This window comes from Perognathus longimembris, chromosome 3, assembly GCF_023159225.1.
Source record: "Perognathus longimembris pacificus isolate PPM17 chromosome 3, ASM2315922v1, whole genome shotgun sequence".
Classification (NCBI taxonomy): domain Eukaryota; kingdom Metazoa; phylum Chordata; class Mammalia; order Rodentia; family Heteromyidae; genus Perognathus; species Perognathus longimembris.
Window position 1 is genome coordinate 50,280,186 of NC_063163.1, and position 1,153,433 is coordinate 51,433,618.

General features: G+C 37.4%; 3 protein-coding genes, 1 long non-coding RNA gene and 2 pseudogenes across 16 annotated transcripts; 4 read left to right on the forward strand and 2 right to left on the reverse strand.

Moving 5' to 3' along the window:
* The first annotated feature begins 10,111 nt into the window (after positions 1-10,111).
* Dclk1 (doublecortin like kinase 1) lies at positions 10,112-337,842 on the forward strand. Of its 2 annotated transcripts, XM_048341504.1 has the most exons (18): positions 10,112-10,255; positions 15,012-15,406; positions 33,144-33,490; positions 159,869-159,968; positions 237,348-237,464; positions 249,932-250,026; positions 265,921-266,005; positions 268,521-268,629; positions 275,121-275,178; positions 275,607-275,726; positions 280,005-280,151; positions 295,491-295,624; positions 300,188-300,265; positions 300,649-300,745; positions 304,348-304,428; positions 319,616-319,729; positions 325,141-325,214; positions 337,682-337,842. In XM_048341504.1, exons 2-18 carry the CDS (start codon positions 15,031-15,033, stop codon positions 337,737-337,739), a joined length of 2,190 nt encoding a protein of 729 aa, XP_048197461.1. In that variant the 5' UTR covers positions 10,112-10,255; positions 15,012-15,030; the 3' UTR covers positions 337,740-337,842. The 2 variants fall into 2 exon arrangements, with proteins under 2 accessions (XP_048197461.1, XP_048197460.1); XM_048341503.1 differs by lacking the exons at positions 265,921-266,005; positions 268,521-268,629; positions 275,121-275,178; ... (7 more) ...; positions 325,141-325,214; positions 337,682-337,842 and adding an exon at positions 253,691-253,956.
* An 84,625-nt stretch (positions 337,843-422,467) lies between these two features.
* Nbea (neurobeachin) lies at positions 422,468-948,148 on the reverse strand. 12 transcript variants are annotated; one of them, XM_048341511.1, is made up of 59 exons: positions 947,590-947,756; positions 901,529-901,760; positions 897,794-897,894; positions 897,455-897,550; positions 893,288-893,409; positions 892,345-892,471; positions 887,081-887,200; positions 885,466-885,612; positions 872,040-872,237; positions 871,091-871,224; positions 846,465-846,573; positions 843,557-843,709; positions 839,382-839,550; positions 833,576-833,655; positions 832,884-832,946; positions 832,694-832,791; positions 831,271-831,363; positions 820,483-820,591; positions 813,105-813,186; positions 812,747-812,870; positions 811,734-811,926; positions 808,307-809,323; positions 806,322-806,539; positions 803,968-804,121; positions 798,546-798,554; positions 796,519-796,699; positions 793,385-793,515; positions 790,275-790,382; positions 788,345-788,513; positions 786,704-786,799; positions 772,673-773,111; positions 757,753-757,889; positions 755,402-755,528; positions 745,669-745,796; positions 720,493-720,554; positions 705,809-705,873; positions 689,754-689,862; positions 686,244-686,410; positions 643,572-643,696; positions 625,601-625,744; positions 622,880-622,912; positions 603,455-603,591; positions 536,407-536,524; positions 535,869-535,971; positions 528,599-528,714; positions 518,773-518,885; positions 500,397-500,537; positions 488,540-488,659; positions 476,913-477,065; positions 463,196-463,363; positions 447,667-447,756; positions 444,787-444,979; positions 442,731-442,802; positions 440,696-440,851; positions 439,948-440,118; positions 430,357-430,458; positions 428,558-428,754; positions 427,391-427,542; positions 422,468-424,292 (listed from the first exon to the last, which is right to left on the reverse strand). In XM_048341511.1, the coding sequence occupies exons 1-59, from the start codon at positions 947,704-947,706 to the stop codon at positions 424,202-424,204; spliced, it is 8,679 nt and encodes a 2,892-aa protein (XP_048197468.1). In that variant the 5' UTR covers positions 947,707-947,756; the 3' UTR covers positions 422,468-424,201. The 12 variants fall into 12 exon arrangements, with proteins under 12 accessions (XP_048197468.1, XP_048197466.1, XP_048197464.1 ...); XM_048341509.1 differs by having other exon boundaries at positions 757,735-757,889; XM_048341514.1 differs by lacking the exon at positions 622,880-622,912 and adding an exon at positions 448,081-448,143 and having other exon boundaries at positions 422,472-424,292; positions 757,735-757,889; positions 947,590-948,148.
* LOC125348352 lies at positions 480,077-480,903 on the forward strand (annotated as a pseudogene).
* On the forward strand, positions 599,946-601,662 carry Mab21l1 (mab-21 like 1). Its single transcript, XM_048341519.1, has one exon. It carries the CDS (start codon positions 599,956-599,958, stop codon positions 601,033-601,035), a length of 1,080 nt encoding a protein of 359 aa, XP_048197476.1. The 5' UTR covers positions 599,946-599,955; the 3' UTR covers positions 601,036-601,662.
* On the forward strand, positions 679,774-680,651 carry LOC125348353. The gene is made up of 3 exons (XR_007210351.1): positions 679,774-679,939; positions 680,362-680,364; positions 680,552-680,651. It is a non-coding gene; the product is annotated as an uncharacterized LOC125348353 (long non-coding RNA).
* LOC125349717 lies at positions 919,537-947,045 on the reverse strand (annotated as a pseudogene).
* Positions 948,149-1,153,433: the final 205,285 nt, after the last annotated feature.

Sequence of the window (1,153,433 nt, forward strand, 5' to 3'; positions counted from 1 at the left end):
ATGCTTTGTCTTGAGGTCTGTTCTATGTCAGTGTGAATCCCATGGTTGAGGTTGTCCATTTCAAATACAGTGTTACACTCTGTAAGTATTCCACAATTTCTTTTTTTTTCTTTTTTTTCTTTTTTTTTTTTGGCCAGGCCTTGAACTCAGGGCCTGAGCACTGTCCCTGGCTTCTTCCCGCTCAAGGCTAGCACTCTGCCACTTGAGCCACAGCGCCGCTTCTGGCCGTTTTCTGTATATGTGGTGCTGGGGAATCGAACCTAGGGCCTCGTGTATCCGAGGCAGGCACTCTTGCCACTAGGCCATATCCCCAGCCCCCCACAATTTCTTTATCTGTTCATTCACCACTTCTGTTGTCCATTTTGGTAATATTTAATGTGAGTAAAACTGCTAGGAAAATTTGAGTTCCAGACTTTGTGCACATTTCTTTTGTGTCTCTTGAGTTATATGTCCAGTAGTTAGATTGCTAGGTAACAGAAAGGGGATATGTTCAAGAACCTGGCAAGTTACTTTTTCCCTGTGGCGGTATCACTTTGAATTCCCACCAGTTAAAATGGTGAGTTCATACTCTCCTCATTTCTGTCTCCAGTCTTGTTGTGTGTCATCACTCTGTTAGGCTTTGTTTTGTATTCTTCTGGTGACCAATAATGCTGAACATTTTTGTCTCTTCTTTGGTGGTATATATATTCAGCTATTTCCTGTCTCTCTGTTTCTCTTTGTCTCTCTCAATCTATCTCTGTCACTGAGTTGTTTTCTTCATTCTGAAAACAAGATGTTTGTCAGATAAACATTTTGGAAATGTTTCATTTGCTCAGTGAAAAATAGATGTGTACAATTATTTTCTTTGAGTTTTGAAATGAAGTCTCACTGTGTGGCACAAAATGGCCTGGGACTTGTGATCCTTCTGCTCAGCCTCCTGATTGCATGTGCCACCATGTGCAACTTTCATTTTCACTTGCAAGAGCAAAAACTTTCAAATTTCAGGAAACCAACGATCTTATTCTTTGTTTTCATATCTTGTTTAACTAATTTTTATATAGCCAAAGATCAGATTTTTTTTGATAATGTGTTTGAGAACTAATAGAATTAGTCCTTACAGTTAGATTTGATACACTGAGATTATTGTTAAGAAAAAAGTTACTAAGTTAAAAAAAGAATGTGTGTGTATATTCTTAACTTTTTCATGTACATACATACACAATAAATTATAGTTTTAACTAGAAAGTGATGAAGCATATATTCCCTTCCTGTGGTTTTACCCCTACTATCATTGTACTTCATCTTAGTATCCTGGATACTGTATATATGTGTCTTAGAACTAGGGAAGGGAAAGGGAATACCAAAATCGAGAGACAAAGGATAAAAAGACAAATGATTCCAGAAGCAATTCTTACAAAACCATTTGGTGTAAACCAACTAATCAGCTCAAGGAGGGAGAGGGAAAGGGGGAGGGGAGGAATGGAGGAGGGATAAGGGAGGAAGTAACAAGTTGAACAAGAAACATACTGACTGCCTTACATATGAAACTGTAACCCCTTTGCAATAAAGGAAAAAAAATTTAAAAAATCTACTTCAAAAAAAAAAACAAACCCGGGCTGGGGATATGGCTTAGTGGCAAGAGTGCTCGCCTTGTATACATGAAGCCCTGGGTTCGATTCCCCAGCACCACATATACAGAAAATGGCCAGAAGTGGCGCTGTGGCTCAAGTGGCAGAGTGCTAGCCTTGAGCAAAAGGAAGCCAGGGACAGTGCTCAGGCCCTGAGTCCAAGCCCCAGGACTGGCCAAAAAAAAAAAAAAAAAAAAACCCTAAAGATTAGACAGAAATTTACTACTCTCTGAGCTTCAGGTTTTTTTTTGTTTTGTTTTTGTTTTTTGGCCAGTCCTGGGCCTTGGACTCAGGGCCTGAGCACTGTCCCTGGCTTCTTCCCGCTCAAGGCTAGCACTCTGCCACTTGAGCCACAGCGCCGCTTCTGGCCGTTTTCTGCATATGTGGTGCTGGGGAATCGAACCTAGGGCCTCGTGTATCCGAGGCAGGCACTCTTGCCACTAGGCTATATCCCCAGCCCTGAGCTTCAGGTTTTAAAAAAATCATAAATGTTTCTGGTGAATTCTGCATCCCTAGAAGACTAATAATACTTGGCCCATAGAAGCAGTGAGAGATCTCAGGAAACTGAAATTAACAAAACAGTTTATTTTCATGTGAATATGCCTTTATGAATAAATATTAATAAGTGAATTAGTCATCTTTTTAAGGAACTTCTGGAAGGAAAAGGAGACTAACTAAAATTCAATTCAAATGAAATTTACCAAAGCTGACTACAATTGAGGGTATCTTTAGAAGAGTTTTCATTATTTGTGGGGAGCACTTCATGCCTTGGTGCAGTGATAAGATGTACAAATTATTTTTCTGATATGATCGTATCAGGAGCAACCTATAATTCTACATAATAGAGTTTCCCACCTCAAATTACCATATTTAGTCCATGAGCCTAAAGACTCCATGGATTTGAATACATTAGTAAATTCAGATTTGCATTCCAAGATAAGGATGCAAACAACTTGAACTTTCCCTTCTGCTCCCCAGTATCCCCAGCCACTCTCTCCATGTAAGACATGAATACTAAAATCGTTCTTATTCCTCTGCCCTTCACCAACAGTCTCCAGTAACATCTAGAAAAGTAAAGCTAGAGGAGCTTGAAAGCTACAAATCTGTTTAAAATTCTTCAGGAATTTCTTTTCATTTTTGTTCCGGTACTGAGCCTTTACACTCTTACTTAGGTTTTTTGCTTAAGGCTGGCACTCTACCACTGAAGCCACAGACTTACTTCTGGCTTTCTGCTAGATAACTGGCGATAGGAATTCCTTGGGTTTTTCTTTCAGGCTAGCTTCAGATCTCAATCTTCAGAACTCAGCCACCTGGGATTGCAGGCCGGAGTCATCAACAGCTGGCAGATTTCTCTTGTTTCTTAGGCCAAAGCTTGCAGTTCTTAAGGTCCTGGAGCTCCAGCCTCTGCCCACCTTCACAGCTGTTTCTTTCCTCACAGCCCCACCCACTCTGTCCTACTTCTGCTCCTGAGTAAGCCACTTCCCACATAAAATCTTTACCCAGCGATTTCTCCCGCTTAGCATATTGCTCTGTCCCCTTTATTGCCTGGCTAACTTCAGGTCTCTGCTTACGTATTACTTCCTCAGAGAGTAGAAGCTCTCACTAAAGCCCTCTGTGGTCAGCTTCACAGTCTTAAGTAATTACTGGTGTAAAAATAGGTTTAATTTCGGACTTTCTGTAAACTGTCCATGCCTAGGCGTAGGACTCTTGCAACTCTATCATATGATTGTGTTAGTTCTGCCTAGCACAGTGCCTAGTGCATTGGAGACATTAAAAAATTATTTCCTGGATAAGTTATTTCCTGTGTGACCTACAGATACTCACTTTGTCAACATGACATCCAAGTCTAGCATGTAGTTATCACTGGGATCTCGAGGTATTTATTCAGTGTAGAGACCATGTTAGCCTCTTTCATTACCCAAGTGCACTGGTAGACTCATTGGTTATATTGGGTCTTGAGTTGATAGAGCTGCCTGGACCATTTCTCTGTTGAAAGCTTTGATTAGTACCTGAGCTAAGGCTCCCTAGGATGATAGGAAGGTAAAGGAATCACTCGTGCCAGATGATATAATCAGTCATTGCCTGAAAGAATCTCACTCTCAACAAGTTAGAAAGGGGAAGAAGGGAGTCAAGCCTGGCACCAGTAGTGCATGCCTGTCATCCCAAAATGTGTGAGAGGCTGTGATTGGGTGGACCGGGGTGCCAGGCCAGCTCAAGCAGAAGAATCTACCAGAGGTCACCTCCAAAGATAAGTTGAGTATGACAGTGTGTGCCTGTGATCCTAACCACTAAAAAACAAAACAAAACAAACTTACAGTAGGTGGATGGTGACTCTGGCATGGGGCCCTTGTAGAAAATAAGACTTTACTCAAAAAAATCTAAAAGTCACTGAAAAATGGGGCCAAGGCACTGATTAGCGTAATTACTCTAGCCCGGCTAGCAGGAAGCCCTTAGTTCAACCTCTGCCTTCCCCCCTAAAAAAAGAAGAATCAAATAACAACATCTAACTTAGTAAAGGAAAATTCAGAGGACATACTGGACTCGTTTGCTCCAAATATAAGTGAGTAAATATTAAGTGAGAACCCAAGAGCAAAACTTGTGAAAAGTATAATGATTGTGATTGACTGGATGAGTCAACAACATGACAGCCTGTCAGATGCAGAGGTTTAACGTTGAGTTCTGTTACTAGAAGTAGTGTTATCAATACCGATTGAACTCCTAGACTGGCTGGGTAGACCATCCCTACTCTGCCTTGCCCAGTTCTGAGCAGGATAGGGGGTTACAGGGAGGGGGGGGGGGTCGCAGATATGCAGGAAATGCTGCCAGTTGCTTTGCAGTGGAGATTTCCAAACCATGCCATGTGAGAAGTAATTGCAAGGCTGGGGATTCCTACTTCATGAGGAATTGAATTTAGGACACTGTATGGTTCCATCAAAAAAAAGGCAGGAGGGCTGGGAATATGGTCTAGTGGCAAGAGTGCTTGCCTCCTACACATGAAGCTCTCGATTTGATTCCCCAGCACCACATATATGGAAAATGGTCAGAAGGGGCGCTGTGGCTCAGGTGGCAGAGTGCTAACCTTGAGCGGGAAGAAGCCAGGGACAGTGCTCAGGCCCTGAGTCCAAAGCCCAGGAATGGCCAAAAAAAAAAAAAAAAAAAAAAAAAAAAAGAAAAAGGCAAGAAGGCCATTAGACTTGTTGTTGTTGTTGTTGTTGTTGTTTTTTCTGTCTGGCCAAAATGGAAATCCTAGGACCAACAGGAAAATTTCCAGAGAGGTGAGCTCCTTTTTACTAAAGTTACACTTAGGTAGGAAAGGAACTGTGGGAAGCTGTCATTTTAATGAGGGTGAATTTCTCTTAATTATACAATGCTTTCTGTTTTTGGCTAGAAAGTTGGTGATAAGGGACCTTTCTAAGAGCTTGTCCAATTTTTGTCTAGTGTAGGAAGTGCCATGAATTGTCTCTCAGCTGCCATTCTGATGTTTCTAAAGTTGGTCAATATGGGTAGCGAATGTAGGGTAGAGTGGTAGAGGTCTCGATCCTTTGTGGAGATCCAAAACTTCATAGGTAGAACCTTAACATGTGCCATGGAACCTTGGGCATATCAAGCCAGAGGTCAATGACCTTTTAAAGGAGTTATTTTTAAAGATCTCATCTACCAGGTCTAGAACTTTTCCCTCTACTTTAACTGTCAGAGACATAATCTTATTTCTTTTCACATGTATCACCTTTAGAAACAACCAAGTAGGGGCTGGAAGATTACTTGTTGTGTAAGGAATTCTGAGTAAAATGTCTGCCACTAAGGAATGTCAGCACTGAGTTTCTGTGATGCCCATAGAAGATCAAGAGTGTTCCATTAAAAAACAAGGAGATTGGTAAACTACAAGTACTACAAAGAACCTCCTACATAAAGGAAGTTAGAATGATGATTATATTCTGCAAAGATGTTTTTCATAATTGTGGCAGCCATTAAAGAAGTACAGAATCCTAATCTAGAAGCCCTTATATGCTTTTGGTCATCACATAGACATTATGACTGGGCCAGGGGTAAAATCTGCTCCCCAGAGGAACAAATAAGAAGTATCTCTCTTCCAGCTCTTATTCCTCATTTTGGAGTTTTATTTGAAAGCATGTGAGGGAATATATTTTCTATGAAGAAATCAATAAAAGGTGACTGAAAAGAGATTCATGATCAATTAAAATTATCATTCCTTGGTTCTCTGTCTCTTCTTTTGCACCCAAAGATCCCTTTTAGGAAAATAAGCACATACACATATAGATGGGTTGTCCATCACTTTGTATCAAAGGTGAAAGTGCAAACAGTCTCAAGAGAAGTTTGGCTCAAAATACACATATTTGATGGTACCTAGCTCTAAAAGAAGCAGTGTTCAGGGGCTGGGAGTGTGGTGGTAGAGTGCTTGCCTAGCATTCATGAAGCCCTGGGTTTGATTCCTCAGCACCATATAAGCAGAAAAAGCCAGAAGTAGTGCTATGGCTCAAGTGGTAGAGTCTAGCTTTGAGAAAAAAGAAGCTGGGGACAGTGCTCAGGCCCTGAGTTCAAGATCCAGGACTGAAAAAAAAACCCAAAAAACAACAACCCCAAACCAGAAGCAGTGTTCGTACAGGAAAGAGCTGTTTACTCTGTTATGAAGTCTTTGATTGAAAGGACTGTATTTTCCAAAACAGATTAATCTTTGCACTTGAATCTGGTATTGCTTTTTAAAGCATATGGTCATGGAAAATGGCAAACTAACTTGAATTTTAAAACAAGGATTTTTAAAAGTTGGCAGCAGGCTTGACATTTATTAGCTACACAACAATGGAAAAATAATATAATCTATTTTATGTCCAAAGTTATAGCTTTAAGATGAGGACAGTAATACCTACTGTGAATGGTTCTCATAAGAACAAAATAAGAAAACACTTGAAAATCACCACAACAGCAAAAAAGCAAGCTCTTAGTTAATAGAAGCCACTGACCAATAGGGCTATTGCTAAATGTTTGTCATCTTGTAACATACAGAGCTTTGGCTGTTTCCAGCAGTAGTCAGGGTTCCAGCTGTTGTGAAGTAGGGTAAGATCTCCACTAACTCCCTATTTCTCCAGGAAAAGGATGGGTTAATTCTAGTCATTCTTTGACCAATGACTCTATATTTTACCAGAAATAACATAGTTGTTTTTGTTTATTTAACAGTACCAAGGTCTTAAACTCAGGGCTTTGTACTTTCTAGCTTGGTACTCTACTGTTGAGCTATGCCTCCAGCCTCTTTTTGTTCTTGCTTACTGCCAAGTGCATGCCTGGTGTATAATCTACCTATTTTAGGTTTCCGATCACTGCTGAGATGACAGGCATGGGCTACCACATCCAGCTTCTTCCACTGCGATAGAGTTTCATGGATTTGATTACCTGGGGTTGGCTTGAATCACAAACTTCCCAATCTCAGCCTCCAAAGATAGGATGACATCATCCAGCTACATAACACCAGTTTAAAACATTACTTAAGAGAAGGCTGGAAGGGGTGACATTGATCAAAATGCATGTACTTTTCTAAATATTCTGTTAAATTGAAACACTTTTGTACAATTACTTAAAGATAATTTCTTTAAAAAATTACTTGAATTTGTAATTTCAGTTAGAAATCATTGTTGAGTATGATTTGTATTTGCCAAAGCCTTAAGCTACCTTGGAGGTACCATGTTTGAAAATAGCATTTGTGTCTGTCAGGTTATTGGGTATCACTCCCTATCACCCTGCTGTCTTAGACTAAGTAATATACTTAATAGAGTGACTGAGGAATACTCTTTACTATCTCAATTTCCTGAGAGGTTTAATTATGCCCAACTATTTGGGAGCCTGTTGCTGCTAAAAGAATCCAAACCAAAGTTGTTTCTTTGAGCACATTATTTGCATTGTCCTAAGGGGAACATGTAGGAAAGAGAAAAAGATGTGATTGAATTACATAAAATGTTTAAGAATTGGTCCTGACTGAATACCATAGGGGCTAAGAGATAGAATTTCTTTCTTGCTTTAGTATTTTGGCAGAAATAATTTGGCATTTGTCACTGGCAAGATAAAAAGAAGCTCTGATTTCTGTTCTCAAGAGAGCCTACTTAGCTCCAGCCATTTTCTTAGACTACTCCTGGGCTTGTACTTTGTATCAGGTTTTGAGGAAACAGACGCAGTAATTTGCATTTAATTTAGTGAGTTCATTGTAATCTCATCCCTGGGCTATTAAATAGTTCAAAAATAAATATTGCATCACTTGTTGAATATGTAGCATGCATCACATTTGAGCTACATTTTATAACAAAGGTAATTATTGAGCCAGTACATAATAACATACTGAAAGTATTTCAGAATAGCTCTGATTAATAGTAAGTAGTAAATATATACAGCTGGACTCAACAGGCAAAAGAAAAGTAAAAACTTGGACTTTTCCATTGCAAAGTGTAGGCTTAGGGAGTTCCATTCTGATTTCCATAGTGTATGTGTTCATTTGTATTCCAACCAGCAATGCATACAGGTTTCTTCCTCCCCCTCCTCCATCCTTGCTAGCATTTGTTCTTGCTTGTATTCCTGATGTTTGCCATTTTGACTGAGGAATGAGGTGTAATCTCATGTACTTTTTGGCTTACAGTTCCTTCATGGTTAGAGATGTTAAAGATTTCTTCATGTTTTGATTGGTCATCTGTACTTCTTTTGAGACCTGTTCAATTAATTTGCCCACTCATTAATTATATTATTGTATGTTCTTCAAAAAAGTAAAAGTAGAACTATGTGATCTTTTTTTTAACCACTTCTCAACATTTGGCAGAAGGAATGTAAGTCAGCATGCAGTAGAAATGTCTACACACTTATGTTTATGTAGCACTAGTCACAAGATCTAATCAATACAATGTAGGAGCCTGTCAACCACTACATGGACAAAGGAAGTGTGGTACCTGTATACAATGCTTTAAAAAAGAATGAAATTATGTCATTTTCAGGGACATGGTGGAACTGGAGATCATCCGTTAAGATAAATAAGCCAGACTAGGAAAGAAAAATGTTTTCTTCCACATGAGAAGTCTAGACATTAAAAACAATAACATGAGTGAAAAGGACAGAGTGGTCATGCTGGTGATGACGGTGGGGAGCCAGCAACCAGTGGGAGGGGAAAAGCAGTGCATTATATGTGTATATGGAAATATCACAAGGAAACCCATTTGCACAACAAATGTACACTATTCTTTCCTAAAAGTGCAGCCTCAAGAAGAAAAACACACGTGTACGTGTATATGTTTGTGTATGTGAATGAACACATGTCCTAATGACTGCATTTAAAAAAAAATCCATTGACCAAAATTCAGCCTGAATACCCAGCCAGGCTAAGGTTTCACAGGAATCTGGGATAGGCTCCTGGCCCTTCTTTGAGCTTTGGTACAAAGGCTGAGTTAACTGGAGAGGCTTGGATTTCTAGAACATTCTTGCCCTGGGAAGAAAGGCTGTGTGAACTCATGGGACTTTCCATTCTGACCACCAGCCTTGGCAGCCATGAGGCATGCATTGGTGAGCAAAACCCGGGACTTATCAAGGGCTTATTGTGAAAGAAAGTGCTCCACAGTGATCACTGTTTCAAGGGTGACCTATGTCTTGGGGTCCACAGGAGGGATCAAAGTGTAGATAGGCCTCTTCCCCCAAAGCATCCTGCATCCTGTGTGGGATGTGATTGCCTTGTCTTCCATAACCCTGAGAGAAGTGTCCAACCTGGAGGTGTGGATGGGGAGAGGGAAGGAAGGAAAAGGAACTGGGGCTTGAACTTACAACTTACATACTCATACTTGGCTTTTTCTACCTCAGGCTCGTGCTGCATCATTTAAACCATAGCTCCACTTCTTATTTTTGCTGGCTAACTGGAGATAAGAATCCCATGGCTCTTCTCTTCCTATCTTAGCTGGCTTTGAACCTCGACAATCAACCACATCTCAGCCTCCCAAGCAGCTAGGATGACAGGCCTGAGTCACCTGGGGGCTCGGCTAGGAGCAAAACATGTTTCCTTGACTCCTTTAAGGAAAGAGACCCCATTTCTAGGGCCACCTCACCATTCGATTCCAAGCTGGTCCCCGTTATCCCCCAGGAAGCCATGGGCTCTGTCCCCATCTCCAGGCAACCAGTTCTGGGGATCCTCCATGGGGGTTTTGGTTAAGTGGATGCACTGAGGGAGCTGGGGCTCTGGGAGGGAGGCGGACCCGGGGCGCAGCGTGGTGGGTGCGCCCAGCCTGGAAGGGCGGGGGTGGGACGGGGCGCGCGCGGAGGCGGAGAAGGAAGAGAGGGGTGGGCGGGCGAGCGAGCGAGCGAGTGAGTGAGCGAGACACAGGGAAGGGAGCGCGCCCGCCGCCGCCCTCCTCGGGAGAGAGAGGTTGGAGCGAGGCCGTGCGGAGCGCCGCATTTCAATGAGGACCGGCCAAGGCTCAGCCCAGCCTTAGCGGACGCCGCCCTCCCGGACTCCCGCGATCGGGCCCCCACCCCACAGCTGCCGTCTCCCCGCCTGCGACCCCGCAGCACCCCAACCCCGGCCGCGCCCAACCCCGGGCGAGGACAGCTTCGGGAAGCGGCTCCGATCGTGGCCACAAAGACCCCCCAGCCCAGCGGCGATTCTCGGAGGACCGGTGCGTGGTTGGCCCTTCGCCGGGGGACCGGAACTGCGGGGAGGGCCACTCCGGGGGACAAGGGCGGACCCCTAGCCTGCCAGCCACCGTTCCTCGAAAGGCAGCTGCCCTGCCCTGGCCAGCCGGGTCCAGCCCCCCCGGGGGGGGGGGCTTGTGCACGGGCGGGCCCGGGGCGGCTGGCACCTGCCTCTTTTGTCTGATGACACCGGGCTTTTTCAATGGGGCAGGGGGTGTCGGGCGATCTATTCCCCCGCCCCACTTCCCAGGCTAATGGTTGTTGGTGGAGATGGAGGACCAAGGGCGAGGAGCTTGTCATTGTCACGCCTGGCTCTGGGAGAGGAACAAGTCCCCTGGGAAGGAGTGGCCGGCCTGGCTTCTTATTGTGTGTGATTCCCTGTGCGCCCCCCTGGGAGCGTGATGTGTGCTTGGTGGTGATGGTGTGTGCTTGGGGATGGGGGGGGGGGGGGTGGTTTCCATGCATGGTGGCGGCGGCTGCAGGGTGGGTGATGCAAGTACATTTGCAGGGTCTCAAGTTCCTCTGGGGACAGTGAGGCCGACTGTACCTGCAGTGCTAGAAGCACTGCATTTTCCTTCTAGGGGTAGAGCACGCACTGCTCTCCTCATCCCCCCTCCTTGCCTTTGCACACCCCCTCCTCCACAAAAGAGGCTGCTTTGGAAAAGCGGGTTCGCTGGGGGGAATCGCCCCTGGATTTGGCAAGGCAATGCATGCCCAAGAGAAAGCCATGAAAAGGTTTCATTCAAATCGGCTGCCTCTGCAGCACGTGTGTGTGTGTGTGTGTGTGTGTGTGTGTGTGTGTGTCCAGGGTCAGGTGCACACGCGCTTAGCTGCCACACTGCAGGGTGAATAAGGTGTCCCGAGGGTTCCTAAATATATCGCCTTTCAGTGGGAGAGGAAAGTAGGGCAGCATTTTTAAGTATGAGATGGCACATGGATGCTGGTCAGAAGGGATTGCAAGACTGGAAAATTGTAGCACAAACGCATATGTCTGCGATGGAGACGCCTGTGGTGGTATCCGCTGCTCTCAGAGGGATTTGTGTGCCCTTTATACCGTGCTTCCTCTCCCCAATACCGAAATCTGCCCGGGACTACCCAGTCCCACTCTTGTCTCAATTTGGTAACACTGATGCCAGATTTCTCTCTGTGTGAAACAAGAACCCACGGGCTCATGTGCAGAGAGCATGATGAACACAGTCTTCAAAATGGTGAGAAATCCCACAAAGAACAGTTGAGAATGTTGGTTTCCTGGCATGGCAGTAATTATCGGAAAATCTCTGATAAGAGCCAGTCCCTGCCTTCTTCCCCACTCAGTGTCTGTGGTTTCTGTGGCCAAAGTGCTGTGCCTACCCTCCCCCCCCCCAATGTGTCCCAAGCTTTGAGTTGCATATGGTCTGTGAATGTGGAGGCTGTGTTGTCCTCATGGGCTTCCCATGTAGGAAGTGGGGACCTATAGAAGCCTAGAGAACCTCCCATAGCTCTTGGTTCACTTGAACCAGTGGAGGTAAAAGCACCTGTTTTAATAATGACCAGGACACCAGGATGTGCAGGGTGGCTGGTGACATTCATTGAGTGGTGGCAGCAGCCTGTGCAATCATTTCGAGGAGTGTGGTTTTGCTTTGTCAGCAACATCATTATCTACTTCAGTGGAGGGAAGTAAAAAATGTGGTCCCTGCCCTGAGTGAACACATAATCGTTAGAAAAAAAATCAACAACAGTTGAATATAATTCAATAAACTCTTCCTTATTTGTGTGTGCGAGGGTGCAGGTCTTGGGGCTTGAACTCAGGACCTGGATACTATCCGTGAACTTTTGTCCTCAGGATGAGCTCTTCACCACTTTAGTGACTGTTCTACTTCCAGCTTTCTGGTGGTTAATTGGAGATAAGAGTCTCGTGGACTTTCTTGCCCAGATCAGCTTCAAATCACAATTCTTTGATCTCAGCCTCCTGAGTAGCTAGGATTACAGATATGAACAACCAGGACTCAGATGCTATTTTAAATTTTTTTCATTTCAGGTGCTATTTTCAATTTGTTTCATTTTGAGGTGGAATTCCTGCTTCTAAAAGTCTTTCCTTAATTCTAGAGAATTCAAATGCTTGACAAATTTTGGGCCTTTATTAATAATGAATGGCTACAGTCCCCTTAAACCTAGATTTTCACCCCCTCAGGTAACACAACTTCTCCATTCTTTGCTGGGTTGCTGAATGTTTCCTTCTAGTTGGTATTATTAGATCTGGAGGAAAGCCAAAGGTGTAGACCTGTCTTTTTTTTTTTTGCTCAAGGCCAGTGCTCTACCATATGAGCCACAGATCCACCACTGCCTTTTTGCTAGTTAATTGGAGATAAGAATTTTGTGGATTTTCCTGCCTGTGCTGGCTTTGACTAATGAGCAAAAGAAAGAAAAAGACAAAAGAAAATCAGCTGGGCACCAGTGGCTAGCTACTCAGGAGACAGATCTGAGAATCACAGAAGCTACCTTGAGCAGCAAAGTTTGTGAGACTCTTATCTCCAATTAAGGACCAGAAAAGCCAGAAGTGGAGCTGTGGTTTAAGTGGAGAATGCTAGCTTGAGTACAAAAGCTCAGGCTCTGAGTTCAATCCCCAGGACTAACATGAATGAATAAATGAATGAAAAGAAAACCAAACACTTCAAAAGCCAACTTGACCTTTATTGCTTACAAAGTTTGGAGGAGGTTAGTGAGTTGGCCTGAGCGCTTGAAAAACCTTCCACTTCGAGCTGAAGTCCCAGTACTGGCACAAAAAAGAAAGTGTAATGTGAACTGTGGAGATGCAGATTTTATTGATAAAAATAAAACACTTGCTGTACACTAGACACTATCCTAAATGTGCATTCATTTACTTTGTACTTAATGTTAAATATAAAATTTAAACATATAGCATATACTTAATATGTAAATACTAAATAGTTTCTCTTCATTTTTTTTTTTTGCCAGTCCTGGGCCTTGGACTTAGGGCCTGAGCACTGTCCCAGGCTTCTTTTTTGCTCAAGGCTAGCACTCTGCCACTTGAGCCACAGTGCTACTTCTGGCTTTTGCTATATATGTGGTGCTTGGGAATTGAACCCAGGGCTTCATGTATACGAGGTGAGCACTTTACCACTAGGCCATATCCCCAGCCCTCATTCCAATTTTCTGACTGAGGAAAATGAGGCTTAATGATGTCAGTCAAGTAGAGATTTCTCAAGGTTATACAGATAGTATGGTGTCAAGTTTTGGTCTGAATTTGAAGCCTTGAAACCCTTCACCACAGCAATAGAGACTACTAGAAAGAGCTTAGGCATTCGAAGAGAAAGTAATGCTGACAAAAGTAGTTCTTTCTTTTTGCCAGCATTGGGGAGGTTTGAACTCAGGGCCCTGTGCTTTGGGCGCTGACATTCTTCCACTTGACCCATAAGTTCCAGCTCCACTTTTGCTAAAGGTGGGGTCTTTTAGACTTTCTTGTCCAAGGTAGCAAGAACCTTGATCCTCTAGATCTCTGCTTCTTGAGTAGCTAGGGTTACAAGTGTAAGTCAGAGACACCTGGAGTAGAAGTTCTCTTTTTCCTGGCTGTTTTTTTTTTTTTTTTTTTTTTTTTTGCCAGTCCTGGGGCTTGAACTCAGGGTCTGAACACTGTCCATGGCTTCTTTTTTGCTCAAGGTTAGCACTCTACCATTTGAGCCACAGCGCCACCTCTGGCCTTTCTATTTATGTGGTGCTGAGGAATCGAATCCAGGACTTCATGCATACAAGGCAAGCACTTTACCACTAGGCCATATTCCCAGCCCTCCTTCTTTTTTTTGAAAGCAACGTATCTGAAGCATTCAATGTATACAGATGAGTTAAAGTGAATTCACTGAAAAAAATATTGAGCACATGCTTCTTTTAGCAAGTCCTCTTTAATTGGTAGAATCGATGACTTATTTAAATGGTTTTCCTTCTGACCAGGAGAAGGTAGTACACCTTGAAAACTCTTACAGTCCATCAAGTGCTGCCTGCTCTCATTTTAACCCTAGCTTTTCACCTGTATTCCTTTCTCCCCCCATTCTTTTTTTTGTGTGTGTCATTACTAGGGCCTGCGTGCTATCTCCTAGCTATTACTGCTCAAAACTGGCACTCTACTACTTGAGCTACAGCTCTGCTTCCTGCTTTTGCCAATTAATTGGAGATAAGAGTCTCAGACTTTCATACTCAGGCTGGTTGTGAACCATGATCCTCAGATCTCAGCCTCCTTCATGGTTAGGATGGCAGTCATGAGCCACTGGCATCTGGAGCCCTCCACTTTCCTCCGGTTGTAAAAATTATATGATAATTTTTTTCTACATTATACCAGGGCTGAGCTTTGGAGTCAAGCAAATCTCAGAGGGGCTCCCTGGTTCAATCATTTGTCCACTGTGATTCCTGGGGGCACCTAGAAAGGGGAATTTCTGTGCCTCCGTTTCTCCGGAAATAGCAACAGCAGTAGTTTGAAAGGTTGTGACTGTGCATAGGTGGCAGGCAGCAGTCAATACACAGGAGCTGTTTCTGATCAAACTGTGGTTAAATAATACTCTATTTCCCTTGGGATCAGCCTCTTCGCTGTCCTCCCCCTCTCTTTTTCTTCTCTTCTCCTACTCGACAACTCTTGTGGAGCCCTGAGAGCTGCGTCTCCTCACCCAGCAGTGCACACTGAACCTTTCCAACCAGGAAATCTGCCAGTAACCTGGAGCCGTGTGTCTGTCTGTGTCTTTCTGGGGCTTGCAGGTTCCACTCGCAGTCCATCATGTCCTTCGGCAGAGACATGGAGCTGGAGCACTTCGATGAGCGGGACAAGGCGCAGAGGTACAGCCGGGGGTCTCGGGTGAACGGTCTGCCCAGCCCCACGCACAGCGCCCATTGCAGCTTCTACCGCACCCGCACGCTGCAGACGCTCAGCTCCGAGAAGAAAGCCAAGAAGGTGCGCTTCTACCGGAATGGAGACCGTTACTTCAAAGGGATTGTGTACGCCATCTCCCCTGACCGCTTCCGATCCTTTGAGGCCCTGCTGGCTGATTTGACCCGAACTCTGTCGGATAACGTGAATCTGCCCCAGGGAGTGAGAACAATCTACACCATCGATGGGCTCAAGAAGATTTCCAGTCTGGACCAACTGGTAGAAGGTGAGTCTAGGAGATAGCTCCCAGAAGATCTGGTGGGATCCAGGTCCTATCCCCGCTGGGCTAGTCTTCTTAGAGGATCTTTTTATCTAGTGCTTACTGTTTGATAAGTTTGAGTATATTAAACTATAAGGGTAAAGAGAGAGAGAAGAGGATATAAATGGTAGTAAGTCAGAGAACCCATAATAATAGACTGAAGGCGTGAGTGTCCTAACCCCACAACATTATCTCTTTTCTTTTTTTACACTCATATCACATTAATTCCAAAGTTCATTTTTTACATCTTTGATTGTCATAGTTCATGGTCATTTTGAGATGCAAATTAAGCTTTTGCTATCATGATGTCCAAATGTACTTGAAATAAGAATGATTAATGGGTAATGAAATTTTAAGTTGATCCTTCGATAGTTGTCAAACCCATTAATTTTATCACTAGAGATTGAGGACCTGAAAATGCAAAGGACATGTGGATAGTTACACCGTGTGGTGAGTTAGTCAGGTTTCTTGACTATGCTTCTTCCGATTAATTAATTTTTGTGATCGTTAAATAGATGTTCAAAGGGGTTTCAGTTCAACATTTTGGTTTATGAGTACAATCACCACTTCCTCATCCTCATCCATTCTTCCTCTTTATTTTAAAGAGTTATTGTTTTCCTGTGGTATTTGCAGAGATGAAAGGGTTTATGGGCTCAGATTACTTTTATATCCAAATTATGGGACACTAATCTGTTTTAGACCACATGAAAATAGAATGTTTTGGATCCACAGGTGAACCATGGTATCTTGTGAAAATATAATATCTGGATTACACTTGCCTTGGGATCAACTCCATTATTGTTCCATGTTTTATTACTGTCTTTACATTGTTGTGTAATGGAGTTTTAATTGAATCTGTCTGTTTATGTGCACAGTGCTTCTCGTGTGTGTGTGTGTGTGTGTGTGTGTGTGTGTGTGTGCATGGTAGACAGACTTTTAATTTATTTAGTTTCAGAGCTAATTTTTAATTTTTCTGTTCTCACTTTTGGAATAACTTCTCTTTTGTAGCATCTGGCCCTATTATACTTTGATTCAGACTTTAGAATTTCTTTCTTTTAATTTTTAAATTATTCTTAAGTAGTTGTCTAAAGGGGTTTTAGTTCAACATGTCAGTTTTTTAGTATAATGCATCTTGATCAGTGTCACCTCTATCATCATTCCTACCCCCCTGACCTCATATCTATCTCATTCCCACCCATCTCATCAAGTTTCCTAGTTCCATTTATACACTTTGAGTATTATGATTATAATTACCCATCCTTCCTCTTTCTACTCATCTACCTCCCATTCTCTTAGCCCCTATGTTAGTCAGACATGTTTACCTTCCTTGTAATCATTTTGTTAACAGCTGTTAAATGTTGAAAGCTATTAATAACATGGAAACCCATTCATATGTGTGCTGTACTTTAGTCAGTTAGATCAACTCCATTTGAAGGAAGCATAAAGCCTCTCATTTACTTCTTAAAATCAACATCAAATTCCAATGATATATAAAGAAATAACTGTCATTAAGAGTAGATAAGATAGAATAGGACTTGGAGCTATTCTCTTTGCACAGCAGAGCTTTCTGAGTTGAAATCTCAAGGCTCTGATGAAGTAGACAGAACAAAGGGACACGGATAAATTAAGCCAGACTTTGTGTTGTAAGAGCTCACTATCACTCTGTGCTCTTTACCCCGGCAATATTTTCCCAGACTCAGTTGACTAACTAGGTCCTGGAGGGATGCCATCCAGTATCTAGGGAATATCTCTTTCAGCTTCTTTTGATCTAGGATGATCAACCCTGTACTGACAGAGTCCTCTTATCCTCCTCTGTAACCAGAAGTTTGCGTGTGATCAGGATTCTGTCTGTGATCTGAGGGATTCTTATTCTTTTCTTCCCTTCATCCTTTGGCAGGAATTATAGGCCCAGAATAGTTTGACCAGACTTGAGCAGGTGTGGAGGAGCCTGGGCTTGGTTTGTTTATTTTAGGAGAATTCATATCTCTCAGTCAACTGTCACCATGCCAAGATGCCCATAGACTTGGCTTTTTTCCCTTCTCTTCAGGGGTGAAAATTTCTAGTAAATTAAAGGGGAAGAGTGATTCTGAGATTTTTTTCTGAGTTTTCTTTGTTTCTTTTGTGCCCAACCCTTCGCATGACTTTAGGAAATACAAGGACAAATAAAACATTTGGTGGTATATTCCAGAGATCAGATGCCAAGTCAGGTGCATGACTAGTCAGCAAGCCACAAGTACTTTTTGGGCTGATGGAAATGTAAGGAAAAATATTCCAGGATCTCAAAGCACACCCTAAGACAGCTGGGAGACTGACTCCTCATTCTATTCTAGAATCACTTGTGCGGCATCTGTGAAGGCAGAGAGGTATTTCAGTTTCCTACCCAGAGCTGACCTTTACCGAGAGTAGCCAGAGAGATTCCACAATTCTCATCTAATAAAGAGGGATGATGGGAAGAGGACAAGGATTCATTCCCTTCACATTTAGGGACCAGCAAAATCATGGCAGTGTTTGCCACTATCTTTCCCTATTCTTAATATTTCTTCAGGTTTTTATTAGCATGTATGAATTATACAAAAGAGTTTCATTGTCATATTTTCAGGCATGCATGAATTTGGGTCAAATTTAACCTCTGTGTTACTCTATTTATCCTCTAATGCCTCTTAAAACAATTACTAATAGGTTTCACTGTAATATTTTCAATTTTGATTTATTCACCTCCCCCTTCACTCTTCCTTTTGGCCTTCCCCCTCTTACATATGCTCTCCCCAAATAGTCCCTGATTTACACTAGTGTCATTCATGTTTAAAAAAAAAAATCTCAATTCCTGATGGACATAGTAACTCATTCCTGTTATCCTACTCATGAGGCAGAGATCTGGGGATTGCAGTTTTAAGCCAGCTTGGGCAGGAATATCTGTGAGATTCTGATCTCCAACTAACCCTCAAAAAAGCCAGAAATAGAGCTGTGGCTCAAGTGGTAGAACCTTATCCTTGAACAAAAAAAGCTCAAGAACAGTGCCTAGGCCCCGAATTCAAGCCCAGGCACTGGTCCAAGGGAAAAAAATGTTTAGATTCCTCATATGAAAGAGACTACATGACACTGAGGTTTTTCAGTCTCCCTTATTTAGCTATGATGGTTTCTAGTTCTATCCATTCTCCTAAAAATGACATAAATTCATGAGTAATACATGAGTAATGAGTAATTCATGTGTGCGCATATATGTGCACATGCGCACTTGTATATTACATCCCACATTCTCGTCATCCATTCATCAGTTGATGGGTACTTCAGTTGATTCCATAGTTTGGCTACTGTAAATAGTGCTGTGATGAGCATGGGTGTGCTGACTTATATTTTTCTGGATATATGCCTAGGAATGACAGCAGGATCAAATGATAGTTTATATCTTTGATGCATTTCAAATTAATTTTGTACAAGGTGAGAGGTAGGGATCTAGCTTCAGTCTTTTACATGTGGTAGATACCCAGTTTTCACAATACCATTTGTTATAAAAGTTGTCTTTTCTTCAACATGTGTTTATGATGCTCTTGTTGACAATTAGATTAGCTGTAGCTGTTTGCACCTATTTCTGGATCTCCTGTTCTATTCTATTAGACTTTGTGTGCATCGCTGTCTTGTCTGAAGACAGTAAGGTTGGCTCAGAGTTACTGAGCATGTGTCAAGCCTTAGAGTACCTTAGTCAGAGGTGATTATGTGTAGATCTCACAGTGCTCCCAAGGGGCAGTTACTATTGTCATCCTGTGCTTAGAGCAAATGCAGTGTAGTCCAGGGATCTGTTGGATCACACAGCAGGAAAAGGTGGAAATAGGACTTTAACACTAGAAGATGTGTGTCAGATCTGATGCTCACAGCTGCCGCTCATCCCATGTGTTTTATTTAGTTCCTATAAAAGCTATGCCTGGGTTCATGTTAGTACAGTGAGTTATTTTTGATATAGTGGATTAGCAGATATTTTAGTGGAAAGTTAACTACAAATGAATGTTGTCTCCATTGCTATTAATGTATTCATTACTTTTGGAAAACAGTTTTTATCTTTGGCTTAATTCTGGGAATGAAAAGTGTTTCCAGAAACACCTTTATCTTTTCATGTGTCCTTCCAATTCTTTTTTTTTTTCCTATGTTCCATTTTAAAGAAAATGCAGGCTGAATTTTTTGATATTTTAAAACTACTTTCCTGGAAAAATACTTTCTTTTTCTAGTTTAGTGAATGATAACATTAAGATAGTGCATGAATTTACATATTGTGACTGTTTTTTTTATTTCCAATTTAAACATTTTTTTTTACTCTTAATTCATAACACAGACAATTACCACACAGCTGCACTGGGTATTTTAAATAGCTGGAAATTCATTTAGATTTTCTTCTTTGTCTAGTACATTTCTGCTTAGTCTGTTAAAACACAAACCACTGCTTCCTCTTCCTCATTAAGCTCCTAACTCTCACTTTACATACTAATTTTATGTAAACCTCAATGCCTGTTATTAGCTTTTCATTTTCCCTCCTGACACCCTGATGAGCTTTGATTTTAAATTAAATTCTTTTAGTGGCTACAGTGGCAAATATTTTAAGTTTGTTCTTTCTCACTTGGTCTCAGCCTGAAACTTCTGAGTTACAATGACATATGTGAGTTTATTTATAACCAATTTATGGTCACTGTGTTATTATTATCCACTGATTATTATACAGAAGAGTAGTTGATGGAGTTGGCTGTGAGCCCTAGTTATATAATGGTGGAATGCAAGTGTGTATGCCTATTTATGTGTGTGTATACATATGTACATATATATGTATGCATGGTATATGTCTCTATATAGGTCTATGCAAATATGCATGTATGTATGTATGTAGGTATGTATATACACATGCATAAATATACCTAAGTATATCAAAGATGGCCTTCTCAAGTGTTTATTTTGGGAGTGGCATTTTTGTTTTTGTTATTTTTCTTTTGTGCTGACACTGGGACCTTGAGCTCAAGACTTGGTCATGATCACTCAGCTTTTTTGTTCAAGAATGGTAATCTACCATAGCTCACTTACAGCTTTGTGGTGGTTAATTGAAGATAAAAATCTTACTGACTTTCCTGCCTTGGCTGGCTTTGAACCACAATCCTCAGATTTCACTCTCCTGAATAGCGAGGATTACAGGAATTAGCCCTGCATGAAGTGGATTTAATATGATTTTTTAAAATTCATACTTTTTAACAAGGAAAGTTGACATGCAGACCTATTTCTACAATGATTCACCTGGAGTATGAGACTAATTGCTCTTGATTTTGTACCATTTCTATTTCATGCTAGGCTTATATAGGTTGTGGAGGGAGTATACAACTGAACTCTTAGGAGAAAGATGGTATCTACATCCTGAACGTGGATTGAGTATTGGTTGGTTGATTGGGTGATTTTGTTTCTTCTTCTTCTAACTTTTTTTTGTGAAAGTAAGCGTGAGAGGGCTGCGCTTTCCTTATTAGAATCTAAACTACATAGATATACTACCTTCTGTATACAAATGAGGAGTTTGCTCAACAGATCTGCACTATCAGAGGCCATGAAATATTTCTTCCTCATTGTTTTTCTCTCATTCTTTGGTTCTCATTAGCCTCCTGTGGGCATCACATAACTCCAGAGCTGTGGGGTCAGGTCTCTGACCCAGTTCCTATCACAAGTCACCTCTCAAGAATAAACACATGCTTCACCCGACGAGGAAAGAATCTCTTTCCTACCATGGCTGTGGGTTACCAAACTCTCTAGATGATTGATGTTCCTCTTCTCCTGATGGGCCTCCCTCCGCTTTTGCCTTTTTTGTTTTTGTGTCAATAGTGGGTCTTGAATTCTTGGCCTCAAGCTTTTTCTTGGACTTTACTTGCTCTATGATTTGAACCACAACTCCATTTCCCAGCTTTTTACTGGCTAATTGGAGATAAAGAGGCTTGCAATCCTCAGATCTCAGATCTCAGGTTAGAGATATGAGCTACCCCCACCTTTCTTACTTTCTTTCTCTGATTGGCTTCCTTCTAGTCTCTCCTCAAAGTACTGATTGTGTGTATGCACGTGCATGCATGCATGTGTGCGCACGTGCACCAGTATTAGGGCTTGAACTTAGGGCCTGGGCACTATCTTTCAGCTTTTTTGTTCAAGGCTGGTGCCCTACCACTTGAGCTACAGCTTGCCTTCCAGTTGTTTGCTGGTTAATTGGAAATAAGAGTCTCCGTGACTTTCTGCCTTGGCTGGTTCTTTAGGTCTCAGTCTCTTGAGTAGCTCAGAGTAAAACATGAATCACCAGTGCCTGACTGTAATGAATTGCTAACAAATGGTTTTATATACCAATAAAGCATCTTATTCCCAAAATTCTCCAAAGGCAACCAGTTTACTGCATTTTAAAAAAAAGGTGTCCTCTCAGTGATATAGTGTGTGATAAACATATGTAGATAATATACTCAGAAGGTAATTTACTATACTTGCAGTTCTGCACCTTGCTTTGTGTATTTAGTTCTATATCATGGAGATTTCTTCCTGTCAACACATCAAGAACTGTGTCTACTGTGTCTTTTTAAACATTTTTATTGACATCTCATACTCCTTCATTCAATTGTACCATACTTTATTTAACCAGACTTCTATTGGCGGTTGACTTTTAGAATGTGTCTAATCCTTTATTATTACAAATAATTTTACAGTGACTATCCTTAGATACAAGGTTTCTGCTCATGTATGTGAATATTTTTAGGATAACTTATGAAAGTGATATAGTAAGCGAGGTACCTGTGTTTTAACTTTTTTAAGTATTAAATAATTGCTGTCTATAAAGTGTTTCAGTTTGCACTCTGATCACTCTCTGTATGAAACTGGCATTTTCTCAATAAGGTGATGTCTTAGCAGATTTGTTCCCATTCAAACTAAGAAAAGACAATCAGGGATCTTGTTATTGTTTTACCTTTCTTTATACTAAAGGGCATTTATGTATTTTTTTCTATATGTTCTTACCCCATACTTAAAAAAAATCACTTTCTACCATCCCTGCTTTTTGTGCTGGTTATTTATTTTTTTGTCAGTTGAGGGGCTTTAACTCAGGGCCTGGGTTCTGTCCCTGATCTCCTTTGCTCAAGGCTAGCACTCTACCACTTTGAGCCAGAGTAGAAATTCTGGTTTTTGAGTGGTTCTTTGGAGATAAGAATCTCATGGGGACTTTTCTGCCCAGACTGGCTCCAAACCATGATCCTTAGATTTCAACCTCCTGGGTGGTTAGAGTTATAGGCATGAGCCATTGGCGCTCAGCTTTTGCTGGTTATTTTGGAGAGAGAGTCTAGTATACTACTCTGCCTAGGCTAGCCTCTAATGTCTATCTCAGCCTCCTGAGTAGATAGGAGTACAAGCATGAGTCCTTGGTGTCCAGCTCCATTACATTTTTTCATAAAGTTATATTGGTATAATATGTGAAGTAGATATCCAGTTCAACTTTGGTTCTCCCCACGCTATTCGCTTCAGTTCTTTAATGTAATTTGAAATTAATTTGGATCTACAGAGTTGTCAGACAGGTATTCCTATATAATCTTCAGCAGTTTAATAATGAAGTTTCGTCTACAGCCATGATGCAATGCTGTCACATCCCTGCTGTCTCCTCTGAGCGGTGACAGTTCTGTCTTCTTGGTCTGAGGCGATGTCGACAGTTTTGAAGTATACTAGCTGATTACTTTGTGGAATGTCCCTGTAGTTGGGTTTGCCAGATGATTGGCTTGGTGGTGTGCATTTTTGGCTGGGTGTTGTGTTCTCTGTGGCGCATCCTGTCAGGGGTACCACATGCTTTATTACTGTCTACCCAGACAAGATGGTTAAGGTGTGCACCAGGATCTTCTTTCTAAAGCTACTCTTTTCTCCTTTGGAATTAGTTAACATTCTAGGGAAAAACTTTGAGTCTTTGTAAATATTTCATACCACCTTAAGCTTTTGCTTCTAGATTCTGGCATTTATTGGTGGATAGTGCTTAGAGTTATTATTGCTGTGGTGTGTTTTGTGATTTTTCTATTTCTTTCCCATATCACAATTTCACACAAGTGTCATGTATTTTCTGACTTTTGAGTTACTTTTTGTGATCTCAATGGCTCTCATTATTTGTATTTGAAGACCCATTATTCTCAAATTAGACCTGTCTTCTGCACTGTGGCCACCAGGATGTATTCAACTGGGAAAACCTTTGTCCTTTCAAACTCAACATGAAGAAAGTGAACTCATTCTTTGCCATTATTTAGATTTGTTCTTCCTTCCTTGTTCTAAACAGTATCATGTCTTGCTAGGATTCTAATGTCTGTGGTTGCCTTCTCCCCCAATTCCTGTGTTGGAACCTAACTATCAATAGGCTGAGGTTCAGAGAAGGGACACTGGATAATTAGGTCATGGTCTTGGAGTCATAAATATGATCGATTACTTTATCACGAAGACTTGGGAGAACTAATAACCCATTCCATCCTGAGGGGAAAGGTGCTATTTTGAAGGAAGTTGTCCTCATTAGATGATGCATCTCCCAGAACATTCATCTTCTACTTCTCAGACTCCAGAGCTGTAAGAAATAGATACATGGTGTTTATAAGCCACCCAGTGTATGGTATTCTCATATGGTTGCCTGAATATAACATCACTTTTAATTTCTCTTGTTGCCTTTTGTTTGTTTTGTATTACTGGGGACTAATTTCATGGCTTCATGCTTGCTAGACACACACTCTACCATCTGAGCCACACCTACAGTTCTTTTGCTTTCAGTTTACTTTTCCAGATAGGATCTTGGCCTTTTGCCTGGGTTGGCTATGGACCTTGATCCTCCTGTGTTTTGCTCCCTGAGTAGGTGATATGACAGGTATGAACTACATGAGTCTGGATTTAAAAAAATATATATATAAGGTTTTTGCTAACTTTTGTCTACTCTGGCTTCAAACTGGGTTCTTCCCATCTTCACTATCCAAATAGCTAAAATTATAGACATACACTACCATGCCTGGTGCTTCTCTCCTAAATCTTCCAAATTCAGGTTGTCACTAAATGCTGGGAATTCTGTTTCTTCATTTTGTTCTTTCTTCTCCATCAGCATTATAATAGTCTTCAAGCCATTACTACTTCTGAGCAAAAATATTACCCATTTTGGACTGAAAGAGCAATATCATTTCTACAGTACAAAAATGTGAACAATGCAGAAAATGTTAAAAATAGACTGTTTCATCTTTTTTTTTTGCTTCTTAACACTTGTCATCTATTTCTTGTAATGTTCTAGTAGAGTCTTAAACTAAGAATAGAATTAAGTTTTTCTTTACCTTATATTATCATTGTATTCATCCATGCTTTCTATTCCTTACAGAGCTCATGGGGTTTATAGCAGCTTCTTTAAAAAATGCCATATTCCATATAGTAGCCTTTACTCCAGACATCTTATTTATATAGTTCTGGCCATAGTCAGATCACTTTTGTTACTCTTTGGCTTAATAATAACTGTCCACTCTGCATGTAGAATGTAACCTATGATCTTTATGTGCCTCTCCCAACATCATATTCCTAGCCTCTCCTTCTGGCTGCCCGTGTCTCCTGTCCCCCATTGATGCACTCAGCCCTGCAACTCAGCTGCTGTCTTTCCTTTTCATTACTTTTCTTTCTCAGGCTTCCCTTCTCTCCCATATCAGTGTAAGGAGGATTCCCTCCTCAGAGTATGTGTAGCATCATGGTTAAGAGCACAGCTTTTGGAACCAAACCATCTGTGTTTAAGTCTTGCCTCCATATTTCCTAGTGCTAAGATGTAGAGCAGGTTATCTACCTCATTGTTCCTCAGTCAGCATGCTACATGACAAGATACATGCTGATACTTGGCTTGCAGAGTTGTGGTAAGGATTGCAGGTCAGATCACAGGGTTAGAACATGATCCATATACTACATGCCTGACATTGGACGGTCATTAATGATCCTTTCTGCCAATAGCTTTTATATGCTAAGACCTCTCAGACTGCATATACACAAGTGACCTACAGTCTAAACAATTTTTGCCTTGATCTTATTGACTTTTGAACCTGAAGCCCTTTCATGATTAGAAATGTCTACATTTGCTGCCACTATTTGCTGACCACTATGACTTTGTTAATTATATATTACACTCTTATCAGTTTGCCTATGGAGCCATTTTATGAAAACATTAACATCTTGCAGATGGTCAGCAATGCAAACTATTATGTTATTTTGTTTGAAATTCCTTCTCATTTTTTTTTTTTTTTTTGCCCAGGGAATTCTTACCCTCACTTCCAAGGCTATTGTGAATGACATTTCTTCTTCTTTAACAGCCCATAAGGAAGAAGGACTAATTTTTTTCCTTTTCAGATTAGGATTACTATAGCATTTATTTAGCAATTGACACTTGCTATCTTGTGGGATCTTGTCACATACACAGTTGGCTTTCTAAGCCTTTTGAAGACAGGCTCATGGCTTAGGTTTCTTTCACTGCATAGAGTGGCCAATAAAGGTCTTGAATCTATTGCCTATTATTTAGAACTTAGGAGATGTGTTGGTTATTTGGGTTTGTGTGTGTGTGTGTGTGTGTGTGTGTGTGTGTGTGTGTGTGTGTGCTGATCCTATGGTTTGAACTCAGGGGCTGGGTGTTGTCCCTGAGGATTTTTTGTTCAAGGCTAGTGCTCTATTACTTTAGCTACAGCTCCACTTCTGACTTTTTATTGGTTAAGTTATTTGATGTTCTTTCATTTCTTTAGGAGAAAAATTTTACTAGTAGGAGATTATGAGTTGGAAATATAAATATTTGCATGGTTCAAATACAGCTAGCCAAATTTTTTCAAAATGAATTCTTATCAATTCAGGGTCTCTCTTTTTGTATTCTATTTATTCTTTTTTAAAAATTGGATTATGCTAGTTATGGGGGGGATGATTTCAGTGGTACATCTCTACATAAAAAAATGTTTGTATCTTTAATTCCTGGGCTAGGGCTTCAACTCAGGGCCTGAGAACTCTCCTTTAGCCTTTTCTCTCTCAAGGCTAGTGCTCCACCACTTGAGCCACAGCTCAACTTCTGCCTTTTTGCTCAATAATTAGAGATAAGTTTCAGTGGATTTGCTGTCCAGACTGGCTTTGAAGTTGAGTAGCTAGCATGAAACATAGCTACCTGGCTCTATTTATTCTTTAGATTGCTTTTATCCTTTGTCTGAGATTTTAGGACTTCAAAATTTGCAAATTATGATCAGCTTTGTACATTATATCAACTAATCGTGTTAGTTGCTTTTCCCTATTTAATTTTAGATCATCTACTTTTCAAACATACCAGTTTTTAATTGCATCTCTCAATTGTTTCTTCTTCCTCCCTCCTTCCCTCCCTCCCTCCCTCCCTCCCTCCCTCCCTCCCTCCCTCCCTCCCTCCCTCCCTCCCTCCCTCCCTCCCTCCTTTCTTTCCTTCTTTTCTCGTTTTCTTTTTGCCAGTCCTGAGGCTTGCACTCAGGGCCTGTTCACTGTCCCTTGAGCCTCTTTGTGCTCAAGGCTAGCACTCTACCACCTAAGGCAGAAGGCCACTTATGTCTTTTTCTGAGTAATTTATTGGAGATAAGAGTCTCACAGACTTTCCTGCTGCAGCTGGTTTAGAACCACAATCCTCAGATCTCAGCCTCCTGAACAACCAGTGCCCAGCTTTCAGTTTTGTTCTTTATGTTGTTTTCTGTTCTGGAGTTGAGAAGTTGACATTTTCTCACAAGTCTGACAGAAACATTCAATTTATTTTCTGTAAGTTTATTTATCTTTACCATTATGTTATGGAAGATTTCCATGGAAGAACAGCCGAGGCCTGCCGTTGGGCATTCTTTTTTCTTCTCTTTAAAGGCACCATGAAAACCTTCTCCTTAAAACTGGTGCCTTCCAGGTAGATTATGAAATGTCACTGTGCAGATTTAAGTTGGTCATAAAGTGTAATGTCCAGAAGGTACTCTATGATATTCTATTTTATAAATAATCTTTCATGCAATTAAACTCACTCAGTTATGTTTAGAAGATTCAGTATACATACATTCAGAATGTTTAATAAATTTAGCATGGACTTACAGTAGTAAAGATTGTCAGGCTTTTCAATAAACAAGTTTATATTCTTTTGTTTATGCATTTTATTGTTATTGTAAAGGGTACAGAGGGATTCCAGTTATAAAAGTCAGGTACATTTCTTTTTGAACAATGTCACTCTTTCCCTTTTCCTCCCAGCCCCACCAACATAGTACCTAGCAACACTGCTGCATTAGTCCCACCATTTCTATGCCTTCCCTTCCCCTCCCAAAGACAGATAAATGAACAAACAAGATAAAAGGAAAATAAAACAAAAACAACAGAAAAAAACCCACCTCTTTTTTCCATTTCTGAGAGTTCATTTCGATAAATGTTATTTTATATGACCAGATGTCACTAGAGAACAAATATAATTTGGTGAAATAAACACTTGAAACACTTGCATATCTAAAGAGATTTAGAGAACACATAAAGCTGACAGATAATTAGACCCCAAAGTGACTTGAGATCCGTGGGATTTAGAAAGTATTCCCAGAAAAAAAAGAAAGTATTCCCAGAAAACATATTGTAAAAAAAAATATTATTAGTACCTTTTATATGGAAAACAATAGTTTTTTTTTCAAGTTTGAATATTTATAGGCAATAACTTCATTATAAAACCAACTTAAAATATTTCCCAATAAAGTATGATTTTATACAAATAAAAAATTATATTCTGTAAAAATGAAACACATTACAGATATCTTTCAGTTTTGAATGTGCCACATTTTTGCCTTTTATTTATTTATTTTTTCATTTTATAGTATGGGCAGTGTGAGCTTAGAGTATGGCACTCACTTGCCTTTCCTGCTCACAGCTGGTGCTCTCCTGCTTAAGCCATGCTTCCAAGTCAGCTATTTTGCTAGCTAATTGGAAATGGAGTCTCATAGACTTCTTTGCCTGGGCTGACTGTGAACCATGATTCTCTAGACTTCAGCTTCCTTAGTACCTAGTATTACAGTTATGAGGCAGCAATACCCAACTCACACTTTGGTGCTAAAGGGTTTTTAAAGGCAGATCTCACTAACATTAGTAATGGGAAGGATGGAGATTAGGTAATTTTCAGCCTGAAGTCAAGTAGTATAAGTAAATTCATGAGTGTTATGACTTAGTCAGTGGAACAATTCTATAGTAGGGACAATGGGAAAGCATCTAGAATCCCTCAGTGTGGAGTTTTGTGAAAGATAACTTCAGAGCTGATGACTCCCAGTCAACCAGTGGACTAGTACACGCCACTGGATACTTTAAAAGAGAAAATTTACTCTCACTCTTGAAGACTAATTGCAAATAGGATAATTTTAAAGTTCATGGGGGATTTTTTTTGTAAAGCAAGAGCATAGCTGATTGCTGTTGTTTCACAGGTGCAATCAAAACTACTTGGGAATTAAGAATATACTCTTCAGCATCTTAGAAGTAATCTGACATTTTTATGAATATAATGTCACCCTCAAACTTTTTGAAAATATTTAAATCTCTCAGGAAAGAAAGAATTATATTTTGACATCTTTAGGAGGTATCGATCAGATTCAAACAATTTTTATTCCATTTTTTTCTTTTTGTAAATATTGTGGTTTTTTTTATTGTAAAAGTGATGTACAGAGGCTTACAGTTACATAAGTCAGGTAATGAGTACATTTCTTTTCGAACAGTGTTACGTATTCCCTCTTCTTCTGTTTTCCCTCCTTCTCCATTCCCCTTCCCCTCAAGTTATAAAGTTCATTTCCACATAAATGTCTTTGAGTATCACTGTTGCATTGGGTTCCCCTTTTTCCTTTGGCTCATCATTTCTGTGATTCCCCAAATCAGATAAACTTATATATAACATAAAGAGTGTCAGAATAAAAAACAGTGACAACAGGGGGAAAAACCAAAGAGAGGGGAAAAGAAGAAAAAAGGAATAACCGCATGTGATACACTAAAAAACATCTGCATTTTTTTAAAAATTAAAGAAGAATTTTTTGGCCAGCCCTGGGGCTTGAACTCAGGACCTAGGCATTGTCACTGAGCTTCTTTTGCTCAAAGATAACACTCTACCACTTGAGCCGCAGTGCCACTTCCTGCCTTTTCTGTTTGTGTGATACTGAGGAATCAAACTTAGGGCTTCATGCATGCTATGCAAGCATTTCACTAAGCCACATTCCCAGCCCAATCTTTGTGTTTTTTAAATTACATTTTTACTACTTTAAGTAGTTTTACAAAGACATTACCATTCACCAAAGCAGTTTATAAAGACAATGCATCTTGATATTACTTCTTTCATCATTCTCCCCAATCTTACTCAACTCAAGCCCTCCCCTTGATTTTCCTAGTTTTATAGGATATGCATTGAATAATATGACTAAATTCTCTCCCCTCTTCCTCTCTTCATTCATGGATTTCTTTGCCGCTTTCTTTCCTTAAAAGCAAGTATTGGTTTTTGGCCTTTGTAAATACCAAAGCAAGTTTGGAAGGTTTGCACTTTTTGCCATAGAGAGTGCCTTAGATTCCTACAATATTAAATTCTGAGTGCAGGATTAGTTTTACCAGGGAATTTTTTGACTTGAACAAATTGAAACAAAACTGGTAATTTGGGCAGTTGTGGCACACATCTAGAGTTCCTGCTATTGGGGTGGGAAGGTAACTTGTGCCAACACATTCAAGGTCAGCCTGAGCAACATCAGAGGATCCTGTCTCAGGATAACAAAAGAAACAAGAACAAAACCTGGCAGTGACTTTCCAAACCAGCAAGTCATTATGTTCTGAAAATTCTGATACCATCTCAAATTAAAACTTTCTGTTATTTTCATTTTCTTTTAACCCATCTATGATCCTTGGAGTCTTGCCATCCTCATTTAAACTTGACCTATTCTAGTAATGAAGACCTTTTAAAGCAATTTTTGGGCTATTGGGGATAGCCCAGATTGCTTAGTTTTACTTCAGTGGTACAATAGAAGTTGCTCCAGAAGACTTCAGGAATTACATAGTTTGTGTAAGAGAAAGTATATTGCAGTAATTATGTCTTATGTGTCATTTTCAATGGCATATAATTTGTGTGAAGACATGAATGCAACCTGTAGATAATTCTCTGAACAAGACTACAGTGGATTTTTTAACTCTTTGTCTCACCAGAGATTAAACATAGAATATTCAGAGCTATTTGATTAAACCAAAAATATGCTATTTTTCCCATTCACAGCAATCATATTAGTTAATACAATTATTTCTGATATTAGCATATTATTTCTAGCCCTCCATATCCATGGATTTAACCAATAATGATTAAAAATAGTTTTTAACTGTGATTTAATGTGAAGATTTAATGTAAAGTGATTTGCATATTCACATGGAAATGTATAATCATAAACTAAATGATCTTGGTATTTTCTGAAGTCTTGACTTGTATCATAGACTAAGTGACTGTGGTGTGTGGCCCTGTTACCTTGAACACCTTCTCCTTTTCCCTTTCCTCTTAGTACATTATTCTTCATTGGCATATCATGGAACTTTTGATGAGGTAATCAAGACAAGGGAGCCTGATTAATTTTCCTTTCTTTTGACTGCTATTGCTTGAATGAAATGATGAATTACCTTCACCAAATGTCTCGGAGAACTTTTTTTATTTTTAATGGTTTTAGAACTTCCCAGTGTAGGTTACTTAAGATGTTAGCAACATGTTTCTTCCTTCCATCCAACAAATACATTCAACAAATACACTCAACATTGTTTTATTCTTAAGACTCCTTATTTTATTATTTTCTTCAGAAGTTAAAAAGGTTGTTGAAGTGTTAACAACTCTATATTTTATTTTGTTTTTGAATTACTACCTTAGTATATAAACTTATGGACTATGAGCTTTTGGGGACATTTCATTAAGATAGATCCAGTGTAATGGCTACTGGTATCTATGTTTAGAAACAATATCACATTATAAGGCCTGATCCTGATATCAGGTCATTTTGCTTTTAATTTCCCTTTCAGACTTAATGTAAAACAAGGGTTCTGTTTCTTCAGGCTATTTTTACTTGCATAGTAATTATGCATTTGAGAACACCTTGTTCTCTGCTGTTTAGTTGGGCGGGGGGGGGGGGGTGTCCTGGAGATCCGCTCCAAGGATTTGTATGTGCTGAGAGAGCACTCTTCCATTGTGTGATATCCATAACCCTTCTACTGTCTAATTTGACCCTCTTAAAACCTACTGAGATTTCATTTGACAGTTGATTAAACTACCCTTCAGGAAACCTAAAGGACTTGTCCAAGGCCACAATGCTTGGAGAGGCAGCCTTGAGACTGAATTTCTAATGAATTTGTTCCTAGTGACACATTCACAACATCCTTCTAGCCTTCAAAAGCATCACTGTTCTGTTACTATCTCCCTTTCCTTCTTCCACTCTTCTATGTCTTTCTGTTTCACTTCCCCCATATCTCCTGGGGAAAATATAGTTGGAACGAATTGTTATCTGCCAGGTAGAGAGAAAGGAGGCCAGTTAAATGTGTACTAGTATATAACTTCTAGGGCAATGTAATGTATAAGTATACATGTTAGAGTGAAATGCTTTCTTAATTTGCAAAAGAAATACTGGATAACATGCCTTACTATTGTTTTTATTTTTTTAAACTCAGGTTCAGTTATTTTTATGCTGGTACTTGATTCTGTGGCCTTGTTTGCTTGTATTGTTAATTTCAAACTGGGACAAGAGTTGTGTTGAGTTAGGCCTGGCTCACTTTGTCTGAAATTATAAAGACATTTTCAGAAGAGAAACAATATAAGACCTTCCATTTCAAGATGTTTCACCTTAACTTTATGAAATCTGTATTTAGAATTAGTAACTTTGCAACTTGTCATCTCTTGGTACACATGTTGCTTTCTTTCGTGAATAATCTGCATCTCACCATACTTAAGGCTATTTTCATGAAAAGATTTTCATTACAGCCATCATAAAATGATATTTATTTTAAAGCCACTTTATGTAGCTAAAGTTTGAATATTGAACATTCTCTAAATCTTTTACCTGTCAACAGTTGTGTGGCTCACTATGGGATGCTCTGTGTAGATGCTAGAGTAAGGAAGGGTGGTTATTTTGCTTGCTTTCAGAATTTTACTTGACCTTATAGAATTTGTAGTATTACACTCTCATCAAAATTATAAATTATATAGCTATTTTAAGAAACTGTGTTTGGATCCATTTTTAAATTTTAAATTATCTTACGTGGCAAAGGTAGTTTATCTCTAAGCCTCAAAGAATAGCTACCATTTTAAAATTTAACTTCATACCTTTTTGAGGCCAGTTCAGTCACACCAATATTTGTAGTCGCAACTTGAAAATGAATAAATGAAGATCTGTTTTCTTCCCAAGATGTCAGTCTGTGGCTCGGAGAACCACAGTAGAAGTCAGCTATTTTTATTTTTGTATTCATTATTCATCACACTTCTATTGTTTTTTAAATTACATTTTATTATCTTTCAGTAGTTGTACAAAGGGGTTACCATACACCAAATCAGTTTATATATACAATGCATATTCCATCATTAAAAAAAACACAGCTAGATCATACTCTGCAGGAAAAGAAAAGAAAAATAACTGCAAGTGAATGTAGAAAGAAAAAGAATTTGCATCGGTGGGAATTTAAAACATTCTCTCTTCTTCAGGAGAGAGCTATGTGTGCGGCTCCATTGAGCCCTTCAAGAAACTGGAGTATACCAAGAATGTGAACCCCAACTGGTCAGTGAATGTCAAGACCACCTCAGCCTCCAGGGCAGTGTCTTCACTGGCCACGGCCAAAGGGAGCCCATCAGAAGTGCGAGAGAATAAGGATTTCATTCGGCCCAAGCTGGTCACCATCATCCGAAGTGGGGTGAAGCCACGGAAAGCTGTAAGGATTCTGCTGAACAAGAAGACAGCTCATTCCTTCGAGCAGGTCCTCACTGATATAACTGATGCCATCAAGCTGGATTCGGGAGTGGTGAAACGCCTGTATACCTTGGATGGGAAACAGGTAAGGGTGATGTGTGGTAGGATGCCAATCAAACAGGGAGCTGGAGGTACAGGTGGCTGGTAGACATTTTCCTAATGTCTATGTCACAAGCCTGTACTTGTTAAACTCTTTTGTTAATTTTTTTTTTTTTTTTTTTTTTGGCCAGTCCTGGGCCTTGGACTCAGGGCCCGAGCACCGTCCCTGGCTTCTTCCCGCTCAAGGCTAGCACTCTGCCACTTGAGCCACAGCGCCGCTTCTGGCCGTTTTCTGTATATGTGGTACTGGGGAATCGAACCTAGGGCCTCGTGTATCCGAGGCAGGCACTCTTGCCACTAGGCTATATCCCCAGCCCCTCTTTTGTTAATTTTTAATTTTTTTTTTTTTGCCAGTCCTGGGCCTTGGACTCAGGGCCTGAGCACTGTCCCTGGCTTCTTCCCGCTCAAGGCTAGCACTCTGCCACTTGAGCCACAGCGCCACTTCTGGCCGTTTTCTGTATATGTGGTGCTGGGGAATCGAACCTAGGGCCTTGTGTATCCGAGGCAGGCACTCTTGCCACTAGGCTATATCCCCAGCCCTAATTTTTAATTTTGATTGTCAGTGTGAAGTACCAAGGGGTTACAGTTATATCCATTAGGTACTGAGTACATTTCTTTTCCAACTTGTTACCCCCTCCCTCATTTTTCTCCCACCTTCCCTCCTCCCCAATGCCCTCCACTTGTATAATTATTTTACAACATATTGTCTTGTAAGTATTGCTGTTGCATTGGTTTGCCTTTTACCCTTTGTCTCACTATTTTAATATTCCCCTTCCCTTTCCTAATTCAGACAGACATATATAAAATATCCAGGGTACCAGAATCTAATACAGTGACAACAGGGGCTAAGTCATAGGGAAGATGGACAGAAGAAAAATAATAATTTCACATAGTTCATTGGAAATAACAACGTACTTGTTAATCTTTTGATTGTCCATGGTCAGTGTGAAGGACTAATGATGGGAACATAGGAAGAAAAAAGGGCTATTTTTGAAGATGAGGCAATGACTTGGGATTTCTACTTTTCAGTTATTATTTGCTTAACATAATGGTGTTTTTCAATCCTCTGTCTTCAGTAGCCCTATATCTTATAGCCTTATGCATCACTGAGTTGCAGAGGTAACCTGTGAGAAAAGTCAAATCCATTTTTGATCTAAATTATATATATATATATATATGATTCTATGTCTCAGGAATATTAACTGGTGAGATTTATTTAAGTTTTATGGGTTTGAAAACATATGGCTAAGCAATGGCATATTTCTATTTGGCTGGGTTCAAGGGGCCTGGAACATTATTCATCTTGTATTTAAACATAATTTCAGAATTAAAATGAGAATGCACATCTGTTGATGTGGCTGAGTGGATAGTTTCATGTGAGCTGGGCCAAGGAATAGAAAGGAAGTCTTACCTGTCAGGGTCTCCTGTGGACTTTTGATGAAGTTTGACAGATCTTGATGTGAGAGAAATTAAAGATGACACAGACCACATTCCCAACATGATTTAAGTGCCATTATTTTTTCATTTAAGATGATCATATATAGCATTTAACACTTTTTATTGAAATAGAACTTTAAATATGGCTATTGAAATGTTTTTTGATTTTTTTTTTTTGCCAGTACTGAGGTTTGAACTCAGGGACTTGTGCTTGCTTGGCTTAGTTACTTATGACTAGTACTTTACCACTTGATCCATGCCTTTAGCTCTGCTTTCTTCCTGGGCTGGTCTTGAATCATGATCCTTTGGATCTCATCTTCCTGAGTCACTAGGATTACAGACATGAGCCATTGGTTGCCTCTTTTGTGGTGATTTTTTTAAGGGGCAATTTGGAAGATTCATATTAGAATTCATCCTAAAAATTAAAACCAGGCTTGCAAATGAAGAGATTGATCTCATTAAATAAAGATGACAGTTCTTGAAGTCTCAGACAAACTTTATGAAGTAGAATAGATGCCAATACCAGAAAGAATGTTAGTTATGAAAGAATCAGCTCCTCTCCACCCCCCCCAGGATCCATTTGAGTGTTCTAACTTTATAAAATTCATTAGGAAAGAAAGCATCCACACCAGTTGTTCATTTACATCGACCACACTTCTGCTTATCTCATAAAACTTGCATGTGGACAAGGAATCCTAGCAATGAGATTTTCAAAATAGTAGACCTAAGAGGCATGACTTGAATCTTACCAATATATTTGTGACCACAAAGACTCTGCTGGCTTGTGAATTACTGTAGCAATAAATGGCAAGCTTCATATTTATCTTTGAGTCATTTCCTGGTTCTTTTCCTAATGAGTTACCCAACTATCACGCAGTTTTGGATTTTCATGCACTGAGTTTTCTCATGAAGGGGATTTACCACTGGGATGTGGTTCAAGTGGCAGAGTACTTACCTAGATGAGAGTTTGCCTAGTTTTCATAAAAAGTAAAATTTAGGATGATGAATATGTGAGTTCTTCTCTTCTTCTCATTTAAAAAATTCTGAGTATTCCAAATAATTATATACTTTTTTTTTTTTTTTGCCAGTCCTGGGGCTTGGACTCAGGGCCTGAGCACTGTCCCTGGCTTCTTTTTGCTCAAGGCTAGTACTCTGCCACTTGAGCCACAGCTCCACTTCTGGCCATTTTTTGTATATGTGGTGCTGGGGAATTGAACCCAGGGCCTCATGTATACAGGGCAAGCACTCTTGCCACTAGGCCATATCCCCAGCCCCCCCCCCCAAATAATTATATACTAACTTTAAAACTAATCTTTCATTATTGTAATAACTTATCATAGACTCTTATGAATAGCATTTTGTAACAAAAAACAATGTTCTCTAGTTGTTTTCTTCCTTTCTGAATTCATCTAGTGTCAATATTTTATAATGGTTATTTTTTCTTTGTTTTACATGTAAATAATCCAAGATAATGGGAAAGAATCTCAGGTTTAATGTCAAAAGATTGGATTCAAATGTTGGATCATTTAGAGTATGATTCTTTTTATAGCACATAAAACTCATTAAACTCACCAGTAAACTATGCATAAGTGTAAGACTCCTATTTAATAAAGTACTTGTGGGATTGAGCATGATAGTACAGGGAAAGAATTTTGTACTGTAATAATGATAATGGTAGCATCTCTATCAGACATTATTCTAAGTGCTTTGCATCTATGAACGTGTTTAACCCTTATAATGGCTAGGTTATTATCCCCATTTCAAGAGGAAGATACCAGAAATGGTGGATCTGGATTTGGAACTGATATCACTTCAGAGCTTGGGCTGGTAGCACAGAAGACTAGTGAACATACAGAAATGCACTGTGGAAGAATTTCCAAGGGAGTTGTCATAGTCTGCTCTGTCAGTATCACATGGGATAATTAACTTATACACAGAAAGATGTTTATTTTGGTTCACAATTTTGGGGGTTCGTGATATCTTTGGGCTTGTGGTGAGGTAGCACATTGTGGCAGGAGCACTTGGCAAGTAAAATCATTTATCTCGTGGAAGGAAATGAAAGAAAATGAGGAAGGGGGTCAGGGTTCCACAGCCCCCTTTAAGACCTTTCATTAAGCCTCGCCTCTTCACCATCCAACCTCCTCCTGATAGCTCCACTCTAGGGATCAAACCTTTCAGAATGGGTTTTTGCTGGTACAATAGTTCAAATAGCAGAGCACCAGTCTAGTTCTGAGTTCTATTCCCAGGACCACCACAGAAACATGCTTTTGGGGATCTACAAGATTCAAATTATAGCACAAGTGATTTGTTCAAGGAGTATCAATTCTAAGTCTTCTAATATGTGTGTGTATGTGTGTGAATGTCTATACATATCAGAAAAAGCAAGTTTTATGAGACTAGCAGAAATATGTATATATGCATAGTGAAATGTATATATATGCACACACATACAAGTGTGTGTGTGTGTGTGTGTGTGTGTGTGTGTTCTGCAACCATTCTGCTGACTGTTGCACCTCACGGTTTCTGTCAAGCACACCATTTGCTGCTATGGCATCTCCTACTGTGGCATGCCTTCTTCATAGCAGGAATTGCCAAGTTGCAGAGGCATTAGATGACAAAGTGGAAAGAACATAAAAACTTTTTTGCCTGGGTTTCTAAACAAATGCTTCTTTGTGGACCCCAGGAGCCTTTGGAGTTATTCCAGTTCAAAAAAGAAATCTGCCCCATAAGCAGTTACTTCAAGTAGAATTTTTTTGACAGCCTGGCAAAGACTAAGATTGGTAATCCTCTGTGGACAAAGCCGTTTTCCTCTACCCTGTCCTGTAGAATGATGCTTAGCACAATGGGGTGACATCTTATTCTGCCTGTGGTGGCATTGGGATCTGTGTGATGCTAACAGGATACTACCCTTGACATTCCCTCTTCATTTATTTTATAGCTTAATTGAGCCACATATTTTATAGCTTCATTGAGCCATTTATAAATATATATAGCCATATGTATGTACATACAAATATACATTTATATATGTAAATATATATATATATAACATACACATATATTTGTAAGCTTAATTGAGCCTATACATCTAATCCCTAAGATTTATGGAGAACCTAATGTTCACATTTAAAGGGATTTTCTTGAATTAAAGAATTGGACCATTTGAACAGTGACTAACTTGAGTGCTTTGGGTAAGTGAGTAGTGAGAATGATTCAAGCTTTTCACATTTACCTCGGGCAGCCTGCAGATGGTCCCTGGTTGGAAACGGTCCATACTGGGGTTTTTAACTAGGAAATGGTGAAAGCTTGCACCTGCAGTTTAACTTGCTACACAGAGGAGGTGGCCACTGGAGGGCACAGACCACATGGTGTGTTCACTCATTCCTACTACCACATGGCGCCTTTGTTTGTTGCCTCTTGGGTCTGCATTAAGCCCCAACCCAGGAGTTCATCTCATGGCTCTTTGCTGATAATTCCAGCATGAGATAAAGAAGTACTGTACCACATAGGTAAAGATTTTGCAAAAGTTGCATTTGGCCAAGAGGCCTCTGGTGGCTCATGAGCAACCTGGTTGTGAGCAAGTCCTTTCTAATGACCGACAGTTCGTTCCTCATTCAGAAACACCAGAGAGTCCATATGAACTTTGCCATCATCTTTCCTCTTTCCTCCTTCACCATGGTATCAAGGAGCCTGGATCTTTTTGTTGTTGTTGGTCTTGGGGCTTGACTCTGGATCCCGGTACTGTTCCTGAGCATTTCAGCTCAAGGCTAGCTCTCTATGACTTGAGCCACAGTACCACTTCTGGTTTTCAGTTGGTAAATTGGAGATAAGAGTCTCATGGTCTTTCCTGCTTGGGCTGGCTTTGAACAGCGATCCTCCTGAGTAGCTAGGATTACAGGCCACTGGCACCTGGCTTGCTGGCTGCTCTTGTCCGACATAGCTGGGGAGTTCAAGGATGCATTTGCTATGCCCCCACTTTTACTGACTTGTTATTATTTATCTGGGTCTTGATTAAGACTCTTCCATAAGCAAAAGAGGGTATTTGTTAATGGTTGAAACTATGCCCCCTTTCTGCATAACTGAAAGGATGTGCAAGGTTGAGAATCTCTTCCTCTTGCCACAGTGCGGGTCTGGACAGCGCGGCTGTACTTATTCACTAAGCTGTCAAGTGGCTGTTCCTGGAGTCATTTGGGGTATGACTATTTTTAAATGATTAAAATAATCCCCAAAGGTACAAGATTTGCTATAGAGATACCCTTACATAGCTCTCAAAGCCTTTTATGGAAAAGTAAATCTGGCCTCCACAGTTACTAAGTCTGCTTATTGAATCCTTCCTTAGAAACACAAAGAGTAGCATGCCTAACAACAGCAAAGGCCTGGGCAGGTAATTTATCCTGTAAAAATTATTGATAAGACACTTGTCAATGATTCCCCTTCCCTCTGAAATATGATGACCTACTGGATTGTTCTTCAGGTAGAATATATAGGTATTGCCCCATTTTATCTACCCTTTGACATTAAGATGTAGACAACATTGCCGCATGCTTAAGAAGTAAAGGAAAAACTCGGGGATGTTATATCTTTATCTTAAAAGACATTTCACATAAGCCACCCACTTTCCAAAGTCTACCACTGGGAGCATGCTACTGTGCACAATTTGATTCCTGGAGTTTTCCATATTAGGGAAAGATCACTGGGTTGAGATGCCAAACTCCTCTCTCTATCTGTGATTTTGCTTTGGTTTCAGTGATCATTTGTGGTCTGAAAATATTCAATGGAAAATTCCATATTTTGCAAGAGAGAGAAAGAGAATGAGAGAGAAAGAGGGAGCAACATCACATACGTTTTATTAGAGGATATTGTTATAATTATTCTATCTTATCATTAGTTATTAATCCCTTACTGTGCCTAATTTCTCAATTAAACTTCATCTTAGGTACGTATGAAAAATTATATATGATATATATATATATATATGGATATCTGCCATACTGGGAATTTACTAGGCATTTTAGAGCCCATGCCCCACAGTTAAGTGGAACTACTGTACAGGAAAATTGATTTAGACACTAAAATGAGAACAGGTGTCATAGCTGCCATGTTGAGGAACTCAGTAACTGTCAATAAATTAGTTACATTTTTATAGTGTGTGTGTGTGTGTGTGTGTATTATTAGGGACTAAACTCAGGGATGGGCTTGCTAGGCAATGCTCTACCACTTAAGACATTCTCCTAGCTTTCTTCTATGTGTGTATTCACACACGACACACACACACACACACACACACACACACACACAGCACTGGTACTAAGCATGAACTCAGAGTCTTAGGGACTTTTCTGCCACCGCTTCCTTTTCCTTCCTTCCCTCCCTCCTACCCTCCTTCCCTCTTTCCCTCCCTTCCTCCCTTCCTCCTTTCCTTCCATATCTTGAAGTAGCTTTACAAAAGGAGTTGCCACTTAACAAAGCAGTTTATATATACAGTGTATCTTGATCGATGTCACCTCTTTCAACATTCTCATAGATCTCAGCTTCTTGGATTACATGTGTGAGCCACCAGCGTCCAGCTCTGTATCTTTGTATTGTTGAATTCCCACCACCAATTATAAACATAAAGATCCAAACATTTCTGCAAATGAATCATGTTATAGCCACTTCTTTTTGCAGATTAGTGTAGGAGTTTATTGAAATAAAGGAAGCTGTAATGGCAATATGAATTTATGAATCATATACTAAAATGGTCTTTAATTTTTTCCTTTTGATTTTTAATATTTTAATCTGAAGTAAACATAATGTGTACATGGGCATTTAACGATCTTAGAATTGTATCTTATTACTTGCTAAAAGATGTGGCAAACTTTATTTTTAACATCTGACCTTGGCTATGTACAACAGTTGTTTGAAACAGAACATATAAAAAGCAAATGATTCTAAATAAGAAGTAGGGATCTGAAGATATGATAGGAATTGATTGGACCCCAGAAGGAGATTTTCTGAAGCTGTAGATAACCATAGCATTTTTCCTTTTTTTATTTAAAAAAAAAGATTTTCTGGGACAGTGCTAACATTTTGGTGGACAAGTTTTGGTAGATAGCTCATTTTGGTAGACAAGTTTTCAGCATTATGTGATACATTATCTATGTTGTAAAAATGGATGAAAAAGTTTTCAGTTAAGATTAAAAAAAGCTGGTACTGATAATTTAGTTTTTGTCTTAAAATGTCAAATTTAAAATTTCTACAAGTACTCAGATCACCTGTTAAGCCATCCACATGATTTAATAGAGTTGGGAGCAGGTCTAAATATCTTAGCTGATTTCAAAGAAAAAGGAGCTTAAAATAATTACAAAGCATCACTTGGAGAATTCAAGTGTTTAGCGTTTATATCTTTGGTGGATAATCAGGATTTTGAGATATTAATTTCTGCAAATTCAGGAAGAGTTAAAATCCTGTTCCTGTAGTCTGAATTCCCCTGACAATGTAATCAGTTGTGATTGTCTGCAGTAATGTCTATTATAAACAGAGTTAGTTTTAGCAGAAGTCAGTTTTTCACAATATGAATTCTGAGTTCTCCAAGCGTTGCACTGCAGGATTGAAGACATATTTCCTGAAGCTGTCCGTCGAGTATGCTTAGGACACTTTGGATACTTGGAGAAGACTGTTTTGAAATCACCTCTTTGTGGTGACTTCTGCTGTTTTGGTGCTGGCTGGGAGCCTGAACTGGCCTTTGAGCCCTGGAGCATATTGTGATGGTGGCATAACTCCAGCTTTCATGACAGCTGGGTTCCAGGCTTACAGTTCAGTCTGAAAAAAATCTACTTGGAGGTTTCTCATTGGAGCTTAGAATATGAAGTTCATTTCCCCACTTGCTGTGGTTTAGATCTCTAATGTTCTTGAGAGGCCCATTTGTCAGAGTCCTACCTTGGCACTAGTGGGAGGTGGTGGTAGCTTTCTGAGGTAAGGCTTGTGAGAGATTTAAAGGGATTGTGAGAACTCAGCCCCTTCTTCTTTTCTTTATTTTTTCACTTTCTGGTTTGACCAGACCACATGCTTCCGGCTATGATGCACTGGCTCTCCTCTCCTGTTTCTTCCCTTCCTCCTCCAATTACCCTGAAAGCAATGGTACCAGACAAGACTCCCACACTGAGCCCAAACAACCCTCTTCTCATTATAAGTTGATTACCTCAGGTCTTTATCATGGAAAGCTGACCAATTTTCCAGCTTACTAATTAAGTTTAATGACCTTTTGTATTAGTGAAGGCTAACCATGCTCTGTATGCTGCAATGTAAACAGATATAATCAGGAACATGATGCAGAGGAACACTGGTTTTCTAGGTTAACAGACTTGAGTTCAATTCTCTCCTCTACACCCAGAGAGAACAGTTGCTTTTATGATATAGTTCCATCTCATGTATAATCAGAAAAGGACAGCAATGCTTGCTTTATCAATAATTATGTAAATTAAAATAAAAAATCCCTGTAATGAATTAAACATTGTCATTGGTTGCTAACTATTGTTCATTGTTACAACTGAAAAGCTGAGGGTTCAGTTGTATTTTAGGGTTTTTGAAAGAAGAGTATATTTTAAATGGGCCACGGGAACTCACTACTTAAAAGTACCCCTTAATAAGGACCAATCATTTTTTCCTTTGTGTAACTATCTTTTTCACATTGAGATGCATCATTGTGGAATGAAAAGAGCATGAAATTTGCAGTTGAGACATTTATAAAACTAAATACTGCCTTTAACATTCAACGATGTTGTGACCATTGGCAAGAGACATTAACTCTGAATCTGTTTCCCCTTCTTTAACAAAAAAATGATTATTCATACCTCATCATGTAGTTCATAAAGTACAAATTTATAGGCTCTGCTTAATACACAGCAGGTCCCCTGTATTTATTAGGCCTCCTCCTTTGGCCTTCATAGTTCAGACTTCCTTAAAAGTTTACTTGTGTGGCTAGCAGTCGTGGCTTATGCCTGTAATCCTAGCTACTCGTGAGGTTGAGATTTAAGGATTGCTATTTGAAACCAGCCTGGGCGAGAAAGTCTGTAGGATTCTTATCTCCATTTAACAAGCAAAAAGCCAGAAGTAGTGATGTGGCTCAAGTGATAGAGTGCCAGCCTTGATTGAAAAAAGCTAAGGGACAGTGACTAGGCACTGAATTCAAAATAAGTACACACACACACAGTATACTTTTAGTTGTATTATTGTCATGCATGTCAAACTAGCCATTTTTTATTGTTTCCATTGTAACTAAATCAATATTTCTATTGTACATGGTCATTATCGGTGCTCATCTAATGATCTTATTTATTGTGAGTAGGTTGTGAATGCAACCTAGATATCATTTACTTCATTAATTGCACAAGAAATTCCTTGAAGAATGTATTGAATATTTATTCCACCCATAAGGTGGAGTTAATATTATTATTACTATCATTTGTTGAATTCCTCCTCTGTTCCCAGCACTGTGCTAGTTACTAGAATACTGGAGTTCATTGCATTCATGATTCTGTACAATCATATTGAATTATCACCACAGCACTTCAAATCAAGACTCTGCTAAGATGACTTTGTTTATGAAATATCTTACTTGCCTATGTTGAATTGACAACTTTCTCTCTTGGGGTCCATTCACTGTCCATTGTGCATAGCTCCACAGTTCTTCCCAGTGATGGTCCTCTGCCATGCCTGTTTCTATTTGCAGGTGTTGCAGAATGAGCCTGGGGAATTGGCCTCTGAATAGGTAAAGACTTGCTCAATTAACAGTTGGATGATTAAGTGACTGGATAATTGACCAGTTTTCCATGGACTGTCCTCTTTGCATTAGCACATTAGTGCCTGAAAATTACATAGAGGCCATGGCCATGTAGGAAATGAGTTAGCCACCCAGTATAAATGTAAGCACAAAAGTGCTGTCGGCAGTGTTAATTACAGACTATATGGTGCTCATCATGGTGGTGTTCTCTAGCTTGAACTCCTGCTTCATAACAGATTCTAAACTAATTAAAAAGCAAAACCAACTCATCTGCCAATTTGGGAGCATTTTGGCTATTGAAAACTTTTTTTAACCTGTGGGAGAACAATAGGTATTCTGCTAGAAAAATCTTACCCTCTGAGTGAGATGAATTGCTCTGCACTTTCCTGACATGGCCTTAGCCATCCAGTGAATAAAGATTTATAGATTCTGTGGATTTAAAAATTGGTAAGGAGCCAATAAAGATATTCTCATGAAAAGCATCTGGCTCAAGTATTGCTGAGACACAAACATATAGGATTCAGGGGGCATTTGTGGTGGTCTAGTACAATATGCTACACCAGATTTTCCTGATTACTTCAAATATTTGAGACTAAATTAAATGAAAGATGGTTGTTTCAGAAATTAAATGAAAGATGATTGTTTTGGAAATTAAGTGGAACTTTAAAAACCCAATTTTAAAACTGAACTATGTTGTAAACAACATGCTGTAGAAATAAAAGGACAGATGGGAGATTTAATTTTTAATTAGCTTTTCTCACCCTGAAATTAATATGCAATCAATGTAAAGAATTTTTGAACAAATGAGAAAATATTAAGATAAATGAGAATTGCCCATAAATTAATTGATAAGTTAGATCTCATTCATGTTTTGGTCCATGTCTTTTACCATTTTCCCTTCATAACAACACTGTATGCAATTTGGTTTCTTGCTGGTAACTTGTACTAAGCAATCCTCTCTCTTATCTTTGTTATTACACAGTAATAACAGTCTTCTGAAGCCAGCTTCCCTGTGTACCTTTTGTCTCTGTAGAACTTCTGTCTGTGCTGACTTAAGGTAGATGCAATAGTGCTCCAGAGTCAGACTAGATGCAAACAGGATATTCTAGATGCAAAAAATTATTCTTGAGAAATTTTTTACTGGACACAATTACCAAGACTTCCCAGTGACAAAGAAATTTTACTTGCCATGGTATGTAAAAGATATGTATGCAATGGGAGCTTGCAGGCTCTGGTCCTGGAAGCTATATGGTCATGGGTTGAGAGAAGACATATGATCCTGAGATGACCCAATCTAGACTGTGCTATGGACTGGGTTGATAAATAGGTTAGGTGAATCCAATGCTTTTTCAACTGATTTTTTCAACTTAACAATAAGTTAAGGAACATCTGTGATTGGCGGTTGCATCTCAGAATTCATGTTCACTCTCTGGAATCCTCTTAGAAAAAAATTATTTTACAGTTTTCAAATCCTGTTTGATTTTAAAAGTCTAGTCTTATTCCATAAATGCCAGGTAGTTTAGGCTCTTAGGTCAGTTGTGGTACAGTCACCAAGCTCCTTTATGAGATTCTCCCTGAGGGAAGGAAGAAACACCAGGCCCCTTTCCAGTGCACAACTTTTATAATTATTTATGTACTTGCAGAACAAGCCCAAACTACTTGGAGAGAAAAGATATTACTTCATCAACTTTATTATTTTCAGCATCCCTCCTTTGCTGCTTAATGCTTTCTAAAGGACTTCTTTTGGTTTTAACTTGCGGCTCAGATTCTGGAAGGTAGAATTCGAAATTATAGGGCCAGGCACGTTACTATAGAGAACTTTCTACACTCCTTATTTATCTTCTCCATAGAGGGCTGTAGTCTAAACTGACACTAGGCCTCCAGAAAGATAAAAGTGGGATTTTATTTTATAGGAAATCTTCCAGGAAGAAAGTAACTTACCATAAGCATTAGTTTTAAAAAGTAGGAAAGGCATTCTACTTATTTTTTTATTTGTAGTTCTGGGTATCAAATCCAGGGCCTCGCAGATTGTAAGGAGTGCTGGATCACTAAGCTATACCCTAAGCCCTTAGGTATTTTATTTCTCAGGCTGCTTCTGAGTGGCAGGAAGGAAGCTGGTAACATGTTATACAACAGAAATAGATTATCAAGAATTCCACCATCAGCAGAAATGTGATTCTATGTTATTAAAAGCTGTGCTAAGAGAGTGTCAGGAGATGGTAGCCATGGTGCCACTAGTAGTAACATGTGGAAATGTAGACTGTTATGCTGCACTGCGACCCACTGGATCAGAATGGACATTTTTTCAGGAATCTCAAGTGATCCATATTCACACTGAAGTTAGAGAAGTACAGCCCAGATGCCTAAGTAGCCTGAATGGAACAACAAACTCTAAAGACCTCAAGTTGACTGTTACATGAGAGATTTTTGTTGTTGTTATTTTTGCAGTGCTGGAGATCAACCTCAGGTCTTTGTGTATCCTAAGCACTGTATTCCTGAACTATACTACCAACCATGCTGCATGGTAGATGGACTTAAACATTAATTGTGGCTGATTTAGCAATTTCATCATCATCCCCTCAATGCCAATATTAACATCAGGTGGCAAGATATGACTGCCAGCAGCAATGTTCTGGAAAGCAGCCAGTCCATTAGTAGGAAATGTGTTCTCACTGCATTCCAGCTTCCATGGAGGATGGATGACTTCCTGTATGGGAAATAAGTGGAGGTTAAGAGAGGCTGAAGAAGTGCTGATCTTGCAGAAAAGATTCGTGTATGTGGTTGCCACAAAGTCCATAGGCATGCTGTGAGATGTCTGTATTCTTCATTCCATACATCACACCAGGAGAATGTTTTCCTTATGCATCTTCTGGAAATCTTCCGTGAGGATGATTAGAAGTCACTAAAATTGTTCATGTAAGAACTGGTTTTAATTTTTCATCTGTTGTAAGGTACAGTCCCTCGGCATGAGATAATTCCCAATGATGAAGATGCCTAGAATGAACATAAGAACACTTGTAATGAGTGCAGGCTATGGATGGGCCAGCTTTGGCAGAAAATTCCCAGCCTGCATGCTTAGGGATGTAATAGACAGAGCATCACTAACTTGGCTATTGAGGACAACAGTGGATATAGTAAATTGGTATAAAGTAACTTCCTAGAAATCAGAATTAGAGTGGTTTTATTTTTTTAATCTTGTTTTTAGTTTTATTATCTTTAAATAGGTGTACAATGGGGATTTCAACTCAACATGTCAGTTTGTGAGTACAATGGATCTTCATTAATGTGTGAATGTTTTTCTCATATGTAGTACAGAAAGTAAAAGAGGAAAGACTGGGCATTAGTACTCATACCCGTAATTCCAGTTAGTCAGGAGGCTGAGACCTGAGGATCTTTATTTGAAACTATCCCAGCTAGAAAAGTCCTTTCAGTTTTTATTTCTGATTAACCAGCATTTAAATGGCAGAGAGACATTTAAATGGTAGAGAGACATCCTTGCAAAAAGAAATACTCTCGTGAAGCCCTGAGTTCAAACCACAGTGCTGAAACACACACAAAAGACAGAGAAGGGTTTCATCAACTTAATTGATTTGGGAGCTGGCAGTGATTGCACACCATTAGAGCAGACAGGACTTGCAAACAGCCATACAGTGACCCCTCTGACCCCATCAACAGGGACTTTTACAAACAGGAAGGTCAACTCTATCTCTGATGATATGGCTCCAACTTGGGAGAAAAAATAATAAGCCCTAGAAGGAAGTGGATTGATCAATGAAGACCTTGTTCATGGCTTCATTTCTATTCATGGATAGATGCTACTATGAAAAGTGAAATTGTCTCCGTATTTCTCAGGCCATTTCTGGAACTGGTGTTCTGAAGAAGGAATGGCATGGGAATGTTGGTCATTTTGTTCATGAAACATCACCATTCTTGTTTTAGCAAAAACCCTTCCTGGAAGTGGAGATGTGACTCAAGTAGTAGAGTGTCAGCCTTGAGTGAAAAGGCCTGGTGAGAGCTTGGGGCCCTGAGTTCATGTTCTAATACTGGCAAAAGAACAAACCCAAACAACAACAAAAAATGTTTCCTTTATTTCCATTTCCTGTAATGGATAGATTTAATCACTGTGTATTTAAAATATACTTCCATTTATCCAATTCTTGTTGCATTTGATGACAATTATTAGCTTTATAAAATCATATGGTATGATGAAAGGATCATATTACCATTCCTCTGAGATACTTCTGGTTGGAAGATATCAAACGTTTTGATAGAGTAGTCCCAAACATTATTTTTTTATACAAGTGTTCAATGGTGATAAAGAACATGGAAGCAAAGACCTAGTATTATGTATGTTAGGTAGATGGACCCTTTGTGGATTAGTCTTTGGTTTTGCCAAACTGGATCAAATTTCACACCCTTTCTATCTGGATTGCATGCGTTAGTGTTTTAACCTAAATTTAGATGAAAACTATCAATTATGTTCTTGCACTTTTTGTTAGATCCGTAAAAATCTATAAATAAAGATTAATGTAAATTCACTGGGTCAAAGGAAAAGAAAATAAGAAATTTTTCTTCATAATTCTTAGACATGATATCCTTTGAAAATAAAGCATTGAATGATTTGTGTTATCTGGTTCAACACATAGTCTCTTTTTAAAACATTAGTATAAATTAATCATATAAAGGAGTTTCAATGTGATACAAAAAAAAATAAGATTTCTGTACGAGGCTCTGCCCAGGCATTAAAAATCCTGGCTTCCTCTCAGTGGGTAGTGGTAAGATTGGGAAGGATTCTTTACAATCGAATCATTAGGTAGGAATTTTTCCCATGTCAAGATCCCTTTAAATAGGAGATGGTTTATAGATGATATCTTATTTGGAAAGGTTAGAACACTCCACTGGTCTGGAGTGAAACATTTTGAAGCAACATTACTTTTATCTTTTAAATAGCTGAATGGCATTTTTACAATTAGAGTTTAGTTACTAGTACGTCTAATGCAATCCTAATTTGAAGCAAATAAAAAGCTTACATTTGTACCAGCAGGCTAGTAAATGGCTTTCCATTAACATGAGTCCCTGTGTTCTCAGCTTGTGGTACATTTTAGATTTCAGCCTAAACGGGAAATGTACTAGCTTTTGGCCTCATCAGCTGAACTTTCCCTTGGAGGTGTATTGGCAATCAGCTCTGTGAAGTCACCATTCATTTGCTCTCAGCAGTCAAAGTGAAATGGAAGTTATTTTTTTAACACCTTATGAGATGATCCAAATGCATGAAAACTTGACCTTGGGGATGGAGGCTCACATTCACCTACATGTATGTCAGGGCACAAGAACAGCCTCTGGGGATGTGAATCCATTTTTAGATTCAGCAATATTATTAGCACCACTGTTTCCCAGACCTTAAGCTTACTTCTTTTAAAGGGGCGGGGGTGGGGGTGGGAAATGAAGTCTTCCATAAGTGTGCCAATTATTGAGTATCTCTTTCTCTAGGTGCAACTTTCACCTAGAAGGGCCTGTGTAAATGTCTCTCATATATATGCATTCTGTTCATATGTCTTTTTTGTTGTTGTTTGATTTGCCTAATAATTTGGATTGATATCAGCTGAGGAGAGGATTTAGCATATCTCTGTGCTGTTGTGTAATGAATGGAGAGTTGGAAGATGTTTCTGTTACAACAGCTGGAAACATTCTGTCCAGCTGGCATGAATACTGCTGAGGAATTAGCTTTCCAAGGAGGTAAAGGGCTGGTGTGTCCCTGGGGGTGAGGCTAGAAAAGGGAATAAAATCCTCTTATCAGCTGGAACCCTGTGGCAGACACCCGTAATCCTAGGTACTCAGGGGACTGAGGGCTGAGGATCACAGTTCAAAAGCCAACTCAGGCAGGAAAGTCCACGAAACTCTTATCTCCAATTAACCACCAAAAAGCTGAAAGAGGAGCTGTGGCTCAAATGGTAGAATACTAGCCTTGAGCACAAAAGCTCAAAGATAAAAAGCCCAGGCCCTGAGTTTAACCCCTAGGATGGGTGTGTGTGCGTGTTTGCCCACAGGTACATGCATGCATGCATGCAGCTCCTCCCCCCATCCTCCTACCAGTGGATCTTTGCATTTTGCTTTTTTCTTGTGCTGGTACTAGGCTTTGACCTCAAGGTCCTTGAGCTGTCATGGCTGTTATTCTGTCACTTTAGCCATACCTCCAGTTCCAAAAGCCTCCTGTCCCACCTAGGGATAGTAACTGACCAGAGTGGACTAGCACCTAGAATCTTTTGAATGCTCACTAAATTTCATTTGTTACTCCTTTGTCTTTTACCATAGTAGCAGCACAATGTGATAAATACTATTGTTATTTCTATTTTACAGATGCAAAAACGGGAGAAGGGGAACTGGCTTATGTCACTAGTAGTACTCAGTTGGGGCACATATGATATTTTTCATCTTTTATTGTTGCTTTGTTGGTTTGTCTTGGTTTTGTTTATGGTGGTACCAGGGTTTGGATTTGGAGCCTTGTACTTGCTAGGGAGATGCTCTAGTACTTAAGCCACAACCCAAGTCCTTTTCTGCTTTAGTTGCTTTCAAATCAAGCCTCAGACTTTTTAAAAAACCAAGCTGGTCTTAGATCATTGTCTTCCTAGCCATGCCTCTGTACACCTGAGATTATAGGTTTGAACCACCATGCCTGGCTATTTGTTGAGATGGTGTCTCTCCAGAATTTTTTGTGTGTGGGTAGGCTGACCTAGAACCCAAGTCTTCCAATTCCTCCTGAGGTGATTATATGTGCGATCCACTAGGCCCATCCCAGACTGATATTCTTCCCATGGTGCCATCCTTGACCTTTCATAGTGTTTTCAAAACATTTTAAATCACTAAAACTAATAAGTATATTTTTCATTTTCAAAGAATTAGACTCCACTGCTGAACCTATTGGGCTTTAAAAGTAATTTTTCTTTAAATTGACCAAATTCTGGTGATCTGTTAGTATTTAAGCAAATTAATGTAAATGTGCCACTGGCCAAAAGAGTAGGCCGTGTTGAGAGAGCTACTGAGACGACTTCTTTTGCTTTGGATTGTTAATGATGGTAAAATCAATCTATTCAGAGTAGTGTGGTGACATTAAGACATTTAAGATTGTAAACAAAATTTATATTTTCAACAATGGATAAAAGAATGTTCCTTTTTCAAAGAACATTTGTAAAGTCACTTGTCTCTTGTATGGAGGCAGACTATTGTGGAATTTTCAAACATAATGGCTTTGAAACTAAAAAAAAAATTGATTGCAGTTTTACTAAGGTATTATTTTCATGCCATAACATACAGTCTTGAGTGTGTGTGCGTGTGCCAGGCACCAGTCCTGGGACTTGACCTTGGGCCCGGGCACTGTCCTGGAGCTTTATTTTGCTCAAGGCTAGAACTTTCTTGCTTAAGCTATAGCACCACTTCTGGCCTGTTGTGGTTAGTTGTTGGTGAGAAGAGGTTTACAACCTTTCCTGGCTTTGAAGCTCAGTCCTCCTATCTCAGCCTCCTGAGTAGTCAGGATCACAGATGGGAACCACCAGTGCCAGGCTAACATGTAGTTTTTGTAAATCTATCAGTAAGTGATTTATAACGTCATGCAACCTCACCTCTGCACACTGGAGGAACACTTCCACGTAGGTTGTATCCTCCTCCCATTTGCCTTTCATCTCTGCTTCACCCCAGCCCATGAACTGCCAATCTGCTTTTTAAATGTAAGCCTCATTTTTCTATTCACAATGTTCTCTACCCAGAGTCATCTTTATAATCATAGATTCACCAAGTCAATCCCCCTTTTTTTGAAAGCTAATTGGATATAAGGGTCTCAGGGACTTTCTTGCCTGGGCTGGCTTCCAATAGTCATTCTTAGATCTCAGCCTCCTGAGTAGCTAGGATTACAGGCGTGAGCTATTGGTGCCAAGCTCAAGTCTGTCCTCTTTCCCCTGCACTGTGATCTCTTCCTCCATAGTTCATCTTGGGAGACAGTGGGTCACTTTATGTGATATGAGAGGGAAGATAATGCAGTACAGTACAGCTTCAGTACAGTGAACCACTTGTGACCTTCACACTCTGTACAACTATGGTGGTCAGTGCTTCTAAGTTAATTCCAGACTTGGGTATTTATAGAGAAGAACCCTTCATGTCCATAGTGAGAAAAAATAATGATTACTAGCCACTAGTGCCCCAGAAGTCTGCTCTTTATTTTTGGTCATTATGTCCTTTGTTATAGTCCCAAACACTATAGATAGGCCTAGTAAGTTTCAAATGCTATTATCATACTTAAAGCTGTCTTCTGCTTTTCTTTTAATCATTGAAATACGGTGCATATAAGCTTTGGCTATTTCTTGGATGAGATCCAATAGTTTTAGAATGTATTTTATAATCTCTCTACTTCTGTCTCTTAGAGTGCTTTTCCCATTTGGCCTCTCATAGCTTTGCTATTTGAGAGCTTTGAGGACAATTACCTCTTTCTTCCTTCTCAAGAAAGTGACTTGATTGTGAATTCCACTTTCCTGAGGTATAGTGTAGCTGCACCTGGGAGGTTCTGTTCATTCAGTCACCACTGAATGCCATTGCAAATCAATGATGGGAGGCTGCTGGCTTTTGGATTACAGACAAGTGTGTATATATTCCATGTATATTCACCTTTTCTTTCCGTGTCCAAGGACTTCTCTGAACCAAAAACAAGAATTGATCTCCCCTGGAAGGCTTCTCACCAGGAGGAAAGAGAAGCTGGCCTCTGGCTGAGAGTCAAAGACTCTGAGCTCATTTCTAGGCACAATTCTGAGGTTAGTGAAGTCCTGAGATTGCTTCCTGAGTCTTTTCCCCTTTTGTACTTCCTTCTTGGTGACATGCTCATCTGAAGTACTAAAGAGGTTTTATAAAACTGATGTTACACAGGTCAGGTAATGAATACATTTCTTTTTGGACAACATCACCCCTCCCTTGCTCTCTCCCAGTTTCTCCTTCCTATCCCCCACCCACAAGTTATCTAGTCAGTTCCATTGCTGCATTTGTTTATCCTTTGTCCCTCCATTTCTGTGGCGTTGTCCTTACCCTCCTAAAGAGAAATGAATGAACAAACAAGGCCAAAAGAAAAGAAAACCGAAACAGCAACAAAGAAGGAAAAGGAAAACCTCTTTTTTTCCATTTCTTGGAGTTCATCTCCATGTTATTTTGCATGGTCAGATGTACACAGGCATTGCACATTTGTGTTCCTCTCTTCATAGTATCCTCTTTTGGTCTCATTGTGTATGAATGACTGGAGTCCTGTATAATTTAGCATGTCCCAGTGTATTTTAGATCTAACTTATGCATATGAGAGAAAACATGCACCATTTATCTCTCTGAGCTTGGATTACCTTGGTTAACATGATTTATTCTAGCTCTATCCATTTCCCTGCAGATGACATAATATTATTCTTTCTAATGGATGGGTAAAATTCCATTGTGCATAGGTACCACATTGTTTGGATCCACTTATGGACTGTAGGGCATCAGGGTTGTTTCCACAACTTGGCTATTGTGAATAGTACAGTAAAGTACATGGATGTGCAGGGATCTTTACCATATCCTGGCTTGTGATGTTCTGGGTAGATATCCAGGAGTGATATTATAGGGAAAGGTTTATGTTTAGTTTTTTGAGGAACCTCCAGACTGTTGTCCAGAGTGGTTGTACTAGTTTACATTCCCACCAACATTGCAATAGGGTTCCTTTTCTCCCATATTTTTGACAACATTTGTTGTTGTTTGAATTCATGATTTTGGCCAATCTAATTGGAGTCAGATGGAATCTCAGAGTGGTTTTGATTTTCATTTCCTTTTTTTTTTTTTTTGTGCCAGTCCTGGCGCTTGGACTCAGAGCCTGAGCACTGTTCCTGGCTTCTTTTTGCTCAAGGCTAGCACTCTGCCACTTGAGCCACAGCACCTCTTCTGGCCTTTTCTATATGTGTGGTGCTGAGGAATCAAACCCAAGGCTTCATGTATACAAGGCAAATGCTCTTGCCATTAGGCCATATTCCTAGCCCCACTGATTTTCATTTCCTTTATGAACAGAAATGATGAGCATTTCCTCATAAATTTCATTGCCATTCTTACCAGTTCTTCTGAGAAGCCTCTACTTATCTCCCCTGCCCATTTAGTGGTTGGTTCATTAGCTTTAGGTGGGGTATATTTCCTGATCTCCTTGTACCAAAGAGTTTTTGATAATGGGTTGATATAAGGCAAGAGAATCAACAAAATGGTTAATTGGCTTTTAGTTATTAATTCTCTCTTTTTTTGGAGATTATATGGTTTTGATTTTATTTAGAAGATATAATTCCAGTAATCAATCAACACAAATCAATTAATTCTGTATAGCCAAGGTTGGCCTCGCCTCTAATTCTTAATCTTCCTTTATGTGCCTCCCAAATACTGACATTTCTGGTGTGGAAAAACTGTAGTTTTTGCTTTTTGTTTTTTGGGTTTTGAGGTTTTTTATTGTTGTTTTTTGCCTGGGGCTTGAACTCAGGTCCGGGAGGTGCCCCTGAGCCTCTCTGTGTTCAAGGCTAGCACTCTACCACTTGAGCCACAGTCAAGTTCCAGCTTTTTCTGAGTGATAAGACTCTCACAGACTTTCCTTCCCGAACTTGCTTCAAACTGTGATCCTCAGATCTCAGCCTTGTAAGTAGCTGGGATTACAGGCATGAACCACCAGTGTCCGGTTGAAGCTCTGTAGTTTTATTTATTTATTTGGCCAGTACTAAGGCTTGAACTCCAGGCTTGCTTGCTTACAACTAGTCCTCTAGCACTTGAGCCATTTAGTCAGCCTTGCTTTTGCTATTTAATTGGAATCTTATGGGCTTCTTTATCTGGGTTAGTTTTGCACCTGTGTCCTCTAGATCTTAGCCTTCTAAGTACCTAGAATTACAGGCTCAAACTACCAGTGCTCTGCTAAGAACTTTATATCTTTAAGTGTTTTTTTTCTTTATCTATAATAGTAGCTCCTAAAATAAGAGGATCACATTTCCCTTAGTATGACCATGTCTCTAGGAAAGTTAGCTTCCTCAAGACAGGTACATTTAATTTTTCTATTTTACTCTTATGAGTGTTTATCTCTGATTCTCTTATCCTTTGGGGAGAATTGATATGCCCTTGAGATTCACTCATCAAATGACATAAATCAAATCTTATTTTAGATAATCTTTCATTTCCTTGCATTCGGAAATTAAAGTAACCAAGAGAATGAACCTAGAAAGAGAGATGAGAGGATGCATTCTGCCACCTGTGTTTATTCATTACTTTGATTATCAAAAGAAAATTTGGCTTCCTGACAGAATGCTGCCTGTTCACAGAAATGATTCCATCCCACCAGGCATGGTTTTGCTGTCTTTCATTGGCTGAGATGTTTTTTTTTTTGTCAGACCAGAAGGTCTAATGATTCTTCATGAGCATGTGGTCCTTCTTCATGCCATGCCTCTTTCCTTTTTTGCTTTTAAATTTTTCTTCTTATTTGATCCTTTGATGTGTGCAATATTTCTTCTCATTTAATTTTGTTATTTATAGGAGTGGCTTTCCTGGCTTCAGATTGTTCTTCATTTTTATTTTTTGTTTTTAACAACAGATGCTCTCCAGGCCTCTTCGTCATCATGTTTTGGACAGTAGACTTTCAAGATGCTAAACTGCTTTCTAGCTGATGGTTCTGGACCCTAAGAGGTCTATGACTGTGTTTCAGTAATGGCATTGCCTATAATATCTCTTAAAATGGTGTAGATAGTTATTGGCTAAAAACTGTTTCCTTGAAATGTGTTGATTTTAGAGCCACAAGTGTCTGATGTAGTCATATGGACTATAATAAAGATCAAGTGAGAGTCCGCATTTCTCACTTTGCTTATCTATCACTCAGCAGAATTCCCAGAGAGGGTAGCTCCTTGTTTTGATAATTAGATGTTAAATTTATTGTTAAATTTATGGGTATCCATTGGTTGTATGTGAGGAGTTAATAAGGAAATGAATTCAAAGTGATGATAAGGCCACACCATAAAATACATCAATCAGGGTGTTTCTTGTACTTAAGAAAAAAAAAAATGTTGAAAAGCTGGGAATCGGTGGCTCAATGCCTGTAATCCTAGCTACTCAAAAGGCTGAGATCTGAGGATGGTGGTTTGAAGGAAGCCTTGACAGGAAAATCAATGAGACTCTAATCTCCCATTAACTACCAAAACCAGAAGCAAAGCTGTGCCTCAAGTGGTGGAGCACTAAGCATGAGACAAAAGAAAGTTCAAGGACAGTGAACAGGCCCCAAGTTTAAGCCCTAGGAGTGGCAATACAATAATAATAATAATGATTAATTTATCCAATATAATTTTATTTGTTAAGATTAAAGCCATTGGTTAAGAAGCAATATTTAAATCAAACAAGATTTTTCTCACATCAAAAACGGAGGCTTTTAAGTATTAAGTATATTATTACAGATTTCACTACAATACTGGTGTTTGAAATCAGAACGTTGTGCTTGTTAGCCACGTGCTCTACCACTTGAGCCATACCCTAGGTCTCAGATTTCAGTCTAATACCTAATAAGGTATAGTCATTTAATACTATTTTTAGTATTCAAATCACAAACTTAAAAAGAAAATAAGTTAAAGTCACTTGAAAGTATATAACTTACATTGATTGGGAAGAACAAATTTTATCTTGATACCACATAAACATCCAAGTTCTATTAGTGTGTTTCTAATTTAAAAGGTTTTATTCCAATAACTACAAAAATAAAGATTATTAAAAAATAACTCAGGGCATTGTAGAAATTAAATTGTTCTGTGAAAGAGATTCTTCAAAAGCAAATGCAGATTTGCCACCAAAGCATGTGGATGGCCTAATGCTCTGTTGAAGTTTGCGCATGAATACCATGGGCCTCCCTGTCTCTCCTATGGTACTGTGCTTTTACCAGGTGTTTGTTTGTTCACAAAGGAATTTGTGCATATGTGGTGCTTTAGTCATGTGGCAGTGTTCTCATGGAAGTCACACTCCAGTACATGAAAACTTAAGTAGATGACTTTCAGTCACCATGGGAGACCTCAGCAAGGAGATTCATTATAGCAACGTTCCTCACCCATTCCCCAAACGTTGCTGTGCTAAATGACATTGGTGTTACAGACACAGTGGGTTTGATTAGTCTAAATGAAAAAAAAACCTCTCTCCTTTATTCCTAGTAGATTTTTCTAAACTTCAAGTTAGCTACATGAACACCACTTCATCAACTGTGTTCAACAATAGCACCAACTACAGATTTAAAGTCTGACTTAAAAGTAAGATTTCCAGGGATATTTCCTGACCCACTCTGCCAATAGTTTGTTTTGGTTCCTTATTCAAGAAGGCTTAATTGCCACTGACAGAAGCAGTACCTTCATCCTTTCTGAAGCTATCTCTCTCTTCCGCTTTCCCCTTCTTTCTCTCTCTTCTATCTTTCTCTGTCCCTCCCTCCATTTTCTCTCTATCTTCCCTCCCTCTTCCACCCCCTTCCTCCTCTCTGTCTCACTCTCTTTCAATGTCTTGCTCTCAAAGTTGGATGGGGAGTGGGGGAGCAAGACCAATATCGTGGTGGTTGTTCCTCCATCCCTGCTGCTTCGCTGAGCATCTTGTCATCTCCCTAGAGCCTGAGCATCTTCCTGCTGCCCTCCTTTCCCACACTGGCTCCTGTATCCCTTGAACCAATCAGTGACTCACTCAGCCTGCCTCAGAAGTGTTTTGGGAACCAGCTTCTGTGTCTCTGTGCCTGTGTGCAGGGTCTCACTCTGAGGATCCCTTCTAGGAATTCTCCAGCTGATCTCTTTCCTCCCAGCTTTTCTCTGCTGTATCCCAAGGGCTCCTTCTAAGAAGACACCTAATGAAGCTATTGTTTCCATTTCATCTCCACATAGCACAACAAACTTTTCAAGATATGGGTCCCTTCTCCCTTTCCCACCTTGTTCCTTGAACACTCGAAGTCCCAGTTTCCCCAAGAGCTGGCTGGAGCTGACAGAAAGTGTCTTCAGAGGCCTGATAGTCCTCCACCTGATCTTCATGCTGTCTCCTCTCAGAAAACAGGCTCCTTTGGCATACTTAGACAACCTTTATATATAGAGAGAATGTGTATCCCCAACATCTGGTCTCTGCAGATTTTCAGCAAAAAGCCTCAAATGCCTAGACCTCTAACAGGATTATTTTTCTTTTGTCACTAGACCAAAAAGTTTAAACTACTTTCCTTTCTACACCGGCAAAACTGTTGTGGTGCGCGTGCGTGCGTGCGTGTGTGTGTGTGTGTGTGTGTGTGTGTGTGTGTGCGCGCGCTGGTATTGGGGCTTGAACTCAGGGCCTTGAGCTTTCACTTGGCTTTTTCTACTCAGAGCTGTTTCTCTTCCACTTGAGCCACATTCCCCACTCCTAGCTTTTTCTGTTTTTTTTTTTTTTTTTTTTTTTGTTTTTTTTTTGATCAGTCATGGGGCTTGAATTCTGGGCCTGGGCACTTTCCCTGAGCTCTTCAGCGCAAGGGTAGTGCTCTACCACTCTGAGCTACAGTACCACTTCTGCTTTTCTGGTGGTTAATTGGAGTTAAGAGTCTCATAGACCCTTGTTCAACCACTCTGGAAAGTGGTATTGAGGTTCCTCAGAAGGCTAAACAAAAGAGCTCCCCTACGACCAAGGAGCTCCACTTTTGGGCATCTACCCAAAAGGTTACAAGCAAGACCACATTAAAGCCACCGGCACAACTATGTTCATCGCAGCACAATTTGTCATTGCTAAAACATGGAACCAACCCGGATGCCCCTCAGTACCAACCCAGATGCCCCTCTTCCAATTGAGATGAGGCCTTAAAGGTTTTCTTTTTTCCCCCTGAGAGCTACAATCCTTTCTATCTCCTCCTCCTATGTAGCTTGGGATGACAGATACGCCCTACTGTGCCCAGATATTGGTTGAGGTGGACCTTTTTGAAATTTTCTTTCCCTGGATGCCTCAGTCTTAGCTTCCCAAATAACTGGGATTACAGGCAGGAACCACTTGTCCCTGAGTAATAAGTGAGGAATCAGTTTTTAAAGGTAGTCTTTCTAGTAGAGAGTTAGTGGAAGCATAAATAATGGGCAGAATGATTGTACCTTTCACAAGTGTAATTAACTTCTTGAAAAGTACAGTTCTTCAGGACAAATCTCAAAATAGAATAACTATTTTCAGATCTGGGCTTTTATCCCTTGCCTTTCTACTTCAGTTCTTTCTACTTCTGTGCTGTCAGCTTAGAAAGTCTTAAGTCCCCCAAACCTCAAGTTTGTGTCTTGTCTCTTCCTTTTAGCTATTTCTTTCTGGCAGATGCTATGTAAGCATTTGGAAAAGCAAGATTTAAAGTGTTCAGTGATATATAGTCAACATTTGAAAGCTCAAAGCACTCAATTGTTGTCCCTGAGGTCCAGTTTCCAAAAGCAGCATCATTAAAGTATCTAGGGATCAGAAAAATGCAAGAGAAATTTAGTTACTGTTTGCCTGGAGATTCTTGCATCAAATTTTTTCCTTCACTTCTCTTTCCATCAGAGTAGCAATTGTTCAAAAATCTCTGCTGACATTTTTTAATCTGGCTTTGAATGATTCAGAAATTATCTGGCTTTTCCCATGCCATAGTTCAATCCTAAGTGTCTAATTGCCTTAATCTGTTTTTTAAAAGCCACAAGACCAATACACTTAGTTTTCTTTTCTTAAAAAAATTTGTTTGAGGAAAGGAAGCCTTCATTTCACTCACTTTTATTATTTTCAGACACCTTCTCTTTGTTATAAAAAATAACAACAAAGAGAAATTCAAGAGGAGAGGAACTTGTTGCCTTGGTTCCTTTAATCTTATGCTTAACAGCAAGCCAGAGCATCTTAAAGAAACAAAGTCTGAGAAGTCAAAAGATTACAATAGATGGCACACAGTGGGTCCTCAGAAAATAATGGTTGCATTTTTTAAAGTCCCAAATGAGAAAATTGACAAAAAAGATTCTTTTTTTGTATTACTTTATTGTCAAAGTGAAGTACACAGGGGTTAGAGTTTCATATGTAAGGCAGTGAGTACATTTCTTGTTCAACTTGTTATCGCCTCCCTCATTTCCCCCCTTCCCCCTCCCCTCTCCCTCTCCCCCCTCCCTCATGAGTTGTTCAACACCAAATGGTTTTGTAAGTATTGCTTTTGGAATCATTTGTCTTTTTATCCTTTGTTTCTCGATTTTGATATTCCCTTTCCCATCCCTAGTTCTAATACACGTACATACAGTATCCAGGATACTCAGATGAGATTCATTTATAGTAGAGGTACAACCACGGGAATGGAATACGAGAGAAACAAAAAAACTACGGTTTCACATGGCATGTTGAAATTAATTACAACAATGATATATAGCACTTGTTTCCATAATGTGGAGTTCATTTCACTTAACATCATCTTATGTGTTTATAAGGGCACAGACATTGGGCTATTGTGATCTTCTGCTATGAGTAGCCTAAACATGTACTAATTATTCCTTATGAGGGAAACCATAGAGTCCATGTTTCTTTGGGTCTGGTTCACTTCACCTAGTATAACTTTTTCTAAAATATGGAACCAACCCAGATGCCCCTCAGTAGATGAGTGGATCAGGAATATGTTGTACATATACACAATGGAATTCTATGACTCTATCGAAAAGAATGATATTGCCCCATTCATAAGGAAATGGAAGGACTTGGAAAAGATTGTTTCTTGCAGGGCTCATAGATACTTCATTTGTTCTACAGGGATATTGCAGGCTGCCTGGAATGTGAACATAATTCAATTGTCTTTTTCTTTGAATCTATTTTTTGTTTGATCTCATTGAGTCATGTTTAATAAGGATTCCAGTCACATATTAGTCATCTTCCTGTTATTGTTATGAAAGTACTGAGGGTTTTATAAAGAGAAAGGGGTTATTATAGCTCCTAATTCTGTAGCTTGCAGTCCAGCATCAGGTGGGCCCATTGTTTGGGTCTCTGTCCAGGGTGGTTTTTAATGGAAGGAAGTATGGCAGAGGGAAACACATCCCTAGCCACGATGCAAAAGGGATTGGACAGATGGAGTCCCACAATCTCCACTTGAGGATACACCTGAATGAACCAACTTCTTCCCATGAGGTCTACCTCTAGAAACCCACCATCTCTCAAAAGTTCTGCACTGGACACTAAACCTCCTCCACCTGAACCTTTGACATGAGCATAGTAGACAGTATAGGCCAAAAAATACTTTTTAACAACCACATACAGTTTATTTTTTATTTTTTTCTTATTTATTGTCAAAGTGATGTACAGAGAGGTTACAGTTTCATACATTAGGCCTTGGGTACATTTCTTGTACTGTATGTTACTTCCTCCCTCATGCCCCCTTCCCCTCCCACTTTCCCTCTCACCCCCACCCCACCATGAGTTGTTCAGTTGGTTTACACTAAATGGTTTTGCAGGTATTGCTTTTGGAGTTGTTTGTCTTTTTAACCTTTGTCTCTCAATTTTGATACTCCCTTTTACTTCCCTAGTTCAAATACCAGTATATACAGTATCCAGGGTTCTCAGATGAGATACAGTGATAGTGTGGGTACAACCACAGGAAGGGAATACAAGAGGATCATCAACAATAGAAGCTACGGTTTCACATGGCATTTTGAAAGTAATTACAACAGTGATATAACAGTCCTTTCCATAACATGGAGTTCATTTCACTTAGCATCATCTTAGGCATTCATAAGAGCATAGCTATTAGGCTCTTGTGATCCTCTGCCGTGACTAGCCTAAACCTGTGCTAATCATTCCCTATGAGGGAGACTATAGAGTCCATGTTTCTTTGGGTCTGGCTCACTTCACTTAGTATAATTTTTTCCAAGTCCTTCCATTTCCTTATGAATGGGGCAATGTCGTTCTTTCTGATAGAGGCATAAAATTCCATTGTGTATATGTACCACATTTTCCTGATCCATTCTTCTACTGAGGGGCATCTGGGTTGGTTCCACATGCCCGGTCTTGTCTGATCTCCGAACCTAAGCAGGGTCGGGCCTGGCTAGTACTTGGATGGAAGACCATTTACAGTTTAATTGTCATCATTTGTGCTGCAAATTTATTCTATTTCTTCCATAGACACTTAGCTAATGAGAGTGGAGAACCCAGTGAATCTCTCCCTTTTAAATATTCTTCCCAGGGTTGATTTTTTTTTTCTTGGTAATTACTTGGTCTTTCAAATGGGAGAGTGGAGTTAAACTGAGGAGGGACTCAACAGACAACTTAATCATAGGACAAAAAGTTGTTGTAGAGACTTTATCACAGGGGACAGTTAAATTAGAAACTTTCAGTTAACTGAAAATGTGGAATACTTCCTAGCCTGTTTTTTTTTACATGTAAGACTTATAGGCACTTATATGAAGCGAAGGCCCAAAGTGGCTACATGCTACCATCTTGGTTCATTAACACAACCTACTACAGTTGTTTTCTTATATAGTCTTATGAACTGCACATATCTTTTCCCTAAGGACTTTTTAGATGCCTGTTTAGAAGAGACAACAATGAATAAGTGGTTAACAAATTCAACTGTGATTTCAGATTCTTATGCACAGAAGATATTTAAGGAAACTTTCGCAGTCAGATCCCGGGCCTTGTAACCACGAGTTTGACTCATCAGGAGCTGGGTTTCTGAGGCAACCGCTGCCTTTTTCTAGTGGTGGCCATCTGCTTCTCCTGATTCCCCTCAACCCTCAGAGGAGGGAACCGAGAGAAGGAGGAAGATAAGATGGTAGATTGGGAGCTGAGGCTCATCTGGCTCAAGTTCCTATCTAATCCATTACACTTAAGTGACAAATGATGTGTCCATTCAACTCTATGAGAGAAGCAGAGTTACAGATGAGATTACCTGGAGGAGCAGGCAGACCTCTACCCCTTTGGTAGTTAGTGCTCACCCCTTGCCCTGCCTGGCTTTGCAAGGTGTGGTCATTTTCGTGGAGTCATTGCAGACTTCTAGAATTGTGCCTCTCTCCATGGTCTCCAGCAAATAAAAGCTTAAAGGAAAATGCAACTTCCTTTCAAGAAGTCAGTTCCTTTATGTAATTTCTACAGTTATTCCATTTTAGGTTAAATGGTGGTGATTTTTTTTCCTGGAGGAGTGAGAATGTATACTGAAGGAATGAGTGTATACTCATGAAAGTATACTGAAGGAATGCCTGTTAGAAGTCTTGGGAAAGGATTAGGCCTTTCTGGGCCCATGTAGATTGGTGGATGCAGGAGGTAGAAGAGGCAGTTTCCAGTAGACACAGATTAAAAAGGCCAGAACAACAAAACTGTTCAAGGATTCTGTTCCTGTGAAGTGGGTACCAGTTTCTAAGGCCACCAGGGACATGGCTTTTAAACTACATATATTAAAAAATTACATCTCTTCTTTTGAACTGTTGGGGGTTATAGTCAGTAGATTTCAGGATAATTTTTAAAAAATAAGAATTAGATGATTTTAAGTATTTTTTTGCTGCTTCATTATCTTTTTTTATAATCTGGCCAAAAAGTTATTTAATTGTATAGTTGTAATGAGATTGTGTCTCTAGGACTTATTGTTTTTGTCAGACTTTGTGATATTTAATGAGGTGTTAAGAAAAGGAATAATCTAGGGAAAATTATAGTTGAGTCACAGTGAGCACCATTATGTTAATAATTATCTAAGTCTAAGTTACTCTGTTTTTCTCTTAAAAAGTGGCTTTCATTTTCACCATTTGGTACTTCAAATTTTTGTGTGTATTGATAAGCTTAATTTGAAATATGGATGAGGGGGCTGGGAATATGGCCTAGTGGTAGAGTGCCTCGAATACATGAAGCCCTGGGTTCGATTCCTCAGCACCACATATATAGAAAAGGCCAAAAGTGGTGCTGTGGCTCAAGTGGTCGAATGCTAGCCTTGAGCAAAAAAAAGCTAGGGACAGTGCTCAGGCCCTGAGTTCAAGGCCCAGGACTGGCAAAAAAAAAAAAAAAAAGAAATATGGATGAGGTACAATTTCTACCAAATGCGATACTTGGTAATTTGTAATTATCTAGGGCAGGCTGCCTTACTCTGTACAATTGACATCAAGGGTCAGATAAGACTATTGGAGGGGGCTGTTCTTGTGTTATAGGGTATTACAGCATTCATGACCTCCATCCACCAGATGGCTGTACAGTGTCCCACGTAACCCAACCTAAAAATTGTCAAATGTCTTTTGGGAGGCAAAGTTATGATTTAAAATCTATACCTTTTCCCTCAGTAACAAAAAGGAATCTTAAAAAAAAATATGTCCTTTTACTGTGCCTGTTTCCATTTCTTTTTTTTCTTCATGCATTTTATTGTTATTATAAAGGTGATATACAGAGGAGTTATAGTTATCTATGTACTTAAAAAAAGAGAGAGTTTCTTATCTTTGAAAAACAGGATGAAAATTGAGGCAATGTTATAATATCCTACGTTATGCAAAACTCAAACTCAAGGCAAATATTAAAATAATGCGTGGAGTTTTTTTGTTAGGCATCTTTAATATGATTATACCCATATTTCTTCTTTGTGTGTGCTTGTTGTTCCTGAGGCTTGAACTCAAAGCCTAGGTGCTGTCCTTGAGGTTTTTGCTCAAGGCTAGTGATCTACTATTTAAACCACAGATCCATCTCCAGTTTTTTGTGTGTGTAGTTAATTGGCAATAACAATCTCATGGACTTTTCTGTGTAGACTGGATTTAAACTGGGATCCTCAGATCTTAGCTTCCTGAGTAACTGGGATTATAAATATGAGCCACTGGGGCCTGTCTCATTCTCTTCATTTTTGAAAAAGGAAAATTATGCTGTGAATTTAACAAAAGTGTGACATAATTAAAGGGGGGGTTGGCTCTTGGTGTGGTTGGTAGTAGAATATTTTCTTAGCTTGTATGAGGGTCTTGGCTGGAAAGAGAAAAGGAGAGATAGAAAAGGAGAGAGGGAGAAAGAAAAGGAGAGGAGAAGAAAGTAACTGAGAGGAGAAAGTGAGAGGAGGGAGGGAGAGAGGAAGTGAGAGGAGAGAGGAAGAGAGAAAGGAGGGAGAGGGAGGAAGAGGAGAAATAGGAGTAGCAAGAGGAATAGAAGAGGCAAGGGAAGGGAAAGGAAGGGAAAGGTAGGAGAGGGAATGAGAGTAGAGGGGAAAGGAGGAGAGGGGAGAGAATAGGAGAGGATGAGTTTAGAGGGATGCAGTATGACAGTCAAGAAAATCCATTGTTTTTCCTTTAAAGTGTTTTAAAGAGAGGGGTAGGAGAAAGCACTAACATTTATTTAATAACCATACTGTGGTTAAGCTCTAATGACGCAATCTAAATTAATTCTTAAAAATGTCACTTACTTTCTACAAACAAGATTTAAGGCTCATAGGTTAAACAGCTTCCCAAAGGCTCTGTAATGAAGAATTAGTGACCTATCTTGAAGTAGACAAAAGACATTTTTCATAGAAATGGTTTACTCATTTGCCTTTCTAAAATTGCTTGGAAGTTCTACGTTGTAAGGCAGTTGGTGGCATATGACATACGCTTGATTTCCTGAAATGCTCAGATGTAGCTAACAAGTAATACCCATGCTTTGTTTGCTTCATTTCATTCACATGTCTCCTCTTCATACTTGCTCCCCTACAAGAGAAAAATGTGTTGCTCAGGAAAAGTGGATCAGAACCAATGCAAATGAGCTGGCGCATACATTTACTTGCTTTAAGTCAATAGAATTCTGCTTGTACTTTAAAGGAATTTATACCTTGAAGATAATTCTGAAAATACCCTTCACCTTTGGGCACCATCTGTGTTGTTTTAGCACACAGATTGTTGATGCTATCTCACATTTAAGTCCTAACAACATATCTGCCATTCTTCAGAGAGATAATGAGGTCAGGGGTAGGTCGTTGGTCTTCACTATTGTTTTTCCCCCCTCTTTATATATTTGCAAATAAAATTTTTGTATCATTTTATTGGCAGCCATTCAGCTTTAATGATAGAAAACAACAACAACAACAACAAAAAAACAAGTTACCTTCTGTGTCTAATGTTGCCTTTACAGTTGCTTTGTCTCATAGTTTTATACATCAGGCTTTCTGGTTTCCTTGGAAACCCATTTGTGGACATTGGTTGCTAAGGAACAGCCTTTGCTGCACAAAGCATAAGGAGTTACAAGTCTGCTGCCTGCCGAGTGACTTCATCCTTGGCAGTGACAGGCAGTGGGGAATCTCAGGATTTGTTCAAGTGAGACCTCCATCTTGATTTTTAGCCTGAAGGATTCCTATAAATTTTCCTGGACTTTTTTTGTTCTTTCTTCTGACAGCTATCGAAGCAATGGGTGCATGTGGGGATGGAAAATGGTGTCCCGTTTCATAGCATCTGAGTTTGCATCTCCATTTCCTCAGCCATTTGATGACAGTGATTTATTTGACAAAAGAAAATCCATTGTTGCAGTTAGAGGATTCCCAAATAAGTCAAACTGTCTTTTTCCCCTTATATTTATCAGAGGGAAGCTAACCGTTGTTCATCCTTGTTGATCAAGAGGGAGAGGTGATGCTGATATATGGACTTAGTCTGATTTCCCACCCTCCCTCTCTGTCTCTTCCTCCTTTATCCCTTCTCTTCTTCTTTCCCTCCCTCCTTCATCAGTACTGAGGTTTGAAGTTAGGGCCTTGTATTCACTGGGCAAGTATTCTACCAGTTGAGTCACACTTCAGCATTTTTTCTTTGGATTTATATTTCAGAGGGTATTGTGCTTTTCTCCCCTGGCTAGTCCAGACCTTGCTGGTCTATATTTTCAAATAGTCCAGTTTGAAGAAGTAGAAATTATTGTGCACATAATGGTGCCATAACCAAATGGTCACCAAACTGAAACATGTAATCAACATTTTCTATATTGTTGTTGTTTTCTTTAAACAGAAATACCTTTCTAACTTGGGCTTAGGCAGAATTTTTACAATGACTTTATAACCTATTTTAGGCAAAGGAATTTGGATAAAATCCAGTTACCTAGTCTACATACACCTCTGTTTCATGGGTGTGTATTGTACAAGGAAGTCAGGGGTGAATGAACCTTAAAGACGAGGTAGCAAGGTCCTTATTTTCAAAATTAGTTCGAAGGACAAATACATTCTTTGTTCCATAGTTTGGGAATAGGCTATATAGAGCCATGGTCATTGTGAAGATTGATTTGTATCACAACGGGTAGTGCTGGAATTAACCAGGATGGAGTGCCATTCTTCCACTTGGCTTGGTTTTCAATGGTAGCATTCCTTATATTCATCATATTGTACTAGATGTGTTCAAACACCACATTTTACATACAGACTGTTTTCATAAGCTCAAATAATTGAGGCTCTTGTTTCTCCCTGGGAAGGTTGGTTACCTTCTCTGACGTTATGTTCAATATCTGTAAGTAGTACCTCCTATGGTTGATGTAAGATTGAGATAACATACATGAAATGTTTAGTTAGCTATCTAGGCCACAGAAGGTCCTTAAATAGTGTTTGATTTGCAGAAAAGACAAATATATAGATTAGTGGCTGCCTGGGGCTGGCATTAAGAGAAGAAATTGACTGATGAAGTGGTCCAAAACTGAATTGTAGTGATGGTTTCTCATTGTCCATATTCACTAAAAATCATTGAATTATACTGTTAAAATGGGGCAGTTTTTATAGAAAGATCTACCTCAATGTAATTGTTCTTAAAGTAGTACCATACTAGTCAAGACGCATCCTACTCATAAATTGGCATGTTGATTTGAAATCCCTTTCTACAACTACTTCCTTAAAGATAATAAAAAATAAATAAGTAAATAGAAGAAAAATACACAGCAGGAAAAAAAGTAGTATCTCTAAGTAGTAGAAAGTGAAACCTTGCTCTCATAGACAATTTTTGATGGACTAATAATATTTTACAGGATTCATGTAAGCCCTAGTATCCCAGAAATCAATTAATAATAAGCATAATTTATGCAATATTATTGCATTATATATCCTATGATGTAAAATTATTTGTGTGATTGCCTTATACAAATTCCAGTTCTGTAGAAAGTTCTACTTTCATGGATGTGTGGACAGCTAAATGTTTTACTGAGTTTTTGCAAAATGGCAAAGATTAAACTAAAGCCAGGTCTACTAGTTGCAGTGTTTGTCACTGTGATTCTGCATTTAGATTCATATTCATCTGACTGTGGTGACTGTTCAAGGCAACAGATTTGTGTATTTATGGATTACCTATGAAGTGTTGGTGGTTTTTCTGGATATGGGGTTGCTCTGTGCAGAAGATAGGAGTTTAGTTTTAGGCATAATACAGTTGAGATCTCTGACATACAAGTGGAGTTGCTGAACCGGCAGTTGGATATAGTCTGGAATTTGAGATATCTGTTTTCAAGATAGAAATTAGGAAGCCATTGGCAAATGGAAGACATTGGAAGCTATAAACTAAGAAAATAAAAGCCATTGGAGAAGAGCTCTGAGGATCAACCTAGGTTGCTCCATTAATGATTTTGATGAAAAGAAAAGGCAACATCATAGAGAATAGAGAGGAGGGGCTGCCTGGACATGGAGAGAGCCAGTGGAATGGATTACCCTGGAAACCAAGAGAATCCAAGAGGACTGAGGGATAGTGGCAGATGTTGCTAATGGCTCAGATAAGATGATCCTGAGAACTAGCCACTGAGTTCGATAACCTAGAAGCAGTATTGAGCAGTTTTGGTAGAAAGATGAGGCCAGACACTTATACACAGAAACAATGAGAAAATATAAAAGCTAATTTATTCTGGTTTGATCATTACACAGGTATACATGAACTGAATTATCCTAATGTATTCTACAAATATGAATAATTACATACTGATTCAAAACAAAAGGATGGTGCCTGAGCTTGATATAGGTAAAGGGATGGAGTTTAGGAAAAGGGAGAGAAATTAGAGAAATCACAAATAGGTCTTTTGAGGAGAATGGAGAGGAAGCTTGTGGGTGAAGTAGAGCAATAAAGATTCATTTGCTTTGATGCTTAAGTCTATAAATATTCAGAATCTGGTCCAGATAGGCTAATTTAGATTTTTGGTTTTGCCATGTCTGTTTTGATTGACACATATTCACTAGTACTGTACAAGTTTTGATCTGTTTGTTGGTGCAGCAATGTTCAAGTTACATTGTATGTGGATTCATTAGTGTAAGAATTTCCCCACAAGCACAAAGCAGTACAGTGTAATGGTGAGGACTTGAATTGTGTCATTTCAGCTGGGATCTGAATCTCTTTTGTGCTACTTACTAGCTGTGTGAATATGAAAAGTTCTTTTTTCATATTCTTGCTTTCTTTACCCACAATATTTAGGTAGTAGCATTCTTACCTTGTAGAATTGTTCTGAGCCTTACTTGGAACAATGCAGCTAATGGATTGTACTTAGGCTAGCATATGCCACTCAGATAAACTCCCTAGTAAAAGAACACTGTTTTATAGCTAGTAATTTATATCACAACAGGAAATAACATAATGTAGTAAAAAAAACCAGTATGATATTTGGAGTTAGCCAAGCTTAGGTTTCTACCACCAGCTATTGGTATACCAATGTTCCTGAATTTGTTTTCCATCTATCTGAAATGGATATAATAGTATTAATAGATATGATAATAATAAAATGAGGGGATGAAGTGAGATGCCAAGACATAACATGAGTAAACACACTAACTTCATTTATTTAAAATAAGATTGCATTTTATACGTGACATCTTTTTCATTAGATTTATGTATCAAGAGGAAATCTTAATGTACTTTGCAATTTTAGATGTTTAATTTTATGGGGAATTTGAGTTCTGAATAGAAGGCAATCTAATGGCAATGTAAAGAGATGGTAACAAAAATGTTAGGAGCTATGTTTGGTGAAACTTTGGAAGTGTTAAAATGCTATAAGTAGAATGGAAATATGCACCCTAGTACACATAACTGAAGTTATATAAAAATATTTTTCCATACAAACTGCCTTATTTTGCTCCAAGTGAACTAGCTTCCTTCATGCCAAGGAAGTATCTTTGATTTTTTCTGTCAGAACGCAATGTCCCTTAGGTCTCTTTATAAAGATGAAGAAAAATGATACATGACAGCTAGTAAAACCCGAAGATGAAGGAGAATGAGGTCAGCCTATCGTCAATGAGATCTTTCAAGTATAAAGAACCACTCATTGAAAAACAAAAGCAATGAAGTTAGTGTAGTCTTGTTTGATAAAATCTAACCTGACCTCATACACATCCACTAGCCAAAAATTGAGGTGACTTGGATGGCTTGGATGAGCCCTCTCCTTCATCATTTAAACCTGTGGAATAGCAAACACTAATGTTCTCCCTGCTAGGTTGTGGAGTTCTGCAGTCTTTTCAAAATACTAGTGTAGCACTTTTTTGCATGTATGCTGGTTTTCAGGCTTGTTCTCAGGGCCTAAGACTGTCATTGTTTTGCTCAAGGCTGGTTCTCTACCACTTGAGTCATACCTCCTCTTCTGGCTTTTTTTCTGGTTAACTAGAGACAAGACCCACCCAGGCTGGCTTCCAATCTTGATCCTCACATCTTGAGAGGCTTGTTTCTGTGTTAGAAATGTCTCCAAATATTGGGGGTCACACAGGAATAGAACACCATCTTGAAAGAAACAGCAAGGGAAAGTTTGCTACCGCAGAAGAGTATGCTACTGATAAGAAGCCAAGTAAGCAAGCACACAGGGCAGGCACCCCACCCCACTTTTATCCCTATGACAGTCAGTACTGCCCCTTGTCCTAATTGGACAGTTCACAATCTTAACTCAATGGCTAGAGGAAGTTGCATATCAGTAACAGGATGTTAACTTATAACATGATTTCTTCATTAAAGTATAATTAATTGGGATCAAGTCATCTGGCTAAAACAGGAGCTAAGCTGGAGCCATTTGAGCCATGCCTCCAGTGCTTAGAAAAACAATTCTTATAATGGGATGTGGCTTTGTCTCCTTCTAACTAATACAGCATCTTGGACATTGGTGGCTACTCTTAAAATGGCAGTGCTTGTGTCAAGCAATCACATTGACTGAAAGGATTCTAACTGCTACATGGCGGCTCTGTGTAAAGGGTTTAGAATTGCTTTCCATGACCTCTTATTTATAACTTGACCCCAAGACAGTGTAGTCAGACAAAACCATGTAGAGTGTCAGAAGCATTTTAATTAGACACAGAGAAATTTATCTTGGTTGCTCTGCATGCAAGCAGCCAGGTCATTTTCTCCCGGAAGAGTAGGAACAGAATGCTTTTACAGGCTTAGCAAACTTGGCTCTGTCTTTTTGTAACCATAAGTTAAAAAAAAATCCCACAATATAATGCTGGACTTCAAAGATGGCAATGTGCATTTTCCCCCTATATTCTATGGTTATTTCCTTAGTTCTTATTTTTTTCTTTCTTACACTCCTTGTATGTATCTAAGTAGTTCTTTTTTTCCCTAACATCTATACTAGTTAACTTTTCCTTTCCATCTAGAGCAGATGTTTTTGACACACACACACCACACATGGAATAGGACAAACATACTTTTTTTTCTTTGGGAGATAGTGAAATCTTCTCATTGAGTGTAGTGATTTTGGAAAGAATAGCACAGAATTCTTAGGATTGTGTTCTTTCCTAGGACAGAAGGAATACCCTTAAATTAGCAGATTGGAAGCAAGATGAGAAGACAGAAGGCCTCATTGGCTAAATGCAGTGAATACTTCGAATTAAAGCTCATCATAAGAGCATACTATGAATAAGATTCATCACATACTGTGTGACTTTTCCGAGTACCCTCTTACTTTTATTGTGAGTTATTTATCATGTCTTTACCATTTGTTTATGTTATTTTATTATTGCAAGTGCACTTACCAGAGTACTCGAAACAGTCTTGCGGGTTTTGTTTTAAAAAAAAATAATAAAAATAAAATGAATAAATCCAGGTGCCAGTGACTCACACCTGTAATCCTAGCTACTCAGGAGGCTGGGATATGCAGATCATGGTTCAAAGCCAGCCCAGGCAGAAAATCCTGTGTGACACTTGTCTCCAATAAATGATTCAAAAAAGCCCGAGGGGGGGGTGTGTGAAGCAGTGGCTCAAGTGGTAGTGCTAGCTTGAAGCTCAAGGACAGCACCCAGGCCCTGAGTTCAAGGTCCTGGATGGGACAAAAAAAACCTAATAACCTTATCAATGGATTTTTAAAGCTTTCTGTGAGGATTTCTTATAACAACTTCAATTCACTTACTTATTCATATAATAAATATTTTTACCTACAGTTTATACCCAGTTGAGTGCTAGAAACAGTATGCATGCTCATGAAAATTAAAAAAGGTTGAATTCCTAACTAGATACTCTAAAATATATACTAGACATTATTATACTATATTTTCACTTTTCACTTTTTTTTCAAAATGGGATTCTAATGGTCTTTCCTCTTAAAAAGAAATGAATCCCCTGTTCTGACCCATCCTATATCATTTCTTGCAGAGAGATGAGGGCTCAGGTAAATACAAATGAAGTAGTGGGTACACCTGTACCCTTCCTAGGGTTCTTCCTTTTCCTTTTCCTAAGTGACTGATGCCAGGCTTTCTCCAAAAATAAGAGTCTCTCGGCCTTCATATTGCTACAAAGCCCAGAGTAATGATATGATTTTTTTTCTTTCATATATTTGGAAAATGATCAGATTATACTTGAAGCCATGATACAGTATCCTAAGTTTCTTGTGAGGCAGAGAAGTCATTTAGAGGGAAGAAGGTCACAAAGCCCCTGTGGTTCCTTTCTCTTCTAGCCTTTATAATGTCCCCATGACCTTCAATTGTAGTCAGCTATAACTCTCCAAGGTATCTAACAGTCAAATCCAAAAGTACTTGCCTGGTATCCTAGTGACCTTGGAGGAACTTCATGCTAAAGTTAATAATTGTTGTCATAGTTTAGATTATGAAAGTCTTGATCAATATCAAAAGCACTTCATTTTCACATGCCTGTGGTGCTGTATTGACTACAGGATAAATGAATCAAGTAGACACAAGTCCTGTTCTCATGAGGCTATTGGCACCCAGTGATAAGGAGGTGATCCAAGGATATCAGATGACAGAAATCAGCCAACAAGTGCACAGAGACCTGGCATTGTCTGTGGTCATCGGAGGAAATCTGCTCATTAGGTTTGCAGATAACAGTTGGGTCAGGGTTCTGCACCTTCAGACAATGGTGCCCATTACAGTGACTCGATCATATTTTCAAGGTGGAATATCAAATTTTGAAGGGTGGTTTACATTTTTAACTTTTAATGTAAGATAGATCAAGTGTAGACTAGACGAAGCTTATAGTGACTTCTCTTTGTAGTCACCTGTGTATTATTTTTTAGACCCCATCATCAGAGTTTACGCTTACTGGTGGTCACCATCGTATCACTCTTCTTTTTTTTTCTTTAATTTTTATTATCAAACTGATGTACAGAGAGGTTACAGTTTCATACGTTAGGCATTGAGGGGTATTTTTGTGTCTGACAGGCAATTTATGCAATTATCTGCTGCTGAAAAGTGCTCTTAGTCTCATATTAAGGATTAATGAAGGGGCTTCACCTCTTCCTCTTCCTCCTCCTCCTCCTCCTCCTCCTCCTCCTCCTCCTCCTCCTCCTCCTCCTCCTCCTCCTCCTCCTCCTCCTCCTCCTTCTCTTCCTCCTTCTCTTCCTCCTCCTCTTCCTTCTCCTCTTCCTCCTCCTCCTCCTCCTCTTCCTTCTCCTCTTCCTCCTCCTCCTCCTCTTCCTTCTTCATAGTATTTGGGTGTGGTAGTACTGGGCTTGAAATCATGGCAAGTCACTCTCTTAGCTTTTTCACTTAAGGCTAATGATCTAGCACTCCATCCACACCTATGCTTCTGGCTATTTGCTGATTAATTAATTGAAGTTAAGAATCTCATGGACTTTTCCGCTGAGCTGGCTTTGAATGAAGATCCTCAGATCTCAGCCTCCTCTATAGCTAGGATTATAGACGTGAGCCACTGGCGTCTGGAAAGGATGGCATTTTAAAATGACGAGAGGCTGGAAGCCACTGGCTTATGTCTGTAATCCTAGCTACTCAGGAGGCTAAGATCTGAGGATTGGAGTTCAAAGCCAGCTCAGGCAAGTCAATAAAACTCTTGCCTCCAATTAACCACCAGCAAACCAGAAATGGCGCTGTGGCTCAAAGTAGTTGAGTGCTAGTTTTGAGCTGAAAGAGCTCAGGGACAGTGCCCAGGCCCTGAGTTCAAGGCTTGCAACCAACAAAAAAAAAAAAAAAAAAGAAAGGAAAGAAAGAAAGAAAAAGAAAAGATAGGGAGTTCAACTGAAATGAGAATTACGAGGAGGATTAATCAGAATTATATCTAACTGAAGCATTTCCCACATTTAGACATGGTTCTGAGAGCTATATAATATATTAAAAATCTGAAACATGGGACTTTTGAGTTTCAAAGGGTTTGTGGTGACTTAAAGGGTATTTTATGAGAGATGACACATCGATGGTGGATATTGAAATTTACTATACTTGGATATAGTACCAGAAAAACTGCTGGCTGCCACTTAGTCCTGAATAGATATGAGGTAGCTATGAAATGTTTGGTTGATTTGGAATATTAGTGTGTTGGGCTCTCTGTCAAACACTAAATTGTGCCAAATTACATTCACACATTGTCACATCAGTCCTATCTGTTGCAGTCTGTAAGCTAGATATGATTCCTGCCAGGTTTTTTTTTCCCCAGCTATAATATGATTCTTATTAAGTGTTATGTGGGCTGCTCTACCCTGCCAGAATTATTTGTGAGTCACTCTTTGGGTGGAAAGAGAGACAGTAGCTAAAACAAAAGAATTCAAATGGAAATGTTGGAGAGTTGGGATGTTGAAAATGTCTTGCTTACATTTACAGTTCTAGTGTCCTCTCAGGTATCAGAAATTGAGCCATTTCTCTGGGATTAGTAAACGCACAGCCTCTCTGAATTCACCATCATGATTTTAGTTTTCAGCATTCTATCTAATATCACCTCATCGTCATCCCTTCTTCAATATCATGTCATCACCATTACTATTTACTTTTCCTTGCTTTACTGAAAGGTCTGAGAATGCCTTTCTTTAGCCATAATCAATAGCTTTAGGCTCAATCTCACATGCTTCCTCCCCTGTGTGTTATGTTCCATTTATAACAACATACTGCATTCGTCATCTTGCCTGTGGATCATTGCTCCCTATCCCAGCATGGAGGATATTGTTGAGCGCATAGAATAAGTGCTCTTGGGGTTTCTGATATACACTTTGATTGCCTAGGCAATGGCTACAGCTGCACATTCTTCAATTGGTATCATATCCTTACCATTTCCTTGAAATGTTTGGTGCCATCTAGTTTAGAACAAGATTCTTCCTGTTAAAATTAATTAATTAATTATCAAAGACATTTACAGAGGTATTACAGTTTCATATGTAAGGTGGTGAGTACATGTCTTATCCAACTTGTTACCTCCCCCCTCATTTTTCTCCCACCTTCCCCCTTTCTGAGTCCCCCCCCCCCACCAGTTGTACAGTTGGTTTACAGCATATTGTCTTGTAAGTATTGCTATTGCATTGGTTCACGTTTTACCCTTTGTCTCTCCAGTTTGATGTTCCCCTTCCCTTCCCTAGTTCCAATAAACATATATGCAATACCCAGGAAACCAAAATCAGTTACAGTGACATCAGTGGTAAAACATGGGGAAGAAAGACAAAAGAGAAAGGTATAATTTCACATGGTAGGTTGAAAATAACAACAGTAATGATAAACCCCTTATTTCCATAACTTGGAGTTCATTTCGCTAAGCATCATCTTATATGTTCATATGTACAAAGCTATTGAGCTATGTGATCTGATAGGACTATCCTAGACATATACTAATTATTAGCAATGAGGGAAACCATAGAGTTTGTATTTCTTTTTATCTAGCTCACTTCACTTAGTATGTTTTTTTCCCAAGTCTTTCCATTTCCTTACAAATGGGGCAATGTCTTCCTTTTTATCACCAGCTAGTGGTTATTCTAGGTGCTCCCTGTGCTTGCTGAGTACAAAGCCAAGTCTAATGTAGAAGAATTTTAAAACTTTGTGCACTTAACATAGATGCATAAACAAAAGTACATACCTTACAGAAGCATACAAATCCCAACTGATGATTGTGTTTTCAATCAGGCAAGGAGCATAAGTAACATGTGGAGTATCTTTGATAAACATCTGTAAGTCTAGGCCTCTTTGCAATCTCACAAAGGACTAAATGGTGTAACTTCCTGGTGGCTATGGCATGGAGCGTGGAGAGCTAGTATTTGAGCGTTAGACAGTAGGCTGTGTTGTAGTTAGTTGGTACAGAGTATATAACATATAGTTGAATGAACTGTTGATTAGAAAGCATTTTCTTACATGCACAAAATGGAGTGTAGAGCCTGTGGGTATGGCTCAAGTGGTAGAGTACCTACTTAGCAAGCAAGAGGCCCTAAGTTCAAACCCCAGGACTGCCAAAACAAAAGCAAAAGTGGGGAAAAACGGAATTTAGACTCAACTTCTACTTGTATATACATGGTTTATGTAAGTTGAATATTGCTATTCCAGCTATAGAGAGAACCTTTAAATTGTCATCCTTATCATCATGTGTGGATGTGGATAGTTTGTCAGGCTATTAGGTGTTCTGGAAATCAGAAGAATATACCTGGGCCAGAACTCTATCACAAGAGAGCTTTTTCTTTTATCCCACTTAGTTGGAGCCCATCTGTTTAACCTCTCTCTGTGGTTGGGAGCAAAGGATTACACTAAACCAGTCAGAATCCACTAGCTAGTCTTCTCCCATTTTCTCAGCTAAAGTGCTGTGTAGTCTGGTGTTAAGCCTTCCTGTAAAGGTAAGTGGTTTTCTTGTTCTTAGACTTTCCCCCTGTATCTGGCAGCTGGCCACAAGGGTCTTGCAGAGAAAACAGTTTCCTGGAGGGACAAAGACCTTGATTTTATTTCTGGGCCCACTGTGATGCCTTGACAGAATACTGGTTTATAAACTGCTTTTTGGCTTTTGGGGAGAAAGCTATTCTTTCAATGCCAAGTTTCTAACATGGAGCAGCAATAAAATATGTTTGTATTACTATGTAGGGCTAATGGAAGAGAAAGGGTACTATTGCTAGACACAGTGAAAAGAGGAAGTTTTTCACTCCATCTGACTTAAAAACTATGTCCACATACAAAGGTATCATCACTCTGGGATGCAGCATCTGATTTTATTTGTTTGTCATCAACCAATGAAACTGCATCTCCATAGCATCCAGATAGGTGGAGGTTAATGCTAGACTATGCATGATTTATCATGCATGGTATGGAGAAGTTATTCCAATAAATCAAAATCCATAGAGGTGTCTTCCTAGAGAGGTAGAATTTGTTTAGAAATTGTTTAGAAATGTGTTTAGGAATTGTCTGAAATCAATTTTATATCATCTTATCTACCTCACTCTGGTGGGCTACATAAAAATTTAGCAGATATTCTGATCATTAATAACATACTCAGAAAAAAATGAGACTGGACATCATTCTTGATTTATACAGGAGTTCCATCCCTATGTCTTTTATTGAACTAATTATGTTGGCTAGAGGTCAAATTCAACGTAAGAGAAATCAGATGGTCAGTCAAATTCTCTCCATGGCCTTCCTTAACAATGGGACCCTCGTTCTTCAAAGCATTAGTCATGCTGGCTGCAGAGTCTGGCTTCCATCATTTCCTAAATTCAATCTAACTCTGCCCTTATCTGAAATCTGCATGGGCTGAATGTGTGGATAATAATTTTCCATAGATGTCTCACATAAAGCAGGTCATAAGCAAAGATCAAGATACTTTTAAAGTGACATTGTATACAAGAAAATATTGGAACTAATTTATCCTTCTCTAAGACTTTATAGTGAAATTGTTTTGCCTTGCTTATCAACTTGATTGAATAATGGGTTCGTGTCTGCTTTAAATATTGCTCATATATACTCATTCCCAAGGTGGCATACATAAAAATGGCTAACAGTAGGTAAAAATGGCCAAGATTTTGAAGAACCATTGTTGTAGATGTTTTTAAACTTCATCTATACCTTCAGGTTTGAAAGGAGGAAGGGTAGGGATTGGAATGAAGCTACTGCTTACAGAGTAAGTCATTTTGAGATGGAAATGGAGGTTGTTGCTGTCCATGGTTCTGACTCGTGTTACTGCAATATTTCATTTGGACAACACACATTGATTGTGGTTTGTGGGGCCAAAATGATAACGGCAACAGCACAACAATAATAATGCTGTGAAACAACAACTTTGAAAATATACTAAAACTTTAAATATTGGTTTCTGATCCATCGTAGTGGATCTAAACTAGTATGTTTTAATCTTTAAGGTTTGTGCAATATACTATTTGTGTAAAATGGAGACTGTACATATATGCACACATATAGCACATGTATAGCATCTGATGTATGCAACATGTTTGTATATACTTTCATCATATGATTTTGATAACTTCAGTTTGTTGTTCAGCTGTTAGGTTTTTTTGTTTGTTGGTTTTATTTTATTTTTTGCCAGTCCTGGGGCTTGGACTCAGGGCCTGAGCACTGTCCCTGGCTTCTTTTTGCTCATGGCTAGCACTCTACCACTTGAGCCACAGCACCACTTCTGGCTTTTTCTGTTTATTTGGTGCAGAGGAATTGAACCCAGGGCTTCATGCATGCAAGGTGAGCACTCTACTGCTAAGCCACATTCCCAGCCCCAGGTTTAGGTCCCAGCTGTTAGGTTTTTAAAGTCCATTTTTCTTATATTTTTAATGCCTTGTATTTTTTAAAAATCTATAATAAACCAGAACTGTTTCAAAATTTAAAAACAACTATTAACCATCACCCATCAGAAAGAACGTTCTGGCAAGCTCTGGAGAAGCTAGAAGTAAGCTAGAAGTTGTTGCTACTTTTGTTCTTTATTTTCCTCTTTCTTGTTTTGTTGAAACAGGGTCTTGCTACACAGCCCAGTCTGGCCTCAAACTCACAAATGTCCTGCCTCAGACTTTTGAGTGCTAAGATTTACAGGCAGGAACCACCATTCCCAACATCGATAATTTTTGATTGTCAAAGCATTGACCAAAAACAAAAAAAAAACAAAAAAGAATTGAATGTGAAATGGATTTATGACAGTGTGATATCTGAATTTGTTATATTTAATGTAAATACGTAAGATAAATTGAATTCAAATATACTAGTGTCTTTTAGAAAGCCATGGAAATGAAGCTCTGGGAAAATACTGGGGCCTTTCCACTTATTCTAAAATCTCCAAGAAGAGAAAACAATATAGAGTTTACTAGAATAGAATGAAAACGAGGCTTACACCACAGCTTATGGAGAGAAAGGGAGTCAGCTGATCAGGACAACCAGCCTGGGACAGGTCATTGTAACCTGCTGGTTTTTGTAATAGGGTTTGGTGGCTAGAATATAACTAGAGCTTGAATACTGATAAAAGTAGCCATGGAGGTTAAAGGAGGAAATTCCCTGAAATCTCAAATCTGAGGCAAAATTGCAAAGCCTATTATTCTGTAAATGTATCAGGCTTGGTCTGTCCAAATTCAAAACCTCATTTCTCCACTTAACTCTCCCTCACTGCAGCCCTGGCTGACTCAAAAGCTCTGATTTCTCTCTAATCTTTCTCTTCACATTTCAAGGAATCCCCGTACCCAGCTTGATGAAATTCTCTCAGTCTTTCATTATCTTCTTCTCCCAGTTCCCTCTGCAATCCCATGGTTTTGGTCTTTATTACATCTTTTGCAGAGAAGAATTGAGAAGTACAGTATGTTGATGGAAATGCTGGTATGGCAGTCAGGTTTCTGGGAACATATTCTGAACTCACTATTGAGGGCTGTGGGCAGGATCTCAGTGAGATACAGTCTCTCTGAGCATATCTTCTCCCCCCACCTCTCTCTCTTTCTCTCTCTCTCTCTCTTGATCTTGGGTAATCCTAGGGTTTGAACTCAGGGCTTCCTACTTGCAAGGTGAATATACTACACTTCAGCTGTGCCTCCACTGACTATTCTTATGTTAAGTTTTTGCATTTTGCTGTCATCAAATCAAGCAAGGAAACATATGGAAAAGCTGATAGGAATTGAACCATGTAAGGTCATTACTGAGGTCAAGTCCAGTGATGGGATATAAGCAAGTAAGTAGGTATGTTTCTCAGGGAGAGAGAAAAAAAAGGTATGAATGTAGATGATATTTGTGAAATCAAGAAGCAGTTTATTTGTTATGTCTAATGTAATGGTTTTGAGAGACAGCATTGGATTCCAGATCAACTGAGAGGCTCTACATCCTATAGAATAAGAACCTTTATTTCATTTGGTTGATTTTGGGTCTTGAACTCAGGGCCTGCATGCTTTCTCTGAGCTTTAGTGCTCAAGGCTAGTGCTCTACTGTTTGAGCCACAGCTCCACTTCGGCTTTTTTTGTGATTAATTAAGAATCTCATGGAGTTTCTTGCTTGGGCTGGCTTTGAACAATGATCCTCATATCTCAGCTTCCCCTATAGTTAGGATTACAGGCATGAGCCACCAGCACCCAGAAGCAACCTTTAATTCTTTTTTTAAAAATTTTATTGTAAAGGTGATGTACAAGGAGTTACAATTGCATAAGTTGGATAATGGGAACATTTCTTTTTGAACAGTGTTATCCATGCCTTCGTTCTCTGTTTATCCCTTCCTGTCCTACTCCCCTGCCAAGTTATATAGTTTATTTCCAACATAGTGTCTAGTGAATATCACTGCTGAGTTGGTTCACCCTTTATCCCACCATTTCTTTGCTTTCCCTTCCCCTCCCCAAATCAAATAGACTTATATACAAGACAAAGGGTACAGAAATTAAATGCAGTGATAAAAGAGAATAAACCAAAGGAAATAAAGAAGGAAAGAGAACCACAAAGAGTACTATAAAAAAAATCCTCTTGTTTCCATTTCTTGGAGGTCATTTCAATAAGCATAATTTTATATGGTCATATGCACATAGTTATTGAGGCCTGGTGATTGGCTCCTAAGAATGTTCTCCCTTGGTCTCACTGTGTGAATGCTTAAAGTTCTGTTTAGTTAATCATGCACAAGAGTAATTATTTGTCTTTCACTATCCATTGGGTTTACTTGTAGATTATAGGCACATTCTAATTATTGCAACTGAGGGAAGCCATGCAGAGTATGTTTCTTAGGTTCTGGCTTACTTCATGTAGTATAATTTTTTCCAAATCTTTCCATTTCCCTATGAATGTGGAAATGTCATTCTTTCTGATGGAAGCACAGAATCCCATCATGTATATATACCACATTTTCTTGATACATTTCTCCACTGAGGGGCATCTGAGTTGATTCCATATCTTAGCTTTGGTAAACAAGGCTAAAATGAACATGATTCTGCCAGTAGCTTTAGTGCAGCCTTGTTTGTGGTTATTTGGGTAAATGCCCAGTAGTGGGTTTTTTGGGTCATAGAGAAGTTCTATGTTTAGTCTTTAGAGGAACCTCCATACTACTTTCCAGATTGGTTGAACAAGTTTACATTCCCACTAACAGTGTAGTAGTGTTCTCTTTGGCCACATCCCCACCAGTATCTGTCTTTTTTAGTTTTCTTGATAATGGTCATTCTAACTGGAGTGAGGTGGAATCTCAATGTTGTCTTGATTTGCATTTCTTATATAACCATAGATGTTGAACATTTTTCTCATTTGTCTATTGTCCATTTTTATTTCTTCTTGAGAAGTCTCTCGTTAAATCTTTATCCCATTTATTAATTGGGTTGTTGTTTCTTTGAGGATTTGTTTTTGCAGGTTTAACTTTTTGCACTCTGAGTATATTTTAGATTTGAGGCCATTGTCCAATGCATGGCTAGTAAAGATATCCCATTCTGTGGCCTTTCTTGCTAGCTATGTCCTTCACCATGCAGAAACTCTTCAGTTTGATGCAATCCCATTTATCTAGTCTTTCTTTGATTTATTGTGATTCAGGATCTTTACTTAAGAAGTTTTTATCTGTGCCAAGGATCCCTAATGTTTCCCCTATCTCTTTCTGTACTATTTTTAGGGTATCTGGTCTTAAATTCAGGTTTTTGATCCATTTGGAATTGATTTTGGTGCAGGGTGATATGTAAAGACCCAATCTCAGTTTCTGTACATTTATAGACAATTCTGCCATAATCATTTGTTGAAGAGGCTGTCTTTCTTCCACCCTGGGTTTTTGGCTCCCTTACCAAAGATTAGGTAGCTATACGTTGAAATTAAAGCAGATTTAAGGAAATGGAGAAACCTCCAATGGTCCTGGATTGGAAGAATTAACACTGAAAATGGCAATTCTGCCCAAAGCTATCTACAAATTCAATGCAATACCTATCAAAATCCCAACAGCATTTTTCAGTGACATGGAAGAAGCAATACAAAAATTCATATGGAATTCATATGGAATAATTCATATGGAATAATATGGAAGACCCTAGATAGCAAAAACAGTTCTTAGTGGGAAGAACAGTGCTGGAGGAATATCAATTCCAAGCTTCAAACTCTATTTCAAAGCCATAGTAATAAAAACAGCTTGGTACTGGCACAAGAACAAGCCTGAGAACAACCTTTCATTCTAATGAGGTAATTTGACTTTCATTAAAGGACTTTTCCCTTCTACATGTCTTCTGTATCTCTTTCTGGGCAGATTAATTCTCTTCTAGGGTTCTTTTATTATTGTCATTATTAATCAGTAAACAAAGATCACCAGATAGCTATCACTGTAATAAGGAAAGCATTGAAATGCAAGAAGTTGGTACAGGGAAAAAGAAGGGCATTGTTCTTTTTGTCCAAAGAAAGGTGAGGCTGAACAGTGCCCCTCAGTGTTTACTCTCAACCTGATTTTGATTTTTCCATTGTGGTAAAGCAGGCCACCATTCTTCTGCCAAAATCTAGGTAATTTCAGAGGAAATATCAGTGCCATGTGTCATCTGAGACTTAGAAAATGAATGAACATAATAAAAAGAAGATAAAATTTCCCACAATTGTTTGTGAACAAAGGAAAGTGTACAAGAAATTGGGATTTGAAGACTATATAGAGGTTTTGTTCAGAAAGCTCTGTGAAGGCATGAAAGAGCTGATTATTATGGGATGACTGGTGAGGTCTAGCAATTGAGAATTCACTAGTGTTAAACGTTGATATGTTGAAGCACTGAAGATTCACCCTGGAATCTTGATACCAAGATAATAAAAAGCTTGAAAGATTAGTAAGGACGGAATGGATCTGAATGGTTTGATTCTGAATGCTTTCATTTTCCTCAAATTTTGCATTACTCAAATGTTTACTGATTAATTTTGTAATGACTAACATGAAATGAAATGGGTTTTATGCCCCCTTTAGGTATTTTCCATCTTTGGGGTGGAGTAACATGGTTTGCCTCTAGCATCTTCTCTTTTGGACTAAGTTATTATAATGATGAATGACTAGGGGCAAGTCCTTGGGCTGGTAAAATAAGCTTAACTCTTCATGTGTTTCCATGACCTATTGACATTCCCTCTTGTCAGTAGGTTTGATCTGGTCTGCTATGCCACCAGAGAATTGGAATGGAAGGCCTGCCCTCAAGGCCCTGTAAATCCTCAGAGCTGGACACAGTTCCTGAAAGTTAGAAGACATTCAGTAAATAGAGAGATGAACTGAATTGGGGTAATCACAAGGGACACTGATAGAAGATCTTGTGCAGCAGTGAAAAATCCCATAATATGAAGGAAAACTGAACCTCATGCATAATGGAGGAAGGGATTAACTTAATCCTTGGCTATAAAAGGAAAGCATATTTTAAAAATGAATGAAATAATGGGGCCTAATCCTCCTATGTCAAGACTGCTGGGTTGGGTAGATGAGTAGATTTTATTACAGGATAAAGGATTGGCATTGGGATTCTTGAAAGTTGTCAAGCAAATTAGGATTTTATCATCTTCTGGTTTTGATTGGCATTCAATGAATTAGAAACAATATTAAAATTAAATTCTTCCTGACTCTCACTGTCATGTTTAATTTTTTCTTTATCATGATCAATATTCTGGTCCAATATGAAATGTATATCCATCATCAGTGAATATCAGATTAGGCTGCTGTGTGTGTAGAGATTTCTATTCAGTGATGTTTCTAGTTAAGTTTGCTTCCTTTAGGTAGTTTCTTAGGATAAGAAGATGGTTGAGATGACTAAGAAATTTATTTTCTCTGGCCCCTACAGCTAATTATTTTAGAAATATTATTAAAGACATGAATCTACTGATAAGGTACATTTTTATTTAATTATAAAAAACAAGATAATAGGCTGTACATATGGCCTAGTGGCAAGAGTGCTTGCCTCATATACATGAGGCCCTGGGTTCAATTCCCCGGCACCACATATACAGAAAACGACCAGAAGTGGCGCTGTGGCTCAAGTGGCAGAGTGTTAACCTTGAGCAAATTAAGCCAGAGACAGTGCTCAGGCCCTAAGTCCAAGCCCCAGGACTGGCCAAAAACAAACAAACAAACAAACAAAACCCCACAAACAACAACAACAAAAAAACCAAGATAATGCTCTAAACAGCATAGTAAGCAATTTTAAGTTAGTGAGTACCAACTTGATTGACCTGATTGCCAAAATTTCAAAGAATTTTCCCAGTAAAATTGTGGATTTGATGGAAAGTTATTTATGGAACTCAATGGTCTTTACAAACCAGGGCTTCTCCTCACAAAATAATCCATTCATCATTTATTTATCAGCACTTAGTAGCCAGCTATATTTTAGTAAATGATTTTTAATCATAATATATTAGAATTTTGATAATTTATTATCATAACACTGTTATTGCTACTTTGGCACCTTTTCTTAGCCAACTTCTTAAGTATATTTTTAAAAAAATACTTCTAAAAATCACAAATATGATTTCCAAGGAAATGAAATACATTATAAAGTGGAATAATCTAGTACTGTTTTGGTCACTTTTAACTGAAGATAAAAAATTTCAGGGATAAAGTCTGATATGCACATTAGATAAAACATAACAGATAATTAAGGTAGTAGATAGTTATGGTAGTAAAAGTTTTAAATTTTAGAATAGTGACTGGAAGAGTTATGCTAAGCTACATGGGAAACTTAGGAGCTGGTAAGATATTTGAAGCATTCAAAAGTAGAATGGACAAATAATTGAAAATTCATTTTGTATATTTACTTATTGTCACAGTGATGTACAGAGGGGGATACAGTTTCAGATGTAAGGCAATGAGTACATTTCTTATCAAACTTGTTACCTCCTTCCTCATTTTTCTCCCACCTTCTCCCCTCTCCAATCCCCTCCCCCCTGAGTTGTACAGTTGGTTTACAACATATTGTCTTCTAAGTATTTGCTGTCACATTGGTTTGCCTTTTACCCATTGTCTTTACATTTTCTTCTTCCCCTTCCCTTCTCTAGTTCAGATAAAAGTATATACAATATCCAGGGTACCAAAATCAGTTACAGTGACATCAGGGGTAAATCCATAGGGAACAACAACAAAAGTCAGAATTTCACATAATACATTGAACCTAACAGCAACAATGATAAACCACTTATTTCAATAACTTGAAGTTCATTTTGCTTAGCATCATCTTATGTGATCATATGTACCTAGCAACCATTTTGTATTTTTGTGTGTATGCTGGTACTTGGGCGTGAACTCAGGGCCTTGCATCTATCTCTTAGCTTTTTCTCAAAGCTGGTTCTCCACCCTGAGCCATACCTCCACTCCTGGTTTTTGGATGGTCAACTGGAGATAAGAATCTTCAGGGGCTGGGGATATGGCCTAGTGGCAAGAGTGCTTGCCTCGTATACATGAGGCCCTGGGTTCGATTCCCCAGCACCACATATACAGAAAATGGCCAGAAGTGGCGCTGTGGCTCAAGTGGCAGAGTGCTAGCCTTGAGCAAGAAGAAGCCAGGGACAGTGCTCAGGCCCTGAGACCAAGCCCCAGGACTGGCCAAAAAAAAAAAAAAAAAAAGAATCTTCAGGACTTTCCTGTTTGGGCCTGCTGTGAACCTAGATTCTCAGCTTGTAACCTCCTGAGTAGCTAGAGTTACAGGTGTTAGCCACCATTCACCTGGGCACTAGGAAGTAACATTTAAATGGAAGGTGTCTTTGCACACAAACAGATTTTCACAGTGTCTAAATAGCTCTTGAAAAGTTGTTCAGACATGCAACCACTCTTTCATGTCATTAGTTTGGGGATGGCTTGCCCAATTTTTAGAAAATAATCAGAATATGCCCATGTTTCTCAAGCCATAATACTTTCCTGATATGATGAAGTACAATACAAAACAATCTAAAATAATTCACAGGCTCTGCAACCCAACATTTTGCAATCTGAATAACAAAGGCTTTCTTTCTCTGCCAGCTTATTTCATTTTCTCAGGCCTGCTATTTTTTTTTTTTTCATTCTGGAAAGTAGTATGGAAGAGAAGATAGAAAATGCACAACAGTTTGTGAATTAGTGTTTAAAGGGATATGGAAGAGTCACAGGGGGGAAGTGAGGAGGAAGGGGAAATAACTATCATCCCGGCATTATATGTGAAGGGGGCACTATACGCCCCCTGCTTCTCTATTTCAAACCCAACCACCCTAGTGAGTAGATTTACAAAGGCAGAGCTGGTTTTCAGACTAGGAAACAGACTCTGAGTCAAGAGAATTTTGAAATGATTCCTCACAGGTTTTGACACTTGCACTTAAAGTGCTCAAGAGGAAGACAGTTGTAAACTTGAAGGTTGCAAAGGATCTTGACCATTTTTGACCAGAAAAGAGAGAGGCTGGGTTCTCAAGAGCATACTTCTCATTACTGGAAAATCCCTCATTCTCAGCTTAGTGCTATTCTTAAGGCCTTGTGCTTGGAGGTCATTGGATTGAACACAAATGCCCTAGAAATTATGATTGAGTTGAATGAGAGTCTGCTAAATGGCTTGTATGGGCTTAAAATTTTACCACTGGGTAGTAAATACAAGACGGAATATATACCATCTTATTAACAGTGGGATATTTTATGATCAAAAAGCTGAAATGTAATCTATATCCTATAAACAAAAGGAAATATAAACAGAATTGCTGTGTATAAAGTGATGCTATCTTCAAGTCCCTATTAAGATATGTTACTGAATCCCTAAGCAATTATAAAAAGAACAGTTTAGTAATGTTTATTTTTAGTTATTCCTTTCTGGGGCTAAATTTTAAACTATTTTCAAGAACTTTATCAGAAATATGGCATCCGTAGTTTCTTGTTTTAGCCATATTTGGGGCTGGGTATATCAACTGGCTCCAGCTTGGCTTCCATAACTATTTTATCTAATATTACAGAGTTCTTAATGTAAACGTACAAAGTTTGTGTAAATGTACACATTATATGACTTTTTGACGTGTGTGAAATACAGTGTTTGTGAGCCATATATGGAATAACTCAGTTAAGCTAAAAAAAAGGTTGTTTGTGTTATATAAAAAATATCTTAAATTGTAAGGTCACCTCCATTTTAAATTTGGGGCAAATAATATATGCATTATTAGATACTGAGTTCAGAAACATCTCGCCAGTAACACATATTTATGAGACAACGTATTTGTATCTCTCTATCACACTGTTAGGGTTGTTTTAGGTAAATTATATTTATATTGAATTGAGTTAAAGATTTTTATCTCTAAGATCAATCTTGGAAGATAGATAGAAGGGCTGTGTGTGTGTTCTGTTGTGTTGTGTGTACATGCAACATACTGACCCTGTCTGTACAACACTAGAAGCACAACATTTTACTGAGAAAATTGACAAGAACTAAATTGAAAAGGTTTTTTTAAGGCAGTATTTGCCTCCTTGGTTTTTAGCTTTAGAAGAAAGCAATGCAGTGGGAAAAAATTCACTGATGTTCCCACATTTTAAAGAGCGTGAATTTTATTTCTCAATTTGCTTTTTATACCAGGGGCCAGCTGCTGCCTTTGGAAGAAGGAAACATTTCAGCCAGAATTTTCTGCAGCTCAGTATAGCTTGAGTGGAGGAAGAACTCTTACCAGACTATGTCCTTTGATTTTCACAGATTTTGTTCCGAGGATCTGGCAATGGGTTGTGATTTCACACTTCAGAAATATGTGGTGGCCAAGAGTTATTTCTGGAGTGTTTTTTTTTTTTTTCTGAAGGTTTACCAGCTTTTTGCCGATTCCCTGTTTCTGAATTGATTTCCTAGTCATTCCTCACCTGATATGAGATATTTATATTGTTTATCACTAAGTCTCTTTCAAAGTCAAAGCTCCATTTTCAACAGGAAAGGGCAGAAAGAATGTTAGATGTGAATTCTGCACAGATTGCTTTCTCAAAAGAACGATTTAGATCATTGGCTTTACAATTCGGAAAAAAAAAATACATTCATTCAAATCTTGAGCCTCTCACTTAGCTCCAAGAAAGTGGCAAGTTCTTCCTTTTGTCCTATTCTTCAGTTTCCTCATCTGCAGTATGAAAAGGAAAAGTAGTGCTTAATGTGGAGACATGAATTGTTCCTGATATTGAAGATTGCAACTTTGTGCTGTGCGTGTAATAAAATGTGAAGAAATGCGAGAAGGTGTTATTATCATAGTTGCATTTGTGCAAACCCTGCCAGCACCTGTAGGAATAGAGAGCCACCAAATGTGCATAATTTGCTTAGCATGCATTCCAGAAGAGCCTCCGAAATTGTATTTCATTAAAATATAACAAGATATATGAACCAAGAAATGCCAAGTGCTTTTGTTGATCTTCTAAAAAAATTGTTTAGGGCTGAGAATGTGGCTTAGTGGTAGAGTACTTGCCTTGCATGCATGAAGCCCTGGGTTCAATTCCTCAGCACAACATAAACAGAAAAAGCTGGAAGTAGTGCTGTGGCTCAAGAGGTAGAGTGCTATCCTTGAGCAAAAAGAAGCCAGGCACAATGCTCAGACCCTGAGGCCAAGCCCCAGGGCTGGCAAAAAAAAAAAAAAAGTTTAAATTACATTTAAGTAGTTGTACAAATGGGTTTCAGTCCAACATATGACCATGATTACAATACATATCAAACAGTTTCCCCTTCCATCAATTTTTCCCATCTGTTCCCCCACCCTAACACCTCAACTTACCCAGTTCTACTTTCACATATATAAGTTGAATGCTATAACTGCATTGGCTCAGCTCTTCTCTATTCATTCATTGTCCTATCTCTCTTTAGTCTTTCCCCTTCCTAACAATACATGTTTTAGCTGCCTGGTATTTATTATGTAAAACTGTGTAAGTGAATACCATACTTTAGACAATATGTTTATACATAAATATATGTGTTCATAGATATTTATATGTATATACATACTCATGAATATAACCTTGTATATATTCTATGTGTTCTGTGATCTTGACTTAAAGTACTGTCTTTTAGCTCCTCTGCATCCCACTCCCCACTTCTCCTTGACCAGAGCTATGTTCACAGCTCCTGCGAGGGGATTTGGCTCTCTAGGACATTTTCCCCTATCCAGAGGAGGCTCTGTCCTGGCACTGAAGTAAGCCTCAGAGGCAGGGAAGGACTCAGAGGACACTATCCACCTGCTTGGGTCTTGCCTACACAAGGGCAGAGCCCTCTTCCATTTCCCATTGCATTCCTCATGGGAGGCATTACCGGTGTAGTAAGTACGGCAGCCTTGGAAAAGTCACTCAATCTTTCTGAAATCTACCAAAGATGATGCGGGTACTTTCTTCCTGTCCATCATTCTCTCAGATCCAGTAAATTACTAGACTTGAGTTAAAGCTGGCTTTCTGGGCTTGCTTGCTCAGCTGGCACTCTATCACTTAACCATGCAGCCATGTTGTTTATATTGGAGCTAGAGTCTCAGACTTTTCTACCTGAACTGGCTTCAAACTACAATCCTTCATTTCTCAGCCTATTTCATGTCTGCGCAGCTAGGCTAGTAGGCATGAGCCACTAGCAGTGGGGCTATGTCCTTTCTATTAGCAAGAATCTATGCATGCTGGAACTCACTGGGTTATGGTTAGGGCTCATGTTCAATATGCAGGTATTTTGTTGGTAGCTTGAGATCAGCCATAGTGTTGGGTTTCATACCTTGAAAGTTGTCAAATGAAGGCTTTTAATTTTTTCCCCTGAGAGTTGTCAGAGGAGATATGGTTGGATAAAATTTGTATGAAACTTTTATTGCTTTCCTGTTTACTCACACTTGTCATTGGTGTCATGACTTAAGCTCTTCAAAGTCTTAAAAATAAAGTTGATCACAGTGTTAATTTTATAATTTAAAACAATCAGAAAATTGAAGGACCAAGTACCTGCACTGAGAGCTGAGATTTTGTTCTTTTAAAGCAAAAAAATAAAAATAAAAGATATAGGGAAAGAATGTTATACAGACTTACTAGTAATTAAGCCAAACTCAAATGTTAATTTTAATAAGGAGTAACTCTAAAAGTGGTTTACTAATGGTTCTATTTCTGGTGAAGATGGCCATAAAGTTTCTATTATTCTTGCTTATGGTTTGGTTTTTCGTTTGTCTTTGTAGTAATGAGGTTTGAACTCTAGGTCTAGGACTTGCTAGACAAGTACTCTACCATTTGAGCCATGCCTCAACCCCTTTTGCTTTTATTTTTCAGGTAGGGTTTCATACTTTTGCCTAGGTTGGCTTGGATCTTTTTTTTTTTTTTCAAACTGATGTACAGAGAGGTTACAGTTTCATATGTTAGGCATTGGATACATTTCTTTTACTGTTTGTTACCTCCTCCCTCCTTTCCCCCAAGAGTTGTTCAGTTCATTTACACCAAACAGTTTTGCAAGTATTGCTTTTGTAGACGTTTGTCTTTTTTACCCTGTGTCTTTCGATTTTAGTATTCCCTTTCAGTTTCCTAGTTCTAATACCAGTATACACGGTTTCCAATGTACTCAGATAAGATACAGAGATAGTGCAAGCACAACCACAGGAAGGGAATACAAGACGATCATCAATAATAGAAGCTATGGTTACACATAGCACGTTGAAAGTACCTACACCAGTGATATAACAATCATTTCCATAACCTGGAGTTCATTTCACTTAGCATCATCTTATGTGTTCATAAAGGTATAGCTATTGGGCTCTTGTGATCCTCTGCTGTGACTAGCCTAAACCTGTGCTAATTATTCCCTATGAGGGAGACCATAGAGTCCATGTTTCTTTGGGTCTGGCTCACTTCACGTAGTATAATTTTTTCCAAGTCCTTCCATGTCCTTACAAATGGGGCAATGTCATTCTTTCTGATAGAGGCATAAAATTCCATTGTGTGTATGTACCACATTTTCCTGATGCATTCATCTACTGAGGGGCATCCTCCTTGGATCTTAATCCTCCTTCCATATACCTGGATGATGGGTGGCTACAACATGCTTGGCTTGATAAAAATTGAGGATAGCTTTGAAGTAGCTTGTTTTCTGGTATTGAGGCCAGGCCCTCGACTGTCACCTCCCAGCCTGCTGGTAGAACATCAGATGGACTTCCTCACATGTATTTGAAGTGGGGCCAGTTCCTTGTGTGTTTAGTTAGCTTTTATTATTCTCAGAAATGTGCAGGATACTTTATAATCTATAAAGCTTTAAAAATTGTTTTTAGAGTTTTGGTCTTGGACTTGAACTCAGGGCTTTGGTGTTGTCCCTGAGCTTTTTCAATTTAAGACTAGTGCTCTACCACTGAAGCTACCACTCAACTTCTGGCTTTTTGGTGGTTAATTGGAGATAAGAGTCCGGGATTTGGTGCTGTGACTCAACGTGATAGAGTGCTAGCCTTGAGCAAAAGAGCTCAGGGACAGCACACAGGCCCTGAAGTCAAGCCCCACAACTGACCCCCTGCCAAAAAACAAAAAAATCTCGTAGACTTTCCTGTGCAAGCTGGTTTTAAACATTAATTCTTAGATCTCAGCTCTCCTGAGTAGCTAGAATTACAGATGTGAGCCAAATGGTGCTAAGTGTTATGGAGTTCCAACTCCATAACAGACTGGCTGATCTTTCTACAATCTCACAAGGATCTTCTATGGTAGATGTTGCCTACCTAGTCAGAAGAGTTGCCCAGGGTCATGTCAATATTCAACAACAGTAAGTGGTTTCAATGGTTTCATATTGACACCCAGTCTAATCTGAGTTCTTTATAACACACTGGTACGTTATGGGATTTTCACTGTTCTATTGCCTTATGCAAATCCAGAGCAGGAATCATCACTGTCTTTTAGGTTAGAGATTTCATTTTTTGGTAAGGCCTAGAGGCCATAGTGACTTGTAATCACCTCATCAGATGGCTACATGGTTCTGTGGCTCTCCTGCAGTGTCCCCCAAATGGCCCCAGTGGTGAGACAAGAACAAAATTAACATGAATGCGGGACTTCAGGAGGACATTATATCATGGGATAAAAAGGTTTTCTAGATTGAAGTCAAACTGCTTATGAATGTCTTTAACCGGCTCTTACTTTAAAGGTGTGAGTGTTGGCCAAGAAAGAAGCCTTCCCTTGCTGCCTGCCTGCTTCAGTCATAATGCTTGGCATTCAGTGTTCTGTTGATCAATCCTGTGGTTTATGGGAAATAGCATTTCTCATTATCTCCCATTTGTTTCAATCTGTAGAGATATAGAACCTAGTTTTCACCCTTATGAGACTGAGTCCAGGCACAGTATTTCAAATCTGTAATGGAAGCTACTGGGGAGTTGGAGAATGGGAAGTTCAAGGTTTGAGGCCAGCCCAGGCATAATGTTAGCAAGATTGTCACCTCAACAAAATAAGTGGGTGTGGTAACACATGCCTGTGATCCCAGATGGGTGAGGGGCGTGGGCAGGAGAAGTGTGAGTTGAGAAATTGCAGAGGCAGAATGCAGGGGATGGGACAAGCTTCTATGGGGAAGGGCATCAGGTCAGGCTGTTCATGGCTGCTTCATTGGGGCTGAATTGGGGAGTCACCATACTACTTTCCTTTCCTGGGGTGTCTCACAGGACCATGGGGAAAACGAAGAGGCCAAATTGGTGTCCATTTGCTCATCTTCCTACACTGCTCTGCTGAAGAAAGGCTTATGTAAGGAAAACAATAATAGCTTCAAAAAGCCAAAACTGAGGGTCATAGTATGAATCATCAAATTTCTTCCATTTGGAATATGAGAGACTAAGATGCTTAGATTTAAAAGAAAACCTGAGCCATAGAAACAAGCCCCTAATTTCCAGTTGACAGCCCTCGGTGGGGGTTCTGAGCCATGAGCCAATGGGAGAACGCTTAATTAGTGCTTCCTAAAGGGGAAGAGGGGGCTGCCTACAGAGCTTCCCTTAGCAATTCCATCTCCACTATCTCCTCCAGTCCTCAGCTCAGAGCCCTCAGACAGGTGGGCCCAGCAGGGAGTGGGCTGGGTGGTTCTGTTGGGCAGAGAAGTTTATCACCCAGGACTTGACAGCTCCACAATTCAGCAACTGCAGCCAGACTATAGAGGGGACCAGATCACGTGGTGCAAGTTTATATCAACCAGTCTGCAGCAGCCCACCATTAAATCATCATTTATGCCACCGTAAGCATCTGAAAAGCTCAGCAAAGGTTACTCTTTAACTGTCAAGTAACAACAAAGAGATGCTTTGTACTTACGTTATTAAATGTATTACCAGAAAATAATGTCAGTATTACTGGCAATAAAATAATAAGAATGAGCATTTTAAAATGATTTCTTCCTTTCCTTTTCCCTTCTCCTTCCTTCCTTTCCCCCTTTTCTACTCTCCTCTTATTTCCCTTTCTCTTTCCCTTTCTCCTTTTTCCTTTCTCTTTTGTCCCTCCCTTCCCCTTCCTCCCCTCTCCTCTTTTTCCCCTTCTCCTCTTCTTTCTATTCTTTTCTTCCTTCATTTACTTTCAGTGCCAGGGCTCAAACCTGTGTCCTGCACTTGTTCAGGTAAGCATTCCACTACTCAGTTGCACCTCTCTCCTCTTAAAGCTTGAGCTAGGTACAGAGGCTCTAGTAATTCTAGTTACTCAGGAGGCCAAGATCAATCATTTTGGGGCCACCTGGGCAAAACAAAAAGTGAAACTTATATGTTAGGGCTGAAGATGCATTTCAAGGGGCAGAGCACCTGCCTAGCAAGTGTGAGGCCAAAGTCAACCCTCAATTCTGCCAAAACACACGTTATCACACAAACTCAAATTCTGTTTATCAAACCTATAAACTCATGTACATGTAATGAGATATACCACATGTATATGTGATGTGCATGTAATCTATGTGTCTCTATATGTGAGCTTGAATCCTTCAAGATCATCCCCTGGAGAACTCCAGCTTCTAGCAGCAGCCTTGTAGAAAAACAGCAGCCCTTTCTTTTCTGTAGTCAACACTGGAGTCAGTCCATCAGCCTCACAAGAAGTTCACGTTTTCATATTTCAGCTTGTGTGTGTCTCTGTGTGTGTGTTAAGTAATTCTAGAGATTGTTAAATGCACAGCTTCATTCAGTATTCAGAGGTTCTGAATGGGCAAAACCTCCTTCATATATTTTCTTTTTTCAAGTATGTATAACTCATTAATGAAAGATTTCCTGGCCTGAAACTATATATCTGGGTCAGGGCTTTTCTTCTGTTCTGTGATAGCTATGTTACTTTGGATGAATTACTTAACTTCTCTGAACTACATTTATAAATCTGGGTTAATCATTTTGTCTCCCAGGGTTATTGTGGGAATTACATAAAATTTAATGGCTGGTGTAAGTCTAAGACAATGCCTGCTTGGAGGAAGCATTCAGACTGTTTATCCAAGAAACAAAAATGGAATTAGGTGCCACTAAAGGCATGGATGATTTCAAAGGTGTGTGTGTGTGTGTGTGTGTGTGTGTGTGTGTGTGTGTGTGTGTGTGTGTGTATGTGCCCCCAATACTAGGGCTTAAACCAGGGCCTGTTCCTCCCCTGGCTTGCTTTACTTATGTAAACACTTGTGGTAGGTTTAATTCCTCACACCATATGTGGTTGTCGACTATATAAGCTTTGTCCTTGCTGCATTCTGGGCTGCAAGTTTTTTCAGACATGAATCCCCATTTGCAGTCACCGACATCTTAATAAAGACTCACAATTTGACCTCTTAAGGTATAGTTTCCCTGCATCGTGCTGCTTGAATTCCCATTTAGATGTCCAAGTTGTTAGTCTTCCACTTGAGCCACAGCTGTACTTCTAGCTTTTTTGGTGGTTAATAAAAAATAAGAGTCTCATGGATTTTCCTGCCCAGACTGACTTTGAACTGCAATCTTCAGATCTCAGCCTCCTGAGTGGCTAGGATAATAGATGTGCCCAATAGTTTGGAATTTTTACTTAGCTGCTCTTGCTTTCCCCAATCTTTACAGAAACACCATAACCTCCTAATATCTACCTCTCAACCTCTCTTAAGCCTCTTTCTTGTAGGATAGTGTCTCAAAATCAGGGTCTTTGGAAGCACTGAGATTCTGCTTATATCGCTAATAAAAGTAATATGTAGTGGCTTTGTATGGTAGAGTCTGGTGTTTTACATTGAAAATGAATTTAAATTACTTCAGCCAGTGCTAATAATGAGTCTCTTGAAATACATGGACCCATTACACAAATACTTTGCCTGAGTGCCCCAAGCCAAGCAGGAAATGAATGGAGAGAATCAGACAGCTGGTCCTTTTTTTTTTTTTTTAACACACAAGTAAACATGGCATTGTCACTGAGACTCATGTCAGGACAGAAACAGATAGTTCCATGAGAGTGTGCAATAAGGAATTGTGACATGGCCAATAAAGTTGGGAAATCCACTTCTGAGCTGAGGGCTAAAGGATGAGTCAATATTCCCAGGTGCAGAGTGGGTGGGTGTTTCCCAGCAGGGGTAGGGGACAGTGTACAAACTTGAAGGTGGCACAGCAAGACAGAGAAAGACCAGAGCTCAGAGTGGACAAAGCAGGGTGAAGAGGGGCCTCAAAACTGCAGAGATGAGGAAAGGCCAGACAGGAAGAGCCTCATGAATGAATAGTTGGGGGGAGGGGAGAAGGGGCGGAGGGGCATTCGGTTTTTAAGCCCACACCAGTCATGTGGTCAGAAAAGCATTTTAGTAGATAACCTGGAGTTGCCACCAGAGCTGTTTGAAGACTCACAATGGAATATTTTCATTTTTTATTGTAAAGGTTATGTACAAAAGGTAAGGTAATGAGTCAGTAAATGAGTACATTTCTTTTTGACATTTTATCCTAGTTTTTCCCTCCTGGCCTCCCCTCCTCCAAGTTGTTCAGTTCAGTTTAAACATAGTGTCTAGTGAGTATCACTGCTGCATTTGTTCACCCTTTGTCCCACTATTTCTGTGTTCCTCCTTTACCCTCCCCAACCAGAGGAAAGATATGGGGGAAAAACCAACAACAGTGACAAAGGAGAAAAAACACAAAAAGTAACCAAGAAAACCTGTTGTTTCCATTTCTTGGAGTTCATGTTGGTAAATACCATTTAGAATATCTGTTTTGAAGTTAACCAAAGATTAATTCAGAATTTCACCATGCAGTTGGAACATTGTGTTGTCTTTGTTAATTCGTGTGGTTGTCCATTATAGTAAGTACTTTATTCCTTCTTGTAGGTAGTATTCCAGTGAACAAACATATCACATTTTGTTTATTCTTTAGCCAGTGATGGATGTTTGGATTATTTCTGCCTAATTTCTATTATGTAACTATGACCATTCCTTCATACTACTTTTTTGTGATGACTTTCTACTGTCTGGAGAATATAGTTTTACTCTTTTGCATAGGAATGTCTACTTGTCCTAGAGTCATGTGTTTAATGGACTAGACTGTTCTTTCTCCATTCAATTTTCTTGGCACATTTTTTTTTTTGCCAGTCCTGGGCCTTGAACTCAGGGCCTGAGCACTGTCCCTGGCTTCTTTTTACTCAAGGCTAGCACTCTACCACTTGAGCCACAGTGCTACTTCTGGCCATTTTCTATAAATGTGGTCCCAGGGAATCGAACCCAGGGCTTCATTTATACAAGGCAAGCACTCTTGCCACTAGGCCATATTCCCAGCCCCGGCACCTTATTTTTTTTTTAATCTATTAATTTTGATAGCCAAATTCTTTCTTCATTCATTTGCTTTTTAAAAAATTATTTATTTATTTATTGTCAAATGTACAGAGGGGTTACAGTTTTATATGTAACTCTGTACATTGCTTTCTTCTTTAAAAATTATTTATTTATTGTCAAAGTGATGTACAGAAGGATTACGGTTTCATACATAAGGCAATGCTTACATTTCTTATCCAACTTGTTACCTCCTCCCTCATTTCCCCCCCACCTGTTCCCTCCCCACTTCCCTCCCCCCATGAGTTGTATAGTTGGTTTACAGCATATTGTTTTGTAAGTATTGCTGTTGCATTGGTTTGTCTTTTATCCTTTGCCTCTCCCTTTTGATATTCCCCGTCCCTCAGTTTATCACAATTGTTTTGGTTTGTTTCTGGACTGTCAATTCTATTGGATTCATTTTTTTTGTCTCTGCTTATGCAAATACCATACTATATTGATTCCTGTAACTTTGTAGTAAGTTTTGAAATTGGAAGGTATGGATCTTTACCATTTAATTAAGAATGTTTTGCTGTTCTGAATTTCCTATATATCAATGATAGCTTTAGGACTGGCTTATAAATTCTACAAAAGAAGGGTAAGCTGAAATTTTATATTTTTAATTTGCCTGAAACTTGCTCCACATGCTATGTGCTTGCTTGGCTGGTTCTCTATCATTTGAGCCATGCCACCAGTCTTTCATTTTACTGATTATTTGGAGATAAGAGTGTCTCACATTTGCCTTTCCATTCTGGAACCATGATCCTTGATTGTGCCTCTAGAGTAGCAAGGATTACAGGTATAAGCCACTGGTACCCAGTGGTGGCAATGATTTTTAATAGTAATAGCACTAAATTTGAAGAATTATTGCATTATAACAATATTAAGACCATAAACACAGGATGGCTTTCTATTTACTTACTTTTTTTCAGTTTCTTTTAATGTTGTGCTGTAGGGTTTTGTTTTTAATTTTGGCAGTATTAGGGTTTGAACTCAGGACTTTGTGCTTGATAGGCAGGCACTCTATCAAACGTTATGCCCATCTTATTCTGTATTTTTTGTTTTATAAGTTATTTTTGATATGTTTATAAGAAATTACTCCCTCAAAGTTAGCTTTGGGTTGCTCATTTCAACACAGTTGATATTTGTCTATTGATTTTTGAAAATGAACTCACTTATTTTATTTTACTTATTTATTTTGGAAGTAGTAGGGTTTGAGAAGGGTCTGCATAGATTGTGCCAAACAATATGCAAGAGAATGACCTTTAACTCTAAGAAGCAGGTCATTTGTCCTATTTAGTCCTCCAACTGATAAGGCCCATCCACTTTATAGAAGGCCATTTATTTACTCCATGTTTCCCATTTTAAATGTGAATCTCATTTAAACACCTTCCAAATGAATACATTAAAATGAACCATCCCAATAGCCAAGTATAGATCAATGCATTATCATAGAAATAGAAGAAAAGAGAAAACCCACCAGGTCATCTCAGTATATGGAAAAAATACCATCATTGACAAGATCCAACATCCTTTCATGATTAAACACATTAAGATACAATAGAAATAGAAGGAACTTCAGAAGTAGCACTATGGCTCAAGTAGTAGAGTACTAGTCTTAAGCACGGGGAGACTCAAGGACAGAGTTGAGGCCCTGAGTTCAAGCCCCAGGTCTGGAAAAAAAAAAAAAGAAAGAAAAAAAAAGAAAAGAAATAGAAGGAACTTTTCACAACCTGGTAAAGACCATCTGCACCATATGTGGTGGCTTGGAATCCTAGTCAGGAGGCTAAGATTATGATTCAGCAAAGTTCGTGAGAGTCTTTATCTCCAATTATCCAACAAAAAGCCGGAGGTAAATTGAGTGGTCGAGCACCAGCTTTGAGTGAAGAAGCTAAGGGGCAATGTCCAGGGCCTGAGTTAAAGCCCTACTACATACTTGCACGTGCGTGCATGCACATACACACACACACACACACACACATACACACAAACCCCCCACCCCTTGCACAAAATCTGCAAAATTCACATAGGAAAATTGATACTTAATCGTGAAAAACTGAATGCTTTCCTTCTCAAAGCAGAAACAGTGAAAATACCTGCTCCTACCAATTCTATTCTAACAAGGTAAATTAGCTAAGAAAATTCTATGAAGGTCATCTATACTGGACAGAAAGACATGTATTAGCCCAGTGTTTCCTCCACAAATAGGTCAATTATGTGATTGTGGTCCCATGCCACTTCATCACCTGGTGACAAATAGCACTTTAGCTTACATCTGTGTGCCCTAAGGTGCTCAAACAATGATGCAATCACTCAACAATGCCTCACTCTGAACTTGCCATGTTGTGAAGTGAGGTTTGACTACAAATCCCTGTTTTCAGATAAGATCATCTTACATACATAAAATCCTAAGGAATTCACAAAAAGTCCATTATAAAATAAAGCAATTCCTTGTACGGGGCTGGTGCCTCACACCTGTAATCCTAGGTACTCAGTAGGCTGAGATCTGGAGGATCATGGTTTGATAATTAGCCTAAGCAAAAAAAAGTCAGCAAGATCCCATCTCCAAAATAACCAGTAAAAACACAGGGCTGGAGGTGTGGTTCATGTGCTTGAGAACCAGCCTAGCAAATGCAATGACCATATTCTTAGCCCTCCTGGGTCTCTGGTCTGCTTGCCCTACACTGCAGATTTGGACTTAGGGGTTTCCATAATCACTGAGACCATTCCTTGTGATAAATCATTTTCTATGTGTACACATATACAACTTCTTGGTTCTCTTTCTTGAGCAAATCCTTATGAAATAGATGTTAAATCAACCTGTGATCCTGGGAATAATTGAAGTTGGCTGTGATATACAATCTTTTTCATGTGTTGGTGGATTTAATTTTCTATCATTTTCTTGAGTGTTTTGGTATCTATGTTCACAAGAGATATTAGCCTGTACTCTCCTGTTCTCTAATGCCTCTTTCTTTTCATTATTTTCTCAAGCTAACGATTGTAGTCATATTTATGACAGTTATTTAGGAACTGCTGATTAGGCAATAGGGTGAGCCATGGTTGAGTGTTGAAGATTACAATGAGCCTGCGACCAGTTTTTAAACCCAGGTATCAATTGTATTAATTCCTTATGTAGCTGCACTTTAGTTGCACTTTATATATTATTAAGAAAGAGTCGGGACGTTGAAAATAGTTACAACTGTGATATAACAATTGTTTGTAGCTTCTATTATTGATGATGTTCTTGTATCACCTTCCTGTGGTTGTACCTACACTATCGCTATAATCTTATCTGAGTATATTGGAAAGTGTTTATGGGTATTGGAAGTAGGAAATTCAAAGGGAATACCAAATTTGACAGACACAGGGTAAAAAAAGAGAAACAACTACAAAAGCAATACTTGCAAAACTGTTTGGTGTAAGTGAACTGAACACCTCGGGGGGGGGAAGGGAAAGGGGGGGCGGGAGGGGGGTATGAGGGACAAGGTAACAAACAGTACAAGAAATGTATCCAATGCCTAACGTATGAAACTGTAACCTCTATGTACATCAGTTTTATAATAAAAACTTAAAAAAAAAGAAAGGGGGGGGCATGAACAAGATACATATTAAGCAACTGATACAAAAAGAAATTTACTTGCTACGTGAAACCTCATTAATAGGAGTTGGGATTATGAATAGTACTGGTATGCATGAGTGTCAGAGATCTGATCTGTGTTTTTCTCTCTTTTTTTCTTTTGCTTCCTATTTTTTGGGCTGGGATTAGGTTTGAACTCAGAGCCTTTATGCTTACTTGTCAGGCACTCTACCATTTGAGCCACAGCTCCAGCCTAAGTATTAGCAATCAGAAGAAATGCATATGCAAAATAGTGGTGGTATTAGTATATAAGTGCAACTACAGAGATGTATAAATTAGATGCATATATAAATGTATATGGTATATACACTTTATATATGTAAATATATACATTTAGAACTGTGTATAAAAGGTGTAGTTATCAAGGAAATAGACTGGTTTCATTCTTTTGGCAAGATCTGGGATAAATGATAGCTCTTGATCTATCAGTTATTTTCAAGTTTGTCACTTGGGGCTATAAAGATCTCTAGTTCAGTAGGAAGGTTCACATCTTAAGATGACAATGGCTAAGCTATGTAACTTAGTTTTACCTAAAACTATGTTGTGTGAGCCCTAGAAGTACACAGCAGTTTGTTTTTCAACCACAGGAGTTACTTTGCCAGTTCCTATAATAACTTAACACATCTGAGACGTTTAAGGATTAGCTTAATTAAAATATTGGAGAAAATGACAGTAAGATATTAATGCAGAATGTCTTTGACATCCATCATGGAGGGGAAAAAGGCAACTCATTGTGGTGGAGTACTTGGAAAAAAGGAAAATGCGAATTAATTTGCATTCCAACTAACTACAAAGATACCACATACACTTCAAGAGAAATTTAGAATCCTGACATAAGCAATTGGTTCCATAATGTTGTATAACAAATCCATTTGATGTGTGCCATCTGCATTTGGAAGGAAATGCATTCCGTCAACAGCCATAAAGAAAGTGCCATCAGCAGCTTTCTAAGTTCTAAACTCAACTTAGAGAAAGAATACTTTTCCTACACTGTCACTTACAATGCACTTAATTGGTGTGAAAGATAATTATTTGAGAATGAGAACAAATTTACATGAGAAAGAAATAAAACTTGGGAATTTTTGCTCAAGATTTGTGGGGTTTGTATTATTTTATTTATGTTTAAAATATTTTTAAAAATATTTTCAGATTTGATAAAATATTAAAACTAAAGCTTACATTTTTCATATCGATATTCTGAAAGAGATACAAACTAGAAACAAAGTTATATAACATATGGGAGGAAAAACATTATGTAATTTATATAAAGGATCTATAGCATCAGATACTCTTTTTAAAAATTTTTTTATTGTCAAGGTGATATACAGAAGGGTTACAATTACATATGTAAAGTAGTGAGTACATTTCTTTTTTTTTTTTTTTTTTTTGGCCAGTCCTGGGCCTTGGACTCAGGGCCTGAGCACTGTCCTTGGCTTCTTTTTGCTCAAGGCTAGCACTCTGCCACTTGAGCCACAGCGCCGCTTCTGGCCGTTTTCTGCATATGTGGTGCTGGGGAATCGAACCTAGGGCCTCGTGTATCCGAGGCAGGCACTCTTGCCACTAGGCTATATCCCCAGCCCGTGAGTACATTTCTTGTCAAACTTGTTACCTCCTCCCTCATTTTTCTCCCACCTTTCCTCTTCCCCCACCAACCCTTGAGTTGTACAGTTGGTTTACAGCATGTTGTCCTGTAAGTGTTGCTGTTGCATTGGTTCCCCTTTTGCCCTCTGCCTAACCATTTCGATGTTCCCCTTCCCTTCCCTAATTCAGACAAATATATACAATACCCAGGGTACCAAAATCACAAACAGTGACAACAGGGGTAAAACCATAGGGGTGGGGGCAAAAGAAAAAGGCATAATTTCACATAGTACATTGAAAATAACAATAACACTGATAAACCAGCTATTTCAATAACTTGGAGATCATTTTGCTTAGCATCATCTTATGTGATCATATGTACATATGAGCTATTTTGATCATCTGTTAGGGCTATCCTAGGCATTTACTGATTTTTACCAATGAGAGAAACTATAGAGTCTATGTTTCTTTTGGTCTGGCTTACTTCACTAAGAATGATTTTTTTTTCTAAGTCTTTTGTGGAATTTTTGTAACTAGTTTTTTTTTCCTTTAAAATCCAGTCTCTAATAAATAATTTCACATGGGTAAGTATGAACATGTAGCCTTATGAAAACTGCTGTAGTAAATTAGCCCATTTGAGCCACAGTTGATTGAACCTGGTTGTGTATAGAAAGTGTTAATTTTGATTCATGAAATTTGTTCAACTGAATAAACATGTAAAAAGCTAGTATTACACAGATACTTGGCAGACTCAATCTGAGGATGACTGACAGTTGATGATTTAAACACACTCATAGAAAAAATACTTTAATTTCTTAGAAATACTTGAAATAATTACTAGTTAAAGCAGGAGGTCAAATGTAAGAAGCAAAACGCAGGGAGTGCAAAAGGCCAAGAGCAAGGGAAAAGTGCAATGCATGAAGTGCAAGGGGTTAAGTGCAGAGAGCCAATTGCATGGGGTCAATGCAGGGGGCCAAGTGCAAGGGATCAAATGCTTGGGTCAAGATCAAGGGGCCAAGTGCAGAGGGTCAAGTTCATGGGGTCAGGATTAAGGGGTCAAGTGCAGGAGGTCAATTGGAGAGGGACAAATGCCGAGGGTCAAGTGCAAGGACCTAAATGCAAGGGGCCAAGGGTTTCTTTTTTCTTTTTCCTTCCCTCCCTCCCTCCCTCCCTCCCTCCCTCCCTCCCTTCTTCCCTCCCTTCCTTCCTTCCTTATTTTTCAGTAGGGTCTATTCAGTATATGATCTATAGTGGAGATCAAATGACCATATAGAGTTAACAAAATTTACCAGACTGGAAAAAATGATAAAGTTGTAGACTCCACAAAAACAAAGGAACTCCCTTCAAAGAGTTTACATTTAGGGAAACTAGATACTAGTCAACAGGAAGTTTTTGTAGAAAATGTGGCTTTCCTCTTGGGAGACCCACAGTCCATAGGGCATAGCATACAATGGGTTGTGAATTTTAACAGTCTTAATTGTGTGGTAAGAGAAAACCATTGGCTTGGAAGAACCACTATAATACATTAATTACTTGTTCAAATATGCTATATTTTCCTGAGGAATAAAAGAATTTGAAAGCTTTGGAGTGACAGGAGACATTAAGTTTCCATGGCAATGACTGAAGTCATGGTCATTATCTGGAACTGAAAGGAGTGGGGGGGATGGCCTCTCCTAACTCCAGAGAGCTCCTATAGGTCAGAGGACACAAGCTGTGTGACAGTGTGCAAGGCCTTTCCTTATGACTCAGACTCATGTGTGTGTGTGTGTGTGTGTGTGTGTGTGTGTGTGTGTGTGTGTGTGTGTATAAGGGAAAGTTGAAGGTAGTGGAGTATAAGAAATAAAAAGGTAGCTACTCTTTGTATACAGGAAGTAAACCAGGTAGAATAAATGGTAGGCAAGGAGGGAGAATGTGAGATTGAGAATTTAATTAAATCCTTACTATCTGGCCACAGTGAACACCACTTAATTTTTCACATGATTCTGAGGATTGTGTAACACCCCAGAGTAAGCATGAGAGCATCAGCCATTGGGTCATGTATTTTTAATACATGTGTTGGCTAAAGGAGATTCTGATTTTGCAGAATGTTGGATAATATGTTCCAGTATGCTGGATTTTATTTAATTCTTAGTGGTGTAGGGCAGTGAGTACATTTCTTGTTACCTCCTCCCTCATTTTCCTCCCACCTTTCTCCATCCCCCTCTGCCCCGCCCCCCCGCCCCTAGTTGTACAGTTAGTTTACAGCATATTGTCTTGTAAGTGTTGCTGTTTCATTGGTTTGCTTTTACCCTCTGTCTCTCCATTTTGATGTTCCACTTCCCATCCCTAGGTCTGATAAACGTATATTCAATACCCAGGGCACCAAAATCAAATACAGTGACAACAGGGGTAAAACCATAGGGAAGAAAAACAAAAGAAAAAGGCATAATTTCACATAGTCCATTGAAAATGTCAACAGTGATAAACCACTTATTTCCATAACTTGGAGTTAATTTCACTTATCATTACCTTATGTGATCATATACACATAGCTATTGTGATCATCTGATAGGATTCTCCTGGACATATACTAATTATTACCAGTGAGGGAAACCATAGAGTCCATGTTTCTTTGGGTCTGGGTCACTTCACTTAGTATGATTTTTTCCAAGATTTCCCATTTCCTTATGAATTCCTTATGTCATTCTTTCTGACAGTATATCTTTATCAGAAAAATGATATTTTTCTCCATGACATTGTGTGGTGTCTTATCCTTGAGTTATTTTCTGGTTTCCTAAAGATATAATCACTTTTTTTGAAAGTTATGGAAATTCTACTCCCTGCAGTTTGCATATACTGGCAGGGTCTCTCTCTCTCTTTCTGTCTCTCTCTCTCTCTTTCTCTCTCTCTCTCTCTCTTTCACTCTTGCTCTCTCTCTCTCTCTCAATTTTTTATATATATTTTTGGTGTCTCTACTGGGCTTGACTTCAAAGCCTACAAACTGTCCCTTAGCTTTTTTTTGCTCAAGGCTAGTGCTTTGTCACTTGAGCCATAGCTCAATTTTCAGCTTTTATATTGTTTATTGGAGATGAGTCTCATGGACTTTCCTACATGGACTGGCTTTAAACTTCAATCATCAGGCTCAGACTACTTTTTTGTTTGTTTGTTTCCAATTATTTTACTTATTTTCTTAAAGTCTGATTTTTAAATAATATTTTTTTTCCTCCTTTATTGTGAAAGTGAAGTACAGAGGGGTTACAGTTTTATATGTAAAGCAAGTACATTTCATATCCAACTTGTTACCTCCTCCCTCATTTCCCTCATGTCCCCCCTCCTCAGTTCCTCCCCCCCCCCATGACTTGTACAGTTCGTTTATACCAATTGGTTTTGTAAGTATAGCTATTGCAATGTTTATCTTTTTATCCTTTGTCTCTCAATTTTGGTATTCCCTTTCCCTTCCCTAGTTCCAGTATATACTGTGCCCAGGGTATTAAGATCAGTTACAGTAATAGCAGGAATAAAACCTCAGAAAGGGAATATGAGAGGAAAAAAGGTCGAGTTTCACATTGCATGTTGAAATTAACTACAACAATGATATACCAGCTATTTCCATAACATGGAGTTCATTTCACTTAGCATTATCTTATATGTTCATGCGGGCATAGCTATTGAAGGTCAGACTCTTGACTAGCTAGGATTACAGGTGTGAGCCACCAGTGCCCAGCTTGATTTAAATATATATATAATATATTTATATATTTAATATATTTATAATACATGCACATATATTCTGTATTTTTTCTAGCTATCCAGCTTTAGAGAAAGGTTATGCCAGCCTCAGTGTTAGACTAGTTAACATCATAAAATTGTAGAGGCTCTGGATTGGAAGAATGCTTAAAGTTCATCTAGTTTGATAACTTAGAGTCATGTAGGTAGTTTAATGCAATAATTATTAAGTTCTTTCCATTTGCAAAGCTTTAAGCCATACACCGGAATTCACATTGGGGGAAAAATATCAAGAACTGGCTCATCTGTTAGCAAAATTTTGGTTTCCTGAATTTTACTGTCAAACAATTTTGGATCATCAGCACTGGGTCACCCTAGCTCAAAAGCTCTTTGCCTATAAGTTTACAATTCAATTTCTCTAACAATAAAGTTAAGTCATTTTCTCTTCCAAGTACTTTGTCCTTTCCTGTGCCTTGTTTGGAGAGTCTTAGCCTCTGGGGTGTCATTTTTTAACCTAGTGCTCTACAAAGCAGGTTTTACACTGCAGGCAAACCCTGGGTTGTTAGAGAGCCTCCAATTGTTAACCTATAAATGTAAATGCATTCAGTGGTCAGGGGCTCAAGCCTGTGATCCTAGCTAGGAGGCTGAGATCTGAAGCCAGTCCAGTTTGAAGATAGCCCAGCAGGAAAGTACCTGAGATTCTCATCTCCAATTTAAACACCCCGCCCCCGCCCCCCCGAAGCCAGAAGTGAAGCTCAGGGACAGCACCCAAGCTTTGAGTTCAAGACATCTCACCCCCCACCAAAAAAAGTAAATGCACATGGAGATTTTATAATGTGGCTATACTGCATATTGGGCTTTGTGCTTTATTTCAGAAAGTTATGGATGTACATGCAGCTCTTCTTTTGTACTTCCTTTATTTCATGTTTCACTTATAACTTGGGGTTCTCTTTGAATTATTTACCTACATTGAGTGTGTGTCCAGCCCCCTCCTTTCCAGTCTCGTGGTTACTTGATCTCTCAGCAACTGTGTATATCCCAACTTTCTTCTGGATTCTTCCAGCAAGTCTTCCCTTGGGGTTTCTGTGGTATCCCAAATTGTCCTTCTCTGGTGACCAGGGGCTGAGGTGTCATTGGGACAGTTTTGCTCTGTGCTATCTTGGCCTTCATCTTATGGCTGTTCCTCTTTTTTTTTAGACTTTTAACTCTCATTTTTGCTTTCACCTTACAAAGAAAAGAACATAGTAGTATTTTCAAATATGCCCTGTAGGAGGTAAGGCTATGTATTGAGTTTTCCACTAATGTAATTCTCACTCAGCATCTCCTGGCCTCCATAGCTGTAGGGCTGATACATGGTAATGATTTCTTTTATTTCTGCTTTTGTGTTTGCTATTCTTTGAATCCAGATCAGACATCCTTGCTTATAGTATCTGACTACTCTCGAATTTATGTATTTGTTTGTTTATTGTGCTGGTACTAGGGCCTGAACTCAGGCCCTTTAACTCTCATGTTTCTTTTTCCACTCAAGGCTGCTGCTCTACCACCTGAGCCACACTTCCACTTCTGGCTTTTTGCTAGTAAACTGGAGACAAGAATCTCACAGACTTTTCTGCTTTAGGTTGCCTTTAAACCATGATCCTCCTCTCTCAACTTCCCCCAAATAGCTAGGATTATAGACATGAACCTCTGGTGCCTGATTTGAAGATACTCTTTGCTTCAAGTTAGATGAAATGAAATTGAAATGGAAAACTTCTCAAAACTTTAAAGTTGCTGTCATGTTGAACTGAATATTTATATTGACATTTGAAATGATATTGGTTGCTTCCCTTGGGTAAAGAAATGAATAATGTTTAAAAAGACAAAGAAAGATTCCATTCTTACATATTTTAGGTTGTGCCCAATCTAAGCTTTTGTTTGGCCATTGTAAGGAGTAAAAGTTGGGTATTTCTCACCTATTTTGCATGGCCTTGCATGTATAGTTGTTATTCTCAGAGAGCATTCTTCCTTCAACTTCATCATACTTCTAGAAGGAGATAGGGTAGATAATCAAAGCTCAAACAGCTCTTTGTGCAACCACAGAAAGCTAAGAGTGTGTCCAAGTCTCATCTAGCTGATACCGAAAAGCAAGCAAGCGAGGCTTCCAATTAGCTTGCTCTGCACAATGAGCAGCTTTCATTCCCAGTTAATTGCGAGGGATTCAATCAGACCCAGACCTTTCATCTTCCAAGAAGAAAAGAATGTACCCACCAAGTCAAAACAAACCCAAAGGAAGCTCTGCATAGAGTTCATCCTGGGTGATTAGTCTTGCATTTTTAATTTTGTGTTCACAAAATGGCCCCCTTTTTGTGTCTGGGGACTGTGGCATTGGTAGGGTTTGTATCCCATCCCATCCCATACACTCTTTGCATTTATAACCCCAAACCAGCTAGATGTCATCCAGGTCATGAACATGTGGTCTGTGCTGCACACTGAAAGAGCTGTCCAGCTAGATAGTAGATGGGCAGGGAGGCAAAGGACTTGGAAGGTCACATGGCCCTGCCCCTCATTTACAGATGAGGCCACTGAGATCCATCAGCCAAGAGGAGTTCTAGAATCTGATCCTGTCTCACACATGGTTCTTTCCATAAACACTTGTGCTTTTTTTCTTCTTGTTGTAGTGTTCCTGGAGCTTGAACTTAAGGCCTCTCGCTCTCATTTCGCTTTTTCATTCAAGGCAGGTACACTACCACTTGAGGCATACCTCCACTTCTGCCTTCTTGGTGGTTAATTGGAGGTAAGAATATCATGGACTTTTCTGCCCAGACTGACTTCGAACCATGATTCTCCATCTCAGCCTCCTGAATAACTAGGGTTATAGATGTGAGCCACCAGCACCCAACTTACACTTTTGTGCTTTGGTGATGCTGAAAGAATTGTCTGGTCATAACACAGCACTCTTCTTTGCTAGGAGATGGTGTTTATTTATTTGTTTATTAGTGTTCTGTAGTGTTGCTGCTCTAAGGTATGGGCTTTGTACATCTTTACTTTTATAGCAATAAGCAAATTACTTTCTTTACTTTGTGAAAATAGAGCAATGTGGATCAAATTTATTTTCACTTTTCAACTAAATAACATGCATGGGTTGGCAATTCTCTGCTAAGTACAGCAGTACAAAATAAATAATCGATTGCCGTCAATGTGTAGGAAAAATATTCAGGGTTCTTGTTTTTCTATCTTCTTAAAAAAATACGTGATTGCCACAGCGTGGCTCCTCTAGATTGCTTTATTTTATTTATGATGTCTTAGTTCCTCAGTAATATATTTTAAACAACCTTTAAAAGATTCTGAAATTTGGTTAGTGCCAGTGATTTTTAGCAATGGTGTTTAGTGGTATGAAAAAGACATATAATGTTAATTAATATAATTAGGCATAAGAATGAGTTGTTTTTAGATACAAAATATGACATCTCACTCTTCAACTTCTATGTAAATGAGAATTGTTACAACTAAGAGCCTAGTGGGCTGTGGATCTTGTCACCTGCAACTGGGTAACTGCTGATAGGGCCAGGCCTCTCTTGAAGTCTGTGGGATTGAAGAGTAGCCTGGAGACTAAACTGAGGAACTGAGGGACTGGGAAGAATGTAGTAGAGGGCTTGTCAAGATTAAGAGGGCGGGCTGGGGATATGGCCTAGTGGCAAGAGTGCCTGCCTCATATATATGAGGCCCTGGGTTCGATTCCCCAGCACCACATATACAGAAAATGGCCAGAAGTGGCGCTGTGGCTCAAGTGGCAGAGTGCTAGCCTTGAGCAAAAAGAAGCCAGGGACAGTGCTCAGGCCCTGAGTCCAAGCCCCAGGACTGGCAAAAAAAAAAAAAAAAAAAAGATTAAGAGGGCAGTGGGGGAGGGGGCCTGGCTTGATCAAAGGCTATAGCTAGCAATTTCCCTTCATTTTTCAGCTACATGACATCATCTCTAGCTCCCCCCACCAAAAGCTTGGCTCCCCCAAACTAAGGACTCTTCAGGGTTGTGTTGGGAAATTTCAGCAACTTAAAAAAAAAAAGCCAGTAATTGCATAGAACAGCAGCTATGGATGAGCTCTGATAGGAGGAAGCCAAACCCACAAGCATCCTCTTTTCAGATTGTCCATCTCCCAGCAGCTATTCTTTTACCAATGTCCTTCCCAAAGACTTTGGTCCTGGGACATTGTGAGTCCTTAAGTGGTGGTAATGAAGAGAAAGAAATTTAATTGATTTGACTACTACTGTTTTACATTCCAGCCTGATAATGGCCCCCTGTTTAGGTCAAGAAAAACAAAGCCAAGAAGAATGATAGGGCCTAGGGAGGTAGAAAAGTGGAAGGTTTGGTGCTGGGCTTGACAGTATAAAGGCAGTGCCTTTCCTTTGATGGATGACCTTGAAGGGAGAGAGACAGAAGGACATATGGGAAAACATGGAGGTTGCCAGTGGCACCCATATTTTCACAAGATACATCGTGTTGAAAACTTGGAGATACTTAAAAGGTTCTGACCCAGCATAGCTCCCTTCTGATCAAATGTTGTAGCCACAAAGAAATCTGAATTGAGGAGCAGAGATTTCTTTGGGGAGATTTAAAATTGTACCTGGCAATCAAAATTCTTTACCACTAAAAGTTAGTGATTATCTTATTCCCATATATTTTTGTATCTACTACCTAGAAAGAAGTGAATGTTTAATACATTTTCATCATGGAATCTTTATGAATCTGCAGTTATTTTCTTGGCTTTAAATATAGATTTGTTTGTCTCTTATTATCTTTAAATGGTTGTACAAAGGAGATTCAGTTTAACATGTCAAATTATGATTATGAGTACAATACATCTTGATCAATATCACCCCTTCCATCATTCTCTCCTATCTACCCTAACTCCACCTATTCCCTCAATTTTTTTTATTCAACTACAACTCTTTTTGCATTGTCTATTCTCATATCATCTGGAAATATTGTAGGGATTTCTCTAAAACAAAAAGAAAGAAAATTAGCACAATCACAGTACTAAGCTCTAAGGTTCAATAGAAATTGGCTGAGAGTCTGTGAGGTGCTAGTTTCTATGAGAGAATTAGAGTAAAAGGAGATAGAAAGGGCTGGGAATATGGCTTAGTGGTAAAGTGCTCACCTTGCATGCATGAAGCCCTGGGTTCGATTCCTCAGCACCACATAAACAGAAAAGGCCGGAAGTGGCATTATGGCTCAAGTGGTAGAATGCTAGCCTTGAGCAAAAAGGAAGCAAGGGACCAGTGCTCAGACCCTGAGTCCAAGCCCTAGGACTGTCAAAAAAAAAGGAGATAGAAGCCTCTTGGTTACCAAGAAAGGATGAAACGAGGGAGGAAGTTTATCAGAGTTTGGCATATGAATGAGAATTGAGGGAAAGAAATATTGGCAAAGAATGAGCGCTCCTAATCTAAAAATAATCATCCTCCTCCTCTTCCTTCTCCTCCTCCTCCTCCTCCTATTTTTTTCTTATTTTTTTTCTTTTTGTGCTGGTCCTGGGTCTTGATCTCAGGGCCTGGGCACTATCCTTGAGATTTCCTTTTGCTCAGGGCTAGTGCTCCACCACTTGAGCCACAGCTCCACCCACTGCTTGCTCTTTTCTTTGGTAGTTTAGTGAAGGTAAGAGTCTCACAGACTTTTCTGCCCAGGCTGGCTTCAAACTATGATCTTCACATCTCAGCCTCCTGAGTAGCTAGGATTGCAGGCATGGACTACCATTGCCTGGATGTGACACCCTTCTTAAGAGCTAGATGTGGTGGGTTTTGCCTGCCATTTCAGCCAAATGGGAAGCTTGGGTCTGGAGGATCAGAGCTCCAGGCCAGCCAGTGCAGAAACTCAAGACCCTGTTTGAAAAAAACAAAAGAAAACACATGAGGAGAGCAAAAGGGCTCAGGGCATTTCTGGCTCAAGAGGTAGAGCATCTGCTTGGCAAGTGTAAAGCCTTTAGTTCAACCTCCAGTATGTACCACCACAAGAAAATATAAAAACAACAGATGCTGTAGAACTCACTGAGCAGAAGAGTAGCATGACTGTATTTGGAATTACTTTTTAGTAACAAGTCTTGAGGCAACAACAATGGTAAAATTCAACCACTACATAACTCAGAACATCTCAGATATGTGCATTCTGATTAAGTGAAGTATTTCTGTATAAACAAAATAAATCAATTTATAGTAACTAACCCAGGGGTAGCTTGTTTCATTTTTCCATTTATTTATTTAGCTTAACTTTTATTTGGAGTTTTTTTTATATTCAAAGACCACTTCATTGTAAGTCTTATGACTTACAACTTGATTTAGAACTTTCTGGATTAAAAAAGGGTTTTCATTAAACCTCAGACATTTTCAGTCTAGTCAGAGAATCTATTCCAGCTAACATCACCTCGTGATTACGATATGAAAAACTATTGACTGACACACACACACATGTGATTGGCTGCTTACCAGATTACCAGATTACTGTCCTCAGAATAGAAATCAGCCCTTGAAACTAGAGCTGTGTTTGTACTATGCACATGTTCTTGGTCCCCAAAGCAAGTTTGAAACTTTCTGCCTTTCCATGGCTTTTCTGTTAAGAGATAAGAAAGGAGATAGTGATAATTGTGTCAGTGTAGGTTTTGTTGAATTAGGGCCTATCTCCATCAATAATAAATCTCACATTTCTTCATCCTAGATACAAACAGTCTGGGCTCATATTTGGTGGCTAAGATCATAAGGTCATGGAAAATGGGCAAGCCTTGGCTTTGTATTTGTGTATGGATGAGTCTGATAGTGGGATTTATTTTCCATCACAGATGTACCCCAGGAGAGAGGCATCATTTTGGAAATGCATTGGCTTTTTCCATCCTACCTAACCCCAAAGCTTTTGTGAACTCCAATCTTAACTGGGAAATGACTCTTTTCTTCCCAGCCAAATGTGTGGAAGTGGTTAAGTGGATGTAAAGCGTTTAATTACATGCAGAACAAAATCAGAGTACTTAATAAAGAGAGAGAAGGAAAGCTCTAAGTAAAGAGCTGTCACTTTGTGGTCATCTGATCGAACACTGCTCACTCTCAGTATTGAAGTTACCATCTAGGAAATGGGTTCTTCTCTATTGATTTAAAAGAATTAAAAGGTAGGAAGAAAGGGTTGCACTTTAGCAAGGAGCAAGGGGGAAAGACTAAAGGCTTGGTGAGTGGCAGGTCAGTCTAAGCCCTGACTGGAGCTGCCGTGGGCTCTAGTGATGCAAGTGAGGGGTCCTAGTTTTCTGGACAGTATAGAAATAAATCCAAGCACAGCAGACAAACTGGAGCAAAAGAGAAGTTTATTTGAAGGTGAAAAAGCTGTGAAACAAAGTAGAAAGAATTTAGCAGAGGGCTGGGGATTTAGCTCAGTGGAAGAGCGCCTGCCTGGTGAGCACAAGGCCCTAGTCCTCAGCTCTGGAAAAAAAAAAAAGAAAGAAAAGAAACAACAACGAAAAGAAAAAAAAAAAAACAATAACAACAAGAGAATTCAGCAGATTCCCCAAGTGGGATGGGGAATCTCTTTGTCACCTCTTGAGGAAAAAGCTATGACTTGTCTGATATCACTAAATATTTGGTTCCTAGTCCCCTCCCTGTTGGAGGAGGGAACTTTGGTTTGATTTGGTAAGAAACACATGTGCCAGCCGGGCATTGGTGGCTCATGCCTGTCATCTTAGCTACTCAGAAGGCTAAGATCTGAGGCTCATGGTTCAAAGCCAGACCGAACAGGAATATCGAATATCTGTGAGACTCTTATCTCCAATTAATCACAGAAAAAGGCAGAAGTGGCTTTGTGGATGAAGTGGTAGAACACTACCCTTGAGCAAGAAAGTATATTAATATTACATACGATATACTATATGCATTATTCCTCTTCCTTATTCCTATCTTAAGCATAGTCTTGTTTCTCCTGGATTGGCAGTTGGAAGGCTTATGCATTTCTCTGAGCATCATCATTGGATCCCAGCTTCAGAGCACATATGCAGAACCATCAGAGCACAGACAGGCTGTCAGTCCTTGGGCCTCAGCCCGCTCCCCTCAGAAGACATCCCTGACCCTCTTATCTTTCCTTATGCTGCCTACACCATTTTGTAAATCTCCTCAATAAATGCGCGAAAATAAAGTTCTGCCATCTATTTCACAGAAAGCAAAATGCAGACAGGAGATGGTTATACCAGGAGGGGTATACCAGTTATGTACCCCAGAAAAACTGAGCCAGTTGGGGTGTATACAAAGAGATTTTTTTTTTAATTTCACCTCTGGGCTTTCACCAGTTTGGGTAAGGCTCATCTGCATTAGAGAGAGCAAACCACTTTCTCAAAGGCACTGATTTAAATGCCAATGTCCTTGAGAAATAACCTAGCAGAAACAGCTGGAAAGGCCTTTGACCACATCTGGGCACTGTGGCCCAGCCAGAATTAACCATGCTGAATGGGAATGGACAGCAATGCATGTGGTCACTGTTGGAGTAAATTATAGAGAGACCTGCACCTACTTGTCATATTCAACACAAGTTGATTTAAAATTAATTTGGAGTCAAAGCAATTGGGGCCATATGAAAAGTCTAACCAAAGATACTTTAGAAAGCATGATTTAATCTGATTGTTTATGTTTGACACATTTTCCTAGATTTGCATTTGTAATATCAGTGAGGAAATGGGTGTATGATTAAAATCAATCATTTCAGAAACATGGGCTGGTTAATTTTTTTTTTCAGATTGTCTATCACAGCCTGCCACTTAAAATAAGCAATCTTCTTCTGTGATTTGTCCACCTGTGTCTTAATCAGAAAAGCCAGTGTGTTTTGCTGAGTGATTTAGGAAGAAGAGAAAATTTCCTTTAGAATAATTTTCTGTTCATTGTTGACAAAACAGAAGAGCCTTCAGATTGTTTCTTAACATTGAATTTGTACCCCTGCCATAAAAATAAAGGAAGATAAAGAAACATTTATACGAAAGTTAAAATATTCTTTTTCCTTCTAGTTTTGCTAAGAAAGCTAAGAAAATTGGGCTTTCTTTTTGTTTCTTGTAATTGCTTAATTCCTTTAATTATGTTGGTATATCCCCTTAACATATTGTCCTATATTAACCAGCATTGTGAAAACATAGCATTAGATTTAATTTTTTTTTTTTTTGTCATAGGGATTAAACTCAGGGCCCGGACACTATCCCTGAGCTTCTTTTTGCTCAGAGCTAGTACTCTACCCCTTTGAGCCACAGTGCTAATTCTGGTATTTGGTTAGTTAATTAGAAATAAGAGTCTCAAGGACCTTCCTGCCCAGGCTGACTTTGAACCACCATCCTCAGACCTCAGCCTTCTGAGTAGCTAGGATCACAGATGTGAGCCACCAGTGCCCAGCTTAGTTTTAAATATTTTAAAGAACACTATTTCCTTCAATGAAGGTATATAGATACAGAACTTGGATTATACCTTTCCAATATGGTACTGGAAAAGTGAAGAACTACCACTAACTTGATCTTTTTTTTTTTAGGAGCACAGTATAATTGTGTCAGTACTAGGTCTTGAACTCAGCACCTCACACTCTCACTTGGCTTTTTCATTCAAGGCTGGCCCTCTACCACTTGAGCCATACCTGTACTTCTGGATTTTTGCTGGTTAATTGGAGATAAGAGCCACATAGCAGTTTCTGCCTCTATCCTCAAATTACAGCCTCCTGAGTAGCCAGGAATACACCTGTGAGCCACCAGTGCCTTATGTTTTGTCTGTTTTTAAAAAAGAAAAGCAGGAAACTTCACCACTATGCTGCCACCTTTGAGAACACACAGACTATAATCACTCAGAAAATATGTTAGTTGGTAAAAATTCACAAATCACTCTTCTGATTTTGTGGCCTGTTTTCAGATGAACTAATGCAATAAGGCTACAATCACTAGGCTCTTGAGTGCATCTTAATGCTGAACTGTTTCTTATTGCTATCCTCTGTGTCCTTCCTCATTGATTTATACCAGTTGGCCTTTAAATGCATTGTGGTCTTTGGGCAGTGGGTAAGATAGCAGTGCTATCTCATGCTGGTTGCTTAATGATGCAATGGCTTGAAAACTGAAAGCCCATAATAGTTTCTCATCAGGTTCAGAAGTTCATAGTCCATGCCAGACATTTGAAGACTGAATCAGAGCTGAGCTCTGCCAAAATCATGCCACATTTGTCAAGCCTCATCTTGGGCAAAAGCTGCTGGAAGTCTCCCATTGATCCAAGCCAGTCATTGAAAATGCAGCTGGAAGGAACATGAAATATCATTTCTAAAGGAACAGACAACTTTACTAGTTGGCTGCCTTTTATTTTCAGTATAATTCCCAGGGGGCAAACTGTCTTGCACAAAGTAAAAAAGATAAACAAAAGAAAGACAAAAGGAATAAGGAAGGAAGGAAGGAAGGAAGGAAGGAAGGAAGGAAGGAAGGAAGGAAGGAAGGAAGGAAGGAAGGAAGGAAGGAAGGAACGAAGGAAGGAAGAAGTAAGGAAAGAAAGATTGCATGGGTATCTGAGCCAGGCTCCAGTGCCTCACACCTGTAATCTGAGTTACTCAGGAGGCTGATATCTTAGGATCCAGATTCAATGTCCAAATGGAGCAGGAAAGTCCATGACAATCTTTTCTCTAATTAATTACCAAAAATCTGGAAGTGAAACTGTGGCTTAAGTGGTAGAATACCAGCCTTGAGCACAAAAGCTAAGGGATAGTGCCCAAACTCTGAGTTCAGGCCCCAGTACCAGCATACATATGTGTCCGGACCCCTTTCACCCTCGCGCATTTCCTCGCGTGTTTCTGCCCCATCCCGCCAGGCAGAAAGCTGGAGTGCGGCCCAATGTGCAAACCTTGGCAGTGCGTAGTCGCGAGATGCCCCTCCTCCCCTCGCACACTTAAAGAACGACATGGGAGTCACGCGGGTGTTTTGGGGTAAGCTTCTGGAACTTCCACCGGTTTTACTCAGGGGAGGGGTTTATATAACAGTAATGGCGGCAGGAAGGGGAGGGACTAACTGCATACTAGCGATAGGCTGATAAGCTGCCCATCACAGTAATGTCATAGAACTTTGACATAGGACCGCTCCTTGGACCTGGCCCGGCACCATTTTGACACACAATTGTGACCAAGGCAGAAGGCTGGGCTGGTTTGCTACCTCTTCCCGTTCTCGACCTGGAAGGGGGCAGGAGTGGCTAACAGCCAAGCAGCCCCAGGGCGGGAGGAGAGGCAGGCCTCTCGGGACTGCCCCTTAAAGGTATAGCCAGAGCCCAACACATATGCATGCATAATGCACGTATGCGCGGGCACGTACATGCACGCGCGTGCACACACGTCTTGTATTAGCTTTATGTCTGTATCTTTACAAGCTGATGCTAGGAAGTTTTATTAGTTAAGGATATGTGGTTTAAGGTTGGTTCAGCATATTTTTTGAGGATTTTTCTTGTGGGCTATAAGTCGAATGACTATTTTGTGGTCTGAGAAGCTTCTACTAAGAAAAGCAGCTCCAGAGAACTACTTCCTTGACTAATTCATTTTAAGTCCTACCACAAACATCAATCAATGCACCAATTTCTGTTCCACAGAAAGTTCTCTCAAGCCTGTTGCCAAATTTGTGGAGTGTAACACATTCAAAATGGGCCATCCCTCTACCCTACCCCCACTGAATGGCTTTGATTTTTTTTTCTTTGTGGAGGCTGCATACAATTTGCCTTCTTTCTTCTTTTCAAAAAAGCTCATAGTACTGGGCCCAGGTGCTCCAAATGATATTCTGAAGATGAGAGAGGAAGACTTGAAAGTCATCTGAAATGGCTGGAAGTACTAGAAACTGCCTTTCATATTCCACTTTTAGGTCTTAAAAGACTTGGACCTTGAAAGAGGAAAATGAAATATGGTAGCCTCAAGGTTGACAGGTTGCCAGCTCAAATTTTCCTTGATGATTTATTGAAAGCATTTGAATCTAAGTCCCAGGGTAACAAGTCCTATGATACCTGCTCAGGAAGCCATTCTTGCCAACAGAACCCTAATGATATATCTGTAATGTTCCATGATGTGTACTGCTGATTATGTTGTGGCTACATAGCATTCTTCAGGCCCTCATCAAAAAATGTTGATTAATCCCCCATGGACTGGAGGCTGTGACATTTATTACAGTCTCTCTTTACAGGGTTCTCTTACCCACCTGGTAATTAAGGCAGGGTAGATAGCACAATCGTCACCATCCCCCTCATAGAAATGAGAAATGAAAGGTGAGGGGTCAAGCCTTCTCAAGTTCTCGGCAAGTGGCAAATCTGTGGCAAAATGTGCAAGGCCCCATGACTTCCCTTTATTTCTTCTGTATGCCGTTTCTCTATTTCTTTTGTCCTTTGCCTGTTAGGGACAGACTTCAGCAACTGTTGGAAAGAGAGAGAACAACAGTTCTCCCTTAGAATGTATGGAGGATTGGTTCCAGCAACTTCTGTGGATAGCAAAATGTTCAGACACTCATCTCTTAGATAAAAAGGCTCAATGTTTACATAGACCTTACTATACACTCCCTCTCATATACTTTAGTCATCTGGAGACTACTTGTAATGTCAAAAGCAGTGTGATCTCTCTATACATGGTTATTATACAGTATTGTTTATAGAACAATGACAAGGAAAAAAATGTCTGTGTGGGCTCAGGACAGAAACAGTTTTTCCCTCCAAGTATTTCTGATCCATGGTTGATTGAATCCACAGATATCAAATGCATAGATTCAAAAGAGCTGATGGGCCCTGCTCTTGATGAAATTAAGGTCTACTTGGAGACTGAACAGAAACATGAGAAATACAAAAGAGCCAAAAGCTACAGCTGAGCACTGTCAGCTCGCCTGTAATCCTATGTACTCAGGAGGCTAAGATCTGAGGATTGTGATTCGAAGCCAGTATGAATAGGCAATTCAGCAAGACTCTTATGTCTAATTAACCACTGAAAAGCTGAAAATGAAGCTGTGGCTCAAGTGGTAGAGCATCAGCCTTGAGCAAAGGTCTAAGGGACAATGCCCATGCTCTGAGTTCAAGTCCTCATATTGGCACAAAATAAAACAACAAAATAGAAGTAGTCACTTAGTGGGCTTTGCTAAGTGCTGAGTGGTTCTGAGTAGGAGTGGTTCTGTAGGAGCATCCTGGAGAAGAGGAGACAGAAAATAGCAGTGGAAACCTGATGGAGAATATGAGACTTAGGACTAGTCTTGAACAGAGACCAAATCTTAGATAAACAAGAGCAGAGTGCTTTAAACAACTGCATTGTAGCAGCATGCAATAGTGGGTAGGAAGCGGACCCAGCAAGATTGCTGGACCCAGGTGTTGTGAAGGGAGTAACTGGAAACAAGGCCAGAGAAACAGCCTAAGGACCAGAATGTGAGGGATCTCCAATGCCCAAATGTGGATTTTATCCATCCAATAAGATGCAGAGGATATTAGAGCAATAGCTTCATGTGTTCAATTGATTCAAGATTGGGGATGACAAGCCAGGCGTGAGTGGTTCAGTTCAGTTCATAAAGATGGGAGAATTGAAAAGAAAGAATGAAAGACGAATTAACACAGAGGAAACAGCAACAGGGTTTTGAAGGGAAGAGGGAAGATAGAGTTATTATCAAATTTACCATCCAGCCACTCCCAGGAGGAAAGCTAACTTGCTGAGGACATTCCAAGCAAACTGGACATATGATTACACTTGCCAAGAATGAAGTGAAGACTTGGGGACTGGGACCAGTGTGGTGTCATTGAGAAGGAAAGCCAGCAAGGAAATTCAGTTTGTGGACAGATTGGCCTTGGGGTGTGTGTGTGTGTGTGTGTGTGTGTGTGTGTGTATTTGCCCACATGTTTATATAGGAGTCTGTTCTTTAGCCTTATCTGCTCAATTCCGGTGCTCTACCATTTGGGCCCTATCTGTCCTTACATCTTTTTGCTACTTAATTAAAAGTAAGAGTCTCCTGTATATTTCTGCCTGGGCTGGCTTCAAACCATAATCTGTAGGTCTCAGTCTTCTGAGTTGCTAGGATAATAGTTGTGAGTCACCAGCTCTTGGCCTGATTCCCAGTGGAAATTTAGAGATGTCCAAAATTGCCTGTAAATTCTTCTGATTTCATCTTTCACTCCTCTTTAAGCCCCTAGATTTGAAAGAGCACTTATTTTTAAGGAAAGACAGACAAGTTGATGATGACATCTATTTTCTGTATTGTCAACAAACCCAATTGCAATTTTTTATTTTGAGAAGTTGAGCTTGAATGTGCTGTTGAGAAGTCATGGGCTTTCTTGGGGTTTGGCCTGCCGAAGAAAGGCCTAGAAGGCTTTCTCACTTCAAAGAGGAGCATTTGGCTCCTGCCTATGCTCACTGATAGAACAGCAGATCTGAGTATGGACTGTCCAGCTGATAGCAGCTGGAATGTTTGCTTGAAGGAAACACCAATCATGAAAGTGTGCTTGTGGTCTTCAAGTTATCATCTATGATTCACCCACAGATCCAAAAGGATCTGGCAATTTATCATTGATCGCCTGGGAATTTCTCAGAGAGGCAATTAAATTAAACTAAAGTAGTCTCAGGCCATTGTAATCATCACACATAATTTTCATGATTAAAAATGTCCTTTAGAGTTTAATTTGACATCTTAAATCATGTATGCAGCAATTTTCAGAATTTGAAATTTCAGGCATTTGTCATCACAATGTTTAACATCTTGCAAGTAGATAAATTTCTTGTTACATTAGGATGGACAGCTTCAGGCTCATAGGAATGACCATAAGCCAGACCTGCATTTGCCAATTATAGGGGGAGTTCAACCATGAACTTTTCTTAAGTTCATGGTTGAAGCCTCTAAAACAAAAAGCAGGTTAACTGTGGAAGAACACACAGATATATTTACTATATATCCTCCTTTTACATGACACAGGAGCCTCCATAAGTAAATGATGTCATTATAACCATTCCCTATGGCTAAACTAGTGTATTTATATACAAGCTCCACTGAAGTGTAAGAAATATGGTTGGATGGAGGGAATGGTCCAATGATAATCATAGGGGGTGGGGTTTAGCAAGCCCTGTTTGTCCAGAGTCAACCAGATATCTCTCTGTGTGTCTTTGGCTCCTGCCCTTTGGATATAGGTTGGACACCTCTCCTAAGAAGGTGCTAATGAGCTGCTTCAGGGGAGGGTCAGAAAAACATTCTAGGTTTTATGACCTCTTAGTCATAAGGAAGAAGATGATCTTCCCCTCTCCGCTTTTTGTTGTTGTTGTTTTCTCAGGATAGCATCTCCTGAGCTTCATCATGAAGGAAAGGTAATGAACCTGGTGTCCACAATAATGCCTAAGGAAGCCACTGCTCATCAAATGAACTTAAACATGTCATTGCTTATAAAGTCTTGTCATCACCACACACATTGTTGTAGACAATATGCACACAAAAATCTAATTCACTAGATTCTAAATCATTTCCAGCCAATATTCTGAAATATCTTCATACAACAAGTTCCCAGCACTAGACTATCTGTTGAAAACCCAACAAAACACAGTAACGTAGGAAGGTCCTTGGAATTCAACCTGAATTTGGAAATCAACTGTCCTGGCTTAATCTAGAGTGTTCCCTGGGTGTAGACTGTTCTCTAGGCCCTGTGAGGAATCTAGAAATTGAAAAGTCTGGTTGAGTGATAAAGCATGGCGTTTCTGTAGCCCAAATACAGAAGAGTTTATTATTATTATTATTATTATTATTATTATTATTATTATTATTATTCTGAGAGCCATTGTCTCTGGGTATGAAAGAAGCTCAGAAAAGGTTTTTAAAAAAAACCATGTGGTTAGAATGGGCCAAGTTTTGATGGGGTGGAGCTGAAAGCTGAGGTCTGATGCAAAAGATGGATAGAGGGACCAAGAGCCCCAGAAAGAGGAACCCAAGGAACCCCAAAGGATTGATGTTGCTCTCGTAAAGAGCACCCCTTCTGTGAGAGGAGTTATATTTAAAAGTTCTAGGAAAGATGAAGAAAGGTTTTTCATAATGACAGCAAGTACCTCACCTTAGCCAGATGTAGAACATGCTTCCTCTCCCAATAAGGAAGATGTTCCAACTGGTGGCTAGTGGCTCACACCTGTAATCTAGGCTATGAGGAGGCTAAGATTTGAGAATCCCAGTTCAAAGGCAGCTTAGGAAGGCAAATCTGAGAGAATGTTATCTCCAATTAATTAGCAAAAATCAGGAGCTGTGGCTCAAGTAGTAGAGTGTCAGCCATGAGCAGAAAGAGCTAAGGGACAGTTTTCAGGCCCTGAGTTCAAACCCCAGTACTAGCACACATACACAACACACACACACACACACACACACACACACACACACACACACACACACACAATAGGGCTGGGAATATGGCTTACTGGTAGAGTGCTTGCCTAGCATGCATGAAGCCCTCAGAACCACATAAACAGAACAAGCTGGAAGTGGCACTGTGGCTCAAGAGGTAGAGTGAGAGTGAGAGTGCTAGCCTTGAGTAAAAAGAAGCCCAGGGACAGTGCTCAGGCCCTGAGTTCAAGCCCAAGCCTGGCCAAAAAAAATAGGTTATGAATACATGCTGTGAGACAGTAAAATATGATTTATTAAAATAACATACACATGTGAATATTAGATATTAGACATGCCTTTTCTTATTTGATGTTAGTAAATTTATGCTGCAATTTTTTTATACCCATGGATACAGTTAGCACATTATATAAAGGGAGACATTTTGAGAAGTGGGACCTATGCTTATTATAGACTCTTCACAAGCATCTGCCTTCAGATCTAATTTCCATATTTTATAGACATATAAAACAATGTCTTTAAAAATGGCTACCTTAGGGGTTGTGCTTTCTTTCAAAAAAGATGCATCAATTCTTAGTTTATCAGGAATCAGTTGTTTGTTCTTATTTGGGGAGGGGTACTAGTTTAGTTTTTAACCCAGGGTTTTAACTCTTCCAAGGCAAGGCCTTTGATCACTTGAGCCACACTTCCAACTCCTTTTCACATTGGTGGTTTTCCAGATAGGCTCTTGGTTTATGCCCAGGCCTATGTGGGCTACAGCCCACTTACTGGTCTTCCTCGTGTGGCTGGGATGAGAGGTGTGTACCATAGCACCCAGCCATTGTGCTCCCTTTGGGCAGTGCTTCCACTTCCCTCAGCCATTGAATCCAGGAGGGCATCCAACCTCCCAACTAGTCAGGATTGCAAGCTTGAACCTCCATACCCGGCTACATGTTAATTCATGCTTTTTAAATACTAATGATCATTTTCTTCAAAGGTGAAAAATACAAAAACTCTGCAAGAATTTTTTTGAAATTCTAAAGCATGTACATTTTCTACAAATGAAACATTTACAAGCTTTGGGGGCATACTTTGGTGGGACAGGTTTCAGAGGAGGAGTCAACTCAGAAAAAAACAGGGTGCGGTGGGCATTGGAGAGAATTTGGGATTATTTTCATGGCTACCCTTCTCCTTGTCTTCTAAGTCAGGGGGGTGTAAAGTTCCTCATTGTTCACTTGTTAATTTATATTTAGAAGGCAGAGTATGTGCGTGCAGGGGTGTGAGCACCCTTCATTTCCAATGGATGTTAGAATCCTGGAGTTGGCTCCCCAGGCGCACGTGTTGAAGATGCCCCAGGGAATGGCTCTGAGCAGGAACTCAGGACTGGTCTGAAGCTTCAGGTCTGAAATGCCCTGGGTGGCTGCCATTTCCTTACTGCGGATGCATAATGAATGAGCTGTGGGTGAAAGCTAATGGTTCAAGATAAAAATCAGAAGCTCTTTGCAACACCTGATCATTCCATGGTCGTCTCCATGGAAACCACTGTGTGTCGTGACCCGCTCATATTTCAGAAGAGGATGAGGAGTACCCAGTGTCTAAAACTCCAGGTCAGCTGTTGAAAAATAGATTTCAGAAACACAGATTGAGTCATCTGTGCACAGGGGCTGGGCGGGGGGGGGGGGGTGTGTGGAGAAAGAGGGGCAAGAGTTCTGCGTTGGCCACCTTTCAGGATTTTTAAACAGATCAGAAGCAGTGCGATCAACAGGACCCTGTGAGATTTGCATAGGAAATGGATTTTGTGTGATGGCACCCTCCAAATGCCAACTGGATGAGTCCCAGTATGAAGGGGTACTCAGCCGGTGTCCAGGCGGCTTCCCTGGGATGTGAGGGGGTGGGAAGGGGTGGAGGGAGGTTGGCACCGACTTGCAAGAAGCTGAGAACAGCTGGCAGCACAGCACTGGTACAAAATGGGCACCGCAGTCTCAAGCAGGCATCAGTGGCCCAGCATGGCCACCAGCCTGGGCATGGGGTCCCTGCTGGCGGAGATCATGTCAGTGTGCTGTTGCCACAGCAGGTCTGCTAGAGGCCTGGCTACGCCAGCCTTCAGGAATAAGTACTGCAGGTACTCGGAGATGGAGAGGAAAACTGGGAAGCTGGAGAAAGAGAAGGGAGAAGGGGCAGGGAACACCCCAAAGGGGGAGGGTAGAAGTAGGTCCAGCAGGTGGCCCTCAACCCCTGCATCCCCAGGATGGCACCTAGGAAGCTAGGTTGAGATTGGGAACTGCCAAGGATGGGGTGCTCCTTGCCCTCCTAGAGGAAATGTGGGAGACTATAAAGAGACCTCATGATCAGAGCTCTAGAAGCCAGGTGTTGGTGGCTCAGACCTATCATCCTAGCTACTCAGGAGACTGAGATAGGAAGATCATGGTTCAAAGCCAGCCTGGGAAGGAAAGTCCATGAAACTCTTATCTCCAATTAACCACCAAAAACCTGGAAGTGGAGCTGTGGCTCAAGTGGTAGAGAACTAGCCTTGAGCAAAAAAATAACCACAGGGACAGTGTGGGGGCCTTGAGTTCATGCACACACACACACACACACACACACACACACACACACACACACACACACAGAGGATTTGTCTTGGTTTTACCATTTATGGGATGGCCAGGTAGGTTGGGTGCCTTCTCAGCCTTGTCCATTTATTTCTTTCTTGAAAAGGCAGGGCAGGAGTGTCCATTAGGGTCATTTTAAATATAAAGTGAGGCAATCAATGCATGTGAGAGGATGGGCCTAGGGATCAGCACCCCACCACCAAGTGAAAAGAAGTACTTGTTTTTCCCCTTAGACTCGCTAGCTAAGTCCTCCTTTCTGAAAAGGGAAGCCAGGAGCTGAGCCATTAGTGTGCATTAGAAGCAGCTGAACCAAACTGATTCTTCAGGAATTTCCTGGGCAGTGGTGCTGGCACTTGGGTCCATGGCTTAGGAGTTAGCTGTCATTTCTCAACCTCACTTTGAGTCCTTCAGGGGGGTCCTGGCTTAGATGCTAGGAATACAGACACCAGAAGACCCACACCTGTGATGGTCATGTGACAGATTTTCTGTTGGCTATCTGCATGTATGTCACCACCTTTGTGAAATTGCCAACAATGTCTCATTCTGAATCACTCTCCAGTTTCTGTTCACCATGCCTCCCCATCCTGTCCTCCCTTTAGCTAAAGGGAGCCCAGCAATGAGAAAGTCATTCCTATATTTTTCTCTACAAAAATATGAATAGGAAGAAGGGACATTTGCAAGAATATGAAACCTTTCCAGAGCTAACAGAAATATGAGGAGACAGCGTGGACTTTCCTATCCTCCTTTTCCCCTTTGCTTTAAGGCCTGGTCTGCCCTCAGTGGCCTGTGGCTCTGCACACAGCACATGGCTATTAACCTCTTGGTTCCATTCAGATTGAAAGGCCCAGGTAGAGCTCTGTTTACAAGTGCAGCTGACACTTAGGGAAGGGCCTTGAGTCTGCTGTGCTCATCTTGAAGATCCCTTCCTTTACCCCCCACCCCAACCCCCATCAGCTCAAGAAACCATCTGTAAAATCCAGGGCCAGGTGTAATCCAAAAGCGGCAGTCAGTTCTCCACTCTTAAATGCATGCATCTGATTTCCTATACCGTGTGGCTGGCTGTTCAGACCTGATTAGAAGCGTATGTGCAAGCAGAGGGGCCGGCGTTGAATGTCAAACATTTACCATGGGGAAATGGAGTGGGAATGGCCTAAACTGGGTTGCACAGGGTCAATTTCAAGGCTTGTACTTGCTGCTGGGTGTAGGCCCGAGCCTCCATTTCCTGGCCCATCCCTGTTCCTCTGCAAAAGGGGTTTTAATAGTACTTCATCCATGACTTGACTCCAGCTCCATGATGATGGTCATTTTGTCTTTTTTTTTTTTGCTTGAACTCAGGGCCTAGGAGCTGTCCCTGAACTTTTTTTTGCTCTAGGTTAGCACTTTAGGACTGAGTCACAGCTGCACTTCAGGCTATTGTTTTTTGATGTTGTTGTTTTGTTTTTTGGTGGTTAATTTCCTGCTCAGGCTGGCTTCCAACCACAATCCTCAGATCTCAATCTCCTGAGTAGCTAGGACTACTATGTGAGCTTGTTATGACCATTTATATAATTTTATCTTCTCCTTGTATCTGAGGATAAACCTTCTAAGGAAAAGGGAATACTGCAATGACGTTGATGTGGATCATTTGCTGCTAAACTATCTGGCTCTTTGTTGTAATACATTTTTATTGAGGAGGGTGGGCCAAAGCATTCATGGTAGGATGGGCAGTTTAGTTCAGCTTAGTTGGCATTAACCCCATGGCCAGAGGGATGGAAGCTTCTGTAAAGAGAAGGAGAGACAGCCTAGAAGATACAACAGGGACCCAGACCTCTCCTTACAATGACACCAAAAAGGAGACTAAGCTAATTTCTTTGCTAATTGGAAAGTAAACCATCTATAGCCTTCCTTCATTCTTTGCCTCGTCTCCTTGTCCCCTATTTATGTCAGCATCGCTTGTCATTTTCTAACTACACCTCTTCCATTTTGTGTTTTCAGTGCTCCTTTGGACACAAGGAACAGGAATAGGTGTCAGACTTTTCTAAAGGGCCTTCCAGCACCACACCTGCTATTGTTGATCCTCTAAACCTGTGAATCCCCCAAGGATGGCTAATCCCCTTTGCAGGAGGCATGGTTTCCAGGGAGACCAGCATCTTGCCTTTCCACACCTCTTGGAAGAAGGAGGGTGATGGAGAGGGGACAGTGTGGGAGGGAAGTTGGCTGCAGCAGGCTCTGCATCCGCATTCAGAAAGATGTTCACATTTCCTTAATTGCTGTTTTTATTCACAGGGCTTCTATTTTAAGCGCATACACACTCACATATGGATTGACAAGCCCCACCAGCCACAGTAATGGTCGTGTCTGTCTGTAGTGCCTGTGAAAGCTGGTTTCCATGGTGACCAGAGGCACTGCAGAAGCACCATGATGGTGCTGCTGCTGGGATCAGGGTGCTGTTCCTCTGTGTGTGCATGTGTGTGTGTGCGCCAAAGTGGCACAGGGTGGCTGTCTCAGCTGTAAGAACCAGCGGAGAAGGGAACAGCTTTGGAAGGAGATGGGGGAGGGGCACTTGCTGGTGGAGAAGCTTGGGGGACTAGGAAGAGAGGTGATACCTGGAGCCGGTGGGGAGGGGGAGGGGGAGGGGGAATACAAGTTGGAGAAAGGGATGGGCAAATAAAAATGGAAGAATTCATTCTCTGTGCAGAATGCTTTGTCCCCTTCCTTTGAGAGCTGCATAATGGCAGTTAGTTCACATAAATAGGCAACAGAGCTGGGTGCTGGTGGCTCATGTCTGTAATCCTAGGTACTTAGGAAGCTGAGGTTTGAAGATGGTGGTTCAGAATCAGCCTAGACTGCAAAGTCCATGAGACTCTTATCGCCAATAAACTACTCAGAAAAAGCCAGAAGTGGTGCTGTGGCTCAAGTGGTAGTGTACTCACCTTGAGCACAGAGCAGTTCAGGGACAGAGCTCAGGCCCTGAGTTCAAGCCCCAGGCCTGGCAAAAAAAAAAAAAGATGGGCAATAAAACCAGGTGCAAGTGGCTCATGCTTATAATCCTAACTACTCAGTAATCTGAGATCTGAAGATCTTGGTTTGAAGCCAGCCTAGGCAGGAACATCTATGAGACCCTTACCTCCAATTAAGCACCAAAAAGCCAGGAATGGAGCTGTAACTCAAATGGCAGAGCACTACCTTTGAGCAAAAATGCTCAGGGGCAGCTTCTAGATCCTGAGTTCAAGCCCCAGGACCAGTACAAAAACAAGAAAGAAAGAAAGAAAGAAAGAAAGAAAGAAAGAAAGAAAGAAAGAAAGAAAGAAAGAAAGAAAGAAAGAAAGAAAGAAAGAGAGAGAGAGAGAGAGGAGGAAGGAAGGAAGGAAGGAAGGAAGGAAGGAAGGAAGGAAGGAAGGAAGGAAGGAAGGAAGGAAGGAAGGAAGGGAAGGGAGGGAGGGAGGAAGGAAGGAAGGGAAGGAAGGGAGGGAGGGAATTTAGCAGGCAGGGATGGCATGGTGTGGCATCCTTTCTCTGGAATTCTCTCATTGATCATCTGTTGCCTCCAGCCTGGCATTCTGGGAGAAGTGAAGAGATGAGCCTCTGGCTCACCTACTGTCGGAAGCCATTGCTAGTCCTCCCAGCTGGGCAATTGTCTCCACCCCAGAATTGCCTCCAGAGCCTCATTTGGTCTGGTGATTGAGGCGACAGGAGTGATGACTTAGTCTAGGGTGTGGCTCCTTTTCAAAGACTGGGAAAAGGTGCCCGCAGTAAATTCACACTGCTTGGATGCCTAGGCCACTTCTCAGCTAAAAGACAGGCCAACCAGCAGCTGCCTAAGAGTCAGCTAGCCTGTGGCTGTCAAGCGTCCGTGGTTTCCTGGTTCTAGCTGTGCCTTTACTGCCAACCTGCTGTGTGCCAGCAGTTTTCACCTAGGCGAGACTCCACAAAGGCATGTCACCATACTCTTGAGGAGCCCTGGGCCTGCAGGAAGCTTGTTAGGGAAAGCAGATGGAAAAGCTATTCTGTTTAATGAATGGACTTGGAAACCAAATGGCTATCATACCAAAGGCTCTCATGCAGCAGCCAGATTTTAGGTATTTGCAAAACCATATTCCCAAATCTCAAGGCTGACAGTCAAGCACTTGCTTGTATTGGTTGTAGTAGTGTTGTTAGGTTCTTGCAGTCTTCTCGCTGTGAGCCCATCCTGGCTTTAGCGATGCGTGGAATTTCTGAATTATGACTTCCCTGAGTTGGGATTCACTTACAACAGTGAAACTTTCTCTCACTCCAGTGGCCAGATACTTGGTTCCTTCTTTTCTTTTAGAAAACGTGCTGACCAGAGGGATCTGGTGGAGGCTCCCCCAGCCCTGCTCCATGCCGGCTTGGTGTGCAACCAGTGTAATACAACTTTACATGATAGAGATGCCTGTCCATCTGCATCTATAGTAGCATAGCTCATCATAGCCAAGAAGAATGGATGTCCCCCGGGCTGGGATACAAAGTAGTTAGTGGTGGAGTACTTGCCTAGTGCTTTGCCCAGCATGATGAAAACAAAACAAGAATAAACCAATGGAGGAATAGAATTCTGCTTTAAAAAGGCGTGAACACTGACGATTCAGAGGACAGTCATAGCTAGGAGCCACACACTCATCACTCACCATGGACAGTGCCAACAGTGAACCCTGGTGATCGGCCTTCAACCCTGGCATGGCAGCAAAGCTTTGTTTTGATGGGAGCACCTCTTTGGGGTGAAGTGTTGATGATGGGGAATCTGTGCATGGGGGGATGTCTGTACCTTCTCCTTGAATTTCATGTGAAGTTAAAAAAAAAGTCCACCTAGGAAAGAATCCAAAAGAAAGAAGCAAGAAAGGGGAAAAAGAGGGAGGAAAGGAAGGAAGGAGGGAAGGGAGGGAGGGAGGAAGAGAGGGAGGGAGGGAGGGAGGGAGGGAGAAAGGAAGAGAAAGGGGAAGGAATAAGAGAAAGGAGAAGGGAGAAAGTGAGGAAGGAAGGAAAAAAGGATAAAAAGAAGGGAGAGGGGGAGAAAAGGAAAGAGGGAAGCAAGGAAGGAAGAAAGAAGGGAGAAAGGAAGGGAAGGAGGGAAGGAGGGAGGGAAGAAGGAAGGAAGGAAGGAAGGAAGGAAATCTTGTCATATGTGTCCAAGTAGATGAGTCTAGAAAATGTTATGTTAAGTGTAATCAGCCAGCCAGTAAAAGACAAATTCTGTATGATTTTACACGTGTGAGGGAGCTAGGTACTAAAAAATCACAGAGACAGCAAGCAGCACGGAGCTTGCAGGAGCTGGGGCAGGAAAGAATGAGGACTTGGTGGCATGAGAAGATATAGCTGTGGAGGGGGTGCTGTTACTCAATGAAATTGTGTGCTCACAGCCACTAAACCTTACAAATTAAACAGTAGTTTGAGCTAGGTACTGGTAGCTCACACCTGTTTACCTAGCTATTCAGGAGGCTGAGATCTGAGTATCATGGTTCAAAGCCAACCCCAGGCAGGCAAGACCATAAGACTCTTCCTTCCAATTAACCACCCAAATGCTGAAAGTAGACGTGTAGGTCAAATGGTAGAGCACTACCTTGAGCAAAAAAATTTCAGGGACAGTGCCCAGGCTCTGAGTTCAAGCCTAGGTGTACACACACACACACACACACACACACACACACACACACACACCCTGTCGTTTGGCAAATCTTTATGTGATCACAGTATGAAAAAAAAGTGAAAGAATTCCTCCATCGGGCCCTCAACTATGAGATTCCTTGACATTTCCCATAGGCAGCTGGAGGCTGGGGTCTGCTTGTCCCGGATTTCAAAAGCCCCACTGTATCGGCACCCAGCTGGGTGAACGCCAGAGTCACTCAGAGAAGCCTGTGAGTCCCGCAGAAGAGGACCTGGCCGCTGGCATATGGCGGCCTCTGCCTAGACAAAGATCATGTTTGTTACCCTTACAGCAGGGTAACAAATGCGTTGTAAAAGCTAGCTGCTCTCCAGCTGTTAAGACTTGAATGAGGTAAATGACCATAATCGGCCTTCTGCCACCCGGATTTCTAGCCCATGAATCATCATCACCACTTGAGCAAGGAGCCAGCTCAGCATCTTTTGAAAAGAAAAAAGTCGTCCAGAAAAGAGTTGTCTCTTCTGGCTGAACACGTTGTGAGTCAGTATTTTGGCCCTAGAAGTGGAACGCAGTGAGGAAAGAGTGGGTATTTGGGGTCCAACAGGAAAGGACAGCGGTGGGGACAGTGGCACTCAGGGCTGTTGCTGAGCCATGGTGGTGGCGGTTGAGCAGCTTTCTGCCCCTGGGCCTGTCTCTGTCTTCTCTTCCTGGTTCTCTTAGTCACAAACCACATGCTGAGAGCAGCTGCCATGTCTCTGTGATGACCCTTGGTGAGGTCTCTTGGATTAGGACTGTGTTATTCTTCATTCAGTACTTCTCAGACAGCCACTTGGCACTGCATTTGCAGCTCTTGGATGGTCTTCTTTTCATGAGAACTGCTCCCAGCTGGCCAGTCATCCTCAGGTCCTGAGACCTGGCGCCTACCCCTTCTGTGGCCTCATTGCTTAGCAGAGAATTATGTGTGAGACTGGAGATGGCTCAGCAAGTGCTGAGCTTGGGCAGCCTCAGATTGCTCATCTTAAAAACCAACATACAAGCCAGGCCCTCGTCACTCATGCCTGTCATCCTAGCTACTCAGGAAGCTGAGATCTGAGGACCGTGGTTCAAAGCCAGCCTGGGCGGGAAAGTTTGTGAGGTTCTTATGTACAATTAACTACTTAAATTTTAGAAGTGCAGCTGTGGCTCAAGTGTTAGACTTTGAATTGAAAAAGCTAACTGGTAACAAGCAAGTCCTGAATTCAAGCTCCAGCAGCAGCACACACAGAAAAAGTCAAACCAAAGCAGCAAGCAGCAACAACAAAAACCCATACATACATGAGTTCCATGAGACAGGGTTTCGCTGTGTGTGAGGCAGGCCTCAAACTTTCTTCTGGCCTCAGCCTCCCTAGTTCTGTACCATCATACCTATGATACAGTGTTTTAAGGATTAGATAATGTATTATATATGTAGGGTTGAGCTCTGTTGCCAGAGATCAAACTATGGTGATTATAAATTATAGGAGTGTATAATAATAATGAATTAACCTCAGTTTACAACCTTCTATAGTACTGTTACATCTAGCTCTACGAGTTCACATATATGTGTGTATGTGTATATATGCATGTATGTATGTGTACACACACGTATGTATTTATACATATATGTATTATACGTAAATGATATATATGAAACATTTAAAAAGGTCCAGAAGTCTAACTAGAGCAGTGTGATGGACTTGACTTCATGGAGTTCTACTGCCACCATGTGGAAAAAATGTGATATTGCATGCTAGTTATTTTGCCACTTTAAAACTTCCATTTCATGATTAAAATGGCAGCTTATTTTGCTATGTATCCTTTTAAATTTTTTCTCCTTAAATGATAAACTCATTTAAAGAGTAAGAATGTCACCAATATTGTAGAAGTAGTCTATGTGGACTCCAATTTAAAAAAAAAAACAAATGGGGAGTTACCCAAAGGAAAACAGGATCAATTTTTAAGTAGGCAAGTGTTTTCCTCATGTAATATTAATATCATATCAATATGGCAATACCTGTCAACTTGACACCGATGTATAATGGATTGTGAGCAACAAGCCATTAAGATTCCCTTCAGAGACAAGACAATTCTGTTTCATATCATTCACACCATCTGTAAATGGGACCTGTATCTGATACTCACAGAATTCTTGGGTGAGTCTAGAAGGAACCTCCTTTTGAACTCTTTCTTTCCACTTTAACTGTCCTAAAGGGAAATATTTAACTGTTTCCCCCACGTTCATACTTCCAGGATGACATCTCCAAATGAGTTTGTCATTGAACATAGAACTATATTTCTAGGTTTATTATTATCATCCTAGCTACTAAAGAGTGAATTAGTATTGGTGACCTGGAACCTTCTAGAATATTCTAGACCAAATCATTTGTTCTCTTTAGCCTTGTTCTCCTTTTCTCTGCCAATACCTTTCTCTGATTTTTCTCTCTGTAGTTATTCAAGGTTTCCTGGGGAATAAAAGAGGTAGGGTCCAACACAGTTTGTAATTCTAGCTATGTAGGAGGATGAAATCTGAAGATCGTGGTTCTAAGCTAGCCACTCAAAAACTGGAAGTGACGCTGTGGCACAAAGTGGTAGGATAGCCTTGAGCAGAATAGCTCAGGGACAGTACACCAGACCTTGAGTTCAAGCCCCACAACTGACCAAAGGAAAGAAAAGAAATGTCTGTGGATCTTGCCCTCCTTCTTTCTGCTAGCCTGAGGTCTTCTGTTATGGCTGTGGAGGCCTACTAACATATGGGGCAGGATGCTAAGAAGTTCTCTGTCAGCAATCCCTCCTCACTGTGGGATGGCAGTGTAGAAAGTGAGTACCGTGTTTATATAGCATCTCGTGGTCACAGCCCCATCCATCTGAGTCTGAAGCTTGCAGTCCTCAAGCCAGTGTGACCAAAAGCTGTTCGGGTCTGACCTGTGTTGAGTTAGGCTTGAGGACCTACCTGCTCCCAGAGGCATCAGTCCCCAGCGCTGACCACTTCCCCGGCAGCACAGGACTACAGAGAGGCCAGGACTGAGAAGACCAGCCCGGGGGAGAGGATGTGAGGACTCCGAGTAACCACTGGATTCCAACGGGAAATGAATGTATGGGTGGAGCCGGAGAGCTAGAGGCCACTGCTGGTGGAGCCACTGAGACGAAGCAAGGACTCTGCCCCACGTGGGCCTGGAGACCCCTTGATGCTGAGCCATCTGGCCAGGCACTGTGTCAGCATGAACACCAGAGGCACGTGGACAGAGAGTTTCAGGGAGAAGACGCCGAGGGTGCTACCCACGCTGCCTGGACGCTTCATCTTTCCACACCATTGTTGAAGGATGCCAGCATGCCTTTCTCTTTAAACAAAGGAAAAACAAAACAAAATAAAACAAAACAGGGCTACCTCTGGAGCTAGAGGCTATCTTACCCCTGCTCCATTTCTACCAGAGTTCGAACACCGTGAGTCTGTACAAAGAGCTTCTGAGATGAGACGAAGGTGATGGAAAAGTCTGTTCCCTTGACAAGCAAGTGGACGTATTTGCTTTCAAACACCTTTAGCATCTTACATACTGGCTCACCTGTCTTGCCTTGGCTTCTTCTTGACATTGCCCTAACACACCTGAATCAATCACTTTCAGAATTTCCCACCAGTGTTCAGTGGACACTGAATGTCCAGCCCCATGGCGCCCAGCCTTCCTCGCGCCTGCTCGTGCCAGCTGACCAGGCTGGCCGCCGGGCCTGCTCTCCCAGCCAGTGGCATTTTACTTCATACCATTTGGAAACTAATGTAACGCCCTACCGGTTTCTAATCCACAGTGGGAGAGGCCACACCCCCAGCCTCCGCCCCCCGCCCCCCCCCCACTAGAGTGGATCCTCTGGCTTAATGCTGAATCACTGGCAATGACTCAGTGGGGGAGATGGGGCTCTAGGGAACCCCTCTTATATCTCAATGCATGAATTATTCAGCTCATGGAGCTGCATCTCAGAGATTTCAAGCTTGGTCCCAAAGGATAAGGTGTGAGTTCTTTGGCTGAGTATTCAGGGGTGGATTCAGACAGAAAAGAAGAGGGGGTCAATTCTGGCCATCCCTGGTGATTCTGAGGGTGACAGATGGGGGCACAGATACCTTTAAAACAGGAGATGAGGGGCTGGGGATATAGCCTAGTGGCAAGTGTGCCTGCCTCGGATACACGAGGCCCTAGGTTCGATTCCCCAGCCAGCACCACATATACAGAAAACGGCCAGAAGCGGCGCTGTGGCTCAAGTGGCGGAGTGCTAGCCTTGAGCAGGAAGAAGCCAGGGACAGTGCTCAGGCCCGGAGTCCAAGGCCCAGGACTGGCCAAAAGAAAAAAAAAAGAAAAAAAAAAAAACAGGAGATGATGGTGGTGATGGAACAACATGGTCTAAACCAAAGCCCTCAGAAGCCGGGTACTCACATATATTTCCTGGACACATCTGGCCCAGTGAGTAGACAGAAAGTCTGGGATTCCTCCCCAGAGGAGGCCTTAGAGCTGGTCCTGAGGGGCTAGTCTATGAGCATGTGGAGGAAGCCTTCTTGGCCAAGGGCAAGGGCAAGGGCAAGGGCAAAAGCCTGTAGACAAGAGTGTTTGACTCCTAGAATTAGCTAATGCTCTCTTTCTTCTCATTCGTGCTTCAAATGGCTTGTCTCCACTGGTCTCCATTCAGGGATTTCATCAGGGCTTCATTCTCTCCTCTCTGGAGCTTTGCACAGAGTAGGCTTTACCTTCTCTAAGCTGCCGTTCTTATCCTACAGCTGCTACCTTCCTTGGACCCACCATAGTCTGTTTTTCTGCCTCCCTTTCCATCTTCCTTATGCTGTCTTCTTCGTGGAAGTTCCCTGACTTGGCAAGCTGGTTATTCGTGAGATTGCCCAAAGCCAGAAGCCAGATAAGGCATGGGGAAGCAGGGACAATCACACATCTGTTCCACTTGTGAACTGGAGCTATTCACCACACAGGAGAGAAGAGGAAGATGAGGGTCATGGTAGAAGGATGGGGTTTGTCTGGCGTGAGCCATGATGGAGCCATGGAGACCCATGAGATTCACCGCCATTTTCCTCATTGCTTGGAGCAAAAGTGTCACCACGTTTCCTTGTTTCAGTGGTATCCTCCTTACCTGACTAAACGCCACATACTGCTTAACCATTTGTGTTTAGTGACCTACAGTGACTCTTCAGTTAGAGCTTATCAAGGCAGAATGCTTCTTACTGGGCCTTCAAGAACCTCTCATCCTGGCCCCCTTCTAATTATGCCCATGCCAATTCAGTAGCGAATCTCTGTTGAACACTGACTTATTTATCTGTTCTGGTCTCTTTCCCTACAGACATGGAACACATACAGAGACACATCACTCATGCACAAGCTAAACCCTGCATGGGTCATAGAGAAGCATGTCAAATGGTTGCTAGATTTGGATGACTAAGAATCTTCTGGATGGGGTGGTGGTGAAGGCAATGTCTATTGAGGGAGGTCTGAGCCTAGGCCCCTCATGGTGTGGTGTCTTCCTCTCTGGAACATTCTCCCTGCTTCTTTCCCTTACTTTATCATCAGACCAGCAGGGTACTTCCAAGATAGCCCTGGTTGGTGTTCATCCATTTTATTGCCTGATGGCTTAGAAGAAAGGGTGCTTTTGACTTTTAGACTGAAAGTATTTGATTGGAAAAAAACACTAAAACCTCAACAACTTTGTTTTATGGTTTTCTTATTAAGACTTATTGCTCAGCATTAACTGTAGCTCTGGCATTGCCTTTGAGATCATGGTTTTACTTACACTCAAGTTTATTTTTGCTTTAATCTTACAACCTATAATATTGTGTATGTTTGAAATGGTCTTATGTTTGTTCCAGTCACATCATCCAGAGCTCTTGAAATCATAAGGGTTTGTTTTCCTTCTTTTCCAGAGTTATCTTTAATGCGAATGCCATCAAGATGATCTGCACTAGGTTTTACCTTTTATGAGCCTCTCTGATGGCAAGACTAAAATATAGTCTAGCTTCAAATGAAATCAGGCCAGGTATTATACCGCCTGCCTGTAATCCCAGCTCACAGGAAACAGGCGGGTTGAGGCTAGCCTGCACTATATAGCAACACCCCTGTTTTACAAAAGAAAAAAAGGAAAGAAACAAAACAGAGTAATACAAAATATTATGAGAGAGACAGAGAAAGACATACACAAAGAGAGACAGATAGACACACATGAAAGAACAGTGAGTGGAGTGAAAATAAGGAGTTCTCCTGAAACAGGGGTGCAGAGCATGGTTTTTTGACTATGTTTTCTTGCTCACTAGTGAATTCGATCTTTCATGAGAGAGAATTTCAAGACTTCCCTGAACATGATTTTTTTTTCTTTCTCTGCTTTTTAGAGAAACTGGTAAACTGAGATCCCAAAGAAAGTCAGTATTTTAAAATATGGCAATGTTGCTCACAACCAAGTGAATAAAAGTTGGCTAAGAACAGGCCACCTGGCATCCGGTGGAATGAGGGCCATGTGCACACAGCACCAGGCCTTCAGCTCCTCATGGCTCATGGTAATTCCACTAAATGCGAGCCAGAGCATAGCAGATACTCGTGGCTCATGTTAGTTGCACTAAGCGGGAGTCAGAGGGTCCCCTTTCCACCGACTGGTCATGTGTGTGGACAGACCTGAGCTGGCCCGGCCTGGCTCATGGGTCAAAACAGAAGCAAGTTACAACTATAGACAGAGATATTTTCCTACTCCTTGCAAGTTAACTGTGGATACATACTTGTAAATTTTTTTTTAGCATCAGGAATGACACTTTTATAAAATATCTTCACTGTGTTTAGAAGACTTTTGTGTGGGGAAAAGACCCCAGAAAGATGATTCCAGAATAGCATCTTCTAGAGAGTCACAGACAGCAACTGACTGATTTCCTGTCAAAGCAACGTCAGTTGTGAATTATGTCAGGGGTTGGCAAATTTCCCCAAAAGGGTCAGATCAGAAATATTTTTGGCTTTTTGTGCAACTACAGTGGTCTCTCTGTCTCCATACTCATAGATTTCATTAACCTCAGATGGAAAATATTTAGGTAAAATATATTGCATCAGACTAGGTGCCAGTGGCTCACACCTGTAATCCCAGCTACTTAGGAGGTTCAAAGTTAGCCAGGGAAGAAAACTCTCTGAGACTCTTATCTCCAATCAAAAAAACAAAAACCAGTGGATCTGTGGGTCAAGTGGTAGAGCACCAGCCTTGAGTGATAAAATTAAGGGAGAGTGCCATGCCCTGTGTTCAACTCATATACCAGCATGAAAAAAAATCTTCCATCTTCAGTGAACATGCATAGATGATTTTCTCCTTCCAACATTCATCAATCAATACTGTCTAACAACTGTATATGTAGTAGTCTCCATCATGTTAGGTATTGTAAATAATCTAGATGATTTAGATAGGAAGATGTATGTGGGTTGCATGCAAATACTACACTTTGTTTTTTGGTGGTCTTGAGGTTTGAACTAAGAGTCTTATATTTGCTAGCCATCTTCTTATACTTTTTTGCTTTAATTATTATTATTTTTTTTTTTGGCCAGTCCTGGGCCTTGGACTCAGGGCCTGAGCACTGTCCCTGGCTTCTTCCCGCTCAAGGCTAGCACTCTGCCACTTGAGCCATAGCGCCGCTTCTGGCCGTTTTCTGTATATGTGGTGCTGGGGAATCAAACCTAGGGCCTCGTGTATCCGAGGCAGGCACTCTTGCCACTAGGCTATATCCCCAGCCCCTAATTATTTTTTAAAGGTCTTAGAATTTTACCCTGGTTGGCCTGGCTTGGCCTTTGGCCCCCTATCTAGCTGGATAAATAAGTGCCGCTACACATAGTTTTTTTTTTTAATTACACTTTTATTATTATTATTGTTTTTGCCAGTCCTGGGGCTTGAACTCAGGCCTGAGCACTATCCCTGACCTCTTTTTGCTCAAGGCTAGCACTCTACCATTTGAGCCACAGCACTCCTTCTGGATTTTTCTGTATATGTGATGCTGAAGAATCGAACCCAGGGCTTCATATGCATAAGGCAAGCACTCTACCACTAGGCCATCTTCCCAGCCCTTACACTTTTATTATTTTTGTGCATTTGTACAAAGGAATTACCAGTCAGCAAATCAGTTTGTTATTCTAACACATCCTGACAATCATTCTCTTCCATCCCTCCCAACCCAACCCCTTCCTTCAATTTTCTTCATTTCAAAGGATACACATTGAATATGATGACTGCATTTTTCCCTCCCTTCCTCTCTTCATTTGTACCTAGCTTTAAAATTTGCTAAGAATGACATCCCAAGAGCTTTTTTGTTCAGTCTTCCTTCCAACCATGCTTCTCTCAAACTCAGCCTCCTGAGTGGCTAATATTATAGCATAATCCTGGTTTACTAGTCTGATTAAACCATACCCAGTTCACTACATATATTTTCCCTAAGGGACCTGAGCATCCAGAGCCAATCCCCCAACGATCCTGAAGTAGAACACGTGATGCCACAGATAATTCTGAAAGCTCTCTGTAAGGTGTCGAGTAAGCCTGGCTGTGTGTCAATAAAATTTCTACCCATAGATGTTGAAATTTGAATTTCCTACCAGTTTTACTTAAGAAAGAAAGTAATATTGGTTCATTCATTCATTCATCTCTACATGGCTTCCTGACTATTGCTTGGCTTGTTCACAGCTAGCGTTTGAGCCCATGCTCTCAGTCCAGAATTTTTTGCTGATTAATTGGAGATAATAGATATTTGGAACTTGGAATTGATAATTGCAGATTTTTCTGGTTAACTGAAAAGTGTCAGAGGATTTTCTGTCTGGGGGTGATTTCAACCCCTAATCTTCCGATCTCGCCCTCCTGAGTAGCTAGAATTACAAGCAGAAATCACCAGAGGCTTCTTCTTTTCTTTTTAATTTTTAAAATGTAAAAAAATCCTTAGCTCTTAGCCCATACAAAAACAGGCAGCAGGGCCAGATTGAGCTCACGGGGGGCTCAGTTTACAAAGCTCTTGGAACCCATTGCTTCCAAGGTTTTCCTTTTTTATGCTTAAATTTTTTCATATGTAGGAAAACTTGGATTCAAATAGAATAAAAAGCATGTATTAACAAGTCATTTGCAAAGATTTGAATTTATGAGATGCAAATAAATATTTCCGGCCACATGCTGTGGTGTGATGTGGTTAGCTGATTGCAGACTTCATGGAGGCAGAGACTTGTGTGACAACTAAGGTGACTAAGCAGGAATCAAAGGAGATGGCACCACCTACAGTCCCACAGTCTTAACCCAGGCCCTTGTGCAATTTGCATGTTCATCTTCTCTTGCAAACTATTTGCCCTGGAATTCTTATGGTTTCCTTGTCAATGAAATGGTTTCTCCCCACCCCACAACCCTATACTATAAATTCATGAAATCTGGTACCTCACAAGAACCTTCAGTGTGAATGTCTTTTGTTCTGAAACTTTAACCACCCCCTATCTTCTCAATTTAATTCATTCCCAGAAGTTCTGCAGAGAAAAGGGAGTTATCATAATTCTTGAGCAGTCCTGAAGGTCTTATCATTTAATACCAAAGGATTTTATTGCATGTTCAAGTGTTTTCCATATAAAAAGGATGGTCTTCCCAAAGCTTAACTTTATAATGTGGTAATCACTATTTACAATTTCTTGGTTCTAGAAATCTTTTCCTATCTAAAAACATACTTTTCCCCAAATAGTTGTAATACTGAAATAATGGTTTAGCTATTTCATGTTTCTAGAAACACCTAGAACATTGAAGTTCTAAGTTATCTTTGACTATATCATACCAAAAATTTTATTAATGACCTTTAACCCTGCATCTAAATAAACAAACAAACAAAAACCAGTTCTTGACAATCCCAGTCTTCACATTCATCATGGTTAAGTAAAAGCCCTATGAGTTAACTATCCTACCAATACTTTCAACAAGAGCATTTGTTGAATGTGGTAGGAAAGTCTGTGAAACTCTTATCTCCAATTAATCACAGAAAATGCTGGAAGTGAATCTGTGGCTCAAGTAGTACAGTACTAGCCTTCAGCAAAAAATAAAAAAAAAATAAAATAAAAAAGCTCATGAACAGCACCCAGAACTAGAATTCAAGCCCTCTGGGGCCAGAAAAAATTATATGTGTGTGTGTGTGTGTGTGTGTATGCATATATACGCGTACATATATTACTATTATATATATATAATCTGTGGATTTCAACTTAATGATCTATTACATTTTGAACCTTCCTTCTTGTCCTTTTAGTCAAAGTGAGAGGAGTGTATTTTGTGGGGAATTTTTGTTTTCTCTATTTGTTGTGTACATACACTTACTAGTTTAGGATTGCTATGAGTATCAAGAACTGTGTGGCTTGAACTGAAATTTATTAGCTCACATTTCTGAAGGCCAGAGTTCTCTGATATCAAGGTGCCAACCTGTTTGTATTTACTAGTGGCCATACCTTGGATGAAAGGCCTACCCAACTCCACTTTATCTTCATGTTTTATTGTATCTGTAATGACTTTGATTCCATAGAAGGTCATGTTTTTAGTTATAGGGAATTGGGATGACTTTATCATAGGAATTTCAATATCCACAATTCCACCCATAGCAACACCTTGCACTGAGATCTTACAAACAATGAGCTATTTTCACTGTAAAAGTAGATACAATTACACTTACTGAGTTATAGAAATGTTGTTAGCTGGATGCTGATGGCCACACCTGCAATCCAAGCTACTCAGGAGGCTGAGATGTAAGGATCAAGGTTCAAAGTCAGCCTCAGCAAATAAAAATGTAAAGCTCTCACCACAAGCTAACCAGCAGAAAGCTAGAACTGGAGTTATGGTTCAAGTGGTAGAGCAAAAAAGCTAAGGGACAATACCCAAGCCCTAAGTTCAAGCCCCAGTACTTGTGTGCTCATGCACCACCCCCCACAAACATACACTTAGTGAAAAAGCTAAGGGATAGCACAAAGCCCTAAATTCAAGTGCTTCCCCAAAATAAAATTTGTTGATAGTTCATATATTTTTGCACTGAAGAGGGCAGTATAACACTACACTAAGAAGAAAAAGTTGATTCTCTCAATTATTATATGTATATATATTTTAGTGTGGATTGTTTTACATCTTTATTGCCACATCAATTACTGTAGAAATTAAATGATAATGATGTTGATTTTGTTTAAATACATTTACTACAATAGCTATCATGGATGGCGACTGCTTTAACTGTCTTCATATCTAATAAAACTTAATATTAGAGTCAGGCTTAAAACTTGGGAATGACTCATTAACGTTTGTCTCAGTGCTAAACAAGTTGAGAAGAGCAATGTGAGGATTTGTGTTGGATGGCTCCACCCTCTTCTCCCTTCTGTTGGAAGGCTTTCCATTTCTGTTTATGGTGGCAGTTCATGCTAGACCCATTTCCTTGGCCACCATGGAACTTATGATTGGCCTGGACAAATGTTTTCAGCTTAAAAACAATACTCCACTGTTGGCTTGTCAAGCACTTGTAAAGAATATGATTTTTCAGGGCATGGAAGTAGAGAGCTTATGTGAATTTATTGGGTTGTATTTTACATGCAGAAGGAAAATGGATGATGATGATGTAGGAGTCAAAAGGAATGCAGTTTTCATGCACTTTGGCTAATGTTGATTGCAAGCCCAATGCCCGACAACTCAGCTGTCAGAATAATTTTCACTGTAAACAAAATACAGACAGGATAAACTAGAAAGTGCTGATTGACTTTGTCTCCTTGTCAATGACTCTGCTGAGACTAAACACAGAACTTTAAACTTCTCCCACATGAACTTAAGAGCTATCTGCTATTATTTGCCACTTCCTGGTATCTGGCACATGCCTATGAATTATTCCACCAAATTCTTTCTGCTACTCTGAGAGTGAAATATGGAATTATTCTCCTGTTACCTGTGATGAAGTGGGGGTTTCCAAATGTTGAGGAGATGGCCCATATTACCCATTAATGGAATGGAATCGAGCCTGAGCTCATTCTCAATGACCTCATTTGTTGGGGTTACTATACCTAAGAGCCAGTCTCTTTTTAATTTTGAAAATAAAGAACACAGGACAATTAAGTAAATTAGTATAATCCAAGGTCAATGCTCAAAGCCTGTAGACTATGCTGCCCATGTTGGATATGTTGTTCAATGTGAATGAGAGCATATAAATATGTGAACATGAGTGTGCTCTCACCCAAGAATTTCTCCTAGCTATAAAAACATAACTATAACTAGCTATAATACCAGACTGGATGCTGAACTCCAGTGGCTTACACCCAGAATCCTAGCTACTTGGGAGGCTGAGATCTGAGGATTGAGGTTTGAGGCTGGACAGTTCATGAGTCTCTTATCTCCAATTAACCACCAAAAGGCCAGAAGTGGAGCGTGTGGTAGAGTGCCAACCTTTAGTAGAATAAAACCAAGATACTGAGTTCAAGCCCCAGTCCCAGCATAAAAGAATGAAAACAAACTAAAAGAACAGACTAAACGCTTTGTGAGATTCATTGTCAGATGATATTTTGAGAGAAGACATTTCCTGCCTTTGTGGAAGGAATGGAGAATCATGTTGAGTCAATCCTGATTGGTGAGGAACCCAAGAAATTAAAGCTAACCACTTGAAATGATTTGTGCAAAGCTTTGGTTGTTTTAATCTTCTCGCTTTCATGTCTTAGGCCAGAAGTCTACTTCCCCAAAGGACTGAACTTTAACATTCTGCTCTCTTTCATCTGGAGCTAAGATTTCTAGTAGTTGAACCTGGTAGGTTTTCCTACATTGAGGCAGAGAAGATGTGGCCAAAAGGAAACTGACTGCACATGGGTTTGTTTACTTTTTTATTTTTTCCAAATTTTTATTATCAAACTGATGTACAGAGAGGTTACAGTTTCATACGTTAAGCATTGGATACATTACTTGTACTGTTTGTTACCTCGTCCCTCATACCCCCCCTCCCTCATCCCCCTTTCCCTTTCCCCCCATGCAGTGTTCAGTTCACTTACACCAAACAGTTTTGCAAGTATTGCTTTTATAGTTGTTTTTCTTTTTTTACCCCGTGTCTCTCAATTTTGGTATTCCCTTTCAATTTCCTAATTGTAATACCAGTATACATGGTTTCCAATATACTCAGATAAGATTACAGAGATAGTGTAGGTACAACCACAGGAAGGTAATACAAGAACATCGTCAATAATAGAAGCTACAGATACACATGGGAAGTTGAAAGTAGTTACAACTGTGATATAACAATTGTTTCCATAACATAGAGTTCATTTCACTTAGCATCAGCTTATGTGATCATAAGGGTATAGCTATTGGGCTCTTGTGATCCTCTGCTGTGGCTTGCCTAAACTTGTACTAATTATTCCCAATAAGGGAGACCATAGAGTCCATGTTTCTTTGGGTCTGGCTCACTTCACTTAGTATAATTTTTTCAAGTCCTTCCATTTCCTTAAAAATGGGGCAATGTCGTTCTTTCTGATAGAGGCATAAAATTCCATTGTGTATATGTACCACATTTTCCTTATCCATTCGTCTACTGAGGGGCATCTGGGTTGGTTCCAGATTCTAACTATGACAAATTGCGCTGCGATGAACATTGTTGTGCTGGTGGCTTTACTGTGATTTTGTTTGTGGTCTTTTGGATAGATACCCAAAAGTGGGGCTGCTGTGTCATAGGGGAGTTCTATATTTAGCCTTCTGAGGAATCTCCATACTGCTTTCCAGAGTGGCTGAACCAGTTTACATTCCCACCAACAATGAAGTAGGGTTCCCTTTTGGCCACATCCCCTCCAACAATTGTTATTGTTAGTTTTCTTGATATATGACATTCTTACTGGGGTGAGATGGAATCTTACTGTTGTTTTGATTTTCATTTCTTTTATGGCCAGTGATGTCTTGGCCATTCTCATTTCCTCATCAGAGAAGTCTCTTTGTAAGTCTTTAGCCCACTTGATGAGGGGGCTATTGGTTCTTTGCGGTTTTGTTTTGGAAGAAGGTAATTTTTTTAGTTCTGCATATATTTTAGATATGAGGCCTTTGTCCATTGAATGGCCGGTAAAGATCTTCTCCCAGTTTGTGGGCTTTCTGTTTATCTTGCGAGCTATGTCCTTTGCCGTGCAGAAGCTCTGCAGTTTGATGCAGTCCCATTTGTCCAACCTTTCTTTGAATTGTAGCCTTTCTGGATCTTTGTTCAGGAAGTTCTGTCCTGTGCCAAGGAACCCAAGTGTTTCTCCTACTCCTTCCTTTAGTGTTTTCGGGGTGTCTGTTTTGATTTCGAGGTCTTTAATCCATTTGGAATTGATTTTGTTGCAGGGTGATATATAAGGATCTAGTTTTAGTTTGTTGCATGTGTTGAACCAGCTTTGCCAGCACCATTTGTTAAAGAGGCTTTCTTCCAAACTATTGTTTTAGCTCCTTTATCAAAGATTAAGTAGGCATAGTTCTGTGGGTTCATTTCTGGGCCTTCAATTCTGTTCCATTGGTCTTCAGGTCTGTTCCAGTGCCAATATCAAGCTGTTTTTATTACTATAGCTTTATAATACAGCTTGAAGTTGGGTATTGTAATTCCTCCAGCACTGTTCTTTCTGCTTAGGATTGTTTTTGCTATTCTAGGTCTTTTATTGTTCCATATGAATTTATGGATTGCTTCCTCTATTTCATTAAAAAATGGTGTTGGGATATTAATGGGTATTGCATTGAATTTGTAGATAGCCTTTGGCAATACTGCCATTTTGATTATATTAATCCTCCCAATCCAGGAGCATGGAGGTTTTTCCATTTCCTTAGTTCTGACTTAATTTCATTTTTCAAGGTTTTAAAGTTCTCCTCAAAGAGGTCTTTCACTTCTTTGGTTAATGTTATTCCTAGGTATTTTATGTTTTGGGCGGCTATTGCAAAAGGAGTTGCTTTCCTGATTTCCGCCTGGGTCTTCAGGTCGTTAGCATAGAGAAAGGCCGTAGATTTTTGAGGGTTTATATTATATCCTGCAACTTTGCCAACGTTTTGGATCAGCTCTAGTAGCTTGGGGGTAGAGTCTATGGGATTCTTTAGGTATAGGATCATGTCATCTGCGAAGAGAGAAAGTTTAACTTCATCTTTTCCTATTTGGATCCCCTTTATATTTTCTTTTTGCCTAATTGCTCTGGCTAGGAATTCTAGTACTCTGTTGAAGAGCAGGGGAGAGAGTGGACATCCCTGCCTTGTTCCTGATTTTAAAGGGAATGGCTTTAGTTTTTCACCATTTAGAGTTATACTTGCTGTTGTTTTGTCATCAACTGCCTTGGTTATATTCAGGAATGTTCCCTGGAATCCCAGTTTTTCCAGGGCTTTTAGCATAAATGTGTGCTGGATTTTGTTGAATGCTTTTTCCGCATCCAGAGATAAAAACCATGTGGTTCTTTACCTTGCTCTGGTTGATGTGGTGGATTACATTAATTGACTTGCGTATATTAAACCAACTTTGCATCCCTGGGATGAATCCAGTTTGATCGTGGTGTATGATTTTTTTGATGACCTGTTGAAGTTGATTGGCCAGAAATTTTTACTTTTAAAAGACTTACATGCTGAAGATAAAGTTGATTGCTGAAACTCAGATTCATTCTTGCAGCCCAAGGATGACTTTAGGTATGACAGAAAAAAGCAGATTGTGATTCTAGATCTTGTTGGAAAAGTCTCATGTTTGTCACTTCTGGGCTGGTTGCATTTGCTCTGAAATTCCTTACTATAGATTCTCTGCACTGCCTGTTTCTCTCAGAAGAGATGTGATGATGAGACATAAGGGAAGAGAGGAAGGAGACAGAAAACAATCTGGGTTGACAAATCCACCCTTTAGCCAGGACTCCAAATGTAAGCTTATGTGGCTACATTACATATATATACACACATAGGTACATAGATGGCCACGATGCTTGTTTCACATGCTTTGATTTCCAGAAGTGTGGTCTCTTGCCTTTATCTTTCCTTTGAAAATTACAGGAGTTGGGGTCTAGGAGTCTGTCTCTGTAAACCAACCTTGAGACTTAGGGCTCGGCTATTAGAACTGAGCTATTGAGACAGTCCCCCATGCCCTGAAACCCTAGCTAATGGCCACAGAGGGCAAGAATTCTCCCCCAGACATTGGAAAGTACCTAGCAAAGGGTTGTCTCTAAGACATAAATGTGTTTTGTTTTGTTTTGTTTTTGGATTATATGATCGTTTTTGTAAAAGGAAAATTTGTAATTCTTGCTTTCCCCTTGGAAATTAATCAATCTGGCCTACTTGGCTGCATGACAAGTGTTCGAATTGCTCCAGATAGATGGGGGGAAGGAGGAGGGTGCTCTAGTTTATTGCTGTCCCCATCAATCGCCTACTCTCTGCCTGTGTTAACAGTCATTGATTGACCTGCTGGGTGGATGTGTTTTATTAGGCCTGTCCCACTTCCCTATTTCTGTCACCTACGAGGCGTCTGTAGGCAGCATTAGAAGTCATGATGCTTTATGCTTGCAGCTTATGCCTTCTGGGGAAATGGCAACCAGCCCATATTATTCATATTATTCACTTGACTCATATATTTATATCGAAAAAAGCCAAGGGCTAGGCATGCATGGTAGCACATGCCCATAATCCCAGCCAGCCACGAAGAAGGTGGAGATTTACAGGATTTCAAGTTCCAGGCTAATCGCAGGAAAGATGTTAGCAAGACTATCTCAACCAACAGCTGAGTGTAGGGCTGTGCCTGCCTCCCGCTGGCTCTCCAGGAAGCATAAATTATAAGAGGATTGTGGTCTAGGCTGGTCGGCGCATAAGCACAAGACTAGAGACCTCAAAATATTTAAAGTAAAAAAGAGCTGGGCTGGGAATATGGTCTAGTGGCAAGAGTGCTTGCCTCCTACACATGAAGCTCTAGGTTTGATTCCCCAGCACCACATATATGGAAAACGGCCATAAGGGGCGCTGTGGCTCAGATGGCAGAGTGCTAGCCTTGAGCGGGAAGAAGCCAGGGACAGTGCTCAGGCCCTGAGTCCAAGGCCCAGGACTGGCCAAAAAAAAAAAAAAAAAAAAAAGTAAAAAAGAGCTAATCCAGTGACTCTGTGGCAGAACGCCTGCTTAGTGAGCATGAGGCCCCGAGTTCAAATCTCAGTATGGCAAAAAAAAAAAAAAATTAGAAAAGTTCTAATAGGATAAAGTATGGGATGAGAAAAGAATGCTGAATTTTAAAAGGCCATTGAATAAAGGCATCTCCAAGAATGTATTCCTAGTTCTGTATCCACATCAACAATTATAACAATAATGCTTTGAAGCCAAACCTTTATTTTGGACTACTTAATATGTTTTAAAATCTTACTGTTGTCATCTCTCACTCAGAACTTTTCATCAGCAGTCCTTAGATTGTAATCCAATGATGCAAAAATAGTATTGCTTTTCAAATAATCCCAGAGAGTATTCCTATTTGCATAAAAAAAAACTGGCCTTCAAATGTATTTTTGGAAGAATAAGTTTTTTTCCCCCAAAAACCTGCAGCCGTGTTTACCAGCTGCATTTGAGCTTAGGTGGAAAAATCATTTTATTTCTCAATAATTATATTTAAATTCATTTTATTTCTAAACTATATTTAGAATTTCTAGAAATTTCTAGAAATGTAATTTTTGGGAGATTACTACTGGAATGATTCTTGTCACTTAGATATAAGAAAGCACCCAGTGCACAAATCTTTGGCTGATATGCTGCACAAAACATTTCAGAAAGAAGACCATCCCCTGTTTATTAAAAACAGAAAAGCACTCCCAAGTTTGAGGAGGGCTTTTATCATTGCATAGTGGTAATTGTGGTGGTAGTGGTGGTAGTGGTGATGAGAGGTAGTGAGGATGGTGATGGTGGTGATTGGTAGAGTTGATGATCATGGAAATGGTGGTAGTGATGGTGGTTGTGGTGGTTATGGTGATTATGGTAATGATGGTGACAATGGTGATGGTGATGGTAGAGCTCATAATCCTTTTTCAAAGGTCAACTTTATAGAATTGTTGTTGTTTGAAAAACAAAACTTGCTTGCAAAAACTAATTTGAATTATATAAAAATATCCCTCTTCACGTGAAGCTATATATTCAGTCAAAGGGATTAGAAACAGACATCTTGAAAGCAACCATACTTTAATGTCAAGCAGCATTTATAAATATTCTTGGCAGAAGCACACTTTCATGGCTCAGAGAATATTATTTTATACAATCTCAAGCAACAAGCCTGTGTGTAAAGCACATACAAGGCAAAGTTTGTCTTTGTGTTTTTATCCTTCAAATAGATGCCAACACTTTACATTTCTTTCAACATGTGATTTTGACCAATAGATTCTTGGTGAAAAATCAAGGTAGCATTCTGTGTCATGTCTCTTCAGAATTTAGCAGGTTATATCCTGTGCACTGGCAATGACTCCTTGTGAAATAGCAGGAGGGAAACTTAGAGAGAAAAGGAGAGAGAAAGAGAGATAGAAAGGCAGATAGAGACAGACAGACAGACAGCTGCCACCGTGGCTCATGCCTATAATCCTAGCTATTCAGGAATCTAGATCACAGTATAGTGGTTTGAAGCCAGCTCAGGTAGAAAAATCCATAATAATCTATCTCTAGTTAACCAGCCAAATTGTAGACTGGAAGCATGGCTCAAGTGGTAAAGCATCATTTCTGAGCAAAGCAGCCAAAACCTTGAGCTCAGGCCCCAAAACTGGAGAGAGAAAGAGAGAGAGAGAGAGAGAGAGAGAGAGAGAGAGAGAGAGAGAGAGAGAGAGAGACAGAGACACAGAGACACACAGAGAGAGACAGAGAGACAGAGACAGAGAGAGAGACAGAAACAGAGAGACAGAGACAGAAAGACAGACTTCATATGCCATTTATAATGTCACTTACTGCATTTTAATAAACCCACCATAAGTGGAACATATTATAAGTCAACAATCCCTTTAATATACCTACCCTACAAAACACTAGCCTAGTCTAGCCTACCTTAAACAGTCATGAAACAGTTTAGTGTACATTTGGGCAAAACCACGAAATACAAAGCCTATTTTATAATGATGTTTTTGATATCTCATGTAATGTTTTGAGTACTGTGCTGGAAAAGGAACCCCGTGTGGTTATGTGGATTCCTACCCCGAGCCCAGGGATAATGAGCATCAGAGGATGGAGTCTGGGCAAGCACATGGCTTTCCCACCATTGTGAAGTCCAAACAGCTGTTAGTCAAACCATCATTCATTAAATCTGTGTTTTCAAAAAGGGTAATGTAAGGCCAGTGGTTAGGAATAGGGTGCAGTCCCTGTAGATGTGTGTGTGTGTCCACTAAAGACTCATGCGTGCTGGGGGTGTGCACACCAGACAGCATCAGGGTTCTAGCTCTGTCCACATAAACCAGAGCAGTGGAGGATGCATCCATAATTGTTTGTTCCCTGACTGGCCCAGAAAACGGCATATGAAAGGAGAGAGTTTTCAATTTCTATAAGGATCAGCCTGCCATTCTAGTATTATCACACAGCCTATTCTGAATTTCAACATAGATATCCTTTTGGTTTTTTTTAAATATGTGTACACACACATGAATCTTGTTAAACTTTCAAAAAGTAATTGAGAATCTTTATTTTTGTTTATTATTATTGTTATTAATAATTTCTCTTTTTATGGCTAATATTTCTTTGCTCCCCACAAAAAGAAGCACTAGAGTTTAAGGATTTTAAAATCAATTTCTAATTAGAGGAAGTTTTGTAAAATAAATGACCACTTACTACAAATAGAGAAATGGAGAAAATAAAAATGAAAAACAGTGATGGAGAATGTAGTGTGCATGTGTGTGTGTGAGTACGCATCAGTGCAGGGACTTGAGATCAGTGTCTTAAACTTTTTGCTCAAGGGTGGGACTCTGCCACTTGAGCCAAATGGCCACTTCTGTTTTTTTTTTCTTTTACTGTTAATTAAGGGAAGACTGTCACAGACTTTTCTGTGTGGGTTGCCTTCAAGACTTGATGCTCAGGTCTTATGCTTCTAGATAGCTAGAATTACAGGTGTGAGCCACTATTGCTAGCTCACTAACATAGTTTAATGAAAATAAACATATTTTCTAGTATTTCTAATATATGTATCTAACACTAACTGTGGGCATACTTTAGAACTAGAAACATGGAGCCACATGGATTACATGAACAGAAGAGTTCAGTGTTTGACCTACAATATCATGGACTACAAGAATGCTTAGTGGTAGGATAGAATAGAAGCTAAGTTTGGAATGAATTTGGAACTGAAACCTTTACATTTAGTTTTGGCAGGGAAAGGGACCAGTGTGTGCCAAGATTTAACGGAAATATAAATATAATAGTTACATTATAAGTTCTGAAGATTACAGAAGGTTATTAACTTGGTACCTTAGATACATGAGGTGACAAGATTTTTTAAAAAGAGGTTTAAACAGTCATTTTAGGTAAAGAACCCATTAAAATGTAAGCCAAACTCTGTGTGTGTGTGTGTGTGTGTGTGTGTGTGTGTGTGTGTGTGTGTATTGGGGCTTGAAATCAGGGACTAAACACTGTAGCTTAGATTCATTTGCTCAAGGCTGGAGCTCTACCACTTGAGCCATAGCTCCACTTTCAGCTTTTTGGTGAGTAATTGGAGCAAAGAGTCTCATGGACTTTCCTGTGCTGGACTGGCTTTGAACTGTGATCATAGGATCTCAGCCTCCTGAGTAGCTAGGATGACAGACATGAGCCACCTTAAAGTGTGAGCAGAACTTTAAAATCTACCATCTCTAAATAGTATCCAGAAGGATAAGAAGTTATACATAATTTAAAAAAGAAAATGAAAATACTCAATAATTTCATACTCAGTAATTTCAAAAATGTGTTTTTTAAAGCATGGTTTATAACTTAAGGTATATGAAATAGGTGAGTTTAAAATGCTTTGGAGTCCTTAAGGCAAGGAGAGACAATTGGGAAAGACATGGCTTCTGGGTTTCAGGTGCTGTCAGAGCGATTCCCTGTTTGGTTTGTAGAGGGCGCTCTTGTAAAGAAAATATCCTTGCAAAGACACTGGCCTGCAGTGAGCGTCACCATGGAGATCTCCTTCCAGTGAGGCAGAATGGATTCCACCGTCCTGCTTTGGAAATGTGTAAAAAGCAGATGCTTTTATTGCCTTTGTTTGAATGTCTGCCTTCCCAGAGCAACTCGAGCCGGAAGCTCAGAGAAGAGGAAGTCCATATTTGCCTATTTTGTTTCTTCTGAATGCAGCTTAACACCCCGGGAGAAATGTGCTGTGCATAATGGAAAAGATATAAATTCAGATATTTCACATAGTCAGAACAGGAAATGCATTCTTCTTGAGCCAATGATACAATGCCAACTTTCTTTTCTTCTGGTTAAAAGGTGTTTTTATCAGACACCTTCCAATTTAACACTGTTAATGTACTATGTATGTGGTAGCTATAATGACTTTTTAATCAACTGAAATGTCTAGTGCATAGATATAAGGTGTGTGCTTTTATGCATTTCCATAAACGTATTTTCTACTCCTTGGTAGTTAAGAACTGTATTTGAATTTTAACCAACCTAACTTCAAATTCTGTTTATGTAAGTCATTTTTATCTATAAAACAGGGATATTAATAGCATTGTGATAGTTTTCCATCATTATGACAAATATCTGGGATAATTAACATATAAAAGAGAAGGCCAAGCTCCTGTAATGCTAGCTATTCAGAAGGCTGAGATCCAAGGGATCAAGGTTAGAAACAGACTGGGGCAGAGAAGTCTGTGAGATTCTATCTTCAGTTAACCAACAAAAAAGCAGGACTGGAGATATAGCTCAAGTGGTAGAGCACCAGTCAGATTTTTTTTAAAGTCAAGTGACAGAACAAAGTTTGAGTCCTGGTACTGGCACACCAAAGTAAATAAATAAAATATGAGGGAAATTTTTTTTTGCCTCAGAATATTGGAGGTTTCAGTCTGTGATTGGTTAGTATCAGTGCTAGTGGCTGGGAGGCTCTAACTTACTGTGTGTGAGACAATGGATTTTATCCCAAGCACCACCAAAAGGAATAAACAAAAAGTAAATGTAGTTAGTTATCTATATAGAACTATTCTTGTTTTTATTTGTATAGCACATCAAAAAGAAAATAATTCATCTTTTCTTAATAGTTTCATCATCCAAATACTCACATATCAACCAAAGCCCGGGCACATTGGCTTATGCCTATCATCCCAGTACTTGAGAAGCTAAGACCAGGAGGATTGTGGTTTGAAGCCAGCCCAAGCAAAAGTTAGTGAGACCTCCCCTGGCCCTCCATTTCTACCAATAGCTGGATATGGTGGCACCATAAACCTATCATTCCAGCTTTTCTTTGTTTTGGGCTGGTCCTGGATTTTGAGCTCAGGCCCTGGGCACTATCCTTGAGCTTCCTTTGCTCAAAGTTAGCACTCTATCACTTGAGCTACAGCTCCAGTTTGGCATTTTTTTTTAGTAATTTATTGGTGATAAGAGTCTTACAGATTTTCCTGCCTGGGCTGGCTTTGAACTACAATCTTCAGATCTCAGCCTCCTGAGTATCTAGGATTACAGCTTGAGCCACTAGCACCTAGCTACATCCCAGTTTTTCAGGAAGCATAAAAAGGATTGAAGTTAAAGCCAGCCTGGAAATAAATGTGAGACTTTATCCCAAAAAGTAACTTTGCAAAAAAGGATGGAGACATGGCTTAAGTGGTGGGATACCCTGAGTTCAGTCCTCTAGTCCTACCAAGAAAAAGGAAGGAAGGAGGGAAGGAATAAAGGAAGGAGGGAGGGAGAGAGGCTAGGGAGGGAAGTGGGGGGAAGGAAGAAGGGAGGGGGGGAGGGAGGGAGGGTGAGAGGGAGGAAGGAAGGAAGGAAGGAAGGAAGGAAGGAAGGAAGGAAGGAAGGAAGGAAGGAAGGAAGGAAGGGAAGGAAGGAGCGAGCTTGATGTGGTGGCTCAAGTCTGTAATCCTAGCTACTTGGAAAGCAGTGTCATAGTTTGAGACCAGCCTGGACATAAAAGTTCACAAGACCCCATTTCAGCTAGTGATTGGGTGCAGTGATATGCAACTGTTATCTTCAGCGATTTAGGGAAGCACAAGTAGGAGGACCACATGCCAGGCATCAAGTGAAGCCCTCAAAAATAACCTTGAAATTAATCCACCCAAAAGGGGCTGGAGGTGTGGTTCTTCTGAGTTCAGTTCCCCTGCCCACCCCCTCCAAAGAAAGAATGAAAGAAAAAAGAGGAAAAGAAAAAAGAGGAGAGAACAGAGAGTGGGAGGGAGGAAGGGAGGGAGGGAGAGCTTTATCTATTTAATTAAGTCTCTCAGGTTCTTATTAGCAAGTAAGGCAGATCTGGGCTCAGAACGCAGGTATTCTGATCCTCATTCAAGAACTGTTGCTAGCCTGACTATATTTTTTTGAGATACTGTAGCTTTGGCATTGTCTTATGCACCATGAGACTAACATAATAATAGTATAACTATTATAACAGACTAACATCTAATAGTATAAATGGAATATTTTCCTTGGGGGTTGGAGAACTGCATAATAACCAAAGCATCAGGCAAGAACTGTGGACTTTAATTAGACAATTGAACATTGTGTGCCATAAACAGGCACTCTCCTTTATGAACTGCGTCTAATACACATATAATTTCTTTTCTAGTGTAGCATGTTTTGGTGTAGACTAAGTTCTCTCAAAGGAATACAAATCTCTGTTTTCCACAAATCTAAGAGTTGGTGACAGACTCCAAGAGACTAAGTTAAGACAGGGATTCGTGGACCTAGCGTAGTATCAATGAACATACTTGCAAATGGCTTTTTCCTGCATCAACTGGCAGAAAACCAATGAGAGTCAGAGACATGGACCATGCCTCACCCTTGTTTTTACCTGCTTAGCCTCCTTTCCCTGAAACTAACCCAAAACAGACTTTCCATCAACAACAATAATAATATCAGTGAAATCCTTATTCCCAAGGCAATCATATATTTTCCCTCTCTGTATTTTCTTCAAATTTACTTAGAAAAGAAGTCTGTCCGTGCTACATACTGCTTTTTTTTTTTCTATTCATCTATCTTAAGTACATATATTTGATTTGTACTCATTTTGGAGTCAAAATATATTTGAGGAATAAAAAAGGCTAAAACATTGAAAAACTTAAGTTTCTTCCTATTGTGATCATAACTCATCTAATCCTTAGAACAACTGATGCGATAATGTGAGGTCCAAAGAGATGAACATCTTACTGGCCCCGCTGGGTTAACTGAGAACCTGAGCTCTGTTGACAGTGCTGTGCTCTTAAGAAATTGTCTCAGAGGAGATGCCTCTGCAGGGTCAAAGAACGGCACTGAGTAGGAGACACTGGCTCTGTCCCTAGTGGACTTAGAAGCTTTAAAAACAGTGTATTTCGGGACTGGGGATATGGCCTAGTGGCAAGAGTGCCTGCCTCATATACATGAGGCCCTGGGTTCGATTCCCCAGCACCACATATACAGAAAATGGCCAGAAGTGGCGCTGTGGCTCAAGTGGCAGAGTGCTAGCCTTGAGCAAAAAGAAGCCAGGGACAGTGCTCAGGCCCAGAGTCCAAGCCCCAGGACTGGCCAAACAACAACAACAACAACAACAAAAACAGTGTATTTCATGATAGCTGCCTGATGGGAGAACAAGGGCTGGATTTCAGAATAGCACACTTCAAGCCCTTGACAAGACCTTTGAGAAGCAATACATCTTACTCTTCTGAGGTAATGATTCACAACAATGTGTTAGGAATTGCTGGGACGATACGCATATCCCACTGATCGATCTGCTTATCTATGTCTGCATTTAGATGTATCTATGAAAAGAAAATGGAACAGGTGAGGACAGTTGTGTTCTCAAGGCTCAGTATTGTGGCTGCAATAAACAGGTGCTCAATAAACATCTGTTAAATACTGAGTAGGGCTTCAGAAAAGGGATGAGATACGGAAAAGATAAAGTTCAAGTCCAGTGAGTCCTGGCCTATAGTAGGATGTAAATAGGCCAAGATTAGTTAGGAATAAATTGAAAACAGATATTTCATTAAATAAAACCCATAAAAGTAGGAAGGAGGAAGCAAAGAAGATATATAGGAGCATGGTTTACTTTAAAGCATAGTCTATCCAGTCAGTTACCTACCTGTCCATCTAGCCATCCACCACCCATCCATCCACCCACCCATCCATTCATCAAATGATGGACCAGTTACAACATCACAAATAATATAATAGGAAGCATGACAGGTAGATTGGAGCCAGTGTTTGAGGCATCTGGGATGCTTAGCTCAGAAAGGTGAATTTTAATTTGATAACTATAAATCATTGATGGTTTCTGAGCCATAGAGAGAGATTTGAAAGGTTTACTGAAAAAGAGTAGACTGACAGAATTAAACTAGATTTATTGGAGAGAAATGGGGTGAAAGAGTCCACCATAGGGGAATATCAAGGTCCTGTCAGAGGAGGACAAACTTTGGACCAATGTGATATTGGGTATGGAAGGATGAAGAGAAAAGCTGGGAAAAGGCTTGGACTTTGAATATGTTGCAGGGGCACAAACTGTGGTACCAGTTAAACAAGTGGGAAGAGTAGGTACTGGCAATATCAGCTTTTCTGGGAGGTAAGTGAAAGATGGCACAAGAGGAAGGCTTGGAAAGCTGTTCTGTGCTCATCTCATAAACAGTAATTCTACTTTAAGATCTGCCCATCCCTCATATTAATGAAATCTTCTAATATCTGATGCCGATTGCATAGAAATTTCAGGGCCTAAGAGGTTCATTATCACTGTCCTGTTGTAGCAAGAAGGGTGTTTCCATTTATAAATGGAACTTAAAGTTTCAAAGATGATAACCATCTTTTTAAATTTTTATTCATTTATTTTTTTTCTAGTCGTGGGTTTTGGACTCAGGGCCTGAGCACCGTCCCGAGCTTCTTTTTGCTGAAGGCTAGCACTCTACCTCTTGCTCCACAGCACCACTTCTGGCCTTTTCTGTTTATATGGTGCTGAGGAATCGAACCCATGCATACTAGGCAAGAACCCTGCTAACACTAATCCACAGTCCCAGCCCGCCACCCTTTTTAAATTTGAGTAAATCACATTTAAAAAATATACATATGGGCTGGGAATATGGCCTAGTGGCAAGAGTGTTTGCCTCATATACATGAAGACCAGGGTTCAATTCCCCAGCACCACATATAGAGAAAATGGACAGAAGTGGCACTGTGGCTCATGAGGCAAAGTACTAGCCTTGAGCAAAAAAAAGCCAGGGACAGTGCTCAGGCCCTGAGTTCAAGGCCCAGGACTGGCCAAAAAAAAAAAAAAAGAGGAAAAAAGGATACATACTTTAAAAATACATAAAATTGAGTTATGCAAAGCAAAAAAAAATCATGTATTTCTCTACTTTTTACCAGTCCTGATATTTGAATGGACAGTAATGTCTCAAGAAAGCATTTTGAGCCAGGCACCAGTGACTCAGGCCTGTAATTCTAGCTACTTAGGCTGAGATCTGAGGCTCACAGTTCAAATCCATCCTGGACAGAAAAGTTCGTGAGACTCTTATCTCTAATAAACCACTCAGAAAAATCCAGAAGGGGCGCTGTGGCTCAAGTGGTAGATGGCTAGCCTTGAGCACAAAGGTACTCAGGAACAGTGCCTAGGCCTTGAATTCAAGCCCCAGAACCGGCAAACAGAAAAAAAAAAAAAAAAAAAGAAAGAAAAAGAAAGCATTTTCAAAGTGTATTTGCCTAGAGAAAGAATTTATAAATCTTCCTCTGTTTTTCTCTTGTATATGCAGTGTATTACATTGATTATAGTGATTACTTTGATCTAGCTACCTCTAAATCAGCTGTAGAGCAGTACAGGCTGGATAATGGAAGCCCTCCAGTTATTTTCTCTCTATCTTTATTTTGAGCCTGTGTCTTAGCCTCTTTTGTCAAGGCATTTTCTCACCAGGAGCAATTTATATTTGAGTTCGCTCCACTGACCTGACTCACTTTGCTGATTAAGAAGTTGTGAGCAGGAGAAGGGCAAAATGATGGAGAGCAGTAAACATCAGACTGTCTAAGAGTTCAACCAATTCTTTGATTTCGTTCACTGATGCTTGGGAGGTAAGCGAGTTCAAGTTACTCCACACTGAAATGACTTTCTCCTGTCTTTTATTTTTGAGCTAGGTGATGACAGATACTTTTCCTTAGCAATCATTATGTTCCTTTCATATTCTCAGAATCTTAAGGTTGGAAAGAACATCAAACATTCTTCATGTTTCATTCCCCACTTGCCGACAGAAGTATGTCCACACTCTCTAAGATGGATTGTGGTCTGTTTTATTCTTCCGGTCTCAGGTTTGAAGAATGGTCATTGGACAAATGATGGGAGTGCATTTGTTGGCATTTGCTTATAACAGGTTGTAGTTCAGATAATAATTATTTGCCCATTGAGTAAAAGCATAAAAACAAGCACACATCATTTGATACTCTATTCGTGTGTGTGTGCGTGCGCTCATGTGTGTGTGTGTGTGTGTGTGCGTGCCTATGTATACACCAATCCCAGGACTTGAATTCAGGGCCTTGGTGCTGTCCCTGACCATCTGTGCTCAAGGATAGCACTCTACCCTTTGATCCACAGCTTAACTTACATCTTCTTCCTTTTTTTTTTTTTTTTTGGTGGTTAATTGGAGATAAGAGTCTCATGGACATTCCTACCTGGGCTGGCTTTGAGCCATAATTCTTAGATCTTAGCCTCCTGAGTAGTTAGGATTAGAGGAATGAGACACTAGCTCCCAGCTCAAGCTCTTTTTAAGCCAAATGGAAAGTCAGATCTAATTCCATACTTGTGCTGACACTCCATGGCCCATCTTCTTCTGTGATAACAACATACCTCTTAAATCACCTGTGTCTTCAAGCTTTCATGTACAGAATAAACACTGAGAAGCATGGATGGACCTTATTCTAGTTTAATGTTGACTATCATTTCTGTTTAAATTATGTTTCTGTGGTTCTTAAGTAGTTTTACAAAGGGGTTCCATTCATCATGCCAGTTTATGAGTACAATGCATCTTGTCACCCCTTCCATCATTCTCCTCCATCTCTCCCCACTCAACTCCTCTCTTCAGTTTTCCTAGTTTCACAGTGTATGCATGGAATATTACAACTTTGTTCTTCATCACCTTGATCTGTTAGAGAAATTTCCATTTAAATCTCAAGCCAAATGAGTGCCTGGGAATGAGAGATTATTTGGAAAGAAGATGCAGCTGACACTCTAAATGTGTTTGGGGACTCCCAAAATAGTGCACTCTTCCAACTCACTACTCCATGTCCTATAGGGCATGCAATGGGTCAGGGCAATGAGGCCAGGACTAACAGGGCAGGTGTACATTCCCAGAGTCTCCCACAGATGAGCTCCAGCCAATGTGAGAGAAGCTCATGGCAAATATACATTACAGAAGGGGTTCCCTCTGGCCATCGGACCAGCCAGGAGAAGATGCATTTTGAAGGTCTGTTTCATCGAGTTTTGCACATTAGGATCTATCCCTGTCAAAGGAATTTTAAACTAAGAATCCTACAGTGTTCCCAGTGTTGGAATTATATGTATTGTGGACAAAATACTACACCCTTCACATTTCCTTGCAAAGCAACCTACTCCTCCCTTGAAAGTTTATTGGAGAATAATTAGGAAAAAAAAAACATAACAAAAGTGCCAGGCACTGGTGGCTCAGGCCTGTAATCCTAGCTTCTCAGGAGGCTGAGATCTGGGGATTACAGTTTTGAAGCCAGATTGGACAGAAAAATTCATGAGATTCTTATCTCCAATTAGCCAGTGAAAGGCTTTGAGCAGAGCTATGTCTCAAGTAGTAGAGTGCTAGTGTAGAGCAAAAAAGCCAAGCAAGAATTTGAGGCTCCAAATTCAAATCGCACAAAAAAGGAAGGAAGGAAGGAAGGAAGGAAGGAAGGAAGGAAGGAAGGAAGGAAGGAAGGGAAGGAAAGAAGGAAAGAAAATAAAAAGATTGCATTAAAGCTTTCCCATGGCCTGATACGTTGGGGGGACGGGAGCAGGGATTTTAGTGTTTTTCATAGCTTAGGTGGTGCATACCCAATTACTTTATTTTTCTTATCTAAATCTCAGCCACATTTAATTTTAAATTCTTTCTTTTTTAAAAGGTTCCACATTTCTTTCAACTGGTGTTGCAATGGGTCTAAGGGAGATTATTATGTTTGTACCATGTTACAAATATTTTTCTTCAGTGATCAGCATGCATGTGCACACAATGGCATCAGTGACTGTTAAAACCATATGCTGACTTTTGTTGCTAGGGAGGAGGTGGCTTACCATTCAGAAGAGTTGGGGGGCTCCTTTTCCCCATCTTGCTCTATCCACTCTATTATGAAAACAAAGGGCTCTTACCTCATAGCCTATTGATATGTCAAGTAATAAATGTGACAGTTACCGGTTCTATTCTCCTGATCCTGTCTTCCTACAGAACTGAAATGTAACATGTTTCTTACTAGTAACAGATGCCTGAGCCCTTCCTTTGAAATTCCTCCCAAGAAGCTGCCCGTTGATTCCATTAGACGGGAAGCAGCTTTGCGCCGATGTCTACTGGGGGGTGGGTATTGTTATAATTGCTGTTCTGCCGACCCCTCACTGAGTACCATGCTTTTCTCTTGTAGGTGATGTGCCTTCAGGACTTTTTTGGTGATGATGACATTTTTATTGCATGTGGACCGGAGAAGTTCCGTTACCAAGATGATTTCTTGCTAGATGAAAGTGGTAAGTTAAAAAAAAAAAAAGTTCAAAACCAGGGAGAATTTGAGGCAGCTTTCCAAAATGAACTCCACCAGGCCAAGATTATGTCAGCTCCAAAGCCACCAAATCAGTTTCAGACTCTCCATCAGCATGTCTTTCCTATATCTTGAATTTCTTTGATTTCTTTTAAATATAGAAAACAGATGAAATGATCATTGGAAAAGTTAAGTCATGTGGAAGAATAAATTACTAATGGCTATCTTAGAACCATTTGATATCCAATGAGATGGTTTCTAGAAAACCATGGTGTTGATTTCTATATTTTAATTTCCTTATTTTTCTTCAATTTATAGTTGAGGGTTTAGGGATCATAGTATTTAGTGTGTTCCTAGGCTCTACTTTTATGTGGTATTCTTTCATTGCTGAGTAAGAAAGGAAGGTTTAATGTCCCTTTTCCCTTAAATCTGCTGGAATTTGCATGTCATTAGCATCTGGAAGTTATCAGGAAAGAGGAAGATAACTTTCTTTCATTAATAAAGGGAATCTGATTCTCCATAATTGATGAAGAAGGGATGGTTGACTTAAAAAGGGGGAAACAAGTGATGAACAAGAAGGTGAATGTGAAAGGTTGTGACTTTAAGAATGTTGTTTCCTTTTTTGGTCTTCTGAATCCTCTTAGAACCTTAACTGCACTGTAAGTAATAGTATTGAATTACAGAGTTTCTCTTTTGAGAGTATCACCTCTAATTTAATGAGAGAATTTTCACATAATTATTGATAATTCAGACTGTGTAGATAAAATGCATTTTCAGGTGATATGAATTTTGTTCTTAATCATTCAGTAAAAAAAAAAAAAGTGAACTTTTGACAAGGTAAATTGTAATGCTTGAACAGAAAAGATGGGACCCATAATGTGATTGAATGGTCTCATCTTAATGCTCAGTCAAGACACAGCTACTATATTCACATATACTCAATACAGTATATGTGATACTATATGTAGAAACTAGATACTAGATATAGATATATACTAGAAATAGACACTGTATTCACACAATATAGATAAATACTAGATATAGAAACTATATTCACATACACTTTTTTTTTTACAGAATATACAGCCATATGCTACATAACAATATTTCAGTCAGTGGCAGAACACATGTACCATGAGATCACATCACCTAATAACTCTAGCCATTCTAAGTCATGTAAGTCCATTCTTTTAAGTTTGTAGGACAAGTGAGTAAATTACCTAACGATGCATTTTTCAGCCCCAACATTAAATAGGCCATAGCTCTATGCATATTATTAGTTAGATGCATTTAAACAACTACAATTATTCTATATTTTTAAGTGATTTTGGGTGTGGAGGGAGAGATAAGATAATTGTCCCTTTATCATGGAAATTTCAAATCCTCAATGGAGCTATATATAGATGTCCTATATGAAGAGATTTATTTTTGGCTCAAAGATCCTATCTGGGAAAGTGGTTTAGCATCTATTTTCCTCTAACTTTTCTCTAAATACATTCCATCTTTATAACTGATAGGCATGCCCTTTAGGGCACATATTTTTGTAAATATATCACTCATAAAGTATCCTTAGGGAATGTCCCCCTCATCCCCACTGTTGTTTAAGGATAAGACAACTTTTCCATGGTGCAGAACAAGTGAAATGTTTTGAGTTAGGCAGCAGAGCTGACAGCACAGTTTTGAGAAAAATAAACTGCCTTGATTTTCAATTTAAAGCAAATAGCTATGTCTGATAGAATGACCTGAGAGACCAGCTGTGTTCTGAAATGAAAGTCCATTTGTTGCTTTGATATAGAAAATAGCCTGTCGGACTCCAAACTGGAATGGAGCTTAGTGTGAAATCAGCAGAGCAGGCCGTGGGTCTTCACACCCTCTGGTGTCCATCCAGGCCCCAAGGAGACCTGGGGTCTCTCATCCCAGCTGGTGTGGTTTGGGAAATCTATGCAGCTGGGTTTTCCCCTCCTAGCACTGTGCTTTTAACCCCAGGATCTGTGGCCTGCACTTCTTCATCTGCCACGACAGGCAGGTAGACTTTCTGAGAAGCAGAACAGAAAAGTGCCAGAAAATACCCTCCAAATTCTCTTTAGAATGCTTTCTTATTAGCAAAAGACACGTGGAGTGGGAGTATATAACTCAGTGGCAGAGCACGTGAGAAGGCCCTGCATGTGTGATCCACAGCACCACCAGAAAGAAAAGACACGTGCACCCAAGTGCACATGTGTACACACACACACACACACTCACACACACACAGAGAAGGACATCTTGCCTAGCTTGTGGCCTGGTCCTTTGAGAGACCACTTAATCCACTTAGGTGAAACCATCTGTTCCCCTGATGAATCCATCCTATTTGGGGAGGTGAAATGTATTTACTGAGTATCATGTCCTCCTGCATTCTGGAAGAAACACGTGGATATACGGGGGAGGGAGAGTCAAGCTTGGGGGTCGGGGTGGGGAGAATCTAAGCTGAGATTTTTTTACTTCCTTGGATGAACTTACCCTGGGACTAAATTCACACATTGACAACTGCAATTTTCCTGTTGCTTGTACAGCATGTTCTGGTGCTAATGTATTAAAATGTGAATCTTTTTATAAGTGCTCCGAGCGTGATTTAGCCCAGCTTATCTGTACTTGCTAAATGGTATTTGTGTATTGATGCTTCATTTGGTGGCTTCTATAGTAGCTTCCTTAAAGGCATGTCGGTGGGGGGTGCAGACATCTTTGGAATTAACAGTCTCACCCTGTGCAAGTCTGTGCTTGATTTAATGGTGCCCAGTAATGGCCTTTTTACCTCAAGGCAGCACTTTTATTTTATCTTTCAAAATTAACCCAGCTCCTAGTGTGTTTGGGATTAGCAGTAATACATTCCCCTAATTACTGGTAGGAGAGCTCCTGAGAATGTTGCTTAGGATCTTTCAAGTGAGGAATTTTGCCATTACTATGGTCACATGAGAGCCAGGTCAATATTGGAAACTGCGCTGGAGCCTCTCTTCTGGCTTGTTTTCACATGCAGAATGAAACACCTTCCTTGCCTAGTTCAGAATGGGATCATTTTAGCAACATCATCATCAATCAGTGGCATCTTGGAAATGGTGGAGAGACACGAGAGGGAGAGAGGGAGAGAAAGGGAGAAAGAGGAATAGAGGAAGAGAGAGGGAGAAAGAGAAACAGAGATGCACCAAAGCTGACAGCTCTTTGGCATGGTTGGCTTGCTGTCTGATTTTAGAATGAGTCAACCAAAATGCCAGGTTGGAGACAGGAAACTCAACATAGTGTTGCTTGGATGTTGATGACAAAGGGATGAATTTGTGATTTCGTTGCCATTTGGAAGTGACAGAGCTTTCCTGAGCAATGTGCACCTGGCCACAGGGAGAGGTAATTAACTCCTTGTTTATGAGTTCTGAGTTTGGATGTAACTTTGTGTCCACCTTCCATCCACAAAGCCAGTGTTTCCACACTTGCTTAATTTCTTCGTCTACTTAACCCATTGTCATGGGGAGCATACCCCTGCCAGATGTTACATGACCAGGAGCCTAGATATCTCTCATTTGCGTGTGTGTATGCGTACGCACGTGCACACATGTGCATGCCTATCCTGGGGTTTGAACTCGGGGCTTAGGAGCTGTCTCTGAGCTCTTTTGCTCAAGGCTAGCACTCTACCACTTGAGCCACAGCTCCATTTCTGGATTATTTGGTATTTAATTGAAGATATGTGTCTCATGGACCTTTCTATTTTTCTACACCAGCCGGCTTCATACCTCAATCCTCAGAGATCAGCCTCCTGAGTAGCTAGGAACCACTGACACCCAGCTGTTCTTTACTTTTTTTCAGATCTTGCTTGCTTTTGTTTAAGTATTTCCTAAGTGCTCTTGATTCCAAGTTCAACATTTTAAACTCATATATTTATACTTTCACATTTCATTAGTTTCTTAGGGTTGGAGTAAGAAAGGATTCCAAACTGAGTGGCTTGAAAAGAAAATATTGAATGTTCTCACCATAAAAAAAGAAATACTTGGCTGGGGGCTGGGAATATGGCCTAGTGGCAAGAGTGCTTGCCTCATATACATGAAGCCCTGGGTTCGATTCCCCAGCACCACATATATAGAAAATGGCCAGAAGTGGCGCTGTGGCTCAAGTGGCAGAATGCTAGCCTTGAGCAAAAAGGAAGCCAGGGACAGTGCTCAGGCCCTGAGACCAAGGCCCAGGACTGGACAAAAAAAAAAAGAAATACTTGGCTGGGAGCCCTGGATTTGATTCTTCAGTGCCACAAAAACAGAGAAAACTGGAAATGGCATTGTGGCTCAAGTGGCAGAGTGCTAGCCTTGAGCAAAAGAAGTTCAGGGACAGTACTCAGTCCCTGAGTTCAAGCATCAGGACTGGCAAAAAAAGAAAGAAAGAAAGAAAGAAATGTTTGAGGTGGTAGATATGCTACTTTGATTTGATCTTTACACCTTGTATATATGTATTGAAATATCACACTGCACATCAGAAATGTGTACTATTATTACATAAATTACAAAAGAAAAGTTAAAATACCAGGAAAAAATACATATTTATTTTCTTGCAGTTCTGCAAGCCCCAAAGCCAAAGTTAAGGCTTGAGTAGAGCTGTTTGCTTCCAAGTCTACAGGGCTGAATTCTTCTTACCTCTTAAGAGTTTCTCGTGGTTTCTGCAATCCTGCATTCATTCCTTGGCTTGTGGCAGCATTGTTCCCATCTCTTCTTTCTTGTGGATCAGTATTTGTGTCCACATTTTCCTCTTAGGAGGTCATCAACTGTTGGATTGTTTACCTTTGTCCATGGTGGTATCTTCTTGAGAATATCTTCCAAGACTCTTTTCTCAAGTTATTGCAAATTGACACATATTGAGGACTAGGATTTGGACTACCTTTACAGGGAACAAAGCTTATCGAACAATCAGTATTGTTGGCAACTGTGGAGATTTTAATTGATCTTGGATTACAAGTAAATAAAACTTTTATTTTTAATCTGTCTTGCGATTTGCACAGTAATAGCATTGTAGTTATAAGTAAAATACATAAACAACAGAACCGGTATGAGAATGCTCCCTGATCTAAACTTTCTTAGGATCCCTCAACCTGATTGGTTAGGCAAATTCTGCCCCCAGACAGTTTGAGAATTTCAGTAGCACATTTGACAGTGTCCTTCTTGAAATCTCTTTAAGGCAAAAAAAGTATATTTTGAATGGCATAGTGGGTTGTGTTTGTAATAGATGAGACTGCCCTGTCTAAAGATTTACCAAACAGATTAAAACCCAATGTAATGAAGGTAATCTATATTCAAACTGGCCATCGAAGTTCATGCAGGTAGAGACCGTGTTTGTTCACTGAGGGTCACAATATAGGGTTTTGTTTTGCATGCTGCATGGCTTACCACTGTTAGAAAGCTCATTTGACAATGCCAAAGGTATGTGGTTAGAATCCTCTGGAAAAAAAGCTAACATGGTTGACGACCATATAAGGATTCTAGTAGATTGGATCGTATTTAAGAAGATAAACTCAAATGGGTACAAACAGAAAATTGTGTTTTATCTAGGATTAAAGGAGAAAGGAAGCGGCCAAGCATGGTGACATATGCCTGTAATTCCAGCTACTTGGGGGGTGGAGGTAGGAGGATCTGGTCCATGCCAGTCTGGACAAAAGCCTAAGATTCTATCTGAGAAAGAAATTGAAAGCATAAAGATTGGAGGCAAGGCTCAAATGGTAGAGTGCTTACCTAAGCATTAAGCCCTGAGTTCGCTCTATAATCTCCCGAGAGGAAAAACAAATGGGATAAAGGAATACCACTGCCAGCCCTACAAGTGGATTGCCCTACATGGCTAGGAACAATGCAGATTCCACAGCAACACACATGAAAATTACTTCTAGCCTGGCTGTGTGTACTGTGGATTTATCACATACCAGTCTTTCCAGCTGAAGATAGTAAAATGGAGACTGAACCAAAAACTTACACACAAAAATATTATTTAATAGTCATGAAACTAAGCCTACAAATGTGTAAACTAGTTTTTAAATAATTTTTGGAGAATGTTTAGTGTTTAATCCTTCTGAAGTTATTAAAGCTCAAAACTTCACTAAGACCTTTGTAACCTTGAGTAAGAGAGCTCAGGGGTAGTGCCCAGGCCCTACAAGCTCCATGATAGGCAATCAATCAATGAAAATGAAAATAAAGGCACACACACAAAGAGACCAAAGAAAGTAATTTTAGGAGAGGAACACAAAGTGCAATATCTATGTACATCTAATTCATATAAAATAATATTTACTAAAATGAACTCCAAGAAATGGAAAAAAGAAGTGTTTTTCTTTGTTGCGGTTTTTTTTTTATTTTTGTCTTGTATGATTGGTTATTTGTCTTTGGGAGTATAAGGAGAGGCTCCAAAATGGAGGAACAACGGGTAACAAATACAGCAGTGGAACTTGACACCATGTTGAAAATGAACTATACAACCTGTAGGTAGAGATGGAGGGAAAATGTGGAAGAGAATGAGAGAAGGGATAACATTGTCTAAAAATAAATGTACTCATCACCTGACTTAGGAAATGGTAACCCATTTGTACACCATCTTTATAATGACAATTTAAAAGTGCATGTAAAAAGAAAAGACAAAAGCTGTTCCAGACACCATTCATACTGTCAATTGCTTACCCCCAATGACAAGAAAATAGTGCTAGAACCTAAAATAACAGAACGCATTAAGGTAGTAGCCTCAGAAGGCATAGGTCTTGTCTCAGCTATACATCCTCCTTTCTGTGTGGTCTCTCCATCTCCAAGTCTGCTTCCTATTTTGTAAAAACCCTTTTCTCCCCCTGGATTGTAATGGACTTCAAATGAGATAATAAATGTCAAAGCACGTCCAAAACTGTGTTCCTTATTACTTAGTGAATGACACCTCGGCTGAAATATACCTCCTTGTGGATTGCAGCTGGACTTGCCCCATAGATTCATTTACAGGACTTAATTGGAGGCAGATGTCACCCAGATTTGCTTTTAGTGTTCTTTAGATCCAGAAAGAGGTTTCTGACTGTTTTCTTCTCACTCGTAACTTTGATTCCTCTGTTGGAGGTAAGAGGGAATTGAGGGGCCTTTGAAGATACCCACTGTTCTCAGGAGAGAATCTCTGAGCCAGTAAACCAAAGCACATTGAGAAGAACCAGGCAGATTTTGAACACTAACAGCATTTAAGGAGGAGCCTCAGTCCTTGGGAAGACTGGTCTGTCTGTCTGTCTCTCTCTTCTCCATCCCACCATGTTGGCTTGGGTGAGAGAGTGTCTGATGGCACTGCTGTTCTGTCCAGCGGCTGGTGATACTGGAAACGACAAGGTCGCTGAGAACACTGGGACGTGCACAGTGTCTGAAGAAAGACCAGGCCTCTTCCTCACAAATAGGAGAAAATAATCTTGAATAAAAGGGCTGGTGACATCGTTCAAGTCCTAGAGCATGTCTGCAAGAATAAGAGCTCATGTTCATACTCTTTTTTTTTTTTTTCTAGTCCTGGATGCTATCCCTAACCTTCTTTTGCTCAAGACTATCACTATACTACCTGAGCCACAGCACCACTTAAGGATTTTTCTTTTTTTTGAGTAGCTTATTGGAGATAAGAGTTTCTTGGATTTTACTGTCCAGGTTGGCTTCAAATCTCAATCTTCAGTTCTCAGCCTCCTGAGTAGTTAGGATTACAGATATGAGCCACTGGTGCCTGGCTATATTCAGTATTCTTTTAAAAAGAGAAAAGAAAAGAAAAACAAGAAAGACCAGTCTTCCCCATGGTGGTTTTTGAGCTACTGCTCATAAAATTCATTTATTCTTTCACTTGTTCATTCATTTATTTAACAAAATAACTTCCTATGTGCAAGTAAGTATTCTAGGTATAAATAATGGTAGACAATAATACACCAAATATGGCTCTTTGGGTTGACTTTTTTATGCCTGTCCGGGATTAAACTCAGGGCCTGGGAGGTATCCTGAGCTTTTTTGCTACCACTTGATCTATGACTTCACTTCTGGCTTTTCGAGGCTTATGAGCCACCTGCACCCAGCTCATGTTGATTTTTAATATTGCTTATGTCTAAAGATGTCAAAGAACCCTAGGTATTGATTGCTAACCTTCAATATTAGATATTACTGCTTCTTCTCATGGATTTTATTTATTAGGAAAAATTATTATGGTAAAAATGTATGATGGGTCACTGCAGGCTTGACAATTCTTTATAGATTTAAGTTTAAGTGGGGTTGAGAGGCCAGTTTACAATAGTTTGGGTGCTAGGCTATTTTATTTCACTAGATGTTAGTTTTAAGAAAAAAACAGCTCTTATTTTCAGGAAGCATTATAGCTGTCTTGTTGAATAATTGCCAAGTGTCTGTGGTATTTCACTGTCTTATTAGAGAAGAGTGTAAATTCTAGTATGCTTGATCCTCACTGCATTGATTTACAGAATTCAGCCAGATATTTGAACTGAGATGGGAGCTTTGTTGGTTGTGAATAGGAAGCACTTTGGTAATGTGTTTTGCCCTCCCTCCCTTCCTCCCTTCATTTCTCCTTGTCTTTTCTTTCTTGCCTTTACTGCAACTTGAACTCAGTGTGTCTAGGTCTTTTTTGGCTTTTCCATTCAAGAAACTCTCCCACTTGAGTCATACATCCACTTCTGGATTTTTGCTGGTTAAGTAGAGATAAGAATCTCAGATTTGTCCATCTCGGCTGGCTTCAAATCATGATTCACAGAACTCAACCTCCTAAGTAGCTAGGATCATAGGTGTGAGCCCCTAGTGCCAGGTTGCTTGCCTATTTGTTTGGCAGGGGAATTCTGAAGACTTTCCTGACCATAGCTACCTTTTAGCTCCTACATAAATATAGGTTCCCAATTCTGTCCTTTATGTAATAACTGCCATTCTTAGTCCTCTTTCCTAGGAAAGGCCCCTCTGATCAAAGTCTTTTCCCTGTAAATAGTCTCATGTTCCCGTACCTTTCCCCTGAAATGTCTGTATCTTCACTCTTCTCCCCTGCTTCCTTTTTCTCCCAGAGAAAGACGTTTCTCCCCGTCTAAGCCTCATGTGTTCTTGTCCTCATCTCCCTAGCACCCTTCCCTGCTGTGCTTGGGATTTTCTATTTCACTCTGTCTCTACTGTCTTTTGCTCCTCTTGTCCACAGTTCAGCCCGTTTTCTTATGTCCTTCCAACCATCTCTATTATCTCACCAAATCTAATTGTATCTGTTTTTCTCTGCCAAAAAAAAAACAAAACCAAAAACCAATCAATAAATGACTGGGCTTGCATCCTTTGTCCTCTGCTTCCTTGTTCCTTTATTTCTTTTTCCTTTCTTTTGCCAGTTCCAAAGTTTGAACTCAGGGCCTCCCACCTGCTAGGCAAATGTTCTGTCACTTTAACCACAACTTTAGGCCTTTAGTTTACTTGGGGGTGGGAGAGGCCTCTAATTTTTGCCTGGGGCTTTTAATTTTTGCCTGGGGCCAACCTCACACATGATTCTTTTACCCCTGCCTCCCATAGCTGGCATTACACATGTGATCTATTATGTCAGGCCTATTTCTTTATTCTGATTCACTTTTTATAACTTTAGATTATTGCTACATTACACAGAAAAGCTCATGGTGTTCTATCAGCTTAGAAATTATTTCCCAGTATCCTTTTAGATTTATATTGTTCTTTTGCCATTGTAGTATACTCTGGCTATCTCAAGACTTTTCTGGTCCCTTGTAAGACAGTAAAAAGTTTTTCTTAGGGGCTGGGGATATAGCCTAGTGGCAAGAGTGCCTGCCTCGGATACATGAGGCCCTAGGTTCGATTCCCCAGCACCACATATACAGAAAACGGCCAGAAGCGGCGCTGTGGCTCAAGTGGCAGAGTGCTAGCCTTGAGCAGGAAGAAGCCAGGGACAGTGCTCATGCCCTGAGTCCAAGGCCCAGGACTGGCCAAAAAAAAAAAAAAAAGTTTTTCTTAGACACTTCTAGTTATTGATTACCATCTCAATTTACAAGTGAAACATTTAGTCTCATATAATAGGCATTGAAAATATAAGTTCTTTTCCCAAACTTATCAAGGGCCCATGTAGCCACTTTCTTTTCTTTGGGGCAGGGAAGGACTTATTTTCTCTCCTTTCAACTCTGATATGTCAGATCCTTCCAAGATTGCAATGAGATGAGGTGGAGGTGAGGAGTCGAGGTGGCAATGAGGAAAGGGAAGTGATGTCCCTACTTGTGACTCTTCTGCTAAAAGGTCTGCAGGCCACCAACATGGGATTTAAAGCTATCATCTCTCACAGGTGAACTTTCATCAGAAACATTCCACTCTTCTTCTTTGATGTAAGTGCTCAGTTTCTCCCTCAGTTTCTCCATCTTTGTATCTCCCTCAGTCCTTGTGTTCTAACACTTTCCCTGTTGGCCTTGGATGTTTCTCTTGGGAAAAATTTAAATCAGCTTCCATGCCAACTTTATCTCCATTTCCATTCAAGTATTCATAGATCCATTGTTCCCAACCAGCAGGACATCCAGCACAACCCAGCCTCCTTCACTCTGCTACCCCAGGCTCTCAGGCAAAAGGCAAACATATACACACTAGTCTGTTTCTATTACCTCCTTCTAGCCACAGGATATGAACCAGCACTTTCTGTCTCTCAGGGAAGCCCCTGTAAAGCCAAAGGAGCAACTCCTCTCTTTGGGAATGAAGAATTTCATGGCATATCTCTGTAAAAAAAAAAAAAAATCCTTCCCACAATCCCCCTTTCTCACCAAGAGCTTATGCCTTTTGTATTCTCCAAGTGAGTAATGAGACTAAGGTCAATGCCTGTTTATATCTGCTTTGAAATTTCTGGAAGGTGATCCATTTCACAATTTACTTTGGTATCTGATACACATTTCCTTAGAGTCTGGATGACATTTTGAGTCCTATCACATTTACAATTGGCTTCTATGCCTACCACATATATAATAGTTCCAAGTAAGCAAGAATAAGCTGCAAATCAGTGTACATAATAGTCTTCTTTCCGCATGTCTTTATCTTCCTTGTAGCATTTGACATTTTGATGATTCCATCCTTGAAATGCTGTCCCCTTGACATTCACAGGATTTGACTGTCTTGGTTCTGCCTATTTCTTTTGCTACTCTTGGGTGTATTTCAGCTTTTCTCTTCTGCCACACATCTCTAAATAACTCTTATCTGTGCTTCATTCTTCAACTATTTCTTTCTTACTTAATTACTCTGTTCCTAGCCAAGTTCATCTACTTTAATGGCTTTAGCAATGATGGTGATGGTAGACAATGATGGTGACAAATGGCAACCAGATGGTATGCAATAAGCAGAGCCTTTGAAGTATGTATTATTTCCCCAATTTTATAATTAAGGAAATTAAGCTTAGCAATGATAAATAATTTGTCCAAGGCCACACATCTAGTAATTGTTGAAGGGAGACTTCATACTCAGGTTTTGTCTGTATCTGACAACACATATCCACATGTTATAGTACCTGTATTGGGGCTTGAACTCAAGGCTTATTGGTGTCCCTTAGTGTTTTTCTTTTTTCCTCAAGGACAGCAGTTAGCACTTGAGCCACAGCTCTACTTGCACATTTTAATCTTTTTGTTGTTGTTGTTTTGTTTTGTTTTTTGCCAGTCTTGGGGCTTGAACTCAGGGTCTGAGCACTGTCCCTGGCTTCTTTTTGCTCAAGTTGAGCCACAGCGCCACTTCTGGCCTTTTCTATATATGTGGTGCTGAGGAATCGAACCTAGGGCTTCATGTATATGAGGCAAGTACTCTTGTCACTAGGCCATATTCCCAGCCTACTTGCTCATTTTAGGTGGTTAATTGGAGATAAGAATCTCACTTTCCTGCCTGAGTTGGCTTTGAATTGAGACCCTCAGACCTCAACCTCTTGTGTAGCTAGGATTACAGGTGTGAACCACCAGCACTTTGCAGACAGCATTTTCTTTTTCTTTTAAAAAAAATTATTATCAAACTGATGTACAGAGAGGTTACAGTTTCATACGTTAGGCATTGGATACATTTCTTGTACTGTTTGTTACCTCATCCCTCATTCCCCCCTCCCCCATAAATATACCTCCTCTCAAATTTACATCTGACTCTTCCTGTGAACCATATGATTCTTCTCCATACCCATAGTTCCAGCTTTCTACTATAAGCTTCCCTTTATTGTTCTACAGCCACCTGAAATTTAATACAAGTCACAGCTAAACTCATCACCTGCTTAGTGAAGTTTATCCCTCTTCTTGCTGTGTTATGTCATGTTCTCCTTAACACAGAGGTTGCACAACATGGAGTTATCACTCATTCTCATTATTCATACTCTTCCCTTGCTCTCTAATACTACGGTCATTCTCTTATTGCCTCTAGCTTCTGGCTTTGACTGTTCTAAAGATGTTCCTAGTTCCAGTCTTTAGTCATTCTACACCATGTCTGAACACAAATCGAGTTTACTGAGTTCACTTAAATAGCTGTGCGTGTTCCAAAGACTCCTTGGTGAAATTCAAGGACAGTCTAAAGCCATTGGTGCCACATATTCCCAGTTTTATTCCTGCTTAACACTCCAGCCTTGGGATTATTTGCTGGATTTTCCAAAGCCATTTGTTTTCAATATCACCATCTTTGCTGGTACTGTGCCATCAGCCTGGAATTTCTTCCTTCCTTTTCTCCTTTCCCACCCATTCAAATCCCTCTCATCTTTTGACCTCAAAAATTGCTTCTTTGTAAGTCTTTACCCTGTTTACTTGATTTCTAGCAATTTTTTTGCTATCATTCTTTATCCTGCTTTTTTCCCCTCTATTATAATGTTTTGATAATTCTGCCTTATATTCTGGGCCATTTTACAAAATGAACCTAGTTGAAAAATATTTATCAGATACGAATTTTAGGAAAACTATTAATGTTGTCTTACAAGACACGACAAATTAAGAGACATTAAATTGTTATTGAATGAGTTGGGATTATCCATCTAAGAGAGCAAACAGTGGCTATTTATTGAGATTATAAAGAATTGATTTTATAACAGGCTAAAAAGTCTCATGATCTTCTATCTGGAAGGTGGATACCCTGGAAGCTGAAAGTATAATGTAGTCCAGGTACAATGGCCTGAGAATCTCCCAATGATGTAAATCCAAGTCCAATGACAGGAAAGATAAGATGTCCAAACTCAAAAAATGAGGCAGAAAAAGGAGATAAAGGAGAGTGAATTATATCTTCCTCGGCTTTTTGTTCTATTTTGAGATGCCACAGAGAAAACAAGGAACTACGGAGTCCATTTATTCAAATGACAATATCATTTAGAAACACCTTAATAGACACACCTAGAAATAATGGTCAGTCAAGCTGACACATATAATTAATCATCATAGCCACATACAGTGGGTGGCAGAATGGTGAGGAAAGAAAGGGCCGGTTATATTTCATTGGACTTAAATGTAGGTGCCTTGATGTTGGTTATAGGTATCGTTATTTTCTATAGCTCATAACACCTGTAGGATAGCATGAATGTAGGAAGGGCCTAGGTAACATTAGCTGAATTAATGGTGGCAGAGGGAATCTCTTCAACCCTTCATTTACTTGAAAACAATGGCCCAGTACTTCCCCCATTGAGTTCTTAGATCCCATGGTCAGTAATAATCCTACCTGCAGTGACTTCTAAAACTGGACACAGTGTTCATTGAAATCTTCAAAGTACATTGAGACTCTAAACATATTTGATATGACTATCAAACTTGCTCAAATACAGCCAAACCAAATATAGATTCCTGGTTATCTTTTGACCAACTGAACTCTCTGGAGCTTTCTGATACGATGTCTAGCCAGATCCTACTTGTTTAAATTGCATATTTGAATCTCCAGCCAGTGCTTTAATTGTATTCATGCCAGATAGCATCTTATTAATTTTAGTCATTTGAGCGCCTTGGTCATCCAAATTCTGCCAAAGGATAAATAATGGCAGAGGAAAGAGTTGAAATAAGGTCTGATTTTCAGGCCTTCACGTCCCCCAAAGTCTAGTAGCATGGTTGTCAAAAAGCTCTCAGGCAAAGAGAAAAGGAAATAGAAAGTTACGATGTGTTCCTTTGCGGGCAGTAACTATAGGAAGAAATCACAGCAAATACCCATCTCTGATTGGGTCTATTTCTGCTAGAAGCTGGGTTCAAAAAAACCCCAACAACTGTTGAAAGGCAAACTTAGGCACATAAGTGTTTAAACATGTGTAGGGCTAGGCAGCAATTGAGGATCTGAGTAATTCTAAACCAAAAGTGGGGTAAGCTCCAACAAAGAGACATGGGGAGGAAGGCTCTTTGTAAGGAGACCGTGGAAGCCAAGCAAAGAAAATATTTGGTTAAAGAGGAATGGTAGCCTTATCTGGGTCATTCAAGCAGAAAGTCTCTAGCTAGAGATTAGTTGGCCATGTCTGATTGATTAAGCTTAAGTTTTATTTTACTATGAATTGGGTTTCTGATGTGCTTACATAGGAACCCAAGGCACTATCTCAGTCTGAGAGACAACTGTTTGTTTAATTTTTTTATAAGCCTGATAGATTCTTTTGTCCTTTGTTCTGACCCACCCAGGCCCTTGAATCCAGGAGGGTCCTTTAGGACTTTCCTTTCTACGTCTCTCCTAGGGCATATGCACTTGTGGTTTTGGTCTTTTTTTGAAATCTGCCAGTTAATTTCACCAGCCAAGGAGATGTTAAGAGCTTCCTATGTGTCAAACATTCTTGATATTTAGAAAAAAAAATAAGTGCTGGAAAGTTCAATATCTACTTACAGGAAAGGGCTGAAGTGAGGGGAAAAAAATCACTGTAGACAGTACTTAATGTGAGGGTGATTTTAAAATTCACTTCCCAAACTGGGTAATAATTTGGCATATGTGTGACTCCAGGCTGCCTTTACAGATTTTCATTACTGTAAATGTTCTGAGTAGCTAAAGTATAAAAAATGGTGCTGTTGTATGACTCTTCACTGCCTGAACCTGCATTTTCTTTCTCATCAGCTCTGGAAGGTAAACAAATGTATAACCTTTTAGTAAAGAAAATTGTATGGGTGCTATGTCATGTTTCAATAGGCGGAATAGAATCACTGTGAAAGCATGAGCCTCACTTTGCTTAAGGACCTAAACTAGGCATGAAGAAGAATTTTTCCAAATTCCCATGGATCCTAGTCAGCTAACCAGAAAGAAAGCCAAAGGAAAGCAGCCTCTCTGTCAAGAGAAGCCAGAAATTGAATTTTTTAAATCCACATGCTATCAGCCTAGGGGAGAAAGTAAACAATGGCCAACCATAGTCAGATGGTCAGGTGGAAAACCAGCATATCATTCAAGAACAAACCTATCTTGGCATTTAGCTTAGTCACTCATATGCACTGATAGGCCAACTGATTCAGTGACTGACTTTTGTTTCACTTGTGGAACCTCTCACTGGTATGAGCACTGAACTGCCCTAGTATTGAGAAATGAGTATTTGTTTCTGTTCTCTTCCTGTGACAAAATAGCTGAAATAAACAGCATAAAGGAAGGGAAGGTTGATTTCTGCTCATGATTTCAGAGCTGATTCCATTCATGATTAGCTGATTCCATTGATCTTGGGTCTGTGGCAAGCCAGGAAGTGTGAGGTGGTAGAGGCCTCTTCATCGCATGGCATTTGGGAAGCAAAGAGATAGAGAAAGAGCCAAGATCCCAGGATTCCCTTCAATGGTAACTCCCAGTGATGTCACTTCCTCCCACAAGGTCCACCTTCTCATGAATCTACCACCTCCCAAATATGCCAGGAATTGAAGACTAAGCCTTTAATATATGGAACGTTGAGGGACTTTTACTATCAATACAATAACGAGATTTTTCAGCTTTTGAGTTTATTATCTCTGGAGGAAACATAATTTCTTATTGCATAGGCTTTTGATTCAATATTATTGTCAACTTAACCAAACTTATTATTTTCGTTTGTTACACACGACCACTTTTCAACAAAATTATTCTTTTAAAAGAAAACTATGTGACAGTGAATACTGATAGTTTTTATCATGAGATACAAAATGCAGCCATATGTAATGAGGTTTCTGAATAGGAAAATGAGGATGGCTTAATTGGCTATGTATAGGGTTTAGAGGCAGTTAACATGAATTCAGTTTATTATATCACAGGACCTGCTTTTTTTTTTTTTTTTGGTGTCTTTTCTTTTTTGGTACTGGGGATCGAACCCAGGATGTTGCACTTGCTAGGCAAGTGCTTTGCCACTGAGCTACATCCCAGCCCATATCACAGGATCTTGGTCTTATAATATATGTGTCTACATGCATGTAGGTATTGATTATATCTCAATTCAATGAACATTGATTAGCTATCTATATATCAGGCATTGTTGTGGACATTAAGTATAGCACAGTGAAGTAAAGGAGGCTTATTTTTATTTATGTTTTTGTTCCAGTACAGGAACTTGAACTCAGGGTCTGAGTGTTGTCCCTTAACTTTCTCTCCTCAAGGCTGGTGATCTAACACTTGAACCACAGCACTACTTCTGTCTCTTTGCAGGTTAACTTCAGATAAGAGTCTTACAGACTTTCCTACGCAGGTTGGCTTTAAACCAGGATCCTCAAATCTCAGCCCCCAGAGTACCTAGAATTATAGGCATGAACCACTAGCATTTGTCTTAAAAGAAGAGTTTTGTCCATGTAGAACAAACATCTTATTGGAGATACTTTTGACACATTAAATGTGTCACAGATTTGACACAGCTCCTCAGAAGGTAAGTGCTAAGATAAGAGGAATGAAGTAGGGAAGGGAAGGATGCTAGTGAAAAGATTTCAGCTAGGAAGTGCAGAGATTTAAGAGAACACAACAACAACAACAAAAACCAGCCACAAAGTTCCCAAAGGAAGAACGCTGCAGAGGTTCCAGTTGGAACAATGATGGGAATACATGCCATGTCCCCAGGAAGATCCCCGTAGTAGCAGGCTGGCCTTGGTGCCACAGTGCCATTCTGTTGCTAAATGCCACAAGTGATCAGATCTCACACATTAAGGGTATGGCCATAGTCCCCCGGCTGTCCCCAGTGCTGTCCAACTGGCTAACATTCAACATTTTCCATGGCTCCCTCGGGTTCCAGCACTTGCTAGGACAACTCACAGAATTAAAGAAAACACTCTATGTATGATTATAATAGTTTAAAGAATACATATCAGGACCTGCCAAATGAAGAGACCTACAGGAAAGTGTCTGATGGTGTCTCACATACAGAGCTCCTGTGGGATCAGGACACCACTTCCAGCACACTGATGGGTTCTCCAGGCAGGAAGCCCACCATAGTTCAGTCGTCCAGCCGTGATGTACAGAGGGGTTCAAATTATGTACGTAAGGTAGTGAGTACATTTCTTGTCAAACTTGTTATCTCCTTCCTCATTTTTCTCCCACCTTCCCTCCTCCCTGACAGATGATCACCATAGCTCAATAGCTATGGACATATGATCACATAAGATGATACTAAATGAAATGAACTCCAAGTTATGGAAGCAAGTGGTTAATCATGGTTGTTGTTATTTTTAATGTGTTATGTGAAATTATTTCTTTATTCTTTTGTTTATCTTGCCTATGGTTTAGCTTCTGTTGTTACTGTATTTGATTTTTGGTACCCTGGGTATTATATATACACTTATCTGAGTTTTGTTTTTTTGTAAATGAGTTTTATTACATAGGCACAGTAGAGTAACAATGATGATAACACATTGGTCCACAATAGTGAATTCAGTTTCCAGCTCCTCTTCCTCCCTAGAGGAGGAAGGCTGGTACCATGTGACTCAAAGCTCCTGTGTTCTAACCACACAGCTGATCTGTGACCAGTCCTCATCTGGAATCATCAACTCAGATGTGATCCCAGGGCCTCACATTAAAACTACCACTTAACTATTAGGGCAGTTCCAAGGGCTTAGAAGCTCCGAAGAAGATCAGACACATTGTAAATTCATTTTTATACAATTTGGAACCTGTTAATATTCTGAGGAAAATGTGCATGTCAGTTCTATAGTGATAATCGTGGCAGCTACTTACAATAAGGAGAAATCCAGCAGAAAAACCAAAGCTATGAGCTCATCCTGAACTTTGGATCTGACCTCTCTTCTTTGACACACCTATCTCAAAAGTTTGATTTCTACACTAGGATTACGCAAATGTTTCACCAACCACATACACCCAAGGAAGATTCTATATATGTGCATTCAGCCAATAACATATGGAAAATATTAGTGGGGGAGGAACTGAATCTTTAAACTGGACACACTAGTAGCTCACACCTATAAGCCTAGCTACTCAGAAGGCTGAGATCTAAGGATTGCAGTCTGAAGCCAGCCTGGGCAGGAAAATGTGAAGTCTACCCCCAGGAGGACTCCATACAGATACCCCTGCCTGTTTAAGTCTCCTCCTAGTTATCTATGTAAGTCCATGAGACTCATCTTTAGCCAGCAAAAAAAAAAAAATCTAGAAGTGGAGCTGTGGCTCAAGTGGTAGAGCATAGAGCACTGGTTTAAGGATAATGTCCAGCTTATAAGTTCAAACTCCAATTGTCATTATTTTCTAAATGATACAAGATGTCAGCTATTAACATAACATACACATAGTATTGGATTTTATGTAAGTTATATAGAGATGATTTGAAGGATGTGTGTAGGCTAGTGCAAATACTGAACTTTTAAAATCCTTCTATTGTTATAGTAAAGGTGATGTACAAAGGGGTTACAGTTACATAAGTCAGATGAGTGTATTTCTTTTTGAACAGTGTCACCTCTACCCTCATTTTCTCCTAATTTTTCCCTCCTGAACCCCCTTGCCTACAAGTTGCAGAGTTCATTTCCAGCACAGTGTCTAGCAAGTATCATTGCTGCATTTGTTCACCCTTTGTCCCGCTATTTCTGTGCTCCCCCTTATCCTCCCCCAAACCATTAAACTTACATACAAAACAAAAGGTACAGAAATTTAAAAAAAAACGAAACAAAGAATAAAAAACAAAAATAAGAATCAAAATAACAACAAACTTCATTTCTATTTCTTGGATTTTATTTCAATAAACATCATTTTATGTGATTGTATGCACATAGCTATTAAGCCTTTGTGTGATCTTTCCTGAGAATATCCTCCTTTGATCTCATTGTGTACATGGTTTGTTGTTGTTGTTTTTTAATATTAGGAGCTTGAGGATGTGCAGATTTTGCTATCTGTAGAGATGCTGGAACCCATCCCCAGTAGATACTGGGAGGTAACTAGGTTCTTCCCCTCTAACCAAGAGACTGTATGACTCAGCAGCCCTAGCTGCTCTAGCTGCAGACACCTGGCTTCTTGAGCAAATTGCAAGGCTAGGAAAGCAGGGGGTCCTGAGGGTTTCCAGCGTGCAAGACACTGGGAGCCCTGTGCTGCATAGGCCGGGTTGCTTGTAGGACCATATTTGCCACAGTGTCTGCATAGTTTGTCCTCTGCCTAGTTGGTGAAGCGTATGCAACATATCATTCAAGCCTCTACTCATCAACTGAACTGGATTCATATTTACAATGATGAGAGTACCCAAAATAAAAATAGCGGGGCTGGGAATATGGCCTAGTGGTAGAGTGCTCACCTTGTATACATGAAGCCCTGGGTTCAATTCCTCAGCACCACATATATAGATAAAAGCCAGAAGTGGCGCTGTGGCTCAAGTGGTAGAGTGCTAGCCTTGAGCAAAAAGAAGCCAGGGACAATGCTCAGGCCCTGAGTCCGCGCCCCAGGACTGGCAACAAAAACAAAACAAATAAACCAAAATAAAAATAGCAACATGCCCCAAATGCCCTTGACCTAAAGGCCATAAAATTAACATACTATTTTTCAAAACATATGTTGAAAATGAAAACAAACAACTTTAACATTAAACTTGAGTAAGACCTTTAGCCTATTTTATAGCCCAAGAATAAAATATAACTTACCAAACTGATGGATAGTATTACTTGCAAACTACCCTTGGGATGGTTCTTGTTATTTGGACTGATCCTGTCGGCTAGGTAATCGATGGCATCATTCTCCACTTTGCCTTAATATGGTGAAATCATTAGCATATTTTATATAGTCTCTTAAATGTGCTGCTGCTAATTATATAATTTCTCATACTTGTTTTGTAGCCAGAAGCTACAAAGCTCATGTTTGAATTATTTAGGGAGATTATAATTCACTTACCTACATACCTCGACTCAAACAGTTTGTAAAGGAAGCTTGGCCAGGATGTTTGAGGTAGGTGGCCTTGGTGGAAGTTGAACTAGCCTTCTGCCTGGCCTCTCCTCAGTCCATGCAAGATTTCCAAAAAGGACAAGATGAGGCCCAGTCTATAGAAGCTTGATTAACCCATGAAGTTGCAAACTGATCAAGGAAACAGTGTCAGTTTTGAAATAATTTTTCTTTCTTTTGGATTTGGGTGGTGAGAGATTTGCCAGCAAGCAACTCCTCAAGTATAGTGGATGGCACCAACGGACATTATATGAAGTTGTGGGTAAAAAAACAAGATAATCAATGTTTTAGACTTTGGGGTCATGCCACCCTTGGCGAAACTACTCATCTCAATTGTTAGAGTATGAAAGCAGCCATAGACAAATGTAAATAAGGTTTTATTTACAAGAACAAGTGGTGGAATAGATTTGGCTTACAGGTCAGAATTGCTGAATGGTGGTTTGAACCACTGATTTTTAGTTTTTCCAAAGAATGGGTTTCTTCATGACAGATGTGAACTCTGTTCAGAAAAAGAAATAGATGCAGGTATAGTTGAACACACACACACACACACACACACTAGAACAAAACAGCCTGTAACTTCAGGAAGATATAGTCTCCAAACTCATCTGTGAATCCAAAGAACTCTTGATCTTGATGGTAGTTTTGTTTTGGGGGCTTCATTTAGACAGAGCTTTGATAATAGCCTGTTGACTGCTCTGGGACAGCTATTTTTTGCAAAGAAAGACAACAAAGAAAGGAGGGAGGGAGGGAAAGAGGTGAGGAAAGGGGGGGAAGAAAATAAGGAAGGAAGGATGCAAAGAAGGAAGAAAGGAAGGAAGCCAGGAAGGAAGAAAGGAAAGAAGCAAGGAAGAAAAGAAGGAGAAGGGAAGGGATTGGAAGGGACAGAATGGAATGGGGTAGAAAGAAGGAAGGAAGGAAGGAAAGAGAAGGAGAAAATGAAAGAAAGCTTTTGCTCTTACTTTCTTACATCAGAAAATCCAGACATCTTTAGATGGACAGAGGTCTTGAATCAGAGTGACTGAACACATCTTGTGCCTTTAATAACATTTTAGGAAGAGATGACTGATCAGGAAGCATGGGATACTTGATAGACAGGTTAAATTGAAAAGCCCTTGAATAGTGTTTTGATATTCAGAATAAATTAATAAATAAAATAAATGATGTTTGGAAAGATTGAAGAGAGGTGCAGTATGGGGAGAGGAGCGAGTTGAAGACAGTTCAGTTGTGCCACTTGAGCACACAGTGGGGGCTGAGTAAGTTTATGCACAGCAGCCGTACCCAACTCCTTATTACTCTCCTTTTTGGCTACAACAGTCTAGTCAGACATGGCTCTCTGCTCTGCATCTTATTTTTCTCTCATTTTCTCGTAGATGTTAGTGTGGTGATTCCCTGAACATTTAAAAGTAATCTTGAAGACAAGGGTTAGTAGACCCCTGTCCCCCACCCCAGGATTTCTTCTGTCCCTCAAGAGTACCTTTCTGGGGAAGGGATGAGGCTATATTTTTTGTCTGTTGGAGGACTTGAACTCAGGACCTGGGTGCTGCTGTCCTTGAGCTTTTTCACTCAAGGCTAGAGCTCTAGCACTTTGAGCCACAGTACCACTTTTGATTTTCTGGTGGTTAGTTTGAGATATGAGTCTCACTGAGTTTCCTACCCAGGAGGGGCTTGAACCATGATCCTCAGATCTCAGCCTCCTGAGTACCTACTAGGATTACAGGCATGAGCCACTGGTACCAGGCTGGGTATGAGGCTCATTTAGGTCTGATATCTTGTTGCCTCATAATCTAGCAATCACAGCAGATAGAAATTTACAGTGTGGAAGTACTGTTACTACCACTACCACTACTAATGGAGTCACTATTTTTCTTTTTTATGAGACATTGGTAATTGTGTATTTCATGCTAAATAGCATATAATCATTTATCTGTGGTAATTTCCAGTTTTCTCAAGATAGATGTGTGGGGAAAAAAGGAAGCCAAGATTCAAAGAGGCAGTGTGCCCTCCCCCAAATGGCATGGTCAGTTCATGTGGAACTTGGATAGGACCCCAATCAGCTAGTCAGGCTCCACACAGCCTTTGCCTTGAGGCTGTGTCCTATTGGGGCCAATGATAGATAGCTCTCCATGATTTAAAATTTGGCCAAGATATGTATTGTACTGATTTTAATTAATATTAAAGTCTGGCTTCTGTGTAATTGTTATTGTGGGTGATTGTTCTTTTTGTTTCTGATGATAGAAGAGGACGAGAAGACCTAATAGAAGTTTACCTCACTGCCCTTTTCCAAAATACAATTCCAGGCTATGCTTCCTGCTTGTAGACAATGACTCACTGGTGACTCAGGGGGCTGAACCAGCATGTGTCCTTTATGTTTAGTGCCACCGGTTTCATCATTTGTCTGTAGCCTTGCTACCCAACCCCCTGAGGCTTTCTCATAAGCCTCTCAACACCCACAGAATGGGTGGTCTCCTCCTTCACATTGTTTCTCAGGCCTGGGGCAGCCCACCCAACCCCAGCCCAGTTCCAGTGACTCAGATGCCCTTTGCACAGCTTTGCAAAAGTGATAAAATAGTGAATCTGGTGGTGTCAGGGGCTCTGTTTCCAAATGTGGTTTGGGAGTCTGAGTTCTCTTCTGAACTATGTAGAGTATGATCTTGAGCAGACCACTTTGCCCCTCTCCCAAGTCTTGAGCCCCTGAATCCTGAGTCTCTAGGGGATCTCATTAGGAGACTTGCCCAAGACCTTCCTTTTGCAGCTCCTTCTCACTTTTCCATTGCTTAGTTGAAATACTGCCTGGCAAGGATTTCTCTAAGTTCCTGACCCAGAGCAGTGACTACCATCCTTAAAGATCCCAGTGTAAAAATCCAAGGCATTTTTCAAAGACAAAGGAAAGGTAACCAGATTTCATTTCTAGAGTCATGGTTTTCAGGCCCTGTGGGTGCGCCATTCCTAAGAGACAGCTTCCTGGGACAGTGCTTTCTTAGATCTAAAGTGAATCACATGACAAGATGACCTGTGAGGCACCCTATGATGGAAATGGGCTTGAGGTCACATCTTAATGCCAGTTGGGCTCCTTGTAGCTATATAACAGTGGTGAAATGTCTCACAACTCAAAACCCACTTCTTAGGGCCTCTGTGAGAACTAACAAAAGAAAAATTAAGATATGCCAGGTGTTTGACATAGCCTCCGACCTGGACTGATGCACAGAAAATATCAGTGCCTCTCATCTCCTATAATTTATCCTATAAATTTATTTTTATTTTTCTTGTCAAATTTTTCATAATGATCTTAAGAAAAACATCTTGAAAGTGAGATCTGATTTGGCTCAAGTCATAATGCTAAGGGAAAAAAATAACATCCTAACTCTATTTTTCAAGATTGAGACAAGGTTTCTAGTCTTGATCATCTTCATCAGCAAGACCATAGGGAACATTCAGGGTGATGGATGCTGTATTTCTCCCTTAGATGCTGTATTCCTCCCTTCCTTTGTACCTCTAACATACTAAATTCTAAAACTCAGTTTTCATTTCAGAATTTTGGTTCCAGACTTTTGGTTCTGTCATTAACACCATTTCTTCCCAGCTCCTGGAGTGAAAGCTTTATTCTTATTTTGATATCTGGTCTATCTCTTCCAATAGCCTTCAGCCCCATCCATGTGGCTTCTAACATTTCTCTAGATCCTTCTTTCATTCTCTGCTTTACTTCAGGAGCCTATTAAGCATTCTTAATTCTTTGCCCTCATTCATTCCACAAATGTTTATTGAGCACCCCCACCCCCCATCCTGTGTGCTGTTACCATATTGTATAAGCCAGATATGCTCCTTGCCTCATGGATTTCAAGTTCTATTGTAAGATGCAGACATTAAGTGAACACATACAGTAATTATGTATGTTATGTAGAAAGGAAAAACCAGGTGTCATATGATTGTGCACTGAGATTATAAAGTGTGAGTTTAGGAAAGGCTTCCCATAGGAAGTTGATTTTTTTTTTAAGCTGGAACATTCAGGAATAGCAGTTGTTAACCAAAACACTGAGGTGAGAGAGAATGACTCAGTGGGTGTGGGAGAGTGGGTATGGTGAGATTTGGGGCAGGATGTGGATGAGTGGAAACTGGTTTTAGATAAAGGAACAAATGCTTGAATACTAGACAGCTAAGAAACTCAAAGAAATCCAGAATGGCTAAAACAGAAGGAGGAAGAGGAAAGGAAGGCAACAAGACCAGTATTTGGGCTAGGCTGTGATGAATTCTCAAAAACCTCAGTAAGGACTTAGGATATCCTGACCACAACTGGAAGCAGTGTATGACCTGGCCCAGTATCGATTTTCAGAACTCTTTGGAAGTAGAGTTCAGAATGAATTGGAGGGCAACCAAGAGTGAATAAGTGTGACCAGTTAGGATGCAGTTGAAATGGTCAATGGAGAGGTGCTGATAAGCTACTTTGGGTTGGTGACAGTGGGGACAAAGAGGGATGAACAAAATTAAAAAATTCTAGAATGAGAAATGAGAGGTCATGGTAACTCACCAATGTGGAGGTTAAAGGAAAGGAGTTGGGGAGGAGACTGGTAATCTCTTTGCTGGTGATCTTGGGTGTCATTGCTCCACTGTGACAGGCCTGTGGGAGAAGGAGATAGAAGGAGCAGATGGGAGGATAATGTCCTCAGCATTGTACATTTGGGAATGCTATGTAGCAACGTTCCTGAAGCAGGTGGCTCTCCTCCTGCCATACTCCAGTGCCTTCCATATACAGCCTGAGGATTAAAGTGCAGTTGAAGAAATGTTTAATGATCCAATGTGTGCCAAGGCATAAGTACACTACTCACCCTTCCTAGTCTTCACCCTGCCTCTCATGAGGTCCTTTGTAAAAGCCACTGGTTTCTTCCACAATCCTCATCCATCTCCTACAAGCTTTATTCATACTCCTTCAAATTCCTGCTCCATAATATATACTCTTTTCATACTTGGAACACCCCACCCATTTGTTTCTCCATTTAGATATTTGGTGTCTCGTATTGACTGGAAATTCAGGTCAGACGATGTCAGTTGTTTCCTTGTCTTACCCTTTCCCAATGCCCTGACAACCGTTATATTCTCTATGACTCCCAAGAGTGGCAGGTCTATAGAGTGGAGGATGAGGCTGGGGAGTTTGATGGTGGAAACATAGATGAAGATACACTGACAGATGCTGATACTCATCCATCCGTGCATGTACATGCACTCTAGAATAAGGGGTTAGCATTTATTTGTGCCTCGTAGCAGAGGGAAATTGGAACCAGGGAAATGAAATGTGAAGTGCAGTAGTTAAAACAAAGAACATACAACTCTGGCTGTGGCATGTGGGTGGGTGGATTTGAAGGGGAAAACAATTGCTATTGATTAATGAGTTTGTTTTATCTACCGTGCTGTGTACTAAGCACGTCTTTGGAGGGACGAATGCAATTCCTGCAGTGATCATATAGGGTAGTTCTGACCATATCTTCATTTCACAGGGGAACATGAGCTTTGGTGAAGGTAAACCTTTAATTGGTAGAACCAGGATGCAATTCTGGCCTGCTTAACACAAGGGCTTACTCTCTTAACTACTAAGATATAATGTTCTCTGCAAAAATAGGGGAAATAGAGGATTCCAGATATGGTCTGGGAATACAGGAATTGTCAAACTTATTTGGAGTTTCCTGTGGTTCCAAGAAGACCCTTAGAATCTACAGTCAGAAGACAAATCCCCTCCTGTCCCCTCTGCCATTGGTATCTGTCCATATATTTGTGTTCTGGGTAAGATTTGAACAAAGGAAAAAGTATAAATCACTGGATCTGGAGGCTTCAGTACTGTGGCTTGTGGGAGATCCTATAGAAGTAGTGTCAAGCACTACAGTGGCTGCTACAGTCTAGGAGTGTCTTCTTAGGGCAAAAGAAGGGATGGATTGTTACAAAGAAATAGATCTTCTAGTTCTTACTGATTAAAAGAGGTAGAAAGGTGCTGGTGGCACATGCTTGCAATCCTAGCTACTCAGAGGGCTGAGATCTGAGAGTTGCAGTTCAAAACCAGCCCAGGCAGGCCCATCTATGAGAGTCTCTACCACATTAAACACCAGAAAGGTCATAAAGGGTGCTATGGCTCATGTGGTAGTATGCTAGCCTTGAGCAAAGAAAGCTCAGGGACAGGCTGTATCCTGAGTTCAAGCCCTAGGACCAGAAAATAATAGTAATAATAACAACGCACTTTTTTTTCTTTCTTTTTTTTTTTTTTTTGCCAGTCCTGGGCCTTGGACTCAGGGCCTGAGCACTGTCCCTGGCTTCTTTATGCTTAAGGCTAGCACTCTGCCACTTGAGCCACAGCACCACTTCTGTCCATTTTCTATATATGTGGTGCTGGGAAATTGAACCCTGGGCTTCAAGTATACAAGGCAAGCACTCTTGCCACTAGGCCATATTCCCAGCCTGAATGCACTTTTTAAATATACCTATTTTTTTGTGTTGGCCCGGGGCTTGAACTAAGAGCTGGGGCACTACCCTTACCTGTTTTTTCTCAAGGCTGGTGCTCTACCATTTTGAACCACAGCTCCACTTCTGGTTTTGGGGTGGTTTAATTGGACGCTCTTACCAAGTCTGGCTTTGAACCATGATCCTCAGATCTCAGCCTCCTGAGTAGCTTGGGTTACAGGTATGAGTCACCATCACCAAGCTAAAATGTAGCTTTTTAAGCCATGTTTCAAAACTTGTTTTGAAACTTTTGAGAAGGAAGGTTTCTTTTCTGTCCTTTGGCAAATTACAAATTAACTAATTAAATAGACAAATGTGCAGTTATAGAGCATTATCTCTATTTTCAGAATGCTTCTGAACATTTGTTTATTGGAGCCTTATACTTCCCTGTGAGGAAAATAAGTTGGTATCTATTTTATTGTGCCAAGAGTAGACTCAGAAAAGCTGGCTGATTTGCTAGCATTTGGGTCATTGTCTATTTTGCTAACTACTCTGTCTCCAGGGTCTAGCACCTCCTAGTTGCTCAGCACATCAATGTTGAAGGCATTGAATGATTGTATGAAGACAGTGAGTGGTACCATTAGAATGTAAGTCCTGCATCATTGAGGCTGGTTTTATGATCCTACTCTTCTTTTAAATATGCAAAGCATCCAATCTATGGAAAGTAATTACTGTAAGCAGACATAAATAGGCCATTGGAAATCAATTAATGTGTTGTGTTTGGTCTCTCAAATAATGTTCGGATTGCTTTCTTCTGTTGCATAAGCCTGATGGAAAAAAACTCGCCCACACAAGTTCTCAGCCCTTTACATTTTGAATCTGCCTGGTATTAGCTATTGCGGCCCTCTATGACAACTGTAGGTTCTTTGTATTGCAACCCTTGATGCACTTTACATAACAAACTGTGTTTTGAATTTTAGAGAAGAGCACATCTATTCCAAACTCACTGCTTAATACATTTTAGAAAAAAATTAAAAATCTATAGAGGTTATGTGTAAGTTATACAAGGATACATGGAATGGACTGATTCTTTTTGCAGAGCACTTATGAACCTTTCCAAGTAGGCCTGTTTAAAGTAAGTAAGCAAATTTGGCACCGGTGGCTTATGTCTGTAATCCTATCTGCTCATGAGGCTGAAATCTGAGGATTGAAGTTCAAAGCCAGCCTGAGCAGGATAGTCTATGAGACTGTTATTTCCAGTTAGCCACCAAAAAGCCAGAAATGGAGCTGTGGCTCAAGCAGTAGAGCACAGTTCCAAACCTGCTTGGCAGAAAAGTCCATGAAATTCCATCTCAGTGGAAGACTTTGGGTATGGTAGCGCATACTTGTCATCCCAACTATGGTGACAATAGGTAGATTATGGTCCTGGCATGGGCCTGTGCATAAAAGCAAGATCCTACTTATAATTACCAGTGCAAGAAAGGCATGGCTCAGCAGCATAACACTTGTTCCTGCCAGCAAGCATGAGGTCTCAAGTTCAAACCTCAATACAGGAAAAAAAAAAAAAGAAATCAAAAGGGGTATGTGCTAAGTGTCATAGTGGGTTCATAGCAGAGGCTTCTGTAACAAAAGGCAGGCCAAAAACTGAGAAAAACGCCTATTTAGTTCATGTGAAAAGTCTACATAAAGAAATGCAAGTGCACCATGCTCTTTGATAGTGGCATCATTAGAGCATAGAATTTGGACCTCAGGGCTTGGGTGTGGTCTCTCATTGGTCTTTCCTCTGCCTGGCTTTTAAAGGGTATGAGCTGGAAGACTATTTGCTCTCATGATGACCACCTTCTCCTCTGAAAGTGTCTCTGAATTCCAAATTCTAAGATGAATGCCCTGTAGTCCCCAACCAGCTAGAAGGTGTTTTCCAAGGGCATGCTGATCTCTGTTTATTACACTTACTATATGAAAATATTGTAAATAGAAAATGTACACAGTGCACCTCACTTACCAAACATCATAGCCTAGTCATATCTCATGTAATTCATTGAGTACTGTACCAAAAGTCAGAAAAAGAATGATCAGAGTTGCATTGGTGAAAAGTCAAAAAATTCTATTTTGAACCTTACTAAATTGGGAGCTCTCTCTCTCTCTCTCTCTCTCTCTCTCTCTGCATTTTTTATTTTAAACTATTAAAGGATATCTAGTATACAGTCAAGGAGAGCAAGAAGAAAGACGAGAAGGGACAATAGATAACTGAAGAAGAGAAGATATAAAGGAAAGGATGAAGGGGAAGGGCAGGATTGGAAAATGGAAGTCAGAATGTATGGACCGTCTGTTGTCTGCTCTTACCATAAACAGGCTTGGGTAGCTTACCTACAGATAAAGAAATGAAGACACAAAGAAAGAATGGAGATTGCCTCTAGGGAAAGAGGGAGAACCTTCTAGAGGTTGAGGTACTGATGGAAGTTCTAAGTGAGGCGTTCCTTTCCTCTGATCTGTTGTATATCTGGGCTCTGAGTGGCACAGTTGCTTGATTTTACCAGAGCTTGGTATGGTAGTGGTGGTGGTGGTGGTGGTGGTGGTGGTGGTGTGTGTGTGTGTGTGTGTACGTGCACGCGTGCGTACCAGTCCTGGGACTTCAACTCAGGGCCTGGATGATGTCCTTGAGCTTTTTTGCTCAGGCTGGTACTCTACCACTTGATCCACAGCTCCACTTCTGGTTTTTCACAGACGTTCCTGTCCAGGCTGTCTTAGAACCTTGATCCTCAGATATCAGCCTCCTGAGTAGCTAGGTCTACAGCATGAGCCACTGGTGCCTGGCCAGAGCCTTTTCAAAAGTTTATTTATTCTTTCAATGTTGGGGAATGCTGATGCTGATCATTTTCTATCTTTAAAGGTAAAAGGTTATTTCTGGTTTATGTTTGTTATGGTTGTTGGTGTTTTTCTTTTGTTGGAGAGATTTCCTAGGGATTTTTCCCCTCTAGTATTTTGGAAATCTAGCCCAATAGGTATCAATTAACTTACAACTGGCACCTGGGGTCTTTCTTGACAGTTGATTGGCACCTTATTTCCCCAGAGTCTGGAGGTTAGGTTTGAACTAAGGACTGCACTGACCCACCGCCCCTATCCTGAAAATCAAGTTCTTTTAATTTACTTGCTTGTTTACCTTATAAAAACATATTTACTCTGATTCTTCTTTGCAAATGTAAATGTCAAGCTTGAAAGTTTGAATTAGCTTTGAATAAAAGCTGCCCTCACTGTTTATTTGGTTGTAGTCTAGACAGATTTATATAAATTAAAGGAAGTGAGATAGTAACTAAGCATTTCCATAAGTGGTTAGGAAACTTTCCTTTGAATAGGCTTTTAGGTTTTTTGTAAAAAGCCAGATCTTTAGAACATAGATGTGAAAAGATTAGCCCCAAAACTCAGAAATGAGGAATATAATTTTGCATGTTATCTTTGCAGCTGGTAAATTAAGATGGTGTGGTTTGGGAACCCCATCCAAGCTACAACATTTACTACACAAGTGATTTCCTTCATCGGGGCTCTTATTATTGACTATCTCTAACTTTGGTGGGGTCATTTTTCTGTTTTTTTAGTCTGCAAGATAGTGATTTGATGTAAAAATGAACAAATTAATTGCTTTAAATGATTAGTGATCTAAGGATTCACAAAACATTTCAAGTGCTCAGTATGATACCATTATACTTGTTTAACTTATCTTTATATTTCCTAACGCACTAAGTGGCACTTGACTTTCTCATGGGAAAACTTGGGCACCTTTATTAAAGATCTGAAAGCATAACTTAATAGTAATGCTTCTTTTCAGGATTTATTTGCTACTGGTTGTGTAAAAATTGTTTATGGAATTATTGGCTGACTTTTTTTTCTTCATCTTTCCAGTTCAACTAGTATACATAGGTTGAATATGCATAGGCTCAATCAGCTAGGGCTCAAGAATATTACTTATAATTGCATCTGTATCAAAGATACATACTTTTATAGATATTATTTTCCAAAAGGTGCAGTATAACAATTATTTACATAGTATTTCCATTACACCAGTTATTATAAGTCATCATAAAAGATAATTTAAAATATTGAGAGACTGCACCTTGCCTCCATGCGAATACCCTGCCATTTTATATAAAATTATCCACTGTAGTCCTGGAACTGCTTCTAGGCAGATACAGAAGGAAAATTGGAATCTCCTTTTTATTTGTATTTAACTGAATTGTGATATTTCAGTATTTGCCAGAGACTCAGTGTTATGGATCTAATGATGAATGAGCTATCAACTCTGCCTTCAAAACACTTCTGGATTTTTTTGAGATCCTCCTTACACCACAATTTGCTGGACCCAGAAGATATTAGATAAATACTTCATTTCTTTTCCATTGACAATAATTTTGTTAGTATTCCTTTGCCATCCCTGAAAACTCCCACCTCTTTCTTATATTAATATCACCAAATGAAAATAAAAACAACACAACATAGAATTTAAGAAAAAAAAATTCCTTCCTTTGGTTATTGCCATGGTCAGTTGGGTAGCCCCTAGCTATCTACCAATAGCAATGTGTCTTTAAAATATATACTATGCTATTTCTCTGTGACTTCTATTTTTCTTGAAGCATGAGTCTTAACACTTTTTTAAAACATTTCCAAATTTCTCACACCCCCTGCATCACAGCTTTTGTTAGGTAAAACTACTTAGCAATGATGTGTGTGACAAGAATTATATTTATTCTGCTTCTGATTAGCTTGTGAAGAGTCCGAACAGGGTTTCTTAAGGGGAAAAACGATTTGGTAGGAAAATCTAAACTATGATATAATCATTATAAATCATATTTGATGGTTCTCCAGTAGAAAAAAAACATTCTGTGAAAGATGCTTAGAAAGAAAGAAATGGGGAAAAAAATCTTAAAATCCTTTGCCAAATACAGGTATAATAGAAGTACCCAGTGATACTGTGTTAGAACATTCATTCATGATTGGTCATCCTTTCAGAAAACTATTCATTAAGATGTGAAGCCCAGAGGAAATAATTTAAGGTATGAAAATTGTATACTGGAGGGAAATGTATTTTCTATAGGTTTTCTTCTTTTTCTCTCTTTCCAACCATTTAGGCAATATGATGGGACCTTGCTCTAACAATGCTTTGGGGGGCTACTTGGGTTATTACTTTCACCCAAAACTGACTTCATAAAGCCATATGAGCAGTTATGGGTCAAAGCCACATGTATCTATCCAGCTGCTGGTGTTTCACACCTAAAATCCTAGCTACTCAGGAAGCTGAGATCTAAGGATCATGATTCAAAGCCAACCCAGGCAGAAAGTCTATGGACTTCTTATCCCTAATTAACCAGCAAAAAGCTAGAAGTAGAGCTATAGCTTCAGCAATAGCCAACCTTGAGCAAAAAACCCAAACTGGTGTACAAGGCTCTGAGTTCAAGTCCCAGTACCAGTAGGTATGCAGGCGTGTGCTTGTGCACGCACACGTACACACACACACACACACACGCTAAATAGTACATGTGGCTGAGGACAGCCTTGTCTCACATAGTGTGCTATGGCGTACTTCCCAGGGACAAGTGACTTATCTTTCAAGTTCTTAAAAGTTAGACAGACACCTCATGAGAGCCCCTGCCTTCCTAGGCCAATGCTGAGGATGATGAAGAGGATACAAAGAAAGCCAGGAAGGATTTCAGAAAGAAGGGCTGTGTTGAGCGAGCTTTACTGGGGGCTTGTACCCTTTGAACTGTGTGTAATCCTTTGATTCTCACAGCCACCCTGCAGGTATGAGCGAAACTCCTTGTTTGCTCACTTGCACAGTGCAGGTGGAGAGGTGAGGTGCTTTTCCATGGCTGGATGACAGGGCTGAGGGCCAGCCTGGCCGCAGGACTCCTGCTATGCTCCATTGAAGTAACGCAGCCACCTGCTTGCCAGCCACTGCTGGTGTAGACACTGTGCTAGCCAGTCAGTTCTCTGAATTCTCTTATAAGCCAGAGGGTGTATTAACTCTCTGAGACATGAACCTATAGCTCTCCTTTAGTTCCTATCTGGATAAACTCATTATAAGAAACTATTCATATCCTAGTAACAGCTCTACTTCAAAACTCACAGAGAGAAGCTTTAAACGGAGAAACTGTGACTTCAGAGATGCTCCTCGTGGGAATCGTGTGTACACAGTGCTTCCTACATAAATTCTCCAACCCCAGAACCATTGCAGGGTCTGCACGGGAGTGATGTGGTTTCCACACAGCATCTGCCATGGATGCCTCATGTGTCCTAGGATAGTGATGGAAAGCCCTGAAAAGTCGGAGCCTTTGTGTGGAACCCCTTCTCTTTGTCCTGTGTACAGTCTGTCTCAGAAAGGTGATTGTTGTTCATCATTTCTATAGACCTACTGTCTAACATTGGAAGCCACTGATCATTTTCCAAGAAGAATTGAAAATTTCCATCTATCTGCATACTCTTATTGGCCAATCAGCATCTTCTTTTGCTAATTTCTAAAAATGATGGATGGCACTGAGAACAGTGAAAGAATTTTTGTGTGAAGCACACGCCTTTTTGTTGTTGTTACTTCATTTTGTTTTTGGTCATCACTTTTAAAATTGCTTTCCCCATGTCAACAGTTTCTGTCCTTAGATGTTGGCACCTTGTCTTCACTGGGTCCGTTCTGTACCCAGGACATGCTGCTCCAGTGGCTTAAAAAATCACTAGTGTGGTAAGTTTTCTTATAACTGTATAAAAAGGGCCTGTGGTATTGGAGAAGGATATGGTCATTCAAGAAATAGTCTGGCTGGGAGCTGGTGGCTTGCACCTGTAATCCTAGCTTCTCAAGAGGCTGAGAAATGAGGATTGTGGTTTGAAGCGAGGGTAGGCAGGAAACTCCATGAGACTCTTACCTCCAATTAACCTCAAAACTCAGAAATGTATCTGTAGCTTGAGTGGTAAAGTGCCAGCCTTAAGTGGAAAAAAGTAAGGGAGAGTGCCCATATCCTGAGTTCAAGCCCCAGTCCACACACACACACACACACACACACACACACACACACACACACACACACACAGAGGCCTTCTCTTTTAAGAAATTTTATATGTCAAATAATAACTGTACATAAACTTCTCCTACTTCCTGCATGGACAGTTAGAAAGGAGAAAAATGAAGGAAATATTTAAATTGTCTTGTAGCTGCTCTTTAATCACTATTAGATACAAAATCAATAGTTCTCTTTCCAGTGGTTACTGACTTAACAAAAGGTTCTGTATACTCATTCTAAGTATTCTGTCTGTTTTTAATCAAATCTCTTTGTCTTTCATTGTCTCCTATAAAGAGAAAGCAGATTGCACATGGATTTTTAAGAGATGTGACAATGTCTCCAAAAAGTGACATCTTATTGTTGTGTTGACCATTAGTGCATTGTTGCTGGTTTCAACTTCACTGCAATTTTTATTTGAAAGTAAGTAACATCTAAGAGAGCATCAGGGGGACTGTCCAGTGTAGTCTCTGTGGCAAATTAGTCACTGTCAGAGGAACTAGAGAAAGTGTGGCTGAATTTGTAGCTCTACATTTCATTCTAGCCCAGCAAATTGCACCTGAAAGAGACAAAGAAGTGCATGTCAGCTGAGTGCCAGTGGCAAACACCTATAATCCTAGTTGTTAAGGAGGCTGAGATCAGAGGATCGAGGTTGAAAGCCAGCTTAGGCAGAAAAGTCCGTGAGACTCTCCGCTCAACTAGCAAAAAGCCATATGTGGACGTCACATGGTAGAATGCTAGCCTTGAGGCAAAAAAAGAAAAGGCATAAATAAGCTCTGAGTTCAAATCCTAGTACTGGCAGGCACATGCACACACACACACACACACACACACACACACACACGTGTAAGTCTTTGCCAAGGTTGAGGAAGGAAGCACAGTGGCAGTTGGGTTGGTGCAGTGGTGAGGGTCACGGTGCTGGTAGCTAGCAGCTTCTAACCAAGGAGCTGTAAAAGCAAGGAGTTTTGGGGGATGGGGGTTAAAGTGGGTTCAGGTGAGAATGGCAAATTTTCATGTCCGGGGATATACTGTTTAAAGAGTAATAAAGTGTCCTTTTGCCCTGCTCAGTAATTTAAACCACAAATTCTCATCTCAAATATTTCTTTGCACTCTGAGTCTTCTACAACTTCATCATTTTTAACCTAAAACCCTGCAGGCTACTTCCCTGAGAAGCATTGGTCATCTTCTGTCTGTGTGGGCAAAAAAGAATAGCCCACTAAAACTCAGAGTGCCCTGAGGGTTCCTAAGGTACCAGGAAATTTCTCATTACATATATTCTCAGAAATACTCCCCAGCCCCAAATGCTAATTACCCAACTTCATAAATGGGAGACCTGAGAGAGGACAGATGGACAAAAAGCAGGCCTGGAGAAGCTAGGATTCCCAGCCCAGGCTCCAGGCCTACACTTGAAAGATGAGTGTGCACATGCACACGGGGTCTTCAGTTGTGTTGCTTGTTCTTTAAGCAACACTGGAGTTTAATCTCAGAGTCTCATGCTTGCTAGGAAGAAACTCTACCACTTGAATCGTACCTCTAATCCTGTGGGTCTGTACTTATATGCTGCTATTCCTGTCTACCACCTACTTTAGAAAGATGCCAGGTTGAGAAGAGGAAGCTGTGGGTATTTAAATGGGAACACTGATAATCATCATCATCTCCTTATCCTTAATTTCACTTTCTGTGCATTCTGTGACTGACAGCCATGTTCAAAAGTATTAAATGGAAAACTTTCATACCCAAACAATATTTGATTTCTAAATTCTGTATTCATACCATCCTCTCTGCCAACTTATCCAAGACATGAGTCATCCCTTGGTCCAGTATATTCCGACCATACATGCTATCAATTAATCATTTAGAATAGCTATGCTAAGTTGTCATACTGTAGGAGTGTTGATGTGCTTTTGTTCAAATATTCCTTATTTTACTTAATAATGACCCTTAAAAACAAGGGCAGTTATAGGCTTTCTGGTGTTTATTTTGTTCAACTTTGACTTTGTCTTCCTAAGGAATTTCACTATTTCACTTCTCCCTGGATTTTAGCATGTTTCATTCTACCATATTTCACCGAATACATTTATATACATTTGCATAACACCAGGAAATGGGTACTTGAAAGGGGTGAGGTGGGGTCAAAGGGAAAATGGTAGACGAATAGAAAGGAGAAGAGGGGGAGAATGCAGTCCAGAATTCAATGGATAGCCTACAAAATGAAGAATAGTGAGGAAAGAGGTGGGTAAAGGAGGGATGAGGGTCAGAATGATGAAAGGTGTGACATTGATGCATTATATTCATAAAGTGCTTCAGTAAACTTTGTACAACAATTCAAAGACAAAAAGAAAAGAAAGATAACTCATTAAAGAATATAACAGGCCGGGCACCTGTGGCACATGCCTGTAATCCTAGCTACTCAGAAGGCTGAGATTTAAGGATCATGGTTTGAAACTAGCCCAGACAGAAAAGTACTTGAGACTCCTATCCTTAACAAACCACTCAGAAAAACCACAAGTGATGCTGTGGCTCAAGTGGTAGAGCACTAGCCTTGAGCACAAAGAGGCTCAGGGACAGTGCCCAGGTCCTGAGTTCAATACATATCAGTAATTTTGAAAATCAAGAAAAAATTAGCAATGATACTTGCAATTTTATGACACTTTATTTTTATATTGTTCTGTTTTATTATTAGTTATCTACTGTACCTAACTGATAAGTTGAACTTTAAAGTAGCATAGGAATAGATATCATATATGCAAGATGGTTTTAGTCATCCATTGTGGTTTTGCAACAGATAGCCTATGAAGGAGAGAGTACTACACACAAATCCTCTCAGTAAGGCCAGTCATGGCACAAGAACCATCTCTAGTCAAACCCAGAAGATGCAGGAAACCCTGTTGGCCAATCTTCACCCTAAATCACTTTTTCTGAAACATAAACTAGCTTCTATAATACCATACTAGAAATAGATGTTGTTAGGGATGACCCAACAAGGGCAAACTTAAGTCTTCATGACACCTTAGTAGCTCTAGTCTCTGCTTATTGAGATAAAGAAACTTCAGGGAATATGTTTTCTGTTTCTGGTTGCTTTGTAGAGACACATTTTTTAACTGCAAAAAGATTTATGGTTTCCAGTTCCAGACAATCTGTGCATCTGAATGCTATCTGTCACTACCAAGTTGTAAGAAAGGAAAAACACAATAGGAGTTGATTAACAAAATCACAACTTGACAAATGACAGCACTGTAAGAAAACACAAAGCACAGGATCTTCTATTGTTTAATCTAGTTTAGAACTACCATAATCTACCACCTTTTTCTTCTTTTTATCTCAAGGCTTTCTCCTACTTGAGGTCATTAGCTAAGTGACTGGCTTCTTAAGATGATAAAAAAAGTTTCATCTGTTGAGAAATGATAGGCTGCATTGGTTGTGATTTTTTTCCTACTTTCTGTGCCTTATTTAAAATGTCTTAGTTTTTTTTAAAAAAAACTAATAACTACAAGACTTTTCATTTTCTTCCATAATTGAATTGTTCTGTGTTATCCATATGCTGGCAATTCTAATCTAACCAGAAAAGCAAAAGTTATCCCACCTAGTCTACCTTCTAGTAGAATGTCAACACAATTCTATTTTAAGATCCCCAAACTGAAAACTCATTTTTGAGGGTGTGAATTTGTCTAGACCAAAAATCTCAAAGCAGTCCCAGAATATAGAAGGAAGAAAAAAAATAATGTTCTTAGAAATGTTATTTGTTGAAAGATAATTTGTAAAATAATTCCAATTAGGGCTGCGGATATGGCCTAGTGGCAAGAGTACTTGCCTCATATACATGAGGCCCTGGGTTCAATTCCCCAGCACCACATATACAGAAAATGGCCAGAAGTGGCGCTGTGGCTCAAAAGGCAGAGTGCTAGCCTTGTGCAAAAAGAAGCCAGGGACAGTGCTCAGGCCCTGAGTCCAAGCCCCAGGACTGGCCAAAAAAAAAATTAAATAAATAAATTAATAATAATAATGATTCCAATTACTTATTCTGATAGCCTCTATCTGTAAGCAGATATGTTCTACATTTCAGGCTATTATTTTAGGAAACAATTTTTTTCCCCATATCAATGACATCAAAGCTCCTAAAGAACTAATGCTCAGTGATCCTGAATCTGTGAGCCCCAAGGACTGGGGCCTGGTGGAGGCAGTCTGCTAGTGGTTTGGGCCATGGAGACAAGAATATTAATGATGGGAAATTGGGATGGCCTTAGGGGTTGGCTCATCCCTCATTTCATCAGGACTTTTGCTGTGCTGGTTTTTAGACCCTGGGACTTTCCCCTGTAACCATTTCAGCCATAAAATCAAACTGTTCTTTCTTATAATCCTGCTTTGGTTGTATCTTGTATGTCTTATATCTTTCCAAATTTCCCAGTGCCAGCTGAACAGACTTCAGAGTCCTCTACATCTTCTCTTAGCCACATGTCCATTCAACAACTTTTTTCACCTGTCATACACACCGTGAGTTAATATCCCAATGGGCACTCCCACCTTCCCCAGTATCATTCCTTCTCTCCTTTGTCTCTGCCCTTTTTTTTTTTTTTGCGATCTTTCAAAAATCTAACAAAAGTCAATTTCGGAGAAGATTTTCTAAATCAATTAGAAGCGATCATTCTCCTATCAGAAATCTCGTAGTGCTTTAAATATATTCCTTACTGGTTACTCTTATTCTACATTATATTTGCTTAACAAGCAGCAAAAGGCTTTGCTATAGTTCTGTTATTTGTGGCTTATGCCTGTAATCCTAACTACTCAGGAGGCTGAGATCTGAGGATCAAGGTTGGAAGCCAGACAGGACAGAAAAACCAAGACTCAGCTCCAATTAATCAGAAAAAAGCTGGAATTAGAAACTGTTAAATTGGTAGCCTGCCAGATATGAGTGATAAAGCTAAGTAAAGAGCATAAAGCCCCAAATTCAAGTGTTCTAAAAAATTCTGTAACTGGGAATGGGTTAAGTGAGTCCTAGAAGTGAGCATGGCTTAGGGAGAAAAATATGAGATTTATTACCCATTTCAGAATACTTCTAATAATGTAGCATATATTTGGATGTTTAGATTTTTAAGTAAAAATATTCTCTGGCAGAGTACAACATCTAGACAATGCATTATTCAGTTAATAAATGACACTGCTGGGATTCAATTAATAGATGGGCTTTTTGGCAAGATAGGTATTAAGAAATCTAATCACTGGCTTAAAAGAAAAAAAATAACATGACTCACTTATGAGAGATTCAGAGATGTTCCTTGAGATTCATTTGGCTCAAAAATGTTGAGGTCTTAGCAGTATAGCTTGAATCCACTGAAAATCCTTGGCTGTTAGCCTCCATATGTGACCTTTGACCTCATGTGTTTTGACCCTGACCTCATGATATTCGACTATAACCTTGTAAGTGGACTTTGACTCTGGAAATCTGAGAAGTCATGCATAAAATCCCAGAACTCTATAGGCTTCCTGGCTCCTGGGGTATTGGTGGGAACTTCTCTCGCCCCAACCACCGAACAAAAACCTGAGCTTCTCTGATTAGATTGCAAATTTCACATGGGTCCCCTATCCCTATGCTAGGAAAAAAACAACAATGTCAAAACAAAAATTTTAAAAACTCCAAGACACTCTGATTGGATAAAGCCTGTGAAACATACTCCAGAGCCAAGGGTAGTGTTGTTCCTACCTGAGTTACTGGGACATTGATGTAGTAAACCCAATGTTCATCCAGGCAGAGCCAACCGCAAGGTTTCTGTACCACACTGAGGGTAGAAGAGTCAGGGAAGTAGCAAGGGAGCCATTATTCTTTCAACAACCAGTTATTGAATACTGTGTGCCAGGCATTATTCGTCTCAGTGCCAGGGTAGAGAGATGAACAACATGGATCAAGTCCTTCCCCTCATAGAAATGACAATCTGTTCTGAAGAAAGAAAGTAAACAAACAATCTAACACACACATATACACACACACGCACTCACACACACACCAAAAAAAACTATGACAAGTGCTACACAGAAATAAGACAAGGACTTGGAAAAATGGGGAGAAGAGGACTTAAGTGATTTCAGAAAGAACAAGACAAAGGCCAACAAGGGCCAGGCATTTCCCCAATGCAGTTTAGGCTACAAGCCTTGATTAACCTGCTACCCACTGGAGAATGGCAGTGCCCAGTGTCAAGACTAATTAGGGGGAAAAAAATCACAAATTAGACTTTGTCTTCACAAGCCATTAACCATGAACAGCTTCTTTCCTGTTTCTCCTAGTGCATTCCCCCTGTCCTTCTTTCTGAGAGCACAAGGTAAAAACAAAACAAAACAAAACAAAAAACGGGGAAAAGCCTACAATTGGAAGCCCTCACCCACATGTCCTTCCGCCACTTGGCTCTTCTTCCCTCTTATCAGAGCTTCAAGGACAATCTTCAAAAGAATCTCCCTCTGAAAAGAGCCATTTGAAGATTTCCCTAACTAAAAATGCTACTTACTGATGTTTCTTTACTACTAGAAATGCCCTACAATATTTTGATTTGCTGGAAATACTGTTTCAATAATACATGGCTTGTAATTTCCATTGCTTTGGAATGGTATTTTCACCCTTCAGCAATGCACACACACACAGCTTTAAACTCTACAAAAACAACTGGGATTGGAAGCTTTTCTATGAACTCATTCCTACCCATAAATATATCAGGCCCTGTTTGATGTATGCTTCACTGGAAAGAAAATAACCCTATGAAGGATTTCTGAGATCAAAATATTCTTTCATGTACCTAGTTCATTAAAGTGCATGAAAACAGTGATATCACTGTTCCATTGATGAATTTCGAGAGGTCTTTTTGTTGCACGTTTTGGCAAATGAACCACTAGTGATTTTATTCTTTTGAATATAAATTATTTTGGTCTGTGGTTTTTCAGAGTTTGTTGTAAAATATATTTATTGGGTTTTTTTTTTGTATTTTCTTAGAGCATATGTCAAAAATTAGTTTTGGAGAGAGTAAAAGTTTTCATTCTAGAATGTGTGTGTGTGTGTGTGTGTGTGTGTACGTGTGTGTGTGTGTTTAAGCATTTTTCAGATTGAAACAAATTCTGAGAGTTTTTTTTTGTTTGTTTGTTTTGTTTTGTTTTGTTTTTGGCCAGTCCTGGGCCTTGGAATCAGGGCCTGAGCACCATCCCTGGCTTCTTCCCGCTCAAGGCCAGCACTCTGCCACCTGAGCCACAGCGCCCCTTCTGGCCATTTTTCCATATATGTGGTGCTGGGGAATTGAACCGAGAGCTTCATGTGTAGGAGGCAAGCACTCTTGCCACTAGGCCATATTCCCAGCCCCAAATTCTGAGAGTTTTAAATACAGTCTCCTGTTACTTAAAAAAAAACAGACACTGAAAATTGGCTGCCATGATGATTTGGCACCACAAAGGATCTTTTATGACTTCAGACATTCTTGAAGTGGACTATGAAATAGGAAGAAAGGAGGTAAAAGGCTAAAAAATAAGAGAACAAGATGAAACATATTAAATGCCAAATAATAGCAAGCACAATTGCTTTGAGGTTAAAAACATCACTGGGTAAGTTGTCTATCCAGAGTTCTGTAAGCAATGCCCTGCCTCCCAGGTACCAGCCGGTGTTCTGTATGCCTGACATAATGACATCTGAGGAACTCTTGGAAGTAGGTCATGCTGAAGGGTGGCTTGCTAATTTCCCTTTAAGTCAAAGTGCCTTGTTGTGATTAAGCATTTAAGGTTGACAGGTTGGAAAAATTTTATTAGAAATATTTAACCTGGGTACTGATGGCTCACACTTGTAATCTTAGCTGCTTGAGTGGTTGGGATCTGAGGATGAAGTCTCAAACCTAACCAGGGCAGGAAAGTCCATTAGACTCATAATTCCAATTAGCTATCAAGAAAGCTACACGTGGAGATGTGACTCAAGTTGCAGAGTGTCAGCCTTGAACAAAAAAGCTCAGGTATGGTACCCAGACTCTGAGTTGAAGCCCCAGAACTGACACCGTGTGTGTGTGTGTGTGTGTGTGTGTGTGTGTGTGTATTCTCTTTGAGGAATTACTAAAATGTCTTTTTCTCCTCCTCGATTTCCTATGTACTTAAATTGTAAACATGGCTATTTAAATATTTGTTGTTTGGTATTTATCTTAATTACAAGAGAATTTTGTTGTTTTGTAAAGTGGCTGATGTAGTAGCAGTGTCATTTAAGTCAGAATTTTAATGCCAACACCCCCCCCAAAAAAAAAAACTAACCTTGAAGAAAAGACAGCTTCTTCAACAAAGGTGTTGAGAAAATTGGGTATCCATGTGCAGAAAATTGAAACTAGATCCTTTTCTCTTATGCTGTATAAAACTCAATTGAAAACAGATCAAAGATCTTAATGTATGAATATGAGAGGAATACAGAGAGAAAACAATTGAGGATAGAGGCATAGGTAATGACTGTCTGAGCAGGACTCCAATTGCTCAGGAAATAAGAGTAAAAGTTGACAAATGGAGCTGCATCAAATTGACAAGCTTCTGCACAGCAAAGGAAATAATTACCAGAATCAAGAAAAAAAAAAATCTACAGAATAGAAGAAAACCTCTGCTAGCGATTTGTCAAATAAAAGATCACTATCTGCAATGCATAAAGAATTCCAAAAATTATACACCAAAAGAACAATCTAATTAATAAGCCAATGAATTAATAGCTCTCAAAAGAAGTACAAATGGCCCAGAAATACATGAAAAGATGTTCAACATCCTCAGCCATAAAAGAAATGCAAATTAGAACATGATTGAAATTCCATGGCTACTGTCAAGAATGAATGCTGATAAGGACATGTGTAGGGGGAAGGAACCTTCATACAGTGTTGGTAGAAATGTAAATTAGTGCAGCCACTATAGAAATCAGTATGGAGAATCTTTGAAAAATTAAAAAGCTAGAAACTACTATGTGCTCTATATACAATTCTACCTTTCCTGGTAATAGTTCCAAAAAAATGAAAGTCAGTGTACAGAAGAGATACCTACACACTCGTGTTTATAGCAGCACTTTTCATGACACTTCAACTATCGCATCAGCCAAAGATAGCCATCAATAAGTGAATAAAGAAAACATCACAGACACACACACACACACACACACACACACAACTCAGAGGTTCAGCCATAAAGAGGATGCATTTACAGAAAAATGGATAGAATTGGAGATTATCATATTAAGTGAAATAAACAAGATTAAGAAAGACAAATATTTATGTTTTCTCATATGTAGACTTTAGATCTTAAAAAAAAGAATAATATGAATATAAAACTGGGGCTTCCTGGGAGTACAAACTGGCAGCATAAGAGATGGAAAAAGGAAAGGATAAAGAGGAGGTAGATGTGATCAAAGTACTCTGTACTCATATCTGAAAATGAATAATGAGAGGCCAGGTATGGTAGCACAAAGTCATAATTCCAGGTATGCAGGAGGCAGAGATTGAAGAGTTATAGTTCATGACCAGCCTGGCAAAAAGCCAGTGAGACCTCCTTTCAAAGAATAAGTCTGGCAAGGTGATCCAAGTCTGTAGTCCTAGCTATGCTGGAGGCAAAGGTAGAAGATAAGTATCTGAGGCCATCACTAAGCAAAATATTCCTAGAGCAAAATGGGCTGGGGGTGTGGTTCAAGTGGTAGAGTGCCAGCCTAGCAAGCTAGCGGCACTGAGTTCAACCCTCCCCTCCCCAAATGAATTGAAATCTGCTAAAATTGTTCTAAGGGGTGGAGAAAGGGTAGTAGAGGAGGAAGTTCTGTTCAAAGTACATTACATGAATGTATGGAACTAACTCATTGTATCCCTTTGTACACCTGATATTCATTAATAATAATTAAATAAATCAGACCTTTGGTACCTCATATCTTTTCCTCTAAAAATGTTTGGCCAGGTCTTTTGGATTTATATATTGTTTCTACCCACAGAGGGCCTAAACTCACTAGGAGTGATAGGTGTTGGTGTCTCTGTCTTTTTTTTTTTTTTTTTTTTTCCAGTCCTAGGCCTTGGACTCAGGGCCTGAGCACTGTCCCTGACTTCTTATTGCTCAAGGCTAGCACTCTACCACTTGAGCCACAGTGCCACTTCTGGCCATTTTCTATATATGTGGTGCTGGGGAATCGAACCCAGGGCTTCATATATATGAGGCAAGCACTCTTGCCACTAGGCCATATTCCTAGCTCCTCTGTCTTCTTTTGAACAGTTTCCTTCAGCTGTGATTCCCTGAGCGCCAGTGCTCTTTTTTTTTTTCTTTTTTTTTTAGTGGTCAGTTGCAGGGCTTGAACTCAGGGTCTGAGCACTGTCCCTGAGCTTTATCCCTCAAGGCTAATGCTATACCTCTTTGAGTTACAGTGCCACTTTCAGTTTTCTGATGGTTGAATTTGGAGAATAGAGTCTCACAGACTTTCCTGAACAGGCTGGTTTTGAACCGTGATACTCAGATGGCAGCTTCTTGAGTAGCTAGGATGACAGGCATGAGCCACCAGCTCCTGGCCTTCCAGTGCTCACTTTTTACATTAAAAATTATGTCAATTTAATGTAATATTAGATTTTGTTTAGCTTTATTTAAATTTTATTTACGTACAGAGGTGTTCCAGTTACATTTGTAATATAGTGAATATATTTCTTGTCAAACTTGTTACCCCAGTGCTCTCCAGTCACCTAGGCTTAAGTCCTTTAGTTATACACAATGCAGGTCTTTGCTCAGTCTTATTCTATCCCTGTGGGTCATGATAATGGTTTTGCCAGCATCACGTCTCTACTGTTTTCTTCTTCATGCTGGAGAGGTCATGGTGCACTTTCAGGAAGCAAATGATGACTTGGGGTAGCTTCTGCAGCCTTGTGTTCAAGATTCTGAGACCAAGTCTTAGTAGCAAATTAACTCACAACATGGTCAGCTTTCTGTCCCTCTTATGAAGCTTGAAATAATCAACTTATAAAGAGGAAAAGTTCATTTGGGCCCACAGTTTAGGAGACATTGGTTTGCGATTGACTAATCTTATTGCTTTGAATCTGTGATTAGATATTAAGGCAAGAGAATATGGTAGAGAGAAACTTCTTTCCTTGTAGTTAGGAAGTGAAAGAGAGAAGAGTATCCAGGGGTCTCACAGTCCCCTTTGAGGGTACCCCCCCCAAAAAAAAAATAAAAGGACCTAGAGTTCTTGCTAGACTCACTTCCTAAAGATTCTACAGTCTCCCACTGAATAGGAACCAAACTTTCCATACATGATCTTCTGAAAAATATTCCAGATCCAAATCAGAGCAAATGGTGGCACAGAAAGAAAGAATATGCATATATGCCACACATTCATTGGAATTGGTGGTGTGAATGCATCCTTGGATTTGAGAATTAAGAAAAATTGTTTTCATTCTTGACTGAGATATGCCAATCATTTGGCTATGAGAAAGTCATTTAGTTGGATTTATTCTTCTTGTAAGTCAAATGGACTTCGTACTATATTCATTAGATAGTTCCTGTGTACAAAGCAGATCTAAATTTGTTGTTGCTGCCTTTTAAATGAAAAATAAATAATATACATTTCTCTTCAAAGTATTATACAAACCAAATAGCTCTATATATTTAATCTCTTCAGCCAACACCCTAATCTAGGCTGGTGATGTCTTGTCTGGAAGGGATAGCCTCCTTCCTATTTTCCTTTCAAATACTTTCTCAGAAAAAGAAATCATTCTGTATAATAAAACAAGTCATTCACCCTACCCTCCTTCCATCCCAAGTGCCATGAGTCAGTTTTCTCCAGCGGTGATCATCCTTTTGCCTCTTCTCAGTCTCTGAGACCAGCATTTCCTTTGGGGATGCAGTAAGTGGCAAATCCATGCTGACAAGGACACTGATGGTAACTGCATTCGAGATGGATCTATGGTCTTGAGGTGATGAGAGGAAACACTGGAGAGACAAGAGAAGCACCACTTCCATTCCCAATCTCCTCTGCTTCTTCCGGTGCTCCACACTTTTTCCTCCCCCACAGCCACCCCACCTCCGCCGTCTTTTCCTACTCATGTCTCTTCTATTTTATATCTCAGTTTTCATTACCCATTCAAATCTCAATACGGAACTGAAGTCAATTTTTATAATCTGCTCTGTTCACTACATTAATTTTATGCTCCATGTTCTTTGTGAGTGTGAGAGAACATTTCCTTGTTTTCTATTTTTCTTTTCTCACTCTCTCAACACCTACCATTGTAGTTGGGGAGAAAACAGTTGAGTTTTTCCTTTTGCTGAGTATTACTTTATGTATGGCTTAATAGTTCTCATTAAAGAAGTTTGCTATTCTTTGTTTAAAATAGTAACCTGGGCTAGTGCCTTTCAGTGATTATTACACTAATAAAACTTTTATTTCTAAATTTAATAAAGCAAAAATAATCACCAGGAGACAAATGTGCTCTCCAGGGAACATTTGGCAATGGTGAGGATATTTTTGTCAAAACTGTTAGCATATTACCATTGGCATCTAGTAGGAAGGGGCCAGGGACTGTATGTTATTTGTTCTTATAAGAGGCAGCAACAAAAACTTCTGATTTGTTTTGTGCACAGGAAATGTTTAATAAATAGAACACTAGTTTATTCTCCAATAACAGCCTTTCCCCTCTTCCCATGCCCACCAGCCCCAAATATCAACACTGTGAATGTTAAGAACCCTGCTGTAAAGTAGTACAAACTTGTACAGAAAAGTTGGTGAATACCTTGTATAGAATTGTTTATTTTGCTGGAATGAAAACCTTTTAAAATGGAAGGAATTATCCTTATTCCCCCTCCCCCACCCCCACCACAGCTTTGTGACTATTTTTCTAGCTATATGTTGTATTTACCAAATTATCTCTATGTATCCATTGTTTCTTAACTATATTGCTTAACTAACAGGTTTCTTAATTATATTGCTTTACTTCATTTCAGTTGTGACAAATCTTTCCAAAGTGCTGTGTGCTAATTAATAAAATAAACACTAAATGTATTGTAAGGGTATTATAGTATATGTAATAGAGTAGGCATGCTTTTAGAGAAAATTGAAGGTATTTTTATTTGTATTTAAAAAAGTACCTATTACAGGTTCTCTATAACTCAATTATTAAATGTGTTAGCTTAATTAATTTAGGAATTTGATTACAAAATTTGCAAGTGTTTCCATGTTTCCCCAAATAATCAATACATGGAAAATAAATTTAATTTAGAAAAAGTTTGTGATATAGTACAGCAACTATGTCTTTTCACCAATTACTTCCTTCTTCTTTATTATTCAGGCTATTTTTCAAAATTATTTTTTCTTTATTTATTTGCCTTACCTTGTCATTTCATATGAAATTTCAAGATGGTAAGTTTTGGGCCAATGATTGCAGCTGAAGGAAGTTAAGTTATGTAATGGACTACACATGAGCAGAGTCCAATATTGTGCTTAACATGTGCACAAGTGAATCAGACATGCACTTAATGATCCACATATTCATTTCTGTGTTGCTTATTAATTAGGCACATGGTCTGCAGTCCTGAGAAATTACTGTAATTATATTCTTTCTCTACAGCCAAACCACATTTTTGTAAGTTTTTTTTAAACAATCCCCTTGCATATTTACTTTTCCAGTGCTTTCAAATCAGTTACCAATTTCCTGTTTGATAGTAGTAGAGATACTATGTGAATTTTGTCTTCTCTCTCTCCCTCTCCCTCCTCCCACCCCCATACACACAGTTTCTCTCAACCACACATACCTAGACAAAAAGACTAATATACTACCTAAACTGTCTCCTCTCCTATAGTACCCTAGGCTTGGAGACATCTGGAAAAAAAGAAATTATTGGAATCAATTATACTAGTATCTCTCACTTTTATCATCATTTTGATGATACAGGATTGAAATCACCACTAATGTTTAGGAAAAGAACCCAAGAAGTCTACTCAATGTCAGTCATTGTATACATATGTGCCTCATAAACACACCATCATCTTCTCTTTATATTATAAGGAATTAAAACCTCATGTTCAAAAGCACAAGAACTTAATGCTATAGCCAGCCTGTGGCATACCAACATTCACACCAATCAAGTCCTGCCTTGTGTTTTCTACTCTTCATGAATTTTAGAATTATGTTTCACAGTTCCTTTTGAACCAGCTGGGTGGGATTAAAATATCCCCCTTGCTGTTGTTTGCAAATATGTACAAGAAGTCAGATCACAGCCATGTTTTGTTTATTATAAAATTTTAATTTTTAATTGATGCAAATAATTGTACCTAGTTATGGGAAACATTGTGATAAGTGTGTTCTGATCAAATCAAGGTAATTAGCAGTTCCTGCTCAGTATTTTTTTATGCTTGGGGTCTTCAAAATTCTCCCTTTTAATTTAATCCTCATTATTTATGGATAAAATCTTTGTAGTCAAGGAAAGTATTTACTGCTATTGATTCTTGTTCATTAGTATAAACAAGTTTGAGATACTTCTTTTTTAATACACATTCTCTTAAAGCATAATTAAATATCTTCCCAAAGACCTGAAGTAATAAGAAATATGTTTCAATCTTTCGTGAAACTTTTCCTGGGAGACTAGGCTGGGACCACTATTTAGCAAGTCCTTGAAGACAATTCTTACTGTGGGTTGAGTTTTTTTCTGGTATAAGACATTTATAAGCATTTTGTAGTTCCAGGAAATTATCTTATACCTGTAATTGGAATTTATTTAGGCTTTCATAGACATTAAATGTGAGTTCAAGTGGTCCTTTGGAGGCAGTAATGGAAGAGAATTAAATAAAACCAAAGCAAAAGGAAGGCATGAACCTAATCAATCACATATGCCCTTTGCTGTTACAGAATCTGTATTTTCGATTTAGGTATATAATATTTTCACTTATATTTGATGACCTTTTCTGTTGCCTTGTGTTTGGTCTCTATATTCTGAGTGAAAGTTAATGCTTATAAACACACAAAAAATCAGATAGGAATTGAAATGTTTAAGATATTATAAATCAACCCCTGCAGTACATCAACATCAAACAGTGCTATTGGTTGCATCTTCCTGTAGCTATTGTGTATGCTCCTATACCATTTCTTGAATGAAGTTTGTTGTTTTCAGTTGGTTTTAGTTTTTATAAGTGGATGATTTAGGAATTTTTATAGGGGAAATATGAACCACCTCTAATCATCCATCAGCACTAATAAAATTCTAATGACACTAATGACAATAGTTGGCTGATACATTTAAATAGTGGGTTTTTTTGCTGGTGCCAGTGGCTCGCACCTGTAATTTTAGCTACTCAGGAGGCTGAGATCTGAGGATCATGGTTTGAAGCCAACCCAGGCAGCAAAGTTCATGAGACTCATCTCCAATTAACAACCAAAAAATAAGAAGAAAAGAAGGCAAGGGAGAGGGGAAGTGGGAGGAAGGAAGGAAGGAAGAAAGGAAGGAAAAAGAAGAAAATGAAAGGAAAGAAAAGAAGTGAAGCTGTAAAAAGGAGGGAAAGAAAAGGTGGAAAGCTGTAGCTCAAGTAACTTTGAGCAAAAAAGCTAAGAGACAGCATCCAGACCCTGAGATCAAGTCTTAGAACCAGCACACACACAAGAAGTGCTTGTTCCTCACTTTCCTCTATAATATAATACTTTAAAAGCCTTTTTTTTTTTTTTTGCCAGTCCTGGGCCTTGGACTCAGGGCCTGAGAACTGTCCCCTGGCTTCTTTTTGCTCAAGGCTAGCACTCTGCCACTTGAGCTACAGCAACACTTCGGGCCATTTTCTATATATGTGGTGCTAGGGAATCGAACACAGGGCCTTGTGTATATGAAGCAAGTACTCTTGCCACTAGGCCATATTCCCAGCCCCTAATAGCCTTTGATAATCAAACATTTCTAGAATATGCCCTGCCATAAAGCCACAACAATATTGCCAGAGTAGCTTTTTTTGTATTGGAAAGTGCATCCTGAACCTTTAGTAGTCATTGAGCTTGTGAAAAGTCAACCTCACTTTCTCACACACCATTTGAGCAAGCCAGTTTTTCCTCCACTTCTCTGAATTTCTCAACATGTTGTAACAATCCCCTGCTTGTTTTCCTTGCCCCCTCAACCTCTCCTCTGCATTGTCTCCCACTATTCTTCTGAAACACAATTCTGACAAGGTCATTCTCATTCTTTAACATAGCATTCGAGATTGGGGATTTTTCTCATCTTTCTTTCTGAGTGAGTGAATGTGTGTGTATGTGTGCGCGCACGCGTGTGTACACATGAGAGAACTGGGATTTGAACTCGGGGCTTTCTGCTCTTGTTTGGCTTTGTCAGCTCCAGGCTGGTACTCTACCACCTGAGTCACACCTCCACTTCCTCCTTGTTCCCTCTAAATTGTCCCAAAGGCTTGGTATTTTCCTGTCCTTACTTGCTTCTTCAGACACCTCTTCTTTCCTTCTCCACTCAGTGTTGCCTTACCCCTCTCCTGACCTTGACCATGTAATTTCTAACCTAGTGTTCCTTTGTTTTGTTCACCTAGTTTATTGCTACACCCATGACTGTGATAAAATATGAGGGGGAGCAAAACAAACTTAAGGATGAAAAGTTTGTGTTAGTTCATGGTTTCGTATGTTTCCGTTCATGGTTATTTGGTAAACATCATGATGAAGAGCACAGAGATGGAGTAAAACTGGAGGCTGGAGGGCAGAGAGACAGAGAGAATGACAGATATACAGAGAGGAGAGCAAGCCAAGATAAAATATACCTTTCAAGGGCATTCCTCCATGACCTACTGCTTTCAATTAAGCCCTACCTCCTAAGGATTTTTTTTTTTTTACCATCTTTCAATAGCGCAATAAGCTATGAATCAATCCAACAGCTGGATACACCATTGATAAGGCTAGAGCTTTTATGATCCAGTCACCTTCTTTTTTAAAAAAATTTAAAAAACTTTTTTCTTTATTGTCAAAGTGTGGTACAGAGGGGTTACAGATTCATATGTAAGGCAGTGAGTACATTTCTTGTTCAACTTGTTACCTCCTCCCTCATTCCCCCCTCTTTCCCTCTCCCCCTAAGAGTTGTGCAATTGATTTACACCAAATGGCTTTGTAATTATTGCTTTTGGAATGGTTTGTCTTTTTGACCTTTGTCTCTCAATTTTGTTGAGACTCATCTCTGAGCACTGTTGCATGGGAGGAGGAAGCGAGTATTCAGCATTCAAGTTTTGTGGGGAATGTTTCAAATTTGAGCTCTAACACAATTTTTTTTATTGCAATTGTAAAGGTGATGTATAGAGGGGTAACAGTTACATAAGTCAGGTAATAAGTACATTTCCTTTTGAACAGTGTCACCTCTTCCCTCATTTTCTCCCAGTTTTTTTTCCCTCCTGACCCCTCCCCCACAAGTTGTATAATTTGTTTTCAACATAGTCTAGTGAGTACCACTGCTGCATTTGTTTAGCCTTTGTTACACCATTTCTGTGCTCTCCCTTGCCCACCCCAAAGCAGATAAACTTACATATAAGACAAAAGGTACAGAATTCAAAATCAATGATAAAAGAGGGGGGAAAAAAGCAAAATACCAAAAAAAAAAAAAAAAAACCAAAAAAACCCAAACCCTCAAAACCTCTTGTTTCCATTTCTTGGAATTCATTTAGATAAGCACTATTTTATATGATCATATGCACATAGCTATTGAGTCTTTGTGGTCCTCTCCTAAGAATATCATCCTTTGGTCTCACTCACAACACATTTTTAAAAAATGTGTGTGTGTGTGTGTGTGTGTGTATGTGAATCCTGGGGGCTTGCGTGTGTGTGTGTGTGTGGGGGGTGTGTGTGTGTGTGAATCCTGGGGGTTTGCTCTCAGGCCTAGGCACTGTCCTTGAACTTCTTTTGCTCAAGGCTAGTGCTGAGCCATAACAGCCCTTCCACCTTTTTCTGAGTAGTTTATTGGAGATAAGAGTCTCACAAAGATTTTTTTTAATTTAATTTTATTGTCAAGGTGATGTACAAGGTTACAGTTACATACATGAGTCCACTTCTTGTCAAACGTCTTACATCCTTCCTCATTTTTCACCCACCTTCCCTTCTCCCCAAACCTCCTCTCTAGTTGTACTGTTAATTTCCAACATATTGTCTTATAAGTATCGCTGTTGCATTGACTCGCCTTTTATCCCTGCCTGGGCTGGCTTTGAATTGTGATCCTCATATCTCAGCCTCCTGAGTAGCTAGGATTACAGGCACGAGTCACTAGCTCATAGCCATGAGCCAAAAGCTAGTGCCCAGCTCCATAACACAATTTTTAAGATTTACAGTACTTGACAGTTTCATGAATATTCCTTATCCACAATCAGCCTAAGTCTCTTGCATAAGCTTCTAGAATCCATTGTTCCCATGTCTGTCTTTCTCAAGTAGTGCATTAATGAGTTTATGTTGTGGTTAACTGACTATGGATTAACCTCTCCCTCCTGCATAAAGATTTGCATGAGGACTGTATCCTTTCCATCTCAGCATACTGAGTGCATAAGAGACATAAGTGAATGCTCTCAGTGAAATCTTGCTAGATTCTTCCATAAGAAGAACATTGAGGTTTTTTGTATACTTTAAAAAAAATAGACTATCTTCACTTTTTAATATTTTACTTAGTGAATTCTAACAGCATAAGATTTTTTCTTCATTGTTACTTTATACAATCTAGGCAAAATCATTCTGAGAACTTTTGTGTTCTAGAAATCAATTTTCCCAATTTTCTACACTTACAAAACAAAAACTTTAAATGTCCTTTTCTGTTTGGTGTCTTTGACACCTCACCCAAAGTTTTTTGCTGAAGGATAGCAAAGTAAAACATTCTTCTTGCATTCTTCTAAGAAAGTTTGCAAAAGAAAAAGAATAGTTTTTATTCAGGAAAGTTTTAAGTTTATGTGAACTAGAAAAAGAGACATTCCTGAGAAAATCAATGTGGTATATGCAGACCGTTTTAAAAGTTTGCATTGATATGGGAATGTTGTAGAGCTGACTCCATCTTGATTAGGGAAACATGGTAGGAAATGTTGGGGGCGGAATAGAGCTGACTCTGTCTTGATTATTAGATCAACCTGATCCCCAAATTCTGCTTCTGTCAAAGGCTTGCTTAAGTTGTTATTTGCTCTACTCCCTGCGTCAATCTGCTATATCTATGCCACGCTTACTTCACTTGTTGTTTGTTGTACCTCTTCGTCAAGCCCCTACATCTGTGCTATGCTTTTACCTTTATAAACCCCAATTTGAGGACTGCTCGGGGTCACGGTGTTAGCTCCAGAGTCTGCACTGTGTCCCTGGCTGGTCAGCTCACTTTTCACTGTCGCAGTTTCAGCTCCCGAGTCTGTGCTGCATCCCTGGCCGGTTAGTTTGCTTTTTGCTTCCCCAATAAATCCATCTTTTTGCTTGAGACTGTCTCTGAGTTGCGGAAATTTGGAGGGATGGGGAAATCCCCTTCCTCCAACCCCGTAACATTTCTTACCCAGTAACAGGAAGATATAATAACCTGTATATTTCCATTAGAATTGGTTCATTTTGCTTTCACTGATATATTGATAAATCTAAATTTGAATTTATCTTCAAGCTTAATCACTAGAGACAATCCCTGATTCTTTTGTTGTCCTATAATGCATACTAAGTTGAAAGATATTAATATCACTGGGAACTAGTTGCTTTTGCCTGTAATCCTATTTCCTTAGGAGGCTGAGATCTGAGAATCATGATTCAAAGGTAGCCAAGGAAGAGAAGTCCATGAGATTCTTATCTCCAGTTAATCACCCAAAAGCTGGTAGTGGAGTTGTAGCTCAAATAGTAGAATACCAGACATCAGTGAAGAAGCTGTGTGAGAAAATGAGACCCTGTGTTCAAGCCCTAGTACTAGCATGTGTGTGTGTGTACACACACACACACACACAAGATTATTATCAAGTGTTATCTTTTCTTACAAAATAAATGTTTTGCTTATATTGTTCTTCAAAATCTTGACATTAAACAATTTCTAGTGATAGCTACACACATGCCATTCATGCCAAGGACTGACTTACATCTCTGATATCATTTAAAGTAGAGAATTTACTTTAAAAAAGTAGAAATGAAGGTAGTATATAAAATGATTATGTAGCCAACCCACTATACATTAAAGTAGAAAAATATACCTGTGTGATAACTTAATGGGATTAATTAAAAACTATAATCTACCCTAAAGGGTCATGAAAACATCTGTCATAACCAGCTTTTCATTGATCATGTATATAAAAGTGCATTAAGGATAATTCTGAATGATCAAAAATGGGTTAAAAATCCATCCAAACAATTCTCATCTGAAGACTTCTGCTCCTCTTCTGTAACAAAAGCATCTACTTGAGGTTCTTTAAATATTATTAACTCTGTAATCATATTCCAACTCAGAATCTTACTTTCTACTAACCATCATTACATCCAAATACCTAAAAACAAAGGTGTCAGAATTTGAAGATGAAACACTGCTTAAATCTGAGTTGTTGCTCATCTTCTCTTCTACCTCTCCACTTCTTGTGCCTACACATCAGGAAGAAGAATCAAAAAAGAATCACCATGTTGAGCATGGTGGCCTAGGGCTTCTTTCTGAGCTCTGAGCCCTCTCTGCGTCCTTTCTAGTCTGGTCCTCTCTTATGTGCATTTGATGATTTGATGCCTCTGCACTTCTCCTCCTCCTCTTCCTCCTCTTTTTTCTCCTCCTCATCCTCCTCCTCTTCCTTCTCCTCCTCCTGCTGCTGCTATTGCTGCTTCTGCTACAGGTCCTGCTGTCAGTCCTGGGGCTTGAACTTTGGCACCATTCATGAGCTTTTTGTGCTCAAGACTAGTACCCTACCACTTGAACCAGAGCCCTACCTCCAGCTCTCCCCCCACCCACCCAGTAGTTAATTGAAGATAGGAGTCTCAAACTAGGACTACTGGCATGAGCCACCAACATCAGCATCTGCTCTTTCTTCTTGATCTTATGCCTATGTCTAGGCCCAGCTCAGAATGCAAACCAGAGCGCAAGGCATATTAGAACCATACCATCAGTCAGGACAAACTCCTTTCAATTGCTAGTGCCTTTCCCAGGGTAGATTACTAGTTCTACTCTGGGCTGGGGATCTGGCATTGGACTGTATGGAATTCAAGACTGGCTCAGATACTTTGCATATGTGTGACTCTGAGTCATGGTGAGTATTAAGCTTTTTTAAAAATGGGGTTGCATTTGTGCCTAGCTTATAGCATTAAGTGTAAAGGAATTAGTGTACACATACAGAATTGCTAAAAAAAAAATAGTAGTTGTTGATGAAGTCATTAGTACATCTGCCTTTCTAAGGATTGCCACAATCTTTGAAATACCTGAAGCATTTTAAGAAGAGAGAAGATTTACTTTGGCTCCCAGTTTCATAGATATTTAACCCATTGCCTCTATTGCCTTTGGGCCTGCGGAAGGACAGTGCCTCATAGTGGGAGTACATAGCAGGACATGGGGGCAGGAAGCAAAGAGTGTAAGAAGAAGGTACTGGGGTCCCAATATGTATTCAAAGACAAACCACCAATGGCTTGCTTCCTCCAACTAGGTCTCGTCTCCTGAAGTTTTCACCACCTCCCATTGTGTCAGCTTAGGGAGTAAATAAATCTTCAGGGCAAGACCCATGAGGTAACACTCAGGAGTGAAAATGTAACAGAGATAGGTACTTTTTAAAAACTCAGTTTTGTACATCTATAGTATCTAACATAGTTGATGCTCTAGAAATAGTCAGTGGCTGGAACAACTTTCGAGTGAAGATTGTAAGTCAATGACAGTTTAAATTTCTTGAAAAGCTGCTGGCTATCTTACTTCTTTTCCCTTTGCCTACTGGCATTACCATAATTCTATTAGTTTAAAACTCTGGAAGGAAACTACCAAGATACAGTAGATGCCTTTATTTTTGTCTCATTTTTTTATATGGCATTAGTTAAACAAATGCTACTAAGCTTCTCTGTCTATCTGAAAGACCAGTTTACTGAGATGGTGATGACAATAAATTGTACTGTGGCCTATGTTGTCATGTGAAAAGCTAAGTCCTACCCAACATATTCTCTCTCTAGCCAAGAAAAAAAAAATTCTTTGGCTCATCCTAGGCTATTTATCTTATGCTAAAATTGTAAAATAAGCAGGTAAAGACATTGGCGTTGTCTAGCTAGGAGAATCACCAGTTAATATTCTAGACATGGAACACTGCCATGATTGGGGTAAAAACTGGACATTGTTATAAAAAGTCTCCTGTCCACAAGCCATAGAGAGGTCACAGAAAGGTGGATGAAACCCCTATATGGACTGTGAATCATGTAAGGGTTCTGGATCCTGTTGGAATCTTCCAGAAATCTTGAGTACATTCACTTCATTATCTGATTACTGTCTATCAGATCCTAACTGATACCTTATCATACCCCTGAAAGTCTAAAACACAGTAGCACCTCACAATATGTGAGCAAATGGATAGAAAAAACTTGACAATGTTTTCCTATTAAGTATGTTAAAGATGATTTCACTAAATTAAATTAGTTTAAAGATTTTTGTTTCATCAGTGACTCATATCAGAGTTGTGGCAAAAAGAAAAGTAATTTACCTAGACTTTGACTCATACTCTGAAGGTTAGGAATTTAATGATTAAAGCTACCATCACCAAGCTGTTGAAAATAATGTAATAATGCCCATAACTGTATTCTTTGTTATGTTTTGATGAGAGATCTTAAAGAATAAAAATGTAGACAGCAAAAATGTCTGCCCAGTGAATAATCAGTGCAGGTATTTAAAAAGAGAGGAGATACATTTTCTAAGAAATAGTGATTATATAATATAGTGTGTAACAGTCTCTTCAGCAAGGTGAGCATGTTTCTGGAATCACTTATGTTAGAACTCACGATCTTGATAGCAAGATTAATTTCTTGAGTCCTTCAAAGTTATTTGCCTTGTGCCAGAATCCACATTGTTATATGTTATGTTATAGAATATCTACACCAAAGTAAAATTCTACAATGCCAGGAGTCCAAAGAATAACAAAAATGAAAGAGGAGACTGGAAATCTCCTCCTCGTCTGCCTTGAGCCACCTGAGTGAAAGAATTTGAACAGGGAAAGTGGTAGATGAGGATAAATAAGAGGGGAAGGGATTTCCAAAGATGGGTTCCTCAAAATCTTGTTTCCTAAAATGAATTATTACCTCCCTAGTACAGAAGATGCTATAAGCAAAATCATGACAAATCACAGAAGGTTATTTTGCACAGCTCTACCCCAAACACATCACATTTTATTTTTACAACAACTTTATTAAGATATGATTCACGTTCCACACATTTCACCCACTTAAAGTGTACAATTCAGCGGCTGTTGTCTATCTGTAGAACTGTACAACCGTCACCAAAATCAATTTTAGAATCAATTTTCCCTCACTCCTGAAATAAAGAACCATACCTATTAGCAATATCATAATTTATTTTTTAAACATAAAAAAGAAAATTCCTATATTTATAAACCTAGATTTCCAGTATAGTTATAAATGGAGATAAAACAACTTTGAGTTCCTATAGTTCTTAAAAGGAAAGAGTAACTTGAATGATTGAAAGCATTTTAGAAATCATAGGTAACCAAGTTCACCTCTCAATAAAAAGCTTTGTTTTTCTTACTCTTGGCAATACTAGGGTTTGAACTTAAGGCCTTGTGTTTGTTAGACAACTTCTTTGCCACTTGAGCCATGCTTCCAGCTATGTTATCATTAGTTTATTTTTCAGATATAGTCTCATTTTTTCTAAGGCCAGCCTCAGACTGCACTATTACTCCCTCTACCTCCTATACAGCTGAGATTACAGGTGTATGGACTTAGACTCTATGTTCAAACCACAGGACAGGTGAAAAAAATAAAGATGTTCCGAGGATAAAGCAAATAAGATCACTTATTTCTTAACAATCAAAGAATACTTTTAAAAATTGCTTAAATATATCTCTGCTAACAGTATTGGAAAGTGAAGTAATCATCTCCTTGTAAAATTGTCCTTGAACCATGGTCTGATACTTTATGTTTTAGAAATAAAGGGTCACACTTGCGATAAAAATACAAGCTTACACCCAGGCCTGGCGGCTCATGCCTATAATCCACGTACTCCGGAAGCTGATGTCTGAAGATCATGGTTTGAAACCAGCCGGAGCAGGAAAGTCTGTGTGACTTATCTCCAACAAACTACTCAGAAAAGCTGGAAGTGGAGTTGAGTTGTGGCTCAAGTGTTAGAGCACTAGCCTTGAGCAAAAGAAGCTTAAGAGCAGCACCCAGACCCTGAGGACAGGCAAAAACAGAAAACTAAAATAAAAACAAACAAACAATACCCCCCAGAAAAACCCTTAACTTGCAGTTTATATACAATCGTAATTTATGTGGAAAATATGTGAAGGTGATAAGTCTAACCACCAAGCGCAAGGTATCTACAGAATTCATTTTGTGAATTGTTTTGCCAGAGACAATTGCTTTGTGGACTACACTGATGAGTCCTTTGTTTGATGGATGATGGCCAAATGCAAGTTGGAGGTTTTCTTTTTTCCCCCATTTTTCCCCTTTATTATCAAAGTGAAGTACAGAGGGGTTACAGTTTCATATGTAAGACAGTGAGTACATTTCTTGTTCAACTTGTTCTGATTTGAGGCAGCCCGGTGGCCAGTCAACTCTAATGCCACCCTTGTAACTAAACTTTTCCTTGAAAGACCATGATCCTAAATACTGTCCTTTAGATGGCTGCCTTCATATGACTACAATATTTATTACTATTGAAATGCAAGAGCCCACGGACTTACATAAGTTCTGCTAAGGGATTTCATTTTAAGCCACATTTAACACCTACTCACCCCCTTTTGTAAAGGTAATCTTCAAGGAGATTTAAGAGAGATAAATCAAGTTTTCAACTCATACTCTACTTTCTCTTGATAAAATGGGAAAAAGAGGCTTTAGGTGGTTCTAACCTTTTTCTTCTTTTCTTCACTTCAGAACTAAAGATTAATTGCATGTACCCAGAGATATAATTTAATGTCTGTCATTTGGAATAGCAAGGGAAATGGATAAATGACTCATGAAGAGAATCCTTAAAATTAAACTGTACAACTAAGTTTTTTATTAGGGAATTGATGGTCGGGTACTTCTTGTTACAGGAAAGTCAAATAATAAGAGGAGAAATAGGACAGTAAATATTATGCTTTTGGACAAAAGTAACAAAGGGGAATGCTATATCTTCAGAGTAAGACACATAGAATTACCCACAAGGATTATTCTTTAGACATCTCTTAAGTTGGGAGAATGTAGAAAAACTTACAAAAAGAACATTGTTTACAAATTTATCACTTATATTCTGTGTATGTGTGGGTCTGTACTTTTTTCTAAAGACTTTTATTTTTATTGATATAACAACGCTGTCCTTGAAAAAAAAAATCCAAATCCTAGCAAATGAGAAGCTGAAGCAGGGTTGCCAGTTTGAGGCCAGCCTAGACTACACAGTGAGACCTTATCTCAGAATTATAAAAACAAAGCATCTGAGCCACATAACATAAATGAGTAAATGATGTCATCAGATCAAAGGCAATTGTTCTTTGACTTTTTACAGAATGAGGAATTGGGAATTTTGTTTTAAAAACAATACATTGCCCAGGCACCGGTGGCTTACTTGTAGCTTAATCATACCTAATCAAGAGGCCGAGATCTAAGAATCATAGTTCAAAGCTAGACTGAGCAGGAAAATCTAGTTATTTGGAGCCTCATGTCCAATTAACCAGCACAAAGTGGGAAATGGAGTTTAGCTCAAGTGGTAGAGAACCAACTTTGAACTGAAAAAGCTAAGGGACAGTGCCCATGCCCTGAGTTCAAAACTCAGTACCAACACCATCACCTCTCTCCTCTAATCAGAACTTCTAAAGTTTCTCTTTGTTTGTTGTTTCTCTTCCCCACATAACCTGGAAAGGGACTTAGACTTGAAGCAATGATAAATGTCATACAAGCTTTGTGAGCCACTGTATCTGGGAGCTGGATATCCAGTGAGCAGATCAACAACCAATCTCAAAGACAAAGCCAATACATCAGCTGGTTATGAAGTGGATTGGCCATTCTGCTCTACTCCCATCTGATCTGTTCAACAGGCAAATCTACCCTAATACTGAGTCATTCACCAGGAATGCATATTTCTACTTGGTTCAGGCTATTTTCAGAAATGTATCATTCCTTCACTTACCCATGTATTATTCCTCCACTTAATTCCCATTATCCAGGGCACTGGACCACCTGTAATTTCCCTGCACCATTAATATCACCTGGAACACCATTAATCAGTATGTCTACTTCCAAAGCTGCCAAGTGTGGCCAGCAGGATTTGTCTATAGATACTATCTTCTTGCTGAAAATAAAAGGAACTCGGGAATATTGTCTCTTCCCAACTGTACTGCAAGCAGACATTTAAGAGAATCTCCATCCAGGTGAAAACACAATCTCCCTTCCCAATGAGGTCCAAAGAAGGCCTGTTGGGAGAGAATCACTGAGAAGTTTAAAATCTACCAAACATGCTGAGAAGTGTTCTTCCTGGAAATGTATCTCTACTTAAACCTGTCAGACTTTGTGTCTTTCTGTTATTTTATCCTACTTAATCTTTACATGAAAGAATCTTAACTTGCTGCTTGCATTCCTCTGGAGCAGGGGAAGACTAAGGAAAACTACCCACAGACTCTACAAAAGCTGTCCTAAAATGTGGGTGTTGGATGCTTCCTGCACTGAGTTATGAAATAAAGGAAAAGATTCATTTTATCCTTGTTTCTTGAATTCACTCATGCTGCTTTCTTCAAAGAGTACCCTAGAAACCCAAAGGCATAAGTGATTCGCAGAAAACCAATTTACATGCAGCACTTCATTTAGTCTCTCCAAGTGTATGTCTCTGGTACTGTTCTCTGAATGCTTCTAGAAAAGAGACTTTGCTTCTGGTACCAGCATTTCTTTGAGGTATGTACTTCTGCAATATCCCAAGAGATCATTCATTTTACATCCTGACTACACTTAAAGTGATATGTAAACCTTTGCAGGAAAACCTGACTGGATGACATACTTTTCAGTATCCCTTTGGAAAGAAATGCAAGCTCTCTTAAGAATTTATTAAGGATTTTTTATTGGGGGGGTTAATTTTTTTAGCTCCATGTATATTTTTCATATAAGGCCCTTGTCCATTGTATAGCTAGTGAAGATCTTCTCCCAAACTGTGGACTTTCTATTTATCTTGCTAGCTATATACTTTGCATGCAGATAATGCAATCCCATTTATCCACCCCATTAATAAGTGAGCTAAAGAATTGAAAATAGATTTCTCTGGAGAGGAAATAAGAATAGCCCACCCCAGTTAGAATGGAAATTATCAAGAAAACAAATAATAGTAGGTGCTGGCAGGGATATGGCCCAAAGGGAATGCTATTACTCTTGGTGGGAATATAAGCTGGTTCAACCACCCTGGAAAGCAGTACAGAGGTTCCTCAAAAGACTAAACACAGAACTTGCCTATGATCCAGCAATCCTACTCCTGGGCATTTACCTACATGATCACAAACAAGGCCACACTAAAGCTACCAGCACAACTATGTTCGGTGCAGAATTATTTACCATAGTCAAGATATGGAACCAATCCAGATGCCCCTCAGTAGATGAATGGATAAAGAAAATGTGGCATATATATGCAATTCTATGCTTCCATGAGAAAGAATGACATTGTCCCATTCGTAAGGAAATGGAAAAACTTGGGGAAAAATCATATTAAGTGAAGTAAGCCAGATCCAAAGAAACATAGGCTCCGTGGTTGCCCTCATTTGTAACCATTAGCATATGTCTAGGATAGCCCTCACAGAGGATCACAATAGCTCAGTAGATGTGTTCATATTACCACATAAAATGATGCTAATCAAAATGAACTCCAAGATATAGAACAAGAGGCTTTTTTGTTGTTGTTTTTTTTAATGTACTCTATGCAATTCATTTTTTTTTTCTTTTTCCCTTTGGTTTATCTCCTGTAGTCCCTGTATTTGATTCCGGTACCCTGTGTCCTGTATATACATTTACCTGATTTGGGTAGGGGAAGGAGAATGACAAAATGGAGAAACAAAGGACAAAGCAGCATTACCCACAAGACACTAGGTTGGAAATGAACTTTCTAACTTGGGGGTGGGGTAGGAAAGTGGGAGAAAAATGAGGGCTGGGGTAACAATGTTGGAAAATAAATGTACTCATTCCTTACTTACATAACTATAACCCCTCTGTACATCACCTTTACAAGAAACAAAAATAATTTATAAGAACAAACACATTAAGCTTTTATTATCTAGCTCTTCCTGAAGCCTAAGGAAACTTCTGCTATAATTTTAATTCCTTCTTATTTTAGGTACAAAGCCCCCTATACTAGCTTCATACTAATAATTTGTTAGATAATCACAAAATACTTCTAATTTGTTACTTCTTCAAACCATACAATTATTACTTTATCACTGGTCTTACATTGTAAAGCTCTGATTATTTTAACCTGTAGATCATGGAATCACAAACCAGCAATCTGAATTATATACAGAAGGAAGATTGACTTACAGGTCACAGGTAGAGTAGGCTTAATTCAGTCCCTCATTTTTTTGCATTCTGCCAAGCACACCCATTTGTATTATCTGTCCCTGACAACAGTTGAGTTCATTGGCCTCTGTGATTGTCCTCATTCTTTGAAGTTACAAGCTCTTCATTAAATTCTGATCCAATGAAACTTTGCTTAGTATATCAACCCCTTGATAGCCATGCAACTTCAGCTTGTCATTTATCATGGTCTGATTACTTATTTCTGCACAAGAGTCTCAATGTTTATTCCTGTTCTTAGGGTTTTGTTCCTGGCTTCTCAATTGAATTTTGAATTTATGTTTCTCCTCCTTGAGATGATGGTGCAATCTCAAAGCAATAACCACTAAGTTCCTTGGACTCCATGGACTCAGGTTGAGAGGGTCTTCTCTTATAGTAAGGCCAGACTGACTTCTCTTCAAACATTGAACCCTTCCTAGTAGACAATCTCTGTTCTTTGTTCTCTCTCTCTCTCTCCCACCATCCTTCTCATCCTTCTATCTCTCTCTCTCTCTTTCCCTTTCCTGTATTAGCGAAAGTATTAGGGATTAAACTCTGGGCCCCTTGATGCTCATGGCTGGTGCTCTACTATTTGAACTGTGCCTCTTAGTGGAGCATTTTGTTGCTTAGTTGGAGATGGAATCTAGCATATTTTCTTCCCCAGGCTAGTGTCAAACTATGATCCTGCAAGTTTCAGTCTCGTTAGTAGAAAGGATTACAGATATGAGAAACCTTCATTTGTTTGTAATCTGTGTCCTTAATCAAGCTTAATGTCCACTTCCCAGAACATCTAGATGAGAAAAAGTGCCTTCATTCTGGAAACTCCTCCTCCCACCAAGAATCTAGTGCTTGTTGGGAAGGTGGGGTGCTGGGGCAGCTGGTGCCTGGGTCTTGAACCGAGGGCCTGGGTAATATTCCTGAGTTTGTTTTTCTCAAGGCTAATGTACTACCATTTGAGCTGCAGCTCTACTTTGGGCTTTTTTTTTAGTAGTTTGTTGGAGGTAAGAGTCTTGTGGACTTTCCTGCCCAGGCTGTGCTGTAGTCCATTTTTAATTGACATAATGATACCTCAACAAGACAGGCCTACCTCACACAGTGCCCTTCCCAAGTGTTCCATGGAATTTTCCTCAAGAATATGCCTGCCAGTAAGGTAGTTTTCCTAAAACTCTGTAATTATCAGATCCAGCGAGTGTATTATTAAAAACACAAGTTTCTAAACCCTCACCTTTATAGCGTCTCAATAAAATGCTTGCCACTTGAGCTCCATTCCCAGCCCTATGGTTTTATTTATTCATTTTTCATGAGATACGGTCTTGCTGCTACTTTTGCCAAGACTAGCCTTCTGTTTCTGACTCCTGATTAGCTGAGATCACAGGCATGAACACCTACAACTAGCTGGGCTATATGTTTTTATTTATTACCATCTGTGGCCCTGTTTCTCAAATTACTAATTGAGTACTAGGATCATAATCAGCTTGGTTAAGATCCAATGCCTGGCCTACTTGGATGACAATCTCTGATGACTGTTGTTTTGCTTTCACAGATCAATCTTATTCTCACTAATATTTAGTTACTACCAATTTAAAGGGTCCTTTCCTTACTACATTTCATTTCCAGATTAATATGGAGGTGAAACACCAAAATGTTGGTAAAAATGTATTTTCTTGTGTGTGCTGGTACTGGCGCTTGAACTCAAGGGCCTGGGTGCTTTCCCTGAGCTTTTTTGCTCAAGGCTAGTGCTGTACCTCTTGAACCTCACAGTTCTACTTCAGGATTTGGGGTGATTAATAGGAGGTCAGTCTCAAAGGACTTTGCCTTCCCAAGCTGGGTATAAACTGGGATATTCAGGTCTTATCCTCCTGTGTAGCATTACAGTAGGATTGCAGGTGTGAGTCATAGGCCTGGCTTAAAAATGCATAGTCTGATTCATTGGATTTGAGATGAAGCTAGAAATTATCTGAATCCACAGGTGATGCTGAGGGTGTTGGTTCATAGATCACACTGCACAGATTAGTCTATGTAAAAATGGAGGCAAAGACTTAAACGATGTGATAAGCAACTAAAGAATAGTGGGAGTCACCAAAAGCTAGAGAGCCTTTGAAGGAATTGTGGGTCTGTTCATACTATAATTGCAGGCTTTGGGCATTTAGAATTGTGAGCAAATAGATGTCAGTCATTTAAAGCAACCAAGTATATGATCATTTAAAGCAATCAAGTGTACGCTCATTATTATGGCAACCACAGGACATGAATACAGACACTTTGAAAAGAAAAAAGAGAGAAATTCAGATGGTCACCATGCAGGACTCTGTGTGATGGATGTAGGTCTGGAGGAAGTATGAGGCTTGTGGTGCTCAGCTGCTCTGTCCTAAGCCAGCCTCCTCTCCTCTTTGGACTGTTATCATAATTCAAGCAGATGAAAGTAAGTGCATTCATATGGCAAGTCCTTTACTCAAGCTAACTACTATGGTTTGCATCTGATGAAGAAATGATGCCTGTCCCACATCTTGAGGATCTGATCTCCTAGGCGATCATAAACAGGGCCACAGAAATCCAAGGTATGAATGAGAAAGTGAAATTTTCTGAGCCAGGGTGATTGCCATAGCCATCACCACTGCTAACTTCAGTACTCCAGCCACAGCTGTTGGGAGAGCCATGTGCATTGTGGAAATAAATGAAGAACAAGCAAGTGAGAAAAACGAAGGCTATTTATTCTGAGCTCAATATAGCAAAGACTTAGCCACTGCTGTCTGCATTCTGGCAGAGACTCAAAGACAGGCAGAGGACCAGGTAAGCTTCATAGTGGGAGAAAGGGAAGTCCAGGGGTGTCTGATGGAGGCCATCAGTGTAGGGAAGCTGGGGGCAGCTATCCAGCAGTGGGGCATTCCAAAGGATTGGGTAGGGATGCACTTGGCTTTTTCTGGTTGACATCAAGTTGGAGATGAGAACAGAAATTAGGGAAGCTGTCAGTTATTAATTAGTCTCTGTCCATCTGAGTTTGAATGCTATGGGAGGGAGGACTGCTGCTTGGCTTCCTGGAATGGTGCCAAGAGGACAGCATCCTTCCCTTCCTTTCTTCTTCCCCTTCCCTTCTCTTCCCTTTCTTTTTGTGCTAGTCCTGGGGCTTGAACTCAGGGACTAGGCACTGTCTTGGAGGTTTTCTGCTCAAGGCTAAGGCTCTACCACTTGAACCACAGCTCCACTTCTGGATTTTAGGGGCTCAATTGGAAATAAGAGTCCTACAAACTTTCCTGCCTAGGGCTATCTTTGTACCACAACCCTAGGATCCCAGCTTCCTGAGTAGCCAACAACACCTGGCAAAGGTACAGCATTCTGATTTCTATAATGGACTTCTAGTGTGCTATCTCCCTGGTCAGTTGCATGGATTAAGGAATGGTTTTCTGGGCCAGCTGCTGCAGGTTGTCAGCATTCACGTGTGTGTGTGTGTGTGTGTGTGTGTGTATACCTATACGTATATATGAATATATACATATAGTATATACACATACCTATGTATGAATATGTATATACATTATATATGTGTGCATAGATACATGTATGTATATTTAGTATATACATGCATGCATATTTAGTATACATTGATACGTGTGTATTTATATATGCATATGTACATACATGCACAGCATACATATATAAAAACCAAGTATTATCTGTCTGAATATTGAGTCTCTCAACATGGTTAGGTTTTCAGTGAACACAGGAACACATTGCACTTAAACTCAGTGATATGGAACTCCTGACACTGGAGTGAAGACCCACTCAGCACCCTGTTCATTCCAGCCTCTCATTGAAAATTGCATAATATTTTTTATGAGAAGAAATTAAAAATCATGCAGTTGGGACTTCTCAATTTTGGTGACTTCTGTGCGTTCAAAAAGATGGAAAAGACTCTTGGTGAAGCCTCATCCATTAATAAAGTGGTAGCAGACAATGAAAAAAATGAAGACGCCTTTCTGGGATGTATTTACTCTTGATAATGTTGGGCTCTTATGGGAAAACCAGTTTACTGGGTATACTTCAGATAGACAGGATACTGGTTTTAAATTAATTAGCTCATGAGCATATGGTGGCATTGATTCCAGAAATGCTGTCAGACTTAATGGCCCTGGTTACAACTCCCCATACCCCTATAGGTCAGAATAATAGTCTGCTACATGAGAACTCCAGAATCACCGTTTTGAGATAAATTTCAAAAAGATCATTGAATAAGTCAGGTGATATCACTCCCAAATTAGATTGTCATCAGGGGAGAACAAGAAAATAAATGAGGGAATTGTGATTGAAGTAGGCAGGAAAAGGTCTTGGCTTAGAATGCAGCTGATCACCGACTGTGCTCCGGAACCTTCTGTAATGCTGGGGTTTGCACACACACCTGGGGCTTGCACACACAATGTAGAAGTTATGTTTTTCCACTCAGTGCCCCCAAGGCCTCCTCCCCTTCCAAAGCATTTCAAGGTACCATGTTCTCAGAAATGAATTAGGCGTTGCATGTCTGTCCAGTTGTAACCAAATATCGCAAGACCTTCAATATTGCCAATTGCATCACCTACACAGCAGTGGATTCATCAAAGCTTCACAAAATATCAACTCATGGGGACTAAACTTCCGGAATGAATGTGCAAAATGCATTGTTTAGGGACCCACAGGAAGTTGGTAATGGCTTCATTAACACCACCAAGAACTTCTTTCAGGGTTTCATCAGGAAACAACCTTAAAAGAGTCATCCACCAGTGCTTTTCAGCTGTAGGCGATAGTTCTCCACCAGCAGATACTTGGCAATGTGGAGAGAAATGTTTGGCCATTATCACTAGGAAGTTCTTTGTGGTTTGTAGTGGTTAGAGGCCAAAATGGGCTCTACCATCCTTGGCCTTTACTGGAAATAGTAACTGGACCTAACCTGTATGTGTGTACAGTGAGCCTCAGTTTGGGGAGGAACATGCCTTTTCCTCTAACTCGGTCTGTTCCAGACCTTATTTATTTTTCATGAGCATGTGTCAGTCTTGATAGTTTTTATCTAGGATATGTTGTCAAGGGAGTTCAAGGGAGCAGCACTTGTTCCAAAGCTGACAAACAGTAGTGATGGGGGCTCCAGAGAGAGCAGAAGCATAGGCAGGCCTCAGTCCTTTCCTAGAGCTTCCAGGAAGCTTTCCTTCATGTGGAGCCTGTCCTTCCTCATGTTCTCCTCTCCTCTAGGGCTGAAACTCAAACATGGCCAATGAGGATCATGTAGGTAATAACATTTGGGGGTGAAAGAAATAAGAGAGGAAGAATCTGAGCTAGCAGACAATTTCCTAGAGCAAAACTGGCTTTCCTCCTCCTCAAGACCTCAACACAGCTCTGGACTATAGCATAGAAGAAATGACCTTTTCTCTCATTTGACTGGAAAGGGGGAAAAAAACAGTAGAAAGGAGAATCACTCATGCAATCATAACAGTAGGTCAGAGCAGTGACTCTTGAGATGTTAATACAGCAAATGCCAGCAGCATACAGCCTTCTGCAGATGTTATGTAATGTCTGAGATCTCAGTCAGGGCTTCAGGAGCCCTGCAGGGTAGGGAGCACGTGGGCACCAGCTGGAGTGCTTAGCTGGCGTTCTGAAAGCTGTGCTGGGCTAGTCCAGGTGCTGATGGAGGCACGCGTGCCTATATTTTTAGAAGGCACTCTAACATCTCAGTTTCTGGATCTTTAATCTCCTATTCAACCATTCCAACTGATGCCTTTGTCTTTAATTTAATCTTCCCCAAACCTTGTATTTCGCCCTTTTTCTTTTTTATTGTGTGACAGTACTGGGGCTTGAACTCAGGACCTGTGCACTGTCTCTGAACTATTTTTGCTTCAGGCTTATACTCTTATCACTTGAGTCATGGCTTTCTTCTGGTCCCTTGATGGAGAAAAGAATCTCATGGATTTCCCTGCCCAGGCTGGCATTGAACCATGATCCCAAGACCTCAGCCTCTTGAGTAGCTAAGATGACAGGTGTGAACCACAGATTTCCAGTTTAAACTTTATATTTCTTAATCTATACTTTTAACAGTGTCTCAGTCTTTATTGCTTTCATCCCGGACATGTTGAATAGAGAACCTGGGAAAGCAGCATTTGTTCCAAAGCTCTCAGATAGTAGCAATGGGGGCTCCAGTGGTAGCAGAAACACAGGACAGCGCTCAGTCCCACTAAGAGCATGTGGCTGAGAAGATGCACACTGGTTCTTCCTTTCAGGCGCCTGCATTTGTGGCAATACTTCTGTGAAAGCAAATTTCATTGTATTTCCATAGGAAGCAAGCATTAGTTCATCAATGACATCACAATAGATCTGCCCCACTCATCCACACAGAGCAGCTGGAGGCTAAATGAGATTGCCAAAAGCTCTAAGGCAGGAGATCAACAATCCTGCAGACACTAGAGGGGCTCAAGAAGAGATGGACAACTTTTCAGAGGCAAGGCAAGAAAACAAATTTGGAAGAGTTTTTATTTGGTAACCACTGATAATCCTGATGTTCTGGGAGGTTTCTTTCAACTCAGAGACTATGTAAGGCAACATTTGAGGAAGTTAGAGAACCAGAAATGCCATTTTTTTCTTTTCCTCACTGAACTTGTGCCATTTTTATCTGCTTTAGAACTGAATGTGCTTCCTGACTTCTTTGCATATAGCAGCAGAGAGGAATATTATTCTATTCAGAGGCTTTGTACTTTTGCCAAAAAAAAGGCGGCTTGTCTTTGTGGTTGAGAGAGGGCAGAAAGCACAAAGGATATATAGCTGATAATGAATTTTTCTAGAATGGGAAGACATGAGAACATTTTCCCAAAGGCCATTTTGATATTTTTAACATCATTCAAGGGTCATACAAACATCATTACAGGCAGCCAAAAAGAATATATGTCTTTCCCATGTACCAAATGATTTAATGGGCTTCATGTATCTATACAATATGAGGGCTGCATGTTCTCCACTCTAGTAAACACAGAGTAGGGGTAAGTTGAGGCCTCTAACCCAAGAATGCTTTTATTCTGGCCTTAATTTATTTTTGTGCTGGTACTGGGGTATGAACCCAGGGCCCCACACTCTTTCTCACCTTTACCTATTCAAGGCTGGTGCTCTGCCACTTGAGCCCCACCTCCATTCCAGCTATTTGCTGGTTAATTGGGTATAAGAGTCTCACAGACTTTCCTGCCCAGACTGGCTTTCAATTGGGATTTTCAGTTTTCAGACTCCTGCGCAGGTGTAAGCCACAGGCCTCCAGCCTTATTCTGGCTGATTTTAAAAAAGAAGTTACAACAATAAAAACATTCCTTACTTAAAGAATGTGCTCTAATCTGCATGCAACATACAACCAATTTTGTCTAGACACTTGGTAGCCCTCACTTTTGCCCTCAAGAGTCTCCAAAAGGTACAAGTGGCACCTTGAGAATCATGACCCTTCTATGCTCTGAGGCGAGCCGTGGGTGCCTGCAGTGCAGTTCTGTAATTATTTCTATTCCTCCAAATTTTCTATAGCACTTCAGCCCACATACCAACTGCTTCTGAGTGGAGGGAGGTTCTGCCTAAATGGAAGTTCTCATGCCACTGGGAGCCTGGCCAAAAAATATGTTCCATACCGCCCTGTATCTTACCATCTGGGTTGTCTCTCTGAAGCTATCCATTATAGAATGCCCATTTCTTGCCTGACTGGAGACAGGAGGCATTTTCACTTCTTCCTTCCCAAATCCTCAGGGTATCTGTGAAGCTAATGTCACTACAAACCATATGAAGGCTTACCTTGAACCATGAGGTATCTAGAAACTTGCCAGGGCAGAGATTTTATCAACCCTGCTTGCTTTCTTTACTTGTTACAGGAGGTTCAGTCACCAAGGAGCCAATTCATGGCTGGTCTGATTTCCCATAGGTATTAGTCAGGCATACATGAGACACAAAACTTATAAAGAGAAAAGGTTTACTTTGGCTCATAGTTACGGACTACTCAAGATTGGGCAGTGTTATTCATTGGTTTGAGCCTTTGATGAAGATGACACACAGTTGGAAGGGCATGTGGTATGTGGTGGAGCAAACTGCTTCTACCTCAAGCCAGGAAGCATCAGACAGACAGACACACAGAGAAGAGGGGGCTAAGGCAAAATATATCATTCAAAGGCATTCCCTTGGTGACCTACTTCTTCCAACCAGGCCTCAGCTCCTAATAGCCATTTGGTATGAACTCATTACTGGCTTAACCCACTGATGAAGTTGGTGCCCTCATCATTCAATCACCTCTCACTAATTCCACCAACGTCTATTTGCTTAGGCCTACTATATTAGGTATTGTAAGCAATCTAGAAATGATTTAAAGTACACAGGAAGTTGTATACATAGATGCTATGTAAATACTACTCCATTTCAGCCAAGCATAGTATTCACCATGCAAATGTACAGCTGTAATCCTAGCTACTTAGGAGGCTGGGAGTTGAAGTTCAAAGTCAGGCTAGGCAGAATTGTCTGTGAGACTCTTCTCTCCAATTAATCAGCAAAAAGCCAGAAATGGAAGTATGGCTCAAGTGGTAGCATGCCAGTCTTAAGCCAAAAAGCTAAGCAAGAGCACAAGGCTGAATTCAAGCTCCAGTAGCGGCATAAATAATAAATCAACTCTGTGATTTCATGTAAGAGGTTTGAGCAGTCACAGTTTTAGTACAAATGGGTGGCAGAAGGACTCTGGAACCAAAGTCCTGTGGATAGCAAAGGATAGCTGCACTTTTAGATTATGATCTTATCACGTCTGGCTACTTCTTCCACCCTTTCATCCGTCTCAGCATCGGCCTTCCTAAAATGGGGTTTCTGCCTTGCTTAGTATCTCTACAGACAAAGGAAAGGCATCCTCCCATTCCTTAGAAAATACAATGCTCAATACAATGTGTGTCCAATGGAATGAAGAAGTGAAGTGATTGCCCTCCCTCCAAAGTTAGTGAAATATAGCCTTTGTGGAAAGAAAAAAATAAGGCTTTTGTGTTTACTGGCCACTTAGGTTATACTGTCCCCAATGTTTCTAAATTGTGGTTTTAAGGTGAAAGCTTTTGGCATTGTTTTGAAAGTAGTTAAGTAGTTGTTTTTCATCATGCATTTTCATCATGCGTGCATTTTTCATCATGACAAAATAGAGTAACCATTTAAATTAATTAAAATACCTCAAATATCAACTTTAACTGAAAAGATAGGGGTGTGTGTGTCTGTGTGTGAAAGAGAGAGACAGAGACAGAGAGAGACAGTGAGAGAACTTGATTTGATTTATACCTTGATACCACAAAACTCTAACTGGGTCTATTTTGACCTTGGGAGGAGACAAGAAAGTAGTTACCATATTTTGTGTTGTTTCTGTTTGTGATTTTTAGCCCAAGCCTTCAGAATTATACTGATCCCCAATATGAATCACAGAGCCTCACTCTTCCCCTAAAAGAACGTGGTATACAATTTGTAATCTTTTATGTGTAATCATCTTTAAGACTCCATGTCTTAAACTGTCTAAGTTATGGCTTCATTATAGCTCCGCTTTTCAAAGAGAATTCATTATTTGTTTTTCAGACAGTTTGATAGAAAGTCAGCTTTAAGGTCATCTTGTAATTTATATAAGATTGACAGGTCATTGTTTGCTGTCCTTCCTAAGATCTACCATCACTCACTCACCTGCTCCTGGCCATGGATATCAATAGAAATTTCCTAGGCTGTGTTCACTAGGGAGCAGCATAATTAGGCCACACAATCAAATACTGGGGTGAGGAGGCATCTAGGAAGTATAGAGACTTAGGTTCTTAGCCTTTTCTGAGACTCAGTTTCCTTCTCTGTAAAGGGGGAGATTGGATCCGCTCAGAGAAAACTAAGTATTCACACAAATGCTAACAGAACCTATAGCAAACTAAGCCAATATTCACTGAGCAGCTATTACCTACTTTAAAATAACTCAACCACTAGCTAGTACCTAATGGAGTAAGGAGCAGGGAGGCAGAGTAATAAATGAATAAATTTGGTTGGTTAATAGCATAGCAAGAGATGAATTTAAAATAAGCAGTAGAAGCTATGGAAGCTCAAGCTATGACATGAGCCTTTTTCAATGCCTCAAAAATATCCAGTAATGACTACATTTTCTTTAAGAAGACTGTTGTTGACTGATATAACTAGCACCTTTCTGGTATTCGGTAACGTGTCAACTTAGTGTGGGGAGATTGGTTCTGTTATGCTAGTCTGGAGCCCTGGCTGGTCGTTAGAGTCCTAACTAGAAATTCTTGCACCCATGGCCAAGAGCATGAGACAAAGCCTAAACCTAACATCTTAATTGTTGTGGCTCCCCGAAGGCTGTGATGAACAATGTGTACCAGCTAGTAGCTTTCTGTTTTAACTGTTTATTCTGGTTAACTCAAGTCTGAGCTTTCAAAACTATGAGTTTTTAATTTATGTGGCCTATAAGTGTCTGTGACCTGAGACAAAAAGCCCAGGTCATCCTGCCCTTGTTGTAATCTTCATTTTGATTTAGGATGAGAAAAATGTATTGTTGTTGAAAAATAATTTGTTGAACTAGCCAACTTTGTTTTTCAAATATGAATCTTACAAAATAAAAATTAGCAAGGCCAAAAACAAAGGGTGTACATGCCAGGCTCCAAGTTCTGACTTTGTTCTACATACTACTGAAGTGCCAGACTTTGAAGTCAGGCCCCACTTTACCACGCGAACCCCACTTTACCACGTGAACCTGAGATAAGCAGGCCCTGTGAGCAAACCCAGGATAAGCTTATTAGGGCCCAGCCGGTCTAGAACTCTAACCACTGGGAATGCTTAACTCTAACTGCCCCTAGAATGCCTCGAGCCCTCAGCCAATCAGATTTGTACCCGTAATCTTGCTTGCTTAAACACCTGATTGCTGTAACTTTGTCTTTTGCCTTTATAAGCTCTGTATAATCGCAGCTCGAGGCTGCCTCCTAACCTCTGCTGTGTCGGTGGGTAGGACAAGGCCTGGGCCGCGGCCCCGCTTGAATACAGCCTTGCCTTGCTATTGCATTTCGGAATGTCTGAATCTCGGTGGTCTTCTTGGTGGTGGTCTTGCGACTTGGCACAACACTACCTGAAGCTCTGTGCCTGGCACACACAGTGGCTGCTTTATCAAAATGTGGTTGGTGAAAGCATTCTCATGATTACAATATGGCAATCCAGATGGGTGGTTAATAGCCTTCCAAAAGGCAAGACAAAAAAATCTAGGACAAAGTCCAGAATGTGCTGTTAGTTATGAGGATAAAGCCTTAAACTAATTTGAGATCCTCCACATTGTTGAGCGCTCTGCTTTGTACACAAAGAATTTCCATGAACACATCCTTATGCATTATTGTTCCATGTCATGTAAACAGTCCTGGTCTGGTGTTTCTGATCATATCTTCTCTGTTGTAAATGTTATATTCTGGGTTATTCCTGTCTTAATTTTTGTTGACATAACTAAATTAGTCCCTTCCCCACCCCCCTTTTCTTTTTTCTTCCTCTTCAAAATGAAATCAACTTCCTATACCCCCTGGTCAGGTCAGAAGAGCTAACAGTAGCCCAAGTTACTAGGAAAAACCGAGTAATCTCAGTTTATTAAATGCTTTTTTCATCATTGTGACAGAAAGCCTGACAAGCAATTTCAAAGGAAGAAAGGTTTTATTTTTTCTTTTCATTTTTTGTGCCAATTCTTGGGCTTGAATTCAAGGCCTGGGCTTTATCCTCAAGCATTTTTTTTTGCTCAAGGCTAGTGGTCTACCACTCGAGTTTTATCTACTTCTACCACTGGAGTTTTATCTCACAGACTCTCTTGCCCTGGATGCTTCCAAACTGCAGCCCTCAGATCTCAGCCTTCTGAGGAGCTAGGATTACAGGGTGAGCCAGAAGTGTTCGGATACAAGATTTTATTTGGACTCATGGTTTCTGAGATGACAATCCATCATGGCTGGGAGGGCGTGGTGGATAGGAAGAGGCCATGGTAAATCATAGCCCCAAGGCCCCACCTTCAGTGACCTACTTCCTTCAGCTAGGCCCATAGCTTACCTTTTACCATCTCCCATTAAAGTCATCATATTACAGTTCATCAAGGGCTTAATCTATTCATCAGGTCAAAGTGCTAATGATCTATTCATCTCTGGAAACACCATCATAGGTACCCTTCAAGATGGGTCTTACTAATCTCCTAGGTGTTTCTCAGTCCAGTCAATTTTTGATTCATTTCTCTCTGCTTTTAGCTATCAAAAAAAAAAAAAACAGAAGTAGAATTTAAAACACTCCTTTTCTTCCTCCTTCACTTCCTCCTCCTTTCTTCCTCCTCTTCTTCACTGTTTTTTTCCTCTTCTATGTTCTTCATGACATTTCCTCCTCTTTATTTGTTCTCAGTTCATATGAAACTCTTTTCTACGCAATATCTCCTATTTCTAGTCTGGTAACATTTATATTGCATATAGAATCCTCATCCCCCTTTTATCTAAACAATATCAACTACAGGAGATAAAGGAAAGAAATGTATTTTAAACTTCTAAATTGCATAAATAGAGAAGGTGTAAATATGATAATCACATTGGCATTAGATCTGAAATGGTGATTTCTTTGTAACTAAAGGATAACATGTTTAAAATACATAATGGAAAAGTTAACATATTAAACTTTGACCTAAACGACAATATTCAAAAATAATGCCACATGCAAAAGGTTAACCTGTTTCAGCCACTGCCTATAAAGATAAATATATATAACATGATAGACAAAAAGATACATTTTTGAACAAGGAATACATGCTTACAAACTACTAAGAAAAAGAACAACCTTAATTGCAAATAAGGAAAGATGTGAATTCATTTTTGCCAAAGATATTCGCAAAGAAATGGTTAATATGTATAAGGGGAAAACATAATAGTACAGACCATGAACCGATTTCATATTGCAACCAATTAAGTCTTAACACTTGATTAGAAATTTGAGGGGGAAAAACTTCTTAGAAAAACAATACTTTACTTCCACAGGGGACCAGGAAAATGAGCATTCCTGCTCTAGTAAAAGTCACATGGTTCAGACACTGGAGAGAAAATTGCCAACAGCCTTGAAAGCTCTCCTCCATCAGCCCACTAAAACAACTTCATTTTGCAAATATATTAAAGCACTTACGTACAGAAATTTCATTTTAACCAACAAAGACTAAATCTATCTGAAGGAGACAGATGCTTGAATTCTCATTTACAAGATATTATTGGACAATTACAATAGTGAAGTACTGAAAGCAAGTTAAATGTCCAATGGAAAGAATAATCTTGTTGGGGGGGGATGGAGTAGTATGATTTTTTTGTTTGTTTGTTTGCAAGTCCTGGGGCTTGAACTCAGGGCCTGAGCACTGTTCCTGGCTTCTTTTTGCTCAAGGCTAGCACTCTACCACTTGAGCGACAGGGACACTTCTGCCTTTTTCTATATAGGTGGTGCTGAGCAGTCGAACCCAGGGCTTCATGTATGCTAGGCAAGCACTCTATCACTAGGCCATATTCCCAGCTGTCACTTTGCTTTTTTGTTTAAAGCTTATGCTCTTCCACTTGAGCAATAGTGCCTTTCTTGGCTTTTAGTTAACCAGAAATAAGAGTCTCAAGGACTTTTCTGCCTGGGCTGACTTCGAACCATGACCCTCAAATATCAGCCTCCTAAGTAACTAGGATCACAAACATGAGCCATCAGCACCTAGCCAAAAAAATCAGACTAATTAAATTACAGTTCTTTCTGTGGTAAAAGGGAATAATGCTCCTAGATATTTTAGCATGAAAAGGACTGGTAGCAGACCAGTATGTTCAGTTTCTCCCAATGTTGTTTCAACATACAAGTAAGTAGAAAAATTCTTGAATTTGGTATACTACCCTCAAGGAAAAATAGCATTTGATTGTGAATTATTTGGAGTGTCCCTAATGTTCTCCTTAATGCTATTTTAGCTGCACTAAACATTGATTAACATTAAAAGCATATATTTTCTAACTATGAAATGTGGTTTCTTCGGAACAAGACATATGGATTCGCACATCATGACTGATTTGTGCAGCTCACTAAGAGTGAAACACATAGTTCTTTGCTATATGAGATTAAGCACTGAATTTAATGAATAGGAACATTGGAAAACCCAGCAAAAATGAAGTTATTCTCATCCTTATGTCAAGATGGTTTTATAGACACAATACAAGCACTCTAGCGATTTTGTGCAGTGACACCACATCCTTGTAGAAGGACAACAGCATCTTTTAACCACCATTATGTCTCCTCCTTCTCCTCCTCCTCTTCTTCTTCTTCTTTTGTGCCATCTCAGAGTCTGGGCATTGTCTATTTGCTTTTTCACTAAAGGCTGGTGCTCAGCCACTTGAGCCACATCTCCATTTCTAGTTTTTTGTTGTTGTTGTTGTTAATTGGGTATCAGAGTCTCATAGACTTTCCTGCTTGGGCTGACTTCAATCTGTGATCCCCTGATCTCAGGCTCTGGAGTAGCTAGGATTACAGGTATGAGCCACTGATACCTGGCCCAATATTATGAGCAAATGTATCATCACTTGCATCATAAAGTTCCATATCGTTCTATGCAGAGGTCCCAGGACAATACATTTTGACCTGTCCTGGAGTATGGAAATCTTCGGTTACATTACTTGGTTCAGGAAGTTGACCTTTCCTCTCCCATTTTTGAAAGAAAGAACAATGTATCCTTAAAATAATACACATACACGCATAACTTAAGAGGAAGGTAAAGAGAAGGACAATGAAAGCACCCTTTCACCAGCCTCTCATTCTAACTGATCCAGAGTAGTAATGTAAGGAAATTAAACAAGGTGGCTTAGCCTGTCATTGACTTTTGAATGTATAAGAAACCCATCCTGATCTCCATCTTTGTTTTTCTGTTTCCATGGTCACCAAAGAGCACTGGGCAGGCAGAAAGTAGGTGCAACCGAGGATGGTCTATGGAAATAGATATATTTCTATTCCTGGTGCATTGCGCTTTCATTGCAAGATGGTGCCTGTGCTGTCACTGGATCGTGATGTATGGTTGTTCTTGTTTCTGCAGAATGTCGTGTGGTGAAGTCCACTTCTTACACCAAAATAGCTTCATCATCCCGCCGGAGCACCACCAAGAGCCCAGGGCCTTCCCGGCGCAGCAAATCCCCGGCCTCTACCAGCTCAGGTAAATCAGCCAGAGATCCTGAAGAAATGCTTTTTTTTTCTTTCTTTAGATGCAGGCAGAACAGCGGGCGTGCAAAGCCGGAGCATGAGGTTTGCAAGCCGACTATGATTCCGGTTTATAATTTTAGAACATCTTGGAGTAGTTGAACAGATTTGCCAGAGTCTAGCATGTTGGCTGTAAGAAAGAAAGGATTAAAAAAAAAAAAAACTTAAAGCTTGGGAAAAAAAATGTACTTAGCAAAAGTCAGGAAACCCAGACCAGCCCACAAATGGAAGCCTTCCACCTATGGGTTTGGCATATATCATGAAAGTTAGTCTCCCAGAAAGCAAAAGCCAATGTTAAGGCATTCATTCTACCAAGATGTGGTCTGTGGAGGGTTTACAATTTGTTTTGGTTCAACTTGCACCTGACAGTTATAACCCTGGCCTCAGTTTCCTTTCCTGGCTTAGGAGTTAAAAGCATTGAGGCCTGGTGGAGTGGGAAAGGTCCATCCCTGCAGTGAACTCAGTGAGATGGTCTCTCAGTGGACAGGAGTTGGTGTTAGAGTGGGCTGCACACTCTCAGAATGAGATTCTCAGGCCTGGCTTTCCCTGTTTTGGTCTTAAAACTGACATGAGTCAGTTACCAAGGTGCCATTTTTCTAGCCTCAAGTGTGTGAAATCTGTTTGACTGTGGAAGGTGGTTATTTATTGAATGATACAACTGTTGAGTGGGAATTACCGAATGATACAAACTATAATCATCTCTTGATTTCATGAAGATAGAAGTACTCTGAAAATACAAAGATTTTTAGGGCCTACATAGAGTCCTTCTTTGACTCCATAATGTGATCTTATTGAAAAGTGTGTAAAAGAAAAAAAATACAGCTCTAAGTTGGGCTTGCCTATGAAATAACTTATAGCTGGGCACTGGTGGCTTGAATCACTGTGCCAGGCACATTTATGAGACTTTTGATCTCTAGGAAATAACTAGTCTAGTCCCTGGGTTAAGACTACAACTTACAACATTAGAATATATTAGCAGCATAGAGTAAATATTAGTCCTACTACACCAGCACAATTTGCCCAAACACCATGATGTGTGCCAGTGTGGAACAGAAGTTCTTCTTTGTAGGTCAGTGTTAGAACCAGAACAAAGAATCTCCAATAACTCTTCCCTCTATCCCTTACCCATTCCTGTTGTTAGGAACTGAGGAATTGAAAGTGGTTTATTAATATTCAGATGTATCTATGGTGGGCCTGCTAGTATCAAGCATTTGCTAGGCACTAATGATGCAGAGATGAAAGCAAAGAGCCCTTTTCAAAGAAGCAGATCATCAGCCAAGGCTCCCTAAATAACTTATAGGTAACATAATTCACATACCTGTGGAATTATTATTAGTATCTATTACAAAGAATGCCCACAAAGCTAGATGTAAAAGAAACCAGAAACCCAATAACACATAAAAAGAATATCAAGCCTCTAAATAATCACATGCTAGCACATTCGCTGAAGAACCACTATGAAATTAGAAAAATGGAGCCAGACACGGTGCCTCAAGCCTGTAATCCTAGCTACATGGGAGGTGATGATTGAGGTGAAGAAGGGGGGATCATGGTTTGAGGCCAACCTAGGCAAATCAAAGGCAAAGATAATTTGTGAGATTTTATCTCAACCCGTGTCTAGGTACAGTGGTACACACTTTCATCCCAACATAGGGAAGCATAAATAAGAGGATCCCAGTTCAGATTGGCCCTGGCATAGAGACAAACTAAACAATGCAAACTAAACAATGTAAAAAATATTGGTAGATGTGCCCAAGTGGTAGAAAGCCTATTCAGCAAGTATGAGGCCTGGAATTCAAACCCCAGTAGTGTCAAAAAAAAAAAAAGGAAGAAATTGGGAAAATTGTTTTTAGAATCTTCTTAAAATAACAAGAATATATAAGAGTGTTTAATATAGCTTGAATCATTATATAGATGTCTTTGGAACAGGCCTCTTACCAAATATATAATTTAAAATTGAAATTTCCTTAAGTAAATTTCTTTAGTGCCCAGAGAATTTATAACAAAACATCTCCAAAATGGAAAACACAATATGCACCAATTTGATGTCAATGAAGACTGATTAAAAAGTTTAGTTTGGCTTTGTATTTCATTTACGATGAGCACTATTAGGACACCATGTTTTCTGTCTTGAAGTTCCATTACTACTATTCTCCCAAAATGTAAAAATTTCACATTTTTGACCCTTTCTTGGAGTCCTTAGAACTTGGGCATATTTTTGTCCAGGCTTTTTATTCCCATGTAAATACAGACCCTATTTCTTCTCATAAGGAGACATTCTCTACTCAGAATCTCTTTCAAAGCCAAGACAAACATAAGTCCCACCCACCCACCCAAGGGTAATTTGTAATCCATCAGTTCAACCATGAGCTATGAAATTTCTTGGCTTTCAGAAGCTGATGGTCTGAGGTACAGTTGCCCCCTTTGTATTTGCAGTAAAGAAAAGCCACTGCCTTAGTCATGAACATCTACTATGACTGAAGCACTGCCCCATAAGCCTTGGGGATATAACTTATTTGCATGAGACCCTCAGAAACCTTAAAGTCTTTCAATTGTGCTACTTAATTTTTACTTTCTTTATAGTTACATAAAATATTTTATGTAACATATGCATTTAAGACAAGAATCAAAGCTGGAGAATTGAAGAGAATTTTAATCAGCTCACTAGACCAATTTGTCAAATGCTTTTGATTTCTCTCAAACACTTTCAAAGGCACATTGTTAGCTATTAATCTTTAGCTTTAATGTAGATTAGCTTTCTATCCTCAATGGAGGAACTTTTCTCTTTTGGATCCCCAAGAAACTTATTGAAAACAAAATACACCATGAAAATCAGGAGACTAGTCATTTATCCCTTGTGTTTTAGACTTTCTTGTTGCCTAAGAAGCCCAAACTTTCTTCAAGTCTCTCTCTTTCTTTCTTCTCTGTTTCTCTTTCCTATAGTCTTCCTCTGCCTCCTCTTCCTTTTCTCTCCTTCTTTACCTTTTCCCTTTCCTCCTCTTCCCTTCCCTTCACCTTCTTGGTTTGAACTCAGAGTTTTACACTTACAAGGCTACCCAGTACTATCTAAACCATACCATCAACCTTTTGTGCTTTAGATTGCCACTCAGATGGGGTCTCCTGTGTTGGCCCAGGTTGCTTTCAGACAAAAATCTGAGTAACTAGTTTGCCTCCTGAGTAACTGGGATTAAAGAAGTATACCACCACATTTGCTTGCACTTTGAGATAGTGTCTCACTGTCTTTTTGCAAAGCTGGTCTTAAACTGTGATCTTCATATGTCTACCTCCCTCGTAGCTGGGATTACAGGCATAAGCTGCCATTCTCTTTATTGTACACGTTCTTTTTTCTTTTACCTATTAACTCCCCTGAGTGCTCATCCCAAACAGGATTCCAAGATACTCTTTTGAACCATTCTTTTATCTTACTGTTTACTTGGAGACAGCATCCCACATCAACCACTTTTTAATCACAGCTTACTGTTAACCTTCTGAGTAAATTAAACATTTCCTGAGTATCTGCTGATTTCTAGACATGCATTAGTCTACAAAGGAGAAAAAGATAATAAAACCACCATCCTAGCCCATCCTAGCTTCAAGGTAGCCTAATTCTTACTGAGAAAGAGCATACACGCCATTTATTGTAACAGTGTAGGGGTCATGACCTTGAGGAGGAAGAGGTGAACCCTAATTAACAGGTGCAGAGGAAGTTTCCAATAGACAAGGACTTATATATGAGTACTTAATGTCACCTGGCATAGTGAGTGAGCCTTCCCACCTGTTGTGAATTGAGGCACAAAGCCCTTAGGATTATCAGTAGCTAAGCAGATCAGATAAAGCCAGAGAACAGTGAGAACCCTGATGGAGTTGGAGAGGCAGAGGCTGGAGATGCCAAGACAAGTAGCGTCTGAAAGGAAATCACTCTTGATACAGTGAGCACACCACTTGGAACCTGGACTGAGAAGGAACCACCTCAATGAGGCCTTGCTTGTGAATGGTGTTAATGGTCCAATTTGGGCTGCCCCAGCCCAGCTCCCAGGTTGGGCTTTAAGTGAGACAGTCCAAAGCAATTGGTGGTGTGAGAAGAGGGGCTCTGTCCTCAGCTCAGAATTCTCTTGCATACTGATTCCTGGTTTCACATTCTCCCCGATTTTCTTTCACAATGCCACCACACTCCTTTCCCATCTGGGTGGCCACCATACTGTCCTAAATAGCACCTGCTGTCTGGCCTGTCTGCCTCTGTGCCTTGCTTTGAACATCTTTCCCACAGGCCCATGTCCCATTTGCTACCATTATTTACCATCTGCCAACTAAAGTCTGAACTTGTTGATCTCCAGCAAAAGGCAATGGTCTTGTTTTCCAGCTGTGTCTCTCACTTCTCCACCTTAAAAGCTACTGTAAGTTTTCCCCGATCGTGATTTAGCTGTTCCAGAGCACACTTCTGTTTCTAATACTTACTTGGCCTAGGCTATCTTCCTCTGTCATAGCCAGTGTCAAAACACTGTACATCTACTCTTCCCAGTGGATCTTGGCAAAACATTCTTTGGTCCTATCACCCTGGAGGCTCCTGCTCAGCTCTGCCATGCCAGGGCAACCCGTGGGGCTCCATGGCCACAGGTGACACAAGGTACCACCCTATCAGGTGGTAAGCCAAAGTTCAAAACACATACAATGACACTTCAAGTTCATAGTAACTACTGGGTGAATGTTGAACACATGTATAAACTAAAGCATGCTAGGAGCTATGGAAATTGCCTAGACTTCTTGAGGATAAGGGCTTTTATTGTGTAAATATTCATTTAAAAAATGAATTCAAGGAGTCATGTCCCTGTCTTCCTTTCTTCTTTCCCTGTTCACCTCTCTTTCCCCTTCCTCTTAGTATGTGGGCACTTCAGAAAAAATATCAAAGCTCCACCTTAACTAGGTGGTTTCCTAGAATTAGAAAAAAAGCACTTCCCCAAACAAGTAGTCTCTTTTCTCTTCGTCTTGGGTGGCTCCATGTGCCATTTTCTTCTTTCCTTTGTTTTTGTCTCAATAAAGTGGACAGGAATGGACAAGGACTGGGAGAAGTGATTTCTGTCTCTTCTAGAAAGTGAGAGGCAATCTAAGGCAGAAAGCCAGGACCCTCAGCAGCATGCCTAAATTACTACCCTGTGAACCTATAAATGGGCATCCATGGAGCCATGTCTCCCCCACACCCCAGAGATAAATGAGCATCATTATATGCTAAAAGAAGATAGCATAACAGCAAGGTCAGTTTTATGTCCAAAGTTGTTTTTTTTTGTCCAGTCCTAGAGTTTAAACTCAGGGCCTGAGTACTGTCCCTGAACTTCTTTTGCTCAAGGCTAGTATTCTGCCACTTGATTCACAGTTTAACTTTTGGCTCTTTTGGTAATTTATTGGAGATAAGAGTCTTACATACTTCACTGCTCATGCTGGCTTTGAGCCATGATCCTCAGATCTCAATCTCCTGAGTAGCTAGGATTACAGGTGTGAGCCACTGGTGTATGGCATGTTAGAAAGGTTTTATGCTCTGTGTTACAATTCAAAGAAGAAGAGGAAAAGAAAGCTAGAATTTCTTGTTATAGCAGTATATTGCAGCTTATATATTTGGTCTTGGTCATTTAAAACCATTATCTAAACTGACAAAGGAAATAGAATAAAAATAGTCAGTGAAGAAAAATTCTGTGTGCTATAAGATATAATTTCTTAGTAAGAAATTAATTTTAGGTCAGGCACTGGTGGCACATGCCTGTAATCCTAGCTACATAGGAGGGTGAGATTTGGGGATAATGTTCCAAAGCCAGGCTGGGCAGGAAAGTCCATGAGACTCTTACCTATAAATAACCACCAAAAAACTGGAAGTGAGCTGTGGTACAAACGAAAGCACTTAGGCCCTGAGTTCAAGCCTCAGGACATATATATTTACATATATATGTATTTAGATACATATATGTATGTGTATAATTTTCATTATTAAGGGATAGATTCCTATGAAACGTTTTCTAATTTTTTGCTTTTTTTTGACTCTGGTAGAATGTTGCTAAGATCATTGAATTAGGTTTTGTTTCATCAGAGAACAAAATTATAAATATAAATATTGTGAAATCTTTATAAACAGTAGGAATGAGAATCAAGTGGAGATGTACATTATTTTTCATTACTCTAAACCTATTTAAATGTATACAAGGCTTTGTAGCAACTATTTTGGGTGTTTGATCCTTGAGCAGGTCAGGAGGAATATTCTAGTGAGTGGCCAAAGTGTATGTCAACTGGGTTTAAAGTCTGGAGCAGCTGTCAGCTGAGTTCATAGATCCTTCAGAGAAAGTCAATTGTGATTTTTATGGGTTTTTTATCTTCTCTCCATAACTTTGTTTGATATCAGCTTTTAGATCTGTGTGTCCAGAGAAAGAAAAGCCAGATCAAAAGTTCACCAATTCTCTGATGCTTGTGTAAAGAACTGAGTAGCACTGAGACAGAAATCATCACTAAGCTCTGATCTCCTCTTTCAAGAGACACTTGTATTTTCAAATAGTCACATGCCATGCCTATCTATTCACTTCTCCATACATGGCTTCTCCACAGAAATAACAAGCCATCCACCAGTACCTGTATCTTATAAGTCCTATTGTTTTTCTTACCTTAGGAGCATTCTATTTCAGTAGAAGTTTAATTTTTCCCTGGGAATTTTCACTTCAGTTTCTAGTTACATACATACTACAGTGTAGGAGTCTAGATTTTGGCAACTCTTACATGCATTTTGTTTTTTAATACATTGTGTTTAGCACCATGTCTTAGATATATCAGGAACACAATAAAATATTTATTGAATGAAAAACAGCAGTTGTTCATCTCTTAATTAGATAGTCTTGCTTCTAGGTTTCCAAAGTAGTTTGAGACACTTAAAGAAAATAAGTTTAGCTCTTACTTGGTGTCTGAGAGTTCTAGGATTACACAATCACAAAGAGAAGAAACCCTTTGAGTCCATAAAAAGGACTGTTCAATTAACATCCATATGAGTCTACAGCCATTTAAAATGAATTGCCAATTATTACAACTCACCCAAGAGTTGTCAATCTCCAGCATGCTTTAGGAGATTTCACATTATTTTCTAGGGACTAGTAAAAGTTTAGCATACAGTAAATGTATGCTATCTATCCTGATTGATTGATATTGAACCCCAGAATTGTGGGCTTTATTATTGTTATTATAAAAGAGTGGTATCTACAGTCTGAAATGATGGAGAAAAAAGGTGGGGCCAGACACTTCATAAGGAGGATTATTTAGTGTTCTGCTGTAACAACTGTAGAACAATTCCCCCTTATCCATGGGAACATTCCATGAGGGTCTCTGAAAGAGAGAACCAACCTTGGATGAGATAGCATTTTCCTACGGACCTTTGAAAAAGTTCAGTTTATAAATTATGCACAGTCAGAGATTAAGCACAACTAATAATGCAGTAGAACAGATGTAAAATATACTGCAATAATTTACTTAAACCTCACAATCTGTTTATGGAGTGTTCTGTGTGCAATATTTTCAAATAGCACCTGATGTCAAATAACTAAACTAAACAAAGGAAAACTATAGTAAAACACTGGTGGGCTCAAGTGAAGGCCAAGTGGCGAAAAAGCAATATGGACCCTATATTAAGATTCCATCCATAGCCCTTTGATAGCCAGATGTATAGTCAGATCACATCATGATATCTCTGAGTTATCAATTATGAAGTTTAACATTTTTCATTCAACACAGAACAAAGGAATCCTATGATTGAAGAAAAATGGGCACAGACAAGATCTCAACAAAGAAATCAGAACTGGATAGGAGGAAGTTCTTTATTAATCCAGAGTTGACTGGATTTAGGTTCAAATGATTAACTGATTGAATTTTTTGACTATGGAATGAGAATCTTATTTAAGTTGACTTTTTCCCATTCTTGATAAAGAATTGTTTAATAGGGGCCTCTGGAAAATAATACCATTTGTAAGTTGGATTTTAATAAACAGCAGTAAATAAGTAACAACACTTTTCTAACTTGCACCCAGGATTTCTGAGTTACACAATAAAAATTCAACAAAGTGACTTATGAAGGAAAATTATGTATCCCAACAACAATTCAACAATAAGATGTTCAGTGTTTTCTGGGTGTCAGGAACCATTTTTAGGCATTGCTAATACGTTCAGGGGTAGTCAACAGAATAAGGTTGAATAGATTGCCAACACTGCTAGGTTAATCTCAATCAGCAGGCAGATTGGGTCCACAAAGCTTTGATTTTAAATGAATTATTTGTCATGGAAGCTGCTTTATTCTAGGGAAATGCTAATGTAAATGGAAGTGTGTGTGTAAGGTATCTTTACACAGCAGAAGTGGGTCCAAAGGCACCAGTGGTAGAGAAAATCCAACTCTACAGATGGGATAGAAATTCCTAGGTGTCCTGAGGTGGTGGGGCACACAACTCTGCTGTGTGCTTCCTGAATACGTAAGACATAACTGCACCAGTTGTAGCCCTGACACCTTTCAGCTGTGTGTCTTTGAGTAAGCCCCTTCTCCAAATTTCACTCTTTTCTAAAACAAGAAGAGCTATAGCAGCCTGCAAGGCAGAACTGAAGTCACACAGGGTGCTTCCACTCAACATGTCCAAACTCTCTCTTGTCCTTCCTAACTTGCTCCCTTGAACCTTCCATCAAGTGCCACATCCTATAGTTCAATAGTTTTTAGCTCACCAATTTTTCTAGAACATTCCATCTTCCTCACTTCTATAGCCCTCTCCTGGGCTATGGCTCCCCTGCACAAGCCATCCTTCAATGTGTTACTCTGTCTATGACTTGGACATTTTTGTACGAGACAAGCCTGTGGTGCTGATATTGTCACCCTCTAATCCATCCTTGACAGGGCAAGAATACTTAAGAGCTTTGGAAATTGCAAATCTGATCCCATGGTGCCTACTTAAAACCCATAAGTTCTCCTTGCCCTCTGGATGAAAACAAAAACTCCTTGACCTGAATGTTAATATCCTGCACATTCTGCAACTCCTGCCTCTATTCCTTTATCCCCAATCATAATGCTCTCTCCCTTCCAACACCACATGTCTACTGTGCTATTAACTTTTGTAGTAGGTTCTCCTCTCCCATGCCCAGCCCAAAAATAGGGGCTTCCTTGAGCTTAGGACACATTTCCTCTCACGGGTCGTTTCAGAGCTTCCCTTTACAGGGTGACCTCATTTAGAGTTCCAGTGGCAACACCTAAAGTTTCCTCTCTCAAAATACTTTTTATTTTTGGTGCTGAGAGTGGGCTTGAACTTATGCCCTTACACTGTTGCTTAGCTTTCCCCTCAAGGCTGGCTTTCTACCACTTGAGACACACCTCTACTTCTGGCATTTTGCTAATTAATTGGAGACAAGAGAGTCTCTTATATTTCTCTACCCAGGCTGGCTTCAAACTCTAATCCTCAGATCTCAGCCACCTGAACACCTAGGATGACAGATACAAACTACCAGCACCCAACTGTCAAAATAGTTGATTGTAATGATTACTTTTCTAATTTACTTGTAGTCTAGAAACTTGGTACTACAAGGAAAAGTGGTAGCAAAAGAATAGTTTGTGGACTGACTGGGTTACATCCTGATTTCTGCTGGTGAAATTGCTCATCATGTTTATGATTCAATTTTCTCATCTGTAAAATGGGTGAAAATAATACTGCCTACCTCATAGAGCTATTATGAGACGTGGGTGAGATATACAAGATTTAACTGCTCACTGATACATAGGAAGGAAGTCTAAAATAGACTGAGATATTTATACATATATAATGGATACTAAGTACAAATTTCTGTTGGTTTGCCTTGCTTTTAAAAAAATTGTATTGTTATTATAAAGGTGATGTACAGAAGGATTACCATTTCATAAGTCAAGTAGTGAATGCATTTCTTTTTGGACAATGTCACCCTTTCCTTCACTCTCTTCCCACTTTCTCCCTCCTGTCCCCATCCACAAGTTATATAGTTCATTTGCAACATAGCACCTATTGAGTACCACTGCTACATTTGTCCACCCTCTGTCCTTCCATTTCTGTGTTCCCTTATGTCCCAAAAAAGACAGAAAAGAAAAAGAAAAAAAAGACATTTTTGGTTAGCGTGGGCCTGAGAAGTAGCTTAGTAGAATATCGTGGTGGCGGGGGCGGGGGGGGTATGTCTGTACTGGGGCTGGCACTTAAGGCCTTATACTCTTGCTGAGCTTTCCCCTCAAGGCTGACTCTGTACCACTTGAGCCAGACCTCTGCTTCTGGATTTTTTGCTAGTTAGATGGACATAAGAGAGTCTCTCAGATTTGCCTACCCAGGCTGGCTTCCAACTATTATCCTCAAATCTCAGCCTCTCATGTAGCTAGAACTATATGCATGAGCTAGCTGTATCTGGCTCTGAAAAGCTGTTGACTAGCATATATAAGGAGCTAGGTTCAATCCCCAGAACCCTGCGACCCTCTAAAAAGGTTAGAATCTCCCAAGTAAAACAAGTTAATAGTGAGTTTGCTTTCCTATGTGTTCACGTTTTCTGAGTCTATGAACAACATGGAGACATAAAATGTAATCAAAGTGGGAGAAGAAAATATTACATTCATCAAACAGGTTCTCTAGCCAACTGGGATAATCAGTATCTTTTTCCTTACCTGTTGTAGGTTCTGCCTCATCCAGTGCTGAATTCCTTCCCTATTTCTGAGCCCTTCTCTTAGAGCCTGGGAGGATTAGTACCCACCCAAAACCTGTTAGCATTGAAGTAAACTAAAACATGCTCAATTTCCCCCACGCACCCTGCAAAAATAAACTAACAAAACACAAAATACAAAACTCCAGAGTTTGTTTTATTTTTCTCCAGTCATCCAGTACATTTCAAAGACAAAACTACATATTAGCACAGCATGGGGTCTATGACAATTTCAAGATCTTTAGAGGAGCAGGCCAAACAGAACAAGGAGCCCCTCACTTCTGTAGGCCATTATGTTTTTATGAATACATGGCCATGGCGGGGGCAGGGGAGACACAAATCAATACCTGTTACACCTTACCACTGAGTGCTGTGGGATTGTCCAGATTGCCTGGTACTTGCCAGGCTTTAGAAGTTATTGTCATTTTGACTCTCAGATGAGTCACCACAGACTCTTGCTCCCAGTGCTACTTCATTATGATTCAGTGCAAAGGAGTGAGCAGGCTGGGACTTCCGGAGTGAATATGTGTCGGTGGGGGTTGCTGTGACTCCGGGTTGGCATGAGGTTTAATTGACACCTTTGATGTAGCCTAAGACAGAGCCCGCACCTCCCACTGCTGCTGCGAGGACGTCAGCTTTTACGCAGGAAAGGCATCTGCTGATGAATCCTGCATCTCATTCTGTGTGCTCAGGAGCAGCCTGAGCCATCCCTAACTAATAATCCAACGGCCTCCCATTGGTTTCCACGGGTGCTTGGCTTAGTGCTGAGAAGAGATTTTGCCTCTTGTTATTGTCAGGTCAAATACTGTGTCCATGTTAGAACTCATAGAAGGTAAGTGGCTTCACCGTCTCTCTCTCTCCACCCTCATGGCAAGTGTTCATTATGTGCCCTCCATCCTGAATGTGTGTGTCTCCTGTTTAATTCTACTTTACTCACTGTGGAACTGAAATATTGTCTTTAGGAAGCAAATAGAGACAGCCTTCCTATCTTTAGAAAATCATGTCTTAAGGTTTATTTTTTAAAATCTTTTTTTAAACATAAAAGTCATGTCTTGAATGGTGTTACTTAGAGAATCGGTACCTTGAATTCTGTGGCTTTATCTTGGCTTAGTGATAATGGTGTATAAAAGTTGAAAATCAGATAGAATTCTAGTCATTGGAACCTGTTAGACAGCTGATTTTATCTTCACTGGCAGCAAAGTCAAACTGTGAGTTTTTCCTTTCACTGCCTGTGGCCAATTACTTTTTGTCCTGTGCCTCACAATGAAGCTGGGGACGATGGGACACAAATAATGTACAAACTTCTAGAAAGGGTTTATCAATGCTAAAAGCACACTGATCTGTCTTATCAAGTCACTGAGAATGTCACTTGTGATCTGAGCTGATATGTTGTTTTACTGGGTTAAGACTTAGCAACTTGAAGCCTTAAGCTTCTTCTCACTCTAAGTGCTTCAAGACCTTAATCATATTCCTATTATCTATTGGCATAAACCCCCATGAATAAATCCAACAGGAAAGTTGTGAAAAAGTGCAGGTAAAAATATTATATAACCTGTATCAAACACATCTTTAGATGCTTACTACTTTTTTAAAGTTCTGCTTTGGGGGGAACATAATGAGAGGTCTAAATTTCAGCCAATGTTCCCTCTCGGTCTATTTCTCTGACAAGATGAATTGTCATTAAAATTCTGCCATCTTCTTTGTGGTTCTGTGTGTTTGCAGTTAATGGAACCCCTGGCAGTCAGCTTTCTACTCCCCGTTCAGGCAAGTCGCCAAGTCCATCACCCACCAGCCCGGGAAGCCTGCGGAAGCAGAGGGTAAGCAAGCAAGCAAGCTACCTGTTTATGGTCTATCTGAACTTTGACACAGATCCCTTGTCTCCAGGGAATAAGTCCAGCCAAGGAAGGTAGATGACTCAAAGTAAGTCAGTTTTTACTGCTTTGGTTTAACTCAGATAGAACTCAGAGCTTTCCATTCTTATCAACTTGTCCAAATCGTAACTCTGAGAAGCAGTATACATTGGCTGGTTCACTCATGAAAACACAAACAACTTCCTCTTTTGTTACTTTGAATGCACATAGTTTATTACCATTGGTTTGTAAGCTTCCTTCGTTGTAATGAGTTTTACTAGGTGACATTACTGATCACCAGACACTTAAGGAACAGGAAAAAAAGTGCTGTTAATTCAGTGGAAGGAACTTGTGGAGGGTTTGTTCTGTAGCATAGAATGGTGATGCTGAGAGCCCATGGAGAAGGGGATGGGGTGCATAGGACATATGGTTTTCTAAATGAAATTCACCTGGAGCACCCTCTCTTTAATCACTCCTATAATTGCAGAGAAATTGGCTGAGCTTGGAAACCAAAATGGGAAAGTTGCTGGAAACAGGGTTAGCTCTTCTATGCTGAGGACATGATGGGGTTGGGGGTGGGGGTGGTAGCTTTTTATTCAAGATGGAGGAAGTACTGTTCTTGTTGCTTTACAACCAGCACCGTTTGTCCTTCCACAAATACCAAGGGAAGAATAAAGGATTAAGAAGGAGAGCAGGGGATGGTACCTAGAAGAAATAGAAGGCAGATTATGGTCTGGATTTCAGAAGCGAGGTGGGAAGAATGTGTACCCTTAGGAGATGTTGTGATGGTATTCACTGAATATTTTAATAAGCAATATTTGAAGCCCTTGTGCTAAAATACTGGATTCTTCAACTGAGTTTCTTGTGTTATATGTTTTAAAATGCTACTTCAAAGTTTCATAAACTTAATCTTCATCCAAAATGGAAGTCCTTCCATTCAGTCTTCCTGCCTAGGCTGCCAGAACCATTAGCCATCTGAAGGTGGGGCACAAGGAAGACTCATTTAGCCCTCAGTCCCTTTGGAGTCTGTTGTACCAATTACCTCTCACCACTGATTCCCCTGGAATTAGGGTGAGATTGTTTGGGAAACCTGAAGTTTGGCATTAGCTTCTCCACTAAATGACTGGGTTATATCAGAGAACTTGATCATCCACTCTGGGTCCCACTTGGAAAAGAAACAAAATAACATAGAAACCCAGTGACTATATTCCAATTCCTTGTGAGTGCTTTTTACTGAGGATTTTTTCTTGGTCTCAAGGAACCATAATGATCCACTCAAAATAGAATTAGTCCATTTCATTTAATCTTTTAAGGGTCCATCAGGGAGATCCAGATCAGGGAGACCTGATTTTTTTTCTTGTCAATGTTACCCAGAACTTTTCTCTACACAAGTGTATACTTTGGATAGTACACCTAGCATAGGAATGTTTCTCTGTCTTTTGATCTGCTATGCTCTGGTTCAGGATTTATTGATATAGCTTAGGTCTAGGTATTGGGATTAAGAGTATAGTTGTTGACATTAAGGGTGTTTGAGACCCCCTGCTACAGATGTAAGCATCTCTCCCGTGGGTTGAAACACTTTCATCTGGGTATAAAGCTTTGCTCATATGCTCTTTGTTGGTCAAATGAGGGTAGAATTTGCATCTTTGCCCTCTGTATTCTCTGCTTCAGAAGAATCTTGTTCACCTGAGGCAGAACATCTCTACCCAGTTGTGTAGTCAATGATTTATATAATTAAGATGTTGAACAGTTGGTAAATATAATCATTTCCCAAGGTATAGTTATCTGAAAGATCCTTCATTTTGCCATTGAAATTACCATTACAATAACCATTTATGAGTAAGAACCTCATTTAAAAGGGACAAAGCATTTATCATCATACCTGAAGATATTTATTAAACACATGTTGTAAGCGAGATCCTAGATATGTTCAAAGATGGTTTAGTTTCCAAGATGTGGAATTTAGCTGCATATGTTCAAAAGGTTCTTCTGTTTTCAAGCATTCAAACCTATGAACATCCTCCATCTACATACCATGTCAGTGCATGGAGAAGTTCCTGGGTGCTCTAGTGAGAGAGGCTTTCATCTCAGCTCACAGATAACTGCAGCAAGTCATTCCTCCCAGTTAAAATGGGCCTAGAATAACCCTAAAAACTAATCTTGTTTCAAATTTGGTGAATATTCTTTTCAAATGGTTGGCTACATTCCTCTGCAGGAAATACTGAAATAAATGAAAGATGGCATGTGCTAAAAGAAGACACTTCAAAGAATAAATTACCTCTTTTTATTGCAAATTAGAAAACAGTAGCTACTTCTATTTTTTCCTTCTGGGTTGCTTAGCAACATAGCTGGAAAATGAGCTGACAACCCCATGCACACACATACGGTCACATGCGTACAGATACAGAGCCACATGCATACACACACACACGCACACACACACACGCACGCACACACACACATCTTAGCCTATTTTAAAATGAAGAAACAAACAGGTTTTTATTTTTATATAAAGATGATTGTTTATGGATATAGTGGATTTTATAATAAAAATATTGTTGAGATAAATTTGTTTCCTTCACAAATAAGAAAAGTTCTATTTTTATATCTATTAATTATGATATACAAAAATTTTTCTTCCCTTCAAATCATGTTTCTGTCAGTTCTTGTTGATCTTTCAAAATAGCCTCGTGTATTAAGAGCCTACATGTCAGATCTTTTGCTTTATAAACATATCCAGACCAATGTACCAAGTAACCTCCCTACTTTTCCATAGCATGGTTATTTAAATTGCTGTCTAAAGTGTCTGACTATCTCCCAAAGCAGCTCATGTAAGGCTCTTTTCCCATCCAAGAACTTTTTTTTGTCCCATTTCTTAAGACATCAGGAAGAAATGTGTTATGTTGTGTAGGTTGAATGAAGTTCCCAGTTATACTCCCACGGCACTGACTTTTGTAGATTATATGATCAGTCAGATGATGAGAGGAGTGGGTGGAACAAAATTGAAAAGAAGCCAAGTGTAGACACTGCAGATCTGAACTGGTTGCTTGGCTACCAACAGAGAGATCTAGTAGCAGAAAGAGACAGGAGGGAAAGTGATAGGCAAGGAGTTGGAGAAAAGGGAAGGAGACTTGGATGGGGAGTAATTATGCATTCTTCCAGTTGAACAGACATAAAATTTTGAAAGGGCAGTGTCTTTTGTTATGAAATCACACCCCTTGATTATACATGCCAGCTGGCACTCCTGATAAATTATTTTGTGAGGTTAAAGCACATTCCTTTTCCTCTGAGAATGGGAAGAAAATGTTCGTGGAAGAGTTGCATAGACACAGAATAGCAGAGTTGGCCTTGGCAGATGTCACAGGCCATGACTCACCTGGACACAAGCAAAGGCACAAAGCTTGTGATAGATCGGGCAGTATTTTTCTTGCCACAAAGGTAGAATCACCATCCATTTGTCGAAGTACATGGTTTCCCCCTTGTTACCTTTCCTCTTATCTGATGTTGGTGGCTTTAAAAGGTCTATTAATATTAAAAACCAAAGGATGCCCATTTGAAGTTGCTCCTAAAAGAGCGACAGGGCCCCCACAAAATCCAAGTAAACGAATCTGTCCTGCCCTTCATCTTACAGGACCTGTATCGCCCCCTCTCTTCGGATGATTTGGACTCAGTAGGAGACTCAGTGTAAAAGTCACAATGGAGCAATGTATATGGTTTGTGATTGGGTGAAGGTTTCATGTTTCCTAAACAAATGTCTAACAGCAAAATACACAAAGGAGTTTTGCATATCTTGAAATGGTCAAGACAAAAATCATACAAAAGTAAATGTGCAGGCATTTTATATTTCTGATATTCATCCTTGAGAGGATTTAAAAAATATATATCTATTTGATTGGATTGGGGAAAGTTTGAACACAGTATTGCTTAATTGTTGAGGTTTTTGTATAAGGTCTGTTTCTACATAATGTTCATATAAAGATCCAATATTATAAACAAGAAAAATCATAATTTCCATGGATGAGATTTTGTGTGTGCATGTGCTGGTCCTGGGGCGTGAACTCAGGGCCTGGGCACTGTCCCTGATCTTTTCTTCTCAGATATAATGCTCTGCCACTTAAGCTACAGGTATACTTCCAGATTTTTTGGTAGTTAATTTGGGATAAGAGTCTTACAGGCTTTCCTGGTCAAGCTGTCTTCAAACCCTCAGATCTCAGCCTCCTGAGTAGCTTGTAGTATAGGCATGAGCCACCAGCACCCAATGATTTTCTTTAAGTCATAACAGACATATAACTACAATTATTCTGCATTCAACAATAAAACAGATATAGGTGGCACTGGAACTCTTTTTTTCTTAAATTTACATTCTTTAAAAAATTTTAGACAGCTGTTCTTTTAGAGGTACTTTTATTATAACAATGAAAATAATAGAGTTTTCTCTTCCTAAATAGTAGGAAAATTCTTTATGATTTTATGAGTTAATATACATGAGGAGGAAAAATTTGTGTGAAGGACACATCTCTTGAAGACTAACATTAAACAGAAGAACTTCCTTGATTTTTTTTTTTTTTTTTTTTTTTTGGCCAGTCCTGGGCCTTGGACTCAGGGCCTGAGCACCGTCCCTGGCTTCTTCCCGCTCAAGGCTAGCACTCTGCCACTTGAGCCACAGCGCCGCTTCTGGCCGTTTTCTGTATATGTGGTGCTGGGGAATCGAACCTAGGGCCTCCTGTATCCGAGGCAGGCACTCTTGCCACTAGGCTATATCCCCAGCCCCCTTCCTTGATTTTTGTTGTCAGGCAAATTAACTTTTTCTGAGAATAGCATTTATAGCTTAAGCTATATATATGGAAACACAAGAAGCTTGTTTAGTTGTATTGTTGTAAATGGTATACAAATTATTATATAGTTCTTCCTTACAGCATACATGTAATTTTTCAAACATGTAAAAAATTTCTACAAAATTTGTGTCTGGGTTTCTTTTAAGAAAGATCAATTGAAGAAACAAACTTCTCTTAAATGGTGCTATTTAACACCTCTAAAATCTCCATTCTGAAAAACTCTGGTTATCTGGCAATTTCATATGCAAAACTCCTTTTGTGTTAAACCAAGTAAGTCTATGATTATAACCCATTGTGAAACATTAACCTACTAATTCTGCTCTTCTAGTCTTCTACATTAAAAAAATTATAGTCAGCTTTTCTTAAGCATAAATTAATCATTTTAGAATCTGAATGTAAGAATTAATTTAATGTGTATGGTGTATTGTATTTAAGCCATATCCATGAACATTTACTTTGACTAGCTCAAACACTAACAATTTAAGACTTATAAGGCATGGTTTTGATGTTCTCTAGGCTTGACATATCTCAGTGGGTGATAAATTAAAAATGTATGACACCATTTGGAAACTGTTACTTGAAATTTCTTTCAAATTTTACTTGAAAACAGTTTTAAAATGTTTGATTCAAGATGGATAGAAATTCAGTTGTCATACACTGTTTTAAATGTTACTGATTTGCCTCCTTGGTGACATTGTTCAACTGGCAAATTTTGCTATCTGCTTTATCACTATCTACATTACTCTCTCACTTTACAAGTGAATAAAATATTCTAACTAAAAGGCAGAAGACTAAAAATAAAATGTCCAAACAGAATTTGAAAATTTAACTGTACAATAATTAGTGCCTCACTATCCTGTGTGTTGGAAAGGAAGATACTTCTCTGGCAGATTATTCAAGAGTTACAGACTGAACCATTCCATCTTGAAAGAACAGTTCATAATGATACCTGCTCCAGACTTCAGGATTTTAAAACTGTTTCCAATAGAAATGAACACGACTCCTGCTGAGATCAAAAGGCTGCTTTGTCTTAACTGAAACAGTAAACATGTGTGAGGTTGCCTATGCTGTGTCCGTTTTAGTTATGTCTTTGTAAAATGCATTACTTAATACAGTTGAGTACATGAGAGACTAGTATATATTTGACAAAACTGTCAAAGAAATGCAAAGAAAGCAGTGGAACAGTTAACTTAAAATCTGGTGGGGTCATATGGTCCAGAACAAAAATAAATTCCAATAATTTTAACTTCCCCCCTGTCAGTCTTACAGACAACTACAGCTTAGAGAGGTCCAATAAATGCTATTTGTTCTGGATAAGTAACAGATATTGCCAATTGATAGCCTGTGGCTTTGCTTAGACACGGCAAAAAGAAAGTGGACTTGTGCTAATTGTCGATAGATATCATGGCCAATTTTCCATTCAAGCAGTTCCAAGGGAAATGCTATTCCACGGCATTTAATCTTTTGAACATATGACTTTTATTAAGGGACTGTTCAGGGCAATATATATCATTTACTGTTTGAAACTAAAGTCCCTCTGAGATTGAAACAACACACCATTTATAGGACTTTGAGATCTCTTTGTACGCAGGCCATAATTCTATTATACCTAAAACACAATTTAAAAAAAAATTCTTAGCAACAAACTCAAAGTTTTGAGTTCATTAGTGGAACAAAATTACTGGTGTACAAGAACTTAAGATTTACTTCCTCTTAGAACCCTTTTATATATAGTTAGACACTGAATTTTAAAATAGATCTGCAGAACAGGAAAGTACTCCATCCAGCAAAATCCAGGAGTTTTTGTCCTTATGGGAATCTTTAAATATGCTTTGAACACTGATCTGAAGTTAAAATTTGAGAGATTTTCATATGCGCTCACATTTCTGCTTAGACATAGGTATCATAGGAAAAGATACTAGGAATATTTCTCTGTTTTCAGAGTTTTAGATTGTCTAACCTTATAATGTAGAAAGTGTGGAGTTCACTGTGAACTCAAGACTATGGCTTTGAGAGGCATGTAAGATTATTATTCTTTCTCTTGTTTAATAAATGAAGCAGGGGCCAGGGTATCTAAAGTGTATCTACCAGAGGCTTTTAAGAAGGCTCAAGTCCAACCATTAGTACATATCCTTGAATATGAATATATATACATACATATATATTCACAAGCATTATTGTGTCCTATACAGTCCCTGTGTTACATAGCCTCCACTACTATTTACACATGTGATCTACAATTGAGTGAGCTTTTTCTTTTCCACATAATAATAATGTTGTCTAAAATGCATATCACTTCATAAAAATGAAAACATACAAGAATATTCCTAAAAAAATAAAACCATGGTATTTTAACTGTTGGATTACTAAATTGTGTACAGTGGCCATATATCTATACAGGTAGTATGGGTGTTTATGTGAACTTGCAGGGCTCAATGTATTTGTGGGTATGCCTATGTAAGTATCTTTGTATGTGTATAGTACATAAATAGTCAAGTATGATATTTATGGCACAGCCTTATATGTTACTGGCTTTTGTAGAATTCAGTGTAAACCCTTGTGTTATAAAGTGCTACACAGTGACATATTTGTTAAAGCAAAAAGTTTGCTAAACTAGTATGGCAAAAATGGCTCGACACATTCGTGTTCTGATTCAAACAAATTGAAGGATGGCTTGAAAAACTGAAATCCAGACGAATCCAATATTTAGTTAACTCATAAATAAGTACATACTGTCTTGCTGTTTGATCATTAAAATGATTGAATACAACTGACGTGTGTGCATTGACAGCTGTAACAATTTTCACTACAAAGTGAAACATTGAGATACAGAGTTGTGAATGGCTGAGTATAATATTGAAGCATAAACAGAAGAGAGTTAAAATTATATTTTGAAGTTTAATAACAAAGCCAGATAACATGTAAGGCAATTCTGTGTGTTCCTTTAAGACATTCTCAATATGATCATATATACTTCTTAACTGTTTTGAATATACTGCTACTTGTGTGCGTTTCTACATGAAGATATACATACCTGAAAGTACTATTTGCTTCAATTTTATATGTACCTTTGCTCATTTATGCACATTTTTGCATCTTGAATTGTGCATGTTAATAACCCACTGTATTTGATTGATATATCCCACAGAGGTACAGTGTGAAAAACAGAGATATATTAAATTGAATCTTCCAGTTGCCTGATACAGTCTGTTGTACTGTCACTTGAAAAATACTTGCGATTTTGTGCCTGTAATGCATGTGGACAACCTAGGAAATCAGAGGCCCTTGCTATAACTTTTAAGAGTGCATGATATATGATTCATTGTAGTACAGATGATAGATAAATTCCAAGATAGTACAAGTGATGCATGGAATATGTGGATATTTGTATTATATATGGCCACAGACTGTTTTTTGAAGCCAGGGTAGTATCTATTTGAATGTTTATAGACAAGGATTTAGAAAAGTTAATATTCTTGTGATGGGTTTTCTGAGGAGTGTATACTCATCAACAAGCAATGAATTGAGTTACTTATTTTACTTTGAAATATGCTATGATTGCAATAAAGTTGGATACAAATTTTAAGAGGGTACATACTTCTTGCTTACATTCTGGGTTGCTTGGATGTGTATTCTCCTCTTTCAAAAAGGTATTTGGTATGAAACTGCAATCTATTCCATTGATTGAGGTCATCAGCCAAATTTTGTAGATCTGAGAGTTAATGAAATGTGTGCTTGAACTACCCACTACCCATACTGGAAAGTTCCGTCTCTTTAATGCTGTGGTTGCCTTGTAAAATGTTGTACTTTGTATTTCACATTGGACCATGTTATTCCTCTGAAATTTAATTTTGTGACACCACCTTAGAATAACTATATAATAAACAGGAAAAACTGCCTATGTTGTACAGCGAGTTTCTTTCAGAAAGCTTGATGAATAGATGTCGGAATTGAAATGGCCGTGTGGGATACACGTTGTTTTCACAATCACATATGTTCGTGCTATTCTCGTGTTTTGATTAGCATTGTCAAATGATGCTTAAGATACTGTAGAGTCAAACAACATGACATCTAAATTATAAAATGCTGATGATAAAAATGAAGTAAGTAGATTATCTGATGAGGAATTCTATTTCTTTTACTTATGTTAGACTCAATAGTATTTACTCCCCTTAGGTCCAAGGGTGAGCGTGTTAGACACATTGCTAACTGGTTGAGAAAAAGAAATTAAAGTACATTTTACAAACATACTAGCTATCTTCTGGGCTTAAAAGTATGTTTCTCAAGAGCATGTGATTTTCTGTGGAAAAATGTGTGTAGGTATATATGTATGTGGTTGTGGGGGGTGCATGGTGCCAAGTTCTTTCTTAATGATGCACTGAATAAATATATTCCGTAAACAAATATATGTGACAATTAAGTACACCAATGCAATACAATACTTGATTCCTCTATTTTAGCTTAGAACAAAAATATATGTATCACCAATGGTATACTATTAAGGAGAATAAAAAATTCTGCTGATGAAGTTCAAAAGAAAATATTTTACAATTATACCAAAGTTCAGCATTCTGGTGTTAGACTTAGCAGTTGATTCGATTTTATATTAACCTTAAAGAGTAACGATTGGAAGAGTATTATGTTCCTAATAATACACAAAATGACCTCCCAGTCCTCTCCCAAATTACCATTTCAGAAAGAGCAGCTCATATATGAAGGTTGCTACCCAATGGCACAGTCCTATCAAAAAAAATTTGCTTAGACAAATTTATAGATCTTGGCCTTAGTGAAATGATTGAAAAATAGAAGCAAAGGCTCCCTGAAACCACAGACAACAGATGTGAACCCATGCTTTAAAAAACAAAATCTTAGCTATCTTTGCTTCACTAGTGCAGCCATGATGCCAATATTCCCATGTTGATTTTCTGCTTTTTTCAGTGTGCTGATTTCATGCGCAATAGTTCTCTAGCCTTTGAGATAGGTTAGCCAAATCTTACTGAATATTTTTTTTGTTCTTATTGTTGTTGATCGTGGGGCTTGAACTCAGGGCTTGGGAGCTGTCCCTGAGCTTTGTTGCTCATGGCTAGAGCTCTACCACTTTGAGCCGTAACTCCACTTCTAGTTTTGTGGTGATTAATTGAAGATTAGAATGTCATGGATCTTCCTGCCTGGGCTGGCTTTGAACCATGATCTTCAGATTCCAACCTCCTGAGTAGTTAACATTTTAGGCATGAGCCCAATTTGAAATTTTAAATCCTCATTTAAAATTTTAGTATTCATTCCTAGTTATTAACATCATTACTTATGGCATAAAGATTATGTAGACTGAACATACTATGAAGAATTCAGACAAAGGGCTGGAGATGTTGCTCAAGTGGTAGAGCACCTGCCTAGCCAGGGCAAGGCCCTGAGTTCAAATCCTAGTATCATCAAAAAATTAAAAATAAAAATAAATTTAGATGAAGGAATTTGGGGAAAGACATTCCCATTGTGCTTCTTTCAAATGGCAAGACCTTCAACTTACAGTCTTATAACCACCTGAGAAGTAAGTAAATTAATATGACTTTTCTATATTACATAGAAGATTAAGGTTCTCCTGTCCTCTATACTAATATTGTTTTTAATACTATTAAATTAGATTGTTATCAAAACTTATTTTTGTACCAATTCTGGGGCTTTCACTCAAAGCCTTATGCTCTCACTTGGCTTTTTCACTCAAGGCTGGCACTCTGCCACTTGAGCCACATCTCCATTTCCAGTTCTGTGCTGTTTAATTGGAGGAAAGTGTTTAAGGACTTTTCTACCCAGGCTGGCTTTAAACTGCAGTCCTCAGATCTCAGCCTCCTGACTAGCCAGGATTATAGACATGAGCCCCCAGCTTCACATTCAAAAATGTGAACTACCAAGACAACTCTTTAAAGTCTGTTACAAGATCTGTTGATTATGTTTTTTTATAATGTTGATCCAGAAATCATAAGACAGGGACCACTTGATTCTAAATTTTTTCAACCACTTTCACATCAACATCAATTCAATAAAGTAATAAGTAGATGCCAAGAGAAAATGTAAAGTGGAAATTGCACAATTATCAAGCCGGATCTAAAGTTATAAGACAAACTTTTTCTACCTTGACTATATCAGTTATATCAATTGGATACTTTCCAATTCTTGATGCAATGTGGACTCCAGATGAGTGACAACATTAATACGAGTGGCAGGGATAACTCATAACATTGAAAATGAACTGTTTCTTTTACTACATAGTTATCAAATACATCTTGGTAAAATGTGGTTAGAGCTGTTATGTCAGCTTTCTCACTTACTTCAAAAAGTGTGATATGTTCTCCATCTGTTATGTGATCTCAAGCTAAATAGCTACACTTAAGGATGTGTTCTGACTTAGTTCTCTTATGAAGGTGTGCCATAAAAGCATCCAGGTGTCAGCAACCTGCCCAAATGGTTCCCATTAAATCCGCTGGGAGGCGATGACATTTCAAATGTTACAACGCCTCTCAGAGCAGCTAATTGCATTAAATTCTAAAATAAACTCTAGGTTTTGTACTATAAGCCCAGATGCTTTGGAACTAGCAAACAGACTGAAGCAAACATAAAGTCTTTGTAACATATTCCTTCTAAAATGGTTTTAATCTGCTCAGAAAAGCTAAATAGTCAAGTTGATTTCATTTAAAAGTAATTAAAATTATAGGTGGAATTTTCAGGTTTTATTGGTCAGATATAAAAGCTAGTTAGAGTCATCAGGTCAATTCTAAGGAATAAGAACTTACCATTTTCTTTTTAATATTTTCAAACGTTTTCAGGCAGATGTGGAAGTGTTCTAGGAAGGTAGAAGTTATGTACATTGAGGTAGCTTAGTAATAATCATATTGAAAAAGCCATCTGATTACTAAAATGACTTTAACAGAGAAAAGGGGAGAGGAAGGAGGAAAGTGGAAGGGATGGGAGAGAAAAGAGAGAGAGAGGCAGGAAGACAGGAAGAAAGAAAGAAGGAAGGAAGGGAGGGAAAGGAAGGAAAGAGAAAGAAAGAAAGAAAGAAAGAAAGAAAGAAAGAAAGAAAGAAAGAAAGAAAGAAAGAAAGAAAAGAAAGAAAGAAAGGAAGGAAGGAAGAAAGAGAAAGGAAAGAAGGAAGGAAGGGAGGAGAGAAAGAAACATAAAAGTAAAGTGGTGGGTGACAAAATCAGAATCCAAAAAAGTAACAGAATGGAAGCATATTAATATATTAAAGGTGGCATTTCATATGAATAAATGTATGCCATATTGGGATTGGTTCAAAACACCAACCACTCAAATGTAGTCTGAGAAAATGAGACACACCTGTGAATTCAGCGAAGGTTAAAACACATGGTCCCATTGATAAGCCCATATGATCTTAAAGCAGACTAACGTTCTCCTCAAGAGAAAGCAAATGGCATTTTTTTCTTCCTCTGTGCTGGTCATAGCACACCTAGAAAACTGAATTCACTTTTGAATATCAGCCTTAAAGAGTGGCATTGACAGTTGGAATGTGTTCACCAGAGGGGAAAGGAGTCTTGGAACTCTGACACATGAAGAACAACTAAAGGAACTGGGAATATGCAAATTGAAAAGGAGTAGACACAAAAGCCCACTGGCTATTCTCCAAAACCTGAAGTGCTGTCATGTGGAAAATAGTTTAGATCTCTTCCAGGTGACTCTAGAGATGAGAAGTAAAAACAATAAATGAAAAATAGCAAAGGACATAATTTCAACATAACTTAAAGAAGTTCTTTTACTATGTATGCTTCGTAGTAACAGGAGAATACCTCAAGAACCATGTGACTGTACCAGTGGTGTTTCAGCAAAGGTCATCTGACCACCAAATGGTCATCTGTAAATGGAGAGTTTGGTTTCTTGATGGGAGTGGCGTAGAACAGATCATATTTAGGTTTCCTTTTAGTCTCTGAAGTTCTTTAACTTTGTGGATTGTTTGTCTTCAAAAAGTACACAGTATTCACCATCTTATTTCCTTAGCAAATTGAAGAGTTAACACTGTTAGAAATTAAATAGATTTATCTTACTGTTTTTGAGAATAATAAACAAAACTAGAACTTTGCATTTAGGGAGTACCCTACTTATAAGGGAATAGTTTTTTTTAAATTAAGAAATGATTGGGGTACATTTTTAAAAACATGAAGCTGGAGTTGAAAATAAGCTATTGTAAGCATAAGCAAACTTGTGTTAACCCTACTACACACACACACACACACACACACACACACACACACACACAGTGCCTGAAAATCTTCCAGGATTTTTTCTTTCCTGCATATGGCAACAAAAACACAGCTGGCCTTGTGGCAAGCATTCAGTGCAGCAGACATTTGGTGGCACTGTTGAAAATACAATTCATTAGCTGGTAAGTCAATTTAGTGGATAATACACAACAAGTTTTTGGAATGTAACAGTTTAAGAGATACGGTTTGGATCAGAATTCTGTGTGGAAAGTGGCTGGTGTCTTTGCTATATAAGCTTTCAGAACTGAGTATATAAACTCTGGCTATTTTTGCTAGGAAACACACTGAAGATCTATTAACTTTCATGTTTGATGAAAGAATGTGCCTTTGTAACCTAAAATATAAAACACTACATGCCACAGGAACACCTGCCTCCCCAAACCACAATGTATCCACATTACAATGGGACACGCTTTGTAATGCTACTGGAAGAAATTCAAAGACCAGAAATGCCAAAGAGAAATTCTAGACCTTAGACATTTACTTAGTGCTTTCCTAGTTAGAGCAGCATTATACCTAAAATGGCATAATAAAGGATCATACCGTTCCAGAAAATACACACCTTCAACTTACATGTGGTCCTGTTAATTTCTACTTTCTGCAATCATCAACCTAATAAATTTGCCTTGTCCCAGCCTCCTATTCCAATGTTATAAACACAAACAGACTTCCACAAAAGTCAGCAGAACATTGTTTAGGAACTTCATTGTCGGTAGTCCCTTTGGCACCACCAGGTATGCATCCATTGTGTCTTCAGACATACGGCAAAAGTGTGCCGCTGGTGACATAAAGAGGAGATGGGAGAAGATGGAAAAACAGCTTAAGCCCTAGTTTATTGCTAGAAGACTTTTGTGATATTGGGAACTAAAGGGCACACTGTATAAACTTCAAAGAATTCAGGGGTACAGAAGAGTGATCACAAAACTTTGAGAAGTCCTTGCACTGGAGCAAAAGTGTCATTTCCTGGTTTTCTTTTTGTGGCAGCCTTGGGTTTTGAACTCAGAGCCTTTTGTGCTTTGGGTTTCAAAGATAGTATTCTGCCACTTGATCCACAGCTCCATTTCCAGCTTTTTAGTAGTTAACTGGAGATAAAAGTCTTATAGACTTTTTCTACCTAGGCTGGCATTGAATCACAATCCTTAGATCTCAGCCTCCTGAGTAGCTAGGTTTACAGGTGTGAGCCACCAGCACCTGGCATTATGAACACATTTAAGTTAACTCCCACCTCAATTGTGTCAGCTGTCAGCATTCATGAACTCATCCTGTCTTCATCAATGGGGTACTCTGGTCTCCACACCACCCAAGAAAATTCTCCATGGCACTTGATTGAAATTGGCCTACAAGAGCTGTTCTACAACTACTAGAATTTTTTTTAATAATGCAAACTAAAATCTTTTTGTATGTGGAGGCTTTTGGGTATAACAAACCTATTTCCCTCTGTACTTTGTACATAAGGGTGGATGGAGTAGAGAGGAGGTTGAATGAAACAGGTAAGCAGAGGAAAAGTAGGTCAGGTTGGCTTCTCCTCGCCTCTTCATTATCAGCTCAACTACAGATGGTCTTTCCCTTCTCTCTGCTACACAGACAGCTAGCAGCATGAGCCAATGCCACCCCCTCACCACCTCCTGCTCTCAACAGGCCAGCCAAGTGGATAAACCCAGGGAAACAGAAGGAAGAGCCTTAGGACAAGCTGTGTTCACCATTTAGAAACACCATTGCAATGTGCACAACTTGTGTTCTTAAGAACTAGAGGGAAAAATGGAACTATGCATTGTTACAGTACTATCCCTAGCCAGCCATAATACCCAATATTGGTTGTTGTCTTGTCCTTTAAGTACTTTAATACAGTTGTTACCTTGTTTATGCTCCTAACTCTTTAGTCAAAAATCCACCAAAACTATAAGGGAAACCATCAGGCTTAGATATTTTTTTTCTTTTTAATTTGTACCAGTCCTGGGGCTAGAACTCAGGGCCTAGGCACTGTCTCTAATGTTTTGTTCTCAAGGATAGCACTGTACCACTTAAACTACAGCACCACTTACAGATTTTGGTGGTTAACTAGAGCTAAGAGTGTCAAGGACTTCCTGCCTGGGCTGCCTTCAAACCTGGATCCACAGATCTCAGCTTCCTGAGTAGCTAGGATTAGGCATGAGCCACTTGCTCCTGCCTGGCTCTTATTCTTGTTTCCGTCTCAGACTTCATAATATTTAGCATACTCATAACCTGTTTATTGCTACTATCTTTATTTAAAGCCTAATCTTTTACATTTTTCCTAAAGTTGAAGTAAGGCTGAATTTTTATTTTTTGTAATATTTTGTAAAAACAAAAACAAAGAAAACAACTGTATTACTTTTTTATAATTAAGTAAATACAGCAGATACAATCAGAATGTTGCATTAGTTGAAGCCCCATTTGACAATGGACTGAAGAGGGATGCCTAAAATTTGTCAACCCAAACTGTGAACTAAAGGATGCTTATTTTCGGAAAAAGGAATACAAAGTTATGGAAAATCTAGGTGTACATTGACTAGCCAGATCCAATCAACACAACCTGCTACTGGTGAATCGGATAGGAGGAAGTGGTAGTCATCACTGAATATGCTGAGGACCTTTTTGTTTTGTTTTGTTTTTTACAAGTATTAATACCAAGTTCTCCCTGGCAAAGCCACCTCCGGAGACTCCAGGCTGGACATAGCATATGAGGACATGGTCACTCTGACCTAGTTGTTTTATTCTCTGTTTCTGTGCCCTTACAGAGCTCTCAACATGGCGGCTCCTCTACTTCACTTGCATCCACCAAAGTCTGCAGTTCGATGGATGAGAATGATGGCCCTGGGGAAGGTGATGATCTTGGGATTTTCCCAGCTTGTGTAGGGAGCAGAGAATGGGTTGGCTGAATTTACTCTCCCAATAGCTCTTGAGAGCCAATCACTAGGGGATAGGAAGTAAATACGGTTCTCACCTGGGATTAGGATGTCTCCAGTAGAATGGGGGAAGAAGTTGGCCTGATGTGGAGATGTTTCAATTCCTATGAGAGTATGTTTCCTAGGAAAGCCAGCTATTATCTGCTTCAGAAATCACAGGAAGTGCCTTTCCACATGTTGAAGAGAATAAAAACTGTGGCACTGTGAAGGTGGCTCAGTGGCAATTGGGGGAAAAAAACATCTCTTAAGCTCACTCCTGTGATATTGTCAAATGGCTCAGATTCAAGAGCTCATTTCTTTTCACTAATTCATTGGATGGTTTTGAGCAGGCCTCTTCTGCCCTCCACATCTTAGTTCTGCTAAATAAAGACCATCAAACATAACTGTTTCCTTCCTAGGGGTCATTACCAATCTCAAATCAATTAGGGGAAAACTATTGGAAAAGGCTAAAATGTTGATGTTCAAGCCACTATTGAATTATCAAGGGCTAGAGTTGGAAATCAGTAGTAGAGGCTTTCTAGCAGGTGCAAGACCTTGGGTTCTATCCCCAGCTGGGGGTAGGAGACAAACATAGGTCCTTCTTGCTGTTTTAAGTGATATGATTGATATCCTCATCCCACTCAACCTCTCCCCTGCCAAAGAAAAACACCATGTGAAGGAAACATTTTTGTTACATCAAGTAAGACATAACATACAACATACATAAGAATCATTTCCTGACTACCACTTAGTATAGGACATTTGTAGTTGAAACATCTAGAAGTCCCTTGGTTCCAATGTGGTGTATTCTCCTAATGAATTGAAATGGTACTAAGTAAGCTTCTCTTTATCAATCACTGGGAAAAAAATAATCCCAAGAGCAGAGCTTTGGGTGATACCTCAGTGCAGGCTTCCCCTGGAAGGGGAAGTTAGACCAAGTCATTCCACTTCCCATTTTCTCCAAGAACCAAGGATGATTGCTTCTATTACCTCAGAACTAAAGAGCTTTAAATTAGTGTCTAGTAACCATTCATCTCCTTCCCATGGAGCAGATAACAATCCCCAGGCTGAGTCCTTTAAACAGGTAATATCCTACCTCTTTCCCAAGGAAGATAAGCAAGGAGAGATTGGCTTCAAGCCCTTACTTATTCTGGGCACCATCTAAATAGTTCTTAGTTGGGTGTCAGTAAAATGTTGCCACCAAAGGAAGTGAAGAGGCTACTCAAATACCCAGGGCAGGAAATGTAGACACTTCCCAGAAAGTCCATCCACTCTGCATCCAGAGTGAATTTATTATGAAGTCAGCATGAAGTTCTTAAGTGAATATCTGATGGTTGTAAGTCTCTTGCTGTCATTCCCCAACAACATAGACTAAATGTAGGTATGGAAAACACACTAGAAAGCCACCCCCTCCTCCACTTAAGGTTCTCATTTTATTTGGAGGCAAAAATATTCGGTCTCAGTTTCTGATGAAAGGTCAAAAGAGGAGCACATTTAGAAAACCCACTATGCTTCCATCACAGTTTGCATTCAGATTGCCTGAGGGAGAGAGTTAGGATTTATAACTTTAAAGCATGTAAATTTTAAAGCCTAGCTATAAAAGGCTTTTTACACCCCTAACATGTTAAAGGTTATCCAGCATATTTATGTGACCTAAGCATGGCTTATTTAGTTTTATGGCCTGGAATATTTAAAGCATTATTAGGCATTTGTAAAATATTTGAAAATGCATTTTCAGGGAGTAAAAAATGTGTTGTGTTAGTGGCACTAACATAATTGAAAGTACAAAACTGTTCTGTTCACAGACATAATAGATATTGCAATTTTAACTCAACATCTGCTCTGCAGGTTGGTGGTGAGAACATTTGTCTAAAATCTGCTCAGTCCGACTGGGGAGGGGGTGGTAATCAATGCTTAGTTCACAAAGAATTTTTTGGAGGTCTCCATTTCAGGATGTAGTAAAGTGTCCAAACAGCCAGCATTCTTCATGCTTGAACAAGGAGCCCAGAGTTCCATAAGAACTGTATTTTTCTCCTGCACCATGCATAGGAATGTCATTCCTCTGAACACAGTGGGTATTCAGTAAATGGGATTAATCAAATTAGCATGAAATAGGAGGGGAAAAATGAAGCTTCCTCCTTCACATCTCTATTGTAGGAGGAGAAAACCGTGTGTGTGTGTGTGTGTGTGTGTGTGTGTGTGTGTGTGTGTGTGTGTGTGTGTATAAAGGTATACCTCATATGCTTTCTTTTAGTTTATCATTTGTCTTAGTAAAAACTGCTGAGTATATACAACAAGGTCTTCGAGGGAGGGTATGCAATTGTGTCATATACAGAAAATGATCTATTGATTTTAAATCAGTTCCGGTTTATTAGAAGATACTTCTGAATGTCTCTGGTGCAGCATCTGTGTCTCCTTTTCTGCCAATAAAGACATATTCGTGATTCTTCCAGAAGTGTCCGAGGAAGGCTTCCAGATTCCAGCCACGATAACAGAACGATATAAAGTCGGGAGGACAATAGGAGACGGGAATTTTGCTGTTGTCAAGGAATGTGTAGAGAGGTGAGAAGGTTATAATTTGCATGGAACTTTAAAGGAAACATTTGGCATTATGTTATCCAAGATAGTGTCTCTACCTGCAATCTGTGGCACATATGGAATAAATTAATGTTTCAATCCCAGATGTAAAAAAAAGGTCTTTAAAGAAATACCATCTAACAACAGACTTGAAAAAATGTAGTGATTTCTTGGCAAGATCTATTAAAGAAAGGTTTCTCTTTGTCGTTTTATTTTGTTTTGTTTTTATCATGTTTGGTAAAACATTGCCAACCTTTTCAAGGAAGTTGTATCTTTAGTGGAAAAGTCTTACTGAGTACTTTTTCCTACACTTTTTTAGAGGAATACTTCATAGAGACCAGAACAATCTTGTGTAATATTTGATCTGTAAATACTACTCCAAAATCATACCTAACAATAACCTTGAAAGGCTTTAAAATGTATATGTACTACTGACCCAACAAAAGCAGAATTTGATCCATTAAAGTGAAATAACTTTATTAAAGGTTGAGATTAAAGGTAGTCTGTGAACCAGAGGGAAGGGTTGAGAGAGAATAGCTTACCCCTGCATTCTTGATAACTAACCATGGGCAGTAACTGGCGGCTTGTCGATTGAGATGTGGCGATAAAGTTACACCCTATATTAAGGTGACCTCAGGCCTTCAGCTCAGGGTCAAATTTAGAATTCTCTTCTGAGGCAGCTGACTGCTTTAAAGGACCAGGCCGGCTGCAGTTTCTTCACAGAGGTAGATGGGCAGGGTATTGAAATCAAGGGGCACTTCCCTGACTTACTAGAAGAGTATGTCCTCTGGCTTTGTGGGAGTGGGCCCAGCATATCCATGCTTCCCTATTGCCCTTCTCTGCTCCCAATGGAGCTGGACATACCACCAGTTCCTGAATATTCCTGAAGATATCTCAGATCAGAAGACAGACAAGGAAATGTTAGCCTAGAAAAGCCAGTCTTCCTTTTTCATTAGAAAGCAAAAATCCAAGCCAATATGGCTGAAGGTCTAGCAGATAGGGCAAGGGTTCTGTTTGACCACTATCCACGATGTTTTCCTGCCACCCCTTGCTACCCTTTTCCAACTGAGGGAGTAGAGCCCTTATTAAGCTATTTTCCTGCCAAACCCTGTGCTCCACTCCTCCCCAACAGTCTCAAAACCCCTCTCCGTGAGGACAGGGCACAAGTAACTAGGAAGAAGAGGCTGTCAGTCACCTGCCTCTTCTTTGCCACTCATTCATAGAGTGTACCTCCAAACTCCAAAATATGCCCCATTAATATCATGAGCCTCACACCTCCTCAGACAAGAGCATACACAAACTGGAGTTTACTTAGAATAAACCATTGACAAGGCTCTTAACTCATGATGTCTCATTTCCTTATCATCATAATCCTGTAATATCAGGGTTATCATCCCAGTATAGAAAGAAAGATGGGAGAAGTGAAATGCCCAAGATCACTCAGCTCACCCAAGCTTAGATCAGAGCTTTGCCCTCAAACTGACACTTCTAGCCTCTCAGCTCCACTGTTTCTAATAAGAATTTCTCCTGAAGGTTCTAATAAGAAATTTAGCTGAGCCAAAGCACATATAAAACATTTGACCTTAGAAAAAAACAACAGAAATGACCTGGGATGATAGATGGATAGATGGATATATACATATATATATATATATGTGTGTGTGTGTGTGTGTATGTATGTGTGTATGCACATATATACACACATATGTGTGTATATATACATAGATAGATATTTGTGTGGACACATTTATAGAATTTGTATTACATTGACATTTTTACTAATAGTAAATCTAGCCCTCTTTCACATATTGTCCATTGTAGGAGAGTATTCCATTTTTAGCAGATTGCGCAGCTTTTCTCTATAGGGTGTCTGGTCATTTACCAGGATTCATCATCTATTAGGTTGACACAGTGACCACGTGTCATTTCTTCTAGCTGGTCTGTGGGTTATAATGGTGTTTCAGTCCAATAATTCCAGTCTCCTACTAGAGATTTCTCATTTCTCCATCCAGACTTAGTTCATGTTTGTCCTTTTTCACTTGGATTGCGTTCGTTGTGCATGAGTACCCATCTTGGGTCTTCCTGTATAAAACTTCAGTCTAAACACCAGATTGCCTCCAAAGTGTTAGCATTCGGCTCTTGCTGAGCAAGGACATATGGCGTGTGCCCTCTCTCCCCGGAGGTATCATGAAACATTCTTTTAATATCTTCCAGAGGTCCAGGAGTATAAAAGCAAGCTAAGAATGTTGTGAATGGCACAGATTGCTCGGGGGTACATCTCACCATATTTTGAGGAATGAATATGTATTAGCAAGAGCAAGTATGTGTCCTCTTTGGTAATAATACACTGTTGTGGGCAAGGTTTTTCTACTACAGTGGATGCAAGAACAGAGTCACCAGCTCTGCCCTTCTGTGATATTGTGCCAGCATGTCCTTTTGTGAATGCACAGCTGGGTCCATGGAGATGCCTCCCTGTGCCCTAGGAGCAATTGTTCAAATGCTCCGAGGAGTGCATAAGACCTGTTAAGGGAAGGTAGTGACTTTAACTGGAAGAGACAAGTCCTATTGTGAATTGGTTTTGTTAGCATTTTGAGTCCACCAAAGCAAACTCACAGAGCTGGAAAACCCTCATGAGACAGTAGAGCCCCAGTAAAGAGCTTGCTAGAAGTGTCTTTCACCTCTAACTATATAAAAATCCTAAATTTTAGTGCTCCCCTCTCTCTCTATTCCAACTATAAGTTTGAGGAATGGCACAATAGAACTGTTGGCTCTAGCAATCTATAATCAGGCTATAGCCCATATAGAAAAGGTGTGGCTCACCAGGGACAGATACCTCCACAATCTTTAAGAATCCTCTCCCAAGTGTTTAGGGGAACTTCCTGTGGAATTGGGATGGAGCGATGAATCAGGTGATACCAGCTTTGGGAATGCTTGTGGGTACTCTTCATTCTTTCCTCCCTGAGGTCCCTGTAGGCCATGAAGGCTTTAGACAAATCTGAAAGAAAGTTGGACCTGGAGGTATTGGATGAGCGTCTCAGTTGGCTGCTGTGTTCCATGACAACAGGTGGACCTTGGTGATGGTTATTTGGTGAACAAAGATGGCTGTTGATGAGGCTCTGTTGGTTGACGGTTGGTCTTCTAGTCGACCTACTAAGTAACTGCCACCACCGAGTCAAGCAAGTGTGGAGTTCAGGAGCTCAGGCCATCCTGGGTATTTCCAGCATATTTTAAACCTTAGCTACAAAGGACTGCTGTGGAATAGAAATCAATGTTGAATAGGACACTTGGGCAGCTGGGATTCCCTTGCCACATAAGCTGTTCTCAACTTTCACAGTATAGCAAACAGGGGAAACTGCTAGCCAAGATAACCCCACTTTTATTTTTTTGTGTGTGTTGGCATTAGGGCTTAAATTTAGGGCCTCAAGCTTCTGCTTGTCTTTTTTTTTATGCCAGGCTTGCACTCTACCGTTTGAGCTACAACTTCTTCTGGCTTTCTGTTGGTTAATTTTTTGGTGATAAAAGTCTCACAGACTTTTCTGTCCAAGCTGGCTTTGAACTGTGATCCTCAGATCTCAACCTCATGTGTAGCTAGGCTATACAGGGGTGAGCCACTATTACCTGGCCAGAGTAGCCCAATTTTTATTAACCATTTCCTTTTTCATAATATTCTACTATTCAGGGTGAGAGGGGTGGCATTTAGAACTGGTCCAATTGAGAATGGGCATATTAAACAAGACCGTTTTCTCCAGTTTGAGCAAACACATACAAAGCTGGATTCAGTTTGGATTGAAATTTGGAAATTTCTCTCTTGATAATTCAGGCACAATTCTTAGGTCATACTTACTAGGAAGGCAACCATGCAAATTGATTTCCTTGAGTTAAGAAAGAAGATGACATTTCTGTCGCTACTGCTTTTGTTACAGCCTAGAGGGGTCTGTACAAGGCCAAGGGTATGATTTCAGGAACAAACAAGCAAATGCCCTGTATTATCAACAGCAAACCAGTTTTCCAGGGTGTTTTTCCATACACCGAACTCCTGAGAACAATGAGTCAATCTAGGTCAGGTGCCTGTGGCTCACGCCTGAAATTCCAGCTATTTAGGAGACTGAGATCTGAGGATTAGTTTGAAGCCAGCATGGACAAAAAAGTTTTTGAGATTCTTATTTCCAATTAACCTCTAAAAAGATGGAAAGGGAGCTGTGGCTCAAGTTGTAGAGCTCCAGCATGAATAAATAAGTGTTTAGGTTCTGATTTCAAGCCCAAGATACCGGTGCAAAACATCAACAAAAAGCAGGCAGTTCATTCATTTCTGCTCATCACACAAGTTGAATCATTTCACAGCCATAGGCGTCCTCAGAGTTCAGAGTAGGGAGGGAAGCAAAAACATTATTCAAAGTTGTATTTCTTGCTAAGTGTTTTCACCTAAAGTGAGCACTTATCTTTTTTTGGGAGGGCCAGTCCTGGGGCTTAGACTCAGGGCCTGAGCACAGTCCCTGGCTTCTTTTTGCTCAAGGCTAGCACTCTGCCACTTGAGCCACAGTGCCACTTCTGGCCATTTTCTATATATGTGGTGCTGGGAAACTGAACCCAGGGTTTCCTGTATACGAGGCACGCGCTCTTGCCACTAGGCCATATCCCCAGCCCACAGCCCATGCACTTATCTTTTTATTCTTATAGTTTACATTTAGTTCTAAGATATGTTTTTGTGTTCATTCTGCAAATCAACTACTTTCCTAAAAACATGTACTCCTAGTAATTAAAGATTTTATTATGATTTTTATAGACCTTCCCTCAAGCAGTCCAGAAGAAAAGTTGCAGTATGCATTTTAGTGGTCTTCTGTGGGGCTCCTTGTCCAATATGAAATATGAGTCATTGAAATGGAATGTTTGACTGTATTGTGGATGAGGAGGGAAGTCAGAAGGTTCTCTACCTAATAATTCCCTGTGCCACTCATCTCAGCATTGCTTTCAGCTTCCCTTCAGCTTTAGGCCCAACTCATAGCCTACTAGCTTGACATCCGGGACTCAAGCCAGCTATCCATTGATTGGGGATTCTGCTTCCTGACTTGGTTGTAGAGGTGGTTTGGCTTTCTGTGTCCTACAACAGCTCATGGACTACCCATTTTCTATATATGTGGTGCTGAGGAATCAAACCCAGGGCTTCATGTATATGAGGCAAGCACTCTTGCCACTAGGCCATATTCCCAGCCCCCACCCCCACCCCCCACCCCCCGGCCCCAGTTATCTTTTTGAGAGGGTGATGTGGGGAAAAGCCAGCTTTGAATTTGAGCCTTGCCAAGCATCATCCCCCTTCCTTGCTTCTGTCTGGGATGGATGGCAGGGGTCAAGGCAAGTGAAGGTAGAATCTACTCTGCCACCAAGTAAAACATTCTGAATGAGAGAAAATGGCTCATTGATTTGAATCTTGAACTTGCTTATTATAACATATCAGCGATTCTTTAAAAACAAACAAAAAACACCCTTCAATTTCTAGTTTTCCTCTTGGCTAATTATTTTCAACACTTCAATGTCTTCAGAAGCCTGTTATGAAGAAACTCCTGAAAACCACAGAGCTGTAGTCCTATACAGCCCAGGGCATTTCTGGGGTAAGGTAGTTCTACATGGGTGGATTAGCTTCACTTTTCTCATTTCTAATATAAACTATGTTGCATCACCTCTTACTGAAGTGCTTCCTTTTCCTCTCTACCTCCACTTCCTTGCTGATATCCTAGGGTTTGTGTGGGGATAGCCAGTGCCCACCCTTGCACCTAGATGTGGCCTAGCTCACTCCTCCCTCTGTCATAGCCATGCAGATTTTGTTGAAGAATCTGTAGACAGTGAAGGAGGGGGCATCCTTGAGTTTTTAAATCCATACCTTTGCAGAATTCATTAAGGCAGTATGGACTGCTTTCACACCCATAGGAGTGTGCCTTGGCAGAAGGATTTACCTCTCAAAATAGACTGACAGTGGGTATGATGGGGAACACCTGTAATGCCAGCACTCAAAAGGCATTCTGAGAGGATTCGGAGTTTGAGGTCAGCCTGGACTGCAGAGCAAGAACCTGGGTAGGGGGGGTAGGGGAGGAGAGCAGAAGAGGAGAACTGGACAAGAAGGAGATTGGAAACATGTACCTAATGTACAGTCCTGCTGTGTGTGTTACACTTCCAAGACAAGGGAGAAGCAACTTAGCAGAAGTTAAGGAAGGAAAACAGGAGCAATGGTAGTATATTTATTTAAAATTCATAACTTAAACAGCTCAAGATCCATCTACATTAGATGTCTACATTAGATCTTGAGTTTTGTCAATGTATGAAGTATGTATAAAGATTGATGCTTATAAATATTAACATGTTTCTTTAAAAAAAGGAATGGAGCATTACATGGTATCTATGAAGTAGGATAATAATGCCTAATGAAGTGATTCAACTGTTCTGAAGTTAAGGTTTTTTGTTGTTGTTCATCTTTCTTGTTGCAGGTCAACTGCTAGAGAGTATGCTCTGAAAATTATCAAGAAAAGTAAATGTCGAGGCAAAGTATGTATCAAGTTTATTCTTATGAACACAGCATTGTGAAGGTAGAAAGAAACAGATCAACTCCCAAAGAAACACAAGCTTAGAGTTGCATTTTTGTGGAGCAGAATGTTTTATACTTACTGGAATATAGCATTATAAATAATCGTAGAAAAATTGAATATGATTTGCATTCTTTATCTTTGTTTCCTTTCTAATCACCCCTTACTTTTGTGGTCTAAGTTTCATTTCACTCTTTTATAGGAACCTACAGTTGTTATAATAGTCCCTAAGTTTAATTATCTTCTGAAAAAAATCTAGGCTCTCCAAATATCGTTATACTCTGTCAAAATATATATATGCCTTGATCCTCAAACAATATAGTTGTAATGTCCAGTAAGGTACTTGTGTATTTTGTAAATATTGACTAAGACGATGGTTCCCTTGAACAGGAGCACATGATCCAGAATGAGGTGTCGATTTTAAGAAGAGTGAAGCATCCGAATATTGTGCTTCTGATCGAGGAGATGGATGTCCCGACTGAGCTCTATCTTGTCATGGAATTAGTAAAGGTATGTATTTGACAAATACAAGGAACTTCTGTCTAAGGCACTCTACCTTCCTGTATGATAGTGCTCTGTCCCCAACTTCCTCCCACCTTTACCTAGTCTCATTTCTGTGCTTTGGTACAGTGACCAAGAATACTAATGAAGAGAGATAGTGAGGTATGGGTCACTGATAGAGTCATTGCTTAAACCTGTGCAAGGCCTTGGGTTCCATCTCCAGGGAAAAGGAAAATAAAAGACTATTAATGATAGGATTATGCTGCCCAGGTCACTAGTCCCAGCCTTGGTCCAAATAGCACCTTAAGTGTGATTCCTTAGGCCTCAGTTTCCTCACTTATAAAGTGAGCATAGTAACAGTAGTTAATTCATAGTGCTATTAGGAGAAGGAAAAGGAATTCCTTTACCAGCTGGTGTGAGGCAGAAAGCATTAGATACAAATATGATCTTTGCCATTATTGGTGTGGGAGAATATTCACTTTTCTTTGAACTCCACCAAAAGGTATCAACAATTTTGCAAAAACAAACTTTGAGTTTTTAGTCACCAATCTAATCTGATAATAGCACAGTCCTAAAAAGTAATGTGAGCAGTCTTCTCCTTTCCAGTGAACATTGTAATGTCATCCTGTCCCTTGAAATTACATTTTTGTGCTTGGACAGCCTTAGATATATGGATAGTCAGGTGTTGACGATAGCTGAATGTGGATGGAAGATGGAACATATTCTTCTCATGTACATTGAAATTTCCAGAAATTAGAAGTTTTTAGAATTGTCGTGCTCCGTTGTGTGAGGTCATCTTTTTCTCGTAGGCTAATGCAATTGAAGGCTTGAATGGCTTTCTACAGTAGTCATAAATTACTTGCAGTAACTCCTGCATTAATTGTGCATTAGCAGCCAGAGTCCTAGGCTCCAAGAGTTGTGCTTGAATCCTATACCCAAGCTGGTGACTGGACTGTGATATTTCCTTTCTTTATCTTTTTCTTTCTTTTTTAAGGTTTAAGATAAGGAACACACTAAGTAAACCAATTTGTTACTATATAGGAAGATGTTCAACCTTTATTTCCTAAAGAAAGCCTTAAAGCTGTCATTATTCAGAGTTGCTTCACTTTAAATATGCTGCTTTTTGGTTTGAGTGGTACTGAGTGTTGAACTCAGTTTCTTGTATCTTGAACTTAGTAGACAGGAGTTCTATCATACCTCCAGCCCTTTGGTGCATTGGTTGTTTTTGTGGTTGGGCCTCACCTTATTCCTGGGCTAACCCAGGATATAATCTCCCTACTAAAGTGTTTTCTCATGTCCCTAAAGTGTTTCCTCAGCTCCCCTAGATAGCAGGTGTTCACTGCCATACCTAGCCATTGGTTGAGATGGAGTCTTTCAAATGTTTTTGCCTGGGCTGACCTCAAACTGTGAGCCCCTGATCTCTACCTTCCAAGTAGGGAGGATGACAGGTTTGAGCCATTTCACTGGCCTATTCCATTTTTTAAACCTAATTGTTATTTATGAGGTTTTTATTTCTTTTTTTCCTATTTCAAGTTACAACTTGCTTTTCTCACAAAGTCAAGATGACAGTCATGTTTGAGGCTGAGGATGACTTTTTTTGGAGGTATAAATATTAAACTGTTGTTCTAATGAACAAGGATTTTATTATTTAGATTTCCATATTGATACTTTTTTACCAAATTATTCCTCTAACCAACCTATCAAATTACACATCCTTTAGCATCAAAAATATTTTTACCATACGTTACTCTCTAAACCAAAAGTTTTGATCCATTCCTATTGCCCCTCTCTGTGATGCTGAAAATGGATTAAACCTTTGTATTTATTCATTGACTCCCATCTGTTGACTGATTATTTGTAAAGCTGCAATTTGTAGATAAGAAACAAAAAGAGACAAAAGCTCAAGTGCTGAGGACACACGTTGTGAGAGAGCCTCATCTCTGTGGCAATCATATTAGTAGAAGGACTGTAGTAGGGTCTTCATTATTCTTTTTTGTTCTTATTTATTGTCAAAGTGATATACAGATAGGTTACAGTTTCACACATTAGGCCTTGGGTACATTTCTTGTGCTGTTTGTTACCTCCTCCCCATGGTCTTTGTGAATTTTATCTGCACAACCAAGATACCATCCCAGGGCGAGAGGCTTTAGAATATACCACTAGAACTCCTGTGCTTGACCACTAGACCATACCTCTAAGTTTGATTTGACCCAGGGCTTTCTTGAGCTGAGCTTGGAAGTTCTCTGGGAGGGTCTGGCTTGTGAGTTCAACCCCACTGTGGACTTAAAAGGCCCCTATAAAGATATCCCTAAAAATTGTCCTTAGAGTCATTCTTCTCAAACTCAAAGGATCCAAGGAGTTGGCAAGGACTGCCTGAAGCTATGGGACAAATAAGGAGTGTATTCTGGGAATGAGTCAAGTGGCAGTTTCTAAGAGGGTATATCCTAATTGCTAAAACCAGATCATTTGGCTCCTTCCACTATGTATACAAATTGCTCCTGTGTTCAGAGAAGAGCTGGTGTGGTAGAGGAGGTGGCCCTTCCTGAAGCCTCAGAGAGCCCTAGGAGTTAGAACAAAAGAAGGGAGTGGAAGGGACATTCAAAGAAGGGGTATGGGGCTGAAGAGAACAAGCCTGGGGTTCATCCTTCCCGGAAGCTCCCCATCCAAGGAAGGAATTTCCTATGGGAAGAATAGAGAAGGGATATAAAAATTTGAGAGGACTGCTTGGGGGCAGAGCCCAGACCTCCTTTCTCTGAGGATAGGGGCAGGAGTGGTGAGATCCTGAAGGAAGAAAGCAGTGCCTCAGTGTGGTCAACGGGGCTGGGAATGCAGGATGCTTTGGAGAAGGAGCCTGGGGTGGGAGTAGTGCAGCTGTGAAACCACTGGGCTGCAAACCCAGACCACACAGCTAAGTCTTTCACTCGGTATAATTAGATGTGAGATGGTCCAGCAGGATGTGTATGAGAAATACTTCCTAAAAGAGTTGTTGCCTGCTTTGTTGGGGACTAAGAAGCAAAGAGTTGACGGGATGTCCAGAGCTCAATCATCTTGGAGTCTTTTGCAGGATCTCATGCCCAGCCATGCATGTCCTGCTGTGTACCCCCACAATGAGGTTCATAAAGTTCACAGTGAATATCCCATTTCCTCACCGAGTACAGAGATAAATTGCAATCCTGGGTGTTGTTCAAGAGAAGCAGGAGATTGAGAGAGGAATGTATTTATTTTTAAGGGGGAGGAAGTACTGTCTAGTTGGAATATTGTTTCTATTGACTGGTCAGTGAGAGAAGTTTCCAGAGTAAAGGTGGTACTGAGAGGCCAGAAAGGATGTTGAGATCTGAAATTGCCTATTTTGCTTTTTCTATTTTTAAAAGGAAAAGCAAGTCTCTTATCAAATTAAGTAACAGATTGGAAGCATTTGGGGTTCTGGGTCCTCTGGGGCATTGTATATAAAGTGATGCTGACATCTTTTGTAAGTCAGACTCAAATTCTCTGAAAGGGGTTCAAATAAATGGAACTTAAAATGGCCCCTAAAATTATACTGTTTCACCAAGAAGCAATAAATTAGCAACGAACAAGGGAAGCAAAAGTGCCAAGGAATAATAGTTCTAGAAAACTTTCTTTGAAATTTCTCCACCCTCGCCCCCTCCCTTTCTCTCTCTCTTCCTCATCTAGTCATTTCTGGTCCTTTTTTGCTGCGTTCCTTACAAAGAAGCACATTAAAAAGAAAGAGAAAGAAAAAAGGAAACACTACACCCACTCTCACAGAGCTAAATCTAGAGTCAAGGGGTGCATGAACACGTGTGTGTTCATAATTTCAGAAGAAGAGGAACATTGTGTTAAGGGCACAATTTACAGAATTACCTGTTTGTCCTTGGAGGAGGTTTAGGGCTATGGCTGTGCGATTAGGCTGGCAGTTGGTGTGAGGCTAGAAGCATGTGTCACCATGACACACACAGGTCACTAGGCCTCTGATCTGGGGACCCAGATCTACCTCCACTTCCCCTTACCTGGGAGCTATGCTGGTGGCCACTTGTCTGTCTTTGGAGAGTGCTTAGTCTGCTGCTTTTTCCCTCTAGCTCAAGCAGAGGGAAGACTGTCTTTTCTAATGAAGAGAGACATCTTCCTACAGTTTTGGGGTCTTTGAGAAGCAGAGGCAGGGAAAGCTCTCAGGAACCCAAAGATCCTGATCCTTTCTTCATTTCCTTCATGGTCTGTCAGTCCCCTCAGCCTGCGGCCCATCCACCCATCTGCTAACATGCTGCTCTTACACTGCTTTCCTCTTCTCAGGGAGGAGACCTTTTTGATGCTATTACTTCCACTAACAAATACACTGAGCGAGATGCCAGTGGGATGCTGTACAACCTGGCCAGCGCCATCAAATACCTGCACAGCCTGAATATCGTCCATCGGGACATCAAGCCAGAGAACCTGCTGGTAAGAAAAAGCCAACTTCCATCATTCTGAGTTCCACATCCTTGGGAACAAATACACGTTTTTCCCTTGTGCTTTGCAAACAGGCATGCTGGGGGTTTAACCCTGTAATCATAACTACTCAGGAGGCTGAGATCTAAGGATGGAGGCCTGCCATCCAGGGAAGACAAAACTAAGAGACTCTTGTCTTCATTGAACCAGACAAAAGATGGAAGTGGAGGTGTGGTTCAAGTGGTAGAGCGCTGGCCTTGAGCAAAAAGACAAATGAGAGTGCAAAGCTCTGATTTACTGAAGGATTGATTCCTATCTCATTCCCAAGGTCAAGCAAGACAACAAGCTTGACCATATGCCTGTCCAAGGCAGTTCCAATCCAGGCTGGGCCAAGGACCCCACCCTTGGTCCCCAAGGGACAATAGCCCCTCACCCCACAGTGGAGCATTCCACTGTGGGACTGGTCAAAGATATCACCCTGGGACCATAACCCCCTTTCTGTTTTCTATTTCCTTGTAAATTCCTATATAAGCACACCCCAAAACCCAGGAGAACTCAGGAGAACAACCTCCAAACCCACGCTGTTCCTCAATAAACAGTCTTCGCCTGTTGAGGATCGAGTCCAGCTTTTTCCTTTCTCCTCCGTTTTCCCAACAATCACAAGCCCCAATTCCTATTCCCCCAATTTCCCCTTTCCTAAGGCCTTAACAACTTATTTGCAGCTAGCCTGTATCTCGCAGAGGAAACTAGCCTTTCAGCTGATCTGTGAGAGCTAATGCGCTAATAGAAGTGTCTGACTTACTAGTAATTACCAGACATAATGGGCAGAGAGGTCACATGTCTAAGGCTGTAGTTAACATCTTAGCCTAGGACAAAACAGAGCAAATTTTTTATAATCCACATCTCTTTTTGTTAAGAATTTTTTCTTGGGAAAAGAAAAGAAGCCCTATCAGACATTGCTTTAGTCTGCTAGCTGATCACATCTTAGTGATATGCTTGAAAGCCTAAGAGAAATAATTCGTAATGGGTTTTAGTGGTACTCTGCAGGGAGGCAGATAAGCATGAAGACTGACTTAAAAAAATTAAAAACATCCTTTTCCACTTTACAAATATTTGGCTTGCTTTTGAATTTTCTGTCTCTAAGGAAGAATTTACCACATAGCAAAAGAGGGTCAGAACCCAGTTAATGAAGGGAGGGGGGGCGGAGGGGGGGCAGGGGGGGAAGGGCAGGAATATACTGGCTGGGTAGAGGAGGGGTCACTAGAAATTGTGTGAGGAGTATAAATGCTACTGTCTTTTTAGGTTGGAAATTAATTATATATGCAAATGTATGATTTTTAGCAGAATGCTGTTTTTCACTTCCATGATCCACCCTGAGCATCCTGTAATAACTTGAAACACCCTCTTTGCTGGTTTCTTCAGAAGCTTAGGAATTAAGGATTCTTGTTCTAAAGCAATGTTTCTCCAAGGGTGGTCCAAAGACACCCTAAATGACAATGACTTCCAGCTGCCCGTTAAAAATCACATTTCTGGGTCTCTGTGCTCTTGGACAATTCAGAAGTAGTGTCTGGTGACAAGGCTAAGAGACACAAGTTTCAGTCAGCTCCTCCAGGTGAGGGGGAAGGCAAAGGCTGAGAAGCCACTCAACTCCCACCACAGAGAGAAGCAAATGAAATCAGCTGCCATAAGAACCACCTCTGGGCTTAGCCTTGGGCCTAAGGGTCTCACAGCTATCATCATGTTTAATCCTCTCAACGATGGGGTAAATTCCTGTGTGTGTGTGTGTGTGTGTGTGTGTGTGTGTGTGTGTGTGTGCACGTGCCAGTACAAGGGCTTGAACTCAGGGCCTAGGGTCTGTCTCTTAGCATTTTTGCTCAAGACTAGTCCTATACCACTTGAGCCACAGCCTCTCTTCCAGCCTTTTGGTGGTTAATTGGAAAAAAGCCTTACAAACTTTCCTGCCTAGGCTGGCTTTGAGTCTTGACCCTCAAATTTCAGCCTTCTGAGAAGCTAGGATCACAGGCATGAGCCATCAGCCCTCTCCATGGTACATTCTTTTATTGCTCTATTTCACATATAAGGAAACTGGCTAGCTAGAAGTTAAATGGCCCATTCATAATTGTAATAGTGGATCAGTAGAAAAGTCAAGATCCCAACCTAATTCTTACTCCAAAGCCACTTAAGTTATGTTAAACGGAGGCTAACTCAGTACTGTTATGGCCATGAACTTGGCAACTAGATACACCACTTCAAGAAGAAAGATAGGCATTTAGCAATAAATATGTACATGATTTGTTGTAATTATGTTAGTAATCTTGAAACTATTGACTAATGAAGGCAGCTGAGGTCAAATGACAGAGGTCTGACTTAATTGCACTTCAAATTCCATGTCTCTGTAGTAGCCTAAACATTGTCTTCTACCTTCATAAACTGGGGCAATTTTCTCTCCTCTCCGCAGGCATTATTCCTGTATCCTGAATTATGTAGGACTGTCTTGTAGGAAAGGACTTACAAGGGGGCCTTTGTTAATAACTTCTCTAAGCAAAAAAACACCACTGACTGAAAATTTCTCCTCCTGTTTTTCCTTTGCAGTTCAGTTTTAGGCAGCCATTGTTTATTTGCTCCTTAATTATAGCATTATCTCTGTAAATGCCTGAAGTGCTTGCATGGCAGCCTTGTTTTGCTAAAATAATAATTTGTAGGATACTTTTTAAGGTCTGTACCTACCAGAACATATTTTGCTTTTAATTAACAAAAAAGAAAAAAAAAACCTCCTTTTTCTTACTGTTCTAATTTAAGAATCCAAACAATAGCAGAATCTGAACAGCTTCAGTAACAATTACAGTTACTCAAAATAGTGTTTTTTCTACATGAAAATCTAAGAGAATTGATTATAGTGGTTTCTTAGAGGGGGTAGGGTTGATGAATTTTGCATGGCTAAATCTATTACTGGATAAATAAAAGAACAGAATACATTGAAGGATGTTAGGATGACATTACTAATTACACACAAGGTCTCTGTTAATTTCAGAACTGCAGTGTTTTTTAATTTATTCTTTTACTTATTACTGGGTACTTGAACTCAGGCCATGGATGCTGTCTTTTAGCTTTTTCTATCAAGGCTGTTGCTCTACCACTTTAGCCACAACTCTACTTGTGGAAGCTTCTTCTTCTTCTTCTCCTTCTCCTCCTCTTTCTCCTGGTAGTTAATTGGAGAGAAGTGTCTCAGGGCACCTGGCACACATCTTGTACTTATAATTAGATGGAAGAAATTTTAAAAGCAAGTACTTCATTCTTCTATTGGCTAGTCTCATGATCTTGAACAAAGTATTTAAAATCTTCTAGCCTCCTTTAAGGATATTTCATGAAGACAAAGACACATAATTATTAGTAGTTCTCTTTCTTTTATTTCCCTTTTGCATGTAACAAAAGTTAAATAACTCCTAATAATGAAAGTACTTTATTATAATAATTTGTATAAGCCAGGCACCAGGGGCTCACTCCTGGAATCCTAGCTACTCAAGAAGCTGGGATCAGGGGCTGGGGATATAGCCTAGTGGCAAGAGTGCCTGCCTCGGATACACGAGGCCCTAGGTTCGATTCCCCAGCACCACATATACAGAAAAACGGCCAGAAGCGGCGCTGTGGCTCAAGTGGCAGAGTGCTAGCCTTGAGCGGGAAGAAGCCAGGGACAGTGCTCAGGCCCTGAGTCCAAGGCCCAGGACTGGCCAAAAAAAAAAAAAGAAAGAAAAAGAAGCTGGGATCAGACAGTCATGATGTAAAGACGACCAGGGCAGAAAATTCCCCAATTAACTAGCAAAAGTTTTATGCCAGCTATAAACAAACTGAGCAAAAGTACAAGGAAGTGTTTCTAAGCCCTTAAACCAGCAAAATGTTACAACAATATTGTTACATAGAGCGAAAAATAATTTTTCATTTTTTATTGACATGTTTTAAAACTTTTATTGTCTGTTTATGTATGGATTTGCCACATGATGAATGGAAAGCTATGAAAAAGTTCAATGCGGGGGCTGGGGATATGGCCTAGTGGCAAGAGTGCCTGCCTCGGATACACGAGGCCCTAGGTTCGATTCCCCAGCACCACATATACAGAAAACGGCCAGAAGCGGCACTGTGGCTCAAGTGGCAGAGTGCTAGCCTTGAGCGGGAAGAAGCCAGGGACAGTGCTCAGGCCCTGAGTCCAAGGCCCACGACTGGCAAAAAAAAAAAAAAAAAAAAAAAAAAAAAAAAAAAAAAGTTCAATGCCTAAGTAAATATAACAATTTTGAATTTATTTGCTTATTAGCAAAGGGAAAATTTACCAAATCAGTAAAAAGGCCACACAGTACAAGTCTTCATGAACTCCTTTAAACTGTATGATGATAACAAGACTTTTGCTAGTTAAATGTTTAATATTTATTATACCTAGCACAATGGTTTTTATAAATGTCTGACTCAGCTTTAGATTTCATTCTATCATGTACACAAAACTTTTAACCTGTTCCTCTTTAACCCTTTTAGCATAATATTGAAATGTATCTTAGCTTCAGAGTTTGATGCAAATCATATGAATGATTTACTTAACTGTAAGTGTTTTGTCAGGTCAAGGTTTTGTAATGAAAAACTATGAGATGACTTACAAGGACTTGGAACTAGTAAAATCACCTATTTATTACTGTACTATTGCTATTACTTTGCCTCTAAAGTGTTTTATGCAGTTTTTTTTTTTTTGGCTTGTTTGGTATCAAGTTCAGTGCATAGCAGTTCTATGACTGGGCATAAGTGAATGAGTAAGTGACACTTCTCATAGAATAGAGAACAGACCAGGTTAAAGGAGTCTAGGCTATTTCTCAACTCATTTATTATATAGAGGAGTCACACTGGCACCACAAAAACCTCACCTAGTGGAGACAGTGGATTGCCAGATGCACTTGTGAGACTGTGTGTGTGTGTGTGTGTTTGTTTGTGTATACCAAAACAACTAAAGGTACTTCTGCTCTTTTGCAATAAGTCACTTTTTTTTCAATGCAAGTTTATCATGATCCCAGAAAATGTTTTTACTTTATTTATTGTCGAAGTGGTGTACAAAGGGGTTACAGTCTCATAAGTCCAGAAAATTTATATGAATAGAATTATATGACATTGAATAGATTCTTGGTGAAATTCTTATGTATTGTAATGTTACATAGTGAGATGCAAGATTAAATATTTCTTCCCTTTATTTTCTGATTCAGCTGTATGAAGATGAGTCTATCAGGTATTTATGATAAATATGGATTTGAATTCTCCTGTTATATAAATAGATCATCTGAGGTCAGGTGGGAATTCTTTTTTTTTTTCAGATAATTGATGTGGATATTAACGCTAGCATCTTTTTCTCTCATTTTGTAGCATATATTTGTTGTTACAAAGGTGTTTCATTGTGATATTTCCACACATGCATACTGCTTTGCTAATATTTGTCCTTCTTTTATTCTTTCTTATCCTCTCTCTTTTTTGTGTGTGCTGTTCTTGAGCTTTTAACACAGGGCCTGAGCACTGTCCTTACACATTTTTGCTCAAGGCTAGTGATCTACCACTTGGGCCACAGCTCCACTTCCAGCTTTCTAGTAGTTAACTGGAAATAAGAGTTCCACAGACTTTCCTGTCAAGGCTGGCTTCAATCTTTACTCCTCACACCTCAGTCTTCTGAGAAGCTAGGATTGCATGTGTGTCCTAGCAGCACCAAGATTCCTCCTTCTTTTTTATTACAGTTTTTCATGGGCTTCTTAATTCTATTTTATTTTATACGCATGTCACATTCTTCTATGTTTTTAAAAGCACGATTCAACACTTGTAATTTTCAGTAGTTACCACTAGATGGCAAAAATCCCTTGGCAGCAACATCTGCAGCAGTTCCTTGTCCAGTGAACTAGACAAGGCTTTCCATCCTTTACATACAGGTATCACCTCCTTATAGGCAATAATAATTAATAATAGTAATATAAATCAATATTTTATTAGATTCAAGTGTTTATCTTCAAGTTCAGAAAGGTATATTTGAAACCTTTTACTTCCCAAACTCTTCCCCAATACTCTCCAGGAAAAAGCAGTTTCTTAGAGACTGTAGGGGTTAAAGGCTTAGCCCCGTTGTTAGAACTCTTGCCAATGAGAGAAAATGGCAGGTGTGAGTTCTAGTCCCACTCTCAAACCTAAAAAAAGATAGAAAGAAGAGATTTTGCTTGCTGTGGTTAGAAATTTTCCTTTAGAAACTCTCTATGAAGGATTTGTGTCTCCCACTATATGACATGTCTAACTCAAGTTCCTCACTGTGTTCATTGATCATTCTTCTATTTACTGCAAAGGGTGAATGTCACTGTCTGTGTCCTAACTCTTATTCATTTTAATTCACAATTCCTCTAAGCTCACAAGATAATGAACTTCCTGATGTTTAACATCTAAAACTCTTACTCTCAAAGTAAATGCATGAGTAGTGGGATCGTGCACATTGACAGACGAAGTGTCCATCTGAGAATGAGATCTGTCTATGAACAAAACCATACCTAGGTAGATTTGTATTCAGTCCTTTCCATAACAATTCCTCAGGATCCACAAAGGATTCATCCAGAATTTCCTGGCATTACGCAAGTCTGCACTGCTCTAGGCCCAAGTATAGAGTGGTGCAACATTTGCATATAACCTCTATTCTTCCTCATATATACATCATATACATATACATGTATATATCCATATATTTCTATATACATATACCATATATGCATATACATACACATGTACACACATGTGTACACACATGCATACTTGTATGCATACATATCACATCATCTCTAGATAACTTACAATACTTAGTAAAATATTAAGTTCTATGTAACTGGTGTTCAATGCATTGTTTGTAGCCTTGTGACAAGAAAAATGGTATGTACCTGTTTAGTGTAGAAACAGCATTTTTTCTAATCTTTTCTATTTGTGTGTCCAGAACCTCAAGATAATTCAGAAGAAAGTCAAACTATATTGTGAACATGATCCATCACAATGTGCTAATGAGTAGACTGGGGATGGCCCAAAGGAAAAGGGCTAGGGCTCTTCCTCAGCTCTAACATTAGTCTTAACCTACCTCAGCCTTATCTGAGACTTGGAGTTCCACCAGTGAGGATCAAAGAGATCTTTGGCTATATAAAGGTTCTAAAATTGGCCAGTTGAAATTTAATAAGTCATAAACATAAATGCCAACAAAATAAGTAGTTTGGACATAGTCATTTTATTGATGACTACAGAAGAGTAATGACAAGCCCTGGCCTGACTGCAGGAGAAATGAGTATGGGTTAACAGAAAGTCTCAACATGACGATGGGACTTGGTGTGAGTCCCAATGTAACAGGGTTAAATGTATTCACGTGAGCCAGGTTCCAGTGGCTCATGTCTGTAATCCTAGTTACTCAGAAAGCTGAGATCTGAAGATCACAGTTCAAAGCCACCCTGGGCAGGAAATTCCATGAGATTCTTATCTCCTACTAATCATTCCCAAACTGGAAGTAACTCAAAATGGGTAAAGCACTTTCTTTGAGCAAAAAATAATGAAGCACAGTGTCCAGGCCCCAAATTCACCCCAACAGCTGAAAAAAAGGTATTAATATGCCCTCAGCTTTCTTTCCTCTCTTCTTACTGCACATTGCCTATTATAGTGATAACCTGGGCTCAGTCAGGGGGTCTAATCAGATATCCTAAGGTAGAAAGGCTGTCAAGTAGAAGACAGACGGCTTTCCTGTGCTATATTTGATAGGACTAAACTCAGTCTAAAAATAAAATAAATTAATAGGTCAGAGATTTAAAGTTAATATAAGAAAAAAGTTTCTAATAAGTAAATGATCTTTAACCTAGATTAGTTATTATTAGACATGTCCAAGAAGAAACTGAATGATCCATTTCTGATGAATGAGTAAAAAATCTACTCTTTGAATTTGAATGAAAGTTGAAGTTTAAAAAAAGACAAATGACATTATCTTGACACATTATTTGGTGCAATAGTGTGCCAGTTTCATTTGTGTGTGTGTGTGTTTGTGTGTGTACAGGTGCTGTGGTTTGAACTCAAGGCCTTGTCCTCTCACTTGGCTTTTGCTCTCAAGCCTTATGCCCTACCATCTGAACCACACCTAGAGTACTCACTCTGTAGTTTTGTATCTGGTTAATTGAAAGATAGCTCAATTATAGACGGCCAAAGCCTTTTGAAGAAATGCAACTTAAGAGAAATATAAAGGAAATGTGTGTGCATTTGTGTGTGTGTGTGTGTGAGAGAGAGAGAGCGAGAGAGAGAGTGAGAGAGAGCGAGAGAACGTATGAGAGAGAGAGAGAGAGAGCGCTCATCTCAGTATTTTTGGTATGAAACAATCCCAGATCATATTGAAAGCTTAGCTCAGGGCATGAGACAGTTAAAAGGTAAAATCATGTGACAAGCAGCCATTCTGGGTAGTGTTATGGACTCCAACTGTGCTACTTATTAGCGATGTATCATTGGCAAGTTCCTTCCATTCTCTCTATATCAGTTTTCTCATCTGCAAAATGTCAGTAAGGGTAGTTAATGAGCAGGCCTCTGTAAGGGCCATGTAGGACAGTGTACATAGCATCCTCATCTCCCTTCCTGGTGCCTCCTGTGAGCTCAATAAATGACAGTGGCAGTCATTGTTGTGAGGATTATTATGGTATATATCAACAATGGAATGTCCAGCAGACACGTACAAAAATTACATGTGTTTATGCTCATTCACTTGGGAAAACATTTAGGACATAATATGCAATGGAGAAAGAAGAGCAGGAAAGAAAGAGAAAGTTCTAGAAATGCATAGCCTATCACGTGACAATGGTTATTTCTGGATATCAAGACTATGTGTTAGGGAGATCTTTTTGCTTTATAATGATCTGCCATTTTCAGTGTTTCCTGCAGTGACATACAAGACATTATTTGTGTGACAAATAATGTAACTTTTTTTTACATTGCAATGCTATTGAGTTCCCATAGTTTTGGCAAAGTCCTAGGATACAATTCCTCTTAGGATCCGGAATGTGTGTGCTTCAAGTATCAGCATGCAGCTGCATGAAACCCCTTTATAGATAGCTTCATGACTACTTTAAATCAAGGATGAGAATTGAATTTCTTGGAGTTTCCGTTCACTTCATCAGCTTTTCTTCAATTTCCAGTGGTTTTATTTTTCCTTTAATACAATAACTTCTTTTTGATTTATTCCTTTCTGACTTCCAAGGAACTTCTCTTGTCTTTATTATTATCTTTTTATTTCATAAGTGATGGACATCTGGGTATAAAATGTTTTCATTAGTTTTTTTTTCCAGGATGGCTAATTCCAAAGTTTGTGACCATAAAGTACCTTTTTACAAAATATCTCCCTGCTTAGAAAGCATCAAAGATACCATATATTATAGCTGGAGGAAATCAATGTCTTTTTAAACGGACCTCTTATATGCTAAAAGAGCAAATTGACCATTTTTCATGGCTTTGTCAATTTCATGGTTGTTTTGTTCAAGTCTATTTGGTGAAATCTTTTTAATACCTATTGAGCTGATCTGTGAAAGCTATTCATGGTTACTAATTCATTAGCCAGTGTTTCAACAGGGCTACACTTGAATTTTTAGCAACATTGAGAGTTATGTTTTTTCCCCAACACATCTGTTACATTAGTCAACTTTTAGTTCTCGATTATGGAAATCCTTGAAACCATTTGACTGGGCTCAGGTTATCTGTGGATTTTCATATTATTTTATGGCCACCGGCTGCATTTTATGACTATATATTAAATGTTTTATTCTTTCAAGTAACTTTTCCAAATGGTCTCAATTTCCCATCCAGGGGAAATCTGGCATATACACATAACCATTCATCAAGTTACAGTACCCACAAAACCCCAGATTAACACAAAAGATGCAAAAATAAAATAGTTTTTCTTTAAAGAAGGAAGGAAGGAGAGAGAGAGAGAGAAGAAAGAAGAGAGAGAGAGAAAGGATATGCCCCCAAATCTACATCCCTGACCTTTAGTTATATCTCTTCTTGGTAGGACATGCCTTCAGCTTTTAATTGGAATCTTTTTCATAATTGCTGTCATTTAACACATTTAGTCTGTCAAACCATGAGATGTCTTTATAACCATATAATGAACCCTAGAGAAAACTTCTCTGACTGTAGGCATCTGCAATGATCACAAGAGTAGCTTACAAAATATTGACAGTCTTTATGGTAACAGGATACACATGGCAACCCACAATTATGTGTGGCTGCATTCAATTAGTGTTGTACAATTACACAGTTTTATTGCTTAGTTGAAACAGTGAAGGCACTATATAGTGGGTAATTTGCACTAATCCTCATCTCTTTAATAGCCCCAAAGTGTTTAAAATGTGGGGGACCATCTATAGTATTTAAAGGTCCTAGGTTGAACATTAATTGGTGTCTCACATTGTGAACACTTCTTGACTGACAATTATCATACTCCCACTTTATGTGTGGGTCATGGTTTACAGAGGCTTTAAAATACAGCCCAAAGTTCCTTGTCCAAAAGAGCCCACTCAATGAACTAGGCTGTCCAAGTCTATAATGGCAACCTGCTAATGTCCTTTATGAAAATAGCCAGAATGAAGGGAGACACTTGAATTGATGCAAGGCAGAACTGATTCTGAGAGCTGTACCCATCAAAGACTCAGAATTTCGGAATGGGAACTTGTAAGAGGCCTTTCTGATTTTGAATCATAATTAAAAACTTGGTTCAAGGTGAATGGATAGCTAGCATTTAGGAAAACATGTAGCAGAGACGGTTTGGTGAGTGTGTGTATATGTGTGTGTGCGCACAGCATGAGGGTGTGTGCTTGAAACATGTATTGAACAAGCAGCTATGGTCTTTTTAAACCAAAGTTTTGGTTACATTCACAAATGGCTTTGCTTATAGCCCTCTTCAACTGGCTCTGTAAAAGAGAAGGAGAGTGTAGCTGGGGTTGTACCGGTGGTGAGTCCCAGAGGTGGGCAATGTCACTGTAGTCTGCAGGAAAGGGGAATTTCCTAATGGAGGAGAAGGAACCCTGAAATATATTGCTCCCCATCTGTCTCCCAAAGTGTTGACAGAGAAAACTCCAAAGTAGCCTTGTTTCCTTCCCTGCCTGACAAGAAGTGAAACAGATTTTTATACTAGAGGCTTGGCCATTCACTTATCTGCAAAATCCTTTGTTGAATCACTTCTCATGTACTTTTGCTGTGAAATGCTTTCAATTGCATAGAATGTGTGTGTGTGTGTGTGTGTGTGTGTGTGTTTAGTTTGTTTTTGTTTTCTTTTTGTCTGTCTTAAATGTCACTTGGGCCTCTTTATGTTCAAGAAAACCTTACTACCACAGGAGGAGGGGGCTATTTTGCAAATGATTAATGAGGTTAAAAAATTGAACATTAAAATTATAGATTCTAATGGTGGTTTATGCCTTTAATCCTACTACTCAGGAGACTGAGATCTGAAGGATTATGATTCAAGGTCAGCCCAGGCAAAAACATTCCATGAGATTCCATCTCCAAAATAATCAGCAAAAAACCTGGGTTGAAGGCATGGTGCAAATAATAGCGCACCAGCCAAGTAAGCAAGCCAAGCAAGCATGAGATCCAGTGTTCAAACTCAGACACTAGGAAAAAAAAAATGTAGATTCAACCGGGCACCTGAGGCCCATGTCTGTAATCTTAGCTACTTAGGAGGCAGAAAGTAAGAGGATTGCTCAGGCAAAACGTTGGTTCTCACTAACTTTTTGTTCTTGAGAACAACCAATAGCTGGGTACAGTGATACAGGCCTTTCACAGGAGGCTGAGATCAGAAGAGGTTGCAATTCCAGCCTGGAATGGCAGCCTGGTATGGCAGAAGGGTAAATGGAAGAATCACAGTCTAGGACAGCCTAAGCAAAAAGTGAGACTTATCTCAAAAATACCCAGAGCAAAAAGGGTTGAAGGAATGGCTCCAAGTTGTCAAGTATTTGCCTATCAAGTACAAATATATATACATATATACACACATATATATATACAAATATACGTATATATTCATTTATATGTATATTCAACATCTTTAAATTAATGTTTTGATCTTTTAAAAACTAGAACCATTTTGAGTTCATCTGATTTCTTTTTCATTTTAAGTAACATTTTAGTGAGTTTTTAGCTTTTATTTGTTTGGTGGTGCTGTGGATTGAATCCAGGACCTCATGTTTGTTCTTAATTATTGAAACTTTCAACTCTATTGCTCATTCATATTAAATGTGATTAGTACATGGCTATAGTTAGATGGATTCCTAGTAAAACCCAGATGCTCATAAACAAAACCCTTTCTACATGTAAGAGAATTACATGGTCATGTTCAGAACTGTAATGGGACTTAATGACTGGATCCTCCAACATCTGGTTTCGTCAAACTTCTGAATAAAGTTAGGTGATATAGGCATTATGGTTAGATAAAAAGCTACAGAATTCTTATATAAATGAGGTTGCATAGATTAAAATCTGGATAACCTCACAAAGCACACGTCGTGAATGTTTAGACTTAGAAGAACTTCAAAGCAAGAGGTTATTAGTAAGAAAATGAAATGAAGGAGATAAACAATTCTGCTCTATCTGGGAAATAAACTAGACAGACGATTTATTAGATGTTTCCAGCTCACATTTCTGTTCATGAAAAACATGTTTATTATTTAGATGACCAGAATAGCTGGCATAAGAGAACTTCCATTTTGTGATTGCTTTTGCTTGAGAACATGTAGACTGGGAATCATATTGTGTTTTGCAACTTTGAAGACCCAAAGCCCTGATTGAAAGCAGTTTGTCCTAGCCAGGGCTGCACAGCTGCTTCATTAAATAAAAAGGACAGTCTCCGCCCCAGACAATAACAGGACACATGGCTGACATTGCTCTAACAACCCAAGTGTCGGTAGTCACTCAGGTCTCTGGATGCTTGCTCTAGGACAGCCCAAATTTGACCATGATCCAGAACCCTGGGGAAGAAGACTCCAGGTTCTGAGTGCAGACAAGATGTAAAGCAATCATTTCCACCAGGAAAAGACACTGTCTCACTGCGGAGGAGAATTAGGCTGCTTTCCCTTGCCAAAACAGTTGGATTCAAATGGCCATTGCTGATAACTGCAGCTTAGCTGGCCAGACATCTGCACTTTGTGCTGCAGTGGAATGCAAAGTTAATGTACTTTTTCCAAAGGCAGAAGGACACGGCACATGGACCATAGCTGTGCCCCTGCTATGTGGAGATGTGTCTTGCTGTGCAAGAACAGATGATCATCGAATGATAATACAAGAACATGCCAGCCTTTGCTTGCTGGATGAATTATTTTTGATGTACTTAGAAAACGTCACCATTTCCTTGAGGCATCTCCTAAAGATTCCCTGGGCTGGAAATATTAGAATTATAAATGGTTGTGATTTGTTTTTCTTTATCTTATTCATTCTAGGAAAAAGGACTTGACAGGACACCAAATGCCCTTTGATCCTTAGAAATCAATGAAGTTGTTTGGGATACTTTTGGTTTAAGCATTTCCATTTGATTTGATCATAGGTTAGAATTAAGGGAATGTGGGCTGGGGATATGGCCTAGTGGCAAGAGTGCCTGCCTCGTATACATGAGGCCCTGGGTTCGATTCCCCAGCACCACATATACAGAAACTGGCCAGAAGTGGCGCTGTGGCTCAAGTGGCAGAGTGCTAGCCTTGAGTAAAAAGAAGCCAGGGACAATGCTCAGGCCATGAGTCCAAGCCCCAGGACTGGCCAAAAAAAAAAAAAAAGAATTAAGGGAATGTAAATACTTGCCTGAGTCCCAAGTGTTCTTGTTTTGATTTGTTGGGTGAGAGATTGGAAACTTTTACTACCTTAATAAGGAAACCTGGACTGCATGCTGACTCAGCACCTGATAAATCTTTCCAAATTGCCACAGGTGAAATGAAATGTTAATATCCCTTTCAATTATTAATAAAAAACTGTAAATAGATCTTGATGGAAACACACAGTCTAATGTGTGTGTAGGCATTTTTGTTCATTTTCTTTTTTATAACAATTACTTATTTATTGTCAAAGTGATGTACAGAGGGGTTACAGTTTCATATGTTAGGCCATGGGTACATTTTTTATTCTATTTGTTACCTCCTCCCTCATCCCCCCCTCCCTGCTCCCCCTTTTCCTTCTCCCCCCCCATGAGTTGTTCAGTTGGTTTACACCAAATGGTTTTGCAAGTATTGCTTTTGGAATTGTCTTTTTATCCTTTGTCTCTCGATTTTGATATTGCCTTTTACTTCCCTAGTTCTAATACCAGTATATACAGTATCCAGAGTACTCAGATGAGATACAGTGATAGAGCAAGTACAACCACAGGAAGGGGATACAAGAGGATCATCAAGAAGAAGCTACGGTTTCACATGGCTCAATCCTAATTCTCAACATTAATGGACTTCATTCTCCAATTATATTACTTTTTGTTCCTTTTCTAAAGTACTTCATGTTTAAAACTTCTTGATACTGAAATGAAGTAATTATTTTAATAAATTATATTTTATGACACTTCATATTTCTAAGTTCCATGTTATTGAGTACATCAGTTTTAATTGGAGGGATAAAATCAAATACAGACAAGGAAAAGGGAAATATTTATTCACAAGCCTACCACTCAGAGATAGATACATCAGTGGTGTATCATTTCAAATACTTGTTCTTGCACACACTTTTTTCCTTTTAATGGACAATTTCTACAAACCAATCTGACAAATGCTATCCTCACTTCCCAATTTTAATTCATTCCAGTCATACTCCTACATTGCCATTTTAATTATCCTGCACATCATATTATATGAAGGATGGTTCACTTAGCAAATTTTATTGATGTTTTTGTTTGCTTGCTTGCGTGTGTGTGTGTGTGTGTGTGTGTGTGTGTGTGTGTGTCTACAAGGGGCTTGAACTAAGGGCCTGAGCACTGTCTCCTTAGCTTTTTTGCTCAAAGCTGGCATTCTACCACTTGTCACAGCTTCACTCGGTGGGTAATTGGAGATAGGAATTGTGCAGATTTTCTTCCCCAGGCTAGCTTCTAACTTTGATCTCTAGATCTCAACCTCTTGAGTAGCTAGGATTATAGACATGAGCCACCAGTGCCTAGCTTTTTGCTGTGTTTTGAAGTAATGTAAAGGAAGATGTTCTTGTGCTTGTATACTTACATTTTTGCCTAATGCTTTTGACTCTGTGGATGTTAAATTGAAACCACAGTGTTCCCCATTTCTGCAGAGAAAAGTTCTGAAATATTGGTTTGATGGCAGTTGTGGTTTTTTGCTTTGATTTTAGGTTTATGAACACCAGGATGGAAGTAAATCACTGAAGCTGGGTGACTTTGGACTGGCCACCATTGTCGATGGCCCCCTGTACACCGTGTGCGGCACCCCAACATATGTGGCTCCAGAGATCATTGCTGAAACTGGGTAAATGCTCCACCTGTATTTCAAAAGAACCGTGCAGCTCCAAGAACAAAAAACATAGTACTGTGCTCTTGCGCCTACACAAAAATTCATTAGATTTAATGGGTTTCCTCCTTCTCTCTCTCACTCCCGCTCTTGCTCTTTCTCTCTCTCTTTCTTTCTTTCTCTTACATAGGGTCCATTTCCTCTGTTTTCTCCATCAAGTTACCAAATACTGCAATCCCCCTTAAGGTTTCTTTGGTCTTTTTTTTTTTTTTTTGCCAGTCCTGGGCCTTGAACTCAGGGCCTGAGCACTATCCCCTGGCTTCTTTTTGCTCAAGGCTAGCACTCTGCCACTTGAGCCACAGTGCCACTTCTGGCCATTTTCTATATATGTGGTGCTGGGGAGTCAAGCCAGCTATCCATTGATTGGGGATTCTGCTTCCTGACTTGGTTGTAGAGGTGGTTTGGCTTTCTGTGTCCTACAACAGCTCATGGACTACCCATTTTCTATATATGTGGTGCTGAGAAATCAAACCCAGGGCTTCATGTGTACGAGGCAAGCACTCTTGCCACTAGGCTATATTCCCAGCTCCCTATTTGGTTTGTTGTGAAAAGTAGAAGTTTAAAAAAAAGATATCAACTACAGAGTTAAATACATTGTGACTCACAGAGAAAACATACATCAATGGTAATTAACTTCCTTTTGGAGATAAGAGATGCAGATACTGCTGTATGCCGTGATCCTAGTCTCCTGTAGTAATTTCCTCCAGCCTCCCTTATCCTGCCTTGATCCCATTTTGATCCTCTTGGCGATCCATCAATTTTCTCTGAAGTACAAACACCCTTAGGCGTGAGAGGGCTCTTAGCTCTCTAATGGTTTCTGTGTACAGAATAAATTAAATGAAATTTTCTACCCTACAATGTGGGGAGCAATGTAGTGGGATAACCTGTTACTTACTAAGGAGTTACCATCTGCCAAGTCTTAAATTCATTCCCTTAAATCTTTCTTTTCCTGTAAATAATCTTATTTCCACTTTGCACCTAGATACAATGAGGCTCTCCAGGGGGTGAGCAAAGTCACCTATAAACTCATGACTTAATAGCTGAGTTAATATTTGCACTTAGGTTAGCCAAGACAGTCTTTGTCCACGAAGAGCTATTTCTTATTTAGAGCCATAGTCAACATTGTGAAATGCTATTCTTCAGTAGAAGAAATGGGAAGGAGAGAGAGTCCCACTGTCTTTTCATTAACAATTCCAACCTAGACCTAGGCCCATATGGCAGTCTCTATTATAACCAATTGGAGATAGGTTTTCTCCTTGAACCGTACACCCAAAGAGCAGAAAGATAGAAAGCATGAGAAGTGAACCCCAACTGGGAAATCTCTCGGGTAAAATAAGAGGTAATAGGGATTGTTTTTATTCTCAAGTTTGAGTGATTCCAAAGCCAACATAGTACCTTGCCTGACTTCACTTAAATGTCACAGCTCTGCATCTCTGTGATTGCTTCCAGGTCATGCCCTGGTGGTCTGCTGGGAAGAGTATGCTGGGGGAAGAAAGAGGATTTGGCTAGGCTCTTATTTTTTTAATTTTAGTATTGATGATGATGATGATAACGACGAAGACAATGATGATGATGGTCTTTAAGTTGTTGTACAAAGGGATTTCAGTTCATGTCAGTTCAGTTCCTGAATACAATCTATCTTGCTCATGGGCACTTGAAGAACTTGGATGGGGTCCAGCTCTGTCACTGACTCAATATGCAGACTTGAACCAAATTACTCACATCCTGGACATCAGTTTTCTCTTCTATAAAATCGATGATACTTGTCTTGCTCCAGACTAATATAATGCATGTTAATGCTTTATCAACTAGAAAATGATTTTGAAGTAATTGCTATTTCTAAAATGGAGACATTAGTCTCTAAGACTCATCATTAACTCACAGTTACTATGACCATAACACATCTTCTTTTTTTTTCTTGTTTTTGGTGCCAGTACCATGGCTTGAATTCAGGGAACCTAGAGTTTCACGCTGTTCCTCTGCTTGCTTGCTCATGGCTGGCGCTCTACCATTTGAGCCATGCCTCAAGTCTGACATTTTTGCTGATTAATTGGAGATGGAGTCTCTTGGACTTTTCTGCCTGGGCCAGCTTTGAACCACAATCCTCCATGGCTCAGTCTCCTGAGACCTTACTCAGTTTACAGGTGTGAGCCACCAGCACCCTAACAACAAGCCTTTTAAAATAAAACTCCTGTCTGACTGATATTTAGTTACAAGCCCATGCTTTCATTGTTTTGTTTTTCTTTTAACTTACCTGTATTGCTGCAGGCTTTGTTGTTGAGTGGCTTTAATGTCTTCACAACACAACACCTAGGGAAGTTTATTTTTATTTCTCTACATAGTACATTTTCCTTTGGAAAACAAGACCTGTGGAGAGTTCCTCCCATAAAGTTGGGTCAGCCTAACATACGTATTTCCAGAGAACTAGCACATGCAGCATTAACTATAAGGGATGGCAAATTTAAAAAACTGGACCCTCTCTTATGAAACTCAAGCCATTTCAAAATACTTTGGTTTCTATGTGGGTGCTTTAGATAGTCTTTTTTTTCCAGTTAATTTTTTATTATCAAACTGATGTACAGAGAGGTTACAGTTTCATACCTTAGGCATTGGATACATTTCTTATACTGTTTGTTACCTCCTCCCTCATTCGCCCTCCCCCCTCCCCCTTTCCCTTCTCCCCCCCATGAGTTGTACAGTTCATTTACACCAAACAGTTTTGCAAGTATTGCTTTTGTAGTTGTTTGTCTTTTTTTTTACCCTGTGTCTCTTTTTTTTTTTTTTTTTTTTTTGGCCAGTCCTGGGGCTTGGACTCAGGGCCTGAGCACTGTCCCTGGCTTCCTTTTTGCTCAAGGCCAGCACTCTGGCACTTGAGCCACAGCACCACTTCTGGCCATTTCCTGTATATGTGGTGCTGGGGAATCGAACCCAGGGCCTCATGTATATGAAGCAGGCACTCTTGCCACTAGGCCATATCCTCAGCCCCACCCTGTGTCTCTTGATTTTGCTATTCCCTTTCAATTTCCTAGTTCTAATACCAGTATACACAGTTTCCAATATACTCAGATAAGATATAGAGATAGTGTAGGTACAACCACAGGAAGGGGATACAAGAAGATCATCAATAATAGAAGCTACAGTTACACCTAGCACATTGAAAGTAGTTACAACAGTGATATAACAATCGTTTCCAATAAACAGAAAGCCCACAGATTGGGAGAAGATCTTTACTGGCCTTACAACAGACAAAGGCCTCATATCTAAAATATATGCAAAACTAAAAAGTTACATTCCATGGGCTGGGAATATGGCCTAATGGCAAGAGTGCTTGCCTCCTACATATGAAGCTCTCGTTCGATTCCCAGCACCACATATATGGAAAACGGCCAGAAGGGGCGCTGTGGCTCAGGTGGCAGAGTGCTAGCCTTGAGCGGAAAGAAGCCATGGAGGGTGCTCAGGCCCTGAGTCCAAGGCCCAGGACTGGCCACAAAAAAAAAAAAAAAAATTACATTCCTCCAAAACAAAACCGCAAAGAACCAATAGCCCCCTCATCAAGGGGGCTAAAGACTTAAAAAGAGACTTCTCTGATGAGGAAATTAGAATGGTCAAGAGACATATGAAAAAGTGCTCTACATCACTGGCCATAAAATAAATGCAAATTAAAACAACATTGAGATTCCATCTCACCCCAGTAAGAATGTCCTCTATCAAGAGAATTAACAATAACAAATGCTGGAGGGGATGTGGCCAAAAGGGAACCCTACTTCATTGTTGATGGGAATGTAAACTGGTTCAGCCACTCTGGCAAGTGATATGGAGATTCCTCAGAAGGCTAAACATAGAGCTCCCCTATGACCCAGCAGCCCCACTTTTGGCTATCTATCCAAAAGACCACAAACAAAATCACACTAAAGCCACCAGCACAACAATGTTCATCGCAGCACAATTTGTCATAGCTAGAATCTGGAACCAACCCAGATGCCCCTCAGTAGACAAATGGATCAGGAAAATGTGGTACATATACACAATGGAATTTTATGCTTCTATCAGAAAGAATGACATTGCCCCATTTGTAAGGAAATGGAAGGACTTGGAAAAAATTATACTAAGTGAAGTGAGCCAGACCCAAAGAAACATGGACTCTATGGTCTCCCTTATAGGGAATAATTAGCAGAGATTTAGGCAAATCATAGAAGAGGATCACAAGAGCCCAATAGCTATACCCTTATGAACACATAAGATGATGCTAAGTGAAATGAACTCCATGTTATAGATATTCTTTTAAACATTATTCTTACCTTTAACTCTATTTAGATGGTTTTGTGTTATTTACTAAGGGTTTTTTTTGTTGTTGTTGCTTGTGTGTTAGTCATTTAGGGTTTTTGTTTGTTTACTAAGTTGGTTTGTTGGTTGAATAGTTTTAATTTTTTTTTTTTTGCCATAGGGGAGTCTTCTCATTCAGCATGCCCTGCAATTAGCCCTCACTGTCTTTGCTAACTCTAATATCACTTGTTTTTCCAGATATGGGCTGAAGGTGGATATCTGGGCAGCTGGAGTCATCACTTACATCCTGCTCTGTGGTTTCCCTCCATTTCGTGGGTATGGACAGCAAGCTCTTATTCAGCATTTCTCTAGTCTCAGAATATCCAGTGGCCCTTCCTTCTCACACAAAAGAACTGGTGACAGAAAGAGAACATATTATCTTCTTTCTTTCCATGTTGTGTATGCTAATGTGTATGCCTTCCAAAGTTCTTCCTCTTTTCATTTAAAAATTCTTTCTTCAGAGGAAAAAAACAGTTGTACTTTTCAATAGCGTTTAAATAGTTGAAAAGTTAGCATTTTTCAATAGTTTAAAAAACTTTTAAAACACATTTTGCACACTTATAAGGAAAAAGAAAGGTTCCAGAGCTTTAAATGAGAAGAAATATCAGGCCCGATCTGAGATTTCAGTGCTGTTCTTTCCTTGCCATTCATCTACACAGAAGTGGCGATGACCAGGAGGTGCTGTTTGATCAGATCTTGATGGGGCAAGTGGACTTTCCTTCTCCATACTGGGACAATGTTTCTGATTCTGCAAAGGTAGGTTTCCAGCGCCTTCTTCCCTATAGCCTAGAATTGTTGATTCCCAGTAAATATGTGCAGAGAATAGTGATGTCATAAATAGAGATTTGGCTATACACTGTAGATGTTATGTCCAAGATTGGACAGACATTGAGCTATCACAACAAGTTACACCAATAGGTGATTGAGGGCTTGTACCTTCAAATGGCTTCATATGTGCTCCACCTTTGCAAGGCTTAAACCCATTCAGATTTCTTCATGACATAATACTGTGTCTCTTGCAGGCACATATTATATATATATATGTGTGTGTGTGTGTGTGTGTGTGTGTGATATATATACACATGTATATATGTATACATATGATATATATGATATATATCATATACATATAATAAATATACATATATATATTTCCTACCTCCCTCTCTGTATGTGTGTGTATGTAGTTGTAAGGTTTGAACTCAAGGTTTCCTCTTGCTCAGACAGGTGCTCTACCTTTGAACATGTCTCTAGTCCCATTTTGCACTTTTTTGTGTGTCAGTCCTGGGGCTTGAACTCAGGGTCTTGGTATTGTTTCTGAGCTTTTTTCCCCCCTCAAATCTAGCACTCTAAACCAGCTAGCACTTAAGCCAGCGCACTTTAGGTTGTTTTGTTTTGTTTTGGTGGTTGTTTATTGGAGAGAAGAGTGTCATGGACTTTCCCACCTGGGCTGGTTTCAAACCACTATCCTTTGGTGTCAGGCTCATGATTGTAGGTCTGAGCCCCCAGCGCCTGGCTCTGCACCAGTTTTTGCTGTGGGGGATACATCTTGATTCCTTCCAGGATGCACAACTGAACCACGATTCTACTATTTTAACTTCCTGCTACAGTTGGACAACAGGTGTCCACTACCATGCCCTGCTTCTTTTGTTGAATTTGAGTATCATCAGTCTCATGGACTTTTCCATTGGGGCTAGTCTAGGACCTCAATCCTCCCAATTTCAGTCTCCTGTACAGCCAGGATGACAGTCCCATGCCATCACATACCATGCCATTACATACCACTTCCTCACACTACTCGCATTACCCTGTTTCCAACTGCAGCTCATAAACCATGCCTAACTTGCTTCATTCTCCTTGTCTGCTTTGCTATGTCCAACTGAAATACTATATAACTACTTATTTGTATTTGCTTACCTATAGAGATAAATAGACACACATGACTAGTAGGTTAGGTAGTTTTCTTCCAAACTCTGTCCTCCATGATGTGAATTTTGTGAAAGGAAGGATGTTTATGTATTATGTTTGTTGCTATGGCATCAATGTCTACATCAAGACTGGCTCTTAACTAGTGACCAGTGTGCACCCAGTAAATGAGTAATATGTGAATAAGTCAAACATGCAAATAAGCAAAAGGAAGAAAGCTCAGCCCCAACATAGTTTGAGATGATCAAATTACAAAAGCTCTATGGGGAAGCCATAATTTATGTTTAACCTTGAAGACTAACTGGAGTTACAGTTAGGAGGGAATAGGAAAAATGAATTCCAGTGCCACTAAACTAAAAGATGAACTTCTGAGAGGGATTAATGGTAGTGTTGGTTGCACAAACAATGTGAACATACTGAGTATCACTAAATAGACACTTAAAAATTAGTAAAGTGGTGATTTTATGTTCATTTTAACATATTTTTAAAATAGTAGGTCAACGTCTAAACAAAACTATGAAATTTTTGCACTGAGATGGTTAACCTTGCAGAACAAAAGTAAAATCTTTTAATTAATTAAATTTATTCAGATTGAATATCCTTATTTTAAAAATCAAAAGTACTGTAAAATCAGAAACTTTCTGAGTGCCAACATGATGTCATAACTGGAAAATTCTACTACTGACTCTGTGATGCATCTTAGCCAAAACGTACTAGGCATGCTAAAATTTTGTGTGAAATTAGCTTTAGTCTATGTGTATAAAGGGTATGTGAAATGCAAAGTAACCTTGTGTTTAGATTTGGGTGCCATCCTCAAGGTATTTTATGATTGTAGAAATAAATAGTTCAATATCCAAAAAATAATCGGAATTACTTTTGCCTCTAAAGATTTTGAGTAAAGGACACTTGACTTGTATCATTTTTCCAAGTACTGACTTACATTTTTGGACAATTTGGTATCAAAGAATCATCTTTTGGTAATTCAATTTGTAGGGCTTTCATTGTCCTTAATATGAGCTTGTTGTCCTAATTATGTTATCCTAAATATGACCTGACGACTTTGCATACAGAAAATGATGCAAGTCTCTCATTTCCTCAACTTCCTACAGGTGCCAGGAAAATGTAGGGAAGTGACACATGTTTCATAGGAAAGGTCTAAGGTGAAAAGTGCTGAGATGATGTATGTTCAGGGCTGGGTGAAACATTCTCACCTTTCATTAGGCTCTTCAGTAATGTGTCCAGTGCTTAAGAACTCTATAACCTGAAATCTCAAAGTCATTGACATCGCTCAAATCCCCAAAGTACCTGGCAAAAAACACCACTCCTAGTCTGGAAAGTTTACTTCAACTTGTTTGGCTATGAAAGAGGTTTTGCATAGCCCAGTGATGTAGCTCTGTGGTAGAGTGAATGTGTTCAATCACCAGCATACCCCAGAAAGTTCTCCACTTTTACTGGATAGATAGTAACACTTGTGTCCTTTTTTACTCTCTTCTTTCAAAACTGAATATGTTGGCCAGATATTGGGAGAAAATAGATTCATTGTTCCTTTCATCTGCTAGGTGAAAATTTTAATTGAAGTATTTTTGCCATGCTACTTCCAATAAAATGAATTCAGGAATCAGGCTTTGAATTGCACCCTCTTTCTAGTCAAAAAAGAATAATGAATTTTTTAACATGTAGGACTTATTTCTTCTCTTTTATGTATTTTAATTAAACACATGAGTACTAATTTCATTTTATTTTTCTATCAACTACAAGCTATACATTTATAAATCCAATAGCTCAACTTTAAAAAAAATGGTTGTAAAGGTGAGGTACAGAGGGGCTACAGTTATATAAGTCAGGTATTGAGTACATTTCTTATTGAACAGTGTCACCCCCTTCCTCATTTTTCTCTCCGTTTTTTTCTCCCTTTCCTCTCCCGCAAAGTTGTATAATTCATTTCCAACATAGTATCCAATGAGTATCACTGCTGGATTAGTTCACCCTTTATCCTCCCATTTCTGTGCTTCACCTTCCCCTCTCCAAATCAGATAAACTTACATACAAGACAAAAAGTATAGAAATCAAAAACAGTGACAAAAGGGGAAAACAGAAAGAAAGAAAAAAGAATCTCCAAAAGTAAAATAAAAAACGTCTTGTTTCCATTTCTTAGAGTTCATTTCAGTAAGCATTCTTTACATGCTCATGGGCACATAGCTACTGAGCCCTTGTGATCCTCTCCTAAGAATATCCTCCTTTGATCTCACTATGTGAATGTTTAGAGTCCTGTTTAATTTTATAATGTCAAGTACTCACAGGTAGGTGGAATTGACAGTTAAGAGCAGATTTTCCAAGTGCTTTTCCAATGTAAAAGAGAAGGCCTGTATTTGTGAACAATCAGCTTTTCATCTTCAAAGTCAAATAAATGGAGTCTAATTTTCACTTTGCAGGAGCTTATCACCATGATGCTGTTGGTCAATGTGGATCAGCGATTTTCAGCTGTGCAGGTCCTTGAGCATCCCTGGGTTAATGTAAGTAGCTAAGTAACTTACTCCCTTTTCCTATACTGGCTCCTAACATTCCTTTCAAAACTTGTTTGCGGGCTGGGAATGTGGCCTAGTGGCAAGAGTGCTTGCCTCAAAACTTGTTTGCCAGTTACCTAATGATACCACCTCCTTTTTTGTGTGTATGTTTGCCCATACGAGGTCTTGAGCTAGGGCAGGGTATTGTACCTTTAGTAAGAGTCTCCAGGCTTGTTTGGAACCATGGTCCTCAGATCTCAACCTCCTGAGTAGCTAGGATTACAAATGTGAGCCACCAGTTTCAGGCCTAGTAGCTCCTTTATAAAGTGCTGTGCTTGACTGTGTACCATCTATTAGATGTGCTGAGTCAGTTATGAGATCCTATACTTGTTCAGTGAGGGCATCTGATTCCAGCGGACCTGCCTTCCAGCTGGGAGGCACCTGAGCTCCTTTTCCTCCCACCTTACAACCTGCTTTCCCCGGTTCTGATTAGAGCTGTATAATCATCAGTAAGGCAGAGCACATTGTCTGAGCCTGTCTTGCTTTTATGTCATTTCAGCCAGAAGTACAAGTAGCCCAAAGGTTTCTACATGGCCATTGGAGCACTCCAGTTCAGCATTTCTCATACTCCCCAAGCAACCAGAGATCTCCTTTAATGCAAATTCACATATGGGAGGCTTGAGGCTGAGCATTTCTAAGCTCCCAGGTGTAGCCTCCCTTCAAGGGTCTAATGATATTCCTTTAGCAATGAAAGAATTTTCTAGAACAGTAATTGTGGTTTATTTCTCTCTCTCTCTCTCTCTCTCTCTCTCTCTCTCTCTCTGTATGTGTGTGTGTGTGTGTGTGTGTGTGTGTGTGTGCACGCATGCTGATACTAGGGCTTGAACTAAGGGCTTGGGTGATATCTCTTAGCTTTTTCACTTACGGCTGGTGCTCTACCACTTGAGCCACATCTCCACTTCTGACTTTATGGTGGTTAACTGACAACAATGTCTCATGAACTTTCCTATCCAGGCTGGCTTTGAACACAAATCTTCATATCTCAGCCTCCTGAGTGGCTAGGATTACAGGTGTGAGCCATCAGTGTCCCTCCTGGGATTTTTGTTGTTGTTGCTGGTCACTGGGCTTCAACTCCATGCTCCTGAGGTCTTTCTTCTCAAGGCGAGTGCTCTATCATTTAGAGCCACAGATCTATTTCTGGTTTTCTTGTGGTTAATTGGAGATAATAGTCTCACAGAGTTTCCTGCCCAGGCTGGCTTTGAACTACAATCCTCAAATCTCAGCCTCCTGAGTAGCTAGGATTACAGACATGAGCCACCAACACCCAGCCTGAGTCATTATTTCCTATCTTTCTGCAACTGATTAATAAGATTTTTTTTTTTTTTGGCCAGTCCTGGGCCTTGGACTCAGGGCCTGAGCACTGTCCCTGGCTTCTCTTTGCTCAAGGCTAGCACTCTGCCACTTGAGCCACAGTGCCACTTCTGGCCATTTTCTGTATATGTGGTGCTGGGGAATCGAACCCAGGGCTTCATGTATACGAGGCAAGCACTCTTGTCACTAGGCCATATCCCCAGCCCATTTTATTGAGCCTTTAGAAAAGACCTTTGCTTTTTGGGTTTTTTTTTGTTTTTTTGCTTTTTTGTTTTTTGCCAGTCCTGGGCCTTGGACTCAGGGCCTGAGCATTGTCCCTGGCTTCTTTTTTTTTTTTTTTTTTTTTTTTTTGCTCAAGGCTAGCACTCTGCCACTTGAGCCACAGCACCACTTCTGGCCATTTTCTATATATGTGGTGCTGGGGAATTGAACCCAGGGCTTCATGTATATGAGGCAAGTGCTCTTGCCACTAGGCCATATTCCCAGCCCCTGATTAATAAGATTTTTGATGAATAATAACAGTTAATACTTGTAGAGTGCTTAAATTTGGGATTCTGTTACATTACTTTAATCACATCATAGGCATGGACTGATTGATTATATTCTACCAAATTTAAAACTTTCAAATCTAATTACTATCATAATCCCCACTGACAGATAAGGAAGAGCCATAGTTAGGTTAAAGGGTTTTTACAGAAAGCAGACACAGATTTGAATTTAGTAACAGACTTGGAGCCAGGGTCCTGGTGGCTACCACCTGTAATCCTAGCTACTCAGGAAGATGAGATCTGAGGATCCCAGTTTGGAGCCAGCTCAGGTAGGAGAGTCCAGGAGATTCTATCTCCAATGAATCCACAAAAAGCTGGCAGTGGAGCTGTGGCTCAAATAGTAGAGCACTAGCCTTGTGCCAAAAGCTGAGAACGGGAAGCCTGAGGTCAAGCTACAATCCTATCAGAGAAAAAAATTAAAGAAACATACACGGGCCTAAAAATGGACAGTTATAATGAAAGCATTAGTTTGTTGATACGTTTTACCAGACTCCTATTGCACTGGAAGATCTGAATAGCCCATCCAATGTTTTCTTCACTTTGGTGAGTAGTCAAGTGGTTTCTTTCCAAAATGATTAGAAGGATCAAAGATCGCTGAAAGCCCAGTCAACAGGTGAAGGAATTATATAGGAGGTAACAAGAGCTTGGGGTCATAGCCATGCCACTTGATGGCCATGAGTTTAGGTTCTAGTACTTTCCACATCAGAGAGTGCCTTCCTCGGCCACTACCAGGTGATATTTACCTGAGAGGAGACTGTAGGTGGCGATAGTTGTGTAGAAATGTACAGCTAAGGCTTGCATCTTTTCATATAAAGAGTGTCCTTCTCGGTGTACGGATGTGCAAAGATCCTTATAGACCTTGGGTTAAACGTGGGCTGGGCAATTCATGGCCAGGGTTTGTCACCTCAAGACTTAGCAACCTTTGCACTTACCTCAGGGTATTTGACCAAAGTTATCCTTCTCTCTAAAATGGCAACAATGAGGAAGCACCATAATTTGAGGTTAGCAACAAGCCCAGAGGATCGACAAGGCAGGTGTCATGGTTCCCATTGCAGAGACAAGGAAACTGAGACTGTGGAGAGTGATTTGCCCAAAGTAGCCACACTTGCAATTGAGCCAGAATTTGCAGCCATGTATTCTTACTCTAAGCTCAAAGGCTTTGGAGTCCTGTGCAGCAGAGTTTCTGTTTTTGTGTATTATAAAATACACAAACTGTTGAAAGGGGAACAATATTGAAATTTGACTCATTATAAAGATTGTAACAGAAAGCAACCTTGGCAAACCAACTGACTCAGGACATCAGGACATGATGCCTTTCCTTTAGATGTGCTGGAGGAAAGAGCCGCAATGCAGCTGCAGGCTCTCCTGATGGCAGCTGTTGATTCTAACTGGTCTACCATAGGCCAATGAAAGGCCAATGGCCGACAGCAATATCCAAACAAGATGATCTCAAGGAATACACAGGGACATTTGAATTTGAAATGTAGCCTTTAAAAGGCTTATCAGGAATCATAGAGGAAAGAGATTCATAGATGACAAATAGCCAGTTTCAATGCATAAATACACTTTATTTTCCTGCCAGACCCACCCTCTAGAAGCAATCAGGTGGTTGCAGATGTTGAGCTGGGCTAGCTCAATGAGACTTAGTGGGGTGGGTGCCATGGAAGGTTTCCTGGAGGAGAGACTAGGGCTCAGGAGTGTGGGAAGGTGATGTCCAGCAGGACTAGTGGCAGTGAGATGTATGTGGGTGTTTTCTGGAAGATAACTTTGTGAATGTGAGCAAATGCGTCTGTAGACATAAGTATCTACGAGGCTTTGGAGAAAACAAAAGCAAAAACAAAAACCATGATCCCTTAGTTTGGCTCCAAACAAAATAGTGCTTTATTGATCAAAATCCCCAACTCAGCTGGGAAAATTAAAATGAGGAGGCCTCTGGCTGTTACCTTCGAGAACCTAGCCTGCTTATTTTCCTAGGGCAGCATGATCCTGTTTCAGCAGTAACTCTCTTCCTCCTCAGCTCCATGCACCCCATTGTCGGGCAGGGTCCCACTTGCTGGAGATCAGGTCCCCTTGTTCTCTGCAACTTCCCACCCATCATCTCACTTTTCCCACATGGATTTTCTACATTTCCTAAGGGCAAGGAGGACATTTGAGGGATCCTCTGCAAAATACAAACATTTTTAAAGTTATCTTTTACAGGTTTCAAACAAACTATATTATGGTTGCTTTTTTTTTTTTGACGGAGGGAGGAGGGGACTGGGCTTACTAGACTGGTGTGACACTGCTCAATATTTGGGGGTTGGGGGCTAAAGTTGAAATTACTCATTTTCCTTCTTTAAAATTTTTATTACTGGGACTGGGACTATGGTTTAGTGGTAGAGTGCTTGCCTAGCATGCATGAAGCCCTAGGTTTGGTTCCTCAGTACCACATAAAGAGGGGGAAAAAAAGCCAGAAGTGGTGCTGTGGCTCAAGTGGTAGAGTACTAGCCTCGAGCACAAAGAGGCTCAGGGACAGCACCCAGGCCCTGAGTTCAAGCCCTGGGACAGGCCAAGACAAAAAAATTATTACTGTGTAGAAATTGTACAAAGTGAATGTTTTTTCATTGTTGTATATCTATTTAATTTAAATATATTTAATTTCATTTGGTCCTATTCACCCCCTTTCTTATTTTTTCCTTTCTTGTTTGTTTGTTTGTGCCAGTATTAGAGCTTGAATTCAAAGCCTCAAAATCTGGCATAGCTTTTTTGCTCAAAGCAAGTGCTATACCACTTGAGCCATACCTCTACTTTGGGCTTTTTGCTTGTTAATTAGAGATAAAAGTCTCACAAACTTTTCTGCTCCATCTGGATTCAATTCATTATCCTCAGATCTCAGCTCTTTGAATAGCTAGGATTATAGGTGTGGGCCAGATTTTCTTAACTTTCTTTTTATCTCTCTCCTGTACTCTTGTACATTGCTTTGTTTTTTACTTCCTTGCAAAGAATTTTTTTTTTTTTTTTTTTTTTTGGCCAGTCCTGGGGCTTGGACTCAGGGCCTGAGCACTGTCCCTGGCTTCTTCTTACTCAAGGCTAGCACTCTGCCATTTGAGCCACAGCGCCACTTCAGGCCATTTTCTGTATATGTGGTGCTGGGGAATCGAACCCAGGGCCTCATGTATACGAGGCAAGCACTCTTGCCACTAGGCCATATCCCCAGCCCGTTGCAAAGCATTTTAATGTATTTAATTATGAGCTTTTCATACACACACATATACATACATACATACATACATACTTCAGTCACCTTCCCCCTTCCCTTCTTTTGCCATCCCACCTTCCACTAACACTTCCTCTTCCTCGGAGCCTCCCCTTTAGTTCCAGTCATTGTCTTTAGAGCTAGATTCCACATATGGGAAAAACCATGTAGTATCTGTTTATCTAAGCTTTAACAAAATTTTCTTCTAATTTAGTGTAGGAAGTATTCATTTCAGCTTGAAATTATTTCTGTGATAGCGAGCTAATTTTCTTTGTCTCAAAATGATACATTTAAAATGGTGTGCTTTCACAACCAGCATTTAGTATTTGTTAAGCTCGCTGATTGCAACATACAAAAGAATTAGACATCAATGTAAATAAATTTCAGGATTTAAAAGGATATCCACTTTCTAAGACATTTTGCATTTGGGAATCAAATTACATCTGATCACCAGAAAAGGACATTCCCTGAGGGGAAGAAAAGTAATAATAATTATGTGAACCCTAAGGAAGTGGGTAGACATTGCTTCCTGTGTTCTCATTAGTGCTAATTTTCCTATTGCTTCTAAGATGACCTTTCCACCTGGCAGACTTGGAAGTGAAAAGGCAGCCTCTTATGAAACAGAAAACAGAGTAGAAGGGCAATAGAATCAAAAATTGGAGTCTGAAAAAGTCACTTGTTTTAACCTTGCTCTAGGAGCTTCCTGTGAACTCTCATTTATTTTTAAAACACTACAAATCTCACCCTGCTCTTCAGCATCCTTGGCCAGGAAGGATAAGCAATGGACAGCTCATTTGCTGGTGCCAATGAGGCAGATGAGCTACAGGCATCATTAATATGCAACCAAGTACATGGGACAGGAATAGAGAGATTCTAGCCCACCCTCATCCCCACTAACCCGAGCAAGTCATTTCACTCCCTAGAACCTTTCATGAAAAGGAAAAAATAAGATCAACTTCGGCGGTGATGATGAGGATAGAGAGGGGATCATATACCTAAATATGGCCTGAGGACAATCTTAAGCCCTAGCACCTCGTAAGTACTTAGTAAATATATGCTGGATTTGAGTCTGAGCAAGAAAATTACCCTATCATCTGTTGGTACTTATTCATGAAATGTAAATTATGAGTGGGATTGGTATATGGTACATGATTTAAGAGAAAACTCCTCACCCCCAAGAGACTATCTTAATGCCGCTATTATATGGAGGCAATGTGCATCATCAGCTGTTACTTCCCTCTGTTACTTTCTGTAATATAGCTGTATACTTATCCTAGACAAATTTCTTCACCTTATTATCCATCTAATAGAGAACCGTAGGACTTAGGCACAAATACTGTAAAACTAAAAGAAGCAATAATGTATCTTGATCTACCAGGATTTTGGGTGAAGGATGAATTACTTTCTGCTAAATTAAGCTTTAGTGATTAATAAATGTAGTTTGATGAAATGTTCACAAACAATAGACATTCTCAAATCAAAATTTCTTATTCAAGTCAAATTGCAATCACTATCATATTATTATCAGATATACTGCTTTACTTGCATTTTTTGTAATGGAAATATTGAACCACTTTAGTGCATGTGATCATGTTCATACATGTTATCAAACTATGTTTTATCTCAAGTAGATTTCCTGAATTTAGTGATGAGGAACATAGACAAGGAAGGAGTCACACATTAAGCTCAGTGGAGTTGTAAGGTAGGACTGGTGCTGGGATTTGCCCCCAGAATTTCTGATTTCATTGTTCAGTTCTGTTATGTTGTCATCAAGATGTTTTAAAGTCCTCAGGTGATTACAGTGTTTGTGTTACAAAGTTTGAGAAACTTTGTTGCTGTGGGCTGGTTTCAATGAGTCAAGTCTAGCAGAATGCTGGGGGTTCACATCTATAATCCTATCTACTCGAGAGGCTGAGATCTGAGGACTATAGTTCAAAGTTAGCCCAGGCAAACAAACCTGAAAGACTCCAGTTCACTAGCAAAAATCTGGTAGTGGAGGTATGGCTCAAGTGGTAGAGGCAGTCTTCAGGGAGAAAAAAAAAAAAAAAAAAAAGCTAAGCAAGAACATGAAGCCTGAGTTGAAGTCCCAATGCTAGTACTCAAAAAAAAAAAAAAAAAAGCAAGTCTAGTTACACAGCCAGTTCAGTACTTTGCTCCCTCCTGGCTTTGAACTTTTGTCTTGCCTTCTAGATCCTACCTCATTGTTCTTTTGAAAACATATTCTTAAGACAAGACATTCCAAAAGAAAATAGAACAAAAAAAGGAAAATGGGAATTTAAATAACCTCCCAGTATTCCATGCTGACTAATCAAAGTCAGCCCTGTGCCGGCACCAGCACGCACACATTCATCTCATTGTGTGGCAGACTTGGTTAGAAGTTACATGAACCCCAACCACACCATGATAGTATAGAAAAACCACTTACCTACATGCATAAATTACAAATGATGATGACATGAAATTCCACTTCTGTTTGGGGAATCTTGTCCATTCCTCCCTCCAAAATAATTTACTTCACATTCTGTCCTTAAGTGCAGTGTGAGTTACAGACATAAGAATGCAAAGGACTGACTGAGCTGGGGTGGGGTTGGGGGTCACAGTTCCTGGGGTACCATGCAGCTGGGGATGGTTATCCACAACCCAGGGCTGCACACTGTGACGTGAAACAGAACTGCCGTGGAAGTATACTCTAATGAACTTGGAATTGTTTCCAAGTATATCAGAGTATTCTGGTAGTAAACGAGTCAGGACTGCCTTGCTTCTCATAAATCTATAGCTATTTGTAATAATAGAATCTGGCAACGAGTAGACTGGAAACCAGACCCATGAGTCAAAAACCCAAAATCCATCATGGGAGAGGATTTTCCTGATGTATAACCCCTAAGACGGTCTCACAGAGGAGAGGGGGAAATTCACTGTACTGAGTGACCTCACATCCCAGCCCAGCCTCCATAGTCCTCCCCACAAGCTTTTCCCCAACAACCCCCAGAGAATGGAGGGAGACCAGGCTAGATCTCCTCTAGACAGCTGGGAGAATTCATTTACCATTTTGAAAACTAATTGTGTTCTTGTCAGTTGCAATACTCTTGCCACATGGTGGATGGGAATTTCTAAATCAAAAACCACGAACCTCAAACCACAACCAGCCCATGTCCAACTTCAGAAAAGACTCTCCCCCAAACCAGGATGCATGGTAATAACTATCACTATTTGTAAAACGCTGCCAAGTTTGTCACATTTAGAAAAATTCGTAGCACATTTTTGGCACATCATCTATTCTGAATAAATGGCTATAAAGTTGTATATATAAAAGAATGCCTGTTTTAATGGCCCCATTATAGTACATTGATGCAAGACAGACAGTAAGTTAACTAAATCTCTGCCATCAATCTGTATGGTTCAGGTACAGATTTGTTCTCTAAAAGCCTGCTATGACTTTTAATCCAATTATACTGAAAGCCTTCAAAATTTATCAAGAAACACTGCAGACTTTTGAGTTGCTATGGGGGGTATTTGTGTGTGTGTGTGTGAGAGAGAGAGAGAGAGACAGAGAGACAGAGAGAGAGAGAGAGGCAGGGGTGCTTCTTTAGCCTAGACACATTATTTCATTGCAGAAGGAAAGAAAAAAAAAGAGTACTGAAATATTTTAAGGCTTATAAACATTATAAAGAAAGCATCTCTGACAAGTCGTGAGAGTTGTTTTCTTACTTTTACTGCTTCAATGTGAACTAATAACCCCAGGGAGGCTCAAACCTTCACTAGAATTCAAAACTGGAAGACCGAAGCGCCAGGCCACAGCATCTAAAAGAGTTGCTAGGAGCCTTGACAGGAGATTAGGAGGAGGTCAGGGCTGGGGGATGATGAGGGAATCCATGGTGAGTGGGTAAGGGAGCCAACAATGCGCTCAAGATCTGGTGGGGGCAGGAGGACCTGGGAGAAGCTAAATGTCTGGCAAAGATGCCAATGTGAAGGAGTGAGAAGGAGGTGGGTTATTTGGCAGGAGACCAGTCTACCTCAGAGAGTCACATGGGTGCTGTTGCTTCTATAGACACCCAAGTATTTTCTCCTTATTTGCACTCAGGCTGTTCAACACAGGTAGTGCCAGTCACAGGCCCACACGACTGGCCAAGGGCAATTTCATTTCATCCATAGCCAGTCATACCTTTTCAAGCCCTGCTATTGCAAACAGGACCCCAGAGATCATGCCCTATTAGGTCAGATTGGCAATGCCCAGAGAAGTGGGTATCCAGCCATCCCTTGACATAGAACTTTCTAATTGCTCCCCATAGGAATGTTCCCTTAGTGAATGTTCAGTCTCTTGTCTCTCTCTGTCTCTGTCTCTCTGTCTTTCTGTGTCTGTCTGTCTGTCTGTCTGTCTGTCTGTCTGTCTCTCTCTCTCTCTCTCTCTCTCTCTCTCTCTCTCTCTCTCTCCCTCTCTCTCCACCAAATGATTCCCAGCCTCCATTATGCCCCATCCAAATACTGTCTGGTTTCTTCAACCCCCAATTCAAATCACATTCTCTCTCACAGTTAACGGCATCTTCATCATGGAGATTATTATTCATTGAGAATTTCAGTATTTTTTAATTACCATTCATGGAACTCTTGTAGCCAGACACCAAACTCATGAATGCCCTCCATGGGGCAACTTGGTGTGGTTTCAGACGCAACTGAGTCCTAACTGGACCACTTTGTAGCTATGATTCCAACAAACTGAGCCTCAGTTTCCTCATTTGCAAAATGGGCCTAATAATACACATGATAGGTACTAGTCAGGGGGTGACAAAGGTTATAGGTATACATGGTTAGCACACTTGGCTTATATCACCATCTCCCTGCCTTTCCTTTTCTATTATTTATTTTTTATTAAGAACTTGTACATAGGGGCTGGGAATATGGCCTAGTGGCAAGAGTGCTTGCCTCATATACATGAAGCCCTGGGTTCAATTCCCCAGCACCACATATACAGAAAACGTCCAGAAGTGGTGCTGTGGCTCAAGTGGCATAGTGCTAGCCTTGAGCAAAAAAAGAAGCCAGGGACAGTGCTCAGGCCCTGAATCCAAGCTCCAGGACTGGCAAAAACAAACAAACAAACAAATAAACAAACAAAAAACCCAGAAGTGGCAAAAACATAAAAATAAAATTTGAAAAATGATAATAAATATAAAAAAGAACTTGTACATAGGAGTTTCAGTTCCACACATCAATTCTGAATACAATATACCTTGATCAGTTGTGTATGTGTATGTGTAAGTGTGTGTGTGTGTGTGTGTGTGTGTGTATGTGTGCCTGTACTGGGGCCTAAACTCAGGGCCTTGGGTGCTGTCCCTTAGCTTTTTCACTCAAGGCTGGTGCTTTACCACTTGAGCGACACAGCTCCACTTCTGGCCTTTTGGTGGTTAGTGAAGGTATGAGTCTCATAGCCTTTCCTGCTCATGCTGGCTTGGAACTGCTCTCCTTGGATCTCAGCCTCTTAAGTAGATAGGACTACACGTGAGCCACCCTGACTACACTACGTGACTACACCCTGGTGCCTTCTCTTCCAACTAGATCCCCCTGTACCTCCAAAGGGTTTTTGCCCATTCTGCCCCTGTTTCACAACCTCAAGGAAAGAAATGAATTGCACCATCCCCAGGAAAGACTGCTTTACTTCCTTCCATTGTGCCCCTTCTTCTCGTTGCATGCCTGTCTTTTTCCACTAGCTTCTATTTTATAACAGAAAAGTCATATAAATTGGGGTCATTTTTAAGCAATGGTTAGATCATATAATGCTAAAGGAAAGGTATGACAGTACACCGCTGTGTGAGACCCCCTTTCATTCAGGCATATCCAAACTAGGCTTATGCCAAAGGCAGGATGCTAATATTTGTCAGAGTTTTAGCATCACTTCATGCATTGTTAAATGTTTAGATTCTCTTTCAAAAATTATTACTTAGATTCCCAAGGGTGGTCGTTTGATGTGAATGTGAGGGCCTGTTTTTCATCCATCACTTTTTTAAAGGCAGTTATATAGACCCAAATGACTTTTTCCAATACATTCTTTTACCCCAATGAAGCATAGCTCAGTCTACTAGCTGTTCTGTGGGCCCCTAATGCTTTTCTCTTTCCTTCTTTCAGTCCTTACTTCCTCCTTCTTCTCCTCCTTTATCTTATCTTTCCCTGCCCTTTTTAGTATTTTTTTTTTTTTGGCCAGTCCTGGGCCTTGGACTCAGGACCTAAGCACTGTCCCTGGCTTCTTCCCGCTCAAGGCTAGCACTCTGCCACTTGAGCCACAGCGCCGCTTCTGGCCGTTTTCTGTATATGTGGTGCTGGGGAATCGAACCTAGGGCCTCAGGTATCCGAGGCAGGCACTCTTGCCACTAGGCTATATCCCCAGCCCCCCTTTTTAGTATTTTTGAGACTGTATGTTATTAGGCAGCCCAGGCTGGGCTTGAACTTACAATCCTCCAGCTTCCACCTCCTCAGTCCTGGGATTACAGTTATGTACTACACTTCTTCCCCCAACACACACACACACACACACACACACACACACACACACACACACACACACACACAGAGGACCTCGGTATATATGAGCTCTAGAGTGCACAATCCTCATTCTTTTTTTTTTTTTCTTTTTTTGGCCAGTCCTGGGGCTTGAACTCAGGGCCTGGGCACTGTTCGTGGCTTATTTTTTGCTCAAGGCTAGCACTCTACCACTTGAGCCACAGCGCCACTTCTGGCCATTTTCTATATATGTGGTGCTGAGGAATCGATCCTAGGGCTTCATGTATACGAGGCAAGCACTCTTACCACTAGGCCATATTCCCAGCCCCCTAATCCTTTATGATTATCATCCAATTTCCCTTTCCAGGTATAGTCAGACTGGTGTGCATATTGGGAAAGTCACTGAGTAAAGATACAGTAGTCCTGACTTACCTTACACCAGCATCCTTCTTCTTAGAAAGTATTGCTTGGTTCCTAAGTGAGACTAACTTAATCCCCTGGACCTTTTTGGTACTCATTACAGGGACTCTTCCCCTGTTCTCATCCTGTACTTATCCCTATACAAATCAGTTCTTACCTGGAGATAAACCAGTGAGCTCATTTCTCGGCAGTCAGACTGTGTAGCTTCCCATTGGGACACACCACTCTCTCCCCATCATTAAGGACCAGGTTGAATCCCACATCACATACAAAGTCTGCTCTGACTGCTTACATGGGCAAATCTGTCCTCTCTGCTCTCTACTCTATGATTTCCAGCTGAGCCACAGGCTGAGCTGCCTTGTGACAATTTTTTCATTCACTTGACCAACCTCATTCTGTCACGTGGTTTGTGCGTACTTTCCTTCTCTGTCATAACCAGCAGGGTTCCAGTGGGCACACACTATTTCTTGCTTCCACACCTTGCAATGCCTAGCAGAGCCTGGACATGGTAGGCACTATATCTGTCCTTACCATCCCAACTTGAATGGGTCTTCCCCTCATTTCTGACTCTTTCCTTAACTGATAAGCTTTGAAAATGCACTGTGCATTATTGGAAAGCCCTCTTCTCTCTGGTTAGTGTTCAGATGTGTGTTAATGATTTCCTCTTCTACCCATTACTTTGTAACTCCAGTATCATAAATTGAATACCCTTTGGGTATGGATCACTGACTGTGTTAAAGATTACAAGCACTGGTGGCTCAGATCTATAATACTAGCTACTCAAGAGGCTGAGATTTGAGGATCCTGGTTTGAAACCAGTTCTGGTAGGAAGATCTGTCAGCCTCTAACCTCCACTAAACTACCAAAATATCCTGAAGTAGAGTTGTGGCTCAAGGAGTAGAGTGCTAGCCTTGGGCAGAAAAGAAGCTCAGGGACAGTGCCAAGGCCCTGAGTTGAGGCCCCAGGACTGGCACCAAGAAGGAAAAAACATGATTACAGAACACTTAGAAGCTACAGTTTAAAGGGTAAAGATAAATAGACAAATGGATGGAAAGATAGATTGATAGAGAGATCGTGACTATAATCACTTAGTCTGGAAAAACACTAGTAGTACAAATTGATACAATAAAAAATCGAGGTCAGTGTGGTAGTACGTGACTATATCCCAGGACTCAGGATGAGAAAGCAGAAGAATCATGATTTCAAAACCAGCCTGACCTACCCAGTAATATCCTGTCTGAAAAACAATAGAGAGCATGACACCCATGGCTCATGTCTACAATCCTAGCTACTCACGAGGCTGAGACCTGAGGATCATGGATCAAGCAAGAGGGAACATTTGTGAGACTCAGACTCTTATCTCCAATTAACCACCCAAAAACCTGGAAGTGGAGCTGTGGCTCCATGGTAGAATGCTAGTCTTGTGCAAAAATAGTTAAAGAACAGTAAGTACTCAGGCCCTGAGTTCAAGCCCCAGGAGAAACACACACACACACACACACACACACACACACACACACACACACACACGAGAGGCAAGGAAGAAAAGCATTATGGGTTTAGAGAAGATCCAGTGTTTAATTGTAGAAATGCATTGGAAGATGTCACTCTTTAAGACAAAGGAGGAGACATGAGTTTTCAAAGAACAAGTCCCATGCAGAACCATTTCCCCTGCCTCCTAGCAGTAGTGAGGGACTTCCATCTGGCCTGTAGGCCATATATAGCCCACAAATAATATTATAATATCCAAATGGTCGTAACAGAGAAAGGGCCCCACCCCTGTCACAGCCATGATGGGTCCCTTGTAGACATATGGTCAACACCCACTGAATACATGAATGACCAAATCCACAAGAAAGAGTAACTCCCCCTACCACCCCCACCCCCCACCAGACAGCTCTTGTGAAGAGAAGAAGTGCATCATGTTTGGGGAGCCACAGATTTATTTTCTTGGATGGAACTAAGAAATTATATGCAAAATGATGGAGAGGAAAACAAGGAATGACATTGGAAGCCTTGCCAGGATTTTAGTTTTAACAAACAAGAAACACTTTAATATTCTTTTATTCCTTTCTAGTTATTAATTAAGCATCTACCCTGTGGCATAGTGCCAACACCTAGGGAAGGCACTATGGATTCTGGGGGATTCAAGAGTGAACAAAAGCAATCTCTGCCCTCAAGCATCCTGGAGTCCTTTCATCATGTAGCATACAGACATATATTTAGGACCCTGGCCATTGTTGTTCCAACAGTGTTTAATATAGGTGAATAATTGGTCCAGCCTCAGGCATAAAGGGCTCCAGCAGCAAGCAGATACCTCCAGTAAAAGAAATTGTAACATGGAATATGTCACAATAACAGACAATCTGGATGCAGCAAGGAGGACTTAAAATTTAAGGAAGGGGTTGTCTGGGGTTTTCAAATGGCCAGTTGAGTTGCAATCCCAAGTTTATGTACAGCTAGGCATCACCAGGTCTGCCAGTTTCCTTGACTTCCACGTTAAATGATGAACTAGGGTAGTGTGAAAGATAGAGATGTATTTTGTTTTGATTGACCAGATTAAATTTTTCTTCTCTTTTTGAAGTATTTATTTAGTTCCAGTAGTGAGGCTTGAACTCTGAGCTTGGGTCATAGTTCCTTAGCTTTTTCACTCAGGCTGGTATTCTATCACTTGAGCCACAGCTCCATTTCCAGTTTTTGGGTGGATAACTGTAGTTTCAGACTTTTCTGCCCAGGCTAGTTTTGAACCTCGATCCTCAGATTTCAGACCCTTGAATAGCTAGGATTGCAGGCATGAGCCACTGGTGCCTAGTGACTTTTTAAAAATATATGTTCTTAGAGCCAAGGTTGAAAGTCAACTTCATTCAAAACCAAAGCCTGAATTGTTTTATGTAGAGACATGTTTCTGAGAGTCAGATGAAACAGAGCAAATTAATGGTGAAATGGATGAGGAAAGAAAGGAGACCTTGCCACCATACCTCCAACAACCATTGTGTAAGAAAATACCGTGGTGTCTTTCTGATATCTGATTTCTAAGATTATGGCCTAAGAGAAGATATTGCCTCATTTTTATGCATCTCATATATCTTTTTTCCCTTTCTCTTTTCTTTCTTTCTTTTTTTTCTATCTACAGGATGATGGCCTCCCTGAAAATGAACATCAGCTGTCAGTAGCTGGGAAGATAAAGAAGCATTTCAACACAGGCCCCAAGCCGAACAGCACAGCAGCTGGAGTTTCTGTCATAGCAGTAAGCATCTGAAATATCTACCTCTAACTTTCTAAAAGCAGCCTGCCTAAGGGACAGGCATTACTCAGGAGATTCCACTTAGAGACAGCGAAACAGGTCATTTCTTTAGACAGTTTCACCATTAATGCAGGAGAGGAAGTACGGGGCTTCTATGTATGTGAGAATGTGTTTGCAGACTATTTCCCTGGGTAGTGCATCATTATCCAACACCTCCAGGGGGTCTTGCAGTATATATTAATTTCATTATTTTTTAAAAAATAAAAACTTCCCCTACACTGGACGCTATACCAATGCAAACTTTTTGGCTTGTAGGAAAAGAATTCAGAATCTTTTTGTGGGGGAGGAGTGGGTAGGAACCTTATAAAGGATGCAAAGATCTTTATACTCGACTTAAATGGCAGAAAGATCTTTATACTCAGCCTAAACGAAAGCCAGAACCTAGGAAAAAGCTTCTGCCAGATGATTTTCAGTGGGACTGAATTGCTGTGAACACCCAGTGAAGTCACAATGTCTTGCTCCTTAGAAATTTCTGTTAAAGTTGAAAGTCTTTTCTTTAACATTTATCATTTTATTGATGATGCTGCACAAGGATTTTTGTTGTTGTTGTTGTTTCTGTTCTATACATATAGGCATCTACTACATGCAATTTGATAGCTGCTCTAGGCAAAGATTAAATTGGCCCAAGAAACAAAGAAAGCTCATACTTCTTTGGTGTCATATTCTAGAGTAAATATATTCAAGTCCCAGATTACTTGAGTTTTTAATCATTTCCTCTTTTTCTCCAGTATGTAAATGCAAATCACATATTCAATGTGAAAACCACTTGGGCTGTTTTTCCTTTCTGAACAAAGAGCTTGAAACACTCTGATGTTGAAAATGTAGAAATTATTTATGCTACTCAGCCATTCCTTCTGCTCATAAGCAGGACAGAATGTTTAACTCTTTTTCTGGGTATTTCTCTTTTCTTTCTTCTTTTTTTAAAAAACCAATTCTTTCTTGTTTGACTTTGCTAGAGCTACAAATGAAACTAAAGTGATCCATTTGGCATGGCCAGTCCCAGATCTCGGCTACTAAGTATTTGACAGGGGCTTACAGAAGTTGCAAATGGTACAGAAGTATGCAGATATGCTATCGTACTCTTTGCCTCATGTTTTCTTAATAGTGATGTTGCAGAAGTGTGAGTAACTGGCTCAGAAACTGACTAGCACATAAATACAATGCATACTCTTTCAGGTGTTCCTCAGTACTGCTGAGGTTTAAAATTTTTTAGTTGGTCTTGCCCTCTCTTTAATTATTTCTACACACACAAAAACAAAACAAAACAAAAAAACCCTAATCCATAGCTGGTCAGTTTTTGCCTATCCTCAGATATCCAATCACTTTTGCAAGTAACAATCTTATTGTGATGCTCAATGAAACCAACTCTTCTATGGCTTTTTTCCTCCCATTGTTCATTGAAGAGACAAGTCTTCACCAAAACATTCAGTCTCAGTGGTTCCTAATTTTCTTTTGGAATGGGTTGCCAGCACGCTTGTCTATGAAAAGAACTGCTTTTCTGCTCCCACTCAAGGCTTAGTGCTACTCCGCAAAGTGTCATTGTGTGTTTGCTTTTTTCTTTTGCTTTTTTTTCCTGGTCTTTTATTTTCATGAGTCTTTGCTTCCATTTGCCTTGGTTGCTTACTAATGGTTTGTTCACAGTATTCTGGGAGTTCTATAATGAGTAGGAACAGGAACTTCAGGGTGATTTTCCAACTGAGGGGCAGTACATATTAAGGGGGAAAATAATCTTAGTTTTATTAAACCTGTATAAATATTGAAACTTAACCTCGGAGTGTTTATTAAAACTTCGTCTAAGTGGATCTTAGAACACTCCACTTAATATTTGAAGATCAAAACTCTACTGACTTTGTTTTCCTCCTAAGTATCATGATTGAACCATTTGGAATGCAATTTCTAATGCAAATTTCTCAGTTTTCCACTATCATGTTTGGTATGGAAAGTTAACTATGTTAACTATGGATTGTGAGGTGGCCTGTGGAAAGCTGACTTTACACACTGATTGCACACTTATTTCATGTGCCTTATCCACTACAAACTTGTTTTTAAAAATGATTATCAACTCAGATTCAAATTAATTTTTGAGAAACAAATCTTTAAAAGTGCCTGGATAGCCCGGCAGTACAATTCACTATTCTGGTTAATACTTCAAGTATGAAAGAGAGTATCAAGATCAATTTCACAGGCTGTTTTAGGAGCAACTTCCCTACCCTGTTATATGCTGAGCATTTGTACACTTTCCTCCCACGTACTTTTCGCTCAGAAGCAGCCCTGCCTTCCACAAGAACCCCAGGGAGGCCACAGGTCTCTGAGTGGGGCGGGGAAGCAGAAATGAGTCTGCTTGGCTGCTTTATTACTTTCAGAATAGCATAAATCTTTATTCTGCTCTTAAACTGCAAACACTAGACACTAGGGGGCTCTATCAAAAGATGAAAGTGGTCCTGAAATTAAATAATATTCATTCCAAAATCAAATGTGACAGCCCAATAACAAGATTCTGTTGTGAGACAGCATATATAAGTGAGAGGTAGAAAAAATATATTCCATAAATGCTGTATTCTATAAAGGCCATTTGACAATTTCCTAATTCTATACACTTATTGACTCACTCACATCATTAGAATTTCTGTAATTAGCATAACACACAACTGTTTCTATTTAATAATATAGAAAATTTGATTTTGCTATCATTTACTTTCAGACATAATTTTTTTCATGCTCATGTATGCTCCTCCTGGACTCTATAGTATAATGAGTCGTATTTTAAACTCCCTCTACTAAAGGAGTGATTTTTTTAATGTACATATACTGTTGATAATCTATTTAAAATCTACTAAATTGCAAGCCAGGCCCCCAGTAGGTTACCCCTGTAATCCTAACTACTCAGGAGCCAGAGATATCAAGACTTTAGGTTTGAAGCCAGCCCAAGCAAGAAAGTTTGTGAGACTCTTACATCCAATTAGCCACAAACACACACACACACACACACACACACACACACACACACACACACACACACCCCAAAAAACCAGAAGTGGAGTTGAGGCTCAAGTGGGAGAGCACTAGCCGTGAGCACAAAAGTTTAGGGACAGCACCTAGGCCGTGAGCAACAGCACACACATACACAAACATACAATGCTTTTAGATTGTAATGTCAGGGTTTTTTTTTTCCTTCAGGAAATTAACGGTTAAATCATTATATTTTTACCTGGTCCTTCTCTAATCATTATTTTTTTACCTGGTCCTTCTCTCTTTAGTTACGTACCTAGTTGTCTGCTGCAGATCAGACAGGCTGAGAACAGAATTTATGACACTTTTTTTCCCTTAAAATGACAAAGGAAAAGAACCACTTTGATAACAAATGGACTCTATTTACAGGTGTAATTCAGGACATGAGCAGAGTTTCACATGTATGTATGGTTCTGAACCATAGTGAGTTTTGTTTTGTTCTCAATGTCATTTGTTTCTTTTCACTATGCTCACACCCTACATTAATAAAACCAAAGGAAGGACAAATGATAACTTCATACGAAGGCTGCACACAGTCTTTGAGTTGGCCAGGAGAGTAATTACCAGCTGGAGGTTGTGAGGGATCACAGGGAATTTCTGAAAGGAGGAAAGGTGTGCTGACCTTGGGTCAAGCAATGTGATTAAGTGAAAGCCCATTGCTGTCCATAGAACAGCAACATTCTGCCTCTTGGAAAGATCCCATTGTCCCTCTGCTAGCTTTCCCAGTAGTTAGGAGATGAAAGAAAAAAAAAAAGGAAAGAAAGCAGGGAGAAGGGTAAGGGAAACAAAAGGTTATTAAAATGCTATTTATAGACATAAAATGGAATTAGAGATGACATTTTAATGGTGGACTTTGTGAGAGCTGAGGGAGGAGAGGGAGGTCTTATTAGATTTGCTCAGCTTGATGAAGAACCGATGACTAAGATGTCAGTTCCAATTTATTTTTCCCCATTTAAGGCTGTTTATTATTTTAACCAATAATTTTCTTAATGCTTCAAAGTTCTTCTTTTGCATTTTGCTCATGCAAATAGAGCATTTCAGTCTAATTGAACAAATCCATACTAATCAGTGGGCATCTAATTGTGATACTGGCAATCAGTTCTGAAAATACTCTGTGCCCTGTTATATGTCCCATTGCCTGTAGATGGCTGTAGAGAACCAGTTACTATGTAGCCTTCTTTGTGGATTAAAATAGACATACACACCAGCTTGCTGAGAGCAAGCATGCTTCAATTTTTTTCTGTAAATAAAATAAAATATGTATATTTTTTCAAAAAGATAAAAATCTCACATTGCTTTCCACGAATACTGAGATAGCCTAGTTTCTAATCAGAACACCAAATCCTTCAAGCACTTTTTTTTTTTTTTTTAGTTTGAATACCTAGTGCCCAGGCATGTTTTTGAAATGCTTTTGTGAATTTAGAAGTAGAAACTGTCAAGAGCATCAAACCAATGCGACACTTGAAAGAGCTCATGAGCCTCTTTCTAAAGAAAGGTGTACAAGTTGCTTCTTATATGGGCAGAACAGGTAGAATGTGCAAACTATTCTCTAGGTTTAAGAATTGACTTTTTTTATTCCCAAGTAGCCAAAAGTTAACATCTTATTCAAAAATGAACAACTTTGAGAACTTACTCTGTTTTCTATTTACTTAACCTTTTGTGAAGTCAGGTTCTTAATTATCCATATGCATTTTTAATATACAATGAAAACCTCATTGTATTTTCCTTCATTGCACAGAGAAAATTAACTGATGGTTTTATATGATACTTCTGCAGTTCAGAAGTATAAACAGAAGTCATGTTTAAGAATAGCTCTGCTTTTAAAGATCAGCCCTTAAAGAAAGAAATCCAAATTGCTGTGATTTGTGGACATTTAAAACTTAAGTCTTTCTCTCTTGCATTGAATAGTGATGAAAACCTTGAATTTAAGCCTCATGGGGTATTATGGGAGGTGCGGGGGGATGGGCAGTCTGCTTTCTCTTAGGTGGCTAAAGCAGATTTCAGAACTTTATTTGATTGAAAGAATTTTCAATTCTCTAGCCTACGAAGAGGTACTTTTATCTTTTGAAATTGAGAGGGTCTTATTAAATGTGCATTCAAAAACTTATTTGACAAACTAGGGCTGTTCTAACAAATTGGCCTCCGAGATATTCATGAGGGAAGATTAGTGTCATTTCTCGCCTTTGTATTTTCAATGTGCAGATTTATGATACTAGCTAGTTGCCCTGCAGAACAGACATCGTCACTCTATATCTTATCTAGTTAATGAAGAACAACTTGGTCTGGACTCTTAATCCTGTAGCACAATGTTGATCCACTGAGTTGCCCCATTTCTCTCTGCTCAGCTGGACCACGGGTTTACCATCAAGAGATCAGGGTCTTTGGACTACTACCAACAACCAGGAATGTATTGGATAAGGTATGAGATGGTGCAGCTCAACAGTCAGTGTTTCCATGGCAACGTGCTGGCAGTCTCCATTAACCAGTTCCTTCAGTGGATAAACATGCTTTTGATTTGTTATCCAGTCCATATGCTGCTTTATCAGTTTCATTTTAATCTTGATTGAGATGCCACACCCCCTCATTCCTTTTTTTCACTCATTATTCACACTGACATTTGCCAGCTTTCTTTCCATTGCACATGCTCAGTTATCAATTTTCCTTATGGTTAAAAGGACAGTATATTTGGTGCTGATGCCAAAGCATTTGCCTGATGTTGCTAATTCAAATGATGATTTGCAGTGCTCTTCTGTCCTTGGAGAAATGGAAGAACAATAGCACCATAGTAAATGTTCTATAGAAGTATATACTGTCATTTTAAAGTCATCAACCCTGACCTCCTTAGATGGATGAAACAATGCATTTACACATTAGTGGTAGAAGCGCCTCCAAGTGCAGTGGGCTAATAGAATGCATTGTGTGTGTTGGTAAGCTTGTGTTTTCCAAGTATCCACCTTTTTGTTTTGTTTTTGTTTTCTTGTTACCTCCCCCACCCCATCCCCCAGAAATCCTTCTGTGTACCAGCTATTGCATGACTTGACTTTTCAATACTTTGTAAACTGTCAGATTATTTAGTTGGCTTCTGCTCAAGCAAAGGGGTCTATGGGAGATGATGATTTTTTTCTTTTAAAGTGGGTTATGAATTCTATCCCATCATTTTCTGTTCCACTCAATGGCCCTAGCATTTTATGCAAGGGGCATTATTCATGTCTCTTTAAAATTATCCACAAGCAGATTGGTTTTTGATAGTTTGAGAAATAAAGCCTTAGAAGTTCTAGGAGACCTCTCTTCTCCAACTTAATGTCTCTGAGTTGGTCTCCAGGTAAAGCTCTCTGTTTTAGTGTTTGCTAAAAAAAATTTCATCAATTTTGTCAATTTGTTTTTCGCAAATGATGGATTCTATCAGCAGTGATACACTACCAGGCATTGTCTCCTGGATTAGACTACCAAGTTTTAAGAAAAAATATATAGATATATGTGTGTATATTTACATACAGTGTATATAACTCTGAGAAATGTTCAAAATATACCACCATCAAGATCATTTCCAAATTTGCTTGAAGCAAGAAAATACCCAAGTCTCACTAAGGTATCTTGGGTCATTTTTCCAGGGAAGGTTATTTGTATTTTGAGGACTGATATGCCTATCAAAGTGCACATTCACCTTTTAATTTACCTAAGCAAATTAGTTTGATAGATGTAGGAAAAAAAAGCTTTGCTTTATTTTTTTATCCTTGCTTGCTGTGGGAGGGAGATGAGAGAAGAATTAATCCTGATTTGCCTTTGTGTAGACTCTGCCTTTTGCCTTAATGTGGAAGATGATACACCCATCCTTTACATTTTTACAGAAAGATAATACACAGGCAGACCAGTGCACATCTCATGAATGGATTTTGCACAGACTGAACACATTCCTCTTAGCAGTTTGTAGATGAGGCTCAAAACATTCTAAGCACCACAAAAAAACAAAACAAAACAAAACAAACAAACAAAAAAAAAAAACCTCCCAGGGCTTTTCTAGGACAGTCACTTCACTCCGGGGATAAACACTGACCCCAGAATCTATCCACATCAATTAGCTTGGCTGAGCTTTGTACATCATATAAATTGAATCACACCACGCTCCAGCCTTGTTTAATTGTATGTCTTCTAGCCTAAGGCATATTCACCAGACATATATGTGTAAAGTTGATCCACAATTAGAAATAGACATCACGTATGTCTAATTACAGTTGTGTGGATTTGTATAATAAAATATTACACACTGACATTCATCTAATAAAAAAGGATAAACCTCTAGAATTAAAAGACTAAATTGGTAAGATTAAGGGTAGGTACGAATTACCAAGTAAATCTGCTGATTGATACCTGTGGCCAAGTATAAAAAGGCCATTTAACTAAAATTCTAGTGATGGCCTCCATCAGCTGACAAAATGACACATCCCTGAATAATGGGCAAGAGCAGATGGGAGATAATCTCTTTTTTCTTCCACACATAAACTGCTCTGTTTTCCAGCTGGGGGCAGTAACAACAATGTTTATAGTTAATGCTGTACTAAACAGTGCACCCAGTATGTAAAGCTAAATGGGAGAAATGATGCTAAAATACTCATCGCCATCAATGCTTAATTAGGAAGTTTTATAATGCCATTTAGCCCCAGAACGAACACACTCCCCTCAGCAATTGCAAATGCTTGCCTTTTATCTCCACGAAGTGGGAGCATTTGTCTAACCACAGTGGCAGCCAACTTTCCAACATAAACAATCATTACAGACAAACATCCCCACTCCCCACTCCCAGTTGTGGTGTTTACAAGCGCTTGTGGCTGTTTTCACTACTCTGAGCAAAGCAAACTCCCATAAGGGCATAAGCTGGGAAACCCATCTCTTTGGGATACTCAGAATTATCGTGATCCTTCTAATTGAATTGTTGGTGACTCCATCTTAGAGAAATGGTAGTAGTCCAGTTACCTCTTTCTCCCCCTTCACAGAGAGCTGCTCCCAAAATGCAGCAGTGGGCCAAGGGGGTTGCAGGGAGGTTGTGGTACCATGTAGTTGGCCTACTTATCCAGGAAACTTTACCCTTGTCACCCAGAGTACAGAAATAGAAGCTCCCTGGGCCATTTCCTACTCCTGGAGCCCATGAAACCATTGCTTATCCCTGAAGAAAGTCACTAAATATGTTTACATCCTGTTACATGACTCCCACCTCCTGAAGATATGTAATTATCCAAAAGAGACACTGTCCTAGTTTAGTCTTCAGTGAGTCTGATCCCTGTGGCTTGTGGTATGGCTAAAGAATTCTGCATTTCCAGCGCACAGAACAGGGTAATGCAATTAAGCAAAGCCAGCATCAAAGTGAGACCTAAGCAAAAAAATGCTCCATAAGGTGAAATGGGAAAGTAAGCTAGGACAAAAGACTGGTTGGTTTCCCAGGCATGCCATGTCTAAATTGTGCATATTGGATTCAAGTACCATCCTGAAACAACGAGTAATGAAGCAGAGAGGTGACAGTCATGCACCATCTTCGCAGAGCTATTAAATGCTGTCATGGCCAGTTGTGAAAAGGAAGGGGGTTTGTTAAATGCATCTTGCTCTGTGTGAGTCTTGAAAGAATTGTTCCATGGAAGACAGGGCGGAATCGCAGCATGGTAGGAGAGGGCTCTGAGGTGGATCTTGGCCAGCAGCAGCCAAGTGCACACTGCATGTTGAAATGCACTGAGTTGCAGGTTGCTGGTGGCAAGTTGCCTTGGCCTGGATTTGCTGAGTGAGAACAGGCTCCCTGCTGAGTGGCTCACGAGGGGGGGCTGCCAGAAGGAAAGGCAGATGCCTCTGTTCCAGCCAGGAATGAACCACCCAGTCAGTCCCCCTTGTAAGGTTCCTTCTATAACAGAAAGACTTGGAGCTAGTGTTTTGGTTTTGTTTTTTGGTGGGTTGTTTTTTTTTTGGGGGGGCATAGATTTTATCTTTCAAAAACAGTCAAACTTCAACCACAGAGAAGTCTTTAGAAAGCACTGAGGAGTGATCTTGTAGTTGTACTTAGTACCCACAGTGAGTTATTAGTCCAAGAAGCTCAAATGTAGAGTGAACTCTATGCCTGTTGCAGTAACAAGAATGATTGAAAGAAATTGGGGGGTGGGGGGAATGAACTGTCTGGGTTGTGTTTTCCCAAGTCAAACAGGTGGCTTTGTGGTCTGAAGTTTTATTTTTGTTTTGTTTTTCAAGGATCCTACAACAACATATGTTGCAACAACATAGATGGGTGGGGTTTTTTTTTTTTTTTTGAGGCAATGTCTTGCTTTGCAGCCCAAATTGGTCTTAAACTTGTGATCCTCTACCTCCATCTCTTGAATTTTAGATGTAGAGAAATGTGCCATAACACCCAAACTTAGCATATATGTCTTTTTTTCTTTTTAATAAATTTAGTCTTCTTGTCACTACAAATAAGAGAATCCCAGGGCATTCTAAGCCTTATTCCATGGGTTAAATTGAAGTGATATTGTTTATGTTTTCCCAATATTCTTCATAAAACTTACTATTGAATGAATGTTACATGGTGGCATCATATTTATTTTGAGTTTATTTTCCTTGCATTGAAAAAGTAAATATTCACACTCCTTTCTATATATTCATTCCTGTCCCATTTAGGGACTGTTTATTAGTGGTATTCATGGTTATGTTTCAGACTTTCTTAAGTATACGTGTGCAGGAAAGAATACAAAGAACTTAAATCATAAATACTGGCACACATTAGTGTGAATATCTGTACATTAGACTTAGACAATTCTCAAATACATGTGAAACATAAGCCACTTTGAGAGTGACCTTGGGAAAGTCACATTCTTCCTCTGATTTTTTTACTTTCCCATATATATGTATATGTGTGTATACATATCTGTGCATATATATGAATAATAATAGTAACCTCTAAAATGGTGGAAAAAATTAAATGAGGCATGTGTACACAAGAGCCTTCACAGATGCCCCCTACTACCACTCAGAACAGACTTTCTGTTTTCTTCTCTTCCAAGAAAAAAAATTCACTTCTTGGAAAAGACAGATTCTCCTGAGAAAATTGATTTTTCTTAAGAGCAAAATCATTTGTTACGAAGGCAAAAACATGAACCTTCTTGATGATTTAATTAGGGAAACTAGTGACCAACTTCTAATATTTTTCTTAGATATTTACAACAGCAAATTTCACTCCAGGCAGCCAAAGTTTGAAGCACGAGTTTCAAATGCTGTCTCCTAGAACAGAATAAGCGAATGATGCTCAAGCAGACACATATATTCCAGTACCTGTTTTTGTAAATAAAGTTTTATTGAAACATAGCCACATAACTTCCATTTACAAGTTTTCTACGGCTGCTTCTGCCTTACAGTGGCATATTTGAAAAGTTGTGTCAGAGGTATATATGGCCTGAAAGCCTTAAAATATTACCTATCTGGACCTTTTCAGAAAATGTTTCCCAATCCTTAAAGGGAGAATGTTTGTAAATATCATGAGAATAGGGATATGACTTATTAAAACCTGTATCTCAGCTACCTAATAGAATTCTTGGCACACAGTAGGCCTTCAGCAAACATTTGTTAAGTCACTGAGTGAGTGCTTAAACACTGCAGAAAACCAAGGATGATTCTTCTCATGGTCTTCAAGATAGAGATGTTTTGAAGACTTTAGGATTCTTTAAAAGATTAGACGCTGAATGTACATGTACAATATTCTAGGATGATGTATCATCGTAGTAGTAAGCATTTCAGCAAAGCTGAGATTGTTTTGCAATAAAAGGAGTTACCCTTGATTCACCCGCTGGGTAAGTTCTAAATTTGCACTGATTTTCTGGGGGATGCCACTTGTCTGTGGCAATTCTTTAGCAACTTAGTGCGATAAAGACCAAATGAGATGTCAGGAAATGAGGAGCTGCAGAGCAGAGGAAAGCATGTGAATTTTGTTCTCTGAAAGGCTGAACTCAAACCCTTCTAATGGTCATAATAACCCTGTGAGGGGAAGCCATCAGAAACCCATGACAGACCTAAGCCAACTGGGATTTCCTTAAGAACCAGGTCAGCAGGAGAGGCTGATGTTTAAGATTGCTGATGCAGAAGTAGAAGATCAGGTCTCCCCGGAAAACAAGGAAAATATGAGAGAGTCATACCATGAAAGCAGCTTGGAAAGCTACTCAACTGTATCCCACATAGGCCTCCATTTCTCATTTCAATGATCATCTTTTCTCCAGGACAAATCTAGGCCATGTCTCCAGATTCTCTGTAGTTCCTGGTAAGGACGCCCAAAGGATGCAAAAGCAAAACAAAAGAGAACAAGAAGCAGGAGTGTAAGCCCAATAAAAATGTAGAGGGTGGGGTAGAGGCCTATCGATTTGTCAGTTTAATTTTACTAGCAAGCAAAACATTTCCAAACCATAACTTTGTCTCTCCAGAGAAAGGGAAAGGAAAGGAAAGGGTTCCTGAGATTAATGCCCCAGCAAAGACACCCCTGCTTCAGTCTCCTAGGTAGTATGAATAATGGATGGCCTAAAAGGCAAAATGCACAATAATGTTCTTTTATTAATGAAATGAAGTCTGTCTGTGATGGCTAGCAATAAATTAAGAAATGGGGAAAAAAGGGGGGGGGGATGGAGAAGCAGTCAGCATTTGCCTCTGAAAAATGCAGTTACTTAAATCCTATAATTACTGCCATGACAGAACACATTGCCTCACAACTAAAATGAGGTACATCCCTTGTGAATCCTGCCTGTATTTCTGCAGAGTGGAAATAATATTTTTGATCCATAGACTGTGAGGCCTATTGTTTGCAGAGGAAAAACATAACCCATTGTAGTAGATTGATGATGTATTAAGCATATTCATAGAATTTCATACGTGAAAGTTTCCCTAGGGAGCGTGCCTGGTTGCCCCTCCTCTCACCCTACTTCAGTCTATGAAGTTGGAAATTGAGACTCAATGTAGTTAGAAGACATATGCAAGGACACATAATAAGCTGAGTTAGGACCTCTAATTCTCTTGACTTCTACCTACTGCTGTTTTCATAGGGATTAAACTAAAGGTCTTAAGAATTACAGAGATGAAGGGTGATTCTAAGAAGCAAGAACAAAGCTAATACTGAAGCTCATGTTCTTGATTCATTCCTGACCTCTCTCCTCCATTGCTGTGCTTTGCCTTTCCAATTGCATAGGGTATCTCAGATGGGTAGTTCAGATATGTTTGTGCTGAGTTCCCAATTTAGTGTCAGCAAAAAAGGACTTGGAATATCTGAACAGAGTGTGGAAGACTGTTATTTCACAAGAGTCAAGTCAGTCCAAATTCATTAGATGTACCTCTTGTTGGAATAAATCTCCTGGTTAGGTAAATGCTGCCTTTTATTTACTTATGCCTGGTGTGAAGGCAGACCTAGAAACGTGATGGATTTTCATATATCCAGTATTTCCAGCTACGGTGTGTGCAGCCACCTGAATTGCTGGAGGTAACTGGCTTTATTTTTCCATTCCTCAATTTTCCCACTTGCTCTAGTAGCTGCCAGGTGCTCTGTGATAGTGAGAGTTCTGTAGTTTGAGTCAGGGATATACAGTGTTGCTTATGTGCCTGACAGGTTTATATTACTCTGTTTCTCTCTGCCATTTTATTTTATCAGCTCTCAGTGCTATTGACCACACTCCCGCAGGCCAGTTGATAGCTCTCAGCCAGTATTTACTGTGGAACTTGACATCATGCACATTTTTGAAGAAACTTGTTTGAAAATTTGTATCTGGTTACTACTGGTCACCAGCAGAATCTTAGGAAATTTCTTGCTCCCCTCTAGCCTGATAAAATTAGCACCCTAATGTGGTCATGCAACCTTTAGATCCTCTGAGGAGCTCTGAATGAAGTAGGTAGTGAGAAGGAGTCTGTGATTTCTACTGCATTCCCACAAGTGATGGCTCCAACTCAGCCATAAACCATAAGCAAAATAACTAATACAACAAGAAATGTGTTAAGTCTTAGATGCTAATGAAACATCAAGCCTGTACTTGAGGTGATCCTCACCTTGGAAAGACATGAAGTGAGGAGAAGATGCCCCTGTCCTTGACATGGATGGTTACTTGATGATTGATAAAGAGTGAAGCTGTCTCTCTGTGTATTCAGAAATAGCCGAGAATTTAAGTTGGCAAAGCACATTTCAGATATTTCAGATGCTTTGAGAAAGATTATCAGTTCCACTATCCATGTTCAATGACAAAATCTTTTAAAAAGTGTATAACAAGATGTAGTTATATTTTTCTTGCACAGCTCTTCAGTTCTAAGTAGTTGCTAATGCAATTGCAAAGGATAAACTGCACGCGTTTTAGAACAAGTTCATTTTAGAGTCATGAAGATCTACAGATATCATGTAGGACCATGCTTATTGTGATAAGAAATTGGACCATCATAAACGTTATAGAGTGGATAAATGCATACATAGAAGATAATTTAAATTTTATCTGGCATTAAGGATTTGATCAGTCAGGCACTGGCAGTTCGCACCGGTAATTCTAGCTATTCAAGAAGATGAAATCTGAGAATGGAGGTTTGAAGCCAGCCCAGGCAGAAAAGCCCATGAGACTCTTACCTTCAACTAACCAGCAAAAAGCTGGACATAGAGATGGCTCAAGTGGTAGAGTGCAAGCATTGAACAGAAGAGCCAAAAAAGAGAATAAGGCCCTAATTTCAAGCTCCAGTACTGGGGAAAATTAAAAAAAGAATTTGACCATATTTAAAACATACATTATATTCTTAAATATGTAAATATATGTGTATATATCCTTTACTATATTCTCAGAACTTTTAACTTCTTACTCTTCGGTGTTACCAAGTTGCTTTGGGTTCTATTCTTGTTGCTACTCAGTAAGTACATAATCCACCTCTAAAAACTCTTTATTAGTTAAGATGCATGTAATACATGCCTAATACCATACTCAGCTAAGTATCCTGAGAAATAAATGGAAGTTTCAAATTGTACCACAGAGGAATTTATACAGCACCTGAAAAGTAGGCACACAAATGATAAAAAAAGAGCTCAATATACAATTAAGTCCCCAAAATTCAGTCAACACATTCTTGCCTGAGGAGATTATGTATCTTTTTTTTAAAGTATGATGCAGTAAGTAAAATGTGATCAAGTCTTGGAGAATAAATAAATTTGACTGGGCAGAGGAGAAGAGAGGTCCTTTCAGGTTAGTGAATAGCTTGAGTCAAGATATAGAAGTAAGAATAACAAGTATATTCAGTGATCTATCAGGACTATTTTGACAGTAAGTGAAGAAACTCAATCCAAACTGGCATAAGCCCAATGGAAATTTATTAGGTTTCTTTATCAAAAAGGTCCATTGGCAAGATCTGGCTTCCTGATAGATGGAGTGAGTACTGAGTCAAAGCTTATTTTCCCTCTTTCCTTCCACTCTGCTACTCTTAGTCTTGACATCATTTGGTACCAGGTTGTAACAAGCAGCTCTAGGTCTATTGTCCTCTCAAAACTGGGATTCATTGTAAAGATGAAGTCACAGCAAACATTTCACTGCATTCCACCACAAACTGGGTTGTGCCCACCCTGAGCAAGTCATGGTTATGGAGAAAAGCAGTCAACTCAGGCTTGCTTCTCATCCTGGCCCTGCCCCAGAGATGAAAAGGTCACCTTTGCTGGAATCATTATGACAGTGGAGAGGTGTCCAAAGGGAAATTAAGATATAATTCATTTAAGTAACAGAGTAATGGGTCATCTCTCCAAGAAGACCCAATGTCTACAAAAGGAGACAATGAGCCTACTAATGTCACAGAATCCTTTTCAGTAACAAGAGGAACTAGACACTGGAAACTTTTAATGCAATCACAATGCCAGGGCTAGGACAAGAAATTGGATTTTATGAGAAATTGCAAATAAATTGGACCTTCTGGAAATTGACCTGTCAGATGTGTGCAGGATGTACTGAAGGTTGGATGCCCCCTGCAAAATATAAGTGATCTCTGCTGGACTTCCCCATATTTCAAAAGCCACCAAGTTCATAGAGTATTGGTTAGGTGCTATTAAGTATGGAGAATGAAGAGAGAACATCCAAGACTTGATCAAAGAGTCGACAAGATGGTGAGGAAAGCAGTTGATCATAGTGGAGGCAAGGCATATTTATAAGACTGCTTACAGGAACCAAGAAGGAAGAAGCTCCTAAAGTGACCTAAGGTGGGACAATAGCATAGCGAGTCTGGCTCAGGGAGAGGAGTCACCCTCTGACACATCTGTAAGAGCAAGTGAGTTGGAAGCATTGGCCATTCGCTCTAGCTTCTGAGACTATTTAGAACATCTACCTGAGTAGAAGACTGCATCCCTGTCAGGAGCCTTAGCTCTTCCTAGGAATTTACAGACCCTGTAATTCACAATAGGTTGGAGTCAGTGGATCCTGACTTTGTGTTCATGAGAACGTTTTGCTTCCTTTTTTTTTCTAATCAGTAATGTGGGAACATCCTTGTTTTCTACCTTTTGATTCTGTCTGGATCTGTTTCTCTCCCCAGACCACTTTGGATAGAAACAGGAGTGAACTCTAGGGTCCAGGGTCTCTATTTTATTCTATTTCAACAGATTTCAGAGTAAATGGGAAGACTTGGGCCTTGCATAGGAGTGAAGTCTGTTCCTAGTCAGCACAGTAACTCTGGGAAAGTCTTTCCACATGCCTGGGTCTCAGTTACCCACCTGTAGAGACACAGCATTGCACAAACATGCTTTATAACACCTCTTTCAACACTAAGAGTCTATCAATCCAATAGAAACAACCATGTTTGTGCCTGTAAGGGAGGAAGGGAAGGTGCTCAGAGCTAAGTTGTAACAAGGGCTTCATTTTGCATTGCTTTTCTATGGGCTGCAGTTACTTTGTAAATAAAACTATCAAAATATAAAGGAATAGCAGAAGACCTTCTATTTCTGGGAGTCTTGGCTGTTTAGAAAGCGTGTTCATGTCCATATTTACCTACAGCAACTCTGTAAGGTGAAGGAATGACTCGCGCTCCATATTTAACAGATGAGTGAATGGAATGAATAGTCCACACAGTGAACCACAGACAGAGCAGGCACAAAATTTCTGACCACAGCCCTGTGTGCTTTTGGTCCTCACCTTTGACTGTCTGTGTTCACTGCATAGAATTTAGTCCAACACCAATGAGTTTCTTTTCTTCCTCAAGAAGGTAGAAATAGACTTACTTTTTATGACCAGGAGAAGAGTTTATATTACCCTTGGATTAACTACAGAATGCTTTTTATGTAAGTCAGACTAAATAGACATCTGTTTTCTACAAACATTCAATTCCATACAAACAGAACATTTTCAGTTTACTTTGAAAGCAAAATACCATGTGTTGTAACTTTACAATGTTTTAAATAAGGTTAGGAATTTAGGTTTATGACACTGAAAATTTCATAAAATTGATGGCTATAAGACCAAGAATTATATACACTACACAAGGGTCCTTAAAAACTTGACAAGTGAAGAACCAAAGGTAGATATTTTAGTAAAGCAGTGATTGAATCATTGTATTTGCAGTCTAGCGGAGCTAGAAGTGAATTATTGAAGTTTATCATCTGGTTTGTAGCATTCTTGTTTAGTGTGTGGATGGTTTTTAAAGTAGAACAGCTCATCCTAATGAAGCCATTTACTGTGCTGGTTCTACACACTGTCTCTATTGCTCCCTTTATTACTTCATTTTGGAACTTTGATTGCTCTATTTGAGATCTAAGAGTGTTCTAATGCTATACTGCAATTGTATAAGGGGCTTAGTTTTTGCTTTGTTCTCAGAACCAGGCTAGCTATAAATTTATCTCAGTTCTTTGAAGAAGCCCACTGTAAATTTTCCAGAGGAAAAATGGCGGCAGAGATCCCAGTCGAGGAAAAGTAATCTCTTAAAAGCAGAATAGCCTTCAGGCTACGCCCTCTTAAAGAGGGACTTTCAAACAAGGACGCCTTCAACTTTTATATGTGTTCTATATTACTCTTCAGGCTTTGTACCTGTTCTTCTGCTGTCTGTGTAAGGTTTCGCTGTAATGACCCTATTCCTTCCCACACCCATTAAATCCATGATGAAGTCATGCTGTTCCCTATTCTGCTGTTGTAATAACTTCCAGAACTGTATTCAGATAGCACATCCTGGGGAATCATCTAAGGTTTCCTGGGGAACATGAGACATAGAGACTGGAAATTGCATTACCCACCCAAAGCAAATCTCAGTTTCATACATTGCCATGGACTATGATGAAAATGAATCCTGCAAAATGAAATGCATAGGACAGTCTCCATTTGGGTTCATTTCATTTGAAACCTGGGGTTCGATTTCAGGCACTGGTTTCATTAAAATTAAGCCTTCCCAGAAGTTCTGCCACCCTACCTTACCAATGGATAAGATCATTTAGAAGGAAGGGGTGCTAAAAGGACAGGGGGAGCTGGTGGCTCTGTTTCTGTCTCTCATAACATCACCCCCTTTCATCTCTATTACTAAGTGGGCTCCAAGACCAGTGTTGCTCCCCATGGCCAGTGGTGCTTTCCTACACATCCCTGCCAAAAGTCTGAAGCTCCCATGTATCAAGGGAGTGGCTTTGGGAAGGCTGGAAGCCAGCAAGGGTAGTCAATGTGGAGGTGGCAGAAATCTGGGTAGAGCCCCAAACTGTGACATCATCCATCTTGCCTGTGCCTTAAGAGCTTCCTTTGGGGGTGCAAAAACTTTCCAAGAGTGGCCGTGAACCAAAGTGATCCATAATGGGGCGGTTAACTTGGCCAAGCTTATTATCATTTTTCTTCTTCTCTCAGAAAGTACTAGAAAGAATCTCTTGCCATTTCCTTCGGCCTAATTGTCCTCTTTCTCATTTTATGCCCCTGCTAGACCACCGCTCTTGATAAGGAGAGGCAGGTTTTCCGACGAAGACGCAACCAGGATGTGAGAAACCGGTTCAAGGCCCAGCCAGCCCCTCCGGAACTCAACTCGGAATCCGAAGACTACTCCCCCAGCTCCTCCGAGACTGTTCGCTCCCCCAACTCTCCCTTTTAATGAGATCCTTTTACTCAAAGTCCTAACTTAACCCTTTGAGACTCTGAGATTTTTTTCCACCCCCCAAAAAAAGATTTTTCTGTAAAAACAGTTTCATCTGATCTATCTAGCACTCAATGCTTGAAGGGCAGAACAGGAAGTATGTTTTGGGGTACCATTGTAGCGAGTTCATACCGAAAGACATGGCATGTGGTGTTTTAGGAAGATGGTAATTTGCCGCTCATCTGGTCCTCAAAGAGTTAAGGCCAATTTGCATTAAAATAAACAACAACAACAACAACAACACACACAGAAGGAATAAGTGTTTTCATCAAACTAGGATCTGCAGTCTATAATATTGCACGTTAACCCTCTGAGTACATAGAATTTTATGGTTAAACTCTCCCTTGCTCAAACACACATTTCTAAATTTTACTGCAGACCAAGGGGTGTTATTAAGATACCCAAATGTCTAGATAAGAAGGGTATCTAGAATTTTCTCTTGCTTATCCTTTACTGTGAGATTAGAACGTGAGATAGGTTTATAACTTCAGCATATATTCAACCCTGTTTCCTAGAACACAGATCCCATAAAGAAAGGGAATTCTTTGCTTTAGAAGTATAAAGGTCTTCTGTATAATAGAGCCCTCCATCTGGAATGGAGGGCATTGTGTTTGTGGCAGCCTAACCCAAGAAATGGACAGTGCCCCCACCCCAGAATTGTCTCCAGGTCTCAAGATATATTGATAATGCCCCAGAAATGCTGCTTTTTACATCTGCTGCTGCTGCTGCTAGTGCTGGTGCAGACCCACAAGGAAATCATCCGTTTGTCTCCTACCTGGAGAGCAAGGGTCTGTCTGCTCCTTATCAGACAGACATCAACAGACAGACAAAATCAGTGGGAAAGAGCAATACATTACCAGGTGCTGTGGAGGGCTAGAATTTCCAACAAAAAGAGGGAACAAGCTTCTGTGCTTTTTTTTTTTTTTTTCTCTCTCATGGACCTTTTCATTCATGATACTGCAGTCATCAGTGTGAAACCCTTTTGGAGTATGAGATCCATTTGTTGGAGAGCTGGGCACAAGGGAGGCAAGAGGCAAGGGCTTTGCAATGTGGTTGAGGGGAAGGCACAATAGGACCACAATCTGGAATGTTCTAAAAAGGAGTTTAAAGAGATGAACCAATTCTGCCAGCACCCTTAGGTTACAGTCTTGTAGGAAGAGTAGAATAAAACACCTAGAAGACACCCCAGGAGATGAGAATATATATATAATGTCACTGTCTTTAGTATCATTAGCTGTTCAGGAGGACATACTGTTTTTCTATCTTAGGGACAAATTCTGTCCAAGGCCCATATTTTCATTCTGATTATCAGAAGCCTGTGTCTCCAGGCCTGAGTTTCTTGTAGAGTGTATCACATTTCAGATTGTGGGGCTGCTGCTTCCTGCTTATTATGGCAGTGCTCAAAAAGTATACAGGGGCTTTTTGGAACCAGAGAGTCTAGCTCAAATGGCCTCTTAAGGTTTCCTCAGCTTTGTGAACCAAGAGACAACAATGAGTGGTATCTCAGAATTTGTGCCTGGATAGTAAAACAATAACATATTCATGTATTTTAGTGTCCAAGAGTCTTGACTTTTTTTGAACAAGTCATATCTTTCTTTCCCAACTCACATTGATTTCCAACAACTGTTTTTTACTCCAAACCTTAGTTTATAAGGCCTATGCTCATCTAGACTTTTACACTCATAACCTGTCATTCATTACTTTTGCAACACAGACTCCCAGATTTTCTGCTCTTTCCTAAATAAAACAATTATTTAGGGACTTTTCCCCCATTAGGCATCCAGAAATGATCACACATAAAAATCACAAAGTATAGCTACTCAGGAGGCTGAGATCTGAGGATCACTGTTCAAAGCCAGCCCGGATAGAAAAGTCTGTGAGACTCTTATCTCCAATAAACTACTCAAAAAACAAAAACAAATCAACAAACAAACAAACAAAAACAGAAGTGGCACTGTGGCTCAAGTAGTAGAATGTTGGCCTTGAGCAAAAGAAGATTAGGGACAGCATCCAGGCCTACAGTTCAAGCCCCAGGTCTGGCAAAAAAAGAAAAAAAAAATCACAAAATAGCATAAATCAACAAATTAAACTGGATGTCTTTCTTTGGGGGAAGAGGGGAGATACAGAACTCCAAGAAGGGTGTTGGTATGTAGATGTTATGTGGTAGGGAAAGACACTGAGTTAACCAGAAATTACTATTTTCTCTGGAGCTCAAAAGCAAAGCACTACACTTAACGTTAAGGAGTAGCTATACAGTTTGGCTTCAACTCTATACAAATGTAACTATGAAGAACCTTCTGGGCAGAGACCTGCTTATAGTAGATTGACATTTTCCTTCCTTTCTCTAAATGACGACTTTGTCCTTAGGCATTATACATGTTGCTAGCATAAACAGTGTACAAGGCCTAAATTGCATAGCTCAGGCCCTTTTCCAGGAACACCTAAGGAAACTCTACAGTGTTTCTCAGCACACTGTACAGTGGCAGCTCAGAAGAATGCAGGACCCATTCAGCATGAGGCTCCCAGCACATAGCTGTAGAATTTAAGTGATTCATGATGAATCAACAGTGGAATGTGACCTGTCAAGTAGAAATATTGAGTAATCAGATGGAATGCAATGTTTTCCAGCATGAAGCTACCGAGATCTTGAATGTCAGAGATATACTCAGAGGGTTAACATACAAGCACAAGGCATGCTGATGACGTTGGTGTAGCCAGATTGCTTTGCTTTTAGTCAGTGCTTTCTAATTTTTTTTTCTTCTTCAACATTCTTGGGATAGTTCAAGTTTGAAATAACTGAGTGGTGGTGTTCTTTAAGGGATTTCTATAACCAAATTGATCTTATTTTTTATTTCATTTATCATAGAACAAATATGTTACCATGATGGCAGTGTATCTGTGTAATTATCAATTTAATCATTGCCACAAGTGTTTTCATATTTTTTTCAGGTATTTAAGATAGCTCTTATGGTGGTGGGCTGGTGATGGGATTGTCTTTCCTTTACTGACTTAGGACAAACCATATGGTATTTTCAAGGGAATTTAAAGATTCATCTTTTCAGTTTGATAGTAGACTAGTTAAGGAAGAAGCTTCATTACTTGCATCGTATAAATCATCTCTGTAGGTGAGAACTGTTCATATTAATGAACACATTTGTTTCTCAACATTGTAGCAAAAGTCATTTTATTCATCATAATCAATGGGTATGTAATTTGCTCCAAATCATTAGAAGGAAACGTAAGATTTCAGTCATTGAAAATGTTTTTAACCATAGCCCTCATCTAACTTACACGTGGTGCATATTAAAAAATAAGCAGAGAAAAAATGTGAATAAACTACTGAAAATACTTGGTGTTTTGTATTCAATGAGACCTTGCCATACACTGCTTAGCCACCCACATGGGAGGTGGTTAACGGGCCCATCAGATATTGTTGAAAGAAAGCAATATATCTATGAATGAAAGCTCAAATTGCAATCCTTTACCCTTTGAGGCATATTTCAGTTGGAATTTAAAGAAAAGCAAAGAAAAATTGACTTAGAGGGTCATAGAGCTACTATATGACTAGGGCTCAAGCACATTAAATCACGGTTGTTTGCTAGCCAAAGGCATCTGATAGAGAACTCTATCCCCTGTGTTAAGCAATTTTGCCAAGGGAGAGCTTTCTTAATATTATTGTGTTGCCCCTAGCCCTTCTCTAGGTAAGGCTCTGTCAGCATTTTCATGATAAACTCCTATTCTCAAAGGTTTTTAATTTGACCATGAAAAATGTGCCCCAGGCTGAAGTTTGCTATTTGGGGGCCTGAATCAAAGAATGAACTTTCATCCTCCACCTCTTACCAACTTCTTTCCAATTCTCCTGAGAAAAGAACAAACAACAACAACAACAACAACAAAGCTAGAATATGTCTTCGTGATTTCAGAATTTTGGAAAGCACCAAGATCCAAAAAGATCCAAAAATGTCAAGATAATGATTTCTTTCAATGTGCTTTTATTCTTAATGGGTCATACACATATATTACAGCTCACACATTTTCTTGTGTGTGTGTGTGTGTGTGTGTGTGTGTGTGTGTGTGTGTTATATTATGGTTTGAATTCAGGGCCTGGGTGCTAAGCTGTCCCTTAGTTTTTATCACTCAATATTGTCTATCACTTGGGTTATATCTCCACTCCAAAAATTTCGTAGTTAATTGAAGATTAAGAATACCATAGATTTTCTTCCCAGGCTGGCTTCAAACCATGATCTTCAGGTCTCAGCCTTCTGAGTACCTAGGATTATAGACATGAGCCACCAGTATCTGGCTTTCCTTATGCATTTTCTAAGTCATTTCTTTAAAAAAAAATTGCTATATGAATACACAGGTATCAGTGGCTCATCTCTGCAATCCTAGCCACTCAGGAGGCTAAGATTTGAGGATCACAGTTTAAAACCAGCCCAGGCAGGAAAGTCTGTGAGACTTTTATCTTTAATTAATGCCAAAAGGCTGGAAATGGAGCTGAGGTTCACATGGTAGACTACTAGCCTTAAGCCAAACAGCTCAGGGACAGCACTCAGGCCCTGAGTTTAAACCCTGGTACGGGCACACATGCAAATACATGTGCACATGTGCATGCACACACACACACACACACACACACACACACAAATGCCACATGATTTTTTTTTTAACTTGAAATTATTCAGTTCAAAGGACAACTTCTCCCAAGTGTTGTCTGCCTTTCCCATTAGGATTTATGGGGGAAATTCTCTAAAATAAACCTTTACTTTGCATGTAGTATTGAAAATCAGATCCATGCTTCTTCGTTAATAAGACTTCCTTATTAACATAATCATTAAATTTCATGATGCCATTCTAGTCTGCTGAGGAAAGCAACAGTCAAAAACTCATCCAAACTTAATACTTTTGTCAATTAAGATACAAGGAGGGCATAACATGACACTCCACAATTTTTTGTTTAGAGGTAAATGAAGTGATGAAACTTGAGGATACATGAAACATTTGATCACTGCAAAGGTGCTTTAAAATTTGGCTCAATGGTGCTTATCCATGAAACAGTTACATATGGAGTCCCCCGGACTGTCAGATGGAATCTTTAGTTTGTATGTAACTACATACTGAAGGAGGAGGTGCTTTTAAGCCTGTCTGTTATTTTTTAAATCATCTCAAACATGCAGCCACCCATCCAGTAACATTAAGGGTCATAAACTGGTAAAAATAGGAAACTCAGTATAGAGACTTAGACTGCCTCTGGTTAGAGTGGTTTTCTTTCTGTTGTTGGTGTCAACATAGGCTTCAGTGATAATTTTTTAATAAGTGGAGCATCTACCTGGCAGGTGTTTTGATGAGATTTGCAATATCTTGCCCATGGAGAAAAATGAGAAATTTAGGTCCATTCGTTTTCCCTAAAGAAAAAGCAGTCTCGAAAACTAAACTGTACCTGTAAATTTCCTCAGTATTTTAGGGGAGATGGGGGCCAATAAGACTGAGACCCTTAATGTTTCTCTAATGTAAAACTGTACATTTTTGTCTGTGACATACTTGATTAAATTAAGTAATAGTTTTAAAGCCTTCACTGTTGGTATTTTTTTAAAGTAGGATTCTAAGAGTGATGTTAAAGATTCTAATAATGTCAACTCATTCTAACCAAATCAAACATGGTAAGGAAAAGATCTTGAATTGTTCTCTAGGGACAATTTTTCACTTGTCATTGACATTAATCTTTAGTGTATTCTCTGAATACATAAGAAGAAATTGAAAATGGTCCAAGGTTAGAGTCATAGACTCAATAACTTTGAAAACATTATTAGGAAATTAATAATAGCTTTTTCCATTCTGACTGGGAGAAAATTATTAAAGGATTAGTTGAGTGTGAAATTAAATAGCATTATGCTCTTGCATTCTAAAAAGGTAGGCTGAGAACTTGATACATTTAAACAAGTTTCCAAAAGGTTTCAATTTGGTAGGAGAAATAAATAAATAAATGTTCCCTTTGAAAATATTGAATTTATCACTTGCTGCATGGATCAGATGGCATAGGTTAATGTTTGGTTTTCAGAACTCGAATGAAATAACTCTCAAACAATTTGTATCCAGGATTAAAGGTGGAATGAGGTCCAGTTTTGTTCCTGATCCTTCTATTTAACTAATAAATGTAGGTTACTGTGGAATGAAATCAGCTGTGATATAGTATGTTCATTTATCAACTGAGATTTTCTGATGTTGCCTGTTTTTATGTAAAACATGTCTTAAAGTTAATAAAAATAATAGCTCTGGGTGCATAAAGTACTACGTAATACCCCAAGCTGCTGTGTCCAGTCTTCAGTTCAAATTGCCAGAATGGATGAAATTTCATTTTAGTTCAGTTCATAATTGACACATTCAGTCCACGAAGGAATAGCCCAGCTGCGTTCTCGAGGGGAATTCTCTCTCTGTAAGGCTTTAAAAATTAGTCATGCGGTTAGAATGTAGCTTTCCCACATGTCCTCATCACACAGTGTGTATTTCATAAGCATAATTCAAAAACAACTATTCCAAAAATGTCCCTTTTTATATCTTACCTTCCTGCCCGGGCCAGTGACTTGAATAAACATAAAGAAATCAAACACCATCCAGCCCTATTTTATTTTTCAACCTATATGCATAAGTTCCCCCAGTGAAGTGTTGTTTTAGCCACTAACCTGTAATTAGCTGTCCTTTTTATTGCAAGTTCCCATTAGGCATTCCACAGAAATAGTGACCTCAGAGAAAATTGCAAAACTGTACTATGGTATAAAGTTGGGTTTTCTTTTTTCCTTTTTTATTGAGCTTTCTAATGTTAGAAGATTGAAGGTCAGCCAATGAGAGGGGATTGCAGGCCCCCCTGGAGTCTTATGAAGGTACCAGCATATCTCCAAGCACTTGTAAAATTAGCATTCATCTACCCTACCATCCCCAGGTGGCTGATATGCCTACTGTGAAATCACTAGGTCCTTTCTAGACTTTTTGAACAACTATTGCAAAAACAATAGCCAACATGGTTGCTTTCTAAGGACCGGTCCCTTGTTTGGTGAGGCTAGTGATCTCACCAAAAACCTGCCAGTGGGCTTTGACCGGGATAACTTCCATCAATACTCTGAGGTTGAAGATGGTCAAACTGGCACGTAGGGGAATTAGGAAGGAGCACCCTTTCACTAGTCCATGTGGACTTGGAGCTGGAATGGAGGTGCATGCTATGCACACAGAAGGCAGAGGTAAATACATATGTAATGAACAGGTATGCAAGCATCCTGGAAATTTTCTTACAATACCTTCTAAATAGAAGAAAGGGTTTGTCCTGTCTTAAAAGGTAGCTTGTTCCCACCACCCCCACCCCCCATCTCAAAGAGGGCGCTTGAAACAGAGACAAGAAGTCACACCCAGCCAGCTGGAACAGCCAAATCCATGCTGGCCATCAGCACTGCGACAGATGTCCCGGCCAGCTTGCCTGCACTTCCCAATCATTCATTCAAATGTTTCTTGAGTGAGTGCCAACACCATGCAAAGCATCCACTTCATTTGGGTTTAGAAAAGAAAAAAAAAAGGGAACTGAGTTTTCCACTTACATGTTGCCTAGGAGTCAAAAATTAGAAAGACTAGAAAAATATACCTTGAGCTAGAAGGTGTAGCATTTCTTGAAAATCTTAGTTCAAGGTTCACATAGCCAATATATCCACATCTAGCAAACCTGGTGGGCGTATTGAAACTCTGATTCTTAGACTTGAGGATGTATGTTTGCCATCTGCCTTTTCGATAGTACACACACCCCATGGTCGGCTTGGCTTGGCTCCTGGGCTCTAAGGTAGAAGGTCTCACAGAGGCCTCTTTGCCATCTGTAATTAACATGAGCCTTTAATCTCCCATCCGACATCAACAGCACACTGTTATCCTACACAACCTTAGTTAGGACCTATGATGAGTTTGGACCTACTATTGTCTACCTAGTGGAGGTAAAGAAAAATAAGACACCATTTTGCCCTTAGGATCTCATCCAAGTGAGAAATCTTCCTACCCTGAAGGTCCGTGGAGTGGAAAGCCTGATTTATCACTCACAGATGGCCAAATACCAGTTTGTCAGGGCACAGCAACCCTACCAGCCTGAGACTGGCCCTTTCCACATGTGGAGCCATGAGAGGCTGTCTGAAAACCAGTCATCAGTTACATGCAAGTACATTTATGGCCTGCTCTATTACATCCTTCAAAAACCCCTAGAAGGAGGGAAAAAAGGAAAGAAAGAAGACAGAAATAAAGGCTAACAAAACCAAAGTTGACACAGTCTTAAATCCTGGTATATCATTTGGAGAATTTAAAAGGAAAGGAAACATTATTCCTTAAAGGAAACATGTATTCCTTAAAAACAGTCCCTGGACTGGTATCTGTAGGAATACTACTGCATAGCTGGTAAGGATTTAAAAAAATTCTGAGTCTCTTCCACATTCTTCTTCCAGGAAAAAAAAATAAGTTCCTCCCAAGATAGGATGAATAAAGTACTACTAATGGATCCATCAGTGTATCTTTGTTAGAAGCCAGAAGTGGAGCATTTCCCAAGAAGCTTCAAATTCCCTGGACCTTCAAGATCCTCTCAATGGACTCATTTTTTTACCCTCATCCCAAGAGTCTGAACCTGCAACCTGCACTACTGAAAGGAATTTCAACTTGTGGGCAGGGCACATCCTTTGTACCACCTGGCATCTAGGGAAAGTCATTGATTCACACTTCTAGCAAGTTCCTATCATGTTCTAGTCCCTCTTCTGCACTCTGAGGACACACATGTCATCTCTAAGTACTACCTGTCTCGTGTCCACAGCCCCAGGGGTAAACTAATATAGAGCCTCAGGATCCAGCAGGATTGGGGTTGCGATATACAAGGCACTAGATGGGACAATTGGAGATGGCTTTGCCAATCCATCTACGATGGGATATTTGGAAGAACTTTCCTGGAAAAAGAACCTGTATTAGTCTGTTTTCAGTTGCTAATAACTCAAGACCTCTGGATAAGTTTACAGAGAAAGGAGAGGGCATTTCAGCTCATAGTTCTGAGGCTCAAGATCAAGAATCAAGGACCTCCATCTGGTGATGGCCTCATTAACAGTGCCTTGAAGTAGCTCAGGGCATTGCATTGCAAGACAGGGAGTGTGTGTGTGTGTGTGTGTGTGTGTGTGTGTGTGTGTGTGTGTGTGTGTGTGATTTGTGTCTGTGTCCGTGTGTGCACATGTGCATGTGTAGTATGAGTTGGTCTCTTTCCTTATTGAATCCTGGTGATTTTTTTTCACCAGGATTTAATCATGGGGGTCTCCCCTATTGACCTCATCTAATTCTAATCACCTCCAAGTCTCCACCTCTAAACACTACAGCTAGATTAAGTTTCCGCTCTCTTACTACCTCACAATGGGGATTAAATTTCAACCTCAGAAACCTTGGGGAATACACTTCCACCACAGCAGAGCCCTTGAGTGAGAGGCTAAAGGACAAGGAGGAATTAACCAAGAGAAATAGGAGGAAGGCATTCAAGGCCATGGGAATTGTCTGTGCAAACACTCAGAGAAGATGGAAGTCCTCAGCATCTGTGGGAGGGGGAGCCTAAGGTCAGCCCCAGGGGGGCCAGGGACCAGCCTAAGGAGCTGGGCCTCACAAATCCTCAGCTGATGTGCAAAACCAATAAGTGGGGACCAGCCCATCTCCTAGCTGTGTGAATGGGCTGGCTAAGCAGGGAAATGAAACAATCCTAGATGTCAGGTCCCAGCTGTGGTGAAGGAAGAAGTGGAGCAGGGTGGATGGCACTTGAGGGAATAATAGAGACCCCCATCCTTGGGCTAAAATATCTTAGATGGCAGTTGCTCCCACATAGCAATAGCAGACTGCAGTCTTCCCGTGCAAACAAAGGATCTGGCCATATGCTAATCCTTTCCTGTAACGGGGGAATCTGCAGTTCACAAAGCTTATCAGCTCTCTGCTCCCAGAGGGGGGAGGGGAATTTTGTTCTTCTGTATTGCTTCTCTTTGCTCTGTAAAAAGAAAAAAAAATGAAAAGAAATCCAGTGACCCTGAAAATAGCTCTCTCCTGCCTTCTTCCTGGACAAATCCACATTGTCACCTTTCTCTTACAGCAGGGTGATAATTAATGTTCCACCCAAGAGAGGTTTTGTTATTCCATCAGAATTACCTATTAATTTGCTGGATTCTTCTGATTAAGCAGTGAACTTGTCAGCGCAGGCTCATGGCTCAGAATGTGAAATATCCTTTCCTTTTCAACAGGTAAATCAAGGTCTTCCACCAACTCAGACACTTTCAATTTCCTCTCCTGACACAGTCCCCTCCATTCTCACGGCTGTGGATGTTCCATCTTCTAATAACATTTTCTAAGACGGCTGCTATCTCACCGAGCAAGCAATTTTTGCTTCATAGAAAGTGTCTATTGTTTCGACCTACTTTAGAGAGGAAGGTAACCGTTCTCACTGCTTTCTTACTTGGGAAAACCAAAAATTCCTGCTTGGGAGGGAACCCTTATCCTCTCACACTGGCTTTTGCTGAATTGTTCTGAGTGTGTCTTGTGCCCAGTGGTTTTGTGGGTTTTCCCCAAATGTTCATACCGTGGTGTGCTTCATCACACAAAGGTTGCCAATATGTTCACATGGCTTCATCCTGCTGTACTCTTGGGGCTTATTGATAACAGAGCCCTCCTTTCCCAATGTGTTTGTGCTCCCCCCCCCAAAGAATTGTGATTGAAATTCACCAATGGCAGTGACGACCTACATAGCCCAAGTTCCCAGAGTGCCCAAAGATGTGTTGTGATTAAAAAAAAAAAAGCCCAATGGACTTTGGGACTATGTTCGGTCAGTGACAGGCCTTGAGTACCTTCTATATCAGCTGTCTGGAGCTAGTGTGGCTCCTCCATGAGCCAGACTCCATCAGGCAATAGTACCTGTGGTCCTAAGCACTGACAGCCTTTAGTTATACTTGGAGGATATTCTGACCCTGTTCTGTCCCCATCAGGACTTGCTCTAACAGACAGGAACATTCCAGGTAAGAGCAAGGCCAGGATCTTATGGCAATCAAGTCAAACCTTCTACTTCTGGCCTGTGTCCCCTCCAATACGCAGTTCCATTCACTTTGCTTGGGCAAAAGCAGCCACATAACCCTGGTAAGACTCAGTGAAAAACGTTTTCATTCTGAATGAAACCCCTAGACTCATAGCTTCACTTCTCCATGTGGCCTTAAATCCAGACTGAGCTCGACCTGTGCTCTGACTTTAGCCTCTAACATGTCTGTTAAGGTCTGGGGATTTAGGAATCATCCCAAGAAGATTCTGCTTCACAAGAGGAGGCATGCATCCAATGAGAGCACCAGAACTCACTTCAACAAAATAAAGAGTGCACTTGGGTGGGGAAGGGGACTGTTTACTGTAAGGTCCGCCCTGGGAGGGCAGGGGCAGGGGTGTCTCTCTTTTGGCCATGCATCACCTTGGCCAAAGGCCAGCACTTCTGTAATAAACTTTCTCTCCTGCCTGAATACTGCCTGGTATTCTCCTTTGTCGGCTATCTATTTTAATAACTCTTACATTTATTATACACTGTGCTGCAGTGCCCAAATGCATTGATTAATCATGAACCCAAAGAGAAATGGAGCTTTTGCATTCTGAGTCTGACACATCCGTATTGAGTTTAGATCCAGCGTCACTAGTGTTACTCTTCTGTCTCTAGGAGTTTTCTATTGCACCACCTCAGGGTCACACAGAATACTGGCTACCTAGATGTCCTGAAAGAGGGTGTGTGTGTGTGTGTGTGTGTGTGTGTGTGTGTGTGTGTGTGTGTGTATGTGTGTGTGTGTAGCTGTGAGGCTGTTTGCTTGTTATGTGTATTGTGTGTGTATATAAGGATGTATGTGTACATAGGTGTGGGCATGCACATGAACATTAGGTCCGTGGTGATAGATGATGCAAGCCAGCATCCTACAACACCACCACCCTGCTGCTGTAGGCAGCTTCTCTATTTCTTAGTATTTTCCAGCCCCTCAGCCCTCATAAAGATTATCTTCCTCTCCCACAGTGTCAGTCTTAATAGTCTGCTGTAATTTGGGACCTGTTCCTGGCTGAGGGGGGCCTCCCAGAGCTCTATTTACACCCCCAGCCCGGCTCCTACTTCATCATTCACAGCAGCTCAGAGGCAGCTGCAGTAACTTTAGATTTGAGAAGTCAGCCTGGAAAGTTTTGCTGTAAATCAGGAAGGCAGTGTCTGGCACTCAGAAACCAAGAAGCTCCTTACATGCTCAGTGCGAGCTGTGGGATTTTCCTGGTGGGGGTGGGGGTGGGGACTACTTGTCTCCCAGCCTTCCCCAAATGCTGAATCTCTTCACAGATATCTGATGTGAAAGGCTGCCTGCTGGCTATTGGCATCTTAAAAATGTTTACGTGTGAAATCACCAGACCATTATCTTTCCTCCACATAAGGCCTAGCTTTAGCAATCAGCCAGTTGCCCTCTGATATTGACTTTCTTTCTTCCTGTTGGCTTGGCTGACAGAAGAGGGCCTGCTGGGAAGGCTTGTCAGTCTCCAGGGAGTAGGGGGTGGGGTGAGGGGTTGCTATGTTCCCTGTCTGGCAAGTACATCAATGGGAGCTCTGAAAGGAAAGGGACACTTGTGAAACCATAGGCAGGGACTCAAATTCTACAGCAGATGAAACCTTCTAAGGACAAGACTTGAAAATTCCCTCTTTTCCCGGGAAGACATATATTTTTCCATTTGGTTTCTTAGCTAAGGCTTCCAAGAGAAGAAATAATGAAATTCATAAATCATAATTAACTCACTCAGCCATGGTTCTTCAGCCATTCAGACACCTGAGCAGAAAACTCTAGGCATCAAATAGTTGGCTGTGAAAACTCTCCATGGACTCCAACCTAAGATCATAAGTCACCAACGAAGTGATGTGAGAGAAAGAAGATCACCAGAGCTTGAATGTGATCTAGGACAAACTCGTAGTTTCATAGTCTCAAGGGCCAAAATGGAGTTAGGTGTCTGCTTTAGAGTATCAAGTTCACTCTCACATGACAGGAAATATGGCTGGTGTGAGCATCATGGGGTCCTTGTAGGCCATATTAAATAATGAAGAAGCATTGACAGGTCTTTCATGTTCAGATTTATGTCTTGTAAGTGTTAGGTGCTCCAGTTCTCTGATGCTCCATCGGCCGCTTCTGCCCGGCAAGTGTTCATCCACTCACCAGGCGCCTCCCTCCCGTGCTTTTTGGGTTTTGCATCACAGTCACACCTGAGCCGGGACACTGCTAGCACGCCTCTTGACAGTGCAATGAGGCCTGCTCGAAATATTCAAACAGATACAGTTTTTGCCACTGCAATGGTAAATGGTTAGAAGTCACTTATATTCAGGCTCTCTCTCTCTTTTCCTCTCTTTCTCTTCCTTTTCTCCCTCTCTCTCTCATCTTCCTGCTTACTTGCTTACTTTTTAAATTCCCAAGTCCTACCATCATTGTGTGCCTTGCTCACAAAGCTGCCTCTTTTCACAGACCTCCGAAACTGAGGCTTGACCACCAATGTGCTTTGTCAGCAAAGATATCTAAAAGTTCTTTTCTCTAGCATTGACCACGTGGTGGATATTGGGTTTAACAGGCGTCAGCTCAGGCGCCATTATGCCATGCCACGTGTTCTCTATTAGTGTGTTTGTGTCCTCCTGCCACCCCCCTCAACATGGCATCCCACTAGAGTTTATCAAAATATGGTTTCTCCATTTTATAATCTGAAAATTGGTGTTTGCTAGCAAAATAGTTTTTCTAACCGACCACGTGGTTCTAAAATATTGGACAAAAAATGTCATTTACTATTGGAATTCCGAAAGAGTCTACTGCTGAAATTCATTTTACATGCTGTAAAAACTATGTGCACACTGTGTATGTGTGTTCCATGTGTGTATGTATGTGTAAATGTCATTTGTTAGTATGTCGATCTAGCTATATATCTGTGCTAAAAACACATCACATCTACTGAGTTTTGTCATTGCAGAATTCTGGCAAGTATTTGGTCAGTTCTTGACAAGGTACAGGTAAGCTCTAGTCCCCTTGGTCTCCTTGTTGTTTTAATTGGAAATCAAAAGGGCTTTTGTGGTAAAGACTCCTTGGATTGCAGTTCAAAGCCAGCCTGGGCTGAAAATCTCTCTCACACTCCATCTCCCAACTAACCAGCGAAGAGCCAGGCTGGAAGCATGGCTGAAGAGACTTATCTTTTACCAGCCAAATGCTGGAAGTGGAGCTCAAGTGGTAGAGTACTAGCCTCGAGCAGAAGTGCTCAGGGACAGTGCCCAGGCCCTGAGTTCAAACCCCGTGAATGCCAATGGGGGCAAACCATCCCAGCAACAAGCACTTAGACCCCTGGGACTCAGCCAGTTCCGGGAACAAGTATCATGGAGTGGCGTAAGAGGAAAATGATCGCATCCAAAATGGAGTCACTTTGTCTCACCCTTTCAAAATTAATCAGAGTCGGGGGATCAAGAGATAGTAGCTTGTCCATCTAATGTCCATGCCTGAGTATAAGAACTGTCCAAGTCATCCAATTTTTAATTTTGTGCCCTAAACCCTTCCTTTTGCCTTAATATTTTTTTTTGCCCAGCCCCTGCCTCATGAGACTTCTTCCAGGCTTCATTCAAGGACTGGCATCTACCACCAAGGGACCCTGCTGCTCGCCTTCTCCAGGAGGGGCCACATTTCTGCCTTTTACCCCTAATGCCAATGCCCCTTGCCAGCAGGAAGCAGCCAGAGAGAGTCTTCACCCTTTTTCATAACTATTAAAAGGCTGGAGTTAGGTCCTCTCTCTGAGGGCTCCATGTAGATGCCCCCACCTCATTAAGTCTCCACCCAGTTACCTGGGTAACCTGCAGACCTGGAGGCAGTTACCTCCCCTTTCCCTGAGGTCACATCCTAATCCACCTGGCCACACCCCTTGCCCCTGCCCTAGATATAAGGCAGGGCTGGGTGGGGGTCGCTGTCTCTCTCTCTCCCTTCTCTCCGGCCATGGATCATCTTGGCCACAGGCCAGCAGTTCGGTAATAAATGTTCTCTCCTGCCTGAAGACCGCATGGCATTCTCTTTTACCGGCTACCTACTTTAAAAACCTAACAATAAGGATGACTCTGTCAATAGAGTCAAGGGTTGTTAGAAAGGGAAGGAGAAAACCAGTTGGGTGATTCTTGTAATATTTTAGGAAGAGATAGTGGGGTCTTAAAGAGGTGGTGGGAATTTATGTGAAGGAAATACACTAGGGAAATATGTAGAGAAGAAATGAAGCTGTAGCATTTAATCATTCAAGTTGGGTGATTCGGTGAGGGTAGAATGACTGAGAAGAAAGGGAAAGGAGAGGCATGCATGTAGGTGTATGGGCAAGGAGTAACTTTTGAATGTGTTGATAGGCGATTGTGGATCACCTGGAAGGGGATAGTAAGAACCTATCTTTGATGGACATGGTAACTTGAGAACTGAACACCACAGTGGCCATGAAAACTTTTCAAGAGTAGATGTCATCACTCTATAATATGCATGATTGTGAGCAAAGGAGACAGTGAAGGAGGAACCTCCTCATCCATAGGCTCCTAACAGAAAAGACTCAGATGGAAGAAAAGATATCATGTACACAGAAAGACTGCCAATCAGAATTTGGAGAGTCGAGGGAGGCAGTTTTAGAGAACATGATCAATAGCATTAAAGGGATCCCTTAGGTAAAGAGTGAAAGGTTGTATAAATAAATGCCAACCACATGAGGGAATAAAAAGCTATATATTCTGAACTTGCTACAGCAGAGTTAACCATTGTCAGTACGTTTGGACAGAGGCTCCAGACAGGTAGAAGACTGGGAAAGTTTTGTGGTGGGTTTATTTTTTCCACTACTGAGCTGAGGTCTGCAAGGGGCTATGGCTAGGGTAAAGCTACAGGCAGGCTATCCAAAGCAAAGCATCACCTGAGATCGGCTAGGAGAATATTTGGCTTTTCTGTGGTGGGTCCCAAGTTGGAAGTAGGGGGAAAAAAGAGAAGCTGCCAATAATTACTTAAATTATTAATCGAGTCCTGAGGACCAGTTGACATAGAAGGGCCAGTTTCTATAGAAGCTATAGAAGCTCGTTGGATTGTCATTAGAAATAGTAACCTGGCTTTCAGTGTAGTGGCTGGATTACAGGACTGTTCATTGTAGATAGAAGTGGTTTCCTAGGCAGGAAACTGCCAGTGTACTTTTTACATATGGCCTGGCTTATTCTCCATTCCATCTCTCAGGGTGCCCAGGATTCCACCTCTGGGGTGTTCTTATTGAAAGTAGTTTCAGCCTCTGTAGGGTCAGAAAAGGGATGAGACTCCTATTACAAAAAAAAAAAACAAAAAAACAACTGGCTTACAGGAGAAAAGTCTTACTTTCATTTGATCATAGTTTTATGTGACACAGGAGCCTTCTGCCTGAAGACCCAAAGAGTCAGCGTGAACTATCCATTTTTATGCTTAACTTCAATGAACCATGACCACTGTATAGAATTTTGATTGGACAAAAAGGGTATCATGACAATTGAATCGTATTAGACAGAGTGCAAAGGATGCTGTTGTGAGATTCTTCTTGACCTCTGTATAGCATTCCTTTTAGGTATCCCATCCCTTTTCTAGAAAGGAAATGGGAAAGTATAACAACTTATGATCAAATAAGATAGAACAGAGAATTTCCTGTGCACATCATTTAGCTTATAGTTTCAGAGATTTGAGTTTATTGTGCTTGACTCTCTTGATTCTAGGCCTATACAGAGGAGGAACATAATGATGGCAGAGGCATATGGTAGAGGCTGCTGACAACATTGGGAACAGGAAACAGAGAGAGAGAGAGTGAGAAAGAGAGGGGGAGAGAAGTCAGGAGAGAGAATAGAGGGTGAGAGAAAGAAAGAGAAGAGGGAGAGGGAGAAGTACAACCTTCAATGGCATGCTCACAGTATTCTACTTCCTCCAGCTAATCTCCATCTCTCAAAATTTCCCCACCCAGTGAAGGAAGGGAAGTGTTGTGAAGGGTGGGTGAGAATGTTGAAAAGGTGATGTTGATCAAGATGCATTGTATTCATATACTGCTTTGTTAAATGGCAACTCCTGTATACAACTACTTAAAGATAATAAAAACATTGTTTAAAATTTCTACACCTCTCAAAATAGCACCATTCAATTAAGAATCAAGTGTTCCATACAAGTGCCTGTGAGGGATAATTCATACTTAAACTGTAAGAGGTATCATTTCCTGAGCATCCAATTATGCTAAGGGCAGGAAGTAGACTGCAGGAGAATGAGAGCTGAACATCCGCAGAAAAACCTCCTGTCTTCTGCCCTCTCAACACATTTGGTTGAGAATGGTAAACAAGACTAAGTTTCCCCAAAGTGCTTTAGCTTTTAAAAGAAGAAAGAACCTGGGCCTTGTTCACAAATAGAGAATACACCACTATGACCAGGGTTGAAAAATGTCTTCCCTTCTTTTGTAAAGCTCTAGTGGCCCAAATGAAGTTGGATCCTTGTGTGTGTCTACATTTCAATGCCATTTCCCCTGTTCTTAGGAAGATTGGGCCTTTCAGGCTTTCTAGAGAGCCAAGAGGGAGAAGCACAAGGCTCCCTCATACCTAGCCAGGAGGAAAAAGGCCTTGTCATTCTGAAAGAAGTTTGGCATAAAGTGGTCCACAATTTCAGGAAGAAATAGGGCACCTACAATTGTAGCAAGGGAAGGCTAATAGCACAACTTTCCATGAGGGAATTTGACCCAGGAAGGTGGCTCTCTAAAGCTAAAGCTGTAGACAAAGACCACCCAAGAAAGATCTTTGAACAGAAAGTTAAATGACACCAAGTAGGAAAGGAAAGGGGCAAGTATAAGGAAGAAACAATTGAGACAATGGGACTAAGAGAATCTTGTTTATAACTATTAAAATTTGCTTAAATAAATAAAATAGAGAAGACGTATTGAAAATATGAAGACTTCCTATTCGACTTCTAGAACCTGATGCTGTTCTCTCCTACTATAAATCTCCCTCAACTCCTATAGGCCTTGGATCAAATAGTGCATTACTGCCTCTCAATCAAGTTAGCAGCCATCCCACTGGGGCCTAACTGCCAGCCATCTTGCCTTCTCAGCATCACCATGGTTAGTGTCTGCTTTTCAGCCCCACTGGTGTGCCTTGGGTTGTGATCTCATCATTTCTCAGTTGCACTCTTGTAGCAAATTTTAAACTAGTCTGTTCAACCTCTGCCCATCTTGTCTCAATACTGCTAACTGGTTTCCTTTTTTAAAAATTCACATCATGCTATTTTTCCCTGCTTTCATTCTATCAACAGAGCTCATGTGACACATTGCAAACTTCTTAGTATGGCCTTTGTTCATTCATTTAACAAATAGTTGTTAAGTACCTACTCACCATGCACCAGGCATCCTGCTGGCTACTGGAATACACAATAGAGAATCAAATAGATCCTCCTCCCACCTGCAGTGTACAATCTAGAGGCATACAAATGTGAATGAAATAATTGCACAAATAAAAATGATGTATGATAAAGGGGAGAGAGAGGATAGTATGGGAAAACAGTTAAAAAGAGGTGAGACTTGAGCTGCCATTAGAAGGGTGAATAGGAGTTCAGTAATCAAAGGATTGTAAGGGCACCAATTTTGCAAAGCTTTGGGGTTGAGGGGAAATAGAGATAGTTCCTGGGGCAGAAATCTGTGAGGACAGGAACCCTATGTGGGTTTTAGGGGCTAATTATTATATTTTGAATGAAGGGAAATCACTAGTAGGTTTTAGTAGAGTGTGGGGATGAGGGTAAGATGAGACTCTTTCTTTTCGTAAGGATCATTCTGCCTGCAACTTATTTTCAGACATAAAGCAGACAGGGGTAGAAAGAAGTATACAGAAGCCAGGAGAGGAGCTAATCTCAACTAGTGGTAGTAGAAGAGGAAGAGCTAGATCTTAAAATGAAGGATTTGAACAAGAGTGGTTAGGGATGCTTTTAGGTGTTCTGCTCAAAAGTGGATAATGGTCTCTATTCCCCTAATAATGAGACCTCTGGAAGAAAATTAGTTGGAGGAATGTAGGTAGATGCTAAACTTAATATTAGAAATGCCATTTCAGGGTGACCTTGAAACAGCCAAGAGACCCCAAGCATACAGGACATGTTGATCTGGATCTCAAAAGAGATACAGATGTGGCAGTTGTCTACATATGAGAACTGAGAGATAAGAGTGCCTGAGATGAGTTCAGAATAAGAGTAATGTAGCTAGGGCTCCGCCTGGAAGGATTTCAGACGTTTGTGATTAGTGGAGAGAAAGGAAATGAGAAAAGCATCTAGAGAAGTAGGAAGGACCCAATGGAAAGCAGCTGTGAAAGCTCAACTAAAAAGTAGTTGGGAGAAAGTTTGAGCCAGGCAAGGCAGGGAAGTCATGTAATCCCAGCATTTTGGAAACTAAGACATGAGGATTAATGGAGAGATGAGTATAGTAGGCCTTGAACTCACAATCTTCCTTCCTGCCTCTTCACCTCCCAAGTGCTGATACTTGGATGTATTTTGACGAATGCACAACTCTAAACTTTAAAAAATGCTGATTTCTATGCATTTGGAAAATATAAATACCTTTGCTAATTGCTCTCACCTCTACCCCTAGAAAGTACATTGGATCATTTCTTCTTTGTGTATCTTGGTACTACTTCCAAAGCATTACCATTAAACTCCATTGTGTGTCTTTAACAGTTGAGCTTCTTCGTATTTCTCTCTATAGTACTCAGCACTGGGCCTACACAAAAATGGTGGTGCTTGAACAATGTGGGAGACAGAAGATGGAGAGATGGAAGAAAGATGCTGTGATGAGTGGTAGAATGGTCCACGAGGAAGAGAAAGGATTCACAAATGGCATAACATTCTGTAAGGGGAGGGATAATAATTTTCTCTCTATGCCTCGTAACTCTGAGCTGGGAGAGGATCCTATATCAAAAGACTGTTGAACAAGAGAATAACAAATTTAATGGGCTATGTAGCTCAGGTGCAAATAGGAGATAGCCAAGGAGAAGAAATTAAGACTCAGGATGGGTGTTGGTGCCTCACATCTTTAATCCATCAGGCTGATATCTAAGGATAATGGTTCATAGCCAGCCCTGGTAGTAAAGTCCATGACACTCTTAGTTCCAATTAATCACACACATAATTACACACACACACACACACACAAAACACACAATTCTGGGAATGGAGCTGGGCTCAAGGGGTAGAGCATTAACCTTGACCAAAAAAAAAAACAAAAAAACTTTAGGCACAGAATCCCTACAAGACCTTGAGTTCAAGCCCCAGGACAGGACGGAAGGAAGGAAGGAAGGAAGGAAGGAAGGAAGGAAGGAAGGAAGGAAGGAAGGAAGGAAGGGAGGGAGGGAGGGAGGGAGGAAGGAAGGAAGGAAGGAAGGAAGGAAGGAAGGAAGGAAGGAAGGAAGGAAGGAAGGAAGGAAGGAAGAGAAAGAGAAAAGAAAAAAAAGACTCAAAAAGTTGGCCTTGTGTTCTGGCTGATTACTGTTTTCACTGGAAAGCAAGAAAGAGAGAGAGAGAAGTGGAGAGGTGTACAAGTAAGATTTATTATGCATACAAATTTCCTGTCTTCTCCATTGGTCAGAGTCCCTAGTGGTTTAGTGGTTATTCCTGCTTCCCCTCCAGGGTTGGATGGGGAAAGAGACATCTTTGCAAATGGAGACTTCATATGTAAAAGGAAACCATGACCAAACAGTGCAAGTGCATGCATGCAAGCCTGTGGTAGGTAAGCAAGGGGGTGGAGAGACAGTGACCCCACCGTACTCTTCAAATCTAAAGCATTTGTATTTATTTAGCAAGTGGGAATACAAATCTGGCTTTGAATGGATATACAAAAAAAAGATATCTAATAAACAACCATTATATTTGTAATACAAAAAAGTAAACAGTTTCTTAATTTCTAACAGACACCATTTTAATGTGTTAATAGCTGCAAATAAGAACTGGACTGATCATATATCACTGCAGACAGGTGTTAACTACATCTTAGCTTATATGGAATTGAACTGGCAAATCAGGAAAACCTTTAGGGTAACAATAATTTTAAGAGACTCAAGCCTGGATATAGATGGTTGCTAAAAATTGTTTCTTTTCTCTCAGCAGTTTAAATGTTGGTCAGTTTAACCCCAGAAACCCAGTTGCCAGAAACGTGAATATAACTTTAGAGTACAGGCACAAGTAAGGGAATCTTGCTGAAGTTAGTAGTGAGTTTAATTATACTTTTGTTGTTATATGATTCAAATACATCAAATATTTTCTATTTCATTCATTGATTATTTATTTAGAAATTTTTTTGTTGGTTTGGTTTTATTCAGACAAGGTCTATGTTAATACCACCACCCCCCACATGGCTTCAAACACAATTGTCCTACCTCTGACTCCAGGAAAGTTTTGTTGTTGTTTGTTTTGCTTTCTTCTTAATGAGAAAAAAATATTTCCAAATGTTTATTGTACCAAATTGAGTATGATAAGTCGGGCATTGGCAGATCATACCTGTAGTGCTACGTGGGAGACTGAGGTTGAGAGGATCACAGTGCAAGCCCAGCCGGAATAGCTCACATGTGCCTGTTATCCTAGCTTCAATGGGAAGCCTAACACAGGTGCACCACCCCCTGACAGGAACTGAGATGCTGTCTGGAAAATAACCACCAAAAAACCAGGACTGGTGGTACAGCTCAGCAGGAAGAATGACTGTCCAGCAACTGAGGAAAGAGCCAGTGTGAGAGAAAAACATCCTAGATGCTCAAACGGAGGGTAAGGGGGTTGTAGAGGTGAGTCATTTGCAATTTAAGAAAATTCATTAAAAATGTTTTATTTAAGTGGCACTGAAGAGACAATGTAGCTATACTTGTTGCCTAGAGGTGTAGCTCAGTAGTAAAATACTCTTGGAAATCATAGAGACAGAGGAAGAGGAGGAGGAGCAGGAGGAGGAGAAGGTGGAGGGAACAATTCAAACACTCCTGATGAAACAAAGAGGCACAGGATTATGTTATTCAACCCCAGCTGAAAATCTACACACTAGGCAACAAAAAACATTTTGATATTTGAATGTGTCTGAGTATGGTGATGAATGTGCCATAAGTAATAATTGGATGATTATAAATATACTTAATGAGTAAGAACATTATAAAATAAAAAAGTCTCTGAATAATAAAGACTCACTATACTTTTAGTCTATCAAAAATAGAACTGTCCTTTGCTTGGGCACTCAAGATGAATAGTCAGCTAATATGCATATAGTATGGGAGATGCCTATGCCCATAAACCAGGGCAGAAATCCATATTCTATGTCAGCACTCAGAACATGACATTCCAAAAGGTAGCAGCTTAGCATATTGAATATTTTAAGCTAAAGAAAATTGAGAAACCCACACAGAAGCAAGAAGGCCACTCCCAGACATTTCTCCCCTACAGTGGATCATAGAAGAATTCTCTGACCTGCTTCCCTTGAAAATAGATTGCCAGGCGCTCCTTCTAGCAGGATCCTGCTCTGTGCCTGATGACCAGTAAGATGCTGAACAAGCAGGCCAAGTTCTCCCAGTTATTACCTACGTTTGCCTTCTAGCTGCACTCCAGTGCAGCTGTTTGTAAAAACTATGTGTGTGTGTGTGTGTATGTATGTATATATACATATAGTTTTCCCTGAGTCTTTGGGGTTTCACTTCTGAAGTCATCTATGTCACATAAAAGTTTTATTACATACGTATGAACCCTTTAATCTGTCTTTGGTTATAGTATCCTTCCATTATCCTTACAATGGATGAGGAGAGACATACTTTCTCCCCTACATCTGTTTAGAGGAAGATACACTATAGTCAGAATGTGGTAATTATTCATTATGTTTCATTGAATTCCAGGCATAAAGCATATCAAAATTAGAATAATTATTTAAATATCTATTCGATGGTTAGTCTTTTTTTCCCAGGGCTCAGCTTGGTGGCTCTCCTGTCTCCTCTGAATTTACTCCTATATCCACGATATCTACCTGCCAGTTAGGCAGTTTTCTAGCTGTCATTTGAAGCACTGGATGCATCAAGGCTATTTGTCTCTCACTGTCTAGCAAGCTGGCTTGGTGCTTCTCATATGGCAGAGGCTGAGTTCCAGGAAAACAGAAAGGAAGTGCACAAGGTCTCTTGAGGCCCAGGCTCAGAACTTGCCCTTCATTTCTGCCACAATCTATTGATCAAAGCAAGCTATATTACCAGGCAAGATTTAAGGGGTAAGGAAACAGAGGAGCTACACAATCACATTGAAAACAGATGTGGATACAAAGAAGGAAATAATTGCAATCATTTTCGAAAGCACGTCATCAGCTTGAAGATACACCATCATTGCATGATCAATGATTCTAAGATCACCACTATAAAAGAGCAAAAGGCTATATGTGAATTAGAAGGTATCTGTGATCATCAGCTGCATTTCAGAGATATGTATAGAAAAATATATATGATAAATCAATGAAGTATGCTAGTTGGAAAGTTGTAATTGCTATGGGAAGACCTATAGTGAGGCAAGACAATCAGTGCATGAAGATCAGGACTTATACTTTTTAACTGGGCACGTTTGATTTTGTCTATAAAATACCCGAGTGTGTCTTAACATTCTTTTCTCAGTGAAAATGTCATGAATATTGTATTGTGCTTGGTGGTAGGAGATCCAGAGGCAATATGAAGCACAATAGCCAGAAAAGGTGGCAATGAGGTTCTGTTCTTGTTATTCTTGTAATATAGGGATTGAATTCAGGGCTTGATTGAATGCTACCACTAAAGTCACTTTCCCATCCCTTTTATCTATGTTTCTTTCAGCCAAGGTCTCAGTAACTCTGCATGGGTTGTTACCAAACATGCAAGGGTCCTTCCTCTACCTCCCTGACAGCTGGGATTATAGGTCTGCACCGCCACACCTGGCTTATTGAGAAGGTTTGGGCAAGGATTGTGAGTAGTGGGCAGAGTTTTGCAACTATCTGGGAAGAGCCAGTGGATAAGTCTTGAAATAACAGATTTTTGCCTGTGTGTTCAAGAAATGATTAGTGTGGATATCACGGAAGGAGTAGAGGAGAGGGTAGTAAGAAATGCCATTTGTAAGGAAATGGAAGGACTTGGAAAAAGTTATACTAAGTGAAGTGAGTCAGACCCAAAGAAACATGGACTCTATGGCATCCCTTATTGGGAATAATTAGTACAGGTTTAGGAAAGCTATAGCAGAGCATCACAAGGCCCAATAGCTAAACCCTTAGGAACACATAAGATGATGCTAAGTGAAATGAACTCCATGTTATGGAAACAATTGATATATCACAGTTGTAACTACTTTCAACGTCCTATGTGTATGTGTAGTTTCTATTATTGATGATGTTCTTGTATCACCTTCCTATGGTTGTACCTACACTATCTCTGTAATCTTATCGGAGTATATTGGAAACTGTGTTTACTGGTATTGGAAGTAGGAAATTCAAAGGGAATACCAAATTTGAGAGACACAGGATAAAAAAAAGAGAAATAACTACAAAAGCAATACTTGCAAAACTGTTTGGTGTAAGTGAACTGAACACCTGGGGGGGGGAGGGAAAGGGGGGAGGGAGGGGGGCATGAGGGACAAGGCAACAAACAGTACAAGAAATGTATCCAATGCCCAACGTATGATACTGTAACCTCTCTGTACATCAGTTTGATAATAAAAATTTGAGAAAAAAAAAAAGAAATGCCATCAGAGAACTGTTGAGTAATTCAAACTCAGAACTAAGTGTAGAAGCATAAGGGACTTTATTTGGGGTCTTAGAATTTAAATTCAAGAGATACATGTTAAATACTGAATCAGTCTTTCAAAAAAAGGCAAAGAAGGTGAGATCTTAAAAGTGCAAGCCAGACAAAGCAATACAAGGTTCTTTGTAGAGCGTTTGTATTAAAATCAGAAAGCTATGGCAGGGATCCTGTGTCCGAAAGAAGACAAAAGACTGTCTATATTTAGTAAGCATGCCCATAAAACAAGAGTTCATTAACCTCTTTACATGCACATGGGCACAATGTAATTATGTGCTCCAGCTGCCTGTAGTCAGAAGGTAACTGAAATCTACATCCCTCATCCTTCTCTCTTATGGGTCTCCGGGCTGCATTTTGAAAGGCTGTTTCAATGTTATTTCCATCCTAATTTCACATTTTATTCTCACAGAGGTCATGGAAGAGGCACCTACAGGGATTTTGTAGGCCATTCTTATCTCTTTGACTTCAAGTGAGATGGGAAGCTCTTGAGCACTTAAGCTCCTTGAAGAGATTTCATGCCTTAACCGAGGCTACTCTGCTGCCTCATTAGGCATAACAGGAAGACCATCGCCATAATCCAGCTGACATATGTTGGTGGCTTGTCCCAAGGTAATGATGGGTCTGGCTAGTCTGTGTTTCTGGGTATGCTTTGAAGGCAAGGGGTTAAAGGATTTCCAGATTGGTTGGATCCTGGATGCCTCTCATATTTTATCCTGAGAAATTAGAAGGATGGAGTTGTCATTCACTGCTGGCAACAGTTAGAACATGTTTGATGAGTGCATGAAGATCAGGACTTATACTTTTTAACTGGGCACGTTTGATTTTTGTCTATAAAATACCCAAGTGTGTCTTAACATTCTTTTCTCAGTGAAAATGTCATGAATATTGTACTTGTCATCCAGAATTCCTCTATAAAACCATTTTGAATGACTGCACATTGTTTTTTTTTTATGCACACACCATGATCTTCTAAATTACCCTGTACCAATGGGCACTTAAGTTGTTTCCAATACTTTATGAATCTGAAAAAATACTCCAGTGAGCATCCCATATTATACTGTGACATAATAAATCATATTTTGGATTTCTGCTGTCTGTTCCCAATGCAGAACTCCTAAGTCCTTGAAATGCTTTAGGCATTATGAATCTCTTTTGCTCTATCAAGGCAAATCTTGGTGGGCTACTGAATAGGGGCTGATTACCAGAAAGACCATGCTGTGATTAGAACTTCAGCCCTGTACCTCGTGCTCCAGAAAGAGGCCAGGTTCATGAGATTGACTCTAGATAATCCATTTTGCCTTTGCTATGAATTTTCCACAAAAATCCCAGGACAGCAAGGTTCTGATAGTTTCCAGGTTGACAAACACATCCATCTGCCAGATAGATGGCATACTCCTAACTCCATGGGAACAGAAGATCGCACTAAGACCTTACCGTCTATATCTCCTTATCTACATCTTCATCTGTATCTTTGTAATATCCTTTGTACCAAATGGCCAAAGTGTTCCCTCAGTTATAGTGAGCCATCCTGGTGAATAGTAGAACCTGTAAAGGAGGTCATAGGAATTCAATTCAGGTTTATTTGCTCATAAGCACAGGTTATCAAATAAAGCCTGCAATGGACATGTGAAGTATAGGAGACAGTCTCATAGGACTGTACCTCAATACTGTGATTGCTGACATTATCCCTGTGTAGACATTGCCAGAATTCTTCCTTTGGAGTGATTTTACATAGTGTGTGGGAATATACATATTTTGGTCACTGGAATATTTTATGTTGAATGTGAAAGTAACAAATGCATTGTTGTTGTTGTTGTTTCCTGTCTCTTACATCATCACAACAAAAGCTTTGCTTTTGAACTATTGCTTTTGGACAGATGGATTACTACTCTATAAAAATTCCTGAGTTACAATTACTGGAGAATATATGTATTTTTAATACATTTGATAAATGTGGTAAAACTGATGTTCAATAAACTTGTTCCAATTCATGTCTCCACCACAAGGAATGTCTATGTTCTTACACCAGTGGTTAAGGCATTTTTAGGAAGAGATTCAGATTAGAGCAGATGTTTCATTAGATGAAAATAAATTCACTGTCAATGCAACACATGTTGACAGACACCTACTACCTCCCTGACGTTCTTCCTACTCCATGTCTTTCCAGGGGTGACCTTTTCAAATTCTCCTAACTATGTCAAAAAGGTATTCAGCCTCTTAACTATATCAAAGAGGTATTCAGTCTTTTGATTCGCTGAATCAAAACTTGATTCGTAACACTAAGAATCATGGATCCAGTGGTTTCTGTACTAACGAGCAGTCCAAGCCTAAATAGAGTTGAATTTGTGAAAGTCACAGAACAACCTTGGAAGACAGAAACTGGCAAGAAGAAATGATAAACACAAGCAAAAATCCAAAAATTGCCCCATTATTTCTAGAAAAAAGGAGAAAACAAACTCCATTAAACATAAGCACTTTACTAAAAGGTAGAGGAGTTAGTGCTCATGAAATGAGCCAAAGTGTTCTCTGAGTGATGCTGGCATGAACAAGCTTTGATGAATTAGCAAGTCAGAGAACTAAAGAGAAAACCTGAAAGATTGAACATCACCTGAAAGATTGAACATCGCCTTAAAGGAAAGAAACAAGAGCCTAAAGGCATGTTAGTTGCATTGTTTTCCACAATTGTACAGAAGTAAAGAAATAAAATAGTTGGCTAGAACTATATGGTTCTCTGTGGTGAAAGGAAATGATGAGGTAACCATAGGAAGTAGGCCAGTGAGGCTGGTGATTAAATTACCAGGACTTAACACTCTTGAAAGAAGCCAAGAGAAAGGGGGGGGGGGGGCGCAGCGGGAGTGCACTATTATGCTTATAAGTAAAGGCATTTCCCATAGTCTTTTAAAGGGCAATCAGTAAAAATAATGACAAGAATATTATTATAATTTGCTTTGCCAGGCATTTGAGGCCTAGAAAACTCTATGGACTAAACAAAAGTAGTGGTGAGGTTAGTGTAACACATGCTATTCTAATGGCAAATGTTAAATAATAGCTCCGTGCATTGTTCAGCTTTTTATTACTATAACAAAATGCCTAAGATAATCAACTTATAAAGAAGAAAGATGTATCTTAAGATGAATTTTTGGCTTACAGTTTGGGGAGTTGATTAATTAATTGGCCACATTGCTTTTGGGTCTAGGGCCAGACAGGACATCATGCTAGGAACATGTGGTGAAACAAAGCTACTTCATGGCCAGGTAGAAAAGAAGAGGAAGGAGCAGGGGCTCCAAGATCCTTCACAAGCACACTCCTCCAATAACCTAAAGACATCCCACTGAGTCCCACCTCCTAAAGGTTCCAACACACCCAATTCCCCTACAGACTAGGATGAGGCCTAGACTAGTAAGAGATACAAGATGAAGGGACAGCCTAAACTCCTCTGCCTGGCTGAATTGCCCACATTGCATTTGTCTGCTCAGGCTACATGACAAAATAGAGCAAACCAGGTAGACCAGCTGTCTTTAACAACAGGAATTTGTTTTCTTGCTGTGCTTGAGATTAGGAAGCCAAGGGGAAAAGCTGGGGTCTGGTGAGGGCATTCTCCTTGTACAACTAGTTGAAGATAACAAAGAAAAATTAATAACATAGAAAATAACCCAGGAAGCCAGGCCATGGTGTCTAACACCTATAATCCTTTGCAGAAAGCTGAGAGCCAACAAATACAGTTCAAAGCCAGCCCAGGCAGGAAAGTCTGTGAGACTATCTCCAGTTAAACAGCAAAAAAGCCACAAGTGGAACTGTGGCTCCAGTAGTACAGCACTATTCTTGAGTGAAAAAGCCCAGAGAGGTCCTGAATAAGAGCACAGGAAAAAAGAAAAGCGGAACTGTGCTTCAAATGTTAGAGAACCAGCCTTGAGCAAAAGGCCAAGTGAAGCCAGGTGCTGGTGGTTCACATCTGTAGTCCTAGCTATTCTAGAGGCTGAGATCTAAGGATTGTGATTCAAAGCCAGCCTGGCCAGAAAAGTCCCTGAAATTCTTACCTCCAACGAACTACTCAGAAAAAGCCAGAAGTGGCACTATGCTTCAAGTGGTAGAGCACTAGCCTTGAACACAAAGAGACTCCGGGACAACATCCAGGCCCTGAGTTCAAGCCCCAAGACTGACAACAAAAAAAGGCCATGTGAGAGAATAAGACCATCAGTACAAGCCCAATAACAACAAAGCAAATTGGAACTAAAGTTTCCACTGCAAAAATGACTAAAATGGCAGTTTACCCAGATAGGAGTGCAAGCCACTGAGCTTTGTTAGGATTTAGGTTTTCCTTTCATGATGTCGGTTCATTTGCTTTCCTAGTAACCCTTTAGCACACCTGTATTTGATGGTCCCATGACAAAGTTGCTGATGTGGTAGAGAAAGAGACTCCATATCTTCTCAAGGCCCATGGCACCAAATTTGAGTGTCCTTTAGACACTCTGCCAAGCCTGCAAATGTCATAGTGGAACATAGGTGTTGGTGCTAACAGGGCTGCAGATACCTTGAGCATCTGCATTCCTCCACATCAGTACCAGGAATCTGAGGCAGGCTCCCAGGCTTCCCAAAGATGAGCCTGATCGACCCGTCCTGTCCACTTCATCATTACCCGGGCGTGGCTCTGTTAAAACTTGTGTGTCTCTCTCCTTACAATTTTTCTTGGATGAGATTGAGAACTTGTCATTTTTCTCCAGTGACAGGCATATAGTCTGGATTTTGCTCCCAGCTCTGATGATAGTTTTTTAAAGAATGGATGCTACTATATTACTGTGCCTAGCCAATCCTTCTCCCATAATTTCCCTAGCTCTAAATGAAAAGAAACAAATCTCTTTCTTAACTTGCAGTAACACATGGCAAGAATGGTCCTAATACAGACAAATCATTCGCACTGAATATAGAATGCACTGTGATGTCATACCACTGAGATGACCACAAACCCTGAACAGGAAAAAGTTCCTCCCACAAAGGCCTTTCATGGGGATTAGTTGATAGGAACCCACAGACTGTGAAAACAGGACATGGGCTGCAGGCCAGTTTTGTAAATGTGGACTTGGGACCCACACAAAATTCGTTTTTTACAAGATTACAAAAAGATGGATAGATTACTAGAATAACAGATTTCCAATTCCCCATTAGTAAAAGTGAGATAAGAATCCCATTTTTCTAGCTGTTTGAGAATCTAGTAGGGCAATATTTTTAGCCCAAACCACACAGAATCAGCTGGGAGCTATTTACAATTTTAAGTACCTAGGTTCCTAGTGTGAATTGAATTCCCTCTCCAATACACACACACACACACACACACACACACACACACACACACACATTGATATCCACCTAGAAACTCAGAATGTGACCTTCCTTTATTTCAAGAAAGGTCTTTTGTAGATATGATTAAAGTAAGGATAGAGCCAGGTGCCAGCCACGGGGGAAGCTGAGATCTGAGGATTGTTGTTTGGGCAGGAAGTTCTGTAAGACTCTTAACCCCAGTTAACCACCAAAAGAGCCAGAAGTAGAGCTATGGCTCAAGTGGTAGAAAGGATGAGAGTATTCTTACAAGTGACAGAGAAGAGAAGAAAGGCATATCCAAAGGAAAGTCAGGTGAAAACAAGCAGAGATTGGCATGATGCTTCTCCAAACCAAAGAACACTAACAATTGCCTGCCTGCATGAGAAACTAAGGGAGCGGCATGGAAGTGATCATCAACCTGGCCCTCAGGAAGGAATCAACTCTGCTAGTGCCTTGATCTCAGACTTCCAGCCTCCAGAACATTAACATGGTAAGTTTCACTGTTTTAAGTCATTGTGCTTCTGGTAATTTGTTACAGCAGCTTCAAAATTTGAAGAAACAAGAACTTAACTGCATTGAAGTAAAGACACAGTGGGTATTGCCTTGTGCTAGCATTGCTCTGGGTATGTGAAAAGAATGTATTTGCCTATTGAGCACATGACATGGAGCTAGTCTGAAATGATGCCCTGAATTTCAAAGATCATATAAAAGAAAAAGTGTTTTATTAATCACAGGAATAATTCTACACTGATTACATATTAAAACTGTAATATTTTTGAGTATAGTAGGTTATGTGAAAATAATTTAGGTATATTTGTCTTTATATATTAATGTTTCCAGTTTTTTCATGATTTCTATTTAGCTTCTGAAAAATTTTAAACACATGTTGCTCAAACATTTTTTCTTTCTTGCCTTCCTGCCTACCTGCCTGCCTTTCCTCCTTCCTTTCCCTTCCCTTCTTCCCTCCATTCCTTCCTTCCTTCTCACAGAAGGAACCACCAGAAACATGGAATCATCAGTCTGCACATGCACATGCTAGACAAGTGCTCTATCACTGAGCCACCTGTATTTCTATTGGCCAGCACTGATCTAGGCACTGAGAACTCAGTCATGAATTTAAAACCACTGTGTTCAGAGGCATCACAGTTGAGCCCCTCTCCTAGGACAGGACAGGGGAGAGGAGCTTCCTAAACCTCAACCTCAGGAAGACCCTGCTATATCCTTTCCATTAGATCCTCATTGAGTTAAAAGGGCCCTTCCTCATCAAGAGTCCTGGGACCAATCCCAGCAGGAGTCAAAGCCTGGTCCAGACTTCTTTTTCTCTCCTGCTAGGAGCCAAGCAGACATTCCTAGTATCACTCCATAAATTCTTCCTTGTGCCCTCTTCCATTCCAACTGATACACATCAAGAACAAATGATTTGCCTACTTGAATTGCTTACATGAAAACGTTTTAAGAAGAAAAGAATAAAGGAAAAGTTTATGTGTAGGCATTGTTCTACTCCAGTGTTTATCTGAAAGAATTTCTGCTTGTAAGGTGAGGCTTGCCAGCAATAAATCCTAGCAATCTCCTAAGGTGATCATGTCACTAACAGATATTAATTGTGTTATGTCTCCATGTCCATTCCAGAAGCTTTTATTCCCTCTTTTTGGCTAGCTTTCCTGGCTAGAAGTTCTGGTATGTAATGAATGTGTGTGTGTTCTTTTCTTAGATCTTCCAAACAGCCCTGTGAAGTGAATAATACTATGGATCCCATTTTGTGGATCAGTTAATATTGGGAGCCTCACCTTGTTAAAGGGGCCCACCTCACTAGGAGCCCTACATGGATTCTCTGAATCACTGAGGGGAAAATAAAGGATGAGGCTTACATTATGTAGTTTGGAGCAATCATCTTCAGCTGGAGTACTGAGGATTAAACCCAGGGCCTTTACACATGCTAACCATGCACACACTCTACCAGAGTCCCTAAACCTATACATCTAAAATATACAAACATATACATATGTACTTATTAAGGAAATGTACAGTAGTGTGATCATAAAACATGCACAGAATATAATACATTAAGGTGGATATTAGGGGTGACACTGCTCAAGATGCATTGTATTCTTAAATTTGCATGTTGAATTGAAATCCCTTGGTACAGCTACTCAAAGATGTGTGTGTGTGTGTGTGTGTATGTGTACGTGTGTGTGAATGGAATGTGTCTATGAGTGGGAGATGAGCAAGGAGAGAGAGGACTAGAATGGAAATAAAATGCTACTTATTTATTGATTGATACTTGCTAAAAGAGCAAATAGAATGACAAAAAAAACTCTACAAATGAAGAGTTTGAAGCTAGGAATATAGCTCAAGAGCATGTAATATGAGCAAGGCTTTATGCTTCATACCCAGGACCAGAAAGAGAAGAGAAGAGAAGGAAAGGAGAGGAGAGAAGGGGAGAGGAGGGACTGAGAGAGGAGAACAGAGGAGGGGAGAAGAGAGAAAGGGAAAGGAGGGCAGGGGAGGGGAGAGAAGAGAAGAAAGGAGAGAGAGAATAGTTTGTACTTATATTCTAAAAACAGATGCTGATAAGTAATCTATTTGATTCATTTAAGAGAGTGAATAGTGGTCATAGAGACTTTACAACATGACAGAAGTTACAGCCTAAGCAATTGCATTAACTCACAGTGGCAAAGCTTAGATGCTGACTGAAAACTATAGGCATTCCTCCATTCAGTCACTAAGACAATAGTTTCATGGACTTTTCTACTTGGGCTGGCCTCCAACAATGATCCTCAGCCTTCAGTGTGGCTAAGATTACACTAACATTAGAGGTGTGAGCTACCAATGCCCATCTCTGATTGCTGAATTTATTTATTTATTGCTATTATTATTTTGCTGGTCCTGTGGCTTGAACTCTGGGCCTGGTCTCTGTCCCCAAACTTCTTTTGCTCACGGCTAGAGCTCTACCACTTGAACTACAGTGCCACTTCCAGCTTTTTCTGACTAGTTTATTGGAGATAACAATCTCACTGACTTTCCTGCTTGGGCTGGCTTTGAACTGTTATCCTCAGGTCTCAGCCTCCTGAGAAGCTAAGATTACAGGAGTGCACATTTTAATGTAGTAAACAGGCGGAAAATAAAAATAATTTAAATTAAAAAGTGATCATCAACTCCATTTACTACATCCACATAGGTGACTATTAGCTTTTGCCCTGTGATGCTTACCAGTCCTTGCAGAACATTAGCTATTCTGCAGGAAGCATGGTAAGAAAAGGAGATGAGGTTACAAGACATAACAGGACCACACGGCAAAGTCCCCGCCCACTGGCAAAAAGAGCACCCAGGCAGTGGGCCCCAGCCTCTATTGCGCTGTCCTCTTCCCAGGTGGCTTTGGATCCTAATCCCTTCAAGGATAAGAATGCAGTCATCATAATCATCATCGTGTTGGTCCTTTCTTACCATTGTTGGCATCCAGGTTCTCTCCGGAGAGCAGCCTGCAAATACTAATGCCCCACAGGTGTACAGTGATGGACTCCCATAGACTATTTACAGAGGTCTTTGAAGGACTCAATACCTATGAATGCAGAGTGTTCTCTTTATTATTCTCCTCCATTAGACATGTTTTTCTTTTGTTCTCTGCAAGCACAGAGCTTTAACTTCTGCAATATTGAATTTCATCACCTTCTCTTCTCCTTCCCCAGGCTACTGAAAAATGGATTGCTTTCCTAGACTGCTTACCCCTCCCCCTGTTCTTCTCCTGGTCATGGTGAATTTGGGTCTGCAAAGGCCTTGTATCAGCTTCAATTATTTTTTAATATAAGATAATATTGATCTTGGCACCCAGGCTTGTCAGAATCGCTCCCCTTCGCTCTCCCTGAATGAACTCCTTGCTCCTAATTACAGACCTCTCTTCCTAGGCTGCTTTCTCAGCTGAAGTTCAACGTGGTGTGAATATCTCTTCCTTGCCTTTTCTGGCTCACATATTGGGAATTCTTCAGAATGACCATATGATTTGGCATTTCTTCTCATCAAATTCACTTCTGTTCAATCTATTGAATTCTGTTCTTCATCCATTTATATTGTTGGTATATTCTTGGGACAGAGCTCTCAGGTGTTGTCTGGGAACTCCTTAGATTTCCAAGCTTTCCTCTGAGCTTGAGTTGCAGGTACTTGTTGGAAAAACCTTCTTTTCCTTCCCTCCTCCCCACCCCTATCTTATTGCAGAGGATGAGCTTTGAACTAAGAGAGTGTGACATCCTGGGCCATAGAACAGCTTATTAATAGGATCATAAGTCTGAGTTTGGATCCTGGCTAGTCCACCTACCAATTGGGTGGATTACCTCTTTGAACCTCAATTTCCCTATTCAAAAAAGAGGAATCATAATTCCTACACAGTCACAAAGACTAACCAGGAGAATACTAATAAAGCATTTAATGTAGTATCTCACCTAGTCAGTGCCAATCAATGAATAAGTAGCTATCATTCTAAGAGAGTGCATCCAATAGAAATGTCCAGCCCTGACAGGCACCAGTGGCTCACATCTGCAATCCCAGCTACTCAGGAGGCTGAGAATCATGGTCAAAGCCAGCCTAAACAGGAAAGTCCATGAGACTTTTATCCCTACTTAACCCTTGAAGTAGAGTTGTGGTTCAAATGGTAGAAGAAAAAGGATAAGGGACAATGCCCTGACTCTGAATTCAAGCTCCAGGACCCGCACAAAGAAAGGAAAAAGAAAAAGAAATGTCAAGTCCTAAAGGGGCTTGTGTTATGTTTAGTGAGAAATCCTCTACCTCTTGCCATAACCAGTTCCTTTTACTCATATCTCCTAAATACCTTTGTTATATTTTTAAAAATCTTGGCCGGAAGCCTCTGTCTTTTCTTTTTCTTGCATAAGGATTTTTTTTTTTTTTTTGCAAAACTCAAAAATTCAAGCAGTGTTTGCTCTCTTCGGACTATGCTAAAAACAAAATCATTTGTTGTGCTCCTGAAATTTGAGTCTCAGTTTCAAAGGCCAGGTTTTTGGCAACTCCCCTGGGATTTCTTTTCATCAGTGCATTCTCTGAGTCCCCAGACTTTAGCAATCACAGGCGGCGCTGGACATCCTGTGCATACTCAGTTTTCAAAAAGCATCTGAAAAAGCTCAGCTTTGAGATGGATGGTTCTCAGCTTTCAGTTTGGATTTCCCTCTGCCAGAGGACCACTTGGATCTAGGCCTAAGCACATAGTCACATGATGTCAGAATATTAGTATCATGAAGTAGGCCATACTTCTCTCTTCCTGTCTCTCAGCCTCATTTACCAAGACACAGGGAAATAAATCTAATCTCATGGTTCTCTTGCTCTGCTCCATGGCAAGAATATTAGATGCTTTCAAATTACTTATTAGATTCATTCCTATGGGTCTCATGTTGAGGATTACATTTCCAAAGTTATCATAGTGCCTGTCTCATTAGGAAAGTGAAGCGTAATTCTACCTCCCATCCATTCCAAAGGTGGCTTCTACCTTTGCATAAGGAGGAGGCCAGTTATCTTCTGTTTCATTCTCATTTTCCATCATGGTTTGGATGATAAACTGTGGATAGGGAAAAATCACTTCCTCAAACTCTTTGCTTTTAATAGTAAGAGTAGAGGTTTAGCTCAGCTCTAGGTGAGAGATATGACAACCACAGCGGGGCCAGCACTAAGAAAGGAACGAGAGGGCTAAAGATGTAGCTCAGTGGTAGAATGCATGTTCTGTGCCTTGGATCAAATGCTTAGTCCCTCAGCTCCCAAAAAAGAATTGTTAAGCTCTCACACTTCCACTTATGAGCAGGTGAAAAAAAAATTCCTCGTGAAAGTCATATGACATGCTATCAGTATGCTATCTATACTGGGAACCAGGGTCAGTGGTCACTAAGAACTTGGAGGACCCTAAGCAGTGACCTTGAGCAAGTCACTTGGCTTCTTCCTTGGTACCTATCTATATTTATCAGCTATGTGAGTACGTGTATCCATTGTCTGCATTTTAGTTTATCTGGGGCAAATCTTCCTAACTCATTTACAGCATTTACTATTTAATTATTTTCCTAGTTGACAGTTCTGCTCCCTCTTTTCAGCAAGAAGCACTAACTTGTGAAGTCCTAGCTTGATTGTCATGGAGAGCGCTTCAGGTTTGCACTTGCTTTCTCTCCAATGCTCATCATTGCTGGGGAGCCCCTTGGAACATTAATTACATCACCAGTGGTATCCTTCAAACAGTGACTTAGCAGTATGACTTTCCCTAGAACCTTTGATCTCATGAGGAAGTTGTCTTACCCCCAAGGGTTTTGTTGTTTCGTTTGTTTGGGGTTTTTTTGCTTTAGGGTTTTTGTTTTCTGGTATTTTGGTTTGGTTTGTCCCTTTGGTTTTGTTTTGGACAGTCCTAGAGCTTGAACTCAGGACTTTGAGCTTTCTAGACTTTAGTACCTTAGTAATGCCCTCAACCCTTTATTTATGGTTTCTGTTATTATTATTATTATTATTATTATTATTATTTGATAGGGTTTTGAGTTATTGTCCTCAGCCCAGTTTTGGATTGTGAACCTCTTGCCCACGCATCTTGTGCATCTGGGATTGCTGACCCTTGCCCCCAAGCCTTGCTTGTTTGTTGAGACAGGCAGGTTAGCCAATGTCTCACACACATTATTGTCTAGGCAGGCTTTGAACTGCAATCCTTCCAAACTCTATCTCCTCCAGAGTAGCTGGGATCTTATCAGTGTCAGACACCATACCTGCCTGTTCCATACCTGCTCAGGTTTTATTGAAGCCTGAACAAGAGTCAAATGGGAAGGGAATCTATTCCTTAGTCCTTGCACACAGTTTTTTAAGGCAACATTCCTTGCTTAGCTTAAAGTGCTTGTCTCCCAAATCTATACAGATTGCATTTGATTAAAAGCACAAATCCTTTTCCAACCCAAATATCACTGACATTTTAATAGCCTTCTCCTCCCAGTGCAGAAAACTGAAGGGGTGACTTCATTTGCATTCACACATTTTTGTCCTCTGAATCCAAAAGACATAATTGCTCTCTGGCGATGCAAACATGGCTGATTTTAACCTATCCAAAAATAATAAGTCAGTCTTCAGAAAGCTTTTGGAAAATTTGAAGGGATCAACAACATTCGTTTGATTCTCATGACTAAGTCTTCTTAGCTGAAACAAAGTGAGAACATTATGCAATTACTTAGAGGAAATTTGGGACCTCTGGGACAGGCAGTCATCTCATTCAGGCAAAAGTGGACTTGGGGGCCTGACATTTGCAGATAATTGTGCAACCCTCAGCTGTGCGAGCTGGTCCTGTGGGAGCTCCACCTTCCCTTCTACCCCCTCCCCATCCTGCTCTACTTTTTGCCTTTTGATTCATAATAAAATGAATAAATCAACCCAACTTAGGCCTGGCTTTGTGAGCTGTGCTAAGGGAAATTAATATGACCAGGAAAATAGCAAATTAAAGGTGTCTTCCCTAAGCCTTGCCCTTCAAATTAAAAAAAAAAAAGGCAAAACAAAGCTAGACTCATTCAGCAAAGACAAATGTTGAGACTAAAGCTCAGGCCCAGATGTTATTAATTATAAATATTTATAAGACCCATAAAGATCCTTGCAAGGCTCAATTTTTACTTAATGCAGCAAATGTTTCAAATTCAGATCTTCAACTGGTTGGCTCCATTGGAAGGCAGGATTCAGTAGGAGACACATTACTACTGGCAAGAGGAGGGGACTCCCCTTTTTATGTTTTATGAGCAGTTCTTCATTGAGGTATTGCTTTTCTCAGGAGTCATTTCTCAAAGCTTGTGTTTCCCAAGGAGCTAGGAGAAAGCATAGCTGCCAGAGGCATGGCTCCAAGGCCCCTAGAAAGAACGTGCATGGGCATGGAAGGCTGGAGAGAGGCCTGGTTTCCTCTGCTTTCCCGCCATCTCAGTTGTGAAAACGCACCCGCATCCTACCAGCCTCAATGTCAACCACTAAATGGGTGTGCAGTTGGTGTCATAAACCAAGTCCATTTAGCACACCTTCAGCTAAACCCTGATTACCTTTAACCCCTGTGTCTTAAGGAGCCACCTGGATGCTTTGCTCTCTAAACGATCCCTCTGTTAGGGTGTGGAGGTGCTCTACGCTTTTTTTTTTTTTTTTTTGCCAGTCCTGGGCCTTGGACTCAGGGCCTGAGCACTGTCCCTGGCTTCTTCCCGCTCAAGGCTAGCACTCTGCCACTTGAGCCACAGCACCGCTTCTGGCCGTTTTCTGTATATGTGGTGCTGGGGAATCGAACCCAGGGCCTCGTGTATCCGAGGCAGGCACTCTTGCCGCTAGGCTATATCCCCAGCCCCTGCTCTACGCTTTTGCTCAAGCACCAGCCTTGAGTCTAAAAGACAGACAAGAACATGAGGCCCTGAGTCCAAGTCCTAAGTACTGACACAGAAATAAAATAATCAGATAAATAAAATGAAAATCTCTTGGTTAAATATATCACATTAACCTAGAACTCTATGGTGCATGAATTTTTAAGAGATTTTCTGCTTTGTAAGTGAGAATGAAAGAACCCTAGGCTATTTTTCCCCCATAGGGTAAGTCCTATTCTGTGGAATAAGACTGTTCTTTGGGAGAGCCCTGGCGACTTTTCTGTGCCAACCAACCATGGCCCTGTCCATGGCTAGCTCTCTGCTGTAGCAGAAGGGGTGTTCCTGTTGCTGAGAGCTCAGGGATGGGGACCTTTGGCTTTGCTGTTTCCTCCACAAGTTCCCTACCCCACACCCATCCTCATACCCTTTGCCCTGCTGAACCTGACAAGTCACGTCAACCCTGGTGCCCTCCACACGGGCCTTCATCTGCTGGACTCATCTGGCAAGTGCTCTGAGGTGCTTACCTGTTTTCCCTGATTAATGTAGATGTAAAGATTTTATCAAGGTTCCTGGCGGCCTGACTTCAAGATGTAATCACAAAATCAATCCACATAGACTAACTGGGCATAGACTCACTAAGAAGACATCCCCCAGTGTCAGACACTTAATTAAAGCACTGTGGATCCTTTGCCCTTGATTGATTCTTTGCTTTGCCTTAACAGGTGATGCTGCTCCTCCGCGTGGACCAGGCACTTCCCACCACAGACTACTGTTTCAGAGCCCTGTCATTTCCAGGGCATGCCACCAGGGGGCAGACACGCATCATCCCACTCCCTTGGGAATGGACAGTCCAACCTTCTTTCCACCCCTACCCCCCAGCCACCTTGAAGAGGCAGCTAACTCAGCCCTAATCATCTGCTTGGCTGGGTTTTGTTTGCTGAACCCCAAGGTTCTTCTCTTAGCTCCAAGTATCCCTGGAGACCATCAGACTGCTCCCCTCCCTTCCTTCTTCTACTCTTTGCACCTAAAATGGTCTTACTTGCCACAGATATTTCTACTGAAAATTCAAAGACTTCACTACTAGAAGTTTGCAACCAAGAAGAACATTGTAAAAAGTAGCCCAGGACAGCAATTACCAACATACTGCCACTTAGGGATTTAGAGTGCAATTCTGCATGACCATTAGCTGGGAACTTGAGAAGACCAATTCATCTGGCCTGATTTAAGCAATTGCCATTTGTGTCATCCATTATCTGTATGGTGCTAGGGATTCACGTGGTATGAGAGGAAGAGTCAGGTAAACAGGTGATTGTAGAGCAGGGAGTTTGGACAAGAGCTTAGTGAAGGGGTTCACACACCTGGGAATATGCCAGAAAGACTTCCAAACACAGTCTTTGAAGATTAGTCATCTGGCCAGAAGCCTGTGGCATTTGGGTAGACCTGTGCCAGAACCTCGAACAGCAGCCTGCATGCCTGAAATGCTGGCTACCAAGGAGCAAGTCCATCCCCAAGAGCGGCCAGAGGCACTAGAGAAACTTGGTCCTCATTGGTTAGAGAAAGTCAGACTTTACTGGCTAGAGAAATTCAGACTTGATAGGATAAAGAAACTCAGTCTTCACAGGCACAAGCAACAGGGGAGGCTTCAGTCCTTCAGGCAACATTGATCAAGTATCTACCACAAGCCAGACAACAAAATGAAGTTAAAATAAGCTCAGGTCAAGCAGAGGCTCCTCACAGAGTGAGGCTGCTCAGCTGATAATATCCACGTTGGGCATCCGAGTATGAAGTCCAATAGGGGACTAGAATCTCCCCATGTCTGAGTAGTACAGACTGAGAATTCAGAGTGCTTGTTTAACTCAGGTCTTTCCTGAGCTGCCAAGGCATTTATTTGAAATAATCCACCCACCCTTCAGAATAAGAGTTCTGCGGACCTCATTTCCTGTAGAAACTCTGGTAAGTTCTTTTTTCTGCCTAAACAAGAAGCCTCAACCAGTGTGATCCATGACTCTTTTATTTCAGTGGAGACATTAGCCCCTCCCTCCCCAGGTCCCTGCCATTGCCATCCTGGGGTGTTGCCCCTGCTGCCAGATCTGGCATCTGACACGAGCCCTTGCCAGTGTAGTCAGAACAAGTCTCATCCACAAACTCAATGGTATAAGATGGAAACATTTTGCTCTCTTCCATCCATCCCACTGCGCCTCCACCTCTGCCCCAGTTCAATTTCTAAACTAAACTGCTCACTTGATTGTCAGAAACATACTTGGCTTGGCTGTCAGAAACATACTTTGCATTCCTGTGGGGTTTCACCTCTGTTTTTTGTTCCCCAAATATGGGGTTAGACTTGACTAGTGTTGATGCAGGGAAGCTAGAAGATTCCATCCTTGAGTCTCCTGTAGGTCTGTGTAGGTCAGAGACCCCCTCAGGTAATATGGGAATCTGCCCTGCACAGAAGCATAGAGTGAGTTCTTTCTCCCAGTGGCTCAGCCCCATCTTGGAGATACAGGGTTCCTCCCAGGAATCTTAGGACTCTGTCCAAGGAAACTATTAAGGCCTCTCCAAAAGCCACCCCAAGGACCTCCTCAGTCCCGCAGAGCATGTTCTGTACTTGTGTACCCCCCACTAGATTCCAGGAGGGGAAATCCTTCTAACTAGAAAGGTTCTTCCTAGAGAGGAAAGACCTCCTTCCCTTCAGGTTTTCATCAGAGGCAACTAACAATATCCTAAAAGGCCTCAGCTTTGGGACCGGAGGCAGGAAGTAATCATCCTTCTATCTTCTATATTTTTGTAACTAGAAGGTCCCAGAAAAGAGGGCAAGGAGGGGGGAGGAAATGGGAAGGTGGAAGATAACCAGAAGAGAGATTCTGAAAATCACTTGTTTCCATTAAAAATCTTATTCTCCCACATCAAGATGGTCTTAATTTTTAATCCCTAAAATATGACCACAGTTCCAAGTTCACTGTCAGAATAGACTTTTTATCTTCTGTGTTCCTCATAGGTTCTGGGTTGCGGCTCCCGTGGGGACTGCTTGAAGGTAGCCCCTGGGCTTACAACTGCTCACCCAGCCCGGAGTGGCAAAGGGCCAGACTTGAGCGAGCTTGATGGAGAAGAGTCCATGCATTATGGACTAACTGACTTTCTGAAGTCTTCCCTTCACGTTGTGGCCATGAAAATTTATCTTAGTGCTTCACTTTAATTAAAGGCACAAACTTTCACTGGGTTTCTAAACAAGGTATGGAAGAGAGGGTGAGGTTCAAACATAAATAAGCCATGGTCCCTAGCCTTGGGAAAATTCTAATGTGGCAAATGTATAGGAAAGAGGAACTAAGACCAGTTCAGTACTAGAACCTCTCTGACTGTTGGCCAAGCTGGGAAGATATCAAGATATGACCCTCTAGTTCCTCATCACAAGAATGTCTTGGTTTGGTTTAGGAGTTAGAAGTTATTACATCTGTCTGTCTATCTATCTATCTATCTATCTATCTATCTATCTATCTATCTATCCATCTATCTCTATCATCTATCTGTCTCTCTATCCTGCTGGGTCTGAACCCAGGGCCTTGAACTACATCTTAAGCTTCACCCCCTAGCCCATGTTTTTACTTTTCTGTTTCAATCAGAGAGAACCAGTGACTATTATTACAATCATGAACATGGCTTGGATTGTATCTTTTATATACAACATTCACAATAATTGTCTCAATAATAATCTTTTTTCTTTCTTTCTTTCTTTCTTTCTTTCTTTCTTTCTTTCTTTCTTTCTTTCTTTCTTTCTTCCTTTCTTCCTTTCTTCCTTGTGCCACTCCTAGGGTTTGAACTCCAGGCCTGGCACTGTTCCTGTGCTTCTTTTGCTCAAGGCTAGTACATTCTACCACTTGAGCCACAGCTCCACTTCTGGCTTTTTTTGGTGATTAATTTGAGACAAGAGTCTCACAGACTCTCCTGCTCAGCCTGTCTTTAAATTGTGGTCCTTAGGTCTCACCCCCTGACCATGAGCCACTGGTGCCTGGCTATTTATTTATTTTTATGTTTTATGGAAGAAGGAGCCTGTAAAGGCAGAAATGCCCATAAAAACCACATAGTTCTTTTTGTATTGGCCCATTTTTAGCCATTTGGTGCATAACAGTAATTATAAGGCATAGAAAATTTCCCTCAGCTCTTAAATGAATACATCGAAACTTAATACACAATTTGATCCATAATTATAGAAAGAAATTTAACATCTTGATGTCCAAACTTAAAAAGAAATTGATCCTAGGACCATAAAATGGTACCTTTAACAGACCAAGAAGAGAAGAAAGATCTTAATAGCAGCACTCTCTCATGGACAGCAAAGAGCATCCATTCAGGTTCAGGGCCCTAGAATTAGTACAAATCCCTTGCTGTGCAAGAAACTGCTCTCTCCCTGCACTGACTGTGATGGGGTTGAGAGGAAAATAACACCATGACTGAAGGGTCCCTATCTGGGGACACTGGGAAAGTCAACTCAGGGATTCTGGCTTAGTCTGAACTCCTAATCAGGGAGTGTCCAGAGACCACAGGCTGTTGGATGGGAAGCAGGTGGACATTGCCAGTCCAAGTCTCCCATCAGGAACCTAAGAAGGCTAGTAGCCTTAGGACAGGTACCTAAACCAGAGCTGTGGGCAACCTGGAAGAAGGGAATGGTGCTTCATGAAACACAAACCCCACTGGTACATGAGTGGGAGGCAGGGAAGAGCCCAGTCAAGGGAAGTAGGGATTCAGGGGCTAGACCTGGACAATACCTACTGCTCAAACCCTCAAGTAATATCCTTGGATGTTCAATTATTTTGAAACTACCACAAAGACTAGTCATAATCTGCCGAAGACAGTTTACCCAGCATATGTAAAGGCTAGGATTAGACAGCGACTCCAGCATACCAACACCAACTTACTCTGCCTGGTAACTGAAATGGAAAGTGACCTGTCTCACCATTTACCCACATGAATGTTCCCTGAGCAGCATTCTTTGAGGCCCCCAAGGCCTAGCAAGGACTTGGCCCCACTCACTGGAACCACATGAGATGGCCAAGCTGTGCAGATGTTCGCACTGACTACTTTCTATGTTGCAATATCCTAGAGCTCTCCCCATGTGACATTTGCCCATTGACCAAGTTAATGCTTCCAGAGAATGATCTCCAAAGGGTAACAGCTCCAAACGATGAGGGGAGGAAAACCCACCTCCAAGGCAACTGCATAAGTCAAACCAAACAACCAACCACTCAATCAAGATAGAGATATTCCCAATGCTCTGTAGGATGGAAAGGGAAATCAATTCTAAAGGAATTCTAAGGGGAAAAATGAGGACAATAATGTTTATTTATGGACATGACCATGTTTGTGTTTCTCAGGAGAGCTGTGAGACCTGATGGGGCTTAAGAACACTTGTACTGAACCCAAACTGGAATATCCCCCATTCCATAGGTATGAAGGACCATGGAATGTTCTCATAGTTTTCTTGTTCTTCTGGCAGGAAAAGTCACAGAAGAGGATGCACAATTACCCTAAATTTATAGGAATTGATTGTCAACTCTTAAATTCCAACATACTTCAAACTGTATTATCTCAGTTCATGCTTTCAAAAACCCCAAGGGCAACATTGTTGGTATTTCTACAGAAAGATAGAAATGGGAAAGATTTTCTTAAGGCCAATCAATGTAGTACAGATCTGGGATTCACAAACGGGGATAGATTCCTTTCCAAAAATCCTGTTATTCGTGTTCTGCCTGGCCTTAAGGCTATAGGGTATCAGCATGCTCAACACATAGTAGGTCTAATTCTCACCTGAATCCTGTGGGAGTGGTTTTTATTATCTTCATTGAAAGATGGAAAAACGAAGGCTCTGAGGGAAACTAAGCAACAGACAAGAGCCTTCAATCCATCCAGTACCAATATATTTAGGCCTCACCTTGTGCAAAGCCCTGGCCTTCTCAGATGCCAGTGAGAATGAGCATAATTTAAAGGAAGAAATTTCCAAAAGGTCTCAGCCAAACCAATTTGTATTTCAAAGGACAAAAAAAAACAACCCACTAAGGTAAACATCACAGCTCAATCAACTGTGATTGTGTGTGTGTTTGTGTGTGTGTGTGTGTGTGTGTGTGTGTGTACACCACACTTTACCGGGCTGAATTCGCATACAAAAGGAGGCAATGTAGTAATTGCTTGGAAAGGCTGCAGATGTATGTAACCTCATTTTAGTAATTAAACTGGCCTGGATGCTAATTCAATGGCTATGCAGAGTTTCCAGGAAATACATGCCAAGGCAGTGAGATAGATAAAAAAAAAAAAAAAAAAAAAAAAAACTTGTAAGGATATCTCCATGTATGCAGTTGAGACTTGTAGAAGACCAGAGGTGGACTGTGGTGGGAACGTGTGTTACACAGCATGGACTCTGGTCACTTACGCTGCCGTGTATGGCCTCTACTAGCCCCAGTCGTGCAGGGCAACTTGAGGAAAGGATAGGTAAAGTGATTGCAGTGTATGAAAATGACGTTTCTTGACTCTGGGCCTACTGCTTTGCAGGAATATCAGCCTTTCTCCATGTCCTCCAGTGACACTACCTAAGGGCAAGGATTGGGTTTCTTCACCCATTAAAAACTTCAAAGGCAAGACAGGCACTGGTGACTCATGCCTGTCATCCTAGCTACTCAGGAGGCTGAGATCTGAGGATTGCGGTTCAAAGCCAGCTGGTAGGAAAGCCCTTGTGGCTTTTATCTTCAATAGACTACACAGAAAAGGCTAGAAGTGGCATGGTAGCTGAAGTAGTAGAGTGTTAGCCTTGAGTACCAAGAGGTTCAGGGGCAGCGCCCAGGCCCCAAGTTCAAGCCTCAAGACTGGCAAAAATAAATAAATAAATAAAATAAAGAAGGGGAAAAAAAAAAGAATCAAAAGGCAACCAAGCCAGGTGCTGGTGGTTCAGTTCTGTAATCCTAACTATTCAGGAGGTTGAGAGCTGAGGATCATGGTTCAAAGCCAGTCTGAGCAGGAACGTCTTTGAAGCTCTTATATCCATTAACCAGCAAAAAGGCAGAAGTGGAGCTGTGGCTCAAGTGGTAGAGCACTAGCCTTGAGCATAAAATCTTAGGGACAGTACCTCAGGACTGGCACACACACACACACACACACACACACACACAGAATACACACACACATACACACACACAGGTAGTCAAGTAAACAGAGTAAATTTATTTGAAAGTGAAAGGAAGGAGGAGAAAGGAAAGTAGAGGCATTCTTTATTCAGAGAGGTACCCCGAAGAGGAAGGAGGCCAATGAAATCCTCTCAGAGGAAGGTTTATAGTGCATGGCTCCTTCCATGTCCCCATCCATGGGATTTATACTGACTAGATAAATGTCTTGTGCATGCACAACTCTCCCTCCCCTACTCACAACTCTTTTCATTGGTTAAGTAAACACCCAGAGCATTATGGGAAGAAGAAGCATTTGAGCAGAACCTCAAGGCACTGTGGGTATGAGAAACTCCATGATGGGCCACACGTCACCTACCACAGTTATGTTTCCTACTTTGTATTTTTATTTTCCAGTCCTGGGGCTTGAACTCAGGGCCTATGCACTGTCCGTGGCTTCTTTTTGCTCAAGGCTAGCACTCTACCACTTGAGCCACAGCGCCACTTCTGGCCGTTTTCTATATATCTGGTGCTGAGGAATCGAACCCAGGGCTTCATGTATAAGAGGCAAGCACGCTACCACTAGGCCATATTCTCAGCCCCTGTCTGCTACTTTTTAATCCCTATCTACTAGTTCCCTTTTCTTTCCCTCACCAGGGTCCAGGCAGGTTTACTGGCTCAGGTGCATACTAGGTCCCGGCCTGCACCAGCTGCTTCAGTCTCCTCTCCTTACCAAGCTGCTGACATGCTGAGACCTGTGGTCCCTCTCCAGCTGGAGGCTGCCCTGGCTGACCCTCAGCTGCCCTGTCTCTGTCCTGATCCAGAGACTAGCCTCAGGGGCCATTCTGCCTTTAACACATGGCCTCTTTCCTCCCAGGGGTCACAGGAGACTGAGCTCAGAGAGCAGTGTATTACAGAGATTTTAATGAAACAGCTCTTCTATTTATTTGTGTTGTTGTCTCCGTTGCCTGGGGCCATGGCACTGGTCCTTGAGTGAAGAGGCTGAGGTTTGGGGGGTGGGGGAGAAGGAGGAGGGCAGGACAGGGCAGAGACCATATAGTTTCTTCCCAATCACCTAGCCCAGCCACTCCTGCACCAATCCTGAATCATTTCCCATTCTACTCCCCCGCCCCCCCCAATTCATCTGAGTCCTGGGGTTCAAACTATTTCTTTTTTGATCCCTACAACCCACACCAAAAGTAAACAGGTTTTCCCAAATGCCAGCCATTCCAACAGAAGAAAAACCAAGGTTAGTCAGTCACTCAGGACTGAAGAACACAAAGCCCAGAACACACCCTGGATTAATCCCTTACAGACTAAAACCCTAGAATAAGGGCTACTTAGACCTATTGTGGGAAACCCAGTCTGCCACAGAGGGATGGGAGGTGCTTCCAAACCAGGTTTCCAGGAAGCTTTCCTATTGTTACAGCTGCATTATGTACTTGGCAAAAAAGGAAAATATATGCTATTGCTTGATGCTTAAATTTCAAAGAAAGAGAGTTGAGTGGAGAAAAATAGTTGTATTACCTCATTATTTCAGAATGAAACAGACAGAAAAATGTTATTTAAAATGTTTTGCAGGCCTGCTGCTGGTACAAGAAGAAAGGAGAAGGAAAAGGATGAGGAGGAAGCGGAGGAAGAAGAGGAGAGGAAAGCTAACAGCAACTTTTTGTGAGGACATGTTTTTATTTATTTGGGATAAATAATGTAAAATGAGATTGATGAGTCATCCATCAATTAGTAAAATGGTAAAAAAAAAAAATCAGAAGTAGGATTTCAAGTGAAAGAGAAGGCCGAGCTTGACTCTCCTTCCTAGAAAGCTGATACTGTGAGTTAAATATGCTTACCAGATGACAGAGAGAACATTTTCTCTCATTCATCACTTATTTATTGAGTGCCTGCTGTGTGCTACATAAGGAGGCTCCTGGACAGAAATGCAGTCTCATAGAAGAGTCTAGAACGAAAGGTCTTGTATGTAATTAAAAACTGACTAAACTCAACAAAACTAAAGGTCAGAGGGCTTGAAGAGTACCCAGCAGAGAGGGTCAGGCTTCCAGCTCTCTAACCCCTCTTGCATTGTTGGTACAACTTTTCATAATGTCTAAGTTAGCACAGTTATTGATTGTTTAGAAGGAAGTCTAGCATGGCTAGCTCCTCCCCACCTCCTTCCATGGTGGAAAACCATTCTGTCCCTCACTGACAATGCATCTGCAAACATTAAGCACTGGCCTCCTGCCCTTCTCATCTCACTGCTGTCCTAGGCACAGGAGATGCATACAAGCAGGAGTAGGGTATGGTTTTTCCTGCCAGGGAGTTTACAGCAGCCTAGGGGCCAGCTCAGGATAAATGGCCATCCATGGCTCCTTTTCCTTCTGGAACCATTCAGAGGAGTGTGACCCTGAAACTTGGATGCGTTTCTAGTTCAGCATCATTTCAACTGGCCTTGTTGAACCAACACGATGATGCCACTGGGACTGGTGCTTTGACTGAGTGCAGCCAACAGCTCTGGGGGTGGGATTGGGGGGCGGGGCTTCTCAGTGAGGACCACATGATAGGTTAAAGCCTCCAGAGAAGGGGCAGAAGACCTGTGATCAGTACCCCTCCTGAGGCCAGATGGCATTAGCCAGAGATTTTCCCTAGGAAACCGAGTGTGAACAAGCAGAGTACTGGCTGTGGAGATGTAATATGTCTTGGAAAATAACAAGTGTTTCTGAAAACTGGAAAAGCACTGACTGTTGAGGAGTCAGTCTTGATGTGCAGGAAGCAGGGCCCATGTGGAGACCACAGGGACCGACACGTTTGGCTTTCTCTTGAGTCTCAGCCCAGGCCAGCCAAAGGCAATGAGTGGAGGAAAAACAGAGCCAGTGCTCAGAGTGGAGCCACCTCACTTATGGCTGTGTGTGTGTGTGTGTGTGTGTGTGTGTGCATGCACATGCATGCAAACCATTCCTAGGACTTGAACTCAAGGCCTGGACATCAGAGATTGGATGCTGTCCCTGAGCTTATTTTGCTTAAGGGTGGTGCTCTACCACTGGAGCCACAGCTCTAGTTCCAGATTTTTTTGTGTGTGTGACTAATTAGAGATGAAAGTCTCATGGACTTTTCTGCCTGGGATGCCTTTGAACCATAATCCTCAGATTTCAGCCTCCTGAGTAGCTTCTTAGGCTTTTCTTCCCAGACTGGCTTTAAACTGTGTTCCTTATATTCTAGCCTCCTGAGTAGTGAAGATTACAGGAATGATCCAGTTGGAAATTAACCTTGTGCTTGCTAAATAGACACTCTACCACTGGAGCCATTTACCTGTGGCTCATTTTTGTTTTAGCTCTTTTTCAGGTGGGGTCTCTTATTTTGCTTGGGATCAGCCTAGACCATGACCCTCCTACCTATAGCCTCTCACATACCTGAGACCACAGACACACACCACCACACTGGGATTATTGATTGAGATAGGAGCTCAGTAATTCTTCTTCTTCTTCTTCTTCTTCTTCTTCTTCTTCTTCTTCTTCTTCTTCTTCTTCTTCTTCTTCTTCTTCTTCTTCTTCTTCTTCTTCTTCTTCTTTGCCCCTGATTGACTTTGAATCCTGATCCTCCCAATTGCACACTAGCTAGATTACCATCATGAACCATAGTGCCCAGCCCCAATTAAAGACTTTTACTATAGGTTTTTCTGTTAGAGGACTCAAGTATAATGGCTTTGTGGTGAAGTATTACACTGAATTATACATCTTAGAATTACTTCTCTAGTATGTTTTCAGATGAGGTGGGCCATGAGAAATGTTCTTTCCCTTCAGCCTTTGGCTTGGAGGACTGTAATTATTTATTTATATCAGACCTAGCATCATTTCAGGTATTCAACCAAACACAAATATAAGGGTTTGGCAGATGTTCTTGAAGTCCACAATCAGTTGACTTTGGGTGGTTATCATAACTGGATGGGATATAATAATTTGATCAGTGAGAAGGCCTTACAGGAGGGTGTCGGCCTCCCTTGGATAGTAGTCTCTCTGCCCGTCCATCCCAATTCTGATCATCTATCTTTGAAGGCTGGCCCAAACACTTTCTTTTATTATTGTTGTTGTTATTATCATTATTTAAAATCACTAAAAACAGTGGGGTTACAGGGAAAGTACATTTCATTTTGGAAAATTTCACCCCTTTCCTCATTCTCTCCAAGTTTTTCCCTCCCATCCCACCCAAAAGTAGTATAGTTCATTGTCAACATTGTATCCAGTAGTACCAATGATGCATTTGTTCACCCTTTGTCCCTCCATTTCTGTGTCTCCCCTCACACTTTCAAAGACTTTCTGACAAGCTCAGTCAGTTTCTCACAATAAATCCCTCCAGGTGCAGATGTCTTGCTTCCCTCGTTGAATTGTGACAGGAACCATAAGAGACAAGGTTTTTCTTTGGCGTTATCATGGCAGAGTCTAGTCCTCTCCATATTATTCCCTAAATAAGGATGCATTACTGAGTTAGGCTACAGCATCAGTGAACTTTGAAATATTATCTTAAGCAAAAGAAGTCAGAACAAAAAAGACCACATATTGTTGGATAAATTTATATAAAATAGTCAGACTAGGCAAATCCAAAGAGAAAGAAAAAAGATGAGTGGATGCCAGGATCCAAGGAGAAGGTAGAAAGAAAAGTGACTACTTATAGACAATAGTATTGTGGTTTGCATAGAAAAGGCCTGCAAAGCTATGAGCCAGACTTTCCTGAAACTGATTTTCTAAGGAAAATAAAAGTCTCAAGAAGCCATGAAATTCCTTTTGAGAACAATAAGAGTATTCTGAACCTACATAGTTGTAATGGTTGTGCTGTTAAACACCACTGAAATGAACATTTTAACTTAATGGATTTATTTAAAGTACTAACTATTCTCTGTGTGTGTAGATGTGTGGTGGTGCTATCTCATTACATTCCTAAGGCTGGCCCCAAACATACAATCCTTCAGCATCAGCCTCCCAAGTAACTGTAATGACAAGTGTATGCCACTGTATCCAGTGTGAAGTCATATTTAAATAAATCTGGTATCTAACTTTAAAGAAAAAAAGGGTCATAAAAGAGAAAAAAATTAAGGGAGACAGAATGGGATTCTGGGAAACCGGTACCTTCTCCAAGGAGGAAGGAAGAAGTGAGCTTCTTTATGTTCTTGTCACTTTTCCTGTTCCTTTTGCTGTTTAGAAGGGGGTTTCTCAAGAGAGAGAGAGAATGTGGTCACAGTGGAAGATCCTTTTTACTGCTGAGGAATAGACCTCCAGAAGTATGTACAGAACTGCTCTAGATGCTACATGGGAAGGAGAACCAAAATCCACACCTGAGATGGGACTAGGTATGCTTTTGTTCTAGGAAAATAGCTGCAACTATTTATATTAAGGGTGTAAGTATTTCACAAGATGGGCTGAGTGTATAGCTGAGTGGTAGAACAATTGCCTGGTATGCATTTTTAATACCCAGCCCTAAAAAGAAATCCAAAATATAAACCAAAACAAAAAACTACCACCAACAAAAAAATGTAGGTAAGTGCTTAGGTTCTATAGGAGTTGAAGAGCTGAGGTTAATGCTTTTTCACAATAATCCTGGGCTCTATATTTTACTATTAAAAGAAGTGCACACATGGAAGCCAGTCTCCATCCAATAATGGCCCGTGGGCAGATGGCTTCTCTCAGGAAGTGTATGTTGCCCCTCGCAGGCAGTACAGTTTGGGCCCCAAGCCTTGTGCTTTCACCTTGTCCCCAGTTGGCCCTCCAATTCTTTACAGAGTCCACCCATCCCTTGCTTTCCTGGCCAGATCCTGTCTTCCCACTCACCACTCCACCCACATCAGACATTACTGGACATTGCTCTGGCCAGCACTGGCTGAAGTCTCTGAGGTGGGACCTCCCGCTCTGATGTCCTGGAATGGCCAGTTTTACTTCCCACACCCCAGCTGGCTTGGCAACTTCAGCCATTCACTCCTACAACCACTCACAGAGCTTTATCATCACTGGGCTGTTCCTGAAGACCCCTCCCCATTCCATCTTCCCACCTGCTGGCTGCAAAGCCCAGTGTCTCCATCTACTGCCTCTGCCTTCTGGACTCCCCCTGCCCACCGCCCCCACCCCCCATCTATCTGTCCTGGGCCCCTCTCTAGAAGCCTGCCTGGCCACACTTGTACCTCCACTTCCTTCCGTATATAGCATTCCTCCATCCTTGACTACTTGGCACACTCAGCTCATCACATCAGTCATCTGGGGGCTTTTGAGGTTGAGGAGAAAAGTTCCATAAGCCAGAACATCAAGGAAGCCTTGCACAAAGCACTCATCCAAGTCCTTCCACTTGGAAAAAATTATACTAAGTGAAGTGAGCCAGACCCAAAGAAACATGGACTCTATGGTCTCCCTTATTGGGAATAATTAGTACAGGTTTAGGCAAGTCATAGCAGAGCATCACAAGGCCCAATAGCTATACCCTTATGAACACATAAGATGATGCTAAGTGAAATGAACGCCATGTTATGGAGACAATTGTTATATCACAGTTGTAACTACTTTCAAAGTCCCATGTGTATCTGTAGCTTCTTTTTTTTTTTTGGCCAGTCCTGGGCCTTGGACTCAGGGCCTGAGCACTGTCCCTGGCTTCTTCCCGCTCAAGGCTAGCACTCTGCCACTTGAGCCACAGCACCGCTTCTGGCCGTTTTCTGTATATGTGGTGCTGGGGAATCGAACCTAGGGCCTCGTGTATCCGAGGCAGGCACTCTTGCCACTAGGCTATATCCCCAGCCCTATCTGTAGCTTCTATTATTGATGATGTTCTTGTATCACCTTCCTGTGGTTGTAACTACACTATCTCTGTAATCTTATCTGAATATATTGGAAACCGTGTATTCTGGTATTGGAACTAGGAAATTGAAAGGCAATACCAAAATTAAGAGACACAGGGTAAAAAAAAGACAAACAACTACAAAAGCAATACTTGCAAAACTGTTTGGTGTAAGTGAACTGAACACCTCAGGGGGGAAAGGGTAAGGGAGGGGGGGAGGGGGGTATGAGGGACAAGATAACAAACAGTACAAGAAATGTATCCAATGCCTAACGTATGAAACTGTAACCTCTCTGTACATCAGTTTGATAATAAAAATTTGAAAAGAAAAAAAAAAAAAAGCACTCATCCATTGCTCCTGGGCAGGCTCCCCACCTCTCCTCTAGCAGGAACTTACCTCCTGACTCACAGAAAACATGCCCTCCCCAAGAACATCTCACCTTCTAGTGACCTAACAGCCCCCCTCCCCCAAGTTCACCTACAATCTGCCTTCTCCACCACTTCTCTCTGGTGTCATAGGAAGAAGCCCCTCTGCATCACAGATTTTCCCAAATCCTTTCCTAGGTATCATCACTACACCCAGGTGCTTCCTTCCCAAGGGTCATATCTTTTCTGACTCCATCTCACACCAGTGGAGGGCGCAGGAGAGCACAGTGGTCAGCCAGGAGATCCTGCACTTGGCTATGTCTCTTAAAGGGCCGAGGCACTATTATTGTGTGTGTATGTGCACGAGCTCCAGTACTGGGGTTTGAACTCAGTACCTGAGCCACAGCTCCTCTTCTGGCCTTTCGGTGGCTTATTGGCAATAAGAGTCTCATAGACTTTCCTGCCTAGGGTGGCTTGCAACTATGGTCCTCAGATCTCAATATCTTGAGTAGCCAGGATTACAGGTGTGAGCCATCAGCACCTAGGTATTATTACTAGGTATCTTATTACCCTCCAACATTATAAGAGTTTCTCAGCTGACTGTTTTGGAGGTATCCAGCAAAGCACTATCAGGAGATAGATTTTTCTTCCTTCTACTCATGAGATCTGGTCCATGAGCCTAGAGATTCCATTTTTCAGATAGAGGAAGGAGGATTCTCACAGTGCTCTCCAGGGGAGACTTAAGGAAATTTTTGTCTATGGAGAGTTGAAGGGAACTAAGCCTTGGCTGAGGTTGACTTTGAAGACAACACTTTTGATCAAGAAACCAAGAAGGTGGAAGGAAATGACAGGTTTGAGTGCCAGGGGTTCACACCTGTAATTCTAGCTACTATAGAGCTGAGATCTGAGGATTGTGGTTTGAAGCCAGCCTGGGCAGGAAAGTCCGCAGAACTCTTATCTCCAATAACCAGTAAAAATAAAACTGGAAGTGAAGCTGTGGTTCAAGTGGTAAAATTCTAGCCTTGAAAAGAATCTCAGGGACAGCACTTAGGCCAAGAGTTCAAACTCCAGGACTGGAAAAAAAAAAAAGTGAAATGAAAGTCTGTAATGAGAAAGGAAGGGAAGGAGCAAACTGATGTCTTCTTCTTGGACAGAGGTAGAGATATCCTTCTCTACCTACTTTAGTTGGTTCTCCTGGTATACTACCAAAAAGTATCAAAAAAATGAAACAACAAGACCTTACAATATTTAAAACATTTTAGATGGACATTGTGGCTCATGCCTATAATCCTAGCTATTCCAGAGGCAGAGATCAAGAGGCACTCAGTTTAAGGCCAGCCTAGGCAAAAAATTAGTGAGTCTTAATCTCAACAAATAAGCTAGGTGTTGTGGCACACATCTGTAATCCTATCCTTGATGGAGGCACAGTTAGGATCACTGTCTAAAATGAGTTTCGAGCAAAAATATGAGACCCTCTCTGAAAACAAAGAAAGGGCTAGGAGTGTAGCTCAAGTGGCAGAAAGAGCACTGCCTAGCAAGTGTGAAGCTCTGAGTTCAAAGCCCAGTACAGAAAAAAATGGTAATAATATGTAGGTGTAGAAGAGGAATGCTGATGAACAAATGCCTGCTATAGAATATGATCTATATGTACAGAGACAGAGTATTTGGGAGGAGCTTGTGTGAAATGGAAAAAGGAAGCAAAAACTAGTCTAGAGATAGGAAGGATCAGGCTTACGGTATTAGGAATAAAGAGTAAGTCAAGCCTGTGAGAAAGCACTTCAGTCTTAGTCTTCTGAGCCAATAAAGTCATTGATGGATGCATTATGCTCCTAAAATATTCATTTCTAGCTGACAAGGGGTTTCCACTAACTTACACGCTTAGATCCCTAAAACTATGCATCTGGAGCCCAAAGGGCCAAGACAACAGGTCTTTATGTAGTTCCGGCACATAGCACACAATGTTAAGACATGAGAAGCACTGGATATTCCAGAGCCCAAAGACAGGAGCAGATGACTCCACTTTCTCTGGACAAGGTAGCTTAAGGAGTCAGGGAAGAAATATTCCAATCTAATCTCCCAGACTTCCCTTACAAGAACAATCTCTCTCTGTCTCTGTCTCTCTGTCTCTCTGTCTCTGTCTCTCTCTCTCCCTCTGTCTCTCTCTCTCTCCTTTCTCTCACTTGTCAAGGGTATGATAAAGATAATAGGTTTTGTGATCTCTCTTGTTAATCAGACAAAAAAATCACAATAATTTGATCTTACCTTCCTGGGTTTCATTTTCTTTTTTACCTTTAAAAAAAAGAAATTGCTCTCTCGGTTGTTAGTTTACATCCCTGTCTCTCTCTTCCTTTCTGGATTTGTTTATCTCTTCTGGTCTTTAAGAGCCCTTTCCTGGCTTGGGTTGGTGTGGATCATTCTTTCCTGTTCTTCTGGGGCTTTGTGCTGCAAGGTTTTCATTGTTACCACCCCTCTCCCCTGCTGAACTGAACTGGAGCGTGGCTCATTATGATGGAGAAGAGCTAAGAGTATTCTCTGCTGGAGCCAAAACACTGGAAGGCCCTGAGCCACATCCCTAGCTCAGATTTGGCTGTACCCAAGACACTCAAGGCCCAATGAGCCCAGAGGCTGCAGGAGCCCCACAAACACATTTGGGGCCTGTCTTTATGAAAGAAAATGATACTCATGCAGGCAGGTGGTACTATTTTGGAGAACATTTTTATGTGCAATTTAGAGTGCACAGTCTACACAAAAGTCAGACAGAAATAATCAGTTTAATGTGTGTCTGCACCGTCATGTGGTCAAGCTTTAGGTGAGAGCAGATTTACACACCAAAATCAAAAGGAAATAGCAGGAGCCGTCTTCTGCTACATTCCATGACAATAAATGGCCACGTGATGGAGGGCTGCCAACCCCACCAACTGCTACCCCTGCCCCTTTTATTCTTTCTCAGAAAGAAAATTCATTTCCAGCATGCAGGAGTGCACCTATTAAGTATAAATTTTGATGAACAGAGGGCTTGTACAAACAAAGATCACAGACAACTTATCAGGCAGTTTTCCTTAAAATGAAGTATAAAGGAGTTTACAGGAAATCTTGAGAGGTGAATATGGATTCTCTGAGCATGGTCTACAGGAGATATTCAAATCACAATGCTTTACTTCTTTGTCATACATCATTTGCTGTTGTGGATTATTGTTCAAGGAAAAGGGGGCCATTTGCTTCCAGACTAGGATGGTGAAGTAACAATAGTTGGCTAATATTTTTTAAGGTCTACAAAAATTTTCAGCAAGTTCAAGTTGCAAATGGATTCTTTTCAAAAGCAAACTACCATCCAGGCACTGGTGGCACACACCTATAATCCTAGTTACACAGGAGGTTGATATCTCAGGATTGAAGTTCAAAGCCAGTTGGGACTAGAAAGCCCATGAGACTCTTATCTCCAATTAACCAGCAAAAAGCCAGACTTAGAGGTGTGACTTGAGTAGTAGAGTGCTAGTCTTGAAAAGTGAAAGGAACAACAACCAGGCCATGAGTTTAAGTCCCAGTACCAGCATACACACAAAAAACACTAGTGGAAGTGTCCAAGGTAAATGTATCAAGAGATGAAAGTGCTTAGGACATGCCTTGGGAGATCTACATACAGGATATGTGTCACCCTTTGGCTCCTAATGCCACTTAGTCAGTGGGGACTTAGCAAAAGCAAGGTTTATTCCATTGCCTCACTGAAAGCCGGAGAGAAGTATTCCCCCAAATGGAATAACTGTGATAGGGGAGATTTTTTGTTGCTTTGTTTGTTTTGAAGCAAAACAATATTGTTCTTGCTGTGATGAATTTGTACTTGAAGTTTGAAAGGAGGAGGAGGAGGAGGAGGAGGAGGAGGAGGAGGAGGAGGAGGAGGAGGAGGAGGAGGAGGAGGAGGAGGAGGAGGAGAGTCAGGCAGGCAAAGGCCACAATTTCAACACATGTGTTCTCATTTATCAAGGGGTGGTGCTCGGTGTGAAGGGGGGAAAATACCAGGGGTGAAAAGATTCAAGGAGATCAAATTATTTCTCCATTTGTCTCAAAAGGAAAAGGGAAAAAAAAGGAAATAAAGAGGGAAAGAAAATCATTTCCTGATGTTGCTGTCCCATGCAAGCCAGGGGTGAGGGGGAGTGGGAGAGGAGCGACTTTATTTTTCAGAGACCTGTGTCCTAGGGTGTCCTGAACCTCCCAGGGTGCAGGCTGTGGCTGTGGAATTTGAAAACAGCAGGGGCAGAACAGAAGTCACATGGGTGTCTGTACTTCTCATTTCTCACATGTCCTCCTCACCTCACCTGGGTGAATCTGCTCCAGGAAAAAGAAACTGATTCAACTCAGTGCATGTCAGGATATTTTACATGCACACCCCCCCCCACACACACAATGTCTGCAAAGTAGGTATGATTGTCCCAATTCTATATAGAAGCAAAAGGTACCCATTAAAACAAATATATATGCATACATATGTATATATATCCTTAAGTGGTTGTACAAAAGGGTGTCAGCTCAACCTGTCAGTTTGTGATGTAATCACCAATGCATTTTTTAACTAGATTTGTATCTTTAAGTCACTGTGTGGACAAATTGCCATTCAACGAAACAGTTTATGAATACAATGCATATTTTTTGTTGTTGTTGTTGTTGGTCGTGGGGCTTGAACTATGGGCTTGGGCATTGTCCCTGAGCTCTTCAGCTCTATCACTTTGAGCCACAGAGCCACTTCTGGTTATTTGGTGGTTAACTGGAGAGTCTCATGGACTTTCCTTTCCGGGGCTGGCTTTGAACTGTGATTCACAGATCTCACTGTCCTGAGTAGCTAGAATTACAGACATGAGCCACTGGCGCCTGGCATACAATGCATCTTGATCGGTGTTACCGCTTTTCATCATTCCTCCCATCTCTCCCAACTCCACCCATCCCGTCAGTTGATATAGTTTTGTTTTCATGTTTACATGGAATATCACAACTTCATTTGCCACTCTTCCTGTCTCCATTCATGTGTTCTCTCCTCTCTTGACCTCACCTACTCTCCCTGACAACACATACTTCAGCTTCCTGGTATACATTTTGTTAAACTGTAAGAGATTGTTCAAATGAATTACACCATTGCAATCCTCCCCTATATATACCATACTTCAGTTAACAAGTTCGTGTATAAATGGAAATGTCCCTGCATATAATATAATATATATACATATATACTCATAATTTAGACCTAACTTCCACATGTGAGAGAAAGCATGCATCCTTTGTCTTGCTGAGCCTGGTGTCACTTAACATAATTAAAATGTTTCATACCTCTTATGGGACTCATTCAAAGTGGCATAACCACTAGTAACTGGGCTGGGGTAGCAAGGGCCCAATTGCATGGGCACCAAATTCTTCTAGTTATTTCCCCTGCTTCTCTATGCCTGCCCCTGAAACAGAAGCTGGACATTGTAAAGTTTTTAGAGCATCCAAGGATAAAGGACACAATGATCTCCCCCCACTACTAAGATGCTGTTAAGTAAGAAAAACGAATGTGTTAGATGGATGCACTGAAGGAGAAAAAGTGAGAACAACACATGGAGACTTATTTGGGGAAGAGGCACTGTGCCTTCCCATGCTTGTGAGGTGAAGGGAAACAAGCCAGTGCTAGAGGCTTCCTAAGTCTGCTGCACCACTGCAGAGTAATCACTCACCACCCACTGGAGGCTAGGCCAGCAAGGCCCCTCCGGTCAACTTAGCTGTACTATGACCCTTGACACTTACTGATGAGCAGTTGATTGGCCAAGTTCACAGCACACTGGGGGAGAGGGAGTGAGGAAGCCCTGGGGCTGCTCAGCTCATGAATTAAAGTTTTCTCCCCCCCCCCCACCATCCCATACCTTCACCATGGGGACTATGCATTTATCCTAGGAACTTAACTCTACATCCCCCAATTGTTTTCTTTCAGACTGTTCCACAGAGTCAAGGACACTGGCAGAATTCAAGGGGTGGGTGATGGTCTACCTTTTCACAATTGTGGTATCACCATGACCTTGAGCACTGGCTGGGAGAAAGCTGGGCTCTGTCCCCAATTTTCCCACAACTGAAAAGAGAAGGCCATATGATTCTGAAGATGAGGCCTCTGCAATTTTGAAACAGGAATCCTTTGCTTCTCTTTGAAGTAAAATGTGACCGCATTGTTTTTCCTGACGATAATGAATGGAGTCAAGAGAGAGGAAGGCAGAGGGGAAAGAGCATGGAGAGCAGGCAGTAGTCACACCAAGTAAAATTATCCCAGTCCTGTCTCAGGGGATGGGGAGGTGGGGGGCGGTCATGGTGCTGCAATGGCCACATCATAGGTTTGGTATAAGGGGTGGTGAGGCACCACCAAGTCTCAGGAGGCCCGTTCACCTACCAGTCTCCTGCCACCTTTGTGAAGAGGCAGCTCTGGGGACCTGAAAAATGAATGGGAGGAGCATGAAAAGAAATCAATGCCTTCCTGTAATGTCACCAACAGAAAAAGGAAGCAAGGGGAACGCTGCAAGTTTGGGAGCTCCAGGCCTCCTTCCCCCTCTGAGGCAGTAGCACACGCATGCATCTCTGCACATCCCTCCTGTGCCTGCTCAATGACACTCTGTGTCCTCCACCTCAGTGAGTGATCCCAAGCCATAGGCTTCTTTGGCCCCCATCCTACCTAAGTAGCAGAAATAGAAACACCTGGAAAGCCAGCAGCCTGGCCCAGAGGCAGTTGCTGGAGAGCTTATGATTGTCCCACGATGGTCCCAGAGACCCTCGCATCTGGGCATTCACATCCTTCGTAACATACCCAAACTTTGACACATGCACAAATGTAATACATATAACGCACACAATTCATATAACAGTACATAACAACAAAAGTAACAGTGCTGAGAGGGCTAAGGCTAGATTATAAGAATCTATAGGTTGACACTAGCAGATCATGCCTGTAATCTTGTCAAGCTATTCAAAAGACAGAGATTGGGAGGACATAAATTCCAGGCTCACACAGACAAAAAGTTTGTGAGACCTTCATCTCAATAGGGAAAATTAGATGTGATAGTGTATGCCTGTGATTCCAGCTATGGCAGGAAATGTAAATAGGCACTGTTAATCGGGTCCAGGCTGACCTAACCAGAGGGGGATGGGGAGGAGAGAAGAGAGAGAGAGAGAGAGAGAGAGAGAGAGAGATTGAGGAGGCAGAGGAAAAGGGAAAGGAAGAGAGAGAAAGTTTATTTTAGAAATAACAAAAGCAAAATATCTAGGGCTGTGCCACAAGCAGTAGTATGCTTGCTTAGCAAACATGAAGCACTGAGATTAATTTCCAGTGTCAGACGAAGAAGAGGAATAAGAATAAGAAGAAGAAGAAGAAGAAGAAGAAGAAGAAGAAGAAGAAGAAGAAGAAGAAGAAGAAGAAGAAGAAGAAGAGAAAAGAAATAAAGGAGGCTTCTATCATAAGCTAAGCTCTTTCCTAGTCATTTACCCTGTGTGTGGAAAGCCAGCCATTATGTCCTGGAGACCTTTAGGGTGAGTTTCATATACAGTTATCAAATGGTCATGGTTTGAAGTGGGCAAGTGTTTATTATTAGGAAATTATGCTTGATCTCCCAGGGTGGGGCCAATATGTGAGTGTCCAAAGAGGAGAAAAGCTTGCCAGCAGCCATTGGAAGTAGACTTTTCATATTCAAACAGGCTCAGGCACCAGCTTGCCTGAAACCTAGGTGAGCTAGTCTCAATTCCTAGTTCATGGAAACTGTGAGAAACGGAATTCTGGAATAATTTGTTACAATTTGTTACAGCAATAGACTAATCCATTTGTCTTTATATTTTACCCTTTGCTGTAAGTTTTTATTATACATTGCTTCAGCAAATATCTAAAGTATACCTAATATACACTAGGTTTTGAGTTAGGGGCTTTCCAAAATGATAGAATCAGTGCAGAGTTTTTAAGTGTAGTCTAATCCAAGTGCTGTTGGCCTGTAATTCTAGCTACTTAGGAGGCTGAGATCTGAGGATTGTGGTTTGAAGCCAGCTCAGACAGAAAAGTCCCCACAAGACTCTTATCTCCAATTAACCCCTCAAAATAGGAAGTAGAGCTGTGGCTCAAAGTGGAAGAGCTCTAGCCTTGAGCAAAAGATCTCAATGACAGTGCCCAGATCCTGAGCTCAAGCCCCACAACCACCACCACCAACAAAAAAAGCCAAACAAACAAAGTAAAGCCTAGTAGACACAACTCAGGGAGGAAATGAAGCTTCCAATGAGTAGAGAAGAGCTGTGGAATCATGGGGCATTTTGGGGAGAAGAACCAGAATGGTGGGTAGAGGACAGTCAGCAATTCCCAGCCAGGAGGTATGTGGAAGGGACATGAGAATGGAGAGTTGGACTCATAGGCAAATTATCAAGCCCTAGATCTTCTGGAACCAAGGGTAATCACAAGAACTCAGGAGATTATTCCCATCATGATTCCTGGAGAGAAACCCTGAGAAGAAAGTCATTATTATGATTATGATTATGATTATTATTATTATTGAAAGCTTAGGTATCGGCCATCCCAGAGGACCACATGGAGATAAACACAGGCGGGAGAAGAAGGTTCATAAGGAGGTTTATTAGTGGGGTCATAGTTCCCACGGGAGAGGGAGCTAGATGGCACGTTATCCAGGTGGCATCTTCTCTCTCTGGGGGTAAAGGGGAAGTAGGTATTGAGTAGTAGTGGCTCATTAGGTATGGGTGGATCTGGGGGCTAGTGGGAGGAGCTGAGGACCTGAGGCTAGGGAATGCTAACATTCTCCCATTTGTTGTTTATTAATATCAGAGGAAGGGTACCAGGCTGGGAGTATGGATGGAGGTTGTTTCTTCTGGAGCTACTTCGTGCTGTAAAGGGGCGAAGTAGTCAGGGGTCCCTGATTCGCCATTTGGCCTGGTACCATCTAAGAAGTATTTGACAGTTTGGTTGGTAAAAGTCCTCATCATTTCCACAATATGGTTATCAGGGCTAATAGGTGTCTGGTGTCCTTTGGCTACCTCCTGCAGCTTGGGCACATCAAGGAGTCCCTGGGCCTGGGGTCCAGATCTGCACTGGGCAGAGCAGTGTAGTAAGAGGATGGCCTTGAACTGCAAGTTCCCAGGTGGCAACCTCGGTGAGGGATGTTATCTTGTTAAAAGAGACTTTTGAAAAGGTCAGGCAAAAGGCTGACAAGTTCACAGGACCAGTTAACATGAACAACATGGGAGAACACACCCTGGGCACAAACCAGAAAAGTTCCATTTGGAACGTAAACCCAATTGTGGCCCGTTACAAGGAAGGAGGAATTCAAGGAATTTTGCATGCCCATTACCTGGGGGATGGGTGGAACTCCACCTCCAAGAGTTTTTGGAACTTTGATGGAACCAAGATGGTGCTTGCTAAAATTAATTCTATTGTCCACGTGGTCAATGCTAAAGTAAACAGGATTTAGCCAACAACAACAGAACTTAACTGAATCTCCAAGCTTAACAACCATCAATCAAAGCAGATGTTAAACAAATATTGGTACCTGTGGAAGCTAGTACCAGCCCATCAAGGCAGACAGGCAGAGTTTAGAGAGAGGCAGAAAGAGAGAGAGAAAGAGAACTCCATCCGCCTGAGCGCTCATAGAAGTTATGTAAGTCCAAATTTGTAAGATTGTGAGCAGCTTTAGACTGTTCCCCACTTGATAAGTGACCAGTGGAGCTGAACTAGAGAAAATCCAAGCTCCCGGCTAACGGTCAGTCACCCTGGTTGGAGTTTGAAATCTGTTGTGGTGGATGATTGTGTCCCTCCCATGGTAAGTGATTAGTGGAGCTGAGGAGTTAAATACCAAGCGTCCTTGGTATTACTCTGGTCAGCTGAAATGTGAGAGACAATCAGTGATGGAATCGTCACCCCAATCACTGTGTCTTGGACTGAGCACGGAGTGTGGCCCTGTGGCTGCGGCCCTGTGGCCCTATGCTATGGTCATTGAGTGGGGCTCGGAACTTAGCGCCAAGATTTTTGGTGTGGCCCAGAAGCCACGGCCCTGTGGCCCTATGGTAAATCGGAAAATGGGATCCGAGCCCTCGTTTAGATGATCACTTACCCTGGGTGTGAGGGCAAATTTGTAGATTGTCGTGGTGGATGGGAGTAGAGCGCTTAGTCAGGAGAAGTTACCTCGGTGGTCATCTGGGTGGGCTTAGGACAGCAGAATAGGTCCCAGAGGCAGCTTGGACCCCCCAGAAATGGGGGAGCAAATCCACCGGGGAACCTATCTCGGGTTCGGCACCAATAAAAGCATAGGTATCGGCCATCCCAGAGGACCACACAGAGATAAGCACAGGCAGGAGAAGAAGGTTCATAAGGAGGTTTATTAGTGGGGCCATAGTTCCCACGGGAGAGAGAGCTACATGGCATCTGCAACTTATCCGAGTGGCATCTTCTCTCTCTGGGGATAAAGGGGAAGTAGGTAGTGAGTAGGAGTGGCTCATTAGGTATGGGTGGATCTGGGGGCTAGTGGGAGGAGCTGAGGACCTGAGGCTAGGGAAATGCTAACAATTATTATTATTATTTACAATTTTTAGTAGCATCAGTTAGTTATACAAGGAGGTTTAATTGTATGTCCATATATTCATACAAGGAACCTTGACTAGACTCACCTTCATCATTCTTCTTCCTCCTCCTCCTCCTCCCACCACCCAGATCAAATTAAATAAGCTTCATCATCTATTTTCACACATGAACATAAAGTGCCTTGGCCATTTTCACCTTCCCTCCTTCACTTTCTCTGCTTACCCTTCCCCTCTTATTATACTCTATACCAGACGGGTCCTGTTTTACATGCCTGGCCTTCATCCTCCCCTGTAATCCTTACCAGCATTTGTTACAGTTTGTCTTAATAATGGCCATTCGGACTGGTGAGATGGAATCTCAATGTCTTTGTGCCTATTTCCTTTATGGCCAGGAACAGTGAGCATTTCTTCTTTTTTTTTTTTTTTTTTTTGTCATTTTGCTTCGTTAGATTTTCTGTACATCAACATTAAACAGGCTGAGAAAGAAGGCAGGGGAACAATTCTACTCACAATGGACCAAAAAAGGGGGGGGGGGGATTATCTTAGCTATGGAAGTGAAAAATCTCTATAGTGAAAACTATAAAACATTGAAGAAGAAAATTTAAAAGATGCTTATGAATCAGCTGAATCTATTTCATAAAAATGTTTGTGCCATTATGTTCATCACAGCACAACTCATCATTGCTAAAACATGGAGCCAACTGAGATGCCCCTCAGCAGATGAGTGGATCAGGAACATGTGGTACATATACACAATGGAATTCTATGCCTCCATCGGAAGGAATGACACTGCCCATTTGTAAGGGAATGGAAGGACTTGGGAAAATATCATACTAAGTGAAGTGAGCCAGACCCAAAGAAACATAAACCCTACGGTGTCCCTCATGGGAAATAGCTAGTACATGAATAGGCTAGTCATGGTAGAAGATCAAAATACTCCAATAGCTACACCCATATGACCACAGAAGAAGATGCCAAGTGAAATGAATTCCACATTATGGAAACAAGAGTTATACCACGGTTGTAATTATTCTCAACATGCCATGTGAACTTGTACTACTTTTATCTCTCTTTTTCCTTGTCTATTTATTTGACTGATTGGTTTGTTTAGTTTTGTTTCTCTTGTACTCGCTTCCTGTTGCTGTACCCTTGCTACCACTGCATCACATCCGAGTACCCTGGATACTGTTTATACAGGTATTAGAACTGGGGAAGGGAGAGGGAATACCAAAATCAAGAGACAAAGAACAAAAAGACAAACCATTAAAAAAAACAACAACACTTACAAAAGCATTTGGAGTAAACCAACTGCACAACTCCTGGGGGGAGAGGGGAAGGGGGAAGGGGAGGGGGGAAATGAGGGAGGAGGTAACAAGTAGAACAAGAAATGTACTCACTGCCTTTCATATGAATCTGTAACACCTCTGTATAACACTTTGACAATAAAGAAAAAAATTAAAAAAAATTATTATAAGGGTAGTGTCAGAGGGGTTACCCTTATATAAGTAACTGTAAGATAATGAGTACCTTTCTTCTGAAACAGTTTTGCCCCCTCCCTTGTTTTCTCCCACTTTCCCTCCTCTCCAACATCACTTCTACCCAAGTTGTAAAGTTTATTTCCAACATAGTGTCTTGTAAGTATCACTGTTGCATTGGCTCACCCCTTGTCCTTTGTCTCTGCACTTGGTTATTCCCCTTCACTTCCCCAAATCAGATAAATGTATATACCAGATGCAGGGTACCAAAATGAAAAACAGTGACAACAGGGGATAAACCAAGGGGGGGCGGGCAAAAGAAAAAGAAATAACTTCATATAAAAATCTTCATAGAAAAAAATAACTTTTATAAAAAAAGTCTGTGGTACCTAAAGCAATCTACAGATATAATGCCATCCCTATCAGACTCCAATAGCATTCTTCTCAGAAATAGAAAAACCAATCCATAAATTCATAAGGAAGCACAAAAGGCCCTGAATAGCCAAAGCAATCTGGATAAAAAACAAAGCAATGTAGACCAATAGAGCTATAGTAACAAAAATAGCAAAGTGCCGCTCCCCCAAATAGAAAGACCAGTGGAACAGAGCAGAAACCCACCAGCTATGGTCTTCCTTCCTTCCTTCCTTCCTTCCTTCCTTCCTTCCTTCCTTCTTTCCTTCCTTCCTTCCTTCCTTTCTTTTTTTTTTTTTAACAAAGAAGCCCGAACTATATGTTTGGGAAGGACAGCCACTTCAACAAATATGGTGGCAAGAGAACTGGATATCCACATGCAGAAGACTGAAGCTGAATCTCCATCTCTTGCTCTAACAAATATCAATTCAGTGGATCAAGGATTGTGCCTGAACCCTTAAAATGACTACAGGAACAAGTAGAGAAAACAAGAGAGCATATTGGCATAGGCAATAACTTCCTGAGTAGAATTTCAGTCATGTTGTAAATGAGAGCAAGGACTGACCAATAGAGTTGCATGAAACTAAAAACCTTCATAACAAGGGAAATAGTAATTAAAGAGACTTACAGAATGTGGAAAAAAAATCTTTGTCAGTTGTATACCAGATATGGGATTTATAACAAGAATATACAGGGAACTTAAAAAGTAAACTCCCAAAGAATCAACAAGCCTATTAATAGGAGGGCAAATGGACAAAAGAGACAATTCTGGAAAGACTGGTTTTTGTTGCTATTTTTGTGTGCTTTTTTATTTTGCCACTGCTGGGACTTTAATGCAAAGCTTTGTGCTCTTGCTTAGCTGTTTTCACTCAAAGCTGGTATGCTACCATATGAATGATACTTCTATTGGTAGTATTTTGCTGGTTAATTGGAGATAAGAGACTCTCTGCTCTGAACCATCATCCTCAGATTTCATCCTCCAGAGAAGCTAGGATTACAGATGTGAGCCATCAGCACCAGGCTAAGGCTGATTAAGTTTTAAACAACAGAAATGATTATCTTACCATCTGTAAGGCCAGAAGTCTGACATCAAGATATCCCAGGGTTGTTGCTTGCTTCTGAGGCTGTTCATGAGGATGTGTTCCAGGCCCTTCTTTCCTCTGCTGTTTTTCTGATAGTCAATTCTGTGGCCTTCCTTTGCTTCTGAGTGACACTCCCTCTCTCCATGGGACTCAGCCTCCATCTTCACAGGATTTTCTCCCTATCTATGTACCATCTAAATTTCTCCTTTCCATAAGGACATTGGCCATATTAAATTAGGGCCAGCCCTCATGACTTCATCTTAAGTTCACAACATCTCCAAAGACCCTGTTTCCAAGATAAGATGGCCAGTTTTCAATACTGTGTAAGCTCCAAGGAGGCTTTCTGAAGGGCATAATTCAAGTGATAGGGGTAGCTTGAGGAAAGTCTTTTGAATCACCCAGAAGTCTCTGAAAATTTGCCTATTCTAGAGGATCATCACAATGTGCCCTGAGCTGTTAGTGTTGTGAAAGCACAGTCATTCTTTTAGTGTTAGTGGGAAAAGCTATGCTATCCATGTTCTGTTTTTCTGTTTTTGTTTTCTTTCAGTTGAGTATTGATTTGCTCCAGCTGCTATAACAAAGCACCATACACTAGATGACTTAAAAAGAACAGAAATACATTTTCTCATACTTCAGGAGGCTGTAAGTTGCACATCAATGAACATGCTAGACCTTTTCTCCCAAAGCCTCTCCTTATGGTGTGCCAATAACCATCTTCTTCCTTGTCTTCACCTGGTCTTTTCTGTTGTATTCCTGGGTGGTATCCTGTTAAGAGGATACCAATATTATTGGTTAGTGCCTTCACCTATGAAAGGAAATTGAGGGCTCTTTAAATATTAGGGAGAGAGAGTGAAGTCAATGGGGTGGAGCAGATGGAAGCAGAGTGAGAAGGAAGTGTGTGGGGGTGGGGGTGGTGAGCAACGTTATTTCGCCCGAAGAGTTTCAAGGTTTCATCAGGCTCTGTGTTTGTCAGGAGCATCAGCATCAGATGTGGCCTTGGTCCCAGGCTCTTTTCCAAGAGCACTGGTTTAATTTTTCAAGTGTAAAGGGAAGGGAGATGTTTCAGTGGTTCTGCAGAAAGAATGGTCCTAAGATATGGGTGCCACAGGGGAGGTGGGTGCTTTAGATTACGTTTTTTTCCATCACCCTAGGGACTCTCATTTTAGCTCAATTACTTTTTGAGGTAGTGGTAGAAATAGTGTTTGAACTCAAACCTTTGTGCTCTCTAAGCAGGTGCTCTATTACGGAGTCAACTTCTAGCCTTCGGTTGTTTTAGTTTTGGTTTTATTTTTGACATAAAATCCTGAATTTGGGCCTGGGCCCAGCTCTAGACCAGAATCCTTCTACTTATGCCTCCCTACAGGGTTATAGGCATGAGCCACTCTGCCCAACACAATGACTTCTTTAAGTTCTGATTTCTAAATACAGCTACATCCTGAAGTCCTGGGGGAATTAGCATCTAGATTTTAGGATAAGGACACAATGTTGAAAATAGTTAAGAGCTGCAGAGGAAAGCAGTTGTTATTTATTTAGGACCAACATGGCAATTTTAATTTGGTCATTAAGATTAGCTGACAAATGTCTTTCTTTGGAGGTACTTCTCTTATTACAAGGCCATCCAAGGCTATTCCTTGACTCTTTAAAGGCTCTGTGTCAGCACATAGACTCTTGGTGGGGGAACCCCCTTTCTTCTCACTTTCTCTGATCATCCCCTGGGTCACAGGCGCAAGCTCTGAGGAGTAGTTCTCTCTCCTGTCAGGGTAGAGTGGCTGTCAGACCCATAGGGCCCAGCAGAAAAAAAAGACTTCTGTTTGGAGTCTTCATTTTCTCATATTTTCTCTTCAAAACTAGCCTGTCTTATATCTTCCTTTCTTATTTTTGTTCCTAACCCCCTCTGTTGCTCTTCAATGTCGTTTTAAAGTGAAAACACATGGCTGCAAACCCTGATCCCTCCATTTACTCAGGTGCACCTACTTATTCAATTTAAACTGGAAGGCTAGTTTACAAACTTTCAAAAATACGTCCTGGGCCAATGAGGAGAACTGTGTAAACATAGGTCTAATTTCACTTCTACTTCTTTCATTTCCTTCTTTCTTTCTTGCAACTGGCCTTCCTAGAATAAAAAAAAAACAGCACCTCAGAGTTGGTGCATGCACACACACACACACACACACACACACTTTTTTCAGGAAGTTTCTTGATTTCTAATTCTGTGACATTATAAACAGACCTGAGCCAGAAACAGAATCTCAAAGAGATGGTTTCCAGAAAACTGTCAATGAACATTAGAGATGTCATTCAACACAAAAGACAGAGCACTGGATTGTTAGAGAAATGATTAAGTGAACTCTTCTTTCTTTTCTCTTCATGAATAAAACACTGACACTAGTTCCTCTGTTACTCTGAATTTCTTTTACATTAGGAAGAAAAAGGAAGACAGAATGAGAAAATAGAACTGAGGAAATAATTTTGGCAGTCCAGCTTTTCATATTTTTGTACTGAGGAATGAAAATGGGAGAGTGAATTAACCTTGAGAAATTGAGAATAAATTCAAGTTCCTTTATCCTATAATAACCAATCTTATTCTCTTTTAAATTCTTTGACCTTACCTAATCATACCATTTTAATTTCACACATCTGGAATATACAGAATCATAAAAAATGAGTGATATTGGACAGTAAGGTATATCAATTTGCCATTATGTGTAGGGCTCAGGAGCACATGTTACATGAAGTGTTTTACATAACCTGTTCACTATGGACTTGCCTATTATGATTTCAATATGAAGCATGGAATCAAAATGCTCCTGTATTGAATGCTTGGTCCTCAGCTTGATGATTGGATCCTGAGGGCTCTGACATAATCAGTGGACTAATCCATTCATGGATTCATTTCATGTCATTATTGGGAGGGCATGGGAACTAGAAGGAGAAACTAATTAGAGACAGTAGGTTATTGGGGGGCATTTCTTTGGAGATGATATCTTGTTCTGAGCCCCCTTCTGTCTTGTTCTCTATTTCCTGGCCGCCACGAGATGCCACACACACCCTTCTTGCAGTATATTCTGCCCTATCATGACCCAGGAATAACAGAGCCATTTGAGTTTGGATTGATTGACCCCCAAATTAAACTTGCCTCTTAAAGGTGAATTTTCTCCAGTATTTTATCACAGCACCCAAAAGTGAGTAACATATTGCCCAAGATAGCTTGAACAGGTACATGATTGATGATTCAACCCTTTGCCTGTGACAGGAAAGGTATTATGCATCCTCTCAGCCAAGAGGTATACTCGTGTGGGATTTTTCATCTTCTCACATAGCTCCTATGAACCACAGAGAAGCAACATCTTTGGCAGAGGCAGAATCATATCCTCCCCAAATTTATGTGTGGAAGCCTTAATTCCTTACTTCAGTTGTAGTGTAAAGAGGAGGCCTTAGGGAGATACTTAAGGTTAAATGGGGTCATATGGGTGGGGCTCTAATCAGTTAGGCCTGTGATCTTTTAGGAAGAAGAGAGTCAGAAATATTTTCCTTTCTATTAGAACACTGTCCCAAGTTGCTTCTCAAGCTGAGGAAAGAGACCTCGCTGAAAAACCTAATAGCAACTGTTTCCCTTATTGTATCTAGGGAGCCACACTTCTCTCCTTTAGTGGGTCATACATGTTGCTCTATGCAGAAGCTTCAGTGACAGACCTTGGAAATGTTCTTTTCTTTTTTTTCTTCTTCCTTTCTTCCTTTCTTTCTACCTTATATATGCAGTACTGAGGCTTGAACTCAAGGCTTCATGCTCTCCTTTAGCTTTTTCACTGAAGGCTAGTGCTCTACCATTTGAATCACATTCTACTTCCACCTTTTTGATGGTTAATTGGACATTCCAGTCTCATGGATTTGTCTACCCAGGATGGCTTTGAACTGTGATTTTTTTTAATATCTCAGCCTCCTGAGTAGCTAAGATTCCTTTCATGAGTCACCAGTACCTCTATTCCTTGTTCTTGTTATCCTCCTCCCCCCTCCGCCTTCCCCTCCTCCTCGTCCTCCTCCTCCTCTTCTTCCTCCTCTTCCTCCTTCATCTTCTCCTTCCTCTTCTCCTTTTTCTTCTTTTCCAGTGCTAAGTCTCTAATCCAGAACCTTGTATATGTTAGGCAGGTACCGTACCACTGAGCTACATCCCCAAGCCCTTGGACAAATTCTTGAATGTAGGACTTCAGGGGCAAAATGAAAGAATAGCTATCTAGCTTCATCCTCAGAAAGCAAAACAAATATTGACTGAATATGTCTAAAACTATCCATTTTTATTTTAAGATTTAACTTTTATTTCCTGCTTGAGTTAACCCTGGAGGAAAGCCATCCTGAGATGTGACTTGGGGTTTTACTCTCTCCTTCCTGTTGTTGTACATGAATTTTTGTGCAGAAGTGTTTGATCTGTGGATGTGTAATCATTGGGATTTGTTTTCAGAATGTGATCTTAAACACATAATTTCTAAAGAGACTTCCTCTTTTCTATGGTTTCTCATAAGCATTTGAAATTGTTTATTAATTATTTCCTTCCCAGGCCTCCTGGCAGGGTCTCATCATTCCTGAGGTTATTTTACTTTCCTTCTCAGCTCATCAGCATAAGGGGAATTGCTGGTTAGTTTCTACAGGAAATGATCCCTTGAATGAATCATTTCTTGCTCCGAGTGGCAAGTTATTTCTTTTGTAAAGGATGTTATTTCTTTTGTAAACTATCATGTGCCAGTTTTTATAAGACTGTCTAAGTCCAGAAAGAGAGCTGTTCATTACGATCCTGCTTGCTTTCCAAAGGACTATGGGGAATGTAAGCAGTTATGCTAATTCTTAGACCTTCAGGGACTTCCTGTGGGGCACATAGACTCTATCCTCTAGGTCTTGGTTTGGTGACCACAGACACAAAACCAAGTGTGAATAAGTCAGGCATGTCAGATACAATGCCTAAGAAACTTCTCAGGTTCTTTGTGGATGTGTTACCTTGAATAGTTTGTTGCCTAATATTTTGTTTGCCAAACTGATGTGCAATCAATAGCAAGCTAAAGGAAACCTATGCCTTGAGTTTTGCTTTGATCTATAACATGGTGAAATTTGAGTTCTGGGGGTTTTAAGGATATGAAATTTTACAAGTGGATTCCCCACTTACAATCCTGGAGCCCCCTTTATCCCAGAACAACTGTTACACCTAGAACCTGGTCACTTTAATTCCTCTGATATCTGATCAACAACCTTGCATTGGTTAAGGTCCCAGGAAAAGACATGCTCTCTTTGGACTGATAACAGTCATTTTGTTTCTAATGAGTAAGACCAAAATGGGCCATCATGTCATTCTTGTTATTCCTATGCAGTGGATTCTGAGAAGCAGGCTCTATAATACATGGGATGATAAAGACTTAGGTTTTCTTTTTCTTCTACTCAGGACATGGCTTCTTCCATCGGGCCAGAGAGGTAACCTGTTTGCCACCTGTGCTTCATCGAATCTCTGCTACCGTTTGGATCTGGAAGGAAAACAACTGTAATTACACTGGCCATGGTCCTATTGATTCTTGCTCATGGTGGCATGATTCTCTCTCTCTCTCTCTCTCTCTTTCCCTCTTTCCTTCATGCATTACTCCTTGCTCTCCTCATCATCCTTTCCTTCTCCTTCTCTTTGATACACATACTATATTTGAGAGCAAGACAGACAATGAGAGAGAGAGAGAGAGAGAGAAAGAGAGAGAGAGAGAGAGAGAGAGAGAGAGAGAGAAACAGACCAAGACAGCAGCCAGAGAGCACTCATAGTCTATTAAATAAGAATGTCCATTTCTCCAGGTACAAATTTGTATTTATTTTTCAGGTGCTCAGAAATTACCACAAGTAAAGCAATAGTGTCACTTTGTGTGCCTGTGTGCATATGTGTGTGTGTGCTTGTGTGTGTGTGCAGAAATGAGACAAATTAAAGCCTTGTGCTTGTGTACTTGTTTGGCTTTTCTTTTTCTTTCTTTCTTTCTTTTTTTTCAAGACAGGCACTCTACCACTTGAGCCACACTTCCATTTCCAGCTTTCTGCTGGCTAACTTGTGATAGAATGGGCTGGCTTTGAAATTCAGTCCTCTGATCTCAGCCTCTGTAACAGCCAAAATTACAGGCTTACGCCCTCAGGGCCCAGCTGGTTTTTGTTTTGAAAGAAGATTTTGCTGTACAGCCCAAGATGGCCTCAAGTTCGTAATCTAGTACCAATATACTTAATTATTTATTCATTCATTCATTCACTCATTTATTCAGCTAGTTCTGAGGCTTCATTTCAGGCTTTAGTATTCTTGATCAGCTTTTCCTGCTCTCAACTAGTGCTGTGAGTAATAGAATTACGTGAGCCATCCCTCCAGTGTGGCTTTGTGGCTGTCTCTGTGTGTGTGTGTGTGTGTGTGTGTGTGTGTGTGTGTGTGTGTGTGTGTGTATGTCCTGGGGCTTTACAGGGCCTTAATTGCTGTCTTTGAGCTTTAGTTTTGCTCAGGGATAGAGTTCTACACTTGAGCAACAGCTCTGCTCCACTTCCAGCTCTTTTGGTAGTTTATTAGAGAGGAGACTCTCATGAACTTTTGACTTTCCTGTCCCAGCTGCCTTTGAACTGCAATCCAGTCCTCAGATCTCAGCCTTCTGAGTAGCTTAGGATTACAGGTGTGAGTCACCAGTGCCCAGTTTAGGGTTGCTTTAAATTAAATCTTTGGCTTAGGGATCTCAACCTTATCCAAGCGGGCTGGGCTGTGATTCTAGTGGCAGTAGAGTTTTCACTTTCTCTGCACAAAGCCGAAGGCAGAGTGAAGCAGAAAAAGTTCTTTTGTATTTGTTTTCTTGGTTCACTCTTTTCTTTTGAGCCTAGCCTTTTAGAAGTTGTGCCTTTATTGGTGCAGTGGCTGTGTGCCATCCCCTCCCTCTGGTTTCTGCTTTGTCTTTTGTTTCCCTTAGGGGCTTTAGAAACTTGAATTGGCAAACAGTGTTGGTATAATTGCAGGTTTCCTAGAACTTGCTTCTCTGGGTTCATAATTCAGCTTTGTTTTTGGCCTCTGGTGACCTCCCTTATATTCCTGCCATCTACAATATTTTAAGGTGTTTTGTAGTGGGATTGCTTTGAAAATAGCTAAGTCTCCATATGACCAAAATAGAATCTAAATAGTCAGCTCTGATTCTTGCCATGTTTTTTAAAACTACTTACGCTTTCCTTGACAAACTTAAAAGGTAGTCTACCTAATTTTCTCAAAGGATTACCCTACATCCCTAGGTCAATATCCTACAGGCTTTCTCATTTACTTTAATATCTTTTCCTCTAAACTTGTGCCAAATTGCTGCTTGGAACTTCAGGTCTGGATTCCTCATTACAGTATTTTATAGGAAGAACACCTGGACTTCATTCCCAACACTGGTGACTTCCGTATTTCTCTTTGCTTTATATAAAAATCTGCCAGAGATAACAGAGATAATGCAACTGTGCTTTTCCCTAGTCTATCTAGGAGCCAACAATGAATAACTTAATCATGTGCTGGTGGCTCACACCTGTAATCCTACCTATTCAGGAGGCTAAGGTTTGAGGATTCCAGCTCAAAGGCAGCCTGGGGAAGAAAGTCCATGAGTCTTACTTCCAATTAGCCACCAAAAATCTGAAAGTGGTTGTGGGGCTCAAGTGGTACCAGCCTTGAGGATAAAAGTTAATGGGCAGCTGTGTGCTTATGACTCATGTTTGTAATTCTAGCTACCCATGAGGCTGAGGATTGTGGTTCAAAGCCAACCCGGGGAAGGAAGTCCATGAGACTCTTATTTCTAATTAACTACCAGAAAACTGGAAGTGCCACTTTAGCTCAAAGTGGCTAAAAACCACGTAGAACAAGTGATGAGGAAGAGGGAAATTAACTTGGGAGAAGATCCCCCTCTTGGGGTTTACCTGACCCTATCCCCCCTCAAGGCCTGTTTCTCCCCAGCCCCCCCCCCCCCAGAGGGAACGCCTGGGGACGGTAGGGGTTGCCGCTGGGGTGGGAATAGGTGTTGGAGGTCTTGGTACCTCGTCTCATGTTTATGATAAACTGTCTAAACAAATGATTAATGATATGCATTAAGTTGCTAGCACTATCCTAGATCTGCAATCTCAACTTGATTCCTTGGCTGCTGTGGTCCTCAAGAATCGCCGGAGCCTGGACCTGCTTACCGCAAAAGACGGGGGACTCTGCCTGTTTTTACAAGAGGAATGGTGCTTTTTATGCTAACCGCTCTGGAATTGGCCATGATAAAGAGGCTACAAGAGGATCTTGAGTGGCGGCAAAATGAGCTGAACTCTGGATTGGGCTAAATGGGTGGCTCCCTTCCCCCTTGTGGGCCCCTTGGTTAGTTCTTGTATTTACATTTGGCCCTTGTGTGGTTAAAAGGCTTCTTCAATTTCTTAATGAGCCACAGCTTCAGTTAATGGTGGTCTGACAATGATATGCTGCCTTACAAGAGGCTGATTGGGAACCCTATGAGGTTGGCCATGGCCCCTACCAGGATGTACAGGCATGAGGCGAAAATAACAGGGCTTCCTCTTCAGTGTCAATCTCTCCCCCCGAATTTCCCCCGAGAAGAACTGCAGCCAGAGACGGGTAAGAGGGGGTGCTGGTCTGACCAACCTAAGACAGGGCCTTCAGCTTAGCTCTGAAGAAGTTCCTGATGACGGGTAAGACAGACAAGGTGACCCACCTAACCTAAGACAGGCGGGTTCGCTTCTAAAACAAAAAAGGGGGAGATGTGGGACACACCTGGATCAGAAAAAGGAAGTCAACTAGCTGCCCCGCCTGTTTCTCAGTCCTGGGGCTATGTGTAGCTAATCTGGCCGCCTCTAGGATTGGTCCCCGACTCTTCCGCCCCTATGGACAGCTCATGCGTCCCCTTACAGTCCCTGGATAGGTGCACGTATACTCCTCCCCTTCCTGCCGTGATCTGATTGGCTCTTGTGCCTTATATTAGTTACATGTGTTCCCCTCAACAAACGAGATATTGTGCTGACTTGACTCTGGTGAGGGAGGGCTGGGTGTGGGCGGTCTGTCGACCCTTTCCTTTCTTGGCTTGTTTGGTCGGGGCGTGCCTTCCCCATCTCTCCCACAGGTCAGGGGAGCGTGTGGGGGGGCTAACAACCCCCCCCCCCATGCTAACCTTGAGTAAAAGAGCTCAGGGACCGAGCCCAGGCCACAAATTCAAACCCTATGACAGAAGGAGAAAGAAAGAAAGAAAGAAAGAAAGAAAGAAAGAAAGAAAGAAAGAAAGAAAGAAAGAAAGAAAGAAAGAAAGAAAGGGAGAGAAGGGAGGGAGAGAAGGAGGAAGGAAGAAAGGAAGGAAGGAAGAAAGAAGAAAGCTAATGGACATGGTCCTTTGTCTTTGTTATTCAGCATCTCCCAAAGGTCTTGCTACTTCTCCAAATCCAAAGCCTCAGTGAGAAAGCTTCAGCTGGTGAATGGGGCAGCCTCCCTGCCAGTAAGAACAGTGACTCATCTCCTTAGCCTGAGAGGTCATGGTCTCCATCTCTCATATTTACTGCATCCAATATGTCTCCATGCTGTCTCCAATATGGCAGCCAGGTCCCTTAATATACTGGTTGGGCTACATTGTCCACTCGCAAACAGGGCCACCTAGCTAGGTCGACTGTGCCACAACTGATCAAACATGGCTTCCAGGGGGCTGAAAACCTGGTTCCTTCTAATTCTTCACGTTCCAGATTAACTTCATTGAATGACTTTCAAATTATGTATCCTTGGATTTTACCAAGATGCTATTTCCAAAAAGCCACGTAAAAACTCCATTTGCATGTGCCGAATAAGCACTATTCATTTGAACTCTGTTTCCCATACATAATAGTTTTAAGAATTTAGCACAAAGAGATCTTTTGGGGTGTAGCCTTGGAGAAGATATTTTGACCCCTCTTTTGGGTTGCAGTTCTTCATGTGAATAATTGGGAATGATAATGTCAACCATATGTGGCTGTTGAGAAGACCAGATAATGTATTTAAGTCACAAAAATTGTCAGGCACCCAGTAGGACCTCAGTAATATTATTAATAATAATTCAATGTAGCTGTGACTATGTAGTTATGATTAAATTTTCTTAGCTTTTTTTTTCTGGCTCTGGCAGAAAACTCACAGATAATTGGGTATCAGTCATATAATTGCTTTTCTTTCTGCTTCCTCTTGCTTTCTTTTTGCAAATTCCTATCTTATGGAAATTTTTTTACAGTGCTGGCTGGAACTTGAACTCATAGCCTCCAGTCTGGTAGGCAGTTATTCCACCACTGAGCGACATGCCCAGTCCAGTAATTCTTTATTCTAAAAATTCTCAGATTTTCAGCTACTTCACCTCTATTAAAGGAGCCAGTAGTCTCTTATATTCTCACTCAAAATGAAGCCAAACAAAACAAAACCAAAAAAGTAATAACACATGTACATACTCTACCCCCCCACCCCACCCCCAACCTTCAGGCTCATGATGCAAGCTGACACTTGCTAAGGTCCTCCAGGCTTCTGGGCAGCAGGCCCAGCTATACTAACTCCTTCAGTCTCCAGAACAATCCAGTACAGGGACCAGGCCTCCCTTTCTCTCTGTGTGGCTTGCTTCTAGGGACTTCTTTTTGTGGTAACTCAGCAGTGCATTTGAACCATTGTTTTGTTTTCTATTCAACATTCTGGTGTTGTATTTGGGGAGGGCATTTGGGGTTTCTAGATCATCTTTACGGTCTAAGGTGGCGGAGGCTTTTCCAGACACTCCTTGGTTAAGTCAGTCCTCCATTTCATTTCACTAGAACTGACTTTCTTTGCTGCTGAGTAAGAGCAAAGGATGAGAACGTGCCTGGCCCCAGCCTGGAGAAGGCTCATGGAGCCTTCTCTCCCTACACACCACTGCCTTGGAGCCCTGGCCTCCAGCCATGATGCCCAACCAGCCTGCAGGGCTCAATCTCATCTGTGAGAGCAATGGGAGGTTGAGTTTACCAGAGAGAACCAGAATTTGGGGTGCTTGAAGCCTCTCCCCAGGTTCTACCAGCCCCTTCATTGTCTCCTAGGACTGGACAGGGGAAGCACAGTGTAGTTTCTCACAGAAAAATAATTGACATAATCTCCATTGTTTCAGTGATCCAAGATGGTGGCTTCTTACTTCCTGGAGTGGGCACACATCTGAATTTGACTCTGTCTGACCAGGGAGGAAGAATTTGTTAGTTTGGTTCAGTCAATCATAGCTACATTTCAGGCAGAAGCACTGTGCCCGACTTTCCAGCCACTACTCTTTAAGCCATCCTAGGTGGGTTTACTTTTGGCTATCTAAATTTGGGGACTTGAGACTCTACCTCTTCCAAGGCTTCGCCAATTGGCCCCTCTTCTCTTCTGATGGTGGACATCAGATGATTATTAGAGGCTGATTATGGAATTTCCAGAATGTATAACATTTTGAGCTGGCTCCAATGGCTCACAACTGCAAACCAAGTTACTAGGGAAGGAGAGGTAGGAAGATCACAGTCGAAGGCTAACATAGGCAAAAGCACAAGACCCTATCTTAAAGAAAAACTGAAAACTAAAGGACTGAAGGTTTGGAGACCTCCTGAGTTCAATCCCCAGTGCTGCTGCTGCTGCTATTGCTACTGTTGGTGCTGTTGCTGCTGCTACTACTACTACTACAAAGCAGCATTTACAAAAAATTTCAGGCACTGATCTTACTTGATCAAGAAAGGGTCATATAGCAATTGTCTACATGGTTCATAACTTCATTTGAAAGGTAATGGCTAGCCCATTTGAGCTTACTCTCTAGCTATTTGTTTTTGTATCTCGTTTCATTTTAGACTGAGGACCTGGGACTTCACATCAGGGCTGGAAACCTTTCGTCTAACGTTGTGAGAGATACCTGATGCCCATTCTCCAGCCCTGGCCCCCAGGAGTGAAGGGAGTGCTGCTGACTGGGACAGTGGTACCCAGCTTCATTCCTGTGCCATCTTGACCAGCCATGGGTATATAAATTAATCATGACTTTTGTGTGAGTCTGTAAGGGTGTTTTGAGGTGAGATTCCCATTCAGGAGGGCAGATGTCCTCCATGATAGTGGGGAAAGGCTACTCCGCCAAGGCCTGCAGAGAACTGAACGTATGTGCATGGGAGGGGAGAGCATTTTGTATGTGGGAGTCTTATGCAACTTGTCTTTAAAAAATAATTAATTGTACTCTGCTCATACTGATGCTTGAACTCAGGACCAGGAAACTGTCCCTTAGCTTTTGTTGCTCAAGGCTGGCATTCTACCATGTAAACCACAGCTTCTCTTCCTTTTTTTAAAAAGCTGGTTAACTGGAGATGAGAATTTCATGGAATTTCCTAACTGAGCTGACTTAGAACCATAGTCCTCAGCCTTCTAAATTGCTAGGATTACAGCTGTGTGCCTGGCTCATTATGCATCTTTTGTTTCCTGCCTGCTTGAGCCCAGACAGCTTATTTCACCTCCTGTTCTCTCTCCCCACCCTGGGGACTGGAGTTCCCGCTAGCTCCCTCAGTACTCAGTTGTTAGGACTGACTGAACCGTATCATGGACTACCAACTCTTCTGGGCCTCCAGTTTATAGACAGCAAAAGATGAGACATTTTAGCCTCCAAACTTATGTGAGCTAGTCCCTTACCGTAACCCCAGCAGTGGGTGTACATGTGTGAGTGTGTTTGTGTGTGGTACACCTGGGTGTCTGCTTGCTATGGGTCTCTTTCTTTGGAGAACCCTAATAGTTTTCCTCATCACAAACACTTCACTCCACCCAAGCTCCAATCAAAGGCCTTCCAATCTTGTCTCACCTGTGGTGTTCGTGTTGTCTCCTTGGTCCTGGACAGGCAGAACTTGGCTTCTCCATCTTATCTTCAGCCTTGGCAAGGGTCCTTCTTCCCAGGACTTCCCAGGCTGTGGCAAAACTCTTTAGTCTTTGACCCATTCCTGTGGGAATCTCTTGCCATGAGAAAGGAAGAAAGCAAGCAGGGATGTTGTGATGATTTGAAGGTTCAATGTCCCCCTTTTAAAAGATCACATGAATCTAGGGCCAGTGGCTCACACCTGTAATCCTAGCTACTCAGGAAGCTGAGATATGAGGATTGTAGTTTGAAGCCAGACTCTTATCTCCAATTAACCTCTCAAAAATCAGAAGTGAAGCTGTGGCTCAAGTCGCACAGCACTAGCCTTGAGCACAAAGAGGCCCAGGGATAGTGCACAGGCCCTGAGTTCAAGCCTTGAAGGCCTGGTTTTCATCTGATGATGCTGATGGAGGTGGGGAATCCTGTTGGAGGCGAGTCCTGATGGAATAGGGGATGTTTGGTCATTGTAGATGTATCTTTGGAGAAAATATTGGGATCTCAGCCCATTCTCTTGCTTCCTGCTTTGTGGCACACTGCTTTCCTATAACATGCGCTTCCACCATGATATTCTTCCTCACCACAGGCCCAAAGGGTTCTAGAAACAGCCATCTACGGACTGAAACCTCTAGAGCTTTCTCAGTCAAAATTTCCTTCCAAATTCTTTTTCTCAGGTATTTTATCACCATGATAGAAAGTTGACTAACTCGGGTGTCTAAGCTTATGATCAGAGATTTCCATACTAGGCTATTTTAGCCCTGAAAGCAAATAGGGAAAACATTTCATTGGTCCAAAACAAGAATAATCAATCAGGGAAGGGGCTTGCACTAAGATGGCTTTCTTATTTCCCTGAATGGCTTCTTATATTAACTAGTATGTTTAATTAAAAATACTAAATATAAAAGTAAACCAAACAACATCATTTTTATTTCCTAAATGCTAAACAGAGGTGAATTTCATGTCTACATGTGGGGGTGGCAGGCCGCTGGTACAGAATCTCCCAAGAAGAGCCATAGATTTCACTTAAAAAACAGCCCCCAACTTTCCTGTGAGATTTGGCCAGATCCTAAAAGCACCAGAACGAGTGCCTGAGGATTGGTTGTTTGGTAACCTTGCAGTTACAGGACCCTTGAGGTGATATGCAAATCATGTTACCTTCTCAAGATCTTCAGTTTACTGAATGGCTGAACAAGCCTGGGAAAGCTTCAATTATTTACCCAAGACCTCAATGCTGATCTGCGGAGAAACTGGGATACAAACCCAGGTCTCCAGGGCCCATGCTGATCTGTGCATATTCTTATTTGTTGGGGCTCACAAAATGATATTCCCAAGTATAGTGCTTCAATATGCTCAGTATTTTGACTAAAGCACTCTGCAAGGTCTCAGAAGCAGCCTCAGAACCAAGGTCTTTCTAATCTGACCTCCTCTCTCACCTTTCCTCTGCCACCCGCCCCCCCCCCCCCCCCAATGCAGTGAATCATAGAAACCAGAATTCCTCTGCTCCTTGGTGGGTCCTAGAAACTAGAACCCTTTTTAGCCAAAGCAAGCTATGAAGTCTAAAAATATGACTCTCATCTTCTCTGGGATTTCTGTGTAAGAGCTGCCTATAAAAGACATTCTCGGGTCTACTTGGTCTGATAGTACATCATAGGGCCCTCACATAAGAAGAGATTCTGCCTTGTACCTGAGAAGAAATGCAACAGCTGAAAAGTCAAGAAGAATCAGTTAATATCATTCTGATTTTCCTCTCAGTCTGTTACCTTGTCTCAGACACATTTTGTCCACTCACATTTGTACAGGGTTGTTGAGCCTTCATCAGAACTATGCATTAAAATGGACACTTTTTCCTGCATCTTGGAGTCTGAATTCTGGAGACTCCTGTAGCACATTAAAGTGTGTGTGTGTATGTGTGTGTGTGTGTGTGTGTGTGTGTGTGTGTGTGTGTGTGTACTGGGGCTTAAACTTAGGGCCTAGGTATTGTTCCTCAGCTTTTTCCCTCAAGACTTATTTTGCCACTTAAGTCACAAACTCCTAATTCTGGCCATTTTGCTAGTTAATGGGGGATAAGAGTCTCAAGAACTTTTCTTTCCAGGCTGACTTCAACCACAATCTTCATATCTGAGCCTCCTGAGTAGTTAGGATTACATGTGTGAGCCACTTGTGCCAGGTTTTACATTAACATTGTGATTAACAAAATTGTTATACCTTTCTATTTTTAGGTTATGAGTGTTTGTTATGACACTTATGAAGGGGGAAGACTAAGCATGTAGGTTTACAGTTTGAGGAGGAAGAAAGATGTGTAAATGACAGTGACAATGCACTCTGTGTCTAGGACATGAAAAAGAAGAAATTCCTTAAGTCACTGTCACACAGTAGAAGGGATACGACCAGTGAGAGCACAACATTTTCATCTTCTCTATATCATATATTCCATCCTAATATCTGATATGTTATTAGTAAGAGGTGGAGGTGGTATTGAGGGTCAGAGACCTCATAAATGAGGTTCGTGCCTTTATGCAGAAGACCAAGTAACTTCTCTCTTATCTGCCTCTTCCATTATGTGAAGACATAGAAGGTGCTATCTGTGAAGAATGGGCCCTCACTGGCTACAAAAATCCCCTGACACCTTGATATCAGACATCCCAGATTGTAGACTAATAGTACTGTGAGTAGTAAAGTTCTATTGTTCAAAAATTACCAAGTCTCAGGCAGGCATCAGTGTTTCACACCCGTAATCCTAGCCACTCAGGAGGCTGGTATCTGAGGATCAGGGTTTGAAGATAGCCTTGGCAGTAAAGTCTGTATGATTCTTACCTCCAATTAAGTACCAAAAAACCCCTCAGAAGTGGAGCTGTGGCTCAAGTAGTAGAACACTAGTACAGAAAAACAACAACATAAAAAGCTCAGGGGTACCTCTTAGACCCTAAGTTCAAGCCCCAGGCTGGCATATGTGTGCACACATGCACACACACACACCAAACACACACATTTCTTAGTCTCAAGAGGCTTAAGTAGGAGGATTGCAGTCTGAGTCCAGTCTTGTGCAAAAATGTGAGATTTTATCTGAAAAATAACCTGAGTTGTTTACTGGGAATTGCTATTATTGTTTTTCTGGGAAAAAAAGGCACCCTTGAGTAGTCACTGGGGCAGGAGGCTCTAGAGTAGGTGGGAGCAATGTGGGGCTGTGGTGTGCTGGGGCTTCGAGAAAGGAGATTGGGACAGGCCACAGACTAGCCTAGGTCATTCTGCTACTATATGCTGGGGGCTATGATATTCATGTGTTTTTCCATACCTTCAATGTACATCACATTTGTTGAGAACCTACTCTGAATCCAGCATCAGGTGACTTGATTAAAGAGTTCCATTATCCAAGAAGCTCATAGGTATGGTGTGGAGAGACAAATGTGATGACAACACACTAAATCAGTGCTGTCAGTGACACACCAGTGTGGAGAAGCTAGCCCAGTGGCCAGAGAAAACCTCACACAGCAGGAACCATTTCAGGAATGTCTGTAAAACTACAGAACAAGTCATGATGTTAGAATCATCGAATATAGACATATAATGTGCTGATTTATACTGAATTCTAGGGGCAGTTGAAAAGTACATTACTGGTCATCAAATCAGGAAGATCTCACCATCCCTTCAGTTCCAGATTCCTGATCCTAAGGGAAATAAGAATCTTATTAAGATAGTAAATGCTAAAGATGACTCCTCACTTGAGAAAATTATTGGCTTTTAAATTATGATAAATGATAGAAATAGCCTTTATTGATGAACCTAGAGGTACTTAATTTATATGAATTCAGTATAGACTGGCTAACATAATGAAGAGCCATCATTTCCTATCACTCCATAGTAAAATATAGTTTGCTATCTAAAAATGGTGCCTAAGTTGTCATTTCTCAACACATGGGTTAGGTTTCTGTCTACTAATTCTACCATAAGTCTCATGTCATCCAGTTCCTAGAGTGTTTCTGTGTTTGGACTATCTTTGCTATAGAATGGTTGTCATATTACCTAAAAAGGCAGAGCACTGGACTTCATCAATCTTGAAGAGTTGTATGAATGGTCTTGTGTTTATATGCTGAGATGTGTTTAGTTAATTAGTACTGTGGCACAAGGTGGCCCTCAACGTTTTCATGATACCACTATGCAGATGAGGAAGTCAGACTTGGGCACAACTTTACTTGACAAACATGACTGTACATGACAGTGTAAGTCAATTTGCAACATAGAGTTAAATAGGACCGTGTGGGCAGAGAGGCACTGAGTAGGAAGAACCCAGGGATCAGGGTGCAGGAGAGTTCTCAGAGACTTGAGGCAGATAAGCTGGCCTAGGGTGTGGCACCTGGTACAGAATTTGTTCCTCCTTGTTTCCCTGCTGTAAAGAGTTTCATATTTTATGCTTCAAATTCCTATATTGCCCAAGATACCACATCAGCTAATATGGGGGATGGAACTAGATTCTGCTTTTAAAAGCTCTCCAGGTGATTTTTTTGTTAACCCCTAGAATTTAAGAATACCATTCTTATGTTACTGGCTTGATTTTGCAAGGTGCCAAGCAAGGTATAGAATACACAGAAGTGGTTTAGAGATTAGAAATCAGCCTCTGGTCAGTAGGTTTGGGGGCAGTCCAGGTGACAGTGCTGGAAAGGAAAGAGCTGTATGAAGGCACCTGAGGAACCAGCCATCTGCTGAAGTCACTGACAGGCTGTGAGCAGGGCATCACTGAGGCAGCCTGCCGGCCTCGTATAACCAATATGTTCTGGGACAGGATGGAGAGCCAGAGGCCAGGCTTTCCCAGGGAACCTGGTGGTGTTGTCCTTTTGGTCCCCAGAATATAGATGAATACATTAATTTGCAGTTCTCTCATCGCCCAGGGTCTCCTGGATTGCAGAGGTACAGACGGCTACACCTGTCGATTTGCAATTTGTATAACCCAAGTCACACAGCAGTTTCTCCTGGCCCTCACCTTGAAGGCCAGCAGCATCTGGTCTTCCTCAGGCCTCTCGTTCCCTGACTATGACATGCTTGCTTGATGATGAGTGTGACTGCAAATGAAAACAGCATTTCTTGATACACTCATATATTTACATCTTTCATCATTTCATTTCTTTTAAATAAAATAAAAAATAACCCTCAAGGTGGATTATGCAGAATAAACAACCCAAACTATTTCCCTGTGGTCACTGTTGCCCCAAATCCCTGCCAGATGGCCCAGAAGAGCAGCTCATGTTTCAGCAAATTAGGGTCCTCATTAGGCCTGGATCTCATGTTTGTGCATGCTCGTCCCTTAGATGAGGCACTGCTGATTTCTGAAACTCACAAGACAGCTTAACGAATGCACATTAGTGAGGTGCCCAATGAAATGTGAAACAACCAGTGAATTCTTTGCATATTTTATTTTTCTTTTTTTGATTTCCAACTCACACACATCTGGCATATTTTACATCTTTGCAATAAAACATGGTTACAATAGCTTAAGGAATTTATATATCCAAAATATTTCACCATGATCTCAAGATGAAATGAACTTGTCTTCCAGATGTTCAGTATCCTCCCCATTCTAAGCTACAAACTCAAGATATTGCTTACAGCCTGGTGATGAATAACTTAATCATTACGCTGATTCCCCTTAATTTCAGAAGTTCATAAATACAAACGACAATGAAGAAGGAATAATTCAGTGCTAAAACTTACTAGTACAAGGTGAGTAACAAATAAGTAATCACATCAATAAATAATGATATGTTTCTGGTGCAAAGTGCCAATACAAAGAACCCATGATCTTGTTTTATTTTTTTAAATAAATGACTGCAAGTGAGTGTAAATTCTGAGAAAATTACATTCCTGTAACATGCCTCATAGCCCTACCGACACAATATGTACATCTATGACAATACAGTCACCAAATATACAAAGAAGAAACATGGATAAAGTGTATATACCCCTGGGTGTATAACTGGATCAGTACAAGGATGGAAAATCATCTGATAGCCATCATCTTATGTCATAAAAGATGAAGGGCCTTAGGTGAAGAATGTGGCTTTTGGTGAGAATTTCACAAGAACCTAAAAGCATAACTTCAGTTATTGTTGTAAAACAAGTCATTACTAAAGAAACTAAGCTATTCAATAACCAAAGAGGTAAAAAAGAAAAGTTAGCATCATTCTCCTCCCCTAATGTACACACACTTCACCCGTGGGATGACTCTGGAAGAGATGTCCAGGTGTGGGAAAGTCATTACTGTGAGATGAATAATCGCGACTCCTGTTCATCCAATAAAACCAGGATCTCATCCTTAAGCCCCGTCTTCGCTGTGTCTTGAAATTATAAAGGGCAGGGCTGAATTTTCTTTGTATAAGTTACCCAAAATGGCAAATAATGGCTTAGTATCCAAATGCTTTATGAGCAAATTTCACTTAGAAGAGATGAATTTTGATTAAAAAGTGCAAATTATGTTTGGGAAAAATGTTAAAAAAAAATGACTGATTGAGCCCAAATTCAACCCTTTCCTACAAGCTGTGTCCTTGGACAGATTTTTCTGTTTCTTAGTGTGAACGCACCTATTCCATCAAGACATCAGGAGTAAAGAACATGCAAGTTGTAACTCCACAATAAAATTAAGAAACAGTTTTGTTCTTTATACAAGGTTTTACTTTTATAAAAGTATCCCTTTAAATAAGATGCATCTGATGTACAAAGTATCAAACGTGGGTTTTTTTCTCAGCTTGAAAAGAGGCTGGAAATGGGATGCAGGTTAGGTTCAAAGCTTAAACTTTGTAACAACTGGGCACAAGGTTCCTCAGAATTGTCAAAAGTCTCTTGTGACACACCCTACAACCTTTTCTCAATAAACAATGATATATGAAATAATTACCCAAACATCTCCTAATTCATATAATTTACATGATAGAAGCTTGCTTGACAGCAGCTGGTGTTCAGTCCTGAAAAAGCACACAAAGTGAAATGGTTGCTGACTACAATGTACAGCTATTGCTGGGTGTGATGGAATGTACAAACAGAGGCCGATGCAGACGAGCGTTCCCACCAGAGATATTGCCTTGCCATGCAGCACTTGTGCTCTACTTGAACTTGGCTTCTGGTTCTTCATTGCTCTTCAGTATCTGTTCTGATGCTCATAATGCCACCGATTAAAATCTATATTAAAAGCTACGATGCTGCCCGAAGCCATGCCAGTAATCAGAGTCCTGGAAAAGCAGAAATAGTAGTTATGAGTGATAGAAACTCCTGATCTCCAACTTTCCTACCTCTTAGCTTTGAGTCCACTGAGACAGGAATAACATTTCTTCTTGGTTCTGCCATGAGATGCTAAGCAGCCCTGTACCAGCATGGCAGCTGAGGAGCTGCTTATTCCAGTCACCTCCTCTGCTGCCTCTCACAAACATGCTCATGCCATTGGCTTCTCTGAGAAGTCCTGGTCTTTCTCCAAATCTTTCTAACATATTTTTTAGTCTCCCCTAATTGCCTCACTCTTAAAATCCTCACTCTATATGCCCCCCAACCTTCTGCTGGGCCTGGGCAAATGTAATCACAATCTCTTCTCATGATACTTTCTCTGTGCCTACTGGATGTCTTTGCCTACTGATGACAACAGGCCATGTCACAGAAACCTCAGACTCAACACATCTACTCCGAGTCACTGTCCACCTGCTGACCTCATAGGTCATGTCACCTTGTCCTTTCTCCTTTATGCCTTCCAACCAATCAGCCAATTGTTCTGAGGTTCCTTTCTGTGAGATGAGGTCTCCCCAGGCTCACTGCCATTAAATTCATAGTTGAGGTTCTAGGATCTACCTAGATCAAGTATGCTTAACTCCTAACCTAGCTCTTCATTTGGTAAATACTTATGGGAGTATACATAACCAATGTGTGTTTACACAGCAGTTTATAATGTTTAATCACATACTACTGTTTCACTATCAGCAAAAACCAATCAATATTAAAAATGAAATGAAAATAGAAATAGAAACTTAATATCTTTCCTTATTCTAGTTAGGCACCCCTGACACTGAGACTTTAAATAATTGGGCTCAGTAATCTTGTTATGTACCCTCAGCATTTTGCATAATACTTCACCTACAATAGTAGATGCAAATGTTGGCATAATGATTACATGAATGAACATTAACTATTGTTCCCCAGTAGAGAACTCAAATTATTTCAAATACTTTAGAAATACCCATTTTTTGGCCTGTTATGCTGATTTTTTAAGCAATGATTTATGAGACTCATCAGCTTAATGTGAGAATGATGGATCTCAGAGACAAAATGAAATATCTTGATTAGTTAAAATTAAAAACCCAACACATTGCAAATGTGTTGTTTATAGCGAGTATTTCTGGATGGTTAAGATAATTTTTATGGCTCTTTTTGGAAAGGGCTAGAAGGAAGAGAAGAGAGGAGTGTAAGGAGACAAACATATCAAAATATACTGTATCTATGTATGAAAATGGCATCATGAATTCCACTAAAAACTGTAAAAAAAAATTCTGCAGGCAAGAGGAGTGGTGTTAAGGAAGAGTAAATACAGTGTCTAATTTGATCAAAGTACAATATACATGCATGGAAACAGCAAAATGCAACTCCTTTGTGCACTTAAAATAAACTAATAAAATTTTCAAGAGTTAAAAAAAGAAATACTCATACATAAACAAATAATTACAACAAGCCACTTCTAACTTATTACCACATATGGAATGTTTTGGAATACACCAATAATATAACCTTCATCTTTCTTTAAAAATTTTGGCTACAGACCAAATATCTGTTCATCAGACTAAATTACATTATTTTCCTTGATGACTTCAGTACCATTTTACTATGTTATTTTTCTGTATCTTAATATTTAAAATATTTTACAATAGTCTTGTATGAAATATTTCACATAATTGAAAGTTGATTGGTAGGCTTTTCTTATTTCTGTTCAATATATAACAAAACGATATAATACAGGACATCTGAAGATCATAGGCTTTTACTTCATGTTTTTTAACTGAGACACTTTAAATGTTATATTTCTCATACACTTTTTGCCTTGGTACAAACCAAAAGTCAATTTTAGGAAATATCAAAATCTCATAGCAAACAGACCACAGAAATTTGTATTAATTAAAGTTCATATAAAATATTTTAAGAGAATACATAAATTACAACAAAATGACATGAGAAATAAGCGAATAAAAAGCTCAAGGGGGAGGGATTGACTCAGATAATTAGTGAACAGTTTGTAGTTTTGAATTGGAGTCTATCTGTCATTTATATATGCTTGAGATTGGTTAGCTAGATGCAGGCTTCGCCCTTCTGAAACCTCTGCTAAAAAACAAACAAAATAATATGCTTCTTTCTCATCATCTCATTCAGGGAAACCTTGTGTAAGATGAGTTGAGGGACTGTGCAGAGAGATACTGATGAAAATAAGTTCTCTATCATAATGAGGAAGAGGTAAGCCTCCTTAATTAGGTAGATTAAGATTTTTTCAAAAATTGCACACATACATGTGGCGAATGACATGGGCATCTTTTACTGACTTGTCCTGGGTAACTGCTCTACCAATAAAATGATTTGGGGGTGGGGTGGGGAGTACATACATAGCCATCAGACAATCAGTGCAAAGCGGAAAGTGGAAGGAGACAGGGGCGGAACCCTGTACTGTAATAACCAGTCTACGAGAGGATTCCATTAGATTCTCAGGTTGTAGCCCCCATCCATGGAGAGTCTGTGCTCTATTTTCACTTTCAAATAAACTTGATCTGTCTGCTTTAAATATTTTCCTGTCTTCTAATCCTTTACGGAATAGAGAAAAAGAATCCCTATGCTTACATGGCATCCTTGGACCCTTAAAATGCATGTGGATGTACTCATTCAACAGATATACTTCTGAGATTTCTTAGTATTTGCTTCTCTGTTTCCCTGATTGGATCCTTCCTTAGGAAACTCATGTTTACCCTTATTCTAGTCCATATAATCTTTGCTAGAATGTTAAGTTTTTGTTGGTCATTTGTTTCTTTGTGCAGGTCCTAGGGCTTGAACTTGGGTGTTTGGTGCTGAGTTGGTGTCCCTAAGTTTTTGTGCTCAAAGCCAGTGCTCTACCATGTGACCCACAGATCCACTTCTGGCTTTTTTTGGTGGGGAGTAGCTACCTGGACTTTTCTGCAAGGGCTGACTTCTAACTGTAATCCCAGATCTACTGAGTAGCTGGGATTATAGGCATGAGTCACCTGCATCTGGGTTTGTAAAGAGCTTATGATGACTGTTCTGTGGCTATTTATTTCTTTGGGTAGCTCACCTCTGGTCATGGGATAAGTCCATCGCTCTAATACCAGCATCACATCCGGGGTAAATGTACAGCTGCTTGAAGTCACAGGCCTGCCAGACCTCCACCACACCATTGTCCCCTCCGGTCACCAGGTTCTGACCATCACTGCTCAGGAGAATGGCCTTCAGAGAAAGACAAAACCAACCATTTCCTTCAGTGTTTTTTTCCCCTCACAACAAATGGTCAGTACTGAAAATCAGTCTTTTAGTTTAGGAGGGCAGCTCAGGGGTAGAGCCCTAGCATGTGTGAAACTTGTTTTCATCCCCAGTAGGGGAAAAATGAACAAAAAATACCCAGCAATCTGAAGAGCACATGCCCATTCCCTAATAATAATTATCTCCTTACTCAGTCTCCTGTACAATTTATAGAGGTCAATTAATTCTATAAACTTCCAGTGTGGAATTCATCAAAGAAACAAAAGATCTTTTAAAACCAATTTAAGCAATGACATTTCTTTTTGTGCCTGTACTTGGATTTGAACTTATGGCTTGGTGTGGCTATCCTCTAGTCTTTTCACTCAAGGCTGGTGCTCTATCAAGTGAGCCACAGCCTGACTCCTGTCATTTTGCTGGTTAGTGGGAGATAAAAGTTTCCAACAGGTCTTTCCTGGGCAGGCTGGCATCACATTGGCCATCTTTACATCATATTGTAATAGGGTCCCACCTAAGGAATCCTGAGGCAATTAACTTCTAGACCACCTGTAGCATCCACCGATGAACAACAAAATACACTTGAGACTGAGTCTATACAATAACTATGAATACCTCTGCTATTTTCTTAATTCTTCTTCTAGTTAAACCTAAAAGCAAATGCATGTACGTGAAGACGCGTGTGACTTTTACCATTACGTGGTGTACTAGGGTGAATGGCTGGACTGATAAATGGAATTCAGAAGTTTAAACTTGGATTTAAAAACCTCTAATGAAACAATATGGCCTCTAAAGTCTAATTCACTGAGTCAATTTCTTCAGATTGAAGGAATTTTGGAGATATTCAAAGTATCTATCTTTGTGAATTTATGTACCTTCTAAATCAGCACACATTTATTTGACTACCACAGGCATGGTTATATCATTTAATGTAAATAATCTTTGGTCTTGGCTTCTATCCTGTTTAGCACCAGAATTGCAGACTTACCCGTGTTGAATCATTGATTTCCATTTGGGCCAAAAGTTTCCCATTAATGCTGAAGTTGCTGAATCGCCCTCGCTCGTAGTATATGATACAGTGTCCTTCACTGGACACGGAAATCAAACGTGGGAACAAGCAGTTTTCAGGTCCCTCCAGGGCTCGCAGCAGATCTCCAGTGATAGTGTGTACAAGGCAAGGGCCCTCTGTAGTGTGGGGACATGAGTGACAGATAAGTGAGTGACCATGAATGGCTCACCAGATCTCACCAGCCTAAAAATGTGCCTGGGTCAGCACTCAGATTTGTTGAAAGAAGACAGAAAAGGAAAGAGGTATGTTGGCCAGAGCTCAGCACAGAGCTTATATTTCAACAGAGAAAATATATAGTACATACTTCTAAAGTGCTCCAAACTTATCCAGGCAAACAACTGAGTTTTCCTACCTTGGATACTAGTACTCATGATAATAAAATGACATAATATGCAGACTAAGTGAGAATACAAGACTGAATGTCCCAGAAGGCTTTTTCCTAATGCTTTGGTACAGTTTTTTTTCTCTTGAAAGCTTAAGAGAATTATCAGAAAAGTTGCTAATTTTCTCTAGTAGCATCAAAATTTTCATGTTGTATTACATAAATACATGAGCAAGCAAGTTTTGCCTTCATCTACAATCAATACATAAAATACCAAAGGAAAATTAGGGAATTGATCATCAAGTAATTCAGACTATACATTAAAATACATTTTTGTCCTTTAAATACATTTGCAGTGAAGCAAGGGTATAAAAGCACTTGAGGAAGGACTTTAGTTTTGGAAGAATTTTACCCTTGTAGAAATCTTGTTAAGATAAAAAGCCCACTAACCAAGTTCATAAAAATAAGTGTCTGTATTATGTGTTTGGTATTACATGGCTGTCTCTCTCCCTCCCTCCCTCCCTCCCTCCCTCCCCCCCCCTTCCTCCCCCCGTCCCCCTTTTGCTGGTCCTGAGCCTTAAACTCAGGGCCTGGGTGCTGTCCCTAGGCTTTTATACTGAAAACTAGTGCTTTATCCCTTGAGCCACAGCTACACTTCCAGCTTTTTTTTTTTTTTGGCCAGTCCTGGGGCTTGGACTCAGGGCCTGAGCACTGTCCCTGGCTTCCTTTTGCTCAAGGCTAGCACTCTGTCACTTGAGCCACAGCGCCACTTCTGGACGTTTTCTGTATATGTGGTGCTGGGGAATTGAACCCAGGGCCTCATGTATAGGAGGTAAGCACTCTTGCCACTAGGCCATATCCCCAGCCCCTACTCTTCCAGCTTTTTGATGATTAACTGGAGATAAGAGTCTGGGAGACTTTCCTGCCCAGGCTGTCTTTGAACCACAATCCTGAGGTCTCAGCATCCAGACTGTCTAAGATTATGTGTGTGAGCCACAAATACCCTGTACCTTGCTCTCTCTTAAAAACAAACAAAAAGGGACTTTGTAGAGGAAGATAGATCTAAGGCAAATGTGATAAGTGACCTGACCCTCCAATCCCACTGCAGGGGGACATTTCCTTTCATGTTTTAAATACTCTCTTCAACAGCTGTATCTTGTGGATGCATAGTCATTGAATCTACCAATGTTATGGTTAGCATGCTGGTGACCATAAAATGCTGCATAAATTTTTATTCATATTTTATATTAGTACTAGTAAATATTAGTAACAAAAGGAAACACCTTCAAAGAGCCTAGAGATTTCATTTGTGTATAGACAGTCTTATAGAAGAAATAAATCAGAAAGTACAGATTGAGTAAACAGTACAATTAAAATGAAATAACTGACTTCTGACCTTTAGCACCACTGATAACGAGTCCAAGTTCTGCGCAGACAGAAACACAGACAACCTCATGGTCATGGCCTGTGAGGACCGCTCTGGGTGCAGGATAGTCACCTGCAAGAGAAGAGCAGATGTGAGTCTCTCCAGACCAGAGGCAGATAGAAGGAACAACACTACTAAAGTCCATGTTTTCTAAAGTCATCACCTGTGATTTATGAAGGGCATTTACTAGCTGTGTGACCATAACCAGTTGCATTTAAAACTTTTCCTGCTCTTCCCTCATCTGTGTAATGGGTATAACTGCTGTCTCTGAGACATAGACTATTTAGAGGACATGATACATTAACATGTAATGTCCTTTGACCACTATGACTGTCATAGTAGTGATGGTATTCTTTTCCTACTGATTATTGTTATAAAATAGGTGTAATGCTTACTAAAGCATTTTTATGTGTGTTCTCACATCTAATCATGGTAATATTCCTATGAAGGCAGGTACTATTACTGTAAAATCAAGATAGTACAAAGTGATTCAACTTCATAGAGCTAGCAAATGTTAGATTTGAATTTCAGCTTTTTAACGGTGAAAGCCATTCTCTTATGAGATTAAAAACATTCCCTAAATTCTCCAACAGAATAGGCAGAGATGACCTTTAGGGTGGGGGGAGGTAAGAGAATGGGTGTGGGGAGTCAGGAAGGAAAAAAAAAGGGAAAATGAATCTTAAATCTCCACCTTACTGTGCAAACCTAAGTCTGGTGGAATCATTTAGCACTCTCACTTGTAAGTGTTCTCACAGACTGCACCAATGCCTTCTAAAGACAGGCATTCTTCTGAGTGGGTGAGGTTTGAAGGCATAAGGTATAACCTGGAACTGTTGAAAAATAACACATCAAATACCTTTGGCTTTCGTGTGCTTTTACCACTTTGAGCTGCTCAAAAACACAACAAATGTGAGGAAGAAGGGATGTGTGCACAGGAGATCAGAAGTAATGAAAACTATCTTGACATGAATGAAGAGAAAACCAGAACACTTGGAACATATGAGAAAGACCAGCAAATTTAGGGAAGGACCACACTCAGCAGGGCCTTGACTGGGAACGCTGCTGGGTGAAGCCAGGTTGGGATGGAAATAAGGAGTGCCTATAGGCTTGAGGTCAGGGGAAAGGAAGTAAGAGAATGTCTGAATGGAATGTGGAAGGTAAATGGAACCATGTACCATGTTGGTAGATGGTGGGTTTGGGGTGATTTCTTTGGTAGATAGATATTATCAATGTTTAATGGGTAATTTACATTTGAAAAATCCTTTAATTGTCAAAGCAAAGGAAAATTAGGTAGTTGTGGGAACTGACAAGTTAATAAGAATTTGTGAACTTGAAGGAAAATATAGCCTATATAATTATGTTATTCAAATTATGTTATACACCCGAACTCTTTTAAAGAGAAGACAGTTGTTTTTTGCTGAATTGGTGCTTAGATTCTCACGTAGCAAGGTGCTCTTTTCTCCCCACTCTGGTCTATCAATCTCTCCCTCCTAACCACTCCCATATTCTATTTCTCACAGTTTTATGTGAGTCTTCTCACCTATCCACCTTGCTTCTGATTTTTTTTTTCTGTTTTTTTTTTTTTTTTTTTTTTTTTTGGCCAGTCCTGGGCCTTGGACTCAGGGCCTGAGCACTGTCCCTGGCTTCTTCCCGCTCAAGGCTAGCACTCCGCCACTTGAGCCACAGCGCCGCTTCTGGCCGTTTTCTGTATATGTGGTGCTGGGGAATCGAACCTAGGGCCTCGTGTATCCGAGGCAGGCACTCTTGCCACTAGGCTATATCCCCAGCCCCTTTGCTTCTGATTTTGAAGCATCTCTGAAACACAGTGTGGGAGAAGGGGACTGGTATCCCACTCATACCAGCCTTCCATTGGATTCAAATCTACACATATCAGTACAATACATTTTAAACTATATTTCCAGAAGTTCTGGATTTGTCTGAAATGTATTCACATAGTTTACAGACTTGTGTGTCCTAAATACCTTGAATTCTCTGGTTAAACAAGGATTAAGTCTTGATAAGATTTTAAGTGTAATATTTCTTTTTAATTTTTCTGAGTATTTCATCATGGATAGATAAGAATTGAAAAACCTTGAAACTATGTTTCATAAAATTTTTATAGAGTCCTTGAGACCTAACTCAAAATATTAAATAAAACCTAAAACACAATTTAATTCTATTTTATTGTAGGGAATTAGAAAAATGTACAAAAATATTCATTACATGTAATATACTTTCTATTAAGAAGTAAGGCCTTTAAGTGCTATAAGTAATTTACTGAATTTACAATGTTTTATCATTTCATTATAATTTCCCTAGATCTTTATTCAACTTTATTCAAAATAGTAAAATTTAAGGGGTATTGTTTAGGGGCCCTAGAAGCCTCTTTAAAAGGGCTTTAGTGTAAACTGGAGAAAGGCAAATACAATGTTATTCTAGGATTTCTGAAAGGAAATATACATCAAGGAGAAAATAGATTCCCTCTACATATTTCCAGGGACAGATGTTCACCAAACCAACTATCACTTGCAATCACTATCCTGATTACAACTGATGGATGTCACTCAGGGTTAAAGGGCCTACGATAGAGAGATTTGCAGGTGAGACCTCCCTCCCAGGACTAAAGACCTCTGGCCCTCATTCCTTCTCATTGCCTCAACAGAATAGCCCTCTGTGTGATGGAATTGCTATAAGAATAAAAACACAGGTCGAATTTTCAGTCTTCATAGGCAACATATGGAAAGTCCAGATATAAAATGCATAAAATGAACAGTTCATCTCATTTAAATCTAAAGTCATTTCCTAGATGAGAAAGAAATTACATATTAGATGCTTCTATTCATATAGAACTGATGAGGAGAGATTCTTTTTTTTTTTTTTTTGGCCAGTCCTGTGGCTTGGACTCAGGGTCTGAGCACTGTCCCTGGCTTCTTTTTGCTCAAGGCTAGCACTCTGCCGCTTGAGCCACAGCGCTACTTCTGGCCGTTTCTGTATATGTGGTGCTGGGGCCTCATGTATAGGAGGCAAGCACTCTTGCCACTAGGCCATATCCCCAGCCCGAGGAGAGATTCTTAACAGATAGTCTATGGAACTTAGGAAGATGGTCCAAGTAGAACTCACTCATGGTTCTTATTTAACCTTGTTTGTGCAGGGAAGCATTGGTCCTTCTGAACCAGCTGAATAGTAGAGTCTCTAAGAACTGAAGCACGGTGTACTAAGCACTAAGTACTGTGAAGCACAGTACTTTTGCTGTAGTCAGAAGATGAGCTTTTTGGTCATAAAGGACATTCAGACTTTGCTCTGACCTTGGCCAAGTCATTGCAGAAGTGTGGTAGAATCTGTGTTCATTACTGATTATACTTACATAAAATATGATGGGTTTTTAATAAGTTACAGGATAAGGGATTTAGTCAAAGGATATAGTTGTTTCATTGCAATTGTTACTGGAAGATTTCACAGTATTATGTACAGGTATGCTGGGACAGAGGGCAGTGTCAGAGAGGAGTCCCTTGTATCAAGACACTGAGTCCTCAGCCACAGGTGAAGCTGCCACAGAGTTCTGCATCAAGTCCCAAATATGGCCGGGTCCACATTTCCCAAGGCCTCAAGGGAGCACAGTACAAACAGTCCATGTGCTAGAAAAACATCAGTGATGCATGAAATGGTTTGCTTTGACTGAATATCATATAATATTCAATGATGAACAGAAGACATACCCTCAGAGAGTATTTAATGAAGTTTAGAAGATCTTCTATGGAGAATAGAAGACCCATTCTCTATGAAAGCCTAAATGGGTGACCCTACTTATTCATTTACTGTAAGATTTTTTTTCCTCTTCAGAGGTGAGATGACATTGATTACACTAGCTGGACAAGTTGCAAATTACAGGGCAAATCTCTTCCCCTGAAGTCCTGGATCCTGGATCTGGACATTGTATTGTACTGATCCTTCCCACACTGCCACCCAAACAACCACTAGAACAATGCACCTGTCCTTCCCAAGGAAGCTGGGATCCGTATGATGCCTTGACACCCCTGTGCTGTGATCTAAAGGTATCTGATCAAAGAAAAAATTAGCCAGTGATTTTTAAAATATTGCTTCCAGCTCAAGACCTTCAAGACTCTTCTTGAAGCTTTAGGCTTAAGTAAGGAAAAGGAAAGCAGAGATGAGGAGAAAGCATTCTGCTTCCTAGTCACAAACTCTAACAGTCCCCAGATGTGAGACTGGAGACTAGGTGCTGAGTAGGCTCCTATGTTCCCAGCCAGGGCTACAATGTTCCATTCCACATATGGCCACGTGATCCCCAGAAAGCCCTGTGAGGTAAGAATTCTTACACATCTAACGATGCTCCTGCTGATATCTATTTTTTAAAAGGTTTAATATTTACTAAATCCTTGCTCTGGGAAGTGGCACAAACTTAGTTAACAATAGATAATTTTTATCTACATCTATAGAAATATAAATGTACTTAAAGAGTGTCTGTGGGCTAGTTGCCCATGCTTTAGACTCATGTAGTAGCATGGCTTGTGGCTGGATACAAACAAAGAGAGGCTTGTGATTTGGCAGATGTTTCATGACAGGCTCTAATTGACAGGAGGGTCAGTGTCCAGGGCTGAGGCCTACACAATAAGAGCCCAGAGAAGGTATGTGTGCACAGCTGGACACCCCTTTTCAATTGGTTGATCCTTTCATCATCTGTGTAATACATGTACATGAGCTTAGAGACCTGTGCTTAAAATGTGGAGGAGAATAGCATACAATGATGTCTTATACACAAGGTTAAGTGAGTATTGTCAATTTGTTTTGAAGAGACAAAAGTAAATCACCTTTTAAAGTTTCACATTACTATTATTTTTATAGTTCCATATGTATGTACCATCATTTTTTATATAACACCTTATATCTACCATAAACCTTTAAATTGCATAGTTTCAAAGCAGATTGGCTTTTGAGCTGAGGTCCCAATGTATTTTCAGTGCCTATTGAAGACACAACAATGTTAACCTGCCCCTCTGGTGACTATCTTGTTGGAAGCTACAGCACATAATGAGAAATGTCAAGTCCCAAGATCAATGGAATTTTGGACTCTTGGGATTCAACAGGAATAGCATTGATCCTTTTAAAGAACACCAGTCAGAGATGGGTTGTAATATATTGCAGAGGGCTCTGGAGAATAAGCGGCCAAGTCCAAGATACCTACCTGACAAAAAATTCAATCAGCTTTTAGCACAAATTGCCTGCTCTGCTCTGCTTTCTTTCATGCAGGAGACTGCTTCCAATTAAAGTGCGCAAATTAATTTTTATCACTTCCAAATTAGTTTCAGAATTTGTGTAAGACTGTTTCAGATGAAAGCATCTGTCCCTCACATCTTTGCAATTCTGTTATCTAGTTAGAGACCTATTTAAAATCTCCAAGATAATTTCCTATGTTCAAAGTCACAAGTTGGAACGAATAACAATGAGTATTACTAGTATAAAATGCATTAATAAATCAACTATAATTCAACTCTAACATATGCTAGGTAGCCTTTGCTCATTTCTTTTATGGTCTGAAACTCGCTGTGTAATAATGTTTGCACATTTTCATTGTCTTTGTGACAAATCCATTAAAATGGGAAAACCTCTAATACTTCTGAGATGTTTAAATTAGTCACAACGATAAATTTCACTCAATAAATGCATAGATCCTTTCTATATCTACTTAAAATTACAATTATAATAACAATGTAAAAGATACAAATATATTAAAGCCACTTGAATTTACCTTGAGATTTCAGTGATGTGTGTATAACATTAGATGATAAATGCTACCATTTCATGATGTGATTAAAAAAAACACAACAGTATATTTGGCCTCTCTGCCATAAAAAGTGATTCAATGTCCACACTAAGACCAACCCCTGACTCACAACAGCTTCGGGGATATTATGTTTCATGCAAGGTATCTCCCTTCGAATCTAGGTTATTGCAAACAACCTCTAAAATCTAAGGGCTTTGGGTCACATGCTTTAATGCAAATTACATAACTAGCCTTTTGATTTTGAGCAACACTGGGTTTGAAAGAGAAAACAGATAGCCTGGTTCTTTGACCTGTGAATTGGTAGCTGGAGTAGATTAAACTGGAGTAGAAAAAGAACCTTTTCTTTCATATTGCCAGTTTACAGATGTCAGCATCTATGTCTATGGATGACCATGTCAACACCACAGTCAGATCACAGACATGACCATCAGTTCAGTGTGTTCTGTAACTACTTTTAAAATAAGTAAACTGACCAATGTACCACTGCTCTAGTCAGGCATGAATCTACTCCTAGGCTGGTTGCTTTAGACAACCGACACATAATCTGCTAGTCCAACCACATGCCTGACTTATTCATTTTACTATTGTGATTTTCATTATGGCAAAATGTTGAAACTGATTTTTTTATGCAATCACTAATCTATGCTCAAGATGTAATGTGAAGTACTATATGGACAAAAAAGAACTTAATATATAAGATATTATCTGGTACAGTAAATGATTCATGTAATTAATATACAGTATCCTCAGTACATTCAATAGAAAAAGCAGTTTTGTGATGAGCATAATATAGAAGGCCAAGGAATGTAAGTACCCAACACTTAGCTGCTAAGAGAGTATTAGACACACAGTAGACATTTAGTGCATATTTATTTAGTGCTTGATTCATCTTGTAGGTGCTTGTCGCATTTATCAAGAGGAGCATTTTTTTCTTATATGAAAATAATGGAAGCTGCTGTAATATATACCCACCTGAAATATCTAATAAAGTCTATACAGAGTACATTTTATGAAAGTTCATAATGATGACAAGAGGTACTTTACCCCCTAAAGTATAGACTGTGTGTGTGTGTGTGTGTGTGTGTGTGTGTGTGTGGGTGCGCGCGCGCGCGTGTGTGTATGCATGGAGGCTCTTCAAGCCTGAACTCAGGGTCTGAGAGTTGCCCCTGAGCTTTTTTGCTCAAGTCAAGCTCTCTACCACGTTAGCCATAGCATCACTTCTGGCTTTTGGGCAGTTTATTGGAGATAAGAATCTCATGGAATTTCTTGCCCTAGCTGGCTGGCTTCAAACCGCAATCTTCAAATCTTAGCCTAAGTAGCTAGGATCACATGTGTGAGCCACTGGTATCAAGCAAAAGATGTTTGACCAAAAAATAAATCTTTATAGATGGAGGCAATGCTGGAAATCACATATAGATAATCCAGATAATCTGCCATAGTAACTTCTTAAGGATAGCCTTGTACTTATTTAAGGTTTAAATAAAATACTGCTTTAACGAAATACAATGTTTGGCATTTTGTTCTTAAGGATTAGTATAACCATTTTGTATTATGTAGTTCCTGTTGTAAGAACTTCAGACATTTAAAATATTATCATATTTAACTTTTGGTGCTAGCTATAGACCAAAACAAAAATCAATAGTCAACTATTCTTTCTTTTAAAAAATCATTAGAAAATAAACTAGCCAATAACATAATTTAGTGTATTTACTATAATAATAAACATTTTCTTTAAAATTCTTTATCTCATAGTGACACATTTAATAAATGTCTTATCTTGCTTGATGTAGTGGCTCACACTTGTAATCCCAGTTACTTGGGAGGTAAGAGAATGGGAGGGCTAAGGTTTGAGGTTAGACCAGATCAAAAATATTCATGAATACCTAGGCATGATGCTATGTGCCTGGCATCCCAGTTATGTGGGAAACATAAATAGGAGTATCAGTATACAGGTTACCCTGGGCATAATAATGTTACCCTGTCTCCAAAATAATTAAAGGACAGGCGATGTGGTTCAAGTAGTATAGCTCTTGTTTATCAAATGTGAGGCTATGACTTCAATCCCCAGTATTGCCAAAAGAACACACACACACACACACACACACACACACACACACACAGTTAAAATAAAAGTTTTACTTTTGTGGCTACATGGCAGCTTTTAAAACATGAAGCCCCTGTCTGAGAGTAAAGTTCACATCTCTGCATTTCATTTGGAAGGTGTTAATTATATTTAAAGCTCTAGCTTGTCTCTTTTCAATTTTTTTCTAATAGTATTTAATCATGTCAATATATATGGTAAGATACTACAGATATGCTGTTTAAACATTTTAGAAATGCTGCATATGAAAACAAAATTTGGAACATGTAAAATGTATTAAAGTATTTATAGCTATATTATATTTAGTAGATAATATTTAGATACTATATATCACTTAACAGTATTTAATCTCACATGTCACTATTCTGGGACCTGGAGACTCTCCTGATCTCCTTCAGCATTTCCCTGGCTAACAGTACCTGAGCTCTTACAGGATTGCGATACCTACTCTAACAAGAGCAAAAAAGTTTCATAGAAAAAATAAGTTTCAGAAACTATGAATTCAACAAATACTAGCAGATTTATTTGTGTTGATCTTTGAGAGCAGAGGGGCAAGGAGCAGCTGGAGAAAGACAGAAAGAACGTGTAATTTCCCCCCAAATTATTTTTCTAGGGAGTCCTGTCTTTCCCCCTTCAAGACATCATAGGCAGCACTGATGAACAAAGAATACTTGAAGATTTCTTTTTTTTTTTTTTTTTTTTTTTTTTTTTGGCCAGTCCTGGGCCTTGGACTCAGGGCCTGAGCACTGTCCCTGGCTTCTTCTTGCTCAAGGATAGCACTCTGCCACTTGAGCCACAGCGCCACTTCTGGATATGTGGTGCTGGGGAATCGAACCCAGGACCTCATGTATACGAGGCGAGCACTCTTGCCACTAGGCCATATACCAAACTTGAGAGACATAGGATAAACAGACAAACCAATGCAACAGCAACACTTACAAAACTATATGGTATAAACCAACTGTACAACTCATGGGGGGAGAGGGAAATGGGGAGGGGGAAGTGGAGAAAAATGAGGGAGGATTTAACAAGTTGGATAAGAAATGTACTCACTGCCTTATGTATGAAACTGTAACCCCTCTGTACTTCACTTTAACAATAAAGAAAAAATGTTGTAGAAAAAAAAAGAATACTTGAAGAATCATTGCAGGTAAGGAAAGGAAAGTGTCATATTTAGTCTGCATTTTCGATGCTTAATCTGAAAGCGGAAGGAGGGAAGGCTCAATCATGTGAACAAATAATAAACGGAGACACTAACTGTACCACAGGCTAGCAAGTAATAAACACTCAAAGGAGGCCCGAGTGAAATTCAAAGAAGGAAGAGGTTGTATTTAGCTGAGAGAAAGCTTGAGGGTTAAGGGAGCAGGTGAAACTTCTGAAACTTCCACAGCCCATGTGGAAGTTAGGCGGCTGAACAGAAATTTATGGGGAAGGATATGAGAATAAGCCCTGGCCCACAATGATATAGCCAATGCCCACGTTTACATTCTGAACAAAATAAAACCTTAAATGGTACCTACATTCCAAGAAAGATTTCTGCCATTTAAGCCTTCATATTTTAAAATCTTTATAGGTTCAAGAAAAAAATTAGGAAAATTGGAGAGGTAAAATATATGTAAGTGAATTTGTAATGTGACAGAGCAATTCCAGAAGGACTCACTGCTATTGGGGTTGTCTCCTATGATGTGGTGTCGTCCACTCCAGTACCAGAGCAGCAAGGTGGCATCCCGGGATCCAGACACGATGTAGCAGTCCCCACCGATGTAGGACTCTGACCTGGCCAGGCACGTCACTACATCCCAGTGGCCAAATACAATCTGGGTCAGCTTTCCTGCAGGGGTGAAACAATGGATTCACTTACTCATTTTCTTTAGATGATAGTGAGCTTAGCTTTATTTTTACTAAATATGTGAAGAGTAAATACAGACAGCTTCAAATTTGTAAATTAAATTAAAACCTACCTACAGGTGCTTTCTTGACTCTGAAAATTGATGCAAAGATATTTAACAGAAGGTATGATAAAATAACAAAGCTATGTGAACTTTCTCTTTGGAGTTTGGAGGTGTTTTTTTTTTTAATTTTTGAAGTGTCATAAAGTAATGTAGCTATGATGTGTGTCTTTGCGGTTTGGACTAGACTGAAGGGAGGTTGAAGGTATTTTACTGGATGTAAATTAATTTTGGGAGGGGGACAACAGCCTCATCTGCCCTGATAACTCAGGGGTCATGAGAAATTTCAAAATGGCAGTACCATAGTTACTTAACTTACAACATGAATGTTTAACGTGAATCCTGACCATTGATTCACAGTAGGCAAAAGATGGAAACATCTACTGTATGATTTCATGTTGACCTCTAGTTTGAATACATTATTTTAAAGAGAATAATGTACTGCATAATTGGGATTACCTGTTTCTGTAGAATAAACTCTGAAGCTCTTATCCCAGAATCCACAGATAAGAATATAGCGATTGTCTGCTGTGACCACAAAGCAGTGGGCATTGATTTGTATACTCTGGTCCACAAGGTCTGTGATCTGTCGTTTGTTCACACCAGAGTTATTAGCTACAAAGAAATAGAAAGTATTTCAAGAAAGATTCTGAAAGAATTCCACTAAGCCTTCAGAGCAGGAACAGAAACAATACATTTGTGCTTCATCTAGTAATAGGTTTTTAAAGCTACACAATTATTAAGATTTTGACATTCTCCCCTTTGGGGATATAATTTTCTAAGTAGCAATGATTATTTATGAAATATTATATATTTAAAAAGCATGCCAGAATTTCATGTTCTTCCTCCACCAAAAAAATAAGAAGCATATGAGGAATTTAAGAGAATGCATTTAAAACACATTAACTAATATTCACTATGCACAAATGTCTAATAAGAACAAACAAAGGAGAACTATTACATAAAATATATAAGAAAAAAGAGATCTTATATTTTCCCCAATCTCTCATTTTCCAATGACATTTACAATCCATGTAAAAAAGAAGAGGGTAAAGATTTGAGCAAGGCATGTTGTTGTTTGGGAAGCCCCACAGGGAGCTTTAGGTCAGCAGCTCTAAAGACCTGAATTGTCAACAAACAGAAGGCCTTTCCAGAAAGGGCTGGCAGGGAGGAGAGGAATAAAAAAGATGGGAGAGTGACTGGGAGGAAAGAGACAGGCAGCGAATCAGCATATAGCACTGGGATTGAATCTGAATAAAGTCAGGAACTCAGAGACACATCTGATTTCCCCAGTGCCTGTCTGGATGCCAGCTTGTCCCGATGCTACGCCATCCTTTCAGGCAAAATCCCTGGACTGAATTCTTAAACAGGAAATGCAGATGTAGAAGGTGACCACCCCCAGTCTCCAAAACCAATTAAGTCTCAGTGTTACTATTTGTAGATATCTTCTAACACTATAAATATAGTTACTAGGGAAGGTAAGAAAGAAAAGAAAAGAAAGAAAGAGGGAGGAAAAGAAAAGACAGAAAGAGAGAGAGAAAAAGAAAGAGAAAGAGAAAGAAAAGAAAGAAGGAAGGAAGGAAGGAAAGAAAGGTAGGAAGGAAGGAAGGAAGAAAGGAAGGAAGGAAGGAAGGAAGGAAAGGAAAATAAACTGAAAGTCTAGGTCACTGGAAAGCTATGTAAGTGGGGTCTGATTAATTATAATAGAGAAACCCATTTTTCTATGGTTATATACTAGCTACATATTTCATTATTGGTGTCTACTGAAAAGAGGAATAGCTAGACTAGACTCTAAAAATAATTCTATTTCTAAAACTTATATTCTCTAAATGATGTGTAAAATGTTATTAGGGTATAAGTAACTGGTAGATACAGCTATACCTTATCCCTTGGTTCAACGATGAAAGATGTATTAATCTAAGAACAAAAACCCAGAGCTCATATCTAGTATAATAATTTTCATAGGACTGCTTTTTTCTAATTTAATTTTCTGAATAATCCCATAGGATACATAGAAGAGCATTATTATGAATGATCTCATAGGTGTGAAACTGAGAAATATAGAATGATTAGGGGCTTGCTCTGGATCCCAGGCCTAATATGTCCAATTATTTAAAAATATTTTAATACTCTCCATGAAGAATTATACATCATGTGTTTGAGATACACTTTTACTTTATAAATGTTTAGCCCTTCAGTAGTAGTTTCTCTTTGAATCCTTAAGTAATAAAAGGTTGTTTGAAATATTTTAGACTGAATTAAAGGATAGCTTTTAAATTATTTTCCTTGTTTATGTTCAACTAAATGACATCCAAAAATGCTACAAAGATTTGCTTGAATAGCAAAAAGTTCCTTCAAGTGGAAATTATGATTTACATGTATCTTTAATGATAATCTGATGATATTTGTACTTAAAAGTTTGTGGGAGAAAAAAATACTACATACAGGAATATGTTGATACTTTGTGTTCATGAAAATGAATTTTTTAACGTACCAATTAATGGATCCATTTCAATTGGAAGATGATGGGCTTGATCCAAGGAGTAACCTGGTGCACCCCTGAGGCCTAAAAATTTAAGAAGAGAGACAGAAAAGACTGCTATAAATTATTACAAAATAATTTCCTAACAAGGAGTTGTTTATGATGATTACAAAGAATGTTTATTGGCTTAAAAGTTTTGGTGAATTATTATTATTATTATTATTATTATTTATTTTGCCAGTCCTGGGCCTTGGACTCAGGGCCTGAGCACTGTCCCTGGCTTCTTTTTGCTCAAGGCTAGCACTCTGCCACTTGAGCCACAGTGCCCCATCTGGCCGTTTTCTGTATACGTGGTGCTGGGGAATCGAACCTAGGGCTTCATGTATGGGAGGTAAGCTCTCTTGCCACTGGGCCATATCCCCAGCCCCATTGGTGAATTATTTTAAGAATGATTCATTCATATTATGTAACTTTGTAAAAGTAGTCTTAAAAACATCTTCACAAAGCCACACGGTGGTAGCTCATGTCTGTAATCCTAGATAACTCAGGAGGCTGAGATACGAGGATCAAGGTTCAAAGCCAAGGGAGGCAAGAAAGGCTATGTGACTCTTATCTCCACTTAATTAGCAGGAAGCTGTAACTGGAGCTGTAGCTCAAGGCACAGAGTGCCAGCCTTGAGCAAAAATGCCCAGGTCTGAGTTCAAGCCCCAGTACTGACACAAAAAACAAGCAATCCAATGAAAAATAACCACCACCACATCAAGAATATGAGACTCCTACTTAAGGTGTAGAAAGCAGGAGTGATAAGGAAGATCTGGAGAAAACACAATCATGACATTTATTGAGCCTATTAAAACCAAACAACCAATAAGTCTAAATTTAAAAAATAAAAAATAAAAAGAAAGGCTGGGCTTCCATGCAGGTATGATAGGAGCAGAGGCTCCCCTGAGCTAGGACTGGGCAGAATCTAGGTTCCTGGCAACCGGACCCTCTATCCATACATGAGTAGCAAACTGAAGATAAAATTTTAGCCACATTTTAAATCTTCAATCTCACTAAAAGGTACTTTCCATGAATTAACATTTAGAGTTTGAGAGTTCATTAGTCATCACTTTTCCGCATGATTATATAATATATATTCATAATACTTTTGAACAATTTAAAAGAAATATTCATTCCTTTATAGTTTATACTCAATGTAAAACATTTATAAAGGATGAAGCTCCTGTGAATAATGAAGTCCTTAAGATGTGCTTTTCACGCTTCTGGTTGAATGAGAGTAGTGTGATCCTATGGTGATTCTGTCACTAGGAACATAAAATAGGTGCACATGGAAACACTTTGGGAGAAAACTATTGTATAAATCACTCTTTTTCAGGGCAAGGTAGAAGTGAGTACAATAGAAGGATTCAGGTTAATTCAGCATGGCTCATTTGTTCAGTCCTAGGGACAGTGGGAGTCCTAGGCTTCCAGGGAGAGCTTAAGAGGAAAAGTAGGACAACTAAATCATCTGGTCACATCTACTTCTGCCCTGGTTAAATAAGTATCAATATGTCTAAATTTTTACAATGGTATTATATCACTTCAAGATGTGTTGGCAGAAACAATCAGAAGTAAATTTGGAGACAGCATGTGTGAAATCACTGGGCAACTAGAGATGATGTTTGTCTTCCTCATTGCTTTATTCCAAATGCTTTGGGGTTTTGGACATGTGATGGATATTCAATCAAGTATCTGCTAAATATATTAATGACATTAAGAAAACAGGATTTGAGACTATTATCCAGAAAATCTAGATTCATTTAGACTTAATATAGGACAAAAATTAGGGATTTGGGTATGTGTGTGAAGATCTGATTTATTTGTATAACTGGTTAAATTGATCAAATATGCAGTGAGAGTTTAAGCACTCCATTGAGAGTGAGGCACTCCTGTGCAGCTGCAGTGAGACTGACCTGTGTTGTTTAGCTGGGCTTGACAACAATCTGTTGTTTTTGTGGATGACACTGCTACCCAACACCCTTTTCTCACCTTAACTCTTCAGCGAGTGCCTGGGTGGCCCACGTACCTACAGTGTTGTGCCATCTGTTCACTGCAAACAGTCGGCTGCAGGTCACTGTCACTACTGCAGGAATAGTCAGGTGGGGTAGGGTGTTGGCAGCCACGTGGGTCACTGGAGAATTTGATGGAAACTTCAGCACCATTATTACATCCTGCTGCATCTGATCTTTAAACATGAGTGGACTCTGTGGAAGGAAACACTGTTGAGTAGAAAGGGAAGAGAACAAAAGGAAAGAAAAGGGATAATGCAGTTAGTGGAAGGTTTGGGGAGAAGGAAGCTCAACATTAGACAGGCTGGCAGGGAGATGGAGCAAGCTGTACTGTACTGCAGTCTCTTGTCTTTCCAAAATACAGCACCTTCCACTGGAGGACTCCCCAAGTCCCTGACACAAGACATCAGATTGCTAGTAATCAGCTGTGATTTAGATATGGCTAGAGTGCTATGTGGAACATTGCTCTCAGACAGGGACACAAGATGTAACCTATCTGTTCAGTGCTATTAAAAAAAAGGAGTTTGGTGGAAAAAAATAGTCAATCAATGACTGATATAGTTCACTTGTAACACAAAGTGAATTCATGTGATGGATACTGTTGACATGAAATACAGAGTGAATTCGTTGCTACTTTCCTTCCTATCTGGTTGATCTGGGGTCACCGCTACAGTCTAAATAATGAAAATATAACAGCCGCCATAAAACAGTCCAAGCGTTCCCCTGTCAGTACTTCACACACATTTCTGCTCTGGTGCTGACTGAATTTATGGTTTATGCCTTCTACACTCAGAGTTTACTGACAGCCAGCACTTTTTCTTTTTAATCTTTTTTTCTTTCTCTCAAACATCTAGATAGGAAGCAAATACTGTAAGCATTACATATAAATACCATTGTGTTAAAAACAGAAAGTAAAGACATTGGGAACAATCTCTATTTAGCTTTTGTGCATGTGTTGGGATTGTTTCCTCTACACATGAATCTTTTGCTTAGAAACATGAACTAAGAGAGCTCAGATATTCTGTTTAAAACAATTCTATGCAAATCTAGTCTCACAAAAATTATCCCTAGGAAAGAAGTGAGTTCTGACTGGGCATTTCTCCAGGATACAAACTATTATTATTGTCCTTAAACAGAGGTAATTAAGACAGGCACACTCCTCTGCCAGACCATTTCATAAAATAGTGTTAGAGATTCTCTCTTGGACAGTGTATTGCAGCTGCCACTTTGGTGCTTAAACTCCAAGACCACATCTCTGCACTGTGGCAAAGGGTTTGTCTGGGAAGAGGCTGGCTCTGGGCAAGCCCTTGTGTTTTATCACAGCAGGACCACAGGGTGCATTAGTGAGTAGCCAAGGTGCTGATGGTAGAGAGGAAAAGAAATGTTGGATAACAAATAAATTAAGCTCTGTTTCCATAGGACTTGGGAGGAGGTTCCTCAAGGGTGAAGAAGATGTCTCTGCACCTTTATTATTTTGCAGACCAGGCTTCGAAATTTTTGGTTAAATAATTGGTAATTTGTTAAATAAGTAAAAGATATGAATGTTTTTAAGAAAAGCTTTAAATTTGTTTACACTTAATAGGCCACAATGAGCTCTTTACTCCATTGCAAGGGACTTGTTGCTTAGATATCAGTACAAAAATCGATAAGCTGGATTCATTTGGGAAATGTTTTTACCTTCAAATATTGTAACCAAAAAAGCTAGCCAAAAATTGCAGTTTACAAATATTTTTCTCAAAAATGTTTCCTTTTTATGTATTTTGAGGGGATAGGTAGGATTGAGATAAATGGGGCGTAAAGAGGACAGTATGGAAGGTATGACATTGATCAGATACATTGTACTCATAAATTGCCATGTCAAATTGAAACCCTCTTGTAGAACTATTTAAATATAATAAATATAAATTTCAAAATAAAAACAATAAGTGCTTATAGCAGATAGTAAATTTATCAGCTGATATGTTATAGAAATGGACTTTAACCTTTAGATAAAATTTAAAAATAACATGGTTTTTCCCTTGCATTTGGAAATAAAGGTTTAACATGAAAGGCTACTGATGAGGATGTCAGAAAATATTTATAGAGAATTTATAATCCAGTGGCTAATCTAAATGCTATGCAGGAATGACTCATTAGATTCTCAGTGATAGCTACTAGTTTTGTCCCTAAGTTACAGATGTTGGAATGTTGAGTATCTTGCAGGAGTCATTAACAACTCAGTAGCAGGGATGGTGTTCAGCCCAGCCCGTCTGGCTCTCAGAGCCTTTACTCTCTTACCTACTCTATCTTACAGACTCTGTCTCTGCAGGGGACATAAATACTGTTGTATTTTCCCACTCTTTTTAAAATGAATTACTTTCCTTACCCCATAATGCCCCCCAAATTAAATTTGGCAATATCATATTGTGTCTATATTTACACTGTAATTTAAAAATCTAATTTATGGGGGGAGAGGGGAAGGGGGAGGGGGGAGGGGGGAATGAGGGAGGAGGTAACAAACAGTACAAGAAATGTATCCAATGCCTAACATATGAAACTGTAACCTCTCTGTACATCAGTTTTGACAATTAAAAAAAGATGTAAATCTCAAAAAAAAAATCCCATTTAACTTTCATTAATGTGATCATGTGTATGTTTGCTTGTGTATGAATGAGTTTACACAGAGGCATACTCAGAGAAGATGGCTGTTTTTGTGAATCCAAGATTGGGGTAGTTTCGGAATTCAAAGTAAGAATTGTATTTTCCTATTTCTCCCTGAGGTATCCATACATTCTTTGGTCTGAAGAGTTAATGAATAAATTGAGATAACTTAAAAAACGCTGCTAAAATCACAATTTTATTTGCTCTATGCTCAGGTATGAAGGAAAAAAAAAACCCTCAACATGTTGATGTCTTACCAGGTGCATGGCAGAGCTCCGAGGCGGATGTGGCTCAATAAGCAACTGAGATGGCGTCTGTCCAAAGTTCTGTATCTGCGCTTCCATGGCCTGCAGGGAAGGAGGGCGACTGTCATAATCAATATGCATCAAAGAGAGAGGTCAACACACTCTTGACAATGCAAGTGGATCCCAAGTCAGCCATGAAAAAAAGTCCAGAACATTCACCGGGTGTTCTTTTCCCAGGGTGCAGAACCATTCAAGTGTTAGTATTTTGTAGACAAGGTTGGATTCTTCTTCCAAACATGCTTCAGTTAACCACATCACTGTTCTTATTACCAGAATCTGGGGTTAAATGTGGAAATGCTAAGTGTGATTTCATGCATGCAGCTAAACACCAAGGAACACTTTCAGCACTAAATACAGAATATATACCTTAATAAAATCCTTTGTGAGGAGGAATGTATGGGGATCTCTAATGAAATAAGTTTCTGGAATCTTAATGGGAAAATAAAATAAGACACAAAGTCTGCCATTGATAAAAAATAAAATTCAGAAAAATCAGACATTCCAATCAAATCAGAGGGCAATTAGTAGAGAGGACACTGAGACTTTTGTGTAATAGCTAAAGATAGCAACATTTCCACTACAAAAATACATTTTAGCTTGCTATGTTTTTTTTTTGCCGCCAGTCCTGGGGCTTGGACTCAGGGCCTGAGCACTGTCCCTGGCTTCTTTTTGCTCAAGGCTAGCACTCTGCCACTTGAGCCACAGTGCCACTTCTGGCCATTTTCTGTATATGTGGTGCTGGGGAATTGAACCCAAGGCCTCATTTATACGAGGCAAGCACTCTTGCCACTAGGCCATATCCCCAGCCCCTTGCTATGTTATTTTAAGGTGAAATTTAGAACACTGTTTATTAGGTCTGAATTAATTTTTCTCAAGTATTTTCCCTGGCATTTTAGAGAGAAATCATTCAAGAAGGAAAAACTTATTTTGCTACCTCAAGTTATATGCTAATTCATTAAAGCCTGTGCAGATGGAGCTATTAATGAGATTTTATGGCTTCCAAAAGAATCAAAGTAGTTAAGACCTCAAACTGTCTGGATTACACAATATATCTTTGTGTGTATGTGTGTGTGTGTGTGTGTGTGTGTATGTGTGTGTGAGAGAGAGAGAGAGAGAAAGAGAGAGAGATAGAGGCTTATGAAAAACTTAAGTATTTCTTCTGCACATAAATTCGATGTATAAAACATTTCAACATATTAAGTCAGACTAAGAATATTTTTTTCTGAAATGTTCTATGTATATAATTTAAGTCAACAAGGAGAAGCACGATATTTACTATGGTCATTACTCTGTTACCATGCTAATTTTCCTTTAAAATTGTGTGCAGTTTGGTTGCCCATAAAAGTGAAATACGAAACTCACTGCAGAGTGCTTGACGAAATGCAGGTAAGTTGGTAGATGGCTCCTCACCCAGCACAGACTCTAATCGAATCACTACCTACAATTCTCATTTATAAAGTACTTAAATTTAACAATCTGTCCTCCTAGACTGCATTTCAGAAAATGTTTATCAATAAAAATGTGAACTTTCAAATTTATTAGCAATATTACACATGAATGGATCATTATCCACCATATTTTAGCAACTACAAAGACGAGACTTCAGTTCGTTTATTTGCAGAGGCAATGGGATCAATGATTAAATCACTTTAAGTGCTGTCCAATTTAATGTATACATTTATATGCAGTGTCCACTCATATGCAAAATGTGACTAGCTAAATTATATTCACAAATGTATCATCATACTTTGCCTCTCTATTACAAGACTTATGATTATAAAAAGAGGCAGAAATCATTTCTATTTAAGTCCATATTATTAATGCTAAACTCTTGAGAATTATTGGGAGGAAAAAGCAGTAATTTTACTACTAGAGCCAACCTAGTTAGTGTCCAATATCAAGCACAATGTATCACCAACAGCATTCGACTCTAACAATACCTTTGTCTATATTTTTTAACTCCTTCAAGACAAACACCCATAGAGGTAGTAGCTGGGAGTAAAATTAAGCATATCTGATCTCTAGATTGGTGCCTTACAGTTACTTAGCATTTAGATGCTCACTGAAGAAATACATCACAACAACAAAAAAGGCTTCTAGCTTTCTTTTTTTTTTTTTTTTTGGTTTGGTAAGTTATGGGGCTTGAACTCAGGGCCTGGGTGCTATCCTTGAGCTATTTTGTTCGAGGCTAGTGCTTCATCATTTTGAACCATAACACCACTTCTAGTTTTGTAGGGGTTAATTATAGTTAAGAGTCTAATGGACTTTCCCTGCCCAGGCTGGCTTTGAACTGTGATCTTGTAATCTTAACCTCCTAAGTAGCTAGGATTACAGGTGTGAACCACTGACACCTAGCTCAAACATGCTATCTTAACATTAATTCTATTTCTGAAAGAGCAGTAGTAAAATTGTACTCGAAAATCTAGGAAACTGCCAGGTGCCTGTGGTTCATGCCTATAATCCTAGCTGCTCAGGAGGCTGAGATTGAAGGATCAAGGTTCAAAGCCAGCTGGAGCAGGAAAGGCCATGAGATCCTTACCTCTAACTAACCACCAGAAAACTGTAGGTGACACTGCAGCTCAAAGTGGTAGAGCTAGAGCACTAGCCTTGAGCTGAAGAGATCAGTGAGAGTACCCAGGCCCAGAGTTCAAGCCCCATAATTGACAAATAAACAAACAAAACCTAGGAAACTGACATCATTTGCAGATCTTTTGTAGACATCTCTTCCATGGCTCCCATCAGGAACATCAGGAATTGGGATGAATCTCCCTCTTTCATGAATACACTCTAGTCCCTATTTGAATTTATTCTTGTATGACTAAACTGATCCTTTCTATTCTGCATATGATATCTTTATAACCCCAAGGATCTTATTCCAATATTTATCTTTAAAGGTCTTGTACTTCTGCCTTCTAGTAATTTCTTGCTCTGTGAAAACTACAAACCTTTCTGATGTTAGAAACGCATGCTATATCCTTTAAGCTCTATTTTTTGGTCACCACCAGAGATTTAAAAGTAAGAGAGCACCTGCTGTCATTCTTCACCTGCTCCAGGCCTCCCATTTCTATCCTTACTTTTAATGTCTGTCTTGTCCAGGAGATAAGTACTGGGTTTGGGAGATGAGCCTACTGAAACACAGGACCTCTTCTGCACTCCGAGAAAGTTCCAGAATCCTGTGCTGATTACAGAAGTGATTAAGATACAAATGTCTGTTGAAAGTTTAGACAAGGCCAAGGGACACAAAGTCAGAAACCAGACTGACTTCAAGAAGCCTGCCGACTTGGAAGGAGAGATGTGAACATTCATGCCCATGACAGGTAGGACTGTGGTGGAGGTAAGGCCAGACTGTCCTGAAAGTCCAGAGGCAGGACAGGGGAAGAGAGAGTAGTGCTCTTACAAAGGGACTAACATAAAGGAAACATACAGAATTGTTCTCAAAGGAGGGAGGAGGGAACAAGCATGACAAGAAATGTCACTACTTCATGTATATAACTGTAACCCCTCTGTACATCACCTTGACAATAAAATTAAATTAAAAAAAAAGAATTGTTCTCTTAATTCCCAACTACATCAAGTTTAAAAAATTACTTACAGCTAGTTATAAGATAGATTATTTCCATATTAACAGAAATGGCATAGTAAAGATTACATAAATTTGTATTTCTCTATAAGGTATGCTTCATGGGTCAGAGAGAATGTCAGCTGTATCTATTCATAGAACATGTATTTACTGAGCATCTACTATATACGGGGTACCATTCTGGATACTTGCAGCAGTCATCAGACAGATTTCTGTCTGTACAGAGCTTACATTCAGCTAACATTGAGGAATTTTATTTAGTTTACAGATATGATTTCTAGTTGAGTCAAAATTTATATTCAGAAAGTTACATACAGGAAATTGGAGTTTGGAAGAAGAAGGAAGAGGAGGAGGAGGAAGGAGGGAAGGAAAGTGGTGGGATGAAGGAGGAGAGAAGAGGGAGGAAAAGTGAAGGGGGAGGAGGAGGAGAAGAAGAAAAAGAAGAAGGAGGAGGAGGAGGAAGAAGAGCGAGGAGGGGGAGGAGGGGAAGGATGAAGGAGGAGAGAAGAGGGAGGAAAGATGAAGGAGGAGGAGGGGGGTGAGTGCAAAAGATCTGGCAATACCTCAGCAGCATTCATTTCATGCACAGCATCACTCCCTGGAAATGAGGTCGCTACTCACGTAGCCTAGGCTGCACTGTGCTCTGCTCTGCTTCACGTGTTTAATCCTTGTGTGGTTCTTAGAGACTTTAGAATCTGAATTTTTTCAAAGCCTAACAAGTATACTCAGGAGCATACATACAAGTGTGTGATAAAATGCTAAAGCTTTGGAAATGTGTATCCATCTAACTTGCTTCATGGAATCTAAGATGTTATCTAAACATTAGAAAGATCATTATGGCACATGCTATCCAGAGGTAAGAATGGCTCCAATCTAGCTAGGATCACTGACTGTCAAACACATGGTACTTAAGCACTAGATTTTTACAACTTGTTATCTTTAAGTAATTATACAAAGGAATTGCCACTTAACAAAGCAGTTTCTGAATATAAATGGGACAAATGATGAGTAGATGCACCTCAATTCCCAGAGGAAGGAGAACTTTCAATTCATTATCTAAGGAGAGTGTCTTTGCACATGTGCACAACAGGGGCCAGGTGTGCTCACTACGGTGTGACATGTGACATATGCTTTATTTCTTTTAGATCTCTTGCTTTTTTCCTTTCCTTCTTTCCCTGACTTCCAAGGTAATTCTGCCTCCACTATGAGCTTTGTACTTCCTCTGTCGTTGACCTGAGACCACACTTTAGAAGAGAACAGAAAGAGGTTATAGGTATGTGGTGTGGCAACAGGTAAGCCAAAATATAGTAGGTATACCTTCTCCAGTGTGCAGTACATAAGAACGTCAGTTCATTTATCTGGGCATGGTGGCTCATACCTTTAATTTCAGCTACTGAGGAGGCAGAGCAAAGGAGAATGACAGTTTGAGGCCAGCCCGGGCAAAAAGCTTATGAGACTCCATTTCAAACAATAAATAGCTGGCCCTTGATCATGTATGCATGTCATGACAGCTAGGAGAGAAGTGAAAACAAGAGATATATCTGAAATGAACAGAAGCCTCTATTTGAGAAATAACTAAAGCAAAAGAGTTGAAGGTGTGGCTTAAGTGGTATAGTGCCTGCCTAGCATGCACAAGGCTCTATGTTCAAACCTAGTACTAGGGTAAAACAAAAGAAACTGGCTAACTTTTTAAAAGCACAACGCAGGTTAGTTTACCTGCGTACATTTTTTTCTCCTCACAGATTCTTTAAAGATAGTAAATATTTTTGTTTTGTTTTGCTTTGTTTGCCAATCCTGGGGTTTGATCTCAGGGCCTGAGCACTGTCCCTGGCTTCTTTTTGCTCAAGGCTGGCACTCTACCACTTGAGAACTTCCAGCTTTTTCTATATTTGTGGTGCTGAGGAATCGAACCCAGGGCTTCATGTATATGAGGCAAGTACTTTACCATAGGCCATATTCCCAGCCCTAGATATATTTTTTAAAAAAACATAATTCAGTATCTTTCAGACAAATCACCTACAGAACAGGAAGAAATAGAGGAGAAAGTTAATAATTCATGGTTCTCAAATGACCTGTCATGCTTCCTCTGTCTTAGCTTTTAAATCTACTTCCAGAAATATCAGCCTTTAAAGCAGTGGTTATGCCACCTACAATTCCAATACACTAAACTATGTTCCAGTAATCAGATTATTTTATTGACAATTTTCAGAAAGTTCAAGGAAATGGTAAAGGTGGTTGTTTGGGAACACAGAAAAACTTTTTAAGTAATTTTCCTTAGTATTCCTACTTACAATGCTTTTAAAATTAAAATGTATCTATTCTTTAAAAAAACAGAAAATATAAATTTGACACAAGCAAAAGTAATATATATGATTTAGATTATTCTTTTCTTCAGCATTATTAATATCACCTGAAAAATACAAGCAAAAAAAAACCCAGTAGATCTCTGAGATGTCTGAAATGATAAAAGGAAAGGTTACTTACTGGCTCAGTATATTATAACTGATAAGCTTTTGCTTCTGGTTTATTATTATAATAAAACATGATCACAGAAAGCATTACTTTTTAATGCTGGAAAACCAGGACCAAAGTAAATCAGGAAAATAATATATGCACTTTATTATTTCTTGCCTTATTAACATTAAACTATATAAAAAATTAAAATGCTGTTTTATATTCAACTGCTTCTAGTTTTTCATAGGAACCAAAAACAGAAGCACAAATTATTTCTCCTTTTGTCTTAAGGTTCAATAGTACTAAATCTAAAGTCTTTTCTAGAAAATTTATTAAATATTTAAGCAAATATTGGATAACTCAAGTACAAAAGGACCATCTTTGCTTTAGTTAGCAAGACACTGTGTTAGAACATGTGTGAGAAGCATATTCTAATTCACTCGCTGCTTTCCTTCTTGCTTTCACTCTTTTATTGTAAAACCCTCTCTCTATAACTCATTTCTTCCTTGGAATGATAATTCATAATGATAACTTTATATAACTGACTCAGCAAATGAATCTGAAAAATAATTACCATTTTCCTCTGGATACAAATATTCCACCCAGAATATATTATATTCTTCTTAAATCAGTTGTTGGTGAGAAAAACAATCATTTGTTTTAAGTGTAAGTTTATTCACATTGGGATCTATGGATTTTTTTTTTTTTACTGGAGTACTAGGATTGAACTCAGGCCTGAAGCACAGCCCCTATCTCTCCTTTTTTTAATTTTTATTTTATTGTCAAATTGATGTACAGAGAGGTTACAGTTTCATACATTAGGCCTTGGTTACATTTCTTGTACTGTTTGTTACCTCCTCCCTCGTTTCCCCCTTCTCCCTCCCCCTTTCCCTCTCCCGCTATAAGTTGTTCAGTTGATTTACACCAAATGGTTTTGCAAGTATTGCTTTTGGAGTCATTTGTCTTTTTATCCTTTGTCTCTCCATTTTGATATTCCCTTTCACTTTCCTAGTTCTAATACCAGAATATATAGTATCCAGTGTATTCAGATGAGATACAGTGATAGCACGAGTACAAACACAGGAAGGGATACAAGAGGATCACCAACAAAAGAAGCTATGGTTTCACAGGGTGTGTTGAAAGTAATTACAACCGTGATATAACACTCGTTTCCATAACATGGAGTTCATTTCACTTAGCATCATCTTATGCGTTCATAGGGGCATAGCTATTAGGCTCTTGTGATCCTCTGCTGTGACTAGCCTAAACCTGTGCTAATTATTCCCTATCTCTCTTATTTGTATTTTGTTTTGAAGATGTGGTCTTGCTAAACTTTTCTCAGCTAACCTTGAATTTAAGCCATCCTTCCTCTCTCTCCATAGTAGCTGGGATTATAGGCATGTAGCAGGTTAGTAAATGGATTTCATTGTAGTTGGTACTGGGTGGCCTATCCTGGATATATCAAATAAGTTTGCATAATATAATATCTAGTCATCCAAAAGATAACAGAAATAATTTTCTGGATGATACAGAGACTTTATTACTCAGAAGCAAATGTTTTTGTAGACAACCTCTTAATGATTCTTCTAAGATTTGGGGTTGTTTGCTCACTTTTGTGTGGATCATTGCGTAGTACATAAAGAAAGGACTCAACCCAGCCTGCATAATCATATGTGAGAAGAATCAGGACAGCATCCCTAATTCTCCTGGTGGAATAGTTTTTCTAAGTATGTGATGTTCTGGCTGATGAAGGTGGTAGGGGAGGAAGTAGGGAAGCTAAGGGAGATTGTGGTGGTGGATGAGAAATGGGAGAGGAATAGTTGTACAGGTGGTGGCAGTTCACTTGGAGTGTCTAATTATGGGAAGACAATAACAATGAAAATGGCAATAAAAATGAAAATGATATGCAGAATGATTTCTAGACAGGTTCACCAGGTAGTAACAGAAATATTCTAAAATAAAAGCCAGTCTTGGGGCTTGGATTCAGGGCCTCGGTGCTGTCCTGAGATCTTTGCTCAAGACTAGAGGTCTACTATTAGAGACACAGACCCCCATTTGGCTTTTTCTTGGTTAATTGGAGATAAACAGTTTCACACACTTTCCTGACTGGCCTTGCTTCAAACCACAATCCTTAGATCTCAGCCTCCTGAGTAGTAGGATTACAGATGTGAATCACTGGTACCTGGAAATATGCTTTTATTTTTAAAAAATCAGATTAAAATATTACATCTGCAGCTAAATAAAATGATTGTATTAAATTTTAGCATAAATTGGAAGCAATAATTTAGAAAGAATATATTGAGACATCAAGTGGGGACATTAACAAAATGTTTAAAGCCTTAAAAAAGGAGTCATAACTAACTGAAATATTTAGGCAATTAGATTGAGTGATATCTACTTTAACACATTGAAGCATGCCACATATTTGGGAAAATTGTTAATTTATACTGAGGATAACAAATATGTGATATAACTAAAATTTGTATTACTAGAAGATAAGAAACCCTACAGGTATTTCTCCTATAAAGAGCAAGTTGCAATTTGCACCCTTCATCTTTTGAATAAAATATGACCAAGTGTTTACTGTTAACTTCTGAAAATCAATAATTAGGATTGCTCAACTGCACACAATGAAAATAACACAAAGTAGAAAAAAAAGGATATCTGTATTAGCTATTGGCTGCTCATTTGGTCCAACCATTTTTATGAATACCTGCCCAGGAAGGGAACTCTGTCCATGAAGACAATTAGGCCACCAGGCCTCTCCTACTTGTAAATGAGCAGCAACTCACTAAGGCAGGTCCAGAGAGTAGTGATGAGGTACCTTGTTATACCAAAGAAGTCAGAAGTTGGGAAAGGAATATAAATAAAAAATGTACACAGGAACAAGCCATGGGGGTAGAGGCTATCAGTGCTGTCACTACCGATACTTTTCTTTTACATCATCAGACTGAAAAGTGTGTTAATATTTTTCATTATAAAATTTATGAGTTCATCTTCAGGGAAAACCAGCTTTGCAGCTGTTTTGGTTAAAGACCCATCTATCTTACTGGTTCATGACAGCCTATCATGTCAGGTCTCTACAGTTGCAAAAACTATTTCAGTAAGAAAATCAAGTGAAACCTGAAGTCACCCATTGTACTTTCTGCGGGGCAGGGTATTTTCAACATAGCAGATGTGTATCTGGATGTATAAGGATGCTTTGTAAACCCTGCCAAATTGGAGAAAAAAAGAAGAAAATACCTAGGAAGTACAAGAAATATTAGTAACAGAAGCCAGGCTCTAATAGCTGATGCCTATAATCTTGGTTACTCAGGACATTGAGATCTTACGTTCAAAGTTCAATACTAGCCGGGGAAGAAATGTCTGTTGAGACTTTACCTCCAATTAAGCAGCAAAAAGTGGAGGTATGGCTCAAGTTAGTGGAGCTACCAATCTGGAGTAAAAGAACAAGTGAGAGAGTAGGGTCTTGAATTCAAGCTCCAAGACCAACACCAAAAGAAAAAAAGGAAATGACTGCTGATAATAACAATATATATATAATATTTTGAGATGCAAAACCAACAATTGTAATGAGTGAATATTGCATGGCCCATATGCTCTAGTAGCTTCTATCAAATACTACTTTATAATAGGCTTATGTGCATACCTCTCACTGTCAAAGAGAAATCATCTAAGCCATTCAGTCTGGCGATGTCAACAGTAAGTATGACAAGTTCTATGACGAGCTCAGAACTTAGTGTCTTGTTAATAATTTGTCTGATGTGAGCTTACAGCTTCTGTTGGAATGCAGTCTCCTTTTTTTTTTTCTCTCTTGCTGAACAGGTACAACTTAAATGCTAATACCGTCCTTGTTCTAATTCACTTCACACTACGAAATGAAAAGCTAATCATACAGAAAAAATAGTAAACTATAAATAATAATATAGGATATAAATGGTAATGAACCTACATCAAGACAAAAAAAGAGTGTTACAGGAAAAACATGGGTTAAAATTACAGAATCTTTATAGAATTTTGGATATTTTGTTGAAAAGACGCATCAAAAAACTAGATCACTTAGCTACAACAAAAAACAAATTAATTGATTTCTCTACTGTTGTCATAGACCTTTTCATTATTGATAACTTTGGTTACATTTACTTTATTACATAAAGACAGATAATCATGAAATCAGACTTCTAAGATTCTTCACTTTGGGGCAGTAATCTGTATCGGCAGTGTGCAGTGTTTCTAATACATTCTTGCCTATCTTTTCTGCCATGAGTTAGGTTTCATTTCTGCCATCATTTTTTTAGGGTTAGTGAGTGGCTTAATGTCACTCAATTATTGAAGATGGGGCTATGAATCTGATTCTTCTGCCTGGGCATACCTGAGGCAGACAGGCTTTATTAATGCTATCTATCATCCTAAATGTAATCATTTCTTAAAACAGTTGAAGAAGAAAATATAATTTCATTATAAAAGAATGTTGATGTTTGCAGCATTCATTTAATTTGTAGTGTCTATTAACTATGAATGATGGCACATGGCACACAGTTCCTTTGAAACCCTCAAAAGATGATAAAATGACATTTTTTTCCTGAGGAGTAATAGGAATAATGGTTAATAAAACATCTGATTAAGTTTTAGTCAAAATCATCTGATTTTTCCTTGAAATAATCTAAATTTTCTTCCTATCATTACTGAAAATTTTACTAATTGGAAAGTTTTAGCTAATTCAGAAGTATGACTAGAAAGAAAAACATTACAGTCTGGATTGGTGAAATGGACATACACATTTAAACATCCCCTCCCTTTTTTTTTTTTGCCAGTGCAGGGTTCAAACTCAGGGCCTTGGGCTTTCTCAGCTTGTTTGGCTTGCCTTCTACCACTTGCTCCACAAATCTAGTTTGGCTTTTTGCTGGTTATTTTTGGAGATGACTTCTTGGGGATTTCTTCTCAGGTTGGCTTTGAACCTAGATCCTGTAGATCTCAGCTTCCTGAGTAGCTAGGATCACAGGCACAAGGCACGGGTTTCTGAAGGCCCTTAAAATTTTAAGAATCATTTTTCGAGACATGGAGATGGTTTTATTATACACTTGTTATTTTTAATTTCCTAAACAATAATGGTACTAAAGAAAATCGGACTCAAAAATGGGGTGGCTTCATTCAAGTTCTGCTGCTGTTTTGATGGGTGATTTTATAAAATTATTTAGTAAGAATGTTAGGCTGGATTAGTGATTTTTCTTTTTTTCTTTTTTCTTTTTTTTTTTTTTTTGCCAGTCCTGTGGCTTGGACTCATGGCCTGAGCACCGTCCCTGGCTTCCTTTTTGCTCAAAGCTAGCACTCTACTACTTGAGCCACAGTGCCACTTCCAGCTTTTTCTATATATGTGGTGCTGAGGAATTGAACTCAGGGCTTCATGTATATGAGGCGAGCACTTTACCAGTAGGCCATATTCCCAGCCCCTTGGATTAGTGATTTTTAACTGTGAATGTATATAAAATTTTTGGAGGGATTTTCCCGTCCCCCAAAAACCTGTTTGAAGTCTCTCTACAGATATTTTAAAAGGCCTGAGGGATCAGCAGGGTAAGGCAGATGGACAGTTAGCTGAGATGGACAGACAGGTTTAGAGGATGATGATGTAATGAGCTGAAATACGGTGATAGGTACATGCGGTTTGTTATATTATTCTCTCTACTTTTATAGGGAAAAAATGATTCTAGCAGAACTGTCCTCGAACACTGTGCTTAAACTTAAATGTCTCAAACAAGTCACTTACATGTTCCATTGAATACTTATTCTGAGTTAGCAGTTCAGGGAATTAGGAGCTTCAAACCAGACATTCTAAGTGGTGATGATTCCACTGGGTTTGGGGCCACATTTGACAAGCAAGGAGTTAGAAAAATGAGAAACAAAGCTGGAGTTGTGGCTCAGGTAGGGATTCAGTACAAGCACAGTGCTTTAAGTTCAAGCCCTGGCACTACAAAGTAAAAGAAAACAAAACAACCCAATGGGACTTGATAGTTGCTAGCCAAAATATTTTATTTCCTAAGCAGGTCCTAGGACTGAATTTATACAGCTATACAGCAAATCATATTATTACTGTTAATATGTAAAAAGAGCAAGAAAGACTGTCTGTTACCATGCTTGAAAAACATTGCCCTAATAGACAGTTGAGCCATCTGTGAAAAGAGTGCCTAGATTATGATGTAAAGCAAGACTTGAGACAATTTAAATAACATCTACTATCCAACAGATCAAGTGTTTACATATTAAGAAGAGCTTTGTACCAGAACTGTACTGTCATGTTTCTGCCTAGAGGCTGTCAAGATAAAGTTTATGATCAATTACTGCTTTACAAGTATAGAATAAGTTAAGCTGTCATAATTTTCTAAGCTAGAGATCCTAAACTGTCAAAGAATGTCAATTTTTAATATGACATAGAGAAGAAAATTATCTGTTATTCTGACCCCTAATTTCTTGACATTTTAATGCTATAATTGCTGCGGTTAGTGCTGCTCTGTGATTTCACCTGTCAAGGAAGAATGAATCAATAACCTTAAGCCATTTCTCAAATTTTAGCACTAACTTCAAAGCTGAAAGTTAAAGGCAGATTGAAGAAATTTTTAAACAAGGGTACATATGTAGATGCTTAAATATTTCTTTCCTAAGCCTGCATTTAAACACTAAAAGAAATCTTCATCGGCTAGTTGGCATTTAGCATTAGACAATTATAATCTTCCTTTGTTTTTACCCATGTGATCTTTGTACTTTAAAAATACTCAGATGACCATTATAAATAACAGGATGTAGGAAGCTAAACAAAAAGGTTAACATTTTGAACTATGGTCTATGTAGGAGCCTGTATTCAATGATCCAGATGGAGCTTAGCTCTCTCAAGTCAGAGTACAATACAGCAGATCTCTAGGAAATCTAACATGGATATTTGGAAGACAGGCATTGTGCCTCCTGGAGGGTCTACTCACAGGAGCAATGAATTAGTAGGGGGACCATGCTACTTCATCCCACTCATCTGCAGATTTCTTTCTTGTGATAGTAGATGCCAAGTGCTCTTATGTTAAGCAACATATGTGCTGCCCTTTGTAGGCAGAGCAATTGAGGCAGAGTGAGATTCAATAACTTGGTCATCTTCAGTGAGTTCAAAGGATCCAGATGTGTTCTAATCCATTGGGGAGGGTATTGTTTCTCAAGCTCTTAAATGTTAGTGCAGAAAATATGTTAGGTTCTAATTGTTTAATTGACAGTAGCATTAGTGGGAATGCAATGGTGTGAGTAATGATGGAGAATGGGGGAGAAGGAATTAGCTCTCCTTAAAAACACTAAATGTGTTGTCTATGCCATATAAAATGATCTTCTACCTGATAGCAAGGACACGCAGTATGGTCTGAAGCCTTCTTGACTTGACACAAGTTCTCAGAGTCAGGGCAACCATCTTTGCTGGCATGTGCTAGGGCTAATGCTAGCTGAGAGATGGGAGGTACAGTATTCCAGTTACGTGTTCCCTCACATCTAATATTCTTGTGCTGAGAAGATAATGTATATAGGCAGTAATCACACACACACACACACACACACACACACACATGCACACACGAGCAAACACGTTATCTTGGAATCTAGTCAACCTTAGTATCTGGTAATTATGTATTCAGAGAGAGAATGCTAGAAGGAGACTCCTAAGCTAAACATCCTAACTAGCTAACATTAGACAGTGTATCACTCTGACATAATAATAGCCTATGGTATAACATATTGTCCAGAGCATCTATATAATACGCAAACATAAAACTAGAGCCATCCCCAAAAACAAAAACAAAAAGATACATATTTTACACAAAGTTTCATTAGGCAGTCTTACAGTTTGATGATTAAAGGCAATGAATACTTGGCTTTCCCACTGTTTAAAGCAGTGGTCCCTATTTTATAGAAGCAGATATTTTAATAAGGTTCATATATGTATATATATATATATGTATGTAAAGAAGGTCTCAATTCTAACTCTCATTTCATTCTATTCTTTCATTTATCACTTAATCTTTACTTAAATTTGAGAATCTGCTATTTTTGTCAATTTTAATGTCTTATATATTTATCATCCATAAGGCTCAATGAGCTTTAAAAGTAAAAGAAACACACACAAACACACACACACACACACACACACACACTAAAACAAATACACAAGAAACAAAACAAAACAAAACAAAACATTTTGGACCTAGTCTTGGAATACAAGAGTGAATTGTTCAAATTATTACCCTTTTTCTGATTTGAAAAGATCTTAGTTCTGAAAGAAGAATTTAGTTATAAGGAACTTATATAACAGGCAAAGGTGTATAGTGAACAGAACAATTAAGCTAAACATTAGCTCCTACCAAATAATTTGTTTACTATTTATATACAATGGAAGGTTCTAAGTTAGATGAGTATCATGGTTACTGGAGAAAATTCCTTATTGTACCTACCAAAGTCATAATGCCTTGTTTTTCACTCATTCATTCATTTTCTATCTCTAATTCCATTTCTTTGTGCACATACCATGGTACAATGCTGCCTCTAATAGAATGTTTGTAATGTGTTCTATGAATATTCACCCTAAGAATCCAATGAAGCTCTTCCCTTCACACTCCTCTCAGTTTGGTTTTATAGAGGTACGTAAGAAATATCTTTATGGATATCATTTTTTTAAACTAGAGCTTCACGTCCTAAATCTACATGTTTTCTACCTCTAAAGTTAAAATAAAAACAAGACATTCTATTGCCTGGAGACACAGTATTGATGACTTGTTTTGCATATAGCAGATGGAGTATACTGGGTGGATGAAGGCTAGTGTACAGCTTCCTTGCAGCAACACTTTATGTAGCAGCTGTTGCATCTTTGCTCTTTGTATCTGAAATCATTTTATGCAAAGGGAAACAGTACTTTATATGAATATCTTCAAACATACTTAAATAATTCTCAACTATAAACATTTCAGGATGAGAACATATGGAAATAAAATACTGTAATTTCATCTCTTGCATGGATATATTTCCTTTAATGTTAGGTTTCGAAGGGTACCATTTTGCTTTTATTTAAAAAAAAACACTGGCAGATTATTTTTATGTGAACTACTCATATTTACTTATTCATCTAGGTCTCATTTATTATAACACAATGAATTAGACATTTTAATGCAGATTCTGAAATAAAATAAAATGATGACACAGAAGTGTATGGTACATGCCTGCAACCCAAAAAGAAACAATGTGTTGGCCTCATGACTTGTTTCTGACATATGTTCTTTTTTTTCCCTACATTTGTCAAGAACTTGAAGTCTTTGCAGTCCAGAGTTATGGTGAAAGGAGATTTACACAAAAAGAGAAGGAAAGTAAAATTTGTGTTTGAGTAATGTCAGGCATTACTCAATTACATGAAGGAATATGGAACTTTACACTTACCTCCCTGAGCACCGGATCAGTGATACTGTCCAGATTCACAGAGCCTTCATAGGTCAAGTAGTGGAAAACATTCAGAGCACGAACGGCTTCTGGTCCTCGCTGTTTGTAGCCAAATATCAGGTCAATCCACTGATGGAGTTGGCAAGAAACAAACTCACTTTCTAGGGCCTAAAATGAAGCAAGAAGAAAATGAGAGCCTGTCCAGACATAGCAAAGTCCCACAGTTCTTTCTTATAGTGAAATATTTTGGATAAATAGGGAGAACACATTCTTTACATTCCCAATTGATATATCTGAATTACACCTTCCATTCCTAGTTAGTAGACTATTAAATGAAATTTTTAAAAAACTTGAAGTGCTTAGTTTTCCATGGTTCCATTGTGAAAACAATTGGATTTTTATAATAAAATAGATTCTTTCAAAAAGGTACTCATGTTTAAAAGAATAATTTTAAATAGCTCTTTTAATGCCATTTTAAAATAATATCATGTCTAACTTTTAATTAAAAAAATGTATAAATCCCTTTGAAACATCCATTTTTCTTGCCTAAATTCCTCTAGCTCTCCTCTAGGAAGACTATGAAAGAACGCTTTCTTCTGCTGTGAGTTAGCTTAGTTATTTTGGAGCTTGGGAGTAACTGGGAAATAATTTGGGATATTTACTAGCAAGTGAGAAAAAAAATGTAAATTATGGAGTTGGTGACCTTGTCTTTCCTAAGAAGCTACCAGTAGCCTCTGAGGGAAATCTTGACAGGTGAAGAGATTTTAAACAGAATTTCTATAATCTGTAGCTCAACAATTTTAAAATAACTGTTCAGAAAAGAGTACAAGAAACAAGACAAAATATGTCCGAGGAAAGATTAGTTAAAATTCAATATTGGTTACATTTGCAATTTATCATTTGTACAAATAATTTTGTTGATTCTGTATAACTATTCAATTAGGAAAAAATGCAATATGTCTATTAGTAAGAGTAGCAGTGGATGAGATTAAAGGATAAAAAATGAAATGTGTAGGCTCATTATTCAATGGTTGTGGAATTTTTATTTAAAGAAAGATTTTCAACCTACATGCTTGTCTAAAGCAGCAACTATTTTAAATAAATGTTGTAGATAACACTAAAGAAATGATTGGCACATTTATTATTTTTTTTAGAGAAAAGTGGTTGTTGAATAAGATGCCTATCATAAGAGACAGAAAGAATGATGACTCTTCACTAATTTGAAGTTTTAATCTGAACACCCTCTTTGTCTCTCTCTTCCTCCAAAGAAACTATTATGTGCTTAATATTTCTTCTTTATAAAACACTACTCACTCTGCATGGGCAAAAAATGTATGCCCATGTGTTTGTGATGTAGAAACATGGTCTAGTGTTCCAGATTTCATATTCCTTCATTTGTCTCTTAGCATTGCTTTCAAGCCACGACATGTGGCCCATTGCTGCTCGCGCCTCCCTTTGTGGCAAACTCCTTGTTGCCTCTAACTCCTGGTGACATAGGCTGTGACGAATGCTGTTTATTCCCACGGCTTCGTAATCTCTGAGAATTGCTTTGGGATTTATGATCTGGAGTGGAACTGATGCATCCTTGTACTGGTGTGTGTACACTCCACATTGTTAGTTCCCAGCTCCTCTTCAGTGCCTTGTCCCTACTTCCTGCCATGGGTACATGTGTCCATATCTCCACTGACTCCTGATGTCATCATCCAAGTTTCAAATTTTGATCAGTGCAATAGAAGTATTGTTGTTTTATTCTGTATTCCTGTTTATTACTAGCAAATTTTACATCATCTTAAAGATGTTTGCTGGTCTTCTGGATTTCCTTTTCTATAAATCCTGTTCATATCTTCTGCATATTTTTAAATGAAAGTTTCTGTCTTTTTGTTGTTGACTTGTGAAAGTTCTCTAAATATTTTAAGGAACAATTCCTCCTTATTGGCTTAAGATACTGCAAATGCATTGTCTTATTTGTCACATATCTATTAACTTTACCCATGTTCTTTATTGAAATGAATTTTCTAATTTTGAAATAACTGAATAATTTTTAAATGGTTATAGCGTTTTGGGGTGACAAAGATAGCTTTCCGTATTTTCATTCATTAGCTTTACATTTGTGGATTTATTTGCCACATTTTAATCCATCTAAAATCTACTTACAAGCATATGTGGTAGAAGTACAAAGCATTACTTTTTACATAGTAATATATGGCCAATTACCATGTGATTTATATATTAATATCATATACTAAATAAGCTTTTCCAGAATGATGTATTGGTGTTATCTTTATACTTGAATATATATTTAAATATATATTTACAGACTCAGGAAACTGAGATCTGAGGATCACAATTCAAAGCCAAGTCAAGCAGGCAAATCCATAAGACCCTCCTCTCCAATTGACAAGAAAAAAAAAGAAGTAACGGTATGGCTCAATTGGTAGAGTGCCCACTATGAATGAAAAAGCCAAGGGAGAGTATGAAGCTCTGAGTTAAAGGATGGAGAGAAGAAGAGAGGGAGGAAGGAGAGAGTGGTGGAGAGAGAGAGAAAGAGAGGGAAATGAATACACAATCTTCTGAAATTCTTCACAGGATTCACTTAAAACTTAATATAGGCTGTACATTTTCCAAGGTTATAGGAAAATTTTACTGAATTGCTTAAAGGCTCATAAAAGTCTCCATTTTTAGCATTTTTTACATTTTGTCCAGTATTTGTCCATTTTGTCTCAATGTTAAAATTGCTTAGTTCATAATAAACTTTAAGAAAACCTGTACCCTCATACATATATTTTATTACATATATTAGTGCATGCAATATAGGCTCTATATTAGAGGAAGCATGGTAAACTGATAATTGTAGGTGAATAGCCATAAGTTTTCTTTTTTGTTATATAATTAAATGATAATAAAATAAGGAAGTAGGAGTTAAGCTAATAAAGTCGCACAGTTTTGTTTTGATCTTTTTTTTGTCTTGCTAGTCTTGTGCAGAGAGAAAAAGAAAATCTAGTTTGGAACATTTAAAAGCTAAATATGGTTCAACATCAAATATACATCTAAGAACTCAATATTAGCTATCATGTAATTAAAGTAAAAAATGCTGAAGCCTGACACAAGGGTTCTTTACTATCCTATAAACAGTACTAATCTGTTACTAAATATATGACATGTACTCATTTGCTTTTTTTCAGAGATGAGTTTTCATAAACAAATCCATTCTGGACTTGATTCTAGTATAATACTAAAATTTGAAAAATGTAGAGATTACTTGATTGCTAAGCTATTACTGTTATAATGGTCTGAGAGCTTTCTTTACCATCTACTTGCATATCTAAAGGCAGAAGCAATTGCTTTAAGCCTAGATAAACCAATTCCCAATTCATAACTCTACCCTGGGGATCTTGAGGAAGGAAGTAAAAAGAGTGATACTGAAACCAGAGAGAGCATCTCTGAGATGGATAATACTTATCTAGTTCTAATTCCCATTTTGTCCCATGGGGATTAGATGGTAGAGAATTCTTTCTCTAATAGATTAGGGATAAAACCTCTCTTAAAATTTATAAAAAGGAATATTAGGTTACTGACATAAACTCTGAGGAGAGAATATTTATTCTTCCTGAATTCTTTGTGAGTTTTGAATTCACCAGACCAGAATAAAAACACTTTCATCCTTTTCTCTATTATCTCAAAAATCTGCTTTTGGAAATAAAACCTATCCAAGAAGAGTTGTATGTATTCAAGTAAAAAAGTCATAAAATCACATTTTTTAACCTTTGTAGTGTCTATGCTTGCTTTTATCATTATTAAGCTGAATTGTTGTCATTATAACTTCAATCATGCAATTGTTTTAAATAAAAACTGTTGTTATAAATGTTTATGGGGAGGGTGTTAAAGCATTCCATTACTTGATCATTACTGTATATAGAATATACAAGATTATTTCCTAATTTGCAATCTTCTCTGCTGTCCACTTGAGCAATAGAATTGGATCTCTTTCTATAATCCAAGGCCCTGCACCCTACTGGCTGAGAGCAGCAGCCTTCTGAAGCCACCATAATCACTCACACTGTGTCCTGTATTCCATACTCATCATGGCTCTTCCAGCCTAACACATTCACCATAAACCTCACCTGATACCAGCTTTTCAAACAGCAATCCCATCCTGTTCCCTACTGGTTCACACAGCTTCCTAATATAAATCCTAAGCCAGGAAGAACAGGTAGTCACAGCACTGGAGCTGTCATAGCTCTTGGTGTCACCTCTGCATCATGGCTGCTTCTTCTGCTTTACTTTGAAACAGTTCATTCTCCTGTGTGTTTCTGAAGACATGCCTATACTTCTTATTCAGTTTCAGTATCTGCTTCTATTTTTCTGTTCATATTTCTGTTTTTCTCTTCACAGTTTTCTTTTGTCCTGAGTTTTTATAATGTTCTTCATAATCACCCTTTTGTCACTTAACACAGTAGGATAGTGCATACAAACTCTGTAAAACCAGTTTGCATACAAACTAGACAGTGTGGCACAAGAGTGGGTTTACAGTACTAAGTATTAGCACTTCACTGCTTTAACAATGCAATGTGACCTTCTCCTAGAGAGTAAGACATTGTTCTAGGGCCCAGGAATACTGAGACACAAGGTAAAACCGCATAATCAAAGGTGAATGCAGTCCAATCTTTCTTCTGCTCTAGGTTACCGATTACTTACTGTAAGTCAGGCACAACCATGGAGGATACATAAAGAAATAAGCATTCTCTGTGCTCAAAAAGATCAACTAAGTAGGGGGAAATGTGTTGATTCTGGCTTTTCCTGTGGCTCAGAAATTCTGTCAGAATGCAACTTGACAAAAGGCAATCACCTCACCTCCATATCCAGTGTAATTTATTGAAAGGTTGTGGGTCTCTCTGCTATGATAATATATATATATATATATATATATATATATATATATACTCATCTCTATACTTTACTTGCTAGTGTAAATGGAAGTTTGAGGAAGAAAGTTCACTGGTAGTCACAAGTCCAGTTTTCAAATAAACTCGGAATCAATAAATTTCCTTATGACATTCCAGGCTCTTCCCCAGACAAATCTACCACCATATCTCTAACAATACCTCTTCACAAATTCTAGTGCCTTGATCATTCATTGCTAACACTAAGGTTAATGTGATCCCTTTGAAACTTAAGTGATAACATTTTACTCTTCTGCTCAAAACACTGTCGACTCTCCATGTTACTCAGGATAATTTAGAGCAGAAGAGAAGGTTTTATCTTGTGTCTCAGAATTCCTGGGCCATAGAATATTGTCTTACTGTCGAGGAGAAGATTTACATTGCACTTTTAAAGCAGTGAAGTGATAAAAAGTAGTAAACCCATTCCTTGTAGCACACTGTTCAGTTTTATGCAGACTGGTTTTACAGTTTGTATGCATTATCCTACTGTGTAAAGTGACAGGCTTATAATGGTCTTAGTGTCCCAGGTGATTAACTTCTCTACTGCTACTCTTTGTCTTTTATAAACTTAGTTGTTCACTCTACCCTGGCCTACTCACTACCTACTACAGGACTTTTGCTCCAGATATCTCTCTGTTGGCAGTGCTCTTTCCCAACAGGGTCCCTTGGCTCACTCCTTCATCTCCAGGCCTTTGCTCAAATTTCACCTTCAAACGAGGCTGCCTGACCCACCTCCCTCCACTCCTGACCTTACCTGGAACAACCACCTTTTCTTCACAGCATGATCACCTTCTAACACACTAAACCTTCTTCTTATTTATTTGTTGCATTGGTCTGTCTGTCTGTCTCTGGCAGTACTGAGGACTGAACTCAGGGGCTCGTCCTGCTTGCTCACTCAGTTGGTACTCTGCTACTTGAGCCATTCCTCCAGCTTGCCTTTTTGCTGCTTATTTTGGAGATGGAGTCTTGTAGACTTTTCTGCTTGGGCTAACTTTGACCTGTAATTCTCTGGTTTTTTTCTATTTAAAATCACTAAGTAGTTGTACAAAGGGCTTCCAGATCAGCAATATCAGTTTGTGAGTGTATTGCATCTTGTCACCACTTTCATCATAGTGAATAACTAGGATAATAGGTATGAGTCATCAGCACCTGGTTAACTTAGTGTCTGTCTCTCATGACTGAAAGTAAACTGAACAAGAGCAAGAGCAGATATCCTTGCTTGTTCACTGATGTTCCTCAATCATGGAAAACAGTGTATGGAACTCTCAGTAGTTGCCTGTCAAACTGAATGAATATTATCACTGCTTGGTTGTTTTTTGTTTTTTCTTTGTTTTGTGCGAAATTCTGGGGCTTTAACTCAGTGCTAGGCACTGTTCCAGAGTGTTTGTGCTCCAGATTAGTACTCTACCACTTTATCTGCAGTTCTGCTTTGTGTTTTTTGGTGTTTAATCAGAAATAAGAATCTTTTGGGTTTCTTTGCCTGGGGTGGCTTCAAACTGTGATCTTCAGTTTTCAGCTTCCTAAGTAATAAGGATTACAGGTGTAAGTCACAGGTGCCTGCTTCAGTTCTTTTTTTGCAGCAAAGTGGCTGTTTTAGAAGAAAAAAACACCTTGGGAATATATCCTAAATTCAAACTTACCTACTATAAAATAGACCTTTTCTTTAAAATATGAAAATTTTGTAAAAGATACATGACAGAAAAAAGGAAAGGCACTTGAATGTCAGACACGTGATACAGATAAAGTTCATCATTTTGTCTAAAAGCTTTAGGAATCTGCTAGGCTGGGGCTGTATGCGATTGTCAGTACACATCCATAAAGGGCCCTTTTCTAAAACAAATTTTAAAAAGGTCGATTATGATTGATGAAGCTAGCATTAGGGTAATGTTATCAGAGATACTTTCTATTTCTGCCCTTTGTCAGGAGGTCAGATTATAATTATGTTAGAACTGAACACAATCCCCAAACAGTGCTTTATTCATGTTTCAGGGGTAAGTCACTCATAATACGCCTAGCTGTTTGAGGATAAATTAAACCAATTCTTGATGTACAGACTCAACACACATAGACTTTAGTAAAATGTCTACTAAAAGTGACTATATAATTTTTCCATGTGTTCTGAGACTAAAATCTGAAGTTCACACTCCTTCAGTGAAATAATTAATTCTCACCATTTTATTTATAAAACAAAACCATTTTAATCCATTCTATATGCTGCAGTCCACAATTTAAGCAACAATACTAACAGCACCAATGGACTAAAGAAATGCATCATTCAAAATCCAATGTATTTTGCTAGGGGTAAATATAATCAAAGTACATTATAGACATGCATGAAAATGTCATCATGAAAACCAATATTCTGTATAATTAATATGTAGAAATAATTTTAAAAATCAAAGTACTATTTCATTTTTAAAAGTTAGAATAGGATATTAGTTTGTAGACATACAAAGGCTGCTAACAACGTCTCAAACACCTGATCAGTTGTTGGCATGGGATAATGAACCGGAACATTTAGAAGTCAATGATATCCTCCCTTTCATATTATTTTGTCATTTTTTGCCTTGAATTCCTTAATGACAGCTTGAAAGAGGAAGGAGGGCTGCTCACAGATACAGAATACTAATCTGTACAAAGAGATGAAGGCTTTTTACCACCGTGAGTGTCATTTCTTTGAGATATTTGACATTTTCATTTTACACTTTAGGCTCATTATAAGGAACTCCTGCAAATCACTGAAGATAATCCCAGTCCAAATTATAAATATACCAGAGCAAATTTTCTCTAAACCTATTTAGAAGAACTAAGTCCTACACAAACTCCCAGCCAATAAAAGGTAGAAAGGTTTAATGTTACAAGACAGTATCTAAAAGTGGTGGTTGTATTCACGGAATTTATGGATAATTCAAATACTTTTATATTGTGTTTTATACTAATGCCTTGGTATTGTGCACTGGAAATACATGCAAAAAAATAGCAAAATATGTAGCTCACTCATTACATATTTCCTGGTCTGGCACAGATCTCTGTTGTTTCTTCATGATGGTGGCATGACCAGACTGCATCAGCAGTATAGGAAAACTGGCCAAAAGCTGGAGGGAGGATTTTCTGCCCTGAGTAACTTCAAGTTCAAGAAATATGAAGAGCAGCATCTCTGGAGACATGGCCCCATTGGATGAGCTGTCTTTTCATAGCTCTGCAGCCATAGCTGTTCCCAGAGGCAGCATTCTGGGTTTGTCCTTTAACAGTAACTCTGAGGCAAACCAAGGTTGTCACAGATATAGCATCCTGCTGATACACAGCCCTGTAGGGGCCCTCCTAGGGAGATCCAGATGAAGACAGAAAGAAGAAATGCTGCTGAAGTCACGTCTAAGTTCTAGGCAATTTCCTGTATACCATCTACTTAACTTGGTACTGGTTCTGGTGATAGAGAGAGCCAAGACCTGGACAGTACAGTTTCACTAAGCAAAATCTCAGTTCACTGAGCAAAGTCTTTCTCTATTCACTAATGGCGTAACAGGATTTGGGTTAGAATAGATTGAAACCCCAGTGCTTGGCTTCTTTTATTTCTTCATGAATACAAGTTGAAACCTAATACTTACAATAAAAATGTACTGTATTTCTAAAAATGTTTTATATTTTTAGAGAATGATAGGAACATATCTCTTATATTTTTAGAAAGTTGTAAAATTTAATTTTTTTGAGCATGTAGGAACAAATCTTTGAGGAAAAGTGACGTCACCAAGTTATATGTAGTCCCGTACATATACATGTGAACACATGGTTTGATAAACATGTACTTAAGTTGTTGGTTTGTTTTTCCCCGTTGTAGGGTTTGAACTCTGGGCCTGGGGTGCTGTCCCTGAGCTTTTTCACTCAATGCTAGAGCTCTACTACTGTGAGCCACAGGACCACTTCTTGATAAACATGTACTTAAAGGATACCACATATGGAGGCCTATTTTAATGGAGAATACCATTTTAAAGTCTGCTAAGCATCACTGAGCTGTTAAAAGGACAAGATAGTACAAGTAAGAGGTATGTGAAGAGAAATCAGTACTTGGACTGATAATAGTACTGGGAGTAAAATGTTGTTATATTGGGTTCATCTGCACTAGAAGTACAATGAGCAATAGCAAATAAAATAAATCATTATTCAAAATTTGTATTCATGTATTTTATTCTCCATTAAAGTAAGGGGAACATTTGAGAATTTAAGTTGTTAGACTTTGTTGATGAGTAATCTTAATTTTCTTATTAAAACCCAAGTGATATGAAACTTGAGAAAATCGGGTAATTTTTAGAAACTGATGTGGTGGTCATATGAGTAATGAACTAGACAGAATGCCACTTGTGGCAACTTTATTATAAGTCTAGATCACAGTTAAATGCCTGGAAAGTGTCCATGCCTATAGGTGTTTGGCAAATGTTAAACAGGTTATTGCCAAATATAATTTTATGATTGAAAAATAAATCCTGGCACAAACAATATTCTACAAATCTGGGTTTTTCCTTCAGTTGATCAGTAAAATTATGTAATTCAAAATGTAGGTGAAGTTTGAAGTTATATGTCAACCTAGAGAATGTTATTCAGAATTTAGACATGCAATGCTAGGCACAGTCAGGTAGATCTCATGGGTGTTCAGACTTTCCTAGAGTCAACGTTGGCTTTCTGGACTTTTACTTCGTCATTGAAATAAGTTCACTTCTAAAAGCCTATGATTCCTAAGCTTAGAATGTATGAGGCTTTTATTTTCTGCGTTTATATAAGTTGTATGCCCTTCTTTTTGCAGCAGCTGGGCAGAGAAAAATTGGGATTTCCTATGTTCTAAAACAACGTATTCCTCAATGTGAAAGGAAATTTCCAGGGTAAAGGTAGCAGATGACAGAGGCATAAGTGGAAACTACAGAGGTTGGGTCAGAGTAGCTATTGGGGCTGTCCCAGGCTACTGTCATTAAGATCACTTCCCACTCATCTTGCTTTTCTTCTACTCACTTTAATGACCTTGCTTCTTTCTTCTCTTTATCCTTCCCTTTCCATAGCACTTCTGGCCAACACTTATTTATCTGGGAGATGTACTAAGACTAAGAACACTGCAGCTTTGATAAGTTGGTAGTTTTAATAAGTTAATTTATCAGCCAGGTTTCAAGTTAATACTTATACTTTTTTTGAGAATTTATTGGAATGATGCACTTAAAACTCTAGCATAGTATCTGATAAAGAATGAACATTTTGGGGCTGGGAAATATGGCCTAGTGGTAAAGTGCTCACCTTGTATACGTGAAGCCCTGGGATTCCTCAGCACCACATACATTAAAAAAAAAATCCAGAAAGGGTGCTTTGGCTCAAGTGGTAGAGTGCTAGCTTTGAGCAAAAAGAAACCAAGGACAGTGCTCAGGCACTGAGTTCAAGCCCCAGGACTGGCAAAACAAAATAAAACAAAGAATGAACATTTAAAATGAAATAGTTCATGTTATTTGCTCTTGGATAACTTTAATGTTGAGTGACTCAGGAACAGCACTGAGGCTTGTGGTTAATTGATTAAGGTTTGCAGTTGTTGTTAGCAGTACATCCTGGACAGATGAAGGGAAAATGAACATGTATTCTGGGGAGTGGTACACTAGGTAGACAGCTGTTGACTGTGGATAAGAGATGTAAACTGAATAGAGTCTACAGTAACATTTCACTTACTAAGATAGGGTTTTTAGTGTCATTTAATCTTTCAATATTCAATTTTGAAATCTGAAGACCATCATACAATAGCAACCAAACATAAGTGGAAGCTAAGGTCACTAGCTGGCACAGGTATGAAGTCAATATTTCCTCCAGGGCTTTACTTAGCACTCGACTGTCAAATTCTTATTTAGCATAAAGACACAATACCTAGTTTTTAGCTTCAAAATTATTATAAACAACAAAATGAAATCTGCATGGTTGATGGCTATTGAAGAGTTGTGGTGGGGCTGGGGATATGGCCTAATGGCAAGAGTGCTTGCCTCATATACTTGAAGCCCTGGGTTTGATTCCCCAGCACCACATATATAGAAAACGGCCAGAAGTGGCACTGTGGCTCAAGTGGCAGAGTGCTAGCCTTGAGCAAGAAGAAGCCAGGGACAGTGCTCAGGCCCTGAGTCCAAGCCCAGGACTAGCAAAATAATAATAATAATAATAACAATAACAATAATAATAATAATAATAATTGTGGTGACAACAGAAAAATCCTAAGAAGAAAATAGAAAATGAATTGGTTCAGAATTCTGCCACTTAAAGAATAATACTGAGTATTAAGGAAAACAGAACTGAGCCACTAAGCCACATTCCCAGCCAGAGCTCTTTAATCTTTTATACATTGCATAGAATGAATGCTACCAAGATCATTATGCTCCTAGTAGGAAATATAGCCTTGTCCTGGAATTGGCAGTAAATAATGCATTTTGGCTACACTGACATAAGTCTACAAAGTATCGTGTACATTTCGTAGTGCAAAATCAATTTAATTTTATTTAAGAGTTAGCAAAATAACAAATGGGAATTGTCCAGTATATAATAACTATGCTATTTTTCCTTAATGCATATTTAAGGCTAGTGACCTTGCAATTTTTATCTGTGGATGATCTCCATCAACAGCCTTTTTAATGTTTAAAAGAAGAGAAATAAAGAAAATCACAACTGGCATTTATAAACCTAAAAACAGAGCTTCCATAATCTCAAAGAGCTGCATAAGGAGAGACAATTGGTATCCTGAAAACATACGACTTGGGAGTTAAATTTGTTTCTTTACTTGAATCTGGAGTCTGCTATCTACTGACTTCATTGCCATGGGTAAATTACTAAACACCTCTGGTCCTTGCATTTCTCAACTGTAAACAGGGTTACCTTATTAAACGAGGTTTCCTTATGAACATTAGAAAAAAGGAGTCAAGTGTCTAGCCTACAGCCTGACAAATTAGAGGCACTTATTGCCACACCCAGGTGAGAACTTCTTTTCAACAGCATGAGCAATAAAAACAGTGGTTGAACAACTTTTGACTACTTTGCTTGCCTGAGTGAAGGATTCATTTATTTGGACTGGAATAGGTCAGTTAAATGTTTACGAGCCAACTGCTATGTCACAGGCATAGTTCTAGATTTTGGAGATACATTAATATGATGTCACAAAAAGATAGTGACAATAGGAAGCTTTTCGGATTGATTTTGTAGTTCTAGTTTTCTTATACTGATAGTTTACTCCACCTGACATTTCAATCCATTATATCCATAACTGACATTCAAGTACATAAGGATAATGTGTTAATGGGCGATCAATTCTAATAGTAAGTAAAGACGTGTAGAAGTATGCATTACTTACATACAAATTGTTAAAACATATTTTAAGCATATTATATGGAATAACTCCACATATCTGAAAGCATCAATTTATGGATGAGAAGTGAGAGGGAATATACATAAAATTTGTGCAATGTATGACATAATCCTTCAAAGGAGGGATTACAAATTGCCTGCCTATATGATATTATAAAATATAGGCATATTATATCGGCACCAATTTTGTAAAATAAAATCTATTGAAAGTAGAATGTTAGAGACAGAAAATTTAGCTCTGAAATAGAAGGGAGAATGTCACTAACAGTGATATCCAAAACAATGTGACAAGGTGTGGGAGCGAGCTGGGGAGAAACCACTTAATATATGATTCTGTCTATAAAAATTTTCCAGAACAGAAAATGATCAAAAGAAAAATTAGAAACAGAAAACAGGCATAGAAAATAGATTAGTTAGGAAAAACAGGGTGAGATGCACACAGGTCTGGGGTTTCTATATGGAGTGACAAAAATTAAAACTGATCATGGTAATGGCTGCATAACCCCTATCAGGCGGAGACCCATTTATTTATTTTGACTTTCAGAGGATGAACTATACGGTATGTGAATTATATCCAAATAAAGCTCTTTCAAAAACAGATGAAAGAATACGTGAACTCAATTTCAATGTGTAGAACTTACTTTGCTCGGTATCAAATTAAATAAATTGTAGAAATAAAATAACAGATTTATCATTTGGAAAAACCTGAGAGTGAAACAGGGTTAAAGATAGATTTTGGGTCACTGATTTTATTGATAAAATTCCCCAAATGATACAAATGATCAAGTATGCTAGGGATAGTTGGGTAAAGTGGTTCAAGTCTCTATAGCTTACCCTCATACAGATCAGAATCTCCTTAAATACGGATAAAATATATAAAATCCCTACATACCCTCATTCTACTTACATATTTCTTATTGGAATGTCAAACATCTATGATACAGATAAAAAAGGATGTTTCTGAGATATGTGTTCTCTTATAGGCCAGTACATACATGGTGAGGTATGCTTCCCAGCTGAAATTTCCTACATGTTCCAATGTCATTCTTTCCCTGCCTTAACTATTTTCATGAGAAGAGTGTGCAGGCATACTAGTTACAGTAAACAGTAGGGAATGGGCATTTGTTGTAAGCATATTATGCTATATGACATCAGTCAGCAGATGCTCATCTGATTGCTTTCTCTTAAAGGAGCAAACATAACTGAATTATCATTCATGGGTTAGTCTTGAAGAAAGGAAATTCACTCTACTAAAAAAAAATGCTGTCACAACACCACAGTAAACTGCTTCCCTTCATTACTTTTTTGAACCTTAACCTTCTTTACATGATAAGTGGAAATTTGTAATAGTTAAAAATAAAATTATAGACTATCTGAACTTATGATTGCTTGAGTCAAGACAAAAATCTTACCATTCTGTTTATGCGTACAAAGTCTTCAGGTTTTTTTGCCCAAGGAGGAAGATCAACATCGTTTACCACTACTTCATCATCTCGGACTCCCAGATGGTAGCCATTACTGTTGACAAACATCTCAGGTAGGTAGTAGAACTCTGGAATTAATTCCTGTCGTGAATAAAAGGTAATGAATTTGACTACTTAATAAAAAATCATTGAATAAAAATATTAGCTTTTAACTTACTAACTATAAATGGCATAAACAGTTTCTTTACCTAAAACCAATGTTTTAGTGTATTTATTCTTTTGTTTAAGTTTTCAAAATGTATGAGTCTGAGAAGAGGAAAGAATCACTGCTACTCTTAGATATATCCGGCCATAAATGACTAATTATTACCTAATGGAGTCAATGTGTTATCCGAATGCACTTCTCTGTTTGGAAATGCTCATGCAGTTGCTTGGTTTGAAGGGTGATTTATTCTTAACAGAATCATATAAGTCAGGGATTTGCCTTGTTGCCTTCCTTCAATTATTTGTCATTCTGTCCAATGTGTTTATATCTCTGTCTTCAGGAACAGAGAAGGACATATACACACATTGACAGAGCAACATGGATTTATTTTTTATTTAAACAGTTCAAACACTGTCAACTTATCATCCACTATCTTGAGTGTTTCATGGTGTCTTTCCCATTCTTTCCTGTGGTATAACATCCTATAAAATTCATGGTTAGTACTTCCTACTAAATATAATTCCATTGAATGCCATTAAATTAGATTTGTAAAGGCACAGGGCACTTTGAGCAAACGTGAATTTTCAAGCATTACTTCTTGAGGATTTTTATTGTGAGATGAATCCCTTATAGCTCTTAATGCTATACTTTGCATGCAGCAGGTATTCATTAAATATTAAACTGCTGAAGATATTAGATAAAGTTATTTCAATATCACTAGGAATCTTTGAGGGAATCTTCAGATGATTGGAAAAATGGCTCAAGATAGGGATGTGGCTTGATACTACACTATGCAGGAGGCTCTGGGTTCAATGGCAAGAAGAAAAGAAAAAATAACATACTGAAAAAGTTTTTTAAATTGGCACCACAAAATTCCTAGGTTGCAGAAGTAGGCCCTATGCCAATCTAATGTGGAAATGGAGGGCACTGAGAGCAGGCCCTCACCAGGGACAAAGTAAGACTAAGAAAAGTCTGCCAATGGAGATTGAACAGGGCTGAGGCAGAGTGCTTCGGTGGAAACATGCTTAGATAGTCTAACTAGAGCTAGCCCTAAGAAGTAGTGATACTAGCCTTTAGAACAACCCCATATGGTAGGACTTTTTCTGCCCCCATTTTTTCTTTGGCTGACTAGAATGTACTTCTAAATTAGGGGGTTTAGTTAAGAAATGGGCAAGGGAGCTAAGAAGAGACCACAGAAGAAGAAGAAGTAGGAATGGCAAAGAAACACAGGAGGAAATGCTCATCATCCCTGGGCATAAAGGAAATGCAAATCAACAGCCCTAAGATACCATCTTACCCCAGTTAGATTGGCCAACATTTTGAATTCTAACAGCCATAAATGCTGATGTGAGGGAAAAGGAACCCTACTTCACTGCTGGTGGAAATGCAAACTAATACAACCACTCTGGAAAGCAGTCTGTAGGTTCCTTAAAAAACTAAACATAGGGCTGGGAATATGGCCTAGTGGCAAGAATGCTTGCCTCCTATACATGAAGCCCTGGGTTCGATTCCCCAGAACCACATATACAAAAAATGGCCAGAAGAGGCGCTGTGGCTCAAGTGGCATAGTGCTAGCCTTGAGCAAAAAGAAGCCAGGGACAGTCTCAGGCCCGGAGTCCAAGCCCAGAACTGGCAAAAAACAAAACAAAACAAAAAAAACCCACAAAACTAAACATAGACCTTCCTACCACCCAGCCATAACATCCCTGGGCATCTACCCTAAGCATCATGAGCCAGGATATGATAAAGACACCTGCACATCCATGTTCATTACTGCACTATTTACAACAACCAAGGTATGGAAACAACCCAAATGCCCCACTATGGTTGAGTGGATCCAAGAAATGTGGTACCTATATACAATGGAATTTTACATAGCTATTAGAAAGAGTAAAATAATGTCATTTGCAGAGAAATGGATGGAACTTGAACAAATCACATTAAGTGAGGTAAGCCAAGACCTGAGAGACAAGTGGCATATAGTCCTCCTGATATGCAGAAGTTAGATCTAAAATGCACTGGGATATGACAAATTACACAGAATTTCACATATATACATTGAGACTAAAAGAGGATAGTCTTAGGAGAGACTCACAAAGGTGCAATACCCAAGGGCCTCTTCAGATGTATATAAAACAACATACTTACTGAAACCAATTCTAAAGATAAGGAAACAAAGGAGTTTTTTCTTGATATGCTTTTTCATTTGCTGATGACTCTGTGTTCTTTACCTTACAGAAGATGTATTTACATGCACACCTGGGAGAGGGTAGGGAGATGGCAGAGAATCAGAAGAAAAATGGTGAAAATTGCAGCAGTGGAGTGCACTGGCTGCTACAGACCATAGAGGAAAGTGAACTGGGTGGACCAGAGAGGTGGAGAACAGGCGAGAATGAGGGAACAGATGATAATATGAAAGAGAAAATGTATGTGTTACCTGATGTATGTAAAGGTAACCCTGATACATATCACCTTTAAAACAACAATAAAGTAATTTAGAAAAAAATAAATAAATTAGGGTGTTAACTAGGCTGCTGGTATAAGCTGGTAGAAGTTTGATATTTTAAGGGACAAGCTCTCCCCCATTTCCAACAGTGGGAATAATCAGTGAACAGATACATTTTTAAACAGATATGAGGATACCTGAAGCAAGGCTTTTTGGCAAGGCTTCAGAAGCTTCAAAACACTAGAGTTATCAGTGAATGAAGATGCCTGAGCCTGAAGTTCCAAGATAGGGACAATATGGGGCTCTCTGAAGGGGAAGGGAGAAGGTAATGAAATGTTAACTCTAGTCACTCAATCTTGAAAGAAAAGGTGTCATTTCATGTGTCTTACTAAGCCTTTGTACAACTCTAAGAGTTTCTAACATTGAAAAAATCAAGTGTTTAAAATATTTCTTCAATCTTCATAAAAACATCATGAAGCTTTCGGCTCTCTGACCAGCACCATGGCGGTCAGCAAGAACAAGCACCTTACAAAAGGCGGTTAAAAGGGAGCCAAGAGAAAGTGGTTGATCCATTTTCTAAGAAAGATTGGTATGATGTGAAAGCACCAGCCATGTTCAATATAAGGAATATTGGGAAAACACTAGTCACAAGGACTCAAGGAACCAAAATCTCATCTGATGGCCTCAAGGGTCGGGTGTTAGAAGTGAGCCTTGCGGATCTGCAGAATGATGAAGTCGCATGCAGAAAGTTCAAGCTCATTACTGAGGATGTTCAGGGCAAGAACTGTCTGACCAACTTCCATGGCATGGATCTCACCCGAGACAAAATGTGCTCCTTGGTCAAAAAGTGGCAGACCATGATTGAAGCTCATGTTGATGTCAAGACTACAGATGGTTATTTGCTTCGTCTGTTCTGTGTTGGTTTTACTAAAAAACACAACAATCAAATCCACATGACCTCCTATGCCCAGCATCAGCAGGTGCACCAGATCCGGAAGAAGATGATGGAGATCATGACCAGAGAGGTGCAGACAAATGACTTGAAAGAAGTAGTTAATAAATTGATTCCAGACAGCATTGGCAAAGACATAGAAAAGGCCTGCCAGTCTATTTATCAACTGCATGATGTCTTCGTTAGAAAAGTAAAAATGCTGAAGAAGCCCAAGTTTGAATTGGGAAAACTCATGGAGCTTCATGGTGAAGGTGGTAGTTCTGGAAAAGCTACTGGGGACGAGACTGGTGCTAAAGTTGAGCAAGCTGATGGATATGAACCACCAGTCTAAGAATCTGTTTAAAATTCAGAGTTTTAATAGTGACAAATAAAAGTCTTATTTGTAAAAAAAATAAAAATAAAAATAAAAACATCATGAAGTATGTATTCTCACAGTTTCCTTTATAGACATGAATGTAAATGTGAAAATTGGTACTTGTCAATAGCTGACTGAAAATGAGTGGTAAAGTCAACATATAAATCACAGACAGTTAAAATCACTAGGTCCCTGATCTTCTGTTCTTCATTCTTCCTTTTAAACAGCAATCCAGTCATTCATATGACTTGACTTTGCTCTAATTTTCTGTATTATAAATATTATTCTTTGTGAAAATTCACATGATTTTACATTCCACAATAAGGGAAAATGCATCCTAGCAGGGAGCTTGTCTATTTTGTTCCATTATTAACACTCACTCATTAAAAATGTCACTCAACCAGGTGCCAGTGGCTCACACCTGTAATCCTAGTTAATCAAAAAGCTGAGATTTGAGGATCATGGCTCAAAGCCAGGCTAGGCCAGAAAGTCTGTGAGACTTTCATATCCAATCAGTTACCAAAAAAAAGCCAAGGGTTGAGCTGAGATTCAGTGGTATAATGCTAGCTTTAAGCACAAAAGCTCCGGGAAGGTGGAAGAAAAATGAGGGAGGAGGTAACAAGTTTGACAAGAAATGTACTCGCTACCCCATGTATATAACTGCAACCCTCTCTATATCACTTTGACAATAAAAATTAAAAAAAAAAAAAAGCTCCGGGAGAGCACCCAGTCCCTGAACTCAAGCCCGGGACCAGTCCCCCCACAAAAGGTACCTGACACATAATACATGCATGTTTGTGAAATTAACAAATTAAGCAAAGAATTGAAAGTATGGCACCAGTTGGTAAAGTACCAACCATGAGCGAAAAAGTCAAGTGTGTGTAAGACACTGAATTCAAGGCCCAAGTTCAATTAAATTTATTTTAAAATTAAGATAAAGACATAAAACTTAAAAAGGAGCAAATATTGCTATATGTTCACTATGTTATGGAGTTCACATGGCAAATATTGATTTTAAGACACTGAAGGCTCTGGTTTTCACATTGCATTTATTACCACAGATGGAAGATAGGAAGACAGTGTCCCAGGCGGCAGTTCTGGGATGGGCCCTTCTACCAGACAAGTGTTACTTTTTGTGCAATAGAATCAACTAGAGCTGAGTTGAAATCCAGAATTCTAGCTAGCCTGGGTAAGTATCTTAATGTTATGAAAAAATAATAGTTTTTTTTTATTTGCAAAATGGTAAAGATGAAAGCAGTGAACTCTTAAGGTAGATAGGAAACTTTAGTTGAGTGCAAAATAATGCATTTCACAGCTTGATATTATAAAGTATATTTCAGAGGCTAATCACTACCTTCTTTCTGAAATAAAAATTATTTCTGATTAAAATGATTACTGCTGAGTTTATCCAGTATCAAACTCATCCTATAATTTTGTAGGGTGATGTAATCACTTTGTGTTGAATAAATACTTATTCAGACAATTCAGATCACTCAGGTGCTTTGTCAACTATACAGGCTAATTTACACTTACCTATATTAATCTAGTAATATGCAATTCAGCTTCAAGGTTTAAACCTAAATGTACAATCAGATTTAATAGTATGGTATAAACCAAACTAGAATTTATCTTAACCGGTCACCTGTAACATTTTTTGAGGGAAGGCTATTATGCAAAGAGGCTATATGACACCTTTGATCCCTTGTGGCATTCTACATCACCATTCTACATTATTCTACATTCTACATTATCATTCCCAGGATTCCTGATCCTCTCTCCCTAACACCCAGGATCCTTGTGGCATCATTATCAACCTTCTCCGTAAAAAGGCAAACACTGTTTCCCTGATTTCTCCATATTGGCTGCTTTGTGTCACACAGAGAACATGACAAAACAACACTTAGGGCTTTCAGGGAAGCCTAATACTTAACAGATTTATGGGCTTTGTTTGTCCTCTTAGAAACCAGCTTCAACCTAAATAGGTTGTTTCCCTTGCTGGAAATATCATGATCACGGATACTCTGGCCCAGCCAAGTTTCCCAGCTGTCATTGTGTGGCCAAGAGTGGAGCCCTGTTCACTGTGTGCTTTTTGCGGCAGTATTTTGAGATATCTAGGTCTAGGGCAATATCATCATACATCAAAAGAGTCTTAAAATAAACGACAGAGGTTGAGGGTGAGGATCATTTCCCTCATATTGAAACTGTAAAACCCCTCAGCAAAATTTAAGATAGTGGGTTACAGATATGTGCAGCTACCCAAGTGTATTCTAAGAATCCTAAGACATTATAAACAATATCCCCACCAATCTTGTCTCAAAAGGATTTGTATGAGTGCTTTCTACTAGTGAATTTTTAATTTGATATTCAAAAAGGCCAGAAGAGTTTACAGATGCTCAACCAACTTGGGCAAAAGAGGCCTTGGCTCCAACTTCCTACAATGATAAAGCAAGGAGGAAAAGCTACTCAGATACAAACAAGGCTATTTTTTTTTCATTCCTGTAAAGAATGATTCATAGGGAAAAACCTAAACCTCAGAAGACATAATAGTAAAGAGAAGGAACAATGAATGGGGAGCCAGGCCTAAATAGCAGAACCAGCCACAACTTAGGACACTGTTTACTCCAGGACATTGGTCCCATGAGCCCAGCTGGATTTCAGAATGACCATGAAACAGCAATTGCTATCCACCTTCCCACTCTCTTCTTTTCAAATGATGTGTCTGCTGAGATTTACCTGTTCCTGACAGCACCGTAAGCTAAGTGAACTTGGGACAGATAATCTGTCATAGCTCCTACATCTTTGAATTAGGGAATGTTGTGTTACATTAGCATGTAGTTCTGTGCAGATCATGTCACAAGATTCGGTGCCTGAGACAGTATGATATCTGTATGCAACAAATTCAGTATATTTTGAATGCAGTAGGTATGTAGGATTATGACTGGAGTGCAGATCATGGTAGACTGTTTCCTAAGGTGTCTACAACAATCCTTCCCAGTATCCCTGTCCCTGACTTTGCCATCCATTTTACTAGGAAGTAGAATCTATGATCTTCTCTCTCTTAGTCTGGGCTGGTTTTATGATTTTCTCTGACCAATAGAATGCCATGGAGGAAACATTCTGAATTCTGAGCCGGGGAAGTAGCCTTTTAGTTCCCATTTTGGTATTCTCTTGGTAGCCAGCTATTATGAAAAAGTAGTTATCTTGCTAGAAAGACATAAAGAATCAGCCAGAGCTCCATTCTTTCCTCCAGCCTTGCTAAGCTATCAAACATGTGAATGGAACTATGTTGAATCTACCAGATCAAGAAGGGCCACTGTGTGAACAAAATCTGCTGTATCTGATAAGCCCATCTGCAAAACTGTGAGGACACAAATGGTCATTATTGTGTTTTTAATCCACCAAGTTAAAGGGTGATTTCTCAGCAATGAAGAACTGGAGTATGACTCGAATGCACAATTATTCCAAATAGTCACAGTAGCGGGATCTGAGAAGATGACCATGAAGCAGGCAATAGGCCATGTGATGGATTAAGCACTGAAATCACTGAGTGAACTCACTGCTGGGTTGCTCTAGCTTCTTCGCTATCTGCCTATGCAGGTACTTATGTCTATGTAGCCACTTAATACCTAGGTACCACCTCTACCAAATAAGACCTGTTTCATAGGCTGTATCATATAACCAATAAAAATCCTATTCAAAGCTAAACATTATTTAAAGAAAAAAGAATGGTCAACGATCACAAGTTGTAGTGTGCACATATGGAGGCACATTAGACACTAGTTTTCCTACTTAAGATAACAGGAATTTTGCCTTCTCTTCTCCCATTGATAAATTGCCATTAATCAGCTTCTCTTTCAGGAAAAAGGCCAAGTAGTCTAAATTTCCTAAATGATAAACTGTGTGGGAAGATACTATTGTTAAAAAGTGGCAAAAATGAATATTGTAACAGGCATTTTGTGCCTGCAAATGTGATTTCTAGTTTAACAGCTATAGCAAAACCCTTTAGTACAGTTAATAGCATTATATTCATTCTGTCAAAAATAAGAAAATATCTTCAAACACAATTTCTAATTTATAAGCTTATGACAAGTTCAAGCTGGTGAGAAATTGGACTTGAAAGTATGTCTTAGAATGATAGAAGACCACTATTAACACTATCATAATTGTATACCTATTGCATCAAATCTGACATTTGAGTTTAATATATTTTGTTGAGAAAGCGTACCATTTTATGGCTTCCTAGTGAAATCAAATCCAACCCAGACATTTTCACTTTTCTAATATAATTCACTGCAAGGTTTTAAACCTGCCAACTCTACCCCAATTCCTTTTTGCCCCCAAAAGATTGATGCCTGGGCATTCGTTAATTCCACCAGAGCGCATAATGGGTCACCGAGTCAGTGGCAAGCACCTCCATTAACTGCATTAATTTACACTATGTCACCTTAATGACATTTTGTCACAGCTACCTTTCCTGACATCTACATAGCTATTCAAAAAGTAATGTAACAACTTTTGAAGGCATTAAGGAAAATTAGTGTAAAGAACTGTGGTAAGGTGGATGTCATCACCAGGAGGACTAAGCTAGGAAAAAAATAAAAAGAAAATAAAAACAAAGGACAAACTAAGTAGTTTGTCTCAACTCCAGAGACCCCTCTCCTAAGGGGTCACTTCAGAAGAGTCTTTCTTCCCCAGCTTGCGTTCATTAGCACAGGAAGAGACTGACATTAATAGAGAGAGACAGAAGGAAAGCATCTAGTTTCCTTTCTCCAGAATCATCTCAGTTCAGAGATACTGCAGCGATGCTTTTCTTCTCTGGAAATGAAAACACATTTTCTCAAAAAAAAAAATATATATATATATATATTGAATGCTGTGTTACAGTTTAAGGATAAGAACTTAAAGTTTTAACACACAATAAATGATTAACATTCTTAGTAATATAGTCTTCCCAGATTAATCAGTAATTTTTTAGAATAATATTGATTATATATACATATAACACATTTTATACATATACCACACTTTACACCCATATAGATAGATAGGTATCATGAATACAGGTGAAGGAAAAATGAAGATATATTTGGTTGGGGACACACACACACACACACACACACACACACACGAACCTAAAGCTGAAAAACTAAGAAATCACACTTGCAATGCTACTTTCTATATTCTCAAATATTGTTTTCAGACCATTTAGGGAAAGATACGAGACCCAACTGAAAAGTAAGCAAATATGTTATTTTACACATGAATAAGTGTACAAAAAATACTGAATATTATTTAAGAAATGCAAACCCCATCAAAGGCAACTCCAGTCTTCACTTACCAAATCAATAGTTCCACTGCTTTTAGCAGCAGTGATGATGTAGAATTTAGAAAGAGGCAGCTTGCCTGCTGCTGTAGGGGAATTTACCAACTTTAGGGATGAGATTTGGCAATATTTTAAAAAAATACAAACCTGTACATAGATATTAAGCCACTGATCTCATTAAGAGAAATCACCTGGTGCATACACACACAAAGGTCACAGAGACACCATACAAGGGTGTTCAATGCAGCTTAACAGTGTCAGATCTTTCTACCTCTATCAATGCTATAAACGAACTCTCGTCTATGTGTGCAGCATGCACCCTTTGCAAAGAAAAGGCTAGGTCCACATGCAAGATATTCATGACATATTATCATACAATATGAAAGGTTGGGTTGGTGGCAGAGGGAACTGAAAATGAGAGCAATCTGTGTAATGTCAAGCCAGGGAAATGAGCTCCTTATGAACCAATTAAGACTTGAGTGGGGCGGGGGATACATGTTTATTCTGTATGATTGCCTGAGGACGGAAAACAAAAAAGCCTCTCAAGTTAGTGATAGCCACATTGGTCTTTTCCTTAATGATGTGACTCCAGGAGTCCATGAAGAACAATTAGTAACAAAATGTGAATGTTGCTGAATTGGTTCTGAGCAGGAAAACAGCTGGGAGGATTTAGAGGGAAAAGCCTTATAAAGGGGGTGTTGGTCATTAGAGACTGAAAGGTAACTTGATGAAGTACCTGGTGGTCTAAACATTGATAAAGTTCTAGAGTGATGGAAGGGACAAAAACTGTATTTATATAAATAAATAAAATGACCCTAAAACAGGCACATGAGGGTGAATGTTTGAATTAACTTTAAAACTTTCTTGGGTTGATGTCAAGTAACAGTAAGCCAGCATTTTCATTTGCAATAATTTGATATAACAAGAGGATAGTCCTGTCTTCTGAGATAAGTAATCATAAATGTAATTGAATATCTGAAATTATTGATAATAATGTTTAATACGCATACAAAATATTAACTGAGTGCTTTTATGTAAACATGCTAGTTCAAGATACTGATCAATGAAATTTTGTGTGCTTCCAGAACTATTCTCTTTTATTCTCAAAGTGATACTACTTAGGAAGCAGAGAAATCAGGGACAATTTTACAATTAATTCCTCACAAAAGTTATGTCTATTAGAAGAAAAATATGGATTGCCAGATATTAACTAAGTAGAGATGCTATTTTTTCTAAATTTAATAAGTTGTATGTATAAATTAATAACCAACAAATATAACACATATGAATGTACTACACTCAGCTCCATTTCCTTTGTGTTCAACTTTGGAAAAGAACTAAACAGAAATTGTATGCATTCAGTTTACCTTTGGGTTTGGTGAAACTGTAATTGTGCTGTGTAAATGTTTTTTTTTGCAGTAGGTAAGTGCATATATGCAAATTTCAAAAATTGACTTTAATCAGTTGCCTTTTGTTAAATTAAGATCCTAAATGGAAGGGTACCATATTTTCATATTGAGTGAGCATGAGAGAAAAAGCTTGCCACAAAGAAAAAGAGGCTTGCTTAAGTAAGAAAATTTCCTTTACCTTTGCAATAACCTGATCATGTATTCTTATTATAAGGCAAAAAATTCTTTAAAGCATTTTTTTCTTCATGAACTGAATACATTTCAACACATTTTATTGTTTTCAATACAATCTTTTCATTTTTCTGAAAAGCGCCTATGTAAATGAATAAAACTATCTTTGTGTTTAACAATAGTGAGTAGTACCAACTGTAAAATGACTCTGCTTTCTGGCTATTCCTGAATCTTGTGCATGTGTATATGTTAGTTTAATCTAATGTGTATTGTTGCATAGTATCCCCAGGCACAGTCAAGTAAAAGCTAAGGCTGTACAGAAAAGCCTACATTTTAAATGGGTCTTGTCATTAATGCTTTATTAATTGCCCCGGGCTACACAAACCCAAAGCTGGGCAAGCTATAACAGTATGACACATTAAGGTCAAATCCAATTCCTGCTGTGTTTTATGGAATAGGCCAAATATTGAGTGAACAGCAGGAAAGGCAATTTATGAGCTTTTCCTTCCATCTCCTGATTATTCCATTTAAATTAGGTAGGAATTGTTTGAAATAACAAAGAGAATGCTTTAACTGAAAGAATCCCAAATTACATTTTTATGATGCTTAAAATTATTTCCTTTAAGATTAGAGGGAGCACATGACTGGAACAAAGCTACAAAAAGGTCTTTTGTACCCACTTAAATTTAACTAAACCAAAATTTCTACAGATTTCTCAAATTTATAACTAATAGCACAAAATAAAAATGCTTACCTTTACATCAGAAGTATCTCTCTGACTAGTTCTCCAAGACCTGGCAATGGATGAGAAGGTTCGATCTGGATGGTCAAATTTCCCATCGTTGGCATTGAGGAAGAAGGTTGTGAAAGGTTCCTAAAACCAAAACAGAACCAGGACAGTGAGCCTTTCCTCATTCTTTTGTACAATATGAATATGTGAGACTCTTCTGAGATGGAAGGAGCATCCACATTAAGGAGTCATGTGACAGTGGTGTAGTCTGGGCTGGAACATTGCCACTTTGTCACCTACGCTTTTCAACTGTGGCAGGTGGATGGACTTCTCCTGTGTGTGTTTGCCAGTCCTGGGGCCTGAACTCAGCACCTTGTGCATTGTCCCTGAGGTGTTTTTTTTTTTTTTCTTCTCAAGTCTAGCAATGTATCACTTGGGCCACAGCTCTACTTCTGGCTTTTTTTGATGGCTTTTTTTTGATGGTTAGTTGGAAATAAGAATGTCACAGTCTTTCCTGCCTGGGCTGCATTAGAATGATGGTCCTTAGACTTGGACTCCAGAGTAGCTAGGATTACTGGTGTGAGCTACCTGCTCCAAGCCTCAATGGGCTTCTTGGACTTTTTTTCAGGCTTATAAAACCAAGGGCTGAAAAGTCATATTGCTCTATGGTCATGTGATAAATGATTTTGATTAACACTTAGAACTCAGATTATTTTTGCTAATAATCAAGGCCATACACAGTAACACTCCAATGAGAAAAGTCACTCTGGAGGTGACTATGTCTGTGTGATATGGAAATATGTAGGTAGTGTACATCTTAAGGCACCTGCCAAAGGCTACTCAAGCACTAGTTCTACATAGTGCTTCAATTATCTTTAGAAGATGCAAATTCCATACTGAGTGTCTGTGGCTCTGGCTTGTAATGTTAACTACTTAGGCAGCTAAGATCTGAGAATCACATCTAGAAGCCAGCCAGCCATCCAGGGTAGTCCCTAAGAGTCTTATCTCCAATTAACTACCCAAAAGTGGGAAGTGGAGCTCTGGCTCCTGTGGTAGATTGCTAGCCTTGAGCAAAAATGCTCCAAGGCAGCACCCAGGCTCAGAGTTAAAGACCCAGCACAAAAAATAAAAATAAATAAAAACAATAAATCTGTTTAGTATCTTTTAATAGCTCCTCAGGGGTTTTAAGAGAAAATCTAAATAGTTAATTTATTTTAAATGAACTTGAATGATCTGGAATCATTAACATCTTATCTCATCTCTCCCTTCCACATGTTTAAAAGTCCCTTAAGCTCAATCTTTTTGTCTTTTGTATATAACCTTCCACTGCAGGGTAAAACACATCCAATCCCTAACTATCCATTACTATCCTTTTCCTCTTTTAAGTCTCAGGCCAAGATGACACTTTCCCCTGAAAAACGCTGGATTTACTAAAATTCTCCTGTGGGTTACTAGAAGTCTGAATTTTTTCAGCACTGAGTATCATACTTCCTTGTAACTAGTTGTAAACCTGCCTACATTCCCTGTCAGAAGTTTCCGTATCTACACAATGGAATTTTATGCCTCTCTCAGAAAGAATGACATTGCCCCATTTGTAAGGAAATGGAAGGACTTGGAAAAAATTATACTAAGTGAAGTGAGCCAGACCCAAAGAAACATGGACTCTATGGTCTCCCTTATTGGGAATAATTAGTACAGGTTTAGGCAAGTCATAGCAGAGCATCACAAGAGCCCAATAGCTATACCCTTATGATCACATAAGATGATGCTAAGTGAGGGCTGGGAATATGGCCTAGTGGCAAGAGTGCTTGCCTCCTACACATGAAGCTCTTGGTTCGATTCCCCAGCACCACATATACAGAAAACGGCCAGAAGCGGCGCTGTGGCTCAGGTGGCAGAGAGCTAGCCTTGAGCGGGAAGAAGCCAGGGATGGTGCTCAGGCCCTGAGTCCAAGCCCCAGGACTGGCCAAAAAAAGAAAAGAAAAAGAAAAACCCAGAAGTGGCGCTGAGGCTCAAGAGGTAGAGTGCTAGCCTTGAGCAAAAAGAAGCCAGGGACAGTGCTCAGGCCCTGAGTCGAAGCCCCAGGACTGGGAAAAAAAAAAAAAGATGATGCTAAGTGAAATGAACTCCATGTTATGGAAACAATTGTTATATCACAGTTGTAACTACTTTCAACGTCCTATGTGTATCTGTAGCTTCTATTATTGATGATGTTCTCGTGTCACATTCCTGTGGTTGTACCTACACTATCTCTGTAATCTTATCTGAGTATATTGGAAACCATGTATACTGGTATTAGAACTAGGAAATTGAAAGGGAATACCAAAATTGAGAGACACAGGGTAAAAAAAGACAAACAACTACAAAAGCAATACTTGCAAAACTGTTTGGTGTAAGTGAACTGAACACCTCAGGGGGGGAAAGGGAAAATGGGAGGAGGGAGGAGGGTATGAGGGACAAGGTAACAAACAGTACAAGAAATGTATCCAATGCCTAACATATGAAACTGTAAACTCTCTGTACACCAGTTTGATAATAAAAAATTGAAAAAAAAAAAAAGAAGTTTCCGTATCTAGCTTATCTACTGACTTACTTCCAGTACTTAGCATAACCATTTGGGTAAATTCCAGTTTTTGTTCTATTCTGAGGCTGCTTTGGTTATCATTGTCACTCAAGTTATCTTCTTACAACAAGAAAATCTTAGGATATCTTATCTCAATGTTGTGGAACTTAAACCATAACTCTCTTCCCAGACAGCTGGAACTATGGGTCTGTATCACTATACCAACCTTGTTCTTGATGACATTAAATTTCCTTCCAATTAAAAAAAAAGATTAAATGACATTTACTTTTGCTAAAGATTTATCAGTTACCTACAATCTTAGAAAAGTTAAAAATATATTTTCCTTTGTCATGCCTTAATTCTTTCCTTTAAAAATCTGAATGATGTGTTATTCCCAAGTTTCACAATGCTAATAAGCTACACAATATTTTCTTAAATACTTGTCAATAATATATACTGCCTCTTCATCCTTTTAAGTGCATTAAACATAGCTTTTCCTTTCAAACTCTTTTATTTTCCACTAATTTCAAGAAGTACTGGGCAATAACTACAAGTATTTGTCATTCTCAATATCATGTGAAGTTTAGGGTTCCTGAATATCATCCATTTTATGAGTTTGTAATGTGTTACCAGCATTTCATGGTTAGCATAGGATGAAAGAAAGTGTGATGACAGAATGATACAACAATACAGCAGGATGGGAGGCATTATTATTGTTTCACTTATACTTTTATTTCAGATTTTTAAGGGATATACGAGAGACAAATCGATGCCACCAAAATTAGATTAGGATAAAATATTTATGGGGTGCTTTTCACTAATTTGTTTTGCAGACTTTTAATTCATTATGAAAAATCAGTAGTTAATATAGCATATATGGTCACTAAATTAAACTAATCAAAATTTGAACACCAACATTCTAAAAAAGTAGCGATAAAATGAATAAAGTAAGACGGATATAAATTTGGTAGAACTATTTTTCTGTCTTGGGTAAGTTGCTTTATCTTAAATAACTGTGTCAAGTAATATACCTCTCTTCATCGATGTAAACTGGGACTTACAATACCTTAGGGATAATTGTGGGGCTTAGATGAGATTACATAAAATAATACAGGGAAAGCTTGATGTATCTTTTTTGACACAGAGCTAGAAAATGACCCAGCATTCTGCGCCAGGTCACATATTTAATTCTCGGTTCCCCACCAGGCTGCCAGACCCCTGGGCTCCTTTGAAAGACTCAGTTCCTCACATCTTATTCTCCTCTGTATCCATGCACCAAGCCTGGAGCATGGCTCTTAGTGTTTCAAAAATGTCTGTTAAACTGGGTGCCAGTGACTCATGTCTGTAATCCTAGCTACTCCGGAGGGTGAGATCTGAGGATGATGGTTCAAAGCTATCCCAGGCAGGAAAGTCTTTTACCTCCAACACACTACTCAGAAAAAACCAGAAGTGGCACTGTGAATCAAGTGGTAGAGGGTCAACTTTGAGCAGAAGTAGCTCAGGGACAGTGCCCAGCTCAGAATTCACTGAATTATACTTGAGCGATGAGGATACATGAGGGTGAGAGAGTAAGGGCATACTTTTTCTTTTCAGTTCTTATGCACAAGAAGTTTGACCAAGAGCTCTTTATTAGTCTAGGATGCAAGTCATTCATCTCTTCCTGTGTAGGTAGGTGGTAGGCAGAGATTAATTCAAAGGATCAGACTTGTCTCTGTGTTTTTAAAAGACTTCCTTGTCATCAGCAACTAGAAGCTGATTCCTATCTCATTCTCATCCTCCATTATGAAATCTTTTTTCATTTTTAACTCTTTTTTTTCAAATTTTTATTATCAAACTGATGTACAGAGAGGTTACAGTTTCATACATTAGGCATTGGATACATTTCTTGTACTGTTTGTTACCTTGTCCCTCATGCCCCCCTCCCTCCCCCCCTTTCCTTCCCACCCCCCCAGGTGTTCAGTTCACTTACACCAAACAGTTTTGCAAGTATTGCTTTTGTAGTTGTTTCTCTTTTTTTTACCCTGTGTCTCTCAAATTTGGTATTCCCTTTGAATTTCCTACTTCCAGTACCAGTAAACACGGTTTCCAATATACTCAGATAAGATTACAGAGATAGTGTAGGTACAACCACAGGAAGGTGATACAAGAACATCATCAATAATAGAAACTACACATACACATAGGACGTTGAAAGTAGTTACAACTGTGATATAACAATTGTTTCCCTAACATGGAGTTCATTTCACTTAGCATCATCTTATGTGTTCATAAGGGTATAGCTATTGGGCCTTGTGATGCTCTGCTATGGCTTGCCTAAACCTGTACTAATTATTCCCAATAAGGAAGGCCATAGAGTCCATGTTTCTTTGGGTCTGGCTCACTTTTAACTCTTAACATAGGCATTGTAAGAACAGCACTGATTGGCAGAGTGAAAAGAAGACCTATATTGAAGCTTGATTTTTATTTCTGAACACAAGTTTTATAAATCTGGTGATATGCCTTGTAAGAAATATTGAAGAATTCCAAAATTCACTGTCTTAAGTAACTTTTAAAAAGATCTGATTAACAACTGCCTCAGGGCCACATTCTGCATTACTGACATATTTTCTCATTATTCCTGAAGGCCTCCAGTGGCTACAGCAGTAGAGCACTAATAGAAATTGATAACCTATTTGTTTATAAGTGAGTATTGATCTGTTAAGCTCTGATTACTGTGGAGATTACTTTTTTCCACGTGTTTCCCTAATACCTTGAAGGCATAGTTCAAAAACCTTTTTTTTAAAAATTCAACTCATGCCTAACACAGAAGACCAAGTGCTATGTGAAATTCAAGGTGCTTTTATGTCTGTTCATCTGATGGGTTGAATGAGCCATTATTTTCCCATTATGACAGAAAAGCTTTCAGCTTGGTGGTTACGATGTATAAGTGAATAAGTATTAAATTAAATTTCAAGTAATTAAAGTACTGATGCATTAGTTTTGTTTTTAAATTTCACATAGTACATTAATTATAACAACAACAACAATGAAAAACCTCTTGTTTCTTTCTTGGAGTTCATTTCACTTAGCATCATCTTAAATGATCATATTTATAAAGCTATTGAACTATTGTGATCTTCTACTAGGAATATCCTACACATACACCAATTATTACCAATGAGGTCAACCATGAAATCTATGTTTCTTTGGGTCTAGCTCACCCTATTTGTAAGGAAATGGAAAGACTTGGAAAAAAAATCATATTAAGGGAAGTGAAGCAGACTCCTTAGCTTTTAAACTTTTCAGGTCAGGTCTTGACAATATCAGTGGCCAATGGCAGACTTCCTTCTAATTTACAAAACTCATTCCATATGTTCTAGACCTTTCTTAGGGATAGAAACACAGACTCAGTTGGCCTGTTCTGGAAAACGTTGTCCTTCTCTATTCTATCATATCCATTAGTTTCCTCTAGGGGCACTAAGCACACTTCTTGGGTACATCAGTTAATTCTACCCTGAGTAACCCAAAATCCTTGTTCTGTTCCTTCATCTCATTATCCTCTTTGTCTAATTCCATTTTCTGTGATTTTTTTTTGCTTAGTACTTTCAAAAATCTTGTTTATAAATTTCTCTTTGTAGTTATCTCCTTTGCCTTTTCTTCACTTCATTTAGAAGCCAAAACCTAGGAAAGGGAACTAAGTTATAAAATACACCTTTCTGTGCTACTGCTCACTGTGATATCTCAGTTCATCCTCACTGATCTTCCAAACTAGTTATAATTATTCGGGTTACATTCACACCAATACAGGAAATGCTAATTCTACTAGTCTTTACTCAGGAAATTTTCTCATCTCATTTCTTTGAAAGACCCTGTAAGTATCTTTCAGAATCTCCTAAAGAATTAATTTACCTCTGAGCCTCCTATGCATTCTAAGTTGACTATTCCTCATCTCTCCCTAAGCAAAATGTGCACTGCTCTTAAGCATCAACATTCAAAATAAACATGGCAGAAATATTTACTTAGTGGAATTTCCTTTTGCTTTTAATTACAACACTTACAAAACTGTTTCTATTACTTCTATTATAAATATACATTTTTAAAGTCATTATGGTTTAAATGGGCTATAGGGTAAATTTTGAGAAAGCTCCATAATTTATTTTTTAGAAGTTCTAAATTATCAACAATGTATTTTACAAAATAACTTAAAATACCATGTATTTAACTTCTTAAAATTATTATTAAATGCCTAATAAATGAGTTTTTTGAGTAGGGGGCCTGAGTACACTGGACTGGAAAATGAATAGGGTACTGTGGGCTGAAATGTCAGTAAGACAAATACTCAAGGTGGATGTCATGTGTACAAGATAAGGCACTAGAGTAAAACAATTAAAGTAAAATGTTTCTTTTTATATTAGTTATTCTATAAATAAATTCCTGGTATGATATGATAGCTTATTCATCATTTATCAAACAATTATCAAGAACAAAAACTTTCCAGAGCTTTGTCAATTAGACAAGTAATTTCACTGGTAGTTTGTCTAAAGGAATATTTTGACTCTCAAGTAATGAAGTTATACCATAGTTAATTAGCATTTTATGCAATTATCATAGCTAGACTTGGTATATTGACTGAAACTAATATTGAGTTTAATGACTAGGTCTACAGGCTTGAACAGCTTTAATTTTTATTATATTTTATGAACAAGTTTTTAGTGACAAAACTTCTAATGCATTTTCTACTTCATAAACTCCTTGGGCTGAGAGGAAATCACAATTCCCTGGGCCATTAGGTTAAACACTCAGTTTGCTATTAAATCAATACTTCAGTTTATAACAGCATGACATAAGATGTTTGGGCTACATGAGTTCCCATAAAAGTAACTCTACAGAGCTATTTTCTCTGATACAGTGGACAATAGCCACAAGATATATAATAAGGTCTTGAAATGATACTATGTCAAATACAGATGTGCTGTAAATGAAAAATATCCTTTGTAGTTTGAAGACTTAGAATAAAATGCAAAAGGTATCAATTTTTGTATCAATTCATATGATAACCTTTTGGATATATAGAGTTCACAAGTTACTTATTAAAAGCAATTTCACCTGTTTCTTTTCCCTTTAAAACAGTAGAAACTCTATGTTAAATTATATAAACCAACTTGCAATTTTATTTCTGTGTACAGCCCTGCTGTATGTAGAATAAATGTATATAGAATGTTCTGTCAGACTCCTGCAGAGATGTAAGTTCCTATTCTATTTCACTGGAAAAATAACTGCAGGGTGCATAATTGTTTATGACTTGACAGTGTTTATTCAGGATAGGAGAGTTAACTTAAGTCAAGTAGTTGAGAACATGAGGTTTTTTTTTTTTTTTGTGGATTCATACTCAAGTCTTATAAATTTGGCTCCAGGTTTGACAAACTGGTCAACATTAAAAAGCAAAGAAGGGCTAGGGATATGGCCTACTGGCAAGAGTGTTTGCCTCATATACATGAAGCCCTGGGTTCAATTCCCCAGCACCACATATACAGAAAATGGCCAGAAGTGGTGCTGTGACTCAAGTGGCAGAGTGCTAGCTTTGAGCAAAAAGAAGCCAGGGACAGTGCTCAGGCCCTGAGTCCAAGGCCCAGGACTGCCAAAAAAAAAAAGCATAGAAAATCATCTACCACATATGATTCTTGGTTAAACATCAAGAGAATGCAGTTGACTTTTTTTTACTCCAAGAAATGGCTCTAGAATCTCTTTTCCACACACAAAGTACCTAACTACCTGAGAGAAGATACCAGTCTCTCCACAGTGGTGGCTCACTATGGAAGGATGATCACACAGAGACTCTAGGGTAAAAATCTTGGTGGTAATGTTTTCTGAAGAATTCCATCTCTTCAATGTTTAAGGTCCTTCTGTGAGTTATATATGGACTAAGTGATAACCCAAATAGATTTTGTAGCTTAAGATGTGTTTCTCACAGGCTGCTTCATTCAACCTAGGCAGATCTTTTCTTAGCTTCTAGAGTAAATCCCAAGCAGCAAACAGAACTTCAACATTGCTGACATTGTTTCTCTCTTCCTCTAACAGCTTTTCTTCTTTGTTTATAGTTTTTGAAAGCTAGTAAGTCATTTCTCATGGTGGTGGTAATGATTAGAAATTTACTTTTATGGTTCGGTATTTGGGGATCAGAGAATCTAACTCATCAGTCTCTTTGTCTATTTCTGAGCACAAATCAATATAGAGGATATTTTATGTCCATGGTAAAGAAAATATTCTCTTTCAAATCTTGATGAAAATTCCAGCATCTCTTTGTTTAGTTTTGACCTATGGCTGCAACTGCAGAATAGATGTTGTAAACTCTCTGAATGTCTGTAATTTAGAAAGCCTTTCTCTTTTGTTTGAATGTGAAGTATTTTCCTCCCTCTCAAAGTAATACTATTACCACTTGTAAAATAACAGTGCTCCATTCTGATAGGTTTATAGTGATAGACAGGTATGGACAGAAATCTAATTAACAGAAAATAGAGAAATAGAACTGCTAATACTTTAACAGTGTTAGAATAAAAAAAATCAATTTTCTAACCCCTAAATGAAAGAATCCACTGTCACATAATTAAGCTGAATCTTTAGACAAATTAAACTAACTTTACATTTTTGTTTTTAAGGAAAGAAATAATAGTTTTATGTCTTTACTTTTAATCATGTCAGAGTTAATTTGAAAGTCAAATTTGGAATTGGTCTCAATAGATTTGTAATATAAACCTCATTAATTTACATTAGTATAGGATTATAAAATGACAAAAACACCATGTTCAATTAAATTATATCTTAATTCTGAAAATTTATTTTTAATAACAGTAATTTTAGCCACCCATTAGTGGTTTTCAAGTAGTGCATACATATGTTTGTATGTGTATGTATACATATATACACACACACACATATATATATACTCAATTTAATTTCTCCCCATAATGGTATTATGGTGTAGATTTAAAATGTTCCCAAAATGTCATGTGCTCAAGGGTTGTTTTCCAGTCTGTGGTATTATTGAGGGTGATAGACTCATTACTGTTGGATCTAGTTGGAGGAAGGAGGTCAAGCTGGGGCATGCTTCTGTAGGTATATTATTGGCCCAAGCTCTCTCACTCCTTTCTTCCCTTCCTCCCTCCTCCCTCCAGGCAGCCATGAACTGAGCAGCCTCATCCAGCACATGCTTCCATCATCATGATGCACTGCTTTATCACTGATATCATGAACTAAAATAAACTTTTCCTCATTTTAAGTGGGTATCTGAGGCATATATTTCTGCAATGGAAATCTGAGTAGAGTGCAAATAGAACACTTGAGGAAGAGCTTCAAACTAAACCTGGCCTTTAGGCATAGCACAAAGTAAGAAATGCATAAAATAAGATCTCTGAAGAAATGTGCTTTTATGTAGGATGCTTTACCATTATGTTTCTGAGGTATTTCAGCTTTATACCACAGAGATCTCAAGTATATCTTGGTAAGGAAAAAACATTACTAATTGAGCATTCCACAGTACTTACTCTTCAGTTCCTTAAAGAAGGAAAGAAGGAAAGAAGGTAAGAAGAAAGGAAGGAAGGAAACAAAAAGAATAGAAAGGTAAAGAAAAACAGAAATGATATCAGACCAATGACTCTAATGGCTGCTTCTAACTACTAGACTGGACAAAAGAGACTTGTTAAAAAGCTTTAGTAGTAATGTAGGTGTGCACACTGGGGATTGAACTCAGGATGAATGCTATAATAGCATTCTATAGTGATAGATACAACCCTACTCTTCCTCCTTACACACACACACACACACACACACACACACACACACACAAAACTGGCTAAGGTTTAAGAAGCTCACAATAAATTATCTTCATAGTCTAATTATGTGTATAAGAAAACTCATTATTTTTTTTTAAAGATTGAAAGTCACGACTAGTGGTATTTACATGAAATCTGAGCACTTGGGAGGCTGAGGCAAGAGAATCTCAAGTTCAAGACTGACCTGGGTTACATATGGAAACCCAGTCTCCAAAAGCAATGACAATAAAAAGATTGGAAATATGGCTAAGTGGCAGAGCATTTGTAACTGCCTAGCAAGTATGAGGCCCTGCGTTTAAATCCTAGTACTGCCAAAAAACCAAACCAAACCAAACCAAAACCAAAACCAATAGATTCAGTTTTCAGAAGACTGTGGAATCTTTCATTTCAACTTTGCTTCTTTAATCTTTAAAATCAATACCAAGTAAAGCTAATGTTTACTCAACTTACTGTGTTAAAAACTTGGTGCTATAAAGAATGGCCAATAGACACATGAAGAAATGTTCAATATCTCTAGCCATAAAAGAAATGCAAATCAAAACACTGAGATTTCCCCTCACCCCAGTTACAACGGTCATTGTCATGAAAACTAATAATAACTGATGCTGGCAGGGATGCTGTTGGTGGAAATGCAAACTTGTTCAACCACTCTGGAAATCAGTATGGAGGTTCCATAAAAGACTAAAACATAAACCTTTCCTATAATCCAGTATTCCCACTCATGAGCATTTACCCAAATGACCACAAACAAAGCCAGGGTAAAGCAACCAGCACAACTATGTTCATTGCAGCATTATTTACTGTAGCTAAGATATACAATCAACTCACATGCCCCTCATTGGATGAATTGATCAAGAAAATGTGTTATATATACACCATGGAATTCTATTATTCCACCAGAATGACACTGCTCCATTCACAAGGGAATGAAAAGACTTGGAAAAACTTAAGTGAAGTAAATCAGACCCAAAGAAACAGGTTGCATGGTTTCCCTCATTTGTAATAACTAGAGTAAGTCTTGGAGATTCTTAGCAGAGGATCACAGCAACTTATTAGCTTTGTGCATATGACCATATAAAATGACGTTTATTGAAATTAACTCCAACAACTGGAAACAAGAGGTTTTTCTATTGTACTGTTGTTTTAAGTTATTTCTTCTTTCTTTCTTTTTATTCCTTTGGTTTATTCCCTGTTGTCACTGTTTTTTATTTGTTTACCCTTTTTCTTGTATGCAAGTTTATCTGATTGGCGGAAGGGAAGGGAAATCACAGAAACAATAGGACAAAGGGTGAACCAATGCAACAGTGATGATCTTTACAACATGGGGGAGGGGAAGTCAGGAAAGAAGGTGGGAAAAATGAGAGAGGGGGTTAACACTGTTCAAAAAGAAATGTACTCATTACCTTACTTATGTAACTGACCCCTCTGTATATTACCTTTGCAATAAAATTTAAAATAAAAAAAACTTTACGCTATGAAAGACAAAGTGTAATTCAAGGAAGGTACTCACAATTCGAACGAGCCAGGATAAGGTAGATGTTGCTGTTGAATAATGTGTATTGTAATGGTAGGGAGGGCTTTGATCATCTTCCCATGTTTCATAACGTTCTGCATAAAACACTGCTCTTTTGGGATTCAAAGCACCAATTGGCTATAAAAAGATAAAAGGAATAATTTTGTTTAATATATCAGATTATACATTCTAAGATTGTCATTTTTCTGTAAGTGGCTGATTCATTGTAACAATAGAGCATACATTTTGTATTATATTTTTATGAATTGGATTTTAATATTGATTACTAGTCATTCTTGGTAAAACAAAAATCGTTCAAGATAACTATTCACATGTTCCAAGTTCATGGACTTACACTAAGAATTTTAGTAAATTACATTATAAAAGTTGAGTCAGTTAAGGCCAAATAAATATTCTTATGATATTTTCCTTCCTGCTTATTTCACATAATGAAGATTTAGCCTTGGGTACAGGAAACTCAAGAAGAACAAGGGAAAGCAGTAGACCACCGCATTAGAGATAACCATATTATAGAAAATGGCCTTCCCCAACAACAAATGCTGGAGGGGATATAGAGAAAGAGAAACGTCTCCACTGTTGGTGGGAATGTAAATTAGTACAACCACGCTGGAGAACAGTGTGGAGGTTCCTCAAAAAACTCAGCATAGACATAACCTAGGACCCAGCCATACCACTCCTAAGCATCTATCCTGAACAAGAAGATCCAGGATACCACAAATATACCTGTACTTCCATGTTTATTGCTACACAATTCACAATAGCCAAAATATGGAAACAACCCAGATGCCCCACTACAGATGAATGGATCCAAAAAAGATGGTATCTGTACACAATGGAATTCAACACAGCAATTAGAAATGATAAAATAATGGCACTCACAGGGAAATGGTCAGATCTTGAACAAATAATGTTGAGCGAGACAAGCCTAGAACACAGAACAAAGCGACATGGTCTCCCTGATATGTGGATGTTTGGGGGAGGGGGAGAGCAGTAGAAATCTTGTAAAGTAACAAACTTCTTTTCAAATAGTATTTCCACATGTTTTGGGTCAGTGACTTTACGTTATGTCTCTTATACCAAACAATTACTAAGTAAACATAAAAATGTGTAGGATAGACGTATCAGAGGATCACAATAGCTCAACAGCTATGTACATGATTATATGAGATGAGGCTAAGCAAAATGAACTCCAAGAGATGGAAACGGGAGGATGTTATTGTTGTCGTTATGTTTAATGTACTAGGTGAATTTCCTATGGTGTACCCCTGTGGTCACTGTATATGATTGTGGTACACTAGATATTGTATATGTTTATCTGAGCTATGGAAGGGAAAGAAAAATGAGGAAGGGTGTAACAAATATGACAAGAAATGTACTCACTACCGTATTATGTAACTGTAACCTCTCTGTACATCACCTTGACAATAAAATTTTTAAAAAAGAAAAAGAAAAAGAAAATGGACTTCCCAATACATTGCCAGGAGAAAAACAACACATTTCCATATGAAGCACTATTGGAATACCACACCCATTCTGTTATTTTCCAGACATAACTGCTATACTTTTTATTACTTAAGTGCAAACCAAAAGGAGAGGAACTAATCAGGAAAATTCACATTGCCTGGTATGTGATTTGCTAAGGCACTAAGTCCTTTCCTATCAGAACACTCTTTAACCCATTATGATATAAGACCTCCAGTGAAGTAGCTGAATACATTATCCCCTTCAATATAAGCCATGTGCTAATTATCAAATCACAGTCTCAGACTTCTTAGCAAACCAATTACTGAGAAGTTCTATGCAATATTTTCATGTTACAAATAGAAAATATCCTTAGTTTAAGTTTTTGTTCGATTTTGACTTTTGTATATGAAGTTCACTCTCATAAAACAGCTATAACAATTTTGCCTTAGGTTGCATACAGTAAAAATAAATGTTTACAAGAAATACAAAAGATGAGTATGAAGTGCCATATCTCACTACTTCATTTCAAAATTTAATACTAATAGTTAGCAATGAGGTTCTCCCAAGGCTTCATTTTAACAAGAGAAGTAGTAGAAAATTAGTGTTTCCATGGGACATATAATGTTACACAAGAGAGAAAGATCCATTTATAAATTGCTATGTGCCTTTTCTTTTGGTCCCAGGAGACTAATTCAAATAATACAATGATGTCAGTGGTTAAAAGTCTACTAGAATTTCCATAATAAACTCTTATTTGCAAAGGTGCTTAGCCTGAATAATTATATTATTTGGAAGTTATGCTCGTTTTTTGTTAACCTTAACTATCTTAACAGAATTAAACTATTTAATTATTTATTTTCAAAAGCCTCATTTCTAGTGTATAAGATCATTAATATTTAAAATTTTTAACAATATTTTGCCTTTTGTTTTTATAAAACAAAATGTAAAAGTATTAAGCTTTGGCTTAAATATATTTTTTTCAATACCCAAAGGCTTAAGTGTTATTCTGTGCTATCACTGGTTACCTATAAAGTCTTTTTACTTAATGTAAAAAAAGAAAAGCATTTTTATCAAACATTATACAATATCTAAATATTGTTTAAACAAACATTAATTTATTTTAGTAAAAGGGTAATTATTATATAGAATGGATGGAAATACTATGAACTGAAATGAGTTTTTTCATTCAAAATTACCAACATATTTTATACTTTTCTAGATGTGCAGATTTAGCTAATTCAATAAGTGTATTTTTCAAACCATTTACAATGTTACAGTACTTTGTCTTGAATATGTTAATAGAACTTTCCTTTGTATAAAATGTCTGCCCAACCCCTGGGGATTACCCTTATCTGATATTGTTTGTTATCTAAGACCTCACAAAACATTCTTGAAAAGGGAACACAGTCCTTTCCCTAATCTTTTCCAGCCTTTTCCTCAACTACTGGAAAAGGGATAAAATAAATATTTACATTTTCCATCTTACTCAAGTTTCATCAAAGTCACTTTATTAGTGTCTTACAGAATAATGCTTTGTAGGAAACAGCTGCATAGTATTAAAGTCTGAACATGACTCCATTAGGAACTCCTTAAAAGATATAGCTAATTTTGAGGTTTTTGTCTAATATAGGTACAAATGAATTTCATAAAATAAAAGTGTACATAACTTCACCTATGCTTAGCATTTGTCTAGCATTTTAGTTCTACTAGTTAAGAAATAATAAATCATTTGAAGACAAAAGTTCCATAATGTTTAGGAAATAATACTATATCTGCTTATGAGATCCAAATACATATCATATCATACCATATCATACCCTAATTTATCTACCCATCAATTATCTACCTACCTACTTATTGATATAGCTGCAAGTTTGCCATCCTTCTAAATTTTGTGCAAACATTACAATGTCAATACCTTTTGAATTTGGTAATGAACAAGATAAGAACTCTGGTGAAAAAGCAAAGCCACAATGAATACAATGGATATATTTAAATTGCTGTCTTTCAATTTTTACTATAGCTACCTTTGGGAATATAAATAAAGTCACCAATATGCTTTCTAATACTTGCCCTATAAAAAAAGTTTCACTGAAAGTTTAAAACAGGGCTGGGGATATAGCCTAGTGGCAAGAGTGCCTGCCTCGGATACACGAGGCCCTAGGTTCGATTCCCCAGCACCACATATACAGAAAAAACGGCCAGAAGCGGCGCTGTGGCTCAAGTGGCAGAGTGCTAGCCTTGAGCGGGAAGAAGCCAGGGACAGTGCTCAGGCCCTGAGTCCAAGGCCCAGGACTGGCCAAAAAAAAAAAAAAAAAAAAAGAAGAAAGTTTAAAACAATGTTAGATCAATTACTGCTTTGTTCTTGTGAGGTTGTAGGTTATAAGGGAACACTATAACAAATAATAGAAAATTATAAGAGTAAATCATGCAAAAATAAATGATATAATTTCTTTACTTGTAAAACTTCATAATTTTGCTTTTTAAATAAACTATGAATCCTACATAGTCTGTATAAATACTATTTTCTTTCTTTCATTGGTCATGGCAACTGAACACAGGGCTTAGGCGCTGTCCTGAGCTTTTTCACTTTACCCCTTTGAGCCCCAGTGCCATTCCTCGTTTTCTAGTGGTTAACTGGAGATAAGAGTCTCATATAGCTTTGAACCATGATCCTCAGATTTCAACCTCATGAGTAGTAGGATTATAGGCATCAGCCACTGGCACTTGGCTATAAATACTATTTTCAATATGAGAAAAAAAACAAGAGTAATTCAGGTACAAAAATTCACATCCTCTGTAAAGTGATGAGAATTTGTGTGTGTGTCTGTGTGTGTGTGTGCAACATTATTATTGTATCTATCTGAAGCACTGTTGTATTTATTGAAGAAAAGATATTAATTATTTTCTCCAGTTTTTTTCTTAATTAATTTTTTTGGAAGACCAAAGAGAAATATCTATCTCTGAGTTAAGTGATAATAAAAAGCTCAAAACAGTAACAACAACAGCAACAACAAAAACCCTTTGTTTTCCTGTAAAAACTTTGTGAATTTATTACAATGGAGTAAAACTCCTGGCTGATTTTTATGTAGAGTTGCATTACTAAGCGCTCTGACAAACATGATCATTAATAGAGTTATCTTTTTTGTATTCCATTCATTCATTCATTTGCTTATTTTTACATGAAGCATGCTCTTTTTTGTTTTCCCTCCAACTAAGCACCAGACCAAGAGCTCCTTTGATTGCACTATTTGGTCATTCTGTTTTATTGTCCTTGTTCTGAGACAGGGTCTTGCTATGTAGACAAGCATGGCTTCCACAGGGAACTTTCAATCCTTCTGTTTTTGCTTCCTGATGGTAGAGACTACAGAAATGAATCACTACACGTAGTGTTTTAGATTTGTACTTGGATGAAATTTGGTGAGATTAATTTTGGTATGTGGGTGATAACTTTTTCTTTTCTTTCTTTGTCTTATTTTCCATATTCCTTAGCCTCAATTGACATTTTTTTATCTTACAAAGCCTTGTACATTATATTGTCCTTTTTTCCAGAACAAGCATATACAAATTAAATTAGAAAAAATGACCAACAAAATTATATAAATAAAAAATATAGATTGAATTAATGGAATTATGCAAGACATTAGAAAGACTTCTAGAGGAAAGTTTAAGCATCGAGTAAAATTGATTTGAATAAATAAAAAGTAAATGTAAATTGGCTGAAGAACAATCAACTTCATCATTAAGAAACTTTCAGGGCTGGGGATATAGCCTAGTGGCAAGAGTGCCTGCCTCGGATACACGAGGCCCTAGGTTTGATTCCCCAGCACCACATATACAGAAAACGGCCAGAAGCGGCACTGTGGCTCAGGTGGCAGAGTGCTAGCCTTGAGCAGGAAGAAGCCAGGGGTGGTGCTCAGGCCCTGAGTCCAAGGCCCAGGACTGGCCAAAAAAAAAAAAAAAAAAAAAAGAAACTTTCATACCCTTTTGTACAACTATGTAAACATAGTTAAGCAAGTTAAGTTTAAAAAAGGAAAAATTCATCTATCCAATATAGGAAGAAAAACAAAAAAAATTTTCAAAAAGAAATGAAAGATCAAATTAAAGTAACCTCAACAATACATCATAAAAACCTTAAAATGTTAGTGTTAATGCACTCAGTAATGGGTTTCTACTTGCATGTATATAAAAACACTGAAAAGTTTACTTCTTGCTGCTATGAATGCTAATCGTATCATTTATTTGTAGAAGCTGCTGACTTCATGTACAATTGTTTGAGGCCAGCAAAACACTCCTTAGGAACCTTGTTAATGATGAGGAAACATACCTGAACCATATCCTATCTGTGCCACTGCACTGCCTTTTCACTTATATCTAAATATGGCTTTTCCTGTGATTTATTTTCTTTTAGAACTGCTTACATTCTTCTTTGCCCACCCAAAAGCCTCACAAATGGATATTACTTGCAAGACTACTAGTCCCATGCTCCTGTGTAACAGATGAGAACATTGAGAGAGTCAAATCCAGATCACACTGCTAAATAGTTGGTGGCTACCCATGGGATGGCAACAGTTGCTACTCTGTTCCAGAAAGCTGGAAGTTCTGTGAGTTATCAGTTTGGCTTCTAGGTAGATGTTTTAATTGTCTCAGTATTCTTAATATAATCAGAGCTTCTGATATATCCTAAGTTTTATAATAACAATTGAGGGCTTGAGAAGTCCTTAGGATAGGCTTCATAAATATTTACCTTCTCTATCTTCACAGTCATGAACGACATGACATCAGCCTGAAAAAACCTCAGTATGACAATGTAGAAATGATTGATACAGACTGGTGTGTTCAAGTTATTTCCCTGCCTCCCTTCTTATCTGACCAGGGAACATCGACTCATTCTTTTGGAAATAATTCAGATGTCATCTGTAAAGTCATCTGGTAATAGTTAGGTAAGTTTATAACCTCTTTCTCTCTCTCTCTCTCCCCCCACCTCCGTGTGTGTGTGTGTGTGTGTGTGTGTGTACGTGTGTGTGTGTGTCTATCTACTCTGTGTCTACTCTGTGTCTATCTCCACAGTAGAACAGTCTTTAAAGAGAATGTCTTATCTTTTATTCATCTCCGAATTCTCAGCAGTTACTGTAGTATTAGGCCCTTTTTAGATAAGAAATAAATGGTGAATTTCTTAGAAGACTGATTAGACAGATTATATAATATCATATAAAACTTGGATGTGGGCTTTTTGGACAGAATTTTTAACCAAAAATCTAAATAACAAAAGACAAAAGTGTTTATAGCACATGAAAAAGAGCAAGCTTCTTTTTAAAAAGTTCTTACTGAAGAAACACTCATGAAATTAATGAACAATTACAAACAAGTAGCTTATAGAAAATGGCAATTTCCTATGGGATGAAATGGTGCCAGCTCCTACAATATAATGAGAATTATTCTCCCCCCCACCCAATTTGGCACCAATTACTCCTTCAGTTTTGAACCATTCCTTCTTTATTCCCACTCTATCTGTTGTAGGTAAGCTAACCTCACTACTTGACTTCCAGGGAGGGGCATTTGGATCAGACCTGTCAGTCAGCATATTTTGTTCCTGTGGCCAACCACTATGGTTGGTGCAAAAATGGGCTATGATACAAGCTGATCCAAAGGAACTTGGCTATAGCTATCTGGGAAAAAGGCTCTTTTTAGTGGCTACAAAGGCATCATTGGTGTAACCCATCTGAGAATGAAGCCAAAGCAGAAAATAACAGAGATGTAGCATTCTACAACACTGGTGAGATCTTGGACCCAGTTTGCTTGAGCTGATCCAAGCTTGGATTTCTTAGGGTTTAACTTTAAGCTGAGGTTGTTGTATGCAGCAGAAATTATCAGTATATATACAAATGTTAAAATGTGAAACAAAAATGATTTCTACTTATTAAAATGTCAAAAATTATGTGATTTCAAATCTTCAGAATAGCTTGAGCCATAGGAAAATATAGTATCTTTTGTAATTATTGGTAAGAAAAGTATTTTTATTGGGTTGCAAACGGAGAAAATGTACATTTGATATAGGAATTCCACTCTGAGGAATTTATAATATGGAAAAAAGACAATGATATTTCTCATAGTGTTACTTGAAATAAAAATCTGGAAATAGTCTGCCATTGAATAGGGACTCCTAATATAAGGGAGATACCAACACTGCAGTATATCATGCAGCTAATTAAAAACTAATTAGACAAGATCCAGGGTAAATTCATTCAGTAAGTATTGAGTCCTACTATGGTTTAGAAAATACTGCAGACACATTCAAATGTGCATGCATGCATTTAATGAGAATGTGATTGTGTAAGTGTAGATGCAGAGACAGAAAAAAATCTATATATAAACATTTAGATAAGTAAGAAAATTTCAGACAAGCTCTGGTGCTTTCATGGGAGTATGGGTGTAGATAGAAAATTTTAGACGGATGTGCTCTGTTGATGATTAAAAGAGGATTGCAGGGGTTGGGTGCTAGAGAAGATGTTTCTGAATTTCCTTTGAGGTGAAGTGTGAAGACAAGAGGGAGCCAGATGTGAAATTCTGGAGTAAGAGAATAATTCAACCCAGAGGAATGGCTAGTATGTGGCTCTAGGGAAGGCCTGAATGACAAGTTCAGTTCAAGGGACAGTGTGCTTGAAATACTATATAGGAAAGGAGAAATTTATGAAATGAAAATATGAAGGGCCACACATTCCAGTCACAGGACTTTATAGTCCTGTTTGATGAAAGATTATTAGATAGAAACATTTTTAGAGGAAAAATTATTAGAAGGTATATGCAGTGGAAGTTGCTGGTTTTAAGTGAGAGATAAACCAGATCTGAGCTGGAGTTTAAAAAGTTAATTTCAAGAGGGTTCTGGATAATAGTTTATAAGCAACATTAAATTATTAATAGTGGTAGAGCTGAAAAATCTAGTTCCATGAATGGCATCATATAACATTATCAAAGTTTCTCTAAAAATTTAAAATAAATATGTAATACGAAAGGATAACAGTTATTGTCTTTGGACAGTGGAAATGAAATGATGGTCTTCCCTTTCTACTCCATTTATTTGTTCAAGAATCTGGTTTATCTCTCATATAGAATTCTAGATGCATTTCCAATTATATGATTCAGAAGTATCTTTCATATGTGAACATTTCAACTTTTATAAACTGTAATCATAACAGTAGCTTTATATTTTGGTTAGTAAACAGTAGAAATAAAATATTTTCTAACATAAATTCTTAAGATCAATTTTCACTGGTATTTGAGTTAGCGACATATACCAAAATGGTACTAGCTAAAACAAACTAACAGACAAAATTGGAGGAAGAAAAGGATAAATCCAAAAGATGAAATATTCTACAGGATGACTGATACTGATCGACCTCTTCAGCAAGCCAATACTGAATGAGGGGAGGAGTGGGTGGTGATAGGGGAACTATTCAAGCCTAGTAGACAGGACAGAAGAATCAGATGTACTTACTGTATGGTCATTGATTGAATCTTACATTGAGCTACCCTATTTTTAAGGATGCATGGGAGATTACCAAAGAACACTGATTGTGGACACAGTGTCAAATAATAAAAATAATGTAAACTTTCTTACATATCCTAATGTACTCCAGTTATAAGGGGAAATGTTCTCTTTCAAACTGAAAGATTTAGGAATAAAGTATGATAACTTGAATTTACTTTAACGATATTTCAGCGACACAAAAATGTTAGAATGTCAATAATCATAACATCATATTAGTACTCTTTGTGCTTCAACATTTTCATCATTAAAAGCTCAAAATTAAGATGGAGTGTGAAAAACAAAGTGAAACCTTTCAGCTCAAAGAAATTCCTTTCTATGTTTTCAGATAACAACATGTAAAATACTTAGAGATTTTATGTCTCTAAAATATGTGAAAATTGTATACTCTTTGCAATTTCATAACCTTATTTTCTTATAAGGAACAGAACATAAGGAAGGATGGAGGGCACCTACAAATGAGTCACTAGAATTGTTGTTTCCAGCATGCCCTATCTAGATACATAAAATTCTCTACATGCACAATATTCAAGTTTCTTTGGAAAGAAGGGTTAAAGGAGGCAACTGTTAGTCTATGGAGTATGTGACATGTGGCTAGTATAATAGAAGTGAATGAGGCAGGCCCTTTGCCCTCCCTCAGAAGATTTCTTCTATAAACACATACTAAACAATGTGACTTGGATTTCTACTGACTTGTGTTTTGTTTTTGATTTTTTGGTGCTGGTCCTGGATCTTGAACTCAGGGCCTGGCACTGTCCTTGAGCTATTTTTACTCAGGGCTAGTTAGCATTCTACCACTTGAGCTAGACCACTACTTCAGCTTTTGGGAGGTTAGTACATTGGGGATAAGAATCTTTCAGATTTTCCTGCCCAAACTGGCTTCAAACCAAGACTGTCAAGTCTCGGACTTCTGTGTAGCTAGGATTACAGGTGTGAACCACCGGACCCAGCTCTAGTTCCTTCATTAAAAGCTTAACATTTTCAAAGCAGGGCAATGCACAGTGAATATTCCTGTCCCCATTCCCCTTCTTTTGGAAGGGTTGGACAAGTGGGTCAATGGGAAGGACAGAAAAGGGGATAGAGGGGTATTTTAACAGAAGCAGACAGTTGGCCTGGTCTGGAAGGTCTGTTTAAACCTATTAAGCTCCCTGCTATGCTATTGAATGTGTCCAAAAATCAAAAGTGGAGAGATAAACAAATACACCTCACCTGTGCTGGCTACCACAGTCTCTGAGAATCAACCTTTTTGTTTGCATTTTCCTTGGTTCTTTTTTTCAAATAAAGGAAAAATACATGACAATGACTGGGAGAACTAAAAGTGACTGTAAATTTTTAGGACATTATGTGATTCTTACTGTCATTGTATCTCCAATGCCAAGCACTGAGTAGCATGGCAATTAATATTTGTGAATCAAAATAATGAATGAATGAAGTGATTAACTTAAACAAATGATTACTCATGTGTTTAAAATGGTATACAAGAACTACCAGTCAATAACTTTTTTTTTGAAAATACTTCTTCAGCACTGTCCCATAAACAAGCCTAGCAAACACAAATTTTAGTATACTGAGTCCCATATGAGACACCTAACATTTATCTAGACAAACATTTCCAATTTACCAGTAGATGTTTAGGGAAATGGCATATAGTTAAATTTACCCATTCTCATTTTTATGGTTTAATAGTTTTATTCAGTGGCTACTGATTCATCTTGTGGCTTTTTTACACTTCATATTTGTTATCAAAAACAATCCATCTGGAAAAGTATATAATAAAGTGAATAGAATTACATTCATTTTGGAGATTGTTACTTGTGGTTAAAAAAAAAAGATAAATAACCACAGAAACTTATTCTTGATTTCTGAGTTGTGTATTCCCTAAGTTGCCACGGTGTAGAGACATTTGGCAGAATCAAGGGTGAACTCTGAAGTTTCACACTTCAGTGCCTCCATTTGCATTATCACATTTCAAAGCCGCAAGGCATTATCACTTCCTTTTTTAAGTGGCATAATAATTTGGGAAAGTGGTTATGCTTATCATCATCTGTCATTCAAACAACTCCTGTGTTAATAAAATATATTTTTCCACTCAATGGGTGTGTGTGTGAGTGATAGCTTATGCTCTTGTCAATATTAGCAGCACTTGGTTTTATGATGGAATGATTTCATTTATCAGAGGGCATGGCTGGTAAACAGGAAAATTCCATTTACACTTTAATAAGCAGAGCCTGTGCTTCATGTCAAAGTCATGTAACCACTATAATTTAAGAGTCAAGTTTACATGAGTATATGTAAATAAATGAAGCACTAGCCCATCTCATGTTTTACAATGAATTTCAAAAGAACAACCTATTTCCATGGGGAATAAAGGTAGGTGGAGGGACGGGTAGAATCTCTACACCTGTTGTTGATTAGTACTGAAAATATAACTCAATGTGAAATTACTTAATTTGTTGCCCATCGTGTCAAAAATAAATATAGCTTATAAGCTGTATGTGTAATAAGTAAAACTTGAACCTGTGATATTGAATAAAATGGAAGGTCTAATAAATTTTACTGGCAAAATCTTCCTTGTTCCTATGATCTTCAATTGTTCAATAAAAGAAATCATAAGAAAATTATAAATGCTAAATAGGGGAAAAGTAAAATATTATAAATATAAAATATTTCAGTTGAAATAATTGTGCATATTAGGTTTCAATAAAAACATTGCCATATGCCAGTATTTTGATAATTTGACAATTTAAGGAGATGATAAAACAATTACTTGCAAGAATTATTTTATTAAACTTATTTTTACTTTACTAAATTAAAAGTCAATCAACTGAATCAACTATTACTTCACTGTTTTTTTTTCCCTAAGATAGTGATGGTTATAAAAATTTGCTGTGTAGCTCCAATTTCCTGAATGCTACTTTGGGTCCTTACCCACACATTAAGTACCATATCTACATTAGTATGTGGACTTCTTTCAACAGCCCTATGATGCACATATTATCATGTTCATTTTAAAGAAGAGAACACTAATGTTCTGACAGCCCAGGAAACTTTCATTAATTTATGCAATGTGGTATAGGGAAAAATTTGAGCAAGCTCCATTTTATGCCATGTCCACTTACAGTCTCTCTTATCAAATTCTCAATTCAAATATAAAGAAAGAAAGATGTATGTGTGTATTAATATATCTATGTATATATAGGTACATACATGCATATATGTATGTATATATATGTATATAGAGAGAGGGGAGGTGGGAGGGGAGGGAGGGGGAGGCAAGGAGGGAGAGAGAGAGAGAGGGAGAGAGAAAAAAGAGGGGGGGAGAGAGAGAGAGAGAGAGAGAGAGAGAAAGAGAGAGAGTTTGGTAATCCCAGGGTTAACCTTTCAAAATTACAAGAATAAACACTCCCAAGATTCAATTTCCAATGTGAGAAATGAGTGCTGGTGACTTGGCTGTAGTGTGAACTCAGCAAAGGCAAGAAAGCTAGCTTGAGCTCTTATTATCATCCTGTCTCTGTCATCAGTGCATGAGGTAAAGCATGTTTCATGGAGACACTGCTTTTTATTTACTGTGCTTCTCATTTGATGCTCTTTTCTTCAAAGTCCTATAAAATTAATGAGTTCCATCTTTTCTTTTAAACATGTTCTTGTATATATTAGATGCTGCTTTTAAACAGCAAACCACAGGGGCTAGAAATGTAGCCTACTGGTAGAGTGCTTGCCTAGCATGCATGAAGTCTTGGGTTCCGTTCCTCAGCACCACATATATAGGAAAAGCTGGAAGTAACGCTGTGGCTCAAATGGTACAGTGCTAGCCTTGGCAAAAAGAAGCCAGGGACAGTGCCCAGACCCCGAGTTCAAGCCCCAGGACTAGCAAGAATGTTTGGGGAAATGGGTACATGTGTAAATGTGTACATGTAACAGTGAAATTATGAGGTGGATAAGATATGGATCAGTTCTCTTATTTGCTTCTCCTGTGAAGTTAGCTGGTGGTCAATGAGCTCCCCAGCTACCACAAGCTGCCCCTGAAACAGGCCCAAAGGAACTCTACCCAGCAACTAGACTAAAATCATGAGCCAAATCAAACCACTTCCTTTATTATTTTATCAGGCATTTTTCTAACAGTAATGGACTTAAGTGGGTTCTTAAAGAAAATGAATAAAACTAAAGGTCAAGTATAGAGGGGCGGAAAGCCCTTGAAAACTGAAGGATTCTAATGCTTAAGCTTCATTAGCTTCATGGTGAATTTAGCTTAGAGTCCACTGAATATTCATACATTATAAAGGTACACATGTGGTGAGCAATTTCCTGCTTATTGTTTTCTCCTAAACAATGACATTCTTGAGGGCTAGAACTGTACTTTAAAGAATTTTGTCACCTTGAAAAGGTTCTTTTTTGTAAAAGCTATGCATGAACAAGTGTGTATTCATTTTCTAGCTGTTCCATCATAGATATTGTAAAGAAAAATTCATATATACATTTTATTTAACAATTTATCATAGAAAGTTTAATAATTGACCATCATATAGATCCTTTTCCTTTGGAAACAGGAAATCAAATTTCCTTAGATCAACTATTCCCCCACTGTCCTTGGATAGGTAGAATCCTCTGAGTCTACCTCTAGCTCCAAACATGAAAATGATGGGCTTATACATTGTCAAAGTAGCATAGCCTGTTACTCATAAGCAATAACAGTGAGATAGAAGACATTTTCTGTGGTTTGAGACTAATCTGTCATCTTCTATGAGAACTATGTGGAGTGCTTCTTTTCTTTTGGATGAGATAGTAGGAATTAGGAAATACTGAAATCATTTCAGTAGGAGAGAGTTGAATGCTATTGTAGGCTATTCAGCAAAAGGTGAGTGGAAAGGAAGCCAGCAAACAATGGTAAAAAATAAGCTTTTTAGTGGTATGATCAGAACCACTAAAACAAAATCTTGTTGAAAAAACAAAACTTTATATGTGTCTTTTGGTTTGAACCAATTTGAGGCTGGCTTAGAGGTAGAGTGCAGGCCTAGCATGCATGAAGCCCTGGGTTTGATTACATAGTACCATATTCACAAATAAATGACTAAAGTTAAAAGAAAATCGTATTTTTTTTTTTTTTTTTGCCAGTCCTGGGCCTTGGACTCAGGGCCTGAGCACTGTCCCTGGCTTCTTCCCGCTCAAGGCTAGCACTCTGCCACTTGAGCCACAGCGCCGCTTCTGGCCGTTTTCTGTATATGTGGTGCTGGGGAATCGAACCTAGGGCCTCGTGTATCCGAGGCAGGCACTCTTGCCGCTAGGCTATATCCCCAGCCCCGAAAATAGTCTTTAAAAAAACAAAAAATACTACTTGAGCTGGATTTTCTGAAATTTTAACTTAAAAGTTTCTTGATATAACTATAGAATTTCATGAAGCTGGTGTAATGTAAAATAGTGGTACAAAGAAAAAAATCAATGTTTTATGACTGTATACTCCATAACATTTTAACTTCTTATGCTATAAGATCATGAAATTATTTGGGGCCACAACTATTTACCGGAGCAAATTCTCGAATTACTCACTGCTAGGGATTGTTATTTGGATTAAGGCTCTTAATTATTGTTTAGAAAGTACTTTTTCTCTTAACAATCTTTTAGAATGTTCTTGGTTAATAATACTGATTTAGTCCAATTGTTCCTCAAAGAATTAAGTAAATTCTCTATGAAAACCTCCATTTGGAGCACTGACTAAAACATGCAAGAAATTCAGGTGCTGTCCTTCACCACAGGAGTATTTTATTACCATAGGTTTTTTCTAATTATTTTATTATAGTTCAAATGTTATTTTCCCATTAGGCGTATGATAAGATATATTTTCATATATTAAAATCTTATTTATTAATGGCTTTTATACAGGAAAGACTTGGGTTTCTAAACCATTTGTAAGAATTTCCTATTAAGAAATTCAATGAAGCATGGGAACAATGCAAGAGTAATTTATTAACATATCAAGAGGCTTTAATTTGCTAACATTTTCCTATCATGTTACGTGACAGAATAGAAAGAACAAATTGCTAAAGCATGGAAAACAGTAAATTGGAAGAAAAAGCTATCTATCTTTTTAAAGAGCTCATGAGCTCAACTGCTTGCAAAAGTATAGTTCGATTCGTGTTGCCTAATTTATTAGGCTTTGTTTATCTCTACTATATTTAACACTATAGACAGTTGGAAAATACATGTGAGTCACAAAAGAAAAAGCTCTGTCAAAGGAAATATATGTGAAATATGTCAGCTTAAGAAATTTGAGAAGGTTTGTATCTTCACTGATGTTAGAAACAGTGACTTCTTCATTTAACTCATCTTATCTTTTCTATGTATATAAACTAAATGTCTATTACTACTACCAAATATCTTACCAGATGTCTCTGAATTTCACATTAATCATAATGTGTCTACATGTCTTGAGTAGTAGTTGAGTATATACTTCCCAGTGTGTCCAGTCCCTGCTACAGCCATAGGAACATGCTGGTCTCAAGCTTCTGTTAACTGAGTTCTCACCTTGCTCAGGAATCAAGCTCTGCCAAGAGACTGTGACTATGTTTTTGTCACATATTTATTTATGTGACCTTTTTCTACCTAATACAGAAATCTATCTTCTGAATCTATAGGTAGTAAGTGCATGATAAACATCTGTTGACTGCCTCAAAGAATAAATAAATGAATGGGGAAAAGAAAGAAAATCTTCTTGTCTGTAATTTCCTTAAGATAGCCCAGTTGAACTTCAAAGAAAAAAAGACATCCTTCCTTGTTTGGAAAAGAATCTTAAATAGCTGTCATAATAATCAGCTTGTAAGGTCTAATACAATTTATCATAATGTCTAATATACAATGTCTATTCAATTAATGTTAAAGAGAATACATACAAACAAAATAATATTAAATAACTATTTTAACAGTTTTCATTCTTGCACTGATGGTTTAATTTGGTTTTGTTTTACGTCAAGATTACACCTCAACTTTAGTAAGTCATGCTCCAAATTCATGTAACTCATTACAATATTAAGAATTACTAATTGACAATATAGCTGTAATAGTAGAAATTTATCATCATTTGAAAAGACATTTCTAAGTATATGGACTATTTCAATAATTCAGAATTAGATAAACAATATGCACTACACATAAAAGCACTAGTAAATAATTAATACAGATGCAACACATTATTCGAAGTTCTTTATACTTATTTTCTCATTGTTCCTCACAATAGACCTATTATTTTTGTCCCCATTATACAGGTCAGAGAGTAAATAATTTCATAATATACCACAGCTAATAAGTGGCAGAATTAGGATTTCAGTTCATGCAGCCTACTCCAGGATTTCATTTCCTAACCACTATATATCGCCTCTTGGATAGTTCTTTCTATAAAATATAATACCTTATTTAATTTTGTGGCAACTGATCTTATTATTTTGATAAGAGGAGAGGCCTCATAGATTAATTACAATGTTTCTGTTTACCTAACCCCTAATGGTTACTTGTAACATGGTCATGATTGGGGTTTTTATTCAGTGGAATCACATTGAAAAAAGTACTGTATTTGCAAACATAGTAGGTTACATTTGCTAGCATTTTCTTTTTGCCATCTGTCTGATGCTGTAAGATGCTACTAAACTGGTTTCTTAGATCCTTTTTGCCATCTATAAATGTCACAATTAAAATCATCAATTACCTAGTAAGGATGATTTGATAAGGGAAGTCACATAAAAGAGCTAGAGAGTAAATGAAATATAAGCATATGTAAAACAGGTAAACAACAAGATAAGAAATATTCTATTTTAATAATAATAAATGATAATGATGCAGTGTTTCTATGTGTCTGGTACTATATTACATTCTTCAAATATACATGGCACTGGGGCTGGGAATATGGCCTAGTGGCAAGAGTGCTTGCCTCCTATACATGAGGCCCTGAGTTTGATTCCTCAGCACCACATACACAGAAAATGGCCAGAAGTGGCGCTGTGGCTCAAGTGGCAGAGTGCTAGCCTTGAGCAAAAAAGAAGCCAGGGACAGTGCTCAGGCCCTGAGTTCACAGCCTAGGACTGGAAAAAAAAAAAAATATATATATATATATATATATATGTATATATATATATATATATACATGGCACTTGATCTTAACAACTATTTAGTATAAGATACCATCATTATTGTCTTACTACAAATGAATGAGAGTAAATGCTTGAGGCCACACAGCTAATGTAGTGAGATACAAATCTTCAGCCTGGGGAGGTCTAGCTTTCAGTGCAAGAGAAGATGCAAAGAAGATGTGCTAAGAGCCATATGGGGCATGAAATTTAAATTGCATATAATGATGTTTCTCTAATTTGGATGTTTTATAATATTGCCTAGGCCATGAGCTTGGTAAGTTTGTCCCCACAAAATCAAGTGTACACACATACCTTTTAACCTTCTCTGGATTGCTAAACTAGACAATCAAGTTTGACAGAAAAGAGATTATTTCAAAGTTAATGAGGTGAGCCTTACTCTGGCTAAAGTACATAAACTAAAATACATAAACTTTAGTATTGGGCTTAGGCTATAAAGTTATTACATATTAAACACTACAGTATACATCCATACAAACACACACCTATATCTATATAATATAATGTACACACACATACACAATAAAATTTTTGAGTTTATATCTCAGAAGCATAGCTCACTATATTAGCTATCAGTTCAGGCTATTAAGAATCTTTTTTGGATTGTTTTTTACTTCTTCACTGAATTTCAAATAGTTTAATTACCCTACTTAAATTTCCTCTTGACAAATGGTATAAACTAACCCAAAATTTGCTTTGTATTTTTAATTCCCATTATATCTTTTGTTTGCCATTTTAGGGCATATATTCTTTCTGTATTTAAACAGACCCTTTATCTAAACTTTCTTTTCAGTATTAAATTCTACTTGATACTTAATTTTGTGTGTGTGTGTGTGTGTACCAGTACAGGGTCTTGAACTTGGTGCCAGGTTGTTGTCCCTTAGCTTTTTCACTTAAGAAGGATGTTCCACCACATGGGTCACAGCTCTACTTCTAGCCTTTTGGTGATTAATTGGAGATAAGAGTCTCACAAGTCTTTCCTACCAAGGGTAGCTTCACACCTTGATCCTCAGATTTCAGATTCTTGAGTAGGAAGAATCACAGGCATGAGCCATCAGCAACTGGTTATATTTGTTAACTGATGAGATTTAGAGATTGACTATAAAAGCAGGAGAGACAATTTGGTTTACTTTCTTATCAAAATTAATCAGAATTATACATTGATAGAAATCCTTTATAGTGCAGACTATTCTATGTACTTAAAAGTTACCTTTGAGAGATCCCTGAAGTTTCCTGGAAGTGTCAGGTCCAGTTCTTCGGATTCATAATTGGTTAAAACCCATGGAAACACAGGATATTGGTTTAGATCATTATATGTCCGTCCTAGTAAACAAGAAAAAATTAGAATATAATAATTACTTATGAAATCATTAATATGCTTGTAATAGAGAAACTTCTGAATTTCAGAAGAAAAATGACTGTTTTACTTACTGAATTATGTCTGTGTTTAATTTAAAACATTCTGATAATTATGCATTTAAAGTGAGTTCCCCTAATAATTTAAAAATAATAGCTAGAATAATTATACATAAGACTAATTTACACACATACTGCTGATTGGCCATCATTCTCTTCCTCTTGGGCTAGCCTCCCTTACAAATAGTCCTGATATAGATTTAGTTCCTGTGTACATAGTTCCTCTGGGCAGAGGTGATATGCCTAGGTTAGAAAACTTCTGGATTGTGTTTGTCTGCTTATTTTTAGTAGAATGATTTAAATATTGCAGGAAGGACACTGAGACATGAAAGTTGAAGGAGAACAGTACTTGCCCTCCTAATTTACTGAAAGAACATACGATCAAATGAAATTAAGAAAATCCAAGCTGGATGCTGGTGGCTCACACCGATAATCCTAGCTACTCAGGAGGCCAAGATCTGAGGACAGTGTTTCAAAGTCAGTCCAGGCAGGAATATCCATAAAACTCTTTTCTCCAATAAACTACAGCAATTGGTAAATGTGACTAGGGGAAAACCACTATCATTTCTGAAAGAGTTAATTTAAGTCCCCTATTGTATATAACAAAATTAACTTAATATTTTTTTTTCACTAGTCCTGGGCTTGAACTCAGGGCCTGAGCACTGTCCCTGGCTTCCTTTTGCTCAAGGCTAGCACTCTACCAATTGAGCCACAGCGCCACTTCTGACTTTTCCTGTTTATGTGGTGCTGAGGAATTGAACCCACGGCTTCATACATGCTAGGCAAGCATTCTACTACTAAGCCACATTCTTAGCCCTAATTTAACATTTTATTGGGTAAATTTTACCTGACATACAATCTTTCATTTTGGACCTAAACTACGTGTTATTTGAAATGTGTTAGTTGAGGAGAGTGGGTTATAAGGGAACTGATAAAAAGCATTACTGCTGCTTCCTCTTAGTATTCACTGAGATGAAGTCACAGCCTCTTCAGGAATCTAATGTATTGGATATAGGGTCTGACTTGTTTTCACCTTTCAAAGTCTTTGTATATTTGTGCATATGATCTGATCATCAAACATTTATTGATGGAATGAATTGGTGTGTGTGTGTGTGTGTGTGTGTGTGTGTGTGTGTGTGTGTGTGAAAGCTGGAATAAAGGGAGCTACATTTTAAAAGGTAGACAAATCAAGACAAAGAAAACTTCGGATCTTTCTTTTATAGGATGAGGATTTTTACAAAGGCATAAAAGTATAAATGAGAGAGAATTGTGTATGTGGAACTAGAAGATAATGCTTGCAGATACTCAGACCAAACAATATATGAGCTTATTTTAGGTTTATAAAACTCTGATTAATTTTATTATACATAATATATTAATAAATATAAATTACATGAAAAACAAATTTTAATAAAAATGACCACTTTTCTTTTTCAACACAGCCTATATATATATATATATACTTGATTTGAATTTAAGATGTATAGTCTTTATATTTAATAATGTAGTCTTTATATTTAATAAGATTATAATACTATAAAATTAATAATACTATAATAATACTATAAGATTATAATACTATAAGATTATAAGCAGGAGGTACTTTGTAATTTTCACTCTAAAATTTAGTTAATTATCATCCCTTCATTTTACTGAAGATCTTTTGAAATAAAAAATATTTTACTAAATTATCTGTAAAAGAATTTTAAAAAAGTAATCTCTTTTAAGTTCCAGATATTTATTTGCCAATTCTATTTGTTGTTGTTGAAGACAGAAATTTAATAAATGAACTATACTGTAATTGGTAGACTTCTTTCCTTAAGTGCAGGATGTATATTACATAGATTATGCTAACTCCGCTTGTGCACATTTATCTTAGAGAATGAATATTAAATATTGGAAGCCCGTGACACCAATCTACTCAAACAATAAGAATGAAGCACAGTAAATGAGATCTCAGAAACACTGGATATGTTTCTTCATTTAAAAAAAAACTTTTTAATTAAACCATCCAATTTAATGTTTTTATATGGCACTTTAGTTCTGAAGGTAAAATGATCTAGAGACAGCTGACAAAGAAATTATAACTGCAATTCCTTGGTGAAAATGTTAATGACAGCAAAATATTGTTTAATTAGATGATTGCAGCATCTGGATTAACACGCTTTAAGAGCGATGTTCCTGGGCTTGTCGGCTTCTTCACACTTTACAGACATTTTGTCATCTCTAGGTCATTAGGAAAGAATTTTTAATGATTTTTCTAGAAGCAAGCAGTTCAAGTTACATCTAATTAGATGACAATAATAAGCCCAACACATGCAGTAGCTAAATATATACATAATTAACCAGGGAGGGCTTGTTCATCACAGAGTAAAAAAGTGGAAAATGCTAAACAGGAGAAAAAGGTTGGGGTTGAGGAAGTTATGCTGAATTCATTAGCTAATCATATTTTTAAAAAGTCAAAAACTCTCAAGTTGAATGGAATCATTTGTACAATGATATGTTAGTAATCTTTTTTTTTTATTAATGCAACGATGCCAAATTTTAACATCTTTTTTTCTCAGCATTTTTTAGTAAGGTATAAAATGAAGTATACGTTGTATCTTTCAGAACACAATGAACAGAAATCAAGTCAGTTGTGGAAATGGAGGGTGTAATGATATTTTTAGTTCAACTCTAATTAAAATGAAAATTCTTTCACGCAGTCTTCCAAAATTTGGTGTTTTCTGAAAAAGAAACTTAAGTGTTTCAAAAACAGTTAAATAAATGATGTTATAGTAAGCCAGGCTCATATGCAGTTTTTTAAAAATTAACCATTAAAAGAATATTTAATGAAGTAAAACAGAAAGTATTGGTGTATGCCTGCAATTTCAACAATTAGGAGGGCTGAGACACATACACACAGATATATGGATATAAACATGTAGAAATATGTGTATATGCATATATGTACATATACATACATATTTATGTATGTATGTGTGTGTAAATACATGTAGCAAATGGGCATCTAAAAAGCCCATATAATACCTCAGTACTAGAACACTACTGCCAAAATGCTTCATAGAGTCTCTCCCTCACCCCCATGATCGAACTAGGAGCCTATTCATTGTCCTTGAACTTCTTTTGCTCAAGGCTAGCACTCTACCACTTGAGCCTCAGTTCCACTTCCTGCTGTTTTTGAGTAGTTTGTTGAAGATAAGAGTCATATGGGTTTTCCTGCCTGGGCCTGCTTCAAACTGGGACCCTCAGATCTCAGCCTCCTGAGTAGCTAGGATTACAGGTGTGAGCCATTGGCAACAGATTATACAGTCTCATATTTTTTAGAAGCACAGAAAGGAGAAAAATATAAGAGACAGTCAAGTATAAGAGACATTAAGAAGAACAGAGAAATAAATGTGTCATAAAATATACTTCATATTTTGACTATAAAATACGAATTTTAGGGAAAAATATAACCTGAGAATGTTTGACAGTAACTAAAATATTTATAGGAACTGTAATTAATAAGAAAGTATCTTTATGTACATCTTTTACAGAATATAGGTACAGTGCAGTGCAATGGTATAATCATTAAGAGAGAATTTGTTAGAAATTAAAATTCTCGAGTCCCACCAAATGTACTGAGTTAAAACTTCTTGGGTGAGGCCTGACCTTTTCTGCTTTAATAAGCCTGATTACAATGTGGTAAAATTTGAGAACTGTTTGGCTTAGTAGATGCTTACTTGAGTAATGCTCATTCTGGTGGCACTACACTAAGTCCCTCTCTAGGATCCCCACTGCCAGCAGATCTCTTTTGTAGAAGTCCCTTCAATGGCTGCAGAACAAAGGCAATAAAGGCCTGACCCACTTGCCTTAGAGCAAGACAACTCAGAATGGCTATTAAGTCAGTTTCAGGCTCCCAGGTCCCCTTGGAAATCCCTGGAAATCTTTGCCATATCACATCTGAGCTTAATTTCTACCTGGTTCTTTCTTTTCTCTCCCTCAGTTGTTGATCCCAAAGGTCCTCACCATCAAATTTCCTTTGTTAATTTCTGTTCCAAATCTGTTTGGATCTAAGGAGGTTCTATGTTAGAGACAGTAATTCCAGGCCTCTCTAGCAATACAGAATCAGTGAATACAAATGTCATGATAATAACTAAACTTCAAGGGTCTTTTGATGAAGTGCAAAAGAAGGTAAAACTATGTTGAATCATTTGTTGTTTAGGTTTTAGAGCATTTACTAGAAAAAGTCTTTGGCTGGAGGTGAAATAGAAGGGCTCCAAGAATATTCTGGAGCAGTGCGGGCAGCATATACACACTCAAAACTGAATCTGACTGTGTCACTTGTTAGATCTGAATCTTGGAAAAGTTATTTAATTTCCCTGTACCCCCTTCCCTCATCAGGAATAAGAAGTGAGCATCACTATTGGGGCTGTGAAAATTAAATGAGTAAACATAAATCCCACAGAACATTGTTTGGCACAAGTTACATATTTCAATAAATATTAACTACTAGTTATATCTTCCTGAATGTTGGTAACAACAATTATAAAGGTATTTCAAAGTAAATAATGAAAAACTAAAAATACTTTTGATTTAATTTAATTCTTCATATTTTTATATGAGAAATTAGATCTTGATATTAATAATAATTAAATAAATGTTTTAAAAGAACTCTAATAAGATCCAAACCAACTATTTCTTAGCTTTGGACTACCTAGCTAATTAAATATCATAGATACAATCTTTGTCAAAAACAATACTAATATCCTCTCTACAGTGATAAATTTTAAGTTTGAATTACATTAAATATTTATTGAACAATAACTGTATCTCTGAAACTTTGTAAATGAAACGATGCAACTGAATCTATATCAGCAAAGGTGATAGTGGCACACTTGTTTTCAAAGTGCCTTTATTCTTGTATCTTTAGAGAACTCTGAGAGTTGTTTTGAAGATGCAAATGGTACACATATTTTCTACACTGCATAGCAACAGACAATTCTAATTGCTTCGCTAATGAGTGCTTAATATTGGTATTAGTGAAGCTTTGTAAAATGACCACCCAACTCCTCACGTTGGTGCCAAGGCATAAATTGGTCCTGTGACTTCAAAGTTTAGGATGATAGCAAGGGAACAAATAATAGGAATACAATCAGGAGAGTACCTCAGGATGTTCATATATATAACTTTGCCTAACTGTCATTCTACTTACAAATGTTCTTTGTGCCAGGATAATCACTACTGTTTCACAAAACTCTCCAAGAGCTAGCTTAATGTTCATATTTTCTATGAACCTTTAGTAGTCTACCTCATACTGATCTCTCAACTTTCATTAAATCTAGCAGCACTTAATTGGATAGGTTCTTTACTGTCTTTTCATGCAAGTCTTTTTCCGGTCAGTAGGTTTAGATGGATAGAACAATAGTGCTCAAGTGCATTTCATCAATATCATCTCAAGGCTGGCTGAGAGGCAGGCTGTTGGGCTATGGCTTCCTAGCCAGTGGACGTGAGAAAGACTTGTGGAATCCACAGTGCTAAAGGTCCCTAGGTGGTACTCATGCCAAAGATGAACTCCTTGAGAAGCATTAAACTAGCAAAGAGTACTGTGACTAGTACTTTTTGGGTTAATAACATCATACATATTGTCATTTACTTTAATCTTTTGACCATTTGTACTGCCGTTATTCTTACTTTCTTCTTATTATTATTATTTCATTATTCTAACTTTACCCCTTGTTTCCCCCCCACCGCCCCGGAATGCCTTCTGATTGCCTTCTAGGTACTTCTTGCTTACATTTCAGTTCCCAATTTAAAGGTCACCTGTGATAGAATTTCCTTGCTCTCTTAGTTCAAAGCAATGGCATCTAGATCTGTGACTCCCAAATGGCTTCATTTATGCTTCCATTATAAATATTCCATTTTATCGGAATACTGGAATACTTTGTATAGTGTGATCTCTTCAGAGACCAAAAAACCATACTTTATTTGCCTCTATAGTTGCAATGCAAAATAGAGTATATAAAACACAGTAAGTGTTCAGTAACTTTACTGGAATGAGCAAATTGACAGCAGCTTACATTCCTGTAATAGTCTTCTGATAGCTCTAATTATAAGCTATTACAATTGCAATTCATATCATGCATAATTATCTTTTGAATTTTCTTAAAACTGCACATTGCATTTCTTCGAAACTATTCTGACTCCTAAAAGCCTGTTTATAATTTGGCTCCCATATCTGTTATTCTCTGCTCCAGTCAAAATATGATGCTCTTGGTTCTATCCTTCATTTCTTCTCTAACTCACTTTTAAAGTCCTCTCTTCTGTTAGACAGTTGCAGAATTCACTACTCATAGCAATTATTCAAGCCTTAATATCAGCTGCTTAAAAGTGCTAGGGCTGGAAATGAAAACACAGCTTCAATCTCATTGCCCTTTTTGTTCATGATAGGCACTCTACTACTTAAGTCATACTTCCACATTGGGTTTTTGCTGGTTATTAGAGATGAAATCACTCAAGGTCCCCCAAGCTGTGATGCTCTGAGGCTCAGCCTACTGAGTAGCTAGGATTAGTTGTGAGCCATGAATGCTTGGCTATTCTACTTTTCGATATCACTATTTTACATTTACATGCGTTATATCATGTGTTACAATATTTACTTACATGAATTATAAAGTACCCAATTAAATCTTTTTGAAAGTCAATGGTCTATCTTGTCAGATAACATAGGTCCCCACTGATTATAAAAAAAAGAAGAAAGAAAGAGGATATCTTAAATTCCCCTCTTTGTTTGCAAGTTCTGTCTCAGATACCTCAAGGCTGCCAAATAGAAAAAAAGGATAGTGGTCTTTATTGCCCAGGTACAACTTGTACAACTTTTAGAAATGATCACAACGTTATCCTGTCTAGATGTAGAAAGAACCATCTTTCCAGAGTTTGACAGAAAGAGACTCCAAGAAAGCAACAGGAATGAAGTGAGTAGTGGTTATTACAGGTGGTACTGGACCATGCTGTGAAAAGTCTACCAGACATGAGCAAAATGGCGATGTGATGGGATGGAGACTAGAACAGCTCTTTAGAGCATGGATTAGGAAGTGTTCTATCTAATCCTAGCTACTCAGGAGGCTGAGATTTGAGCCAACCCAGGGCAGGAAAGTCTGTGAGATTCTTATCTCCAATTAACTACCTCAAAACTGGAAGTGGTGCTGTGGCTCAATATGGTGAGTGCTAGCCTTGAGCTAAAGAGTTCAGCGACTGCGCCAAGCCATAAGTTCAAGCCCCACAACTGATTTTTTTTTTTAAAGAAAGGTCTATCTAGAGAGTAAAGAGAATCCCATCTTAGAACAACAGAATCTTTTCTCATAAATGGAATGCAAACTGAACTGAAAGAAAGGTATATCATTGTACTCTCCAGTTTTAATCCAACAGCTCTAAGAAACTAGCACTGTCAAGAGAAAAAAAAAACAACAACAAAACAAAAACCAAGCCCATCTAATGGCAGGCACTTCATATTGACAAAGCTTTCATCAAACAAAAAATAAAGACTTAATACAGGGAATATGAAAAAATACTGCACTCATTGTATAAAGAATATTATCCAAAAATGTTAGGGAAAGAGCCTAAATAAAAGAGCCTGAAAATACATACTGCACGAACAAGAAGAAATTTTAACAAATTAAAATCCTTCTCAATATGAAAAAGACCTTGATTTAAAAAGTTAGGAGTTAGTAATCATTTAGAAAATTTTGGATAGCAAATTATACTTATAAAGATAAACAATGATCGCAGATACATGAGGTAAAGTATCCAACACTGGAGTGATTAAGAGGTTGACTTATTTTTTAATTCAAAGTTAAGGGAAACGCAGTTTAAGAAGTTGTTCAAAATTAAATGTATTTTTAGAAACAAAGCTTAAGTGGTGAGTAAAAATTATTCATATTGCCAAACAATAACAGAACAATATGAAAAGCAAGAAAACCCATACCAAGAATATCGGTTCCTCTAGTGGATGCAAAGATAAGAAATATTACTACCAAAAGATTAAAAGTTCAAGACAGAGGTAAAACTTGAAAGTTTAACTTATGTTTCAGGACACAAGCTAGAAGATATGAGATTCATTCCCTATTTTCCGTGGCACTGAGGCTTAGGCTTTTTCTGCTCAGTCACACTGGCAACTAAATACAGTGGATTCTCCCTAATTGCAGGTTTTGTACCACAGATTCAACCAACCATGAATCAAAATTATTTTTTTAAATGTGGGGACTGACCATAACTCAATTTTTCTCATCATTATTTCATAAACAATACAATCTAGCAACTACTTAACATTGCATTTGTAGCATATTAGGCATTCTAAATAGACTTGAAGTATATGAGAGAATATGAAAATACACAACAAATACTCTGAATCTTCATATTATATACTTTCAGGGGATCCTGGAACCAATCTCTTCAGATACTGAAGGACTACTGCTAAGGAAATTAAGTTCCTGACAATCATTTAAATTCATTCTGTCTGTACATGAAAATAATATGTTTGTAAAATAGTATAAACACCTTTGTTTTAACTTTGAGGGAATAAACAGGTCTCTTCTCTCTGTATACAATACATGTACATTATATGCATATATTATATATAAATAAATACAAATACAAATGTATATCTATATATATGTGTGTGAACATATATATGATTTGACAATTTAAAAATGTTCCAAATAACTTTATCCTCTTAGGCTGACAAGTTATGTTCTACTACCTTTTAATGTACACCTATGACATCACATTTAATATTTGTGTTCATATTTATATTTGATATATTTTTAAAGTATTATTACGCAGTTACCTTTTAAAAGCAATGATTGCATATAGGACATTCATAATGAAATAATAACCACAGATAAACATATATATTTATGTAACTAGTTAAATTCATCCAGTTACAAGTTTTTGTAGGACTCGTTTATAGAAGTGAGCTCTTTCTAAGTCAAGGTGAATAAATGATTTTGTAATTCAACTTAAGGGGGAAAATAATTATGTAAAATGTATATGCATATTTACTCACTGCCAATCATTGATTTAGCAGCAGAAAAACAAAAGCTACTACCTCTTTGTTTAATTCACACATACAGTAACTGTTGAGCTTGGTGGCAGTTAACCCATCATTTAGAAAGAACAATAAGATTTTTTATTTTTATTGAAAAATTTTAAGGAAAAAAAGGTGCCATAACACAATCATGTCATAATCCAGGAGACATCTGTACTAGGCAGAATTCTGTTGTTATTTTCTTGTCTTAGTCACTATTGCTGAGAATGACAAAGCAGTGAAATTACATTTCCCATTATTATTTCCAGATTCTCTCTGGCAATGGTTTGTTGACTCTAATAAACCTTCAGACAAAGCTGTCAGCAAAGGAAATGGCAGAAAGAGAGCCAAGGAAAAGTCTCTTCAACAATAAATGCATCTAAAACCTTGATATTGTCTTGTAAAGTTTCTAATAAAATGTAATTTGTTTCAATATTTATTCTAATGGTGTCTTTGAATCCCTAAAAGAAAAATGTATCATGTCATGTCATATTGTAAATGAATTTGATGAAGATAAACATATTATGATGAACTTAAACGGGAGATCTCTCACCTGCTATAGTATTAAGAAACATCAAGTACTCAAAGTTTGAAATTTCCCTTCTTTGCCAGCGTTGAGTCATGTTGGAAGATTTATAAAGCTGTCGAGGAGTGGCCAAGGATATCCTCCTAGTAATTAAACATATCACAACAATCTTTTTTTACTCATAGCATTTAAAAATCCATTACTATTATGTTAGTTTGATAGCATTCAAATAAAAATAATTTATAATTTGTCCATCAGAGATGAATCAGAGTATATATCCTCAACAGATAGTAGCAATAGTTGAGAATTATATTTCAAAGATAATTACTGAAGATAAGCAAATTTGAAAACAACCCCTTTCTGTAAATTGTAGCTGTACTTGTATACAAGAAAAAAAATTAAAATCATTCTCAAAATGAGTAAAGGCATTTTTAAAACAATAGAGCAAAGCTACTCCATGATAACTAGCTAATACGTATTATAGTTAGGTACCTGATTGCCAGCATTTAAAATAAGTCCTATGCAATGGTTGCCAACACTGAACTTGCCTCTACCCACACAATTAATATATCCCTCTAAAAAATAACTAAGCCCCAATGCCCAAAAATGTATCATTCCAGAATAAAGGATAAATGACCAACAGAGGTTCTCAGACTTTATCAATTCATGTCAGGTTACCTTTAGTGTCTCAGTAAAGTTTTTATTATGCTGAACCTGGGGCTTGAATTCAGGGCCTGGGTGCTGTCACTGAGCTTCTTTTGCTCAAGGCTAGAGTTTTACCACTTAAGCCACAGTGTCCCTTCTGGCTTTTGCTGAGTAGTTTACTGGAGATAAGAGTCTCACAGACTTTCCTGTCCAGGCTGGCTTTGAACCACAATCCTCAGATCTCAGCCTCTTGAGTAGCTAGGATTACACAGGTGAGACACTGGCACCCGGCCCCAGTAACTTTTCATGGAGCTACTTGGCTGGGAGAAATATCTATCAGTTCTGCTTATTACCTAGTTAAGTCTAAAACAACTAAATACTTTGTCTGCTATGTTTTGGATGTGGACTGAGTATGTCCCTCAGATTCAAGTGCTAGAAGCTTAATCACCATTGTGGTAATGTTGAGGGTCTCATGGAAGGTTTTCGGTCAGGGGAACATTATTCTCACTGGCTGGTGCTGGTGTCCTGAGTTGTGAGTTGTCAAGATTACACGTTGCTCAAATGGGTTGTCATCCTATGTGCTTGGCCCCTTCTCTACTCAACCATTTTTATTTTCTATTTCTCTATTATGTTGTGATACAATCAAGGGACCTCACCAGCAGTTGCACAGATGAGATTGCCTGATGGTGAACTTTGGGATTCAAAAACTATAAATAAAACACTTTACTTTATACCCAATATCAGATATTCTGTGTAGCATAAACAAAATGAGCTAAGACAACATCTTAAGGACTTAATATGTGTTTGGAAGTAAACACTCATAACCAGTGACCCTGTTGGGTATTGTACATTCTCAGACCTTGAAATCCATTCTAACACTACACCTTCATTTTTCCTGCTCTACACTAACTTTTCATGGAGTTCTTGTTTTGAACACAGAACCTAGTTTCACAAAGGTATCATCAAAAGCATAAGTACTGGGCTGGGGATATGGCCTAGTGGCAAGAGTGCCTGCCTCGTATACATGAGGCCCTGGGTTCGATTCCCCAGCACCACATATACAGAAAACAGCCAGAAGTGGCGCTGTGGCTCAAGTGGCAGAGTGCTAGCCTTGAGCAAAAAGGAAGCCAGGGACAGTGCTCAAGCCCTGAGTCCAAGGCCCAGGACTGGCCAAAAAAAAAAGCATAAGTACTATATAATGTTGCAACTTACAGATAAAAAGTATTAAGTATCATAATACATGATGACCATTTAAGCTCATGAACTCTATACATATTACCATGGTGCATCCTTGATAAGTGAAGAATCTAAGAAAATGTAAATTTAATTGATTGTACTGGTAGATAGAAAACACATTAACTAAAAAATAGTTATGGGTATGAAGTCTAGTATATAAGCAAGTATTTGTCGTTATTTTTCTCGTGAAGGAATTGCTTTTAGGGCTATCGTGAGTCTCCTGGATAGGAAACACGGAATAAACATTTAGGAAGTGAGCTAGATGAGTAACTAATATAAATCTAAATTTTCTTATTTGCAAAACAGGATAAGAATCCCACTGCTTTAGAATGATTTTATTTTAAAAATTAACAGCAATAATACTTATAACCTAAAACAAAAAATGTAGTCCTTGATACATGAGACGTACCTACTCAGTGACCAACAGCTATGAAAATTAACAAAGTAGGCATTAATTAGGGCATACAAGCTTAAGAAAACGGAACCTTTATTCTCAACCTTTGCTTATTAAATAACAATCTTATCTGTTGGCCTAAATGACCTTAAAACCAATGGTTCTGGGTCTGCCTCTGAATTTGACAACATTCTGTTTTTATTGTTGTTTAAAATAATTATCTTAGAGGGACAAGGCAACAAACAGTACAAGAAATGTATCCAATGCCCAACGTATGATACTGTAACCTCTCTGTACGTCAGTTTGATAATAAAATTTTGAGAAAAAAAAATAAAAAATAAAATGAAAGCCAAATATTTTTCATAATTGACAAAGACAAGGCTTTTACAATGTAAAAAAATAATAATAATAATTATCTTAGGGCTTTTTTTTAAGTTTCCAAGTTTGGGGTAAACTGTTTAACAAGAAAAAAAATAGGATCAAGAAAGTAAAGCAAAGGATAAATTTCTAGATATACTTTATGATTCTACCAAGATACTAGAGGACTATATAGTAGAAGTTAGACATCATCCACACTCTTTGACAAGTGTCTAAGATCTTACATATCAGATGCATGTGGTGTGGATATATCTGTCTACCTATTTAACTGTCTTCCCACTTGTATCTGTGTCTAGGTTTACACACACTGCTAGGTATACAGATGCATAATGGATGTGTGTATGATACAATTTACTTTTTGTCTCTTAAAAATCCATGCAATGTACAGAAATATCACAGATCCCCTCAAATTACACGATGAATATGCACTAATAAATAATGTCTCCATTTTATGGCCGATTAGATTATTATACTTTTTGCCAAGCATTAGTCTCCTAACTAATATTTACTGAGTTTCTACTAAATACTAGGCCCTGTTATTGTCACTCAGGTTGTAAGTGCCAGATCTAGGCTCATGTTCAGTGTACCCCCAACTAGCTCTGCTATTTCTAAGCCTAAGACTACATGAAACAGTGGTTTGGCCTGCAATCCTAGCTATTCAGGAGGCTGAGGCCTGAGGATCAAGGTTTAAATCCAGTCTGGGCAGCAAAGTCCATGAGACTCTGATCTCCAATTAATCAACAACAACAACAACAACAAAAATGTAACTGGAGGTGTAGGCCAAATAATAGAGCATTAGCCTGAAGTGAAAAAACTCAGTGACAGTGTCCAGGCCCTGAGTTCAAGCCACAGGACCAGCAAAAAAACAAAAACTGAGCCTGCAAGAACAGTATTCAGAAACAAAGAATGGTTGTGCCTCAAGGGAAAGTTAAGGTCAATAAAATGGTATTCTGAGATAGAATGGCTTCTTGAAGTACCAGAGAAAACAAAAACACTGACCATTTATCTTTCTTCTCGTTTCTCTATTCAGAAAAGTAATATATCAAAGTGAAAGAAAGACCAAATGTGGTTAAAAGAGAATTGCTTCTCATAATAGGTAAGGAAGATGGTAAAAGAGCTGCTGGTTGTTTTAAATGAACTCAGATTCCTACAAGTTTGGGAGTGCTAAAGGAAATTACAAATGCCACCTAGAAATCCCTTCAGTAACATTTCAGGAATCATGTTTATTGAGTAAGATGCCAGGAGGCATCTTTTCTTTCTGACAAAGAAACAAGTTAGACTGATTTGAGTCCTTAATATTTATTCCTGGAAAAATTCTTAAATTGGTGATTGAATCAGCATGTAAGCACTTGGCAAAGGCAATAGTGATTACTATGAATCATCTTAAAGTCAATAAGAGTAAAAGTCTTGCAAAACGAATCTCATTGTCTTTGATAGATTAAACACACTTTTTTCTTTGACCTGTATTTTATATAAGTGCTTAAGTACTAAGGACTTAGTTTAATCTTGTCATTCTCTTAGCAAATAACCTGAGTATGTGCATACATGTCAGTGAATTGTTCTTCTATTGTACATTTAAAGAGAATAGATAAGATGTAATGCAAGGGAACTCCAGTTGAATAGCACTTAAAAAGCACTTCTGCAATTAGGCGGTGTGCTAGGTGCTGCAGATTAAAAGATAAGTAAAACACACTCCTTGTCTTTAAAATGTCTGTAACCTATTTAAGGGAAGATAGACAAAGATTAGTTTTCTTTTCCACCTAGGTAAGAGCCTGCAATAATCCTCAGGGCTCTATTGGTCAGTGTGGTAGACACTGCTGCCTATCTACCTGAAGCCAATTTCCCCTTTTCCCTCATCAGTTGAATCTCTTCTGCTTAGGTCTGAGGTAGCTAATTCTCAGAGGTGTGTGTTCTATAAACTCTAGGTAATCACTGGATTAAGTAATCAAACTTATTCCTTATTGTTTTTGTTCACGTGTGCTATATTACTTTATTTTGAATACCAATTAAAATTAATGTTAATATTTTGACACACATCCAAATATGACTGCCAAGTTACTCCAGAAATTATGAGTGAAAGGATAGGCAAAGTATAAGCATATATATCAGAAGTACAAGTTTTATACTATAAAAGGTGCACAAAGGAGTAACATACCTGGACAAGTTCAAATCTGGCTGTTAATCAAAGTATCAGTTGTGAGAATTTATAAGAATTTTTAAAAAATAAGAAAATCAAGGCACAATAAGTCAAAAGAAAAATTACAAAAAATAAAAGCTAACAATTTTCTTAAATATTTAGTTACATATTGAAATCTAGCAAAAACGTAAACTAATGGAAAATTGAAAGTTTCAGTATGAAATTAAAGCAACATATATATACATATATATATATACATATGACCCGTAAAGAAGTGTGACAAAATTATATGAAAAATAAATAATTACAATTGATTGAGGAAAATGTTAAGGATTCAGTTTATCATGGTAGCATTTTTTTTTAAATTTTTATTTTCAAACTGGTGTACAGACAGGTTACAGTTTCATACGTTAGGCATTGGATACATTTCTTGTACTGTTTGTAACCTCTTCCCTCATTTCCTCTCCCCCCTCTCCCTTTCCCTTTCCCCCCATGAATTGTTCAGTTCATTTGCACCAAAGAGTTTTGCAAGTATTGCTTTTGTAGTTGTCTTTTTTTACCCTGTGTCTCTTGATTTTCCTACATCAAGAAAACTAACAATAACAATTGTTGGAAGGGATGTGGCCAAAAGGGAACCCTACTTCATTGTTGGTGGGAATGTAAACTGGTTCAGCCACTCTGGAAAGCGGTATGGATTCCTCAGAAGGCTAAATATAGAGCTACCCTATGACCCAGAAGCTCCACTTTTGGGTATCTATCCAAAAGACCACAAACAAAATCACACTAAAGCCACCAACACAACAATGTTCATCGCAGCACAATTTGTCATAGCTAGAATCTGGAACCAACCCAGATGCCCCTCAGTAGACAAATGGATCAGGAAAAGGTGGTACATATACACAATGGAATTTTATGCCTCTATCAGAAAGAATGACATTGCTCCATTTGTAAGGAAATGGAAAGACTTGGAAAAAATGATACTAAGTGAAGTGAGCCAGACCCGAAGAAACATGGACTCTATGGTCTCCCTCATAGGGAATAATTAGCACAGGTTTAGGCAAGTCACAGCAGAGGATCACAAGAACCCAATAGCTATACCCTTATGAACACATAAGATGATGCTAAGTGAAATGAACTCCATGTTATGAAAATGATTGTTATATCACTGTTGTAACTACTTTCAACGTCCCATCTGTATCTGTAGCTTCTATTATTGATGATCTTCTTGTATCCCCTTCCTGTGGTTGTACCTACACTATCTCTATATCTTATCTGAGTATATTGGAAACCGTGTATTCTGGTATTAGAACTAGGAAATTGAAAGGAAATTCCTTATTGTTTTAAGTCTTAGGAAGGTGAACCCATTTGGCCAAAGAGACTTGAGATAAAAATTGCTGGAGATGTCTGAGAAATATATTCTTTCCAAAACAGAGAACTTACAGGGATATTCCAGTTTCTTATGTTAATGTAGATAAGAAAAGATGTCATATCTTGAACAGTTGCAGTGATTATTCTGAGTATGAGGCCAATATAGAGTCATGATATTAATGAATCTCTGAACCAATAGTGGCAAGACCTTAAACTTTGGATCTTCATATTAGAACACATGTACACACACTCTCTCTCCCTTTCCTTTCAGTCAGGTAGTCATTTCCTTAGAGCAAAAAATAGACTACATTATACTAGTAATATATTTAATTACTGTGCTTTCCATTTAGATAATTTTCTATTAATATGTTAAGGCTTCAAGATGATTTTTCTAGACCAATACGATAAAAGGTTTAGATAGTAGTTAAATTATGCCGTAATTAAAATTATATGAAAATGGTTTTCCACCTAAAAATCTCTAAGAAAAATGTGTGTGTATGTGCACGAGCACTTGCACACATACGTGTGTGTGTGTGTGTGTGTGTGTGTGTGCTGGTCCTGGCCTTGAACTCAGGGCCTAGGTGGTGTCTCTGAGCATTTATGCTCAAGGCTAGCCCTCTGTCAGTTGAGCCACAGCTCAACTTAGAGCTTTTCTTCAATAGTTAATTGGAGATCAGGGTCTCATCAACTTTCCTGCTCAAGCTGGCTTCAACCTCAATCCTCAGTTCTCAGCCTCCTAAGCAACTAGGATTACAGGAGTGAGCCATTGGCACATGGCTAAGATGCATTTTTTAATGCTTCTTCATTATTGCAAGTAATCACAAAAACATTGAAAGAATCCAGGTATGTTTCCTATAAGGTTTCAACCAGGAAAAAGCACCTTCATTTCATGTTAGCTGTGATAGGCAACCTATCTTTAACTCACTCATTTAGATATGTGTTAAGTAAAAATCTGTATGAGTTATTCTGTCATTGTTAAAATACATGTTTTCATAACCTCTCTGTCTGCAAATAACTCACCGAGGAGAACTATTGGTCCTCAAATAATTATAATGGTAGAAGTACATTTACATTTCTGACATTTTGAGCCCTGAAATACGTGAACAAATCATAGACAATGTGCAATATCATAAAATTACCTGGCTTGTGGCAAACCATAGCTAGTTCCAACTCCAACCCGAGGCAAGCTATAGACAACTTTTTTTACTGTTGCTTGATCAGGGAAATTAAACATAACGGAGGCTGTGGTAAGAAGAAAAGAATATTATTTAGAAAAACAGAAAAACTGTCAATTTAAGAAATAATTTACAAGTGCCTATCATGATTTATTTGTAATGGTAATGAATCTTTATGGAAATTGATCCTGTTGCCTAATTTTGTCCATGTGAAACAACACATTCTTTTTCTTTCTTTCTTTGGTAGTACTGATGTTTGAACCCAATGATTATGCTTGCTAGACTGGCATGAGAACACTGGGCCACATCTCCAGTCCTGACAACTCTTTTTTAAACACATTCTTTTCTATTTAAAAAATTTTAAAAAAGAATTTGTTTGTTTTAGTAAGAGGTTAGCAAAGTGAGAAATGAAATGGCAAAAGTCAACACAGTTATGTGATGTAAATTAGTAACATTAAATTGTAAGCACATTTTTCTTTTCAATTTATTAAGGAGGACTTACTTCGGTTTGCCATGAATACCTCCAGAGCAGTGTTTTGTAGAAGATAACGTCTTGAAAACACAGCTCGTATCTCGCTGAACATCCATTTTCCATGAAGTCCCTCAGTGTATGCAAGAACCTAAAATAAACAGTTTAGAGGGAAGTAGTCATCAACAAAATATGTAGCTAAGATTTGGAGGCTATCCTAGAATTGTATTTAAGTCAGTTCATTTGGAATTAGAGTATCTTCATAAATTTATGATACACAATAATAGTGCCAATTATTTAATACAATACATTTGCAAAATGCTTGCTTTTCCATATTTTCTTAGCTCATGATAAAGTTAAACTGTAGAAAAATTACACATTCAAGGTGACTTGGACTTACAACAGAAAATATATTATTGTCTTAGAGCACTACATATGGTTAATTGGGCCTGTAACCCTTTGTGATATATATTGTAGGTTCTTTCCAAAATCTTGCTTCATGGAAATCCTATCATCCCCCAGGCATCCCAAGCAATGGATTATGACTGGTTTAAGCCAGAGATTGGCAAACATTTTTGGTAAAAGTCCATAACATAAACATTTTCATGTTTGTAGGCTATGTGGTCTTTGTTGTAACTATTCCACTTTGACCTTGTAGTAGAAAGCAGCCACAAATAATGTTTGAGTAAGTGAGTATGCCTACATTCCAATAAAACTTTATTTGTACAAAAGTGACTTAATTTAGAAGAAGGTCAGAATTTTGTTTGCCCACATTCTAAGCTAATAATGACAATGCTCTTCTCTATTTTCCCAAATTCCCTTGCAGCTTTTGGAGAGAAAATTTGACCAGGCACTGGCTAATGAGAACAAAGCTAAAGGTAGCTCTGGATGTTTTAGAAATTAAGAATAATCATATGTAGTTGGCATGACCCTTTTCCCTTCTGGATTGATATGATGGTTGAAACTGTAGTAGTTTGTAGAGAACTGTGAAAGGAAGATTCAGGTCACCAGAGCAAGGTTGGCCAAGGTAAGCTATTAGAACAATCTCAGCAATCACCTCTATCTGCACTTTCTATACTCATGGTAAGGTCAGTCCATATTTGTTAAGCCATAGTTGCCAAGTGTGCAACAGATACATTATTCTTGACATACCATTTATTTCTATTAACAATAAATGTTTTTGCTACTTTCGCTGATATATTCAATTGTACCTTTGCTTTGGTGAAAAGTTAGAGTGACATGCTATACCACTGTGCCCAGATTGGTTGAGTTAGGATCTTGTGAACATTTTTCCCAGGCTGCCCTCAATTCATGATCCTTTCCAGCTCAGCTCTCCAAGTGTCAAGGATTACAGGTGTGAGCCACAGTGTTTGGTCTTTTGATCTTCCTAATTTTTTTAATAAATATCATTCTTTAACTCTTAATTCAGTTTTATTTTTCCTAGAAATTGGAAGGTTTTAAGGGAGCAGTTAGACATCTAGTTAAATCCTGAAACATTTTAGAGTCAGTAGAATTCCTATTCCTTTTGTCTCTGTCATTTGCTAACTATAGAACCATGGAAAAATTACCTAACTCCATCTGATTTTTGTCCTCTGAAAAACAATGACAATAGCACTTGTTATTGAGTAAGCAAAGATAATCAATGCAAGGACTGTGAGCATAACTATTAGGTTATGCTCATAAATTGGTATGTTTGTTTTGTTGAGCTTCAAGTGACAACTAAATGCAAAACCTCACTCCTGTAATTCACATTGGTAAAAGTAAGCTGAGGCCATCCTTGGGTAAAAACTAAAGCTCCTATCTGAAAAATAACAAAAGGGCTACATTACAGTCACTTGTATTTCCCCTGAGTTTGAACCTGGTACCACCAGAAAAAAAAGCAAAACATCAAAAAAAAAAAAACCCAACTTCATTTCACCAACTATTTTTTAGTGCTATTGGAGTTTGAACTTAGAATTTTGTGCTTGTGAGGCAGGCATTCTACCACTTGGGCCATGCTTCCAGACCTCATGTAAGGTTTATAGTGACTTGCCACAGCTTATACTTATAAATTCGTAATTAGCTATAACAGCTTCCAAACGTGAATTACATAAACCAATATAACATGTGCATGTACATGCACACGTGAGCCAGATTGGCGTGGGTACTGGTTCCTGAGCTTTTTAAAACTCAAGGCTGGCACTCTACCACTGGAGCCACAGCTGCACTTCTGGGCTTTCTGGTGGTTGAATGGAGATAAAAATCTCACAGACTTTCCTACCTGGGCTGGCTTTGAATAGTTCCCCTCAGATCTTAGCCTCCTAAATAGCAAGGATTAAAGACATGTCTGTAATCTGAGCTACTTAGGAGTCTGAAATCTGAGGATTGCTGTTTGAAGCCAGCCTAGGCAAGAAAGCCCAGAAGTGGAGCTGTGTCTCGAGTGGTAGAGTGCCAGCCTAGAGTGAAAAAACTCAGGGGCACTGCCCAGTCCCTGAGATTAGGACTGACACCAAAAAAGAAAGTAATAGTACTAATCTCAAATTACTAATTTTTTGCAAGTCTGTAAGTAGAAATATTTATTTTCAGACAAAAAGTTGAAAATGGATCCCAGGTATGACCACTATTTCACTATGAAAAAAAAAAGACCCTTTGAGACTCCATCAGTCCCTTGAAAGCTCAATTGGCTTATACTGATGCTGGGGTTCCAGGAAGATGTCTAGGTATCCCTATCTGTGGATATATCCAACATGGGCATACACTCAGAATGCTCATTTTGGTCTTTGAAAACTACTGGTATTAGAACTAGGAAATTGAAAGGGAATACCAAAATTGAGAGACACAGGGTAAAAAAAGACAAACAACTACAAAAGCAATACTTGCAAAACTGTTTGGTGTAAATGAACTGAACAACTCATGGTGGGGGGGGGGTGAAGAGAAAAGGGGAGGGGGAGGGGGGATGAGGTAACACAGTACAATAAATGTATCCAATGCCTAATGTATGAAACTGTAACCTCTCTGTAATTCAGTTTGATAATAAAAACTTAAAATAAAAAAATTTTTAAAATAGAAAACTATAAATGTGAAGAATACTTGCTCAAGCAGGTAGTCTGAGTCCTTCTGTGTTCTATGTAGAACTGACTCAAACTGTGCCAATTAGGAATTTATGACCTTTCAGATGCATCTTAACTGCTAATTACTTGTTCTGTGAAAAGGAATCTGTGCCCTTTATACCTTTTTCCTTTGCTAGCTGACACAGGGATACATTTTGTCAGGAAAGGGCAGTGAGGAAAGAATTTGAAGGGTCTCCTTCCTGTCCTGGGTTCTGGTGTGCTCACTCAGCAGGCTCCTGGTCTCCAGTGACAGCTCCTCTGGACCCCCATGACCAACATCACCCACTGACTGCAGTTTCTCAGCACTCCCTTCACTCCAGGAGAGTTTTGTTGCAGTATTTCTAGTGAGACACCACCCCTGAACAGCTTTCTCAGCTCCCTGGAAGGGGGCTTCTGGGAAATTGTAGAGGACAGAGTTCCAGGAAGCTTTCCCTACTGGGCTCCTGAGAAACTTTTATCTTTCAATGAGCTATAGCTTACTCCTATCAGCCCAAGCGGGATATGTCCCTGGCTTCCAGAATAGCTCTATGGGCACAGCCTGTTTCTTTCAAGCGCTATTTCTATAGTCTTTATGTCTTACTAGTCATTTCCTTGTAGCTCCAATCTCCTGTAATAATTTATATTAGAGTCATTTCTTTTACACTTTTTCTCTGTGAATTGCTATTTGGTCTCTCTTCTCTGATTGGGTCCAGGCAGATCCTGGAGCATAGGAAGGGAATAATAAGAGTTCAGACAGACCCCCTGGAGAAGCCTGTGCGGGATGAAGTGGGAGGTTGTGAGACTGGAGGCGGAGTAACCAGATGGCATACCATTCAAGAAAGCGACGAGTTCAATCAGTTTGTATACATTTCAGAAATGTAAAGGAATATCATTTATAGTCGATTAAATGCTGAGTTTATGGCATGTTTCTATAAAAATCTGGGCATGAAGCCCAGCTCTGAAATACAAACCAATTCTATAAAATTGTCTGTTTTATTTATACCTTCACCAGTTACATAATGTTCTGTAAGTTTTAGGACTTTCTATAACTCTCTGTTTGTTTTTCATTATAGTCCAAGATATTTTTCTAAATTGTGTAAGTACTTTTATCTCTAGTTGAGGTTTGTGGTTTCATTTTCCCTAAGTCAACTTTCCCATGTCATCTGGTTTGTGCTGGCTTATTTCTCCAAATTATTTAATATGCTATGAGATCTAATCAACAAATACTAACTACCCCCATTGAGTTTCATTTTTGAAAGCATAATTTTTATCATGTCATATAGGTTGTAAAGATGAATATTAAACCATCTTGATACCAAATCGTATGCATGTTGTAATTTTTAAGTGACATCGAGTTACTTTGAAATAACTACCTGATATCCAAAAGCCTTTCATGCTTGCCACATGTCCTAAGTCTACCCCCTTAACTATGAGTAGATATGCACATAAAACAACATAAAATACATGTAATAGAACCCCCTTTTCAAATCACCCACCAACATATGTGCTTATCACAAAACCAATGATCATGTTGAAGAAAAATGGCTCCTGGGCTCTTACGTGTATGAGACATGTACAATGTTGTCAGAAAAATGCATATGGCTGTCAAACCAGTTTTTCTTTTTGTTTGTTGGTTTATGGCAGCTAATATTGTGCAACCTAAACACTGCTTCTTTAGCAATGACTTCTCTGATCTCGAATCATCTAACACATATACTGGAATGTGTTATAAATATTTTTTCTTTTAGAATATAAAAACTCTATAAATTTTGCATCCACTTGCATGTCCTGCTATAAATTGATGAAGATATTGCAGAAGAGTGGACATGGCTTTTTTGGTGCTCATGAGATCGTCATATTTAATTGGCACTTATAGCTTCAACAGCCTAATTAAGGGGCTTGTAATGGAATGGAAAGCTGTAAGTTTCCATTACACTTATAAGGCCACATGACATTATCCACAGCTCAAGATCAAAGAAAACATATTCAGGATGGAAGAACTCACAAGCAATTTCAGGTTTACATGTATATGTAATCATCCATACCTTTTCCACATCTGTGCACTGGAGAGAAAGGATTCTCAACCTTGTAGTAAAGCGCAACCTCATAATGGAAGAAGCCTGACTGCTGAAGTAGCCACTGAAACACTGATTTTTGCTGTGGGGCACACAGCACAGAGGACAGGCTTTAGCTGGAAAACTGTCCTTTCCACTTCTCAATTCCTGGCTATGGAATTTCCCCACCAAAGGCAAAGAGAAATACGAAAGATCAAGATCTCTTTCTCATCTACTTTTTTCATATGGAAAACACTTTCTCTAAAAATAAAGGGAGATACCTCTCTCTGATAAATTGACTGTAGAATCTGATCTGCTAGAATCCAAGAGCCTCAGACCAAGGGCAGTTGAAAATAGTGATGGAGGTGTTAGGGAGATTGCTCTGATGACTGGAATAAAGAAACACCTTGGGGGAGGGGGTTGTCCTGGTTACTCAAGAAGCTTAGATGTGGAGGATTACTTTTTGAAGTCAGCTGAGGCAGAAAAATTCTGGAGACCTCATCTCGAAAGTGGCCAACACAAAGCCAGGCTGGAGATGTGGCTCAAGGAAGGAAAGCAAGTGCAAGACCTTGAGTTCAAGCTCTGGTACTGGCAAAAGAAAAAAGAAGAAGGAAGATGGGGGTGGGAGGAGGAGGAAGAAGAGGGAAGAGGAGGAGGAGGAGGAGGAGGAGGAGGAGGAGGAGGAGGAGGAGGAGGAGGAGGAGGAGGAGGAGGAGGAGGAGATTCTTTTGCTATATAGATAGATGGCTTCCCATTTCTGTCACTTAGAAGATAATCACAAACAATTTAGATGACAGATCACTAGAAGATTTTTTTTAGCATAAAACAGGAATAAAAAACACAAGTATAGCACAAGTATAACAAAATTAGCATTACTCCCTTCATGTATGTTAACAAGCTTTTCAACACATCTATAAAAAAGAAATATAAAAAATATAAAAATAAAAAATATAAAAAAGAAAATCAGGAGTAGCTCTAATATTGCATTTTTCCAACAATATGTAATCACAGATGGATAAATTAGTTATTAGTTATTCTTCTTATTGAAATACTTTCAGGTATCATTGTGTCTTTTATGTTTAATAATAATTTTTCAAAGCTCACCATATATTTCTACAATTATTGTTAATATTTATGATAATTTATAGAGAATAAAATTTTAAACATTTAGAATTTACAGTATTAGGAATTTAAACCTTAAAATCATAATAAGTATACAGACTTTTGTCAGATTAGTATAATGTAGTGATCAACTTTCAAACATACATATTTTAATTAGAATAAATTTTGGGGAAAAATTGAATGGTGATACGAGTTTAAAGGGAAAAAGAAAATGTCCATTTATAAAATGCCCATTTATAAAATTTTTCCTTAGCTGTGAGACACCACACAAGTTAAATTAATTTCACAGGATATTTATTAAAGTGAATAAATTAATAATTTTAAAATATATTTATTGTTATTGTAAAGGTGATGTTGGGTTACAGGGTTGTAAGGGTTACATTTATGTAAGTCAAGTAATGAATACATTTCTTTTTGAACAATGTCACCTCTTGTCTTGTTTTGCCTCCTAAGCCCCCTTCCCCTACAAGTTGTATAGTTCATTCTCATCACAGTGTCTAGTGATTAGCACTGCTGTATTTGTTCCTCTTTGTCCCTCCATTTCTGTGCTCCCCCTTACCTTCTTCAAGACAGATAAACTTACATACAAGATAAAAGGCATAGAAATCAAAACCAGAGACAAAGGAGAAAAGAAATGAAAAGAAAAAGAACAACAAAAAAAACATCATCTTGGAGTCCACTTTGATAAATAACATTTTGTAGGATGATATGTACATAGCTTTTGAGCCTTTGTGATCCTCTCCAAAGAATATCCTCCTTTGTCCTCCTTTGGTCTCACTATCTCCTATCTTGTAGTGTACACACACACACACACACACACACACACACACACACACACACACAGGGATCTCTGTCTGGTTCTACTTTTCCTGAGTGACATTACCAATTGGGTTCTGAAAATGTGGTTTCTGAAAACTGGGTTCTAAAAACAACGCTTTGGTTCATGAAGGGACACATTCTTGTTTCCTAAGTGGTTATCTGCATTCCTGAAATTATGTAGTGTCTCACTAATAACCTAGCTCTATAAAACTCCACTATTTAGAACATCAAGTACCACTCTCATCCTCTCATTATTAGTATTGATAACTAAGAAGGTTTTTTTCTGTCGCATAAACAGCCTATAATTAGGTGAATTTTTTTCTATAAACCTTATTTTTATAATTCAGTCATTTAAGTTTTTCAGTCACTTTTGTTTAACAAATACTATGGGTCGATAGTGAACAATGGAAGCAGAGTCCCTGGCCTCCAGGTCATCATAGCTGGTGGAGAATCCCTAAGAGTGGGTGAAGGCAGGCGTGGGGTGCTTATTTCAAGGACAAGGGAAATATGCATGTGATTAAGGTGCTTTGGATAATAGGTCCAGGCTGCCTGAACTTACATTGTGAGGAGAAAGGTTAAAGCAAAACTAAAGTAATAGAGGGCAGATGGAAAGCTGGAGCATAAGGCTAGATCATGGAATTCATGTTGGAGTTGATTCTGGTCTGAGGACAATGAATAGCCACTAGAAGATTTAAACAAAGAGATGAGATGATGAAATCTGTATTTTAGAAATCATTACTGTGGCTACAGTGTAGAGGTTATTTTGATGCTTTTTTTTTAAGGTAAGGTACTTCCAATAAACTATGTAAATGGTATTTTGTGTTACAATCATCAGTAGAAAATTTGTTTAAGATTGATCTATTTTATTACCTATTCTTTTTGAATTCTAGACTTCATGAAGGTAGAGATAGGTTGTATATTTATATATTCCTTGCAAAACTTGCACATACAAGCAACTCAGGTCTTGTTGAGTAAAATATTTAACAATTTCATTTACAAATCAGCCGAGCTGCAGCTGGAGTCCTCTGTGCCTACTTCATCTTCAAACACATACTCTCCAAATTACGGTAAAACTCTCAAAATGAGAAAAGGAATATTGGCAAGATTTTTTCATTTTTGTTCTATTCAGGAATGTCCCCATGTGTAAACATTATGACTTTGGCTGTGTTTCCTCATTTTCTCAAATTTGGCATGCTCTAAAGTCTTTTATTTTCTCTCTCTCTGCTGTTATTTTAAAACCGGATGGGAGTGAGGGAGACTAGAACTCAACCCTATTGGAAAGATAGTTGTTTTAATTTTCTAGAAACTGTAACAGTAACCTCTCTTGCACTATCCTTTATTGTTACGATTTTTACAGTAGTTATATTTCTGTCTTTAGAGAACAGACATTTTATTCTCCTATTTATTTGGAGTTCTGAGAGGATTTTTTTTGAAGCAATTTAGTCACAGAGTCTATCAATTGTCAGCAAAATTATTATTCTCTTTTTGAGAGTATTTCATATTAAAATTTTAGGCACAGTGAGAAATGACACAAGATTAGAGGGAAGAGTTGACATAATTATTGTTGTAATAGGCAAACCAGCCTTTGCTTACAGAGTAGACATAAAAGAGAATCATTCTTCACTGGAGATCTAATTATGTCATGAAAGAATTCTTACAGCATTAAAACTTTTTCCTATGAAAAAATACAAAAAGTAATGAGAAGTGTGTAATGAAGTGAGAAATCTTCCTATTTTTCAATTTAAGGACTAAAGTTATTTCCCAATTAATATTTCTATTAGTTCCAAGTTAATATTTCTTGAGGTTAATCTGAAGAAATTGAACATAATAAAAGTATCAAGGGAGTATTAAATTCTTACCCATTTGGTACATACACTTAAAATGGTCTGTTGTCATCAAAATTTCAGTAGAGCTTAATATATGTATAATGCATATATAGTATGGTACGTAGTAACCTTTTTAAAAATAGTAGCTATTGTTACAGTAATGACAATAGCCTATAGTTATCCATGATACGAATTTTGTCCATCTCTTATATTCTAACCATCCTGAATATTTCTCAGCTCTCCAATGTGTCATGTCCTGTCATGCTTTTATACTCCTGTACTTGATATTTCTTCTGTCTCTCTATACCTCCCAGTTTTATTCTTTTAAGGTCTTCCCGAGGAAAATATTTTTCAATGCAGTTCTGTGTTTCCCATTCTTAACACAAAGGTCAGTATATAGCAGTAAGTTACCGTTACTAATTTTTTTTAACTTTAAAAAAACATTGTAAAGGTGATGTACAGAGGGGTTACAGTTACATACGTAAGGTAATGAGTACATTTCTTTTTGAACACTGTTCCTCTCTCTCATTTTCTCCTACTGACCCAACTGCCCTTCCCCATAAGTTGTAAAACTCATTTCCAACATAGTATTTAGTATCACTGTTGTATTTGTTCAACTTTTGTCCCACCATCTCTGTGATTAACATCCCTTCCTGAAATCAGATAAAATTATATACAAAACAAAGGAAACAGACATCAAAAACAGGGACAACGGAATAAATCCGAAGAAAAAAAAGAAAGACAAAGTCTTAACTATAAACAGTTAATTAATTCTTATTAGTAATGGTAAGATCTGTATGTGATAATACACACACGTAGAAAAGCTATGGTGCATAATGTGTATCCCAAGTTTTGGTTCCTAATTCATTGTGGACTGGACAGGACAGAATATAAACCATATGCCCTTCCAAGAAGTTTGTTTGCATCAAGTTTATTACCATCAGCCACACCAACCTGCCAACAATAGACTGAGCTAGCATGGACAACAAATATAAAGGTAGTTACCTAAGTGGTGTAACTGGGAATGTGATAGTGAAAACCCTGTCCATCAAAGTCATGCTCTCATGGATGATAGCCAACTGACCCAATCACTTAGTCCTCATGATAATTCGAATATAAGGTATTCAGAAACAACCCATAGAGAACAGGAAAACACAGCTAGAATGTAGTCAAGGTAATGGTATCTGATACTACTCAGTCTCTGGGGTCTGACCATGCTGGCTTTCATTCAGTCTTCTCTGCATTTTCTGTTGTTTCCTATGAAAGAGCCAAACGCTGATGCTCTGGAAACATCTTTCCCTTATTTGCCTATTCTAATTCTCATTCACAATCTCTTTTTACTTTCTATTTTTTTAAATTGAATTCTCTGGAGAGCTAAAATTCCATTTCACACTTTCAGTGGCAACATAGGTGACACAAGTTCTCTTCATAGCACTATCCAAAAATGTAGTTTTGTAAATTTACTGTGTATTTTATTAATACAATCTCCCTCCTTAGATTGTAAGCTCTATACCATGTGCTTTTACTCATTATTATATGTCAATCACTTAGCACATTGTAGACATTCTGTAAAGAATTATGACTGATTAATTAAAGGTACATATAGAGTCAGTTCAGCAGTGTAAGTATAAACAAAGAGGCAGAGTAACTCAATAATTGTGAACAGGTTATCTATGGTTGGAGAAACATTTTTTGAAAGCAGGTTATTGGAACTTGAATGAGATTATGATTTTTCAGAAAGCCTAATGAGATTTTCTCATGTGTATTTCTCTGTGTTTTCTTAAAGGAAACCTTAATAGAAGCTACTGCTAATCTACTTAGAATCCACTTCTGTTCTTTGCCTCGCCCTGCCTCCCTCTTCTTAATTAACACTATTCTCATATATTGTCTCCTCTTCTTTGCACTTCTGAGTAAGCTCACACTGACTCCATGGCCAGCAAGTCTCAGGGGTAGATTATATTTAGAAAACTTCCCCATTCTTCGGTGGAAGTTGGGAAAAAGGATGCTTCCTCTTTCCTCTGGACTTTCCTGGCCTTGTACTGAATTTTGGAATCTGGAAGCCACAATGACATTAGTATAAGTAGATAACCAGGGATAAAAGAGTGAAGAGAGGCAATAAACCTGGTTCTTAAAAACCTCCATAAGCAGTTGAATCAAGCAACCCTTAAGAACAATGGAATCCAGGACTTACTTACTGTTCTATGAAATTATCTATCTGAACTTCTGACATCCAACCTTATTACTTGATATAGCCTTCATATCTCTAGTTTTTGCAGAAGGATAAAGCCCAGTCAATCCTCACCATGTGAACGTATGTGCGCACACACAACACAGAATCAATTATGTACTCAAGTTTTGGTAAGCTTAAAAACTGTTATATAGACACTACTGGAATTTTGAACATTTATGATACTATACATTTCCATAATTCATTTGTGGTCTAGAATAGCTCATCCTCTTTATCTGCCTTACAAATTCCTTCTATGTATAAAACAGTGTGAATTTGTTGATTGACTCTTACAAGTTAATTGTTTTTAATGGCTTAGATTATTTACAGGGGGAAATTTCATTCTTCCATCTTTAGAATATATTCCAGTTAACCACATCCCTCCCTCACTCTTCCTCCCCCCGCACCTTACCAAGACAATTTCAACAGGTTTCATTGTCTTATTTTCAGACTTACAAAGAATATAACTGGTCCATACTCACCATCTTACACCCTCCATAAGAGCCCTATTCCCTCCTGCTAGAACCCCCTCTAATTTTCTTTCCCAGACCTCTGATCCCTTAGCAAGCTTCACTGAGGTTCATTTTATTACAAAACATCACTTATTAAAAGAAATTTACTGGGGCTGGGGATATGGCCTAGTGGCAAGAGTGCCTGCCTCGGATACACGAGGCCCTAGGTTCGATTCCCCAGCACCACATATACAGAAAACGGCCAGAAGCGGCGCTGTGGCTCAAGTGGCGGAGTGTTAGCCTTGAGCGGGGAAGAAGCCAGGGACAGTGCTCAGGCCCTGAGTCCAAGGCCCAGGACTGGCAAAAAAAAAAAAGAAATTTACTATTAAGCTTCAGGCTCATCAGGGTCCAGGAAGATGGGTTAAATGTTAGTTACTTTTTAAGTCTGAATGACTTCTTTTATGATGATAATTAGTGAATGGAAGCAGTTTTAATAAAATGGAAATTAAGAGTTTATAGGCTATATTTTCAGTTGAAAACCCAAGAACGACTAAGTGCATCCTTGGGCTTCATGAGGACTTTTCTTTCTGATACAGTCAGAGATCTTCTAGCACTGTTGTTGTTGTTATTGTTGTTGTTGTCTTTCTCCAAGAGAAGCTAAAGAGTGAAATCCAACCTGCAAGCAGAGGGCAAGCATTGGGGAGATCCTCTAGATCAGGCTACACTGCCCTGTGGATCTGTTCAAGCCAGGGTGAGTGATAGCCTTGGCCCAGTCCATTATCAAACCAGTATGTAAAAGTATAGACTTCACTAGTGCTTATTTTCATAGGTTAAAATAATATTTCTTGTATCTATATGCCATACTAGAAGAAAGAGCTTGGATTTAGGAGGGAGACATAGTAAAGTCTGTGTAAATTCAGGGAAGTTCTCTTACATACTTAGAACACAATTTTCCTCTATATAGAATAAGAATGATCACATCTACTTTTGAGAGTTTCTGTGAGTTTTAAATGGTCCAGTGGAGAGGCTGGCACAATGTTGTACTCTCTGAATGTGATGATGAAATGAACCCAAAATTGTTCCCTCCAGGACCTCAGCCAGGAGAGAAGGAGCAACACCTATTCTGATCTGTGCTGTCCTTGTTCAGGGCATTATTCAAACGTCTAATTTGTTTCTGTATTCCCTATTGGTCCAACTAAATCTAGTTACTTCTTGAATTCTGTTTTATGTATTTTAATGGATGTTTAAGTATTTGTCTGCTGTGCTTGAAGTTTAATCTTTTAAGGAAAACTCCTCTTGCTTTGACTAGAGAATTTGCCTACTGAATTTCCTGTGGTATTTTCACTTGTGCTCTCAATTTTCTGTATTGGGGGCAAGTGGATCTTCAAGAAATGCAAATTCAGGACTACTCAAGCTCATTTTTGCCTGTGATCTCAGCTACTCAGGAAGAGATCTGAAGGATCATGGGTCAAGGTTAACCAGAGTAGAAAGTTAGCAAGTCTCCATGTCAACCAATAAAAAGCTGGGTATGGTTATGCACATATAATTGTGGTCCAGGCTGGTCCAGAGCAAAAATGGGAGAACCTATCTGAAAAATAATTAAAGAAAAGAAGACTGTAGGCAAGACTCAAGTGGCAAAGTATCTGAGTAGGAAGCATGAAGCCCTAAATTCAAACGCTTAGTATTGAAAAAACAAAAACAAAACTAACTCAGTGTAACTGTAACTAGCTCAGTAAGTGGCAAATGCCCTTTCTGTATATTAATGTGTTTCATAAACATTTGTAATAAGAAAAGGCATTTGTATGGGCATCCCAACTTATAGGCACTGAAAATAGTCCTTCGTGAGTTACTTATCCCTGAAAAGATTCAGCATTATCAGAATACCCCAGGACTTGGGTTATTTCAGGTTCTTTTGTTTTTAGTTTTTGTCCCTGATTATTTCACAGTGCGGTGTATAAACTATATATTCATTGAAGACTGTCATTTACCTGTTTTGAGTACCATAATTAAGTTCTATTAGTATCACAAACCATTTCTTTTTTCAATTTAATTTATTTATTAATTGAACACAAATTTTTTGGACAGGGTGTTGTGCAAAAAGGGTACAGTTACATAGTAGGGGAGTGTGTACATTTCTTGTGATATCTTACCACAAACCATTTCTTTACCAAATAAAAATTTAATTAGCACCTGGTAGGTTCCAAATTTTGTGCTAAGTGATCTTTTCTTTGTAGCTTTATCTTTAAGACTGATAGAATAATCCACTCTACTGAGGTGCTGAAGGAATTAAGTGATTGCTTATATTTAATGTTGTTTCTTCTGTGTCTCCACTCAAAGCAGGCTGCATTTCAAGAGGCAAGTGGCCCTCCAGAACACTCATTGCAGAAAGGATGACCCCAAGCAATGACTTTACACTTAGATTTCAATCCATGGTAGCGCTAGGTTGGACTTGGTTGTCTCTAAGAGCCAGGCTTCAACCTTCGCTGTTGGAAAGAGCCCTCTTGAAGCAGGTTGGAGAATGACTTGGAAGTATGTTTAATTGGAAATCCAAATAAAGTCATTAGGAAATGCAAGACGTCTCATATAAACAGTCATGCATATGTGTTCAAGTATACGTACACATGAGACAAAATTATTAAGGTTTGGTTAAAATACATAGAGAATGAATGATAGATGTTGAAAGTATTTATGACTCCAAGGGCAAGTTGAATGGAGCTCTCTACCATCTGCTAAGTTTAGGGTTGTGGACAGACCACACATAGTTTGATAAAAATTAGCTCTGGTTCAGCCACTCTGGAAAGCGGTATGGAGATTCCTCAGAGGCTAAACATAGAGCTACCCTATGACCCAGCTACCCCACTTTTGGGCATCTACCCAAAAGACCACAAACAAGAACACACTAAAGCCACCAGCACAACAATGTTCATCGCAGCACAATTTGTCATAGCTAGAATCTAGAACCAACCCAGATGCCCCTCAGTAGACGAATAGATCAGGAAAATGTGGTACATATACACAATGGAATTTTATGCCTCTATCAGAAAGAATGACATTGCCCCATTCGTAAGGAAATGGAAGGACTTGGAAAAAAAAACTATACTAAGTGAAGTGAGCCAGACCCAAAGAAATATGGACTCTATGGTCTCCCTCATAGGGAATAATTAGCACAGGTTTAGGCTAGTCACAGCAGAGGATCACAAGAGCCCAATAGCTATACCCTTATGAACACATAAGATGATGCTAAGTGAAATCAACTCCATGTTATGAAAAAACGACTGTTATATCACTGTTGTAATTACTTTCAACATGTGGTGTGAAACCGTAGCTTCTGTTATTGATGATCCTCTTGTATCCCCTTCCTGGGTTTGTACCTGCACTATCTCTGTATCTTATCTGAATACATTGGAAACTGTGTATACTGGTATTAGAACTAGGAAACTGAAAAGGAATACCAAAATCGAGAGACACAGGGTAAAAAGACAAACAACTACAAAAGCAATACTTACAAAACTGTTTAGTGTAAATCAACTGAACAACTAATGGGGGGAAAAGGAAAGGGGGAGGGGGAGAATGAGGGAGGAGGTAACAAACTGTACAAGAAATGTATACAATGCCTAACGTATGAAACTCTAAGCTCTCTGTATATCAGTTTGACGATAAAAATTTTAAAAATACAAACAAAAAAATAAGTAGCTCTGTCAGTCAGACATTAGAACTTCTGCAAGAAAGTAAAAGTGTTAACAATAATTAACCTGCTTACATTTCATGACTTTAAAGGAGTGATACTCAGAGACTATAAAGAAGTAAAGATAACTGATCTATTATTAAAGTTTGTTCCCTACTGATGTAAGTAAACTTAGTATTAGTGCTATATTTCCCATACATGGAGGTGACTTTGGTGTCTTAGTCAAACTTCTTGTTAGTGACGAGTATTTCCTGTGGATTTTTGCAGAGGACAAGAAGTACAAGCAGCTATGCAGCTCTGGAGAGTCCTTGGAAATCCAATATGTATATTTTAGTAACTATGTATAATGTATACTGAAGATATTCATATGGCGAACTCATTTATATGGAATGCGGTTCATCCAGTATAGAATTGTGTATAGGCAATATATGTGCTGTGTTATTTAACTATATTTAACTATATTTTCTGTATTGTACCAAAACAAGATTAGGTGATTTTTTTTTTTTTTTGCCAGTACTGGGGCTTGAACTCAGGGCCTAAGCACTGTCCTTGGATTCTTTTTGCTCAAGGCTAGCACTCTACCACTTGAACCACAGCACCACTTCTGGCTTTTACTATGTATGTGGTGCTGAGGAATCGAACCCAAGGCTTCATGTATATGAGGCGAGCACTTTACTACCAGGCCATATTCCCAGCTCCAAGAGTAGGTGAATTTTTAAAAAATCTTATCCTTAGAGATGATTCCACTAAGAGGTGAATGCCACTCAGTGCTAAAGCACTTGCTTAGCATGCACAAGGCCTTGTGTTTGATTCCCAGATGCCATTGCAATTTGGCGGGAATTCCACAAAGGAGTTGCAAAGTAAGTGAGAAGAAGAAAAAATGGAAGATGTATGTATCTGTAATTATCTTTATGTAGTATATTAGACAGCTAACACAAAACATATGCATAAGAGAAACCACTCTTAACAATCCATAGACATAGAGACAAACTTTTGCTTTAAGAACTCAATGACAGAAAATAGAATACAATGGCTCTTATGGGGAATATGCTTAACTTTAGCTATAATAGAGCCACATGGAAATCTACATTGTTCTTCTATCTGAATAGCAAACATACAAAAGTTTAACAACGTTGAAGTTGGTATGAGGAAAACAGGTATTCCCTACATTGCCAGTATGAATATGAAATGATAGTTTATTTCAAGGAAATTTTGTCACTTTTATCAAAATTTTAAACATGCATGTTCTTTACGCTGCAGCTGTATTTCTTGGAATTTATCAAGTGGCTATGCTCTTAGAAAATAAGTATCTAATTATTCACTGTAATATTCTTTAGAGTAAGAGACGAGTGGAAGTCAGGGAGAGTTAATGAAAATATGGAATAGTCAGTCCATAAAGTTAAGAGACATTTGTAAAGAAAAGGAACACAAAACTATGGATGAAAAAGAAAAAAAAAAGCCTAGTTATGTGAGTACACATTTAAAATGAGAAAAATATCACCCCACATTGTTATCACTTCAGAAAAGTGGCTCTTTTCTTCTGAGGTCACAGTAAGCTGATACCCCTACACAATTCTTAGCCACTCTCATCTCTCCCAAGGGCATTAGGATTAAGAGACCACGATGATGACGCTATAAACTTGGGAAGCTTTAGCTACAGGGTCTAAGAACTAGTTTGTACATGTGATGATGCATATCCTCAAACTCATTTCCAATAATTTTCGTCATTTCATCAATACATTACAAATTTATTAGTTTAGTGTATCAATATTGATCAGAAGTCTTAGGGATATCATAATCATAATAATTTATTTAAATTTAACACATCTGTACCTAACTGTTTTACAAACATTATAGTTAATATTTACTTAATTACTTTAATTAAACAATGTGATTATATGTCCATCTTAGTATTGATATGACATTATTTTTTTAATATTTCAAAGTTCTTTGAGTTTACATAAAAAACATTTTCCTCCCCAATGAAAACAATAAAAGAATATTTATTTCTCTATTAAAGATGATGTATCTGTGTTCAACTTCCATAATCTAGTGATGTTAAAGGATGCTTTAATGAACCATGAAATAAAAATCTCAGCTTCTAACAAATGTCCAAACATCTAAGCATTGGAGTGAAATGAAATGGTAAAGGAAAACTAAAAAAATTACCCTTCTTTCAACTTTTTTGCTTTTAGATAGGATTTTACAAGGCAATAAGTAAACGAAAACTTAATAGATGATAGCTGGCAATTTCACACTAATCTCTACTTTACATTCTATTTCTTTTATGATCCACCAAGTGAAATCCAACAAACAGTGTAAGATGAATCGTGGGCCTGGTACAAGCTTTTCAAGTCTAATAGAATGTGTGCAAACACACACACATATGTTACATATATGTTTGTATATATGTATATATATATATATGTGCTTTGCTTTTACATATGGAAAAATAAATCAGAGAAAAGCTGAAGAAAGAAGTAAGATGTTCCACAGGGGCAGGTTAAGTCTGATGCTAATGTTTGCTTAAACTGGTGACAGTCTGAAGCAGGAAGCCTGGCTGGGCTGCTTTAATTTCTCCCTGGAATAGCTTTCTCCCAACCTTGAGCAGCACATCAAAGTCTCTGGAGCTCAATTAAAATTGGATTATATTGAAATGCTCTATCTGTGGGAACTGTGTGCTCACTAACACTTTTCTCTCAGTAATACTCCAGATGACAGTTGCCCATCCCAATTTAAACAGTTGTCATAGAGACGGGAACTAAAGCTGCCGAGAAACTAACAATACAAAGGAAAGGTAAGGGGTAGGATTTCTGTGAATGAGGAGCCTGATTTGTTTCCAGCAACACCATTTATTACCCCAATGACAGCACACATGAGACACAAACATATTACATTTTGTACCTTTACATGATGTGAAAAGAAAGAGAGTTGACAGTGGCACTAAAAGTTAAATACGTGGTCAAACGCATTCTATTTGGGCTTGTTCTACCTACCAAAAATTAAGATCAAATGCTCTTCCCAATGGAATGCTGCCATTAGCAAGTAGGGGAACAGAGAGACTGTAGCTAACAATTCCACATCTACTTTCTAATTGTGTGTTTAATCAAGAAAAAGTATTTTTTCTGGCTAACAATCTTTTTCCTTTTCAGTACTATAGTTTCAAAGTTTAAATCTATCATTTACATGATTGCATGGATGTGTGTGTCAAAGGCACACCAGTGTAGGCAAATGGAGATAAAGGGACTATGACATTCGCACACACAAAAAAAAGTTTCTAAATTTCACTTTGGAATTTATTTGTGGTTTTAATGAGTAGGTATTCTATAATTGTTGGTAATTTCTCTTCCTGACATCAAAGCCATATCAACTCAATCAGTATGCTCTGTCAGCATCCTAAAAGTCCAAAATGAAGACAACTTAAATTTCTGGCAGTTCTAAAGAGCAATGTATTCGACAGTGTAGACTGCTAGTAATGATCCTGTGTTCTCATGTTCATGGCATGTTTCTGGCACTCTAAAACTCTTAACCTTTCTCGTAATTGGTTTATCATGAGTCTCAATGTAGGTTTTCCTCCCATTGCACAGATCCCAACGGAAATAGATTAACTACGGCTAGCATCTGGGGTATTACTTTTTTTTTTCTTTTAAACCCTCTACGATTATGCTGGCTCCTTTTTCTCTTGGGAAGCCCATGTTAGGGTTTTGAAGCAGCAACAAGGCAGAGAGCACAAAGTGCAAGCCAAAGGGGAAAGAAACAAAAATGTGTCAGAAAAATCGAAAAACCTCACAGATCAAAATTTGTCAAAACAAGGCTCTGGTTTAAACCAACAAGAAGGGCCCCTACAGCTTGGGTCTCGACAAAGCGCAGACTTATTTATTTATTTATTTATTTTTAGCCCAGCTGTAGCAAACACCATCTAATGAACCTGTCTGGGGCGGCTGTCCCCATCCTGTCAGGCATGTCAGGAAATGACAAGCACTAGGGACAGGCCGCCGCCAGTCATAGACAGGCCTGCCAGCTGGAGAGTTCAGCCCCAATCTAATCACACCACCAGAAAATAACTTTCACGCTTTCAGCTTGACAGGATGGACTCGAGGAAGAAAAAAATTAGGGTTGGAAACAATGCTTTTTGTTAGAATTACAGATCACTTTTTACACAGTAATTAAAAACAATCTACTAAACACTCAACCCACATTACTTCATATGAAAGCAAGAAAATGTAAATATCATTATTAGAGCAAAATAGAGATTACTTTGAAAATATGAACACAAAGAAAAGAAATATAAGAACACTCCTGTCTTTTCTAATTCATAAGTCATGTCCTGTTGGAAATTTGTTTTCAGTTCCAGTTATTGATATTTAAATTCCTTATCTTCACAAACAATCCTCTCATAAAGATTTTATTTTCTATGTTCTGAGAGCCAAAACATGTGAAGAGAGTAATGGGATAAAACTATTATTTCTATGTGGCTACATAAAACATTTTCTGCCTTTTGCGATATTGGGGGAAAAGTCATTAAAAATAACTAGACACCAGTAAGAAAACTTTGAATGGTTTCTATAACTTGGCACAAAGAATTAAACAGAGGGAAGCTGAAGTAAAAAGGACAATATAATCAAATACCTTTTGTGAACTGGACCCTAATTTTCAGCATTTACAGATCATAGTACATATTTGATTTACATGTAACTATTCAATTACATATGCATATCAACTGTTTATTCCTAATGTAAGTCCATAATTATATAATGAAACACGCATCATACATTTTAGTGTTTCACTAACATTTTCCATGGTGTAACTATTGATACTGGCACTGAAACCACAAAAAACAAATACAATATTCTATGTGTGTTTGAATGTTCCGTAAATGCTTAGAACACCATTTGGGTACTATTTATTCTAATTACTAAAAATAGATTCCCATTCTATTTTTATTGAATCACAAAATTCAATACTGAATTAAATATTAATATGCTTTCAATTAGAAAATATGATTCTAAAAATGTTATTAGTGCAAATGTGGAGTTGGTTTATAATAGCTGTGACCTACTGGCCTGCTCACCTTTGTCAAATGTCTAACCTCTCTGAGCCTATTTGCTCACTTATAAAGCATTGAAAATGATATCCATTGAAAACAATAAAGGTTTGTTGTGGAGTAGACAGTGAGTATTGGGCACATTGCACAAGAAGTGCTGAGAATATAGTGATTTAAGAATTTACTACCAGCCAGAGGCAAGTAAACAATTCAAAATCACAATTACTCCCTAGAAAACAATACTCAATATAAACAAGTAGCATGTGTGGATAAATATTATTTCTACAGCATCAAGAACAAAAGTTTTGTTATCACATTAGAATTAATCAGTAGACAAAATGAAGTAACTAAGACTGAAAAATATTCAAAAGACATAGGTTACGGCCTTTGCTTACTGGAAAAAGATCCTTAGTTGCTCAATGAGCACAAGAGGACAGGATTCAAACTTGCTCTTCTAAGGTAATAAATAGAGTCCAGGTGAGCAGTAGTTAACACTGCATATTGTCTTACACAAAATACACGTTTCCAATGTATGTTGATTTTATTCATGCTTTAATGTATAATTTTGCCGTTAGTTTTCTCACTACTGCTTTACTGTTGCATTATTTAATTCATTTCAGTCATGAAGGAGCAAGGAGAACTATGGCCTACTGATCCCAATTTTCACTTAAAGAAACAAATTTCCTTTTTGCAAACTAAGAGAATTTCTCTCCTGTCAACCCTGCTTTGAAATACTAACCTATTCCCAATACAGTAAATATTAATATTTGTCATCTAAATTTGCTTACCACTGCAACTATAAAGTTATGAAATCACTCCTACTCTTATTTTATCTGTTCCCAAGAAAGGATTAAACATATATGCACTTAAAGAATAAATTTTATTTCTGTTTGGCATTCATTCACATCTAGAAAGCAAACAAAAGACAAATATAGAGTTTGATGACAACAGAATTCAATGTATCTGGAAATATAGAAATGGTCTGTTCTGCTATTAAAAATCATAATAATGAATGTATTCATTCTTAGAGCAAAATCTTTACATTTATAATTAACTGTGGAGTAGGAAGCCAAAATGACCATAAAAATTTTCAAAATATATCCCTAAAATAACATGAAATTTTTAAACAGGGGACAAAATGAAACCATACTAGGGTACAGCTTGTATTTATAATATATTGCTTTGTAAAAATGATCAAAAGCAAATATGGCAGATTTTTATGTTATATTAAAGCTGAATGGTTGAAAACCTAGCATGGGTTTTATTACTCTACTTTTTCTATTCATTACACTATTTCATAATACATTTGACTAAACCTTCAAGACATTCAATATTTGAGTAAATATTTAAGTAACAATTAAATGTGGAATACTCTATCATACAATATGTAATTCCTACTTTATCAGTGAGGTAGAAAGGATTTACTGATGCTCATTTACTTCATCATGTCAAATAAATCTCAGTGCTTATGGAATTGGGGCTAGGATATAATGACAGAGGTCATAATGCTTGTGGAGAATTATGGAACATAATTCTCCCAAAATGCATATGTTGAAACCAATTCTCATAATGATGTAATATATTAGAATTGGAGCCTTTGGGAGGTGGTTATTATTGTTATTATTATTATTATTATTATTGTCACAAGACCTCCATTTTCATGAATGGTGTTTGAGCCTGTATATAAAAGAGGCTTAAGAATATTCCTTTGCCCTCCCACCATGTGAGGACCCAGCCATAGTTATTACCATCTATAAAGCAAAGAACAGCCTACATTGGACACTAAATCTGGTGCCTCAATTTGGGGCTTCCTAGACCCTCAAAAAATATGCAATATTACTGTTGTTTAAACCTTATCCAGTACTAAATACTAGTTATAGCAACCCAGACTAGACATCAAAAGTATTCTGCCTCTGAGTCTCCATAGAGAATACATATTCCCCCATGTTTTCTCAAATTCATTTCATTAAAATAGTAATATTTTCCCATGACCTTCATAATCATTAACTGTATATCTTGGTAAATGTTCAATGGTTTCACATAAAAAAGAACTAAAACAAAGTAAGTATACGTATTAAGCAATTGCATTTACTATATTTTGATGATAAGTTGATAGAAAATAAGAACTTAGGGTAGTGAGAGCAAGGCATAAGGAGGCTGGGTTCTCCCAGAACTCTTTTCTTCACTAAGAACACATTGTTCAGAGCTGACTTGGTGGGTTGGAACTCAACCAAATTATTTAACTTGTTCCTTAGAACATATTCAAAAACAAAGAAAGGATCTTCTTTTAAAAATCTATAGCTCTGCCTTAAGAAAGCCGAGGTGGCTAGGTGATATGTGATATCGAATCTAGAGGGAGTAAACAGTGCTGGGCTCGGTTTCCTTTGCCAGTGCCCCAAAGACCATATCACTAAAGACATTCTACCAAGTGAATTCATTCAGGGTCCTGACATTTTCTTAGGAATGAAAACAGCAAACACAGCATTTAGGAAATAATATTAAAACATTATCAAATGAAATGTGATGCAAGTAGAATGATAATATACATTTTTATTCTTAAATGTTTTCAACCATCTACCATACATACATTTAACATTTTATTTAAGAACTGCAAAACACAAACTATCAAAGGAAAAAGAGCAGGAAAAAGAAATATTTTTAAAATAAAAATAAAATCATTAGTAAGCAAAATAGTGAATAGTGAAAAGGTCTGAAAACTGGCTCTTTGAAAACAAATAAAACAGATAAATCTCTAGGAAAATCTTTTTTTAAAGGGAAACAATGTACAAGTCTAAAAATATGGCTATAGCAACTGACAGAAAAGGAATCCTAAAATTATGAGGCTTATATGCTATCTACTGTGATGATGAGGCACCTTAAAGTTAAAATTGAATAATCTGAGAAACTGTGTGTCACGGAATTTGAAGATGACTTTTATTTTCAATGTTAAAGATGCCCCTATCCCTATATCCAAGAGGCCCTTGTCTGCTTTACAAGGTGACTTACTGGGAAGTCTCTTCTTAAGGGACTCCTTTTCTAATCCCTATGCCAACCTGTGTCACATAGGTGAGCTTCCAGCCAAGTCTGCTCAAAGTTGCATTGAACTATATAGTTCAATGCTCACTGGATTTCCATCTGAATGTCTCACAGGAAATTCAATGCAGGAAGTCAAATACAAAGCTTAGGTTTTCCTTAAAGCCACCTTTCTCCCTTAAGAAAAGTAAACCTAAGTGCAGAGTATTTCTGACAGAAATGGCCATGGGTGTAAACTATGAACTTTGGGATAATTAAAATCCTTCAGGATTCTATTCTTATATTTGCAACTGCAAAAATAATACCCAGATTGCAGATATGTTATAGTGATTAAGTAGAACAGTAGATGGAAAAGGCCTTAGTACAGTGCAAAATATGTGATTATTATGGTAATGGTATCATTATTTAAAGTAATGAACTGGGTGTGGCAGCACACCTCTGTAATCCCAAAACCTGAAAGATGGAGGCAGAAGAATTACAAATTAAGACCAGCCTACAGCTACAAAGAAAGCCGTTGTCTCAAAAAATAAACGACAAGGGCTGGGAATATGGCCTAGTGGCAAGAGTGCTTGCCTCCTATACATGAGGCCCTGGGTTTGATTCCTCAGCACCACATATATACAGAAAATGGCCAGAAGTGGCGCTGTGGTGGCAGAGTGCTAGCCTTGAGAAAAAAAAAAAAAAAAAAGAAGCCAGGGACAGTGCTCAGGACTTGAGTTCATGGCCTAGGACTGGCCAAAAATAAATAAATAAATAAATAAATAAAATAAAAAATAAATGACAAAAATTTAAAAACCTGCTGCCAAACCAAACCAAATAAAACAGAAAAAATGAAAACTCAAACTCAACCAAACCCAAAAAAAAAAAAAAAAAAAAAAGCTGAAGGTTTGGAATTTATCTGTAAATACTTTTGTCACTTCATTTTCCATTTTCTATCTTTAAACGGTAGCTAAAATTCTGGCTCCAAAATATTTCTTGAATCTGTCTCTTTATGTTCTTGAGAAAAGCTATTTGAGTGCTTGTCTAATGTGTAGCAGCCATAACTGTGGGTGTACCTCCCCTGTACTGACTCCTATCCTAGCACTCCACAGCCATGCTACAGCTGGGTGTCTGTGTGGCCTCTGCCTCTTGCTCCTGCTTCACGCATGAAGCCTCCTCTCTGCTCCTTGAGAATCCCATGTGGGGCACTCTACATGCTTTTGTACCTAAGGAATGTCTTGCTTCCTGTCAGCCTCAATTCTGGGTTCCTCCTTTCTTCCTTCTGAGGGAAAGAAGGAGCAAAGTATGGAAGGCAGCTAGACTTTTGCAAGTATGTCCCTTTTATTATAGCCCTTTTATTATGAAAGTTTCCAATTTGGAGGAGAAGGGGTTGCATCCTTACTTCTGGCCACAGCTCAGAGACGAGGGCGGTCACCTGTGGCAGAGGCTAGGGAAGCATACTGCCTCTTGGAATTTGAAATCAAAGTTCTAGTAGGTGATAAGGAAGCAATAAAATGTAAGGGAACTACAATGAGTACATTTTTCAGCAGAAAGATTTAAGGGAATCTAGTCTGGGAACAGAAACAAGCAGAGACAAGAAGCCACATGGCCTGAAGGAGAAACCTATACACATGGGTTTTTCAATTTTCAGTTTCAGTATTTCCTCAGGTTTTTTCTTGCAGACAAATAATTCCTAAACTTGGAAGTAATAGGGTCAGGACTAGATGTGAAATTTTGCTGCTTGTGTCCCATCATATTATCTCTTTTCTTGAGGAATATGTGGCAGGACTGGGGCTTGAACTCAGGATTTCAGCTTTCTTGTTCAAGGTTGGCACTGTGTCACTTGAGCCACACCCGTAGTCTAGCATTTTTCTGGTTACCTGGAGATAGAAGAGTCTCTAGGACTTTTATGCCCCAGCTAGCCTTATCATCCAGGTCTCAGAGTGGCTAAGACTATAGGTGTGAGACTTGCAGAATTCTAGATGAAGAAAATGTTCAAGGGACAACAATAAAATATAAAACAATTAGCTAAAACATAACTGACATTCTTTTCCTCAATGCAAACTATTTTAGCAAGTTAGAGCAGAAATATTTAGTGTAGATGTGAACCAATGCAAGAGCTCTACCACCCTACATGAAAATATGGTCTTGAGATACACATACCGAAGCAGCCCATGGGGAAAAAAATGTGGCTGGGCTTCCAGGGGTCCAATTCCACTATGTACTTTATAGAATAAAACAGAAGCAAACAGGCACAGCAGCTACCTCAAGGGATCCCATTCTATCTAGGTGTGCATACCTTAAGGGAGCAGTGACAAGTTAACATGACACTGGCCAATCAAAAGAGAAAGATTTATGGTCCAATGAATATTTCAGCTATGGAAAATCAGAGTTGAAATTTCTGTACTGTAGGAGACCAACAAAAATGGGGCAGAAGTTTCTCCAATATGGACAAAGCAGTGATGTCAAGAAGTATTTTTTCAAACAACTTAGTTGTTTTGCTATGTTTTGGTAAGTCATTCATAAATAAATTGCGATTCTCAAGAACAGGCTCTCAAGTTGAAGAAATATAAATACTTGGAAGCTTGCTATAGACTTTTTGCTGGCTTAATGGAGGGAGGAGCTGTGAGAAGCTAGTGTGTGTACTTCCCCTAGCAGGAGTGGGGAATGTCTGGCCCATGGGACAAAATCATTTTGCACATGACAAGGACTGACAGGTTTGTTTCTCATATACTTCGCTACAGCTGCCTTTGGCCAAACTACTTGTATTGCTAATTTTATATAACCAGAAAATGATAGGAATATTAAAAATATTCAAGTTTCTGGGCACTAGTGGCTCATGCCTGTAATCCTAGTTACTCAGGAGGCTGAGATTCGAGGATCACTGTTTGAAGTCAGGCAAGAAAGTCCATGAGACTATTTTTTTTTTTTTTTTTGCCAGTCCTGAGCCTAGGACTGTCCCTAGCTTATTTTTGCTCAAGGCTAGCACTTTGCCACTTGAGCCACAGCGCGACTTCTGGTCATTTTCTATCTATGTGGTGCTGGGGAATCGAACCCAGGGCTTCATGTATATGAGACAAGCACTCTTGCCACTAGGCCATATTCCTAGCCCCTCCATGAGACTCTTATTTCCAATTAACAACCCCCAAACCCAGAAGTAGAGCTGAGTTTCAAATGGCAGAGTGCTAGCCTTGAGCACAAAAGCTCAATGACAGCACTTAAGCCCTGAGCTCAAGCCCCAAGATGAATACACACACACACACACACACACACACACACAAACACACGCACGCACACACTTCAAGTGGCTTTTGGCAGAAAAATAAGGTTCTTCACCCTTGTGACAGGGTCAAGAACGAAGCCATGCAAAGGACATAGCTCGCAAGATAAACAGAAAGCCCACAGACTGGGAGAAGATCTTTACCGGCCATTCAACGGACAAAGGCATCATCTCTAAAATATATGCAGAACTAAAAAAATTACCTTCTTCCAAAACAAAACCGCAAAGAACCAATAGCCCCCTCATCAAGTGGGCTAAAGACTTACAAAGAGACTTCTCTGATGAGGAAATGAGAATGGCCAAGAGACATATGAAAAAGTTCTCTACATCACTGGCCATAAAAGAAATGCAAATCAAAACAACATTGAGATTCCATCTCACCACAGTAAGAATGTCCTATATCAAGAAAACTAACAATAACAATTGTTGGAGGGGATGTGGCCAAAAGGGAACCCTACTTCATTGTTGGTGGGAATGTAAACTGGTTCAGCCACTCTGGCAAGCAGAATGGAGAGTCCTCAGAAGGCTAAATATAGAACTCCCCTATGACCCAGCAGCCTCACTTTTGAGTATCTATCCAAAAGACCACAAACAAAATCACAGTAATGCCACCAGCACAACAATGTTCATCGCAGCACAATTTGTCATAGCTAGAATCTGGAACCAACCCAGATGCCCCTCAGTAGCTGAATGGATCAGGAAAATGTGGTACATATACACAATGGAATTTTATGCCTCTATCAGAAAGAATGACATTGCTCCTTTCGTAAGGAAATGGAAGGACTTGGAAAAAATTATACTAAGTGAAGTGAGCCAGACCCAAAGAAACATGGACTCTATGGTCTCCCTTATTGGGAATACTTAGTACAGGTTTAGGCAAGTCATAGCAGAGCATCACAAGAGCCCAATAGCTATACCCTTATGATCACATAAGATGATGCTAAGTGAAATGAACTCCATGTTATGGAAACGATTGTTATATCACAGTTGTAACTACTTTCAATGTCCCATCTGTATCTGTAGTTTCTATTATTGATGATGTTCTTGTATCACCTTCCTGTCGTTGTACCTACACTATCTCTGTAATCTTATCTCTGTAATCTTATATTGGAAACTGTGTATACTGGTATTAGAAGTAGGAAATTGAAAGGGAATGCCAAAATTGAGAGACACGGGGTAAAAAAAGACAAACAACTACAAAAGCAATACTTACAAAACTGTTTGGTGTAAGTGAACTGAACACCTCAGGGGGGGAAGGGAAAGTGGGAGGAGGGAGGGGGGTATGAGGGACAAGGTAACAAACAGTACAAGAAATGTATCCAGGGGCTGGGGATATAGGCTAGTGGCAAGAGTGCCTGCCTCGGATATACGAGGCCCTAGGTTCGATTCCCCAGCACCACATATACAGAAAAAACAGCCAGAAGCGGCGCTGTGGCTCACGTGGCAGAGTGCTAGCCTTGAGCGGGAAGAAGCCAGGGACAGTGCTCAGGCCCTGAGTCCAAGGCCCAGGACTGGCCAAAAAAAAAAAAAAAAAAGAAATATATCCAATGCCTAACGTATGAAACTGTAACCTCTCTGTACACCAGTTTGATAATAAGAATTTGAAAAAAAATAAAAATAAAACAATGATCAAAAAAAAAAAGAAAGAAAGAAGCCATGACCATAGCAATATATACTAATACCATTGGAAAGGGAGATGAACAATAATAAATTTGCAGAGCTGATAGGAGGAGGGAGGGGAAGGGAGAGAAGGGAGGAAGAGGGAGAGGGAGAGAAAGGAAGGGGAGGAGAAGGAAGGCGCTGGAAGAGAGGGGAAGGAAGAGAGGGAAGAGGGAGAAGAAAGGGAGAGAGGGAAAGGAGAAGACAGAGAGAAAGAAGGAAAGAGGGAGAGATAGGATGAGAAGAGATTTGTGGGGGGGGGGGGCCTGCACACAGACTGAGTTTCTTTGGCAGGATATCCCAGGGTGCTTATCTGTGTTTCATCATGTAACTCCTCTACAGTGGAACATCTTCCCTTTTCCATCTTTCCAGTCCTGTATCCCATAGAAGCCCTTGTCCTAGGTGACACTGGAGCCAAAAAGAAGGAATATTTCAACTTCTTTGGTATAGGACCCAATACGGACCCAAATTAGACCTGATGCATTTTCATCTCTATCATTATATATGCTGGTTATATTGATATGAAGAGAGCAAGCACTTTAGTCTTGACTTCCACTTGAGCATCTCATCAAATCAAATTACACTTTTAAATTCACTTTTTTGTGGTGCAGAGCATATCCTTACTGTGGGTGTCTGAATGTGGTTTGTTCCTGCCTAAAAACTCATGTTGAGATTTAACTCCTACCAAGTATAATGGTTATGAAGGGGCCTAGAATAAAAGTGGTTATTAGGCAAGTATTCTACCATTAGGCCATATTCCCAGCCATGTAACCCCTCTGTACATCTCTTTAACAATAAAGATATGAAAAAAGTGATTAGGTCAAGACCATCCTTGTGAAGAGATTAATGCTAGTATAATGCTAGATTAATGCTAGTCTCCTAGAGTATATTAATTCCCAGGACAGGTAGCTGTTATAAAAAAGCAAACCTAGTTGGGTGCTGGTGGTTCATGCCTAATTCTAGCCACTAAGGAGGCTGAGATCTGTGGATCATGGTTCAAAGCCAGCCTGGCAGAGAAGTCCCCCTTATCTCCAATGAGCCACTCAAAAACTTGAAATGTCTCTGTGGTTCAAGTGGTATGGCCCTAGCCTTGAGCACTAAGAGGCTCAAGGACAATGCCCAGGACGTGAGTTCAAGGCCCACAAACTGATTAAAAAAAAAAAAGCAAACCCGATCTGTTCCAGGCTCTCATATACACTTTTTCTGCATGCAGTCATTACCCTTTCCTTTCTTATTCTTTGCCTGTAGTGACATAGGTGAAGCTCTCTCCAGATATGAGTGGCATGTTATTTGGACTTTACAGTTACTAGATTCACGAGCCAAATAAATCTTGTTTTTATTTTTTGGTTTTATGAGACATGGTCTCACTATGTAGATAAACCTTGTACTGGAAAGGTGTAAGAGAAGGATTAAATGTCTATGGCTGAAGACTTAGGTGATGGAAGGACAGATCTTTGAGGAGGGGGTATCTATAGTAAGGGCTTGGCATAGGAAAGCACTGATTGCAGAAGACCTAAGGACTTAGGTAGAGAAATACGTTTAGAACTTCAGAAAATGGCCACTGAAATCAAGGAACAGGTAGAGAGAAAATGGCCACTGAATTTAGATATTTAAAGACCTAAAATACTGATGAGAGATATAAAATGCCAGTACAATTTTGGTTGAATACATAAGATACAGTCCAGGCAAGAGAAAATGGTTAGGCACTGTTTGAAAGAGCATGAGTTTCAGAGCCAAGAAGCCTTAGTTTTGAATTCCTGACACTGTAGTTGTAAGCTTGGAAAAAATGAATTCAGGTCTCTGAATTTTAGATTTGTCTTTTGTGAATGGTAACAATGATATCCAGCTCACTTAAATGCTGTGAACATTAGATGTTGTACACAGAATGCCTAGTACAATGTCTAGTACTTATTAAGAATAGGAAATGATAGTTTCTTCCTATATTTGGTAGCAAACACAGGCACAGGATGCTCCTTCCATCACGAAATGTTTAAAACAACTAAAAAGACACACAAACAATGTGACAGGAAGGTGGCATGAATAACAAACAAAAAAAAATCACACAGCATATGGGAAGTACATTGGATGAGGTATCTGTAGATGGTTTTATTGTTAGATGCATCACTTACGATGGACCTAAAGGGGTAAACTCATTTAATTTTCTGTTTCACCGTTTTCCCATCTATAGAACTAAAATAGGAAGTCTAATTCTGCTAACTAGACAGTGACTTTCCAAGATCAATTATGACAGGATACAGGAAGACAAGGTTACAGTATAGTGGTTTGGCATACATAGGACCTGGGTTCAATCTTCAGTACCCACCATCCTCACCCCCAACAACAATAAAAAGATATTGCTAGATGCCATATATGTGTAGTCTTTAACAGCCTTTAATAACATTACTGCTATACAGGACCATATGAAGGTATTACATACTCATTAAAGTTAGATGATAGCTGGCTAACAATTTTGCATAGTTTAATTCTCCCTGAATATGAATCTCAGCATTTTGCTGCCTTTTCTGAGTATATGAACCTGTTACACAGGATGAAATAGTGGTTTCTTGCTAATTCAGCTCTGAGTAAATACTAATATTCTGAATATATATCTAGGCCTATAATTTGCTTTTGCTACTAGCTCAGCAAACAAGTAGATGTTCTTAAAATTTCTGCAACTTTCAAGTTTAACTCCATGTCCAGAGTAAATTTCAATCAGAAGGGAATCACGTCCCCAAAGGTTTCTTGGTTTCCAGCAAAACACCTGTGTTACTATTCTGTAGCCAGAAGGAGAATGGTTGTTATATTATAATTATATCTTGCTGTGTATCACACAATATGTGCTTTGAAGTAATTGGTTAACTGAGAAGATATAGAAGAACAGATAATAAAGGCAATCATAGAAAACAAACTTTGATATTTAAGTTTCAATCATTCATACCTTTCATTTAATAATGGGAAATACATTTATTATTATGTAAGAAAATAGGCACTACATAAAAGGGAAATGTGCTTTGAAATAGACAAAATTGATTATGAATTTATTACCTCCAATAATCTCAAAAGAATCGAAGTTTTGAAACGTTTGTTACCCAACATGAGTTTCTAAATTTAAAAGTACAGTATTTTTGGAAGACCTGGAATGATGCCTTTTGGAATCTTATAATTTTGGCCTTTATAAGCATAACTAATACTGAAAGCCACACACAAGACAATAAACATTCTGGCATGCAATTTTTGTGGTGACTTTTGAAGACTCAAATAATAGCAGTCATTACGTATTTTGTTGATCAACTGAGAGGTGACTAAAAAGTGCCTGGTCAGTTTTCCACTCCAGTTTGCCAGCTACATTAAAATGCAGCTGTGAGCACCTTTTTCTCCCCCAGTCTGGAATTTCAGGAGCAAAGAGTACAAAAGAGCTGATGAGCAATGAATGCTTCACCCTTCCTCAATTAATCTTGTCTCTCTACCTTTGCTTTTGCTTTCCCTCTACATGAAGGTAATAATGACACCCTCATCCATTATCCTTTTATCCCTGTTATTCTCATGAAATTGCTTAATAATATGTTACAGATTCGTCTTCACTCACATAATTCTTCCTGTCATTTGCAGTATATCATCCTACAAACATACAGCCCACTTTCACTGGCCGTTCTTTGAAGATTATTGTCAGTGACATCTTCAGGATGCGTTTGGAATCGGGAGCATCATTTCCCTTGCAATGGGGAATTACACTGACTTATCTGTCATTGCCAAAAGCACAACAAGCAATTCAGTGTTAATGCAAAGGTAACACTGGTTTTTATCATGCCGCCAGAACAAGAGCTCTTGTAAATTTATGCTAATGTGGCCCTTTTAGAGTTTAATAACCTCTTACCCTACTGGAAAAATGACCCACATGTACACAAACACAGACAACTGTACCATCCCATACACTAGGATATTGATGCTCAACTGATAATAATTCAAGATTTTCCTTCACACCAATGTTAATTTCTGTTGGACTAGTACATAGATATGATATGGCAAATGTGCTTGTAGAAATTACAGGATTTGATTTCAATCACCAAAAAGACTGATTTTTTTACAGCTGTTAATAAAATTTTAATACATTTTATGTGCTTATTCATATTAGTAATCACCTTCTTTCCCTGTATGGTACTTAATGAAGCTAGAAATCAAACTTTACAGAGAGAGGCATTCACAGTCGTTCCTCACCTGAATTATTTTTAATGAAAAAAAAAACCCTTTTAACACCAAGAATTAGAACAAGTTCTGTTATGGCCAGTGTTGTGGCAGGCTTTTCTATGGAAAGTTCAAGACCACTACAAATGAGCAGTTTTCCCTGATTGAGGGTGGCATTCCAGAGGGACCCAGGCAATCCAGCATGCATGCCAAGTCTGACAACACATGACAAGCTGGTCGGCGTGCAGTAATTTGACTAATTATACCGGATTAGAGCATATTAATGCAAGCTGTTTTCTCCAGAGCTAATGACCTGCTGACTGGGTTCTGTTAGGCCCCACTAGGTCCACAGGCAACTAAAAAACAAAACCCTGTTTTGTAAGCCCTCGTCGTTTCACATCAGCAAATGAGTATGTCAAACTACTGAGTAGCAAAATGCAAGTGACATTTTGTCTGCTATAAACTCATGTAGCCTTCCCTAACTTTCTACCTCTAGGGCTTCATCTATATAAAATTCATGTCTATTTCTTTTCTTTAAAAAAAAAAAAAAGGAAGAAGTAGCCAAGAAGTAGAGTCTGGGGAAAAAATCTTTCTAGAAGTATGATATTGTTATTTGGGGAAGAGTCTGTTCTTCTAGAAAAACAACTGAAAATGTGTATGAATATTCTTATACCTATACCTTCTTTGCAATGGGAATGTTACAGGGTTATATCAAGAAGTTACAAGTAGGTAATAACATTTATTCTAATCTCAAAGTACTGAAAAGGTATTTCTAAGATGAAACATTTTTATGTATTTTAAAAAGTAGCAGGATATTTTTTAATTTCATAAATATACAAAAACATCACGCCAATAAGCATCACAAAACTTGTTTTTATGTATGAGCTCACATTTAACTAAAAACTAGTGATAAATTTACCATATTCTTGAACGTATTAGTTTTATTTGCATAGTTTACATTTATATAGTTTACATCTATATCTTGCTTCTGAAAAGATGTAAAGTGACTTACAGTGATTTATAAAATGGAGTTCAGAACAGAAATAGATGAAAAAGATTAAAAATAGAAAAGAAATCCAGGAGTAAGGTTGATGATGAAAATAACAAACCACATAAAGTTATTTAATCTTCCTTCACTTACACCACGAATGTGTGAACTTTCAACAGGTAATGTGGAAAATAGAGCAATAATTTCAGCATGAAGTTAAAATAAAAGATAAAACAAACCACTTCAGGAATAATTACTCAATTATTCCTAATATTAAAGCAAGAAATACATTTACGCTATGTGTTTTCAGAAGAGGGTACTGTATAGTGTAATGAATACTATCCTCAGGAATACCTCACGTTTCAAGGTTTATTTATAGCATTTCCCAAAGCATAACTTAAAAAAAAAACAAAACAGTTCTTCATAAGTAAAACAAGAAAGCCTGCACCTGCCTTCTGAGAGTTAGGGGCTCTTTTACATTTACCCTGGAAGGGCTAACGTCTGAGGACCATAAAGGATCTCCTCCAAGCTGGATCAATGGTAGCTAATCTAGAGATTTGCCAGTGGTCTGCGGTTCAGCCTGGCTCTAGAGTATGAGCTGAATGAGTCAGATTTTGTCTTTGGAAAACTAGAAGTAGGAAGCACAAAATAAACTTGTGGAATTGGCAATAGAAACTGAAGCTGAAGCATCATCAGGTAGTGAGAGACTAGGAAAACGATCTGGAAACACAAGGAAACTAGAGCTATGAGTAAGTCTAGGGAAGTTATCTGTTAAGAGAATGAAAAAATCTGAAGAGATGAATAGGACAAATCAAATGGCTTATGAACAGGGGGTGGAGAAAGCAGTTAATGATTCCTAGAGCAAATTCAGTTCTTTAAGCTAAATTCCAAGCTCTATATACGTATACCCTTACTATAAAGCCTGTTCGTTTACTTTCCTTGCTATATAGCCTAGGTTGACTGTAAACTAACACTTCTACTGATTTAGCTTCCCAACTGCTGGGATTATCTGCATACACCACTATGCTAAGATCTAAAGCCTCTATTTCTTTTTTTTTTTCTTATTTATTGTCAAAGTGATGTACAGAGAGGTTACAGTTTCATACTTTAGGCATTGGATACATTTCTTGTACTGTACTCCTCTTGTACTCCTCTTGTACTCCTCCCTCATTCTCCCATCCCCCTCCCCCTTTCCCTCTCCCCCCCCATGAGTTGTTCAGTTGGTTTACATCAAACAGTTTCGCAAGTATTGCTTTTGTAGGCGTTTGTCTTTTTATCCCGTGTCTCTCAATTTTGATATTCCCTTTCACTTTCCTAGTTCTATTACCAGTATATACAGTTTCCAATGTACTCAGATAAGATACAGTGATAGTGCAGGTACAACCCACAAAAGCCTCTATTTCTTGAGGTAATTTAAATGATATGTATTTTACCTAATGGGAGAATTGAGCCACATCAGAAGCAGCCAGCTTGATATCTGCGACTTATTATTTCTCATAATCAAGAATATGGACTTTAGGAGTGTAGATTTTTTCTTTCATGTGATCCTCTATAGATATTGTTTCCTTTAGCTAAGATTGTAATTGGTATTGGGCAGCTGTCTATTCAAGATTTACTTCCTGTCATGTGTCAGTAGTGCAGCTAATGGGTGCTAGAAAAGAAATTAGAAGCAAAACTGTATGCTTTCACTGATAGTTCAAGGCAGGCACGAGGTTTTTTGTTGTTGTTGTTGTTTTGTTTTTTGCCAGTCCTGGGCCTTCGACTCAGGGCCTGAGCACTGTCCCTGGCTTCTTTTTGCTCAAGGCTAGCACTCTTCCACTTGAGCCACAGCACCACTTCTGGCCGTTTTCTATACATGTGGTGCTGGGGAATCGAACCCAAGGCTTCATGTATATGAGGCAAGCACTCTTGCCACTAGGCCATATTCCCAGCCCCTCACTTTTTTTTTATATTGAGTTTTTTTAAATACTTGCTTGAACAAAAGTTCATTCTATTTCAGGTATAGGTAAAAAGGAGAGGGAGTGAAATTTGTTTGGGAAGTAAGTGTAAGTTCTCTGTAATGCACAGACTGACAGAACTTCCATATTTAAATTCTTATTCCATAGCTAATAGTCTGAGAGATTTGAAACTAATAAATAAGTATGTAACTATAAATTTCTACATGGGACATTTTTAGAAAAACAAAAATTATAGTAGACTATGAGTGTAGTTCAGTGGTAGAACATGTGCTTGGCTGAGGCCCTGAGTTTAATTCCCAGTACCAACCATCCAACCAACCATCATAAGGAACTTTCAGTAAAGAAATTTGCAGATGATGCAATTTCAAGCTTTCCATTTTAGTCAGCTCTACTTATTTGCAAATAGTACTTTTTGATAACTGAATGATGTGATTGTTACACTGAATGATACATTGTACATAGCTTCTTTTATATTTGAAAAAAGCAAGGTGTGAGGTAATTTACAATGGATTTTTATAGCAAGTAACAAATCAAATGACATAACTGTTTTCAAGAATTTGTTAAAATAAAGATGGTGGTGTACTACAATACTGTCTTATATCAATACCTTGGGTTCTCATTCCTAAGTGTATATATAGAGAGATATTTAATTGCAGTAAAATGTTGTAGAAGAAATAAACACTTTGCAATCAGTTTCTAATGCTTAATTACACTATATTTTTCTTCCTCTCTCAAACATGTGTCCTGCCAGTAAATCTATAGTACACTTATGTACTTAGAAATTCATTACAGGTCTAGGTCAATTTGAAGTGTTTAAGTTTTCTGAGACATAATGAAAGGAAATTGTTGCACTTGATAATCAACAGTCAACACATATTTTAATACTCTTTATGTTGTTAAAAACTTAAATTTCAGCTGTTGGCCAGGCACCAGGGGCTCATGCCTGTAATCCTAGCTACTCAGGAGGCTGAGATCTGAGGATTTCAGTTCAGTGCCAGCACAGACAGGAAAATCTGTGACTCTCATCTCCAATTAAGCACCAAAAAGAAAAAGAGAAAAAGAAAGAAGAAAAAAACAAAATAATGAAAGAAGGAAGGAAGGAAGGGAAGGAAGGAAGAAGGAAGGAAGGAAGGAAGGAAGGAAGGAAGGAAGGAAGGAAGGAAGGAAGGAAGGAAGGAAGGAAGGAAGGAAGGAAACAAGAAAAATTAAAAAGCTCTATACAGAGCTGCATCCTCAAATACAGGTCCTGGGCACTACACCTGAGCTGTTCTGCTCAAGACTAGCTAGTCATTTACTGGCTTAGACCCTGCCACAAGTTAGAGCTTGAAATATATTATTTTTAATATGAACAGCTGTTTGAGTGTGGAAAGATGTTTCTGTGAAAATATTCACAAACATATAAGCATACACATGTTTATCTACTTTCCTGAAAACATGAATGCTGAAACCAAATGATGGACTGTGGAGTTCAAAAGAAATAAGAGAACATTTTTCCATGCCTCATACTAGAACTCTGGGAAGATATATGAAAAGAGAGAAAATGGAATTTGGCATGCAATGCACCGGTCCAATATTCAATGATTTGTAGATGGTAAGATTTTTATTTTCCATATATTAGTCTTTTTTAGAAAAACAGATGTGTATTCAAAAGCAACAAAACACATGGAGAAAATGAAGTGGGTTGTTAGCACTAAAAGGGCTCATGTTTGAAACTAGTGGTCCTAATATAAACAAAGATGTAACCGACTGCCTATAATCAAGCCTGATTGCTATTTACCAGGCTGACTTCATTACTGGCTATAAATTCTTGGCAAATCTGAGACTTAAAATATACTTTAAACAGTATTTTCTTATTATTTTTATTTTATAGGAGATAAGGTGAGAATGACTTTTGAATGACAGTATGTTTATTCATGTATATGTTTTTATATTTAACATTTTATTTCCTGTTTCATACCATTGGTTTGCCTTTGTCATCTACCAACATTAAACTCCTTTTATTTCCATGTAAAAAAGTATCAGTATTTTTTTTAAATCTTTAAAAAGTAATATTCAACCAAAATAATATTCTTGAGGATGAACATTTATATAATTTAACTGGAATACGATATAGGAAAAGAGCAAAATGGCTCACAGTAGAGACTCCAATAAACATTTAGCTGGCATTTTCCACATTGCTCTCATGAAAAGAGTAAGCAGCAAAAATGTGCTGCTGAGAGTTTTAAACCATATTGTACAGAAGTCACATCAAATTAATACTGAGGACCATTTAGAGCTTTTATTCTGAAAAGCTTTTGAAAGGGGATTAAACTTTGAAAACTCTCATGATACTAAAGTACCTATTAATGGGTTGAGGAGGTAAGAAAGGAACAATGAAAGTGTTATTTTTAGACAAATCTCTACTTTGTGTGTATCAGCACCAAACCTTGCTCGTGAGTTCACCAGCAGCCCTCCTGCAATATCCCAAGCATGCACACTCTAACTAGCAGAATTCTGTTGTCTCTTCTTTGTAGAAATAGGTCATTTTCTTTAAATAGTGGCCTAATGTGGCTAAAGCGCAATCACAGATATAAATAAAATGATATGGTATGGGTATAGACATGATGAAACTATACTTTCCTAGAGACCTAATTCTGAAAATATACTTATGAGCTATTCTTATTGTGAAAAGGAGGTAAGCGATCTTTGCAAGGCCTCTACCTAGCTCCTAAAAACTTAAGTTTCTACTTCCTATGATCATATTTTACTGAACAAACAATTATGTTTTCTTTAAAAATGTAGGAAACTACATGAGGAGTGAGAATAGGAGCCTAGATAGTTGTCATCTCATCAAAAATAATGAATGCTCAAGAGGTTTCAACTATCTGCCTTCCCAGTGGTTTGTCCAATCACAGTGCACTACCAGAAGTGAACTGAGTAGGCAAAAACACACGCTTCTTCATCAGCCCCAGCCAGCACCTGTAACCTTGCAACAACTGTATACCAGTGATCTGACAAGGCAACAACCTCAAAAGACAACTGGAGATGTTGTTGCTAGCCTGCTGAGCCTCCATCAGTGAAGGGGCACTGCACACAGTAAATGACAGCTTTGTGTCTGTCCCATCTAGCAGCCTCTCCCCCTCTTCCTGACATAGTCATGTACTCCCATAACAATCTGATGCCTAATGATGCAAACACCAAGTGTAAAGTCTCCTTAATTTGACCCTTGTTAAACTCCTAATTGGATTGAAGCAGGCTCCAAGTGGAAAGCAAGCCTGGATTATTCAGGAAAGCTCTTACAAAATGAAGCCCAAATTACAAAAGGCGGCTAGGGCTGCAAGACATCACAAAGAATAGGCAATGAATTGCAGCTGTCACTTAAGTTAAAAATCTAATCAATTGCCTTTTTAAAACAGGTAACTTTTAGAACAGTTTCTTCATTGTGATACTCTTCAGAGTATGCTTGACCCAAATTTAATAAGCTGCTATTAAAGCAGAAGAGCAGCCGTAGAGCAAACACTGGAGAATGAGTCGTGCATTCAGAGTCTTAATGATTTTAAAATGACTACAACCATTGCTTCATTCACAAGGAACAAAGCTCAGGCTCTCTGCTCCACAATGTCTTAACACAAACTGTCTGAGCAGACAGCATTCATTTGTCCTTTATGAACTGCAAAGGTCAGCTACATGGCTGAGGATATGGCAACAGTTTAATTGTGCTTCTTCTGTCTCAGTCTGAGGGGAGAAACTTAGGAGTCCTTGTATATGAAAACTGGCTTTTCTATAAGGAAATATACAGTGTTATGGCATAGACTGGGAAGGGGGAGGAGTTTGCATGATATGCAGACAGGTGTAAAACATGAAGTAATTATAGAAGCTCAAATTAGGTCTTAGGCCTGAGGCGAAAAGGAGAACAGTGCCTTGACAAAAGGGAATAGCAAATAAGGGTAGCAAACAAAAAATGGCTTGAATGTGTAAATTAGCAAGAAAAATGAGACAGAAAAGCAGCTTTACTCTACTATTATTCCCCACATGAGAACAGAGCAGCTGAACATGATCAAGAGAGCTTTGCAGTAGAGAGGCAGGCATCAACCCGGACTTGGAGCCAGAGTGGCAGCTCTGTACTTCCTAGTCAGTCACTCATTATGCGCTGAAGTGCTCTTGAGAAGTGCCTCTTAGACTTGACCTATCATATTACTTCTCTGTAAACACATAATCCCTGCTTGTTAGGTGGTGTCAACACTAGCATTCATTCACTGGGGGAGTCTTTTGTGAATAGACACTTCAGAAGTGCTGCCAAAACCAAAGAATTGACACCATAATAAAACAATCTGAATCTCAACCAGGTAAACAGATCTTATGCTTTTCTGCAAAATTCAATGTAAAGAGCATTACATCAATTTTGTCTCATTTGGAAAAAGAAAACTACAAACTGCTTGCTATGGTAAAAATATTTTCTTTCACAAGTGATCATAAAACTATTTTCTTTTACAAGTGATCATGAGTAATGTGGGTTACAGATCCAAGGACAGGAAATAATGCCCACCACTTTTTAATTGCCTGGCATGGTTACATAAGTTCCACTAAATACTTTTTCTTTTTAAAGAACAACATCGCACAAACTTTAACCTAACGGTCAAGAACAACTCATTAATAATGTTGGAACAGTACATGTTGCATGGACCCGGCATGGCTGGTTGGACACAATTTTGTATTAGGGAGAAAAAAATTAATGGAGCATTTAGTATATAGTATATTTCCATTAGTGCAGACAGATATCAATTAAATGATAATGACAATGAAGATTTAACGTAAGTAATTGAAGAATATACTTTTTATATATTTAAATATAGATTTTAATAAGGCTCAGATTTGAACCCTAAAATGTTTCCAGGGTACATTTAAATAAGTTACATAAGTAAGGAAAATATTCAGTTTATTAAATGGGTTGGGGTACTTTATTTAGAGGATCTTTTCTTAAGATTTCCCTGAAATGAAGTTTTTATAAAATGTTAAGCATAATCTCCATTCTGCTAGTACATCTATTTATGTCAGTACTGGACCTTTAATTCATAGCCTCAAGCTCTGGCTTGGTGTCTGACACACACAGCTGGTGTTATCCCACTCAAGCCACAACTCCACTTCAAGTTTTTGCTGGTTAACTGGAGATAGACTCTAGACTTTGTCTGTCTTGGTTGACTTCAAAGATCCTCAGATTTCAGTATCCTCAGTAGTTAACATTACAAATGTAGCCAGGCACTAGTGGCTCATGCCTGTAATCCTCACTACTCAGGAGGCTGTATCTGAGAATCTCAGTTTAAAGCCAGCCCAGGTTGGAAAATTTGAGATTTTCCAATAACCTACTCACAAAAGAAACCAAACAAACCAGAAATGGCACTGTGGTTCAGGTGGAGAGCTCTAGCCATGAGAAAATGAAGCCCTAGAACAATGCCCAGGTCCCGAGTTCAAGTCACAGGACTGGCAATAAAAAAAACAAACAAATAAATAAATAAATGTACAGGTGCAAGGCATGGGTGACTGACTCTGCCAGGGTTTTAAGGAAAATATTTTATTGTGTGACATTGATATGCCATCTCTAAAATAAATAACTCATAATGTTTTGAATACATAGTAGTGATACAGTACTATGGCTTATTCCAACTGGCATCAATATAATTGTATTCCTGCCTTTGTCCCCTTGCCCTGGATCACAAATCGGAATTTGCTTGCTTGAGACAGGAAAAGGCCAAACAGAAATCATCAATTATTTGCTTCATCTTTTGAAAGATATGCTGGTAATTCTGAGGAGACAAGAATTTCAATGAAATGCTTTCAACCCTAGGAGAATTTCTGTAGAAAAAAAGATTGGTTCAAGTATCAATCTCAAGGCTCCGACTATGTATGGTTCTATGTATACACACAGAAAATTGACTGGAATACATACATGTGCTTTGCACTATGCTCTTTACTTTTATATTTCTCTGCATTAAGAAAATGTTTTTTATTACTAGTGAGTGGAATTTTTTAATCTTTTTTGAGAACTAGAAAAGTGAGAAAGCTATGATGTGTTATCTTCTTAATAGTGGACAAAATGAGAACTCTAAAATCTTAGCAGAATTTATGACACTTCAGATTATATATAATCTTATCTAATGTTACATAATCAAATACTTCAGGCCATTCTATTAATTTGTACCCAATATTTAAGCAGGATTACATTTAGAATAAAGTGAAGTTTGAATCTTATGAAATATTCTACAGACTAATACTTTATTTAATTCCATTAACTATCTACTGAATAATTAATTCAACAGTTCTATATGGAATAAAATCTACCTTATTTAGAAGTTCGCGGAGTTTGTTGGGAGTGAGAAGTAACATAATTTTGTTGAGAAAGATTCAACAAAAGGCCTATCTTAGAATCTAAATTACAGCTCTGACTCTAGGAGGAAAAGAGGCTACATGTGCATCTTACCTCTTGCCACTACATCTTACTTACTTTTTGGGAAAATATATTTTATATGAATTACTTTATTTGTTTGATTTCTAACAATGGAATGCTCTTTGAAACAATTATATTTTACTTTCCTGCTGAGAACTTTAAGAATACACTTTTCAGAAAGAATGCATGAAAGCATAATGCTGGCTATACCTTATTGTAAAGTATTGTTAGAACACTCTTCCTTATCTTGACCTATATCTTCTATACACAAGTCTTGGGTCCTAAGAAAGAACACATGTATAATCCTTATTATGAAAGACAGTTTTTAGAAAAAAATCTATAATGTCCTACCTTGTCCCATCTCTACCAGTCAAATTAGCCACACATGATTTCTACATCACTTATGAATGTTACTGATTATACAAAGTTTTGATAAGTTTGCTAATTTGGTTTGTGTTGCCCGTGTATGAATGTTTTTAAATAATTTTTTAAATTTATTTGTTGTCAAAGTGATGTAAAGAGGGGTTACAGTTTCATATATAAGGCAGTGAGTACATTTCTTATCCAACTTGTTACCTCCTCCCTCATTTTTCTCCCTTCTTTCCACCTCTCCAATTCCCTTCCCCCCAAGTTTATTAATTTTAAATTTAATGCTCATGTGCCTGAGAAAACTCTTTTTAATGTTTCAGACCTCTTAAATTTGTTGTAGGTTATTTCATGGCCTGACATATGTTTCCTCCTGAAGACAATTCCTTGTGTACCAGAGAAAAATTCTGCTGTTGTTGATAGAATGTTTTATAAATGTATGTTAGATTTGGTGATTAAGACTATTTTAGTCTTTGCCTTCAATTCTATATACTACAGAAAGTCAGGGTATTGAAGTCTCCAACTCTTATAGCAGAACTATATATTCCACCTTTCAGTCCTATCTAGTTTTTCTTCACATACATTGGGCTCTATTGTTAGGTTCACATAAGTTTATAATTTGTTTTCTTCTCAATAATGATTCATATAATCCTTTCATCACCATAAAATGTTTCTCTTTATATTTAATAACATATTTGTTTCTATTTAGGCTTTTTAAGTATAAATGTTTATTGTGTTTAATACTAGTACAGCCATTCTAACACTTTTATGGTTGCTATTGATTACATACATATTACATACATATATATATATAAATAAACATTTATTATTAATCCATTTGTATCCTTGGTTTTTGTTTATTTGAGGTGCTGTGGATCAAACTTAGCATTTGCACATGCTGAATAGTTTACCACGGAGCTACAACCCCAGCTTTGAAAAAAATAATTAATTAATTTGTTGTCAAAGTGATGTACAAAGGGGTTACAATTTCCTATGTAAGGCAGTGAGTACATTTCTTATCAAACTTACTACCTCCTCCTTCTTTTATCTGTCACCTTTCCCCCTCGGCAATTCCCTCTCCTCTTCCCCCTCATGTTGTACAGTTGGTTTATAGCATATTCTCCTGTAAGTATTGCTATCGCATTGATTTGCCTTTTACCCTTTGTCTCTACACTTTGATGTTCCCATTCCCTTCCCTAGTTCTGATAAACATGCAATTCATCTAAACTGAGTCAAACCATAAAGCTGACAGGATATTTATGTATTTAGCCTTGTTGTTGTTTTAATTCAGTCTTACAGTTTCAACTTTTTGATTGGGTTAATGATTACACTTAATGTTATTACTGATACGGTATGACTAGATTTTGTTTTTTTGCCAGTCCTGGGGCTTGGACTCAGGGCCGGAGCACTGTCCCTGGCTTCTTTTTGCTCAAGGCTAGCACTCTGCCACTTGAGCCACTTCTGGCCTTTTCTATATATGTAGTGCTAAGGAATCGAACCCAGGGCTTCATGTATACAAGGCAAGCATTCTTGCCACTACGCCGGCCGTATTCCCAGCCCCTGACTAGATACTTTTCTGATTTAAAGAACACGGAAAGCTGAAGAGTTGCATATAAATTCTACCACATTTATATAAGGGACTTGAGCACCTATGTACTTTGGTAGTTGCAGGTTGGACCTAGATATAATCCCTATGGTTATTGGGAAATGACTGTAAGTATTTTAGTTATTTATTTGAAGATTGTCCTGGGGTTTCTGATACATGCTTCAATTTATCAGCATATAGATTTATACCTAAAAAATTGGGCACCAGTGGCTCACACCTGTAATCCTAGAGACTCAAGAGGCTGAGATATGAAGATCACAGTTCAAAGAGAGTCCAGGGAGAAAAATGAGTGAGATTCTTATTTCCTGTTAACCAGTAAAAAGCCATTAGAGGAGCTGTGGCTCAAGTGGTAGAGCACTAGCTTTGACCAAAAAAACTCAGGACCTGAGTTCAAGTGCCAGGACCAGCATATAGAAAAAATAGACCATACTTGCTTATCCCAAGTGTCTGAGGTACATTTGAATTTTTCCCCAATGTTTTCACTGGGGAAACATATTTGCTATCAATGCTAAAAAAAAAGACTTCAAATAAAAATTTCCTAATATTTTGTCTTTATGTAGTCTCTGAACCTATCTTACTTTCTCAACAACTTTGAATATACCTTACTTTCTCAACCTTACTTTCATCAACAATGACTGCTTTGTAAATCAAAAATAATAAGTTCATTTTAATACCCCAAAGTCAAATTTAAAATTTATTTAAAGTGCTTAATTACCCTGTCATTTGTTATGTTTTCCTTTTGATAACAATATAACCTTTCTTAAGTTACATAAAGTATATATAAAGCTTTGTCTTAGTCTATTTTTTGTTGCTATAACAAAATGACTGAGACTTTTATAGAGAAAAAAGATTTCATTAAGTTCGCAGTTGTAGTAGTTAGGAAATTCAAGATTGAGCAGCTGAACAACTTACTTAACTATAAAAATCAAGATTCTTCTTTCACATTTCATATTCTGTCTTCTTGAATAAAATGCAAATTTTGTGATGAGGTAGGTGCTCTTCTTTCATATTTCTTGATGTGTGCCTTGAGGCAGTGTATACAATTGAAACTCACTAAGTGCTTATTGAGTGTGAAAACAGTGAATGAACAAACCCTACTCTTGTATAAAATTTGAACTTTCTTACCATTACTTCTAAAAACTCTATTAACTGGATAGTGCTTGTTGTATCAGTGAATGACAAGTAGTCAAATTTTGCTTCTTGAAAAAAAATTAGTCTTGCTATGTAGACAACAGTGACCTTGAAATAGGCATGCATCACCATGTAAAAAGAAAAAGAGAGGTTTTTTTTGTTTTGTTTTTGTTTTTTTTTTAAGTACTAAAAAAGGCTTGGAAAACTGCATCTTCTCATACCCTTCTGAAAGACTTACACTGTTTCAACTCATTGCAGAAAGCTGAAGGGAAATGGCTGCTTATGGAAAGAGAATGGAGACAAATTCCTGGGATAGCTAACCAATTCCCATGAGAAAGGCATTAATCCATTCCTTAGGGAGACACCTCCATGAACAAACACTTTCCTTAGATGCCACCTCTTAAAACTATTGAGCAATTAAGCATCAAAATGCATTTTGGAAGGAACACACTATGTTGAAACATAGCAAGTTGTGCTTAACAAATATTTAGTAACTATTGAAATTAAATTTAAATTAAAGATGTGATTTAAATTATAAAGTAAGAATGCTTTTGAAAGAGTTTATTGAATAAACTCGTCTATAAACATAACATTATCTTATTTACTGTTTGCATTTCAGCAATGCACATTTCACATTATGAAAAACACCTTTAGAGGTAAAACTGGTGTATTTTGTACTGGTTTCAAAGTTAAATAAATGCAGAAAAGAGAAAAGTTTTACAAGGAGCTGACGAGAAGAAATCATCTCTGCTCAGATGCTTTCATCAGATCAGTGCTCCCATCCGATATGGCAGGTAACAGAATTCATTAATAAAAATAACATAGCTAGTTAAAGAAAGAGCAAGCTTTAGAATTCCAGCTTTCTGATTCTTAGTCAAGGGTTTCTCTCTTTGTGTACTGGAAAACTACAAGAGTTTAAGTGAGAAACAGCACAAAGATAAAATATTTTTGCTAAACTTGTTTGAGAAGAAATGTACTTACTACATTACTTATGTAAATGTAACCCCTCTGTATATCACCTTGCCAATAAAATTAAATTAAAAATATTTTTGTTAGTTTTATACATATTAAGTAGATATGACTGATTCTTTTCTAAATATACTGGCAGTTTGGTAGTATTGCAAACAGATGAACTACATGCATATTTATAAGGCTTTGGCTTATAAACACTTTCCTATGTAGTATCATAATATAAGAGCTTAATGATTGCTGTGGTTGTAGGAACAGATTTGTCAACTCTAGTATTATGAGATTAATTCTTTTGAGTAAATATTACAGAAGTATTCACAATACTGGGAAACAAACAGTTCTGTGAAGGGTCTATTGCCTTCTACTTACTGTGAGGCCACCCTCGTCTTTATGGCTTATGGTCAGTGTAGGTTCTGCTACTTCTACCTGTTTTCCACACCATACACATAAAATGACCAATTCACTCTAAGTCTGTCTGTCTGTCTGCTTCTCTCTCCCTCCCTCCCTCCCTCCCTCCCTCCCTCCCTCCCTCCCTCTTTTTCTCTCTCTGCTGAGGCTTGGATTTAAGGCCACATTTTCTTGCTTGGTTGTTTTTGAATTTTACCATTCAAGCCACAGTTCCAGGCCAATGCTGGGTAATTGGAAGTAGTCTCTTGGACTTATCTCCCTTGACTGGCTTCAAACAGTGATCTCAGAATCCTGATAGGCAAGATTACAGGTGTGAACCAGCATTTACCTTAATCTATTCTTAATGCTCCTTTTTTCCCCTCTCCAAAGGTTCTTCCTTCTTTCTTTACCACAAATTTTATCACCAGTCTGACACTCAATGTCCATTGAGAAACTGCTTAGTCCTTCCTTTCTTATCATCTTTACATATCTTCTGTCCTTTATCCTTTTCTTTTTCTTTTATCCTTTTCTTTCTTCATGTAAAAAGGTATTTATTGAGCACTCATTATAAACTAGGCACTACTTTAGATTCCGGATAGGCCACAATGCAAAGACTTACACTAGGAGCTCAGCTTATATCACTGGAAGACATATCAAACATGACAAATTAGTAAAAGCATATGTTAGATAGTGATAAGAGGAGATGAAAAGAAAGGGCAAAGGGAGCATGCAGAGTCCTAGCAGGCATGCAAACAGCAATATTAGAGAAGCAAGACATCATGCAGGTATGAGGAGCAGAGTTCTGCTTAGGAGAAACAGCAAAATGCATGAGACCAAGTATGAGAGTGTCAATTGACTGGTGAAAAGAGAGCAATGGCAAGAGAGATAGCAGTCTGTGATAAGGTTTGCAAGGGTAGGGGGAAAGTGCCAACTGTAAGGGCTAATCGGGCATTTTAAGGATTTAGACATTTACTCTGAGATTGAAAAAGCTTTTGATAAAAATGAATGCAAATGGGCATAACTTGTTTTTCTTTACATTTAATAGATCCTTCCAGCTGCTATGCTGAGAAAACAGATCAAGGGATATGGTAGGAAGAGTATACAGAAGGAAGCAGGGATGCCTCTCAGATAATTTAATACTTCTAAGAGATGGCAGTAGACCCAAAAGATTACAACAAGAACACACTAAAGCCACCAGCACAACAATGTTCATCGCAGCACAATTTGTCATAGCTAAAATATGGAATCACCTAGATGCCCCTCAGTAGACAAATGGATCAGGAAAATGTGGTACATATACACAATGGAGTTGTATGCCTCTATCAGAAAGAATGACATCGCCCCATTCGTAAGGAAATGGAAGGACTTGGAAAAAATTATCCTAAGTGAAGTGAGCCAGACCCAAAGAAACATGGACTCTATGGTCTCCCTCATAGGGAATAATTAGTACAGGTTTAGGCTAGTCACAGCAAAGGATCACAAGAGCCCAATAGCTATGCTCTTATGAATGCATAAGATGATGCTACGTGAAATGAACTCTATGTTATGCAAATGAGTGTTACATCACTGTTGTAATTACTTTCAACATGCCACGTGAAACCATAGCTTCTTTTGTTGATGATCCTCTTGTATACCCTTACTGTGGCTGTCCCTACACTATCACTGTATCTCATCTAAGTACCCTGGATATTTTATATACTGGTATTAGGACTAGGGAAGTGAAAGGGAATATCAAAATTGAGAGACAAGGATAAAAAGACAAACAACTCCAAAAGCAATACTTGCAAAACCTTTTGGTGTAAACCAATTGAACAACTCATGGGGAGAGAGGGGAAGGGAGAGAGGGAGGGGGAAGTGAAGGAGGAGGTAACAAATAGTACAAGAAATGTATCCAATGCCTAACTTATAAAACTGTAAGCCCTCTGTACATCACTTTGACAATAAATAAGTAATTATTTAAAAAAATAAAATCCCCTCACACAATAAAAGAGAGATGGCAGTAGCTTGATGAGGATGAAAACTGTGAGGTTGGTAAGGTGTGGTCTGATTCTGGAGGATTTGCTGCTGCTGTGGATACTAGGTATGAAAGTAAGAAAGGAGTAACAAATGAATCAAATTGTTAACCTGAGACACTGGAAGAAGGGAATTGCCATTTATTGAGGTGTGCATACCAGAACAAGTGCTCACTCAGTTGAATATAAGGGTGAACTCTGAAAGACATCCTAACATGTGTAGGAGAATGAAGAAACTGTTAGCTATATAAGCATCGAGTTGAGGGAAAAGGATCTTTGTTGAAGATACAAATATGAGTGAATCAATATAGAGAATATGTATGATTGGAGAGCAAGGATGAAGAGTTATTTACTCATTCTAAAATTTCTGTAGCATATTATCAAATAACCAAAGTTAATAAAATCTTCCATTAATGAGGGCAATACAGAACAGACAAAATCCATTTATTTATTCAGTCAACAAATCTTCACCTAAGAACTATACTAGATATATTCAGGGATTCTGAGTCAGATCTGGGTCGATTTCTAGCTCCGCGTTTCATTCAGTTTCTTAGTAACAGTGAGAGCAGTAATACCCACTTTATAATACTGTTGAGAACAGAAGGCACAGTGATATCAATTAAGACTTAGCACAATACCTAGGATGGAGTAAGAACTCCCCATTAGCATATCTTTCCAGTTTACCCTTCTTTTCTTAAAAAAGGTAACTTTATAATCAAGGTCTGAAGGCATGTTGTTTGAGTATTTCATGCGGAGGGTAATATACAAGGAGAGAAACTCTTTAGGTCGGAGTATACATTTAAGATTAGTATTTGTCTGCGATAGCATTTAATGATCTTGTAAATAGGAATAACTAGTCCCTAAATTAATCCTTACTTAGCCTGGTTTGTGGTCTACAGTGATGTACATGTGCTGAAATATGTCTAATAAAGTGGTACTATTTGAGCTTCATAGCTTCATAGAAAATATTAAATACTGGGGTCAATATATAAAAGTGAAAATATCATTTAATTCCACTATATTTTCTAAGCACAAGCAGATCAAATAGGAGATAACCTACAGAAAATACCTACCTAGAGAGACTTCAGTATCTTATTTTTTGAATATGAGACTCTTATAAAGTTATAGCCTTCTTTTGTTGGCAATTGTGTCTGTCTTTATTCTAGTCTGCCCTCAGTAAGCCAGCAGATCTTAACTTGCACAACAAAAGTATCACTCAATGAAACAGTTATAACAGGAAAAGAAAGCTAGCTGATGGGATTTAAAGTGTTATAGGCCACTGAATCACTCACTACTTGGTGAGGGCAAGTAGAAAAATGTCATTCTCACCACTGCTAGTACAGAGAGGCCATCTTAATTAAATAGACATTGAGACCGTGTAGACTGTTCATAAAGGTTTCTAAAAAAAATCTTCAGATTTCCTTGGGAACCTTAATTCAGAAATCATAAATTTCCATGAATAATTCTCAGTTATTTTCCTAGTAGTTTTTATTTCCCAGGGCACATTTTTAAAACTGCTCTCAACACTTGATGTTTTCTATCCTACTATCTACTCACAAGTACCACACACAGTTTTGTGACCTAAATAAAAGCAAAAGTCGGCAAAGAAATGCTTTTCTCTCCCGATACTAACAAATAATAGAATTTTTTACTTTGAAACTTATTTCTCAGCTTTTCCTCCATCTAAATTACTTTTATGCTCATCAAGCAAACTTCAAAATTCTGTAGCTCTATCAACACAAAGAATAAGAAAGAATAAGTGGCATAGATGATGCTTTTGGAGAGTCCTTAAGAAAAAAGTTAAGAACATGAGAATAAATCACTGAAAATTAGCTGTGTTCCAGGCTTCATTAGTTCTAATTATCCCCCAAATATGCTCAGTAGAATGCACTTGGGTCAGCTGGGACTGGCACACAATAGAGTGGGCAACTTATATACTCCTCCAAGCATAGGAAGAGTTCATAAAACAACTGCTTTTGCATTTGGATTCATGTGATAACACCTCTTATTGCATAAGCCACCAGATGAGACAGATGGCAGCTCTTCACTTGAGAAGCTTTCTTTTGTACAAGCACTGGACTTCTTTATTCTCCATTCAAGACACAAACTGCAAGAAGGCAGGCTGTCTGTGTTTTATCACCTAAATGTCACAGAAACAGTAAATACAGTATTACCAAAATATTTTCACTTCGAGGGAAGAACTTGGTAAATAAAATTATGTGCCTATAAAGTAACTGAAATTTAAGGCTTTAAAATAAATAATTTTCACACAAAAGTTAAATCATGTGAGGTTATTGTCCCACACAAACACAGAGAAACACAAAGAAAAGGAATACTTTTGTAAACTTTAACTGTTGTTTTTGGATAATGTGGAGGTCCCTTTGCAACCCCACCAGCTAACCCTGCTATATTGGGTATTGCGTTATATGAATTCCACTTCAAGAAAGTCATTCAACAGATTAGGTCCGGGCTGCTGAGACTAATGAAGCTTAATAATATAGTTTTCACACTGACTTTAAAATATTAATATGCCACTTTAAAGATATTTACCTCTGGGCTAACTTTAAATTATTTAGAAGATACTACATTAAAAAGTTAAAATATTAAAATATCATTATCTAAATTATTCCTACAATGGTCTATATACTATAGGAATAGATTTATTACATTTAAAGTCTATTAACTTTCCTGTGGGAAACCTGCATATCCCTTTGGTAGATGCAAACTTTACTGATGGAAAAATTGCTAAGTGTGCTACAAATGGAGCTTATTAGGTTTGTATTTTGATAAAATAAGGAATAACTACTATTGTGATTTTAGCCATTACACAAAGAAATACATAAAGGCTGGGAAGTTATTTAGTGAATTTAATTTACGCACAAATGGGCTTCCTTCTATTTCTAGGATGAGTAAAAATATTAAATTCACCTAAATTAAATTATTTTTGCTATTCTATATGTAGCCCATCTACAAGTTTGTAGAAAAAGCTGCATGGTTATTCTATTCAAAATGACATTATAAAGCTTGTTATCATAAGGTTAACCATAAAAAATACTAAAAATACAAAAATATGAGTTGGAAATACACAAAAGCCAAGTACCCAGGGCTCCAGTTACATATGTTCACACAAAATATTTATTGGCACACATCTGTAATTGGAGTATGACAGTAGTGAAAATGTTAACATGCTTGTGGTTCGAAGCCAGCCTGGGCAGAAAAGTCTCAGGGAGATTTTTATCTCCAATAAAACACTCAAAAAAGCCATAAGTGGTACAATGGCTCAAGTGAGAGAATGCTAGCCTTGAGCACAAAGAGGCTCAGGGACAGACCCAGGCCCCTGAGTTCAATGATCAGCAAAACAACAACCACCACCACCAAGCATTTAATATACTTTACCTATAGAATATCTCAATTTAATACCATGATACATTGTAGAGTATTGGCTGGGGTTCCTGGGGAATATAGCTTTTTGCCATTTCCCAGAAAGGGATTGTACCACATAACAAGTTAGACCAGAGGAAAGACCAAATCAATATTCAAAGTATAGTTTCCATGGAATTCCTAAAATTTTGATAACATCATTAAGTCAGATAATTGTAATTTGAGGACTGTTTTACTAAATCTAGGAGGGTATTTAAAGGGATATGGCCATCCAGAAAGATCAATAGGGACCAAAGATGAAAATTTAAAGGATGAAGATTTCACTCTAATATCAGTAAGTTTTTCTAATGATTGTTTGTAAGATCAAACTGGTGATAAGTTTCTCATCAGTGGAGTAGAGGAAAACTGAGTCAGATTTCCACTACCAAATTATGTGTGAAGACTCAAAAGGTTACATTGTACTCTCCTCTAGAGCCCTATGCACCCTTATATGAAGTATCTCACTCACAAGACAGGATATTTATTCTCCCTGACACTAACAACATGATATATTTTAATCAAAAAATCACTATATATTTTACACATTTTATATGCAGTGGAATATGATCTGTTAAGCATTAACACTACTGGTAAATACAAGTACTATTTTATAATTTAAATGTACAGAGCCTTTGCAACATAACCAGGAGTGATGCTTTAAAAAAAATTCTTACATTGTAGTATCTATACTAAAAAACAATTTACTAACGAATAAAACAAGTGGATTTTCCATAGCTTCAAAATAGATACATTTAATTCACAATAAAGGAGTTTTCAATAGTGCACTGATGGCTCATATCTAATTCTAGATCCTCAGAAGGCTGATATCTAGAGAATGTAGGTTTGAGGGCAGACTAGCCAGAAACTCCATCTCCAAATAACGAGCAAATAGAGGGGGAGGAAGAAGAATGATGAGTGGGGTTGACTTTAATCAAATGCATTATATACGTAAGTGAATATGTGAAACTAAAAGCCCCTTGTATACCTAATTGATGCTAATAAAAAAACATACAGCAAAAACGCAGGTTTTGAGATGTGGCTCAAGTGTTATAACACCAATCTAGTGAGCACAGGCCCTGAGCTCAAACCTCATTACTGCCAAAAAAATGTTTTTAATTGAGAGTATTTTCAATTAGTCATAAAATAAAAGTCATGTTGTGGCTTGTACAGTTGGTATACATCTTGATATACACTGATATAATTTATATCGCAGAATAAAACTCTATGTTAAGTTACAAAAGTGAATAGATACTTTCTTTGAATAAATGCTGATATACACTTTATTTTTCTACACCCTTATTAATCTTAGTAGTTTCTACAATGAACTGGCTCTTTAGATGAAGTAGTACAATTTGGTGTTCATTAAGCAGTTTATATCTTCTGTAAATCAATTCCCTATATGAGAGATCAGTGAGTATATTCATAAAACTAAAATTCACAACACAAATGTCTTTACAAAACCCAATCTTTAAATTCATCAAAAAAAAATCATATTCTTAGGTAGGTGCTTCTGGCTCATGCCTAATATCTTAGCTACTCAAGAGGCTGAGATCTTAGGGTCATGATGCAAAGCCACCTTGGGGAAGAAAGTTTGTGAGACTCTTATATCCAATTAACCACCAGAAATCCAGAAGTGGTGCTGTGGCTCCAAGTGGTACAGCAGTAACCTTGAGTAAAAATCTCTCCAGGACAGCACCCAGGCCCTGAGTTCAAGGCTCATGACCAACAAAAACAAACAAAACAAGAAAATAACAAACATATTTTTAATGTAATGAAAATGATCATTATTTCAGAGTAGCTTTTGCTATAAATTATATCTGAATATAAACAGGAAATACATATTTACACACTTATCTCCACAGATAAAGTTCAGATAGTGTAGTGCTGAAAGCAGCCACAATCAGACAGACCTGGCTCTGAAATTACTTATGTGATTCTTGATGAGACACTTACTAACCTTTCAAAATCCAGTATCTATTAATAAATGTGGAGATTAAATGAGATTATATACTCTTTAAGTATTGGTGTTCATGCTTTCTCACTCATCTCTCCCAAAACATAAAATTACTTTAAATATCAAATGAATAAACATGTCAAAGTCTTTTATAAATTAAAAAAGTTATTATTGTGAAGCATCATCTCACTTGATAGGTAACTGACCTTACTGTATTACATTATGGTTGCTGTTTTTTAAAAAAATTGTTTTCAATAATCCAGGTAGTTGTATGTGTCATAATATAGTAAAAACTTCTACATAACAAATTAACAATTTAAAAGCTCAAGATTTACAGTCATAAGAGAAAGTATTCCCCACAATTAGTTTCTAAGTGATTTTCAAATAATTCACCTAATTAAAAACCATACCCGGGCTGGGAATATTATGGCCTAATGGCAAGAGTGCTTGCCTTTTTTTAATTAAAAAAAAAAAAAAAGAGTGCTTGCCTTGTATACATGAAGCCCCGGGTTTGATTCCCCAGCACCACATATATAGAAAATGGCCAGAAGTGGCACTGTGGCTTAAGTGGCAGAGTGCTAGCCTTGAGCAAAAAGAAGCCAGGGACAGTGCACAGGCCCTGAGTCCAAGGCTCAGGACTGGCAAACAACAACAACAACAACAACAAAACACCAACAACAACACCAAAAAACATATGGATTTAATTTGGAGTATCCTGGGGCTATAGCAATCAGGCAAAGAGTAGAAGTTATTTTTCCTTCAAAACTTTACCAGCCTATGTGTTGGCTTAAACAATTTGGATAATCTCAATTATTCATACTATCTGACTTAAATGCATACTCTCAAGAGGCTGTGAAGTATATTTTCCTTTGTTTCTCATTGAAGAATACTGTAACATTCTAGCGTAAAAGAGAATAACCACACAAACAGTGGAAAGTTTACAAAGGTATTGTTTCATACTGTCCTGATTTTTGTTTTTAAAGATACAGATATTGAAAGTACCACAGCTGATCATTTCATTCTGACATGAGTTTAAAAGGTTAAGTTACTATCTGGAGAAAGGTAATCTCGTTGCCTCTCACAGCAGCCTGCAAGCTCTGCAATCTGCATAGAGAGGGGCATTTGTCATCATTAGCTGAGCTGTGACAGCTGGCACCCAGGGTGTCCCAGAATCAAGAAGTAGCAGAGGCACTCCTGGTTTAGGTTGCCATTAAGTACAGTAGGTTTCTTGAGGATCAAGTATATTTTATGAAAAGCTTTCTGATGTAACGAACAGCAGAGAACAGATTTGAATTTTCCATAACATGGATAATACAATGATAGCACATAATTAGCAGGTTGCCTCTAGACAACACGATGCCAGATTACAGTTTGAATAAACATCTACTGCCTTGTCTTCAGTACCCAAATTGTTCCAGCAGAGTTTTTTCAGGGTTGGGTGAGGGCGATCAAATAACATTTTCAAAGAAATATCAGAGAATGGTTCTAAGGTATATTTTAAATCATGTTTTAAGCAATGTATAACTTCCCAGGAACAAACCACATGACACCTTCCTTTTGATGAAATAAATATGAAAACTGAAATCATCCCACAGATCCAGGCCTCAAATTCTTTGATATGTATATAGCTGGTAATTAGCATTAAAAATACTGCTTGGCAGATGTTTAAATTTATAATTTTTCTCCAAATGAGTAGCATTAACTATATGTATGAACTAGTTGTGGCTAATATATTTAGAAAAATATTTTTTAAAGCCTAAAATTTTACAAATACATTTTTATATCTAGTTAGTACACAACTATGAAAATCAAAGAAAGTTTTTATTAAGAAACAGGTTGATCAGGCTCTTGCAAATGTAGACTGCTATGATGGCACTAGTCATCAATGCTTAGAAACATAATCAATAACACTAGGTTTCATATTATTATGTAAACTAGTTTTCCACAAATAAAACTAATTTTTGTGTTAATGTAAAATCTATGCAAATACATGCAGTCATTTATCAGGAAAGCTGACAAGCATTCCATATTGGTGGGGGAAATGAAACTGCCTCAAGAATAGAGGCAATTAATTATTTCTGTATTTTTTCTTCTTCTGTCTTGAGGCACAAAAGTTATCCATCCAGTTAAAACAGCAAATGAAATAAAGAGATTTTTTTTTATTTAAACACATATGGCTTTTGCCTGCAATACTGATCACCACAAGGTCTACAGATGCCCGTGGCTAAATTGTACACTGGCAGATGCACACAGGGGAAAACAGCGCTAATGCAGCGTGGAGAGCAAAACAAATGAAGAACTGGATTTGCTAGTCAAAAAACCCAAAACCCAAAACAAAACCCTTAGCCTTTCTGGCCCTGTGATGCAGTCTGCATTCTGCTGATCAAATGCAGGTTGGGGGTTCAAAAGAAATAGTCATGTTCTGTTGTTAAAAGTCCAAGATGATTGTAAATTAGCAAAGTGTTTTTATGTATATTGGTATAATATTAAGTGGATATTTAAGCAATATGTCTTATTTCTATGAACATAAGGGCTAGTGATATTGAAACTTTTCAACTGCAAAGTGAAAAGCTTATGACATTCAACACTGCCATAGGATAGCAACTTGGTAGATACTGTTGGAATTTCCAGTTGTTACTCTTAAATCCTTTGAGCAGCAAGCTCTTAAGATAGTATTGAAAACTGACAAAGGTTTTCATGGACAATCTTGCAAGTAGTGGCAACAAAAATGTTTCATTTAGTACTTTTTCTTTTTTAAAGCAGATTAGCGTAAAAATGCATAGAAGCCAATTCCATTTTTATTAAAATCCTGTGGTTGTATGTGTGCATGCGTGTGTGTGTGTGTGCGTGTGTGTGTGTGTGTGTGCATGGCCTCCATTGTGCATAGTCTGCATGCATAGGCTAGTTTGCAAAACATATAAGAGTATATTTACTAAAAATGGTTTCAGATTATTAACAAAGCAATAACTTCTTTGTTAATAGGCCTGTAAGCATGCATAACATTAAAATTTCTACTGTACTTGTCAAATAAAAATATAAAACACAAAACATTTAAATAATTTGTGTATCTTTGGGGAAAAAATAAACAATGAGTTAACTATTCCAAGTTGTAAAAGGAATGTACTTGAAGAAGCATCATTGTCAGTGAAAATGCCTATACTCCCACAATTTAAGGTTGCTTTGTTTGGATTATTTGTATCCAACTAAATTTAAAAGACAATGTATTTCATATAAAATATGGATTAAATGCATATGTTCCAAAAATGCATATACATTTAATTAATACTAGCAGTAAATAACCTTCATTCTAAATCATGGAAAAAAAAGGTTCAGTTACTAAAAGTAATTAAAACATATAGATACTAAGAGGTTGCAAGATTACTTTCCCTAATGCCATTAAGATATTAATGTTACAAATATGCCTGTAATATTTAGTTGATTTAGTTGAGTTATTCATAGAATGGTACAGTCATGAAAAAAGAGTGGACTGCATAAAGATTATATATTAATGTATATAGCTTTGAGAAATAGATTTCACATAAAAATAAAGCTGTATTCTTATTTTAGAATTCTCAGTCTGCATTAGAAACACTATCTTAAAATTACACTCATCTTACTTCTAATTTGATTATATATTTATATAAAACAGATAAAGTCATGTAAATTTAGAAGTATGTCTACTTAGCAGTTTGTATTATTGTATATTTTTACTGAATATTTTTCACCAGATGAAAACATATGCTTTCAAGAAATAGTATACAGTGTTTACTGAAATACATAATATTAGAATAGCAAAAGTAAACATATATAAGTGAAAAATAAGTATTACTTAAGTGATCTACTCTTAGAAAATGTTTGCAATCTGTACCTATTTGGACTATATCCATTTGTATAGAGATAAAGGGAATTCTTATGTATATGTTCTTTTTTCTATAAATCATTTGTCATTACATGTAATATATAAGATGCAACCTATGTTTTTGATATAATTGGTGTCTTCAATTATTACTCTTCTGATGATTTAAAAAATAAACCCTAGTTTAGAGAAATTGCTTTGTCCTTTAAAAATAAGCTTCAGTATGCCAAATTCTAAGTAGGAGAGGATAAATATGCAGGAGAGGATAGATATGCAGTGCCTGGAACTAGATTATCCATGTGCCATATTCTAGCATCAAGGTCATGTTGAATATTCTCAGTGGTTTAATAACATACAGTATGGAGCAATAATGACCACAAGGTAGACTTGGATTGACCAACTACAGATATATGGATTAAAACAATGAAAATGTAAATGATTCTACTGCTTTTTCTACATGCAATAAAAATTTAGTATGCTAATAGTATTAGGGTTGCAAACACATATCAGAAAATCATGTACATCTATGTTAGCTATTGATAGTACCTCATTTTCATTAATGATATAGAAAAGAATCACGTATGATATCTGAATGAAAGATATAGTCTGAGGTCTAACAAAAAGAATTTTAGTTTTATCAATCAGAAAGATAATGATGATGTTATAAAGGGCATAGGAGGAACTAAAATAGTGCAATCATCATTTCTTTGTGATACTTTTGAAATTAATGATAACCTCATTGTTCATAGACATTTGGAAGAATTTATAAATCTCAATTTATTATGAACAATATACATTCCTTTAATTGTCGGCCTTTCTTTTATTTTCATATTTTCAGTTTCTAGATGCAACTTAAAATATTCTGCACTGCTCTGTACACATTCAAATGAAGTAAAGAAACGGAGACAATTATATAAATAATCCAGGCTTTAAATTTCTTTACTTTCCAAAGTAAAGACTACTCAGGATTACTTCAATTTGCAAGCCAAAGAGGCATGGAAATCTTATACATATACTTCCAACTTCGATCTTTAATCTCAAAATTACTTTTCTTTTCAACACCTATTAACACCAATATCAAGGTTAGCAAGCAATACTGCAGGATAAGCAGTTGGGACTTTGTGTTTGTGTAGTAGGGTGATAAAGACACTGAAGCAATGGCCTTAATGATTCGTTCAAGTGAAGAATTTGCATTTTTTAAAACCACACTTCTCAGGGTATTGGTTGATGATTCAAAATAGGATCTACAGTGTCTAAACAGTAACCCAGTAACCTCACTCCTCCCCATGACTTTGTAGTGAACTTAATATGAAAACATGAAATAATATTTTAAGAAGTCACTGAAATTTTTGAACCTTTCCAACTATTTTGTGTTAGTGTTCTCATACAGTAAGTCACAATAGGAAGAAAGGCATAGATGTCATCAAATTAGGTTATGGGGGGGGGTGGAATCCCTCCTTCTATTTTACTTTATTTAATATGACACAAAAAAAACAACCCTGCGCAAATATCTGCCTTTAATTTCTCTCATGTAATAAAAGAAATATATTGTGTCTGGCAGAATGAAACAGTTGTAATAGCCTAGGTGCAGTTTTTTTTTTTTTTTAAAGGGCGAAGAGGGAAGAAATCAAGTGCATACAATGAGCTTTCAAAGCCACTCCAACAGTAGAGATAAATAATTTAATAAAATCAACTTCATATTCTTTTTATCTCCCCAGTGTAATAGGCATATATTAAAATATTTAAATTTATGAATACTTGTGAATAAACTAGCAGCCAGAAGATAATGAAAAACCACAGAATATTATCTATATGATCACTTAATGTGCGCATATCACCTAATAGGCACTTTTTTCCAGAAAGGTTACAATTGCTGGAATTTGGGAACACCCAATTCCAATATAAATTAGGCATATTATTATCACTATTATTATTATTGTCATTATTATATTAAACTTGTGGAGTTGAGGGTTAAACCTAAGGCCTCCTCCTTCCAGGCAAGCACTCTACAACTGAGCTCAAACCTAAAACAAAAATTAAGCTTTTGTTTTTTTCGTAATACAAAAATGTTGCATTTCTACACTTCTAGTCACAATGGCATTTTTTCTTTAAACCTAGCAAGGAGATTGTTTAGAGATTACTTTCTATATCCTACACAAGCAGGTCTACAGAAGGCGTCTACATTCCTTAAGAAAAAGTACTTCTGAAAATTTGTTTGCCATTATTATTTGGAATGCTTTGTAGTGTTACAAATGACAAAATATATTTATTTTATATTCATTAATACTACCAACAATGATACTGATGTGTTGTATCTTTGTTGTAGTTTTTTCCCCTAACTGCTACATTCAAATCAAAGTTGCTTTGGTAAGAAAGGAAATGAAAAAGATTTAAAATTCCAAAATAACAATCAAATGTAAGCATCTCAATTGTTAAATGATAAGATTCTTCATATATTTTTTCTTTCAATTAGGCCACTTTTCTTCAATTGTCATTCTATTATTAGCTCACGTCAAAATGTCTGCCTGCATACAACTGAACACAATTAAGTGAGCATTTGTATATTAAAGCAAAGGACACACACACACACACACACACACACACACTTTTAGTCTATTACAAATTACCAGGATTATATTTATAGCAAAAAAGCAAAACTAATATTATTATGGTTCTTTTATAAACATTTATGTAAGTAAAAAATAAATTTTAAACAAGCCATATGTATGTTGTATCCTTATTTGAAACAACTAGTTCAATAGGTCATATTTTTTCTTAATTACCATAGTTAACAAACATTACCCATACAAATCCAACTCCAAAACCTGGCTTGAAACTAATTTAATTAATACACTATTATTTTTAATTCCTTTCTAGAGTTTATTTCAATTTTGAAAAGAATGGGTAGAAACTAGTCAAACGGTGATCAGAATAGTTTAATTTTCCCTCCAACCACATAGGGTGTTAAGATCACTGGAAGGCTTCAGCTACAGAAGGCAATTCATTTCACGTGCTCAGTGTAACAGAAAATCGCGGTGTTGCAGCAACAAGCACTACTTGCGCTGAGTATTATCCTAGGGTGCTCAGTTCACCCCCAGCGACAGCAGCGGCGGCCGGTGAGTCCTGTGTTATGTAAATCGCTGTCAGCGCCGGGTGTGACGGGCTTGGGGAAGCTGCTCAGAAAACCCAGTCCTGGCATTGCTAAAACCCAGTGACTTCACTTCCCTGCAATACACCAAGACGGACGAGTTTTTCAGCCTTTTGCTCTCCATCTACGTTGCTCTCTCAAAGTGCAAATCGTTAGTGAAAAGGCCCCGGTTGCACCAATTAGTTTGCATAAAGTGTTTCAGTGTTTAGCTTCGCTTTAACCCAATTAAGCAGCGCAGCGAGCCCCTAAGATGCGCCACCTGCGCGCCTGGCTCCATCAAGGCCAGGCAGCACTCCTAGTCGCCCGAGTCTTTCCCTTCAGATACATCCGAACGCCCCCCGGCTTGCCGGTCCCAGGCCTCCTCCCATCCTCAACAACTGGGGAAGGGAGTGTGTTGGGAGGAGAAGCATTGAGTCTGCAGGTAGTCCCGAGACCAAGCATTTCTGGGCAGAACCCAAAAGAGAGGCACTGGCACAAGGGCCCGCCGCCTTGCTCCACTGCCTTCGCTCTTGGATTGGAAGGAGGCGAGGTCTGAGGCAGGCCTGTACACAGAGCCAGGTCTACAGAGGATGAGGAGAAGGTGGGGACACCAAGAGAAGTTTAAAAATAACCATTTCATAAAAATGCGACAGAGAGAAGAGAAAGGGAAGAAGAGGACCAGGGAGTGCAGACCCGTGGGGGTAGATATGGGCAGCAAGATGCTCAAGAGTAACCAGTGCTGGGAGAGGGCTGAAGTGGCCCTTCCCCAGAGACAAGTTGTTTTCTACACTTCTCCTTTGCTTTCAAGAGTCCCTAGGGCTTCTAGGTGCCTCCTTCATTCAAACTGCCAAAAGATAGCAACACCTGCAAAGTGGGGAGGAGCTTTTTCTTGGGGAATGGAGTGGATGTTACCAGCCCCCAAATTAATGTTCTATTTTAATGTAAATCGGAATCTATCATCCTTCTATAATGAGAAAGTAAATTATGGGAGGCTCTGTGCTGTGCTTAATGCCCACCTACCCCCTTTCCACCCCAAACTCCAAAAGCTTGAGTGAAACAGGGCAGTTGGGGAACCTTCAGTATGAGCCTGCTAAAAGCGATTCTAAATGAAACCTGCTTCCTGGGAGTGGAGGTATAGATTTCCATGGAAGTATTTTCTTAGTTTCAAGAGCAGGTATCTAAACGAAAGGTAGAAAACTAAAAAACCCTGTTTAGGGAAGCCACCATGTAAAACTTAAGTAATATTCCTTCTTTTTCCGGAAGGATATAACTCTGTACCACCACAAATAAGAAAGTTCTACATAAACCATTTTCCTCTTATTTTAAGGTTCCAGAATTTAGAAATTTGTTGATTTCTTTCAATTTTTTAAAATGATGTTTAATGCTAATAAGTCAGAATGACTGTAAATGAACTTAAATATTATTAACCATTTCCCTTAATTGAATCATACGGAGTAGTTTAAAATTAATTGCTGCCAGGTCACCACAAAGGACACTTAAGCTAGGAGACACATCTGTAAGCAAGCCAGAAACTGTGTCAATGGGTCTCATTTCTACAATCTTTTCTGAATTTCATGTATCAAGATACAGCTGACTATGAAATCACACTAAAATAATCTTTTAATTCCAGAGAAAATTTACTTTTTAAATATTTTTTTACAAGTACATAAAGGGTTTAGTGTCCTTCTTGAAGCACTGGACAATACTACCTACTTGCAAGACTGACTGCAGATGGGGGGAGAACAGAAACTTTTAAAAAATATCTTAGTTTAAACTTGGGTGCATAAACTCTTCCACATTCTGCAATAATTTTCAGCTTCCTTGCAACAAGTGCAGAGGAGGAAAGGCATTAAAAGTATACTACCTGCCTAAGGTTTAAAAGATCATTCTAACACACAGTAAACCTCCAAAAGTAAAAAATGACTCAAGTACTATACTCCACCCAAAGCCAGCCCCTGTTAGCCAGTAGTCAGTGTATGAAAGAACCAACTTTGAACCTGCACTTCAAAAAGACCCCGAGGATTAGCGGACATTAATTATCTTACTCTAAATGCAAGTTAGTGACTTTGTTTTAGAAAGCCCTATTTAGTTCATTAATTGATGGATGACCATTAATACACCTGTATTTGCATTTCAGTGGTAAACAGACAAGCAGGGGTTTCAACAGAGAAGAGAGCCACTTTGCCAAGTCTTTTCAAAATGTCAATATGCTTCAAGTAATACCGAAGCCGAGAGAGATTTCTCCTTGATTTCCAAGCTGTCTAGGTGGCCTGGGTGATTTTCTGCTGCCAGCAGCCTCCTACCTTTACTTTGTGTGCCTAGATCCACGAGGGGGGATTAATTAGCCGGGCTGGGGCTGAAGGAGGCTGTCGTGACGAGCCCGGTGGCGATTGGCCGACCGCCTGCCTGGCCCTGCCTTTATAATTTCCACACCACTGCATCTGGGCTCTTAGGCAAACCTACAGCAGCTTCTTCTGACATATACACACGCATACTCACGCCCGACGCACACTCAGCACACTTTTCCTCCATCTGATTAACAGTCTTGCGCACACAATGATTACAGGGCAACGTAAATAAATACAGGAAGGGGTGATTCTTTTGGCTACTGGAAGAGCTTTGCTGGGGTCTTAGAGCAACTTTTGTTTTCATTACTGAAAAGGTGATCTCTCCATGCGTCTCTCTCCCCAGAGGATCCAGTAAAAGAGAAAGAGAGACCGAGGAGGGGGGGGAAGAACCACCTTTCACTTTAAGACCGACTGGGCTTCCAGATAAAAGGAAGGGGAGAGCGCGGCCGGCCGCCCGCAGGCCACCGCGCTGCACGTCGGAAAGACTAGAGACGTTTCTGAGCGCTGCGGCCCGTTTCTGCACCGAAGTTGGCTCCTGCTCTAGCAGCCGCATTGGATCCCACAGCTTACTGCGAGACTCCGGTGTACAATCCGGATCTCTGCCCCAACATGATCGCGGCCCAAGCCAAGCTGGTCTACCATCTGAATAAGTACTACAATGAAAAATGCCAAGCCAGGAAAGCTGCCATTGCCAAAACTATCCGAGAAGTCTGCAAAGTCGTTTCCGACGTACTGAAGGAAGTGGAAGTGCAGGAACCCCGCTTCATCAGCTCTCTCAACGAGATGGACAATCGCTACGAGGGCCTCGAGGTCATCTCGCCCACCGAATTTGAAGTGGTGCTTTATCTTAACCAAATGGGGGTGTTCAACTTCGTGGACGACGGCTCGCTGCCCGGCTGCGCGGTGCTGAAGTTGAGCGACGGGCGCAAGAGGAGCATGTCCCTGTGGGTGGAATTCATCACCGCCTCCGGCTACCTCTCTGCGCGCAAAATCCGCTCCAGGTTTCAGACGCTGGTGGCTCAAGCGGTAGACAAATGTAGCTACCGGGATGTGGTAAAGATGGTGGCTGACACCAGCGAAGTGAAACTGAGAATCCGAGATAGGTACGTGGTGCAGATCACGCCGGCTTTTAAATGCACCGGGATCTGGCCCAGGAGTGCTGCCCACTGGCCGCTGCCCCACATCCCCTGGCCGGGGCCCAACCGGGTGGCGGAGGTCAAGGCGGAAGGGTTCAATCTCTTGTCCAAGGAGTGCCACTCCCTGGCCGGCAAGCAGAGCTCGGCCGAGAGCGACGCCTGGGTGCTGCAGTTCGCAGAGGCAGAGAACAGACTGCAGATGGGGGGCTGCAGAAAGAAATGCCTCTCCATCCTCAAAACCTTACGGGATCGACACCTCGAACTGCCAGGCCAGCCCCTGAACAATTACCACATGAAGACGTTAGTGTCCTATGAGTGTGAAAAGCATCCCAGGGAGTCGGACTGGGACGAGTCTTGCCTAGGTGATCGGCTGAACGGAATTCTGCTGCAACTCATCTCTTGCCTGCAATGCCGGCGGTGTCCCCACTACTTCCTACCCAACTTAGATCTGTTTCAAGGCAAGCCTCACTCAGCCCTGGAAAACGCTGCCAAACAAACGTGGCGGCTGGCACGAGAGATCCTGACCAACCCGAAAAGTTTGGAAAAACTTTAGAGGATGATCTAATCAAGAGCTGAAATGATTACTATGCTCAAAGTCCTAATTAAATGAAAACTTCCCGCTCGAATCCTATCAAATATTCTACGAGACAGTGCGAACAGTCTCTTCCTTAAAAAGGAGTAATAATATCAATGCTTAAGCATCATCTCACCTATCCCTTCCAGGGGAGAAAAAGAAGCAGTGATGGATGTAGAAAAACCCAAACAAGTATTACCAAGACTTCTTTACACACGGTTCCCTATCTCCCTAAAAAAGTACAAGCTAACACCGGGAAATCAGCGACGCTGCCACGAAGAACCACGAACACTGCCTATTCAAAGGATTATAGCAATTCTGTGATTTAGGTGCATCTGTCTGTGAGTAAACACGGTTTGGATTTGCCATCTGAAGGAAAGTGTAATGTATATTTTGGTTTGTAACAAAAATTGTGATCTCACATTGTCTTTTAAAGTGTGGATGTTGGTGTTTTGTGATTTGGTGAACAGAACTTAAATTGCCATTTGGGGATACTTCCAGACATTTTTTAACTAACAAAGATACCATTTAAAGGTAGATTTCCTCCTGGTACTTTTATCTGTCTTTGAAAGTGTCTGAACTTTAAAAAGTTTACATTTTTTTGTTTCAAATATATTGCTTGTTCTATTTCTAACATTCCATAAATATACTTGAAATGTTATTTAAATATATTCAAAGGAATTTGAATTCAGCTTATATAATAACGCTTGAATATCTGAATTATATATTTGAAAATGCACTTGAAATACACTGGATAATTACTTTTGTGATTTAGTTTTTAATTTCTGTTGCTGATTTTTATTTAATTAGAAGCTAATAAATGAAGTAAAATACCAAGTTGCTGTGTATCGCTTTAAATTGTTTTTCTATCAAAAGATGTGATACTCCATTTTGAAAATCGATTGCACTTGAATATTTAAAACATTTTCGGAAACAGACTAATGAAATTATTAAAAATAAACATTAAGATGCTGAAGAAGAGCTCTTTTTGTATAGCTACAGAAGATAATCATCTCCCTTCAGTTTCTAGCTTTTTTATAAAACCATTCCTTCCTTCCTTCCTACAACTTACACCATTTAAATCTACTTTGAAACCTTGCTGTTCTGGTTAATATTTCTAAAACATTTTTGACAATATAAGGAAAGAAATCTATCATGACAGTAGTTCAAATAGAATGAGTTAAAAAGCAGACTAATTTAGAGAAAATGTTTAAAGTCATAATGAAAAAAATCTGAAATTTGGATATGGAAAGTGAGCTGATAAGATAAGGATCATTTCTAACCAACACACTTTATCAAACCTTACTGTATGCAATAAGGGTTCCATTAGCAGAATAAATTAGTCACAAGATCAAAACTCCTTTTTTACTTCAAAGTACAAACTAATGATAAAACATAAGGCAAGCTTTTAATTACTTAAAGTACACCCAAACTCATTTAAAAAATTCATTGATTTTGGGAGCTACAAGTACAAGAGTATTTTAATAGCTAATAAGTACTGAAAGATCTCATTATGAATAGGCCTTAATCCAGGTGGTGATAAACTTTTGAATTTGAACCACTAGTTTTTCAGTCATATTTTATATGTTTATTCAGTATCTAAGTTAAACATGAATAAACTCCTAGGTTTATGGGAGTTTTAGATTATTTTACAACGACTGGAAACATTTTAAAGGAACATTTTTGCACAAAATGCCAAAATATCTAGTTCTGAGAGATAGGGCTACTCTAATGCTCCATTGTTTAAAATCTGTAAGATCAAATTTATTATTTCAAATTGTCTAAATATTAATTTTCTGCTATTACATCTTAAGAAGCATATAACTTTAAATATCTGAGTGATAGAATATGCGACGTGTATACATTTTACAGGTTTTAGAGTATAAGTTTCTCTTTCTCTTACATTCATATGTAAAATCCATTCTGATTTCAGAATATGAAAAATTGATGTAATAATGGAGATGAAATTATATCTTAATGGATCCCATCCCAGTTTCCTTATAACATTTCAATAAATAATAATTCATATTGCAACTCATACTTTTGGAAATTAATAGTAATCTTAATACAAAATTTCCTAAGACCTTTCCTAACTGAAAGGCTGGGGGTGGGGAGCACCACTGTGGAGCACTTGTCCTAACTATCAAATCTGCCCAAGTGCACACAAAGGCACTCATAGGTAAACTGCCGAAGTGTGCTCTGGTAATACAGGATTTAAACTCATTAATATATTCTCCAATTCCATAAAAAGATTGTACCTGTATTTTCATTCATGTTATTTTCTATGAAAATGAGAATGCGCTCCCCTCCCCCACTTTCATTAAAAACTGAGCAAATTCGAAAACCACTTCCTGCCACAAAAGCCACCAATACTGTACATAGAATCACTCTGACTCACTTTCGTGTCGATCTTCTTGAAGGCAGGATCATCTTCATCTACTTCGAAGTAGATTTCTGTCGTGGTTATGGAGAGAGTCCCCTTGGCGACCACCACCGGAGCAATGAGCTGGGCAGGGGTACTGAGAACCACGGGGCCTGAAAGATAAGGGAATGGAGTCAGGCGGTGTCCCCGTCCCCCTCACACTCTCCCAAAGGGCAACAACAGGGTTTTATTTGTAAAGATGTGCTACGAAAAATTGGTGCCTACATTATGTGTCAAGATCTTTTCACATTAGATACGATATGCTAAACTGCTCAGCTTTAAAACACTTACTTTTAGAGCTGGGAGACAAATAATTTTATAAAACCCAAGGGGTCAGACGCCCCATTTGCAGAATGGACCCCACAATACCCAGATTCCCCATTGAGCATCACTGATTTCCAAGACCCTAGGTATTGGCCACCGCTCCGAACGACCAACCATCCTTTCAAGCCAGTCCAATCTGTGGCCATAGATCCCCGGAGAAGCAGAAGAGACGAAGGAGGAAAAGATTTAAATATATAAGTTGCTCTGTACTGAGAGGTTAGCGTCTTGAGAAAGGTTTGTGAATATCAGCGTTTCAGTCCCACTACACACGTGTATGAGAGAAGACGTTAAAGTTCTTATACAAAAAACGGAAATGTTTTAAAATGTTCTCACCAGAGAATCGGTCTAAAATGATGCAAATGTAAGTAAGACGCTGCAACAAAAACGATCCCTAGAAAAAGCGTCTGCAAGTGCTGTTTGCCAACTTTGCAAAGAGGAACTAGGATTCGGGAAAAGATTTTTTTTTTTTTTTAAACAAAATGTGCCTAAGGGTGCTTCCTTCGAATTTCCTCAATCCGAGTGCCAGGACATTAGAGCACTGATTCAAGGCGATGGTGGGGGTGGAGAGGGGAAGATGATCAAAACACCCTTGTCAAAATCCCTCAAAGTGGAGGCCTACTCGGTGATCTGGTCTTAACATAGGGCATGGAAATCAGAAATTACGCAGTCGTTTTCTCCCACTGGGGTACAAGGGTGCTACAGAACCCCTTCCCCACAGGCTCCGATGAAGAGTCACAGGAGCCAAGCTAACGGTAGTAGCCAGATCCCCAGCGGCCCGGCAGGCCCCAGCCCCGTGTAGATTCGTCCCGGCTCGAGCGGGAGACCGGTGGTGGCAAAGGCTGGCGTTTCGGGGAGCCGCGCACCCCTGGTCTGCGGCAGTCCAGCACGGGGCCGGGGCGTCTCCTTGGCTGGAGGAACAGAGAGGGCTGGGCAGGCTTCCCTGGAGTTTAAAGGGGAGAGGCTACGCAGCACAAGGCGTTCAGGTTAGCTTTCACCCCTGATGGTGACCGCCTCCATCAGACTACCGCCCGGCCCAGGCCTTCGCTGGTCTGCATTCTTTCCCCCAGGCGCCCGAGGGACTCGGGACAGCGGTTTCCGCCGCACAGCCCGGCGGAGTCGAGGTCCATCTCGGCTCTTGGACCTCGGCTCCACTAGGTTTTTCTTTGCAAAGGGCGAGGCGGTCGATCTGAAGCGCCACTTTAAAGACTCATCAATCTTAATCTAGGTTGCTCAAGTAATTATGCCCGAATCTCTTGTACGATTACAAGTGGATTTGGGTTTCTATTCCCCAGGCACTCCTTTGTGTTTATTGGAGGGTCTCTGCGCGCGGCGTCGCCTCCAGCCTCCGGAGCCCTCCTCCAAGTCCCCCAGCGCAGAGGCCGGTTCGAACCGCTCCCTTAACCCTTAAGCGACCAGGCCGCTCCCCTGGACACCGCTCTTCAAGTTTCAGCTCCAGAGAAATGCATGCTGTTTACTCTTCTTGAGTGCGGCTATGTGAGGAAAAAAGGTGATGGGATTCACATCGGAAACAAAGTGTCATCTCTGTTGGGCCTTGCTAAAACCTTAGAAAAGTCTTCCCTCCAAATACAGGGGAGTCATGATTTATGTCTTAATACAGGTTTCTGGCATTTGGAGACAGAAAATAGAAACATTAAAAATGGCGAACCACTTCTTTCTCTTAAATTGTAATATAACATATCCAAACAATCAAATCGGGAAAACTGAAAAGAATAAGATCATGAAACGAATTATGAAAACCACATTCACCGATTTACTGAAATAAATTAAGAATTTTAAGTACGCAATCCATGAACTTTTAACAGGGAACACATTTTACTCTACTTATTTCTCCGCGTCTCCTCTCTGCACTTCCTTTTGATTCTACTCCAATTTCATTGAGTTGGGATTTTTCTGGGAGTTTATAAAAAAGGATTTCAAATTGCTCTTTAAGAAAAGACACATCATGAAATATTCAGCCTTAATAGTGTGTCATTTTCCCTCTTGTCCTTGGAAATCTCCAATTACAACTTCCAATTCCATAGCATGTTTAAGGAGCACTGAGTCTTTTTGTTGCAGCCTTCAGGGAGCAAACCAGCCACAGAAAGAATACAGAGTTAATCCACTACAGCAATAGAGAGAGGGGATTATGTTCTAATCCCCTTTGGGGAAAACTCTGGATATTAGGGATCCTATATTAAAACGTTTACATAAAGCACAATCACAAAACAGCAGATTGTCCATATGGTACCTGGTTATTTGAAAACCTTGATCTCTTGCTAAATAAAGGGTTTCAAAAGGACAGCATCACTGGATGCCAGAGAGATGGTGATCTGGCAGATTTGGTCCTACAGGAGATCTTAACTACATGTTAAACCTTCTAAATGGCTTGGTGTAGTGAGTTGGGGACTGGCTCTAAATATAGTAATTCCAATTCTGACTCTAGTCTTAAAAGGATACACGACAATAAGCTTCTCAATACACATATACAAGTAATGATGTTAAAGGATAGTTAAATGAATAAAGTCCATACAACAATATAAAATTACATCTAAAGTGATAAGTAAATGTTTTAAAATGTTACTTTTTACTATTGGAAGTATAATGTTTCAAAAACATGGATCCACTACTATGGTAAAGATTGAGGATATTACTTGTCATTAAATGTTTAAAATCTAGATCCAAGATCACCCAAGCCTAAAGAGAGATACCTTGGAAAGAAAAAATTTCTCTTTTTGGCCATAGGACCAGGGGAGATGGTAAACTTCACTGAATACTTGAGTACAGAACACATGTTTTATATTCAGAAAGGGAATTATTCATCAAGTATACTTAAAAAGTAGAATGTTAAACACCATGGATCTGGATTATGCTGTTGAAAATCAAGATTCTGAGGCTAAAATTTTTGATAATAATACACTCATATCTTAGCAAAACATCATAGTTTATAAGAGTCCCTGTTATTTGACTAATAGTCCACTACACAAGCATGGGGTCCTATCTGTTAGTGCTGTCTTGCCAAAGACCAACATGATTACACCTGTGATTGAATAAACTGGGTTTAATAAGAGGGTTTGTCAGCCCTGGGAATGAGGGTGTTATCTGAACTTTGGTTAAGTGATTTGAGATTCATGGAGGCAAAACTTTGCTATCCACTAGGAAACAGGGATAATTTTGTGATGGGCTTCTTTAACAGGCTAGAGGAAGGAAAAAGCTGCAGTTGAAAAGTAGCATTAGCTACTTTTAGCCAGGAGAGGGGGATGTTTGGTATTTCTGTGGTATGCACTGTGACCTTGTTTTTTGTCTGAGCTTAGACAAAATTTTAAAGTTTTTTTTTTTTGTTGTTGTTGTTGCTCTGTCTCACATCCTTTCCTATGATCCTATCTGATGTCCTTTTTTTTTTTTTTAATGTTCAACACAGGAAAATTATGCTTAGCTATGAGCTTCAGTCCAAATCCCAACACAGAGCACACTTGAAGTTGAGGCTAGTACCCAAAGGTCATAACCACTTTTCTTTTGTCTGATTCAGGAATTAATCATTTTTAAGCTGGTCAAATAGCATCACAGCTATTAAAATGCAATTATGGCAATTAAATTTTCAAACAATGCTAAGCTTTTCTACAAGTTTTTAACATAAAGCAGAGCAAAGAAATGGAAGAAAAAGTTGCAGTTTAATTAGAACTGACACTGTTAGAATTATTTGATGTGACATTCACAGGAAAAACTATATTTAGGATACACAAATTATAACGTAATTCCAAATCACTTCAGTATTTCCTAAAGTGAACTTAATATAGTTACAAGTTTTATTAGCTGTATGAGTTTTCTCCAATCTCAATTATGTTGAAACCACGTTTACTTTCTTCTTGAACATGTTAAGGATCACCATTTGGCATAATAAACATTGATAAACCCTGGTAAAATAATTAAACTGAAAATTTTGACATTATTTAGAAGAACTAAAATTAATCTTAAAGTCTTTATGTTGAGAGTAACAGGATATTTTTTCAAAAAGTTAAGAAAAAAATACAATCAGGAGTAAATTTTTATAATCATCATATGATGTTATAAAATCTGTGGGACATAACTCTAGTGTGAATAACTGAATATAAAGCTAACATATCTATTACTGATTTGGGTTCTTACTACTCTGGCACTATTGATTTAAAGAAAACATTCTCCTATAGAATTAAAATGATATGATGTTTTAAGTCTCAAAACAATCTAAAATAAATTACTGAAGGGTATATGGAAGCTGGAAGTTTGTTTTGAAAACCTAGGAAAGCTTGGATCTTTAAGGAAGCTGAAGTGTTTATATATGTGCCAATGGGGAGAACAGTCTTAGAAAAATACTGTAAACATTCTTAGATTTCCATTGTCCAGAAAAGCTCCACGTGTTTCAAGCACATTTGTCTTCAGGGTAAAGAAATCATTAAAAAAACACCTCTAGACAAGTTTTCTCTTTATATGAAGAATATTGATAGTTGTTCAAACATATGATCAGAATAAACATCCTCTGAAATTTTTACACACTTCACTCACATGGAAATAGGAGATGAATTAGGAATTGATAATATGAACAACTCACAGAAAATATACCTTAAGAATGACGAATATAATTTCAGCACTATTCCCTTGTCATCATGCTCACACACACATAATGTTTCCAAATTGTCTATTAAAAACAGTCCATACTGTACTCAAGAAGTGGCCTTTTGGGCTGGGAATATGGCCTAGTGGTAAAGTGCTCGTCTTGTATACTTGAAGCCCTAGGTTGGATTCCTCAGCACCACGTATATAGAAAGGGCCAGAAGTGGCACTGTGGCTCAAGTGGCAGAGTGCTAGCCTTGAGCAAAAAGAAGCCAGGAACAGTGCTTAGGCCTTGAGTTCAAACCCCAGGACTGGCAAAAAAGCAAAACCAAACAAAAAAGAAGTGGCCTTATAACTCTTCGTGATATCTGAGTATAAGCTATTTTAAAACTGAGATTAGCCATAACCACTTGCCTTCACAGTTTGCTGTTTGTCTGAGATGTTTATTGTAGAAAAACAAGAGACACGTAAGAACACACAGTGAACTTTTGAGATTTATGTTCAGTACAAACTTGGAAAAAAAAGAGACCTCTTACAAGAAAAAAAATCGATATTGTAGTTTATCATACTGGCTTATTTAATGTGTTTATAATAAATAATTTTAAAGTACTGAGAAAATAAAATTTTATTTAATTAATTCACTAGTATTTGATATTTGTTAATTTCTCATTTTTATAAATAATGATGAGGACAACAAAAATATATTAAGTCAATTTGATAGGCTCTAACTTTAACCCACTTTTTTTTTTTTTTTGCTTTTTTGGCCAGTCCTGGGCCTTGGACTCAGGGCCTGGGCACTGTCCCTGGCTTCTTTTTGCTCAAGGCTAGCACTCTGCCACTTGAACCACAGTGCCACTTCTGGCCATTTTCTATATATGTGGTGCTTGGGAATTGAACCCAGGGCTTCCTGTATACGAGGCAAGCACTCTTGCCACTAGGCCATATTCCCAGCCCACATTTATGTTTTTTAATTTATCTGTACAACTGGTAATTCTTAATATTAAAAGTAACCAACAAAACTAGTGCATATCCTACACCAGCAATTGGTAATTTTATAGTAGAAAAATCTTAAAAAGCATAGTCTAAGTAAAATAACATTTTCCAACACAAAAATACTAAAAAAAAAAAAAACACAATAGTTCTAATGTTCAGTGTGATAATTTGCCATCTTGTGATTTAATAGGTGAGCTAGTTGAGATTTGTGTTTCTAGTTATATTACATTTAGTTCAACATATGGAATGCATTTTTCACCTTCTGGAAAGGTCTGACTTTTTTATGGTACTAGGATATCATTTACTGATTGGCAAGAGTATATTCCTACTAGACTAGATGAGTGAATGAACCAGATGAAGATTTAAGTCTATAGGACGAATAGGACTTTCTTTGTGCTTCAGAGCTTGCTTTCTGTCCTCCTTGCTTCCTGGGCACACCATTACTTCAGGACTTAAAATATGTGTTCAGAAGTATTGCTAATTTGGCACAAGCTCCTTGAAGACAGGGGCATTATTTTCTTCATTTAACATACTACCATCACAATATGAAATCTGTGTTTACAGAGCTGGATATAGGAAATGACACAGAGCACTTCTGGACCTATTTCATAGTAAAGAACCACTTAAAAGTACACATTATACGTTGAATGTTTTCCAGTAATCAATCACAAACATGCAAGAAAATGCATTTTATAGAAAACAAAATTTGATAACATTAAAACCATTTGGAGTTATATCTGGTCATGATAAATGCACTACATTTTAAAAATAAATATGGCAGAAGTTTATAACTTCCATAGTACAGAAGTTGCAGGTGCTTTGTAAATTAGATGTATAGAGACATATTTAGCTCAGCATTCAGATATTTATGTTGGTTTCAATATAGGGGATAACAGTGATGCATTATTACACATAGACCTTATTATACTATAGTGTAACAATGATAAAAGTATAAGAGAAAATGATGGCATGTGGGAGAAAGAGCTTAACGAAGCATTGAGTAAAGCATTTTAAGTGAGTTGATCTAATTTATTCCTCATAACCATCCTTTGTTATACATACTGCTATTATTTACATTTTACAATTGAAAAATGAAAATGTAGGTATTTAGCAAAGGTCACATAACTGCTAAGTGACAGATAGGATTCAATGGTTCCTAAACTGGAGTATTTATCTACTATAAATTCTGCCTCATACCAGGAAAAGGTAGAAGCAATTCTATGGAAATTCATTCAATGGTGATCATTCCTAGTTTTGAGGGGAGATGTAACTGAAATAGAATGAGGGTGATAAAATCCAAAGTGAGTTGTGATAGAGGATAAGACACACTTGGATGTCAGGGGGACAGCACATAAGCAGGGAAAAGTAGTCTAATAAAGCACATAGTTGCAGGGATGAATAAGCACAAACTAACTGTGGATAGATTGGGACACATGAAAAGAAGAGTGAATTTAGATTAAAAAAAACAACAACAAACCCATGTAGTCTTCAGTATTAGACCTTGTAGGTGTAATTTCAGAGATTAGAGCTGGAAATTTCAGTGCGGAGTAGTAGTAATAGTTACGTGTTTGTGGTGGCTCACAGGTTTTTGGGGGAAGACAACTAAATAAGTGTTACTTCCCCCCCTCCTAGAAAAATTCATGTAACTACATTTGTCCATTCTAATTGTATACTACAGTTTTCTTATTTTGGAGAAAAACCAATTTTTTCTCACTTGTCTAATACCTTCCTATATGAAAATTTATTTATTCCTGCATCTTCATTTATCCTTACCTCTTTTTATCTCTAGTTTTAGGAAACCATCATTCTTCCTGGGTAAGCTAGTTAACTTCTCTACCTGAGCTTTTGGTCCTTTCTTCCTCTGCCACTTGATGCGCTTTCCCGTATCTCTAAACTGCTTTATTTCTTCAAATCTGAACAATAGTCTCTCTCTCTCCCTCTCTTCTCTCTTTTGCCTTCCCTCCCTCCTTTTCTTACTTCTTTCCTTCCTTCTTTTTCCTTAAGAGTGTGTGTGTGTGTGTGTGTGTGTGTGTGTGTGTGTGTGGTGTATGTGTATTTGTGTGTGCCTGAGCATGTGTATGTTCTTGAATTTAGCTCCTAGGTATTGTCCTTGAGCTTTTTTGCTCAAGACTGCCACTCTGTCATGTGAATCACAGTTGTACTTCTTGCTCTTTAGTGGGTAACTAGAGATAAGAATCTCAGGTACTTTCCTTTCTAGACTAGCTTGGGAACATAATCCTCAAATCTCAGCCTCTTGAGTGGCTAGATACAGGCATAACCACCAGTGTCTGGCAACATATCCAGAATTCTTCAAATGCATTTTTAACTATAGACCTTGTTTTTTTCTCATTACCATATTTAAAAGTATTTGTGTTCCATGGACCACCAGGATGAAATTGCTGAGCCCTTGACCTCTAGAGCACAGGAGTCTTCCTTGGGCTTTACTGCTCCTTCTTCATATCCATGATTGCTCTCTTCACTGACTTCCCTTAAACCTCCTTCCACAGGGGACCTGATATGTGAGGATTGCAGTTGAGACTAGCCCCAGCAGGAAAGTCCCCAAAGTCCCTGAGACTCTTTTCTCCAAACAACCAGCAAAAAAGCTGAGGTGGAGCTGTGACTAAACTGTTAAGAGCATTAGCCTTTAGCAAAAAAGCTCAGGGACAGTTCCCAGGCCCAGAGTTCAAGTCACATCCACATCTACACCCACACCCGCACCCACACACTCACTCATTCACACACACAATTTTGTGATTTAATAGAAAAAAATCAATAGAATTTTTGAGTAAAAAACAGCAATTGGTAATTTTCTGATCAATAAAACCACTTAAATATTTTGTGTTGAAAAATGTCTAACAATATTTAGACATCAAACAATCTGTCTTCTCTTTGCTCATAAAAGGTGTAGGCTTGATTTATTGGACTGATGAGTTGAAATGATAGATCATTTCTACTGGAATAACTGTTATGACTGCCATGTAGATTCTTGTTCCTAGGACTGATTTTGCAGGCTGCTATTCTGCTTTGTAGCATCAAACTACAGAAACTGAGAAAAAAAAAAAAGCATGGTAGACCAAAAAAAACTTGTTAGTCTTTTGTCTATCATTATTCTAAGTGTAGTAGTAAAATCACTGACTTACCTAATCTTTGAACCAGTGCCAAAGTCTGCTGGAGTGAAGACCAGGGAACTCAAATGTGTCCATGAAAAAACAAAGACCTGTCCATATCCTCCTCTCCAATTTGCTAGCATCCACTACTTGTTCACAATAGAATATCTCTGTTATCTCCTATTATCTCTCTAAGAGTAACAAAAATAATGAGTCATAAATCTTCAGTAGGTGATGAATATCCTTATCCATACACTTCTTAATAAATATCACTTTACGAAAGCATTGTCTCCTACAGAGAGATATCACTCAGTGATAGGAAGTTGCTTATTGCCCCTGTGTTTCAGATTGACAATATAAATATAAATTCATTGGAATCCTCTACCCAGATAAAGAAAAAGAAAAAAAATTTCAACCAGAGCACTGTATTAGAAAGAACAATTATATCACAATTATAAAACACTTGCCTAAAACAAAGGGTGGCAACAGATACTCTGAAAACACTACAAGAAGGAGTAGGAGAAACACTTGGGCTCCTTGGCACAGGATGAAACTTCCTTAACAATGGTCCAGAAATGCAACAAATCAAAGGTTGGACAAACTGGAATGCATCAAACTGCAGAGCTTCTGCAGGGCAAAGGACATAGCTTGCAAGATAAAAGAAAGCCCACAGTTTGGGAGAAGATCTTTACCGGCCATACAATGGACAAAGGTCTCATATCTAAAATATATGCAGAACTAAAAAAATTAAATTCCTCCAAAACAAATCCTCAAAGAACCAACAGCCCCCTCAACAAGTGGGCTAAAGACCTAAAAAGAGATGTCTCTGAAGAGGAAATGAGAATGGCCAAGAGACACATGAACAAGTGCTCTATATCACTGGCCATAAAAGGAATGCAAATTAAAACAACACTGAGATTCCACCTCACCCCAGTAAAATGTCCTATATCAAGAAAACTAACAATAACAAATGCTGGAGGGGATGTGGCCAAAAGGGAACCCTACTACATGGTTGGTGGGAATGTAAACTTGTTCAGCCACTCTGGAAAGTGGTATGGAGATTTCTCAGAAGGCTAAACATAGAGCTCCTCTACCACCCAGCAGCCCCACTTTGGGGCAGGTACCCAAAAGATTACAAATAAGAACACAGTAAAGCCATCAGTACAACAATGTTCACCGCAGCAAAATTTGTCATGGCTAAAATATGGAACCAATCCAGATGCCCCTCAGTAGAAGAATGGAACAGGAAAATGTGGTACATATACACAATGAAGTTTTATGCCCCTATCAGAAAGAATGACATTGCTCCATTCGTAAGGAAATGGAAGGACTTGGAAAAAGTTATACTAAGTGAAGTGAGCCAGACCCAAGGAAACATGCACTCTACGGTTTCCCTCATAGGGAATAATTAGTACAGGTTTAGGCTAGTCATAGCAGAGGATCACAGTAGCCCAATAGCTATGAACATATACGATGATGCTAAGTGAAATGAACTCCATGTTATGGAAACAAGTGATATATCACTGTTGTAATTATTTTCAACATGCCATGTGAAACCGTAGCTTTTTTGTATCCTCTTGTATCCCCTTCCTGTGGTTGTCCCCGCGCTATCACTGTATCTCATTTGAGTACCCTGGATACTGTATACACTGGTATTAGAACTAGGGGAAGGAAAGGGAATATCAAAATCGAGAGACAAAGGACAAAAAGACAAATGACTCCAAAAGCAATACTTACAAACCATTTGGTGTAAACCAACTGAACAACTCATGGGGAGAGAAGGAAAAGGGGAGGGGGAGAAATGAGGGAGCAGGTAACCAACAGTACAAGAAATGTACCCATGGCCTTATGTATGAAACTGTAACCCCTCTGTCCATCACTTCAACAATAAATAATCATTCAGAAAAAAATAAAGGGTGGCTTATTATTAAAAACTTTAAAGGGAATGTTATATGTGACTTGAATCATGGTTGATATTCAATAAGTTATGGTTGGGATGTGTTCTTTTATCATAGTTTAACTTATATAGTTAGGGTACCAGCGCTATCACTGGTATTAAGAGTACTTCAAAATTGTTTGGGAAACTACAGGATCCATGAGTGAACCAAACACAAAAGTTCGGAAATTCAGAAATACAGCTACAGTACAATATCAGCAGGTCCAAAATATCTTGTAAAACTTGTGAAAGCAATGAAAAGCAAATAAATCTATATATACATTCAAGATAAAGCTTTTGTTTTTAAAACAAAATTATTAAGGTTTGGTTAAAATACATAGAGAATGAATGATAGATGTTGAAAGTATTTATGACTCCAAGGGCAAGTTGAATGGAGCTCTCTACCATCTGCTAAGTTTAGGGTTGTGGACAGACCACACATAGTTTGATAAAAATTAGCTCTGGTGAGCCACTCGGGAAAGCGGTAGAGAGATTCCTCAGAAGGCTAAACATAGAGCTACCCTATGACCCAGCAACCCCACTTTTGGGCATCTACCCAAAAGACCACAAACAAGAACACACTAAAGCCACCAGCACAACAATGTTCATCGCAGCACAATTTGTCATAGCTAGAATCTAGAACCAACCCAGATGCCCCTCAGTAGACGAATAGATCAGGAAAATGTGGTACATATACACAATGGAATTTTATGCCTCTATCAGAAAGAATGACATTGCCCCATTTGTAAGGAAATGGAAGGACTTGGAAAAAAAATTATACTAAGTGAAGTGAGCCAGACCCAAAGAAACATGGACTCTATGGTCTCCCTTATTGGGAATAATTAGCACAGGTTTAGGCTAGTCACAGCAGAGGATCACAAGAGCCCAATAGCTATACCCTTATGATCGATCACATAAGATGATGCTAAGTGAAATGAACTCCATTTTATGGAAATGATTGTTATATCACAGTTGTAACTACTTTCAACATCCCATGTGTATCTGTAGTTTCTACTATTGATGATGTTCTTGTATCACCTTCTTGTGATTGTATCTACACTATCTCTGTAATCTTATCTGAGTGTATGGGAAACAGTGTGTACTGGTATTAGAATTAGGAAATTCAAAGGGAATACCAAAATTGAGAGACAAAGGGTAAAATAAGAGAAACAACAACAAAAGCAATACTTGCAAAACTGTTTGGTGTAAGTGAACTGAACACCGCAGGGGGGGAAAGGGGGAGGGGGGAGGGGGGTATGAGGGACAAGGTAACAAACAGTACAAGAAAAGTATCCAATGCCTAACGTATGAAACTGTAACCTCTCTGTACATCAGTTTTATAATAAAAACTTTAAAAAAAAAACCTTTTCTCTGCTTTGACAGTTTAAGGTAGTGGTTTAAATATTTTAACTTTGTAAGGAATGAGCCTCTGTTAATGTTGTCTCTATGAGCTTTGTGAATTCTATGAGGCTGCATGTGAACCCTTTGGGTTTACTATTTATGACTAGTAAAGTGACTTCCGAATTCAAAGAGAGAGAAAAAAGACTTATAAAGACTTACAAGGCTGTTTCAACATCAAATAGCTTTTGTGAAACAACATTTTGATGAGTTAAGTGTGAGTGAGTCAGGGACATATGGATTAAATTTCCCTTGAAATGCACATGAGTTTAAAAATTAAAGGGAAATGTAAAATGCATTTTAGAGAATCCAGAATTTTAAAAGAGATCCCCCTCACAACTACTAGTATTAGGATAAATTAATACTAGTTGAACACTGTAAATAAAATTATTAAAAATAAACATGGAAGAAGATATTATAGTTTTGTCAGGGAAAGCATGGAATGCTGCCTGACAATGCTGGAATTGTGCAGCATGGCTTAAGGCCTGCATTGGCTGATAGGGCAGAGTTTATATGTATCTTTGTTATGTAACCAGAGCATGTTCTCTCTCTCTCTTTCTCTCTCTCTCTCGTAAATGACACATGTATCTGAAAAAGTCAGGCTTCAGAACTTGATTGTTATTTTAATTTTACTATAGTTTCCGAGGATTTGCAATTTTTTTCTTCTTTCTATATTTTGCTGTACTCTTTCTATGTCCATAGTAGCATTCACTCTCTATATCAGCAATTTTACCTATGTCTCTGGATATTCCAAGTTAAAACAATATGTAGCTGATTTTTTAAACTGTCTTATTGGCTAGGAAGGTTGGTGAATGGCCTACCACAGCCTCCTGGTTGTTTGAGTTACAGAGAGGTCGGATAGCACAGTCTCCTGAGGGTCTGCAGGCACAAAATGTGAGGGAGTAAATAAATCAATGAGAAAGTCAAGTCAAAAGGAAACTGAGGAAAGATTAGTCGACTTGTAACAAGATGAATAAGAAATGTACTCACAGCCTTACATATGAAACTGTAACCCCTCTGTACTTCACTTTGACAATAAAGAAAAAAAAAGTTCTAATTACTGTTTCCCTCCCTCTCCATTTTCTTCATTATTTTACTTTAAATTAGCAGGATAATGACTATGAGGAAAAATATTGATAATTAAACAAATTGCTTTCAACGTTATCACCACTCTTCAATCAAAATACATTGTAAAGCCCGCTGATGGAGGCTCACATCTGTAATCCTAGCTACTCAGGTGACTGAGATCTTGAGGATTGTGGTTTGAAGCCAGCCAAGGGGAAGAAGGTCCATGAACCTCTTACCGCTGATATACCAGTCAAAAAACCAGAAGTGAAGTGGATCAAAGTGGTGGAGTGATAGACTTGAACAAAGGAACTCAGGGACACCACCCAGACTCTGAGTTCAAGCCCCACTGCTGACCACAACAAAACAAAACAAAAAACACTGTATATATAAACTGCTTTGTTACATGGCAAAAAGTTCAATATATATCTAAAAAGTAGGGGAGGGTTGAGAGGGGCGGATGAGAATGTTGAAAGGGTTGACATTGATCAAGATGTACTGTATTCATAAAGTGGTTTGGAAAATGGCAACTCGTTTATACACCTACTTAAATACAACAAAATTATTCAAAATATATTCCAGCAAAGAGAAAAAAGGCTTAAAAACATCAGGCTGCTTTTACCTGGGAACTGTAAAAGATATAACAGGGACTTCAAAGTAAGTCAGGGAGAGGACTCAACATAGCCTCCTAATAATAAAGACTTCTTTTTGTTTTGTTTTGTTTTTCACCAGTCCTGGGGCTTGAACTCAGGGCCTGAGCATAATCCCTGATTACTTTTTGCTTAAAGCTAGCAGTCTACTACTTGAGCAATAGCACCACTTCTGGCTTTCTCTATATATGTGGTGCTGAGGAATCGAACCCAGAGTTTCATGTATACGAGGTGAGCACTTTACCACTAGGCCATATTCCCAGCCCAATAAGACTTCTTTAATTCCATTTTTCTCATTCATTTTTTATTTGTTTGTTTTTGGTGCCAGTTCTGGGGCTTGAATTCAGGGCCTGGGTTCTATCCATGAGGATTTTTTCTGTCTAGGATAGCGCCCTACCACTTGGAGCCACAGTTCCACTTCCAGCTTTTTGGTGGTTAATTATAACTAAGTGTCTCACTAACTTTGCTGCCAGGACTGGCTTTGAATTGTCATCCTGAGATCTCAGCCTCCACACTAGCTAGGATTATAAGAATGAGCTACCAGTGACTGCCTGTTGTTATCATTTCTTCTTCTTTTTTTTTTTTTAATTTTACTTTACTGTGAAGGTGATGTACAGAGGGGTTATAGTTACATAAGTAAGGTACTGAGTACATTTCTTGTTGAACATTGTTACTCTCTTACTTATTTTCTCCCACTTTCCATTCCCCCACCCAGCCCTGACACCCCCACCCTCAATTTGTAAAGTTCATTTCCAACATAGTATCTTGTGTGTGCTGCTGTGGCTTTGGTTTACCCTTTGTTCTTTGTCTCACCATTCTGTGATTCCTCTTCCCTTCCCCAAATCAGATAAATGTAAATATAAGACACAGGGTAGCAAAATCAAAAAGTGACAAGAGGGGATTATAGGCCAGTGTCTGCCTATTGTTCTCATTCTTAAATCACGTGGTTGTTTTCCTCTGGGATTCAGATTATTGACCTAGAGTGTATCTGTGTGTGTACACTCATGCAAAGTTTTCTACAGAATTTATAGCTTAGAAAAACCCACATATAAAATCTGCTAGGCACTGGTTACTGTTAGGTTTTTTAAAGTAGGTAGCCGGTAAAGGAGAACGCCACGCGGTATTCAGGCATGAGAGAAAGTTTATTACCAACTGCTGGCCTGTGGCCGAGATGATCCATGGCCTGAGAGAAGGGAGAGAGAAGAGAGCCCCACCCAGCCCTGCCTTACATCTAGGGCAGGGGCAAGGGGTGTGGCCAGGTGGATTAGGATGTGACCTCAGGGAAAGGGGAGGTAACTGCCTCCAGGTCTGCAGGTTACCCAGGTAACTGGGTGGAGACTTAATGGGGGGGGGGGGCATCTACATGGAGCCCTCAGGGAGAGGACCTAACAGTTACTTATGCCTGAAATCCTACCTGCTCCATAACTGAGATCTGAAGATAATAGTTCAACATCAGTGATGTCTGAAAAGTCTACAAAACTCTGTCTCTAGTTAACCAGGAAAATGCTGAACTGGAGGCATGGCTGAAATGGTAGAACACAGTCATGATAAAAAAAAAAAAAAAAAAAAAAAGATGAGTAAGAATGCAAAGTCCTGAGTTCATGCCTCTATAGAAAAACACTCATACACCCACATACCCACATAATTTCTTCCCTGTATTCCTATTTCCCCATCCTAACTACTCTTTCGAATTTTAGTTTAATTTTTCCTAGTACTGAAGATTGAGCCCATGGCTTTGTATATGCTAGCCAACCACTCTACCACTTGAACTATGAGCCAGATCTCCTCCATCCTTTCTTCCTTCTTCCCTTCTCCTTTCATCTCTTCCTTTTCTTCTTTCTCTCTTTCCCTCCCTCTCTCCCTCCCTTCCTCCTTCTCTCTCTCTGCCTGTCTTGGGGCATGAAGTCAGAAGTCTAATATGCATTTAGCATGCTTCTTTACAGCTGGCATTCTACTGCTAAGCTACACTTTCAAACTGGCTCTTTGGATTCTCCTATACCTTTCTGCCTGAGTTGATTTTGAACCAAAGTTCTCCAGGTATTAGTGTCCCTGAGTAGCTAGGAATATATGCATGAGGTATTGACACTCAATCTTGCTTTGAGAAAGGGTCTTACCACTACCTTTTCTAAGCTTAGCTTTGAACTCAAGATGTTTCTGCCTCCATTTTCTGAGTAGCTTAAAGGACTGATGCCCACCCTATTGCCTCAGGCCCATACAAACACCAGGCAGGAACCTCAATATGCAAACCTGCTTTGATATGCAGGCAGGACAGCACACCTAGGCCCAAGTGTAAACAACCCTTAGTGGGCCAAACTGAAAAGCCCCAACCTGCTAGACCTAGTGGTGCTTTCATTAACCTCTGTCTCCTTGCTCAGGCCCCATATAAGCCTGGTCCCAAATTCACCCCCTCTCACAACCTCCAATTCTGCTGGAAGGTCCCTTGCCATTCTTCTATAAACAGTCTTTGCTTGTTGATGATCAAGTCTAGTCTATTTCTTTTCTGTTCTCCTCCATTTTCCCAAAATGTGGTGCCGAAACCCAGGCCCAACAATAAGCATGTGTACTACTATGTCTGGCTTTAACTTACTGCTTAAAATGCCATTATAATCCACTAGCTATACAACGGTTTTCTTTGTGATGAAGTAATTTTTTTTATTAAGATTAGCAGTAGTATCTTGACCTTATAAATGGGAACCTTAAGAGACATTTAGTCTCAAAATGACATAATTAACAGATTTAGGAATATGATGAATATTAACTCGACTAAATGCCCCTCTATTATAGAAAAGTCAAATGATGAACTGAGTAATTTATTTGAACAAGTCAGTAAGTGTGGAACACATAATCTTATAATGAGTTAAGCTCCCAAATACTTATTTCAATAGCTCAGAATAAGTCATTAATTTTTGGAATAAATTAATTATCTAAATTTTCCTATTTATTTTGTTAGCTTTTTTTTTTTTTACAAGAAAGTTCAGTGGTAAATAATTATGTTAAACTACTTCATGATCCAAATGATTATACTATATAAGTTGCTGAGTTTAAGGAAACTTTCTAAAAGGAGAGAAAGAAAAAAAAAAGGGAAACTTCTTCAGTAAGTGACTTCTTGTGGTATGTTAAGAATGGTACAATCAAAATGTTATTGTTTAGTTTTCGTTTAAGTCATATAACCAGAATTTTGGTGAAAGTAGAAAAATTGGAACCTTACTCTCTGTTGATAAGAATGTAAACCTCTGGCAATCCTCAAAAATTGAAACAGAATTACCATTTGATCAGTCAATGCTTCTCCAAGAGAAATGAAAAAACTTATATTCACACAAAACCTTAATGTTCATAGCAACATTATACTTAACAGTCAAAAGGTGAAAACAAGGGGGCTGGGGATATAGCCTAGTGGCAAGAGTGCCTGCCTCGGCTACACGAGGCCCCTAGGTTCGATTCCCCAGCACCACATATACAGAAAATGGCCAGAAGCGGCGCTGTGGCTCAAGTGGCGGAGTGCTAGCCTTGAGCGGGAAGAAGCCAGGGACAGTGCTCAAGGCCCAGGACTGGCCAAAAAAAAAAAAAAAAAAGGTGAAAACAAAGTGTTTAGCAACCAATGAGTAAATCCAATATGGGCTATATAGCCAACGGACTATTCCCCTTAGAAAGGAAAACAGGAGTCTAAGGCCATACCACCCTGAACGTGCCCAACCTCGTCTGATCTTGGAAGCTAAGCAGGGTTGGGCCTGGTTAGAACTTGGATGGGAGAAAGGAAAACATGAATGTACGTGGAAACATGGTGCAAAAAACATATCCACATGATCCCACTGGTTAAAAAAATTTGAAAAATATTTGGGTGTCTGTGGCTCATAATTGCAATCATAGCTACTCAGAAGACTGAGATCTGAGGTTCACAGTTCAAAGACAACCTGGGCAGAAAGTCCATGAGACACTCATCTCCAATAAACTACTCAGAAAAAAATCCAGAAGCAGCACTGTGGCTCAGGTGGAAGAAGCTCAGGGACAGCGCACAGGACCTGAGTTCAAGCTCCAGGACCAGAAAAAAAAAAATGAAGCCGAATAGATACCACTACACAGATAGAAAACAGACTATGATTAGTGACTATCTAGCCTATAAAAGAGAAATAGAATATGAAATATCCTTTTGGAGCCATGAAATGTTCTAAACAGATTGTTGGTGTTGAATCTTTTCCTTTTCTTCTATTTATTTTTTGTCTTTTTATTTTTTTGCTAGAACAGGGGTTTGAACTCAGAGCCTGTGTTCACTCAGTGTGCTTGCTTAGCTGGCTCAATGGAGCTACACCTCCAGGTTGGTTTTTTTGCTGGTTATTTTAAAGATGGGAATCTCATACACATATTCTTCTGCCCGGGCGGGGGGGGGGGGGGGTTACAAAATTGACCAGCAAATATTCCATAATGTTAATGATTATGTATTACTATTTTTTCCATAAAGGTGTTTAACTCAAGGCCTCTCTTCTGATGGAGCCATGCCACAAACTCTCTTTGCTTACATTATTTTTCAGGAAGAGTCTCACATTTCTGCCTGTCTCAGACCGTGATCCTCCTACTTGTGACATGAGCCATCATACCCAGCTGACAGTGTTTTAAATGGGCCCTACAAATGGGTGGATTCTTTGCTACAAAGATATGGGGAGAGTATAGAATAGAGATTTTATGAAAAGCATATTTCACATGAAGAAAGAAGACTGGATATTAGTTTAAGCCTATGGAAAATGTTTATTACTTGAAAATAAATGGATAGGTGCACTGTTGGCAATGGCAGCTTACATATAAACTAAAATTATTGTAATTTATAGAAATGATAATAAAGCTTAAGGGATCATGACCATCCTTATTAACTCAATGTTCCTTACTTAGTAAAATCATTCATGTTTAGAGTAACAAGAAAGGAATCTAAATAAATTCCAATATTGTTATGCAAAATATATCTCTAGTATTTTAGCACTATGATTCAATTCTATGAGTTGAATGACATTTTTATAGTCTATTTACATAAATTTAAGTTAATCTAAAATTCCAGTTATTTAAAAGTTATCACAAGAAACAAACTGTTAAGTTTGAAGTTAAAATAAATAACTGAAATTTTAGATTAGAATATATTGTTATAGTAATTAATCCCAATATTTTAAATAAAATATAATTAGTAAATTTAAACATTTAGCACATATAGAATCACATGTGCTAATCCATCTTGTTGAACTACTTCAAAGTAAAAAAGCAATTAGAATAAATTGAGTTAGGTGCTACTAATATAATTACTTAATTGATTGGCATACTTCTAAATTGAGTAATTAGTATTCACACACATTTAACTTGCCTCTTGAGATGAACAGCTTTGGAAGAAAGGGAACTAAAAGTGAAACAGAAAATTTTTTTTTTGACATTTAAAGCTATACAACATTATGTGAACATATAAACTTTATTAAAAGTAAAAAGTTCCAAAGAAACAAAACATGAAAAAGAAGAGACTCCCTCCACACACAGATATCTCCATTTGGTGCCAGTACTAGGGCTTGAACTCTGGGCCTGGAGGTATTGCTTGGCTCAGCCTCTAATAGATTTTATTAATATTAATGTGACAGATTGATACTGATATACATATAGCTTATATTTATGGCATATTTTATACTAATAATGTATAACTCACATCATTAAATTCAATTATGAAGGTAAACACCAGTAATTTTCATGTCTGAGACAGAAGTAGGCAACATTATTTTATGGAATATTTCTTAGACAACAATATGAGATTATAGTAATATTTTATGTAAATTTTAAAATCTCTTGGATTTAAATTTAGATTCTGTCCTCTTTGGTGACAAGGTTGTCTTTAGGTAGTACAGTGTTACCAGGCTTTTAGGATAAATTAGGAATAGTAAATAATTCTGGTTTATAATTAAGTTCTCAAAACGAATTTTATGCAAAGTACCTCTCTCACAACAGTTGGGATTAATAAGCATATTTGGCCTGTACAAAATAAACTTGTGTATTCTTCTACATTATACAGATGCTTCCCTTCACAGAACTGACATATCCCTCTGCTTTCCCCAGTTTAAGGTTCAAGGTTCCAAGCAGCATTTTGTGCTGCTCTTTTAAAAATGACCAATACAGATCTGGCACGGGATCAATATTGTAAGACAATTTATAATAAGATGTTTCAGATACAGGGATCTTAATAAAGTATGAGTTGGGGCCTGGTAGAAAGGCACAGATCAGCTGAAAGAAAAATCAGGTAAAGGACAGGGGTTAAGGGGGCCATGACGGAGTAAATCTCTAACTGAGCAATTTTTATTTTCTAAAATGAATTTATTTTTTGTTGGTCATGGAGCTTTAACTTTGGGCCTGGGCACTGTCCCTGAGCTCTTCAGCTAGCACTGTACCACTTGAAGCACAGTGCCACTTCTTGTTTGCTGGTGGTTAATTGGAGATAAGAGTCTCATGGTCTATTTTTCCCAGGCTGGCTTTGAACCCAGATCCTCAGATCTCAGCCTCCTGAGTAGTTAGGATTACAGGCGTGAACCACTGGCACCTAGCTTCTAAAATGAATTTTGTTTAACACTGTCACTGTTCTGAGTTTCTTATTTTGGGGGCTGGAGGGAGAGTGCCGGTACTAGGGCTTGAATTCAGGGGCTTGTGTTCTTGCTTGGCTTTTTGGCAAGGCTGGTACTCTACCACTTGAGCTACCACAAATTCCATACATTGTCATTGCTCTGATAGTCAAGATTAATAAACCCTGAAATTAATTTATTTTCAAGGGTACTTCCATTATTCTCCAATGTTTGAACTTAATGTGTCTTTAAAGTTTTGTTTATAAACATAATTGGATATTATAATTTAGGTGCCATTAAAGGAGTGAAATGTAAAGGAGTTATTAGCATTTATTGGATTGTGTCACTACCATTATAAGAAGGATTTTATTGCAATATATTTCAAGAGATGAGGCACATTTGAATTGACTCATTCATCTTTCTTGGGATAAAGAACAAGACTGTCTAAACTAAATTGTACATTTTTAAACCATATTTGAATGATGGAAGGCAACACACTCAAAAGCTCATGCATTCTATTGGGGGATGAAAAATATAAGACCACTTTTCCATTTCTACTTTCCACTCCAATGCTACATGCGTCCAAAAATATAGAATTGAGGCAAGACTCAGGCACATTTTAAGATTCAAAAGTAGAAGGTGGGTTTTGTTTGGTTTTTGGTGTTTTGAGACAGGATTTGTTTATCTAACTCAGTTGTCCTTGAACTTATGAGTCTTCTGCCAAGTGACAAGGTTAAAGTCATGTACCACTAAGTCTATGAAAGCAGATTTTTTATCCTGGGATCCAGGATATGATTATTTCCTCCAGATTATTTCCTCAGGATTACTGGATATTCTGAAATTATGCCAGGGTTATGTGTCTTTATGAAGTCATCTGCTTTCATTAGATTCTCAAATTGGTGTGAAACCAAAATAAAGGTTATCTGAGACATGCTGGATTCGGTTAATTACAGATGCTGTTGTCAACCTTGTATCAGAACAAGGACTAGGTGAAATAGAGTGACAGGGAGGAAATGTCTACTAGAAATGGGGAATTAGCACTAGGAGGCTAGAGAACAAAAGAGCAGTGGGGAGAATCATTACAAAGAAAGACAGCAGGGAAGAAATAGCAAATTCCATGGTTACCTAGCCAAAACAGCTATTCCTCATGGATTTTTAGCAGGTTAGTAAGTCAAGGGGTCTATCAGCCTGCCCAACCTCCCAATGACACAGACAATTATATGAGGACAACTTACACTATGTGTTTTCTCTTATATAAAACATGGCTCCTTTTTGCATAGAAAGTTGTTATTCATTTATTGTCTGTCAAATTCACATTTGTTGGAAAGATCACAATTCTCTTCAATACTAGAATATGTAATACACTGTTAACATTCACATGATTGACAGCTACACATTTATTCACTAGGAGACACCGATTAATTTATTAAATTGAGAATTTCTGTCTATGTATCACAACAAATAGAAAAAAAAAGTATTTTAAAGGTTACCTGCAAGATTGTCAATTTCTTTCTCCTGCAGTAGACTGACTGCATCATCATCTCCTTCCAGCATGAGTTCTGTCTCTGCGTTCTGGTTGACTATTGCTTGACTTCTGAATGCTTTCTTAGACTTCACTACATCTTCTTCTGTTCCTAATCACAATGGAAATAGAATAATTTAGGTCACTGTGACTGCTTTTGTTTTCAGTGAGTATTAGAACTAGCTGGATACTTTTTAAGTTCTTTATCTTATTAGTATTCAATAAGAATGGTCAGATTACAGATCATTTCAGATCGTTACAGATCAAAGGTCATTTCACAGATGAGAAAACAGGTTATAGAAGGTACATACTTTGGCAAGGGAGCTACTATAATCCATACCTAAAGACTTTTAAGTGCTTGTTCCACAGAAAATTCGTACCTCACTTCCAGATCAGTTTTCTGATGATATCAAATAATGTTTACATAATTAAATGATTCTGTGAATTAGCAAATTAACTGACCAGCTGCCTTTTCAGAATAAAGGTAGGTATGAAAAAAAATGAACCATTTATATCTAAGGGGTAAGTGGTTATTACTGGGGAGCGATAGAAAGGCGAAGTTAAGAATAATGTTCACATGGATCTATTTCACAACTTTCTTTAGCAACAAATGAACTAAATACTGATGTTGGGGGAGGGGGAGAAGGTTTCCTTAGTTGAGCATATAAATTAACATAAACACATCAGAAAAATGGAAATCTGACCTATCATCAACATACTAAATCAATGTAAAAATGGCAAACTAATGTCTTAACATTCCTCACCGATCCTATTGCTTAATAAATGTTTTCATATTTACATTCATATGCACATGTCCATACACAGAGATATCTTATTTCATATCACTTGATTTTGAAATTCAGTGTGAAGAAAAACAATTGTGGTATTAGGCTATAAGCTTCAAAAACAGCATAATTAGGGAAATGCTTTCCCAGCTTATTTAGTGTGGTAGATATATTCCTGGAAATATGAGTGAAATCAGTCCCTCTGGTGTTGTTCTACTTTACTATGTGATGGTAAAGTGTTGCTATAAAGGCAACTGCTCCTCCCAAGCCATGGCATATCTTTGGCCAAATTTCTCTACAGTTATAATTCACAATATTCTGGGTTAATTCCCTCATGTTCAAACATAGGAATCCCAGCCTTCTATCACTCTCTATTGATGGTTGCTCAACTGCTTTTGTGGAAGTGCATTCTAGGTGCCATAAAACTTGTAAAAAACAGTACTAACCTTCCCTTCTTTCTTCCCTCCCTCCCTTGCTTTCATCTACCTCCTCTGCCTTCTCCTTCATCCTTTCTCTCTCCCTCTCTTCCGTCCCTTTTTCTCTCTCTCTCTCTCTCCCCATGTCTTTTGCCAGTGTCTATGAGTCATAAAACATGAAGTAACTGACTCAAAGGTCATTGAAATTTGTGTGAAAACACATGGTAGTCAATATAGCCATTATGGAAACTACTGCAGAGCTGTGCATGAAAAGGGAATTCTGTCATCCCAACTCATTCTGGGTAATAGCATTTGGGGAGGACAGTTAATCCACAATTTTAGACTTTAAAGTGATAGACTGTTCAACATATGCTTTGACAAATACTTCAGAGACAAATACTATTAAAATCAATGCCTTATGGGACTGGGAATATGGCCTAGTGGCAAGAGTCCTGGGTTTGATTCCCCAGAACCACATATATAGAAAATGGCCAGAAGTGGTGCTGTGGCTCAAGTGGCATAGTGCTAGCCTCGAGCAAAAAGAAGCCAGGGACAGTGCTCAGGCCCTGAGTCAAGGCCCAGGACTGGCAAACAAAACAAAACAAAACAAAACAAAAAAATCAATGCCTTATTGGAGAGAATAAAATGATGTACATGTGTATATTCTTTTTTTCATTGGCCTATAGATTTTTTTATTTCTGTAATAAAGGATTAAGAACATATTCCCTGTGTTCTTCTGAACCTAATCATAATTTTATTTTATATATTTATTCCTTGTTATGTACTAACTTATCTAGATAAACTCAGAGTTTGTATAATTTAAACGAGACAAATGCAATGACTAGTATTCCAGATGTCTCTCCTGAGATTTTGATGGCCATGTTTCTAGGTGTCTTTACCTGGATGAATAGTGCTAGCAATATTTCCCTGAGCTTATTTGCTCCTGCTCCTCCTCCTCTTTAAATGAAACCACTTAAGCCAAATCAGTGACTTAGTGACTGCCACTGCCCTAGTGCAAGTCAACATTTTTGCCCAAAGGTTTCAATAGCTGCCTAACTACCATCACCCACCACACTTCTATCAGCATAGTTATGTTCTGCTTAATACTTTCTATTAGCTCCCACAAATCAGTAACACTCAAAATAAGACATACTACAGTATAAATCTAAGAGTCCTTAGCACAGGTGACCAAGGTTTCTTGTCTACTCATTACCTGTCACCTCTCCCCCCTCTGCAGTACTAGCCCATATACAGCTTCTAAAATACATCATGCTTTCAGATATCCCTCGACCCATGCTAACGTTACTGTGAGGAATATTCCTTCTTTCATTTTTGGCTATTTCTAACATGTGCTTCAAATGCACTTCTTTCAACTGTGTCTCCTAACTAACCGATCTCTCTTTTGTTTACTTGTAGAGGTGGTGACTGTTTAATGTTTGCCCCCGCCCCCCCCTTCACTTCTATAGCCTTTGTGTCTGGTACCAGTAGGGGTTAAACAAACATGTGCTGAGCTAAAGTTCACATTCACTCTCCCCATCAGATTTTCTTCTCTGATTTCTTAAGGTAGATTTCTTTAGTTTTTCTCTTTACTTATGTCATACATCATAAATTCTGTTCATGCAGTACTTACAGATATTGTTTTTGTTTTTTTAAAAATTTAATTTATTTATTAATTGAACACAAATTTTTTTGACAAGGTGTTATGCAAAAAGGGTACAGTTACATAGTAGGGCAGTGTGTACATTTCTTGTGATATCTTACGCCCTGTTTTTCCTTCCCTTCTCTAGGTCAGGTAGACAGACATATATACAATATACAATGTATCGAGAACATATACAGTAGCCACGTGGCCAAGCCCAAGAAAATTCGCCTAGGGCTTTAAATGTAATGTCGATATTAGACAATATGTCGACAGTAGTCTTATATGAACGTACATACATAGCTTTTGAGCTACTGTATTCCACTGAGAGGTCGATTTTTGACCTTTATATGTTGATTAGTTGTTTGGTTTTAGTTACATACTGTTGGGTCGCTGCCCCAATCCTGTGGGAAATACCATTTGACAAGCAGTTTTTGGTTTCATAGACCTGGTCTCTACTGTCTCTCCGTCTCTCTTTCTTAACAGTCATATATAAGGGAGATCATACCCTTTGTTTTCTGTGTTCTAGGCTTGTCTCGCTCAACATTATTTGTTCGAGGTCTGACCATTTCCCTGCGAATAACAATATTTCACCATTCCTAATCGCTATACTTACAGATATTGTAACTGTTGGCATATTTACCTTGTCAGTAGCCAAGAAACACTTAGATGACAGAAAGTTTGTGTTGTCAGTACATAGCCTACTGCCTATCACCGAGCTAGCTCTTATAATTTTTTTTCTAGCCCTGGGGCTTGAATTCTGGGACTGAGTGCTGCCCCTGAGCTTCTTTTACTCAAGGCTAGCACTCTACCACTTGAACCACAGTGCCACTTCTGGCTTTTTCTGAATAGTTTATTGGAGTTACCAGTCTCACTGACTTTCCTTCCTGGATGCCTTAGAACTGCAACCCTCAGATCTCAGCCCCCTGAGTATCTATGATTATATGCATGAGCCTCTGGAACATGGCTGGCTGCACTTATAATTTTGATTAGATGGAGGCATTATGTTTTTCTGTAAGTTTGAAGTTCCTACAATACATTAGAACTTTGAGATTTGTTTGAGTATGGACTGAACTGAGAATATCTATGTATTTACATGAAAAGGACCTCAGTTCTTTACACAGTAGTCAATGAAGCCCTTTAAGTGTGACTTAGCCTAATAATGTATCATAATCATGTAGGGAACAAGAAAGTAGCTTTATAATACTCTCTTGTTACTAAAATAATATCTTACTAATAAGTAAAAGAGAGAAAAAAAATCACACACATACACACACACACACTTTGAATTTTATCCTCTCCAGTTTTAAAACACTAAAATATTCATGTCTTAAAAAAATAAATAATTAAAAAATTCTGTCAGTACACTGAACTCATCAACCTTGCTGAGGTATTATCAGCTTGCAGTTCAGTAAACTTCCTGATTTTGTGGTACTAGAGTGCACATTTATCTAAATTAAAGTGTATGAGATCTAAAGGTGCTTTTCAATCACAATATCCTTTATGAATTAGAGTTTCATTCATCAAAATTACAGGCAAAAAGAAGCAAGGTCTCAGAGGGCTGTCTCATTACAAGGCTTGTAAACACTGTCCTTAGAAAGAATTGGTTTATCACCCAACAAATCAAAATCTGATTTGTAGGAGAATTTATTTGAGATCGTCTGTCTTCAAAGACATGTTGGACCAAGTACACTTCATGGTCTCTTCAGCTATTCATCAAGAATTTAACAAGCAAATACCACAAACCTCCAGAATGCCTTAGATTTAAAAAAAATTGAATTATGTGTAAAGCTAGATAAGAAAGACACGTATGCTTATTTCCTATAAAAATGTTAAATGTCATAAAAATTTGGTTTTAGATGAAAAAATGTTACCATCTTAAAGATTAATGAAGCAAAATCCAAAATTAGATTTGTTTTCTTTTCATAGTGTATAACAAATACCACACACAAGAAAGCATTATATAGTCAGACTTACCAGTAGAGATACATACTTGAAGAAGCTCTGAATGTAAAATTGTTATCTGTTTTGCACTTTTGTTTGCCTGAACTTAAACTTCTCTTTCATAAATTTACTCTTTCAAAGGAATCCATGCAAAACAAATTACATTTTGAAATTGAAGTAACAAAAGAACTAACATATTCCTAGTATTGTTACTATACTCTATTATTATAATAATTATTGTCATTTAAAATATTTTATTGTTATATTTTAAAAACATAAGCTAAAATACAGAACTGATAAATTATATACTTTAACTTGTTTACAAACTTAGGTCTACTTCAAATAATAGGACTACCTTGAATTCTCAAATTTAAGATCAAGAATTAGTTCATTTTCTCATTATATTATTTTCTATTGATAAAAATAAATAATGTAAAGGAAATCAGCATATAGTAGATTTGTAGTGTTTAGGAAATTATCATATAATCAACTCTAATAAAACATCAATAATGTTTGGACACATGTATGTCTCTGATATAGCTATATCTCCTATTTAAGAATATACATTTGCAACCTTATTTAATCTGTACAATTTATAATTTATGGTTCACAATCTAGTCCTTGAATATTTAGCTTCACTAATTTAACAATTCTTCCTCTTTACAACTTATTTTGTCCAAGACTTAAATGCTTTTGTCCTTAAACATTCCACATTACCTCAAACCTTTAAGCCCAGTATATGTATTTTTTTTTTTTTTTTTTTTTTTTGGCCAGTCCTGGGGCTTGGACTCAGGGCCTGAGCACTGTCCCTGGCTTCCTTTTGCTCAAGGCTAGCACTCTGCCACATGAGCCACAGTGCCACTTCTGGCCATTTTCTGTATATGTGGTGCTGGGGAATCGAACCCAGGGCCTCATGTATATGAGGCAGGCACTCTTGCCACTAGGCCATATCCCCAGCCCTATGTAATTTTTTGTACTAGTAATTTTCTTACTTGCCTTGGGCTTCTCTAATTTTTGTATCCTAGAAACAGATCATAATGTATTTTCATTATTCCGTTCTGAGCCTTTTATTTACTCTCTTAGTTGATTTCAGTGGCTTTTTCTTTAGTACTAGATGTAGAACCCAGTACATTGTGCATGCAAGGTAAGTGCTCTAACTTGATCTATGTCTCCAGCCCTTTTAGAAGAGTTTCATTGCTACATGCAAATGTCAAATAAAGTAACAATCCCTGGTACTACACATAAAAAAATATAAGTACAAAGTAAAACTGACCCAAACTAAAAGGTTTGTTATTTATAATAGTGCACACCATTTATGTAAAGGAAGGGGGAAGTAGCTAATTTGAGGATTAGAATCTCAAAAAGATAAAAAAAAGCACAAATCTAAGGTCACAGTACAATGCCTCACCCAGTTAAGGTATTGAGTAATGGTCTCCATTTCTTCAGGTGAGTTAGATTACTTTCCAACATGTTTTCTTAACAGTCTGCTTATATTCATTAAAATGAAATATGAACCTTAGGCTCCTTTACCATATTGGATTGTCCTTGAGGACACAAAATGCTGGTAGCAAAGGTGCTATGAAGTATTTTTAACACAAAGTGGAATATATGTTGTTACATTTAATAAGTCCTTTTCCTATAGCCATTTTATTGATTAGAAGCTGTTAAATAAAATTATGTAAACATGAAAAATTTAAATTATGTTTTTATTTTTGGGATAGTAATCGTAATAACATAAATGTTCAAAATTTTATGTATTTGAAAGAAAATTTGCTTTGCATATAAATTGGTTTCTTTTTCAACTTTCTAAGGAATTCTTGGCAAAATGGCAGAATGGAAATTTATTTTAATTCTGCTTAGTGTATGGTCAGGAAATTCTAATGTTTCAGGAACATCTAGAAATTAGTTTCACAAGATGTCATTCTTCTTCAAAGGATAAGTTTTATTGATTATAATATGCCATTTCACAATATTTTTATCTTGTTCACTGCACTTAGACAAAATCTACCTATACAACAATAAAAGAAAATACTGCAATTAATTTTCAGACCTAAAGATTTCCTTTTAGAAGCTTTAATAATATGAATATTTAGGACCATGTTAAAATAAACATTACTTTTTCTTATTACAACTCAAGTAAGAGCAACAAATACTTTTACAGACCAGTGCTTCCAGTAATTCTAAATAATATTATTTAACTTCCACTAAAAGGAAAACAATTTTAGAATAAATATACCTTTCAACTAATTACATTTATGGTGACCTGATCTCATTCAGTTATACAAGTGAATCAATCTATTACTGAGAAGTTCACAATTATGAACATTTTTAAAAGAATGAAAGGATGTTTTATTGTATTGTTAATATTTTCATTATACTGAAAACTATCACTCAAAAACCTTTTATGCTGACCTTAGTGGAGCTGTGTGATAAAACTAATAGAAACACTGCTGGAACAGCCATTTACAATCAAATAAATACTTTTACTTTAAATTCTAAATTTACAGAATAGAATAAAGAAATCCTTAAGAAACATAAATGGTGTCAAAATCCATTTTTCTATTGAATATTAAGAAAAAAATAATTTTCTGTGTAGAATTTTTTTTTAGAAAAGATGCATTTCAGTAGAAAAATTCCAGTAGTGAAATCTATAAATGATCATGAGTAAGGCAGTAGAGTGAAAAGAAAGGCAAGAAAGCTCAAACATCCTACACCATTTTTATGTCTTCTTTGAGTCAGAAGCTTCACTTGAGCCATATAAAATTCTCATATGAAAACATTTCCAAAAATGAAATCAGCTGTTTTTTTTAAACAGACTATTTCCGCTTGTTGCGATCACATTTAACACAAAATTTCAGTAGTTATTGAGCCAATTTAATAAATAAGGATATAAGATCTGTCAGCCATCAAATTGCTCCTTTCTTAGTTGTAGTATTTTACTCTAAATAAATTAGATCTAATCACGATTCCCACATAAATTCATTTTTATTGACAGAGAATGTACTGAGGAATCCAAAATAGATATTATCTGTACTACCATAAAATGAAACTCCCAAATACCAGGTTCAAATCTAGGACAAACATTGTTATATGACTTAAAATTAAAGTATGGTATCACTGTGATTAGGCCATAGAGGAACTTGTACAGACTCTCATTTGTTAGAAGGAGTTAATGTGTGATATAGATCATACCTCCAGACAAGGGTCCTCTAAGGAAGCTGGAGGAAAAAGGTTTCAGTGGCTAGTAAACATGTCCCACTTGCCATGTGGGTATTTACTATGCTTCAGTATTTATAGAAATTATTCCAATGTTAAGTACTTATTCAGATCAGTTATGCTTGTAACAGTTTGCTGACATTTAAGAAAGAAGAAAATGGCTACCTAACACCAACAGTTATTGCTCAGCAGAAAAGGACATCAAGGACACTTGCTAGTAAAAGAATTGGATCAATATTAATGTGATTTTCATTTCATGCTTCCCCAACTCCAGTAAGCTGACAATATACTCTGATTATGTGAACTGCCTCAGAGTAACACAGAAAAGGTTATTAGAGCAAGAGGTGGAAATGGAATGCACTTTTTATATTGACAGGCCTGCTAATAGAGTATACTGATTTTCAAAGACATGCAATGCATTTTTACAATTTGTTTCTGACAGCAAAAATGGAATTTCATTTGTTCCTAATTCAAAATGTTCATATGTAAGCAATACCTCTCAGACAAGAAGACCAACAAAGGAGATATTCATAAGTTGCATTTTTAAAAAGAAAAATGCAATTAAAAAGGTACAAGAAAATGTTATGGAACTTAAGTGAATCACTATGTAAATATATGATTTAACCTCTATATTACTCACTTAATGAACTTGAGACAGGAAAGTGCATACTATGCTGAACATTGGATAAAAAATATTTTAAGAATATAAGTGATGGCGAATATCAAGTGTTTCTCAAATCTCAAACAGGTATTGATTGCTAGAATTTTGATTACTCATGAAGTTGAATAATTTTTAATTATTTAAAATAAGATTTGATTACATAAGACATTTTACTTCTAGAAAACCATTCTGTTTTTTTTTTTTTGGCCAGTCCTGGGCCTTGGACTCAGGGCCTGAGCACTGTCCCTGGCTTCTTTTTGCTCAAGGCTAGCACCCTGCCACTTGAGCCACAGCGCCACTTCTGGATATTTTCTGTATATGTGGTGCTGGGGAATCAAACCCAGGGCCTCATGTATAAGAGGCAAGCTCTCTTGCCACTAGGCCATATCCCCAGCCCCCTAGAAAACCATTCTGAAGCATACAGAAAAATTTGGCCAGTTTAAAACTATCTAGATGCCCTTGACTTTGGTGTCCTGGATATTATTTGAATTAAGGAAGGGAAGGGAACAACAAACTGGTGAGACAAAGGACAAAGGGTGAACCAATGCAACGGCCATACTCACAAGACACTATGTTGAAAATGAATTGTACAACTTGGGGTGTGTTGGGGAGGAGGAAAGTGGGATTGTAAAAAAGAAGAAGGGGTAACAAGTTTGACAAGAAATGGACTCACTACCTTATATATGTAACTGTAACCCCTCTACACATCATCTTGAGAATAAAATTAAATTTTAAAAAACAAAAACAAAAAAAGAAAGAAAAAGTACAGGTGGCATAGTATTCATCTTTAGCTGTTTGAATACACTGTATTGCGTTTGAGCTTTATGATACAACAAGCACAGGAAAAAACTAAATGAACACATCACAGTAGTAATAATGGCTATCTTTATAATGTGTGTAAGAGAGAGAAGAAAAGAAAGAGATGGATGATGTTCCCTTCTATTTTTTCCTAAATTCTAGATAGAAAGGAAAAGGGGGGAGGAGAAGGGGAGCCAAAAAAAGAGGGGAGGGAGGAGAGAAGACAAATGGAAAAGAAGGAGATGGGGAGGGACAATAAAAACCAGTCTATATCAAGTGTCCAGAGCTGGCAGTGGCAGAGGAGTAGGAGAATGAGCTAGAAGTTTAGAAATCATCATAATGAAATAAAATTGAACTACACAATATGAACGAGGCTGTGAGGGGATGGGGAGCCTCTCATTGGCAGTGGATAACATTAATTTCAGGAATGCTGCTAGTTTTACTTTTTGAAATCTGTCATAGAGCTCAATGGGAGAAACTTACCTTAAAAGTTTGGGACTATGGGATATGGAATAGGAGATATTTTGGACAGGTAAGGAACTGGCATAGAGATATGGAAGGCAAATGGTAGTTAACAATATTTTCTCTCTAATTATGTTTAAAAAGCCTATGAGATGAGGCTGATAGAGGTTATTTAAAAGCACTTTAAAAAATCACTAAAAACATTTGTATATGTATGTGATCCCATCACTTGGGAAGTAGAGTCAGGGAGGATCTCATGTTTGAGGACAGGCTCAACTACACAGCGAAAAACTGTCTTACAAAATAAAAACAACAACCAAAATAAAACGACACACCAAAAAGATTAAAAGTATGTTTTTATGGCAGGCACTGATGGTTCATCCTGTAATCCTAGCTGCTAAGAAGAATCTTTTTTTTTTAATTTTCATTTTTTTTTATTGTCGAGGTGATATACAGAGGGGTTACAGTTACATACATAAGGTAATGAGTACATTCTTTTTTTTTTTTTTTTTTTTGCCAGTCCTGGGGCATGGACTCAGGGCCTGATTACTGTCCCTGGCTTTTCTTTGCTCAAGGCTAGCACTCTGCCACTTGAGCCACAGCGCCACTTCTGGCCATTTTCTATATATGTGGTGCTGGGGAATTGAACCCAGGGCTTCATGTATGGGAGGCAAACACTCTTGCCACTAGGCCATATTCCCAGCCCGCTAAGATTCTTATCTTGGTTCAAAGCCAGTTAAATCAGAAAAGAATTGAAGACTCTATCTGCAAAACAACCAGCAAAGAGCGAGGTTGGAGGCATACATTATCAGCTATACAAGCTGAGTTCAAATCCTGGTAATGAGAAGGAGGAAGGGAGAGAGGGGAAAAGGAGGGGGGAAGAGAAAGGGGAGAGAGAAAACTATATGCTCTTGGATGGCAAAAACAATATTCGTGAGAGGAAAAGAGCAAGAAAGGGAGAGAAGCAGAGAGAAAGATAACTATGAGCTCTTAGATAGCAAAAAAATCTCAATATTCAAATCCAGAATATTTTTATGCTATTCAGTAAGTGCTTTTGGTTCATAAAGGTACTTAATTATTCAGAATATGTTTAAAGTCTACATGTTTTAGATTCTCAATACAAAACAGGTGGCTTGTTAGAACGTGTGTTAATATGAAAATGCAATATATATAAAATACACATTTTAGGGGCTGGGAATATGGCCTTAGTTGTAAAGTGCTCGCGTCGTATACATGAAAAGCCAGTTCAATTCCTCAGCACCACATATAAAGAAAAGCTGGAAGTGGCGCTGTGGCTCAAGTGGTAGAGTGCTTGCCTTGAGCAAACAGAAGCCAGGGACAGTGCTCAGGGCCTGAGTTCAGTCCCCAGGACTGGCAAAAAACAAAACAAAGAAAGAAATAAAATACACGTTTTAAGCATACTTTATAGCAGTTTCATTGATTTATCTATCCATCTATCTATTTCTTTATTTAATTTTGGTGTGGGTCTGGGACTTGAACTCAGGGCTTGCCTGGGCATTATCCCCGAGCTTTTGTGCTCCAGGCTAGCACCAGCAGCACCAGGCTTTTAATAGTTATGAGACTAGGGTTTTGGGACTAAGATAACAGAGACCCAAAAGATACTTCCCTCTTTTGTAGTTTTTTTTTTTTTTCCCCCAGAGCTGAGGACCGAACTCGGGGCCTTGTGCTGGCCAGATCCCCAGCCCCAGATACATGCCTCTTTAAAAGCTGTTATTTCAAGTGATGTGCCTTGGGCTCATGCCTGAATTCCTAGTTTCTTAGAAGGCTGAGACCTGAGATTCATGGTTCAAAGCCAACTTGGGTAGGAAAACCCAGGAAACTCTTGGTCTCCAACTAAACCACAAAAAGCTAGAAGTGGTGCTATGGCTTAAATGGTAGACCATTAGCCTTGAGCAAAAAAGTCAAGGATAGTGCCCAGGCACTGAGTTCAAGTCCCAGAATTAGCACCAGAAAGAAAAACAGAAACAAACAAACAAAAACAAAAGAAACACCACACCAGCCAAAACAGTTACATAATTACATTTTCAACAAATTTCCTGAACTGTAATCAGATCATCTATTTAACACCAAATATGTTGATCCAATTAATAACACACCAACTAAAGTGGAGTTATTCCTGAAGATCATCTATATAAAATGTATCTGGAAGGATCTATATAACATACCAGTATATTACTAGATAGAAAGAAAAAAATCAAATAATCTTTCTCCAGTATTATAACTGCAGACTTAAAAAGTATATCCAAACCTTTGATAGCTTTCTTCTCAACAATGGTAGAGCTGCCTTAGTATTTTTTTATTCTGTGCATTTCTGATTTCTTGATGACTGCAAGTAGCATATTATAGTAGACTTGCATATAGCATCAAAACTAATTTAATGCCAGATTCATTACTGAGCTGCTTTTTATTCATCAAGGTCATATCTTGATGGCTGCACAAGCTTAGATAAATCAGGTGTTAAGCAGACACATCTCCAAGGAACCTAAGAAGGTTCTCATTTGCAGTCCTCAGCATATCTTATTATTTATTGCCAAAGAAATGACTGATTAACTTTGTCATCTTTGCTCCATGTTTTCCTTTCCTCAGGCTGAGGCAGCCTGCCCTGAACTGCAGCGCCAGATCAGACCTGTTTAAGATGATGGCTTTGATCACAGACAGGGAGGCCCTTGCAATCTTAAGCTTTGAAGAAACATTGTTCCAGTGTAATTTTATGGAAGGGAAACAGAAGCTTAAATGATAATTGACAGTCAATAAAGACCACCAAACTGATTAAAAATTTGAACTAGTCTTTGATAGCCACAATCTTCAAGCACCAGAAATGTACTTCAAGTTTTCTGGTTTAGATTTTACTTTTACATAGATACAATTTACAAAACTCTCCTTTTCTACTACCTTGCCCTATTAGCTAAATTGCCCTGAAGAAATATACTTGGAAGATGAATTTATGAGGTTTAAAATATTTCTTTATATTGTCTCATTGCTCAAGTCTGTAAAATCTGGGTAGCCAATTAAATTTTCACTTGTTTGAGATTTTGCTATTAGAAAATGCCTAAATAACACATTCACCATGTGCAAAATTAGGACATTAAACATCAAGGAAAAAATTACATGCCTCTAGGTTTTACTAATCACATTCCAACACCAGAGGCTGAGAGTATATCAAATCACACCAAATCTTTTGCACATGACAACCTCATAAATTATTCAACTCATTAGTGTTACTAAAAAGCATGAAAAACTCCATCAGTGTAGAAGGTATTTTCCAACTGAAAAAAAGGTCAACTAAAAGTTTTAATAATGAATTGAAGGGAAAGCTTTTCAAAGCAAATATGAAATAAAATTATTGTCTTTTGTTTCTTTGAAATTATATCCAATTCTGATTGTTTACTCATTAAAAGAAAGCATTAACATTTTTATTTGAGGTTCCAAATAAATGGTTTGAAAATAATGTCATGAAATCTAAAATGTGGGGCAAAATGTTCCTTTTCATCCAATGAAAGTTTACTTCTAACGTAAAATATTTAACTAAATTTAGGATATCAAAATAAATCAAGTGACTCCAAGTAGTTTTATTAAAATAACCTCTGATAAGTCTGTTTCACTTTTGTCACATGAATGCAGGTTTATGTTACTGAAATATGGTTTATGTTAATAGATAAAATTCAACAGAGATTCATATCCCCAGGAAGGTTTTGATTGTCAAGTACACAGTCTCTATTTCTATACTTTACAGCCAGACTCCCAGTGTATATTGTTTGTAAAATTATAAATTATCTGATCCCTGATGCTGTTACTGTAGTCACACTGAAGTTTCTATCCATGAAGTATTCTTTTGTTTCTGAAATATTCAAGTTACATCCACAAACACATATGAAATTTTTTGACCAAAGTTTACACCAGAGTTCTGTATTTGTGAAGTTCAACTTTCAAGATAGAATTTAATAACAGAGAAATTGAAATAAAATTGTTTGAGAGTGAGAAAAGAATACCTTAAATTATTTTTAACTAGATCAATCACAATCCTCCTCCTCCTCCTCCTCCTCCTCCTCCTCCTCCTCCTCCTCCTCCTCCTCCTCCTCCTCCTCCTCTTCCCCCTCCCCCTCCCCCTCCCCCTCTTCCTCCTCCTCTCTCTCCCCTCCCCCTCCTCCTCTTCTTCGTGTGTGTGTGTGTGTGTGTGTGTGTGTGTGTGTGTGTGTGTGTGTGTGCATTCCAAGGACCTGAACCCAAGGGGCTGGGCACTGTCTTTGAGTATTTTTGTTCAAGGTTGGTGCTCTACCACTTGAGCAACTACTCTACTTGTGGCTTTTTGATGGTTAATTCAAGGTAAGAGTCTCCTGTACATTCCTGCCCAGTCTGGCTATGAACTGTGATCCTCAAATCTCAGCTTCTTGAGTAGCTAGAATTATAGCACTGAGGCACCTATACCCAGATCTACAAAATTATTTATTTATGATTATGGAACAGCAAATATTCGGTTATCTGCATATTGGTCCACATCACATCAAACTTTAACAAAAATAAACACAGTTAAATCTTTATTGGCAGAGCATTCAACTGATGAACTAAATTTGATCATTTTTAGCATTGTTTCAATTTTTTTTGGAGAGGGCACAGGGGCTTGATACTTAGGGCCTCTTGTTCTTGTTCAGCTTTTTACTTTTGCAGACAACTACCTAGCAGGATCCTTAGCCTGATCCTTAGATCTCAACCTCTTAGTTCATGGCTTAGGGTTCTTAAGTTTTATAGGATGCTCTGAAGAGAAAAATCTGTTTTCAATTATGGTTTTTTTTTTTCCACATCTACTTTTACTGGATGCAGTACTTTGTGGAAATTACTAATACTGGTTTCCTATTTTCTCAGAAGAAATATTTTACCAATAGGTTAGAGGGGCTGGGAATATGGCCTAGTGGCAAAGAGCGCTTGTCTCATATACATGAGGCCCTGGGTTTGATTCCCCAGCACCACATATATAGAAAATGGCCAGAAGTGGCACTGTGGCTCAAGTGGCAGAGTGCTAGCCTTGAACAAAAAGAAGCCAAGGACAGTGCTCAGGCCCTGAGTCCAAGGTCCAGGACTGGCAAAAAAAAAACACAAAACAAAAAAAACAAAACCAATAGGTTAGAGGGCACACTGGAAGGTTGAGAGAAAAGTAGGTTACTATATTTTCTTTTGGCACTTAATAATTCCTCTGTCTACTTCTCCTTTCCTCATTCCCTCCCACATTTTCCTGCCAACTCTCTTCTTAGTTCTCAAAGTCTAGAGTTGTGAACTGTTTAAGGTTAGAAGTATACCTAGAAGCGTTTTCACAGGACAGCTATTTACATTTTCTTTGGTCTTCCATTCCCTAATGATACTCTGGAGAATTTTAGCTTTGAAGTAACTCCAGCATAGGTTCCTACCATGTTGCTTTTTCCAAGCACATATATTACATGTGTGTAATATATGTGATTTTATTTATATTCATCTTTCCTGTTATCAAAATACTGAAGTCAAGGAAAATTGGTTTTAAATACTGGTGATCATCTAGCTTTTAAAAACCATACATACTACGTATTTTAAGATTCATATATATATAGTACACATATAGAATAATACTGTCAATGAATTCTCTTTTCTATTTCAAAGTTGAGTATTATTTTTTAGTTCAGGTTTATTAATAATAGTCACTATGTTATAAAATGTGACTTTAAGTTGCAAAGATCTGAAGGTAAAATATGTCAAAGTTCTGAATGTCAATACTATTTTGGTGATAGAATATTATAAAAAAAAATTTTTTTTTGGCCAGTCCTGGGCCTTGGACTCAGGGAGCCTGAGCACCATCCCTGGCTTCTTCCTGCTCAAGGCTAGCACTCTGCCACCTGAGCTACAGCGCCCCCTCTGGCCGTTTTCCATATATGTGGTGCTGGGGAATCGAACCGAGAGCTTCATGTGCAGGAGGCAAGCGCTCTTGCCACTAGGCCATATTCCCAGCCCAGAATATTATAAAAATTATATATAGGAAGTATTGAACTTTAAGAAACTTTTTTGGAGGGTGGTGCCAGTACTGGGACTTGAACTCAGGGGCTGATCAATGCCCCTGAGAGATTTTGCTCAAGGCTGGCATTCTACCACAGCTCCACTTCTGGCTCTTTGGTGTTGAAAAGGAAATAAGAGTCTCCTGCCTTGGCTGGCTTTGAACCAAGATCCTCATATCTCAGCTTCTTTTGTACTTAGCATACAGTGCTGAGTCACCAGCACCCCACCAAAAGAAAGAAACATTTTCTAAATAATGTCTTTAAAAAGTAACATTTAGAATGTATAAAGTGGTATGAGGTAAACATCATACTATGTATCACAAATATCATTTAGGCTATCACTCCTGAAAGCTCTCACTAGATGATTCTAATTTCACTTGTTAATTGGTGAAAAAGTACAAATTATTGTGTAAAGTTTCGGTAATTTTCATATCATAATCTAAAGAATGCCATGCCAAGTAGACAGCATTTCTAAGGCTATCCCCTATAGAATCATAGATAGCAACATTTTTATACTACAGCTACTAAAACTCTCAGGTTATCTTTAGAGTAGATTAAAGAAATGTTCTGAAGTAAGAACTATTATAAGCTTTTACAATTATATTTTAGCCATGTTTGCTTCTAATGTATTAGTTGCTATGTAAGAATTATCTTAGGCATAATGGTTTCACATGAAATTCTCATGCTCATTATTTACTTAGTTTTTCAATTTTTCTTAATTTTAATCAATTAATAGCATATTGGAATTACATTTTTTTTATAATCTTTGCACTTTCCTTTTTATATTGTGATTAAACACTATTCCTTATTCATTAAGAACAAGAATGGTATTGAGTAATATAAATTATAATCTGATGTACAATTATTTGCCATCTGGGAGCCAGTGGCTCATGCCTGTAATCCTTGCTACCCAGGATGAGATCTGAGAATTACAGCCCAGGAAGTAGAGCTGTGGCTCAAGTTGTAAAATGCTAGTCAAGGACAGAGACTAGGCCCTAAATTCAAGTTCCAGGATTAGGACCATAAATAAATAAATAAAATAATTTGCCAACTATGGATGGCTCACCAATCATTCTCAAATGAAAATTAATACAATAAGATACAAGTAAGCATAAGAATAAAAAGTAAACAAAACAAATGGACAATATTAATTTTTAATATTACCTCAACATGTGTGGTTTATGAAATTCTGCTATCATCTACCAAATTTAAACTTTTAGAAAATTTAAAATGAGTAAACAGTAAAAATGCTCCTTACTGTACTTTTCAGTAGAAAACAATGTAAAGTATTAGCATTTTATTAAAATGTAAGGTATTCTGATATTTACTATATTTTGAACATTTTATAAGAGAATTTAGAGTCTACTTTGACACTAAATGGGCATCTATTTCAAACTGTAGAATGGGGAGTTAGATTGTCAGATTGGAACAGAATTTCAATTTTATTAATTGCAAAGAACAAGCTGGAAATGGAACACAAAATGTAATATAAGGTGGTTAGGAAAGATGTTTCAGTTATATGTATGTATGTATATATGTGCACATATATGTGTATATATTTTACATATGTACATTTTTGCACATATACAGATAATGCATGTTTGTACAAATACAAAATTATCCCTAAAATAGCATGGGTCTGAGTATAGGATTAGAATGTATTACTTTGTTTTCACTACCAAAGGTCTTTAAAGTTTGAAAATGTTGAAAAAGAAAATGATTTTATTTTAGATTTAGAGAAATTGTGTGTAATAACGAAATATGTGGCTTTAAATCTCTTAAGAAGAAGTTGAAGACTCTTAAATATATCTGTTGTAAGAAATAGTGAATTAATCAAATAATGCTGGAATAGGAAACAACAAACTATTTCTTACTTACCGCATAGATAACATATACTAGTGAAAAAAAGTAAATTATCCACTACAGAGGGTTGTCTTGTCTCACATTCACAAGTATTTTTGTTGAAGGGGCATCGGTACTAACCATATTCTATTGCAGATTTAAGCAATGCTTCAGCATGAGTGGAACCAAAGGCATTACGAACAAATCGTCTTCTTCGTCGAAGATCATCTTCCCAGTAATCCAAACGCCAGAAATCATGCAATTGGCTAAAATGTGGGAAAAGATAAAAATGGCACAAATTAATATTTTTGAAAACTCATGACTAGAAATTCATTTTTCCATAAAATTAAAGCCTTATTTTTAGCTAGAAAAACTAGGCTGATTGTTGAGATGTTTTGTATTTGTTGTTTTTTATTTTCCACCACTGAGCAGAACTTAAATAGAAAATATCTCCTATTTCTACCTCCCCTCTTTTTTCTTCCCTCTTCTGTCTTCCCTTCTCCTCCCTCCTCTCTCCCTCTCCAACGCATCCTATCCAGTCCCTCTTCTCTCTCTCCCCCAGCCCCTCCCCCAACCCCTGCCTGACAGGGTTGTAACTCTTGCTGGCAACTAATGCTCAATAACTTGAGCCTGCATTTTGCTGGTTTATTGGAAATAATTTTTTGGACTTTTCTTCAGGGGCTGGCTTTGAACTGCAGTTCCCAGGCATAAATCACAAGTGCTAGGCTAAATTTTATTTTTTCACACACTGACTTTCAGCTCTGCCTTTTCATTTTCCCTAAAAAAGTACAATTATCCTTCCTTTAAGGGAACCATTAATCAAGGAGAACTTGGTAACAAATGCAACATCAAACTACAAGTATTAATGACATAGTTTGCTTTCTTTTTCACTGTTTCTAACAAGGTTTGTAAATCACAGGATTGACCTCACTACAAATAGTGGGCAATTTAATGACCACAGCATCATAGACTGAATTAAGAAGTATAAAATATTGCCCACTTGGATTTAGTGAAGCAATGATTAAAATAATGTGCTGAAATATTCATTGAAATAATTCCCTGCTGCCCACAGCAACCTGAGAAAAGTGCAATTTTATCCATTATTAATAATACTGAATTAGAACTGCAAAAAATTCCTGTGCGTGGTAATTGTCTTGGTAAATTATTATTCTAATGCTAACAGAGTCCTTGGATGATTTTACAGCTTTCAGCTAATATAAACCATTAACAACTATGGTTGTCACTGAATAACATTGTCTTTTGAAATCTAAGCCAGTATTACAAATCCACAGACATTTCAGAAAGTACTGAAATAGGTTCACTGAATACCCAAGGACTATTTCATGCTATAATTTTTGTTTTCAATTTAATTTTGATAAACATTAATAAATAATGTAAGTGAGAAGCTAGGAATTTCTGTTTGTAGTATTTGGAATGATAGTCTCAAAAAGATAATATATGAATATTTCTGAGAGGCAGAACAACATATAAGAAAACATAAAATAATTATATAATATATAAAACTATCATTTATAATAGTTTAAATACATAACTGACTATAATTATATATTACTAACACACAAGTTAAATATAAAATAAGCCCATGCAATATTTAACTTCATATTTTATTTTGATATTTTATTGCAGGAGGACACTTGAAATTTGATTAAGGTCAGATGTTAATATGTTTGGTTTTTGGATGTCACTTTAGGTTGAATTTAGGGTCTTGCATTTGCTTGGCTTTCTAATGGCTGGCACTCTCCTACTTCTGCAATACCTCTGGCATGGAATTTTGCTGCTTATTTGGAGTTGGAGTTTTGGGGGTCTTTTTTCTCATGGCTGGCTTTTATTCTGGATCCTCTCACTTTCAGCTTCTTGAGTAACTGGGATTTACATGTGCAAACCACTACTGCTCAGTTAAAAGGATTTTTATGTTGTTGTTCAGTACTGAGGTTGAACTCAGCATCTTCAGCTCGCTAGGATAGCACACTGCTGAGCCTTGTCTCCAGCTAACAGTATACTGTAATATGAATAATCAATGAGCTAATTTTTAATTAAAAATCTATAGACATGTATACTTATTGATAAAATCACTGTTTTTACTAATATCATACATTTATAGCAATACATTTTTATTCTATAAATTCCATTGCAACATATCACAATAATATAAAGATTATATAATGATATAAAAGTACAATGTCCTTATTCCTTATGTGCTCCCTAATTATAGCTTTTTCTGTTAAAATAATGATTGGCTATTTAATAATTTTATAAATAGTGTGTCTTTAGAATGACTAAAATAAATTATTCATATCCTTTTAAATACAAACTAATTCTAGCAGGTTAAAAAAGACTACCTGAGAATATTGGTATTCATGATTTTCGTTAGTAGTTTATTAAAATTTATCAACTGAATTCATCAAGAGACCACGAGTTTATTATTATTTCAAATTTCTCACCACATAGTTGTTTTGGGTTTTTTTTGGCCAGCCCTGGAGCTTGCCTCAGGGCCTGAGCACTATCCCTGGCCTCTTTTTGCTCAAGGCTAGCACTCTGCCACTTGAGCCATAGCGCCACTTCTGGCCATTTTCTATATATGTGGTGCTGGGGAATCGAACCCAGGGCTTCATGTATACGAAGCAAGTACTCTTGACACTAGGCCATATTACCAGCCCCTAAATATGTTTTTAATATTGGTCACATAAACACAACTAAGACACAGTAGATACTAAATATGTGTTTGTTTGTTTGTTTGTTTGTTTGTTTTGGCCAGTCCTGGGCCTTGGACTCAGGGCCTGAGCACCATCCCTGGCTTCTTCCCGCTCAAGGCTAGCACTCTGCCACTTGAGCCACAGCGCCGCTTCTGGCCGTTTTCTGTATATGTGGTGCTGGGGAATGGAACCTAGGGCCTCGTGTATCCGAGGCAGGCACTCTTGCCACTAGGCTATATCCCCAGCCCTAAATATGTGTTTTGTTCTTTTTTTTTTTTTTTTTCTTTTGCCAGTCCTGGGCCTTGAACTAAGGGCCTGAGCACTGCCCCTGGCTTCTTTTTGCTCAATGCTAGAACTTTATCACTTGAGCCACAGCGCCACTTCTGGCCATTTTCTTTATATGTGGTGCTGAGGAATCGAACCCAGGGCTTCATGTATAAGAAGCAAGCACTCTTCACACTGGGCCATATTCCCAGCTCCTAAATATGTTTTTTGAAGTAATGTATTTTTCTTAAAAGAATATGGAAAGGTGGAGAGGAGGCAGAGTGGCTGTGGCCTCAGGATCTAAGGAAGCCCCAAGTGATGAGCTACCTTTTTCTTGCATATAAACACTTCTCTCTGGAGAGAAAAACAAGAAATACACAGCCTAGCAAGAAAGAAAACATCTCAGACCACACCTGTTGTACTGAAGCCACACCTCAGAAAGCCTGTGCATCCAATCTACCTGCAGAGCAAGGGATGAGTTTGGAACCTAGATATGCATCCTCATGAGGGAGTAAGGAGACACCTTAACACCTGTGTGAAGGGAGTATCACAAAAGGGCAATTACAGAAACAGGAATCTGAGTTCTGCTAGTGGGTAACCAGGATTCAGAGAATAGCATGTAGACAGTCAAGTTAGACAGTAATGAGATTAGCTGGAAGTCTCATTGACACTGAGTAAACAGGAACCCCTCATTCCCTGGGTTTCAATGGAAGTTTCCTGTCTCTGTCAGTAATGAGAGTGACTCCATCCCCTGATGAAGAACTGTCCAGGTAGCCAACTATAGAGAAGGCTTAACTAAGATAAAAATCTCTGCATACAATAAGAGACCATGTTTCAATCTAAGTATCACTGGTCATTCTAAGAACCTGTTAAGATTTCAAACAGAATTTAAAAGATTACCAGTAGATCCTGATATGAAAGGATGTTGTAAATTGTTGGTAAAGAATTAAAAAAAGTGGGGCTGGGAGTATGGCCCAGTGGCAAGAGTGCTTGCCTTGTATTCATGAAGCCCTGCGTTCGATTCCCCAGCACAACATATACAGAAAATGGCCAGAAGTGGCACTGTGGCGCAAGTGGCAGAGTGCTAGCCTTGAGCAAAAAGAAGCCAGGGACAGTGCTCAGGCCCTGAGTCCAAGGCCCAGGACTGGTAAAAAAAAAAAAAAAAGAATTAAAAAGCAGCTATGATGAAAAAAACAACACAAATACTACAAGCAAGGTTAAACATGCTTGAAATGAGTGAAAAAATAGAAACCCTCAGCTAAGAAACAGAAAGTGTAAATAAGAACAAACAGCAACTTTAGATCTGATTAATGTACCCACCAGAATAAAAGCTGAGTGGTTGAGCTCAGTAATAGAAGGAACACTTATTTAATTGTAAGGTAGAGAAAAAAGAAATTTACCTGATCTGACTAACTGAGAGGAAATGAACTGAAAAAAATGGACATAGCCTCAGGGATGTGGAGCATAATAGCTAATATTTATGTCATCAGAATCCCAGGAGAGGGGAAAGCGCTCATGGCTGAAATGGTATCTGAAGAAATAGTGGGTATTTCCAAAAATCAAAAATAACAAAAGTACAAATTTAAGAAGCCTACTGAACTCCAAACATAATAAGCTCAAAGAAATTCATGGCACAACATATCACCATTAATCTGAAAACTGAAGACAAAGAAAATTCTAAAATGCAGTCAGAAAAAAAATGGCATCTCACTTACAGAGGTAAAACAATTAGAATGGCTGTATGTTTCATATCAGAAACAATAATGACCATTCTTTCCAGCATGTGTTTCTTATTTTTATTGCATTACTACCAAACCTTTGGTTATGTTACTGACCTCCCTCTGGTCCCTCCTTTGTAGTTAGCTCATCACAGCTACAATATTTCTTACTTTTGTTTTTAACTTATTTTTCAAACAGAGGAAAAGATGGTACAATCTGGTTAAAGCAAAATGATATAGTTATACAGTAGGAAAATGAACCTTTAGGAATCTACTGTGCTACACCAGTGAATTCACAACACAAGCACAAGAGCTTTGAAAAATTTTGCCAAAGTATTTGGTGACTTTTAAACAGAGGTGGTTTATTTTCATTTAAAAACATTTTTATTAGCAAAAATTAATTGTAAAAAATAAATGCTTTCCAGAGGTACATTTTCACACATACATATAATGTGCTTTGGTTACAGTCACTCAAGAAAAATGTGTCTGTAATCATATTCTAATAGTAGATACATTTATACTTAATAATGGGCAAAACAAATCATTGGAGAGGAAATCTTTATACATTTCTCAAATAATCATATCAGACATTTTATAAGACATTTATTTGGAACTTTGCAAAAAGATGAGAGTATAAATGTTATAGTTGATTCTTTAATTTTCATTTTTTCTTTAGGGAACACTGTTGAGGAAAATAATATTTAATGGTTTCTTTTTATCTCTTAGGTACACTTCCATTTCTCACATGCCTTATTTTCTAATATCCTAAGGAATGCTTTCAGTCTTTATCGGATAGTTTTCAATGTGAAAATGACAGATGGGGGGAAAAAAGCCCATAAACCTCTGGTTCTTTGCTTTATGTTACTATAAGGCATAGGACAAACAACTATTTGAAATTAGTTGTCCATAAAATTGAGTTTAATTTTAACAAAACAGTTATTTGTAATATTTAAAAAAATCTGAATATGAATTAAAATAAGAGGAACACAATTGGGACTTGAATGAGCAAATGGAGCAGTAAAGCTGAGGCTTAGAGACCTTTCATGTACAACCAAAGAGGAAAAGAGCCCACTAGAGCACTGTCAACTCACTTCCGGGATGCATCAGGTTCTGAAGAACTTCACACCAGGCAGATCTTGTAAGACATCTGCTTGGGGTAAATAGAAGGACTTCAAGGGTGAAACCTTCTAAGGGAAAATTGAGTATACATTTGTACTTTATTAGAACCAGCAAAAAAGAAATGGTTCTAATATTCTCAAACATTAAACATGAGGCAGCATTGGAAAATATGGAATCGACAGTTTTGAGGGGATGGAAATATGGCCTAGTGTCAAGAGTACGTGCCTTGTATACATGAAGCCCTGGGTTCGATTCCTCAGCACCACATATATAGAAAAAGTGGGGCTGTGGCTCAAGTGGTAGAGTGCTAGCCTTGAGCAAAAGAAAGCCAGGGACAGTGCTCAGGTACTGAGTCCAAGCCCTAGGACTGGCCAAAAAAAGGAAAAAAAGAAATAGTTTTGATTCTAAAGTTTTTTTTCAATGAGCTCTTTTACATATATGATCAAGAAGTATTAGATTATGTTTTTAATTGTGGTCTTTGCATTTTTGACAAGCTATTCTTTCAGTAACATATAAAGCTTTATAGAGCTAAGACACATTCAATATTTTTCTCCCAGAAGAGGCAGACTTTTAGTTTAAAGCAATCTTAGAGTAGAAATAATTACTTTAATCTTAATTAACAAAATTAAAAAAATTACTCAAGAAACTGCAATTCTATAGAGCAGTTATCCAACTTAAAGAAAGTAGGCATTGTTTATTTCCTAACAATTATTGCTACAGTGAATAAGACTGAATATTTTTAGAAATTATAATTCTTCCTCATTAGACTTCAGAGATTGATTACTAAAAGAAATCTCACAGAATAATACTTACTTTGATAAATACCTTTACTTTAAATTATACAATTTTTATTTATCCTTAAACTTACATCTACTACATCCAAATAAACACTTGAACCCTATAAAGTACTTTGTATAAATGATATCTTATTAGTTACGCAATATATGTGATTAGTATACTACTTAAAATTCTGAAGTTTGTGTTTTGCACTACTGTAATTTAGTAAATATCAATCAGTTTAAATAATCAGCATAAAATGGGGGTAAATAATATCTTTTTCATATGTTGATATGTGAAATATAGGTAAAGTGCCTGGCATACGTGTCAGCAACACATATGAGTATATTTTGAGAATACTGGAGTATATTTTGTGATTTTACCAAACAAAAACAATATATGTGCGAGATATGTTTTTAAACCTACTCTTGCTTGGTTAGGGGGCTCTCATTTCATTACCCCTATTGCATTAATTTAGAATTTCTACTCCTCTGGATGTTTCATCCAATCTTATGTTTTTCATTCCCCGTTCTATGCTACTTCTCCCATTAAAATATTCATATTCATGTGTGTTCAATTGGCAACTGATTATGTACTCTTTTTTGTTATGTTTTGGAGGTTTATTTTGAATCACATGCCATTCTTCTCTCTAAAGTACAATGCATTTACATCTTGACAATTGTACTAGTTAATAACTGATATGAAATCCAGATATCTGTCCTAATTACAAACTACACAGCATCAGCAATCATTAGGTTAAAAAAATCTTTGTTAACTTGGTTGTTTTCTCAACATGTTTTATGTAATAAGATTAGATTTCACTTTCAGAATGAAATTATGACAGAGATAAAGCCTCAAAGGCCCCAAAGCTTAACCATGCTCATGAGTTTTAACAAAACCATATACAATCCTACAGCTTCACTAGTGCACACAGTGGAATACAAGTAGTTACCAAAAGACAGATAACAGGGCTAAAACTATGAGTCATCTAATCGCTTATTATCCTTACATAGAAAGGCATTTGCCAATAACATATTTAACCCAAATAGGGAAATAATACGATAAAACAGGAACATAGAGACAATTCAGTCTATCTTTGTAAAGTTTGCTTTAGGGTATGAGATGATCTCAAAGTAAAGAATGGCTAGCTTTTGTTTTTTTCTTAAAGCTTGTGCCCTACCACTTGAGCCACATCTCTTCTTTGGTTGAACTCATGTTTACTGTCTACGTGTGATATGTTTTCTCTCAAGGTAAACATAAACTTGTAACTAGATAACTTAAACATATTTAAATATTCATTTCAAGATTTAAACCTTAGCTACTACAATTATACTTAGATATAATATTATACAAAAAATGTAAAATTTGAAACGAAATTTTCCTATTCATGTATTGTAGTGGTTTTAAGCTATTTCATTAGCATGGATGCTTGTGTGAGTTTTCACTTTTGTTTCTTTTGACTGAATATTCAAAATTTAAATAGTTCATACAAATTAATAGTTATAACATTAAAATATGATATTTTAATACATGTTACATATCTTGTAAGTACAGATGGACAGTAGTCAGTAATCGATTTCATCCTCTTAGATAAAGGTATCTTTCAATGCTTAAACTATGACTCGAGAACTGACTATACAACTTGACACATAATTCACAATTCACTAATCCATAGTCCATTGATTTGACCTGCAGAAAGAAATCTTTTCTAAATCTAAATCTAAATAATGAGCATAAAATGTTGTGTATTTAGTTGGCCATAAATGACCTCTGCTTTCCCTAAAAATAAAGCCACAGACAGATCTTATTGATTTGTAAGATAGTTGGAAAGCTTATCACTTTTTAATGTCTTACATAAGACATAATTACTTAGCCGGGTGATGGTGGCTCATGCTTATAATCCTAGCTATTCAGGGGCTGAGATCTGAGGATCACAGTTCAAAGCCAGCATGGGCAGGAAAGAGACTCTTATCTCCAGTTAACCACAAAAATACCAGAAGTGGTGCTGTGGCTCAAAGTGGTAGAGTGCTAGCCTTAAGCTGAAAAGTTCATGGAGAGTGCCCAGTCCTAGAGTTCAAGACCCATGACTGACCCCCTCCCCTCAATATAAGACATAATTACTTAAGTTGAAGAATTTTATTTGCTTTAAAAAAATTGTTTCCCACATTAAGAAAAAAACACCCTAAATTAACTGCGATGTGTACAGAGCTCTGTTGAAGAATTTTCAAAATCAATGAATATCTGCAGAAAACAAACTTTTATTGCTTTGTACTCAACTGTTTTCTAAATCCTTTTGACCATGTAATAACCTACTTAACAAACACTTGTTATTGTCCCTGGATACACTTTGGAATATGTTCTCAGGGAGGCAGTAATTGCTCATTTAAAAATATAATTTACTATGAGCCAGGGGCATTAAATATATGTTAGCTCATTCATAAAACTTCCCATTTGTTCATGAGAACAAAGGCCCTTTCTGTATGGAGTACTATGTTCCCAAGGGCTAAAAAACAGCTTGTTAAGAGCTTCCTTTGAATGACTACTGTTCTAGTAATTGGGCTAGGAATTAAACAAAGAATAGTGAACTTAAAAAGTTTATAGTATTGTGAAGAGCAAAACAAATATGCAGGTACTTACAGCATTATTTGCAAATGAACATTTGAGGGCATACATGAAGAAATTATGAGGTAGGCAAGGACAATTAGGGAGAGTAATGGCAGAAAGAAGCTTTTAAATAATGAAGAAGAATGCACAAGTAGATGAGGAAAGTATAGGCAACTAGCTTGTGGTATGATTACCCTGAATAGAAGTAAACAGAAAAGTAGGATTTTTATGGTAGAGAATTAGCTTTGAGCAAAAGAAGGACAATGACCTATCCAAGAGTTCAAGCCCTCAGACCAGTAGAATTATCATTTCAAATGCCTGAAAAAACAGTAACATCCTTAGAGCAATGAAAGATTCCAGGATATCTACTACACAATATTCTAATGTTCAAGGTGCAGTAAAAAATTTACAAGAGCCTAAAAAAAATGTGTCTCATTCTCATGAGAAAAACAACAACAACCCACAACTACTAAGTGCTAACACCAAGAGAGCTCAAACACTGGTATTTTCAGATGAGAGTTTCAGATGAGAGTTTTGGAACTATACATAGTGAATAAAAGATGGAAAATCTCAGTAATGAAAATGTAGGGGAACCAAATGGAAAATTTAAAATGGACAGCTAAAATGCATAAGAACTCACCAAATAAGCTTAATGATTAAGTAGAAATAAAAGAAAGGTAGTAAAATAGGAGGTAGAACAACAGAAAATATCTAACCCGAAGAAAAACACAAAAGATTGAATAGTCTATTAGAATTTTTAGGTGTTTGTAGTACAACATAAGGAAATGTATCATACATGACGCTGGAATCCCAGAAAGAGAGACAGAACACAAAGAAAATATTCTGGAATACTATTGGGCAAACATGTCTGTATTTGGGATAATATAAATTTTAGATTTAGATTTCAGAAGCTGAATGATTCCTACAGGGCAACAATGAAGTACACCACAAATAGACAAAGGAATCAAATTGTTGAAAACAAAGACAAATCTTGAAAATAACAGAAAAAAAAGAAGACAATACACAAAAGAGAATGACATAGAAGACAGAAAACAGAAAAAAAATTACTAAATGAAAAATAACAATGCCAATCAAAGAATACCATATCCATTGAAAACACACTAAGGCAGAAAAAATATATTTTCAGCACAAAAGGAAGTATGAAAGGTCACTGAGAACAGATGTTCACTATCAAAAATTGTAAAAGAGGGCTGGGGATATAGCCTAGTGGCAAGAGTGCCTGCCTCGGATACACGAGGCCCTAGGTTCGATTCCCCAGCACCACATATACAGAAAACGGCCAGAAGCGGCGCTGTGGCTCAAGTGGCAGAGTGCTAGCCTTGAGCGGGAAGAAGCCAGGGACAGTGCTCAGGCCCTGAGTCCAAGGCCCAGGACTGGCAAAAAAAAAAAAAAAAAAAATTGTAAAAGAAATTTAAGCTAAAAAAAAACCCAATGGAAACTTAAGCCCTGAAAAGTTAATTAAGAGCATTAGAAATGATAAATGTCTGAGAAATGTAACTAGTTTCCAGCTCAATTTCTTCAATGTTATAAAATTTAAAGAAAAGATGGTATGTGTTTGTGGTATGTCTCATTTAAGCAGGTATAATATATGGCACAGTAAACAAATATGACAATTGTGGAGCTAAATCCAATCATATGAACAATTATATTAAACACAAATTCACTGAACTTTCCAATTGAGTTATAGGGATCAAAATGGATCAAAAAACAATTCCCAACTATATGCTATGTATAACAACTGCACTATAAAATAGACAAAAATATAGAAATAGTAACAATAAGAGTGGCTAAATTAGTATCAGACAAAGTGCATTTTCAAAAAAATTGTGTTACCAGAATATTTACAATGATAAATGCAGGATATTTAAAATGATAAAGATGTCATTTCTTCAAGAAGATATAATACTCACAAATGTATTTAGCCTCAAATCCAGTCATCAAATTAACAATTAAAGAAATACAAAAATCCCACCATCACTCATACTAGGAAATTCCAACACTACTATTTCTTTTTTTTAAAAAAAATCTTTCTTCTCCCTCTTTTTCTTTTTTAACTGGGGTGGGCAAAAATATTTTAGTTGAGATCTTAAAAGCACAGGTAATAAAAGCACAATAAACAACAGGAGTATATCATACCAAGAAGTTTCTACCCAGCAAAGGGAAAAATTAACAATACTGAAAAAATACTTCAAAACAGGAGAAAATATTTGCAACATATTCATCTGACAAAATTTTAATATCTACAATATATATGGCACTCAAAAAAGTAAACAGCAATCTTTCCCAGACAATCCAATTTTAAGTAGACAAATGATTTGAAGAGAAATTCTCAAAAGAAGAAATATAAATGGTCAGCAAACATATGAAAAATGTATAACATTGCTCACTATCAGGGAAATGCAAATCAAAATCACAATGAAGCATCATTTTTATCTTGGTCATATCGCTGATATAGAAAGAGCAAAAAATGAAAAAACCAAACAATAAAAACAACCCAGCAAAACCAAACCAAACAACAAACAAAAAGTCACAGAGGAAAAGGGACTCTTGCACACTGCTGTTGGGAATATAAATTAGTACAGGCACTGTGGTCATCAATATAGAGGGTCCCCCAAACCTGAAAATAGGACTACAGTGCAATCCAACTATTTCACTTCTGGATGTATATATATCTGAAGAAAATAACATCAGTATACCAAAAGAACAGTACTATTTCAATAGATAGAATGAGTGAAAAAAAAGTTAGTAAATACGTGTCATTTGAAGCATACCATCATCCACACTGGTGAAATTGAAATTTCATAGAACACTATGTTCAGTGACTGAAGAATAAACATTACTTTCAAGTGTACATGATATGTTTGTGAAGTTCTATCATACATTCAAATCATAAAATACTTTTCAAGCTCTAATTCAAGTAAGAGAATGTTCTAAGCAATAAAAATGAAGTATAAAATAACAAGATTCCCATAAACACCAAAAATATTTGGGAATTAAACACATTTATAAATAATTCATAAGTATATGAAAAATGAAAGGTATATTTTAGACTCAATGGCAATGAAAGTCCAATGGATGAAAAGTTGTAGGATGCAGCTAAAGCAATATAGACAAGGAAATGTATAGATCTAAATACTTTTAAAATCAGAGAAAGACCTAAAGCCCAGACCCAAAGCTTGTACCTTGAAAAAAATAGTTTAAAAGAATAAGGAAAAGTTAAGTAGGAAAAAGAAAACAGTAAAATAAAAGAAAAAACAGCAAATTATAATCTGACAGAGGATTTATTAATACAACAAGTTTCAAGTCTCATTATAGGTTTGGAAGGGGGGGAGGGGAGAATGAGGGAGAAGGTAACAAACAGTACAAGAAATGTATCCAATGCCTAACTTATGAAAGTGTAACCTCTCTGTACCTCAGTTTGACAATAAAAATTTAACAAAAAGCACTGAGTTTGTATATGTATGTATGTGCAAATCTATGAACAATATGTGAAAGAGATATTAGAATCTAATGCCAATAATGCTGAAAACATGTCTTGTTTTCAAAATGAGTGAAATATTAGCTTTTCCTCACATAGAAAGCAAAATATAGTCACATTAAACCTCCAAAATCAGTGTCAAACCCTCAAAGTTTATGGTGACATTTATATTCTCATTAGTGATTCAATACAGACACAAACACACATGCACACACACACTTTAAGTAAATGTAATAGCTTAAAAGTAATGCCTAACAGATAGAAGGAAAGAGAGAGGAAATTACTTCTGAGGAAACAATCTATATATTTCTAGGAGGCAAGCACTCTTGCCACTAGGCCATATCCCCAGCCCCAATCTATATATTTCTATTCCTAGAGGAACCCTTTCAAATCTGTAGTCTTTTGCTGAAGTGCTCTGTGTGCTGCAGATAGACCAATCCATCACTCACTGATGGCCACAAGATAGAAAATTATTGGCTCACACATTTTCTGGACCCAATATACCCCATTCTTGTTCACTCAGATGTGCACATAAGTTAAATAAACAGCCTCTGTCTTTTGTGCAAAGAGAGGTATACTATTTCCTGACATTTAGTACTTCTCTCTAGGTATGAGGATATAAAATAGTTCAAGTAGGAAGATAAGCCTCAATTACTGTGATTTGTTGTATACTGTTGCAAAATTCCTAGAAAGGCTCTTGTCCTATAGAATAAAATTCCTGGCAACAAATGTAGAAGACATCCAGTTTAATGAACATTTACTGGGTAAGTAAGCTAAGTAGAGAAGGGCCTAGTTTGAGCCTACATTTGCTGGTCTAGTCAACAACAAATCATGTAGATGTGAAGAAGATTTAAAGAAGACAGGATTCAAAGAAACACGGAGTTAATTGTTTCTTTTAAGTCAGAAAAAAGGAATTGAAATTGTATTAGTCTTCCATAAATGCCTGAACATGGATAAAAAGGGGCCTAAAATTTGTCACTTAGTAAAATAATCAGAAAATCAATGTGTCAAGTAATGTTTTCTATTCTAACTTCATCAAATAAAAAAACTCAAAAGTAAAATACAAACCACAGTATATTTAATTTTGACAATGAAATACATTATTATCATTTACTAATTTTTTGGAGTGTATGATTGTCCTAGTATTTGAAATAGTATACTTGTTATAATTTGTATCAGCTAGGATGAAACAAAATGCAGTGGGTAATTCTGCAATTTAAAGTGTGGTTGCTTGACAGGAGAGTTTTCAAAATAATTTTTTTATTTTGTGCTAAAATGTGTTTTGGGAGAAAGCTCCCACTACTGTTCTAGATTTACCATCTTATGATATGGAACAGGGCTCAATATATGGCTGAAACTTCCATCCAAACCTTCAAATTTGGGACAACTGACAGATTATACTGAATAAACACGATTTTAAACTAATCACTCAAAACTGAGCACCAGGGGCTCCTGCCTATAATCCTATCTACTCAGGAGGCTGAGATATGCGGAATTTGATTAGAAGCCAGCCCAGGCAGTAGAGTTAATAAGACTCTTATCTCCAACTAATTACCAGAAAGCTGGAAGAGGAGCTGTGGCTTAGGCGGTAGAATTCTAGCCTTCAGCATAAAAGCTCAACAAGCCCTCTGGCTTTGAGTTCAAGTCCCAAGAGTGGCACAAAAACAAACAACAGAAGAACCCAAACTGATCATCCACAGTGGCAGGGATGATGCAGCGAGTTTGCAGAAACGTAGATTTTCAGAAAGAATATAGATTATAGATTACTGAATGGGACTCAAAAAGCGCTGGCTCTGCCGAGATAACTAATGCAACTGGTAATGAAAAATAATTCTCATTGGGAAGTTCATCTGTGGCCTGGAAACTGGTCAACAACCTGAATACACCCTATGTGGACTTCCCTTTTGAACACTGTTCATGAGTGCTTCAAAAGTCTTTGGGCTGGGTATGGCCATTGTTTCTAAACTGATATAATCTAGGGAAAAGAAAAATCTGAATTATCCACATAATAAAACTTTGACTTTTCCTTTCTGATCTCTTCAACTCTTACAGCAGCTCGGATTTGCTATTTGTACTACATAGTTCTTACCCTACAAGGAGTGGGCAATATCTGGCTTACAGGTTATTTAAAGCTTGTAAAATCATTTTGGACTTTACAAGACAGAAATGCACACTTCTAGAACGCTTCTCATCAGCTGCCATAAGCTGTCTGCCTGTATTAGTATAGCTCTTAAGTTATAAATATCTAAATGGCCCTTGGTAGATAAAAATGTTCCCTACTTTTAGGTGGCTTTTAAAATTGAATATGTTTTATGAATAACTTTTGATGGTTGAAAATGACATGCAACTGCTTTGTAGTATTCATCATTCCTAGTAATGTCTGGGATTGTACTTCACATATCTACAAACATGTATAAATAAAGATACTGAGCCAGATAAATGCAACAAACAGTCAGATAACATTAACTTAAACCAGATTTTTCTACCAAATATTTTCATTATAAAATCAGAGTTTTATAAAAAGGTTTCTAAAGGATCATACCTGTAAACAGTTCCTAGAAGCAGATGTGGACCACCATGATTAGCTTTCCTCTGTTGAGGTGGATGAATCTCAAAAACATTCGCATGGTCTGGCCTGGACCCATGATCTCCTAATCTCAGTCTCCCATGTGGCTGAGATGACAGGTGAACACTACCATGTCCAACTATTTGTCGAGATGGGAGACCCATGAACTTTTTTGTCCAAACTGGCCTTGAATAGCCATACTCCTGATCACCCCACCACAAAAATAAACAGGATTGCAGGCATGAACCACAGTTCCAGTATTCAGCCTTTCGGAATCATGTCTTCCCAATAATAGATCTTTTTCTTTTTATTTATTCAAACAGGCATAAAACTACAATTTTAAATTCCTGTAATTTTGAATAACATAAAGAACAGTAGCAAATTAAAAATGTTCAGCTACATTCTTACACTGAATTATTGTCTCTAGAAACATTTATACTTCATGTAAAGCCATCTCATGGCATATACTAATAGTAACTGAAAGTTTTTTCAGGTAAATTTTTTCTTTGTTGTGGTACTGGGGTTCAAAGTCGGCTTTGAGCTTATTTGGCAGGCATCCTACTATGTGATACATGCCTCCTCCTGCATGCAGGTAAGTTTTAAGGAATTAAATAAATACTCTGATTCATTAAAATTTGTGTTTCACAATAATAGTTGCATTGATTTTTAAAAGTATGGTGGGCAACTGTGGCTCATACCTGTAATCCTAGCTACTCAGGAGACTAAGATTTGCGGATGGATATTCAAAGCCAGCCAAAGCACGAAACTATTTAAGACTATTATCTCCAATTAACCACCAAAAAGCCAAAAACTGTGGCTAAAGTGGCAGAGTACTAGCCTCAAGTGTAAAAGCTAAGGGACAGAGCCTTAGGCCCTGAATTGAAGTACCATTACTGGCACGCACACACACATACACAAAACATGCACACACATGCGCTCATGAACACACACACACATAATTAAAGAAAAGGATGGATGATATTCAAAATTCTTCAAAATAAAATCTAGAATTTAAAAGTAATGAATGCTTCCATAAGCAAAGCAGTATTACCCCCAGACAGCCTCTTGAAAGCATACACTATTTCCTCAACTATTTGGGCAGGGCACTTATTAGCTAGTCTTTGTTTTCAGGAAGTTTATCTTTTCTAAAATATCAAGCCAAACACCATAGTCTCTGACTTCAAAATTAACTTTTTCTGACTTGATTCCTTTACCTACCACTGGCACCTCCTATCTACAGCTCTTACTAACTCCATTCCTTCTTTCTTCAGACAGCAATGCCCTGTTTTCTGTAGTATGTTTTACGAGGCAAGCACTCTTGCCACTAGGCCATATTCCCGGCCCTGAAAACACTGAAATTCTATTAGTTCCAAGTCCAGAAAAGGGTAGGAAAATATGCTTTACTGAACTTAGGTTCTGTTAATTTGTACTTTCTATATTATATGTAATGTAAATTTATCTGTTTGGGGGAGGGTAAAGAGCAGCATAGAAGTGGTGGGACAAAGGGTGAACAAATTCAGCAGTGATACTCAATAGACATTATGTTGGAAATGAACTATACAACTTGTGCGGGGGGGTAGGAGGGAGAAAACAAGAGAGGAGATGACACTGTTCAAAACTGTACTCAGTACCTGAACTATATAATGGTAACCCCTCTGTATGTCACCTTTACAATAATGATTAAAATAAATAAAATAAAAGAAAGTAAAAAATGGCTTGTATCTTGTGTTTTCTAGTATCTGGCGTTAAGTGGATTAATGTCTCAGAAGAATATAAAAGGTGCTGTTTAATCCATATCTTTATATTTGAGGAATTAGAAAAGATCTACATATGTCCTTAGTCTGAGAATCAATTCCATTGTGATTTATAGAAAAGATGACATTGTGGAATAGTTGATAGGTTACAAATGTGCCAACTTCCAGAGTATTTATTTCATTGGGGCTGATGCATTCAAATGAAAAGTACACATATATTAGAAGTGATAATAAGTGAATGGAGGGCTGGGAATATGGCCTAGAGTTAAAGTGCTCGCCTCATACACATGAAGCCCTGGGTTCGATTCCTCAGCACCACATAAACAGAAAAAGCCAGAAGTGGCACCATGGCTCAAATGGTAGAGTGCTAGCCTTGAGCAAAAAGAAGCCAAGGGCAGTGCTCAGGCCCTGAGTTCAAGCCCCAGGACTGGCAACAAAACAAAAACAAACAAAAAAATAAGTGAATGGACTCATCCTATTTATTAATGTGGTTTAAAATTAAAAATACGTGTTAGTATAAAAACTTTTTAGGAGAATATATAAATATGCATTTAAAATAGCAACCAAACATATCAGACAATGCTGAATGATATTTATTTGTATATATACACAAAATATATATGTATACATACATATATATGCACATATATATCACTTCTGTGAGTTATTTTTAAGGCATACACACAAACGTGTGTATATAAATCTCAGAAATGATCAGATTACAGGTTATGTATTAGAAAACATTACACACTTATCAACTAAAAACTACTAAAGAAAACTAAGATAAAATAATAAAATTAGTACACTTAGCCATCAGTTGAACCATTTACAAAAAAAAAATGAGTACTTTATCTGTGTTCTTTTCTTCTGCAAAATCCAATAAACTGCCATTATATTCCTTTTAAATGGTTCCATTACCAGGATTCTGTAACAACAGACTAATCTCTTCGTAATTATAATAAATGCTTGTAATCAAAGTAGGAGCCATTTAAACTAAGGAGAAGAAAAGCTGTTTTCCATCAAACTCATTGTAGTTCTGTGACCTTTAAAGTATTCATGTACTGAACAGCTTTCCATCTAATCTTCTTCAAATAAATATTAAGGGAAAAAAATCACATCTTTGATAATTTGGATTGAGATATATTAGCATTTTTGTTTCCTAATTTTACTTTGTACAAGTAAAAAGAATAAGTACAAATTCTTAGAATTCAAATGATAAATGACTTGATTAGAAATGCACTATTTCCTTAGGGGAACAAAAGCAATAGTCATTTCAGAAAAACTATACTCTGTAATGATGAGTTGTTCACAAAGCTGATGGTGTTAAGTAAGTATTATTTTCCTAGAAGACAGCATATCTCAACACAAAAATTAGGTCTGTATTTACTTGAATCAGCAAAGTGTTCAGAAATCGTAACAGTAACTTAACCCTGAAAAAATTACAGGAAATGACTATGTATGATCAGAATGGCTTTCATCTGTATTTTGTTAAACCAAGCATTCATTTCACTTTTTAGCTGTGAAGGAGAGGCCAACTGTGGCCAGAATGGGAGCAAACTCTGAACATGGGTTATACTCAGGAAGAATGCCTTTCTTTTTTTAAAGTAGCATTTTAAATAAGTCTTAGCACAAACAAACAAAAACCCTACTCTTTTAAATAAGTGTTAGCAAAATAATCTAATATTTTTTAGGATACACACAGACACACACACATATACACGTGTGTGTGTTTGGTATGAGTATACACACATATGGGCTTCCTCAAACTGTCACAAGTGGTGAATATAATTTATGAGAAAATGAAATCTTTGTGCTCAGTTATAGGTTAAGCAGAATTATCAGAAGAAAATAAACAAAGAGAATGAAAATATAAAATTTACTGCCTTCAAGGCAGAAACAACTACATTTTACTTGGTATTCCCAGATGTGCTAAAAGGAAATTTATGACAGCACACTGAAAAGCAAGATTCCCTCAATGAAACCCTTCACATTTATTTAACTAAGCACAATCATTGAAAAGGACCTTTATCCAAGCCTTTCACAGCAGTCTTAAAATGATCTAAAATGACTACAGATATTCTTTAAATTACTTAACAGAAAGTCACTACCCAGGGGCAACATTAAAATACTGGAAAGTAAATACAGCTCTGCTTTCAATAAAGCATAACACAGGATTAAGGAAGAATTGAGAACACATTAAATACCTTTGTCAAAAAGCTCACTAACAAAAGAAATTATTTTAGTGTTTTAGAATTGAAAAGGATTATATAGTTTTCAATTCAAGTGTCTCATTTCCTAATAGAAAGAACTTTCATAGAAAAAGTATCTAGAAAATGTAAATGTTTACTACTTAAAATTACATAAAAATATGATGACCATAGAAGGCTTTGGGGGACACATTTCATCTAAATAAGCTAATGTTTGATATTCACCATATGTAGTAGGCATCACAAATAAATCTGTTAAGATTTATTTATATGATTCCTGATATTTCCAAAGTAAGAATGCCAAACAGCACAAACATTGGTCATTTCTATCTTTTCTCCTTTAATTTAATACAATGTAAGATCAAAGATTAGGGACACAGAGGTGGGTAAAAGCAGGGGTCAGAATAACTGACAGCTGATTAAAAAGGTATGTATGTACATTCTAAAATTTTTAATTCTGGCATTTTATAACGCAGTTGGTTTCAATTAGCAAAAATGGAGTATACTGTAGAGGAAAAGGATTTTCCTCTATTAAGAGGATGATTAGTTCAGTAAAGATGATTTGTATATCTCCATTCTGGGAGAAAGAGAAGAGGATAGAAGGTTCATTTCACTGCAAAGTAATTATGCCTAGCCTGAGCATTAACCATTTATCATGGCTGAAAGATGACACTCACTGTTAGCCAAGGGAAACTGCTACTCAAATGCTCTCATTCAATCAATATACCATGTACTTCCCCACCCTACCCCCCAACAAAAGGTAATTATACAACAGGAACTTCAACATCAATACCTTCTCAGGCAAACTTAAAATTGGCTATCTACGAATAAAGATATGATATGGTTGGCTGTCACTGAAATCATAAGCTGTTCTTCTGAACTGTTAACCAAATCTCTAGCATTATGTCAAATCCACAATACTGATTCCAGACAGAAGAATAAAGTGTTGTCACGTTTGGTCCTTTACTTTTTTCTGTTTTCTTTTGGTATAAAGCATATCAGGTTCCTACTCACAACACCAAAACATCAGAGTTTTCCATTAATTAACCCCTTAGTGTTTTTAAAAGAAAGAAAAAGAAAAAATAAATTCATGAGGAAAAACAAAACAGTGTCCCTACTAAACAAAAGCTAAAATATCCCTGGTATTAAGCCACTTCATATTCCAGTTGAAACTTGGACCTTCTATAAACTCACAAGATATATAAACAGAACAGTCACAATTTTTTAATGTGCATTTGAATTTGTTTCAAGGTAAAACATTCCTTCTAGCTAGTGCATTAGAAAATATATGTATGGTTATATGTGGATGGATTTTCCACATTTTGATGAAAACAGGTGTTACAATCATTTGAAAAATCTGTCCAAATGTCAATTTGACAACTGCTTTCTGTAAGATAGAGCTCAGTCTTATAAACCAATCTAATGTATCAGAAAAGGTTAAAGGGCATGAAAAAATCACTACTTGGGTGAAAAAAATTTGACATCCAATTTTCAAGCTGATTTATCAGTAGAAAGCCAGAATTGATAGGTTGCCATTCCTGGGGAGCAGCCTTTTCTAAGAAAGCTGTTACAAAGCCCCCCATTTTGATTTAGCCACATTAATCAATAAAAACCTATACTGTTTCAATTTTTTAAACATCGATCTTCTGCTATAAGCTGGGTACAGCCACATTTATCAGCAATCATAAAAACTCAATACAATTTTAAACACAGGCTCAGTAAGTAAAATGATCAAATGAAATTTAGATTAACTTGCCTTGATAGTTAATCCCTGTTACAAATACACCTGTTTAATCTAGTTAACCAAGAAATTGAGTTAATATCTCTTTTATATTTGGGGGAAATAATGATTACTTTTCACTTTGTCCCTTCTCATTTTTTAACAAGCCTGGCATTATCTAATATGTATCTCATACTTGGTGCTAGTATTACACTGATGTTCCAGAATTACAGGTCACGCTAGATACTTAGAATTTAATACAAAATCCTGAAACAAATGGATTATTAGTTATTATACAAAATATTTTTACTTTTTGCAGAAAGTGACATTAAACAGAAATAAACATTTTGAATAAATTTCAGACTGTGCAGCAGAAATATTTGGGCAGCAGAGAAGACTTCAATTCCTAAATGTTCTACAAAACAAGAATTTTGCTCAGGTCATCTGTTATATTCTTGAATATTTAAAGTAAAAAAGAAAAATTTGCATTTATTGTTATACTATTAGTATTTTATTATAAGTACTACTAAAATTTTGAAGGAAAAAATGCTTTTTTTTGACTAATCGTGGTGTCAAATTCATTTCCAAATTTACCATAGTCATTTGTATTATATATACTAGCATTATTTGTTTAAAAACATCATTTATTTTGTATTATATATAGTTGGTAGCATATATATTCACAAAACAGGTCTTATTGAAAAATTAATGTAATTATATGAAATGCCATCATATTTACTGTGAATTTCTGAAAAAAATTTAATCAAATATTGTGTGAAAGTCAAAAGGCTGGGGAAGTAAAGGAAGAGGTGATATTCTACAGAAAAAGAAATGTACTCATTACCTGACCTACGAAATGGTAGCCCCTCTGTACAACACATTAATAATAATAAAATTATTTTTCAGAAAATAATGGAGAAATTGTATGCAGAAATTTAATGTTATTTACTAAAAGCCACTTTCCACATGTGCATGTTGTGAGCATTATACACATCAAGTTGAATAGATACAGTTCCTTTCCTTTCAGTGTGAGACAGGCAACATCAAGAAGGGAGGTTTTGAGTGGGGGAAAGTCCCAGGTTCAGGTTTAATACTTAGTATGGCTCAAGCCAACCAACCAACCAATCAACAAACAAGCCATCCAATCACAAAACGATTCTAGTGTTAGACACGTACCAAAGATAAAACATTTTAAATGAAAAGCTAAATAAACAAATACTATTTGCTTTTAATTTTTAAATTGATACATCATAATTTTATATATTTATGATGTACAGTGTGATCATTAAATGTACATGATGTGTTATTCTCATACATCTGAATGAATAATGATCTAGCAGGATCAGCATTTTTCCCATGAAACATTTTTTCATTTCTTTATGTTGGGAGGCTCCAAATTTTCTATTTCTTTATATTCACAACAATAACAGATCATTGTGAATTTATTATTGAATACATTTTACTCTTACATACCTCAAGATTACTACTTGATGTCTCAGAGGTAATTTATTGCTTAGTAATGTTTCCGAAAGGCAGTTAGTCAATTTCTTTATAAAATTTTAGGATAAATAATTGTTACAACATTATAAAAGGTTCAGTAGTAAAGTATAACATGATGATAACATTTAGAAGTATATTCAATTTTTCATCTTACTTAATGACCTTTCCTTTGATATCCTAGTAGTTTCTGAAGGTATAAAGTTGGGTGTTTTATTTCTTTCCACTTACCATGGTTAGTTCTAGAAGTCACCTGAGCCTCTGCATGAAATTTGACCTTTCGACACTGGATTTTTATGTCATTAGCAAATCATGTGCCAATACCTTTCTGCCTAGTTTATTCATCAATAGCCAAAATAGAACAACCAGAAATTTTTTAGAAATAGGTAAGAATATGATTAATAATACACAATTTTATAATTTCTTACCAAAGAAATTATGGCTTTTAGGAAATACTGACAGAGCTGGGCCCCAGTTGCTCCTGTAATCCTAGCTACTCAGGAGGCTGAGGTCTGGGATTCCAGTTTGACACCAGTCTGGGCAAGAAAGCTGGAAGTGGAGCTATGGCTCAAAAGGTAGAGTGCTAAGCTGGAGCACAAAAGCTCAGGGATAGTGCCCATGCCCCGAGTTCAAGCCGAGGATAGACACATACACACAGAAACACACAAAATACTGACAAAAATTTTTAACACTTTTTCTTGTTATGATTATTTTTATTCCTTTTTTTTCAGTTATTACAGATTTACTCTACCCTTTCATGTCTTCCCAGCAGGACAGTTTTAGAAAATACAACTCATTTTAGTAACTGTTATCTCTGGGCTAAAAGCATGCCTGTACCCTAGACTACATTTCCTCTGACTTTCTCATCCACAATGATCCACTCTTCTCTTCCCCTTTCCTTTTAGTCATATCAATCTAAGTGCTTAGTTAAGGAAATTGTTTCCAACCACATGCCTTGACAGTAATTACTTGAGCCTGTGAAGGTCTTTAAGCCTCTAGATTCATTATGTGACCATTAAGGAGCAATTCCTACTCAATCTCCTTATCTCCCTTTAAATATAAAGGCCACTTACAGTCTATAAAGGCACACCTTGTTCCCAGCTGACATGACTTTTATTTCTGACTTTAGACAATATACTTTCTTCTCTTTTCAACTCTGGTTGATCGTAAACATTACAAGTCCTCTAACCTAATTTGAAGACTACCTAACTCACTAACTTGAGAGTTTTTCTAAAGAGATGATTTGATGAACATTTTACTTACCTTCTCTAACTTCCAAGCATGAATTTCTCTTTCATGATTCTCTTAAGATTCTAACTTCTGTAAGGTGATTCATATGAAATTAGTGTGTAGCAAGATGCATATTTTGCCAATATTAATGCATTTAAGGAATAATTATGAACTAATTGTATAATGAATCAATAGCTGTTGGTTCACAGGTCATGAAAAGGGCAGATGGCACAGAAAAACTTTTGCTGAAGTCGCATTGCCAAAAACCAGACTGATTATTCATTTTTGCTAGTAAATCTGAAATGTAGCCTATCAAATGGGCTACACTGAATCCTAATTATTGTTATTGTTATTATTATTATTATCAGCTGTAAGACTCTTTCAATATTGTTATAAAAAAGAAGTGAGTGAGAAAGAATCTCATCTGGGAATAATGATTTAAAGCCAGCCTGGGCAGGAATGTCTGCAAGACTTGTATTTCCAATCATCCACAAAAAGCTGGAGTTGTAGAGCACTAGCTTTGAGAAGAAAAGGTCAGGAACAATGCCTAGACCCTGACAAGCCCAAGGACAGGCAAAAATAAATAAACATAGATAAATAAAATACATAAAAATAATAAAACTATCAATTATCCTTTTAGCCACTGAGTTCTTATTCATGCTTTTATGTTTTCTGAACTTCTGATTTTGATGATAACCTTGTTTATATATATTGTATATTGTATATATTGTATATGTATATTGTATATGTATATATGTATATATACATGTGTGTATGTATGTGTGTGCAAGATATGATGGGATATCATGGTACAGGCCTGGGATTGAAGCTCTTCAGCAGCTGAGGAAAAAAGACTATAAATTCAAAGTCCAGCTTGGGATGCACATAAAGTTCAAGGGAAATGTGGGATACATACTAATATTCTACTAACACTAATACTAATAAAGGCAAGTTTGTGCTATGTAGCAATAAAACACACACACATGAAATTATTTAATCATACATATTAAAATAAAAAGAACAATATTACAAAAACAAAAAAGTACCCGCTCAACAGGAGTAGGATGTCATCATTAAGTAATTCTACTGGGTTTTGGCACTATGGTTATGATAGATAAAACTTGTTATCATGTCATCAGGATTTCAACACTAAATGATAAATATTCTGTCTAGAACACTATATAAGAAGTTTCCCCTTACATTCATCACCCTGAGCTAGTATATTGCTTTTTTTCTATGTCCTTGTTTTAGCATTCAGTAGTAGCCTATTACATGAATGCCTATTACGTCTGTCATGGCCACAGAATGTTTTTTTTTCTTTCTACTCTTCCTCAATTTAGTTTTACAACTGAAAAATCTAATTACAGATACATAGTATAATATTTAAAGCACAAGAAAAACTTTTTATGAATATAAAGTAACACTCATATAATGGTCACATAAACTGGAAAAGGGTAGAAAATTTATTAAGGTCAGAAAGATTACATTTTCTTTATAATAAACTCCTAGTTCTGATTTAATATCACTAAAGGCAGGTCATGCACTCTTAAGCTCCATTTCCTAATCTGTAGAACTAGTCTAATCTTTAGGGGGACATCAGGATCTTTCTTCATTAAATTTGAACTCTACTGTATTGTCTTATTTTTACTATTATCTCATATGTTATTCTGGATAATGTTACTCAAGCAAGTCTGTTCTATTTCTTGAAACTGGAATTATGAATATGCACCTATTTTCTTCTTTCTTTCTTCTTTCTCCTTTCCCTCCCTCCCTCCCTCCCTCCCTTCCTCCCTCCCTCCCTCCCTCCCTCCCTCCCTCCCTCCCTTCCAGTCCTGGGCCTTGGACTCAGGGCCTGAGCACTGTCCCTGGCTTCTCTTTGCTCAAGGATAGCACTCTGCCACTTGAGCCACAGTGCCACTTCTGGCCATTTTCTATATATGTGGTGCTGGGGAATCAAACCCAGGGCTTCATGTATACGAGTCAAACACTCTTGCCTCTAGGCCATATTCCCAGCCCCCTATTTTCTTATAATAAGGTACAGGGAAGTTAATTCCTCACTCATATATTAAATATACCTTCTTATTAATGTTATCATCACATGTGATTTGGTATGCAGTCATAAATTACTTATATCTCTCTGGAGCAAAAAACATTTTTATACATCTTTTAATTCTACACAGTATATTTAACAGTAGGTTCTTATCCCCTATTACAGCCATTTCAGTAAAGTAGAACCAAAATTTTATGCAAGTTCAAAAACCAGGTGTCTGCACTTAGATACTATTACTGTGTTTATAGAAAATCTCTATCAGAAAGAATGACATTGCCCTATTTGTAAGGACATGGAAGGACGGAAAAAATTATACTAAGTGAAATGAACCAGATACAAAGAAACATGGACTCTATGGTCTCCCTCATAGGGAATAATTAGTACAGGTTTAGGCTAGTCACAGCAGAGGATCACAAGAGCCCAATAGCTATGCCCTTATGAACACATAACATGATGCTACGTGAAATGAACTCTATGTTATGGAAATGAGTGTTACATCAATGTTGTAATTACTTTCAACATGCCATATGAAACCATAACTTTTTTTTGTTGATGATCCTCTTGTATGCCCTTCCTGTGGTTGTCCCCACACTATCACTGTATCTCATCTGAGTACCCTGGATACTGTATATACTGGTATTAGAACTAGGGAAGGGAAAGGGAATATCAAAATCGAGAGACAAGGGATAAAAAGACAAATGACTCCAAAAGCAATACTTGCAAAACCATTTGGTGTAAACCAACTGAACAACACATGGGGGGAGAGGGAAAAGGGAAGGGGAGAGACGGGAAATGAGGGAGGAGGTAACCAACAGTACAAGAAATGTACCCAAGGCCTAATGTATGAAACTGTAACCTCTCTGTATATCACTTTGACAATAAATAAGTCATTATTAAAAATAATAAAAAAGAATATCTAGTAAGATGTACAAATGGTTATAGTCAGTAAGTGAATTTCATAATGTTATTGGTTAAAAGTACTCAGCTTTTTTTTTTTTTCCTTCCATTCCTGGGGCTTGAACTTACGGCCTAGGAGCTCTCTCTGAGCCTCTCTGTGCTCAATAACACTCTACCACTGTTTCCATTTATTTAAATACAAAAGTAGGTAAAATAAATATATGGTACTACAATTTAGGATAATGAATTCAGTGGTTATGTTGACTTTTTTTTTTTTTTGCGCCAGTCTTGGGGCTTGAACTCTGGACCTGAGCTCCTTTTGCTCAAGGCTATCGCTCTACCACTTGAGCCACAGTGCCACTTCCAGCTTTTTCTGTGATTAACTGGAGATGAGAGTCTCAGCGAGTTTCCTGCCTGGACTGTCTTTGAACCATGATCCTTAGATCTCAGAGTCCTGAATAGCTAGGATTACAGGTGTAAGCCACTGGTGCCCGGCAACAATGTTGACTCCTAAATTGACTCAAATAAAAAGCTTTCATTTAGCTGCCTTGGGGGGCAGTTCTAGAGAGTTAGCAGTGTTCTAGTTTTTTCTTTTATCCAGGGTAATAATGACATATGTATTTTCTGTTTTTGAAAACTCATGGAGTCAGTCCGGTATAATATATGCACTCTATGTGGGTCAGCCACACTTTAATATGAAGTAGAAAGAAAATACTGATACCTCTTTCTCTCCTTTCATATTATGGAAATATATGATCCATTTCAGTGTTTAAAATTAAAATTCATTGACTTGCAAAATTTACCCAAGACCTCCAAAGTCCCAACTTTACTTGTATTATTTAATAAATATGCAATGGAAAATTACAAAGCTAACATTATAAGCTGAAGCTATAGTTACCAGCCAAAAGTATGATATGGCTTATATACCAGAACATCTCTAAAGTATGTTTAGAATGACCATGTATTATCTGAAATCTGAATACAGATACTAACTCTAATGAGTGAGAAATCTTTAAATATTTCTTAGATTCCACCAGCAAGATAGATTTATGCTTATGAGGGAGACACAGATTTTAAATGTTTTGTTTTGAGGAGTCAGACCAGTCAGCCAGGAAAAAGAGATTTCTGGAATCTAGAAGTTATGAAATATGAGAGTTAAGCAAAAAAAGATTTAACTTAGTTTGGACACACACACACACACACACACACACACATACACACACATGCAAACTCATCATACTGAATATCTAAGTTCCTTAAAAAAAAAGACAATAAAGTCTGATGGTCATATTTTATCTTGGGTATACCAACTTTAAAACTATGCTGTAAGCAAAAAGCTTTAATAGTTTTTTTGAAAGATACTAAGACAGGATTTTATGTCCTCTGAGCTGCCATCTTAAAGTGATTACCAACAGGCCTTGTAAAGACCAACAATAAATCTCAACAAAATTACTGATGTCAGGTTTATGGATTAAAAGATATGAGTGTGATGTTCATATTTGTTCATGTGGATAGAAGAGAGAAACAACTGAAATCAGCCACAATCTCACAAAAGATTAGACTATGTATTCTCGATCATTCAAAGAAAAGAGTTCATAAATATAGCAAAGGCAACTGAGGAAAGAAAAAGTGGCACGTATGTTTGAAGTTATTTAAATGTTGATACTGGCTTATTTTTGTTTTGTTTTTGTGCCCATCCTGGGGCTTGAACTCAGGGCCTGGGAGCTACTCAGACCTTTTCTTGCTCAAGGATAAGCACTCCACAACTTGAGCAACACAGCTCCATTTGTGGCTTCTTGGTGGCTCATTGGAAGGAAGAGATTCATGACCCTTCCTGCCCAGGCTGGCTTTGAGCCATGATTCTCAGATCTCAGTCCTCCTGACTTTCTAGGATTAGAGGTATGATGCACTGGTGACTTGCCTATGGTATTATTTTCAGAAAGGAAGGGGAGCTGGGTGTTCAGGTGGGTCAATCTTGTAATCCTAGCTACACAGAAGCTTAAGATCTGTGGATAGAGGTTCAAACCCAGACCAGGCAGGAAGGTCCTTGAGACTCTTATCTCCAATTAAGCACTAAAAATGCTGGAGGTGCACTGTGTCTGAAGTGGTAGAGTGTTAGACTTCAGCAAAAAAAGCTCGGGGACAGCACCTAGGCTGAGTTCAAGGGCCAGAACTGGCACATATATACACACACACACACACACACACACGCACACATACATACAAAGGGAAGGTGTAAGGGAGAGTAATAAAGGGATCAATTTAATCAAGATACATTATATGCATGTAGGAAAATGTTATAATGAAACCTCCCCATGTACAATTATGTATACTAATAAAAAAATAAAAACATGAGGAACCCCAAAATTTCATTGAAAAATCCCAGATCAGTGTTGCTGTTTCAGGAAGAAGAGATATATACTTGTATGTGTATGTCCATGTTTTTTTTTTGTTTCTTGTGAATAGAAAAATAAAACATAGAGATACTAGAGGCCACCGAGACACAACTACACCAGAAGCAAGTACCAGAACTTATGGTAAACTTACTACAAAGCTAGGGAGAGTTGAATGGTTTCCAAGATGATAGAAAACAGCAAAGAATTAGGTCACAAAAGTAATGTGAAATCACTAGATTCAACTAGGAACCTAAATACCTGTGTCAACAGGTACAGACAAGTGTGGCTATAAAGAAGCAAATGTTAACCAATTTATGGAATGAAAGCACTTTGTCATTTCATTGTAGTTCAGATATGAAAGTTGATGAGAGTTCCAGATGTTTTAGATGTAAAAGTATGGAAGCACTCATATTTGAAAGAAACTAACTTTAAAAGCTATAGTGAATAGAGATAGTTGCTGTACAAGAACGGGACATTTTATGGGACAGTACCCTCAAAGTAGAGTTGCTTTCTATTTCCAGGTTCAACAGTTCAATCCAAGTTGACCCTGTCATCTAGAGGACTGGGTTCTGTAGTCCCTACTTAGTTTTCTGCCTCGTCCTTCACCCTTACTACTACTTGGCATGCTGCTCATTAGTTTAATGTTGCTTTCATCAGCATCAATAATACAGTCATATCTGGAGGTCACTTTCACAGTTGGTAGTGATTTTGGTCTCACTTGTTATTTCAGAGTATAAACATGATGTTTAACTAGCTTTTTTCCTTAGATCTTTGAAGAAACATTAAAAAAGACAAGGAAGAACCTGACTGCCATTATAGCTTTTCTCTTCTCACCAGGATGAAATGTAGCCTGAAAATGTTCTAGGAATACTGGACACAGTCTCCTGGATGTCAGAGCTGTCTGCCTGCTCAACCTTCCTTCAAAGAATGCATGTGTCTACAGGCTCACAGCTCCTTGGCTATCCACTCTATAACTATAAGCCTCCCCTCTTGTTCAGCAGTGTCAGTCTCCAGAGTGGAGAAAATTTGATTCTTCCATCATCAATCCCACCCCATAACTCCAGCCTTCTGGTGATCCTTAGCACTTGGGCAATTCTAGACAAATGGTATAATTTATATAATGGATGAAAAGAGACATGATGTAAAATGTGCACATGATGCCAAAGTATTGACTTATATGGCTCTTTTTTTTCTAAGACAATATTACTTAGAAATGTAGATTTTTATGGATAATAGTATCACTAAAATATGTTAAAGTGACTAAGTTTTTTTCCTTTTGCCCAGGGCATTCTTCCCTCCCCCCCTCCAATTTTTTTCTTGATTGTCAAAGTGAAGTACAGAGGGGTTACAGTTTTATATGTAAGGCAGTGAGTACATTTCTTATCCAACTTGTTGCCTCCTCCCTCAATTATGCCCTGCAACCCAAAACGCCGTCACCTCCCCCATCAGTTGTACAGTTATTTTGTACAGTTATTTACACCAAATGGTGTTTTTTTTTTTTTTTTTTTGTTTTGTTTTGTTTTTGGCCAGTCCTGGGCCTTGGACTCAGGGCCTGAGCACCATCCCTGGCTTCTTCCCGCTCAAGGCTAGCACTCTGCCACCTGAGCCACAGCGCCCCTTCTGGCCGTTTTCCATATATGTGGTGCTGGGGAATCGAACTGAGAGCTTCATGTGTAGGAGGCAAGCACTGTTGCCACTAGGCCATATTCCCAGCCCACCAAATGGTTTTGTAAGTGTTGTTTTTGGACTGATTTGTCTTTTTACCCTGTCTCTCGATTTTGGTATTCCCTTTCCCTTCCCTTCCTAATATACCTATATACAGTATCCAGGATACTAAGATCAGATACAATGATAGCAGGGGTAAAACCACAGGAAGGGGATATGAGAGGGGAAAAAAAGAGAAAAGGTACTAAATAAAAAAAAATTAGGCTTAAATATGTTGACAGAACCGCAAACCACAACAGTGCAATTAAATTTAACTAAATTTGAAATAAAAGAAACATTTTTTATTTTTTTTTGGCCAGTCCTGGGCCTTGGACTCAGGGCCTAAGCACTGTCCCTGGCTTCTTCCCGCTCAAGGCTAGCACTCTGCCACTTGAGCCACAGCGCCGCTTCTGGCCGTTTTCTGTATATGTGGTGCTGGGGAATCGAACCTAGGGCCTCGTGTATCCGAGGCAGGCACTCTTGCCACTAGGCTATATCCCCAGCCCCAAAAGAAACATTTTTAAGAAGTGATGGAAACTTTCACTGTAGAGTGACCGAGACATTCAAATATAGTAGCCATATCAATGAGCAAAACCAGACAGCAACTTCATGATACTTATGGGATCTGTACTTTACAGTAGTACAATTAGTGAAAAAGTTAATGCAGCATTGAATAAAAGTGACCTGCTCAGCTGCTGCCATCTTTGCATTATGGAAATAATGGAACATTCTTCCTTCCCTAGTCCATCATTGACCAAATGCAAAAATAAAAAAGGAATTAACAAACGAAAATAGAATTATGCTTCATAGTACACATTGAATTATGGACAAACTGAATCTAGTTAGACATTTTCCTCCTAATATTTAAAACACAGTCACCATATTTCAAACCAAGTAGCAATAATTGATTTATTAAGCAACTATGAACAACTATGCTGTATTAGTTTATATAACTATGAACTAAGAGAAGTGAGGAAGCCTATTTTTTTTTGCTAAAAGTTCTTAATTTTCCGGCAATATATTCAAGGTAACTGGTTATTATAAAACTTAACTTTTGTAATTTGTTATGAACACTAATCTCCCAGAGCAAAAATCAACTTGTCACTTTGTTAGCTATTTGCAAAGCAGAAACATGATAATACACTCTATCTGGATTACATAAAAATTGTTGTACAAACCCTTCATTTAGTCGATATAAAGAATGAAAGATGTATGTTTAACCATGGGTTTAGTTAAAGTATAGGGAAGAAAAACAAAAAAGGTTTAAAGTCAAGATGATAATGTAATCCTGTTCTTGGAATAAATAGGTTTCCTAAGATTTCCTTTGTGTTAACAAACCCAAGAGAATGTTTTAACTTTCTTAAATTTCATTTGGCAAATGCATCAAGAACCTCTTGAGCAAATAAACAAGATATGAGTATGGAATATAAAATGGCACGGCTGGGGATATGGCCTAGTGGCAAGAGTGCCTGCCTCATATACATGAGGCCCTGGGTTCGATTCCCCAGCACCACATATACAGAAAATGGCCAGAAGTGGCGCTGTGGCTCAAGTGGCAGAGTGCTTGCCTTGAGCAAAAAGAAGCCAGGGACAGTGCTCAGGCCCTGAGTCGAAGCCCCAGGACTGGCCAAAAACAAAAACAAAACAAAATAAAATGGCACACAGTTGAGATCATATGACTAAAGATTCCTGAATCAAGATGTTTTAGACTATATGCATCATGAATTTTAAATATGACTTGTGGGGCTAATAAGCAAGGAATCCAAAAGAGGCATTCAAAGTTACTCATCTACTTCTTTGAAAGGCCAGGAAAGTAGTTACATGGTGATACAAATTAACAATCAAATGTCAAGAGGTGAACAGTGAAATGTGGAGAAATGAAAACAACAAAAATACTGCCCATGAGTTTTAAGCCACAGGTGAAATTTCTGATTTTAGGGCATTATTTTCTTGGAAGACTTTTACAAATGTACAATATTGAGCAACATTTTTAGTTTAGAATTTTTTTTTGGTAAATATTCTATTCACATATTTTATGCATTTGTCAAAAATGTCAATAAATTTTTATTTTGCTAATAATGAAATGTATAGAAACCATAAAATGAGTAATTAAAAATCAGAAAAGTAAAGATATCTTTAAAGTTCACATACATTTTGTGCTTTTGAAATAAGGTAATGAGTATTTTGACAATCAAATATAATAATGTCCATATATAAATTCTAATAGTCAACTAAAATCTTCCTCCCATTCTGCCTTCTTCTGTCCTTCTTCTGTCCTTCTTTCCTTCCTTTATTCAACATTGAGCATAGGAATATACATACCTCCCAGCTTCCTACTGAAGTCATTTTGGCTTAGAGTTTATTTTTCAGATACGCTCTTGCAGTAAGATCTCAAACTTTCATTTTTGCCCTGGAACCCTCCATCTGCAACCCTCCTGTCTCTGCCTCCCTCATAGCCTAGTTTGCAAGCAAGATTGGCTTTCCTTTTTTTTTTTTTACCAATTATTAATATACATTTATTTAATATTTGATAAAACTTGAGAATTTTGTTTTATTTTTTTTTTATTTTAGATACACATTAAAAATACCTAAATGTGATACATCATCATCATGATAAGAGTCATCGACTTTGCTTCAAACTAAACTTAAATTCAACAGATATTAATGTCAAGAGAATAATTGCAAAGTTTTCTTCCTTTATGAGTGTCTTAAATTATCAATACTACAATATTCACCTGTTTCTGGTCTTGACACAATCATATTTTTTAAAAGGTAAACGTTTTAAACATCAATCACTTCTCAAAAACTTAACTTCCAAAGGAAGTTATCAAGGTATATTCTAGTTGTCTGCATTCGATATGTGTTAATTTATTGCTTAGTGATATGTATTGTGGAGGTTCCTAAGAAGACTAAACAGAGCTCCCCTACGACCCAGCAGCCCCATTTTTGGGCATATACTCAAAAGGTTACAAGCAAGACCACACAAAAGCCATCAGCACAACTATGTTCAATGCAGCACAATTTGTTATTGCTAAAATATGGAACCAACCCAGATGCCCCTCAGCTGACAAGTGAATCAAGAAAATGTGGTACATATTCACACTGGAATTCTATGCCTCTATCAGAAAGAATGATACTTCCCCATTCATAAGGAAATGGAAGGACTTGGAAAAAATCATACCAAGTGAAGTGAGCCAGACCCAAAGAAACATAAACCCCGTGGTTTCCCTCATAGCGAATAATAATTAGTACATATCTAGGATAGACATAACAGAAGAGTACAACAGCTCAACAGCTATGCCTATATGAACGTATAAGATAATGCTATGTGAAATGAGCTCCATGTTATAGAAATAAGTGGAATAGCATTGCTATAATTAATTTGAACATACCATGCGAAACTGTACCTTTTCTTCTCTCATATTCCCTCCCTGTGGTTTTACTCCTGCTATTACTGTAATTGATCTTAGTACTCGGATAATGTATAGACATGTATTGGAATTAAGGAAGGGAAAGGGAATATAAAAAATTAGAGACAAAGAATAAAAAGATAAACCATTGCAAAAGCGATACTTATAAAACCAATTGATGTAAACCAACCGTACAACTCATGAGGGCGGGAGACGGAGATGGAGGAAAAATGAGGGAAGAGATAGCAAGTTGCATTCGTAATGTACTTTCCTTATATATGAAACTGTAACCTCTCTGTACCTCACTTTGACGATAAAGAAGAAGAAAAATAAAGTGTCCGAGGAAACAATCAGTTTATTGTGTTGGATAAATCTAGTTTACAACCTTTAAAAATACCCCTGATGTCACTGTAACTGATTTTGGTACCCTGGTGTTGTATATATGTTTATTGGAACTAGGGAAGGAAAGGGGACTGTCAAAATGGAGAGACAAACTAAAAGGTGAACCAATGCACCAGCAATACTTACAAAACTATATTCTGTAAACCAACTGTACAACTTGCGAGGGAGGAAAGTGGAAGAAAATTGAGGGAGGAGGTAACAAGTTTGATAAATGTACTCACTGCCTTACATATGAAACTGTAACCCCCTCTGTACATCACTTTGACGATAAATAAACTAATAAAAAAAAGAGGGAGGGAGAGTACTGATCAATGTATATTATATGTAGACAGGGACATGTCCAAATAAACAGCTGCTTCATACTCATAAACAATGCATAAAAATAAAATATATGTTGCAGAAAAAATGCCTGTATGATAGTTTATATTTGGCATATTTTTTTCTTAACTCTCAAACGTCTTTCTTCATCCAAAAACCAGCTGTATTTAACTTTTAAGATTCATGTTAAAACTGAAAGGCATAAAAATGCTATGTATATAATAGAATATCCATTTCCCTAGCTCTGGGCAGTACCTTTGCATATAAAGTGTTTGACTAAATTTTGGTAACTGTTATTGAATATTGATAATTTGGAAACAGTTTCTAACACTGTTTCCCAAAATATTACAATCTGTAGTTTCCAGATATATCTTATGAATCAAACTTATATTTCTTTATGTCACCTTGAAACACTAATAAAAGAGAAGGAAATACTATTTTTGAGGTACTACTGCCTCAACCTGATGCAAAATAATTGACCATGTATTTACTGTTATAAGTCAGTCATCTTTCATGGAAGAGTAAACACAAAACAAAACCTTGGTGTTAGTAGTGTCAGATTAAATTAGTAAAGGTACCAGACTCTCTTGTATTAATGATTGACCTCCTGTCTGACAGACTTGAAAGCATTGGCTTTCATAGGTTTCTAACTCAAAAAAACCTAAAAATACTAACAAAATCTTTATAGCTACATTATATACATGTATTTCTATATTTAACATTAATATAAGGCATTCTATGATTTTTTTTTACAAAATTCACATTATTATTCAAAATTATGGTCACTAGAACTATCACTAGGATATGAAGTACAAAATTTCATTCAAAAAGAATAGTGGTTTCACTGCTCCAAACTAAACCGCCATTTTTTTAACATGAAAATGGTGGCACATATAACTTGCTTTAGGACTGTTTTATCTTACAGATCTATAACTTAGGCAAAAAAGTATTCATAGCACTTACTTTCTCAGATGATATTGAGTCAAAGTTGTATCTCTTATGGTTTATAAAACCAAATAGTAAGTACTAAACAGGAAGTACATTCAGTTCCTTTCATTAAAATTTTTAGTAGTAGTATATGTTATGTTATCTTTTCCATGAATGTTCTAGTGGCCCCAATTTTTTAATTGGGACAATTAAATTTAAAAAACTCAGGTTGGAAGAATATAAAGTAAATCAACAAGAAATGTAACACAAAAACATATACCATAACCTTATTAAATTATCTCACAAACATTATTATTTTTATAACTTTAAGTATATTAAAATATACAGCTGTCTTTAGAAAAAAGATTGTATGGTGTTTTCATTTGTGGGTGCTAGAATGTGCCCACACATCTACAAGTAAACACACTGGGTGGTATGTAAGGGGTTATAAATGAATTAACTGCTAGAAGAATGAACGGGGAAAGAAAGTAAAATGCAGGCAAGAAAGCACTGTATATACTACAGAACTGAGAAAAATAAGGAAAGGGGGTGGTTGGAAGGGGTGAAGATGTTGCAGGAATGCCAACGATCAATATACATTATATACATAAATGGCATTGTTAAATTGCAAAAAATTCAATACATAACCTAAAAATTAGGAAAAACTAAGGAAGGGGCTGAGTATGAGGGTAGGTGAGAATGCAAAAAGGAGTGACCTTGAGGGACTGATTTACAAGTCCTTTGCACAAGTACTTAAAGATAACCAATTTAGGGGCTGGGGATATAGCCTAGTGGCAAGAGTGCTTGCCTCATATACATGAAGCCCTGGGTTCAATTCCCCAGCATCACGTATATAGAAAATGGCCAGAAGTGGCACTGTGGCTCAAGTGGCAGAGTGCTAGCCTTGAGCAAAAATAAGCCAGGGACAGTGCTTAGGCCCTGAGTCCAAGCCCCAGGACTGGCCAAAAAAAAAAAAAAAAATTTGAGACTTATAGACGTAAAGTATTTACCAGTATGTGGAATCATAACAAAGTTGCTAGAAGAACGTTTCTCTTAATTTGTGCTTTCTGATCTTTACATATCTGTGCTGTACAATTTTGAAAATTATTCTTTAAATGAAGTTCAAATTCTTTGCCTTTCAGATCTTAACAGAACAAGTGTGTACTCAGGTTGTACACCAACTTATTCAAAAAATGAAAATAAACATATTAACAATATGAAAAAGCCAGTCACAATAAGCATATTGTTCCTATAATAGTTAACATTTTATCTTAATTGTCTGTTAAAGGCAATAAATAGTATCAGTAAGTAGATTATAAATTAAAACAAATAATTACTTTTTAGTTAGTGTTATTATAGCATTCTACTGGATTGATAGAATGCTTTAGTACTATTTCCTGTCTGGGTCATATTTATTCTATTACACAATTAATTCCTAGAGCTGAAACAATCATTACATTTTGATGTTCATCTGCTTTATTGAACTACCCACAGGAAGATTTATGAGGAATGCTATTATGTCAAGGTCGCAGGATTAAATGAACAATGATGACAGTAAACAAGCCTTTTCTTTATATTCAAAAGGGTTTAACTCAGTTACTTAAAATGCCATAAACATAAATAGTCTTTTTTTCTCTGCAAGTAACCTTGACAGATGACTTCAAAATACAGCACTTTAGAACAATGGCTCTTTCCAACTAAGCAGGCAAGCTGCAAGTATTGATAAATGACACTAATCTACTTGTGAGCACAAATACTAAAGCATACTTCATAATCTAATTCTACAATTTTTTTGTGGGCCAGTAACATAGAATGTCATTGTAAACTATTCTTTACATCTGTAATAAGAAAAAATATAGTTATAAAAAGAGGATATTTGTAGACAAAAACTATTAGAAGTGAAATTCTTAAATTTTTAGTATATATTTATTCATGTAAAAATACAATAAGCTGAGCATATTGTTTTAGGTAACATGGATGATATTTCAATGAAAACATCCAAAACACAAAGAAGAATTATAAAATTTTTTAAAAAATGTAGCAAATGGTTCAGAGACTTATCTCACCAGCCTAACAATGTAATTCCAATAAAAATGCCTTAGAGTCTGCCAAGACACCAAATGTTACTGCATGAAAAAAAAAAACAAACTTTTTTTTTCCAGTTAGTACATGCTTTTATTAGTGGCTAAATTAAGGACCGGGCTATGATAACTTTATGGGCTTCTAGGAACTTTTTTCAAATTGTCAAAACTTAAAAATGTAATTTGTAAGTCTTATTAATGTGGGAATTAAAAATACTTATTTTGTAAAAAAAAAAAGAATAAAAACTAAAGACCTTTTTCCTGTGACAATGAGATAGTCTAATATTTGTTCATTGGTTATTTTTGTCTGTATATTGACTTTTTCACTGTACTCATTTGTTTGATTCCTGAATATCTAATTGTTTGCATTTAAAATGTATTAATTATGAAAGATTAAAATAATTATCTTAATCTAAAAAAATCTAGAAACTTTTAGAGATTATTAGGTTTATTTTTGTTTTTGACCATTCAATCGCTACTGATCAACATTTCCACGTCCTTTCAAACATTATTCTTTTCAATGTGATCTATCTAAAGAGTTCAAGCAATGAAAATGAATTTTGTTCATTTTCTAAGCCCTGTCATCCTGCAATATATTTTCTTCTATACCAATGACTTCTGTATTTTTCAATGCCAGGACAGCATGGTATTCACCTGTAGTAATGGTAGTAATGAGGACAGCATCCTTGAATTCTGTTTATTCCTTCAGGAAGTTTAAAACATTGTATCTAACTTGAGGTTTTCAATTTGCTAACTATTGTATTAATGAAAATGAGTGGCCTCAATTAATTAGAACCTTGTGAATTGAATCATAAATGTTCACATTTATAGTATGTTTGAGTAGGACAGATAAAATACCTTAAGATGGCTAGAGGAAGCCTTGGGCTAGGAATTTGAATAGATAACAAAAGAAAGAATACTGCCTACTCTCTGTCCACTTTCTAGAACAAATAAGATACATAATCAGGAGACATTATATTATCAGGTGATATGAGAAATATTGTTTCCTCAAGTTATAGCTTTTCCTCTAGAAAGAAAGACCAATAATATTAGTACAGATATTAAAACATATCAATGCTAGTAGTTACATTAAATGAAAAGACAGAAGTAAAATTGGAACCTTCTTTTATAAAATGGCAAGTAGAATATTACAGTAATAAAATTCCTTTAGATTTAACATATATTTTATAATAGATATAAAAACAACTACAGGCTAGTCCGTAAATTTGTGAAGCTATATGTGTGCTGGAAGAGACAGATATTTTTGCATGGCTATGAAATACTAAGTGATAAATCATGGGGAATTTCAATAGCTATAAAAACAAAAAAGTATGAGGAAGTGGGATTAGAAAAGACAGAAAATGCCATGGAATGCTACAGAAATCTGTGACATTTGAATTCCTACTTCCTATTTGCCACAGTGTATATTTTCATATATTAGCCAGATTGATCTTTTAAAAACATAATCAAGGGAGCTGGTGGTTTGGCTAAAGTGGTAAGGAGTAACTGACTAGTGAACATGAGTCTCTAAGTTCAAACCCCTTGACTGTAAAAAAAAAAATTCAGATTATGTTTCACATCTTTTTAAAAATTCTGCTTTCATGTCGAGGAGAATAAATTCACAAATCCTTAATATGAGCTACAAGTTGAACAGGAAATGTACTCACTGCCTTACATATAGAAACTGTAACCCTTCTGTAATTCATGTTGACAATAAATGAAAAAAAACCCAAATTGATTATCCACAAAGTAAAATTTTAATAAGTTTTCATTAAATGCTTACGACTTCTGTACAGAGAATAAACAATAAACACAAAGGGGAAAAATGCAGCCAGGTACTGGTAGCACATTTCTATTATAATCATAGCTACTTAAAGGCTGATATTGGGAGGATCTTGGTTTGAGGCCAGCCTGAGTATATACAAAAGACCTTCTTTTCAACTAAAAGCTAAGTACTATAATACACTCTTGTTAACCCAGCTAACCCAGCTACGTGTGAAGCTGAGATCAAGAGGACTGTGGTATCAAGCCATTCTGGCTTAAATAAATTCCATCTCAATGGGGGAAGCTGGGTGTGGTGGTTAGCATCTGTCATTTCAGCTCCAGTAAAAAGCATAAAGTTAGGCAGATCATGGACAGGCATAGAAGTGGAAAAATATTAAGACATATATTGAAATAATCAGTATAAGAAATGAACACCAGAAAACAGGTACTTGAAAGGGGCAGGGCGGGATCAAGGGGAGTGGGGCAGATGAATGAAGAGAAGAGAGGTGAGGGGGATGTAGTCAAAAATTCAATGTATATACCCTACAAAATCAAGAAAAGGGGTGATACCAATCAACATACACCATATTAATAAACTGCTTTGTTAAATGGCAACTCTTAAACAACTACTTGAAGATAATACTAAGAAAATTAAGAAAAACAAGGGAAGGGGCAAATTGAGAGGCATGGGTGAGAATATTTAAAGGGGTGATACTGATCAAGATGTGTTATATTCATAAATTGTTTTTTTAAAGTCTGTTTGTTTGTTTTTGCCAGTCCTGGGCTTGAACTCAGGGCCTGAGCACTGTCCCTGAGCTTCTTTTTGCTCAAGGCTAGCACTCTATACTTGAGCCACAGCACCACTTCTGGCTTTTTCTATATACGTGGTGCTGAGGAATCGAACCCAGGGCTTCATGTATACGAGACGAGGACTTTACCACAAGGCCATATTCCCAGCCCCTATAAATTGCTTTTTTAATGGTAACTCCTCTGTAAAACTACTTAAAGACAATAAAACAAAGAATATTATGGAGAACAGATTTCAAGATTTTGAATTCAGGGATGGAGTTAGTAGAGGATGATAATAGAAATAATTGTGTGGACTTTTTTTTCAGTTAGTAAGCACTAGGAATTAGTATCCAAAGAAATAAAACATAGCTCATTCCTTGAAGGTTTCTGCAACTCTCTCTGTTGGTATATGATATATGAAAAAGGATAAACTGACCAATTATTGAAATATGAGTCTAATATGTTACCATCTGACTGTACATGACTACTTCAAGAACCTTTATCCTCTGGGTACAAAAACTAAAGGTGACTTTGAACATTCTGAGGCAGTATCATCAATCTTATCAACTGAATTATTAGCAAGATCATGCTGTATTTTTGTGTAATAACATAGGTAATCCAATTCAAAAGAGACAAGCTTTACAGATGCTCATGCTATTTTAAATTTGCATAATGGTTAAGTTTCATGTAACAATTCATCTAAGTTATGATGCCCAACTGTGGGACAAACATCAGTTTGTCTTGCTGTGAAGGTATTGTCAGTCAACATTCAATATCAGTTAATATTAAGTAAATTATATCTTCAATAATGTCATTAGCAATCACCTAATCAGTTGGTAGCCTGAGATAAAACTGGTTTTCTGAATAAGAAGGAATTTATCTTCAAGACTGTGAAACAGAAATCTGGTCTTAGTTTCTATCCAGTTCAACTATCCTACAGATTTCAACTTACCAGCTCCCACATAATTATACGAGTAAACTCCTTAAAATTAGTTTGAATATGTTCCTATCGTATATATATGTATATATATATGGAACCAATATTTCACATATATATGTATGTATATATGTACACATGTACATATATACATATAAATGTAAAATATTGGTTCAGTGTTTCTCTGAAGAACTCAGTAAAATTACATACTCTGTTTCTATTTGGACAAGCAGTGTATTGCAGGCAAGTTTTATTTATTATCCTCCATTATCTTCAGTTTATTCTTTGTAAAATGAGGAAAACCTTCATCTTACCCCTGAGAAATATGTTGAGTGGTAAGTAAAATAATTCATGAAAATTTCTTAGTATGGTACTTTGTACTCAATATAATATTAGATGATTATTAACTGCTATTATTATACAAAACAAATATATATAGTTTTGACTATTTTGAACATTATAATTTTATTTTAAATAAAAATACTTCATTTTCCTTAAATCTATCTGGTACCAAAGCACAGTTAGTGAAATCTTTAACAGAAGTACTTCTTCCAAAATATAGTTCCATAGCACCCAGTCTATATTTAACAAGCCATCAAACACTGACAGAAATTTAATACAAATTATATTTAATGAGTTCAAATAAAAAATGAGGGTTGGGCTATGGTGGTGCATTCCAGTAATCCTAGCTACGCAGGAGGCTGAGATCTGAGGATGGCAGTTCAAAGCCAATCTGGACAGAAAAAGTGTAAGAGTCTTATCTCCAATTAACCATCAGAAAACCAGAGGCTCCTAGTGGTAGAATACCAGTATTGGGACAATGCCCAGGCCCTGACTTCAAGTCCCACAACAAACAAAAAAAAATATGAAAATGAAAAATGCCATTAATCTAAATGCAGTGACGTACCTCAACACCAGTTTTCTAGAAACTAAGTACAAACAAAAATAATTTTAGGTCCATAACCCTCTTCTGGGAAGGAGAGGGAGATAGAGCATTTATAAATCACACATAATCTATTCTAATTTCATTGTGCTAAAGTATCATAAATATCCCAATTTGAGATAAAAACTCCTTCCTACATCTGTACGTAGAGTCATAAAATGTAACTTAAAAAGAGTAAACGTAATAGGTTCACAGTAACTGCTTATAAGATAAACTAAGAATAATAGAAATTTAAGTAGCCACAAAAAGCTACACATCTATTTCAAACACCCATGTTACATGAATAGTATAAAATACTTGCCTGAACAAATTTTAAATTATTACACATATTATCACAAATTCAAAATTTGTTCCATTAGACTGACTTTAAAAGATTCAGATTTTCAAATGAAGATTATAGCTATTAAATTCTATCACTTTTCTGTATTTTAAATTTCTGGTTGGCTTTACTTCTACCTAATACAATTAACCCATAGGTTCCTAATTTATTTATTAGGAACTCAAATCCTAATTTATTTCCACTCACCTATGAGAGACCGCTCCCCAGGCACCGTGTTTATTTGTGAGAATATTGAGAATCTTCTGTTTGAGTTGATTTGCTGTTACGTGATCTCGATGTTTGGCAGCACTGATGAGATGGTCACACATTTTCTCCTCCTCCCTCCTGTCAGCAGCATATTGGGCACACTGGGACTGGGGAGAGAGGACAGTAATGTACAATGAAGCAGGCATTTTACTATGTGTAATAAAGTTATGGTACCTATCCTTAAGGCAAAGGGCAAAAGTCATTCAGCTTTAAAAACTTAAATAATGTTATCTAATATTATGCTCTCAAGAATACATGTAGCCACCTAAAATGTGCAAAAATGTGTTCTTTTCAAGTATGTGTGCAATATTTTGGGTAATGTTAAAGTAGTGATTTTAGAGTTTCTTTCACTCCTGAAAATGTTTTATTTTTATAGCAGTCTTTATACAGTGTTTGTAACACAGCTGATCAGTGGAACACTTTGTGTATCAAAGGCTTCAATATGAACTTGAAAAAGAGAATCTTTTAAATAATTTTTTCAATCTTTCCTTTTGTGGAGTTTTAACTCACAGCCTTGTGCTTGCTAGATAAACATATCATCATTAGAGCCATGTCCCAAACTCATCAGCTTTGATTAGGTAAGGTCTCACTTTTTGCCAGGATGGTCTAGACTTCAATCCTATTGTTTATGTTTCTTGCCATAGCTTGGGTGACAGCTATATATCATCAAACCAAGTTTTCCTGGTGAGATTGGGTCTTTGGAACTGGCTTTCCTAGAACTGCAAGTGTCTCTATTTCATTTTTCTGCATAGCTGGGATGACAGGAGCAGACTATCACATCTAGCTTGTTGGCTGAGATAACTGTGTGTACGTGGAGGGCTGTTTCAATTTTTTGTGTGCGCTGGTACTGGGGCTTGAACTCAGGGCTTAGTTATTGTCCCTTGCTGTTTTTGCTTTACTGCTTTTCTACTGGAGCTACAACTCTTCTTCGAGCATTGTGGTGGTTAATTGGCCATAAGTAGTTTCATGGACTTTCCTGTCTGGTCTGGCTTCAAATTGAGATCCCTAGAACTCAGCCTCCTTGCAAATGTAAACAACTGGCACTCAGACTCACATGAACATTTTGCATGGGGTTGCCCTTCTTAAAACAGAATCCTAGAAATCTCAGTCCCCCAAGGATTATAGAAATGGAGCCATTTCACTAGGCTGTAAATTTAATTGTTATGGCAGTTTTTATACAGATTAGCTTGACTACAGATTTAGCATTAACAAATGTGTAATACCTGTAATACAACCAGAAAGAATAAAGTCTCATATATCTATGAAAATATATGTAATTGTTCTCATTCATCATTTCTATGGAAACAAAAAAACCTATTTCATGGAATGTACTTAAGCATATTCCTTCTGTCTACTGAAATAGACTATTGCCACAGACATCTCTTTGAAAGTAAACCTTAAGTAATCTAAGGATTAATTCATTTTCCAATTTATCTTTTTATACAGGGAATCACCAATTAGTACAAGGATCTGCCTCAGTAATGAGGTCAATATTTCATTAGCTCATTGGAGAGTAAAATTAAAATTTCATTTTTCTTTCTTAACAATAACAATTGCTAACTAAAAAAGAAGCTTAACTGTTAAATACCCATCTCCAATTACATAGGCTTTTCCTCTTAATTACAGGCTTAAATGGAGGACAGAGAAACTCATAAAAAAATCCTAGCAAAATCTTACATGATTTTTATATAATCTCTTGGAATTTACAAGTAAAATGGCCATCCTAAAAAAATAGATTTATACTACCATTATATATTTTACATATATCTAATCTTAAAAATATGACTTCTTCATATCCCCTTCAAAACATATTGTCCCTGGTTGTGTATCCATAATGGAATTGTTCTCAACATTAAGAGGTGAAAGTTAGGGTGAAAGGATACAGAAAAATATTTTCAGTTTTTCAGTAAATAATATACAAATGCATAGGTAGGTCATAATCAAGAGCAAATATGGGATATTGATGATGCTGAAAATGCAATAGAGATCAGAACCAGTGGTTTCACATGTATAATCCTAGCTACTTAGGAGACTGAGATCTGAGGATCCAGGTTTGAAGCCAGACAAGGTAGGAAAATACATAGGAATCTTATTTCCAATTCACCACCAAAAATCTAAAAGTGGAGCTGTGGCTCAAGTGGTAGAATATTAATCTTGAGTTAAAAAGCTCAAGGACAACACTAAGGTCCTGAGTTCAATCTTCATGGCCTGCACACACACTCACACAAAAAAATGTATTGAAGCTGGAAAGCAATAGGAAAAATAAGTATCTGAAAAGATTCCCTGGGGGACAATAATAAAGCAAAACAAAAACAAAGTCCCCAGCTGTGCCTTTTGGTTAGACAGGCGTTAAAGCTCAGAATTCATATTTGGTTGCTTGAAAATCTATTTCAGATTTTTCATAGGACAAATATTGACCAGCTTCCATCCAAACTAAATATCCTGATTTTAGTGGAAATATAATTGCCTCAAAATTGGTCCTGTAGGAATTCAGTTAACATTCTAAATTTTATTAAGTTAAAAGATAATTGAATATTCTTATTTTGTTGAGTACTGACATGTCTTATACCTAAGCATATTCCTCAAAGACTATGTAACTTGTTTTTTCTTTCCATTTAAAATACTGAATAACTCTGAAAAATATTCAATGTTTTTCATTGGTGAAGTGATACGTAACTTTACTGTAATAAATCTTTATGCTTTTATCTAAGTTTAAAATGTATGGGTTCTTTTTCTCAAGATAAGGTTGCTACAATCTCATGAGACAAGTAAGTCTACTGTCTCCTTGGACCAGTGAAGCAGAGGCTATGTGTATGAAAGTGATAACAGCTATGTTTCTGTTTTATGCTATTCATCCAGCTAGGTCAGAGATCACTAGACCTAGACATAAAAGAACTCAACAAAACTGGAATTGTGGGCTATGATTTCTAGCTACACCACATGTATGGCATGTGTATCAAGAAAATAAATTTGTATTTATTGCTGCCAACACCACTGGGAGTCCAGCACTGAGCATCAGGTCATCAAATAGCTCTGAAACACTTTGTGTTGAAGATTGAATGAACTCAAATATTGAAAAAATGCTATATGTAAAATTTTCAAATTAAGAGATTTACTGAATCATAAAATGGACTCATACCTATTTAGTGGTGTATAAACTTCCTCAGGATTAAAACTTCAATAAGTGGATTATAAATTTTGATTTGCCTTTAAGAGTAAGAAGAACTTTAATCTGCAAATTAGGCTCAGGGCAAAAGATTTTCTTCATTTCATGATCAAAATGGAAATAAACTAGTGCTCTTTTAGAATCTACTAAAGAACTTAAATATAGGACCTGAAATATGTTATTTTTAGAAAACTTTTCTCAAAAATTAAATTTAAGTAAGGTGGAAAGTAAGTAATGGATGATTTGTGATAGGAAAATAAAATTTAAATATCCTTAAACCTTACCTCAAACTCTGCATGTTTATGTACATCCTCAGCTCTTTGTCTGTTCAAAATAAACTCTGCTTCATTTGCAACACGAACTATATGGTCCTTCATAGCATGGCACAGCAATCTAAAAATAAATACTTTTGGAGTTAATGTCTTTGATAGCTTTGGTTAGTCCAGTTTTATTCAATAGTCAAATTTTATTATTACAAATATTTCTGCACAAATCTTAGGTTAAATCTATGTTACCTAAAATTGATGTGTTTTAATTTATGATTTGATCATAGTTGACAATGCCTCTCTTAAACAGTGTCATAAACAAATGATTCAGTTCCAGAAAAATAGTTAACACAATCAAAAATCAAGGATTTATGTGGATTGCATTACAATCAGTAAGCAATATAATTTACCATCTTAGAAACAACTTTTCAACATAAACTGGTTTACTGTATATTAAGAAATTTGTAGAATGGATCCTCAGTTGTGTTGGTATGGATGATAGGGCTAAATGAGGACTAAGTACAGAAGGGTTACAGTTCCATACATAGGATAGTGAGTACATTTCTTATCCAACTTGTTACCTACTCCCTCATTCTTTCCTTCCCCACCTCCCCTCTCCTCCCCCCCCATGACTTGTACAGTTGGTTTACACCATATAGTTTTACGAGTATTGCTGTTGCATTGGTTTGTCTTTTTATCATTTGTCATTTGATTTTATTATTCTCTTTCCCTTCTCCAGTTCCAATGCATGTATATACAATATCCAGGGTACTAAAATCAGTTATATTGATATCAAGGGTAAAACCATGGGAAACACACATATTCTTTCGCAGAGTTACTTTATCATTGTTCCATCTAAAAGTGGAGTCTTTAACATATTCTTAGAGGTTTTCCCTGTGACTTAATATGTCCAAAAGAATGCAATATAAGTGAGGCTAGGACTCAAAAAACAAACAAACAGAATTTGAAAAACTACTAACCAGTATCTACAACCTAAGGAGTACAACTTCATAAACTTATGAATACAGATACAGAAATCCTTACCAAATACTGGCAAACCTAATGTGGCACCACATAAAAAGCCTGTATCTCACGACCCAGAAGAATTTACTCCAGGTTGGTTTTCTACATGGAAGTGAATCCGTGTGATACATCACAGTGACAGAATGATGGAGCATGGGGACCTAAATGTTTCTCTTTCTAAATAATATTCAGTACTGTTTAGTGATAATTAAAAAATAATTCAAGGAATAGAAGTAAACTTTCTCAGTCTTAGAAATTTTGTTAGCACAGAGAAATACACAGACAAAGAATCTCACAACTAGCACTACGCTTACTTGTGAAATAGTGAATGCATTACACGTTCACACCAAGATCCAGCAGCAAATCTTAATTGACCACTCTTACCAGTGCTATTGATCATTGTAATGTAAGGTTCTAGATAAGTACATTAAGCAAAAACAAGAATTTAAAAATTTCCAAATTGAAAAGGAGTAAAAGTTTCTATTTACCAAAAAGAGATGACCAATTTTTTTTCAATATTTTTATCAATACTCCAAATCAATCAAAACTAATGATTTCAAGAAAATTGAAGTATACAAAGTTGAAGGATATACAAAAATCACGTGCATATGTATATACTAGAAATAAAACAACTAAAGTAAAATAAGAAAATAGAACTATTTGCAATGTTATAAAAGAATGCTAGGCAGTGCCGGCTCATACCTGTACTACTGGTTTCTCAAGAGGCCCCAAACTAAAGGGTCTAGGTTCATGGGGTTCGAAGTCTGAGAGATACTATCTTCAATTGACTAGTAAAAAGCCAGGTAAGAGATGTGAGTCAAGGGGTAGAATGCCATCTATGAGCAAGCAAGGTGAGGCACTGAGTTCAAATCTCAGTACTGCCCAAAAATTGTTATTAAATACATGGAGAAGTTAGGATGATAAAGTAGTTCAGCTGTTACAGGAAGCAATATGAAATAACTGTCTCATGAGCCAGCAATGCTACCCTTATTTTTATACCCAAAAGAACTGAAAGTAGGGAGAGACTTGAAAAGTATTTGTTTGAGCCAGGTGTCAGTGGCTCACACTTATAATCCTATCTACTCAGGAGGCTGAGATCTGAGGATCACAATTCAAAGCCAGCCTGGGCAGGAAAGTTCCTGAGACTTTTTTCTCCAATTAAGCACCCAAAAAGCTGTAAGTAGAGCTGTGGCTCTAATGGTAGATAGTAGCTTTAAGCCAAAATGGTCAGAGACACTGCCTAGGCCCTGAGTTCAAGCCCTAGGACTTGCATGTACATATATTGCTTTACTACTGATCCATATAGGTGCATTTTTATAGCAGCCAAAAGGCCAGAGTAACTCAGTGTCCATTGACAGATGAATAAACAAACCATGGTGTGTACATACAATGGAATCTAATATAACGAAATTCTAATACTTAATATAGCATTGAAGCAAACTAGTCATAAGAGAACAACAAATACTACATGGATCCACTCATATGAGGGCCCTAGAACAAAGCTGAAGGGATAGAAAGCAAAATGGTGATTGTCACAAGTTTGAGGGAAGACAAATATGTGGGGCAGAAAATGAAGGATTAAGAGCAAAATGGATTTGAAGAACTGGACATGAGAAGTCAGTAGCTTATTTTTTCCATGGGTGGGACTCATGAAGAAGAGAAAGCTGCAAAGACAAGGGATTATGATCTGAAAGAAGATCAAAGTTTAAAGATTTAAGAAGTACAGCCATTCATGACTAGTAGAGTTATTTTCTCAAGAAAGCTAGAATTAAAATTCTCTACAATTAAAAAGGTCAAGGAATTGTGAGCTATTGTAAATGGCTTTTCATGTGAATAATGAAGCAACTCAGAATGATAGGATGCCTTTTCTCACTGTCCATAAAACAAGATAGTTTATTTGGCATGGGATTCAAAATGCCAGACAAAGGATAGATTTTCCACTAACTGACACATTTACTATTCTGTCTGTGGCAATTCTTGGGCTATCCATTCCCTACCCCACTCCTAATGTTTCTGTGCTTTGCCACTCACTGCTTTGTTCCAGGGAATGGTACCTATTAACTATCCAGACTACGAGCCTTTCCCTTCCTGCTGTCTCCTGCTAATTCATTTATGTTTTGTAATCTGCACCAATTTTTCCATATTAGATTTGTTCCTGACTTTCTTCAGTCTTCAGCATGTGCTGAATAAAGAAACGGAATTGAATATTTCCATATCTCACATCTCCTCTTTTAAAGTCTATCTAAAAAATGTAAGCCAGAAATTTCATTTAAAGTTAATATTCACAGTTTATACTATGGTCTGTCTCTGTCTTACAGGCTCACCTCCCACTTCCACTCCCCCTCTACCTCTTCCTTCCCTCTCCTCCCATTCCCTTCCCTCCTCCTGTTGGGACACATCAAAATGAAACATCCTTGTGCAACTAGTTGATGTTAATTAAAATGCAGAAAAAATAAGGATAATAATTATAAAAATTATGCTGTCATGAGGCTAGGCAACATCTAAGGATGAATACTGACACCTGTAACTATTATTACATATGTTTGAATTTTCCATCTCACCCTTCACACATGTATACTTTCCTTACATTTTAAAGCACAATTGGCTTGTGTGTGCTTATGTATATTTAGAACTACAGTACCTTTACAATGGATTGTACTATAACAGTTTTCATCTTAATATGCGTTTCATTTGACATGAGCACAGTCATTCCAGTTTGAGATCTGTTTGCATGAAGTCTATTTTCCCATCATTTTTCTTTCAATTATTTCTGTTTTTTTTGAAAGTTGGCATACCAAAGTTGGTTTTATTTTATGTTAATGTTATTAATTTTTTAAAGTTTCCAGAAGTTTGATGAAATTCCCAGTATATAATATTTAAAGGGTAGTCATAAAAGGCTAAATACCAAAAAGATTTGTTCTTGCTTTTTTCTTTTCAAGATAAATCCAAATGATATGACACATCAAAATATTTGTGTTTTTAATCTGTTTGCTGTAGAAAGGTTATAGTTGAATCTTAAAAAAAAATCCATTCTAGGGCTGGGAATGTGGTTTTATGGTAGAGTGATTGCCTAACATGCATGAAGCCCTGGGTTTGATTCCTCAGTACCACATAAACCAAAATAGCTGGGCGTGGCACTGTGGCTCAAGTGGTAGAATGCTAGTCTTGGGCAAAAGCAGCTCAAGGAAAGTACCCAGGTCCTGAGTTCAAGCCCCAAGACTGGCAACAAGCAAACAAACCCAACAATAACAAACAAACATCTAAAATCAAACAAACAAAAAACCAGAAAAAATCCATTCTATCAGAATGCTTTGTTTCATTTACTTGTAGTGTAGTCACTCAGATATGACCACGAAAGACTTAATTTTATGTCATTTTGCTATTTATTTTCTATACAATATAAAATATACTTTTTCTTATATCCTCTCTTCTTTGTGATAATTTATCCACACACTTTATTTTTCTAGTAATGCCTTCTTGAATTGCAATTGACATTTTTTCTACAATCGAGTTGGATTAATACAAATTTAATTTAATAGTAAGAGAGCTGTGCTTCTTTATAGCTCTGCCTTTTTTTTTTTACCATCTTAGAATGTTATTGTCACAAATTATGGATTTTATTGCATTGTATATCCCCAAACTCTTATTTATAATTACTGCTTTCTATACTGCTTTTACGTCAGAAAGAATAATGAGTTACAAACAAAAAAATTGCATTGTACTATTATCATGCGCCACATAGTTAGATTTCTTGGCATTCTTTATTTCATCGTATGATTCAGGATATTCTATTACATCCTGTGCTTTCAGCATAAAGGTTTCTTTTTAAGTAAGGTTTGCTAACAGGGAAATTCAAATGGTGATTAATCCAGGCTTTGTTTTTCTGGGAGTATCTTTATTTTTCCCTCAATTTTACAGTTTTGCTGTATGTGGAATTTTTGAAAGTCTACTACAGATGGCATCCAAAGTTTGTAATAATTCTTAATCTTGATGAGTATCCCTTCATATCCTGGACTCACTCACTTACTCACTTTCTCTCTCTCAATTTAAGAATTTCTCTTTGCAAAGTTTCATTATAAATGTATATGTGGATATCTTTTATTTATACTGCTTTGAGTTCCTTGAGCTTCTTGAATGTTCAGATTAATGCTTCTCATATTTGTGAATTTGGACAATTTTTTAATATACTGTATATGACTCTTTTTTTCCTTTCTAGGATTCTAATTATGCATATGTTCATTTAGAATCCTACAGGTCATTAAGAGTCTTCATGAAGACTCTTCCTTTTTCTTCTGTTCTCATGAGACAATCTGTATGGTTGATTTGTATATCTTCTTTTGTGTAGTGTCTGTTCAAGTTTTTTTTCCCAATTAGAACAACTTCCTCTTTTTCTTTAAAATTGCATTATGTTTTAAGGACTTCTGTAGTTACAGTGCAAGACATTACTGTATGTTTTATAACACACACTCACATAAAGTTCCACAACCCTAAGTTCATTGTCCTTCCGTTTATGCTTATGCCGTTGAAATTCTTTAAATTTTTCTTTAGTATTTATAAGCAATAAACTTATACTAAGGATGTATCTAGAGTAGTATTTATTTTCTAAGTAACTAGACATTATTACTGTGTTGATCCATTATAATTTGCTATGTTTTCCACCTTGCTTTATTTAAGTTAAAAAGGAGATTCAAGATGCATAGTATTCATAAACTGCTGAGTGACAACTATTTTGTAAAACTACCTAAAAATAAAACTATATTTTAGAAAGAATGGAGATAACTTACTGCCTTCCTCAAATGTAGTCATTTTCATTAGCCTCTAGTTCATATTTTCACTTTTATTGGAAAATATGTATGATTTATTATTTCTTCTTCCTTAATGAAAGGTAGTATGTGAGATAACTTTATTCTGCATCTTTCTCTTATTCCAGCACTGATATAATCTCCAGTGAGTTATGTACTTGGGACTTTATTCTACAAAACGTGCAAATTTTTATATATGAGAATTAAGTAGAAACCTGTTCAACCCAGGTTCAACAAAGTGTTCAATATGATAAATGGCAGTCCTCTACTGTCCCTAAAGTCCTTCTTCCATCTGTTGTTCTTGGGGCATGATGCTACAAGATAAAAGTCTCATCAGACTTTAGGAAACAAATCTACATAGGAAATTAGGAGAGTGTAGATCATGTTGATGTAAAGGGTCAGTAACTCTTTGTGTGACCATAACAGTCTAGAATTTTGGATAAACCATTTCTAGTCTTTGTATCAGGAAGACCAATCAAGAGAACAATTCAGTGATTCCAGGGTTTATTTCTCTAACCATAACTTCCCCTTAGAACATTGATTTTTATGGGTTCTGGAAATAAGCCCCTGCTATAAAAGGACAACCTAGGTTGGTCTCTGGGTGCCATAAGTATCTCAGTTCAGCCTAAATCAACTAATCATAAAATAAATAAAACAGTCCATTATTTCCATGTACCAAAGAGTTTAGAGATTTATGCAGGAAGGTCATATGGGGCAGAGATGATCCAGGCCTTGTCTGTTTATATTATTAAGTGCTTGATTTTCTCTTCTCTTGCACTGACCTTTTTACCTTTATACCAATACCATACTATCTTGACTGTTGTAGCTTTAGAACAAGTTTCAAAATCAATTCAGCTCTTTCGTGGTTGGATTTTCATATAACTTTTAACATCAGCTTGTCAATTTCTATAGTACATGAAACAAAAGGAAACCTCCAAAACCTGCTGGAATTTTTATAAAGATTATGTATATCAGTGTGAGGAGAAATAATATCTTCATAATGACTGGTCATTGTATCCACAAATACAAATGTCTTTGTAGTATGCTTTTCCATATTTTAATAGTGCTATAATAATGTTTCTATTTTTATTTCATTATCTTCTATAAACATTACCATAGAATCATTTATCCTGTCATTTTGCTGAACAGATTAATTATAGTTCCCCTTTCCAGGTATCCTAGGATTTTTTTTCTTTTCCAAGTGAACTGGCTAAGTCAAATGCAAGACACAAGTGGTGAATAAAAAACATTCTTGGGGCTGGGGATATAGCCTAGTGGCAAGAGTGCCTGCCTCGGATACACGAGGCCCTAGGTTCGATTCCCCAGCACCACATATACAGAAGATGGCCAGAAGCGGCGCTGTGGTTCAAGTGGCAGAGTGCTAGCCTTGAGCGGGAAGAAGCCAGGGACAGTGCTCAGGCCCTGAGTCCAAGGCCCAGGACTGGCCAAAAAAAAAAAAAAAAAAAAAAAAAAAAAAAAAAAATTCTTGGCTTCCCCTCCCCCCCCGGAAAGCATTTGTCTTTCACCATTAAGTAAGATATTAGCCATGTTTCTACAGATGTCATTTATAGTGAAAACTCCAATTTCATTTCTACCTCAGTGAGACTTCTTATAAGTAGGTACTTTACTGTCTAATACATTTTCTGAATCCAGGAAAATTATTGCATATTTTTTCTTTTTTAGTCTGATGATCGGGTGTCTTGCACTGATAAACATTTCAGAATGTTATAACATTTGTGCATCTTCAGAAGAAATACTTCTTATTCATGATATAACTTTTTATAGGTTGCTAGACCTTGCTAAAGATTCTTCAGAGATGTTCATGATGATCATGAAATACAGTCCTTGAAATCTCTCTGGAGTAGGTATAAAGGTTCAGAGATTTTATAAGATGAGTTGTAAAATGTTTTCTACTACCTCTGCGAGTATTTATATTGTGTTTTGGTTTTATTAGAATATTTTTTATTATCTTTAAGTAGTTGTACGAAAAGGTTGTCATTCAATAAAGTGGTTTATGAATACAACTTGCTTTGACTAAATTCATTCTTTTAAACTTTTTTACTCATTCTAGAAGACTTTACATATACAATTTCTATTCTTAAAATATTTAAATTTTTTTCTCATCTACTTTGCTCTTAAGATTTTTTTTTTTACATTGTGCCGCAATTACAGAAATCTACACTGCTGTTTTGTTTGTTTGTTTTTTGGTGTTTTTTTTTGCCCATCCTGGGGCTTGAACTCAGGGCCTGAGCACTGTCCCTGGCTTCTTTTGGCTCACGGCTAGCACTCTGCCAACTTGAGCCACAGTGCCACTTCTGGCCCTTTCTATATATGTGGTGCTGAGCAATCGAACCTAGGGCTTCATGTGTGCGAGGCAAGCACTCTTGCACTAGGCCAAATTCCTAGCCTCTAGACTGCTGTTTACTGGATTGTTTTGAAGTATTTTTGAGTAAAGCTTTTAAAAAAGAAAACGGTAACAATCTATACACTTTGTATATACAGATAAATGTAAAAAAAAATCTATCAGCATCAAGAATCAAGTGGAGGGGCCGGTAATGTGGCCTAGTGGCAAGAGTGCTTGCCTAGTGTACATGAGGCCCTAGGTTCGATTCCTTAGTACTACATACACAGAAAAAGTCAGAAGTGGGCGCTGTGGCTCACGTGGTACTAGCCTTGAGCAAAAAGAAGCCAGGGACAGTGCTCAGGTCCTGAGTTCAAGAATGGCAAAAAAACAAAACAAAAAACACAACAACAATCAAGTGGATAAATGGTTTGCATTTAAAAGTCACGGAAGCACTGATTATTTCAATAGCAAAGCTGAAAGGCAAATTATATTAAGAGTATGTCCATATCTGTTTTATTAGATAAAACATAAGTATATTTTTGTTGTTCTAAAATCTTAATTTTTCATGATTAAAGTTGAGATGATTTTTGTCTTTTTGATCACATACTATGTGCCTATACTTATTTGGATCACTCCACTAGAGCCTTTCTCCTCAGGCTGTTAAAATCTTTACATAAATAGCTTTACATTTAGTCATACATTGCCTATAATTTTGAATGGCTTAAGTTACTTCTGTACATACATTCTAATCTCTCAATTCTACATTTGTTGGAAATAAAAGACCACATGCATGTGTGTGTGTGTGTGTGTGTGTGTGTGTGTGTGTATTACATGGATTATCAAAATCTTGATTGTTTACTGTAAGCCAAGAACAACAGAAATAAGAATATACACGATAGAAATAAATGCACCAAATAGAGGAAACACTTTCATAATTAGCATTTTCTACTTTCTAGTTAATATAACACCTGAGAATTTTGTGAAATATTATTTTTCACAAAGCTAACGTGCTTAAAGGGAAGTATATATAAAGTTTTTCTAAAAAAAAATATCATTAAATACTAATTTGAAATACTATTTTAAACATAGTTATCATGCGATTCCAAATAAAATTTTGTGATGACTAATGTGAAGGTTTGAATGTGACCCCTCTGATCATGTCAATGAAAAAGTATTGAGAGGTGTGACCTTTAACAAGTGAATAGGTCATGGAGGCAGAACCCTCATGACTAGATTCACATTACTGCAAGAACAGCTTTGTTATGAAAACAAGTTCAGACCCTGTTTGCTGTCTCCTGACCTATCTTTGCCTTTCCTTCACGGGAAGATGAGCAAGAAGGAACTTGCCAGAAGCTGGCATGTCAATCTTGCACTTCTAGTATAGAATCATGAGTCAGTATTTTTTATTATAATATGTTCAGTGTCTAACTTATTATAGTAACATAGAATGTAACATGAGAACTAATTTTAAAATACATTTCCTTAGGTCTTGAAGTCTGTTATTAACTGAGATTTGTTTAATTTTAGAAATATATTTTACGACATCATCAATGTCTAAAGTTATGTCCATAAATCAGAAACACCCTTTAAGATCTATACAGGTAATTTTATAAAACTGTAAGACATTTTTACTTATTTAATAATTCAATGCTTACTAATTTATCACATATATATGCAAACATGTAGGAAGAAAACACAATAGATCAGAGTACACATGAAAAACAGAAGACTTGTCAGATACTGTTGATTAGAAATTTAAAAAGAGTATCAACTCTAAAAGAAACCTTCCTCATTTTACAGATTGGAGGTTATTGGTATTTTTGTGTTTGTCTTGCTGATTTTATTTTTGCTTTTGCCAAATCAAAAAATAAAACAAACTCAAGCAAACCAAAGCTTATTGGCTTAAATTTTAAATGCATTTGTTAAATAAACTAACACTTTCAAATTGGGGCTGTGTAATTACTGAAGAATTATACTTGGATGCAATAAGCTCCTCATCTTAAAATCTTGCCATCAAGTCATATGCATTCTCCCTTGTTTAAAAAAAAAAGGAAAAAGAAAAGAATAAAATAATAGCCAGAATCTTGTGAACTGGAGGTTAAACTCAATGCCAACCATGAAAACACTCTGGCTTATGATGAAGCCACCTCACTAATTATATCTCATATTCTTGCCAAAAGAATAAAAAAGGTTAATTTTAGGCAAATGATTAATTTATTTCCAAAGATCAGTCACATACCACACTTTAAAAGTCTTTCTTCTGTCCCTTATTCTTCGTTTCATATTTTAATAATTTAAATTCCAATTATTATTGCCAAGATATTATAGGCAATTTTACATCTCATTAACCTTGCTTTGTTTTAATTATAAAGATCCTTTGTTAGATTCCTTTAAATGATCCAGTTTATAATTTCAGCCTGTCCTGGGGAGTACTTTAATTCAGCTGCACATTCATCAACTGTTTTTGTTCTGTTAATTGTAGACAACTGCACAATTGCTTTCTCCAGCTATGATTGATGAATTGTATTCTCTAGTGTAGCTGTTAAGTAGGATAAACATTTATAACAATTTCCACTTAAAGATTTTTATCTTCATTCCTACAAGGACAAATTAAAGACTGATGTTCTAACAACCAAGGGAAAGTGAGTATTTTTTAAAAGAAGTTTTATTTTTAAACAACTGAAAAAGTTAAAAAATACTATCTGTTCATGCAAATGAGATAAAAGCATGTATAAAGTACCTAACTTGTGTATAGTAGGCATTACAAGGCCCCACATAAGCAGATTCATGTGTCTTTACAATAACTGTATACTATTTTCAACAGAACTGTTTGTGTAGTGTGTGTGTGTGTGTGTGTGTGTGTGTGTGTGTGATCATACTGAGTTTAAACTCAGGAATCATAGCTGTCAGGCAAGCACTCTGTTGCTGAGCCATAGCTTTAACCTTTTTTCCCTCTTGTTAATTTTCTGGATAGAGCATCATACTTTTTATCTGGGCTATACAGACTGTCTTTTAAACATGTTTACAGGCTCACATGTCGTGGTTCTCCATGAAGGCAGAAGAATGACAGCCTTGAGCTATGATTGTCCTTACTTATACCTACTTCATGGTTGGGAGTACACAATGCCTGGCTTGTTTAGTGTGATTGAGCTTTTGCTACCTTTTCCCCCTGGGTTGGGCTTCAACTGTGATCCTCCTGTTCTTTATCTCCCAAGAAGCTGGAATTACACATTTGTGCCACATTGCTGGCTCCTAGTATGAATTTTCTAAATTTAAATGATGACTTAAACAAATTTAGAGTCAAAGAAAATTTGAATGGGTATTTTATGTAATATTTATTATTTTATATAAACATTACTTTCATTCTTAAGTTCCAATAACTATCATAAATGTTACATGTGTTATTCTGAACCTTTAGTGAAACTGGAAAAATGCTACAATATTTTATTTTATTTTATTTTTTTCAAATGCTACAATATTTTATGCTATACTCTAAAATAATGGTCAGCTTTTTTTATTCCTTCTATTTCCATGGCCACTATTCGTTCTGACACTATCATCTTTAACAGGATCCCTTCAAGTTTACATCAATTTGCTGTTTCAATCTTCAGCCCTTCAATCTACTCCCCACGCTGTAGGTTACCCTCAAACCTGAGGGTCTGCAGAGACCCTCAGCAGAGCTTACTTACCCTTTCATGGCATGATCTATGCTGATAACTCATTTCCTTATGCAGATGTTGGGCTGAGTGAAAATACCTCCAAGTCTTTGAACTACACCCTTGCCTAGAATTTAATTTCTCCCCCATACTCCTATGTTTTTCCTTTACTGGTTATTTCCTAATCATACCCCAGGACTCATCTATGAGGGCATTCTCTTAGCACAGGTGCACTTTTTAAAATCCCTACTCTGCAACCTAGTGAAACTCGATACCAATACTTTCTTTACTTTGTTGCATTATTGTATGCGATGGCTGCTATTTGCTCCTCCTACCCCCAAATTTAGAAGAATACCTGCCTTGTTCATCTCTCTAATGCATTATTTTCTTGTTACTGTTTGTTATCCAGTAGGTGCTGAGCAGATATTACATCATTAGTCCTTGAGTGTGTTCTGAAAAACTGATAGCTTATTATGATTTTGTTATTATTCTCAAATCAATTTTTTAACAGTGGAAACATTCTTTAACTGAAGGAATGTCATATGTTCTGATCTTTCAAGCTCATCTTAGTTCCTCCAAAGACTGAGTCATGTTTATTTTCAAGAGATATCGGGTACAGTTCATTAATTGGGCTTCTTTTTATCTCTACAAGAATTAGGGTCAAGATGATGACCATTTCAAAAAATTTCTTCCAGAATCTTTGGATTCTAAATTCTCTAGCAATTTCCTTTAAGATTATTTTCTAGAACAGAGGAAGCTGTTATATTTTCAATTTCTGACACCATCTCTAAAAATGGAAGAGTTAAAATCAAATCTACTCCTTTTCTACTGCACTCAAGAATAGTACAGATCTGTGGATTATCCCAGAATATTCAACTCTAGGCGCATGTTCTCAAGATAAAATCCTTTTAAGGCTGGCCATTTTAGCAGAGTACGAGATCTCACACCTGTAATCCTACTCAGCAGGCTGAGATTAGAGGATAGAAGTTTGAATCTAGCCTGGGAAAAAAGTAATCAGACTCCATCTGCAAGTGAGTCAAGTGATAAATCCCTGGACCTAAGCAATCAAGCCAAATGAGAACATGAGGCTGAGTTCAATGCAAGTTCAAGTCCCAGTACTGAGAAAACCCACAGAAGAATGACCATCTTGATATACCAAGTGAACCTGAAAATTGTAAAATTCAGTATAACTAAGACTTTGCTAAGTTCAATGTACTTTAATTATCAACTCTTCAGTTACTAGTACCCTATGTATATTCTTATCCAAATTATCATCACTTTCAATTCCTTTAAGTATCATATTTGTTCTTAAATATATAAAAACTCATACTGAACATATTCTGGGTAGCAAATAGCATTTGTTTTGCACATGTCTTTCTCCACAAGACAAAAATAAATACATAAACAAACAAACAAAATGTGGCACAAAGCACAAGATGGTGAGAGCTTCTGGTTTCAATTTTTAAAAACAATTATAAATAAGCTCTATTTTCAACTTCTTTGTAAATATGAAACAAACTCAAACTATACAACTGAAAAACTAAGCTCTAGAAAAGCTTAAAATCTCCTGCATTGGCAACTATTCCACCACTCTCTTTTTCTGCTAATATTTCCTGTCAGGCTTAGGACTTGAACTCAGAGCCTGGGTATTGTACCTGAGCTTTTTTGCCAAAGGATAGAGCTCTACGACTTAAGCCATAGCCATGTTTCCAGATTTTTGGTGTTAAATTAGTGATAAGATTCTTAAGTCTCATGGACTTTCCTACCTGGACTGGCTTAAAACCAGGACCCTCAGATCTCAGCCTCATGAATAGCTAGGATTACGACTATGAGCCACTGGAATATGGAAATATCCATAATTTCAGTTTTAGTGCCTAGAGATTAAATTTTTGTTATCTTAAAAGGGTTAGTGATCATGCTGGACAATGGTGGCTCATGTTGTAAACCTTTCCATTCAGGAGGCTGAGATTTGAGAATGGCGGTTTGAAGCCAGCCTAGGCATTAAAAATCTATGAGACTCTTATCTCCAACTAACCACCAAAAAACTGGAAATAAAGCTGTGGCTCAAAGTGGTACCACTGGGCTGGGAATATGGCCTAGTGGCAAAGAGTGCTTGCCTCAAAGTGGTACCACTCTAGTCTTGAGCAAAAAAGCACAGAGACAAACCCCAGGCTCTGAGTTTAAGACCAATCACTGAAAATACACAAAGGGATAGTGATGGCAATTTTATACTTTCACTCACAGTTGAAATAAAATATTAGCATATATGTGAACCAAGAGCTAATTTTAAAATTGATATGACACTGGAGGTATTTTGTATTTTCCAATCATCTTTATATAGATATCTTACTACCAATTTTTATTACAATTAGGTTTTGTGTGAAAAAAGTGAATTTATTATGCAAAGTATTATTTATGTTATGAAAGTTGTCCTGAATTTTTATGTTATAGTAAGTGAATAATGTATTTTAAATATTAGATGTATATTACTATGACTGATAAACATGCTATGGGATAGCAAAATGGGGACTATACAATCTGATGATATGTCATAAAATCAGAAGTTATTTCTCAGAACACAGTGCAATAATGTCAGAAAATAAAAGGAACATTTAAGTTAGTTCTTAAAAATACATTAGCATCAAACATATATGCTATTTTTTCATATAAGCTATTTTTGAAGATAAAGATAAATTTTATAGGCATTATTATTTCCTTATCAATCTAATTAACTGTGGTTGTAAATAAGAAATAAATAGGCGGGCTGGGGATATGGCCTAGTGGCAAGAGTGCCTGCCTCATATACATGAGGCCCTGGGTTCGATTCCCCAGCACCACATATACAGAAAATGGCCAGAAGTGGTGCTGTGGCTCAAGTGGCAGAGTGCTAGCCTTGAGCAAAAAGAAGCCAGGGACAGTGCTCAGGCCCAGTGTCCAAGCCCCAGGACAGGCCAAAAAAAAAAAAAAAAAGAAAGAAATAGGCAATACCAAATGCTCAGTAATGATTTTCCATGGAATATCCTACACTGTATAGGAAATTAAAGTTGTAAAGGATTCAGGTACTGGGTTTATAGACACTACACATGCAAAATGGAAAAGGACACATTTGTCCAGTTGTCTCCACTATCCACAAAGTATTGCAAAAACCATAGTTAACTCCTTTTCATAAAGTGATAACTTCAAAAATGTTTTCAAATATTATACTAAGTGAAGTGAGCCAGACCCAAAGAAACATGGACTCTACGGTCTCCCTTATTGGGAATAATTAGTACAGGTTTAGGCAAGTCATAGCAGAGCATCACAAGGCCCAATAGCTATACCCTTATGAACACATAAGATGATGCTAAGTGAAATGAACTCCATGTTATGGAGACAATTGTTATATCACAGTTGTAACTACTTTCAATGTCCCATGTGTATCTGTAGCTTCTATTATTGATGATGTTCTTGTATCGCCTTCCTGTGGTTGTACCTACACTATCTCTGTAATCTTATCTGAGTATATTGGAAACCGTGTATACTGGTATTGGAACTAGGAAATTGAAAGGGAATACCAAAATTGAGAGACACAGGGTAAAAAAAGACAACTACAAAAGCAATACTTGCAAAACTGGTGTAAGTGAACTGAACACCTCAGGGGGGAAAGGGTAAAGGGGAGGGGGAGGGGGGTACGAGGGACAAGGTAACAAACAGTACAAGAAATGTATCCAATGCTTAACCTATGAAACTGTAACCTCTCTGTACATCAGTTTGATAATAAAAATTTGAAAAAAATATAATTTCATTCATGGCATTATTAATAAAGATACTTGTAAATTCCTAGCCAAGACTGTTACGATTTTGGAATTGAACACACTTCACGTTTTCAGTTAGATTGTGAGTGCATAAGACACTTATGTGAACTGATGGGAAGCTGAGGGCAAACGCTGAGCATAGTCTGAAAACAGATGGGATGGCAGATGGGACTGCAGACCGGGTTCACTTGATCTGTATATAACAACTTCACTGCTCAAATCTCTAAAACCTTATAAAATTCATTCCTTTATTTCATATATGCCTTTTTCTCCAAGGAATAAATAATATTTACTATTTTGAAGTTTGTTGATTTAAGGTTTGCATATCTATGTGATACATTATTTAACTAAAACATGTTTACTTATACATTTTGAGGACAGATGGTAGAAAAGAACAAATGCCCAATGGAATAAAACACACACATAGTTGTCTAAAAATTGTAAAATTAATTACCTTCCTTCATTGATGAGTTCAATAAATGCAAGCCCTGCATTCTTCTGAATAGAATTTTGCCATTCCTAAAAAGGAAAACCAAAGGAAATATAAAAGACCAGATAAATGAGCATGCACATGCAAAACGAGTTAAGGATCCCGTCATTGTTATTAATACATTATGGATTATTTTGTTTACAAATGTCTTTAAAAGATCTGATAATAAATGTTATTTTTATAAGAAATGAAGCTTTAAAAAATAGTCCTGTAACATTCAGCCTAGAAGGCTTGTTGCAGGTTCCCAGATTTCAGGCTTGACGTAGACTGAAATGGAAAATGAGATCACAAGTACAGAGGTTTTGTTGCACAATCTACCCTTCCAGAAAGGATGAATATATACATAAGGAACAGAAATATTTTGGATAGAAAATTTCAGTCCCTAATGGAGATTTTTTTTACTAAAGTTGTGAAAATAAGTTGGAAATACAACCTATATATTTACATCGACTGGGAAATTCAGTAATCCAGATATACATGCATTGCAAATAACTGCAACCTATGTAGGAAAAGTTACACATAAAGTCTTTTGAAATGTACAAAAATACCTTAAACTGAAAGTGTTACTAAATGTAAAATAGCCTCTATGCACTAATTTGGGACATATTTGTGACTTTGGCAGTGCTGCGTGGTCAGGGTCATCACGTGAAGATAAATGTCATGTAGTAGTTTACATTAGGGAAGCATATTATTTTGTACTTTTTTATGGGATAATGAGCATACAATTTAAACATTTTTTTGCTGTTTGTAGTAATTTAAACCTTTTTTATTTAAAATATAGCTGGTACAGATATTTTTAAGTAAATAAAATTGTAACTACATATAAGTGGTCATTTGCTCTGTCCATGAATTCAGCTTCTGAGAAAACAGTCTTCATGTCAATTCTCCACTTTAGTACTGGATCACACTCCCTGTGAAGGCTTTGCATACCACAGGAATAGATCCTTAAGAATACACTTGCGAGTGTAAATATTCTCTGGTTTAAGTAAACATGTACAGTACTGTACAAGGACAAATCATAACTCAAAATCCAAAGGAGAGAGAATCAACAACTTGGAAAACATACAGTGACCTGGAAACAGTCTAGAGGTACGGGGTGCAGTTGTCAAAACTTTTACGTACAATGTACACAAATTACAATACTGCCATTCCAATTCACAGAACTTTTAAAACTTTTCAAACCATTTCTCCTGGAAACAATCATAGTGGGCTTTATTTCCTACATTTAGCAAAATTATTACTACCATCATCTTAGGCGTTACCATTAATATAATAAAATGCATCATTTTTTTGCAGAAATGTATGACATTTACTATAATCTTAAATTTAAAAACCTGATTGTATATAGGAATAATCATGCTCTGGAATTGTGACTGGAATGTTGTACATTCCAGTGAAAGGCTGACTATGCTAGGCTGGAAAATGACTGGGAATTATATAACTGTTAGTGGAATAATTTCTGGTAAGTTATCAAGACTTCAATATAAATGACTAAGAATAGTAATAATATGAAAATATTGAATAATAAAGACCCAGATTTGGAGAAAAATCATAAGCAATGATTCTATAGAATCACTTATGGTGAAGAAAATAAGGCTGGTAACTAGAGAATAAGATCACCAACAGTTTTGAAGTGAAAACAAAGAAAAAACTAAGTCAGGAAACAGAAAAAAACAAGGGTATTGTTCTTAAGATGAAGAATGTTACATATGGTAACAGACCTTACAGAAGGTGATAAAGAGACACAGGTTACAAGAGATGAATGGTTACAGGGAAATTTTCTTGAACAAGGCTTAAAAGAATGAAGTGTCCTGAAAATGGGTAAAGAGAGTGCTTTCTTCAGAGAAAAAGTAAAAAATGGATGGGAAGCATGGCTCAGTGTTAAGAGCATGGCTAGTATGTGAGAGCCCTGTGCTAAATCACACAGCTACCCAAAAAAATTCAAAATTGAAACAATAAAACTTGAATATTAAACAAATCTTTAACTGAGATTTTGCATGAAATATTTTGCCAGTTCTCATTACAGTAGTGACATTTAATGAAATGGATCTCTTAAAGACATGGAGAAACCATAAATGTTTTTCTTTCAATTTTTAAAAAATACTAAATGTGATAGAAAATAAAAACAAAGCGTATGTCTCTCAGAAAACATTGGGATTAAATATATTTTATGAAATACTCCAACAAATGTACGATTTTGGTAATTGTGGGGCAAGGCATGTCTTAAAATATTAGTTTCCAAGTCATTCATGACTATCTTTTGTCATTTGAAAATGTAAGTCCACAAAATGCACCCACACATGCCTGCTCTCCCTACTCCCACTGATGAAAAAAATGAAAAATCTAGGATAAGGTGTAAATCAACCTTGGCATCACATCTTTGTGAAGAGCTATATATATTTATTCAACTTCAGGTACAAATGCTTGCACGGAACTATCAAATCTTTAAACAGTTTTGTCACTTTTTTTTTTTTTAAAAAAAACAATTCTGCATGGATGCATAAAATTTCCTGAAGATGAAGGACTTTTTCAGGGAATTGGATCCCATGTTAAGGACCCTTTGAAACAAAACACTTTGAAGAAAAATAAGTTCCAGAAGGATGCCAATGAAATCCCCATGTTCTCTTCACAATCACTTTATGGTAGTTAGATGACCAAGTAGAAATCTCAGGCCCTGAACGTAAATCTTTTCCATCAGTTTCTCCTCATCTATGTCAGTTCAATGCACACTTTTTATTCATTCTTTTTTTGTATAATTAAATAAAGCAAATTAATATTCTCAGAAATCCATTGCATCTTGAATTTTTGAGACTATAGAAATACTATAAAGGAAAAATGAATGGATAAATTGAGATCTTTGGAAACTCTCTAATTGACTTCATATTTCCTATATGTTTATGTCTACCTATCAATAACTATCATTAAAGCATCTATGTCCTTAAAATTTTCAAAGTGAATGTTCAATATAACTGTCATATTCACAAATTTATATACTAGACCACTAAAGTACTATTTTATACCCATATTAGACATTACATACAAAATCAGATTTATTACAGGAATTTCTGATTTTTTTAATGAAAAATCATGCTGATAAAAATGGTGAAAATAAAATCAAAGAAATGGTTGGGGTTGGGGACTTTACATCAAAGCCAAGACCTATGTGGGCAAAAAATCAAAAACAAAAACCACCAAAAAAAAAACCCCAAACCGCAAAACTAAGTGTTTTTAGAACTTTAAAAATTTGTGAGTTTTTAAATTAAACAAATAACAGTTTAAATTAGAAAGATACAAGTTATTTTTCTTATTTAAATACAAGTTTAGGATTCAATAATTTGGTTTGAAGAGCTTCGTAGAATATAAACCTAGATTCTAAGTTTAAAATATAAACAAATCAAAATCCTCTATTTGTCTGTAATCAATAAAGCAATGGCTTACTTTCCATAGTTTTATACTTTGGCATACAATATTTTTATATTTTTTAATGAAATTTCATCAAAAGCTGTTATGTAAGCAGAGTGGTAGTTCAAATTTCTTTTGAAATAATCCTATTCATATGAACAGAAGGTACAAGAAAGCATTACAAAGAATATCTTGTAAAAGATTACAGAAAAGAATGAGAGATTAAGCAAAATTAGTAAATGATTTTAAAAAAGTTTGGGAGCAGAGACTAAAACTAAAGTCCTCAAATCATGACTTTATATTCCAATCCACTTGGTATAATTTTTATGATAGTCATTCTATATTCTTTTAGCGCTAAGTATAGCTGTGGAGTCCGTATGATGATATTAACAGAAAATATTAACAGAAGAAAGACATTAAGTAATATATGAAAATAAAATATAAAATTAACATCAAAGCAGTACACAGTATCCAACTTAAGTGTTGGCAATTATTACGCTACTGTACCAGTTTAACCTTAAAATCTACACAGTATTGTTCAATATGGTCATTTTTGAAGCTTTTGTGCATAGTGATATGTTGCAACTAACATCTACACTTGTATTAACATACCATAACAAAAAGGATTAGGCAAAGTATACTATTTTCAAGAATGCCTAGGTATCAACCATGCTGAACTGTGCTGTTTTCATCAGATTGAATCGTGCACACGCGCACACACACACACACACATATCTCCATTATGGGCAGGTTAGTCAGGGCCTTTCACGTGCTAATCCATTGCTCTACCACTCCCTTTCTGCACTGGTTATTTATTGGTTATTTATTTTCTTTTACCACTGGAACACAGGCTTGAATTCAGAGCGTGTGCTAGAGCCTACTTGTGCCCAGCCTTGCATTGATTATTTTCTTTTTTTTTTTCTTTTTGCCAGTCCTGGGCCTTGGACTCAGGGCCTGAGCACTGTCCCTGGCTTCTTCCCGCTCAAGGCTAGCACTCTGCCACCTGAGCCACAGCGCCCCTTCTGGCCGTTTTCCATATATGTGGTGCTGGGGAATCGAACTGAGAGCTTCATGTGTAGGAGGCAAGTGCTCTTGCCACTAGGTCATATTCCCAGCCCGCATTGATTATTTTCAAGATAAGATTTTCTTACTTTATGCTGTAGCCCTGCCTGGACTAAGATCCTGCTACTTGTGCTTGCCTTTGTTGCAGCTTAACAGGTGTTCAGCTGTTCTACATGCCTCATAGTTTGGAAAGAGAATTTTTTTTTTTTTTTTTTTTTTGTTTTTGGCCAGTCCTGGGCCTTGGACTCAGGGCCTGAGCACTGTCCCTGGCTTCTTCCCGCTCAAGGCTAGCACTCTGCCACTTGAGCCACAGTGCCGCTTCTGGCCGTTTTCTGTATATGTGGTGCTGGGGAATCGAACCTAGGGCCTCGTGTATCCGAGGCAGGCACTCTTGCCACTAGGCTATATCCCCAGCCCTGGAAAGAGAAATTTGAGCTACTGATGAAAATAAGAATCTTGTATACTTTATACTCAAGCTGGCCTTGAAGTGGGATTTTCTGATCTGTGCCTCACAAGTAGCTATGTTTATAGGTTTAAGCCATAGTATCCTCATTCAGTTCACACTGTGGCAAAATAATTTATTTGTCCATGTTACTGAACCACATTACCACTTCAAAATAGAAGTAGTTTCTAGTAGTTGCAATTCACTGATATGAAGCAGAATTATATATCATTATATTCGTAATGGATCGCTATTTTTCATAAATAGTCACCTAAAATATATGTAAAAGCCAGTACTAAAAATTTTAGTATTGTGGAGAAGTTTAGAAGTCATATTTTTAACACAAGAAAATCTTTTGCCATTTAAGATTGTGTGTGAGTTCACATACATGCACACACATACATACATATTCTCCACTACTCAAGAAAAGGAAAAAATGTAAAAAGAAAGAGACATAAAAAAACACTAGGCATCACATCTTCACAGAGAACCATTTATTTATTCCATTTTATTTGTGAATGACTGCACAGAACTATCAAGTTGATCATAATTATAATTAGCCGACCTCTGATGAGTTACAAAATTCTGGGCATCCAGAAGAGTTTGTTATACTGCTGAATTACCACAATGAAAGACAGCAATATCCATATGTGCCCAGAACAGCTTATTTTGATGAATATGGCATCTACAAGCCACATATGACTACTACCACCACTTTACATGTGACTAGTATAAGCCAAGATACAATCATAAAGATAAAAAGCCTACCCAAAGAGTAAGATAAAATAATTCACACAGGTTTAATCCTCAAAACATACAAAGAACACATATGATACACAACAGGCACATAAACCTAAAAAATATAATTATAAAAGAAAAACATATGAACAGAAAATCTTCTAATATATATGTATATATTATGGATAATACGATATGTAATCATATTCACTATCATCAGTTATTGGAGGAATGCAAATTAAAAACACAGTGAATGTGAAATACACATTCTTTTCTATTTCAAACTTCATAGTCATTAGAATGATATTTTTGTTGTTATTGTTGGTCCTGGGGCTTGAACTCTGGGCCTAGGCCCTGTCCCTGAGCTCTTCAGCTTAAGGCTAGTGCTCCACCACTTGTGCCACAGCACTACTTCCAGTTTTCTGGTGGTAAACAGGAGATAAAAGTCACGAATTTTGCTGCCTGGGCTGGCTTTGAACCAGGATCCTCAGTTCTCAGGCTTCTGAATAGCTAGGAATATAGGCGTGACCCACCAGTGCCTGAGGACAATAATTTTAAAATAAGCTATGTAAACAAATAAAAATCCCTAAGAAATAATAAATGATAGAGAAAATGTGGCGAAATTAGGAACTTTGTATATCTATCACAGAAATATAAAATGGTGATGTCATTATGGAAAACATTCAGCAGTTCCTAAAACAGGGATACATAGGAATTTTGCATTGCTATCTAGGAGCTGGTGACTCAAGCTTGAAATTCTAGATATTCTTGAGGCTGAGATCTGAATATTGCAGTTTGAAGCCAGTCAGTCAGAAAAGTTAGCAAGATTTTACAAAATAAATCAAACAAACAAAAAACATAAAAAATGGACGGAGGCATAGCTCAGGTGGTGGAGTACTAACCTTGAGTGAAACAGCTGAGTGACAGTGAAAGCCTGAGGCTGAGTTCAACCCTGTTTAACAGCACATAAAACAGAAAGAAGAGAAAGAGCCACATATCCTAGGATGCACACTCCTAGCTCTATGTCAGGTAGAAGCAGGCAGACACTTTCATACCAATCTTCAAAACAAATTATTTACAATAGGCAAAGGTGGAGACAACTTAACTGTCCATAAACAGATTACTATATCAATGAATGTCATTTGATGATAAAACAGAATGAAGTATTCTTGTTACATGCTCCAATATGAATAAAATTGAGAATATTATATTTGAAATAAATTAGTCACAAAAGACAATTTTACTTATACAAAATGCCTACAATAGGCACATTCATACAGATAAAAATCAGATTATATATACAAGGAACTGAGAGTGGGGAATTATTACTTGGTAAGTACAGAGATACTGTTTAGGGCTTGGATTACATGATAATAAAAATGTAATTAACATCCCTGAATTATACCTTTGAAATATTAATAATGGCACATATTGTGCTATGTACACATTATCACAACCTAAATCAAATCACCTCATTAGATTCATGAATACAAACTAGTAGTTACTAAGTCATCAATAAACACCTATAGAATGCTTTACAAGCTGTGCTATGTGGATGACAGTTACAGCAAAACATATGAAATCTCTGTCTACAGAAACAGAATAAATTTTGTAAAGTGTGCATTTCTTGCACTGATGAAATGAGTAACATTCACGATCTTGAAAGTCTCTAAAGTCTTGTGTCATCTTCGAAATGTCTTTCCTTCTGGATTGGTTTAAATAAATCACCTGTAACTTAAAATGTTCTCAATAAATGCAAAATAAATTAGAATAAATGTGGAATTTAAATAAAATGTTCTCAATAAATGCAAGGAATAAAGGAATGATTTGTAAAGGAATAAAGGAATGATTTGTAAAACCAGAAAAGTTTCATGAAAAAACAGAGTTTTAAATAATGGGGAAGATGTGAGGAAATTCTAACAATTGTGCTGATTGTCGTAATACCTGGAATGAATTACACTGAAACTTACATGCACAAAAATGCAAATAAAAATAGAAAAAAATGGAATAGTGTCTGTTGTCTAGGCATTTCCATCTTCCTCATTTTAACACTCATTTAACACTTCCTCATTTTATATAATATATGGTGCCACAGAGGAAGGGTCCACGGGGGAGGGGAATATATAAATCTCTGTGTATTCCTACATTCATAAATTACTATGAACATGTAGCTATTTAAGCAATGATAATAATACTACAAAAATAATCATGAGGAAATGTGCCATGGGGAGAAAAGATCCAATGAGTAATAAAAGTAAAGCATGTTGAAAAAAATCTAAGACAAAACAAATAAAATCTTACAAAGAGCAATATATTCTTTTTATTATGCTCAAAGTTGTAATGGTTGATTTGTAGCATGCAATACATTTCAGGCAAGAGAAATAGGCTGACTGTCATCACTATAATGAAATCTGTGTCTTACACAAGGTAAGAGTAGAATGATAACTACCAAGGCTTCAGAAAGTAGTGGGGATGGATAGGGAAAGGTTGATCAATGGGTAATAAAATACTGTACACTGGGGCTCGGTATGTAACCTAGTGGTAGAGTGCTTGCCTAGCATACATGAAGCCCTGGGTTCAATTCCTCAGTACCACATATACAGCAAAAGCCGGAAGTGATACTGTGGTTCAAGTGGTAGAGTGTGAGCCTTCAGTAAAAGAAGCCAGGGATAGTGCTCAGGCTCTGAATTCAAGCCTCAGGACTGGCAAAATAAATAAGTAAATAAATAAAAATATTATATACATAAGTTATAAGGAACAATAATATACTATATATTTCAAAAATCAAAAAGCTCCACAAAGAGATTGAAAAGTTTCTGTCATAGTCAAATAATGAATGTTTGAAAAAATAGGTCATGATTTGAATATTATGCATTGCATACATGTACCAAAACATTACTAAGAAATTCATTAATGAGTAAAATTTATATGTGTTTATGCATTACTTAAAAACAAATTTAAGGGGCTGAGGATATGGCCTAGTGGCAAGAGTGCTTGCCTCTTATACATGAAGCCCTGGGTTCAATTCCCCAGCACCACATCTAGAGAAAAATGGCCAGAAGTGGCGCTGTGGCTCAAGTGTCAGAGTGCTAGCTTTGAGCAAAAAGAAGCCAGGGACAGTGCTCAGGCCCTGAGTCCAAGGCCCAGGACTGGCCAAAAAATAAAATAAAAAATAATAAATTTAAGCCAGGTAATGATAGTTCATGGCTGCAATCGCAGTTTCTCAGGAGGCTGAGATATGAGATTCCAGGTTCAAAGCTCATCTGTGGATCTAGTGGTGGACTGGTAGCCTTGAGCAAAAAGACCTTATACATAGGACCTGAGTTCAAACCCAGGACTACATACACACACACACACACACACACACACACACACACACACACACACACACACATACACACACATTAAAAACACTGTATTTGCTAACTTGTCTAGATTCTGTTTTTTTTTGTGTTGTTTTTTTTTTTGGCCAGTCCTAGGCCGTGAACTCAGGGCCTGAGCACTGTCCCTGGCTTCTTTTTGCTCAAGGTTAGCACTCTGCCACTTGAGCCACAGCACCACTTCTGGCCGTTTTCTGTATATGTGGTGCTGGGGAATTGAACCTAGGGCCTCATGCATACGAGGCAAGTACTCTTGCCACTAGGCCATATCCCCAGCCCCCTAGATTCTGGATTAAAAGAAATCAAATAAAACAAAGATGTTTGTTTTAATCAAGAAGATTTCATAGAATAGAAAAAAATAATTTGATTATATATTCTTAAATTATTTGATTAAATGCTCATCTAGGAATGTGATAATGAATTGAGAAGATAACAGAACTAAGGCTGCTCTTCTGATAAGGGAAACTTTTCTGTAGGTATCCTTGCCAAGATGTATTACAAATACATTTCCTGATTATTGCCTACTGACATCAATTTATCATTCCTTCTAAAATACCACATATATGTGTTTATATACACATATATATATATATACACATATGTATAATTTTCCCTACATGTCTATGACCTGTACTATGACCCAAGTGGCTATAAACCTTATGCTTCATCATATTATCCACCTTCTGTTTAACTTTCGCTTACACCTAGGACATACTATATACCTCTACAGCACAGAAACAGATGTCAATTTTCTCTTTAACATGGAGTGATTTCACTCCACAGAAAAGAATTGGGGCAAAATGTTATCCAAATAAAAAGACAGGGATTTCTAAGATAGTTAGGACAGGAATGAGAAGACAGATTTATTCCTAAAAATAGAACATGAACCCGAAAAGACAATGACATTGAACTATCAAATGTTATTGAAGTCAGAAAGAAACTTTCAAGTCTCAACTCTATGTGAAATAGTATAATATTTTATGCAGAAATATTCCAGGAAAGGGTGGAAAATGTGTAGTACCCTGATAACCAAATAAATATATTATCTGGCCCCATAGTTTCTGATGTTCTACAAATGTGGTCAGTCATAACTGAACATCTAGCATGTTCTTTCCGCTCTATGATCTTGATCAGATCGTTTCTACAATGTGAATCCCCTTCTTTCTTACTGGTGTTCACAAAGACTATTTCAGAATTTATGACATCAGAGCCCATCTTCATCCGTCTCAGCAGGGCTTTCATGACATTCACTTAAGTTGGTCCATAGGTTCAATTTGATGAACCATACATAGTAGAATTTACTTATATTCAATTAAAATTAGGATGTCATGCTTTATTGTTCCTCAATTTCATATGTAGCTACAGAACTTGCTAATTTCATAGACAGCCCTAAACTCCTTGAGAAGTGGGAAAAATGTCACTACGGGTTTAGAAAGAATCACAATGCTTAACAATGTAGTCACTGAATAACCATTCAATTAAATGTAACATAATTTTTCATGATTTCATGAAAATTCCAAAGGCTTTGAGAAGACAAAGGCGTCATACAAAGTTTTCTTATATTTATAATTTTATTACATACCACAAAAATTATTGCAGTACTGAGTCTATATGAATACTATTTAACAGTCCTCTACATTAATCTTACTGCTTTTGTTAGTAGTATCTCTCAGCTTCATTATTTCTAGAAGGAGAAAAATCTTTTTTTTTTCTTTACCATCTGACTGAACTGAACCAAACTGGAGAAAATAATTGAAAAAATTTAAATGTTCAAAGGCAAGATCACTTGAAAAGAGAAGAATGTTCTTTAGTTGTGGTTCCTTTGTAAGTGCTGTCTTTAGAAGTCCTGGGATATGCCTTGATCACATCAGTAAAGTCACTAAAAATCCTTTTCATTTAAGTATATGAAGTATTTTGAAAAGAATAAAGTCAAATAAAAACCACAAAATAATTCAGTTAGTAACTATATGCATAGCTCCCAAGAGACATGGTTTACCTATATATTTTTAGGTTTTAAATTAGAATAAAATTATTTATTAAGTATGCATTTGTTTAATCAGTGCTCCAACCAGAAAGCACTTAAATCCTGGGAAACATTTTTTTACTTGTAGTTTTTCAATTTATAAAACATTTTCTGCTGGCTGATAAGGCACACACACACACACACAAATATGTGACATCTGCTAAGATTTATTTATGAAGACTTAAAAAAATTCTATGAGATAACATCATTCAATTTTTTTTCCTGGAGTACTTTTCATGTAGACTTCCTAAAATATCTGGAAACAATTAGAAACTATTAGAGTACTTGAAAAGTTTACCTGCTAATGAAATCTGCTACTTAGAATAAAATATACTAAGAATAATCTGATAGAAAATAGGTGCATATTAAGAGTAATGGAAAATATCTCACAGCTGACTGCAAAAGTTAAAACAAAGCTGAGACAGAAAGCCAAATATGATTTGTGAAAGCAGATGAATTTGTGGGAAATACTGTACCACACTATGTATTGATTTTGTCTAATACAAATATACATTGATTATTTTATGTGATTAATTTCACATTAGAATTCCAGGAAATGAAAGATGCTATGAGCTACAACTTTAATATAAATTAAAAGTGAGTAAATAACTAAACTATGTTTGTGTTATATCATGTAAAAATACCAAAAATCTAGTAATAGGTATTTGTAAAATAACAAATATATCATACTGGATATATCTTCTAATATCTTCTTAAAATTATAATAGTTTTTTTCCTGCAGGGATGTAAAATTTCACTGGGGATAAACTAGATGCTGTATCCCTTGGAGTTTAAAAGGCTTCCCATATGAACTGAATTATCCCTGACAAGTACCTGCAGATGCTTGTAATATGATCTCATGTAAATTTAGAACATATTTTGGACATAAACTATTATTAAAAGTAATTTAATTCAAGACCTCAAATAAAATGTAAAAGCCTAATTTTTTAATAATATGTAGCAATTTACATGAAATTTCCAATATTTAAACAAAACAATAAATAAATAAATCACCTAGCGCATTATAGTATAAACAACACAATGCTTCAAAACTGTTACATTTCCCTTTCCTTTTCCAAGCTGTAGCTGTGTACTCTCTACAAAAACTTTGACTTTCCAATGGCTTATCTAAATTTTGGGGTAAAATCACATTTTAAAGAAATAAATTATCTAGAAAATTCAATTTGCATTGAAAATTTATTTTCACCAAGAATTAAGCCACACTGTGGATATCTCAGGTGTATGTACAAGCATGAAAAATAATTTCCTCATTCACATTTTAACTATTTTTATCCATACTACTACTGATTATCATTCTATGGAGCTATACAATACTTACATAGGTCTAACTGAAAAAATAAAACAAAAAGTACTCAGGAGCTTTAAGCTTTAAAGATTCATCAAGCTTGCCTTCTGCCTTGGCATGAAGACAGCTTGCAGAACTTTGCTAATTCTATGGGGATCAACTCCATTGTACAAGAGATGCATTAAGGCCCACAAAAGAGAACACTACTTTCAAGAGAGCTATGCCAAACAGTCTCCATAGAAGCATTAACTCCATTTGTATTTACATCTCTTTATTAGAGATCTGCTACTGCTGTGTTTTGTCTTGTTCATGACTGAAATAATATGTCATCATGAATTTGAATAGTAGACAAAAATGGGAGATTATTTTTAAAAACTTTGAAGACATGTACATTTTTTTCAGTTCACAAGGAGGTAACAAGATTGATAAGAAATGTACACACTGCCTTACCCCTCTGTACATTACTTTGACAATAAAATAAATTTTAAAAATCCAGAGATCAACTAATAGTCTACAATGGTGGTTTTTCAAGCCTAATTTCACAGTATAATTGTAAATACTACCTAGTCATATTGGATTAAGAGGCATCATTTGTTTGTTTCATTAAAAACTTTTATAAAAGCAACATTTCAGTAAAACAGAGAATTATAAAACAATTTGGGCTAATTTTTTTTTATAAGCATACCCCTTTAAGTCTCTTAAGTAAAGTATACTGACTCCTTGAACCAGATAAAATAACTGAATTTTTCAAGGTGTTCAAGCACACTGAATTATTTTAAAACTTCAAGTTAAAAATCATCTGAGAGAAATGTTTATAAGACAGCTTTGCTGAACACTAAAAGAAAGTGCACTGCACAGAGAGCTTAAATTTCTCACTCTTCCTTTCAATCAATATCTGAGGCAAAGTTTCATCTCTAGGGCCCTTAATGGCAGGAATTCCTGGAGCCAGCAAATGAGTAATGTTAAACCTATGATTAGATGATGAGGCCATCAAAGACACTGGATCCTGATGCTACATTCCTCTTTATTTCTCTCAACTGCAGTGAAACAAGGGAGAAAGGAGAAGGACTTCTAAACCATTTATTTCCATAAACCCTTAGGAAAAAGAAAAAGAAGACAAATCCTTGTAAACCTAAAAGGTCCAGACAGAACTGTCAGAACATCTCTCGAACTCAGGACTTGTGGACATTAACTGACAAAATTTGCACATGGCTGCAAATGAATTCCTCCAGGATATCCTTTCCTTGACCTCTTCATATCAATATTCTTCTTGGCTAAAGAGATGGAACCAGACTTAATGACTTGCCTACGTATATATTCCTCAGAAAGTAAGCCCGAATGCTGGAAATTAATAGGTAAGTTAATTGTTTTGTTTTGTTTTGTCAATGTTTAAAGGATCAATTCAAGCCATATTACTGTTTAGAGTAAGCTGTGGTTTTAAGCAGATCTCAAGCTGCTTACGAGAAATGGTATAGATTTGTTGTTTTTTTTCTGTTGAATAAATTAGAGATTAAATGTAATAACTATGTAATACAAACATATTGAAGGTCTTTATTAGCTTGATATTATTTAAGTATAAATGTTTTTATATGATAATCTGGATCTCTAAGGGTTAGACAGAGTTGGAAAAAGGAAAGACCATTAGACTTCTAATTTAGTTATCAGAAAACTGCAATATATAATATACATTTTCAAAAGCTGAATATAGTTGTTAGGAATTCTTACAATTTCTGATCGATATCTGACTCTCCTTATCTATTTATATCATGACATACAAAAAAACAATACAAAAAAGTCTATATTTTACTGTATTACACACTCTTTGCTTGGCTACTGACACATTACTTTTCACTGGTATTTAACAAAGAGTAATAAACATTGCAATTAATAATATATTTCAATATTGTGAAATAAAGTTTGTAATGTTTAAAAGGTGAGGTACTCAGTATTGAAAGACCTACAACAATGATGAAACTAGAGAGAATAGAAAATGGAAGAAGGAGGGCGGAAGAATATACCAGATAAACACAGATATCAGAAAATGGGAGACTGAGAATGAGACTGAGAATTAGACAATATCTACATAGAAGGTAATATCTACAATACTTACATATTAAGACCATGTACTTTCTAATAATAGCTTAATATAAATTGTTTTCTTTATCTCCGTGGTAAGAGAAAGATGTTTAAAGAAATCATACGCAAACATATATGCACAGACATTTTATGAATCCCAAACAAAAAAATCCTCATCTTCATACAAACTAAGGTAGCCATGTTAATGAGATTCTGTACCTGAGAGCAAAGCAGCATAACAAGCTCAACCACGGATGTGCTGGACTTCATACAGACAAGGCCTACAAAATAGAAAGGTAAAAATGAAATGAAATCACAATGGCCACAAAGCCTCTAGAGTTCAAATCATTACAGAGTGTTATAAAAACTTTGCTTAAAACAAAACTAACATAGAATAAGGGGAATATTCACTGGCATATGCTTTCATATTAATTTAAAAATATTTAGATTTCAGAAACATTGGAGAATTATTAAAAAGCTAATTTCATATTTCAGGTACTGTTTGATTAAGATATTATAGCAAGTGTTATTAAAATTGTTGAGCTAATAATGGCTGTGTTTCTTCTGTAAACATTTGTTCTGTGATTGTTTCCCTTATCATTGAAGATCTGCACAAGCTTTCTTTGAAAGACAAAGTTAAAATAATTGACAAAGACAGAATTTCCTATAGCATACAGAATGTTTCAAAGCTTTCAAACTAGCTCCAGGAGAGGGGTAGTTGAATGTTTTGAGTATGTAATAATGAGCACCACATCACTGGCCATACAGTAGCTGGGAGCCATTGTGAGTGTCTATGTACACACTCTCTTTTAATTCGCATCTTCTAATATTCAGTTCTACAGGTAAGGAAACAGCTTTTTTTTAGAAATAATTTAAACATTAATTACTCCTCAAAACTTCCAGGTAAAGGATGTTTGATCTATAATATTATATATGATAAGGTTAATGATCATAATACTAGTTTTTAAAAATGCCAGTATGTAATCCAGAATTAACAGTCTCTATGAAAAGGTACACCAGGTATGACATTTGTGAACACAAGACATTCTAAAAGTAGTTTTTGCTGTTTTTTAAGAACCTTTTTGCAATAGATAAATGCACCTTTTAGCAAGAAATCCCTGGGTCTTCCATATGCTGCTGTTAAACTGAAAACTGAAGGTTAACTCTTCTTTTTTTCCGTAAGGTAATTTCAACAAATGGTCTCAAGAACAGTGTAAACATTAGCGAATCTATTTATTGTAGGTGGTAGATAAATGACCTTTTGTATGTCTGTTGAGAACAACCATATTCTTATTGTAAAGAGAGACAGAACGAGCTTCAAGAAGGCACTAGTATTCTATCTTATCAAATCTTTGAGCTTACAGTTAAGTAAAGAAATAAGAAGCAGAAGAAAAAACATACCTAACGGCTTAGAAATATGAGACTTTGCTAGATGGAATTATTATATTTGTTGTATTCATTTTAACATATATTACCTTAAAGTAAAAGTTAGAAATACACACACACACACACACACACACACACACACAAATACACACATAGTGTTAGATACTGGAGCTTGAACTCAGGGCCGTGAGTGGTTCAACCTTCTCACAGTTATTATGCCACTTGAGCCAGGCTTGTAGTTCTAACTTGTGTTGATTCAGTTCAGAAAAATGTCTTACAGATTTGTCTGCCTGGGCTGCTTATGAACCCTGAACCTCCCCACTCAGACTCACAAGTAGTTAGGATTGTTAAGTATGAGCGCCTGGCTCCTGGCTATGTTCCTTTGTTATGGACTAACTTTTAAAGCAAACTTCTGAAAACTATGTAATAATTAGATTAATAACACTTAGGTATATTATCATTCTATTATAAAATACATAGAAAAATGCATCTTAATTAATGCCTCTTTTGAAAGCAATAACAATAAATTGATAGGATAGAAAAATTAATTCTTAAACAGTATTTACTCCCAGTACTTCATTGAGTGCAATTTGAACTCCAGAGCAAACCCCTGTATGAATGTGTTTTGTCTGATTTTAGATGAAATAAACTAATGAATCCTCCTTTAAAGGAAACATAGAAACTAACCTTTACAATGAGAACTCAAGCAAAACAATTTTGGATTTTTTTTTATCTTCAAAAATTATAATTTCAGTGGAACTTTCTCTGCATGTCCATAAGAGTATTACTAAAAAATGGTAAAGACCGATGTTATGAAAATACAAACATTGTCTGATGATTCTTTATCCTTAATAGCACCATTATATGAAATTTTGAGTTGTATATAACAAATGTGACTTTGGATAACTTTAATAAAAATCTCAAGAAAGTCAAATTTATGTGGTGATATAAATAACTTTTAAGTGCTAAATACATTAAGCAAATATTTTGCCAGAAAATGTCTCACGCACATTGAGTTTACCCTATTCTTATGTAGCAGGAAATTCAGAATTCAATAATGTTACCTGATGTTTCTTTATGAGAAAATTATAATATTAACATTGAAAGATGATAGTAATAAACAAGACATTATTACTATTAATTTGGTAAAAACCTGACAGAGTACTTCAAATTAAGTCATACTTAAGTTTACATGCATCATAAGCCATTTTCAATATATGCGGTTGCACTTAATTCTCTTAGTAACCCTGAACTAATTATTAATCACTAAATGCATTTTTAAAAGAAGATATTGGGTGACTAGTCAAGACAAATTCAGTAAGTTGTGCAATTGAGATCTAATTTCAAGTCATATAATTAAAAATACCATTAATATTTGCTATAGAACTATGGACGATTCAGCATTAAGATGATGGACATATATGATTATAGGAAAGGCTATGATGGTAGGTTCCAAGGATAATGTGACAACTTTCTTAGTGAAGATAGCTTGTACTCGTCAGAGATGGGGGGGATAATAGTTAAAGCAAAAGGTACAGATGAAACAATGAACAAAGAGAGAAAAAATTTTAAAGGTTTTACAGATTGGATGGAGGCTAGAGGACTAAAGTGCAGAGGGTATTTGAAAGAGGAACTGAAAGAATAAGTTAAAATTCAAAGAGAAGTAAAAATGAAAATAAAATACAATCATAAATGGTTCTGAAAGTTCAAAGAAAGAATTTGGAAACAACTATAAATCGAGGGAATCGTTATGTGTAACACTTATTCTGAGATGACAATCTTGTGCTTTGACAGGACCTAACTTCCCAACAAAAATCCATTTAGAATTATGAACCAATGCATTGCATATTTTCACCAGAAAAAAATGCCAGAATAAAATATTCTGATCAGAAATACTAAGCCAATAGTTCAAACTGTAGTGGATTACCATCATAAAATGAATAACTGCAATATAGACAATAAATATTTTGAGGGCCTGACAGAGAGAGGCTTGTAAACAAGAGGTCTCTCAGAGTATGCGAACTTGCTGTACCACACACACACAATTAATTGGAAAGGAAGGGAAGAAATTAGGTGACTTTACTTAAAGACAGACAATGGTGGTAGAGAATCTTGAGAACTTCATAGATAGAGACTATGGAGGACAGAGCCAGCAAGTTTGCCTGGGAGAAATTACAGGGATGTAACATTTAGGGTAAGGATTTTCAGCCTATTAAGGTAGAGGGGAGAGAGAAAAAGAGAGAGAAAGAGAGAGAGAGAGAGAAGACAGGGAGAGAGAGAAATAAAATATAAAAATGGAATTGGAATGTAAGATTATATATCATAATTAAAGCTTTACTTTTCTGTTTATGATCCTGATTGGTAATTATAATAAGTAGTTGATCTCTTGGAATACCAAAAGGAGGGTAATTTATTTTCTTTTAAATATAGATTCATCCCAATGGTTTAAGGAAGACTACATTAAAATCTTACTATTAATGATTTCCCTCAATACTGTATTAAAGTTAAGCAACTGAATTCAGGAAACCGGAAATTTAATATCTCAAATTTCTCACCATAGCTATACTTTTGGTAAACTTTTCAATATAGTTCCCACAAACACAACTGAACCATTTTAGAAGTGATATATCTATATGATTAAGAATATATAAATATGATTAATTATATATATATCATTTACAAATCATATATATATATATGAATATGATCAGGAATGCTGAAAGGTGGGGAGAAGGCAGAGCCATGGACTTAAGATCTAAGGAACCACATGGTGATAAGCTACATTTACCTCACATATCCTAGACTTGGAGGCAAACAGGCCAGTAACCCAGACAGGCCAATAAATGTTGCCCCAAACTTTGCTCTCTGTAGCCAGCAGAACAAGAAAAGAGCAATCCAGAAGAAAGAAAGTACAGCTGCTATACTCAATTATACATTATAGCCACACAATTTCCTACTATTCATTCTGACTGGTTTATTAAAAGAATCTTTCCAGTTTGTTTTCCAGTGATATATTTAAAAAGATTCAACTATGAATAGAGAAGAAGAGAGTATTCTAATGGCCTTATTAACATTAGCACTGAAACTTCAAAATCTGTTCAAAGTTACTCCTTTTAGTTGTTGCTGTTGGTGGTGGTGGTCCTGGGGCTAAAACTCTGCCTGGGTAGTGTCCCCAAACTCTTTTTCTCAAGGCTAGCACTCTACTACCTTGAGCTACTGCTTCATTACTGGTTTTCTGGGTTAATTGGTGATATGAGTCTCATGGACTTTCGTGCCCCGGTGGTTTTTAACACTGATGTTCAGTTCGTAGCTTCCTGAACAGCTAGGATTACAAGACTGAGCCACCAGTTCCAGGCCTCAAAGTTACTCTCTCTCTATGTGTGAGATATTATATTTGTGCTAATTTATCAAAATGTACCAGGAAATATTTTGCAAGTTCTTTTTTTATTTGAGACAGAATTGTATTAAGTAGGCTACATTGGCTTTGAACATTCAATATTCTTGCCTCAGTCTCTTCAGTGCTTGAATTACAAATATTTGCCACCATACTGTTCTAACAATCCCTTAATGTTCAAATCTTAGCTTTATGTGACTAACTTCTGTTTGAACATTCTATCAAAATGCTATTTTTCATTAACATATACTATAAATTGGGTTTAAATTACTTGCTATTAACAAAGTTTGAGATTGGCTACATTCTGCGCTGCCCCTCTCCCCTCCCCCGCCCTGCCCCCCCAGCTCTGGGGTTCAAACTCAAGGCTTAGGCCTGAGTTTTTCTGTTCAAGGCTTGTGCTCTACCACTTGAGCCATAGCTCACCTTCTGTATTTTTAATTGTTAACTGGAGATCAGAGTCATGGACTTTCTTGCCCAAGCTGGCTTCAAACCACAATCCTCAGATCCCAACTTCCTGAGTAGCTAAGATTAAAGGTATGAGCTACTGGGGCCCAGCTTGAGAATGGCTAACGTTTGAAACTCCTGCCTTTAACTAACTTATTTAAGAAACTACACTTAATCCACTTTACACCTTGTATTGAAGAAGGACCTATGAGAATTTAAGATCTATCTATCTATCTATCTATCTATCTATCTATCTATCTATCTATCTACCTACCTACCTACCTACCTACCTACCTACCTACCTATACCTATACTCTTTTGTTTGAAGGAATAAACAGGCAAGTTATAAAATATACAAATATATAAAACTATAGTCCTGAAAACATAATTATAGCAGGAAGCTATATTTCCAAATTACGTAAATCTATAATTTTTGAGGTTTGCATGGGATAATTTCATACACAGGATTTAACTCTAGTTTCACAATACAAGGTGACTAACCCAAGTGACTTTCCCTTTTGTTGTTAAAGTTCCCCGAGAAAGCAAACTAGATCTTCAAAATCTACTGGTATTGCTTAAAGCAGACTTCTTAAATTCAAGCCAAGCAGAATGTACCATTTAAAGAAAATACCAGAGATATGTAATTAGTCTAACTTTAGTAATTCTTACAAACAAACATGTTTTTGAAAGTGTTTTCAACTTATAACACTGATAACAGCCTTAAAAAGTCACATAAATTAATATTAATTTATAATTCAACTAAAAAAGTTTATTAAGATAATATGATATAAATCATGTATCTGAATAACACATATCACTAAAGTAAAATTATTTTGTCTAACCATAAAATGTTATATGTATTCTAGTTATAGTTCAGAACAAGATCTTAGTTCCAATATATGTGTTATATACCAGAAATTATCCCAATAATGGTGATAAAGAAGTTAGTGTATTTTGTTTCAAATTTAAAAAATAGTGGAACAATGTATGATTCTGGTCTAGAAAAAAAATGAAACAGGTATGTCCTGTGTTAATAAGCCTGTATTCTCTGTTCCCACAGATGAACTGAGTAGTTTCAAGTGAAAAGACCAAAAATTACCTCATAACCATTTTATAACAGTTACTTGGAAAGCAAGATAAGTGATATTATTGAAGTAATTATACAAAAACAATGAAATTAAGAAATATCACAAGGCAGGAAATAATATATAGTTGTTATTTTGTAAAGAAACAGTGACTTAGGGATCATTCTAAGATCAGTAATCACCAATTACATTATTAACATCATAAAAACCTGTTTAAATTGAAATAAACATCTCTTTTCTTGAGTATGCCTATTCCCAAGAATTCTATTACCAAAAACAAACAAACAAACATAGCTATTGAGCTATTGTGATCCTCTGCTAGGACTATCCTAGACATAATACTAATTATTACAAGTGAGGGAAACCATGAAGCCTATGTTTCTTTGGGTCTGGCTTACTTCACTTACTATGATTATTTCTAAGTCTTTCTAGTTCCTTATGAATGGGACAATGTCATTCTTTCTCGTGGAAACACAAAATTCCATTGTGTATATACATCACATTTTCTTGATCCATTCATCTACTGAGGGGCTCCTCCGTTGCTATCTTGGCTATAGTAAGTAATGCTGCAGTGAACATACCAGTACTGGCAGCTTTAGTATGTCCTTGTTTGTAATCATTTGGATAAATGCTCAGGAGTGGGATTGCTGGATCATAGGGGACTTCTTTTTTTTTTTTTTCTTTCTTTTTTTTTTTTTTTTTTTTTGGCCAGTCCTGGGCCTTGGACTCAGGGCCTGAGCACTGTCCCTGGCTTCTTTTTGCTCAAGGCTAGCACTCTGCCACTTGAGCCACAGCGCCACTTCTGGCCGTTTTCCATATATGTGGTGCTGGGGAATCGAACCCAGGGCCTCATGTATATGAAGCAGGCACTCTTGCCACTAGGCCATATCCCCAGCCCCCATAGGGGACTTCTATGTTTAGTCTTTTGAGGAACCTCCATACTGCTTTCCAAAGTGGATGAACAAGTTTACATTCCCACCAACAGTGTAGTAGCATTCCCTTTTGGCCATATATCCCCACCAGCAACTACTATTATTTGTTTTCTTTATAGCGGTCACTATAACTGGGATGAAGTGAAATATCAATGTAGTTTTGATTTGCATTTCTTTTATGGCCAGAGATGCCAGAAACATAGGTTCCATGGTTTCCCTCATTTGTAAAAATTAATATATGTCTAGGATAGTCCTAGCAGAGGATCACAAAAGCTAAATAACTCTGTAGATATGACCATAAAATGATGCTAATTTGAAATAAATTCCAAGACATGGAAACAATGTTTTTTTTAATTTTTATGTGCTGTGTGATGTTATTTATTTTTTCTTTTGTTATTTCCACCCCCCCTTTGGTTTATCTGCTGTTGTCACTGGTTTTGAATTTGGCAAGGTGTATACATGTTTGTCTGATCTGGGGAATGGAAGGAGAATCACAAAATGATGAAATAAATGATAAAGGGTGAACACCAATGAAACTCACAAGATATTATGTTGAAAATAAACTTTATAACAAGGGAAAGGAGTCTCGGGGACAGGGAGGGAAAGTGGGAGAAAATGCGGGAGGAGGTAACACTGTTGGAATGTGGCTTAGTGGTAGAGTGCTTACCTAGCATGGATGAAGCTGTTGGTTCAATTCCTCAATACCACATAAACACAAAAAGCTAGAAATGGCACTGTGGTTCAAGTGGTAGAGTGCTAGTCTTAAGCAAATGAAGCTCAGGGACAGTACCCAGGCCCTGAGTTTAAACCCCAGGAATGGCAAAAAAAAAAGAGAGAGAGCGCGAAAGAAAGGAAGAAATGAATGTACTCATTATCTTACTTTTGTTACTATAACCCCTCTGTACAGAACTTTTACAATAAAATAAAAGCAAATTAAAAATACATAGAAAGAAAACACATCTAGTTGATAATATTTTAAAATTAGATGTTCTGTTGTCTTGCAGTTTGCATCCTCTGATTTTTAAAGGAAGTAGTTTTAAAACTAATCACATGTTTCAATGAGAAAAATATCTTTGGTTGAGCTCAGTGCAATGAAAAGAACTCTACGAAGTACAGAAAACCCAGTAAGCATGAATAATAACATTTATCATGTATCACATCATATTTTTCCATATGGAGAAGGAAATAGTATTTTAATGTTTAAAACTGGCATCACAAGACTAACTTGTAGTATGACAAATCTGTTGCTAATGATTGAGTTTAAGTTACATACAGTACAGTATATTCTGTTAACTAGGTACTAGCCAAAACTAGTTTCAATTCTAGCCTTATGCAATAGTGGTTCACACCCATAATCCCATCAACTCAGTAGATGGAGACAAAGAGTTCAAGGAAAGAGATAGCAGCTGTGTTAGCATTAGCTCAACAAGCAAGCCAGGCATAGTGATAGACAATTGTGATCCCAGTTACTTGTAATGTGAAAATAGAAGGATTCCAGTCTGATGCTAGATCCAAGCAAAGACTTGAGTTATTATACGAAAATAGCCTAAAGAAAAAGAGCTGGAGGGCTGGGAACATGGCCTAATGGTAAAAGTGCTCAGCTCGTATACATGAAGCCCTGGGTTCGATTCCCCAGCACCACATATATAGAAAAGGCCAGAAGTGGCACTGTGGTTCAGGTGGCAGAGTGCTAGCCTTGAGCCCAAAAGAAGCCAGGGACAGTGCTCAGGCCCTGAGTCTAAGGCCCAGGACTGGCAAAAAAAAAAAAGAAAAAAGAAAGCAAGCTACAGAAAGAGAGCTGGAGGTATGGCTCAAGTGACAGAACTTTTACTTAGCAAGCAAGAGGCCCTGATTTCAAATCCCAGTACTCCCTAAATAACAGTTGTCCTTAGCAAGAGGATAATACGTATACAAGCAACCAGCCGACTACCCAACCAACGAACCAACAATAATGAAAACAAAATAACCTCACCAGAAATAATAAAAACAGACATGGAGAGTAGGGAAGGGAAGCTTAAGCTTCTGTAAAAAGTTCATGAGCCCACAAATCTATATATGTACTGGCTTACATGTAGTTGAAAATAAAGAAAATCTTACCATGCATGGGAAAAACAGTCTCACAATCTTGATTTTTTATTATCTTTGTTACTATAAAAACAAAAGAAGGCAGTGGCCCACAAGTATAGTCTTAACTTACTAAGATCTGAGGATCCCAGTTCAAAGTCAGTCCAGACAGGAAATTTCAAAAATTCTTGTGTCCAATTAATCACCAAAAAGTGAAGGTGTGGCTCAAGTGGTAGAGTACTAGCCTTCACAACAAAGCTCAGGGACAGCACTTAGATCTGGGGTTCAAACATCAGGATCAGTATGATTTTTTTCAAGGACACAATAATAATCTTTTAATAATCAGACCAACAATGGTATGCATACTTAAGTAAACCATTTTGCAGGAACATCAATCAAATCAAGTTCTTACAAACAGTATCAGGATACCATTCAGTCAAATAAACCATACAGAAAGCCAAAGATTCCCACTTTGCAATCATGAAGGAAGGTTTCTGAGGGAGGTACTGCAGAAAGGGAAAATACTACGCTACACTGGAGAAAGCTGTAGAAGTGAAAGATCTCTCAATCTCTTTCTCTCTCTTGGTTCTGATTTACAATGGTTTTTCCAATAACCAAAGCTGTAAATTCATAGAATTCGATCACTAGCAATCTTCACAGAGGAGTAGTCTTATATTATATATTTATACAGTGGAATTATTGTGCAGAAAATTATTCATAAAGTGATTAGTGTACACTATAGGAAAATATAAAACATATGAACACTAGGAGAATGTATCAAAAACAAATTATAATACATACTGAATTAGTTTGGCATTTAACATTTTTTATATTTATGTCACATATTATCTATCATCTAAAGATTTTGAAAATATATCAATAAAACTACTAAAATATAACTAGTTAATTCACAGTGGTATATAGAATACTGAATTAATTTAATTATACCAGATATTTCCGTAGTTAACTTTTAGCCAATTCTTTCAAAAACTGGTGTTTCAAAATATGTATTACATTCAAACACACACATAATTTCAAACACAGCAAATTCTAATAATTTAAAAATTAGAAGGCATTTTCTTGTGTATTAAAACTGGCCTTTAAAGAGTCTTCTGTCCATGCACACAATGAACAACATGAGCACAAGAGAGCAGGCAGAAAAGTGCTGACGACTTCTCCACTGTAACATGTAGGAAATGTGTATTCTCTTATCTGATTTCCTTGGGCTTCTCTAGCAAGACTTAATCAAAGCGATGGCTTATTTCTCTTGTGATCCAGGGTCCACCTAAGCTGTAGCAATTCCACTCCTAATTAAGGAGCATCTGTAATGTGGAAAATGTTGTTTTGATACCAGAGAAAGGACAGATGAGAGACTGATGGCAAAAGTTGACTTGCCCTGGCCCTGACCTCCCAACCTGAAACTAGAGCGCAAGTAACAACATATTAGGATAGCCAAAATCAGGGCCAAGAAAAGTTGACTTGTACATGTTCTATGGAGATGCCTTGGTATTTAAAATTCAATTTATCAAGTAATAACTTGGATGCTGATATTAACCAGTTACTTCTTTCATTTCCCTTGAAACAGCTTAATTTTAGTGTTAATCTTGACCTCTTAAAACTAGACAATTTTACTAGTATTGCAGAATGCTTTACTCAATCTAGTTTATAACTAAACCCAAATTCTAGATGGTCTTAATGTAGTCTTTACAAACTAAATAGATGTGTAAATTTCAAGTAAGACTTGCTTTTCTTGATGCTAAATTTGTTGGCAGGTAAACAGTAGATTAATTACATTTTAAATTATAATCTGAAACAATATAATATACATCATGTTGAAGTACATGTAACTGAAGTAAATATTTTACAAAATAGTGCTTCCTCTCACTGTGAATATCTGATCTATGCTATGCTATGCTATGCTGATGACACCCTATAATGAATGTGTCATAACTAACCTGTAGCTTGAACCATCAGCTATTTTCAGATGGTCCATGAACTAAAAATAAGTTTCACATTTTGAAATGGTTGAGAGAAAGCAAGAAAGTTTCAATACAATTTAAACTTAAATAAAATTCAATTTTAGCACTCATAACGTGCTACATAACGTGCTACCAAAATAGTCAGATTCACTTATATATGTCAATGGCTATATCTATGGAAAAGCTGAGTATTTAGGACAGAAACTAAGTTTAAACAAAGTTTAAATGTTTCCTTTTTGACCCGATTCAGAAAGCTTGCTAAACTTTGCACTAAAGGAATCAGTTTCTCTAATGTGCATGTCCACAGTTCTGTGTCCTTCCAGTGGGTCTTCCTGCACTAAACTGACATGGAAAGAAGAGATGTGAGAGGGGAAAGGAAATGACTTAGAAACATACAGGATTGGGGCTGGGAATATGGCCTAGTGGCAAGAGTGCTTGCCTCGTATACATGAAGCCCTGGGTTCCTGCTAGCCTTGAGCAAAAAGAAGCCAGGGACAGTGCTCAGGCACTGAGTCCAAACCCAGGGCTGAAAAACAAACAAACAAACAAAAAACCAAAAAATACCATATAGGGTCTTTGTCATGTAGGTATAAGATTTCTATTTTGTCTGGACTTAAATACAGGAGTAAGAAGTATGGAATTGAAGACAAAAGTATTTACGGAGAATCTTGTATCCCTTAAATGTCAGTTTCTGATTGGCCCCCTAAAGGCTGCCAAGTGTTTCTGCAGAGAAAGTTGGTGCATACAACAGCCAGTTACACTGCACTGCACTGAAACATTAAATGGGGACAATGTCTTCTTTTCAATTTCATATGCTTTCAACTTCCTTTCTCTATCTTTCCTTGTCCACACTTAAACCCTTATTTAAAATCCTATTTGGTCAGAAAAATGTGTTTTGTCTGCCTCTGTGCCATCCTTGCTGTTTTTAATGGGCAGGTTGCTTCTAAATCTTAATTTGAGTTTATCCCTCTGTGCTCAAAATTTCTGTTGCTTTTGTCAAACTCATCATCCTTGGCTCTCCCCTTCAGTCCCATGTTGTTTTCCCTTGATTTTCAATGGTGATTGTGAAACAAGAGCTTTCCTGACTCTGCTGATGACACACCCCAATATGCCTGGTTTCTCATCCAGGTTTAATATGTTGTACGTCTTGTGTTTATGTTTCAAAAATTTATATATTTGAAAATAAAGTATTACCAGGGAAGTCAAATATTGGAAAGCCCAGCTTTGTAGAGTAGTAACAAACTGTCAGTATTACAGTGAGATATATTATTAAGTAGACAATACAGAAAATGGTTAGTTTGCCATCACGAACAAAATACTCAGTGTTTGAATACGTTAATGAAGGAAGTTTTTTTGTATTGTTCCTTGATAAATTATAGTTTTCTCTATCACTAATATCACCAATTCAACAATAGGAAGCTTCGTTTTTTCATCTTTTAGCCTATTAACAAGTGCTTTTGGACACACATGATACAGCAGGTCCTGGTAACCTGGAACAACTTATCCTCTGGCAGATGATAGATATTATCAAACAATTACCTAAGTACAATTGTGACCCACGCTCTCAAGAAAAAATACATTGTGCTATATGACAGATATAGTTTTAAGTTTCCAAGGGAACTTTAGGTTCAAACTTGAAGTCAATCTTCTTAGAGGAAGTTTCTAACAGATTTAAAAGTATCATCCTGGAGAGGGGAGGCAGATGGAAGGCATCCAATGATTCATAACCAAATAACTCAATTATAAAAAGACTTTTCTGAGTCTATTTTATTCAATTACTTGAAATACACTGAACTCACTGAATTTTGTAGCTATCACGTATAAGCATGTCACCAAAGCAAAATTCTTTTGTGTCTACTACATAATATAATGTAATAGTAAAGGCACTTTACTGCTTTATATTTGTTGTTGAATGGTTAAGATGAAAAAAATCCATAAATCGCCCATAACTAGGTTTGTATTGCATTTGCTGAACAAATCAATCATCTAATAACTGGTATGGGAAGATATCATGTAGTAAGTGTGTAGACCTTGTTCTACCTCATTCCCAGACGCTGCTATTGCATAATTGATCATAATTACTTGTTCTCCTCTAGGAATCTTGTCCATAACTAACTGAATTTTATCTACTAACATCTATCATCATTGTATGTCCCTATCACCTGGGGCTATGGAAGGTTAGGTTCCATTGCAACTGATCTGTGAAAAATTTCTTTCTGCTAAGAGAAATAAAAAGTAAACTGTTCTCTGAAGGTTTTTTTGAAAATGTATTCTACTATAAAATTACAACAAATTTTCACTCTATTTCAAACAATGAAAGAAACAGAATTCAGTTTTCAAAACTGTAGATTTTACTTAGAACAACTTGAGGAAAGAGCCAGCAGCAACTGAATAAATTCAAGCTCATCTTTCATGTTAATAAAGTACTTGTCTCCAGTTAATCCTACACCAGCTACTTCAGAGAGGCCATCTATATCTTTTAGGTGCTATTTATATGTTATTATTTACATTTATGAATTTCCATTCCTATACAATTTGCTTCTACTTTTCCTTCAGAGTCTAAAATATAATGACATGCTATCTCTGACAATGTTTCCTTTCTTTTTTTCTTTCCATTTTTTTTTTTTTTGGCCAGTCCTGGGCCTTGGACTCAGGGCCTGAGTACTGTCCCTGGCTTCTTCCCGCTCAAGGCTAGCACTCTGCCACTTGAGCCACAGCGCCGCTTCTGGCCGTTTTCTGTATATGTGGTGCTGGGGAATCGAACCTAGGGCCTCGTGTATCCGAGGCAGGCACTCTTGCCACTAGGCTATATCCCCAGCCCCTTTCTTTCCATTTTTGATTGTGTCAGTCCTTGGGCTTGAAGTCAGGGCCTGAGCGCTTTTTTGCTAAGGCTACCACAGCCCCATTCCACCTGTTTTTTTTTTTTTGTTGTTGTTTGTTTGTTTTTGGCAAGTCCTGGGCCTTGGACTCAGGGCCTGAGCACTGTCCCTGGCTTCTTCCCGCTCAAGGCTAGCTAGCACTCTGCCACCTGAGCCACAGCGCCCCTTCTGGCCATTTTCCATATATGTGGTGCTGGGGAATCGAACCTAGAGCTTCATGTGTAGGAGGCAAGCACTCTTGCCACTAGGCCATATTCCCAGCCCCATTCCACCTTTTTTTGATAATTAATTGTTGATAAGAGTCTCACAAGCTTTCTTGCCATGCCTGGCTTTAATCTGTGATTCTCAGATCTCAGTCTCCTGAGTAGCTAGGATAACTACAGGAGTGAGCCACTGGTGTGGCCTATGTTGCTTAGTAAATTTTTTAGTAGGATAATTTCTCTAACTTGTCATAAAATCTGATGTTCTATTAAATACTGTGAACAATTCAGCCAGGAAATATTCATAAATACATTGGCCATAAATAATGAGTCATAAACTTTTTAATTGGTGATAAAATCATATTTATTTGAGAGCACTCACAAAACCATTCCTAACAAGCATAAGTCTTTTTGTTGTTTTAATTGGCTAAAATATTTCCACACTAAAATACTACCTTTTACAATAATCATGATCAAGAAGATGGAAGGCATTTTTTTGTTACATTGATTTTTGATTAAATATCTTTGTCAATACTATATTGAATAAACATTTGTGTAAATTTTGAGACTAGATAATTATTACTTTGGAGGAAATTTTTTTCACAAGTCATCAGGCTATCATTCCAGTTTAAAAGAAGCTACTGTTTTGAACTCCAAATTAACTAAATGATGATATCCCAGAAGGAACATAGTGTAATTATAATGGACAGACTGTACCTTTTATGATTTCCTAAACCTTGTCTAGTCTATAAATTCTCCTTTAGGCTTAGAAATGTCCATGTTCCTTTCCAAAGACAAACTCCATTTTGACTGAGCCCTCAGTACCTGCCTTAACTTCACTGTTTTGTTTTGCTTTTTTATCCCTATCAAGCATCAAGTAGTTTGTCCTATTTCCTACCATAGATTTCCCTTCTTTGAGAATTCTGAACAACATTTGAACCTCTGCTAATTTCCTTTTTTATTTCACTGCGAGATTTCTCCAATGAATGCCACAAATATTATTGTAACCTACTACCCCTTCCTTTGTTTTCACTATTCCTCTGAAATTTCTAAGAAATCAAACATTTATCTCAAACCTAAGTCATTTTTTTCTACTTCATATATGAAGAGTGAATGTGTATCCCTATACTCAAAAATTACTTATTTTTAATCTATTGACCTCCACCCAATCTCACTTGATGTTTCATAGTGAAGTTTTATATTGGTTGTTATTTTTTCAAAGATAATTAATTTGGGGTTGAGGTTTTTATTTGGGAAGTCTGTTTTCCTAAATTTTTTATACTGAATGGGTGGTGAATTTTAACATACACTTGTTATGCATGAATAAAAACTAAGAGAGAAAACCATATTTAATATATGTACACACATTAACTACTTCTTTTTTTTTTTTTTTTTTTTTTTTTTGCGCCAGTCCTGGGCCTTGGACTCAGGGCCTGAGCACTGTCCCTGGCTTCTTCCCGCTCAAGGCTAGTACTTTGCCACTTGAGCCACAGCGCCGCTTCTGGCCGTTTTCCGTATATGTGGTGCTGGGGAATCGAACCTAGGGCCTCGTGTATCCGAGGCAGGCACTCTTGCCACTAGGCCATATCCCCAGCCCTCATTAACTACTTCTTGAACTTTTTTTCACTGAATGTATCCAAGTTTACAAGTTATCATTACCGTTTGGCTAAACAAAACCTGTTTACTCATTTTTATAATATAAATCTGCTGGCAATAAGTTTTGCCAGATTCTAATTCCTGTAGAAGTCTTCATTCCCCACCTATTTTTGAGGAATATTTCTAAGATCTTGGCATTGGACAGACTTTAATTATTTTTTGGGCTTTAATAATTTTTGAATACCTTTAAACAATGTGTGTTCTACAGAAAGTGTTCTAGGAATTGATTCTAGAGCCTCATGGTCTACCAATGAGCTATATTTCCAGCCCTTTGATAAATTTCTCAAAATACATTAAGTTTGAATTATCATACTTTAAACTGACTTTTTTTACTTGGTGGATATCAAAATATATTTATTAGAATAAAATAATGGAAATGAATACACAAAATTTATGGTGTGCAGGAGGGAAAATTACCTCTAGTATACACTCTGTTTTGCTGACATTAAAATAGAACAGGACTATTTTGAATTTTATATTGCTGTGGTCTGTTTTTAATAAAATGTATTTAATTACAAGTTAGTACTCTCATTTTTATTGTAGTACAACACACAAAGTCAAAAATTTACCATGTGAAGCCCTTTTAAGTGGTATGAAGTTTATAATCTTGTACCAGTATTCATCTCTGTAATTCTTAGTGTCATAAAATTGAAACTTCATACTTACTAAACAATAATAACTCACTCTCTGTAGGCCCTGGCTATATTCTACTTTTTTTGACATTACTCCAAGTACCTCAGGTAAACAGAGTCATACAGTCTTTGTCTTTTTGTGACTGAGGTATTAAACTTAGAATAATTTCTTCAGGATTCAATGTATTTTATCCTGTCAGTTTCATTTTCTTAGACTGAATAATATCCCACTGTATGAAAATACAATATTTCCCTTATCTATTCACCTATCAATGGAACTTGAATTATTTCTACATTAAAGCTACTATGAGTAATGCAACTATGCACATGGGTGAACAGATGTGTTTGAGATCCTTCTCTAAATATATGCTGAATTGCTGGATCATACACTATTTTTAAAATTTTTAGGAACTACATACTATTTATATTCATCATACCATGTTATATTATCAGCAACAATTATGAGGCATAGGGTTTCAATTTTCCATATCTTCTATTATTTGTTACTTTCTTTTTTTGCTGTTATCCATCATAATACCTGCCAAGTGGTAGCCTCTGTGGTTTTGATTTGCATTTGCCTAATGTTTAATTCTCTGAGTGTTTTCTAAAGCGCTTGTATGCCATTTGTATATCTTCTTTGGAGTAGTAAAGTACCTAGATCCTATTTATGTAGGTGGTGTTTGTGATTTTGTTGAGATTTAATAGTTATGTATATATTCTAAATAACTTTTTAGGAAATATATAATTTGTGAACAGTTTTTCCTTTTCTGTGAGTTGTCATTTTACTCTGGTGATATTGTTTTTTTTGTTGTTGTTGTTTTAGCCACAAATTGTTTGATATTTATTAAGTACACTATACCTGTTTTTTGGTTGCCTGTGCCTTTGGCATCATATTCAAGAAATCACTTCTATGTATGGAAGTTCAATGCATGGAACTCTTTTAGAACAATTCACTTACTTTCCTAATTTGATATATCATGCATTTATTGCATAATAAATATTTTGTAGATATTTTATTACTAAAACTAACCAATTATACTATGTATTGCCTCACATGTTTATCATTTTGTTGGTAGAAACAGTTTCTATCCACACTTAGCATTTTTCAATAATACAATGTATTGCTTGGTTTAACAACAAAGTTTTGGACTTATATCTTTTAACCAAGTGCATATACTTGTATACTTATGCTTAGATAGATTTTATGCCAAGAATGAAAAGTAATTCCTTGTGGTAAACTAATAAAATTTATCAAAAGACATAAATAGAAATTTTAAAACGTATTTTTGCAATTGACAAAAATTCATTCTTAAGCATCATACCATTTAATTTTAGATGGCTTATATTACACTAGTTAAGTTTGGTACTTACATAGAATTTATTTCTTAAAGGTTAGAAGGAGAACCGATTCCTGGTGTCATGAAGTAAAATAACAAAATAGGAAAATACTATTAGTATATAATTTGGAAAGGAATATGGAATATCATAAAATTTTTCAGGCTACACCATCACACAGGCAGATAAATAAAAATGTAAACAATGTTATTAGTAGTATTAGGTTTTTTTTTCAACTGATAATGACATTGCTTTTACTCTGAATAGCAGTTAGAAAACTGCAGCCTATGGAAAAAATTTATTTTGCTTTTTGCTTTTGCTATTTGCTTTTTGTATGGCAGTATGCTAAAGACACATTTTACATTTTCAAAGGATTACAAAAACAGGACAACATACACTAAAACAGAGCATATAATAAAGACCTTGTTTTAAATTAGTTCTGGTCTTCTTGAACATTAGGGAACAAAGAAATGCTAAAAATGTAAAATTACAATTTTAATTGTATGTAGTTTGTTAAAAATAAAAATGTTAATTATTAACTTTTGTGAAAATTACTCATGATTGAGATTTATAAGACATAAAATTTATGATTACTGTTTGTCTAGCTCATTTCCTATATAAGTTAATTGTTTTGCTTGTGAATAATTGTGCATTTAAGAAATAACTGGAGCATTTTCCTTTTGCATGACAGACTTAATTCAATATGTTTTCATTATTTGTGCATGTAAAATTATCTACTGAGCTTATGCACTGACAAGTAACCATGCGGGATGTACAAAAAGTGGAAATAAGTTTTCCTTGTTTATTTATTTTTTGTGCTGGTCACAGGGCTGATTCTTGGGCTTAAGGCTAGCTTAAGGCTAGCGCTCTAACACTTGAGCTACATCCTTACTTCTGGCTTTTTGATGGTTAACTGGAGAGGCTCATGGACGTTCCTGAGTTTTCCAATGACTATTAGCCCAGATTTCTCAAAGGTTTGCCTGCTTTCCACCATTCTCCCATGCATTTGACCACACTATATGTGTTACGCAGTTAAAGCTAAACTTTTCCCACTTGGGTACAGTGGGGTTTAATGGGATCTTTTTAACCTAGACTGATGAATACCCATTTGTTGTTCTTAGTTATTACTTTAGCTTCTATTGTTTCACTGAATACCCCTTTTGTTGTTCTTAGCTATTGTATTAATTTCTATTGTTTCACTGAATACCAATTTGTTTTTCTTGGTTATTATTTTAGCTTCTATTGTTTCATCACTTTATTTGAAAAAAAATCATCTCTTTATTTAAAAATTATGCCTCATTGCTATGTAGTTTGAATTTACTGCATTGAATTGTCCAGTATTACAATTTGAAAATGTTGATTCTAAAATTACATTTTGATACATAATTTTGTTAAGATAAATGTCTAAACATACACAAGACTCTAACTATTTAGCCATATTGCTACTATGAATGGTCCATGCCACTTTAGAATGCTCCATGCCTACTTCTCAAGTAGGGTAATTTCCTTATAATAATAATGTAATGTTTTATACTATATTTTTACACTTTAAAGAAATTTTAGAGTCCTCTTGGAAACTCTAAAAAGCCTTTAAGTATTACATGTACTTATGGACCTGAAACTCCCTATAGTCCTACACCTCATTTAAAAATATTTCACCTTGGACTGGGAATATAGCCTAGTGGAAGAGTGATTGCCTCAAATACATGAAGTCTTGTATTTGATTCTTCAGCACTACATATATAGAAAAAGCCAGAAGTGGCCCTGTGGGTCAAGTGGTAGAGTGCCAGCCTTGAGCAAAAAGAAGCCAGAGACAGTGCTCAGGCCCTGAGTTGACGCCTCAGGACTGACAAAAAAAAAATCACCTTGTATATAGCTCCTAAAAAGAGCATCTTTGTTTATCACATCTAACCTCATACATGCTACACCACTCACTAGACTTATGTTGATTTTAACAGAGGACATCCAGACCTTAAAGGATACAATCCTTATTGTGGCTAAGCCATTTAGTTTCTTTCTTAGTCATTACAGGGAGATGATAAAAGACATTTTGACTAAAAGAACATTCATATTCAGAGCTAAAGTGATAGGGTGGTCCATAGTCTAATGATTACGCAAAAGAAGCTAGTTTTACAGAGAAGTGATAAGACTAAGAGGATGCACACAGAGAAACAGGAGAATATGAAGTTGTCTTGAGCATTAAAGGGAGTAGTCTTGATTACTGAGCCTCCCAATTCCAAGTTCCTTGGAGTTTGACTTTATTTCATTTCTTTTCCTTAGACATTTAAAACAATTTTTTTCTGGATACGCATCATAATGAACTTACCATGAATATTTTTTGCAGGGTGCCAACTGAAATAAATGATGCTCACTAAATATAAAGAGTTTTGCAAGACTATACTGTTCCATGATGGAACATTCAAATGGACACTGTGGAGGGGTACACAACCCTAAATATACTATCTCAACCCTTTAAGCTGGGTGATAACTGTTTATGACTAATGATAACTTAAGCCTTGTGAATCGAAATGTTCAACTTCTATTCTACTCCTTGGCATTTAGCACTCAACCTACAACTAGCTATAGATTCAAATCCTAAATAAGGTCCTCCCCACTCTCTGTCAGAGAAGTGGCATACATTCTCTTGAATATTTTCTTTGCTTCAGAAAGCCACGCAAATCTAACAATTTTGAGCCACTTATTGTTTTGTCATCTTTGGGAATAGGTTTGATTGTAGGTTTTGAAAGGTTACTAGTTTAGTTCATGTTTTATTTTATTTTTTTATTTGTTTATTAATTGAACATAGATTTTTTTTACAAGGTGTTGTGCAAAAAGGGTAGTTCATATTTTAAACGACATAAACACTAAAACATTTCTGCATTTACATTTCTACATTTCTTGTTTATATTAAAAAACTGAATAAAAGTATCATGTGAAGATATAAAATAAATATATTTTATGATTAGTGAAATTAGACTAATAGTCTTTTCTAAAGTATCTTGTTACTGAAATTCAATTAGTTTCTGACATACATATACGTATGGGGAAGTTAGAAGTCATAAGATTTATAACCATAAATACTATTTCTTTACCAGTAATATTCAATAATTAAGATAATGACGTTTATCATGTTAATGCTCTGAGTTCTGCATGGTTTAGAAACTTTTCTTCCCCAGAGACAGGAAAAGCTGGTAACATTAAAGGTATAGAGGATAGCAAATGTAAAACAAGAGTGAATATTCATGAATGAGAAGGTGGAAACTAAAGATGTGCCTTAGTAGTAGAGAACACTCCAGGTCCTAGATTTGACCATCTGATAGGAGAAAAAAGAGCAAAAGGTAAGGGCATGCATTTCTACATGGAAGGGAGAGAACTACATAGAATGTACTTGAGATGCATGTACTAGCAAACTCATGGGTATGAAGGGCTAGTCAGCACTTGGAATTCACATAAAGGAACATAAAAGTCTATCAATTTCTCTCTATTTTCAAAATTTACTAAAAGTTGTCAGTAAAAATAATGTTGTATTCAATATGGGGGAAGTACTGAATATTTATTATGTAACAATATCTAAGTTATGCGAAGACAATATAACACTGAGGTATTTTCTATGCATAAGTGAAACATAATTTTATTAGTTGTAGGTGCATAAATACTATAGAAGAGAGGATATAAATTTGGCTTTCAGACCCTGAAATAAGACTCAAAGAATGAGTATAGCATTATGGAGGGAAAAAAGGAAGAAGATGCTGTGCAGGAATAAGAGTTATACACAAACAAGAAAATGTGACAGTGCCTAACTTGCTTACATGTTCAAGGAATGTCTTCTATTACAAAAGGATAGCTATAAGTTAAATATGGAAAAGAAGCTTCTGGCGAAATTCTGAGAGATACTAAATGCCATTCTGTTTTGAAGAAATAATGTCTATCTATTTCTATTGCATAGACTAGTAAATATTTGAAAGACAATAGCTTAAGATCACCAATATTTCATTTTACCAAGAGATGGTATTTAAAAGGAAAACTCACAATCAAAAAACTTAACATGTGATAAAACTTTATAAATATATGTCATTTTTATATCAGCATGTAAGTACATGATTATTACACTCATACAGCATTAAAATGATTTATTAAAAGTTTTAAAAGTTCTTTGAGTATGAAAAGTGATAAAATTGTACTAAACTACAGAATCATACAATAAAGGAACAATGTTACTTGTTCCATTATTTCATTTCTAGTCTAGTCACATTCTAAATTATACATCTTTAGTTTTATGTAGTGTTATCAGTTGAGATTTACTGTTAGTATTCTTTCAACTCAATTTAGAATAGGTGAGGTAAATGTAGACATAGCTCCCAGTTACTCTACCTTCTCTCTGTTTGGTGAAAGAATTCAAAAGCTGAGATGGTGCACTATGGAAAATTCTGGATAGGATGAGGATCTTGATTAATCAACATACAACAGTTAAAAAGTCATCCGAGGGCTGGGAATATGGCCTAGTGGCAAGAGTGCTTGCCTCCTACACATGAAGCTCTTGGTTCAATTCCCCAGCACCACATTATGGAAAACGGCCAGAAGGGGCGCTGTGGCTCAGGTGGCAGAGTGCTAGCCTTAAGCAGGAAGAAGCCAGGGAAGGTGCTCAGGCCCTGAGTCCAAGGCCCAGGACTGGCCAAAAAAAAAAAGTCATCTGAGAGTAATTCCAAAGAACATTGTCATAGACTTGTTCAGGAACTGGTAATGTAAGTCTTACAACTTTACCTAATTCTACCTCTGCTTTGGCATCTAGACAAGTCAGTAAATAATTTGAGATTTAGTTTTAGAAATAATGTGAGAACCATTACTGATATTGTTACTACAATAGTAATTTTATTCTACACTTTTTTTAATCTTTTAATAGTATTTATGGATTTCTGACAATTTTAGAAAAAACACAATAAATATAAATAAGAAGAAACAGTTATGGATTTGTTTTCAATTAATGTTTATTAAAATTTTTGAATTGTTAAAATGTCATGTCAGAAAAGTATTAAAGTAACAGCGATTTTGCTCATCAGTAACATGTAAACCTAAAAGGAAATAAAAAAGATTAAAACAAAAGAAAGTAAAAAAAAAAAATCCTCTGAAAGTCTGGTGTCCACGGGATGCATAACTTACAAGGCCTCTCCTTTTGTCTACCTTAATATACATGTCATCTTGTAAGGCTTATGTTGTTTTGTTTGGCTTAATGTAATATTTGTAAGAATATTTGAGGAACTAGGCTCTAAGTTAATGTTTCCTGAAATTATTTCTCATCAAATAATTATAAATATAATTGAAAGCTAAAGATTTTAAGAAAAAAGTGATATTTTTACATTAATGGTGATTTTAATAACAAGTAGATAAATATAGGAATAAAAAGTTATCTACAAAGAATAAGTACATTTTGGATAAAGTAAGTTTAAGGTATCCTGGTTGGAAGTACTCATATGAGGTAACTTAAATTCTATCTGGTATTCAGAAAACAGTGAGCTTGTGCAGTAATTAAGGAGAACCAAGAAAACAGAAACTAAGCTTTCATAAATATGTACAGATGAAGAGGCTTTAGTAATTGGCAGGAGTAAGACCAGTAATAAACAGTTACTTTGATATTCTGTCAGAGCTTTAGGTCCTCAAAGGAGTCTCCCAACTATATCATGTCTATAATGTTGCTATATGTGTGTATGTACATATATACATATATACACATACAGATATATGTTGTTGACTTCTGATTATTCATTTTTACAGTTTGCTCCTAGAGGTAGACATATAGTTTTTAACTTCTGGCACTAAGGATACATATAATTCATATTTTCTGAGTGAATCAATGAACAGTCAATCCTGTTCAATCACAGACAGGTGAACAGAGCTATTTAAATTATAAGCACAACCTATGGTCAAGAGCTATGTAATTTTCTAAGGACTTTAAAAATTTGCTATTAGACACCTTTAAATTACAGCAGTTCTTCTCACAGTTCTGTTCTCTGGAACGCTTTCTACTTCACTTTGTAAATAGAAGCACTAAAAATAACAGTGACAATGGCAGAACCCAGAGAGACATTTCTACTCTTGTCCAAACTACAACAGCCTTCCCAGACTTTTGTTTTTTAATGGCCAGTCCTGGGCCTTGGACTCAGGGCCTGAGCACTGTCCCTGGCTTCTTCCCGCTCAAGGCTAGCACTCTGCCACCTGAGCCACAGCGCCCCTTCTGGCCGTTTTCCATATATGTTGTGCTGGGGAATCGAACCAAGAGCTTCATGTGTAGGAGGCAAGCGCTCTTGCCACTAGGCCATATTCCCAGCCCCCCCAGACTTCTTAAGGAACCTCTCTTGGCTGCCCTTTCCATTTAACTCTGTTCAAGCCACGTAAGTGACAATATTCCTCTTCAATTTTGCCACTGGGTTTCTTTGTTCAAAGAGCATTATACAAAGCTCATCATGGAATTTAATTCTTTCCAGAACACTGGAATGCTGTCATTGATTCAACTGTACAGAAATGAAACTAGAGGTACCAAGCAGCATAGTAATACACAAAGTCATAGAGTATGGCCATGGAGCCATAGGCTGTTATTTATTACTGTTTTACCTCAGAAAAACACTATGCAGAAACAATAGACAAAATGACAAAACAGGTGCGGAACATTTTTTGCTTCCTTGGTAAACCAGAGGTAAAATCCAAAGTACATGTGGCAGCTAACTCTAAGGACCATCTAAAGCCGCCATTTACCTACTGGATCATCTTGATATTGATTTCTCCTTTCTGAAGCCCACAGATAGTGATAAAATTAAACTTTTAAAAAAAGAAATAAAACTTTGGTTAGCCGTAACTTTCAAAGCTACTCTCTTGCTACAGTCTCACAAATTGAATCTTCACCACAATAAATTTCTCTCCTTTGCTTCAATCTACTTAAGCGGTTGGGCAGAAGATAGGACTCCATCAATTACCAGTTCAGTATTTCTATACATTTTAATTCTCAGTTAAGAATTCTCACATTAAAAATGCTATATGAAAAAGGAAAGTTATGTAAAGAAGCATGGCTCTCATATTCAAAAGGAAGTTTTAGAGAAGATTGTTTAATAAACTGACTATTTTAATGGGAGGACAGTATTAGCCCTGGTAAGACTGAAATTAGAAGAGCCAGAGCTTCCTATTCCAACACCTTATACAGTTTTTTGTTTTCAAAATTCTGTCACTAGCATCCTGAAAAATGTCATTTAAAAATGATTAAACAGAAACCATGTAATTAAATTATTACTAGAATTTGTGGATGCATTATCTTTACACTATTTTGGCAATACATATAAATATATTCTTGTAGAAGCAAAATTTATGCCATGATTAATGATACATTATAAAAAACTAAAATAATTAAAATAGAGAAATCATACCTTCTATCAAAAGCTCTTGTCCATGACTGCCAAGAAGTGTACGAGATAGGAATGGGGCAAAGTCTACAAAAATTTCACGAAGAAGAGGAGCAACTTTTTCTAAAGCTCTTTCAAGTTTTGCAGTGATGCTGTTGAAATTAAGACATAAAGACTAATAAATATAATTCAATATAAAATATCAAGTCAACTTAACTTCTAAATTAAAATCTTCACAATTTATAAACCTCCAGCTCTAGCCCATGGACTAATAAAGCTTCCTATAGAAGAGACACTGTATAGCTTCAAAATCATAAGGCTACTCCAAAGATTCTAGATTAGAATGACTACGTTATGTCAAGGAATCAGAGTTGTGCCATCTGAAAGTGTCAGGCTATACATTTTAGAAATGTCAAGAAAGTTATTCTTACTTATCTTGTGTGTTATCCATGAAAAAACGTGAATGCCTATGACATGTTATTATATTCCAGTTACCAGAAATTTAACTCCTGTTCTAAGAAGGAATTCCTAGAAAGCTGGATAGCTAAGAAAGTATTTAGAATTGTGTGAAATTGTTTTACAAAAGTAGGCATTTTCTGTTTCATAAGACCATTAACTTTTCTTTATAAATACCTGCATTATTATTTTTACTGGTCAGTACTGAATTTTAAGCTATTGGCCTTACATGAATACTGTGTGGTGTTCTTGAAACTAGCTTGAGGTTATATGTAAAAATGGAGGAAGAAAATATTCTACTTAGGTGAATAAATAATTTGATTACTGATCTCTCTCTCTCTCTCTCTCTCTCTCTCTCTCTCTCTCTCTCTCTCTCTCTCTCTCTCTCTTAGAAATATGTACTTTGAAAAAAAAAAAGAAATATGTACTTTGGCCACAAGTCTGTGGCCCATGCCTGTAATCCTAGCTACTCTGAGGCTGACACCTAGAAAATCATAATTATAAGATAGTCTAGGCAAAAAAGTCCTGAGTACTCCATCTCTGAATAATTCTAGTAAAAATGCCAGACAGGAGGAATGGCTCAAATGGTCAAGTACCAGCTATGAGCAAGAAAGCAGTGAGTTCAAGCACCAGTAGTGACTCTTCGAAAGAAAAAAAAAAAAGCAATGTGTTCTTTAGAGAAATATTGCTTGGAATTCTGGCTCTGCTAGATGCCAGCTAGGTCATCATGGGAACATTAGATTTTTCTATGCCTGCAAAATCAAGGTATTCACAGCACCTGGACTTCAAATATACCATGTCATGTAAAGTGCATGGAAAAGTACCTGGTAAACAGTGAGAGATCAATATTAACTTATGTAAATTATGGAAGATGTAAGGCCAACAGATTAGAGTTTCTTCTGCACAAAACACAAGAATAGTAAGAAATCAATACTTCAAAATAAATTTCTTTCACATCTAGATCTGAGGAAACACTTAAGAATGAAACAAAAAAGTAACCAAGGAATAACTAATCATATATTAATAACATTTAAAATTAAACTTAGACATGGATTTTATTTTATTTTTTAGTTTTTTCCCAGTCCTGAGGCTTGAACTCAGGGCCTGAGCACTGGTTCCTGGCTTCATTATGCTCAAAGTTAGCACTCTACCAATTAAGCCACAGCGCCACTTCTGGCTCTTTCTGTGTATGTGGTGCTGAGGACTCAAACCCAGGGCTGCAGGCATGCTAAGCGAGCACTCTACCACTAAGCCACATTCCCAGCCCCTGGACTTTATTTTTTAAGCAACTTCATAGGCATTGAGGAATAATCAGAATTCCTTAATTTGGAAACAGCAAACTCACCACCAGCACTTCTAGGTAATTTTGTCTACTCTTAAGTGAGTCAATAATTTTAGAGAAACAAGCTGGCATGGAACAAATTGGGGCTTATACACTTCCACAAACACTTGAAGAAAATGTTCTGAAGGGACATTGGGTAAAGAAAAAATGAGTAGGAATGGGTTTAGGAAAGTGAGGAACCTAGTTTGCAGGATCTGCTTCACACTGCTATTCCTAAAGCAATCACCTAGTTTAAAACTGAGGTTTTCAACCCTTGCTGTGGTTAAGAATTACTTCCAGGGCCTGATGAAAACAGACTTCAGGCCTCCCCTCTTACCCTCCCTTTAGTTCTGATTCAGCAGAGTTAGGATTACGATAACAACCTGTACTTCTAACAAATTCTCCGGTGACACTGATGCTGCTGATTAGAAAACTTAGAGAAAATTGCTGATCAGAAAACTTGAGACTGACTGCTCTAATGGAACTATTTAAATAGGTAAAAAGTAATACTAAATTAGGTATTAATTTAATACTTATTCATTTAAATTAAATTAAAAGTTAAGTAAAAAGGAAATAAACATCCTGTTTCCTAAAAAATCCCTCACGTTGCCTGAAGTCACAAAATAACCATCATCACAGTCAATTTTCTCTGACTTTTAGTAAAAACAAATAGAACTTCTTTTACTGGCACTAGGATCATGTCTTAAGAGTTACCAGCTAAATCAATCCCCTCTACAAAGAAATGATAAATAAAAATTGTTTGAGCCTATGAGAATAATCTACCTAATTACTAGAAGTGTGACCATTTATTTTTATTTGAAATTAACTAGAGGAAATAAAATTACAGATGAGAAAAATTCTGGATTCATGAAGCTCACATCATAACTATACTATTGATTTTAATTTATTAAATATTGTAGGGCAGTACACAAGTGGTAGAGCACTTGCCTAGTAAGGCCCTGGTTTCAATCTACAGTTTGGAAAAGAAAAGTAATGTATCTCAGTTCCATAAGAAATAATAAAATTGAAACGTCAAGAAAAGACCACCTGGGGCTGGGGATATAGCCTAGTGGCAAGAGTGCCTGCCTCGGATACACGAGGCCCTAGGTTTGATTCCCCAGCACCACATATACAGAAAACAGCCAGAAGCGGCACTGTGGCTCAAGTGGCAGAGTGCTAGCCTTGAGCGGGAAGAAGCCAGGGACAGTGCTCAGGCCCTGAGTCCAAGGCCCAGGACTGGCCAAAAAAAAAAAAAAAAGAAAAGACCACCTACTCAAAAATGTGCAGGATCTGATGGTTTTACAGCAGAATTTGATAAGACCTTTAAGAGAAAACTAACACTAATATTCCTCTAACTCTTTAATGAAATAGGAAGAAAGGGAACACTACCAAAATCATCCTATGAAGCCAGAATTCTACTCTGGAGGCTGAAATGTGAGGAACACAGTTTCAAGCCAGTCTAAGAAGAGACTCCAAATAACCACACATACCCACAAAAAGAGCCAGAAGTGGAGCTGTGGCTCAAATGGTAAAGCATCAGCCTTGAGCAAAAGAGCTTCCTTGGTAGTTTTCTGTACACCAGAAGAAAATATCTAGACTGGATTGACTGAATTGGAATTTCTGTATACTACTACATCTATCGTGTGTGTGTGTGTGTGTGTGTGTTTAACTGGTGATGAACTCTGGCACTTGAGTGGTGTCTCTGAGCTTTTATACTCAAGGCTGGTGTCCTACCACTTGAGCCACAGATTCACTTATGGCTTTTTCTTGTAGTTTACAGGAGATAAAAGTCTTTCCTGCATGTAGTGGCTTCAAACTATAATCCTCAGATTTAAGCCTTCTGAGTAGCTAGGATTATAGGGATGGGCCAAAGGCAAATTGGTCACTTTTAAAGAAAGAATACTACTAATATCCAAAGGAAATTCCTCTTGGAACCTGAGAAGTTTATCAGGTACTCTAATAATGTTTCTAACGCTATGAAAATAAAACATTCAAAGTACATAATAATGCTTCAGATGAAATTCTATACATCTCATGCCTGATTAAAACAGTATGATTTAAGGTAAATATCTTAATATTGTGGTTAAACAATAAATTAGGTACTGTCTTTTATCTGTTTTTAGTATCATGTAGAGATAATTGTACGAAGTCTGTGATTAAAGTTTTAATTTATCCACAGGTAAACGTACTGTACAAAACCCAGAGCTAAATTATTAAATATTGTAAAACATTATTGGACTCAGATATGTTTTAGATCATTGTGAATGTAAATAAATCAATTAGTAGAAAACTAAAGTTTTCACCTACAATTATTTACGTAAATGTATTTATAACATTGCTCATAATAAAGTGACATTCTCCTAATATTGCACATTATAAAATTCTAGGGATATACAATTCTACTTATTATCAAGGATACTTTATACACGGCATCCTATTTTAATAAATTGCATTACCATGTCATAAAGTATTGTTTTTATTTAAATTTTTATTTCACTTTTTTTGGTATTTCTTATGTCTTAATCATGAAGTTACAAAACATAATAAAATAATAATTTGAGTTAGTAAATTTCTTAAGTATATTTATTCCTAAGTAATACTAAAAATGATTGGCTGTAATAAAATACATAATTAAAATAAATTAATTATATTATTGAGGGAATGTGTATAAAATACATTAATCACTTAAAAATTATGAATTAGTGACCAGTGAATTCTCTGGCAGATTTTGCTTTCCTTTTCTTTTTTGAAGGTCTATGGTTTGACATCAGGGCCTCCTGCTAGGCAAGTACTCTGGCACTTGTACTACATACCCTCAGACCTTTCCTATTTTAGTTATTTTTTGGATAGAATCTTAATTTATTTGTCTGGAGCTATCTTCACACCATAATTCTCCTAGCTATGGCTTCTGCACAGCCGAAACGATAAGCATTAAAAACTCTTGCCTTAATGATCTTTATAAGATCTTAGTAATTTCTTGAGTGGGCTGACTTTGAACACTGATGCTCCTGATCTCAGCTTCCTGAGCAGACAGGATTATAGGGAAAAGCCACCATGTCAGTCCATGATAGATAATTTACTAATTAAAGGCTACTACATAAATTGGAAAAATGCATTCATAAACAAATGAAATAATTTGCTTAAGTAACATAGATGAAAAGTGAAGAGCAGGTTAGTATTTGTGAGAGAAAGCCATACAGTGAAGTAAAATTTTAATCAGCTACATAAAACTAGTAATTTACAAGCTATAACATTAAATATCTTATCTAGCTCCTGCTAAATCTCTAGCATGACATAATTTAGCACACTTGTGAAATAGGGCATATTTATAGTATTTTTAACTACAATTTTGTAGGATTGTAGCACTAAGCAAACTGGAGGCACCCCCCCATAATTATTTTATTTCTCTATGGTTTTATAAAATTCAAAACTGGTATTTTTCTTCTTATTTCTTCTATACAGGATCATATATATTTCAAGCACATGATGTACAACATTAAGCAAGTAGATAAAATTACAGAAATTAGGTAATTGATGCTAAACAGGATTCCCTTGTATGAAAGAAGATTATTATTGATATGGTAAACTGTATCCCACATAAACATTTCTGAAGTTTAGATAAATATGATGCCTTTGGCAGATACATTTAAGTAACTTTAAAAGTTCTTTGGACTGCATTTTTGGAAACTGTTAATTGCACATTTTGAAAACAAAAAGAAAATAAACAAAATGTAATGTAATAATTCTTCTTTCAAGTCAACCAGGCAAATAAAGACACAAAAATTTGCTACAGTGAAATGGAAATATAAAGTGAGGATATAAGACACTAAGTTAAGCCAAAACAACAAACTAAGGAAAACAATAAGTTGAACTAATTGTTTTAAGTAGCTGATATAAAACTAAATTCTCTTTTTATAAAGCTTAGTATATTAGAAAAGTATAAAATATAATAGGTGCTGTGCTATCTCAAAAGATCCCACTTCAATTCCCTGGAAAGCTCTGTGGAGAGCTGTGGAAGGATGTCTCACAGCTGAATCCTTCGGGGGCGGAGGGATGAGGAAGGAGGTAACAAATTGTACAAGATATGTACCCACTGCCTTACGTATGAAACTGTAATCCCTCTGTACATCATTTTGACAATAAATAAGTAATTATTCAGAAAAAATGTTACTTCACCTAAGGTCAAGTGCCTCATTATAAGCTATTTCGTTACAGAGAAAACAAAACAAAACAAAACAAAAACAACCTTAACTCAACTGAGAACACCCTATTTCTGGAACCCATTTCAACTTTGAACCTTTCCTTGGAAAGTATTGAGACCTCCCTTAAAAAGTGTATCACTTTGCTCTGTGAAAGATCCTCCTTAACCTACTCTGTCCAGATAGTGGTACAGAGAACATTCTCTGGTAAATCTTCCATGCTTTATCTAAGAATTTGGTTCCTAGGCTAGTAATAAAGGAGAATACTTAGTAAAGTACTTAGTTCATATGACACTTTTGAAAATATAAGTTGAAAAATTATAAATTAAGACTTTGAACAGCTAGGAAGAAACCTCTAAAAAGCCTAAAGAGTCACTCCTGAAGTAATCACAAGAAAAACCAGCTTATCCACAGAGTCAACACTTTGTTAGGACCCATCAGAAAACCAAGGTGGTCATGCAAAACTAACATATTATATAAGAATAGAAAATAAAATAAAGTAGCAGAGGAGCTGGGGATATAGCCTAGTGGCAAGAGCGCTTGCCTCGTATACATGAAGCCCTGGGTTCGATTCCCCAGCACCACATATACAGAAAATGGCCAGAAGTGGCGCTGTGGCTCAAGTGGCAGAGTGCTAGCCTTGAGCAAAGAACAAGCCAGGGACAGTGCTCAGGCCCTGAGTCCAAGGCCCAGGAAGGGCAAAAAAAAAAAGGTAGCAGAATAATAATTATAGAGGTATCTGAGAATTAAAAGTAACTACTATTGAGTTCATCAATAGTTTAAAAGGACAGCATAAAAGAAATGGTGAATTAATGCACAATGCAACAACTTCCAGAACACATAAACAATATATAATGCACAATTCCATCATGTGAAATCCTCAAAAATAAAATCTTAGCTACAATGTTAAAAAACACCTAAGTATTTGACTGAACCAGGGATAAGTGTGAATTACAAAAGGCAGGAAAGTAATACCTAAGGTGATGCATATATTCCATATTTTTATTATTATGTGGTTTTATGGGTAAACTGGTCAAAACTCATTAAAATATATCCTTTCAATGAGTTTTTACTAAATTTCAGCAACATAAACAAATGGTTTCAAAAACTTAATCTGAGGAAAACCTTATAAATACAAAATACTAAATATTAAATTTCTAAGAATAAGTCAAATGAAAAACATAGGAATTCTATATAGCAAACGAAATATCATTATATGGATAACTTAAAGAAAAAACTAAAGATATAAAATATATGATGATAGTTTGGAAGTCAAATATCAAATAAATAAATAAATAAACACACAAAATAATCCCAGTTACAAAATTAAAAAAAAAAACTTTAAAGATTCTATTCTTTATGAAAACTTCAACAAGAGGTATTTAAAGAGGACACTGACAAACCTATTCTAAATTAAATGGAACCGTGCATCATCAATAAAGCTTAGACATTCTTAGGAAAACGAACAAGACTTTACTCAAAAACCATACTGTCCTTTATGAAAATTAAAGCTAATTTTGACCACAGAGCAGAGAAGGGACATATACACACAGAAGACAAACTGGGTCAAAAACAATAAAAAAACGGTAACAAAGAAAATATGGAAGCTGGACGCTAGTGGCTCACACCTGTAATCCTAGCTACTCAGGAGGATGAGATCTGAGAATCACAGTTCAAAGCCAGCCGGGGCAGGAAGTCAATGAGACTCTTTTTTCCAATTAACCACTAGAAAACCGGAAGTGGTACTGTGGCTCAAAGTGCTAGCCTTGAGAAAACACTCAGGGACAGGCCCTGAGTTCAAGCCCCATGACTCACTATAGGTAGGAAGGTAGGTAGGTAGGTAGGTAGGTAGGTAGGTAGATAGGTAGGTAAGTAGGTAGGTAGGTAGGTAGATAGATAGATAGATAGATAGATAGATAGATAGATAGATAGATAGAGACACTTGATTTGTGACAAAATTGGCAGAACATGGCACAGAAGTAATCTTTCAAATAAAGGGTGCTATTCATCTATCATATCACTCCTTTCTCATTACATTCATAGTCAACTCCAGTTACACAATCCTTTTCCTATCTTTATCGTCAAAGTGATGTACAGAGGGGTTACAGTTTCATACATAAGTCAGTGAGAAAAAAGAAGCCAGAAGATAAAAGTGGGAGGAAATATAATGTATGATTCCTTACATAACATAATAAGCACTAAGAAACAACAACAACAAAACTGGTCAGCTGAATAAAATGTTTAACTTCATGAATCAAAGGAGAGCATACTGATAATTCTAAGAAAAACTACCACAGAGTGGGAAAAGATACACAGTGCATATAATCATTAAAGGGCCAATGTTCAAATTATATAAGTGAATAAGAAAAAAAGCCAAATATTTTTAAGAGGCGCTAGAAAAAAATCATAAGAAGAAAATTAAAGGGCCAACAAACATAAGAAATACAGGGAAGGGGCAGGGAATGTGGCCTAGTGGTAGAGTGCTTGCCTTGTATACATGAAGGCCTGGGTTCCATTCCTCAGCACCACATATATAGAAAAAGCCAGAAGTGGCACTGTGGCTCAAGTGGTAGAGTGCTAGCCTTGAGCAAAGAGAAGCTAGAGACAGTGCTCAGGCCCTCAGTTCAAGCCCCAGGACTGGCCAACCCTCCCCCTCACCAAAAAAAATAAATAAATACAGGAAAATGCCACTATGCTTAGACAAAAATAAAAGAGGGACAACACTAAGTCCTACCAAAGATGTGAAGCATCTGAGTCCTCACTTTCTGCTGCTCAGTCATCATCCCATAAAGTCAACAACATGACACTACAAATGTTACCTAACCTATATGCATATAGGTAGCCATATCTTAACAGAGTACTTAAAATGATTAGCAGCTTATTATGTATATAGAAGTAGTTAGTAATAGCTAAAGAAAATGAAATTCCAAAGACCTATCATCAGTAAAATAAGTTAAAAAGTTGCAGTGTACATACCTAAAAGAACAAGAATGAACAAACTTTCTATGGATTAATCTCATGAACTTATTTTTGAACAAGCAAATAAGAAAAGGTATACACTTATGATGTACTTAAATTTATAAAAATATATATATCAAAAGACAAAAGTATCCCAAGACTGTAAGTCATGGTGAAAACTTTGAAGAGAGCAGTGAGGGAGAGGAGCCTGAAGTAGAGTATTCTAGGATACTGATAGCAGTTTCTTTCTTTGTTTTGGTGATAGTAACATGAGTGTATTCTCTCTTTCATTGTATTTTTTAATGCTTGCAATAGAAATTTAACTATAAATACACTGTGAGTGTGTGTACACTTTAACTCCAGAATTCATTCTAGGAATATTCTTTAATCACTTTTATTCAACTTTCAACATGCTCTCTCTCTCTCTCTAGACATAAATATGTAGTATATAATTTATTATACAATTCAAATCTTATATTTTATTCGAAGACATCTTTAAAGATATCTTCAGATAACATTGTGCATGCTAAAAGTTGTTGAAAATTAGTAATACATACTATAGTAGCATACTAATATTAATAATATGCATTATATGCCACCATATATTCAATAATCAGTATCTTTTAGCTTTCTCATTCATACTTAAATGTAACAATGTTACTTAATAACCAGCAAAACATCAGCACAACATATTTGTGAAATATAAAAATATATTAACCTACACTGCCAAGAACTCTACTATATGTATGTATTTACTACATATTATTTTACTGTGTTTAAAAATGTAGAGAGTAATAATGAGTTAAAAAACAGTTATGCACACCTCATGTTTTCAGCTGAGTCCTCTGGCATTGGAGCAACAGTCTGCACAGCTGGAAGGTTTTTACTGGTAGCACCATTCACAAAACTAGAGGAGGAGGAGGAAGAGGACGACCCTGAATCCACGGCACCTGTTCCCAAAATAACAATTTTTAGTCTTAAATATGAATATATTAATAAAGTAATTGTAGTGATGTCAGTATTTGTTTTTAAAGAATAAATCAACTGAATTTAACAACAGCATTTGGCAAAAAACCAAATGGCCTTTTGAGAAATTACAAACTATAGTTTTAAATAACAGGCACTGAATTAAAATCTACTTCATTTGCTTATGTTATAAAAATCTAACAAAACTACATATATGAATGGGATATAAATAAAAGACACCAACAAAAGAAAGAAATTCTAGATAAAATGAAGCTGATCAACAATGCAAGTCTAAATGTGCAATTTTTATTGTTATTGCTATGTTGAAATCACTTTAGTATTCATCATTTGAGACATATTTACTATATATTGAAGATAATTTTATGATTCTGCAGAATCAAATGCTTTGTAAAGTGATTCTGTAAAAAAGATAAAAATAGATATAATTCAAATTGATTTTAAATTAATGAGTTGTCCTCAATGATATGAAGATGCCATTTCAGAATGAATTTTCCTATAATTTGCAAAGAGTATACTAAGTGGTTGTGGAGTCGAGGGACATCTAGTGTTTCTAAATATTATAGTATTATCTAATTGTCATAAAACTGAGTTACTGGAGTTTCACTATAATATTTATATACTTCTATGTGCCAACATTGAAACCAGACAATGTACCCAGTTTAGATGTTAGCCCACAATTCATCTATATGGTTGTAAATACTCACATATTTATATGTGAATTTAAATACTTCATATTCTTAAGAAGGAAGGTTTTACTTTTAATTATAATGTATATGATTTATACTATCACAACTTGTTAATTATAATATTCTTAATACATAAATTAAAAATATAATAATGACTTTGTTCACACAAAGATATGAGATGACTTATTTTTTTATATAACTAAGTCTTAAGAAAAATAAAGGCTTTATTCAATAAACAACACTAAATTTAGGTTATTTTCTCTTCCATTGTACAATAAAAAATCTTAAGATTTTGGTATATGGTAAACAGTACATAGTATGTAGTTTAAAATGTTTTATAGAAAAATCAAATAAGTATAATGAATATAAAATTGAAATACTGAGAAGACTTTTACTTCTTCAGACAAGTCAGATATAAACATTTATTTACACTACAGATAAGCAAAAGCTATTAATACTCTAACTTAATTCCAATAGTGATGTTTCTTTGCTCATATATGTATATAATATATGTTTAATAGAGTACATTCTACTTACTACAACCCATAAATGTGTTGCTCATGATATGTCAGACTCAGGTGGTATGATAAACAAGATAGATAAAGAAAGCACAAAGAAGAGCTACAAAATTAATAAAAATGGGAATAATCTAAGTAATGATAATAAATGGAAAAGTTCAAGGCTATACAGTTTGGAGAAGAGAAGACTACTATAGTCAGGGAAGAAAAGTCAGGGATCATCTTGCGTTGTATAAATACCTAAAATGGAATCACAAAGATTTGGGTAAGGATTTATTTAGCTAATAATCAACAGGAACATTTCTGGAAATTTACAAAAAAAAAAGATATTTTAGACAGGCTTTAAAATTTTATAGTGATTTGGAATTTTTGGTTGCATTAGGACATTGCTGGATAATGATTGGATAAAATTATAGTCTAAGTACATAATTCATTCAATGTAAGACAAAGTTTTTATTCACATGCACTGTGATAAATTGAGGCTCTTGCATATCATCAAGGCTCTTAGGGGAGCTTTGCCTCCCCTTAGGGGATTTAGCAAAGAATATTAATATTCAACAAATAAAGGTCACCAAGTCCATGTTCTGTCACTAGCATTTTAATATACAGTTATTTTATGCAATTTACTAATCTTTACATATTAAATTTCAATATTCATATTATCATTTACTTTTGCTCCCCAAATACTTTTTAGTAATTTGATTTCTCTCTAAAAGTAAAGAGCATCGTGGTTTTGAGAAAACTCAAAACAGACATTAGTGTTCCATAGAATGACCAAGAAAAACTGCATCCTAGATCTAGAGACAAATTCTGAAAAGTAGTAACATAAAGTAGAGCATTCTTAAGATTAAAGTAATTATAAATGATCAGGGCATTTCAATTTCTAAGGTCAAATAAGAGAAAATGAAGATATAGAAAACAGAAAGAAAAAGATGAGGTATCACAAAAATATTTAAAGACAATACCTGTTGTATTAATCATACTTTTTGGTGTAGCTCCTGTAGCAGCAAATATATTAGAGGTACTGCCTGTTGGCAGCCCACTTCCTGCAGTGGTGGCTCCCACAGTGGTGACAGCTAAGCTACCTGGAGGTGGCTTCTTCACAGGCACCACAACACTCCTGCAAAGCAAGCAGTGACACAAAATACAGCCATGAAGTTCAAGATGGAGCCTAATTATACCAGAATCACATAATCAACATTTAATTTGATTGCACTCCCTCCATTCCATTATTGCTTCCTTCCTTTAATCTCTCTTGTTTTTAATTTTAAGAAAAACACTAAATGTATGAGACCAATGTCATCGAGGAAAAGGATCTAGGCATTAAGGAAACATTTCAAAGTAAACTGATTACAAGAAAACTATGTAACAAATATTAATGCAATATCTGTAGTTTACAGTTCTTTCCGAAAATAGCTCAATCATGACAGGGAATACTGGGAAATATGTGCTAAAATAAGCAGATTTTACATGCTGAATGCGTATGGGATTTCTTGACAAAATTCACATAACATTTCCATTTTATACATATTACATTTTCCATGTTTAAAATATTCATGAAAAATGTAAAACTACCAGCTACTCGGGAGGTAGAGGCAGGAGGATCATGAGGTCCAGGGAGATCAGGCCTGGAAAATGTTTTCATGGCTTTATATCCAAAACAAAATACTACTACAACAACAACAGCAACAACAAAAAGGTTGGGGAGTGGCTCATGTAGCAAGTTGGTATAGCACTTGCCTCATATGCATGAGACCCTGCATTCAATCCCAGGTGCTGCAAAATAAAATAAAAAAGTAAAAACAAAAAATATTAATAAGGAAAATATAAAGTCTCTTCACAGAAAGACTAAAACTTAGTCATGGCATAGTGGCAAAGTATGCCTGTAATCCCAGTACTTGGGAGATTGAGGCTGGAGGATCCTGAGCTTGAGGCCAGAAGAGGCTATATAGAAAGATTGTGCCTTCAAACAGAAACAAACAAAAAAAGGACATATAGTTTAGTAACCAATATCTATGGGCATTGCCATTTGATGCATATTTTATATGCATATCTTTTAGACTTTATTTTTTCTATCAAAATAGCCTAGTTTTCAAGTAGAAATGTTATACTGAGAAATGAAGTGACAAGGTGTTTGTTAAGCTTTTGAGTCCTGACCTTTTGAACACAGGAGTTCAGTATTTCCCCAAACAGCTTTCACATTTTTATAATAATTTCACTAAAAAAATCTAAGCTTGGCAATGTGTTAAGTTAAAATGATAAAAAGATGTCGATATTAGTTAATTTAAGGCAAAATAGAAATAACAAGACTCTTCCTAAAATATGATAAAAATCCAGATTTCTTTGCAACAAAACCTCATTCTCTTCTAATTTTACAGCACTCCAACCTTCACTTCACAAGTATTTCCCAAATACAATCCAATCATGGCTGTTAACTTGTTCAGAAAAAAGATTTGTGAGATGTCTTAAGTTAAATCTTTCTTGAAAATTAGTGTCAGACAATACACAAAAATATTAAACTCAAATATATATTTTAATGCATCTATACTATTACTTTTCCATGATAAAGCTCCACAGATTGCATCATTCACATATTTTCAAGTATATAGGTTAAATAAGTTTCCTTAACACTAATATCTTTCTCAAAGAAGTAAGTTCAATGCTAAAAACTAAATTTATTATAATATTACTCTTTTGTAGGAGAGAGGCAGTCCTGGGGATCAAACTCATATTTGACTCTTTTTAAGCAGGAGGTAAAGCACTATTTGCCACTTTTGGAAGGGGATCTTGTTTCTTTTTTCTCCTGGATGGTCTGACCAAGTTCTCCATCTCTTTCAAGCTTGCCTGTGATTATTCTTCTTAATTTTAGAAAAACTTAATTTTTTAACAAAAGGTATTACTAATAAATAATTTACTTATGCTAAAAATTCCTCCACTCTTTCATTCACAATATTTTCTTTTTTCTTTAATGATGATATAGTAAAATCCTTTATTCTCTATCTTAACTTTCAACTATTTCACCAAAAGCACCAAAGCACTGGTCAGTCCCCAGCTCAGTTTATTTCATTGTGAGGTAGTGTGACACTGTAGAAGAAGTACCCAATGAGATATTCTTTCTGCATCTCTTAAAAATTCTTCTGGATAAATGAGTATAGGGTGAATCAGGATCCAGTGACTCATGCCTCTCGTAGTTACTGAGAAGCTTAGATTTAGATGATGGCTGTTTGAGGCTGGCCTGAACAGAAAGGTCTGCTAGACTCTATTTACAAAATAAGCAACATAAAGCAGGTTGGGCGTGTGGCTCACATGTTAGAGCACCAATGGGACAAGCATAAGGCTGAGGTTATCCCCATTTCTGGTAAAGGGCAGACAAACGGAAAAGAAAAGATACAGACATTGACTGACAGTGCTATCAAATGAGACAATAGAAAAATTATTAGCAAACATTGTTAGTAGTGTTTATTCATAGTAATATACAGTGAATAGAATATAAGAAAAAGTGGCACTGTACAAAAAATCCACATGTCAAATTCCTATAATGGTAGCTTATCAACAAAATTAATAGGTTATATTCTCATATAGTACAAAATACAAATATAGATGCATAGTAGACAAAGGAACACATTTTTAAGTGTTTGCAGAGCTGTGTTAGAATGCTAGTAGCTATGAAAAAAATTTCTAAGTTATATTGTCTTCTGTTAAAATGAAATTTCTAATGCTTTTTATTACCTAAAATTGCTAAGAGTGACAAAAGGAGATCCACACATAAAGGGTTCCACATACCACCTAGAATACTGTAGAAGGGTGCTGCATTTTAGCTAGTATGTGCATTAGCAACAGCATCAAGGTTGAAAGAAATAATAATCTTCCAAGAGTAAGCCTTTGTCATTCCTTGCAAACAAAATGCTATGAGCATCACATTTCAAGAATAACAAAGAACATCATGTCTGTAAGGGAAGAGTTAGGATGACAGTGTAGCAGTAAAAACAAGTCATATTAGGAAAGGCTGAAGGGAATAGAAAATTACAGAAAAAAAAGAAAAGTAACAATGTTAAAAATTCTGAAGATATTTGATATAAAACCAAGAAGAAGCTTCAATGTATCCGAATACCAACTTATCACTGAGTAATACATAATATATAAGTATGAATTACTGAATTACTGAACTTATTCTATCTCAATGCTATAGATTTGGAATATGAGCTAAAAAGATCCTTATTGAGCAGTGTGTTGTGTGTTAAGGCCTGTTTTAATTTCTAGAGATATAGCCATGTGTTGAAAAAAATCACTGGCCTGCTATTTTCTGGTGGCTCTGTGTTTTCACTCAAGACCTGGGGTTTGTTCAACATGCTTGTTTCGTTGGTCCTCTACTACCACACCTCCTGCTCTGCTTTTATTTTATTTTATTTATTTATTTATTTTGCCAGTCCTGGGGCTTGGACTTAGGGCCTGAACACTGTCCCTGGCTTCTTTTTGCTTAATTCTACCACTCTACCACTTGAGCCACAGTGCCACTTCTGGCTTTTTCCATATATGTGATGCTGAGGAATCAAAACCAAGGCTTTATGTATGTGAGGCAAGCACTCTACTACTAGGCCCTGCACTGCTTTTTTGCTGATACTTTGGAGATGGAGTTCAATGAACTCTTCTTTTGGCTGACCTCAAAACCATGATTTTCCAAATCTCAATTTTATTGAGGTAAACAGTATTATAGGAAAGAGCTACTGGTCCCCAGATAACTGTCCTATTGACAGTCATATAGCAACAAGAAGAGACATAAATGGGAACATAAATGGCTAAGCAGTATTCTGAATGGTAAATGCTATAAAAACTAAAGCACAGAGACGAGGAATATTGTTGAAAGTACGGTTCTGTTAGAATACAAACAGAAAGGAGATACCTGAGAAAACTGAAAGGTGAAGAAAGAAGCCACAAAGCTATCTAGGAGAAAGAGTCACAAGACAAGGGAATAGAAAAATGGTAGAGAAACACTGAAAAGACTAAGAGTTGATATGAAAAAGAAAGGGAAGAAGGGTTCTGATAGATTGCAGAGTTTGGCTTTTACTATGAATGATGTCAGAGCCATCCAACCCTTACCAAAAGGAGTAAGATCTTACTTATGATTCATCCTGACTAATAGTATCAAAGACTTAAAGAATAGTGGTGGCATCTGAGAGTCTGTAAGAGGCACGCTATAAGCAAAAAATGATGATGGATGGTTGGAACTTGAATGACAAAGAGATTGGTCAAAAGCGAGAAAGGAAAAATCTGGCAAGGCTAAGGAAATTGAATTTGGAAAGCTGGGTGTGAGGGCAAAAAAAATACAAAAAAAAGTTTGCTTTACATAATTATAAATGGTGAAGAGCTAAAGCCATTCCCTTTAAAATCATAAGCAAGACAGGATGTCCGCTCTCTCCTCTCCTCTTTAACATAGTACTAGAATTCCTAGCAATTAGGCAAGAACAAAACATAAAGGGGATACAAACAGGAAAAGATGAAGCTAAACTTTCTCTCTTCGCAGATGATCCTATACCTAAAGAACCCCATAGACTCAACTCCCAAGCTACTAGAGCTGATCCAAAACTTTGGCAAAGTAGCAGGATATAAAATAAACCCTCAAAAATCAATGGCCTTTCAATATGCCAATGACCCGAAGACAGAGGCCGACATCAGGAAAGCAACTCCTTTTGTAATAGCCTCAAAAAAAAAATACCTAGGAATAAACTTAACCAAAGAAATGAAAGACGTCTATGATGAGAACTTTAAAAACATGAAAAACAAAATTAAGGCAGAACTAAGGAAATCGAAAAACGTCCCATGCTTCTGGATTGGGAGGACTAATATAATCAAAATGGCAATATTGCTAAAGGCTATTTACAAATTCAATGCAATACCCATTAATATCCCAACACCATTTTTTAATGAAATAAAGGAAGCAATCCAGAAATTCATATGGAACAAGAAAAGACCTAGAATAGCAAAACAATCCTAAGCATAAAGAACAGTGCCAGAGGAATTACAATACCCAACTTCAAGCTGTATTATAAAGCTATAGTAATAAAAACAGCTTGGTAAGGCACCGGAACAGGCCTGAAGACCAATGGAACAGAAATGAAGATCCAGAAACGAACCCACAGAACTATGCCTACTTTATCTTTGATAAAGGAGATTAAAAAAATAGGATGGAAGAAAGATAGCCTCTTTAAAAAACAGTGCTGGCAAAACTGGTTCAATACATGCAACAAACTAAAACTTGAAGCTTATATATCTCCCTGCACCAAAATGAATTCCAAATGGATTAAAGACCGCGAAATAAAACAGACACCCTGAAAACACTAAAGGAAGGAGTAGGAGAAACACTTGGGCTCCTTGGTGGAACTTCCTTAACAAAGACCCAGAAATGCTACAAATCAAAGAAAGGTTGGACAAATGGGACTGTATCAAACTGCAGAGCTTCTGCAGGGCAAAGGACATAGCTCACAAGATAAACAGAAAGCACACAGACTGGGAGAAGATCTTTACCGGCCATTCAACGGACAAAGGCCTCACATCTAAAATATATGTAGAACTAAAAAAATTAGATTCCTCCAAAACAAAATCGCAAAGAACCTATAACCCCCTCATCAAGTGGGCTAAAGACTTACAAAGAGACTTCTCTGATGAAGAAATGAGAATGGCCAAGAGACATGTGAAAAAGTGCTCTACATCACTGGCCATAAAAGAAATGCAAATCAAAACAACACTGAGATTCCATCTCTCCCCAGTTAGAATGTCCTATATCAAGAAAACTAACAATAACAATTGTTGGAAGGGATGTGGCCAAAAGGGAACCCCCTCCTTCATTATTGGTGGGAATGTAAACTGGTTCAGCCACTCTGGCAAGCAGTATGGAGATTCCTCAGAAGGCTAAATATAGAACTCCTCTATGACCCAGCAGCCTCACTTTTGGGTATCTATCCAAAAGTCCACAAACAAAATCACAGTAAAGCCACCAGCACCACAATGTTCATCGCAGCACAATTTGTCATAGCTAAAATATGGAACCAACCCAGATGCCCCTCAGTAGCTGAATGGATCAGGAAAATGTGGTACATATACACAATGGAATTTTATGCCTCTATCAGAAAGAATGACATTGCCCCATTTGTAAGGAAATGGAAGGACTTGGAAAAAATCATACTAAGTGAAGTGAACCAGACTCAAAGAAACATGGACTGAATGGTCTCCCTTATTGGGAATAATTAGAACAGGTTTAGGCAAGTCACAGCAGAGGATCACAAGAGCCTAATAGCTATACCCTTATGAACACATAAGATGATGCTAAGTGAAATGAACTCCATGTTATGGAAACGATAGTTAAATCACATTTGTAACCACTTTCAACGTACCATGTGTATCTGTAGCTTCTATTATTGATGATGTTCTTGTATCACCTTCCCGTGGTTGTACCTACACTAATTTTATCTGAGTATATTGGAAACCATGTTTACTGGTATTAGAACTAGGAAATTGAAAGCGAATACCAAATTGAGAGACACAGGGTAAAAAAAAAGACAAACAACTACAAAAGCAACACTTACAAAACAGTTTGATGTAAGTGAACTGAACACCTTATGGGGGGAAAGGGAAAAGGGGAGGAGTGAGGAGAGTATGAGGGACAAGGTAACAAATAGTACAAGAAATGTATCCAATGCCTAACGTATAAAACTGTAACCTCTCTGTACTTCAGTTTCATAATAAAAATTTGAAAAAAAAAATCAATGGCCTTTCTATATGCCAATGACCCGAAGACAGAGGCCGACATCAGGAAAGCAACTCCTTTTGTAATAGCCTCAAAAAAAAAAAAAAAACACCTAGGAATAACCTTAACCAAAGAAATGAAAGACGTCTATGATGAGAACTTTAAAAACATGAAAAACGAAATTAAGGCAGAACTAAGGAAATCGAAAAACCTCCCATACTCCTGGATTGGGAGGATTAATATAATCAAAATGGCAATATTGCCAAAGGCTATCTACAAATTCAATGCAATACCCATTAATATCCCAGCACCCTTTTTTTTAACGAAATAAAGGAAGCAAACCTGAAATCCATATGGAACAATCAAAGACCTAGAATAGCAAAAACAATCCTAAGCAGAAAGAACAGTGCTGGAGGAATTACAATACCCAACTTCAAGCTGTATTATAAAGCTATAGTAATGAAAACAGCTTGGTACTGGCACCGGAACAGGCCTGAAGACCAATGGAACAGAACTAAAGATCCAGAAATGAACCCACAGAACTATGCCTACTTCATCTTTGATAAAGGAGCTAAAATAATAGAACAGAAGAAAGATAGCCTCTTTAAAAAATAGTGCTGGCAAACTGGTTCAACACATGCAACAAACCAAAGCTAGATCCTTATATATCACCCTGCACCAAAATATATTCCAAATGTATCAAAGACCTCAAAATTAAAACAGATACCCTGAAAACACTGAAGGAAAGAGTAGGTGAAACACTTGGGTTCCTTGGCACAGGACAGAATTTCCTTAATAAAGGCCCTTAAATACTACAAATCAAAGAAAGGTTGGACAAATGGAACTGCAACAAACTGCAGAGCTTCTGCAGGGCAAAGGACATAGCTCACAAGAGAAACAGAAAGCCCACAGATTGGGAAAAGATCTTTACTGGCCATACAGCGGACAAAGGCCTCATATCTAAAATATATGTAGAACTAAAAAAATTAGATTCCTCCAAAACAAAACCGCAAAGAACCAATGGCCCCCTCAACAAGTGGGCCAAAGACTTTTTAAAAAGAGACTTCTCTGATGAGGAAATGAGAATGGCCTAGAGACATATGAAAAAGTGCTCTATATCACTGGCCATAAAAGAAATGCAAATCAAAACATTGAGATTCCACCTCACCCCAGTAAGAATGTCCTTTATGAAGAAAAGTAACAATAACAAATGTTGGAGGGAATGTGGCCAAAAGGGAACCCTCCTTCATTGTTGGTGGGAATGTAAACTGGTTCAGCCACTCTGGCATGCCATATGGAGATTCCTCAGAAGGGTAAACATAGAGCTCCCCTATGACCCAGCAGCCTCACTTTTGGGCATCTACCCAAAAGACCACAATCAAGAACACACTAAAGCCACTAGCACAACAATGTTCATCACAGCACAATTTGTCATAGCTAAAATATGGAACCAACTCAGATGCCCCTCAGTAGATGAATGAATGGATCAGGACAATGTGGTACATATACACAATGGAATTTTATGCCTCTATCAGAAACTATGACAATGCCCCATTTGTAAGGTAATGGAAGGACTTGGAAAAAATTATACTAAGTGAAGTGAGTCACAGGCAAAGAAATGTGGACTCTATTGTTTCCCTCATAGGGAACAATTAGCACAAGTTTAGGCTAGTCACAGCAGAGGATCACAAGAGCCTAACAGCTATACCCTTATGAACGCATAAGATAATGCTAAGTGAAATGAACTCCACGTTATATAAACGAGTGTTATATCATTTTTTAAATTACTTTCAACGTGCCATGTGAAACCGTAGCTTCTTTGTTGATGATCATCTTGTATTCCTTCCTGTGGTTGTACTTGCGCTCACAATGTATCTCATCTTATATATTGGTATTAGAACTAGGGAAGTGAAAAGGAATATCAAAATCGAGAGACAAAGGATAAAAAGACAAATGATTCCAAAAATAATATTTGCAAAACCATTTGGTGTAAACCAACTGAACAACTCATGGAGTAGAGGGGAGAGGCAGGGGGAGGGCGGAATGAGGGAGGAGGTAACAAATAGTACAAGAAATGTACCCAAGGCCTAACATATGAAACTGTAAGCTCTCTGTACATCTGTGATTGAGTATAATAATTATTAAATAATTAATCATGAAAATAGTGAAGTTGAATAGGTAAATGAATTGGCAAGCCTCTAGTTTAGGAGAAAGGTTTAGAATGACATATAAAATATGTGCGCAACTGCGACTGTTATTAGTGCTATGAAGGGGAATAAGATCACTGAAGGAGTTCATATAGGAGAAGTGGTCAGACAGCAGAAGCTAGACCTTCATTACCTACTTCTGCTAATTTTATTTTAAAAACAAGAGTACATCTTTGTATTTCATTGTTGTCCTATCAAATAATTTTACTCATAACCTGACACAGAATTACAGCCTCTGTATAACTACTTAATAAGGTTTTGAAATGTGCAAAAAATTTAAAAGATAGATACTGAAAAAAATATAATTAATTCATTGGTATTTATAAGAATTCTTTCTTTTTACCGTTCCCTTTAGTCTTTTCTATAAGGTTAGACAAGTTAGGGATACAATTATGCTAAGAAATTTAGGGGCTTCAAAGTAAAAATAAATGAACAATCCTATGGCTGAGGGATCCTAATGTATACCAGAAGGGAACATATGCATATACGAACAAGCTATGCAATTTCTTTTAATAATTGCCCAACATCAGCTAGGTCAAGGACCTTTCAAATATAGTATTTTTTCTGGGACTGAAGTTTTTTAATCATGCTAGAAAATATCTATTTGTGGGGTATCTGAGAGTAGGTATAGGCCCTTTCATTTGTCACAGGAATTTGGAATTTCAGGGCTTTTGTTTGTTTGTTTTTTGTTTTTCACAAATGAGGCCATTTAACTAACCCCATTAATTCATTGGGTTTGTAAACTAGACCCAAAGAGTCAGTTAACCTGTCACAGGCACAGATATACTTACATAATAAAATATCATTAACCAGTTTCCATTTTCAGATAAGCGTTCTTTCTCTAACAAAGCTTAAGGATACTAAATATTTATCTTGAAAGAGAAACTGCAAATTAGGAAAAAAGTAACATGCTAAACATTTTAGCGAAATATTACTTTTGACTGAAGCTCATCACGACTCTTATGTTTTTCATTGACTATGCTTCTCTATTTTGTAAAATATTTGATAACACTACTAGAAAACGCATAAGCAATTGAGTGTATCACTAAGGCCCCTATTAACATATTTTATTTAGGTCACTGATCTTTCTCTGTAAATAACAGGTGAAACAAAGGTAAACATTGGGGAAATTAGGATGCAACAAAGCTCTGTCAAAATTGTACCTTGTAAGCTATCGTCCTTTAAGTCCAATCGGGAGATAGAGACTCAAAGCATAATGAAAATAGAGATTAGAGTGGATAAAACTAGAAATTTTGTATGGTAAATATTGGCAATTTTGTAATCAGTTTAGCCTATATTTATTTGTTTACATTTTAAGTGATATAAATAATCATTTTTAAACATTTTCACTAAAAACAAAAAGTGAGAATTCTCAAAAAATAACTATATTGTTCTCATTCTTATATAATTCTTCATTTAAGAAAGTCATTTTCAGAAGATCATATCAACTACTAAGCATTTTATTATTTACACTTAATGTGTATAAAGCTAATGAAATAGGAAATATTACCTTAAAACTTAAGGTTTAGGCTTAATATAAATTTGAAATAAATTGTTTTTCTTCACATAATAATTATAAGACAGGTTTATGTAAAGACAATAATTTTTAAAAGGTTAAACAGAAGCAAGAAGTTGAGGAAAATAATATATAGGTCTAAACATCTCAAAGGGAGTAATTTGAATACAAGATAGTGTGTAAAACATACATGGCAACCATTATATGCTTTCTATAATATCCTAGACTTACAGCAAATTTTAAAACTTAATAATTAAAATGAACTGAGAAACAAAGCACTATCATTTTCTTGTTTTACTGAGCTAAACTATAGATTTACACAAAAATCTTAAATAAAGAATGAATCAGTTGTAATATAGGGTTAAAATTTTAGTTTGAAAGATGGAGCAAAACTTCACTAGTGGCTTAAAAGAAAAAAAATAATAGAGTTACAATATGTCAAAAGTAATAGTTTGTCCAGAATATTTAACCATAGTTCTATAATAGAAATCCATCAGAAGAGATAGCACTGTTGAAGGATTTTGCAACCTATTAATGAATTCTTTGATAAGATTATTACACTTTTCTATTTGAATGAAAACCATCACAAATATAACTGTTTCACAATAATACAAATTCAGAAAAATTATTCACTTTCATGTTACTTTTACTCAGACTATTTCCTCACTACGGAACAGTATTAAAGGATCCCTTGCATTTTTATACTCCATTTTTATACTCCATACACTGTTTTTAGGATCAGCAAATATAATCAAAGGCACACATTTAAATCTTCACAGATGGTTGAAAGAAAGAGAAGAAATAAGCACTTTATTATGTTTGTAGATAAAAACATTGACAATGTTTCATAAACAATTTGATGGAATATGTAATTGTAAAAGTTTATTTTAAAGTATTTCTAAATTTGATGCTGTCATTTCCTTAGTGAATATATTATAAACTTCCTAATACTAAAATTCCTCAGTGCTCCATTCTATGTAGGAAGAAATTATGTACATAGAACATAATTTTGCAGAGCTCTCTTGCATCAGGTATTTTAGAAAATTTCTCCCAAATATATAATCTAGAATCTAGAGTAAGTATAAAGAAAATATTGTTAAGATGTATGTAATAGAATTAACAAAAAATTGGCTAACAAAATTAAAATAATAGATTTCAGTTGGTATTATCCAATGTATTAGGTATCATGGCTTACTTACAAAGAATAAAGCAATCAGATTCCTGCTACATTTAACTAAAGTTAAAACTGAGAAATACTTGACTGATAGAGTAAAACCCATGATAATTTTGTTTGAATCCAGTATCATTCTGTGCTTTCATTCCAAAGCCTGTCATCTTGGATCCTATTTTCAAAGGATGTGATTTGATGTTAAAAGACATGTCATAACTTGGACTTCAGACTTCAGTGCTTCAGAAATATGTTTATGTACCTAATAATGTAATTCTAGCTACTTTAAGACAGATAAGGCAAATGGTAGCAATACACTAGGAATAAAATGAAAAAATGCAGTGGTCCAGAAGCTCTTGTGGGATGATGTGGCTGAAAAGCTGCTCAAAGCTTCAGAGTTTGAAGTTAAATTTTTGATGTTGTCACTCTCAATCTATTGAATGGCTGACAGACAATCAAACCCGTCTGGCTGGCTGGCAGCTCATTTTGCTGGCAGGTGGCAAACAATTAGACACACCAATTTGTGCCTCCTGATGACATTAAAGCATGAAACTAAGTTGTATGCAGGGCCTAGTGATTTGTGTGAAAGCATTTCAAAAATAATACTCTTTGCCGTGGCAACTCATTTCAGACTGCCACCTCCCATTATGGCTTTGAGCAGTGAAGACGACAGACTTGAGTTACGTTCAGTGCAAGGCCGCTTCTGTTCTATCCGTCACCAGTGCCCCCTGAGACCTCAATCCCCTCCTTTCATCAATATCACCTCGTCATTTACATTTGATAGTACTTGAGCTACTGCATATATTAACCACACTAGAGATTCTTTTCCTAAAAAGAAATGAAATATGCTTTGTGCTCTTCCATTTCATTTCAATTTATGCAATTTAGAATAATGATTCCACTCCCATTGCATTTTGCACAAAAATGCTTCCAGCAACAAATAGAAAGTTCTGTTTTTAATGCAAGATTGCAAGAGGGTACAAATTTTGAGAAGCTTACGAATACTGACACTCAGGTAACTGCTTTGAGTTTAAATGAACAGCATTATTCTAACAACCAAAATTAAAATAAAAATATTTTACTCAATTTCACTAAGTTCACTTGTGCTAATCAAAATAATTACCTACATTTATTAATTTACATTTAATAATGTAAAGTTATAATTTAAAACTAAGTAAGACAAAATTTAAATGACACAATGTACTGTAATATTTATCTATAGATATATACTTTTCCATATTTATAGCTATATATATTTCAAGGCATGTACTTATATAAACACATAAACATACACATGAGTGCCCTGAAAGCATGTCAAATATATGACACTATGTAAGGAATACTCCCTATGTGAATGGACATATGAATATAACAATACCAACAGTTAAAAAGACTTAAAATTTTTTCTGCACTTTATGATCTCACAATTGTTCACTTCTTTAGAACCTTACAAACAACACATTTTGCCTGTGCAATAATTACTTGCAATTGTTTTTAACTGTATTTTTTTTCCTTTTCTTTTTTGGTACTGGGGATCGAGCCCAGGACATTGCACTTGCTAGGCAAGCGCTTTGCCACTGAGCTACATCCCAGCTCTCAAATTTTTATTTCTACGCTACTCTACAATTTCACTGAATGCAAATTAATTGTAATTATTTTTATATCCCAAGGAATGTAAAATAGGAATTATATTTCTAATATGCATATTTTAAATTATATTTTAAGTATGTAAAATACAATTCATCTTAACTAAATGAATTTATTCACATTTCTACTCCCAAAGTATAAAATAAAAATTGCTATTTCTAGTTAGTACAATAAAATTAGGCTATTTTTATCAAAAGCTATAATAAATGTTATATTCTAAGTATATTTTTTAACTTTCCAGGTTAATATTTGATTCCTTAATATGATATTGTCTCACTAAACTGACACATTTGTTAATAACTTCATATGAACACATATACAAAATACATACCCTCTGTACAATAATACATCAAGTTTTGGTATAAGAAAGAATTTTATACATCAAAAACAGATTCAATTAAGACACTATACTAACACATACTCTGGTTTATACATAAATACATAAACATAGTCATACATTGTGCCCTACATTTGTAATCCTGGCTAGTTGGAAAGCAGATTGGAGGATTGCACGTCCAGGTTAGCCTAGGTTTAATTTTCAAGAATCCATCTTGACCAATAGCTGGATGTGATGGTATAGTTCTGTTAGCTCAGCTATAGAGAAACATAATGACTGGTCCAGGGCATGTGTCTGCAATCCTAATAACTCAGGAAGTACAGTCTAGGCCAGTCCTAGCATAAAGTGAGACCCTATTTTGAAAAAAGCCAGTGCAAAATGGCAGATTAACTCAAGTGGTAGAAGACCTGCCTACCATGTGGGAGGCCCTGAATTCAAAATTTAGTACTGCATGTGTGTGTGTTTGTGTGTGTGTGTATGTGTGTGTGTGTGCATGCACAATTCAAAATATACATCAACTCAGTAGTTATAATTGAGTACTAGTGTTAGGAAGTAGTGAGCACTCAAAGTATTTTTCAAATAGTATACATGCTTTTGGAAAGCAAGATACAATCTTTGAAGATTCCTTAGTTCTAAAATATTTCAGTTGATTCACTGAACTACCATTTTTATTAAATAGTAGAACAAGAAAAGGAATTTATTTTATAATAAATGATCTCAATAACTTAATGTTTAAATGTACATATAGGGGCCATGTGATAATAAGTAGTTTAGATACTTAAAATGCCAGAATGCTTTTCAGAAAATTTACTTTCAAGCACATACAGCAAGTATGATGTTTATATTGATAGTATTTTTTATGTATTTTCATTTAAAATTTGAATTTTGTTACTTAAATCACACTATTGAATCTAGAATAGTATAGTATCTTACAATACAATAATGCTACAATTTAAGGTCCAGAATTTGCAGTGGTTTAGCCTATCCCTTTTCTCATCTTATATATAAAACAATAATAGGAAGAGGAAAATGAGTTCTTCATTGTACTATAGTTCCTTGATAATAGACTATTAGCAAAATCTGGATTCTCTAATTCCAATTTTATTCCTCTCATCATATTGAAACTTCTTTTTTAAGATCTATTATTACAATACCTTATCACGTATCATCAGGTTTACCTTTCTGCTTGATAGTCTTTGTAATAAGAACCTATATTTTTCATAATATTTTAAAATTAGCAACCTACTCTTCCTCTCACAAACAGAGCCCTGTAAGTTGAGGACATACCTGTCAAAGGAATGAAACTGCATAGGAAGAATAGCTTGCGCTTCTCTCTTCAATGCTGGATCTGGGTATGAGATAGGTTCAGGGCCACATTCTGCAATTTCAACTGGGGCAGCCACAAGACTTTTCAGTATTTCCTTGACATTGATGCCTTTGGTTTGACTAATGCTAGAAATAGATGGTGCAGGCTTCAACAATTCATTGGGATTTTCAGTTAAGCTCTCTTGAGATTTCTTCACTTCAGAAGACAAGGTAGATAAAAGTTCACTCATGGCATCAGGACCTGTAGTGGTTTCTAATTCTGCCCCATTCAAGATGCTAGCCACTTGCTCCTCCCCAATTCCTGAATCCGTATGAGGAATTGAACTTTCTATTTGTATTTCTTCACCAGGAGTTGGTGTTTCTTTTTCTTTTACAGTGTCTTGAAATGCAGTAGGTGTTTCTGTAAAGAAAGGAATTGATTTTCAAAAAAACTTCACCAGCAAAAGCTCATGTTATTAATGAAACATTCTCATAGGAGAAAAAAGAAATTCATTAGTATGTCTTAGTGTCCATGTTACAAATCACTTATAACATATCACCCGGACTGGGAATATGGCTTAGTGGCAAGAGTGCTTGCCTTGTTATACATGGAAGCCCTGGGTTCGATTCCTCAGTACCACATATATAGAAAAGGCCAGAGGTGGCGATGTGGCTCAAGTTGGCAGAATGCTAGCCTTGGGGGAAAAAAAAAAAAGGCTATGGACAGTGCTCAGGTCCTGAGTTTAAGCCCCAGGACTGGCCAAAAACACCAAACAACCAACAAACAAACAAAAAAACCACCAAAAAAAACCCCAAAACCCATATCGCCCATATACAACTGCTGCTTTACTCAGCATATGTCAGAATAACTTTTTTTAAAATTTCTTTATTGTCAAAGTGGATTACAGAAGGGTACAGTTTCATACATAAGGCAGTGAGAATTTCTTATTCAACTTGTTACCTCTTCCCTCATTTCCCCCCTCCCCTCTCTCCATTTCCCTCCCCAGTCCATGTGTTGAATAGTTGGTTTACACTATATCAAAATAACTTTAAAATATTTCCTGGATTTCAAAATAATGCCTTTAACAGCATCAGGAAATAATTCTTGGAACAATTTCTTAAATCAGCTTAAAATAATCATTTATGATATAGATTTTTCCCTTTTATTTCTTCATTGCTATCTACCAATTATGCAAGAGAAAGCAATCCTTATATAGTTAAAAATTATTATTTTCCTTAAATATATGAAGCCACTTTTATACCTTGTTTTTGTACTTCAATAACCAATAACAAATGTATGAAATACTTAAGCTAGTTGATTTTTAAAAAAGTATACACACACAATTCTGAAAATTATCAAAATGTGAAGCATGGAATGATCAAGTTTTCACCAGGATAAATTATTTAATTATAGAATTATGCTCAAGACTTTAGTCTACTATGAATATTTATGAACAATTATTTTATAATATTTATATCCATTCTCTGGAACTATGAATTTGTACTTGAAATTCACAAAAATAATCACATGTATCTCAATAGATATAAAATGGACATATGCTAGTAATCAAAGTAGATGAAACAAAAAAAAAGTACCAAAAATGTATAACTTTAGCCAAGTGTCAGTGGCCATGCTCATAAATCTTAGCTACTCAGAAAGCTAAGAAGTAAAGGATCATGCTTAAAAACCATCCTGGGAAGTAAATTCTATGAAACTCCATCTTCAAAGTAACTAACAAAGAACCAGGCTGGAAATGTGGCTCAAGTAGGAGAATACAGCCAATGAAGGAAGGTGAACAAGTGTTTGGCCCTGAGTTAAAACTCCAGAAAAGGAAAAACAAACAAACAACCCCCCCTCCCAAAAAAACAAAAAACCTGTCAAATGTCATTGTACAAAGAAGGAAAAAGAAAATGGAATTCTCTTTACACTAAAATGTTGACAAACTCTAAATTATGGCTTTCTAAATGTATGTAATCTAAGTGAAATGGAAATATGCACAAGTTTTTTACATCAAACATGTTAAAGAAAAAAATCAGATATAATTAAAAGCTGGGCATTTGTGGCTCATATCTGTAATCTTAGCTACCTAAATGGTTGAGATCTGAGGATCACAGTCCAAAGCCAGCCAGCAGAAAATTAACCACTAAAGAGCCAGAAGTGAATCTGCTCAAGTGGTAGCAGGCTACAAAAAAAGAGACAATGGCTCAAGCCCTGAGTGCAAGCCACAGGACTAGCACACGTGTGCGCACACACAAATGACACATGTTTTGAACTGAAAAGCAGATTTATTTCAATAATATGGTAACCATATTCAAACACTGAATGTTCAATATGACATTTTATTGTTTCCAAGATTAAAACTTGAAATATCTGCATTATACTTTTGAAATGATAATATTAATAACATCAGGCAAAGACAGAGAAGGAACAAGTTGGAGGTACTGATAACAATTATTTTTTTGAGGTTGTTTTTGGTTTTGATTTTTTTTTTTTTTTTTTGGCCAGTCCTGGGCCTTGGACTCAGGGCCTGAGCACTGTCCCTGGCTTCCTTTTGCTCAAGGCTAGCACTCTGCCACTTGAGCCACAGCGCCACTTCTGGCCATTTTCTTTATATGTGGTGCTGGGGAATTGAACCCAGGGCCTCATGTATATGAGGCAAGCTCTCTTGCCACTAGGCCATATCCCCAGCCCCTTGATGTTGTTTTTAATGTACTGTATGGGATTCTTTTTTTCCCCTTTGGTTTATCTCCCGTAGTCACTGTGTTTGATTTTGGTACCCTATATCTTGTATATGCATTTATCTGATTTGGCTAAGGGAAGAGTAATAATAAAATGGTGAAATAAAGGACAAAGGGTGAACCAATGCAACAACGAAACTCACGAGACACTGGGTTGGAAATTGACTCAATAACTTAGTAGCGGGCAGTTGGGGGAAAGGGAAAGTAGGAGAAAAACAAGATGGGGGAAACAATGTACTCATTACCTTATTTATATAACTGTAACCCCTCTGTACATCACTTTTACAACAAAATAAAAGTAAATTTAAAAATGAATGAGAAGATTATGAATAGAATTAAAATAGAAGTATTAGGAATGTGGAAATTATGCTTTTGTTATGCATAAGAGTGAAAAAGAATAAATATGTAATTTATATAACCTGTAATTTATATCCATACATTGAGGTAAGAGGGCTGAGGTTAGTATTTCCACTGCTAGGGTATATATACCTATAGATGTAACAATTTTGTTGAGAAAAAACTGTGGTAATAAATGAAGTTACATTTCTATGAAAATAGGAAAAAGAATATGAGCAGCAATTAACTAAAATACCAAATATTGTTTTTACAGAGTTTTAATTTTTTCTTTATTGTACAAGTGAAGTACAGAGGGGTTACACTTTCAAGTGTAAGGCAGTGAGTACATTTCTTGTCCAACTTGTTATCTCCTTCTATCATTTTTTCACTGCCCCCTCTTCTCTCTCCCCCGACCAAGTTGTAAAGCTGTTTATACCAAATGGTTTTGTAAGTATTGCTTTTGGACTGGTTTATCTTTTTATCCTTTGTGTATCGAATTTGGTATTCCCTTTCCCTTCCCTAGTTCTAATATACATATATACAGTATCCGGGTTACTAAGACCAGATACAGTGATAGTAGGGGTAAAACGACGGGAAGGGAACATAAGAGAAAAAAAGAAAGAAAAAGAGTACTGTTTCACATGGCACGTTGAAAATAATTACAACAATGATATACCGCATGTCTCCATACGTGGAGTTCATTTAACTTAGCATCATCTTATGTGTTCATATGAGCATAGCTATTGGACTATTGTGATCTTCTTATGATTATCCTAAACATGTACTACTTATTCCCTATGAAGCAAACCATAGCGTCCAGTCCATGTTTCTTTGGGTCTGGCTCACTTCACTTAGTATAATTTTTTCCAAGTTCTTCCATTTCCTTATGAATGGGGCAATGTCATTCTTTCTGATAGGCATAGAATTCCACTGTGTATATGTACCCCATTTTCCTGATCCATTCGTCTACTGAGGAGCATCTGGGTTGGTTCCATATTTTAGTAATGACAAATTGTGCTGCAATGAACATAGTTGTGCTGGTGGCTTCAGTATGGTATTGTTTGTAATCTTTTGGGTAGAGGCCCAAAAGTGGAGCTGCTGGGTCGTAGAAGATCTTTATCAGCCATACAACAGAGAGAGGCCTCATATCTAAAATATACGTAGAACTCAAAAACTTAAATTACTCTAAAACAAATCCTCAACAAATGGGCTAAAGACCTAAAAATAGACTTCTCTGAAGAGGAAATGAGAATGGTCAAGAAAGACATGAAGAAGTGCTCTACATCACTGGCAATAAATAAATGCAAATCAAAACAACACTGAGATTCCACCTCACCCCAGTAAGAATGGCCATTATCAGGAAAACTAATAATAAAAAATGCTGGAGGGATGTGACCAAAAGGGAATCCTTCTACATTGTTGATGAGAATGTAAAAACTTGTTCCATCACTCTGGAAAGCAGTATGGAGGTTCCTCAGAAGGCTAAACATAGACCTCCCCTACCACCCAGAGTTTTACCACATCAACTGGAGCAAGGTAAAGAGCCACATGGTTATATCTCTGGATGCAGAAAAGGCGTTCGATAAAATCCAGCACCCATTTATGCAAAAAGCCCTGGAAAAACTGGGATTCCAGGGAACACTCCTGAATATAATAAAGGCAGTTTATGACAAACCAACAGCAAGCATAATTCTAAATGGTGAAAAACTAAAGTCATTCCCTTTAAAATCAGAAGCAAGACAGGGATTTCCGCTCTCTACCCTTGTCTTCAACATAGTACTAGAATTCCTAGCCAGATCAATTAGGTAAGAAGAAAATATAAAGGGGATCCAAATAGGAAAAGATGAAGTTAAACTTTCTCTCTTCGCAGATGACATGATCCTATACCTAAAGAACCCCAAAGACTCTACTCCCAAGTTACTAGAGCTGATCCAAAACTTTGGCAAAGTTGCAGGATATAAAATAAACCCTCAAAAATCAATGGCCTTTCTCTATGCTAACGACCCGAAGACCGAGGCTGAAATCAGGAAAGCGACTCCTTTTGCAATAGCCTCAAATAAACATAAAATACCTAGGAATAATCTTAACCAAAGAAGTGAAAGACCTCTATGATGAGAACTTTAAAAACATGAAAAACGAAATTAAGGCAGAACTAAGGAAATCGAAAAAAGACCTCTATGATGAGAACTTTAAAAACATGAAAAACGAAATTAAGGCAGAAGAACTAAGGAAATCGAAAAACCTCCCATGCTCCTGGATTGGGAGGATTAATATAATCAAAATGGCAATATTGCCAAAGGCTATCTACAAATTCAATGAAATACCCATTAATATCCCAGCACCATTTTTTAATGAAATAGAGGAAGCAATCCAGAAATTCATATGGAACAATAAAAGACCTAGAATAGCAAAAACAATCCTAAGCAGAAAGAACAGTGCTGGAGGAATTACAATACCCAACTTCAAGCTGTATTATAAAGCTATAGTAATGAAAACAGGTTGGTATTGGCACCGGAACAGGCCTGAAGACCAATGGAACAGAACTAAAGATCCAGAAATGAACCCACAGAACTATGCCTACTTCATCTTTGATAAAGGAGCTAAAAAAAATAGGATGGAAAAAAGATAGCCTCTTTAACAAATGGTGCTGGCAAAATTGGTTCAACACATGCAACAAACTAAAACTAGATGTTTGTATATCACCCTGCACCAAAACGAATTCCAAATGGATCAAAGACCTCGAAATTAAAACAGATACCCTGAAAACACTAAAGGAAGGAGTAGGCGAAACACTTGGGCTCCTAGGCACAGGATGGAACTTCCTTAACAAAGACCCAGAAATGCTACAAATCAAAGAAAGGATGGACAAATGGAACTGCATCAAACTGCAGAGCTTCTGCAGGGCAAAGGACAAAGTTCACAAGATAAACAGAAAGCACACAGATTGGGAAAAGATCTTTACTGGCCATACAGCGGACAAAGGCCTCATATCTAAAACATATGTAGAACTAAAAATTAAATTCCTCCAAAACAAAACTGCAAAGAACCAATAGGCCCCTCAACAAGTAGGCTACAGACTTAAAAAGAGACTTCTCTGATGAGGAAATGAGAATGGCCTAGAGACATATGAAAAAGTGCTCTACATCACTGGCCATAAAAGAAATGCAAATCAAAACAACATTGAGATTCCATCTCACCACAGTAAGAATGTCCTATATCAAGAAAACTAACAATAATAAATGTTGGAGGGGATGTGGCCAAAAGGGAACCCTTCTTCATTGTTGGTGGGAATGTAAACTGGTTCAGCCACTCTGGCATGCCATATGGATATTCCTCAGAAGGGTAAACACAGAGCTCCCCTATGACCCAGCAGCCCCACTTTTGGGTATCTACCCAAAAGACCACAAACAAGAACACACTAAAGCCACCAGCACCACAATGTTCATCACAGCACAAGCTGTCATAGCTAGAATATGGAACCAACCCAGTTGCCCCTCAGTAGACGGATGGATCAGGAAAATGTGGTACATATACACAATGGAATTTTATGCCTGTATCATTAAGAATGGCATTGCCCCATTTGTAAGGAAATGGAAGGACTTGGAAAAAAAATTATACTAAGTGAAGTGAGCCAGACCCAAAGAAACATGGACTCTATTGTCTCCTTCATAGGGAATAATTAGCACAGGTTTAGGCTAGTCACAGCAGTGGATCACAAGCGTCCAATAGCTATACCCTTATGAACACATAAGGTGAAATGAACTCCATGTTATGGAAACAAGTGAAATATCACTGTTGTAACTACTTTCAACGTGCTATGTCTAAGTGTAGCTTCTATAATTGATGATCTTCTTGTATCCTCTTCCTGTGGTGTACCTGCACTATCTCTATATCTTATCTGAGTACATTGGAAACCGTGTATACTGGTATTAGAATTAGGAAACTGAAAGGGAATACAAAAATCAAGAGACACAGGGTTAAAAAGACAAACGAATACAAAAGCAGTACTTGCAAAATTGTTCGGTGTAAATGAACTGAACAACTCATGGGGGGAGAAAGGGAAAAGTGGATGGGGGAGGGGGAGTGAGGGAGGAGGTAACAAACAGTACAAGAAATGTATCCAATGCCTAACATATGAAACTGTACATCAGTTTGACAATAAAAATAAAAAAAATCTTGTGGAAAAATATGTTAATAAAAATTGATATTCACTGTGGAAACAAAAAGCATATGACACACTTAGTACTTGGGTTTTGTTCTGGCTTGTATTCTAGTCAGTTCTGGGACTTGAACTCAGGGTCTGGGTGCTGTTCCTGAGCTTTTTGCTCAAGGCTAGCACTCTACCTATTGAAACTACAGAGGCACTTCCAGTTTTCCAGTGATTAATTGGAGATAAGAGTCTCATGTATCTTTGGGTCTGGCTCACTTCTCTTAGTATAATTTTTTCCAAGTCCTTCCTTATTGGGAATAATTAGCACAGGTTTAGGCAAGTCACAGCAGAGGATCACAAGAGTCCAATAGCTATATCCTTATGATCACATAAGATGATGCTAAGTGAAATGAACTACATGTTATGAAAAGGATTGTTATATCACCGTTGTAACTACTTTCAACGTCCCATGTGTATCTGTAGCTTCTACTATTGATGATGTTCTTGTATCATCTTCCTGTGGTTGTATCTACACTATCTCTTTAATCTTATCTGAGTATATTGGAAACCGTCTATACTGGTATTAGAACTGGGAAATTGAAAGGGAATACCAAAATCGAGAGACAAAGGGTAAAAAAAGACAAACAACTACAAAAGCAATACTTGCAAAACTGTTTGGTGTAAGTGAACTGAACACCTCATGGGGCGAAAGGAAAAGGGGGAGGAGGAAGGGGGGAATGAGGGACGAGGTAACAAACAGTACAAGAAATGTATCCAATGCCTAACGTATGAAACTGTAACCTCTCTGTACATCAGTTTGATAATAAAAATTTGAAAAAAAAAAAAAAAGAGTCTCATGTACTTTCCTGTAGGGGCTGGCTTAGACCCGTCATACTCGGATCCTAGCATTTTGACTAGCTAGGATTACAGGCATGGGCCTGACACTATGCCTTTAGCTTTCGTTTAGTTGATTTATACATTTGATCTAGAGTTCAGAATTTAAAATGTCCAGATACTTTTTATTTACATGTATTACATTAAGAGCTACACAAATGTTTAAATTATTCAAATAACACTAGGCTTAAATACAAGATTTCACTACTAAGGAAAATACCTAAGAAAATAAAATGTTTGATTTGGTGTTCCAAAACCACCATATCCAAACTTTTCTGACGTTACCTACAATTATTTTGCTTATCTACTCAACTAATTGTCTCTCTATAAGCATATAACTCTCAAAATCTATAACTTACTACCTATATACTTGAAATTCTAGTAATAGTTTGACTTCTTAACAAGAAGTTTTATAAGTTTTTAATGAAAAGTTTATTAATCTCGAATGTGAGGTTATTTCTAAATAGCTACTCAAATATTTACATGCCAAAGAAATCTTAATCATTATTTTAAGTGAGACTGGATGATTTCAAAAGAGAAGCTGTAACTTTGACATTTAATAATTCAGTATCATTGCTAAAGAACAGAAAATAAAAGCCAAGAAAATATTTAGTTGATGATTAGTCAATAATTTTTATTCTAATAATCCAAAGAGTGTGTTCAGCTCTTCGAGAATACATATTAATACATATTAATTATTCTAATCAAATATGGGATTTTTTCAGGCTAGGATTTCTTCACATATTCATTCTGTCTTTTTATTTTTCTTTTCATTCCTCAAAGACCCTCAGGATGTATATTTGGGTTCATTAATGAAATCCGGCAAATCTGTGAGGCTGTTCACTTTTCTTTTTTGTTCCATTTCCCAGTTACAACATTCACAACCAATCCATCTTCTAGTGTGCTGCTCCTTCTGTGGGCTCTCACCTGCCAAATTTCTCTAGAGAGTTTGTCATTTTCTATTTTCTGTGACTCTCTATTTTTAATCTATAATTTTCAACTCTAGAATTTCTAGGTGAGTTTTTATAATTTGTATCTTCTCTATCTGGAGAGACATAGCCATCATATGTTCAATTCTTTAGAAAAAGTTCTCCTTAATTATTTGACCATATGTGTAGCTTTGATTTAAAAGGTTTGGTCAATATTTAAGCCTCTTAATGAAAATTTTCTATCTACTACTTGGAGGATGAAGTTAGACATTTAAAATAATATGGAAACTCTGGAAATCAGACCCACCCCTCCAAAGTCTGTTGCTGTTCTCTTTATTGATTTTATTTTGCCAATCCTGTGAATTATGTTTTTTGTATCATCTGGACCAACAGATATTTCTGCTCAGTTATCCCAGAGGTTATCACAAATATTGATGTAAAGGTTCTTTTTTTTTTTTTTTTTGGCCAGTTCTGGGCTGTGAACTCAGGGCCTGAGCACTGTCCCTGGCTTCTTTTTTGCTCAAGGCTAGCACTCTGCCACGTGAGTCACAGCGCCACTTATGGCCATTTTCTGTATATGTGGTGCTGAGGAATCGAACCCAGGGCCTCATGTATACGAGGCAAGCACTCTTGCCACTAGGCAATATTCCCAGCCCTGATGTAAAGGTTTTGAATCAATAAATCTCACCGCTTCTGCCTTTCTTTGCTACAGGCTCTGTACTGTGTTTGCCTGTGCTACAGCATCCCTGCTCATGCAGCAGGATGCTTATTATCCTGCACTCTTTACCTGTGCATGACTAAAGCAGCAAAAGTGCAAGGTCTTCCTGGATTAAATATGTATGTGTATGTTTCATTTTTCAAGGGCTTCTAGACCTTCAGTGCTCTAGTTATTAGCCTATCAAAGAACTCCCAAACCACGTCTAAGGTCCTCTCCAGCTGTTTTTCACCATTGCCTATGTTGTTTGGTCTCTAGTTTCCAAGGTTACCACATAATTAGGCAGATGAGATAGAAAAATGATAACAAAATCTGCTACTAAGCTTCCTATTCTTTTGAGGGTTTTGCAATTCTTAGATAATGAATAATCTTTTGATTACTTTCCAGAGAACGAAAAAAGTCCATTTTGACAATTTTTGTCAGTGTTCTCTTTCTCTTTCACTTCTATTGAGAATAAAATATGGAGATCCTGGCTTTACTTACTAACTAGACATCTCACCTTCAAATTGTGTTTAAAACTCAAATTTTAATGTAGCTTAATTTTTTTGCATTTTGAAAAAGATCAATTAGAACTTATAAAATATTCATACATACCTAGCTTGGTGTCTTTTTGTTGTAACTTTTGTTTTTATTCTTTTCCTTCCCCAAAAGAAAAGAAAACAAAACCTACTCTCATCACCTACTAAAATATATCATGTATTTCTAAAATGTAATGGAAATAACCACCAATGTTAATAATAAATGTCAAGAAATGTGTCTACATCTTTTCTGATTTGTGAAACAAAAGATACATAGCAAAATATGATGCAATTCTAGCCACAACAACTAAATATACTATAATTTGATTGGGCTTTTTTTTAGGAGGAAATCACAAAAGTTCAATAGCTATGAGGATATGATCATATAAAATGTTTATCAAAACGAACTCCAAGAAATGGAAACAAGAGTTTTTATGTTATTTTGTTTCTTTTTTTCTCCTTTTTCTCTGTTTTTGATTTCGGGTACCTTTTTTTCTGAATAATTACTTATTTATTGTCAAAGTAATGTACAGAGGGGTTACAGTTTCATACATAAGGCAGTGGATACATTTCTTGTACAATTTGTTACCTCCTCCCTCATTTCCCCCCTCCCATTTTCCTTCTCCTCCCATGAGTTCTTCAGTTGGTTTACACCAAATGCTTATGTAAGTATTGCTTTTAGAGTCACTGTCTTTTTTTTTTTTTAATTTTTTTTTGCCAGTCCTGGGCCTTGGACTCAGGGCCTGAGTGCTATCCCTGGCTTCCTTTCTGCTCAAGGCTAGCACTCTGCCACTTGAGCCACAGCGCCACTTCTGGTCATTTTCTACATATGTGGGCTGGGGAATCGAACCCAGGGCTTCATGTATACGAGGCAAGCACTCTTGCCACTAGGCCATATTCCCAGCCCGAGTCATTGTCTTTTTATCCTTTGTCTCCATATAATGATTAAGAGCCTACACTTTGAAATTAGGACTGACTTTCAATCAAGATGTATTTATCACTTATTTACTTGTGATTTAGAAGACATTCCACTTTGTTCCTTAACTTTGTTAAGGAATGCCTATTCCTTTATAAAGTAGACATACAGAAATATATAAATTACAGTGATACTTATAGAGAATACATGAATGAATAGCATACACGAGTAGCATAATGCCATTTACTAATTTTTATATTTGCTACTGTTCTCATTGATTTTTCTGTTATCACATCATTATATCCTACTAGAAAAAAATAGAACCTAAGCACTAATCCTTAAACCTATAGCAAATAATAATTTTTCCACCTTATTGGAAAAGTTATGTTTCTAATTTATAGAATATTCATATATTAATTAACATATGGAATGTTCAACCTTGTTCATAGACTTTATCACTGTGTCTATCTATTCTGTACCAGTACATTATCATCTTTATTTACTATCTTAATCATTTTCCTGACCATAAATAAGATAAATACTAACATGACATATTGATTGTAAGTTCATCTAAAGTAACATTCTTATTAAACCAAAAGTTTCTATTGCTTGTAGGCTGGGTTATCCACTTACAGTCCTATCTTTGTTTTACCATGTTTATGAATTAAATATTCAGGTTTTCATCAATATTTGTTTTTACAAAATAGTTTGCTCATAGAAACATGGACTCTATGGTCTCCCTTATTGGGAATAATTAGTACAGGTTTAGGCAAGTCATAGCAGAGCATCACAAGGCCCTTATGAACACATAAGATGATGCTAAGTGAAATGAACTACATGTTATGGAAACAATTGTTATATCACAATTGTAACTACTCTGAACGTCCCATGTGTATCTGTAGCTTCTATTATTGATGATGTTCTTGTAACACCTTCCTGTGGTTGTACCTACACTATCTCTGTAATCTTATCTGAGTATATTGGAAACCATGTATACTGGTATTGGAAGCAGGAAATTGAAAGGGAATACCAAATTTGAGAGACACAGGGTAAAAAAAGACAAACAACTACAAAAGCAATACTTGCAAAACTGTTTGGTGTAAGTGAACTGAACACCACCGGGGATGGGGGGGGGGAGGGAAAGGGGGAGGAGGGTAGGGGGTATGAGGGACAAGGTAACAAACAGTACAAGAAATGTATCCAATGCCTAACGTATGAAACTTTAACCTCTCTGTACATCAGTTTGATAATAAAAATTTGAAAAAAAAATAGTTTGCTCATTCATTAGCTTACTCATTTACTTGACAGATATTTCACTGTATTTATTTCTAAACACCATGGAAGGCACTTTAGATATAATAAATATGAATAAACGATGTCTTTTATTTGAAAAAGTACTGAAAGTCTTAAATAGGCAAGAAAGATGAAAGTCTCCCTATTGGAACAAGTTCAATTATCTGAAGATGGCATGTTTTTAATATGTAGAAAGACTACCAATAAAAAATTTAGTTACAACAAATTCAGTAAAATTTCAGGATACAAAATAAACACACAAAAATCTGTAGCATTTCTATGTACTTAGAACGCAGTGTCTGAAAAAATCAGGAAAATAATCCTATTTTGCTACAAACAATTAGCTATTGAGTAATAAATTTAGCTAAGTTGGTCTAATATCTCAACACTGAAAACTATAGACCATAATAAAGGAACTGAGTAAGACACAATAATGGAAAGATATTCTATGGTCATGGATTGGAATATTAATCTTGCTATAATGCTCATATGCTACCCAAAGCTAAGTATAGATTCAAATAAATTCTTACCAAAAATGCCAATAATATTATTAACAGAAATAGGAAAAATAATTGTAAAATTCATATGGAATCACAAAAACTCTAAATAGATGAAGCAATCTTTATTAAAGAAACAAGACCACAAGCATTGTATTACTTTTCCTTAACAACAACAACAACAACAACAATAAATCATTTGTGGGACAAAACACAGCTCTACCACAGCAATAAAATCCATTACATTCACCATCCAAGGAATCCTGCAGGGTGTGTGTATAGGAAAATCCTGGGGCCATTTCAGAATTCTGTCTATTACAAATCTTTTTTTCTACAGCCACTAATGTCTTGTTAATCCTACCCAGAAGCTTAATCATTTTGGCTACCAAAAATTTCATCTATAAAGTTTAAATTTGGTTGTTTATTTAATTTCGTACAATTCTTTTCTCGTTGCGTTCACATTTTCCTTTATATTATAAAACATCTTAATCTTATAACAGCTGTAATTCAATATTTCTTTTTCCAAGACTGTTTCTGTGTACTGATTTTTTACTACTGCTTATGTTCACATTTTTCTGTTCTTTACATACTTAGCAATGTTTTATTGGTTGTTAGACATTTAATTCTGTATCTTTTAATGAAGTAATTCTTGCATTCCTTTAAAAGAATATTATGGACTTTGTTCTGACTAAAACTTAAAGGACTTTTTAAAAACTATTTTCCCGTGAGTGTAGAGTAGCCTGCACATAAGGCTAATTTGCCCCCACCTCTAAGATGTGACGCTTCTTCAATTTTGGTGTATATCAGTACTGTACATATTAATATAGATATGATTAGGTGTCCTTAATCTGCAGGTAAATGTAATAGGATCCATATGTAACAGCTATACTTTGATCTCAGTAGCCAGTTATAAATAAACATTTCATCTCTGTGTATACTTAGAAATAATTAGAGCAAAAATGTTTATTTTATAGTAACTTGTGAAATAAGAATATCAAACAGGTTGGTAAATGAAGTCAGTATTACCTTTGTAAAACGAGTGAGCAAAGCTTTGCTCAGGAATTAACTTGGCAAGGAAGCCATGGTTCAAACTTGGATGAGGGATAGATGGTATAACCACAACTGTGGAGAAAATCATAGAGTAAAATTTGAGACAGAATGTAAAAACCCACAACATGGTCCACTGACGATCCATGAAAATTCTATATTAGTTCAAGATGCAAATAGTACAAACAATGAATAATACATCTGTGATGGAAGGAAAGAGTTCATGTATTAAAAGAAAGAAAAAAATACACTCACTAAATAGAGTACTTTGAGCAACATACATGGAGACATGCACAGGGAGAATATAGCTGGAAGATTCATTATAATATTGCTCTTTATACATATGACACACTTATGAGCATACTAAAATAATAATAAAATGTTAAAACGATACAGTGTTAGTGTTTTAAGTGATCAAAGGATAGAAATTGGAATGGTGGAATTTCATAGTGTAAAATTAAAAGGAAAAGTGTAGAACAATGAAATATCATGTTCACATAATTAAGATTAAAACTGTAACATGCAACAATAAAATGCTATACCAAAAATCTTTTCAATCACAGTAGTATGAAATATGATATGCTTATGGTAACAAGATACAGAGATTTGACCACCAATTTCTTCACACTTGTTAAAATATTCATTTAACTTATAGATCTTAGTACTTTATTTACTAAAGATAATTTGAACTACAAATTATTCAGTGGTACATGAGATAATAATTGAATTACTAAGGTTACATTCGAAATAAAATAAAAACAATCTTGACATAAACACCTGATAGGAAATGCCAAAAACTCAAGGCACTCCAGGGCACTGAAATATTAGATGTCAAAATGTACTTCTAAATTGCAAGTAGAGTAGGCCAGGCCAATAATACAAGAACTCTTGCAATATGAGTGTGTTTTGCAAATACGTAGGATATGAACCAAAGCAGCTCATTAGTGTCCATACTGCCTCTTTATAAGTCTGCTTTTAGTTGAGGTCACTTTGTGCAAACTTTGAATCATCTGTACAAAACTTAAATGTATGTTTGCATACTATGAATGATTGGCAGAATACTTAAATATTGAAATTGCCATACACAGCAAAAATAAAGAAAAAAGAGAAGATGTGAGGAAGATGTGAAGAATATGAGAAGAATAGTAGAGGGAAAGAGAAAAGCGTGAGGGGAAGAGGAAACAAGGAAGAGAAGGGAAAATCACAGGAAGGAGAGGAAAAATGAGAAAAAGGAAGAAATTTTTGAGCTTAGCTATACTTATGGTATTATTTATTCTGGGTCTTGAACCATTCATAAGCACATTCATTTTTTTTAATTAAAAAACTAAGTATCTTAAAGCATGAATTACTTGCATTAAGTAGTGCTGTAACTAAATGATTCATCTTCATAAACAAGAAATATTAAAATCAAAACTGCACTGACAAAATAGGAATATAGCAAATGCTATACAAATGTTACTTGTATATTTTTGTGTAGTTAAATAATATTAGTACTTATATGCCAAGATTCATAAAAATATGAGATGATTCTGAATAAACACAGCTTTAATAAGGATGTAAAAAGATTATAAAAGAAAAATGCTGGTATTGTTTCAAATAATTAAAGAAAAAATTCAGTACCTGTACTAGTTGGTGAGTTTATTTCTTGTCTGATGTTTCTCCCTGGTTGGCTTCCAGTTCTTGAAGTCTCTCTCTGTGGTTCTAATATGTCACGATATTTAGACACCATCAGGACAGATATGAAGTAAACAACAGCCAGGGCTAAGAACTGTGCCTGCTTGCTGTCATCCTGTGAAAAATGAAAAAGAACTTTGAAAGTTGCAAATTTTAAAATGTATGTACTTGAAGTAAATGAAACTATTCCTGCTTCACTTCATGAAGCCAAAACACGACATTTCAGTTTATTAAACTTGATTAAGTATATATACATATGTATGGATATGTAATAGGAGTATGTATATATATATATATACAAATGTATATGTATAGTTGATCAGATTTATATATGTGATAAAATATATTGGGGGGGGTATGAGGGACAAGGTAACAAACAGTACAAGAAATGTATCCAATGCCTAACGTATGAAACTGTAACCTCTCTGTACATCAGTTTGATAATAAAAATTTGAAAAAAAATATATTAGTAGATCATATATCATGCTATACAAAAATATATAGTTATTACTTACTAAGTATCATGTAAATATAAAATACAATGCTCCAAACTGTATTATCTGAATTAAAGGTTGAAATATAATTTGAAAAATTAAAACCTTAACACTGCTAAATATGTAACAAAATTTTATCCTTTGTTCTCTTTACTATTATAGTCCACTAGTGCATAATAGTATTATAAAATGTGCACATGACACAAAGGTGAAAAACACTGAAAATTCTGTATTTTAAAGAAGTCGAGAGTTTTGCATATTACTAAGTAAAATTAATAAGATAAATTATAATTTTAAGACAAATAAAATTCTGACATCAGATTACCTGGTTGAGAGTAGGAATATATAATGGACAGATAAACAATGAGGTACATAAAATATAAATTTGTACGAGCTTAATATGAACGACAAGCATGATATGGTCACATAAGAAAAAATTTAATCTGTGATTGTATTAACAGATAAAAAGAATTAGCACACAATTATTCTGTACTAGAAAAATTACTTCTAATAAATTACCGATATTTGAGACCACTTCTTTCTTTTTTTTTTTTTTTTTGGCCAATCCTGGGGCTTGGACTCAGGGCCTGAGCACTGTCCCTGGCTTCTTTTTGCTCAAGGCTAGCACTCTGCCACTTGAGCCACAATGCCACTTCTGGCCATTTTCTGTATATGTGGTGCTGGGGAATCGAACCCAGGGCCTCATGTATATGAGGCAGGCACTCTTGCCACTAGGCCATATCCCCAGCCCGAGAGACCACTCATTTCTAAAACTCAAAAAAATGGAATTCTTTTTCAGAGAACATCACAAAGGATTGATATATATATATATATTATGTGTATATATGTGAATATATATACATATACACATATATAATATATACATACACACTAATATACACACATATGATACACATATAGATATCAAATCATTGTGGTGTTTTCTGAAAAGGAACTCTATTTTATCATTGAGTTTTAAAAATAAGTGGTCTCAAATATTGGTAATATGTATATATGGGTATAGGTACATATGCATACATATATACATATATACATACATATACACATACACATATACATACATGCACATATATGTATATGGGGAATCAAGCCATATTAGGTCATGGAGAGAATAGTTTAAAAGTGCAAACTACATGTGTAAAGGTTAATTTCATTATGTTTGCTTCCCAAAATACAGTGAGCTATATGCAACCTTGAGCATTCTAATAAAGAATAGTAGCCATCTATTGTGGAAATGACAATAAGGCTATTTCATACAATTTTTAATACCATGTCTAGGGAAATAAATGTAAATACTTATAAGGTCTCCTCCATAAGCTAAACTTTATATTATTTTGCAGAATGAACGAGACATAACTTACCACATCCCGAAAGACAACGGCACGAAGGCGATTAATATCAACATCTTGAAGAAGTCTATCAGGATCCTTAATAGGAGAAAGATTACCTGGAACATTTTCTAAGGGAGTCTTATAAAAGAGAAGGAGAGAGTGCAAGAATTATGAGGAAATAAATATTCCAGAAAATTACAAGAAAGTGTCATTTTTAATTATCCCTTCTAGCTTTAGCTGAAATGGATAAATCACTGAACTCCTCTTCACCAACACTCTACGGCAATGCATATTATTCTCCTTTCTCCTCATATTATGTGATGTCTTCTCATGGTTCTTACCCTCTGTCAGCCTAAGTAGGACTTATTAAAGCAGGTAAGACTGTGGCAGGAAAAGACTGATTTGCACTTCAGGAGGTCTATGCTCATGTCTCTCCTGTTGACTCTGTGCTTGTTACTAAAATTTCCTGAGCTTCATTTTCACTACTAGTTAATAAATGTCTTTAACTTCCATAAAGCATTTTTTACACCTGGGAGAAGAAAATTCGACATTTTAGGTGATATACTTCACATGATAAATTAGCGCTCCAAGTTCACTAAAACTCAAACTTGTACTTATTCACTTATGTAGTAGTTAAAATGTGTGTAACTAGGCACCAAGGGTGTAATTAGTCTATAATCCTAGCTACTCAGGAGAGTGAGATCTACAGACCCTGGTTCAAAGCCAGCCCTTGCAGGACACACAAATCCAAGAAATGCTTAATTCCATGCAATCAACCAAAATGTAGATGTAGTGGTGTGTCACAAGATGTAAAACACTAATCTTGAGCAAAAAAACTAAGAGTGTGAGGCTCTGAGCAAGCCCCAGGACAAGCTTTAAAAAGCAAAAGAAACTAATTACATAATTTAACTTTGAAAGTATATGGAAACTATCAAGTAAGTTTTTATATATAACATGTATGTATTTCATGATATTTCACTAAATCACTAAATAAAATTGTTTGCTTTCTTGGCAGCATAGAAAAGTAAAGAGAGGATAATATTTGAAGGCTGATAGCTATTTGCTTCTGCCTAAAATCCTAAAATTTACAAACTCTTCTTACAAGCTCTATGATCTTACATGAGATCTTAACCTCTCCAAAATTCAGCAAGGTTATCTAAACAATAGCTTAACAATATTTATCGCAAGATGATTAAAAACAATAGCATACTTTATAGCACATATAAAAATTTAGAAACATCTTAATTTTATACACTATTTTACATTTTACAAAATCATCTTAATCTAATTTGATCCTTATGAAAATGACAAGATAGGAACAGTTTGTCTGTGATTCCTGTTCACAAAGGGAAAATGAGGCTCTCATAAGATATGAGATGTGTAAGTCCAAGATCAGTGGCAAGAATCTTTTTTCTGCTATACTAAATAAATGACCTGTGGTTTACTTACTAGATTACCACATAAGAAACACACAAACACAAAGAGCTTAAAAACAAACATAAAAACACCACTACATGGATGCATTTATTTTCAGTCCTGAAATGTGGTGTTACCAAGTCAAATCTTCCTTTAATATTGCTGTATCTATCACTTACCCACTTTTCACTGGCAATATCCTCACTAGATAGACTTGCTAACTCAACTGAATTACCACAAATGTCTCACTAGACTTTTCTGTCCACATTTTACAATCACAGCAATAATTGGCTTGAAAATCTTGAGAAGCTCCCTATTATCTTCTAAATACTGACAACTTTGAGATCTAAGTTCTCTAAAATCTTAATTTATTTACTCATTTCATGAGTATATACCAAGCATTTAATTGCTAGAAAGGGAGAAATGTCTGTGTTAATTCAATGTTTCCTGTATCCCAAGAATTACTAAGAATTTAAATGCAAAAAATGATGATATAACATAGTATAACATCCTCTTTAAAGACTGGAAATCTGAGACACAGAAGACAAGGGAATTTGTCTCAGGTCACAGCACCAGTAACTGATGGAGCCAAAATACCACTTAAGAATTGCAGCTTTCCACACCACACTCAAAAGTATTCAAAATGCTCTGGAGTTACAGGGATGTACAACATATGGACACTGCCTTCTGGTAATTTACAGTCTACTATGTCTACAACAACCAATATATAGCAGATGAATTACATAGATTTATTTAATTTACCAAACAATGGAGAACCTTGTGTATAGTCTTGTTAGCAGGAAAATAATATACGGTCAAATTATTTTATGAAAAAAACAGAGGCTACAATACTGAACATAACGACACTCAACCACAAGGAGTACGTGGGTGATCTGCTTGAAAACTGAATACAAAACTTGTAAAAGCAATTAAACTTCTAGTTTATGATTCCACTTATTGGATAAAAATTATAGTCTACATTTAGTACTCTCCAGTGTAGCAAGTAGGTGGAAAGACATACTGGGTGTTAGGAAAACAAGTACCCTAGACTAAAATGATGGTGAGGGTGTGAGAAAACATTTCCCTGAGAAAAGTATTTAAGCTAAACCCAAGAACTGAGCAACTTTTAGCTGGGAAAAAAATAAGGATGAGCATTTCAAGGAAAGGAAACAACATAAAAATCTAAGAAACTTAAATTTTTTTATGAGCTAAATATAGTCTACACACAAGCTATAGCTTAAGTTTTGCAGTTATGCAAAAGTCTTAAAGTCATGGTATTAAAATTTCATGATGGTAAGTAAGGTTCATGTAAGCATGTAATAAAGACAACAATTTAGAGTGAGCAATAGTAGTATTCTGAAATGCTAAACGGTATTAATTCAGTTGATAGGCATTCAGGTAACTTTTATTAACTATATGTCTATCACCAAAAGCCATCTGTTTCAAAAGCCCACTACTGACACATTGAACTCTAAAACATGAAATATTAAATAAAACACAAGTAACTAAAAAATAGCATTATGTGATGTAAAAACACTAGAAAGTAGAAATTAGTTTCTTCATTCAATAACCCACAAATGCAAATCACAGAAATATTAAAAAATCTTGGTAACACAATTACAGAGCAGAAAGCCAAAACCAGAGCCTGGAGCTGTCTGATTACAACTACCATATTGCTTTGTTCTCTTAAACAAAAACAAAGCTCTATATAGAAAGCATAGTACCTTGGATGCCGCAGTGGCAGTCCCACTTTGGGGAACTTCCTGAGGTTTGCTGCTTCCATGGGATGACTTGTTTCCCCGGTCTCTCTGCCTTTGTCGACATTCTAAACAGTTTCTCACAGCTACACAACAGACTATTTAAAACATCAAAAACATACTATTACTACAAATTGTTTGTGTGATGTATGGAAAACGCTTTCTAAGGTATTTCTTTTCCAAATTTCTTTCCCCTTTATCTACCCATTCTCATTAAAATCATTCACATCAATAATTATTTTTAATTATGAAATACAATAATGAAAGCATACTACATATAAAATATATAGCATGTAGTAAAAAAGCAAAAGGAAAGCAAAAGTCATATGGACTACGAGTCACGTGAAAGTAGCGGCTTTTTAAATTTTTGTACCAAGGACTGAACTCTGCCTCACACCTGAGTCACACACACTCCTATCGCTTTTTGCTTTCAGTTTACTTTTCAGTACCACCCTCCCCACAGAGCTGAGGATTTCTAGGTATTATCCAACTTATTGACTGAGATGAGGTCCAGCTTAACTTTTTAGCAAGGCTGCTTTCAGCCTGTGATCCTTCTGATCTCAGCTTCCTGTGTAGCTAGAAGAGGTTAGATTATAGTCACCATACCCAGCCCTCAGCCCATTTGATTCTTTTGTCAGTACTTGAATTTGAACTCAGTGCTGTTGCTTGATTGATGCTCTGTCATTTGAACCAGCTCAAGCTGGCCTTTGGTGTCTCTCAAACTTTGATGTCAAGGTTCATCAATTAAAAAGCAACAATAACAACAAAACAGGGTCTCACCAACTTGCTTTGTCTGACCAAGCTTCAAACGACGATCCTCTCATCTTCACCTTCCGCATAGATGACATGGTATGTACTGCCATGTCAATCCTACCTTTGAAGCTTCCAGTATAACCTTTCCAGTATAACCTATTCTATTGCTCTCCATCCATCACAATTTCAAATTTTATGGAGCATTTATTAAAATGTTCAGCAAATTAAAACTCACATAATATGTATGTTAGCCATGGAGCTTGAACTCAGGGATTGGGCGCTGTCCCTGAGCTTTTCCATTCAAGGCTAGCACTATAAAACTTTGAGCCACAGCACCACTTGTGATTTTCTAGTGATTAATTGGAGATAACAGTTTCATGGACTTTCTTGCCTGGGCTGGGTTTGAACAACAATCTTCAGATCTCAGCTCCTGGGTAGCCAGGATTACAGGTTTGAGGCACTGCTGCCTGGTTGAAAAACATTTTTAAAAATAAAGTGACCTTATCATAGTATCTATCATACTATCATACTAACCACAAATATTCAGGTACCACAGGTTTTAATGTTCACAATTCTTTATGGTAGTTGAGTCTACTTGACTTTATCAACACGTTTAATACATTCAGTTATTTCCAGAAGCAGTGAAGTATTATTTGCCATTAAAAGTAAACCCTTAGGTTTTCCTTTTGGTTTTGACTTGCTGCTGTTCTTTCTGGTAATCGCTGGATTGAATCTTAGCCTTCTTGCACGGTAAGGAAGCATTCTGTCACCGATTACTCCCAACTCAATACTGAAACATCTAAAGTCAGGCCAAAAGTACTGAAATCCTGGCTTTGTCATGCCAGAACTATGTCATCTTGGGCCATCACCTTAAATATCTGTCTGCTCATACATATAAAGGATTACAGAAAGATAATTCCCTTAGAGGGATATCATGACAAATTAATCTACATAAAGTTTAGAGAGGTGATAAATGTTTTATTATTTACTTATAAAGTTTTCTGTGGATGATATAGCAATTCAAACTGGTAGGTACTCTTAGGATAAAAATAAAATCAGCACTAATATCTTATAATGTATTTAGAAATTGTAAGCTCAAAGTAACCAAATTAGTACTGGTTTCAAGAAATTGAACATTTTCGTGTGTGTGTGGGGGGACTGTGGGTGTGTGTTTCTCACAAAGTTCTAAATGTTAAATAGCCCATGGTAAATTAATCTAATTGCCAGAAATATCCTGGCAATCTCTCCCCTGTATGGATATAAAATGATTCCTGTCAGCTTTCCTGACTTTAAGAAATACAAAAAAAATTAATTGGATCACATTTTATTATTCTTAAATCTAAGTGCCTGCTCCTTCTTTGCATCTAAAACAACTCTCCCAGTGTAGTCGTACAGCTCTCTAACCCCAGCACTCAGGAGTCTCCTGATATAGGTAGATCTGAAGTTTAAAGCTAGTTTGGCCTCCTGCACAAGTTGGAAGTCATCCTGAGCTACACAGAAAAGTTCTATCTTTAAATAACAACAAACGTAAACAGAAAAAGAAACAGAAACAGAAAACAAAACATAAACAAAACCAATAAATACTACTGTGTAAGTATAATTGAATAGGGTTTTTTTTTTTGTTTTGTTTTTACCTACCTTCCTAAAACTACTGTTAATAAAAAGTACATTACAGGACCTCCCTATCCTATGTGTACCTTCCATTCTTCAGCCTTTTTGATTTTCCAAGGCAAATATAAAAAGAGCAGCTTCTGCCTGATTTGAAAGTCTTAAATAATAAATATATATTTTATTTTTAAGAAAAATAGAAGAGGTAAGAATGGTTTCTATCTCAAGAGCTCATCCCAACGTACTAAGTTTCAATGCTGAACTTTCTTTGCAACATAAGACAAAAGATTAATAAAATAAGTGTGGTAACATTTTGAAGAATAGCTGTTCATTTTGTGAAACAAAGTTGTAGTGGTCATGTTTGTCTATCATATTTAAGATCACATCATTTGTTTTCTGATATGTTTGTGGGCACTAATTTCAATAGTAGTTCACCAAAATAGGATTAAAAAATGAATTGTCATTCCAATGAAATAAAAAATAGCAACTACCATGTCATTTAGGATTTGAAAGAAATTCAAATATATTTAGCTTCATTTTTAAATAATAGATGATTGAAGTTTACTAATTTCCTGAAACCTTCAATGTAAACTTTTAAAAAACTTGGTAACTCTAGAGAGCTAAAAGATAATAATTAAATTACAGAAGCATCAACTTAAATGAAGACTTCACATACAGAGCCACATAAACAATCTTTTAAATAACTCTTTAATGTTTGCTGTTAGCCTTAACAGACTTACCAAGTCTTAGGCACTGTCGCATTAAACCTCCGGAGGACATATTTTTTTCAGCTTCGATCTCACTGAAATTTAGAGAACTGGCAAACACAAGGACATCAACCATAGCCATCAGTCGGCTGAGGAAAGTTACAGCTGTCTCTGCTGACATGCCTTGAGTTACTTCAATATTTTCCAATTCCGTCTTTAAGAAAGTAGAAGATTTAAGCCTTGATTAAAATTGGAAAATATAATACATGTAACACATAATACAGATGAACAGTTTAGCAATAGTTCACAATACAAATGGCAAAGTAATATAGTTTTGCAGACTATGTTAAATATATATACAGGAAGAGACTTTTAAAACCATCTATGTGGGTATTAAATGCCATTAGTTATTTTTTATAAAGGACGTTGAAAGGGGTGACATTGATCAAGACATTGTATTCATAAACTGCTTTGTTAAATGGCAACTCCTTTGTATACTAGAGTTAATAATAATAAAAACAGGACTATTTAGTAAAGTTATTTAGAAATAACTGTACATGAGCACTTTTACTAGTTTTATCTTATTAGAATTTATAAAATCATAAAGTTGACATTCTTTTCTAAAATATTTCTCATTTAGAAGCTGTTTATTTTTCTCCTGTATATAAAAATAAATAAAAGGAAAGATGGCTTTTTTCAGGCATCACAATTCAAATTGAAATGTATAGTAATTCTTTTTATTTTTTTCTAGGTTCAAAGCCAGGACTCGACCTAATACCTGATGCTTTTGCTCACTGGCTAGCATTCTAGAAACTGAGCATGCCTCAAACCCAATATTAATTACTATGCATTTTAGGAACCACTGAAACGACTAGATACTTTTTAGGTACAATAAAACTCTAGTGTGACAATGATAAAGAATATCATAACTTCCTAGATACTTAGTGACCCGTAGTTCATTAGCAATAATGTGAAAACATTGGAAACTATGCTTTCAGTAAAACATTCTCTGTAAAAATATGCAATCTTTCACCTGCCTGGGTGAAAGTATTCTGTTTCCTAAATGTATAACTTTGTAACTTTATAAGCGTAGTAACATTTCTCCTTTTACCTTTCATTATGAAATACATAACATTTGAATGATTTTGTTTCTTACAAGTAAGGTTCATTTTCTCAGTGTCAGAATGGCAGAAAATAAGGAATGTTTTATTAATAAAATTATTTTCTGTTTAAACTTCCTGAAAATGTGCACACTCATAACAGAGATTATCTTTACCTCTTCACTAACTGATAAATTCATTAAAAGAACAGCAGATATAATGGATTGCTATTCCTAATTAATGTTCCGTTCTGATACTGCTTATATTCATCATCCTACCTAAACTTCTTGCTTGGAAGAAGCAGGAACATTAACATACATATGTCTGAGGAAAACACTTCATTAGTTAATCATTATTTTTTTGCTCATGTTGGTTTCGAGTCTACAGTTCTAACCTTCAAAATGTACTTCTGTTTTGAGTAAATTACAAACAAATATTTATGAACAAATTATTATATTTATATTATTTGACAAATGTATTTCTGAACAAAAAAAAACTGATTTTAAGCTAACAGACATTCTTAACAGAAATAACCTAAAAGAGAGTTCTTAGTATGTTATGTACACGAATTATTTACAAATACAATAAGTATCATATAAGTATCTTATGATATATTTTAAAAATAAAAATTACTCCCATACAAATTATTACTCAACCTTAAATAACATATATTTCACTGTTTCCTTTAATTGGAGCTAGTCAAAATCTGATCACACAGCTGACTATATTCATACTCTTTTAATTATATTTGATAATTTCATTAATATTGAGAATAATAAAATGCTAATTCATTAATGCATTGGGAAAATAATTTTTATAAATCTTTAAAATATGTAAAAGATATGCCTGATGTTAAAGATGATATGGAAACTGAAAATATAACTAAGTCAAAAATGTCATATGTAAGTAAAAATAAAATTTAAACTAAAAACCTAAAAATTACTCAGAAGTAATACTAACCTTAGAACCCTGGACATGCATTAGACAAAACAGACAACAGACCAAAAAAGTACAAGAAAAGAAAATTATTAAAATTAAACAAAAATACATGTAAAATTGAAACACAAAATATATTTAAAATCATATTTGATTATTTTGTTAAAAATAAAATTCTCAGAAGGGAAATTCAGAAGTTATATGACTAAAATTAAATATTTTGAGTAACAGCAAATAATATATATAAGTGCAATTCATACGTAGAAATTAAACATGCTATTTTATAAAACAATTGTCTTTTCTTAGTAGATGATTAATAAAACATTTTAACAAATTAATAGTATTCCTCTACAAAAGTTCTATCTGTATTGACATAATCAGAAATGATTCAGGGAAATGAACTACTTATGCCAACATTCTAGAGTTTGCTATAGAGTTTGCTATGTTTATTCAAATATCCAGAAACCCTCTTAAAAATCAAAGTTGAAATATTTATGTTGTTACAACATAAAAACTATTTTTTACTGATATAGTACATAATTCCATGTGCTAAGTTTCAGAGTATAATTCAACCAAGAACTATACTTAAATGAAAAGAAATTTACAAAGGAGTAAGTTTCACAATTAATAGTTACCAATTATTCCTATTCTTTGCCTTTTGCCACATATATATTTATACATGGGAATATAAATCTGCAAACGTACTATTTTCATGGCACACTCACTGAAAATTATAAAAGCATCCAAGAAACTAAAGCGTAACCATTGCCATGAGACAGACAAGAACAAAACCAAAATTAGTACTTTTTATAAATATATATCCTAGTAAGAAAAAGTAAACTAAAATTAAGATTTTTGTCATTGCTTTTGACAGCATATGAAACTTGTTCTTTTTTTATTATGCAATAACTAGGAGAAACACAAATGCCAATTTCATTATTGTCCTGGGAGAGAGAAAATTTGATCACATTTAAAACTGAACCAAATTCTGAACATTCAGTGTTCAACATGTTAAGTTGACCATTTTTGGCACAACAAAATCAGTGAATGAATTTGTGGTTGGTCCATGATCTGTATTTTTATTATTTTATTTCCTCTAGTTTTCTGCTTTCATTCATGAACAGCTTGAACAAAGAGGCACAGAATAAATGATATGCACTGAAAAGATAACAAGGAAAATATCATTCCTTCCCAAACCAAAAACTCACCAAACCACATAGCAAGTAGTAGTAGTATTCCTGATTACTAAAAACAGTTGATTCATTTTTTAAAAATTAAGGTACTTTTTATTATTGATTTTCTTTGCAATGTATGATTTAAAATAATCTAGGCAATCCCAAACTGCAAAAAAAAATGCCGATTCTTTGGTAATATTAAGTTCAGAGTATTCTGTATCAACATAAACAATACACTGGCAGTTTTCTGTTCTTAGTGTTAATAATAACATATCTCTTTACAAGGATTATTAAGTAACGCAGCTGAAATTTTTCTTCCAGAAAAATATATTGTAATATACAAATTTTATTCCCAATAGAGATTTTTGGTTCTGGGGAAGCAAACAGAGCATTTCTGTGGCTAATCCCATGCAAAAAGCAGACACAAAAACTATACCAGTTTAGTCTTTTGTTACCAAAAAGTTCATCCATAATAACTAAATTTGTCTCAAATATTTTAACTTCAAAGTTCTGAATATGACAAGCCGACTTTATAAATAGAAAAATGTTCTATCATTATGTAAAACATGTCCAAAAGAAATTAAATGGTTCAAAAGAGTGACTCAAGAAAGAAAACTTCCAGAGGTATCCTCACCTAATGCATTTTGCAAGTATTACTTAACTTAATTTTCATAAAGATCCTGTGGTATAAATATAACTAATATCTCTTTTCACATAAAGAAACCAAGTTAGGGGACAAGCAGAAAATTGCAGAGGTCAGATTAAAATACAGAATTATCTTATGCATAATTCATATACTTTTAATTAACTCAGTTTCAAAAAAGGTCATATGTGTGCCTCTCTGATACTGAGAAAAAAACATGTATTCATAAAAACCACTCAACTGTTCACAATAGCTTCGAAAAATGAGAGAAAGACATACTCTTGGGTTGAGCTTCGAGACATTGTTTTTTTTTAAATACTTAGCTTTCTATTTATTTTTCCAAAATTTAACGTTTCAGCAATAAATATGTCAAATTAAAAAAATTAGCATAGCTAAGTGCAAAAATTGAAAGAGAATTTAAAGTGATGACCACAATATTCAGTGATTATTTTTCAAAGTACAACTTTAACAAATAGCTAGTAATTCAAATTCAATTTTTGTTTTGTTTGTCTTTTTTTTGTTTATTTTTGTTTGTTTGTTTTTGCCAATACCAGGGCTTATTCCTAATGCTTTGTTCTCTTACTAGGCTTGCTTGATTATGGCTTGTACTGTATTACTGAGCCATGTCTCCAGTTCAGTATTTTGTTGACTAATTGGGGATGAAATGTCCCAGACTCTTCTCCCCAGGTTGGCTTTAAGCAGTGATCTTCCAAGCTGCACTTTCCTGACTAATTTAGATTACTGATAGAAGAGCCCAAATTCAAGGAAAAAGTTTATCTTAAATTATAAGCATTGGTTTTCTACAGTTATCATAAGCAATAAAGTTTTCACTATACATCATTCTATTATGGTATTGTTGTTTTATGTGGAGCTCATACCCTGTGTCAGTATTTAACAGACTAGTACATGGGATAAGTCTGATCCACTAGGCAGTAAATAAAGCTTGTAAATAACATTTTAATAGAATGAGCCCATGTCTGTTTATGTGCTGCAAATGCTTTTCTACCATACCTACAGAATGAAGTAACTGGATAAAGGCCATATGGCCCACAGAATGCAAATACTGAATATTTGTCTCCACATAGAAAGTTTGACAAATATTGCCATAACCATCATTAAACCCATTTACTCATAAAATACTTATCTATATGTAAGATAAAAATTCGAAAAACTTATATCAATCAAAATTACAAGAGCTCAAGAATTTGTATCAAATTCTAATGTTATTTACAAGACAATGTGCCTTTTTGTTCATCTGTATGTTGTCAGATTTTTCTTTTAGCACTTCCAAAATTTTGTCATCTTTTTATCTTTTAAACCAAAGTTAAAAAAGTCCACATTTGTATTCAGTTTTTATGTCTTTCTTTACTCACTCTTTCTGTTTCTGTCTATGTGTTTGTCTTTCTTTTTGGGTACTGCAGCGATTTCAACCTTCCTTCCTTCCTTCCTTCCTTCCTTCCTTCCTTCCTTCCTTCCTTCCTTCCTTCCTCTTTCCTTCCTTCTTTCCTCCCTCTCTCCTTCCTTCCTTCCTCCCTCTCTCCTTCCTTCCTTTTTTGGAGATTTGAACTCAGGCTGTGCTTGCTCAGCTAGTTACTTGCGAGGCTGGTCAACTACCATCTTAGGTATGCCTCCAGCTCTGCTGTTGCTAATTATTTTGGAGATGGAGTCTCATGGACATCTGTGCCCACACTGGCCTCAAGATGATATCCTCTGGATCTCAACCTCTGGAGTGGCTACAGTTACAGGCATGAGCCATTGGCACCTGACTTGGCTATTTCTTTTAAAAAAAGCAGTTTATTAATGAATAGAAATATCAGATATGTTATAGCACCATGAATAGGAATAAGCAGTTAAAAGACTATAATAATAGAAATGCAGAAACACAATAAACAAAAGATTCTACAGCTGAATGAATTCCCAGAGTGTAAGTAGTTTCAAATCCAACCTACAGGAATCAAAATTGCATAGGCAATAATTTTAGTAGCCCAAATTTTTCTTTTTTTCCTGGGGCTTGGACTCAGGGCCTGGGCACTGTCCCTAGCTTCTTTTGCACAAGGCTAGCACTCTACCACTTGAGCCACAGTGCCACTTTCAGCTTTTATTTTGCATGTGGAACCCAGGGCTTCGTGCATGCTAGGCAAACAGTCTACCATTAGTCCAAACTCCTGGCCCAGTAGCCAAAACTTTAAAATATCAGCACATTTATTAGCATTATGAAAGCAACAAAACAGGTGTAGTAAAATAGTACATAAATCAAGTTTATAATTACTTCGTTAATTTAATTTTGTCTATACTAATAGAGATCTTTCGATTTTAAAATTTAGAAGATAACTTAGTAATGTGAACATTTGAATCTTGTTCAAATTTTAATGATAAATATTTCATATGAAGGTAATTTTTATACTATATAATATTGTAAATATTCAGTATTTTAAAGTGAATTTTAATACAATCCTTAAAAACTTCTTGACAACAAATGAAAACTTAAAAGATGTAAAATTACTATAAAGGAAAGTCACATGGAAAACACTGATATAGTTTTTAAAAGAGAAAAAAGAGCCTTCTTTGTCTTAATATTAGAATAGTTTAAAACTCTACTTGATTTGGTATAAATTGTCAAAGGAGGAATGCGATTAAAGAGAAAAGATGGCATATGAATTTCAAGACACTTGCACTTTTCATATGGTATCCACTATGCATATTGTTCTTCCCAGCTCTATTACCTGGTTTGGCTAATTCCTTAATGTTCTACACCCTCCTAAGCCAGCTTGCTTGCTTTTAGACTCGTATATATTTTAAGCTTCATTGCTGCTCTGGTGACAATAGTGACAAAAACAGTGAGAAAAATAACCAAATAGAAATAGAAAGATGAAATAAAGTCAGCAATCAAATTGAAAGTAACTGAAATAACCAATAAAAATAACCATCTTAATAAAGCTGCAAAATGTTGGATGTCTTTCCATTATGACAACAAAAACACAAATCATATAGGAAGTACAGTTATATATAATTTCTCAGTAAGTAATAGTTATGCAGTTCTGTTTTTGGAATAAATCAAAGCCATAATTCTTTCATTTTATTATGTTCCTGGGGATACAACGCACAACTTTACAATGCTAGCCAAGAGCTCTCCAACTCATCTACATCTATTCCCAGGCCTAATCAAAGATATTTAAAGTGATAACTAAAATAAAATTTAATATTGATCTATTATAGTTTAAATGACATATATAATCCATCTGTCTTTCAAATTTTTTCTATTTATACTAATACTGCAATGTTTTAAACAGAAGCAAATGGGAGCTGGACTTTTTAAATTTTAAATTAGCACATAATAACAGACAAAAATATTACATAAGGATTTAACTGCTTATATCATAACATATACAAAATAAACATAAATTGTTACTAGTTATGGTTCTTACCAAATAATGTGCACAGGAATTACCTGAGAATATTTTCATGAGTACACAGAGATGTGTGAAATAAATGCGAATGGACCGAAATTTTTAATGGTTGAAACCATTAGAAGAACATATTTGTTAAAATCTATAGGATCTGACATTATTGAAATGTTCAATTGTTGTAATTACACAAGGATACCACTAGATGGAGGCAAAGTACTTACAGTTGGTGATGTAGCAGCAGAAAGTAGAGGTAAAATTCCTCCACAAGCGATGATGATGTTGTCTACCATTTGGGAAATGAGGTGAATCGTGTTATGTACAAAAATAATGTTTTCATTGCTATTAACAAAATCCATTACAGACTTCGTAGAATGGCTAAAAAAGAGAAACAAAGTACAAATTAACATTTCCTTAGTCTAAGAACATGATACTTTATTTAGAGTAACATTTTTAAACTAAAAATAAATTTCAGACTACTGAGAGGATCTAAAGAATTTAAAACCTATTAGAAAATCATTTTTTTAATCATCACAACTAAACACTTATAAGGCGTTTGTGTTCAAGTGCCAAGGTAAACATAACGTTAACTAGATTGTCCTATGTGACTAGGTCAATGAATTGAACTAAAAATACATATGTTTTTGCAACAACCAGTTGGTCTATGGTGAAAGGCAAAGCAACATCAAAGGTACCTGAAAGCTTTGCCTTTTAGGAACTTTCAATTTGTCCCAATACCTGACCACAGCCTTACTTTTCACTAGCCATGCTGAAAAAGTACACTCTGTCAAAAAAAAAAAAAAAAGAAAGACAGGATGAAAAAATAAACAAATTCAAAGATATACTGAATAAGAGGAAGATTTCAAAGTAGGTCCACAGTATGGTTTTATCATAGGAAACATGAAATGTAAATGTCCAAAGAAAAGCACTCTGCTTTAGTTTGTGTCAGTCAGAACATGAACTGTTTCTAATGAGAAAAAAAAATGAAAAAAGAAAACTAAACTTATTACCTATAATAGTTTGGATTTTTGTTTGTTTGTTTGCTCATCCGGGGGCTTGAACTCAGGGCCTGAGCACTGTCCCTGGCTTCCTTTTGCTCAAGGCTAGCACCTTACCTCTTGAGCCACAGCACCACTTCTAGCTTTTTCTATTTACGGGGTGCTGAGGAATCGAACCCAGGGCTTCATCCATGCTAGGCAAGTACTCTACCACTAAGCCATGCTCCTAGCCTCTATAATTTGGATTTTAGAATGCTTTGCTCATGTCCTAGGAATAAAGGCTAGTTTAAATACTTTTGTAATTACACAAAATTCTACTTGTACAAGATTCATGAGTACTCGTGAAAAACAAAGGCAGTTTGCTGGTGGAAGGAAATTCAATGTCACTGACATCTAATAGTACAATTAGTACATTACATGTTTCCTCCACACACACTGATTGATTCTCTTGTTAACAGGAATGGATCTCAGGGTATTCCACTTTCCTTAACTTTCACTAGATAATTCAGCATATGACAACATTAGCAAGAAAAAATAGCCTAAAAAGAAACTGATCACAAAATCAAAAGCAAGTACTTTTAAGGTAGACTATGTGCTGCTTCCACAGTAGTCAGGACTTCTTCCCTGCTAAGATACTCCAGGTTTTATTCACTACTGAGCTCTGCTGGGAGGAGGAAACATTGGCTTCCTCTCAGCTGTTTTGCAGGTGTCTCATGGAAAGAAGAAAAGGAAAAAGAAGAAGGAAGTGAGGAGGTAGATGGGAAAGTGGAGTAGGTAGGAAGGAAGGAAGGGAGGAAGGAAGGTTGGGAAGAAAGGAAGGAAGGCTACTGCCTTTTAATGTGGTGAAGTTTCTTATGTTGAATTGATACTGGGAGCAGAAGCAGCCACCTTAAATCCTCAAAGTAAAATTGGCAAAAGCAGAAACAAGCTTGAGTACTGAGAACATCATACTTTAAAATTGCCAATGAATGAAGAACTTTGTTATAGCCTTCAACTTCCTACCTTAGATGAATAAAAATGTAAATGATACACAAACAGTTCATTTGTTACATAACTGCTATTAGGAAACTAAACTGATGCCTAGCAAGCCTGAGGCCCTGAGTTCAATACCTCAAAACTGCAAAACAGCAAATTCTAATTTGAAAATCAGAAAATATTATGATTTAACTCATGTAGATTTAGTTTCATTGATTATATTTGAACTAATATCCTCTAATTGTTTAAGTGGCACAGGCTTTGAAATCATATATATCATGGGTGTTACATTTTATTAAGCAGTTTCAAGAATTTAGGAAATGGCTGAGTTTTCTAATTAAATCTTTTTTAATATAAAACAAGAGATGCCAGATTTATTTTTTGTCTTAAGCCTGAATTGTTACATATCTATTGGTGTGAGCCCCTAACCCTTATGAAAATTCTGACCTACCAAAATTTTAAATGTCTAAATATTTTTAATTAACTTAATTGGCCATTTTTATTCAAGGATATAATCACTTACAAATCAATCAGTTGATGGCAGTAAATAAAAACACTCAGTTTCTTAAGTGAAACTAGTTTTATTTATAGAAAAGTAGTTGTACCTTCTCCAAACATGTACATCTGTTTCTAAAGCAAATAATAAATCAGTGAGAAGTCGCTGATGCATTGGAGACCATTTAAACTCAGGTATCCGAAACATTGTGGTTCGGGGGCCTGGGCTGAACTGGCGTCGCTGCTCCTCAGTCATGGGCATTCCTCGAAATCCTAAATCAACTCGGAGATCTCGGTCTTGCTGGGTGATAGACCGACCCTGAACAGCCTAAAGAAAGAAAAAGTAAACTTCGTGGAGCACAAAAAGTATCTGACTTAAAACCAGTGAGCAGAAATGAAATGAGTAACACTCTAACATAGGACTTTGGTAGGTTAAAGTGTATTTTCACCATAATTCTCTATATGGGAACGTTTTTAAGATGAGAAGGCCAACATTACTGCTTTTAATTTAATAGTGAAGAAACTAGCCAATGTAACCAAAGGATAGCCCCCAAGTTCACACTGAAAAACAGGTGCACATGGACTTTCTGTAGGTGTTTATATGAGACAACATTACTCCCCCAAAGAAGTGAGTACACATGAAATAGAGCACACTCCATTTATGTCATCTGCTGGTTCTAACTATAAACATGTGGGTAGAAGATATAGATTTGAACATATTCGAAGTCTCTTTCATTCATAACACTTCAATTAAAATTACAAATGCATTTAAATTACATAGTGAACCAGAAAAAAATTCTTATACACTTCCGATAAAAATAAACCAAGGGAGCCTAGTGATTATTATATTCAATAAATGAGACATCATAAATATTTTAAGTTTCTACCTAACTTGATATTCCCATCCTCTGACAATTATCATGGAATTACAATTGCCACAAAAATGAAAACTGGCAGTTTACAAAGAACAAAATAAAAATATCTTTCCCACACAGAGAATATATTATAAAATATTCACATCACTAAACATCACTAAAGCATGGTTGGGTCTTTATAATATAATTATAATGGAAATGAGTTAACTTTATTTTCAGTGGCATTTAAAGACAAGTAAAAAATATCTCAGGAGATAACAAAAGTCAAATAACTAATGATAAAGTATTATAATTTCTCAAACTTAGTCATACGCTATTATTTAACTGAATAATCATAAAAAAACCATGTCTTTAGTTTTCTTATGGCAGAGTCCAAACTACAGTACTAACATTTCATAGCTACTAGGTCTAACTGTCACCTTTTCCAAATTCTTATTCACACAGGTAGAAAATTGTCAATGCTACTAATTACAAATGTTCTCAGTAATAATGTCCTACCTCACAGGGGTGATGTGAGGATTAAATCTGAATACTTCTAGTACAGTGCTCCAAATAGAGAAGGTGCTTGATAAATAAGTTACTTTTTCCCCTCCCCTTCATTTATCACTTCTACTGGGCTACAAGTCACCTTTCCTATAATGCAAAGAACAGGAATGGGCCTGAAGCTTGAAAGAAGGTTAATAAAGAAGAATTCAGGATAAAGATTTCTAGTAAAAGAGGTGTAAGTGAAATGAGAGCCATAAAATATTAGAATTGGAAGAAACCTTAAAGGCCATATTTTTATCTAGTACAATGCTCTGTACTATATGAAGATCTCAAGTGCCAGAATGGTTTAACAAAGTTACACACACACACACACACACACAAAATGTGGAAGAACCAATTAAATATATATATATGTATATATAAAATCTGCCATAATACCAAATTGTATTAATACTATTATACATTAAATAAATACAAACATAATATAGTTAGTAAGAAATTACTACATTTTGCAGCTAATAACTCAGTATCTATTCAGTAATTTTGCTAATGTTGTTGCTTTGAGACAGGATCTTGCTGTGTAGCCTAGGCTGGCCTGGAACTCAATATATGATGGCCGTTAACTTGTGGTTCTCCTGCCCCAGGCTTCCCAGTGCTGGGATAACAGGCATGTCCCACCACAGCCATCAGATTTAACGCTTGTTTATTTACAGAATTCCTATAAGATAGCTTACTTGTGTTGTAGCAGTTGTCTGGATCTTTCGGATTTCCTTCCCAGATTCTTTGCCATCATCAGATCGCTCAGTATCTGAAATTATACTTCCTGCATCAATATTCGGTACAACTTTGCTCCCAGAAGACTCAGTTTCCAATGTTGTAGCAGTCATTTCAGCATATTCTAACCCTTTGGCTGAGGATGCTAAGTCTCTTTCAGAAATACTGCTCATTCCATCTGAAGTTGTATGGATTTTGAACTCTTTTTCTTCAATTATACTTGATGTACATGTTAAGTCTACACTTCCAGTCATATGAGCAAGCAATCCAAGATCGTCACTGACACCCAGATGCACTTGTGTATCCTGAATATTTGGAATGATGTGATTGCTAGAAAGTTCTGGAAGCAGTTTCTCCTCCTGTTTGGGTATTTTATCAAAGAGAAATGATGTGGTGCTATTGGAGAGTTCTTCTTTCTCATCTGCTAAAGTTATCAATGGACCATTATCTTTCTCTTCATTTTTTTTAATAACACCAACACTTCCATGTACATTGTTTTGGAGTTTCTCAACAGCAGCACTATATACATTATCCAACAAAGATTCTACTTCCACAAGGGCACCATTCTCACTACCCACTAACGTCTCTGGTGATAAATCCATATCATCAAGCTTGACTTCTGTTGCTTCCACTTTTTCTGCTTTTATATCAACTAGAAGATCATGTACTTCTACATGTACTCCACTTCCAGGTCTATCTGTATTTCCCAGAATATTATCTGATACTTTGGTTGACATAAGTAAGTCTCGTGTATCTGTGCTGACAGGGTAATCTGTCTCACTTTCTGGGCTCTGGCTTTGTGAAAGATCTTCTATCTCTCGGATTTCCATTCCTCCCTTGGCTCCTGTTGTCTGTGATGAAAGACCAGAGATGGTGCTCACATTCCCTTTCTTTCCCTTTTTAATGTTTTCTTCCTCTTGTCTTTGATATTCTTCATACATTTTGGCAAGGTATTCTTTATGTGCTTCATAAGTGACCTTGAAAATGAAAAATGAAAATTCTAAAACACTTGGTTTAGGTCAAGATGAAAAGAATAAATAGTACAAATAAAATAAAGGTAAACGAGCAAATATAATAGGATTTTCAAGATCTTCCAATTAGCACACATTAGTTTTAAAAGTGATTAAGAAAAAGTAAACATCAAGCATAGCTACTGGTGACTCATTATGTGATTTTCCCAGAATTGAACAGGTAAAACAGCAATAATAAAGGTTCTTCTTGTTAGGTTAAGTATTTCAGTAATAATCCCCAAATATGATAGTTATCTCCTACACATTTGTTAAAACTTAAATAAGGAACTGGCATATAATAATATACAATACCCAAAGTACCACTGTGAAATCTCTTTTCAATGTCTATTGTTCATATGTATACCCATCACAATGACTGCTGAAGAAATTCACACACATACACACACACACACACACACACACTTAAATAGATACATTTACAAAAGGTTAAAAAAAGCTGTATCTTTATATATGCAACTCTGAATTTTTTATTGCACAGAAGCATGCTCATAACAATCAGGATACACATTTTTTGGATTTGGTTTTACTTTTAAAATTAGTTTCAAATAATTGTACAATGGGGGTTTCAATTTAACATGTCCATTTATATGTACAATGCTTCATGACCAGTGTAACTTTTTCCATCATTCTCCACATCTATCCAATCTCCAACTGTCTCCTAAAGTTTCATGGTTACATTTTCACATAGAATATACATTTTTGTACAAACTTGCAATATCCTTTCCTTTGCTATTTTTAAATTCATTAAACAAATTATATAAAGTGCCACTATATTGTAAAAATGTACTTTTTTTAACAAACAATTCATTTACAGAAGAAAAAAGTAAATCCCAAAGGTTAGAAGTTAGCAACCTAGAAACAACAAGTCATGCGTGCATGCCATATGTTGTTTTGTTTTTTAAGTTGTGTGTGTGTGTGTGTGTGTGTGTGTGTGTGTGTGTGTGTGTGCATGCACGCACGACAGACACCAAGCCTTGTGCTTGAACTCAGGATTTGGGTGCTGTCCTTGAGCTTTTGTGCTTAAGGCTAGTGCTCTACCACATGAACCACAACTTCATTGTGGCTTATTGGTGGTTAATTGGAGGTAAGAGTCTTTCCTGCCCAGGTTGGGCATCACGCCTCTATGCTCACATGTCAGTCTCCCGAATATCTAAGATTACAGATTAGTCACTGACAACCAGCTCTGCTATCTGCTTTTTTTTTTTTTTTTTTTGGCCAGTCCTGGGCCTTGGACTCAGGGCCTGAGCACTGTCCCTGGCTTCTTCCCGCTCAAGGCTAGCACTGCCACTTGAGCCACAGCGCCGCTTCTGGCCGTTTTCTGTATATGTGGTGCTGGGGAATTGAACCTAGGGCCTCGTGTATCCGAGGCAGGCACTCTTGCCACTAGGCTATATCCCCAGCCCTGCTATCTGCTTTGATAAATAAAAATTCTACTAGGTTACCACTACAACCATTCATTTGCATGTCGTCTGTCACAGTATACATAGAAGTGGAATAGTTTCATGAGAAGCAGTAAACCATTAAATTTACTCTGTGTCCTCTTCAAATATTTTTCTAATTACTGCTAAAAATGACTAAATGAGATGGGATGAGGGAGACTGATAGAAGATGTAACATGATCAGAAAGCACTGGATACTTAGATGGAAAAGTTAAATTGTAACTAACTCTTTTGTACACTCTTTGGAAGTTTAGAAAACAAAATAAAACATTAATAGTATTCTATAAAGAAAAGACGAAATAGAGGCCCTAAAATCACAAAACTAAATTGTGATATTACTAGGGTGAAAGCCAAACTTCTGGTGCCCCTCCTTTCTCTATGACACTACATGGTGAGAAATTCTAATTCTAAATTTCTTAAGTGAAATGTGTGTATACTTACACATTTATGACTTAAGTCAAAGATTTTAAAATATTCACTATATAGGCAGATTCTTAGAATTAAGAATAATGAAAATATAAAATAATTAAAACATATTTGTGATTTTTATTTGGAAATGAAAAACTACTTTAAAGTGGTCTTAGGAGGAGTTTCAGAGCACTTTTCACAAATTATTCATCTAAGAATTAGTTTTAGTTAAAAAGCAATTGGTTCAGAAAGAACTTTTCAAATCTGCTATGAAGAGATATAGTGCCTAAATTCCTAATTTATAAACTTGGTGTTCAAGGGATCTATAGAGCCTCTCAAGCTCTAACAACCTATCAATGGGGTTGAATAAACAGAAAAAGTTGCCATCAACGAATCTGCTGTTATAACTCAGCATTTCCACAAGATGGCACCAGATGAGGGTCTATAGCAATTTAATCCATTGTTGAAACCTCAATGATACAAAATGTTAAAATATAAGTTCTTATTACCTTCGAATGGGCTATTGAGAGTGTATCCACCCAGACTCTCCAGCCTCCCCATTCATATTTTATTGCATGATACAAAAGAATTCGGAAGATATTGTAGACCATCTCGGTAATCTTCTGCTCTTCAGAATTTTTAGGATTAATGTATCCAAGAGAAAACATCCAGTCTTGCCATACTGAACACTGCAATAAGCATCTAAGTAGAAAAAAAATACCTCAATAAAATAGCAAAATTGAACTCGAATGTATCATTTTGAAGTCTGTATCAACTAATGAATATAGAGCTTAATTAAGTAATCCATATTCTACCAATTTCCTATAATTCCTCTAGTGAATGATGCTATTATTCATAATAATTTTTCTAGCACTCCTAATCATATTTAGTTATTGCTTCTCTATAATCACATCACATTTAGCACTCAAATGCACCTCATATATGAAAAATTGATGGTTTAGGGTTCTTTTCAACAATTGATTGTACAAAGGCTACCCTGAACCATAAGACTGCCTTGCAGAGTTAGTTCAGTGCTTCCCACACAATAGAAATTATTTGTCAAATCATGAAAGAGGTAAGAGTTCTTTTCTCATATTGTACCTCAAGTTCTAGTTAAGCAGCTTTAAAATAGATGTAATATAGTCATAAGCTAAACAATGGATAGCATAAATGACTTTGCACAAGGCCAAAACAATTACAATCAAAAGTAGCACTGCTGGTGATAGATAAGTATTGGAGATAACATATTTTGTAGCAGAGGTGTGTGTGTGTGTGTGTGTGTGTGTGTGTGTGTGTGTGTGTGTTCATATGTATAATTTAAATATATCTACTTAAATTAAAAATAGAAAAATAATTGAATATTGAATGCAGATTTTATAGTAACACAAAATGCCCTCAACAATAACTAAAAGTTTCAGCAATACTGGAAATAAGTGAAACATAATTAGAAAGTGACTGAAAATTAAGGAAAGACAAAAACAACATGGAATGCTCTACTCTGTTAAAATATCAAACTATTTACCTTCTGTTTTCACGACTGTTGCTGAAAAGTTTTATCATATCTGATAAAAATAAACGACGAACTTCCATCAGTTCTGTACTTGGTGTAGAGTTTTTTAACAAAGTTGCCACCACTTTAAGAATCACTGTAAATGAAGAAAACAATGAATTGAAGATTTTAACTATACCATATATAGACCTAATACATGTATCATAATCTTAGAACTATGATAGGAGAGTTATAAGTGTCATGAACTAGGTAAGCACCACAATTAGTTAAGGAATTTGAAAAGATTGATTTAATCTCTTATGCTGACATTTATTGTATGACAGTATATAGTATAGTGATTGTATTATAGTAAAGAACTGTTATTGCTCACTTGGATTCTGAATTTTCACTGTAGAATCTGGCTCGGGATGTGGTTTATGTACAACCTGAGTACACACTTGTTCTGTTAAGATCTGAAAGGCAAAGAATTTGAACTTCATTTAAAGAATAATTTTCAAAATTGTACAGCACATATATGTAAAGATCAGAAAGCACAAATTAAGAGAAACGTTCTTCTAGCAACTTTGTTATGATTCCACATACTGGTAAATACTTTACGTCTATAAGCCTCAATTTTTTTTTCCTTTTGGCCAGTCCTGGGGCTTGGACTCAGGGCCTAAGCACTGTCCCTGGCTTCTTTTTGCTCAAGGCTAGCACTCTGCCACTTGAGCCACAACGCCACTTCTGGCCATTTTCTGTATATGTGATGCTGGGGAATTGAACCCAGGGCCTCATGTATAAGAGGCAAGCACTCTTGCCACTAGGCCATATCCCCAGCCCCTCAAATTTTATTTTTAGATAAAGATAAAAGCATACCCAAAGTCTAAATATAAAAAAGAGTCAATAATCCATGAATGTATCTTGTTCAAAATACCTTTTCAGTGTGCATCTTTAATAGTTACTTATGTTGTCCATCTGATGCCTTGCGTCATTATTAATTTTAAAAATTAGAAAGTAAGTAAACATGGAAAGTATGTCTATGCTAAGTTCTTATTTAAAACTGAAGTGTGAAAAGGATACCCTTTTCCTTAAAATGTTTAGGTTTACATTTCCTCCAAGAAACAAAAATGGCACAATGTAACTAAATAAAGACAGAATTTGAAAATATTTACTAACTTTTCACTAAATATAAGTTAAACAACTATAGGGTTTTGCACATCATCTGTTTCATTCAGGTGACTAACACCATTGCTTGACACCAACTAGTGCTCAATCCATGTCTGTTAAATGGCAGACTGGACAGCTAAACCACATAAACAATAGCGTCTATGTTTGCTCACTGTATTTTAGGCTTTGATCTACATTTAATTCTACTCTTATATACATATAAACTCACTGAGGCTGTGCTTAATAAAATATCACTTCTGCTCAGTAATTTAATTTCCTATTCAGTTTTAACATCCAGAAGTAGCACTTTTTTTTTCTATACAAACTACTGAAGATAGGAAATTTACATAGGTGTATGTGGAATGTTCATACATCAATAAGATGTTGAATTGAAATAAAAACATTCTTAATATTAATTAAATGATATCAGACATAATTATTCCTTGTCATCTCATTTCTACACTTTTGTTAAAAGCTGAACACTGTCTTCAAAAATAAATAGTGCCACCATGTACTGATGGTTCACACCTGTAATCCTAGCTACTCAGAAGGCTAAAATCGGAGGATCATGGTTCAAAGAAAACCTGGGCAAGAAACTCTTATCGCCAATTAACCATTAAAACCCTGAAATGGAGCTGTGGCTTAAGTGGTACAGCACTGGCCTTGAGCTCAGGGATAGCATCCGAGCCCTGAGTTCAAGGCTTAAAACTGGCCCCCAAAAGAGAGACAGACAGACAGATAGACAGAGATAGACACTGAGAGACAAAGAGAGAAAGGAAAGGAGGGAGGGAGGGAGAGAGGAAGGGAGGATAGTGTCAACTTTTCTGAATAAAACACCTAAATGTGTATTATTAGTCAACTAGAACTAATGTGACATAAAATTTCTTTGAAAACCATGTAGCTAAAGAATGACTAACAAAGAATTTCTCATACTAGTCTTCCCATAAGATCCAACAGACAGGATCTTAGATAATTTTGGTTATTAACAAGAGACTCAAAATAACTGAAGTCAAACTGGGAGAAAATCAGACCATATTCTTATATGGCAGAATAATTAAAACTTTTCCACCATAAAGAGAAGAAATTGCACTGCACAGAAAATGACATTTACCTCAAATCATCAGTTTTTATGTTGTCTTTTTACAACCTTAATTTATCATGTAACAACAAGGGTAATCATTATTGTGCTGATCTAATAAACCTGGCTAGAAAGATTAAATAAAGGCTTAAATGTGAAAGTGCTTTAAAAAAATAACATATTTAAATCAAATACAATTTTATACATTATTAAAATATATTTAGATATTTGGTGTTTTACTAACACCTGTATGTCCCAACACTGCTAAATTTCTGGAGAAAGAAAATACAGTAATGAAATGGAACTATATTTCTAACATCATTAACATTAGTTAAAGTTCTGGAAACAGACATATATGCACAGACTTATTAAGTAATAAAACATGTAAATTGTCATAAAAATCTATGTACGTTTTTAAAAAAGGAGAAGAGGAACTATAAGGAGAGGGTTGAATGAAAGCGTAAAATTTAAGATAAATCTTCAGGGTTTCCCTGTTTTTGGAAACAGATGTACAGAAAGCTAGTTCCTGCACCTAAGTAAAACAAAATGATTTGAAGAGTTCAAAAAACAGATACAATATTTAACAGTGACAGGATGTCCTAATTTACAATAGTCACATTTTGACTGACAGACAAAGGGGAATCATGATAATTGTATTAGGCCGGATATAAAACAACAAATTCTAACCATAGGGGTAACCATATAATTACTATATTTGTAGGTGTAGACTTAAGCGAAACATTATACATTTAAATTTTATTTTATAAATGGAACTAAACTAAAATGCCATAAACATCAAGACTTCAGGCTTGCTCAGTGGCTATAGTAGTTTTCTTTTAGTCTCATCATGTATAACACACTAGGAAAAATGAGAAGATAGCAGTGTTTTCTTAATAATATTTTGGCTTTCAGGACAATTAAAAACTATATTTCATCTCATGTTGTCTGACAAACCCTGCTAAAGTCTGATTTTATTCACATGACCTATTCTTTATCCCAACAGGACTTAAAAATACTCTGCTACGTAACATATCAGTGATTACTTCTAAGGCATCATTACCACTATTATAGTTTTGACACAGCTATTTACTAGTTCTGCCCTTAACCTTATGCCTTCTTAAATGTGTAGTTATTATTGAAAACCACTGTTGAAATTAAGGTAATTTTTTCCAAACTAAAAAATAAAGAAAGAAAAAAAGGAAAATAAAGAGGAAAATGACTTAACATTCTAAATTATTCACCTACTTATTCTTGTTAAGAATGCAGGGCCTGATCAATGCTCACAGGTGAGTTAAACCCAAAGCATCAGTCTTCAGGCTATTGTCTTTTAAAGTGTCACCCTGTTAACAAAATTTTGACAATTATGTGTTTTTAAAAAAAATTTTTACAACCAGCTGCCACTAGAAAAAGTGATGAAATTTTCAAGCTTTGGTGACCCAGAAAAATAGCTATCCACTGTCCTGTCACTTTTTCATTTGCTTCTTTTTGGTGGTTCTGTGGTTTTTAAATTTAAGGCCCTGCACTTGCTAGGCAGGTACCAAGTGTCGTTTTGTGTATGGGTTATTCTGAGATAATGTCTTTTCTTCTGCTCCAGCACTCTTGCATCAAAATCCACGTACTTTCCATTTTTCACCATAGCTAGGATAATGGGTATATGCCACAAGGCCCAACTTCTTCCACTGAGATGGAGTTTTATGTGGACTTTCCTGTCTAGGCTGGCCTGGAACTGCAACCCTTCCAATCTCAGACTCCCAAATAGCTAGGATTGGAAGCATAAGCCACCAATGTGCAGCTGTCATATCATTCTTAAAATACAACCAGGTTTGTTAGTAGTATTAAAGCTTAGGTAGAGACCCATTTTACTGTTGTGTGAGATCAGCAGTGCCAATTCATCATTTACACTCTTTCTTTTTAGATGTCATTTTCACTCTTTCTTTTTAGATGTTTTAATGCACTTTATTCTTTTAGAATCAGTTCATTATAAACAAGACTCTTTCAAAATTCATTTCCAGTAACCATGACTTTTTCCATCAAGTTGGTCAGACAGAACCTTGTATGTTTCTTTATCATTTTAGAACTTTTGGGCTGTTCAATACTTACTAGCTAACGGTTGGAGGTAAATTCTGAAGGTAAATTTTTATGCACATATACTGAGTAATCTATCTAATTTTTTCTTTTACATTTTTACTATAAATTTCATAGACAATCTAAAAAAACAGAAAATGCAAATAGAAAAAGGAGAGAAAAACAATTATAAACTCATGCAAGGAGGGTTAACCTATGATAATGGGCACTTAAGAATTATTTATAACAAGTTGGATAAGAAATGTACTCACTGCCTTGCATATGAAACTGTAACCCCTCTGTACTTCACTTTGACAATAAAGAAAAAAATGGGGAAAAAGAATTATTTGTCAAAAGGATGGGGTAGAAGAATGAGCAGGCAAATGAATAAATGCAGGCAAGAACAAAATGTATATGCCCATTAAACTGAGAAAGACAACGAAAGGGGTTGGTGGAAGGAGAGTGAAGATAACTGCTTTGTTAAATGGCAAAAAAAAAAAAATCAATATGTAACCCCCAAATTAAGAAAAGACAGGGAAAAGATAGGGTGGGAGGAGTGTGTGAGAATGTTAAAAGGGGTAACATTGATCTAGAGGCACTGTATTCATAACCTGTCTATTGTATAAGTATTATTAGTGTTATGAGTCACCGTTGTGCTGTTGTTTTTGTTTAACTATGTTTTTGTCTTTTCTGTTTTGGTACTGGAGATCCAACCCAGGACCTCGAACTTGCTAGGAATGAGCTTTGGAACTGAGTTACACCCCAGTTCAGTTACTCTGTGTTTAAGAGCAAATAAAAATACAGTATCATAGAGTAGTTGAAAGAGTTATAATCATGGGGATTGTCAAAGTGCATGTTCTAAGAGGTGTCCAATAAAAAGTGGCAACTACTAGTAGAATATACTATCAGAATTAAGAAAAAAAAACTTTGCTGGGTGTGCATGCATGTAATTCTAGTGCTTAACATACTGGAGGCAGAAAGAGCTCCTGACTTAAACAAAAAAAAGAAAGGAAGAAGAAAGAGGAAGGAAGAAAACAAAGGAGGAAGGGAGGAACAGAGAAAGGGAGAAAGAAAGAACAAGAAAGGTGGGGGAGGGGAGGTGCAACACTGGAAAAGTTTGAATTTTTCCCATTATCTATCTCCTCAACTTCCTTCTTTAATGTCTCTTAAGTGTTTTTGAAGGGTTTGTTGTTGTTGTTTTATAGAAACCTGGGAATTGACTCTGGGCAGGGGCACAATCTCTGAATTTTTGTGTTTAAGGCTACCACTTGAGCCAGAACTCCAATTCTGATTATTTTTATAACTTTTGGAGATAAAAGTTTCATGGACTTTGCTGCCAGTGTGGGACATGCCTGGAAGTCAACCAGCTGGCCCCACCTGCTTCTCAGTCCTGGGGCCACGTGTGGCTAAGATGGCGTTCAACAATGAACCCAGAGGCAGTTCTGTGGGCTGTGATGCCCTGGCTCTTCCATTGCTACATCCCTCCCCTTCCTGCTGATCTTTGACCTGATTTGCTCCTATGCCCTATTTAGCTGGATGTACTTCCTCAATAAACGAGATCTTGCACCTTACGACTCCCAGACACGTCTGATTGTCCTCCCACGAGGGAGGGCTGGGTGCAGGTGGTCTGTCGGCCCTTTCCTTTCTTGGCTCCTCTGGTCCTGGCGTGTCTTCCCCATCTCTCCCGCAGGTGGGGGGGGCGCAGTGGGGTGGGGGGGCTAAAAACCCCCAAGAGCCAGGGCTGGCTTTGAGTAGCTAGGATTACAAATGTGAGCCATTGGTACCTGGCCCTGTATAAGTTTTTTCCTTTTTTTTTCTTTTTTTTTGTTGGTCATGAGGCTTGAACTCTGGGTCTGGGCCCTCTCCTCAGCTCTTCAGCTCAAAGCTAGTGCTCTACCGTTTGAACCATACCACCCCTTCCCTCTTTTAAGTTTAAAAGGATATTGTGAAGAAACTTGTCAAAAGGAGATAAACTGTATTTCCTAACTGCATTAGCAACACTATAGATATCTATTAGCATGAGTATCATGACTTTTTATAACAGATACCCCCAAGAATCTATAACAAAATAATACACTGTCTCTTAAAAGTGTGAGATTAGAACCAGTTTCACTTGTTTTAAAATGATATGCACTAATATATGCACTGGTACTGAAAAAAAAATAAAGTTTGGAAATGCATGAGGCACATGAGATGCTGAGCAATTGCACTGCCCTGGTTCCTGCTGTGCCTCCAAGCAGCCAGCAGGAGAGGATGGCAAATATTCTTTGTCATGGTGCAAATGCAACCTCAGAGAATACCTAAACAAACCATGTGGCTGAGTTCCAATAAAGCTATTTAGAGACACCAATACTTGTAGTTCATGTAGGTTTTGCATGTTGGCAATTATTTCTTTTGATTATTTTTAACACTTAAAAACAGAATAAACACCTATGCAAAAACAGGTGCTGTTACTCTGACATCAATTACACTAGAGAAAAGAACTAAAAATCACTGAAAATCCCTTCCAAGAATGTAAAATAAAGGTTGATCTAAATGAATGAAAGTTAATGTAAATGAATGCTCATAATAACCTAATGCCATTAAAAAATTAAAATCGCTAATGTCAAGCACTCTATATTTCATAGAAAATAATAAACCCAAACCTAGATGTGATGGCTCTGCCTCGTAATCCCGGCAACTAAGGAAGCAAAGGCTGGGAGGATTATGGTTAGTGAACCACATGGGCAAAAAGTTGGTGAGACTCCATGTAAACAAACAAACTGGGTTCATACCTGTGTGGCATACATAGAAGATGACAGTCTGAAGTTGGACCAAGCAAAACTTGCAAGACCCTATCTGAAAAGTAACTAAATCACAAAGGACTGGGGACATGGCTGAAGAGAAAGAGTCACTTCTCAGAAAGTGCAAAGTTCTGAGTTTAATGCCCAATAACAGCAAAAAATTAAAATAAACAGAACAAAAGGGAGAACAGAGGATAGGAAGGAGGAAGGTACTCAAAGTTTTATAGCTTGCCATCTATGAGAAGTAATTTAGAAAATGACAGCTAAGTTCAAATAAGATTTAAAGAGCTTCCAAATATCACCAATACAAGTAGTTCTTACCTCATTTTATCTCAGTATCAATTGTGTGTGTGTGTGCGTGTGTGTGTGTGTGTGTGTGTGTGTGTGTATGAAAGTGGGGTGGAGAGAAAGGCAAGAAAACTATTATATATCGTACATGAGTGCAGTTTATATATGAAAGATTACAACTTTCATCATTCTGTACTAATAAAACAGAAGAAACCTTAAACTAACACAAAAACATTGGCAAGTGAGTGCACTGAAAAAAATGCAAAGCATGTGTGCATCTTTATTTTAGATATTTCTGGAATTAACTAACATTTTAGACTAATGACTGACTTCAATACGAATGCAGGAGTTTTCTACTATAAATAACTTCATTCCATATTTTATTTTACCTCATAGAGTGTGTTGTATGTGGTGACAGTCACAGTATTTGTATGCAACATCAGTCTTTCTCCAAGAAGAGTGAAAAGACTGTGGGTGTGCATAATTTCAACTTTTCTCCTGTAGAGAAAGGAGGAAAAAAACAGCATAAAACACTGTAGTATGAATGATGTGATTCCGATAAGAAAGGATATTTGTAAGCAGATATAGAGTCATAAGATTATCTTTAGCAGCTTCCATTTACAGAAACATGCTTAACACAGCTGTTTTTTTAAATCCAAGACTACTATTTAAATATTTTACATATTAAAGTAAATTAAAACACAAAACACATTACATAACCATATAAAATAATGAGTTATTGCATCCAATTATTTAAAAGATGTTTTTACTGTTAAAAAAAAATTAGCTGGGTGCCAGTAGTTAATGCCTAGCTACTGAGGAGGCTGAGATCTGATTATCACAGTTCACAGACTCTATATAATAGCAGTTACAGTTACCTTATTTAATACAGAAGTCAAATGATGAAGCATTTATCCATGTGCTATTTACTTGGAAGTCCTTAGTCTAATATCAGCCTCCAAGTAGTATACCACACAACAAAGACACAGGATTGCTGGTCCCCACACCCAGTCCCCTTCAGTTCAAGGAAGAAAGCAGCAAAACTATATACAGAAGGAAACTATGGCTTTTCCAGTTAGTGTATTTGAAAAACACATAAGATTATAAAAGTCAACTGGCCATTAAAACAAACAAATCACAGGACTTATAGATATTATGGGCGAGATGGAGAGCACAGCTTTTGTTTTTCTCCAAGAAAAGGAAGTCTGGAGCTTTCATCTGCTCCTGATCAGGAAAGAGTAAATACCAAAACACTGCTCAGAAATGTCTCTCAGCTAAAGAGAACTAGTAAAAAATACAGTTTATCTAAATTGGGCCTTTTGGTTTTCAACTTCTTTGCCACTTAACTACAGCTACCAGAGAAATTCATAAACTATTAATCTCCAACAATGTAAATTCTTACAGAGGTGCATAATTCTAAGTTTGAGGGAAGTTTGAGAATGCTGTATAAATACCATGGAAAAGATGGGTCAGTTTCTTCTGCAGTTTGCATTTAAAGGAAAAAAACAAAAAACTACTCACACATATTTTTTGCTGGAGGAGCCAAAAAAAATTGTCAGCAGGATATGGGCATATCAGCTCCTGTTCCATTGACATGCCATTGTTTCCCACAGGTCTCTGATACAAAGACCTTACTCTATGAATTCAGTTCAAGAAACATTTTAGTTTGACACTACTGGAGAAAATAATATAAATCTGTTTAGCAGCCAAGGTGTAATCAGATGCTAGTTTATTGTTGGTTTGTTTTAACTTTTGAATTTACAAGACTTCCGTCTACTTGAATTGGGAGTGTAATATATTTTCTAAAAAATAATATCCTTTTACTCATGCAAATTGTACATTTATATACTAAATACTCAGTACTCCACTAAAATACATTGTGGTTTTCTTTTTCACAAAGTAAATCAGTTTTACTTTTCTGTAATGGAGATAATCATTTAAAACTTTTTGAAACAAATTCAGGAAATATATATAGGTATTTTTAAAAAGAAGAAACACTTCCATAAACTCAACATAATAATCATAAGTATAAATTTATGTTCCTAAAGATTAATTACTATGGAAAGAAATGTGTACATGACACATTAAACAAGGTCACTGTAAGGTCTGCGCAGGAGGGCTCCATGCAGATGCACCTCCACATCATTAACTCTCCACCCAGTTACCTGGGTAACCAGCAGATCTGGAGGCAGTTACTTCCCCTTTCCCTGAGGTCACATCCTAATCCACCTGGCCAGACCCCCTGCCCCTGCCCTAGATAAGGCAAGGCTGGGTGGGGGTCGCCCCTTCTCTCCAGCCAGGCATCAACTTGGCCACAGGCCAGCAGTTTGGTAATAAAGTTTTCTCTCCTGCCCGAAAACTACCTGGCATTCTCCTTTACCGGCTACCTACTTTAAAAACCTAACAGTCACCATGATAGACATTATTCTACATAAGGCAATTCGTTTGCTTCCTTTAAGTAAACATACTAGATCCTTTTATTTAAACCAGTAACAAAAATGTAGTTTATCTGCTTACTACTACTGTATAGCTAGATTATATCTTGTTTTTTTCTAACATACACAATCCTTCCTTAATATAAATCTTTAGCATTACTATGGTTATTTTATGTATTTTTAAATTTTTATTGTCATACTGATGTACAGAGAGGTTACAGCTTCATAAGTTAGGCATAGGATACATTTCTTGTACTGTTTGTTACCCCCTCCCTCAGTCCCCCCTCCTCTCTCCCCTTTTCCCTCTCCCCCCATGAGTTGTTCAGTTGGTTTACACCAAACAGTTTTGCAAGTATTGCTTTTACAGTTGTTTGTCTTTTTATCCTGTGTCTCTCGATTTTGGTATTCCCTTTCAGTTTCCTAGTTCTAATACCAGTATACACGGTTTCCAATGTACTCAGATAAGATACAGTGATAGTGCAGGTACAACCACAGGAAGGGGATACAAGAGGATCATTGTTGGGGACTGTTTGGGCCTTGATGGAGGAAGGGCTCCAAGTGCAAGATGCTGCCTTTCCCCCCAGCCCTGGGACAGTGTGGGAGGGAGCCCATCCCACCTTCCAGCCTCAACCGGAAAAGAAGCCCCCCGCCCCTGAGGGGCGAACATGTGTGTGCCACCATGATGGGATTGTCCCACCCACAAAGGAAGTTTCATGACATCATCTGATGGACATGGTCTTTAGCTTATGACTGGCCATTTGGACAGCCCCCTTTCTTTCCCAGCATTACCTCCATATAAGTCCCCCTCCCAAATTAAAGCCTTTGAGATGCATCACACCATCACGGTGTTTCCTTCATGCCTCTTCCCCCAGGCGCTCCTGGTAACATGTGAGGGGACTGGGGGAAGGGGAGGCTTCAGCAACCTTTCCTCAACTTAGCACAAGTTCACGAGAGTACGCCTTGGCCTTCTGCCGGCGGAAGGCAAGGCCGAGAACTCTTTCATAGATTTTTGGGGTTCAAGCATTTTCCCCGGGAGATCGGGGAAAAAGGGATCCATCAGATCCTGACAGATCATCAACAATAGAAACTACAGTTTCACATGGCATGTTGAAAGTAATTACAACAGTGATATATCACTCGTTTCCATAACATGAAGTTCATTTCACTTAGTATCATCTTATGTGTTCATAAGGGTATAGCTATTGGGCTCTTGTGATCCTCTGCTGTGACTAGCCTAAACCTGTGCTAATTATTCCCTATGAGGGAGACCATACAGTCCATGTTTCTTTGGGTCTAGCTCACTTCACTTAGTATACTTTTTTCCAAGTCCTTCCATTTCCTTCGAATGGGGCAATGTCATTCTTTCTGATAGAGGCCTAGAATTCCATTGTGTATATGTACCACATTTTCCTGATCCATTCGTCTATTGAGGGGCATCTGGGTTGGTTCCATATTTTAGCTACGACAAATTGTTTTTATAGGACAAATTCTTATGCCCTAAATGAGTGGATTAAAATCGTTTTTATGTTTATAATATCTTGAAAATTAATCTATTATATGTGTATCATATCATTTATTTTCCTATTTCTTCATAAATTATGCTAACTATAAAACAGTCAATTTGATATTTTAAAAGTACATATTATTCATAGTCAAGAAATGCTAGCAAATATACATAGTCTAAATTTTTTTTTTCTATTAGCAGCTGGAGATTGAATTCAGGAACTCATACTTGGTAAACAAGCACTTTACTACTTGAGGCATACTTCTAGTTCTTCATAAGTTGGTTTTGTTTTTTTTTTTTGGCCAGTCCTGGGCCTTGGACTCAGGGCCTGAGCACCATCCCTGGCTTCTTCCCGCTCAAGGCTAGCACTCTGCCACCTGAGCCACAGCACCCCTTCAGGCCGTTTTCCATATATGTGGTGCTGGGGAATCGAACCGAGAGCTTCATGTGTAGAAGGCAAGCACTCTTGCCACTAGGCCATATTCCCAGCCCCTCTTCATAAGTTTTTTGAGCATTTATACAATTTCTAAGAACTCTCTTGTATTATCTGTCCTCTGAGCATTTTTTCCTCTTTGTGAACTTTTTCCTACTGAGTATAATTATCTTAGTAATATCAAGGCAAGTGCTATCCGTTATCAAGCAAGTGACATTTGGTTTTCATTTTTTGAATTTTAATTCCATTTTTGATAGAAGAGATTTTAATTTTCTTGAATAAAGCCTATCAAACTTAATACTTTCAATTCTTCATTTGTATTTAATGTTGGGGAAAAAAATCTATTTAGTGGCCAATATTGACACTCCTTATTTAACCTTTCCCCAATGGCATTACAAATTATTTTTAATTCATTTTTTTACCAATAGTTTTAGTGAGTTATATGTTACATAATATGCAAATTCAATTTTCCAGGGAAATACAGTGTGGAAATTTTAAAATTCTACTATCCCAAAGTAACATAATAAAAAAAAAATAGAGCTCTCCTTAGAGAGAAAGTAGAAGAAAAGGAAAGAGATAATATGACTAAATATAGTAGAAACAGCTCATATTAAATTTTATTGCATCATTTTATTCAATGCTAGGTAACAGTGCTGGGGAGGCAAACCCACATTCTTATGAATGCTTCATTATCCCCATCCTAGCCTGAAGCCCACCATAGTTTTCTTTAAATAAAATTATGAAAGATTGTTTCATTCATATGTATTAGAAAGGTATGAAAGGAAAAAAACCATAAAAATTAAAAATGTATTTCAGGTAACTTCATTATAAATATTTCTGAATAAAACAATATTAGTAATATGTAATTAAAACATTTTGATAGTTTGTCTTCCATCTTGCATTTTTATTATTTTAATTAATTTCCTAAATTTACTATGTAATTTAGGTCATTGTTTCCTCCACTCAGTTCCCTTTGCATCTCATTCTGCTCTTTAAATCTTATATTTTAAGAGCTTATTGAATTTATTTTATAATAAGTTACTTCTGTAGCTCAAATGATGAAGAATTTTAACCTGCTTTTCTCAATGTTTGCCTCAGAACTACAGTCTCTCATGCTTATTCATGTTTTTCTTAAGTGTCCTGTTTCTTAAGTATTGTTTCTTATTCTGTGATTATCATTTGGGGCATGTACAAATTTCTTTTACTTTTGTGGGCTTACCTACATATTTAAATATTTTGGCATATTTTTCTCAACATTTCTAGCTTTAGTAGTACAAAGTTTTTCAGACTATACTGTGTAATTTATGATTTTTGTCATTTAAGAAATTTATTAATCATAAATTACATCTCCTGTTTTCTGAAGCCTTTAATCTTTTATTATGTACTAACGCAACCTTTAAGATCTTCCACGTCCACTAATTAAAGCAAACTCTGAATGAACTAAAGGGCAAAATATCACTCTGAGTTTTCATGTGACTCACAAATGATCTTTCAAAAACGTTTTTCACCCTATTTTCCATTCACTGGGAGCACAAATTGATTACTCTTTTTCTCTCGTTTCTCTGACAGCAAGGCTCCTTTACGGGAGTTATTTTTATTATTTAGTCATGGTTAGTTCTTATGGCTCTTAATTCAAAATGATTGAATGCCTGCCAGTGTGGTAAGGCCGAGTATACTCTAATTACTGAGTTAAAATTGACAAACTGTGAGCCCTGTTAAACAGCCTCGAAGCCACTTTCCTAGCACTGCACTGCACCACCAAAAAATGTAAAGACAGGGAGATTATCCCATATTTCAAATACTTCTCAGCCTCTGGCAGTCACATGAAGCTAATGATAAAATACCTCTGGAGTATGGTTGAAGGCAGAAGAGGAAAGGAGCTGATATGCAGAGATCTTTGACAGCAAAATACCAGGGCAGATCAAGATTTTGCTAGTTTGGTTTCTATATTTTAAGTTATTTTCTGGCGTCTATTACAACATTTGAAAATTCACCAATTTTCCACAAGCACTTTGTAATCTGTACTTACATGGTAAAGGAAATCAATCTATATCAGTCAGATTAACTGTTTAGATTTCTTTCCCTTCTGAAATTTTATGGAATAAAAGAGGTGAATTAAAGTCTATTCTAAAATTTTTATTGGTTTACATTAAATACATTAAATTGTATTTGGTTTTGTTTTTTTTGACAGTCTGGGGCTTGAACTCAGGGCCTGAGCAATGTCCCTGGCTTCTTTTTGCTCAAGGCTAGCACTCTGCCACTTGAGTCACAGTGCCACTTCTGGCTTTTTCTATATATGTGGTGCTGAGGAATCGAACCCAGGGCTTCATGTACACGAGACTTTACCACTAGGCCATATTTCCAGCCCCTACATTAAATTGTATGTAGTAAAAATTTTCATTATGACATACATGCATATACTATACTAGTAAACTCTATTTTAAGTTTTAAACTATTAAGTGGTTGTTTGTCTCCTGCAAAATCTGCTCTATGAATGCTTAAACCTTCAACATTTTAAAGTGTCCTTAGCTCTCTAATATTTATTGCTTTTGACTTACAAACTAATTGATTAAGTAATAAGGTAATGATTCTTCCTGCTTATGGTTGACATTTATGTCATATACCATAACTCATTCTACTGCTCTGAATCTTTTTAGATTACTTTCATTTTTCATATTTTTTTGAAATCACTTTTCTTTGAGTAGATTTCTAATATATATATAACTAGGTTTTATTGTTCTGATCAAATATGAATTTTTTCCTAACACTGTACTTTAAAAACCATTTTAGTTTGTCTTTTATAATAAACTTGCCTGGTCTTAAATATGTTAGGCCTGACATTTACAGACTTTTTTGAGTTCTATTATATGTATTTTTTCCTTAGGTTTGTCAGTACAAATATAAAATTCTGAAAAAAAAAACTTGTATTTGGAATTGTAAAATAGTAAGTAATTCTCCATTGTTTAATATATTTTATTATAAGCAATGATAAATTAAGCATATTTACTCTCTTTTTACCATAAAATGTATATTTCAATTGGCGGCTTACATGAAATTCCTTTCACTCTTTGGGCTTACTATTCTCTCTTCAGGCGTCTCTAAACTCATTGTAGTCATATAATCTCTGCAACTATAAAGGTATATTTATAATTTTGTTCTTTTTTTTGTTTTTTGCTTTTCTTATTTGGAAACATCACTTATTCAAATGTTCAGACTTCTCTTTGTTCTTATCAATGATTTTTCACCTATTTGTATATTTTCCTGTTTTCACTTTTATCTTCTATGTATCTTTCTGAGTAACCACAGATTTCATCTTCCTTTCAAATTCTTCCAATTTTATTTTTATTTGTATGTTGATCTAATACCATTTTTTCCTAAAAGTGTTTTACTTCAAAATTCAGTATTTCCATTTTCTGTAAACATTTCTTTCAGCCGTTTTTGCAATTATGTTTATTGGCTGTTGTTCTTCAGAAGCAATTCATTTATCTCTAGTTTAGTATATGATAAAATTTTAAATCATAATTATTATAGATGACCCATAACTATATTTTTCTGAAGTGTTCTTTATCTACAGGTTAGTTTTATTTATTTTCCCCAAGGTATGTTTTGGGGTGTGTGTGTGTGTGTGTGTGTGTGTGTGTGTGTGTGTGTGTGTGTGTGTGTGTGTGTGTGTGTGTCAGTCCTGAGGCTTGAGCTCAGGCCCTGGGTGCTGTCCCGAAATTTCTTTTGTTCAAAGCTGGCACTCTACCATTTGAACCACAGCACCACTTCTGGTTTTTCTGAGTAGTTTATTGGAGATAAGAATTTCAGGGACTTTTCTGCTCAGGCTGGCTGCAATGTTCAGATCTCAGCTTTCTGAATATCTAGGATTACAGGCGAGGGCCCCAGTGTCCAATCTCAAGTTGTTTTTTTTTGTTTTTAATACAAATGTACTGATATTGTCCCCAAATTTTGACAGTCAAATTTTCTGAAGTAGGCCATTTTTAGAAGATACCTGTGTGTGCAAGGAAAGAGACAATGGCAGCTAGCTGCCTTCATGATCTAAAACCTATACCTCTCTAACCAGAGACAGATTTTGCCTACAAATATTACTTAGCTGAATAATCTTTGCATCTTCTGATTTTCTGAACCCAATTTATTTGATTTGGAAAAGATTCTATCAGTCACAATGTATTTATTACCTCAAATAAAAGGAGTTTTTCACTTCTTCAAGTAAACTTTTGATCTTCAAAAAGAGTACCTTATGAATAGTTTTTGACATTACTAACATTCAACATTTTTATCATTTGCTCTATTCTATTCTATTTATTTTTCATACTTTTGGCCAATCTTGAAGCATTAGGCAATTTACACCTTGGAGTTAGTTAAGAGATGTGTCTTCAATCTTGGTAACAATATGCTATAAATATCTTGTAGTCCTGTTGTATTATTTATAAATTTTACAGAGAAAATATAAATATATATAGGTATAGAATATCTTAATCATTCATGTTTGTACAAGTACTTCCCTGTCATTTAAAAAATTGTACTGTTTGTGAGTTTCCTCCATTTTCAATATTTTTAAATATTTCTTTCTTTCTTTATTTGTTTGTTTGTTTGTTGCTGGTCATAGGCTTTGAACTGTGGGTGCTATCCCTGAGCCTTTGGACCAAAGGCTAGCATTCTTAACACTTGAGCTACAGCGTTACTTCCAATTTTTGAGTAATTTACTGCAGATAAGAGTTTCATGGACTTTTCCTGCCTGGGTTGGCTTTGACTATGATTGATCCTCAGATCTCAGACTCTTGAGGTGCTAGGATTACAGGTGGGATGCCTGGCTCCTTTTGGTATTTTTTAAAGTGTTCATTTTGAGGCAAAGCCTTTAAATCTGAGCCCATCTCTTTTATGTAAGAAAATTTAAATCAACAGTTCTATAACTTAATGTATACATTCTGTATGGAACCATTCTCTATAGTCAGGGCTTAGTTTGAATTATTCCCTACATCTATAATAACTTCATTCTCCCTTATTTTATTTTGATATCAAAGAAATAAATACCTAAAACTACTATTCAGCATGTCTATATGCCTAGTAATGATTTTGTACAATTTTATAACTGTTAGTAGTAAACTCCTCATGATATAAGCACCAGAAAAATTAGTATAACTAATATTCTAGGAATAAACCTATATAGCAATAATAGTACTGCTTTCTTAGGTTCATTGTACAGAAATTGTATAGATTTGTTAAGTAGTATTTATGAAATAAAGAGTATAGTAAGCAATACAAACATTAAATATCTATTTGTTGCTATAGAAAAACTAATGCTCCAAAGTTATTTAAATTCCATATTTGGGTGAAGAAATGAATTACTATATAATGTAAAAGTTGCAAACATAATAAAAATGACTATTAGAAAAAATACAAACAACTAAAAATTCAGGATGCAAGTTAGGGTTACTTCTCAGGTACAAGTTAACATACAGTTTTTATTATGAATCAAGAAAGCTTTCACTAAAATTGTACTAATAAAAATTTTACCTTTTTTTCAGATAGAGGCATAAAATTCCATTGTGTATATGTACCACATTTTCCTGATCCATTTGTCTAATGAGGGGCATCTGGGTTGGTTCCAAATTCTAGCTATGACAACTGTGCTGCGATGAACATTGTTGTACTGGTGAATTTAGTGTCTTCTTGTTTGTGGTCTTTTGGGTAGATGCCCAAAAGTGGGGCTGCTGGGTCATGAGGGAGCTCTATACTTAGCCTTCTGAGGAATCTCCATACTGCTTGCCAGAGTGGCTGAACCAGTTTACATTCCCACCAACAATGAAGGAGGGTTCCCTTTTGGCTACATCCCCTCCAACATTTGTTATTGTTAGTTTTCTTGATATAGGACATTCTTACTGGGGTGAGATGGAATCTCAATGTTGTTTTGATTTGCATTTCTTTTATGGCCAGTGATGTAGAGCACTTTTTCATATGACTCTTGGCCATTCTCTTTTCCTCATCAGTGAGCCAGACCCAAAGAAACATGGACTCTATGGTCTCCCTCATAGGGAATAATTAGCACAGGTTTAGGCTAGTCACAGCAGAGGATCACAACAGCCCAATAGCCCTTATGAACACAGAAGAGGAGGCTAAGTGAAATGAACTCCATGTTATGGAAACGACTGTCATATCACTGTTGTAATTACTTTCAACATGGGATGCGAAACCGTAGCTTCTATTATTGATGATCCTTTTGTATCCCCTTCCTATGGTTGTACCTGCACTATCTGTGTATCTTCTCTGAGTACATTGGAAACTGTGTATACTGGTATTAGAACTAGGAAATAGAAAGGGAATACCAAATCGAGAGACACAGGGTAAAAAAAGACAAATGATTACAAAAGCAATACTTGCAAAACTGTTTGGTATAAATGAACTGAACAACTCATGGGGGGAGAAGGGAAAGGGGAGGGGGAATGAGGGAGAAGGTAACAAACAGTACAAGAAATGTATCCAATGCCTAATATATGAAAGTGTAACCTCTCTGTACCTCAGTATGACAATAAAAATTTAACAAAAAAATGTATCTTGATAAAATATATTAGATTCTTAAAGTGAACATCCTTCTCTGGAAGAAAATATAAATAAACTATTTTACTTTAATTACAATTGTATATTACAACTTACTATTAATAAGCATTGTTATAAAACATCGTATAAACTATTACCATTTTCTATTTTCCATTCAGTCAAATCTGAGTCATTATGTATTACATACAAAACAAAAATTAATTTCAATGTTCATTTCTATAATTTCTCATAAGAATATACTTACTTGTGACCTAAATGTTTCAAAAAGTATCCCAGAACCTTCAGAGCTTGAACCCATATGCTTTCACTTTTTGAAGCCAACAATTTGTAGATCACCCTAAAAATAAATAATGATCTTTTAAAGTTTATTAATCTTTAAAACATTTGATATTTTACAAATAAATTACTAAGTTTTATAATTTAAATTATTCTGAGATTTTTATAATTCTTTGCATAAATTATAGAATAACACATTTCACTAATCTTTAAAATTAACCTTCAAATGCACACACAAAGGGCAGTGTGATTGGTTATTTGTAAACTAGTTTCTTTCAATACACTGAACAGAAATGTTCAATTCAAAGACATATGAAGGCGAGAACTTCACCTGCAATCCTAGCTACTCAGGAGGCTGAGATCTGAGAATCAAGGTTTGAAGGCAGACCAGGCAGGAAAGTCACTGAGACTCTTCTCTCCAATTACCACAGAGCCAGAAGTGGAGCTGTAGCTCAAGTGGTAGAGCTTTATTAGCCTTGAGCAAAAAGATGCTCAGGGACACCCAAACCTTGAGTTCAAGCTCCAAGACAGACGAATACACACACTCACACACACATGCCAAGCAATTTCAGTTAATACATTTTGTATAATCTTGTATGCAACGCAACATAATTTACCTATGAATTTGTATGCTAAATCTAGCTTTCAATGTAAGGGGGAAAAATATTCTTTTTATCTCTCTGGTAGATTTAAGGGAGATCTTAAATAGTGTAAATCCTTAGAAAGCCAAAATGAAAGTTCAGCAAAATAAAGCGTAAGAAAACATATAATTGAAAGGGGTAGGGAACTCAAGGGGAATATGAAGAAGAAAGGGTAATGCAGACAAGAATCCAATGTCTATGCCACAAAAATTAAAAAGAGGAAGGGAAGAGATGAGTAGTGGAAGGATAGGTGAGATATCCAAAGTGAAGACAATCAAAGTATTTGGTATTAATGAACTGTTTTGTTAAATGCCAACTCCTTTGTATAACTAATTAAAGATAATCAAAATATTTTTTAAAAAGAGCCAACCAAGTCCACACTCTAACTCCCTGAGTTTAAGCTTAAGTACTGACAACAATAAACAAACAAATAAATAAATGAAAATGTGGCCTATATCTTATCTCTTGGGCTCCATTGTTTTGCTCTTGTGTCTTTTTTTATTGTTGACATAGTAAAGGCTCTTATCTTGTAAAATAATATGTTCTTACTAATTTTAAAATGTCTTTCTTATGCAATTTTCCATAAATTTCATCAAATTCCATATCAAAGGATTAATAGCAACTTTTCCATTTCTTTCTTATGTGCATGTTTTCTGTTATATGTATTCAAACATTAAAAGAACAGAGGACATTCTAGAATGCATAATTGTATTCTATTAACAATTAATACTACTATTATCATAATCATACCTTATTCCATTTCTTTGATCAAATGCTGGTATCATTGATGCCGGGTGTTCTGACATTAAGGCTACTAGTAACTGTAACACATCATGGATATTTTCATCCTGCACAATAAGAATCATAATATTTATTGAGTTAAAATTATAATTCTAAAATGTTGAATAAAGTAATGTAGAAGACCCACCATATGGCCTACCTCATGCATTGTAAGTAGGTAATTTAATATACTCTGAAGTTCATCTTCTTTAACCCCTCGATCCTAATTAAAAAAATAGTATTTAAGTCTAAAATTAAAACCTTAAAGAAAAGCATCAAAATGATGAATTTTACAGAAACTAAGAACAACTGTGAAGAGGTAATGCTTAATTAAAATATTAAAACCTTTATAATCAATAGACTATATTATTTTAAGTTAAATATTTTAGTTAGAAAATTATCTTCATTAATATTTGATAACATTAAAATATAGTCATCAGAAATATTCTTATTACTATTTTCCAAATAGTATTTCCTTAAAACAATACTTTTTACATATTATCGAACACTTTTGTCTTTACTTTCCCTTGGTCTTCATTGCAACCTTGAAAATAATTCTGTCCTACATTTATTATATAAATTTTCATAAACTGAAACAAAGAATATTTTATAGGATAAAATATTTATGCTCAATTCTTGTTAAAACAGTCCTTGTCTCTTTGTACTTTAATCCTTACCATGGAACATTTAACCATAACTTAAGTTTAAAAAGCTGATACTAAGGTGCATGGAATTTTGAAAGTAATTCATGAAAGGCAGTCTTTGCTAACTTAATGACAAAAATTATAGAAGTATAACGAAAGTTTCTTTTCACCTTTGTTTTGCAATGATGAGTTACATAAATTATTTTACCTTCAGTATGAGCTGTTTCAGAAAAAGCAGCATAAATGCTCGAAGTGATATAATTTCTTTTTGTGATGGCCGGGGCCCATCTAGAATAAAACAGAAAAATGAGGGGAGGGGCATCATACTATTATAAGTTAAAATATTCAAGCCAGAATGTCACATTCTCTAAAATAATAGAATTAATCTGAAAACTAAAATGTCAGATTCAAAGAATAAATTATATCAGAAACAAAAATAATTGTTTTACTTTGCTGTCAGTTTTCATTAAAATTCCTTTATTAGTTCTCTCAGTTCCCTCTTCTTGAGGTGGTTGGAACCAGTGAAGCCCCTGAGCCAAGGTCTAGAAAGCACCAGGGACCAAGGAGACATGAAGGGGCTAACAGAAGCAAGGAGGCAACAAAGGATGGCAAGAAATTACAGGATTAATCATTCCAAGGATCAGAGAGCCAGTATGGTAATCAACACTAAAGAAACAATTCAGATTGAGGAGGCAGCAAGAGCTGTTCCTGCAATGTTAAACAAGGGAATTGGGTATGATATGATGGCTTTACCCATACTAGCTATGAGGGAGGCTCAGATGAAAAGGATTTGATTCTAAGCCAAACTCAGGCAAAAAGTTTGCATGATGGCATCTCAATCGTTAAAGTGTATGTATGTGGTAGTACATGTTTGTCATCCTAACTACAGAAAGCATGAATAGGAAGATCACAATTCAGGCTGGCCTAGACAGAAAGAGACTCTTTTCGACAAATGAATAAAAGCAAAAAGCTAGGAGTCATGGATCAAGTCTTACTATTCCTTCTTAACAAGCATACAAGCTCGGAAGTCATCAATCCATAGTACTACCAAAAAATAAATGTTAAAACACTGGTTTCACAAAGTAGAATAAGAAAACATAAAGCATGAAAGGTAAGAGTAATACTTCACAATGTCAAACAAGTGGTTCAACTATATCATAATCAAATAAATCCACATGAAAGTTCCTATTGGACAAATATGCAACAATCCAAACATTAAAGTGAAAAGAACAAACAAAATTAATAACAGCAAACCTCAAGTGATGTAACAAGTATAGTCTGGGCCAAATATGCCATGCTATCTGTTTTTATTAGTTTCACTGGTACAAACCAAACATATTCATTTTATACTATGCACAATTATTTCTAAATACAAATGACAGGGCTACATAGCCATTACAGTAATGTAAGCCCAAAACACTTAAAGTATGGCACTTTGCAAAGAAAACATGACACGTATTGATAAAACAGATTGAATAAAATAGTCACCATGACCCAATAATAATATAAAAATGAAAAATAATAAACGGCTAAAATAAGTTCTTTCTAGAATTAGTATTTGTCAGCCATTCCAGAAAGATCAATTCCAGCATGATTTATCTATGAACTAAAACAAGTAGGGAAAGCTTTGTTGAAGAACAGAATATGTAGAATATGTAGTCTGTCTTTTCCACCAACTACTATTTAGTTTTGAAGGACAAATAGTCATTTTATGCTGAAAAAAACATAGAAAACAACTTTTCATCAAATGTTCAAAGTTAAAATCACTTGTGGCAAGACAACTGAACATCATGTACCTCCTTGACATGACACAATGAGACAAAGCATAATGAGTTTTCTGTAATTCCTGGCAAAATAAAAATATTAATCATTATGAGCAAATATTTAACAAATCCAAATTAGGGGCATTCTGAAAAAGTAATTTCTTGTATTCTTTAAAAATGTCAAGGTTATGAAAGATAAAAGAACTACTCCACAAAAGAATGTTAAAGCAACAAAGTAAGACAGTGCAATATAGAACTGCAAAAGGCATTTAAGGAAAAGTCTTTTTTTCCTAGAAAAAAATGATTGGGATAATTAGTAGAATCTCAGTGAGGTATTTGAGTTACTTGCATTAAGGTTAATTTCTTTATTTTAACCTTATCATATTTAACAGATAGTGAGGAGGAATCACCTGTACAATTTATTCTCAATTGATAGAAAAAGTATACAGTATATAGAAGGTCCATAAAAAGAGAGTAACAGAATGATAAAGCATATGAGGTAAAAGGTTAGATAATGGAAAATGACAAGGGCACATGAGAGTTCTTTTCATAACTCTCATAAAATTTTTAAATCATATTTTTATTTTCTCTAAGCAATTTCCCTATAAACATTTCTAAAATGAGAAATCAATGTTTGATACTAGAAATTAACATTTGTGATTATACTGCTTGCTAGGCAGAATATAGTATAGTATTTAAGAAAAAAAAAGAGTTCTAAAAGATGATTCAAATTTCAATGACGTCACTCTACTAACTTTCCATTTCTTTCTTTTTTTTTTTTTTGGTTGGGGTCTTGCAGTCAGGGCCCACGTACTATCCCTAAGCTCTTTTGTTCAAGGCTAGTGGTCTACCACTTTGAGCTACAGCACCACTTCCAGTTTTCCAGTGACTGACTGGAGATAAGAGACTCATGCACTTTCCTGCCTGAGCTGTCTTTGAACCGTGATCCTCAGCTCTCAGCCTCCTGAGTAGCGAGGATTACAGGCATGAGCCACCAGCTCCTGGATGCATTTCTTAATGTATAAAACAGCATGACAGTAACAACATGGGTGTATAAAGATAGTCTATGTATGTGTCTACGTATGTATCTAAACACACTGTATGTTAGTAAACGTATTACACATTGTCAAGTGTATAGCATAGAATCCAACTTGTGTCATGAATTTAATAGACTTTAATCACAGCAAACTTAAAACACTGAAGAAGTCCTAAAAAGATAAACTAGGTCAGAGTAAGAATAACAATCATTATAGCCTTGTCCCTGAAATAAAAGGAAATTCACATTAAAAAAATTAAAATTGTGAAATGCTATTTCCTTTATCCAAAAGAAATGCATTCCTAACACGCTACTACTGAAATATAAACAAATATATTTCAGAAAAAAGCTTAAAATGTGTTATTAGCCCCTTCTCAACAATTCTAAATAAAGAAAGAAACTACACATAAAGAAGTATTTGGTCCTGATATTTATTGAATAAGCTATAAATATAATGTAAATACTGCATTTTTATAAACTACTGAAACAATACAAATACTCAATCCTCTTACTATAGAGAGGTGAAAAAGAAAATGAAGAAAATCTTAATTTTGTAATAATGTCTAAAGGGTCTAATCATAGTTTTGTCTAAATGTCTAAATTCATATATTTTAATAATAACAAACAATGAAAAAGAAGATACCAAATTTGTAAGGACAGTTATTTGTATAGTTTGGCTTATGAATAATGCTTTTCTTTGATAATGTTTCTTCTATAATTTTATGTAATTGCTAAATTTGGCTTCTGTTTTTAGAACATAAAGTAAAACACCGTGAGAAGAGTGTAGTGGAACATGTCTGCAACAAGTTATAGGAGGTGAAGACAACAGGATCATGGCTCACAGCAAAATCATGAAACACTATCTAAAAATAAAAAACACTAAGAAAAAAGAAACAAAAATGATTGAGAAGTGGCTCATGGAGGAGGGTACTTGCTCTATCAGGGCAAGGCCATGAGAAGAAGGAAGGAAAGAGAAAGGGAGAGAACTACGAAAGTAGAGAAAAAAGGTAGGGGGCAAATGGGAAAAAGGAAAGACAGAAAGGAAATGGAAGAGAAGAAAAGGAAGTAAATTTCGAGAAGAAAAGTAGAACTAGACCACTGGATTTTAAGGGTTAAGTTAGTTTCTATTACAACTGCCTTCAGAACAAAGGATGGACTGGAAATAAAAATGCAAAGAAAGGTACCTCTCTGAAACAATGAAAGCAAATGTATTAGAACATTGTTAGTAAGTAATATAATTAATCAGTCTGGGGTGTTTTGTTTTGCTTTTGTGCTGGTTCTGGGGCTTGAAATCAAGGTCTGGGAACTATCTTTGAGCTTTTTTACTCACAGCTAGCACTCTATCACTAGAGCCATTTCTCTACTTCTGGCTTCATAGGGGTTATTTGGAGGTGGACTTTCCTGCCTGGGCTGGCTTCAAATCAAAATCCACAGATCTAGCTTCCTCACTAGCAAGGGTCACCACTGCCTGACCATTCGCCAGTTTTTAATATAAGAAGCATATTTTCCTGAACCTAAAAAGTAAATCAAGGTTACAATGAAGACTTTTTTTTTTCAAACTCATTTTTAGTCCTAAAACATTTAATATTGAAATTAAAAGATACCCTGAAAACACTAAAAGGAGTAGGAGAAACACTAGGTTCCTTGGCACAGGATGGAATTTCCTTAACAAAGACCCAGAAATGCTACAAATCAAAGAAAGGATGGACAAATGTGACTGCATCAAACTGCAGAGCTTCTGCAGGGCAAAGGACATCGCTCGCAAGATAAATAGAACGCCCACAGATTGGGAAAAGATTTTTACTGGCCATACAACGGACAAAGGCCTCATATCTAAAATATATGCAAAACTAAAAAAATTAAATTCCTCCAAAACAAAACTGCAAAGAACCAATAGCCCCCTCAACAAGTGGGCTAAAGACTTAAAAAGAGACTTCTCTGATGAGGAAATGAGAATGGCCAAGAGACATATGAAAAAGTGCTTTGCATCAATGGCCCTAAAAGAAATGCAAATCAAAACAACATTGAGATTCCATCTCACCCCAGTAAGAATGTCCTTTGTCAAGAAAACTAACAATAATAAATGTTGGAGGGGATGTGGTCAAAAGGGAACCCTACTTCATTGTTGGTGGGAATGTGAACTGGTTCAGCCACTCTGGAAAGCAGTATGGAGATTCCTCAGAAGGCTAAGTATAGAGCTCCCTTATGACCCAGCAGCCCCACTTTTGGGCATCTACCCAAAAGACCACAAATAAGAACCCACTAAAGCCACCAGCACAACAATGTTCATCGCAGTACAATTTGACATAGCTAAAATATGGAACCAACCAGATGCCCCTCATTAGACAAATGGATCAGGAAAATGTGGTACATATACACAATGGAATTTTATGCCTCTATCATAAAGAATGACATTGCCCCATTTGTAAGGAAATGGAAGGACTTGGAAAAAGTTATACTAAGTGAAGTGAGCCAGACCTAAAGAAACATGGACTCTATGGTCTCCCTCATAGGGAATAATTAGCACAGGTTTAGGCTAGTCACAGCAGAGGATCACAAGAGCCTAAAAGCTATGCCCTTATGAATGCATAAGATAATGCTAAGTGAAATGAACTCCATGTTATGGAAACGAGTGACATATCACTGTTGTAATTACTTTCAACATGCCATGTGAAACCATAGCTTCTATTGTTGATGATCCTCTTGTATCGCCTTCCTGTGGTTGTACCTGCACTATCACTGTATCTTATCTGAGTACATTGGAAATTGTATATACTGGTATTAGAACTAGGGAAGTGAAAGGGAATATCAAAATTGAGAGATCAAGTATAAAAAGACAAACGACTACAAAAGCAATACTTGCAAAGCCATTTGGTGTAAACCAACTGAACAACTCAGAGGGGGAGAGGGAAAGGGGGAAGGGGGAGGGAGGACTGAGGGAGGAGGTAACAAACAGTACAAGAAATGTACCCAATGCCTAACATATTAAACTGTAACATCTCTGTACATCACTTTGACAATAAATAAGAAAAAAATAAAAAATTAATATTGAGAAGCAATAAACATGTTTACTATAAGCCATTCCAATACCAGTCTACTCTATAAGACAGGAGTGTATTCATAATTTTATAATCATGCATATCTGTTCACTATGGTAGTACTCAGGGTACAGAAAAATCCTAGAGAAGTGAAAACACTGGGAGTGGTGTACTTACCTAATCCTTTAGGAGTAATGCCACTGCTGTCAGCAGGATTAATGACCCAGTAGTAATATTTTAATGTATGCATTAGCTGTAATACTGTTCCTACTCTCCGGATGGTTGTGTAGATGGTAGCAGTTCCAATAAATTCAGCAGATAAATAGGTATATAAGGAAAGTTGAACCTAATACAGAAAATGGCCAGATTACTAACACAAAAAAACGTTTCCAGGACTTATAACTGCAAATTTAAATTTAATTGCAATAAAAATTACTGAATACCAAGAAATGAGGGCCTATAAGTTTGAAAATAACTTTTCTTGTTATTATTAATTTTAAAAGAAAATGTTCAAAATACAACCAGTCCTAATATAATTGATTCTAACACCACTTATTTTAATAGCAGTAATCAAAACTGAGTAAATTGTTAATAAGAATAATAGCCAAGTACCAGTTGCTCACATATTTAAACCTAGCTACTCAAAGGGCTGAAATTTGAATATCACTTTTCAAAGCCAACATGGGGAACAAAGTCTGTGAGACTCCAATAAACTACTATAAAAAAAGCCCCAAATGGAGTTGTGGCTAGATTGCTAGCATTGAGTTAACAAAGCACAGGAAAAGCATGTATGCCCTGAGTTTGAGCAATGTCTAGGTACAAAAAGAAGAAAGAAGGAAGGAAAGAAGGGAGGAAGGAAAGGAGGGAGGTAAATTGTGCTGTGATAAACATAGTTGTGTTGTGCTGGTAGCTGGGTAATAGGGGAGCTGTATGTTTAGCCTTTGCAGGAACCCCCACTGCTTTCCAGAGTAGTTGAACAAGTAGTTGAACAAGTTTACACTCCTACCAAGAGTATAGTAGGCTCCCTTTTGGCCACATCCCTGCCAGCATCTGTTGTTATTAGTTTCTCCATAATGGACATTCTTACTGGGCTGAGGTGGAATCTCAATGTTGTTTTGATTTGTATTTCTATTATAACCAGTGATATAGAGCACTTCTTCATGTGCCTCTTGGCCATTCTCACTTCCTGCAGAGAAGTCTCTCTTTAAGTCTTTAGCCCATTTCTTAAGGGGGCAGTTGTTTATTTGAGGATTTGTTTTAGGGAACGTAATTTTTTTCTTCTTTTTTTTTTCTCAAATTTTTATTATCAAACTGATGTACAGAGAGGTTACAGTATCAAGGCAACAAACAGTACAAGAAATGTATCCAATGCCCAACGTATGATACTGTAGGGAACTTAATTTTTTGAGTTCTAAGTATATTTTAGATATGACACCCTTGTCTGTTGTATGGCCAGTGAAGATCTTCTCCCAATCTGAGGATTTTCTTTCTGTTTATCTTGCTAGCTATGTCCTTTGCCATCGAGAAGCACTGCAGTTTGATGCAATCCCACTTGCCCAACTTTTCTTTGATTTGTTGTTTTTCTGGGCCTTTATTAAGAAAGTTTCAACCTGTGCCAAGGAGACCAAGTGTTTCTCTTATTCCTTCCTGCAATGTTTTCAGGGTATCTGATTTTACCTTGAGGTCTTTCATTCATTTGGAATTGATTCTGGTGCAGGGTGATATATAAGGATCTAGTGTTAGTTTGTTACAGGTGTTTAATAACCAATTTTGCCATCACCATTTGTTAAAGAGGCTGTCATTCTTCCTATTTTTTTCAGCTCCTTTATCAAAGATTAAGTGGCCATAGGTCTGCGGGTTCATTTCTGGGCCTTCAGTTCTATTCTGTTGGTCCTTAGACCTTTCTTGTGCTAATACCAAGATGTTTTCATTATTATATCTTTGTAATAGAGTTTGAAGTTTGATATTGATATTCCTCTCGCTATCTTGGGTCTTTTGTTGTTCCATATGAATGTTTAGATTGCTTCCTCTATTTCATTAAAGAATGGCTTTGGGATATTGATGGGAATAGCATTGAATTTGTACACTGCCTTTGGCAGTATTGCCATGTTCACAATGTTAATCTTCCCAATCCAGGATCATGGGAGATTTTTCTATTTCCTTAGTTTTTCAGGTTTTTAAAGTTTTCATCATAGAGGTCTTTCACGTCTCTTCTTTGAATAAGATTATTTCTAACTATTTTTAACTTTTTGAGGCTAAAGAAAAAGTAGTAGTTGCTTTCCTGATTACAGCCTCGCTGTTCACATGGTTTGCATACAGAAAAGCCAAGTGTACCTCAGTAGAGGAATGTATCAAGAAAATGTGGTACATATACACAATGGAACTCTATGGTTCCCTCAGAAAGAATGACATTGCCCCATTCGGAAGGAAATGGAAAGATTTGGGGGAAAAAACATACTAAGTGAAGTGAGCCACATTCAAAGGAACACAGACTCTATAGTTTCCCTCATTGGTAATAGTTACATGTCTAGGATAGTCCTAGCAGAAGATCAAAATATTTCAATAGGTAGGTATATACGAACACATAAGATGATGCTAAGGGAAATGAAACCCAAGTTATGGAAATAACTGGTTAATCATAGTTGCTGTTATTTTCAATGCACCATCTGAAATTATGCCTTTTTCTTTCATCTTTCTTCCCCATGGTTTCATCCTTGATGTCACTGTAACTGAGTTTGGTATCCTGGGTATTGTATACATGCTTATCAGAATTAGGGAATGGAAGGGGAACATCCAAATTGAGAGACAAAGGGTAAAAGGCAAACCAATACAGCATCAATACTTACAAAACTATAGGCTGTAAACCAACTGTACAAGTCGGGGGGAGGGAATTGGAAAGGGGGGAAAGGAGGAGAAAAATGAGGGAGGAGTAATAAGTTTGATAAGAAATGTACTCACTGCCTTACATATGTAACTGTAACCCCTCTGTACATCACTTTGACAATAAATAAATAATATAGAGAGATGGGGAGGGAGGGAGGAAGGGAGGGAGGGAAGGAGGAAGGGAGGGAGGGAAGGAGGGAGGAAGAGAAAAGAGCAAAAGAAAAAAGAGAAGGAAGAATAGAAAGAAAGAATACTATAAAGGTAATAGGTAGTGACCAATAATTCTAATCTAATCAGATATTAATCCAGTGGTAAAATCCAACTATTTTCAATCAGCTACACTAATACTTTCTTTTCCTTTGTGTTGGTCCTGGGACTTGACTTGAGCTTCTATGCTCAAGGCTAGAGCTCTACCTCTTGAGTCACGCTCCACTTCTATGAGTTTTCTGTTCTGTTTTGTTTTTTTGGTAGTTTATTGGAGGTAAGATTCTCTGGGACTTCGCCCAGGCCAGCTTCCCATGGCTATCCTTGGATCTCCGGCTCCTGGTTGCGAGGATTACAAAAGTATGAGCCAGGGCTGGGGATATGGCCTAGTGGCAAGAGTGCTTGCCTCGTATACATGAGGCCCTGGGTTTGATTCCCCAGCACCACATATACAGAAAATGGCCGGAAGTGGCGCTGTGGCTCAAGCGGCAGAGTGCTAGCCTTGAGCAGGAAGAAGCCAGGGACAGTGCTCAGGCCCTGAGTCCAAGGCCCAGGACTGGCAAAAACAAAACAAAACAAAACAAAACAAAAGTATGAGCCAGCAACACCCTAACACTCTTAAGGAAAGTACTTTCAGGAGTTATTCAGAGCTACTATCAAATATGCCCAGAGCTCATGTGTTTGATCCAACACATAATATAATGAACTTCAATAAAAAGCAACTCAAATAGTATCCAGTTAAATAGAAGATTTTAAAATTGTAAGATACCTGAAGTCAAAATACCCCTCATTACTGATACCATCAGTACATAAAAGGACTACATTTAAGACTTTTATCTCAACTTTAGAAAAATATCTATTCTATGTATATTCTTATTTAAGAACAAATATTATTTATGTGGCATAATATAAATTGTGTCTAAAATGAAAGCAATTTCAGAATCAGAATGATTCTAGCAGTCATGGTACAATTAGCACTTTTTATTTTCCTCCTCTTTCAATAATCAGTATACAAATATTTTACTGAAAAGTTATGAATCATACCAGATAACATCATAGCTATACCAGTATTATCTAAAGCTTAATTTTAAGTAATTAATTTTATATTTACACATTTAATATTTTTATCTCTCATGCTAATATAACAGTGGTGGAATGACTGTAAAATAGCCCTAAATATTTAGTTATAACTGTATACCTTGGAGCCAGTCATTATACAGTATAACATTATACTAAAATAAAATGAATCAATACAAAAGTCAAACCTTTGCAGGTGTGTGTATCCAGATGGCTGGGTTAAATAAAATGTGGTCGCAAAGCTGCTTCAGTAAAGGTGCTCCATGAGATAAACCATCAAGGTATTTTGCAAAGGATAAAAACTGCTCCAAGACAGCTCTAGTAATATGAACCCTTGATGACTAAAGGGAAACAAGTAACAAAAATTAACTAAAACTATCCATAGTCACACATGACTCAACTGTATATTCATATACTATCCCTCATAGTTTAAATTCAGAACACAAAGTTTTATATATTATTTTTGTGATATTTTTAATTATGAAATGAAACCTAGTATTTTATTATATGTCTTTAGCCTGCCATGGTGATACATGCCTGTAATGAAATGGTGGCAAGAGGATCATAAATTTAAGGCCAATCCAGACAGAGTTAACAAGATCCTATCTCAAAAGCAAAACATAATAAAATAAAATGGCTGAGGAGCATAACTAAAGTTATAGAGTATTCACCAAACCCAAATTAATTCTCCAAAACCACAGTGGGAAAAATATATATGTAAATATAATATTTCCTTGAGTTATAGCTTATTACATCATTTTTTATATAATTATAGATAAGTATCTCAGATCAAATAAAGCTATCAGCTCAAATTAGCAATTGGAATTCATAATAATGCAAAGTGTCAAAAAGAAACATAGAAATAAAATAATTATCATAACAATCTTAAAAAAGACATTGGGAAAAAGAAATGTTTTCAAATAATGTACTTCCAAATCAAAGAGAAAATAAGAGGACCCTATTATTCCATTAAATCTTTTCTTCCAAAGTTACAAAGGAATTCCACATCTTTCTTTAGCATCAATCTCTCTAACCTAATCATAGTTTCTGGGGAAAAGAAACAGATCTGACTCTCTTGGATACATTGTCCTCATTTGGCTTTCATGATCTTCTCATTAATCCTCAGTGTTCTTTGCTTAAATATTAATATCCTAGACTTTTTCCCCCTATACACATACTCTGTTTAAATGATAGCCTTATGCTTCCACCTATTCATATAATACAGCTTCTAGGAGAATACAGTGATAATATTTAATGCATAGCTTATGAAACTAGAAATACTAAGGGGAGCAGATGAGATAGAAGGGATAGGAGAGAATGGCATTGGACTTTGATTAGTCAAATGCTAACTCCTTTATACAGGGTGATTCGAAGCCACTCAATCCACTTGTAGAGCCTACAAGTGTCCATCTCCAAAAGAACAAGCGAAAGGCCAAGCTGGAATCAAGGCTAAAGTTGGAGTGCTTGGCCTTGAGTTCAAACCTTGGCAAGAAAGGGAGAGGAGAAGGGAGAATGAGGCAGAACAATGAAGAAGGGAAGGGGAAAGAGAAAGGGGGAAGGAAAAACAAAGAAAGGAGGAATGAAAATGATTTGGAAAAGAAGTTCTACAATTGGAATGATTTGAGTCAAGTGTACTGTAAAGAAATAACACTTTTAAGAAGTACTATATGAGACATAACCAAACACATCTGAAATGAAAATTGAAAAATTAGTAAACGCAATTATACTATCTAACCTAGAAGTAACTGAACCAAATAAAAGCAATGACTATCATAAGGAGCAACTGTGCTCAATATTTTTTTCCAAAATTTTGACCAACACAAAATATAATGCTTTGACAGAATGTTTTTCTTATTATAATATGTATGTGTATACATATATAATGACTATATATTAAATAAGTTATGGGAAATTATTTTACTTGGTGGAGGTATACCGTGAAACAATTGATCTTCAATATCCATTTTGTTCCTCCCAGCCATAAGCCTAATTTTCTGGATATGTTTTTCTGGTTCTCTAATTTTCTCTACCTTGTATCTATGCTTGGGATGTTCCTATTGGTGTGCTGCTGATAGTTTTCTGAGTTGGCCACGTCAGTAGGGAGTTAGAGGACAGAATAAAATAATGATGGCATATTAACCAACATGCCAAAAATTACTGCTTTACTAAAAACTACAACCCAGTCAGGAACTCTCCCACAGTTACCTTTCTCCTTGGGTTACTCTAAACAATCACTTCTCCCTTTCTCAGACCTTCCCTCCCTTAAACAGTGCTTACAACTTACTGTTTTAGAAGCCTTGAATAAACTCTTCTCAAAATCATCACTCAAGTATGCAATCAGCATCCTGTCAACACTGTAATTGATCAGCCACTGTGAGGATTTGAATGTGAAATATCTCTGTGTTTCAGAGGCATAGGTATTCAGAGCTCGGTCCTGAGTTGTCAGTGGGTCCTCACTGGGAGATGGTGTAAACTTTAGGAGGTAGAGGATTAGATGAAGGACATGGCTCACTGAGGGCTCTAAAGATAGCACCATAACTGGGGCCCCTTCCTGGCTTCTCTCTGCTTCGGTTTGTCATTAGGTGAGCTGTAGTTCATGCTCTTCATTAGGATGTTTAGCCTTCAGGCCCACAGAAAGGGGTACAATAAATCATGCACTGAAATGTCCGAAACCTTTATTCAAAATAGCAACTAGCATTAAAAATTAAGGATCTAGTTTCAGTTTTCTGCATCTCAATATCCAGTTTACCTAGTACCATTTTCTGAAAAGACTATCTTTCTTCCAGCCTATGTTTTTGGCTACCTTATAAAATATTACATGACTATAGGTCTGTGTATTTGTTTCTGGGTCTTCTAGTGTGTTCCACAAAAAATACAAAAAAGAGAAGTGATACTTGGAATTTGAGTAAAATATTTTTTCTTTAGTTTTTACTTTCACTCAAAAATTAATTGATTACATTTCTAACATGTTTAACCATAATTTAAAAATATTCTTAAATTAGCAAATGATATGAACACTGAGCAGTGAAAGGAAGTCACCGAAAATATGATTAGGAATTGTCAGTTGTTCATTTATGAGAACTGCATATCACTTACCTTTTCAAGTAAGTAGCCAATGACTAAAAAGCCTTTTCCACCCAACATCTGTTCTTGCATGGCTACTGAACTTTTAAGTAGTTCAACCAGGAATGCCAAAAGAGTAGCACTGCATATAAAGTACAGATAATTTCATTTTGCAATCATTAAATGTTTAGTTTCATTTCAATAAGTATGTAAATAAATAATAATCATACTCTAATATCTATTTGAAGATAAATTTTATTTATATATACATATATGTGTATACATATACACAATCCCAGAAGGAACAGAAAATTTTTATATTTTTTTAAAATTAAGTAGAATAAGTGGAAAATAACTGCATAATTTATATTACATATTTAAACATCAAAGCTTATCTACACAAATATATATTTCCTGCTGTAAGTAAGTCTAACATAAAACATACATATGTAATATCTTAATAAGCACTGCATCATAATACTCTTTGGAAAAACAAACTCAAACAATTTCAAATATTTACACAATGTTGTTTGGAAAGAACATAATTATTTGTAAATAAATTTACTATTTAAATTTGTTTTTTATAAGCATTTTAGCTGTAAAAAGATACCAACAGAAATATGTACTATATCACATAAATCTATATATGCTCTCAAAAAATTTCCTGAGAACATAGGAAGGAAATGACTCATGTATGCTGAAACGAAAAGTTGCAATTGCACAGTGTATACACAAACACACAAAAGCACGCGTAGAAATATCCCAGACAAAAGTTAAGCACTATGTACATCATTGAATGAGTGAATGAGGAAAAAAGAAAAAAAATGATTGTATTGAATAAAGCTTTGAAAATGTATTTCTTCACAAAATTACATATATTGATTTCAACCACCAGCACTAATACGTAAATATAGGATTTCCGAAAGTAAAAATATATGCCCTTCAACTGTATGTGTTTAATATAGTTTACAACAAATTTCTATAAGCAACTTTATAAAGAATTAAAATAATATATACCAAAATATTAGCTTAAATTACCTATCTATATTCATAAGTGTAAAGCCACAGATTTCTAATTATTTTTAAACACAATAGTATTCTTACAAAAATTAAGAAAATTTGGTAATGTGGAAGAGTTGACAATTATTATGCAATATCGTTACTGTAGCCTCTGAATTATTCTAGGTCTTTTGATTTCCACAGAATTGACAAAGAACCCATTTCTATGATAATGTGGCTATTTTTGATCAAATCCTTAACAAGAACCAATAGCAAACTAATCATTATCATAAAAAATAATGGTTTAATGAGCTACATGATACCAGCTTTATAACGCACACTACCCAAAAATAAAGCACTTCCCAACAGTAAATTAAAATTCAATTCATATTAATTTGCCCTAAAGCCTTAAACCACAAAATAATTAAATATTACAAATCAATTGTATTCTTTTACTTTGTCCCTACTGAAAACAAACATATTCATAACACAACTACCAGAGAGATCCCTTATGACTTTTTAAAGGATTTTGTAAAGAAGTATAGCTATTAAGCAATTTATTCCATCTTAAGTAAATTGAATCAAAAGTTAAGGCCACGTCACAAGTAACTGCTTAAATACTGTAACACCTTTAACACTTCTGCTTAAGTATCTGAAAAGAATAAAGAAAACTACTGGATGGAGGTTACACAATTTCCTGATCTGTTCATGAATTCCTTGCTAAAATTACTTCATGATGTAGGAGGAAAATAGTTCTAAATTTCAGCATTGCCAAAAATAAAGACTAGAAATACCTATCTATGGTCACTATGGTCCATGAGAACAGACAGAAAAAGGGAAATCACCTCCTATGTATAACCATACAAAATTATAAAGATACCATGGATTTTTAAAATTATTTTATGTCAGAAGAACTAGTCATTCTCAAACATCAAATATGTTAACTACACCTATAAATATCGTTGAGTTCCATTACAAAAACGGAAATAGCAATTTTATCGTAATCCTCAAATCTTAACACAACTATACTATCCATAAAATATTAATTTCACTTTGATAATAGCCATGATAACAATGGAAACTTCAAATACATTCACTAACCAAAGTATTTTTAATTTGTACCTAAAACCCAGGCAATAATAATACCAAAACTTTTTTTAAAAATCTTAAAAATATGGTATATTTGACATGGTGGACGCATTAGGTAAATAGATGGCCATCTTCGAAGAGGTACATTTTCAAACATAATTTAACAAACTTACCAGTAACTAAAATGCATCGGATTGCTGCAGGGCTCACAATAAACTTGCAAAATTCTGTGTACTGCCATACAAAATTTCTCTCCATTCTTGCCTATTTCCAACTCCCCTAGATACAAAGGCAAATATAAAGGATACTTCAGCCCATTCCTATATCTCCTACATACCACCTCCTGTCTAGAACACATCAGTTCATCTGCAGAGGATCTATATATACAAGATAAGCCAAAAAGCAAGTAGCCATGTCTGCCCAAACTAGTGTACACAGCATAGAAAATTCTCTTGAAAAGTGTAGCAATATCTAGATAGGGACAGAAGGTTGTCAGATCATTTTATTGATAGACAAAAATTGTGTTAATTATTATGCTACATAAAATTGCTAAACTTTTCAACAGACATGACTGTAACATTTACTCTATAAGCAGCATTACTACTTCAGAAATGATTAAGAGTTTTAAATCCTGTCTCCTTTTAAGGAAAACAACACTATTATTCTATTGAGTCCAGTGTTTTTTCTTAAAAATTATTGTTATCTTCTAGTTCTTAATAAATTTAATTCAGTAAAAATAGTATTAATTTTAAATATAAAAATATGAGATCTAGCCCCTGGCAAAATAAAGGAAACAGTATAATGCTGCCTCTAGTAACTCCATATATCTCTCTCTCGAACTTTCTATGCATATTGTTAAAACAATAGCACAATAGTCTTGACCTACACATATCTGACAATACTTAGTGACTAGGTATAAATATAATTAACTTTTAATTAAAAAATGTACTCTTATTTAAATTCCATTAAAATTTATAGAAGTGTAGATTCTGATATCCACCTTAATTTTTTTCACTTAAAATTTCAAAATAACTAAGGAATATAACTTACAATATAATTCCAAAAGTTTTATTAATTTCAGGTTACTTTTAATATTTAAAGGCACAGTGCATCATTATTAAGAATTAATAGATATCCTGAATTCACTTCAAAGTTAGCTCAAAGAAGACACAAACTAGCTATTCCATTTACTTTGTGTCAAGCAAGTAACCACAGATAAATTGGCTTTTTAAGTAAACATAATAAGAAGAATGTAACTAACACAGAAATGAAAGATGCCTCTGAGAGTCAATCCCCCTACCCATTTGAAAATATGTGTTTAAACTCTTGAGAAGACCTACAGAAAAAATAATGGTCAGAATAAATTCTGAAGGATATTAAGTTCCAATTAAGACTTCAGGTACCACCAGTAAAGGTGAAAAATCTTTTTTGACACTTTTGGAAAGTTTCATCTCTTAAGCAGCCTAATTCAGTACTGAAATTTACCAAACTCTTTCACAAAATGATGACAATTAAAGAGAACATCTAACACTATAGATGTTATGGATTTCTTACACCACAAAACTATTGCTAAGAGGGATCATATCAGGAATAAAAAAGAAACAAATCAAGTCCACATACAAAATAACTTCACACCCAAGACAAATAATTCCCAGTGACAAACACACATATAACACATATAAAACTTAGCAGTCACTTTTAGGCAAGGTACTCCTAAAGATTCTATCTCAAAGACAACGGCTAAGTGTTCAACAAAATCCTGACACACTGTCGCATTTTCCGTGCAAACATCAAGCAAAGCTTCATGCCAAAATAATAAAGAAAATAGTGAAATGAAATGCAAATGGAATGTCGCTAGTATCACATGAAATGACTAAGCCTGACCTTGGTGATGCAATAAATCTTTTCCCAGTAATTTCTACCTTTCCCTTCAGCCTGATAAAGAAGCAGGTTGCCTTATTAACTGAATTGATACTCCTTAAAGAGTCTCCTTAAGAAGATCTATCGAAAGTTAGCAGTTACATATTTAGGTCTTCCTTTGTTTCATAAAAGAGTTTGATTTTATGATTCAATGGCCTATTTCTGACAAAGATAGCAAAGAAAATGAGAAAGAAAGAAAGAAAAGGAAAAGATTTTTCAAGTTTAAAAGCCTGTAATTCAAATTCATCAGTCTGTGCTATAAAGGGAACAAAATTTTCAGTTGGAAAGGAATTAATTCTCACCCACCCTCCTATGGTAAATCGATGTACATTGCCATTAGGTATCTGACTGAATTTTTGCAGTTTTAAAAGATGTTCTAATAAGTTTGTTCATGTATTAACTAAAGATATTTAACATCTACCAAAAAGATACAAATAGGAAAAAAAACTCAGACATCTGAACAGTTGTTCAGTTCAATTAGACCCCACCTAATACATCTCATAACAAAATAAATAGCCTCAATTAAAACTTTCTGGACATATCACAAATAGTAGACACCATTCATCAGTATGGATACATAAATACTTTAGAAAATTTAACTGTATAATATCTTAGCACCTAAGAAGAAACTAATCAGTTAAACATTAAAAAAAATAAGAGGCAGTTTATGATCATACATAGGTGGTATATTTTAAATACTTGTACATATTCTAAATGCCCTTGAAGATCAAAAGGCTGCAACAACATGACCAAAGGGCTAGTAATAGATGTGTTGATATTTTCAAATTCCAAAAAGCAAACAAATACATCTAACTACACAGAACTGTCATGAAACATCTGATATACAAATTTTACATATGCCCAGACATTTTCTTTGTATGATTCACTTTATTCAAGTGTTCGGACATTTTTATTTAACTTTTGGGGTATTCACATTTTGGGAATAGATGTGTAGAGATAAGATGCCATAGATTTAACCACCATCACTATCCATACACAAACCAGCTCCATCACATCAAAACTTACTTGTATCTATCCCTTAACAGCTCTATTAATACGAAGAAACCGTAATATATATCACTACAGCACTACAGTTTTGAGTTTAAGAATGTAAACCTATGTCAAAAGACTGTCTTTTGACCTCAGTACATTTCCTTTAAGATTCAAACAAGTAGACACATACATAAATCTAAAGCTCTTTCTTTAACTATATGTAGTGTTCCATTCTATAAATGTATTGTTCAGAGTACCCATTCATTTGTAACAAACATTTGGGTTACCAGATGGGGATATTATAAAAACTCACATAAATATTTGTGTATGAACACAGTTTTCATTTTCTCATAAATATATGCAGTCGTCAGAAGCTGAATTATATGTGTATGTTTAACATGTATTCCAGAATGTCAGTAATATTTGGTGCACTGCACATCTTTGCCAACATTTAGCACCCTAACTATTTTTATTAGTGTATATTAAATGGAGAAAATAATGACTTTCACTAGAACATTTCAGTGTCATATAAAATGTAGTTTGATCATATTTGCATTCATTAGCCTCTCTGATCACATGTGACCCCATCAGCCTTTCTTAAATCTCCTATAGTGGCAGAATTAATTTATATTCACACCAACAATATATAAAGCCTTTGTTTTTTTCTAAATAACTGTTCCAACAGGGGTAAGAGGACATCTCACTGTAGTATTAGTATGTATTCCCATGATGGCAGTTGATCATTTTTCATATATTTGTTAATAATTTGTAGTTCTTTTGAGGACTACGTTTAACTCGTTTGCTCATTTATTGATATTACTTGTTCTTTCAGTGATAGGTTTATGTAATATCCACTCACATTCTGTGGGCTGTTTCTTTAATCTGGAAATTGCCCACTTTGATATGCATTAGCTTTTTAATTACATGTAATTCTATCATTTCTTGCGATTATTTTCTGAACCATTACAGTCCTACTCAGAAAAATAATTGTCTATGTCTGTATTTGCAAATCTAGTCCCAATCTTTTCCTCTGTTACTTTCAATGGTCCAGGTCTTACATAAAGGCCTTTGGTCTATTTTGAATTGATTTTTTTTTTTTTTTGGCCAGTCCTGGGCCTTGGACTCAGGGCCTGAGCACTGTCCCTGGCTTCTTTTTGCTCAAGGCTAGCACTCTGCCACTTGAGTCACAGCGCCACTTCTGGCCATTTTCTGTATATGTGGTGCTGGGGAATTGAACCCAGGGCCTCATGTATACGAGGCAAGCGCTCTTGCCACTAGGCCATATCCCCAGCCCCTGAATTGATTTTTATTAAGAGTGAGATGTGGATGGGAATATGGCCAAGTGGTAAATAGTGCTCATCTCGTGGGTTGGATTCCTCAGTACAACATATATAGAAAAAGCCAGAGGTGGCGCTGTGGCTCAAGTGGCAGAGTGCTAGCCTTGAGCAACAAGAGGCCAGGGACAGTGCTCAGGCCCAGTTCAAGCCCCATTACTGGCAAAAAAAAAAAGAGTGAGATGTAAAGATCTAGTTTAAGTCTCCATGTGGATATCTAATTTTTCAGATTAGTTCTTGGAGATTCTTCTTCAATACAGCTATTCTGGCAAGATGGAGAATTAGTCACCTGTAGCCACATGGGTTTATTTTTGGGTCCTCTGGCCTATTTCATTGTCCACCTGGGGGAGGGGGGAAGGCGTGGGTATGGGTATGGTGTGTGTTGCACCAGTAACACACTGTTTTTGTTACTAAGGCTTGATATTTAATGGGATATAATGTGATATCAGCTATTTCCATACTTTTAGCACTGCCTTGGGATCAGGACTGACATTGCTATTCAAGTATTTGTTTGCCTTCCAAACAAATTTTAGGATTGCTTTCTCTGTTTCTGTGAAGAATGGCATGGGCATTTTTTTTGAGAACATGAACCTGTGTATCACTTTCAATTATACAGCAATTTTCCAGTCCATGTGTATGTGTAATCTACCAATTTTATAGTGTCTTCTTCAAAATTATTTTTCATTATTTTATATATTTTTTCTAGAGGCCATTATTCACACACTTGGTTAGATTTTTAAGCTACTGAGAATGGAATTGTTTTTCCTGATTCCTTTCTCAGTATGTTCATTATTGGTATACAGAAGTCTTTTTTTATTTTGCACATTAATTTGTATCTTCATACTCTGATAAAATGGAGATCAAATCTATGCTGTCTCATAGAGTGATAGTCCTTTCAATTATTGGATCATATCATATGCAAGTACGAATAAATTTTTCCTGTCTTATTTTTATAACTTTTATTTTTTCTTCTACCTTATTATTTTGCCTAAGATTTCAAACATTGTATTAAACAAATTAAGAGAGTGGACACTCTTGTTTCATTTTTCATTATGCATATGTTGCGTTTTATTACATTCAGTATAATGTTGATAACAGATAAGCTGTATAAAGTCTTGAGTGTGTTGAAGTTATTTCTATTGCTTCTATTCCTAATTTTTGTTGTTGGGACATAAACTCAGGGCTTGGGTGCTGTGAGTTTTAATTCACTTGAGCTCCTGCTCTACTTCCAGCATTTTGATGGTTAATTGGAGGTAAGAGTGTCACAGACTTTCCTGTTCATAGTGACATCAAACTGTTATCTTCAAATCTCAGACTCCTGAGTAGCTACACTTCCAGATATGAGCCACTGACACCTTTTTCTATTCCTAATTTCTTTGGGAATTTTTATTATGAAGGAAAGTTGAATTTTTCAACTTTTTTTCTGTATTTATTGAAATAATTATGTGATTCTTATTTATGTATTTGTTTTGTCTCTATGTGTTCTGTCATGTTTATCAATTTGCAGATATTGAACCCTACTTGAATCCATACAGTAAGACCAATTTAATCACAGTGTTATCAATTCAGCTTGCAAGTAACTTCTTGAGGATTCCTACATTCCTGTTTACAATGGTAACTGCTTAAGTAGTATTTTTTGTTGCATGCTCACCTGGTTTTGATATCAAGGTGATACTAGATTCATAGAATATATTTCCAAGTGTTTCTTCTTTGTTGTTATATGAAATTGTTTAAGGAGTACTGCTGTTAGGTCTTCTTTAAAGATCAGAGTCACAACTGATATAAGTCAATAAAAATAAAAAAAAATAAAAAGAAAGAACAGTCAGGTGCTACTGGCTCATGCTGTCATGCCATCATCTCAGGAGGTTGACTTTGGGAGTATCATATATTGTAGACTCTATCACAAAAGAAAAAAAAGCTGGGTATATGCACATGGGCTATGGAGATATGCTCCTGTGAGGAGCAGCAGGAAGCATAACTGAGACCCTATCTCAAAAATTATCACAGCAAAAGAAAAAAAACTCAGGGGGAAAACCTTGAATTCAAATCATGGTACCAAAAAAAAAATTAAATTGAGGGGCTGGGAATGTGATAGAGTTCTTGCCTAGCATGAATGAAGCCTTGGGTTCAATTCCTCAGCACCACAGATACAGAAAAAACTGGAAGTGGTGCTGTGGCTAAAGTGACAGACTGCTAGCCTTGAGAAAAAAGAAGCAAGGGACAGTGCTCAGGCCCTGAGTTCAAGCCTGTAGACTAAAAAAAAAAAAATTGAAATCGATAGAAATCATTTTGAGTCCATCTATTTCCCAGCTTTTCTTCTAAAAATTATTACTGATTTGATTATATTACATATTATTATTTATATCCTCTTGTTTCAATGCTATGTTTGTGTGTCTAGAAACTTCGTTAAGGTTTTTAATTTACTAGGACATAAATTTTCAAGATATTCTCTAATGACAATCTCAATTCAGTAGTACCTTTTGTAATGTTGCATTTTCACCTATAATTTCATTAAGTCCTATCTTCTCTTTCTTTTGGTTAGTGTAATGATTTGTCAAGTATTTTAGATCTTCAAAGAACCAGCTCTATATTGTGCTGAAACTTCTTGTTCTCTGTTTTAATTTCATTAATTTCATCCACGATTTTTGTTATTTCTTTGTATCTACTAAATGTCGGTTTGGTTTGTTCTTTTTCTAAGAACTTCATCCTTGATTTCGTCAATGACCCACTGATCTTTCAAAACATATTGGTCAATTTCACTATGTTAATATATTTCAGTAGTTTCTCTTCTTTTTTTTTTTTTTGGCTTTTGTAGGACTTGCTTAGGGGCCTAAAATGTTATCAATTTGGGATAAAATTCCCTAAGATATTGAAAAGCATATTTAGATTAAATATTTTGTAATGTTCATTAACTTTATTTGATCCATAGTGCAGTGCAACTTTGAAACTTCTTTGCTAATATTCTGTCTGCACAATAATTATTTGGAGAATGAGATATTGAAGTAATGTATTATTATTGTAATATCTTTAACTGTTCCTTTATGACCAATAGTGTTTGTTCTATGAAATTCTAGGTACCAATGTTATATGCACATACATTTATAACTGATCTATTTCATGGATTATTCCATTCATTAATATGGAATCTCCTTATTTCTTTTGACTGATTTGAAGTTTGTGTTGTTACATATGAGCATAGCTAAATCTGGTTGTTTCTGGATTCTATTTTCTTGGTGTATGCAATTTCTGACAATTGCAATTGCAGTCTGCGTGTTTCTTTGCCAGTGAGTTGTGTGTCTTACAGACCAAAACACAGTTGGCGGGGCTGGGGATATAGCCTAGTGGCAAGAGTGCCTGCCTCGGATACACGAGGCCCTAGGTTCGATTCCCCAGCACCACATATACAGAAAACGGCCAGAAGCGGCGCTGTGGCTCAAGTGGCAGAGTGCTAGCCTTGAGCGGGAAGAAGCCAGGGACAGTGCTCAGGCCCTGAGTCCAAGGCCCAGGACTGGCCAAAAAAAAAAACACAGTTGGGTCTTATGCACTAAGCAAATCACCCAATCTGAATCAACCATGCATATTCAGGGTTCTTACTGATAGTGAATCCTATTACTGTTGTGATTTCAGTGAAGTGGTTGTCACTCCTAGTTGATTCAAGTACTGCTTAGTGTTTTTGTTTTTTTTCCTTCTCTTTACTTATCTTTAGAGTTCGGTGCTTGATTGAGTTTGGCATGTTTATTTCCTAATTTTCATTTATTCATATAGTCCTCTCACAAAATTTACTCTTTCCTGAGTTCTCACATTTGTGACTGTTTCTTTTTCATTTGTGTAATATGATTCCATAGCATCTTCTTTAATACTGACTTATTGTCATGAATTGCTTTGTGTGAGCTGCGTCATTTTTTTCCACCACTGACTTTGATTGGCAATTATTTGCTCTCAGAGCTTGAAATACGCCATTCCATGCTTTCTTGGCTTTTATTGCTTCTTCTCCAAGGCCTGTTACAATTCTGAGGAGTTTGCCTTAATAAGTAATGACACTTATCCCTTGTAGCTTTCGATAGTCTTTCTTTATTCTATAATCATGTAATTTTAACTATTAATGTTGACAGGTTGTTTTCTGGTCTAGTCTATTCATTCTAAATGTCTTTTTTATTTGGATGTCCATCCATATCTTTCTCGTCATTTGAGAAATTTTCTGCTACAATGTCATTCAAATACATTTCTGTGTCTTTAGTTTCTATCTCAGCAATTTCTTCCACCCCATGAATTCTCAGATTGGTCTCTTGATCATTGACCAGAGCTCATAAAGTTGTAGACATGCTCTTAGTTGTTACTGTTGTAACAGTTCCTCAATCTTGTTTTCAATCCCTTCTGTTGTTTCTTCTGCTTCATCTACTTTATTGATGACATGTTTTACTGTGTTTTTAAAAATTTAGTAAGTTTTCAATTTCTGCTAATTACACTTCTTATCCTCCTATTTCAATTTCTTTGGTTAATTTCACATCAATGTTTTTGGCTTTCTCATCCAGTTTTTGAACTGACTTTCTCATTTATTCATCTATCTGGACTTCTAAGTTATTTGTCCAGTATTTCAATAATTTCACCATTTTGATTTGGCTTCTGAAGAGCAATAAGCTTTTGGAGGTAATACTGACTTTTCGTGTTTCTTTTGCTTCTACATCGTCATTGTGTATCTATTGAGATAGATATCTCTTTCAGCTGTTTTTTGGGAGGTCTTCTTTGTGGGTAGCCTTCTCGTAAGATTAATGATCCTCACTACCACTCAGAAGACAGAAAGCAGACAGCAATAACAAAGAAAATAATTCAAAAATACATTTAAATATAGTTTTAAAATTCAGTAAAATTCAGTAATACCCCAAGAAAGATAGAAAAGAACAGATCTAAGATGCTTATAGGATAACCTAGGAACTTAAAATTTATTAAAGGTAAAAGTATGAAATAAAACCAGATCTGGGAAGGAAAACAATTAGTGTGATAAAAAGAGAAAAAATTATATGAGATGATGGTACAAAAAAGGAGCAATGAATGACACAATAAGATAAGTAGATAGACAAAACAAAGCATCACCAACAAAAACACCAGTTTGCATTTTACTTAATGAAAAAGATTGATTTATCTCCACCCTATGCTTGCCCTTCTACTTCACTTAATCACAGACTTATCTTTTGTAGTTTAGTTTGTGAAAGGAGAAGCCATTATTATCTATGAAATTCACACAAGTTACATCAGAAAGGCGCTGTCTACAGGCTGCATCAAGTCAGTAGTGGATTAATAGTATATTTCTATGCAGGCCTGCTAATACAATGAGTGTAGTAGCTGCCCTTAAACTTAAGCTCTAAAAACAGTTGGATTGTTTTCTTATTGCTGAATATTGAGAGCCTTTGTCAAAGAAGATATGTGCCATTATTTTTCATTGTGTAACATTTCTATTCATTGTATCATTTGTAGAAGTATTATATTTGATAAAGTATGATTAACATACATTATTTTCTTCATTCATAAGATGATAATTTCAGTGTCCTATCGAAGAACATTTGACCTAATCAACATTAAAAAGTTTTCCTTCTATGTCTCTTCTAAAAGTTTTATAGTTACATTCTTTAAACTTTAGCCGTAATTTTCCAGTTACTTTTTGTATAAGGCATGTAGTTTAGGACACATCATGCTTTTTAGATAGATGAATATTCTTAATCCATTGACATACTTTGTACTTGTACCAAAACTCAATTGTCCATGAATGTGTGAGCCTGTATCTGAACTTTTTTTGTTCATTAATATATGTGCCCAGCATTCTGTTAGTACCACAATGTCTTTATTACTATGGCTTTACAGTAAGCCATAAAGCCTGATAAGTATAATTCTCCCAAATTCTTTCTCAAAATATTTTAGCTTATCCTAGTAACATTCTTCATACCACATAAATGTTATTTTTAACTTAATTTTATTGCCAAGGTACAATGTACAAAGGAGTTACAGTTACATACGTATGGTAGTAAGTATATTTCTTGTCAAACATGCTACCCTTTCTCTCATTTCTCCCACTTCATTTCCCCCTCTCCCCACCAGGTTGTGCAGTTCATTTCTAACATACTGTCTTGTAAGTATCGCTGTTTCATTGGTTCATTTTTTGTCCTTTGTCTCACCATTTTTTTTTTCTTTTTTTTTTTTTTTTTTTTTTGGCCAGTCCTGGGCCTTGGACTCAGGGCCTGAGCACTGTCCCTGGCTTCTTCCCGCTCAAGGCTAGCAATCTGCCACTTGAGCCACAGCGCCGCTTCTGGCCGTTTTCTGTATATGTGGTGCTGGGGAATCGAACCTAGGGCCTCCTGTATCCGAGGCAGGCACTCTTGCCACTAGGCTATATCCCCAGCCCCTGTCTCACCATTTTTTGTTCCCTTTCCCTTTCCTAATTCAGATAATCGTATATACAATACCCAGGGTAGCCACATAAATTTTACAATCATCTTTTAAAAAACTATCAATGAATAGCTTCCAAGAATTTTGCCTGACTTTTTTTAGATCTATTTACCAATGTGACTTTCAATACACTGAGTTTTTCTATCCAAGAATTAGATTCAGCTCTCCATTGACATAGGTCTCAGATTTTTTCATCAATAATTTGTGGTTACACAGACCTCATAAATATTTTGTGAAACTCATACCTAAGTACTTAAAATTTAAAAAAACTATTTTACCAGTATTTTTAAGCTTGGTACACTATAAAGTAATACAATTAGTGGCTCACACCATGAATTCTTGGTACTCAAAAGTCTGAGATAATGAAGTATTGTGATTCTAGGCTAGCTCATGTAGAGAAGCCCACAAGACTCCATCTCCAAAATAACCAGTATAAAGCCTGGCTAGAGGCAAGGATAAAATGAGCAAGAATTCTGAGTCAAAGTGTATATAGCCTTGAGTTCAAGCTATAGTACTGCAAAAAGCCTACAAAGTAATATATAACTTACTGTGTATGAGCCTTAAGACTAGAATTGTATGTGATAATTCTTTGAGATTTAGTATGTAGAAAATCATGTCATTTGTAAAAATTGATAGTTACATTTTTTTCTTTCCAATCTGTTTTATTTGAACTATGTTTTCTTACCTTAACTTACTGACTAGAACCATTGATAGTCAATCTATGCTTATGCATGGCATGGGGCACAAAAATTATTACAGGGTTACTTTCCCACATATATCACTTTGCATGAATTCCTGATATTTTTAGTTATGGAGTTCTTTTTTTCACTAGTCTTACCAAAAGCTGTAACTTTTCTCATACTGTTGTCTAATTCTATAAATCTACCTTCACCCAGTTACCAGAAGGTGAAACAAGTAAATTTATACTTTTTTTTGGTTTCACCTTCTTAGGGCACTAGCTCCACTGATCAAAGAACTGTATAGCTCTTAAAAGTTTTGACTCTTTTCATATCTCTGCTGTGATGAGGCTACATAGAGACTAGGACATGAAAGGATAGGGGTAAAATAATAAATAAGAGGGCAGAACAAACTTTCTCACTCTCTCACTCTCTGTCTGTCTGTCTCTCTCTCTACACACACACACACACACACACACACACACACACACACACACACTCACTTCTGTGATCCTTGTGTTCAACTTTAAGTTTCTGGTGCACTTAGATCACACTCGCAATAATAGAGGTAGGCCAAAAGTAAACTGAACACCGATTCAAAAGTAATATTAATTCTGTTCTAAAACCTACTATAAATTTAAGACTTCTTAAATACATGATTCATGAATTCTGTCAATGTATGTATGTTGTATTGTTTTATTTGTATACTGAGTGATTTGTATAAAGGCTCACTTCGTTCTATTTATAATTGTAACTAGATTTATTATATATCACATGGACTTAAAATACAAACTAAGATAATCTGATGTTCTCTCCCCATAAGTAATATTTTGAGTCATTCTCATTTTAGCATGTTAATGAAATAGACTTTTGCAATATGGTGAGATATTGGCATATGGTAGATGATACACCACCAGTTATGAGAGTCAGGTTTAATACTATTGGATTAATACTATTTAAAAAGGAAGAAACATGGTTCTGGCCATGATTCACTGTAACTTACTAATTTGGCCTGCTATGGCACCAAGTATATCATAGATATAGTTAATTATTACATTTCTCATTTCATATTTTTTCCATGTGTATAATGGAAATTATATTTCCTACCTGAATTACCTTAGAAACAGCAACAAGTGCATGCATAATATTCTAGTCTCTCCTTTCCTCTCCTAATGAATACTGGCTACTCTAAAATATAATGGTGAAACAATGTTGGATCCCTGAGTATACAGTATTAGTTAACTGAGCTATATATAAATCTTGATTTGGAGAAGCCACCAAGTTTCAGTATTAATTTGATATTGCATACCCTATCCTGATTAATATATCTAAATTAAAATAGATAATATCTATTTCAGAGCTTTTTCTACTATCATGTCCTTAATTTCTAATTTTGATTTTATCCTTTATATTAGATATTCCAGGATACTTGATTTAAAATACTCTTGTAACACTAAATTATTCTAAGTTCTTACAGACAACAACATCTGGCATAGTCCCAAATGGGTGCTAAGTAGCGACAAAGTAGTCTGAAAGGTACTCTCAATTATAGATGTTTATGAATAATAATGGAAAGTAGAATACAAAGCTCAGTATCTATAAGAAATGGCAGACTATCCCCTGCTCCCTATATAAGAAAAATGGAAGAGCTTCTTCTAAAAAAGACCTGTCCAGAGTCTCTTTATTGTGTTTATATTATTGTGTTAGGCCCTGACCTTCTTTTGCACTGAAGAGGTAACTAAAGTACATTAGTGAATTTTCATGTGAACAAATAATTCTAATACCATGTTTGCTCTATAACTTCATTTTGTAGTTATGGCTGCAGAATGAGGAGGAACCACACAGTACCCATACTACAGGTCAAAATACTACACTATTCTAATAGCAACATAAACTCTTCTTTGGTTTACAGTAGCCTGACTCAGTGTCCTAAGCCTCATATTTACAACTTTAGTCCAGCTATACAAAACCATGACCACTTTTTCAAAATCTTCATCATATTCCTGCAAATAGATTGATATCTACAAGAGTCACTGGTCATAGCATCTATTCTAATATGAGGTAATAAAAAATTTCAGTTTTCCTTTTGATTACTCTATCCATATTTCTGGAGTTGATGGTATTAGAATATATTTGGCTTTTCATAAACATCTAGATTATGGCTGTAATACTGACAGGTGTTATGATTCCATTTTAAAAATTTTATTGTCAAGGTGATGTACAGAGGAGTTACAGTTACATACATAAGGTAGATGATTTCCTTTAAGTCTGAAATTTTCAGTTCTTTTATACATTGAGAAAAAGAGGGCTGGGAATATGGCCTAGTGGTAGAGTGCTCACCTAGCATGCATGAAGCCCTGGGTTCAATTCCTCAGCACCACATAAATAGAAAAAGCCAGACGTGGTGCTGTGGTTCAAGTGGTAGAGAGCGAGTCTAAGCCTAAGAAAAGAAACTAGGGACAGTGCTCAGGCCCTGAGTCCAAGTCCCAGGAATGGCAAAAAAAAAAAAAAAAGCAAGAAAGAAAAAGAATTTCATGCTTCTGTTGACATAATGTTCTCATGGCAAGATATTTTCTATGACAAACATCATTTACAATACCCTCCTGTTATAACTTATAAAATTTATTGCAGATGAAAAGTAATGATGATGTTAATTTTAATCATGTTTTGGGAATTCATAATGGATTTGGAAGGAGTCCTTTCAATATCTGAAAATTATTTTAAACTGAAACATAAAAGCATGATTTTATAGATTAATGGAGGTACTATATAATGTTTTTATAAATGTATATACTGTATATTTAAATCAGATTGATCATAACTGCTTTCTCCAAAATATATCAATTCTTTAGGTTGAAAACATTAAAAATCCTTTCTCTTAGCTTCCTGAAATGGACAGTTCATTATGGTTATCTATAGTCATCCTACTATGGAATTATACATCACTATTTCCTATTTGTAACTCATTATAACATAGTACCTATTGATTTTGTGCTCAAGTGGTAACTTCCAAGGTTTCCTCATTTTAAATCAGATATCAAAATTGGGGAACATGTTTTAATGAATAGTTTTGGGGGGTTGTTTGCTTGGTTTTTGCTTGCTATAGACGGAATTCAGAGCTGGACTTCAAACACTGGACAAACACTCCTGGGCATGTTAGAAGTCAAATATATAGTCTTATAAATCTGCCACCATGTCCTTAAAAATGTTTTTACAAAGGAAAGGTTTTGTTGTTTTGCTTTGTTTGTCTATTGTGGGGCTTGAACTCAGGGCCTGGACACTGTCCCTGAGCTCTTCTGCTCAAGGCTAGTGCTCTACATCTTTGTGCCACAACTCCACTTCCAGTTTTTGAGTGGTTAATTGGTGTTAAGAGTCTCACAGGGCCTTTTCTGCCTGGGCTGGCTCTGAACCACAATCCTCAAATATCAGCCTTCTGAATATCTAGGACTAGAGATGTATCCACTTGCACCCAGACACAAACAAAATTAGTGTATAGCATTTCAAAGGTAAAACTAAACCCCACAAACTGATTCTAAATGGTATTTTAAAATTTCTTTGAGAGATGATGACGACAATGGTGATGAATATAAAGAACCATCTTATAGGGTGGTCAGTAAGGAGAAAGAATGGAGAAGGAATATAAAGGAGTGAAAGATCAAAAGATCAATCTGTCACACACAACACAATGAAAAACACTAATAGAGCATATGAACTCCACCAAGCACTGTATACAAAGTATGGAGGATAAAGAAGAGCAATGGGAATATATTAGGGAGTGTGAATTTTTCCCAAGAACTTTGTTAAAACACACATGCATGGAAACCTCACAATGAAACCACTTCATATTATAACTATTCTAAGTACATGTTAACTCAAAAAGAATAAAAGTAAAAGTAGCTGAGAGTGGAGTTGTGGCTCATTTGGTAGAGCTCTAGCTGAGAAACAAAGCCAAGTAAGAATAAAGCCCTGGGTTCAAACTCCAGTACAGCCTCACCCCCCAAAAGTAAAAGAAGCGAGGGGGGGGGGAACAACTTCTTTATTCTGCATTTGAGTTGCAGAAAAAGGAAAGAAAGAAAATTTGATACACACTTTTGATATAGTTCAAAGGTTTTCTGTAATCCATCAATGTGTTGTCAGTTCTGTCACATTTGCCAGATATACAATGTAAGAATGCATGTTAAAAATTTTTACTAACTTCATAAAAAACAGCAACTAGATTAAATTTATTTCTCTGAACAAATATTCAAAAATGTATAAATGTTCCCAATACACTTAAGGTGATCAATCTGTAAAATATTTTATAAGTTTATGATATCCTGATTGAGAGTAACTGTTACCTACTAATTAACAACAAATTACAAAGAAAGTATCTAAAGTAGAATTAATTCATTTCATTCAGAATATTACATGAATGCTAAAATGGAATCCAAAACTAATAAATTCCTAAAATTTTATAGAAATTAAATTCTAATAGGCAGAAGTTTATAACTCATGAAATATAAAATCATAAGAAATACAGTACTTCTGCTATTACCCAATCAATTATTGAGAACTAGAAACATAAGACCTTCTGTCTCTAGGAGCAATCTGCAAGATATGTGTATGAATGTAAACGGATACATATACGTGCGTATGTGTACAAACATATGCATACAAAAAGTCTATCAATTCAGTCCTTTCACAAAGACTCCTTTAATAAGGAGTTTTATTTATGAACTAGGATGATCATTGTAATGACCTCTTCAATATTAGGTCTAAATGAAGTTCCACTAAGACTGATAGAAAGGACCGTATCTGATTCTACTCACTACTGCATAAAGCAATCAAAGTATCTCACATTGTATAGGAAAATTACAAATATATTTGGTTCCAAATAGATATATGCATCCAGTACTTTTCTTAAATATTCATTTCACAGAAACTTTACCACTTCTAAGTTTATCCTATATTCTATCAGTCTAGTAAACAACCTGTTTTTCAAAATTAAAATTAACTTCTTACCCTTGGGCTTTTGCCTATTAATAATAGTCTGCCAAAACTTGTACTGATGAATCTATTTAACCTTCAGGTCTTCAGCTATATTACTATTGATAACTAGTTTATTTGACTTTCAGACTTAAAAAGCAACTAACAAATACAAAAGCAACTTTGAGTCAACTCTAGCTCAAAGCGAAAATAAAGCTACATCTCCTTCCCTAAGAAAAATTTCCTTCTTCCAGTGGACAACTATTGTAACCTCCCCTCAAATTTCAGCTTGAGTTAGCTTGCAACAAAAACAACAGACCATAGTTTTTAAAGCAAGATTTTGCTTATAATATGTACAAGTTGTTAATCTCCCCTTCCCATTAGATAAGACCCCATTCAAGCTCCCAATTATTAACCCCAACAAAGTAAGATCAAAGTGACCCTACCAAGTCCCCATGTTTCTAAATGGTGGGTCATAGAATGAGAGATGCCTAATGATGTCACCTGAAATATGACAGTTAAACCACAAGGGAAAAAGAAAAACTTTTAATACGGAACGAATCAAATGTTTTACACTTTAGATTATACTTGACACTTAAATTCTCAGGAAAAGAACTGATAGATGCTTCTTCTTTAAGGCCTTCAGGCAACCACTAAAAAGTTAACATTTTGTTGTTCTGATGATACATGTATGCATCTACACCCACGATTTAAAGTACACTCAAGTATCATCAATATAGAGTCTTAAGAAACTTCCTAACAAAGTGTCAGTACAAATGATACTATCAAAAATTTCATTAGGCCTTCAGCATGTCCTGACACTTCCTAGAGAAAAGTATAAAATGGACATAAATTAAATAAAAATTAATATCTGTATGAGGATACCCATATTATGAAGTAAAAAGAAACGAAGAAATACATTAGAGTAGATTAATGATGACCCAACCTTTTTCTTTACACAATAATAAAACAAACAATAAACTACTTTTCTTATTTTATGTGGCTTCCTTAAGTGACAAAATTTCAAAGATGATTTTAGTATAAATTTGATATTTTTTATAAAGACAAATAATCAAGTATGATTTTTCAGTGGTATATTCTTTCAGAAAACATTTTTTCTCTTTTTTTTTTTTTTTGGCCAGTCGTGGGCCTTGGACTCAGGGCCTGAGCACTGTCCCTGGCTTCTTCCCGCTCAAGGCTAGCACTCTGCCACTTGAGCCACAGCGCCGCTTCTGGCCGTTTTCTGTATATGTGGTGCTGGGGAATCGAACCCAGGGCCTCGTGTATCCGAGGCAGGCACTCTTGCCACTACGCTATATCCCCAGCCCCCAGAAAACATTTTTTAAATTAAGGAAATATAACAACAATCTGTAGCCTGATAAAAATGTTTACGAATGACATAGTATTAAATCACTTAATACAATTAATAATTATATATTGTATATTATATAAAATACAAAACATTCATGAGAAAATAATTAATAAAAAGATATTAATTTTACTTGTTTTGCATAGTAAATATAGTCACTTTCTTTTTAAATGAGCTGTATTAAAGTATATAAATTTATATACTCTATGTATAGTGGGTATGTTTGTCTGAATTAAAATTCAGGAAGTATGATTAGTCAAAAAATTTATATGCTATGTCTAAGAGTTTGGGGAAATATTGTTAAAATAGTTAAAACACTGAAATATTAAAACTTCTAGGTGATTTTTTTTGTTTTATGACAATACTTCTAATTAAGATTATACATACAGCATTTAACTACGAGTGGGGCTGCATGATTATTTGAACAACAAAAATTAAAATTAATTACTATAATAATTTTAGTCAAGTTAGTTTTGGAATAAAATTATGATTTAAGATCACTAATTAACTAGTCATTAATTTTGCAAGAGAATATTTTAACATGAAATTCTCTAAATCGATCTAACTACTCTATCAAGCTTCCATTTATTATTATTAAAAATAAGACACTTCTCCTAGGAAAGTACATACTTACAAATATTCTCTTAAATTAATTAGTGGTTTGTGAAAATTATCACAGTGTAAAGATATTACCACAAATAAAGTAATTCTCAAATATTCCCTTGTAATTTAGACTGACGGCTATGAATTCAGCCACACTTTAAGTGGTGATCTTGAGTAGTAATTACCTTTCTTTCTCATCATCAGCATAATTATTTTCTTAACAAAATACTTAAAATATTTTATCTCATAGTTTATCAAATGGTATTTCTTTTATTTTCCTTACTTTTTTCAGAATGTTCTTTTGCTACTAAAACTTATGTAGCTCTTTGTGTTTAAAAAATTTACTAAACTGATAATAAAACTATCTTTGAAAGTAAACACAGACATAATATTAAGTACTGAATAGCTATTGTGTTCTAACTCTACACACCCATGGACATCACCACCACATCATAATCAGACAGTATATAACACAACAGGGTTTTAACCAAAAGGACACTTACACAGTGTACTAAGGAGAAGTTCTCCAAGTATATTTTTGTTTGATTTACAAAAATCAAATTGTATTTTGCTCAAGAAAAGATACTCTTCCAAAGAAAAGCATGTCTAAGTCACAAAAGGACAGTTGTCTTGTTTTGTATTGCCTACCAAGTTAATTGCACTGTCACGTTTAAAAAGTAGTTTATTTTTAAAAGAATAGGCCATTTGCAACTAATGTATATAAACATCTAATTCGAAGGAAAATGAAGTTTCTGCTTAATATACTGAACCTAAGGCAAAATACAAAAGTTGATCATTGCTTCAGGATTGGACTTAAGCTTTTTAAATTAATTTGATAATTGCCTGATCAATTTTAGTTATTAAATATTGAATATCTAGACAAATGAAATCTGTTTGATTTTTGTGCTCAAACTCATTGGACTGAGAGGAATCAATCAATATTAGTTCCCAAGAAATTAGAATACATCCAAATACCCTTAATCATTTTGGAGAATATTGAGGAATAATTACTGAGAATACTTACAAATAGGTTGAAGTTCTAACATACTTAATTTTCTTATTAAAAAATTTATCACTTCAAAAGCTATTTACTGCCACAGCTTATTTGACCCAGCTAAATAGTATTTATCTAATAACTTATTACTAATATTATATTGTAACATGATAAAGTCTATATTATAAGGAAATATATAGTATTATTTATGAAAATTTAAGTCCTATGAGGGAAGTTAAGTCTAATGACCAACAAAATAAAAACTCTTCAGGTTCCTATGACTTGTTGCTAACATCTGTAATTGTAGTTAACACATACATCAATCTTAAACCACAATATGTAGAAAATGGATAGCTCAAAACCAATTTTCATCAAATTGAAATCTACAAGGCACATTATATTTATTCTCTTAAGTAAGTAATTCTCTAATGCAAATAGTATTGTAAGTTAAAGGAAACTCATATACAGTAATATGAATCTAATTGTAACTTATTTCTTTAGAATTCGTGGCATATAGAATTTTAAATATAAAATTACAATATTAGAGACATCACTGTGCTAATTGTCATTCTAATGCCTAAGACCAGAACGTATTGAGTACTTCTTACATGAGCTTTACATATTTGGTTATATGTAGTCTAAATAATCCTGAGTAAAAACTATTATGATGTTATAATGAAAAAAATAACAAACTCAAAGCAATAACACTGAAAGTTGAACTACTAATCAATACTAAGCTCACAGTTTGTCTTGAAAATTCACATCTGAAGTAACAGATATAGTAATATAGCATCCATTAATAAAAGTTACAAAAATCTGACACAAACCCATTCTTCAAAGGCTTCCCTCAATGAAGTATTTTAACTTCTAACTTCCTAATATGGTATAAAAACTCATCAAAGTAGAAAACACATAGTTTCAAAGTGCCAATGAGGTAAGGCTTAAGGAAACAATGAAGTTCACAAGGTACTGCTTCAGCTTGAACTACAGAAGCCAAGTGTGTGTGTGTGTGTGTGTGTGTGTGAGAGAGAGAGAGAGAGAGAGAGAGAGAGAAAGTGTTGATTTTCTCCAAAAGGTAACTGAAAATAGACATTTGTAAATTTTGTCATGTATTTACCATACTAACTAGTTTCCAAAAAACATACACTGACTTTCTCTGCAAGATTTAAAAAGTTGAAGTGACTGATTATTCTGGAATAATTTAAAATGACCTAAAACTAAGATGACAAATCCTATTGCAAGGCCTCATTCATCTTTGAAAACAGATGATATAAGCATAAAATCAGAAATCCTAGAAAAAATCCATTTACAACTTGGTTACACAATTTTAAAATATGAATGGTTCTATCAATGAGAAATATACATTTATTCTGTTCTTCAAGACTTAAAATAACAAGAGACTTCATTGATTTTTGTACGATTATTTACAGAAGAGCAAGAACCTTGAAACAAGTAGTGAAAAAGTAGTAAAAAAGAATTTTAAATAGAACAGAACTGGATCACAATGTAGTTTAGAATTGGGTAGATACTGTTACTAAAGAGAGAAGTATCTTTTCTTTTTCTATTAGCTATAAATGAAGTACATAATATACATCATTTAAAAAGATTGATTATAGGGAAAGAATTAATGTGAATGATCTAAAAAAATCTTTTAATAAACAAATCAAAGCAAAAATCAGTATGCTGACTTCTTACACCATCTCTATCTACTGGATGAAATGAATAAAATTATAATATTAAAATACAGTATATATACTACAATTAAGTTTAAATTAAGGTAGTAAAAATTATATATGTCTTGAATGAATGGGCAAGATAAACTGTCAAATGCAGTTTTAGGGCTAACATTTTAAATTAGCATTCAAAAATGACTAAATTATTGTGAAAATTTGAGTTCTATTATTTCAGATAGCATAATCTTTGCAACTCATCTCTTTTACTAAGTGATTAGGCACATCTCAAGTTAAAAAATTATGTATTTCATATTAATTCATAAGGAATGTTTAAATTGCACAAAGATTTTTCTTCAACTTCTTTTCACTATTACCTAATAAATTTTAAGTTACTAATCATAATTTGCCCTGGTTACTTGGCTAATAAATAGCAAAAAGTTTTGAAATTAACCCAGGACTAGAATTGAAAGTATGAATTATTCCCTATACTGATCTGCCACTAAATAAAATTACTTACATTATTTAAAAATATACTGGTAAAGAGATATAAGCGGAAAATAGGAACCCAGGATAACTTTTCACTCAAAGCTTTAGACTTTTAAAACTCTAGCCAATACACTATAACTGATAAGACACAGGCATGACCTATAGATGGAAGCTGAATGCTGTAAAAGCAAGATGACATTTATATTTAAACATATACTTCACACAAAGGTAGTCCCAATAAAAGAACAGTATTATTAGCAATACTAAAACAGAATGTTATTGACACTAATTCATTTAATATAAAATCTGTATTATATTTAATTGTGCTTAAATTTTTACCACAGGTTCATTCACCAATTTTTTTCATCAATTCAAAATTTGATGGTCCATCAAAGACATACATGTGTAACATTTCTATATTGGTTTTGAATTAAAAATTAAAGTTTGACAATATAGCTTGTCCTTGAAAATGCAAAAGTACATAATATACAGAGGCAGTATGAATCTGATATTAGTACATAGCTTCTTACATATAATGCTAGGACATGACACTAAATCTACATATGATGCCTGAGTTATAAAAGGTATATATGAATTGAAATTCAATAAAAGATATTTCCATTTTATGCATTCATAGACCACAGGTTTTGTTTGGTTCCTCGAAACTGAACTACATTGAAAAAAAATCATGCCAATTAATAGTGTGCTAATCTTATCATAAAACAAAACTAGTCTTTCAGATATAAATTATGAAACTGTTGTTAAGAAGTATTTCTGTGAACAAACTTTACCATAGTTATTTCCTATAGACTGATGGGCAAAGTATGAACATTTGCAAAGGGTAGTGTCAGGATTAAGAATTTTCCTCAATTGCATGTTATGACCTCTATGCCACACCTAGAAATATTTTTACTTTTTATCAAGAAAGGAATTATTTTATGGAAATAAGACCCTAAGTGCCAAGGTTTCTTATAGGTTGTATAAATATTCTTTTTATTCTAAAAACATTTTTATTTACCCTTTCAGTGCAGAAGTCAAACACTGTACTATACTGAGTATGCCATACTTAATCTAAGGGTGTAGATAACACTAGATACTGCACATTGAAAGAAAACTTACCAGACAGTTGTTTCCACTTGACTGTCATTGAGCTGCCGATTGTCCAGTTGGGCAAAAAGTGGAAAAAGTACTTGAATCCCTCCAATTGAATGAATTGCACTATGAATTGAATGTGTTACTATAGCCTTCACATCCTATATTCAGACAAAAAAATTCATTAAATTTATAACATACTTTCATCATTATTTCTGTCCTAAATATCATTATAAAATGAATAAATAGTAAATGCTGACATTTAAGAGCTCTTAATGATACAATTTGAACAATATATATTTATACATGTATATACACACACACACACATATATAAACTTGGCTGGGAATGTGGCTTTGTGGTAGAGTGCTTGTCTAGCATGCGTGAAGACCTGGGTTCAATTCCTCAGTACCATATAAACAGAAAAAGATGGAAGTGGCACTGTGGCTCAAGTGGTAGAGTGCTAGCTTTGAGCAGAACAAGCTTGCAGACAGTGTCCAGGCCCCGAGTTCAAGCCGCAGGACTGGCAAAAATTAAACAACAACAACAACTATATATATGCAAATTTGAGTTGTCTTTGATAATCACATAAAATATAAAGTTAAACACAAAAATTATTTTAGAATAAATAATATTGGTTGATTTAAAGACATTAAAGTAAACTTTCATATCAGCCTTTAGGTAAATTTTATATTATATATTCTTTAAAAAAAGCATATGTTGATATCTAATAACTCTATGTTCAGTTAATCGATAGATTTTTATTTCATATGACACGGGAATACAAGATAACAGAATAAATTCCTACTAGGACAACAACGTCCTTAGTTCAAACCCCACTAATGCCAAAAAAAAAAAAAAAGTTAAAAAAATTTATTTAAGGAAGCATGATGCTGTTTCCGTAGATGAGCAATATTTAATGTATTAAATAAAAATACTATAAATAAAAACATGGAAAACAGCTACTCTTTCTCACCTGGAGCATTAGAGCATGTGGGGAATGCACAAAAATTGATGCATTTTCCTTCGGTGATGATTCTAGGCATAGTTGAGCATCAGTGGCCTTAGCATTATATGTAAAGGCAATACTACTTGCAAGTTTCCCATCATAAAGAACTTGTTTATGGTGTTCTGCCAGATGAATATCACTCTCAGATTTAAACTTGAAGGTACTCTGAAAAAATAAAACTAAAGTAAACACTTTTTTTAAAAAGCTTAACATGATAAAATGCATTTTTTAAGTGGGAAAAATGAGTTGGCATCACAGAAGTTTAGACAAATGGGTAAATATAAATAAATCTAAAAATGCCTACACCAGACATTTTTAGCAGGCTAATACAAAATTCTCCAGTGTCAGTCTTAAAGAATAAAATGTATTGTGCTTCATAATAGATAAATGGTTGCTCTTTTTTTTCATGATATATTTTAAAGGGGCGTTGGTTGCATTTTCTTTGAAATGGCTTCTAGAAGACATCTGTTTCCAGGATCAACAGTAGAAGATGAACTGTACTTAATTTTCTGACTACTAGGTAAAAGAAGAAAATTTTTTCCATTGTCTTTTATCTGCAATTTACTAGATTTTATCTCCACTATAGAGGCTGAGATAGGAAAATACAAACTTACAGGCTAGGCCCAGAAAAGTTACCAAGTCCCTGTCTCACAAGCAAATTGCAAACAAAAAGGCTGAAGATGTGGCTCAAGTGATAAAGGAATTGACTATGGTCAAGATGCTCTGGGTTCAGTCCTCAATCTATATTATAATCTATTATAATCCTAATCTACAATTTTAGAAAGATGAAAATGCCATCATTACAAAGGTGGCACAGAAAATTATTTTATGCTTTATTATTTGTATTTTGTGGACCACTCTTCTTAATGCTGATTGTGTTTATCAATGATTCTCAGTGATTTATATTGCCTAAAAAAAACTATATTCTTTCCCAGACCGATTTTCTCTATATGATATGTACATGTGCATTTTTGGGTGTGTTTGTTCACTTATTTTTAACAGGCTTAGATTCTGTCATAGTTTATTTACTTATTAGGTCCAAATAAATCACTTAAAAATGCTTTTTAAAACAGAAAAAGTCCAATTTGTTATATGCCTTCCTGGTGCCTGACACAGGGCCAGATTCATTACTATTTCACTATTTTCACTTAAGTTCTCAGTTATATTTAATTGTACTAACAAGAACACTCAGATCTTCATATTCGTATTCCGTATTTTTTATTTGAAAAATGTTTAGCAGAAAAATGCAAAGACACTTATTGTCATTAATTCATTTTAAACTTCATAAATTTTTCTTTTTAGTACTTTCAAAGATATTTACAAAAGTGAACGGAACCTGACAAATGACTTCCTTAATAAAGAGAACAACTAGCAGTTTATACTAAAAAATACTGATATATAAAAATACATTGTTTCTTAACTTTCAAAAAAGCATATTCCATACCAGTGTTACTTAACAGTTTCACAATAGCTATGTCAAAATTATAAGAGTACAACAAAACAAGTTATAATATTTCATTTTTCCTTGGTAATATTTTACATAAAGACCAAAACAAAAGATATTCTAACTGTGTTAGAGAAAAATATTGTTGGCAGTAGCTTAATTTGCTTACAGCTATGAATCTAACAATGAAAAATCACATTCAATCTTTGTAATAATCCTATGAAATAAGTATTATTTGATTTCACTACACAATTGTTAAAAGCAGTGTTACAGAAATGAAGACATAGGGAGAAGGGAACTAGGACATAATTTCAAATCTTTTGCCAAAAAGTCAGTATTTAATGAGTTGATAAAAAAAGAAGTAATGAGTTATAATCCTGCCTCTGCTACTAATTGTGCTAGGACCACTTCCTCATTCTAATGTTATAATAAGGGTAACTCAAATATTTCAAACTCACTATTTTATAGGAAGCAAACTGATATGCATATAAGTGAAATGGGCCAGGTTGGAGCTCTCCTCCACTGGACAGCATAGTCTGTCTGAAAGAAACCCCTACTTCTTTGCTCAATTCAATTTTTATACCATACTGCTGGTTCTACCAAAATTTTAAAGAGAAAATATAAAGTCACTTTTACAACGTAAAATCACCAAGGTTTTATATTTCATTCAAATACCTGTAAATACTGCAGATCATATATATCAGACCAGGTTCAGGCAATTTTCTACTTGACTGGATTCTAGAATGTGTTGCTAACATAAAACTAGATACAAACCATTAATTATTAGGAATTCCACCAAAACAAAAGCATAATTTAAAATTTATAAAAAATATAGCTAGGGAGGGTAAACATGTAAGCATGTTTAAGTATTTGATATTAAAAATACAAAATTGCCCTATTTGGAAAGTATCTTTTATTCTCTACTCAATTAAGTAGAATATAGGACATTACCTCTCAACTCAAAGTTTCACCTTTGCTTTTCTTAAAACTCATGGATTCAAACCTTCTAAGCTAGAGTTAACAGTTGAGTATTTAAAATTGCCCTGGTTTAAAATAAAAGTTCTATGAATCTTTACTATGTTTCTTTCATTTTTTTGTTTTCCCTACTTTAATTCATTATATTAAAATAAATTCTTGCTAAAATTTTCACTTTGTGAGACACTCCTTTTTTGTGAGACACTAAAATATTCTCATAAGTTGATCTTAAGGATCTGTAAAAAAAAAATTTGCCTGGAAAAGTAAAAGCTGATAGAAGGCCTCACTTGTCCTCCAGTGACAGAAAATGGCAAGCCTGAGACAGGAGCAGTTGTTTTTTTTTGTTACCTTGTTTTGCTGGTTCGTGGGCTTGAACTCTGGGCCTGGGTGCTTGCTGTCTCTGAGCTCATTTGTGTGCAAAGCTAGTACTCTACCACTTGACTTCCAGCTCCACTTCCAGCTTTTGGGTGGTTCATTAAAGAAAAGAGTCTCATGGACTTTTCTGCCCATGCTGGCTTCAAAAACCATGATCCTCAAATCTCAGCCTCCTAAGTAGTTAGGATTGCAGGAGTGAGCCAATGACACCAGTCCACTGAGCCAGATCAGTCTTACACGGCATGGAAAGTACTTAGCTTTGGAACATTTATTCCCAATAATTGTTATCTGTGCAAAGTCTAGGGCTCCAAAGAAACTATGACAGTACAGGAAGTAGGAATGGACAACATATATGAAAAATGCCTGATGCCATCAGAAAACTACTGATTGTGTGATTGCTTGTGTCTGAGTAACACATGAGATTCTGAGTGTTTGATATTTCACAGTGATCATGTCAAAGGCAGGAGGAATGGCAGGATGTATGTCTTACTACTTCCTCATACCCTGTTACCTGCCCCTTGGAATTAGCTCATTGATCTGTAAAGGAAACTGCCCCAAGTAAAGCTGCACTTTCTGATTCCTTAAGAGCAGAGACAAGAAATGAACTCACTATCTTACCTATGTAACTATAACCCCTCTGTATATCACCTTGGCAACAAAATTAAATTTGAAACAATAAAAAGCAGAGAATGGAATAGATTCGTGTGTGTGTTTGTGTGTGTGTGTGTGTGTGTGCACGCGCGCACATGTGTACACATGCATGTACATGTGAATACTGGGTCTTAGACTCATTGCCTTGGTGCTGTCCCTGAACAGTTTTGCTCAAGTCTAGCACTCTAACGCTTAACTCACAGCTCCCCTTCTGGCTTGTTGCTGGTTAACTGGAGATGAGAGTTTCACAGGTTTTCTTCCCTTAGGCTGGTTTCAAATCACCTCAGATCTCAGCCTCCTGACTAACTAGGATTACAAGAATGAACCAAGTGGTACCCCATTCCTTCAGTTTTAATTATTTCTATCCATTAAGCTCATTGCTCAATATCATGGAAATAATATTGTTTCATAAGTAATTATTCATCTATCCTCATAGTATCTGCTGGATGGAACCAACAAGTGATGCCTTCTTTGAGGAAACTGGAAGTCTTCAGTGGCAGATGATTTGTCAAATTGTTTGTAAAGAAGTCCGGACAAGGGCTGGGAATGTGGCCTAGTGGTAGAGTGCTTGTCTAGCATACATGAAGCCCTGGGTTCGATTCCTCAGCACTACATAAACAGAAAAAGCCAGAAGTGGTGCTAGGGCTCAAGTGGGAGTGCTAGCCTTGAGCAAAAGGAAGCCAAGGACAGTGCTCAGGCCCTGAGTCTAAGCTCCAGGACTGGCAAAAAAGTCCAGGCAAAAATTCATTCTTAGGTGAGGGACAGCAGTACCTGAGGGATAGCTCCCTAGTTTCAGTGAGGATTTTTTAAATTTTATTTATTTATGTATTTATTGTCAAAGTAATGTGCGGAGGGGTTACAGTTTCATATATAAGGCTGTAAGTACATTTTTTTAAAAATCAAACTTGTTGCCTCCTCCTTTGTTTTCTCCCACCTCCCCACTCTTCCCCTGAGTTATACAGTCGGTTTACAGCATACTGTCTTGTAAGTATTGCTGTCGCATTGGTTCACCTTTTACCCTTTATCTCTCTATTTTCATGTTCCCCTCCCTAGTTCTGATAAACGTACATACAATACCCAGTGTACCAAAGTCAGTTACAGTGACATCAGGGGTAAAGCTATAGAGAAGAAAGACAAAAGAAAAAGGCATAATTTCATTTGGTATGTTGAAAATAACAACAAAGAAAAAACATTTATTTCCAAATCTTGTAGTTCATTTCACTTAGGATCATCTTATGTGATCATATATACATTGCTATTGAGCTATTGTGCTCCTCTGCTAGGACTATCCTAGACAAGTACTAATTGCTTCCATTGAGTGAAACCATAGAGTTTATGCTTCTTTGGGTCTAGCTCACTTTAGTGAGAAATTTCTTTCTTCTTTTTGTTTCTTTCCTTTTCCTTTTTGTCTTTTTCTTTTCTTTCCTTCTCCTTCCTTTCATCTTTCCTCTTAGGCATTTATCAAAAGTAGTATTAATAAAGAGTAGATACAGTAAAGCCATTTGCACGACCATGTACATTGCAGTGCTATTCACCCTACTGAAGGTATGGTATAGATGCCCCTCAATGGGTGAATGGATCATGGTCCATATACACAATCAAATTTTTATCATCCATTAGAAATAATGACGTTACATCATTTACAAAGAAATGGATAGACCTGGAAAAAATTAGGGTAAGTGAAATAAGTCTGGGCCAGAAATACAAAGGACACAATGGTCTCTCATATATGAAAGCTGAATATTTGTATTTTTATAAATTACATTTATACAAATGTTGACATTGAAAAGTATACCAACTTGTATGCAAGTGCACACAAATGTAATATGGTATTTGTATGGAAGAATTCAAACACTATGATTCCTTAGAAAAATGAACTCACACTCCAACCAAATGAATACCAGAAATCTGGCACTTGAAAGGTAGGGAATAGGGCCAAGAAGAAAGGCTACAGCATTGGAAAGGGGAATAGGGAAAATGTACTCATAATATTCAATGTATATGCATATGGAACTAAGAAAAATGGAGGGATGGGATAGGAGGGATGAGAAAGAATGAAAAAGATATCAATTAAGATATATTGTACCCATAAACTGATTTGAATAGTAACTCCTTTGTACACTACTTAAAATCAATAAAAATATAAAGATGAAATAAAATAAGCAATTTTAAAAAAGCAAGAACATTGAAGCAACTTTTAAAATCTATAGAATGTAAGATTTAGAAAGTACAGCTAACCAGGCACTAGTGGTTCATGCCTGTATTCCTAGCTACTCAGGAGTCTGCTATCAGGATTTACAATTCAAAGCTAGCCCCTTCAGGAAAGTCCAAGAGACTCTTACCTCCAGTTAACAAGCAGAATACCAGAAGTGGAGCTGTGGCTCATAGTGGTAGAGCATTAGCCTAGAGCAAAAGAGCTCAGGGAAAGCATCCAGGCCCTGAGTTCGAGCCCCAATACCAACAAAAAGAAAGGAAGGAAAAAAAGAAGGAAGGGAGGAAGGAGGAAGGGAGAAAAGGGGAGAAAAGGGGAGAGAGAGAGAGAGAGAGAGAGAGAGAGAGAGAGAGAGAGAGAGAGAGAGAGAGAGAAGGCAGCTGGTTTCCCTGCTTCAGTGTGTCTGGGAGCACTGTCCTTGGTTTGCTAAATAAATTATCTTTAGATATGAAAATGTGGGAATGAGTGGGACAAGTCTTTTAAAATCCATCAAAGGTGATGAACACATCTCTATATTCTGCCTGGTCAATTCATCCATATGGCTTACTGCTCCACCTCAAAAAATAAAGATAAAAAAGAAGTCATTTCTTAGTTTGTTGGTTTTTCTTATTGGTTGTGGGGCTTGAATTCAGGGTCCGAACACTATCCTTAAGCTTTCTCACTCAAGGCTAACATTCAAATGGAGCCACAGCTGTATTTCTGGGTTCTGGGGAGGTTAACTGGAGATAAGAGTCACCAGGACTTATCTGACTAGGCTGATTTCAAACTATCATCCTCAGATCTCAGCCTCCCAAGTAGTTAGAATTACAGTCATGATCACCAGTGCTTGGCCAAGGAGGTAATTTTAAATCTCCCTTTTTTGTTTCTACCATTGGCACCCAAAGAAAAGAGGGTAATAATTGTATCTCCTCTAGATAGGCTTGTTGAGCCCGTTATGACTAAATGTTTATAAAAACCCTTAGCCACAGAGGAGGTCCAAGCATTTCCAGCATTATGCAGTATGGAAAACTTAGACTTACACTGTTCCTTTTTACAGTTTTAAAGTAATTTTTAAGAAGTGTTTCAAAAGATGATTTCCATGTGTTTTTTTTAATCATTGTTACTTCACTTCATTAGAAAATAAGATCCAAATTCAGTACTTTGATATTTAAAGTCTTCAATGGTGTAAACTTATAATAATCATCTTTACAACATATTTTTTATAAAGCAATACCCCTACTGTGTGTTCTACCATCAAGCCATGCCTACATATTAATCAATACATAATCTGTATTCCCTTGTTCCTATACTTTTAATTATGCTCTCTCTCAAACACTATCATTACCTCCTGTCCACTTTCTGAAACCCATTTATCTTCTAAGAACACACACACACACACACACACACACACACACACACACATCTTCCCTCTCTATGAAGATTTCCTAAATCCTCTGTGGCTGGAATTAACTGGCCTAGCTTAAAACTGTAAGAGTGTTTGCATTATATTTCCTGGCTAGTACACATATCAACTTTGAATTATAAATATTTAGAGACATAATTACATTCTTATAAAGAGAGTATGAGCTTAATCATTATTAATCCCTAAAGCTTAGAGTATTCCTTCAATATAATAAATATTCAATCTAATGCTAAATTTTATTCAACTGAATGCCATGTAATCATTACTATCACTGCTTTACAAGCAAGAATATAGAGAAGAATAAAGATTATAGTCACCTTGACAGTAATGACATGTATTAGTAAAGAAAATCTCTCTGCATAAGAGGAAATCAGTACTTCACCATAAAAGAAAATTATTAAAACATTAAAATCTACAGCATACAAAGTACAAGTATGAGTCCTATAAGCACTGAAATATTTAAATATTAAACAACAGAAACTCATTAGCGACATAAGCCAGTATCCAAGAGAAAAGCTATTCAATATAATGACACTAAGAAAATACATATTGAAGTCTCATTTGTAATATCAAGTGACTTCATGAAACTTATCCTATGAATAGAAAAATTCTTTAAGATATATAGTACCATGGAAGAATGGGCATATGAATAGCTTGGAACATATGAGAATTAAGCTGCAAACTCAACCAATGTGTATAAAGGTAACATACACAATTTATAGAAATAACTCGATTAGAAAAGTTAAATAACTATATTGTTATATGGGAAATGTTGAAATTTCTGTTCATTACTGTCAATCAATTTTTATAACAATTAGACAGCACTTGTGGATTACAGAAAGCTGCACTCACTGGGCCAAAGCTCTAAAATCTCCAATCGATATGCAATTTCTAGCATATCCCTTCTACTATTAAAAACAGTTTGCTTTCTCCTAGGACTCATTGGAGTTTCACCCTGCACATCAACGGGTCCATGTCCACGGACTCATAAGGAACCCTCACAAAGATCTCATACCACAAAAGCTCCTGCTTCACAAGTTCTCACTGTTTCATTAAATAGTTGATTAATTCTGATCCAAGCTCCTGTGCTCAGCAAGACCACCTACGCCATTTTACTCAATTTTTATTGGCTCCAGCCAGAGAATCAGAATAAATATGGGGCACATGTTAAGTGCTTTCTTGCTCTATGTACTTTGACAAATATCTAAAAATGAATGTCTTATGCATTCTGTCCACTTTTACAATTATTTTTAATTTTAAACCAGAGCTTTCATCAGCTACTACATCAGAGCCAAAATCAGAAGCCAGGTTAGTGTTTCTAAAATGAACTCAAGAAAAAATTTTGTAACTGTATGGCAAGTATTTAAATATTTTCTTTTACTTTATTTTTTATTTTTACTATTTTTAATATAAATTCCATCATTATAGGAAAAAGAAACCAAGTACAGAGCAATAATAAATAAACATTTTAAAGCAATGTAGGATTAGTTACAATAAATTAAAAGTCGCAGAGTTTTTAACCACTGGAGAAAAAAATAATCATGTAAAGGCTACCCAAACAATCTTAAAACTCTTAAGAGTCTCATTTTATAGTTATCTTCTCAAAGAAGCATTTCCTAGTTCCTAAAATGACAACTCTTTGTAATAACATCAGACTTAGAATTTGGAGGTTATATCACTATTAGAAGCTTAGTCAACTTTACTTTTTAGATTTTTCACTAAATTATTCTCTTTTTCAAGGTAAGCGCCTTACAGTATTGCATCTTTCTTGATATCTATGTTAATCTCCCATGAATAAGAATGGTGTAATAAATGTTCTCAGAATAATAGTTACATAAAATATTCGTAACAAAATCATATTGATATTTCTTCTGTACATTTTAAACTACTAAGAGAAAATCTAGAGATCAGAATGAAATTATCCAATCATAACTCTTAAGGATAAATCTCTATGACTTCTGTGTTTCATGATGAAAACTGTGTAGAGATTCAAATTTGTTTCTTAAATCAGTTGCCTGCTTTCAAGTTCTTTTAATCTGGTTCTCCACAGTTGTACTTTAGCTCTTCACAGTGTGCCTAAACAAGTTCTCTTTGATTTGATTTTGTATACAGTCATAGGTCTTTGAATTTATCCATCAAATAAATATAGGAAGTTCTCCATCATTCAAACTTTTTCCCGATCCTTCACCTTATGCTTAGCATAAAGACCTTTCAAACTTGCCACAAACATTTCCATGTCCTATTCCCTTTGGTCATTTTTATATCCCACCCCCCGCCTTTTTATTTGCAAGTCCTGGGGCTTGGACTCAGGACCTGAGGACTGTCCCTGGCTTCTTTTTTGCTCATGGCTAGCACTCTACCACTTGAGCTACAGAGCCACATCTGGCCTTTTCTGTTTATGTGGTGCTGAGGAATTGAACCCGGGCTTTGTGCATGCTAGGCTTGTACTCTACCACTAAGTCACATTTTCAGTCCCTTTATATCCCCTTTCTAACACATCTACCGAGCTATATTAGAGTTCATTTATTTTTCACTGATATGCAGCTGACACATCCATACAGAAGTCTTTTTAAACTATGGATATACTTTCAAATCTAAAATTTATTTTTTTATTTTAAGTTTTTATTATCAAACTGAATTACAGAGAGGTTAGTTTCATACATTAGGCATTGGATACATTTCTTGTACTGTTTGTTACCTCATCCCTCATTCCCCCTCCCCCCTCCCCTTCCCCTTACCCCCCATGAGTTGTTCAGTTCATTTACACCAAACAGTTTTTGCAAGTATTGCTTTTGTAGTTGGTCTTTTTTTACCCTGTGTCTCTCAATTTTGGTATTCCTTTTCAATTTCCTAGTTCTAATACCAGTAATACACAGTTTCCAATATACTCAGATAAGATACAGAGATAGTGCAGGTACAACCACAGGAAGATCATCAATAATAGAAGCTACAGTCACACATGGCACGTTGAAAGTAGTTACAACTGTGATATAACAATCGTTTCCATAACATGGAGTTCATTTCACTTAGCATCATCTTATGTGTTCATAAGGGTATAGCTATTGGGCTCTTGTGGTCCTCTGCTGTGACTTGCCTAAACCTGTGCTAATTATTCCCTATAAGGGAGACCATAGACTCCATGTTTCTTTGGGTCTGGCTCACTTCACTTAGTATAACTTTTTCCAAGTCCTTCCATTTCCTTACAAATGGGGCAATGTCATTCTTTCTGATAGAAGCATAAAATTCCATTGTGTATATGTACCACCTTTTCCTGATCCGTTCGTCTACTGAGGGGCATCTGTTTCAATCAAATGTTTAGAAATGATTTACTTATAGGTACATTTTCCTTCACACCTCTTCAGAAAGACCTCTAACAGTTACAATAGTGGGTTACCTTGGAGCTCTAATGTGATTCACTCATGATTCTAATCAGAAGTCACCAAATTTATATTCTACATACCTTTTACCTTCCAACTACAGATATTTCTACTTTTTCACTCACAGTGAATGACTCTTTCATACTTTATCAAGAAAATTGAAACTAAAATATGTGAAGCACTTGGCTTTGTTTCTATTAAAACACAAATGAGCCAGGTACCAGTGGCTCATGCTTGAAATTCTAGCTACTCGAGAAACGAGATCTGAGGATCAAAATTGGTAGGCAGTCCTAGCAGGAAATGTTCTGAGACTCTTCTTATCTCCAATTAACTACTAAAAAGCTGTACTGGAGCTGTGGCTCAAGTAGTATATAGAATTAGCTTTGAGCACAAAGCTCAGGTACAGTTGCCACAGCCTCAGGATTAGAAAACAGAAAACAAACCCACAACAGATCAAGATGTATTGTACTCAATGTGACTTGTACACCAGCCTCCAGTGACACACACCTAGCACAAAAGGCTGAAATCTGAGATCACCATTCAAAGTCAGCCTTGGCAGGAAAGTCTGTGAGAATTTTTATCTCTAATTAATGACTAAAATCTAGAAATGGAATTGTGAATCAAAGTATTAAACTACTAGCCTTGAGCACAAAAGCTCAGTGCCGAGACCCTCCCTTCAAGCTGTAGGGCCAGCACATACATACATACATACATACATACATACATACATACATACATAAAACAAAACTTTTTTTACAAAAACGTATTTTAAACCACCGAACTGAATCTTCATTTAAATAATTTCCTCCCTCTTTTCAGTTCTCTAAATTTCTAGAGAAAACATTTTAATTTCAATATTTTTGCTGATATCTTTAGGGTAGTAATTATAATTGGGGTATTCTAAGTTGAGAAAATGCTAATGGATTTACCAACATCCCTCACTAACCAGAAGCTCAGATATTCTTACTATTTAATAAAATACTTTTTTGGTACAGCTGATAATTAGAAGTATTTTTAATACTTAACTTTGATATAGGCATTCTATTCTCTATCAAAATACTAGACAGGGGCTGGGAATGTGGCTTATTGGTAGAGTGCTTGCCTAGTATGCATGAAGCCCTGGGTTCGATTCCTCAGCACCACATATACAGAAAAAGTCAGAAGTGGTACAGTGGCTCAAGTAGTGGCACAGTGCTCCAGCCCTGAGTTCAAGCCCCAGGACTGGCAAAAAAAAATACTAGACAGACTATATCACATGACTATATGCAAACAGAATAAGGTGACACAAGGCTACAGCACGTTTTCACAAAAGTAAAGAGCTAAAAAACAAATCACAAACCCTGTTTGGACAATGTTTATTCCTTTCTGAATCAAAACATTATGTAACTACTCTGTTTTTTGCTGCCAAGAAGCTCCTGTCAATTTTGAACCTTAATCACAATATTAGGTTTATAGTTTATATTTGTATTCCTTGAATTTTTACCTTTATTTGTATTTTGTATTTTGTCATACTATCTAACATCATTCTGATAGTGTTTGAAAAAACTTAAATATTTTTATGGATAAATCAAAGAAAAAATAAGGAAGGCTGGCTGTAACAGTCAATCTAAAACTATAAAGTTCAGAGATGTTTTCTGTGCATTGGCACCACAAGGCAGAACCAGGATTCAAAACTAATGAACCCATGTAGGAGAAAAATGCTATACTAGCACTAATTCATTTCTATGGCTACTGAAGAAAATAAAACAAAATGGATGAAAGATGATAGCAAATATGGTTACTTTAACAAAAAAATAACAGGATTAGTATTATTTGGGGGCATTAAAATCAGTGTCATGTATCTGTAACATAAAACATTATGAAAAGAATGATTTTGATAACACAAGAAAAAAACAACATTTTCATGGCTAGTATTCATTCTTTTTTATAGCACAGATCTTCCCATCAATTATTAAGCACTAAGTTTTAAAACATAACCACACATCAAGACATTACTTACTAAAATTTATAAGCACTTATAATGTGTAATTCTTGTAAGCACTTACAATGAGTGTGTAATTCTCAGACCTCAAAATTGTTTATAATTCATGCTTATCACAGTGCTTTTAATAAAAACACACATACTACCACAGCTGAGTGTACTACATATGTTTGATAAGAAATATACTCATTACCTTACTATGTAACTGTAACCCCTCTGTATAGCACCTTGACAATAAAATTTAAAGAAAATCTAGTTCACAGATGTGAATGCTTTTTCTTGCTTAAAAAAATAGGAAAAATATGTAATCCTAAGTAAAATGAGTTTTATGAAATGAGAATATTTAATATTCTAATCAGTCCTTTATTACAGCAAAAAAAGGCAAAAGTAATTGCTAAAATTGAGTATTTCCAGTCACACATAGCATTACACTATTTCATTCCAAATCTTTAACTATTTTTGACAAGTTGTCACTTATTTGATAGGTCATTTCATATTTTTAGGATATAGTCGATATATTCTATTGTTTGAGATTTCTAATACCATATTAAGAAATAGAGGTTTGGGGGTATGTTTGTTTTAAAACAAGATCTCCTTATGTAGTCCAGGCTGGCTTCAACTCATAATGTAGCACCAGCTAATGTTGACTTCACAACCTTCCTGCCTCAGCTTGGTTCAGTGCTGGGCATAGAGGCTTTGCACAAATATACCAGAAACAGTACAGTTTTAATAAAATTTATTTTTTCAGAATTGATAGCAAAAGTCATTTATGTTAGAAAACATGAAGAATGAAGTAGGTCATAAAAGAAAAATAATTTAAAATACATTTTTAGAATGAAACAATATCTGTGTTTCAAGAATAGAGAGGACTATTAAACCACATTAAAGAATGGTTTTCACTAAACATAGTAATATGTTAGACAACATTTATTACTAAAAGTTTACACAGAAGCTATGATAAGACAGTTATTCTTACCTTATAGCCAGGTCCTAATTGATGAATTGCAAATATCTGTGCAGGGTTGAGTGCTTCACTGAATACGTACACAGCACCCAGTTGCCCACAGAATACCCTATTTGCATCAGCAGTTTCTGAAGATCCAAGAAAGCATTTGTCATAGCTCTATTTTTTAAAAAATCACACAAAAATAAATTATTATTTTGTAGTGACAGACTAAGGGTATCTGTTTTCATCATCACAAATAGCTTAAAATACAAAAGTAACAGAAGAAAACATCAATTAAGATGTTAGGGAATTCTTAAATAATGAAAGTCAATAAAATATGAAATATTTGCAGAGAAAATAAAATTAGTTAAATGATTTACATTTAAAGTTAAGCAAACAAATTAATCATCTATTCTTAGACATAACTACTTTCTACTTTCTAAAGTTTTTCATTGAAGGCGAAGGGCCAATAATTATTTTATGAAAGCAAAACTAATTTTATTCTATGAAAGCAAAACTAATTATTAATAATCACATTTTGAGAGAGAGTTATTTGGATAAAAGAAATAACATCCACATATTAGCTATAAATAAAGGGCAGAATTTTTAAAACTCTACTTCATTTTTCCACTGTGGATACATTCATTATACATTCTATAACACAGGCATTATACACAATTTAATAAACAAAGATCACTTAATCTTCTGCCTAAAGCAGAGAATACAATGGTTTTCTATCAGAGGATTAAATACCTAGAAAGCCATTCTTAGAAAAACCCTTCCTAAACCTTTAAAATCCTACTCATCTTCATAACAAAATCAGTCACTTCCAAGTTTTCTCCATAATGATAGGATATTGCACACATAATGATAGGATATTGTGATAAACACATGTATGAATTGACAGAGAGAAAGAGATACATATACATATATACATACATGCCACAAACATACATACATTAATACACATGAAACCACTTTGGTTACACACAAAATTAAAACACACACACACACACACACACAAACAGGGAGGAATGGAGCACAAAGATAGGAATCCACATTAAATAATCTATGATCTATAATGTCATCTATAAAGTATGGAAACTAAAGGTACTACCACATAAATTATGTGGGTATGTTATTGCCAAGTCTTCTCCATCTTTTGGAAGTATTATCACAAATACTTCACAAACCTAAGATGCGGGGGGGGGGGGAGGTGATAGGGTGCTGTTCCTGGGATCTAAACACATGGCCTGCTTGCTGTTCCTGAGCTTATTTTATTTACTCAAGACTGGTATTCTACCACTGGAGTCATAACTCCATTTCTGGCTTTTTGGTGGTTAATTGGAGATAAAATGTCTCAAGAGCTTTCCTACTGTGTTGGCTTTAAACCATTATACTCTGATTTCAGCTTCCTGAGTAATTAGGAGTGAGGTGTGAGGTACCAATGTACAGGTGTATACAGGTGTGATGTATCAATGCACAGCTAGTCATGTAGTTGTAACAGTTTTGCTATACTAAAGTCTTAAATGTTTCACTTGTTAAACAAAAGTAACTTCATGTGATAGAAAACAATGCAGGTGACAGAAATAAAGCATATACTCAAATTCATTAGAACATAGATCTTTAAAATTAAGAAACTTACATCATTTGTGTTAACATGCCAAGCCATATCACCATAGGATACCAGCTGTCCATTAACATAACACCTAATTTCACTGTTCCTCCATCGGTTATAAATGTGGACGATGCTGATCATGTACCACTGAAATAAAAATGATTAAAATATTAGTATGTAATGTTGAGCTATCACTGGTCAAGATGCAACCATAAACTTTATGAAACACTATAAGAGAATGTCTGAAAGACTATTACTGATCATTTGTTAGTTTTTTTGAAGTCCCCTCTTCCATTTCTCTTTTTTTAAGCTGAAATGAATAAATCAGAGCTACAACCCCTTCCTCTCCCAAAAATAATCCTCCTCTACTATGTCATAATGTGGCAAGAGCAAATATATTTGTGTTCCCCATTAAGTAACATTTAAATTGTGTCAAGCAATTCAGATGCCCAAGGCTGACCACAGAGATCATTGGCCCAGTTTTCCTGAAATACATGACCTAGCCAAATGGACATGCATGAAGCAAATAAACAGATAAGGACAAATCAACATGATTGTAATGAGGAATAAAAGAATGGAATAAACTAGAAAATAATAAACTAGGCTTCTCTTTTAGACTGCAACGAGAGGCAAAGATCAGTCAAGGAAGAACATTTGTAAAAAGAGTTGTATGCTTTCATTTCTAACTAAATATATTTATTAAATCCACTAATATTAGATATTTTATGTTAATTCATGAATATTAATTAACAATCACTGTTCACTTTAAGTTGCCATCTATACTTAATATTGTCAACAAAAGCAATTTAAGTATTAATTTTAATATGAAATGGTGCACATTTTATAATAACTTCCATATATAATCCTTAGTTTTCCACAAGTAAGAATCTAATAATATGGAAGTATGCTTTCTAAAGTTCAAAACAATAAGGATAGTTTACAATACTTGACTAAGCATGCCATTGGAAGATAAATTAGACCAGTTCCCCCCATGCAGAACTAAAAGAAATACAAATTCTGTTCTATTAAACATGACATTTATTCTATATATATTTGAGAAATGTTAAGCTGCAATAGTAATTAGGGATTTCTAAAATATTAGTTATTTCATTCCTTTATATTTAGAAAATAGTTCACTGACACTCAAGGAAGATAGCAGTGCTCTTCAATTATTAAAAAGTTGTTGCGCTATTTAGGTACCCAAAACACATATCGTTTTACAAGTTATTTTATTCTAAGTAATCTTCAATTTAGTGCAAATCAAGTCTTTCACTTGATCATGAAATAACAGATAAGCCGGCCCCAATTAAAATCTGAAGAGGAAACATGTAAAGGTGTCATTTAACAATTGTGTTTCTAAATATTACCAATTTGTCAGGAAGAAGTCATGAACACTGCACTTCAAATAAATTAAGAATATTCTTAGGCTAGTCCAGTAGTTCTACCAGTAATTATTTTTGAAGGACTGAATTTTAATGCCAGGTTCAAACAAAAACTATTGCAGACCTTATCTTATCCAATAAAAACCTGTGTCTAATGGTCCACAGCTGTCATTCTAGCAACCTGGGAAACAGAAATAGAGGGATTGTGGTCCGCATCAGTTAGAGCAAAAATCAGGCACTGTTCAAAAATTGACAAGAAGTCAAAAGGACCAGCTCAAGTGATCAAGTACCTGACTATCATGTGCAAGTTCAAACCCTGTTATCACAAACCAAATGTTCTTATACATATAAATGTTCTTATACATATAACAGAATCAAAACTTCATATATAATTTATACTGTCTAGGTAACAGAGAACACACAATTGTTAATACTTTCAAGAAATCTTTTAAATAAAATAGACATGAGTTATGTAAGCAAAGATTTCCTGCATATATACAGTCTTATATTTATTGATGTATTTAATATAGAAGAGTACTCTTTCAATGTTCCTGTAGGTAAAAAGTAATCTCTTCTGAGAAAGACTGACAATTTCATTATCATATGCCCCAGAGTAAAACTTGAACCTGAATGGGGAAGCAGTCTTTAGACATACAGAAATGAGAATTCCTAAATTTCTATCCTTGTTTGAACTTTCAGATGGTTAGTTACTCTGACACAAAAATACAATCTAGTATACATCTCTGCCCAAAACCCAAGCTGATGGATGAATTGTATGTTATAAATCTAAACAATACAGTTGTTTCTCTAATTTTCCCTCTTTTCATCTTTTAGCTTCATACTATTTTTCAACATATGCTTCAACCTGGACTCCAGTAAGAGGTATATTAAGTAATATTAAGTAAAAATTATATTAAATGTCCTTAACTAAGTAGACATATTTCTTGAGTCATATCACTAATAGTGAGTAGCATCCTTTTCATTGAAGCTATAATTATGGAATCAATAGAAACTGTCAAATCCAGCCAGGCCTTGGTGGCTCATGCCCCAAATCCCAGGAGACTGAGTTCTGAGGATCTCAGTTCAAAGTCAGGTTAAGCAGGAAGGTCCACAAAACTCTTATCTCCAACTAAACACCAGAAAATGGAAAGTGGCACTTTGACTTAAATTAGTAGAGTGCCAGCCTTAGGCAAAAAGAGCTCAGGGACAGCTTTCTAGGCCCTGAGTTCAAGCTCCATGACTTATAGGAAGGTAAGAGAAAGGGAGGGAAGGAGAGAGGAAAGGAAGGAAGGAAGGAAGAAGGAAGGAAGGAAGGAAGGAAGGAAGGAAGGAAGGAAGGAAGGAAGGAAGGAAGGAAGGAAGGAAGGAATTGTCAAAGCCTTCAATCTCTGAAAATAAAGTTCAGAAATACTCAGATTACATGAATCTCTCCTAAGAAAGTCTGTCTGAATTATTAAATCAGAAAGTTAAGTTTACCTTTCACTAAAGAGCTATTTATCTATATCATACACATCACACACACACACACACACACACACACACACACACACAAACTAGACCTCAACAACTCAAATCTAAAAAGTCTGATTAAACCAGAAAAAAATGTTAAAATTAAGATAAAAAAAAAGAAAAGGAAGGAGAAAGGGAAGGTTAGAAGATAAGGGAAAAAGATAAGTAAAAAAAAAAAAGAAGGAAGATGTAAATAAATTGGGGCAAAATGGGAGAGGCAAAGGAAGAAGGTAATGAGAAAGAGAAGGAATTATAATTAAATTAACATTTTTTCAAATGTCTCTCATATTATTACTAAAATACCAGCTAAGAAAATAAGGCTTATATATGAACATTTGCCTTTAAAATATCTTCTAATATAATGGTTAAAACAGTTTAGTTTAATAGATTAAATATTCAATGATTGTTATATATACTATATATATTTAAAACTTACATATTACACATGTGAAATAAAACTATATTAAGAAAATTACACTACGTATCAAAATTAGAGGATGCGAATGAAGATATACAAGATTCTACCAGCATTGGACATTCTAAATAACTGGATTTCCCATGAAATTTTCAAGAACTACTTTTTCAAAAAAGCATAGAATCCCTTTTAATGGTCATGAATAACTCTTCAAATCTCTATTATAACACCCCAAAATTGACTCACTTTTGAAATATGCCTTATTATATCCAGAAAAAAAAAGGGCCAGTAAACTTTAGTAACAACCCAAACCATTTGGACTTTAAGTATAGTCTTGACTACTTTTCATCTTCTTGTCGTAGTTATCGGCTTCCTTGTTTATCAAAGAAAGCACTCGAACATACCAAAACCTAGGCCTTCTTCTTTCAATTAATTAATAGCCAACATCTCACTAATCTCATTCTACTGAGAAAAACGACTTCATGTAAGTTAGTTATACACAAAACAAACCTCAGTTCTTTAGAACGCAAGAGGAAGTTTTGTTCCAAGATTCATATTTTACATACTTGCATGTAAAATGTTTGAAATAAGAGACAGATCATCCAAGATGCAAAGACAACATTATGAAAAATCAAAGCAGCAAAGATATTTTTAAAAGAGAAAGATGTATTTCCCATGTGCATCTCAAAAATTGATCTACTGTATTAATCAAACAAAGGTTAAGACCAAAGCTGACCAAGTTTCAATGGTTATGAGATGGTAGACCTCTGAATCAGTCGATTTCAGAGCATGAGTAGATATGAGACTATGGACAGTAAATTCAGTTATATATTCTGAGGTCCACAGGCCAGGAAGACATCTTGATGACAACTACTCAAAGAAGTAGAACTCTGCAAATAAAAATGTAATATGGAGGTCAGATCTGGCCATTGCCATCATTGGCTGTTGAAGGGTATCAGATTGACTCCATCTCAGATTAGTTAGAGAGCAGAAGCCTACTCCATCTTCACTAAGATCTCCCCCGCCCAATCCAGGGAAGTTCCCCTTCACTGTGATAAAATTGTGTAAACTGCTTGACCATTGGAGTAGTAGAATGCTCAACCTGTGCCCTCCTATGAGTAGGCATATTGGCCTGCATCATGTGAGCCCCGCCAAATCTGTGTGCCAAGCATAACTAAAATGATAGGCTGGTTCAAACAGTTGTTATGAGGCAGAGTACAACCTCATTGGCCACCTGCCTGTGGCCTGGCATGCTCTGTAAGTGTTGTAACCTCATTGGCCACCTGTGTGTGGCAGGCTTGACCATGTGGTATTTGCCCCAAAGGGGGGGGGGCGGGGGGCGCTTGCGGTTCCAGCTCCTGAGTCTGGGCTGTGACCCTGGCCGGCCAGCCTGCTTTTTATGGTTGCGGTCCCAGCTCCAGAGTCTGGGCCGTGACCCTGGCTGGTCAGTATACTTTTTACTTCCCCAATAAATCCATCTTTTTACTTGAGACTGTTTCTGAGTGGTAGACTCTTGGAGGGATGGGGGATTCCCCCCACCCTCGGACCCCATTACATTGTGGTCCCCTCCCTTGGGGGGACCCTATTACAAAAACTAAGATAAGACTATCATGTGATTGGATAAAACTCCTGAGTAAAATGTAAGTGCTATGAAAGTGAAGAATGTTTTCTGCATGACTCACTCAGTAAATACTCAATAAGCACTTAAAAATTTCATAGAACAGGTCATAGAATTAAGAGTATGAGAGAGACACAATACAGGGATCAAAAGAAAAATCTTACAGAAGATAATTTGTTCTACAGAGGAAAATCTTTCAGAAGATGAAAGTCAGAAATAGAAAACAAAAAAAGGAAATGCAGATGAAAGAACAAAGCATTCAAACTCAGGAAAAACTGAGCAAGAATAGGATAGAACCCACAGCAAGTACAGACAAAGAAAATGGCAGCTTCTGTAATTCTCAACAGAATTAATTCTCTCAACCTACCTTTCGTGGTTGAAAATCATATTTCACACAGTGCTGAAAACCTTTTCCTTTTGACTTCAGTGATGTGACTATTAAACAGTTGCCAACAAAATGAGCAGAATAGCCAACTCCTTTGCTGGTACGAAAACTGCAATGAATATGAGAATAACACAATAATCTCTTATGAAAAGAAATACTTAATACCAATTAAATATTACTTTATTTAAAAAGAAACCTAATCCTCTATAGAGTATATAACTTAATTCTCTATAGATTAGTTTATGTAACTGAAGATAAAGAATTTAAGTAAATAGACAATGAAAGTTTCAAAAATTTTACATTAAATATTAGGAATACATGAAAATTAATGTCCAATAAAAATCTAACAAGTAGACTTACCTTCAGGACCATCTTTCATTAGTAAGTGCAAAAGTTACTTACATAATAGTTAATATTTTCAATACCACTTGCTCTCATTCTGCTTGGCCTTTAATAGCTTACAAAAATTTAAACAATGTAGCTAATATACTAAAAGAATATATTTTAAGCATAATTTTAAATGACTATTAAATATCTCATTTGATTATAGTTCTATACATAGCTATTATTTTTGCTTCAACATATGTCAATAAGTGAAAAGGTAAAATAGATGAAAACTAGAAGGAGTTTTTGTCTCTCCTAGTTAATTCACCTACAATCTTAAGCACCCTACAAGTGGTATGCACTGAAGCAACCAGGAAAAGGAAGGCTTGCAACCTACAGTCTTATACTATAATTGAGAGGACTATAAGAAGAAAAACTGCCTAATCACAATAGTAAAGTAAGTAAATAAAATTTATGAACTTCTGTAGTATATATATATATATATATATATATCCTAACATATAGTCTTCAGATTATACTTTATAGTATAAAATGTAATTACTTGAAAGGCAAAAGTCTCAAAAGTAAGCAGACTACTCACCAATAAAGATAAGGTTTATCCTTATCAACATTAATGTTATTTAATGGATCCATTCGAAACCAAGTGTTCAGTGTAAAGCCATTCTGATAAGGCCATTTTGCAATAGGAGGCAATGCAATTGCCTAGAAGGCAATGGGAAAAAAAGTATCAGCTAAAGAAAATATAAAGTTACTAAGGTCAAACCTTGCATTCACAAATTACGAAAACAGAAATTTATGTCTCGAAAACAGAAACCATTATCTTATTTAAATACTCTATTGCATACTGCCTGATGACTATTGAAGCATTACATTTATAAATAGTCGTAAAATTAAATTTCATTTCTAGATTACACAGTGATTTGTAGACTGTTTTCCAAAGTCCTCTTTAATTTCACCAATAATCAATATCTTATACATATACCTCAATTTCCAATTTTCTGAGTACTGCTTTTTTAAGAAATATTTCTCTTGCTTAAAGAAGGTTCAGTTTTTGTAGCTCTATAACTGTGCTAGAGAATATTTTAAAAATCAGTATTGAATACAATTCTATTGATAATGTTTGTAACTCTCATACACTGAAATAAAAAAAAGGAAATCTTGGTATTTGTTATTCAGAAACTTAACCACTGAAATTTATGGACCAAAATATTCAAATTCCCCTCATAAGTGGAAGAGCAATAATACAGAAGTTAGCTGATAAATAACAATAAAATGAGATGATTATTCCAAAGAGTAAGAAAATACTTGATTACTTCACTTACAAGAAACATCTGAGTGATTTTCATAAAGGTAGGCAAATTTCTTTATGATAAAGATACTCCTTATGATTTTATAGCGTATCTTTTCCACAAGCACATCCTTCATATGGTTAATGATGGCCTTTCTAAAACATTACAAATAGCTTCCATATGTTAAAAATTCTCTCCATATAGAATAAATTTTAAAGTTATTCAGGTTGTATAATACTTCATACATACTATGACTCCACCTAACCATTTCAATTTTCTTCTCTTCGACTACCTTACTCTCTACTCCAAGTATACCTAAATATATCGATTGTTCCACCTGTGAACCTTTTGTAGCTGTCATTGCTTCTGTCTAAAAAATTTTCCTTCCAAAAAAGGCCCCATTATCCCTCTATTCTAGGCTAATATTCTCTCATCTTCCATGCTTCCCTCGAATTCATTCTAGCTTGGTTTCTCTTTCCTTTGCTTCCCATAACTCTTAGTACCTAAACCTAGAGAAAATCCTTTTTTATATCTATCCATTAGAATTCTTCATAAGGAATAAATATGACCCACACTTCTAGTATCATGAATTAACATAGGAAAAACATTATATGGCAATAAGTGATCTCAAAAGGGTTTAAGATTTGGGCTGGGGATATGGCCTAGTGGCAAGAGTGCTTGCCTTGTATACATGAGGCCCTGGGTTCGGTTCCCCAGCACCACATATACAGAAAACAGCCAGAAGTGGCGCTGTGGCTCAAGTGGCAGAGTGCTAGCCTTGAGCAAGAAGAAGCCAGAGACAGTGCTCAGGCCCTGAGTCCAAGCCCCAGGACTGGCAAAAAAAAAAAAAAAAAAAAAAAAAGGGTTTAAGATTTGTAAGTATTTGCTACTTTAAAATGTTCATACACTGAGAGAGAACAGTGAAAGGGATGATAATGATCAATATGCATAAACTGACATGCTGAACTGTACACTATTTTGTTTTCTTTCCACATTTACCAGCGGTATTTCTATAAGATGGCAATTAACATTAGCCACACTTGAGCACTAACATGAATAGGAAAAATATTGAAGACATTAAGTAGTAAAATGAATTTATGGAATTATATATACTACCCTATATACCACCTAACAAATATGCTACCTTTTCCAGACACGAGATACATTGGCATAGGTTTAGAATTTTTATTTTTAGCCGTTTGGAAAGAACAGTATCAAGATTATATCAACAAAAGTGGCTGCTTACAGCACTACTATGGTGTCTACCAAAACATCCTTTTCCTCCATTGCTTCACATTCATAACCTCCAACAAACTGCCTTGAAACTGTCTACATAACCAGTTTCAATACTCAGGACTACGGGGTCTTAAATTAAAAATCACAGGGCTGGGATGTAACTCAGTGGCAAAGTGATTGCCTAACAAGTGCAACGTGCTGGGTTTGATCCCCAGTACCATAAAAGAAAAGACTAAAAAACTACTGTTAAAAAAATCACATAGTAGGGCTGGGGATATAGCCTAGTGGCAAGAGTGCCTGCCTCGGATACACGAGGCCCTAGGTTCGATTCCCCAGCACCACATATACAGAAAATGGCCAGAAGCGGCGCTGTGGCTCAAGTGGCAGAGTGCTAGCCTTGAGCTGGAAGAAGCCAGGGACAGTGCTCAGGCCCTGAGTCCAAGGCCCAGGACTGGCCCAAAAAATAAATAAATAAATAAATCACATAGTAAATTAAACAAGGAAATAGAGAAAATAAATTGTAATAATCTACCCTTCAAGTTATCCAGTAATCCAAAGTGAAAAGAATTGTCTCTTCAGCAGATATGTATTGCAAAAACTGAATAGGCAAACAAATAAAATTTAACCACAAACTTTGTCTTACAATATGTGCATATAAGTACACAAAAGAAACAGAACTAAATGTTAAGTGCTAAAACTAAGACTCAGTAGATAAAAGCATAAGAAAGACAATGTTGTGACTTAGGTTTAATATTGATTTCTTAGTTTATAATAGCACATTCCATAAGAGAAAAATAATTTTAATTTGACTTTACCAGTTAAATCTATTGTACTTGAAGAAATAATGTTAAAAAATATAATGAGCCAGGCGCTGGTGGCTCATACCTATAATCCTAGCTACTCAGGATGCTGAGATCTGAGGCTCATGCTTCAAAGCCTGCCCTTGAGACTCTTATCTCCAATTAACAACCAGAAAACCTGAAGTGGCTCTGTGGCTCAAAGTGGTAGAGCACTAGCCTTGAGCAGAAGAGCTAAAGGATCGCACCCAGGCCCAGAGGTCAAACCCCATGACCAAAATATGTGTGTAAATGTGTATAAGTATAAAGATATATCATAAATTAAAAAATTATTTGACAAATGTATGTCTAATAAATGAACTCTCAAGGTATCTTAATAAGATAACCATTTGTAATGACATTAGGAGAATATTGGGCAAACATTGCAAAAGAAGACAATTACACCAAAAAATAAAGACAAGGAAAATCCTTAACATCCTAAGTTTTGATAAAATTATAAAATTACAATGAGGTGAAGTGGCACATGACCAGTTAAAAAGACTACCATTGTCCAGGATGCAACTCAACTGAGGCTTTCACACTGCTGATGGAAATGTAAACCTGATAAACAATAATCTGACCATTTCTCATGAACGTAAATATACTCTCAATAATACTCAGCAATGTCAATCAGCTATTAACCAAGAGATAAGAAAGCATATGTCCACAGGAAGAACAGTGCATTAAATGTTCATTGCAGTTTTATTTTTTTTCCTTTATTGTCAAAGTGAAGTGCAGAGGGGTTACAGTTTCATATGTAAGGCAGTGAGTACATTTCTTGTTCAACTTGTTAACTTCCCCCTCATTTCCCTCCCTCACCTCCTACCTCCCTCCCATTCCCTCTCCCCACCATGAGTTGTACAGTTGGTTTACACCAAATGGTTTTGTAAGTATTGCTTTTGGAATCATTTGTCTTTTTATCCTTTGTCTCTCGATTTTGATATTCCCTTTCCCTTCCCTCATTCTACACATATATACAGTATATGTATATTATACATTGCATATTATTTACAATAGCAGACACCTAGAATCCCAAATGTATACTAACAGATGAGTAAATAAGCCAGATATATCCATAAAATGTAATACTATTCAGAATAAAGTATTGATAAAAACTACAAACCGGGAACAATCTCAAAAGGACTATCATAAGTGGAATAAGCAAAGGATAAAAGATGAAGCTAGGAAGACAGACTGACTCACAAAGCAGACCTTTCCTCAAAGAGAGTACCAATATACTATAGAGTAAATAATTTTACTCATATGTTGATCTAGAAAAGCCAAACTAAAGAAAAACAAAATAAATCAGAGGTGAAAAGGGACAGAAGCTGTCTGATTTAAATATTTAAAATAATTATAATAACAACACATACAAGTAAAACTTACCGCAGCACTACAACCAGGGAAATTGAAAAATGTGTCAGGGCCATGTCTTTGTGGCATCTGATTAAGAACAGACAATAATTTCACTGCATGTCTTGGCTAAAAAAACAATGGAAGAAAAAAATGAAATCAAAATCACACAAATTTATAAATAATACTTAACATACCATTTTAATCACTGGACTGTTTTCTATCTACAGAAAATTAATTATTTACTTAATGGTTTAGAAAGAAAACAAATTCCACTACCAATTCAAATATATAGCTCCCTGGGGACAAATTGCTGAACTTTTAAGTATGAACAAATTGATATTGATTCTTCTCCCTCTGATCACAGCTTACCCATATTCCGCTCTCTCCTCGAAGCATGCTGAACAAAAGCTTCAACTCCTTAACAGTGATGCTGTAGCTGGCAAGAACCCCCAACATATCAACTAGAAGATCTTCAAAGAAAAATATAGTTATTCTCTACTCTAATCAGGAGGAGCATCCATATGACAAAGTATAATCTTTTTAAAAAGCCAAAATTATCAATTGCCATATATATATGATATACATATACATCAAACCCAGCTAAATGTCCTTTTGAACTGCAATTCCAATTAACAATTTCCACAGACAAACTATTTACTGTATGCAGAAAGATTCAAACTAAAGTATGGAAACAGACAAAAACATAACATTGCAAACTGTTATTTTCAAATGAAAAACTGAATTTTCTATCATAATTATCTGTTCTTAATAAGATATGCCTTGAAATATCCCTAGTTCAATAATAATTTTGAATAAAAATTATTAAGTACTACCATATTAAGCATTATTCTAAGTGACTGGTTTATGTCCAAGTCACAAATTCTCATAATAAACTTAAGTTAAAAACCATTAATATTCTCTTTCAAAAATGAGTAAACTGTGACACATATTGCTTAATCAAATTGTCCAAAAAATATAGCAAGTACTAAAGCCAATATTAAATTCCAAGCAATAAGGTTCCAGAACCCCCATTCTTACCCATTAATCTATATGAACAAGTATGATTTAAATACACATGACTGAAAATATCCGTTGTACACATTTGAGTACTTTTTGTATATATAATGAAAACACCATCTTACCAAATACTAATAAAAATTAATCTCATGTCTCTAGTTACTTTTTCTAAACACTGTGATTAATATCGTGTTCCATGTTCTACATAAGAAATTAAACAGGTAAATATTTACACTTCATTTCCTTCCTTCATAAAGCACCAAGAATTAAATATTCTACACATGTTAATACAAACCAATTTACACACATAAAATGCTTAAAAATGCACACATATATAGAGTTAGAGATGGGTAAAGTGAAATAATTGTTATAGAGTTTTTATTATCTAGTATCACAAATTATTTTTAAAAATTAAAGTATTACATGTTTTAAAAACAATAAATAATGAACTGATCCTTAATATCAAAGCAAGAAAATAATCTCTATGATGTGCAGAAATTAATATGATATATTTGAGAAAGACCTTTAAATGAAACAAAATGTTACATCACTTCAATAACAAAACTGTATGAAGATGTTAGTACATAAAAATTTTTGAGATTATTTGTAAGAAAGAATTTCAGATAAAAATTAAAACCTTAAGCAATCAGTGAAACAGCAATTAGTATCAAGGATTCCTTTTTTTTTTTTTTTTCCCCAGTCCTGGGCCTTGGACTCAGGGCCTGAGCACTGTCCTTGGCTTCTTTTTGTTCAAGGCTAGCACTCTGCCACTTGAGCCACAGCCCCACTTCTGGCCATTTTCTTTATATGTGGTGCTGGGGAATTGAACCCAGGGCTTCATGTATACAAGGCAAGCACTTTTGCCACTAGGCCATATTCCCAGCCCAAGGATTCCTTGAATGCTTATATGCAGACACTTTCTTAAAAGCCAAGTTTATATATGCAATATATACAATATATGTGACAAAAAGTGACAATTAAATTTGTACTTAGATTCAAAATTTTAATTCCTTATATTTTCGTTGTACATGAAAACATATACAATATTTTTTTGAATGATGGGGTGGGTCATGAGGCTAGAACTCTGGCCCTGCGCTCTGGGCCTTAGCTTTTGTGCTTAGGGCTAAAACACTATTACTCCTATCCAGATTTCCACTTTCCAGTTTTCAGGTAGTTAATTCGAGATAAGAGTCTCACAGACTTTTCTTCCCAGGCTGGCTTTGAACTGCAATCCCTAGATCTCAGCTTCCTGAGTAGGGATTATAGGCATGAACCACCAGCACCTGGCTTGAACAAGATTTTTTATTTTTATTTTATTTATTTTATTTATTTTTTTGCCAGTCCTGGGCTTGGACTCAGGGCCTGAGCACTGTCCCTGGCTTCTTTTTGCTCAAGGTTAGCACTCTGCCACTTGAGCCACAGCACCACTTCTGGCCGTTTTCTGTATATGTGGTGCTGGGGAATCGAACCCAGGGCTTCATGTATATGAGGCAAGCACTCTTGCCACTAGGCCATATTTCCAACCCTGAACAAGATTTTTTTAAGACAAATAAACACTATGAAACTGCGCTCAATTAAATATTTAATTGCTTTATAGTATTTAATATTTAATTGCTTTACAGTATTAAGTAAAAATGTACCTCTCTGAACTTAATATATGATAGAAAGGAGATGAAAACTTAGTAGTGTCTTGGTATTCATATTTTAGTATGATATCCAAATGTTGAGTTCTCTAAAAAAATTTAACGTATAGATTGTTTTCTGATGCTTGTTCTCTTTTTATATATCCTTCCACCACCAGGTTCTTTGGGAAGGAAATGCTTAAATTAACAAAAATTAAAAATTCTGTGTTACCACCATCAATACTAAACAGAAAGAATAAAAGAAGTATGGAGCTGCATAGTCTAAAAACTCTCAAAACATTAATTTCTGTTACTGTCTTCACTGTCATTAAATCCCTATGCTTATGAGTTATATTCCAGTAATTAAAATACTAATGTAATTCTGGGTTCTCCTCTAAACTGCTCTATGTTAGGACAAAGTGGTAACCCACTTTATCTATGACAGGGGAGACAATATAAATTGCTGCTAAATAGATCTAGAATTATCAAAAAGATACTTAAAAATTGAAGTCTGAGTCTTGTTTTTCATCAAAAAGTTATCCATTATTATTCATTACAGAGAATGCCAGAGCATGTTCAGTAGAGCTATATGCCCCTGTGAAAGCAACGAGAAATGATCTTAATATACTCATTAAGAAAAAAAAAACCTATGACTAATCAGAAAGTTCAGATATTAAATGTTAATTCTTATAAATTGTGGATCTCAGCATACGTAACTTGATATAAAATTTTTAATAATTTAAAGAGTTCATCTATTTCTTAAGGATCAAGTACAATTATTTATTTCTTGAAATAACTGCTGCTCTAGGACCATCATTAAAAATATTCCTATTGAAATGTATAAAGTCACAAAAGGGCATTAGTGAAGGATTGGTGATGACAAATCACAGATCTCAAAGTTGTTACTGGAACAAAACTATAATAAAGAAACAAAATAATATTTTACCTGAAATTTTGTGCAAATTGTATGTTCTATTCCCTAATAGTGCTTATTTTAATATAGAAGCTTCCTCCAAACAATAATAAACTAAAATAGAAACTTACAAAGATATACCATGGTTTTAAAACCTCTTGTCATCTGTCATAGTTCCACACATAGCATATTGAAGATGAGATAATTTAGTAAAGGGATCGTTCATTATACAGAACTGAAACATGTGTTGTGACATTTTATCTATGTAAAGATTGAATTATACATTGCATAAAAATACCTCTTAATTTTCTGATGGGCTTCATAGTACTTACTATGCAGTACTGATATTTTCTAAGATTTAGAGAAGCAAACTTGGTAATTATGTTTGTCTAAAATCATAATTATAATTCTTTTATTTTATTCTTCAGGTATTCCACTAATATAAGAAACAAATTTCCCATATAGTTCTACATACTTTAAATCCAGATAATTTCAACATTACCAACTTCATTAATAGTTCAACAATAACTTTTCTGTCAGATAGTCACATACCTGCTATCATGTCGTCTACAGCACTCATTTTCATCAATACTTGTTCAATTAACCCAACTTCTGTGCTAGTCTGTAAATTCCGAACACTTTTTCGTAGAATGGCTGTAAACATGCTCCATATTTCCGCCTGACATGTTACATCACAGTGTTCCAAAAGTTCTGTCATACATGTTATACTCTCAGCATCCTGAATAATAAAGTTCATCTCCAGATCAAATTCTCCGCCAACCAGCTGAAAACAAACAGAAACAAACAAGAACTAGAAATAGTATGAATGGTTATTTATAACATAATAAGCAATACCAAAATACAATAGGAAATATACATAGCTATTATTAAAAATTTGACTAGAAATGTACTCATTACCTTACTTAGGTAACTGTAACCTCTCTGTACATCATCTTTACCATAAAATAAAATTATTTTTAAAAAATCAAATCTTCAGGTGTAAGATTTTTTGACACAAATTTTTAGAGCTACACACTTCAAAAATGACCAAAAAAATCTAATTTTCATAAAGATGAAAAAGCATTCTTTCAAATCTATAAAAAAAACAAACTACAGCATATGAATACTAAATGGAATTCAGGACAAATAGCTAAAAAGGGGAGACAGCTGGTCAAGACAGAACATAATCCTAAGAAAGTGATAGTATGATGATGTACAACTTACAATAAGTGTTGAAATGATGGAAGGAATATTTTAAGGGGTTGAACAGAGAAACATATAAGTTCTTCAAGTACTTTTTTGAAGTAAAAACAAGAATTAAGTAAGGGAGTGGACTTAACAGCAAATATAATTTGTTGCATTATGTCAAATAAGCAAAGGTTATCACAGTCCTCAGCAAATGCTACTTTAAGTAGAGGGATACAAAAAGAAAAAGAAAATAATAGAATGATACTCTTTTACTCTGTTTTAGCCAAATCACACATTTTGTTTTGGGGTTGTTGCTTTGTTTTCTCTGGGACTGGGACTAAAACTCAGCATAGGAAGCCTTGTTCACTGGCTGGCAATCTTCTACCTGAGACATGTCTTCAACCTTCCAAGTCACATGAGTTGACATATCCTTTACTTATTGTTTTTGACAAACTGGACATCCTTACAGTCTAATGAATGAAAGAAGCTGACATGTTTGAAGATATTCATTCATTCCTTCATTTGACAATAATTTTATTGATTAGTGTCTAGAATTTACTCTCTAACCTGACACTAGGATGAGCCAAGAGGAACAAAAAAAGGCCATGCCTTGATAGTGCTACTGATGGTGCTAAATTCTAGAAAGAGAAATGCATATGCATGTATAAATACTCCAAGAGAGCTGGATTACAATGTAGATTAAGATAAACCAGAGTAACTAGAGAAGGAATAAGCAAAGAGAAACAAGATTAGGAAAAATGAGATCAGATCAAAAATTAAATTTCTCATTATTGAAAGACAATCATAAATATGGAAAAATTACTACAAACATGACACAAATAATAGAATATTAACAGTAATGATAACACCTAACTTACTAAATAATAGTACTATCATAAACATTTTATGTCTATTAATAATGTAATGTTACCCTTATCTAACAAGTGTTAGATATCCAGAAAATATCATAAAAGAAGTATGTAATCCACTACAAACAAGCAATAAATTCATCTTCATGGGAAACCCATACAAATAATACAACCTAATTCAGAATTATTTTAAGTCTTCTAATATTAAACATTCGTCTTAGATTTTGAAATACCATAATATATATAATTTTATTTGTAACTGATATAAATAAAACTAACCCCTCCACTAAATTCTGATTTTTTGACATATTCTCTCTACATAAAATTTATTTTCACTTTTGTATCTGACCACCTCAACTCCTTCTACTATTTCTGGTTTATTGATGAAAAAAAGCACAAATGTTCTAAGAGACTGTCAGCTGACTTCAATCTTAAGCTTCTAGAAAATATGAATTTATTGTGGGTTATACATTTTACTTACTACTTAAAGACCTATTAAAATCAATTAAAATTATCATTTGCATCATGCTATACAGCTAAAGAATATTATCACATGAGTAACTGTCTTGAGTCAGCAGTACTATGAAGCTTTTATAATTATGATACATTATTAAAGATGTTAACTTGTAAGAAACTATTTTCCAAGAACAGAGAAGTATTTATCTCTGTTTTAATAAGTAGTTTAATAGATAGAAGTAACTAAATATCATGAGAAAACGTAGAAAGAGCGGATTTATTATTTAGACTATTCTCTCACTAAGATTTAAGAATCTCAGGGCACAGCCAGCCAAAGCAGACAAGTTTGGAAGACTTACTATTTATAAATATCTATAAAAGTCAGATCTGGAGGCATGGCTTCAGTGGTAAGAGCACCAGCCATGAGCACAAAAAGAGGCCTTAAGACAGACGAAGAGAAGAGGGGAGAATGCAGTCAAGAATTCAATGTATATCTTCAAAATTGGGAAAAGTGAAGTAAAGGGCAGGCAGGTTAGGTGGTGCAGATGACAATATTGAGAAGGGTGACATTGATCATAAACTGCTTTGTTAAATGGCAACTCCGTTGTACAATTAAAGAAAATAAAACAATAAACCTCAACACGAACACATAGACACATTAAAAAAAAAGAAAAAGAAACCATATCACCTGCAGGAAAATGACATCAGACACAATATTTGAGCAAAATAAGCTAACAAAAAGCCAAATATTTTATTAATATTATTGGGCATTTACATACATACATGTTCTTAGTTGGATATCTTTGCAACTTCAATGAAGTCTAAAGTTTGACACTGTTCATCAAGTCCATACTAACTTCCTGCTTTGGCTTCCTGTTTCCTTTTCCTTACTGCTTCTAAGGAAAGGTTCTACAATGCCATTTAACACTTCATCTAAAACTTTTCATGTGTTACTTCCTATATATATTCACAGTGTTCTCTCTCAATCTTTACATTTGTTAACTCCTATTAAATCTTTAAATATAAGTGTAGATACCACTTAATTCCAAAAGCCTTTTCCAGAAGGATGGCTTTTCCCCAAACACCATTACACTCCATCCTCACCATATCAATCATTACATAACAACACAGACCAAATTATTGTACCCTCTAAAATTCTTATGTTGAAATCCCTAATATCCAATGTGACCTTTGAAGTTGGGGCTTGGGGAGGTAATTAGTTTTAAAAAGAATAGTAAGTCATGCTCCTGTAATGCGATTCATTTCCTTAAAAAGGGACCAGAGTTATTTCTTTCTAACATTAAGAATACAGTGAGAAGACAGCTATCTTTATACCAGAAAAAATAATCCTTATTTAGAAGCAAATCTACTGGAAGCTAGATCACAGGACCTCCTGGTCTCTAGAAATAGAAGAAAATAAATGAAAAGTCTATGGTTTAAGACATTCATCCCACTGTATTTTGTTTTACCAGACTGAGATAAGACAAAGTTGCTTACAGGTTTCTTCCTATCCCTCTGAAGTAGCTTTTCAATAAGGAGTATATATCTTACTGCCCACTTTTATACCATTAGCATACTACCAAGTACATTTAAGTTATTCACTAACACACACACACACACACACACACACACACACACACGACTACAGAATGGAAGGACAGGAATACAGTAGTAAAGTAAAGCTAGTTAGAAAGCAGAATTCACTTCTTTCCTCAGGCCCCAAGTTATTAGGCAGGTTTTATGCATATGCTTACAATTTCCTTCAACAAAGATTTACTTTTTAAATGACATAAAACTTTTTAAATGTTTCAGAGGTAATTCGCAGAACCAAAGTTATTTCCTTAGCCTTTTTTATGTTCCTCATTTGTCTTACTTTTCCATTACTTCTTGGAAAATAGAAAAGATTTCACATAAGTTAACACAAAAATCCATGCACTTGAATTAGTAAGACATGATTTCTCTAATTTGTGAAGCATACTACGCACAATTTTTGGTTGGCAAGATCAGGTTTAATAGGAAAAGAAGGTGCCAGAGAGTGGGTGCTGTTGCTGCTCTTCTACAAGGAAAAAAACCTTATCAAAAGGCTGAATTCCTAGTGGCAAGAGTGCTTGCCTCATATACATGAGGCCGTGGGTTCAATTCCTGAGCACCACATATACAGAAAATGGCCAGAAGTGGCGCTGTGGCTCAAGTGGCAGAGTGCTAACCTTGAGCAAAAAGAAGCCAGGGACAGTGTTCAGGCCCTGAGTCCAAGCCCCAGGACTGGCCAAAAAAAAAAAAAAAAAAAAAAAAAAAAAAGGCTGAATTCCTTATGTATTTTCAACACAAGATTTTAAGACTTCTTAGGTTATATACTATGGACCTCAATACCAAGAACCACACTTCATACACTTTGTGGGGAGGGATACTAGGATACTAGGACTTGAACACTAACGGTCTCATACTCTTGCTTAGGTTTTCTTTTCTTTTGTCTTTTTGTTTTGTTCTGTTTTGCTTGTTTTTTTTTTTTTCTCAAAATTTGTACTCTACAATTTGAGCCACACATAAGATATTTGGTTTCAGAATCTGGTTCCAATGCATAATGCTTCTACTGAACCACCACCGTCCCTAGTTTTGCCTTAAATTAATTTTAGTTTAAGGTACAAATATGTTGCGGATCATATTATTTGGTTATTGATACCCAGTTGATGAAAAGAATATCCTTCCTTCATTGAATTACTTTTGAACTTTATTTGGAATCAGTTGACCATAATTTTTTTGGACTGTTTCTGGTTTTTATTTTCCCTTTTTCTACCTCTGTATCTATGAAACTACGAGTATCACAGAATTTTAAATTTTGTAACTACTGGAATGTTTTACGCATGTGAGTTTTGAAACAATACAAGGATTCCTCCCACATCTTTTATCCTTATTCAAAAAACTCTAAGTTACTCTCACTTAGCTTTTTATATAAATTGTACAATTCTTTCCATCTATAAAATTGATTATTTTAAAGGAGTTGTATTACACTCTTATTAGCTATTTGATAGGTAAACTATTTTGAATCCCCTAACCCATTAACAGGTATATCTTTCTCTGCTAACTTACATCTTTGGTATTTTTTATTCAATGTTTTATCAAGTTTACAATGCATATCCTTCACAGTGTTTTTTAATTACAAAAACAATTCCAATTTACTGATTATAAATATATTTTTAAGTTTTAGTTCTAGCTTGTATGTGTTCATTTCTTTACTTTTTTTTTCTTTGTCTCTTTTTTTGGTACTGGGGATCGAACCAAGGATGTTGGACTTGCAAAGCAAGCACTTTGCGACTGAGCTACCTCCCAGCCCTGTATGTGTTCATTTCTAAAATATAGAAATATAAATGGCTTTTCTCTGTTGATATTGTAACCTAAAGTTTTGCTAAATTAACGTAATATTTTCAGATATGTGCTTTAAAGATTCATTGTGATTTCTTTTTACTTCTCTTTTCATTTTTTTCCTATTTCTTATCTTTAAAATTTTCTACATTATCATATAGGTACCATAGCATCTTTCTTTTATTTAGTTATGGGGGGTATAGTTGATAGTTCCAATTGTTCTTACTGCTATAACCTGCTTTCTCCCCAACAGACTCCTCGAAAGAAGGCTGAATTGTAAGAAAATATCCTAAATAATACTAGAAGAGTTATCTATCCCCCAAAGATGCATAAACCGAAACACAGAACACAAGAAATGAAAAGGAAGTCAGGATGCTTCCTCCCAAAAGTTTATAACTTGGCAAGTGAATCCAATGGTGTTAAGATGGATGCTTCAGGCTGGGAATATGGCCTAGTGGCCAGAGCGCTTGCCTCCTACACATGAAGCTCTCGGTTCGATTCCCCAGCACCACATATATGGAAAACGGCCAGAAGGGGCGCTGTGACTCAGGTGGCAGAGTGCTAGCCTTGAGCGGGAAGAAACCAGGGACAGTGCTCAGGCCATGAGTTCAAGGCCCAGGACTGGCCAAAAAAAAAAAAAAAAAAGATGGATGCTTCACCAGAAGGAAAATTTTAAATCTAATTTTAAAAAATGATCAGTGACCTCAAAGAGGATTCATGTAGATGGATTAATAAAGTAAGGAAGTGATTTTGAGATCTGGACAAAAAGCAAGGTGGATGAGAAATTCAGCAAATACAGATGAGAAAATTCAGCAAAGACTGAGACACTGAAAAAAAATCTTAGAAATGAGAAGCTGAATAGATGACATTTAAAACACTGGGAGCAAGACTGACAAGAATAAAAAATAATGATTGAGGAAATGTGACTTTCAGACAGCAACAAAAAACAAAATAAAATAGGCCAATCATGACCAGAACTTCAAGGATTATAAGCCAACAATCAAAAAGAAACAATTATCTATATAGACAACAAACTGGATGTATAGTGCAGATATGAGGGCATTAGGTTTACTGAGCAAAACTCATCTCAGAAGGTCACATACTATATGCTCATTTTTTTTTACTGTATGCTCATTTTTTTACAAAATTATTAAAATTTCAACATAAGATATAAATATATTAGTAGTTGTCAAGAGCTAGGTGTGGTGAGACTATAAGAGTTAGTGTATCAATATTTGCTGTAATAGAACACTTTATGTTGGCATTTAAGGTTACTATAAAACCATCAGCGAGAGTTATAATTTTAAACAGGGAGAGAGAGGTATAGTTTTGTCTTCTTACTGTAGATAACTCGTGCTACAAATAGATCAAAGATCTTAATGTAAGACCTAAGATTCTGGAACTACTCTAGGAAAACAAGAAAACTCTTGATGAGAGGTACAGATAAGTCTTTTCTAAATAGGAATCTGATGTCGCAGAAAATAAAAGGAATTGGCAAATGGAATTACATCAAATTAAACAGATTCTACACATCAGAAGAAACAATGATCAGACTCAAGACAGAACTCAGAGTGAGAGAAACTTCTGTTCAATGGATAAACTATAAAATCCAGAATACGCAAAGATACCAAAAAATTAAGCAGCAAGGTAACTAATAGCACAAGGAATAAGCAGGGAATGAACTGAGCAGTTTCAGAAGGAAAAAATACAAATGACTAATAAATACATGAAGATATATGTTAAACATCATTAGCATAAAGGATATGCAAATCAAAAGTGCACAATGATTCCCTTTCACCCTGGTCAGAATGATAATCACAGAAATAAACAATAATAAATGGTCGAAAAATTGTGAGGAAAAAAAATTCTTATATATTGTTGATTGGTCATATGGAAATCAGTACAGAGATTTATTGAAAAACTACTAATACACCTAGCTTATGACTTTGCCATTCTACTCTACAGCCTATATCCAAAGGATAGTAAATCAATATACAAAGAAAGATACCTGCACATCCATGTTTATTGCAGTGTTGAAGCTTTGTTCATAATAGCCAAATAGTGGGATCAGCTGATGTGTTGAATGATAAATGAGTGGATAAAGAAAGTATGATGCATGTCTTTAGATAGGGGATGTATAATTTCACAATAAAAATCGCTCATACAACAAATGTATTCTAATTCAAAAATAAATCTTTAAAGGCTTGGACTTTTTGTTGAAGGCCAATGATCTACAGATTTGTTGAAAGAGAATGTGAGGTGTTTAATGTGACAAGTGATTGTATTATAGCATAAAAAGCCAGAGCTAGCAAGAAAAACTCCAATACTTACTCCATTACACTTAACTAGGTGAAAAGGACCCATGCTTCTACTTATTGAAGTGTTGGCAAATAGATCATTATTTAAGAACAGTGTGGTAGATACTGACACATGTTAAGAACCATCCTAAAAACTGGGTTCCAACAATGAACGATTCAAAGAGATTACATTTTACTTTAGAGACACATGGAATAAAAAAATAAGTAAATACAAACCAGAAAACTCATAACCCTACATAGAAACAGGCAAAAGTAGATAGCAAATAACAACAGAAACGATGCTACATCACATCATTAGTGAACAAAGACAAATAGTAAGTTAGCATTACACATTTCTTAGACAGACTAAAGTCCAAAATATTGAAAAGGCCAAATGTTGGGCAAGGACAGAGAATAACAGGAACTCTCCTTCACTGATAGTGGAAATGCAAAATACTAGTCACTTTAAAAGACAACTTGGTAGTTTGTTTTAAAATGAAACAAACTCTTACTACATAATCCATTCATCCTTGATATGTAACTAAAGAAGCTGAAAACTCGTGTCTAAAAAAAATGTGCATTCAAATGCTTATCATAGCTTTATCATAATTGCCAAAACTTAAAGTAATCAAGATGTCACTTTGATAGGTAAATGGATAAATAAATTGTGGTACAACAATTGCCTTGGTCCATTTCCTTTACCATAACAAGATGCTTGAAACTGGGTAATTTTTTTTTCTCAAATTTTTATTATCAAACTGACGTACAGAGAGGTTACAGTATCATACGTTGGGCATTGGATACATTTCTTGTACTGTTTGTTGCCTTGTCCCTCATGCCCCCCTTCCTCCCCCCCTTTCCCTCCCCCCCCAGGTGTTCAGTTCACTTACACCAAACAGTTTTGCAAGTATTGCTTTTGTAGTTATTTCTCTTTTTTTACCCTGTGTCTATCGAATTTGGTATTCCCTTTGAATTTCCTACTTCCAATACCAGTAAACACGGTTTCCAATATACTCAGATAAGATTACAGAGATAGTGTAGGTACAAACATAGGAAGGTGATACAAAACATTATCAATAATAGAAACTACACATACACATAGGACGTTGAAAGTAGTTACAACTGTGATATATCACTTGTTTCCATAACATGGAGTTCATTTCAATTAGCATCATCTTATGTGTTTCTAAGGGTATAGCTATTGGGCCTTGTGATGCTCTGCTATGGCTTGCCTAAACCTGTACTAATTATTCCCAATAAGGGAGGCCATAGAGTCCATGTTTCTTTGGGTCTGGCTCACTTCACTTAGTATAACTTTTTCCAAGTCCTTCCATTTCCTTACAAATGGAACAATGTCATTCTTTCTGATAGAGGCATAAAATTCCATTGTGTAAATGTACCACATTTTCCTGATCCATTCATCTATGGAGGGGCATCTGGGTTGGTTCCAGCTTCTCGCTATGACAAATTGTGCTGCGATGAACATTGTTGTGCTGGTGGCATTACTGTGATTTTGTTTGTGGGCTTTTGGATAGATACCCAACAGTGGGGCTGCTGGGTCATAGGGGAGTTCTATATTGAGCCTTCTGAGGAATCTCCATACTGCTTGCCAGCCTTTCCCTTTAAAATCAGGAACAAGGCAGGGATGTCCACTCTCTCCCCTGCTCTTCAACATAGTACTAGAATTCCTAGCCAGAGCAATTAGGCAAGAAGAGAATATAAAGGGGATCCAAATAGGAAAAGATGAAGTTAAACTTTCTCTCTTCGCAGATGACATGATCCTATACCTAAAGAATCCCATAGACTCTACCCCCAAGCTACTAGAGCTGATACAAAACTTTGGCAAAGTTGCAGGATATAAAATAAACCTTCAAAAATCAACGGCCTTTCTCTATGCTAACAACCCGAAGACCTAGGCTGAAATCAGGAAAGCAACTCCTTTTGCAATAGCCCCCAAAAACATAAAATACCTAGGAATAACCTTAACCAAAGAAGTGAAAGACCTCTTTGAAGAGAACTTTAAAAGCTTGAAAAATGAAATTAAGTCAGAACTAAGAAAATGGAAAAACCTCCCATGCTCCTGGATTGGGAGGATTAATGTAATCAAAATGGCAATATTGCCAAAGGCTATCTACAAATTCAATGCAATACCCATTAATATCCCAACACCATTCTTTAATGAAATACTGGGTAATTTTTAAAATGAAGAGATTTATGTAACTCCCAGTTCTGGAGACAGGGAAGGTCAAGACTGGGTTCCTATATCTGATGGGAGCTTCATGCTACATCATAACATAGCAGACAAGAACACATAGTGAGAATGCGGTAAAGCTGCAAAAAGGTACATACGGAAGAAGGAGGAGAAAAAAGAAGCCAACTCAGTTATAGCAACACACATTCATAAAAACTGATCTGTTCTCTAATCTAGTTTTAGAAAAAGTGACATTAATCACTCTAAAACACTCTATTTTCCAATACCACTCACATCTCCTAGCAACCAATTTCCAATATGAGTTTTGGTAAAGATAAACCACATTCAAATCATAGCATCTATATATTAGAATACTATTCAATGAAGGAGGAGGACGTGGAGGAGGAGCAGGAAGGAGAGGAAGAGGGAGGGAAGAGGAAGAAGAGGAAAAAGGAGGAAGGAAGAAACCAACCAAAACCATGGAATAAAACCTCTCGTGAATATTTTTAAGTGCAGGAGGTCACTCAGAAAGGGGTCCACACTTATGATTCCAACTGCATTACATTCTGGAAAATAAAAATTATAGAAAAAGTGAAAATATCAGTGAGGGAGAAGGGGAAGGTGGAGTACTGTGCACTTTAGGGTCAATGAAATTACTTTATGTGAAACTATACTGGGGAGCACATGGCATACTTTTTAAATATCAATAGATAAGTACTGAGCACCTGCAATTCTGGCTAGTTAGGAAGCTGAGAGCTGAGGTTAACGGTTCCACGCCATCCCAGTCAGCAAAGCCCATGAGACTCATATCCAATGAACTATTTAAAAACCCAAAAGTGGAGCTGGGAATGTGACTTAGTGGTAGAGTGCTTGCACAGCATGAATGAAGCTTGATTCCTCAGTACCACATAAACAGAAAAGGCTAGAAGTGGCTCTGTGGCTCAAGTGGTAGAGTGCTAGCCTTGAGCAAAATAAGAGGCTCAGGGACAGTAGCCAGGCCCTCAGTTCAAGCCCCAGGACTGGCAAAAAAAAAAAAAAAAAAAAGCCAGAAGTAGAGCTATGGCTCAAGTGGTTGAATGCTAGCTAGCCTTAAGCACAAGTTCAGGGACAGTACCTAGGCCCATTGTTCAGGCTCCAGGACTGGCCAAAATGGTTACATATAGAGTGGTGAGCACCTGTAATCTTGGCTACTCTGGAAGCTGAGATATGAGGATCACAGTCCAAAGCCATCCCAGCAGGAAAGTCCATGACACTCTTATAGCCAATAAACTATCAAAAAAGCCAGAAGTGGAACTATGTCTCAAGCAGTTGAGTGCTAGTCTTGAGCAAAAGCTTGGGAACAGAGCCTAGGCCCAGATTTAAAGCTCCAAGACTGGCCAAATAATAATAATGATAATAATAATAGAAGAAGAGGAGGAAGAAGAGGAGGAGGAAATAAAATGTTTTTATATATAACAAAGAATAAAAGAAGAAACTTTATGTAACCATAGAAAAACTAAGATGTTCTCAAACTAACAGATAAAGTAAGTTTAATAAAAATATATTGAACTTAAGTTCACTCTTTCATTTTACTTTGTAATGTTGCTACTAGAAAATATTTAAGTTAACCATTCACTGTTATCTCATGCCTGTAACTCTAGCAATGCAAAAAGCTGAAAAAGCTGAGGATCAAAGTTCAAAGTCAACCCAGGCAGAAAAGTTTGTCAGACTATTTCCAGTTAGCCAACAAAATGAGAGACTAAATAAGTGACTCAAGTCGTAGAACACTGACCTTGAGCAAGAAAGCTGAATGAGAGCATGAGATCTAACTTCATCCAATCTTCCAGAATCCACTGACCATTGGTATCTCTGTCTGACCACCATATATCACTCATATTTCTCTACTTATATTCACCTTTTTCCTTCTATATTGGCAAATATATTTAAACACACATGCCCAAAACCTTAACTTAAATTGTACTTCCTCAGTCAAGCCTTCAGAAATAATTCTTTAGAAAATTAAAAGGAACCCTACTCTTGACCTCATAACAATTTTCTGTAAACTACAATAATCATAGTACATATTACATTAATATGAATTATTGTAAAGAGCAAAAGTATGACAGGAAAGAGACATAAAGCTCTATAAAATGCAAGCAACAGAGCCAGACACTGCTGGCTCACACCTGTAATCCTAGCTACTCAGGAATCTGAAACCTGAGGAGGGAGGTTCAAAGCCAGCCCAGGCAGGAAATTCTATGGGACTCTTTATCTCCAGTTAACAACCAGGAAACCAGAAGTGGAGCTGTAGCTCAAATGGTAGAGTGCTAGCCTTGAGCAAAAGAGCTCAGGCACAGTGCCCAGGTCCTGAATTCAAGCCCCATGATCGACAAAAATAAAATAAAATACAAACAATGTAAGAATACTGTAAAGGACAGGGATATCATTTCTCACCTCTTTTGATATCTAAATTAGGAATGAATTATATCATCTACTATATTAGCAGTATCCCTTTATAAAGAAATAAATTTGTCTTATCGTAAAATTTAGCAAAAAGCTGGTAGCGTGGCTCATACCTATAATCCTAGCTACTCAGGAGCTGATATCTAAGGAAGGCTGTTTGAAACCAGCCTACACAGAAAAGTCTGTGAGACTTATCTTTAATTAACCACTAAAAAGCCAGAAGAGCACAAAAGCTCAGAGAAAGTGCCCAAGCCCTTAGTTCAAGCCCCAGGACTGGCACACAACACACACAGAGAAAGAAAGAAAGTGAAAAAATGTTATGTATACAAATAAACTAGTACAATTGCTTTTATAAACAGAATAGTATAAGTCATTATACCACTCTTTTTGCCTGGCTGCCAGGAAATTAAAATTAATGATTAATATTTTAAGTACATTTTTTATATTCTCCATTTCATTCTATATTCCTAAATGCTTTGGACTCTTCATCTTAGTCTTAGAGGTAACTTGTGGAACAGCCAATATAGACTGCTTTTAGAAGCAGCATAATATAAATTTAAAAACTCTTCTATTATTAATTTGTAATAAAGGTATCTTCTTTAAAATAAAGCCATATCTATATACAATTTTACAAAAGAAACAAAGATGTAAGTCAAAGTATTATATAATTAGAAATGACCATTTTATGAATTTACAGCGTACTGAATAACTTCTGCATATAACCTCCCTTATTTCTCATGGCTAAGTGATATTGCATAAGAGAAAACTAAATTTACAAAAACTGAAATAACCTTCCCAAGTTACCAAAGCTAGTATCCACATCAGAATTTAAATTCATATATTCAAAACACTAATTACCAGAAAAGCCATACACCAAAACAAATGTATGTGTCTCTACTAATCATCTAACTGTTTAACCATCAACATGCATCATAAATGACTTAATGAAAAGAAAATGCTTTGTAATGTGGGATTGTTAGAGACCCTCAGAAACAAAGGCAAACAAAATAAAAAGCACTTGTTTATTTCCTATTTATTTTACACTGGTCCTCTCTACAAGTAATTCCTATTGGCAATTTTTCAGAAGTAAAGAAACAACTATTCCCAAGTGTATAACAAATGTTGCTACAAATACAATCCACAAAAACTCTAGGGAGATGAGGAGAAAACAAAGGAAATAATGATACAACAAAGCTCCAACTTCAAAGCATATCTTTGAAATACATCTTAAAACAAAACCCCATTTATGAAAAGGCAGAATAACCATTTTATAGTGTTTTAACAACAATTACACAGAATAACAAATATACGGACTGATAAGCAAATATACAGGTAAACAATACATCATAACAACTTACTCTAATAGCAGATATAAGAACCTGGTTAATGGGAGCCTCTTAACACACAGAATAAAGTAAAAATGAAAAGTATCAATTGCCAAATAATCACATCCTTTTAAATTCTAATTCATAGTGAAAATCCCAGTCCCTTTCATAAAACAAAACAAAGAAAGACACAGGTAAATAAAAACAGTATCTACAAAGAAATTGATGAAAATTTTAATCCACACACACAAAAACTTAATGATGCCAAAACTGGTACGGATGTTATTAAGTACAAAAGGTTATCATTTTAAAATCTCTTTGAAATAGAACTTATTATTTAAAGAAAAAACCAACACAATGAATCGGCCCCATTCTACTGTGAGTGGTTATATGATGTTTTCCAACGTAAAAGATTATGTGGTGGGCTGTGTATATGGCCTAGTGGTAGAGTGCTTGCCTCGCATACATGAAGCCCTGGGTTTGATTCCTCAGCACCACATAAACAGAAAAGGCTGGAAGTGGTCCTGTGGCTCAAGCTAAAGACAATGTTCAGGCCCTGAACATTATGTATACTTCACTGATATCATTGCTCTCCTGTTTGCTCAATAAACTCCTGTTTAAGTCACTCTCCAAGAAGACCTACTTTCCCTCAAGTTTCATGCTTTCCCTCTTTGTTCTGTGTGTCTGCCATGTGTTCACTGTCTTTTACCATGAGTGACTTCTGTTCTCAATCTGACTTTGCATCTATTCAATGAATACCTCACTAACTACCTATAGTATGCCTTCATTATTTTAGACTCTGCACTTGATATAGTATTTGTTTCCAAAATAATGTACTTATATTCCAACAGTAATGTCCAGAACCTATCTGATACTATGGTTTAGATCTGACTCTACTCATATTACATAATGTAAAAGTCATGCAAGTAAACAAAAAAATAGAAAACCTGACACTTCTGGTGCTGGGAATGTAAATTAGCATGACCCCTTAATTACCCTGGCTTCAATCCCTAGTGCTGGAGAAAGAAGCGACTGATGCAATGAAGGAAAGAAAATGACTCTTGTAAGAAACTAATGAACTAGCAGAGGTCCAAATATCTCAAGTAACAAAGGAATGAGCTACATAAAAGTATATTTCCCAATCATATGTCATGCATGGACTTGAATGCTAAGGAACAAACCATTTACTATTTATTCATGATAAAACTTAAAAATCCCTTATAAGGGCTGAGAATGTGGCTTAGTGGTAGAGTGCTTGCCTAACATGCACAAAGCCCTGGGTTTGATTCCTCAGTACCACATAAACCAAAAAAGCCAGAAGTAGAACTAGTAGAGTACTAGCCTTGAGCAAAAAGAAGCCTGGAATAGTACTCAGGCTGAGTTCAAGCCCCAGGACTGGCAAAAAAAAAAAAATCCCTTCTAAGTCATCTTCATTATGTTTTGGTATATACACACGTCATTATCCATCAGAAATTGTACAGTCAGTTGCATCAAATATCACAAAAGTTATATAAGAATTATATTAGTTTCACTGAGTGACATTATTTCTCTTTTCTTGGGTTTATCCCCCGTTGTCACTTTTTTATTTTGGTACCCTGATAACATAGATAAGTTTTTCTAACTTGGGGAAAGAAAGGGGAATAACAATATGATGAAACAAAGGACAAAGTGTAAACCAATAGAATGGTGATATTAACAAGACACTATGTTGGAAATGAACTTTACAACTTGAAGGAGGAAAGTGGGGGGAAGAAAAGAAAGTGGGAGAAAAACAACAGAAGGGGTAAAAATGTTCGACAAGAAATGTACTCATTGCCTCACTTATGTAATTGTAACACTTCTGTACAACAACTTTGCAATAAAATTAAATTAAAAAAAATTATAGCCAGAGCAGGTGGCTCACACCTGTAATCCTAGCTACACAGAATGCTGAGACCTGAGGATCACAGTTCAAAGCTATCCCAGGCAGAAAGTCCGTGAGACTCTTCCTCCCCCCCCCCCACCCCCCCTTCTGGGCTTGAGCACTGTCCCTGGCTTCTTTTTGTTCAAGGCTAGCACTCTGCCACTTGAGCCACAGCACCACTTCTGGCTGTTTTCTGTATACGTAGTGATAGAGAACTGAACCCAGGGCTTCATGTATAGGAGGCAAGCACTCTTGCCACTAGGCCATACCCCCAGCCCCCCGTGAAACTCTCATCTCCAATTAATCACCAGAAAACTGGAAGTTGTGTTGTAGTGCAAGTGGTAGAGCACTCGCCTTGAGTGGAAGAGCTCAGGGACAGTGCTCAGGCCCAGAGGTTCAAGCCCTATAACTGACCAAAAAAAAAAAAAAAAAAGGGATCATATAAGAACACATGATAAATAATTTCATTTCAGCATTTCAATTCTCAGTGTTACTGGGAGGTATTGGAAACTTAAGGAGGACCCTAGTAAGAGGAAATTAATTGCTGGTGGTATCTTGCCCAGACACCATCCAATTGTGCCTCCTCCCAACTTCCCATTGCAGTTCTTCAATGCCAAGTCCTCCTCACCATTATGTCCTGGCCACAGAGCTAAGTGATGATGGATCTAAACCTAGAAAACCATGAACCAAAATAAGTCTTTCCTTTTCAGGTGTTTCCTTGGGTACTTTGTCATAGTGATGAAAGGCCAACACATCTCCTCTCCTCTCCAGGGCTCTCCCACTCTCCAAAAGCTGCTCCTTCTCTGATAATATATGGTCCATCTCCTTCCTTTCTGCAGCAAGTTCCTGACTGATCAAATTGTGTTTATTTTTCTCCATAAATTTGTCTTCACTGTATCATCTCTCAAAATCGTTGAGTGTTTCAGAGAAAAATATCTTGCTATTTTTTCTCTATCACTCTAGCTGCTCTAGTGGTGTGTGTGTGTGTGTGTGTGTACATGCATGTGCGCGCACACACACACACACACACTGCTACTACAGTTTGAACTCAGAGTCTCTGGCACTCTACCACTTGAGCCAGCCTCCAGTAATAGCTTTTTGCTGGTTAATTGGAGATACGGCTCTCAGATTTATCTGTCCAGGCTGGCTTTCGAACATCGATCCACAGACTGCTGCCTCCTAAATAGCTAGGTTTACAGCTGAAAATGGGATTAATTTTAAAAGATTTAAGTATTGTACCACCATTATAATCATCTAGCCAAGTTTCTCTGAAGATGGATTCAATTTTTAATTTCCATTTTTTTCAGAGAAAAAGTACACAAAAATGCTAGATTTAATCACTATTGAAACTTTGGGATGTTATGGTTTAGATATAAAATATCCTACCAAAGGCATATATGTTAAAGTCTTTGTCATGAACATAATGTTCAGGGATAGGTATGAAAATAGTGATTGGCTAATGAGGAAACAACTGACCTAATCAATGTACTAAACCACTGATGGATTCATAATTAGACTGTTGGGAGGTGGTGAAAACTGAGCAGTAAGGCCCGATTGGGGAAAGTACATCCCTGGAAGTGTACCTCTAAAAGACAGCCTTTGCATGGGTGCTTTAGGGTTAACAGACTTTCTCTGCCATGCCATGCTGCTGTTTCTGTCTTGCCACAGGCCTAAAAGTAATGATCGAGATAAACAAGGACTCAGACCTCCAAAATAGTAAATCAAAATAAGTCTTTCCTCCCTTAAAATGTTTATCACAGACATTCTATTCTATGAAGGCATGAAGGGCAAACTAACACAGGGTATATTTAATCAGAATTTTTAACAAACAATAAAAGATTACCTAAGCAATATGCAAACATTATTTTCTTTAAAACAAAAACTTTAAAATTTTAAATTTTAAAAACCAAAACTTAAAACCTTCTTTTGGTCAGTTATGGGGCTTGAACTCTGGGCATGGGCACTGCCCCTGAGCTCTTCAGCTCAAGGTTAGTACTCTACCACTTAAACCACAGTGACACTTCTGGTTTTCTGGTGGTTAATTAAAGATAAGAGTCTCATGGACTTTCCTACCTGGGCTGGCTTTGAACCATGATGCTCAGATCTTACCCTCCTGAGTAGCTAGGATTATAGGGCATGAGCCACCAGCACCTGGCTGCCCCAAATTTAAAATCTTTAAAACTAAAATTCTCTCTTGACTTTGACAGTTTCCCATCTCAATTCTTTCTCCTTTCCTGAGAGTAAAACCTAATAAATGCTTGGTAGGTATCCTTATATTTCTGGCTCCTTTTAAAGTGTGTATATACATATATATGTGTACATCAATGTGTATATACTTTACAATTGAAATAAATTGTTTATACCATGTCTAGAACATAAATAGTGTTTAGTAATAGAAAACAGAATTACTACCACTTTTATTAGTAGTAAACATAAAATGTATTTTTTCCTGGACAACTTTAATTTTAGCAAATACATCAAGCTTCCTCCAAAAAACTAGAACCTCAGCTTATCTTTTACTGCCCTTTATGGTTCCCTGAACTCTCATGTAAATAGTTCAACTTTATTTTAACTTAACATGTTTTACTGCTTACTTTGTGCATCATTACATCCTGAAGCCCATTACCTTATTTTGGTTCATTGCCCCTCTTGCTAGAATACATCCTTTAGTTATTCAGTTAGCAATGATCTATGCACAGGATACCTTCCATGGATACTGTAAGCTTGAAATTGTCCTTATTACTATCTTATTCTAAAATATTAATTTTAGAACAATATTACCAGACTCAAAGTTGTTTCCCTCCAACTCTTTAAAGATATACTGCTGCTATAATCTGCTAGTATTTTAAATGTGTATAAACAGAGGGTAGATACAGAGATATTCATCAAGGTAGACATCACAGTTTAGTTTGTATTGGTTATCATAAATGTGAAAACTATTTGATGCTTAAGAGTCTAGGTTTTGAGATAGATTACCAAAATCAAAATCCAGATACTATTGAATGTATAACCTTAAAAATGTAACTTAAACATAGCATTGGTGTTCATCTTCCACATATGTGAAGTATGGCTAAAATTAATATCTCTCAGAGGGCTGCTGTCTAATTTAAGGCACACATTCAAATAAATGAATTCAAATCCTAACTTTTAAGTTAAAATAAAACAATAATGAAAATCATATTTTTGTTAGTTTGCATACCAACAGCTGGTTTAACTTCTAATGGTATTATTTTTAAAAGAAGAGAGCTTCCAGAAATTTAATGTAATTCCCACCATTAATTTCTGAAGTATATAATATTTAAAGCATAACTGTGAAAAGGCTAAAAACAAAAAAGATTTGTTCTTCCTTTTTTCTTTTTAAGATACATGCAGATGATCTGTCACAACATAAAAAATTCAAAAAGTTATGGCAACTGCAGCCTTGGTTTAGTCACTGTAGGTGCTACTGACCCTCCTCATGGGTACAGAACCCCGTACTAAGGATAGCAACTTGTCTTCCATGGTTTTCTTGGTGCTCTCCTCTAGGACTGTCTTCATCACTCCAGACTCAGTTTCCACTCCAGTTCATCTCTTGTCAGATTCATGCCACTGAACACCAGAGGACCAATGAACTGTGCCTTGATATCACCAGTGGGCAAATTCTAATCAGGGTAATTGGGTATGCAGGTTGTTGTAATGGCCTTGATAAACTTGACAACAGGAAACTTCCTGGCAAGCCCACTGAAGTATTGATTTATAAGAATATACAGGGGAATCCTTTGTAAAGGTGCAAGACTACTCACAAGCCTTCACCAGCTTTGGTAATTTCTTGAACATAATTCTTTCCTAAGATCTTCAAAACATCTCCAACCTTATTCTTCAGTTGAATTGCTTTTTTTCTCAGCCAGTCTTGGCTACTTGTACAGTACAATAGCCCATTCGTCCTCCTCACTGAATGCATTTTCATTCTCTTTAGTTCTTCTGAAGTTCTATCTTCATATGTTTTCACTGCATCTTGTCTACAGTCACTCAGTTCATCCCCACTAGCCAAAATTCATTTTTTTACTAATTGATTTTTGTAGAATAAATTCTAACTGAACAATATATACATGAGCTATATAAACATGTTTTTAAAAACATGTAAAAGGGAAGAAAAATGCATTTGTAAAATTAGCTACTTCAGGGTATTAGAGATTGGTAAGTAACACACCAGGGAGCTCCAGAAACATTGGTAATATAATAGACATGAGTTGGAAGGAAGATTCACATATACTTTTTTTTTTTACTGTTGACAACAGAAGCCGAAAGAGAAACAAATTAATCATCTAATGCATAATGCATGGCTATATCTTATCAAAGCACACTAAATCACGTCTTCATACAGACTGGTAAATATGAAAGCATGTGGTAACTCTAAGAGAATAGCAACTCATATTGTTTTAAATATTTCCTTTGTATTTTAAATTATTTTTACAGTAAATTACTACCTACATGTGTTTTAAAAAACATTAAAATAATTGAGATACTAAGAATTTGCATAATATCAGACAACGTAAGTTTTTAACAAATCAATTAAGATGATTATTTGACTTTTCTACCCAAGCACTGCTAGGAAGACTAATATATACATGTATATATGTATGCATATGTATATATAGGCATATGTGCATTTATGTGTGTATAAATATACATATAGATACATATATAGGTATACACATATGTACACATGTATACTACATATATACACATGTATACTACATATACACACTCGCATATACATATACATACACACACTGTGTGTGTGTTGTTGTGGGATAATGAAAAAATGGGTAACATGAACAAGTAACCCAAAGAATCTCACATACATGCATAAATGAAATAGTATCAAATTGGATCTGAATTTGTTAGAAAAGTAAGCTGAAAAGATTTTTAACAAAATAAGTATTTGAATGAGTAAAACATCAGGTTACTGGGGCAGGTATAAAGACATAACACAACAGCATTTTGGGCATTTATACCTTTCAAGATTATGAAAATTGGGACTGGGAATATAGTTTAGCGGTAGAGTGCTCGTCTTGCATGCATGAAGCCCTGGGTTCGATTCCTCTGCACCACGTAAGCAGAAAAAGCCAGAGGTGGCCACTGTGGCTAAAGAGGTAGAGTGCTTAGCTTTGAACAAAAAGAAGCCAAGGACAGTGCCAGGCCCTGAGTTCAAGCCTCAAGATTGGCAAGAAAAAAAATACGAAAATTGTTCTCGTGATTCCAGGGATCAAACTGTAGCTCACTATGCTGGTTACTATGAAGTGTCAAGAAAATACCAGTTGGTGGGGCTGGGGATATAGCCTAGTGGCAAGAGTGCCTGCCTCGGATACACGAGGCCCTAGGTTCGATTCCCCAGCACCACATATACAGAAAAAACGGCCAGAAGCGGCGCTGTGGCTCACGTGGCAGAGTGCTAGCCTTGAGCGAGAAGAAGCCAGGGACAGTGCTCAGGCCCTGAGTCCAAGGCCCAGGACTGGCCAAAAAAAAAAAAAAAAAAAGAAAATACCAGTTGGTGAAACAAGAAAGAACCGCGATAGGCATGCCACAGGGAGGACATTTAGCTATGAGATGAAATTACCCATGATGCTTGTAGCACAGGTAAGGTACAAAGGAAAACTGCAAACTAGGTAACAAAAGGCCATGCAGGATATCTGATAGGTTAATCAAAAATAGTTCATTAGCATAGTAAATAAGAATAGAACATATTGGAAATTGGAAAATACTGCTTATAAAGTGTCTATAAAAACGTTCTGAAAGCAGAATATCTACAGAATACCAAGCTCTTTGCTCAATAAGGTACCGAGGACTTCAAGTAATTAAAAAGCCCTCAGACTTTCAATGAAGGAGGAGAGAGACAAGGACAATAGTAAGCAAGTATTTGTACTGCTACAAATTTTGGGAGATAAGTCAATTTGTATTGCTTGGATTTTGAGAAATTCTCAGAGAAAAATGACATGAAATTGATACAAACATGAGGCTATGGCTACAAACTAACACCAAGATGCCAGTAAAATTATGTACGTTAGGTTGAATTTTAACGATTCAAACCCAACTAATATTTGCTGTATTTTAATTGTCAAATCTATACTGACATTTTAAAGTACTTAATAACATAACTCCAAATAATTAAAGTACTATTTTATTATTAAAGCATAAATTAAATTTCAAGTTATTAAAATACTAAATAACTACATACACACATACACAGTATGCAAAGGATGGCCAAAATGAATCACTGAAGAAAGAAAAATACCTATGATGAATTGAGTAATGCTAGTTCATTAAGAAACATTTTAAAAATTATCCTTGCCAAAGACTGAAAACAAATGAAAGACTGATTCTGTTCTAGTTTTTGCCAAATAACTATTTATATTATCCTCTTCCTATGTAAAAGATATTCATATCAGTAAAACAGTAGTGAAGCAGAAAGATAATGGCATGCCTTTATTGAGTTTCTACTCAAAAATATCTCACAAACATGATTCTGTGAGTGCCACAGATACCAGGACATAACTCACTTGTTTCTTTAAAGTTAAGGTCACTTGTACAACTGGCAATAAGCAAAACAATACAAAAATTTGGGTGAACATAGAAAGACTTTCTGTTTAGAGCTTACCATAGTCAAGTACCATTTAATGATAGAAATATATTCTGAAAGCTCATCTCTTGGTAACATAATCCTTAGTTTTCCAAATTCCAATAGTAATTAATAAGTAACAATATGTTAGGCTCTGAACTGATTCTACTCAAGCATAACAAAGTATTTCAGATTCAAATGTTACTAGCAGGTAAGACTGAGAATCTTTCTTGCCTCATTCTTTATTCAACTATTGTGCTATAATTTTCAGTCTCTATTGCTTATTAGCTTTACCTAGTTCTGGAAGATTGCTCCCTAGCTTCATTTCCTGCGTTTATTCTAGCTCCTCCTTACCAGAGAGTTAGGGGGGAGAGAGAACATAGGGCTGGAGTCCCAGTTACCTAACAAGCTATGGACAATCCTCCCTCTAACTTTGAGACTGTGCACTCATCTCTCACCACTGACTGAAACTGTGTTTCAATGTAAAATAGTAATAATTCTTTGAAACCATTTACCTATCAACTACTCAAATATGAACATTTTTATTCTCCCATAATACTCTACCATTTCATGTGGTAGAAGAAGCTTAGAACTAACCACCAGAATCTCACAGAAATGATTATTTTAACTTCCAGACAGTTTCCAAGATTCAAAATTAACAATTACATATTTCAAGTGAGTTCCCTGTTCCATGAACACCCTTCCAGGGCCAATTTATTAATCCAATAGTCAAAATTTATGCAAGTAATAATACTGAACCTTAGTAGTAGTTGTTGTTGTTCTTCTCCTTCTCCTCCCTTCTCCCTTCTTCCTTTTTTTTTTTTTTTCTTTTTTGCTGGTCCTGGGGCATGAACTCAGGTCCTAGGTGCATCCCTGAGATTCTTTTTTCTCAAGGACAGTGTTCTACCACTTCCAGCTTTTTTTTTTTTTTTTTTTTTTGCCAGTCCTGGGCCTTGGACTCAGGGCCTGAGCGCTGTCCCTGGTTTCTTCCCGCTCAAGGCTAGCACTCTGCCACTTGAGCCACAGCGCCACTTCAGGCCATTTTCTATATATGTGGTGCTGGGGAATCGAACCTAGGGCTTCATGTATAAGAGGCTTTTTATGAGTAGTTTACTGGAGAAAATCTCACAGACTTTCCTGCCCAGGTTGGCTTGGAACTGTGATCCTCAGATCTCAGTCTCTTGAATAGCTAGGATTATAGGTGTGAGCCAGCCAAGCCTCCATTATTTCCTCTTATTTAAAAGAGTTATATTAATTTTAAAATAAAATGTCTATTGGAATAACAAAAATAATAAAGTTCATATGTTAATATTCAGTACTAAGAATCTACCCAATTTTATGTTGTACAGTGTTGCTTCTATAACATGAATTCTTCTTATGTAGGTTTTGTGGCATGTATCCCAGCACTCAGAAGGCTCGGGGAGGAAGAGCACAAGTTTAAAGCCAAAACAACAGTCTTATTTGCATCCTATAAACATGACCTACATTACATAGAATTTGCCATGAGAGACATATAGAAAATATAAATCAGATCTCAAAAACTTTATAATGTATTTGAATACCCTCATCATGTGCCCAAAACACATATAAGAAAAATTTTAAATATATGACATAAATAATTTAAAAATTATATATTAGTTTGCTACACTTGTCATAAGGAAGTATTACAAACTTAACTAAGCAACATAAATTTATTATTGCTGTTTTAGAAGTTAAAAGTCTGAAATCAAGTTACAAACGAGGTCTACTTCTGAGGGCTATGTTTCCCCTAGGCTTGTGAATGACAATCTTCTCTACAAGTTTTCATATTTCTTGGCCTTTACGCATGTTAAATTTCCCTTTTTGATGTAAACAAAAATCATAGTGGATGATTGTCTACAAAAGTTTAACATAATGATCTATGTCAAGATCCTATTTTCAAATAAGATCACATTCTGAGAGACATCACATGTTGTCTGTTCATTGGGGGGTGGATGGTAGACAATATGATTGTTTCAATATTACCCCAGTCATAGTGGCAGCCTCAACAAATGTTGGAGAGAATGTGGAAAAAAGAGTAGGCCTCAAAGACTGTTGGTGGGGATGTAAACTATTGCAGTCTCTCTGAAAATCAGTATGGAGATTCCTCAAATGCCTAGAAATAAATCTTCCATAGGACCCTGCCATCCTACTACTGGAGTAAAGAGGAGTAAATTAACACACCAGAAAACACCTGCAGATCCATTTTTAACAACACTGTTCACAACAGCCAAATAATGGAATCAACTGAGATGCCCAATCACAGATGAATGGATAAAGAAGATATGGTATCTATGCAAAAGAAAAATGAAAAGTAATTTACAAGAAAATGGATTCAACTTAGGAGATATCACTTATTTATATGTGGAAGCTAGATCTAAAAGACATTCTCACTCGGGGACATGTACATAAGTATAAATACCCATATGCATAATTACTAAGATGGTTTAACATAGAACAGAGATCAAGCCTAAGAGACTACTCAAGAGAAGAAGAGAGAATAATGGAAAAAGAAAGAGAGTAAGAGGGTAAATAAGTGTAACAAACTGCAAGTATATATGACAGCAGCATGAAGAAACTCAATGAGAGATGGTTAATAGAGGATGACAGAATGAAAAAATAGATTTTTGTATGTGGGTGGGGACTAGCAGGAAGTAGGTGCCAGCAAGGAGGATAAAGAAGGCTGAATAAGTAAGTTATTTAAAACTATGTATGCTCATTTTTAGGGCAAGTGGGATAGAAGAGGTAGATTGGAATAATGTAAACATGTAAAGATGTAACAACGCCTGCCCCCCCCTGTACAACTAATATAAGTTAATAAAAATAGACATTGTAATTTTATGGAGAGGGGATGTACCCAAATACTGAATTAGTGCTGAAAGCTATAATATGCAGCTATGTAAATATATGGTTGTTATAACATTTGTGAGTGTGTATGACTGAATTAGTCTATTAAACTGCTCCCCAAACTTACTTTTTAAAATTAGTATTATTTATAATATGACTGTTCAAGAACTAAAAGACTGAGTAAAAAGCAACTTTAAATGAAAAGTATATCCTATCTTTTCTTTCTTACTTCCATCCAAAGTGCTTGAATGCCTACAGTGTACCATGCAAAGAGATTAAGAAACAAACATTGTGAACCCTCATCTGGAGGGAAAATAGACACCAAATGCCAAGACAATTAGATGAGTTCTAAGTAAGTATTCATTATGTACAATCCACATCCATTTATATTTTTACTGAGGTACACATACACAGATATGCAATCCAATAGAGAAGTTCCCTAAATACAAAACATTCTACTTTGATACCTCATTGTAAATAAAGTTGTATTGGAACATGGCCCACTCCATTTGTTTATAATAATAACTGTTACTAATAATCACTTGTTTATAATAATAAATAATGACATTTGTTTACATAATTACTCCATTTGTGGTAATAGCCACATATGTTATAATTTTTTAAGTGTTTGGCCCAATACAGTAGAAGTACTCACCAGATGCTATGTTGAAAATTAACTATACAACTTGTGTGTGGGGGCAGGAGGGAAAAACTTGGAGAGAGCAAGAGAAGGGGTGATACTGCCCAAAAAGAAATGGACTCATTATGTAACTTACATAACTGTAGCATATCTGTAATAACATTAAAATATTTAAAAAAAAATTTAAAGTGTTTGGCCTAAGTTCTCAGCATAAAACTTCAAAAATCTTTGCCATGCCTTAAGGTATAAGAGTGGTTTTGGCTATTCATAACAAGACCCTTACGACCACAACTAATTTATAATTACAGGGTGATATAAGGTCAGTCTTTAGATAAATTCAAGAGAGGGGCTGAACCTATCCAAATAATGAAGCCTCCACAAAAATTCTTGGGCTAGGCATGCTAGCTCACTCTTGTTATCATAGCAACATGGGAGGCAAATGGGGGCAGTAAGATCCAGAGCCGTCCTGATCAAAGAAGAAAGGGAAAAAAAGGAACAAAGGAAAAGGAAGGAAAGAAGGAAGGAAGGAAGAAAGGAAGGGAGGGAGGGAGGAAGGGAAGAAGGGGAGGGGAGGGAAGTGGAGGGGATGAAGGGAGGGGAAGGGAAGGGAAGGGAAGGGAAGGGAAGGGAAGGGAAGGGAAGGGAAGAAGGGAAGGGAAGGGAAGGGAAGGGAAGGGAAGGGAAGGGAAGGGAAGGGAAGGAAAGGGAAGGGAAGGGAAGGGAAGGGAAGGGAAGGGAAGGGAAGGGAAGGGAAGGGGGAAGAAAGAAAGGGAAAAGGAAGGGAAGGGAAGGGAAGGGAAGGGAAGGAAGGAGAGAAGGAAGGAAGGCAGGAAGGAAGGAAGAAAGGGAGGGAAAGAAGAAGAAAAGAAAGGAGAGAGGGAAGGAGAAGGAGGAAGGGAGGGAGGGAAGGAAGGAAGAAACCCTCTCTGAAAAACAAAGGAAGCAAAAAGAACTGATGACTGGCTTGTGTGATAAATGGCTTGCCTAGAAAGAGTGAAGCCTTGAGCTCAAAACCCAGTACTACCAAAAGAAAATAATTCTTCAACACACTGGTGTGTGCTCATATGTATTCATACACACACGTTTACTTGTCTATATCCTCTCCTTGCCCATTCCTATGGTTTCAAGTATAACCTCTTCAAAGTTCCTATGTGAGAAATTTAATTCCTCAATTCAGCAATAGTGAACAGAAAATGCCTCCTGGAAGGTGATTGGCCTAACAGTGGAGCACTCATGAATGGATCAATGCATTTCTTTTCTCAAGTAAGTTTAGTTCCCACAAACCTGGCTACAGAAAGAACATTATACCGTGACTCTATCCTTCAGTTTTGTCTCTGATAGATACCTACCTGCCCTTCATAATTTGCAAGATGAATTAAAGCAGCCCAAAATCCAACCAGAAGCAATCAAATCTTAAACATTCTAGCCTCCCAGAGCATGAGTCAAAATAAACCTCTACATTTTATAAATCATTCATTCTCAGATATTCTGTTAGATTAGTAGAAAACTGACTAAGTGACTATTTGAGGGCAAAAACTATCTCATCATATCTTAGCAACAAATTCTTGCTGTATGGCTGACAAGGTACTCAATTAAAACATCTATTTAGAAAAAAAATTAAAAAAAACAAGGTTTCTGCAAAGTATGTTTCTATATTGGCACTATTCTACTTTAGATGGAATTTTATTTTGTTCTAAATGCCACCCCTACATTCATGTGACTCAATGGGCCAACCAATGCAATCAGAGTAGAAAATGAGTCAGCACAGAGCTGCCTTCATCAAGAAAGCCTTGCTAAGAGAAAGGATAAAGTTACTTGAAACAAACAATATGCTTAGTCACATAGTGGATTTATATTCTGGCACAAGCTCCTTATTTCCCCTTAGACAGTAAGCATTTCACAAATACATAATCTGTGGGCCACAATTTGTTGAGCACTGTGCTAAAATTCTATAGAGAAGTAGATATTGCTAATAACAGTTGATAATTGTTAATAATATAATGATCTGTCACTGGTTTTGTTGTTGTTATTTTGTTTTGTTTGTGGGGCTCATCTGCTCAAAGCTAGCACTCTACCACTTTGACTCTCAGCTCCACATCTGGTTTTTGAATGGTTAATTAGAGATAAGAATCTTACAGGGACTTTTTGCCAGAGCTGACTTCAAACCACGATCCTCAGATCTCAGCCTCCTGAGTAGGTAGGGCGACAGGTATAAGCCACCAGGACCAGGATATATCTTTCTTATATACACAGTTTACTCTTAAGAGCAGAATAAAAGGGAAAGTCACAGTTTTTTCTTTTTCATATCTGTAAATGACATATTTATACTCATACATATGTAAAATAGATCTAGAGAGATTGAGAGAGATAAAGGCTCAGAATGGCCTAATACTTCACTCAAGATAAGGCAAAGGAGAGAAAAAAACAGGATTCCAATTCAGATTAGTCACATTACAAGGCCAAGATATTTATGGAAAACTAGGATTAAAAAAAAAAACAACTGAGTTGACTCAAAACAGTATTTATAAACTAATTTACAAATCTTAAATAGAAAGAGTAGGGTACATCAGTACATGATCATAAAAGGCCTCATAGAAGCATAAAACCAGAAGAGGCATCCTGATAATTACATATACTTCACTGGGCAAGTTGTCCTCTCTCCAGCTCAAATACTAGATGACCTACTTAGCAAGCAGAAGACCTTAAGTTCAAACCTCCGTACAGGAAAGAAAGAAAGAAAAAAAAAGCTGTCCTCTCTAATCAGTCATATTCCAAAAGAAAAACACAAAAAGATTAAAGGGACACTAAATCCAATCATATCACTTTTCATGTAATGGACATTTGCTTTACTTTTATCACTGTAGCAAAATTCTCTTGCACTGTAGTGACCAAACCCCTTAAATTCAACTTTACCACAATTGACTTTTCTTAATGGCAAATAGGAATAAAGTGCCCGTGTCGTGTTATTGGGAATAACATATAACCCTTGTTCTAAGAAATATTTTTTCACATTAAGCATTTCTGAAATTAAGATAGAACACACAACTGAAATGTATATTTAGTATAATAGTGTTTCTTCTTTTCCTACCAAAAGCTACTAAATCAAATAGTCAACAGCCTAACATTATACTTACAAAATGTTGTAACTAAATTTGAGATTGTATTATATTTGAAGCAAACAACCAATAGGAAATAACTCTGATTTTAAAACATACTTTCCAGAAATTTTATTTTCATGTTTCTTTATAAATATATGTATGTTTCAGACAAATTTTTCTCTTTGTCCTTTTAATATAGACACTGATCTTAGAAACTGAATGTTTGCCACTCATGTTTCATTTCAGGTTTTATATTTATAGTAAGGTGATATGAAAAACAAAAATGAAAATGCTTAATATTGCAAAACTGTTGGTTAAAGGATTATCTGCAGTAGAGATAAAAATCTTAAGCTTAGTCCTAAAGGAAAAATTGGAATGAGCTGGGAGAGATTGGAATTCTTGGAACAAGAAGTAGTTCAGATATTGGAGTTTCTTTGATTTTGAGATATTTACCTAAGTTTTATTGCTTGAAAATCCCTAATCAAAAAATCAGGTCAGGGGTCAAAAAGTTTTGAAGTATTCTATTGTCAAATTTTCATATTGGAGACACTCAACTTGTATTTTTGAATTACTGTTGATGCAAATATCCTCACATGGAATGTCCTTACTCTGTCCAATGTATTCAGTAAGCTTCAAATAATCTTCCCAAATCAATGGAAGAAAAATCTTTTAAAAGTCTTTCATTGTTTTTCCAAATAAATAATCATTTTATCCTCTGTGATAGTGTGATAGCTAATACATACTTATACTTAAGGTCACAAAAAAATTAAAAAGCCACAGCCAGGAGTTAAATTCAAATTGATTATACTACAAAGGTTTAATCACATTACTTAGTATGTTCAAATTTACTTATTTCAATCTGATATCCCCAAAGATAAGAATCAAGGAAAAAAGAATAATAGACTGTAATCAGTAGGGCAAATCTGATCCTCTTGATAGATGAATTTGTGACATAACATGGTGAAACTTCTTTGAACAATCAACATACACCTAAAAAAGGAGACAGAGATGATAACAGGAAGGTAAACAGGTTCTGTGAGGCTGGGGTGCTAGAGGGAGAAATAAGGCAAATGAAGAGGATAAATAATGACATACAAAGCCCAAGTTCTTACATGTATAAAACCAAAACCCTGTTGAATGGGGCAAGGGAGAAGAAAGTAACTAAAGGGATGAATCTCCTCTGGGTACACTGTAAACAGCTATGAATATGTCAAAATGCAACCTCTTTGTACAACTAACAGATGTTAAGAAAAAGTTAATGTAAAAAAAGCATATTGTTCCATCTCCACTTGTGGGTTTTTGTTTGTTTTGGGCCAGTCCTTAGGCTTGAACTCCCGGCCTGGACACTGTCTCTGAGCTTCTTTTGCTTAAGGGCAGCACTCTACCAATGAGTCACAGCTCCACTTGGCTTTTTCTGTTTATGTAATACTGAGGAATGGAACCCAGAACTTGGTGCATTCAAGGCAAGCACTCTACCACTAAGCCACATTCCCAGCCCTCCATCTCCATTTGTTTGTGCATTTTCTGTGTTTTCTCTTACTGAAGTCTAGTTTAATCTATTATGTTCTGATGAGATATAATAAATTATTTCAATGTTTCAAATTTTTTTAAAAGACAAGAATCCATTTCAGCTCTGTCCTCAGGTTTAAATGTATTTATCCTTAAGTCCCCATCAAATACCTAGAAATAAAACCTATTCAAATTAATCTGCTTTTCCTGTCCATCAAGACATTAAAGATCTTTATGGTTTAGACAATCTAAGAATGGGACTGACATATACACTATAATGTTAATGGGAAATCACAACATGAACCATCAATTCAAAAAGAAAAATAATGAAAATTATCAAAATTTACAATGACAAGATTTCCTATGCCACAATGGTCCTCTATTCTGCCCTGCTGTGGAGTACTTGCAACGATCCTTTCAAAAATTTACATTGCTATCCATGAAAGCCTAATTCGGTTCCAGTATTATCATGATCCAGCTAGGATTATGTTCACCTACTTATCAGTGGATTTAGAAACTTAAATAACACTCTTCTTTCCTCATTTCATCTACAATTGGCTAAATACAAATAGGTATTCAAAATTTTCTTTAGGGCAGCCCACACTTTTTTCTTTGAAAGCTGTTGGGTGTCAACTCCAACCTCAATAGTGCAGACAAAAACATACATACCTAGACAGTACCTAAGCAAGCAATGAAGTATTACCAGAGTGGAACTAAAAGACATGCACAGCCCAAAGGAGATGTGCAAACACATTAAACCCCAGAAAATATAAGCACTAGTTTATTATTTTAAGCGTGTAGAGCCTATGGAAATAAATTTCACTAGAAGCAGCAGGGTCAAGCACTAGTAGGTCATGCCTGTAATCCTAGCTACTCAGGAGGATGAGATATAAGGATTGAAGTTTGAAGCCAGACCAGGCAGGAATAGTCTGCAAACTTTTATCTTCAATTAACCAGGAAAATACTGGAAGTAGAAGCACAATGGGGAGCACTTCAATACCAAGGGGCGGGGTGGGGGGAGGGAATCCAAGTGAGTGTGCGGCCCTGAGTCAAACTCTTTCTAGTACTAGCAAAAAAAATGTAGAGGAGGTGGGGCAGGAGACAGATCACAATTTGCCGATTATGTCATGCTATTGATCTTGATGCTTACACACTAAGAGAAGAGTACCAAATGATTTGTGCCCTAAACAAGCACATCTTCTATTTACTTAAACGTCCAAGGTTAAATGTGCAGCAAAATCTTGCCATAGTAAACACTATAGTTACCACAAAAGTTCTCAAGGGCATGGTCATATTTTCACACTCTAATTTTATGGTGACTCCAGTTGAGATTTTCAGATAGTATAAAATCAAATTCTAAAGAGATCAGGAAGGGCGGGGGGGAGGAAGGGGAAGAGTACATATCAAGCACTGCCTCTGTGTGAAGCCTAACAAGAGTTAAGAGCTACTACCTTGAAATCTTGGAAAAGCAACTTCATCTCATTTTAGCCTAAGTTTCCTCACCTAAACACACTACCAACCTTAGGGCTGTTATCAAATTTAATATATGTAAAGAACTTTGCACAATGACTTTTACTTAAAGATACAAGCTAATCAGAAGTTTGTTGTTATTGGTATTATTATTGCTACAGAAAAAAAGAGTGAAGACCTCGACTTTCTACAGGTATTGTAGCAGACATTAAAAAGATATAATAAAAAATCAGAATCCAAACCAGGCTTAAAGTACTATCAATGAATAATACTTTGGATGCACAGATATGTGCATGTAAATATGACAGATCAAAAAGGGACAAGGGTAGAAGCTTGAAAAATATAAAATAGTTACAAATAAGAAAATAAAGGTCTGGGCTGGGAATGTGCTTAGTGGTAGAGTGCTTGCCTAGCACACACGAAGCCCTAGGTTCAATTCCTCAGTACCACATACACAGAAAAAACCAGAAGTGGTGCTGTAGCTCAAGTGGTAGTGCAATAGCCTTGAGCAAAAAAGCTCAGGGACAGTGCCCAGGCCCTGAGTTGAAACCACAGGACTGGCCAAAAAAAGAAATGTTAAAAAAAAAAGAAAGTAAAGGTCTACAAACTGAAAAACAGTATCATTTTTAAGGATACTTAAGGATATATTTATTAATAAAACATTTTCATTCTTTTCCTTCTTATTTTCACTTTGATTAAGACTACTTGTTTTGGGTAAACTGTATTACCCAAAAAGTCTTATTTTGAAGTCTTACCTATCAAACCTCAGAAAGTGACTGAATTTTGAGACAGAATTTTTAAAGAGAATAACAAGATAAAATGATGAATGTGTAGGTACTAATTCAATATACGTAGATTTTGAATAAGAAATTAGCACAGTGATACACAAAGGAAAGACTATATTAGACCAAGGGAGGAAACAACCACCCGTAAGCAAAGGAAAAATGTTCAGAAGAAACTAACCCAGCAGACCTTGGGACCTCTGGCCACCAGAAGAGGGAGGAAATTATTTTTTTTTGTTTTTTAAGCCACCATGTGTATGATATTTGTTATGGCAAACCTAGAAACTAGTACACCAATAAAACCCAGAAGATTCAGGTTAATATAATAGAAATAAGTGTTTGACTAGAAATTCAAGAGAGATGAAATGATGTATGATAACTTACAAACTGAACAACACAGATTAAATCAGTAACATCTTTGTGATCTCTGAAATCTTATCAAACACTAGCAAATCACTATTCAGTTCAGAGGCCTGTTTAAAATATGATGACCCTAATAATACACAAGGTAGCAATCAAAGCATGATAATCTGACACAAAGCAAAAGATTTACTTATTAAGTATAGTAAATCCTCACAAAATATGTATCCAGCTTTCCAGGTACTGTACTTCTAAATTTCTGGTTTTGGTAAACACTAAATACAGATTTCTGTGAAAGTATACGCTTTGTAGAAGCTCATACAAAGTTGTGGTTTATTTAACTAGAAGACACAAAATAGAAAGTAAGTTAAACAAAAAATGTTGAAATAACAGTATTTTCATCCAACTATAAAAGAAACTCCTACATTTTATTCTAGCAATCATTTTTTTCAACTCTATAGGAATGTTTACAATGTGCCCTCCAAAGTACTTGCTAACAATAAATACATTTTAATTTGTTGCTATATTGGTTCCATGAATTATTTAGACATTTTTACCAGAGCAGGAGAACAAGTTTTTCCCCAATGACATGTGGTTTTTAAATTGTGTTATTAAGTCAATGCCATTAGTTAGGATAAGGTTTACTGACATATAACAGGAAAACCCAAAGCATGAAAGACAATAATATAAGGATAATATGTGTATACATATACATATACACATATATACACATATATATGCTATATGCATACATAAAAAAGGAAGAAAAAGAGAGTGTTTAAGTTTAAGTTTATGAGGAACCTCCACACTGCTTTCTAGAGTGATTGAACATGTTTACATTACTACCAACAGTGTATCAGGGTTCCCTTTGGCTGCATCCTCTCCAGCATCTGTTATCCTTAGTTTTCTTGATAAGGGCCATTCTAACTGGGGTGAGTTGGAATCTTAATGGTGTTTGATTTGCATTTCCTTTGTGACCAGAAATGTTGAGCAAGTTTTTCCTCATATATGAAAGGTAGATTTAGCTTACAAACTTATACATAAACACACTGGATGGTATACAAATATATACAAGGGTATTAAATGAAGTACTGTAGATTCAAGGGGGAACTCAACTTAATTCCTTAGAAAGGAAAAGTCAAAGTTCATCAAAAGGGGTGGAGTGGGGTCAAAGGAAAAGGGGTGGACAAATGAAGAGGAGAAAGGGGAGAAATGCAGTCAAAATTTCATGTATACCCTACAAAGTTAAAAGGATGGAAGGAATAGGTGGGTATGCAAAATGCCAGGCAGTTTTTCACTGGAATTTAAAATTCAGTGGTATTTTCTAGGCAAGCCAACATAATTGGGTTGTCATTCTGAATAACCACTTGTTATTTGGTAAGTAAAACATATTCATTTATCTTTCAGAGTATATATCAACAATCACGTTAAACATTATTTCCATGGAGCAGGGAATGTGCCGTAGCTGTAGATTGCTTGCCTACCATGCATGAAGCCCAGAACTCGATTCCTCAGCACCACATAAACAGAGAAAGCGGAGTGGTGCTGTGGCTAAAGAGGCAAAGTGCTAGCTTTTACCAAAAAGAAGCCAGGGACAGTGCTCAGGTCCTGAGTTCAAGCCCCAGAACAGGCAATAATAATTTCCACAATATATTTTTGTTTTTTAATGAAAACCTCAGCAAACCTCACTAAAATCTATTTGCTCAACATACTCCCTATACATGTATGAATGAGTATTTTCACTGAGTAGAATGCTTTCACAGCTATGCAGTCAGATCTTTAAAAAAATTAAATCTTTCGCTCTAAAAATCTGTCACTTTTGATATTAAGGCCTGGATGAGAGAATAAAAATAACAACCCAAAACAAATTCCATGACTATTCAGAGAATCTTGCTGTACTGTGTCCATTTAATTTAGTCAGTACCTATACAGTAACTACTGAGACTAAGGAAATGGGTTACATTCCAACTTTAATCTGAACTGAGAACAATCAATGTTTAAAAGACTGTACCTACAATCCCCCCCCCCCCAATTAGAGCCTGCTGCCTGCAAAGTAGATGACTTTAACAATAATAGCAATGAAGCAAACACTGGAGAAAATTAACATCTAAGGAAAAAAATGCACAAAATTCTCATCTTAGCATATTTTCTTCACAGGAACAGAAACTGCAAAGCAATTAACAACTGTGAAAATGAGACACTATGGTCAAAATGAATCAATAAATCTCAACTCTTCAAAATCAGGACAAGGCCTGGTTCTGGGTGGCTCATACCTGTAATCCTAACTACTCATTAGGCTGAGATCTGAGGATAGATATTGAAAGTTCAAACAGGGAAATAAGGCTTTGTCATTCTTATCTGCAATTAACCAGCAAAAAGCCAGAAGTGGAGCTATGGTTCAAGTAGTAGAGCACCATCTTTGAGTGAAAAACATCAGGGAGAATACCCAGGCCCTGAGTTTCAAGCCCCAGTACCAACACAAAAAGAAAAAAAAAATGACCTAACTTCTAACCTATTTTTCTTTAATGCACTTTCAATTTTGTGAAATAAATGAAAACCTCTAATAAGCAAAGAAAACTCATTCCTTTAAGAGATGGTGAGGAGGCAAGATTTCTTTACAGAAGAATGGCCAAACCAGTTAAGGGAAAATTTGTATTCATAGTGATCTTAATAGAATACTGAAATGTACCTCAGATCAGTTTGGATTTTCTTCTAATTCTTAGCAAACCATTACTTTGATAAACTGATACATTCCTTGGAATTCTGATTTTTATGAGAGGAAATTATACAAGTATTTTCCAACATCTCAGTTCACTTTGAAACTTTTGTGCATTTGGTGAAAATCACATTTAATAAACCTATAAATAAGGAAGGCTTATTTTAATATTTCACAATAAAAAGAAAATTGTTTTGCATATATGTTTGGTTCAAAAAGACAGAGTAGGTACTCAACTTTAACTGCTTAATTTATCCATACTTTGTTTTACTAACTTTTTATTATCTTTGAGTAGTTGTACAAAGGTGATGGCATTTAACAAAGCAGTTTCTGAATACAATATATCTTGATCAATGTCACTCCTTTCAACATTCTGACCAATTCCTTCCCTACCCATCCCTTACCGCACTCTTCTTAATTTCGGGGGATATACATTGGATGCTTACCTGTATTTTCCCCACTTCTCTTGTTCATTGTCTACATCTTTTCCCTTGATGCTACACTACCCCTTTTGAGTACTCACTTCCTGGAGTCTTTAATTAGAATTTATTTGGTGTTCCCAATGTAACACACATCACAAATAGTTAAACAGGCATCACGGATCACTTCCCCCAGTCTCACCTTAAAATTCTGATCTTGTCCTCCTGATAAGTCCTCCTGATAAGTACCTTCTGTCTACGGCCATACCACCCTGAACGCCTGCCCAATCTCGTCTGATAAGCACCTTCTAATTTCTTTGTAATAGCCAGTCTTTATTTGCTTCTCCAAAGAAAGATTAAATAACTATGAAAGTTTATAAAAATCATACAAAAACTAAATTGTCTCCTAAAGCCCCAAAGCATTAGTCTATAAACTAGCTAAACTAAACTACCTAAAAGAAATATAAGATAAGGCACAAACCTAAGATTTAAGAATTCAGTAAACACATTAAAAGAAGAAACCATTAAAATATGTGATTTGTAGTCAAACTAATCCAAGAAGTGATCCAAAATACTACCATTTCAACACATAATCAATGAAGTCATTAATGATATTTTTCAAGTTTTTCAAAAGCTAAGTCTTGAAAAATACTGCATTTTATACATTCATTACTTTCAACTTTTAATGTTAAGTCACATCTCAATAGTCAGAAGACAGTGTGGAGCCTCCACACTGGATAAAACAGCTTTAGCTATAGACAAACATACGATATGATACTTTAAACAAAGAGCAAAGAAAAAAGTTACAATAAACTTGTAAGGAGACAAAGTCATGAGTAGACTCAAAAGAGACAAGCATAGCCTTAACCAGCAAGTACAGTGATTTAAGATAAGCTAGGACTACTCTATAATATTATAAACAGAGGTGACAAATGATTTTTAAATACAAAACTAATGAGTAAAAATTAAATTACTTTCAGAAGCTATGTGTTAAATAAAATAAGTGTGAGGAGATTCTAATAATTGTATGTTCTGTAGAAGCTTGTAAGTAGGTAGGTAAGATGAAAAAAATTAAATAATACAAAAGTAATAAATGTGTAAAGTGATGGTGGTGGACATAAAGGGCAGTTATTCTGAGATTAAATAGTGCAATATCACAAATGTTATCTAAGTACTAACATATTAAAATACAGACTAAATTTTCTAAAACAATGTTATCAGGAAGTAGTGTTTAATTCTCTAACTTTACCCCTGCAGAGTTTTATTTCCCAGAGATCACCATTCATGTCTTAGTACATCTCCATGTGAGATTAAAACTAAGTGAAGGAAGAAGTATGGTTTGTTCATACTTATTCCATTCCATTCACTTCACTCAACATAGGATATAAGGGGAAACCTGCCACCCACAATAAAATAACAGCAGCAAGAAGTAAATAAAGTTAATTATGTCCCAAGAACTTTATACATATTGCCTTATTTAACTTGAAAAATAAACTTATGTGGTAGATATCTCACCTGATACATAAGAAAACTGAAGCACAGAAACCTTTACTGGCTGCACATTGTTGCAAAATATGGATACAAAATAATGTATTTAACTTGTTCCTACTGTTTAACATTAGGTTAATATAAATTATTTTTAAAATAAAACGCTATATTTTATTCTGTCCACTGGCAATTTTTTCCTAAATCTAAATGAAGAACTACAGGTCAATGACAGGAGCCACTTAAAAGTTCTTGATACATACTGCTAAAATGTCATTCAGAACAACTGTAACATTTTAAATGCCTAACACCAACATTTACTATTACTTAAGCCTCTGTTTTAGGGTCAGTCTCATAGGTAAACAACTTGGTGTCATATAGGGCCTTTGTGACCAGAAGAGCACATACTTGGCTTATGATTCTGCTGTTATCATCTTGAAATTTAGAATACATTTTAAACACAGGGCCCTGTATTTTAATTTTACCTTGGGCACACAAATATAGAGATTATTCTGCCTATTACATGTCAGTAGTTCCCACTTTCCTAAAATCATACAAGGACAAAATGAATAGAAATTCTACTAGACAGATTTTTCTATGTCTCCTATCCATTGTGATATATGGTCTTCCCTGAGTGCCTTCTTTGTATTTAATAAGTATTTGTAGTGAGCTGGAAATAGTTACTTAAGCATTTCCTAGAAAACAGTAATCATTTTATTTTTAACCACTTCCTTTTCATTCTGTTACACCTTATCTTCTTCCTTAGCGAAAGTAATTAATATTAACTAACCATGTATATTTCTCCTTTCTTAAGAAGCATCAAATTTTTTGACAAGTTAATATTTGTAGGTTTGTCCTGCATTATTTAATACTCAATGTGTTTTTACTTAAATATGAAATATTAGTCATCTTTGATAGGCATAGACAGAAACAATACTCAAATTGGATTAAACAAAATAAGAAATATATTAGCTTAATCCATTGAAAACAGAATTGAATAAGGAGTTCAAAGATGACATCCACAATTTATCTCATGTTTCTAGATGCCTCCACGGTACTGCATTCTCAAGCAGATGTTTCCTTCATGGAGGAAGATTGCCAGTCAACTCTAGATTTACATTCTTACATATATAACAACCCAGTAAAAACTCTTTTTTCTCTCTCCAGCAGGATAAAATAAGTAATTAAGCTGTCTAAAAAGTATAGCCAAATTTTATGAACAGAATCTCCTCTACTGATGAGCCATGTATCCATTTCCATGTCTATCCAAGAAAGCAGTGGAGGTCAAGGAAGCTCAAACCATAAAAATGAAAGGATGGCTCCCCAAGTAAGAATCAGAAAATCTACACCTGTTAAGGACACAAAGAATGTACAAACAAAAAAAGAATCTACAACATCACTTCCTTGGCTGCTGCCATCATCTCAAATACTCAATCTCTTACATATATACCATCTCTTTAATACCCGTACTTAACATTGTTACTATCTTAGCCACAATAGAAATTATTCAGCTCTGGGTAAAATAAAAAGTCTGTGTGTGTGTGTGCGTGCGTGCGTGTGCGTGCGCATGCGCACGCACTGCACACAGTATGGGAGCTTTAACTTAGGACCTCAGGTAATAACAACTTTTTCTGTAAAAACTGGTGCCCTGCCACTTAAAAACCACACCTCTATTTGTGGCTTTTTGTTGGTTAACTGGAGATAAGAAGCTCACAGACTTTTCTGCCTTGACTTGCTTGGAACCATGATCCTCAAACTCATGTACCCTGAGTAGGCATGATTCACCAAAACCAGGCTGAATAAATAAAATTTTAAAAGAATTCAACTTATTGTATATAGGTGGTACAAGTGTACATTTTTTGTAGTTATTGGGAGTCGGGTCCAAATGTACATTCTTCTTGGTACTAGCTCATAATCTGACAATATATAGCTACATAAAAAACTGATTATCCCTCATAATTAATGTCCAGTAGATAAAAGATAAAGGAAAATAATTCTTCTGAGAAGAGTAGACAATGTTAAGCAAATCTTGGCCACTAATATGAAGCAAAGTCAATGGGCAAATTAAAAAGAATTCCTTTTCTGATAAACATTAAGTCTTCAGTCAGCCAATTTTGAAAGTATTTATTCCTACAGCCCCAGACTTTTCCATTATCTTCCATGGCCATAAAAGATTTCCTGCTTAGGAGCTATACTGCTTTAGTAGCTCACTCCCTCTGGGCAAAACCTCAGGAGCTTAGAATTGCCCTAGAACTCTAAGAACAAGGGCTTTTGTTTACCAGGTTTAAAGTTTCTCCAGAAGTACAACTTCCCTAAACCCTTACTAAGCTTTTTGGCCAATTTATTTCAACCAAGTGGTTGAATTAGCAACCACAACAGATCTTGACAAGATAGAGCAACTGGGGTTTCAGAGCTCAAAGCTTTAGTCTTATAACAATAGAACTTTCTAGTACTATTATCCCCTAGCCCAAAGCTTAAGTATTCTCCTTGAAAGAGTGTGAAACAATAATCTGGAAAAGAAGGCGCTGTTCCCTGGCTGCATCTTGGTTTAAAACTTTTCAGAACTGGATAAATTCGTTGCTTTGGTCTATAGGCTTGGAGTATACAGCATAAGTTGCTTAGGAGAAACTTATAAAAAATAACTTTTTCCAATTCAAACTGCTGAATTTTCCTCTTGCCAACCTTAGCATGGGATAAAAAGAAGCTTCCCAACTTTCCCAACTTTTTCTCCCAATACTGGAGATGGAATTCAAGGACTCACAGGTTGACCATAGCTAGATAACCACTATACCAATGTGAATCACACCTCAATACTTTTTTCTTTTTGCTTTTAACTTCTTTTTTCATAGGGTCTCTCCCACTTTTGCCCCAGCTAGCCCCAATTGGACTGCAATCTGTGAGCCTCCTGTGTCTGCCCCCAGAGTAGCTGAAATTATGAGCATGCCTCATCAAAAGTTCTTGATATTACAATTCATTTCCATCTTAGATGGCAGGCAGAGACACAAAGCGCCTGTTTTAACCTCCTTTCTTTCTGCTTCCTTTCATGCCAGTATGAGCCATAGCTAGACTGTCTCTCTCTCTCTCTCTCTGTCTCTGTCTCCCCACTTCTCCTCCCCCTTTTTATGCTGGACCTCAGGCATGAACTCTGTCCCTCAGCTTTTGTGCTCAAGACATTTTGGTAAGTTAGTTGGAGATCAGAATCTTATGGCCTTCCTGCCAGGGCTGACTTTGAACTATGAACCTCAGCTCTCAACCTCTGGATCAGCTAGGATTATAAATGTGAGCCACTGGTGCCCAGCTTAAAATTACTCTCATATATATATATATATATATATGATTATATATATAATATATGTATAGGTATATATATGTGTGTGTGTGTATATATATATATATATATGTCATTATCAGAGGCCTCAGAAGTAACCAAAGGAGTCCAACTTCAAAGATAACAAGTGACAATATAGATAGATGTTTGATATGTTTTTTTTATTTTTATTACTATCTTTAAGTAGTTATACAAAGGACTTGCCATTCAACAAAGCAACTTATGATTATAATACATCTTGATCAATGTCACCTATTTCCATAGTTCTTTAAAAGCAATTACCAGGGCTGTGAATATGGCCTAGTGGCAAGAGTGCTTGCCTTGTATACATGAGGTCCTGGGCTCGATTCCTCAGCACCACACATATAGAAAATGGCCAGAAGTGGTGCTGTGACTCAAGTGGCAGAGTGCTAGCCTTGAGCAAGAAAACAAAGCCAGGGACAGTGCTCAGGCCCTGAGTTCAAGGCCCAGGACTGGCAAAAAAGAAGAAAAAAAAAGCAATTACTAGCAGACAGCAAAGTCTCACTTCCTTCTGTCTCAATATTTATGTTCTATTTTTTTTTTTTTTTTTTTGCTGGTCCTGGGGATTGAACTCAGGGCCTGGGCACTGCCCTTGAGCTCTTTTTGCTCAAATCTAGCACTGTAGCACTTGAGCCACAGGGCCACTTCCAGCTTTTTCTGTGTATGTGGTACTGAGGAATTGAACCCAGGGTTTTGTACATGTTAGGCAAGCACTCTACCACTAGGCCAAACTCCTGGCCCTTAAGATCTATATCTTAATGTCTCTTTTTCCTATAGTAATTCTGTGCTCCTAAGAATACTTTCCATTTACAAGTGACAAAAACCCAACTTCAACTGATTAAAACAATCACAACAGCAATACTAAGTTTTTAAAAGAGAACATCTAATATAAGACAATCAACAGAACACTGATTCCAGGTGTTCCAATAGAATAAAAAAGCCATTTCTCTTTTGGCTTCACCATTGGTCAAATCTAAGACATTACAGTTGCAAACTAAGAGTCTACCTATTCAGCATTACCAAAAGAAGAAACTCAACCCCAAGTGCTAGACTGACTCTGTGACTTTTATCTTAAAGTTCCTGAACCAATCACTGATTTTTGGCTACCTTGAGTATATTAAAACTTTCAGCATTTACATGTTTAATTTTCTATACTCAACAGCAAGAATAAATATAAGTTAATATAAAAAACCTAATCTGTCAACATAAATTAAAGCACACAAAATTATTTTAATATGAATAAATGTCCTTTCATTAATGTTAAAGACTTCCATTCATCTACCTAAGATGCAACTGTATTTTTTTAATAAATACAGTTTAAAGGCCTTTTGTGTGTGAAAATCTAAATACCATTAAAATAAAAATTAATTACCCAGCCACAACTGATTCCAATTACCAAGTTATAAGTGAAAATCTCTAGAGAACCATTACTATCAGTGCCAGTACAAACAGTAACTGAGAACTTCCCTCTTGATTAAAATACTATGATCCACAGTAGCCCACAAAATCCCCCTAAATACCTTATGATTTCAATACAGTAACAAATATGTCCCTCAGAATCTAAAGAGATTAAAAAAACAAAACTAGAGGACTTGCCATTCCCTATAACTAAAGACACAATGTTATAATCTCACAGTAATTAGTGAAAAAAGTCTATAAATTCATAAAGTTTTAAATTCAGTAATTTATGAAAATAATCTACACATTCATAGAACTGTGTATTATAAAGAATCATAATACACAATGTAGCTACTGAAAACAGCCCACTGTGAATTTTTTAGTGTCTTACTTCTTCATTTTTCACCTTTTCTAAAAATTGTGTTCATATCAAAATTTGATAAAAACCCATGTTGTAAACCTTTGTTTACACATGATATCCTTCAAAAATGGAGAAACCTATGTAAACATGTCAGTTGTGTCACAAAGAAGCAACTCATTCAGAAACATGCCTACAAGAGAAAGCAAACCAACAAAATTTCTTTAATATAGTTAAACATTTGTAATGCAATATTAAATAATTCTTCCTAGAACCAAAGCTTCTTGATACATTTCTATCAATTCACTTAATAGAGCCACACTAAAAAAATCCTTGACAACACTTCTCTTTGCAACTTTATTTACAAACTAATTTACGTATTCTCCTAAACTTCTCCATCTCATATATGAGTGTTTTTAGTTGATTATAACATCATTATGAAAAATGCATACATTCACAAGGAGATAATTTTATTTCTCATTAAACTGGTAATTCTTCTCCATACTTCCGCAATCATAGAAATGGCCCTCTACCTTAGCAAAAACTAGAACAATGATAGCCATAGCAATGTAGAACAAGTTATTTACTGCATATTTAAAACTTCTCTGCAGAACTTTAAATGTAGAGTATAAGACAAATATAAAATAGCACCTAAAACCAGATACCCATTTTTAATATAAGAAAAAAAACAATCATATTTTGATAAGGATATTACTCTAGGACAACAGTATTGTTTTAAGTAGAAACTGTTTTGAATTTCATTAATTCCAAACCTTCCTATTCTTTCATACAGGGCAGCATGATAAGGTATTTCAATATTACCACCTAACGTTTTTTCTTCCAACATTTTTAATTACAACTGAAATTGGAGGAAACTAACCTCAGAAATAATATTAAAAGTTTGTTTCCAACGTGTAATATGTTACTTTGTGTCATTAATGAATGTTACTTTATTACTTATTAAACAAAATTAAATCCTGATGATTATTTTTTAATGTCTATGGTGTCCAAATACAGTATGGGGAATTAGCTTAAATTTTCACATGACAGTTGTTTTGCGCATGTTTTGGAGCAATAAAGCCCTAAATTTCCAATTTAAGCAATATTAAACTTCAAATGATTCTTTATTTTCTACAATTAATATAATTAACAGCTAAATAATAAACAACTCCTCCCATCATCAATTCTTTGCTCTAAAATTTTCTCTCTAAAAACACTATTGTATTCTTTAGCTATGTTGCCCCAAATTTTAAACATAATTTTTATTCCAAAAAAAATCAATAAAGTTACAAGTTCTTAAATTAATTGAGGGATGTACCCATTGGTATCAATCACTTTATTTCTAGGGACTGTAAACATAACAGTAAAGTTCATCTGTAAAATAACGTTTGCAAATTTCATGGTAGATTTTCACTGCACTAAAGAGTAAAGTGTCACGTTACTTCTAGAGAAATACTCCACTTCCTTTCTTACTCTCTCTATATCTAAAGAATTCCATCTGTTAAGAACTGATCTTGCATATACATCTACTGCTGCAGAGTCCAAACTGGTTACATATTCAAATCAGTTTCCAGATTATGAAAGCTCAACTGTCTCTTATTAGGTTACATGAACTATGAGAGTATACAAATACTATTATAACATCCTCTAAAGTAAAAATGATATTGGTCAAAAGGGCACATACGAATACAATAATTCAGTTCCAGCTAACATACTAAAATATTTTTTGAGATTTTCTTTTTTTTTATAAAAGACAAGTACTGAATTCCTATTTGCATCAGGTTAAAATTAAAATGCCAAGAAAATTATATTTCTGTGAGTGTTTTGAAAAGAACAGGTTATATCAACATGGTGACATTCTTCTAAACTTAATACTGACTTTCTGGAGATATTTATTTGAAGGCTACACAAAAGCAGAAAACGGCATTTTGCATCCAAGCAGCAATAAATATAACAAAGTATGGCAGATCGTATCCTATCTTTAACTCGACAAACTAGCAAAATGGAGGGGGGGGGATTTAAACTTTTCTGTAAATTTAAGAGGTTCATAAGTCGTAGACATGATCTAATCCTGTCTCAAGCATTACCACTGCTGTAGCTGCAGCTTTCTTTCCATTTTTCCCATAGACCAAATAAAAATAATTGCTTAGTTGAAAAAGCAGACTGCATGGATGTGTGTTATTTTTTTAAAAAGAGAAAAAAAAAAAGCCCTGGCAAGCATATTTTTATCATTCCTTTGACTCTACACCAAGTACAATAATCAAGTGACTGCTTCTGATTTACCTTGCCTTCCCAAATCCAACCTTACAATAAGTCAAAGGCTAGCTATTGCACAGGAAACCGGTTTTTTTAAATGCTTTGCTGCAGCAAAAACTGCCTTTACAAAGCACTAAAAATGAACTGCTTTTAATTATGCTCCGTTTATGATTCTCCTCTCTCCATCCCTTCCCCTTTCTTGTGCTGTCATCTTGAACACTTCTCAGCCTCTCTGTAGGTAGCACAAAACATTAAGTCATACACAGTTCTGCAGTAACTCTTTCTTATCATGAAAGAAGCCAAAACCGAGGCTGCATTTAAAAATCTTTGCTTTGGTCTTGAGCCTCAAGCCATGCTGCTGAAGGCAACCATAGAAACCAACCTGTATGATTTCGTACCTTCACATTTTAACACCTTGTGTGCCCAAATTACAAAAAAAAAAAAAAAAGAAAAAAAGAAAAAAGAAAAGAAACAGACCCAAAGATCAACAGATTCCGAGCAACATTACAAAGAAGAGATCTCAGCTTAAGAGGTGGGGGTGGGGGTGGGGGTGGATACTGGCACCACACTCTCTCATCATAGCCTCAGAATATATTCAAAGGCAGATGCAAAACTGCATCATTTTCCTCCTGCCTTGAAAACATCACACACCCCAGCTGCTCAAGTTGGAGCTTATTGCGCTTCTCACATTTCAGTAGCACGGGGGAATTCAGGCTCCAGGGGCAAAGCTGTCATCGTCAGAGAGCGGCACCACGGACAACTAAAGAGTGTTGGAGAAGGAACCCCCCCCCCCCCCCCCAAGAACCTGAGGCCTCCAGGTCCCCTAACTAAACTCTAAAGTCCACCCAACCCCCATTACCACTACCCCCCTCCCCCGGACAAGGACAGATTTAGTAGCCCTCAGAAGTGATAAGAAGCGCTGTGAAGTTGGGGCACCGCGCTCAGGTGGGCAGGAGGAGAGACCCTGGAGGAGAGGACAGAGAAGGCGGCGCTGCTTGGAGCAGCGCGCGGGCGGGCGGGTCACCTGCTGGGCAACCTCGGCCCTGGAGCGCTCGCTCCGAGCCCAGCTCTCAGGGACCGGCTGCGCGTGAGACCCCGAGGGGGTGGAAGGAGTGGGGAGGGGTGGCGGGAGAGAGCGGAGCCACTGGGGACCGAAGATGGAGGGGAGACCGGGATATGGGGAGACAAGGGAGGGACACACACGCGCGCGCGCACACACACACACACACACACACACACACACACACACACACACACACACACACGCCTTTGCCCTTACCAGGTTGAGCACAGTCTCCACGATGTCCCGGTTGCTGACCTCTCCGACCTGTATGAGTCCGATCAACACGGCGAATTTCATCCGAATGTTGCGGATCGGCACCGAAGGGTTAATCATCCCCGCGGGGAGCACCACCGAGCCGGAGCCGGACGCCCCCCTCAGTTCCCCCATCCCGCCGCCGCTGCTGCCACCACCGCCGCCGCTACCGCCGCTGCCACCGCCGCTGCCGCCGCCGCCGCCACCGCCGCCACCGACACAGCCGCTGCCGCTGGCCCCGACGGCGATGAGCCCCACGGGCTGAGGAGGTTCGAGCCCTGGGCCCGGGCCCGGCTTCTCGCTGGCCATCGGCGTCCTTCGTGAGGAGAAGGCGAGAGCAGCGGCGCCGCCTCCGCCGGGACCGTTATCCCCGCCTTGGCCCCCGCCCCCCGGCCGTCGCCTCGGAGCCCCAGCATCCACCAGCGCCGCGGCGCCGGGCCCGCTCCCCGCCTGCGCCTCAGCCCGGCCCGCGCGGGCGCCCGGCCCGGGTGGAAGCGGTCACAGATCCTCACAGCCCTATTCCCGGCGGAGGTGGCGCCGCCAAGCGCTGCCAGGCCAGCGAGCGGCGGTGCCCGCCCCACAGCTGTGCCCGTGCGGCCGCCGCCGCCGCCGCCGCCGCTGCTGCCGGTCTCCCCCCCACCACTCCTCCCGGTCCGGCCGGCCCGGCCCGCCCCCCGCCCCCCACTGAGATGCTGCTGCCGCTACCCCCCCCCCCCAAAAAAAAAAAGAAGCCCGAGGCAACAGCCGCTGGGCCACGGCGCTAGCAGGTGCTGAAGCTCAGGCTGTGGCCGATGCTATGCGGACGCTGCTGGCCGCCGCTGGTACCGGCGCCACTGTTGTTGTGAAGCCTCGACGTCGCCGCTCACTCCGCCATGTTGCCGCCCCCTGCCTGCGGTAGCGGACACTGCGCCTGCGCAGAGCCTACGGGGGCGGAGCCCTCGCTGTCCCCCCCCCCCTTTTTTTTTACCCTGCCCTCCTTCGCTTCCACCCACCCACCCCCGACACCCTTCGTCCCTCTTCCTCCCCCCCCCCACTCCACCCACAACCTCCCTGAATGGATAGACAGGTGAGCAGGTGCATGGGGACGGGCTTGCCAGACACTGGGACTAAGTTGGCATAGGCGGGGCGGGTGGTGGCTTCCTTGTGGCTGCTCCCTGGAGGGTGGATTCTCCCAGTGGGGAAGGACACAGCGTGCGCGTCTTGCCCAAGCTGCCACCACCTCCTCCTCCCTTCTCTACATGCTCTCGCTGGGAGCTCCTTCGTGGTCTTCGCGGTTGCACCCAGCCAATGCCACGTGCCTGGTAAGGTAGGGGAGTGGCAGACGATCCCTTTCTGCCCCTCTTTGCCCTTCCTTGCATTCCGTCCTCCTGCTCTCCCTGAAATTTCCCAAAGGGAAAGTGGCTGGCAAAGCAGAAACAAACACACGGGGAGGGAAGAGGAGCCCGCATTGCCTGGGGGGAAGGATGCAGATGGAGTGTAATGGGTCTTTATTATTTTTTTTTCCTACAGCCTAGAGAGAGGCTGACACCTGCACACACAGGCGCGACTTAAAATAGAACTTGTCAAACAGTGATCCTCTCAGGAACTGGCTGGGAACAACAAATAGCTCTTGAACTCGCCTCCCGGCTTAAAAAGGCAGGTCTGGGTGACCGTGGGCAGTAGTTGAATGGTTTTCAACAAATCTCACACTTAAAAAATTTTTTTTTCCCTAAAGAGTCTCAGGTATGATGCCTTCTCTTAGGGGGGCAGATTTCTGAGGAGTTTTTATTTTGAAATTATCTAAATATAGGGTAGATTCTCATTCTCACTGTCATCCTTAGCCTATGAGAAAAATGATTTCTATATCTCAACAGATACAGAACCCCCCCCCAATATAGTTAGAATTTTTAAGAAGTTAACATGCATGTAGTAATCTTACCACTGGCATTGCATTAAAACTAAATAAACATGACTTCTGGTTACTTCCTTCAAATGACAGATGTAATTTTCTTGAATATTTCATGAAGCCTGCCCTGCATGTGCAATAAAGATATATTTCACAAGACACTAGAAATATTGCATCTCTTAAAATATATTCAAATCATTTTCATTTTCATCACAAATGGAAAAAAGTCAATATGTAAATCCATCATAATCCAGTTTGTTACTAATCACATCTAATTAGAACTACTGCTGGTGAACTTAACTCCCAGAGAGCAAGGGACATGGAAAAAGTCTGAAGTACACAGCTTATAACAAAATTCCCCCAAAACAAAGAGATTAGGATTAGTACTTGGTCATGTGTTTTTCTGAACTTCCACTGAAGTGATTGAACTATTAAGTAGTTAAGCAAAAAAGAGAAGAAGGAAGGGAGGGAAGAAATTGGTATGTTCATTTCAGTGAAATAGCAAGGGAATTATATAATGTTTGTATCTATGAGGATTTGCAAAAAATGAAAGATTTAACCTGTACTGGTGTGACTTGAGATAGAATCTAACTGAAAACCCCCTAACATTTATATCTTATCTACAGCATGTCTTTTTGGTGTCTGCTAGTATCAAGACTGAGCTCTGGGCCTTGTACTGTCACTATACTTTTGCTAATGGCTGGCACTCTACCACCTAAGCCACTCCTCCAATTTGCTGGTTAATTAGAAATAAAATCTTACAAATTTTTCTACCTGGGCTTGCTTTGAATTGTAATCCTTCAGATCTCAACGTCTTGAGTTGCTAGGATTACAGGTAAAAGCCACCAGTGGTGGCCGTCTACAACATATTTGTCTGTACCGTGGCTGGGAATATAGCCTAGTGGCAAGAGTGCTTGCCTTCCATACATGAAGCCCTGGGTTCAATTCCCCAGCACCACATATATAGAAAATGGCCAGAAGTGGCTCTGTGGCTCAAGTGGCAGAGTGCTAGCCTTGAGAAAAAAGAAGCCAGGGACAGTGCTCAGGCCCTGAGTCCAAGGCCTAGGACTGGCAAAAACAAACAAACAAACAAAAACAACAACAACAAAAAAAACCATATTTGTCTGTACCAGGTATCTACTTCTATGAGAATGATGTCATTTGCAAATTTAAATTGGTACATCTTTTTTGCATATATAAATCCACACTTAAAAGTCATCACACTGGTTTATTTAACCAGACAGACAGATAGATAGATAGATAGATAGATAGATAGATAGATAGATAGATAGATCTATATCTATCTATATGGCAGCAAGTTCTACTTGTGTTATATTTTAGATGTCTTGAATGAGTGCTTTGAGAAAATGGCAACCTGAACTTCCTATTTTCTTTCCAAATGAATAGTTTAACATCATTTTTCACATTTGTTTGAATTTTTCCTGCAGTTTTGCTTTATTTTTCTTGCTAGTGTTGTTGTTAATGGAGATTAGTAATGGCTAAAGAGAATAGCCATATTTCAAAATAGGGGGGTAATACTTCTTCTGTGTACTTAATTCAATTTCAGAGATATTTAAAAGAGCTTACTAATTAAAGTGTTCACTTATGGACTGTCAAGCCCTCACAAGCAGTATGGCACAGTGGAATGTGGGGAGGGCTTTGAATCGCACTCATAACCATCCATACAGTCTACTCAAGCTATTTGACTTCATTATACTCGTTCCTTAAACACACATGATAACACCTGCCTCATAGGGAAGTGAGAAGTCAATGAAATCATTTCATCCCAGCAGCCAGCATACAGTAATATGTATTTACATTGTTACAGGAATAATGTGTTAAGTGGTCTGTAAACACATGAAACACTAATAACCATATACAAACTTTAAAATTTCACATACATGTTTTCAAGACATGAAGTTTTATAAAGATGGCCACCAAGTCTGTTTTCTTTTAAGACTACAACGCCACTCTGCTAGTGCACAAATACTTAGTATTTAGATTTACAATATTTCGAAATGAAAGATAGGTCCATAATACTAAAATAGTCTAAGATAATCACTTTTAAATCCATAGATTAAAAACATATGGTGACTCACATATAAATCTGGAAACTCAAGAGTATGAGACCTGGGTTTGAGGTTTAGAACCAGGCCAGACAGACAAATCCAAAAGACTCTGTTGAAATAAGCAAAAAGCTAGAGGTGAGGGTATATCTCAAGTTGTACAGCTCTAGCTATTAACAAAAACTTCTGTAAGAGTAGGAGGCTCAGTATAAGGGATAGAGAATATGTGTGTGTGAATATGCATATATACACATTTTATAAATATATACTATGATGTATAGTATATATAAATTATATAGTATATATGTAAGTATTAATTTTGTATGCAATTCTGTGTACCCATTATTCTGATTCCAAAGCACAACCTTTTAAAGATAAGAGCCCATGAATCTGAGTTCTAAGAGACAACTTGTGGTTTAGAATGCATGCTTCAGATTCAATAGAACTTAGTTTGGATTCCAATCTCACCACCTGCTTCTATGTGTGATCTTGAACAAATGGCTGAGCAAGCCTCAATTTACCCAACCAATATAAACATTACAATACTATTTCCTAGGATTAAAGCAGATGATAAATAGGGTACTTAATGTGGAACAACTGTCAATCAATGGTATTTCTGTTCATTGGCTGTGAGGAAAAATATGTTATAATTATTTTAATGTTTTTAGTATAGAACATGACCAACTTCTCATTTAATTTAAATAATTTATTTATTTAATTATTTATTGGCCAGTCCTGGGGCTTGGGCTCAGGGCCTGAGCACTGTCCCTGTCTTTTTGCCCAAGGCTAGCACTCTACCACTTGAGCCACAGCGCCACTTATGGCTTTTTCTATATATGTGGTGCTAAGGAATAGAACCCAGGGCTTCATGTATATGAGGCAAGCACTCTACCACTAGCCCATATTACCAGCCCTTCTCATTTAAATTTTTAAACAAATGAATAAAAATAATTCAAACTACATATTCCCTTTGTCTGTTCTTTTGAAAGAAGTTTGTTGTTCTGAACAGAATGCTTCAAATTCTATACGGATGGGACTAATAGAAAATACAGAGAAATGGTTACACTCAACATTCAAACATACAGCTCCTGTTGATGCACCCTCAAATTTGACTTACATGGGTTGATTTTGGAGTTTTTAGCAGCATGACTCCATCTATATCATGTAGTAATGACCCATGTAATATAGTGAAGATTCATGTTTGGTACAGAGTAAATTTCCAAATAATTTTATTTCCATTTCCTTCTCATTAAAAAGGTATTACCAACCAGAAGAGCCAAGATTTTTTGTTTTGTTTTAATTTTACACAGCAACCTGTATCTAATATGTATCACTACATTAAGATTTTGAGATATAAAATACAGATTTTACATACTTATTTAAATTTTATTTTATTCAAAATTTCTACTTAAATTCCATATGCTAGAAATTTCTTAATTCTGAATTTATTTTGAAAATCATTCATTGTCTTGTTCTTCTTAGGACCTACAATTTTGAAAATAGTTCTTCTACATAGTCATGTAAGGAATGGAACAGGATAAAAATAACTCAGTGTTACTAGTAACAGTATGAATGAAATCAACTCAACTTTTTTCAAATTGTGGATCTCAAGTTACCTGTAACAAAATGTATTTAATGGATGGAAACACACAGTTCCTCTTTCTATGGAATAAAACAAAACTACAGGATAAGAAATACAAAAATATAGGGGCTGGGGATATGGCCTAGTGGCAAGAGAGCTTGCCTCCTATACATGAGGCCCTGGGTTCGATTCCCCAGCACCACATATACAGAAAGCGGCCAGAAGTGGCGCTGTGGCTCAAGTAGCAGAGTGCTAGCCTTGAGCAAAAGGAAGCCAGGGACAATGCTCAGGCCCTGAGTCCAAGGCCCAGGACTGGCCAAAAAAAAAAAAAAAAAGAAACACAAAAATATAAGCAATAGGTAGTTCATGAATTTTGTTTTAAAAATATATACACACATGCATATATAACATTTATATATCTATCTGTATACATATACATATATACACTAGATAACAATGTGAAATTTACTTCCCACTGCAAGTAATAGTCAAAAGTTTGGTTTGTTTAGTTTCTTTTTGACTATTCATTAGCTGCTATACAATGTTAAGGACCAGCCCATCTTTCTCTAATTGGTCCAAAAGATACCTTGACTTCTGGCCAGATGAAGTCTAGACATAGTCTATCTCTACATTTGAATTAAGTTCAATGAAAATATATAGACATGAATTACTATTAAAACAAATAATAAACTAAAAGTAATAGTGATAGTAATCAACTGGCTGTGACTTTTCAGGAATTTGCCTCCCTCTGCCTTTGGAATTGCCATCCCCTGGAGTACTACTTCTCTATGACTTCTCAAACCCCACTGAGAAATGTTCAATGATCCAGCATCCAGTTTCTTCCAGGATCAATATATATAATTTGTACTACCTTAGGGACATGAGAGATCACTTAGATTAAATAAGTGCTGATTCTCAAATTCTTCATCAAACTTTTAAGTTTCCTTAGAAACTATTGTCTATTTTATTATTGTAAATATGATGTACAGAGTGGTTACAGTTATGTAAGTCAGGTAACAAGTACATTTCTTTTTCAAAAGTGTCACCTCTTCCCTCCCCACAAGTTGTATAGTTCATTTCCAATGAAGTGTCTAGTGAGTATCACTGCTGCACTTATTCTCCTTTTGTTCCACCATTTCTGTGTTCCTCCTTACCCACCCCCCAAAACAGAGAAACTTACATATAAGAAAAAAGATACAGAAGTCAAAAACAACAACTGAAAAGAGGGGGGAATGGCAAAAGAAAAAACTCTCTTGTTTCCATTTCTTGGAATTCGTTTTGTTTTGATAATCATTTTATACGATCATATGCACATAGCTATTGAGCCTTTGTTATCCTTTCCTAAGAATAACTTCCTTTGTTTTCACTGTGTGGATGTTTAGAATCTTGTTGAATTTCAATGCAGATGCCCCTCAGTGGATGAATGGACCAAGAAAGTGTGGTATATACACACAATAGAATTGTATGCTTCCATCAGAAAAAAATTATATTGCAGTATTTGTAAGGAAATGGAAAAACTTTCACTACCTAATTTGACACATTATTGAAAGAATTGCAATGTGGATGCTTTCAAATAACAAATATTTGAGAGCCTACTGTGTGTAAAAATCAAATAGACTAGTTGAAAGGATGTCAAATTTTCCATTTAGAGAAATAATTATCTTCACATATAGAAAGTTAATCAGTAAGTCAATGCATAAAAATGTCAAGAGAATGATACAAAAATAATATGTACTGTGTAATTTCCCAAAAAAGAGACCTGAATGAAATGCACATCATACATGCATATCATCTGTTCAAAACATTACTAGTAACCCTCTTTGGCTAACAAAGTCTTGTGTCCTTATCTTAGTGCCAAAGACCCTCTATTCCTTGGCTTTCTGTCAAGTTTTACTTCATTCTTTTCCTGATAGGAACTTTTATCAATGACTCACACCCTTCCTAAGTATGCAGAATTAAATTTATTAACAATTTTTCTGGCCTGACTTAATGACTCATGCCTGTAATTTTAGCTACTTGGAAGGCAGAAAAGGGGAACACTGAAGTTCCAGGTCTGCCTGGGAAAAATGTTAGCAAGACCTCATTTCAACTAATAGCAGGATCTGGTAGCATGCTTATCCCAGTTATATGGGAACTGTCAAAAGGGGGATAATGATCCTGGCCAGTCTGGACATAAGTGCAAGATCATAGAAAAACATAATTAAAGTCCCTCCAAAGGGTTACTGGAGTAGCTCAGGTGTCAGAGCATTCTTGCTTACCTAGCATGAAACCCACCAAATCTATGTATACACACACACACACACACACACACACACACACACACACACACACACAGAATGCTAAAATCCTATCATATTTACTAGTTGAAAAATATATTGTGAAAAATTGCTACTTTCATGTAAATGATCCATAAAAGTTAATGTTGAATTTGATTAAAATATTTAAACACTTTTTGCTTTTTAAAATCATACAATTGCCTATATTTGAAATGCACATATATTGTTCTAAGATGAATTGTTGTACCCCCCAAAAATGTCACCAAGTCTCAAACTACAGTACCTTTCAACGTGGTCTTATTTAGGAATAAAGTCTTAGTAGATGAGATCAAATAAGATTAGATTAGTCAATGAACCTTAAATGAATATGATTGATGTTCTTATAAGAAGAAAAGAGACAGAGACAGGTACATAGGGAAGGTGGTATTAAGACAGATGCAGCAAAGACAGTCATGTGAAAGCAGTGGCAGACTGGAGTTTTACAAGTGGAATCCAAGAAAATGAGAGAATTACAGGCAATTACTGTAAGCCAAAAGGAAGCAATAAAAAAATTCTTATGGCTTTCAAAGGGAACATGACACTGTTGATACCCTGACTTTTAATACATCGTGTTATATACCTTCAAGATGTAAATAAAAAGGATTTGTTTAGTTTTTTAAAGAAAAAAAACCCTGCATTTCTGTTTAGCTGATCTTATCTTCTGAAAAGTAAAGGAACTGTCTTGTGTTGGGCACAGTTTTATCAATGGTTTCTTTGTATTAAAACAAGCTCCACCAGTTTCTTTTGTAGCAGCAAGTACACTTAACAGCACGTTTCAGGCTATTTTGACTTGCCCAAGCATAGTAAGATGGACGTCATAATTCATCTTCATAATTCGTACCACAGGGTTTTTGTTCATACACACAGCAGAGTTCACATGACAGCATTATAAATAAAACATTCTCATTGTTTCCCTTTTAGCATCCCATTCCTAATCCTAAACAATCATTTGAAGTGTGCTAGAATAGCTAAAAGAATGGATTTGAAAAGACATAGATTGTGTTCAAATTCTACCATATTATTCTTGACCTTATATTATTGTCCTTGTAACTACTTCCGATGTAATGTTTGACATGGCTAAGCAGACAAAGCACACAAATGTTTTAGAACAGTGCCTGTAATGAATGCTCAATAGATTATAAAGGTTATGATGATAGACTGAGAAAAAAGGATTAGTTGAGTTTTAAGAGTTACAATCATTTTGCTTACCTTCTCTTCATCCATTGACCTGGTTTTCTCTTCTTCAAAAAGCAGGTAGAACATCAATGTTTTTTCAGGGTTTGGGTTTTTTGGGGGCTTTTTTTGTTTTGTTTTGTTGTTCCTCTTGTCGTTGTTTGGTAAAAGTCTGTTCTGTTCTATCCTGACACTTGCTTATTTTATAATAATCTTAATGATTTCCATTTCTTTCTCAAATGGGAATGTTCTATCCTTGCTAAGTACATTAACTAAATTAGCAAAATAACTTTCTTTTCCTTTCTGCTAGCCATAGTTGGGAGAAGGCATATAATGAACTTAAGTATTTTTCTCCTGGGATTTTATAAAAATAAAGAAGCCAAAAGATTATGCAAATAATAACATAGTATTCCTTTGTCATGTACTAATCCACAGATTGAAGAGATTATTCAGCTTCTTTGAGTCCTGGTTTTCTTACCAATAAAATGGAAATGAATAGCTCCTCTTATAGACTGAAGTCCTCATAAACATGAAAGAAAATGTGATCATGTTTTCAAGAGTGTAGAATATCACAAAGAAATCAATGACATTAATTTTGGTAGAGATATGGAATGAGAGAATAATTCTAGTGATCTAAAAATGCTATATTTTGCTAGTAGTTAGGCATAGCTGGAAAGGTAGAACATAAAACTGGCCCTTTTGTTATTTGTTTGTTTGTTTTATGACAGTGCTAAGGCCTGAACTTGGAGCCTTCCTTATATTTCTCACTCCAGGATGGTGTTCTACCACTTGTACCACACTTCTACTTCCAGCTTTTTGCCAGTATATTGGAGGTCAGGATGTCACAGAATTTGTCTTACTTCAACCTGAACACATATATCTGAGCCTCCTGAGTAGCTAGAATTGCAGGCAACTCTAGCCACAAAACTAGTTTTGACACAATGTAGTCCACAATGGAGAAAGGCTACAAGGTAGATAGACAAATACCATGTCCAGAGCTAGTGGTTACATTAAATGATCTGCATTTAAACTAGTGAGAATAGCAATTACTGAGACACACCTGGAAAGGAGACTTGAGACAACCACAATTCTTAAAAACAGAGCAGGAAAGTAATCTAAAATTGCTCAAACTGGCTGAGTGTGCAAGTACACACCTACAATGCCAGCTACTCAAGAAGCAGAAATCAGGAAGGTTGCCATTTAAGACAAGTCCAAATAAAAAGTTAGCCAGAACCCATCTCAATGAATAAAAATCAGTCTGAATTGAATTGTGTACAGCTGTAATCCCAGATACAGAGGCAGTTTATGTAAGAGGACGGTGTTCTGAAGCATATTTGGGTCAAAAAAATGAGAAACCCTCTCTGAAAAATAACTAAATCAAAAAGTACTGAGGCCATGGGCCAAGTGGTAGGAAAAGAGCCAAGAAACTGGAAACACTATCAACAAACCAAAAAGGGAAACAAGAAGCTAAGTTTAAGATCCTCAAAAGGCATGGCAATTTGCACCACAGTACTAGGATATTTATATTTCTCTGTGCAAAGCATCAATTCTTGAAGGATAGCTAATCTAGAGCATGGATTTGAGGTAAGTGGAAGCAAGTGGAACAAACCAGCTTCCGCCAAAAAGATAGATTCTGAAATATCCTGATTAGCTTTTAAAAGACTGCGCAGTTTAAAAACAAAGCTTACACAGCCTTAGATTTCAATTTCTTTTTATTTAAAAGGAGCAAGTTCTGTACAAGGGAGTTAAATGTTTTATGGACAAGAAAGAAAATGTGCTGGAACCAGTTTATTCATCATCTTCTTTGTCCTCTTCTTCTTTCCCTTCCTCATCATCTTCATCTTCTTAATTGTCTTCCTCTTCCCTTTATGTTGCTGTTTTCACCCTTCACAACTCCCTCTTTTGCTGAATAAGGTTTTTCTTTACCTCAGTAGGCATCAATTTCCTTTTTGTATTTTTTTCCCTCAGCTTAGCAGCCATCATTTTCTCTTCTTCCTCTTCCTCTTCCTCCTCCACCTTCTCCCTCCTCTTCTCCATTTTTATATACTTACCACACTACCAAATGTACTTTATGATAGTCAAGTAGTCAAGTCCTGCTGATATTTTTCTTTTCGTTTCCTTTCTTTCTTTCTTTTTTTTTTTTTTTTGCCAGTCCTAGGGTTTGAACTTAGGGCCTGTGCCCTGGTTTCTTTTTGCTCAAGGTTAGTACATTACCACAGTGCTACTTCTGGCTTTTTCTATATATGTGGTGTTGAGGAATCAAACCCAGGGCTTCATGTATAAAAAGCAAACACTCTACCACCATATTTCCAACCCTGATGGTGGTATTTTCTGTAGTTATTAACCTTGGCCTGGTACAGAATGGGGCTTGTAAACTGGCATGCAAATTTAAAGCAAGTTCTTGTCGCTGAACGGCACAAATTACTTTTACATAGGGATGACAGTTCTTTCATCTTCAGTTGTGTGATACAGCTTATATGAAATAATTGTTGTTAAATGAATACAACTCTGTAATTGCAAACTGTTTTGTTGACATTCTAAATGCTTCTAGGTAAATACACTTTTTATTTAAAAATAAAAATAAGACTACAGTAACCCATTTTCTGATTGGGCAGAAAGATACAGCTCTGTCAAATCTCTAGACAAATTTCCCTTGTGATTTACACTTTGTGTTTGTGCTACCACAAAATATTTTGAAAGTAAAAAAGCTAAATCACTGTTTTACTCTCTCATTATTAGATGTTCCATATGTATTATCTCAGCTGAAGTTGCAAATATTTACTTCACTTTTGTTTACTATGAATTAAGTTTACTAATTTATTACCTAAAGCCAAACGATAGAACAATTGAATTGAGGTAATGGGAAGTGAATGCTGGACACAGCTCTTCTTGTGGATAAGGATTTAATACTATCCTTTGATAACTTTGCATTCTGGTTCTAAACTCAAAATTGACCACAAAGTGTCACTAGTTGAATGTTTCCAGTGATCAACAGCAAAGCTCAAGCCAGCCTTCCATGTAGAGAGAGAATGACATGCCCAAGTTGTCAGACCTCAACATCAAGTTATTGTTCTTTTTATACAGTGTGTATCTTTTTGCCCCAAGAAACTTCTTCCCCTCAGTTCATGGCAACTGTTATAGGTTATTGGATTAATAGACCATTAAAAATTAACCTGTATATCTCCTGATGTGTGTGTGTGTGTGTGTGTGTGTGTGTGTGTGTGTGTGCACCCATCTTGGAGCTTGAACTAAGGGCCTGGGCACTATCCCTTAGTTCTTTTGCTCAAGACTAGCATTCTGCTACTTGAGGGCCACAGCTCCACTTCTGGATTTTTAAAGTGATTAATTGAAGATACGAATCTCTTGGACTTTTCCTGCCTGGGTTGGCTTTGAACCTCAAAGCTCAGCCCCCTTAAGAACTGGGTTTATAGGCATGAGCCTATCTCCTGAGTTTGGAACATTCAAGTAACATTTCTATTATTTGGGTTTACAATCAACAGGTTCAAGCTTCAGTATCACACTTAGAAATATGTTAAATATGAAGTAAAATAGCCGTGATATATCAGCATAAAATGTTAGATATTGATGGCTTCGATGGTCTATATTTGTTACTAACATATAAATTGTATTTGTTACTAGCAAATAAGTAGCCAGATATGAAATTGAGTAAAAGCAGATTATTTTGTTTCTAATAAAGAATATATATAATAATTTAATGTCAATGACATTTTGGAAGTTGCCAACAATCATACTTTACACATTGAAACATAAGCAAATTCTGATGCATAGGTTTGTCATCACTCTTAGGGTCAACAGTGGTACCTGCTGGTAATTTCTGAAGTTAATACTTCCTTAAGTTTAATTCCAAAGATTTTTTTGTCTTTTGGTGTCCTCTGTCTTTAAAACCTGTACATAATACATAATATATTGCAATTGGACAACAAACAATTCCTCAATTTTTTATTCCTTAAAAGATTATAAAAGGGGCTGGGGATATAGCCTAGTGGCAAGAGTGCCTGCCTCGGATACACGAGGCCCTAGGTTCGATTCCCCAGCACCACATATGCAGAAAACGGCCAGAAGCGGCGCTGTGGCTCAAGTGGCAGAGTGCTAGCCTTGAGCGGGAAGAAGCCAGGGACAGTGCTCAGGCCCTGAGTCCAAGGCCCAGGACTGGCCAAAAAAAAAAAAAAAAAAAAAAAAAAAAAAAAAAAAAAAAAAAAGATTATAAAAGATATAATTGAAAACCTAATGAAAAAATAAAATACATAAGGATCCTATAACCATGCCTAAACATGCTAAATGTTATTTTTCTTGAAAAATATGTTAAATATTATGCTTACATATAAGCATTAATGAAGTTTGATTGCAGAATTTGAGTCCCTTGTTTTTTAAATCATTTTGCAGTGCTTTGTACTGAACCCAAAAATCTCACACGTGCTAGACAAGTGCTCTACTACTGATCATTTACCTAATATTAAAAAATAATGGTCAATTGTTTTCTCATATTCAAATTAATATGCACAAAATAAGAAGTATTTAATTAACATAATTGACTTTTCAAATATATTTGTACTAAATATTTGTATTTGAATCTAAGAAGAAATTTCAGTGCCTTTTTTATTACATCAGCTTCAGTGTAAAGATAATAGCAAGGAAAGTGATGAAAATTATTCATTGAATATTTCCCTTTGCTTGCTGTCTCAACTCTCATGTTATACTCATTCATATAAACCCCGCAATTAGCCTGAAGTTAGACACATAGCCTTTACTCATCTATAGCATTGCACTTAAAGTTATCCCTGAAGGTTACTGTCCCTGGTGCTGAAACTGGTCTGTGAAGTACTTGTATTGCAAAATGAAGCCATATCTCTAAGACATACCATGTGATTGAAATGATGGACTGGTTAATGTTAACACTGCAAATGAAGTATAAAATTTCATACATGGTGATATCTTCATATAAGATCAATAATAAGTATACTTCTTATTCTTATTATGTTACTACATGAGAGATATTTACAAATGTTTTAGACATCTGAAAATGTATTACTACTAGACAAGTAGTTAACTCTATTCATGTTAAATAGTATTTATGTAGGTGTCAGAACTAAGGGATTTGTTTTAAAAATAAATACCTGCTGTATAATTCCCTAACTATATTAAAGCACACTTGATTACAAGTAATTAGCTTTTATTTGATGCCTGTAATGACTTAGAAATTATGGTGAAATTCACTTTCCCCAGGAGGATTGTTTTGTTGATTCTGAGTTGAGGTCACATCCAGGGTATAGCAAGGCATTTATATATTCTCAAAAATAGAAGTGTAGATAGTGTTGATGTAAGTTCTCCTTTGCTAGGTAAGTGCAGAGGACCTAGTGGTCATTGGAACCCTATGACAGATAAAATCAAGATGCATATTCATAGAAAGAATAGGAGCTTTTAATCTAGACACTTCCTATTTTGTTTTGACAGTGTCTTCTGGTTTTATGTGCCCATTTCTGGACATTGGAAACCATGGAATTTTATGATGGTTGTGCAACATTTGTTTCTGCTTCATCTTTATGACCTGTATATTCATAGCAAGAATAGGATCTTTTAATCTAGATACTACCTATTTTGTTTTTACAGTGACTTCTGGTTTTATGTGCCCATTTCTGGACATTGGAAGCCATGGGATTTTATGCTGGACTGTGCAACATTTGCTTCTGCCTCAGTTTTATGACATGTATTCTTGACGAATTGAATCATAAATTACCCAGCCATTTTGTGGTTTCTCTGTTCATGATGTGTTTGACAGTATTGTGATTTGAAGTCAAGGCCTCCAACTTGCGAACACTCTACAACCTTTTTGATTTGGGGTTACTTTCAAAGAAGGTGTTACTTTTGCCCAAATCTTAGCCTCAAACCACAGCTCTTTTACATCTTCTTCCTGAATAGTTGAGATTACTAGCAACCACACCTGGCAAACACTTCACTAATTTATACTTTATATAAAAGTACTGTATGTGTGTATTTTTGTGTAGATGTATATTACATAAAACTTTCTGACATAATTGGGAATGTGATTCAATGCTAGAACACTAGCTTAACATGCTCATCGACGTTTGACCTCTACCACTATACATATAAAATATAAAAGAAAAGTTTTCATTCTGGTTGTGGGGCTTGAATTTGGGGCCTGGGCACTTTCTCTGAGCTATTACACTCAAACTTGTCATTTTATCACTTGAGGCCTTCCTCCACTTGTAGCTTCTAGGTGGTTAACTGGAAATAAGAGTTTTAGAGACCTTCCTTCCTGGGATAGCTTTAAACCATGATCCCCAGATCACTGCCTCCTGCATAGCTAGGATTACAGAGGAACATATTTTAAGTTTTCTGTAAATGAATGGCAATATATTATTTATTAATTTGATTTAATAAAATTTTAATCTAAGGGCTGGGGATATGGCCTAGTGGCAAGAGTGCTTGCCTCGTATACATGAGGCCCTGGGTTCAATTCCCCAGCACCACATATAAAGAAAACGGCCAGAAGTGGCGCTGTGGCTCAAGTGGCAGAGTGCTAGCCTTGAGCAAAAAAGAAGCCCAGGACAGTGCTCAGGCCCTGAGTCCAAGCCCCAGAACTGGCCAAAAAAAAAAAAATTTTTTTTTAATCTAAGCATTTTCCTCTATGATGAAATTATTTGTTAGCAAGAAATTTATTCTTAACTTTAAGGTTCAATCAAGATTCCCTGGGTAACTCTTTCAAACAGGATCGTGCCTGTGTTCTTTGCTTGGCTATGTTAATTTCTCAGCACCTGATTTCACTATCCAAACAACTTTTACAAAGCTTACTTATCATCCTCTTTTTTTTTTTTTTAATCTCTGGGATTGGGACTCCTCTAGCCTGTCTCTGGTCCCGATGTTTTAATAAAGTCTTACTGATACTGCTTCCTAAGGTGGTTGTTGATGTTTGTTTTTAGCTCTATCCTACCTCTCTGTTGCAGAAGATTCCATTCAGTTCAGGTCCTTGTGGGACCTTCCTTAGATCAGTGCAATAATCAGAGTTGGTCTCTTGATTCAAATGTCACATCTCCTCTTTTCTTTGCACTGACATTGGGAAGATAATTTTAGATCAGGAACTAACACCAGTTATATAAGACAAACATATATGACACCTTAAATTCTTCAATGACCTTCCAAAGATATAGAATAGAAATGTTTCATGACCTGCTCTCAACCTTTGCATTCAAATTCATTCCTTGACAGTATCTCCTATGAAAACTGTACCCAGTCATTTCAGTATAATAATATGTAATATTCATGGAACTCTTATTAGATTCCTACTACTGTATAAAATACTTTATATAGATTATGTCATTTAATCCTCAATAACTTTATTGGATAGGTGTTTCTATTAGCTTGCATAGATAAGAAATAAATGTTTTAAAAAGATTTCAAAGTCAAAGTGATAAAGGAAAGACACATAGATGCTGTGATTTGAATGCAGGAAGCATACCTCTAGAATCTGCAGTGGTCTTCTTGTACTAAGGCATTTTCCTAAATTTAACATTTTTCATAATCCTCTAAGTCTTGTATTTGTTCTATCGGTGGTCTAGAAAGCCCTGCACAAACTAGTCTATGGGACTACTCTTACTCAACCTACAGGAATTGATTCCAGTTGTCCCTTCTTTATGAACAGTTCTCCAACTCCTTGGGTCTGGTTAATGTTTTGGTTCCCATGACATCTTACAAATCTCAGAAAGGCCATGATGTGTATAACAGGCCTGAGTTGTTTGATGGCCTTATTGCTTTATTATTAGTCTTTTAATAAGCAATAAATTGTGGAAACTTAATCTAAGTTTCGTGGGATTAACAGCCTCTTTCAAGATGTTGTTATTAGGATGAAGTGATTTGTTTTTATGAGCCACACCTATCACAGTGTTGGAATATAAAAATCAATTATTAGTTCCCTCTCAACCTCCTTTCCATTGCTCTCCTGTTACCTGAGTGATACTTTTTCTTCTCACTGGTCTTGAGCTGCTTCCCCTTTCATGCTATGCTCCACAGTGTTTAGTGGCTGTTACTGAGAAATGTGAGAAATGAATGAATGACCAACTAAATGTTTAATACTAATGGACAACTGAAGAAATCTTTCTGGACATTTCATAGTCAGCCAAGGTAATAAAGAAATAATTGGCAAGCCAAGCTCTGTTGGTTCATGCTTCTAATCTTAGCTACTCAGAAGCTGTGATCTAGAGGATCATGATTCAAAACCAAACTTGGCAGAAAATTCCCAGAGATCTGTCTCCAAAATAACAAGAAAAAGCAGGAATGGTACTCTGGCTAAATTGACAGAGTGCTTGCTGTACAAGCAAGCCCAGCAAGCATAGACTTTACATTTTAAGCTCTAGTACTAGAAAGAGAGGGGGAGAGAAAGAGATGGAGAGAGAGATAGAGAAAGAGAGAGAGAGGGGAAAGGAGAAAGAGGATGGTAGGGGAGAAAAAAATAATTGGCAAAGGAGATATTTTGGTTATGCTTTTTCCTTTTTTCCATAACATCTAAAACTATTTCCTTCTGATTAAAAATCACAAATAAATTATCTCACTAAATGGTGGGGTTCAGCTTTGGCCTTGAGGGCGAAAGGCAGAGGAGAGCGCTCCCGAGACGCCGCCCTTCCCCCAGCCCTGGGGGAATGTGGAAGCAGGCCACAATTCTTTGGGTCTGGAACCAGAAGAACTGGCTTTCGACCAGCCCCCCAACTTTCTCGCCAGCCCATGTGCTCCCCATTCACGCGGGCTTTGCCCCTGGGGTGGTGCCATCCAGGTGACGTTAGCTCATGAGGGGGTCTTATGACAAGCTCGCCAGCCTATCGCCAGCTCTTGGTCGATCACCCCTTTTCTCGTCACCCCCTACTATATCAACTGCTAGCCACTCCCTTATTAAATCAGATTTGCTCTTGAAGCATCTCCGAGATCCGCGTATGCCTGGCTTTCTTCAAGGGTAAGGAGGGAGGAAAAGCGATCTCGTATGGCCGCATGCACCTGAGGTCTTTCATGAGCCCCCCACTCCACTCTGGCCTTACCTGTGGGTTGGGTGACTAGGGGAGAGGGTGAGAAAGGGAGCGATTAGAGTAGAGCCTGACCCCCCGTGCCAGGGGAGGTGACTCGAGCCCAGCAACTGAAGAAACTAAAATATATAATCATGTGATTTTTAAAATAATTTTATGAGGGCTGGGGATATAGCCTAGTGGCAAGAGTGCCTGCCTCGGATACACGAGGCCCTAGGTTCGATTCCCCAGCACCACATATACAGAAAACGGCCAGAAGCGGCGCTGTGGCTCAAGTGGCGGAGTGCTAGCCTTGAGCGGGAAGAAGCCAGGGACAGTGCTCAGGCCCTGAGTCCAAGGCCCAGGACTGGCCAAAAAAAAATAAATAAATAAAATAATAATAATAATAATAATAATAATAATAATAATAATAATAATTTTATGAGCTGTGTACCACTGTCAGGTGATCCTAGCTATTCAGGACACTGATATCTGAGGATTGTGGACTGAAGCCAGCCTGGACAGGAAACTCAATGAAGCTCTTATCCAATTAGCCACGAAAAAGCCAGAAGTGGAAGTATGGCTCAAGTACATGAGTGACAGCCTGAATAAAAAAGCTCAGGGACGTTTCGCAGGCCCAGAGTTCAAGCTGTAGGACTAGCGCGCATGTGCACACACACAAACACAGACACATACACACACACACATTTTATGGCCTATTCCATTCTCAAGAGGTAAAGACAGGATCCTGGTCTGATGTCAGCTACTGAAAAAATGAGACCCTAACTGTATATAACAACAACAAAAATAAAACTAAAGTCAAAAGGACTGAAGAATACATGAACAAACAAAAGACCTAAGTTTAGCTCTAGTGTTACATAAATACACACACACACACACACATACACACACACAAAAAATCCTTTTATATACTTAGAGTATAGAACAATTCAAGCCATCTAAAATCTTCTAATATGTTCAATCTGGTATAGTTAGTTGTGTTGTTCTAGGTACTTTTGATTTATAACTTGAAAAAGAAATCTCCTAGGGCAGCCAGCATGTGCTTTTGTCTTATGAAGTAAAATTAGAAACAGAGGAAACTTATGTAAAATGTTTGAAAACACTGTATTACTACTCTTATGTCAATTTATACCATTCTGAATACATATTGGTAAACTTCTGAACCCCACACTAACTACTATTAGATAAAATCATAGTGAGAAAGACATAACAAATATTATCTTAAGTATGTGAAAAGATTGGAGATCTACAAAATCAGGAGATTGTTGTAGTTGGACTCCAGACAAGACTTAGCTGCTTTTCAAAGGAATAAAACTACAGATAATCCTATGACAGGTTGAAATAAGTCATGATTTCCAAAAATAACGTTGTGTAGGTTGTCTGTGTAAATATATTAAAAAATCTGAGTTATTTGAAAATGAAGGAAGTGGTGCTATGGCTCAAGTGGTAGAGTGCTAGCATTGAGCACAGAGAGGCTGAGGAACATCACCCAGGCCCTAAGTTCAAGCCGCACAACTGACCAAAACAAACAAACAAACAAAAACACCTGAAAATGAATAGCAAGTCCTTGAAACAGTTGTACATCTTGTAAAAGCCTGAATTCAGGAGCAAAATCCTTATGAAGCTGCCTTCAGGTTTTATCAATAAAGTCTTTTATTCCTCTTTCTAAAGTTAAAAATTAAGCCTCCTCTTCTTCCCTTAGTATTTTCTGCTCTCCGGTCCTAGGAGATTGAAAATACTTTTAAAATTCCAACTTTACTTCTCTAACATTGAAGCAGGGCCAAGGCAAGATGTAAAGTGTTGAATTTTTATTTATCTATTTACTTTTGGTCGGTGGTGAGGATTGGAATCTGGTTCTTGGTGCTCTCTCTAAGCTAGAGATCTACCACTTTGAGCCATAATTCCACTTCCGGTTTCTTGGTGGTTAACTGGAACAGATAAGAGTCTCACAGACTTTCCTGCCCTGGCTGGCTTTGAACTGTGATCCTCAGATCTCATACTCCTGAGTAGCTAGGATGCTGCCTGGCTAGTGCTCAATTTTATAGTATAGCCTCATTTCTACTGAAAGAAGAGACTCATTACTTTTTCCTAGTATATAGGCTCATTCAAAATACAATACAAGAGGGCTAGGAATTTGGCATAGTAGTAGAGTGCTTGGTTGGCATTCATGAGGCCCTGGGTTCAATTCGTTGGTACCACTTAAACAAAATAAATAAATTTTAAAAAATCAAACACAAAAATTATGTATTTAAGTAACTCTTGAAGTATGTAGTTAAATCATTAAATTAAAAGAAGAATTACAATTACAAATACAAAGCTACAAAACCTCAGTCCTTGAAGAGTTTGTTCTAGTAACATGTCAGCCCCTTATATAATTTGTTTTTCATGAACATGGAACATCATGTGAGGACTTTAGGGATTCATTTTGACTAGAAAAGAGACATTAAATGCTAGCTGTCTTTTCATGGAAGTTTTTCAATGGAAATTACGCATGGTATCTTAAATTTGGGGCTGCCTAAATGCCTAGAGATAGAAGGATGATTAAATAACATTTACATTTTGTGCAACATTTGGATTCAGTTATTAGGAAAGGATTTTGAAAGCAAAGTCAAATCTAGTTCTTCATATCCTGCTGATTTTGCTTCTCATCTTTGTTAGGGTAAAAATCTATCAAAGGTTAGGGGCACATTAATGGAAGGGACATGTTCTCAGGTTATATTTGTTTATGTATTTTTCCAATTTATATAATTGTAAGTTTAAAATGAAAATTATAAACTATCACAAATATGCACATCAGAGTAGTGCCAGACTGGTTGTTTCTGTCACCTTTCTGTCACCCTATCCTAACTGATCCTTCATCTCCCTTCTGAATTCTGACAGCCCAGAATGCATTTGTTCCCCAGCTGCTATTATAGCTTCTGAATAGCTATGTGAACAACTTTGGTGACTGATTTGTCAGTGACATAGGTACTTTTCTTCTTTTTCCTAGCTAGCTAACATACTAGTTTGTTTATATAATGTATTAGAGGAATTGTTTATTTTCTTGTTTAAACCACAGTTATTTGAACCTCTATCATAGCCACCAAAACCATATCTTAATACAAAATTTGGTTTCTGAAAAAGGAGTAGAACAGTGCTAAATTTAAAGTATAGTGCTTTGTATTAGAGTTCCCCAACAGATGACTTCTGCTATACCATGGAATAATATTTGGAAAACCATTATCCATTATCCACGATGCTGTGAAAAGGAAGAGCACATGCCACATGAACCCGTAACTCCAAAGGGAGATTTAAAATGTCAGACTTTATGGTCTGCTTCTTGCTTTTATTAGCAAAGTCTCAGATGGAATTGAGACTGAAGCTAATCAACCCAGATCAGAGTAGAAAAGGATGGCAACTATATTAAGAAGGTTCTGTGTCATTGGCTTGAGATGTGAGTGGCCTGAAATTCTGAGAAGACCTGCAAAGTAACTCCTTAATTACTTCCCTATACTGAAGCAACTGGAAGAGGTTGCTCTTAAGAGATACCTTTCGCAGGCATTTAGGTTGTGGCCCTAAGCTATGGATGCCAAACAATAAAATTCAACTTAGTGGCAAACATTAGAATAATAGTATTGCCTTCCCACCAAAACATTTAACCTCAGGTCACTGCTACTGAGGTGGGAGGTGGTATATAATAGCATCCAAAGGGAAGCAAGTAAATATTAGCGAGTTTACATACTTAATTTTATCAAAAGATGTTTGGTGAGGTCAACTTACTTATTAAATTGTTCATATATGTTTCAAGTCAACTACAATTTTGAAAGTGTTCTATTGTTAGTCTTTAATAGCTGGATTGAACATTGTACTCTTGAAACAAATTCTGGGCTTCTGATCACATAAAATAATATTTATTGAAATGAACTCCAGGAACTGGAAACAAGAGAGTTTTTCTTTATTATTGTTTTTCATATCTCTTCTTTTTGTCTTGTTGGTTTGCTTATGTATCTTTAGGAGGATAAATAGGGGCACAGAAGTGGAGGGAAATTGGTGAACAAATGCAGCAGTGGTACTCATTAGACACTGTGTTGAAAATAAACTATACAACTTACAGGGGGGACAAGGAGGGGAAAAGTGCAGCAGAGGGAAGAAAGGGGTAGGTACATTACCAAAAAAGAAATTTACTCATTACCTGACTTATGTAACTGAGAATCCTCTGCACATAACCTTTATAATAACAATAAAATTTTAAGAAATATCCCGGGTCCCAAACTTACACTATCAGGAGGCAAGTAAAAAATTGTCATCTCTCTCCCTAAGTCAGCTCACAAGGAGTCCTTGTCTATGTTCAGTCCCACAAAGGCAAAGGGAAAAAATGATAAGGGGAGAACCTCCAGAACTTGACCGGAGAAGTCAGTGAATGAATTTTTCCAAAGAACAGAGCCAGAGGCTAAACAAGTAACTACATTCCATTTCCAGGACAGAAAGCTTGAGTGTTAGATCATTTCCAGGATCTTATAAGTAATAAAAACTAGAGGTGTCTGGATGTTTTCTAATATTTTCTCTCCAAAAGAGTTTTTTATTATAGATTCCCTATTCCTATGACATGCTTCAATATGGAGTAAAGTTACTAATTATCATCTAAATTTATAAGGACCCATTTCTGGACTTCATAGAGACACTGCATACCACTGTGGATGGCATAAACATAGAGTATCTGTCCAGCTATTATAAACATAAATATATATAAAGAGAGGGGTGGCTGTGGATGTTTGAATAGCCAGAGTTAAAGTGAATGATAGCTAAGTATCTCTCAATATCTTTTCTCAGTCTTTTTAGTAATCCCCAGATTTTAAGTGAGCTTCTGACTATTTAGGATGAATATTATGCTGGTTAACATCCTTACAAGTATTGTGGCAAAGTATAGCTCATTAAAGCCGAAGTTATGTCTTTATCTCCTAAGGAATGAATCATTGTGAAACATCTTGCTACCCTTCCAAGTGGTTATTGGGTATATTAGTGCACTACTTGAGATTATGCAGGTGAGCACACTTGGTTAGTCACTGGAGAAGTAAGAAGCCTAGTTCTCCACTTACTTTATAGAATTGAACTATTATACTGGCTCAGAATGTGCAGTGAGAAAGAAACAGACATTCCATCTTGGGAACAGTCTGTTAATTTGGACTTATAACACTTCAGCCAAAGTTAGGTTTTAACTAATAAAACTGGCTTAATTAAACATTGTATTAAAATGGCAAAAGTCATTGGGAATATTGCTACAAAGTAGAACATCCTAAAATCAAATTTCTCATTATTTTTAGAAGGAGTAGATTTTATTTTCAACATAGAATAAAACAGAAAATTAGCCATATACAACATTTGTTTTCCAGTTTGAACACTTACTTAAAAATATTACTTTTTTTCAAAGGTCTATATGTAAAGAATTAAAAACATATGTACACATAAGCATATGTAGATTTATTGAACTTGACAAAGACATCATTCTAATCATAGGCTTATATAAACTAAATAATGAAGAACTTAGAAATAATCACTTTGTATCATCTATTTTTGTATTGCTTTTCCTGAATGTAACCCTAAGGTTTATATGAAAAATGTTGCCTGTAATGAGTTAATAAAAATAGGAATTGTAATGATCCAAATAATTTCCAGCATATTCTAAACTCTTAATATATAACTAAATTCTAAGCAATGGTCATAGTACTACTCAAAATTAATTTGTTGATATCAAGAAGCTAAGCCAGATTTGTTTAATCTGTGTGATTTTCCCCTTGAACTTCTATTTTCACCCTACAGTAGAAAAGGTGGTCTGCTCAGAATAAAAGAACATATGGAAAAACAGGGTTTCCTAAGTGTCAAAAATATGAACCAGAGTCAGGGGCCAGTGGCTTATGCCTGTAATCCTAGCTACTACTCAGAAGGCTGAGAGTTTAAGATTGAAGCTCAAAGCCAGCTTGAAAAGTAAAGTCTGTTAAGATTCTTATCTCAAATTAACCACCAAAATTCTGGAAGGGAAAAAAAGCAACTCAAAGACAGCACCCCAGAACCAGCACTTACACAAAAAAGTTTTAACCATTCAATATAGGAAGTAGAATAACAGCATTGTTGTCTTTTTCAGGATTCTGCAGAAGTAAATTGCTCAGTTGTAGAAAACAAAAGTAATCATTTTGATTACTTTTGGGGTATACTGTGCTATATGTATTCACTTGGATATAGGAACAGAGAATTGAAATAGTTGAAATTGATCTACTAGTAGGATTTTTCGGGGAGTTTTCACCAGAATAATAAATGAAACTAAGGATATTAGTTTGAGTATAGTTGTATTATATTGCATGATATCATATTTTATGTATTTTATCAAAAGAAGTAAGTAACTTTAGACAGGCACAATGAATAAACTTGGAAAATAGAAAGGGGATCTCTCTAGATCACCTTGTCTCCATCACTCTGAGATCAGAGACCAAAGTAGGAGTAAGAATGAGAAATTATTGAAAGATTAACATAAGTATCTCTTTGTTAATGAATATTATGTTATCAATATTGAAATGTGGTTTTTTGACATCGAACCTTTTGAGATCAAAAGAACATGTCAGTGGAAGACTGAGTTCAAGAAAAAGTACAGGTCTCAGAGCTGTGGAAGTTAGAAACCCATGAGGCTAGTATGTTAGAAAAACCTACTGCAAGGGTATAGAAGGGAAGCCAAATGACAATAACAGGACTTGAGTGGAGATGAAATTCTGGAATAATTATGGTGATGGTTAGTAGAATATGGTATAACTAGATGGATAGACAGACAAATAGATACCTAAAGGAATTTTTATAGTAGATGAGTAATGATTTGGGCAGACAATGTGAGAAGTAAAATTATTCCAATCCACTTCTAATGCTGTAATAACCTCACCTCAATCACTGAAAGCTGGATATGATGACATGTGTCTGTCATTTCAGCGTCACAGAAAGCATACATAGAATTGCAGTCTGTGATGGCCTATGAATGAAGGGGAGAAACTATTAGAAAAAAAAAACAAAACAAAAGTAGAAGGAACAAGAGGTATGGCTCAAATTGTATTAACACCTGTTTGATAAGCAAGTAGAAGTCCTCTAGCTCATCCCCCCCCTCAATTATTATTGTTTTGTTAAAGAAATCCTATTCTCTGTACATGGGTAGAGATAAGTTCATCACAAAGATACCATTCACCTAGAATTTTTTTCAAATTTTTATTATCAAACTTATGTACAGAGATGTTACAGTTTCATACGTTAGGCATTGGATACATTTCTTGTACTCTTTGTTACCTTGTCCCTCATACCCCCCTCCCTCCTCCCCCTTTCCCTTCCCCCCATGAGGTGTTCAGTTCACTTACACCAAACAGTTTTGCAAGTATTGCTTTTGTAGTTGTTAGTCTTTTTTTACCCTGTGTCTCTCGATTTTGGTATTCCCTTTGAATTTCCTAGTTCCAATACCAGTATACACGGTTTCCAATATACTCAGATAAGATTACAGAGATAGTGTAGGTACAACCACAGGAAGGTGATACAGGAACATCATCAATAAGAGAAGCTACAGATACACATGGGACGTTGAAAGTAGTTACAACTGTGATATAACAATCGTTTCCATATCATGGAGTTCATTTCACTTAGTATCATCTTATGTGTTCATAAGGGTATAGCTATTGGGCTCTTGTGATGCTCTGCTATGACTTGCCTAAACCTGTGCTAATTATTCCCAATAAGGGAGACCATAGAGTCTATGTTTCTTTGGGTCTGGCTCACTTCACTTAGTATAATTTTTCCAAGTCCTTCCATTTCCTTACAAATGGGGCAATGTCATTCTTTCTGATAGAGGCATAAAATTCCATTGTGTATATGTACCACATTTTCCTGATCCATTCATCTACTGAGGGGCATCTGGGTTGGTTCCAGATTCTAGCTATGACAAATTGCGCTGCGATGAACATTGTTGTGCTGGTGGCTGTACTGTGATTTTGTTTGTGGTCTTTTGGATAGATACCCAGAAGTGGGGCTGCTGGGTCATAGGGGAGTTCTATATTTAGCCTTCAGAGGAATCTCCATACTGCTTGCCAGAGTGGCTGAACCAGTTTACATTCCCACCAACAATGAAGTAGGGTTCCCTTTTGGCCACATCCCCTCCAACAATTGTTATTGTTAGTTTTCTTGATATAGGACATTCTTACTGTGGTGAGATGGAATCTCAATGTTGTTTTGATTTGCATTTCTTTTATGGCCAGTGATGTAGAGAACTTTTTCATATGTCTCTTGGCCATTCTCATTTCCTCATCAGAGAAGTCTCTTTGTAAGTCTTTGGCCCACTTGATGAGAGGGCTATTGGTTCTTTGCGGTTTTGTTTTGGAGGAAGGTAATTTTTTTAGTTCTGCATATATTTTAGATATGAGGCCTTTGTCCGTTGAATGGCTGGTAAAGATCTTCTCCCAGTCTGTGGGCTTTCTGTTTATCTTGCGAGCTATGTCTTTTGCCGTGCAGAAGCTCTGCAGTTTGATGCAGTCCATTTGTCCAACCTTTCTTTGATTTGTAGCATTTCTGGGTCTTTGTTAAGGAAGTTCTGTCCTGCGCCACAGAGCCCAGGTGTTTCTCCTACTCCTTCCTTTAGTGTTTTCAGGGTGTTTGTTTTGATTTGTTTGATTTCTTTAATCCATTCAGAATTGATTTTGGTGCAGGGTGATATATACGGATCTAGTTTTAGTTTGTTGCATGTGTTGAGCCAGTTTTGCCAGCACCATTTGTTAAAGAGGCTATCCACCTAGAATTTTTTTTACTTTAACTTAGGGTAGGAGACTGAGTATAAACAATACCAAAACTACCTGTGATGTTATGGTAAGGAATGTCACCATTTCATTTTGGAAGCAACATACAATCTTTTCTTCATAGAAAACTTTGTCATTTTTGAGCCAGTTTATCAGTTCAGAAATGTCTTTTCCAAAGCCCTTAGCTGTGCCTTTTTAGGTTAAAATAAAGTGCTGTCTTCATGGAGCATACTTCCCAAGGGATCAATAAAAATCAACTTCAAATCCAATGTCTATTTGTCAGTCAAGACATGTAAAGTTTTATGAGTCTCCTGGGATTTTCTCACTTGTTAAAGATTCTATAGAAAAATTAAATAGATGCCCAAATCTCAAGAGATCTTTGAGGAACATAACTTGAAATATGGAGACAAATTTTGTTGGCAAAGATCTGTTTTCCAATATATTTTAAGTTGTACAAAGGAGATTCATTTCAACAAGTCAGAATGTGAGTATGATGAATCTTGGTCAATGTCACCCTTTCCATGGTTCTGGCTTAGATCTTAACTTGTGGGCAAAGATAGGAATGGAATATACATAAAAAAAATGTAAGGAACAATATTAGTTCTGTCTTGCAGAATATAACAAGAGAAAACTTTGAAGAACTACTAAACATGTAAAAATTAATAAATGAACCAGCCTTTGAAAGGAAGATCCTTTTATTATTAATTTCTTAAACATAGATATTTAATAGCTATTTACATGATTACCAATGGTTTTGGTGAATATGAATTTCAAATTTATTAATATGAAAGAAAGGTAAGTATTTGGGTTCATGTAGATTAAGAGAAAATGTTCTCAGTTTTTTCAATTTGAGTTTATTAAACATTCTAATCTACTTTTAAATATGTGTCCCCAACACAAATTAGCTTTTCCTGGCCCTATTTACAGCTCCCAACATCTATAATGTACTGCAATGTACATGAACAGTTGATTTATATATGCACAGATTGACCTTTATATGCATCCATGGATTCAACCAACCTTAGACAGTAAAAAATATACATATATAACATATATACACATAAGCATATGTATATGCATAAATAAGCATATATTGTATAATATTCTATATGTTGAATATAATATAGTAACTATAATATTGATATTAATATTATCATGGAGTATATTAATTATATTATGGTATATAACACATGTATAATATATACATATATATTCTATAGTCTACATTGAAAACAATCTTTTTCTTGTCATGAATCCCTATTTATATAGCTTTTATATTGAAATAGGTACTATAAGTAATCTGGAGATGATATCAACTGTACAGGAGAATGTATATATGTTATATACAAATTCTATGTCATTTTATCTAAGTGTCTTGAATGTCATGATTTTATCTGAAGATTATCTGAAACCATTTCTCCCATAGAAATCATAGTGTTTCCTCTTAGAATCCCATTAACTTCACAATCTTCTCTTTCTTCATGCTCATCCACAGGTAATAAACTACAGCCCTCTTTTGTTAGACTCATTAGAGGAGAAATAGTACTTTACTTATTGTAAAAGACCAACTGAAAGGTACTCCTTTTGTCACAGTAAATGGGCTCACCCTATCAAGTCTATAAAGTACTAAGAAATTTAACACAGCTTAAAATTGGGTAGCACAGTTTGAGTCCAGACTTAACTAGGCAATTTGCAAACTGTGCAGTGAGGATGTTACAGAGCCTTGGTCATATCTTTCTTGAGGCAGCAACAATTGTACCACATATGGTTTCTTCAGCTGTTCTATCCATTTCCCTGCTCTTGTAGAAGGGAGTTTTCAACTTGCAACAATAGTATACTTATTTTTTGTTCATATTCATGAGCAGGACCTAATAAGATAAAACAAAATCTCCAATAATCCAGTCTATCGTTGTGGAAGTTGTAATCACAGCATTTTTGCTGTGAAAATACAGGACAGCAGGATTCTTGAGTGTATGCCCCAGGATTCACTAAAGTGAGAAAATTGTGGGCACAGAGGAAAATTGCAAAGATGTGGCAAAGCATCACATTTGTCTATGTTTTTCTGTGTACAAATCAAAATTAGAATAAATATAGAGTTTTTCTACATCAAATGTTCATAGCAACATCTCTTTCCCTTGGGGATGATCTACTTCTTTTATTCAGTCAACAGAGATGTGTTAGGGCTTATAACTTGTTCTACGCACTAGTGATCTAACATGGCCTTATATAGGATTCTTTGCCCTCAATGGTTGAAAGATAAGCAAATAATTAAATCAAGTAACACTTGAAGAAAACAAAACACGACGATAGAACTGTCTCTCAGAAGAGATTATATGAAAAAAGGAATATTGAGAAAAAGATATGAAGCAATAAAGAGGCAACTGTTATTTCTATGATTTAAAATCAGAATCAGAAGCTGAGTGCAATGGCTCATGCATGTAACCAGATGTTTTGGGAGGCAGAGAGTGGAATGACTGAGGTTCAGGACAATCATAGGCAAGAATTTAAGGAGGTGCCCTCTGTTTAAATCAGTAAGCGCTTTATGTGACATGTGTCTATCATTCTCACTGTGTAGGATGGGATGCCAGCACCAGGCAAAAACCTGAGACCCTGACTGAAAAATGAACTAAAAGCAAAATTGAGCTAGAGGTCTGGAGGTGTGGGTCTAGTGGTAAAGCATGTAAGTTAAAAAACAAAAACAAAAACAAAAAAACAGAACCAGTTTGCTTGTTACAGAAGCATAACTGGCACTGGTAGCTTATGCCTATGTTTCTAGTTACTACAGAGACTTAGAAGGATTTTAATACAAAGATAGTCTAGGCAGAAAAGTCCAAGAGACTCTTATCTCTAATTATTTAGTAAAATTCTGGATGTAAGTACTCAAATAGTAGACTACCAACCAAGAAAAAACTAAGCAAAGGCACAAGGCCATGAGTTCAAACCTTAGTACCAGCACAAGAAAAAAAACATGAAAAAAGTTATCTAATTACTAGGTACTTTAAATATCATATGTATTACTGAATTTCCTAGAACAATTGGCAAACATATTCATTACTTTTATTTTAATCAACATTTATGACCCTAGTCATTTTTCCAAAAACTGCCTCTAAATATTATAGCTGAATTAAGTTCTCACTCTAATCCTATCACCCAATGGGTGTTAAATTTTAACACATAAACCTTAGAAGATACTGAAACCTAACCTAAACTATATCAAGCTGTCTTGGGTTATAATTGTATAAGACCAATTTGGATGATCATTGACAAATTTCTTTCTTTTTCTATTTCCTGCTTCTTTCTATACTTTCCAATTTGATAAATTCAACTAATATTTTCTCTAGATTTAATACTCATACTTCTCTCTAACTTTCTCCCTGACTCCAACTGTGTGGAAAGTAGTATCTCTGTTTATGAAAGGATGTGAGGATATATAGAAGTTGAGAATGTAGATGAGTAAGAGTAGAAAATTCAGAAAGGCCTACCTAATATCATCCTTGGTTTCCAGTCAAAACTTTCTATATAGGCCCTCCTTGATATACCAAACACTTATTCAGCTAATAATGAAGTGATATTTTTATGCTTAGTTTAGTACCATTTTTTTTCTTCATAGCACTTTCTGCAACCCTGTGAGATGTTACATAGCAGGACAGGAAGAAGGCAGGATTTTGATGGACAGACTATATGCAAATTACCTGTGTAACCCCTGTGAGGAAAACAGCATTCAGAGTAGTTAAGACATTGCCTTGTAGATCTGTGTCTGGACCTTTGCATTCCTGGATGTTACTGTTTGAATCTATACTCTAGATGTTCATGTGTTAGAAAGTTCATTCCAAATTTTAACTGTTCATATTTTGAGATGGGGTAATTTGAAAGGGGTTTAAGGGTTAGATTAGTACAAGAGAATGGAGCCCTTATGATGATGGCCTTAGTTGCTTCCTAAGACATATCTGAGCTGGTACCCTTGCTCTGGCTTGCCATGTGATATCTGAATTGTTTTGACATGGCACCAAGGCTCTTGTAGATTCCGGATGTCCAATCTCTGGAACTATAAGAAAAAAAATCTATGTTCTTTAGAAATTACCCAGACTTGGGCTGGGAATGTGGTCTAATGGTAGACTGCTTGATTACCATGCATGAAGCCTTGGGTTTGATTCCATAGCACCACATAAACAGAAAAAGCTGAAAGTGGCACTGTGGTTCAAGTCATAGACTGCTAGCCTTAAGCAATAAGAAGCTCAAGGGCAGTGCCAAGGCCCTGAGTTCAAGCACCAGGACTGGCAAAAAAAAATTTATCCAGACTCAACTATAATGTTACTGGAGCAGAAAACAGACTACAACACTAGACTATGACAAATTCATTATGATAGCAATGAGATCCTCTTCATGTGTAATTAAAAAATACATGAAGTATGACATGATACCGTGAGGAAACATAATTCTGGTCCATCTTGTTGATTGTCTGCTTGGGGCTTATTTATTAGACCTACAAATAAAGGTATCAAGAAATACATATTTCTCCATGAAGAGAGCTATTTATATTTGAGGTGAGAGAGTTCTTTTGCCAGACTATCCTAAGAATTGTGGAACTTTCTGCATTTATGCTGTATCTCCTGCACCTGCACTAAACACTGGGGGCACTTCTAAATCATAGTGACCACCATCACTTCCACTCCACTTCTCACTGCCTTCTTTGGGACCCTAGGACTCCAGGGATAAAAAGTAGTGAAAGGGGATGTTTCTGAATCTACTTGAGACTTCTGGGTTACTTTGGAAACATAGTATCAGGATATGAACTTAACCAAATAACCAAATAGAAAATGTCCTGAGGGCAGAGTCAAATTAACCCTGTTTAGGAAGTTCTAAAATCAGTGAAGGAAATTAGAGAAAGTTCATAGGATTAAACTGAGCACAGCAAATCACCTAAGACATGGGGATGATTCTCAAACATTTCTAGGTTATCCCTCTTTACCCTGTCCTAGATCCACAGGCTAATCCACTCTGCTTTAGTCTCCACCCCCATTCTCCCCAGAGGGTCTCTACATACATTTTGCAAGAACAATCTCTGTCACTTAAGGACTTTTTTTTTTAAGTTTTTATTATAAAACTGATGTACAGAGAGGTTACAGTTTCATACGTTAGGCATTGGATACATTTCTTGTACTGTTTGTTACCTTGTCCCTCATACCCCCCTCCACCCTCCCCCTTTCCCACCCTGAGGTGTTCAGTTCCCTTACACCATACAGTTTTGCAAGTATTGCTTTTGTTGTTGTTTCTCTTAATTTACCCTTTGTCTCTCAATTTTGGTATTCCCTCTCAATTCCCTAATTCTAATACCAGTATACACGGTTTCCAATATACTCAGATAAGATTACAGAGATAGTGTAGATACAATCACAAGAAGGTGATACAAGAACATCATCAACAGTATAAACTACAGATACACATGGGATGTTGAAAGTAGTTACAACTGTGATATAACAACCGTTTCCATAAAATGGAGGTCATTTCACTTAGCATCATCTTATGTGATCATAAGGGTATTGTTATTGGGCTCTTGTGATCCTTTGCTCTGGCTTGCCTAATCCTGTGCTAATTATTCCCAATAAGGGAGACAATAGAGTCCATGTTTCTTTGGGTCTGGCTCACTTCACTTAGTATAATTTTTTCCAAGTCCTTCCATTTCCTTACAAATGGGGCAAGTCATTCTTTCTGATAGAGGCATAAAATTCCATTGTGTATATGTACCACATTTTCCTGATCCATTCGTCTACGGAGGGGCATCTGGGTTGGTTCCAGATTCTCGCTATGACAAATTGAGCTGCAATGAACATTGTTGTGCTGGTGGATTTACTGTGAATTTGTTTGTGGATTTGTGGATAAATACCCAAAAGTGGGGTTGATGGGTCATAGGGGAGTTCTACATTTAGCCTTCTGAGGAATCTCCATACTGCTTGCCAGAGTGGCTGAACCAGTTTACATTCCCACCAACAATGAAGTAGGGTTCCCTTTTGGCCACATCCCCTCCAACAACTGTTATTGTTAGTTTTCTTGATATAGGACATTCTTACTGTGGTGAGATGGAATCTCAATGTTGTTTTGATTTGCATTTCTTTTATGGCCAGTGATGTAGAGCACTTTTTCATATGTCTCTTGGCCATTCTCATTTCCTCATCAGAGAAGTCTCTTTGTAGGTCTTTAGCCCACTTGATGAGCGGGCTATTAGTTCTTTGCGGTTTTGTTTTGGAGGAAGATAATTTTTTTAGTTCTGCATATATTTTATATGTGAGGCCTTTGTCCATTGAATGGCAGGTAAAGATCTTCTCCCAGTCTGTGGGCTTTCTGTTTATCTTGCGAGCTATGTCCTTTGCCGTGCAGAAGCTCTGCAGTTTGATGCAGTCCCATTTGTCCAACCTTTCTTTGATTTGTAGCCTTTCTGGGTCTTTGTTAAGGAAGTTCCGTCCTGAGCCAAGGAGCCCAAGTGTTTCTCCTACTTCTTCCTTTAGTGTTTTCAGGGTGTTGGTTTTGATTTCAAGGTCTTTAATCCATTTGGAATTGATTTTGGTGCAGGGTGATATATAAGGATCTAGTTTTAGTTTGTTGCATGTGTTAAGCCAGTTTTTCCAGCACAATTTGTTAAAGAGGCTATCTTTCTTCCAAACTATTGTTTTAGCCCCTTTATCAAAGATTAAGTAGGCGTAGTTCTGTGGGTTCATTCCCGGGTCTTCAATTCTGTTCCATTGGTCTTCAGGCCTGTTCCAGTGCCAATACCAAGCTGTTTTTATTACTATAGATTTATAATACAACTTGAAGTTGGGTATTGTAATTCCTCCAGCACTGTTCTTTCTGCTTAGGATTGTTTTTGCTATTCTAGGTCTTTTATTATTCCATATGAATTTCCCGATTGCTTCCTCTATTTCATAAAAAAATGTTGTTGGGATATTAATGGGTATTGCATTGAATTTGTAGATAGCCTTTGGCAATATTGCCATTTTGATTATATTAATCCTCCCAATCCAGGAGCATGGGAGGTTTTTCCATTTCCTTAGTTCTGACTTAATTTCGTTTTTCAAGGTTTTAAAGTTCTCCTCAAAGAGGTCTTTCACTTCTTTGGTTAAGGTTATTCCTAGGTATTTTATGTTTTGGGGGGCTATTGCAAAGGGTGTTGCTTTCCTGATATCAGCCTCGGTCTTTGGGTCGTTAGCATAGAGAAAGGCCGTTGATTTTTGAGGGTTTATTTTATATCCTGCAACTTTGCCAAAGTTTTGGATCAGATCTAGTAGCTTGGTGGTAGAGTCTATGGGATTCTTTAGGTATAGGATCATGTCATCTGCGAAGAGAGAGAGTTTAACTTCATCTTTACCTACTTGGATCCCCTTTATATTTTCTTCTTGCCTGATTGCTCTGGCTAGGAATTCTAGTACTATGTTGAAGAGCAGGGGAGAGAGTGGACATCCCTGCCTTGTTCCTGATTTTAATGGGAATGGCTTTAGTTTTTCACCATTTAGAGTTATGCTTGCTCTTGGTTTGTCATAAACTGTCTTGATTATATTCAGGAATGTTCCCTGGAATCCCAGTTTTTCCAGGGCTTTTAGCATAAATGGGTGCTGGATTTTATCCAACGCTTTTTCCACATCCAGAGATAAAACCATGTGGTTCTTTATCTTGCTCTGGTTGATGTGGTGGATTACATTAATTGACTTGTGTATATTAAACCAACTTTGCATCCCTGGGATGAATCCAGTTTGATCATGGTGTATGATTTTTTTTGATGACCTGTTGAAGTCGATTGGCCAGAATTTTGTTGAGAATTATTGCATCTATGTTCATCAGGGAGATCGGTCTATAGTCCTCTTTCCGTGATGAGTTACTGCCTGGTTTTGGGATGAGCGTTATACTGGCTTCATAGAATGAGTCTGGAAATGAATGTTCTCTTTCCATTTTATTGAAGAGTTTGAGAAATATTGATGTGAGTTCTATTTTGAAGGTCTTGTAGAATTCTGCAGTGAGTCCGTCTGGACCTGGGCTTTTCTTGGATGGGAGATCATTTATTGCCGTTTCTATTTCAATACTGGATATGGGTCTGTTTAGGAGGTTTAAATCTTCATGGTTCAGTTTGGGGATATGAATTTTTCCTAGGAAATCATCCATTTCTTCCAAGTTCTCGAATTTGTTGGCATAAAGGTTTGCAAAATAGTCCCTTATTATTTTCTGAATTTCGGTTATTTCTGTGGTGATGTTACCTGTTTTATCTCTTATCTTGTTTATTTGAGTGTGCTGCCTTTGTTTTCTGGTCAGGTTTGCCAGGGGTCTGTCTATCTTGTTGATTTTTTCAAAGAACCAACTCTTTGTTTTGTTGATTCTTTCGATGATTTTTTCGTCTGTAATTGATTTAATTCTGATTTGATTTTAATTATTTGCTTCCGTCTATTGATTTGGGGTTTGGCTTGTTGTTCTCTCTCAAGGAAATTAAGGTGCTTCCTTAAATTATTGAGTTGCTGTTTCTCCAGTTTGTTGATGTATGCACTCAGAGATATAAATTTTCCTCTGAGTACTGCCTTTGCTGTGTCCCAAAGGAGCTGGTACTTTGTGTCCTCAACTTGGTTGAATTCCATAAACATTTGAATTTCTGTTTTAATTTCTTCAATGACCCACTGATGGGTCAGCAGTGTGTTGTTTAGTCTCCATGAATTGTAGCAATTTCTGTGGTGGCTATTTGAGTTGAGCTCTAATATTATTCCATTGTGGTCTGAGAGAATGCAGGGAATGGTTTTGATACTTCTGAATTTGTACAGATTTTCTTTGTGCCCTAAGATGTGATCTATTTTGGAGAATGTTCCATGTGCTGCCAAAAAGAATGTGTATTCTGTCCTTGCTGGGTGGAATATTCTGTAGATGTCGGTTAAGTCTAGTTGGTCTATGCAATTGTTTAGGCATGTTGTTTTTGGCATGTTGATCTGTCCAGAGGTGATAGTGGAGTGTTAAAGTCCCCAACTATCAATGTGTTTGGGTCTATGAGTGTTTTTAGAGCCAGTAGTGTTTGTTTGATGACGTTGGGTGCTCCTGCATTTGGTGTGTAGATATTTAGAATGGTTATTTCTTCCTGTAGGAGAGATCCTTTTACTAGTATGTAGTAACCTTTTTTGTCTCTTCTTACCTTTTTAAATTTGAAGTCAATTTTGTCTGATACTAGGATTGCAACTCCTGCTTATGGGGGCCATTTGCTTGATAGATTTGTTTCCAGCCTTTCACTTTTAGAAGATGTTTACTTTTGCTGGATAGATGTGTCTCTTGGAGACAGCAGAAAGATGAATCTTGATTTTTTTTTTTTTTTTTTTGGCCAGTCCTGGGCCTTGGACTCAGGGCCTGAACACTGTCCCTGGCTTCCTTTTGCTCAAGGCTAGCACTCTGCCACTTGAGCCACAGCGCCACTTCTGGCCGTTTTCTGTATATGTGGTGCTGGGGAATCGAACTCAGGGCCTCATGTATACGAGGCAAGCTCTCTTGCCACTAGGCCACATCCCCAGCCCGGATCTTGATTTTTGATCCAATTCATGAGCTTATGTCGTTTGATTGGAGAATTAAGTCCGTTAATGTTGACAGTTAGGATTGAGAGATGATCGTTTGTTCCTTTCATTATCACTATCTTGTTTAAAGCTGTGTCTTCCCATTTCTTGATCTAGTGTTTACTTATTAGGGTTCATTTCTCCATCTGTGTTGGGATCTTGATTATTTTCCCTGTATAGTACATCTTTTTTTTTTTTTTTTTTGGCCAGTCCTGGGCCTTGGACTCAGGGCCCGAGCACCGTCCCTGGCTTCTTCCCGCTCAAGGCTAGCACTCTGCCACTTGAGCCACAGCACCGCTTCTGGCCGTTTTCCGTATATGTGGTGCTGGGGAATCGAACCTAGAGCCTCGTGTATCCGAGGCAGGCACTCTTGCCACTAGGCTATATCCCCAGCCCTGTATAGTACATCTTTAAGGATTTTGTGTAAAGCTGGTTTGGTGGAGATATATTTTTTCAGTTTTTCCTTATTGTGGAATACTTTTATTTGACCTTCGGCTATGAAGAAGAGTTTGCCTGGGTACAGAATTCTTGGTTGGTAGTTATTTTTATTTTTAGAGTTTGGTATACTTCATTCCAGGCTCTCCTTGCTTTCATGGTCTCTGCTGAGAAGTCTGGGGTAATTCTGATTGCTTTTCCTTTATATGTGATTGTTTTCTTTGCCCTAACAGCTTTGAGTATTTTTTCCTTGCACTCTGCTCAAGCTGTTTTGATTACGATGTGTTGGTGGGATGTCCTATTCTGGTCTGGTCGATTTGGGGTTCTAAATGCTTCTTGTATCTGTATAGTCCTTTCCTTCTGGATATTTGGGAAGTTCTCAGCTAATATTCTGTTAAATAGGTTGCCTATGCCATTAACCTCTTTCTCCACGTTTTCCTCAATACCTATTATCCTTAAATTGGGCTTCCTGATCGTGTCTTGAATCTCCTGTAGCGATCTGTTTTGTTGATTGGACTGGATTTGTATTGATTTTTTATCTTTCTCCATAGAATCTAAGGAATCTTCAGCTCCTGAGATTCGATCCTCTGCTTCAGTTAGTCGGGACTGTAGGCTAGCTACTTGATTTCGAATCTCTTTTCCTTCTGACTGGTCTTTCCTGATGATTTCCCTGTCATTTCTTAGGTCCTGTATGGACTTCTTTACTTCATTAACTTCATTAATTTGGTTTTGAGTGTTGTCTCTCAAATCTTTAAGCTGGGTAGCTATCTTTTCATTTGACTCTTCAAGCTCATTTATCTTTCTATTTGTGGATGCCATGAAATTCTTCATTAATTTTTGATTTGCCTCCTCACGCTCTAACATAATTGACTGAAGAGATTCAAACTTTTCATTTATCATGTTTATCAGTAGACTTTGTAGAGCATTTTGGGGGTTCTCTTCTATGATTTTGATTGACTGCTCTGCTTCCTGCTTGTTTTGAGTGGGGGATAAGACTTCATTGTTTGCCATCTTTCTTGTGTTTCTTCTGCCCATTTGAATTGGGAATGCCAGTCTACCAGCACCTGTGAGCACCGTTTAAGACCCAAAGCAGCCCTTACCAAGCACTGTTGTGTAAATCTTACAAGTTCACAATTATATACAGATAATTTGTATACCTGTCTATAAAGTTAGATTTGGTGTTCCTAAAGAATACAATTTCAATATAACAACCGATCCTGGGCCCTGTATTCAGTAGTAACTTATTTACTGTTATAACCGTATACACAGTTCTTGTTTTTATATTAAGTTCTTTTAGGACTGGCTTTCTCTGTGAACCCCTTTGATTCACTCGTATTAAGCTGGGATACCCTCTATCCAATAACCAGGAGTCAATGGAACCTGGAGGTCCAGGCAGTAAGTCAGGAGGGTAAGTTGGAGGTAGTAAAGAGAATAGAGTAAAATGTATTGGGGGGGGGTGGTGATTTTGGTTTAGTTTCAGTGACGTGGAAATGTGGAGAAGAGTAGAATCAGTAGAAAGAACAGGGTTAAAATGACAGACACTGAGAGTTAGCAGAAAAGAGTGGAGGTGTTATTCATAGGAAAGTAATTTTTAAAGAAAGAGAAAGCAAAGAGAGAAATAAAGTAAAAATACTGGAAGAAAGATACACAAAACAGAGAAAAATTATTTAAAAAAGAAGAAAAAGTAAATAAAAAGGAAAAAAACAGAAAAGGAACAACCCAAACAAATAAACAAACAAAAAAAACTTGATAAAACAATCCGGTAAAAATGGAAAACCAACAAACAAATAAAAAACAAACAAACAACCAAAACAACCAATGATGTTTCAGATGTGAAAAAATTAAAAAGAAAATTTTAAAAAAATGTTTAAAAAAATGTTTGAAAAGAAAAAGAAAGAAAAAAAATGGAGTCCTCCTTGTTTGGGTGGTTTCTCCCCAGTCTCTGGTTTCCCTGCAATGGTCTGCAGTCTATTTTCCTGATTGGCTGGTTTGACTTGATTTCAGTTTGCAAGGGGTGGATCTGTTCTGACTCTTCTCCCCTGTTAGTGCAATCCTGGGTCTCTGAGGTTTGCACAGCTTGCAGGTGGGCCTTGACGTCCTCTGTAGATAGGGACGTGAGCAGTCTCAGGAACTGTGGCTCCTCTGTCTGCTGTGGGGCCGCTGCCTTTGCTGCCTGGATTTGAATAGGCTGTGGACTCAGCAGGGCGGGGCACCTCTGGCCAGTTTTGCTCGGCTGAGAGTTGCTTGCCTGAGGGAGGCGGCCTCCTTGGCATAGGTGGCTATGGAATGCAGCTCCGTTTTGGGCTGGGAATTGGGCTTCCTCTGTGACAGGACCGTTTATCTGTCCCAGGAACTGTTTGTTCCTCCCTCTGGTGTTTCCGTGCCACTGGTAGCTGCTCGCAGCTTTTGCTTTAAATTTAGAAATTCAGGCGGGCAGGACGGGCACCTCTGACTAAGCTGTGGCTCAGGACTCGCCTCCTGCCAGGGCAGGGGGCGTTCTTCTGGGCGGAGCTGGCTCTCACTGATTCCTGCCCTCCTGCCCTTTTCAAAGATGGCTTTTTTTTTTTTTTTTTTGGCCAGTCCTGGGCCTTGGACTCAGGGCCTGAGCACTGTCCCTGGCTTCTTCCCGCTCAAGGCTAGCACTCTGCCACTTGAGCCACAGCGCCGCTTCTGGCCGTTTTCTGTATATGTGGTGCTGGGGAATCGAACCTAGGGCCTCGTGTATCTGAGGCAGGCACTCTTGCCACTAGGCTATATCCCCAGCCCCTCAAAGATGGCTTTTTTGACCTCGCTTTCCCCAGGCCCGCTTCAGTTCCAATCTGGTCTGACCCTATGCCAGTGGCAAAGATGGTGCTTTGCTCTGGCGGTGGGGACAGGGATGCCTTCCAGAAGCTGGTCTGTGGGCACGAGTGAGAATATCTTTTGTGGGGTACTCACGCTGTCTCTGCGATGTCAGGTCATCTGTGCTCAGCCGCCGTCTGGAGTATTTCTCGCTTTAGCTGCGTGGAGTGCGGGTTGCTGTGCTGGGCGCTGTGCGGGTGCTGGCACCGGAGATCAAATCTGTGTTTTCAGACCAGCAAAGTCGGTTTTTCCTTCCTGGTCAGAATCCCTGTACTGTTAGAACTTACTTTGGCTGTCTTTCTAGGAGTAAAAGTTTCTATGGGGTGAGAAAACTGTGATGTCAGAGGGAGCTCCACTAGGGCTGTGCTTCTCCTCCGCCGTCTTCCTCGGGATCCCACTTAAGGACTTTTATCCTGCATTTCCTGTATCTGAAGGATGTGGGTCAGTGTGTCTAGATTTGCAATTCATTGAGATAGCAATGAATGTGAACCCTTTTTAAAAACTATATAAAAGTAGGAATGAAAAAGTCATTAAGGTCTTTCAGAATTTCAAGACTCTTATATTAACTACTCAGTTTCTGTTTAAGACTTTCAGTCTTTGATGTTTGTATCCTCTTGTAGCTTTCTGTCACTTTGAATTGCCTGCCTCAACTCATCCCCAAAGTTTAGCTCTGCTGCCCACTTTCTACAAAAGAAATGGGGAGTTCTCTTGATTTATTTTAAAATTTCTAGGTGTAGTTCTTATTTTTCCTCCTCATGGATTGGAGATTCCTGAAAAGTAAGAAAATAATGAATGTTTTCTTTATTGTATTTGCTACACAATATAGATCTTTCACATAGAGGTGCTCAGCAGGTACACTGAACACCTTCACAGACTTCCCCCCAAATATCCTAAGAGGTGTAAAATTCATTCCACCACATAAGGAGGAATATTAGCTAGTGGGATAAAATTGAGAAGACAGAACTATGAAATACAGGGAAAGATATAATTTACTGCAATGAAAGGATTGGACCTTTTCAAGATTGTATCAGTAAAGCATTATAATTTAAGACAAAAAATGACTACAACTGTGTTTTTCATCTATAGCAGTAGCAAAATTTGTATCTAGATGTGTATTAGTTTGTTTTAAAAAAGATTCTTGATGAGTGAGGTAGAGAAAACAGTCAGAGGTGGCTTGGTCTGTCAAACACTGACTGATAAATTAAGGAGATAGAGTGAGGTTTAGGGTGGGGGAAAATGGTAAAGAATTTGGAGAACTTCAAGACAGTAAAGGATTGAGAACCAGGATAATCATAAGTAATACAAATAAAGTAGAAAAGTTCAAGAGAGAGCTTTGATGAAAGTATTTGGTATTCGGTGTTCACTTTTGATTTGGGAGAACATAAACCATCAGAGTAATTAGTACCTATTTCTATGATCTGGTGATTATTATTTGGTTTTTTAAATTAAAGTGATTCCTTAAAACTTTCATCTGATTTTATTGTTGTATGCTGGTACTGAAGCTTGAACTTAGCACCTCATAGTATTGCTTAGCTTTTTCTCTCAAGTCTGGTGTCCTACCACTGAGCTACATTAATACTTATTTTTAAGATTTCCTTTCCTCCATTTTATATCATCAAATAGATAATGCCTTAGAAAAAAGTTTAATGCAATCCCACTTATCCAGCTTTTTGATTTTTTGTGTTTCTGGATCTTTATTTAGGAAGTTTTGATCTGTGCCAAGGAGCCTTAGTGTATCCCCTATCACTTCCTGTAATATTTTCATGGTATCTGCTCTTACCTCGAGGTTTTTCATCAATTTGGAGTTGATTCTGGTGCAGGGCAATATATAAGGATCTAACTTCAGTCATGTACCTGTGTATAGCCAATTCTGCTAGCACCATTTTTTGAAGAGGCTGTCTTTCTTCTGTCTGATGATTTGGTTCCCTTCTCAAAGATCAGGTAGCCATAGGTCTGTGGGATAATTTCTGGGTCTTCAGTTCTTTTCCATTGGTCTCCAGGCCTGTTCATGTGCCAATGCCAAGCAGTTCTTTCTTTCTTTTTTTGTTTTTTTTTTTATAACTACAGCGTTATAATAGAGTTTGAAGTTTGGTATTGATATTCATTCCTCCATCACTTTTTTTCCTGTGAAGGATTGCTTTTGCTATTTGGGGTCTTCTATTATTCCACATGAATTTTTGGATTGCTCCTATTTCATTAAAGAATTTTGTTGGGATATTGATGGGTACTGCATTGACTTTGTAGATAGCTTTAGGCGGTATTACTATTTTCACGATATTGATCCTCCTAATACAGAAGCATGGTAGGTTTTTCTACTTCCTTAAATCTGCTTTAATTTCTTTTTACAGGGTTTTAAAGTTTTCATCATGAAGGAAATATATAGCAAGATAAATAGAAAGAATGGGAACTCTTACTAGCTATGCAACAGACAAAGGCCTCGTATCAAAAATATAACAAGAGCTGAAAAAGTTAACCTCCCCCAGTAGCTACATGAAGAAATGTTCAACATTTTTGGCCATAAAATAAATGCAAATCAAAACTACATTGAGATTCCACCTCACCCCAGTTAGAATGGCCATTATCAAGAAAACAAATAATAACAGGTATTGGCTGGGATGTGGCCAAAAGGGAATGCTACTACACTGTTGAATATAAACTGGTTCAGCCACTCTGAAAGCAGTATGGAGGTTCCTCAAAAGACTAAACATAGAGTTCCCCAATGATCCAGCAATCCCATTTCTAGGCATTTACCCAAATAATCACAAAATCACTAAAGCTACCAGAACAACTATATTCATTGCAGCATTATTTATTTATTTAGCCAGTCCTGGGCCTTGGACTCAGGGCCTGAGCACTGTCCCTGGCTTCCTTTTTGCTCAAAGCTAGCACTCTGCCACTTGAGCCACAGTGCCACTTCTGGCTGTTTTCTGTATATGTGGTGCTGGGGAATCGAACCCAGGGCCTCATGTATATGAGGCAAGCTCTCTCGCCACTAGGCCATATCCCCAGCCCCTCATCGCAGTATTATTTAACATAGCTAAAATATGGAACCAACTCAGATGCCCCTCAGTACATGAATGGTTTACGAAAATGTGGTATATATATAAGACAATGGAATTCTTGCTTCTATCAGAAAGAATGGCCTTGTCTCATTCATAAAGAACTAGAAAGACTTGGAAAGAATCATATTAAGTGAAGCAAGTCAGATCCAAAGAAATATAGGCTCCATGGTTTCCCTCATTTGTAAGAATTAGTATGTGTCTAGGTTAGTCCGAGCAGAGGATCATGATAGCTCAATAGCTATGTACCTATGATCATATAAAATGATGCTAAATGAAATGAACTACATGATATACAAGAGGTTTTGTTGCTGTTTTAATGTATGATGCACAGTTATTTTTTGTTTCTTTCTTATTTTTCCTTTGGTTTATCCCTTGTTGTCATTGTTTGCGGTTTTGATACTCTGAGCCTTGTATATATGTTTATCTGATGGGGAAGAGAAGAATAACAAAATGGTGAGATAAAGGACAAAGGGTGAGCTAATGCAACAGTGCTACTCACAAGACTCTATGTTGGAACTGAATTTTACAACTTGAAGGGAGGAAGGGAGGGAAGTTGGGGATAGGGAAAGTGGGAGAAAATGAGGATGGGATAACACTGTATGACAAATGTACTCATTACCTTACTTATGTAACTGCAATCCCTATGTACAACACCTTTACAATAAAATTAAATTTTTTTAAAGTTTCAGAAAAAGAAATTTACTACCAACAACAACTTTCTTATAGTTACATCTGCAGAATGGAAAAAAAAAAACAGAACTGATACTCTATGTCGAACAAAGTTTCTGAAAAAAGAGATAGTGGTAGTTGGACAACTAATACTGTTATGATATCTATTGGCTTTCAGCCACCTTCTAATTCTCTTTTGCTCTTCACAAGAGGGGGAAAGGCTGAAAATGAAATTTCCTAGATTCCTTTGCCTGAGAGCTTATGATTAAGTTTTGTGTATATGGCCTGTGAGGGTAACTGGAATAAGAGATTTGTTGCAGACCATGAGGTGCCAGGAGCTGGCAGTGTGTGAGTAAAGGTTCCACCGCCATTGACTCCAACCCTCATGGCTTTCAGGTACTTGCCCTTTTGTGCAGATCCTGAAGTGCCAGGAGCTGGCTATGTGTGAGCAAAGGCTCCACCCCATTGTCTCCAACCCTCAGGGCTGCGTATGTTTGCCCTTTTGTTTTGGGGAAGTGAGCCTGGGGGCTTATCTTGGGAGGCATGGTAGACAAGGATTGATTGAAATAGAATGAGGAAGGATGCCTGCTGTCTGAACTTTTCCCAGCAGAGGGTCCTAGGACAGCATTATGCAAACTTGTGACAAATATAGAAGGTGTATATAATTAAAGGCTTTTGCTGAAATAAACAGAGTTGTGCCACTCAGCCTTCTCTCTGTCTCCTTCATCATCAATCCCCTTGCTTCTCGGAATCCTTGTTCATGCTGCGGCTGGCCTGCGGCAGAGATTAGAGGAAATGTGTAAGGGGAAAGAAGCTGTTTTAAATTCTTGCTTGGGACAACACTTGGGACAGTACAACCGTGATTTTAGGCTTCTGAGTTTCTGCTCAGGCAGTGGTTTCAGCAAGAAAATTGGGAATAAAGCATTATGAGCCTGGCTTCAGGAGCAGTGGTGATGATATATATCTTTTAGCCTCTGTGTTCCTGTGTGTCAATGTGAACAAAACTCATAGCTTCCTGTAAAACAGTAGAAGCAACATGATTCCAACAGTAGCAGTAGCCATAGAGACACACCCACCCCTGGAAATGTCATCACTACAAGGGCATGTCACTTTGCACATATATATGTGTGTGTGCCTCAACTGGCTTCAAATTACATTCCTCCCAACCCCTACTTCAAACTAGAGGGAATAAGATGTGTGTACCAATTCCAAATAGCTGAGATTATAGATATGTGCCACAATACCCTGCCAAAATAGTTGTTTTTCAAAATATGCTCTGAAGTCTATGAAGGATGAGAACCATAGCTATACAAGGGACTTCTATTAAACACTTCTTCGATAATCTTTCAACTTTATATGATCTAAAATTAAATTCCTCCAAAAAAAATTCTCAAAGAACCAATGGCCCCCTTAACAAATGGGCTAAAGACCTAAAAAGAGACTTCTCTGAAGAGGAAATGAGATTGCCCAAGAGACACAAAAAGAAGTGCTCTATATCACTGGCCATAAAAGAAATGCAAATCAAAACAACACTGAGATTCCACTTCACCCCGGTAAGAATGGCCATTATTGGGAAAACTAATATTGACAAATGCTGGAGCAGATGTGGCCAAAAGGGAACCCTACTACATTGTTGGTGGGAGTGTAAACTTGTTCAACCACTCTGGAAAGTGCTATGGAGGTTTCTCAGAAGACTAAACATAGCGCTCCCCTTTGATCCAGTAGTCCCACTTTTGGACATTTACCCAAAAGATTACAAGCAAGACCACAGTAAAGCCACCAACACAACTATGTTCATTGCAGCACAATTTGTCTTTGCTAAAATATGTAACCAACCCAAATGCCCCTCATTAGATGAGTGGATCAAGAAAATGTGGTACATATACACAATGGAATTCTATGCCTCTATCAGAAAGAATGACACTGCCCCATTCATAAGGAAATGGAAGGACTTGGAAAATATAATACTATGTGAAGTGAGCCAGGCCCAAAAAAACATGGACTTTATGGTTTCCGCATAAGGAATAATTAGTACATGTCTAGGATAATCCTAGCAGAAGATCACAATAGCTCAGTAGCTATGCCCATATGAATACATAAGATGATGCTAAGCAAAATGAACTTCAAGTTATGGAAACAAGTGGTATATCATTGTTGTAGTTATTTTCAACATGTGAAACCATACTCTTTTTATTTCTGATATTCCCTTCCCACGGTTTTACTCCTAATATCACTGTAACTGATTTTAGTACCTCGGATACTATGCATACATGTATTGGAACTAGGGAAGGGAAGGGAATGCCAAAATCAAGAGACAATGGATAAAAAGACAAACCAATGCAACAGCAATACTTACAAAACCATATGGTGTAAACCAACTGTACAACTCATGGGGGCGGGGAGAGAGAAAGGGGAAGAGGGTGGTGGGGGAAAATGAGGGAGGAGATCACAAGTTGGGTAAGAAATGTACTCACTGCCTTACATATGAAACTGTAACCCCTCTGTACTTCACTTTGACAATAAAGATGAAAAAGAAATCCGTGCTTTGTACATTACCTCAACAATAAAAATAAAATGTTTTAATAAGCTGTCCTTTTACAAGTGAAAAAAAGAAATGTACTCATTAACTTACTTATGTAATGGTAACCCCTCTGTACATCATCTTTAGAATAAAATAATTGAAAAACACACCATTACCAGGGTTTGAACCCAGGGTCTTTAATCTTACTTAGCTTTAATTCCACTGTTGGAACTACATCTTTAACATAGCTTCTTGCTGGTTATTTTGGAGACGAAGACTTGCAGACTTTTCTTCCTGAGCTGGCTAAAAATGGAGAACTCCAGATTTCTGCCTTTTGAATAGCTAGGATTATGGGCATGGCCCACCTGTGCTCAGAATTTTGCATGATCTTTGAGAAAGTGATATGAGCATAATGTCACTATATTTTTCTGTTATCCAAAGCACATTTTAATTTATGCCTCTGTACAACTAAAATTTATAGTGAACAATAGCAGAAAGTTATATCACAATGAAAAACAAAGAGAATTTCAGCCTGTCTGTAGCATCAGAGTAAACAGTTATAAATGTCCATCTTAAAAATGAAATTAATGGTTCAGAGGAATAATTAAAGTTTACTAAAAATAGTACAAGTTTTTTTTTTTTTTTTTTTGGCCAGTCCTGGGCCTTGGACTCAGGGCCTGAGCACTGTCCCTGGCTTCTTTTTGCTCAAGGCTAGCACTCTACCACTTGAGCCACAGCTCCACTTCTGGCCGTTTTCTGTATATGTGGTGCTGGGGAATCGAACCCAGGGCCTCATGTATACGAGGCAAGCACTCTTGCCACTAGGCCATATCCCCAGCTCCACAAGTTTTTATTTTTATTGAATGTGCTAAATTGATAGCACTATAATACTGAAAGAAATTGCTTAAAGAAATTGGAAATTTTAAAACAGAAACAAAATACCAACTAACTGACCATTGCAGTCCTTACAGTCTGAATACAGGCACAAGACAGCAGACTTCAGGGAAACTGGAGGGAAAGAACTATAAAAATGCTTTATAGAGCTACTAAAATGGCTGGCTATATAATCTTTCATATCCTGAAAATGTGATTTTATTTGTAGATGCTCTAATAGCAATGATAAATGATGCAAACTGATTTTTTTCCATTCCTAGTATTTTTGATTCCTTATATATTTTTATTGTGATATAATTCAGTGTGCAATAAAAATGACCCCTTTAAAATGTACAATCTAGTGACTTTTAGAATAGTCACCAGTTTGTGCACTCATCACCACTAATTTAGAACATTTTCTCAGCTCCCAAGGAAACTCATTCCTCTTAGAAGTCACACACCATCTCCCCAGCTCCCTCATCTACTTCATGTCTCTGTGAATTGGCCTGTGCTGAACATTTCATTCAAAAGGAGTCATATAATATATGGTTTTCTGTATCTATCACTTTTAATGTTACATGTTGTGACTTGTATCAGGATTTGTTGTTTTTGTTTTTCCTGTAGTGTTGGGCTTCAACTAAAACCATTATGCTTGCTCAGTAAGCACTATATTGTATCAAATTGTTATAGCTATATAGAGTCAGCTTTCTTTTTATTACTGATAATTATTTTGGTAATCACAGAAACTAGTTTAATTATGAAAAGCTTTCCTAGTTGAGTCCTCTCACTCAAGCCTACAGCTTTCCTTCACTATGGAGACTGTGTATCTACTTTATATTGTTTGAAGAATGCTAAGCAATTTCTCCATGAAATGTATTTCTCTACCCTAACCTACTATATAGCCTCACCTTGCTATATATCTATAATCTTGTCACTGAAAACCTTCGGCTTAAGGGCCTGAACTCAGGGCCTGGGTGTGGTCCCTGAGCTTCTTTTTGCTCAAAGTTACTGCTCTGCCATTTGAGCTAGAGCTCTATTTTTGGCTTTATTTGTGTAGTTTATTGGAAAGTGATGGCTTTGAACCACAATCCTCAGATATCAGGATCTTAGCCTCCTAAGTAGCTAGAATTACAGGGGTAAGTCATGGCACCCAACTAATAAATACATTTTAAAAAGCATATCAATCAGTAATGAACTTTTAATTGTTCTGCTTAGTTTCATCACTGGTAGTAATGTGCTAAATGCCCCAATTTAGAAATTAGGCTTTTGAATAGAGGTAGAAATAAGATAAGAATAATTTTATAGATAGGTGTTAGTCTGAAGCAAATGTAGCTTCAAATCTACCTGATTAAAGGAAAGACTCCCTAATTCACTTAACAATCATTTATTGAAACCCAAATCCAATAGTGTTAAACACTTTCCCTAGAATTGAGGGTGCAAAGCAGCATCTTGCCTCTAAGGGACACAGGTCTTGCATGGATATAAACATGTAGTAAGTCTTTTACAGGGTACTGAGTGTGAGAAGCATGCATCAGCAAGGAGCTCTGAAAGCACAGTAGAAGCTGCAAGGATCGGCTTCCTAGAAGAAGTGATATAGAAAGATGTTAAAACCAAGTGCAGGCTACCTATGTGAAGAAAGAGAATTGGCATTTTAATAGAGAAGCAATGTTACAGGAAGTCTAGAAAGTAATCATAAGCTGTATTTAGAAATGTCTAGTGAACTAGCATAGCCAAAAGGAGAAGAAATGAGGGGTGATATGAAAAAGATGTTGGTAAAAGTAGCTGCTGATGTGCTAGAGGTATGATGCACAAACAAACCAGATGCTTTCTATGTACTGGGAGCTGTGTAAGCATTTTATATGTTACAGCTCATTTAATACCATGTTCTGATCATATAGGTGCCATGTACATCGCCCTTTGAGAAGTGGAGGAAAGTGAGGAAAGGTTAAGTAACTTATCTATATCCCCATAGCTAGAAAGTAGAATGTGGTGCCAGATCATGACCCTGGGCCTTAGCCAGCCAAGCTAAGGAATTTGACCTTCATCCTGAAAGTAATGGAACCCTAAAGAATTTTAAGCAAAAAGATTACCTTACATAAAGAGATGTACTATTTAAAACATTACTTTGATAAAAAAAAAATAGGATGGGGGTGTGTGTGTTCAGTAAAGGCTGAGAGAACAATTTATTCTGCTAACAAACAATGATGATCATCTAGTCCATGATAATGGCAGTGCAATAGGAGAGCAGAAGGGACCCAGAGACACTATTTAAGAAGTAAAATTAGAGTCTTAAGAGATGGAGAAATAAAAGGAAATAGCATAGAATGAGACAGTCTGCTCGGCCACTAGATGAATGATTGTGCTCTTAACCAGGACAGCGGTGAAGAAAGGGCTTAAATTCATGTTGAGTATGAAGAGTTCTGGGAATTTTCATGTAAAAATGTAAAATGGGAAAAATAGAGTATAGTTGATGATTACAATGCAGATGAGACTTACATATGGTCCCTCAACAAGAATGTGCATTGAAGGAAGAACATAGAGAAGAAACAGACTCCAAGTGATGGCAGCAACATCACTGAGGGCACTGGTAGAGCCTACATGCAGGACCAGGAAAATGACCTTGGAGGTGGTAAAAACAACAAGAGTGGATTCATTGAGACTAAAGTGGGAGTTTTAAGGCAGAAGGGGATAGCAGTATCAAATGCCACTCTGTGGCCCAGGAAACTGCCATTGAATTTGACAGCCTGAGGTCAATAATGACTCTATGGAAAGGAATCTCAGAGATTGCAGTTGGGTTATAAGGAAGTATGACTGTAATATCGTGAAACAGTGAAAGCCAGCATAGTGAAAGCCAGTCTTCATGAAGCCTAGATGCAAGGGATAGACATGAGGAGAGAATACACAAAGAAGGAGGCAAAGAAGTTACTGGAGTGAGCAAATGATTGCTTCTGACCTCATGTCTACACAGGGGAAACACTATGAACCATTTTTGTAGCTATAAGCAAATAAGAAAAATCAGATGCACCATTTCTAGATTCCACATGCACCAGTCCTGTAACTGAAGTCTCTATTCCTACCCTGCTGCTGTTGTTGAGTACTTTAGTCACTTCATCTTTATTCTGCTGCAGAGAGAGAAATTCCTACCCCTGAGTTGCCTCGAATGATAGCCAATACATGACAGAAGCATTTGTAGCCGTTTCTTAATGATATTAATGCATAAGACAAAGTTTGTACTTGGGAAAAAAGTAGTCAGCCAGGGACTCTGAGAGAGGCTTTGTTGGTTCAATAAGGCAAAGGGAACCCTGGTTTCTGTGACAGGATGTGATTGGCTTGTTTGAGAACTGCAGGTGGGCAGGGACTTGAATGCACTGCTCCGGGTATACAGAAAATGTGCCTGATCTCTCTGGTAAGGAGGGCCACTTGGCTGGGGAAATTCAAGACACAAGCAGAATAAGAAGAGAACTTAGGATGAAGCCATTGGAGGCCCTACTGATCACAGAAGACACCAATGCAGAACAAAAGATAAAGTCTTTATCATAGGTCTAAAACCACAGAAGTGATGGGTCAGAGGTGATGGGCAGGTAGAGGGGGACTGTAGGCAGTGAGAAAATAATGAACTAGAGAATGATAGGAGATGATCACAGCTGCACTTATTTGAATATTTATCTAAGAGATGCTCAATTGTAAATTTACTAAGCTCTGACTATTTTCTAATTAGCGCAAAGTTAGGGTCTTTGTTTTGTTCTTTTTTTTTTTTTTTTTTTGCTGTTGAGCAAGTAACAAGACATGCTAAAGAAAAATATGTAGAGTGATTTTTTAAAAAGTGGGTTTAGGTTTCCAAAGAGCTGACTGATGACAACCAGCTCATAGTCACCACACCATTGTCAAAAACTGTAAAGGGGCCATAGGGAAGATTAGGGGGATCCCAGGAGATCATGAACATATTCTGTCAAGAAGCCTCGTATATGACATTACTTTTTGTGAATTTAGCAAGGCTTCTATTCAGGCCCTACGCCCTGCCAATATCTCATAGCTGAAAAGCCTCAGGAAAGATGATACATGGCAGTTTACCCACAAAAGGCCAATATAATTTACAGCATGATATATTTGTTTCTAGGTATAGGAATGAATGGATCTTCCCAGATGGGTTTACTTCTTCTGGGACTAGGATAGCCAGTAGAAGAATATCATTTAAGTAGGAGAGAGATTTCATTACTTTGTAGTAAGGCCTGATTAATTAACCATGAGTTAACCATTCATTGTTTACTTATACTTTTCCAGTGACTGGAAAGTTAATCTTGCCACAGCTGGTGTTTGTCTCTGAATTACACTGCATAATCATTTTTCCCATAATCCTTCCCTTGCTTCTTCATTTTTCAGGGATGGACTTACTCACCAAGACAGGTTTCTTTCCTGTAGACTTCCTTAGTGTCCATTATTATTGATAGATTAGATAGTATTTTAATGTTTTATGAATCTATCTTCTTTTCAAATGCTCTAGGATAAAAAGTAGGGTTTATCACCTTGATAATCTATTCCTATTCTAGATGGTTCTACCTTCCTGTACTGTCTATCAAGTTACTTTTCCATATTCAGAGAGTGTCTGGTTTTTGTTCTGGTTTTCTACCCTAGTCTTAATTTATTCTAAAATTTGGCTGGCTCCATGACTAATCAATGGAAAGTCTTCAACTCCAATTTCCCTGACAAATGGCTTCATCTCATTTCCTTTATTATACCATAGGCTTGGAATTGCTCTTCTAATTCCCACTGGATACAGGGACTGAGCCAAATGAGAACTTGTTCTGGTAGTAAAGCTGAGGCCTAGGGACAAAGAGTAAATCTGGATTCAAGGACACATTTACCAAAGGTATGACAGTCTGAGGAGGTGCTCCTATCAGCCTACTGACCATTGATGTCATCTTGGATTAGCTTTGAGGAATATGTGCTTTGCCTGGAGAGGTAGAGCCTAGGGAGGTGAATATGTTCTTGCATGATCTTTAAAGGAAAGCAAGACACGTATGCACTAAAGTCCTTTGAACAAGTCTTGGAACAGAGCAAGCACTTCATAACTATTTGGATAATCTTTTTCAAGTACGGTGTTCTTTATTGCTCTTTCTCTAACATAAAGTAAAATGGGATTTAAAGGATGATACAGGGTGAGAAATTTCTGGTATGAAATATATTCTTTGGTAACAAATTTATTAAAAGAAGTTTGAATATGATTAAATAAAAAATCACAAAATACTAATCAGTGTTTTTGGTTTTCCAAAGTTTTCTTTTCTATTTTCCCCTTTATTGTCAAAGTGAAGTACAGAGGGGTTACAGTTTTGTATGTAAGGCAGTGAGTACATTTCTTGTTCAACTTGTTACCTCCTCCTTCATTTTTCCTCCGCCTCCCCCTTCTTCTTTTCCCTCTCCTCCCACCCCTGAGTTGTACAGTTGGTTTATACCAAATGGCTTTGTAAGTATTACTTTTGGAATCATTTGTCTTTTTATCCTTTGTCTCTCAATTTTGATACTCCCTTTCCCTTCCCTAGTTCTAATACACATATATACAGTATGCAGGGTACTCAGATGAGAGACAATGATAGCGGGGGTACAACCACAAGAAGGGAATATGAGAGAAACAACAACAACAAAAAGGTTTCACATGGCATGTTGAAAATAATTACAATAATGACATAATACTTGTTTCTATAACATGGAGTTCATTTCACATTAGCATCATCTTATGTGCTCATAAAGGCATATCTATTGGACTATTGTGATCTTCTATGACTATCTTAGAGATGTACTAATTATTCCCTATAAGGGAAACCATACCTAAAAAGAGACTCTCTGAAGAGGAAATGAGAATGGCCATGAGACACATGAAGAAGTGCTCTACATCACTGGCCATGAAAGAAATGCAAATCAAAACAACATTGAAATTCCACCTCACCCAAGTAAGAATATCCATTATCAGGAAAACTAGCAATAACAAATTCTGGAGGGGATGTGGCCAAAAAGGAACCTTACCACATTGTTGGTGGGAATGTAAACTTGTTCAGCCACTCTGGAAAGCAGTATGGAGGTTCCTCAGAAGGCTAAACAGAGCTCCAACATTTTAAAAAGAGTTTATTAGCAGAAAATAATTGTGCAAAAGAGGTTATGATGATTTTCCATCAAAAAGGTTTAGTTTCTACAAATGTAGGTAAATATTGATTTTACCTATCAAATATTATATTTATGTTCATCAAGAAGAAAAGTACTATTAAATGATAATTCCCTGAAAGAGATAAAATCATGACTTATATGATGTAAAACAAAAAAAATTACTAAAAATCTTACTTAAACTTTGATCAATGAGGGAATCAGGCAGAAATTATAAATAATTCAAAAGAGAACCAAAGTGAACAAAAAAGTAAACAAAAAGATGTGTTTCTAGATCAGGATTAATTAAATGAATGCACAAACACAGACAAAATTGCTCTATCCATAGGGGGAGGGTTGGTCCCTCTATCAGACAGAATTAACTTGCAAATGTATAAAAAGGATTGTTTAGTAGTATTATAAGCAGCATAGATTCTAATATTGGAAGAAGGCTCTATAGTCACAGTCAAATAAATGCAAGAATAGGCAATGTATAGTATTCTATTGAAACACAGGATTTGCTTTACAATCAGTCTAAGGGTACTGAAATGTTGATATTCCAAATGAAAAAGCATGATAATAATAGATGGTTAAATATATTCAGAAAGAGTCTGGTGAATTCCAGTCACAAAAACTGCATTGATGGGAACAGTGATTTGAGGGATTGTGGAAAGAGCCTTCTTTTTTCTTATGTGTATATAGAGTCTGAGATTATAACATACCATCTGGGGTCTTCACTCATGTAGACTATTTTAACATTAAGTTAGCAATTTTTGGAAATTGAGAGTTTGTAGATGTTCCCCATAATTTGCAGTTCTGTTAGCAGATGTGTTAGCTAGAAAGCAGAATGAATTAATAGACAAGAATCTTTTTGCTACCGTTTTTTTTCTATAAAGAACCATAAGCTCTTTCTTTGAAATCAAAATTATATTTGATTTCTTGTTTACTAGAGTAGTTAAAATACAGATAGTAGGAAGAGTTGTGAAACACCAGAAAAAATGTACTTTTATACATGTTGGTAAGAATATAATATGATAGAGATAGTTTAGAGAACAGTTTGACAGTTTCTAGACATTTTGGTAAAACTTGCTCTATCACCTATCACTCCTAGACAGAAATCTATACCTCCCCCACTCCAAATGAAAACATTTTTAACAAAGAAACTTGCTCATGGAAGTATTATTTACAATGTGCAAAGTATGGGTGGAGGGAACCTAAATGTTCATCTGGTAGCAAATGGATAAGCAAAGTGTGGTATATCTCTATAAAGCCATACTGCTTGATAATAAAGAGAATTCAGATGCTCAACTATGCCACAATATGGGTGATCCTTGAGACCTTGTTGATAAGGAAACTAAACCAGACACCAAACAAACAAACAATACATCCCATGTACCTCAGGATTCCTCTTCCAGGAAAAGGCAAATCAGTAGAGAGATAAGAAATGACTCATGGTTGCTTAAGGTTGGGTGTGGGAAATGGACTGGTTTATATAAGCTGGTTTATATATAAATTCCTTTTGGATAATGTTATACACTTATATTTTGGTAATCATCATTATGCAACTCAATTAGTAAACTCAAAACCATTGAAATGCAGATTTTGTATTTGGTTTCTTAGGTTTAGTCTTTCTATCAGGAATTAAAATATTAACAAAAATTATTTTAAATTACTTTTTAGTTCTGATCTTTATTGTTTCTTAAGACAAAACACCTGGATTTTGTATTAAAGATCACTGTTATTCTAAAGCAAAACTCATTTTAGTAAATTAAAATAATCGAATAAATCAACTCAGATTAGACTATTTAGTGGGCTGAAGGCTGATCAATCAGTCTACAGTGGTAAAACTTTGACCCACTTTTTTAATATTATAAAAATCCAAATGAATTGTATCTGAGGTGTCTGGGTGGTAGATCAAGATCGTTTACCTTTCTGCATTAGGTCTGTCAAGGTCAGCCTGATTTGTACATCATGAGTTATAAGCAAAGGCAGTAGAGGATTCATAGGGTCCCCTGTTCACTGAATCGCCATGCTCCATTTTCCCAGGCTCCAGGGAACTTGAGCAAAACACACTTGAAATAAAAAAACTAATTCAGTAGGAGCAATTGAAACACTTATTTTATGCTAACACTAATCATCACAGCTATAGTTCTGCTACAGAATGGCAAATACTTGCCACAGGTACCATTATTTAGCACTAATGATTCAACATAGTGTTTTTCCTGCTGATCTGGTGATCGCCCCAGAATCTTAAACACAAGGTGCAGTAGGCATGCAGTTTGCAGAGTGCTGGCCATCCTTGCTTCACTTCTTGTCTGTGTGAGTTTGAATTCAGGACCTGGCTGTTGCTCCTGAGCTGCTTTTGCTCAAGGCTAGTGCTCTGTGCTCTACTACTTGAGTCATAGCTCCACTTCTGTTTTTATTTTGTTGTTTTTGTTTGTTTCAGTAGTTTGAGACAAGAATCTCAGGGGCTTCTTTGTCAGGGTGGCTTCAAACAAGGATCCTCAGATCTCAACCTCCTGAGTAGCTAGGCTAATAAGCATTAGCCCTGTGCCCCCAGCTTCCCCTTTTGTTTTTTTAATTTTAGTTTTCAATTAAACATTAATCAGGCTTTGATCAATCTGCCCAAATGGAAGGACCAGGAAGGAGACCCCTGGCAACCCCTAGACTTCAGAAACATCGTAAGCAATTCACTGTGGCCTCTCTAGCTCTAACTTATCTCCTATTGGCCAGCTTTTCTTTGTCCTTCTCTCTGCGCTGTTCTCCCAGTGTCTGGTAACTATAACTCTAGTCTAGACTTATATGAAATCATTTCTTGTTTTTTTTTTTTATTATTATTACATGTTGCAGTGAGATCATGTTGCACCTGGATTATTTAATTTAACTAATGGTCTCCAGTTCCAGCTGTGTATCTCAAATAATAGGTTTTCATCTTCTTTATGATGGGATACTAATAAAACTAAATTTTTCTTATCCATTCATCAATTGATGAACCCCTAGGTAGTTTCTCTCTCTTGTCTATTATGAATAGTATTGTAAGGTACCCAAGAATGCACTTTTTGATGCACTAATTTCATTTCTTTTGCGTATTTACCTATTAGTGGTTTCTTTTCCTTTCCTCTCCTCTCCTCTCCTCTCCTCTCCTCTCCTCTCCTCTCCTTTCCTCCCCTCCCCTTCCCTCTCCTTCCATTTCTCTTTTCCTCCACTCTCTCCTTTGTTTTTTTTTTCTCTCTCCCTCTTCCCCCTTCTCTTGTCTGAGAATCAGACCTGGGCTTTACATTTGTTTATGTTTTCATTTTTGAGAGAGATTTGCAAACTTTGCATGACCTACTAGCTGCTTCTTGTTCTTAACACTTTTAGGATCCTCCATACTGATTTCCATAATGCATTTATTAACTTACATTTCCACCAACAGCATACAAGCACCCCTTTTCTCAACATTAGCACAGGTTTTCTTGTCTTTGTGATAACAGCCATTTTGTTGGTCTGTCTTTTCTTCTAAAGTCAATTTTAGGCACAGTGAGCATTTCTTTCCACATTGTAGTAACTGAATGAAGAACTGGTTTTCCCCTAAATATAGGATTTTACTGTGGATCTCATATTCAACTTTGCTCCTTTATTTAATACTTTGTAGCATTGGGAACATACAATCACTCATTGTTCTCTAAAGCCTTATGCCACATTTGTTGTATCACAAAGAATCCTGAGGTTTGTGATTATGGAGGTTGCATTTGTGAGCCCATTTTGTGGCACTAAAATGGCATTAAAGGTAAGAAGTGAGAGCAACAGAACTTCTTGCACATTAGTGTCTTCCCCTAGGAGACAGGTTCTCAAAAGTGGGACACAGATGAGAAAGGAGAGACCAGAAGGCCATGAGCCCCTCAGGTGCCAGACAATTTCATTTCAGTGAGTCTGGCTGGGTGTGAGTGCTTGGCATCTGTCAATGAAATGCCATTGTTAAGCAATTAAGAACACAGCTTGGGGGGTAAAAATAAAAAAAAAACCAACAACAATAAAACTGGATCCCCACAGTATTTTATTGGGATATATTCCTTTAGAAGAAACATATGAAATGGTTGGTCTTATAACTATTAGAAATTTCAGAGATCATGGGAAAATCTTATAAAATTCGGCAAATACTAAAAAGCTCTTGAGACAGCCCAGAGACCTCAAAGAGCATCAAAGGTCAAGAAAACTTAAGATAATGATCAACCTTACCCTTTAATCTTGAATTGTATTTTTTTGTGATTTCAGGGAAATATCAAATTTAAGTGCTATAGTTTCTGGATTCTTATCCTTTGTCTACTTCTGTTCAGTCTCTGTGGTGTACTGTTCTGTTCACCTTGGCCTGAAATACCTTTCTTTCTTTGAGGTTTTGCATTTGTAATCTCAGAGCGAATTTACCATTAAGTCTCTATTTCTTTTCCCTTTTAATTTTCTTAATGACATTTATGGCTATCACATATAATATATATTTAACTTACTCAATGTGTTCAGATTGGGTGTTCCTTCCAACTACGGAGAAGAAAATACTTTTTTTGTGTGTTCATATTTCTCATAACGAGCCAGATTTCTAAGGATGCACTGCTTCCTTGAATGGAGAGAAAACTACTTGAATACAGATAATACAGTCACTTCTCAGGTTGTATCTGGTTTCACATAGGAGCCTTTCCCTCAGGATGTTTGTAAAACATGGCTGGGGTTAGAGAAGACTATGAGATCTTTATCTCTCAACTTTACTTGTTTTGAAGAGCTGTAAGCAGTTTTTAATTAGATAAAAGAAACAATCTGACAAATGATTTCTTTATTATGGAGATAGTATCTTTAAGTTATGCAAATTTAAAGAAGTGGCTTCTTGAAATTGAGCCCTAGGTGAAAGAGCCAAAATGGCTTGGAAGTTGGGGTTGGGGGAGGGGGGGATGAGAAGCAGGCCTGAGAACTTGAAACAGTAGAATGGTTTAAGAGTAGCCAAATTTCTGCTTGCAGGAAAATAAAGCTAAATGTTGTGTGTGTGGCGGGGGGGGGGGGGAGGGGGGGGAGGGCGTTTGTTGTTTGTTGGTAAAGGATTAAGTGGAATATTACAGAAGATAATCAAAACATGGGTAGGACGTTGTAACATTGGAACCTTGCTCCATATTTTATAATTACTTCAATTGTTTTCCATAGTGTCTTGGAGAGGAGAGCCTTTGCTCAAGCAAAGATGTTTAGGCTTCCAATTTACAAGTCAAGTAGCTGGGGATGGGTGCAACCCTACTGGTGGGGTTAAAGATTGAGTCATAGTTTGTTCTGGAATTTCTTTCCATTAATATATGAAGACAAGGGAGGGAAATAGCCTACACTCTAGGTAGTAAAGCTGCTAGGTTGAAAAGATTGTCTCTAATTTACTCCAAAATCCTACTTGGAGAGAGTTATACACATGAATTATTTCACCTTATAGGTCATTATCATTTACTTTCCAAACCTTAAGCAGCAAGCAGACTGTTAAAAGGATGAAAAACACTTTAAAATGATATGTTCATCTATTTCAGTGCACTGTGCAGTGATCATTAAAGGAGGTTAACAAGAAAAATGATCACGCATGATTGGCAAGTGAAATGACTGCATTGGGTAGTCCTTGGCTGTGACTGGACTGATGGCACAGTGGATTAAAGAACTTCATAGCATCAGGTTATTTTATACTATTATTTTTGCCAGTCCAGGGCTTAAACTCAGGGCCTGGGCACTGTTCCTGAGCTTCTTTTGCTCAAGGCTAGCACTCTACCACTTGAGCAACTGTGCCACATTTGGCCTTTTCTGTTTATGTGGTACTGAGAAATCAAACCCAGGGCTTCATGCATGCTAGGCAAGCTCTCTACCACTAAGCCACATTCCTAGCCCCTGTGTAAATAAAATATAAAGAGCTAAAAAAAAGTATTCCCTAAAAAAAGGAAAAACAATAGAATGCAATAAATAAGGCTCTCAAACTGAGCCTATTAACATTCCAAGACACTGAACATATATCACATGTATTGGGGTAAATGAAGTCATTACCTTGGGCCAGGGGTGAAACAAATTCTAAATAATTTAATACTGCAGGTGTGATAATAAATGTTCCAATAAGATGAGTGTCAGTGTCTTAAGGCTGTAATCCTAGCTACTTAGGAATGATCTGAGGATCATAGTTTGAAGCCAGCCCAAGCAGGAAAGTCAGTGAGACTCTTATCTGCAATTAAACACCAAAAAGTTGTAAATGGAGCAGTGATTCAACTGATAGAGCACTAACCTTAAGGAAAAACAAACAAAACAAAACAAAATGCTCAGGAAGTATGCCTGGGCCCTGAGTTCAAACCCCAACATTGGCAAACACATACCCCCCCCACTACTCCAATAATCAATGAAGTACAGTAACTAAATAATTGTAGTAAAGCTGAGAAGATAACTGCCATGTCATGGGGGAAAACCTAACTAATTATAGCATAAAAAGAAATAAGAGATAAAATAGTTGGGGGAAATGTATTTAAAAATATGTGAAGGTAAGAAATCTCTTTAAATTTCAACGAGATAGGAAGTTTCATTTGAGAAAGAACTTAAGTACATCTCATTAAGAATGCTTGCAGCTTATATACAGTATCCGGGGTACTAAGATCAGTTTCATTAATAGCAGGGGTAAAACCACAGGAAGGGAATATGAGAGGAAAAAAGGCACTGTTTCACATGGCAGGTTGAAAATAACAACAACAATGATATACCACTTATTTCCATAACTTGGAGTTCATTTCACTTAGCATCATCTTATGTGTTTATACGGGAGTAGCTATTGAGCTATTGTGATTTTTTGCTATGACTATCCTAGAGATGTACTAATTATTCCCTATGAGGAACACCATAGAGTCCATGTTTCTTTGGATCTGGCTCACTTCACTTAGTATTATTTTTTTCCAAGTCCTTCCATTTCCTTACGAATGCGGCAGTATCATTCTTTCTGATAGAGGCATCGAATTCCATTGTGTATATGTACATTTCCTTGATCCCCCCATCTCCCGAAGGGCATCTGGATTGGTTCCATATTTTAGCAATAACAAATTGTACTGCGATGAACATAGTTGTCCTGGTGGCTTTAGTGTGGTCTTAGTACACCGAATACTGTATATATGTGTATTGGAACTAGGGAAGGGAAAGGGAATACCAAAATTGAGAGACCAAGGATAAAAAGAGAAGGCATTGCAATACTGATACTTACAAAACAAATTGGAGTAAACCAACTGTACAACTCATTGGGGGGGGGGAGTGAAGTGGGGAGGGAAGAGATGGGGGGAATGAGGGAGGAGGTAACAAGTTGGGTAAGAACTGTACCTGCCTTATATATGACTTTGTGACCCCTCTGTACTTAACTTTGACAATAAAGAAGAAGGAGAAGAAGGAGAAGAGGAAGAGGAAGAAGGAGGAGGAGGAGGAGGGGGAGGAGGAGGAGGAGGAGGAGGAGGAGGAGGAGGAGGAGGAGGAGGAGGAGAAGGAGGAGGAGGAGGAGGAGGAGGAGAGAAAAGAAAAGAATGTTTGCAGCTTTTCAAAATAACATCTAAGAAGGGCTGGGAATATAGCTTAGTTCTTGAGGGCTTGTCTAGCATTTTCAGAGTCCTGGGCTCTGTCCCCAGAACCCCAAATAGAAAAATAAATCAACACAGACAATAAAAAATTATTTGGGGGGAACTTCCAGGAAGATGGCAGAGGAGCAGAAGAGCCCTAGCTGAGCTCCTTCTGACATTGCAGTTTTCTCACCCCATAGAAACTTTTACTCCTAGAAAGACAACCAGAGTAAGTTCTAACAGTACAGGGATTCTGGCCAGGAAGGAAAAATCGACTTCGCTTGTCTGAAAACACAGATTTGAGCTCTGGGCGGCATCCCACTGCCGTGCCAGTGCCGGCGCCAGCACAGTGCCCAGCACAGCGACCCTCACTCCGAGCGGCTAAAGCACACAGTGTAGACCAGGGAGAAATCCTCCAGATGGCGGCTGAGCATGGACAAGCTGAAATCGCAGAGAAAGTGTGAGCACCCCACGAAAGATATTCTCACTCATGCCCACGGAGCAGCTTCTGGAAGGTAGCCCTTTCCCCATTGCCAGAGCAAAGCGCCATCTTTGACACTGGCATAGGGTCAGACCAGACTGGAACTAAAGCAGGCCTGGGGAAAGCAAGGACAAAGGAGCCATCTTTGAAAAGGGCAAGAAGGACCAACCAGTGAGAGCCAGCTCAGCCAAGGAGAACGCCCCCTGCCCAGGTGGGAGGCTTGTCAAAAATCAAGATCCATCTTTCTGCTGCCTCCAAGAGACACATCTATCCAGCAAGAGTAAACATCTTCTAAAAGTGAGAGGCTAGAATCAAATCTATCAAGCAAATGGCCCCCATAAGCAGGCTGTAGTTGCAATCCTAGTATCAGAAAAAATTGACTTCAAATTTAAAAAGGTAAGAAGAGACAAAGAAGGTTACTACATACCAGTAAAGGGATGTCTCCTACAGGAAGATATAACCATTCTAAATATCTACACACCAAATGCAGGAGCACACAACTTCATCAAACAAACACTACTGACTCTAAAAACACTCATAGACCCAAACACATTGATAGTTGGGGACTTTAACACTCCACTATCACCTCTGGACAGATCAACATGCCAAAAACTGAACAAACAAATCACAGAACTAAATAATTGCATAGACCAACTAGACTTAACCGACATCTACAGAATATTCCACCCAGCAAGGACAGAGTACAAATTCTTTTTGGCAGCACATGGAACATTCTCCAAAATAGATCACATCTTAGGGCACAAAGAAAATCTGTACAAATTCAGAAGTATCGAAACCATTCCCTGCATTCTCTCAGACCACAATGGAATAATATTAGAGCTCAACTCAAATAGCCACCACAGAAATTGCTACAATTCATGGAGACTAAACAACACACTGCTGAACCATCAGTGGGTCATTGAAGAAATTACAAAACAGAAATTCAAATGTTTATGGAATTCAACCAGGACAGGACAGAAAGTACCAGCTCCTTTGGCACACAGTAAAGGCAGTACTCAGAGGAAAATTTATATCTCTGAGTGCATACATCAACAAACTGGAGAAACAGCAACTCAATAATTTAAGGAATCACCTTAATTTCCTTGAAAGAGAACAACAAGCCAAACCCCAAGTCAATAGACAGCAGCAAATAATTAAAATCAAATCAGAATTAAATCAATTAGAGATGAAAAAAAACATCGAAAAATCAACAAAACAAAGAGTTAGTTCTTTGAAAAAAATCAACAAGATAGACAGACCCCTGGCAAACCTGACCAAAAAACGAAGGCAGCACACTCAAATAAACAAGATAAGAGATGAAACAGATAACATCACCACAGAAATAACCGAAATTCAGAAAATAATAAGGGACTATTTTGCAAACCTTTATGCCAACAAATTCAAGAACTTGGAAGAAATGGATGATTTCCTAGAAAAAATTCATATCCCCAAACTCAACCATGAAGACTTAAACCTTCTAAACAGACCCATATCCAGTAATGAAAGAGAAACGGCAATAAATGATCTCCCATCCAAGAAAAGCCCAGGTCCAGATGGATTCACTACAGAATTCTACAAGGCCTTCAAAACAGAACTCACACCAATATTTCTCAAACTCTTCAATGAAATTGAAAGAGAACGTTCACTACGAGACACATTCTATGAAGCCAGTATAAATCTCATCCCAAAACTAGGCAGGGACTCATCATGGAAAGAGGACTATAGACCAATTTCCCTGATGGACATAGACACAAACATTCTCAATAAAATTCTGGCCAATCGACTTCAACCGGTCATCAAAAAAATCATAAACTGTGAACAAATTGGATTCATCCCAGGGATGCAAAGTTGGTTTAATATACACAAGTCAATTAATGTAATCCACCACATCAACTGTAGCAAGGTAAAGAACCACATGGATTTATCTCTGGATGCGGAAGAAGCGTTTGATAAAATCCAGCACCCATTTATGCTAAAAGCCCTGGAAAAACTGGGATTCCAGGGAACATTCCTGAATATAATCATGGTAGTTTATGACAAACCAACAGCAAGCATAACTCTAAATGGTGAAAAATTAAGCCATTCCCTTTAAAATCAGGAACAAGGCAGGGATGTCCACTCTCTCCCCTGCTCTTCAACATAGTACTAGAATACCTAGCCAGAGCAATTAGACAAGAAGAAAATATAAAGGGGATCCAAATAGGAAAAGATGAAGTTAAACTTTCTTCGCAGATGACATGATCCTATACCTAAAGAATCCCATAGACTCTACCACCAAGCTACTAGAGCTGATCCAAAACTTTGGCAAAGTTGCAGGATATAAAATAAACCCTCCAAAATCAACGGCCTTTCTCTATGCTAATGAACCAAAGACTGAGACTGAAATCAGGAAAGCAACTCCTTTTGCAATAGCCTCAAAAAACATAAAATACCTAGGAATAACCTTAACCAAAGAAGTGAAAGACCTCTTTGAGGAGAACTTTAAAAGCTTGGAAATCGAAATTAAGGCAGAACTAAGGAAATGGAAAAACCTCCCATGCTCCTGGATTGGGAGGATTAATATAATCAAAATGGCAATATTGCCAAAGGCAATCTACAAATTCAATGCAATACCCATTAATATCCCAACAACATTTTTTAATGAAATAGAGGAAGCAATCCAGAAATTCATATGGAACAATAAAAGACCTAGAATAGCAAAAACAATCCTAAGCAGAAAGAACAGTGCTGGAGGAATTACAATACCCAACTTCAAGCTGTATTATAAAGCTATAGTAATAAAAACAGCTTGGTATTGGCACTGGAACAGGCCTGAAGACCAATGGAACAGAATTGAAGACCCAGAAATGAACCCACAGAACTACGCCTACTTAATCTTTGATAAAGGAGCTAAAACAATACTTTGGAAGAAAGATAGCCTCTTTAACAAATGGTGCTGGCATAACTGGTTCAACACTTGCAACAAACTAAAACTAGATCCTTATATATCACCCTGCACCTAAATCAATTCCAAATGGATTAAAGACCTTGAAATCAATACAGACACCCTGAAAACACTAAAAGAAGGAGTAGGTCAAACACTTGGGCTCCTTGGCGCAGGACGGAATTTCCTTAACAAAGACCCAGAAAGGCTACAAATCAAAGAAAGTTTGGACAAACGGGACTGCATCAAACTGCAGATTCTGCACGGCAAAGGACATAGCTTGCAAGATGAACAGAAAGCCCACAGACTAGGAGAAGATCTTTACTGGCCATTCAACGGACAAAGGCCTCATATCTCAAATATATGCAGAACTAAAAAAATTACCTTCCTCTAAAATGAAACCGCAACGAACCAATAGCCCCCTCATCAAGTGGGCTAAAGACTTACAAAGAGACTTCTCTGATGAGGAAATGAGAATGGCCAAGAGACATATGAAAAAGTTCTCTGCATCACTGGCCATAAAAGAAATGCAAATCAAAACAACATTGAGATTCCATCTCACCCCAGTAAGAATTTCCTATATCAAGAAAACTAACAATAACTATTGTTGGAGGGGATGTGGCCAAAAGGGAACCCTACTTCATTGTTGGTGGGAATGTAAACTGGTTCAGCCCACTGGCAAGCAGTATGGAGATTCCTCTGAAGGCTAAATATAGAACTCCCCTATGACCTAGCATCCCTGCTTTTGGATATCTATCCAAAACACCACAAATAAGAACACACTAAAGCCACCAGCACAACAATGTTCATCGCAGCACAATTTGTCATGGCTAGAATCTGGAACCAACACAGATACCCCACAGTATTCAAATGGATCAGGAAAATGTGGTACATATACACAATGGAATTTTATGCCTCCATCACAAAGAATGACATTGCCCCATTTGTAAGGAAATGGAAGGACTTGTAAAAAATTATATTAAGTGAAGTGAGCCAGACCCAAAGAAATATGGACTCTCTGGTCTCCCTTATTGGGAATAATTAGTACAGGTTTAGGCAAGTTATAGCAGAGCATCACAAGGCCCAATAGCTATACCCTTATGAACACATAAGATGATGCTAAGTGAAATGAATTCCATGTTATGGAAACAATTGTTGTATCACAGTTGTAACTACTTTCAATGTCCCATGTGTATCTGTAGCTTCTATTATTGATGATGTTCTTTTATCACCTTCCTGTGGTTGTACCTACACTATCTCTGTAATCTTATCTGAGTATATTGGAAACCATGTATACTGGTATTGGAAGCAGGGAATTGAAAGGGAATACCAAATTTGAGAGACACAGGGTAAAAAAAGACAAACAACTACAAAAGCAATACTTACAAAACTGGTGTAAGTGAACTGAACACCTCATGAGGGGAAAGGAAAAGGGGGAGGAGGGATGGTGGAATGAGGGACGAGGTAACAAACAGTACTACAAATGTGTCCAATGCCTAATGTATGAAACTGTAACCTCTCTGTACATCAGTTTGATAATAAAATTTTGAAAAAAAAAAGAATTATTTGGTATCATTTGCTAAAGTGTAATAGGATAGTAGAAGAGTAAATGCATCTGAGAATGTATTCATTATGAACAAAAGATGTTTCAACATAACTGATAAATGACTATTAGTTTAAAATTTAATGCCTGCTAGTTTTACATGTAATTTTATTAGCACCCAGAGAACAAGTGAGAAATGACCAAGATGGAAAAGAGATCTTAAGTACTTGATTTCCTAAGTGAAAAAATTTACCAGAATCTCAAAATGGGAGGAGAGAGAAGGATTAGGAAAGAATTCTTTCAAGATATCTATGAACCCAGCCCTGGCTTCCCCGAGCGCCCTCTGCCGTCCTGCTGCTGCCACCGCCAGAGAGAAGACGAAAAGACAAGAGGAAGATGACACGGCCCCAGTAGGGAGGCACCTCAACTCGCTCCAACTGAATAGCGAGCTGGGAACTCCAGCACCCAAAACCCCATCAAGAACCCAGCAAAACCAGCAGCCAGAAGCAGTGGAGAAACACAGGAAATGAAAAGGAACAAAAAAAGAAGAGCCTATAACCTGCACGGAGGCGGAGAATCTCCATGGTACCCTCCCCCCATCCGCCGACCCTGGCCCAAACAGGGCAAGGCTAGGAAAGTGGACCCGGTGAATGGCAGACAGACTGCCCAAAAGTCACGCCCGAAGCGCAGCGTCTAGACAGCAGGACTCCGAGGACCCCAGGGGGAGCGCGTACCAAGACAGATGGCGGCGATGGGAAGTTTGGGACCGCACGGCCAGGATCGGACATAAGCAGCGGGGGATCCTAGTGGTGCAGAAGGGGAGAGCCGGGGCCGCCACCACCAAACGACCAATCGCTGCACCCCAGTACCCCACCCTTGAAGGGCCAACGGCGGCGCAGGACACACACACACAATCCAGGACCAGTTAGTTCCCCATTGCCCCCTCCCCCAAAGGGAGACTAGCTGTCAGAGACCCAAGCCCTGCAGAGAAGCTGGAACTCCCTCCCGGCTTCCCCACCCCGAGGGAACAAAGAACCCCCAAATCAGGCGACAAAAGTTTCCTTCAGACTCTGGGAAGACACAGGAGCTAGCAGGGGAGGGGCAGAGCAGTGCCAAGGCAGCAGAGGAGCCTTAACCAGCTGCACCGGCCACGCCCCCTTCCCAAAAGGGGCCGGGGGACGGCCGGCAGTGCAAGCCCCACCCGAGGTGCCTGGGCCTCGCGGACTTTTTCAACAAAAGTCACAAGCGTGCTGGTGGGCAATACCAGCCCAGCCGGGACACCTGGGCCCGATCAGGCGCCCCCCACATAGTGGAGGCACAGTCTGTGGGTGCTAACCCACGCCTGGACACTTGATCCCACTGGGGCCCACATATACCGCCCCCACAGCAGACTCATAGGAGGGCGCAAGCACACCCCAATAACCCAGGGCTCGCTCTGGTAGGCGTACCCTGCTCAGGTGGGCAGGACCCCCCAGCGGCAATGCCTGCTCTGGTAGGTGCACCCGCACAGGAGGGCAGAGCCCCCCAGCGGTGGCCCCCACTCAGTTTGGCGCATTTTGCACAAGTGGGTGGGCCGCCCTCAACAACACTGGCCCCAGAGCCGTCCACTCAGGCGAACCGCCTGAGAGGTGAGCTCCTCTGACCAAGATACAGAGTGGAAACAAGAACCGAAGAAGAGAAAAGCCTCCAAGCCACGCTGAATCAGTGACCAGCAAACCCATACCAGGGGCACGCTAGGGTCAGCACAACACTGTCCCACAGAGAAAGACACAGAACCTACCCACCTCCACGTGCAGGGAGGGTGACCACCCCGGCAACAACCGAGACGGTCACGCTCACCCATTGGGCAGTAAGGATCAACAGCCAGACTCAAACCCAGAGCCAGGACACAGACAAGTCTCCCACTGACGGACCAGCGGGAACCAGCACAAAGCCAAACCAGGGATGCCACCCACAGATCTCCAGTTGTGCAAATCACAAAGAAATATAACCAGTTTCGTCAAAGGGCAAGCCAACTCACCAGCTCCAAAAAGCGGCAGGACTGAAGAGAAGATGGAGGATAAAAAAACAACTGAGGCAATGTTAGCAGAAATGATGGAAAGCCTCAGAAACGAAATCAGAAAACAATTCCAGGAGTTTAGAGTAGAAGTCTCGAAGGACATCCAGGAAGCCAAGAAAGAAATGGAAGCAAAAATGGATACAGTGCAAACCTCCGTTAAAGAAGTCCTTAACAGCCTGAGAAGTGAAATGCATGAAAAAATAGATTTAAAATACAACTCTTTAAAGGAAGAAATTTCCACGATCAAAGCTGATCTGGCAACCATAAATAGCTCTCTGACATCCATTAACTCCGCAATTGAATCCACAGCACAAAGAATTGACCATATTGAATCCAGAATCTCTCTCGATGATGCAGCCGATAAGAACCAGAAAATTACCACACTCCAAGAAATGGTAAAGCTCCAGGACAGACTAATCCAGGAGCTAGTGGACAAAGACAAGAGATATAATCTGCACATAATTGGAATAGAAGAAGGAGCCAAATACCAGAGCAGAGGGGCTCAACATAAAGCAACATAAAGTTATTGCAGAAAGTTATTGCAATAACATAAAGTTATTGCAGAAAACTTCCCCAATCCCACAAGGGACCCCATCCAGGAAACCGAAGCCTATAGGACACCTGGCAGACCAGACCCCAGAAAAGCCATGCCAAGGCACATAATATTCAAGACTTCAGATCTCAAGAATAAAGAGCAAATTTTGAATTCAGCCACAGCCAAGAAAGAAATTTATTACAATGGGAAGAGAATACGAATAACAGCAGACCTCTCCACACAAACCTACCACGTGAGAAGAGAATGGAAGAACACCATCCAAGTTCTACAGGCCAACAACTGCCAACATAGAATAAAATATCCAGCGAAGCTGGAGTTCATATTCGAGGGGAAAACCAGATCTTTCCATACCAAAGAGGATCTAAAGGAGTATGTGAATAAAAAACCAGCCCTACAGCAAATTCTAAGAGAGGAATCTCACCCAACAGAAATCATACAGGACACACAGACAGAAACAGAAAGAAACTACAATAGTCAGAGCCCAACGGAAAGAGCAGCTCACTAAAGACAAGAAAAAAAAAAGAGGAAAAACATCCCAACAAGAAAATGGAAGGAGAAAAAAAACACTCTTATCATTGATCTCTTTGAATATAAACAGTATGAACTCTCCGATAAAGAGGAGCAGACTGGCAGAATGGATCCACAAACAAAAAGTTGCCATCTGTTGTCTATAAGAGACCCACCTTACAGCAAGAGATAAAAACAGGCTTTGAATGAAAGGATGGAGCAAGATCTTCCAAGCAAACGCACCTACCAAAATGGCAGGAGTAGCCATCCTGATCTCAGACAAGCTGAACATCTCATTAAAATCAACTCAAAAAGACAAAGAAGGTCAGTACTTTTTTTTTATTAATTGAACATAAATTTTTTTACAAGGTGTTGTGCAAAGAGGGTGCAGTTACATAGTAGGGCAGTGTGTACATTTCTTGTGATATCTTACGATCTGTTTTTCTATCCCTTGTCTAGGTCAGGTAGACATATATGCAATATACAATGTATCAAGAACATATACAGTATTCACAGACTTGGTCTCTACTGTCTCTCCGTCTCCCTTTCTTAACAGTCATATATCAGAGAGATCATGCTCCTTTGTTTTCTGTGTTCTAGGCTTGTCTCACTCAACATTATTTGTTCGAGTTCTGACCATTTCCCTGCGAATAACAATATTTCACCATTCCTAATCGCTATGTAGTATTCCATTGTGTATAAATACCATATTTGGATCCATTCGTCTGTGGAGGGGCATCTGGGTTGTTTCCATATTTTGGCTATTGTGAATTGTGCCGCGATAAACATGGAAGTACAAATGTCTTTTTGATATCTTGGGTTTTGCTGTTTAGGATAGATGCCTAGGAGTGATATGGCTGGGTCATAGGGTAGGTCTATATTGAGCTTTTTGGGGAACCTCCATACTGTTTTCCAAAGTGGTTGTACTAATTTGCACTCCCACCAACAATGGAGAAGAGTTCCTCTTTCCCCACAGCCCCTCTAGCATTTGTTGTTTCCTGAGTTCAGAGTATAGGCCATTCTAACTAGGGTGAGGTGGTATCTCAGGGTTGTTATTATTTGCATTTCCTTTACTAGCAGGGATGTTGAACATTTCCTCATATGTTTCTTTGCCATTTTTATCTCTTCTCTTGTGAAGTCTCTCCTTAGCTCCTTTGTCCATTTCCTAATTGGTTTATTGGGCTTGGAGGGGCTTAGTTTTTTGAGTTCTCTGTAGATGACAGATATTAGGCCTTTGTCTGTTGCTGTGCTGGTAGATATCCTTTCCCATATCGTTGGCTGTCTTTCTATTTTGGTGGCTATGACCTTAGCTGTGCAGAAACTTTTTAATTTGTAGTAGTCCCATTTGTCGAGTCTTTCCCCTATTGGTTGTGCCCCTGGGACTCTATTCAGGAAGTTCCTTCCTGTGCCTATAAGTTCTAGTGTCTTTCCTACTCTGTCCTTCAGTAGTTTCAAGGATTCAGGTCTGATGTTGAGGTCCTTGATCCATTTTGAGTTGATCTTGGTGCATGGTGATAGGCTTGGGTCTACTTTGAGTTTTCTGCATATGGCTGCCCAGTTCTCCCAGCACCAGTAGTTGAAGAGGCTATGTTTATTCCATTGTATGTCTTTAGCTCCTTTGTCGAATATCAGTTGGGTGTAAGAGTGCGGTTTTATTTCTGGATCTTCAATTCTAATCCACTGGTCTTCTGATCTGTTTTTATACCAATACCAGGCTGTTTTTGATATGATGGCTTTGTAGTAGAGCTTGAAGTCTGGTATTGTGATACCTCCTGCACTATTTTTTTTTTTTTTTGCCTAGAATTGCTTTGGCTATTCTAGGTTTTTTGCTGTTCCATATGAATTTATGGATTGCTTTCTCTATTTCAGTGAAGAATGTAACTGGGATTTTGATAGGGATTGCATTGAATTTGTATAACAATTTGGGCAATATGGCCATTTTTCACTATATTGATTCTGCCTACCCATGAGCATGGGAGGTCTTTCCATCTCCTTGTGTCTTCTTTGATTTCCCTTATTAGATTTTTGTAGTTTTCATTGAATAGGTCCGTCACGTCCTTGGTTAAGTTGATCCCTAGGTACTTTATTCTTTTTTTGGCTACTGTAAATGGAATTGTTTCCATAATTTCCTTTTCTGTTTGTCTATTGCTGGTGTACAAAAAAGCTGCTGATTTTTGTGGGTTGATTTTGTATCCTGCTACTTTGCCAAATTGGTTTATTAGGTGTAGGAGTTTGGGTACTGAGTTTTTTGGGTACTTCAGATATAAGATCATGTCATCTGGGAATAGGGATAGCTTGATTTCTTCCTTGCCAATGTGGATCCCTTTGATGTCCTCCTCTTGCCTTATTGCTATGGCTAGGGATTCCAGCACTATGTTGAGCAGAAGTGGGGAGAGTGAGCATCCTTGTCTTGTTCCTGAGTTTAGGGGGAATGATTTAAGTTTCTCTCCATTTAATATGATATTAGCAGTTGGTCTGTTGTATATGGCTTTTATTGTTTTGAGGAATGTTCCATCTATTCCTGTTCTCTCCAAAGCTTTTAATAGGTATGGATGTTGTATTTTGTCAAAGGCTTTTTGGGCATCGACTGAGATAACAATGTAATTCTTAATTTTAGATCTGTTTATGTGGTGAACTACGTTGATTGATTTACGGATGTTGAACCATCCTTGTGACTGAGGGATGAAGCCTACTTGGTCATGATGTATGATTTTCTTGATCAGTTTCTGGATCCTGTTAGCTAATATTTTATTGAGGAGCTTTGCGTCTGTGTTCATTAGTGATATTGGTCTGTAGTTCTCTTTTTTTGTTGGGTCTTTGCCTGGTTTGGGAATGAGTATGATATTAGCTTCATAGAATGAGGTTGGGATTTCTCCCTCTGTTTCTATTTCGCGGAAGAGTTTGAGGAGTACTGGTATTAGCTCCTCACTAAAGGTTTTGTAGAATTCGTTGGTGAATCCATCTGGACCTGGGCTTTTCTTAGTAGGGAGGTTCTTGATTACCTCCTGTATCTCACCGTAAGTTATTGGTTTATTTAGTTGATTTATTTCTTCTTGGTTCAGTTTGGGCAGTTTGTACTTCTCTAAGAATTGATCCATTTCTCTAAAATTATTTTTTTTTGCTGAGTAGAGGTTTTGGAAATAGCTCCTTATGATTGTTTGAATATCGTGTGTACTTGTTGTAATTTTTCCGGTGGAGTCCCTGATTTTACGTATATGAGTCTCTTCTCTTCTTTTTTTTGTAAGTCTTGCAAGGGGTCTGTCAATTTTGTTTATTTTCTCAAAGAACCAGCTTTTAGTCTTATTTATTTGTTGAATGGTCTTTCTATTTTCAATCAGATTTATCTCTTCTTTAATCTTTGTGATCTCTCCCCTCCTAGTCGTTTTAGATTCTGTCATTTCTTGTTTCTCCAGTTGTTTTAGTTTCATCGTGAGGGTATTCACCTGCTCTGCTTCCATTCTTTTAATGTGAGTGCTGAGTGCAGTGATCTTGCCCCTCAGCACTGCCTGAGCTGTGTCCCATAGGTTTCTTTGTGATGTGTTTTCTTTGTCATTGTGGCTTATGAATTCATTGATTTCATCTTTAATTTGGTCTGTGGCCCAAGTGTTGGATACCAGCATGGCGTTTAGCCTCCAAGAGTGTGAATAGACTCTGTGGTATCCGTTGTTATTGAGGGTTACCTTTAATCCACTGTGATCAGGTATAATACATGGGATGATGTCAATACTTTTGTATTTGCTGAGGTTCTTTGTGTGGGCTATGACGTGGTCTATTTTGGAATATGATCCATAGGCTGCTGAAAAGAAGGTGTATTGGGTCTCTGTAGGGTGAAAAGTTCTATATAGGTCTGTTAGATCCATTTGGTAAATGGTGTTATTTAGGTCCTCAGCTCCCTTACTAATCCTCTGGGTGTTGGATCTGTCTCTTGGAGAGAGAGGAGTATTAAAGTCACCCACTATGATTGTGTTTGTGTCTATCTTGCTCTGTAATTCTGTGAGAATTTGCTTGACATATTTAGGGCCTCTTTTGTTCAGTGAATATACATTTATCACCGTGATTTCTTGATTCTGGATTTTTCCTTGTATTAATATGTAGTGTCCTTCTTTGTCTTTTTGAGTGGACTTTAATGAGAAGTCCAGCTTGTCTGAGATCAGAATGGCTACACCTGCCATTTTGGTGGGTGCATTTGCTTGGTAGATCTTGCTCCATCCTTTCATTCAAAGCCTGTTTTTGTCCCTTGCTGTAAGGTGGGTCTCTTGTAGACAGCAGATGTCAACTTTTTGTTTGCGAATCCATTCTGCCATTCTGCTCCTCTTTATCGGGGAGTTTAAACCATTTATATTTAAAGAGATCAAGGATAAGGGTGTTTTTTCTCCTTCCATTTTCTTGTTGGGCTGTTTTTTCCTCTTTTTTTTTTTTCCTGTCTTTAGTGAGCTGGTCTTTCTGATGGACTTTGGCTATTGAAGTTTCTTTCTGATTCTGTCTGTGTGTCTTTTACGATCTCTGTTGGGTGGGGTTCCCCTCTTAATATTCGCTGTAGGGCTGGTTTTTTATTCACATACTCCTTTAGCTCCTCTTTGGTGTGGAAAGATCTGGTTCTCCCTTCGAATGTGAACTCCAATTTCGCTGGATATTTGATCCAAGGTTGTAAATTGTTATTCTGAAGTACTTGGATGGTGTTCTTCCACTCACTTCGAGCTTGGTAAGTGTGTGTGGATAAGTCGGATGTTATTTGAATCCTCTTCCCATTGAAAAAACTTTCCTTCTTCACTTTGGCTGAATTCAGAATTTGCTCTTTAATCTTGAGGTCTGTAGTCTTGAATATTATGTGCCTTGGGGTGGCTTTCCTGGGGTCTGGCCTGCCAGGTGTCCTATAGACTTCGGTTACCTGGATGGGGTCCCCTGTGAGATTGGGGAAGTTTTCTGCAATAACTTTATTGAGAACATGATTAAGCCCTCTGTTCTGGTATTCGGCTCCTTATTCTATTCCAATTATGCACAGATTATATATCTTGTCTTTGTCCATTACTTCCTGGATTATTCTTCCCTGATGCTTCACCTTTTCTAGGAGTGTGGTCATTTTCTGGTTGTTGTCAGCTGCTTCATCGTCCAGGCGAGAGATTCTGGATTCTATATGGTCTACTCTTTGTGTTATGGTTTCAATTGCGGAGTTTATGGATGTCAGAGAGCTATTTATGGTTATATCAGCTCTGATCGTAGAAATTTCTTCCTTTAAAGAGTTCTATTTTAAATCTATTTTTTCATGCATTTCAATTCTCAGGATGTGGAGATTTTCTTTAAAGGCCACTTGCATTGTATCCATTTTTGCTTCCATTTCTTTAATTGAGGCTTGCATTGTATCCATTTTTGCTTCCATTTCTTTCTTGGCTTCCTGGGTGTCCTTCCAGATTTCCGCTCTAAACTCCTGGAATTGTTTTCTGATTTCATTTCTGACGCTTTCGATCATTTCTGTTAACATGGCCTCATTTGCTTTTTTAGTCTCCTTCTTCTCTTCAGTCGTGCTGCTTTTTGGAGTTGGTGAGTTGGCTTGCCCTTTGATGAACTGAGTTATGTTTCTTTGTGATTTGCGCATCTGGAGGTCTGTGTAAATCTTCCCTCCCTCCTGTGTAGGCATGTCTATGGCAGCAGGTGCTGTCGCTGTGGCCCCGCCCACCAGTGCAGCCTATGCCTACCAGAGCGGGCGCTGTCGCCGAGGGCCTGCCCTCTTGTGCGCTGTGCGTCCACTACAATAGGCATTTTAGCAGGATATGCCTCCCAGAGTGAGCCCCGGGTTGGTGGGTTGTGTTTGAGCCCTCCTGCGAGTCCGTGGGGGGGGGCGGTATGTGTGGGGTCCAGTGGGATCGACTGTCCGGGTGTGGCTTGGCACCCTCAGACCTCTGTGGGGGGGGACATGATCAGGTTCAGGTGACCCTGCTGGGCTGGTTTTGACCACCAGCGCCTGTGATTTTAGTTGTAAGAGTCTGCGAGGTCCAGGCGCCTCGGGTGGGGCTTGCACTGCCTGCCTTCCCCCGGCCCCTGTTGGGAAGGGGGCGGGGCCGGTTCTGCCAGTTCAGGAACCTGTGGGGCCTTGGGGCTGCTCCGCCCTTTCCCTGCTAAACTGACTTCCCAGCACCTGATGGGGGCTCCCCGCCTGATTTGGGGTTCTTTGTTCATTCGGGGTGGGGAGGGGGAGGGAGGGAGATCTAGCTTCTTTGTTGGGCTTGGGTCTCTGATAGCTGGTCTCCCGTTGGGGGACTCACTTTTGCTGCTTTGTGTGTGTTCCACGCAGCCGTTGGCCCTTCAGTGGTTGGTGAAGTGTCATGGTGGCTTCCCCGTTCCCTCTTTCTGCCACGCTGGGTTCCCTTGTCCGAACCCGGTGTGGACCTAAACTTCTCATTGCTGCAAGTGTGTGTCTTGGTCCGCACCCTGCCTTGTGACCATGGGGTCTCCCGCTATATGAATTCTGTGCTCCTGGCAGCCTGTCTGGCGATCGCCGGGTTCCCCTTTCCCAGCCTGGCCCTGTTTGGGCCAGGGTCGGCTGGTGGGGGGAGGGTGCCCCAGAGATTCTCCGGCTCCGTGTAGGTTTTCGGTTCTTCTTTTTTGCTCCTTTTTGTTTTCCTGCGTTTCTCCACTGCGTCTGGCTGCTGTTTTGCTGGGTTCTTGATGGGGTGTTGGGTGTTGGAGTTCTCAGCTTGCTATTCAGTTGGAGCGAGTCGGGGTGCCTCCCTATTCTGTCGGCGCTATCTTTCTCTCTACTACATTTTAATACAAGGAAAAATCCAGAATCAAGATATCACGGTGATAATTGTATACTCACTGAACAAAAGAGGCCCTAAATATGTCAAGCAAATTCTCATAGAACTCCAGAACAAGATAGACCCAAACACAATCATAGTGGGTGACTTTAATACCCCACTCTCTCCAAGAGACAGATCCAACACCCAGAGGATTAGCAAGGGAGCTGAGGACCTAGGTAACACCATATCCCAAATGGATCTGACAGATCTATACAGAATCTTCCACCCTACAGAGACCCAATACACCTTCTTCTCAGCAGCCCATAGATCATACTCCAAAATAGACCATGTCATAGCCCACACAAAGAACCTCAGCAAATACAAAAGTATTGACATCATCCCATGTATTATATCTGACCACAGTGGATTAAAGGTAACCCTCAATAACAATGGTTACCACAGAGGCTATACACATTCTTGGAGGCTAAACCCCACACTATTATCCAACACTTGGGCCACAGAACAAATTAAAGATGAAATCAACGAATTCATAAGCCACAATGACAATGAAAATACATCACAAAGAAACCTATGGGACACAGCTAAGGCAGTACTGAGGGGCAAGATCATCGCCCTCAGCACTCACATTAAAAGAATGGAAGCAGAGCAGGTGAATAACCTCACGATGAATCTAAAACAACTGGAGAAACAAGAAATGATCAAACCTAAAATGACTAGGAGGAGAGAGATCACAAAGATGAAAGAAGGGATAAATCTGATTGAAAATAGAAAGACCATTCAACAAATAAATAAGACAAATGCTAGTTCCTTGAGAAAATAAACAAAATTGACAGACCCCTTGCAAGACTTACAAAAAAAAGAAGAGACTCATATACTTAAAATCAGAGACTCGACCACAAAAATTACAACAAGTACACACAATATTCAAACAACCATAAGGAACTATTTCCAGAACCTCTACTCATTAAAAAAAATAATTTTACAGAAATGGACCAATTCTTAGAGAAGTAGAAACTGCCCAAACTGAACCAAGAAGAAATAAATCAACTAAATAAACCAATAACTAACAGCGAGATACGGGGGTGATCACCAACCTCCCAACAAAGAAAAGCCCAGGCCCAGATGGATTCACCAACGAATTCTACAAAACCTTTAGCGAGGAGCTAATACCAACACTCCTCAAACTCTTCCACGAAATAGAAACAGAGGGAGAAATCCCAACCTCATTCTATGAAGCTAATATCATACTCATTCCCAAACCAGGCAAAGACCCAACAAAAAAAGCGAACTACAGACCAATATCACTAATGAATACAGACACAAACCTCTTCAATAAAATATTAGCTAACAGGATCCAGAAACTGATCAAGAAAATTATACATCATGACCAAGTAGGCTTCATCTCACTGTCACAAGGATGGTTCAACATCTGTAAGTCAATCAATGTAATTCACCACATAAACAGATCTAAAATCAAGAATCACATTGTTATCTCAGTCGATGCCCAAAAGGCCTTTGACAAAATACAACATCCATACTTATTAAAAGTTCTGGAGAGAATATGAATAGATGGAACATTCCTCAAAACAATAGAAGTCATATACAACAGACCAATTGCTAACATCATATTAAATGGAGAGAAACTTAAATCATTCCCCCTAAACTCAGGAACAAGACAAGGATGCTCACTCTCCCCACTTCTGCTCAACATAGTGCTGGAATCCCTAGCCATAGCAATAAGGCAAGAGGAGGACATCAAAGGGATCCACATCAGCAAGGAAGAAATCAAGCTATCCCTATTTGCAGACGACATGATCTTATATCTGAAGTACCCAAAAAACTCAGTACCCAAACTCCTACACCTAATAAACCAATTCGGCAAAGTAGCAGGATACAAAATCAACCCACAAAAGTCAGCAGCTTCTCTGTACACCAGCAATGTACAAACAGAAAAGGAAATTATGGAAACAATTCCATTTACAGTAGCCAAAAAAAGAATGAAGTACCTAGGGATCAACCTAACCAAGGACGTGACGGACCTATTCAATGAAAACTACAAAAATCTAATAAGGGAAATCAAAGAAGACACAAGGAGATGGAAAGACCTCCCATGCTCATGGGTAGGCAGAATCAATATAGTGAAAAATGGCCATATTGCCCAAATTGTTATACAAATTCAATGCAATCCCTATCAAAATCCCAGTTACATTCTTCACTGAAATAGAGAAAGCAATCCATAAATTCATATGGAACAGCAAAAAACCTAGAATAGCCAAAGCAATTCTAGGCAAAAAAAGCAGTGCAGGAGGTATCACAATACCAGACTTCAAGCTCTACTACAAAGCCATCATATCAAAAACAGCCTGGTATTGGTAAAAAAACAGACCGGAAGACCAATGAATTAGAATTGAAGATCCAGAAATAAAACCGCACACTTACAGTCAGCTGATATTCGACAAAGGAGCTAAAGACATACAATGGAATAAACATAGCCTCTTCAACTACTGGTGCTGGGAGAACTGGGCAGCCATATGCAGAAAACTCAAAGTAGACCCACGCCTATCACCATGCACCAAGATCAACTCAAAATGGATCAAGGACCTCAACATCAGACCTGAATCCTTGAAACTACTGAAGGACAGAGTAGGAAAGACACTAGAACTTATAGGCACAGGAAGGAACTTCCTGAATAGAGTCCCAGGGGCACAACAAATAGGGGAAAGACTCGACAAATGGGACTACTACAAATTAAAAAGTTTCTGCACAGCTAAGGTCATAGCCACCAAAATAGAAAGACAGCCAACGATTTGGGAAAGGATATCTACCAGCACAGCAACAGACAAAGGCCTAATATCTGTCATCTACAGAGAACTCAAAAAACTAAGCCCCTCCAAGCCCAATAAACCAATTAGGAAATGGACAAAGGAGCTAAGGAGAGACTTCACAAGAGAAGAGATAAAAATGGCAAAGAAACATATGAGGAAATGTTCAACATCCCTGCTAGTAAAGGAAATGCAAATAAAAATAACCCTGAGATACCACCTCACTCCAGTTACAATGGCCTATACTCTGAACTCAGGAAACAACAAATGCTGGAGGGGGTGCGGGGAAAGAGGAACCCTCTCCATTGTTGGTGGGAGTGCAAATTAGTACAACCACTTTGGAGAAAAGTATGGAGGTTTCTCAAAAAGCTCAATATAGACCTACCCTATGACCCAGCCATACCACTCCTAGGCATCTATCCTGAACAGCAGGTCCCAAGATATCAAAAAGACATTTGTACTTCCATGTTTATCGCGGCACAATTCACAATAGCCAAAATATGGAAACAACCCAGATGCCCCTCCACAGACGAATGGATCCAAAAAATATGGTACCTATACACAATGGAATACTACATAGCGATTAGGAATGGTGAAATAAATTTTATTCTCAGGGAAATGGTCAGAACTTGAACAAATAATGTTGAGCGAGACAAGCCTAGAACACAGAAAACAAAGGGGCATGATCTCCCTGATATATGACTGTTAAGAAAGGGAGACGGAGAGACAGTAGAGACCAGGTCTGTGAAACCAAAAACTGCTTGTCAAATGGTATTTCCCACAGAATTGGGTCAGCGACCCAATATTATGTAACTAAAACCAAACAACTACTCAACATATAAAGGTCAAAAATTGACCTTTCAGTGGAATACAATAGCTCAAAAGCTATGTATGTACGTTCATATAAGACTACTGTCGACATATTGTCTAATGTTGACATTACATTTAAAGCCCTAGGCGAATTTTCTTGGGCGTAGGCCACGTGGCTACTGTATATGTTCTTGGTACATTGTGTATTGTATATATGTCTACCTGACCTAGGGAAGGGAAAGAAAAACAGGGTGTAAGATATCACAAGAAATGTACACACTACCCTACTATGTAACTGTACCCTTTTTGCACAACACCTTGTCAAAAAATTAGTGTTTAATTAATAAATAAATTACCAAAATAAGAGAAATCTATGAGATAATTTTGTCTTGATTTGAGTATGACTGAATATAGTGAGAGAACATTCTGAAAGAATGAGCTTGTTTCTGAATAATGTCCAGGAAAGGAGGGAAAGATAGAGGGAGGGAGGAAGGGAAAGGCTGTTTTTGACACACATAAAAAAGTATAAGATTTACTACTAGTATGCAAATTAAGTTTTAAGGTATAAAATTGGCAAAATCAAGTGTTGATAACTGTAAACTCTTATATCAGAACAAGAATCAGAAGCATAAAATAACCTGAAAGTATGGTCACATATAGGTTTGAAATTCACATGTATGAGTATGTGTGAATAGATATGAAAATGGTGCTAATCCTGAAAGTGATGCTGCAGAAAAAAAGGCCAAAGAACAAGATGGAAATATCACACAGCACTAAAATAGCTCTGGGATGTTAGGCTGTGGCAGTGCTGACTGGAGTCAGAACATGATTCCTTGAGGATAATGTCTCTGAGATCCTCTAAGAAGAACTTTTGATATGGCAGAACATTCACACACTTGAATTTGCCCCTAGATGAATTTGATCTTCTTTCAGGGAACATGTTTCTGAATAGAGTTTATAATTAGTATCCTTTTTCAGGATAAAGTAACAATTTAAATAATAGTTTTTGGTGAATTCTAAATGGCAACAAGTTTGAGGAGAAGAGAATTGAGAAACCAAGTGGAATCTAATAGCTTCACTTAGAAAATTTCACTAACTGGATCAGAGCCATTCTGTGTTATTACTGTTTATTATTCTGTATTGCTCTAACTACATATGACGAATTGAAGAACTTAGCTCATCTATGCTTTTGAGAATTTTTTCCTTGTACATGTCTCCTATAATTTTAGACTTTGAGAAAATTAACTACCTATTTTGATTAAATATTGCAAAACTTATTTTTGTCAACTCATTTCTGTGTCAGTTACATATGTACAGAAAAAAGCAACATTTTTTTGTGACAGTCCTGGGTTTTAAACTCAGAGTTTGAGTACTGTCCTGTAGGCTTTTTACTCAAGGCTACCACGCTTATCACTTGAGCCACAGCTCTACTTCCAGCTTTCCAGTGGTTAATTGGAGATAAGAATCTCAAGATCTTTACAGTCAAAGTTGACTTGGAATCATGATCCATCAGATCTCAGTTTCCTGGTAGCTGGGATTAGAGGCATCAGCTGCTGGTAGCTGGCTAAGAGCACCATATTTTAAAAAACAAAAAAAATTGACCAAATTATAGTGAAAAGATAATGGCTTATTATTCTGCCACTAAGAGCAAAATTTTGTCGTGAGCAGGAAAATCGTTAGAACTGGTGATCACCATGTGAATTAAAATAAGCCAGACTCAGAAAGGCAAACATCACATATTTTCTCTTGTATGTGGAATGTAGACTTAAAAAAAGAAAATGAATGTTTGTGTCAAAAACTAGCAAGAAAGGGGAGGGAAAAAGGAGAAGGTGATCAGAGAACTGAATATGACCAAAGTATTTCATATGCATATGTGAAAATGGAGCAAGAAAAACAAAAAAGTAGTAAAAACAAAAGAAAGGATTAAGAAAAACTACCTCATATTTATGTGTGAACATGTTACAATGAAACCCTTTGTACAATTAACATACATTAATAAAAAGTGAAACCAGCAAGACAAAACCTAAATATTAAAATAATCTCTTAAAACGATGACCATATGTAACACATACTTAGCAATTTCTAACTGCTATTGCTAAAAGCAGTAACTCTTCACTAGGTCCTACAAAAATTCAAAGGGTAACTAAAAGCAGCACAGAAATTTCTGGCATCTCTGTATTCATCCTGTGTCTGTGTCCTTTGCACTGAGCCATTGTCTTCTGAGAGTCCCCTTGGATTCCATGTAGGACAGAATTGTAAGAAGATTGAAAACTACCTCCTGGGTAACAATGGCTTTCTACTGTCATTTCTGGCTTTATGCTGGCTAGTTGAACATAAGAGTTTCTCAGATTTATCTGCCCTGCTAGCTTTGAACCTTGATCCTCAGATCTCAGCCTCCAAAGTAGCCAAGATTACAGATGTGAGCCCTTGGCTCCTAGTACCAATGACTTCCTTTTCATTGTGACAAGGTCCCACCTAACCAATCCTGAGCTGATCATCAACTATACCATACGTGTGACTTGGACTGGCTAATATTTTTGCACGTTTTTTTGCCCCTGATCCAATTCTTTGGTTATCTAAACCTAAAGCTCATGTCTATACCCTGAAATGTCCGTTATATGCTATTGCCTCCTGATTTATCTTTCTTGGCCACTTACCACTATACCTAGTACATTGGGGCAGATGGTTAGACCTTGCATAATGGAACTCATGTAGTTGGACCTCTGGCCCAGAACTCTGTTTATAGATGCCATTAAAAATAGCATGGAGCATGATACCAGTTGCTCAAGCCTGTAATCCTAGTTCCACGGGAGGTTGAGATTTGAAGATAGAGGTTCAAGGTTAGCCTATGTAGAAAAGTCTGTGAGACTTCTTACCTCTGACTAATCTCCAAAAAGCTAGAACTGAAACTGTGCCTCAAATGGTAAGAAACAAATTGGAGCAAAAAAGCTCTGGAATAGTGCCCAGGCCGAGTTCAAGCTGCACAACTGGCCCAAATCGGAAAAAAAAGAACAAAAGAAAATGAGACACAAATTGAAGTAAACCAAAGAAGGACTAATTATGGTCCTAACAATCTGTTTATTTTTACCTGCCGTATTTTTGTTCTGCATCTTTCTTTAAACTTGCATTGCTTTCCTGAATTAAACTCCTACCTACTTGCTTAGTAGGTAGAAGTGCTTTGTGGGACGGAAATAAGGACAAAGGAGAGTTAATATAAACAGACCAGAGTCAACATAAATATTATTGGATGGGGGGCTGGGGATATGGCCTAGTGGCAAGAGTGCTTGCCTCGTATACATGAGGCCCTGGGTTCGATTCCCCAGCACCACATATACAGAAAATGGCCAGAAGTGGCGCTGTGGCTCAAGTGGCAGAGTGCTAGCCTTGAGCAAAAAAGAAGCCAGGGACAGTGCTCAGACCCTGAGTCCAAGGCCCAGGACTGGCCAAAAAATAAAAAAAAAAATATTATTGGATGGAAGAAGCAAAGTGGGTTGTCAAGTATTGCAAAGTATACTTTTCCTACTGAGGAAGATTTATCACTGCAGATTACTTTTTTGAATTCAAAGGGACTAAATGAACCTTAGTGGAAAATATAGAAATACTGGTCCAAGAAATTTTTAAAGAAAATCTGGAGTCATAAAAAGCATTGAAAAGATTTATAAAGAAAGACATGTAGTAACAGGTTCTAAGATAAAATTTGTCTCTACTGTCAACACATATGCTCAGTAAAGTCACTTGGGAATTTCAGGGAATATGCAAATTATATGGGGATTTGAAAACTTTAAAACAAGGACGAATTGTATAATTTATAGGAGAGAAAAAATGTGAACTGTGTGGTAGCATAAGAAATGATCGCTCTGTGGGTCTTTGTTTTTGTAGCAGAAATGGTGTAAAAATCATTTTTTATGCCTTTAGAGTATTTAGGGGCAGAATAACTATGTTTTTCTGACAGAACTGGGAGTTCACACTGAAATCCAATCCCTGTTAGTACCTTTCTGCTTTTAGCTGAGCTATATGATTCTAGCCTTTGAGAATTTTAGTTTCAAGCCTGTAATACTTCAAGTCTAAGGGCCAGATGACTTATAAAGTTCTTTGATGAGTTCTTCCTGTCGTATCTTTGGTTTATATAAGCAAAAAATTTAAATGCTTATTTTTATTCAAATTTAGTTAAGGATAACTGAAGTGGACGTGCAGATTTTGTTAATGAAACCAATTCAAAGTCCCTGGAAGAGAAGGTGTTGTTGTATTGTGTTTTGTTGGCAATAATGGGTCAAGTATTTTTCTTTTTAAATAAAGGCCTACTGTTGATACTATAATCACAGAGATAAGTTATGGGTACTCTGAGTGGTACTTCACATAATCATCTAGATTGTTCAGTTGTAAACTGTTTCACCTCCAGCTGGTTAAACCTCTAAGCCATAATCTTTCAGAACATTTAGTCTCATATGGTGGGGTCCAAGGTTCAATCTCTTAGTCTTTTAAAATTGAAACTGTAGGTGTTATATTCACCTGACTATGAATTGAATTCTCCTCATGGAAGAATTCTCAATTTTAAAACTAAAACACTACACTTGTTTTCATCACTAGATCTTTTAAGCTGGGTCAGGTTTTATAAGGAGCTTCTTTACTTGAGCCTTTGTAACACTCCATCAAACCACTTTGTACATGTGGGTTTACTGTAGTCTCTAAATTTGGGTTTTTTTTTTTTTCAATTTTCTTAAGTTTATTCTTGCTGATACTTTTTTTCTGATTCCTCCCCAAAGAAATTATGTCATTTTCAAGAAACTTCCAAGTTCTGTTTCATCCTCCTCCACTATTAAGTTTGACTTGGGCACATGAAAAGGAGGAGGCAATGCATACAGGCAGAACCTAAGAGCTTAAATCAGTGCAAAGTTGGCCTGGAAACCTGTCTCTGATCTGAATGTTAGTCAAAACCACATGCTTATCAGCATACAGAAGGGAAATACATCTCTTCTTGCCATAAATTCTGAATGAATTTCTCTAATCTTGCATTTCACTGAAAGAAAAATTAAAAAAAGTTTTTTAAACCTATTTTTCTCATTGATATAACTTAAGTTTAAGGGGAACTCAATGGAAAAATTTCTAAAAAGTGAGACAAATACAAGCATGATTTTTGGTTTTCTGGTCCAGTCCATTGAGAAGTAGGGATTATTCTTCAGTCTTCTGTATTACCCTTTCAAGGATGATTTATATGGAAGTTACTTAGTTCTATACTTGTGATTCACAAATATTTTGAAGAGGAAACAAACTTTTAAAAAATCTTTTTTAGATCCCATCTACTTTCACCTTTAATGTAGGGGCTATCAGAATCAGACCTATAAAAACCAATTCCATGGAATATGTGTGTATACAAATATACATGCATGTGTACACATACATTCTTCAGCATGGCAAAAACAAATTTCCCTTAGAAGATGGAGAAAGGTAAAAAGATGAGTGGGAAAGGTAATATTATTTTAACCTTATGTTTTCTAATAGAATGGGTAGTTTGAGCTGAGAGGCTAGTAGTGAAGAAACACTCACTCTTAATTATTTGTACTCAATGACACATTTCTTTTCTTTAAACTTCACATTAATTCTGCGTAGTAGTTTCTATTTTTCAAGCATAAAACCAAAGCTAAGAGAGTTTATGGAAATTTTTCAGTGTCTAATAGATAGCAAATGTCTCAGTGGGAATTATGAGGCTGGAGGGTAAATCTTCTCCATGAGTGGTTAAAGGGAAATCTGTGTCCTTTAAATACCAAATGGACCAATGACAATGTTAATATCCTTTCTATCAAGAAGATGGGGCCAGTTCAGGATTTCTTCAGTTTCTGTGGTTTGCTCACTTATAAAAGAGATTGGGAGACTCACACACATGTCAGGTTTATACCTTCAATGTACAACAGAGCAAGGTCCAAGTCATTACATACTAAGTCAATGGAGGAGTCATTAATGACAACTTTATATTTTTCATTCATGTATATTTACAAAGAAATGTGTTTGGTCCCCTCCTTCCTCTTCACCATGACATCTAGCTTCAATGATTTGGCAGTAGGGTTTACAAAATACATAAAGATCTTAGACTAATCAATTGCAGCTTTCTACTTTTAAAAAGTATATAACTAAGATCAGTAAAGGCAAAAAGATCATAGAGAAGAATCCAGGAGAGATAAGGGACAAACTTTTAGTTGTCTTTTCTCTATGGAGTGACATAAGCAGGTTTTAGTTTTTCTAGCAATAGTGGGTGACAGCAGGCAAGGCTGTTTGCTCAAACCTTGGTTTTCAGGGATTTTTTTTCCCCAGGGGATTGATCATGTAGGCATGGAGTAAGAGGGTTACTGACCCATGTACTTTTAGTAACTTTGTAACACTGTGCTTGGCCCTTCTCTAAGTTACACTAATGGCACATGCCCAAAACCCCCACCAGAGGTCAAATCAATTAGCCTAATCAAATGCTATCCATTAAAAACTAAAACCAAGGTTATATAACACTCTAAAGGCTTAGGAGCAAAAAGCAGTTAAGAGTCTATTTAAAGAATGTTTTACATTCCAGTATTTTTCCTACAGATTCTATTATTTAGCCCATAAGAATAACAAAATGTCTGTCAATATCTCTTAAGAAATAGCCTGGCTGAGGCAGGGACTCATCACGGAAAGAGGACTATAGACCGATCTCCCTGATGAACATAGACGCAAAAATTCTCAACAAAATTCTGGCCAATCGACTTCAACAGGTCATCAAAAAAATCATACACCACAACCAAACTGGATTCATCCCCGGGATGCAAAGTTGGTTTAATATACACAAGTCAATTAATGTAATCCACCACATCAACCGGAGCAAGATAAAGAACCACATGGTTTTATCTCTGGATGCGGAAAAAGCATTTGATAAAATCCAGCACCCATTTATGCTAAAAGCCCTGGAAAAACTGGGATTCCAGGGAACATTCCTGAATATAATCAAGGCAGTTTATGACAAACCAACAGCAAGCATAAGTCTAAAGGGTGAAAAATTAAGCCATTCCCTTTAAAATCAGGAACAAGGCAGGGATGTCCACTCTCTCCCCTGCTCTTCAACATAGTACTAGAATTCCTAGCCAGAGCAATCAGGCAAGAAGAAAATATAAAGGGGATCCAAGTAGGTAAAGATGAAGTTAAACTCTCTCTCTTCGCAGATGACATGATCCTATACCTAAAGAATCCCATAGACTCTACCCCCAAACTACTAGAGCTGATCCAAAACTTTGGCAAAGTTGCAGGATATAAAATAAACCCTCAAAAATCAACGGCCTTTCTGTATGCTAATGACCCGAAGACCGAGGCTGATATCAGGAAAGCAACCCCCTTTGCAATAGCCTCCAAAAACATAAAATACCTAGGAATAACCTTAACCAAAGAAGTGAAAGACCTCTTTGAGGAGAACTTTAAAACCTTGAAAAACGAAATTAAGTCAGAATTAAGGAAATGGAAAAACCTCCCATGCTCCTGGATTGGGAGGATTAATATAATCAAAATGGCAATATTGCCAAAGGCTATCTACAAATTCAATGCAATACCCATTAATATCCCAACACCATTTTTAATGAAATAGAGGAAGCAACCCAGAAATTCATATGGAATAATAAAAGACCTAGAATAGCAAAAACAATCCTAAGCAGAAAGAACAGTGCTGGAGGAATTACAATACCCAACTTCAAGCTGTATTATAAATCTATAGTAATAAAAACAGCTTGGTATTGGCACTGGAACAGGCCTGAAGACCAATGGAACAGAATTGAAGACCCAGGAATGAACCCACAGAACTACGCCTACTTAATCTTTGATAAAGGGCTAAAACAATAGTTTGGAAGAAAGATAGCCTCTTTAACAAATTGTGCTGGAAAAACTGGCTCAACACATGCAACAAACTAAAACTAGATCCTTATATATCACCCTGCACCAAAATCAATTCCAAATGGATTAAAGACCTTGAAATCAAAACCAACACCCTGAAAACACTAAAGGAAGGAGTAGAAGAAACACCTGGGCTCCTTGGCGCAGGACGGAACTTCCTGAACAAAGACCCAGAAAGGCTACAAATCAAAGAAAGGTTGGACAAATGGGACTGCATCAAACTGCAGAGCTTCTGCACGGCAAAGGACATAGCTTGCAAGATAAACAGAAAGCCCACAGACTGGGAGAAGATCTTTACCTGCCATTCAATGGACAAAGGCCTCACATCTAAAATATATGCAGAACTAAAAAAATTAACTTCCTCCAAAACAAAACCGCAAAGAACTAATAGCCCACTCATCAAGTGGGCTAAAGACCTACAAAGAGACTTCTCTGATGAGGAAATGAGAATGGCCAAGAGACATATGAAAAAGTGCTCTACATCACTGGCCATAAAGGAAATGCAAATCCAAACAACATTGAGATTCCATCTCACCCCAGTAAGAATGTCATATATCAAGAAAACTAACAATAACAATTGTTGGAGGGGATGTGGCCAAAAGGGAACCCTACATCATTGTTGGTGGGAATGTAAACTGGTTCAGCCACTCTGGCAAGCAGTATAGAGAGTCCTCTAAAGGCTAAATATAGAACTCCCCTATGACCCAGCAACCCCACTTTTGGGTATTTATCCACAAAACCACAAACAAAGTCACAGTAAAGCCACCAGCACAACAATGTTCATCGCAGCGCAATTTGTCATAGCGAGAATCTGGAACCAACCCAGATGCCCCTCCATAGACGAATGGATCAGGAAAATGTGGTACATATACACAATGGAATTTTATGCCTCTATCAGAAAGAATGACATTGCCCCATTTGTAAGGAAATGGAAGGACTTGGAAAAAATTATACTAAGTGAAGTGAGCCAGACCCAAAGAAACATGGACTCTATGGTCTCCCTTATTGGGAATAATTAGCACAGGTTTAGGCAAGTCACAGCAGAGGATCACAAGAGCCCAATAGCAATACCCTTATGATCACATAAGATGATGCTAAGTGAAATGAGCTCCATGTTATGGAAATGATTGTTATATCACAGTTGTAACTACTTTCAACATCCCATGTGTATCTGTAGTTTCTACTATTGATGATGTTCGTGTATCACCTTCTTGTGATTGTATCTACACTATCTCTGTAATCTTATCTGAGTGTATGGGAAACAGTGTGTACTGGTATTAGAATTAGGAAATTCAAAGGGAATACCAAAATTGAGAAACAAAGGGTAAAATAAGATAAACAACAACAAAAGCAATACTTGCAAAACTGTTTGGTGTAAGTGAACTGAACACCTCAGGGGGGGAAAGGGGGAGGGGGGAGGGGGGTATGAGGGACAAGGTAACAAACAGTACAAGAAATGTATCCAATGCCTAATGTATGAAACTGTAACCTCTCTGTACATCAGTTTTATAATAAAAACTTAAAAAAAAAAAAAGAAATAGCCTGGCTGATAAAACCAATCTGTAGAAGCAGTGCAGATTTTCCTGACAGCAATAAGGCGTGGAATTCTATAGCAATTTTGCTCCCCAATGTCAAAGATAGACAACTGACTTTTAATTCATGTGATCATTCATAACTACTTTCATTTGGAGAAAAAAGAATGGGAGTCAGGTAAGTGAGCAGGGTTTTTAATATTAAATTTGCAGTTAAGGAAGATATATATATATATATATATATATATACATACACACACATACACACACACACACACACATATATGCCATAGTTCTGTGTTAGATGTGAACAGTCCTACTTTGGTAATTTATTTACTGACAGACTTTTCAATCTATTAGTAATTTCTATGTAAGAATCTGTCCCTTAGCCCAGTGGCTTCAAAAAATAATTTCTTACTGCTTATGTAGCTACATGTCATCTACTAGTTAAGCTTGGGTGGAATGGCTCTACTTCAAAAGTGTCTCATGCTTATTAAACCAACAGGATAGCATCAGGGTGGGTGTGCTTTATTCCTCTATATCAATAGAAGATACATTAAAGGAAAAGTTCAAGGTTTCTTAAAGCCAAGGCTAGAAAGTGTTATATTACTACTTCTTGCCATTGGATAAGGCAAATCCTATAATATATTAGTAGGGCTTATTGCATGTACTGGATGACATAAGCAATAGAAATTTATTTTTTCACAGTTCTATAGGCTGGAAGTCCCAAGCTGGTCCTTTCTAATGGCCATAAGGAAGAATCTGTTTCAAGATCCTTACACAGATGGCTTTCTTCATGGTGCGTGTTCATATCTCTCATTTGTGTCTTTCCGTTTTCCATGTGTCAGTCTCCACATTTCTCCTTCTTTAAAAAAAGTCTGGTACTGGGATTTGACCTTAGGATCTCACACTTGTTTGGCTTTCTTGCTTGGCTGTGCAATACTGCTTGAGCTATGCTTGCAGCCTAGCTTTTCTCTGGTTATTTTGGATAAAGTCTAACTAATTTTTCTGCCCATGTCTGACTTTGAACCCACAGTTCTCTAGATCTTAGCTTCCCAAGCAGCTAGGATTATATGTGTGAGCCACCAGTGCCTGGAACTTTTCTTTTTTTTTTTTTTTTAAGGCCATCCATCATATGGGATTGATTATCTAGAAAGAACCTATGTCTAAATAATTTCATATTCTGAGGTACTAAGGGTTTTGACTTCAACATATAATGTCTGCAGGGATATAATTAACTCATAACACAGTAAAAACTAAAGTTAAAAGGGCTAAAACTACCCACAATGAAGATGTAGTATTATTGTGGGTGCAACATTGTGATGTGGAAACAATGGAGGTGGTTCTTAATAGTTTAAACTTCAGTCAAGTATAAGGGCTGGAAACTGTGGCCTATTATTCAAACCTGAACTGTTTTATAAAGTTTCAGTGGACTATAGACATACTTATTTTTTTTTTCATTCCTATGTCTTCTTCTTCGTGCTACAAAAAAGATTTGCATAATGTATCAAGGCACTTCATGGCCTATAGAATCTAAAATAATTCTTATTTGGTCCTTTACAGGAAAACGTCTACTGACCCCTGACCTCACCACCACAGTAATGCCTATCTAATGAAGACTATTATGACTTCTTCTGAACCCTTGGCACTGTGCTAATGGAGCAATGGCAAAACCCTCCTCCTCCTCCTCCTCCCCTCCCCTCCCCCTCCCCCTCCCCCTCCTCCTCCTCCTCCCCTCTCCCTCCCCTCCCCGTCCCCCTCCCCATCCCTATCCCCATCCCCCTCCTCCCCTTTCCCCTCCCCCTCCTTCCTCTTCTGGGAGTTTTGGCTTGTGTCTTAAGTTTTGTCATCAAATATCTCTGTGACCTTGAACAAAATTCTTAGCTTTCATGTCCCTGTTTCACCTTCAGAAAATCAGAAAAGTGGTCATGTTGCCCACCTGTCTTTGTCTATCCTTAATTATAGCCACAGATCAGCCCTTCAGTGACTTAAATTTATTATTACTGTACTACTCAATAAAGGAAGTGTCCTGTTTATAGAAAAACATAATTCCTTCCCTATGGATCTTCATTTATTATTTTAAAGAACTAAAAATTATATTTTTTCCTGAACTGGCAGTTCTGCTTATTATGGAGTTAGATGCTATTAAGGTCCCTTCTTTTAAATCTGTGAAATGAGATATGAAGTGGGGGTGAACATGTAGGATTTACTAGCATGCTTAGACAGAAATAAGTTTCATTATGATGGAATTTTATTAGACCAACTGCTTATCCACTGTGGGCACTCAGATCCTCAGAATCTTAAGATAGTGCCAGAGAAGTCCCATCTGGTCCTGCTAGCCATACATAATAATTACAAGGGTTTAGTTCAGAATTTTATGAAGAAACAGATTAAGTGAGACTAGAGCTTACCATGAATGGCAGATTTTAAGACAAGGTTCCAGCACTTTGTACCACCTCCCACCAAGAGGTAGGGTGTCTTTATTTACCAATGGGTAAATATCTTGCTTTAATCTATAGAATGAAGTTGAGGTAGTTGTACCTAAGTTCTAGAACTGTTTTTTTGGACCACCACCATTTAAGGGAACTGACTTAGCACACTGAAGCGATGCGGAGGAAACTGGGATGAGAGCAGATACCCTGAACAACTAGACTAAGCAAAAAGTTTTGGGCTAAGCTGGATCATGCTCTCTGCCACACAACTCTAGTCTCAGACCAATCTCTTCTTCAGGGTTTATTTTATATAAATAATAGAAATTGTAACTTTTCTTGTCTGTTGTGGGGCTTGAACTCAGGGTCTGGGCGCTGTCCTGAGCTCTTTTGCTCAAGACTAGCACTCTACTGCTTTGAGGCATAGTTCCACGTCAGGTTTTCTGATGGTTAGTTGGAGGTAAGAATTTTCTGGATTTTTCTGCCTGAGCTTGTCTTCAAACCGTGATCCTCAGATCTGAGCATCCTTTGTAGCTAGCATTACAGGTGTGAGCCACTGGAATTTTGACTCATTTTTATGTAATTTAAGTTACAATCTTTAACTATAGACCATTCATCTATTGATTTCTGGGAAATCTGCTTTCTTTCAAATATGCTATGCAAAATGCTGACTTCCTGTTTTGAAGAAGACATAGCTTGCTGCAGTTCTCTGCATTTCTATTAGAAGCTTGTGGCTCTGTGTTCCCTTGTAAGATCAGCCTACTCATCAGTGTGGGGGAGGAGAGGATATTCATATTCCAAGAGAGATGAAGGTTTCTTGCTTGTTATCTGCATTGAAAACACATACTATATTGTGCTAAAATCACCTGGATTTCATTTTGTCTGTGAACTTTTATTTTTGGTGACTGCTTAGGGCAATGTTAAGAAATAATGGGCCATCAACTCCAGGCTCAGTTCTAACTGATCAACAGTATCTTTTCTGGAGAGGTAAGTGGCCCTATATAACACCCAGTGTGTCCCACTGGTGAGCATGGTACTTCCTATGAAACAATTAAGCAGCTCTTGTCCATTAGCATCAGTAGCACTAGGGAATTTCTATTTAATCATTTTCTACTCAGTAGGCATAAATTATAAAGTTATATTAGCTAGCCTAGATAAAATTTAATGAAATTCACTAGTAATCAACACTTCAGAAGTGGCAATCTCATCAAAAGTATAGTGGTTATTATTTTGGGAATTCTTATTTATGTAATTTCTTTAGTAATCATGTGTAATGGCTACTTAGTAGTTAATCTGTAGCAATGTTTTAGAAATATATATTTTAAAGCCATAGATAAAGTTATAATGATAAAATACAGAATTTTGCAGTGCCCTCAAATGAGATGAGATGTGCTACATGGGTTGGCAAACTGGGACAGGAGGCCTAAGCCAATCTGTCACCTGGCTTTATAAGTTTTGTGGGCATACAGCCAGGCCCATTGAGCTCAGAGTTTATGTGACTGCTTTGGTGCCAAGATGATAGGCTGAAGTGGCTGTAACAGAGTCCTGCAGAGACCTTATGAGACGCAATGCCTAAGGTATTTACTTTCTGATCTGTTACAGAAAAAGTTTGCTGACTACTGATAGATTCAAATGCTAAAGGATCTGACATTTATTGATCATTTTTCGTATTCAAGGAGCTGTGATGGACATATCACTGTGAATAGCTCTTTTTTATAGAAAACAAAGCAAAGGCTTTAATCTGAAGCAGTGGTTTTAAATCCTGTCTGTTCATTAAAACCAACTAGCTAGAGGGTACGTTTTTTATGTTTTTTTTTTTTAATTTAAAATCTCATTTTTATTGCTTTATACTAAGGAGTTTCATTGTGAAATTTCTATGCATGCATACAATATACGCTGATAAAATTTACTCTATCACTGTCTTTCCTCTTCTCTCACCTCTTCCTCCACTCTGTGTGTGTGTGTGTGTGTGTGTGTGTGTGTGTGTGTGTGTGCCGTTACTGGGCTTGAATTCAGGGCTTAGACATTGTTCGGTAGCTTTTTTGCTGAAGGCTGATACTCTACCATTTGAGCCACAGCTCCACTTCTGACTTTTTTTTTTTGGCCAGTCCTGGGCCTTGGACTCAGGGCTTGAGCACAGTCCCTGGCTTCTTCCCGCTCAAGGCTAGCACTCTGCCACTTGAGCCACAGCGCCGCTTCTGGCCGTTTTCTGTATATGTGGTGCTGGGGAATCGAACCCAGGGCCTCGTGTATCCGAGGCAGGCACTCTTGCCACTAGGCCATATCCCCAGCCCCACTTCTGACTTTTTTTGTATGTATGTTAATTATTGGAAATAAAATTCTCATGAGCTTTCTTGCCTGGGCTGGCTTTAAAATGTGATCCTTAGATCTCAGCACTCTGTGAGTAGCTAGGATTACAGATGTGAGCAACTAATGCTTGGTTCTCTTCCCTTTTTTAAAACAATTTCAACAGGTTTCACAGTTCTATTTTCATATACTCATAAAAGTGACATGATAGACTTCCTTCATTCTGTGTTTGCCCTCTCAGATCTCTCTGGTATCCATCTCCCAACCAAACCTCTTATATATTCCTGTTATTCATTTTCTTTAGTGTATATTTATTGTACAAAGAGGAATAAAGAATTAAAGGTATACATATATTATGCTTTGGTCAGATTAAAACCCTCTGTTGCTTTCAGTGAGTTTTCTTATGAATCTTCATAATGTATTTTGATGCTACTCACTCTCCTAAAATACAGGTAGAGTTTTGTTTCGTTTTTTTTTTTTTTAATCCCCCATTCAATTTAAAAAGTGACCTGCATGGGATCTGGGTGTTGTATGCTTTTGAAAGCAATTCAGTCAAGTCTAATGCGAATCAGGATGGATAAACATTGATCCAGATTATTATTTTGCACTTGCTACTTGCTTTTCTAAAGGTTAGATGGCTTTATTACCCATTTTGACTTATAGTGACTCAACTACCACATAGGAAATTGATATTTAAATTTAACAAAATGAAAAGTAAACTTTTAAGGACTAGTGGTTGTTATTTCAGACTGGCGTGTTCTTTTAATGTCACTGCCAAAAAATTCTTGATGATTAGAATTCTAATTTCTCTCTGTGTGTGCTCACGTGTGTGTGTGCATGTGTGTCCTAGGGCTTGAACTCAGAGCCTAGGTGCTGTCCCTGAGGATTTCTTTGCTTAAGGCTAGCTCTACTTCTGGCTTATTTGGTTGTTAATTAGAGATAAGAATCTCAGGGACTTTCCTGCCCACTCTGGCTTCAAACCATGATCTTTAGATCTCAGCTCTTGAATAGTTAGGATTACAGATGTGAGCCACTGGTGTCTAGCAAGAGTTATAATTTCTTACTAATAAAACCTAGTAATTTCTTTCACAGCTATATGGATTAAAAATGAATGAATTGTTAGGTTAACAAAAAGTCATTAAAACAGCTTATTTTTATTTGTTTTACTTTCTTAACATTCTTGAACCATCTACTTCATAAAATCAAACCCCATTTAGGTATTCTTTTTTTTTAAGAGAAAAAGACAAGTATTTTATTATGAGAAATGTTCCACTAAAATTTTTGTCTACATCAGTGAAAGTGGATAAAGATTTGCATCAATTATTTTGAATGAACATATCTTTTATGGCTGATAGAACATCTGTTCACATTGTAACACTTAGAAGGTATTTTGGAAATTGGGTAAAATATAGGTAAATGAAATTTGGATTAGCTAAAAATATTTTTCTTGGTTCTATATGTGGCAAATGATAGTGGTTATCCAAGAAATATAGAGCAGAAACCTTCTCAGAGCTCAGTTTTAAATATATTACAGGGATATGTTGTTTCTTTGTCTGGTCTATTGCACAAGTAACTTGTCATGGGCTTGAGCAATAATTTTAATATATCACATACCAATGATTACTATAGATATCTGAAAGCAAGGTTTATGTGAATTGTTGAAAATTTTGCATATGTGGAAAGTATTCAAAAATCTAGAAATTCATACTTTAGGATACTTAATACCCAATATATGGCTGGAGATCTTCCAATGCAGCTAGTCTATCTCTATTAATAAATATATACATTTACAACTACCTGCTCAGCAGGTAGTTTAAGCATATTTGGACATGAACATTTTCATCCATTTTGTCCATTTTGAGTCAATTCTCTAAAATCTGACTTTATCCCACCCATCCTCACTAATGGCAATTTTTCTTTTATTCCTATTTTCATTTAAGCCTGAAGTGTTCTCTATCATCCAAATAAGAATATCTAGAAGTCTTTACATTAGAGATACTCTTATAATTTTCTAAAAACAAAACAAAACAGAACAAAATAGAAAGCAATCAGAGAAAAAAAATCTCTGCATGAGTGACAGGTATCCATTCTAGTTTTCAAAATTAGTATTTTAGGCTAAATGCCAATAGCTCATGCTTGTAATCCTAGCTACAAAGGAGGATGAGATTTGTGAATCATGGTTTAATGCCAGCATGGGCAGAAAAATCTGAGGGAATCTATTTCCAGTTTTTTAGCAAGTGCTGAACTTTAGTATAACTATGTCTGATGGCAGAACATGAGCTGTGAGCAAGAAAGCTGGGTAAGAGCAAAAGGCCCTGATTTCAAGGGCTAGAAGTGGTGAATATTTTCAGTTGAGTTGGCAGCACCACTATGCAAGCCACCTTTCCCATCTTGGTCCATGAGCATCTGCTTTTTAGAGATTAGAATTTTCTCTAAATGACACATAATATTTTTTCCTTTGCAGAATATTTCCGAGTCATTGGTCTGCTTCTCCAAATTCTCAGAGAGGGAACCCAGGTTACACCAGAAAGAACATTTTCTGTTGGAAGGTATGCATTTATTTTCAGACATATTAATTTCTATCTTCAGGGAGAAAGTAGCAAGAAGCATAATGGGGGTAAAAACAATACACAGAAAAGAAATTAGTATTTCTTTAACATTTAGTATACATGAGGCACTAATAGGTACTTTATATTTGCTACTTAATATGCATCAAAATACCTTTGGGTATTAATCCAATTTTTATTACAAGGAGTTAATTTCTCAAGGTCAGACAGCTAGTAAACAATCTTCTTTTCATAGTTCTATGTAGCTAACAAGTACTTTTAATTAAAAATCAATGAATTCTAAATTAATGAACTTTGGCTGAATTGGAAAATCACTTGATTCTTCATGTCTTAGAGTATGTTATAGACGTTTTCGATGAAGAATTTCAACCTCCCTATCAGGAATATAAGTTCATTTTTCAAAATATCTATGTATTCAAAGTAACTTCTCATTATTTCCCAAGACAGTAACTTGCATTTCTTCATGATGTCAACCCTCTGAGGCTAAGTCCTTTTTCTTTAGTTGAAGGTTACAACTTTGAAAAATTACTGTAGTTTGATGTCTTACCATTTATTTCAGTGCTCTGCAAGTTCAGACATTTTCTGCAGTGAACAGAGAGTACAAATGTAGCTAAGTGTTAATTAAAAAGAACATCTTGAGTGTAAACATTAAAAATTGATCACCTTCTGTGAGCAATCTAATTTATGAGCATTAACATATTCTAAGATGATGTCTTATATTTTACTAGATTCCTTTCAGTACATAATGAAGGGAAAGAAGGAAGAACCCTTTACAAGAACGTATTCCAATTTCCCATTTCTTAGTCGCTGTGAGTGTGCAGATTCTTAGGTCAAAGAGGCAGCTACTTTCTAAGGGCAGTGGCTGCAGAAGCAGTAGAGTCTCCAGTATTCTTGTTTTCCCCATATCCCTATTAGCATCATCAGCTCTGATAATGCTGTAATCATTTTTGACAAAGTGGGGGAATTGTGGACTGACTCCAGTTTTTCTTTCCTTTTGAGTTCTACTAAATCATTAATGAATGCATTTATTGATGGATTTTTCAAGCTTGTGTAGTAAAGTATAGCAGAGTGTGCATATGAGAAAATAGAAAAAAAATTAAAATCCATTGCAAAAGTCAGCTCACTATCTCTGAGCTTAAGAGGATTCCCCTTCCCCCCTAATTTCAGACTATTCTCAAGGCCATGATTTTGATAGTGTACTTTGAAAACATTGTTAAATAGAATGTATACTATTTAAGATGGGAAGCCAGGGAACAGTGTTGGTCCTTTGACATTATTCCCTACCTTTATGGTCATTGTCTTCCCCACTCCCAGTAATCTAGTGGTCCAAGGCTTTTCTGATCTTCTCTAGTCTCTCAGAGCTTTGTGATGTCATTCTAGGCCTTTTATGTTTGCTTCCCTTCTACTCTTCTACAAACTCATTGATCTCTTTTCTGCCCACCCCTTAGGATATCATACTAATATGCAATTTGATTTGTTAACCTATAAACAGACAATGCCAGATGATGATGAGAGTGCACAGAGGTTCAAAGGTCCCTGCTCTCAGACATAGTTAAATGATATCGAATTTTTGAAGATAAAGATTCTCCAGAATCACATCATATAGAAAGTTGTTTAGTCTGCAGGAAAAACTGAGTTTAAGACAAGTATGTATTGTTTCATCGCTGTATACAAGATGAAAATATTTTCCAACAATTCTTAAATATTATCATAGCCAAGAGAAGATTTCAAAGTGGTTATGGGGAATAAGCTTTCATCTTTCATTTTAGCTTAATTTATTAAATAAAGAACTAGTCTAATGGGGAAATTATGATTCATGAACACAAATATGGATGCTTAAAATCTCAGTTGATGTTCTTCTGTAAAAATAGCAATATTTATATTTTAAAATAAAGCTCTAATTAGTATTTCATCAAAATAAAAGTGTATTCAGCAATTTATTTTGGAAGATGAGGTAATGGCAGGATTGCTAATACATAATGGTTAGTGTCAGTCTTTGAAGACTGATGCAGGACTAATAGATCCAAATGGAATTTTAAAATACTAAAGGTGTAATGGTGCTTGAAAAATTTCATCTTATTAGGTCATTAAGAGAATAAGTGTAGTGATTTGTTTTTATATCAAGCTTATCAGAAAATTTATAAACAAATAGTTTTTAGAAATAAATATTACAGTCCAATCTTAGTAATATTGGGTGGGAATTTTGTAGAGTAATGGAGCAAAAAATTATTTTTGTCCCCCAAATCTTATAGCTATAGGAACCTAGTTCATAGAACAGGAGATTTTTAAAAATCAAAAATAGCTTCCATTTTCTGTGTTTTAGTTTTAGCTCAGGGTTGCTATGTATTTAAAAGGAGAGAGACTTGGATAAAAACAACTTGTTTATCATCTGATAGACACCCATTTCTGATTGTCTCTATAACTCTTTCTACATATTTTTACCAGGCTTTAAAAAGTACACTTACTCTTTGCATTAAAAGAGTAACTTTGCATGATTTAAGGTTCATGAAAAATCTGATTATAACGATTAATATGTGAATGTTTTTCATTGGAAAATTAGACTCTAACTGGACAATAAAATTCAAGTTATAATTTAGATTTTTCAATAGAAATAATTTAATAGATTCTTAATCTCCCAGTGTACATTCTTTCAGTTTGTATGTCCATGGAGGGTTGGAGTTGGGGATTGAGGACAGTTGCCTTAGTGTGGAGGGAGAAGATTGAAGGGACCAGTAATCAGCATGGTGGCAAACACTGGTGCAACCAAATCAGCCACTTTCTAGCCAATCATGGCAGAATGGGAATAATAATTCCCACATCACAGAAATATTGAGAGAGCTGTAGGAAACCAAATGAAGAACTGTAGGGGAAAATATTATACAATGAGTTATTACAACCTGGAAAGTAAAAGGGGAAGTGACAGGGCAAGTCACCTCTGCCTTCCCTAGGCCCACCTCCACTAAATCATCTTGCTAATAGATTGTTTGTGCATGGAATGGACATTTATCTAGGATAGCTGTAAATGAGGACACTTTTACTTGTGAGTGAGAACAATTACATTAATAAAGAAGGAAAGGATTTTACTAGCTCGTGGACATAGAAAACCTAAGAAATGCTTAAAAAGATGTCATCAAAATCTTTGTAATTTTCAGTATCTCTTCTTGCTCTTCTGTCTTTTGACATAGGCAAACTCTCCTCAGGGTTTGCCAATTTTAACAGTCTTGTCAAATTGATTTGATTGAATAGCACCTAGGAGCACACTTCCAGGTGTGTGTGTGTGGGGGGGGGGTGTATTAACTACAGGGAAAGATATTCCCTGAATGTTGGTAAAACCTTTTCATAGACTGGGGTCCACATGGAATAAATTGCGAAAAGGAGGAAGCCCCTAGTATAGACTTTCTCTCTGCTTCCTGACTCCCATAATGTGAGTGATTCTGCTATACCACACACACTCCCTGTCATGAAGGACAAACTTCCGAACCAAAATAAATCTCCCTCTTTTACAACTCTGGCATTACAAAACTGAACAACACAGCAAAAAATGCTCCCAACAGCTCACATCTTATAAAATCTTGAGGGTGGAGGTTTCAGAAGGGCAGAGACACATTCTCTCAGTCTTTTTCAGTCCCCACAATAGGATGCTGAGTCACCCAGAGCAGGTTGTATGCCCACATCTGAGCCAATCACACTTTGAGGGTTTTGACTGGCCAGACTATTGGACAGGAGAGTTGGCATATTGTGATCACAGCTTCACCAGTAGAAAGACAGTTTCTAAGAAGATAGCTTCCAAAAATGTGTTGGGCAGATAAAATAATCAGGTATCAGATATACTGAATGAAGTAGGAAAAGGTCCCATTTTGGAATGGATAAAAAGTAGTCTAATAAGGACATGCACGAATGGGGTCCAGATGGGACTGGTTTTGAAAAATATGCAGAAAAGACTGGATCAGGTTGGATTCCCCTGTTTTATGGTCCCATAGAATCTGGATCTTTCTCTATCTTACCGTGTGTTCATGATCAGTTTCTGATAGTCTTTTTCTTTTTTTGAAGGACTTCTATGCTTATGAAGGCATTCACTTTGGTTGTCACATTTATTGTTGAATCTTAGCACCTGTCATAATAATGTAGGAATCTCAGTAGGTTTTGCAAATATTTGATTGGATGAGTGAATGGGTAGATAAGTGGGGATACTCTCTTCATTTCTTATGATACTGGGCAATGTCGTCTCTGCAGACCTTATCCATCCCTCTGCTTCTCTGTGTGCATTCCTCTTGTGTCTCTAGGTATGCTTATTCTTGGCTTTGTACAGCCCCTATACACATTTAGCTCTGTTTTTTTATTATTCATATCAAGTTTATTTAATGAGAATGGAATGGGAATGGAAAGGACTCTAAACCTTCACAGTAAAAGTAATAACAACAGATTATTGAAGAATAAGAGATAACTACATAGCTCTGGTTTTGTTTTTATGATCTTTTGCTTCTAGAATCCCTCAGGATACCAACTTCACATTTGATAAAGAGAATAAAATTAGGCATATTTTGGGTCACATTTCCATGCCTTTATTTATGCAACTACAGACAGGATTTAAGTCATTAGATGAGGCAATGTTTCATCTCTTCAGTGAGACCTCTACTTATAAATATACATGCCACCCAATCCTCCAGTGATTTGCATAAGAAATCAGACACAGAATCTTTCCTGTATCATGATTATGACACTTCTTGTCAACGATACATATATACATTCAATAAGTTAAGTTCTTGCTGAGACATAAGATGCTAGACTACTAGAAGTGAAGGAGTGAAGGGGGATACCTGTGATGTTAGTGATGTTACCAATGTCCTTGAGATCCTTACTAGGGAATTATTCACTCATTAAATCAATACTAATTGAGCTCAGAGCCCCTAGTTAATGTTAGTAACTGTGCAGGAAGCTGGAGGTGAATGAGACAGACAGTCTCTATTCACACAAAGCATGCATAGGTGGGAAAGATGAGCAATTAAAATAATTGTTGTAATGTGTCATGAGAGCTGTGATAGAGGGAAAAGCTTTGATACGGAAGCAATAAGAAAGGGATCTAACTTGAGCTAGAAACTGGGAATGCCTTCCTGAGAATGTGGTTATTAGGCTGGACTAGGAAAGAGGATTAGGCTTTTTCTAGGTATATGAGGAGAAGAGGAAAGAGTTATCTAAATAGAAAGCTATATAAAAAATATAAGTATGTATTGTATAGAAAACTACATGAAAATATGCCCCCACCCTACATCATCTCCACTAGACTATAGAGTAATATTTAAGAAATGCTACTTGATTATATTTAGTTTTTATTATCTTTTTCATTTAACTACACTACATGGAAATCAGTTATTTATAGACTCAATCCAAATCAGTTAGTAGAGATTTAGTTCATTCTTAAAACTGGTCTATTACATGTTGCTGATATACCACAATTCATTGAACTATTGATGAATAAATTGATCTTTCTTTGTTTCTGTATTTGTCATTATCACAATGGTGCATATGTTTATATATGCATGTTTATGTATATATGTTCATATATACTAGAAATTTTATTTCCTAAGACTATTGTTTCTAGGATTATGGAACATGTATTTGAAATTTTAATTGCTTTCTCTAATGTTACGGCAATTTGTATTTTCATCACATTTTTGAAGCTAGCTTTTTATTGAGATCATTTTTATTTCCAAATCATTATGCATATTTCTATTTGCTTTTTTATTAGTGCATATTAATTTTGTAAAATGTGGCTTTATAGTGACATTTTCATTCATACATGTAATGTACTTTCATCATATTTTCCTCCTCATTTCTCCCTACTAATCCCATTTACTAACATTTCTCCTTCTACTTTCACCCTGTACCCCTCCCCCACCCCCCCACTGATTCCACATATGAGAGAAAGCAGTATCACTTGTCCTTCTGAGCCTGGTTTATTTTTGTCAACTTAAAAAAAATTATAGCATGGTTATATTATTTCAAGAATCCTTGTTTTACATATTCTCAGTTATTATCCATTTAAACTTATATATTCACATTGCAAAGTTAAACATCCTTTACTTATTCACTTGCTATCTGTGGTTATATTTCTAGTATTATTCTCAGTGGTAATTGAATTTTTGCTGTTAGACAAATACTTTAACTGGGCTGGTAAACTATATCTTAGATTTTTCTTATAGTAATTACTTTGGTGAACATGTATTAATTTTCATGTGAATGAGGACAGTGTGATATTTCGAAACATGCATATAGCCTGCACTGATCAAACACCAACTTTGCCTTATCCAACATTTCCCTAATCCCACACCCTTCCCAGCCTCTTATAGTCCCTAGTCAAAGTTTAGGCCAGATTTTTCTAATTTCCATACATGGCTATATGGTAGTTCTCTCCTATATCTTGCTTATTTCACTTAGGACAGTAAAATCTCACTTGATATAAGTGACAGGACTTGATGGCCAAATGATACTCTCCTATCATTTTTACCAAGGAGGACCCAGAGTCAGAATCTCATTTGTCCATTCAACTTTGCACCTTAATCCACTGATGGACACTTAACTTGATTCTGTACATTAGCTGCTGTAAACAATGCAACAGTAAACATGGTTATGCAGGTATTTACTCCGTATGATAATTTTATTTCTGTTGGATATGGTATCTTGGATGTTCTTAAGATTTTGGAGGGGGTCTTCTTTTGTCTCTAGAACTGTTATTGGTATTCCATCATTTTCTGGCTCTGTAGATGAGAAAACAAACCTTATCAATATTTCTTTCCTTCTGAAAAATACATTTGTGTGTTCTTTTTTTGCAAGTTTCATAAAAGTTGGTTTAAAATTTTTTTTGAGTTAAGGAAGCTTGCTTGGACATGGTACTTGTATATTCATCTTTTTTTTTTTTTTTTTTTTTTTTTTGCCAGTCCTGGGCTTTGGACTCAGGGCCTGAGCACTGTCCCTGGCTTCTTTTTGCTCAAGGCTAGCACTCTGCCACTTGAGCCACAGCACCACTTCTGGCCGTTTTCTGTATATGTGGTGCTGGGGAATCAAACCTAGGGCTTCATGTATATGAGGCAAGCTCTCTTGCCACTAGGCCATATCCCCAGCCCCTTGTATATCCATCTTAATCTCCACAAAAACTTTAAGTCTGTTCTCTTCTGTCAATTCAGGGACACCCTAAATCAAGTGCCTGGCTCTCCTCAAGCTGTAATATTCCCGTCATTCTCATGTTATGTCTGCTTGTTCTTTTGTCACCCTCTCATTATTTCTAGCCCTTTAGTGTTCAGTAATACCTTCTTTTAAAATGGTAGGCTACTCATTTGAATATCATTTATTTGTATACTTTAGTTCAAAAAACCACAGATTTTATTTCTTATTATAGCTAGCATTGTGACCCTATCAAAATTTAAGTGTTGAAGGCCTAAACAATGTAATTATATTTTGATACATAGTGAAGGTCCAGTGAGGTCATTGGAGGTAGTCTCAATTATATGTGACTAGTAAGTACCCTTATGAGAAGAGGAAGAGACAACATAGCAGAGAGGAAAGGCCATGCGAGGACACAGCAAAATGACAGCAATCTGCAAGCAGGAAGAGCCTTTATGAGGAACTATATTTTCCCACAGCTCCATAGGGACTTCCTGTTTGTAGAACTGTGGGAAGGAAAATAAGCTTTTGTTGTTTAAACTATTGTTTGTGGTATTATTTAAAGTCAAATCAATTAATATAGTTCCAAGATGTTGAAGTCACCTTTTCATTATTATTTCTAGGAGTAGAAGTAATAGAAATATTTTGGTTTGAGTTAACATCTTTGTTTTATTTCAATTCCATTTTGCCAGAGACCCTCTCTCTCCTGGAGATAGTACCTCAGTTTGCTATAGGAGATGTGCAGAGGGGATACAGTTACATAATACAGTAGTGAGTACATTTCTTGTCATATTTATTACATCCTCCCTCATTTTTCTTTCCCTTCCCTAGTTCAGGTAAGCATATATATACAATATCCAGTGTAATCATAGACAGTAAAATCATATACAGTAACCACATGGGGTATGCCAAAGGAAGTTCACCTAGTACATTAAACATAATGACAACAATAAAATCCTCCCGTTTCCTTCTCTTGGATGTTGTGTTACTCTTGCAAGTGTTCTTTGTTTCCTTGCCCACTCACTGCATCTCAGTACTAAATTTCTTCATTCCCGGGTTTCCTCAGCTCTGAAGCTTAGCCCTTGGCCAGGCTCAGAGCAAGGAGGATTCAATGCAAAGAATTAAGTCACTGTGGGCATAATGGGATGAAATTCAGTTGAAAGGAACTTAAACTGATGCCATACATTCATTTGTAAAAACTCAGGACAAACAAAACTTTTCTATTATTATTGTCCTAGAAGTGCTATTGATACTGCATTGGGATTTTATTTGCATTTTACAAGCTCCCAACTCCAGGGATTCTGTCCAGCTTCCACTGCTGGTAACTAAGGCTGGGCTCCTGAGGATGGGTTCCTTAACCTTGGTGTGCCCTAGTTTCTTTATCTTTAACAAGGGACAAGAATACCTGCCCTACTTGTTTCACAGGGTTGTCATGAGACAAAAATGAAACAACAGAATGAATTTTAAAGTGGTAAAATATATGTCACCAGATGACAATATCATAGAACACAATGCATTTTGAACATGAAAATACTAACTTCCCTTCACATGTGAAGATTTGTTTTCTCTATCTATATTTGTATTAAAGGCATATTTCCCCTTTGATTTATCCTCCAAAGGAGCAATAAAAAACTCAAGTGCCATAAATTTTTACTTGATGGAAAGTATGCTTTCAAACAGATGATTTTTTTTTTTTTTTGGCCAGTCTTGGGGCTTGAACTCAGAGCCTGGGTTCTGTCCCCAAGCTTCTTTTGCTCAAAACTAGCACTTGAGCCACAGCGCCACTTCTGGCTTTTTCTGTGGTACTTAGGAATCGAACCCAGAGCTTCGGGCATGCTAGGCAAGCACTCCACCACTAAGCCACAGCCCTCAAGCAGATGGTTTTTTAAAATAAAAATTATCCCCATTTCACAGATGAAAAAACTTTATTAAGTGCCAAAGTAAGAATTTGAAAGCATCCTGCAACCAAACATGTGTTTAATTATTTTGCAGTCACTCACTTTCTCAGCTCCTTTATTTTGACTTCTGTCTTACTGATTAATTCCACAGTTGTGTGCATGATTGCCTCAATATCACTCTTCCATCATTGTTCTTATGGCTTGTCTTCAGTTAGGTGCTACCTTCTTTACCAGTCCTGCTTCACCCACTCTTTCTCCCTCCTCTCTTTCATAGGCTAATTTATCGAATATATTGTCCATGCTACTTGCCTCTATTTCTTTTATTGCATTTCCCCCTACAAGTCATCAGACTTTGATTTTTGCTTTACCACCTCATTTAAAACGGATCTCTGTGTCCTCAAAACTACTGCACATTTTGGGCAATTATCTTGCTTGATTTCTCAGCAACATTCAAGTGCTAGCCATGCTCTATTTCTTGTATATATCTATGAATTTCCCTTTCCTGTTTTGTTTTCTCCCTCTTTAGTTGAAATTTTTTTTTTAGTTGAAAATTTTGACTTCCCCAAAGGCTCCTTTTCTTTTTCTTTTGTGCAGATACTGGAATTTGAACTCACACTTCATACTTTCACTCTGTTTTGTTTTTTTCCTTGTGGCTGGTGTTTTACCTCTTGAACCACACCTCTTTAGTCTTAAACCGTATTTTTATTATCTTCGAGTAGTTATACAAAGGAGTTACCATTCAATATATCCGTTTATAGTAAATGCATCTTGATACATCAAAATACATCTGAATACATGTTCTTTGCTCTCTCCCACTTCTCACCTCTTTCCTCCCTTCTTTCTTTACTCAATATGGTGGTTGAATTCCTAACCAGTGGAATAAAGCAATGAAAGGGATACAAATAATAAAGGAAGAATTCAAATCATTCAAAAAACTTAAATATAAAAATACTTGCAAAAATTACAGGATATAAATTAACACACAAAAATAATTGTTTTTCCATATACCAATGAACTTTTTGATATTTTTATTATCCTCAAGTAGTTATACAAAGGAGTTGCCATTCAATCAAGCAGTTTATGAATACAGAGCGTCTTGATTAATGTCACCTTTCTATAGTCTCATTCATCTTTCCTAACCTACCTCTTCCCTCACATTTCTTAATCTTGTAGAATATGTACTGAATTTTTTGCCACTTAACCAAGTGGTTTATGTATAAAATGTAGCTGTATAATCCCTTCAACACTTTCAACCTTTTCAATCAACTCCTCCCCTTATTTTTTTTAATTTCGTAGTACATACAGTGAATTCTTGACTGCATTCTTCCCACTCCCCCCCCCCAACCCCACCTAGCCCCACGTCACTTGCAGGTACCCATTTCCTGGTACTTATTTTGTTGGAACTTGACTCTTTCTAAAGAATTATACCATTTGAGCCCTTCAAAGAGTCTATTACGCTTCAGTTCATTCATTTGTAATGGCTTGCATACCAGCCAGTGTGTTCACTTACAGATTTATAGGCAAATTCTAGCTACCACAATGAGGAGAAACCATACAACTTTTGTTTCTGTGGGTCTGTCTTATTTCACATGATATGATTTTTACCAAGTCTTTCTATTTCCATACGAATAATATAAGACCATTCTTTCTGATGGATAAGTAGAATTTCATTGTGTATGTATACTATACTTTTTTAAATCCAGTCATCCATTGAGGAACATCTGGGTTATTCCATATCTTGGCTATGATGCCTCTTGAGCTATACTTCTCTTTTGTTTTTCTTCCTTTTTTCTCTTTCTTTCCTTCCTTTTTTTTAACAGCTTCTTGTTAGTTGATTGGCAATAAGAATCTAGAAGATTTATCTTCCCCCAATTGGCTTCAAACCAATACTTTTTTTTCAGATCTCAGTTTCCTAAGGGTTGTAGGCATATACCACCAGTGCTCAGCACCAAAAACTTCTTATCTCTAATTTTTCAAGTATAAATATTTCTCTGGAGGCTTAACTATTTGCAATCATTTCATTCTTCCAAGGAGATCCAGACATTATTAGCTAAATGTTAATGACCTAGGAATCATTTAATCCAGTCTGAATTCTCTTCTGCCTTCTAAAGACATACAACTGACCAACTGGATATCCTTAGTAAGAGGTATCACAGGTTCTTCAGTTTCACCAGATCTGCAATGGAACTTTCAAGAAGCTCAGTAACCAGAATTCCCACTTCAACAGCTATTTATTTCGAACATCTGAGAGTTTTGACTCTCCCTTAGCACCTTCTTTCAATCAGTCCTCCAAATTCTGTAAATAACCTGAAACCAATTCATTCTCTTTACCACTTTAGCCATCATCTAATCCAGGCAAGCACTGCTTGCTTGTTGATCATTTTCTTCCTAGTCCATTCTCTAGCATTTAAAATGAGCTTCAATAACCTTCAGGTCTGATGGAAGACAAAAATCTGGTAGGATTCTGATTGGTTCTTCAGGTGAAACAGTTCATGCTGGCCTTCTTTCAAACCAATCATGTAAGGCTGAATGAGGCCAAGTGGGGAAAATCAGAACACAGTAACTCCTGAAAAGATTATCGGTGGAGGATGTGAATGGTTTCATAAAAGAATGTGGTATTTATTCTGCTTCCAGACAGAATTACAGTGAAGCTGAACAGGAGGCTTGAATTCTTCTTGTGCCTGGGCCTGGTGCAGGAGACCTGGAAGCAGAGTTTTAGTACTGATATCTCAGCCATAGCACCTAAGCCCCAGTGATATGCTATGATGTAGTAAGTTTTCTCTTCTTTCTCTTTCCTCAACATTCAAATGTTGCTACATTTATTTCCAGTTCTATCTCCATAGTAAAGGTTTCAACATAGTTCTAAGCAAGGTACATCATTAAAAATTAGGTGTAATGCAATAAAAGCCTTTGTATCTGTGCTCACCCTCATCTAACTCCACTTCTCTGTCATCTCTTTGTGAAGGCAGTGGCCCATCTTTCTAGTCTAAACCTTTTTTTCCAACCTTGAACATCATAATTGCACAAAGCTTTAGCACAGCTCATTTGGGATTTAGTGACCCAATGGTTTTCATTCTGAAATAACCTTTCCATAGTTTAAAGTCTAAAGTCATCTTAGGCCCCCAACATCTTTCAGAAAAGCTTTAGTAATCATTTTTTAACTGTTTTTTCTGTATCCAGTCCACATATTTTTCAATCTCTCTTATTTTTTTCTTATTTTGCTCTGCAAACAAGTTGCTTATTTAAATTATTCAACAATTATACTATGTTTACAAGAAGTCCAACGGCTTAGGTTGACTGACAAATTCTTTCACCTCCTCTCCTTTGTCAAACTGCTTGCTTACCTCATGCTGAATTCCATCACTAAGGACAGCATTATTGCTCCATTTATTTGCATCTTTGGAGATGCAGTGCTCTGTCCAAAGTTCCCTTCAATTCGCATCTGCAAAGTACTGTGCTGCTCAATCTAATGACTCAGGCCAAAGACTGCCTTAAGGAACCTCCCCTAATTTGGGTTCCAGTTCACTATTAATTTCTTGACATGTTTCTGGTATCTTAAAGTCCCAGGTCCCCTAATATATCTTGTCATTATTACCTTTCAGGTTCATCTATTAACTTTAAGGTGACACTTCCCATGTGTTGTAGGAAATTATTTTTGGCTAGTATGTCTACCTTTTATAAAATCAGATGACATTTGAGCCTTTCATAAAACTTACTATATTGCTCAGTAACTGTTTATATGTAATTATTTTCCAATGCTTCATTTATTTTGTCTTTAGATAAGTGTAGTAAATGCAAGAATAATAAGGGCTTTATTCTGTTGTAAAACATTCACATGAAATCTACTTCCTAAATCATTGCCTATGTCTCCTAAATTCACTAAACTAAAAGTTTATTTGTAATACTGCTATGTCTGTCTTTATTCAGGAAGGCTGAGTATGATCAGTGTAGAAGAAGAATAAAGAGGGGAGGGAGCACATTAGCAAATGAGAGCACTTTTGCCTTTAAGGACCTTGTTCAGCTAATTCCCTCCATCTGCCTTTCTGGTATCCCAAGTCTGCTACAAAGGAAGCCTATTAAAAATAATAGACATCTATGAAAAGAAGGCCTATCTTTCTGGTTTTGTGCAGTATACTAGGGCATTGTACACTGACCCTCTTCATCTGAGAAAGTGCCATTCCCAGGTGAGATGAAAGTTCCCACCACATCAAGTCATTCATATAATGAATACTTATGCACCAAAGCCTAGACTCTGCCTCACCCCTGCCTGAACCTTCTGGCTTCCCTCCTGGCTGGCCCCATTTATGTCCCTGCTGCTAGTTTGTACCCCTGTACCTTCCCTGCTGCCAGTTCTGCTCATCCACATGGCTGCAGGGGGCTCCTGCTGTTCCAGTGAACCTAATTGGAGCTTCTGTCTTTGGCAGCCCTTTTAGGGCAACCTGGGGCAGGGTTTAACCCCTTCATAGTTGGTCAGATCAAGGTCATGCAGTGTCATCTTACTGTTGCAAGTAGGACTTATACGATATACAGGAATACAGCATAAAGCAGCATCTGAGTTCCTTGTTATCTGGTTTTAAGATGAGCCTAGATTTGACCCTATTTTGGGAAATCATAATACAGTAACACTGAGGAACTAAAACAAACACTAAAGGAATAGAGGACATTCAGATTTTACTACTCCTTCAATGGAGAATAGTTAGAAGGCTGCACAGCTGGAAAGATATTACTCTTGTCCAGCAAAGCATAGAATAAATGGTTTGTCTCTAATCAACTATAGTGGAAGTAAATATTTTTAACCTTTCAATTTAATTTAATTTTTAACTTTAAAATGAAAAGAAAGCCTCTTTACCTTGGATAAACTTCTTTTCTATTCATGGGCTCCTGATAATATGATTCACCTTCAGTCACCAAGAAACAGTTACCCTGGAGTAGAGTCAGACTTTTAATTTTAATTTTAATCTTTGTGATGGTCCTAGGGCTTGAACTCAGGTCTTGGGTGCTGTTCTTGAGCTCTTGGAGCTCAAGGCTAACATTCTTCCACTAAAGCCAGCCACAACTCTACTTCCTTAGTTTTAATTTTAATCAAGCTTTAGAGTATCTTTAACTTAACACAAAATGTCACATCACATGCATTCATCGCATGCTTTATCGCATGTGTATGTATTATTTTATTTTTTTAAAAACCTCTCCAAATTATACTACCAGGCTGAGAATGTGGCTTAGTGGTGGAGTGCTTGCTTAGGATGCATGAAGCCTTGGGTTCAATTCCTCAGTACCACATATACAGAAAAAGCCAGGAGTGGTAGACTGCTAGCCTTGAGCAAAAAGAATCCAGTAACAGTGCTCAGGCCCTGAGTTCAAGCCCCAGGACAGGCAAAAAAAAATTATACTACCTTTCTACTTAGCAGAAAAACAGACATATCTGGAAAATACTTTTACATATAAAGTAATGTCATCTAGCTTATATATTTTGTAAGTCGATCTTGCTGCATTTCATTCAAAATTTAAATAATTGAAAAGCAAGACTCATCATGCTTCAGGCTATTTGAGTTTAAATAACTTAAACAACAGTCTATAATTAGGAAGTGTAAATACTTTCCAGAGTGATGTAATGCAACCTACTGTAACAATTTTTTCATGACTTGTTCTGTGATATGCCTATAAATAGGTAGCATATAATATCATGCCCTGTACAGAGGAAGTATTTGCTGAATCTGCTAGGATATAGATGAGGTTGAAGAACGAGCCATAATGCAATAATATTATGCAGGGTGGGTCTTGGTTTAGACTGAGGGATCAATGGAGCCTTTCTAGAAAAGTATGTCTAATGTTTCAAATTAATAATTTCTGGGTATTTGGAAAAATTATGGAAATTAAGTTGAAACTACTTTCAGTTGGTGTTGTTTTTGTCTTTGTTTATAATACTTTTTTTCCAGAGGCAAACCCCTTCAAACTCCATGAACCAAAATCTGTCAATCATTTCCCTGTAGATTTAGGTTTTTGGCCAAAAGATGTTGGGTATACCAACTCTCTCCAATAACTAATTCTTAAACAAAGGCGGTTCCAACTCTGGGTATTGATGATTAATCTTTACACTATTCTTGTGTTCATACTAACCATAGGGAAGGAGTAAAGGAAGGCAAGCATCAACTGAGAGCAAGGTGAGAAATTTGCTCAACCATGGCCCAATGAGAATTAATAAAAGGTAGTGCATAATTGTCCTAATAGGTTTTGCTTTCAAGAGAATGAGTTAGCTGGCTTCTTCCTTCTCCCAAACTCCCTGGGGTCAGTCCTGGATATCTTACTGATATCACCCAATTCTGAAATTTGGTGCATTCCCACCTAATTCCTTTTCAGAAACACCAACATCACTGACTGCTTAGCTACTAGTTAACATCCTAATTATCAGTTAACACCTTAGGAGGGATTTGTACACAGTCTTCTGGGTGTGAGACCCAGTAGGAAATGTAGCCTCCTGCTGGCTTATGCATCTCACATCTTTTACTCAATTTATGCTCGTCTATTATGCCCTGGAGGGCAGTAACAGTATATTTTCATATTACAAATGTGGAAAGTCTGGAAGAGAACAGAGAAAATGACTTGTCTCATGTCACAGAGCTAATTAAAGGAAAAGCTGCATCTGGGTCCTTTGTTCCTGACTCCCCTGAAGCCTGTTGTTTCCAATTCTGAGGAAGCCTCACCAGGCTGAAGAAATCATGCCATGACACCATCTTGACTCTTTTTTTGATTTTGAAGGTGCTCTCTGCAAAGAAACAGACTTTCAGGATACCCAAATCTGTTTTCAGGGTCCAGCATTTGACAGATTAGCACAAGAAGCTATACGTGACATTAATTTCTTTGAAATTTTAATACCTTACCATAAGACTGGCACACTCAAATGTGGAACTTCTTAGTTTCAGACCTTCTAGCTATTTATACTGATGAAAAATTGATTTTTTTTTTTAAAAAAAAGCTACTCACAGAAATCTGTCAAGCATTTGGATTTCTATAGGAGACAAAGGCCACATTCTCATTCATAAGCAAATTTGAAGAGATTTATAGTTAACCTATATCTGGAAAGATATTCCTAACTCCTGATAATTTATCTTCTAGAAAAAGAAACAAAAGCACATACAAATTCAAATTCTTTATAAAATTAATTTGCACCTTAAAAAAATTCTTCTACCCTTGTGGCCTTCCCCACTGTGAATGTAAGATTTGATTTAAAGCATCACTTAAATGATTTAATGAAATGAATATATACAAACCAAACCAGAGAAAACAGAATATCCAATATAAAACTGACATGTGCACAATGTCAAAGCAGCAGAGGGAAAATGCTCTTTTTTACTCGCCTTACCCTAAGAGTCATGGAAGCTGAAACTCTGGTAACAAAAGACAGATTAATAAGGGGTTGGATCCTTGGCAGTAAAGGAAATGCAAATAAAAACAACCCTGAGATACTACCTCACTCCAGTTAGAATGGCCTATAGGCTGAACTCAGGCAACAACGAATGCTGGAGAGAATGTGGGGAAAGAGGAATCCTTCTCCACTGTTGGTGGGAGTGCAAATTAATACAACCACTTTGGAGAACAGTATGGGGGTTCCTCAAAAAGCTCAGCATAGACATACCCTATGACCCAGCCATACCACTCCTAGGCATCTATCCTGAACAACAGGTCTCAGAATATCAAAGACATCTGCACATCCATGTTTATCGCTGCACAATTCACAATAGCCAAAATATGGAAACAACCCAGATGCCCCTCTACAGATGAATGGATCCAAAAAATGTGGTATCTATACACAGTGGAATACTACATAGCAATTAGAAAGGATAAAATATTGGTATTCGCAGGGAAATTGTCAGAACTTGATCTAATAATGTTGAGCGAGACAAGCCTAGAACACAGAAAACAAAGGGGCATGGTCTTCTTGATATATGACTGTTAGGGTGGGGGCGAGGGGGACAGTAGAGACCAGGTCTGCAAAACAAAAAACTTCTTGTCAAATGGTATTTCCACAGGTTTGGGTCAGCGACCTTACATTATGTATCTAAAACCAAACAACTACTAAACATAAAAAGGTCTAAAATAGACCTCTCAGTGGATCACAATAACTCAACAGCTATGTATACATGATCATATAAGACAAGGATAAGCAAACTCTATTGTTGATGTTATATTTAAAGTTCTAGGTGAATTTCCTTGGGCATACGTCACATGGCTACTGTATATGTTTTTGGTACACTGGGTATTGTATATATGCTTACCTAATCTAGGGAAGGGAAAGAAAAACGAAGGTGTACGATATTACAAGAAATGTACTCACTGCCCTATTATGTAACTGTACCCCTTTTACACAACACCTTGTCAACAAAATTTAATTAATAAAAAAATAAAAAATAAGGATTTGGGGGGTATACAGATTTTAGTTTTATGTGGTGTATGAACCATTTAAAGAAAATAAAAACTGGAAGAAGAGATTATGCCTGAGTGCTCTTATGCTATATTTTATGAGGAGTAGAAAGTCATGGAGAAATGTGACAGGCAACAAGAGGAGATGAGCTAAAGGATCTTCACAGGGACTTTGTGTCCTTTCTCTTTGAGATTGGAATACTCTCCTTCCCTCCTAGTAGAGAGACAAGTCACTTCTCACAAGGTGGTCTGATGGATTTGTGCCAGGAGTAGGCAGAAAAGTTCTTCCTATACTTGTGGGTTCTTCTTTAGCTTAAAATACTCATTATTTTGCAGTAGTGTTTTATCATGGAAAGATTCGGGTGAAAAGAGAAAGAAAATAACCACCACCAACATAATCAGGCTATTTGAGACTACAGTGGAATGATTTTTGTACACAGACATAAAATATTCACCTTCTATGCATGTACTCGCTGATAAGGGATGGAAAGCTGTGGATACTACTTGGGATGTTGCAAAATGTGGGTGTGTGTCATGACTCCTCATGTTTTGTGCCCATGGTATATAGCCAATGATTACAACCTTATTTACCACAAAGGCCAGAAGGCATACAAACTTTCAACCTAGCATGTTAAGTCCTCAGCAGCTACAAGCACATTTCAGGAGCTATGGTATATAGGGACTGTTCTGTCTTGATTATTTTTCATTAATTTCTTTCATGCATTTCTCTAAATCCTTAAGAACTATAAGAAATGATAAAATTGTACATATCCCTACAAATATAAAAAACTGAATTTGACACTGAATGCCAAATGCATTTTTCTACCAGTTTTGCTGTTGTAAGTAAAATTGTGGTTAACATCTTTGTAATGAAATTTAAACTGAAACTGGTTATTTCCTAGGAAAATTTATCTAGGTTTTTTTAGTCATAGGCTTACTGGATCAGGACTGAAAACATTTTTATAATTTCTATTTTATTTAACAAACTTACTTTCCAGAAAAATTAGACCATTTAATGAGAGGTCATACAGATACTGATCTCAATGAACTTTCACCAACATAAAACCATAACATTTTAAATCTTTGCTAATTTGCTAAGAGGGAAAAGGAATATAGTTCCAATTTGCATTTTTTTCTCCTAATGAGGTAGAATATCTCTTTATATTATAGCCAATATATGAAAGAATTATTTGCATATTATGAATATAAATGCCCTGTGGATGAGCTTATTTTTCAGTTTTAATTTAGCTAATGGTGCCTGTTATCATCATGTAGAAGATTTTAAACAATTTTATTATCTTTAAATAGTTACAAAGGGATTTCAATTCAATATGTCAATTTATGTGTACAATGCATCTTGATCAGTGAGACCCCTACCATCAAAGTTTCAATTTTTTTGAAGTCATATATATTTATTTATTTGTGGTTTTAAAATTTTATTTAATTCATTAATATTAAGTTTAATATTATTGTTAAGTAGTTGTATAGCTAGGTTAAAATTGTATAAGTCAGGTTATGAGCACAATGCATTTTGTTCAGTGTCACCCTTCCATCATTCTCCCTTCTGTTCCCCTTCCTATCTCTACCCTTAAGTTACATAGTTTAATTTTTACATAATAACAAAACTTTGTGATTTCTTAAACTTCTTATATTTAGGAAGCTTTTCCTATCCAGAGAGAAGAAAATTTCCTTAGGTTTTCTTTCAGCTTACTTCAGACTAAGAAGAATGACTAAGAAGAATGAAACATACTGAGAAAAAATGTATTAAAGGAAAGTATGTCAATGCTTTGCATAATTTGTAACAGGACAGACTAAGGAGAATGTAACCACCTATTGAGCTTCAACTGAACCGAGAAAAAAATTGTTTCAAAGTGGAAATCTCTGGCCCCATCATGGTATTAAAATGGATCATAATTCTGTGGGTCCCTGAAGGTTTTTTCTCTTTATTATCTGGTATTTTTCTTATTTATTTATTTATTTATTTATTTATTATCAAAGTGATATACAGAGGTGTTACAGTTTCATAGATAAGGCAGTGAGTACATTTCTTATCCAAGTTGTTACTTCCTCCCTCATTTTTCTCCCTCCTTTACCCCTCCCCAACTCCCTCCCCCTTCCCTCTCCCCCACAAGTGGTAGAGTTGGTTTATGGCACATAGTTTTGTAAGTATTGTTGTTGCATTGGTTCACCTTTTACCCTTTGTCTCTTCATTTTGATGTTCTTCTTGCTTTTCCTTACCGAAAACTGTCATTTCCTTGTTAACTGACACGTTCATTACTGGACTATTATCCACAGGATCTTCTGCACATCCATCAGCAAATAGTCTGGTGGAGTGATACCTGGAACCTGTACATTGGGTTAAGGGGGAGAAGGAGGGATGTGAGGGCTGAGAAACAGCAAAGGTCCCAGATGTGCTGCTTAATTCAGAACTATGTGCATCAGATAATGCCAGGACCTTCACCATAATGCTTGAGTGTAGGGTTTATATTAGCCTCAGAATGCACATGAACAGACTTTCAGAACTCCCTTTAATTCGATCATTCTATCATGACTTTTAGTAACATCTGCTCCCTCAATGCATACTCAACACCAAGCTAATACCCTCTGTGTATTATATTGCCTGCCTCCCACATTAAGCTCCATTTCATCAGAGACAAAGTTGCTGACTTATGCTTTCTATAGCAGGAAAGAGGTCTGTTTCTAACAATAATAATTATAATGAACATATATTGTTGGGCTGTTATATAACCCTAACAAACATCTCACAAAGGAGATATTTGTATCCTAGTTTTTTTGGGGGTGGGGGGGTGCAAAGGGGAAGCTTGAACCTGGGCCTTGCTTCCTGCTCTGGCTTTACTTTTTTACTCATAACTGGTGCTCTACCACTTGCACTACACCCCCACTTCTGGCTTTTTGCTGGTTAATTAGAGATAACTTTCTTGAATTCCAGGCTGGCTTGGAACCTTGATCCACCCATCTCAGCTTTCTGATTAGCTAGGATTATATGCATGAGTCCTAGGTACTTGGCTGCAGGTATATTCAAATGCCCAGGGAAGTAAGAAACCAAAAAAGGAGCACATACCATTGAGTAAGAACTGGATCGGGTGATTTCTTAGTACCATTTTAGGAACATTATCTTGCAAAATAACCACAACAGTCTTTTCAGATCATTTTAGGAATACTGAAACAGAGCCTTAGGAAGGTTAAGTATTTTCTTCCAGGGCAGACACAAGCTAGAAGGTAGTAGAATTGGGAATTTAACCCAGGTATACAAAATCTAAGGGCCTTTTCCTTGCCCCACTGCTGGCTTTGCTACTTTAAAGACCAGAGGTGGGATTCAAATCCAGGTCTGGTTCCAAAGCCCATGCTCTTCTTCAAGGGAGTCGGAGTCACTAGGGACGTTTCCTTAGGTGTGCTTCATAATATGAAAATCAGAGGTGAACCTCAAAAGCATAAGTTTGTGACTCCTGTCATTTCAAGACCAATTAAAATGAATTAAAATTTTCTTATCATTTAATCTATTTGATGCCATTTAATTCATTTTCTAACTAAGACATCTCCTTGAATGAAAAGAAAATGTGGTATAATTGTGCTCATGGGTATGATAAGCCAGAATCCAGACAAAGAAGAATAAGGATGGCTTATCTCTACTCTGCAATTTGGGTGTTTTACCAAGTGTGTGCTCAATTCATTTAGGACACTGAGATTCTCAGAGTGTAGCTTCCACATTATCTGAAAATTTACAAATATTAATGTTTAGGCCCACCTCAGATCAGCTGGAGTAGATAACTCAAACAACAGGGCTCCACAGCTGACATTTCCATGCTCTCCTGTGGATTCAGATGCATGCAAAATTTTGAGAGCCAGTATTCTAATTAATGGCTTCTTCCTTCACACATTCCAAGGAGAGATCAGTTGAGACTGTTAATCAGAGCACCTTTCCAAGCCTTCTTCAGATGACTTGAGTTTGATACAGCATGGCCTAGGGTTCCAGGGGGAGTTTACTTAAAGGAAAGATTCCCCAAACAAAAAATCCAAGAGAGTCAGATAGAAATTGTGTGGCCTTTTCTCACCGAGACTCACATTACTTGGCATCGCTGTCAGTCTGTCTTATTGATTGAAGCACTCACAAGTGTGCTCACCTTCACCCAGAGGGGATAAAATCAAATGACTCTCCCTCCAGAATTTGCCTGGTGGCCAGATTGCCATTTACAGAGTCCACTTCGATGTGCCCCAAATTGTCATTATAGTTGGCATCAGACTCAGATCCAACAACCATAGAAATGTGACATGAATAGTTTGTGTTGACTATTTTGTGGTAGAAATAATTGGATGGTCACTTAACTATTTCATTGTACTTCCCTTAAGAGAATATTTGAAGAGTTTTGCATAAACAACCAAAAAATACGACTTAAAACCTATCAATCTATGTATGTATGTATGTATGTATGTATGTATGTATGTATGTATGTATATATGTATGCATGTATGTACGTACCTGTCTATCTATCAGTCAATCATCCATTTGCGTGTATAGGAGGGTACTGGGGTTTAAAATCAGAGTCTCACATTTGCTAGGCATCCCCAACCCTGATTTAGTTTTTTTGTTTTTTTTTTAATAGAGCCTCACATTTATGACTGGGCTGGCCTGAATCAGCTATCCTCCTCTCTATGCTTCCCATGTCACCTTATTTATTAGGTGTGCACTATCACATCTAACTCCTTATTAATGGTTGAGATGGGAACTCACAAGCTTTTTTCCCAGGGTTGGTCTCGAACTGCAATTCTTCCAATCATACCCTTCTTAATAGCTGATATAACAGATGTGGGCAGCCACAGTGGGATGTTTTAATTTTTTTAAGTTTTAAAATTTTATATTTTCTTATATTTCATTTCTTATATATGTTTTATTTATTTATTTATTTATTTATTTATTTATTTATTTATTTATTTATTTTGCCAGTCCTGGGCTTGGACTCAGGGTCTGAGCACCGTTCCTGGCTTCTTTTTGCTCAAGGCTAGCACTCTGCCACTTGAGCCACAGTGCCACTTCTGGCCATTTTCTGAATATGTGGTACTGGAGAATCGAACCTAGGGCTTCATGTATTCGAGGCAAGCACTCTTGCCACTAGGCCATATCCCCAGCCCTGTTTTATTTTTTTAAATGCTTGTTTTATTATACAGGGTGGGACATATTTGGATTCTGTTAAATGCTGTTTATTATTAGTGCCTAAGGGCCAAGGGTTACTTAGCCTGGGAGGATAGACGCTTGTGGCTTCTTGACTGGGTCATTAAAATTTAGACAAAAAAAAAACACACACACACAAGTGCTATATAGCTACATTTTATGCATCCTGAGTAACAATTGAAATGTGTCTTCCCTTGGGCCCATGCATAAATTTTTAGCAATTCAAGTTTTGTGCTAGTTCTTGGTTTAATTTTATAACAGTATTTAAATGAAACAGTTGACCCAAAGGCTCATTCCATGCCCAGAACCTCACATTGAGAAAGAAATAAAACTGTACCACTGGTTTTTGTTACTTAGACAAATAGATTCAGTAGCCTGTTTTGATTTCTAGTGAATGAGACGTTGGATTCAAACAAAGCATTGATAGGGTTATTCCTCTGACTTTATGCTCTGAAAACAATGCCTATTTTTCTCTTACTTTAATTGGATATATCTCTTTCATATGTAACATGTATGGCGTCTTTGTAATTGCTAAGGTTTCCAGAAACCTATTGCTGACATTAAATTATGGAGGGATATGACCTGTGCAAACCTCTTATTTAAAGTTTTTTTCAACATATTTGTGTGCATGAGCAGTGAAAAAGAAGATGGAGCAGCAATTGGGAAGGCATTGGAAAGTAAAATATATTAGAGAGTCTCTTGACGAAAGCGGAAATCATAGGAATTAGATTTTCATTCTAAGTATTACATATTGCTGTCACCATGGCATGGGTCTTTCAAAGAGTCTGAAGTATTAAGCTACTCTGTTTAAGATTCTAGTGATGCTACAGAAACTGTAAATGCATAGTTATTGCTGCATAAAACACAATAAAAGCCATGCAGTACATTATTGAAAGGTTTGGAAATGGTCCTGGCCAACTTATATTGTGTATTTCTGAATGTACACACATATAGGGGAATAAACTAGAGGTGGGGAAGGAAGGTCTGATTTGGAGAATAAACCCCGACTTCCCCTTCCCCCTCTCCCACCTTCTCCACCTTGTTGGTGTTGGTACCTGGCTTCAACTCAAAGCTTGGGTACTATTACCTTTTTGCTTAAGGCTGGTGCTTTGTCAGTTAAGCTACAGATATACTTCTGGCTTTTTGGTGGAAATAAGATTCTTGTGGAGTTTTTTGCCTAGGCTGGCTTCCAACTACTATCCTCAGATCTCAGCCTGTGAGTAGCTAGGATAACAGGCATGAGCCACCTTCATTTTACTAGTCATTGATTCTAATGGAGATTCTTCCTGGTCTTTAATAGTTTCCACTACAATTCCAGTTATGCTGCTTTTGTTTTTGCTTTTTAGCTTCAAATTAATGCAGCTATTTCTTTAACTCAGTCTATTTTTTTTATTACAAGACATGTTGAGTTTTATTTATATATATATATTTATTATCAAACTGAATTACAGAGAGGTTACAGTTAACTCAGTCTATTTTTTTACTTATCCATTTCACTTACTTATTCCTACATGTGCTTATTCCATTTACAGGACTGAACAAAGAAGCAAAGGTACCAAAAAGTAGAAAGCATAGTTTTCCAGGGTTCACAGATAAAATAAGCAAATACTTGTCATGATAGACATAGACACAAAGGCCAAAGCAGGACTGGATTTGTGTGTTAAACTGTGCCTGGTTATAGGAAAAAGAAAAAAACTTCACAGTGAAGATGTATGAGTTGGATAAGAATTGGAGCTTCTATGTAGTATATTAGTTATTGTTCTCTGGTAAGTATGTGCATGTTTTACATTATCTATGTGTTTATCAGTTATAGATAACAGTATTCAACAGAAGCTAAGAGCAAAGTATAATTCTAAGATACACTGTTAACAAATCCACATTTCTCTATCAAATCTTCAGCGATCTGAGAGTTCTTGCAAATGCATTGCTATGATCAATATTCTGGAGCCTTTTGCCTTTGTCTGCAAATAGTAGAAAAAAATTTCAGCTCAGTAATCTGACACAGTAAAAAATGTGTATATATGCATACATATACACATGTGTGTGCATGCATGTAAAAATATGTTATCTTATATCACGCCTAGAAGTAGGCATCTTCATAACTAATTTGCCAGTTCAGTGACACCAGGGAACAGAATTGTACCTATTTTACCTTTTGCTATCTTGGCTCATCTTTAGAAGAGTTTTGCCCATGCCCAGAGATAGGTATAGAAATTCTAGAAGAAAGTGTCTGTTTTGTACGTCTGTTCACCTGTTAAAGAGTTTCCCCTGTGGATTTCTCTATCCTCTATTTCATTGATCAGAATTGTGCCACATGCTTATTGCTAAGCTTGTCACTGGCAAGGAAAGCCTGTGACTATGATAACTTAGTCAAGTCATACTTTCATTTAGTTGCAGTAGCTACCAAGTTGAGTTATGAGGTTATAGTAAATATTCCTTAATATATTCTAATTTTTAAATATATTTTTCTTATATATTTTAACATGCAATTTAGTTAAAGGTTTCATACATAATAAAATATTTTAAAAATTTTGGAACAGAGAATTTTGCATTAAAAACAAACAACAAAGCCAGTCCATGTTCCTAGATTATTTTTTAAATGTAGAATTTCAGACTTCAGACATTAATGAATTGAGTTGAAGTTGGCTATAGCCCTTCATGACTTATGCCAATCTAGTAAGCCTTTTTCTTCACTTTTTGGGCAAGGATGATTTTGTCAAGGATAATTATGTACATGTTAAGGAGAGTCCACAGTGTCTAAGGGATACTGGGTCATCACTTCAATGTCTTTTCCGAATTTTGAAAAAATAATTCCATATTTAGAAGTCAAATTTTTACCTTCTTTTTGTAATAATGAGAATGAAAAAGCAGGCATCCAAAAGATTTCAACCTCTTGATGGAAAGTGAATGGCTGGTGATTGCTGTAAGCTGAGTTCTATCTTATTTACCTAGCATTACTGTCGTTACTAGGAAACCATGCCTCACTGTTTAACACTTCATTGTGAAAAATAAAATGTCCAATTATCACAAAGATATCTTGATGTGTGATTTAGCCTTTTATGTTTAAAATCTCTGCATGTTATTTTGTGATGAATTAGGTTACATGTGTTTACTTAATTTCTTTTCAAATTTATTTGTTCGAGCTCACTCAAAACTGCTTTGTATTTTACACCGTAGACAACTTACCTGTCATTTTTTTTAATGTCTAAAAATTTGTTCTGGAGTTAAGTAATGAGTGGTGAGTCAGTGAATGCTTTTCAGGTCTCCGTTAAACTACTCTCTACTTGCTACTATTAAACTGGTTATAAAGTCGTATGTGGACTTCCTTGATGAAAACTGTGTGAACCAAGTCCTTCACTGCACTAAGTAAAAAACATTCTTTAAATCTGATTTTCAGTGATATCTTCTTATTATAAAACAATATATACCATTCAGATATTCTTTTTTATATACTTGTAGAAATTTCTTATGACAGATAAATTATTTGTAATTTTTTTCAAAAGATAAAGTTTGGAGGAGGGAAATTTAAAAATACTAGTGTATTAGCAATAATAATCTTTAATCTACATATTTCATTCCAATATGTGAGCTCATGTGATTTTGTACTCACAATAACTTTGCAAGGTATAAGATGCTGGGGCTGGGAATATGGCTTAGTGGCAAGAGTGTTTGTCTCATATACGTGAAGCCCTGGGTTTGATTCCTCAGCACCACATATACAGGAAAGGCCAGAGATGGCGCTGTGGCTCAAGTGGCAGAGCGCTAGCCTTGAGCGAAAAGAAGCCAGGGACAGGACAGTGCCCAGGCCCTGAGTCCAAGCCCCAGTGAGTCCAAGCCCCAGGAATGGAAAAAAAAAAAAAAAGATATATGATGCTATTATTTCCATTCGTGTGTGTGTGTGTGTGTGTGTTGGTACTAAGTGCTTCAAATCAGGCCCTGGGCATTGTCCCTGAGCTTTTATGCTTAAAGCTGGCAATCGACCACTTGAACCACAGTTTCTCTTCTGGCTTTTAAGAGGGTAATTGGAGATAAGTCTCATAAACTTACCTATGTGGGCTGGCTTCTAATCATGATGCTCAGATCTCAGACTTGTGAGTAGCTACAATTATAGGTATAAGCCACCAGTGCCCAGTTATTTCTATTCTTATAAGTAAGAAAATGGATGTTCAGACAAGTTTAGTGGAGAAAGTTGCCCAGACAGCTGGAGAGTGATAAAATTTGGGCTTAATTTTTAGTGGGACTCAAACTTATTTTTTTCTTACTTTAAATCCAGTGCTGTTCCCTGTCTACTTACACAATGCTATTACTTATTGGGGTTTTTTTTTTTTTTTTGGTTGTGGGCCTTAAATTCAGGGCCCAAGAGCTTGAGCTCTTCTGCTAAAGGCTAGAACTCTACAACATTGAGCCACAGCTCAAAGTTATATGCTTGCTTATCTTTATTCTTTGAATTACGGTAAAATGGCTCTTATTGAAGAGATTTTTATCTGAATATTTGTTTTCAATGAATGAGAACTGAAACCAATTCAACTATGGTCAATGCCTATAACACTCAGCTTCAGTGCTAGACTCTAATTTATATATTTCATCTATTTTATCTCATTTGGTACTGTCAAAGGTCATATTAATTCCACTCCAATTCTAAGATTGTTTCATTACCGAGTATTTACCATATACAAGACACATTATTTTGAGGCTTTAACATTTTTCTATTGGCGAAATCAATTCAATTGTGATATCTATTTCACTTAAAAGTCAGTCCAGTAACTATATCTTATCATTTAAACTCTTAAAAAAATTGTTCTAAAACTTTTTCTGTATACGCCTGAATTAACAATTCCTCAGTTTCTGTCTTTTAGTTTCTGCATTTGGAATTTTATTATACTTCAAAATATTCTACTTGCCATGGGACTTGCAGAGGTGTTGAATATATCAATCTATGGATAAAGGTTTGGAATCAGAGCTTGAATTTGGTTATGTGGCTTTCATTTGGCTTTTTTTATATACTGAAAAACATACTGATCTTAAAAGTACAAACCAGTAATAATGTATCTCCAAATGGTTGAAGATATCATTTATGATAAAGGCTACTCTTGGAATTCATCAGCATGCCTCAGCCAGGGAAACACATTGCAATCTGGCATATATGCTTAAAATTTGAATGTAGTGCCTTGCTGCTTGTCTACTGAAGCATGAAGAACAGAATCAGGGATTCAGAACCTTGTAGTTTTATGAAAGAAAATCAGTAGAAATGGGTTAAAGCCCACGTTTTCCAGTGATAATAATGAGGAAGTACCAAGCATTGACATTGTGTTTCCACTGACTATTTGGAAAGGGGTTGTGATAACCCTTTATAAGCTAACGGTGTGTGTGTGTGTGTGTGTGTGTGTGTGTGTGTGTGTGTGTGTGTGTACGCATGTAAATGTGAGGAGAGAGAAAGAGAGAGGGAGAGAGAGAGAATGTTGTGGGGAAACAAATTCCAACTTTTCTCCTTAGGAAGAGATTCTACGAGCAATATGTATTTATCCAGTTGTAGTATCAAGGCAGTAGATATGATAATCTCAACCCAGCAAAGCACACAGCAGAGAGAATGGAGAAGATCAAGACTCTGTTAATCACAGATAAACTCTATTCCCCTCCCCCAGGAAATGAGACACCAATGATCTCATACATAGTTATTGAACATCTACAATTCATTCTTTAGGCATTTTAAAGTACATAGCAAACACCAGTAAACTGAAATCATCTTGGGAGAAGCAATGTCTTCTAATCTTAAGGAGCTTTTAGTTTGGTGTGAGAAAGGAAGACATACAAAATACAATATAAACAAAAGAATATAAGACAATAGGTCACATTTATTTCAGGAATAAGAGTACTTAGGAGTTTGGAAATATTTTGATGCAACTCACTATTTTAATGGATTAAACAAGATATCATGTGATCATATTCACTGATGTCAATAAGAATGGACAAAACTTTAATGCTTATTCCTGATAAAATGTCTTAGCACACTAGAATTAAATGGATACTTCTTTCACATCCCCCAAATAGTCATGCCAATGCTAACTCTACTTGAGTCATTAGAAATCAGAAAAAAATAAAAATCTTGAAAATCATAATTCCTGTACATCATTGTCTTGGGTGTTTCTGATAAGACAAAAGAAGACAGAAGAGAGTAGAGGGATACAATGGTAGTTTCCAAGGTTGTGACTTTGGAGACCAGATACTTTCTCTTTCTGTCTTCAGATGTCTCTCTTGGCACCCAGCCACTGTCATGAGCAGGCTGTGAGGCAGTCCACATGGCCAAGTCCATAACTTCAAGTGAGCTCTAGTTGATGGCTGGCAACAGCTTGCACAGTTCAGCCATCTTGAAAGTAGATATTCAAGATTTCATGAAGGCAGCCTTAAGCGATCCTGTAAAAATAAAAATAATTGTCTCTTTTAGGCCCCATTCCAATTTCACATTTGTAAACGAATTAATGTTTACTTTTGTTTGAGACTAGGTTTTGGAGTGGTTTACTGAGTCAGTTCATACATAATCCTAAACTATGGCATTGGCTTTGAGCTTTGCTTACCTTGAGAAAAATCTCAGTAAAATTCTCAACTGCATCAAGTCAAGTGTAAACAGAAGCCTAGGAGGCCTGGTGAAAGGGTGATGAGAAACCAGTAAAGAAAGAACCACCAGGGGCTGGGGATATAGCCTAGTGACAAAAGTGCTTGCCTTGTATACATGAGGCCCTGGGTTCGATTCCCAAGCACCACATATACAGAAAATGGCCAGAAGTGGTGCTGTGGCTCAAGTGGCAGAGTGCTAGCCTTGAGCAGGAAGAAGCCAGGGACAGTGCTTAGGCCCTGAGTCCAAGCCCCAGGACTGGCCAAAAAAAAAAAAAAAAAAAAAAGAAAGAACCACCTTCCTTGTGCTCCTTATATCCAAGAGAGGAAAATTACTTAGATTAGAGACTTCTCTTTAGTTTCTTGGAGCATAAATAGTTATTCTTTGGTTTCTGGAAAAAAATTCCTACCTTACTTTCATTCTTGATTTTAAAGAGCAGTTTTAAACATTTCAAAAGTAATTTCTTATATGACCCTATTTTATACTTTAAGTCGCTTATTGATGCCAAATATCACGCATTACCATATGGTCTCCGAAGACAGTTGGTTCAGGGACATCACATGTTGTAAAGGATCTAAGAGCTAAGGCAGTGCCAGTTCTCCGATTCCACCGACAGTTGTTTTTCTGCAGTAGTTTTACCCTTCCTATGATTTGCACATGGGAAGAGGTAGTCTGTGGGATCAGAGAACTAAGGGTACAACTAGACAAGATCTGTCAGTATTTCTTTTACCACACTTATTCTGGGAGAAGTAGACTCTTGTTGCATTGAGTTGCTTTTCTCTGCTGTCATAACTCTTAATATTCTTAGTGTAGTTCCAAATAAATGTTTCAGGTACTGGAGAGTTGGGTTTTGCTCAAAGAACTTTAATATTTCATGGAAACTGAGAAGCTGATGAGAAATACATCCAATACAAGTTGCTTAACAGCAATCTAATGATTGTCTTTATATTATTTCCCTAAAATTCATTTGTGAAATGAATTCATGGGCCCAATTATATGCAATATTCTTTTCTAAGTAGGCCCACAGACGACTTCTATTCATTTTATGGACTAGTCTCTAAAGAGCACATCTTTGTATCTGTTTCTTTATGATAGGAATGCTGCAGGCTCCTTATTTCACCTCTGAGTTGGTGGTATAAATATAGTAGTAACTGCTTAAAATTTCTTTTTTTAATCAATGGTAGAAGATAACAAGAAGTTTGGGATAACAAAGAACACCAGATTACCCTGGATAATCAAGAAAGCACAAGACAGTTTCTAAGCTATCTCCTGGTTTTGGGATTAGGTACTACAACTTCTTTAGCCTCTCTGACTTTTCAGAGTTTTCCTGTCCTGAATGTTTTCTTTTAGTATGGGCAATGATTCTTCACTTGGCCAACATTTAATCTTCTTCCAGATCTACCTGTGTATTTCCTTGTAAAATCCAGTTTTAAAAAGTATCCTTAGTCAGTTTGACAATGTTTGATATCTAGTCAACCTTGATATATGAGCAGGTTCGTCATTCTTCCTCATCCTCTGGGATGATGACTGTTCACTCTGGCTGCCCTTATCCAGTATTTTTTAGGTCGATGTAGCCAGAATTCTGTCTATCCTTGATCTTTCCTTGATCTTATCATGGCTGTAAATCCCCATTTGTTCATACCATATCCAAGGTTGAGCATAATATTTCTATTGTGCTACAAAATCCCATTTCTATTATCATATGAACTTGAATGAAGTCTGAATTCCTATGTCTTAACAAGTATCACTCATATATATTTTTTCTTGAATAGCAAACACTTGGCATTACCTGTGGGCTTCATTTTCATTTTGCTCTTTTTCTGTTACATGCTTTCCAACATTGTTTCACAGTATGCTGCAAAGTGGTTTGGTAATTTTTTGTTTTGTCATAGTCAAAACTAAGATGAAACCAAACTCAGGGTTGTACACAAGCAAGGCAAGTGCTCTACCATGGAGGCATGACCACAACCCTTTTAATCATTTTAAAATGATAAATTTTATCATATTAAAAATGGAATCACTGCTAGACACTGGTGGCTCACATTAATCTTAGCTACTCAGGAGACTGAGTTCTAGATGATCATGATTTGAAGGCTGGCTTATGATTTGAGACTCTGTCCCCAAAATCACTAGCAAAAAGTAACCAGCTGGAGGTATATATAAGTCATGTGGTAGAGCACCAGCTTGTACCTGCACTCTGAGCCAGTGAGAGGCCCTAAGTTAAAACCTAGATACTCAGGGGAAAAAAGGAAAAACAAAGGAATCATGACCTTGGGAGGATCATGAACAACCCAGGTAGAAATGCTCAAGGGACTCCATCTCAGTGGAGGAAGCTAGATGCATTGGTGGATGCAAGTTATCCTAGAAATAACAGGAAGCCTAGAAGGATCTTGGCTCATTTACTTCTCAGGTGGGAAGTGAGACTGTACTACATGTGATGAAGGAAAATCAGGGATAGAGATGTGTATAAAGTAGTAAGAATGCCAACCAAGCAAGTATGAGGCCCTGAGTTTAAACCTTAGTACTGACAAAAAAAAAAAGTGGAACTATGAATCATGCACTGGCCATCTTCTGCCTTGAAGAAGCATCACTGGCATATCTGAGGTCCATCTGAGCAGAAATAGGAGGCAAAGTCTACCAAAGTGGAGTATATGTCTGTCTTTCACAGCCACCACAAATTGTCACATGGAATGATGGTGGATATGCCAGAGTAGTTGTTAAACCATAAACTTCTTTTCTTTCGTGTGTGTGTGTGTGTGTGTGTGTGTGTGTGTGTGTGCGCGTGTGTGTTTGCTAGTCTTGAGGCTTGAACTCAGGGCCTGGGTGCTGTCCCTGAGCTTTTGTGCGCAAGGGTAGCACTCTACCACTTGAGACATAGCTCCAGTTTCAGCTTTCTGGTAGTTGATTGGAAATGAGTCTCAAAGGCTGGCTTTGAAGTGCTAATGCAATCCTCAGATTTCAGCTAGAGTGGAATGAGCCACCAATGCGCAGATAGTAATCTGTGGGTTTTTTTTAATATAAAAAGGAGCTATTAAAGTAAACCTGGTCTCAAGAAAGCATGCCAAGAAGTCATGCAAAATCTGTATACTTTGCTAATATTGAAATGTAGATTAAATGTGAAGACAATCACCATCAATGATGTCAATTATATTACATGAATTGAGTAAATGGCATTTGCTGAAAAAGCACTGAAGGGTAATATGCCATTTTAAATTTATTCAAGCAGAAAGTCAATAAAATACCTCAATCCTAAGGAAAATTTCACTAATTTCCTTAGCTAACATTGCTTGTAGTTTGAGGATGAGTAAATGAGATTCAGAAATTATGCTAGTAAGTCATTTCTGTGGTATACTTGTTGTACATAAGTTTCAGTGTGATATGTTCACAAATACATATAATGTACTTCTATCCATATTTACCTCCTTGTAGTAATTATTATAAATTGTACAAATACATCAAACCATCACATGTCTTTGAATATATACAATCTTTATCAATTAAATATTAAGAAAGGAATAAATACTAGGTTCTGGTTGCTTATACTTTTAATCCTAGGTACTCAGGAGGCTGAGATATAGAAGATAAAATCTGAAGCCAGGTCAATCAAAAAAGTCCAAATGACTCCATCTTTCAAAGTAACCAGCAAGCTATGGGCTGGGAACATGGATCAAGTGGTAAAGCACCAGTCTAATAAGCAAGATGAGCAATCATGAGACCTTCAGTTCAAGATCAAACCCTAGAATCAGCAAAACAAACAAACAAACAAAAGACAAAAAGCAAAACTTCAATAAGAAGTAACTAAATTAAAGTTCTGGAGGCCCAGTTAAGAGGGTACAGTTATGGTAATGTGTAAGACAGATAAATAGAGAAATCTACAGGACAGAGGATAGTGAGTGTTTTGAGAAGCACCAAGTGGAGAAAGAAATTGGCATTGGAAAAAATATCTTCTCACAATTACTTTGGAATCTGCCCATCGTTTGACAGGTTTTCTCTTATTGGTTTCTTATGATATTTTACTGAATTTAAGATAAATTCTCATTTTTAAGAATGCTTATTTTTATTTATCAGAGCATGAAATGGAACAGAGAAGTTATATAACTTGCTGGAGATACTATAGAAATATAATTGGGAGTGAAAATGGGGCACACGTGATCTTTAAGAGCTTTCTTAGCTATAAGCTGTACTTTTTTTCCAAGAAACTTTCAACATTTACCAGGAGCCTTCCAGAAGTCCGGAAAAAATGAGTCCCATTTTGTGAATTTTCAGCACTAGGGTACTATACATTCAAAGGGAGAGCTTGAGGCCACCTTCAAATGAAGCCATGTAGGCAGCAACCTACTTTGTTAATGAACATTGCTATTCCTGGGGGTTACAGGTAAGGATAATTTAGATCAGTGCCTCAAAGAAAGACTGTGATTATGTAGACAACACTCCAATCTTTTACAATGGATATCCCTCAGTCTCCATCTCTACTGGAGCAACATGCACCTGTCCTGGGGAGACAGTAACTGCTGTTCGTATTTACAGAGAAGCTTCCAGGCTCAGGCTCATTTCTGTTGTAATACAATCCTGTTCTTGTTTATTCTATTTTACAATTAGCTTGGGGAAACAAGAAGCAAGTTGAGTCACTGGAATGAGTTCCATCTGTAAGAAAGTTTTCATCTTCAGGAAATGTATGCTGAAGAGCATTTCTTTATAATTCCGACACATTTGAATGGAAGATTAAAGAACACCAAAGCCACTGTCACTTACTACGAGGGATTGCATTTAGAAATATTTTTCCAATTTCAGGATCACAAAGGAAATTCGACATCCATTTTAAAACTGCCAGTTTATAATTTTTTGTGGTTATCACTAAGGATAAAATCCTCATATTTTAAAAGATGGAATTAGTCATAAAATCAATTTTACCATTTCCCCTTGGGTATTATGAATATTATGAAAGGATTTGTATAATCTTTACAAAGAATTCTGCAGTATACCAGATCTGTGGTTTTCTATGACAGATAAATGAAGTGTATGACTAGGGAGGTGTTTGAATGAATGATAAACTCATTCTAACATTGTAAGTATAGGTCTCTTCTTCTTTTTCAAGACAACCTGGATTATGACAATGATCCATAAGGCCATGGTGGCTTATGAATCACAGTGACAATATTTTTCAGTGGGTAGATTGTTTCCTTAGATGCTTTACAACTATTCAGTTAATACATGTAATATATGTGGGTCAACTTTACAAAGAACAAGGAAAAGAAATTTGATTTGAAATTTAAGAATTTTCTCTACTTCAAATATGTGCGTTTTCATTTTCTTAGACAGTTGTACTCTTTCCTCTGAGATTCTTCGACTTTTGTCTCAGATAGGACAAAACCTCCATTGTCAGCTCACTCACTGAATCTCACGGGGATGCTAGTTAAAACACGCAGAAGAAACAGAGTCATTAGAAGCCGACAGTGAGGTGATAGAGATTGAAACATCTTTAGCCAAGTATTTTGGTAGAGAATTTCTGGAAGAAAGGATTGCAGAAGAAATAAAACAGAGTAAAGGATGTGCTTTTCCAAACATACATCGAAGTTTGAAGTGAATTTTTTGTAATTCTATTTTGTAATGGGTATCTGAGGGAGTTTCACTGTGACTTTCCCATATATGCACATGGTGCATTTGCCAGTTGCTGCAGACTGGTTCAGAAGTGATTGCTTCCATAAGTGTGAATTGACCTAGGGTGTTAGCAGTGCAGGTGGTGAGAGCTGGTTGCATTTGGGTTTTTGTTTCTGGAGTAGAGAAACCATGCCTCACTAAAGTGTCTTGAGGGAGGAAGTGCAAGGTCAGTAACTGGAGTAGGTGGCTCTGGTGACAAGCAGCTAAAGGAAGACTGAACCTCACAGGTAAACCAGTAAAATACGCCAACGAAAAGTATCAGGAGAAATTTCTAGAAGATGCAATCAGATCATAGGAAATCCTCATCGTTTCCAAAATTAAAATGTCACAGGAAAATTAAAGAAGAGACCAGGTATTGCTGAGAACTACGGAAATAAATGAAAGAAATACTTTATAATGCTGAGAAAAAGCAGAAAGAGCAATTAGGAAAGAAACACATAGCTATGAAGAACAGGGGGTCTTGGAAGAGAAGTGGATATATGGTTTAAGGTGTAAATGTTGCTAATATGCTACATAAATGGCTCTGTGTCTCAAGTGGTAGATCAGTAGCCTTGAGCTGAATTGCTCAGGGACAGTGCCCGGGCCCAAAGTTCAAACTCCACGACCAACAAAATAAAACAAAACCCCCAAATCAAAACCAGAACAAAAAAAAAGCTATCCATCTGTTATTCACCATCAATCTCAATACTTAAAAATGCTTTATGAAAAATCATAATGCAAGCTAAATAAACCTTAAAGCAAGGAGGCTTGTAAGGCAAAACTAAATGATGTCCTGAAGCTGAAATTCTAAACTATACCAGCAAAACCCAGGAAGAATTTTGGAGGGAAGAGTAAGAGAAAGGGGATAGAGTTGGGAATAGGCACAACCTCAGATTTCATCTCTAGAGTTCTGGCAGTAGACATATCTTGATGGAAGGAATGATCATTCAATTTTACAGATGAATTTGAAAAGTTAAGGGGAATTTCCAAAGTTAAAGTTGATAGAAAAAGGAAGTAGAATTTAACAATTGATGGTGACAACAAAAATAACAAAGTGAACAAAAGAAAACAATCAAGTAATGAGAAATAAACATAAATATGGTAAGTAAAAGAAGGAGTATACTTTTCAGGACAATTGTAAACACAACTTTCCTACTAAAAGGTAAAGATTAATAATTGGGATAAAACAGCAAATTGGAGTGCTTGTTTTTAAATGATTAATCAAAGTTCCAAACAAAAAAAAGTTAAAAGTAAAATTTGATTTGTTTCTTTTAGGATGTACACAATAGATGTGCACAATAGATTCCTTGCTCAAGATTTAGCAACACAATTTTTATTTGAGACAAGATTGACTAGTACGTAATTTTCCCTAGGAATTCTGAACAGTTAGAATGACCCTATTATTTGAGGGGATTTGTTTTGTGAGTGGACCCCTCTGCTACAGGAGACTTATCCTGGTCTTGTATGTTCTAATTTTTTAAAATTATTATATTCAGAGGAAGCTTAGAATTTTTGTTTTTAGAAGCTCCTGAGTGATTCAGAAGAGCAACTGGGTTGAGCACTTCTGTTAGTTTTGTGTTACAGTGCATTGAGAATATAGCCAACCTTGGTCTGAACCATGAGAATCTTGACAACCTCTGAATATGTCCACCGGTGGGAGAATGTGCAGTGAACATCCCTTCAACATTGTCTTGTCAAGGACAAAGTAGTAACAAGAGCAGAAGTGTGGCCCGAAGTGAAGCAGCAGGAAGTTCATGGCACTGCCTACAAATTATTCTGGCTAGAAATGCTTACCTGAAAGTAATAAAGCATGTAGATCTGACTTCCAACTTATGTTAAATACTGGGGGGAGTGAGGGGAAAGAGGGAATGAAATAGTGTCATGAGAAAATAGTCAGATGAATATAGAACATGGGCATTTTTATAGGATATGTAGTGTGTGTGTGTGTGTGTGTGTGCTTGTGTGTGTGTGTGCATACATGTGCATTTGAGGAAAAAGTTTGCTCTGTGTTCTAAAGAGACTTAAGGATTCATAGCAATTGTATATAACATATGCTTTTTGTTTGCAACCTGTTTCAAGCTAACAAGCTGTCCAAGCTATTTTGGAACAGCTGGAAAACATTGAATATCAAATTTGTAGTAGAGAATATTAAGAATAATAGTGAAACTTTTGTTTGATAATGATTTGTAGTTATAGAGAAAAATGTTATTTTTAGAGAAACATATAGACAGATGAAATGCTTGATGCCTGAGGCTGGGGATATGGCCTAGTGGTGAGAGAGCTTGCCTCATATACATGAGGCCCTGGGTTCGATTCCCCAGCACCACATATACAGAAAACGGCCAGAAGTGGCACTGTGGCTCAAGTGGCAGAGTGCTAGCCTTGAGCAAGAAGAAGCCAGGGACAGTGCTCAGGCCCTGAGTCCAAGGCCCAGGACTGGCCAAAAAAAAAAGACAAAAAAAATGCTTGATGCCTGAAATTTACTTAAAATATCTCAGCAAACACATTACAAAATTAAATTAAAACTATATCTCAGTTCATCATACACATTCTCTCCAGTGTTCTTTATGTTTGATATTTTTCCTAATAAAACAAAGAAATAATTAACCATCTCAAAGACAGCCACATTGGCACCAAAATTGCTCTCACAGAAATATGTTTCATATTTTCCCATGAGACATTTCCTTTTAGGTTGATGCTATCTCTAGCTTTTCAGATCATTTCTACTTGTGGAGAAGGAAGTTAAATGACTTATACTGTTCTCTATTTTTGTGCCCGACTCACTTTTTTTCTCTACTACTACTACTACTAAGGTCATTAGTTGGGTGACTTTAACATCTACTTGACAGTCCCCAATTTTCTGACCTTGAGTTATGTCATTAGCTTGTACTCTTCATTTCCTTATGCAGCCTCAAATCCCTACTCTTTCCACTACAGCTTACACCAGGCACTCTAGTTACTTTTAGAATCACAAGCTCGAACATTATATGTTCTGATTATCATGTCTTGTCATGGTGCCCCCATTCCAGTAGTGTTTTAGCCCAATGCTAAGAGCCCCTAACCCAGTACCAGCACTGTTTTCCATTTCCCACCATTGTTTCAATTGTATCCTCAGTCCTATAATAACCCCTTTCTTCATTTTTAAACCTCTGTCCTGGACCATCTCCTTTATCATACTGGCTTAAGGAAACCTCACCATGGCTAAGGCTAGACCTCTTATCTCTGAGCCAAAGGCAGTCTGTATATGCTGGTATGAAGAGTGCAGTGTGCTGACAGGTATCTCTTTAAGTCTCTGACCACAAACCTCAAGTGAATCTTCGGGACTCCTTGGCATTCTACTCTCCACAAACCTACAAACCACTTCTCTTCCTCTCTCTCAGCTGATCAGCTCACTTCTTATTTGACTGAGGAAACATTCATCATGAAAAACATGCTCATCTGCCACTGTGGAATCCATTATCCTACCTTCGCCTTTACCTGGGAGTTCAGTTTCTCTTTCTGGGGTGGGAGAGATAATCTTTCCTGCTCCTATTTAGGGCTGAGACTCATCATCTATCCTCAGTCCACACTCAGGGTCTTCTGTCCTGCAAATTTCCTTCTTTCTCATATCACATTTCCCTCAAGGATCTGAATCTCAGCATCAAACGGCTGTAGACAATTTAATCCTGTGGTTATATCCCAGTATGGTAAAATTCCATGCAAGCTTGTTTTTGATGTCTAAAACTCTTATTCATCCAAAGTAGGTAAAAAAAAATAACTGTATAGAATAGGTAGATAAAATAATACACTGGGCAATGTTGTCTCTACTACTCAACTTCTTGAGTAACATATCATGACCATATTTAGAGCTTTTCTCTCTCTTAAATCATTACCAATCCTCCCTCTTCACCGGCTCTCACATGTAGCACACAGAGAACTAATGTGACCACACAATGAGAACTAGGTTGTTCAGATCTCTTGCTATATGGAGTAAAGTTGATGATGGCCCTAGCTGTCTCACTTCTGAATTTACCCTGGATTCCACCCTCTGATACTGGAAACTTCCAGCAATTGCTAATATACAGTTAAAAGTTCAGGCCAACTTCTGTTAGATACAAGACCTTCTCTAATAGGCGACTGTCTTATTCTGCTTCCTGTTGGATAACAGAACACCTGAAACTGGGTAATGTCTAAATGAAAGAGGTTTATTTTAGCGTAGGTTCTAGAGGTTAGAAAGTCTAGGAGTGATATAACAATCGTAACTACTTTCAACGTCCCATCTGTATCTGTAGCTTCTATTATTGATGATGTTCTTGTATCACCTTCCTGTGATTGTATATACACTATCTCTGTAATCTTATCTGAGTATATTGGAAACCGTGTATACTGGTATTAGAAGTAGGAAATTGAAAGGGAATACCAAAATTGAGAGACACAGGGTAAAAAAAGACAAACAACTACAAAAGCAATACTTGTAAAACTGTTGGTGTAAGTGAACTGAACACCTCAGGGGGGGGAAGGGAAAGTGGGAGGAGGGAGGGGGGTATGAGGGACAAGGTAACAAACAGTACAAGAAATGTATCCAATGCCTAACGTATGAAATTGTAACCTCTCTGTACACCAGGTTGATAATAAAAATTTGAAAAAAAAAAAAAAAGAAAGTCTAGGAGTACCCACCCATCTGCCTTCTGGTGAGGGTGCCATGGTGATTCATGACAGAAGCATTAGTGCAAGGGGACCTACATGAAAAGAGAAATGAGGCATGACTCCTGAGATAACTAGTCAATTTTTCGGTACCTAAACACCCCCCAAAAGTCTGTTCCAAACGTTGCTAACACTAATTGAGCTTTCTGTACATTGACTGGGGGTAAGCTCTCAAAGTTCAGCATTGATGATGCCGTCACCACACCACAACTTCCTTAGTCCCTTGCTGACCTTGCAGACTCTTCCCACTTAATTTTTATTTCTTTCTCTGTTCATGGAGTCACACCCTCATTGTGATGTGAAGGCCCTTCAGCTTCTTCCTGTTTCCTCTCTCTCATCTCTTTCAGCTACTTCCTCTTGCACAACAAATTCTTTATTTTCTTGTGTGCTAGTGTGAAGACTTGAACTCAGGGGCTGATTGCTATCCCTTTGGTTTTTCCGTTCAAGCCCATCTCCACTTTTGGCTCTCTGCTGGTTAATTGGAGATAAGTCTCATGGACTTCCCTGCTACCTTTGAACCAGGATCCTCAGCTCTCAACCTTCTGTGGGCCACTGGCACCTCGTTCACATATAATTGTTGAAGACTCAAACTAACAGAGACTCTGCCCTAATTTTGGTTTATATTATTGTCCCAACTGTCTGTGTCTCTTTTGTATATTTATGTATTATTATTTATGTTATCAAAGTTGGTACAGTCATCTCAGTTTTATGACTCTTGCCATCTATTTTTTTTCCAAAGCCTTTTTTACTCTTCTTGATCTGCGGCTTACCGGTGTAAGCCTGCAATCAGCTTAACACATTCCAGCAGAAACCCCAGTGAGAATCTGATTGGAACTGCCATGAAGTGCTCAATAAATATGGGAAAGTGGACACCTTTATATGACTGACTTTTTCTATGAGTGAGCATAGTTTGTCTCTTGATTTATTCAGGTCTTTATTGTCTTTCTGTGATGTTTTACTGTTTCACTCCTAACTGCCTTGTATTTTTGTTGCTCTTAAAAAAATTAAATTTCTTTACATTTTAGTGTATGTTGACCCTTTTGGTTTTATGTCTCGCAGTAGTGCTGATTTCAGCAATCATACAATTATTATTATAGTACTTTGTTTATATCATTTTATTTTATAAGTGTACAATTATTTTATCCATAGGGGAAGATTTATTTCATTCTCTATTTTTTTATGCTTAAATGAATTCTTTTGGTATTAATCTCAAATGAACCTACTTAACCAGGCCTTTTGTTCTCCCTCCCCCACTGAAACTATGGTGATAGGAATCCTGAATGGCCTTTTCATTGCCATGACCAGTGGTTACATTTCAGCCTCCAGCATGTGTTCCTCAGAAACATAAGGTTCCAATGACCATCCTTGCTTTTATATCTTATTTTATACTTCTTTTTTCTTTTGGCAGTACCATGATTCGAACTTGGTGTCTCATGCTCATTTGGCAGGTTCTCTACTTCTGAGACACATTTCCTGTTCATTTTACGCATTTAAAAAAATTAGTCTGAAAACTAGTATCAGCTATTTATTTATACATTTTACTAGTATCATTTATGTGAATAAGTGGGTATTATTTTGACTTGTCCAAATATACACACCATGTACCTTCCTCAGACTCACCTCTCTGTCACTCTCACACATGACCTCTTCCCACTCCCCAGTCTCAATAAGCTTCATGGTTTTGTGTTCACATGTGTACATCAGTTATTTTCATCATATTCAATCTCCTTTAACCTTTCTGCACTTTGTGATCTTTGTGCTTCTGAACTTGACTTACTTTTGAGTAACATCCATTTTTGGCCAATGACATAATTTCATTCTTATGGCTGAGTAATACTCCATTGTGTATATGAACTGTATTTTCTTAATCCATTTATCTGTTGTAGGGTTTCTTGGCTGTTTTCATAGCTTAGCTATTTTGAATAGATCTGCAATGAAAATGAATATGAAAGTGCCTCTTTGCACTGGTTACTAGTTAGATAATATCTTATTTCTTGCCCAGGGTTATGTCTGGAATTGGATGTCCTTACATTACCCTTCTTATCATAACTAATAAGCCACATGTGTGCCACTGTTCTCAGCTATTGATTAAGAAGGTGTCATGAGAGCTTTTCAGCATAAGTGGCCTGGAAACTCCATCTTCCCATTTTCAGGCTAATCCTACCTTTCCCCTTTCCAAATAGCTAGCATGATAGAGGTGAGCCACCAATGGCTGGCTTGCCTTTCTTTTAGAAAGTTTTTTTTTTTTTTACTTAGTTTCTTGGACAGTGTCTTCCTCTAGTTTCTTCACACATCCTTAGTTGCATAGTGTCATTATAATTTGCAGATTCCTTCTCATTGCTCAGCCTGTCAATTTGGAATGGCCTTTAAACTTTTTTTTTCATTTTCTTTCCATTTTTTTCCTATGCTGGGGATTGAACCCAGGTTCTCACACATACTAGATAATTACTTTACCCGTGAGCTATGTTCCAAGCCCAAGCTATGTCTTTTCTGTTTGCATTCACTCTCTAGGTGGTTTTATTCAGACCCATACACTGAGAGTTCAAATTTATATCTCCAGTGCCAGGATCTCTTGAACTTTACACTCTTTTATCCAATCTTTAACACTTTATACTTGGAGCTCCAATAGACACCACAAACTAAACAAACCCCAAACTCACATTTCCCCTTCTAGCCTTACAACCAAGCCTTTCTTTCGGTCCCAATGACCTGAGTAGTTTCCATTTCAGTAAGTAATACCATCATTTCTTTGCAGCTCTGAACAAAATCTAGGGGGGTCAATCTCACTTTCTTTTCCTCCCACAACCAATATCAATTTACTTCCAAGCTAGGCTGCCTCAATCTCAAAGAATATATCACATCGATGATCACATCTCATCATGTCTTCTGCTTCTGGCTTTGGTCTATCATTTTCTTCCTGAACTAATGCAGTCACCACCTACTGACCTCCCTGTTTCTACCATGTCCCACTACAACTTATTTTCTATATAACAGTTGGAATAGTATTTCTAAAAGAGAGAGATGATCCATTCTTTTCTTTGCTCAAAACTTTTCAATGATTTCCCATCACATTCACAATATAATCCAATGTTTTACTTTGGCCTATAAGGTCTCACTTGAACTGATCTTACCATGACCTCTACCACTTCATTCAATTTACTCAATTCAAGCCATATTGGTCTATTAGCCTTTCTTTAAACACAGTAAAGCCATGTCTAACTCAAGACCTATGTATTTATTGTTTCCTCTTCTCAGGATCTTCTTTTCCTTCTTGAGTTCTGCACAGATATTACCTTCAATTAAGATTTCTACTCAATTATTAATTTTACCAACATGGGCTTTCCTGATCACCATAAGTTCCATTCTCTCTCCTCATTCTCTTAACCTGCTTTACTTTAAAGTTTCTTTATAATACCTATAAATGTCTGATACACATTTTATATAGATATTTATTGTTTGTCTTCTAACTATAACATAATTTCCCATCAGGCAGGTCCCTCCTATTAGTATAGTTGCATTGCAAGTGTCTAAAGAAATACTTGAAACACAATGTTTGCTGAATGAATAGTCTTCTAGGATTTGCAAATATATACATAGCTTTCTCTGTTTATATCTGTCTTTTTTTTACTGTTCATATTTTTCTTTGAATTCCAACTTTAACAAAAGCATTCAGACAACTTAATAAAAGGCAGAAAAATTGACTCAAACTTCATTCTGGCTAATGGAAATCTTTCACAGGAATAGCAATAGAAACTAGTATACCTAGCCAAAGAAGGCTTAATAAGAAATGAATTCAAGGGTTACTAGGTAATCTTAAGCTTTTAATACAAAATAAAGTACCATACATTAGAAGGGGAATAGGGAGTAAAATGTTCAAGGAACAAGACAAGGCAAGATCTTATGCTCAGAAGAACCCATAGTACCTAATGTACAAATTTCTTACAACAGACAAATAGCATATTATCTACTGAACACACATACAGGCCTGAAACCCTCAATGAACACCATGACAATAATTCCAATTTACTTTGCTTAGATAGATAAGGCTGAGAAAAAAGCATTCTTTTACAGATAAGAGAAACAGACCAGCAAGAAGAACACTTATTTTTACCTATAGTTATTTTCAAATGTCCATGAAATTACCTGTAATCCTGGAAATGGGACAGTGGCTCAAATGGTACAGTGCCACTGTCTTTTTACTCTTTCACAATTTATATAGATCAATTTCCTTTTTTAAATATTCATATATGTATATATGTATTTTTTTCTTGTTCTTTTTCTTTAGGTGTGACTGTGTAACTATTTTCTCTATTCACAGCAAATTTTTATCTCTGAATTCCACTCTGGTATTTCACAATTCTTTTAATTTTTTTTAAATGTAGAACTCCTTGACTAAGGGAAACATGTTTTTACAGAGCTGTGAAAATTTGGTAAAATACTGAGGTATCTGTGATAAAGTCTTTTCTGTAAGAATACAGAACTGGAAACATATGTCTTTTAATCCAAATCCATACTGTGGGGAAGCAGGGAAGATGTGTTCATTTTTTGGCTTTGACTTCATTGTCTGAGGCTAATAATTTCAGCGGATAGAAGGAAAATCCCCAGCTGTTCTCCTTGTATTATGGACACTGCTTTATGTTTCTCCAGCTGTCTTTGCAATAATATTGAATTTGAGTTGTGTGCTTGTTCATTGAAAGTTTTGAAAATTTCATTTTGGTGCCTAAAAGTGTTTCTTTCTAAAACTGATCCCATTGTCAATGTGAGTTCTACTGAGAAAGCCCTCCATGATTTCTCAGTGTCTTTAGGTTTTTAATGACAACACTGCATCTTGTGCAGAGTACAGAATGTTCTGTACCTGGAGCAGTAGTTGTTTTAATTATGGATGTTTAATTTCTTTAAGTGATTGAAAATATGACAACCTGAGTAATAAGTCTCTGATTTCTTAGTTCGTTGTTCTTGATGAACAGGTTTATGGTGACTCTCTGTGTATGTGTTTGGATTGCCCTTGCTCCTTCCTCACTTATACCATGATGGTATCTCTTGAATACCTGGGCAATGCTTGAATCTGAACCCTCCCTCCCTCCCTCCCTCCCTCCCTCCCTCCCTTCCTTCCTTGTTCATGAGACTTGAACTATGGCTTCACGATCACTTACTTTCTTGCTTATAGCTGCTGTTCTTCCAGTTGAGCCATGCCTCTAGCACAGGTTTTTTTCTGGTTGTTTTGGATTGGGAGTCTGGTGGACTTTTCTGGCCAGACTAACTTTGACCTAGGTCCTCTAAGTTTCGGTATCCTAACAGCTTATGTTTATAGGTGTGAGCCACCAGCACCCAGACTGGTCCAGTTCACAACCATTTTTGTATCAACCAAGAAGTCTTTAGGGGGCTGGGGATGTGGCCTAGTGGCAAGAGTGCTTGCCTCCCATACATGAAGCCCTGGGTTCAATTCCCCAGCACCACATATACAGAAAATGGCCAGAAGTGGCGCTGTGGCTCAAGTGGCAGAGTGCTAACTTTGAGCAAAAAGAAGCCAGGGACAGTGCTCAGGCCCTGAGTCCAAAAGCCCCAGAACTGGCAAAAAAAAAAAAAAAAAAAGAAGTATTTAGGCTTTTTTTTTTTTAACACAGTCTACTTGAAAGAAAAGCATATCTCAGGAGTATGAAATAAAAATTCTCTCAAATGAACTGTAGTAAAACCATAGTGACTTGCTGGGGCTGCCCCAAGAAGGGAGACTAGGAATTGCAACTAGAGGTGTAGACTCTTGTCTGTAGGATATCTTGGGGAAGGTAATTTGCAACATTCAGATCTTGCAGAGAAAACTTTAAGTTCTATTAGCTTCTATAAGCTTCTATTAGCTGTGATTGGTGCAATGATGGTCTTGGAGGGCACAGAGATCTTTAATAGCATAGTGTAATAGCCAATATAATGAGTAACTGCTCTTTTAGGATGTTGTGAAAACTATTCTTATTCATGTCTATGCTTTGTATTTTCTCCACAGAAGCTCATTGGATTGATACAAGCTGATGGAACAAGGAAGGACAGGATGTAAAGACATAAGCAGGTAGTTGAAACAGAAGCTCCAACATGTAAAAAATTGCTGCTCCTTCTCATCTCTGCCTTTCCCTTTCCACACTGCAGCTGTGGTCCTCTCCCTGTCTGTTTGTACTCTCTGTACCACATCCTCTGCTTCCTTGGGATGGATTCCCCCTCCCTCGTTTCTTTTCCATCTTAAGACTAGACTTAGTTCAGAAAGAGAAGCCATATTATCAATTACAAAAGATTCACTATCTGACCCATGTTACATTTGAAAGATATAGTATTAAAGTAGAAAATATTTATTTGATCAAAATATTGTATGGGGTATTGTTGGGGTTTCAGCTTGGCATTGAGGGGGGAAGGGCGATGAGAGCAGTCCCAACACGTTGACCTTCCCTTGCCCTGGGGCCATGTGGAAGTTAGCCACACCTATCTCCTTCTGGGTCCGGAACCGGAGGGAGTAGCTCTAAAACCAGCCCCCCACCTCTTGCCAGCAAGCACGTGTGCCACCTTGGCGCGGGCAGTACCCAGAGGGCGGTGCTATGGGAAGTGAAGTTAGCCCATGAGGGAGGTCCTAAGGAGCTGCTCTTGGATGGACAAGCTCGCCAGCCTATGGTTAGTTCCTGGTCAATCCCCCCCTTTCCTCATCATTACTGCTATATGACTGTTAGCCCCTCCCTTGAATAAACAGATTGCCCTCTAAGGCTTCTCTGAGAGGCATTCGTGCCTGGCTTCCTTGGTGGGTATAGGAAGGGGGGAAGGAGTCTCACTCAGCCTTGTGCACCTGAGGTTTACTGGTGTCCTCCACTCCATCTTGGCTTGCCCACAGGTCAGGCGGCCAGGGGAGAGGGTGGAAAGGGAGCACAGATAAGGGAATAAGCTTAGCATCCCGGCACCAGGGGAGGTAAATCTAGCCCAGCAGGATGTTTTCAATATTTAGCTTCTCTATACAATGAAGGGACTAATGATTTAGGACTTCTATGACAAAATGAAAAGCACAGTGGATCATGCCTAGGAAATATTCTGGCTTAAAGAATATGGTGCAGGATTGACCAGTTGCCTGTCCTTCTTCCTGGGAGAGTAATGGAATGCTATTTTCCTTCTAGACCATAAATTGTTTTAATTATAGATGTTTAAAGATGTTTGTTATTAATTCCTTTCTATGAATGATTTAAAAGGCTGCTTCTCATTTCCATGCACTTACTTAAAAGCTTTTCGTCCTTAATGGAGACTCTACAGAAGGAAATGTTTGAAAGAACTGTGAGGTATGCCAAATAGCTATTTCTGGTTAAGCAAGCTGATATGCTGTGTTAGTAGAATCTACAAGAGCTCTATGGTTATCATCTTATGAGGATTCAGTTCTTCCTCAAGAAGAAAAGGTCTCTTAATGTATCGAAAAAGCTAAGATAAGTTATATGTTATTTTTCCAAAAGAGGTAAACATATCGCATGCTAGAACAGCCTGTCTTCACTGCTTCATAACTTTGCATTTTTTTCTATTTTGCTTCTCTAGGAAGAATATTAAATTTAACACACATTTACACTAAAAAGGAAAATGGATCATTTATATTATTTCACAATTTAGGTCTAGACCTTGTTTGTTTTGGTTTGATACTGAACACAAAAAGGTGAAAATGTCCAGTTATTACTGGAGTAAAGTACTAGATCCAATTTCCAAAACTTGTATCCACCTGCTTCCTCAGGCAGTTAGTTAAACTCAGAACATCTAGAGGGGATTTCATCAGATTATGAGTAGGGTCTAGCTCTAGGAAAACTGAAGAGGCCTTTTCAAGATTGTTCAGGTTTGACAGAGGCAATGCGTTTGTTTTGTCTCCTCTCAGTTGGGAAGAACCAGTCAATAAGAGACGCTGAGATTCACTAAATAATTTGACTTTTTTCCTGCTTAGTGTGAATAAATTGGAATAAAAGGACAATTGTGATGCCTTTCTAATTCTTGGGGATAGAATGCTTAATGTTATAGTTGAAAGCTAATATAGACCCTGAAGCAAAGATTTTAGTATTTCTATCTCTTTCATGGCATGGAATAGAGATTGAAATCCAATGAAATTTGGGTGCCAACCTGTCAGGATAACTCAGCACTTATTCATTAATAGCCCATTTGTTCATTTCTTCAGCAGATTCCCTCCTATGTGTTAAGGATATCATTTAAGTCACAAGCTTTTCTTCTGAAATGTTTTTGTGTACCTGTATGGAAAGGCAGAGATTCAGGCATTAGAAGAAGACAGCACTATTGGGGAATCTTGTAACAATTATTGTGTCCTCTGTATGTATGTGTGTATGTACATATATACATATGTATGTGTTTGTTGACATATAAATCTGGGCCTTCTCTGATAGTTGGAGTACCTGATATTAATAGAATAACACTTAGTTGAAGATAAGCAAAGGGCAGCATGAATAGTTATGTCACTAGGATTCAAATTTTACTAGGGTGGCATCTTGGAGAAACAGCAGAATGTGTCTTAGGGGTGACTGTTCTTGTGAACTCGAATCTTATGGAAAAACTTAGTATTAAAATGCTTTACTTACTAAGCCAGAAAGTGATAAGACACTTACTATGGAAATTTAGGAAAAGTAGATGACTGTATCTAGAGATATATAAAAAATATGTCTTCTTTTTGTTTGTTTTGGTTCTGAGCAGGAGTGCCAAATATCTTGCTACTATGTAATATAGATACATACAATTTTATAAGGAATACCTTTAATAAGGACAATATACAAATATCAGACATTCTTTATTCTTTAATCCATCTCTCTACTGTCTGATTAACTGATAAAATTAGTAAGCATCTCCTACATTCCAGGGTTTTGTCTTCTGAAGATCTAGCATTGAACTCTGTCTTGAGATATGTGTAACATTGTTTCATTAACTACTGAATTATCCAAAATTACAAAATATATGCTATAGAAATCATTTCTCTTAAGGTCCATTTACTAGAATAAAGTATAGAAGTAGAGATACTGTATTTACCAAAAAATTATTTCACTTTTTCCCATGCTTGTTTGTATGTGTTGGCTATTAGAAGTCAGTCATTTCCTAAGAGTTCTACACAGTATCTTAATTCTGTTTTACATACAATTTATAGTTTCTTCTCCTCCAGATTACAGTGACAGAACTCCCAGCTTGGCTTAGGTTTATAGTAGCAGCAGTTTGTTTTTCTTTTCTCATATCTCCAACATGCAACACTTGTCTCCTACCATTTTCTTGTTCATTGAGAGTCATATTGGATTCCCTTAGTATTTATTTTTTTATTTAATAAATTGTTAAAGAATGAGCCCTTTATAGAGAATAGAGGTGATATAGGTTGAAATTGTGGAGGTTAAAATTCCAGAATACGGTGTCCCTATCAACTGTCTTCTGATGAGGGGTTTATGGTGGATGACATCAGTAGCATGTGCATCTTTGTGAGTGAGCATATAAGCCCAGAATTGAAAGGACTTCAGGGACCAGGCCTACTCTATAGCTTTTGAGAAGACTCAACTTGGGACTATGATTAATGCTTTTGAGGAAGGGGGCCTCCATGACCTAACCATTTCTCAGTAGGTCCTACCTCTTAAAGATATCACTGTCATTTAATATTGCCACACTGAGTGACAAAACTAACACATGGACTGTTTGGGGTGAGCTGTATCCAACCATCATAACACCATCTGTTCCTATTTAAGTCCACCTGCTCCATTGCAGCAGTGGAATCCCTTCTCTCATCCTTTCTGTTGACTCAGGGATTTGGCTTCCTTTTATGTTCTGCTTCTGTCACTGTTAAGAATCCTTGCTCCTGTTCATTCTCACTATTATGAAAACATAATATGCATAAAGTTCTCAGGTCAGAACCTGTATATAGTAAGGTTTTAATAGATGTTGTCTATTAGTTATTATCATTATCATATTCCTTAGGACCATTCATGCCACACTTTGTTATAGCAACAAGGCCTTTTACTTTTAAAGAATGAAAAAAAATCGGTTATGATTGTGAAGACCTATATTTACATAGTCAAGGATGAAGGAAATGAAAAATAGATTCTTCATGTTTTATGATTTTATGCAAAATTCTTTCAGGAAAGAAGACAGAATGAAATGGTACCATAAGATATATGTAATTTTTTGGAGGATAAAGGGGACAGCCCAATAGAAAACATACATGTACTATAAAATTATTAAATCATTTTTTGTACATGCAATTATTTATTCATTTATTTTTAGGCAGTTCTGGAGTTTAAACTCAGGACCTTGTTCTACCCCCAAGCTCACCCTTAGCTCCTTTTATAATAACCTAGGTTTAGGTTATTCTTTATATAGTGCCTTACAGAGAGGAAATTCTAATGACTTCTATCTGAGCTGAGATAGATCCCAATCTACAGCAGCAATTATATGCACTGAGCCTTTTGATTACACTAGGAAGTGTAGGGGTAGGAATCAGAGAACGTTTTAAGAGTTTGGCAACTAATCAGGGTTCTGGGGTTGCCAAAGAGTGCCTTAGTCTTAGTTGAAATTGAAATTTACTTCTAAAATCAAAGTGACAAACAATTACCAATAAATACAATGTTATAGTTTGGGAAGCACAGTACTTAGGTCCCCTCAAGCTCATCTAGTACTTTAGGTATATATGACTAATTCAAGAATGAACCAGTTGGGAGTATCGTACTAGACTGGAACACCCAGAAGTATATTGGAGAGGACTCAGAAGAATTACATATGAAACCTAGGTTTAAAATTTGGCCTCTTTCTTCCCCTGGTTGACAAGGTGATTTTAAAGAAATTCTTGTTGGGTATGATAAATATGTCTTTCTTTGGAGTGTTTCCCTGTCACTTCTCCTGTCCACCTCTCCATACTGTGGTAGAGACAGTTGGATGTTATTCAATGGTAATTCTACTTTCCCTGTCATAGAACCTAGGAACTTCATATGATTGCTTTCTTTGTCTCCCTAGTCAGATCATAAATATGACACAGCAGCAGCCTCGCCTTTCTTGTTCACCATCACAGTTTCAATGTCAGGCACAGAGCCTGATTCTTAATAAAAATGTGTTGACTATTGAATAATAAAAAAGCCAGCTGGGGAGTAACAAGGAGGCCAAAGGAGATCTTGTGAAAAGCAACATAACTTCCTGTATTCTTTTATTAAAAAGTATTTATGAACTACTACATTTGAGATCAGTTCTAAAAGATAAATATAAGAGGTCACTTGGTAGCAATTGCGGAATCTTTAAGAATGTAAATATGTTAAATATTTTTATGTAACTGATTTTGGTACCCTGGATATTGTACATATGTTTTATAGGAAGTAGGTAAGAGAAGGGGAACATCAAAATGGAGAGACAAAGGGTAAAAGGTGTACCAATGCAGCAGCAATATTTACAAAACTATATATTGTAAAGCAACTGTACAACTCGGAGGGGCGGGGAGTTGAGAAGAAGGAATGATGGGAGAACAATGGGGGAGGAGGTAACAAGTTTGGTAAGAAATGTACTCACTGCCTTAGGTATGAAACTGTAACCCCTTTGTACATCACTTTGACAATAAATAAATCAATTAAAATTATCCTAGAAAAATCAACATATATAGCCAATAGGAAGATGGTTAGCTTTATGCCATTACATTATATTGTAATAGTATCTAGTAAACTGCTTTACATGTAAGTTATTCAACAACTTTTCTTGCTAAAGTAACATAATAAGCAAAACTAGCCACTTCATAAAGGAGAAGGATATCACTCGGTGTGTGTGTCTGTGTGTGCGTGTGCGCGTGTGCACCTGTGCATGCACTGCTGGTGCTTGAACTCAGGAATGTCTCAGGGCTGGGAATGTAGCCTAGTGGTAGAGTGCTTGCCTCGTATACTTGAAGCCCTGGGTTCAATTCCTCATGCACCATATATATAGAAAAAGACAGAAGTGGCGCTGTGGCTCCAGAGGTAGAGTGCTAGCCTTGAGCAAAATGAAACCAGGGACAGTGCCCAGGCCTTGAGTTCAAGCCCCAACACTGGCACCCAAAAACAAAACAAAATCAGGAATCTCTCTTGATGTTTTTCTCAAAGCTGGTGCATTACTGCCCTTTGAGCAACACCTCCATTTGTGGCTATTTGGTATTTAATTGCTGACAAACATCCCATATGCTTTTCTGCTCAGACTGGCTTTGCACTGAGATATGAGTATCTCAGCCTCTGAGTAAGAGGAATTGCAGGTGTGAGTCACCTTTATCAGGATCCATTCACTTTTTGAATTTGATAACAGCTCATATTGCATCAGAATATTAATCAAGACGACTAGGAGAATCTTATCTTTTCCCCGGATATAAACTTTGTGCCTTAATTTATTTTTGATCATTTAACCAATGAAGTGTGAGTTCTGAACTGGCAACCATCCAGACACTTGGCCCATTCTTTGTTATAGAACCTAAGATAAATCTTCCTGCATACATTAACTGTTTTAAGGTCTTAGTCTTAAAATGAAAGAACATTTACATACCGGGAGAAAGGGCCACCGTCTTCCACTTGCTAGAAAATAAAAGTCCATAATATTTAAAAAGGTAGACATTGCCAATGGACTTCTGTCTTTATAAATCTTTATAGACAGCGTGATCTTTGCAAAACAGGTTTCATCTAATATTTATGGAAGCTGAAAATGACCTTGAATGAAAGAAAAGGTTAGCAGAAACAGTGTTCTTATTGTTTGACAGAATGCTTCTATATTTTGTCAGATATTACTTACTTGGGTCATATGTGATATTTTATTTTGAGTAGAACAGAAGTTGTTTATTTTAAAGCTAGGCTATAGGCAAGTATGACATTTCTTCTCAGAATCAATACCATTTTATCTTGTACTTGTAGGAAATCTCTTTAAACAAGCAAAGAGGAAACACCAGGGCACAGTTGGGTATAGAGTAAAGGTGGATAAATAAATCATTAAAATATCCATCTGTCATTCATAAAATTGATCCCAGAAAGAAAATCAACAGCAGAAAGAGAAGATCAGCTATCTGAGAAGTAGGACACAGGGTTGTATGTCTGGTAAGCAAGTACCCTAACTCAACTTTCCAACGAAAAAAAAGAAGAAAGTATATAAAATAATAATAAGCAGCAATATAAGATTCTGGCCTGATATGTGGGATTTATTAACTGTGTTACCTTGGAAAATTTATTTAACTTCTTTAAATTTTTCATTGGTTATAAAATGAAAGATAAAGGTCTGGCCTGGCTGACCTGGCTAATAAGACTCCTGCCACTTTTTTGCTTCTCACTCCCTTCCTAGTCACCATCTCTACTTATTTTCTGTAAAAACAGTGCTCTCTAGACTGATCTTATTTGCTTGCTTGTTTTCCTAAAACATAGGTTTCATATGGAGGGATCCTGGGTATTTTCTTAGCACATATCAAGTACTAGAACAATACCAGGGAATTGATTGCTAAAAATAATTGGTGACTGACTTCTGGGTATATATTCCTGAAAGAACTGACATCAGCAACCTGAATAGATACTTGCACACCCATATACCAGGCAACATTATTTATAATAGCAAATTGGAAGGGAGCAAAGTCTGACTCTGTCTTTTGGAAACAGAGCACTGATACTTTCCCCCAAGGTGTAGGGGTTTTGCTCTGTGAGTGGAGTATACAATTGATATAAAGAGAAAGAACCTAGGGTACAAGAGTGAGTCTTCCATGCCAGACTCGGGAGTTTGATCCTGAGGATTTTGAGCAGGGGAATGACATATAATATTTCAGAAAGATTACTTGGGCAGTCAAGAGTAGAATAGACTAGGGTGAGGGAATATTGAGGACAGAACACAGGGAAGATTTAAGAGGCTGGTAAAATCATCTAAGAAAGAAAAGTCTGTGGAACAAGAAATGGGGAGGAACAGATGGATTGAAGATATTGTAGTTGCTGGCCCATGGCAGGAATCCAATAAAGATTAGTTTGCTGGGATATGAGAGAGCAGGATGAGGTGTGGGAAACTGAAATTGCCCCGTGTTCTTGGTTTGGTGAGCAGGATCAAAGTGAAGATGCTTTTCAGCAGATGGTCAGAGTGTGCCAAAGTATTCTTAATGTATCTTGCTACTTGGGAGCAGAAAATATGTGCCTGTCCATATTCTCAAATACTCATTGCCTTACCCATTTGCTCATTCATTCAGGAACTTATATGAGTATCAGTGTTGTGGACAACGGGCTAGGCATTGTGGATTCCACAGTGAATAAGGCAAGCTTCCAGTCAAAGTGGGACAGTAGACCCAAACCAAGAAATGATAGTTAAGAGCACTCTGAAAGGCACTGTGCTCAAACCTTTGTTTCCTCTGTAGCTGAGATGACAGATGACTTCTGCGCCCTGGTTTTGGTGCAGATGAAGTCTTGCAAATTTTTATGCTCAGTCTGGCCTTGAACCACAATTCCCTACCACCCTTAAGTAGCATGGATTATAGTGCTTATGGGCTATAGCTATTTTATCTCTAAGGTATTATTCTACAGTGTCATTGTTGTAAACCTTTCTCTACGCAGGGCAAATCTTACCCATTAATTTTCCCTTCTGAGGCCTTTAGTATATTCTTTCTCATTAATTATTAACCAGCAAATGTATCTCTAGAACACCACACTAAATGGTAACATATTAAGGAAGATGAATTTGAGGTCCTATTCACACTTCGTAAAGGAAGAACACTGGGTTCTGCTGACAACCAATCCCATTAATCATGTTCTGCTAGATTTACCATGTGGTCCAGTTTGTTTTTCAGTGGGGATTCTTTTCTCCACTTGAAAGTAGATTCTTTCTGCAGATAAAGGAAATGCCTTCAAGATTTACAGTGACACCAGCCACACTAATTTGTAGAGAAAGGCAATGTGAGTAACTAGGAAGAACATTTATGGTCATATATAGGTTTTAGCTATCATTTCCAAATGTCAGAGTCTGTTTTCAGGTGTCCAATTAATTGAAGAAGCCCAAAGTAAAGTACAATATTTAAGTGGTGTAGTGAAGTGTTTTTTAAACTATAGATCCCAACTCATTAGTGGGTTGTAGAATTCGTTTAGTAGGTTTTGATCAGTATATTTTTAAAAAGTGACACAGCAGGATGCTGATAGCTCATGCCCACAATCCTAGCTAATTTGGAGGGTGAGCCCTAGAAGATCATGGTTCAAAGACAGCTGGATCAGATCCGTCTAAGGGACTCCATCTCCAATTAACCATCAAAAGGGAGTATTGGATGTGTAGCTCAAGTGGCAAAGCACCAGCTGTGAGCAATAAAGCTGAGTCAGTATGAAGCCCTGAGTATAAGAAAAAGAAAAACAAAACAATAAAATCCTAGCAATAAAAGATGGAAAATACAGGAGACTATTACATATAGTTAGAATACAGAGTAATTGTATTTTTTGAATTCTTGAATATATATGTGATATTATACTTGTAATATTACACATATATTCATGATGTACTTAATATATAAGTATATAATAGACAAATATGTGAAATGTCAAAAAGTGTCATTATAGAAATAGAAAAAGAGCTCTAGAAATAGACCCTTTCAATCAGGTGTTACATTAGGTTCACATTAATTTCTTATTGCATAAAGCACAGTGGAAAATATTAAAACTTTGGATGTAAAGTTATTGGACACATTTCAGTTGTGAAGGAATGTTAGATAAAACAAGAAAGAAAAAGTAACTGTTATTTTGGGAAATAATATTTGATATACTAAATAAAAGTCTTTTAAACCACTAAAACTTACTAAATTTGTTATTTATTAGAAAGAGTTCTAATTCTTTCAACATATAAGGAATTCTGCATCTAATATATAAGAAAGATTGAGTTACTTTGTAAATTCACTAAATATAGTCACCCAGAAGTGATTATAGATTTTTACTTTGGAATTTTACTTTTATAACTAATAATGAACAAATTACTTTTGATAAGCTTTCATTATGAATGTCTTCTTCTTGCTCACATTTAACCATTAATAAATAGAAGTACTGTTACTCTTTAAAATACAACAAGAAGATAGTTTTTGAAGTCCCAACTGTTAGCATTCTTTTTCAATTTCTAAGATGGCTTTGGAAGATTTTTTTGCTCTAAATAAAATTTACACAGAAGTTTTCCTAATTCTGTCATGTTGTCTTTTCTCCTGCCCTATGTATTTTTATAGATCATTTAAATCATTACTTTTTGCTCATGATTGACAATGTACCACTTGAGCCATGCTTTCAGAAATGATTTTTGCTGATTAATTTGAGATGAAGACTTTTTGACTCTTCTCTCTGGGTTGGCATCAGGAAAGAAAAGCCTTCTGAGTAGCTAGGATTGCAGGAGCAAGCTACCAGTGTTTGACTAGTGCCTGGCTAAATCATTTCTTTTTAACACCAGTCTTATAACTGTCACTCTTTACTCTCCAGTATAATGCCCATGCTGTCTACTATAGTGCTTAGGTCAGATATACAAGGAGGAACTTTCTGTATAACCCCGTGGGTTATTCTACTTCACAAAATACAATTGCTGGTCATTTACTGTCTTTCTACAACTCCATTTTAGAGAAGTTGCTTCAAAATAGGGGCAACCATATTTCTGTATGATTCTTCCTCTTCCAGGTCTGATTGGAAATGGGTGAGTTTAGCCAGATTTCTTTCATTATGACAAACTCTCTGAGATAATCAACTTATCAGGAGAAAAAAGTTACAGATTTCAGAAGTTCCAGGGAATGATTGGTTGGCTCTATTATCTCTGGGAAGGTTGAGGGACAGATATCCTCGTAGGAGGATGTGGTATAACAAAATGATCACCTCATCGCCAGAAAACCAAAGGAAGAGACTCCACTTGCCCAGTTCTCTTTCAATTCATGCCCTGGATGATCTAAAAACCACTCAATAGGCTCTACTTTTTAAAGATCTATACTTCCTTCCAATTTTTCTACACTGACGTCCAAGCCTTTTCACGTGGACATTTAAGAGACATTTTATTTAACCCATAGAATGTAGATGTGCGAATCATACTGGGTCAGTCAAGATGGAGCCAATATTGGCCATTGACATAGCTCCTTCATGTAATCTGGAATGAGGATTACCAAGCACCATAACTAACTAGAGTCATTTATGTGTCAAAGATTTTAAAATGAAGAAATAAGATTCTTTATTTTTTGAGGAAGTGGGGCAGCAAATTTCTTTATGAAGCATAAGCAGATCTGGATCTTGCTATGTAGCTAAGGCTGGCCTTGAATTTAGTCTCCCTGTCTTAGCCACTCAAGTGCTAGGATTACAAGTACACACTGTCATACTCAGATCAGGAAACAAATTTTGAAGATAAATTTTAAAGCCAAAAGGCCAGAGTAGAGACACAGAATCAAGTGAAGCCATATGGTTTTAGAAGGTAGAGAATAACCTCCTATTCTAGCTCCAGGTTCTGTGTGGCTGGGAGCATACTTTATTTTCATTCCCTGGTACTTTGAGATCTCTCCTAACATATGCTACTTACTGTGGTTTTATGTTTCTTTAAATTCTATAAATGTACCCTGATTGAGACATTCCCATTTATTTCATTCTCCTTTTCTCTGTCAACCCAATCCCAGGCCATTCAGCTGTGATCGATATTTTTTGGAATACATAATCATTTTATTTTGTTTTCCAGCCCCATAATTCACACTTAAATTCTTATTTCTTTTCAGATCAGAAAACATTGGCTATGATAAGAAATGATAATGAAAGCACAGAAACATGATTGTACTATTTTAGTCAAAGTTAACTGAAATATGTTCATATTTTTAAATTAAGCAGTCTGGGCCAATCCTTTTTCAATATATTATAGTTAAACTTGTCTTTTTTTCCCTCTCCCCTTCTAGTATCTATCCCATGATTTTTGTAAACATATTATTTTCTGGTCAATATATAAAACTAAGTATTTATTCACTACAAAATAAGATTGTGTAGTGTGGTAAGCTTTCGATTGGAATTGATCTCTCTCTAGAGTGTGAAAATTTCTATTACTTGAACAGGACTTTGCCTTGAAGAAAGGAATTAATTTCATACTAAAATGATGTGTATGGTCAGTAGAAGAGGGTTTTCTTCTAGATAAACAACTAGTGTCTAAAAATAATACTTCAAAGAATTCATTATATTAATGGTGATTAATGTTATTACAAATATTAGCTTTGTGAAAATGCTTATTCTTTTGATCAACTACTTACTTATTCTGAGTAATGTCAATATTTAAAAGACATAAATATTTTTAATACATTTTGTGGCTTGAACAGATAACATTTTTTAAAAAAGTGCCTATATCCTCTGTCAGTATTTAAGGGTGATAAAAGTACTTTGGTTTGAATGTGTCTCCAAAAGTTCTTATGTTGGAAACTTCTTTTGTCCTCTGTTGCCAATGGATGACTTAACTAGAACGCCCTCACATGACATTGGGTTCTTGGTCTTGGATTTCCCAAGCTCTAAAACTATGAGAGGTATGTTTCTACTTATTGTAAATGACCTACTCTTAGGAATTCTGTTATAACAGCACAAAGCAGACCAAGGCAAGTGCTCAATAAAAACTGTGTATATTTCTAATTATGGTAATGATTCTCATAAAAGGACAGGACTTGTAATCCATCAGGTTCACTTTCAAAAGTTTCAAATATCTTAAATAATTAGGCCATTAGTCATTATTTCTGGATGGTTTGGAGGAGAATATAGAATAAATGATTCCTGGGAAAACATATCAGTGATTACAAGGCTTACACTTCCCACCAAGGAAGCTGTACTTTTTGGGTGACTTTTGCTGGCAAAGAGTTTTGTGTGCTAGACCGACAGATGAGAGCAATGCACCTGAGTCATTCTGACTTCTTATTTCAGTGTGTCACAGACCTCATGTGTATTCAGTTTTTCTTTTCTCTCTCTATGCTTGTTATAAAGAATATAATTAAAGTCCATTTTTCTCACATGAAAAGTGTTTTGAGAAGATGGAACATGAGATCCATGTTAAATATTTGCATTGGGTTGTAAAAGTGGGGGGATATGGAGCTTACTGTTGTTTGCATGTGATAAAAAATGTTTGCACTATACCTGTGTGGAGCGGAACTAATATGCTGAAGGGAAGTAGATGATATTAAGGGCATTAAGAACCCAGGCATGCATTTCTTAAAGAGGTGGCCATTTGCAGTTTATTGTTCATAAATAATCACTATGTGATCTATTGAGTTATGTTTATGTATTTTATCTGCATAATCCTTGATTGTGAGGTTGAGAAACCAGATCATTTTGATCCATTGATCCATTTTGATCCAATGAACCAGATCATTTCACTTGTAAAAAAAGGCTAGAATTTAACTCCAGGGGATCCTCAGAGTGGAGTTGGTAATAGACCCAAAGGAAATGAGCTTCATGAATTAGACTGATGAACTTCATTATACCAACTCATCTGAAATAATTATTTCATGCTGAAGAACACATATCTGAAGTGAGACTGTTGGTTTTTTTCCCAATTCATTTGTAATTCATTACCAAAATAGTCATTGTAATAAAATACCCTCAGTTCAAAGAAGATACACTATCATTGGCCTTTTCCATTCTATTTGTAAGCATAACATTTTCCACTGCATCTCTGCTCATCATCATACAAGCTACCAGACACCTGGTATTCTTTCCTTTAGAAGACAATTATAAACTTTCACAAGAAGTGATTCTTAGCCTTCCCTCACCACAAAAAGGTTGACAGCTAGAGGACTGATGTAGGTTCTACCAATAACAGCTAGCAGAGTTGAGCCACCAGAGACTTAAAGAATCATAAGAACAAAAGGTGTCCCATGTAATACTAATGCATAGTAATCCCAGGATATAGCAGGATGAGGCAAGAAAACTGTGAGTTCAGAGTTAGCCTGGGCCTTGAGATCTAAACAAATCCAAAAGGCCATGCACTGGTGGTTCACACCTATAATTCAAGCAATGAAGAAGGCTGAAATCTGAGGATTAAGGTTAGAAGTCAGCTCAGCTAGAAAATTCTGAGTGACTGTTACCTCCAAAAATACCAAATAAGAGGAGAGGCTAAAGTGGTAGAACACCAGCCATGAGCAAAATAGCTGAATGAAAGCATAAGGACCTGAGTTCAGGCCCCGCTACAAACACAAACACAAAAACTACCCAAACCAAACAGAACAATAATGATAAAAACTGAAACATGCTGTTTTACAAAGATGCTGTAGGAAAGAAATTTCTGGAAAGGTCCTGACAATAAGATGAACTTTTCATTTGTTTGCTTTTATTTCTTTATTAATACTAAAATAATTGAAATGGCTACACTTTTCAGAGACAAATTCCTGTTGACCACAGCTCTTTTCAGTCTAGGAGAGAAAATGCATTTGCTTTGCCTGCTTAAATTGAGAGCTGTGAGCTTGCCAAAGGACAGACTGGAATTCCCCTGCAGCCATAAATATTGCTGGGGATTAAAGAAAGAAGCATTTCTTTTCTCAGAGTGCACTTTTTACAAATGGGAAGCAGATGCAGTAACATTAGAGTGAGATATGACTGGAAGAGGAGCTCAGTTGGAAGCCCAGACATGGCAGTTTACAGATTAAGTCAGAATAGGGCCTAATGTGTGCTCTGAGAACTTTTCTTTAACAAGAGGTATTCACACTCATTGACGGACTCTGTTTGCGTGATGCACATCTTAAAGAAGATTTATGCTTCCAATAGAAGGCATGTTGTTTTCCTATGACATACAGAACTCATTGCCACAGTCACCTTTGTTCTGACACTTCAGATGGTTCTGGAAATCTGACAAGGAGTGCTGTAAAATGGCTGTGAACTCAATGTGCTTTTTTCAGTAACCAACCAATGCAATGCAAATGAACACCTCAACTATTCCTCCCTGAGCAGAATTGAAGTAGTGTAGGTTGCCTAGAATACTTATTTGCATGTCAATCCCTGCAGTGTTCCTACTCACAGTGGTTACATCATCAGATGGATGATTTTAGTTCAGGGAGTAAACTAGAGACATTGGAGACCATGGTCATAGAAGGGATATTCTTATCTTGGATAACTTCTCCCATTCCCTTCTTGTTTTCTTGCAGTTGACATGACTGATAAGTAAGAGGGCCGTTGTAGTTTTCTAGGAAATCATTCTAGTCTTTCTATCATTTCACTGTCCACCAAATTTTCAGTGATATGCCTGCACATCTCCAGGGTATTTCAAATAAATATGAAACATATGCCTATGATTTTTGCAAGTGTTTTAATTAAATGTTTATTTCAGGCCATAGGAGTGATTAGGAAGATCACATCATCATCAAACAATTGAATCATATATATATTTTTTCAAATTTTTATTATCAAACTGATGTACAGAGAGGTTACAGTTTCATACGTTAGGCATTGGATGGATTTCTTGTACTGTTTGTTACCTTGTCCCTCACACCCCCCTCCCGCCTACCCCTTTCCCTTTCCCCCCCCCCCCCTGAGGTGTTCAGTTCACTTACACCAAATAGTTTTACAAGTATTGCTTTTGCAGTTGTTTGTCTTTTTTTACCCTGTGCCTGTCAATTTTGGTATTCCCTTTCAATTTCCTACTTCTAATACCAGTATACACGGTTTCCAATACACTCAGATAAGATTACAGAGATAGTGTATATACAATTACAGGAAGGTGATACAAGAACGTCATCAATAATAGAAGCTACAGATACAGATGGGACATTGGAAGTAGTTACAACTGTGATATAACAATGGTTTCCATAACATGGAGTTCATTTCACTTAGCATCATCTTATGTGTTCATAAGGGTATAGCTACTGGGCTCTTGTGATGCTCTGCTATGACTTGCCTAAACCCGTACTAATTATTCCCAATAAGGGAGACCATAGAGTCCATGTTTCTGTGGGTCTGGCTCACTTCACATAGTATAATTTTTTCCAAGTCCTTCCATTTCCTTACAAATGGGGCAATGCCATTCTTTCAGATGGAGGCATAAAATTCCACTGTGTATATGTACCACATTTTCCTGATCCATTCATCTACTGAGGGGCATCTGGGTTGGTTCCAGATTCTCGCTATGACAAATTGTAGTGCGATGAACATTGTTGTGCTGGTGACATTACTGTGATTTTGTTTGTGGTCTTTTGGATAGATACCCAAACGTGGGGCTGCTGGGTCATAGGGGAGTTCTATATTTAGCCTTCTGAGGAATCTCCATACTGCTTGCCAGAGTGGCTGAACCAGTTTACATTCCCACCAACAATGAAGTAGGGTTCCCTTTTGGCCACATCCCCTCCAACAATTGTTATTGTTAGTTTTATTGATATATGACATTCTTAATGGGGTGAGATGGAATCTCAATGTTGTTTTGATTTGCATGTCTTTTATGGCCAGTGATGTAGAGTACTTTTTCATATGTCTCTTGGTCATTCTCATTTCCTCATCAAAGAGGTCTCTTTGTAAGTCTTTAGCCCACTTGTTAAGGGGACTATTGGTTCTTTGCGGTTTTGTTTTGGAAGAAGGTAATTTTTTTTAGTTCTGCATATATTTTAGAGATGAGGCCTTTGTCCGTTGAATGGCCGGTAAAGATCTTCTCTCAGTCTGTGGGCTTTCTCTTTATCTTGCAAGCTATGTCCTTTGCCATGCAGAAACTCTGCAGTTTGATGCAGTCCCATTTGTCCAACCTTTCTTTGATTTGTAGCCTTTCTGGGTCATTGTTAAGGAAGTTCCGTCCTGCACCAAGGAGCCCAAGTGTTTCTCCTACTCCTTCCTTTAGTGTTTTCAGGGTGTCTGTTTTGATTTCGCGGTCTTTAATCCATTCAGAATTGATTTTGGTGCAGGGTGATATATAAGGATCTAGTTTTAGTTTGTTGCATGTGTTGAGCCAGTTTTGCCAGCACCATTTGTTAAAGAGGCTATGGATGATTTCCTAGAAAAAATTCATATCCCCAAACTTAACCATGAAGATTTAAACCTTCTAAACAGACCCCTATCCAGTATTGAAATAGAAACGGCAATAAATGATCTCCCATCCAAGAAAAGCCCAGGTCCAGACGGATTCACTGCAGAATTCTACAAGTCCTTCAAAACAGAATTCACACCAATATTTCTCAAACTCTTCAATGAAATTGAAAGACAACGTTCACTACCAGACTCATTCTATGAAGCTAGTATAACCCTCATCCCAAAACCAGGCAGGGACTCATCACGGAAGGAGGACTATAGACCAATTTCCCTGATGAACATAGACGCAAAAATTCTCAACAAAATTCTGGCCAATCGACTTCAACAGGTCATCAAAAAAATCATACACCATGATCAAACTAGATTCATCCCAGGGATGCAAAGTTGGTTTAATATACACAAGTCAATTAATGTAATCCACCACATCAATTGGAGCAAGCTAAAGAACCACATGGTTTTATCTCTGGATGCAGAAAAAGCATTCGATAAAATCCAGCACCCATTTATGCTAAAAGCCCTGGAAAAACTGGGATTCCAGGGAACATTCCTGAATAGAATCAAGGCAGTTTATGACAAACCAACAGCAAGCATAACTCTAAATGGTGAAAAACTAAAGCCATTCCCTTTAAAATTAGGAACAAGGCAGGGATGTCCACTCTCTCCCCTGCTCTTCAACATAGTACTAGAATTCCTAGCCAGAGCAATTAGGCAAGAAGAAAATATAAAGGGGATCCAAATAGGAAAAGATGAAGTTAAACTTTCTCTCTTCGTAGATGACATGATCCTATACCTAAAGAATCCCAAGCTACTAGAGCTGATCCAAAACTTTGGCAAAGTTGCAGGATATAAAATAAACCCTCAAAAATCAAGGGCCTTTCTCTATGCTAATGACCCGAAGACCGAGGCTGAAATCAGGAAAGCAACTCCTTTTGCAATAGCCCCCCAAAACATAAAATACCTAGGAATAACCTTAACCAAAGAAGTGAAAGACCTCTTTGAGGAGAACTTTAAAAGCTTGAAAAATGAAATTATGTCAGAACTAAGGAAATGGAAAAACCTCCATGCTCCTGGATTGGGAGGATTAATATAATCAAAATGGCAATATTGCCAAAGGCTATCTACAAATTCAATGCAATACCCATTAATATCCCAACACCATTTTTAATGAAATAGAGGAAGCAATCCAGTAATTCATATGGAACAATAAAAGACCTAGAATAGCAAAAACAATCCTAAGCAGAAAGAACAGTGCTGGAGGAATTACAATACCCAACTTCAAGCTGTATTATAAAGCTATAGTAATAAAAACAGCTTGGTATTGGCACTGGAACAGGCCTGAAGACCAATGGAACAGAATTGAAGACCCAGAAATGAACCCACAGAAGTATGCCTACTTAATCTTTGATAAAGGAGCTAAAACAATAGTTCAATCATATATTTTATATGAAGATTTTGCATGTTTTAAAAAATATGGGGGGATTTTTTTTTCCAGCTGTGGGACTTGAACTCTGGGCCTGTCCCTGAGTCTTCAGTTCAAGGCTAGCACTCCACCACTTGACTCCAGAGTAGCTAGGATTACAGACCTGAGCATGGGTGCCTAGCTGGGATTTTTTTTTTGGCAAGTTCCTCTACCTGCCAACTGACCAATCCATGGGTATTGGCTTGCAAAAACTTGCAGATTTAGGTACCAAATTCTCTCTTTGAAGTGAGAGTGACCTAGAGACCATAGATATGTACTTCCTGGAAAAGGCCTCAAGTGATGGATAACTTTAGATGTTAAAAAATTAAAGTATTCATCACAAGAGAATGAAAACTTTATTATATTTAGAACTTTTTATACTTAGCAGTCGCTTGGGTATTTGCTTTGTAATGTGAAAGCAGTAGTAGAATGGTCAGAAAAATGTTAAAGACTTACAAAATTAAGAGTAACCAATCAACAGGAAGTTATTTAAACATAGTGAATTCAGTACAGATATAGATTTTTGTTTCTTCTTCTTTCTTTCTTCCTTTCATTTTCTTTTCTTTTTTCCTTCCTTCTTATTAAGTTTCACTGAATAACAATGAAGGAATAAAAAAGGAATGAACCTATAAGGACAAAAAGGACAAGAAAGTGAGGCCCCAGAATCAATGGACTCTTCCTGAATAATGAGCTTACCAGTGCTAGGTAACGTTTTACTTTTGAATTTGAAAGAAGTATCCAGGATCACTGATATGTGAGAAAAGCTTCTCAATTAAACCAATACTGACAAGAGAAGAAATGATGCAGCCCCTAGGTAAAACTTACAGCTAAACCATCATTAATATTCTCAAAGAGACAAGAAAAATATTTTTATTTTAATGGAAAAAGAACACTAGCTTGCTTCTTATTTTTTAAAGGACATCCAGAGAACAAAGTACTCTTGGATAATGAAACTATTAAAGTTATAATGGAAGGACTGAAGGATGACGTTTTGCTCAAAGCAAGAAGTATCCAGAGAAAATAGAAATAAGATAAAGAAGGAGACAACAGGAATTAAAATATAAAGGTCATCAGACATCCCCACATTTGTAACGAAAATTTTAATGAGGCATGCATAGAAAATAGAAGAAATAATTGAAGGAAAATTTTCTACACTGAGAGATTCAATATCAAAATGAAACACAATTTCCAAGTACCTGAAAAAGGATTATGAATCAAAGATATATCAAGCAATATTTGCAAGCAATAATAATACTACCAAGTTAAAGTAAATTAGCTAAACCCTTCCATAGAGCAGGATAATGTCAGTAATAATAAAAGAATGAGGAATCCCAAAGATACCAAAGTCTTCCAAGTTATCAAACTGTCAATTAACAGGGAGAGTAGAATGTACACCTTACCAGAAGGCAAAAAATATGTGTCTTTCACATGGCTTTTGTCATGGAGAAGGTGTTAGATGTTTTCTATGAGAAATATGGAGGAAAATACAAAAAGAGGAGAATGAAATTCAACTTCAGAAATAAGGAAGGTTTCACAATGGCAATTTTTGAGGTCCACCAAGAAGACAGCCAATATAGACTGGCAATGGAGGTTGGAGAATAGTAGGGGGAATCTAAAATAATAAGAAAAATGGAAAATTAGATTAAAACGACAAAAACTTACAGCATTGCTGTAGTGAGTGATCAGATCAATCCAAAGATTTAAAGAAAGAGAAAATGAAATGAATTCAATAGAGACTAAAAGCTTATATTCAGGGAAGGTCACATAACTTGGAAAACAACATTTAGTCCTCTGTAACTAATTCATGCTCTGTTAAATCTTGAGCTTGCAGTCTCATCAACCTATGTGCTTCTGAATTAGTGTTTAAGAAGTCCTAACCTGTTCTACTGGTATGGTTATAACATTGCTTAGACAATGTCACCAAAAGCCTGTACCTTTGAAGTACCTAGTAGAGTTCTTTTCACAGGCTCCAAGAGGGTCCTCTTTGTGGAAGATGAGGCACTCTGTCTTTCTGGTTGTACTTGGAGGGAAATTTCAGAGTCAAAAAGAAAATTGGGCATGACAATAGGCTTAACATTTCTTTGTTTAATTTATTGATCTGTTTTAAAATTGGAAGTTCTAAGGAGAGTGTTTTCTGAGAAGAATACAACTGGGATTTTCTTTTTGTCATGACATGCAAAACAAAACAATCCATTCATTCTAACAAAATCAGATAAAACGTACATAAACATAATGACTAGACTTATTTCAAACAACAGGATAAATACTACATCTCATTTATAAAAATAGTCATTGTGGAAAAGAAGCCTTGAGCTACGTAATCATCTTGACATAGCAGAAATAGACAAAAGATACAGGAAGAATGTAGCAAAATATATCAAGAAAATCAAATGAACATTACAATTCAATTGGAGAGGGTTTTAAATGTTTGTATATTGGTACAGTAACATTAGCAAGTGAATTAAATCTTCACTGAAGACAAATGAACACAGAGACAACCGATTCAAGTTAAGTTGTGACCCACTTAACGCTTTAAAAGTAACTGAAACATAATAGATATCACTATCCTGTCTAAAAATAAAGCAGCTATGAGATGCTAATAATTGGAAACATATGAAACATCATAGCAAGAATCCTGGAAACTCTTTACTAACCTCTCATACAATACATAATGACAGAAATATTTACATCCATAATCTTTTTTCTCATACAAATTTATGAGGGAACACTGAACATCTCTCCAGTTCAACAGCCATTCCCATGCATGTCAAGGAAAGCAACATCCATAGACATCTATTTGTGTGTTTCTCTTTTCCCATGCTGAAGAATAAATCCCTACATTCCTAGAAAATCTCAAATATGTTTTTTTTTTTTTAACATGCAAGAGATGGAACTTATATTTTGATTTTGGAAAGGCAAATATCAAAAGCTATTGGAAAATTTGAGTGCTTGATTAAGATGGGATCAGGGGATACTTATTTGGCTATCAGGATGTTGGGGCATCGGCATGGCAGGTCCTGAAAGACCGCCCCTTTCTCCCGCCCTGGGGCTGCGTTAACCACTTCTACCCCGGGAGAGGCACAAAGCAGCCCTGCCTCTCATTTCAGAGCACATGTCTCAAAATGGCGCGGGGGGGGGGGGGGGGGGGAGTGCGGGCGGGGGGGTGGGGGGGGTGGCTGTCCTGTGGGCCGTGATCTCCGCCTCTGGGGGAAGTTCCGTGACATCACTGTGATGGACAGCTCGTCAGCCTATCATTAGTATCCAGTTAGTCCATCCCCTTCCTGCCGCCATTACTGTCATATAAACCCCTTCCCTGAGTAAAAGGACAGAAGTTCCAGAAGCTTGCCCCGAGACATCTGCATGTCCTGTGTCCTTCATTTCAGGGGCAGGAGGGGGTAGTTCTAGCGTCTACACACCACCAAGGTTTGCACATTGGGCCGCACTCTAGCTTTCCACCTGGCGGAACGGGGCGGAACACAGGCGAGGGTGAAAGGGTTCCCGACATCAGGATCATTAGATAACTAGATATATATTTTGAGTTTTTGGTGCCATTACTAGATCTTGAATTCAGGGCCCTGTTGTGCTTGCTTGGCATTTTTGCTCGACTGACACTCTACTACTTGAGCCCTCCCCTTAAGGAAAAAACACTTTCTTAAATAATCAAAGGAATTATAAAGTGAACATGGATCATCTTTTTCTCTAAGATATAGAATCTTTGTCACCTAGATAGATTATACAGAAGATAAAGGTCTGTCATTTTAAGAAAGAAAATTAGCAATGCATGGTGGTGTACACAGGATGCTGATGGATGAGGATTATATATAATAGTACAGTCCTGTAGCTAGATCCTTTCTCAAAAGTAAAATGATAGCAACCAAAAGCCAAAGGTATAGGTATAGAAGACAGAGATAAGACGGGTTAGGGGAGGGGCAAAGGGAAAGAGAGAAATGGAGGGAGAGATTCTATTTTTCATCAATATAATATTTAATGGCATGTTAAACCAGTTCTTACCAGACTAAATACTCTCTACAATTTTCTACTTGTTATTTATAATACATAGTGTCAAAATGAGTACATTGCATTAACATAGCCAAAACATAGAGCGTTTTATACTTTTCAAACATATGATTAAAAACAGGTAAACTTATCCTGGAACCTGTGGCTAAGATCTCATGATGGTGGTTCAAAAACAGCTCAGGCAAGAAAGTCCTTGAGATTTGTATCTCTAATTGACCATTAAAAAGTAGAAGTGGGGCTATAGGTCAAATGATAGAGGATTAGTCTTGAGCCAATAATCTCTGGGACAGTATCTAGGCTCTGAGTTCAAGCCCCAGAATGGGCACACAGACAGAAAAACAGAAAAAAAAACAACAAAAACAAAAACAAAAAAACAGAAAAACAGAAAACAGAAAAAAATACTAATTAATGATTCAGTATTTTATCTTACTCAGTAATGATCAAAGAAGCAAGTAAATAATTTACTCAATTTAGCATCAGTTAAAGATTTTAACTTTTTTACCGAAACATCATGGGATTAAGTTACACATTTTAAAATATAAAATCAGTGAAACATTTGTACATTAATTTGTTCAATACAAAACTTTATTTTTCATAATCTCAAACATTTACAAATACTATTCCATCAGTATGCTTGTAATTGCTTAGGAAGAATATACGTAAGTAGCTGGGTGGTGGCTCACGCCTGTAATCCTAGCTACTCAGGAGGCTGAGATCTGATGATTGTGGTTCAAAGCCATCCTTGGCAGAAAATTCTATAAGACTCTTATCTCCAACAAACTACTCAAAAATCCAGAAGTGTAATTTTTCCTAGTCCTTCTATTTCCTTACGAATGGGGCAATGTCATTGTTTCTGATAGAGGCAAAAAATTCCATTGTGTATATGTACCACATTTTCCTGATCCATTCGTCTACTGAGGGGCATCTGGGTTGGTTCCATATTATGACAAATTGTGCTGTGATGAACATCGTTGTGCTGGTGGCTTTAGTGTGTTCTTGTTTGTGGTCTTTTGGGTAGATGCAGAAAAGTGGGGCTGCTGGGACATAGGGGTGCTCTATGTTTAGCTTTCTGAGGAATCTCCATACCACTTGGCAGAGTGGCTGAACCAGTTTACATTCCCACCAACAATGTAGTAGGGTTCCCTTTTGGCCACATCCTCTCCAACATTTGTTATTGTTAGTTTTCTTGATAAAGGACATTCTTACTGGGGTGAGATGGAATCTCAATGTTGTTTTGATTTGCATTCATTTTATGGCCAGTAATGTAGAGCACTTTTTCATATGTCTCTTGGCCATTCTCATTTCCTCATCAAAGAGGTCTCTTTGTAAGTCTTTAGCCCACTTGATGAGGGGACTATTGGTTCTTTGTGGTTTTGTTTTGGAAGAAGGTAATTTTTTTTAGTTCTGCATATATTTTAGATATGAGGCCTTTGTCTGTTGTATGGCCGGTAAAGATCTTTTCCCAATCTGTGGGCTTTCTGTTTATCTTGCGAGCTATGTCCTTTGTCCTGCAGAAGCTCTGAAGTTTGATGTAGTCCCATTTGTCCATCCTTTCTTTGATTTGTAGCATTTCTGGGTCTTCGTTAAGGAGCCCAAGTGTTTCTCCTACTCCTTATTTTAGTGTTTTTTAGGGTATCTGTTTTAATTTTGAGGTTCTTTGATCCATTTGGAATTGGTTTTGGTGCAGGGTGATATATAAGGATCTAGTTTTAGTTTGTTGCAGGTGTTGAACCAGTTTTGCCAGTACCATTTGTTAAAGAGGCTATCTTTCTTCCATCCTATTATTTTTAGCTCCTTTATAAAAGATTAATTAGGCATAGTTCTGTGGGTTCATTTCTGGGTCTTCAATTCTGTTCCGGTGCCAATACCAAGCTGTTTTTATTACTATAGCTTTATAATACAGCTTGAAGTTTGATATTGTAATTCTTCCAGCACTGTTCTTTCTGCTTAGGATTGTTTTTGCTATTCATGGTCTTTTATAGTTCCATACTTATTTCTAGATTATACTAAGTGAAGTGAGCCAGACCCAAAGAAACATGGACTCTATGGTCTCCCTCATAGGGAATAATTAGCACAGGTTTAGTCTAGTCACAGCAGAGGATCACAAGAGCCTAAGAGCTATGCCCTTTTGAATGCATAAGATAATGCTAAGTGAAATGAATTCCATGTTATGGAAACGACTCTTATATCACTGTTGTGATTACTTTCAACATGCCATGTGAAACTGTAGCTTCTATTGTTGATGATCCTCTTGTCTCCCCTTCCTGTGTTTGTACCCGCACTACCACTGTATCTTATCTGAGTACATTGGAAACTGTATATACTGGTATTAGAACTAGGGAAGTGAAAGAGAATATCAAAACAGAGAGACAAAGGAAAAAAAGACAAATGAGTACAAAAGCAATAATTGCAAAACCATTTGGTGTAAACCAACTGAACAACTCATGGGGGGAGAGGGAAAGGGGGAGGGAGGCGGGGAATGAGGGAGGAGATAACAAACAGTACAAGTAATGTACCCAAGGCCTAACATATGAAACTATAACCTCTCTGTACATCACTTTGACAATAAACAAGAAAAAAAAAGGCCAGAAGTGGCACTGAGGCCCAAGTGGTAGAGAGATTACTTTCAGCAATAGAAGCTCAGGGACAGGGCCCAGGCCAAGAGTTCAAGGCCCAGGACTGGCAAAAAAAAAAAAGAATATTCTTAAAATATAAGTATAGTCTTGTATAATAATGCTAATAGCACAGACAGAAATGACTTGTTTTTATTAAACCAAAAATAATAAATTACTTTAATTTGCCAAAGACTTAGGTAATTATGTAAACTAGAATTCCTGAAATATCAGTTAGTTTTATTAAAAATACTTTATTTTAAGCCATTTAATTTACTGGAAGTTCAATTTCCCTCATGTCTGGGAATTTTATGAATATTCAGTTACATAAACCCTTATATAAGTCAACCAGAGTGAGGTTTTCATTGATTTTATGATCTAATTTGCCATCCATAGGTAGGAAAGTACTACATATTCACACAAAAATATTTAAAGGCCTTTCTAAACTATAGATATCACCATAAAATGAAGACACATAAACACCTTTAAAATTTAAAATTCTAGTCACAGATCAAACATCAATCTAGACATAAAAAACTCACCAGTCCAGTCCTGATATCTGCTTCCCTATGGGCATGAAATTCTTAATTGATCTGAGCTCAGTATAGACAAATAGATAAAGAAATGCCTTAAAATTCTCTCTCCTCTTTAGCTTTCTCAAATGACTTTGATATGATTTAGGAGAAGGTTTCTGTCTTCTATCCATTGGAAAATTAAAAGGCACAGACGTGCTTAAGGTAAACTGTGTAAGTTTATTTGAAACTGACAGGAAGATTATGAAAGAGAGTAGCAGAATTCTCCATCATGATAGAGGTCCCACAGAGTGGATTTTATAGTATAGCACCCCTCCCATAGCTCCTCCTCTGAGCTTTGAGCTGATTGATCACTTGTGCATGTGCTGCTCTGGCTCTTTTCATTGGCTCCCAAGGTATCATGGGAAGAAGCAGCATTTGATCCAGAGGTACCATCGGAACAAGAAATATCATGTCATAGGCAACATGTTATGTCTTCCACATTTTGTCCTTATCTGCCTAATAATTCCCCTTTCTCTCTCAAGTTTTGTGGCTCCCCCAAAGTACTGGAGCAAAGAATATTTTTTATATTTCTAAAAGGCTGTAAATAAAATGAGTATCTAAATACAGGCTGGCTATATTTACTATTTGGCTTTTTATAAAAATTTGTTTGCAATACATGATAGTATGTTATTCAAACTTTTTAAACCAACTCACCAGCAAAAAATGATCTTGTTTTTAAAACAAGCCTCAAAGTCCTCATCATTATTTTTCATTCATAAGAGCTTAATGGAGGAAAAAAGCCTCTTAAAGATCAAGATAAATTTCTGCCTTAATGGTTTATTAGATGACATGGTGAATCTGCTTTGCTCCAGGCAAAGCCTAGGAATTCTGGGCTAGGATGACCTGGGGTAAGGGACTTGTGCTTGGATGTGTTCAGTGGATATAAAAGGAACAGACTCTTGGTGACCACAAGAATCACATTTACTAGCCAGGCACCAGTGGCTCATGCCTGTAATCTTAGCTTCACGGGAGCCTGAGATCTGAAGATCAGGGTTCTAAGCCAGCCTGGGCAGAAAATTCCCCAAGAGACTCTAATCTCTAATTAATCACTCAAAAAAAAAAACCGGAAGTTAAATTGTGGCTCAAAGTGGTAGAAAGCCAGGATTTTTTCTTTTGGGGTGATGGAGCTCTTCTTTACATCTGACTGAAATGGCTTCAATCTTCCAGCTAAAGTGACATCTAGATATATTGTAGATCCTCATTCCAAATTCTCCACATGGGCCCATTTACCTCTTTTGTATTTTTTTTTTTTTTTTTTTTTTTTGGCCAGTCCTGGGGCTTGGACTCTGGGCCTGAGCACGATCCCTGGCTTCTTTTTTGCTCAAGGCTAGCACTCTGCCACTTGAGCCACAGCGCCACTTCTGGCCATTTTCTGTATATGTGGTGCTGGGGAATCGAACCCAGGGCCTCATGTATATGAGGCAGGCACTCTTGCCACTAGGCCATATCCCCAGCCCTGTATTTTTGACAGTACTGCTATTTGAAGTACTCTACCACTTTATGCCTCCAGTTCTGAATACATCCTTTTCACAGTGGCCTACGATCTAAGGATTAGAGGCAGTAGAGGAGTGATTTGGGCATAGATTTAAAAAGATGATGGAACAGAAAACAATATACTTGCATATACTTGTCTAGGTGCATACAGAAATGAAACTTACTGACCAGGTGCTGGTGATTTCATGCCTGTAACCCTAGCTACTCAGAAGGTTGAGATATGAAAATCGTAGTTTGAAGGCTGGGCAGAACAGTCCAAGACATCCATATCTCCAATTCACTACCAAGAAATAGCGGGAGCGGAGCTGTGGCTCAGTGGTAAAGTGCCAGTCTTTGAGCAAAAAGTTCAGACAGGGGCTGAGGATGTGGCCTAGTGGCAAGAGAGCCTGCCTCGTATACATGAGGCCCTGGGTTCGATTCCCCAGCACCACATACACAGAAAACGGCCAGAAGTGGCACTGTGGCTCAAGTGGCAGAGTGCTAGCCTTGAGCAAAAGGAAGCCAGGGACAGTGCTCAGGCCCTGAGTCCAAGGCCCAGGACTGGCCAAAAAAAAAAAAAAAAAGTTCAGACAGTGCCCAGGTCCATAAGGACAATCACATCATAGGATTGTTATGGATGTTAAAGAAGATAATTAGTCAAAGGTTTAGTGCAGGGCCTGGTGTACAATGTTGAATAAATGTTAGATGATTAAAAAAGAAAGTAAATCAGGGGAATAAAGAACAACCTCTCTAGGAATTGACACTTCAGTTGTGCTATAAGGATGGTGTGTTAACCCATTTTATGCTACTGCAGCAGAACACTCAAGACTGAGAAATTTATCATGAACAGAAATTTATTGGCTCACAGTTCTGGAGGCTGAAATCAAGGGCCTTCTTTCTGTGTAGTATAAAGTATAAAAAGGTGAAAAGAAAGATGAGAGTCCTCATGGTCCAGTCCAAGATCCTACCTCTTATTTCTGTTACAGTGGCAATCACATTCCAATAGACAACCATTTGGAGTGACAAACATTGAAATTACAGCCGAAGCCTTCATTGTTTCAATCCTTAACCCCTCTGTGTGAAATATATGAAAGGTATCAGATTCTGTGGAGTTCATGATGATAGTACACATGATCCATGACTTGTGTGCTGAAATGAGTAGGGCAAAGAAATGTGTGAAAAGAATATAAAGTATAGGATGTAATAAGTGTAATCGGTTCACATAATTATTATTTCAATTAAATAATATTAAGGATTTCTTATGGTAATTATAGTACCTTTTCCATGTTTTTCTTTTTAGTTTGGTATGTGTGTGCTAGTTCTAATGCTTGAACACCAGGCCTCCTGCTTTCAGTTGGTTTTCTTGCTCACAGCTGGCATTCTACCACTTTAACCATGATTTCAGTCTGGCATTTTGCTGGTTAATTGATGATGATATCTTCTGGATTTTTTTTTTACCTGGGTTGGCTTCTAACCTTGATCCTCCAGTCTCAGCTTCTTTTTTTTAAATTTTATTTTTCTTGTCAAGGTGATGTACAGAGGGATTATATATGAAGGTAGTGAGTACATTTCTTGTCAAACTTATCTCCTCCCTCATTTTTCTCTCACCTTCCCTCCTTCCCAATTCTGCCAACCCGCCCCCGAGTTGTGCAGTTGGTTTAATACATGTTGTCTTGTAAGTATTACTGCTGCATTGGTTCGCCTTTTATCCTTTTTCTCACCATTTTGATATTCCCCTTCCCTTCCTTGATTCAGACAAACATGTATACAATACACAGGGTACCAAAATCAAATACAGTGACAACAGGGGTTATGCCTTAGTGAAGGTAAACAAAAGAAAAAAATAATTTCCTACAGTACATTAGAAATAACAACAATTAAATTATAGTTATGAAGTACTGGTGCCTGGTCTTATTATTTGTTATTATTATTATTACTTTACATTAGCCTGTTTTTGTGTTTTCTTTGCCAGTGAGAATTTTTTAATCTATTTAATATTCTTATTGGATTTATTAGGAGATATGTCTTTAAGAAATCAGCCTTGTAAATAAAGACTATGCATGGACTAGACTATTTGTAAAGGTATACATACTATGCTGAGAGAGTTAAGTATAAAAATTCTTTCCTACTTCATTATAGCTAATTATTTCTGGCCCAAATGATGAGAAATCGTGCTTTTGGTTCTTAGAGAGTGAGATTGCAAAGCTGATATATAAAGGAATTTACAAGGAGACATGCTTATGTATGTGGCTTACAATATTATGCTAAGTAAAAACAGGTATACTAATAGCTCACCAGTTCAGCCTGTCTATTACTATTTCTACCACATACAAACTACCTGTTGTTGCTAAACTACATCACATGGGTTTGTAAACTGTACATAACTGGTAAATATTCAGACTCTATCTTGTGCAGCAGAGTTCTCTGTCTTCGGAAGAAGAAAGTCTGGTCTTTATTCATAATTTGATTTCTTTACTCTAAAAGTTTTGTATTTTTACTTTTTCTTTGACTTGTCTGTAACAATAGTTTAATGTAAAACTTGTTAAAATGACGAGGCAGACTTTATTTAGGACTATTGCAATAAGTATCAGGACTATCTCAATGGGAGAGGAATAAAAGTCAGCTTTGAACACAGCAGAGTTAGCAGTGGATTTGTAACCTACCAGCAGAATGAGTTCAGGGGGTGGAAAATTACTCAGAAGAGACATGTAGAGTGAGAGATATCCTGGCTATATTAAACCAATTTAACAGGCTTCTTGCTCAGTTCAGATCAGATATGGAGGATAATTAGCTATCAATGACTTACTAGGATTCTTACTAGTATTGGGCCATAAAGACCTAGCAAAGATGGCAACTAAAGTTGAGGGCTAGTCAAGAAGAGAGCTCAGAGGAGCCTGACTAAATTTTGGTTAAGGAGGCAGTCTTAGTCACCTGGCTCTTTCAAAAAATTTTAACCATAAAAAAGATACATACTCTTTTTCAAATCTGTACGAGAGACATGATTTTTACCTTTTATGAATATCATTCTTTAATACAGAAATGCATATACTTGTAGAGTTTACTAAATATATCTGGGACATATATCAACTAAAGTATCTTTTTGGAAGTCCTGAATCCTCAATTCAATGAGGAAGATTGAAATAGTTAGTTAAAACAAAATATTCAAATTTTGGAGGAATATGTCTTGTGAACAATAGAGAAAAAAGAATATCTCATTGTTTATCTTCTGCTTAGCTATCTAATATAAGGAAATTAACATTAATTAAAGGAACAAAATAATTGAAGGATATTACATGTCATGTGTATGAGATATATTCCAATGAGATGAACATTTCAGGAAATAGATGTTCTTAAGTGCTGATTATGCTATTTCCATTTAGTAAGAGAATGTTACCATGGGGATTGAGAGAATATATAGTAATTTACTTCTACATTTAAACAGCTTCCCAAAGGAATGCATTTGCTTTGGACATAGTTTAAAAGAGGAAGGGGGGTATAAAATGTAGCATTTATGTTTAAACTCATTATATTATTATGATTGTTGGAGAATTTTCATTTCATAATTTGAAAAAACTAACCTGCTTTAGAAAAGCCTCGATACATAATAGACTTTTTTTTTTTTTTTTTTTTTGGCCAGTCGTGGGCCTTGGACTCAGGGCCTGAGCACTGTCCCTGGCTTCTTCCCGCTCAAGGCTAGCACTCTGCCACTTGAGCCACAGCGCCGCTTCTGGCCGTTTTCTGTATATGTGGTGCTGGGGAATCGAACCTAGGGTCTTGTGTATCCGAGGCAGGCATTCTTGCCACTAGGCTATATCCCCAGCCCGATACATAATAGACTTTTATTCTTTTATTTTTTGTTGTTGTTGGTCATGGGGCTTGAACTCTGGGCCTGGGTGCTGTCACTGAGCTCTTCAGCTGAGGTTGGCACTCTACCACCTGAGCCACAGTGCCATTTCTGAGTTTCTGGTGGTTAATTGGAAATAAAAGTCCATGGACTTTCCTGTCCGAGTTGGCAATCCATAGATTTGCAATCTTCAAATCTGAGCTCCAATCTTCAGGTCTCAGTTTCCTGAGTAGCTAGGATTATAGGTGTGAGCCACAGGTCCCCAGTTACAATTTTATTCCTATATTGATCCAACCTTTATGAAAATTCCTTCCTTCCTTCCTTCCTTCCTTCCTTCCTTCCTTCCTTCCTTCCTTCCTTCCTTCCTTCCTTCCTTCCTTCCTTCCTTTTTTTCATTTTCTTTTCCTTCCTTTCCTTTTTTTTTTTTTGGCATTATGCCAGTACTGGGGATTGAACTCAGGTTCTAAGTGCTATCTATGCCTTATATATTTTTTTCAGTCAAAGCTTGTGTTCTACCAATTGGGCTATATTTCCATTCATACCTTTTTGTTGTTTGTTTTAAAAATTGTTATTGTAAAGGTGATACACATAGGGGTTATAGTTACACAAGTAAGGTAATAAATGCATTTGTTTTTCAACAGTGTCACCTCTTCCCTTGTTTTCTCTGTTTTTCCTTCTTGAATGCTCCCCCATAAGTTGTATAGTTCATTTGCAACATTGTGACTAGTAAGTTTATTAAAGATAATGGTTTCACAGATGTTTCTGCCCAAACTTGTTTTGAACTGTGATCCTTAGATGTCAGCCTCTTGAGTAGCTAGGATTACAGGTGTAATCCTAGGCACCCTATTCTTGTTTTCTTTTATTACAGCTTTTTTTTTTTGTGGGGGGGGGGGCAGTCCTGGGCCGTGATCTCAGGGCCTGAGCACTGTCCCTGGCTTTTTTGCTCAAGGCTAGCACTCTGCCACTTGAGCCACAGCGCCACTTCTGGCCATTTTCTGTATATGTGGTGCTAAGGAATCGAACCCAGGGCCTCATATATATGAGGCAAGCACTCTTGCTACTAGGCCATATTCCCAGCCCAATTCTTGTTTTCTTTTGATTGTAGGATTATTCCTTAGAATGTCTGGTCTTTGGATGTATTTCCACTCCTTTTTTAAAAAATTATCATATAAAGTAATCAGTTAAAATAGACACATGAAGAATGTTCAACATCTCTGGCCATAAAAGAAATGCAAATCAAAGGAATGTTCAGATTCTACTGCATCTCAATTAAGAAAACGAATAATAATAGATGCTGGTGAGGATATGGCCAAAGGGAATGGTACTACACTGTTGGTGGGAATGTAAATTTGTTCAGTTACTCTGGAAAGAGATATGGCGGTTACTTAAAAGACTAAACATATAGTTTCCCTATGACTAAGAAATTCCACTCCTGGGCATTTATCCACTAGACTACAAACAAGACCACACTAAAGCTACCAGCACAACCACTGCAGCATATTTTTTTCTGATATATATATATATATATATATTTTTTTTTTTACGATAGCCTAGATATGGACCCTCTTCAATGGATCAAGAAAATGTGGTATATTTACATGATGAAATTCTATGTTTCTAGCAAAAAGAATGGTGCTACCCCATTTGAAAGGAAATGGAAAGACTTGGAAAAAATTATATTAAGTAAAGTAAGCCAGACCTAAAGAGATATAGGTTGCATGGTTTTCTTCATTTATTTGAAATAGAATGTGATTATAAATTCGCAGGTAAACACACTAGGTGGTAAAAGACCAAAAAATACACTTGGACATAATAAATTTTGCAGGACTCTAAACGTTCAAACAGGGAGACAAAAGGACATTCTTAGGAGAATATCACAAAGTCTCAATAGCTATGTGCATATTATCATATAAAATGGTGTTTATTGACATGAACTCAAGAAATGGAAATGAGGTTTTTCTTTTATCCTTTGTCACTGTTTTTGATTTCTGTAGATTTTGTCTTGTATGTAAGTTTATCTGTTTTGAGGAAGGTAAGTAAGGAGCACAGAAATGTTGGGACAAAGGGTAAACAAATGTAGCAGTGGTAATCACTAGACACTAATGTTGAAAATGACTCTACAACTTTTTGGGGGAGAACAAGACGGAAAATCTGGGAGATCTGGGAGAGAGAGAAGGAAGGAGTGACATTGTTCAAAAAGAAATGTACTCATTACCTGACTTATGTAACCTCTGGGTATATCACCTTTACAGTAACAATACAAAAAAGAAATTAATTAGTTCAAAAATCAGTGAAAGTATTGATTTTTACAAATCAGAAAATATCCAGAATATGGGGCCTAGACAGAAGATTGAACTTACAAATTCAGAGTCAAGATTCTTAATTTCATGGCCTCAGTTACTCTCTGTATATTTTCACCATTCCCTGGGGTATGTTGTGACACATGTTTTAAGGACTGGCTTGACTGATACTGGCCTCTGCCCCCACCCCCCAGCTCCTGCCCTCTGGTAGGTATCCAATTGCAAGACTCTCACCCATTCATTATCTTTATTTGTCCATCTGTCAGTATCATCCAGTCATATTTACTCTTCCAGACTGCTTTTGTGTTTTGTCCAAAAGCAGTCATTCATCTCAGCCAGGAATATATTGATCTTGGGTAAGTAAGTGACTATTAATTAGATGGTTTTAGCTCTAATGTACCTTTGGGTATAAGTATAGATTATTTAAAACATGGATTCTCTGTTGTTCTGTAGATCTGTAGAGAGCTGTTTAAATATTTACAAGTAAATGAAAAGTTGAGAGATCTGCAGCAGTGTGGTGTGGTTGAGACAACGCCGCACATTAGAAACCAGAGTTCTAGCTCTGGACCAATTAGCTATGGGACTTGGGAATGTAAAAGAGAAACCTGGGCCTCTTACAGGCTACTGTGGTAAGAAGACATTTGCTTCAGGATTATTGCAAGAATGAGAAATATACCTCAAGTACAGCATTGGAATGAGTAGTGAAGGAACTATGTAGGAGTCATGGACTGATAATTACGAAGAGAAAGTATCATGCCTAATTCAAACTAATAGGATTTCTGATAGAGTCTACCACCCCAGATGTCATCTTGGGGTGGTAGAAGATAAGGACCCTGATTTGATATTGGGAGTTATCAGATATGGAAGACAAGGGTAGGCTTCTGGTAAGCTAAGTAAGTAGGATTTCTGTGTTATAATGGTACTTTATGATTTTATTTTCTTTCTTTCCCCTCCCTCCCTCCTTCCCTCCCTCCCCCCCTTCCTCCTTCCCTCCCTCCCTCCCTCTCTCCTTCTCTTCCTCCCTCCCTCCTTCTCTCTCTCCCACCCTTATTTCTTTCGTTCCTTACCTCCATCCTTCTCTCTTTCTTTCCTTCCTTCCTTTCTTCTCTCTCTCTCTCTCTCTCTCTCTCACACACACACACATACACACACACTTTCTTTGACTCTACCACATGAGCCACCTCTCTGGCTATGTACTTTAGATATGTACAAATAGGTTTATGAGAAGGCCTTGGAATTTGTGTAAAGTTTATAGTAAGTCTTTGTCAGTAAATCACTCCATTGCTTCCACAAATAAAGAGAAAGTTAGAATACCTTTGACCTTTTTATGCTTGAACTTTTGAGAAACTCTAGATATTATGATGAAAAATACAAGCCCAATATTTTGTCATCACTCATTCTATAAAAACAGTTATCATAGTCTTTAACTTGTGACTTGTGCTTGCATAGTTGAAATGGAAGGAAACAATCTGTCTCTGTAAATGCTTCTTAATCTCCTTTCTTAATCTCTGCCTCACTCAAGGCACTATCATCCTTTCCATGTGCTGCTAATTATTTCCTTAAGGGGTTCCCTTGTCCCTACTCCAATGTACCCTACTTAAACTCACAAGTGTCTACCCAGGTGTCAGCTCTACTAGGTATCATACCATCAATTTTCAGCACATTAGTATAGTACTCCATAATTCGACCTCCAATCCTGGAACTTTGACTGTATCTCAATGTAGAAATCCAATTTGTAGAGGTTGTTCAAACAACCAAGTATTGATGTCGATTCCTACTTTGTTCTCCTTCAGTACTTTCTTCATTCCAAATGGTTATCAGGTTAGTCAATAATTTACATTCTTAACATTTTTAAAATGTGTACCTTGTTCATTGCCACTGCTTCAACCCAAACTACCATGGTCTCTCTTAGACATTACTATAACAGCTTCTGTCTAGCAGGGGCTGCCCTTTCTGTCTTTTCCCTTTTTCCTTCTGTAAATAGGCAGAGGTGACCTTGACTCTAGATGAAGAGTATATTCAGTTATTCATTTACTTAGAGCTCCCCAGTAAATTTCTCCCTGCTAGTTGGAGTATAAGTTCCTCATCCCAGAAAATCCAGTCAGGCCCTGGCATACTACTTCTTGGGCCTCATTACTTGTCTTTCCTTTCTCTTAAACCAATAATTCCAAGTAGCTTGTCACATACAACCCTAGGGGGGCTGTTCTATTTTCCCTATAATTCTCAGTCAAGTGTTTCATCTTTCAGGTGCTTCTCTGACTACTGCCTCTCCAGCCTTAGGTGCTCCTATCCATGCCCCAACATTTGTATCTTTAAAGGCAAAGCTCTGACAAATGCAGTTACCTGCTCTTCTCTCATCTTCCCTGACTGACCTGTGGACTTCCAAGAATGATATTGTCTTCTGACTTCTGGCGGAAGACACAGATAAGAATGTCATTTTTGAAATGTGCTGGAGCTGGTAGGACTGTGGGACTTGAAGGAGTTCAGTGTAGAGTTTGTTGAAGAGATGTGGCAAAGGTTGCAGGACGAAATAAGGCTGAAGTTGTGAGCAGTAGCCAGACCTTGAAAAGCTTTACAAGTGGTGGCCCCATTTCAGATTTATTTTTGTCTAGTTAATAGAAATTATTATGACTATGTTGTTAGAGATAACAATGAGGCTAATAATAACTGCAGTCTTCTTTTGTCTTTTTGTCAGAGAAGCTAACAAAATGATTTGGCTCTTCATTTGGGGGAAAAAAGTCAGCTAACAAAGGGAATGGTTGTAAACAATAGAATTAATTACCTCTCCTAGAATTATTATTTGGTGTCTATTTAAGGGTACTAGACTTTATTTTAATTACTTTGTGGTGCACTTTATTTGCAAATATTTGCACATTGGTCTGTGAGGTGTTTAGGGAAACCAAGATGACTTCAACTTATTTATTGCAGATCTTGCCTTCAGTGGTGAAGTCTATTCAAGTAGATCACTTTCAGAATAGCTCAGGGATGACAAAAATGAATGCCTTAAGGCCTGGCATTGGGTTAATGGAAGAGAATGGAGAAAAGGCCAGTTCCTGGGTCCCAGGGACTTCATCCATTGGCCATCTGCAGAAAGCCAGGTACTTTGAGTGGAGCAACCTTCAAGGTGTTTGTTGAGTTGGAAAGTTTCTTGGGTATAGCTTATTCTAACAATTACATTGAGTTTAGTTCTTTTCTAACATGGGGCAGGGGGTGGTGACTGGCTGTCTTTTAGACTTGATGATAGGACTATTTATTTCATGTCAACATGAAGCCTCGTTAGGAGGCCCAGGGTCTTCAAGGAGCCAGACAATTGGAGACTCACAGAAAAGGTATGTGAGGCTGTTGAAATAGCCCCCTGGGGGAATCTTCACATGGGGAAGAAATTATTGGGAAGGGAATATGCTTATTGGATTTTCTTGGTGCTAATGTGACTTATGTTGTGTTTTTTTTTTCAGGTAAAAGAAAATGAGTTCCATGTTTCATGGAATGGGCTTCAAAGTCTCTACAGAAAAAAAGAGAAGGAAGAATGTGAATGTCTTAAGTGTTTGGAAAAATGATGAAAGACTTCAAGGTGCACTAAATAAATAAATAAGTGCTGATCAAGTACTCTACCTAGTACTCCCTCTAGGGTATCTCTACCTTTTACTAGCCTTGACATTTACAACTTTTTAGTTGTAGACAACTAGCAATGCATATGGCGCTTTTTTTTTCATATGGCTCTTATTCACACAAACATACAAATATTCTTTTTAGAATAACTGTTCAGAAGCTAACCCCTAAAGAGGCTAATTTGCATCTAGCATCTATCTGTAACGTTCTTACATTTTTCTTCTGCTTATATGTGTGTTATTCAAATTTTCTTTGGACACTAATGGAATAAGCTGTTGGTTTAACATTTGAAATAAATCCTTGATATGGCTCCCTTTTGGATTTTTATGAAACTCACAATCTTACCTTAACAAAAATCATTATCACAACATGGAGTTTTCAAAGGCGGTCATAGATTGTTGCTTAAGCATAAAAGAGATGGGGCATTCTAAGCAGACACTGTGTTATTTAAAATACACCTGTAGCATTTTTCTTTACTGTAATTATGTTTCAAATGGGATCTTGTATATTTCCCAAATGGGATCTCATCCATTTCCCAAATGGAATTTCCCTGGGGCCAATCTCAGACCTTGATCATCCAACCCACACCTTCTACATTGCTAGATTACAGGCATAAATCACTACAGCCAGCCTCTGTAATTTTACTTAATTAAACATATGAGCCTCACTGAGAGTGGTTAGCAAATCTAGATTTCTATCATAATGAGTAATTACAAGCCAGAGAATTAACTTCTTTGAGGAAGTTTCATAAGAAATTTCAGGTGACATTAAAAAAACTTCTTTATTATAAAGTAGAACAAAAATGTCTTATTGTTCCTATACGCTTATAGAAAACCAAACCTAGACATCCCCTGTCTATAGCTTTCACCTCAATACAGATAAATAGGTTGAGTTGAATTCCCTCCATCTTTCCCAGATGCCCCAGCCACATTCTGTCAAGTTGTGTAGTTTTCCTTACTGCTCTTGTAGCTTAGAAACTTGGAAGTCAGTGGAAAGGTCCTAAATCATTTCCTGGGAAAGTTCTGCAGAGTTTGGCTCTACACATAATGTCCTTGCATACGCATGTGGAATCTTTGTTCTTTAATAGTGAGCTTATCACTACCATTTGACCTAGAAAACATTACAATTAACTTCAAGAATTTTACAAACAAATGCTACATGAAATCCCTCTTCTTTAGTTCAGGACATTCTAATCTCTGTATTCTTCTTTGCTTGTTTGTTGGTTATAGGCTTATGATAAACCTATAGGAAATAAAGAAAGAAAAGAAGCAAAACAAGCTATTTAAAGGTTTTCTAGGAGGAATAATGAGGGGCAAACAAGGGCAAGAATTCCCTGGAATAAGACTTTCCTGAAGTTTAACAACCGTTGACACATTTACAGTTCTCAGAAATAGGTATAAAGTCCTCATCATTGTTAAAACACCAAGATGGAGGTGAGAACAAAATGGTGTTACTTAGGCCAAGTATCCAAATTTCAATATCAGTCACCAATAAAATGATTAAAGAGGAGTAAAATCCTTTGTTAGCACATATTAAGTAAAATTTATGGGATGCCTTGGTTTGGATGGAGTATTTGTACTGGGTCTTAAAGACTAAAACAAAACAGAGTTGCTCACACTGAAGTTCCTCACCTTCCAAACATAAAATTTGAAATGAGATAGTAGCCAAATGAGCTACTTAAGCTATACACTATAGGGTCCACTCTGCTTTAACGCTTATAAGAACATAGCTTGAAGTAATCTGATTTTAACTAATTCTTATTAGTTCTATTTTGTGCGTGTGTGTGTGTGTGTGTGTGTGTGTGCATGCACACTAATACTGGGACTTAAACTCAGAGCTTAGTGCTCTTGATTAGGCTGGCTTTGAATCATGATCCAGTGATCTCACCCTTCTGACTCATTAGGATTACAGGCATGAGCCACCAGCACCAGCCTGGTTCTGTTTCTTTTCTTTTTCTTCTTCTTCTTTATTGTCAAAGTGAAGCACAGAGGGGGTTACAGTTTCATATGTAAGGCAGTGAGTACATTTCTTATCCAACTTGTTACCTCCTTCCTCATTTTCCTCTGGCTCCCCCCTCCCCATTTCCTTCTCTGCTCCCATGAGTTATATAGTTGATTTACACCAAATGGTTTTGTAAGTATTGATTTTGGAATTATTTGTATTTTTATCCTTTCTCTCTTGATTTTTGTATTCCCTTTCACTTCCTTAGTTCTAATACACAAATATACAGTATCTAGGGTACTGAGATCAGATACAGTGATAGCAGAGGTAAAATCATGAAGGGAATATGAGAAAAAAAGGTATGGTTTCACATGACATGTTGAAAATAATTACAACAATGATATACCACTTGTTCCCATAATGTGGAGTTCATTTCACTTAGCATTATCTTATGTGTTCATATTGGGCTCTTGTGATCTTCTGCTATAACTAACCTAAACATATACTAATTATTCCGTATGAGGGAAACCATAGAGTCCATTTGGGTCTGGCTCACTTCACTTAGTATAAAATTTTTCCCAAGTCCTTCCTTTTCCTATGAATAGGGCAATGTCATTTTTTCTGATAGAGGCATAGAATTCCATTGTGTATATGTACCACATTTTTCTGATCCGCTCATCTACTGAGGAGCTCTGAGTCGGTTCCATATTTTAGCAATGACAACTTGTGCTGTGATGAACATAGCTGTGCTGGTGGCTTTAGTGCAGTCTTGCTTGTAATCTTTTGGGTAGATGCCCAAAAGTGGGGCTGCTGGGTCATAGGGGAGCTCTATTTTCTGTTTCTGTAGTCCTGCCTTATAAAGCTCATTGCTCTTCACCCAGTAGAAGTTCTCATTCTGTTTTCTAGAATCAGGCTTCCTAGATTCATGAATCCTAAATAAATTAGATCTACAATTGTTTTAGTTTAATTTTGTCTTTGACTCATAATTTTTTCGTAAGTCTCTTGCCACTATTTCTTTTGGGTATGTGAATTTATAATAAATAGCCAGGGCATTGCCAAATTTCAAACTCTATCAATTTGCCTTTCAATCTATGTGGTCTATAAAACATATTTATATTAATGATTCTCTTGTACAAAATTAACCTGAGGAAGGCTGAGCTTCTTATTTCAGTTACCAAATTTCCTTATGTGGGGCGATTTAAATATATAGAACTTACCAGGAATCCTCATTTGTTCAGATACTCCTGTAATAATAGGCCCACCAAAGATCTTCATATTCTAATCATGGAAATCTATGAGCATCATTGTATTATTCAGGGTTTTACCTGAATGACAGAAACACTAGATAAGAAGAAACAGAATCAATAGATAAGAAAGTGTTAGGCTCTGGCTATACCTTTAAGTGCAGTCCCGAGAGGCCTGCCTCTTCTTCTGCCCTGGGGCTGCGTGGCTGTTAGCCACTCCTACCCCCTTCCAGGTCCAGAACCAGTAGAGGTAGCAAATCAGCCCTGCCTTCCGCCTCGGCCACGTGTGTGTGTCAAAATGGCGCCAGGCCAGGCCCAAGGGGCGGTACTATGGGATGTGATGACCGCCCATAGAGGAAGTTCTGTGACATCACTGTGATGGGCAGCTTATCAGCCTATCACTAGTATACAGTTAGTCCATCCCCTTCCTGCTGCCATTACTGTTATATAAACCCCTCCCCTGAGTAAAACTGGTGGAAGTTCCAGAAGCTTACCCGGAAACGCATGCTTGACTCCTGTGTCGTTCTTTAAGTGTGCGAGGGGAGGAGGGGCATCTCGCGACTACACACCGCTAAGGTTTGCACATTGGGCCACACTCCAGCTTTCCACCTGGTGGGACGGGGCGGAACAAGCACGAGGGTGAAAAGGGTCCCGACAGAAAAAATTATAAGAAGGTTATTATAACCAACTATACGAAGAGATTCAGGCTGGGCAGTAAGTAGCTCATGCCTTTAATCCTAGCTACCCAGGAGGCTGAGAATTGAGGATGTTGGTTCACAGCCAATCTTTGGCATGAAAGTTGGTGAGATTCTTTATTTTTTTTAAATTGTCAGACTCAGAAGGATTTATTACTTACAAAGCTACATCTATAATTGCTTTCTCTCTGTTTGCCCAACTAAGAATAGTCAATATTCTTCAATAACAAATATTCATTGATGAAATGTTCATTTGTAAAAAATATGATTGTACTTATTCATTTTTTATGTATATGTATTTTATTATCAAACTGAATTACAGAGAGGTTACAGTTTCATACATTAGACATTGTATATATTTTTTGTACTGTTACCTAGTCCCTCATTCCCCCTCCCCACTCCAACTTCCCCCCCCCATGAGTTGTTCAGTTCATTTACACCAAACAGTTTTGCAAGTATTGCTTTTGTAGTTGTTTGTCTTTTTTTACCCTGTGTCTCTCGACTTTGGTATTCACTTCTAATTTCCTAGTTCTAATACCAGTATACCTGGTTTCCAATATACTCAGATAAGATACAGAGAAAGTGTAGATACAACCACAGGAAGGTGATGCAAGAAGATCATCAATAATAGAGACTATAGTTACATATGGCACGTTGAAAGTAGTTACAACTGTGATATAACAATCATTTCCATAACATGGAGTACATTTCACTTAGCATTATCTTATGTGTTCGTAAGGGTATAGCTATTGGGCTCCTGTGATCCTCTGCTGAGACTTGCCTAAACCTGTGCTAATTATTCCCTATGAGGGAGACCATAGAATCCATGTTTCTTTGGGTCTGGCTCACTTCACTTAGTATAATTTTTTCCAAGTCCTTCCATTTCCTTACAAATGGGGCAATGTCATTCTTTCTGACAGAGGCATAAAATTCCATTGTGTATATGTACCACATTTTCCTGATCCATTCTTCCACTGAGGGGCATCTGGGTTGGTTCCAGATTCTAGCTATGACAAATTGTGCTGCGATGAGCATTGTTATGCTGGTGGCTTTAGTGTGATTATGTTTGTGGTCTTTTGGGTAGATAACCAAAAGTGGGGCTGCTGGGTCATAGGGGACTTCTATGTTTAGCCTTCTGAGGAATCTCCATACTGCTTGCCAGAGTGGCTGAACCAGTTTACATTCCCAGTTGGTGTGATTCTTATATCCAATTAGGCATCAAAGGCTGGAATTCTAGTTGTGTGGCTTAAATGGTGGGCACTAGCCCTGAGTGAAAAGCTAAGGGACAGCATCCTGGTCCTGAATTCAAGTCCTAGTTATGGCACACATACACACAAAAAGGATTTACTAGATATGCTTACATGATCAGAACAGGATCCACAGTGATTTCTTGAAAGCTGGAGAGCAAGATCTGCCCAGTCTAAGAAATTAGAAGTCTCAGAACAAAGATGGAATAAAAAACATTGCCCCTTGCCCCAGTGTAAGTCTTAAAGCCTAATTGTTCTGTAAATGGTCCAAGTACACATTCAAGCTGTGAAGTTTCTGGAGTCTAATATCAGCTACAAACATACAAGCTGAAGGAAGTCACACTTGTCACAAATACGAACTTCCTCTGACTTCAGTTTTTGTCCTAGCCTATTGGATGGTGTTACCCACATCCATAGAGAGTCTTCCTCAATTCACTGACCCATATGCCAATTATTTCTGGAAATATACTCAGACACACCTAGAAGTGTGCCTTGCCAGTGTATCCATCCAGTCAAATTGATGAGCAAAATCAACAATGACAAAAGGGATTTTTGTAAGTGTAATTAAGCATCCTTATGGAGGCAGACAATACAATCATAAGGGTTATATTTAATAAGTAAGAGAGAAAATGACGTGAGAATGTAAGCAGAGGTTGTGATGATATTTTGGAGGTGTGGATATTTTGGAGTAAAAGGCCACAAGAGAAGAGATTCAGGAAGCCTTTAGAATTTGATAGAGGCAAGGAAACATTCTTTCCTTAGAGCCTCTGGGAGGCGAGAGCCCTGCCCACTCCTGGATTTTATCCTATCAAAAGTCATTTTGTTCCATATTTTATCAATGACAAATTGTGCTGCAATGAACACTTGTGTACTGGTGGCTTTAGTGTGTTCCTGTTCCTTTTGGGTAGATGTCCAAGAGTGGGGCTGCAGGGTCCTAGGGTCCTAGCTCTATGTTTAGCCTTCTAAGGAATCTCCATACTGCTTGCCAAAGTGGCTGAACAAGTTTACATTCCCAAAAACAATGTAGTAGGGTTCCCTTTTGGCCACATCTACTCCAGCATTTGTTATTGTTAGTTTTCCTGGTAATGGACATTCTTACTGGGGTGAGGTGGAATCTAGTGTGGTTGTGATTTGCATTTCTTTTATGGCCAGTGATGTAGAGCACTTGTTCATGTGTCTCTTGGCCATTCTTATTTCCTCTTCAGAGAAATCCCTTTTTATGTCTTTAGCCCACTTGTTGAGGGGGCTGTTGGTTCTTTGAGGTTTTGTTTTGGAGGAATTTAATTTTTTTAGTTCTGCATATATTTTAGATATGAGGCCTTTGTCCATTGTATGGCCAGTAAAGATCTTTTCCCAATCTGTGGCCTTTCTGTTTATCTTGCAAGCTATGTCCTTTGTCCTGCAGAAGCTCTGCAGTTTGATGCATTCCCATTTGTACAACATTTCTTTGACATGTTGCATGTCTGGGCCTTTGTTAAGGAAGTTTTTTCCTGTGCCAAGGAGCCCAAGTGTTTCCCCTATTTCTCCTTGTAGTGTTTTTTAGGGTATCTGTTTTTATTTTGAGGTCTTTGATCTATTTGGAATTGATTTTGGTGCAGGTGATATATAAGGATCTAGTTTTAGTTTGTTGCATGTTGAACCAGTTTTGCCAACACCATTTGTTAAAGAGGCTATCTTTCTTCCTTCCTATTTTTTTTTAGCTTGTTTATCAAAGATTAAGTAGGCATAGATCTGTGGGTTAATTTCTGGGTCTTCAGATCTGTTCCATTGGTCCTCAGGACTGTTCTTGTTCCAATACTGTTTTTTATTACTATAGCTTTGTAATACAGTATAAAGTTTGGTATTATAATTCCTCCAGCACCGTTCTTTCTACTTAGGATTGTTTTGCTATTCAGTGTCTTTTATTGTTCCATAGGAAAAATATGGAGCCAACCCAAATGCCCCTCAGTAGATGATTGGATCAGGAAAATGTGGTACATATACACAATGGAATTTCATGCCTCTATCAGAAAGAATGACATTGCTCCATTCGTAAGGAAATGGAAGAACTTGGAAAAAATTATACTAAGTGAAGTGAGCCAGACCCAAAGAAACATGGACTCTACGGTTTCCTTCACAGGAAATAAAAAGTATAGGTTTAGGCTAGTCACAGCAGAGGATCACAAGAGCACAAAAGTTATGCCCTTATGAACACATAAGATAATGCTAAGTGAAATGAACTCTATGTTATGGAAATGAGTGTTATATCACTGTTTTAATTACTTTCAACATGCCATGTTCAACTGCAGCTTTTTTTGTTGATGATCCTCTTGTATCCCCTTCCTGTGGTTGTCCCTGCACTATCACTGTATCTCATCTGAGTACCCTAGATACTGTATGTACTGGTATTAGAACTAGGAAAGGGAAAATGAATATCAAAATCGAGAGACAAAGGATAAAAAGACAAACGACTACAAAAGCAATACTTACAAACCATTTGGTGTAAACCAACTGAACAGCTCACGGGGGGAGAGGCAAATAGGGAGGGGAAGAGAAGTGGGGGAAATGAGGGAGGAGGTAACAAATTGTGCAAGCAATGTACCCACTGACTTCCGTATGAAACTGTAACCCCTCTGTACATCACTTTGACAACAAATAAGTAATTATTTAAAAAAAAAAACCCTCATTTTGGACTTCTGTCCTCTATAAATGTAAAAGAGAATTTTGCTTTAAGTCACGAGACCTGTGGCAATTTGTTTCAATAGCAATAAGAATTCATACCTAACAAATAAATCTGTGTGTTCCTTTGTCTCATTATCTCTTGAAAATCCCATGATAGTTTAGGTAAAAGAGTGAAATCGTCAGATTTGTTTCTTTCATTTTAAAAAGTGATCTTGAGATTTCAAAAGAGCTATCAAAAATTTTGAAAATGTATTGAGGGAGAACTATAGATGCTGGAGTACATGAATAGTTTTAGCTGGGCAATTTATTAATCAAAATGACAATGAAATATATTAAAATAAATGCAGAAGCAATCATGACTCTAGCTCTTTCTGTGACAATTTTTCTTTTTTCTTTTTTTGAATAAGCAAGGACATTGCAAAGACAGCCAAAACATAGGAAGTTATTCTAATGATACATAGAATCTCTACTACCTGGCAGATTACACAAAAGATGAATCCCACCCTTTGATAAGAGCACATTCTGTTCTCTAAGACCAACTTTAATGGAGAGAAGACAAAATTGTCATGTTGTATTAACCTAATACTTGGCTATGAAGGATTTACAAGATTCTTTCTTTTTATTGCTTTTATGAACTACCTCATCAGATCTGCACTGACTTTGCCAAATTTTTAAACACATGAGTGCTTAGTTCAGGTTCATCGTTTGTATATATTATAAATCAAAACAAAGCAATCACTTTTTTGCATTCCTTTGACAGTTTTGTTTATCCATTTAAGTTTTAACCCTCGTTATCTTCATTTACATTCTGAAGCAAGATATTTAATTTTAGGATAATATTCTGCCTCTCTTTCTGTTCACTTCATTACCTTTTGTATAGTCATATTTCTTGCTATTCTTGTTTCTGGTAGTATAAATAACCTATATTATTTTTCACTTTGAACTGAAATACTTTCATTTAGCACAGAAAACAAGGTATATGTATATGGAGGTAAAACTGGTAAATATGAATATTTTAGAAAGTCAGAAGAGAATATCAATTTGACTCTCCATAGTCCCATGTATTTATTAATTTTTATGTGCCAGTCCTGCGGCTTTTACTCAGGACCTCTTGATCTCAGTTGAATATTTTGATTATTGTTGATGCTTTATCAGTTGAGCCACGTATCCACTTTTGGCCTTTTGCTGGTTAACTGGAGGTATGAGTCTCTAGGTTTGTATTACCTGGGCTGGCTGTGAACCTGCATCCTTCCACTACAGAATTCTGAGGTTTATAAGCATGAGCCACTGGAACTATTTTCATTTTATCACTCTTAAGATAGCAGAAATGAATGCTTTCACTAATACAATAGCTGTCAATTTTATATCCAGGAAATATTTGCCAGTTTTTCATTAACACCACTGGTAGGGAGATGACCAGTGCTAATGACATCTAGTAAGTAGAGGCTGCTAAATAGTGTACCACGGACATTTCCCAATGAAAAAATTTACCTGGTTCAAAATGGTAATCCCGTTGAGAAGATGTGCTTGCATGACCTCACTATAGAACCACATTGCAACATATTATAATAAGAAGCCAAGATTTATGTATTATAGTCTGATTTCCAGATCTGGAAATTACGCATCCATAGATTTAAACAACTATGGGCTGAAAAATATACATATATAAATAAATATGTATGTTTTTGTCTATTTTGTTTTTGCCAGTTTTGGCGCTTGATCTCTGGGTCTAGGCTCAGTCCCTAAACTTCTTTTTTTCAAGGCTAGCACTCTACCACTTGAGCCATAGCACCACTTGTGATTTTTTTTCTGAGTAGTTTTATTAGAGATAAGATTCTCATGGAATTTCTTGCCTGGACTTATTTTGAATGGAGATCCTCAGATCTGACCCTCCTGAGTAGCTATGTGTGAACCATTGGTGCCCAGCTAGAACTGAAAATATTTGGGCAAAAATACAATTGTACTGAACAGATACAGGTTTTTTTCTTTGCTATAAATTCCTAAAAATACGGTATAACATCTATGTAAAATATATAGATTATATTAGATATTATTAATCTAGAGGTAATATAATGTATATGGAAGATATGCATCGATCATATATAAATACTAGGTCATTTTGCATAAAAGTTTTGATCATGCATATTTTTAAAATGCTCATTGGGGGCCTGGAACCATTTTAACTGATCCTCCACAGCACTGAGGCTCAACTATAAATGCACAAGTACGCATATGTTACAAAAAGAGAAATCTGGATGCTAGTAGCTCATGTCTATAATCCTAGCTATACAGGAGGCTGAGATCTAATGACTCATCTCCAATTAATCAACAAAGTGCCAGAAGTGGAGGTGTGGCCCAAAGGGCAGAGCCCCAGCTTTGAGTAGAAAATGCAGAGCAAGGTTGTGAGGTCCTGAATTCATGCCCAACTATTGGCAAACAATCAAAGTGAACTGAAAATCTATGCTTTCTAGCCAATCTCTATTGTCTTACTAGCAATATCTAGAGATTCCAAGATTATTCATTAATGAACTCAATTTATTAGTCTCTTTCTCCCTCTCCCTTTCTTTTTCTTGACTGTCCTGTGGCTGGAATTCAGGCTGGAGCACTGTTCATTAGCTTTTTCAGTCAAAGCTGCTCTACTACTTAAACCACAGTTCCACTTCTGGATTTTTTGGTGGTTAATAAGAGATAAGAGTCTCACAGACTTTCCTGTGTGGGCTGGTTTTGAACCTTGAGTTTTAGATATCAGCCTCCTGAATACCTGGTATTATAAGCATGAGCCATTGTCACCAGCTATATTCTTAATGTTAACTAAGAATATTGACAGTTATGTGAAAACCGGTATACTATAGTCCATAATTACTGTTGACATAAAACTCATCAGTTAAAATCTTATTCAATCATGGAACCAATATCAACGTGTTTTCCATAATACAAAACATATGTTTGCTTGTCTAATCTGTAATAGTTCTGAGAAATTCAGATTAAATAATATAATCATGAGAAAACAATTAGGGCCTCCAGATGTGGCTCAAGTGGTAGAGTGACTGCATAATAAGTGCAAGGTCTTGAATTCAAACTCCAATGGTACCAAAGGTATGGGAGGAAAAAAAACCCAACAAGGATCAAATTTTTCTTATATATATATATATATATATATATATATATATATATATATAGTCAAAGAGGATGCTTTGAAATGATTTTTTAAATCAAATTCTAATCAGTCTAATATGTCTAAATATTCATTTTGGCTATGTGAACTAAGATCCTGATATAAAAACTATCTCATAGCTAGGAGTTTCTGAGAGCATTTTCCCTTTTTAAAAAAATGGATGTGAGAATGATGGCACATTTAAATTATTAAAATTAGTAGAGCATTATTTTCTGCAAATTCTGGAACTATTAGATTTAAGCAGTGGCTTATAGTAGCTATAAAATAATCACAACAGATCTCCTTTATGAGAATTGAACTCTGTTTTATTAATATATTCAGGTGTAGTGAAATATTTCAAATTCACTTCACAAGTGGAAATGATTGTTCTGTTTCGAATACCTAGGCAAATACTTTGAAGCTTCATCTCTGTACCATCAGCTCAAGGGGAACAGGAAACCAAGATCCACAAGTGAACAGCCCATCTCAATGACCTTGTCCCCATTCCAGTGGGAACATTCTTAAAATAGAGCTTTCTAGGAATCTGACCAAAATCAAAATATTAACAAACTATGTTTTCCACTTCTGACATAATCTATAGTCATCCATTTTTCTATCTTGGTGGCATAACTCCTCAACAATGTTAGTCCATTTTCTAATGTTATAACACAGTACACAGTTTGAGTAAGTTAGGAACAATAGGAGTTTATTAGGTCCATGTTTCTGTAGGCTGGGAAATGCAAGAGCCTGGCACTGGCTTCTGAAGAGGGCCTTGATCCTTTATTGTAACAGAGAGAAAATCCAGCCAAGTCATTTAAAATTTTTTCATCAGGATCTCATTCCAGAAAGAATGCACACATTCCTGCTCTAACCCATTCTAATCACTGGTTGCAGGTTCTTCCTCTTAACGAACACTACTACAATAGCAGTAAAATTTCAATGTGCCTTTTGGAGGGGACTGCACAAACCACAGCATGGTGAGAATATTATCAAGATATAAAAAAAACAATTCGCACACAGATATCAAATGAGCCCACCTAACAGATTTATTTAACAAATGGACAATAGAACCAACAGGGTGATGAAATTGGTTCAAATGCACTTAAGAACATAGATATAGTGGCATATACTTGTAATCTTAGCACTTTGGAGGCTGAGGCAGGAAGGTCTTAAGTTTAAGGCCAGCCTGGGCTGCATAGCAACACCCTGTCTCAAAATAAACAACAAAAAAAATTCAAACAACAAACCAAGAAAATATACTTGAGTATTCTGTATTATTGAGTAAGTAATGGGTATTAAAAACCAATGAAGAAAAGCAAGATTAGGAAAACACCGTCTATGTCTGATAGCAAATAAAAGAAGAACCTTTAGGGTGGTACTGTTCTTCTACACAGAATTCGGTTCAGTTCTATCAGACAAAAAAAATCTGTGAGTTGCCATGTAACTTCCTAGAGCCCAAGCTCCAATCAACCATACACAATGTGATAAACTAAGAGCCATTTCCTTGGAGTGTTAAAGAAATCCCTGAATGGGGTGTCAGACAATTATTCAACATGACACAATATCAGAACAAGAAGCCATCCTTTCAACTCATTTATAAATTATTATTAATTATATTAGATAAAATAATCTGACAAGTGACCCCAGGGAAGTAACAAAGAAGCTTATAGACTCTGAAATCTAGGAGGTGAAGATCTCTTTCACACATTCAACAAGTATTGGACAGTGTATACAAAGTGCTGTCCTGGGTCCTGGGGGGGTATAGCAATGAATCAACATAGCAGAATCTCTGATGGACCTTACATTCTAGTGGAAGGAGGGAAGTGATAAGCAAGATATGTTTCTATAGGAGATGGCGATAAGGACCAACCAAGACCTATTTGTGTATGTGAAAGATGAGACGTGCTAGAGAGAAAAATTAAGCAGAGATGGGAGCAGAGAAGGTATCATTTTTAGAAAAAGTGACTCAGCGCTCCTGAAAGTGTCATTTGGTTGAAGATTTCAAGGAGGTGTAGAAGGAGGGTACTGTAATAGGGCTCAGGGATGAAGGAAGGAGGCAGATTGTCCTCAAGGTCCCCTATAACTTCTGGAAATTGAACAGAGAGGGAAAATCCTCCAGCTAGATATGGCCAGGATCCATCTGAAGCCAAACTTTGGATTTGTTACCACCATTGTTCATAGTTTTTCAGAAGTCTGATAGAGTTTGGGTGTGATTATAGCTTCTGGGAAATTTGGGGCTCAGAGTCATGGCATGTGATTTTTGGCTCCTGTACTAACTTAAAATGATGAAGCTATTTAAATGACAAGATAAATATCAGAGTCTTTCACGGATTTTAAAGTGGTGTAAGAATAGGGATGTTACCTATCTCCTGCCTGAGCTTTTTTGAAAATAGAAAGTGATAAACTTCAGTCTTTTCTTTTTTAGAAGCTTGATGGGAAGTAAAATGCACGGATGTTGCTCTTTAAAACACTTCATCTTTTCCCTTAATTTCATTCCATTTCTATGCAACTGAAGTACCACTTGTAATATTGTATGTGTCATGCAGAGATGAGTGGAATATTAATTGCCAGTGTTTCAGTCCAATTTGTGTATCTCTGAGCAATGCCAGTGATGGGCAGCACAGCCTTCTTTTGATGATGGTGAGTCAGCAAAGCAGAGCAGGCCTCACTAGTAGACACAGACCAAGTACATGACAGAAGATGCTTGGGTGTAATTGGCAAAGTTGGTTGGGTAGCCTGCCAATTAGCCTGATCACATGAGGAAAGTATCTCAGAAGGATATGTTATCTTACAAATATTAATGGAACAAAACAGGCTTAAAACACAGTCTTTACATCTTTCACTACGGTTTTACAGAAGTCCCAGGTCATAGACTCTGTGTGTCATGGCATATTGGCTCTGAGTCAGCCATGTAAGGGGAATTTCAGTTCAAAGGCCTGCTTGACCTTAACCTCCTGTCTTTCAAATAAAATAGACTCAAGTTATCTGTCTACTTGTGAGATGATAAAAAAATGTCATTGTAAACTCATGTGTAGCATTGGGTATAGCATAGATGTACTACTGAAGTTTGGGAAATTGAGTAACATGGGATAGCATAATAGGCTACCCCTTAACTCTTCCACTTAGATGTTAGGACTATTTCTAGCCAAATACATGCAGCTGAAAAGAAGCAGATATTTTAAGAAGCTCTCTATTCTATTTATCTACAACCCAGGACACAAATTTGCATGAGTTGTCTTCCTCATCTCTTCCAGAAAGAACCCCAGTTAGCCACTGGAGACATCTCTACAGTTCATAAGCCTGTCGACAAGGTCTGAAGAAGGTGCAGATCAACCCCTATGAACTGGTTCCTGTCTTCCAGTAATTTATCTCATCTATTTACCTCCTCACAATTTTCTTCCTTCGAAATCCAAGTCCTTTTTTTCACCTTATTACCTTTCTACAATGTATTGGACTTTTGTAAAGAGGAGAGAAGTTCAAGTTGTTGTGATCTCTTGGAATTCATCATAGAGTACTCTTAAGTGTGTCCATAAGGTTAAGAAATGCAGGTTTGCTGGGTGCTGAAAACTTATACCTTTAATTCTTGCTACTCAGGGGGATGAGATATGAAGATCACAGTTTGAAGCCATCCTGAGCAGAAAAGTCCATGAGAGTCATATCTCCATTAAAACTACCAAAATGCTGTAGGTAGAGCTGTGGCTCAAGTGGTAGAGCACTAGTTTTGAGCAAAAGAAGTTTTGACTTGGGACAGTGTCCAAGTCCTGAATTTAGGCTGTAGGACAACCCTCCCACCCCCATAAACATGAAATTTAGATTTGAGTGTGGCTCTGGTGGCTCATGTCTGTGATCCTATCTCCTAGGAAGCTGAGATCTGAAAATCACAGTTTGAAGCCAACCTGAGCAAAATAGTCTATGAGACTTTCCAATTCACCAGCCAAAAGGTAGAGTGGAACTGATTCCTGTCTTCCAGTAATGATAGAGTTCCAGCCTTGAGCAAAAAATGTCACTAAATTCATGATGCCTTGTTCTAGCCTTAGTGCCAGAAAAAAAAAAGAAGAAAGAAAGAAGGAAAGAAAGAAAGAGGAAAAAGATAGAAAAGTAAAAAGAAAGAAACTTAGATATGATCTCTGGTTAGTCAGTCTTTTGTCCATTTAACTATCAGGGCCCTGTTGGAGGAGAGAGGGGAAGAACAATGATTTTTCCTCCCTATAGTAAGCCATTTATGAATATGGATGACAATAGAGCCAATACTGAATGCCATCTGTGTATCATCGGGCACTGTGAAAGTTGTTCTTACCTGCTCCTCAGCATCTTTATGAGTGAGAATTAAGGGTGAATCTCTAACCTGACAGTTAAATAATTTATCCAAAGATAAGATTTGTGTGGGTTGTAGACGTTGGATTTGAGTTTTCTTACTACCAACCTAGTTTCTCTCCACCCAGATAATCATATTAGTTTTTCATAACAACCAACCCAAGAGTAAGGAAAAACTATTGTAACAGTTCTTGCCTTTTATAGTCTTATGTTAAAAAGCACCAAACAAGGTCACACAGGGAAAGAGCCTTCAGCAGAGATTGAAAAATGAGGACTTTTTACTTTTATAGCTGTGTCCCACTTAGAATCGCGTTTCAGCTAAAAAAAAAAAAAAAAAAGCAATTTCATGAAGTGCTAATTTTAATCAACTTGCATCTGCATAAGGACCTCTAGCCCTTCTCTCCTGTATTCCATTATATAATTCTCCTCTTTCTAGGCCTGACAGCACTGGAAAGATTTATATTTGGATATGTAGTTCCATCTATTAGTAAAAACATTAAGTTGTTCTTTCCAGTTTCACGTACCTCTTCTTTTTTCATTACTCTTTATACCAAGAGACTTCACTTCGCATGCAAAAATCTGTTAAATTTGATGAAAAACTCTGAATAAATTCCAGGCTTATTTTTTTTTTTTGCTTGTTTTGTGGATTTTCTCCCTAATAGGTTACGGAGTTCAGCAATTTCTGAGTGCAAGTAAAGAGATCAAATATTGTCTCAATTATCTTTTTCTTCTTTTCATGATCCCAATATGCTATAGTGACTGTTGGAATAGTTTTCACCACTCAACACAAATGTTAAGAGTTTGATCTAGTGGCTTTTGTTAAAGTAGAATGGCCTTTCCTGCCCTAGAACCACTTTGCTAAGGTTCAAAAGTGAAGATTTTTTTTCCTCTGTCAGAAATAGCTCTAAAATGCACCCTTCGGTTTCCATGGTTAGGGGCCAGGTAAGTTCTTAGTAGACACAGGTCAAAATAGCTGTTTTTAGAAGAACAAGTCTGTGTTTCAAGAAGTGCAGAGCCCCCCTCATGCTCTTAGAGGTGAGGTTGCTACTCCTTGTGCTAGCAAGCACATCAGCTCAATGCAGGTAAGGCTGGGAGTCTCCAGCAAGTGTCCAGTGAATGGTGTCCTAGTTGATAGGAATGGCATGTAAGACTCCCTTCATTCCAAAGACACATTCTTCTTCTTCTCAGACTTACAAAGACTCAAGGAAACTGCTGGGGCTTCTGTTCTTCTATTTTTTTTAAGTACATGTTTGATATACTGCTTCATTGTGATACCATTTCAGTAGACTGAAAAGAAACTAGATCTCATAAAAAAATAGCACTTGGAAATCATCCTGCTTTGTTTCCCTAGGGAGATATTAGATTAGGATGTTCATTGGAGTTAAGGAGTAAAGATCTCCTTCAAACTTGTTCCTTCATCCAGAAATCTCTCACTGCTTCTAATACTCACCTTCTTTCTCCTTTAGGGACTTTAATATATACACACAGAGAGAGAAATGTTTTGGCATTCTTCCTCTGCTTCTGTGTCTTTGTGTATTGTGTATTTATGTTTAGGTACTTCTCTGTCTTTGTCTGTGTGTCTTTCACATACACATACACATAAACATACAGTGGTCTTTGCTTATCTGATACCATCTAGGGGTAGGTTATTTTTCTCTGTCAAATTATAAAAAGGATAAAAAAGTACTCTTACCTAAAGAGTAAGTTTATTTAAAAACAAAAGGAGGCCAAGTAGCAGTAGTGGCTCATAGCTGTAATCCTTGTTACTCAGAAGGATGAGATCTGAAGAATGCAGTTCAAACCAACCTGGGAAAAAATTCCCACAACGCATTTTCAATTAACCTCAAAAAGCCAGAAAGTGGACCTGTGGCTTAAGTGGTAGAGAGTTAGTCTTGAATAGAATAAGCTAAGGGACAGCACCCAGGCCTTGAGTTCAACTCTTAGTGCTGGTACACACACACACACACACACACACACACACACACACACACACGCACTCCAAAGGAAAGAAAAGTTATTAAGAGTAGACCCTGAAAAAAAGGGGCGATCCTAATTAGGTATCTGCAGCCCTGGGGCCACCAAATATCTGGTCCCTGTTTCTCACCCTTCCGAGGATAGGTATCTTTGGTCTGACTGGTTAATTAGCCATAGGCTAATTGGACAACACTCCCTCCACCGGTTCTCCCACCCCACACACACTTGGGAGCATGAAGAGACAGTAAAAGTGCTTGACATCTTGCCTTTGATAAATCTTCTGTGCTGTGGGGCATGCCCGGATGCCTTGCATCAGAAAGAGGAAGTCCCATCTGGCCCCACCTGTTTCCCAGCTCTGGGGTCACCTGTGGCTATTATGCCGGAAAGGTGGTTCTAGCTGGCCCTGCCTCCCAGCCTTGGGACCACGTGTGGCCAAGATGGTGCCTGGTGGTGAACCCAGAGGCGGTCCTGTGGGCTGTCATGTAGAATTAGGCCACCTCTTAGGATTGGTCCCTAGGCCCTCCACCCTTGACAGACAGCTCAGGCCTCCCCTCATAGTCCCTAAATAAGTGCACATACACCCCTCCCCTCCCTGCCAATCCTTGACCTGATTGGTTCCTGTGCCTTATTTAATAGAAGGATCTACCTCAATAAAGGAGACTTTGCACTGACTTAGCTCCCGGGCTGTCTGTTTGTCCTCTGGTAAGGGAGGGCTGGGTGTGGGCAGTCTGTCGACCCTTTCCTCTTCTTGGATCGACTGGTCTGGTGTGTTTCCCAATCTCTCCTGCAGGTGGGGGGGGGGGCTAGAGACCCTGACACTGTGCCTATGACATGTCTTAGTCCTCATCATGTTCACCTTCCTCTCCCTCACCATCCCCCACCCTTGAATTACTTAGCAGGTTCAGCTAGTTATCTATCCCTCTCATACCCATGATGAACATATCCAAGATAGCCAATGGATGCCTGAAACTATGTATAGCACAGAACCTATTATCTACTATGCATTTCCTATACAAACATTCTTATTATAACATTTAATTTAAAAATTAGGCGTAGAAAGAGATGAACAGTGGTTACCCAAAATAAAATTGGATAATTATAACAAGACACTACCATAACATTTATTCAAAACTTCTACATTTTTTGTTTCTGGAATATACCATTAATATTTTTGGACCTTGGTTGACCACAGGAAAATGAAGTTCCAGTTGAAAGGGAGCTGTGTAAACCTTCTCAGGTCAGTTGATGGCAGGAGGAGTCACCTGGGTTCCTTCCTTCTTGTCTGTGAAATTAGCAAGAGGGTCCCAAATAACTTTGAGTTTAGTGGGATTATTGTTTTTCAGTGACTGATCCCACTGTGTTTGGAGCTGCACATTAACTTTCATTCAGCTAATTATGCCTCTTCAATCTGCTTGTTTTAGGTCTGCTTGTTTTTCTCTCTTTATTAGGATTATAGATGAGGATGTTCATAAAGAAACAGTGGCTGCTCATTTGCAAAAGAAATTAGTTTGTGTTTTAGGCATAAACCAAAAAAATGATCTGATAATTACTGGTTGACAGCATGTAGACTCAAAGGTGATCTTGTCCAGTTTATCTTTGTCCTAAAGAACTAGTTACTTAAATATAAGCTGCTTTTGAATATTTAAGACACCAGCATGGTTCTTGACTAAAGTTCCGGACAAATGATATCCTGTCTATATTTAAAATGCAATTAAAAAAATAAATGATAGAGTGATTTCCTGGTGAATTTAACCAAATAAAGATGAACTCTTTATATATCAGTCCTTAGGAAGATAAATTTAGTTTTTGCTCTTTCAAATGCAGATTCTTATTATCTTTATGATCTTAGTGAAGAGCCAGATTCACCATTTGGGGCTTTATGGGTTCACCTCAGGTGCTTGTGAAATCAACTAGAACCCTTAAGTTGAATATGGCTTAGCGAATCAGTGGCTCTATCCTATATTTATCAATTAGAAAAGAAAGTGCTCAACATGCATATCCATATATAAATTAATCAGAGTCCACAATCTCTTATCTACTTTGCAAAATATTAAATGAGAAATCTTCCACTTCACAGTGTGCTGTGGATCAAAACATGGTTAAAAATGGAATTATTTACTGCATTCAGTTTTGCATATTTTTTGTTAGAGAGCCTTTATAAAAAAATTTGAGAGACTGTTTTTGTTATTGTTCTCTATTTTAATTTTTTAAGCCAAATTGCAAGAAGACTTGTAAAAATTAAATACCCCAAACTAAAAGCCAAGTCTGCTTGCTTTTTAGGACACCTCTTCCTAGAGGGAATACGACAATAAAAATATTGCACAAGACGGTGTGCATACACAAGTAGCTATTTGCAGTTAAAAAAACCAAAGCCTTAGTATGATGTACAATCTGCTTCTTGACTTGACAATATAGATTGTTTCATGTCACTTCATAAGCTGTTTTCCATCTTTTTAAACAGTAGTAAATATTCTGTTGGAATTAACTATGGTTTATCTAACAGGTCTTGATTTAACAATAATCCCAGATACATAACCAAAGACTTCTATTCTAATTTTTCTTTCCCTCCTTCCCTTCTTCTTTCTTTCATTTCCTTCTTTCCTTCTCTCCTTTTTTTCCTTTCCTCTGTCTCTTCTTCCTCCCTCTTCCCTCCTTTTTTTTTTTTTTTTTTTTTTTTTGGCCAGTCCTGGGCCTTGGACTCAGGGCCTGAGCACTGTCCCTGGCTTCTTCCCGCTCAAGGCTGTAGCACTCCGCCACTTGAGCCACAGCGCTGCTTCTGGCCGTTTTCTGTATATGTGGTGCTGGGGAATCGAACCTAGGGCCTCGTGTATCCGAGGCAGGCACTCTTGCCACTAGGCTATATCCCCAGCCCTCTTCCCTCCTCCTTCTCCACCATGACCTCCTCTTCCTCTTCTTCTTCCTCCATCTCCTCTTTTTTTCATACATTAGGGCTTGACCTTACCCTAACTTTCACATTCATTCTCTGCTCTGCTGTTCTTGAGCAAATACAGCCTGATGACATAGGTTTGCTTTTTCCATGTCAAATATGTTTGCTGACTTCATTTTGACAAGAATCAGAAGGTTTGGGGATCTTTGTTATAATCAAAGGTGAAATCAAGTTGAAATATACTGGTCCTGGGATCTTGAACCATTAAGTAAGTCATGGAAGTCATTTTCATCTGTCAGTTCTGTCTAGGAAGAATTTTGTATTTTGCCATGACAACCGGTCGGGGTAGCCTAATCCCTGCCATTTTAATAAAGTTGTTTATTGAATCTACTGGTAAGCTTTGTCAGAATCAATATATAGATATTACTATGTAAATTTCTGCATTGCATTTTTATTTGTTGACATTTATTCAACATAGTACAAGTGTCTATACTCAAAGACTTAGAGATATTAAAAGAGGGAACACAAATTTTATGATTTAGTATGTATGTATGTATGTATGTATGTATGTATGTATGTATGTATGCATGCATGCATGCATGCATTTTGAGCCTGCCTTGGGCCTTTATCTCAGGGCCTGGGTTCTGTATCTAAGAATTTTTGCTTAAGGCTAGAAGTCTATCTCTTGAGCCACTCCATTTTTGTTGTTGTTGTTTGATGGTTAACTGGAGATTAGAATCTCACAAACTCTCTTGCCCAAGCTGATTTCAAATTGCATTCCTCAGACCCTTGCCTCCTGGGTAGCTAAGATTACAGGCATGAGCCACTGGCACCTTGTTGGAGATAACAATTTTTCAAAAGTGAAGCCTTGGGGCTGGGGATATAGCCTAGTGGCAAGAGTGCCTGCCTCGGATACACGAGGCCCTAGGTTCGATTCCCCAGCACCACATATACAGAAAACGGCCAGAAGCGGCGCTGTGGCTCAAGTGGCAAAGTGCTAGCCTTGAGCGGGAAGAAGCGAGGGACAGTGCTCAGGCCCTGAGTCCAAGGCCCAGGACTGGCCAAAAAAAAAGTGAAGCCTTGGCTTTGCCTTATGAGGAAATCTAACATTTGTTAAGCTATGTCAAATGAAAATATTTAGGATCTAGTTTGTTAGCGTACTTTACAAGTTACCATATTCAATGACTTCTTCCTCTATTACAAGTTGACTGCTTTACTTACTCCACATGTTTTCTGAGTTTTGCTTGTTTCTTATAACTTGCTCCCTGCACCTAACACTTCTGAGGAGTTCAGTCCATCCTTTTACTTTCCTGGTCTTCTGTAGCAGAACCGAATGGAATTAAGCAATATAGGAAAAGCATGTTACAACATCTTGTTCTTCTTGAACCCCTAGGACTGATCTCAAAACATAGCATTATTACATGCTCAACATATATGTGGTAATTTTAATGTAAATTTTATTCCATTTCAAGGCTATGCAAACTTATGAGACAGATACATTTAGTTGGCAATATTTTAACCAGGGGTGTTATTACAGATTCCTTTCAGTATGACCTTTCCTAGGGAAATTTAAAATGTTATTTAATTTTTAAAAAATATTTACTATTATATTCATGTATACATCTAGTAAGTAATAATGGAATAAATATTGAAGTACTCATTCAGATGAAAAATTGTAATCTGAAATGCAGAGTTAGTTTCATACTTTATGCCTTAGGGTTCCAAATATTTAGCAAAAATATCACTCCTGGGATTGGAGATTCTGACCTCATACTCTGCTGCCTCCTCCCCTCATAGACAAGTTGCATGTGATCTGAAAAGATATAGGCCTCTTCAGCATCTGAGGTGAATTTACAAGTAGGAGAACTCACAAATATGTTGGATGGACTCAGTTTCTCCAGTCTCCTAGGCTTTTGACCCAGACCTTGAACCTCCTATCTGACACAATAGACAACCTACCTGAGAAGGTACCTTTCCACAGAGACAGCAGCTGACACTCACAGAGAACCTTGCTGAAGTGGGACAATGGCCACAGGATGTCCTGGCTGGTTTTCTGGTCCTGTCCCACATTGTGTGACTCCTGGAAAGAAAGAGTGATTCCCATCAATTACTTTCTTGAAAGTGTTTGAGATATTGTCTGTCAACAGCTTGGTTTTCCTTTTGAGAGGCAATATGTAGACATTGTGGTTGTGCAAATGTGATAACAGGACAATGAAGAACACGATGAATGCAAGACCATGTTACCGAGGAGGAAGGAGATTAATGTGGCTTCTACATGCATACTCACTTCTTTACTACCACTGGTGTTAAGTATTATTACCTCTGTCATACCATCCAGCTCCTGGATTACTTCACCATGACTGAGCACCTGCTCATACTGTTAGATCCTGTCAAGTGGCATCTTGTACGTCAGACTTGTAAACTTATGTGAAGTCTCATGAGTTTCCTCATCAGAATTTCCTATCTCACCTCTTTCTATGGAAGTTCAGGTCTAGTCTCCAGTTTGGTTGGGAATGGTTCCCATCAGTCCACTTCTCTCTTTCTCCTGTTCTTTCCCCCCAGTTTCTTTGCCCATTCTTTCTTTTGTCAATCCAAATGCTGAAAGCCTGAGTATGTGTCACATGGGCAATTCTAGGTTGAGTATGTCTATCTGGGAGATCCCGTGGTAAGTTACTGAAGTGAATGGTGAGGTGGTTATTTCTACAGCTAGGATCCCTGTTTATAGCTAAGATCACATTCAAATACTTAACAAAGCTTTATTTTGTCTTTGCTCTCAAATTGATATTTTTTAATAAAAAGGAAGTATCTAGGTGCTGGTGTCTCAAGCATGCAATCCTAGCTACTCCAGAAGCTGAGACCAGGGAGCTAGCAGTTGGAAGTCAGCCCAGAAAGAAAAGTTTGTAAGATTTCATCTACATTAACTAACAAAAACCAGGCTGGAAGTGTGGCTCAAGTGGTAGAGCACCAACTGTAAATAAACAAGCATTAGAGGAAAGGAGGCACATGAAGTATTCCTTCAGTTAGAAGCAGAATTGTCTTTTTTTGTGTGTGTGGGGGGGTCAATTCTGTTGACCTCACAAGCAAGTGGTATGCCCAGATGATTTTATAAGTATTTCTACTCCTAGACTGTGAAGTTTTGTTTTCCTCTTTCCTCCATCTAACATTTTGCTTATTTATTTCTATTAGTGTACATTAGTTGTGCAATCTACCTGACATTTTAGAAATGCAAGCAAGAATACTTCATGGGTTTAGGTAACAAAAGAACAACTGGGGTGAGTGATCTGGCATTTCAATCTTGGCACCGCTTGACATTGAAGGAACAGTGGGAGGAAACTTTCAAATGAGTTTTAGGAGAAAATCCAAAGGATGGCTTTTCTGCAGGGTCAGCTATCTCCACCCTGAGTAGTCATTCAGAACACTGGTGCTGGAAGCAGCCCTTCACTGCACATCAGCACACGCTGTATTCTGAGTGGTCAAGTGCTGTTTGGGTAGATAGATATTCCTGGAATAAAATAGGTCACTGAAGTAAAGTTCAGTGGCCAGGAAAGTAATTTATCATTTTAGAAGCACTCTGGTTAAAGAAAGAAAGAAAAAAAAACCTTTGTAATACGGTATTTTGGAATTCATAGACGGAATGAGATTATCTTGATTGTCTGCAGAGAGCATCTCAATGAAAAATAATGGGACATAATCGTTTTTCCTACAAGAGACTTTTCCAAATCAAATTCTACCTATCAGCACCTTTGATAGTCCATTAAAGCAACATTGACAAGTTTTGTCTAAAAATATGTAATATACTGTATTTTTCCTCTTCAAAAAGGTTAGTTTTGGCCACGTTTTATCTCAAGGGTAGTTATCGTATCTCACTTAATATCACTGTTTTCAATTGTACTGTATTTTCCCATTGAGTTCTTGCCTTAGAATTAATACCACATTTTGCTCTATATACATATGCACAAAATCTTCTGTTAGGAATCAATAAAATCAAAATGAGAGTAACAAAATGAATGAGAGGTTTTGGACATTTATTTCTGTATTTTTTTCTTTTTTTGGCCGTCCTGGGCCTTGGACTCAGGGCCTGAGCACTGTCCCTGGCTTCCTTTTTTGCTCAAGGCTAGCACTCTACCACTTGAGCCACAGCGCCAATTCTGGCCGTTTTCTGTATATGTGGTGCTGGGGAATTGAACCCAGGGCCTCATGTCTGTTGGAAATATAATCTGAGCTTCATGTATAATTTATCATCTTCTAGTAATTCCAGTTAAAAACATGTGATCAGAATGTAAAAAAATTATATTTTACATTTTTGAAATTTTACTAAGTCTTCAATATTCAGGGTGTATTTTACACTATATTAATTTAGACTAGTTACATTTCAAGTGCTCAGTTGCATTTGCAATTGTGTGCAACTATTGGTTAACAATATCAGTATAGCTTTAGAATATAATACTATAATAAAATCAGCATATATATGCATATAACTATATAAATGGAAAACATTTCATATTTCTAACAATAGTAGGTTCCTACACATTTTCTTTCTATTAAATACTGGAATCTTACATGTACAAAGATAATGTTATAGATAATGGATATTTAAATGAATTTAATTAAAAATCCATTTCAATATATGATCAACTTTTCATGGGTGCATTCATGTATATGCATTAGCTGAGTTATTCTGATCTTTCCTCAATTTTTATCATTAATTTAAAAAAATCTTTCTCATGTACTTTTTTATTGTCATTAAATAATTGTACAAAGTAGCTATATATGTAGTGCTATGGATTGAACCCCGAACCTTGTGCATGTTAAGCAAGCATTCTACCATTGAGCTACAATCTCAGCCCCCAATTCCTGTTCTAGAACTCTTACTTTGCTAATAAATACCATGAATAATAAAAATTTATTAATGTTTGTGACAACAATTGGGTAGGAAAATTAATAGGAGGACTTCTATTTCTTGTATTTGTAAGCAAGAAACAGTAGATTTAACATTTCATATATTAAAGAAATTAAATCCTGGCAACTTTTTCTCCAATGTTTGGCTGCATATGGAGCATTTTAGGTTTAGAAAATGGATTTGACATTGTCAAAAATAGAAATGAAAGACTGTTTTCTAGGACATCCTCACTTCGGTGAGGCTATAAAGAATGACTGGTTAATCTTATAATACCTTTGCCTTTCTTTTTCAATATAATACCTTTTTATCAGATACAAAATATTGGCCGTTGCATATTTTCCAGATCAATTTATGGTAGTACTTGTGAGTTCTTTTTTGTATGCCAGGGATTATGTTGATCCAGGTTCTATGTCCATCCAAAATTGCTTGGAGTTTCTTAGACAAGGTCTGTACTTCAGTTCTCTTTTATTTGTGAGTCATTTCTCAGCAGGTGTGCCACTTAAAACTACTTTTACAGGAAAACCTCTTGAGTAGGGAGATTGGTTAGATTGTCTTAGTCTTTCAAGAGCAGTGGAGGGAAATACCACCTCAGCAAAAATAAATGCAAGAAAGAGAAAGCAATTATGGAGCAAAGAAATTTTGTTGCAGTGTATATATCTCAAAAAGTCTAATCATTAAAGAAACAGAAGTTTTAAAAGACTGACTACATTTTCCCATAAAAACCTTAATTGAATCTTCTATCAAAAATTATTGCACTTTTACATGTCAGAGAGAATTAGTCTAGTACAATCAACTGAAAGAAAATTTGATAAGGAACACTTCTTGATTTATCTCTTAATTAGATGAAAAACTTTAAAAGACACTGAACAACTACTCTCCTTTCATCTTTCAGTTTTGAGGAAAAATCTTGAAAGCAGCAACGTACTGTAACTGTAGCCAAAAGACAGATTTTGTTTTCAGTATAATTTAGTTGTTATACTTTGCACATAGCTTCTTTTATCAAACCTGAAAGCAATGGAACCTTGAGATACAGAGGGAACAAACCTGTCCTCCATACAAGGCAAAACTTAAGCTCAAGAAAATGAAAAATGCCTCTCTCCATCATTTGCACACCTTCTTTGGATGTATGGCATTCACTTTTCTTCTTCTTCTTCCTCCATGATGGCTGATATACTAGTAGTACGGTATATTAAAAACTTTTCTGGCCAGGTGCTGATGTCTCATGGGGTAAGTTGAGATACTTAGAAGGCTGAAATCTGAGGATCAAGGGCAGCTTAGGCAGGAAAGTCTGATAATCTTCTCTCCAATTAACCACCAAAAGCTAGAAGTAAACTATGGTGGAAGTAGGAGAGTGCCAAACTTGAGAAAAAAAACACAACTATGGGGGAGCAACCAGGTCCTGAGTTCAAACCCTTAGTAATGGCACAAATCAACAACAACAACAACAACAACAACAACAACAACAACAACAACAGAAGGCTTTGAATAGATAAGCCACTAACTACTCTCCCGTCCATGTAGGGTCTTTAGTAGTAGGTTCCTCTATTTAGTTTAGGAAGTTTATTCTATTACCATTAAGGAATATGGAAAATTAAGAGTTGCTTCCATAATACCTATGTATTAGGTAACAGAAAAATCAAAACCACATCTTTCAAGGAGCCCACCATCCATTGTGTGAGGCAAACAAATAAGGCTGTAATTTTGGTACAGTATGGCCAGTTACCATGGCAATGTCATGTAGTGTCTCAGCATCCACAGAAGATAAAGACTTGGAGTTCTCTGGGAGGCTGTGAAAGTTCTCAGAAATGGCAAGGTAGGTAAAAGTATCTAGGCAAACACACAACATACAGGAAGACATGGTGCGGTGAAGCGGAATATCCTGCAGCCTGGCAGGAGTTTAAGGCAAATGGGAGGGTGTGGCAAGGGATTCAGTTCAATAAATTCAGCAAATATTCATATTAGCCTGAAGAGCATCCAGAGACAAGGCTTAGTCTTTGCCCTTGAAAAATTCACAGAACAGAGACATGTGTCATTGTAATCAAGTGAGAAGAAGCATCAGGTTCACTTGCTTATACTCATTTATTCATAAAGAATTGAGTAGCAGTTCTGATGCCCAGTATCATGGTGGTGGCCAGGATATCCAACAGATGAGAGGAACAGCACACTGTGCTAGTGCCTGAGAACCTCAGTGTAAAGGAAGCAACGGTCAGGTAGTTACAGCAGCATGTGTACATTGGCAATAGGGATTGATGGCATCCAGAAGACACTGGTCCTACTAACCTCAAATATATGGTTTACAGTTTCTTGGTCATCTTTTCAGGCAGCTTTATTTTTCTGTTTGAGTCTTAGAGTTGTTAATTCATGTTAAAATAATTTTGAGGGAATGGAAGAGTGGCTCAAATGGTAGACCACCAACCCAGTGTGGAAAAAGTCAAACAAGAACATGAGTCCTTGAGTTAAAGTCCCCCATATTAGCACACACAGAAAATGAATAAATATAACAATTTTTAACAAAACTTAGCACATTATTGCCATAGAATCCTACAACCCTGGTTCTTGGCATTTACTGAAATTAGTTGAAAATTGATGTTCACATGAAAATCTGCACATGAATGCTAGTGAAGCTTTATTAATAACTTTTAAAATGTAGATAACCAAGATGTCCTTCTGC

What these genes read in the sequence shown, in the direction of transcription:
- Dclk1 (XM_048341504.1), top strand. Translation starts at nt 15,031, where the DNA reads ATGTCCTTCGGCAGAGACATGGAGCTGGAGCACTTCGATGAGCGGGAC. An exon ending in GAAGCCTGCGGAAGCAGAGG is followed by an intron (nt 250,027 to 265,920) that starts GTAAGCAAGCAA and finishes GTGCCCTTACAG; the next exon opens with AGCTCTCAACATGGCGGCTC. An exon ending in ATGTTTCTGATTCTGCAAAG is followed by an intron (nt 300,746 to 304,347) that starts GTAGGTTTCCAG and finishes TTCACTTTGCAG; the next exon opens with GAGCTTATCACCATGATGCT.
- Mab21l1 (XM_048341519.1), top strand. Translation starts at nt 599,956, where the DNA reads ATGATCGCGGCCCAAGCCAAGCTGGTCTACCATCTGAATAAGTACTAC.
- Nbea (XM_048341514.1), bottom strand. Translation starts at nt 947,934, where the DNA reads ATGGCCAGCGAGAAGCCGGGCCCGGGCCCAGGGCTCGAACCTCCTCAG. An exon ending in TGGAGACTGTGCTCAACCTG is followed by an intron (nt 901,761 to 947,589) that starts GTAAGGGCAAAG and finishes GTTTGTTTTCAG; the next exon opens with CTGGTTGGCGGAGAATTTGA. An exon ending in GGAGCTCTGCCATGCACCTG is followed by an intron (nt 444,980 to 447,666) that starts GTAAGACATCAA and finishes TCTACTCAACAG; the next exon opens with TGTTTCCTTCCACAGAGTCC.